The sequence below is a fragment of the Dipodomys spectabilis genome, unplaced genomic scaffold, assembly GCF_019054845.1.
Source record: "Dipodomys spectabilis isolate Male_0828 unplaced genomic scaffold, ASM1905484v1 ptg000081l, whole genome shotgun sequence".
Taxonomy (NCBI): Eukaryota; Metazoa; Chordata; class Mammalia; order Rodentia; family Heteromyidae; genus Dipodomys; species Dipodomys spectabilis.
The window spans coordinates 3,273,431-4,426,863 of NW_024870758.1; the positions used below are offsets into that span (position 1 = coordinate 3,273,431).

At 36.3% G+C, this 1,153,433-nt stretch overlaps 2 protein-coding genes and 1 pseudogene across 2 annotated transcripts; 1 reads left to right on the plus strand and 2 right to left on the minus strand.

Annotated features, from left to right (window-relative positions):
* Nucleotides 1-52,414: 52,414 nt before the first annotated feature.
* On the plus strand, nt 52,415-870,319 carry Thsd7b (thrombospondin type 1 domain containing 7B). The gene is made up of 27 exons (XM_042683500.1): nt 52,415-52,553; nt 246,194-247,004; nt 270,173-270,418; nt 284,858-285,027; nt 343,393-343,548; nt 350,363-350,560; nt 454,691-454,882; nt 456,465-456,699; nt 467,912-468,027; nt 501,492-501,621; nt 506,734-506,837; nt 604,850-605,047; nt 609,486-609,752; nt 649,452-649,630; nt 767,785-767,918; nt 775,106-775,256; nt 815,622-815,763; nt 823,819-823,934; nt 826,167-826,284; nt 840,741-840,886; nt 849,012-849,171; nt 850,170-850,343; nt 850,444-850,539; nt 852,985-853,067; nt 856,363-856,555; nt 861,899-861,986; nt 870,238-870,319. Exons 1-27 carry the CDS (start codon nt 52,415-52,417, stop codon nt 870,317-870,319), a joined length of 4,824 nt encoding a protein of 1,607 aa, XP_042539434.1.
* Nucleotides 578,855-579,258, minus strand: LOC122110800 (annotated as a pseudogene).
* Nucleotides 735,650-736,873, minus strand: LOC122110799 (low molecular weight phosphotyrosine protein phosphatase-like). Its single transcript, XM_042683501.1, has 2 exons — nt 736,515-736,873; nt 735,650-735,882 (listed from the first exon to the last, which is right to left on the minus strand). The coding sequence occupies exons 1-2, from the start codon at nt 736,871-736,873 to the stop codon at nt 735,768-735,770; spliced, it is 474 nt and encodes a 157-aa protein (XP_042539435.1). The 3' UTR covers nt 735,650-735,767.
* Nucleotides 870,320-1,153,433: the final 283,114 nt, after the last annotated feature.

Sequence of the window (1,153,433 nt, forward strand, 5' to 3'; positions counted from 1 at the left end):
TGCCTTCCTCTCAAGCACGATTGTATGTCTTTTGCTTTTTACATTGTAGCTATTGCTACCTTCCTGGTCCAGCATGTCATCAGTTAAATCTGCCCCTTTCAATGACCACTTTCTCAATGTATCTGAGAATTTACCTCTCATCAGTGAATAAGTTTTGTTAGGATACACTGAAAATTCTTTGAGGAAAAAAGTAATACTTTAGGCTTAACAAAATAAAATCCACTAGAATGCCCAGAATGCATTGGGACATTTAGCAAGTTTTGAACTATGTGGGGATCAAGTCACCTTTGTTTATATGCAGCTGCAAGTATGGCCATAATATTTACACAAGGTGCCTCTTGCTTGTTTTTCTCCCCCAGCTTTCTCAGATTTGGAGCTTTTTGGGAGAAAATAGAATGTGGAGGTAGAAGAACTGGTTTGCATCCCTTCTCTGTGGGAGCGTGTGGACAGAGCCCAGTGTTCATCTTTTCACATTTCAGATTCAGGAAACTGAGACACAGAGGAGAGAAACTTTCACCTTACATGAGGCAGGTCTGCAGTAACGTGTACCAGATTGCATAAAGAATTAGAAAACAAGCTGGGGCCATAACATGGGGGTCCCCTGACTCCAGGCCCATTGTTTTTTTGAGGGAGGTTGTCTCATTTAAATTTAGGGAAGAAGGAAGAAGCACTCATTAATGCAATGTGGAGCACATGCTGGGAATTGAAATTAATAAGTAGGGATAGCCAAAGTAAGGAAGGTCCTGAAGGAAATTGTGGGTATGTGGGTGAAGTCAGGTGAAGCAAGGGTAGGGTAAATATTTGATTACAGCTATTATCTGAAGTTTATTTTTTGTTTGAAATTTATGCATCTATAAATTTACCTAATTTAACTAGGCATTAATATCCCTTTTAAATATCTTTTCCCCTCTTGCCTTTTAAAAATCTTTTTGTGTGTGTATGTGTGTGAAAATATTGTACAGAGGGGTTAAAATTACATGGGCAAGATAGTGAGTACATTTCTTATCAACCATTGTTGTCTCCTCCTTTGTTTCCCCTTCCCATCCCTTCCCATGGCCCCATTCCTCCCCCCTCCCCCCCCCCCCCCCCCCCCCGCGCCCCTCTCCTCACCCTCGGCCAAAGTTGTAAAGTTCGTTTTTCGACATAATGACTTGTACATCTCATTGTTGCAATGGGTCCACCTGTATCCCTATATAAACGATTTTTTTTGCCCTTCCTCTCCACAAATTATACCAACATCAAATACAATGAGAGCAGGGGTTATACCATGGGGGAGGACATACAAAGCAACAAAGAAATCATCTTATAAATATGTTAGAAACAATTGCATGAAAGAAAAAGAAACATTTAAATACTTATCTTGGGGTTCATTTCACCTAACATCAACTTATCTGACCTTTTCTGCTTGTCTCAGATAACTAGCTATTATACAAGATCTAACATATGACCCTACAGAAAATTAGTGTATGATATTCTGTGATACAAAAGTGAGCAACTGTGTGTGTGTGTGTGACTTAGTTTCTGTTCATATTCAAGCATAGCTGCTTTTTGTCATAGTTCTTTGGCTCATTTTTTTTTTGCATTTTCTAGATTCCACATGTCATTTTCTTTCATTATGCATCTGTGCAAATGCATGGTTGCAAGTGTGCCTGTACAAACATACACATACACACATACACACACACACATACTGAGAGTGTGCATAAACAAAAGTTGAGCTGAAATGAAATACTGTAGCATATGGTACCTGAAAATCTAGAGTCTCAATGGCAGATCTGTAATCAAGGTTGCAGATGCTTGGTGTTTGACAAATGAAATTTTTTATGTAAAACTGTTTTAGTACATGAAGTTAAAAGATGGGAAATTAGCTGCATACTATAATGAACAGCTCTCCCACTAAAAAGGAACAAAATGGGAAACTTAACCAAACAAATAAGTGAGGCCCTCAGTGATCTTCCAAATATGTTTTCCAAGTACTCAGATTTCATTTTTATTGCCTTTTGGGGGTCTTTTTATTCTGCCTTTAGCATCCATCTTACATAGATAAGCATTAAGGTGTTCCATGTTTTGTTAACCTGAAAGTATTTGGGAATAGAATTTCAATAGTTATTGTAATATTTTCTTTTTTCCATATTGAATTCTGCTGTAAATGCATTCTTTTCTTTGAAACTTTAATATATATATATATATATATATATATATATATATATGGTGTTGTACAGAGGGGTTACAGTTACATGAGTAGGGTAACGAGTACATTTCGTAGCGAGCATTGTTACCTCCTGCTTTGTTTCCCCCTTACTATCACTTCCCTCTCCACCTCCTCCCACACCGCCACCCAGACGTTGTAAAGTTGGTTTTCAACATAGTGTCCTGTCTTGTCATCACAATGGGTCAGCCTGCATCCCCATTTAAACGTTCCATAATATCCCTTCCTCTCCCCAATTTACAAAAATGTATATACAAGATGCAGAACACCCGCATCAAATCCAGTGAAAACAGGGGTCATACTGTGGGGGAAGAACATACAAAAGAACAAAAGAATCACATAGTGCATTGTAAGTACATTAAAAACACTAGCAAGAAAGAAAAAGTCACTTGTGTCTCTGTCTTGGGGTACATTTTGCTTAACATTATCTCATGGTCATATGTACATAGCCTTTGACCTTTTCTGCTTGTCCTAGACATGTACTAGTCATTGCAAACAAAGAAAACCATGGGACCTATGTTTTTTTTGGTCTGGCTTATTTGACTTAATATAATTTTTTCTAAGTTTTTCCATTTCCTAACAAATGAGGTGATGTCATTCTTTCTGATGGAGGCATAGAATTCCATTGTGTGTGTGTGTGTGTGTGTGTGTGTGTGTGTGTGTGTGTGTGTGTGTGTATGTGTGTATCACATTTTCTTGATCCATTCATCTACTGAGGGGCATCTGGGTTGGTTCCATATCTTAGCTATGGTAAATAATGTTGTGATAAACATGGTTGTGCAGATAGCCTTGGTATAGCCCTGTTTGTGATCGTTTGGGTAAATGCCCAAAAGTGAGATTGCTGGGTAATAAGGGAACTCTATGTTGAGTCTTTTGAGGAACCTCCATACTGCTTTCCAGAGTGGTTGGACAAATTTACACTCCCACTAACAATGCGGTAAAGTTCCTTTTTGGCCATATCCCCTCCAGCATCTGTTATTACTAAATTTCTTTTTTTTTATTGTGAAAATACTGTACAGAAGGGTTACAATTACATGGGCAAGATATTGAGTACATTTCTTATCAAGCATTATAGCCTCCTCCTTTGTTTACCCTTCCCATCCCTTCCCAGCCTCCCCCAACCCCCCTACCAAAGTTGTAAAGTTCCTTTTCGACATGACAACTTGTACTTCTCATTGTTGCAATGGGTCCACTTGTATCCTTATTTAAACGACTTGTTTTTCCCCTTCCCCTCCATAAATTATACCGACATCAAATACAGTGAAAGCAGGGGTTATACTGTGGGGGAGGGACATACAAAGCAACAAAGAAATAATCTTATAAATGTGTTAGAAACAAATGCGTGAAAGAAAAAAAACATTTAAATACATATCTTAAGGTTCATTTTGCTAACTTCACCTTATCTGACCTTTTCTGCTTGACTCATACATATACTAGATATTGCAAATAAGGGAAACCATGGGACCTATGTTTCTTTGGGCTTGGCTTACTTCACTTAATATAAGGGAACCTTACTTCATTGTTAGTGGGAGTGTAAACTTGTTCAACCACGTTGGAAAGTAGTATGGAGGTTCCTCAAAAGACTCCACATAGAGCTCCCCTATGACCCAGCAATCCCACTTTTGGGCATTTACCCAAATGTTCAAAAACAAGACCACACTAAAGCTACCAGGACAGCTATGTTTATTGCAGCATTATTTACCATAGGTAAGATATGGAACCAACCCAGAAGCCCCTCAGTAGATGAATGGATCAAGAAAATTGGTATAAATACACAATGGAATTCTATGCATCCATCAGAAAGAATGACATTGCCCCATTTGTTAGGAAATGGAAAGACTTGGAAGAAATGATATTAAGTGAACTAAATTTCTTGACTATAGCCATTCTAACTAGGGTGAGGTGGAATCTCAATGTTGTTTTGATTTGCATTTCTTTTATGGCTACAGAAATTGAGCATTTCTTCATGTATCTATTAGCCATTCTTATTTCTTCTTCAGAAAAGTTTCTTTTTAAGTCTTTAGCCCATTTATTAATCAGGCAGTTGTTTCTTTGAGGATTTGTTGTTGGGGGATTTAGTTGATCACAAACAAGACCACACTAAAGCTACCAGCACAACATATTTATTGCAGCATTATTTACCATAGGTAAGATATGGAACCAACCCAGAAGCCCCTCAGTAGATGAATGGATCAAGAAAATGTGGTATATGTACACAATGGAAGTCTATGCCTCCATCAGAAAGAATGACATTGCCCCATTTGTTAGGAAATGGAAAGACTTGGAAAAAATTATATGAAGTGAAGTAAGCCAGGCCCAAATAAACATAGGACCCGTGGTTTCCCTTATTTTCAATAACCAGTATATGTCTGAGTCAAGCAGAAAAGGACAGATAAGTTGATGTTAGGGAAATGAACCCCAAGATAAGTATTCAATTTTTTTTCTTTCATGCAATTGTTTCTAACGTATTTATAAGATGATTTCTTTGAAGCCGGGTGCTGGTGGCTCACGCCTGTAATCCTAGCTACTCAGGAGGCTGTGATCTGAGGATTGCGGTTCAAAGCCAGCCCGGGCAGGAGAGACCGTGAGACTCCTATCTCCAATAAACCACCAGAAAACCGGAAGTGGCACTGTGGCTCAAGTGGTAGAGCGCTCGCCTTGAGCTGAAGAGCTGAGGGACAGCGCCCAGGCCCAGAGTTCAAGCCCCATGACCGACAAAAAAAAAAAAAAAAAAAAGATGATTTCTTTGTTGCTTTGTATGCTCCACCCCCACGGTATAACCCCTGCTTTCACTGTATTTGATGTTGGTATAATTTGTGGTGAGGAAAGGCAAAAATAAATCGTTTAAATAGGGATACAGGTGGACCCATTGCAACAATGAGATGTACAAGTCGTTATGTCGAAAAATGAACTTTACAACTTTGGTGGGGGGGAGGATTAGGTAGGGAGGGTGGGGGGGGGGGTATGGGAAGGGATGGGAAGGGGAAACAAAGGAGGAGGCAACAATGCTTGATAAGAAATGTACTCACTATCTTGCCCATGTAATTGTAACCCCTCAGTACGGTATTTTCACAATTGAAAAATAGTTTTTTGAGTTCTAAGTATATTTTAGGTATGAAACCCTTGTCCATTGTATGGCTAGTGAAGATCTTCTCCCAGTCTGTGGGCTTTCTATTGATCTTGCTAACTATGTCCTTTGCCATGCAGAAGCTCTGTAGTTTCATTCAATCCCATTTGTCTAATCTTTCTTTGATTTTTTGTGCTTCTGGGTCTCTATTAAGAAAAATTTGGCCTGTGCCAAGGAAACCTAGGGTTTCTCCTATTCCATCCTGTAATGTTTTCATGGAGTCTGCTTTGACTTTAAGGTCTTTGATCCTTTAGGAGTTGATTCTGGTGATATATATGGATCTAGCTTTAGTTTTCTACAAGTGTTTAACCAATTTTGCAAGGACCATTTATTGAAAAGGCTGTTTTTCTTCCATTCTATTTCTTTAGCTCCCTTGTCAAAGATTAGGTGACTATAGGTCTGCGGGTTCATTTCTGGGTTTTCAGTCCTATTCTATTGGTCCTCAAGTCCGTTCTTGTGCCAGTACCAAGCTGTTTTGATTACTATGGCTTTATAGTAGAGTTTACAATTTGGAATTGATATTCCTCCAATGCTGTTCTTTCTACTGAGGATTTTTTTTTGCTATTCAGGGTTTTTATTATTCCATATAAATTTTTGGATTGCGTCTTCTATTTCATTGAAGAATGAGGTTGGCATATTGGATTTGTATATAGCCTTTGGCAGTATTGCCATTTTCACGATGTTAATCCTCCCAATTCAAGAGCGTAGGAGGTTTTTCCACTTGCTTATTTCTGCTTTAATTTCCTTTTTCAGGTTTTTAAAGTTTTTTGTCGTACAGGTCCTTCACTTCTTTTGTTAAGTCAGCTCCTATGTATTTTATTTTTTGTTGGGCTATCACAAAAGGGGAAACTTTGGCCAAGTAGCAGGGTATAAAATTAACTTCAGACATCAATGGCTTTTCTGTATGCGTGGCTGAAATTAGGAAAGCAACCTCTTTTGAATCTTTTCAGTTATGCATTTTCTCTCTCTTTTTTTGAAAAATTTCCCTCTTCTAAATTTGTACTTAGTTATTTTAAGTGGCTTACTCTTAAAACATGGTTCATTGCTAAGTTTATTCTCATTCAATGTAGTTTTACATACAATTTGGCACTTGGCTAAACCCAATGCAGAATTGCTTCTAATTTAATATGTGACATTCTCTTACACTCTGCCTTGATTGTAACTCTCATGAAAATAAGAGTGATATCATATGGGAAATCATCCATAAATACCCCTTGATTCCTTTTAGATTATTTTTAGAATAGGAAAAAGTCACACTGCTTAGAAAATGACATAAGTATAAATGCTATCAATTTATGAATACAATTACTATCAGCTGGTAATTGCTATCAGTACAAGTCTATCATTTCACCCTTCAGGTCTTTTGAAACTGCTACCTCCCTCTTACCTCACTTTATTTGGGTAGAGTTATAGGCCTGCAGGATAATCTTTTTTTTGTTTTGTTGGTTTTAAACTGGGTTCTCTTTACCAATGAATTAGGTGGCTATAGGCCTGCGGGTTCATTTCTCCATTTTTATCCTCATTATAGGCAACTCAAAACGATATGCCAAATAGTATCCTTGTATAAATAAATACAATAGATAATGACTAAAATAATATACATATTTAAGATTGTCTTATAATATTTTCTTTCACTTTTTCATTTAACCCTTCCAATTACCTAATCCAATAAGTTGGAAAACAGGTTTTGAAAGAGGAAACTGCAGTATGAAATGATCAGGCAAAGGCCATATAGCTGCTGAATAGCAAAACTTTTGCTCTAATCTGCTCATCTGTATTCAGATCCTTGAACTTCCCATTGTGCACTGTATCTATGGTAGAATATTTAGTGGACACTGTGGGTTTGAAGTTCTTTATAAAGAGATGTTCTCCAAGGTACAAGAGAGTTGTATTTTCTCTGTGGTAAATGTAAATATAAAAATATAATAATAAAGGGCTGGGAAGGTGGCTCAGTGGTAGAGCGCTTGCCTTGAGTTGAAGAGCTGTGGGACAGCACCCAGACCCAGAGTTCAGGCCCCACGACCGGACCCCCAAAAATAATAATAATAAAAATAAATATAACTTTATAATATTGTACCAACTAGCCCAAACATCAACAGAAAAACTTGAGTATCAGCTATAGGTGGACTTCCTAAAGATTGTGAAAGGAATCCTTCAAATCCATCCCAGGACACCACGTGGAGGCAGGCAGGCACAGGAGAACGATTATTACAAGGTTTATTAGAGGAGCCATATTTCCCTGGGAGAGGGTGCACGTGAAGTCTGCCCCTATTCAGGTAGCAGGAGTGTCTGGGGGCGGGAAGTGAGGTGAGGTAGGTGGGTGTTCAGTTAGGTCTGGGAAGAGAGAGGGAGAGGCCAGTTGTAAGGCAGGAACTCCAGGGAAGGGAGGAGCTCAGGTCTGGGTGGAGCTGAGGACCAAAGGTAGGCATAATGCTAACAGATTGGGGTGCCAAAGAGAAATGCACAGTCGTTAGAGCCAAATAGTTCATGAAACATTGGGTGAAGTTAAATCCTTACTGAATATGAAACTTGGGTGTGTACTCTTTAGTCTTAGCAAATGACCCCAATCATGCAATCTAGTCAGCTGCTCAAGCCTTGGACAGAACTGCTGTGGAAGCCTTTTCCACATTGCTCAGGTTATTAGGATCTTGTATACTTTGCTCATTTAACACTTAGCAATTGTGTTAGCATAATTTCTTTATAAATGTTCTTTCAACTGGATGTGAGGTCCCTTGGAGATGGAACAAAAGTTTTACTTCTTTATAACTAACTTGGTTACTGTGCTCATAGATAGTAGGCCATAAAAATACTGGTTGAAAGATATATTAGTTGAGGTTGTCTATAGATAAAAAAGAGCCGATAGGAGTCCAAAACAAGAATGGATAGGACCCTAAAACTACTATGGGATATATGTCTGCAGATGTGTATATGTACATGTGTGTATGTGTGTGAGTGTGTATAAGTGTGGAAAGAGAGAAAATGATTAATTATGAGGAATTGGCACATATCATTTTGGAGAGTGCAAATCCCCATGATCTACTCTCTGTTAGCTGGAGCACTGAGAAAGTGGGAGGTGTAGCCCAGTCCAAGCCTGAAGGCTGTGAACCAACTCATTTGGTTATGTATGTCTCATAATGAGGATAGAAGATCCAGGTCCAGGCACCCAGATAGAAGAAACATATATTCCCTTTTGCCACTTGTTTTATTCAAGATGTCCTCAGATTTGATGATGCTCACCGACATTGGTGAGGTGAGTCTACTGTCTATCTGCCCAAGTAAATTCTGATGTCATCTGGAAATATCCTCACAATCATACCTACAAATCAAGTTAAATCTTGACCATCATATTCCAGTAAAACTAACACCCAATTAATCATCACAAAATGATACTGTCTTTAATGCCTGTAATAACTTCACTCTTGGACATCTGGCCCTTTTATACAACCTTTAAAATATATAGCTGTTATTTGTTTTGCATTTAGCAGGTCTGTGCAGGATCTTTCTAATATCAATCTCACCCTTTTGCAGCTGAGCTGTGTAAGTGTAGAGTCAAGTGACTTGTCCAGGGTTACCCAGTAAGTAGCAGACTCTGGTGCTGTTGCTTTTACCATACAGCCTCTTGTTCTCAGTCTAGTGTTCCTTCTGCAGATAGATTCACATTTGCCTCTGCCTTCTAGTTGGAAATATTGTTAACTCAACTAATATAGGTAGATAATTCTTCTAATAGTCTATTAATGGACAGTGTTTCTGATGTGTGATTATCATACTGGTATAAATTAACACTCTAATAAGTTTAATAGTAAAGGCCACTTAGGTGTATAAATCTTGAATTTTCTGGGAACCTTTCCTTTTTTCACAGTTAGCTGTATGGTACTTTTAATGACCCGTCTCTTTCCTATATATATTTAAAACGATATACACAATATCTTATATATAATATAATATATATTATATATCATATAATATATATAATAATTAGAGCTTATCTCAGCTGGGTGAACTTTGAAGGAGCAAATATGGGTTTTTTGATTTATAGGACTTATTAATGGCTATTGTTAGAAATACACACTTTGTGATTTTGTTTTGTGTATTGAAAGTCACATTTCTGTAATCTGCTGATTTAGAGCCTGGTTTATGAAAATGAGTTTTTTGTCCACTTAGGTAAAGTGCAGAAGGCCATTAAGGTTCTTTAAGCATCTTTCTTCTCACATGTAGTAGATCTACTTTTTTAGCCTTTGAACAGAACATAGAAATGAGTGATGTGAAGTTAGATTGGATAAAGCTTATTGAGATGTAGGAAATCACTAATCTATAAACACTGTAAAATTTACTAATAACAAAATAACAAAAATATTGGATAAACCTTTCACTTGTCTAAAATGTATGGCATTGTCTTCACATCCCACAGGTTCTTGTTCTTCTAATTTTGGAGTTCAAGTGTTTAGCTAGGACTCTTACCAGACCTTTTTCCTGCTAAGGACTTGTTTCCATGACCAACAGCTTGTCAAAATAGTGAAATAATTTACATAATGGCTGATCAATGTCCTGACCTGTTGAAACTTTTCAAATCCAGGAGCAAAAGGGTTAATGTCTAGTACATTAGAGGGTACCAAATCAGGACTGTACTCCTGGGCTGGATTCCTTGGGTTGGAGGTGAAATGTGAAGTGTCTACCACAGAACATGTGATGCCAGCCTCAGTGGCAGTGGCAGTTTCCTAGCTATTGCTAAGCTGAGAGTTGGTGTTTGAATGTTCTTTAATAGATGTTCCAATTTAAAATTAATGGTGGACTCTTCTAAGCCCTATTTACCTAGGTGAAAAATCAATGAAATAATGCTCATTTTCATTTATTTTGTAGCTAGGATTGCTTTCCAAGGAAATACATGGAAGTGAATTGTGACTGCATGAAATATTTATGGGATTCTCAGAACCCTTTATGACAAAGTATCTAGGATTGAGGAGTGTAGTTTTGACATCTGTAAGGATATATAGAAATTATTTCTGTAAATTGTGAAATGCTTTTTACTTAAAGGAACTTAGTCATTATTTTCAATGAATATCCAAGAAAAGGAGAAGAGTGGGTTCAGGAGGAAAAGGGGAGAAAGATGAAAGGGGTGATATTAATCAAGACGCATTGTCCTTATGAACTGACAGGGTGAATGGTAACCCTTTTATACACCTACTTAAATATAATAACAAAGGAAACTTTTACTACAAATACAATCATTGTAATTATAGCAGAATAGCTTTGGCACTTATTGAATCCTTATTATTATTATATCAACTGGACAGATGGCCTATGGAAAATGCCAAATTGATGACCAGTAATACATTGATGTTATCTTCTATACTCTATGTGCAAACAAAATATTTTATATAATCAACTAAGTTGAATTGCATATAAATTAGTGAGAAAGCCCAATATTTTAAATGGTCCTTAATAGGGGGAGGTAAAGTAGAGACGACACCGTGTCTCTAATGCACAATGCAAGCATGCTCACAATTACTCTCACACTGAGGCTTCTTCCAGTGATCAGATTCAATCTTCCAATAGGGCCCAATGATTTAAATCAGGATTTTTTTAAGGTTACAGGACATTTTCAGGTCATGAAATATGACCAAATCCAAATAACTCTTTAAATATATTTTTAAAAAGATGGAGAGGTTGTTTGTGTTTTCCCATCATTCAGGAAGGAAGAAGGCAGTGCATAAAATTTTAAGCTCTTTAATTGAGTCCAAGTGTAAGTCTCTCAAGATTGCTAAGGCATATTTTCTTGCCTTACTTACTGAAATAGAATTATTAACATTAGCTTGCCTCACAGGAGATGTTAATAACCGAGTGTTGAGAAACTTTTAAATTAGGAATATTGATGATGTAAATTATCATGATATAGAATGTGAGTTCATTAAATCTTGCAGCTGCAAGGAGGCCTTGACTATAACATCTGTCCCTCTATTAATGTCTGGGATAGGTTAGACTCTGTAGCAAGCTGACCTGTATGCCCATTCTCCTGCTGCATGGCAGGGGACATCTTTTGAGTTTTATCCTTGGTTTTGGGAGAAGTAATTCAATAACCAGTTATTTTAGCATCTTAATTCTCAGTAAGGAAGAATATCTAAAATATCATCTTATACTTTTGGTTTCCCCACAAGCAAGGTAAACATACAAGACTCTAAATACATTTTTATTCTCACTGCAAAACCTCCTATACTTCCTGAATGTCCTATGCTCCAAGAAGAGAAACCAATACACATTTGGGTTGTTACATAAAGGACTATTTCTGATATTGATTAAAAATATCACAGTGGTTTCAGTCACATAAAGACAAATAAAATGAGTAAGAATTCATGTCTGTTTATCTTTCATGGAAAAAATTAATCTCATCAATGTTATTTGGGAACTTTTGGATTGTACTCTTTAATCTTCATTTCAGAAAACAACAGACTGCATTATTAGAAAGAAGATCCTTGCACATGGGAAGAATATTCAGCTGGTGTCTGTTTTCAAATATGCAATTAAAGAATTTAAAGTTAATTTCAGAGCTTAAGAAAACTGTTATTCAAAACAGTATAGGCCATTTTAGAAATGTTATTTCCCTTATTCAAGACATATTTGCCCATAAATATGTATATGAAATGCTACACCAACATCCTGAGGGTGAAATCACAAATGAAAATTTCACTAATGCTGAATTACAGCTACAAATTACTATGAAGATATGAATTTCAACTTTCTTTTTTGTTTTTTTGTTCTTTTTTTTTTATTTTGCCAGTCCTGGGGCTTGAACTCTGAGTCTGGATGATGTCTCTCGGCTCCTTTTTGGTCATGGCCAGCACTCTACCACTTGAGCCACTATGCCACCTCCAGCTTTTCTGTGATTTAATTGGAGAAAAGAGTCTCAAGGACTTTCCTGCCTGGGCTGGCTTCCAACAGTGATCCTCAGATCCCAGTCTCCTGAGTAGCTAGGATTACAGGTGTGAGCTACCGGTACCCCATTCTCAACTTTCTTTTTTATTCCAGACTTGGTCTCATATATAAACCCTGACTGGTCTGGAATTCTCAGTCTCTTTTCTCATATTCCAGAGTTGTGATATTACAAGAATGTACCACCTCACCCAGAATAACGTGATGAGAGGCCCTTTCTCCTTATCACTATTTGAAAATGTATATGCATTTATACCTACCTTCTCTATTTGTGTGTGTGTGTGTGTGTGTGTGTGTGTGTGTGTGTGCATGGCACAATGCCAGAGTTTGAACTTAGGGCCTCATACTTTCTCTTGGCCTGCTCATTCATGGCTGGTATTCCCTCACTTGAAGCACATCTCCAGTCCAGTAATTTTATTGGATAACTGGAAATGCAGTCTCCTAGAATAACCTATCATTCATTCAGAGAGCTACACACCTAATTGGATGTCTTTCCCCATCAATATTTGCTGACTTCTGAATGTCAAAATGCTCCAAGACTCAGTGGGATATACTCCTTTGGTCCAGGCCTTTTATTGCACTGTACTTATTATCAGGTGATTTCACTTAATGCCATAACTTTAAATAGCATCTGCCTACTGAAGATGTACAGATTTTGATCCAGTTCCAGGAATTGCTGAGTTTCACACTTTTGTGTTTACTATCTATTCTATTTGCTTTGTGTATTTTAAGTCATCTTAAGTCTAGTATGCTGAAAATGATAACCATTAATTTCTGCCACCAGCCTCTTCCACATCTTGATCTCATTTATATTCCCCATCAATCCCATAATGCTACTGCTTACAAAGTTCAAGGGGTCAAACAAATGAAAAGATTATTCTTGAACATTTTATTCTTGCCCATTTCATATTCAGTACAGTATCAAGTCCTGTCAGCTGTACTTTGAAAATATATTCCATATCTATATATCTTGCATACTTTAGACATTCCACTGCGAACTTACTAGATTGGACAGGCTTCATCTTCCCAGGTTCTTTCTAGGTACCTACCTTACCAAATGGTGCTTTGCATTCCACCTTCTGTATTCACAGTAAAACTTTCAAAATACAGAATGAGTTTCCTGTCTTCCAAAGGCTTCTGTCCTACTGAGAAGTTAAGCTGAAGTCTTTACTGTGACCTGCCAGGTACTCTATGGGCTGGTCATTGCTTGATTGTAATCAGCTTTACTCAGCTTTAACCATGATCTCCTTCTGGCTGACCAATTTCCACTTCTCGTGCTTACCTCAAGACCTCTCTTTCTTCTGTGCAGAATATTCTTCCCCATGTATATTTTGTCTTACTGTCTATCCTCTTTCATAAATACTTCTCCTCCAGATACCAGTGATTCTTCTTACTTCATTTCATGCACTGTAACACTCTAAGTAGCAACTCTGCCTCTCCACATTTGCCTAATGTTCATAGCTCTTATTATCTGAAGCAGTACTGGTTATTCTACCTGTTTATTCATTGTCACCTTGGCTGGTATCTAATGCTCTATTTGGCACTGTCTGTGTAGTTCACCTATGTATTTCCAGCACCAATATCTGGCACATAAACGAATGAGAAAATAATAAAATTATATTAATTTCATCCTTGATATTCTTACCCAGCATAAGACTATCTCTTGATGGTTTACACTGTTCATATCCAATATTATATTGCTATACTATGCAGTGATATGCTGGCTCTTATATAATGTAGAAATACTTTATTTAAGAGGCAATCAAACGGTATAATGAGTCTCCATCTAGGAATTGAAAAGAGTCAGACCTGAGTTCAGTGCTGGCTATCTAATTACCAATGTGATTTGTGAATAATTTGTTCTATTTCCTCTGCCCTTACTTTTCAGTTGTAAATTTTGTAATAAAGACATGTTTGTTGTGAAGAATAAATAAAATCATGGAAGTAGAGCTTAGAGTTAATGCTCAAACAGGATTCCTATTATTATAGCCTTGGACCTAAATAATTGTATGAAGTAATTTTTAGTGATCAAATCATTATGGACAGATTACATTTTTTAGTCTTTTTGTCTTATAATTTGGATGTCATTCTAGATTTTCTTGGGATCTGCTTCCTTGGGTCAGAACTGTAACTTTTAAGGGGAGAAAGGAATGGTGGGTAGATCATTATCTTTGCTATTCTTTTCTATGTGTAATATTTTATCGTGGAAATACCGTATAGAGAGGTTACAATGATAAATGTATTTGGGGTAAACAGTTACTGTGGGTAGCTCCTCTTTCATCCTTCAAATATACAGTAGGATCAAGATTTAAAAGACTACAAATTAAGCTGTATAAGAAATGTAGCTTTGGTGTTTTTATAATAGATATCTTGTTTGCCAGCCTCTTTGTAATGAGTACCAATGCACGGAGGGAAAATACATCTCTAATTAAAGTTATGTTAGTCTCTTCTGCTTTATATGAAGCTATATTTTGCTTTTTAAATTTTTTACATGAAAATATTAATTTTCTGAATTTCACTCTCTTCCTATCCTCCAACTCAAATGAGGGTCCATGAGTCAAGAGGAATTTGTAAGATGTTAACTTCTGGGTCTGTTGGGTCTTTTGGCATCTGATATGTGTGGAACAATTTTGGTATAGTCCTAGGAATCTGGCATTGACCTCAGGAACTGGGATAGGCCAGATTTGTATTTTGTGGAGAAATGTTGTGACTCATTGCTGATTTTTTTAATTGTTGTTATAAAATCTTACTTTTCCCCCTTCTAAAGTCTTACTTGATAGCTGTGTTGTGTTGTGACACACGTAGAGGTTTCTTTAGTTTCTTTTTTTTTTGTTCAGTACCAAGAAATCCGCAGTTGGGGTAACAAATAGTAGGACCTCTCAGTTTTTTTAGCTTCTATATAATAGATATTCAGAACCCACTGACAGAATGGTTTAGTGCCTCTCTCTAAAACATTTGTCACTCACATGTGAATTACCCTTGAGGTATTATTATGTTGCTCCCATGCTATACTGGGCAAAAGAATAGATGATGACGGAAGATTTTCCTATTCTATGCTATCAGGACCAAACACTAAACAGATTTTACATTAGAGTTTCTTTATAAATTCCAGGGTTTCTACTATACCTACCCCTGCTCTGCTACTTGTGCCTTGGTTCTCACTTGTTGCCCCTAGACTTTGATAACGAGTAATAGTAGAGTAAAACTTTGAGTTCGGCATACTTACTTTTGCTATATAATTGGAGAATATTATTCTAACAGTGGTTACAAAACTTCTTTTTTTATAAACCTTGACCTTTATGAATATTGTCTCACTGGGGATTCATTCGGGCTTTTGAGTTTTGGTGTCTGGCATTGACTTCCTTCTTTTAGGTAGAAACTACCCTTCAATCTAGATGATACTTGTCCTCCAAAGTGGGAAGTAAAAGGTGAAAATAAATAAAAAAAATCAATGTCTTTTTATAGCTAATTAAGAATATTATTGTGTGGAAATCTTTTTATAGTTCCTTCTTTCTGCTGGTTTGGTGTGGCCTAATGAGCATTTAGATCTTGTCTGCCTGCATTTGCCTTGCTGATTCATTATTTCCATCTAAGAAATCAAACAGATTTTGACAGATACATGTACCTGTACTGATTCAAATGGTTTTGAAGTGGTTTACCATACACACAGTGTCAGTGATACGAATTTAGTAAGCACTTACTGAACACCACTGATATGACTGACAATGTACTATGATCTCTAGATATAAAACAGAAATAGCAGTCTTTTTGCCTTAAGAAGAACTATTATAATAAAGAAAACACAAATATAAAAATAAGTACAAGGAAGATTGATAACATGTATGTTATTGATAACATGTATGTGGTATGTAAAAGGATACGAGGAAGGGTGTCACTAGCTCTTAGGTAGTTTCAGGACAAATCAGTGAAGAGTTTCTGAAGAGGTTACCACTAAATGTTAAGAACAGATAGACAGACAGGCAATAGAAGCAGCACAAAAAAGGCATTCAGGTAGACCTGATATACTCTTAAAAAGACTTAGATGACTGATGTCTCCGAAGTTTGAAGAATGTGAGGGAGATAAAATTGTCAAACTAAATGGTGTCAAAAAAACAAGGGCCTTGGTGGTCTTGAAAAAGAGCTTTAGCTAAAGATAGGAAGCACTGGAGAATTCAAAGGATAGGTAAGACTCAACTTGTATTCCATGAAACTTATTCTGGGTATTGTGTGGAAAGTCAAATTGGAAAGGAAAGAGTTTGTGAAAATCAAGTAGGAAATGTACGAACTTTGAGAAGGGAAAAATAAAATGTTAAAAGCCTGAAGTAAGCAGAGTTTCAGAAAAGTGTTTAGGCCAATAGGAAATGAAAGAAAAAATATGGAATGAGTTCAGAATTTATTTTTGATTTGTCTGAGTGGATAATTGGTGATTCAAACCAAAAGAAGGGAATATAATAAAAGCATCAACTATCAAGTATGCAGCTAGTATTTATTGAATACTTGAAAAGTGCCAAGTCCTTTCTAATCATTACCTTTAGGTAGTTCTCCAACAACCTATGAGCTATAAATAATTGTCCTTCATTTGGCATAGTAGGAACCAAAACTATTATTGATTTGTTGCTTTGGCCAAAGTGAAACTACAAGGTGTCAGAGCCAAAACTTGAAACCATTCTGCATGACTTCTTAGTCTGATGAAAATATAGCTTAGATTTTATGCATTTGATTTTTAATAGAATTGCATTTTAGAGTTAATGTATATTTATTGTAGAAATGAGAAAAATAAAGAACAAAGGAAATGGTCATTTGGGGTCTTATCACACTTTTAAAAAGTCATGTCTTGGCTTAGTCATTCTATGTGAATATCCAGAGGATGATGAAGGAATTTGAGATATCTCCAGGTAACACAATTGGAGATGTCCTCTAGCTGATAGATTATAAGTCTAGATCAGTAGGAGTCAGTTACTGGTATTTAGTGATAGATAATCTGTAAGAGTAGAGAGAGCATATTTAAAAAGGAAACAAAATAATATTAACTCTTAGAACTATATGGATCTTTACCTTTAATGAAGAAAATGTGGATTTCTAACTTTGAAAGAAATGGAAGAATGAATTCATGCAAGGAGATTTGTAAGGAATCTCATTCTCACTGTCAGAATAACAAACCTCTCAATGATTCCACAGATTTCTGTTGTTTTCTTTCTCATGTTAGTTTGTCACTAATTTGTCAATGTCTCCTGCTTTCCCAATAATGGGACCTAGCAGGCTAATTGAACTATAAAAATGACACTTTGAGGCAGCTAAGTCTGTGGAAGCATGAATTTGTCAAATAAGAGGATTTTAAGACAATTATTTTTAAAGAATAGCTTGCACTCTTGTGTTATTACTTCCTTTTTCATCCAAATGATTTCTGTGTTCTTGGGAAAATACCAGCATTCATCATTGTTAAGTTGGAGGGAAAAAAAACAGTAGTGAGTTATTTTATAGTTGTCAAAAGCTACATAAGAGGTAGAGAACACCACGAAGCTCTAACAGTATGAAACTGTCTGTGTTCTTTGTACCTTGTCCAAAAATAATTGACTCATTAATCTCAACTATATCAATCTGGTCCCATTATAAGGGTCAAAGATAGGTTAATTATTATAAGTGGATGAGTACCAGTTCACAGATAGGCATGCATTTAACAGATACTATCTTAGCAAACAATCAGTAATTAGAAAAAATTATTTAGTGAGGTGATTTCAAGAGAAAACACTGCAGTGAAATTTCTAGTTTCTACCTCAGGGTTATCAGGAGAATAAAAACTAGGCTTTGTCCCTAAAGTTGATATTTAGAGGTAAAAGCACAATATAAAAAGTTCTCTCCTCTTTGGAACAATGTTTTGTTAAAATAATAAAAAACACTTGCACTTAAGGAGCAATAGTATCACCAAAATCACGAACAGTTTCAGATGAAGAAAAAGGGGATTTGACATTAAATAGAGATGTCTTTGCCATCACTTCACTATTTGATTGTAATATTTTAACGTAATCTTTACAAGTCACCATTTCTTTCTCCATGAATTTGGACAATAATCTATTTCTCAGTCTTAATTTAGGTATTGAGCAACGCAATAATATGAAAGCCTCCACCACAGGAAGCTATGGGTTGTAATTGTTCAGTGAATGCTTGTCTCCTTACTCCCATGACAAACAACTGATTTGAATCAGGTACTGACTGGCATGGCTCCATTTTCAGAAAAGTTGTTATTGAATTTCGAAATTGAATAAAATATCAGTTCATTCATGATAAATGGTTTCTTTCTTTTAGCTCCTTTCTCCTACTTCCACTGAAGACATTGCTTTCTGCTCTTTCATTTAATGTAATAGATTTAAACGTGCTGTTTATACATCTATTGTCTAGATAATCATTCATTTGAAGGAACTCAGTGTTCCATTGTTAGATTTATTGGTGCCTATTAGGAGAAAAGTTTGAATTCTACCGAGTCTGTTTAAACATTTCATTTCTTACATTTCCCAAGAGGAATCTTGGTTTTATCTAAAACAGTCCCTGATGATATTTATAATGGTGTTCTTATCCTGCTTAGTGGAATTGTATTCATGCCACATTGTTCTTTTTTTTCTATATTATAACCATATCACACATATTGATAAACCATAAAAATATTAGATAAATCTTTAATGGTCAAGGGAATATTAGTTAGAAGCTATATATGTGTCCTGTACTTCCTTAGGGATGACATTTAAGATGCAAGAAAGAATTCTTATCATATTCCAATAGACAGGAAGACAAGGAACCCATGTGAAACCCAGTTCCATAATAGAAGCATACAACTCTTCTTATAGATTCCTAAAGATGACCCATGTAAAGTAACTTACATCTGGTCTGAAGATGAAAGGTGCATAGTTTAGGAAGTGCATGTTTTTTTGGACCAGGCAGTTAAAAATGAACCCCAAACAGGACACTGATTGCTTTAAGTAGTTGCTTTTCTTGGCTATTATACTGTTGAGTTCTGGGGTATTCCTTGTTTTTGTAGAAACACAGGGATGCTCTGAGCATGGGAGCGACTTTCTAGTTTGAAAGATTCTGTGATTCTTCGGTCATTCATCATTCCTAGTAGAGGATAATGTATACCCTAGTGATTGAGGAACATCCTCTTGGGATTTCCAAGTGTATTATGAGAATACAGAAAGCTTTATTTCCAACCCCTTTTGGGCCGATATTGTGGCTTTGATTTTATAAGATATTTGTTTCTCAGTATGAAGGTTCCTCAAATGACTAAACATAGAGCTCCCCTTTGACCCAGCAATCCTACTCCTGGGCATTTACCTACATAATTACAAAACAAGGACATACTAAAGCTACCACCACACCAGGTTAATTGCAGCATTATTTAACCATAGCTAAGACATGGAACCAACCCAGATGCCCCTCAGTAGATGAATGGATCAAGAAGATGTGGTATATATATACAATCCAGTTCTATTCTTCCATCAGAATGACATTGCTCCATTTGTAAAGAAATGGAAATACCTGAAAAATTTTATTAAGTGAAGTAAACCAGGCACAAAGAAAAGTAGGTTTTAAGGTTTCCCTCATTTCTAATAAATGGAACATGTCTATGATATTCTTAACAGGGAATCACACTAGCCCAATGGCTAAGTGCATAGGACTAAATCTAATGAAGCATATCAATGTGAACTCCAAGAATTGGAAACAAGAGGTTCTTATTATGTCCTGTATGCGGTTATTTGTGTGTTTTTCTTTTTTAGATTTCTGTACACTTTGTCTTTTATATACGTTTATCCAATCCATGGAAGGAAAAGGGAATCACAGAAACAGCAGGGTTGAACTAATGCAACAATGATACTCACTTGAAACTATGTTGGCCATGAACTACACAACTTGGGTGGGAGGGGAGAAGTGAGGGGTAAGGAGGAGAAAATGAAGGAATGGGTAACAGTATTTAAAAAGAAATATACTCATTATCTTACATATGTAATGTAATCCGCCTGTTCATCACCTTCTCAATAATATATATATAGATATATAAATATATACATACATACATAGATATTGGCTTCTGTATATTATTTTCATGAGGAAAAGTTGTAAATCAGAGTTCAATCATGCAAACTAAATCATTCAAAAAGAGACAATTTATCATTGGAGTTTTAAATATCAGTGATGGAAGTGCTGAGAAGCCAAACAATGGACAATTCAGTGACTGTGATATGACAACTGAAAGTCACCACCCCTCAGTCAGGAGAAATAGGTGTTGCCAAAGTTCAGCAGGGAAGTAGAAGCTGGAATTACAGCTCCTTTGCCTGTTATGTGATAGAGATACTAAAAGCATGATTTTCTAGCAGGAGATGGAACCACAGAGAAGAGACCACCAGCAGAGACTGGGAAAGGGAAGAATCTTGCATCTCCTGCTCTTTGATCTCCTTTTAGCAGCTCCTGTTAGCTAAGCCTAGCAAGAAAATTGGCATTGGAACGAAATGCAAACAGGTTATCACTACAGAGTTTGTGGAGGTAAGCAAGAAGTTTAGTCAGCAGATAGCTTCCAATTATCAGCACTTTGGGCCAACTTCTGTTCCAATAAGCCTGTTTGTTTGGGCTCATGCCTAATCCAGAGCAGTCCACTTCTGGTGACTGAGCTAGGTAGCTAATACTTGGTTATCTGTCTCCGTCAAGCTGATATAACTTCAAAATGCAGTATTATCTCCAGAACTCCAAGACACGTTGGCCAAAACTTTGGTAAACCTAAATTTTAGTTTACTTTCACCCTCTGCTCATTTTTCATTTCCTAAACTCCATCTAAGCATCTCCTTCCTTCCTTCTTTCCTTCCTTCCTTCCTTCCTTCCTTCCTTCCTTCCTTCCTTCCTTCCTTTCTTCCTTCCTTCTTCCCTCCTTCCCACCTCCCTCCCTCCCTTCCTTCCTTCCTTCCTTTCTTTCTTTTTCTTTCTTTCTGTCTGACTTTCTTTCTTTCTTTCTTCCTTTCTTCCTTCCTTCCTTCCTTCCTTCCTTCCTTCCTTCCTTTCTTTCTTTCTTTCTTTCTTTCTTTCTTTCTTTCTTTCTTTCTTTCTTTCTTTCTTTCTTTCTTTCTTTCTTTCTTTCTTTCTTTCTTTCTTTCTGACTTTCTTCCTTCCTTCCTTCCTTCCCTCCTTTCTTTCTTTCTTTCTTTCTTTCTTTCTTTCTTTCTTTCTTTCTTTCTTTCTTTCTTTCTTTCTTTCTTTCTTTCTTTCTTTCTTTCTTTCTTCTCTCTCTCTTTCTTTCTTTCTTCTTTTTCTTTCTTCCCCCAGTCCTGAGGCTTGAACTCAGGGCCTGGGCACTGTCCCTGAATGTCTTTTGCTCAAGGCTAAGCACTCTACCTCTTAAGCCACATTCCCAACCCTAAGCATTACTTTCATATAACTTGAAGATATGTAGACACATACCTATCAACTCAAACCTCAAACATGATGCAAAGCAGTGTTAGATAAAAACAAGTTATGGATCTAGGAGAGGAAAGAGGATGGTGATTCTCTTTATGGATTTAAGAAGCCTCAGAGAAGGGACAAGAACCTTGAGCATTGGAGATAGTAGGTCATGTCATCACTAGGGAGGTGAAAGGACTAGAAGAGTTGAATAGCAGGTAGCAGGGAAGGGAGGATTCTGGAAGGAGTCAAGAGCTCCAAGGTGTTCCCTAAGGGAATTATTAAGAGGTAGTGTAAGGATTTAGGTCCTGCCTATGATCCTAAATTCTGCTCTAAGGAAGGACATGAAATCACAATAATTAAGACAGGTTTTTCTTTTTAATTTTGTAGGCCCTCAGGACACATATTTCACAAAGTGTCAGAAAGAGGTGTGCAGACTCTAAATTAGCTTTGTAACAAAGTTTTGTATACCTCTTTAAACTACTGCCCTTATAGATACTTTAATCACAAAAGCACAATTGAGACAACTAGAGAAAGTTTTTGTTGAAATAAAAACTCTTTATTTTCTAGGGATTCATATTAGTAAAAAGGAAGGGAATATGAAAGGTATGATTACAAGCAATTACACAATGAATGTTGTGCTAACCCACTGTGAGCTTTGGTTTAACTCAGTCAAGGTAGATACAGAGGCAAGATGTATTTGTTCTCTAGATTAGATGGAGACAGTGTATAAACATGAACTGATCATGCTTCTCAACTGAGAAGATTACTATGCTAAAAATTCAAATTATGTTTTATAACTATATTGAAGAAGAGAAAATTACTCCTCAATACTTTAAAACTTCAACTGAAAGTTCCCATTGAATTCTTGTGCGAGACTAGGCAATGTTTCCTATACAATAGGAATATTTGGTCCATTTCTATTTTAGGGTGTGGTTGGTCTGGCCTGATAGTAAACTCTGGATGGTGCAGAACAGGCACTTTCCCTAATCTTGTTAAGGGATCATCTTTAGACTCCTTGATACTTGCTAATTAATCTGGATTAATATTATTAATGCTGGGGATAGGGACACACAATTGTAATTCCAGCACTTGAGAGTCTAAGCCAAGAGGACTGTGAATTCCAGGACTGAAGGCTACATATGAAACTGTAGGCCAGCTTGCTATATAGCAAGATCCTGTCCTCCAAACAAAATAAAACCACAAAAGATTGTGCCATTCATGGTAATATCCACGGTGATTTGGGTTAAGAGACTGGGCTTCCCAAATCATTGCTTTTTCTGATTAGAATCTGAATATAGGAATTAAGGATATCTAGATCCTGAGACAAATATCTGAAAGCCATTCTTAAGATTCTCTTTTATGCTTAGTATCATGTGGGGAAAAAGCCATAACTTGAAAATGAAATCATTTCCTTCATTAAAGAAATGAAAACACTTTCTGCAACAGTAATTTGATAATAAAATTTATATATTACAAGAAGCAGGAGCAACACGCCACTACCTGCTTGATTTTCTTTAGTTATAAGGCTGCTGCTAAATAATTAACATGAGAATCATTTATAGATGCCTTTATTATGTGGAAAAGCACTCAGTGACTCCATTTCAACCTTACTTAGTAATTCCTGCACAGTGTGAGCAACAAAGGCATCATCCTAATTATACATTGACAATTGCCCTACTAGGATGTAACTTTTTTATTCTTATTTTATAGAATTCACTGAAAATATAACCAGAGTTTGGTATATAGAGAAGAAAATCATCCACTGAATCATTGTATGGATTTTTACAACATACGGATTTTCATATTAACTTTGGGACAACATTAGAATATACTAGCAAGTCTTTTTCTTGGAACTCTATTGATGTGCAATAAAAGTCGATAATAAAAATGATGATGAAAAGTTGACACTTCATCTTTTAAACATCCTACTGCGTCCACACATAATCATATGGGTTATTTAAAGTTTATGTAAAGCTTAGCTCTGGCCACAAGAGACACATTTGAAAAGCTTTCATCTGACACAATTTTTCTATTTTTTTTTTCTAAAAAGGAAGGTTTTACTGCTGAATTAAAAGCAGGAATTAAGATGTCTTGTCGACACATCTTAATTTGGGTGGAAATAAATGGAATCACTTTGATTTGGAATAAAGCTTCTGGCAAGGAAGCATGCTTCCCTATTTAGAAAGGTTGCTGCTGCTGGCCTAAGTGCTTCTGTGCTATTAAAGCCATGGAAATGTGAAACTTCGCAGAGAATAGAAGTCATAGTTGGTGAGTGGGATCTGAGAGCAATGACCCTGTCATGAATATGCATGAGGGTTGTTTTATTTTTTGCTCTGTCCATATCTCTCTTTGGAAATAGCCTTTGAAATGAAGAAGACACTTTCTGTTATGTTGAGTTTATAAGTTGAAAAGGGAGAAGCTATTCTGGAGAATTTTGGAATGCTTTAAACCCAGGCTACAAGAGAATGCATGCATTCCTTGTAAAGCATGTCTTAGGACTCTGCCACATTTGGTCAAGGCACTACAAGTAATACTGGGCTCTTATTCCCAAGATATAGACATGGTGAGTTATCTGTTATGCTGCCCAGTGTTTCTCAAATTTTAAGCATGCATCAGATTTACTGGGTCTGCTTTGAAACACAGGTTTTCTGGGCTTCAGTCCTGTAGTTTTGGGTTTGATAGAGTTGAAATAGAGTCCTAGAATAGCATTTCTAACAAGTAATGTAACCTGTAGTTTTGGATGGTTCTTAAAATTTGAAAACAAACACATGAAGAAAAGACAGATGCTAAATTAAATGTACAATAAAAATTCAAATAACTTTTTCAAGAATGCCTCTTATTTGAAAACTTAATTTTAGATTTCCTTATGATCCTCTGAACATATTTGTTGAGGGCAATGAAGGCTTAAGATTTAACATTTATTATTATATCTTATTCCGTGTTTGTCAAGAAGTAAGTCTGTCAATTATTTTGAGAAAACTGTAGGGGTTTTAGTTATGCAAAGTTTTGCTGAGGATCAGATATTGTTATTCTCTTGAAAGTTGTTTCAAAGACACATTAAATTGAAAAAGATTCTTTGTGGTTTTAAAATTCATAGTTAATTTCTCACTCTGTGATCACAAACTCCAGATTTGGTCTCTCCTTTTTCTCCCTCTAGTGTCTGATTTTTAAAGAGTATTAATACTGAGAACAATAAGAGCAGGATTTTGAAAGCATGGGATCTATGTTCCTTTGGGCCTGGCTTACTTCACTTAATATAATTTTTTCCAAGTCTTTCAATTTCCTAACAAATGGGGCAATGTCATTCTTTCTGATGAAGGCATAGAATTCCATTGTGTGTGTGTGTGTGTGTGTGTGTGTGTGTGTGTGTGTATGTATATATATATATATATATATATATATATATGTATGTATGTATCTCACATTTTCTTGATCCATTCATCTACTGAGGGGCTTCTGGGTTGATTCCATATCTTAGCTATGGTAAATAATGCTGCAGTAAAAATAGTTGTGCCGGTAGCTTTAGTATGGTCTTGTTTGTGATCGTTTGGGTAAATGTCCAAAAGTGGGATTGCTGGATCATAGGGAGTCTTTTGAGGAACCTCCATTACTTCCCGAAGTGGTTGAACAAGTTTACACTCCCACCAACAATGCAGTAAGGTTCCCTTCCATCTACATCCCCTCCAGCTTCTATTGTTATTAGAGTTCTTGATTAGAGCCATTCTAACTGAGGTGAGGTGGTATCTCAATGCTGTTTTGATTTGCATTTCTTTTATGGCTAGAGAGATTGAGCATTTCTTCATGTGTCCATTGGCCATCCTTCTTTCCTCTTCAGAGAAGTTTCTCTTTAAGTTTTTAGCCCACTTATTTATTTGGCAGTTGTTTCTTTGAGGATTTGTTGTTGGGGGATTTAATTTTTTGAGTTCCAGGTATAGTTTAGATATGAGACCCTTGTCTGTTTTATGGCTAGTGAAGATTGTTTAAATAGGGATACAGGTGGATTCATTGCTACAATGAAATGTACAAGTCATTATGCCAAAAAACTAACTTTACAACATGGGGAAGGGGGAGGTTAGGAAGGGATGGGAAGCGGAAACAAAGAAGGAGGCAACAATGCTTGATAAGAAATGTACTCATTACCTTGCCCATGTAGTTGTAACCCCTCTCTACGGTATTTTCCCAATAAAAATTTTAAAAAATAGCAGGATTGCGGTTATGCAATGAACTATATTCCCAGGGACTCAGGTGTTGAAGTCTTGGTCCCCTGTGAAATTTGTAATCAAATGTTCAGAAGTGGGACTTTGGAGAAGTGCTTGAATCCTGAGGGCTGTAATCTAATCAACATATTAATCCCTTGATAGATTCAGAATTTGATGACATTGTTGGGAAGTGGTAGAAATTGGAAGACAGGTCTGGTTGGAAGAAATTGCTCACTGGGATCTGTCTTTAGTTGTATCTTGTTTCTCATTCCCTTCTCCCCACCATCTTCTGTCTCTGTCTCTGTCTCTGTCTCTGTCTCTGACTCTGTCTCTCTCTCTCTCTCTCTCTCTCTCTCTCTCTCTCTCTCTCTCTCTCTCTTCCACTGTCCTCTCCTCCTTCCCTCCTTCCCTTGCTTGGTCCTCCCTCCTTTCTTCCCTCTCTTTTCCCTCTCTCCTACTTTCCCTCTGTCCATGACCCCTTTGTCCCTCTGTCTGTCTCCCTCTTTCCTAGCTACCAAAAAGGGAGCAGTTTTTTTTTTTGCCATATCCTATTGCTATGATATTTCCTACTCACAGCCTAAAATTAATATAGCCAGCCAATTATGAACGAAAGCCTTGAGCTAAAACCAATCCTTCCTCCTTTAAGTTGTTTCCTGAGGCATTTTGTCACATTGACTAAAAGATAACTTCTACAAGCAGCCATGGTCTGAATGCTTGAGGGATTCTTTATTCCACACACTTTAATTTATGGTGTCTCTAAGTCTTCCAATGGCTCCACAAGTTAGATTCTGTTATTCCCATTTCTCATATGAGGAAATTGATGTTGGGAAACATCACATAGAATACTCAAAGGTGTATGTAATCTGATACCTTAGGTTGGAAAGACTTGCATTTTCTTTATTCAAAAACACCTTCAGTGTGTGTGGCCATGCACTACATAATAACATTCTGCCAAGCATATTCTTAATAAGTGGGGTCCTATGAGATAGTTGTAAACAGAAACCTTCCTTTCAGTTAATAATGTTGTAGCCTTCTTAGTTTATATAAGTACAACTATGTGATGATTGCACAATGACAAAAATGCCTGTGGACACAATGTAGACCAAGGGATTACCTAAGTAGCCTGGAGAAAAGTATTTGATCCCAATCTGTGCTTTAATACACCAAGGGGGTTTTCCTTCAGTCTTGAAATGGTCTTACATGTAGTTAACAAAATTATCAAACATTCAGAAATTTTTAAAATCTTGTCTTTAAAAAATTAAGTGATAATAGTTGTGGTCTACCTAAGATGGTTACACTTACTCATAGACAGAAGAAAAGGGCTTCTTGCTAGCTCTCTAGCACTCCACCTAAAGCTGCCTCATAAAACACAGGTGCTGGAGAGCCTAATATTCATCCATTAGTGTTTCATAGCTATAAAAGCCACCCTAGTCTCTCCAGTTGTCTCCTGCAAATGTGTCCACCCCTGGGAGGACTAATGCACTAAAATGCTCCCCCAGATTACATTTCATTCTCTACAGAAATTGGCTGAGTGATCTGGAAAAAAAAAAACTGCTCAAGTATTATCTAAGGGACATATAGAAACCTAGAGCAAATGATATCCCTCGTCATACCAGATCTTAATAGTTTTTCTCTGTTTGCTTCCATTTTTACATACCTTTTTACTTTGAAAATCTCTGAAAGTTTTGTCAAAAACCCATATCCTTTACCTCTCTGCTGAGCTAAATCCCATCTTTATTTGGTCTTTATAATTCTACTGTGTATCTTTAAAAATTTATTTTAAAATTATCTTATAATAGTTGTATTAGAAGGACCTGTTGAAAAACGAACTTTACAATTTAGGCTGGGGGTAGGGAGAGTGTAGTTGTGGAGGTGGAGGGAAGGGATGGTAGGGGAAAAACAAAGGAGGAGACAACAATGCTTAATAGGAAATGTACTCATTACCTTGTTCATGTAACTATAACCCCTCTGTACAGTGTTTTTACAATAAAAACATATTAAAAATGGTTGTATTAAGGGGCTTAATTCAACATGTCAGTTCATGTATATCTTTATACTATTGCTGCCTATATATTCACATTTATAAAAATGAATTGTTGGATGTTTTAACACCTTTCCTAAATGGTTCTTAATTTATACACCAATCCGCAATTTGCTTTTTCATTCTACATTATATGTTTTTGAGGATAAAGTAGTTGGCTTTTGTTTATTAGTGTTTTAACTTTACAATGTTCTATTATATGTGTAAACCTTATTTGATTTATCCTTTTTCTTTATATGATTTTTTTATCCCCTTGGATACATGAATAGAAGTGGTGTAGCAAAAACTATTTTACTGTAATCTTTTTTTAGTGTTCTCAGGGAGATATGTCAATTCATAGTTGTCTGTATTATTTCTCTTCCAATGTTGCATATGAGCCATTACCCTGGGTGATTGTTAGTAAAAGGTTTTGTTATTTTTATTCACAGTAATGAATAAGCATATGTTAATTTCCATTTCTTTTTTCCACACTTTTTTTTTGTGAAAATACCGCACAGAGGGGTTACAATTACATGAGCAGGGTAATGAGTACATTTCTTATCAAGCATTGTTGCCTCCTTCTTTGTCCCCTTCCCATCTCTCCCCATCTCTGACCCCCACACCTCCCCTGCCCTCCCCCCCCCACCCCCTCCCTCCCCACTACGCCAGAGTTGTAAAGTTCGTTTTTCTACATAACGACTTGTACATCTCATTGTTGCAATGGGTCCACCTGTATCCCTATTTAAAAGATTTGTTTTTTCCCTTGCCCTCCACAAATTCTACCAACATCAAATACAGTGAAAACAAGAGTTATACCGTGGGGGAGGGACATATAAAGCAACAAAGAAATCATCTTTTAAATATGCTAGAAACAATCGAAAGAACGAAAACACATTTGAGTCCTTATCTTGGGGTTCATTTCGCCGAAAATCAACTTATCTGACCGTTTCTACTTGTTTGTCTCAGACATATACTAGTTATTGCAAATAATGGAAAACATGGGACCTATGTTTCTTTGGGCTTGGCTTACTTCACTTAATATAATTTTTTCCAAGTCTTTCCATTTCCTAACAAATGGGGCAATGTCATTCTTTCTGATGGAGGCATAGAACTCCATTGTGTATATATACCACATTTTCTTGATCCATTCATCTACTGAGGGGCATCTGGGTTGCTTCCATATCTTAGCTATGGTAAATAATGCTACAATAAACCTAATAGTTGTGCTGGTAGCTTTAGTATGGTCTTGTGATCATTTGGGTAAATGTCCAAAAGAGGGACATAGGAGAGCTATATGTGGAGTCTTTTGAGGAACCTCCATACTACTTTCCAATGTGGTTGAACAAGTTTACATTCCCACCAACAATGCAATAGGGTTCCCTTCTAGCATCTGTTGTTATTAGAGTTCTTGATTAGAGCCATTCTAACTGGGGTGAGGTGGTATCTCAATGTTGTTTTGATTTGCATTGCTTTTAAGGCTAGGGAGGTTGAGTATTTCTTCATATGTCCATTGGCCATACTTCTCTCCTCTTCAGAGAAGTTTCTCTGTAAGTCTTTAGCCCACTTATTTATTGGGCAGTTGTTTCTTTAAGGATTTGTTGTTGGGGGGGATTTAATTTTTTGAGTTCCAGGTATATTTTAGATATGAGACCCTTGTCTGTTGATGGCTAGTGAAGATCTCCCAATCCATGGGCTTTCTATTGATCTTGCTAGCTATGTCCTTTGCCATGCAGAAGCTCCGCAACTTCATTCAATCCCATTTGTCCAACCTTTGTTTGATTTGTTGTGTTTCTGGGTCTATTAAGAAAATTTGGCCCGTTATTGTTTTTTTAATTGTGAAAATACCGTATTCATGGGCAAGATAATGAGTACATTTCTTATCAAGCATTGTTGCCTCCTCCTTTGTTTCTCCTTCCCATCTCTTCCCATCTCCACTGCCCACCTCCTCCTCGCCAAAATTGTAAAGTTGACATAATGATTTGTACATCTCATTGTTGCAATGGGTCCACCTGTATCCCTATTTAAAAAATTTGTTTTTTTCCCTTCCCCTCCACAAATTATACCAACAGCAAATACAGTGAAAACAGGGGTTTCCCTTATTTGCAATAACTAGTATATCTCTGAGACAAGCAGAAAAGGTCAGATAAGTTGATGTTAGGTGAAATGAACCCCAAGATAAGTATTCAAATGTTTTTGCTTCATGCAATTGTTTCTAACATATTTATAAGATGATTACTTTGTGTCCCTCCCCCATGGTTGGCCTGTTATTGTTTTAAATCCCTTTGCCAAATATAGGATGGGATGTTCCATTGGCTTCAAATAATTGTCCTCAACGTGATCTTCCATGCTTTAAGAAGTGTTTTTAAGGTTTCCTTTCCACACTAGAATGGAAGTATTAAAGCTTTGGTAATGAATCTTCTTTTTGCATGAATTGCTTTCTTACTCTTCTTCAGATCTTCACACAGCTGCTCTGTGCTTCTTTTCATTAAGAGTCTCACCTCAAATATCACTTTTTGTTTTTTGGTGCTAGTCCTGGACTTGAACTCAGGGCCTGGGCACTATCCCTGAGCTTCTTTTGCTCAAGGCTAGAGTTCCACCACTACAAACACATCTCTACTTACTTAAGAGTCATCTGGACTTTCAGGCCCAGGCTGGTTTCAGACCATGATCCTCAGTAACCTCTTGAGTAACTAGGATTACAGGCATGAGCCACCAACACTGAATTGTGTATATTTTATTTACTGCTTACTTTCCTTCATACCAAGAAAGGCAAAAGAATTTTTATTTATTCATGGATGGCTACTGGTATTATACAGAAACTTAATAAATGTTTGTTAATTGAATGAATGATTCTTACATTGCCAAGAGGGAACCAAGTGAATATAAATATTTAGGAAATTTCCAGGTCTTGAATCTAGGCAATGTTTGGGCAGTCTTCCAGTCATCCACATGGCTTTTTGAACAGACTGAAACCAGTCTTGTAATCTTCACAGAAGCGTTCCTATTATTGTATTCAATTCATGATTCATGATTCTTTTACATGTTTTCTGTCAAATAATTTTTAATGTCAGTGATAAATCTGTTCTTGAACTTAGGTCAATTTATTTAACTCTCAGAGACATAGATCACTGAGTTATAATGAGCTGGATATTTGAGAAGTGTTAGAGGTTATGCTAATTGTTTTCACTGAATCTTCATTTCAGTTTTTTTCAAAAAGATAGAAAAAAGTAAGGTATATTAATTTATTTTTGTAAAATGGAAACCTTAAAGATTTAGGTTTCTTGAGGTGATATATTCAGTTTTGAGAAGTACTTTTTATTTTCTTTTGACATTTTTAATACTTCAATTTTCACCAGAAATGTAGCTTATCTTCTATGAAAGATGGTTTGATATGTAAGTATTACCTTAAAACCTCAGTTGGATATATTGATTTCATATATCTACCAATCTGGAAACATAAGTTCATGAAATTATGTGAATAAATTTAAGTGCTTAGCAATAAACAAAAACGACCTGTTCTTTTAGTTCCCAGAGTCAGGTTTTCCATGGGACACTTAGATGTCCATCCTAGAACAATTCTGATTTTATTGGTGTTCCCTTGGCAAGCCATTTGCTGTGTTTCTACCAGATGCAGTAACAATTGGCTGAAAGTGGCAAAATGTCTGCGTCCCCATCCATCAATCTCAAAGTATGAGGCCAATTTCCTCTTTCCAAGTTCTTGGAGATAATACTATGTTGTATTCTTTCCCTCTTCTTTAACTTTTCCTTTTGATCAGTTCTATTGATTGTCTATAATGTGTTTCTACAGCTATGCAGAATTTGATAACTTACCTAATGAGAATAAAACCTATTTTAATTTACTACAATTTGAATTTGCATGAATGAATTTAGACTCAGTTAAAATGAATCTACTACTGTCACATGGAGACAGAATTGTATACCTAGAGGAGAGATGTGAAGGTCTTACCAGACACAGGTTGTAAAATTCACTGGAGGTAGTTCAACAAATTCTCACAAAGTAATTAGTTTTAAAATAAGTTTAAAAAAAATAAAGTTCAGATCTTCCATGTTTCTCTTTTGTTAAACATTGATGTGTCATATTTTTCTGCCTAACCAAATCCTGTCTTCTGTGACTGGAGTTTAAACCCATTTCTTGCTTTTCTGGCTTCTGTAGAGAATGGTTGTTTGCTTTTCTTTTCTGCCTCCTTCTCATTGTGTTGTGTGAAGGTGATTATATTTGTGCACTGGCATTCTGGCTTTTCATTATGAAATATTGGTAGTTCCCAGAGCCTTACTTCTTAAACCTCATCATTTTGTATGGGAATAGTATCACAGACAGATGTCTTTAAAACATAGCAGAATATGGCATTTGTGGAAAATAAGAATTCAAGTGAACAGAAATGTATTACTTAGATAGGCTAATTGAAAAAATTTTAAAATGCTAATTATTAAATAAAAACCATATAAGGCTTGGGGTGAAGACTTGAGCTAGCATCCTAGATTTTCACTATGTTTTAGAATAATTTCTTGGGGGAATTGAAAATGTTTCCTTTGAAGAAAGATCAACAAATAACATCTATCTCAAAAAAATTTATAGGTCTAACCAATGATAGCTAGATAATTCAGGAATAGCTGACATACTGAATTGTAGTTTATTCCTGGTTTATCTTAAGTAGTTTTGGCCATTGTCTATTCATTCCATAAGGCTAATGGTTCCTCACATTTTTGTCCATTTCCTGATCATCGTTGGGTGTCTGGTGAAATGTTAGGTAATACATCAAAAATATGGTCTTTTAGACAATTCCCAGTATTTAGATAGTGCTATTGGCTTGACAGGCAACATTAAATTTTATTTATACTATCTAAAATGGTGATGTCATTGTTATCATGTAGTTTTCATAAATTCAGCCCATTTGTGTTATTATTTTTATATGCCTTTCAAATATGTGTTGGAATGCTACCCAGAAGAGCTGACCTGGTATTTCCAGAAGATTGGATGCTTTTTTCCCCCTTTCATCATCTGAATTGCTCTTGCCACCCAGAGTGAAGATGTTGAAAAACTTAGGCTGATGTCCCATAATATCTTCCCATGGCTCACCCTTATTGAATTATTTCCAGGTGGATGCGACAGATGTTCATCAAGTTGCTCTTGGCTTCTGCTGTTAATTGAACCATAATTGGAGCCACAGCAGGGAAGTACAAATTATGGGAGTCAAGATAAAATTTGAACCCTGGGTTCTTGTGACCTTGTAGGAAATGTTGGTTAAGCTGACAATTCCTGTTTCCTTCTCATTTATGGAAGGGAATGTGAGATTGTTTCAGCTACAGTACATCAAGAAACTAATGTCCTCAGAAATCAGTAGTGTTTTACTGTTGACACTTGTTATCAATCAATTTACAAATCAAGAGTCATAAGTTCTAACTATGAATCATGTCATTAAAGACATCACTTAATCTTAATGAGCCATAATTTTATCATTTTCAGAAAAATCAAACATTACTGTCAGAAATGGAACCTTTATGTGCCCCTGAACATTCTTTAAAAAGGTATAACTGGTTGTGCATACACCTGCTTTAAAAGTCACTTGACTATGATTAAATAGTCTACACTAAAGTGACTGAGTCCAGTGCAAAGAGGAGGTGCTCAATGTTAACCTGTTCTGTGCTGGTTGGATAACAGATAATGTCTGCTACTTTAACAATGAAAGAAACCACTACTTTGAAAATAGAAGACAGGGCTGGAATGTAGGTGGGGTGGTTTTCTAGCATATGCAGGGCAGTGGTTTCAGTCTCCAAAACTGCAATCAATCAGTCAATCCATAGCATTCACAGTGTACAAAACTTCTGGAGATGAGTTTAAGGGAAAGGAGAGGAACAATTTAACACATTAGTGGAGACATCGTGGAATGACAGACAGTGGGACTGATGTTTGAGTCTCCTGTTTATCCAGGAGCAAAATGAGAAAAGCCAAATTATTCTGGTATTAGAAGAGCCAAGTTTTGAGACTCGTTGAAGACACGCGAGGGTTGGAGAAGATGACATGAGGTTGGTTGGATTGGTTGAGGGCAGTGAGGTGGGAGAATGGAGTGCAGAACTCATAGTGAAATAGATGTGAGAGGAGGGACTATAGAATTGGTGTCATAGTCATTTGTCTCATTCTGTGTCCAGACTCTCATTACCTTGGTGATTTCATTTAAAGTAAGTGACTCCCAAACAAATACTGCCAACTCAGGGATTTCCTGTAAACCACAAAACCTACGCACACCATGTCCTATTTATCACCATTACTTGAAGGCAAGTATAATATAAGCATTTTAGTCTCAATACTTAAAGCTGAACTTCTGATAGCCCTCCTACCACATACCTCTTTCTTTCATCTCAGTTCATTAATTTGCTCAGTCAAAGAGTTATCCTTGATTCTTCTCTTTTATATTTCATCCATCAATAAATCTTGTCACTGTCTTTAAAATATTTCTAGAATTTGAATAATTCTTTCCATTTTCACTCACAAGTACCTTAATCTCATCTCTCTAGGTCTGTGTATTTCTCTCCTCCACTCCATTTTTTGTGTCCCTAATACGGCTTGAACTCGGGATCTGGATGCTGTCCCTTAGCTTGTCTTTGGCTTCTTTCTTCCTTCCTTTGAAGGCTAACTCTCTACTATTTGAGTCACAGATCCACTTCTAGATTTCAGTGGTTAACTGGAGATAAGAGTCTTGAAAACTTTCCTGCTTAGGCTGGCTTCAAACCGTGTTCCTCAGATCTCAGTCTCCCAAGTAGCTAGGATTACAGGGTATCATTGTTTAAATAGGGATACAGATTGACCCATCACAACAATGAGATGTACAAGATGCTATGTCGAAAAACGAATGTTACAATTTAGGCGGGGATGGGAGTTTGGGGGTGGGGGTTCGGGGGTGGGGGTGCGTGTGGCGGAGATGGGGGGGAAGGGATGGTAGGGGAAAACAAAGGAGGAGGCAACAATGCTTGATAAGAAATGTACTCATTACCTTGCTCATGTAATTGTAACCCCTCTGTACAGTATTTTCACAATAGAAAACTTATTTTTTTTTAAAAAAAGCCCTAACTAAATATACATTGAGAGACTTAATTTCCCATGAATTAGTCTATGAGCCTGAAGGCTACTTATACTGGCAGGATAAAAGGAATCTGCTGAAAAAGTGAGGTAGATCTATTTTCTCACAGACAGGAGGCAGTAGTTGTCATGGCAATGTTTTGGATGGGACAAAGTCTAATTTTAGAGCCTCATGATTTAGTGGTTCATTTTTTATAGTAGTTGCTGCCATATATTTATTAACCCGGCTTCTCTGAACTGTTCTTACAATTCTTGTTTAGTGTGGGACAGAACCATACAGGCCTGTTAATCAAACCTGAGGGTCATCAGAGGCCATCTTGCAGGCTACCTTGGTCTGCTCTATGTCCCCAGTTACTCTTAGCTTCCCACATACAAATGTATGTACTCATTCACTTTCCAGGCCTAGTTCAGTCTCATCTTATTCGCATATCAGTTTGTTTCTTTTTTCTTTGTATTTTTTTATTGTGAAAATACTGCACAGAAGGGTTACAATTACATTGGTAAGATAATAAGTACATTTCTTATCAAGCATTGTAGCCTCCTCCTTTGTTTACCCTTCCCATCCCTTCCCATCCTTACCCCGCCCTGCCCCCCCACCCAATCCTCCTCCCTCACCCCACCAAAGTTGTAAAGTTCATTTTCCACATAATGTCTTGTACATCTCATTGTTGCAATGGGTCCACCAGTATCCCTATTTAAACAATTTGTATCAGTTTGTTTTGATGTCCAGAATCCCATCCTCTGAATCAAATCTGGGTATTATTACTACTATTCCACAAAATGTTGCTGTTGTATGCTCCCTGCTAACTGTGATGTGTTTTCCTTTGCCATGCAGAACATTGAACATTCAATAAGCATTTATTACATTTCTCTGTGCTAAGCACTCAACTAGGAATATAAAAATCATATAAAATTGATGAAACATAATCTTCATTGTTATGAAACTAATGGTCTAATGGATGAAAGATTTGTATTAATCATTATTTTGCTACATTCTTTGGAATCGTGAACATTTTAGCGAGTGACTGACTGTTAGGATCAACTGGAGGAAAGACAGGCGCTGGTGGTGACTCACTCATCTATCATCCTAACTACTTAGGAGGCTAAAATCTGAGGATCACTCAGATTTTGCTCAACAAAGTTCATGAGACTCTTATCTCTGATTAACCACCAAAAAGGCAGAAGGGAATGTGTGGCTCATGTGGCACAGGGATATCCTTGCTTGAAGAAGCTATGGAAGATAGACCAGGGATCAGGGACTATTTATTTTGGGCTTTGAGGTTTGTACAGAATTTCATAAAGCAGTAAAGTAAAAGGAACATTTTTACCTAGAAGAGACTGTGAAAGGAAAAACATCTCTTTCTTCCTCCAAAGTGTGAGCAGATGATAGCTTCAACCCATCACTTCCTGCTTTTTCTATACCACCTCTTCTCCTCACAGAGCTTGCCCAACTTTCTACTTTTGTGCATTTCACCAATTTAATGGACTCTATTTTCCAAAATCATCAATCATTGAGTAAAATCACAGGCTTTCGCAGTTTGAATTCTTTACCATACAGCTTCAATCTACTTCTAAGGCTCTAATCCCAGCACTTTAGGTCATGCCATTCCTTCATGATTTTTCATAAGCTTCACCTTAAAGTTAAATCTATAATCTCCAAGATCTCTCTTGATCGGTGATGGGAAGCTCATTTGTGTAGAATACTTAGTTCATGAGATTTTTACTTACTTGTGTGTTTACTAATTATCAGCTAGTTGATACACATCTGCCTAGGAGGAGCTGTGTGCAAGTACTAGCTTTCTCATGTGCCCAACACTCTATTTTGCCTCTCCATTCTGGTAATTATTAAATATTTTATGATAGCAATATTTGATATGGAATATGTCATTAACAGAGCAAGTATGATCATGAGATTCTCTTCACTGAGTTACTGAGACATTATACCATGGAATTAGCTGCATGTCAGATTTTAAAAGCACCCAGGGACCATCTGGACCCTTTCACATTGGAAATTCATCTAGTATTGAAAGAAAAAGGACTGGCAGCTGGCAGTAAGCTGACAGCTAACTGTGACTATCTCTGTGACAGAATTTGGCTTCCATTCTTTGAATGGACAGCCAATTACAGCAGAGAATATTGGGAGAAGAAGGTGTTGTGATGGATTTGGTTGGCTTGGAGAATTGGGAAAAATGGTCCTGTGATTGGCATGACTAAAAAGGATAAGAAAGAAAACCAGAGATGAGTCTACACCTCTATATCTATTTGACTTTTAAGCTTTCATTATGCAATACCAGAGCAGCTTCAGCAAAAGTAAATCAAACTGAGATAACCTTCTGGAAAGAGGCAAATCATTTACATTTATTTCAATTTTCATGACAAATGGGAGCAAAGTTACCCTGAAACATGCCTGGATTATGTACATAAGACCTAGAAACCCAGGGGTCTGCTTCCTATCTTGCTCCAGGCATTTCCATTAAAAGTTGATGGTAACTCCATGTTCAGATGAGCTTTGTAGAGCACAGAGGGGAGCAAATGCCTGTCCCTTCTTTGCTGCTTGCAGAATAGCTACACAGGGGAAACAATACTTTTTAAAGTAGTCATTAAAGTTTCTTTTGCAGCAAGATTATTTTCTTTCCTGGAACAACAATAACAATATCGTTTCACTGACAAATTGCCAAAATCCAAACAGAGCAGGGGAATTGCCTTGCTGAGTTGGTTTCTTCGGAAGGCTCATGTACCTTACTAAGCGCTCACTGTGTGCTACAAAGTGTGTCTCATTTGATCTTCAGTACACACAGTGTGTTCTCTGTAGTTTTCAAATTTAGAAATGATGGTAACCTGAAATATACCTCCAGAATACAGTTCATTTTAAAAGCTTGGAAAATGAGAATACAAAAAGGTAAAGTAATTTATATTATTTAACTCCACACAGCTAACATGTTAAATATATTCTCTCTTCCAAAATTTTAATATATAGATTTTTCGCTATAGTTAAATCAAATATAATACAATACCAAGGAGCTTTCAATTTACCATTGGCACATTTTCCATCTTTACTTCTTTTCTAAAAATCTCTCTCTCTTTTAAATTAGCTTCTATTTTTAAATTTTTTACAAAGAAAGTTTCATTTTGACATATCCATATCTGCTTACAATGAAGCCTGACAATATAGCTACAGGATATTTCATTGAGAAGATAATAATGAAGTTAATCATTCTGTTATAATAGACTTTAGGTTACTGCCTTTCTAATTAACATTATTATGTTTCTAATTAACATTTATAATAAGTCCTGATGTGCAGAATTTTTTGGTACGATTTAGGATTATTCCTGGAACAATTATTTTCCTGCTGGACCCCTTTTACCTGCTGGCTGCTCCTGACTCACAGACCTGCTGCTCAAAGGTCTGACCTTGTCCTGGGGTCATGACCAGAGAAAGAGGGTATGGTAGAAAGAGATGGACATGTTTAGTCTAGAAAAGTCAAGTTTTGAAATTCTGTCATGAAAGCAGTGATGATAGCTTATATCTCTAAAGAGAAGAGTTAAGGATCAAAGGATTTAGATTAAATGAATGAAAAGTATTCATTGAGATGAACATCATAATACCTAGACCCATCCAAAAGTGGAATGGGCTGCTTTGTGGGACCTTCAATGAATTCTCTGTCAATAGAAATACTTACTATTGCCAAAATGTTGGAGATATTGATTTTGATTTACAGAGATCTCTTCCACCACTCATTTACTTCTTGATACTTCAAGCTTATTCATTCTTCTTTCCTGTGCTTCTGAGTTAGAATATGCAAAAAGAGTTATCCTAGAGAAAGAGGAGGATGAGGATGTTAGAAAAGAAAGGTAGATACCACAATTGTTGTAGGAATAATTCTTCCTCAGGAAGATGTCATCACTGGAAGCTGGTGTGCTTACTGTAAAACTATTGATCCTGTATGAGAGTTACTCTCCTGCATTTTTTAAGTAGTGGTAAAGACTTGTTGGATCAGTCTGTTGAGCAGCTCTCCTACCATGTGACCAAGCACAAGCATTTTTAAAGCAAGTGTAGAAATAAAGTGCAGTGGTGGCCACAGAACAAAGTGAAAAATGACCCACAAGGTGATATTGGGATAACCTTTGTCTCATAAATATACAATTCTATGCAAGTAAAATTTCATCAGCTTGGATGATGAGCTTTACCTCTGCTTCCACAAAAGGATTACCAGCCTCTATGGAGTATACCAGTACCGAACTGGGAAAGGTGAGATTTCTTTTGGAGGCATTGGTGAGTGTCTTCTTCATTTTTTCCATTGATCTAGTCATTCATGAGCTTGCCTTGCATTGATACTGATGGATTTGGGTTGTGCTGGTTTCATTTTAATGCATTTAAAAGCCCTTCTACTGTACTCCTTTCCTCTCTTGTCAAGTGGTGGTGGCTTTGTTCTCACAGATATCTCTTTCTCTGACCTTCACATTTCTGAGTGTTATTTCTTTCCCTCTCGCTGACAGAGGTCATGTCTATGTTGCTGTTCATATCTAGTGATCTTTTGTAGCAAAAATGAAAAAAGAAAAAAATAACGTATGTAGGAAGCTACCTTTGAACTTTAATAGGAAAGGATTACTTTATAATATGTTGTTTTAAAAATTATATTAAGTGAAGTAAGCTAGACCCAAAGAAACATGGTTTTCCTTATTTGCAATAACTAGTATATATCTGAGACAAGCAGAAATAGTCAGATAAGTTGATGTTAGGCGAAATAAACCAAAAGATAAGGACTCAAATGGTTTTTCCTTCTTGCTATTATTTCTAACATATTTATAAGATGATTTCTTTGTTGCTTTGTATGTCCTTCCCTCATGGTATAACCCCTGTTTTCACTGTATTTGATGTTGGTATAATTTGTGGAGGGGAAGGAAAAAAACAAATTGTTTAAATAAGGATACAGGTGGACCCATTGCAGCAATGAGATGTACAAGACGTTATGTCAAAAAACAAACTTTATGACTTTGGCGCTGGGGGAGGGGAGGATGGGAAGGGATGGGAAGGGGAAACAAAGGAGGAGGCAACAATGCTTGATAAGAAATGTACTCATTACCTTGCTCATGTAATTGTAACCCCTCTGTACAGTATTTTCACAATAAAATAAATAAATAAATAAAGTTTATAGGTCATTTCAAACCTTCTGAACTTCATTCTTAATTGAAAATATGAGTGATAATTTGGAGAAATTATAGAGCATCTGACATTGCAAGACTACTAGTTCAGGGAGTAGAACTCATTTTCTATAAGAATGTTACTTATCATTAATGATCATATTAATATTTTCTTGTTAAAACATCAGTGTAGTAGTTCATTTTTTATATACTCTCATACTCAGAGAAATCCTCCTCCTGCTTTTTTTTTTTTTTTTTACAGTGCCAGGAATCAAATCTAGGGCCTTGTACTTGGTACCAAAATTGCCTACCATTGAGTTAGTTATACTCTCTGTCCTTGATGTCCCTATGTAGTTTAGGCTAGCCTTGAGCTGTTGATGTCCCTGCTCTTTGCCTCTTAAGTGTTTTGAGTATAAGCATATTTTACTACATCTTGCTAAAGTGACTCTGTTTGAAACCTTTGAGATCCTTTAACATCCCACCCATCAGAGCTCACTTCAGTGTTTGAATTGATGATGCCTGATAAATGTTTGTTAGAAAAGTGACATGTTGATAGCTTGAATAGAAATAAATTGGGTATCTAAGAAATTCTGTGAGAAATTGGATTTTGCAATGTTTGAGAAGAGTAACAGTTGGGAACCAATTTTCTTAAGAGCTTCAGCGTTTTGGATTCCCTGAACCAATGACTTCATTATTTGAAATTACTATAATGTACTTGATAATTAGAACAGAATGTATCCTGCTCTGTCAATGTGCTTCTTTCATTCTTTCACTTGTTTTATGTTTATTATGCACTCACTAGACATAAATGTTGGACTACAAGCAAGGGTGAGGAAGTATGACCTCATGTCGAGGGACCTCATGTCTTGTTTGGACATCATAAAAGCAAATAATTTAGTTTGTGCCAATAATTAAATCAGACAAGTCATCCTCTTGATACTTGAGAACCATGCTATTTTAGTGGACACCTTAGAGCTTACTGTTGGTTCCTTTAACTCTGCTAAAGGCCTCCATGCAGTGTGGAGCTATGTCACATGTGGTTTGCCAAGGAAAATATACAAAAAATGATTTTCTACTCTACAATTCTTTTTTTCTTGACCTCTGGGCCAGGGGCTGTCCCTCAGCTCTTCAGCTAAATGCAAGCACTCTACCACTTGAGAGCCACTTCTGGTTTTCATAAGTGGTTTATTGGAGATAAGAGTCTCATGGACTTTCCTGCCTAGGCTGGCTTTGAACCGAGATCTTCAGATCTCAGCCTCCTGAGTAGCTAGGATTATAGGCATGACCCACCGGCACCTGGCTCTACAATTCTTCACTGGACCTTTGCCTTGCTCAAATTCACATTTCTATTCTTATTGCAGAGAAAATGGCTTTAACATTTTTTCCAGAGTGTGATAGTTTTAAAGACTATAGTAAATAGTTTTAATGAACTGTGGGTAACAGTAATATCATTTCACAGAAGAGATTCATACTATTGCTGTTTAATTAAAATCTTTCTGCTGATGGAAAGTTCTCTCTCTGGTGTTTTCTTTAATGCATTCATGATGCATCTGTTGGGGCTCCCTTGCTAGAGATATCTTTCATTATAATCCACTTATCTAAGTTTATAATTAAACTTCTAAATGTAAAACTTCCAGTGGCAAATTGCCAGGATACCCAGTGAACTTTAGTTCTTTCTGTAAGAATAATCACTCTTTAGAATTATAAGTTTTGTGTTTGGGCCTATTTATCACTTTAAAAAGTGTTATTTTAAATACTTATGCATTCACTTGGTGAGAATAGAGATTGGTACAGCTATTATGGAAGACAGATTCCTCAAAACACCAAAAATAAGGCTAGCATATGATAAAGCTCTTCCGCACCAGCTATATCCAAAGGAAATGAAATCAGCATATTGAAAAGATAGCTGCACACTGTTGTTTATTATAGCATTATTCGCCTTAGCCAAGATGTGGAATCAAATGAGACGTCTATAAATGGTTGAATCTATAAACAACATGTGGTATATATACATATTATTTGTCCACAAAAAAAGAACAAAATCTTGTCATTTGCAGAAACATGTCTAGACCTGGAAAACATGCTAAGCAAAGAGAGCCAGATACAGAAATACAAATAGCACATGTTCTCACATACGAGTGGAAGATTCAAAATTGTTCCTATAAAGCACAGACACAAAGATACTACGTCATAGATATCCAAATACAGTTCGATGGGAGGGAAAATACTGGTGTTCTACAGTACAGTGGGGTGACTTTGCTTTCCAACAATTGTTGGTATATTTCACAAATAACTGGAAGAAAAGATTTTGGGGGTTCCTAACACAAAGAAAAAATAAATGTTTAAGAAGATGGACATGCTGATTACCCTGATTTGATCATTAAACATTATATACCTCCTGCTGCACTTCATAAACGTTCAATTAAAAAATATAACAGGTATCAGTGGCTTATGCTTGTAATCCTAGTTACTCAGGAAGCTGAGACCTAAGGATTGCCATCTGAAGTAGGATAGAACAGGAAAGTTAACAACTCTTATCAAAAGTTCATGAGACTTCATGGACATCACAATTGCCCATCACAATCAAAGCTCAGTGACAGGGCCCAGGCCCTAAGTTCAAGCTTTAGGACTAGAAAATATATACACATACTTGTTTACGGGTATTCAACTAGTGAGACATGGTGATAAAGGTGACAAGTGGTTTTGTTGCTGTTTCGTATCATCAGCTTCTAGAAGCCTGTTCCTTGACTTGTGCTTTGTTTTTGTGGTGCTGGAATCAAACCTAAGGGTTTTCACCTGTGCAGCAAGTCCTATCCTAAGCTGCATATCCAGCTCTTCTACCTACTCTGAGATTGTACTGATGATATGAATGCATTTGCACTTTGAAAGATAGGAAAATGACAAATGAGATCGACATCATGCCAGTTTCTTTCAGGTTGAATAGTATAAAATACACTTATACACATATGCACACACAAGCACACACACATGTGGACAAACTTGCTGAAGCTAGTCAAAAACTATAGTATCTTCTATTCGTCAAGAATGTCCTTGTTAAATGGCTTGTAGTTTGTAAGGTATGAAAAAATCTAAATGTACCTTTTGTATTTCAACTTCATTTGTAAAGTTTACTTTCAGATATTATTCTACCTTTCAGAAAGTAGGGATGACATAGGATGAGAATAAATTCTGTGAATTCTCCTTAATCGAATAAGCAACTTATTAGTGGTCCATGAATAAATGAAGCCATAATAAATGGAAACTTATAAATGATAATGAAAGTGTCTGCCGGAAATTTTGTAGGATTACAAACATACTATTATTTTTGTGTCAACTGTGGACACATTTTTCAGTAAATTTCTTTGCAACAACAGATACATAATTAATCAAGAGAACACAAAGCTGTATTTACAGTTTAACTAGATAATTGTCCTGACATTAAATATTTACAGTGTTGCATTGTAGAAAATATTAATGAGTAATTAAGTATTTTTTAATTTCAAAGGTCAACAGTATTTGAAAAGAGGATGTTATCTTGTTCACACAGTCTAGATATCCTGAATTCTTATGACTCCTTGGAGTAACTGTTAAATATAAACCCACATAAAATCAAACTCTCTCTACATCATTTATATATTATATGTTATTATATAACCTGTATGTATGTATATATATATATATATATATATATACATACAGGTTTTATATATATATATACACACACACAGGTTATATATAATATTATTATATAACATTTTACATATATAATGCATATATTTATAAAATTTGTTAAATATTGATTATTAAATTTTCCTCTACACTTTCACTTAGGGTATGCTATAGACTGACAAGATTAGGTATCTATTTTTTCTTCATGTGTCTATATATGTATTGTACACTTTCTAGAATCTAAGTTTCCAGCTGGAATGCATTTTTTACTTTAATTACTCTAACCTCCCCCCAAAGATAATATAGATTTTACTTTTCCTTCAGTGACTATGTGTTTATATTATCTATGTTAAACTATAGTATTTAACTATATTTTGAACATATCTGAAGTTTTCTTATAGTACCATATATAGTTCAGTAGTGCATATAGCAATGCTGACTATAACTTTTACAAAGTATCTTTAGTTAGTGGCAAAAGGGAATTGTAAGTAAAATGCATTTTGATCAATGTCAACTCCACCAATGTTCTCTTTCATCTGTCCCAACATTATCTCTCCCCTCAATTACCTGGCTTTGTGTTTATATATGTGACTGTTTATTTAAATATTGGGACTCCATTGGCCCACCATTTCTCTCTCCTTTTATCCCCTTTACCTTCCCCACACAAAACATGTTTCAGCTACCCTGTGTTCTTTTGGTTAAACTGTACAGTTGTACCTTAGTAGTTCAGAAGAGTTACACCATGGGGATTTTTTTACTTTGTTTAAAAGATTGATGTCCTTGAATATTTTAAACTTTTTAATCTTGTTTTTGGTGGGTGGTACAGTAAAATATTTATTACTTATGAATTAGGGATAAACTGTCTTCTCTTTAGCACAGTGTTATTTAACTACAAAATAAACTTTACTAAGGTTATGAGTTTTGCTAAAGTCTGTGTGAAGGCAGAAATATGGATGAGTTGATTTTCATATATAAGAGGATTTTCTTTTGACTCCTGGGCCTTTCTGGTATGTCCAATGAGATATGCTATTGAGATTAGCATTGAGGGACAATTGAACTGGGGCTCCATGGGAGAAATGAAGAGATCAGCCTTCTGTGTTATGTGAGGTTTGTCTATCAGATAACTGTGGGGATGTTTAATGGTAAGTTACATATATGATTTGAGAGAAATATTCAGTCCTGGAGATGTGAGAATGAATACAGATAAAACAGGATTCATGAAATTTAGAGCTGTAGGACCACATTAGGCAACCCTGGAAAGAGACAGCAAAATTGGGAAGAAAAAGAAGTCTGAGGACAAAATCAGAGGTTGAAATGAAAGGATATATGAGGGATAGAGGGAAGTAAAGATTTTCAGTGAGATTTTTTTAAAGGAGAATTTGATGTCTCTGTCTCAACTGTAGAAAGTTGTGAAGGAGGGTGTGTCATGGAAGATTTTAGCAATAGCTAAGTAATGAGGAGATGTTTCTATGAGTTCTAAGATGATTTTCCATGAGATGATGACAATTTGGGCCTAAGATTACAAGAGTGTATGCATTATACCTTCAGAGTGAAGTATTCCATAGAAGGAAGCTACAGAAGTAAATTCTTACTTTAGATTCTGCCTACATCAACAAATTAGTTCTCATGGGATTAAGTCTGGGGAAGCTTACTAGAATAATACCTCAGATCCCTTAATGAGAGAAAATCCATTTGTATAGCTTCCTTGTATATAGTTGCTGTCTTAAATGAAATGTCCCTTTCTTCACTGGAATAATACTGATGAAAATGAGAATGGATGCAGCTATTTTTTTGTGGGAGAAGTGCATGTATTACCTGAAGAAATTAATCTGAAGGATAAGCGATTCCCAGCTTGGTCAAACTAGGGATATCCAGGTTGGGGGTTATCAGAATGTGCCAATGAATTGCTTGAATCATATGTAATGCAAAGTTGTTTTTAATCGATAAAGTATATAGAGAAACACACACAAATAGAGGCTTATCAGCAGGTCCTTCCTTCCTTTCTTTCTTCCTTCCTTCCTTCCTTCCTATTCCTTTTTCTTTTCTAAAAAAGCTGATATTCTAGAAGAAATAGAGAGTATTCCTAGGTGCCACCATTACCGAGTTGTTATTTTGAAGGTGCCAGAAAAGCTCTTTCAAGCCTTCATTCTGTCTGTTAAGTCCTCAGGCAAAGGTTTATTCAGATATAAATAAAATATTTGTGTCAACGTTTAGCAGAATTTTCTGTTGGCTTCCCTATACTGTGTGAACCTCTTGCAATGTTTCATATAGCAAATCAAAAGCAATGTGATTGAAAGTTCTTCCTGTATGCATCATGGCCCATAGACCTTACATCTGAAGTCACAAGGATTCTTCAGTTATCTTCAGAGTGACAGGCTGGAGTCTGGAGACTGAAGCATATAGTGCAAGAGCCTGGCAGCTAAAAGGTCTTGGGACTTTACTAAAAATGTCATTGTGAGGACAGAGGTGAACCTCTCATAAAATAGAGATGATAATACCTGTTCTATTCCTTTGCAAGGTCAATGTCAATCTTTAACGGGGCTCTTGGTGCAGATTGCTCTTAGCTCTTCGGAAATGTGGCCCAATGTCACCAAGATCTGAAAAATCATCTCCCACTTCTTTGCTGTAGATCAGAAGGGGTTCTGTACAAACTATAGCTGGATGGGAGATTCTTCTGAATGCTGACCAATGACAACAATAACATTGACAACCCCATAGTGAGCACCCTTTCCCATCCATTCTTTTATTACATACTTTGTCCCTTATGAGTTATGGGATGGTGGTCATTGTATAACTAAGGCCCCTTAGGCTTTGAAGTTGTTAGGTGACCTGCCATGGTTCATCAGGAGTGATGTAGTAAATGCACGAGACTGGTGTCAGCATGGTTTCCTGTCTTCCTTTTAATAAAACCCTTTGGAGTTGACTTTGGAATGATTAGTTAGCACTCTTAATGGTTACTCTCTAATGCAGAAAATGGGAATAATTGCTAATAGTATTATAGTGATGATTAATTGAAATTATGAGTAACTCGACACACATGAAAAGCAGTTCTTGTTGATGTTGAGTCACAGTGCTACTCTCTCTTGTTTAAGGGGAAGACCTTGGAGGTCACTTGTAAGCAACTTACTACATTTGTGACAACTTACAGCTGTTATGCTCCTTGCCTCAGTTTCCCCATCTCTCAACCAGTAGAGAACATGAACAAGACGCTTGGTAGGACTCTGTGAGTTTTAATGAAATACATAGATCAATATTGTGTATATGCTGGCATACTGTGTATATGCTGAAATGGAATGCACAGCATTGTTGTAAGAGATGAGCCATTAATCGCCATCTTCATAGAGCCATCCTCTCTGCATATTTACCGTGAGATGGCACTATGGGGATGCACATAATCTCTGCTTGTTTCCTCCCATTGAGTGCTGTTCCTTCAGGCTAAAAACAAATTGGAACAGCTTCCACTTTATTTTTTTAAGTTCTGAGCCTTTTAAATATTCAAGGACTTCAATGATAAGAATATATTCAAGGGAAACTGAAATGCATTTGAAGGACAAGGCACATTTTTCATAGTTAGAATGGCCTTTAAATGATTAGAAAACTGAGGCTAAAAGAAGAAACTGTTTTTGTTTTTGTTTTTATTTGTTTCTGGTAGTATTCCTCAGTTTAGAGCTCACCTTGCAAATACATTTTGGATGCTAAGATACAGAGTAAATAAGTTGATTTGGAAATTCAATGACCTTCATCTTGTAAATTATTCATGCTATCATGGGAACTCTATCTCCAGCATGACTTATTTTTTCATAGTTAAATCCTTTTTTCACTTGTTAAACAAACAAAGCCATGCAATCTGTAGCTGTTTCTTGTCCTCTCATTTTGTTTAGAGTAAACTCTTTTGTGGCCTCTCAGGTTACAGATATAAGAAAGACCCCCGGTGTCTTCAAGGAGTAATTTAATGAGTTCTAGGAAATAAGGGGTAGGAAAGGCAATTGTTCAGTGGAGTAAGCCAAATCTATATCCAAATTCCATGTTGTGACTTTCCAAAAGCTAGCTAGAGTCTTATTTTTACCAATATGTGAAACAAATGCAACATGGCAGATGGCTGAAGCTCCATCAAAGCTAGTTTCCTATTCTCTATCCCCAAGCTTCTTGAGAAAGGAAAGTAATGAAGTGCACTGTTAAAGGTAATGTAAATACCAAAATGTGTTGACTTTTTACAGGGAAGTGTGCTGTGCCATCCTAAATTGAAATCTATTGCTCATTTTCTAAGATCTGTTTTTAAATTTTGTTTAGGATCTGTTTTGATTTCCTTCTAGTACCATGTCTTGTTAGTCAGTGATAGTAAATGGTTTTAGCCACAAGAGTGCAGGGGATTCTTCAAGCCTGGAAGAATGCTGAATCTGAATGTTGAGTGTTAATCTAGATGAAGCAGAAGGAACCTTGAGGCCAATGGGACCTTTACAGAATCAGTAAGGGATTTAGGCTGGTAAGAAAGCCTAAGAACAGATCCAGGCTCCTAGTAACCTGTATTAAGACAATAGTAATGTTTTTTCTTTTCAATTAAATCTAAAGATTGATGTGACATTCAAAATATTTTATGTGAGTCCTTGATGTATTATTCTGGTTCCTATGCAATTTCATTGGAACTCTTAATCTTTTTAAATCTTTTTTCAGCTTTGTATCTACAGCTATTTGAAATCGAATGTTTTCAGCTCTCTATCCCTCTGTCCCTCCTTTCTTCCCTTCCTTCTTTTCTTCCTCTTTTCCTTCTATTGATTTTTGTATATGAGAGCAAATAGTGGGGCTTGATGTCTGGTCCTCATTCTCTCTGTTTTTCTGCTATAGCGGGTGCTCTACAATTTAAGCTATGCCTACGCTTCCAGCTTTTTGCTGATATTTGGAGATAAGAGTCTCATGGTTTTGTTTTTCCAGGTAGGCTCTAAGCTGTATTTCTAAGATTTCCAGCCTCCTGCAAAGCTAAGTTTACATGCATGAGCCACTGACACCTGGCCCCTTCTTGTCTTTCACTTAATACATTTAATTTATGCTGGATGCATGTCTCCCACTAATGAAAATACACAAAGTCATCTCTTGTGACCTAGATATTGTACCATGAAAAGGTGTGGGCTAGGTAGAAAGCTAGTCTGTTAGCTAATTGCTTTAACTTAAGAAACAATAGCTTATGATCATTTACCCTAAAACACAATCCGCATTTTTATTAAATGCCCTCTAACATGGCATTGACTTAGATCCTTCATTATGCAGAGGCCGGCTCATTTGCTATCTCAGGGATACACACACACACACACACACACACACACACACACACACGCACACACACACACACATTTACTTTGCAGGAAGTTACATTCCATGAATTCATATTGTTTTATGGAGACAATATAGATTATTTCCTACTGTTTCAGTAGAATAATTGGCAATGATATTTTCCAAAGAAATGTCTCAATAAGGTCTTCATATAAAATCCCTATAATGCAAATATATCACCCATTTTTGTGGGGTGAATAGATGTATAAAAAATTCTATGTAGATTTCTGGGGAAAATAATAGCCTATCTTGAGTCTTACCTTTAGTCCAAGTGTCCATTGATAGACAAAAGATGTAGTCAGACTTTGAATTAGGTATGCCTGCACATACCTATAATCCTTGCATTCAGAAAGTACAGTCAGAAGGATCATGAGTTCAAGATCAATCAAGGTGAGACCATACCTCAGTACAATACTGAAACGATGGACACTGCCCAGGAGCTCTAGGTTAGATAATTGGATCCAAAAAGTGTGGTACATATGCACAATAAGATTATGTAATTTACAGATAAATAGATTGACCTAGAACAAATTATGTTAAGTAAGGTTAGCCAAGCTCCAAGTGATAACTGGTACATATAGCTTTTCATATGTGGAAGCTAAAATATAACTGGACATGGTAACCTATAAACAGCTCTTGGCATTCATGCACACTCAGACCAGAAGAAGATGCCAGTAGGGGAAGAACACAAGGAGTAACTTTCCTGAAACAGAAACTTGAGTTATTTATGTTGTTGTTGGTGATGGTGTGGATGGTACTTGTATGTATGTATGTTTGCTTTATTCCTATGCTTCTTGGGTGGGCAAAGGGGAGTGCAGAAAGAGAGAGGAAAGGCAAACAGAAGAAATCATGCTATTCAGCAAACACAACATAGAAAATGAATTGTGCAACTTGTGGGCAGGGATGAGAAAGGGGAAACTGGAGGAAAGTGAAGAAAAGGGTGTCCAAAAGTAAAATGTGAGCATTACCTGCATTGTGAAATGGTACCCACTTTGCACATACCTTAAGAGTAACAACAATAAAATTACAGTAAAAATAGAATGTGATCCTGTTCCTATGTGCATTTTCTATGATCAGTGTGCAGTATTTGCAGTATAGTATATGTGTGCATATCTGTGCATGAACAACAATGTCTCTTGTAAGAAGTTAGAACTCATAGATAGATGCTAGCTTACATGGAAGCATGAGGATAAGAGCTGAGATTCCAGAGATTCTGTCAAGGAGTTCCTTCCCATGTTCACCATCTGGACCAAGTGGCCTTGCATTCAAGCATAGCAAAATCTGACTGGTAAAACTGTATGCCTTGGCTCCATTTCGTCCCCTGCCAGTCTTGAAACCTCCTTTAGCTATTCAGCAGCTTCAGCCCTTAAAGGTACCTGTTCCCTCACCTATAGAGTTGGATGGGAATTAAATGGAGGAGGCTTGCTGATGGTAATGCATGTCCATGAATACTCTTATGGATAAGAGGGGCTGTAAGGGCATCTTGCCTAGATTGCTGTCCCTGGAATTCTAGGAAAGAACTCATGGCCATCAAGTTCAAGCTATATAATCATATAGTAACTTGCAAATAATTTTCCTGGAAAAGGAGATGTATTATATATATGCATATATGTCTGTACGCATATATATCTTTTATAAACAACTCTTGGCATTCACTCACAGTCAGACCAGCAGAGGATACTAGTAGAGGTATAAGAATATATTTTTCCTGGACAAGGGGCTATCTTTTTCAGCCTTACACAAAAAATATCATATGAGCTAGTAATAGCCTTAGAATAAGCTATAATTTAGTACTTGTATTTCTCACCCCCTTGATGAAGCATAGCCATGATCAATCATACTCTTGTCCCAAGGAAATATGACCAATTCAGTTCAGGACAAGAGTGTTAAAAAGTGTACCGAGGAGTGCTGCAAGTGTACTATGAAACCCCCTAACGGACCACTCTTTGGGGCAATTTTATTTTATTTCAACAAAATTCCTCCACTTTTGTCCTCATCAATATTTGGTATGTGATGGAGATATTCTAAGAGAAGGTCTGGGTGTCTTTCAATGCATTTTCTTCTTCCTTGGATTGAAGAAGGCCTTCAGAGAGCTGTGTACTTGAACTTCAGTGTTTGACATCTTAGAGTAATTTTTACTGATTTGTACTTTGCCACGATACTCTTTGTGTGTCCTAGGAGCCTCAGGAGACTGTACCATGTACTGTATAGTACAGATGATGTTGTCTGTGACAGTTGAACCAATGATGTGTCCAGCACATTTGCCCAACCTTACCTATATTTAGGAAGATTTTTGGTGGTAAATTCTACCACTGCTGGGAGCAGGGCTACGGTTGCTCCTAGTGGAAAAAGAACAGGTATAATGGTATAATTTAATCCTATACATATGAGGATATGGGACTAACTATTTCTTTTCTTTGGTGACTAGAAAACTCCCAGTCAGATTCACTATCTGTCTTTAGCACCTTTGCAGGTTGATCTTCAGGACAAAATTCCTAATTGTGATGCCTTTTATGTCTCAGTCTGCTTTCTATGCCTCCTGTGCCTGTGTCTGGCTCTGTATTAGTATCTATCTCATCTCTCCCTCCTTCTCCCTCCCTCTTCCTTTCCCACTCCCTCTTTTTATAATTTGTGTTCTAATCTGTGTTCTAAATCTCACCTCTATCCCATCTTCTCTCTCCTTTGTGTTCTTTACCGTGTCCACTCATCTAATCACCAGACCCCAAACACAAAAATGTCTTGTTCTCTTTCCCTGATGTGTCCTTTCTGAATTCTTTGAGCCCCTAAGATGCTTTCCTCTCTTCCTTTCTTCTCCTCTTCTTTCTTCTGAGGGTTTAACTCAGTCTTGTTCTTGGTTAGGCTGATGCTCTACCATTTGAATCATGACTCCAGCCCTATTTTTTGCTATTTATTTTGGAGTTAAGTGAGCTTTTCTGTCTAGGTTGACTTTGAGCCATGATTCTCAGATCTCAGCCTTCTGAGTAGATTATAGACCTGAGCCACTGATATCCAGCCTTTCTTTTCCAGTAAGAATAGGAGTATCTACTGAATCTGTAGAATGTCTGAATTTTATGAGGAAATATTGACAATGTAGCTAGTTAGCTATCGATTTCAAATGTTGATTATATATGTATATACTAATTTTGTGGTAATGGAACATTATTAATACTGCTCAAATGAGGTTTGTTACAAAGTAAATTTTTATTATTTCAGAAGAGAAGCAACTTACCTACTCTTTTTTTTTCTTTTAGGAATAGACAAGTCCAGTGTGTGAAAAATCTGAAGAATGTTTCCAAAGTGTAATTTTGCTGTTGGTTGCTGGGTATGGAGGACCACGAGGAAGCTGTTTCTGTTGCTTTCAGTCTTGCTGTTGCATGTGGCTCATCTGGAAGGCAAGAAGGATAATCAGTTCATCTGGAAAGCAGGTAGGAATGTCCTAGCGATTCCATAGCCACATTGTCATTAGTGAGAATAACATTCTTCTCATCTTTGTTCTTATTTATTGTGTAATAGGAAATACCCAGAGAAGAAAAATAGACTCTTTTTCTTTATTATACAGTTTAAATTGGATTTTTATTTTTGTCTAATTGTCATCTCCAACCATGATGCTTATTATCCTTTGGAATTTTCATGTTGCTGTTAATTAAAGTTATGATTTCCATGGCTACCCTAACTTCTTTGTCAAATATTTCAGCACATTTGTAGCAAAAATAACATCTGCATTTAACTGACATTTTCCCCTAAAAACAGTTTGGTACATACCTTTGTTTCAGGGTTTAATCTACTTAGCTATCATTAAATACTTCCCAGCATAGATTTGGGTTTGAGAGCATGAAAAGATATTCCAAGAAATTTACTTATTAGTTGGGACTATAACGTCACCTTTACATATTAGTAATACATGAAAAGTCTTATGTAACACTCTTTATATATACATAGATATGAATAATTTGAGTCCAGGTTTTGAGGCTTATCTCTAACATATGCTCTTTTTAAAATTTTTCCTTAATTTGGCAATGGAGTGATTTGTGAAATTTAATTTCAAAGTCTTAATAATTTATTAGTTTTAATTGTGAACTCCAAACATCTTGCTCTTTGTACAACTAATGTTTTCTTTTGTTCTGGATTTTAATTTTCTTAAAGTTCCATATTCAGCCATTTAAAATTTGTGTCACTGTTTCAAGAGTCCATTCTTGCATATATAGATAACTTGTACACTTAATATGTTGGATAGGAAATGTGATGTTGTATAAGATCTATAGTCCTCAGAGACTTTTCATTTTGGTCTCATCATCTGTAAATTAAATAGACTATGAACATATTGTCACCATGGAAATATGTATAAGAGTGATATTTGTAATATTTAAATTACTTTGCAAAAATGAAAATGAATTATGCTTTAAGGAATATTAAGAATGAAAAACCCAGCACCACTAGAGATACAGACTGGAGGAAATTTAATTGCATTAAAGCCTCTATAAATTAATTTAATTGTGGGTTCCAATACCACATTAGTGATTTGTATTTTTTCTCTTATAGCCATTTTACAGTGCTTTGGAATAGTTCTAAAAGTCAGAAGTGCCTTTCTGCAAATGGCACTTTGTTTTAATCACAAAAGACAAACATTTTACCAAATCAAAATAAGCATATTTATCTGGCTATGCTCCTGTCTACATTTCTCCAAGAAATGCAATTAAAATAGAAAGTAGCAAATTAAAAAATGAATGAACAAATGAGCTTATTTTGAAGCACATATATAGATGTGTGTCTTTCTGAAAGTTGGTAATTGGACCACCGTTGCACAAAATCAGCTGTTGACTAGTTTCATAACTATCGATTTTCAGAAATAGGAATCATTCCCAATTAAACACTGTGCATTGTTCAAAGTAAATATGTAAGTTATTGTCATTTTCATGTCTGTTCATTCCTTCTTTCCTTCTTTACCTTGTCATTTAAAAAGGTAATATTACCTATCTTTTTCATTTGGTTTTACTTCTACACCAAAATATTTGTAAGTAAGCATCCATTTAAAAAGTACAAAAACTTTACAGAGTATAAAATTAAAAGCCAGATTTCAAACTATACATTCAATTCTCCAACTTCTTTTATCTTCCACATATGTATATATGTGTGTATGTGTGCAAATAACACAAAACTTATGTGTAAGTATCTCTATCATTATTATGTGTGTTTCTGCCAGAAAATCAAGTGCCAAGGTAAAAACTATTGATAAAAACTGTGCAAGAATGAGCAAGGTTTAAAGACATCCATAGAAATTGTATAGTACCCCACTTGCCAAGATACATCAATGGGGTGTCTTTACTTCTAGGTCGTCAGGGGTAAAGAGAAAGAAAAATTCTTCAAATCTGGGAGGAAAACTTTATGGAGTGGATATCTGATAGACACTCTGGCCTTTAGAAGGATTGGGTCAATTTTGGATCACCATCTTCAAAAGTGACCATGACATCTCAAAATCTGTTATTTATTTACAAATGAGTTTAACATATTTTATTTTGATTTAAAGTATTTGGAGTTGAAATTAACTACATTTTAAGTAGGTTTTCAAACCTAAGAACACAGGCCCATTGTAATCTAGATTTTAAACAGATTTCCATGGAGAATCAGACAAAGGTACTATGATTTAGAAACCTATAAACATTCTATGGGTTTCCATTAGGTATCAACCATTTAAACTTTTTGTTAGTCTCCATTATTTTTCCACTGAATCAGAAGGTTAGATGATAGTTAACTTCATCCAAATTAGTGGCATTTCTGTGTGAATCTGGTCTTTGAAAACACAATAAGAAATAATAAGTGAGTCTTAGATTGCTAAAGGTTTTGTACTAAGGAGAATCTGGTGAATTGTGTGCTGTGGGGCTCTTGGTCTGAAAGGTTGATGAATCCCTGTCATCATTGTGATAAGATTCTGTGATCTATATTTAACATCTGAAAATCTATGCTAAGATCATGATAACAACAGTATCAGATAAGAAGAAGTTGCTGGCTGTTTTAAGTATTCATATATAACTATTCTTGTGTACCTGTCTTGCAGGGATTAGTAGATTATAATCTCTGAGACTATCATAACTATTACCCTCTCAAAAATATCTCAGATTGCTTCTAACACTAGCTCTTGTTGAATCTCTGCAACATTCTAGGCATGGTTTCAAGTAAATGAAATAATCAATGGAAGGAATGCTAGAAGGTAAAGTGTTTTTTAAAAAAGGGATATGTAGTGGTAAGGAGAAATAAGAAGTCTGAGTAGATTGTCTATAGGGTACATCACTGAAGAGATAAATTTGAATAAAGACCTGAAGAATTATAAGCTAGCTATAAGAATACTGAGATAAAGGACATTCCAGGCAGAGCGTACACAAGGACCAAGATCAGAACAGAGACGCAGAGAAACTTGAGAAGAGTGATAGGAAATCCGAATAGAGAGGAAATGGGCCAGGTCAGCCAGGTTCCACAAAAATATTGGAGGGTTTTGACAGAGCAGTGATGTGATCTGACTTTCTTTCTCAATAGTATTTGAATAAGATTATCATGATTTGCCAGTTGAAAAGACAAAGAACAAAGACAGTGAGACTATGTAGACACAAAGAAGGATGATACTACCTGGAATCAAGGACATGACAATAAATGTGGCAAAAAAGTGTTAAAATGTGGGTGCATTGTAGCCATAGTTTTCAAGCAGAAATGCTGTGGCCCACCCAGGTCTGGAGACATTTCTGATTGTACCAGGGGTACTACTGGCATCTGGAGATGCTTCTTAAAGTGAAAAGGCCAGTTCTTCCCCTAACAAAGAATTTTTATGTCCCAAACTGTCAATAGTATCCAAGCTGTGAAATGCTGATTTAAGGTAAAAATGGTGAGAATGGTTGATAAAGGACAGAGAAAAGGGAAAAGAGATGAGGTGATGCCAACTTGATTCTCAGAAGCTGAAAAGTGAAGGAAGTCATTATGTTTTTTTAATGATGGATCTGCTACTGCATACAGTGTTATGAGCTCAGGACTGGACATGCACACATTGTAAGACCATAAAAAATTCATGTGGCACTGTTGACTAGAAAGTTGGACATGTAGGATTTGAATGCAGGAAAGGTTTGTGTTGGAGATGCTCCTTTGAGAACTACTGGCAGAGGTAGAATTTAAATGTGGCCATAGAAATGAAGATGTGAACTTGAAATTGAAATTTACAATCCTGAATATGCAGAGAATAACATTCTAATTACTTCCTTTAGGGAGCCAAATGACATTAAAAAAGTTCCTGTGGAAAAATGCACATAACATAAACTTTACCATTTTAGCAGTTTGGAGGTGTAAAATTCAGTGATATTTCATATGCTTACAGTGTGGTAGAGCCATTACTGCTATCTAGTTTCAGAACATTTTCATTAGCCAAAGTCACATTTCACAAGTGAGCTTATAAAAAGACTAGAAAACAAATTTTGCTTTGGATAAGAACTTCTGAAAGAAAAAAATTGTTCCATAGTTGTTTCTTGTGACAGTTTCTTTTACTAAGCTTAAGTCATTCTAAGAGATTACTCCCATTAAATAGAAAGAGATAAAGCTTTTTACACAGTCAGAACCATGTTCAAATCCTGAATGTCTAAATGGAAGAAAGGTGTTTTACCTCCCTGAACCTTATTTATCCTTCTGGAATTGATAGTAATAACTAACATTTCACAGGACTGGTCTGAGAATTAAGAGGATATATTAAAATACCTAAAGTACAGTGGCCACTCAATAAATGTTAGCTACTATTTTATAATTGTTACATAATGATTTTATATTTGGAATATTTACTTATGTTTTGATATAATACAATTTTACACTCTTCCTTCTTAGATACATAAACCAGAAATGGTTACTTGTCAGCTATATACATTTCATTATCAATTATTTAAGTTATTTCACTAATATTTTAGATCTAAAACTTTTTATATGTAGATTCATGGGGAGTTTTTATTATGGTAGCTCTAATCAGTAACTAAGAATGGTGAGAATAATGGCCTATGTTTTTAGAATCAAGTAGGTAAAATAGAATCATACTTTTGGAGAAAAGGGGTTGTGAAAATGACATTATGCAAAGAAAAAGTATCTTATGTATATTCATACTTAATTATAGCTTAAATAATGACATTATAGCTTAATAATATTTTCAGTATAGGATTACTTTAAAGAAAAATTAGATTATATTACAAACACAAATAGTAAACCAGAAATGTTGGGTAAAACAAAAATTTCTAACAAGAAAGCAATTTTTAAAATATTCTTTCTGCATGAAGACAAATGCTTGGCTACTAAATAATACTCCTAGCCACAGATGAAAAATAGTACACCAACTCTGCTACTATACCATCCTGTCTGAAAATTGAAATTACTTCCAAGACCATAGGTGTTTAAAATTCCCAACTAGTAACTTGGTTTCATGTGCATGAATCTCAACCAGAAATACAAGGATTATTTTTTAAAATGGCAATATTGCTCCTATAAAGACAGAAGCACCACAAGAATGTACCTCAATGAAAGAGAAGTGGATGAAATCCAGACAGAGAAATTCAGAAAAGTGATTTTAAGGATGATCAGTGAAATTAAAGAGCATACATATAAATCTATAAATGAATTTAAACAATGCAAATAAAGAGCCAAACAAGGTCAAGCAATTCATATAAGCAGCTAAATAAAATAAGGAACACAATGCACAATATGAAAAATGAATTTAATAAAAATATAGAAACATTGAAAAAATCAAGTTGAGATTCTGAAAACAAAAAGGTCAATAAGTCAAGTGAAAACACAGTTGAAAGCCTAATAAATAGCTGAAGACAGAATATCAGGGCTTGAAAATCAAGTTGATGAATAAGGACATTCAGAATGAGATAAAAAATGTGAATGGAATATGCAATAACTTTGGGATAGCTTTGGGATTAAAAAATATATCAGCCCTATGAATCACTGACATAGAAAAACAAGGGATCCAAACTAAAGGTATAGACAGCCCATTCAAATCGGGCTCACACTGGCTTATACCAATGATGCCAGTACTTAGGAGGCAGAGATTAGAAATTGACAGCAAAAGAAACTACAGAGAATATTCAAACACCTGGACCTTGAAAACTAGTTTTGAGTGATCAGTGGGTAGTTCATGAAAGAAGGTAGAATAAAATTTTTTCTTAAAATCAGGCAAAAATGGGCTGGGAAGGTGGCTCAGTGGTAGAGCGCTTGCCTTGCATGCCAGAGGCCCTGGGTTCGATTCCTCAGCACCACATACGCAAAAAGAAAAAAGCCGGAAGTGGTGCTGTGGCTCAAGTGGTAGAGTGTTAGCCTTGAGCTGAAGAGCTGAGGGACAGCACCCAGGCCCAGAGTTCAAGCCCCACGACCAGACCTCCCCCCCCAAAAAAAATCAGGCAAAAATGAAAACACAACTTATTAGAATGTTTGAGAGACAGCAAAGACCTTTCTAAAAGGGAAGCTTCCATGGTTTCCCTCATTTGCAATAATTAGTATACATCTAGGATAATTGTATCAGATGAGCAGAAAAGTTCAAAAGCTACATACATATGACCGTATAAGAAGATACTAAGTGAAATTTACCCTGCGATGTGGACACAAGAGGTCTTTCTTTGTTGTTGTTATTTTTAATGTGCTAGGTGATACATTTTTTTTGTTTCCTTTGTATGTTCTCCCCTCTATGGTATATGCCCTATTGTAACTGTACTTGATTTTGGTACCCTGCATTGTGTATATACATTTTTCTAATTTGGAGAGGGAAAGGGGAATAACAAAACGCTGAAACAAGGATATAGGATGACCCATTGCAACAATGATACCCACAAGACAGTATATTGGAAATGAACTTCACAACTTTGAGGAAGAAGTAAGAGAGGTGGGAGAGGGAAGGGATAATGGGAGAACAACAAGGGAGGGGGGTAACAATGCTCAATAAGATATGTACTCATTGCCTTACTCATGTAACTGCCCCTTTGTAGAGCATTTTTACAAGAAAATAAAATTTTTTAAAAAGGAAAGCTTATAGCCATTAAAAAAATTAGATCTCAGATAACAACTTAATATAGAACCTTGGTATCTTAGAAAAACTTAGAAAAACTATCTGTTTTCTATAATGATGTTTGGTTTTCTGTTGAGACATATACCATGTATTTGTATTCATATGATATGTTCATTTTATAAATAAACAAAAGACTGCTGCATTTATTTTTCCTTTTGCTTTGTTTTCTTTGAATCTTCTACCTTCCCACCAGTACTCTAAGAGGCCATACTTGCAAACACTGAAGCACACATCCCAAGACTTGCATTGTTTTCTTTGGGTCATCTTTTCCTTCCTTCCTTCCTTCCTTCCTTCCTTCCTTCCTTCCTTCCTTCCTTCCTTCCTTCCTTCCTTCCTTCCCTCCTTCTTTCCTTCCTTCCTTTCTTCCTTCCTTCCTTCCTTCCTTCCTTCCTTCCTTCCTTCCTTCCTTCCCTCCTTCCTTCCTTCCTTCCTTCCTTCCTTCTTTCCTTTCTTTTCTTTCTTTTTATGCACTTACATAAATATAATTAGCATATTTAAACATGCAGAATTAGATATGCTTTAACAATATAGATTACCTCAAAACCATTAAAATTTTAACATATAACTTAAATTTGATAGAAAATGATTCTCATATTAAGAGATGTATTTTTCAGAAACATGAAAATCTGACTTTAAACCTATCACAGAATACAATCATTACTAAAAATTCAGCTCACATTTTCCCTCAACTTTTCTTCCCAACTTCTAATACTTTGGTGTAATAGCCCTACTGATATACAATCTACTAATTTAAAATGTAGACGTAGAGCCCTGAACACATGTTCTGAGTGAAAGTCAGTTTCCAGAAGACCTTTATATAGTTAGAGGAGTCTTATGAACTCACCAGAATAAGCAAGTCTTAATTAGCTGTGGATAAAGGTTAAGGTGGATGAGAGTTGACAATGGAATGTTATTTGGTTTGGGATCTTTTTCAAGGGAGATAAAAATGTTCTAAGTGTAAATTGTGATGGGATGTCTTTCTCCAGCGTTGCCATACAATGTAGAGTGAAATACAGTTGTCATCAGTGGAATATCTGTGTCTTATTCTTCTCTTCTCTTTTTTTGTCATTCTCTACAAATATTATATTCACCTTTTAGTTCTGCTCAAATGGGGGTACATTGGAATTAATATTTCAAATCATTTCTTGTTGAAAAGGATTTTTATGTATGTCAGGCACTTGATTTATAGCTTGGCTTGTGAAGTTCAAGATTAAAAACATTTTTCCTTCCAAATATTTAATATCTTTTCTAGTGTTTTTTCCCCTCTGGTGTCATTACTGAAGTTTGATGTTATACTGATCTCAACTCTTTGTCCACTGCTACCTGTTTCATTCTTTCTGGAAATTTCTTACGTATAGATTACTAAAATGTCCTGATTATATGTTTTGAGGAAGGTCTTATTTTCTTCATGTTCAGATTTTATTTGGATATTTCAATTGATATATCCATTTCCTACACTTCTGAGATATACTTCCATATGATTTCTCTCTGTTATTTTTTGTTTCTTTTGAAACTTCCTAAACAGGTGTTGGGTCTCTGTAACCAGTTTACAGATATTTCCTGTCTTTATGTTTGTCTTTTTCATTTCATTTCTTTTCTTATTTTTTAAGATTTTATTTATTTAGTTATTTAGTTAGTTATATTGTGAAAATGCCATACAGAGGGGCAGAGGGGTTACAATTACATGGGCAAGGTAATGAGTACATTTCTTATTAAGCATTCTTGCCTCCTCCTCTGTTTCCCCTTCCCATCCCTTCCCATCTCCACTGCCCCCCCCCCCCCAAAATTGTAAAGTTCGTTTTTCTACATAATGTCTTGTACTTCTCATTGTTGCGATGGGTCCACCTGTCTCTCTATTTAAACAATTTGTTTTTTCCCTTCCCCTTGACATCAAATACAGTGAAAACAAGAGTTATACCGTGGGGGAGGGACATACATACAAAGCAACAAAGAAATATCTTATAAATATGTTGGAAACAATAGCAAGAAAGAAAAAAACATTTGAGTTCTTATCTTGGGGTTCATTTCACCTAACATCAACTTATCTGACCGTTTCTGCTTGTCTCAGACATATACTAGTTATTGCAAATAAGGGAAACCATGAGACCTATGTTTCTTTGGGCCTGGCTTACTTCACTTCATATAATTTTTTCCAAGTCTTTCCATTTCCTAACAAATGAGGCAATGCCATTCTTTCTGATGGAGGCATAGAATTCCATTGTGTATATATACCACATTTTCTTGATCCATTCATCTACTGAGGGGCATCTGGGTTGGTTCCATATCTTAGCTATGGTAAATAATGCTGCAATAAACCTAATAGTTGTGCTGGTAGGCTTTAGTGTGGTCTTGTTTGTGATCATTTGGGTAAATTCCCAAAAAGGGGATTGCTGGGTCATAGGGGATCTCTATGTGAAGTCTTTTGAGGAACCTCCATGCCTTTTTCCAAAGTGGTTGAACAAGTTTACACTCCCACCAACAATGCAGTAAGGTTCCCTTCTGTCCACATCCCCTCCAGCATCTGGGACAAAGGCACCAGACCCGATGGGCAAGCGGATTCTACTGAGTTGTCTTTTTCTTTTTTCTTTTTTTTTTTTTTTTTTTTTTTGTCGGTCATGGGGCTTGAACTCTGGGCCTGGGCACTGTCCCTCAGCTCTTCAGCTCAAGGCGAGCGCTCTACCACTTGAGCTACAGCGCCACTTCCGGTTTTCTGGTGGTTTATTGGAGATAGGAGTCTCACGGTCTCTCCTGCCCGGGCTGGCTTTGAACCGAGATCCTCAGATCTCAGCCTCCTGAGTAGCTAGGATTACAGGCGTGAGCCACCAGCGCCCGGCGTCTTTTTCTTATAGTTACTAAAATTTCATTTTTAACAATTCTCTTGTATATATACACACACCCATATATATATACATATATATGGGTGTGTTTATTTTGGCAACATATTTTTAGTTTATAAGATGTTACCAGGCACTGATGTTTTATGGCTATAACCCTTGCTACTTAGGAGGCTGGAATCTGAGTATCCTGGTTTGAAGCTACCCTGTAAGCAGGAATCAGTTAACTATCAAAAAAACAAAAGTGAAGCTATGGCACAAGTGACAGAGCAAACCTTGAGCAGAAAGATCAGGGAAAGTACCCAGGCCCTGAGTTCAAGCCCCAGTACTGACGTGTGTGTGTGTGTGTGTGTGTGTGTGTGTGTGTGTATGCACACACAGATGTTTTACTTATTCTGAGAACTGGTTAAAACTGCAGTCTATTTTTCAGATGTAGTGCCTTTAAGTCCAGATGATTTTGATGCTAATAGCTTTTTCCTTCTGTTCTCTCCACCATTTGTATTTTCTTTAAATCACTGTTTGCATTTCACTCATTTTCTTTGAGGGTGGCCTCTGAGAAAGGAAACTTTCTTCTGATATCCATTGATTATTGGCTATCTCTTAAGTGTCTCAGTAAATGAAGCACTGGTAACTAATCATTTTGTGCCTATGACTCAATTGTTGGACTTCACTCTCAGTATGTCTTCAGTGATAAGCTTTTTTTTTCTTTTCTTTTTTATTCTGTATATGGGTTACATAAATTCTATGCCCACCAATATCTAAAGGTCTTTTATTAAGAGAAGACTAAGGACCTAAGAACTAATATTATCCCAAACACAATGACTTGAAAACACTACCACATACTTCTCTTAGGTGAAAGTTGCATGATTTGTAGTTTTAATAAATTAATTAATTAATTGTCAGTTGTGGGGCTTGAACTCTGGGCCTTTGTGCTGTCCCTCAGCTCTTCAGCTTAAGGGAAGTACTCTAGCACTTGAGCCACAGTGCCACTTCCGGTTTTCTGAGTGGTTTATTGGCGATAAGAGTCTCACAGACTTTCCTGCCTGGGCTCGCTTTGAACTGTGATCCTCAGATCTTAGCTTCCTGAGTAGCTAGGATTACAGGCGTGAGCCACTGGTGCCAGGCTCAGGTTTGGAGTTTTTGTTGACCTGCAGCTCTCCCCATGTTTATTCAGTCAGACATATTTCTTCTATGTTGTGAAAAGGCATTATTCTTCTTTGTCCATCTAAGCTGTGTAAAGGATATTTTCATGTTATAGTTGATGAAAAAGGCGCAATGTTGAAATTTAAGGCAAAAGATTTCAAATAAGAGACATAGAAGTTGCAAACATGTAATTTTTTATTGCAGATTAACAGCTATGAGCTAATGGCTTAAAACCATAAAAACCATTATTATTGTCCGTACAACCAGGCTCAGCTAGGTGTTTGCATTCAGTGATGGAGATTGACATTATCCACATGCTTGGCACTTGGATAATGGAGAATCAAATTGGAAGAATGGGAACAACTGGGGTTCTTCAAGTATCTCTTTTCGTGTGGCCTCTCTATATGTTCTCATCATGAGGAAGCCTCTGAGAAGTCATGATTCTAGCATGATAGGTGCAGAATTCCAGAACAAGCCTCTACAGAGAAAAAGGCAAAAGTTTCATGGCTTGTTCTAACTAACCTAGCATCACACATGGTCACTTTGGCTAAATTTTATTAGCTATAAAGAAGTCTCCAACAAGGAAGCCAGATTTTATCTCTTGATAGAAGTGACTAAGAATTTATAGACAGGTTTTAAAACCACCATGGTTCATAACTTAACATTCCATCGGTGAGAAGAGTGACCTGATCCTCTCTAGCCTGAAGGGAGGATGGAAGATATAACCTGTATTTGAGCAGATAAGCAAGAAAAGACAATCAGCTTAGTAACAGTGAGCAGTTTTCATTACACTGCTCTTTAATGTTTCTTGAAATTAATTCTTCTTAGACTGGAAACTCTTTAATATTTCTTGAAGTTAATTCTTCTTAGACTGGAAAGAAGGGAAGGGGATGAGGTCTGGGAAGAGGTAGTTTGACATTCAGTCATCAATATTGTACCTCATTCATCTTTTGAATTGACACATACATACACATATTCATTACATTCCACTTTGATAGTGTCAAAGATGTTCTCCTGAAGAGATGAATTTACCACCTATTTTCCTACAGTTTTGAAAAAGGACAGGGAAAAGGACTTAGCTGACTAGTTAATTCCACTAACGAACATTTAATTGTTCTTCATTTCAAGTCACAAGTCTTGCTCCTTATTTCTATTTGCCAGGCCTTTCTAGAGTTCTGCAAGCATGGACTGACATTTTATTGTTAGCATATTCTTTTATAGGCACTTATTCTTCGGCTTCCTTTTCCTTGCCTGGAGGTTTGGAGTTCCTTTCTATCCAGAAATTTTTTTACTCCTTTCTCTATATTTCTGTTTGAGAGTTATATCATTCAATACCTTTACTGTGATTTTAGTGAAGTAATGGGAGAGTATGAAAATATATGCATATATTACATTTCTCACATTAATGGAAAATATTCTCATTTACTTGGATTTCCAATCACTTCTACTATAGGCTGTTTATGAAATGGAAAGCATGTTACACTGTGCTAGTCTTAGGATAATTGACTCAGTTGTTTTCTTTGTACATGTGCTACAAAAAAAATCTAAAATTAAGTGGTCACCAAACTTTATGAAGCTTAAAACTTTGAAAGAATGAAATAATTCAAATAATTGAGATAGTTGAGAAGCACATTGAAGTATTAGATTGGCGACTGATATGGGAAAGTGTTTTGCCTGGTACTCAAATCAGCAATGGAGCACATTCCTTTATGACACCTGGAAATACATGCCTTCAACCTTGAGAGTTTTGATCAAAGAGTTTTGATACCTACACTTGAACTATCATTAAAAAATACAGGATTTCATGCAAAGAAAGAGTCAAATCTCAAAACAAGTCACACTTATCAGAGTGAGACAGAAACATGATTGAAAGACTACATGTCAGTATTATGAACTCCTGAAACAACCTATTTAAAAGCTTACTTTGCTTTTTCTTCCTGGTCATTACTTTAAGTGTTGTAAAACAGCAATGAGCTGAACCCATATTAGTGAATCTTAGTGAATCCATGACTATGTCAAAGGTTATCATATGACTCTGAGTTTACAAAGTATTCCAAATAACTATCAAAATTTATATTTTGATATATATACATTTGTATCAAATTTACATATTGATATTTCAACAGAGTTTCTGAAACTTGATAGTCACAAAGGACATCAGTGCCTTTGGTGATTCCTGAGACTCATAATTAGAAGTTAAAAAGTGTAGGGTTAGAATCAGTCATATTTGCTATTTTCTTTCATGTGCACACTCTTAAAGTTTACTTTTTTAGCAGATGTATGAGCATAGCATAACCAGCTTATCTTTTTCTTTCTTTTTCTCTTTGAGTTACTATAGGAACCAACCAAATTGCATATGATGTTGTTACCCCTCCTCATAGAGAATCTATAAACACAAAGAAATACAACATTTTTATTTCTTAATTTCATATTAACTGGTGACCATTGTTTTGCATTTGATGACACAGATAAATTTATATGCTATGTAGAAACTTCTCTTTCAGATCATTATAATATTTATTGACTTGAAATGACAAATCTTACCCATTTAAATATGTAAGTCAACTTTTTTAAAATTTGCAACCATTTCCAGTTTCATTTTTCTGCATGGCTATTTGTATTTAATTGGAATTCTCACTCCTAGTTGTAGGCAACCACTAAACAAGTACCATGTTGGTATTTTGTGACAAGCTGCTTTCACTTTTCATAATGTTTTAGAGATTTATTCATGTTATAACAAATATCAGTACTTTGTTTCTTTTCTTATTTTCTTATGGCTCAAAACTAGTTCTTTGGCCTGTTACAGCATTTCTTTTTAAATTTATGGACATTTGCATTCTATCTTCTTTTGAGATATGGGTAATGTAATCCTAGTATGGAAACCAGATGTAGATATATGTTTGCACTTTTCTTGGGAGTGGGATCACTAAGTTGTAGGACAAATAAATGCTTAATTTCTTAAGTAATGCAGACTATTGACTATTGTGTAATACAGCTATAATATTTTGTGTTCCTTTTTTTGAAGAACCTTCATACTGTAGTATGGAGTGTTTGAACAAGTTTACACTTCCACCAACAATGCAGTAAGGTTCCCTTCTGTCCACATCCCCTCTAGCATCTGTTGTTATTAGAGTTCTTGATTCTAGCCATTCTAACTGGGGTGAGGTTGTATCTCAATGTTGTTTTGATTTGCATTTCTTTTATGACTAAGGAGGTTGAGCATTTCTTCATGTGTCCATTGGCCATCCTTCTTTCCTCTTCAGAGAAGTTTCTCTTTAAATCTTTAGCCCACTTATTTATTGGGCAGTTGTCTCTTTGAGGATGTGTTGTTGGGGGAATTTAATTTTTTGAGTTCCAGATACATTTTAGATATGAGACCCTTGTCTGTTGTATGGCTTACTATTGATCTTTCTATGTCCTTTGTCATGCAGAAGCTGTGCAATTTCATGCAAACCCATTTGTCCAATATTTGATTGATTGTGTTTCTGGGTCTCTATTAAGAAAATTTCAGCCTGTGCCAAGGAGATCTAGGATTTCTCCTATTCCATACTGTAATGTTTTCCGGGTGTCTGCTTTGACTCCCAGGTCTTTGATCCATTTGGAGTTGATTCTGGTGCAGGGTGATATATAAGTTTCTAGCTTTAGTTTTCTACAAGTAGTTAACCGATTTTGCCAGCACCATTTATTGTAGAGGTCGTCTTTCTTCCATTCTATGATTTTTTGCTCCCTTATCGAAGATTAGATGGCTATAGGTCTCTAGGTTCATTTCTGGATTTTCAATTCTATTCCATTGGTCTATTCCAGAGGTCCCTTCTTGAGCCAGTAGTAATCTGTTTTGAAATTTGATATTGATATTCCTCCAGCACTCTTCTTTCTGTTAAGGATTGTTTTTGGTATTCAGGGTCTTTTATTGTTCCACATGAAATTTTGGATTGCCTCTTCTATTTCCTTGAAGAATGTGGTTGGAATATTGATAGGTATCGCATTGAATTTGTAGATAGCTTTGGGAAGTATTGCTATTTTCATGATGTTGATCCTTCCAATCCAGGAGCATGGGAGGTCTTTCCTTTTTCTACATTCTGTTTTCATTCCCTTTTCAGGTTTTTAAAGTTTTCATCATAGAAGTCCTTCACTTCTTTGGTTAAGTTAATTTCTAGGTATTTTATTTTTTGTGGGGCTATTACGAATGGAGTTGCTTTCCTGATTTCAGCCATATTTTTCTCATTGTTGGCATACACAAAAGCCATTGATTTTTGAGGGTTAATTTTATTACCTTGTTACTTAGCCAAAGTTTCGAATTAGCTGTAATAATTTGGGAGTGGAGTCCTGTGGGATTCTTTAAATACAAGATCATGTCATCTGCAAAGAGGGAGAGTTTTACTTCATCTTGCAACATTTGAATCTTTTTATGTTTGCATCTTGTCTTATTGCTGTAGCTAGGCATTCTAATGCTAGATTGAAGAGAAGTGGAGAGAGTGGGCATCCTTGTCTCGTTCCTGAGTTAAGAGGAAATGACTTTAGTTTTTCACCATTAAGTATAATGCTGGCTGTAGGTTTATCATATACAGCCTTTATTGTATTGAGGAATGTTCCATGGATTCCTAATTTTTCCAGAGTCTTCATCATAAAGGGGTGTTTTGTCAAATGCTTTCTCTGCATCTATTGAGATAACCATGTGGTTCTTATCCTTGCTCTTGCTGATGTGATGAATTATATTAATTGATTTGCGCATATTGAACCTGCTTTGCATCCCTGAAATGAATCCTGTTTGATCGTGGTGTATGATTTTTTGGATGAATTGTTGATGTCGATTGGCCAAGATTTTGTTGAGAAGTTTTGCATCAATGTTCATCAAAGAAATGGGTCTATAGTTCTCTTTTTATGATGAGTCCCTTCCTGGTTTTGGGATGAGGATTATGATGGCTTCATAGAATGAGTTCGGTAGTGAATTTTCTCTTTCAATTTCATTGAAGAGTTGGGGGAGTATTGGTGTGAGCTCTGCTTTGAAGATCTTGTAGAATTCCGCTGTAAATTCATCTGGTCCTGGGCTTTTCTTAGATGGGAGGTATCTTATTTCTATTTCAGTGCTCAATACGGTCTGTTAGGTTGGTTTACCTCATTTTGGTTTGCTTTCGGCATGTCGATATTTGCTAGGAAAAGGTCCATTTCTGCCAATTTCTCAAATTTATTAGCATAAAGGTCTGGGAAGTATTCCCTTACAATGTTCTGAATCATGGTTCTGTGATGATATTTCCATTCTTATCTCTGAGTTTATTTATTTGGGTGTGGTCTCTTCTTTTTCTGATAAGATATGTTATGGGTCTGTCAATTTTGTTAATTTTTTCAAAGAACCAACTCTTTGCTTTGTTGATTCTATGTTTTTTTTTTTTTTGCATTCTAATTCATTTAATTCTGATTTAGTTTTAATTATTTCTTTCTGTCCACAGATTTCATTTACTGGGTTTATCTTGCTGCTCTTTTTCAAGGAGGTTCAGATGTTTCATTAAGTTGTTGGTTTCAGATCTCCCCTATTTGTTGATGTAGGAACTCAGAGCTATAAACTTGCCCCTGAGTACTGCCTTTGCTGGGTCCCAGGGGAGCTGGTAATTTGTGTGTTCACTTTTGTTGAATATCATGAACATTTGAATTTCCTTTCTAATCTCTTCCATGACCCACTGGTGATTCAACAGTGTGTTGTTCAGCCTCCATGTGTTACAGGACTTTCTTTGGTGGCTTTTGGTATTGAGTTCGAATTTTATTCCTGTGTGGTCTGAGAGAATGCAGGGCATAACTTCAATGTTTCTGAATTTGGACAAGTTTGCTTTGTGACCTAAACTGTAGTCTATTTGTAAAATGTTCCATGTGCTGCTGAGAAAAATGTGTATTCTGATGCTGTTGGGTGAAATATTCGGTAGATGTTGTTAAATTGATTTATGAAGTTGTTTAGATCTGTGGTTTCTCTTGTGAGTTTTTGTCAAGTTGGTCTATCTAGTGGGGATAATGGTGTGTTAAAGTCCCCAAGAATTAATGTCTTTGGATCTATGTGAGATTTGAAGGAAAGCAGTGTTTCTTGGATAAATTTGGGTGCTCTGTTGTTTGGCAATTAGATATTTAGAATGATAATATCCTTCTGAAGGAGAGATCCCTTAATTAGTATGTAGCAACCTTCTTTATCTCTTCTCACTAATTTTAATTTGAAGTCTATTTTATGTGATATTAGGATTACAATTGCTGCCTGTTTATGGGGGCTGTTTGCTTGGTAGATTTTGTTCCAGCCTTTCCCTTTCAAAATACTTTTATTTTTATGGGCAAAGTGTGACTCCTGAAGGCAGCAGATAGAAGGATCTTGCTTTTTAATCCAGCTAGAGAGTGTGTTGCTTAATTGGAGAGCTAAGTCCGTTAATGTTGAAAGTTAGCACTGAGAAGTGTTTGGTAGTTCCTTTCATATTATCCACCTTATGGGGGCTGTGACAACTGCGTTTTTCCTATGGTTCTTAGATTCTCAGTTTCGATGCGGTTTCTTGGCCTTTATTGTGGTCTTGTTGGTTTTCTATGTGTCGGACATCTTTAAATATCTTTTGTAGTGCTGGTTTGGTGGAGATACATTGTTTCAGTTATTCTTTGCTATGGAAGTTTTTTATTTGACCTTCGGTTATGAAGGAGAGTTTATCTGGGTAGAGTATTCTTGGTTGATAGCTGTTTGTCTTCAGGGCATGGCATACATCATTCCAGGCTCTTCTTGTTTTAATTGTCTCTGCTGAGAAATCTGAGATGATTCTAATTGGTTTCCCTTTAGAGGTGATTGATTCTTTGTCCTTGACAGCTTTAAGGATCCTTTCCTTGGTCTGGATTGATCCTGTGCAGATTATAATGTGATGCGGGGATGTCCTGTTCTGGTGTGATCTATTTGGGGTTCTGAAAGCTTCTTGTATCTTGATGCATGTTTGGGAAGTTCTCTGTTAAGTAAATTTCCTAGAACCTTAACTTCTGTCTCTAAGTGCTCCTCTACACCTATTATACTCAGATTAGGCCTCGGGGTGGTGTCTTCCAAATGTTGAATAGATCTATCATATTTCTTGGATTTGTCTTGGATAGTTGTATGTTTTTTTCTCTATAATATCTAGGCTGTCTTCAGTCCCCAAGATTCGATCTTCTGCAAGGTCCAACCTACTGTCAAGGCTTTCTACTTTGTTTTTTATGTCTTTTCCTTCTAATTGGTTGGCTTTTCACATTCTTTGTTGCAGCTTTGTTTTAGATCTTTACTTCCTTAATTTGGTGTTCAGTGTTTATTCTCAAATCACTTAGTTGATTGGTTATGGTTTCCTTGGACTCTCATTCTTTCTGTCATGCTCCACTCAGAATTCCCTTTGTGGTCTCCCTGAATTCTTTCAGCTGTTTATGGATTCCACGAATGGCTCTATTGATCTTTGTCTATTCTCATCCTGTTCTCACAATTCCTGTATTACTCTTTGATTAGCTTCTTCACATTCACACAATTCCTGTAGTTCTCTTTGATTATTCTCAGCCTGCTCATATAATCCCTGTGTTTCTCTTTGACTGTTCTCAGTCTTCTCAGACAATTCCTGTATTTTTCTTTCACTGTTCTCAGCCTGCTCACGCAATTCCTGATTTTCTCTTTGACTTCACAACCTGCTCATGCAATTCCCGTATTCATCCTTGAGTAGCTTCTTCATGCTCATGCAATTCCTGTAATAACCTTTGGTTGCCTCCTCTTGCTCCCTATCACGCTCACACTGAGTCCTTTGCAGGTTTTCAATCTTTTCATTCACCATGTTTACCAGTAGTGTTTGTAGAGATTTTGGGGAACTTTCCTCTGGATTGTTCATTAACTGTTCTGTCACCTGATTATCATGAGTGGGAGTTTGAGATACCTGGACTTGCCATTTTTCTTGTGTTTTTCCAGCTTGTTCTGGCCATTTGATATGAAAGTAACACCAATTTTGTGCTAGAACACTATTTTAAGGCAAGCATCAACCAGAGTCCTGTAGTTGCACAGTCAAAATGACTGCAGATACATTCTACTTCAACAGATACAATCTATTCAACATCATACAACTATGGATTAATGGACTAAGAACAGCAATGAAAGATTTGACAAACCAGAAATTATTAGGTTTAGGGACAAATGTGAGGAAAATTAGGATTAGAGGGATGTGGAGAGGTAAAAGGAGAGTGAATTTAACCAAGTCCTAATCTCAGAAAGGGAAATGGGTTGGAGAGAATGGTAGGAGAGAGATTTAAAAAAAAAAAACAAGAAAAAATGATAAAACAAACATTTAAATTTTAAAAGTGAAACACTTAAAATTATGAAATTATAAAAAATTATATTGAGAGAAGAAAAGGATAGGATGAGAGGAGGGAAGGGATAGAAAGGAATCATAAAAAAATTAAAAAATAAAAATTCTTAAAATTAGTTACTTGAAAACTATATGGGTGTAAAGAGATAATACTGCTATTAAAGTAGTTAAACTTAAGAGGTTGTGAATTGAGTAATCATTTCTGGATTAAGTATGCACACAGAGGATAATGTTTAATAATCAATGATGAGGATATATCTAGGGATGAGCAGGACACTAATTAAGTCACTCAAAAAAGAAAGAGAGAAAAAAAGTGAAAAGAATAATAAAAATAAGGACCAAAAATTCAAAAGAGATTTAAAAGAAAAAGCACACATACATATACACCTAAAATAAAAATTATGAGAGAAAAAAGATAAATAGAAAACAGTTTTTAAAATTTAAAAAAAAGTTCATTTTCGACATAACGACTTGTACATCTCATTGTTGCAATGGGTCCACCTGTATCCCTATTTAAATGATTTGTTTTTCCCCTTCCCCTCCACAAATTATACCGACATCAAATACAGTGAAAGCAGCAGTTATACTGTGGGGGAGGGACATACAAAGCAACAAAGAAATAATCTTATAAATGTGTTAGAAACAAATGCATGAAAGAAAAAAAAATTTGAATACATAACTTAGGGTTCATTTCCCTAACATCACCTTATCTGACCTTTTCTGCTTGACTCAGACATATACTATATATAAATGTCGAAAACGAATTTTACAACTTTGGTGTGTGTGGGGGGGAGCGGGAAGGATTGGGTGGAGGGGCAAGGGGAGAATGGGAAGGGGAAACAAAGGAGGAGGCTACAATGCTTGATAAGAAATGTACTCATCATCTTGCCCATGTAATTGTAACCCCTCTGTACAGTATTTTCACAATAAAAAAAAAAGAAAAAAATGTTAAAAGGTACAAAAAGAGTTCTTTGATTTTTTTTTTTTTGTTGGGGGTGGAGAGGAAATGGGATAATCCTGTATCTCCCCTAATCAGTCTCTTGGTGAAGTCTGTGTTCTGCTTGTGGTGCTTGGTTTTTCTGTGGCTTGATTGGTTTCTTAAGTCAGTTTGTTTGAACAGGCAGAAGAATGCTCTGTGTTCCCTAGGATTTTGTGATCCTCCTCCCAGGCTAGTTTAGTTGAGGGAGATCTGCTTTGAGTATCAAAAACGAGAGAGATGGCTGTTTCCTCTAGTTTGGAGATGCTGTGACCAGGCTAGGTTCTGGGTAGGGTTGAGGCCTTTCAGCAAATAGCTTTTCCCTGAGGGGCTAACTCCTGAGACACTCACAGAGCCCAGCCTGGAGCCATTCTCAGGGTTTATGTTTACCAAATTTCAATTGTTTGTCTAGGTTGCTGTAGGGAGGGGCAGCTTCTGGTTCTGTTTACCCAGTGAAGAAAGTCACTCCCCTGGTAGCCAAGCTTACTCTGCCTTGGTCAGATGACTTTCCCCTGGGTGGAGCTGAGCCTGGGAGGTCAGGTCAGGATCCTCTGACCTGCTAAGTGACTCTTTTGTTTTCTTCCAAGGCCTGAGTTGGAGCTAGCTGCTCAGCTGGGCCTTTGTCATGATCAAAGATGGAGATGTCCGGTGGTGGGGGAGGGGCGGTCTTCCCTCCTCTGCTCCCAGAGAAGGAATGAGGATGTCAGGGTTCTAATCATGAGAGATCTTGATTCCTGGGCCACCTCTGGTCTGCGATCTGCAGGATGAAGATATCTGCCCTTGTCAGTTCTTGTTGGTGTTGAGTAGAATCTGCTCACCTGCCACCTCTGGTGCCTTTGTCCTGGACTCTCTCCTTAGGTATAGAGGCTATGGCCACTGCCGCTTCTGCCGCAGCCACCACAGCTGCAGGTACCAGAAAGTGTTCAGATCTGTCTCCTTGCCTGGATTTTCCCTCTCTGGCAAAACTCTCTGTACTGTGATGGCACACTTGGTGTAATTCTCTAGCCTAGGACTGTTCACTGGAACACTAAAACTGCTTTCTATGTGAGAGATTGTTTAGCCTTCAGGTTTTCCTTCGCTGTCTTCCTCTGAATCCTTGTTATGGTCTTTTAATCGTAGAAACTTTAATGGGACTAAATAGAATCTCATGGTGATTTGGATTTGCCCTTAATTTGTGGCTAATGATGTGGCTAATTTGTGGCTAATCTTTACAAGTATTCGTTAATTATTTGCATATCTTTTTGTTGAAATATCTTTTTTTCTTTTAATGGTACTGGGGGTTGAAATTGGGACATATCACTTTCCTGACTTTAGCCATGCCTCCAGACTTGCTTTTTGCTGATTATAATTTGAGACGGAGTCTTGCAGGTTGGAAATGCAATTTTCTAGGTATCATATCACTTCCTAATTCAGCTAACATTACTAGATATGAGGTACCAGCACACATTTAGTAGTATGCCTTTGCAAATATCTTTACATTTTTAAACTGGAAGGTCTTCTTTATGAGAGTTCCTTGTATCTTCCAGATACAAATCCGTCATTACATCTGGATAATTTTAGCAGGTTTTTTTCCAGTAGATGGCTTAGCCTTTCAGTTTTTAATATTGTCTTTTGAAGTGCAAAAATTCTGTAGTCTAATTTACCATTTTATTTATGGATTGTACTTTAGGTTTCATTTAAGAATTGTTTGCCTGATTTACCCAAATGTTCACAAACAAGACCGTACTAAAGCTACCAGCACAACTATTAGTTTTATTGCAGCATTATTTACCATAGCTAAGATATGGAACCAGTCCAGATGCCCCTCAATAGGTGAATGGATCAAGAAAATGTGGTATATATACACAATGGAATTCTATGCCTTCATCAGAAAGAATGACATTGCCCCATTTGTTAGGAAATGGAAAGACTTGGAAAAAATTATATGAAGTGAAGTAATCCAGACCCAAAGAAACATAGGTCCCATGGTTTCCCTTATTTGCAATAACTAGTATATGTCTGAGTCAAGCAGGAAAGGTCAGATAAGTTGATGTTAGGGAAATGAACCCTAAGATATGTATTCACATGTTTTTTTCTTTAATGTGATTGTTTCTAACACATTTATAAGATTTTTTTTTTTTTTGCTTTGTATGTCCCTCCCCCACAGTATAACCGCTGTTTTCACTGTATTTGATGTTGTTATAATTTGTGGAGAGGAAGGGAAAAAACAAATTGTTTAAATAGGGATACAGGTGGACCCATTGCATCAATGAGATGTACAAGTCGTTATGTGGAAAATGAACTTCACAACTTTGGTGGGGGAGGAGGAGGATTGGATGGGGAGGTGGGGGAGAATGGGAAGGGATGGAAAGGGGAAACAAAGGAGGAGGCTACAATGCTTGGTAAGAAATGTACTCATTATCTTGCCCATGTAATTGTAACCCCTCTGTACAGTATTTTCACATTAAAAAATCTAAAAAAAAAAAAAAGGTAAATAAAAGCATGGCCTTCAAAAAAAAAAAAAAAGAAAAAAGAATTATTTGCCTGTTGTAAAGTGTTAAATAATTTCTCCTAGGATTTCTTCTAAAATATTTTATAGTTTAGCTCTTACAGACTTACTATGTAAGATAGGTTCTAAGATCTGTGATCTACTTTGCATTAATTCTTGGCATGATATGAGTAAGATTCTAAGACTGCTTTTTTCTGTTTTTTTTTTTTTGTCGGTCGTGGGGCTTGAACTCTGGGCTTGGGCGCTATCCTTCAGCTCCTTAGCTCAAGGCGAGTGCTTTACCACTTGAGCCACAGCGCCACTTCCGGTTTTCTGGTGGTTTATTGGAGATAAGAGTCTCAGGGACTTTCCTGCCCAGGCTGGCTTTGAACCTCGATCCTCAGATCTCAACCTCCTGAGTAGCTAGGATTAGTGGTGTGAGCCACTGTTGCCTGGCTTTAAGGCTGTGCTTTTTTTTTTTTTTTTGTATTGGCTTTAAGGCTGTGTTTTTTTGTATTGGATATTTATTTTTTAATATAATTTGTTACAAAATAAAACTCTTATGCTTTAACTATTGAATAGGTTTGGCATTTTTTTCAAAAAACAGCTAATCATAAGTATGAGACTTTATTTCCGGGCTGTCAGTTCTATTCAAATCATCTGTATCTATCTGAGAGCAGTATTATACTTCTCTGACAACTACAGTTTCTAACAAGATATTAAATTAGAAAGCGAATGTCCTCCTAGTTTTCTTAGTTAAAAATTTTGTATTTTTTATTCTGAGTATTTTTCATTTCCCTTTTTGTTTTTGGCTCAGTTTGAAAATTTCTATATAAAAGTCTTAAATTTTGGGGCTGGGAAGGTGGTAGAGTGCTTGCCTTGTATGCATGAAACCCTGGGTTAGATTCCTCAACACCACGTAAGCAGAAAAAGCCAGAAGTGGTGCTGTGACTCAAGTGGCAGAGTGCTAACCTTGAGCTGAAGATCTGAGGGACAGTGCCCAGGCCCAGGGTTCAGGCCCCACGACTGACAAAAAAAAAAAAAAGTCTTAAATTTTGATAGAGATTGTGGGGAATATCTGGATAAAGTTAGAAAAAAAATCTTAAAAATATATGTTTATAGGAAATGTACTTATTACCTTGCTCATGTAACAGCATTTTCACAATAAAAAACATACAAAAAATTTTTAAAAAAGAAAAAAATACGTTTTCTGATCTATGAATGCAAAACTTCTGTCCATGTTTCTAATTTTCCCAGCAACATTATGTCACTTCCAGTTTAGAAACATTGTACTTTCTAAGTTAATTTTGTTCATAAATATTTTATTGTTTTGAGTAGAATTATTTTCTTGATTTCATTTTGATGTTGTTCATTGTTAGTGCCAATATGTACAATAGATTTTGAAAATAAATGTAGACATTTCCTTTTGCTAGGACTGGCCATTAACTTTATTACTCAGTGATTAAGCAACTGTCTGATTTAAAATTAATGATATGTAGTGGCATAAAACTATAGTCCTAGTCTCTTGGAAGGCTAACATTGGTGGGTTACTATAACTCAGAAGTTTTTCTCAAAGGAATATTAAATAGCATTAGAAATGTTGTATTCACTGCCTAAAAGTTGCTCAAGTATGTTAAAATTAACTTGGATAAAATAGTGGGCAACTGGCTTTAAATGATTGTCCCTCTTCTTATGTCCTAGATTTTTGTTATGGGAAGTTGGTGCCCTAGGAAACAAATCAATATAACACTAACCCTTTATAGTCCCAAAGAGGCAGGTTAAGGAAGACACTGTCAAATGAATAAATTATTAAGGGACAGCAGAACTTCACATTGTCTTTTAACTTGTATCACATGTATAGTACCTGGGTCAAATAGGGAAGAGAAACTAAATTATTTTTGTTTCTTAAACACTTTGTGTAAAGGTCATTAATCTACGTCTAGTGTTCTAAAATTCTCATCCTTTGGGAGTTAGATGTCTAGTTTTGGTTTTAATATATATTTGTATTTTATAATTTTTATGTGTTAAGTAATTAGTATTTATCCCTCAACCATATGGTCCATGATAAACTTTATTGCCTTCTTCATACACATACAACACAATTAAGTTTGTGTGTGTGTGTGTGTGTGTGTGTGTGTGTGTGTGTGTGTGTGTCTTGGTGCTTGAATTCAGGGCCAGGGCGCTGTTCCTAAGGATTTTTTTAAATTTTATTTTTCATCAGTACTAGTGCTCTACCACTTGAGCCACAGCTCTCTTTTTGACTTTATTTTGTGATTAACTGGAAATAAGAATTTCATAGACTTTTCTGCTTGGACTGGCTTTGAACCACAATCCTTAGATCTCAGCTCCTGTGTTGCTAGGATTATAGGAATGAGCTGTTTATTGCCTTTGTAAACATGATTTTAAAATCAGGCTTTCATGTGATAACTTTTCTTCTGAGAAAATATGTTGAATTTTATAAGGTAAGTCAATTGGACAATGTATTTAACATAAGTGAGTTTTGTACTAAAGCTTAAAGTGAAACATGTTTATTTGTCCAAGAAGTTTTAAGAAGTAGGTGCCTTTCAGTACATTTATTTTCACATGTTAAAAGTGCAGTTCCTAAGATTACCGTTGTGAAAATTTGAGGATCACAAACTACTAGGCAATTATGTATTTGCCACTCATGGGCATTTATCTTAGATTCAGAGAACCAGATGGGTTTTTGTATGGTGAGAAATATCAGCATATTGTATGATCCAATCATCGAACAATGTAAACAAACTCTAAGTTCTATAGTTGTCCACATGTTGGTAAGATGCTAGGGGATGCTTAGCTAGCTGTGACAGTAACTCAGTTTCCTGTGCATAGCATGTCTTGTATGGTTTTTCATGAAAAAATATCACTTTTAAAATTAGAACTTAATAGAAACTTTCCTGCTTTGAACACTAAGCTGTACTCCCTGTGCGATTAGAGGTTTCATTTCTTTCTCAGCAGTTGGGTAATGATTATAGCTCCAGATGCAGTCAGAGTGATAAAGAGATTGATTAATTTCACTTGAAAGGGCATATGTTCAAAGAGAATCCGATTGGAATGCCACGAATGAGGAGCTGACATCTCACAGCCAAGTGTTGTACTCTTATATGTGGTGTCCAATTCAAGCTGGGAAAAAGATCACCAAACCAATGTTTCTAATACACATGGTCCATAACTATGGGGCTAGTGTAAGTGTGTGTGTGTGTGTGTGTGTGTGTGTGTGTGTGTGTGTGTGTGTGTGTGTGTGTTCTTGATATCTTTCTTTATGTAGCAAGTTAGTTGTGGTTGCTTTAGCCCAGATGCAATTAAGTTATGTGTTCTTACTGATCAAGAAGATCAAGTTTGCCTCTAAAGAAAGCATGGGTTAATTTAAAGTACGCCACACCTACAGATGCACATGTGAGCACACATATACACACACATGTATGTGCATTTCTAAATGAGTCCACTTTACTTCAAAACAAAACCTCTGTACTTTAAAGAATATTTTCAATATTATTATAGTATGTCCATAAAGAAAGCCACTTACTAAATTTTACAAAAGACAAAAAGATTCAGCTTTTTATCTCTGATTCTTTATCAGCTGACATTTATTTGGTGTTTCATATTTCTAAGGAACACTTTATCATAAACATATCTTTTAATACCATTCCCTTTCATTTTTGTGGATTATGGGATATCTAAAATAAATATTTTATGATAACTTTAAAGTGATTCAAGACCTACTTTTTAAAAGAAGAATTTTAATAGCCATAAAGAATGATAGGCTTAAATTTTGATGAAAGAAAGCTAAAATTGCAAAGCTGTGATTTTTAACATGTAGCTAGAATTTCATGAGTATTTCTTCTGAGTCTTTGAGAGGGTAAATGTGTTCCTGAATGAAGCAATGATGTGCACCATCCATTCAGAACATGTTTTTTTTATTTATAAATCTTGTGTTAGGTGAGATTTTATAAATACATAAGATTTAGAAAACTATCACTATTACAGTTTTCTTAGTGCTTCTATAAATCTTTGAATATTGTGATTGTTTTATCAGAAGATAGATATTTATTTATAAAAAATGTTTTTCTCTCCCAGATTTGTGCATATTAAGGACTTAATACTATTCATGCAGCAAACAGTTTTTTATACTTATTATATATCAATGCTGTGATATCAGTTACAATGTACAGCAAGACTCAGCTTTGTATCCAAGTAGGGAGGCTACATTTAATGATCCAGGTATGGATCAAGTAGTTGATGGCCCAGAAGACACATTCCAAGAAGAATTTCCCTGTGAGTTATATTGATGTAAAACGTTATAAAAATTTAAGAATATATGCTTTCATGTGCTTCTAATTTTTGTTTAAAGGTATAGAATATTTTCTAAGGAAGCATACACAATAATGGGTGAGGAGTGGTCTGAAAAGAATTGTGTGGATATTTAGGCATTTTTTGCTGTTTAGATTACATTAAAAGTATTTGGAAAATGATGTACATCATCTAAGTCCTTTAGATATTTTGAAGACATTTCTGTTAGAGTAAACATTGGCAACAGAGATTTCCTCGAGTTTTATTCATAACACTCAAGAAAAGAACTCTGTTCTCACCAGGATTTCTTTTTTACCAACCAAGAATACCTTTGAAAAATATTTTATTCTGTATTCAGTGTTAAAGTCAATGATGCATTAAAAGTTTGTCTGCACTGCCATTTATTCAACTCTGTTAGATTCTCTGATTTGTTTGCCCTTGATTGATTTTGAAGTAGGTGGTCCAGCTTTCAGAGAATGATTTAATTGTTCCAGAACCCACAGCCCAAAATCAAATTTGAATGTATGTGGACACAATGTTCAGAATGAATCAGTGAGCAAACACAGAGTACTTGTTGACCAGATCTGTGCTGCATGTCCTTGTAGATCTTCAGTGCTAAATGTCAGAGGATTGCACTTCATGGCGCCACTTAATCTGGAGCGATTACTACACTGAAGTTCCACAGTGGTAATTCTGGGATCATTACTTGGTCTACAGTTTAGATAATGTATGAGAGGACAAATGCAGGAGAAATGACTTGATTGGATGGTTAAAAACCCTGTTTTTAATTAGAAGTCTGAACATTGACATCAATACATTAGAAATCAGCTAAAGTACAATTGATTTTTAATAGTTTCAAAGGTTATTATAATTAATAGCAGATCTTATTCTCCTGAGTGGCTATAATTCTGGGTGTGAGCCACCAAACTTCTGAATTTTCATAGCATTTTTCCAAGCTGGAAGAGACCATGAGATCACCAGATCTGCACTGTAATTAGCAGATGAGCAGAATGAGGGCCAGTAACACAATTTGAAACAGTGGAGATAGATCTCAGACATATATTGAGTTCATGCTCCTCTTCCATTTTAGGTGCATATCACTTTTTTTCCATAGAGACTGATGAAGAGGACTGTGAGGGAAGAGGTGGATGTTCATGGTATTTGCTCTATTTCTTATAGTCAACTAGTAGGGATTCAAAAAATAGGAAGCTATAATAAATAATTCAGCAAGTATTCTGGGTTAGGAGAAAAGACAGATAAACAGTTGAGCCAAGAGGTCCAGAAAGAATTGTCAGAAGGTCCAGATTTCTAAACTGTCATTGGACAAAGGAGCAGCACCTGAGAGAATGGGCCAGAGTGGTAGTGCTGAGACCTGGTAAGAAGCAACATTTATTCCTGCATATTATCCTGGATGGAATCAATTTAAAACCAGGGTGAAGAATGGCTATGTTTGTGTATCATAGAAGCATTTTAGGTTTGATGAAATCTGCTCTTGAATAGCTTTCTTCTCACAAATGTTTGACACTGGACTCATTCTTTGTCCTCTTCATGCCTTACCTTTAATTCTATATTCCATTTTGTAACTTAGTTACAATAAAAGTCTTGAAGTTTTCTTTGGATACCCATAACAGTAGCCAGAGCTCTGACCTTATTCCAAACGCCATACCACCATTTTGTGTCTCAGAATGGACAACAGAAAGAGTGGAAGATTGGGACCTTGTGTGTGTGTGTGTGTGTGTGTGTGTGTGTGTGTGTGTGTGTGTGTTCTGGTCTTGGGGCTTAAACTCAGGGTCTGGCACTCTCTCTGAGCTATTGTGCTCAAGGCTAGTGCTCTACCACTTGAGTTACAGCTCTACTTCCAGACCTTTTGGTAGATAACTGGGAATAAAGTTTTATGGACTTTCCTGCCTAGGATGGCTTCAAACCACAATTCTCAGATATCAGCCTTCTGAGTAGGTAGGATTACAGTTGTAAGCCACAGATGCTTGGTAATAATAGAACTATGACAGTTCTCTAGACCCAGAAGAGTCCCCTGTGGGGGAGTTGGGGCCTGTGAGGTAAGCCACAGGCATAATTTGGGGGTACTTTTAAGCTAATGATCAAATTTGTAGTGACCAATGTGTCCCTAAATGCTCACAATGTGCATAGGAAAAGGACTTTGTGGGACATTATAACATATTATTCTATCCTCCAATTTAATACAGTTTGGTGTGCAGGGAGATCTTCATACAACTCCAGTTGAAGACAAGTAGATTTGATGTTCTTGACTGGTGGCACATGCTAGGGACATCTCAGTGGTGACAAACTTAACCCAGGTACTGCATAGGCTATGTTACTGCTTAGTACATGAGCCGCTATGGTCCCTGAGGTAGAGGCAAGTATAGAGATAGGGACCTAGTGGTTCAGCTCAGTGGGTTGATCCTAGTGTATCATGAGACTCCTCACCACTACCAATTACTAGATGAGTTCCCACTCAGAAGTCCTTCTAGGGGTGGTTTGGGGGAGGATACAGAGCAATGCTCTGGTGTGACTGTGAAAGGTTGTTGGTCCTTCATTTGCCTGCCAAAGACATTCGGGGGTCTGAGGAAAGGTAAGTACGCCGCTCACCTTTCCCCAGCCTCCCTTAGCCCCAGAGACGATCAGATGCAGCAGGGAGGCAAGTTAAGCAGGAATTCGTTTATTACCGCACAGCAGGCACTTTTTAAAGCAAACTACCACATGGCATGGGAGGGGAGGAAAACGAACCAACCAATCACTGTAAAGGTCACCCTATCATGTGCTTTTTACCTGGGGCCCAGTGTTTAATTGGCCCCTGAGCTTCTGAACTTTCCCTGCCTTTCATGAGTCGTTCATGCACTGACATCATTTCTCCTGATCATGATATCCAATCAGATTTTAAAGTAAACAACTTGGGCTCTGCCCACTCAACTTCCTCTCAGCGCCATCTTTGCTGCCCATGTGCCCCACAGATATGAGGTGGGCAGGATGTGGCGGTCAGGATGTGGCGGTTGCAGTTATATCAAAAAAAGATAGAGCCCAAGAGATCCAACTCACGGCTCTCTGTATCCATTATGATAAGCTCAGTGCTGAAGATTACCCCCTACCTTAGGCAAACCTCGGAAAGAAGAAGTGCCAATTGGGGGAACTTCATAAGAGGTGCCCTGACTCAAACCTCAGCAAAGAGGTGGGTCTGCCATTAAAACAAAAAGGGGGAATCTGTGGGGCAAATAGGCAGCAAAGATGGCACTGAGAGGAAATTGAGTGGGCAGAGCCCAAGTTGTTTACGTTAAAATCTGATTGGATACCATGATCAGGAGAAGTGACATCAGTGCTTGAATGGCTCTTGAAAGGCAGGGAAAGTTCAGAAGTGCAAGTTCAGAAGCGCTGGGGCCAATTAAACCCTGGGCCCCAGGTAAAAAGCACATGATACGGTGACCTTTACGGTGATGGGTTGGTTCCTTTTCCTCCCCTTCCATGCCACGTGGTCGTGGTCTTTTGCTTTAAAAAGTGCCTGCTGTGTGGTAATAAACGAGTTCCTGCTTAACTTGCCTCCCACTGCCAGATTGTCTCTGGGGCTAAGGGAGGCTGGGGAAGGGTGAACTCTGCACTTACCTTTCCTCAGACCCCATCTGTCTTTCGCGGGGCAGACCAAGGACCAACATCTGGCACCCAACGTGGGGCATGAAGGGAAAACATACAGGCCGGCTAAGCGGTCTTCCAGGGTAAGTGAAACCCTTAAGATGGGTAATTCTATTTCTAAGGGAGGCTGGGGAACAGGTGAGCAGCGCACTTACCTTTCTTCGGACCCCGTCCATCTTTAGCGGGCAGGTGAAGGACCAACAAAAGGTACCTTTCATTCTCTGATAATTGCTGTTAAGAATTCATGATCTTTAAGTCAAAATCAGTTCTTCCAGGATTTGAGTCAAGGTGCTGTGGCCTTGGTTGAAGCTTCCTACTCTGTGTCTAGAGCCATCTCTGATACCTTGGGACAGCTGGTGCTAAGATGGTGGTGCATTCCTTTTGGGGATTAGCAACAAGAAGATTGGAGATCCCAAGAACCATTAGTGATTAATTATCACTCTATCTCAATGAGAAACAATTTTGGAACAAATAGAGTTATACAGAGGATATAGAAAACATGAAAAACAAAATGTAAAAGGGAAGAAAAATGCTTTACTTCGCGCAAGTGCATATCCAACTTGAATATTTTTGTAGTGTTTTTTCATTTGGGGTAGGAATTTCACAGACTCATATAATGCTGGAATAGATACTTCCTGCAGTTTTCAATTCAGGAAATTGAGTCTGTGAGAGGAAAAGTGATTCTTCTATAAATCGTTGATCTTTACATTTACTAAACAGTGTGGTCTCCCCTGGAACCTCTAAACTATGTCAGTAGCTATGTTGGTGGTGCTTGAAGTAAAGCAGAAGTCACTGGTGAGGATAACTGGTTGAACACTTTCATCCTCTTCCTAGTATTGAAGTCTTACAAAACTTAAGTCCACTTTCATTCCGTCCATGTACTGTCAGATATTTATACGACTTTTACTGTGGTACATACCATGTTCTAGAACTTGGTTTTTCCCTTTTTATCTACAATCAGGGGAAACCTCCTTTTGGTTAGTGAGGCAGCACAATAACAAAATTACAGAAACAAATATAATGGCTACATATCAAAAACATTATGAGAATACAAATATGACAAATGTTCTTTAAATATTGGAAGTAGTTAAAGAGTTCTGCATATCAACTCTTATGCTAAATGTTTTGTCTAAATTACCTTGCAAATTCTGTTTTTTTATTTAGGATCGTGTCATTGATCCTAAAACCAAATCCCCCTTTATAGCTTACTTTGCATCCTTCATAACCATAAAAGCATGGATTTTTATTCATTAAACATTGGTAGATTGTTCTCATACCTAACATAATATTGTATATCAGATATGATGTGTCATTTTATTTGTAGCCAAATACATCATTGATCACCAGCAATTATTTGTCTTAAATAAGTATCATGGAGAATCCAGAATGAAGGGGCATGTGATTTCAGGCAAAGACAGAACTTTTGGGACAGTCAGATGGAAGAAGTCAGTCCTGGGTGAAGCTACTAGCGTTTTTTACATGAGAGGAGAGGCACACATTCAGCTCTGAATCTTGCATACCCAGTGAGGGACATTAAAAGATAACAGCAGAATCAAGGTATGTCATTCTGCTTGCCTGGGCAGTACGTTAGGAGCAATCTGGTTCTCAGTCAGTGGTGAAATTACACAATATCATCATTCAACCAGCCCTTCCCAACACTGTGGATCCTTTGCCTTGTTTTCTCGGGCCTTATTTTTAGGAATGTAAGAAATATTCTATTGCTTGACTAGAATGAATTTTCAAATGAGCACACACTTGTGATGCACTTGTATTATTCAGTTGTAAGCAAGTACCTTTATTAAAAACTTCAGAACTTTAAAGTACCTAAGGCTATGGATTTGGATTTGTGGCTTAAGTGGTAGTTAGCCAGTCATGAGCAAAAAAGCCAAATGCATCCATGAGGACTTGAGTTCAAGTCCCAGTACTGAAACTAAACAAACAATCTTAGTCTTTCATTTTTTTTAATTTTTCTGTTAACATATATTTTAGCATGAGGAAGATTTACTGTGATATTTCCATATACGCATATAATACATTTTGGAAACATTTACCCCCTCTATCCTATTCCCATTTCTCCCAGATTCTTTCCCTTTTTTAAACATTTTGTGGGTTCATTAAAAATACATAATCTTTCATGTACTTTCTGAATACTTATTAGAAAGAAAAAGAATGTGTTTTTATTGTGTATACATTAGTGTGTGTTGATACATACATGTATGTATGTGTTGTGTGTATAGGTGTATCAACCTATTTAACTACATATCCTAGTATAGAGATAGACAAAATGATAAAGGGTAAGAAGACGTGCACAGATTGATTTTTCTGTACTTACAGGACTTTACAACTCGTGTAGGAGGATTAGTTGTTGAAGATGGAAAAACCCAAGGTTTTGGGAGTTGTTTTGTGGTTTTATTAATTGAGAGAATGTTTTATTTATTAATTTACCTTTTACTACTATGACTACTACTACTACTTCTACTACTACTACTATATCTATCTATCTATCTATCTATCTATCTATCTATCTATCTATCTATCTATCTATCTATCTATCTATCTATCGTTGTACAAAGAATTGCCATTTAACAAAACAGTTTATGAGTACAATGTATTTCCATCTTTGTTGCCTCATTCAACATTCTCACCTATCTCTGTCCTACTCACTCTTTCTTCCTTCTTCTTAATTTTGTAGGATATACACTGGGTACTTGTCTGCATTTCCCCCCTCTTCTCCTCTTCATTTGCCTCCCCCATTCCCCTTGACCCTACACCACCCTTTCTGAGTAGCTGCTTCCTGGTGTTTTATTTTGCTGACCTCTCTCAATTTTGGCTTTCTAAGATATTACACTATTTGCAATCTCCCTTGAATCTAATATTTTTCAGTTAATACATTTGTAGGCACTTGCATACCACCTAACAAATTCACTTTTGCATTTCTTAGCTAAAATCTAACTCTGTATATAAGAAAAAATGCACCTCTGTTGTCTCTCTGGCATGACTTCATTAACATAATTTTTTACTTTATTGATTATGTGAACAGAGAAGCAAGGTCATGGGCACATTTAAATAGCAAGTTTGTGTAATGATATAATTGACTTGGAAGTTTCAGTGTTATGTTAGAGTACTATTTCCTGTTTAGAAAACAAACAAATGAAAGATGAGCCTATATAGAAGACAGGAAGAAGTGGGGCACAAATGATCATAAATAGACACACCTGTGCAATTTATGATCTTGTTAGGTTAGGGAAAAATAAAGACGATTATTAAATATTCTAAGAAGCTCAAACAGAGTAAACTATTGTATATACTAACAGATAGTCATGTATTCATAGAATTCTTCTCTTTCAAAATGTTATTTTACAGAGGTTTGCTCAATAAAAATTGTGAAATTCTAAATATTTCAATATATTTTCCCTTAAGTGGACTAAAAAATGGAATATGATGTTAACATTAAATAAGTAAAATATTTTATTTCCTGTAACATAATGAGAAAAATAAATTTAAAAATAACTTTAAGTGGAAATCTAATTTTGTATTTTAACAAAAGTAGGAATGTTTCATTTCCCTTACATTGGATCAAAACCTGTGATGACCAAGGGGCTAAGTATGAAATAGAAGAAGATGATTAAACAATGAATAAAAATCATGGAACAATTAATTCGTTGTGACTATTACCTTAATATTGTTACCTAAAATAAGTTTTAGATTAGTTCCATTGGCTATTTTAGCAATTTATTAAAACTCTTCTACATTATTAAAACTCTTCTACATTTGCTTTTGCTTAAAAGCTTACTAAGTGTAACAAGTTTCATATACTGACAAATTATAATTTATAGTTTGTTTGAAAAGTCAATAGCCATATATCACTGGCCTACAAATATTTCGTTTTATCATCATCATCATCATCATCATCATTGTTGTAATGGTTATTTTTCATGACTGAAAGATTTCAGTTTAGAAACATGTGGCCTTCCTTTTCAAAAAGGTGAAGAGTAGATATCACCTCTGAATGTCAAAGGGTGAATCTTTTGGGGACAGTGTGATGCTAACAGAGGAAATTCAACAAAGGGAACCATAACATGAAAAAAGATTTATCTACCATTTTTATATTTGCTGGAAAAGTTAGTGTCTTAAGTTTCTCAAAGTTTGGTGATTGACTTTTCATTTAGTATTTTCAGGGAATTTATTTGACCGTTTTAATTCACAAGTTCCTATTTTAAATAGTTTATACTTTGTGGAGGCCTGATGAGTATGGCAGCCAACGTTTACTTTTTGGAGCTCATTTAGAATATTTAGGACATCATAAGATATTTTGTCTTGTACATATTTAATGATAGTAAAGACATATGTACAAAATTCCTTCAAGAAAGGCTAAAAATAGTAATAGAAATAACAGTTGTTCATTGGCCAGTTTCTAGATTCATGATTACTTTTATATGCTTATTTTATTGAATCATATAATAATGAGACTAGCTTCATGTTAGTTTGGAGGAAAAGTATGAGTAATGCATCCCTTTGTGGCTGTAGAGAAGTGTCTTCCTTGGTTTGATGTATTTTTCAGACAGACTCATGGAGGAATTCCATGCAGATCAAGGAGTCTCATAATGTGTCACTAATTTACGGAGAAACTCTGCTATGAACAAGAAAATACATTTAACCACAAGCAGCCAGACAGCTGTATGGAATACAAATGCTCTGCAGTAACAGGCTCTGAGCAGGAGAGGAGCCAGGAGAAAATTATGACTTAGATATGGAAAGATTGAGAAAGATCTTTGAGTCAATGATTCTAGAATTTATCTTCTTCATAGAGAGGACTAAAATTATTCTGAAATGTAGATAAGGGATAGTTTTCTGAGAGTGACTTGGTCACCCTCACATGAGATTTTATGATCTTAATATGTATTCAAGAATATGAAGTAAGTCAGTTGATTTCAAAACACTTTATCCCTGAAATGTTCTTTTTTCTGTATTCATATGAGTATTGTAGTTATTGTAGACAGAGCTCAATTAGACTAAAAATTCCTGAATGTTAAGGGGTTTGTATGGAGAGAGGGGAATCAAAGTGCTTTGATTAACAGTTCAGAATTATGGATGTGAATTCTGTAAACATACAAGTATGAGTTGTAATATGATTTGTGGAAATTTTCTTAAATTCTATTGTGAATGTATAAAATCGGGATTTGAGGTATCTGATTTTTGGAGTGGTATGGTCAAATTGCATAACATATAAGTCATCACACTTTGCTCTGTAAGTAGTACCTAATAGCAAACCATGCTAAAAAAGAATTTGGAGAGATAATTTTGGTCAGTAAGGTCAATTGTGAGGCTGGTTTTTAGCCAAAGCCCATATTGCTCTTTTCTCTAAGGGCAGGCAAATCCATGTTTTGCTCTTGGAAATGTTTAATGTGTTTGCCCACTGAGCATATTTGGAGTAATGACTGTGTTGATATGACCCATATTCACTATGAAATTGCTCTTTAAATGCCATTCATTAATAATTCTCTGATCATCTTTGTACTTAACAAAATTGATAAAATTGCTTTCACTGTTTCTTTCTAATAAAAACCTTTTGTCGTTCCTCTGGAGATTTTATTGATAAACTCTCCCCTAAACATACATCCAAATTAAATGTGAGAACCTGCAGCTAAAAGAAATTGCTTCAAGGCAATGATTCACTAGGATGAAAAATCAATAGCCATTTCATTAAGGAAGGAAAGATAGTTTAGGTATACTCCTACCTCGCTTTCTTCCTAGTGAAAAAAGGAATAATTCTTGGTTGTCTTCCCTTTAAGATGTAATGTTCATATCTTAGGAACCTGGCTGCTGAATAGTAAGGTGGTATGTGCTCCTTCAAATCTTTTATATTTGTTGAAGAGAGCTAGTCTCTGCATTTTGAAAATCTCACACACATTTAAGGCACAGTTTCTTTAATAATGCATACCATGCTGAGCCTGCTACAAGTGAGCATTTTGCAGCCACCAAATCCTGCTGGTATATTTGAATTAGTTAGAGTCTAAATCACTTTCAAAATATTATGTTAATTTATTCTTCCATATTCTGCTTGACTGATAGCTTGCTGGAAAGATGGACAGGTAGATAAATGGAAAGATGAGTAGATGGTGGATGGACAGAGAGACTGATAGATGATTAGCAGGAGGTAAGAAGGGAGCAGAGAGAAAGAAAGGATGGCAGAGCTATAGTTTAACATGGTGTTGTATACACTTTACAGCTGTATAATGCTGAGGGATTGACTTAAGTTCTGCTGTCTTATTTTCATCACCTATAAAGGGGTCATTATAATAGTTATTACCTCATAATCCTGTGAGAGTTAAAAATGAGTTACCCAAAGTGATGAAATCAAGGTCTACCACAGGACAGGTGGGACAGAGACATAAGATGTTAAGCTACAGTGCTAGTAACAGTATTGTTAATGGGTGAATAGGTTGGTGAAATAAACACTAACCAAGATACCACTTGAGGTTAGAAAAGATTAAGATATAAAAGTTCTAGAGGCTTGTAGGAGTTCAAACAAGCCTCTAGAATATCTTAGATAGGATTTGGACTATTTGGGCAATAAGAAACCTCAAAAAGAAGTTTTATTTATAGGACTACCACTGGAAGGAATTTGTGCTGTAGAATGAGTATCAATACTTTTTTCTTTTTGGGGGGGGGTGGGTTGTACGAGGGGATTTGAATTCAGGGCTTTTAGCATAGTAGGCAGATACTTGAATACTGAGCCATACTACTAGTATTTTTTTCAGTAATTATTTTGAGATAGGCTCTTTCTTTCTGTTGGGCTTGGTGTGGACCACCATCTATTTTAAGTTTACCCTTGTAGCTGGCAGATGTGTGTCACCAAACCCAGCTCCTTTCCATGGACATGGAGCTAACAAATATTTTTGTCTGGCCTGGTCTGGACCTGTGATCCTCCTGATCCTAGACAATAGTTTAGGCACAGGGCCTGTGGTCAGTTACTGGTTAAGAACTGGTCTTGTGAACTTTTTGCTTAGACTGGTCTCAAACAGTGATCCTGCTGATCTTAGCCTCTCAAGTAGCTAGGATTACAGCCATGAATCTCTGTGGCTCATTTTGGTATTAAGTAAACACTGTTATAAGAACAACATTGTGCTCTGATATGAATTTTTCTTGCATTTCTAATGCAAGAAAAATAGCTAATTTTTAGTGTAGAAATAATCAAGGCACTCAACCTAGATATGGAGATAGAATCTATCATAAATTGCTCTGTGTAGCAATCAGGTGCAAATATGGCACTATGGTTCTTTTGTGACAGCAGTAGGTGACACAAGTATCAAAGAGATTTTGAAGAACTTCATTATAAAATATTATTTCAAACTCTCAAGAGATTAACTAGTCCATCTGCTCTTTGTCACATTACTCTCAAGACCTGTGAGATTTCACTCAGTAATAGCCAAGCATAATTGCTAACATTAGCTATTTTTTTCTTAACAGGCTGACACTATTCCAAATGATTTGCATGGATTTAAAAAAATATTCTTCTGCTTCACATAGATTGTTAAGGGGTTAGTTCTATTAATATTTCAATTTTCTAGATGAGAACACAGAAGCTCAGGGAGGTTAAACACCTGGCCCAAGGTTGCACATCAGATGGGTGGCAGAGATAAGACTTAACTGCACATAAATCTACAGCATAACTCTTACATGAATAGATTAAACAGCATTTAATATTTTAGGTATGGTTATAAGAAAAATCCCATAGAGGGCAACAAAATACTTAACACAACAGTTTATTTCAAAGTTTGCATGAAGTGTTTATACTTGAAGTACATTTTGAAATCATTTCTGAATTAATCAACATCCTTCTCTCTCCAATTATCAACATGCATTATTCAAAGATAATAGAAAAAAATGAAAAAAAAACATTGGATACTAGTGGCTCACACCTGTATCCTAGCTACTCAGGAGACTAACATTTGAGGACTGCGAGTCAAAAACAGCCTAAGCAGGAGAGTTTGTGACTTTTATCCCCAATTAACCAGAAATAGTCACAAGTGAAGCTGTGGCTCAAGTGGTAGACTACTAGCCTTAAAAAAATAAAATGAAACTTAAAGATAGCACCCAAGCCATGAGTTCAAGCCCCAGGACTGGCACACACACACACACACACACACACACACACACACACACACACACACACACACACACACACACACACACACACACAATACTTCAAAAGATATAGAAATACTCTTACTTTTACCAATAATTTTTTTCTTTTGCTTTTGTTAGTCATGGGGCTTGAACTCAGGGCCTGGGCACTGTCCCTGAGCTTTATTCACTTAAGGCTAGCACTCTATCACATTGAGCAAGAGCACCACTTCCTGTTTCCTGGTGATTAATTGGAGATAAGAATCTCACAGCCTTTCCTTCCTGGCCTGGCATGGAACTCCAATCCTCAGATCTCAGCCTCCTGAGTAGCTAGGATTACAGGTGTGAGCCACTGGTACCCAGCTAAATCCTTACTTTCCTGGTCTAAATTTTGCTAGAGGAAAAATGTAGGAGTGATTCTATCTATCAATCTATCAATCTATCTATCTATCTATCTATCTATCTATCTATCTATCTATCTATCTATCTATCTATGTATGTATGTTTATTTATCTATGTATGTATGCATGTATGTATGTATGTAAGTATCTGTCTACCTACCTAGCTATCTGATTTCAGCATACATGATGTATATAAGAATGTGGACTATGGGGAACTTAGTGCAAAAATCATTTTCTAACCTCTGCCGCATTGGCCACTGGGAAAACTTGGGTTTCCTGATTCAGATTGCACTTCCATGGCCTTGAAAGATATTGTGGCAGCCAGAAACAGACACAGAATAAATAGTACCATTCATGAAGCACCTCCAATGCCAAAGAAGTATGATTATCTTGTATTCTATGTGAGAAGACCCAGGAATAAAGGAATTCATTCACCTGTTCAGTTTCCTAGTTCATAGCAACAGAGCTGGATAACTGGAACTCTTTTCTACTTTCCTCCATCCCACCAAACATTTTATTGTGGTCCAAGTGACTAAAAAACAAGTTGTTCATTACTTCTCTTCAGGCATCAGAGTCACATGGTTTGCAGTGGGAAAGAACCTGAATCATGATTTTGGTTGTCCTATCTGTGGTTTTCTTCTTTAGTCAGGACATTACATTCCTTTGAATAGACAGGAAGGCCTTTTTTTTAGAAAATGACCAGCCTATATTAGATATAGTGTTATTATGAAGCTTTACAAAACTGTTCTTAGAAGTATCCAGAAAAACAGTATACAGAAAGATACCAGTTTGGCTGGTCTTCTAGTGAAGACTGAATAAAGAATCAATTACTTTCATGAGGAACATTTTTACTATGAAATCTTTTTTTAATTAATCAAAAATTAAAAGTATCTTTAAGCAGTTGTCCAGAGGGATTTCCATTGAGCATGTCAGTTCGTGACTACAACCATATCTTGGATAATCACACCCCTTTCATCATTCTCCTTATCTTCTCCAACTCCACTACCCATCCCCTCAATTTACCTAGTTTTATTTTCACACATATACATTGAATGTTATGACCATTTTCACCCACTCTTCCTCTCTTTTATCTGCCCCCTTCCTCTTGTCTTCCCCCCACTACATATATTGTAGCTTTTTAGTATTCTTTTTGTTAAAATGTAAGCTAGTTGTTCAAAGGAACAACACCATTGGTATCCTTCTCTGAAGATACCATACTTTATTTACTATGTTAGTTTATAAATGCTTATGTACTTACTGAAAGTACCTGATCTCCAACTCCTATGGAGTTGATTTAACATCTTCATGTCTCACTTGGATCTTGCTGTCCAAGTTTCCGTTAGTGGATGGAAGTACAGTCACACTGCAGTTGGTTTTATAGGTATTACTTAGATCATCTAATTAGAGTATTTTCCAGGGCCCTATCAGCAGGAAAGGATGGGGCTAGGTTTTGCCTGGGTCTATGGACTCTAAAGTCAGCTCTTGTCTAAGTGAATTAGAGAGTCAGCTTCCATTTAGTGAGCTTCCATCTGCAGGTGGGGGAACTCAGTGTTTAAGTGGTGTGAGCCTCCAGAACCTAGTTGGCCTAATGGACTCTCCACCACATCTTGGCTATTGAACAGTAATTAGTATACAGATCGGGACATATTTGGTTTCACTCCAGTCTGCTCTCACAGATGAGGTCCATGTATGATCACATCATATAAATTATTTAAGGTGCAGTGTCTCTGTAACCTGAGCCATAAGTAAAAGTTGGTCCCCCGGTCTGTTCTGCCACCCTGGAGGATTTTTTATTTTGCAAAGGCAATGGTCCATCTTGTGAACTGACATCATTAGAGTCATAAAAATTCAAATGGGCTTTGAGCGATTTCTTTACTTTGGCATCAGGTCTCAAATGGAATGTCTAAAAGCTTAGCATTCTTTAACTGAAATAAAATGGTTTGAGATTAGGTGGAGGAAGTTTCTAGAAGGTTATTTGCCATTCCAGAATGGTGAGACTAGTCACAATGTGCAGATATTTGAAGTTGTAAGCTGGGTTAATTTTCATGGACTCTGCAAAGTTCAAGTGTTAAATTTATTGTCATGTGTGAACTTATCAATACGTTTGGCTGTATATTCAGGGATGCAGGCATGAAATAGACTGCAAGTACTATTCTTATACAATCCCTTTGGTTTGTGTGTGAGGAATTTCGGGTCTAGAAACAAAAGTTAACTTGCTGAGGGCTGCCACACGGTGAGAACCAGAACTTCCTCCTGAGGGAGGGAAAAGTTCCTGTCCAGGCATCTCCCACCACATCTATTTTAAGAAAGAATCAAAGCCCAGGTTACGTTCATTTTTCATTTCCCCACTCGGATTTCAGAGAGTTGGAAATGGAAACATAAAGGAGAACTCAATCTGTCCTCCCTTTCCTATGGCTGAATAACCTTGCCAAATATAGTTGCTACACTATCTATTCTTATCCTGCTCTAGAGGAGACCTGGACCCCGAGCCTGTCCTTATTTTACCCAAATGTCTGCAATGAAGACATTAGGAGACATTGTGGCAAGTGACAAGTCATCCTGGCGCCCTATAGTTAGAAGTCCAGAGCTAAAGGGTTTCTAACTCACTCTTTGGAAGAAAAGATAGAAAATGGACAGAATTTTGGTGGTCTCTGCAAAAGGAGTTCTAAGTTGGAGCAAACTGAACCAGACTAGAATGGCTCTTTCTGGGTTGGGAAGGAGCTTGGCATCTTCAGTGATTGGCTAGTCTGGTTAAAATATATACATCTGCTAGGTGCTGGTGACTTGTGCCTGTAATGCTAGCTACTCAGAAGGCTGAGATCTGAGGATGGTGGTTTGAAGCCAGCCGGGGCAGAAAAGTCCCCCATGAGACTCTTATCTTCAATTAACCACTCAAATACCAGAAGTGGAGCTGTGGCTCAAGTGTTAGAACACTAGCCTTGAATACAAAGAGACTCAGGACAGTGCCCAGGCCCTGAGTTCAAGCCCTACCCTGACAAAAATAAATATATACACATCTACTCCTGCTGATGGAGTTAGAAGGGACATTTGGTTTCTGCAATATGCTACTTCTTATTATATACACCATACTGTTCTTTGGACCTGGGTGAGTAAAAGAGACTGTTCCTCTTTTGGTAGGAGTTTTTGGGAGCCTGGGTAATGTGTGTGGCAGTGCTAGGAGTCCTGGGGGCCTAGGTACTGTGCATGGAACAGTTGCCATCTCTGTGGAAGCATTTATACCTCAAATCTTCCTCATTATGTACTCGATTTAGAACTCCTTTGAAATCTGGACTTAGTTCTAATCCCTCAAATTGGTGCTTCCCAAACCCAGAAGAAAAACAGTTTCTCAATGATGGATTCCTTAAAATGCATGCTGTTAAGGACAGTGGTAATAAATAATTGGCTGTTCAATAGCTTGTAGTCCTTTTTACTCTCTCCAGGCCCTTGACTAAAAATGGCACACACATAAAACATCACAAAAGCAGTCATTGCCTAAAAAGTAATGCCATGGAGTACATTAGTTTTTCTTTTGCCAGAATATATTCTTGATTATTTCCTGGTAATTAGAAATAGCCTTTCACAGTTCTCAAGCAAACAAATTTCCCTGTGCATCCCCTCATCCCTTTTCCTATTTATAATTCCCACGTGCAGTGATCTGCTTTACAGGAGAATATCTTGCTTCATTCTGATGACCAGTGAAATTGTGATAATGGCTGTGTCTAATATAAGTTGTTTCATTACCTTCTAATAGCTTTATTCTAAATATGCAACATCTTAACACAGAGCCAAATATACCATTGTGATGGGTGGGTCTGTCCAAATTGAAGTTCAGAGAATTTTTCCCTCTGGAGACTCACAAAGAATACCACATAGGCAGGTTCCTACTTCTCCTATGTGCAAGAATGCTTAAAAATACAGTATATATTAGGTTATGTGTGTATACATATATGTATATGACATATTCGACTATACACACACATTTGTATATATTCCTCTTATAAGCCTGGTCAGAGGTTAAGAAAGATGGACTGGGCTGAGGAAGGGGAAAACACAGGTTATGAAGGTGGAATATTTGGGATAGTTTCAATGTTTTATGAAGCATCAGTCTTACTGCCATAAGGACTAGATGACCATTTCAATTTAGCATTTGCCTTGATTTTTGAGATTTTTCTAATTGTTAACATTTTCTTTAATTATAGAATTAATTAGCTTGTTAATGGAAAAATCATTAGATGGTAGAATTCATAAAGCTCCGTTTCTGCAATAAATTATTTGCAGAACAGAGTTCTATAGTTTTAATTATAGTCACCAGAGCAAATGGGCTAAAATGTTCCTTGACCCTAGATTGTAGAAATTCATGTTCTTTGTCTTTCTGACTGGTTATCATTTTGCACAGCATTTTCTAATTTCTTTTTTTACATTTTTGTTTATTTTGTTTTATTTTAATTAATAAGTTTTTTATTGTGAAAATACCATACAGAGGGGTTACAATTACATGAGCAAGGTAATGAGTACGTTTCTTATCAAGCATTGTTGCCTCCTCCTTTGTGTTCCCCTTACCATCCCTACTCTCCCAATCCCCGCCCTCGCCAAAGTTGTAAAGTTTGTTTTTCCATATAACATCTTATACGTCTCATTGTTGCAAATGGGTCCACCAATATCCCCGTTAAAACAATTTGTTTTTCCCTTCCCCTCCACAAATTATACCGACATCAAATACAGTGAAAACAGGAGTTATACTGTGGGGGAGGACATACAAAGCAACAAAGAAATCATCTTATAAATATGTTAGAAACAATAGCAAGAAAGAAAACTTTTCAAGTGGTAACAATCCTTTGGAAAAGATAAATTCTGATATTGCTTTTTTTTTTTAGTATTCCTCTCTCCTTAATTCTTACTATCTAATCTGAGGTGTGTTTTGCGAATCATTATAAATGTGTAAAAAGAAAAATAAACCAGTTTTCTGCAATGTTTCTCCTTTTGCCTTTGCTATGCAGGATACACAACGCATGTACTTGTACATGTTCAGCAAGTGCTCTACCATAGAACTATTTCCTCAGCTCTGTAATGTGTTTGCATTTCCTTTAAATTCATGGACCCCTTGGTTCTCTGATACCTACTATTAACTATGGTGGACATGAGCAGGTGACTGCTTAGCTCGATGTCCCTTGATTCCCACTGGCTGTCCTGCTCACCACAAGAGCTCTTCAGTAGAGAGGATTTGTGCAGCATAATATATGTCATGCCACATACTTCTACATTATGATATCTGTCTCACATTTCCCACCCTGAGACAAGAATATATTCTGCATGCCCAGCCCTTAGTCAATTTCTGCTGTTGGTGAAAAGTAAGGATTATTTATTATTCATTTGTCCATCCTAAGCCTTGAATTCTGGGCCTGGGAGCTCCTTTTGCTCAAGGCTACACCACTTGAGCCATAGTGCCTCTTTCACTTTTTCTGTGATTAATTGAAGATAGGTATCTCACAGCCTTTCCTGGGCAGGCTGGCTTCAAACTGTGATCCTCAGCTATCAGCCTCTGAGTAGTTAGGATTACAGGCATAAGCCATTAGTACCTGGCTGGAACGTATTTTTTAAGCCACATTAATTTATATGGATCACCCACTTTGTGATCCATGATGTAATTCCCAGTTTCCCATCAATTGTATAAGCCAGAAATTCTATCTAAAAAATGTAGTAAGTCCTTATCTTTGTATGCTTGTATTTTCTCCAGAGAGATGAATATTTAAGTTTGTGATATGCATTGTTTGTTATAATTGACTGATAAACCATTTGTTACATTTAATTTTGGGGTATGTACTGGGAGTTGAACCCAGGGCTGCATGAATTCTCTAGTCATTATGAAGGGATAACAGATAACTGCTGTCACTGGATAGGGGCAAACCCCAACCCTTTTAACTGGCCAGCCTGGGCCAGAGCATGTGACCTTCCTATTTTATGCTACTTGCTGTAGGTGTGATGACAGACAATACTACCATGCCACAGCCTTTTGGGGGGGTGGGGTGGGGTGGTTCAGAAACTTTTGGCCGAGTGCAATCCTTTGCAATGTCTGCTTGGTCAAGCACCTAGAACTGTTTCTTTATATTAAAACCTCACTTAAAAAAAGACCAACAAGAAAATGAAAGTTTATTTTGTGATTAATCTCTGTTAATCAAGGTAACTCTAGATCATTTTATTTTCATGAGAACAGTGTAGCCATATTAGTCCTCTTGTGTGTAAGAGACCACTGATGTTCTGGGTCTTTTGCAGGGAGGGGTGTGGGGGGGGGAGGAAGAAATGGCACTGCTGGTAGTAAGGTTTGGAACTCAAGATCTTGTGTTTGTTAGGCAGTTAGTTGATCTACCATTTGAGCCATGCCCTGGCACTTTCTTGCCTTTATTATTCTTTTATTAGAGCCTCAGATTGTGGGCCTCCTACCTATGCTGTTCCATGTAGCTGGGATTGCAGATATTACTTCTATACCTGGCTAATTGGTTGAGATGGAGTATCACACACTTTTTGTCTGGGCAGGCCTCCAGCTGCTATCTTCCTGATCTCTACTTCTTAAGTAGCTGGTATAGGTGCTGGCCACCACAACCTGTCCTCTAGTATTTTCTTCCTCAAATTGTTATAAATAACACATAACCTTCAAATAATTACTTAATCATTTTCAGTAGTGTTAAATGTATTTACATTATGGTACAATAGCTTTATACAACTTTTGCTTCTTGCAAGACAGAAACTACACCATTAACTAGACAATAAATCCTTATCAGTTTCCTCAGCTCTTAGTACTTTAGAGTTTTATGATTTTGACTACTTTGGATATTAATTGTGTATGATTTTAATAAACTGCTAATCCTTCTGTGACAGGCTTAGTTCCCTTAGCACAAAGTTCTAGAAGTTTATTCATGTTGTGACATGGGACACAGATTTCTTTTATTTAAAGGCTGAATAATATCCAATTGTGTACGTATGTGTATACACACACATAAACATTTCTCTATCCATTCATTTGCTGACAAACATTTGGATTGTTTCTAATTGTTTATTTCATTTTATTGTAAAGATGCTGTACAGAGGGGTTACAGTTACATGAGTAAGTTAATGAGTACATTTCTTGTTAAGCATTGCTACCTTTTGTTGTTTTGAATTACATGATAAAAATGTTCATTATTATTTTAGTATTTATGATTTCACTTCCTTTGGATGTATAATCATGAGTGAAATCATATGGGAATCTGACTTTTTAACGTTTTGCTGAAACTCCGTAATTGTTGCTATAACTTTTGAGCCGTTTTATGTCTCTGCGAGTAGCAGTACTAACTTTTGTCACATCTGCTCTTTTGATAGTGGCTATCCTAATGGAGGTGAGTAATCTCTCATTGTGCTTTTGGTTTGTATTTCTCTTACAATTAAATATATAGCATATCTTCACCTGCTTGTTGTCTATTTATATCTTCTTTGAGAGCTGTCAATTGAAGCCCCTCACTCATTTTTAAATCAGATTATGTCTGTTTGGTTACCACTGAGTTGAAGAAATCTTTTATATATTCTAGATGTTAATCTCTTATCAGATATGTAATTTTTGCTTATTTTCTGTCTAAATGGGCTATTTTTTATATTTTAAAAAGATGTTGCAGAATATCTTTATGTAGTTCAGGTTGCCCTGAGTCCCATGATTCTCAGCCTCCAACCTAAAAGTTTACAAGTGTGTACCACCACCTTTTCACTCTTTGTTAAGTTTGATGCAGCGCCATGTATTTATCCTTTGCTTATGTAATTTTGGTGTCAAATCCAAGAAATCACTATGAAAACTAATACTCTTAAGATTATCCTTATGAGTTTTATAGTTTTAGGTATGTAACTATTTAGTTTTATAAATTACAAGTGGAAAGTCAGGATCCAACTTTCTCTCTCCCTCCCTTGGTGTTTCCCTCCCTTCCTCTTTCCCTCCTTTCCTCCTTTCTTTTCCTTCTTTCTTTTTTTGCTTCTTCTTGTAAATGAATGTCTAGTTTTTCTAATATCATTTGTTCAAGAAGCTATCCTTTCTACATGGAGTTATCTTGGCCACTCTGTTAAAATCAGTTGTGTGTGTGTGTGTGTGTGTGTGTGTGTGTATATTTTACAATTAAGTGGGGTTAATTTTTTAAGATTGTTTGGCTATCTGTTATCTCTTGAAAATCTATATGAATTTTAGAAAAACTTTTGTAATTTTACCGAAAAGTGCCATTGGGATATTGATAGGCATCGTAATCATCCACATTTCACTTTGGGTAGGTGGATGTTGTAGCCCTGTCTGTGAATGTGGGATATCTTGCCATACTGTGTTTCTTTTTTCATTTCTTTAGTGGGGTTTGATTCTTTAGGGTGTAATTCTTTCATCTCTGTTGTTAAGTTTATTCCTTAGCATTTTATCCTTTTTGATTCTATAGTAAATAAAATTGTTTTCTTAATTTCTTTTCAAATAAGTCAGTTTTTGTATAAAATGCAATTGATTTTTGCATGCTGATTTGATATCCAGCAGCTTTGCTGAAACCATTTATTAGTTTTATTGAGCTGGTTATTATGTATATGTGTGTGTGTGTGTGTGTGTGTGTGTGTGTGTGTGCGCGTGTGTGTGTGTGTGTGCAGTTTTGGAGGTTTCTACTTAATATGGTCATGTCATGTACAAACAGATAATTCTACTTTTCTTTTCTAATTTATATCAGTTATGTCTTTCTGATTTTACTTGCTGAGAGAGGAACAGGGAAACAGAAAACAACAGAGACACTATAAAACACAGAAGTAGGCTCACTTACTGTAGCAAGTTAATCAAGAAGGAAGGGTGGGAGATGGAGAGCTCTGGGAAAGGGATGAGGCTAAAATAGTAGGAGTGATCCCTCTGTAACAGCAATAAACAAAACATGGGGCAAATATTCTTTCCCTCTGCAGTCTCTTTAACTTGAGCATTGCCCTTCAAAGAAAAGATAGTAACAACATGATCAAGGATAGCACTTTCTTTATAGGATGGGAATTATAAAGATTATCAAACACACCTGTGATCTTAATCTCCTTTGATGCATCTGGTATGCTAGATAATGTTGAAGTATTTTTCCCCCTGATATTTATTTTCTTTCTTAAAAATATTTTTCTAATTTTCTTCCTAAGTCTCTAGACAGTCTTTTCTTCTTAATAAACTCATTTCCTTCAACTGCCCTTAAGTGTGTTTATTCCGCAGGGATCTGCCTTCCCTGTGGCTATTGTACTTGAATTCTCTCCCAGAATTGCATCTACATTTTGAATCTTTATTTGGCATACATACCATATACACAGACACAGACACACACAGAGACACTCAGACAGACAGACAGATACACACACACACACACACACACACACACACACACACACACACACACACACACTTCCAAATTTCTTCTGAAGTCAAGAGATGCTTTTGGCCTATAAATCTTTCTGGATCTTTCAGTCACTCAAACTCATTTGCCCAAACCAGTGCTCATCAGCAGTGAGAACCTGCTCTATTCACAATTTCTGTGAATTTTTGGGAGATTTTCTCAGTTGTCCACGAGTACAGCTGACTGTACCAAGAGACAATTCCTTGCCCCTGCCAAAGTCTTGTCTATGTCTTAGATTTTCCTGTCATTTTTCCTTTTTTCTCTTCTCAAATGTTCTGCCATTCTATTGTTCTTTAATGGTGCCCCTGTCTATAATTTTTTGAGTTGATTCATTTATCTTAAAAAAAACTTGTTTCTGTGCCTAATACCCTTTAATAATTACCTACCTGTTGCAGGATCAATTCTAAATGCTTTTTCATGCCAAAAAGACTCTTTAGGATTTATCTTGCGCTCCACCTTGATATTTTGTGTTCTTTCACATGCCAGTTTTGAACAATATGGAACTTCTCCTTGCAGGAAAATCTATTTATTTTCTTTCCATTATTAATTTTTTACAAGTACCTTCTATTTCTTCCTCCTTCAATACTCCCCTCTCCTTCTTTCACTCTCCCTCAGCATTTCTCTTTTATCTCCTCATAACCTTGCCTTACTCCTTTTAGAGCAGGTAAAACTCACCCTGCTGTGCCCGCTCCTCCTGGCAGCTACCTCAGGGGTGCCCACCTGATTAGAACAGGCTTCATCACTTGCAGAGCCCCAGAAGGCTGATTTCCAGGGGAGTTAGTTATCTTTTCATTAAACTTAAAATGATTTGAGTTTCAGGCAAATTGACTTCTGGAATACTAGCGACTGTATTTTTTTTTCTGCGTCGGCCCCTCTATAACATGTATCTTTTGACATTTAAGGAATGTTGTGGTATCCTTATTATATAATTGGCTTTAGAGATGGAATTCTTGTTCAGTGTTGAGCAGATAAGGTCATCCATGTCCCTGGCAAAGGTCTTGAGTGTGTCAAGCTTCAGGACATTTAGTTAGAATTGGTGAGGAATGAGTATTTCCTTCTAAGAAAGGATCCCTTGAGCCAAAGTAGAATTTACCTCTGGGAATGGAATCCACTCTGGTTCAAACACAGAGACAGTGAGGAACGTTTAATGACAGACATAGCTAGGGGACAGCCACTGTGTAGAGGTGCAGGGATGTTGACAAGAGCAAACATTTTCCCAGCATTGTGTTTGACACCAGCTCTTTCACAATTGTTGCTGCTTGTTAAGTGTGGTCCCCAAGTAAAAACTCCTTCAACTGTCTGTTGAGACACATTGAGGTGTATTCATTTTCATCACAAGTTTCCCCTCTAGCTCTGGAAGACCGGTGGAAGAGAGAAGAGGGGACAGCCATTCTATTTATGTTGATGTTTACCTCCAAAGCCATCCTCAGTCTGATATTTTCACCATGTAGCTTATATGTACCTGGTCTATTAAAATAGTATTATATATAGTATATATTAAATAACAATATATTTGTATATATTTTATAATATTCTGAAAGTAATTGTATAACATTTCTACTGCATCTTGTGTTTGACATTATTGTCATCTGACTTATAATTATATGTTAGTCATATTATGTGATTGTACCCTCCATTAAACTTTGAAGGACATATATTTAATGGCATTAGATTGGAGAGCCATTCTTAATATGAAAAGATGATCGTTTCTTTGGTTAATGATTTATCCAAGCAATAGCATATTTTACATATAACCTTAAATACCTAGAATTCATAACTGAATGATATGTTTCTTGTTTTTATCTGAGGAAGTCTAATATTAAAAAATTCACTTAGAATAAACCACAAAAAATACTTTTCAAAAGAAAACAACAAAAACTAATTTATTACAGATTTTCTCAAAAAGCCCAATGCAAATACATCTACACAGTAGGAAGACAGAAGAATCATAAAATATAATACATGCAAAGAGAATAATCGATAGAAAATTTATCCTTCTCTTTTTCTTTTATTTTAATCATACAAAAATTCATGAAGATTGCTCTATAAACAAAAGTGAGCTAGAAAATATTACCAGAGTATTAGTTTCTAGAGAAACAAAAATGAAATTTGAGGATGAGATTTATCATCTTCTCACTTTAATTTGTACTCCTGCTGTACTGTAAATGCAATAACCATCAACATGAAAAATGTAACAGATTGATAATACCATTGAGTTTTAATTAAACTAGTGAAATGAAAAGGACCCAGATGGATAACTGGGAAATGTAGTTATCCTTTATGAAATGAACAGGATTGCCTGTTTGTTCTGTTCCTTGCAAATTAATGCTCTGCCAAAAATAGTGCCCCATCAGAAGATTTACTAAGAATTAATCACTTAAGTTTATAAAACAGATGGTTGCTCTAGTTTATTCAATTTAGTTTTGAAACACTTATCACTCTAAATCAGCCATTGTTCCCTTTCTTGTCCCTGCCTGCTCTGACTTTCCATTTCTGGGCTTTTTATATAAATAGATCAATAGTACTAAAGTATGTGCATCTTGTTTTTCTAGGAAGTCATTGGTCTGATTTTTTTTCTTTGAAATGTCAGGTCCTTTGCATGTGATTTCTTAGCTGATGTTAGGCTCTGTGAATTCATAAATTAAGGTAAATGCAGTACCACCTTAAGAAGCTGCTTAGTTGGCAAGCTTTTCTCCCTTGTCACAACAGCCACTGCTGACATAGGGCCAGCAAAGGTGTGATGAAATCATATGGTTTTCTATTAGCTTAATGGAAGACTGAATTAGCTACTTTAGATTCAGGAGCTAAGGTTTTCAAATGTCTTTAGGAGACAGATGCTGGTGTCTATAACTGCGGACCACTGACCTGTTTACAAACCAGAACACCAGGTCCCCCCCTTTGGGAGACTGTGTACAGAGAAGCTGTTGTAAACATGTGCAAATTTCCAGTTTCTCACCCCATGTCACATGACCATGTGAAGATGACCTTTATCTAGCAACAGAACTGGACTTAAATGCTAAATTAGAAATGTAACATTTTCATGACAGCTACAGAGAAATGAGACAGATGAGTTTAATCACACTGAAATTCCTCTGGTTTTACCCTTGTGTTAACTACTTAGGGTGGGGAAGATGTTTATTGGTCTGAGAAGGGTATCACAATTGAATGCTATCAGGGGCACTTTAAATCTGACACCTTGAAACAAGAGAGGTACATCCCTGTTCTCAAGCTCTTATAATCTAAATAAAGAGATGGCAGGGCCAATAAGAAATAATAAATTATTATGCAATTGATTGAGCCTGCATGCTGCAAGAATTTAAGGAAAGGGAGAGATCTGTAGGAGTTGCAGATAAAAATAGAAACAAATTGGAGCATTAGGTTGGATTGAATTATTGGATTTGGAACAGAGAGGGTAAACCATTTTGGGTAATGAGATTAGCATAATCAGATGTCTGGCAGAGAATGATTGCGACGTGGTCAGGGAATATTAAGCATCCCCAAAGAGTAGTTCATCTTAAGGAACAGTAGCAAATCAACTTGACTAGGTAAGGGAGGCCAACCAATGCAGGAGCTTTAAGGATAAGTGGCAGATGTTTGATGTCTTATGACAAGTCACATAAAACCCATGTTAGTTCTTGTGCCTGAAAATAATATAAAAGGATTGTGGTGGAAAGATGAATTTGAATGTGGTACCCCGCTAGAATATATCAGTTATCTAGACTGAGAGATTTATTGGGGGAATGAATGATGATTTGTGATTTTAAAGAGATTCAAGTGGGAAAACAAAGAAGGAGGCAACAATGCTTGATAAGAAATGTACTCATTACCTTGCTCATGTAATTGTAACCCTTCTGTATGGTATTTTTACAATGAAAAACTTATTTAAAAATGCCCTAATTCTCAAAAGAAAGAGATTCAAGGGTAAATTCTACACTCTACAGAAGTATAGAATTCAAGGTGCTGGCATAGTTTTTCAGAGGCTAATGTCTCTTTCCACTTAGGATAGCTGTCTTGCTTCCATCATCTGAAACCTGTGACCCTTCTGTCCAGGCTTAACCTAGTTCAGTATAGTACTGCAGCCCTCAGGGTAGAATAAATTGTTCAGGAATGATCATTTAATTCTGTATGGAACAATAACAATGCTTTCTCAATTTTTTGTCTGATTATCTAGATAGAAAATGTTCTATTTTTCTTCTGTTCATAAGACAAAAAAGATAAAAGACAGCCATTTGTTACTAGTTTAACAGTATTGTGGGACAACAAGTCTGAGCGACTGAAGCCAGAATGCTGAAACATGTGGATAGACCAATGACTACAGGATTGGAAGGAAATATATACATGTGTGTGTTTGACAAGAAATGTACTTAGTACCCTGCTTATGTAACCGTAACTCCTCTGATAATAAAAAAATGAAAATGAAAATAAAAATAAAAAATTTGATAAAAAATAAAGAATGTAGAAAGAGCCTGATAAATTGGCTCCAAATTAGTACTCTTATGGAATTACCTGCCTGCCCTCACAATAGTGAAGTACTGTTCTATGTTTGAGATAATGATAAGCTTATCTTTTCTGTTTTCCCGCATGCTGGGAGGGTATATTATTGGCAAATACAGCTGTGGTGAAGTTTCTCTCTGCAGTCGGAAGTTACATGCGCTTTCATTCTCCACATGTGAAGGGTTTTCAATTGTATTAATATAGGACACTTTTCTTCCTGAAAAAGAAAAATATTTTAAAACATATAGTCAAACCCTGGCTAATAGAAATCTATATAATCCATAAATGTTTTGTGCTAATAATGAAAAATTTAGGCTTCTGTTGTTTAAGCCAAAGCCCAATAAACTTAAACTTTATCTATAGCACTATTAGTGTATAGCCATATTTAGTCCTAATAGATAGAAGGAAATAATTGTAGAACTTTCAAGTGATAATTTAGGCACTTTTAAAGTAATTTAATATGGCTAGTAATAAAAATTTTCAGCTATATTTAGTATAGATGAACTAGATCTAACAATTTCAAAAAAATACATTTAATGTTGATAATTCTGGTTCAGATATTGAGTTATATTTTTAAATTTTCTTTTTCTTGCTAGGTGGATATTTTATTGAACCCTATACACATTTACTAGAAAGTGAAATTTGAATTTCTTTCTTTCCTTGGACTGGCCATGATACTCTCTCAACGTTCTCACCCACAAATCAGAAGGGCAAACAACGGACAATATACTACCTTATTACTAAGCAATGAGATTTTGCAAGTGATATATAAAAATACATATTTTCAATTTATAGTGAGTTTATCTGTGTGTGGTTTTGTCAAAAATTGAGGAACATGTATGTATATATATATATTTTTTTTTCTAAAAACATCTTTGGCAAACTTCCCTAGAGTGACATTACTAAAAATAATATACTTGTTAGTGATTTTTTGCCCAAACTTGAGCCCTAAGCTTAATAGTTCATTTTTAGTAGACTATACTATGGAAAGAAGACTACTATGGAAAGAAGAGAGGCAAAGAAAAAAGGTAAGGGATTATTTTATTAAGAAAATTGACTAAATTTTTGAAGAGATACAGAAGCATGAAAAATGGATAGTTTGATATGCCAATAAAATTGAAAACTAATTCCAGAGAGAGGAAGATAGAATGAAAATATACTGTGAATTTGTAGGGTGAAGGGAGAGAAATAAGAAGCAAAAAGCTCAATAGTTTCCCCTCCTGTCCACCAGGGGGTGGTAATACCCCAGAGAAGCTTGGAAAGTACCAGAAGTTCATCTGAAGGGCTGTCCTGGGTGCAGATTTATTACAGGTAGTAACATTGAGAGTGCTTAAAGGATAGGAAAGAAAAGATATATAAATCTGGTTTCTATTACTTAGTGATATCATAACATCAGACTTTATTCAGGTATCAACTTCTCCATTTATAGATTATGCATTCTCTCTCTGTCTCTGTCTCTGTGTCTCTCCGAACTATTTTGTTATTTGTAAAGCAGGTCAGCTATAGAAATAAAAGTTAAGCTGTCATCTACTTTTACTCTTATCTAATGAGAATTAAAATTCTTAGTAAAGGCATTCCAACTTCTTTTTATAATTACTGAAATATTTGCTTCTCTATCTTTTTAGACAGTTACTTGGTCCTCAGTTTTCTGCCTTCTCACTGGTCCCCAGACCTTTTCTGCAGCATTGTCACAGAAATCACTAGTCTGTTATACTCTCATTTCACAGTTTTACTATTCTCTAATTTTTGATTCTGAGTTGTATTACCTAATTGATAGTAAGCTTAACTGAAAAATTTAACCAGTTCTTAATCTTTTCTTTTGACCTAAAGTATCAAGTAAATAAGAACCAAGTGTGAAATCAGAATACCTTCCAAATCCCCTCCATGGTAGGTTGTGCTGTTAAGTGAGCCTAGAAGTGTATTCATTTTACGTCTTTACAGACACATCAATTTGGAGTTCCGACTGTTTGCCAGACAGCCTTTCTCTATAAGTCCTGGTCACATAAAAAGCATTAGTCTAATTAAATTAGGGTCTATTAAATCTACAAATTAACATCCTAAGTTAGAAAAGTCAATATCTTATTAGTTTCAAAATCTTTTATCTCACTCCTCTTGAATTTTGTTTCAGAACTTTTTATAGTAAATGACATGAAAATTGATTTAAAGCTTACAAAAATTGGCGATCAATAATTGTTTTCTAGTCATGGAGAAATTCATTAACTTCTATACTTATTGAATTGCCACATATTCTTATTGAACTCTCTTCTAATCACCACATTATTCTTGGCTGAAAACACATTAGCTATAAAAATTCATGAAATGAGAAACATAACATTATAAAGACTTTGTTTAGGTATAGCAGTTAATGGATTGTGCAGAACAGTGGAACACTCTTGCATTTCCAGTAAAAATAAATTTATGTCTTCCATTGTTTTACATTTAAACATGGATTACTTCATGGCTTTATCATTGTATAAACAAATTATTACTAAATGAATTTGTAGACCTACAGAATTTTTATTTGTCTAGCAAGATGTAGAAAGCCAAGTATTTTTGTAGATGAAGAAAAACAGCTATGGTTGTATATACACTAAAGAAAATGTATTTTTAAATAAGAGAATATTTATTTTCTCAGCATTAACTTAGAAAATAACTGTGGTAGAACAAGAAATTATGCTTATATAATTTATGCTACAATTTTGATGTGATTTCTATGCTTTGGGTGCATTTGAATTTTTAATCATATTAGCATTTCTCTACATCCTGAGCAATTTATTCTATGAAATGCTGTCATTTGTATTTAGATTTTTTCCTCATCATTTCAGAATGTAAGCTAGTTAATAGAAAATTATCACTAATTTATAAATTATTGTTTTTAGAGCATTTAAGACACTTTTAAATGAAACTATAAGAGATGTTTACCTCCTGCTGAAATTAAACTGAAGTATTTATGAGGAACATGATCATGGAAAGATGTTCATGGACCCAAAGTCAATTAGAAGTTTATATTCAGACTTCAAAGACACTACAAGTTTAAGAAATGATTCAAATGTAAAACTTCATTATTTTCTGTGTTCTTGTTTCAGTTTCATGTGTGTGTGTAAGTGGAGCTCTATTTTTTTTTCTCCCATTTGAAACTTTCCTGACTGTAGTAATCTAACCTGTTAGAATACTGACTACATTACTAGTTGGGAAGAAAATCAGTACCTTTTCCTGAACCTGCCTTTGCATGTACATGGTGAGAGTTATTATATCTTCACCATGGAATTGAGGTAAGGATTCAGTGAAGTCTATAGAAATTGTTTAGCACCTAATAGTAGAGTGCCTACACTAAAATTACAGTATCACATTTACTCTTTATAATGCAGAGAACATAACTAGGAAGCAAATATCCAATGAATCCCAAACTATTACCTACTTTAAGCCATCTGCATATTAACAGAATAGGGATAGTGATAAATGTTCCTAAGTTGATGGAAAAATTTGCAGAGTTAAAAGACTCTAGTATACTGTATGCGCTACAAAATCAGGATCATCTCTCCAGTATCTCCTGCATCATGATTGACTGCTAACCAGATCTGTTTTCTTGATGTCCATGAGAACAAGAACAGATGGAACTTGTGAAGACTCCCCCAGGCAAGAGTAAAGAATGTAGACATTTATTCATGGGGCATATATAGAGATATTCATTAGATCTTAGATTAATTCTATCAAATATATATTTAATTTTCTTTCATTGTAAATATGCTGTACAGAGTGGTTACAGTTAAATGAATACATTTTTTGTCGAACATTGTTAAGACCTCCTTTATTTTTTTCCTATTATTTTTTCCTCCCCTACCTCCCCCACTTTTACCCCCCACCCCCTCCTCCCCACCTAAGTTGTAAAGATCATTTCCAACATAGTGTCTTGTGAATATCATTGTTTCAATGGGTCATCCAGTGTCTTTGGTTCAGCATTTTGTTCTTCCCCTTCTCCTCTCCAAATTAGATAAATGTATAAACAAGATGTAGGGTACCAAAATCAAATACAGTGACAACAGGGTATATACCATAAGGGAAAGAAGATACAAAAGAAACAAAAAAATCACATAGTACATAAAAAACAACAACAAAGAAAAACACTTTGTGTCCATATCTTGGGGTTCATTTCATATAGCATCATCTTATATGCCATTATTAAGTGGGATAAAGAGTTAAAGAGAGACTTCTCTGAAGAAGAAATTAGAATGACCAATATACACATGTAGAAATGCTCAACTTTTCCGGCCATAAAAGAAATTCAAATCATAACAACATTGAGATTCTACCTCACCCTAGTTAATTAAGAAATCTAATAACAACAGATGCTAGAGGGGATGTAGCCAAAAGGGAACCCTACTGCATTGTTGGTGGGAGTGCAAACTTGCTCAAACACCCTGGAAAGCAGTATGGAGGTTCCTCAAAAGACTCCACATAGAGCTCCCCTATGACCCAGCAATCCCACTTCTGGGCATTTATCCAAATGACCACAAACAAGGCATACTAAAGCTACCAGCACAGCTATATTTATGGCAGCATTATTCACCATAGCTAAGATATGGAACCAACCCAGATGCCCCTCAGTAGATGAATGGATCAAGAAAGTATGGTATGTATATAAAATGGAATTCCATGCATCCATCAGGAAGAATGACACTGCCATATTTGTTAGGAAATGGAAAGACTTGGAAAAAATCATATTAAGTGAATTAAGCCAAACCCAAAGAAATATAGGTCCCATGGTTTTTCTTATTTGCAATAACTAGTATATGTGTAGGATAATCAAAGATAATTTTGAAAACCATAGTGTCAATCATAGTCAGGGTCCTTTTTCCTCACATTAATAAAGCACATTTATTGAGATAGAATATATACATTTACCCATTTAAAATCTTCAACTAATTACCTTTTATTTAATAACAAAATTGTGCAACTACATTCTGATTTAAAAATTTATCACTGCTTAAATGTAATATTGTTTATTAGTTTTTTAGATGGACACACAATTTTTTGTGTCAATATTTATTTTTCTGATTTTTTAAATTGTGAAAATAGAGTATAGAGGGTTACAATTACATGGGCAAGGTAATGAGTGCATTTCTTATCAAGCATTGTTGCCTCCTTCTATGTTTTCCTTTCCCATACCTTCCCATCTCCCTCCCCTCCCCCCCCCCCCCCCCCCCCCCCCCCGCCACTATTCCCCAACCCCCCATTTGATCAATGAATAGTAGTAATCAGGCAATAATCAACATACCTATTACTCCCCATTCTCTTCTACCCTTTGCCACGGACTGCATTACTATCTTTCTCTTTCCTCCGCATGTGAGCCTTGTTCTTGCTTTTATGGCCTGCAGGTCACAGCCAGCCAACCAGTTCTCAGAGACAAACCTGTCCTTTCAGCTGAATGTAAAATTTTCAGTAAAGTTACAGATGAAAGGAACAAAAATAATCCATGGTCACTGAGCTGCCAACAATGCTAAGTAAGGTAGGAAGATGGGGCAGTTGAAGTTTGGCTTGCAATGCAGAAGGGCAATTTGAGATGTTTTCTTTTAAAACACTAAAATATTGGGACTAGGTATGCCTCCATGTAATTTCAACTACTGGAGAGGCAGAGGATTGTGATCTGAGGCCAGACTGAGCAAAAGTTAGCATGAGACTCTAGTTAAACAACTGAATATATCTGAGACAAGCAGACATGGTCAGATAAGTTGATGTTAAGTGAAATGAACCTCAAGATAAGGATTCCAACGGTTTTTCTTTCTTGCTATTGTTTCTAACATATTTATAAGATGATTTCTTTGTTGCTTTGTATGTCCCTCCCCCACGGTACAACCCCTGTTTTCACTGTATTTGATGTTGGTATAATTTGGGGAGGGGAAGGGAAAAAAACAATTGTTTAAATAGTGATACAGGTGGACCCATTGCAACAATGAGATGTACAGGACATTATATCGAAAAACAAACTTTACAACTTTGGTCGGGGATGGGAAAGGATGAGAAGGGGAAACAAAGGAGGAGACAACAATGCTTGATAAGAAATGTACTCATTACCTTGCTCATGTAATTGTAACTTCTATGTATGGTATTTTCACAATTAAAAACAAACAAACGAAAAACCAACTGGGGCTTGGCTGGTAGAGTGCTTTCTTAGCAAATAGAAGGTCTGAGTTAAATCCTCAATACCACCAAACAAGCAAATGAGCAAGCATGCAAACAAACAAATAAAACATGCCAAAATCTTAATATTGATCCATTCACATTACTCCTCAGATATAATTTTAATATCTGTGTATTTCTATATCTGTGTATGTGTGTAGATGTGTGTATACATAGTATGTGTGTCTGTGTGCTTATTATTCAGAGACTTGTAGTACATAACATCTGACACAACTAAAACTTTTTTCTCTTAATTTTAGAGTCAAACATAACATTTTCTGCTTTTGTTGTTATGAAGATTAGATTCTGTTCCAAGAAACAGTTTTCCTTTTTATACCCCAAGGCATCACCTGGAAGGTTGCATTTGATGTTGCTAGGTGTGTACAGAGCTTTTGAGGGGGAAAATATGATGTAGATTCAATTAATGAAGCTCCCATTGTGCCCTTTCTATAAGAGAGTAATTCCATGAAGAAACCAACCTAATGTTGTGTGGTACCACAGAGGTGACTGTCAAATTAGAATATTTGTTGTCATGCAGACTCTAATCACTAGAGAATTAAGGCAAGCATACATGAAACTAATACTATAGAAATTAAGATATATTCATATCTCTTGAAAATGGTACTGAGAAGGATGTCATATAATGGTAGATTATTTCTGTAGATGCAATTAGGCACTAGCCCAGCTGGGCATGCAAAACAGAATTTGGCAAGTTTCTTTCTTTCAGGCAGATTTCCCTAAAAATGAATTATTTGTTCCTTTCAATAGTTCTATCATTTGTTTGGCTACTCAGCACTCATTTCTTAAGTTTTCTCCATTTAACATGAGTAAGGAATATATCTTTCCAATTAGAATCTAGTCTCTGAGCCTCAGTTCACTAGTTTCCTCTGCAACATCTTCTTTTCTCTCTGACCAAGACTGATGATGTATTTTCAGAACCCTGTGTATATATTGTGCCTGCGTTAGAACACGTATTAAGTACTGTATATGCATCCCACTTCTAGAGACTATACTTCTTTTTCTTCATTTTATAGCCACAACTGACACCATCCACTGTGCCATCTATCAGGTGAATGTTTACCCTTCATCTCCAGGAATCCCCAGTCAGGAGAGGAGGGATTCTTTAGTACCCTCCACTACCACCAGGGCCATAATCTCATTCTACACTACCTAGTGTTAACACACAGCTTTAACTTTTGAATAAGAGGATAGCACTTCCTAGCCGGCATAACCAGCATTCTACCCAGAAGTCCTTCCTTCTGTGTAATAAGTATGGTCTATTAAACTAGTACCAAATTAGGTTTCGTCTAAATGTCAGTGATTGTATGCAGCTGACAATGAGCTTTTCTTTCACCTGGGAACGTATTTGAAGCCTTTCATTTTGTGTTCATTGTTGTGTTTTTAGCTATTACAGCATTTAAAGACAGAGAGAGGTGAGAGATGCCTAGTGATCATTAGATAAAAGTATTTAGTTATTTGAGATATTTGAAGAATTGTTTTTCTTCTTATTTTCCTTCTTATACGGTGCAGTTTCTAACATACTAACTATGCCTTTGTCCTATTAAAATAATCCTTTAAGCACATAGGCAAGAGAATCATATTTCCAGTAATTTTCCCAATTTGTCAGAATGCTTTGATAAACAATGATGACTTTTTAGAACAAAGAAAAAGCTGCCATATGCCAGTCAGGGGATGAATTATCATTTAGGTTACACTGTTACGGATATAATGTCCTGGAGGATAGACAGTTTAAACCTAAGGCTTTGTGATAATAGATGGTTCTGACCAGAGATTATCCAATTTATAGATAATTTTAGCTTATCTCTCTTTTCCTTCTGCCTGATTTGCCCCTGCTAACTTCCCTGAGAAGTTCTTTTATCTAGGCAGAGAGAGCATGCAAGAAGGGAATCCTACACTGGTTTTGATTCCAGGATGCATATAAAGCAGGTGTCAGATGAAACTCTTAATTTCTACAGATCCTCTGTGATTTCTGAAGATCAATTTTTACATAATTTTCCTTTGCACTTAATAACTTAAAACTTTTTCTTTAATTTTATTTTATTTTATTTGAGAACATACTGTACAGAGGGGTTACAATTACATGGGCAGGATAATGCATACATTTCTTACCAAGCATTGCAACCTCCTCCTTTGTTTACCCTTCACCTCCCTCTTTTGTTTGCACTCTAGAAATCTAGAAACTGAACACTCCAACTTAAATCACTACTAAGTATGTTTGTCACTGCCTTGCTCCAACTTTCAGAGCAGATGTCTGCAGGTTTCCTGCAGTGGAATGTCCTGCCAGCATTTCACACTGAGGCGTCCAAAATGGGCTGTCACCTTCCCCACCTCCTGAGAGTCCTATACTTTTCCAGCCATGGCAGTATGCTTGACTGAGTTTGCATGATGCTTTTCTCTGTCTTAAAAACTAAGACTTGTCAGTAAACAAGTGCTGCATCTGCCAGGTGCCAGTGACTCAAGCCTTTAATCCTAGCCTCTTTGAAGGCTGAGATCTGAGGATTGCAATTTGAAGACAGTTTAGGCAGGGAAGTCTGGAGATTCTTATCTCTAATTAACTAGCAAAAGGCCAGAAGTGAAGCTATGGCTCAAGAGGTGGAGTGCTAACCTTGAATAAAAACACTAAGGAATAGTGCCCAGACCTTGAGTTTGAGCTCTACTTCTGGCAAATACACACACACACACACACACACACACACACACACACACACACACACACACGGAAAAAGAAGAACCTGGAATTATGTATGTGTGTGTGTGTGTGCGCGCACGCGCGTGCATATGTGTGTGTTTATATAACAGTGACTTCGAATAATGTGAGTCATAAATATTTACTGAATCCCATGAGATTCATTGCTGTTGCTCAATCATCACAGGCTTTTTTGATCTCTAAAAAAAGGACAATTTCTTCTATCATGCTCTAGTTCACCAACCTGCAATGACTCTCCATTCTCTGCAGAAAGCTGGTGGATGTGAAATACTGACTGATCATTGTTACTGACTGCCAAAGTTATCTGGCTTTTTGCCAGTCTACTTTTCATCATGCATCCTTGCTCCTTTAGGTGTGTCTGAATTATTTATCAGTGAAATTACTCATGGAAGATCCTGGCTCTACTCTACACAATCATATAAAAATGACTCTGTTTCTAGCATGAAGTGGGTAAAGAAAGTCAACTTTTCAGGCACAAATGATTGTGTTCCATTTTTCTTGGTCTCATGTTTCTTTGAGGACCTGTGAAGAAGACTGGTCATCCTTTTAGTATGGCATCCTATGTTCAGTGATGAGAGAATGAAAGTTGAGAAAGTACCTGATTAGATAGTGAGGAGGCTCCTGTGGTGATCCATTCATTCACCATTTGATTCTAGCATATTCAGGCATATTAAGGTCAGGGAAGGATGATGTGACCTTGTCAGGAATTACTTTAACTGAGAATAAAGCATGCACTTGGGAGTTGGCCTTTGTGAGACTGGCTTATTGAGGATCTAAGTGTGCTATGGTTTAGGTAGGAATCCTCAAAAGATCCATGTATTAAAGTTTGGTTCTCAGCTTGTGGCATTATTGAGGCTCTTTAGGTAATGGAGACACACTCAGAAGAGTTGTAGTAGCTCAGCTCCCACCTATTTATTTGTTCGTTTATTTTTGTATCCTGTCATAAGATGAGTGGTTTTTCTGTATCACCCATTCCTTCCTTGATAGCTCCAAAGTTATGTGATCAATCAATGATAGACTGGATTCTCCAAAACTAGGGGCCAAATAAACCTCCCTCTTCCTCTTCTTCTCCCTTCCCCCCACCCCCTCATTAGAGATACTAAGATTTGAACTCAGAGATGTGTACTTACCAGATAAGAACTCTACTAGTGTAGCCATGCTCTCAGCCTTTTTTGTTTTAGCTATTTTTAATAAATAACTAACTGGATCATTGTTCTCCTATTTATGCTTTCTACCTAGCTGGGATAATAAATGTGTACCACCATAACTAGTCATTAGGTGAGATGAGACCTCACTAACTTTTCATCTGGGCTTCCCTCAAATTGAAATCTTTATGACATCAGTCTTTAGCTGCCTTTTCTCTTTTTAAATACTTGTTCACTTGTAGCAAATAATACAAAGACTGAGAGATACCACATAATAGTCTGTCTCCCTTATTCCTCATTTTCTAATCATCCCTACTAGCACACACACACACACACACACACACACACACACACACACATTTACATTTAAGTAGTTTGGTGATAATGTGTCCTGAACATTTATTTAGGTAAAAAACATAATCACCGTTTTAATTGTAATGTAGCAAATTCTAGTGAACCATATAATTTTTTCCATTAGAAAACTCCATTCCTAGTGAGTGAATCTGGAAGAAAAAAAGACCCAAATAGTAAATCGACTATAGAGAAAATGTGTCATAATCAAAAGGAAATAAGAATAGTTGCTTGAGCCCAAATCCTATTTAGAAATTTACTAACTTAAATGTAATTCATCATTAAAATGCTTTTTCTTTTTTCTTAATAAAGGGTAGTTACATTGAACTCACTGAAAGCACATCAACAAATTTTACTAGGTTGTATATGCCAGTGACTTTCAAATACAGATTTTTTTTTTGTCTATGAGGTTCTTCCTGTATTTGAATATAAGAAATACACTGAAGCTCAGGTTTCATCAAAAACAAAATGTAGCAAGAGACATTCTGGGCAGAAAACCTTTTTGTGTGTGAGTTTTTTGTTTCCTTCTTAGTGTAAGTTATTGACCCTCCTTTCCTAGAAATGCCTGAGATGATTTAAGAACAGGCTTGTTCAGTGGCAGAAGACCAATATTGAAGGATGTTTACTCCTTCATTTGAGAAATCCATTTTTAAACTTTTACTCATTATGAATTATTATCTAATCTGCATATTTTTAGAAATTATGAAGAAATTCTGAGTAAGCCTAAAAATTCCTTTGCTTTATGTTTAATTTGGCAACAAAGGGGTATTTATTAGTCATTTATTAGGTTGAAAATCTTCATTATGTCCAATTGTGAAGACACTGAACCCATTTCACCTTTAACTGTGAATGATCTTTGGAATTTGTGTTCTTCAGGGATATTCTTGATAAATATTAAGATAGGATATTGCCTTTCCCCTTGTATGCATTTGCTATTAGCTTTGGTAGGAATTTAAAATTATAAACCACTTATATCTACAGGTTCACATAGACTCTTTTAGAGCAAATATTGTGGCAGTTTGTAACTGCATAAAGGACATATAAACCATGTAAAAACTCTTAAGAAAAGAAAGACTACAGCAAAAACTAAATATGTTAAAATATCATGTCAAATAACCTGTCAAAACTTCATGTATTATAGAGTCAGTCAAAAGTTACAGAATATTTATAAAACTATAGAAAATATGCATAAAAACTAAAATAGCCATGTTGTTGTTCTGAGAGAAAGGATGAATGGGGGACACGGGTGTCCCTGGAGAGAAAAAAATTTCAGACTAAATATTTAAGACAAATGAACTTATTTGTAGTCCTTCATGGCTAGCTAGCTAATTTCTTTCAAAGACACTGGAGTTTTTTCTGGTTTTTACTATAAGAGAACACATTAAGCTATCTTAGGGAACAACTATAATCAGCCTTAGGACTATCTCCTTACATTAGGTTTTACTATTAACTATCAAAGTACTAAAGGAGTAAAACAGTAAGAAAGAACTATATATCATTCTATTTAAGTTTTTCTTGTACATGTAGTGATTAGTATGAAAGTTATTTCATTCTTATGACATTTATACAAACAGATTTGAAAGTAAGTCATTAACAGAGTTTCCTTGGGTCAGTTTAAATGGACTACCACATGGAAAGAGGAATAACCTCATCTTGCCTCAGAACAACTTCTCCATCTTCAAGCATTAACAGAGTATCAAATCCTTCATGGATTAATTTTATCAATCCTAAAACACGTGTAAACACAAATCACGCAAGCAAGCATTTATTCTTAGAACACCACCAATAATTCTTAATCCTTAAAAGCTTTAGTAAAGCCTCTTCTGAGATTCTCATGGACATTATCTTATTTACTCTGCTTGTTCCTTCCTGAGACATTGAGAGTCATTAAATCACCTTCATTCCTAGAGTTCAAATCAAAGATATGTGAGGGATTTGCTTAATGGCAAATGTGTTGGAAATTTAGTCTTATCTGGTTCCCTGAATAGTGATATAATCCGAAATTTTATTTTAGAGTTACAAGAAATGACTTATAAATGAAAGTGTTTGGTGGTTTCTTCAGTTATTCACTCGAAAATTACTTACTGGGTTATGTATTGACATTACAAAGTACTGGGAACATGAGCAGGAGCCTGCAGCCATTGTGTTCCCAATGAAATAATCAGATATTGAAAAAATCATTCCATTACTTAGTGTAGAGTCTCATTTGTGAAATGTGCTCCCAATGAAGAAAACAAACTATTGTAGAAGTTTAATGGAAGGGAGGCTCCTCTGTTTTGGGTGCTTGGAAGGCTCCTTAAGTAGAGTAAATTTAAGATGAAATGTGAAGAAACCCATCAAAGGGTAACCAGGTGAAAAAGGTAAAGGGCTTTCTAGATCTTTCTTGCTCAACTCATCCTTCCTCCTCCTTTGATGTGTTGACCAGTTAGTGTCAGTGTTTTGCTTTTAAGATTTCATATATCAGCTTTTCTATGTTTTTTGCCTTTTCTTCTTCCTGTACTCTTGAATTAGACTAAAAAACAGAACATTTCTCAGTTCTCAAGCTTTGGCCTTTCAGAGGTGTGTGAGTGTGTTTGTGAGAGAGAGAGTGTGCGTTTGAGTCAGTATTTGCATGTGGCTGTCTGTAGTAATTATTTGTATATTTTGCCAGGCTCTGAAGACATATTATTTCATTTTTCAGTAGTTCTTTTTTTGTGTGTGATACTGTGGTTTGAATTCAGAGTCTCATGTTTGCTAGCTAGGTGTTCTATTGGCAAACCATGTCCTTAGCCCTTTTTTGTGTTTTGTGTTTTTTATTTTTTAATTGTTATTATAAAGGTGATATACAGAGAGGTTACAGTTACATAGGTTAGCTAAAGAGTACATTTTTTTGGACAGTTTCACACCTTCCCTTGCTCTCTCCCAGTTTTTTTAAATTATTATTATTGTGAAAATACCGTATAGAGAGGTTACAATTACTCCTAGTTTTTGTGATTAGTTTTGAGGTTATTATTTTTGAGGGCTTTACTTCCTATTCAGGAAGTGGATCATGACCCATCTTATTTAAGCATGTTCCACTGTTGGTTGAGAACTTGTTGAGCCTATTTCCCATGCAGGCTGACCTCGAACTCCAATCCTCACATCTCAGTCTCCCAAGCAGGTAGAAATACAGGCATGAATCTTCATCTCTAGGCTACACCAACAGGATTTAATGTAGCTTTCTTAACTGCTATTACCCCTCATAGTTCCCATAGTTGGATCAACTTTTCTCATAGGACTCCAGGAATACTATAATGGAGAGAAAAGGAAAGCTCAGTTATGCTAATGATGAAGGTTTGAGGACCAGTGCCTCACTTCCTGAGTCACAACATAGGGAATTTGGCCTTTGATAAGAACCAAAGACTTGACAAAATAATTGTGTGCCATTTAAGGTGAATTTAAGATAACCAGAATATAGAGTCATCTTGATAGAACTGATGTAGAAATGCAAATTTAGAAAACTATTGTTTGCCCAGATCTTTAACTGACTAAGTCTCAGTCCATAACAGCAAATTGTTGTAACTTAATTTAGAAAATCACCTAGCTAAATTAGCTGCACTCCAGAAGGGAATTGAATTTTATATGACTAACATAATCTACTCTGTATAGATTCTTCCCATGTGTTAATAATAGCTTCCCATGCTCTGTAAAAAGGAAACTCTCAAAGAAACAAATATGCCAGCTTAGGAAATTCAGCCACAGAATCAGCCACCACACTGCCTTTAATATAGTTTTCTTTAATTTTCAAAATGTCAATTTGTTAAAGCTATAGGGTATTTATTGTTTGATTCTGAATTTTTGGAATTGCATTTGATACAGAAGTATTTTAGAATGCTGTATATGAGGGAAATGATGTAAAAAGTTTGGCTAAAGTGAGGGCATCTAATCTATAGGAGGCAATGAAATAAAGAGATATAGAATTGACATGCTTTATTGTACACAAAAATATTAAGATTCTCACTCTCATGCAGTACAAATTTAATAAATCAAGCATAGGGTAAAATTAAATTTACCCTAAAATTTCTGAATTAGTCAGGCTTCCAACTGCATGAAATCTTGAACTAAACCTTTGATTTTAAAGATACTTTGCAAAGAAGACATGACTGATTTTTTTAAAACCTAGTGTCAATATAATTACTTAGCAGCATAAACTGCCAGTTTGGCTATGAACAAGAATAGAATGTACATCGACTGAAATGGAAAGTGCAATACAGGTTTTTCATATCTGAGAGGATGATTAGCCTATATTTATCTGAAAATATTACAAGTTTTACTGATAGGTCTAACTGACATAATCACCTTCCTCTTTTGTATCTGACAAGGTGTTCCCTATAGTTAGTGTACAACAAGAATTTTATTAGGTTTTATTTAGTGGCCCTTTTCTGGTCATGGTATATCCATTGCCTCTTGCTCTGGCCTAAATAGGTCGAATTTCCACTTTTTTCCTGCTGTGTTCCATAAAGGTTCCCTCCTATTTCCAGATGGGAGCACATGATTTAATCTGACCGCTGTGCCTCATTTAGCTCTCTCTGTTGGGTCATTGACTTATTCTGGTCACTGACTTATTCTGGCTGGTGTTACAAGAAGAGATTAATTTTTTCCAGTCAAGACTAATTCCCAGAAGACACAAGTCAATAGCTATGGGCAGCCATCTTGCTTCCATGGGTAGCTGTCTTGCTTCCAGGAGTAGCCTGGGAACAAGCCAACATGAAGGAAGGTGGGGCTGAAAGGTCAGGTCCTAGGACTTTTCAAGAACCTGAATTCTGCAGAAGCTACTTTTCAGTTACACGAATCAGTCTGTTTCTCCCCTTAAGTACCTCATCAAGTTCAATTATTGTTAATATTAATATTTGCTTTGGGGAACTTGTAGAAGAGACACCCAATGAATAGAATTTTATTTGTGTGACTGAAACTTTTTCTTTTCTTTGTTGTTATGCTGAATAGAATGCCTTCCATTTCATATATGAATTAAAGCATTCTGAAAAATGTGGTAGAAATAACACCATGTACATTTTAGTATTTCATATAATATTATAACCTCTTAGATCAAAATTTGACACAAATTATTGCTCATAGAGTGGTTCTTGACTAGTTGAATATATTTAAGTTACAAAGACTAAAGTACAATATTAATGTTATGATTAACAATGTGCTAGTGTATTTCTAAACATTTTCAAGTTAGCTACTAACAAAGATATCCATCAGTGAGACACATATTGATAGTGATGATTTATATTTTTCATATGTAAATCAGGATATGCAAAGGCCTTCAATAGCTAAAACAATTATTTGTGGGTGACAAGATGAAATTTAACAGATTTTTGCTTTTACAAAGTAATGGTGCTGTTTGGTAAGATTCATCAAGCCTATTTTCCACTTTAATTACATCACTTTTAAAAATATACTACTAAATTCATATTGTCATTTAATTAATTTGCTTTGTGGAAATAGTTTGAATACATAATTAATGAATAAGAAATTAAGAGATACTCCAAAAGATATTTTGAAGCCTATTAAGATGAAAATATTGGCAAGTTTATTTTTTAAGGCATCTATAGATGCTTTTAAGTAAATGTGTACAGTTGTGCTCTTAAAATAAATGTGAGCCTAAATGAACACAGGCCATGGCACCTGTGTGTCTGTCAAGTTCACTGGAAAAATAATTCAGTGGATTTATTTCATTGTAAGCAAATGCGTTTTAACAACCTGTTATAACATTCAAAATGGGAATTCATTTGAAAGCATTGGTTCAGATATAGGTTGTTTTAATCAAGATATATAACCACAAATGTAGGAGGTTATAGTTCCCTTAATTCTGGGATGATAGAGCCTCATCTTGAGGATTCCATTGCTTTGCCATTGTATTTGTGGGATGTTGACAAAAAGATATGTTTCAGAGGAATGGGAGACAATTTAAAACTGCCATTATTCGGAGGAAATTTGGAAGGTCTGCTTTAGAGAAAGAATCACATCTTAGGCTGCTTTGTGTCTCTCTAGCAGAATTCCCAAGCCCAGGTAGTTTACAAATCTTAGGACTTTATCTGTCTCATGATTCTGGAGGACAAAAAGCCAAAGAACGTGGCATGAGCATCTGGAGAGAACATTCTTGGCATCAAAACATTGTGAGACAGAGTTAAGTGTACTAGTTCAGGTCTCTCTCTTCTCATTAACGCACCAATGGAGCTCCAATTTTATGACCTATCTAGCCTTAATTACCTCCCAAAGCCCCCACTTTCATGTACAATTAACATAGGACTGAGAGGATTAAATGTCCAACACATTAACTTCTGAGAGACACATTTAACAAATCAGTGACTTACTTATTTTAAGCAGTGTTTGGGGAGTGACCCTATACCTGGTTTATGGGAGGAAGATTTTAGCTGACAGGGCCAAGCTTATTAAATCAAGTAGTCTAATAGAGAAGGGAATGCCCCAATGAGGTCTGAATTTTATCAGAGATGATACTTTTAGACATTTGAGCTTTGATCCTCTTAAATGGGTTACTCATATTTCTTAGAAACATGGCAGAGGGTTCAGGCTATCAGGTCTTGAGACAGTAATGATTGTGATGAAGGTAATGCGGTGGAGATGAATAGTAAGAATATGCATGACTAGAATTCTGGAAAGTTCTTTGAGAATTTTTTTTAATTTTTATTTTTATTGTGAACATACTGTACAGAGGGGTTATAATTACATGGGCAAGATAATGAGTACATTTCTTATCAAGCATTGTAGCCTCCTCCTTTGTTAATTGGTTGCAAGTGCTATTAGAGGCAGCAATATCACAAGGAAAGGTATAAGTGCAAACACTAAAAGTCATGAGTACATGCAAGAATAAGGAGATAGTTTGATATACTATCTTGCCAGTTTGCTTGGGTCATTATGAAATTCTTAATGATTTCCTGTTTTGTTGTCTGATAGCAGGGCATTCTGACAAGACTTCTAATTTGTGGTGGCCTAAGGGGATGCGAAAGAAACAGATTAAGTTGTTGCCCTTTTCTCTTGAACTTGGGCCAGGCATCTTTTCCCTACAAGTCACAACATTTGTTGAAGTGAATTACTGAAGTTCACTTCTGTTTCTTCTCATAGAGCTCATATTCTGAATTTACTCTCTCACTGCCTCAAAACACAGTTTGTTGGAAACTTCTTTTTACAATCTGTTAAAAATTACCTGGTTGAAAAAACAAACTAAGAAATAAAAACAACTAGAAGCAAAACTAAGAAATAAAAACAACTAGAAGCAAATATAGTTAGGAATAAAGTGCTAGCTTTTTTTTTTTTTTTTTTTTTTTTTTTTTTTTTTTTTTTTTTTTTTTTGGTCCGGTCGTGGGGCCTGAACTCTGGGCCTGGGCGCTGTCCCTCAGCTCTTCAGCTCAAGGCTAGCGCTCTACCACTTGAGCCACAGCACCACTCCCGGCTTTTTTCTTTTTGCTTATGTGGTGCTGAGGAATCGAACCCAGGGCCTCAGGCATGCAAGGCAAGCGCTCTACCACTGAGCCACCTTCCCAGCCCCAGTGCTAGCTTTTTTAAAAAAATTAATTTTTATTTTTATTGTCAAGGTGATGTACAGAGGGGTTTCAGTTACATAAGTAAGGTAATGAGGTCATTTCTTGTCAACCTTGTTACCCCTTCCCTCAATTTTCTCCTACTTTCCCTCTCCTGAAACCCCCTTCCCAAGTTGTGCAGATTGTTTCCAACATGTTGTCTTGTGTATATCGCTGCTGCATTGGTTCATTCCTTGTCCTTTGTCTCACCATTCTGTTGTTCCCCTTCCCTTCTCTAATTCCAGTAAACATATATAATACCTGGGTACCAAAGTCAAATACAGTAACAACAGAGAATATACCATAGGGGGAAGAACATACAAAAGAAACAAAAAAGCTGGTTGCCGGTGGCTCATGCCTGTAATCCTAGCTATTCAGGAGCTGAGATCTGAGGATCACGTTTCAAAGCCACGCTGGGCAGGAAACTCTGTGAGACTCATCTCCAATAAACCACTAGAAAACTGGAAGTGGTGTTGTGGCTCAAGTGGTAGCTCAAGTGCCTTGAGCTGAAGAGCACAGGGAAAGCACCTAGGTCCAGAGTTCAAGCCCCACAACTGACAAAAAAAAAAAAAGACGAAACAAAAAAAATCACATAGTACATTAAAAACAACAACAACAACAAAGAAAAACCTCTTGTGTTTGTGTCTTGGAGTTAATTTCCCTTAGCATCATCTTATATGGTCATATGTACATAGCTTTTCAGCTTTTTTGCTCATCTACTAAGATTATCCTAGATGTATACTAATTATTGTAAATAAGAGAATCCATGGGACCTATGTTTCTTTGGGCCTGGCTTACTTCACTTAATATGATTTTTTCCAAGTCTTTCTATTTCCTTATAAATGGGGAGGTGTCATTCTTTCCGATGAAAGTATAAAATTCATATATATATGATATATCAATATATTATATATAAATATATCACATTTTCTTAATCCATTCATCTACTGAGGGGCATCTAGTTGGTTCCATGTCTTAGTTATGGTGAATAATGCTGCGATAAACTTGATCAACCACTCTGGAAAGCAGTATGGAGGTTCCTCAAAAGACTACACATAGAGCTCTCCTATGACAGAGTAATCCCACTTTGGAGCATTTACCCAAATAACCAAAAACGAGTGCTAGCTTTGAGTAAAAGCAGCTCACAAACTGCTTCCAAAGCTTAAATTCAAGCCTCAGAATGAGTGTGTGCACATGTGCACCCACGTGCACAGACACAAATACTCATTGTCAGAATACTAATATTATAAATATTTTGTAATAATACATTTGGTTGGATCAGAGAAATCATCTTGAGTTTTCTTGTGGATTTTTTTAGAAAGGTTGGCTGAACTTCAAGTTAATTAAAACCATTATTGTCCCTATCTTAAATGCTTTTCAGCCTAGAATTGAATACATAAATAATGGGGAAGGAGACTTATTCCCCTTCCACATTTATCTTCCTAAATAGGTTGCAACCATCCAGGTACCAGTGGCTCACACCTGTAATCCTAGCTAATTAGGAGGCTGAAATATGAGGAAGGCTGGTAGAAGCCAATGTAGGCAGGAAGTCCACCAGATTCTTATCTCCAATTAGTGACAAAAATCCCAGAAGTAGAGGTGTGGCTCAAGTGGTAGAATGCCAGACTTATGCCCAAAAGAAAAGAGATATGCCCAGCCCTTGAGTTTAAGCCCCAGTTACAGCAGAAGCACAAAAGTAGATTGCAATGATAGAAGTATCTCTGAGCTTGTTTAAAATAATTCTCTGATTTATTCTTAATTTGAGCTGAACACTGGCAAATGTGAAAGTGATACCCTGGAAGGGGCTTCAGAGTCAAGAATCAGATATTATTTGGAGGCAGTATTCAGGACACGAGACAGAAAGAAGGAATTCTGACGCAAGATTATACAAGTCACATGCAGATTCAGAGCTGAGAGCTAAACTGCTAACCTTGCCATTCACTTGTCTTGGAGGGATTTTGTGGCAAATGGATGCCAATCTTTGAGTATTCTTCTGAGAACGTTCTTGTGATAGATTGGAGACTGAGCTGGACTGTTTTCTAAAGCCTCCTCCAAATAAGTCATGTGCCTAGTAATGACAGGGATATGCTTTGATGTGTGGAGTCGGTGATTTCACTGGTCTATGAACATCATAGAGTACACTTACACAAAAAGAAGATGGATAAGTCACTAGTCCTGGTACTGGTTGGCTGGTGCTCTCCCAATTGAGCCATACTCCCAGCCTTGCCTTTTGCTGGTGATTTTGTAGATGGAGTCCAGCAATTTTTTTTCTGTCCAAGCTGGTCATTAACTATAATCTGTATCTTGGCTGGCTAAGTAGCTAGGATTATAGATGTGAGTGCATATAGATATATGGTCCATTGTTGGATGTAATGTCATTATGTAGCACACGACTATAAAGTTTCTATTCTCTTTCTCCACCCTTTATAGTTTCAACAAGTTCATTTTGGAAGGGAAGTGCATTTAGCTTTCCCATGGGCTCCTTCAGCTTGGCTTCCTTCGTTGAAATGTATAACACCAATATTGTTCTTGAGAAGTGCTTCTGACCCAAAGATTTTAATATTCACTCTCTCCATCTGCTCTTCTCTATCTAATGAGGGTCTCATAATGAACCTTAAAATTTTGGAGTTGAGGCTGCTACCCATTCTTCTACATGCAGGCAAGGAATTCTAACATGTCTGAAGATATTAAACTGTGGAAGTTTTAGAAAATTTTCAGGTAAAGACGTAAAGCTGCTATATTAACTAACAGGTATCATGGCCATTTACTAAGTTGCAAAGCTTTGAGGAGTGCCTAGAATGCCTCATTCCTGGTTGAGTTCAGTGCCACTTTCTTGAAAACAAGGAAACAAGGATAGACTTTTTATTACAGATTCATTCTTTAGAGTTCTGTGTAATTAAGATAAATTACTAGAGAAAAAGAGACCCTTGCATGAGCAAGGGAATATGTATGTGTTAGCATTTTTAGAGTAATGGGAGAGAGAAGAGGCCTTATATGACAATGAACATAGTCTATCAGAAAGACCATTAGGAATTAAATTAAACTGTGTGTGAGAACATAAAAGATGTCTTAGTTTTTATAATGTTTTCATCTATGGGAGGCAGACTAATACCCCATCACCATGAGATACCCAGATTGTAATGCCAAGAAACTTGTGAATAAATTATACTCTGTTGCAAAAGAAAATGAAGGTTTCAAGTGGGATTATGGCTGCTAATAAACTGACCCTGAGATGGGAAGGGTTTTCTGGATTTTTTGATAGACCCAGTGTTATAACCAGTGTCCTGATGAGCAGAAGAGGGTAAAAATCAGTGATGCCTAAGAGGAAGATTTGGTCAACCCTTGTTGGTTTTGAATAGGAAAGGGTATCAGGACCCTCTAGAAGGTGGAAAAGCCCACGGCTTTTCAATGATCACTCAAACTCCAGAAGGCTCAATTCAGAGTAATGATCTTTAGAAATGTTAAATGCTAGATTTGTGTTGTTTTAATTCATCAACTCTAGGGTAACTGATACAGTGTAATAAGAAAATAATATGCTAAATAAACTGTGTCTTCACAATATATAACAATATATATACTCAAAGTGGAAGATGTTGCCTTAGGAATGAGCAGAGTTGTGAAAAGTTGTAAGATCTTTACCCAACCTTCTGTGTATGAAGAGGAAATTATCTTCAGAGTAGCATATGTTATGGCTATTTTCTGTACATGAAAAATCCAGAATCTCTGAAGGCAGTTGGACAGAAGAAAGATGGCAAGAGAGTTGACCTGGGCTTGAGAAACTACTTAACAGCTTTAGTGCAGAGATGTACAAGAGACGCTGGGGAAAAATTGTCAGTAAAATGATTTGAAAATACTGCAGAAAATAATATATGTATTCTTCTGAGAAATATTTTCTCATGGGAAGAACTAGTTTGTGTAAGTTATTTGTCAGTTTTCAACTACAAAGAAGATTTTAAACAATGAAAATAAAAAGGACAACACTGGAAGAATAATCCTGAAGTATTTATTTTAAAATTTAAGACTTTTAGGATCAAAGGAGAAATCCAAATTGAATGGAAAGTAGGCAAAATAGAGATTACATTATCTTTCCCTAATTTCATATCTTGAGATGGATCTCATAGATCAAAATGCTATTTTGGGACCATGATAAGAATAATGTAATTGATACTGTATAATAGGAGCAAATGTGTGACTGATCACCATCTTATTCTATATGGAAAATTGTGATTGGCTGGTGTACCAATACAAGTTCTGCAGCTTTCCCTGACTTCAGTTCTGCCATCTTACTTTGCAAAAGATAGTACTTAATAGAGGAGAATAGAGTAAGAAAATATGGGTATTTTGCATGGGAAAGACTCCTGAATTATTCAAGAGAAGTGGCAAAGAATAAAGATAATAGAAGAGAAGTTAAAAGAAAGAGCAGAGCCTATGTTAACTCTGACCTAAGGAAGAGTTGTTAGTAGACTGTGATATAATGTTTTGAGGGTGTTTCTGGGCAGATGAATTAGTAAGAATGACAAAGTGCTATTTGGATGTAATTAATTGGTCTTTTTAATGTAGTTTGAGAGACAAATTATTCCTACATGCCTTTTGCTAATGTGCTGAAATGCTAAGTATAGATAACATAAAGAAGCTCTACTATCTATTTGGGTTGCAAGAATGCACCTGAATCTCACGCTGAGGTAGAAGATAATACAGGTTATGGTCTTGAACCCACTTCTTTCTCTGTCTATAATTGTGCCCTTGCAACGGAGCTTAGCTGGGGCAGAAGACACAGTTTTCACCTTCAGAGTTCATAAATATTAGTAGTATTTGGATTTCTGTCACATCTTTCTAGTCAATTCCTTTCATCATGCCTAAGACCACTGATTTTTACTTCTTCTTTCTTTAAATCTTCAGCAGACTCAACTCTTCTTCCATGAAGAGAGTATTCAAAAGAGGTTTTTGTATTCTGTTTAGTTACTTCCCTCCACACTAGGCCTTGTGGCTTTTCACAAGGTTGAGGTTGTCTCTCTATCTAGGGCCATTCCCCATGATGTCTGAAGCATAGTACGTTATTAAATATCCCCTTTCTGCATTATTAACCTATCTTTCTTTCTTGTTCAACACATTTTTATTCCTATGTAACTATGTTGTGACACTTTCTATTTAGAATAAAGATGAAATTATGCCATCATCTATCATCCCCTTTCTCTTCTGTACATAAGACACTTCTTTTGGAGGATTCTTTACACAAGCTACCTCTGCACCCTCACTATCCATTAACACTTTTACCTATACCCTTTGTTCATTTGAAATTGCTTTTGACAAAGTCATCTTCCAAAAATTCAATGATCAGTTCTCTGCTTCAGTGTTATCTGAGCTTTCATGAATCCCAAATAATTGGCTACTTCAGTATTTTCAGAGTATGCTCTGTATACACGGTGTCACAGGCCTTGTAGCTGAGAGCCAATGAGTCATTTCCCTGCTTTTACGGAGCTTGCACTTGGGCAGATAAAAAGGAATATAAATATTTAACATATATGATAAATATTTCTTCAGTGAAAAATATGCATAGAAAGAAACATAGTGCTGAGGGTCACAACTGTAAATAAGAATATGAAGGCAGAAGTCACTAAAAAGTTGGCATTTGCAACAATGAGAAAAGTGTAGCTGAAATTAGGAAAGCAACTCCATTTGTAATAGCCCCACAAAAAGTAAAATACCTAGTAATTAACTTAACCAAAGAAGTGAAGGACCTCTATGATGAAAACTTTAAAATCTTGAAAAAGGAAATCAACACAGAACTTAGAAAATAGCAAAACCTCCCATGCTCCTGGATTGGAAAGATTAACATCGTGAAAATGGCAATACTTCCCAAGGCTATCTACAAATTCAGTGTGATACCTATCAAAATTCCAACCTCATTCTTCAAGGAAATAGAAGAGGCAATCCAAAAATTCATATGGAACAATAAAAGACCCTAAATAGCAAAAACACTCCTCAATGGAAAGAACACTGCTGGAGGAATATCAATACCAAATTTCAAACTCTACTATAAAGCCATACTAATCAAAACAGCTTGGTACTGGCATAAGAACAGACCTCAGGACCAATGGAATAGAATTGAAAACCCAGAAATGAACCTACAGACCTATAGCCATCTAATCTTCGATAAGGGAGCTAAAACAATAGAATGGAAGAAGGACAGCCTCTTCAGTAAATGGTGCTGGTAAAATTGTTTAACTACTTGTAGAAAACTAAAGCTAGATCCTTATATATCACCCTGCACCAGAGTCAACTCCAAATGGATCAAAGACCTCGAAGTCAAAGCAGACACTCTGAAAACATTACAGGATGGAGTAGGAGAAACCCTAGGTCTCCTTGGCGCAGGCCGAAATTTTCTTAGTAGAGACCCGGAAACACAACAAATCAAAGAAAGTTTGGACAAATGGGATTGCATGAAGTTGCAGAGCTTCTGCATGGCAAAGGACATAGCTAGCAAGATCAATAGAAAGCCCACGGATTGGGAGAAGATCTTCACTAGCTATACAACAGACAAGGGTCTCATATCTAAAATATACCTGGAACACAAAAAATTAAATCCCCCAACAACAAATCCTCAAAGAAACAACTGCCCAATAAATAAGTGGGCTAAAGACTTAAAGAGAAACTTCTCTGAAGAAGAAAGAAGGATGGCCAATAGACACATGAAGAAATGCTCAACCTCCCTGCCATAAAAGAAATGCAGATCAAAACAACATTGAGATACCTCACTCCAGTTAGAATGGCTATAATCAAGAACTCTAACAACAACAGATGCTGGAGGGGATATGGAAAGAAGGGAACCTTACTTCATTGTTGGTGGGAGTGTAAACTTGTTCAACCACTTTGGAAAGCAGTATGGAGGTTCCTCAAAAGACTTCACATAGAGCTTCCCTATGATCCAGCAATCCCACTTTTGGGCATTTACCCAAATGTTTACCAACAAGACCACACTAAAGCTACCAGCACAACTATGTTTATTGCAGCATTATTTACCATAGGTTAGATATGGAACCAACCCAGATGCCCCTCAGTAGATGAATGGATCAAGAAAATGTGGTATATATAAACAATGGAATTCTATGCCTCCATCAGAAAGAATGACATTGGCCCATTTGTTAGGAAATGGAAAGACTTGGAAAAAAATTATATTAAGTGAAGTAAACCAAGTCCAAAGAAACGTAGGTCCCATGGTTTCCCTTATTTGCAATATCTAGTATATGTATGAGTCAAGCAGAAAAGGTCAGATAATGTGATGTTAGGAAAATGAACCCTTAGATATGTATTTTAATGTTTTTTTCTTTCATGCATTTGTTTCTAATGCATTTATAAGATTATCTCTTTGTTGCTTTGTATGTCCCTCCCCCACAGTATAACCCCTGCTTTCACTATATTTGATGTAGGAATAATTTGTGGAGGATATGGGGAAAAACAAGTCGTTTAAGGATACAGGTGGACCTGTTGCAACAATGAGAAGTACAAGTTGTCATGTGGAAAACGAACTTTACAACTTTGGTGGGCGGGGGAGGAGTGGGGGGGCGGGGGGGGGGGGGGGGGGGGGGCTGGGAAGGGATGTGAAGGGTAAACAAAGGAGGAGGCTGCAATGCTTGATAAGAAATGTACTCATTATCTTGCCCATGTAATTGTAACCCCTCTGTACAGTATGTTCATAAAAAATAAAATTAAAAAAAAGTTGGCATTTGAACAAAGACCTGGAAGAGAGGAATAAGCAAGCCATAGGGAAAGTTTTCAAGGAAGAGAAGACCAGTTTATAACTGTTTCTACCTCATATGAGTTCTCTCTTCCTGGAGGTCACCAAAGAATGGAAAATTGTCAGTGGCATTTCAAACCTCCTTTCTCTACAGATTTCTCTTTGACATCTTTGGTATATTTGGCTCTATTAGTCTTTAGTCTCTTTTCTAGTTACTACTTAATTGAGATAATTATTTTTTCTTTTGTTTCTGGTTTTTACTTACCCTTCTTCATAGTCTCTCTTCTTCCCAATTATAAACTTGTGATTGGTTATACCGTCTCCTTTTACTTTTTTAAATCTGTTTCCTTAAGCCAAATTTTTGTCATAGTATATTACATTGCATTATTGTTATGCACATTATTTTTAATAAGTTTATTAGAAACATTTTTAAATCCTTTTTAAATCTCATTTATCTGGATACATTGTAGGTTTTTTGATGAGTAACCATTTTTCCTGAGTGAATGCTCTTATTTTCCCTGGCCATATTGGGCTTCTTTGGTTGACAAATCAGCTCTGTCTCATCATCTTCCTAGTGCTTAAAGTTGAATGCATGATTGTCTCCAAATCACTTCCTTCTGGTTTCCTTCTTTAGGGTTCTCAGGGACCTTATTCTCTAGATATCAAATTCCAAAGCTGACAGTAGCTATTCCTCTTTCGAAAATTCATTTAATATTGAATTTTCCTAAGCAATATTTCTTGAATCAGTTCTAACATTACCCATTCAAATGTCATATTTAAGATTGTGTCTTTATATCTTTTTGTCTTGATTACAATAGCATGATTTTTTGAACTGTACTCTTCCTTTTTGGATTGTTTTCTTACACACTATTTAGTTGATGAAAATTCTGGCCCTATCCTATACTACCAGTGTTGTCTCTGTTCTATGTCCCATTCTGCCTTGATTGGTCTGTTTAGTGTCCTCTAACTATTAATATATATATATATATATATATATATATATATATATATATATATATGAGCTCATTGTTTTCTAAGTCCACACAGAAATCAAAAGAGAAAGAATTTATTTTCTCCTCACTCTCTTTCTCTCACTCAGTTTCTCTCCCCCTTTCTCCTTACCTCTCTCTCTCTCTTTCATTCCTCTGTCTTCACTAGGTTACTTATTATTTGTCATCTTTGTAGCTTGTCTCCCCTTGCCTCCTATTTAGCTGTCATTCTGTTCATCTATGTGCTGAATCATCACTTAAATTATAAGCTTCCTGGGGAAAGAAAATGCTGCTTATCTTTTACTGTGTCTTCAGCACTGCTCAATCAGGAACTTTGCAGGTGGGAAATACTGAGAAATGTATTTCCTTGTTAGGTCTTTCAAACAAGTGGTTGCCACAAAATTACAGCCATGAATGAGTGGTCCAAGCCCATTGATTATCTTCACATGGATTTCATCCCAAGGTGTTAAATTCAGAGTGTTCAAACCATTCCTTTCCTTCATCTGCCTTTCTCCTAAACATTTGTACACCTTCCTTTGTTGACCCTTTCTCTTAAATGACATATTTATCATACAATTTGCCTGAATTAAATGTTGAGAATACCTTCATGTATTCTGTTTTACTATGTTTATTGAATTTAAGAAATCTCCTGATCCTATTAAGTCTAGTTGCACTGTGGTAACTTGTCATTCCAATCATTTCGCCTTTTCTGTCATCATGGAAGACTCCCAACCCCTGTCTCTGGGCGGCTATAGTAGCCCCTCCCTCCAATTTTAAAATGTTTTCTGCCTTCCTATTTTTGCCTTGTTTATTTTTTCCAAAATATGTATGTGTTTATTTTATTTATGTTGGTAGATACACTTAGGAAAATGAATATAAATGAACATTTGATGAACATTGGTATCACAACTCCTGCTTAGAAGTAGAATATTGTCTGTGTTCCTTTTGCTTTATCCTATCATAATCTCTTTCTTCTCACCCAGAGGGAAAGCACTGTCTCTGATGTATGTAATAAGGTTTTTATTTTTTTTTACAGTTACCTCTGATGGTTGATTCCTAAAAAAAACATATTGTGGTTTTGAACTTTATGTAGATTTGTGTATTTGAATTTATATGACACATAGTTCTTCTGAGATTTGTCACTTTAACCCTGAGAGTTGTTCTTTCTGAGATTCATTTATGTAGTGTCCTAAGTTTTTATTGCTGCATAGGCTTCTATGGAATTTTAGTATCCCATAATTTATTTAAGTTATTCTACTATTAGTGGAAATATAGCTTGCCACATTTTCACTATTACAAACTACTTTTGTGAACATTTTATGACTGTCTCATGATGTGGATGTACAAAGGATTTTCTGGGAATGTACATCTTCAGTCTACAATTACTGATACATTCTTTTTCAAAATAATGAAAGTAATTTACATTCTATGAACTATATGAATTATGCTTTGAATATACAGGAATATACTATGCATATACATGAATTCTATGACCTTTGAATTATACTATGATTACAGCGGGTAACTACATCATTCTGTAGTCTAATGATGTGTATCATGAGAGTTTATTAAAAATTTAGGATTTTTTTCTCTGTGCCAATTACAGGATTGCAATTTGTCAATTACCTTTCTGCAATCCTAGCTACTCAGGAAGCTGAGACCTGGAGTATTGAAACTAAAAGCTAGCCTGGTAAAAACTCTGCTAGATTATTTTGCCAATTACTTAGCAAAATGCCAGACTACAAGCATGGCTCGAGTTGTAGAATGACAAACATGAACAAAATAGGCCAGAAGAGTGCAAGGCCCTGAGTTCAAGAAACAATCCCACCACAAAATATTTTTGCATGTTTATTTTATATATTTGTGTTTAAAAACATCTTTGGATTTATTAATTGCTAGTTGGGGATCTTTTTGTATGCTTATTGTCATTTGAAATTCCATTTTGCTAAATGCCTCCCTAAGATTGTACTTGTTGGTCAATTCTGATTCATTTTTGTTGCTTGTTGATTTGTAGGGAATATCTGAATATTCCCAAAATGAATCTTCTGTTGTTACATGTGATTTAAACACATGTCTCTTATGTTCAATTTTTGGGATTTCTTAAATAGAAAAGATCTTGAGACCCAAAGAAACATAGATCCCATGGCTTCCCTTATTTGCAATAATTAGTATACGTTTAGGATAATCTTACCAGACAAGCAGAAACGGTCAAAAGCTATGTACACATGACCATATAAGATGGTGCTAAGTAAATTAACCCCAAGATAGTGACACAAGAGGTTCTTTGTTTGGTTGCTGTTGTTTTTAATGTACTATGTGATTTTTTTGTTTCTTTTGTATGTTCTTCCCCCATGGTATAACCCCTGTTTTCACTGTATTTGATTCCAGTGCCCTGCAGCTTGTATATACATTTTTCTAATTTGGGGAGGGGAAGGGAAATAAGCTGAAACAGGATACAGGTTGACCCATTGTATCAATGAGACATACAAGTCACTATGTTGAAAACAAATTTTACAACTTCACGGGTGTGGGGAAGAGTTGAGGAGTTGGAGAGGGAAGGGGTAATAGGAGAAAAACAAAGAAGGGAATAACAATGCTCGATAAGAAATGTACTCATTACCTTACTCATGTAATTGTAACCCCTCTGTATAGTATCTTTACAATAAAAATAAAAAAGTATAAAGCAAAAAAAAGAGGAAATCCATTTCTACCTCAAGGCTTTATATATGCATATACATACATATATATTCCATTACTACTTTTTAAAGTTTTAATATTATCTTCAGTCCATCTTTGATTTTTATTCATGTTCATAATTCTGAAACCTCTGCTTATATATTATGCATATTAAAACTGTAAGGCTTGTTACCCAGAACATAATAAAAATTAACTGTCTAAATAAAAATACTAATAGCACTAAATTGCTAAGAACAAAGCTTTCCACTGTTTCTTAAAATTTTTATTGTAAAGGTGACATACAGAGGGGTTGCAGTTACATAAGTCAGATAAGGCAGGTGTCTCCTCCTCTTCCTCCACCTCCTCCTCCTCCACCTTCTCTTCCTCTTTCTCCTCTTCCTCCTCCTTCTTCTTCTTTTTCTGATAGTCATAGATTGTGAACTCAGGACCTTGAGATTGCTACCACTTGCTCCATATAACCAGCCTTTTTGGTCTGGTTAATTTAAAGATAGGGTCATACAAATACTAAGGACTACATGGACCATGGTTCTTCCATTTCTGTCATAACTAGGATGACAGGTGTGAGCCAACATGTCTTCACACCCAGAGGAGCCTTTTGAGGTGGGTTCTTATGAACTTTTTATTTGACTGGGATAGCCATAATCTCTGATCACCCTGATCCCCACCTAATGAGCCCACCTACTGAGTACCTAGGATTTCAGGTGTGAACCCCCAGCACCTGGCCTACACTTTCAAATTTTTACCAGATCCTTGAGTAGGTACAACTGTCCTTTGATAAAAGGTCTCGTTTGACTTCCTGGACTAAATCTTCCCTTAACCTCTTCCTCACCTAATCCTGAAGTCTTTCATGTCATGTGAAATCCAGATCCTTCTCTAACTTTTTCTATGACTTTTTTTAATTGTAAAAATACCATACAGAGAGGTTACAATTACATGGGTAAGGTAATGAGTATATTTCTTATCAAGCATTGTTGCCTCCTCCTTTGTTTCTATAACTCTTGACTGAGAAATTTCTACTGTACATTTATAGCACTCCATTTTCCAATATGTGGTTTTGACATACTACAACAGGTAGAATTTCTTCTCCATAATATTAAGCATCATAGATGCTTTTCAAGTTACTCATGTCAGTATCATTTTCTCTAAATATTATGAACTCTGTGGAAAAATATTTAATTTTTGAATTCCTTCCTTCTTTTCTTTCTTTCCTTTCTCTCTCTCTCTCTCTTTCTTTTCTTTCTTTCTGTGTCATTGTTGGGTATGGAACATGGTAACAGGGTCTGGGCACTTTCCTCAAATTTTGTGCTCAAGGAGAGCTCTCTACCACGTTAACCACAGTTCTACTTACAGATTTTTTGGGTGCTTAACTGGAGATAAGAGTCTCACTGAGGGAAATGAACCCTAAGGTATGTATTAAAATGTTTTTTTTTTTCTTTCATGCGATTGTTTCTAACGCATTTATAAGATTATTTCTTTGTTGCTTTGTATGTCCCTCCCCCACAGTATAACTCCTGCTTTTCACTGTATTTGATGTTGGTATAATTTGTGGAGGGGAAGGGAAAAAACAAATCGTTTAAATAGGGATACAGGTAGACCCATTGCAACAATGAGAAGTACAAGTCGTTATGTCGAAAACGAACTTTACAACTTTGATGGGGGGTGGGCAGGGAAGACTGGGTGGGGGAGGGGAGGGAAGATGGGAAGGGATGGGAAGGGGAAACAAAGGAGGAGGCTACAATGCTTGATAAGAAATATACTCATTATCTTCCCCATGTAATTGTAACCCCTCTGTACAGTATTTTCACAATAAAAATAACTAAAAATTAAAAAAAAGAAGAGTCTCACTGACTTTCCTACTTAAGCTGGCTGCCATCTGCAGTCCTCAGAACTCAGCCTCCTGAGTAGCTAGGATTTATTGTTGTGAGCCACTACACCAGGCTCAAATATCATTTTATTGAAACTTTTCCAGTTTAAGTTTTAGAAATTATTTTCCAGGAAGTTACTAAGTTGTTCATTGTAGTAAAAAGAAAAAAACTGTAAGCCAATATAGAAGAAACTACAGGGGACCACACTAAAGCTACCAGCACAACTATATTTATTGCAGCATTATTTACCATAGCTAAGATATGGAACCAACCCAGATGCCCCTCAGTAGATGAATGGATCAAGAAAATGTGGGATATATACACAATGGAATTCTATGCTTCCATCAGAAAGAATGACATTGCCCTATTTGTTAGGAAATGAAAAGACTTGGAAAAAATTATATTAAGTGAAGTAAGCCAGGCCCCAAAAAAATAGGTCCCATGGTTTACCTTATTTGCAATAACCAGTGTATGTCTGAGTCAAACAGAAAAGGTCCGATAAGTTGATGTTAGGGAAATGAACCCCAAGATAAGTATTCAAATGTTTTCTTTCTTTCATGCAACTGTTTCTAATTATGAGATAATTTCTTTATTGCTTTGTATGTCCGTTCCCGTCCACAGTATAACCCCTGTTTTCACTGTATTTGATGATGGTATAATTTGTGGAGGGGAAGGGAAAAAACCAAATTGTTTAAATAGGGATACAGGTGGACCCATTGCAACAATGAGATGTACAAGATGTTAGGTCAAAAATGAACTTTACAACTTTGGTGTTGGGGGGGAGGATCCGGCGGGGGGTGGGAGGTATGGGAAGGGATGGGAATGGGAAACAAAGGAGGAGGCAACAATGCTTGATAAGAAATTTACTTGTTCATCTCATTGTTGCAGTGAGTCCACCTGTATCCCTATTTAAACGATTTGTTTTTCCCTTTCCCCTCCACAAATTATACCTACATCAAATACAGTGAAAGCAGGGGTTATACTGTCCGGGAGGGACATACAAAGCAACAAAGAAATAATCTTATAAATATGTTCGAAACAATCGTATGAAAGAAAAAAAACATTTGAATACATATATTAGGGTTCATTTCCCTAACATCACCTTATCTGACCTTTTCTGCTTGACTAGATATTGCAAATAAGAGACTTTACAACTTTGGTGGAGGGGGGAGGATTAGGTGGGGAGACAGGGAGAGGATGGGATGGGAAGGGGAAACAAAGGAGGAGGCTACAATGCTTGATAAGAAATGTACTCATTATCTTGTCCATGTAATTGCAATGGCTCTGTACAGTATTTTCACAATAAAAAATAAATTGAAAAATTAAAAAAAGAAATTTACTTGTTATCTTGCCCATGTAATTGTAACCCCTCTGTATGGTATTTTCACAATTAAAAAAAAAAAGATTTAAAAACAGAAAAACAGATTCAACTTCAGGAACATGCTCCTAAATCAGATAAAGATGGTTTGTAGGTTTTGTACATTATAAATCTGATATTATGTCTAAGCTGAGGACAGATTTGCTTCAGTTTGTTTCTAGTTTTTCTGATGTTGGAAGAAGTAGTCAGACTTGTTAAGGGATTCACTGACACTGAGGAGATGATTTCTCATGGAAGCAACTGGTCAGAGATCACATCCCCATGAATAACATTAAACTGTCATAATTAAATTTTTACCATAGTTGCTGGAAAAAAAAGAAATTACTGGAAATATTCTTTGCTAAATAAATGTAAAGATATGAGACCTAGACATAGAATACATAATACAGGCAACACTAAGATAACATGAATTTCCAGGAAGGCTGTCATTGGAGGTTACAGAATTACAGGTTTTTCAGGTGGCTTAAAAACTACTAATCTGGTTTGTAACTGGAGAGAAAAGGAGGCCTTTAACAATTGTGTTCATGGGCTGGGTAAGTGGCTCAGTGGTAGAGTGTTTGCCTTACATGCATGAGGCCCTGGGTTTGATCCATAAGTACCACATAAGCAGAAAAAGCCAGAAGTGGCACCGTGGCTCAAGTGGTAAAGTAATAGCCTTGAGCCGAAGAGCTGAAGGACAGTGCCCAGGCCCAGAGCTCAGGCCCATGGCCGACAAAAAAAAAAAAAAAAAAAGAATTGTGTTCATGCCAGGTGCAGGTGACTCATGCCTGTAATCCTTGCTACTCAGAAGGCTGAGATCTCAAGATCAAGGGTCAAAGCCAGCCCAGGCAGGAAAGTCCGTAAGACACTTATCTCCAATAAACTACTCAGAAAACCAGAAGTGGCGCTGTGGCTCCAGGAGTAGAGCATTTGCCTTGAGCTGAAGAGCTGAGTTGCCGAGAGTTCAAGCCCCACGACCACAACAACAAACAAAAAAAAATAAGAAAAAAAGAAAAAAAAAGGAAAAAATTTTGTTTATAGATATAGATTAGATTAGATGTATTTATGGCTCTGATATGTCTTGGCTTTCTCAATATGGTTGTGATTTGTGCCCATGATTCTGTCATAGTCACTGATGCTCTCCTAAATGTCTTAGATAGATATTCACATTACCTAGTCACCTCAGACATGTTGGGAAAATTACTCAAACGGTTTCAGTCGAAGGTTCCTGTGTCAAAGGAGGGAATAGAAACAGGCAGAAAGCAGCCTACACAAGTAAGAAATAAGTTACATTTTGAACTCTAAGATATGTATTTTAAATGTTTTTTTTCTTTCATGCATTAGTTTCTAACAATTATAAAATTATTTCTTTGTTGCTTTGTATGTCCTTCCCCCACAGTATAACCCCTGCTTTCACTGTATTTGATGTCGGTATAATTTGTGGAGGGGAAGGGGAAAAACAAGTTGTTTAAATAAGGATACAGGTGGGCCTGTTGCAACAATGAGAAGTACAAGTTGTCATGTCAAAACGAACTTTACAACTTGGGGGGGAAGGATTGGGTGGAGGGGAGGGAGGATGGGAAGGGATGGGAAGGGTAAACAAAGGAGGAGGCTACAATGCTTGATAAGAAATGCACTCACTATCTTGCCCTTGTAATTGTAACCCCTCTGTACAGTATTTTCACAATAAAAAAAAGAAATAAGTTACATTTTAAATTCTAAGGACTATCATATAGAAAAGAAAATTGTATCGGTGTTTAATACTACAAAACTTACATAAATGCACAAAACACAAGCCCCAAATCACTGACTTGGCAATCACACATAATTACATATAGTAATGTACAGCTGAGAAAGTAACTGATGGTTATCAGTGAAGATCCATTCAATTAATTCAATCCATTCAATTCCATTTACAGTTAATACCAAATTTGTGCCTCATGCCTGTAATCCTAGCTAGTCAGGAAGTTGAGATCTGAGGATCACAGTGCAAAGCCAGCCTGAGCAAGAAAGTCCACCAGAAATTAACCACCAGAAAACCAGAATTGTTGTTGTGGTTCAAGTGGTAGAGCACTAGCCTTGAGCTGAAGAGCACAGGGACAGCGCCCAAGCCCAGAGTTTAAGACCCACGATGGACAAAGACAAAAACAAAAACAAAACATTATTTAATAGATTAAAAAGTTTAGGTATAAGGAAGGTACAACAAAGAGCTGTTGGGGCTAAATTTTTTCTTCTCAATGTTTATTTCTTCCCATAACTCTTTTGGGTTTTATTCTTACGCAGACAGTAACATGGCTGCAGAATTTAAGTAACAGTATTATAGCCGATTGTACACTTTTCTGTAACATTTAATCAATTCTTTACTGAAAGGTATTTAGGATAAAAGTTTTTTCTCTTGTAAGTAATATGTTTCTTGGCTCACTGAAAATACTTAGGCATTATACAACTATTAACTACACTGGGACGTGAGACAACTTTACATTAGGAAGGAAATCTAACAGTGGTTCTCAACTGATGAATTACATGGCCATCACCTGGAGGGGTTCTATATAATCTCAGTGCTTGGACTATACCCTAGTGGGGCATCAATTTATCAGGAAAACTCTTCTAGTGACGTAGGGAACATCAAAAAAAATTTTTTTACATTGTGTGTATAAATTTGATATTTTTTTATAATTTATTTTATTTGTGAACATACTGTACAGAGGTGTTACAATTACATGGGCAGGATAATGCGTACATTTCTTACCAAGCATTGCAGCCTCCTCCTTTGTTTACCCTTCACATCCCTTCTCAGCCTCCCCCCTCCCCCCCCAATCTCAATCCTTCTCCTTCCCTCCCCCTCCCCCCCCTCCCCGCACCAACTTTGTAATGCTCGTTTTGGACATGACAACTTGTACTTCTCATTGTTGCAACAGGTCCACCTGTATCCTTAAACAACTGGTTTTTCCCCATCTCCTCCACAAGTTATACTGACATCAAATATAGTGAAAGCAGGGGTTATACTGTGGGGGAGGGACATACAAAGCAACAAAGAGATAATCTTATAAATGCTTTAGAAACACATGCATGAAAGAAAAAACATTAAAATACTTATCTAAGGGTTCATTTTCCTAACATCACATTATCTGACCTTTTCCACTTGACTCATACATATACTAGATACTGCAAATAAGGGAAACCATGGGACCTACGTTTCTTTGGGCCTGGCTTACTTCACTTAATATAATTTTTTCCAAGTTTTTCCATTTCCTAACAAATGGGGCAATGTCATTCTTTCTGATGGAGGCCTAGAATTCCATTGTGTATATATACCACATTTTCTTGATCCATTCATCTACTGAGGGGCATCTGGGTTGGTTCCATATCTTAGCTATGGTAAATAATGCTGCAATAAACATAGTTGTGCTGGTAGCTTTAGTGTGGTCTTGTTTGTAAATATTTAGGTAAATGCCCAAAAGAGGGATTGCTGTGTCATAGGGGAGTTCTATGTGAAGTCTTTTGAGGAACCTCCATACTGCTTTCCAAAGTGGTTGAACAAGTTTACATTCCCACCAACAATGAAGTAAGGTTCCTTTCTGTCCACATCCCCTCCAGCATCTGTTGTTGTTAGAGTTCTTGATTTTTGCCGTTCTAACTGGAGTGAGGTGATATCTCAATGTTGTTTTGATTTGCATTTCTTTTATGGCTAGAGATGTTGAACATTTCTGCATGTGTCTATTGACCATCCTTCTTTCTTCTTCAGAGAAGTTTCTCTTTAAGTCTTTCGCCCACTTATTTATTGGGCAGTTGTTTCTTTGAGGATTTGTTGTTGGGGGGTTTAATTTTTTGAGTTCCAAGTATATTTTAGATATGAGACCCTTGTCTGTTGTATGGCTAGTAAAGATCTTCTGCCAATCCGTGGGCTTTCTATTGATCTTGCTAGCTATGTCCTTTGCCATGCAGAAGCTCTGCAACTTTATGCAATCCCATTTGTCCAACCTTTCTTTGATTTGTTGTGTTTCCGGGTCTCTATTCAGAAAATTTCGGCCTGAGCCAAGGAGACCTAGGGTTTCTCCTATACCATCCTGTGATGTTTTCAGAGTGTCTGCTTTGAGTTCAAGGTCTTTGATCCATTTGGAGTTGATTCTGGTGCAGGGTGATATATAAGGATCTAGCTTTAGTTTTCTACATGTAGTTAACCAATTTTGCCAGCACCATTTACTGAAGAGGCTGTCTTTCTTCCATTCTATTGTTTTAGCTCCCTTATCAAAGATTAGATGGCTATAGGTCTGTAGGTTCATTTCTGGGTTTTCAATTCTATTCCATTGGTCCTGAGGTCTGTTCTTATGCCAATACCAAGCTGTTTTGATTAGTATGGCTTTATAGTAGAGTTTGAAATTTGGTATTGATATTCCTCCAGCAGTATTCTTTCCGTTGGGGAGCGTTTTTGCTATTTGGGGTCTTTTATTATTCCATATGAATTTTTGGATTGCCTCTTCTATTTCCTTGAAGAATGAGGTTGGAATTTTGATAGGTATCGTGTTGAATTTGTAGATAGCCTTGGGAAGTATTGCCATTTTCACGATGTTAATCTTTCCAATCCAGGAGCATGGGAGGTTTTGCCATTTTTTAAGTTCTGTGTTGATTTCCTTTTTCAAGATTTTAAAGTTTTCGTCATAGAGGTCCTTCACTTCTTTAGTTAAGTTAATTCCTAGGTATTTTATTTTTTGTGGGGCTATTACAAATGGAGTTGCTTTCCTAATTTCAGCCACACTTTTCTCATTGTTGGCATATAGAAAAGCCCTTGATTTTGGGGGGTTAATTTTATAACCTGCTACTTTGCCAAAGTTTTGAATCAGCTTGAGTAATTTGGGAGTGGAGTCTATGGGATTCTTTAAATACAAGATCATGTCATCTGCAAAGAGGGAGAGTTTTATTTCTTCTTTCCCTATTTGGATCCCCTTTATGTCTGCATCTTGTCTTATTGCTGTAGCTAGGCATTCTAATACTAGATTGAAGAGAAGTGGAGAGAGTGGGCATCCTTGTCTTGTTCCTGAGTTAAGAGGAAATGGCTTTAGTTTTTCACCATTGAGTATAATGCTGGCTGTAGGTTTGTCATATACAGCCTTTATTGTATTGAGGAATGTTCCATGGATTCCTAATTTTTCCAAAACCTTCATCATAAAGGGGTGTTGGATCTTGTCGAATGCTTTTTCTGCATCTATTGAGATATCCATGTGGTTCTCATTCTTGGTCCTGTTGATGTGATGAATAATATTAATTGATTTGCGTATATTGAACCAGCTTTGCATCCCTGAAATGAATCCTGTTTGATCGTGGTGTATGACTTTTTGGATGAATTGTTGAAGTCGATTGGCCAAAATTTTGTTGAGAAGTTTTGCCTCAATGTTCATCAAAGAAATGGGTCTATAGTTCTCTTTCTTTGGTGAGTCCCTGCCTGGTTTTGGGATGAGGGTTATGATGGCTTCATAGAATGTGGTCGGGAACATAAAAATTTGAGAATCACTACAAATTTAGTTTTACTAGATTTCCCCCGCCATCCTTCCAAAAGTTTAAATCCTGATATTAAATCACTAATTGCGCCCATGGTGTAAATCAAATCCAGGTGAGAAGTCTGTTATTTTTTTATACCCAATACTCTCCTTTACACTTGTATCCTCTGCAGTTTTGCTCTTCCTGTAATAGAAAGCACCACAGTCATAAATAGAGAATTGTTCTTTTCTTCTTTTCACACTTCATGTTATAACCAGCCTTTTCATTCTCTTAGAGGAGTTGAGAATGGATTGGCATTCTGAATTTTGTGTTTCCACAACTGGCCTTAAGTTCCTTTCAATTACACACACACACAGACACACAGACACACACACACACACACGGTCCATTTTTATACCACTCATATTTGAGGTTCTTGTTCAATGGCTCTTTCCAACATAGTAGACCGTTTCTATTTTGACATTTGCTTTGGCAAATAGGTTAAATTTGAAGTCTAAATGTCTTTATTTTTTCCTTCACTTTATTTTCTTATAATGGATTTTTTATTTTAAGGCAGTATTTATTATTATAGAAAAAGGGAAATTCATCATTTCAAAAATTATTTCTGGAAATGGATTTCCACCTCTTTAACTTAATTCCTTTTATTACTGTACCAGCAGAAAAGTGTCTTACAATTTACTTTTTTGATCAAAACCAAACTTGAAAAATACATTGTACTGCTGTGCCATCTGTAGCAAGCTGTTGTAATTACCCATCTGTTTCAAATTGCTGTTTTGCTAGTACATTCTTGCATTTGGTGTTTTGCATAATTAAGTTCATTAAATTAACACCCTTGAGTTTTAATATTTTGAGTAATAATTTTGAACTCTGGCATTGTGGAGAGTATAGATTAGTATGTGGAATTTTGATGAAAGAAGATATTTTATTCCTCATGGAATGGTATTAATGTGGTAAATTAGTTTAACAAAAGTATCATGAGATAATGCATCAGATAACATCATACTACAAAAGGAGATTCTACTTCAATGAAAGTTGGACTAACTAGAAATGATTAAGTAATGATGACTTAGATTGCACTGATTTTCTCATTATGGTTTATATAAGAGTATAATGAATGCTCATCTGACTTTAGGACATTTATTTTTATCATGCTACTGCAAAGTGTTTGCTGCTTACACGCATATTGTTACATATATAATAATATCTTTTTGTAATTTTATGATTTAAAATGCTTTGTGAAATTTATGCAGAAATACAATGCTTTAAGAACTCTTTTTTCTTTCTTAAGAAATAATTTTATACATTAGTATGTATCAGAAGACTGTATATATAAATATATATCATACATACATAAACATGTACAAAATAGTAAACAATTCACCTGGATAAAATGTACTGATCAGTTGAGATACTGAAGTTCATTTTCAATGGACATTTTGTAATTGATAGAAAACTGGTCCCTTGGTGGCCAGGCTTGTAGCTGGTCACAAAGACTGGATCTGAGGCTTCTTGTTTCAAAACGCTGAGCATGTGAAAGAGAAGAACACGAAGAAGGCAGCATTATGTGCCAGTCTGGACTCTGGAGTGTGTGTGTGTGTGTGTGTGTGTGAGTGTGCATGTGCCTGTACATGTTTATGAGGTGAGGTTTAATTTCCACCTTGAACTTAGGATTTGGTAGTTTAAATAACTAACATGACTGAGCTTTTCCATTTTGTTTGTTTAATAACCTTACTTGTCTCTGTTTTTTTTTTGTTTCTTACTAATCTATACACCTCTTCCTGGAGGTTGCTCTTAGGCACAGAGTATCCTCATTCACCCTGTGTTAATGCTTGCTGAAATCTGGGTTCTAAATTAGAATTGTTACTGCCATGCCTCAAGTTAAAGTCAAGTTAGTGAACTTCTATTGAATGCTTTCTGCTTGTCCACTCAGCAAGTTTCCTCTTCATATTCAACTTCTCTAGGAAACTTATGGAAGTTTTGCAGGCTGAGTAGTAGTTTTGCAGGCCCTTGTAAGTGGTCAAGTTTACATGTCAAAATTATGTCACAGGACGTAGCATACTATATTGAAATCACTGGATTGCATAATTCTTGTTGTTGTTGTTGTTGTTATGAAGTACTTAGGTTTGTACATGGAGCCTTATACTTACTACCAAGGTACCCTCCCATTGAGTTGCTTTAGCTATTTTTGAAATAAGATATTGCTGTTTGCTTTATGTGTCTTATATAGCTGGGTTTATAGATAAGAAAGAAATATCATGCTAGCTTGTTTGTTGAGATTGGGTCTCAATAACTATATGTCTGGTCTGGTTTTGAAATGTGATCCTCTATCTTCTGAGTATTGGGGATGGCAGGTATTTGGTACCATGCACACCTTAATTCTCTTTCTTGTTGACCTGTGTGTACGTAATGAGGATGATTTTGTCTCACATTTATTTGTTGTCATATTTTGATCACACTGCCAGGGTTTGGTGAGAACCACTATTTAAGAGGCAGTGGATATCAGTGCCTAGGGATATCAAGATAGACATGATGCCATTTAGCTTTCAAGAAACTAATGTACCTGATTAGGAATACGGACACATAAACACAAACAGCAACATACTGTAACAGCAGCAGTGGAGAAATGCACCATGTCGGAGGGTGTAATTAGACTGGTAATCTGTGACATGGCAGGTGAAATGTGATAAGGCCCCTCTTTCTGGAACTTGAAGTCTGGCAGTCTGGACTTCATGAGGCAGTTTGGTATCATAGTTGCGATCCATAGCTACTGGTACAAAGCAGACTCTCCCATCAATGAAATCAATGGTTTAGAGTAGTGACAACACAGACTGAAATGTTTCGCAAGATGCAAAACATAACTCAAGTTCATTCTTAAAGCAGTAATTAATGTGCAGATGGAAAAATATGACATGAAGGCTAAAATGGAAGACTTTAATAATGAGAAACGTATTTTTGATAAGCACCAAGAGGAAGTCTGTGATGAACAGTCAAGCAGACAGTAAGTGCTGTGAAATTCATGCCCTTCTCTTTCAATAAGTATTCTCTATTCATCTCATCTTGCAGAATGGCCCAGTTATAGAGGGTAGGAAATGAGCAGGTATTTGGAGGCAAATAGCACAGGTTTCTAAATGGAAAGTCGTTGGACAGGTTTCTAAATGGAAAGTCGTTGAAACATTTCTTTTCCTTTTCTTGAGGAAATATCAAATATCACTGATGTGGCCAGGATTCTTCTCAGAGTCAGATTAGTGTACATTACTTAAGAAGGCAATACCAAGGAAGATCATCATTCCTGCCAATGACAGCAAATGGACCTACGTAAGGTATCATCACAGAAAGTTTATTTCTGTCACTTTGTCAGTTCTCACTAGTAAGAAACTGCGACTCTCTATAATTTTGGTAATGGAACCAATGAGATTTTTGATGCACTAGTAATTTGACTATGGGTTTCCACAGAACTTTGGTGCCATCCCAGAGTCTGGAGGTGTTGGAGACAAGGGAATGATAGATTCTGAATTATTTCACCATCCCAAAGTCAATATCCACATTATTAGAGCTCAGCACTGTTAGCACCCCATCTTTCAGCAGTACTGTAGTGTGATTGGCAGACAAGGACATGTAGAGTCACCGTGGTTCAGACAGCGTTTGATTTGCCTGTTTCTAGAGCTGTCATATTTGGCATTCACATTGACTGTTCACATCATTTGCATATATGCTACAGAACAAATAAGAGAGATCCCTTCTTAGCTGGGCACCGATGGCTCATGCCTATAACCTAGCCGCTAAAGGGGCTGAGATCTGAAGATTATGTTTCAATGCCAGCCTGAACAGGAAAATCCATGAGACTCTTATTTCCTATTATCCACCAAAAAAGCTGGAAGTGGAGCTATGGTTCAAGTGGTAGAGCACTAACCTTAAGCTCAAAGATGGTATTCAGGCCCTGACTTCAAGCCCCAGGACCAGCACACACAAAAGAGAGAGAGGAAGAGAGAGAGACAGACAGACAGACAGTGAGAGAGAGTAAGAGGAAGCAGGGGAGAGAGAGAGAGAGAGACTTTTTTGATGTTGCAGTTATTTGGCTAAGGCCAACATGTGACTTCTATAAAATGAGAAGCTCTAGTGTCTTATTTTTACTATATTAATTTATTGTTTTATTATATTAATGTACAAGTGTGAGAGCAGGAAAGAGGGTTCATATTCATTGTGACATCTCCATACATGGGTACAATGTACTCTAAACTGTTTCACTGTTATGCCTTACTTGGGAAAGAATACCATACCTGTGGCAATTCTGGCATGGAAAACCACCAGAGACATTCACTTATTGAACACCTAGATGAAAATAGTAGTATTTAAAATGTAAATTATATAGTGAAAACTGAATCCAAATGGCTAAGAACAGCCAGATATGTGTGAATGCATTCATGTGAGAAATTATGGTTACATCTTCACTATTAGGGGGAGGAAATGAGGCAGCTGTGGCCATTGCAGAGCCCCAGGTTATGAAGCAGGATTCTGAGAGCAGTCAAGATCCTGACAAATCCATCTTCCTGACCAGCATTTCTGTCTTGCAACCCAAGAAACTGTCGATGAGCTTTAGACAGGTGTCATTTTATCTGGTTTGGCTTATTCCCTCAACATTTTTCATAACCTTGTAACTGTGTCCATTTGCATTTGGGAAAGTGCAGGATATGTGCCAAAGATTTTCATCTCTAGTCACTTTCTATTTGACAAAAAAAGAATGAAAGGAGAAATGACACTTTACTTTGGAGTGGAAGCTACTTCCCTTGGGAACCTCTGGCACTATATTAAGCTGAGACTGTCCCACACTTTTAGATTAAGGTGAGGAAAGAAAATAAAATACATTTTAATATGGAATATTGTCTTGGAACTGAACGCCAGAGGGTAATCAGCTGATTAAAATACTTTGTAAAAATAAAAATTGCATTCCATAAAATTTACCTATTTTAAACATGCAATTTGATCACTGTTAGTAAATTTTCTGAGTTGTTCTGCTATCATTATGAGCCTGTTTTAGAGTATGTCCATCACCCCAGTAAGAACTCTGCTGCCTACTACAGTTAATATTCTTTCTCACCTCTAGCCCCAGGAAACCACTAATGTACTTCAGTTCTCTACAGACTTGCCAATAGATTTATTTTAAGAAAAGCAAGTTGCATCAAAAAATTCTTAGGGTGGATTTTCCTTTCTGTTGTCCCCAAAGGTATGGTAGCAAGTACAAACTGGGGTACTTCTACTATAAATTTCTATAAATGTAATCCTGGGCAGAGAAAACAACAACTTCTAAATGCCTAACTTCTAAAATAAGTCATCTTCCAAATTAACTTCTATGAAGCAAGAAACTCCTTTACAAAAGCAGTTTAACATTGCTTTTATTTTTTTGTCAGTTATGGGGCTTGAACGCTGGGCCTGAGCCCTGTCCCTCACCACTTCAGTTCAAAGCTAGTGCTCTTCCACTTGAGCCACAGTGCCACTTCCAGTTTTCTGGTGGTTTATTGGAGATAAGAGTTTCATAGTTTTTCCTGCCCAGCCTGGCTTTGAACTGTGATCCTCAGACCTCAGCCTCCAGAGTAGCTAGGATTACAGGCGTGAGCCATCAGCACCTGGCACATTGCTTAATTTTTTATCTGGCCAGTTAGAGAGTTATTCCAGATTATCTAATTTGGGAAATTGACAAGCAAGTTTGACTTAACTGGTTCCCTGTGTGAGGACCTTCCATTGACAACTGTCCTTGGGGTGGCTGAAGGCTAGATATGTGTGTATTCATTTGATGAAAATATTTCTGTTTTTTTCAAAGTAACTTACTAATAACCTTGAGAAGCCTTTCATGGATGGTCTCCTTTGGGCATGTGAGTTTTTCCTACAAGCAATGCCTTATTGTTGTTTTCTTTTAAGAATTGGTAATGCAACAGCTGCTCAATTTCTTTCTTGATTCAAGATCACATGTATCCTTTAATGTCTAAGAAGGCTTTACTTTCTAGTTATTTTTCTTTCTTTCATTTATCCACTGAACAAGAATTTATCATGTAAGCATTATCTACGTGATAGGGATATAAGCATGAATAGAAAAAAAACCCAATGGCCCTGTTTCCTTATAGATAATATTCCGGTAAGGAGAAAGAAGTAACAAGCCAACATATAGAGTATATTCAGACAGAATTAAGTGATACAAAGAAATTAAAGTAGGGTTGGGGTAAGAATGAATGGTGGGGATGATACAGATGAATGATTGAGAAAGCCTCCTAAGGAGAGAGTCATTTCCCCTGATAATGACTATATATGGACACTAGCCTTATGAAGACTGGCTAGACTGGTATTTCTGAGTGGTAAGTACATCAGGTGCCAAGGCTGAAGTAGATGGCCATATGCTTGGTATATTTGAAAGACAAAAGAAAGGGGAATGTGGTTGCAACTCAGTATGGAAGAAAGCAATTCCAGATGAAGTCAAAAAGCTTGGACTAGAATCTATCCTAAGCCACAGAGGAGAAGAATGGTGATAGTATTTCATTTATATTTAATCCAGATGAGTCTAAGGGGTTGGTGTACTGTCTAGGCATCAGATGAGGAAGCCGACACGTCCATTTGGAGGTGAAAATGCCAGTTGCTCATGCAAGGGATCTTAGTGCATTCTGTTGTTTCACATGTGTAAATTCCTATTTGCTTATTTGCATATTTATTTGTTCAACTTTGTTAGCAATATATTAAGTTGCACATAGTAAGAAGTTTCATCACGACATTTCCATACATACCTATACTGTAATTGAATCATCATTACCCTCTCATTACTTAAGTACTTAACATAATGTTTTTTCTCCATTTGTGTGCTTCTCTCATGTTACTGACTTGTATTCTGCTTTCTTTTTTTTTTTTGTTTAATATCCTTGCTAATTAAGCTAAACTAAAATGATGATGACTTTAATATCACAAATGTTCTTAGCATTAATATAGTGCAATCCTTTTACTTTAGAATTGTGGTGCTTGAGTCAGAGGAAAGTCAGTGACATTTCTGAGTTGATACATATAGCTAATAGCTAAGCCAATAGTAGAATGCAAAACTCAGGTTTCTCTTCAGTTATTTTTCCATGAATGGTCTGCCTACTTTATATTCTTATAAAATGCTTGTTATCTTCTCTAATGTGGAGGGAGATAGATTGACCATTGAGCAGAGGAGCCTGAGATATTTGGACAAGGCGGTAGAGTAGATTACTGTGTCAGCCCAAGGTGATCAAAAAGACCTAAGAAAGTCTGGAAATTGACAGGACTTTAAAAGGTCAGAGCAATGTAGACAGCAGATGGACAGAACTGTAGGGGGGGATATGCCAGGCAGGGGGCAGATGAACCTGGGACTGTCTGAGGGCATTACAGGACAGTCAGCAGATGGGCTGTGCCGGAATATGGGGTGAAAGTCACTGTCATTGACACTAATTACGCATGATGGAGGTCCTTTGCAAAACATCGGGGGGATTGGCCTTATTTCATAAGACATTTGCTGCAACAGTGGACAAGTTTGCGACTGCTTCCTGCATTAGATATGCTAAATGAAGGAGCCAGGGAAATATATGCAGTGTGTTTTTTTTCCTTTTCTCTAGTACTTTATTTGAGACAGAAGTAGTAATGAAGGATTGTTATGGTGCTTAGTCAATGGCGTGTGTGTGTGTGTGTGTGTGTGTGTGTGTGTGTGTGTGTGTGTGTGTACTGAGCATTTTCAGAAATTAAAATTCCCCTTTAATGTAAAACATTCAGGAGTGAAACAATGCATAGTAGAGATGGTTTAAATAAGTCAGGAGAAAGATATCTGGGAAAGACATGGATACTGTCACAATCACATTGTTTCTTCTGGCACAGTTAAAACCTAAAAAGAAAAACAAATGACCATCTATTTAATACAAAGAAGCTGGACAGATTTGCAATTCACTGGAAAGAGTATACATTTTGCCGAGAAAGTACTGGGTATATAACTTAAATTTTTCATCCAATTAATTCTTTTAGTTGTAATTATGTGCTGGGCTTTGATGATGCAAAATTAAGCAAGACAAGATCCCACATCACAAATAGCTCAGCCTGTAGTTAGAGATGAATCTAACACAACTGCTATTGTGAAAGGAAATAAAAAGTGCTTTGGTCATGTGGATAATAAGCTCTTATGATAATCAGAGTAAAAATAAAATTCAAGCATGATCTGGAGAAGGATGTATTAGCTAAATGCATAAGTAAGTCTGACTTTTGGTCGCTTGATGTTGTTAGAAATTACCAACATACTTGAATGTGTAGCTGACAAGGGGGCATTTTCTCTCTTGGCTTGTAAAAAACATGTATCACTTTTCTTTATCTTTCATGTAATATTTTTAAAAATTTGTATTGTTATTTTTGATGAGTTGCACAAATGTATTATAATTTCATAAGTCAGGTTATGAGTATAATGCTTGCTTCCTGGGGAATGTCATCCTAAACATTTATCACTTTTGCTGCAGAATATTAAAACCCTAAAGTGGTAGATGGGTGATGCTCATTAAGTTATGTTTTGAATTCAGGGCCTAGGTGATATCCCTGGGCTTTTTTTCCACCCAAGCTCAAGGACAGTGCTCTACCACTTGAGCCACAGTACCACTTTTGACTTTTTGGAGGTTAATTGGTGATAAATAGAAGTAACTGGCCAGGCTTGTTCAACGCACAATCCTTAGATCTTAGCCTCCATTGTTGCTAGGATTACAGGCATGTGCCACCTGCCAATGATGCTTCGTTCTTTCACATTTAAGCTGCAGAGATGGGTGAGTGGACTAGAGTGCATCCTTTTGGTTGTAATATCTTTTGCTTGATGTTCATTATAAGGCAGTTCTAATTGGGAATGTTACTCAGCCTTATTGTTTGCATTCTTTCTTCATAGGAAATTCTTTTGTCCCATTAGTTTTTTTTCCTGCTTCATGTCTTTTCTTCAGATTCTCTTATATTCCCACCACTGCCCCCAGGCTGAATTAAATTTGTCAAGAGTACTTTGTAACTTAGGTCCATAAGTGTTGAATGCCAAACTGCAACCATTCAGTCTCCACAATTTTCAGAAGCTTCTCCAGTCCTATAACAGGATATCTTGTTGATTTCTGGCTTTTCCATTAGTCATTTTGCCTTAATAAAGATTACTGACCCCTTCAGCAGTCACATAAGCTACAAAGTCACATTTGTGAAAACAAATTAAAATGTTATCCTCATTGTCTCTCTTGCCCAATACACCAATGTATAATTTTATTTCAGACTTGGAAGAAATAATTTAGTTGATTGATATAGCAATAAAGAGACATTTAGATCAAGCAAGATAAAAGGCTTGGCTGAACTATCTTTGCCTCACAATGATCTTTTTCTTCAAGTTAGCAAGACCTTACTTAAATGACTAATGTATGGTGCATAAAATTGGTTCTGCTGCAAAATGTGTACTGAAGGCAGACTGGCCCAGATCTTAAGAAGTTTCTACCTCAAAGTATATTTGGGTTCTGGGAAAAAAATGTGGAAACCAATTAATTGTGCCTTGCTTCTTGGCTATCTCTGGCTATGTTCAGATTATTACATATATCTTTTATACAAACTGGGGCTACAGGTCTGAAAGATGAAACTGAGCAGAGAGTTTACTTGGGAAGTCCAGAGAAAACCTATTAGGTGGAGAAGTGATTCAGGAAAGAGAATGAGCCAATTGAGGGAGGGAAGCATTAACTCAGCAATACAGTATTATTGTGTTGCCTGAAGGTAAATCAAAACTGAAGATTCTAGGAGACAAGGAAATACATAATCAAGGGGATATGGAGGAAGAAATTTTGCATCAAGACATTGGCAGAGACCTGTGCTTTCTCTGAAGTGTTAACTCCTTGATATTTGTAGCCTGTGTCCCAGTATATCACATCCTGGCAACCCACCTTTCCATCAATGACAGAGCCAAGGGTCAATTATTAGCACCTCTCAATCAGTCTAATATCTATGGAAGGGTCCCAGGACTATCAATGGGTCATTGCCAGTGTCTGTCACTACTTTTATGTCCAAATTTAGATTATCTAAAGAATTGAGGAACAGAGAGAACAAAGTTAAATCCTGAACTCTTTGCACCCATTTCTTGCCATTAGTTTCCTCTTTGCCTCTCATCAATAATCTACTCAAGTGACTTAGGTTCTCACATCTTTCTATTCATGATCTTGCATTGGAGGACATACTCAGGCAATCAGGTAGAGGCAAAATGAAGAGAAACAAAGCTACCTGAATGATTCATAGACTAGAGACATGCACATGATGAATAATCAGGAGCTGTAAGTACAGGCCTCCTCAACCAAGAGGGTACTTAGATATTTCAGACAGATATGAGAACAAATCATCACATGCTGTATCACTGGCATCACTAACATCACACACTAAGTAGTACCTTCATATGAATATGACATGTTCAGGAAGTATAAAAAGCCAGCCAACAGAGTATGTTCCTTTCCCCCTCCCTGGAGTCTACAGTTCTAAAAAATGAAATGAACTTAAAGCATAGTCCAGAATGCACAAAATTCAATCTCTTCAGCAGCCTCAAAAGGAAAGCCCAGGGATAGCACCTAGGCCCTGAATTCAAAGCTCAGGACCAGCTAAAAAACAAGTTAAAGAGCATAACCCAGCTACCACCTTAGGATTTTAATATAATAGTGCATGATAGAGCCTTTTGACATAGTAAATAAGTGTTGCTTCATCCACACCAGACAGCCTGTCCTAGGATGACACTAGCCCAGTGGGTGTGAATCAGTCCAGCTCCCATAATAGGCATTTGACATTGACGTAAGTTTCAGTAGTAAATTTGTGAGCATTTAAAACTCTGTCCCGTAATTATTCAAGTAAAATTTTAAATAATTGCTTGAAAACTTTGCTGCTTACTAGAGAAAATACCAACCAAACTTGACTGGAGATTTTTGACTCACAAATATTCTTAATGTTTGGACAAGTATCCTTAAAAGCCCATGTATGTTAAATACTTTGTTGTCAGCCTATGGTGGACACTTCACAATGTGGGGCCAAGTAATATGACTTTGGACTAACCTGTAGACATCCATGAATACCAAATGACTTTCTTTGCCAAAGGTCAGGATGTATGTGGATATATATCTGTGTGTGTATTATGTATATGTTTATGTGTGCCTGCTTTATGAAAGAGAGAGAGAGAGAGAGAAAGACTGACCCTGATATGCTTGTGAAGAATATTTATACACACATGCTTGCATTTATATGTATTTTGCATGTATATCTAAGGTATATGCATAAGTATCATGGAAAACAATGAGGAAAGTGTATTTTTGAGTTTCTGAGTAGGGAGAATAATAAATATTTTCCATAAAATTCTGTTATTTTTAACCATTTCAATGTTGGAACAAATTAGTCTATGTTTTTAGTATGTGATATTTGGAGACACACTGAGGACACAATTTGAAGTAAATAATTTAATCATTTATCAGTCAACATTCATTGATTACCCTTGCAATGAACATGCTATGCTAAAACATGTGTCAACATATTGCAAGGTAAATAAACTTGAGTTGTCTAATGTCACTTACCTATGGAGATGTTTCTAGGAACTTTGGTTTGTAGCCTTAGAATATGAGAAATCATATACTGAGAATTCCAAGGTACTTTTGTGATTCAATGCTCAGGATAATCTAGTGTGGTATAAAGTAAACAATATTGGAGAAGGAAAATCATACTATCTATGCATGTATTCAATATCAAAAAGGTTAAAAAGGAGATTGCATTGCTCTTTTTTAAAAAGTAAAATATATTTTTATACATTTTTATTGTGAAAATACTGTACAGAGGGGTTACAATTACATGGGCAAGGTAATGAGTACATTTCTTATCAAGCATTGTTGCCTCCTCCTTTGTTTCCCATTCCTATCCCTTCCTATCTCCCCTGCCCCCCCAACCCGCCCCTAGCCAAAGTTGTAAAGTTCGTTTTTCGACATAACGACTTGTACATCTCATTGTTGCAATGGGCCCACCTGTATCCCTATTTAAATGATTTGTTTTTTCCCTTCCCCTTCACAAATTATATCAACATCAAATACAGTGAAAGCAGGGAATATACCATGTGAGAGGGACATACAAAGCAACAAAAAAATCATCTTATAAAATATGTTAGAAACAATCCCAAGAAAGAAAAACCATTTGAATCCTTATCTTGGGGTTCATTTGACCTAACAACAACTTATCTGACCTTTTCTGCTTGTCTCAGTTATTGCAAATAAGGGAAATCATGGGACCTATGTTTCTTTGGGTCTGGCTTACTTCACTTACTATAATTTTTTCCAAGTCTTTCCATTTCCAACAAATGGGGGCAATGTCATTTCTTTCTGATGGAGGTATAGAATTCCGTTGTGTATGTATACCACATTTTCTTGATCCATTCATCTACTGAGGGGCATCTGGGTTGGTTCCATATCTTAGCTACGGTAAATAATGCTGCAATAAACATAGTTGTGATGGTAGCTTTAGTATGGTCTTGTTTGTGATCATTTGGGTAAATGCCCAAAAGTGGGATTGCTGGGTCATAGGGGAGCTCTGTGTGGAGTCTTTTGAGGAACCTCCATACTGCTTTCCAAAGTGGTTGAACAAGTTTACACTCCCACCAACAATGCAGTAGGGTTCACTTCTGGCCACATCTCTTCCAGTATCTGATGTTATTAGAGTTCTTGATTATAGCTATTCTAACTGGGGTGAGGAGGTATCTTAATGTTGTTTTGATTTGCATTTCTTTTATGGCTAGAGAGGTTGAGCATTTCTGCATGTGTCTATTGGCCATCCTTCTTTCTTCTTCAGAGAAATTTCTTTTTAAGTCTTTAGTCCACTTATTTATTGGGCAGTTGTTTCTTTGAGGATTTGTTGTGGGGGGATTTAATTTTTTGAGTTCTAAGCATATTTTAGATATGAGACCCTTGTCCATTGTATGGCTAGTGAAGATCTTCTCCCAATCCGTGAGCTTTCTATCGATCTTGCTAGCTATGTCCTTTGCCATGCAGAAGCTCTGCAATTTCATGAAATCCCATTTGTGCAACCTTTCTTTGATTTGTTGTGTTTCTAGGTGTCTATTAAGAAAATTTCAGCCTGTTGCGAGGAGACCTTGGGTTTCTCCTATTCCTTCCTGTAGTGTTTTCAGAGGGTCTGCTTTGACTCTGAGGTCTTTGATCCATTTGGAGTTGATTCTGGTGCATGATGATATATAATGATCTAGCTTTAGTTTTCTACAAGTGGTTAACCAATTTTGCCAGCACCATTTACTAAAGAGGCTGTATTTCTGCTCTTATAGCCCAGAATATACATTTTTTCTAAGAAATGAGTATTAAAATTTCCAGCCAGGTGCTGGTGGCTCACACCTTGTGGCTCAAGTAGTAGAGTTCAGCTTTGAGCAACAAAACTGAGGGACAGCATCTAGACCCTGAGTTCAAGACCCAGGACCAGAACTAAAAAAGCTTTCCCTGAGCTTTTATGATCAAGGCCTAAGGTACTACCGGTTGAACACACTTTCACTTCCAGCTTTTTGCTGGTTAATTGGAAATAAGAGTCTCAGACCTTTCTGCCAGGGCTGGCTTTAAACCAAATACTCAGATCTCAGCCTCCTGAGTAGCTAGGATTGCAGGGGTAAGCCACTAGTATCTGGCTCAATTACATTTTTCTTCTAAAGATTTGAGGATATCATATTAATTAATTAATTAGCTTCAACTTTCATTTGACATCTCTGAGTAGCACAATATAAAAAGATAATACTGTAATTTGTAGTTACACTAAATTCTTAGGTATTAATAACTATGTGAGTTAATACCTCTACAGATAGTGCAGTGGTAATTTCTGTTTTCCTTGATCTGAGTGCACAAACCTAGCCCACCAAAGAAGTTACTTTGTAATTCAATAACTAGTTGGAAAAAACATGGACACTTGTTTAAATTTATGAACAGATGAGTCTGACTGTGCTTTTAGTATGTGATTTGGAGACACACTGAAGACACCAATTGAAGTAAATAATTTAATCATTATTCAGTCAATATGCATTGGTCACCCTTGCAATGAACATGCTTTGCTAAAACATGTTTCAACATATTGCAAGGTAAATAAATTTGAGTTGTCTAATATTGTTTTTTTGGGGGGGTCCAGTCGTGGAGCCTGAACTCTGGGCCTAGGCGCTGTCCCTCAGCTTTTCAGCTCAAGGCTGGCGCTCTACCACTTGAGCCACAGCACCACTTTCAGCTTTTTTATGCTTATGTGGTGCTGAGGAATTAAACCCAGGACCTCAGGCATGCAAGGCAAGCTCTCTACCACTGAGCCACCTTCCCAGCCCAGTTGTCTGATATTCTTAATGAAGTATTTCTATCTCTAATGTCAGATTGAACTGAATCACTCATAATTAAACTTCATAAGTAATAGTAATTTAAGCATTAGTTATCTTTATTGGGTGTGTTATCTAAGTAGTGATGAATGTTATTTTTCCCATACATATTATAATAGAATATATAATACTGTATGTCTGTTATTTTTTGTTCACATACAGGTCTAACAGCATAATTGATATATATTTGGATCCAAGATCTTCTAGCACAATGAAATGATTCTTAGTCTCATCATGATTGTAATGTTAAGTAGTAAAATAAGACTGTGCTCAGTATTAAACTGAGAATATTTCCATATATTAGTTATGGTAAATAATGCTGCAATAAACATAGTTGTGCTGGTAGCTTTAATATGGTCTTGTTTATGGTCATTTGGGTAAATGCCCAAAAGTGGGATTGCTGGGTCATAGGGGAGCTCTATGTGGAGTCTTTTGAGGAACCTCCATACTGCTTTCCAAAGTGGTTGAACAAGTTTACACTCCCACCAACAATGCAGTAGGGTTCCCTTCTGGCCACATCCCCTCCAGCATTTGTTGTTATTTGAGTTCTTAATTATAGCCATTCTAACTGGGGTGAGGTAGAATTTCAATGTTGTTTTGATTTGCATTGTTTTATGGCCAGAGAGGTTGAACATTTCTTCATGTGTCTATTGGCCATTCTTATTTCTCCTTCAGAGAAGTTTCTCTTCAAGTCTTTAGTCCATTTATTTATTGGGCAGTTGCTTCTTTGAGGATTTGTTGTTGGGGGATTTAATTTTTTGAGTTCCAAGTATATTTTAGATATGAGACCCTTGTCCATTGTATGGCTAGTGAAGATCTTCTCCCAATCCATGTGTTTTCTATTGATTTTGCTAGCTATGTCCTTTGCCATGCAGAAGCTCTGCAGCTTCATGCAGTCCCATTTGTCCAACCTTTCTTTGAAAATGGCTATACTTCCCAAGGCTATCTACAAATTCAATGTGATACTTACCAATATTCCAACTGCATTCTTCAAGGAAATAGAAGAAACATTCCAAACATTGATATGGAACAATAAAAGACCCCCAATAGCAAAAACTATCCTCAACAGAAAGAATAATGCTGGAAGAATCTCAATACCAAATTTCAAACTCTACTACAAAGCCATAGTAATCAAAAAAGCTTGGTACTGGCTCAAGAACAGACTCAGGACCAATGAAATAGAATTGAATATCCAGAAATGAACCCACAGACCTATAGCCACCTCATCTTTGATAAGGAAGCTAAAAAAATAGAATGGAAGAAAGACAGCCTCTTCAGTAAATGGTGCTGGCAAAATAGGTTACTCACTTGTGGAAAACTAAAGCTAGATCCTTATATATCACCCTGCACCAGAATCAACTCCAGATGGATCAAAGACCTCGGAGTCAAAGCAGACACTCTGAAAACATTGCAGGAAGAAATAGGAGAAACCCTAAGGCTCCTTGGCACAGGCCCGAAATTTTTTTAATAAGTTTTTTATTGTGAAAATACAGTACAGAGGGGTTACAGTTACAAGATCAAGGTAATGAGTACATTTCTTTTTTTTTTTTCTTTTTTCTTTTTTGGTCGGTCATGGGGCTTGAACTCTGGGCCTGGGCACTGTGCCTCAGCTCTTCAGCTCAAGGCGAGTGCTCTACCACTTGAGCTACAGTGCCACTTCCGGTTTTCTGGTGGTTTATTGGAGATAGGAGTCTCACGGTCTCTCCTGCCCAGGCTGGCTTTGAACCACGATCCTCAGATCTCAGCCTCCTAAGTAGCTAGGATTACAGGCGTGAGCCACCAACTCCCGGCTATGAGTACATTTCTTATCAAGCATTATTGCTTCCTCCTTTTTTTTTTCTCTACCATCCCCTCCTGTCTCCTCAACTACACTGCTCCCACCCCAGCCGCCTAAATTGTAAAGTTTGTTTTTCAACATAACGTCTTGTATATCTCATTCTTTCAATGGGTCTACCTGTATCCCTATTTAAACATTCTGTTTTTTCCCTTTCCCTCCCCAAATTATACCAAGTGTATATCAAGTACAGTCAGAACAGGGGTTATATCATGGGGGAGGGACATACAAAGCAACAAAAAAAATCACATGGTACCTTATAAATACATTACAAACAATAGCAAGAAAGTAAAAAACCACTTGTGTCCTTTTCTTGGGGTTCATTTCGCTTAACATCATCTTATCTGACCTTTTCTGCTCCTCGTAGACATACACTAGTTATTGCAAATAAGGGAAACCATAGGACCTATGTTTTTTTGCCTGGCATACTTCACTTAATATTTTTTCCAACTCTTTCCGTTTTTCTAACAAATGGGATTATGTCATTCTTTCTGATGGAAGCATAAATTCCATTGTGTGTGTATATATATCTGTCTATCTATCTATAGATAGACAGATATATATCACATTTTCTTGATCCATTTACCTACTGAGGGGCATCTGGGTTGGTTCCATATCTTAGCTATGGTAAATAATGCTGCAATAACCATAGTTGTGCTGGTAACTTTAGTATAGTCTTGTTTGTGATCATTTGGGTAAATACCCAAAAGTGGGATTGCTGGGTCATAGGGGAGCTCTATGTGGAGATTTTTGAGAAACCTCAAAAACCTCAGCTGCTTTCCAAAGTAGCTGAACAATTTCACACTCCCATCAACAATGCAGTAGGGTTCCCTTCTTTCCACATCCCCTCCAGCATTTGTTGTTATTAGAGTTCTTGATTATAGCCATTCTAATTCCACTTCTGAAATTTTCTAATAGAGACCCAGAAACACAACAAGTCAAAGAAAGGTTGGACAAATGTTATTCTCTTTTTTTTTATTAGCTGAAATCCTCCTCACCTAAAAGAAAGGGCAACAAAAATGACCTTTGTTTTCTAAAATTAGAAAGAAGTAAGGAATCCTGCATGATTGAGAGATGTCTTTGATTGGGAATTAAAATATATAATATCTTATACAAGTGACATTCCCTGTGTGTGTAATTACATGCCGATCCTGACGAACTCAGGGACTGGGCATTATCCCTGAAATTTTTTGCTCAAGGCTAATGTGCTACCACTTGAGCACTTCTGGCTTATTTGCTGGTTAATTGGAAATTCATGGAGTTTCCTGCCTTACCTGGCTTTGAACTGAGATCTTTAGATCTCATCCTCCTGAGTAGCTAGGATTACAGGTGTGAGCCTCTGGAACCTAGCCTTATATACTTGATTTTTTTCTATGTCATGTCATAAGACTGAATGAAATAATATCTTGAAAACAAAGAACACATTAAAAAATATCTTCATCCACCGTGTTCAGCTTCAGCTGCTTTGGAAAATGGAAAGCAGATGCCACTAATGGGAGGTAAAGAATGTGACAATCTGTTAGGTTTCTCTGAGGGAAGACAAGTAGAAGTGAAAGATATGGAGGTGGCAGACAAGATCCATCTGACAGTTTGTATCCTATTTTCCTCCCTGCATCACAACAAAATAGAAAAGCTCAGTCATGGAGAGGACAAGAGGTAATGACCTCTTGGTTAGTCTCATTGCTTTCTCTCATGAGACTGATTCAGAGCTTCCATTGTGTCATTTGAAGTGGGAAGATATAGAAAGAAGTTGAGCTCAAAGTCTCGAACGCACACAGGCTTCATGGTGCTGAGCTTCAGCTACTTTCCAACAAGAAAGCACGGCTTAGTCTCCAAAGGTTCCTTGAAATAGCAAGTTTTATGTAAAGGAAGGGTGTTATAGAAGAATAAGTAAGATTTAAAAAGCCAAGAATTCTGAGAAGCACCTTAGCAACCAACTGGGCAGGTTACTCAGGACAGAACTAGACCAGCTGAGACTAAAGAGCCACACAAAGTCAAAAGAGACCCTACTTAATTTAACTGTTACCACTTAAACATTTGCTACTCTTGAAAAAGAAGAAACATTCAGAATGCTAAAAGGCTCTAACTTATCCTTAAAGGACAAAAATTAATGCTATAAATGGAAAGATAATAAAAGGCTAAGAATACTCGTCTCTTCATTCCCATCAGTATCTCTTTTCTGGTACCTTCAGGTAAAGAATATGTATTTTGCCTTCACAATTCTCCAAAGATAGATGAGAAGATACTGTTTCCTTGGTACGATTATAAGCTCCATCAAGACCATCAAGACAGCAACCACATCATGTGTTCTTATCTTCTTCTCTGAGGACAAAGGAGATAACTAATAACTTGGTAACTTCTTCTCTGAGAACAAAGAAGATAACTAATAACTTGGTAACTGAAGTTAAAGCCAGCAAACTATTTACCTAATAAAAAATAGCACAATAGAAATTTCAGGAAAATTGTTTTAGCTACCTCTACTTAGTCATGAATTCCTTCATGTTTGATAAAAGGTACAACTTGGTACACTTTTGTGTTGCCTTTAAAAAGGAAAGTTAAGGTAATTTGTTGATATAAAACCATACAGACTAATAACCTTCAGTCAAAAATCATTTTTTTCAAACATAGTAGTGAGTCTGATTTTTCCTTTTGGGTCATCAATATGAACTGTACCCTAGATATACTGCAAAATCACATCAGCAGATCTGGGATAGTGAACTCCTTAAATCTGAGTCTGTTCCCTGGGCTGCGAAGGATATGGATTTGGCATCTGGCTCTCTAGCAAGCTGCAAATCTTCAGCATTGGGAAGAGAATCTCACAATATTCAAGAACTATGAGCATACTGCTTAGATTGCACATGTCACATATTGCACCTCTCTCTTAATGTGTGGCTAAAGCCCAGCTGGAAGGTAATTTGGGACTAGGGGAAGTTGTAAGCCAATTTGTATTTTTCAAGTTTTTCTCGAGAGCTCAGTTCAGAGAATCCTTCGTGTTGCTAACTTGTTCGTTTTGGCACCTTTGGGGAGTGGATGGAGAGCATTCAAGGCTCCAAACCTAATTGTGTGCAATTTTCTAGACCTGTTATGGTGGTTTCTAGTTCTAATAGAGAAATTTCATTAGACAAGTCTATGTGAAGACAAATTGTGCTTATTATCTTTTCATAAATTGCAGTTGGAAAAACGAACTGAAGATATTTGCTAGTAATTTTTCTCTGTTGAGGTTACATTATTTTATGAAGCTGAAGGAACCAACCTAGAGTTCAGATATGATGACAGGAGAGAGTATAGCTGCTATTATGCTTTGAACATGCAAATCAGATATGCCTAATAAGTCTTCTACTTTTTTCCAAGTTGGGAAATGATTGCTTAACTTTACAAAATTTAAGAGCATTGAGACTGAATTTTATGGTGGGATCTAGGAATTGTAGATTTCCAACCAGTCAGAATGTAACTGGGAAGCAGTCTTGACATTATAGAACCTGCAGTGTCATACCATAGAAAGTTTTTTTTATGCTTAATCACATAAAGAGATCACATACTTTAATATGCAAGATAATTGTCACTGCATGGCTATGTTTAGCATTTAAGAAGGAAGACTAATCTTGTGGGGTTTGATTATTAACACAGTTATTGTATTCCTAGTGTACTCATCAAACTCTTTGATAATGCACTCATAATTTATTTTTATTTTGTATCTTAGAAGCATTGTTATGGGTTAATTGGCTCTATATTTTACAAGTTTGCATCACTAATACCAATAAAAATCTGTTTATATTGTTCTTTAGGGATTCTGATTGCATTAAGGAATGATTAGTACTAATTAAGTTCTCTAGTCTATACTAATTACAATCAAATAAGCCTGTACATAAAAATGTGAAATTGTGCTGAAGTAAATGCATTTTTGATCATTAATTAGTGAAAACTGCCAGTCATACCTTTGCAGATGTTGTTGTTTTAATAATTTTGGTTATTATTTTGGTTACCAATAAGCCATTGCATTTTGAAAGGGTACCTCCTATAGTTCTAGGATCAGCCATCTAGTTAATGATAAAGTTGAATGATGTTTCCTTGTTTTATTCTTCATGAGAATTAAGGCATTCTCAGCGGTTCCTCAACACCTTTCAGGTAGTAATACTAAGTTTTCATTATAGAAATAAAAATGACAGGCTGAAGTTTTAAGAGCATGTGTCCTATTACACCCCCTCATTTAACTTATATTCACGAAATCTTTTTCATGTGGTACATTACATTTCTCTTTCTCTCTCTCTCTCTCCCTCTCCCTCCCTCCCTCTCTCTCTCTCTCTCTCTCTCTCTCTCTCTCTCTCTCTCTCTCTCTCTCTCTCTCTCTCTCTCTGTGAATGCTGTGGACTCACTTGGACGTACCTCTGTGAGGTGATGATGATAGTTATTCTATCTGTAATTCCTGCTATATCAATGACTGATGAAAGTTTACATTTGTCTTAAGCACCTTGCTGTTTAATACTAGTTGCATGAATTCGATATGTATATAGAAAGGATAAATAGGATACATCACAGTTTCTGTACTCTGTTAGGAAGCACTAAGTGAAGTAGTGGCTTCAAAACACAGTGTGGCTCCTGGTGCATGAAAGGGCTCAACACATGTTATAATCATATCAGTACTCTGCATAGTCTGGTTTTAGGTCAGTTAATTGGTTTGGGGCTCAGTGGGGAGTAAGAATTTCATCAGGATTCTCCAACAATTCCACTTGCTGTTTTTCACTATTCCTGCTTTAAGATACTTTGAGTGTGACCGCTGAAACACTCACAGAAATCAGAATTTCTTGGCGGAATGAATGACCTTGAAATGCTCCATTTGATACAGTGCTAAAGGCTCTAGGTCAGAAATCACTCAAATCTAACCATTTATCTATGTTTCACCTACTTTTTCTACTCTCATTTTTCACAACTACTCTTCTGTATCAATGAAGTTTCTACATTAATGACATATAATTGCTTTTCAATTTTTGTTCCTTTTCCTATACATTGTTTACTCTCTGAAAATATTTACATACTCTTTGTTCTCTTCCATTGTTTTATTTCTATATATTGACTGCTCCAACACTCTATTTACTTTCTCATCTAATTACTCTTAGTTATTTCTCTCTGGTCGAGTCCACATTAAATCTTTCAAAGGGCTGCCTTTGTGAATTTTGGGGGGCTTAAATTCAGGGACTTGGACAGTTTTTAGCAGTTTTGATTAAGGTTCTCACATCTCAGCCTTTTGAAAAGCACTGATTATATTTCTGAGCCACAGTGACAAGCTATCATAAATGTGTTTTTTAAGAAAGACAAATAAATGGGAAAATATACTAAAAAATATTTATCTGATGCAATATCTTTCTGGAAAATTATGGTCCTAGAATAAATTTTGAAAAAAGTTAGTTTTCTCTATAAACATCTTACTATCTGGAGAAATGTTATGACAAAATTGATCCATGTCAAATTCTGTTGAAACAGGCAGCTTTGTGATCATTTTTTGATCCAGATATTTAACTAAAGATTTCTCAACACTTAACAATGTCCAGTTTCTCATTCTTTCTTTCTTTAAAAAATGATACTGGACTTTCAACTCAGGGCTATGCACTTGTTTCCTTTGTTTGCTTAGCTGACTCGTTACTTGAACCATGCCCCCAGATCTGCTTTTAGCTGGTAATTATGGAGATGAAATCTCAAGAACTTTTCAGTCCAGACTGGTTTCAAACTACGATCCTCAAGAATTCTGTTTTATAGCTAGTATCATACGCTGGAGTCACAAGTGTCCATTTTCTGGTACTCATTGTGTTAAATTTAGTAATAATTTGAAACATATTCATGAATTAACTTGTATTTTTACTTTAAAATATTTTTATCCTTCTTTAGATCATACCTAATTGAAATATCTGTAAACAGTGAAACCATTGTAGTAGTATTTTATTTTCAAGTTGCGTATCATAGAAACGAATCGTGTACCTGTGCATGACAGTATTTTATAACTTCTCTTAAATTTGTAAAATAATTTATAAAACAAGTATAGTGTCTTTAATTAAGAAAATGATACTTTTCAGACACTCCTAATTAAATATGACCATCTTTTAGGTATCAGAAGAGGGCCTCTTCTGCCAATATTTACTTTTAAGCAAAGAGAGCTTCAATAATAAGTCTGTGACTTTTTATATGAAAATGTAATTTCAGTGTTCAGGCAAGTTATTTTACTAACAATTTTCCTCTCAAATTACCAAATGTTTATGAATAAGTCAGATAGAGGAGTTGAAAGGTTCTTGAAACATGCCAAAGCATGTCAGATGTTTTATATTCGAATTCCCCAAAGGAAAGAAATGTAGGGTACCTAACAGAAAATATCATCTGCTGCCTCCTCTCCCCAGGGCCTTAGCTCGGCTCTGCCATCAGTGAAACAGCCCATCATTTACTTCTTAAGACTGACACTTTGTGACATTGCACATCAGTGGAATTGTGAGATTCTACAATGCTAGTGTACCATAGTGCATGTATTGTATTACTATAGGAAGAAATTGAGGTAAGTGAACAGAGGTAATTGTGTACCTATATTGTTGGCAACTCTGCGTCATAATTATTTCTGCAGATTCCAAGTTTCCTAAATTTAAAGTTAGCCAATTAATTTGGTATCTATTGAAGAGAAAAATGACCTAAACTTCAGGTTTTTCAATTATACAAAGAAGAAGAGGAGGAAGTGGCGCTGTAGCTCAAGTGGTAGAGCGCTCGCCTTGAGCTGAAGAGCTGAGGGACAGCACCCAGGCCCGGAGTTCAAGCCCCACAACCGCCAAAAAAAAAAAAAAAAAAGAAAGAAATGTACAAAGAAGAAGAGGAAAAGCTTTTTCTCCTTTAATTCTTTTCAAATAGCAGTGTCACATATTTTTAACTAAAATTTCACCTACAAAGAATCCATTTGTCTTTGTGCCTTAAAATTAAATTAAAGATAATAAACCAATAACTAAATTTCATTCTTATGGGTATTTTTGAAATAACAAAATAACTAATTTAATAATCCATGTGAATGTGAATGTTTGTATGTATTTGTGTATTCACATGTATGTGCATCAGCTTTACACTTAATCATTAATACAGTCATCTCTCAGAATTCAGGGCTTGTTGGGTTTAAGAATCCTGTAGTTACTAAAATCCACAGATACTTGAGTTTTTTTATATAAAATGGCCAGCATTTGCACATAAACTACCTATATCCACTTATAAATTTTAAATCAAATTTTATACAATCGAATACAATGTAAATGTTGGATAAAACTAGCATTATTATTTGGAAAATAATATCAAGAAACTGTCTACATATGTTTATTATAGGCACAATTTTTGTAATGGTTTTATCCTCTTTTTTTTTTGCCAGTGTGAAACTGTTGTGGTCTGATGGCACTTCATTGGTTCAGACTGTTGAGAGGAAAGCTCTAACAGACCCAAACTGAATTTTTTAAAAAACTCACTTTCCTTCCTTGGTATAGTAAAAAAGTAAAAATTGGTTCAAAAATTCTTGCAACAAAAAGTTCCATTTGAGCTATTGTAATTATTTTAAGTGTAATGTTTATGGCAAAGATATATGTTTTGCTGTGCCACTGCCTAGAATTCGTGTAAAGGAGGTTGAAGAGTACCTTGTGTAAACTATTTGGTTATAAAAGACAAGTCTTTTCTCTGCTGTTCACACTACCCTCCAATATCAACATCAATGAAAGAGAAAAGCATGCCAACTGCTCTCAAATTCTTTGAGAAATAAGCAAAACACAACTAAATAATTAAATATCTCAAGTTGACCCTAACAAATTTGAATTAAATGAATGCTGTGTATTTATTGAACATTTTCCATTTAGCACATGACTTTCATATGGAAAGTTACTCCTACACACTAAAGGGCAAATCTTATATTTTTTGTTCTTCAAGTCTCTGTAAGTTATACTGTTCTAAAATAGTTATGTTGTATTTTGTGAAGTTGGTTCAAACCCTGGGATATAAAAACATATAAGATGATTCTATTTCATGACAAAAATGTAAATTTTATTCACTTTGGTACTGTTTAAAGCATTTTCTTCCTAGCTGTATAAATGACAAGCAAATTAATCTTAGTGTAGTGTTCTCTAGTTTTGGAAGGTATTATTTTAAATCTATTAGAGTAACTCAGGAATTTCTCTGTCACATCACTGCCTATGACTAATAGTAGAAATTTGCATGCAGACAGGCATTCCTGAGTGTAAATGTGTAGGCTGTCTCAGTTCTAGGTAGTAAATATTCATGTTATAAAAATGGACAGTAGTGAAGGAAGCTATATTAAGTCAGACATTTGTCATTATAAGGAATAGATTTTTGTGAGCAGCTTAAATTACACCAGATATTTAGATGGCTAAAATATCCACTAATTATCACAGAAATGTTTAAATTACTCTATGAAGCATTTTAGCAATCAATGGTTTCCTGTGGATTTGAATAGCATTATCATCTAATAGAGACAGATGACTGTCTAATGGAGAAATGAAGACAAGAGCTGTATGGAAATGATTAAAAGTGCCAGTTTAATATATTTCCAGAGGGAGAATAAACAACTCATGAAAGAAGTACAAGCTGATAGAAGACTGCTTGTAAAATTTCTATCAGTGAGCAATAAATGAAGTTTGTGGTCTGCTCAGACCTTGAATCTTATACTTGCATCATTAACTATTATGAAGGCAAAACACAGTGAAATAAGAACTGTAGGGAGATACTCATATCATTTAGCTCATAGACACGCAGAAATGAATCATATACCAACTGAGTCTAAAGAGATTGTATTTTTAAGGAAAACATTGGGCAAAGGACATTCTATGATGAATGAGGCCAGAAGCCTTTTTATTAAATTATAAATAACCTAAATATCACTTTCCTTTCAGGTCAATTGATATTATCATCAACTATTTCAATATCTATAAAAAAAAGTATCAATCATAAAATGTTGAGTGATATGTAGACCACTTTTGCTTTGCTTTGCTTCAGTGATACCTACTGAAAGGACTCAGTTATCAGATTCAATGTTACATGAAGTTAGATGATAACATTTAATATCTTGACTTGCATTTCTTTTATGGCTAGAGAAGATGAGCATTTCTTCATGTGTCTATTGGCCATTCTTTTTTCCTCTTCAGAGAAGTCTCTCTTTAGGTTGTTAGCCCACTTATTAATCAGACATTTGTTTCTCTGAGGATTTGTTGTTGGGGGATTTAATTTTTTGAGTTCTAAGTATATTTTAGATATGAGACCCTTGTCTGTTGTATGGCTAGTGAAGATCTCCCTATTTGTAGGCTTTCTATTGATCTTGGTAGCTATGTCCTTTACCATGCAGAAGCTCTACAGTTTCATGCAATCCCATTTGTCCAATCTTTTCTTGATTTGATGTGTTTCTGAGTTTCTATTAAGAAAATGTTGGCCTGTGCTAAGGAGCTCTAGAGTGACAACATTGAGATTCCACCTCACCCCAGTTAGAATGGCTATAATCAAGAACTCTAATGACAACAGATGCTGGAGGAGATGTGGACAGAAGGGAACCGTACTGTATTGTTGGTGGGAGTGTAAATTTGTTCAGCCATTTTTGAAAGCAGTATGGAGGTTCCCAAAAGACTCCACATAGAGCTCTCCTTTGACGCAGCAATCCCTCTTTTGGCCATTTACCCAAATGACCATAAACAAGACCATAATAAAGCTACCAGCACAACTATATTTATTGCAGCATTATTTACCATAGCTAAGATATGGAAACAACCCAGATGCCTCTCAGTAGATGAATGGATCAAGAAAATGTGAAACACACAAACACACACACACACACACACACACACACACACACACACAAAATGGAATTCTATGCCTTCTATGCTTTCATTGGCCCATTTGCTAGGAAATGGAAAGACTTGGAAAAAATTATCTTAAGTGAAGTAAGCCAGTACTAAAGAAACATAGATCCCGGAGGGAGTTCCGGGAAGATGGCGGAGGAGAAGCTGGAATCTGAACAAGCTCTCGCATAGAAAGCAGTTTTACAGTTCCAGTGAACAGTCCTAAGCCAGAGAATCACACCAAGTGTGCCATTACAGGACAGAGAGTTAATCAAGAGAGGGGAAGCCAAGGAGACACATCTGAGTGCTTGCCAGCAGCTGCCGCTGCGGCGGCAGGATCGTGGCGGCGACCACCACCGCGGGGTCATACCTGAGACACAGAGACTCCGGGACGAAGGAGCCAGACGCAGCAGACGAGCGGATCCTACTCAACGCCAGCAAGAACCGACAAGGAGCGAACATCTTCATCCTGCAGTTTGCAGACCAGAGACGACCCAGGATCCAAGACTCGGCGTGAGTAGAAGCCCTACGTCCTCACTCCTTCTCAGGGAGCAGAGGAGGGAAGGCCACCCCTCCCCCCACAGCACCGGTGATCTCCATCTTGGATACCGACAAAGCTTGGAGGAGCTGCTAGCTCCAGCTCAGCCCTTGGAATAAAATGAGTCATTTAGCAGGTCACAAGAACTTAACGGCGAAGTGACCTCACAGACTCAGTTCCATCCAGGGAAAAGTCACCCAGCTCAGGCGCCAGCCATTGGAGTGGCTCTCCTCACTGGGTAACCAGAGCCAGAGGCTGCCCCTCCCTCTAGCAGCCACCACAATCAATTGAAAAACAGAAACCCTGAGAATGGCTCCAGGCTGGGTGCTGGGAGTTTTTTTCACAAAATAGCCCCAGGGAAAAGCTACTGTTTGTTGAAAGGCCTCAACTCTACCCAGAACCTAGCCTCATCACTGCATCCCGCTCTTTTGTGATTCTCAAAGCAGATCACCTTCCCAGTAAACTAACCTGGGAGGGGGATCTCAAAATCTTGGGTAAAGCAGAGCATTTTTCTGCCTGTTCCAACAAACTGACTTAAGAAACCAATCAAGCCACAGGACCTCAAGCTGACCAGAGACTCCAACAAGAGGCTGGTTACAGACAAAAGGGAGATACAGGATTCTTCCCACCCTTCCCAAAAAAAAAAAAAAAATCAAAGAACTTTTTTTTTTCTCTTCTTCTTTTCTTTTCTTTTCTTTTTTGTTACCTTATATATATATATATAAAATTTTTTTTCCTTTTCTAAAACTTTTATTAATCTTTAATTTTTGCCTCTTCTGAAAAAATAGTTCTTTTCCAGTAACTTTTTTTTCTCCTCTTATAATTTTTATTTTAGGAATATGTGAATGTGCGTTTTCCTTTCTTTTCTTGTCTTCTTTCTCTTTTTCTTTCTTTCTTAATTATCTTTTTGTTTTTTGTCTAGCTCTACTGAACTTCTGATCTTTTCTTCTCCCTTTCCTATCCTTTCCACCTTTTCTTCTCTTTTGTTCTTCTTTATGTGACTTAACTTTTGTCCTGCACATCCTCAGATAAACCCGTAGTTAACTAGTAGACCCTATCCCCCATTGTGTACACACTTAATCCACAAATTTATTACTCAATTCAAAACCTCTGAGACTTAAATTCCTTAATAGCAGTACTACCTCCTTATACCTACATAATATTTTAAGCATTTTTTTAAAGTTTTTCACATCTCCTCTATGTCCCTCCCTTTCTCTCAATATATTCACATTCCTCTCTAAATAGATGGTCTTTTAATCTCTATAATAACATTAATTTTTACGTTTCTATTTTTTTCTGTCTCTTTTCATTCCCATTTCCCTTTCTTCTTTTTCTCTCTCTCTCTACTTGCATCTTACCCAACCTATTTCCTGCATTGTGAATAGGACATAGTTAACTCTCCCTGTGCCTCCCCACACCAATCTATTCCAATTTTTTACCCACATCTCTCCCTAACCCTAATAATTTCTGGTTTTCCAAATTCTTCTCTGCGGTTCGAAGCCCATTAACATATAGTTGTTTGATGTTGAATAGATGTATCTGTTGAACTAGATTGTATCTGTAGACTATTGACTGTACAAATGCAAACTTTGGTTGATGGTTGCCTTAAGATAGTGTTCTAGAACAAAACTGGTGCTATCTTCATCTCAAATGGGCAGCGTAAGCTGGAAAAACACAAGAAAAATGGCAAATTCGGGTATCTCAACTCCCAATCTTGATAATCAGGGGTTAGAACAGATAATGAATAAACCAGAGGAGAGTTCCCAAATAGCTCTACAAACACTGCTGGCAAACATGATAAATGAGAAGTTTGACAACGTACAAAGGACTCTGTATGAGCGTGATAGGGAGAGAGAGGAGGCATCCCAGAAGTTTATACAGGAATATCATAAGCATGAGGAAGCTACTCAAAAACTGATACAGGATTTGTGTGAACAACTTGAGAATAATCAAAGAGAAAGGGAGGAATGGCGTGAGCAGGCTGAGAACACTCAAAGAGAACTGCAGGAATCCCACGAACGGGAGGAAGCTAATCAAAGAGTAATACAGGAATTGAGAGACCAGGTAGAGAACACACAAAGATCACTAAAGGCATTCATGGAATCCATTAACAAAGAGCTGAAGGAAGTCAGGGAAACCACAAAGGGAATGCTGAATGGAACCCAACAGAAGGAAGGGGAGTCCAAAGAAACCATAACCAATCAACTAAGTGATTTGAGGACAAACACTGAACACCAAATTAAGGAAGTAAAGAAATTCATACAAGACCTAAAACAGAGCTTCAACAAAGAACTTGAAGCCATCAAAGCTGACCAACTAGAAGGAAAAGAGATAAAAAACAAAGTAGAGGGTCTTGACAGCAGGTTAGACCATGCAGAAGATCGAATCTCAGGGATTGAAGACAGCCTAGATATTATAGAGAAAGAACATACAACCATCCAAGACAAGTCCAAGAAGTATGATAGATCTATCCAACACCTGGAAGACACCATCAGAAGGCCTAATCTAAGGATAATGGGTGTAGAGGAGCACCTAGAAACAGAAGTTAATGGTCTAGGAAATTTGTTTAACAGGATCCTAGCAGAGAACTTCCCAAACATGCAAAAAGATAGGCCTATTCAAATACAGGAAGCCTTTAGAACCCCAAATAGAACAGACCAGAATAGGACATCCCACCGTCACATTATAATCCACACAGGATCAACTAAGACCAAGGAAAAGATCCTTAAAGCTGTCAAGGAGAAAAGGTTAATCACCTATAAAGGGAAACCAATTAGAATCACCTCAGATTTCTCAGCAGAGACAATCAAAGCAAGAAGAGCCTGGAATGATGTATGCCATGCCCTAAAAACAAACAACTATCAACCAAGAATACTGAACCCAGCTAAACTCTCCTTCATAACTGAAGGCCAAATAAAAACCTTCCATAGCAAAGAAAAATTGAAACAATACATCTCCACCAAACCAGCCCTACAAAAGATTCTTAAAGATGTCCTACACATAGAAAACCAACAAGACTGCAATAAAGGCCAAGAAACTGCAGCCAAACTGAGAATCCAAGAACCATAGGAAGAACCCAGTTTTCGCAGCCCCCAAGAAGGTGGATAACATGGCAGGAACTCCCAAATACCTCTCAGTCCTATCTCTTAACGTTAACGGACTGAACTCTCCAATTAAGCGACATAGACTGTCTAGTTGGATTAAAAAACAAGACCCTTCTATCTGCTGCCTGCAGGAGTCACATCTTGCCCGTAAAAACAAACACATTTTCAATGTTAAAGGGTGGAACAAAATCTACCAAGCAAACGGCCCCCATAAACAGGCAGGAGTTGCAATCTTAATATCAGATAAAATAGACTTCAAATTAAAATTCGTGAGAAGAGATAAAGAAGGTCGCTACATACTAATTAAAGGATCTCTCCTTCAGGAGGATATTACAATTCTAAATATCTATTCGCCAAACAATGGAGCACCCAAATTTATCAAAGAAACACTACTTTCCCTCAAATCCCATATAGATCCAAAGACATTAATTGTTGGGGATTTTAACACACCACTCTCCCCACTAGATAGATCAACTCCGCAAAAACTCAACAGAGAAACCGCAGATCTAAACAGCTGCATAGATCAATTAGACTTAACAGACATCTACGGAACATTTCACCCAGCAGCATCAGAATACATGTTTTTCTCAGCAGCACATGGAACGTTTTCTAAAATAGACCACATTTTAGGCCACAAAGCAAACGTGTCTAAATTCAGAAACATTGAAGTTATACCTTGCATTCTCTCTGACCACAGGGGAATAAAATTAGAACTCAACACCAAAAGCCACCAAAGAAAGTCCGGTATCACATGGAGGCTGAACAACACACTGCTGAATCATGAGTGGGTCATGGAAGAGATTAGAAAGGAAATTCAAATGTTCATGCTATTCAACAAAAATGAACACACAAAATACCAGCTCCTCTGGGACACAGCAAAGGCAGTACTCAGAGGCAAGTTTATAGCTCTGAGCTCCTACATCAACAAATTGGAGAGATCTGAAACTAACAATTTAATGACACATCTAAACCTCCTTGAAAAAGAGCAGCAAGATAAACCCCAATCCAGTAGATGGAAAGAAATAATCAAAATTAAATCAGAATTAAATGAATTAGAATCCAAAAAAACTATAGAAAGAATCAACAAAACAAAGAGTTGGTTCTTCGAAAAACTTAACAAAATTGACAGACCCTTAGCAAATCTTATCAGAAAAAGAAGAGAACACACCCAAATTAATAAACTCAGAGATGAGAATGGAAACATCACCACGGAAACAACCAAGATTCAGAACATTATAAGGGAATACTTCTCAAAACTTTATGCTAATAAGTTTGAGAACTTGACAGAAATGGACCTCTTCCTAGCAAATATTGACATGCCAAAACTACACCAAGATGAGTTAAACTATCTTAACAGGCCCATATCAAGCATTGAAATAGAAACAGCAATAAGAGACCTCCCAGCTAAGAAAAGTCCAGGACCAGATGGTTTTACAGTGGAATTTTACAAGGCCTTCAAAGCAGAGCTCACACCAATTCTCCTCCAACTCTTCAATGAAATTGAAAGAGAAAGCTCACTACCGAACACATTCTATGAAGCCATCATAACCCTCATCCCAAAACCAGGCAGGGACTCATCAAAGAAAGAGAACTAGAGACCCATTTCTTTGATGAACATTGATGTAAAACTTCTCAACAAAATTTTGGCCAACCAACTTCAACAATTCATCCAAAAAATCATACACCACGATCAAACAGGATTCATTTCAGGGATGCAAAGCTGGTTCAATATAAGCAAATCAATTAATATTATTCATCACATCAACAGGAGCAAGAATAAGAACCATATGGTTATCTCAATAGATGCAGAAAAAGCATTCGACAAGATCCAACACCCCTTTATGATGTAGGTTTTGGAAAAATTAGGAATCCATGGAACATTCCTCAATACAATAAAGGCTGTATATGACAAACCTACAGCCAGCATTATACTCAATGGTGAAAAACTAAAGCCATTTCCTCTTAACTCAGGAACAAGACAAGGATGCCCACTCTCTCCACTTCTCTTCAATCTAGTATTAGAATGCCTAGCTACAGCAATAAGACAAGATGCAGACATAATGGGGATCCAAATAGGGAAAGAAGAAATAAAACTCTCCCTCTTTGCAGATGACATGATCTTGTATTTAAAGAATCCCATAGACTCCACTCCCAAATTACTCAAAACTTTGGCAAAGTAGCAGGTTATAAAATTAACCCCCCAAAATCAATGGCTTTTCTGTATGCCAACAATGAGAAAAGTGTGGCTGAAATTAGGAAAGCAACTCCATTTGTAATAGCCCCACAAAAAATAAAATACCTAGGAATTAACTTAACTAAAGAAGTGAAGTACCTCTATGATGAAAACTTTAAAATCTTGAAAAAGGAAATCAACACAGAACTTAAAAAATGGCAAAACCTCCCATGCTCCTGGATTGGAAAGATTAACATCGTGAAAATGGCAATACTTCCCAAGGCTATCTACAAATTCAATACAATACCTATCAAAATTCCACCCTCATTCCAATCCAAAAATTCATATGGAACAATAAAAGACCCCAAATTGCTAAAACGCTCCTCAACGGAAAGAACACTGCTGGAGGAATATCAATACCAAATTTCAAACTCTACTATAAAGCCATAGTAATCAAAACAGCTTGGTATTGGCATAAGAACAGACCTCAGGACCAATGGAATAGAATTGAAAACCCAGAAACGAACCTACAGACCTATAGCCATCTAATCTTTGATAAGGTAGCTAAAACAATAGAATGGAAGAAAGACAGCCTCTTCAATAAATGGTGCTGGCAAAATTGGTTAACTACATGTAGAAAACTAAAGCTAGATCCTTATATATCACCCTGCACCAGAATCAACTCCAAATGGATCAAAGACCTTGAACTCAAAGCAGACACTCTGAAAACATTACAGGATGGAATAGGTCTCCTTGGCTCAGGCCGAAATTTTCTGAATAGAGACCCGGAAACACAACAAATCAAAGAAAGGTTGGACAAATGGGATTGCATAAGGTTGCAGAGCTTCTGCAGGGCAAATGACATAGCTAGCAAGATCAATAGAAAGCCCACTGATTGGGTGAAGATCTTTACTAGCCTTACAACGGACAAGGGTCTCATATCTAAAATATACTTGGAACTCAAAAAATTAAACCCCCCAACAACAAATCCTCAAAGAAACAACTGCCCAATAAATAAGTGGGCGAAAGACTTAAAGAGAAGCTTTTCTGAAGAAGAAAGAAGGATGGCCAATAGACACATGAAGAAATGTTCAACATCCCTAGCCATAAAAGAAATGCAAATCAAAACAACATTGAGATATCACCTCACTCCAGTTAGAACGGCAAAAATCAAGAACTCTAACAACAACAGATGCTGGAGGGGATGTGGACAGAAAGGAACCTTACTTCATTGTTGGTGGGAATGTAAACTTGTTCAACCACTTTGGAAAGTAGTATGGAGGTTCCTCAAAAGACTCCACAGAAAACTCCCCTATGACTCAGCAATCCCACTTCTGGGCATTTACCCTAATGTTTACAAAAAAGACCACACTAAAGCTACCAGCACAACTATGTTTATTGCAGCATTATTTACCATAGCTAAGATATGGAACCAACCCAGATGCCCCTCAGTAGATGAATCAAGAAAATGTGGTATATATACACAATGGAATTCTTTGCCTCCATCAGAAAGAATGACATTTCCCCATTTGTTAGGAAATGGAAAGGCTTGGAAAAAATTATGTTAAGTGAAGTAAGCCAGGCCCAAAGAAACATAGGTCCCATGGTTTCCCTTATTTGCAATATCTAGTTTAAGTATGAGTCAAGCGGAAAAGGTCAGATAATGTGATGTTAGGTAAACGAACCCTTAAATACGTATTTTAATTTTTTTGTTTCTTTCATGCATGTGTTTCTAACGTATTTTTAAGATTATTTCTTTGTTGCTTTGTATGTCCCTCCCCCACAGTGTAACCCCCGCTTTCACTATATTTGATGTCAGTATAACATGTGGAGGAGATGGGAACACACAAGCCGTTTAAGGATTCATGTGGACCTGTTGCAACAATGAGAAGTACAAAATGTCATGTCAAAACCAGCTTTACAATGTCGGTGGGGGGGGGGGTCAGGGGGAGGTATGATTGGGTGGGGGGGAGGGGGGATTCTGGGAAGGGAGGTGAAGGGTAAACAAAGGAGGAGGCTGCAATGCTTGGTAAGAAATGTATGCATTATCCTGCCCATGTAATTGTAACCTCTCTGTACAGTATGTTCTCAAATAAAATAAAATAAAATTAAAAAAAAAAAAAGAAACATAGATCCCATGGTTTCCCTTATTTGCAATAACTAGTACATATCTAGGACAAGCAGAAAAGGTCAAAAGCTATGTACATATGACCATTAAAGATGATGTTAAAGGCTGGAAAGGTGGCTAAGTGGTAGAAAGCTTGCCTTGCATGCATGAGGCCCTGTGTTTGATTCCTCAGCACCACATAAGCAGAAAAAAAAGCCGGGAGTGGTGCTGTGGCTCAAGTGGTAGAGTGCTAGCTTTGAGCTGAAGAGCTGAGGGACAACGCTCAGGCCTAGAGTTCAGGCCCATGACCAGAATCAAAAAAAAAAAAAAAAAAAAAAGATGACGTTAAGCAAAGTGAACCCCAAGACAGGGGCAGAAGTGTTTTTTTCTTTCTTGGTATTGTTTTTAAGGTAGTTATAATGCACTATGTGATCCTCTTGTTTTTATTGTATGTTCTTACCCCATGGTATAACTCCTTTTTTCACTGTATCTGATTCCAGTGTCCTGCATCTTGTATATACATTTTTATAATTTGGGGAGAGGAAGGGATATAACCAAATGTATAAATAAGTATACAAGATGATGCATTGTAACAATGAGATGTACAAGACACTGTTGAAAATTAACTTTACAATTTCGGGGGGGGGAGGGAGGAGTAGGGAAGGTGGGGAGGGATGGGATGGTAGGGGAATAACAAAGGAGGAGGTAACAATGCTTGATAGGAAATGCACTCATTACCTTACTCCTGTAATTGTAATCCCTCTGTACACTATTTTTACAATAAAAAATATAGAAAGGAAAAAGATGATAACATTTAATGGTTTCATATCCAATGTATTTTCTACTGGTTAAAAACGTGAATAAGTGTTGTACAATTGGAAATTGTAACCAAAGTGAACTGTATAAGGAAAATAACCTGTGGTCAAAATTTCCATTTGTGAAGCAGGAGCTCTTTCTGGATTATGGAACATGTATGATGTGGTACTAAATGGTGCAATGAGAGAGGAATGGCTAGAAATATGTCTGAATGAGAGAATGTCCTCTTGCAGAAAGTAAAATGAAAATGTGGGAATAAATTAACTTTTTGAAATTTTAACTAACAACAAAGCAATCACCTTTCGCTATAAAGAAATTGTAGGACAAATCACTCAGTGCTGAATATGTTGTATCTTCAGATGTAATCCTGGAAAACATTCCCAGTAGCCAGGTGAAAAATTGACTGTTTGACCTAATTATGAACCTGAAGTACTTGATATAGTTTTTAAATTAAATAGTAGAAGTATGATCTTTTGAATAAGGTCAAATTTATAAAGTTCATTAGTGGCTGATTTCTGTGTGTGGGGTAAGGTCAAATTTATAAAGTTCATTAGTGGCTGATTTCTGTGTGTGTGTGTGTGTGTGTGTGTGTGAGATACTGTTTTGTAAGTGTGTGCTTTAATTCATTGTAAAAAGACATAGTCTTATATATTCTCTAGAACTTTATTTTAGAAAAATCCACAGGTTTCCATGAATATAATAAGTTGTGGAACGTTTTTGTTTTAAATAACTGTGTGAGCATAATAAAATATATTTGTCTATGAAAGAAATAATGCTTGATTATGAACTCTATTTGATACTAACCACTGCAGATATAAGTTATCATAAATGATTTATTTCCATTCCTTCCTTTTGAACAAAGTCCTTTCTTCCACATACATATCAAACTGTGCAGGGTGATTTCTGTTATTTCAAACATCTGCTTGGTCTGTTTTATAATAGTTGCTGTAAAAGTATTGACAGTCTAATTTAATATCCCACATGGGCCACTTTCCATATTCCACAGACAGAAAAGAATAGAGTGAGCTAAAATACATTGGGATAAAATGTACAAACTTTTGGGAGCAATGTGATATCTGGCACCAACTTGTAAAACCTAGATCAATTGTGATGAGGGATTGATAGGTGATACCAGTGAATGAGGTGGAAAACCCTAGTTTTACCCCAAATGTAGACACAGATACCACTTCCCTGGCTTTATTCATCTCACTTTGCAGCTTGTGTTAGGTTTGTCACCATTTGCCTGCCTTCAGACTTGGAAGAATTTTTTTATCTTTACGTTTACAGTAAAAATTTTCACCCTTGTTGTTTTTGAAAGTAGAAATGGATAATTCTTTGGGGTGGGAAGCTATTACACGAAATGTAGGATGTTTAGCAGCCAAAAAAGTTCTGCTTGATGCCAGAAATTTTCCTTCTGCCATTTATATGAATCAAAAATGCTGCCATACTTTGCCAAGTGTCTCCTGTAGAGTCAGCCCAACATCTGGTGCATATTTTTCTTCCAGGAAATACGTATAATTTTAACCACAGAATTAGAAATGGTAATAATACCTTACATATCAGGTATATATTATATTTAAGACCTTACAAATATCGGGAAGTTTGTTCTGGATTCAAATGTGTTTGAAAAGTGCTATTTAGTTGTTTTTAAGATGGAGGCCAGCACCAATTTCTCAGACCCAATTCAACCATCCAATTCTGGGTAATTCAGAGGACTTTCCTTCTCCATCTGTCCTCCTTCCCTTCCATCCTTCCCCAATATCACTGGAAGTGATATACACACTTTTCTACTCATTTCAATTTGAGAAAATGTATATTATATTATAAATATACACAGGATTATGCATAGGGACTCTCAAAGTCCGCATATAGAACAGAAATAGTCCCTACTTCAATTATGTGTTTAACTTCCCAACTGTAATACTACTGTGATCTTATCTGAGAAGTTAGTATTTTATAGGACTCTTTTTGCAACCAGATGACTTGAAATAATTCTGCTCATATCTATGACTCTCTATTTCTTCACTGATAAAGTAACAGTAATATGTACTTTCCAGACACTGATATCATTTCTCTGCTATGCTCTTCCATCTTACTCCCAGTATATTATATTAAAACATACATCATGTTTGGTTGCGATTTGCCTGCTACTTTCCACTATTGCTGGCCTATAAAGTATTTAAGGAGTAGATTTGTATTTCTCTCTTACCATAACCCCTACCACAATACTATTGTGTATTTTAACTATTTTAATAAACTAAATATAATAAATTAATGTGTTACAACAGTGTACACTATATACGTGTTTCTGGCATTTAGTTGTTTGATATTTAGTAAATTTCTGCTTTTCAAAGCTCACTTGAGATAGTCTCTGGAACCAGAAATATAGCAGGTAACAGAATACACAAAATTTCTGCCCTCAAAGCGTTTACATTCAAGTGGGCTAGCCAATCACTAAGAGTTGACATCCCTTTACTTTCAAGGAGATGTAGGTGAGTACGTGCTATGAAAAGATTATAGAAAGGTGGGATGAGAGTGATGGAGAGTGGCAAGGAAAGGCCTCTCAGGAAGTAATTAACATCATAATTTTATCATAATCATGATTAACATTATCATCAAGGTGATGTTATTAGCCTTTCATTAGTAGAATGTGTACTTTGATTCATTTTCCTAATGCTGATGCTGAACTATTTGTGTTCTGTCTGACCTACTTCTCCTTGAGACCGAGTATAAGAATTCTCAGGGCTTATTGCCTTGAAATCAAGGGTTTTGACTATTTCTACAGTCACTCCCCCCTGCTTATTAATGGAGGGTGTGTTCTAAGACCTTCAGTTCATCCCGGAATCTGGATAGTACTGAACTCCATGTATACTATACTTTCCCTCTATAACTTTCCTTTTGAAAATGTTTCTGAAAATGTTTACTTTAAAATTAGGTACTGTATGACATTGAAAGTCATAACTAGTATGAACATAAAACAATTATTGGGATGCATTGTAATAAATGTAAGTGGGTGTGATTTCTCTAAATATACCTTATTGTATTGCAGTCATCCTTTGTGTTCTTATGATCTTGTGAGATACCTTGGTGTCCATGTAAAATGAACTGTGGTGGATGATACAGGCATTGTGATGTAACATTAGGCTTTTGTATCAGTGTAACTTGAACATCAACGCTGCTTCACTCAATCTGATCACCCAGATAGCTACTAGCGGGTTGCATATATGGTGTGGATATGCTGAGTGGATATGTGGATATGATGAGTGTAAAGGTTCATTTGTTCATGTCCAAAGTGCAACAGTTTAAGTCTGCATCACACTACTTACAATGATACACATTTAACATTTAGGGATGGCTTATTTCTGGAATTTTCCATTCATATTCCAACCACAGTTGACGATATGTAACTGAAGTCACAGAAAATGAAACCATGGTTATGGGGGAAGATTGTGCACTAGATTAAGCCTTTAATTCCATCAAGTTGGATTTGAGGCCCTCTATGAAGATATTTACCAAGAGAGTTTGATATGTTATTTGTTTAAAAAGTATGCCTCCCCCTCTTTTTGAACTCTCTGAGTAGTTTTAGGAAAGTAATCCTAGCAGTACTTTAAATAGCACTTAGAATATATCAAATGTATATATTAATGAATAACATGATGTTTTAAGACATATATATATTATATAATATCTGAACTGAATGAAACATACATATTTCCTTAAATTTTTTGTCATTTCTTATGATAAAACCTTTGAAATTCGTTCTTCCTGTGTTTGAAATGTACAAGACATTCTTTTAACCCATAGTCATTCTGCTATACAGCAACACCTCAGAATCTTGCTCCAAATTGTAACAGTATTTAACCACAAACCTTTTCCCATTCTGCCTGCTCTTCTACTTTCCCTGCCTCTGATAACTACCAAGCTATATAGGCCCAACATTAACACTTGTAACACTTTGAGTAGGATAATTCTTTGTTGTTGGAGATTGTTCTCTTCATTGTCACAAGTTTAATAGCATCTCTAACCTATACCTACTAGATTCTAGCAATATTCTCTCCCCAGTTTTAGTAAAAAAAATTATCCCCAGATACTGGGACATTGCCAAATGTCTCCTTGGGGGCAGAAACTGCACTGGCTGAAAGCTGTTGCCTGATAGGGACCTTCTGTCCTGCCAGCTGTTGTGCACAGTGTCTTCTGCAAGTACTTTGCTTGCCCCTCCTGTGTTTGCTTGTACATCATTACAAGCACCTTTCTCTCCTCCAATGATTTGAATCCTATCCTTGAAAATCTAGCTGGAACTTTACCACTGCAAGATTTTTAATATATTTTATTGTGAAGAATCTGTACAAAAGGGTTACAGTTACATGAGTAAAGTAATGAGTATATTTCTTATCGAGGATTCTTGTAAGCCCTGGACATCCGCTAGCTCATCTACATCTGAGTTGCTATTGTGACTCCTTTTTGCTTATTCATTAGCTGAAACCAGGGGTGTTTATTGAAACATTTTCATCTCTTTACACCTCCTACATTGCATTTTCTTGGAAATGAGAGACAATGCCTTAATTATGCCAGTGCCCTCACAATTCTTGGAATAAACATATTCATTAAATAATGGTTTGAAAGTGTAGCCTTAGAAAGCTTAACAAAAGTTGGTGTTTTTTTGTCAAGAGCTGTATTCTCAATCAGAATGGTAGCTAATACAAATGCTAGAATCTTCATAAGGATTAATTATTTTGGTAAATTGCACTTTTATCGGCAGTGCATTATCGATGTAAGCAATACTATAAAGAATATTATACTATAATGAATACAATAATTAATGTTGGTGAAACTGAGTTTATAGAACTATGAATTTTCTAATGTAAGTTGACAAACTGGGATGATCCACTTTAATATATGATCTTTCACTTTAGTAAGACTAGCCACTAGCTAATTGTGAGAAATATGGTTACATAACCACTGAAGACCCTGAACTTGATTATCTTTTGAAGGGAATGAGGTATCTATTCGGGGAAAATAAGCATGCATCTTTCTCGAAGCTTATGGCTTTATTTTACTCTTGAAAGGAAGGTTAATGGATTAATAGGAATGACTGAACATTTAATTGTTTCTCTGTCCAAACACAAACTTCTTCTGAACATTTAATTGTTTCTCTGTCCAAACACAAACTTCTTATTCAGAATGTATCTGGTTGTTTAGTTGTGTTCAGTAGTCACATAGCATTCAGGTAATTATTAATTATTGGAAAACCAAACTCAAGGTCCTTTTAATGACATTTGGGAAGTAGAGGACAACCACAACCTTCTAACACCCCATGCTGTTAGCTCAGGTCTCCCAGAATATTCACTGTACCTCTGAAGGGTTCCCATTCTCCTGCTCTCATTAGCACATTTAACAGATTGCTTAGGGATTTCTGAAACATAGCTTTAGCTCTTGTTCTCTCAAAAATAACACTTTTAAGCAGGAAAGCTAATTATATTCTTTGCAAATATAACAATGGGATATAAACTACCTGGGGTATAGTATTACCTAAGAAATGCTTGCATGGTGAGGAATTCCTGCATAAAACTCTATCTACTTACATAGATTCATTTTAGCCTCTCATAATAGCTCTGGATAAAATGATTATTTACAGAATTTCATCTGAGAATACAGAAAGCAACTGCATTTTGAATATATTATGTGCTAGCTATATGTGCTAGCTACTCTACATTTAACAAATTCTGCATGTCACTTTTTGTAAGGATTTTCTCAAACAACATTCCCTTCTCTTAGATATATCCCTTATTCCCTATCCTCTGTTTACATCAAGCAGAGTTCTAGGAGCCAGGTTGGGTGCATGTGTCCAGTCTTTTCTGAGCAGAAATGGGTCAATTAGGTGATCTTACAGGATTGGGAATTCAGATTGATAGTCTCTGTGAATAACTAATAAAATATACATGTGCAAATTATGGGGCGTTGTAGTCTATCAAATTCACGCTTGCTAAGCAGCGGATTGTAGGAACACATAAAGCAGAGGCAGAGAGGCAGAGCCAGTGAAAGATGATTGCTTTGATCCTTTTATCCTGGGATGCCCAACTGAGGGTTCTGCCATCAATGCCATGTCATCCTGCCAAACATTTATGTCATCTCTTCAGAGTGCTTAACTGTGATTTTTGCCACCAAAATGCTTAACAAAGTCACATTTCCTGTTTCTAATGAAAAAAGTGAAGTTCAAATAAGTCCAGCAATGCATCTAGAGTGGGAGAACTAGTACACAATGAGTCAAGATTCAAGTCCTCAGCTTAATATCCCTGTTTCCGAAACCTCTCCTGTAGTAGTTTCCTCCATAGCACAGTTTACACTGGTGCAAAATGATGTTGACCGGTGAATGTGTTGTAAGTGATCTTTTGATAAGTGCTTGTGTGGTAGTTCCCCTTCCCTGTGCTGCTGCTGCTGCTGCTGCTGCTGCTGCTGCTGTGCTGCTATGCTGCTGGTGGTGGTAGTGGTGGTGGTGGTTTGGCTGTTATGTATTCTTAGAATTGGCTCATTTCCTCCCCAATTGCCAAAGACATTTTCTAAATCTGCAATTCAGGAGTGAACTTCAGGAACTTATAGCTTTCAAAAAACAATTCAAAGCTTAGTCTTCTTAATTACCTTTTAGCCCTGGAGTACTTTTATTAGTCCATTGAAGTTTAAATACTTATCTTCCTTAGGAGTCTTCAATCTAGAATGCTCAAAGTTGGTTTCTCTCTAGCTCCCCTGGTAAAGGAAAGTTGGCTGTTCTTTATTTGCATGATGACCAGATGATCCAACAATGAGTTGCCCTGTTCATCTCCTTTATTCAGAGATTATCTGTTTCCCTTCTTAAACTATAGACTCTCAATGGACAGTGACCTTACTTCTTGTCTACTGTAGTGTGCCCAAAGCCTACCACAAATGGTGGCATGTAGTAACGAAAATAATGTAAATAACAACTGTAGACATGGGTCTCATACTTAACATCAGGTATTCAAGATATCTGATTCTTGTTGTTATTTGACATTATTTTTTATTCTGAACTATTGTGATGAACTGATAGGAAATTCACCTTGGATAGCCCAGGGCCTTCTTCCCTAAGGTTGTATCACAATACTCAAACCCATCTGATCTTCTCATGTGCCTTAGAGAGTACTGCTAAGGCATCCATTGTCTCTGATGTTTTCTGCTGCTTCAGAGACCAGCATGAAACTGGAAGTCATTGGGAAGAGGGGTGTCCTGTGATATTCACATTTTAAGAAACTCCATATACTTTTCTGCCCTTAGAGGCATGTTGTATTCTTTGAAAGGACTGTAGCTGGGTGCAGCCACTGTGGACAGCCAAGTCTTCACTGTTCTAGAGCCAAAGTCTTTCCTTGTTTTGAAGAGTTTCTTTTTAACCCCTGTCTTTCATTCCACCTCTCTTTCCCACTCATCTTTGAAAGTATACCTCCATGTCCTGAACACAGAAACAATGTCTTCTTTCCTTGAGAGAAGCTGGGGCTTTATGAACCTAACCTCCCAGGAGAGGAAGAGAAATGGAAATATCTGTGTCCTCTTCTGAGTACAATGGCAAGTGGTTAAAAACAGAATAGTTAAACTTACAAAAGTAGTTAGAAGTATGGGCGCTAGTGGCTCATGCCTGTAGTCCTAGCTATTCAGGAGGGTGAGATCTGAGGATGGGGGTCTGAAGCTAGCCCAACAGGAAATCTGTGAGACTCTTACAGTCAATTAACAACCAAGAAACCAGAAGTAGAGCCACAGTTTAAGTGACAGAGCATTAGCTAGAAATAGATTATAGGTCCTGCGTTCCAGCTCCAGGACTAGCATACACACACACACACACACACACACACACACACGAATGCTCATATTTTGCTACACTAGTATTTGTTGAGTACTAATTGTGCATGGGAATCACATTTTATCCTCACAATACTTTCATGAAGGTAACAATTGCATGTCTGAGAACATGGAGGTTCTGAGGGGCTAAGTCATTTTGTAAGCTTCCATGTGAGGATTCTAATCCAGCTGGCATGAACTCAGAGCCTGCAAAGCTCACTTCTGCTGATTCCCTTCCAAAACTCATGGAGGTTTGTTGGGCAAATAATTTGGTAGGTGACCCTCTTATGCATTTCCAAATCTAACAATAATGGAAATTAATTTTGTCCCTGACTCTTTGCAGAATGGTTACCCCTGTTTTTCTTTTTTAACTTAAAAGAAGAATAATATATGAGAGGTTTAACATCTTGAAGAAAAGGCTAGTATCTAGAGAACATTTGAGAGATTTAATGAGAAGCTTCAGCTTGGACCAAATGCTAAGTGGGAGAGTCATTGACATCTGATACTGAAATCCACTCACCAGTGCACATATCATTGCAGGTTGCTGCACAGCATGCGCCTCTAAGAAGGGAGGGAGGGCTGGAGGACACAACAATTTTCTGATTCTGTTGGATTCCCATGGTTATTATCAAGGTTTTTTTTTTTTCATTTAAAAAGGGCTGTACTTGAATCTGGACACATTTTAGGCAAATATTAGATGGGTCTTAAGAGGTATATAGATATATTATTGCAACTTGATGTCTTACTATAGCTTGGATTTAGACCACAGTTCCTAAACAGGAACAACTGATATTTCATTTCAGCAGTCTTAATTACATAGCATAAATACTTTTGAACCATAGGGAAAGCTTACACTTTTTTTACCTAAATGACTTGGTGCCACTTTTTAAAATAGCTTCTTTGCATTTTAACGAACATAACACTGTCCATGCATGCTTCATGTTAGGTATCACCCCTAATATGCTGTCATCATTTTTAGTGATTTGGGAATATTCAGGCAAAGTGTGAATCTTCCTAGTATTTAGTTACTGAAGTAGTTTTGCCATCAAACAAGTTGCTATAGAAATCTGTATTTTTGCATACACATATGTAAAATACATATGCATAAAATATATTGTATACACACATAAAAGGTACACATGTACATATAGATTGCATCATAGAGGATGAATGTAATTTGATTACTGACAAAGTGACATATCACTAATGCCAAATATAAATGTATTAAAAAATGTTGTCATTTTAATTGAGGGTCTGTTTGAAGCATAGATTGTTGATTCTTATACTCTTGATTAACAAGATACCCCTCTAGGTCTGTTTCACAAACAGACTTCTTTAGTCCCTCTGGAATTGTTGGGCCCTTCTCTCATCTGCAACATTGAATGTCTCACCATGTATGATGCTCCATGGCTTTTTCAATTTTGGTTTTAAAAGTTGCATAAAATCAATTTTTAACTTTTAAAGATCTCATCAGAGAATAATCTTTAAATCCATTTTCTTTAAGTTCTAAGCAATTGAATTCAAACTTAATCCTTGAACCCTTATGTGCCCAAAGGCTCTGTTGTATAAGATAGGATGAGAGAAATTATTAGTATCTGTGAGGCTGAAGAAAAGAGGCTTTGTGTCTTATTTTTATTTCAGGTTTCTATGAAGGAGATGCCTCCTTTTTGTAAGTCAGGAACTCTGATCCTTTTTCAGCATCTTTAGATGTAGATTGCTGAAGCTGAAATGGAATCTTCAATTCTCCCTTCTTTAAAGCCTCCACTCTGTCCTTAAATATACAGAAACTTTTATGAATTTGACATTGTTATAAGCTGAAATATTATCAAATTAAACGTAGTATTTGCATGGGCTGGGAAGATGGCTCAGTGGTAGAGTGCTTGCCTTGCATGCCTGAGGCCCTGGGTTCGATTCCTCAGCACCACATAAGCAAAAAGAAAAAAGCCGGAAGTGGCACTCTGGCTCAAGTGGTAGAGCGCTGGCCTTGAGCTGAAGAGCTGAGGGACAGCACCCAGGCCCAGAGTTCATGCCCCACGACCGGACCCAAAAAAAAGAAAAAAAGTAGTATTTGCAGATAAATGTTAAAATTGGGAAAAAAATTAAGATATTGAAACTAGGTGACTCCCCCTAAGTACTTCATACACTCCACTATGAGTTATTTTTTCTATATCTTATTGATTTGGTTCATAAGGGTTCAATGTTTACTTACTTCTTACTAATTTCATTCATAGGTGCAAGAACAAGGTTGAAAGTAGTGAGCTCATTGTGCTAATGAGATTACAAAGGTAATTCTTTAGAAAGGCAAAGACAAAGCTCAGCAAAATAAAACACCAGAAAGCAGGGACTCAAAAGGGGTGGAGTGGGATCAAGGGAAAAGGGGTAAATAAGTGAAGATAACAGGATGGGGAGATGCAGCCAATAATCTAATGTGTATCCTATGAAACTAAGAAGAGTGAGAGAAGAGGTGGGTATAGTAAGGATGGGTGAGAATGTTGAAATGGGTGACATTGTTCAAAATATGTGGTATTCATGAACTGCTTTGTCAAATGTCAATGCCTTTGTACAACTACTTAAAGGTAATAAACTGAGGAAAAGAAGATGTTTAGGAAGAACCAAAAGAAACTTGCAAAGGCATAGATGGACTCATAGCATACTAATTTAATCTATGGAAATATGTGTGTATATATATAAATATATTTTTGAATTGTTAAAAATGCTGAAAAAGATAAAAAATACTGAAAAAACACAAGAATTTATGAGGACATATCCACTGTAATCATGATGCTATCATCAAATGAAATATAGCCTCTAGTGAACATTGTTTTGCACTTGCATAGGCAGTTACAAATTTGCAGGGAATTCATTTTTCCTAGTGCAAAACACCTGTGGATCCAGAAAGAAAACAAAATAGGATTTAATACTTTCATGCACTGAACACATACTGTTTTGTGAGAAGGCATTTTGTGGACCATTATTAGCAAAGTAATTTAATCATTAATATTTTAAAATGAGAAAATCATAATAGTATTCTTATCTGGCATGCTGTTACTTCATTGTTTTCTCTCTATTCAGTTCTCTCTCTATATTTGAATTATTGATAGCTCCCTTTTATCATATATGAAATAAAACAAGGATTATTTCCTCTACAAATGATTTTGTCTTAGAATAGTCTTTGACTTAGGTGCTAAAGATTTTAGTCACCTTCCCACTGTTTCTTCTTTACTTCCATCCCCATTCACTAAGTTACTATTTCACTTATTTTTTAAAATCCTCAAAAATATTCTCTTCACTGTTGGAATGTACCTACTCATTCTAGTGCTTTCTCCAGGGAGACATACCTGCTACTTCTGGCTCCATTCCTACCACGGCCTCTCCACCCATTGTGCTCTATAACCTCCTGCAAGGCATTATTGTATTTTTCTGCAATTTTTGTTGTGTTCAATTCTTTCTATCATTCAACTGAAAACTCTTGTCTCCAGTTTCAACACAATGCTTGCTACTCAACATGTACTTGAGGAAATGAAAGAAGTACCATGTGGTCTGATGTATGCTCAAAAAGTCTTTTGTAACTGTTATCCATAGAATAATTTCTAACTTCTCTGTGTGACAAAGGAAACCCTCCTTACCTGTCCTTGGCAGTGTTATTGGCATGCAGCTGAACAATTGTGAACCTTGTGCAGACTTTTGTAACTCTTAGCCTTTGAGTACATTTTCTCTGTCTAAAACACATCTCATATTCCCAAACTTCTAAATCATGCCTGTGTCTACTTGGCAAGTTTTCACAGTTCTCATAAACCCACCATAAATGTCACATCTCTGTGAAGTAGAATTTTAATTTGTATGTTTCTTTACCTAATGTATGTGTACGGTCTTATAGTGAGAACTCTTAATTTCTTGTTTCTTGGGTCCTTTGAGCCAGCTCAGTGCCTACTGCCTACCAGATTCTCAATTAAATGATTATTTCTTCAGTCAAAAGAATTTGAAGGGATTAAAAATACAGGTTTCTGACACAGGAAAAAATAGCTGAATACTTGCTCTGATAATTAACATCTATGTGACCTACATCTAGCTATTCAATAGCTCTGATATTCAGGTTACCTGCCTACTAATAGGGTAATAATTTATGCATAAGACTTGTGAGGATTAAGTTAGGGAGTCATGAAATTGTCACTGAAACATGAAACACAGAAATATTCGGTTGCCCAGTGATTGCTGTTTTTATTATGAGGTACAGAGATAGAGTAGAGGGCAAAATCATTTACAGTTGTGTTCAATTTCCAGATAGTATTGTTTTAGCTGGATTTAAAGGAGCCATCAGGCCCATATAGAAGAAAATGGAGCCTGTGTGTTTGAGTAAGATAGAATAGAACAAGCAAAGCTGCAGCTGCAATCCATATCATCAAGTAGGGCATCAAGTAGTCCAGCCTGAGTGACACATAAAGCCCAAAGAGACAGGCTAGATGAGAGAGGACTATGTATGTTAGACTGCAAGGCTGCAGACTTTTTTCCAGACTTGCTAAATTGCTATAATCTCTTTTAAAATTGTTCCTGTTTATTTTCTCCCCACGGGATCCAATTTCTGTTTAAAAGGAGTATACCTCACTCTAGTTGGACCGGTAGAAAATCACATAAGTAGCACAGCAATTTATACTGTGCCAAGATGTCCCATTATTTCATTGAGAACCTCATCATAGTGGTCACTGAAGAGAGCAGAAACCTCTGGACGCTGCAGATCCTTCTCCAGAGCTCCCAAAACAAATAATCCCCACCTGCTTTCAGTGACCCTTCTACATGGCAAGCAGCTAGGTGCTCAGAAGAGCCCCAAACACTCCTTCACTTTGCCTCTGGCTTGTCTGCGTCCGCTTCCAGTTTCATTTGTCAGCTTGTCAAAGAGAAGACCTTCTGCATGGGGTGTCAGCTTTCCCCATGGTGAATGATTGCCATCATGACTCATTATCATACTGATCTCTACTGCTCCAGCAGAAATAGGAGTTGGTAGGAAAAGCTTGTAGTGCAAAATATTTCACTTGCAATTATTTTATTCATTTTTGTTGTTTTGTATTCTTAAAGAGTTTAAGGAAGAAATGTACAGTTTCATATGAGGTGACTGAGGAACTTACTAGAGAAACCAATGTATCTCTATAAACAGATTGTTACAGAAGACTAGTTCTTAAGACCTTTCTGGACTTCATTATCTTTTAAAATTTGAATAATGATGTTATTAGAGTAGAAATGTTTGCTTCTTTGGAGGAAGCATACTTTCAGAAAGTAATTTTCTGTGACTATCTTTCAGTATGATGGCTCAAATTTAGCTATATATTTTTGGTCATTCTGGCTTAGAAAGAATAAGTAGAGCTAGCCACTACTATAAGTTGATTTTGAGTAGTTGAAATTCAAGAGTTTGGTTCTAGATCGTTCAAATTTAATTATTTTAACTTTAACAACTGATATTTGACACTCTAACTAAATAATTTTAATTACCAGAAAAATGGTAGCTAACCAATTCTTAAAAATTAGATGTTTCTATTTTGTAGGTTGCAATACAGCTGTAAGAAACAACACAGAGAAGCCCCATGCATTCTTTCTCCAATTTCTTTAGTGCTGACATCTTGAAAAACAGAAGGTAGTATACAAGCAAGACATTAGTCAGCTTTCTGTCATGATAGTAAATGTCTGTGATAACCAATGTACAAAGACAAAAGCCTCACAGTTTGGAAAGTTCCTGGTCATGATTATTAATTGGCCCCATTGCTTTGGGCTTGAGGGACAGTAGCACATGGTGACAGGCAGGAAGCAAATGTTAGAGCGAAGCTGCCTGTACCATGTCTGATACAGAGAAAGATGAAGAGAACAAGGTTGCATAATCCCCTTCAATGACTTGAAGATCTTCCATCAAACCCCACCCCTTAAAATTTCTACCAACTCCAACTGGTATCCAAATCTTTAATGTGTGAACCACTGGGGAACATTCCATGCAGTAGGAAACTGGCTTTCTATGATTATATCCAAAGCATTGACTTAACTCAGAAATCCTCTCTAGTGTTCTTTTATCACCCCACTCAACTTTCCTCATCCCTGACCTGGCAATTACTCATCTGTCTACCATTTCTATGATTTTGTCACTAAAATGCTTTTAAAATTTTGTCACATTTAAAATGTGGGATCATTTAATAGATTGTTGAATCTGGGTTCTTTCATTAATACATTTGAAAATTATCCATATTGCTACATGTATAAATGATGGGTCTTTTTGACTGCTGATTAATTTTCAGTGGTATGACTATACTGTAATTTGTTAACCATTCATTTGCTGAAAGATGAATATAATCTTATTTTCAGTTTGAGTATACAATAGACTAAACTATAATGGCCATTTGGGAATAATTTTTATGTAAGCTGTTTTTATTTAATTATCATATATACCTAAGAGTGCAATTACTGTCTCATATGGTGATTGTACATTGAGTTTTATAAGAACATGCCAGACACTTTTCAGAGGGACTGTACAATTTATATTCTCACCAGTAATGTATGGGTGTGCCAGTTTTTCTGTATTTATTCCAGCATTTAGAATTGTCATTATTTTTTATCCATTTTGATAGCTGTGTAGTGTTAATCTACTTTTTATATGGCAAATTTTATAAAATTAGCATAGGAATCAAACGTGTAGGTGTACATAATAGAGCTTTAGCACCGAAACTATATGTGCTCCTATATATTGTCTAGACCGTATGCCACATAGTATATTTCTCTTCTATGTTTCTTTAGTCATAAACTTTCCTATCATTTTTATTTTAAAAATTAAAAATGCATAAAATCAATGGGCAAAAAACTCCTATGCTTGTGGATTTGCATGATTAATATTGTGTAAATGGTTACATTACTGAAAGCAAAGTAGAGTCATCCTAAATCCCATTACTATTTCAATGATAATTTGAACAGCAACATACCTTAAAATCCATATGGAAATACAAAAACTAGCCACAACAATCCTAAGGAAAAATCATAATACACAATTGTGAATTATAATAGAAAGCTATCATAACAAAAACAGGATGGGACTAATACAAAAACATATGCTTTGAGCAGTGGAGGTAAGTATACATCTATGTTCATAAGAGCATTATTTTCAATAGCCCAACTATTTTATTTTAGAGGGATATGATGAATAAACAAATGCAAATGTAGTTGGTAGGCCACTGTATATTTTGTTGCACATTTTTTTTTGTCTAGACCATATCATCACAGAGATTGGTTGGGTTTATGACTAGATGGTCTTGCTTAATTTTGTGCAGGAGTCATCAAACACATTCTGCATCAAAGCCAAGTCTTGTTTGTTTCCATGATGACTGCTATTCTGACATGACATCTCAGTATAGCTTTGATTTGTTTTTTCTTGATGGCTTAAGGATGGTGAACACATATTTATTGACCATTTAAACTTCCTATGAGATACTTGTAAATCCATGTTTATTGCAGCACTACTCTTAATAGGCAAATTAGGGAATCAGCCCTGGTGAACAACAGATGAATGGATAAAGAAATTATGGTGTATATATACACAATGAAGTGTTATCCAGCATAAACAGGAATGAAATTTGCAGGGAAATAGATGGACCTGGAAGTCATCTTGTTATGCAAAGTAAGCTGAACTCAAAAAGACAAATGCCCCATGTTTTCTTTATATGTGGACTCTAAATATTTAAAAAATAACACGAAGTAGAAGAAGGACTATTTGAGAAGAGGAAATCAACAAATGTGAAGGGAAGGGAAGATAAAGAAAGATTAATAAAGGTGTGAATATAATCAAAGTATATGATACATATGTATTAAATGTCAAAATAAAACTCATTACTTTGTATAATAAAATATTTACAAACTGCATTCTGCCAAAAGCCAGACAGAAATTATTTTCCACTGTGAGCCATAAAGTATCTTTAGCATTATTAAACTCTGCTATTATAACAGAAAACACTTAAGTGAATGAGTATGTCTGTGTTCCCTTTAAATGGTTTACAATAAACAAGCACTAGGCCTAATGTCCATAATTCGTTAATTCTTGGTATAAGGATTCTAAACTTAGGACAAACAGAAAAGGTCAAAAGCTATGTACAAATCGTTAAAACGGATACAGATGGACCCATTGCAACAATGAGATGTATAAGACGTTATGTCGAAAAACAAACTTTACAGCTTTGATGGGGGGGAGGAGAATGCGGTGGGGGGGGGGAGGGAGGGAGGATGGAAAGGGATGGGAAGGGGAAACAAAGGAGGAGGCTACAATGCTTGATAAGAAATGTACTCATTATCTTGCCCATGTAATTGCAACCCCTCTGTACAGTATTTTCACAATAAAAAATAATAAAAATAATAATAAAAATAGGTATTAGGATTTCACTAAAGGATTAAATCAAACCATCTACATATAAAAAAAGAAATGTACTCATTATCTTGACCATGTAATTGTAACTCCTATGTACAGTATTTTCACAATAATAAAAAAGCTATGTACATATGACCTTATAAGATGATTTTAAGCAAAATGAACCCCAAGATAGGGACACACATGGTTTTTTGTTCTTGCTATTGTTTTTAACATATTTATAATGTACTATGTGATTTTTTTGTTTCTTTGATATGTATAGCCCCTGTTTTCACTGTATTTGATTCTGGTGCCCTGCATTTTGTATATACATTTTTTTCTAATTTGGGGAGGGGAAGGGAAAAAATGCTTAAATAGGGACCCATTGTAACAATGAGATGTACAAGACACTATGTTGAAAACTAACTTACCAGCTTCGGCAGTGGGTGGGGGTGGGTAGGAGTAGTTGGGGAGGTGGGGAAGGAAGGGATGGTAGGAGAGAAACAAAGGAGAAGGCAGCAATGCTTGAAAAAAATGAAAAAAAAAATTGAAAAAAATTCAATATCTTACTCATGTAACTGTAACCCCTCTCTACAGTATTTTTATAATAAAAACATATAAAAATAAACAAGGATTCTAAACAAACACAAAAATATACGACTTTATCAGATTTATCAGATATGCTTCAATTAGCAAGGAAGAAAGCATGTTAGATACTTCAGGCATTTAAAAGGGAGAGACAAAACTGTCAAGCCACAGGGCCCCTGTGGCTCAGGCCTGTAATCCTAGGTACTCAAGAGGCTGAGATCTGAGGATCACAGTTCAAAGCCAGCCGGGGCAGGAAAAGTCTATGAGACTCTTATCTCCAATAAACCACTAGAAAACCGGAAGTGGTGCTGTGGCTCATGTAGTTGAGTGCTTTCCTTGAGCTGAAGACCTGAGGGACAACACCCAGGTCCGGAGTTCAAGCCCAATGACCCAATAAGAAACAAACAAAAAAACCCAAAAACCTGTCAAGCCAAATGAAATGGTTTACCTTTCCAGAAATTAGTATCTCCTGGAAGCACATACATTCCTAGATGTGTAAGGACAACAAAAGGAAGCAAGGATCTTCTCAGTAGTCCAGTGGTATGTCTGGAACATGCCAGTTAGGGCTGGGATTGCAGAAGAAATGGTGTCTGCTGGGATCTGACCCTGGGATACAGTTAGTAATTGCCTGTTACTTGCAGTAGATGCAACTACACTAGAGAAGCAACCTATGTAGTGAAGCTTCCTGAGCTCTAACTAGTCCAAACAAGCATGCGGGGAGGATATGGGGACAATATTTCCTTAGCAATAGATTAAAGTAAAACTTCTTACTTCCTGCTAAGAGGAGCTAGCTTTGTGCCAAAGAGCAGAAACATTTTGTTCAGCAGCAAATCTATCTCTGAGTGGGCTTTTTTTCCCCAGTAGTTTTTTATTTAATCCCTCAAGGGAAATGATTAGTCAAGAAAAAATAAGATAAAACCTTGTCGACCAGTATCCTCAGATGGAGTTCTGAGGCCTGTCAGTAAATCATCAGGAGCTCACAAGCTGTGGTGGCAGTGATGGAATGTTAGCTCACAATTTGTAGTTGCAGGAAGTGTGACATATTTTCTTTTTTTTCTTTTCTGTGTTCGTTTTTTTTAAATAAGTTTTTATTGTAAAAATACTGTACAGATGGTTACAATCACATGAGAAAGGTCATGAGAGCATTTCTTATCAAGCATTGTTGCCTTCTCCTTTGCTTTTCCCCTCCCATCCTTTCCTTCCTATCTCCACAACTACATTCCTCCCCCACCCCGTAGCCCCCTCACCATCCTCCCTAAATTGCAAAGTTCAGTTTTCGATATAGTCTTGTATATTTCATTGTTGCAATGGGTCAACCTGTATCCCTATTTAAACAATTTGTTTTTTCCCTTCTGCTCCACAAATTACACCAATATCAAATACAGTGAAAACAGGGATTATACCGTGGAGAATGGACATACAAAGCAACAAAAAAATCATGTGGTACCTTATAAATATATTAGAAACAATAGCAAGAAAGAAAAAAAAAAACAAAACACTGGTGCCCTTTTCTTAGGGTTCATATCACTTAATATCATCTTATCTGAACTTTTCTGCTTGTCTCAGATATATACTAGGTATTGCAAATAAGGGAAACCATAGGACCTATGTTTCTGTGTGCCTGTGCTTTTTTCACTTAATATAATTTTTTCCAAGTCTTTCCATTTCCTAACAAATGGGCAGTGTCATTATTTCTGATGGAGGCATAGAATTCCATTGTGTATATATACCACATTTTCATGATCCATTCATCCACTGAAGGGCATCTGGGTTGGTTCCATACCGTAGCTATGGTAAATAATGCTGCAAGAAACCTAATACTTGTGCTTGTAGCTTTAGTATGGTCTTGTTTGTGATCATTTGGGTAAATGCCCGAAAGGGGGATTGCTGGGTCGTAGGGGAGCTCTATGTGGAGTCTTTTGAAAAACCTCCATACTACTTTCCAAAGTGGTTGAACAAGTTTACACTCCCACCAACAATGCAGTAGGGTTCCCTTCTGGCCACGTCTCTTCCAGTATCTGTTGTTATTAGAGTTCTTGATTATAGCCATTCTAACTGAGGTGAGGTGGTATCTCAGCATTGTTTTGATTTGCATTTCTTTTATGGCTAGAGAGGTTGAGCATTTCTGCATGTGTCTATTGGCCATCCTTCTTTCCTCTTCAGAGAAATTTCTCTGTAAGTCTTTAGCCCACTTATTTATTGGGCAGTTGTTTCTTTGAGGATTTGATGTTGGGGAATTTAATTTTTTGAGTTCTAAGTATATTTTAGATATGAGACACTTGTCCACTGTATGGCTAGTGAAGATCTTTTCCAATCTGTGGGCTTTCTATTGATCTTGCTAGCTATGTCCTTTGCCATTCAGAAGCTCTGCAATTTCATGCAATCCCAATTGTCCAACCTTTCTTTGATTTGTTGTGTTTCTAGGTCTCTATTAAGAAAATTTTGGCCTGTGCCAAGGAGACCTAGGGTTTGTCCTATTCCTTCCTGTAATGTTTGCAAGGTGTCTTGCTTTGACTCCGAGGTCTTTGATCCATTTGGAATTGATTCTGGTACAGGGTGATATATAAGGATCTAGCTTTAGTTTTCTACAAGTGATTAACCAATTTTGCCAACACCATTTACTGAAGATGCTGTCTTTCTTCCATTCAATTTTTTTAGCGCCCTTATCAAAGATTGGGTGGCTATAGGTCTGTGGGTTCATTTCTGTGTTTTCTATTCTATTCCATTAGTCCTGAGGTTTGTTCTTGTGCAAGTACCAAGCTGTTTTGATTGCTATGGCTTTGTAGTAGAGTTTGAAATTTGGTATTGATATTCCTCCAGCACTGTTCTTTCTGTTAAGGATTGTTTTTGGTATTCAGGGTCTTTTTTTGTCCCATATGAATTTTTAGATTGTCTCTTCTATTTCCTTGAAGAATGTAGTTGGCATATTGATAGGTATCTCATTGAATTTGTAGATAGCTTTGAGAATATTGCCATTTTCACGATGTTGATCCTTCTGATCTAGGAGCATGGGAGGTTTTCCTCTTTCTAAATTGTTTTTTTTTAATTTTTATTTTTTTATTGTGAAAATACTGTACAGAGGGGTTACAATTACATGGGCAAGATAGTGAGTACATTTCTTATCAAGCATTGTAGCCTCCTCCTTTGTTTACCCTTCCCATCCCTTCCCATCCTCCCTTCCCCTTCATCCCCCCCCCCAAGTTGTAAAGTTCGTTTTCGACATGACAACTTGTACTTCTCATTGTTGCAACAGGTCCACCTGTATCCTTATTTAAGCGACTTGTTTTTCCCCTTCCCCTCCACAAATTATGCTGACATCAAATACAGTGAAAGCAGGGGTTATATTGTGGGGGAGGGACATACAAAGCAACAAAGAAATAATCTTATAATTGGGTTAGAAACAAATGCATGAAAGAAAAAAAGACATTTAAAATACATATCTTAGGGTTCATTTTCCTAACATCATCTTGTCTGACCTTTTTTGCTTGACTCATACATATACTAGATATTGCAAATAAGGGAAATCATGAGACCTATGTTTCTTTGGGCTTGGCTTACTTCACTTAATATAATTTTTTCCGAGTCTTTCCATTTCCTAACAAATGGGGCAATTGTTTTGATTTCCTTTTTCAGGTTTTGAAAGTTTTCATCATAGAGGTCCTTCACTGCTTTGGTTAAGTTAATTCCTAGGTATTTTATTTTTTTGTGGGGCTATTAGGAAGGGAGTTGATTTCCAGATTTCAGCCACGCTTTCTCATTGTTGGCATACAAAAAAAACCATTGATTTTTGAGGGTTAATTTTATGCTCTGCTACTTTGCCAAAGTTTCAAAACAGCTGGAAAATTTGGGAGTGGAGTCTGTGTGATTTTTTAATAAGTTTTTTATTGTGAAAATGCTGTACAGAGAGATTACAATCATATGAGCAAGGTAATGAGTACATTTATACCTAGCATTATTGCCTCCTCCTTTTTGAAAATTTATTTTCTGTTTTTTAATTTTTTAAATGATTTTTTTTTATTTTATTGTGAAGATATTGTACAGAGGGGTTACAATTTCATGGGCAAGGTAATGAGTACATTTCTTACTAAGCATTGTTGATGCCTCCTTTGTTTCCCCTTCCCATCCCTTCCCATCTCCCCCTGCCCCCCCTCGCTTTCCCCCCTATCCCCACGCCAAATTTATAAAGTTCATTTTTTGACATAATGTCTTGTACATCTCACTGTTGCAGTGGGTCCAACTCTAGCACTATTTAAACAATTTGTTTTTTCCCTTCCCCTCCACAAATTATACCTACATCAAATACAGTGAAAACAGGGGTTATAACGTGAGGGAGGGACATACAAAGCAACAAAGAAATATCTTATAAATATGTTAGAAATAATAGCAAGAAAGGAAAACCATTTGAGTCCTCATCTTCGGTTTATTTCACCTAACATCATCTTATCTGACTGTTTCTGCTTGTCTCAGGCATATACTAGTTATTGCAAATAAGGGAAACCATGGGACCTATGTTTCCTTGGGCCTGGCTTACTTCACTTAAAATAATTGTTTCCATGTCTTTCCATTTCCTAACAAATGGGGCAATGTCATTCTTTCTGATGGAGGAATAAAATTCCATTGCATATATATATATCATATTTTCATGATCCATTCATCTACTGAGGGGCATCTGGGTTGGTTCCATAGGATTCTTTAAATACAAGATCAACATGATGCCCCCCAGATGCCCCTCAGTAGATGAATGGATCAAGAAAATGTATATATACATAATGGGATTCTGTCTCCATCAGAAAGAATGACATTGCCCCATTTGTTAGGAAATGGAAAGACTTGGAGAAAATTATATTAAGTGAAGTAAGCCAGGCCCAAAGAAACATAGGTCCCATGTTTTCATGCGATTACTTCTAACACTTTTATAAGATGCTTTCATTGTTGCTTTGTATGTCCCTTCCCCACAGTATAACCCCTGCTTTCACTGTATTTGATGTTGGTATAATTTGTGGAGGGGAAGGGGAAAAACAAATCGTTTACATAGGGATACAAGTGGACCCATTGCAACAATGAGATGTACAACTCGTTATGTTGAAAACAAACTTTACAACTTTGGTGGGGGGGTGGGTAGCAGGGAGGATTGGGGAGGGTGGAGGGAGGATGGGAAAGGGAAACAAAGGAGGAGGCTACAATGCTTGATAAGAAATGTACTCATTATCTTGCCCATGTAATTGTAACCCCTCTGTACAGTATTTTCACAATAAAAAAAAGATCATGTAATCTTCAAAGATGCAAGTATCATTTCATCTTTCCCTTTATGTTTGTATCTTCTTTTATTGCTGTAGCTAGTCATTCTAATGCTAACTTGAAGAGAAGTGGAGAGAGTGGACATCCTTGTCTCATTCCTGAGTTTATGGAAATAGCTTTAGTTTTTCACTATTAAGTATAATGCTGGCTGTAGGTTTGTCATATGCAGCCTTTATTGTATTGAGTAGTGGTCCATGGATTCCTGATTTTTTCAGAATCTTCATCATAAAGGGGTGTTGGATCTTGTCAAATGTTTTTTCTGCATCTATTGAGATAACCGTGTGGTTCTTATCCTTGCTCTTGTTGATGTGATGAATTATATTAATTGATTTGCATATATTGAACCAGCTTTGCATCCCTGAAATGAATCCTGTCTGATTGTGGTGTATGATTTTGTGATGAATTGTTGAAGTCGATGGGCCAAGATTTTGTTGAGAAGTTTTGCATCAATGTTCATCAAAGAAATGGGTCTATAGTTCTCTTTCTTTGATGAGTCCCTGCCTGCTTTTGGGAATAGGGTTATGATGACTTAATAGAAAGAGTTCTTTAGTAAACTTTCTCTTTCAGTTTCCTTGAAGAGTTGAAGGAGTATTAGTGTAAGTTCTGCTTTGAAGGCCTTGTAGAATTCCACTGTAAATCCATCCAGTCCTGGGGTTTTCTTAGATGGGAAGTCTCTTATTGCTGTTTCTATTTCAACGCTTGATATGGGCCTGTTAAGTTAGTTTAACTCATCCTGGTTTAGTTTTGGCATGTCGATATTTGCTAGGAAATCATCCATTTCTTCCAGATTCTCAAACTTATTAGCATAAAGGTTTGAGAAGTATTCCCTTATAATGTTCTGAATGTTGGTTGCTTTTGTGGTGATGTTTCCATTTTCAGCTCTGAGCTTGTTTATTTGGGTGTGTTCTCTTCTTTTTCTGATAAGATTTTCTAAGGGTCTGTCAATTTTGTTAATTTTCTTGAAGAACCAACTATTTGTTTTAGTGATTCTTTCTGTGTTTTTTTGGATTCTAATTCATTTAATTCTGATTTAATTTTAATCATTCCTTTCTGTCTACTGGATTGGGGTTTATCTTGCTGCTCTTTTTCAAGGAGGTTCAGATGTCTCATTAAACTGTTGGTTTCAGATCTCTCCAATTGTTTGATGTAGGAACTCAGAGCTATAAACTTGTCTTTGAGTACTGTCTTTGCTCTGTCCCAGAGGAGCCAGTAATTTGTGTGTTAATGAACATTTGGATTTCCTTTCTAATCTCTTACATGACCTACTCATGATTCAGCAGTGTGTTGTTCAGCCTCCATGTGCTACAGGACTTTCTTTGGTGGCTTTTGGTGTTGAGTTCTAATTTTATTCCCTTGTGGTCTGAGAGAATGCGGGGCATAACTTCAATGTTTCTGAATTTGGACAAGTTTGCTTGGTGACCTTAAATGTGATCTATTTAGCAAAATTCTCTGTGTGCTGCTGAGAAGAGCATGTATTCTGATGCTGCTAGGTGAAATATTTGGTAGATGTCTGTTAAATATAGTTGATCTATGCAGTTGTTTAGATCTGCGGTTTCTCTGTTGAGTTTTTGCCGAGTTGATTTATCTACTGGGGATAGTGGTATGTTAAAGTCCCTAACAATTAATGGCTTTGGAGTAATGTGAGATTTGAGGGAACGTAGTGTTCCTTGGATGAATTTAGGTGTTCCGTTTTTTGGTGAATAGATATTTAGAATTGTAATGTCTTCCTGAAGTAGAGATCCCTTAATTTGTATGTAGCAACCTCCTTTATCTCTTCTCACTAATTTTAATTTGAAGTCTATTTTATCTGATATTAGGATTGCTACTCCCACCTATTTATGGGGGCCCGTTTGCTTGCTAGATTTTATTCCAGCCTTTCACTTTCAGAATATGTTTGCTTTTATGGGCAAGCTGTGACTCCTTAAGGCAGTAGATAGAAGTATCTTGCTTTTTAATCCAACAGTCTATGTCACTTAATTGGAGAGTTTAGTTCATTATTGTTGAGAGTTAGGACTGAGAAGTGTTTGGGAGTTCCTGCCATGTTATCCACCTTCTTGGATGCTGAGATAGCTGGGTTCTCCCTATGGTTCTTGGATTCTTAGTTTGGGTGCAGTTTCTTGACCTCTATTGTGGTCTTGTTGGTTTTCCATGTGTAGGGCATCTTTAAGTATCTTTTGTAGGGCTCATTGGTGATGCATTGTTTCAGTTTTTGTTTGCTATGGAAGTTTTTTATTTGTCCTTCTGTTATGAAGGAGAGTTTAGCTGAGTACAATATTCTTGGTTGATAGTTGTTTGTCTTTAGAGTGTAACATACATCATTCCAGGGTCTTCTTGTTTTAATTGTCTCTGCTGAGAAATCTGAGATTATTCTAATTGGTTTCTCTTTATAGGTGAATGATCTTTTCTCCTTGACAGCTTTAAGGATCTTTTCCTTGGTCTGAATTGATCCTATGTGGATTATAATGGGATGGTGTGATGTCTTGTAAGTATAAAAAATAATATTGAGAGAAGAAAAGGATAGGTTGAGAGGAGGGGAAAGATAAAAAGGAAAAATGAAAAAACAAAAAATAAAAATCCTTAAAATTGGAATACTTGAAAGTTATATAGGTGTAAAGAAATAATACTACTATTAAAGAAGTTAAGCTTTAGAGGTTGTGAGTTGAGTAATAATTTTCTGGATTAAGTATGTGCACAATGAGGGATAAAGTCTAATAATCAATGATGGGTATATATCTGGGGATGATCAGAACAGCAATTAAGTCAGGCAAAAAAGAAAGGGAAAAGAAAAGAAAAAAAAGGACCAAAAGGTCAAAACAGTTTTAAAAAAAGCACACACCCAGACACACACACACAGACACACACACACACGTGTGCACACACACACACACACATACACACTCCAAAAATAAAAATTATGAAAGAAAGAAAAAATAGAAAACAATAAAAAAATAATAAAAAATAGGGAACGAAAAGAGTTCTTTTTTTTTTTTTGCGGGGGGTGGAGGGGGAGGGAAGGGGATAGGAAGATCTTGTATCTCCCCTGTGTCTGTAACCAGTCTCTTGGTGGAGTCTTTGGTGTGCTTGTGGTGTTTGGTTTTCCTTTGGCTTGATTGGTTTCTTAAGTAGGTTTGTTTGAGCAGGCAGAAAGCTCTGCCTTACCCAGGATTTTGTGATCCTCCTCCCAGGCTAGTTCAGTGGGAGGGAGATCTGCTTTGAGTATCACAAAAGAAGGAGATGGCTGTTTCCTCTAATTTGTAGATGCTGTGATGAGGCTAGGTTCTGAGTAGGGTTGAGGTCTTTCAGCAAACAGTAGCTTTTCCCTGAGAGGCTAACTCCTGAGACACTCACAGAGCCCAGCCTGGAGCCATTTTCAGGGTTTATGTTTACTAAGTTTCAATTGTTTGTCTAGGCTGCAGTGGGGAGAAGCTGCCTCTGGCTCTGTTTACCCAGTGAAGAAAGTCACTCCTCCGGGGGTTTGAGCTCTCTTTGCCTGGGTGGGGTGACTTTCCCCTGGGTGGAGCTGAGCCTGGCAGGTCAGATCAGGTTCCTGTGCCCTGCTAATGGTTCCCAATTGTTTCCATCCAATGCCTGACCTGGCCTTTGTCAGGATCAAAGATGGAGATCTTCTCTGGTGGTGTGGGAGGACCTGCCTTCTCACCAGGGATCCGTGAGAAGGAGTGAGAATGTCAGGGTTCTACTCACACCAGATTTCTTGGTTCCTGGGCCATCTCTCGTCTGTGATCAGCAGGATGAAGATTTCTGCTCCTTGTCAGTTCTTTCTGGCAGTGAGTAGAATTTGCTCATATGCTGCACCTGGCACCTTTGTCTGAGACTTTCTCTGTTGGCATGGCGGCTGCAGCAGCCTCGGCTACCAGCAAGTGCTCAGATCTGTCCCATTGCCTGGATTTTCCCTCTGGCCAAACTCTCTGTACTGTGATGGCACACTTGGTGTGATTCTCTAGCATAGGCCTGTTCGCTGGAACACTAAAACTGCTTTCCATGTGAGAGCTCATTTAGCCTCCAGCTTCTCCTTCACCATCTTCCTCCAGTCTCCATGTGACATATTTTCATCTTGGTATAAACCACCCATATAATATGAGAGTGGGAATTAGGGAAACAGGATTTAACTTCAAACCCAACAAATGGGCAAGCTAATTCTATTCCTTTGGCTGGATGTTTCCTTGTTTATTTGCTCTCTGCATTAAGGTTAAAAATAACAACTATTTTTCACCTTTAATTTGTTCATGAATTAAAAGAAATAATGCCAAAGAAAAGATAACTTATCACACAAGTTTTCGTTGTTTGAAATGATACCTACCCACTGAAAAATCCCACTTGGATTTTTCATTACATCCTATATAAACATTTTCCAGACTTCATCCTCTTTCATTCTTATGTGTGGCAGGAGAAAAACTCTTTCTCTTTTGCTTTATCATTTTGGCTCACAGTTGGAAATTTCAGTCCATGTTCAATTGATGATGTTACTTTGGGCCTGTGGCAGGATGGTAAAATATGGCTGGAAGCTAAGGAAAAGAAATTAAAATCACATAATCTCCTTTGAAGGCAATGTCTTCATGACCTTCCAGTAAGCCCCACTTTTTAAAGTTCCCACTATTTCCCAATAGTGCCATTCTTGGAACTAACTTGGTGCTTTCTATGCCTAAACTACAGTAGTTATAGTTCTCTTCTCAGGAGAATGGAGCAATGTTTATCTGTTTGGTGGCTTATCTGAGATAGATTTTAGGCATGAGTGGCTCAGGCCTTCTTGCTTCCTTGCTCAGAAAGACTGTATATGGACAGGCTCTGAACTCACTGGAGGGTTACCATGCTCTCCTTCATAGCTTCCTGTAGCAATGTGAGAGGTAGTGCTTAGTATTAGCATGGCTGCTTAGTTGATGGGATATTCATATGATCAAATTAGCCATACTGATTATTAGAGTGTTACTTAGATTTATCTATGATTAATTCCTGGATTTGTTTCTTAGTTGATTTCAAGGTTAGAATAAAGAAGGCCTAGATGACACATTTATTGAGTCACTTAGCCCACTTCAAAATTTACCCATTATAACAGGGACCACAAACATTTATCAGTAATGGAATTAATATTTACTATTACATGTCAGATTAAATATAAGTACATATACAGTTTTTCTGTGTGATTTTATCATCTAATGAAATTATAAAACTAGCCATTCAGATATACATATCAAACATGTAAGAATCAGTAGTTTCACCATTTTTCTTCACCCCAGTATCCAATCCATAAGAAAATCCTTTCAGCTTAGATCTAAAATCTACCTTAATCTGACAGCAAACAATCATCACCAGCATTATCCTCTCAGTTAATCCACCATCATCTCATGTCTTGAATCTTGACTTGGCTTCCTGTCTTATTTCATTTTTTCATTTTTCCTACCTAATCATTCTCTGTGCTGCAACCTAAAGAATGAAGTAGATCATGTGTGCCACTCAGTTGCTCCAAAACTTCTGAAGGTTTCTTGTGAATGCTAAAATATTCTCATCAACTCACTAAGACCCAAATGGCAGCTGGCTCTGCCTTTTTCCACTCTCCTGCTTCCCTCACACTAGCTTTTTTATTCTTTTTTAAAAGTGCAGAATTAATTTATACCTTAAGAACTTTCTGTCTGACCTATTTATTGCCCCAAGTATTCATTCCATATTTTTTGCCAGGCTCCTTTCTTAAATGTGAGCTTTTCAAAAAAGGAGTACTTTTCCTATCTCAGAGAGTTATTCTAGCTCTTTGGCAAAAACTCTATGTGTCACTCTTGTTTAGAATTGGCCTTGTTTGGGAGCTTAACTGATACTTGTACAATGAGTGAAAATAATATTAATTCACTCTAGCCCTTAATAGCCTTACAAATTTTAATTTCGCTATCAGTTAATCATTATCATCACTTATTAAATTATATTATTGACTTTTATTAAATTATATTATTGACTTTTAAAAGTGAGATTTAAATGTTTAGAATAATCACAAATATATGGTGAACATGACAGAATGTTAGCAAATCTTCTTGTAATTTGATGTATATATTCCTATAAATATTCACTATATTATGAATTTTTGAGAATAATTTAATGGGGTTTCACCTCTGGAAGTTAAACAAATTCCACTATCAAAGAGGTTGGATTTTGGCCTAAGAAGGACTTTAATATCAAAAAATTTGCTCTTTTAAATTTATACAGTATTATATTCTGGCCTGAAGCAAATTGAGAGACTCAATCAGAAACATTTGTTCCTTATAATGCTAAAGCAGTCATGCTGATAAGATTAGGTAACAAATGATAGGAATCCATGTTATCTTTAACCTAGTTGTGAAGGAAATTTCCTGTAGATAAGATTTCATAGGAAATACAACCTTTTGGCAAGATTATCAAAAAGTCAGTTCCTTAATAATAAATGTTATTTGAGGTGAAATGTCATTCTTACTCTAGAATACAAGTATTATATTATCTTTGATTTATAAGCAACAATTTCAGAAATGCAACTATATTTATACATAAAATCATTTTGTATATGTTTACCTAACAACTACCATATTTTAGTCACTGTGTTAGACATAAGATGGAATTTTTATAGTGATGAACTAAACCAGGAAATAAACTATAGTTTGAAAGATGCATAATAAGGTAAGTGATCAAATTCAGTGTGATAAGTGCCATGATAGGGGAGAGTATGGCATGCTATACATGGTTTTGGGATGGGTGTCCACAATAATTATGTGATGTTAGCTGGTTTTCCAGCACAAATTGTATGTACGTTTAACCTGAGAAGTGGTAGGGGCTAGTCATATCAACACTATTTTGAATTTTAACACCTAGAACTGAACTTTTGTGTTATTATTATAGTAATTAGGACATATGTATAAAATATATAGATATATAAAAATTTCCATATCCCATGCACAAGAGAACACTATTAAACTCTAGATCATTTTATGCATGTTGTTCTCTGTGAATTTTATATGATTGATATAACACAATTTAGCAATTTCATTTAGGGTGCTTATAATGATAAACATTTTCAAATGTTTACATAAGCATTTTTAATGGGTAAAAACATTTCTTAAGGATAACTCCAACCCTTACCTCATTGCTATCCATTCAAATTTGTCATATTTCATAAGTCACTTTTTTCTTTTAAATACATTAGAACTATATAGAAATACTTGCCATAATTTTGCTAAATCTATATCTCCTGAAGATGGCCTACAAGGTAAAAGGAAAAATTAATTTTGCTTGCTCATGATAACTTCAAAAGTTCATTCTAGATTATTGTTTCTAGAGTTAATGTCTCAATTGTGTTTTGTGAACCAGCCAGTCCTCCATATGGCTGGTCAGGCCTTATTACAGGATTTCTCAGTGTGCTAACCTGTAACGTTAATTTGTAAGAGAGATGGGATACAACTCTCTCATGGTTCCCAAAGTTATTTGGTGTATGAACTTGTTTATATAGTGTATTGGATTGGACTATTGTTCCATGGAACATAGCTTTGGAAATGCATTAATGTACTGCTAAGTAAAAGAGTGTATCAGCCAACTGAGTAGTTATAGTAAGGTTGCCTTAATCAACTTTCATTGGTCATATTTTTCTGCTTTATATAAAACTGCAACACCCCATTGAATAATTGTTTGGTGCATGAGAAATAGCTCTTGTCCTTAAGGGTTTTCTAGTGTAATTAGTGTGCTTATTTGTGCATCTGTGTGGGTATATGTCAGTGTTGGTATGAATAGTGCAGGATAGATAGTATAGACACAAATATAAAAATTGTTTATTTTGTGTAGATATTATAACAAATGTGTAGGAGAGGGGCATGAAAGATATGTGCAGAAAAAAATTTAGAGGTTCATTGAAAGATTTAGGAAACATGCATAAATGGCATAAAAATAGCATCTTTGAGGTCCCATGTTCATGATATGAAATATTAATTAGGCTTATCCACAGTACAGTTAGACATTGGTCAGAAGAGTATAGTCTTCTAGGTAAAATCTAGCTCTAAGTAGAGCATATGTGTATAAATACAGGCTTTGCAATTCAAAAGCTGTGTGACTTTGAATACAGTTAAATATCTTTAAGGAAAACTACTTTCACCCTTACTGCTCCCAAGATGATGGCCAGGGTTTGTGATCATTTTAAGAATCTAATACTCAATATACACTCAACTTCCATTGCTATAACTGTTTTTATATTTAATAATTAATGTTTATACCCTTACTACCCACACCATCAGAAATGATAGTGAAATTTCAAGTGGCACAAACGTAGAAAAGTCGTTCCCAATTACTTTTTAAGCGGAGTATTCTAGATTGCTCTCCACCGGGGCAAGAACATGGAAATGATGTTCATCAGCTTTTCATGACTAACATAATACCTAGCTGATAATAGGGATTCATTTATTGATTATATTTGCCTTAAAATTATCCACTCCAAATCATCATTTTCCCTTACCTATATATCACATCATTGGACATCTGTATTTTTTCAATGAACATGGATAGAGTCTGAGAACCTCCTTCACTAAGCACTCTACCTGATTATAGATCACAGGTGGTAATGAAATCAAACTAATATTTGTCATCCTGTGTTGATATTTGTCATCAGGCCTCTGGTTTGGCTGACGATCTCTGACTTTGTCTTGCTGGTTTTAGTAAAAAGGAACAGTTTCTCATTGACAAGAATCTTTATCTTAGTCATCTCTGCAAATACTGGTGAGCAGAAACTGGACCAAGCCTATAATAGGTACTCAGGAAGTGCTCTTTGAGTCCATGAAGGTGTAAATGGCTTCCAGGTGGTGATGTAACCCATCATATTCTGTGTCTTTCATGGATCTTTCTGTGAGGGAAAGGGCAGACATCACAATACTCCAGAATTAAGTTTACTCTCACAGGAAAGTTTCTTAACTACTTCACAATGTGTTAGGACACTGTAAAATTAGTTTCTCAACAATTTATCAGAGAACTTCTTCTAGACAGGTCCTGAGTGGCCTCATGTATGAGAATAATAGAACTGAGATGCTCCTTCAATATGTTTCTGAAAAACTGCTTAAGAAGTTAGATGTGAATAATTGGATTATATTTTCAATGTACAACAGTTATCTAATAGATAATTTATAATGAATTAAGTACTCTAAAATATGTCTAGTACCCTTTTACTTATAATTTGTATAATTCTGATGATCATGTCCAGCAAAATTAAGATAATATACCAGCAATGGGAATGAATTCTACCAGGCACGTATAATTTTCAGAGGATTGCAATGTTTTTGTTTTATGTATTTAGTAGTAACTTCAAATGCAAATTTGCCTGAAATATCTTGGTACTTCTGTGCCTTATTAAAGAAGTGTAGGAAGAATTTCAATTTTTTATTATTCAAGTTCACTGTTTTGTGAGGCAGCTAATATTTGCTGAAAATCAGTTACAATACACAATTGTCATTATTTGGTTATAAATCACCAAGAGTTAGTGGCTTAATCAATAAATATATAATTGTATATGTATCTGTGAGTCATTGTGATGATCTGCTGATCTTGTTTGGTCTAAGCTCATCTGGGCTAAACTTATTCTCTCATCTTCTATGGGCTGGAAGGTTTTCCAGTATGTGAATTTCCTAAGATGGGTCATATCTTATGAATGACTTCTCTACTCCATGTGGCATCTAGTCCTTTAGCAAGGGCTAATAATGAACTTGGCCATAGCAAGGTTCTACCACATTGAGCAGAAACATACAATTAACATGAGGCCATTTCTTTCTTTTTTCTTTTTTTATTGTAAAAATACTGTAGAGGGAGGTTACAGTTACATGAGTAAGGTAATGAATACATTTCTTTTTTTATTGTGAAAATACTGTACAGAGGGGTTACAATTACATGGGCAAGATAATGAATACATTTCTTATCAAGCATTGTAGCCTCCTCCTTTGTTTCCCCTTCCCATTCCATCCACTCTCCACCCCCCCAACCCTCCTCCCCCCCCCCAAAGTTGTAAAGTTCGTTTTGGACATAATGACTTGTACATCACATTGTTGTAATGGGTCCACCTGTATCCCTAGCTAAACAATTTGTTTTTTCCCTTCCCCTCCCCAAATTATACCAAATTATACATCAAATACTGTGAAAACAGGGGTTATACCATGGGGGAAGGACATACAAAGCAACAAAAAATTCATCTTACAAATATGTTAGAAACAATAGCAAGAAAGAAAAACCACTTGAGTCCTTATCTTGAGACATCTGAACCTCCTTGAAAAAGAGCAGCAAGCTAAGCCCAAATCCAGTAGACAGAAAGGAATAATTAAAATTAAATCAGAATTAAATGAATTAGAATCCAAAAAAACATAGAAAGAATCACTAAAACAAATAGATGGTTCTTCAAGAAAATTAACAAAATTGACAGACCCTTAGAAAATCTTATCAGAAAAAGAAGAGAACACACCCAAATAAACAAACTCAGAGCTGAGAATGGAAACATCACCACAGAAGCAACCAACATTCAGAACATTATAAGGGAATACTTCTCAAACCTTTACGCTAATAAGTTTGAGAATCTGGAAGAAATGGATGATTTCCTAGCAAATATCGACATGCCAAAACTAAACCAGGATGAGTTACACTAACTTAACCGGCCCATATCAAGCATTGAAATAGAAACAGCAATAAGAGACTTCCCATCTAAGAAAACCCCAGGACTGGATGGATTTATAGTGGAATTCTACAAGGCCTTCAAAGCAGAGCTCATACCAATACTCTTCCAACTCTTCAATGAAATTGAAAGAGAAAGTTTACTAAAGAACTCTTTCTATGAAGCCATCATAACCCACATCCCAAAACCAGGCAGGGACTCATAAAGAAAGAGAAGTATAGACCTATTTCTTTGATGAACATTGATGCAAAACTTCTCAACAAAATTTTGGCCAATTGATTTCAACAATTCATCCACAAAATCATACACCACAATCAGACAGGATTCATTTCAGGGATGCAAAGCTGGTTCAATATACGCAAATCAGCCGGTGCCGGAGGCTCACACCTATAATCCTAGCAACTCAGGAGGCTGAGATCTGAGGATTACAGTTCAAAGCCAGCACGGGCAAGAAAGTCCGTGAAACTCTTATCTCTAATAAATCACCAGAAAACTAGAAGTGGTGCTGTAGCTCAAGTGGTAGAATGCTAGCCTTGAGCTGAAGAGCTGAGGGACAGTGCTAAGGCCTAGTGTTCAAGCCCCACAACTGACAAAAAAAAAAAAAAAAGCAAATCATTTAATATAATTCATCACATCAATAAGAGCAAGGATAAGAACCACATGGTTATCTCAACAGATGCAGAAAAAGCATTTGACAAGATCCAACACCCCTTTATGATTAAGTCTCTGGAAAAATCAGGAATCCATGGAACATTCCTCAATACAATAAAGGCTGTATATGACAAACCTACAGCCAGCATTATACTTAATGGTCAAAAACTAAAGCTATTTCCTCTAAATGCAGGAACAAGAGAAGTATGTCCACTCTCTTCACTTCAAGTTAGCATTAGAATGCCTAGCTACAGCAATAAGACAAGATGCAAACATAAAAGGAATTCAAATAAGGAAAGGCAATTTCATTCTTTCTGATGGAGGCATAGGGTGTTATATCTAAAATATGCTTAGAACTAAAAAAAGTAAATCTCCCATTAACAAATCCTCAAAGAAACAACTGCTGAAAAATAAATGGGCTAAAGACTTAAAGAAAAACTTCTCTGAAGAGAAATAAAAATGGCCAATAGATACATGAAGAATTGCTCAACTTCTCTAGCCATAAAAGAAACGCAAACATTGAGATTTCACCTCACCCCAGTTAGAATGGCTATAATAAAAAAAATCTAATAACAACAGATTCTGGAGGGATGTGGCCCAAAAGGAACCCTACTGCATTATTGGTGGGAGTATAAACTTGTTCAACCACTCTGGAAAGCAGTATGGAACAATGACCCAGCAATCCCTCTTTTGGCATTTACCCAAATGACCATAAACAAGACCATACTAAAGCTACCAGCACGACTATGTTTATTGCAACATTATTTACCATAGCTAAGATATGGAACCAACACAGATGCCCCTCAGCAGATGAATGAATCAAGAAAATTTGATATATATGTATATATATATATATATATATATATATATATATATATATATATACATATATATATAATGAAATTGTGAGGCCATTTCTGAGATCTGAGAGTCACTTCAAGTATATTATTTTGACCAACATAATTCAACATGTTATCCCAATTTCATAGATTGGCAGAGTCCACAACTAATAGAATTGCTACGAAGTTCTGTCCCTAAGTGTGCAGGTAAGGGGAGGACTGAACATTTGATGAACTTTTTAAAAAAATTTAATTTAATTTAATTGTAAAAGTGATGTACAGAGGAGGTAATGAATATATTTGTTGTTGAACAGTGTTACCCACTCCCTTGTTTTTTCCCACTTACACTCCTCTTTGACTCCCCTCCCTCCCAAGTTGTAAAGTTCATTTCCAACATCATGTCTTTTGAGTATTGCTGTTGCATTGTTTCACTCTTTGTCCTTTGTCTCATCATTTCTTCATTCCCCTTACCTTTCCCAAATCAGATAAATGGATATACAAGACACAAGGTACAAAAATCAAGAACAGTGACAACAGGGAATAAACCAAAGGGAAAAAGTGGTAAACTTCACACAGTACATAAAAAACCTGTTCTTTCCATATCAGAGTTCATTTTGATTAGCATCATTATATATGTATATATATACACATATATACATATATTCACATGTACATAGCTATTGAGCTATTGTGATCTTCTGCTAGGACTAATCTTGACATTCACTAATTATTACAAATGATGGAAACCATCATTTGTGTTTCTTTTTGTCTGGCTTACTTCACTTAATATGTCACATATCTATTCCATGTGGCATGTAATCTTCTAGCAGGGTAGGGCTAATAATGTACATATGTGTAGCAAAATTCTACCACAGTGAGCAGAAATATACAACTATCATGAGGCCATTTCTCAGAATTGAGACTCACACTAAGTACATTATTTTAACCAACATAAGTCAACAGATAATCCCAATTTCATAGATTGGCAGACTCTACAACCAATAGGATAGCTGCAAAGTTCTGTCCCGGAGAGTGCAGGCAAGGGGGGGACTGAACATTTTCTCATTTTTCTTCCACTTTCCCTCCCCGCACCCTGAATCCTCTCTGCCTCAGATTATTTCCAACATATGAACATTTGGTGATCATGCTTGTAGACAAGTTATGACAACCTCTTCAAGGAAATATGAGCCCTGTACTATCAGATTCTGATGCTATGAACTTTGGACTCTACTCTTTGTCTGTTATAGAAATATATATTTATTTTCTTATCATTATTTTTCTTATTTTTTCTGTAGAGATTTCTCTTTTAACAGTCATTTAACCATATCTCTGTCCTTAGGCATTTTTGACTTGACTGATTTTCCTTAGAAACTATTTGACCAACATCTGGCAGGTGTATATGTAATGTATGTATGTATTTATGTATATATATATATATATATATATATATTACACTTTTTTAAATTGTGAAAATACTGTATAGAAGGGTTACAATTACATGAGCAAGGTAATAGTACATTTCTTATCAAGCATTGTTGCCTCCTCCTTTGTTTCCCTTTCCCAACCCCTCCCATATCTCGACCCACCCCCCACCAAAGTTGTAAAGTTCGCTTTTCGACATAATGTCTTGCTCATCTCATTGTTGCAATGGGTCCACCTGTATCCCTATTTAAACAATTTGTGTTTTCCCTTCCCCTCCACAAAATAAACCAATATCAAATACAGTGAAAAGAGGGGTTATACCGTGGGGGAGGGACATACAAAGCAACAAAAAAATCATCTTATAAATATGTTGGAAATAGTAGCAAGAAAGCAAAACCATTTGAGTCCTTATTTCTTCATGAAGAAAAGCATTTTATACTTGCCACAGTAATTTCCAAAGAAATACCAAGTATAGTGCTTCTGGGTTTTTTGTACCATTCAATCCTTAGTCCCCAGCACCTTTTCTAGAGCTCATAATAGGTAGAATGAATGAGTAAATTTATTTATGATTTATAGCAGCTCTTAACCCAGACAGAATTGAAAAAAATCCATTGTTTGCTGTATCCTAAAAAAAGAATTTCAGTTAATAGTTCACTGCTTCTGAGGTGTTAACTAACACCGGGAAAGAGCTTTGGTATACTTAGATGGAAAGTGTCTTATAACTATAATGTTTTATTGTTATAATTCCATAAAATGATTTGGGGGACATATAGCTTACATATTTTCCATAAAATTAATCCATAAATCATGTACAAAATGTATCAAATCCAAAAGCAATAGCTTTGACCTTAGAATTGCTGCAGCAGTAGTTTGGTGATATACTGCCTACTACATCAGCAGTACTCCAAAGTATATAAAATGTGCTTCTCTATATTTAAAATATGCAAACACTTAAAACAAATTACCATGGTTAAAAAGTACAGCAAATGACTCAGAGATTTTTATGTGCAATATAAGTATTTTAAAGACGTTCTCATGCATACTGCAATTTTTAGCTATTTTCACTAATTCTCATGAAATATAGTTCATAACCAAATGTTCCAGGGACCTGTGTTATATTCTCTTTCTTTGAAAGATAATCTTTGTTTTCTTGTGCTTTCTGCCTAATAGCCATATACAAATGACTACAGAGTATTTAATTACATGTCAGTATATTTAGTATTTTGTTATTTCTACTTTTAGTTCACCAACATGGTAAATATTGCATTTGCATATTTTCTGGGAAATACTCTACTTTCTTTTTGGGTACATTATCAAATTTATGAGTACCAATTTGTGAGTGAAGGAAATATTTGCCACTACTAGTGTTGCCAAAATGTGGCTATCCATTTGAGTATATATAAAAGAACTAATGTGCCTTTCTAAATAGAATTTTCAGAGACATAAAAGACATGCCTGTCACAAGTAGAATTTTCCTTAAATAAGATTTTCAAATATTTCCACCTCTGTATGTGCTTGCAGAAGAACATTATTCTGCAAGTATTAAATTATAATAGTGTGTGAATTCTTTTCCCAAAGGACTTAGCCAAGTAGGAACTATCACTGAAAGGAGATGTCAATCACAGAAACAAGGCAACCTTTAAATATTTGCATAGTGTAATACCAGGCAATGGGCTGAAAGTTACTCTTCTCTTCCAGATTCATGGTCTATCCTCATGTTGGGGGGTTGAACTTCATCTGTTTATCTTTCATTTTACTGAGAAGTTCAATAGTACTTCTCATAAATTCCTTTACACTTTCCTCAAAAGTTGTTCACTGACTCCCAGTCTCTCCTCCTTCTCTGGGGAAAACAGTATAACTATAATTCTCTGCTAGCCATTAAACATCTAGTTTTCTGATGGAGTAGATTTTGTAGCCATGAATTTCTAAAGTCTTTTTTTAGTTGGTTGGCATACTTACTGCATAATTCTTTCTATTAACATTGTTTTTGTTTAAGTCTTCTTTTCATAGGTGATTGCAACTATTTTATAGACAGAGATGGCATCTTTTTCTTTTTTCTTTCTTGTTTTTTTTTTTTTTGGTCAGTCATGGGGCTTGACCTCTGGGCCTAGGCATTTCCCTCAGCACTTCAGCTCGAGGCTGGCACGACTTGAGCCACAGCATCATTTCTGGCTTTTTCTGTTTGTGTGGTGTTGAGGAATCGAGCCAGGGCCTCATTGCTGCGAGGCAAGCACTCTACATTGAGCCACCTTTCCAGCCCCAGAGATGGCATCTTAAATACCTACTACTGGAAATTCTAATGTGGTTCTGCTATGTTTATTTTTCTATTTGGGAGTTCATTTAATCCTAAATCAAAGTTATATATATGAATGATAAACATAGTTTTGTGCAAAAATATGCACACCACACTCTTGCTAAACTGAATATTGTATATGAGTAATATTTTAACTCTGAATTTTTTATATTGATATACATTACAGTGATATAAATGTGAATAGACATATGATTCTTATAACTAGGCTAATGAGGGTCCTTGTAAAAATAGAAGTTATGCTTTTTAATTCACTATATATGTACAAAGATATATGTACATATATATCATGTGTTTCATTTTAAAATAATATATTTATTAATTATCTTATTAGTGGAATTATTTTTTCACTTTTTAAACTAATAAGAGGCTTTATTTTTATTTTTATATTTCCAAATGTTTCTTGACCTGGTGATAGAATCACAGTTATCATACTTTTGCTTGTTCTGCTTTTCTTTCTTTTTCCTTCCTCTGCTACAGCCTCAGCCTCCTCTTCCTCTCAGCTGTCTCCTTCCTCTCTCTGTCTCTGTCTCTGTCTGTCTGTCTCTCTCTTACACATACACACACAGCAAAAGAATGGTGTTTATTTCATTTACATTTTCAATGCTGAAATTCCAAACAGCATGATTCTGGAAAGGCCTGCTTGTTTGGGTCACAGAATAGTGAATGGCAATGGTGTGTGAGAAGACAGGTCATGCAGAGTGATTAAGAGACACATTTTACTCTTTTTTATTTATTTATTTATTTGGTCGGTCATTGGGCTTGAACTCTGGGCCTGGGCACTGTCCTTCAGCTCTTCAGCTCAAGGCAAGTGCTCTACTACTTGAGCTACAGCTCCCCTACTGGTTTTCTGCTGGTTAATTGGAGATAAGAGTCTCGTGAACTTTCTTGCCCAAGCTGGCTTTGAACTGTGATCCTCAGATCTCAGCCTCCTGAGTAGCTAGGATTACAGGCATGAGCCACTGGTGCCTGGCCACATTTTACTCTCATACAAACTCACTCTCAGAAGAGGACAAGAATCCCTTCACATCTAACTTACTCTTTTTGCAGAACAGCTCCCCTAGAGAGCCTCCAACAGGCTACATTGCTCAGAGATCTTACCTCCTACTACCATCTCACTGAAAACCAAATCTTCAACACATGAGCCTTTGGGGGACACACTTGACCCACATAACACATGACAAAATAGCAACACAAATAGCAGCAACTTAATGTATTCAACTTGGGATGGAGACCTTTGGGCACAGAAGTGGGAAAGAGAAAGGAGGCTATAGGCTATTTAAGTTTTAACAATTAAAGTTAAACTTTTAAATGTTAAAGATTGAACATAAAAAAATGAAGTTTTGCATTAAAAGTTAAAACCTAAACTGGGTTGTGCATGATAATCCTCCCTACTCAGAAGGTTAAGATATGAGGATCATCGTTCAAAATCAGCCAGGCAGAAAAGTTATGAGACTCTTTATCTCTAATTATCTACCAAAAAGCCAGAGGTAGAGCTGTGGCTCAAGTGGTAGAATTTCTAGTCTCTAGGCTCTGAGTTCAAACCCAGGGTGTTAAAACTTTCCTGAGTGCCATGTAATCCTAGCTACTAGATATGAGATCAGGAAAATAACAATTCAAGGTCACCACAAACATATATAGACAAGAATCCTCTTCTCAACCATGAGCCAGGTCATGTGGTATATATCTATTATTCTGACTACATTAGGATGGTCCCCCTGTGTCTGGTGTTTTCCTCATCTCTTCAGATGATAAATTTGGAATTATCTAGCTAAAATACTACTTGCACTAACAAATTATATCTTAATTCTCTTTTCTTGGATGTATGTACTTTGACAAGGTGGTATGAACGGTATAATTTATATTAGCTACTTGTTTGTAGAAATTATGAAAAAATTGTATTCTAGCAACTTAAAAATAACTTTATGGAATTAGAAGGATGCTTCAAGTCAAGGATAATGGGTATATGAAATCACTGTTGATAATTTCACATACAAGAAGGATAATTCCAAATACCATCATTTATATGTTAATATTTTGATCTTTTTAATGTCTAAGATAAACATGAATGTTTAATTAGCCTCTGACTTTGGAAAATCATTCATATTATTTGCTTATTAATTTTTCTTGTAAGGTTTTAATACTAACCCATAATTTTTTTATCTCACTTTGCATTTTGGATCCAAATTATTCATATAGTTGCCATTTGGGGATTTCAAAGGCTGTCTGTACCTAAATATGCTTTCACGAGAATGTTTCATATTTTTTGAAATTCTAAGTGTATAAAGTAATTGAAATATTTTATATTTTCTCTATGAAATCATCTTATTAAAACCCATCCATTCAAAAATCACTGAAGAGAAGGAGCGGAAAGCTAAATGACTATGTTCAAACCTATCTGATGACAAAAGATCATTTTCTTTTGTTCACCTGTTGGTCCATTGACCCTTTATGGAAAACCTTCTGTGCTGATGATCTTGGCATCTTTGGAAAAGAGATACTACTGCCTTGCTCACAAGCAAACATCAGTTCTGGGCTCACTTTCAAAGTCATAAAGCCTAAGACTAAATGGTGTAGTTGGTTTACATTCAATCTGCCTTACATATGTTGGAAAGTTAGGGTTATTTTAGTGTGTTTCTGTGGGGAAGGTGAATTTCATCTTCTTAAACATGTTGATAGAGAGAACATACCCACTGCTTCTCAAAATGGCTCCAGGCAGGAGAGTAGAGGCCATCTTCATCCACAACTGCAATCTGTGCCTTTCTTTCTACTATGCTCTGCTTCAAGCAGACTGTGGTGCCAATCTGGATGTTAACACCTCTGTGAAGCTAACAAAAGTTTCCTTTCCTTTTCTGTAGGATATAAAGGTATATTTAGTTATGTGTCTAGGATCACACTGATAAAACCTGAAGGAACTAGAGCTCAAATCCAAGCTGTCTGATTCTAAGATCTAGAGGCCATTTCTAGGGAATAGAATGGGGAAATAGAGTAAATCTTGTTTAAATTAAACTAGCATTTAATGTGTATTGAGAGGAGTGCTTTTAAAAAATTGTTTGATAATTAATAATAACAGAAGATGGGTAATATAGTAGAATCACATCACCGTTATAAAACTAGCCCACAGATATGCTCACTCTAACCAGGAGGCTAAGATTTGAGAATCATAGTTCTTTCAGAGCCAGCCCCAAGCAGACAAAAAAACCATGATATTCTTGTCTTAATACTCAGCAAAATGACAGAACTGGTGGTGTGACTTGAGTGTGAGAGAACCAGCCACAAATGAAAAAGCCTAGAGAGAGTGTGAAACCCAGAGTTTAAGCTCCATTATTTTCATACAAATATTTGTTTTATTTGCACACATTTAAATTTTTTTAAATTGTACTATGTTGTATTTGCACACATTATTTGCACATAAATAAATATTTGGAGCTTTTGATCCAATATTTGCACACAAAACAAAAGAAAATAGTATAACTTTGAGTAATCAGAAGTAAAAGAATGTACATATTAACACTTTTAGCAGCCAAAATTTAAACTTAAAATGTTGTGCAGACATCAGTGGCACTGTTGAAGTTCAGTCTCATCCCCTTGTCCTGGACCTCAACCTTATGATTTCACAGATCTTAGGTAGGTAATGTGGCTTCTCTGAAAAATAGAAAGAAGTCCTCATCCCTAACAGTTTTGTTAGGATTATGTGACATGATATGCAATTGTTATCCTGAAGTGTGGTGATTTTGCTAATGCAGGCATATTTGACAGTGTCTGGAGAGAGTTTTGAATTTAATTTTTATGAACCTGATGGAAAAGTTGTGTCTTAATGGGTACAACGTGGTGTGTTTAAGTATGTTGACATTGTGGAATAGCTAAGTTTACTGATGGAGGCATATTTTGTCATCATTGATAGCGACAGGGCACGGCCCTGTCGCTATCAATGATGACAAAATATGCCTGCTACTACCATTTGATGTAGAAGGAAGGCCTACTGCTCAAAATACGGCAATGCATAGGACAGCTCCACAGCACTGAAGTCTTTGGCTCCAAGTGTAAAATTTTGAGAAATGCTTGTGTACATAAAGAACTTGTTAACCAAAGGTTCTGTCTGTGTGGACCTGCTATTTGCCTACCCTCTGGATGCACCAGGCAGTATGCTCAATGCTCTCTGCAGGTTATTTTTGCCCTTACACACCTATAGAATACAATAACTGAAGATGACCATGAAATGTGTATTGCCCAGGTTATAGAGTGCTAAATGGCCAGATCAAGACTGGGATGAAGCCTATACAGCTCCATTCACTTTCTGCAAACTTCCTTCTCCAGTTTAAAGTATTTTCTTCTTCTCATTGACTCTGAAGACATTTCAAAGAATAAGTAAACTAAGCATTTGAGATTAAGTTTTGTGTCATCCTAAGCAGAGTCTGCTTTCAGTACTGTGTTTCTGTTTATTTGCCATGCTCAGATAATCAGAGCAAATGTTGATTTTTCTGGATTTTCCTTTTCCAAACCAGGAATCCAGAACCTTTACAGAGTGTTCACACCTGTTAGTATCATCCCTACTTTAGAGAAATCTTTCTGGCAGTAGTGTGAGCCATGTTCTGCTTCCATTGCTTATTGTGACTCCCCAAAAGAAAATAGCAAGGGAAAGATGAACAGTGATCTATTTCATTGCACCCCAAAGGAACTCTTTGGTGAGAACTATGAGGGCTGGAATTTGCTTACCAATCCGTTCCCATGCAAAGGTGGGCAGGAGCTGTGGGAAAACAGCTCCTTCACATTGGAGTGAAAGCTTGCTTTGTTCTCTTGTCCTAACTGTTCAGTCCAAGAGATTGTATAATTCCTTTGTGGAATCCAGTAAATTAGACAGATGGCATACCCAAGGGTTTATATGATCAGCTTAAAAAATGTAGGGAGACTCTTGCTAAGACTTCCTGTCTTGAACAGAACTTTAAGTATGCCTTAAGGTACAATAGGAAGTATGGGCTTCTATTACTTCAAAGTGGTATGAGCCTTGATAATGTGTATCATGAGAATATGAATTATGAGGGTACTCAGACTAATTTTCTGAAATCATGAGGGGAATGAATGTTACAGTAAGTTGGTTCCCAGGGAATAGTGTGTTATATTCAATATTATATTTCCAAACCTAGGACATGAGTTAAGTACTGATTTTTGGAGAGCAAGGATATTACAGCATACAATTTACTTTAAAATGACAATGAACTTAAACGAATCATTTTGGATGGTCTAGAAATATCTTTGTTTATCCTATTTCTGTGTTGTTTTGGGTTAGATAAAGAATTTAAATTACCTTTTTTTCTTTTCTTTCTGTTTTTGGTCATGGGGCTTAAACTCAGGATCTGGGTGCTGTCCCTGAGCTATTTTGCTCAAGACTAGTGCTCTAGCACTTTTTGCCATAGCTCCACTTGTGTTTTTCTTGTGGTTAATTGGTGATAAGAGTCTCATGGTCTTTCTTCCCGGCTTGGCTTAGAACTGGAATCCTCAAATCTCAGCCTCTTGTGTAGTTAGTATTGCAATAATGAGCCACCAATGCTTGTCCAAATTATATTTTTGGGGTTTTTTGTTTATGATGTTTTAAATTGTTATTGTAAAGGTGATATACAGTGGGGTTACAGTTACATAAATCAGGAAATGAGTACATTTCTTTTTGAACAGGGTCATCTTTTCCTTCATTTTGTCCCCATTTTTCCTTCCTGACCTGCCCTCCCTCCCACTCAAGTTGTGTAATTCATTTTCAACAGTGTCTAGTGAGTATCACTGCTGCTTTTTGTCACCCTTTGTCCCAATATTTCTGTGCTCCTCTTACCCTCTCCAAATCAGATAAACTTACATACAAACAAAAGGTTCAAAACTCAAAAGAGAGACTAAGGAGAGAGAAAAAAGCAAAATAAAAGAAGAAGCTCTTGTTTTCATTCTGGATATAAAAGAAATACAAATCAAAACAACATTGAGATTCTACCTCATCCCAGTTAGAATGGCCATTCTCAAGAAAACTATCAATAACAGATGCTGGTGGGGATGAGGCCAAAGGGATGTGCTGCTATACTGTTGTGGGAATGTAAACTTGTTCAACCACTCTAGAAAGCAGTATGGAGGTTCATCAAAAGACTAAAACATACAGCTTCCAAATGACCTAGGAATTCCATTTCTGGGAATTTATCCAATTCACCACAAACCCGGCATAATAAAGCCACCAGCATAACCATGTTTATTAGAGTATTGTGTACCATATCCAAGACATGGAATCAACATGGATGTCCCTCAATGGAGGAATGCATAAAGAAAATTCACAATGGAATTCTACGCTTCCATCTGTCCTTCCATTTGTATGGAAATGTAAGGATTGGGAAAAAATTATGATAAGTGAAGTAACCCAAACCCAAAGAAACACAGATTTCATGGTTTCCTTCATTTATTGTAACTAGAATGTGCCTGTAAACCTATAAAGTAAACACACTGAAGAGTAAAAGACAAAAAAATTATACTTGGACATGGTAAATTATACAAGATTGTAAATATTTACACAGTGAAAACAAAGGAGGATATCCTTAGGAGAGGATCACAAAGGCTAAATAGGTATGTGCATAAGGCCATTTAAAATGATGTTTATCGAAATGAACTCCAAATTATCTTTAACGTTGGATAACAGTTCACTAAAGTTTATATGCAGAAGCACAGTATTTTAACTAAGTGAGATAGTTAGCCATTGGTTTCTGTACAAAGAAGAGAACCAGAAGAAAAGCTCATTTGAGGGTATTGGTGCTAGTTAAGGAAGGGGGTGCATAAAAGAAGAAATTTTGATCATTGAGGTAATGCATTAGGAAGAAGTGCTAAAAAACTAACATGTTTACAGAATCAACTAGTAATGTGTATGAATGTATGTATAGACACAAATGTATGTATATACCATATATTTAAATGATTACTTAATATAAATCATTTTATTAAAGTTAATACATATATTTATGTATAAGACACAATGCATCTATTATAAGCATGTCTTAAGTATATCTTATATATCATAAAACAATTGGTTTAAATATATAAGTAATGCATTCATACAATGTTGATACTATATAGTGCATAATATTAATGATACTAAAATATGTATATAAGCCAATTCTGTTTATTGTGTATTATTTCAGAATTTCATGTTCATGTACTACTCTGACATGGTATTCAGAACAAATTATGTTATCTTTTAAACTTGGAAACAGTGATCACATTGCTTTTGTTCACTAATGTGTGGTCAATATCCTGATGCAAAACCCCACCTAAGCATAAACTGTGTTTAAAATTATACACAAAAAATTAAAATTGGAAGACACATACTATATGGAGATCCTTTTAAGTGGTCAGTGAGTTGTCAACACATCTAGTGATCATTCTGGAATTGTTGTGCTTCCTACAACATCAAGCTTTCTCACTATTACTCATACTCTAATTTTGTTTCTCAGGTCTTTGGAAATCATTAGGCTGACACCTAACAGGTATCTTGATCTCTGCCCTCTGTTTTACCTCCATCTTCCTTTGTGAGGATATTGTGGATCTCAGATACTTCCTGATACAGTGTTCCTGGAAAGGGTGTGTATGCCAGGGCTTATATTTGAGATTGGAATTTAATCTGAATGTATGAGATGTGTCTCTGAGAATTAAAATTATAAATATAGTTCATGTAATCATTGAGTTTAACAAATTAAAAAGCTAAAATATTTTAAAGAATTTAAAAATCAGAACAATGAAAAATTAAATTTAAAATGTCATCTACCTCATGTAATAACAGAAAAGCATCATACCTGAAAAATATTTCTTTTTTTTCTTACAATAGAAGAGTTATATAGAGACAGAAGTTTCTGAACCTTTGCAGGCAAGGGTTAAATTCTTGGTATGAATGTATATTGAAAGTCTTAAAGAAACCCCCAAAGAATAAAACTTTGATTTTGTTCAGCCATGCATTGGCTCCAAGTCCATCTAATGATAGCGCCTTTCCTTGCCTAGCACTCTCCAAGAATGTCCTCATTTCTTCAAAAGCATTTTGAGAATCCTGGATGATTGTCTATCTGCAGCTGGAGTCAGACAAGACTATTGCCACAGGAAATACAGTGACCAGCCAAGTCATACCTTACCTCTCAGAACTTTTAAAACACCATTTTTCATGTCAGTAGTCTGTGAGCTAACAGTAAGTCTATCAGATGATAAATGCTACCTCATAACAATTATTATTTTCATTATGTAACTGTAAAATACACTCATAATTCAAATGACATTTCTTCAATTCATTTTCTTTGGAAGTTGAATTCCTGCAAAGCACTCTGGGAAATTCTAATCATGCAAGGGCTAAAAAGAGTTGACCCCGAGGAAAGGCAACTGCTGCGTAACCACCCATCTCAGAAAGGGTAATGAGATTTGATTCTCTTAGTGCACTATTGAGCAGAGCTTTCATGTCCTCTGGGGCTTCCAGCCCTTGGGTCAGTAGAGATGCATTTATTATTACTTCCTGAATTTCTTTAATCATTATATGCTTTGGTAATTATTGTCATGAGTTTCCATTTTAGCTTTAAAAATTAAGTATATATGAAAAATATAATTTTCTTTAAATTGATTATGTATTTTAAGCACTTTCTCTCACCAAGGTTTCTGATTTTTCTTTGGGAAGTCCATCTTTTGTAGCCATGCTCTAGGCAGGTCCTATTCCTGAGAGGTTGGCAGGTACTTTTAGAAGTTGATCCTTCACATTGCTTTTCCACAATGCTAAATGCTTAGATCAAGGAGGTGCCAGGTGTTTTGACTTGCCTTGCTTGGAGAAAGCAAACACCTTCTTCTGTGGACGCAAGATATAAGGTTTATCTTTTACAGACACCAACATCTCTATGTAAGCTTTGCTTCAGACAGGAGAGCAAAGAAGAATTCTTTTTCTTTTTGTTTTTTTGCCAATGAGTATATGACAAGTGACAAAATCTAGACCTCAGAAATGACCTTCTATTTGAATCAAGCTTCTGAAAACACAAATACTCTTGACTACCCATATTCCTTTCTTGTCTATTCTATCTCTTCTCTAAAAAAAAAAAATCAGCATAGCTTATTATCATCCAGAAAGAGAAAGAGAAATACCATGAAAAACATTGTATATAAAGATATTTCAAAACTGTTTTCTCCTTACAAATCTTTGCATTTCTTTAAACAAAAATGTTCTCATAAATCTGGTTGTTCCCTTTGTTAAACCTCCATATCGATGGGCCCAGGCCCTCAGACCCAAATTCCACCCTTCAGACTGAACAGTCCTTTAGAAAGCCTTGTTAAAGTGTAAACATGATGTCATTCTTTTGCAGAATCTACCAGACTTTCAAACCATGAGCTTACAACCTGATACATTTCCACCCTGTTGCTTGTATTTCCTTGGTTTTCCACTTAGCAGCTTTAGCATACACCTTCCCTCCTAGGTCTTTTCCTGACATACTGAATCTAGGATCAAGTCAATAGTCTCTAAAATCACTTTCACTTTCCTTTCATATCTCCTCCAATTTTCCGGAATATATCCATGTAAGGCACCTGGACGTTTTAAAAGATTAGTCTGTTGTGTGGCTGCTGCTGGACAAGATCATCATGCAGACTTGGGGATAAGGTCGGGCGTATTGTTATTGTCATGGTAACAAACTTGTGAGCATCAAGATTTACTTTGTCAGTGATTTTGAAGGCTACAAATCAGAATCTGAAAGATAAGCTCTGACTTGTGAATTCTTTTTACTTGCGTCCTTTGAGAAAATAAGAGTTTTTAATACATTTTTATTGTAAAAATGTACAGAGGGGTTACAGTTACATGAGCAAGGTCATGAGTACATTTCCTATTAACCATTGTGTTTTGATTTTGTCGGTCATGGGGCTTGAACTCTGGGCCTGGGCTCTGTCCCTCAACTCTTCAACTCAAGGCAAGCACTCTATCACGTGAGCCACAGCGCCACTTCTGGTTTTCTGAGTGGTTTATTGGAGATAAGAGTCTCAAAGACTTTTCCTGCTTGGGCTGGCTTTGAACTGCAATCCTCAGATCTCAGCCTCCTGAGTAGGTAGGATTATAGCCACCATTTTACTTTTTGAGTGACCTTCCTGGATCATTATGGTTAGACCTCTGCCTAAGGTGAAAAGTGTTGGTCTGAACTTGGTGATTTCTGTACCTCAATATGCTAATGACAAAACTAGAGATTCTATCACTGAGTACTCTAGGTTTAGGGGAATTTGGCAAGGAGTCCCAGAGTTAAAACAAATAAAAATAGCTATTGTAATGAGTTTGTGAAAAACCAGTATTTAAAAATTCTATTCAGAGGTTTCCGGGAAGATGGCGGAGGAGAAGCTGGAATCTGAACAAGCTCTTGCATAGAAAACAGTTTCAGAGTTCCAGTGAACAGTCCCAAGCCAGAGAATCACACCAAGTGTGCCATCACAGGACAGAGAGTTATCCAAGAGAGGGGAAGCCAAGCAGACACATCTGAGCGTCTGCCAGCAGCTGCTGCTGCGGCGGCAGGGTCGCAGCGGCGACCGCAGCCGCGGCCATACCTGAGCGCTCACACAGAGAGTCCGGGACGAAGGAGCCAGACGCAGCGGGCGAGCGGATTCTACTCAACACCAGCAAGAACCGACAAGGAGCGGACAACTTCATCCTGCACTTTGCAGACCAGAGACGACCCAGGATCCAAGACTCGGCGTGAGTAGCCCCACTTCCTCACTCCTTCCCAGGGAGCAGAGGAGGGAAGGCCACCCCTCCCCCCCCCCCAGCACCGGTGATCTCCATCTTGGATACCGACAAAGCTCGGAGGAGCGGCTAGCTCCAGCTCAGGCCTTGGAATAAAACGAGTCATTTAGCAGGTCGCAAGAACTTAACGGCGAAGTGACCTCACAGACTCAGTTCCATCCAGGGAAAAGCCACCCAGCTCAGGCGCCAGCCATTGGAGTGGCTCTCCTCACCGGGTAACCAGAGCCAGAGGCTGCCCCTCCCTCTAGCAGCCACCACAATCAATTGAAAAACAGAAACCCTGAGAATGGCTCCAGGCTGGGTGCTGTGAGTTTTTTTTCACAAAATAGCCCCAGGGAAAAGCTACTGTTTGTTGAAAGGCCTCAACTCTACCCAGAGCCTAGCCTCATCACTGCATCCCCCTCTTTTGTGATTCTCAAAGCAGATCACCCTCCCAGTAAACTAACCTGGGAGGGGGAATCTCAAAATCTTGGGTAAAGCAGAGCATTTTTCTGCCTGTTCCAACAAACTGACTTAAGAAACCAATCAAGCCACAGGACCACAAGCTGACCAGAGACTCCAACCACACTCTGGTTACAGACAAAAGGGAGATACAGGACTCTTCCCACCCCTCCCCCCCCCCCCAAAAAAAAATCAAAGACCTTTTTTTTTTTTTCTTCTTCTTCTTCTTTTCTTTTTTTCTTTTTTTTGGTTTTGTTTTTTTTCTTCGTTTTTTGTTACCTTATATATATAAAAATTTTTTTTTTGCTTTTCTAAAACTTTTATTAATCTTTAATTTTTGCCTCTTCTGAAAAAATAATTGTTTTCCATTAACTTTTTTTTTTTTCTTTTCCCTCTTATAATTTTTATTTTAGGAATACGTGAATGTGTGTTTTCCTTTATTTTCTTGTCTTCTTTCTCTTTTTCTTTCATTCTTAATTATCTATTTGTTTTTTGTCTAGCTCTACTGAACTTCTGATCTTTTCTTCTCACTTTCCTATCCTTTCCATCTTTTCCTCTTTGTTCTTCTTTATGTGACTTAACTCTTGTCCTGCACATCCTCAGATAAACCCATAGTTAACCAGTAGACCCTACCCCCCATTGTGTACACACAACCCACAAACTTATTACTCAATTCAAAACCTCTGAGACTTAAATTCATTAATAGCAGTACTACCTCTTTATACCTATATAATATTTTAAGCATTTTTTTAAAGTTTTCCACATCTCCTCTATGTCCCTCCCTTTCTCTCAACATATTCATATTCCTCTATAAATAGATGGTCTTTTAATCTCTAAAATAACATTAATTTTTACGTTTCTATTTTTTTTTCTGGTCTCGTTTCATTCCCCTTTCCCTTTCTTCTTTCTCACTCTCTCTCTACTTGCATCCTACCCAACCTATTTCCTGCACTGTGATTAGGACATAGTTAACTCTCCCTGTGCCTCCCCACACCAATCTATTCCTATTTTTTACCCACATCTCTCCCTAACCCTAAGAATTTCTGGTTTTCCAAATTCTTCTCTGCGGTTCGAAGTCCTTTAAAATATAGTTGTTTGATGTCGAATAGATGTATCTGTTGAACTAGATTGTATCTGTAGACTATTGACTGTACAAATGCAAACTTTGGTTGATGGTTGCCTTAAGATAGTGTTCTAGTACAAAACTGGTGCTATCTTCATCTCAAATGGGCAGAGTAAGCCGGAAAAACACAAGAAAAATGGCAAATTCGGGTATCTCAATTCCCAATCTTGATAATCAGGGGTTAGAACAGATAATGAATAATCCAGAGGAGAGTTCCCAAACAGCTCTACAAACACTGCTGGCAAACATGATAAACGAAAAGTTTGACAATGTACAAAGGACTCTGTATGAGCATGACAGGGAGAGAGAGGAGGCATCCCAGAAGTTTATACAGGAATATCATAAGCGTGAGGAAGCTACTCAAAAACTGATACAGGATTTGCGTGAACAGCTTGAGAATACTCAAAGAGAAAGGGAGGAATGGCGTGAGCAGGCTGAGAACACTCAAAGAGATCTGCAGGAATCCCACGAACGGGAGGAAGCTAATCAAAGAGTAATACAGGAATTGAGAGACCAGGTAGAGAACACACAAAGATCACTAAAGGCATTCATGGAATCCATTAACAAAGAGCTGAAGGAAGTCAGGGAGACCACAAAGGGAATGCTGAATGGAACCCAACAGAAGGAATGGGAGCCCAAAGAAACCATAACCAATCAACTAAGTGATTTGAGGACAAACACTGAACACCAAATTAAGGAAGTAAAGAAATTCATACAAGACCTAAAACAGAGCTTCAACAAAGAACTTGAATCCATCAAAGCTGACCAATTAGAAGGAAAAGAGATAAAAAACAAAGTAGAGAGTCTTGACAGCAGGTTAGACCATGCAGAAGATCGAATCTCAGGGATTGAAGACAGCCTAGATATTATAGAGAAAGAACATACAACCATCCAAGACAAGTCCAAGAAATATGATAGATCTATCCAACACCTGGAAGACACCATCAGAAGGCCTAATCTAAGGATAATGGGTGTAGAGGAGCACCTAGAAACAGAAGTTAATGGTCTAGGAAATTTGTTTAACAGGATCCTAGCAGAGAACTTCCCAAACATGCAAAAAGATAGGCCTGTCCAGATACAAAAAGCCTTTAGAACCCCAAATAGACCAGACCAGAATAGGACATCCCACCGCCACATTATAATCCACACAGGATCAACTCAGAACAAGGAAAAGATCCTTAAAGCTGTCAGAGAGAAAAGGGTAATCACTTATAAAGGGAAACCAATTAGAATCACCTCAGATTTCTCAGCAGAGACAATCAAAGCAAGAAGAGCCTGGAACGATGTATGCCATGCCCTAAAAACAAACAACTATCAACCAAGAATACTGTACCCAGCTAAACTCTCCTTCATAACCGAAGGCCAAATAAAAACCTTCCATAGCAAAAAAAATTGAAACAATACATCTCCACCAAACCAGCCCTACAAAAGATTCTTAAAGATGTCCTACACATAGAAAACCAACAAGACCTCAATAAAGGCCAAGAAACTGCACCCAAACTGAGAATCCAAGAACCATAGGAAGAACCCAGTTTTCGCAGCCCCCAAAAAGGTAGATAACATGGCAGGAACTCCCAAATACCTCTCAGTCCTATCTCTTAATGTTAACGGACTGAACTCTCCAATTAAGCGACATAGACTGTCTAGTTGGATTAAAAAACAAGACCCTTCTATCTGCTGCCTGCAGGAGTCACATCTTGCCCGTAAAAACAAACACATTTTCAATGTTAAAGGCTGGAACAAAATCTACCAAGCAAACGGACCGCATAAACAGGCGGGAGTTGCAATCCTAATATCAGATAAAATAGACTTCAAATTAAAATTCGTGAAAAGAGATAAAGAAGGTCGCTACATACTAATTAAAGGATCTCTCCTTCAGGAGGATATTACAATTCTAAATATCTATTCACCAAACAATGGAGCACCCAAATTTATCAAAGAAACACTACTTTCCCTCAAATCCCATATAGATCCAAAGACATTAATAGTTGGGGATTTTAACACACCACTCTCCCCACTAGATAGATCAACGCGGCAAAAACTCAACAGAGAAACCACAGATCTAAACAGCTGCATAGATCAACTAGACTTAACAGACATTTACCGAACATTTCACCCAGCAGCATCAGAATACACGTTTTTCTCAGCAGTACATGTAACGTTTTCTAAAATAGACCACATTTTAGGCCACAAAGCAAACTTGTCTAAATTCAGAAACATTGAAGTTATACCTTGCATTCTCTCTGACCACAAGGGAATAAAATTAGAACTCAACACCAAAAGCCACCAAAGAAAGTCCGGTATCACATGGAGGCTGAACAACACACTGCTGAATCATGAGTGGGTCATGGAAGAGATTAGAAAGGAAATTCAAATGTTCATGCTATTCAACAAAAATGAACACACAAATTACCAGCTCCTCTGGGCCACAGCAAAGGCAGTACTCAGAGGCAAGTTTATAGCTCTGAGCTCCTACATCACCAAATTGGAGAGATCTGAAACTAACAATTTAATGACGCATCTAAACCTCCTTGAAAAAGAGCAGCAAGATAAACCCCAATCCAGTAGATGGAAAGAAATAATCAAAATTAAATCAGAATTAAATGAATTAGAATCCAAAAAAACTATAGAAAGAATCAACAAAACAAAGAGTTGGTTCTTCGAAAAACTTAACAAAATTGACAGACCCTTAGCAAATCTTATCAGAAAAAGAAGAGAACACACCCAAATTAATATACTCAGAGATGAGAATGGAAACATCACCACGGAAACAACCAAGATTCAGAACATTATAAGGGAACACTTCTCAAAACTGTATGCTAATAATTTTGAGAACTTGACAGAAATGGACCTCTTCCTAGCAAATATTGACATGCCAAAACTAAACCAAGATGAGTTAAACTATCTTAACAGGCCCATATCAAGCATTGAAATAGAAACAGCAATAAGAGACCTCCCAGCTAAGAAAAGTCCAGGACCAGATGGTTTTACAGCGGAATTTTACAAGGCCTTCAAAGCAGAGCTCACACCAATTCTCCTCCAACTCTTCAATGAAATTGAAAGAGAAAGCTCACTACCGAACACATTCTATGAAGCCATCATAACCCTCATCCCAAAACCAGGCAGGGACTCATCAAAGAAAGAGAACTATGGACCCATTTCTTTGATGAACATTGATGCAAAACTTCTCAACAAAATTTTGGCCAATCGACTTCAACAATTCATCCAAAGAATCATACACCACGATCAAACAGGATTCATTTCAGGGATGCAAAGCTGGTTCAATATACGCAAATCAATTAATATTATTCATCACATCAACAGGAGCAAGAATAAGAACCACATGGTTTTCTCAATAGACGCAGAAAAAGCATTCGACAAGATCCAACACCCCTTTATGATGAAGGTTTTGGAAAAATTAGGAATCCATGGAACATTCCTCAGTACAATAAAGGCTGTATATGACAAACCTACAGCCAGCATTATACTCAATGGTGAAAAACTAAAGCCATTTCCTCTTAACTCAGGAACAAGACAAGGATGCCCACTCTCTCCACTTCTCTTCAATCTAGTGTTAGAATGCCTAGCTACAGCAATAAGACAAGATGCAGACATAAAGGGGATCCAAATAGGGAAAGAAGAAATAAAACTCTCCCTCTTTGCAGATGACATGATCTTGTATTTAAAGAATCCCATAGACTCCACTCCCAAATTACTTAAGCTGATTCAAAACTTTGGCAAAGTAGCAGGTTATAAAATTAACCCCCCAAAATCCATGGCTTTTCTGTATGCCAACAATGAGAAAAGTGTGGCTGAAATTAGGAAAGCAACTCCATTTGTAATAGCCCCACAAAAAATAAAATACCTAGGAATTAACTTAACTAAAGAAGTGAAGGAACTCTATGATGAAAACTTTAAAATCTTGAAAAAGGAAATCAACACAGAACTTAAAAAATGGCAAAACCTCCCATGCTCCTGGATTGGAAAGATTAACATTGTGAAAATGGCAATACTTCCCAAGGCTATCTACAAATTCAACGCAATACCTATCAAAATTCCACCCTCATTCTTCAAGGAAATAGAAGAGGCAATCCAAAAATTCATATGGAACAATAAAAGACCCCGAATAGCAAAAACGCTCCTCAACGGAAAGAACACTGCTGGAGGAATATCAATACCAAATTTCAAACTCTACTATAAAGCCATAGTAATCAAAACAGCATGGTATTGGCATAAGAACAGACCTCAGGACCAATGGAATAGAATTGAAAACCCAGAAATGAACCTACAGACCTATAGCCATCTAATCTTCGATAAGGGAGCTAAAACAATAGAATGGAAGACAGACAGCCTCTTCAGTAAATGGTGCTGGCAAAACTGGTTAACTACATGTAGAAAACTAAAGCTAGATCCTTATATATCACCCTGCACCAGAATCAACTCCAAATGGATCAAAGACCTTGAACTCAAAGCAGACACTCTGAAAACATTACAGGATGGAATAGGAGAAACCCTGGGTCTCCTTGGCTCAGGCCGAAATTTTCTGAATAGAGACCCGGAAACACAACAAATCAAAGAAAGGTTGGACAAATGGGATTGTATAAGGTTGCAGAGCTTCTGCAGGGCAAATGACATAGCTAGCAAGATCAATAGAAAGCCCACGGATTGGGAGAAGATCTTTACTAGCCATACAACGGACAAGGGTCTCATATCTAAAATATACTTGGAACTCAAAAAATTAAACCACCCAACAACAAATCCTCAAAGAAACAACTGCCCAATAAGTAAGTGGGCGAAAGACCTAAAGAGAAGCTTCTCTGAAGAAGAAAGAAGGATGGCCAATAGACACATGAAGAAATGTTCAACATCCCTAGCCATAAAAGAAATGCAAATCAAAACAACATTGAGATATCACCTCACTCCAGTTAGAACAGCAAAAATCAAGAACTCTAACAACAACAGATGCTGGAGGGGATGTGGACAGAAAGGAACCTTACTTCATTGTTGGTGGGAATGTAAACTTGTTCAACCACTTTGGAAAGCAGTATGGAGGTTCCTCAAAAGACTCCATATAGAGCTCCCCAATGACCCAGCAATCCCACTTTTGGGCATTTACCCAAATGACCACAAACAAGGCCACACTAAAGCTACCAGCACAACTATGTTTATTGCAGCATTATTTACCATAGCTAAGATATGGAACCAACCCAGATGCCCCTCAGTAGATGAAAGGATCAAGAAGATGTGGTATATATACACAATGGAATTCTATGCCTCCATCAGAAAGAATGACATTTCCCCATTTGTTAGGAAATGGAAAGGCTTGGAAAAAATTATATTAAGTGAAGTAAGCCAGGCCCAAAGAAACATAGGTCCCATGGTTTCCCTTATTTGCAATATCTAGTATAGGTATGAGTCAAGCGGAAAAAGTCAGAGAATGTGATGTTAGGAAAACGAACCCTCAAATATGTATTTTAATGTTTTTGTTTCATTCATGCATGTGTTTCTAACGCATTTATAATATTATTTCTTTGTTGCTTTGTATGTCCCTCCCCCACAGTGTAACCCCCGCTTTCACTATATTTGATGTCGTATAACATGTGGAGGAGACGGGGACAAACAAGTCGTTTAAGGATTCAGGTGGACCTGTTGCAACAATGAGAAGTACAAAATGTCATGTCAAAACCAGCTTTACAATGTCGGTGGGGGGGAGGGAGAGGGGGTATGATTGGGTGGGGGGGAGGGGGGAGGCTGGGAAGGGAGGTGAAGGGTAAACAAAGGAGGAGGCTGCAATGCTTGGTAAGAAATGTATGCATTTTCCTGCCCATGTAATTGTAACCCCTCTGTACAGTATGTTTTCAAATAAAATAAAAAAAAATAAATAAATAAATAAAAATTCTATTCAGTACCATTACTAGAAGTTATTTTTCTCCACCACAGACACAGGCTAAGAGAAGCCCCTGTAGCTGCTTTTGTTCCTAATGATGTTTGGGCACAACTCTGCTTCCTACATTGCTGTTTCTTCACACTTCAATAATATGCAGTTTTGATTGACCACTTACCAGATGTTGGGCTCCTACTAGAAACAAAGTGATGAATGAGACCAACATGTTTCTGCTACCACTTATTTTTGTAGTGCAGTGTATAAGCCAAGTATTAAAAAATGAATTTCACAAATATACTTATGACTTCCAAATTACAAATATTTTGTGGGAGAACAAAGTATTGTTAGAATATAGGGAAGGGTTCTCTTTGGAAGTGGCTTAAGATTTGAAGGGTAAGGAGGAAATTACAGTATTGAGATCTAAGGTAATGTGGTCATGATTAGGTTTAAGAGAGTATTCATGTGACTGTCCAAGTATGAAAGCAATCTTGACATATTGTGTGATCTCCAAAGTGGCCAAAGTGATGAAGTAGCTGTGGGTGTGGTCCAAATGGTTAAGACACTCAAGGGATAAGATGGGACCAAATCAGACAGGCATTTGTATGTTGTGTTAATATTTTTGATATCTATATGGTAAGAAAGCTGTTGGGATTTTAGCACAGCAATGCCATATAGATGGTATGCTATACCCAAAATGGCATAGGTTTAAATTATTAAAAATAAATTGTGATGCAGAAAAAGAATTGATGGAAGAGACCGAATGAGGAGAGGGCAGTAGATTCTGGGAATTCAAGTAGGAGAGACAATGGTAGCTGGTACCAAGCTAATAACTGGATATGAAGAGCAAAGACAGGTTAGAGGAACTTTTTGGAGGTAAAGCTAATGAGTGATTGATTGGATCTGGTCTTTGTAAATTTTCATGCAAGTTTTCAGTATGTTCATTAGGATACTTAACAAATAGATGTATTCAGTTGTCTCTAGATAGAAAAAAATGCAGTGTTCTGTTGTTACTATAAGTACTGTCATTTCTTAGATAGTTTTTCAAGTACAGTAACTTTGAAGTTATCTTTCCAACAATAAGAGTCTCAAATAGTCTTAAAATTGCTGTTTAGAGAAGAGAAATAAATATTCCTTTGAAAAAATATGAGATGAACTAGATGCTCTATCCAGCAAAATGTGGCTAACATTTTGTTCTCATTGACTTGTACATGATATAAATATCTGCTTCTAGGAAGAGCTATGTGTTCAGAAGCAGATATGCAGTATGTAACCATTGTCATGATGGTTTTCTTGAAGTTACTAAGAAAAAAGTAGGCAAAGTCCTTTGTCCCATCTTCCCTCTTTCTCTCCCTTCCCTTCCTCCCTTCCTCCCTTCCTTCTTTCTTCTCTCCCTTCCTCCCTTCTGCCTTCCTTCCTCTCTTTTCTTAGTCCTTCCCTTCTTAACTTTGGGTCTCACATAGGCTAGGCCAAGTACTCTATCAATAGAGCCACACCCAAGTTCATAGGCAAAATATTTTCTTGAGTTGTTTAACAGTAAATGAAATGTTTGGATACTAACCCATCCTTATTTAAAAGGATATTTTTCAGAGATTGTGTTTCTAATCTGCCATGGCTTTCTTTCCCTGAGACTCTGAAAGACAGCCCAAGAAAAGGGATTTTTTTATGGAGCCTAACATTTTTTAAAATTCATTTTGTAAATAGAACTTTCTTGTCATCTTTTGTATATATTGATCAATTTATCTCCCTCCACATGTGTTCCAATTTTTTTTTTGTTAGTTGTGGGGGTTGAACTCTGGGCTTGGGTGCCGTCCCTGCGCTCATCAGCTCAAGGCGAGGGCTCTACCACTTGAGCCACAGCACCACTTCTGGTTTTCTAGTGGTTTATTGGAAATAAAGAGTCTCACAGACTTTGCTGCCCGGGCTGACTTTGCACCATGATCCTCAGATCTCAGCCTCCTGAGTAGCTAGGATTACAGGCATGAACCACTGGCGCCCGACATGGATTCCAATTTTTTTTTGGGGGGGGGGGTCCAGTCGTGGGGCCTGAACTCTGGGCCTGGGCGCTGTCCCTCAGCTCTTCAGCTCAAGGCTAGCGCTCTACCACTTGAGCCACAGTGCCACTTCCGGCTTTTTTCTTTTTGCTTATGTGGTGCTGAGGAATCAAACCCAGGGCCTCATGCATGCAAGGCAAGAGCTCTGAGCTACCTTCTCAGCCCCATGTGTTCTAATTTTTATGTAGTATAAACCAAGCAACTCTCTTACCTTCGCAAAGTACTGTCAATATAGGTGGTGAGGAAAACAAAGGAGAAAGTTCTTCAGCAGTGTATTGTGGGGTTCAGCTTAATTTCTTTCTGGCTTACTCAACATTGTCTTTTCTATTTAACTGATGCAGAACAGCTGAATAAATGATTTTCTTCCACCTCTCTAGGGAATCTAGAGGGCATAGCTGAAATGTTTCCTGTAAGTAAAGTCAAAGTTGAGTGGAGCCATATTTATAGGTGAGAACAAGTTATAAATATCTCTTTGACAGATGTCAGAGCCCCGGGAGTTCTGCAGTCATCGCCAGACTCAAGCCATTGAGCTGGGACAGAGAGGGGACAAAGAGCTTTAGGAAAGAGAGAAGAGAAAGTGATTGGGCAGTTGTCTCCTTACACTAGCTGAACTTAAAGCGCGCGCACACACACTTCCAAATATATTTTTCCTAATAGATTTTCAACATTGGTTCAAGGGATAACACTGCTTGAAATAGTTAAGCTGCAATTGCTATAGAAAAAGTTGAGTGTAAGACCTGGAGAGTGTCCCAGAGCTGTTTACCTTGAGCATTTATTTGATCTCATATATTGATGTTCTCCTCTAGCCAAGTAGATCATTATTAATAATGTATGTACAGTATGGAGGCCATAGGAGGTGTTCAAAAAATACTGATGCACATTATCATCATTATTATACTTACTCTACTTATTCTGGTTCTGGGGATGCACGAACGCTGATTTTTGCCCAAAGGTTTCTTTCATGTTAAACTCCTGAATTCTAATGTACCTACTTGAGCATTAGCTCAGCCTATATTTTCACTGAATAAGGGTAGGAAGAATCACAATTCTGTGAAGGGTCCCTTAGAGGAACTACCTATTCCAAGCAGTCTCAGAGGTTATTGTTGCCTGCATTATATTAGATTTTATGTCATTTCTACTTGGTTATTTTGTTTTCTTTCTTTCTCCCTTGCACAACTTAGATTTATAAGTATTTATAGAGTACTTACTCTTCTCTGATAGTCATAGCACTGTAGTAATAGAACTATGGTGATATGGCATAAAGATCCTTGGAATGGGTATATGAAAATGGAATTATCAGCTTCAATTCTGCTCTAAGTAATAGGATGGTCCTGGGTAGGTCATTGAATTTGTCTAGGTTTTATTTCCACCTGTGAACACTCTGAGTTGTGAGATTTTCTTTCATTCCTGCTCTCTAGGAAGTTAGTAGTGAGTTTTACTGGTCTTAAAAGAGTCACTTGTGTCAGAACATTGCAAAGTCTGTAAGACTTGGTAGTATCGTCAGCCCTTAGAATTTGGAGAAAGTAGGATTCAAACCACAAATATTGTTACACAGTTTTTAAAGAGTGGTTTTCTGCCTCCAGTGGTGTTGGCATTTGTTGATGAGTTTTTCAGATATATTTCTAATCTACTTTTGCCATAGAGCTACTTTTAATGGATATTCTAGCCACTGGCAACTAACAATATATAAACAAAAGTGATAAATAACAGAGGAACTTTGCTTTTAAGTCAGAGGAATCTTTGCATACAGATGAAATGGATTTACAATCTGCTATTAGTGTCAAAGAAAATACAATCATATAGAAAGTGCAGGGATAGCCAGGCACTGGTGGCTTACGCCTAAAATCCTAACTAGTCAGGAGGCTGAGATCTGAGGATTGCGGTTCAAAGCCAGCCTGGGCAGGAAAGTCCATTAGATTTTATCTCCAATAAACCACTCAGAAAACCAGAAGTGGCACTGTGGCTCAAATGGTAGAGCACTCGCCTTGAGCTGAAAAGCTGAGGGACAGTACTCAGGCCCAGAGTTCAAGCCTCACCACCCACAAAAAAAAAAAAAGCAGCAAGGTTAGAAGCAAAAATGATTGTGCATATGTGAGTGAGATATAAATATTTTCATACCTCTGGAAATTATTTTGTATTTAGTAGCTCAACTTTTCCTATTAAAATTCTCCAAGATTTATTTGAATGCTTTAACACATATTGTCCCAGATGTAATATTTTTAACAGTGTTAATGAAGGATCATGGCTATAAACAATGAAAGGAGATGTTTTGAATGAACTGTACTGGAAATTTACTTCTTTCTTACCTACATATATTTCTATGTTTTTACATTTTCTACTTTTCTCATAATTATATTACATATAACCATTACTGAGCAATGATTATGCATAATAAGCAGATTTTTTCTTCAAAAATTATGAAATATTAGCTGGCTATACACATTTTCTCATAATATGTTGTTCAACTATCACAATTTAGAAATCTAGCCTTACAAACTCTTCTCATTTTGTTTCATGTGTACCTGCCTTACTACTTTAGGTCCAACAACCTGTGAGAAATGAAAAAGTTCATATTGTTAATATAGTCTACAAAGTAGCATAGATAGACAGAAAAGGGAAATATATGACTTCTTCATGAGTAGATTGACATTGCATGTAGTGCATATTGAAAGAAGTATGTAATGTCTTACTAATTTTTATATTACAAAAGTCTTACATACTACCTGTCTAATAGGAGGTAGTATTTAAGGTATTTAAATGCCTTTTTAATAAATAAATGCCACCTTTTCTCATGCTCTGTTCTTTAGGAGACAACTAAGAAAGTAAAATTTCTTAGATAAGTTTCTGCTATATAAAATAGTATTGCTTTGATTATTTTATAGTCAATGTAGATGATTTCTGAGAAGTGGAATTTATTATAGAAATTTCCAGTCATTTCATGGAGATGAGGCACCATACAAGTAAGTCATTGTTGGTTTATTTCAGATTATATGATTTTGAGGTATATGTAAAATAATATGAGCATTGGTAAAAAATAATTATCCACAAATAATTTGCTTAAGATGCTAAAGTCCTGCTTTATCACTCAGGTCAATCTTCAATACCTTTGCCCAAGTTAAAAATATAACAATGTCAATGTAATAAAAGCTATGGCTAGAAAAAATGAATAATATAACAAACATCTCTTCTTTTGGCATGAATGGCACTAAATCAAGGTGGCTATTCAAACAGTGGCTAGCATTGTTCAAAAACTCTGGAGAGTGTGTTTATTTTCTCTGACTTAGAAAGTCCCTTTTCTTCTGTTTTGCAGGCATTTTACCACACACCACACCTTAATTCATGCCTACAGCAATTTGGCTCAAACATGATGACTAAGACTGAGTGATACATTCATTTAACTAATCCAGTTAAGGGTAACTTAATTAAGAGAATAAAATTTGCCAGCACTTTTCTGCTTGCAGAAGAATATTACATTAGAACATTCATGTATCTGCACTCACTGCCAAAAACACATTAAAACAAAGGATTCACAGAGTCTATCTAAGGTAGGATCAATGGGAGGGAGAGGGGGAAAATAATACTGGGGAATGAAGAGGATTGAAGTACATTACACACACACACACACACACACACACACACATATACACGGAAACTCACCAAACACTGTAAAACAAGAGAGGAGGAAAGTGACTAACAGTATAATAAGACACATAGTATAATATTTTATACTAATATATAACATGTGTACAAAGAACATATAAGATGAGCTTGTTAAAAGTGCATTGTATATATCCATAGAATCATCAACGTAAACCATCTTTCATTATTAGTGTATCTAATTAAAATTAAATTTAAAAACTGTAAAAATAATCTTACTGTTTATCAATACTATTTTACCATGTAAAATATTTTATTTAGCCACATTTTAAAACTTTATTTAAAACTTATATGGGACTAACTACTCAGGAGGCTGTGATCTGGTGATTGTAATTGGAAGTCAGGTGGTAAAGGATTGTCTGTAAAACTCTTATCTGTAATTAACCATCAAAAACCTTAGCCTTGGGCAGAAAAAGTTAAAGGACCATGCCCAGAATCCAAGTTCAAGCCTTAGTACTAGCACACACACAGAATACCAACATGGCTTAAAATATCAGTTTATTCAAAGGTGACTGTTTTATCTCAAAGAGGATATAGTATAGTGCACCTTATTTTTAATCTATTACACATAGTTTCAATCAAGCACAGTTAAAAAAAATTCCCAAGTAGCCTAGAACATGCTCAGAAGCTTTCTATTTAGCATTAGTCATGTTTGAACTCTACATCCTGAACATTCCTGTTTCCCCTCAACAGCATCCTCCTTGGAACCATAAGCCATCTCTGTGTAAGATGCAGAGAAATGCTAGTATCACATTATGGTGCCTCAGATAAACAAAACGACAGCCTCTTCAACAAATGGTACTGGGAAAACTGGATATCCACAGGTAGAAAACCGAAACTAGATCCTTATATATCACCTTGCACCAGTATCAATTCAACATGGATCAGATCAATGGTAGATCTGAAACCATGAAAAATTACCGAAAGTAATAAGAGAAACCTTAGGGCTTATTTTTATTCTTTTTGAATTTTTAAAGATTATCTTCATGTAGTTGTACAAAGGAGTTGCTATTCAACAAAGCAGTTTATGAATCAATATATCTTGATCAATATATCTTGGTCATTCCTTTCAATACTCTCACTTATCCCTCCTCTTCACTCACTCTTATTAATTTTGTTTGACATATATTGGAATCTTAACTACATTCTTTCCTTCATCTCCTCTTCATTTGTCATCTATTTTTCGTTGACCCCATCCCAAACATTTTGAGTACCTGTTTCCAGAGATCCAGAAACCCAACAAATCAAAGAAAGACTTGATAAATGATATTACATGAAGCTTAAAAGTGTCTGAATAGCAAAGGACATAGATAACAAGCTAAAAAGAAAGACTCCAAAATAGGAGGAGATTTTTTTTACAAGATATATGTCAGACAAAAGTCTAATATCCAGAATCTATTTTACTATACTTTGTGTCTCTGAAGTGATTATTTTGGAGGATTTTTACAAACTTTATTTTCATTTACTTTTCTGCCCAAGCTAATTTGAAACCTAGACATGGATCCTAGTTCCTTAGTAGCCAGGATTACAAGCCTGAGCCATTAGTGCCTGGCTTGTTTTTTTTTAATAGTTGGTACTTATTTTCCAACTATGAAATATAAAAATGACTGAAATTATGCTTAAATGAGTGATTTTTATGTGTTTGTTTAGACTAGTTTGATATATAACCTGAAGAGGCCTTTTTTTTTTCTGGTTGTGGGGCTTGAACTCTGAGCCTAGGCCCTGAGCTCTTCAGTTCAAGGTGAGTTGCTCTACCACTTTAGCCACAGCACCACTTCCAGTTTCCTGGTGGTTAATTGGAGATAAGAGTCTCATGGACATTCCTGCCCAGGCTGGCTTTGAACTGTAATCCTCAGATCTCAATTTCCTGAATAACTAGGATTATAGGTGTGAACTACCAGCACCAGCATGAACATGATTTTTTAATGTGATATTTCTTTTTCTCCAAGCAATTGCTCAACTGTTTAATCTTTTCTGTTTTTTCTGAGCTTGGACAAATGATATAAAATTTGTCAAACTGCAGATCACATTTTACGTCAATATACATGTATTTTGAAATGGCAAAACCCCTCAGGGCTGTGTGAGTTTCATGCTTTTATGTATTAAAAGTTCATTGCCAAATAAAACTGAATAAACCACAGAACATATTTTCTCTCCATGTCTGGGAAATGCAAATCATTATAGGTCAATTGCTAATAGGTCCTGTCTCCTTCTCGTGTGTCTTACTTGCAATTTGTTCTTGATTTATTTTAAGCATACAAAATTCATTTTTTGCTTGTTATTTACATGTTTTTAGCTGTCCTCACAATTTGCTTTAGCATGAGGATTACTTTATTCTGCCTTCTTAAAAGTATCATTGTCTAATCTTTATACACATTACATACCTAGCCAAACGGGAACTGCTGTCCTAAACCTCCAGGAACTAAACAGAGAAATTGTTCCAAATATTGCTCATGTCTAGTGTTCATTATCATTCCACTCCTATCCAAAGGAATATTAACCAACAAATAAGAGATCATTACTATGCTAAGAAATTGATCTGTGGTGCTAACCATTTTAGATTCTTTTTTAAAATTTATTATTATGGTGTGTACAGAAAGGATACAGTTACGTATGTATGGTAATGAGTACATTTCTTGCTGAACATTGTTACCTCTTCCCTCATTTTGTATTTTGTCTTCCCTTGAGCTAGGAAAACATTGTTCTTTGTTAAAATTTTTGCATAAATAGAGGCTATGGAAAGTAAATGAAGAATAGTCATTTATTAAGTTTAAAACTTTAATCATCTCAAATAACAAAAAGAGCTATCTTAATTTTGAAAGCAACTAGAGAACTTAAAAAAAGAAAACAGAAGTATACTTGTAAGAAAAAGGCTTAGTCAAAAGCTTTAAAAGGAAGAACAAGAGCCACTTGAAAGGATATTCTAATTGAATTTAATTGAATATTAACTTGTTCAAGATTGATTAGAAATAGCTTATATTTTCTGATCTTTCTTTATTCCAGCACAAAAATTCTGAGTAGGAATTATCTATACCTGAGCAAAAACACTGACAGCCATTATTTCAAATTACACAGTGCCTTACAGAAAAGTTTGTTGAATTTTATCCAATTCTATCTTTTATGGTTAATTTTAAAATTTGAAGCTTGGTGCAATAATGTGTTTCTGAAATACTCCTTTCTTGAATAACTGTGTCTGCTTTTCTTTTTATGTTTGTTTGTGTGTGTGCCATCATCAGACTTGAACTGAGGGCTTGGGCACTCTCCCTGAGGCTTTGTGCTCAAGGATAGTGCTCTATCACTTGAGCCACAGCTCCGTTTCTGTTTGTTTTTTTTTTTTTTGATTGTTAAATTGAGATGAGTCTCAGAACCCCAAGATAAGGGACACAAGTGGGTTTTCTTCCTTTCTAATGCATTTATAAGGTACCATGTGACTTTTTTGTTGCTTTGTATGTCCCTACCCCATGGTATAACCCCTGTTTTCACTGTATTTGATGTTGGTATAATTTGGGGAGGGGAAGGGAAAAAACAAATAGTTTAAATAGGGATACAGGTGGACCCATTGTAGTAATGAGATATACAAGACACTATGTCGAAAAACAAACTTTACAATTTAGGGAGGGGGAATGCAGTTGTGGAGATGGGAGGGAAGGGATGGTAGGGGAACAACAAAGGAGGAGGCAACAATGCTTGATGAGAAATGTACTCATTATCTTGCTCATGTAACTGTAACCCCTCTGTACAGTATTTTCACAATAACAAACTTAAAAAAAAAGAATCTCACCAACTTTCCTGGCTAGGCTGTTTTGAAATCATTATCCTCAGATCTCAGACTCCTGAGTAGCTAGGATTATAGGTGTGAGATACTGGTTCCTGGCTGAGTGTTCTTTAATGACAAACAGTTCCAAGTATAGTCTGACATCATGGAACTGCAGAGCCGGCAGATTGCTCTTTTTTTTTGTTTTCGTTTTTTGTGGGTCATGAGGTTTGAATCTAGGCCTGAACGCTGTCCCCCAGCTCTTCAGGTCAAGGTTAGCGCTCTACACTTGAATCACTGTGCCACTTCCAATTTTTTGAGTGGTTTATTGGAGATAAGAGTGTCATGGACTTTCTTGCCCCAGCTGGCTTTGAACTGGGATCCTCAGATCTCCGCATCCTGAGTAGCTAGGATTACAGGTGTGGTACCTGGCATCAGATTACTTTTAAGTAACAAACAAAATCTAAAGTTGTAATGTTTACACTGTAGGTAATCTGTGAAAAAATACAACACCAAAATGGAGAGTCACTGATAAAATCATCTAATGTTGGGAACATCATTCTCCATCTGGATCCACTGTATCCATGAGCAATCAATGAAGAAAACACTTTAAGGGAAGGAAACAGGCAAATTTTGTTGAGTACAAGCTGAATTATTCCAACAAAACTTGGCCTTTGGTTTTAGCAAGGGATGTCTTTAGTGTATGGGCACTAAAAGAAGGAGAACATATTTTCTATGTTGATCTCTTTTAGAAATTTACGGAAGCCATTGTCAGACCAACACTATATTAGTAAGAATGTTAAGCTTAATTGAGCAGAAGCAAAGTCTGAGGAAAAACTGGGTAACAACATACATTAGAATGAGCAGCTACTATTTCCCTGATAACATGAGAAATACTCATTGTAGCATGTAGCCTCAGATGCGGACAGATTTTTCCCTCTGGAGACACAGAGTGTTCTCTCCAGAGCTTATGAGTTGTGTACATTCTTTCAAATGTAATGGATGCAAAGTGAAAATAATTTCTAAAAGCTGGCATTTGGAGAGGGGGCTAAGATTTGAGGAAAGAGAGAAAATGTACCTTCTATCTCACCTGTGTGAATATGCTGCTCAGTGAGTGAAGTGAATTAATAACCATCAACGATCTGACTTGGTGGCAGGGATTACCTAGTTAACCTTATAAAACATTTTTCATGTTTGTATTATACATTAAAGTAAAATGAAAGGGGAGAACTAATTTATTTTCATTGCTATAAAATGTGATTACTACTTGTCTTTGTGAAAAGCTTCATGATCCACCTACTAGATAAGCGAGGCTGATATGTCAACAGATGAGGTGTCTGGATTTTTGGGGTTTTGGGGAGTTATCTTTTTGCACTCTTTCCTATACAAACTAATTACAATGAAAAGATCTTGTGTTTTGATAAGCCAATCCTGGAAGCTTTGTCTGGAGTCTGGAGTACCTTTGTCTGAAGTACCCTTCAGAATCCATCGGCTAAGTACTCCCAATTACATTTAAGGCAGAGCAAAGTGGATGGCTTGAGCCCTGTAGCTGAAACTCAGCCTAGACAGCATAGTAAGACCTTACCTCAAAGAAACCAAAAAAATCTACAGCAGTACATTTTACAGATTCTAGCAGTAGGATATCCATAGACAATAGTACAATGCTGCTTCTTGTCTACTTTTCCCTCTGGCTCAGATTTTTATTTTCTTCATACAATTCGTTGAAAGCACTAACCAAAAACTGAGGGCAGTTATTTAGAAAATGAAAATATATTTGGGATACTTTAAGTTTTCTCTAACACATATTTTTATTTGGCGCTTCTTAGAATATGAGCTGAAAGATTGGAAACATGTGGGAAAAAATCCTCCTTTATTAAAATCCTGGCTTTAGGGCTTTTCTTTTAGATGAAATCCTGTCTAACTAGAAAGTATTAATATTGAGTTGGATATATCGGCTTTGGAACATAATAATCATAATGACACCAATCATTTATTAAAGTATATTGGCTCCTTGACACCCTCATTATACAATTGATCCTCAGCAACTCTGCAAGTCGTGCTTTTATTATTTCTACCTTATATGTGATAATAAAACTTAGCAAGATCAAATAATGCTTGTATGTGTACATTGCTTCTGATCAGAGAGAGAATTAGATTTCAGCAAAGGCAAACTGATGTGGAATCCAAAGTCACTAAGTTATATTGTCTCTCTTCCATCCATAATTTGTAATTTGAGGGCAATTATGGTGAGAACTATGTTCCTTGAGCTCTGTTTCCATGGAGGTAGGTGAATGAGGTCTCTGAGTAATTGTTACTCTTGTGTTTCTACCTGTAGGTCCCTGGGGAAGGTGTTCAGGAGACTGTGGAGTTGGAGGAGTTCAGAGTCGAGCAGTATGGTGTTTTCATGTTGAAGGGTGGACAAGCCCTCTGTCTCACTGTGATGAGGGAAGCAAACCTCCAAGGGAAAGAAGTTGCTTCCGAGTCTGTGACTGGCACCGTGACCTCTTCCAGTGGGAAGTTTCTGATTGGCATCGCTGTGTCCTTGTTCCTTACGCTCAGGGTGAAGTCAAGCCCAAAGCCGTGGACTGTGTGACAGCTCAGCACGGCCTACAGCACCGGACAGTGCGCTGCCTTCAGAAGCTGAACCGAACCATGGTCGCCAGCGAAATCTGTGAACACTTTGCTCCTCAGCCCCCCACAGAACAAGCCTGCCTCATTCCTTGCCCCCGGGATTGTGTTGTGTCGGAGTTCTCACCCTGGTCCAAGTGTAACCAAGGGTGTGGGAAGAACTTGCAGCACAGAACTAGGGTGGCCATTGCGCCCCCACTTTATGGAGGTTTGCAATGCCCAAACCTGACTGAATCAAGAGCTTGTGATGTACCCATTTCCTGTCCTCTTGGGGAAGAGGAACATACTTTCAGCCTTAAAGTTGGACCATGGAGTAAATGTAGACTCCCTCATCTTAAAGAAATGAACCTTAATGGAAGGACTGCTTTGGATTTTAGTTCCGATTCAAAGGAGGAAGTGGCCTTTAAACATCAGAGCTACAAAGCACACTACCATTCCCAGCGCTGGGATGTAGAGATTGGTTATCAAACCCGGCAAGTTTGGTGCACCAGAAGTGATGGAAGAAATACCCTACTAAGGTAAGAAGCCTTCAGTTCTTGCCTTTGACTCTAAGTCGGGTTTTCAGAAGTTTCTCTCATGCAATATTCAGTTTCAATGATGAATGTTAGAAATGTTATCGTATAATGAAAATACTCCTTTAAATTCTTGTATAGCTAATGCAGTCATATAAAAATTCAAGTTTTCTCTAAAAATTGAGATTTGGATTATATCAATATTTACCATTTTTCTTCATACCTTTATCTTCAATTTCTATTTTGCTTCTGCTACTTTTGTTTTCACCATTATGAAGACATATATCTGAGTTGGACAATTTTTATATTAATAGTAATACTAGAAGTTAATCCAAGAGTGCAGTTTTAGGTACTACTTAAGAAAAAGGTAAATTTAACAATAATTAGAATTATCTACCTATAGCAGGATTAAACTCTTAAAAACATAACTTTAGATTCTAAAATTATTTAATTTTATTTTCTTAAATTCTCATGTATGCCAGGCACTAGTGTTTCATGCCTGTAACCATAGCTACTCAGAAGGTTGACATCTGAAGACACAGTTCAAACCAAGCCAGGCAAGTCTATGAGACTTTTATCTCTAATTAACCACAAAGCTAGAAGTGGATCTGTGGCTTAAGGAGTAGAACACTAGCCTTGAGAACTAAAGCTTAAGAACAGTGTCCAGACCTTGAGTTCAAGTCTCAGAATTGGCACACAAAAATATATAGTTTACAACACCAAAACATAAGCATAGAAATATGTAGATAATAGTAATTAATTTTTGCTGCAACTCTAAGTTCAAGTATTAGTATATTGCTAAATTTATTCCCAGATAAGATACACTTAAATAGTATTTAAATTCTTAACAACATGGCACCACTCTCTTGAATTATTTATTTTATCAGTTGCTGTTATCTTGACTTCCATAGAAGACAACTTCTGCTGTTTATGAACAAAGTATATATCACTTTATACATTGTTCTGATTCATGCCATATATAATTGGCAAGAACCTTGAAGTGTGTTTTGTAGCTTTTTATTGCTTATCTCTGTAAGTCCAGAAGATTAAGCAATTGATTTACACAGTATATGTAAATGTGTAGTTGGGATTATGTAAGAATATTGTTTTAAAAAATTGCATCCTGGCTGGGAAGTTGGCTCAGTGGTAGAGCGCTTGCCTTGCATGCCTGAGACCCTGGGTTCGATTCCTCAGCACCACATAAGCAAAAAGAAAAAAGCCGGAAGTGACGCTGTGCCTCAAGTGGTAGAGCGCTAGCCTTGAGATGAAGAGCTGAGGGACAGCGCCCAGGCCCAGAGTTCAGGCCCCACGACAGGACCCAAAAAAAAAAAATTGCATCCTGTCATCCTTCAGTGAGCATTACATTGAAATTTTTCGTTCCATTTGTATTTGCTCATCTTTATCATTAAAAATAGATTGTAATTTCTGCATCACTTTCAGGTTTATAGAACAGTTGAGACGTTCATCTAGTACCTAGATACTCCCTCATCGACTCAAACAGGTTCCCCTATGCTTAACCTCTTACATTAATCTGAGCTATCTTTGCTCTAATTGTGTTATATACTAAATGATTGAGCTCCTAAGATTCATATGGTGAAATTCTAGTTGGAAATCCAACGATACAAGAAGGTGGGAACTTTGGGAGCTAATTAGAGCCTGAACGTGGAACCCTCTTGAATGACATTAGTATTATTACAAGAATCCTAAGAACTTGCTCTTTCTCTTCTGCCATGAGGATACACAGAAGAGTCACAGTTTACAAGGGCCTTAGCAAAGACCAGTGATGCTGGTCAACATACTGTATGATTTCAATACTGTGGCATTTTGAAAAAGGCAACACAATGGAGATAGTAACAAAAATGACTGCCAGAAGTTCAGAACAGTGGAGAGAGACATCAACAAAGGATTTATAGGGTACCAAATCCACTCTGGACGATACTGCAATGGTGGCTACATGTTATCATATACTTGTCAAACCTATTGCATCTGCACAAACAGTGAAACCAAATACAAATTATGGAGTTTTAGATAATAGTATATCATTATTGGTTTATCAATTGTAACAAAATTAGTCCCTGCCATGGACTAATTTTTGTCCCCCAGTCCCCCAAAAATTAAATGTTGAAAGAGTTTAAGTGTTGAAAACAAAATGTTTGTATTGAAGATGGGGACTTGGGAAGTTAGTTAGGTCGTGTGCATGGAACCCTGAATATGGTATTAGGGCCCTCATAAGAGACATTAGCACATGGCTTTCCCTCTAATATGTAGGAAGACAACCTTTAGCAGTAGTGAAATTGACCCAATTTTAAATTGACTCATAGCTAAACGTTTGCTTTGAGTGACAGAGAAGACTTTAAACTTGACCTTTGAAGTCATATTTAAATTATTGAAACTATTAGGACTTTTAGAGATGGACTGAATGTATTTTATCTTATAAGATGGACATGACCTTATTAATGGCTAGGCGTGCAGTGGGGGATATTTTTTTTGTCAGGTTGACAAGGGGGGGTTTGTGATGCTGAATGTACTTGGATTGTCAATTTACGTGGATTGAGAAATACATGGGAAATTAGTAAAGCTGAAATTTTACTGTGTCTGTGAAGGTGTTTCAGAGAAAATTATGAAAGATGGGAGACACACCTTGACTGTGAGCAACACCACCCCATAGACTTGGTCACAGATGGAATAATTGTCAAAAAGCAGGAGAGCCTGTGAGCATAGGCACCCTTTCTTTCCACTTTCCTATGTTGGCTGTTCTACACACCTTGACCATCATGGTGGCTCTAAAAGTCTGAAATTATGACCCAAAATAAACCTTTCTTCACTTCAGTTATTTCTATGGGAAATGTTGACATAGTGATAGAAGAACTGAGCAACACATCAGTTATGCGATCTATGACTGAATTCAACTCTGTTTTATGTACAGATTTTGCTTTATATAGATATGTATATATGTACATATGTAATATGAAATATGAGTATATAAGATCATGATATGTATTATATACTTAAAATATATCAAGAGGGCTTGGAAGGTGGCTCAGTGGTAGAGCACTTGCCTTGCATGCATGAGGCCCTGGATTCTATTCCTCAGCACCACATAAGCAGAAAAAGCCAGAAGTGGTGCTGTGGCTCAAGTGGTAGAGCACTAGCCTTGAGCTGAAGAACTGAGGAACAGCACCCAGGCCCAGAGTTCAGGCCTAATGATTAACAAATAAATAAATAAATAAATAAAATATATCAAGATACAAATATCAATTAGTATTAATATTAATATGATCAACAAATATAAATTACTAATATAAAGTATATTAATATAACTATGTGTATATTATTATGTAACAAATTATAGTATAATATGATACATATAGTACATGCTACATTATATATGGCATGTTATATATAGTACATACTAATGCTATATATTACTTATTTTTTATAAATATGTCTTATATGTTATATTTTTATATATTATATTGTATGTATTATATAATATTTGAATATGTACCTCTTATATATAGTAGACTATATATTATATAATATACATTATATATAGCATATCATATGTATCATATATACATAATGTTTTAAGTGATAATAGAAATAGATATTTTTTTCTGCTTCAGATTCCCATTACTCTATGGTGATGTATAAGAAATCAGTTGATATTATGCATAATGACCTTGTATGTTGCTATTTTGTTATAACTGCTGATGAGTTTCAGGAATTTTTTTTATTCTTTCAGAATATGAATACAGGGAAGCATGTCTGATTAAAACATTGTTTTTAAGCTGGGAGCTGGTGGCTTATGCCTGTAATCCCAGCTACTCAGGAAGGTGAAATCTAAGGATCACAGTTCAAAGCCAAACCAGGGTAGAAAAGTCTGTGAGACTCTTATCTTCAATTAACCACTAGAAAACCATTACTTGAGCAAAGAGAGTTCAGAGACAGCACACCAGCCCTGAGTTCGAGCCCCACAACCAACAAAAAAATGAAATGTTTTTTAAACTGGGTGCTGGTGGTTCAAGCCTATAATCTTAGCTACTCAGGAGGCTGAGGATCACAGTTCAGACATCCCTGCCAGGAAAGTACATGAGACTCTTATATCTAACCACAAAAACCTTGAAGTGGATGTGTGACTAAGGTGGTACTGTACTAGCCTGGAGAAGAAGCTCAGGGATAGCAGCCAGGCTCTGAGTTCAAGCCCCAGAACTTGCACCAAAAAACCCCCAAAAAGATGTTTTTTAATTTTGTTTTCTTTCTATTTTTCCAATATGGATATTTTATTAGTATAATACATTGTATCAATTCCATTGCAATCTCTATCTCTTTTTTTGTTGTTGTTGTTGTTGTTTTTTTCTTGAAGGATGGCAGAGGAAAGAAAGACTCAGTGCTTGGGATTGTGCTGCTGTTGCTGCCGCCTCCGCCGTCTCCTCCTCCTCCTCCTCTTCCTCCCCCCCCCCCCCACTCCTCTTCCTCTTTTTTCTTCTGCAACAGGGCTATTTTCTATTATATGTCAGCTTCATGGCCTTTATCATATTGTGGACAGTTCTTTATATTTAAAGATTTGTTATTTTGTGTGAATATCTGTGTCTGAATTATTTTTGCCAGTCATGGTTGGGGAGGGGGATTTGAACTCAGTGTCTGGGCACTGTCCCTCAGCTTCTCTTGCTCAAAGCTAGCGTTTTAACACTTGAGCACCACTTCCAGTTTTTTTGGCTTATGTGGTACTGAAGAATCGAACCCCATGCTTTATGCATGCTAGGAAAGCACTCTACCACTAAGCCACATTTCCTGCCCCTATATCTGAATTCTTTTATCTAAGATCAGAGATAAAAGATCAGAGATTAATATATTTTATTTATTCAGTAAATGTAACATACTGGTAATATATTATAAGAAATATGTAATAGTTAGTGGAAACTTTAGTCACTTCAAAAGTAACCCAAAGCAGAATGCAAACAATGGATGGATTTTATTTTTGATCTAACCTGCTCTTCTTTTTATTGGATAATTCATATTTAGAGTTATTAAGCGTTTCCTGCCATTTTCTTGATTTGTGTATTTATTTCCCTCTTCCTGTGTTTACAAAATTGATATTCTAGTGATTTTTGTCTGCTGTTTTTTTGAATTTGGTTGTTTTCCTCCCTTTAGAATTCTTTATAATGCTGGTTTAGTGATCATGAATTCCTATAACGTTTGTCATGGAAGATTTTGATTTCATCAACTAATGTAAATGATAGTTTTGCTTTGTAGATTAGTTGGGGTTGGAAGCTGTTAATCTTCAGTGCTTGGATTATACCATTCTAGGCTCTCCTCACATTGAGGGTTTGTGTGGAGAGGTCTGCAGTGATTTTAATTTTCTTTCCATTGTGATATAATTCCTTCTCTAATTTTGCGCCAATTAAAATCAGTTTATGGCTATTCATGTCTGATATTTTTACTATGATATTTCTCAAACTGTTACTTCTTGGATCCAGACTACTGGGGTTCCAAATGTTTCTGTTAAGCAGGTAAGATTTTCTCTCTTAAGAGTGGGGAAGTTCTCTGCTATTATTTTACTGAACAGGTTTTTGATGCCTTTACTATCTATCCCAATTATGTGTAGATTTTATTTCTTACCCAAGTTTGCCAATTTCTGGATTTCTTTTTTGTAGGTTCTTAGTGGGTTTCCCCCCCTCCGTTTAAACAAAACAAAACAAATCAAAAAACCAGAAACAACTTCACTCTTTGTTCTAGCTGCTTTGTTTTATCATCAACTTCTGAAGTTCTGTTTTCCAATGTGCTTATTTTGTTACCTATCAATCCCACTGTGGTTTGCAAAATCCTATATAGGTGTGATGCATGCCATTATGCATTATTGGGCTTGATTTTTTTGATTGTTTTGAGAAGTTTATTGTTTGTAAGAAATGTTGGCTTTAATTATTCTTACTTATAATGCTTTTCTCTGGTTGTGGTATCCAGCTAATTAATGCAGGCTTCATAGGATAATTTGAGAAATATTATCTCTGCTTCAGTTTTCTGAAAGTGATTTTTAAGAATTGATATTTATGTTCGTTGGGAGGGAGGAGTTAAGGAGGTGGGATGGGAAGGGAGGGTAGGGGAAAAACAAAGGAGGGGGTAACAATCCTTGATAGGAAATGTAGTCATTACCTTACTCATGTAACTGTAACCCCTCTGTACAGTATCTTTACAATAAAAAACATACATTAAAAAAGAATTGATATTTTTTCTTGACTTTTGGTAAAAATGTATCATTTATCTTGTTGCATTCTGTTTTGGAAAATGATTAATTTCTAACTTAATATCTAATAAATTAAATGTAATTTAGATTATTGATTATTTTCTGTGTGTGTTGGTAGACAGTGGCTTTCAAAAATTGGTTTATTTTAGGTAGGCTATCAGGCATTTAATGACCATAATATTCCATTATTTTCCTATATAAAAATTCTAGTGTCCCTAGAAGTTACTATCCTTTCATTTCTGCTATCAATAATGTTATTTTAATTAAAATGTGTATAGGTATATCAATTTTGTCAATGTTTTCAAGGATCAATTTTATTTTTGTTGATTTTCCTTTATTGAGGTATTTGTTCCAACTTCATTGACTTTTCTAAAAGGAAATGATTAATAATAGTTTGAAATTTTATTTCTTTTTCTTTTTTAATGTTATCATTAAGTAGTCATACAATTCTATAAATCATGTTATGAGTACAATGTTTCTTGACAATGTCACACTTTCTTTTGTTTTCCCTCTTTTTTCTACCTCCTATCCATACTAACAAGTTATATAATTCATTTTTACCCAGTGTACACTGAATACAATAAATGTAATTGCTCACTTTGTTCATCTGTGCGCCTCCCATTATGTATCCCCTCCCCCATAAAAAAGAAAAAAAAAAACATGTTTTCATTGCTTGGTATTTGTATTGATACACAGTACTTTTGCTCAGAGGACTTGGGCCATTGGATTCCTTCCCTTCTTCATCAGCTTGTGTATAATTGCCTGTTATGTCTAGTTGTAGTTTAGATGTAGCTTCCACAAATGAGAGAAATGTGTTGTTTGTCTCTCTGGACCTGGTTACTTCACTTAACATGATTTGTTGGAAGTCCATGCATTTCCCTGCAAATGATGTAATTATTTTATCCAGTCTCCAATGGTTTGTCTATATAACCATAGCTACTCAACATGGTGAGATGTGAGAATCTGTGTTCAAATCTAGCCTGGGTAGATAAAGTCTAGAGACTCTTATATTGAGTTAACTAGCCAAAAAGACATATCTGAAGATGTGGCTGAAGTGGTAGACTGCTAGCTCTCACCTAAAAGCCCACTGAGTGTACAAAGCCTTGAATTCAATTCCTAGTACTGTCATAAATAGAAAAAAATACTTTTAGATAACACTGAAAAAAATAAAATATTAACAATATAATAGATATAGTAAACATAATATTACATAGGAACTTATAGTATTTTATAAATAATATAATAGTAATTTAATTTTTCTTAAAGCTTCTTTGGATTTAATTGCTCTTTTTTAGTATACTTAGGTAATTGATTTTAGTTTTTATATCCAGAAAATGCACTCATTACTATGAATTTACCTCTAATCATTAGTTTATTTGTACCTCATTGTGACATGTTGTCTTTTCCATTTTCACTTAGTTCATTTTTCCCCCATATCTTTTGTAGTTTCTTCTTTGGCTCACATTTTTAAAATATATTACTTAATCTCTATAGATTTCAGATTTCTCCATTTGTCTTTATGTTATTAATTTATAAAATTGGATACTTTCTATTTTTTATGTTAACTTTTGATTTTATGGTCCAAAATTATGGTTTACCTTGATGAATATTTCTTATGCGCTTGAGAAAAATGTACATTCTGCTGTTGTTAGATATAGTCTGTAAATGTTAATTAGTTCCAGTTGATTGACATTACTATTCAGTTCAATCATGCCCTTACTGATTTTCTGCTTAAATGATTAATCTGGTATAAATAGAGGGATATTGAAGCCTCTAATTATAATAGAAAATCCCTTTTCTTTCTCTTTGCAGTTGTATCAGTTTTTACCACGTGTATTTTTGTTATGTGTATACATATCAATGAATGTAATATGTTCTGGTAGATTGAACCCCTTTCTTCTCATGTAATGCCCTTATTTATTCCTGACAATTTTCTATGCTATAAATTCTTTGTTCTCAGGTAATTGGATGAATTGGATTATTGGATTATTATAATTATCAATTAGATTATTATTAGCAGATTATCTCTTTAAATTTAAATGCATCTTTTTATATTTGCACAAATATAAATATGTATTTATATGCACTTAGTTCTTTTACACCATGACAGTCCCTATCTGTTAATTGGTCTATTTATATAGAAAATTCATGTTTAAATTGATTGTTAGACCCAGTTAGGTTAACACCTACTATATATATTGCTAATTTACTTTCATTGTTCATCATCATTTGCTATTATTCCATTTTATTCTAACATATAATATATATCTTTTTAGACTTTTAAAATGGTTTCTCTTTTGCTTGTAATTTACAACTAAGAAAAATTTATTTTCAAATAAGATCGTATACTGAGAGTATTCATTATGCCTTCCGGCCATCCTTTATAATAAGAAAAATAAAATACTATACTTCACATTTATTTATTACCCCCCCCCCTTTTCCTGACCATGTTTGTTCTCTCTGAAAAACTTCTGTTTTTTTTCTTTACTTGCAAAACGAGTCTAATGCAGAATTCACTTAGTTTTGTTTGAAAAGCTCTTTATTTCTGTTTACTTTAAAGGATCATTTTTGTTGTTGTTGTCAGTGTGGGGCTTCTGAACTCAGGGCCTGGGCACTGTCTTGGAGCTCTTTTGTTGAAGGCTAGTGCTCTACCACTTTGTGCCACACCTCCACTTCTGGTTTTTGAGTGGTTCATAGGAGATGAGTCTCACGGGAACTTGTCTGTCAGGGCAGCTTTCAACCAAAATTCTCAGATCTCAGTAGCTAGGATTGCAGACACGAACCACCAGCACCTGCAAAGGATAATTTTATTGGATGTTTAATATAGCTTGTCAAGGTTTTCTTTTAGTACTATGCTAACATTTTTGTATATAGATTTTGAAGAGAAAGCCAAGGTAATTTTTATTCCTACTTCTTTATAGGTAATGTGGATTTTTTCTCCTTCTGACTTCTTTCAAGATTATCTGTTTGCTTTCCATTTTCTGAATTTTAAGTAGCATATTCCTAGATAGAGATTCTTAGTATTTACCATTCATGATTTTTCCTGAACTTTCTACATCTCTGATGTGATATCTGTGATTGATTTTGAAAAATTGTCAGACATTATTTGTTGACTCATTGCTTTGATTTAAAAAAAGTTTTATCCTGATATTCTTCTATGTATTATGTTACTTCATTTTGAAATTATGCCATCTTTCTATTATTTTGTTTTGGTTTTAGATGTTTTTAATTGATGTTTATTCAAGCTCATTGATTTTTTTCCTGGACTTTACTCAAAAGTAGTTTTTCATTTCTATTACTGTGTGTTTGATTTTTTTATGTTTCTTTTTATTTATTCTGAGAATTTTTATTTTTCTGCTCACAATATTAATCTGTTCTTGTATGTTATCCCATTTTTTTGGAGGCTTAGCAGTAGGACTTGTAGTTGTTTTTCATTAGTAGTTTGTTATTGACATGATTGCTATGAGAACTCTGTTGAAAAGTTTGCTCTAGCTTTTTAAATGTGTATACCTTTTCTTTTTTTCAGTCTTTTCCAATCTAGTGTAGTGTTTTGATGAAAGTTGTACTTCTTATACAAGTAAAAGGACCTGAGATTAACTGGCTTTTAAAGTCAGGTAGTATTGTTATATACTTTTAAGTGACTCTACATCTGCTATATCTATACCTGTTAGATACTAAAATTCCTCTGGTTTCTTTTGTTTTCTTAGTTTGCTTTTTATTTTTTATTGTCACTGGATTATCTCAAACATTTATTTCTTTTTTTCCGTTCCATTTCTCACTTAAAATAATTTCATTTTATTTTTTATTGTGAAAATACTGTACAGAGGGGTTACAATTACATGGGCAAGATAATGAGTACATTTCTTATCAAGCATTGTAGCCTCCTCCTTTGTTTCCCCTTTCCATCCAATCCTCCTCCCTCCCCCCCCCCCCCACCAAAGTTGTAAGGTTCGTTTTCGACATAACGACTTGTACATCTCATTGTTGCAATGGGTCCACCTGTATCCCTATTTAAACAATTTGTTTTTTCCCTTCCCCTCTACAAATTATAAGTAAGCTTTGAATACTTCAGTTGCAAACACCTGGTATTGAGCATGACCTGTTTTAATGTGCCAAGTTTTGGGGAAAGAAAATGTTCTATAATCCTATTACTGAGGCTTTCTGAACTTACCACAAGTACTTGTAGTTGCCCTTCCTTCTACCCCAATTGTTATCACATAAGACTTCCATTTCCCATGTCAGTTAAAGTCCGCTAAAACCTTGATGGACTAGGCAATGCTGAAATAGTTTTGCTTGATGGCAAGTCTTCAAAAACTTTTTTGAAATATTTGTAAAATATTTTAAAATGATTCTGTTTTCTAATGTTCTCTAATATTTAGAAGCATGAAAAGAATTTTCTGTGCTCCTCATTGTAGAAACCTGGTAGGACTCTGTTTGAAGTAAAATTTATGAATATCAGGCTTCTCATTAGAGCCGAGTCCCCTTAGAGTTTATAACTGTCAGACTTGTGCATGCATGCCAACCCTGCACTTACTTGTCATTCACAGTTTTCCATATGCTGGCACTAGCTCCAGTGGTGGTGTTTATTCCTGTCCTTTCCTTCAAGAAGTTGTGATCCTTTCCATCTGATGTCTCTCATTCTGGTTTGAGGGACAGAGAACTGTCCTTTGACTTCATTTCTCTGATATATCTAAGACAGGTTGACTTTTAGTTCTTAGGCTTTTTCTTATTGTGAACACCAGAGTAACTTGATCCAAGTTCCACTTCCTGTGCACAGTGGACACCAGAATTCTCCTGGATCTCTTTTAAAAGTTTTAGCCAACAGCCTGAATGGATCTGGACAGCTTTCTTCACATTGTGCCATGAAATTTCATTCCATAAACATTCATTTCATGTAGTTGTCAGGATTATGAAATGCTTTCTATACTATCATGAAATGATGAGGCTGTTAGGAAAATGTAGTGGTAAATGAAGGTATATTTATTTCTCTGTCTTCAACTGCTAAAACTGCCAGTGTTACTCTTCACAGCTATGAACTTGTGTTTGATAATATTGTCTCATTTCTGTCCAAATTGGTGAACTTTTTTGATGTTACTACCAGGCAGAGTTTTCAAAAGGCTCAAATCCATCCATGAGGAAGTACACATTTTCATTTTGTGGCTGTAGTACTTATCCTGAATGCTAGATAGAATCTTGTTTCTCATAGCGGTCATACTTTGTCCTAAGGTACAGATAACTTACTAATTCTTATATGGAACTTCAGGTCTGTTGTCTTTGAGAGGTCTCAGAGATATTGGGGACAAGATACATTCATTTTCTTTGCTGTATTTTTGGCATATCATGTGAATTAGGAATAGATTGCCTTTATTTTTTTGCAGTGTTGTTTTCTTTTTAATCATTCAACCTTAATTTTGTTTTCTTTTTTTTAAATAAGTTTTTTTTTTTATTTTGAGAATACTATACAGAGGAAGGATTGCAGTTACATGAGCAAGGTGATATGTACATTTCTTATCAAGCATTGTTGCCTTCTCCACAACTATTTCCCCCCCACCATGCCTAAATTGTAAAGTTCATTTTTTGACATAGCATCTTGTACATCTCATTGTTGCAATGGGTCCACCTGTATCCCTGTTTAAACAATTTGTTTTTTCCCTTCCCCTCCATAAATTATACCAACATCAAATACAGTGAAAACAGGGTAACGTTATAGCATAGGGGAGGAGCATATAAAGCAATAAAAAAATCACGTGGCACCTTATAAATATGTTAGAAGCAATAGCAAGCAAGAAAAAAAACATTTGTGTCCTTATCTTGGGGTTCATTTTACCTAACATCATCTTATCTGATCTTTTCTGCTTGTCTCATACGTATATTAGTTATTGCAAGTAAGGGAAACCATGGGACCTATGTTTCTTTGGTCCTGGCTTACTTCACTTAATATTTTTTCCATGTCTTTCCATTTCCTAACAAATGGGGCAATGTCAAGAAAATGTGCTATATATATACAATGGAATTCTATGCCTTCATCAGAGAGACTGCCTTTATTTCTGTAATAGACCTCCTGCTTGCCTCTTGCGGAAAGTTACTATCTCAGTCTAAGACAGGGAATCTTAATTAATGCTCTGTACTCACTAACTCATTGACAAATGTGACTTCCACCTATCACCTCAAGCAGTTTTCCTTTCATCTTTAGATGGCATTGAGGCAGGCAGCTATATTGTTCTCTCTGCTACTCTTCTCCCTCATCATTGACTTGCCTCTAAGGTTTAAAGATAGTTAGTTTTTAATTGTCTTTTTGCACCTTCTGTCTTTCCTCTTTTATTTTGATATGACTTTCAAGTTTTATTGTCATATTCTAAAACAGCTGTCAAAAGCCTCCTCATTCATTATTCTTTTCAGGTATCAATGATGTCATGATTGACTTTTTGCAACACCTTAACTTGTGAAATGAAATTGTCAATTCAGTTTTGTCTGTAACTCACCTTGTCATCCTTCTTTCAGAGTAGGAGTGCATCTGAGTTAAGTACTCTGAGCTCAGTCAAGACAGACAGTTTCTATGAGAACAATGATTTATTGTTTAAGTGAATTAAGACTTAGATGAATGGATTTTACTTTTATTTTTATATAGATGAACATTTGGTGTGGGCAATCTTTTAAAAACAGGATCATTTCATACATGATAAACATACTTAAAATCAATCCAATTTTGTTGAATAAATATGCTGTGACATCCCTTAGAGTGTGTAAGGAGAATAAATTTGAAGACTATAAAAAGAAACATCATCTTTATGGCTCAGATCTTATTATTTTGTTTTTTATCCTTACTACTAAACAAGATACACATTTTCTATTCCTATCCTTCCCCAAACATAAGCAAATACAAACCCCAAGGAATAAAATCCCTTTGCATATTTTGTTGTTTGAAAATAGTTGAGTTCCCGTTTTTTAAAAATGAGAATAAAAAATGAGAATAGCATTGGAAACCTTTTCCTTTCTTTTTCTTTTCCTCTTCCTGTTTTCATTTATAGATCTCATTTCTTTTCCTTGACAAATATTTTTAAAATATTGAACAATAACATGTTTTAAGTCATAATTTTATATACTTATGCTGAGAAGAATGTCACTCCTTCATTTCATATTCTCTACTTCCTGTACATATTGTCCCTTTGTTTTTGAATGTGTGTGTGTCTGTGTGCAGGTTTGTTCGCATGTGAGTGCTGATGTGTGTATTTAATCCTATTCAACAAATCTATATCCATTCCTTCTTCCTCACCAAACATTTGGATTTAGAAATGGATATTAAATTTTGTTAAAAGTTTTCCAGCATAGGGCTGGGAAGGTGGCTCAGTGGTAGAGCACTTGCTTTGCATGCCTGAGGACCTGGGTTCGATTCCTCAGCACTACATAAGCAAAAAGAAAAAAGCCAGAAGTGGTGCTGTGGCTCAGGTGGTAGAGCGCTAGCCTTGAGCTGAAGAGGTGAGGGACAGTGCCCAGGCCCAGAGTTCAGGCCCCATGACCGGACCCAAAACAAAAACAAAAACAAAAAACCAAAAAACGTTTTCCAGCATATTTGGAAAGATAGTTTTGATTATTTACCTGAGAGTGCATTAATAAAATTTGTAATATTGAACTGCACTTTTTTCACAATATATCCCCACCTTACTGATCGCCTTATCAGGCTGAGATCCAGTTCTCGATTTGCCTCAGGAAAAGCATGTGAACTTGATTTTTCTTTTATTCTTCATGTTCTAAACAAATTTATATGCTACAATCTCATCATTAAGTTTTTGATAGTATTTCTTTAACAAAACCATGTGGAATTGATTGTTTTTTTGTGAGGTATTTCTTTGAAAATCTTAAGGTCGAATTAGTTTTAATCTGCTCGTTATGGGATTAGTTTTGTTGCTAGGTTATATTCTTTAAAACAAAGATTTTCAAATTTATTTGCATAGAAATATAGTCTTTTGACAAAACGACTTGTACATCTCATTGTTGCAATGAGTCCACCTGTATCCCTATTTAAGCGATTTGTTTTTCCCCTTCCCCTCCACAAATTATACCGACATCAAATACAGTGAAAGCAGGGGTTATACCTCGGAGGAGGGACATACAAAATAACAAAGAAATAATCTTATAAATGTGTTAGAAACAATCGCATGAAAGAAAAAAAACATTTGAATATATATCTTAGGGTTCATTTCCCTAACATCAACTTATCTGACCTTTTCTACTTAACTCAGACATATACTAGATAATACAAATAAGGGAAACCATGGGACCTATGTTTCTTTGGGCCTGACTTACTTCACTAAAGAACTTTACAACTTTGGTGTGTAGGGGGGGGGGGGGCGGTGTAAGGATGGGATGGGAAGGGGAAATAAAGGAGGAGGCTACAATGCTTGATAGGAAATGTACTCATTATCTTGCCCATGTAATTGTAACCCCTCTGTGAATTATTTTCACAATAAAAATAAAATAAATTAAAAAAAGAAAAAAGAGAAATATAGTCTTTATCAAAAGTTTTAATTCTCATCACTTACTTTCATGTATGTGCTTCCTAATATTTAGCAGTAATATGGCTTATTAGTAGGTGTACTGTGTTATGATATATATGTCTCACTAATTTCCAGATTTTTCCTTCTCATTTAGTTTCTCATGCATCTTCAGTGCTTTTGTTCTTGCTCTAATTTTTAGAATAAGGGATTTAATTCATTTATTTTCACTTGTACTGATATACACATTTAAGGGTATTAAACCCCCTTTCACTGCTCTAAATAAATCCACTTGATGTTGATAGGTAGTTTTTTTAAATCATATTATTTTCAGAAGATCAGTACTTTCCCTTTGTATTTCTTTTTCATCCAATGTATGTTTGATGGAAAACATTTACCTTTTCAGTTAGGAGACTTTTTTTTAGCTGCTTCATTTTATTGCTAAGAAGAAAGTGTTACTTGTTAATTTGGTCTGTACATTTTCTTCTATAATCATGTTATTTACTATTTATCAATATTTAACTTCATGTTTTATATTTTTTCTTTCATATTCTTTTTTTCCCCCCTGTGGTAGTTCTGGGACATGAACTCCATGTCTAAGAGCAGTTCCTGAGTTGTTTCTCTCTCTCTCTCCCTCCCTCCCTCCCTTCCTTCCTCCCTCCCTCCCTCCCTTCCTTCCTTCCTTCCTTCCTTCCTTCCTTCCTTCCTTCCTTCCTTCCTTCCTTCCTTCCTTCCTTCCTTCCTTCCTTCTTTTCTCTCTTTCTCTCTCTCTCTCTCTTTCTCTTTCTCTCTCTCTTTCTCTCTTTCTTTCTTGGTGTCAGTAAGAGTGCTCCTAGGCACTCTTCCCAAGCTTTCACACAAGGCCAGCCCTATCACTTTCAGCCACACACGTTTCCTGTTTTCTGGGAGTTTATTGGAGATAAGATTCTCCTTTCCTTTCTTACCCTTCTGGCCCTGCAGGATCCTCAGATCTGTGTCTTGAGTAGCTAGGATTATAGGCATGAGCTACAACACCTGGCCCCTAAGCTTTTTTTGCTCAAGGCTAGTGCTCTACCACTTGAGTTACAACTCTACTTTCAGCTTTTTGGTGGTTAATTAGAAATAAGACTCCCATGGACTACTTGTGCTAGCTTTGAAATATGATCCTCAGTCACAGCCTCCTGATTATAGTCTTGAGCCATCAGCATTCACCTCTTTTTCCTCTTCCTTAGTAGGACCGGTAGGGTAAGTTCAGAGCTCAAGGGTTAGCATATCCTTTTTGGTGTAATTTGAGGATATTATAAATTTAAACAAGAAAAGGCTTATTTGTTTTAACTAAGCAAAAAAATAATGCAGTCTTTTTTTTTTTTTGTCTGGTCATGGGGCCCGAACGGGCCTGGGCGCTGTCCCTCAGCCCTTCAGCTCAAGGCTAGCGCTCTACCACTTGAGCCACAGTGCCACTCCTGGCTTTTTTCTTTTTGCTTCTGTGGTGCTGAGGAATTGAACCCAGGGCCTCAGGCATGCAAGGCAAGCGCTCTACCACTGAGCCACCATCCCAGCCCCCCATAATACAGTCTTAAGAGGCAGAGTAATTTAATTTTAGTCTTGGCTATTATATAATTTTGATATGTGCTTATACTAAAACTATGTGTTAGAAGGGAGAGTACTGATTTTTTTTTGTCTTTGAAATAAAAGTAGTTGCCAAGACCTTTAGATGTTTTCTATTACTGTTTTCATGTCTAGCCATTTACAAACTCACCCACAAATATGTACCTACATATCATTCTTAGAGCTCTGTCTAAGAAATTTGCAGAAGATAAAATCTATTTGTTCTCAGGCTTGCACTGCATTTTAAGTCTCTGTTGAATAATATTTCCTAGTGACAGGAAATGATTATAATACTAAACACATTCCATTTTGATATAGCATCACACTCAAGGATATTCCTTCTCAGGAATTTAATTTCTCAGTTATGTTTGTGCTTCTGTCTGTATCTATAGAATAATCTCTCTATTCCATAAAAGCAATGGAGCAACATATATAAAACATAACTTTATGGTGCTATTTTAGCTGTACTGTATGTATGAAGTTTCGTATTTGTTGAAAAGCTCAAAATGGTATAAATCAAGGTAAGGAATTAAGAACAAATTTATAGTACAGTTTTATTTTATTGAGAATTAGGAAGTAAAAGAGTATGTCTCTCAAGTAAAGACCACATTAGTTATAAATACTAGCCTTATGTAAATACCATTTTTGTCAAATAAGACATGTTACCTTTGCTAAAAAAGGAGGGTGTAGAAAAAGGAAGGTCAAATACTTAGCCAGATAAAATTTATCAGTTCTTTTCAAGCCTTTCTTGATAAAATCACTTCCAACAATTTAAAAATCATCCTCCCGAGAATATTTATGAAACTGCTTATTAAAATATCTTTGTTTAGTCTTACCTTGTGCTGTAGCTTCACATTATAATCTGATTTCTTAAATAGGGATTCATATAAATCTTGGCATATCTTTGCTTTCCTTCTTCAAATTATTATTACTGACATTTTTTAAAGATATTACTAGTAGCTGCAGTAGTAGTGAGAAATGCTACTACTTTTTGGGTCAAAATCATTAAAAATAGCATACCTTATACATGATGTCCAATTAATACATTCTTGTTTAAGCCTACTTCAGTTCTGGTTCATTTCTCTACTCACAATTTATTCACTGGTGTTATTTTCATGTGATCAGGCAAACATTCATGGAGCTAGAATCTGGAAGCCGCAGAAATGACTGTTCATTTGCTGCTCCCATATGGAGAGCTGTGTTTTTGCTAAGATCCATATAACCATGCATTTGAATGGCCCACTGCTTAATTAAGTTTCTACAGTATTTTCTTAGTTTCAACTTCATTTCTATAAAAATTTCCTTGTAACTATGAAGTTACTTTTGAAGCATGAAGTTTTATAAGCCAATATTTTATAATTTAGAAAAAAATTAAATAAACGGGAATACTTTCACAGTTAGAGACTTTATTCATACATTGTTAATTATTCTAATCAGTTCATTTTCCATGTATGGGGTAGATTTAGCTCTAGGTAAAATCTTGATTTATAGATTAGATCATTATGTAATTTTAGCAAAGCTTTGTGTCACATAACTTACTAGGCTTTCATTCAAATGTGGAAGAATGAACACAAATTTCTTTTCTTCTGTATTCTGAACCCCACTTAAATAGACTAGAAAAATCAAAGAGACAAATACTGTCCAGAAAACAAATGTAATTAGAAAGCATATGATATCTGAAAATAAAGTTCAACAAATTTTGAGAGCTCGATAAATGAGTGATAATTCATTTAGTAGAGTGGAAAAAGTAAAAGGTCCTTAAATTGAAAACTATATTAAATAATTTAATTTACATAATATTATTACATTAAACTCACATCTATGTGTTCATTAGGGGTTTTTTTGCCTCTTTCATGGCACATGGAAAGGTATTTCTGTCTTTTCTGCAGTTACGGTAGTGGCTGTTTGAATGATAGCTAGTGACATGTGAGGAGAAGTAAGGAGATCCGCTTCTAGGTTAGTAATGAATAATTCTGGTCTTGTATTATCTTCCTTTCCTCTTTAAAGGTGAACTTGGAAGCTACATATTCTCAGTGGTGAATCCTTATCATAGACTCAGCTGGGATACTTCTATCTTAAGCTACAGAGTGACCTCTAGGAGAGATGATTCACATGCAAAAAATATACAATAAAGGAAATAAACAAAAAAAGACATTTAATATGATAAAACATTGAACTGTCAGCATGTATTTGTAAATGAACTACAACCTTTTCTCTTCTGAGGAATATAAGATTCTTCGAAGTATTAGGAACAATAAGTCTCATGTACTCAGGTTAAATGTGTTTAATAGTACTAAAATTATAGTGCATTTATGTGAAAATAGAACTAGGAGATTTGGGGCATGGACAGGATAGGGATAAATGGGAAAGAAGGATGAAAAGGGTAACATTGATCAAATTGTTGTGTACTTACATACTGACATACTGAACTGAAACTCCAAGAAGAGAGTGCAAGTATATAACACCAACTGTGATCAAGGTGTTAAATGAAAATACCCACAAAGTTTATAAAAGAACTTTATTTCTCCAGTTGACTTCCATGAAACTAACATCCACCGGAAATAAGAAATGGCACATGTCTCTGTCTTGGGAAGAAAGCAAGCTGAAGAGTAGAGACTGTCAACATTTTGGGGCTCTGTTAAAATAGCCTGGTTCTTACATAATTGGCTAATAGTAATGACTACCATTTAATAAACACTTGGTGTGAAGAAAGAGCTTCCAATTTGGGTGTCATAGCTCACTCTAATACCTAAAAACAGAAGTTGTCAGAAATTTGAGCTCACTAGCATGAAACAGGGAAACCAAAATAAACAGAAATCAGGATTTCTGAATAATTGACAGAGTAAGGAATAAAAAATTAACTGTGAGGAAGATAATTAGGTGACACACTTCTACACCTGTTTGGGAGGCTGAGGCAGGAGAGTAGAGAGAAATGCTTGAGGAAAGAAAAATAGAAGTAGGATTGTAGCGGATACTAGGAGTTTCACCTGAATTTGAATTTATTTGTTTGTTGATGTAAGGCTATAAATTTTCTTTTTAAAATTTTTATCTTTATCATTAGGTAGTTGTACAAAGGAGTTGCCATTCAACATATACCAATAAATCTTGATCATCAGTGTTACCCTTTTCATCATTAATTAAGAAAATCAGAATCAAATATTAGTCATTTCTAGAAAGGTATAGGGACATTTGTTTGATTTAATCTACTTTGCTGTGTACTTGAAATATTACTATCATAAAGTTGTGGTAAGCTGAGGTGATACTGAATTATGGGTATTTCACTATTGGTTTATAGGAGTTTCTGTCCTTAAATATTAAGTGGAAAGATTTCTTTACATTTTCAGAAATGAGAAACCAGAGTGATTTTTTTAGGTTTCAAAGATTCCCTGAACAGTTGAATACTTGTGAAGTAATTTACTGATGACAGCATGCTCTATAAATGTCAAGGAGGTATAATTATCACAGCATCTCCAGTTTGAAAGACAAATCAACACTACATGTCTGTTTCATTAAAAAGACACACCACCTTCTATGGCTCTATCTATTCTTTCTGTGTGGGCAGTTATCTCCACTCTAGGCTGCAGATAGAAGGTGATTTCACTTACTCTAAAGGTTACCACGCTGGAGGAGACAGGGGTGGCAGAGCACACTTCATGAGTGACTTTTTTCTTCTGGAGATAATGAAACTTCATAGCTGGAGACTAAGGTCACACTAGTGTATTGTGATGTAAAATTCAGGGTCCCTTTATTCCTGATTCCCCATACAGAATTTCTTCCAGATCAATGAAATCTCAATGAGTACAATTAGTCTGGGACACAATATTATGACTATTATTTTAACCAGAGAAATTGGCTAGTGAAAATAATGATGTTAAAAACAAGTGGATACACAATCCATGGGTCATATCACTTTTTTCCACAAGGAAAAAATAAAAGAAAGAAAGAAAATAAAATTAGATGTCCATTAAAAAATGCAGAAGCCTTGTTTAATACCTGTAGCTTCACATAACTGCTGGTACCATTGGAGCCTTGCTTTCTGTTTGACTGGGAAAACCAGTGTGGAAATATGAGCAAAAGAGTAAAGGCAGATAAGTACTGTGGCTTGAACTCTAGACTTAGCTCTCCAACTTGCATTGTTTTACGCAAGGACAGCACTCTATCACTTGAGCCACAGCTCCACTTCTGGCTTTTGATGGCTTTATTGGAGATTACACTTTTATTGGAGATTACAGTTTCACAAATGTTCCTGCTTTTCTTTTCCTTTTGGGGTCTGGCTTTCAACCACAGCCATTAGATCTCAGCCTTTAGAATAGCTAGAATTACAGATGTGAGGCACCAGCATCAGCTAGAACTTCTTTTATAAAGAACAGAAGAAAGTCTAATTTGAACATTGAAAGTTATTTTCTGAAAACATACAGAAAATGAAAATCTTGATTAGATTTCTGAATTCTTTTTCTCAGGCTGTCATAAAAACGATACACACTGGATGGATAAACAGCAGACATATAGTTTGTCACATCCTGGAAATTAGAAATCCTCATGGTATTAACAGTGTTGCTCTCCCCACCTCCCCACCCTGAAGATAGAAATCAGGGAAGGGAAGGTAACACAGTTCCAATAATCTCAGGCCCTTAGCCGTTCTTGTAATTACCTTTGAACCTCCTTTGTTGCAGTTCTGAAAAGATTCCGGGTGCCATGCCTTTTAATGCCTATAGGTATTACTGCTTTTGGGTGTCAGATATTGATGTCCTCAGTCCTTGACAGCAGTGGTGAATGTTCCAGCTCTCTGGAACCCTTCCTTCCAGCAATGGGGAGGGGCTGTGTGTCTCTTCCATGTGGTTCTTTATGGCCTTCCAGCTTTCTTTAGCTTTAGCTTTGTGCCAGAGCGGTGGCTGTCTGTTCTTGCTCCTTGTTCCATTATTGCTTTTTACTGCTACTTCTGTTACACCATCACAGCTGCTACTGCACCCACTGCTTCTTTCTCAGGGTTTTAGCTGTCTCCAGTGCCAGTGTTGGCTCTGCTGCTGCTTCTGCACTTGCTTGGCTCTGCCGTCACTGCTGCTACTGTGGCTGCTGCTCCTGACACTGCTGGGGACAACAGCTGCCTTGGCAGCTGGAGCTAGCTCTGAGGTCTACTGCTACTACCACAGCCATATCTTCTGCTGCTTCACCTTTGCATTACCAGCTCAACCCCTCTACTAAGCAAGAAAAAAAGAAAATTCAACACCAGGGGGCAGCAATAGGAGAATGTCTCTGAGCTGTTTGTTTATACACCCAGAAAAGGGGTGCTACAAAGGTCTTTGCACCAATCGTAGTGTTCTCCTTACATAAATAGAAGACTGTGTTGGCACCCATCATGGCTAAGAGGTTCAAATCACCAGTTAGGGTGGTCCTGTTTGCAAAGTGCTATGCTCTCACTAGCCACAGATCTGTTGTGTCACCTGGAAAAGTGCGTCCCCTGAGGCCTGGTGGAAATTGCTAAGGCTTTTCTAGAGTTTTCCAAGTTCTTTGATGGTGAAAAGTCCAGTGCAGACTGTTTGCTTCAGGAGCTGGAGTTGTGGCTCCTGCCGCAAGCTGTGGTGGTCCTGTAGTTTTCACAAAGTGTCAGTAAGTGCTCAAGGCAGCTTGTGCTGAGGGGAATCCTTGGCTCAAAATGGACTGGGCCCTAGGGAAAGATCTAAGAACAGTTGAGGGAGACATATTGCTCCCACACTTAACATCTCAGTTTATTTAAAGGGAAAATAAACATTAGAAAGGAGACTTGAAACAAAGACTTATTAACATGAAGATGCTTTAGCAGTGTTTAACAGTGTTTAACAGTGCCCTAACAATGCTTAACTCAGGCCCCAGGGAAACTTGGATCCTGCTAATCTGTCTCCCAAGAGAGAATCTTCTATTGGTATTTAAAATTACAGCTGTGCCAGTCCTTTCTCAGCAGTGCCAGCCCTCCCAGGTGGTTTCTTTCTGTCTCCCTAGGATTCCTTGCCCTCTTTATAAATGCTGTTATGGTGACATCATGATTAGCTCATCCTTTTATTTATCTGCTTTCCAAATTAGACCCTTACTTTACTTGACTTTTCTCAAAATTTACAGACTAAAAAAATTGGTAGGCAGATTCATTGTGCGGAAACATTATCAATATGAAATTTTTAGAATAGCTCAGCATTTGTAAGACTGGATGGATTACTTGAATGCTTTCATTTAGGTTTGTTTGATGCTAGATAAATTACATAGCCCCCAGAAGTCTAAGTTTTCTTATCTGAGAAGTGGAGATAATAAAATACAAAGTTACAAGATCATTGAGAGAAAGGCTCTGTGGAGTGCAGTACAGTGGGAAGCTAGTCAATAAATGGTATAAGCAGGCTGCAGTGTAAGTGAATCAGCCTAGAATGATAGCTCTTATCTCTGATAATGCTTTGGACAGGGGCATGATGGTTAATCATTGTTTTGAGTGCATATTATTTTATTTTTTTGTTGTAATAGGGTCTTGTTAGGTTGCCCAAGTTGCTTTCATTTCCTGATCTCCAGTGATCTTTTGGCCTCAGTCTCTGAAGCAGTTGGTTTTATAGATGTGGACTTTTCAGCACCCATTGAGTGCACATTGTTAAGATATTACATTTACAAATATTCTTTTTTCAAAAACAAAAACTTGGGCATTGATTTTATCTGCTTTCTTTTTATATTTTTGTTATCTTCATGTAGTTGTCATTAAACAAAACAGTTTAATTTTGATATATACTTCACTTTAAAACTTAAATGTGAACTAAAATATTTTCCTTTCATAATAGGAACTTCATGTTTGTTGCATCTATTTAATCATGGTTCCTGGGTCTCTGCTATTTTCCCTACAGCCTTTGTATGCAAGACTCCTTCCCACTGACTGTCCAGCCCTGCATCATGCCTAAGGACTGTGAAACCTCTGACTGGTCCTCCTGGAGTCCCTGCTCTAAGACATGTCGATCAGGGACTCTCTCACCTGGAGTTAGGAGCAGAAGCCGGAATATAAAGCGCATTGCTATTGGGGGTGGACAAGAGTGCCCAGAACTTCTTGAGAAAGAGGCTTGCATTGTTGAAGAACTTCTGCAGCCATGTCCCAGGTATTGTGCATTCTTTGATATGAACATTTTCATCTATAACTTCATGTGAAGTGGTGATTGAAATGTCAACAATAAAAAAGTAATCATGACTCATGTTTGTTGAATCTTGATGAGTACAAGAGGTCCATTTGTAGCAGTATAGGATGGTAGGTTGATGGCATGGGCATTGAGGCTGATTTCTGTTTCTGTGGCTTTCTAATGCTGTGTCTTTCCTCATGTTATTTACTTCTAGTGGCATAGTTTGTTTACTCATCTACCCGCAGCACTTACTGCATCTAGTTAGTTCTTGGCATGTGGTAAATGCTCAGTAATTATTGGTTATCATTACCTGATAGCAAAATTAATTCTTATAACAACTCCCAGAGCCATGCAGAATGCCCTTATTTTGCAAATGAGGCCATTAAGGGTCAGTGAGATGAAATAATTCCTGAGGTTGCAGAGTTAACAGGAGCAGCACACTTATGTCTTCAAATCACACTGTTATTCTGTGGGCACTGTTTCTATTCCAGAGTCCCTAGGGGACCAGAGAATATTTGAAAATGGGTTACCATCTATTAATAGCTATATTTAGCATTGTGATACAGTTCTATTTTGCCTGGCTGTGTTTCACCTGGTAAAGGCCTCTAGCATATTTTCTTCAGGTCCTTGGCTCATGTTGAGCCTATGTTACTCAGAGGCTTCTTAAGTATGGGTTTATGGTAATTCCTGCTGGACAGCTGCCCTTTGCTATATCTGTTGAGACTGTGTCTATTTATGATAGATTTTTTTCTATAGAGTTCTTTGTGGCCTTTAACATTTGAGAAAAATAACAAGACAAAATTGTTTCTTGTATGAGTTCCCCATTTAGTGATGAGTGAAGGTCAGCTGCCTTAACACTCAACAGGTGTTTTAGATGAGTGGAACCTGGCCATTCCTTAACCTGGAAATAATAGACCTTTTGATGCGTAAGTTAAAAAACCAGTTTTTGTGATGAGATTGTTAGTTCTCCATCCCTTACCTCCCAACTGGAAGCAGTGCTGATTGAACACATACTATATACACTGATGGTTTATTTCTTTTGATCAGTATGACCACCTAGATTCTTATCATTCTTTACTTCACAATCAGAGAAACACACACTCCCACTGATTCTTTCTAATGTGTCCACTATATGTTTTCAAAGCATTGAGTTTGAATCAAAACAGGGGCTTGGAGATGACATAACTTTGTCATCTCTGTGTCTTTGAAGATTCATATACCTGGATTAAAATTCTGTCTCCACCATTTAACAGCTGTGTGACCTTGAACAAGATACACAAGTTTCCTATGACATTTTTTCTTTTTAGAAGATAGATAATTTTGTTTTGTGACAATAATAATTCAGATGCTTGAATAGCTCAAGACAAGGCATGGAGGATGCCACATCCTGTGCTTAGCATAATGAAGTGCTACAAAAGTGATCATTGCTGCTATTGACAGGTGTACTTGCTTCCTCTGTAAAGAAAACCCTTCCTTTTCTTGAAACACAAACCATAGTAATTTCACAAGGTAGAATTTTGTTTATTCTGGGTAATTTAGAATTTTCCCCCCTATAGAAGTATAATTCAGAATTTTCTCAATGGTAGTAGGAAGGCAGGAATAGAAAATCTGAGTTTATAATTATAAGTTATAGTGTGCCAACAATTTTCATAGTTATAAATTAAATATAAACCCTACTTATAATATAGTTTGTCATCCAAGTGGAACAGTTTTGAGAGTGGAAAGGGTCTAAATTGACATTCTATTCTATTAAAATGTGCCACTGAGTTTGGCATTTATTTAAATCAAACGAGGAAATAAAAATGCTTGTAAATGATAAATCTGTCAGAAAATACAAGTTTTGAAGAATTTTCTGAGATACTGGGTTTCTGAGATACTAGGAAAAATGATGCACTAACTAATGATTCCACATGGTTGTGGGAAGAAGAATGAATAAATAAAAGCAACAAAATTAACATTCTTATTTGTCTGAAATCTGGGCTGTGGCCTCTACCATAAGAAAGACGGACTATTTAGCATAACGGTTGTTTGTTTCTACTTTGACAGTGGTGATTAAAATTCATCCTGAACAAAGGAAATGGAAGTAAATCTATTATGTAACAAAATGCCTATATCTCCTTTCCTAGAATTAATGTGTAATTCATATATATTGACCAATTTTATTCACCCTGTTTCTCCCCAGCAGGAAAATGTAAGTTCCTGTGATTTTTTCATAACACTTTTATTAAACTATCTTACAACATATTTGCTATTACTCTATCTCATTGCTATTGGAGATGTGTCTACTCATTTCATAAATACACACTGAGCTCTCACTTTGTGCCAAGCACAGTGTCAAGTGTGTACTTGAGAGGCAGAAGAGACATTATACGCACGTGTCCCTCCTTCATTGGGCCTTGAACTTCAATGTAGATGATCAAATCAAAAAAATAATAATAAAGGAACTATATACTTGAGTTACAGAAAAAATAAAATACAAGAGCGAGGTATAGGCAGAAATTTCTGGAATGGTGTGATAAGGCTCAGCATTAGTTACAGAATTGAATAGGCTTGCTAAAGAGGCCTTATTTGAACATAGGGTTATTATCGAAAGACTGAATAGCCACTCATGTAATTAGAGGAAAATATTCCAAGGAAGGGATATAGCAAAGAAATTCTTTGGAAGTTGCCTTGGAGCAAATAACTTAATGTAAAAAAAGACAGAGTATTGTGCTGATTTGGAAATGTAGAAATACAGAGAATTAGCACTGGGTAGCCTTGAATTTGTTTCAGAGGAACAAAGTTGTGTATGCATTTGTTTGTGTTTCTATTATTATTAAGCCTCATGCTCTCACTTGGCTTTTCTTTGCTAAGGGCTACTGCTCTACCACTTGAATCTTGTCTTCATTTCTGCCTCTTTGAAAATGGTTAAATGGTGATAAGAGCCTCACAGATTTGTGGATCAGGCTGGCTCCAACCATGATCTTTTTTTTCCCTTAGCTTTTCCATCAAGTTTATTCTCAGAGCCATCATGTGTGAGTTAACAACTCCTCACATTGCCAACTATTGTAGCAATCACATTCCCTCTTACATGTACATCTCATACACAAAAATGGACTCTTGGTTGACCATGATCTTAAGGTTTCAGCTTCCTGGTAGCTAAGATTATAAGAAGGGCCACTGGTGCTCAGTAGAGATGTAGTTTTGGACCAGACTCCATGAACCCCAAGAAACCTTATTCTTCAGATTTATAATCTACTTGTCATTTCATGCTCCCCTTACTTGCAGTGTATCCACATTGCATCATAGGGGAGTTCATGTTGGAGAAGAAGGAGAAATGCTCATGTCTCTTGCCACCTTCACTCTGTGTGGTTATCTGTTGTTATTGTATAAGCTACCTTGGCATGGTTCTATCCTGTGTTCTGATTATAGTCTGAGGTGTTAGATGTTACATCTCAACCAAAGGGAAAGTGAAATGCATTCCAATGCTCCTAAGTGGCTTTCTTTCATTTGGATGGAATAAAGCAAAAGGATGAGGGGCAGTAATACCTTAAATGGTGAATGTCCAGGGACTAAGACACACCTTGGTTCTGGTATAGATATGAATCAAGACTAACCTCACTCTGGTTTAAGTCCCTGCAACTAACATAAACACGAATTGAAAAATAGATCAACTGTGAGCATCTATTTAATAAGTGACACCTCAGATGACCAGCCAGCAATTTCTGCCACCCCATGGGTAACAACAGTTTTTATTTGAAAATAGCTGTTTCCCTCTTAAAGAGTTAAAGTTTGAAGTTGAATAGCAGACAGCACTGTTAAATGGTGATGAGTACCAGTGCAGATTAAGTCTCTTTAAAAAGCTTCAGGAAGAAGCTTCACAGATGATGGTATGAGACTATGTGACATTACTAAATAGGAAAGCTAATTTGTTAAATATCCTTCCAATGCCTTGGCCTGTCACTGAATAGATAGACTTTCTTGTTTCTGTGTGTGTGTGTGTGTGTGTGTGTGAATTTATCCTTATGATAGCTAGCCTAGAAAACCTATACAAAAAATGTGTATCTGTGGAACCCATGCTGAGAGCTGTATCTGAGACCCCTGCATCCCACTTTGATTTGCTTATTAAACAACTCCCGGAGAAAAGCCTGGTTGTCTACAACATCTTTGTGAGGCACTGAACTCAATTTTAGACTTTCTTGATAGAATTCTTTTTTTTTTTTTGAGAAAAGTCTGATGATTCACTGGTGGACGTTTTTAGGAGACTATTAAACCAAGGAGAGTGGAAGGTAAAAGATGGAGTAACAATTTAACCTAGTTGCTTGTTTCTTTTATCCATTGAAACATAGTTGCATGCTTTTCAGGGAATTATTTTTTGACACCTGCTTTACCTTAGCCTTGAGTTAATCACTGGTTAAGTCAGAAAACAGAAAGCTTTCACTTAATATTCACTTGATTTATTCATCATAAGAATTCTGTGTAGTGTGATCTCCAACATTTGAAAAAGTTTTTAATAGATGGCAATATTTCTACCCATCACCTCACACATCTTAATATGAATATCTGTTTTACTTCTTTCTTTCCATACCCTGAAGTGAACAACAACTAACAAAGCTTCTGATTCATAGTACACTCATAGTAACACTGGGGAAATGAAGGAATGAATGAGAGAATGCTCAGGTTAGGCCAGTTCCAAAGCAATATTATGCAAAGTATTTATACCTTCTTTATACTCCCATTGATCTCTCTCCCACTCTACTTTTCCCTCTCTTATTCCTCCTCCCTCTTTCTTTCCCTTTTCCTTCCTCTCCTTTTCCCCTTCTGTGTTCTTCTTTCTCTCTCTCCTCTCCCTCTCTCACCTGTTTTAAGCCAATAGTAGAGCCTGAACTCAGGGCCTTGTGTTCTCCTTTAACTTCTTTGCTCAAAGCTGATGCTTCAACACTTGAGCCACACCTCCACTTTTGTCATTTTACTGGTTAATTGAAGATAAAGTCTCTCAGATTTGTCTACCCAGGCTGGCTCTGAACTTCAATTTTCTGAGAGCAGATGCCTTGAGTAGCCAGGAGTATAGTACAAGCACAGGTACCCAGCTTCCCACTGATTTCTATCAGTGCACCTAACACCATCTATGCAATAGGAGCTCAATAAAGAGGTATAGAATAAATTAATGGGTTCTTAAAAGAAACATTTGTTATTGTTTAAGCAGTGTTTCTGCAGCAATGGAGAAGTCATAACCTAAAACCTCCAGTAGAATTCATTTTCAAAAAGAAACAACATTTTAAGGAGTGGAAATTATTTCAATAGGTGACAGACACCTTTTTATTGGATCTATCTATTACTAGTGTATGTTTTTTTCATGAGTCCCCATTGTGCCACTTAAAACCCTCCTGTATGGAAAATTTGTTCCCCAGTTTGTCTAAGAAAGTTAACGTACTGTTAAGTGCAGTGCAGAGTGATAGAAGTCTATTAATAATACATGTGTGGAGTTTGCTACCCAACCATCTGCCAAAGAGCAAAGAGCTTTGCACTTCAGAGTAGCTTTCCATAATCAATAACCCCACTCTATCCAATAAAAAATTACTAGACCGTAAAATGTATAAAGCTTGATCAGTTCCCTTTATGTTGGTCGTCTGTTCAGCAAAAAAAATGACAAGTTAATTCTTTTCTAAATGCATTTACAACTTTAAAAGGACAACAGACATTATCATAAATTAGCCGTGCTGCACTACACTGATTTTTAATATACGCACACAATTCATTTGAATACCTTGCAGTAGAGTTTCAGCTCCAGGAGCATTTGTAAAATCTATATGTGCTCAGTCAAAACATGACAATTAACTAATATAATTATTCTTTCAATCTATCCTCATTAAATCACTTCAGATTCTATTCTATGTTGCTATGCTTTAAATCTAAACCTTCAGAAGAACAAGGAAGGAAACCCATTCTTTGTAAGCAATTCTAAGCTTTCTGAGGGTGACAAAGCTCACATGCTGTAAAACTGTCATGGTCCTAGGATCTTACTGTGGTTGTAATCACTTTATGTTACCGTAGGTGACAATATGTCATCACTATTTGTTCCTACTTCTCTAGGCTTTGCCAACTGAGGATGGATGTACTCATTGCTTAATAGACTTCCTTTCTAATGATGCCCCCTATCTCAGTGTAAGAAATGTCTCTTGATTAGAGTATCCCTCAGAAGCTAAACTGGATGAGCTATTTAATTCCAAAGCTTCACCTTAACTTCCTTCCCTTCCCTCCCCAGACTGGCTCTGTTGCTCAGGGTGACCATGAATTTCTCTTTGTAGGCAATGCTGGCTTTTAAACTGTTAACCCTTCTGCTTCAGCCCTGCATGTGCTTGCATTACAGGTGTGTGTCCCACAGCCAGCTTTCCAGTTTTCTTTTAGAAGACAGCATGTATATCCTTAGTGCAAAAATTCTTTTCTTTGAATTTACATTGGTTTCCTTGCACTTCTTATTTCACAATAGATGGTTTTGAACTCAAGGTCTTGAGCATTCAAGGTAGGTGCTTTGCCACTTGAAGCATGTTCCTAAGATTTTATATTTCAGGTTTAGTTTTTGCATAGTGTATGGCTTCACAGGGTTTCATATTTCAACGTGGGGCTAGCCTTAGTCCACAGTGGAATGATGGGCATGCACCACCCCACCAGTTTAGAGATTGAGTCTCAATAAATATTTTGCCTGGTTGATCTCAAACCATCTTCCTCCTGAACTCTGCTGCATATATCTCATGAGAACTGTAGCATATTAAGTCTTAGATCTTTTCTACCTCATTCATAGAAAAACAGAACTGTAGCATATTCAGCCCTATCTCTTTTCTACATCATTTCACCAACATTTGTTGGGCACTTCTGAGTAGACTTAAATCATAGAGAGGTTATTAAGAAATTGAGCAATAAACTTCAAGAATAGGGATAAAAACTCAAAGATAAATTCAAGAAGGTAGATGGGGGAAACACTAAATCACATAGCTCAATACATGATTGAGAAGTCTCAGTGTTTTGGAATTTTTATTAGCTAAATTTTCAGAAATACTGAATTATTTTTACTGAAATTGTACTATTGAAAGGTGGGGCAAAGGAAAAACATGGAACCATTCAGCACTCTTTTTTCTCCCCATCTCATGTTTAGTAGATTAGAAGGTCATCTCCACCTTCAAACTATATCCAGGATACAATCACTTCTCACTAGATTCAAAATGGCTTCTGCAGTTGAAGCCACCATCAGCTCTCTCAGCCTAGCAAAAGCCTCCAAACGTGTCTCACACCTACCATATCACCTTTCCCAGTCCCTACTTACAAGCTACTTAAATCATATCACTATGTTGCCACTATTCCAAAAAGATTCCATGACCTTCTATCATGTTTGAAATAATATAGTTCTTACTCTAGCCTACAATAGTACCCCTCATTTCCTCCCTCTGCCATTCTACTCCGTAACCTACTTCACCATACTGGTATCTGTTCTGTTCCTAGAGAAGGCCAAAAACTCTTCCACCTTGGCTTTTGAACAAGTTCTATTCTACCTAGAGTGCTTCCAGTCCATCAGTCTTGTGCTTAGTGCCTCATGTTATTTAGGACTCTGAGGACTTTCCTTGGTGCGGTGCTGAAATATCTCTTTCCCAATGTCTCTCTTCTATGTGTTTTCTGGTACCATGCTGGGTATTGATGCAGGTCTGTCTGTCCATCCCACTGGAAGGTAATTTTCTCAGGGTCATGCTCTTTGACATCTTCAGTGTAGTGCTGCTCTATTGTTTACTTGGTACAGGGAAGGGTGAATGAATAAATAAGTGAATTAGTGAATGTGTTCTTATTTCTCTTTCTAGTAGAAAACACTTGTTTCCTCTTTCTGATTTCAGTTTCTCATACATAACTTTATCTTAACTGAAATGTCCTTGCAAACCTTGTCTTTGACAAAGATTCTGTATTTGAGTTATTAGTTTTCTCATTCTTCAAGGCTTGGAGCTTCAAAAGGGCTTACAGTATGCTCATTTATAAAAGCAGGGACATAGATTTTCTCATGTGAGTGTGCTACAAGATTATCTAATGTTCAGAGTAACCAGGAAGCAATGTGGGGTATTTGTTTTCAGGTATTTATTTAAAAGAATTGTACCCACTAGTGGGAATTCTACTAACAGAGATTCCTTTTTTTTTTGCTTGTATTTCATTATCTTTCAACACTGCTATTATCTCTTTAAAAATGCTAAAGTTTGACTCACTGTGCTGTAATTATAACATTATTGGAGATAAGATATTCTCAGACTATTTCCATGTGAAATTAGAAGAACCATTATGTTGTCCATGTATCATTTGTCACTAACAATATCATTGTGACCAAAGAAGTAGGTGTGTGTGAGTATATATGTGTGTGTATGGGTGTGTGTGTGTATGTGTGTGTGTGTGTGTGTGTGTGTGTGTGTGTGTGTGTGTGTGTGTGTGTGTGTGTGTCTAGAACATAACTTCTTTCAACCAATCCAACATTGGTTTGTCCCTGTAATAATGAAACAGGTACCTGTTTTTACTGAATTTGTATTCAATTTCACCTGATTGAACTTCATGAATTTTCTACTCACAGTTTTATTTAGAGTTAGATAGCCCTGATTTAAATTTAACTCCTTATCTTCTGCTTACTTAACATGACCCTGGAAGAGTTACTCACTCTCTACACCAATCCCTCTCATCAAATGGGGAAAATATTTTAATATATATTTTTATTGTAAAGATACTGTACAGAGGGGTTATAGTTACATGAGTAAGGTAATGAGTAACTTTCCTATTGAGCATTGTTACCCTCTCATTTGTTTTCCCTAACATCCCTCCCTCTCCACCCCCACAACTTATCCCTCTCTCCCAAGTTGTAAAGTTCATTTTCAACATAGTGTCTTGTACATCTCATTGTTAAAATGGGTCAACCTGTATCTTTGTTTCAGCATTTTCTTGCTTTCCTTCCCTTCCTCAAATTAGAAAAATGTGTAAACAAGATGCAGCATACCAGAATCAAATATAGTGAAAACAGGGGTTGTACCATGGAGGAAGAACATATAAAAGAAACCAAAAAATTCACACATTACATTATAGGTACATTAAAAACAAAGGCAAGAAAGATAAAACCTCTTGTGTCCATATCTTGGGGTTCATTTCATCTTATATGGTTATATGTACATAGCTTTTGACCTTTTCTGCTTGCCTACATGTATACTTGTTATTGCAAATAAGGGAAACAATGGGACCTATGTTTCTTTTGGTCTGGCTTACTTCACTTAATATGATTTTTTCCAAGTCTTTCCATTTCCTAACAAATTGGGCACTGTCATTTTTTTCTGATCAAGACATAGAATTCCATTATATATATAGATATATCTCTATCTATCTATCTATTTATCTATCTATCTATCTATATCACATTTTCTTGATCCATTCATCTACTGAGGGGCATCTGGGTTAGCTATGGTGAATAATGCTGCAATAAACATAGTTGTGCTGGTAGCTTTAGTGTGGTCTTGTTTGTGATCATTTGGGTAAATGCCCAAAAGTGGGATTGCTGGGTCATAGGGGAGCTCTATGTGGAGTCTTTTGAGGAGCCTCCATAATACTTTTCAAAGTGGTTGAACAAGTTTACACTTGCACCACCAATGCAGTAGGGTTTCCTTTTAGCCGCATCCCCTCCAACATCTGTTGTTACTAGATTTCTTGATTTTAGTCATTCTAACTGGGGTAAGGGGAAATTAATTTTTTAAATTATGGAGTTGTTCAAATCAAAGAAAGGTTGGACAAATGGGATTGCATAAGGTTGCAGAGCTTCTGCAGGGCAAATGACATATCTAGCAAGATCAATAGAAAGCCCACGGATTGGGAGAAGGTCTTTACTAGCCATACAACGGACAAGGGTCTCATATCTAAAATATACTTGGAACTCAAAAAATTAAACCCCCCAACAACAAATCCTCAAAGAAACAACTGCCCAATAAATAAGTGGGCGAAAGACTTAAAGAGAAGCTTCTCTGAAGAAGAAAGAAGGATGGCCAATAGACACATGAAGAAATGTTCAACATCCCTAGCCATAATAGAAATGCAAATCAAAACAACATTGAGATATCACCTCACTCCAGTTAGAATGGCAAAAATCAAGAACTCTAACAACAACACATGCTGGAGGGGATGTGGACAGAAAGGAACCTTACTTCATTGTTGGTGGGAATGTAAACTTGTTCAACCATTTTGGAAAGCAGTATGGAGGTTCCTCAAAAGACTTCACATAGAACTCCCCTATGACCCAGCAATCCCACTTTTGGGCATTTACCCAAATGTTTACAAACAAGACCACACTAAAGCTACCAGCACAACTATGTTTATTGCAGCATTATTTACCATAGCTAAGATATGGAACCAACCCAGATGCCCCTCAGTAGATGAATGGATCAAGAAAATGTGGTATATATACACAATGGAATTCTGTGCCTCCATCAGAAAGAATGACATTTCCCCATTTGTTAGGAAATGGAAAGGTTTGGAAAAAATTATATTAAGTGAAGTAAGCCAGGCCCAAAGAAACACAGGTCCCATGGTTTCCCTTATTTGCAATATCTAGTATATGTATGAGTCAAGCGGAAAAGGTCAGATAATGTGATGTTAGGAAAACGAACCCTTAAATATGTATTTTAATTTTTTTTTCTTTCATGCATGTGTTTCTAACACATTTATAAGATTATTTCTTTGTTGCTTTGTATGTCCCTCCCCCACAGTGTAACCCCCGCTTTCACTATATTTGATGTCAGTATAACTTGTGGAGGAGATGGGAACAAACAAGTCGTTTAAGGATTCAGGTGGACCTGTTGCAACAATGAGAAGTACAAAATGTCATGTCAAAAACGAGCTTTACAATGTCGGTGTGGAGGGGGAGGGGGGGAATGATTGGGTGGGGGGGAGGGGGGAGGCTGGGAAGGGAGGTGAAGGGTAAACAAAGGAGGAGGCTGCAATGCTTGGTAAGAAATGTATGCATAATCCTGCCCATGTAATTGTAACCCCTCTGTACAGTATGTTCTCAAATAAAATAAAATTAAATTAAAAAAAAATAAATTATGGAGTTTTTGGGAGAATATAATGAAGTACTATACCTAAATTCATTAATAAAGTGCTTGGCACAGAATAAACAGGCAGAAAATGTTGGCTGCTATTTTTATTATTTGAGGAATCTGTCATGATGCCTTTGTTGTAACTCATGTAAATTAGTGCCATGTTTGTGCTACGCAGCCAGACCTTTGGAAAGAAGCCAATTGATCCTACACTTTTTCAAGGGTAGGAGGCCATGGGCATTGATTCATTTCCTTTATTTCATGTTCATCTCTTCTACTTGAGGTATTTCCACAGTTGATTTCAAAGTGCTGCTCACAGACGGGTGTAGGACTATGGACTATGTTACTCTGCATGTTTCATCCTAAGCAAAAGGGCGAAATGAAAATATATTGAAAGACATCAGAATTGGGAGAAAGAGGCATGGATGCACCTGGTCTTTAACACAGACTTTACCACTAAAAGGATCCCAGACACTAGGAAGCCAGGTTTCCCTGAGGCTGGGGGTGAGGGGCGGGGGCGACAATCTCTGTAACTACTTCTAAAAGAGCAAGGAGTAAGTCTTAACTGAATGTACTCCTTTGATTTCTTATTCTGTCAGATCCTGGGGACAGTGTCTCGAGTTGGTGGAGTTCAGGACATTCAGTTTTCATGGCCTCCGGATGATTTGTGACTAAACATAAATGGAGCTTTTGAAAAAAACATAAAATCAAAAAGGATGAGCAAAGACTATGAAAAGACCCACATTTTAAAAAAGGAGCATTGAGGCCTTTGCTGGAGTGCTTTTGTATTCTCTGCCTCTTGCTGGGTTGGTATTTTCTCTGAAGTGGTAAACAATAGTAATAATGATAAATGTCTTACATTTCTTTAGAGATTTTTGTCGATTGCCAGAAAATGGAAGGTGGAAGTTTTTGGTTAATGAGCTTCCAACAGTGTTTTTTGTTACTTTATATTAAACCATAGTAATTAAACTTTCTTTCTCATATTTCTTCGTAATGACTTCCAAGATTCCTCCATTGCTGGTTTTTATAGGGTCATGATAAATTAATTGGAAAAGCATTTCATACAGTGTGGCCTATTCCTTTCAAACAAGCAAATAAATTACTGTGATTTGCCCAAATTTTAAAGTTGGCTTTAAAATGTTATTTTTTGAACTTTGGTTGTTGGAAATTAGACTGTGGAAATACTAACTCTCTAATATTAGGAATTTTGATGAAACAAGTAGACTTACCATAAATAAAATGTGAATTGCATGTGTGTGTGTTTTTATATATGCTTGTATGTGTGTATACTTGTGTGTGTGTGTGTGTGTGTGTGTGTGTGTGTGTGTGTGTGTGTGTGTGTGTGCATGTTTTCTGACTCTACAAGAGTCAAATACAACATATAGATTGACATAAGAAGAAAGGGAACATTTAGCAAACACGTATCATATACCAGAGTTAAGCTTGGTGTTTTTATCCCCATCATTAAAAATGGGAAAATAAAACTTACAATGAGGTCAAATGACTAATGAGTGTCAAGTCTCATCATATTCAAGTCAGTTGTTTTGGTACTACAACATGTTCGTCATCTAAGCCACCCTATTTACTTTTGCCTATTTTAGGAAAGTTGGAGTTAGCTGTTGCATCTGGCTCCTTACTTGCCAGGAAGCTGATAGGGAATTCTTAGTAAAAGAGGATTTGAAATGAGAGCTTGTTAATCGTTCATCCCCCATTTTTTAAATTGTATGTTATCCTAGAATACAGTGTGGTATTGAGTTTGGGACATGAGAGAAGCTCTCTCAGTTGGTTTCCATAGTGAGGAATTAGATGCATGGTTTGTATGTTCATTTGGCATGAGAAGGATCTGAACTCTTCACTCCAAACTTTTGCCTACTGACAAAATTTTATGTCTGGATAACCATGTGGGAAGGCAGTAGTGAGAATGAGAGAAAAATCTATGTCACAATCAGCCTCAAAGAATGCCTAATTTGTTGTTATGTGAGGCTAATTATTCTCAGTTTTCAAGACTTTTAGAATAATAATATCTGTTTGGTCACTATTAATTTTTTCTAGACATCTGCTTCCTTATTTTGGCATCTGTTGCTTAATTTCAATTTCACTCTAGTTTCCATAAGGCCAAGGTCCTTGTGACATATGTTATCTTTTATTGGTTTTAGGTTCTTATTTTTAGCAATTACAACATGGAGGATTTTTTTCTTCAGATCTGAAGTATGAAGGCATATGTGAGAATTTTCTTGAATTTTCTTTATTCTTGCAGAAGTTAATGAGTCTGTTGGTGTTTATATGAATGTTATAGGGTTATAGGAATGCTGTGGGCTTAAAAATTCTGTAATAATTCCAACTAAGAGAAATTATGTGCGACAGTTCTTCAGGTATGAAGTGTTGTGATAGTCCTTTCATTTCCTGTAAGTTATGTACAAATTCCATCTTGTTTTGTTCATGTGTGTATATTAGAGCATTTCCATCTTGTTTTGTTTGTGTGTGTGTATGTGTGTATATTAGAGCATTTCTAATAAACTTGACAGATCCATTCCTAAGTCAGTTTATAAACACCAATGGCTGCATATGGCTATAAAACATATGCATCAATTAAATATAGTAGCATATAACAGTGCTTACTAATTTTTAATGTGTAACATTTGTACTCATAATAAGAGGTTAGATGGTGAGAAAAAAGTCCCTACACTAAGCAGATTGAGATGTTGGAGATTATCTGTGCTATTTTATATAATATTTGCAACTCCACACATCCATACATCGTCCTATTAGTTACAAAAGAAGGGCACAGCCTTGTACAGTCCATAAAGTGAAATCCAATGGCAATTCCAGCTGCCACAACTTTCATTCATTGGATTTCCAGCTCTTTCTTCATTCTTTTCCAGCTTCACAGTTGGAACATATTTGCACATATCCTTGTTACCTTCTCTGTTTGGCCAGTCTGTGCTATCTGATGCCATAATAGACTGCTTTGATTTTATCTAGAAAGTAAAAGGGATTTCAAAATTCTATCCCAGGGGCTGGGAAGTCGGCTCAGTGGCAGAATGCATGTCTTGCATGCTTGGGGCCCTGGGTTCAATTCCTCACCACAACACAAGCAGAAAAAAGCTGGAAGTGAGCTCAAGTAGTAGGGTGCTAGCCTTGAGCTGAAGAGTTGAGGGACAGCGCCCATGCCCAGAGCTTAGCCCCCATGACCGACCAAAAAAAAAAAAATTCTAGCCCATAGACTTCTTTATCCACAGGTAAAAATGTGGGACTAGAAGGAGATTTTCATGCATAGTTATGTCACATGTTTTCTTTATAATTGCATATTTTTCTTATTTTTTTCTTTTAAATAAATTCAATGACACAGGTATTCCTGGAGAACATCAGAATGGTCAGAATGCCAAGTCTCTCTCCTGCTCGAGCAGCAAGACCCTCATTGGCATGAAACAGGACCGGTGTGTGGCGGTGGGATCCAAACCCGGGAAGTGTACTGTGCAGAGAGTCTCCCAACAACCACCACACAAAGGACCAAGGAAGGTAATGCAGCTGGTTCTGAAACAGATGGGGCTGGTGGTTGGAAGAGAAATCAACTCCAACACTGCCTTTTAATATTTTTTAATGTGACAGACTACTAACATTTATTGTTTATTAATAATTATAATAACATACAACATATAAGATAATAAATACAATAAATAATTTATTCTTAATATTTAACATTTGTTTCATTGAATATTACATACAACATATAAGATAATAAATACAATAAATAATTTATTCTTAATATTTAACATTTGTTTCATTGAATATTATACTATTTTTCTAACGTGCAGAAATTTGATATAGTAAAAAATAGTGGTACTAATAGAAACAGTTGTCACTAAGGATCATTATTAAAGTTAATGAGGAAATACACCTAAGGTATGAATGAATGCTCTATACGAAGGTACAGATATGCTGGAGTAAGAGTATTATATATAAAATATACATTGTATGTTATATTATATATATATACATATATATGTATATATGCTGGAGTAAATTAATATTATAGTATGCGTTTTTCTCCTCAAGGCATTTTGAAAAGGTAAATTTTTACCAATATGTCCCTGTCAAATTTAGGAAGTGTGCAGGAAGAGGAAAGGCAGTAGCCCTCTGCAGTAATATTCTATTAGGTGAATACCATGTCAGCTATTAGACCATTTGGTATAAAGTTTGAAATAGTGCACACAGACTAGGGAACAGAGGCATGTAGGCAAATTGATTGTAAAGCTAAAAGTATACAAGAGTGCTTGTATTCTAGAAGTGTGCATGGCCTATACCCATTTTGGAGAACATAAGTAATGTCATTTGAATGTGTGGTGTAACTTCGCTTGCCATGTATGAGTGCACACTTCTATGGCCTTTGGGTAGGATGGCAAGATGCAAGTTTTTTGCTAAGGTAATGCTTCCTTTCAGTCCACGAAATCTTCCTACGCTAGGTATCTTTATTTATGACATGGTCTCTCAGTTCCACTATGACCGTACCCTAGGACTATCATAATTTCACTTATGGAACAAAATAACATGAATACTTTCTGTTTTGGAACTAAAGGAGAGTAGTTACTCCTCTGAATTTGGGAGCACTCTGTTTAGATGAAAAGCTCCAGGTTATTCTCTTAAACTTTAGCGATAGTTTTCTATGCCAACTCCATTTATCTTACTTTTTACTAATGACTGTAGTTTTAGGATCTCCAAGGATCAACATACAAATAAAATTTTATAGAATTGCTATATTATGACGTTTCTATTTTCAGCTTCAACCTAGTATCTTCCATTTTGGGATTTTTTCACCTTATTAAAGTTTCTTTAGTAAAAGTAGCATCTCTTATGTATCACCTAGTACCAAAGTTTCTTCAACCTCACTATTTCCAGCATACTTAATGGAAGTTTGCAATTTAGAAGAAAATCGTAATATGGAGTTTTAAAATTGAGAATTAGATGTTACATGGTGGGAGGGGAAATAAGAAGGTGTTTTGATGACAGATTTAGCAGCCTCTCTGCCTCAAGCATCTAAAAAAAGAAAACACCTTAGGCCAATTCATCCTTGGGTTCACATGGAAGAAGAAAGTACCTAAAAAGCCCCTAGTCTATTTCCTAGTTCTGAGGATAGGGAAGTCTATATGTGGCACCAAGGTGTAAACATAGTGATATGCTCATAAACAGAGTGCTCATAGACAGAGTTGAATACAGCAGGCAAAATTGCTGCGTTGTATAGCACATCCACATTAAAGCCATGGTATGGCTACCATTTACCTTTGTATTTGTTATCAAAGGTTTTGTTTGCTTTTTAGTACAGATGAACCAGCAGGATTGTTCACCCACTCCTTTCTTTTTATGGAAATATTTGCTTTCTTAGTTTTTTTTAAATAGGTATTCCTTGGACAACCTGGCAGTATATATAAAATTTTCTTTTTGACCCAAGTAAAACCCAAGAGAAAAATTGAGTTCCTACTATAAGTGACTAGGGATGGTTCACCAAATTAAGTAGGCAAAACTAAAATATTACAAAAAGCCAAGTTATTGGTATTTATTAAATTTCAGTGTTTTAAAAACTGTCTTCATCATTAAAAAATTACTATTTAAGATTTTTGTGAAAAGGTCATTTAGTTGCATTGATTTTAGGAACTCTCTTCCAAGTTATATATGATCTCACCACAAGGTTAGTTTCTCTCATTCCCTGGAGTGCCATAGTTGACTTTCCCTCCCATAAAATCCCACTATCTACTGTGAGTACATTCCAAGAACCCAGTCTTAGAGTAAATTACCATCTTAGTTCCATTTTCATGAATATATCATGAAATATCATGTACAGAATGAAGCTCTAAAGTTACTAGATGCCATATTTTTCTTTTTTCCCCTTGCTGAATTTTTAATATATTTTTATTGTAAAAATACTGTACAGAGGTTACAGTTACATAGTAGGGTAATGAGTACATATCCTACGGAGCGTTGTTTCCTCCTTCTTTGTTTTTCCCCTACCATCCCTCCTCTCCCCACATCCCAACTCATCCCTGCCCACCTGCCCCAGAAGTTGTAGAGTTTGTTTTCAACATAGTGTCGCGTACATCTCATTGTTACTATGGGTCTACGTATATCCTTATTTCAGCATTTTGTTATTTCCCTTCCCCTCCTCAAATTAGAAAAAATGTATATACAAGATTCAGGGCGCCGGAATCAAATACAGTGAAAACAGGGTAGTTATACCATGGGGGAAGAGCATACAAAAGAAACAAAAAATCGCATGGTACATTATAAATATATTAAAAACAAAAACAAGAAAGGTAAAACCACTTGTGTCTCTATCTTGGTGTTCATTTTGCTTAGCATCATCTTATATGGTCATATTTACATAGCTTTTGACCTTTTCTGCTTGCCTAGATGTATACTAGTTATTGCAAATAAGGGAAACCATGGGACCTATGATTCTTTGGGCCTGGGTAACTTCCCTTAATATGATTTTTTCTAAGTCTTTCCATTTCTGAACAAATGGGGCAGTGTCATTCTTTCTGATGGATGCATAGAATTCATCTATCTATCTATCTATCTATCTATCTATCTATCTATCTATCTATCTATCTATCTATCTATCTATCTATCTCACATTTTCTTGATCCATTCATCTACTGAAGGGCATCTGGTTCCAGATCTTAGCTATGGTAAATAATGCTGCAATAAACATAGTTGTGCTGGTAGCTTTAGTATGCTCTTGTTTATGATCATTGGGGTAAATGCCCAAAAGTGTGATTGCTGGGTAATAGGGGAACTCTATGTGGAGTATTTTGAGGAACCTCCATACTGCTTTCCAAAGTGGTTGAACAAACTTGCGTTCCCACCACCAATGCAGTAGGGTTCCCTTTTAGCCACATCCCCTCAGCATCTGTTGTTACTAGATTTCTTGATTTTAGCCATTCTAACTGGTGTAGAGTGGGATCTCAATGTTGTTTGAATTTGCATTTCTTTCTTTCTTTTTTTTTTTTTGTTGGTCTTGGGAGTTGAACTCTGGGCTTGGTCGCTATCCCTCAGCTCTTCAGCTCAAGGTACGCTCTCTATTGCTAGAACCACAGCGCCACTTCCGGTTTTCTGGTGTTTTATTGGAGATTAGAGTCTCAAGGTTTTTTTCTGCCCGGGCTGTGATCCTCATTACTCAGCCTCTTGAGTAGCTAGGATTACAGGCCTAAGCCACTGGTGCCCGGGTTGATTTGCATTTCTTTTATGGCTAGAGAAGTTGAGCATTTCTTCATGTGTCTATCCCTTATGTAATTTAAAAAATTTTTATTTTATTGTAAAGATGCTGTTACAATTACATGGCTAAGGTAATGAGTCAATGCCTTATTTTTAAAAATGCCAATTGTTTCCCAAGGCCTCCAAATAGTTGGCATTGGCTAAATACTAAAGGTGATTGTTGACATTGATGTGGCCCATTGAGGACTTATTTTGGGGTTGTCCCATTGTTATTTGATGGTATTCATGGCACTTTCCAGAACAATATAATGGGTTATTTACTGATATTGTTTCACTGTTCAGATGGTGATTTACATGCAGCCTTAATACTGTTTTGACAATCTAAAGCAGAAGTATTACCAGTGATATTAGGCAAGACAGTAGAATTAGGAATGAAATACAGAGTTTTTAAGCACTTCTTTTGCCAGTTTGTGTTTTAGAGATGATGATATTTCTATTTTATAATTCAAAAGTATCTGTAATGCTTACCTGAAAATCTCAAAGATTGGATTTGGTAAGACCACGTTTTCCTTGCCATTTTCTTAAATGGAATTAAAGCTACTCAGCTTGTATTTGAGGATAATTTATCAGAAGATAAGATGAAAAAAAATACTATATCTTCATAATCTAATGAAGATCAGAGCAAATGTATTCCACTTATGACAATATAACCTACAGACTGGTATATCAAAAATATAAAGTAGGGCTGGGAAGGTGGCTTAGTGGTAGAGTGCTTGCCTAAAAAACCAAAAAAAAAAAAACCCAAAAATAAAAAGTAAAATGTCTTAGAAATAGAGCTCATTCATATGATGAATTGCAAAACAAACAATATTTAAAAATCAGAAAGTGGTGTTGAGTGGTTGTAGCTGTGCAGATTCTGTTTGGATGTTTTTTAATGTTATGCATGTACATTTGAGATTCATTATTTGATACTAAATGAAGATAGCTATATTAGGAATGAGACCTAGCTGTGAGTTATCAAATCTCTTCTGCACTAGTAAGATTGTCTTGATCAGGCTGGGCCCCAAATTGAGAGAATATAAGAAGAACTCATGAGCAGATAAAGAATATGTTGTAGAATGTTAGACAGTGTTTGAAGACTTACAAAATTTGGGATTCTGGGTTTTAATGCTTACTCAGCAGGAATTTTGATAATATGAACTGTATGATAAAATATGATAACATGAAATAGTTGATTTTAAAATCTGTATGGATTTAGGGAGATTAAGTAGGTGATAATGATTTTTTTTCAAATGTAATGGTTTGCATTATGTACTAGGTTATAAAAGCACTTCTCTTACAATTTCTTTTCTTTCAGAAAAGCAATGAAAAAATTATGGTATATGTTTTAAGTGCTGTGATCTTCACACATTGTCATATTGTTAAAACAAATTATTAATGCATGAGTATTTTCTTCACAGATGAGGTACGTCTTGTAGGATGTTTGGAAAATCAGTAGGAAAGACTATTCTAAGTGATGATGGGGAGAATATGTATATAGCAATGGAGATGTTTGTGTTTAATGGTGGCCTATGAACTGATGTGAAGATGACTGAGAAGAAGGAAAGAAGAAAATTTCAAAGACACTGCAACACTAGGCCTTTGTGCTATCCTGGAGTTCATACTTGATTTTTGAAAGTGTGAACATTTACTATAGACTTTTTCCCTACTGCAGACTAAGAAGAAATCTCGTATACTTAGCTATATATAAGTATATTAAAACTTCAGTCGGCAAAGAAAATTCTCGTGAGTGGTCAGGTTCTATTTGTAAATATACCTGATTATACAGGAAAGTGTTAAGATGTGAAAGAAAGTAATCTACAGGCTGAACATATGAACAGATCTGTGAAGGGTCAATTGGAAATGATATTTAAGGGGACTGAAATGTTGTTTGCTTGCCTTCAGAAATTTATTTTAGAGTCAATAAGCTCATCTGTGTGTAAGAATAAGATATCAGGAAAGTAGTATGCTAAGAACTTTGCTTAGCAGCAACCTGAGTGGAGGAATGAGACTTTATATGGGGCAGAAAGACGTTTAAAAAATTTTTACTAAAAGAAGCAGATATAGGTGAATAAAATTGTTTAGTAATAATTTATGTGTATAATGAATATATTAAAGATATACATATTTTACATTGTACATAATTTTATTATTTAGATGATTACATATGATCTAGTGCATTATATATTATTATACCTATTAATAAAAACACAGATTGATATGTATACATATAGTTAAAATATTTTAATATAAAATGTAAAAGCTGAGTGAAGTTTTATAAAGGAGTAAAGGAACATTAAATCCTCAAAGGCAATAGGGTACTGGGAGTCTAAATTGAGGTTGGTTTCTTTCCGTTCTGTTTGATTGCTTTTATTTCTACATCTAGTGATTTTTTTAATCAAGTGTAACAAACTTATCCTAGTGTGATAATGGAAATGTTTATTGAATTGTTGTGTTCAGCAAAGATATTAAAGAGTTCCTACTTTAAAGTATTCATTAAATTATTATGCACTTCATGACATTTAAAAAATCCTAATTTATTTAGCTCAAGGTATAATTTACATTGTATAAATGAGAGCCAGAGAGATTGTTCTGGACAAATAAGACAATAAATATTTTGTCACAATGCCTTAGATGGAGTAGAAGTTGCTTCTGAAATAAATGATATGGGCTGAGTATCAGTGGCTCACTCAGGAGGCTCATATCTGAAGATCTCAATTCGAAGGAAGGAAGGAAGGAAGGAAGGAGTGGAGGGATGGAGGGATGGAGGGATGGATGAGGAGAGAAGAACACTTGCTTTCACTCAATGTAAACATTATTATTTTTTATTATTTTTTTATTGTGAAAATACTGTACAGAGGGGTTACAATAACATGAGCAAGGTAATGAGCACATTTCTTATTAAGCATTGCTATCTCCTCCTTTGTTTACCCTTACCATCTCTGCCCTACCACCCCCTCCCCCAAAGTTGTAAAGTTTGTTTTTCGACATAATGTCTTATACATCTCATTGTTGGGATGGGTCCACCTGTATCCCTATTTAAACAATTTGTTTTTCCCTTCCCCTCCACAAATTATACCAACATCAAATACAGTGAAAACAGGGGTTATACTGTGGGAGAGGGACATAAAAAGCAACAAAAAATCATATTATAAATATGTTAGAAACAATATCAAGAAAGGAAAACCATCTGAGTCCTTATCTTGGGGCTCATTTCGCCTGACATCAACTAATCTGACTGTTTCTGATTGTCTCAGACATATACTAGTTATTGCAAATAAGGGAAACCATGGGATCTATGTGGTATATATACACAATGGAATTCTATGCTTCAATCAGAAAGAATGACATTGCCCCATTTGTTAGGAAATGGAAAGACTTGGAAAAAATTATATTAAGTGAAGTAGGCCAATGTAAGCATTATTTTGAAGCCAAATATTGCATCTAGCACCATGCACACCAGCCTTGTGACTAGTCCACACAAACAAGAAATGATAATGAGTAAGAGCTATGGTGGTTGAAGAATTCCATTAAAAAATAAAACAGCAACAACTTCTAACTAGTTATTGAATATGTTGTTGAAACTAAAGCATGTAGTCTCGATGGAGGAGGGAAATTGTCAAAGACCTAGATCTAAAAATGTGTTTGTTTTCAATGCATTTTCATTGACAGTTTATTTTTTGTTTGTTTTTCGAAACTCTATAGTACCAAGTCCATAATCTTGCAGCAGTGCATTAGCTCCTATCTGTTTGAAATAATTGACATTATTGCCTTTGTCACCCTGTTCACTGTTTCTAGACCTTACACCTTCTAAATGAAGCATTAACACCAAATTCTCAGTGTAAACATTGCATTCCAGTGGACTACAACAAAACACAGTAAATACATGTTGAAAAGAAGAATGATTTATTGCAATAGATGAGAAAAAAATCTCAACTTGAAGGGGGGTAGAAACTAAACAGCAAGATATCTTTCCTTCATTTTCCTTTTTTTTTTTTTTTACTTTCCCTTAACTTCAGTTCTTACCTTTTATTTTATATATTGCTTCCTCTTCCATTTCTCTTCACTTCTTCCAACTTATTTCAACTTTTATACTTGAAAAAAAGTCATTGTGATAGACTTCACAGCAGTTAGCACATTGCCTGGCAAAAGGTGGATGAGAATTGAGTAGGTATTTTTGAACAACTACATGTAAACTCCTGCCTACAGTTTAGCCATTTAATTTTGGGCATTTCTTTTTCACTATGGGACAACTTTCTTTTCAACTGTTCACATACACCTGCACTCCATTAATGAACAGCTAAATTTCACTTTTCAGAGTAGCAGATTATGCTTAAAGAAACATGCTGAGACTAGTACATTTGTAGTTGTTAGCAGAGTGTCGTACTCAACTTCATTTTGTCAGCTGAACTGGGTTTTTCTTTAACACCAAGCCAAGAGGTAATGAGGTTTTTCTTGGCAGCAGAATTCCTGCAAAAAGGCATTGCCTTGAAATCTATTTCTCCATTTTTATTGAACGTGTGGATGCACTGGCAAGGGGAATGTAGAGGAAATATCCACATATTGCTCAAAGCTTCCTGGAGGACAGTTGGGCCATTCTTACCAACTCAGTCTATTCAGCATTTTTCCCATGCTCCAGTTTAAACTTCTCATTAGATTCTATTCTCAAGAGGGAATAGTCATTTAGTTAGATCTGCCAGTGTTTAAGAATAGTTAAGTGACTCCTCGTGCCCTCTGGCCATTTTCTCAGGCACACTGGTAAAGCACTGATTCCTGTGTTCAGAATAGAGCAGAAACCCCAGCTGGGTTTTGAGCCAGTTTCTAATTGCCAGATCCTGCGCATCTTAATGTGACTTGTCTGGCTGTGCGGCTCCTTTTATTCTCTATCATTTTTCTTCTTATTGAATGTATGGCAGACAACAGGATGGTTCAATGTAGATGTAGATTGTGAAATGACTAACTCAAGCCATTTAATTACTATTCCATGTTGAGAACTCTTAATGTTTATATTCTGAGTAATTTTCAAATCTGCATTGTATAGCTATTACTGCTTGACAAGTATCAAACAAGAGCTATAAAAGAGGTGGTAATAAGAATATGAAAAGTTACACAGATCTTTAATTCACTGTAAGCATGTCATGCACCAGACAAACAATAGGAAATGTGCCATAGACCTCTGAGGTGTCTTAAGATCTGATATTCTAAGGCTTTTAGAAATATTTGTGGCTTTGGATGCACTTTATTCAACAATTCCAATTCTGAATATTCTAGGGGCTCAGATATGGACTCAGTTCTTTCTATTTGAATCAACTGTTCTCATTTTAATTCAGTGTTGCCTCCACTGGTTTCTTCTTTGTCCTCCCACTCCTGTCTTGGAGATTATTTTTCTAGTATCTTGCAGTGTTTCAACATTTCTGAAGCAGTTTCTCTCTGCTACCTTTTCATGTTTTCACTACCATTGACATCATTGCTGTATTCAGTCTATTACCAAATCTTTTTTTGTACTGCTAAGTACAGTTCGTTTATTCTATTTATTTGCTCCTTTACTTCTAGTACTCTCCTGTGAGCCACAATGACATTTTTACTCTGAAAATATCAGATCTACCTCTTTCTACCTTCACCTCTTTCCAAATAGAGCACATCTTTCAATGTTCATCACATGGTTCTGCTGACACTTCTGTCCTTCAATTACAAGCTCTGTAGCCCAAGATGAATTAATTAGTCTATTTTATGTCCAGTTTCCTCATCTGTATAATGGACATTGAGATGTTCTCTTGCCCAGAGAATTTGCTGAGAGGATGAACACATGTACATCAACTATAGTTTTTGTTACCAATAACTTAGCTCTTTTCACTAGTAGTCCTGCCCAAACAGTTCTATAAGAAAACTTATCTGAAAATACCATTCCCATGAAAAATGACTTCAGTGGTTTCCTCTGTACTCAAATTCTCTGCCACCATTCATTTGACTCCTGCCAACCTTTCCAGCTCAACTTAGTCCATCCTCCTTGCAGTCATTAAATTTAGTCACGCTGTGTTGTATTGGGCAAGTTTAGGTAGCTTTTCTGTGCCTGAGTTTGCATTTTGTGTCTAGAGGCTCACATTGTATAATCAAAGCAGCAGAGAACATGAGAATCACAGATGAGATCTGATGTATTTTGACTTTGCCCTGATACACTTAGTCCCTGGAAGAGGGGACACTGCATGATGGCTAGTTCTTGGTACATAAAAGCCAGTAGGGGGTTGGTGGATTCCTCAAGAGTACACTCCTTGGTTGGCTGCCACTTTCTCACAGTAACTGTACTTTAGAAGGAGTGCATGAATCTTTGAGGGGCAGATAACTCTCTTGTGTACGCAGTGATGTCTATTTCATCCATAAATTGGCTTCTGCTTGCTGCAGTAACAAATTACCACAAATTCAGTGAACTAAAACTTTAAAATAATTCTGTAAAACATTATACAATTATTATGTGACGAGAATGGAGGTCAGAAGTCCACACTGCATCTCAGTGGGCTAAAAAATCAAGGTGTTAACAGGGCTAGCCCACACTTCCTCTGGAAACCCTAGGGAATAATCTGCTCTTTACTGTTCCCTTCCTGGAGAGGATGTTCTTATCTCATAATTTCTTTCTCTCTTTTTAAAGTCAGCAGCATAGTCTCTTCAAAGACCTTCCAAACTCTTCTTCTTCTCATCTATAAGAAGCTAGGATTACATTAGACCTACCTGGATAATACAGGTCAACCTGGATTCTATCATAACAATTCTAATCATAAAAGTCAACCTTGATTTTATCTCAAAGTTTGATTCACTTGTTATAAATAATGCAACATATTCACAGGTTCCAGGGAATATAGTATGGACATCTTTAGATGGGTAAAATTCTGCCTTCTAAAACACCCTTTCCTAACAAAGGAGGGGGCAACAATGCTTGATAAGAAATGTACTCATTACCTTGCCCATGTAATTGTAACCTCTCTGTATGGTATTTTCACACACACACACACACACACACACACACACACACACACACACACACACACAAATAAAACTGCCTTCCCTTCCCTTCCCTTCCCTTTTTTTCTCTCTCTCTTTCTTTCTCCCTCCCTCTCTCTTTCCCTTCTTCCTTTCTTTCTTTCCTTCCTTCCTATCTTTCTTTCTTTCTTTCTTTCTTTCTTTCTTTCTTTCTTTCTTTCTTTCTTTCTTTCTTTCTTTCTTTCTTTCTTTCTTTCTTTCTTTCTTTCTTTCTTTCTGCCTGCCTGACTGCCTTCCTTCCTTCCTTCCTCCCTCTCTCTCTCTTTCCTTTCTTTCTTTCTTTCTTCCTTCCTTTCTTTCTTCCTTCCTTCCCTCCTTCCTTCCTTCCTTCCTTCCTTCCTTCCTTCCTTCCTTCCTTCCTTCCTTCCTTCCTTCCTTCCTTTCTTTCTTTCTTTCTTTCTTTCTTTCTTTCTTTCTTTCTTTCTTTCTTTCTTTCTTTCTTTCTGTCTGTCTGTCTGTCTTTCTGTCTGTCTTTCTTTCTGTCTTTCTTCTTTTCTTCCTTTTTCTCATTTTTACTTTGTGTCAGACCTGGGGCATGAACTCAGGAGCTGGTTGCTGACCTTAATTTCTTTTTGCTCAAAGTTATTGTTCTACCTACTTGAACCTCAGCTCTACTTCCAGTCTCTCCCCCCACCTTTTTTTGATAGTTAATTGGAGATAAGAGTCTCATGGGCATTCCTGTGTAGGTTGGTTTCAAGCTTCAATCCTCAAATCTTACCATCCTGAGTAACTAGGATTACAAGTGTGAGCCACTGGCAGCTGGGTACAAACCTCTCCTTTACAAAGTGAAATGAATAAATACTTGGGTTCTCTTAAAGTTAAAAAAAACAATATAGTCCTTTGGACTAGGTGATTTTGTGGTTTAGTATCAGTATACAAAGGTTCAGTTTGCTTAGTAGTAAGACTTTAGACCTTGAAGTGAGGACTACAAACTTCATTATTTCCTACTTTAAGAAGTTGGCTGTCCATAGCCTCTATAAGCCTCCAATTTTTTTATTTCTAAAATGGAAATAATAGAATTGTCAGGATGACTCATTTAAAAAAACAAACAGAAAAATCACCAAGACAACGCCCAATGTGTCATTGGTACTCAAAATGCGGTAATTATTATTTATCTAAATTTCTTAGATATTTAAACATGCAGTAAGACATTTCTATAGGCTAAGAACCATGCTAAATATTTGGGATAGAGGATGACTAAATCAACCTTAAATGCCAGAACACCAAAGTAAATTTGATATAAAAACCAAATTCTACCCATATAACTTGATTATGATCAATCTTATATTCCAGGTGTACAAAAGGATTTTTTGAATGCAAGATTTTAAAAGCAGTCTCGAAGAGGAAATGAATATACCTTTTCAATTTTCTATTAAAATGAAAATACTCCATCTTCCTCTCTGGGAATGATAATGGGATTCAACAGGAAAGTTTCTTTCTTTCTTTCTTTCTTTTTTTTTTTTTGTTGGCAGTGGAGCTTGAACTCTGAGCTTGGGGCTCTTCAGCTAAAGGCGAGAGCTCTACCACTTGAGCCACAGTGCCACTTCTGGTTTTCTGAGTGGTTTATTGGAGCTAAAAGTCTCATGGACTTTCCTGACAGGACTGGCATAGAACTGCTATATTCAGATCTCAGCCTCCTGAATAGCTAGGATTACACGCATGAGCCACTGGTGTGAGCCACAAGCTCCTGGCTGAAAGTTTGTTTCTATAGCATTGTGGGATCTGTTCTCTGTGAAGAGGTAAAACGAAAAGCATTTAAGACCTAGTACAGCCTACTCTGACCTGAGACATTTTACTTTTACTTTTACTCTACCTGAGACCTTTACTTGTTTGCTGATGGTATCAGAGTGTATGAGGGTCACTCTGTATGTGTTTGAGAGGAAGACATTCATTAGTGCATGGGTTCTCACAGTGTGGTATGCAATCAGAAGTCTGGTAACACACTTGGCACTATGTAAGGAATTTGGCCATTAGCACCTCCAATGAAAGCATCTAAGTTGATTTTAATTCATCAAGTCTGTGGATCACAATTTAAGAAATACCTTTCAAGCAGTTTATTATATAAATTTAATGGTAAAGGTGAGGATTATGGAATATGTATAATAGAGCATATGACCAAAAAAAAAAGTTCTTTCCCAGGGTTACTACATATTTGAAACAAACAGTTAAAAGATAATCTCCAGGATTTCTTGGAACAAAAATAGAGAGTTTAGGAACAAGTAATTCTAAAGGATTGTGCAAAGCCATTGAAGGAAGGGTTGTTTGTAAGTTTAATGGCAATAAATAATTTATATTAGTAAAAAGAATGTAAGCATATAACATGTTCTACTGGTACACTTCATGTTGTCCCACAAGAGTTTCTTATAAACAAGCAGAAAACTGTTAGATTCCTTAGTCAGAAGACAATAGACAGTTTATACCCATAGCAATGTCACTAGCTAGAGCATTATCATTTGTGCCAGGTTATTAAATGTCAGCTCCACCTTTGAAACATAATGGAGGTCACATGATGGCTATACACAATGGGTCATAGGACAAGAGGAACACTGAGGTTTAGAAACTCCCAACTGTTATAATAGGGATGAGACTAAACTTTCCCAGTCTCTGACCCAAAGAATAGCATTGTATTTGTCTTCCAAGGCCATTTGTTTTACAAATATGTTTGTAAAGTTAATCTGGAACAAAAGTGGTCTGTACCTCAGATTGAAACAGATATTGAACTATGTATGACAGTTCCATGTGATTTTGCCTATTTACATACACACACACATAATATATATATTCTTGCATGAAAGATAATACAATAATCAAATATAGTGAGTGATATGTTCCAATTATAATCAAGAAGATAAGAACCTCTCTCTCTCTCTCTCTTGCTCGCTCGCTCGCTCGCTTGTCGCTCTCTTGCTCTCACTCTCGTTCTTTCTCTCTCTCTCTCCCATACTGGGGTTTGAAATCAGGACTTGCTCACCTGGTGCTCTGTTACTTGAGACATGTTTCTGTGCTTACTTTTCATTTTGTGCCTGTCTTAAGGTTTGATCTCCAGTTCTGGGCTCTGTCCCTGAGGGTGTTTTTGCATTCTACCACTTGAGTCACATATAGATCCACTTCTGGGATTTTTTTGGTCGTTTATTGGAGATAAGAGGCACACATACTTTCCAGCACAGGCTGGCTTGAATTACAGGTATGAGCCACCCAAGCCCAGCCCATGCTCATGCCTGCTTTTTTTTTTTTTGCTGGTTACTTTAGAGATGGAATGTGGATAACTTTTCTGTCCTCTCAGAAGTGATTCCAACCACCATAGTTTGAGTAGCTAGAATTATAGATGTGAGACACTGTAATCCAGATTGGAAGAATTATTTCTACCATAGAGAACATCCTCGGAAAATTTCAAGTGACTAGAAGTAACATTGAATTTAAAGAATTTTAGATGTATTACCTTGTACTGTTAGTACATGGGAAATTATTATAACCAAACTATACATGTCAAAATTATTTTATTTTAAAAAGTTACCATACTGTGTTTCTGTAGGTTACATTTCCCAAAGTCAAATAGATACTGTAGAAGTATAAAAGTATTTATTTGCAAGTTTTTTTAACAAGCTAGTTTGGTTAATATTCTGGAAATTACACTCCACATAATTCAAAGCTTACATTTTTAGGTAAATTGCCTATTAATCACAATGTAACTAAACATCATTTCCTCTACTCCCAAGAATTCTCTAATAGGAGCTACCAGAAACACATATTATCTTATATTTTCAAAGATAAAACATGCTGATAATTCAGGTTTTTTTTAAAAAACTTTTTTATTGTAAAAATGCTATACAAAGGGGTTACAGATACATGAATAAGATATCGAGTACATTTTTAAAAATTATAAATTAGTTTTATTAAAATAAAGGGCTATTTGTCCCTTAATTTTTTTTAGGATTTATTTTTTTGTACTTTTTATCGTAAAAATGCTGTACAGAGGGGTGAGTTACATGAGCAAGGTAATGAGCACATTTCCTATTGAGCATTGTTACCTCCTCCTTTGTTTTCCTCCTACCATCCCTTCCCTCCCACCTCCACAACTACCATCCATCCCCCCAACCCCTACAACCGCCAAAGTTGTAAAGTTCATTTTCAACATTCAACATGGTGTTTTATACATCTCTTTATGAGTATATTTTTTATCGAGCATTGTTGCCTCCTTCTTTGTTTTTCCCCTACCATCATCCCTTCCTTCCCCACCTCCCCAACTATTTCCCTACCCCCAAAGTTGTATTTATAATGTACTATGTGATTTTTTGTTTCTTTGGAATGCTCCTCCCCCATGGTATAAACCTTGTTTTCACCATATTTTATTCCTGTGCCCTGCACCTTGTTTACACAATTATGTTGGGGAGACTAAACTAGGAAAATCTATGCAAATTTACCACATCAGTGCAAGTCTGAAATGGAAAATATTTATGATCCCATGAAATTGAAATGAGGGATACTCAATCTTTAAAAACACAATTTTCTTATTAGAGGTTTTATTTTACATATGGGTATATTTTGGAATGATAAGGATTGAACCCAGGGCTTGTTCACTTGTTTTGATTTTAGCTCATCTATGTGAGCTATCATGGCTCCTGAGCCATCTATGTGGCCTAGGTTGGCCTTGAACTCATGATCCTCCTCATTCTATCCCTGACTGCTGAAATTACAAGCATGCATCAACATGCCAGCTCTGTTTTGTTTTGATAAACAACATGCTTATTACTCTGGCTTTTTCATTGAGGAAAATTTGTCCTAACAACTCACTATAGTTCTACTTTCATTTATGGTCTCTTCTCTTCTGTCCTTTATTTTCCCTCACTCATTGATATTTAATATCAGCTTTGAAGAGGTGGCTATTTTATCACTTAGACCGCATACCCCAACTCAGTTCCAGGCTTTCTACTTGCCTTAATTGAATTATTGTGCCTAAACTTTAGGTAAGCACCATAAATTTGTATTTTTAATGACACTGAAAAATGCCTTTACAGAAAATTTAAATGTACATAAGTAAATACAATAGTTATTATTTTTGATGTAGGGGAAATAAATAGGTAGAAACACTGAACTGGGATTTAGACTAAGCAGAAGTCTAGTTTTGTGTATAGTATTCATGATGATGCATAGCATGCACATGGATGTTACCTATCTGAGTTGTAATCAGCTTCAAACTTAAAGATATAGTATATTCATTCGCACCTCACAGATACAATAAACACTAGTGAATATAGGGAAATGTGTATTTAAATTTTATTCTTCCCTTGTTTTCTGTGTCTTCTTTCACTAGATGGCATGGATTAGAAATACTACATATACTTTGTTTTCCCAAATATCTTGTTAACTATTATTATTGTAAAGTTGATGAGAATCCTTTTGCATAGTGTCAAATAGATAAAACTTATAAACACATATGTAATTTGTAAGACTTTATCTCATTAAAACAAACTAAATATGGACTTATTTCATAATATCTTCCAGGTGTGAATGGCTCATGCCTGTAATCCTAGCTACTCAGGAGGCTGAGATCTGAGGATCATGGTTTGAAGCCAGCCTAGGCAGGAAAGTCTGTGAAACTCTTATCTCTAGCTAAACAGCAGAAAAGCCAGAAGTGGAGTTGTGGCTCACATGGCAGAATCTTAGCCTTAACCAAAAAAGCCCAAGGATAACACCCTAGAACTAAGTTCTAGAACTGGCATGCACATACACACAGACACACACAGACACACACAGACACACAGACACAGACACAGACACACACACACACACACACACACACAAACCCCACCAAAATGTAATAAATTTCTAGGTTTAGATTAAGACAAATTACTACTTGAAATAAAGAGCTAGGATCTTGAAACTGAGAGGAAATGTAAGATGTCATTTGAGCAGGAATTATGAACTGCCTTGGAAAGGCACCATTTCTGGAGGTTCTGATTTCGTGAGGGCCTTTTGCCTGAAAATTTGAAAATCGATACAATATCACACATGATTTTTAACAACAGAAAAGGTGAGGAAATACTGAAATAACTCAATATATTTAGCCTCAGATGTGCAAACTGAAGCTTGTGGAAGTTGAACTGGCTTGCGTTTTCAAACTTGATCATTTGCAGGCCCAAGTCTCATACCTTCAGCTTCTTACGTGTTTTCCAATTTTCTACCCACGAACATGGGCCTAAAAATGAATGTACTTACAAAACATGCACCTCTTCTACTAAGTTAACACTATTTTTTCCCCACATTCATTTACTCTCAAGTCTTAATTTCTTTCCAGCTAAATTTGGCAACCATTCAAACTCTATGGGTTGGAAGGCGGCTCCAGGTGTCACAGAACTCCCAGGAGAAATTGTTTCCAATGAAAATCTCTTTCAATGGGAGCACTCTGGGTGGAATTTGTGACTTTAGATTCTAAGCTTTAATAACTTGTTAGGTCTAAATTGCTTTTTAGCTAACTCTGTTTGGATTTCTGTTTCCTGGTTGAGTCTTCTATCTTATATAAGGCATATGGCTTTTCTTCATGACCCTGCAGAAAACTCCTATTGTGATAATTCTATGTGATAGAGAATTGACAATCTGTAACCTTTCAAGGGGCAAAGATAATAATTATTTTTAACTCAGTTACCAAGTGGTTTGAGGTAGAATTAAAACTTAAACGATGTGAGTAAATACCACACATCAATCTGATTACTCTTGGAATTCTGAGTATTAAACCTTTTATTCCCCCTATTTATCTTTCATCCTTTGTGGAAAATGTGAAGAATAATTTAGACACTTATATATATATATGCATATACATATATATGTATATATATATACATATACATATATGTATGTATATATATATATATATATATCTGATGTAAATCTTAAAAGTTTTGGGGTTTTTTTTATTTGAAATTCTGTTTTGAACTTCGTATTATACTTTTGGGTGTGGGTAAATGTGCCAGGGATTGTTCTCAGGACCTGGTGCTCTTGCTGGCATTTTTCACTCATAGTTGGTACCTTATACCTTGACTCAGAACTCCAGTCCTGCATTTTACTGGTTAGTTGGACATGGAGTCTTAAAGACTGGCTTTGAACTTTAGTTCATGATCTGCTACATCTCAGCTTACTAAGAAGCTAATGTTACATTTCAGTCACCTGTTTCTGGCATATCACACTATTTCATTCAGTTTTACACAGCAATTTTATGACAGTCCTTCACTTCCTACATTTTGACCATTTTTATTATGGAGGGTGGGATTCAAAGTTGTAAAATAGATTTATTGCTAACTACTCCATCACTATTTCCAAATAAGAATATTTGGTGAGTATTTTCAGGGAGGGAATGTAAGACATAAAAAGATTTTTATTCAAATGTGCTTACTACTTAATGTTAGATAACAAGTAGCAGACTGTTTGAGATTTCTGATACTTATCCAGGGATTGTCAGAGCCAGGAAAACAGAATATCTTTCAGTGCTCACATAAGGAGGCACATTGGGTGAAGGTTAAATTGAAGAGCATGATAAAGAGAGGGCCAGGGGTTGGGGCCTCAGATTGGTGATGTTCTGTAACTAATTCTAGATATGGGAATCTGAGAATGATTGAAGTACCTGGGATGGCTCAGTCACTGAATAAACACATGATACATTGTGAATCCCTTATTTGGTAATCTTAGTCACTTATTCAAAGGTACTATATTATTCTTCTAAAACCACAATTACTAAAGGATTCATTCCTCAGCTGGATCTCTTTTTTATTACTTAAAGAAAGCAAGCATGTTTGTCTTTAAGAATATTTCTTTTGTAACAATAGAGTAATAGGTTAGAACTTTTCCTTTGGCAGAGTAAGGAAACTTAGTTGTGTTCATACTGCATAATATCAAAAATTTAAATATGTCCAATATTAAGTCATCCTGGGTTTCAGACTAACGCTTCTTTTGTTTATGTAGGTAGAGGCTAAGTTGAAGTACAGCATCAACACAGTTGGACTATTCCACTTACCTTTGCTAAGATAGTAGAATCATAATTTTTACAAAATGAAGGGGGATTAATTTCTCAGATGCTGTGAATTTGGTTTGAAAACATCCAAGAGTATGATTTGGGGGTTGCATGCTAGTGATAATTGTTCATTACTTCACAAGGTTGCAATTATTACAAAGAATCTTCCTTTATATTAAATTGCCTTACTTGCATCATTTCTCTCAATTCTGTGTTCATAAGCTACAGAAAATTTATCTATTTTTCATATTAAAATCTTTAAAATTTAAAGACAACTACATTGTGTTCTTTATAAGCCAGACATCGCTGGTCTTCAAATTTTTCTTCACAAGTCACTTTGTAATATTCTCTCATCTGAAAGGATGCTTGATGATCTCTACTTATCTCTTAATGAAGTGTGATTTCCTTTCTTTGTGGTTACTGGATTTAAAAATACACCATTGAAATTCGCCCTCAATTATTATCACACGGAAATACACTGTGAAATCTACTTCTTTTCCTTTTTAACCAACAGTTCAAAATTGGTTTGTTTTCAGTCTCTACTTCCATACTTCAAACCTCCCATGTTATAATGTCCCAATAGTCTTTTGGGTTAGGATGAGGAATGAGCACTTTAATAGGATTTCTTGAGGTGGAGATTCAAAAGGAGGGGGTTGGGCAAATGGGATCTAAACTTCTCTACAATGTAAAAGGAATATCTTACTTCTGCCATGCAGTCAACTTAGGAAGTTTACTGGTATTTCCTTCTAAAATGGTGTTTCTTTTGTTTTAGTGAATATGTAAATTACCTGGGGAATCTTTAAAATTCAAATTCTGAGTCAGTAGGTCTGAGGTGCATTCTAATAAGCATTTCTAATGAGCTCCCAGGAGATGCCTTCCATGTTGCTCCAAGGATCACACTTGGAGCAGCCCTGTCCAATAGAAAGTTAATTTGGGTCACAAATGTGAGCTGCATATGTAATTTCAGGCTTTCTAGTTGCCAAATTAGAAAATGCAAAACTCTCCAGCCATGGTGACTGATGCCTGTAATCCCAGCATTCTAGAGACTAGGCTGAAAGATTTGAAGTTCAAGGCCAATCTGAGGGCTGCTTAGGGAGATCCTGTCAGAAAAACAAAAACAAAATCAAAGGTGAAATTAACAATGTTTTTTATTTTACCCAGTATATCCAATTCATTGTCATTTCAACATATAATCAGTGTAATCATTATAATATTCTTAATTTCTTTTTTCTATTTAAGATTTATGTTCACTCTGCACAGATTAGCCAAAATTTAGATGCTCAACAATTACATTTAGTCATGTGTTCATAGGCACATTTCGTCACATGGTTATACTTATAGCACAGCTATGCAGATGGAGATTTTGAGTCTCTCAGAATGTGGAAGTAACACAAATGATGTGTTTGAGTTTTTTCTTTGCACATAACAAAGCTTACAAAATGCAAGCTCCAGATGACTTTTTCAGATGAGTCATGTCAGAAGATCTGTACAATATTAATATTCCCTGTATGGTCACAGAGATAGCAACGTTTGGATTTGGCAGTAGTACACATAACTTTGCAATAAGGACAGGATTCAGATCTAGAATTTGACTCTACAACCAGAATTCACTTATTTTAGCCCATGTTCTTATCTACTCAGAGAAGAGAGCTCTTCCAGGAAAGCAAGTCTTCATTCCTTCCTAAAGCCAGGCAAAATAATTCCCTGAAAAGGAGAGAGAACACTAAAATCTGACATTGAGGTTCAGGTTTCTTCTCTAGTGCCATAGCTTCTTACAGCATCCTTAAACCTTCAGTGCAGGTAATTCCTTTTTACAACTTAGCAGCAGTTTTTTCCTTTAGTCAGTGCCCTCAGGGTACCCAGTTAGGGTAGCTGGGAAGCAAGGGACAGGGCATAAACTTGTAGTGGTAGGTTCCAAGAGACTGGGTCACTTAGGATAGATGGAGTCATAGCCCATAGGATAACTCTGTGCCTCAGGCTTTGCTCTGAAACAGTGGAGGATACTCAAACCATTCTCAGAACAGCCCATAGTCATATGGAGTAAAGACTTGATGAAGAAATACAACAAACCCATAGCACCTTTCCTCTGTCATCACAGCAGTAAGTTCTCTTGGTGATGTAAGCAAGAGGTTCAAATTTATTTTGAAAAGCTCCACAATCTCTTTGTCTCCTTTAGATTTTGATTCCTTCTTACTAGTTTTGTATTCCAAATGTAGAGCAGGGTTTCAGTAATAATACCAAGATGAGAGTTTGAAAGGGAGATTATTGCAGGCTATAATAAGAGGGCTGGTTCTGCACTCAGGATGTTGGGTTGATTGGCCCAGTTCTCTGCTAGATGTCACCTAGACAAAAAGGTTCTTATCCTGGGTGAACTTCAGTTTCCTCTGAGCCTAAAAGAAGGATGATAACAGTACTGGCCTCAGAGAACTATTGTAAGACACATTGGACAAAATAGTAACCATTACTATCACTTTGAACTTAATAAATATTAAGCCTTTATTCAGCATTGTTGTTCTTACCTTTATATCGCTTTGATCTAGCCCTTTCCTTTCTGTTTTGTAGCATAAATTGTTGAAATGCTCCTTCTACTTTATTCTTGGCTTTCTTTCACATTTTTGTATGCCTGGTTTATTCCAAGGTTTAACCCTGTAGTACTTTGCCAATGCCGTTTTGAGATGACTAATATTTGCCCTTTGTTCAGCTAGCCTTTCTGAGTTTATGTAAGCCCTTGACACATGTGTTCCAGAAAAAAAAACCAAACAAACAAAACTGCCATGCAGCTCTTGAGTACTCTTGAAATTTATTTTTGCTGAACTTAGCTTGTGTTTCCTAAAAAGTAGGAATCCAAATTCTTTTGTGGGAAATTTATACCATCAATAAAGAGATTTTTGTCCATGGCTCTTCTCTGTCCCTTGTAGAACTTGCAGTTCTAATGGCTAGATTCAAGTTTTAGATTCGTTCTCTATCACAAATCCTAAAGAGCTTGGAAGGATCTGACCCACCCCCCTTCCCGCCCCATGTGTGGTCCTTCCTTGTGATTTGTCTCCATCTAGGGATAAGACCCATTCTCTGAACACAACCTCCAAATGCAGCTTCAGTGACATAATGGTTTGATAGGAAATGGTGTTTCCCAAAATATTTCAGAGAATAAAGCAATAACTAGTGACATACATCAAATAACATTTTTTAGGCCATCACACACACAATTCTGCTTTACTGTCATCTTCCAGAGTCTTGTTTGTTTGGTGCCATCCTTATAACCTTGCTATTTTTTAAAATTTAAGTTTGTCTTCTTTTTTTATAGGCAATTAAGTTTCCTTCAGGTTCCTCATTTAACTTTTAGCAAATCCAAAGTCTCAGCATTAAAAAATATATACTAAATATTGACACCAAATTGGATTGTAGGGGACTGCATCTTAGTGATCACACCTGAAGTGCTTGCTCTGATACCCTCTTCACATCTATACTAATGACACATACCAACACATTTAATAGGATTTGTCCTAGGACTGAAGCTCCTTTCTCCAATGTCTTTCTCTATGCCTTTTACTGTGTCAACAATGGAATTTTCCAAATGTTTTCCTTTTACTTGAATGAAATTTCAGTAAAGATATTGCACAGATGGTGTCCTCTTTTGCAATACCACACCTCTGTTGGGTGTGGTCATCGACAGTACCATTGTTACTAATTTATCTACTTTTACTAATTTATGTGTAATTGACATTTAGTTAAATATTCAGATAATATGTGTGAATTTGAATGGATGCTTTTAAAAAATATTTTATTGTAAAGATGCTGTACAGAGGGGTTACAGTTACATGAGTAAGGTAATGAGTACATTTCTTGTCCAACATTGTTATCCTCTCCTTGTTTTTGTCCTACTGTCCCTTCAATTCCTCCACTTCTCCCATCCCCTCCCCCTTCCCGCCACCTGAGTTGTAAAGATCATTTCCAACATAAGTCTTTTGAGTCTCATTGTTGCAATGGGTCATCCTGGGTTCTTGTTCCAGTATTTTGTTACTCTTCTCCTCCCCAAATTAGTCAATGTATATCCAAGATACAGAGTACTGGGGCTGGGAAGGTGGCTCAGTGGTAGAGTGCTTGCTTTGCATGCATGAGGCCCTAGGTTCGATTCCTCAGCACCACATAAGCAAAAAGAAAAAAGCCGGAAGTGGCACTGTGGCTCAAGTTGTAGAGTGCTTGTCTTGAGCAGAAGAGCTGAGGGACAGCGCTCAGGCCCAGAGTTCAGGCCTCAGAACTGGACATCCTCCTTCCCCCCCTCCCCCCAAAAAAGATACAGAGTACCAAAATCAACTACATTGACAACAGGAGACATACCATAGGGGGAAGAACTTACAAAAGAAACAAAACCAATCACATAGTACATTTAAAAACAGTAACATATATGGTCATATGTACATAGCTTTTGAGCTTTTCTACTCATCTGATAAGATTATCCTAGCCATATACTAGTTATTGCAAATAAAGGAAACCATGGGACCTATATTTCTTTGAGTCTGGCTTACTTCACTTAAAATGATTTTTGTATGGATGCTTTTAAAAAATGAATACATCCCTTGTCACCAGAAAGTTTCTCTGATCTTTATTGCTGCCTCATTCATTTCTATTTACAAACATCATCAGAAGCAGATATTAATTCTTTTCTGTCATCTCAGGTTAATTTGTTTGGTTCTGGGAATACACACACACACACACACACACACACACACACACACACACACACACACACACATGCTATCATGTATTACTGTTTTTGTCATCTTTCACTCAGGATTGTATGCCTAAGTTATTTTATTGTGTAGATATTCACTTATCCATTCCCCTGTTGATTGATATCACAATCCTGCTTGTGGTTCTTTTTAAACTATTGTTTGGCTATTGAGCCCGCGTGATTCTCTCCTAAGAATGTTCTCTATTTAGTCTCATTGTGAGAATGTTTAGAGTCCATTTAATTTGTCATGTCCAAGTGTAATTTTTTTTTGTTTTTTACTATCCATTGGGATTACTTGGAGATTTATAGGCACATTTTAGTTATGGCAGATGTGGGAAACCATGCAGTCTATGTTTCTTTGGGTCTAGCTTACTTCACTTAATATAATTTTTTTCAAGTCTATTTCCTTATGAATGGGGCAATGAATACCATTCTTTCTGATGAAAGCATAGAATTCCACTGTATATATACCACATTTTCTTGATCCACTCATCCACTGAGAAGCATCTGGGTTGATTCCATATCTTAGCTATGTTAAACAATGGTGCAATGAACATGGTTGTGCTGGTGGCTTAAAGGTCTCAATAACTATGTGCATGTGATTGTATAAAATGAAGCTTATAGAAATGAACTCTAAGAAATGGAAACAGGTTTGTTTTTTAAATTATTTTAGTTATTTTAATTATAGTTTGCTTTTTTTTCTCTTTTGTCTCTGCTTTTGATTGTCTTGCATGTAAGCATTTATGATTTGGGGAAGGGATGGGGAAGCACAGAAATGCTGGAACAAAGGGTGAATTAATTCAGCAGTGCTACCCATAGACATTATGTTGGAAATGAGCTATGCAATTTGGGGGAACAGAGGGTTTGGAAAAAATGGAGAAAATGGAGGAGGGAGTGACACTATTCAAAAAGAAATGTACTCATTACCTGACTTATGTAACTGTAACCCCCTATACATCGCCTTTACAAGAAAATTAAAAATAACAAACTATTGTTTATAAAAACATTAGTAGCTCTTGAACAAGTACTTTGTAGAAAAGTGTGTACACTTTAGTTTCCGATGTTACTAATGATTCTAAGGAGTTTTCCATATCTCTTTTATAAAGCTGATCCCCAGTGCCATTCTTGAAGTGAGACAGACTTTCCACCTGCACTAAAGTTACTATTAATGTTCTCTATCAATTTGAATTAAAATTTTGTTCTCTTCCAAGATTACTTCTTCTTTTCCAATTCACTCTCTTTTTATTGTGTCTTTCTGTTCTGCCTAGTACATTTTAGCCATTGACTCTTAGGATGGTGAACATAGCTCTGACTTTAATAGAATATATGTGTGTGCATATGTGTGTGTGCCTGTGTGTGTGTGTGTATGTGAAACCCTGTATTCCAAAAGTTGTACAAATAGTGTAATTTCCTATCTTTGTTTTATTATCAAATTGGCTACTTTTGATGATAATTGAGTGCCATATTCTAGTTGAACTACCCCTGACCAACAAGTTTTGGTGTTATTTGCAATATCTCACTTACTTTATTTTATTTTATTTTTAGGTCCATTCTCCTCAGGTGTGGTTCTGTTATTTCTCATCCTGTTCCTACATATTTATTTCTGTGTATTACTCAGCACATCTTTTGTATTGTTTTTTCTGGATTATCATTCACTATTACATTCTCAATTTATTCCATTTCTAAATTTATATCAGTATTTTTCTTTCATTTCTTTTAATTTTTCAACTTGAAGTATGGCCCTGTAATTACATGGTGAGTGTTCACAGAGGTATTATGGGCAGCATCTACCAAATGAAAATGCTGCTGTTGATTGAGGGCCAACCCTGTGCATGCCAAGTAATGTTAACTAGCTTACATGTAGTAATCCTCATTCTACTAGTAAAACATCTGAGAAATTATTTTACTGATATATTTCATTCCTGCAAAACCTGAGTAATTCATTAGAGTGTCTGCTGCTCTGGACACAAAAGACTACATTTATGGGGCAATTTGGATTTAGTAGAGAACCAATTTTGATACTTGTGAATCTACTTATTGACCATTGCTTCAATGGAATCACAAGGTCTTACCACGATGCAGTGTGGACACAGAGGACATACAATTAATATATGAACATGGAATTCAGACCAAGGAAGAAGATGATTTTCTATTAAATTTTTAGTCATTTGAATTCTAGTTAAGAGTCCTAAACTCTCCACATCAAACCCTTAAGCAATTTTCCAGCTAGTGAGCTAGAAGCTCTGGAGGTGGAAGTGAGAAATTTGTTTAACAATGACTAATGCATATATCACATTTGTCTTTGTGATCCATTATGGGATGCTTTAGAAAGCTCTCTGTCAAAGAGGGCTCTTGATGATATTCTACCACCAGCAATTTATTAAGAAAAGCTGTCTGTAAAAGCTAGTATCTCCAGAGGAAGGAGAATATATTATGCCAAATATCTTATGACATTGTATGTCAAGGCTACTTTATTTTTATTTCAACTAGTTCAACAAGGCTACCTTCTCTCTTCTTTATTTTCTTCTAGCTTTTTTTATAATTATAAAAATGTATTGTTGAGGAGTTTAGTATAAAGAATATATAATGCAGAAAATTGAGGACCATTTCTTTCAAACCTTACCCAATAATCTCAGGAATAGTTAATATAAATGAAGGAAGAAAATTTGCTGGTTCTAGCTTGTCCCTGGTGGCTCCCTCCTGTAGTTCTGGCTTCTAAGGATTCTGAGAATGGCATATTATGGTTCTGGGCCAACATAGGAAGCCTCCACCTCTATGGAAGGAAGCTGAGTATGAGACTTGGCTCTCATTCACAGCAATGCTGGGAAGGAAAAGTAGGCAGATCACAGTTCAGGCTCATGCCTGGAGGAAAAGTAAAACCCTTTCATAAAAATAACCAGTAGGGCATTAGTGTAACATGCATGAGGCCTGAGTTCAGATGTCAGTATTGTTAGCGAAAGAATGAGTAAAAATATGTTCTTGTTTAGTTTTGTATATACATAGAAACTTTAGAACTAAGTATTTATGAAACATTTACATACTATGTGACAAGAACTGTTTTAGACACTTAGACTATCATGAGAAACACATAAAATCCATTTTGTGTTTTTTTCCATTGAATGTGTGGGAGAGAAAATGGGTAAAGAAAAGTTAAATATTGATGTCATAAAGAAAAAATAAAGCAGGCCCAGAGATGAGATAATAATAAGGAGATAGGAATGTGCACAATTTGTAGTAAAAAAAAAAGTCAGAAAGATTCTTGGTATAGAGGTGATATTTAAAGTAAACTTACAGAAAGAAGAATGTAGCCCTCTGGGAAAAGTGTTCTAGACAGAGGGGAAAGCAAGTACAAAAGCCTTTGGCACCAGTGTGCTTAAGACACTCCTAAAGCCACAGGTATGCTTTCACATGGAAGAGTGAGAGAGAGAACAGAGAAGCAGGAGGTAGGCCTTTGAGTTCTCTTGTGACCAGAGCTGTAGGCTGCAGGGATGTGTTGACCACTCAAAAATTTGGGATTGAGTAGCATGAGAACAGATGCCAGATTTATGTGAGCACTGTCACAATCCAATATCACTTAAGGGCAAAGCAATGTGAGCATTCAGCCTGGTAGAATGTCTGTAGAAAATTTGTTGACAGTAATAAAGAGATCAGAGGATTATAGGAAGCGAAAGGTAAGCAATTGTAGGGTTTGAGTGCTATCAAGAGGTAGCACAGGAAAGACTGTGGAGACAGCACAGGCCTGTACTTTATTGTGGAACAGGTGATAAATTGACTGGAAACACAAACAAACACACACAGATTTAAAACTAATGAAACACAAGTAAATTCTGCAGATTTTGTCCATATTGTTTCCTTGATTTAGATACTTTATTCTGGTTACACAATGGATTACTAAGGGGTAAATGTGGTAAAAGGTACTTGTGAATTTTTTGCACTTTTTGATATCTTCTATGGATATATAATTATTTAAAATAAAAATGATAAAATGTTAGATAAAATGTTATTCCTATATGTCTGTGATTCTTTACTGTTTGCTTTGGGGATAATTCTCTATCTGAACTCAGGACCATATGCTTGTTCATCATTGAGCCACCATTTCAACCCTTTCATTTCTGTTATTTTCAACTTATTTTCAAATAGGGTCTTGTTTCTTGCTTAGGCCAACAGGACCAGGAAGATCTTATTTATGCTTCACAGCTTTTGTTGATTGAGATGGGATGGGCTGCCCTGAATCTGTGATTCTTTCAATCTCATCTACCACAGTAGCAAAATTATTGGCATGAATGACCACAGCCAGTAAGGTTGTATTCTTCATATAATTCTCGATATAATTCATGGAAACCTCTAGAGAAATAATTAACCAGAGAAATAATTATTATAAACATAACTAATATTTGAAAAAGTATTTCTAGGGATGTAGCTCAGTTGAATAATGTTTACCTAACATGTGTGAGCAAGGGTTATCTCCTCATTACAAAAACATGGAGAAACACAGACAAATGATATCTATCTATCTATCTATCTTTCCATAAGTACACACACACATGCATGCAGATGTATCTCCCATCTTGGGATGGGCCTACACTATCATTAGGTACTCACTATTGTACCTTGCAATTTACCTTTTATATCTTTGTTTGTTATTCCTTTCTCATAAAGACTCGGCAATTGTACATAGTAAATGCAAGTTTTAATATCAATTAAGGTAGAAATTGGTTTGGAATTTATAACAATACACTTTCTATATACATTTTTACATATTACAATCATTATTTTGGTTAACAACATTCCAACAATATTCCAGAGAAATCATTGTTATAAAATATAGCTAACAATTGGAAAAGTACATTTTTAAGGATGAAGCTCAGTGAAAGAGTGCTTAACTAGGATGTGTAAGACTCTGGGTGTGATCTTCATTACCAAAACATAGATAAGAGAGAGATAGAGACATAATATAAGAGAAATGTCTTAGTTCAAGTTATGCTGATGCAACAGAACACTAATTACATATTACTAGGTAATGTGTACAGAAAGTCATTGGCTTACAGTTCTGGAGCAAAGAACTCCAATATCAAGACACTAGTATCTGTTAAGTGATAACTTCCTCAGTTATCACATGGCAGAAAGACAAAAGACAGCAAGAGATGCAGAATTTTAATGAACCTTTTATGTGATAAAGGCATTAATACACCAGACACTGGTGGTTCATGTCTTTAATCTTAGCTACTCAGGAAGCTGAGGATTGCAGTTTAAGCCAGCCTAGGCAGAAAAGTCTCTGTGAGACTCTAAATGTTAAAGCATTAGCTTTGAGCAAAAGAGCTCAAGGACAGTACTAAGGGCCTATGAGTTCAAGCCCCAGGACCGACACCACCACCACCACCACTACCAACAACAACAATAAAAAAAAGCATTAATACATATAACTAATACCCCACTCAGTACCTTCACAATTAAAATGTCACATGAGAACTGGAGAGGGCAAACATTCAAACCATGGTAGAAGACACAAAACCAGACAACAACTAAAATCTAATTTAATATTTCTAACTTCATGTCTTTTGTTATTGTTATTGAACTGAATAGGAAATCCCGCAAAGTTTGCATCCTAGTATATCAACTCATTTCTGACATATTTAAATTTTTACTTCTGAATGATTTGTTTGTGATTTGTGTAATGACATTTGTTAGTAAGAGCAGTTGGTTTTTCCTCTTTTTTTTGATGTTTTCATGGTTGATTGTTAATAATTCTGGTATAAATGCACATCTGTCTGATACACACACATGCATACATATACACATTTTTGTGTTTCTCTACCTGATTCTATAATAAGCTCCAGTAATGGATATTCCAATGTTGAAAATATCCTTGAATGTGGTGTGTGGGGTCATTACCAAATAATGAGTAAATTGTTCAGAAGATAGAAGAACCTGTGTCCTTGAGATGTTGAAAATGAACCACCAGAAAAAAAAAGAGGGAGGGGCTGAGAAGGTGGCTCAGTGGTAGAGTGCTTGCCTTGCAAGCATGAGGCCCTGGGTTTGATTCCTCAGCACCACATAAGCAGAAAAAAAAAAAGCCAGAAGTGGTGCTATGGCTCAAGTGGTAGTGTGCTAGCTTTGAACTGAAGAGCTGAAGGACAGTGCCCAGGCCCAGAGTTCGGGCCCCACGACCGGACCCAAAAAAACAAAATTAAAAAATTTAAAAAAAGAGGGAAAGCATTAGAGACTAATTTCACAATTATGCACAGGTTATTTCAGGATTTTTCATAACTTGTTATCATGTCCCTGATCTTTGCCTTTTGTCAAAACCTAACTTGTGTACAGTTGGTGCTACTTACATGAATGCTTAATGTATATTTTGTTTCTTTACAACCCTAGTTTAATGTTTAAATTTAATTCTTCCAGTCAAACTCTAAGCTCAGCAAAGTGTAAGATCATGTGTTCTCTTCTCTGGAACTTTGTAACACTATGTATGTAGCAGAAGAGCTGATCATTAATGATAACTTCTTTCTCTCGTGGAATCTTACCTTGGGGTAGCAAAGGGGGATGTTGTAGCTCACAAGCTGAGCTGACACGTCTTATTTGACATCGATTTTTATAAAGGAGATTTTTCTACTTTCAGAGTATTTCCTTTCCATGAACAACATATTCTTTTCTTTTAAAACTACATTGTTATTTTTATCAGAGGTTACAAAAAAAATAAATGACCTAGTGTGGACATTTTCACACCATTCTATTTAAAGTTTTAAAGTTTGGTATAGTTAACAAATAAATTTAACTATGCAACTTTTAATGCACACCTCTTTGACTCTAATTTTTAGAATCAGCAGACGTTTTTCACTCGGTATCTAATCCCTTAAGGCTCCTCTATTGATTAATCTGTTTCTCTATTATATTTTCATTGGTGTAAAATCTTTATTTTATATCTGAGATATATGATTTTTTCCCAAATTTTTGATTATCTTTTATTAATTCACAGGAATTTATGGCCATGTGGCTGTCTCTTAGTATTCATATGGAGACTTAAAACCAACCTGAATGTATAGGACTAAAATATTCATTATGTGGGTAGGGTAGTGGACAACATCAATTGAGCTATTAGATAAATTAGCAAAAGTACTGGAAAGAAATACTTTTCTGGGCATAAATTAGAGAGCACATATTGGCACAAAAGGAATGGACTGGATTTCATCTTTACTTTTCCCCTTGACAAGCTGAAAAATTTCAAGCTTAACCTGCACCACTGTATGTGTACTGTTGTAAGTTAGGAATTTTCCAGCATCTTCTTACTCTTTCAAAAGTATACTGGTTAATCACAACCAAACTCCTCTATACTCTCTGGAATGGAATGAGATACAGGAAACAAAATCAAACTCATCATGTGTTGAATGCTATCTGCTGGTCAGAATCAGATGTGCCTAGAATTCACAAGGTACACAGGACTCTTGTGGACATTGTTAACTCAATTTAAATGTCTACACAGAGAACACAACTTTCTGACATAAGAATGTTTATTTTAAACTGCTTATTTGAGTAAATCTTTTTTTTTCTTGTTCATAGCCACATGAATAGCTGAAAACATGCTAATTATGACTCTCTAGTAGAAGTAAATGATCCAGTCCTAACAACAAGGTTTTTGCAATAATTGGAAAAGAGAAGAAATGTTGTTTCATGGAGAACATAATTATCTGTAGAATAAATATGCCATGAATAGGTGTGAAGTATAACAGGAATTTGAAAGTGATAGATTTTAATTTTTAATATTTTTAACTGTAGGCAGTATAAATTAAGGGAAGTATCTCACAGGGGATTCTAAGTTGATTATTTTATTATCTTTTGATCTTGGACAAGTCAAGTGGCTACTCTAGATCATGATTTTCTTCATTTGTAAAATTAGGATATTATATAAAATATCATTAAGAGAGTGGAGACTGGTGGCTCACACTTATAATTCTAGCTACCCAGGAGGCTGAGCTCTGATGTTCACAGTTCAAACCTAGCTGGAGCAGAAAATTCCATGAAACTTTTATCTATAATAATGAAAAAGCTAGAAGTAGAGATATGGCTCAAGTGGTAGAGAACAATCCTTGAGCAAAAAAAGTCAAGGCTAGAGGCTTTGAGTTCAAGGCACCACAACAATAATGAAGTTTAAGAAGAAGGAGAAAGAGAAGAAGATCGCATTCAGATATCTTTAGTCTGAATTCCAGAGGAGAGCATATTTCTGAGGGAAAAATGTGTTCTGGGGGGCTGCATCTTCAGATTTTGGATATTACTCTTTAGACATAAAACTTTCTTAAAAAATAAGAAATCTCTCTTTTCTTCCTAAGAATGTAGCAGTGTAGGTCAGGTTTGTTTTATTCATACAGATATAAAGGAAAAATAGTTACAGATGTAAAGTCTTTGTTTTCAAATCTTCAGTTACTTTCACTTGCATTTTATTTTATTTTTATTTGTCAAGGTGATGTACAGTGTGGTTATAGTTACATAAGTAAGGTAATAAGTACATTTCTTGTTGAACTTGTTATTCCTCCTCTCATCTTTCTCCCACTTTTCCTCCCCCTGAATCCTTCCCCTGAGTTGTACAGATCATTTCCAACATATTGTCTTTAGTATGTAGCTGTTGCATTGATTCCCCCGCATTATTTGTCTCACCATTCTGTTGTTCTCCTTCCCTTCCCTAATTCAGATAAACATATATATACATACAAATATACATATATGTATATGTGTATATATATGTATATATATATGTATGTATGTATATATAATACCAGGGTACCAAATAAAATGCAGTGACAACAGGGGATATACCATAAGGGGAAGAATATACAAAAGAATCAAGAAATCACATAGTACATTAAAAACAACAACAAAGAACAGTTTTGGAATTCATTTAGTTTAGCATCATCTTATATGGTCATATGTATGTAGCTATTGAGCTATTCTGCTCATCTGCTAAGATTTCCTAAAGTCTTTTATATAATTATTTTTCAATTATAAAGTTACTAAAGTTGGCTATTGCCTGGGGACTGGCCAGATATTTTCCTATCTTTTTTCTTTTCTTTTTTTTTTTTTTTTTAATTGTAAAGCTACTATACAGAGGGTTACAGTTACATGAGTGAGGTACTGAGTACACTTCCTCTTGAACATTGTTACCCCCTCCATTGTTTTCCCCCTACCATCCCCTCCCTCCCTCCCTTCCCCGAGGTTCTTTTTTTTTTTTTTGATTGTGATTAAATGATTACATAATTTCAAAGTCACAAGTTCATTCTAACTTCCCTGGAGCAAATTGTCTACCACAGTCTGTAATTTATAACAGTGTTCACATGTTATATACCATATTTGTGATCAGCAGCATGGGGATATTTAGTAGTGGTTCAACCAGATGAGCGGGAGTTCTTTGTTTCTTAAGTCCTGTTAGTTTTGTCGTATCACCTAACCTTTTGGATTTAGCATCCACTTATCAGGGAGACCATGTACCGTTTGTCTCTTCGTTCTTGGCTTACCTCGCTCAACATGATTCCTTCTAGCTCCATCCATTTCCCTGCAAATGCCATTATTTTGTCATTTCTAATGGCTGCATAATATTCCATTGTGTATAGATACCACAATTTTTGGATCCATTCATCTGTGGTGGGGCATCTAGGTTGTTTCCATATCCTAGCTATTGCGAACAGTGCTGCAATAAACATGGAGGTGCACGTGTCCTTGTATATTGGTTCCTGTTGTTCAGGGTAGATGCCTAGAAGTGGTATGACTCAGTCGTAAGGGAGGTCAATCTTTAGCTTTCTAAGGACCCTCCAGACTGCTTTCCAAAGTGGTTGTATAAGTGTACATTCCCACCAGCAGTGTAATAGGGTTCCTCTTTCTCCACATCCCCTCCAGCATTTGTCGTTGGCTGATTTGTGGATGTGGGACATTCTGACTGGGGTAAGGTGGTATCTCAGGGTTGTCTTTATTTGCATTTTCTTCACCACCAGGGATGATGAACATTTCCTCATGTGTTTCTTTGCCATTTTTATTTCTTCATTTGAGAAGTCCCTCTTTAGTTCCCTTGCCCATTTAGTAATTGGTTTGTTAGGTTTGAGAGGGATTAGTTTCTTGAGTTCCCTGTATATACAGGATGTTAACCCCTTGTCTGATATATTGCTGGTAAATATTTTTTCCCAATTTGTTGGTTGTCTTTCTAGCTTAGTTGCGATAGATTTAGCTGTGCAGAAGCTTTTTATTTTAAGGTAGTCCCATTTATCGAGTCTCTCTCCAACTTGTTGTGACCCTGGGACTCTGTTCAGGAAGTTCCTTCCTGTGCCTATTAGTTCAAGTGTCTCTCCTACTCTGTCCTGCAGTAGTTTCAGAGATTCAGGTTTAATGTTAAGGTCTTTAATCCATTTTGAGTTGATGTTGGTGCATGGTGATAGGCTGGGGTCCACTTTTAGTTTTCTGCATGTGGCTGCCCAGTTTTCCCAGCACCAGCGGTTGAAGAGGCTGTGTTTCTTCCATTGTATGTCTTTGGCTCCTTTGTCGAATATCAGCTGGCTGTAGGCCTGTGGATTTATATCTGGATCTTCTATTCTGTTCCATTGGTCTTCGGGTCTGTTTTTGTGCCAGTACCATGCTGTCTTTGTTATTATAGCTCTGTAGTAGAGTTTGAAGTTCGGCATGGATAGCCCTCCCATATTGTCTTTATCCCCTAGAATTGTTTTGGCTATTCTAGGTCTTTTGTTGTTCCATATGAATTTTTGGACTGTTTTCTGTATTTCAGTGATGTACGTCATTGGGATTTTAATAGGAATTGCATTGAATTTGTATATTAGTTTTGGAAGTATCACCATCTTTACTATATTAAGTCGGCCTATCCAGGAGCATGGGAGGTCTTTCCATTTCCTAGTGTCTTCTGTAATTTCTTTCTTTAACTTTTTATAGTTCTCATTAAATAGTTCTTTTACATCTTTGGTTAGGTTAATTCCTAAATATTTTATTTTTTGGGAGGTTATTGTGAATGGGGTTGCTCCCTTTATTTCCCTCTCTTCCTGTGCGTTATCAGTGTATAGGAAGGCAACTGATTTTTGTGGGTTTATTTTGTATCCTGCTATTTTGCCGAAGTGACTTATGATTTCTAAAAGTTTGGGGATGGAGTTTTTGGGATCGTGGAGGTATAGTATCATGTCGTCTGCAAAAAGGGATAGTTTAACTTCTTCTTTCCCTATGCGGATCCCTTTAATGTCTTTTTCTTGCCTTATTGCCCTGGCTAAGGGTTCTAGGACTATGTTGAAGAGGAGTGGAGACAGTGGGCATCCTTGCCTTGTTCCTGATTTTAGGAGGATTAGTTGTAGCTTTTCCCCATTAAGTATAATATTGGCTATTGGTCTGTCATAAATGGCTTTTATTGTTTTTAGAAATGTTCCTTCTATTCCTATTTTCTCCAGAGCTTTTAGCATGAATGAATGTTGAATTTTATCAAAGGCCTTTTCTGCATCTGTGGCGATAATCATGTGATTCTTGACCTTGGCTCTGTTGATATGCCGGATTACATTTATTGACTTACGTATGTTAAACCATCCCTGTGTCTCTGGGATGAAGCCTACCTGATCATAGTGTATTATTTTTTTTATGTGTTTCTGGATTCTGTTAGGTAGAATCTTGTTAAGGATCTTTGCATCTGTGTTCATCAAGGAGATTGGCCTGTAATTCTCCTTTTTGGTTGGGTCTTTGCCTGGTTTGGGGATGAGTGTGATATTGGCTTCGTAGAATGAGTTTGGGATAGCTCCCTCCTTCTCTGTTTCTCTGAAGAGCTTGAGGAGTATGGGTATTAGTTCTTCTTTAAAGGTCTTATAGAATTCTGCTGTGAATCCATCTGGTCCTGGGCTTTTTTTTGTTGGAAGACTTTTGATAGCTTCCTGTATCTCATTATAGGATATTGGCTTATTTAATTGGTTAACTTCTTCTTTGCTCAGTTTGGGTAACTTATATTTCTCTAAAAATGCATCCATTTCCGCCAGATTTTCTTCCTTTAGAGAGTATAGCTTTTGAAAGTAGTCTGTTAGAATTGTTTGGATATCTTGGGTACGTGTTGTGATGTTTCCCGTGGCATCCCTAATCCTATTAATATGGGTTTCCTCTCTTCTTTTTTTAATTAATCTTGCCAACGGGCCATCAATTTTGTTTATTTTTTCAAAGAACCAGCTTTTTGTTTGGTTTATTTTGGTTATGGTTTTCTGATTTTCTAATTGGTTAATCTCTGCTCTCAATTTGGTTATCTGGCTTCGTCTATAGCTTTAGGTCCCATTTTTTCTTGTTTTTCTAGCTGTTTTAGTTGCAACATGAGATTATTTACTTGGTCTGTCTCCATTCTCTTGATGTGGGCACTGAGGGCAATAAATTTGCCCCTCAGGACTGCTTTTGCTGTGTCCCACAAGTCTCTTTGTGAGGTGTTTTCATTTTCATTGAGTTGTAGGAAATGCTTTATTTCTTCTCTGATCTCTTCTGTTACCCAGGCCTTGTTAAGGAGTGTGCTGTTCAATTTCCATGTATTAGAGAAATTTCTGCGGTATGCTTTGTTATTGAGAGCTAGCTTGATTCCACTGTGGTCAGATAGGATACAGGGGATTATGTCGATCCCTTTGTATTTGCTTAAGTTCCTTGCATGAACTATGATATGGTCTATTTTGGAGAAAGTTCCATGAGCTGCTGAGAAGAATGTGTACTGTGTTGTTTTAGGGTGAAATACTCGGTAGATGTCAGTTAATTCCGCTTGAAGTATGGCCTCACTTAATTCGGTAGCTTCTTTGCCAATCCTCTGGTTGGTAGACCTGTCCTTTGGTGAGAGTGGCGTGTTAAAGTCTCCTAGTATTATCATATTGGGATCTATTTTATTCTGTAAGTTTGAGAGCATTTGTTTAACATATCTGGGTGCACCGATATTTGGGGCATATAAGTTGATGATGGTTATATCCTCCTCTTGGATTGTTCCCTTTATTAATATGTAGTGTCCGTCCTTGTCTTTCTGTACTGATTTTAATGAAAAGTTTATTTTGTCAGATATCAGGATAGCTACACCTGCTTTCTTATTGGGGGAATTTGATTGGTAGATCCTTTTCCACCCCTTCACTCTGAGTTTGTTTGTATGTTTGGCTGAGAGTTGGGTCTCCTGAAGGAAACAGATGGATGGGTCTTGTTTTCTGATCCAGTCCTCAGTTCGTTTTCTTTTAATTGGTGAATTCAGCCCATTTATATTAAGAGAAAGTATAGAGAGATGCATTGTTGTCCCTGCCATTCCGTTTTCCTAAGTTTTTCTTCTTTCCTTTCCTCCTGTGCTTGCTCAGTTAGACTTTGAGTAATGCCTGTTTGGGGCAGGTCCCAGTTCCTGGTTGCTTTCTTCAGGTTGTGTCCCCCCTCTTAGAATTCTTTGTAATGCTGGCTTAATGTTTATGTATTCATTTAGTTTTTCTTTGCTATTAAAAGTTTTCAGTTCTCCATCGAACGTGAATGCTAGCTTTGCCGGGTATATCAGTCTGGGTTGGCAGTTATTGGCTCTCAGGGTTCGTATGGTGCTTTCCCAGGCTTTTCTTGCATTCATTGTTTGTGTGGAGAGATCTGCAGTGATTCTAATTTTTTTCCCGTTGTAGTATAGCTCCTTCTTCATTTTTGCTGCATGCAGGATTGTTTCCTTATTATTCAGATCCATCATTTTTACTATAATGTGTCTAGAAGTGTTTCTCCTGGGATCTTGCTTGTTGGGTGTTCGATAAGCTTTTGTGATGTAGTTAAGATGGTCTTTTTTGAGGTGGGGAAAATTTTCATTGACTATCTTGTTAAATAGGTGTTGCATTCCCTTGCTCTGGAATTCCTCACCTTCATCCACTCCGATTATGCGAAGGTTAAATTTTTTAGCATTATCTGCTTGTTCTTGAATTTCCCTTTGGTTTAATTTGAGTGATTTTTCCATATCTGTCACTTTTTGGTCCAGTTGGTGTATTCTGTCTTCTGTATCTGACACTCTACCTTCCATTTCATTCACTCTGTTGACCGTGGCTTCTATTGTGGTTTGCATGGTGGAAATGGATCCCTTTATGGATTCAATGTTGGTTCTCAGAGTACTGATCTCACCTCTCAATGAGGTGAGATCAGTATGCATTACCTCTAATTTGGCGTTTATCTCACTTCTTACTGAGGTTTGTGCAGCTTCTATTTTTGCATCCAATTTTTGTTTGATATCCTGTATCTCTTTTGATAGTTCATCCTTGTGCTCTTTCAATTTCTGATCCATTTCTCGCTTTATTTCTTGAGTCATTGCCTCCAGCAACCCTTGGATGTAGCTTTTGTCTTCCATTCCTGCTTTGCTCCCACTGGGGCTCTCCCCTGCGTGGCTGCTGGCTTTTGAGGTGAGCTTGCTGTCCTGGGTGGTGGTAAACCTTGTGATTTTTCTCTGTGATTTTCGCATGGGGGTTCAGGAGACTGCTCTTCAATCTTGTTTTGGTGTGTCTGTCTTTGCTTGGTTGCTGATTCTGTATTGGTAGAGAGAGTCTGTGCCTGATCTGGATTCTGTTAGGAGCCTATTTCCAGCTGCTATTCTGACTTACTTAGGATTCTCAGCTCTCTGCTGTAGATTGCTGGCAATTCCCGCCTTTGGAAGGGTTGAGCAGCCTAGACTGCTTGTGTTTGCTCCTGCGGGTGCTCTTGGGAAGATCAGATGCTCTGGATGCACTCTCCCAAATACTGGAGTCTGCTATGGGCTCCTGATGTGTTTTTGTTTGTTTGTTTTGGGCTGGTTGTGGGCTTGAACTCTAGGTTTGGGTGCTGTCCCTCAGCTCTTCAGCTCAAGGCTGGCACCCTACCATTTGAGCCACAGCCCCACTTCTGACCCTTTTTGCTTTGTTCAGGCGCCGGTCCCCGGGCCTGGTTTCGGCCCCAGACTGGAGCGCGCTCGTTAGGCCTGTGCTAATGTGTATACCACCTAGGTTATGCAGCCTGGAGCACACAGTTCAAATTTCTTCTACTGTTGGTAGTCTTGACCCAGGGGCGCTGTTCCTGGCTTGGGTATTTAAGCTCCCTTCCAGGGGCGCTCTTGCTCTGGCCTGGCCAGCAGAGTGTGCTCCACCGGTTGGTGGAGCTCTCGAACAGTTCCCAATTTTAGTCGGTCCTGTGGTCCGGGTGTTGGGGTAGGGAGTCTAGGTCAGGGTCGGGGGATTCCCTCCAGCTCTGGTCTCCCTTGATGGATTCTCTGTCCCCTGTGGTGTACTCACCCTGTAGGTCGTCAGTTGTTGTTGCAATCCGAGTTCAGTTGGGGTGGTTGCGGGCTGGGTTGGGCGGCCCCCCGCCGGGTAGTTGCGATTGCAATTGGGCGGGTGGTCTGCCGACAGGTCCCTTTGTCGCGCTGCTGGTGCCGGGCGGCTTTGGAGGGATCGAGCCTCTCCGCTCCGGTGGAGAGTGAGGGGTGGGGGTGGGATCCTCATGGAGACTCCCGGCTGGTAGGTTTCTCTGTTCCTGGCGATCCGCTGTTCTGCAATCCGGTACCTGGTGATCTGCAAGCAGCCCCCTGTGTCTCTGTGGCTCCGGCAGCCCCCGCTGGGCCGGCTGGCCGGCGGCTTGGCGCACTGCCGCGCGGCCAGTAAAGGTTGGGGGAGGGGTCTTCGCTCTTCTCTGTTCTGAATTTCTTCCTTTCCTCTCTTTCTTTTTTTCTTATTTTCCACCTCTGGTTTTTCTCTGAGTGTTCGTCTTTTTGTTGTTGTTGGTCTCTTGGGGAGATTAAGGGTTGGAACTCGAACTCTCTTTTTGGTTGGAGAGAGCTGTGGCGTTTCCCTACTGCCCCATCGCCATCTTGGTCCCCCCTCCCTCCTATCTTTTTTCATGAATAGAAGAAATACATGTGAAAGTAGGAATAATTCAAATAGGATTCCCTGTCTTATTTGAATTCTATTGGGCTGGGTTTTAAAATGGTATTTGTTCCAGTACCACAATTGAATAAGTACAAAAGTTAAAAGTGAAAATGATTGTTGTAATTATATTTATTTTTATTAAAAAACTACATTACTTTGTAAAGTTCAGTTCACCTACCCTTTTAAAAATAAGCAGTAACATTTTCAGAATTCAAGTCCATTTGCATTTAAAAAGTTGTAAACACATCCATGTTGTCTTGAATATAAAATTAGGTTCATTTTAAAATGAAATAACCTTTTATTATTTTGTTGTTTTCTTTCCAAAATTAAGACTTCAATACCATATTGATGATATTTGAATATATAAATAATTGTTCTAGTTAGTCACCTATTTTACTGTGAAAAATATACATATGAAAAATTAGAGTGTGCAACTTTTCATGACAGCTTTTTATAACATGACTGCTGTTAAAGCAAAAGTGAAAGATTTATGAAAATCTACAGTATATCGGTTGCTTATTCTCCACAGGCACCAGAATTTTACCAGAAAATAGCCTATCTTATTGGGTAATGTACTATCTTGTTCTGATTGCAGTAGAAGTATCAGCGCTGTAAATTATAGCTTCTAGCAAAACACAAATATTAAGAAGCATAGGTAGTCAAATCATAAAGATAGATTTCAACTGTCAGCAAGAAAATGTGCAGTGAATCCAAGAGCACCAGATCCTTAACATGAAAGACACAGACCTGGTGGTGAAGAGGGAAATGTTCAAGTCTTGCCTCTGCCATGGATAAATTATAGAATCTTAGGGTCTTTAAAATTTGCTTTTCTGTTATAGATTGGAGGTTCTACTAGTAGTACTTAGCCCCTAGATTGGTTTTATTAATTAAATGGCATATACATATGAATGGCTTAGCACACACAAGTATTCAATATCTGTTCTAGGCCATGTATTCTTAGTGGGAGTGAATTCACCCATAGGGGACAAAAAAACAACAGGAAATAAAAAACCGTGGTTCTTAGGATGAGACTAAATGTGCTTTTTATAAAGTAAAGCATAACTGTACTTTATATATGCAGATATACTTATAATATAAAAAGGTTACAAAGCAAGAGGGGACCATCAGGGAAATCGTTTACCAAGCCTCCTTAGAGAGGTGACAATGAAACAAAGTTGAAAAACATGGTCTGTTCAAATCAATTCAGTGGCTAAGAGACTTGCCTGGTTCACACAGGTAGAGGCAGACTCTTAGTTTAATGAATTTAATAGTTCTTTTTACTTAAAGTATTTTGCCAATTGACTTTATAAAAATTATACTTCATAAATTATTCTGAAAGTTGATGCTCCAACCTAGTGATCATGAAGATTTTCAATGTACAAAAATCCTTATTGTACTCTTTTCTGACCCACTGATCTACATTATGTTCCAGTGGTTTATACAAATTATAACTTACCAGTTTCATATATTCACCTTGTCAGAGCTAAGAGCTCTACAAAGTTAAGACTTGTAATAAGTGAACAGGCCTGTAAAGAGAAGGACCTTTCATCCAAGTTTGCAAGGCAGGGGTTTTGGTTTGTAATTTCTATAAAAGCTACAAATATATTTATTATATAGTTCCTCACTCAAAGAAATGAATTATTTTGCATTTTAAAAATTGCTGTGCAAGACCTTGTTCCTGTCCCTATTAGTGAATCTCACGAGCCTTCCTTTGAAGTGGAATTAACATGTTCAGTCTAAAATAATTTGCAAATTTGAAGCAGAATATGATAACAAGGACATCAGGTACAGTAGAGCCTACATTTTTCTTTCCTTTAAAAACAGGAGGATATATGAATTTACTTTACAACACTTAGTTCTTTCTTGTGCCTCTGAAGTAATCATGATAAGTCCTCTACCTCTTTTTTGTACCTTAGGAAATTTTTTTTTGTGAAAATACTGTACAGAGGGGTTACAATTACATGGGCAAGATAGTGAGTACATTTCTTATCAAGCATTGTAGCCTCCTCCTTTGTTTACCCTTCCCATCCCTTCCCAGCCTCCACCCCACCCCCTCCCCAATCCTCCCTGTCCTCCCTTCTCCCCCCAACCCCCCCACCCTGCACAAAAGTTGTAAAGTTCGTTTTCGACATAATGACTTGTACATCTCATTGTTGCAATGGGTCCACCTGTATCCTTATTTAAACGATTTGTTTTTCCCCTTCCCCTCCACAAATTATACCGACATCGAATATAGTGAAAGCAGGGGTTATACTGTGGGAGAGGAACATACAACGCAACAAAGAAATAATCTTATAAATGCGTTAGAAACAAATGCATGAAAGAAAAAAATTAAAATACATATCTAAGGGTTCATTTTCCTAACATCACATTATCTGACCTTTTCCGCTTGACTCATACATATATTAGATATTGCAAATAAGGGAAACGACTTGTTTTTCCCTTTCCCCTCTACAAATTATACCGACATCAAATACAGTGAAAGCAGGGGTTATACTGTGGGGGAGGGACATACAAAGCAACAAAGAAATAATCTTATAATTGCGTTAGAAACAAATGCATGAAGGAAAAAAAACATTTAAATACATATCTTAGGGTTCATCCTTAGGAAAATCTTTAAATTTGAAAATTTGTGATGATATTTTTGGAGGACTTGGTAATTTTTCAAAAAATAACTCACTTCTTTTGACATTTTATTTTATTGTAAAGATGCTGTACAGAGTGGTTACAGTTACATGAGTAAGGTAATGAGTACATTTCTTGTCCAGCATTGTTACCCACTCCTTAGTTTTTCTCCTACTATCCCTTCCCTCCCACACCTCCCTCACTCCTCCCCACCTCCCACACCATAAGGTAGTACAGTTCATTTCCAACATATTGTCTTGTGAGTCTCATTGTTGCAATGGATCATCCTGAGTCCTTGTTTCACATTTTGTTATTCATTTTCTTGTTATCATTGTAAACATTTATGCCCAAGTATTCCCAGGTTGAGATAATCATGTTTTAAACTAATACAGGTTCTCCTTCAGCAGTGTAAGAGAGCATCTTGTGACCTGTAATAAAATCTATGGACCACTTATCCTATAACAATCTCTTAACAAAAGCTTCTTTTTTTCTTATCCTTACACTCAGATGTCCTGGCTTTGATATTTTCTAAGACATGCTTTCCTCTGCTGTGTGCTGAGGTTCATAACTATAATCCTAGTTACTCAGGAGGGTGAGATCTGAGGACTGCAGGCCAAAGCTAGCCTAGGCAGGAAAGTCCATGAGTGAGTTACCTCACCCGCTCCCCCCAAAAAAAGTCTGGAAGTGTAAGCGTGACTAGAAGTGGAGTGCCAGCACTGAGTGACAAAAAGCAAAACAAAACAAGTGAGAGCATGAAGATCTAAGTTCAAGCCCCATTACCTGCACGCACACAACATACACACACACACACACACACACACACACACACACACACACACACATACACACACAAAACACCACATAATAAAAAAGAAATATGAGAAGTATTGCTTTATCCTGAAGTAGACAATATCTAAAAAATAAAACTAATTTAAACAAGAGCTGGAGGAAGAACCATTAGAGAACTTTGTTTTGACATATCTCATTGTAAAAGTATATTCATTTTTAACATCTTGTCCTCAGTAGTAATGAATTCTTGTCTCCAATAAACAACTTAAAATGAAAGTTATGGCTCAAGTGGTAGAATGCTAGCTTTGAGAAAAATAAGGACAAGGACAATGCCCATACCCTGAGTTCAAGCACCAAGACCTGTAGAGACACAAAAAAGTCCTTTCTTCCTTCCACCCCTTCTCCCTTGGCCTTGCATTTTACATCATCTCTAAGTCACAGGCATTTGTGGTAATTATAGATTTTATATTTATATTTTATATTTTAATATTTAGATTGTGAACTATGTTTATATGCACTATTTCTTCCTTAGATTCAGAGTGTCCTTGATGGTGTCCTTGGTCATTCTTTGTTCATTATGTCAAATGTAAGGGGGCTCTGTGCAGTCTTACAGTGAACTCATATCCTTAGGAATGTCTTGGGATATTGGTGTCACTTAGGAACAAGGACACAAACTAGAAAGAAACTAGGCAAGGCAAAATTTACTTCTACAGAAGGTTCAGATATTAACAGGAAAATAAATATGCAAGTGACACTGGACAAGAAGTTTGCCCAGATATTATCCCTAACACAATGCTGCCCCTTGTTCCAGTTGTGTGATTACAACCCACAATCTTTTGTGATTGGCTAGTTTGATAGAATGTTGTTCATTTAAATTATAATAAGAATAAGATATAATTGGTAACAGGATGTCTTAATCAAAGTACAATTAACTGATGTCAAGCCAACTGGTCAAAGCAGGAACTTGTCAGAAGCAATTCTTATTCAGCTGATGTTTTAATACTCGAGCCATGTCTCCAGCTCTGAGGAAAACAATTCTTATAACAGGATGTGGCTTTCTGAACAGGATTTCACAAGGTTGACCCAAAGAACATAATCACTATGAAAGGAAAGATTTTGTCTTAGTTTTCCCTACAAGAAGTTTACTAAAACTCTTTTAAAATTAAACTTAATGATTATAAACCAATTTTATCCACTGACTCTTAGACATTTAGGAGTAATCCTAAGTGCCTTTCACACACACCATACAAATTTCCACCTAGTTCTTCCTTTGACAACACTTAACTTCCTAAGGCTTGGCTTTTATTATTCATGTTTACACTTAATTTTAGTATATTTTCCTAAATTTGAAATTAGATAAAATGATTACTTTTTTCTAGATTTTTGCTGTAAGAGCAGACTTGTTTTCTATCACAACTTTTAGTGCAAATGCATAATATGATATAGCTTAATGTTAAAGAATTCAGGCTTAATAAAATTTCATCACTAATTTTAATAATTGGTAAAATTTTCAGGCTTAAAAAATTCCACATTTTCAGCCAGGCACTGGTGGCGCATGTTCCTAGCTACTTAGGAGGCTGAGATCTGAGGATCGCAGTTCAAAGCCAGCCCAGGCAGGAAAGTCTGAGAGACTCTTATCTCCAATAAACCACTAGAAAATTGGAAGTGGTGCTGTGGTTCAAGCGGTAGAGAGCTTGCCTTGAGCTGAAGAGCCCAAGGACAGCACCCAAGCCCAGAGTTCAAGCCCCACGACTTACCAAAAAAAAAATCCATATTTTCATGATCCATTTGTCCATTGAGGGGCATCTAGGCTAATTCCATATGTTGGCTATGATGAATAGTGGTGCAGTGAACATGGTTGTGCTAGTGGCTTTACTTTAAACTAGTTTGGGAACTTTTAGATAAATGCCTAGGAATGGACTTCCTGGGTCATAGGGTAGTTCTTTAGCTTGTTTAAAGAACCTTCATATTGCTTTCCAGAGTGGTGGAAAAACTTACATTTCTACCAACAATGCAGTCGTGTTCCTTTACATTTCTACCAACAATGCAGTAGTGTTCCTTTTTAGGCACATCTTTGCCAACATCTGTTATTGGTTTGTTTTCTTGGTAATGGCCATTTTAGCTGGAGTGAGATGGAATCTCAGTCTTGTTTTGATTTTGATTTCTTTATGGTTAGAAATGTTTAGCATATTTTTCATGTGTCTATCAAATGTTTTTATTTATTCTGAGAAGTTCTCTTTAAGTCATTAGCTTATTTGTAAAGAAATTGTGCCAATTGTTAAAAAAATGGAAGACCTTGGAAATACATCAGGCCTTGAGAGACAAAGGTGGCATGGTTTCTCTCCTATGTGGTAGCTAGAATTAGCCTATAAACCTATTAGTAAGTACTTCGGAAAGTGTGCAAGTGGTTAAGATGTATCAACTAAAATATGGTAGAATTACACAGAGAAGGTAATTCTTTAGAATGGCAAAATCAAAGGTAAAAAATAAACACTAGGGAAAGGGTACTTGTGAAAGTTTGGGGGCCTAAAGGGGTAAGTAGTAAAAGAATAAAAAGGGCAGAAACTAGGCAAGGATTCAATATATAGTACAAAATTCAAAAAAAGTAAACTAAGAGGTGGATCAAGAGGTGGGTGAGACTGTTCGAAGGGTGACACTGATCACGATACATTGTATTCATAAACTGCTTTGTTAAATCACAAATCCTTTGAAAAAATCCTTAAAGATAAGTAATAATAAAAAAATTTTTCAGGCTGCCAAGAACCATGGATCTGAGTTGGTCTCCTGTCACTTGTATCATTTTACACAAGTAGTTAATTCTCTTTGATCCCATCGAGAATGGCAATGATAGTTGTTCTTCCTTCAGAGTGACTGCAAAGATTAGCTGGGGAACTAGGTTCAAGTATTTTAGCACTTTACTTAGTACCAAGTGAGTTGTCAGTGCCCATTAGCTGTTATTACTTACATTGTGGTCATTCCTTTGAAGACTTACTCTCATTTCCCTCTTGTCATTGTTTCTGTGGGAAATGAATTCCAGCTTACAAAGTGCTGACTGTGAAGAAGACCTTTGGACTAAAACCCTCTTGAAAGTTGTTCTTTCCTGACATTGCATATTTCTGTTCTTGACATCTCAGAATATAACCACGTGCTTTCACCTACCTCTTTGCCTTTCTACTTTTTCTCTTTGATTGGCCACTTCCCTGTCTCTCATTTATCTTTTTCCCAAAACTCTTCTGTTTTATCAGTAATGGTATTTTTAACTCAATAAAGTGAAAAAGAAGTCATTTAGGTCAGCTATTTTTGCTATCCTTTCCACAGTGCTCTTTTAGTCCTCAGCTAAAAGTCTATGAAATGATCAGAAAGTCTTTCTCAAATGAGAACTGGATGTGATAATCATCAATAATAGAAATAAATATAGGACTTAATGCTATACTATATTTCTTTTTAAATTATATAATTGTTGTCTGCTGATTGCACTGTTAAACTGCATACATTCTTCATTTATCTGGCTTCAATTTTTATTCTGAACATTGTTTTCTCATCTTTGCCTACAGTGTTGTAACTTGTAGCAGTGCAAAATTTATTAGTAAATAGGTCTTTCTAATTGGCAATATGAAATGAATGAAACTTAGAAACTTTTTGACATGTGTCCAAATTCTACATAATGATTTCTAATTGCAGGAATTATTTTTAGATATTAAATCCTCTGTACATATACATATTTTTCTGCCAAATTGTATTACACAGTATGTTGCCAAGAGAGTCACAATATGGCTAAAATTAAGCTTTATTAGATATAATAGGATGTGATGCGATTTAATTCTTTAAGCTGACTATAAGTGCTAGAAGACAGATTTGCTTTCATCGTACCCACTAAGTTAAAAGAATGATGCATTATTTTGCAAATCCCAGTGGCAAAAAGCAGCTGAAATAATGTACGAAGCTTCGTGAGGGAAAATGGCTTTATGGTTAGAATTGTAATATTATTTATCTTTTCCTTCAACCATTTGACTCCTTCAGTCTGTAGAGGAGGCTTATTTATTTTAGCGGTAGGTGGATTGTGTTTCTGCCAAGTGAGCGTCCCTGAATGAATATGTCAGAGGTAATATTGCTTCTCAAAAATCATTTAGAAAGTAGCATTTTTCCATAAGTAGGCTCTTTCATTAGTTTGGAATTAAATTTGAGCAATTGCTGGTTATATTATCATTCCTTTTAGGAGAGCACATGGAAAAATGGTATCTTAAGTCCTTGAGTGAGAATTTCCTTTGCAGGTTACAGTGCCTGCATTTGATTTGGAAAATCAAAATGAATATAATTTCTTTCTCTAACTTTTTTGTGAAGGTGAATGCTATTTGAAGAGTCAAATATTTCATGAAAAATCAATGGGAAATAGCAAGTTTTATTGTAGGATTACTTAATTATCCCTAATATAAAGAGCAGATACAAATGAATCCAGGTTTGAAGATTCCCAGTAAATGACAATATGTTTAGTTTTTTTCTTTTTACCTTCCTGGTAATGCTGGGAGAAAAAATAATATTTAGTGACTAATTGCATAATTTATCTTGATGATGCCTTGAACTGACTTGATATGATTTTTTGATGTTCCATTTCTTTCTTTATGTATATATATTTGTAAAAAATACTGTAGATAGGGGTTACAGTTACATGAGTAAGGTAATGAATACATTTCCCATCCAGCATTATTACCTCCTCCTTTGTTTTCCCCTACAATCCCTTTCCTCCCCACCTCCTCAATTCCTCCCTCCCCCTGAAGTTGTATTTATTTTATTATATTTTTATTAATAAGTTTCTTTTATTATGAAAATACCATACAGAGCGGTTACAATTACATGAGCAAAGAAATAAGTACATTTCTTATCATGCATTGTTGCCTCCTCCTTTGTTTCCCCTTGCAATCCCTGCCCTCCCATCTCCTTTCCCCCCAAGTTGTAAAGTTCAGTTTTCGACATAAAGTTTTGTACATCTTATTGGTGCAATGGGTGCACCTGTATCCCTATTTAAACAATGTGTTTTTTCCCTTCCCCTCCACAAATTATACCAACATCAAATACAGTGAAAACGGGGGTTATACCATGGGGGAGGGAAATACAAAGCAACAAAGAAATCATCTTATAAATATGTTAGAAACAACAGCAAGAAAGAAAAACCATATGAGTCCTTATCTTGGGATTCATTTTGCCTAACATCAACTTATCTGACTGTTTCTGCTTTGTCTCAGACATATACTAGTTATTGTAAATAAGGGAAACAATGGGACCTATGTTTATTTGGGCCAGGCTTACTTTACTTAATATAATTTTTTCCAAGTCCTTCCATTTACAAAAAATGGGGCAATGTCATTCTTTTGCATGGAGGCACAGAATTCCATTGTGTATATATACATTTTCTTGACCTTTAGCAAATCTTATCAAAAAAAGAAGAGAAGACACCCAAATAAACAAACTCAGAGATGAGAATAGAAACATTACCACAGAAACAACCATGATTCAAACACTATAAGGGAATACTTCTCAAATCTTTATGCTAATAAGTTTGAGAACCTGGCAGAAATGGATCTTTTCCTAGCAAATATTGACATGCCAAAACTAAATTAAGATGAGTTAAACCAACTTAACAGGCCCGTACCAAGCATTGAAATAGAAACAGCATTAAGAGACCTCCCATCTAAGAACAGCCCAGGACCAGCTGTATTTACAGTGGAATTTTACAAGGCCTTCAAAGCAGAACTCACACCAATATTCCTCCAACTCTTCAATGAAATGGAAAGAGAAAGTTCACTACCATACTCATTCTATGAAGCCATCATAACCCTCATCCCAAAACCAGGCAGGGACTCATCAAAGAAAGAGAACTATAGACCCATTTCTTTGATGAACATTGATGCAAAACTTCTCAACAAAATCTTGGCCAATCAACTTCAACAATTCATCCACAAAATCATACACCATGATCAAACAGGATTCATTTCAAGGATGCAAACCTGGTTGAACATATACAAATCAATTAATATAATTCACTACATTAACAAGAACAAGTATAAGAACCACATGGTTAGCTCAATAGATACAGAAAAAGCATTTGACAAGATCCAACACCCATTTATGATGAAGGTTCTGGAAAAATTAGAAATCCATGGAACATTCCTCAATACAATAAAGGCTGTATATGACAAACCTACAGCCAGCATTATACTTAATGGTGAAAAACTAAAGCCATTTCCTCTTAACTCAGGAATGAGACAATGATGTCCAGTCTCTCCACTTCTCTTCAATTTAGTATTAGAATGCCTAGCTACAGCAATAAGACAAGATGCAAACATAAAAGGGATCCAAATAGGGAAAGATGAAGTAAAACTCTGTTTTTGCAGATGACATGATCTTGTATTTAAAGAATCCTGGAGTTGTAAAGTTTGTTTTCAATGTAGTGTCTTGTACTTCTCATTGTTACAATGGATCGACCTGTATCCTTATTTAAGCATTTTGTTATTGCCCTTCCCCTCCCCAAATCAGAAAAATATGTATACAAGATGCAAGGTATCAGAATCAAATAGAGTGAAAACTGGGGTTATACCATGGGGGAAGATCATAGAAAAGAAACAAAAAATCACATAGATGAATGGATCAAGAAAATGTGATATATCTATATATGTATATATCTCTATCTATCTATCTATCCAAAGAATGACATTGCCCCATTTGTTAGGAAATGGAAAGACTTGGAAAAAGTATATTAAGTGAAGTAAGCCAGGTCAAAAAAAAAAAACATAGGTCCCAAGGTTCCTTTATTTTCAATAACTAGTGTATGTCTGGGACAAGCAGAAAAGGTCAACAGCTATGTACATATGACCATATAAGATGATGCTAAGGGAAATGAGCCCCAAGATTGGGACACAAGTGGTTTTATATTTCCATTTCTTTATAGAAGGAAATGTGAGCTCCATTATCCCATGACAGAATTACCTGAAACACTTGTGGAATGTGAAAGACTGAAGTGATGGGAATATAGCATTGTGGTAGAATGTTTGTCTACCATACACAGGCCCTGTCAGATTTTCTCATAATACAAAATAAAAAACAAAAGCCTGACTTGATTGAGGGGAGAGGTCAGATTGGCAAGGATGGAGAATGATAAAAAGCATGGCATTGATCAAGATGCATTGTGATTGTTAACTACTTTGTTGGATGGCATTTCCTTTGTACAACTACTTAATGATAATGATATGATAATGCTAATAATAACAATAATAATAAAGTTAGCCTAAAATCCAGTAGTGAATGTGTGGATCAAGTGCTAGAAAATTAGCTATAAATGAAAAAGCCAAGTGAATGAGTGAGTCCCTGAATTCAAGCCCTTGTACTGGCAAATGCACACAATAAAATCACACTGGTTTTGTAATAATGGATTTTACTATATGGAAATCTGATTCATTGCTTATAAACTAAAACAGAACAGATGTTTTTCACAATCAACTAAATAATGTTATTGTCCATTGTGACATTTTCTTTGAGGAGTTAAAAGAATAAAATATGCAGAGCTTAGAGAATGTCCACTAGCAAGAGTGGAAAGATGATAACCTCTTAGTATAAATCTTTGTAAACATTTCTTTATTAGAATTAATTTGGATTTGAGCTTGATTTTATTTCAAATAATAAAATGTGAAATTGCTCATTTTTCTTTGTAGTGGCAGTCATCTACTAGTGATCACTATAAAGATTTTTTTCTCAGTTATAATTCGTTTTGTTTGAGTTTGTATGCATATGTGAAATCACCTTAAGAAAAATCACGAACTTTGTTTATTTCTAGACTTAAGAATAACATATATATGTATATATATATATATATATATATATGTATGAGGATAGTATATATTTTTAATACTGGATATATCACTTTTCCAATTATTTTGTCATAGGTGGATTTATATTCTATTCATGTGGTCATTTGTAATTTAAGACAAGTTTGCAATCATTAATAGTAGACATGGACATTTTTTGCAACGAAGGTCAATTTAACATTCATGTTGCAAATGAAAAACTTCAGATTAGGTGCCAAAATATCCAAAATCTTAATAAATGTTACACAGGTACAATCGTTTACAATATGATAATGTATTTCTTAGCATTAAAGAGATGCTGCTACTAGTGATCTGATTTGTCTTTAGTACTTTGTGTGAAGTCCTAAAGGAATTGACAGACCCTGGGTAATTCCTGATCTAATCCAAATCTTGGTCAATGCAGAGATAGCAGAAGGCTTCACGGTGGTGTGGTCAGAAACTCTGCTGGAAAAAGGTAGACAAATTAGATCCATACTGAATTGTAGCTGATTTGAGTAGGGATTCTTGGTTTAGAAAAGATAGAGTTACTAAATAAAGTTATTCATCATCTCAAGGAACTATTTCAGAGAAAGGAATTCAGGTAAATAGAAAAGCAGCAGTTCTTACTACCGACATGATATGCTGGAGTGTGGACTAGGAGAAATGAAGACTCAATAAAGAGTAAACTATGTGTGTAGACCAACAACTCCTGGTAGCCCAGGGAATGTATCTACCACACACACACCCTGAGATAGTTTTATCAAAGTATGAAGAGACATGAATGAAAGAAGTCAACAGAAGTCCTAAACAGAGCAAATCTGGGGTTTCACTATCTCCTTCTTAGTGGGACAGGACTGGGGAAAGCCTAGAGTTGCACAGAGGCAATTAAGAAGGAAATAAGTTGGGTTTTAATAAGCCAAATTTTGCTTGTTGCATTCCTGAGTCCCTTGGATATATAATATTTCTTACTACCTCCAGTTGTGGTTTCTGTAATTCAGAAACAGAATACCCTTGATCAAAATTACATCATCCTTACAGATAGATGCTTTATTTTATGGAAGGAAATCCTAAGATAAGTAGAGGTGAGTTTATATTCTGAGACAAGGTTCAGGTCTTATTCCTTTCTAGGCTTGTAAAATGAGCTTAATAAAATAGAAGTTTTTGGAATTCAGTTCTCCTATACAAAGAAATTTGACTAATGAAATTAAATTAGCTCTACAGCTCACCCCCAAGCATTAGCAGTCAGTAGGTGTAAAAATATCTAATGGTTTGAAGGTCTTGTAGAATTCCTCTTTAAATCCATCCGGTACTAGGTTTTCCTTATATGGGAGGTCTTTTATTGCTGTTTCTATTTCAATGCTTGATATGGGCCTGTTAAGTTGGTTTAACTCATCTTGGTTTAGTTTTGGCATGTTGATTTTTGCTAGGAAAAGGTCTTCCAGGCTTTTAAACTTATTAGGATAAAGGTTTGAGAAGTATTCCCTTATAGTGTTCTGAATCTTGGTTGTTTCTGTGGTGATGTTCTATTTTCATCTCTGAGTTTATTTGGATGTGTTCTCTTCTTTTTCTGATAAGATTTGCTAAGGGTCTTTCCATTTTGTTATTTTTTTTCGAAGAACCAACTCTTTGTTTTCTTTGTTCTTTTTATGCTTTTGTTTTGGATTCTAATTTGTTTAATTCTGATTTAATTTTAATTATTTCTTTCCATCTACTGGATTGGGGTTTAGCTTGCTGCTCTTTTTCAAGAAGGTTCAGATGTCTCATTAAATTGTTGGTTTCAGCAGCTGGGAAGGTGGCTCCGTGGTAGAGCGCTTGCCTTGCATACATGAGGCCTTGGGTTTGACTCCTCAGCACCACATAAGCAAAAAGAAAAATGCTGGAAGTGGTGCTGTGGCTCAAGTGGTGGAGCACTAGCCTTGAGTTGAAGAGTTGAGGGACAGCACCCAGGCCCAGAGTTAAGGCCCCATGACTGGACCAAAAAAAAAATTGTTGGTTTCAGATCTCTCCAATTTGTTGATGTAGGAAACTTCTCTGAAGAGGAAAGAAGGATGGCCAATAGACGCATGAAGTAATGCTCCACCTCTCTAGCCATAAAAGAAATGCAAATCAAAACAGCACTGAGATACCACCTCACCCCAGTTAGAATGGCTATAATCAAGAACTCTAATAGCAACAGATGCTGGAGAGAATGTGGCTAAAAGGGAACCCTACTGAATTGTTGGTGGGAGTGTAAACTTGTTCAACCACTTTGGAAAGTAGTATGGAGGTTCCTGAAAAGACTCCACATAGAGCTCCCCTATGACCCAGCATTCCCACTTTTGGGCATCTACCCAAATGTTTACAAACAAGACTATACTAAAGCCATCAGCACAACTATGTTTACTGCAGCATTATTTACCATAGCTAAGATATGGAACCAACCCAGATGCCCCACAGTAGATGAATGGATCAAGAAAATGTGGTATATATATTCAATGGAATTCTGTGCTTCCAAAAGAAAGAATGGCATTGCCCCATTTGTTAGGAAATGGAAAGACTTGGAAAAAATTATATAAAGTGAAGTAAGCCAGGCCCAGAGAAACATAGGTCCCATGATTTCCCTTATTTGCAATAAGTAGTATATATCTGAGACAAGCAGAAACGGTCAGAAAAGATGATGTTAGGCAGAATGAACTCCAAGATAAGGACACAAGTGGTTTTTTCTTTCTTGCTATTGTTTCTAACGTATTTATCAGGTGATTGTTTTGTTGCTTTGTATGTCCCTCTCCCGCGGTATAACCCCTGCTTTCACTGTATTTGATGTTGGTATAATTTGGGGAGGGGAAGTGTAAAAAAAATTGTTTAAATAGGGATACAGGTGGACCCATTGCAACAATGAGATGTACAAAATGCTATGTTGAGAACGAACTTTACAACTTTGGCGGCGCGAGGGGGGGGGGGTGGGGGGTAGGGGGGGAGAGTATAATCATGGAGATGGGAGGGCAGGTATAGTAGGGGAAAAACAAAGGAGGAGGCAACAATGCTTGATATGAAATGTACTTATTACCTTGCGCATGTAATTGTAACCCCTCTGCATACAGAGGGTTTACACAATAAAAAAAACTTATTAAAAATAAAGCACACATCAAATTTGAAATAAAATGTAATGGTTGCCATTTGGAGGGAATGGTTCTCAAAGCATTCTGAAGCTGGTAAGTGCTTTATGACTTATGCATGATATTTTCTAGAGCAAATACAACCTGTGGTGGGGGTTGGGACTACGATAGGTTGACCCAAGTGCATCAATGTAGTGCCTAAATTAAGCAACTCAGACATGACAGAGGGACTGGAAGAATTTATTGATATGGATTAGGAACCACTGTCGATCAAAGCAGCAGGTACTGAGGAGATATGATTGCTCTGGCAATTGGCCTTCCCTCTATTCCTGGGTCTATCATTTGTCACTTTTTAGTCTCCAAGGATGGTCCTCCATGTCTTTTTCCAGCATATGGTAGATCTTCTACTTTCAAATTTTAAGGGTACTAGAAGCTGCAATGTCCACCAGTCTAGTAATTGAAAGTTGAGTATTTTTCAGAGCGGACCTCAAGGAATTTAACCCCATACCCCCCAATAATCCTCAACAGTCTTCCAAAAGCAAGCCAAATGCGTGCAATGCCTTGTAGAAACAGTGTCTTTGACAACCACAGTTTCAGCCTGCATGTCTCTTTCTGCCTGCATTACTACTGGGAAGCATTTCCTATGCGCATATTCTGGGATCTCCAAAGGAGATTCACCATGAGCCCTCTGTGTGTCTGGAAGTGCTCACCCTGGTGGTTGAATAGTTTCAATTCGAGGGCCCAGCCTCAGGATAGATTGTGGCAGCCACTGAGAGGTTTGGGAATAGTCTCAGCATTGATTGTCATGCACTGTCTGAGATATGGAAGGAACAGAGCCATGGTACAAGGGAAAGAGCATGGCAACTTAGCTTGCCTACCTTGTCAGGATTCATGGACTCCTGTGCCAGTAGTGCCAAATCGCATTGGTAAACAGACTCAGCGATTGGAGACTTTATCTGATTTGCTCACTTTCAAGTTCTCATCAGCTATTGCAATATTAGCACATGGTATGAAATAGGCCACTGTGCACTAGTTTATACTTTGAGTTCAATAAAGACAAAACTCACTGGTGCTCAACAATTTCTAGAAAGCATATTTCTTACTCATAGGTAAGTAGGAAGGAACGGCATAAGACTGATTTTCCATTATCCAACCCCATCCCCCCACCTCCAGAAAACCTCCCAAAACACAGCCACTCAGAAGCTGTATGCTCAATTGTACCTGTCTTAGGTATATTGCAGATGACGGTCTCCGAACAGTGTCCTACCATGTTGGACACATGAGACACTGTATTTAGGCATTGAAAAACATCTTATTCTCTAGGCACTGGAACAGTGTGGACTGTTCTGGGAAGCTCCTCTATGCTACAAGTGATGCATTTCCACATATTCCAGTTACCCTTCAGAACTATAAGCAAGAAAACTAGGAGAAATGGATTCATTCAGGACACTGAAAGAAATATTCTGTACATGCTACTCACTAAGCACAGGTAGCCAGCTCAATGATAAAGTCTTGTAATACTGTTGTTAATACTCTTAAGACTCCACAGCCAGACTACCTGAACCCAAGGCCTACCTACACCACTCCCACACCGAGCATATGGACAAATAAGTTAGCATTTCTATACTTTAGTTTCCTTGTTTTAAAACTAGTAATAACAACAGCAATAAGAAGAAGAATATCATATTATCTGGTCATATGTACATAGCTTTTGGCCTTTTCTGCTTGTCCCAGACATATACTAGTTATTGCAAATAAGAGAAACTATAGGACCTATGTTTCTTTGGGCCTGGCTTACTTCACTTAATATAATTTTTTCTAAGTCTTTCCATTTCCTAACAAATGGGGCGATGTCATTCTGATGGAGGCATAGTATTAACAGATAGGATGATGTTAAGTGAAATGAACTCCAAGATAGGGACACAAGTGTTTTTTTTTTCTTTTTTGGTATTGTTTCTAACATATTTGTAAGGTACCATGTGATTTTTTTTTTGTTGCTTTGTATGTTCCTCCCCCCCCCCCCCCGTATAACCCATTTTCACTTTCATTTGATGTCAGTACAATTTGGGGAAGGCAAGGGAAAAAACAAAATGTTTAAATAGGGATACAGGTTGACCCCTTGTAACAATGAGATGCACAAGACACTATTGAACAATGAACTTTACAATTTAGTCGGGGTTCAGGGGAGTGTAATTGTGGAAGAGGGAGGGAAGGGATGGTATGGGAAAAACAAAGGAGGAGGCAACAATGCTTGATAAGAAATGTGTTCATTACCTTGCTTATGTGATTGTAACCCTTCTGTACAGTATTTTCACATAAAAAAAACATTAAAAATAATAACAAGAATAAATCTCAGTTTGAGACAGTGATTCATGCTTGTAATCCTAGGAACTCAGGAAGCTGAGATCTGAAGATTGTGTTTTGAAGCCAGTCCAAGAAGGAAAGTCTGTGAGACTCCTATTCCAATTAACCATCATAATGCAACAGTGGAACTGTAGGTCAACTGGTAGAGCACTAACCTTGAACAGAAAAGCTCAGGGAAATTGCCCAGGCTCTGAGTTCAAGCCTTTGGACTGCCACAAACACACACACACACACACACACACACACACACACACACATTTAATAATACTACAAATTTAAAAAGACATTATACAGATTAATGATTTAATATTTTTCAGATGGTGCCATTCATGTATTATAGATAACTACATGTATTAATAGATAACTACATTATCAGCTGACATGCCTCACTTTCTTTTTTGTCCACATCAGAGTTTTATTTTTGGATTTATTTTTATTTTTCCAGAGCACATGCTAACATGCTTTGCAATGACCCAAATACATTTCCACCTTAAGACTTTCAGGTTTTTAGCTTTTTGCTGATACAATACTGCAATAAAACTCTTTCCATGGTCTCTGTTAATATGCTATTTGACCTATTCTTTTAGACTAGAACTTTCTGGAAACAGTTAACATCCAAGATGGATGCTCATTGAGTGCATTATTTAGTCATTGAATGACTATTATGTATAGCTTGTGTTCTTGACCTGGGGAAGAAATCTCAACTTCTTCCCTATCTCTCAGGTTATTTTTTAAACCTATGGATTACAGGTCTTATATTACAACTTCCTTTCTGCTCATTCAAATTATTTCTAGCATAATCATTGTTTTATCACTGTTTTTCCCCTCCATCCTGACAAGCAATCCTCTCTTCCTTGTCCCTGCTATGTTTTATACCTGTCCATACTACATGGCGTGTTTATTTTAACATTTACATTGGTGATCTTGCTTTGGTCTTGTCTTTCATTTTAAGTCTGGTCAAATCCTTTTGGTAAACTGTAAAATAATTAATTGCAAACAAAACATTCTTACTTTTTCATTACCCTTTTCTCTTTCAGTTGCATAAGGAATTTATATAAGCATTCTCATTGTTCATTAATCTACCTCTCCCCCACAGAGCAAGTCACTTTATTTTTACAACAATATTTTATTTTACTGTTATTTTATTACTTTGCTCCCCCTGCCCCAATTCAGCATTCTGTTGGTTAGAGCTGTGGTTGATTGTTGTCTTTACCTCACTCGACAAAACACATAAGAAAAAGTTAAGGAAACTGAGAAAGTATGATTCACTACTCAGTCTCCTCGGGCCAATTTCCATTTTTGATGCATTTTGAACTGCCCATCTATATATAAATGGCATATAGGAAATTTTTAGACAATAGTAAGAGCCAGCGCATAAAAATAAAACCTTGTGAGTTGAAAGCATTTGCTCACCAAGTCTGTATTATTCCAAAACCTTCTCAGCATGGAGTCACTCTGTGTAAGAATATGCACTTGATAGTCCATGTGATATGTCATTTTTAGGAATCTTAGCTAGAATATATGCTATCATGTCCATAAAAGTCACTATCTTGTCTCCCTCTTCATTTGTGGAGATACTTGGTGGGCATATCCCACTGAGGGGCAGGTGATTACTACCTTCTGAAGATACACAACTTTGACCAGTATGCAGGTATGGTTAAGGTACAGGTGCACACAAGAAAAAGCTAGAAGTTCTTAGTTTTATCTTCCATCAGAGGGACCTCTGTACACCTGGGTACCCTCGGTAATGAAACTGATTTCCAACAGTCAGTTCCACAGCCACAGAGCTCAATTTTTCTTCTATTGTAAGAACCATTTTTCTTCTGTGTCTTTGCCAGCTCCACCCCTCGGGGGAGTCACAACAGAAGATTGGTTATGCTAAACACTTCACCTCAGGGGTTAAATTTTGATTTTTTTCCCTACCAACCCAGTCATTTATATAGTCAAGATAGACTCATCTTGAAACTTCACAAAGCTATTTAATTTTGTTTTAAGTCATCACTCTGGATAATTTGTATCTATGATATTTCCACTGCGCTCTTGAATTCCAAGGGAATTACTCTGCAATTGAGGAATATCAAGTGCAAGCCCTTTGTTACTGTCTTCCTTCCCAATGCTAATAGTATGGAGCCAACATGTTTAACTATAGTTAGAGACTGCTCATATTTTGTTTTCCTATATCCTGTGTAGCCATAAAATTGGTGTGGTGAAGCAGATAACTGTACAGGGAAGTTAGAAACAATTCTAGGATGTCCAAAGAATGTAACATGGACCTTTATTTTTTGTCTTTCAGTCCTTAGACCCGTAGAAAACACACTATGTTTCGGACCTGCCCCTTCTGCCTCTCAGCTCTGCAATGTTCCTTGTTCTACTGATTGTATAGTTTCTTCCTGGTCAGCCTGGGGTCAATGCACTTATGAAAACTGCCAAGATCCCCAGGGGAGGAAAGGTGAGTGCTCTGTTTGCATGTTTGGTATAGATTAGATTTCTACTGTGCATGTGTTTATTCTGCTGACTAAATATCTGACTAATCCTGCTTAAGACAACATTTGTTTGTGAAATTTAGATAACCACCTCTACCCTAGCAGCACTCATTCATTAAGAAGGAAATTCAGGAGATTTCTGTGGAGCAGAGCATTTGACCTTGATTTTGTCTTTGGGTTGGGGTTGCAGTGATGGAATGAGTACATTCAATTTCATATTACACACACACACACACACACATATATATATATATATATATATATACACACATATGTATCAATTATATGTAATATACATATATTACTTTATATACATATATAAACATTTGATATTGATTTGATAATATTTGATATTTCATATTAGTACCCAAAAGGGTACTAATGTGTAATGCTAACTTTTTAATGTTATCCTAAGGCTTGAAGTGAAATCTTCACACATTTTTTTGTGCTGATTTGACTTTATGGAATTTTGTTGTCTAGTTTTCTTGAGTTTCTGATTAAAATGCACATCACCACCCTGAAAAATTGTTTTTAGAAACAATTTGCCTTTTCTTTCATTGATCTGTTAATTTCTGCTGATATTGTATTCCCTTATATATTAGTGCTAAGAAAATATACTTACTTTTAAAAGAGAAATAAGATCCATGTATGTTAAGTTGGAAGTTAGCTGTCTACTAATTACTTTACATGCACAGAAAGAGCATGTGGACAAGGCTCACTGCTGCACCCCTGGTGTCCTTATCCCAGTACACAGCTCAACGCATCCATTTGAAAACCTACATATCAATATCTCTGGAGTGCTCACAGGAACACATATGCACACCCAGAATCACAGCCCATGTATCTGGACTTTTATAATGACTCTTGTTCTAAAGCAGAAGAAGATGAGCAGTAAGTCTTGAGCAGGAAGAAGCAAAGTTTCAGTTTTTCATCAAATCGTAGTTATTTGTGTCTCAAGAGAGCAGAGGTGGGGAGGTCTTGCTACTCGTTTCTTTGACATGTAACCAGAATGCCCTCACACAGCTTCAGTGTGTAGATACAAATACATTCCATTAATACTAGTAGCAATAATCTATGACTCTATGCTTAAAACGTGTATAGTCAGGCCTCCTTCAGTCTTTGTAATTATAGATGATACTCCCACAGGTCACTTGCATGTTCTTGGAACCAGTTCTGCATTCCATCTATGCCTGACTTATTACAGCCATTCTGGGAAGACATGTAAGGCTAGGTCATGCTACCCCAGCCACCCTGGCCAGGGTCATTCATCTAGGTATTATTTTGCTGCTTTGAATGCTACTTTCCTTATGTTAAAAGCTACAGAACTCATACCAATGGAGACCCTTTTGGGTGTTAGTGACAGAAAATCAATTCATACTGGTATAATCCCAAAGAAAAAACTGTAAATGAAGAGAAGGCAAGGTCAGGGATCCCACAAAATTTCATAGCATATTGGAATTGAGTAGGCTCAAACTTTGTTTCATAGGACCCAACAGCTTCTCCAGTAACTGTAAGTCTTTACCATTGCTGGGTGGCTAACTCCTATAATCTTAGCTACTTAAAGGCTAAAATCTGAGTCACAGTTCAAAGCAACCTGGATAGGGAAAGTTTGTGAGACACTTATCTTGAATAAATAATCCAAAAATTGTTGGATGTAGAGCCATGGCTCAAATAGTAGAGCATTGACCTTGAACAAAACTCAGAAAACACATAGGCCCTGAGTTCAAGTCCGATGACTGGCGCATATGCACACAGACACAGACACAGACACACACACACACACACACACACACACACACACACACACATATGTAATTGTATCTAAATTTCATTGTATATACAAATGTGAAAAAGAGAAAAAGTCGGGTATTATTTGAGGGAAAAACCTAACTAAAACAAAATAAATGTAGACAGTTGGAAACTTTTTCTCTTCATGTCTTTTCCCCAGACACCATGTTTCGGCAGTTTCTTTTTGTTCACACACTCAAAAAAAAAATATATATATATATATATATAATAGAAAGGTGTATTTCTTCTCCATTAAGTAGGAAGTGTTTTATTACCTAATAGAAGAAATTAGTTTTTATAGAAATTATCTTTTCATAACTATTATTCTCAGTCAGGCATCCTTCAATCAGGCATCATTTAAACTTTTTGGCTGTCAGCTATTCAGTGTGCATTAGAAAATCAGTGGTGTTCACTTGCTTCAAACCCTTCCATCACATCAATGACTGACAGACAAGGCAGATCTCCACAGGTTTATGCTTGTCAAGGGGGCTAGAGTGCCTTTCAGAGGAATTATAAATTGCATCATGTCTGATCATTTATTGCTTTATCTTGGAGATACTCCTGTAGTGTTATAATTAGAGAAGTATGTAAAAAAATTAGTGGAGAAGAATGCTGATGGATAACTACATGTAAGTGTAATACATATTTTTAAAAGATCTTGATATACTGACATACATTTATCTTACATCTTGTCCCTTGCAGCAAGTCTAGAAAGGCAACTTTATAGGAAGGAATCTGATGGAGATTTTTCTATATAGCATCCCAAAAGCTATCTGTCTAGGTGGCCAAGGATGGCTATCAATATAATATCCTCTTCAACTGTAGCTCCAAAAATCTCCCCAATTTCCATAAGAAAGCATAGTTTGTAGCCCAGAAGCTTATGGCTGTTTTGACACTTTGCTTTTGATGTTCTGAAACAAAATTAAGTTAGGTAACTACAGGTGTTCATATAACTTTTCATCTTATCCATAGATCTTGTATAATATTAATGGAGAAAAATCCTTGTCTCCTAAATAGACTCCATTGTTAATGAGAAACTTATAAAATATTTTACGTATTATTATAGATAATTTGTATGCTAAAAGATTGATTTTCTTATTTTTATGACATTGTGTGTTGGCACTAGTATGTACTATGCCATTCTCAGGAAGGCATCACTCTATTCATGTTTCTTCTGCTTCTTATTTTCTAAGCTCACCAAAGGCTGGAAACAAATAACAGTTCTATAAAATGCTATTCCTGTAGCAGTTGTGGGTGATGTATAAAGGGATGAAATCACCAATTCAGTCTGCCCAGTTCTTTGATTCTGAGTTGTTATCCAACATCTCTCCAAGACAAAGAGCAAATGAAATGCTTAAGGTGCCATAAGCTTCTGTGATCTTTGTTTAATCTTTGTTTATTTCTTCAAGCCTGTCTCTGTGGAGTCAATATAGAGACACAGAGGTATTCATAGAGCTCTTTGTGGAAGTTCACATGAACTCTTCTGATCCAATAGAACAGCAGAAAGTCAGTTGTTGGACCTGACACACCTTTCTAAGTCTCATTTAGTTTTTCCTATTTTCTATTAAAATATATTGACCTTTCTCTTGCTGTCTTCTCTTTCCTTTCCCCAACCCAATACTGTATTCATTCCTTTGTAAGGATTTTCTGTAGAGTTATGTACTATAAAAATGTATTGAGCCATAGGAAAATAAACAAAACCCTGATAATATTAATTTCAGTGAAGGTGAACTGACTCTATGGTCAGGAAATGATGTTTATAATTCTTCTATTTAGTGCCTAAAGTTCTATTTTTACATCTGTATACTTTTAGTTTAAGAGAGTAATACATTCTATGTTTTGGGTTTATTTTATGAAGTAGGACTAAACTACAACATACACAAGAGTTGACTTTCATACTCACTCACATAATCTGTAATAAAAAACATCAATAAATGAAAGTAATAGAACACAATCTAGCCTTAGCTTTCACATATATAAAATGGGGATAATAATTTACAATATATTTTTGAGGTAATATATGTAAAGTGGCTGTCCTAATTTTCCCATAGAAGCTTAATTTATATACCCTTTTTACTTGTTGGATTATGTGCTTTCTGAGGAATAGATGTAAGTTTTCTGTCTTTCCTGTGGCATCTCACAATAGAAGGTGATGAGCTATACAAAACTGTTCATATTTATTGAATGATATTGCCTTATTAAATTGAAATTAAGTGAGTGTTTGGCAGACTTAGCTACAGTGAACTTAGTTGTTGTATTGCTTTTGGAACAGAACCTGGGGGAAGTCTAATGTCTACTTGTAGCCATGAATGTCAGTGTGTGATTAAATAATAACAAGAACTCAAGGTTTTTGTTTTATGCTGAGCTTGTAATGTCATTGGATCCTAGTTAGTCTTGACAAGGGCAGCACAAATGAAAGCCGGAAAGAATTTATCGACTGAGGCAATGCAGCTCATAGATCCATGGAAAGATGGATGCAATTGCCTTGTAGAGGAAAACTGTACATGCTCCTCAATGGTTTCAGGAATGCAACACCCAGAATTGTTCAGCAGAGACTGTTAGGTGTATGTACTTCACTCTTTGCTGGTTGTCAAACAGTTTAAACCATCAAACCATGTAAACCATGAGGATCCATGCTGTGTTTTATTTATCTATATGAAAAATCTAAGAAAGTGCAAACATAAGCCAACAAATAAGCAGCATTCTAGTGTTACATTAGAAGAATAGGAAATCATTATAGGTTTATGTTCACCGAAGTCTAATTTGGAGTCCAGTGTCTTGTCAACATCTCTCCTTGTGGTTGCCCTAGGAGGGTGTTAAGCCTTTATGTACATTTTATTTTTGCTAGTTAATGATATAACCTTACAACTATGAGATGCTAAGGCAGGCAGCCTTTTCTTTTTAATTAATCTCAATCTGTGTCATGAGAATAGAATCACCATTGGCTGAATCATGAGTTCAAGTAGGTAGCTGGTTCTTAAAGTGAGATTTGAAGAGGTTGTTCTTTGGATTTCTTTTTTTCTAAATTTTCTGAACTTCAAAGGTATATAGGAGGTTACAATTTCACATGTCCTTCTAAGAGTATAGTGCTTCTTGATCATAGTCACTTCTATCATTTTCTCCCATCTCATCTGTTCTCCCCACCCCAGACTCATTTATAGAGAGGATTACCCAAGAATAAGAAAACACAATTAAAGTACTATGACTATTTATTTGCATTCTCAGCCCTGTCCTACTATAAGCAAGTTTAGATCCCTGTGGTATTCTGAAACCACATGACCATTTTATGTTAGATTCCTTGGCTGTATATTTAAGAAGAACCCCTCTTTTTCTTCTGCAACAGTTTGAACTTTGGAACCTTTCCATTTTATTGCTAATGATAATACAATTTTAAGTGGGATGGACCTGAATTTGTTTCCTATCTTGCCTCCTAGCCTGTCCTTCCTTCTTTTATGGGAAAAGTGATGGGAGAGTCTAACTCTTATTTTCTCTTATTTTACTTATTTACCCTAGCTAAAACATTAATGATGACTTTTTAAGATGTTGTCTATGCAACAGATTGGATGCATAAAATAATTAAGAGGTAATTAAAGTAAGGTTGGAATCCAAACAATGGAAGAAAAGATGAGCTCCAGGAAAGAAAAACATCACCATTAAAAACTAAATACCATGAAGGCCAGACAGTGAAAAATCCAGACTAAAGAATTTAATTGATTTCTCAGTCATTCCTTTTTGAGATTCTTTTTTGGTCAGTCATGGGGCTTGACCTCTGGGCCTAAGCGCTGTCCCTCAGCCATTCAACTCAAGGCTAGTGCTCTACCACTTGAGCTACAGTGCCACTTCAGTCATTCCTTTCTAAGTGAATTTACTGGTGATGTTGCTTTTTGGAATGTGACTTTTATCTCCATTATTAAAAAGAATGATTCCACATAAAAACAAAACATAACTTGTGTTTGGCGTTTTATTTGTGAGAAAGTTGAAAGATCTTTAAACTAAAGGCCCATACTATTTTATGGCAACTATCAATGGAAGTCAAATATTAGCCAAGCAATTTATAGTGTGCCTGCATTCTTCATTTTCCATTGATGGATCACATTTTTATAGTTTAATAGTTGATTGTTTTCCTTCCATATTTACCTGATTGACCCTGGCTGATGTGGTTTGTAACTGTATAGACTTATGGTCTCTTATTGGTGAGAGTTTGAGGCCCTAATCTCATGGTACATAAAATATAATAAAAACAGAATAGGAATTCATGCTTGACCAGGATGTACAGTGAGATCCATAGAGATAGTATCTTACAAAAAAGAATGATGTGGAAATCTCAGTGTTGCCATGCAGGGAATTCTCAAAGCAAGAAGCTGCAAATGTCAGAGTACCAGTCACAAACTAAAGAGTAAATATATTTTGGGTTAATACTGAGTAATAAGGATATCAAAAAGAACAGCAGAACTAAAATGAAGATCTGTCTGTGAGAAGGCCATTCTCACTATTTATTGGATTATTGATAGCATTAGATGCATAGTATTTATTTTGTCATTATTACATCTGGCTTGTAATATCTTACTTTATATCCAACATACATATTGTAAACTCTTGGAAGACAGTTTTTCTTTACTCCTTTATTTCTACTTTTTTTCCTTTTTACTTCTAATTCTTCCAGTTCCCATAAGGTAGACATCAAGATAATACATCATTTAGCTGGGTACAGTGGCACTCACCATGGTCCAGGCTAGCCTGAGCATAAGAATGAGACCCTATTAAAAAGTAACAGAAGCAAAATGGCTAGGTGTATGTGAGGTTATGGCATAATTGGTAGAGAGCTGCCTAACAAAGATGATGCCCTGAGTTCAAACTCAAAATTAAAAACAGAAGTAATTCCTGCTTCAAAGTTACAGTCATATAAAAATTTCATCTTACATAGCAGCTGCTTCTTTTCTTTTGTTCAGTAAGAATGGAATCTTGTGAAACCTTTGCTCTTTTCTCTTTTAGGTTTTAAAATGAGGCAGCGTCATGTGCTTATGGAATCCACAGGGCCTATGGGGCATTGCCCTCATTTGCTGGAATCTGTTCCTTGTGAGGATCCAATGTGTTATCAATGGCTGGTATCAGAAGGAATCTGTATATCTGATCATGGAAAATGTGGCCCTGGACATCGCATACTGAAGGCTGTCTGTCAGAATGAAAAAGGTATGACTCCACAATGTACTACAGTTGTTAAATGACACTCCCAAATGACATGTTGCTACTCTCCAAAGGTCATTCCTGAGGGAGAAAAGCAGTCTTTCCTGTCTTTCAAAATTTGTGATTCAGTCAAGTGTCTCATTGCTGCAAAGTGGGCTTGTTCACTTTGTATGGAGTTACATGTTCTATAACATAAGAGCATTGTTAACACAGGGTACTCTGGAGTCTTTACTTTGTCATGACAAATAGAAAATAGAATTAATCTGGATAATCTTAAAAACATATTAATTCCACTTGTATTTGTTGTGGTTGAGTTCATGCTTTTATACATTATCAACAAATGTAACCTCATAAAGATGCCAAGGTTAAAAAGAAAGAAAAAAGACTAAGTGAGATCTTTTCATTTATGTTTCATTAGATTAGCACCAGCTCTAGACATAACACTAATATTTATAAAGAACCATTTTAAAGTATAAACTGTCAAGATTTATAAAACTATTAAAAGTAATGTCTTTCCTTGATAACAAAGCTTTTGGGACCATAGTTGCTGAAAATGAAGGATAATTTAAAAAATATGTAAGTCACATGGCGATGATAAAAGTGACATTTTACATCTTTATCCTGGAGATTAAAAGGAATTAAGTCTCTTGGGAGAATATTGAGCACATTGACTAATCAGTTCTGCCATAAGGAGCCCCACTTAAAATGCTCTTGGTATGTGGCATGAAATGTTTTGACGTCTAGAGCAAAGGAACCCACAGAACAGAAGGAAATTATGAAGTGGAATATTAACATTCATCCAGGGTTGACATGCAGCAGAGTATTTTCCCCCCACATGATTGTCTCTCTATCTTTTGTCTTGTTATTTCGTTCTTTACTTTTAAATCACTGCCATAATTAGGCTGACATGCATTTATATCATATGACTTAAATGATTACCTCAAGAAACCAGATTGTTGTTTAATTAAGTAGAGGGTGACAACAGACTTTAGTAGCTATGTTAAATGGTTAAAACGAATAGTGTCTACTTCTATGATTAAACAATGCTTAAATGTGACACCTTGTGCAATTTACCAACACAAGCAAATATGATCACTTTCGTGTGGCTTTTCTTTGTGTTGTATTATTGTTTATAATAAGAAATATATGTGTTTGGTCTTCATACTTGTTTCTTGGCATAGTGATTCTAATTTTTTGATAATGTCCTGAGAAATCCGTGTGCTAGTAGATTTTTTGTTCTGTAATTTAGTCTTTGTTCTTTGTCTGTGATAAGCTGTGAAGTCCCTTGGAAATTTGCTGGGTGATAGGTATCATCTTTTTCCTAAAAACATGAAAATTCTTTTGCTTTTGGATGGAGAATATTTATTAGAAAGACCAGGCCATTATTAGAAACTTGGAATTTTAAGTCCCATTTACTGGGAAAAAGAAAAGAGTGGAGATTGAGTTAATCACTAACCGTGCCTAGATGGTGAAGTCTCTATAAAGATTGTTCAACTATGAGGTTCAGAGTTTTTCCACACATGCAGATTCATAGAGAGGAAGATGACATATTTAATTCTTCTATCTGGTACCATCTGTATCTATTATAATAGCCTATAATAGACAATGTAAGCAGAGTGTTTCCTTGATTTCCATGAGTTGTCCAGGTAATTTACAGATTCTGAGGAAGGAGCTATAGGAACCTTGATTTAGAATAGACTGTCAGAAGCCTGAATGACAAGCTAAGACCTGTGATGTCTGAAATGAAGGAAGTCTTAGAAGATTGAGCCCTTGTTGAATTTGATGCTGTCTCCAAGAATAGAATGTGAACACTGAGTTGAATTGTACGACTTCCAGTTGGTGTCAGAAAATTATTTCGTATGGGGAAAATCCCTCACATAGAGTTCATAAAAATATTCTGTGTTGAGTGTGGGGTCACAGTGAAGTGTCAACATTGGAAGCCTTGGGCTCTTGGAATTTTAACTAAACTATTCATCATTCATATTGTCTCAGGAATTGTCCTTTCCTTCAGCAGTCAGGAGAGGATAATATCAACTATCAGGGAGATGAAGATGAAAGATCATGTTTCAAAGTCAGCCTTCACAAAAGTTAGCAAGACTATCTCAATAAGTAAGTCAATAGTGAAGAACTTGCTGTAATTACTTAGAAAGGCAAAATCTAAGTTCAACAAAATAAACACCAAAGAATGGGAACTTGAAAGCAGCGGAGGGGGAACAAGGGGAGAGGAGTACATGAATAAAGAAAAGAAGGGGAAGAATACAGTGAAAAAAAAACAACAACCGGGGCTGGGAAGATGGTTCAGTGGTAGAGCGCCTGCCTTGCATGCCTGAGGCCCTGGGTTCGATTCCTCAGCACCACATAAGCAAAAGGAAAAAAGCCGGAAGTGGCCCTGTGGCTCAAGTGGTAGAGCGCTAGCCTTGAGCTGAAGAGCTGAGGGCCAGCGCCCAGGCCCAGAGTTCAGGCCCCACAACCGGACCCAAAAAAAAAAAAAAAACAAAAAAAAAAACAACCAACCTCCATGTATATCCTAAAGTATTAAGAAAAGTGAAGGAAGGGGAAAGTTGAGAGGGACTGGTTAGAATATTGACAGGGGTGACATTGATCAAGACACATTGCATTCATAAACTGATTTATTGAATGGTAACTCCTTTCTACAACTGCTTAAAGATAATTAAAAATGTAAGCTAGGTATGGTGGTACTCATGGATAATCACAGCTACTCAGGAGGTAGAGGTAGGTCAGGGCAAAAAAATCTGGTCAGGGCAAAAGCATAAAATTGTATCTAAAAGTACCTAAAACAAAAAAAAAAAATGCTAGAGACATGAATCAAGTGCGTTTGCTTAGCTAGTTTAAGCTCCTGAATCAAACTTGAGTATTAAAAGAAGAGAGAGGGTAATAAAAGCTACCTCTGACTGTCATGATTATGGGAGTTAAATAATGTATATGACAGTGAATAGTGATGTGCCTGGTTTACAGCCTTTCCAAATAAGTTTACAGTGTACAATATATTATCTCATGTTAATTGTGCAAAGAGCATTTTATATGATGAATATAATACTAAAAATCATAATACATGTAACTACTTCTTCCTCCTAAATTTCAGTGAAGAAAACAGAAAGATCATTAGCTTGGTTGAAACCCAAAATCGTGTCATGCTTTGTCATTTCATTGTGGACATTAGAGAATTGTCATGATACCTTGTGTCCACAGTGGTAGGAATTTCTTCTACAGTATGTGCTCTGCCTTCTTTAGTAGTTACAGAAGTTTCCTCAGGCTATGGCAAGTTTAGATTCATTGCTTGTTCCTGTGAAATGCTAATTTTCAGCTATGACCTATACTCTCTCAACTACTATGAGGAAAGCTGGAGTTAATGCTGTTTACATGAGCTCCATGATGTCTTCATGGATTTTAAATGCCTGGATAAAACTCCTTCACTGTTTGTGGGGCAATAGCCACAGTCAGGGTAATAGGAACATGCTGGCCTCCCGATAACTGGAGCAGACTTGTGTCCAGTAAGAAATTGAAAATGTGGTCTGGGTGTGCATTTTGTGATTCAGCTGCTATGTGACTTTGGATGATTGATGATGGGGTTCTGCCTGACTGAAATGGTATATGCTTGTAAATTCCAACAAAAGTACCTTTTCAAGGATGCTAGAGTATTGCTTATTTCTGTTGGAATAAACATTCTTAAAAGCCTTTTAATTTATGATAGGATGTTGGAAGTTCTGAGATTTGCTTATAGTTAGAGCTCAAGAAATACTCTCTGTATTATCTGGGAGGATAATGTCAAATCCCATTTAGATTAGAATTTACCTATTTGAATATGTGTTGTTTCACTGAAATTCTAAGTAGAACCACTGTTGTGTTTCTAAGACTTTATTTCTGAAGCTTTTAATGATGAAGAATCTCATGTTTGTCTGATGATGCTTTAGCTCTTCTGAATATTTTTTCTTAAATTATCTTTAAGTTAGTTGTACAAAGGAGTTGACATTAAACAAAGTAGTTCATGAAGACAATGCATCTTGATCAATGACACCACTTTCAGCATTCTTACCTATCCCTCCTGCCTCACCCCTTCCCTCACTCTTCGTTGTTTTAGAATATACACTGAATTCTTCACTTTATTTGTCTACCCCTATCCCTTTGATCACTGATGATCTTGGTTCCTGACTAGCTAGAAGCACCAGGCTCCTGGTTTATGCAGTCATTTTAAATGTATGTCTCTTTGAGTAGCAAATGTAGCCATTTTTCCATGAGTATGGAATTCTTAAAGTATACTGTTGGATGTATGAAGAAATCTAAAAAGTTGTAAATATTAAGGGACATGCATTTTATATAAACAGAACAAATTCCAAGACTTACTTTTTTTTTTGAATAGTAAGACTTAGTGGATTGTAGATCCTGCTGATTCCTCCCCTGCCAATCATGTACTATTCCTGTGCTGCCTAACTGAAAAGTTCAACAGCTAGTCTCTGTATCTCTTTATTCAAGGAATTTCTCAGAAGTGGTGCTTTCGCTCAAATGGTAGAGCTCTCACCATGAGCTGAAGAGCTGAGCGACAGTGCCCAGGCCCAGAGTTCAAGCTCTATGACCGACAACAAAAAAAAAGGAATTTCTCTGGAACCTGTCTGAACATAAAGAATCCCAGAGGAGCCCTCAGTTAGAGATTAAGAATTGATTTTAACAAATTCTTACCTAGATCTATGCTCTATGCTTCACTGTTGGAATAACCTTGCTGTATATGCTCTACATAGCTTCCATCACAGTGAGATGAATTTCTGTTTCTCCTGAAAGTAACTTACATGACTATACATCCCTTATTATTTTAACTACTTTTCTTTGCTTTTACTTATTTTGCAAGAATCTTTGATAGAGTTGCATTTATTGCAGCTCAAAGTAAGATAAGTGTGATTGGGAAGGTAAATAGTGAATGCAGTATACACTTCTACAAGCAACACAAAAGCCACCCAATTAAAGCATAGTGATGACAACATTTGTGTATGTGTGTACTGAGGTTTGAACTTAAGGCTTCACTCGCACTTGGATTTTTCAGTCATGGCTGGTGCTCTATCACTTGAGTCATGCCTTAACTCTGTTTTTCCACTCTGGTGTTTTTTTTTTTCTGGCTTATTTGAAATAGGTTCTCATGGATTTTTCTGCCTGGGCTGACTTTGAACCTTCATCTTCAGATATTAACATTCTCAGTAGCTATTTTTACAGATATTAAACACCAGCTCCCAGCTTAATGGTAATTTTTACAGAATCACCTCTCAAGAATAAATCTGGGTTCATTCAGTGTTTTTGAGTAATATTGAGGTATTAATAGTTTTGGTAATACCCTAACTTCCCTTCAGAAAAAAACACAAAACCATAAAAAAAACAGTAATAAGTCCATTTTTCCCAGAGTTAGGACATCTAGGTAATGTTGATAATACTTCTGATTGGGCCATCCTACTTTTGGCACAGAACTGGGTCCTTCCTATTTTTTGTAGTGGATGACAGGATGGATGATTGGAATGATCTTTAATAAAAATGGAAGAAACATATCTCTTTTGTTAAAGTGATTAATTGTATAGGACATTTGGATCTGAGGTGTTGGAGAATCATGTTACTCTATTTCCTTTCTTTTGTTTTAGACCAGTGGTTCCAAAGCTACCATGATTCAGGATCTGATTCAGTTGTGAAATAGACTCAAGAATTTTGATTTTTCAGTAATTCCCAAATAATGCTAATGGTGTAGCTCCAGGGACAAAGTTTAAGAAACACTTTTCCAGAGCAAATGAGGCCAATGGGCAGTCTCTGAATCTTAGAGTAAAATTGCAGTCTGCCAGAGCTGTGCTAGGCACATCTTATACTTAGAATCAACAATGGTATTGATTGTGATCTGTTGTTTCTTGTTTCCTGCTGGTGAAGTTATTCTTGGGAATCATGAAATATGTTACTGTCTTTCTAGAAGCAAGCAGTGAGTAAATATTCTTTTATTCCTTTATTGTTACCTAGATGGATTACTAAAAGATCAAATAGTGGAAAGCAATTGTGTTCTCTGGCAGAAACAGAAGACACATAATATGTGAGATGAGTTATTTTGGTGTAGAGGAGAGTTTTCATTTTCAGCAAGCTATCGTTTTCAGACCACCGACTGGTAGCCATTTGGTATCAGTGTTCTTACTGAAGGAAGTGTAGTGATGACAAATGTGTTGTATTAAATTTTGAAATGAACCTGACATTGCAGTTGAAACTGCCAATAAGATCAGACTGTGCTATTCACGCTTCAGGTATCAGACTGCAAAAGAGATTAAATTGGAGAGTTCCTATAGATATGTTCCTCATTCCTTTCACTTTAGATGTCTTGTTGTAAAATTAAAGATGAAACCTAAATAATGTTTGCCAATGAAGGAATCCAAAAGAAAAAAAATAGAGACATGTTATAATCACAGTTTCCCCACCCAGGTTTGACGGGAAGATGGGAAATAAACTGGAGAAACAATTTAAATGCTAAAGAGAGAGCTGAGTTTATCCTATGCTGCCTGTTGATAAACAGGTACTGTATTTTGAATAACTTCCTTTTTTTCACCCTGCTTCATACCTAGGCAGTCCAAGAGAGCTTTATGCTTTTTTATTATGACTGAGATAACCAAATAAATGATTGCATTGAAATTTCCACTCCACCAGTATTTGACAATCACATGTTTAAAAAATATTTTATTATCTTTCAGTAGTTGTACAAAGGAGTTGCCATACACCAAAGCAGCTTATTCATATAGTGCGTCTTGATCAATGTCACCCCTTTTGACAGTTTTACATCCCCCTGCCCATCCATCCCTTCCCTTACTTTTAAGTTTTAGGTGATATATTGAATTTTTCCCATTTAACAAAGCAGTTTGTATCTGCCATGTGCCTTGATGTGTGTCATCACTTCAACATCTTCATATCCCTTCAGCCTACCCTTTCCCTTATATTGCTCAATTTTGCAATATATACAATGAATTCTTGCCTGCATTCCTCTCCTTCCCTCTTCCCTTTATTCTCACTACCTTACTTACTTATTCTCACTACCTTACTACCTCTGTCATCACCCTTACAACAAAATAAAATCAAAGGAAGACTATAGGAATTAAAGGAAAATATCTTTAATCATCCTGCCTGTAATGGAGAGGAGGGTGAAAAGAAAGAGTGAAGAGAGTGAATGTAATTAAAATACTTTCCATACGGGTGTGAAGATGAAAAATGAAGCTTGTTGAGATTAGATTGGGAAAGAAGGAAAGGGATGAGGGAGAATGATGAAAGGAATGAGTCTGGTCAGGGTAATTATATATATATATATATATATATATATATATATATATATATATATGTATGCATGTCAAAATGAAATCTATACAACCAACTGATGCCAGGAAAAATTTTAAAAAGACAAAAAAAGAAGAAAAATGTTTTGCAAGTAAATTTAGGGATATGTTAACCCTAGTAGTTTTCTCACTCCATAGGAGTAGCAAACATGTAGGAATCCATAGCTCACAATTTGTCGTCCTCTACTTCTGAGACCTCTGTGCATATTGGCATCCAAGTCATATTCAAGTTGTTTCCCTACTGGGGACACATATCTTCAACCTTATATTTTTGGATTGCTTCTTTTCTTGATAGACTCTATTAGTTGTAGAAGATAGTGGATTTAATTGTGACATTTTAATATATGCATATAAAGCATTTTGATCACATTCAGCCCAATATTGCTACTTCTTACCCTCTTCCTTTTGAGACCTTTTGTCCCCCTTCTTCTTCCATGTCTTCGTTTTTTGCCAGTTTTACTGCTATTTCCTGAGCTGAGTCCTATTTTTAAAAATCTGTGTTTGTGGTGCTTACTTCTAATCCTAGCTACTCAGCATGCTGAGATAAAAGGATCGTGGTTTGCAGAAAGGTCTAGCAAACACATCCCTGAGACTCCTATCTCCAATTAAATAGCAAAAGCCAGACTAGACTCGTGAATCAAGGAGTAGCCTATCAGCTTTGAGTCAAAGAGCCAAGTGAAAGAACAAGAGCCTTGAGTTCAAGCCCAAGTACTGGCACATGAGTGTGAGTACAAATACACACACACACACACACACACACACACACACACACACACACGTGTCTCTATGCCAATATCTTGTAGGGTTTCCCTATGCCTTCCTTTAGTACTGTATATGTAGTGTAGTATAGGGTGCCTGGGATTGTACTCATGGATTTGCACATTCTAGGAAAGCACTCTAGCTTTGAGCTACCTCTCCAAGCTTCCTCTAATATCTCCAGTTTTTCTGGTCTTAAATTAAGATTTCATCCATTTACAATGTTTTTTTTATTAACATAGTAAGAAAGAATTATCTAGAGTCATTCTTTTACCTGTGGATATCTAGTTTTCACATAATAATTTATGGAAGAGGCTGTTACTTCTTCAACTTGAAGTTTTGGGATCTTTGTCTAGAATCGGTGGCTGTAGATGGGTAGATTTAAATCTGAGTCCTCTATCCTGTTGGTCACATTATCTGCTTATATGCTGTTTTTGTTACCAGGGTTCTGTATATTTTGAATCACACAATTCACTGCAGGCAGGACCAACATCAACTGCTTTACTCTTTGCTCCCCTCCCCTGTTCATATCTCTAGGTAGGGTCTTAAGAAACACTATCTACAGCCAAAGGTTTACAGCCTTATGTAACTCAGTCAAGGAAGCATTGTAAAACTGACACTGTGATCAGTGATTTCCCTGTATCTTCTGGGAATAATCCACAGAGGTTATTCTCTAATAATAGGATCTTTATCAAGGTAGCTTATAGCTATGGTCTTCCTGTAGAGTTTGAAGGATATAATTTGAGGTGTGTGTATTTTTTCCTCCTCCAAAACCAGCTTGATGTGTAGGTGGGGCCAGTTTCAGAGCAAGTTACTTAAAATTACCAAGCATTTGTAAGGACCTTGAATTCTCCTGCCTATAAGCCTGCCAGTCTCTTGTCAGTCTGATGACTGATTATGCTCTGGGTTTACCTTATGCTTGCTTGGCCACTTGCCTGGCCTCTTGTAGAAGAACTGGGATTAAAGCTGCAAATTGCTCTGAGCCCTTCTCTACCTTTGTACTTTTCCAGGTTGTTTTAGGCCTATAGTCACATCTTTTTTTTTAGTTCTCAGAGTTCTTAATTTATCTTCACAGGATATAGTGGCATCTCTATTGCTTGGTCCCTTTCCAATGACAGGAGTCAAACAAAAGGTGTTTCTATTCTACCATCTTAGCTCCACTCCCTCCTTTGGCTGATCCTTACACATCGTTTTAGAATGATGTCTTTCAGGAAATAGTCCCTCTACTCCAACTTCACCACTTTTCATGCTGGTCTAGAATCTCAGGTAAATAATATAGTTATTGATTGTCACAGATTATGTCACAACCAATTATGATAATCTCAATCCTCTATGGTCACTTGGTTCAGCAATGTATAGCGTTTACAGAAATGAAACATTCTCTAGGTCCTGGAAAATGTCTAACCCCTGAAGCTACAGTTTAAGTATTGTCTCATGTAGAATAATATAGTTCCTCATAGCTAAAGCCAGTGTGTGTCAGAGTATATATCCACTACTGCAGAGATCATCTTAATTGATAGAGTACACACCTTTACTCCCCTAACACTTTGTGATTTAGTTATCCAAGCCTTAACTGCATTATAGTAAGATTATTTCTCACTTGTCTGCTTCTTTTATTTGACTCTTAGCTTCTCAAGGGCAGAAACCTGACCCATTCATCATTTTATTCTTGGCTTGATGCCACAAGTGTCAGATCTATTAAGTTATTCGATTTATATTTACAGAGTCTTGGGTAGTCTTCTTTATATTTTCACACAACAGCATAATTTGGAATTATTTCTTTTCCAATTTTAATGATCAGGACATTATATCTGAGAAATTCTGATAGCCTAAAAATTCTTTAGCAAATAACTCTGAGCAGCGGAAAGCTGAATCCTAGTTCTGGATTTTAAAATTAGTTCCTTCTATATTCCCTATATATCAGTGAATGTAATCTCATATACCAATTTCACTGGTACTACTCTGTACCAGACCCACTCAATAACTACTACTAGTTAAGATGATGTTTTTCTGTTAGGTAAAAGTTGGCCTGCAACTTTCAATGAAGAAGCATTAAGGGAATTTACACCACTGATGTATATCACTGATATAGGCTCATGGAAATGATTTCTAAACTCTGAGCATGTTACCTCTGTTTTCCTTAGTGTGAGATCAAAAGAGAAATATAACCTGGTACGATACAAACCTAAAGCCCATACATGTTTCATTCTGGAATAAGAAAAGCTGATCTAGATATTTATTACCTAGTTATCTTAGTTACTTAGGTTTCCCTAGGTTTTAAACTTGATCATGTTCACACAGCTAAGCAATGTGGAATTTATCCAACACCTCGGATTTGGAGTAAAGAGAAGAGCAGATTCACTAAAAATGGAGGTGAGGCAAACCATAGAAAAAGTAGGAGAAAACTATTAAAATAGAGACAAAATAGCTCCTTGTTCTATCATAGGAAAAACGTTTAAGAGGGTGCTAATAGCCAAATTGCTGGTAAAACCATATTATTAAATTTGAGTGATTCAGTTAAAATGCAGGTGAAATTCTGAACATAAAAGCAATGCTTCATATTGCATCAGAATTGGCAAAATGTAATGAATAGGGTTGGTAGTGTTCAAAAAGATAAACAGGTAAAAATTAAAATATGACAAACATTATCCTCACCTGAGAGTACACATTTCACTTTATGTGCCAGCCAGGTGAGTGGTGAGCTCACCACTAGTGGAAGTAATTTGACGAAGCCTGGGTCCCATCAAGAGGAACCACGGGTGGGAATCTGCTCTTAAGTGCTCATGGCTGTGTGGACTATTTGTAGCCATTTTTGACAGAACAGTTCTGCATTGACTTAATTTCCTTTTACTTTTATTTTTATTTTTGTTGGTCATGAGGATTGAACTCTGGGCTTGGGCGCTGTCCCTGAGCTCTTCAGCTCAAGGCAAATACTCTAACACTTGAGCAACAGCACCACTTCTGGTTTTCTAGTAGTTAATTGGAAATAAAAGTCTCATGTACTTTTCTGCCCGGGCTGGCTTTGAACTGTGATCCTCAGCTCTCAGCCTCCTGACTAGCTAAGATTACAGGTATGATCCTCTGGTGCCCAGCTTTAATTTCATTTATTTATTTATTATTTTATTTTTTATTGTGGGGAGTATGCGAAGGGATGGGAAGGGGAAACAAAGAGGAGGCAACAATGCTTGATAAGAAATGTACTCGTTATCTTGCCCATGTAATAATTTCTTTTAAATTGAGGAAATTAATGTCTTTTACTCTTCTCAATAAACTGTCAATATCAGAGAAAATCATCCCCATATTTTCTTACCATTCCTAGAAGGGATGCTGTTGATTTAAAAACAACAATGAACAAAACAGGCAAGGACTTATCCAGAGTCTTTGCCAAGAAACTGTTATGTTTCATTAAATAAACAATTTTTTATTATTTAACATTAAATAACTGAAAATAAGGAAATATGCCATAATGTACATTTTTAGGTCTAAACTTAAATAGTGAAATAATTTAAGATAGAACCAGAAATTTCAGGTACACAGAAAATTCTCTTATTGAGAAGGAACAGCCAGTGTCTTGACCAAAATAAAATATTTTCTTCCTAAGGATCTAGGGCATATACATGAATGATATAGAAGGGGAGGGATGACTTTCTCTTTAGAGAAATATTAATGCATAAAGGTTTTTGCTTACAGATACCAGTACAGCTCTCTGTGATAAAAGTGGCAGAGAGCACAATTGTAAAATCATTTCAATCCAACATTTATCACTAAGCAAAGAAAACAATGTTAGTCCTGATATTCTGAAATCTTTCCATGAATTTACTCAGTCTGCAGAGAAATGTGTGCTTGAAGAAAAACCATTATTTTAACCTGCAGAACTAGTTCAGAAAATTGCTATGATGCTAGCTACCTAGAGTGTGAAGGGTAATTTGATTCTTTCCAGTGAAACTCATTGTCATTTCTTCAAATATGAGAGAAGCTGAGTGACTCCTGCTTATAATCCTAGAGACTCAGGGAGCTGAGGTTTTAGGACTGTAATTCAAAGCCAGATTGTTCAGAAAAGTTCACAAGACTATATCTAATTAACCATCAAAAAGCTGTACTGGAGACATAGCTCAAGTGCTAGAGTATCAGCAGTGAGTGAAAAGTGCCAAATAGGGAAATTAAGGCCCTTTATCCAAGCCTTTGTTACCTTTCCTCACACACAAAAAAAATGTAAGATAGAGTTTTACACTGTTTGCGTCAGCATTCTGTGCAAGAATTCTTAGGGGGAAAAAAAAGTCAGTCCTAGAATACATGCTTTTCCTGATAATATGGATACAGTGTACCCTGAAATTTGTCCTGTTGACAGTGTTCCCATCATAAGCTCATTTTAAGGAGTCCCAACTTTATTTCTTGACGAGCTTTCATACTGCACACTGTAATCCTTCACATCCATCCCAGAGGACCATGTGGAGGCAAGCAGGCACAGGAGAAAGATTATTATAAGGTTTATTAGAGGAGACATATTTCCCAGGAGAGGGAGCACATGGCTTCTGTCCCCATCCAAGTGGCAGGTCTGTCTGGGGCAGGTAGGCGCTTTGGCAGGTGGGTCTGGGTAGAGAGATGGAGTGGCAAGGTTTACTGTGGGAACTCTAGAGCAAGGAGGAGCTCAGGTCTGGGTGAAGCTGAGGACCAGAGGTGAGGATAATTCTTTTTATTATTATTATTTTTATTGTGAAAATACTGTACAGAGGGGTTACAATTACATGGGCAAGATAATGAGTACATTTCTTATCAAGCATTGTAGCCTACTCATTTCTTTCCCCTTCCCACCCATCTGCCTCCCACTCCACCCAACCCTCCTCCCCCACCAAAGTTGTAAAGTTCGTTTTTGACATAACAACTTGTACATCTCATTACTGCAATGAGTCCACCTGTAGTCCCTAATTAAATGATTTGTTTTTTCCCTTCCCCTCCACAAATTTAACAACATCAAATATAGTGAAAGCAGGGGTTATACCGTGGAGGAAGGACATACAAAGAAACAAAGAAATAATCTTATAAATGTGTTAGAAAAAATTACATGAAAGAACAAGAAGATTTGAATACATATTTTAGGGTTCATTTCCCTAACATCAAATTAACTGAACTTTTCTGCTTGACTCAGACATATACTAGTTATTGCAAATAAAGGAAACCATGGGACCTATGTTTCTTTGGGTCTGACTTACTTCACTTCGTATAATTTTTTCCAAGTCTTTCCATTTCCTAACAAATGGGGCAATGTCATTCTTTCTGATGGAGGCATAGAATTCCATTGTGTATATATTTTGATCCATTCATCTACTGAGGGGCATCTAGGTTGGTTTAATATCTTAGCTATTGTAAACAAGGCTGCAATAAACATAGTCGTGCTAGTAGCTTTAGTGTGGTCTTGTTTGTGAACATTTGGGTAAATGCCCAAAAGTGGGATTGCTGGGTCATAGGAGGGCTCTATGTGGAGTCTTTTGAGGAACCTCCATACTACTTTCCAAAGTGGTTGAACAAGTTTACACTCCCACCAACAATGCAGTAAGGTTCCCTTCTGTCCACATCCCCTCCAGCATCTGTTGTTATTGGAGTTCTTGATTATAGCCATTCTAACTGGGGTAAGGTGGTATCTCAAGGTTGTTTTGATTTGCATTTCTTTTATGACTAGAGAGGTTGAGCGTTTTTTATGTGTCTATTGGCCATCCTTCTTTCTTCTTCAGAGAAGTTTCTCTTTAAGTCTTTAGCCCACTTATTTATTGGACAGTTGTTTCTTTGAGAATTTGTTGTTGGGGGATTTAATTTTTTGAGTTCCAGGTATATTTTAGATATGAGACCCTTGTCTGTTGTATGGCTAGTGAAGATCTTCTCCCAATTTGTGGGCTTTATATTGATCTTGCTAGCTATGTCCTTTGCCATGGAGAAACTCTGCAATTTCATGCAATCCCATTTGTCCAACCTTTCTTTGATTTGTTGTGATTCTGGATCTCTATTAAGAAAATTTCAGCCTGTGCCAAGGAGACCTAGGGTTTCTGCTATTCCATCCTGTAATGTTTTCAGAGTGTCTGCTTTGAGTCCAAGGACTCTGATGCATTTGGAGTTGATTCTGGTGCAGGGTGATATATAAGGATCTAGCTTTAGTTTTCTACAAGTAGTTAACCAATTTTGCAAGCACCATTTAGTGAAGAAGCTGTATTTCTTCCATTCTATTTTTTTAGCTCCCTTATCAAAGATTAGATGGCTATAGGTCTGTAGGTTCATTTCTGGGTTTTCAATTCTATTCCATTGGTCCTGAGGTCTGTTCTTGTGCCAGTACCATGCTGTTTTGATTACTATGGCTTTATAGTAGAGTTTGAAATTTAGTATTGATATTCCTCCAGCAGTGTTCTTTCCGTTGAGGAGCGTTTTTGCTCTTCGGGGTCTTTTATTGTTCCATATGAATTTTTGGATTGCCTCTTCTATTTCCTTGAAGAATGAGGTTGGAATTTGGATAGGTATTGCATTGAATTTGTAGATAGCCTTGGGAATTATTGCCATTTTCACGTTGTTAATCTTTCCAATCCACGAGCATGGGAGGTTTTTCCATTTTTTTAAGTTCTGTGTGGATTTCGTTTTTCAAGACTTTAAAGTTTTCATCATAGAGGTACTTCACTTCTTTGGTTAAGTTAATTCCTAGGTATTTTATTTTTTGTGGGGCTATTACAAATGGGGTTGCTTTCCTAATTTCAGCCACACTTTTCTCATTGTTGGCATACAGAAAAGCCATTGATTTTTGGGGGTTAATTTTATAACCTGCTCCTTTGCCAAAGTTTTGAATCAGCTTGAGTAATTTGGGAGTGGAGTCTATGGGATTCTTTAAATACAAGATCATGTCATCTGCAAAGAGGGAGAGTTTTATTTCTTCTTTCCCTATTTGGATCCCCTTTATGTCTGCATCTTGTCTTATTGCTGTAGCTAGGCATTCTAATACTAGATTGAAGAGAAGTGGAGAGAGTGGGCATCCTTGTCTTGTTCCTGAGTTAAGAGGAAATGGCTTTAGTTTTTCACCATTGAGTATAATGCTGGCTGTAGGTTTGTCATATACAGCCTTTATTGTATTGAGGAATGTTCCATGGATTCCTAATTTTTCCAAAACCTTCTTCAGAAAGGGGTGTTGGGTATTGTCGAATGCTTTTTCTGCATCTATTGAGATAACCATGTGGTTCATATCCTTGCTCCTGTTGATGTGATGAATAATATTAATTGATTTGCATATATTGAACCAGCTTTGCATCCCTGAAATGAATCCTGTTTGATCGTGGTGTATGATTTTTTGGATGAATTGTTGAAGTCGATTGGCCAAAATTTTGTTGAGAAGTTTTGCATCAATGTTCATCAAAGAAATGGGTCTATAGTTCTCTTTCTTTGATGAGTCCCTGCCTGGTTTTGGGATGAGGGTTATGATGCCTTCATAGAATGTGTTCGGTAGTGAGCTTTCTCTTTCAATTTCATTGAAGAGTTGGAGGAGTATTGGTGTGAGCTCTGCTTTGAAGGCCTTGTAAAATTCTGCTGTAAAACCATCTGGTCCTGGACTTTCCTTTGCTTGGAGGTCTCTTATTGCTGTTTCTATTTCATTGCTTGATATGGGCCTGTTAAGATGGTTTAACTCATCTTGGTTTAGTTTTGGTATGTCAATATTTGCTAGGAAGAGGTCCATTTCTGTCAAGTTCTCTAACTTATTAGCATAAAGTTTTGAGAAGTATTCCCCTATAATGTTCTGAATCTTGGTTGTTTCCGTGGTGATGTTTCCATTCTCATCTCTGAGTTTATTAATTTGGGTGTGTTCTCTTCTTTTTCTGATAAGATTTGCTAAGGGTCTGTCAATTTGGTTAAGTTTTTCGAAGAACCAACTCTTTGTTTTGTTGATTCTTTCTATAGTTTTTTTGGATTCCAATTCATTTAATTCTGATTTAATTTTGATTATTTCTTTCCGTCTACTGGATTGGGGTTTATCTTGCTGCTTTTTTTCAAGGAGGGTTAGATTTGTCATTAAATTGTTAGTTTCAAATCTCTCCAATTTGTTGATGTAGGAGCTCAGAGCTATAAACTTGCCTCTGAGTACTGCCTTTGCTGTGTCCCAGAGGAGCTGGTAATTTGTGTGTTCATTTTTGTTGAATAGCATGAACATTTGAATTTCCTTTCTAATCTCTTCCATGACCCACTCATGATTCAGCAGTGTGTTGTTCAGCCTCCATGTGATACCGGGCTTTCTTTGGTGGCTTTTGGTGTTGAGTTCTAATTTTATTCCGTTGTGGTCAGAGAGAATGCAAGGTATAACTTCAATGTTTCTGAATTTAGACAAGTTTGCTTTGTGGCCTAAAATGTGGTCTATTTTAGAAAATGTTCCATGTGCTGCTGAGAAAAACGTGTATTCTGATGCTGCTGGGTGAAATGTTCAGTAGATGTCTGTTAAGTCTCGTTGATCTATGCAGCTGTTTAGATCTGTGGTTTCTCTGTTGAGTTTTTGCCGAGTTGATCTATCTAGTGGGGAGAGTGGTGTGTTAAAATCCCCAACAATTAATGTCTTTGGATCTATATGGGATTTGAGGGAAAGTAGTGTTTCTTTGATAAATTTGGGTGCTCCATTGTGTGGCAAATAGATATTTAGAATTGTAATATCCTCCTGAAGGAGAGATCCTTTAATTAGTATGTAGCGACCTTCTTTATCTCTTCTCACGAATTTTAATTTGAAGTCTATTTTATCTGATATTAGGATTGCAACTCCCGCCTGTTTATGGGGGCCGTTTACTTGGTTGATTTTGTTCCAGCCTTTAACATTGAAAATGTGTTTGTTTTTACGGGCAAGATGTGACTCCTGCAGGCAGCAGATAGAAGGGTCTTGTTTTTTAATCCAACTAGACAGTCTATGTCGCTTAATTGGATAGTTCAGTCCGTTAACCTTAAGAGATAGGACTGAGAGGTATTTGGGAGTTCCTGCCATGTTATCCATCTTCTTGGGGGCTGTGAAAACTGGGTTCTTCCTATGGTTCTTGGATTCTCAGTTTCTGTGCAGTTTCTTGGCCTTTATTGTGATCTTGTTGGTTTTCTATGTGTAGGCCATCTTTAAGAAACTTTTGTAGGACTGGTTTGGTGGAGATGTATTGTTTCAATTTTTCTTTGCTATGGATGCTTTTTATTTGGCCTTCGGTTATGAAGGAGAGTTTAGCTGGGTACAGTATTCTTGGTTGATAGTTGTTTGTTTTTAGGGCATGGCATACATCATTCCAGGCTCTTCTTGCTTTGATTGTCTCTGCTGAGAAATCTGAGGTGATTCTAATTGGTTTCCCTTTATAGGTGATTACCCTTTTCTCCTTGACAGCTTTAAGGATCTTTTCCTTGTTCTGAGTTGATCCTGTGTGGATTATAATGTGACGGTGGGATGTCCTATTCTGGGCTGGTCTATTTGGGGTTCTAAAAGCTTCTTGTATCTGAATAGGCCTATCTTTTTGTATGTTTGGGAAGTTCTCTGCTAGGATCCTGTTAAACAAATTTCCTAGACCATTAACTTCTGTTTCTAGGTGCTCCTCTACACCCATTATCCTTAGATTAGTCCTTCTGATGGTGTCTTCCAGGTGTTGGATAGATCTATCATATTTCTTGAACTTGTCTTGGATGGTTGTATGTTCTTTCTCTATAATATCTAGGCTGTCTTCAATCCCTGAAATTCGATCTTCTGCATGGTCTAACCTGCTGTTAAGACTCTCTACTTTGTTTTTTATCTCTTTTCCTTCTAATTGGTCAGCTTTGATGGCTTCAAGTTCTTTGTTGAAGCTCTGTTTTAGGTCTTGTATGAATTTCTTTACTTCCTTAATTTGGTGTTCAGTGTTTGTCCTCAAATCACTTAGTTGATTGGTTATGGTTTCTTTGGACTCCCATTCCTTCTGTTGGGTTCCATTCAGCTTTCCCTTTGTGGTCTCCCTGACTTCCTTCAGCTCTTTCTTAATGGATTCCATGAATGCCTTTAGTGATCTTTGTGTATTCTCTACCTGGTCTCTCAATTCCTGTATTACTCTTTGATTAGCTTCCTCCCGTTCGTGGGATTCCTGCAGTTCTCTTTGAGTGTTCTCAGCCTGCTCACGCCATTCCTCCCTTTCTCTTTGAGTATTCTCAAGTTGCTCACGCAAATCCTGTATCAGTTTTTGAGTAGCTTCCTCATGCTTATGATATTCCTCTATAAACTTCTGGGATGCCTCCCCTCTCTCCCTATCATGCTCCTACAGAGTCCTTTGTAAGTTGTCAAACTTCTCATTTATCATGTTTGCCAGCAGTGTTTGTAGAGCTATTTGGGAACTCACCTCTGGATTATTCATTATCTGTTCTGACCCCTGATTATCAAGATTGGGAATTGAGATACCCGGATTTGCCATTTTTCTTGTGTTTTTCTGGCTTACTCTGCCCATTTGAGATGAAAATAGCACCAGTTTTGTGCTAGAACACTATCTTAAGGCAACCATCAACCAAAGTTTTCATTTGTACAGTCAATAGTCTACAGATACAATCTAGTTCAACAGCTACATCTATTCAATATCAAACAACTATCTGTTAATGGGCTTCGAACTGCAGGGAAGAATTTGGAAAAACAGAAATTATTAGGGTTAGGGAGAGATGTGGGTAAAAAATAGGAATAGATTGGTGTGGGGAGGCACAGGGAGAGTTAACTATGTCCTACTCTCAATGCAGGAAATAGGTTGGGTAGGATGCAAGTATAGAGAGAGTGAAAAAGAAGAAAGGGAAAGGGAAATGAAAAGAGACCAGAAAAAAATAGAAACATAAAAATTAATATTATTATGGAGAATAAAAGACAATCTATTTAGAGGAATGTGAATATATTGAGAGAAGGGAAGGAACATAGAGGAGATGTGAAAAAGTTAAAAAAATGCTTTAAATATTATATAGGTATAAAGAGGTAGTACTGCTATTAATGAATTTAAATCTCAGAGGTTTTGAATTGAGTAATAAATTTGTGGATTAAGTGTGTACACAATGGGGATAGGGCCTACTAGTTAACTACGGGTTTATCTGAGGATGTGCAGGACAAGAGTTAAGTCACATAAAGAAGAACAAAAGAGAGGAAAAGGTGGAAAGGATAAGAAAGGGAGAAAAAAAGGTCAGAAGTTCAGTAGAGCTAAACAAAAAACAAAAAGATAATTAAAGAAAGAAAAAGAGAAAGAAGACAAGAAAAGAAAGGAAAACGCACATTCACGTATTCCTAAAATAAAAACTATAAGAGGAAAAAAAAAGTTACTGGAAAACAATTTTTTTTCAAAAAAGGCAAAAATTAAAGATTAATAAAAGTTTTAGAAAAGAAAAAAATTTTTTTATATACATAAGGTACCAAAAAAAAAAGTTCTTTGATTTTTTTTTTGATTTTTTTGGGAAGGGTGGGAAGAATCCTGTATCTCCCTTGTGTCTGTAACCAGCCACTTGTTGGAGTCTCTGGTCAGCTTGAGGTCCTGTGGCTTGATTGGTTTCTTAAGTCAGTTTGTTCGAACAGGCAGAAAAATGCTCTGCTTTACCCAAGATTTTGAGATCCCCCTCCCAGGTTAGTTTAATGAGAGGGTGATCTGCTTTGAGAATCACAAAAGAGGGGGATGCAGTGATGAGGCTAGGTTCTGGGTAGAGTTGAGGCCTTTCAACAATCAGTAGCTTTTCCCTGGGGCTATTTTGTGAAAAACTCACAGAGCCCAGCCTGGAGCCATTCTCAGGGTTTCTGTTTTTCAATTGATTGTGGTGGCTGCTAGAGGGAGGGGCAGCCTCTGGCTCTGGTTACCCAATGGGGAAAGCCACTCCTATGGCTGGCGCCTGAGCTGGGTGACTTTTCCCTGGATGGAGCTGAGTCTGACAGGTCACTTCACCTTTAAGTTCTTGTGACCTGCTAAATGACTCGTTTTATTCCAAGGCCTGAGTTGGAGCTAGCAGCTCCTCCGAGCTTTGTCAGTATCCAAGATGGAGATCTCTGGTACTGGGGCGGGGAGGGGTGGCCTTCCCTCCTCTGAGAAGGAGTGAGGACTTCAGGCTTCTACTCACACAGAGTCTTGGTTCCTTGGTCATCTCTGGTCTGCAAACTGCAGGATGAAGTTGTTTGCTCCTTGTCGGTTCTTGCCGGTGTTGAGTAGAATCCGCTCGCCTGCTGCGTCTGGCTCCTTCATCCTGGACTCTCTGTGGCTCAGGTTTGGGTGCTCTGTGGTTGCCGCCACAACCCTGCCGCAGCGGCGGCGGCTGCTGCCAAGCACTCAGATGTGTCTCCTTCCCTTGGCTTCCCCTCTCTTGCCTAACTCTCTGTCCTGTGATGGCACACTTGCTGTGATTCTCTGGCTTAGGACTGTTCACTGGAACTCTAAAACTGCTTTCTATGTGAGAGCTTGTTCAGATTCCAGCTTTTCCACCGCCATCTTCCCAGAACCCATCTCAGCTTCTTATATACCTGGTATCCTAGTCCCATACTTTTTCTTTGTTGTTGAGATGGGATCTCTCTAACTTTTCCTGGGATGGCCTTGTAACCTTTCTATTCTCTACCTTCTGAATAACAGAGTTTACAACATTTGCCACTGTGTCTTGGCTCTATTCCAAGTTCTTTCCTGAATGTGATTACTGTTGTAAAATGTATTACCTAGGATTTTTTGCAGTTATATATTATTTGTAAAAATTATCTTCTTTAGATGCTTTACAGAATAAAATGGTGGTTATAATATAGCTCCACAAGTTGAAGTTTTCTTTTTTAATATATTTTAAATTTTTATTGCAAAGATGATATACAATGGGGTTATAGTTCTATGTCAGGCAATGAGTACATTTCTTTTTGAACAGTGTCACCCGTCCTCATTTTCTCCCATTTTTTTCTTTCCTGACCACCCTTCCCTCACAAGGAACATAGTGTCTAGTGAGTATCACTGCTGCATTTGTTCTACCTTTGTGCCACCATTTCTGTGTTCCCCTTTCCCTCCCCCAAACAGATAAACTTAGATATAAGATAAAAGACACAGAAATTCAGTGACAAAGGAAAAAACAAAGAAAAACCCCAGGAACAATTTAACAAAATACTCCTTGCTTCCATTTCTTAGAGTTCATTTCAATAAACATCATTTTACATGATCATATTTACATACCTAATTGCACCTTTGTGATCTTGTCCTAAGATTATCTTCTTTCGGTCTCATTGTGGGGAATGTTTAGAGTCCTGTATAATTTATCATATCAGAGTGTAATGTATTGTCTTTTCCTTGTAGATTTGTGGGCACATTCTATTTACCACAAATAAGGGAAACCATACAACTCATGTTTCTTTGAGTCTGGCTTACTTCACTTAATGTATCTTTTTCCAAGTCTTTCCATTTCCTTCCAAATGAGGTGATGTCATTCTTTTGGATGAAAGTACAGAATTTCATTGTGTGTATTCATATACCACATTTTCCTAATCCATTCATCCATTGATAGGCCTCCATGTTGATTCATATCTTGGCTATGGTAAACAATACTGCAATAAACATGGCTGTGCTGGTAGCTTTAGTGTGGCATTGTTTGTGTTCTATTGGATAAATGTCCAGGAGTGGAATTACAGGGTTATAGGAAAGATTTATATGGTTGAACAAGTCTACATTCCCACAAATGGCGCAGTATTGTTCCCTTTTGGCCACTTCCCTGACACTGTGTGTTATAGTTAGTTTTCTTGATAATGGCAATTCTAACTAGGATGAGGTGGAATCTCATTTTTTTTCTTTCTGGTCCTGGGGCTTGAACTCAGGGTCTGAGCACTGTCCCCATTCTTCTTTTCTTAAGACTAGCACTCTACCACTTGAACCACAGTGCCACTTCTGGCTTTTTCTGTGTATGTGATACTGAGGAATCAAACCCAGGACTTCATGCATGGGAAGCAAGCACTCTACCACTAAGCCACATTACCAGCCTCCCTCAATGTTGTTTTGATTTGCACTTCTTTTATGGCCAAAGATGTTGAAAGGAAATTTAAAAAAATAAGTAAATGGAAAAACTTTCCATGCTCCTGGATTAGAAGGATTAACATCTTTAAAATGACAATACTGCCAAAAGCTCTCTACAAATTCAATGCAATACCCATCAAAATCACATTATTCAATGATATAGAGAAAGCAGCCTAAAAATCATATGGACTAATAAAAGATCCCAAAGCAAAAACAATACTTAGTAGGAAGAACAGTGTTGGAGGAATATTAACACCAAACTCCAAAGCCATAGTAATAAAAAAAAAAAAGCATGGTATTGGCACGAGAATAGGCCTGAGGACCAATAGAATAGAACTGAAGACTCAGAGTTGAATCCAGAGACCTATAGCCACATGATATTTGATAAGGAAGACAAAAACACAGGCTAGAAGAAAGACAGCCTCTTCAACAAATGGTGCTGGCAGAACTGGCTATCCATGTGCACAAAACTGAAGCTAGATTCTTATATATTACCTGTATCAGAATCAATTCCAAATGGATCAAATAGCTTACTGTAAGGCCAGATACCATGAAAATACTTCAGAAAGGGATAAGGGAAATACTAGGGCTTCTAAGCACATGTTAAAACTTCCTAAGTAAAGATCAAGAATCACAACAAATCAAAGACCGGAGAAATGGAATTATATCAGACTGAATAGTTACTGCATGCCAAAGCACATACCTAGCAAGATACATAGAAATCCCATGGAATGGGAGAAAATTTTAAATAGCTATGCATCAGACAAGGGCCTCATATCTAAAATATATTTAAAGCTCAAAATATTAAATGCCATAAAAATAAACCCTAAAAAACCCCAAAACTTAATTAGTTAATGGATTAAAGATTTAAAGAGGGGCTTAGCAGAAGTAAGAATGGCCAACCCACACATAAAGAAAGATAAAATTTTCGGTTGCCCATTCTAGCCCATAATAAAATACTGCTGTTGCCCATTCTAGCCCATAATAAAATACTGACAGCAAGAAATAAAGGATCTTTACCAGCCACATACAAAACATTTTGAATTTGGGGACTTAGTCTTCTTTTTTTTTTTTTTTGTTCCAGAGCTGAGGACTGAACTTGGAACCTTTCACTTGCCAGTCAAGTGCTCTTCCACTGAGCTAAATCCCCAACCCCAACTTAATCCTTTAAAATAATAGTCTCTTGCTTAGAGGTCACAGGGACAAGACTTTTTTAGGAGTTTGGGAAAATATCTTTTTGGTCTGGATGTGGCCTTAGTTTTCAGGTGGTGCGCTTTTCTGATGCACATGCTGCCTTATCTAAAAGAAGATGATCTTGGTTCTATATCTATAAAGAAGTTATTGATTAACCAGCTGAGGTAGCAAAGTCCCTGAGTCTCCTTTATCCAATTACCAATCAAAAAGTCAGAAGTGGAACAGTCAAGAGCAGGTAGCTTTGCAGAATAGGAAAGAAATTAACTACTAAGGTACAGAATAGGAAAGAAGAGCAAAGACTTCCATAGCACAGCTTTATCACATTAAGTGGCTTCATTAATATATTATAGTTCATCTGCTAGGACTATCCTAGACATATACTATTTATTACAAATGAGAGAAATCATGGGATCTAGTTTCTTTGGGTCTGATTTACTTTACTTAATATGATTTTTTCCCAAGTCTTTCCATTTCCTTACCAATGGGGCAATGCCATTCTTTCTGATGGAAGCATAGAATTCCATTGTGTATATATACCACATTTTCTTTTTTTTTTTTTTTTTTTTTTTGTCGGTCGTGGGGCTTGAACTCTGGGCCTGGGCGCTGTCCCTCAGCTCTTCAGCTCAAGGCGAGCGCTCTACCACTTGAGCTACAGCGCCACTTCCGGTTTTCTGGTGGTTTATTGGAGATAGGAGTCTCACGGTCTCTCCTGCCCGGGCTGGCTTTGAACCGCGATCCTCAGATCTCAGCCTCCTGAGTAGCTAGGATTACAGGCGTGAGCCACCAGCGCCCGGCTATACCACATTTTCTTGATCCATTTATCTACTGAGGGGCATCTGAAATAGCTCAATAGCTCTGTACATATGACCATAAAAGATGATGATAAGCGAAATGAACTTCAGGACATGAAAATAAAACATTTTTCTTTGTTGTTGTCCTTAATGCATTATGTGATTTTTTTCCTTTTTTTTTCCTATGGTTTATCCCCTGTTGTCACTGTACTTGATTTTCATGCCCTGGGTATTGTATATATGTTTATCTGCATTAGGGAAGGGAAGTGGAACAAGAAAATGGTGAGACAAAGGACAAAGTGAACCAATGTAACAGCAATACTCACAAGACAATATGTTGGAAATGAACTTTAAATCTTTGGAGGGAGGATTGGGGAGGGAGAGAGAAAGGGAGAGAAAAATGAAAGAAGGAGTGACAATTTTGACAGGAAGTGTACTCACTACCTTACATATGTAAATGTAACCCCTCTGTACACACCCTGACAATTAAATTAAATTAAAAAATAATATATTATAACTCAGATCTATGTCTTTCAAAATCAATAAATTTTTATGGCACTAGGGATTTAACTCACAAACTTGAATGTGCTAGTCAAGTGTTCCTCACTGAACTACATCCCCAAATTAGAAGTACTTAAAATCAATTAACAATAAGTGAAGCTAGAGTGCTCCTTTAGGTTTTCCCTTGGTGCAGTAACTGAGTAAGCACATGTAATTTCTCATAGGCCCAATTTCTAGATTCCTGACTATAAATATCCAAATGTATTTTCCCTTATTACTTAAAAATTCAACTTGTAGCAAAATTGAAGAGTTAAAAAATTAGCACCAAATTTCCTTGTTTTCTAGCTACCTTTCATTGTAACCTAGTTGAACTGTGCTCACATTTCAGGTAACAATAGTTCAATTATCACCGACCAGGTATCAACACAGGTAAAATAATATTGCTTAGCAAATTAAATAAAGTAATCTAAAGTTTTAAAGGAAGATCTAGAAGCTGTTTCAATTGTCCTGGAAGCTACTTTTCTCTGCATGAGTAGAGTATTAGTGGGCATTGGTCAGTCTAGATATTTTAAAATATTACATGCAAATTATGATTGTAGAAAAGTTAGAATTGTTGAATTATAAGGTGTAGGCATAACCAAGCTTTTAGGCTTAGATCATATAATTGAATAAAATGGGTTATTTTAAATTTATTTTAATTATCTTACAGTTGTTACACAAAGGTTTCATATAGAAAAGCAGTTCATGAACACAATGTATCTTTATCAATGTCACCCCTTTTAACTTTCTAATCTCCCTTCCATCCACCCGTTCCCTTATTTATATTAATTTTATGACATAGACAGTGAATTCTTGTTTGTTTGTTTATTTTTTATTGTGAAAATACCGTATAGAGGGGTTACAATTACATGAGCAAGATAATGAGTACATTTCTTATCAAGCATGTTGCCTCCTCCTTTGTTTCCCCTTCCCATCTTCCCTGCCCTCCACTCCAACCCCCTCCTCCCCCCAACTTCCCTCCTCCCTCCTTCCCCCCCTCCCCCGGCCCTGCCAAGTTGTAAAGTTATTCCTTATGTTGAAAAAAGACAGTGAATCTTTTTCCCTTTCCCTTCTCTCCTTCTTGGCCCTATCTCCCCTCTTTGACATACCCATTTTCTAGTGCTTATTTTATTTTATTTATTTATTTATGTTAGAGTGGACAGTTTTATTTGAGATGATTTGAGCTTTCTTGAACAGGTCTAAGCATTAATACCAGAAAGCAGTATTTTCTTTCCTTCCTTCTTTCTTTCCTTCTTTTATGTGTATTTTTTATTGTAAAAAACATTGTACAGAGGGGTTATAGTTACATGAGTAAGATAATGAGGGAGGAGTAAGGGAGGTGGGAAGGGAAGGAATGGAATAGAGGAAAAACAAAGGAGGAAGTAACAATACTTGATAGGAAATGTACTCATTTGCTGGTGTTATTGTGCTGGGCTTTGATTTAGTCTTTCTAAAAGATTATACTATTTGAACTCTCCTAAAGTCTATTATACTTAAGTCAATTCATTTCTAACCACTTACAAAGCACCCAACATGTTTTACTTATGGATTTATAGGTCCATTCTACATACCACAAATGAAGGAAATCATACAACCTTTGTTTTTCTGAATCTGAACTACTTCATTTTCTGTAATTTTTCAAGTTTTCCCATTTTCTTTAAAAAATTATTTATTTCTTTATTTAGGTCAGTCGTGGGCTTGGGTGCCGTCCCTCAGCTCTTCAGTTCAAGGCTAGCTTCTACTACTTGAACCACAGCACCACCTCTGGTTTTCTGGTGGATTATTAGAGATTAGCATCTCAGGGACTTTCCTTGCTGGGGCTGGCTTTAAACTGGGACCCTCAGATCTCAGGCTCCTGAGTAACTAGGATTACAGGTGTGAGGCATCAGAGCTAGGCTTAAAATATCTTTAATTTTAATTTGTATTGTTATTGTAGAGGTGATAATACAGAGGGGTTACAGTTACATGAATCAGATTATGGATAACAAGTACAATTCTTTTTAAAATATGTTTTTTTTGGGGGGGGTCTGGTTGTGGGGCCTGAACTCTGGGCCTGGCACTGTCCCTCAGCTCTTCAGCTCAAGGCTCGCGCTCTACCATTTGAGCCACAGCGCCACTTCCGGCTTTTTATCTTTTTGCTTATGTGGTGCTGAGGAATCGAACCCAAGATCTCAGGCATGCAAGGCAAGCACTCTACCACTGAGCCACCTTCCCAGCCCCTAAAATATGTTTTTTTTATTATAAAAATACTGTACAGAGGTGTTATAGTTACATGAGCAAGGTAATGAGTACATTCCCTATCAAGCATTGTTACAATTCTTTTTGAACCATGTTTCCCCTTCTCTTGGTCTCTCCCAGTTTTTCCCTCACACCCCCACCCACAAGATGTACAGTTCCTTTTCCACATAGTGTCTAGTGAGTACCACTGTTGTATTTGTTCATCCTTTGTTCCACCCATTTTCTTACAAATGGTACAATATCATTATTTTTTATTAGATGAGTAAAATTCCATTATATATGATATATACATATGTATATATGTTTACATCCACATATATTTATATATGTTACACAGATAAATTTATATATACACATATATAGGTGTATATACCTATATATACATGTATGTATGTATGTATGTTTGTATTTATCTATATATCATATTTTCTAGATCTATTTGTCAATGGAGGCCATCAGGGCTGATTCCATATCTTGGCTACGGTAAATAGTTCTGCAGAATGATTGTGCTTAATGCTTTACTGTAACCTTGTTTATGTTTTATTAAATAAATTCCCAGGATTGGAATTGCTGGATAGTTCTATGTTTAGTTTTTTCAGGAGCCTACAAACTGGTTTCTAGAGTGTTTGGACAAACTTACATTCCCATGAAAAGTGTATTAAAGTTCCTTTTTAGCCAAATCCTCGTAGCATTTGCTGTTTGCTTTCTTGATGGTGGCCATCTAACAGGGATGGTGTGCAACCTTAGTGGTGTTTTGATTTGCATTTTCCTTTAAGGCCAGAGATAGTGAACATTACTTCAAGTATGTATTGGCCATTGTTACTGCTTCTGAGAAGTCTAACTCATTAGCCATTTATCAACTTAGCTACTGTTTGAGGGTTTAATTTTGAGGATTTAATTATTTAAATTCTAAATATAGTCTGGATATTAGACCCATGTCTTATATATAGCTGGTAAAAATCTATCATTTTGTGGACTTTCTATTTAGTTATAAAAATGCCTTGGTAACAGTACTATTTAGTATAATTCCTGTCATGTCTTTCTGATAGTAGAGAGAAACTTAGAGGCCTTAGGGTTTGATAATAATATAAACCAAACAGCCATAATTATACTCAATCGGAAAAGGAGACTCAGGCATGGATGGATATAGGCCTTTAGATGCAATAGCAAAAGAACAAAATCAATTTATTTGCCTTGCAAAATGATTTATTATCATCCATAACATTATACTTTGGGCTGATTTCATTTTCAGAGTTCAAATTTGTTTATACTATGCAGTAAGTATGAAAAATACCTACAACCTCTGCTTTTTTATCAAAGATATGGAGCTTACCATATGTTTCAAAACATTTTCACTTACATGATTTTATTTTTACTGGTCCCAAGAACCCTACCTAAAAGGCCCATATAGGGCTGTCACAGGTCTGGAGGCTGAGAGTCCAAGGTTTCAGTGTTAGCTGGTTCTAAGTCTTGTAAGGGTCTAGCCTCTGCTTCCAAGATGGCACTGTGTTACTGCGTGCTTAAGAGTATAGGAAGGCTGTGTCCTCTCAGAGCAGAAGAGTAGAAGATGAAATTTAAATAAAATATGCTGAATATTCAATATTATAAGGATCTTTGTCTCTTTCACCAATGGAGGGACCATCCTGAAGCAATTACCTTCCAAGCCTTCATTTCTTAATATAAGCACATTGGTCATAGTTATATATAAACGAATTGGTCATATTTCAGCACATCAATTTTGGAAGAAAAACATGCAAACCATAGCAGTGCCCTATGCCTATTTTATACTCTAGGAGACTGAAGATAGGAAAAGCTGTATGATCCATCTAGGGTTATATGGTAAACGTTTATGCTGGATTCTTACAACTGAACCAATATAATTCAAGGGCTTGGCTATTGGATCAGGGATTCTATACAGAAATGCAGAATTAAGACATTAACTATTAAATAATGAAATTTATATGTTTGAAACATTGAATATTGTTTTAGTCCTTATATAATCTTGTTTTTTTTAAAAAAATTGATCATTTATGTTTATATCAACTTTGTCTCTCTGTGTATATCTAATAGTTAAAAAATTCTGATTCCTTAGACAGAATCCTGGGGAAAGAGGAAACCAGAGACTACGTGCTCTATTAGCACATCCATTATTCTAAAAAGCTGTTTTTAAGGCATGGAGTGACAAAGAAATATTTGTTTGGAATTGATGGTAGGCATAGTGCATATGAAGATTCATTTCATTTTTCTCAAAACTAAATTATTAGAACGAGTTCTTTATTCTCATTGGAATTACAAGAATGAGCACTGTTTAGCATTTTTTGTTGTTGTTTTCTTTTTCATCCTCTTATTGACTCACATATTATAGCAAATAGGATAGAGCTGTATATAGAAAACAAAAATGACGTATTTAAATCAAAATGAGCAATAGAAATGAAAAAAGAACTGCCATAAAAGAATAAAATTCTTAAATCCATCTGGTCCTAATAAAGTCAGTGTGTGTATAGGTATCTATTGTATGTAAAGGTGATAAAGGAACCTTCCATTTTTCTACTAATTTACAGTTTGAGTGCACTTTCACTTACATGATTTCCTTTTTACTGGTTCCAAGAACCTTACCTAAGAGGGCTCAGGTAGGGCTGTCACAATCACATGAGTGTATAGAGTATACTGGCACATTTCCCCATGTCATCTTTGTATTCTTTTGTTCTGAGATGACATTTGATCATTTGAGTGTTTGTGAAAAGTGTAGGAAACTGTGTGATATTTGACATTGGGTAGTTATTTCCCTGAAGAACTGCTCTGTGAAGGAAGAGGCTTACTTGGGGAGTGGAGGTGTAGTTTCTGGAGAGCTAAGGAGTGGAATGGGCCTGCAAACCAGTTAGAGTGTGTAGAAGGAAAGATCTTCCCATTCTGCAAGAGATTTGTGTGCATAACCAACAATAAAACCTCTTAATATGCCAGATGCACACGAAGTTCAGGGACAATGCTCTACTTCCTTTTAGTGGTTTGGAGGTCAGTGGACATTTTGAATTCTAAATTTTTCCCTTGGTGCCAACATTCTGACTTGAATTTGTATTAATAATCCTGAATAAATATATTAGATCAGTACCTGATACATTGCACGTTGCATAATTTAGATAGATGTATTCTTTTTATTTTCTTTCCCATCTTGGGACTTGAATTCAGAGCCTGAGCACTGTCCCTGAGCTTCTTTTGCTCTTTGAGCTTTTTCTGTTTATATGGTATGAGGAATCAAACCTGGGGCTTCATGCATTCTAGGCAAGCATTCTACTATTAGGCCACATTCCCAGCAATAGATAGATGCATTCTTGATCCCTCTGCTTTTTTTTTTCCCATTTCTCGTATGATCACTAGTTTCAAATATTTTTTATTAATAAGTTTAGTTATTGTGAAAATACTGTACAGAGGAGTTACAATTACATGAGCAAGGTAATGAGTACATTTTTATCAAGCATTGTTGCCTCCTCCTTTGTTTCCCCTTACCATCCCTGCCCTCCCATCTCCCATCTCCCCCCCCCCCCCCCCCCCCCCCCCCCCGCCAAAGTTGTAAAGTTTCTTTTTTGACATAACGAATGATCACAAACAAGACCATACTAAAGCTACAGCATAACTATGTTTATTGCAGGATTATTTACCATAGCTAAGATATGGAACCAACCCAGATGCCACTCAGTAGATGAATGGATCAAGAAAATGTGGTATATATACACAATGGAATTCTATGCCTACATCAGAAAGAATGACATTGTCCCATTTGTTAGGAAATGGAAAGACTTGGAAAAAATTATATTAAGTGAAGTAGGCCAGGCCCAAAGAAACATAGGTCCCATGGTTTCCCTTATCTTCAATAACTGAGACAAGAAGAAATGGTCAGCTCCCTCTGCTTTTAAGAGAATAGAAATCCTAGATTTCAGGATGTGAAGAAGAAGGGATTTTGAGAGATTGCCAGAGTAGCTATTGCTACAGAGTTGTACGTGTGGGGAAAGAAACAGGATGCCACTTATTTTTGATGCTTAAATAATACCTTATGTTGATTAGAGTATTCAATATTCCCTTGGTTTTTCTCTAGAGAGTTCAATGTTTCCAATTTGATTAACTTAAATTTTTATCTAATTGTTTCTCATCTATATGTCCTCAGGTAAATATGTATATATGTATATATACATATAGATATATATGCCTATATATGCATACACACATATATGATCTGAGATTTTAATACTAAATTTGAAGGAATATCAAATTCCCTAGGCATAAGTATACCAACTGTAGACAATGTGAGGAAAATCTTACCGTTTTATTCCATACTTGGCACAGACTTAGCACCTAGTATTTGCTTGATGAACCAAAGGAATACTGTATCTGCTCTCACGGCACAACAGAAATAATGCAATTTACAAGGGAAATACTTGGGCATTGACTCTGATCCTATCATTAGACTAAGATTCAAAGGCAATTACTTTTATAAATAGATAAAGAGTTGAAACTAGGTTACAGTCACCTGGCAACCCATGGAGTTTTCTTTCTATCACTATTTATCATCAAGTGAACATTACATTTCTCAAAGTGGTGTTACCTATGATGCTCTTGTTTTTATGATTTGATCATTATGAGTAGACATTGTATCTGGAAATATTCTAGCACATTCATTTAACAAAGCATTTTCCAAATCATATTCCATGGGACATTAGTTCCAGGGCTACATAATGAATAACTTGGAAATTAGATTCTTTGGTTTAATAAAAGTAGAAAATGTTGCCTACATTCTCACTTACAGACATCTGTGTTATGTCTTAAAGATCTCCAAGAAAATGCCTTTGAAGACATCTCCTTAATTGCACTTTCTTGTGAATGTCCTAAATTATGAGAACATTAAACACTGTTTATATTGTACATATTAAAATTTTAGAACATTATTTCTAGGGATAAAATTTTGGCTGTTACTGTCATGTGAGGCCCAGCTTTGACCAAGAATTTCCCAATGATCTCCAGCCCTTGAGAGTAACCTGCTCCTTTGATTGTTTTAACTTGAAGGGAGACTCAAGGATTTTTAATTTTTACCATAAAGATAGAAAGCGTACCAGACATTTATTAAGAACATACGCGTTTTCTTGAAATTTTGATAGGGAGAGCCAGAATGTTATACAGAATCATCATTTCCCTAGCTTATTCCGTTGACTCTGTTATAATTACAGTGCCAGCCCTTTTCAATCTCAGAAATGCCCTGGTTTGAGCACATGGTAGTTCTCAAATTCTACCCCACCACCTTAAACACATTTTTCTTCATTTTGTTCTCTCTTTTGACAGCTAATTCCCATCTTGTCTTTCTTGGTTTTTCTCTACACTATGCCAAGTATCCACTTCTACTGTGTTATTCCTTAACCATTAGTGGCAAGAAAGAAGCATCTTTCTACTGTGAGGGAAGTTTCAAAAATTCTCGATGGGAAGCTGGGGAGGTAGGTGGAGGGAAGGGATGGTAGGGGAAAAACGAAGGAGGGGGTAACAATGCTTGATAGGAAATGTACTCGTTACCTTACTCATGTAACTATAACCCCTCTGTACAGTATCTCTACAATAAATATATATATTTAAAAAAGCTTCTAGGAGGAGACAACAATGCTTGATAGGAAATGTACTCATTACCTTACTCATGTAACTAACCCCCCTGTACAGTATTTTTACAATACAAAGTATTAAAAATAAAAAAATAAAAAATAATTTAAAAAGCTTCTAAGAACCCATGAGAGGAATCAGAGTTAAAAACAAATAAGTAAAAGCCAATCTTTCTCTACAGGCCATGTAACAGGGTCCTCACTACAGATAATGTGCTGCTCTCTATATATTGTGATATCTACTAATACGACGTAAGTTGTTTTTCAATAGATCTGTAGGTGTACTCTTTAGGATATCCATGCCTATATCCCCACTGCACTCAGAGCTCAGGTTCAAGTCTGCTTCATCCCCCCATCCCCTTAAGATTTTTCACTCTGCTCTTCTAGTTCCTCTATTACATCTCTCCTTGGTACCCTGTGTTGCTTTGCAACTGTAGCCTTCTCTGACTCTTAAGTGATCTTTTCCTAACTCACTATTCCTTTCTGTGTTGTCAAATTAAATATTGACTACTATAGAGTTTCACACTTACTTGCTCAACTGAATTCTGAGTTGAACTTCCCTCTGACATATGTCCTTGAAAATAGAAATAGTCTTGATTGTTCTACATCACTTGCTGGGCCTTGTATAGTCTAAGGATTGAATGCATTAGGAAGTTTCTTTCATAGAGACTTATTTAGATCCACTCAGCTATTGGAGAGCACCTGGACAGCTTCCAAAACTTGGCTTTTGTCAATATTACAGCAATGAACATGCATGTGTAAGTGTCTTTACAGTATTCTGGCTTGTGAAATTCTGGGTAGATGCCCAGGCAACTTGTAGGTGGGAGCAGGAGAGAAAAATAGGGGGAGAAAGAGAGAGAGAGAGAGAGAGAGAGAGAGAGAGAGAGAGAGAGAGAGAGAGAGAGAGAGAGAGAGAGAAGAGAGAGAGACAGGGAGGGAGGGAGAGAGAGAGAGAGAGAAAGAGAGAGGAGGGGGGTAAGCGGTGACATTGTTCAAAAAAGAAATGTACTCTCTCAGTGACTTGCATAAGGTCACCAATTATACAAAACAATGCAAATTGTGAAAAAAATGCTAATTTATTTATTAGAGGAATATAGCTCAAAATTAAGGCTCTACAACTCCCAAAGAAGTTTAATTTTGCATTGGATTGAGAATTACTGCCCTTGAGAATTACTGGCTTGTGTATTACTGCTCTGATTTTTCTCCTCAGTTTTTCCCATAGGTGAAAGCATGGGGAGGATTTTATGAACTCTGTTGGCTTCATGTGAGATTTACATACAGTGTCTATGTTGTGCGGAAGGCTGGCCGAGAATCTTCATGATTTCATGAGAGAGCATGTGCCTGTTTACCACTTTATTTCATAGAAGAAATGATTTGCAGTTCATGAGGTCAGCTAAGCACATTTCTGACAAGTGTCATTTTTCTCAGTGCTTTTAGGGAATTGCACCTTTTCCTTGTGAGGGGAGTTGATGGGGCACACCCCCATCAGCTGTCACTGCTGCTCTGGGAGGAGGCTGTCCACTGACAGGCTTGTGGCTGTTCCTTGGCAGAGTATTGCTGTACATCTCCTCTGGGCAGGCCATTTATCATAGAACTCAGCCTGCACAAAGGGATGCTGCAATTTCATAGCCATCCTGCAAGTGACAGGTGATCACCCTCGCCTCCGGTAGGGTGTGCTAGGTCTGTAGAGGTGGTGAGGGTCACTCCTGCAGGTGACATCACTCTTCCTGAGAATGGCAAGCAAGTGCAAATGCACAAATACTGCTGCCATGCACCCTTCACCAAGTTCTCGTTCAACAAAATGTTGATTGTCCATTCCTGGTAGAATTTAGGATTCCTTCATGGGTTTATCTTTTTCCCATTATTCTACTACAGAATAGAAATGTGTTTCTTTAGTGAACAAGAGACACTTATAGTCTCAAAGCTTTATATAAATTCTCTAATCATGATTTACTATTTCATTGGTCTCAGATGAGAACGCATTAGGTTCGTGCTGGATGAGGGTGTTCTCTCTGCTTTGGGTCAGCTTAGTAAAGCTGCTGTTTTTGATTAGTGCCTGGGTACAATGTAGTATGGAACTAGAGATTCATTGAATGCATGATTACTCTTGCCTCTGGGCCTTTATTCAGTATCATCCCACTGCAGCTGGCCTCCCACATTTGGTAGTCACTTAATTCACAAGGTGTCTTCTCCAGGAAGCCGTCTCTGATTTACCCTCTAGGTTGGGTATTTTCCAAATACTCCCACTGGGACGTGCAATCAGCCTATCTTATATAACTCTATTCTATATGATGAATTGTTGGTTAAGAGTATTTTGCATATCTTTTACGTGTTTTGATATGTTCTTATTTAATGCATTTTATTCTATATCATGAAACGCAGTTTATTTAAGGAATCACCTATCATTGGATTGAGGAGATATCAGAGTTTTGTTTTTTTACTATCGGAAATAATGCAAAGATGAATATTCTAGTAACTGAGTCCTTATAGCTTATTTTGGAAGAATGTTAGAAATGAATGTTTGAAATATTAAAATGTTGGAGATATCTTTTTGTGTTTGTGGGTTTTAACCTCCTACAATCTAATTAAAATTGGAAATTTGAGTACAGTGTGAAACAAATAAAAGTAACAAAAGCCCCAGTGAGATAAACTGAGTTTATGTTAGTTTGATAATTGGTATAGCATAAGTTATATGATAATATGACATGATTACTCAACAAAATAACACATATAAATATGTTCTGGGATGTGGCAAGATGCATAAACTAAGTAAGAGAATGTTGTAGTTATAATATGAGCATGATGCATATAGAAATACTATAAACAGGAAGGGATGTGAAGGGTAAACAAAGGAGGAGGCTGCAATGCTTGATAAGAAATGTACGCATTATCCTGCCCATGTAATTGTAACCCCTCTATACAGTATGTTCACAAAAAAATAAAATAAAATAAAAAGAAATACTATAAAAAAGGAAACATAGGGAAAACAATGCCATGATACTCATGATATATTATGAATTTCTTTTTGAGCCACAATGTTTGCTTTTTGGAAAGGATCTGTTCAGATCAGATGACATTTGAATTGAGACTCAAAGTATAGGTGTGACTTGTGTATTGGAGAAGAGAGATAGTATATGGGGAGAAAATTCTAAGTGGGAAGAAATATGACAGCAAAATTTTAAAGCAGGAAATCAATGGGTATTTTTCCAGAATTGCAAATATTGCCAATTTTCACCCAAATAAGAAATAGCATTTAAAAAATCCTTCCATTTGTCCAACACTTTATGTTTCTTGTTTTAGAAACATAAAAGAAAGACATTTGCTTTTGTATTAATATGAATGTACTTTAGGAGCCTTTCTATCATTACCTATTTTCTTGCTTTTTTAAAAATTAGAAATAAATACCAATTTTATTGAGCTATTTTTCTAGAGAAACCATTGAGAAAATACGTGACTTTTCTCTGAATTTTCAATATGAAGTTTTAGATAGACAATTTTATAATATTAAATCAAGCTAGGGTTTTTTTTGGCTAAGGCTCACTTTTCCACAATGTTTTATTTTTTTGTATCTGAATATGTTATTGTGTGTTCACTAAGTTTTCTAGTAATGCCTTTTACCTGTATTTTTATTGTTTATAGTTTCAGCTACCCTTGGTCAAATAGGAGAAAAACAAAGGAGGAGGTAACAATTCTCGACAAATGTACTCATTACCTTATTCATGTAACTGTATCTCCTCTGTGCAGCATCTTTACAATAAAATAAAATTAAAAAATACAAATGAAGAATCCATGAAATAAACAACTCATGCATTTATATTGTGCCACAAGCTGAATAATTGGACAAAATATGAGTCTCATTCCTACTTCCCAGGACATGAATTATTTCTTTGTTCCATGGATTTGTGCTCTATGTGACCCCTTTCATCTAGTCACTTATTAGACTCCTTGTTTATCAGAGTAAATGTGTGCCTTTCACAATGCTTGTGTTCAGTAGCCATTATTTTAGTTAATTTTATCTCCCCCAAAGACTGTTCTGATATGCCAGACAAAAGCAGTAAAGTGATTTCTTTAGTTGAGTGAAAATTCTCAACTTTCTAAACAAGGAAAATAACATTAACTGTTAGGATCCATAATAAGGTGTGATTGCTGATATCATACTATGTCTAATTTCTAAATTAAACATTATCATAAGATTGTACATTGAGGAAAACTTAGTACGTGCAGAGTTTGGTGGCTTTTGGATGTACCCATTGTGGAAGATTAGATATCTTGAAAATATTTCCCACTTAGATATCCTGAAAATATTTCCCACTAACAAGAGGATGCAACTGTAATTAGAATATTTACATTTAGGCAAACTTTCATATTTTTTAAATAGTGTATCAGGTTTATCTATCAGCACTCTGCTCTGTAGAAATTTGTAAATTGGATACTATCTTATCTTTGAAGGTTTGGTCTGGATGAATTTCTCTGAAATCCATTGATGTTAAGAGTCTGCTAACATGAACTACTGTTCATGCTTCATATTTCCAGTGGAGTTAATGTTGGTAAACTATTTTTCTCTATGAGAGTGTTCATTTCATTTGGATTTCTAAACTTGTTTTCATATATGTTTACCAGATAGTTTCTTGTGACGATTTTAGAATTCTCTCAGATAGAAAAATCATCTCTTTGTCATTACTTATTTTGTGAATCAGAGCCAAATGGTTAGCATTTATAATATATAGAGGACTGGGAATAGTTATGAAACTTTAGGCTCTATGCTTTTGATTGGCATTTCTACTTAGCCTTTCTAGGATGTACAGTGTAATGAAAAATATAAAGTGCAAAAATATGCAATACATTTAGTGTAAGAAAAGAAATACAGGAGCAAAGGCAGATTAGTAAGATTGCATGTCTTTACTTTCATTGGAATTGGATGGAAAAAATAAATTATTTCAAGGGACCAGGTAACACTAGGAAATAAGTCATTTATATGGGACTTATTTTTATAGCCATATGAATGTTTCACATATACAAAAGGAAAAGAAATCTACAATAATGGCAGGTATAGCCATAAAAGCCAAACTAGTAAATATGAATGAAGTTTATTTAAATGAATTAATCACAATCACTAAGAAGCAGAGAGTGGGGGATAAAACAAATTGTTATTTCAAACTCTGATGCTTTGTTAGCAGTCTTCTTTACTAAAGCATAAGTTAAAAATTCTCCAGTTACTTTTTATTTATTCAGAGAATTTTGCACTGCTGGAGAAATGAGCTTCAAATATGAAAAGAGGAAGTTGTGGAGGGATGCTTGTTTTAGTTCAGGATTCAGGATATCTGGAAAGGCATGGTGATAGATAGGAAGGTGAAAATGCCTGCTGTGTTCTAGCTTCATCTCCTGCCTGAAAAGTTTGGCAGCTTCACTCTCATATTTAGAAAAGACTAATAAAAGAGCTTCAAACACCAAAAGTGAGCAAAAATAAAACGTTCCCTACACCCATCAGAAAATCAAAACTAAGAGCAAACTGCCATTCTAGTATCTGGAAAGATAGAGGAATGCAGATGCTCCACACCTGAGACCTAGACACATTGAGAAAAAGTTCATGCAGTAGTGGGAACTCTTAAAGAAGACAACTTGCTGGAGGCAAAATGTGGAGGTAGTGGTGAGAAACTCCTAGGAGCCACAGAGTTGGCCTGTGTGTGTGTGTGTGTGTGTGTGTGTGCATGTGTGTGTGTCTGTGTGTGTGCATGTGTGTGTATGTGTGTATCTGTACATGTGTGTGCATGTAAAAGAATTTGAATATTCTTGGATATGCATTATTAATATGACATCACTTGTTAGAAGAATGGATATCATGAAGGGTCCTCACATTAGGGCACAGTGTTGAGTTAACAGCATTCCTGGAAGTACTTGTGTGGATTATGCAGTCTACATAGATGTTAGTGATTTTATCTTTGTTGTCTTACAAAATAAATATTTAGGAAATGTTGAATTATTTTTATTTTCAATGACAATGATTTTTTTTTATTGTCAAAGTGATGTACAGAGTGGTTACAGTTACGTACAAGTACATTTCTTGTTACCCCTTCTCTCATTTTTCTCTTACTTTCCCTCCCCCCAACCCATCCATTCCCAAGTTGCACAACATATTGTCTTGTGTATATCATTTCCAGCATATTGTCTTGTGTATATCCCTGTTGCATTGGTTCCCCCTTTTTCTTTGTCTTACCATTCTGTTGTTCCTCTTCCCGTCCCTAATTCAAATAAACATGTATACAATACCAGGGTACCAAAATCAAATACAGTGACAACAGGGACTATACCATAGGAAGAAGAGCATAGAAAAGAAACAAGAAATTACATGGTACATTAAAAACAACAATAACAAAGATAAATCTCTTGTGTCCATGTCTTGGAGTTCATTTTGCCTAGCATCACCCTATGTGGTCACATGTACATAGCTATTGAGCTATTTTGCTCATCTGCTATGATTATCCTAGACATATACTAATTATTGCTAAGCACCATGGGACCCATGGTTCTTTGGATCTGGCTTATTTCACTTAATATGATTTTTTCCAAGTCTTTCCATTTCCTAACAAATGGGGTGGTACCATTCTTTCTGATGGTAGCAAAATATTTCATTATATATAGCTATATATATATATTTATATATCAAGAAAATGTGATATATAATGTAATACATATGTATAATATAATATAATGTATATATAATATAATATATATCACATTTTCTTTATCCATTCATCTACTTAAGGGCATCTGGGTTGGTTCCATATTTTAGTCATGATGAATAATGCTGCTGGTAGCTTTAGTATGGTCTTGTTTGTGATCATTTGGGTAAATGCCCAGAAGTGTTATTGCTGGATCATGGTAGCTTTATGTAGACTTTTGAGGAACCTCCATACTGCTTTTCAGAGTGGTTGAACAAGTTTACATTCCCATCAACAGTGCAGTAGGGTTCCTTTTTGGCCATATCCCCTCCAGCATCTGTTGTTACAAGATTTTTTGATTATAGCCATTCTAACTGGGGTGAGGTGAAATGTCAATGTTGTTTTGATTTGCATTTCTTTTATGGCTAGAGAGGTTGAGCATTTCTTCATGTGTCTATTGGCCATCCTTCTTTCCTCTTCAGAGAAGTCTTTCTTTAAGCCTTTAGCCCACTTATTTATTGGGCAGTTGTTTCTTTAAGGATTTGTTGTTGGGGGATTTAATTTTTTGAGTTCCAGGTATGTTTTAGATATGAGACCCTTGTCCGTTGTATGGCTAGTGAAGATCTTCTCCCACTCCTTGGGCTTTTTTTTTTTTTATCTTGCTAGCTATGTCCTTTGCCATGCAGAAGCTCTGCAGTTTCATGCAATTCCATTTGTCCAACTTTTCTTTGATTTGTTGTGTTTCTGGGTCTTTATTAAGAAATTTTCAGCCTGTGCCAAAGAGCCCTAGAGTTTCTTCTATTCTTTCCTGTAAGGTTTTAAGGGTGTCTGCTTTTACTTCGAGGTCTTTGATCCATTTGGAGTTGATTCTGGTGTAGGATGATATATAAGGATCTAGCTTTAGATTTCTACAGGTGTTTAGCCAATTTTGCTAGCACCATTTGTTGAAGAGGCTGTCTTTCTTCCATCCTATTTTTGGTTCATTTTTCAAAGATTAGGTGGCTATAGGTCTGTGGGCTCATTTCTGGGTCTTCAGTTCTATTTCATTGGTCCTCAGGTCGTTCTTGTGCCAGTACCAAGCTGTTTTGATTACTATGGCTTTGTAGTAGATTTTGAAGTTTAGTATTGATATTCCTCCAGCACTGTTTTTTTTCTACAAAGAAATGTTTTTGCTGTTCTCGGTCTTTTGTAGTTTCACATGAATTTTTGGATTGCTTCTATTATTTCATTGAAGAATGAGGTTGGGATAATGATGGGTATTACATTGAATTTGTAGATAGCTTTTGGCAGTATTGCCATTTTCATGAAATTAATCTTCCCTATCCAGAAGCATGGGAGGTTTTTTTCTACTTTCTTAGTTCTGCTTTAATTTCCTTTTTTAGGTTTTTGAAGTTTTTATCACAGAGGTCCTTTATTTCTTTGGTTAAGTTAATTCCTAGGTATTTTATTTTTGTCCGGCTATAACAAAAGGAGTTGCTATCCTGATTTTAGTTTCACTTTTCTAGTTATTGGCAAAGTTGCAGGGTATAAAATTAACCCTCAAAAATGATTTGTATTTTTAACATTACAATTATTTTCTCAGCATTTATCTTCATGAATATAAAATATATTACAATAGAATATGATATGTGTATTCTAACATTTAAAATATTCAATATAAATAATGCCAGTTGCTCAAGCTTGTAATCGTAGTTATTCAGGAGGCTGAGATCTGGATGGGTCAGAATTCAAATTTAGCATGGTCAGAAAGGTCTACAAGACTCCATTTACAATTAAACAATGAAAACCTGGGTGGAAGTAGACTGTTATCCCAACAAGCACAAGAGACCCTGAGTTCAATTACCAGAGGAGGGAAAATCTTACACATATTGTAAACATTTAAGCTCTTTACATAAAATAAAAAGGAGTTTCCTTCTCAAACCTCTCCCATTCACCCTCTATCTATAATCCCAGTAATTAAAAATGTGTGGAGTCTTGATACTAAAATATTTCCACTGTATACGTGTGTGTTTGCTTTCAATATATATTTTAGCAAAGTGCAGGTGTAATTTTTCATTTCTTTATTTGGTTTCCAGATAGTTAATGTATCTGTTTTAGTGGTGCCCTTTTAGAAATAGTGGTAGAACACTTTGGAAAGCAGTATGGAGGTTCCTCAAAAGACTCCATATAGAGCTCCCCAATGACCCAGCAATCCCACTTTTGGGCATTTACCCAAATGACCACAAACAAGGCCACACTAAAGCTACCAGCACAACTATGTTTATTGCAGCATTATTTACCATAGCTAAGATATGGAACCAACCCAGATGCCCCTCAGTAGATGAATGGATCAAGAAGATGTGGTATATATACACAATGGAATTCTATGCCTCCATCAGAAAGAATGACATTGCCCCATTTGTTAGGAAATGGAAAGGCTTGGAAAAAATTATATTAAGTGAAGTAAGCCAGGCCCAAAGAAACATAGGTCCCATGGTTTCCCTTATTTGCAATATCTAGTATAGGTATGAGTCAAGCGGAAAAAGTCAGAGAATGTGATGTTAGGAAAACTAACCCTCAAATATGTATTTTAATGTTTTTGTTTCATTCATGCATGTGTTTCTAACGCATTTATAATATTATTTCTTTGTTGCTTTGTATGTCCCTCCCCCACAGTGTAACCCCCGCTTTCACTATATTTGATGTCAGTATAACATGTGGAGGAGACGGGGACAAACAAGTCGTTTAAGGATTCAGGTGGACCTGTTGCAACAATGAGAAGTACAAAATGTCATGTCAAAACCAGCTTTACAATGTCGGTGGGGGGGAGGGAGTGGGGTTATGATTGGGTGGGGAGGAGGGGGGAGGCTGGGAAGGGAGGTGAAGGGTAAACAAAAGAGGAGGCTGCAATGCTTGGTAAGAAATGTATGCATTTTCCTGCCCATGTAATTGTAACCCCTCTGTACAGTATGTTTTCAAATAAAATAAAATAAAATAAAATAAATAAAAAAAAAAGAAATAGTGGTAGAAGCTCACTCCAATGATCCTTTCATGAAAGGAGAAACACATTTTTGCTGTGATGAATATTTTTCAGTTAATTTTTACAATGAACATTTCTTACTGCTTCCTTGCTTTGTTAAGTGAAGATAAACATATTTTCCTTTATCAGATCTTTAAATATACTATATATATTCTGCTAAAGTAATGAAATATGCAAAGATGACAATCCTACATTCTACTTTTGAACTTTACTTGGAAATAGATTTTGAAAAAGAAAATCAAAAATATGAAGATAGTGCCAAATTTTTCCAAAGGCCTGTCAGCTGGGATGATTAATGAGGAGGCAGTACCAGTAGCAAAGTGCTTCTAGAGAAGCAAGTGAAATTTGGGAGGGAATCACCTCAGACTCTACTGGACTACAGCAGAGTCTTTATATCATCATATCTTGGTAAGCTTCTTTGGATAGTTGGAGACTTGAGGTGTTTTGTTGTTGTTTTGTTTTATTATTGGTCATGGAACTTGAACTTGAGCCTGAGTGATATCCTTGAGCTTTTTACTCAATGCTGGTACTATACTACTTTGAGGTACAATGACATTTTTTAGCTTGTTGGTCGTCAATTTGAGAAAAGAGTCTCCCATACTTTCCTGCCCAGGCTGGTTTTGAACCACAATCCTCAGATCTCAGCCTCCTAGTAGCTAGGCTTACAGGTGTAAGCCAGGAGCTCATGGCAAGACGAATATTTTTTAATTTATTGTTTCCTCAAATCTCTACCTAATGCATGATCCCTTCAAATGTCCCCAAGTTGAAGATAAGTAGCAATATCTCATTCAGGATTTAACTTCAATTTCCCTCATGACTAAAAGTCTTGACTTTATCAACCATCTCTCTATTGCTCCACTTTTTTTTCTGATGCTTTTTTTTACCCCCAATGTATTGTGTATTTAGGCCTTTATTTTCCAAACTTCTCTCCATTTAATATATTTATGAAATTTTACAATCACAATAATACGTTTTGAAAATGAGATTTTCTTTTCCATGTAGTAAATTTATTGTAATTTTCTTTTAAAGGTTCTGCTGTTTTTGAGTGAATTCATGTTTGTCTTTTTATTTTCTTTTTTTGTACATTTTTTATTGTAAAAATGCTGTACACAGGGGTTACAGTTACATGAGCAAGGTAGTGAGTACATTTCCTATTGAGCATTATTGCCTCCTCTTTTGTTTCCCCCTTCCCATTTTTCCTTCCCACCTCCACAACTACCGCCCCCCTCACAGGTGTGAGCCACCAGCGCCTGGCTTCAACATAGTGTTTTGTACCTCTCATTGTTACAATGAGTCAACATGTATCTTTATTTAAGCATTTTGTTTTATCCTTTCCTCTCCCCGAATTAGAGAAGTGCATATACAAGATGCAGGGCACCAATATCAAATACAATGAAAACAGGTGTTATAGGAACATACATAGCAACAAAAAAAATCACATGGTATATTATAAATACGTTAGAAACAATAGCAAGAAAGAAAAAAGATATTTGTGTCCCGATCTTGGGGTTCATTTTGCTTGTGGTCCTATGTACATAGCTTTTGACTTTTTCTGCTTGTCCTACATATGTACTAGTTATTGCAAATAAGGAAAACCTGGGACCTATGTTTCTTTGGGCCTGGCTAACTTCACTTAATATAATTTTCTCCAAGTGTTTCCATTTCCTAACAAATGGGGCAATGTCATGCTTTCTGATGGGGGCATAGAATTCCATTGTAAATATATATACCACATTTTCTTGATCCACTCATCTATTGAGGGGCATCTGCATGGCAAAGGACATAGCTAGCAAGATCAATAGAAAGCCCACAGACTGGAAGAAGATCTTCACTAACCATATAATGGACAGGGTCTTGTACCTAAAATATACTTGGAACTCAAAAAACTAAATCTCCCAACAACAAATCCTCAAAGAAACAACTACCCAAAATAAATAAGTGAGCAAAAGACTTAAAGGGAAATGTCTCTGAAGAGGAAATAAGAATGGCCAATAGACACATGAAGAAATGCTCAACCTTTCTAGCCATAAAAGAAATGCAAATCAAAACAACATTGAGATTCCACCTCATCCCAGTTAGAATGGCTATAATCAAGAAATCTAATAACAACAGATGCTGGAGGGGATGTGGCCAGAAGGGAACCGTACTGCATTGTTGGTGGGAGTGTAAATTTGTTACTGCTCTGGAAAGCAGTATGGATGTTCCTCAAAAGACTCCACATAGAGCTCCTCTATGGCCCAGTAATCCCATTTTTGGGATAATCACAAACAAGGCCATACTAAGGCTACCAGCACAACTATGTGTATTGCATCATTTTTATTTCCATCTTTGGTTTTGTGGTAGGCTAATAAAAGTTATTTAAAAGTTAGGCATAATAAATTCTGGAAAGCTATGTATGAGACATTATTTGTGAAAAGTGTTTACAAGTTTGTTTGTGTTAAGAACCAAAGAAGCAGATATAATCCTTTATCTCAGGGAGAGAGGGAGTTGAGTGCCATCCCAAGCATACTTATAACATAGAAAAAGAGAAGACAGATACTCAGAAGATAACATAGAGATAATAAGCAGCCCTTTGAGACAAAAGTAATGGTGAGTGTTGCAACCAAAAGCCAGGGAATGATGGCTAGAATCAGAAGCTGCAAACACAGAATTTATTCTCTCCTGGTGCTCAGTAGGATATGCTACCCTGCCAACATCTCCTTTTTGGCTTCTCTTCTTCAGGAATGTATGGGAATACATTTCAATTGTTTTAAACATCAATTTTATAATAGCTTTTAAAGAAGTTTTGGGAATTTCATACCAGGTTCACAGAGTGCTTAGGTTTGTGACTTCATGAGCTTGGCCAAGATTTAAGCCAAGAATAAAATCCGGGAACAGAGGTGGCACAGATTATATAGTGATGACTGTGATTCCATCTCTTTGGAATCTGCATCTCCAGATTCCCATGTGGGTCAATAGTTTTATTGCTTCAAAGACAGACAAAGAAAAATAAAGTCAGAGATGAATAGAAGATAAATAGGTGACAGATATATGAATGGATTGATGATACACACACAATGAGATGATAGAAATGGATGGATGGACAGAAAGACAGATAAAGGATAGTCAGAAGGCAAGGTTTTGTTGGGTTTATTAGTTGTATTTATTGACTTCTTTTAGGTATTTAAGTTATGCCATCATAGCTGAAATCATCAGACAGAAGTCTGATGAAGCTTCTTTTTGAATTAAATATCTTCTATTTTCCTTATTATTTTAGTTTCTTCTCTAGAAAGATAAATAGTAGAGGCTCCCAATTCTGGGGTATAGTACTTTCTGATCTAGGATATAAAGCAGTGAATAAAACAAGAACCCCTATGTTTCTTACTGGTATTTCAGATACCTAAAATACAAACTTTCCTGTACATAACAATAAAAATTATGTTGTATTTCTTAATATAAATAATCAAAAAAGGAAATAAACACTGAAAATTCCATTTCTAATAATATGTGCTTCTGTAGTTCTCTACTAATATGGAACTTAACATTAGTAATAAGTAGACGAGTTTGAAACTCTTATTCTCAGCTACTGTGGAGTCTGAGGCAAGTGTTTGAGGCTAGCTAAACATTTTAGTCATCTTTTATTCTTTCATTTATTTTCCTATAGATAAAAGCATCACACCAATTTATCTGAGTAGAAATTTATTTGCATGACACCCACTTCAAGTGTCAGACAACAACCTGTCTTATCCATAGAAACTCCAGAGGCCTGAAGGACGAAACTCCATTCCAATCATCACATCACCAGTCTGAAAAACATTTGATGGAGATTTTGGTCCAGCTTTTCCCTACTTCCCTGCTCCTACTTCTCACTGTGTTATCTGTAGACCCCTACATGACCAAGGAAAGGTTGCCCTAGGGTTTCATGCTGTATAATTGCATCACATCTCCAAGTTCTCTAAACAACAAAGCTCATGCAAAAGTGTACATGTGATGACAGACCTTTTTACATTCCTGCTCAAAATATTCACTTTAATCAATAGCCATCCACAGTGAGAAACATATGGCATAAACCCTATTTTCTTTTAGTTAGCTTAAGAAATGAATATGTAAACAACTTCCCTATTACCCAGCCTTACCATTCTTGGGCATCTACCCAGGCATTACAAGTCAGGATACAAGTCATGTTCATTGCTGCACAGTAGCCAAATTATAGAAACAGCCCAGATGCCCTACAATAGATGAGTGGATCAATAAAATGTGGCACATATACACAATGGACTTTTACTCATTCATTAGGAAGATTATGATTATGTCATTTGCAGGGAAACGGATAGACCAGAACAAATCATTTTAAGTGAGGTAAGCCAAGCACAGAGTGACAAACAGTACATGTTTTCTGTCATATGTGGAAACTAGATTTAAAATATAACTGGACAGTATAACATACAGGACTCTAGTCATACACACATAAATTAAAGGAGGATACTCTTCAGGAAAGAACCCAAAGATGTAACTCCTCTGAACATTTAAAATACTATTTATGGGGACTGGTAATGGTAGAGTGCTGTCTACCATTCACGAGGTCCTTGATTTGATTCTTTGATGCTTAATAAAATTAATTTTAAAAACTTTAAAAATAAAATAAAGTAATACTTAATGGAAATGAATTCCAGAAAATGGAAATAGGGGCTTCTGTTGTTCTTGTTGTTGTTCTTTTTTGGGAGGTGGTATTTGGTTTTGCTTTCTTTTGTCATTTTTTGGGTGGGGCAAAGGTTGGGCCCAGAAAGGAAGAGAAGAGAGGAGGAACAAATGCCATCATGCTATTCAATAAACACTACCTGGAAAATCAACTATGTAACTTGTGGCAGGGACAGGATGGGAGGGGGAAGCTGGGAAAAGGAAGAGGTGACATTGTCCATAAAAGAAATGTATCTGATTTATGAAATGACAACTTCTCTGTACAACACCTTAGTGATAACAATGAAATTATATTAAAAAAGAAATGAATCCAAGCACTCAATAAAGGGAATACAAGACCTGGGCTCTGTTAGTTCACACATGTAATTGTAGCTACTCAGAAAGCTGAGATCTGAGGATCAAAGTTTGAAGCCAGCCAGGGTAGGAAAGTTCATGAGACTCTTATATCCAATTAACCACCTGAAAACTTGAAGTGCCTCTGTGGCTCAAAGTAGTAGAGCACAAGGTTTACAGAAAAGTTCATGACAGTGCCCTTAGTTCAAGTCCCATACCTGACCAAAAAAAATCATCAATCAATAAAGGAATAATGGGAAACTTTGGGTTTTCTTCTTGTTTACTTGTCTTCCTGCTGGGAATGTAGGCCATGGTCAGGAGGAGAATAAATTTCTTTGGGACTGGGTTACTTCACTTAATATGATTTTTTTCCAAGTCTTTCCATTTCCTAACAAATGCAGCAGTTCTAATTGTTATTCTATAGTTGGTGATTTTTTTTTGTCAGTCCTTGGGCCTGAACTCTGGGCCTGGGTACTGTCCCTCAGCTCTTCAGCTCAAGGCTACTCCTCTACAACTGAGTCACAGTGCCACTTCCAGTTTTCGGAGTGGTTTATTGGATATAAACCAAAGCCTGGGCTGGCTTTGAACTGAGATCCTCAGATCATAACCTCCTGAGTAACTAGGATTACAGGCATGAACCACCAGGGCCCAGCTTATAGTTGGTGATTTTTTTTAAAGTTACTACATTTCTGAGGAGATTGTTCTGCCAGAAAGGAGAATAATGGAGGCTGAATAGTGTCTAACTAGATTATTTGTAATTTAACTCTAAAAATGGAACAAGGAAATGTATTGAGGATTCTATTTTGGTGAGGAGAAGGGGAAAGGGAATGTAATAAAGGAAGTGAAATTTATCGTAATACAGTATAAATGTGTGGAGATATAACAATTAGCTTCCCTATATAATTAATATATGCCAATAAAATGATGAATAAAACCTAAAGAATATTAGCCTATTTTAGAATTGGATTTTTTAGAAAAACATCTATTTATACATAGAGGCCTATAAAAGCATATATTAACTTATCATCTATGTGACCTTGTGCTGACATTTTGCATACAGGAGATACATACAGGAAATCAGGAATCCACTAAATATCTTAAACAGTTATACTTGAAAACTATGATTTGTGATATATATTGTTTTCTTAAATCATGATAAAGTGATTTCATACAGAAATTTATCATATATACTGAAAGAATAAAAACCTGTAAAATACCTGAGAATTTTCATTTCTTGGAAATGATTGAAGGGAAGAGAACTTAGAGATACGTTATTATAGTGAACTAACCCCAGCAGCCAATCTTCTCTGAGTGGATGTGTGCAGACAGGATGAGAATTATGTTTGTGGAAGAAATAGAAAAATGAATATTGTCTGTTGGGTGACCATGCTAACGCCTGCGATGCTCCTGTACTGAGGAAACTGAGATCTGAGAATCATGGTTTGGTGCCAAACAAGGAAGACAAATGTGAGAGATTCTTATCTCTAAACAACCAGCCCAACGTAAGAAGTGGAGGTATGATTCAAGTGACAGAGTGCCAACTATAAGTAAAAAAGTGCTGTGAGACTACCAGTCAGTTGTTCAGATGAGCTAAGCCAACACCACTGGAATTGACCCCTGCTACTAACAGCTAACAAAATGAATAGCAGGAAGCTGGGATAGGGTTGTGTGGGAGGTGGGGGACCAATGGAAAGAACAAGGATGGGCAGATGCATTCATAATGTGCAGTGAGTCTGTGAAAAAATGGAAACAGGTATATTGAGGGGGAGGGTGGGAGTGGCAAAGGTTACAGTGAATGATGAAGAGGGGGATATGGTTTAAGATACATTGTACTCACAAACTGACATGTTGAATTGAAATCTCTTTATATAACTACCTAAAAGTAGTAGCAGTAGCAGCAGCAGCAGCAGCAACGGTAGTAGTAGTAGCAGTAGTAGTAGTAGTAGTAGTAATAATAGTAGTAACAGTAGTAGTAGTAGTAGTAGTAGTAGTAGTAGTAGTAGTAGTAGTAGAAGAAGAAGAAGAAGAAGAAGAAGAAATTAATTAGGAAGATTCCAAGCCCCGATTCAAGCTCCAGGGAAAAGAAGATTAGTGAAGGAGCATAGTTAATGCATGACAAACATTTTCATTGTATTGAATGCTAGATTATCTGACAAGCTAGGTGAACATGTAACCTATGTGAAAGTTCTCAGTGTCTGGGAGAATGGTTTCAGCCATTTCTTGATTATGGTTGTCAGATTCTCCTGCCAGTCCAATCTCAGTGGAAGGAAGATAAGGAATGCCTTGTTACCAACTCTGGATATACTGTCAGCAAATGTGAGAAAGCTGAAGGATAGGTTAGACAATTGCTGGGGATTTTGAAGGTAGCATTAGGTACTTAAAAGTCCATCATGTAGAATATGTGCTTGTTCTATAATATAATATACTGGAAAATTCCCAGTTTCTGCTATGAGGAATGAATGTTATTCATTAAAAATATCCCTTTCAGTCAACTTGATTAACTTTATCACCACTGAAAAATTCAAGTAAATAAGGACAATACTGATGATTTTACTGTAAAAAATAAGGAAATAGATGCTTTGACACAATTCTTTAATGTAATTGTGTAACTTTATTTGTTTTCTCCACCCCTCTTCCGAAATACCACAGAGAGCTGAGTAAGGCAAGGTGTCACTTTTACCTTGTTATGATTTTAGATGACTTTGAAGGTCATACCCTAGTTTAGAAGTTTTCTTTTCCTTTAAGTATGTCCCTTTATAAAAAGAAAAAAATGCAACAGTTAGAACCAGTTCCATATTAAGGATTTGAGGTCCTGGGGAATGCAACTTTTGAATTTAAATGTGTTCACTTTTAATACCATGAGTCTCTTCAATCCCAGGGAAGTGGTTCTACCACAGTTGTACAGTCATTTTACAGTAATTTGCAATAATTCAGGCCCTGCTTGCTCTTCTAATACATTATTTATCTTTATGTAAGTATAAAAATAATTCCAGTGGTAGATTGTTGTCAGCATATTTCTACATATTAACGCTATCTACTAGCTTATTTCCTTACATCTCTTGAGCAAATAGATAGTATGAGTCCATCTCTCTTCCTGAATAAAACAATGGCTTTTATTTCTAACAATTTTGTTGTTTGAGTTCCATCTTCCATATTTTTTCTACTTTTTCCTTAATGGACAGGCTTTGTGGCAGATGAGTTTGGAGACAAGATTCTTTATTTTTAATAAGTGATTCTTAATTAACTATTGACTCCTCTGTGTGTTCCTCTGGCTAATCACTTGGTACTTAGCAGTACCCTCCTGAGGTTGTAGAATTACTTCAGTTCTGAGGATTAGGACACTGGTTATGGGCAGTTAAAACAGTCTTTAGGAGCACAAATCTAGCTCCTGACACAAACCAAACAGGGAAATGATCTTGACTTTTACCATACACATAATGAAGGAAAATAAGAAAATATAGACAAACACATTTGAAGTCTCTTAGTTGGGCAACAGTGGCTCATATCTACAATCCTAGCTACTCACAAAACTGAGATCTGGAGGATTCTGATTCCAGTCAAGACTTCAGATAAAACAGTTTACAAGATTCTGTCATCAAAATTACCAGCAGGAAGTTGGGCTGAAGGTGTGGCTCAACCTATATAGCAACAGCCTTACAGAGAAGCTGAACAATTGTGAAGCCCTGAGTTCAATCCCCAATACTGCCAAGAAATAAAAATGAAAACTAAAATAAAACCTCAAAGATAACAATCACATATAACCAGTGGTTACTCAAAGGGTCACTCTAACTGCACCGTAATAATACCTGTTGAAGCCAGGCATCCGTGGCTCATGCCTGTAATCCTAGCTATATAAGAGGCTGAGGTCTGCGCATTGTGGTTCAGAGCCAGCCTAGGAGTGACAGCCCATGAGACTATTATCTCTATTAGCAAAAAGCTGTAAGTTGACTGTGGCTCAAGTGATTGAATTCTAGCCTGGAGCAAAAACGCTTAGTATAGTGTGCAGGCTTGACTTCAAGCCCCAGGACAGGCACTGAAAAAGGTAAAAACAGAAAGAAAAAAAATGAAAAAGGAAAGGAAATACCAGTTGAGCTCTGATGAATTTCCAAGTCTATCAATGGAAAGCATCACCAAACACAGTGATGATATGTATATGAAAACAGTTCTGAGAACCTCTGATCCTTATGTAAGAATTTAGCAGTGAAGAAGTCATAGGGCATTTTCCGAGGCAAGTTACAGACAGGAAGAAGTTCCCTGTGAACCAGAGCAAGAGTCTATTTTAACTTTATTAGATAGTCACTATTCATAGACATTGTTTTCTGAGACCTAGTCCTCAAAGTGAAATGAATGCAAATGGTGTGATAGACGCATTTTTGTGGCTGGAGCTGTGAATACAAATTAATATATTGAAATAAATGAAATCAATTAGATAAAAAATATTTCATCTAATTAGAGCAGAAATGAGTACTCCTTGTGGCATTTCCAGGAAGAGAGTTGATTCAATCAGGTGAAGCTTGAGGAAAGTCTCATTGTTTTTCTAGAATAGAAAGTTTAAAGGGGAGAAAAAGCTCCTGATGTTTGAAAGGAGAATTTACTTATTCACCTACTTACTGATTTACTTACTGGTAGTACTGGAGTTTGAACCCAGGACCTTATGGTTGCTAAGGAATTGTTTTTATAACTTGAAACCTCCCATACTTCTTTTTTTAAGTTATTTAAAAAAATAAAGCCCTACATTTTTTTTCTGGCCTGGAACCATAATCATCCTACTTATGTCTCTTGCATAGTTGGGATTACAGGTATAAATCATCATATACTGTTTCTTTGTTGAAATTGTGTTTCACAAACTCTCTTCCCTGTCCTGGAAGCACTATCTTTCCAATCTCAGCCTACCAGTGTGGATATTACGGACATTTGAAGGAATAAGGATAAGCTACAAGATGTCCAAGTGAAGAGAAGAGGTGCAGGTGGAGGAGAATACATCTACTATTTGGTGGTACCTGCTGTATGCTAAGTGCTTTATCTATGAACAGCTCATCCAGGTTGTTTATTCTAAGATCTTATTATAAATAAGGAAGCTGAAGCCTAGCATATTTAAATGATTTGTTCAGCACCAGAGGATTAGAAAAGCTTGGTTCATTTCACTGCATCACTTTTCTACCAAGCCCTAATACCATATGAAGGACCCATATTATAAGGAGCTGACAATTAATCAAGAAGTATTGAATTATTGAACATGTGGCAACAGACAGTGACAAATTTCTATTCACTGCTTTGCTGTTAATCTTTAGACCACCAGCATTAAGGTAAATAGTTTTAGGAAGAGGACTATTTCAATAGATCATGCAGCATGAAGGTGGGTGGAATCAGGCATGAAGTGAGTTGTAAGACTGGGCATCCAGGTAGCATAAGTAATGATGCTGAAAAATGGCATTGGGTTGTATTATTTGTAGCTAGCTGGGGAGGAGAGTCACTTAAGAACTCAACAACAGGGAGCTGAACTCTACTTATCTCCTGGAGCTCAGCGAGTGTCTTTCACTCAGGCTCAGTTGCTTTTACCTCTACTGTGAAGCTCTTCCTAACCCAAGCACATATCATGTATTCCTTGCTTCTTTGAGCCAACACTGCTCAGCAGATAGTCATGTGAGACATTAATCTTCCAGATCTTTGCTTACACAAACATTTCTACACTGGTTTGACTCTCTTGAATGCTAGTAGCATCCTTTTGTTCTTGAATCTGTAGTTGCTGGTACTGAATGATTTCTCTATTAGAATAAATAGGTGAATAACTGAAATAAATGGGTGAATGAATGAGGTCTTTGCTTTTTACTAGTGATTATTATTACCTGGATCCACACTATGCCACGTTGGTATTCCAAGATAAAATTTACAATTTTATACTGACATCAAATACAGTGAAATCAGGAATTATACCATGGGGGAGGGACATACAAAGAAACAAAGAAATAATCTTATAAATGCGTTAGAAACAATCGCATGAAAGAAAAAAAGCATTTGAATACATATCTTAGGTTCATTTCGCTAACATAAACTTACCTGACCTTTTCTGTGGAGAGGAAGGGAAAAAGCAAATTGTTTCAATAGGGATACAGGTGGACCCATTGCAACAATGAGATGTACAAGTTGTTATGTCGAAACGAACTTTACAACTTTGGTGGTGGGGGGGGAGGAGGTTGAGTGGGGGGAGGTGGGAGGAGGATGGGAAGGGATGGGAAGGGGAAATAAAGGAGGAGGCTACAATGCTTGATAAGAAGTGTACTCATTTGTAAACCCTCTGTACAGTATTTTCACAATAAAAAATTTACAATTTTATTGTTTACCTGGAAATAATGTAATTACTATTGTACATAAGAATTATTTGGAAGAACCTGATATTGGTAAACTCATTTGTTTCATTCTGATATTAGTAATCTCATTTATTTAGTACCAACTAGGTACTCTTGGATGTTGTGAATAATCGAGTCATTACAATAATGTTCAAACAATTATTTAAGTGGCCAGTAATTCTAATTACATGGGAAGTAGAATGCTAGAAAGTTACTATTATTTAAATTCAAGAAATATGGGCCAGGAGACTTAGCACACATCTGTAATCTTAGCTACTATGGGGCAATATCATTCTTTCTGATGGATGAATAGAATTCCATTGTGTATATATACTACATTTTCTTTTTTTTCTTTTTTTATTTCTAAAATTTGAATTTTATGTGCAGAGGGGGTTACAGTTACATAAATCAGGTAACAAGTTCATTTCTTTTATATTGTGAAAATACTGTACAGAGGGGTTACAATTACATGCACAAGGTAGTGAGTACATTTCTTAACAAGCATTGTTGCCTCCTCCTTTGTTTCCCCTTCCCATCCCTTCCAATCTCCCCCCTCTCACCCTCCCTCTACCCCCCTGACACCCCCCCCTGGCCAAAGATGTAAAGTTTGTTTTTCAACATAAAGTCTTATACATCTCATTGTTGCAATGGGTCCCCTCCAAAAATTATACAAACATCAAATACAATGAAAAGAGGGGTTATACCGTGGAAGAGGGACATACAAAGCAACAAAGAAATCATCTTATAAATATGTTAGAAATAATTGCAAGAAAGAAAAAACATTTGAGTCCTAATCTCGGGGTTCATTTCATCTAACATCAACTTATCTGACCTTTTCTGATTGTCTCAGACATATACTAGTTATTGCAAATAAGGGAAACCATGGGATGTATGTTTCATTGGGCCTGGCTTACTTCACTTAATATAATTTTTTCCAAGTCTTTCCATTTCTTAACAAATGGGAAAATGTCATTCTTTCTGATGGACGCAAGGAATTCCATTGTGTATATATACCATATTTTCTAAATCCATTGCTCTTCTGAGGGGCATCTGGGTTGGTTCCATATATTAGTTATGGTAAATAATGCTGCAACAAACATAATTGTATGTTTATTATGTGCTTTAGTATGGTCTTGTTTGTGATCATTCAGGTAAATGCCCAAAAGTGGGATTGCTGGGTCATAGGGGAGCTCTATGTGGAGTCTTTTGAGGAACCTCCATACTACTTTCCAAAGTAGTTGAACAAGTTTACACTTCCACCAACAATGCAGGACGGTTCCCTTCTGGCCACATCCCCTCCAGCATCTGTTGTTGTTAGAGTTCTTGATTATAGCCATTCTAAGTGGGTGAGGTGGTATCTCAATGTTGTTTTGATTTGCATTTCTTTTATGGCTAGAGAGGTTGAACATTTCTTCATGTGTCTATTGTCCATCCTTCTTTCCTCTTCAGAGAAGTCTCTCTCTAAGCTTTTAGTCCACTTATTTATTGGGCAGTTGTTTCTTTGAGGATTTGTTGTTGGGGGATATAATTTTTTGAGTTCCAGGTATATTTTAGATATGAGACCCTTGTCCATTGTATGGCTCGTGAAGATCTCCCATGTCCTTTGCCATACAGAAGCTCTGCAATTTCATGTAATCCCATTTGTCCAACCTTTCTTTGATTTCTTGTGTTTCTGGGTCTCTATTAAGAAAATTTCAGCCTGTGCCAAGGAGACCTAAGGTTTCTCCTATTCCATCCGGTAATATTCGCAGAGTGTCTGCTTTGAGTCCAAGGTCTTTGATCCATTTGGAGTTGATTCTGGTGCAGGGTGATATATAAGGATAGTCCAAGGTCTTTGATCCATTTGGAGTTGATTCTGGTGCAGGGTGATATATAAGGATCTAGCTTTAGTTTTCTACAAGTAGTTAACCAATTTTGCCAGCACCATTTACTAAAGAGGCTTTCTTCCATTCTATTATTTTAGCTCCCTTATTGAAGAATAGATGGCTATAGGTTTGTAGGTTCATTTCTGGGTTTTCAATTCTATTCCATTACTCCTGAGGTCTGTTCTTGTGCCAGTACCAAGCTGTTTTGATTACTATGGCTTTGTAGTAGAGTTTGAAATTTGGTATTGATATTCCTCCAGCACTGTTCTTTATGTTAAGGTTCGTTTGTGCTATTCGGGTCTTTTGTTGTATTTTTTATTTGTCTCTTCTGTTTCCTTGAAGAATGAGGTTGGAATATTTATAGGTATCACATAGAATTTGTAGATAGCCTTGGGAAGTATTGTCATTTTCACAATATTGATCCTTCCAATCCAGGAGCATGAAAGGTTTTTTCCACTTTCTAAGTTCTGTTTTGTTTTCCTTTTTCAGGATTTTAAAGTTTTCATCATAGAGGTCCTTCACTTCTTTGGTTAAGTTAATTCCTAGGTATTTTATTTTTTGTGGAGCTATTACGAATGGGATTGCTTTACTGATTTTAGCCACACTTTTCTCATTATTGATATACAAAAAAGCCATTGATTTTTGAGGGTTAATTTTACACCCTGCTACTTTGCCAAAAGTTTGAATCAGCTTGAGTAATTTGGGAGTGGAGACCATGGGATTCTTTAAATACAAGATCATGTGATCTGCAAAGAGGGAGAATTTTATTCCTTCTTACCCTAGTTGGATCCCTTTTATGTTTGCATCTCGTCTTATTGCTATAGCTGGGCATTCTAATACTAGATTTAAGAGAAATGGAGAGAGTGGACATCCTTGTCTCATTCCTGAGTTAAGAGGAAATGGCTTTAGTTTTTCAGCATTAAGTATAATGCTGGCTGTGGGTTTGTCATATACAGCCTTTTTTGTATTGAGGAATGGTCCATGGATTCCTAATTTTTCCAGAACCTTCATCATAAATGGGTGTTGGATCTTGTCAAATGCTTTTTCTACATCTATTGAGATAACCATGTGGTTCTTATCCTTGCTCTTGTTGATGTGATGAATTATATTAGTTGATTTGCATATATTGAACCAGCTTTGCATCCCTGAATTGAATCCTGTTTGATCGTAGAGTATGACTTTTTTTGATGAATTGTTGAAGTTGATTGTCCAAAATTTTGTTGAGAAGTTTTGCATCAAAGTTCATCAAAGAAATGGGTCTATAGTTCTCTTTCTTGGATGAGTCCCTGACTGGTTTTGGGATGAAGGATATGCTCGCTTCATAGAATGAGTTCGGTAGTGAACTTTCTCTTTCAATTTCATTGAAGAGTTGGAGGAGTATTGGTGTGAGCTCTACTTTGAAGGCCTTGTAGAATTCTGCTGTAAAACCATCTGGTCCTGGGCTTTTCTTAGATGGGAGGTCTCTTATTGCTGTTCCTATTTCAATGCTTGATATGGGCCTGTTAAGACCGTTTAACTCATCTTGGTTTTGTTTCAGCATGTTGATATTTGCTAGGAAAAGGTCCATTTCTGCCAAGTTCTCAAACTTATTAGCATAAATGTTTGAGAAGTATTCCCTTATAATGTTCTGAATCTTGGTTGTTTCTGTGGTGATGTTTCCTTTCTCATCTCTGAGTTTATTTATTTGGGTGTGGTTCTCTTCTTTTTCTGATAAGAGTTGCTAAGGGTCTGTCAATTTTGTTAATTTTTTCAAAGAACCAATTCATTGTTTTGTTGATTCTTTCTATGGTTTTTTTGGATTCTGATTCATTGAATTCTGATTTAATTTTAATTATTTCTTTGCATCCTGGATTGGGGTTTATCTTGCTGCTTTTTTCAAGGAGGTTCAGATGTTTCATTAAATTATTAGTTTCAGATCTCTCCAAGTTGTTTATGTAAGAAGTCAGAGATATAGACTTGCCTATGAGTACTGCCTTGGCTGTCTCCCAAAGGAGCTGGTAATTTATGTGTTCATTTTTGTTGAATATCATGAACATTTGAATTTAATTTCTAATCTCTTCCATGACCCATTCATGATTCAGCAGTGTGTTGTTCAGCCTCCATGTGTTAACGAACTTTCTTCGGTGGCTTTTCGTGTTGAGTTCTAATTTTATTCCCTTGTTGTCTGAGAGAATGCAAGGTATAACTTCAATGTTGCTGAATTTGGACAAGTTTGCTTTGTTACCTAAAATGCAGTCTATTTTGGAAAATGTTCCATGTGCTGCTGAGAAGAACGTGTATTCTGATGCTGCTGGGTGAAATGTTCTGTAGATGTCTGTTCAATCTAGTTGATTCATGAGGTTGTTTAGATCTGTGTTTTCTCTGTTGAGTTTTGCCAAGTTGATCTATCTAGTAGGGATAGTGTGTTAAAGTCCCCGACAATTAATGGCTGTGGATCTATGTGAGCTTTGAAGGAAAGTAGTGTTTCTTGGATAAATTTGTATGCTCTGTTGTTTTGCAAATAGATATTTAGAATTGTTATATCCTCCTGAAGGAGAGATCCCTCAGTTAGTTTGTAGTGATCTTCTTTATCTCTTCTCAATAATTTTAATCTGAAGTCTATTTTATCTGATATTAGGTTTGCAACTCCTGCCTGTTCATGGGGGTCATTTTTTTCGTAGATTTTGTTCCTGCCTTTCACTTTCAAAATGTGTTTGCTTTTATGGGCAAGGTGTAACTCCTGAAGGCAGAAGATAGAGGGATCTTGCTTTTTAATCCAACTCAACAATCTATGCCTCTTCATTGGAAAGTTAAGTCTCTTAATGTTGATAGATAGGACTGAGAGGTATTTGGGAGTTCCTGCCATTTTATCCACTTTCTTGGGGGCTGCGGCAACTGGCTTCTTCCTATGTTCTTGGATTCTCAGTTTGGGTGTGGTTTCTTGGCCTTTATTGTGGTCTTGTTGGTTTTCTATGTGTAGAACATCTTTAAGTATCTTTTGTAGGGCTGATTTGGTGGAGATATATTGTTTCAATTTTTCTTTGCTATGGAAGGTTTTTATTTGACCTTCAGTTATGAAGGAGAGTTTATCTCAGTAGAGTATTCTTGGTTGATAGCTGTTTGTCTTTAGGCCATGGCATACATCATTTTCCAGGCTCTTCTTGCTTTAATTGTCTCTGCTGAGAAATCTCAGGTGATTCTAATTGGTTTCCCTTTATAGGTGATTGATCTTTTCTCCATGACAGCTTTAAGGATCTTTTCTTTGGTCTGAATTGATCCTGGGTGGATTATAATTTCATGGTGCGATGTCCTGTTCTTGTCTGGTCTATTTGGGGTTCTAAATGCTTCTTGTGTTTGAATAGGCCTATCGTTTTTCATGTTTGGGAAGTTCTTTGCTAGAATCCTGTAAACAAATTTCCTAACTTCTGTCTCTAGGTTCTCCTCTACACCCATTATCCTCAGATTAGGCCTCCTGTTGGTGTCTTCCAAATATTGAATAGATCTATCATATTTCTTGTATTTGTCTTGGATAGTTGTATGTTCTTTCTCTGTAATATCTAGGCTGTCTTCAATCCCTGCTCTTCTGCATGCTCTAACCTATTGTCAAGATTGTCTACTTTGTTTTTTTATTTCTTTTCCTTCTAATTGGTCAGCTTTGATGACTTCAAATTCTTTGTTAGAGCTTTGTTTTAGATCTTGTATGAACTTCTTTACTTCCTTAATTTGGTGTTCAGTGTTTATTCTCAAATCACTTACTTGATTGGTTATGGTTTCCTTGGACTGCCATTCCTTCTGTTGGGCTCCATTCAGCATTCCCTTTGTGGTCTCCCTGACTTCTTTCAGCTCTCCGTTTATGGATTCCACGAATGCCTCTATTGACCTTTGTCTATTCTCATCCCTCTCTCACAATTCCTGCATTACTCTTTGATTAGCTTCCTCATGTGCACCCAATTCCTGTAGTTCTCTGACTATTCTCACCGTGCTCACGCAATTCCTGTCTTTCTCTTTGACTGTTCTCAACCTGCTCAAGCAATTCCTGTATCAATCTTTGGGTAACTTCCTCATGCTCATGAGACTCCTGTATTGATCTTTGGTTTGCCTCCTCTCGCTCCCTATCACGCTCACATTGAGTCCTTTGCAGATTTTCAATCTTTTCTTTCACCATGTTTACCAGTAGTGTTTGTAGAGCTTTTTGGGAACTCTCCTCTGGATTATTCATTTTCTGATTATCATGAGTGAGATTTGAGAAACTCCCACCTGCCATTTTTCTTGTGTTTGTTGTTCTGCCCATTTGGTATGAAAGTAACACCTATTTTGTGCTAGATCACTATTTTAAGGCAAGCACCTACCAAAGTCCTGTAGTTGCACAGGCAAAAGCCTGCAGATCCAATCTAGTTCAACAGATATAACCTATTCAACATCAAACAACTATGGATTAATGGGTTAAGAACAGCAAAGAAGAATTTGGCAAACCAGAAATTTTTATGCTTATGAAGAACTGTGGGGAAAAATAGGCTTAGAGGGATGTGGAGAGGTAAAAGGAGAGTGAAGTTAACCATGTCCTAATCTCAAAGAGGGAAATGGATTGGACAGAATGATAGGAGAGAGATTTTAAAAAAGATACAAGAAAAATGGAAAAACAAAAATTTAAATTTAAAAAGTGAAACATAAAAATTATCTAAGTTTAAAGGATGAGAGAAGAAAAGAATAGGATGAGAGGAGGGGAAGGATAGAAAGGAGATATCAAAACAAAAACATTCTTAAAAAATTATATTGGAAGGGATGGGTCGGGGAAACAAAGGAGGAGGCTACAATGCTTGATAAGAAATGTACTCATTATATTGCCCATGTAATTGTAAACCCTCGGTACAGTATTTTCACAATAAAAAAATTATATAGGTATAAAGAGATAATACTGCTATTAAAGAATTTAAGCCTACGAAGTTTTGAATTGCGTAATAAATTTCTGGATTAAGTGTGTACACAATGGTGGATAAGGTCTAATAACCGATGACCGGTATATATCTGTGGATGAGCGAACAGCAATTAAATCATGCAAAAAAGAAAGAAAGAGAAGAAAAAAATGAAAAGAATGAAAAAGACAAAAGGGGAAAAAAGGACCAAAAGGTCAGTAGAGATTAAAAAAAAAAAAGCACACACACACACACATTTAAACTATAAAGAGAATTCTTTGATTTCTTTTTGGTGGGGTGGGGAATGGGAAAATCTTGTATCTCCCCTGTGTCTTTGACCAGTCTCTTGGTGGAGTCTCTGCTCTGCTTGTGGTGTTTGGTTTTCCTGTGGCTTGATTGGTTTCTTACATCAGTTTGAGCAGGCAGAAAAATGCTCTGCTTTACCCAGGATTTTGTGATCCTCCTCTCAGGCTAGTTCAGTGGGAGGGAGATCTGCTTTGAGTATCACAAAAGAGGGAGATGGCTGTTTTCTCTAGTTTGTAGATGCTGTGATGAAGCTAGGTTCTGGGTAGGGTTGAGGCCTTTCAGCAAACAGTAGCTTTTCCCTGAGGGACTAGCTTCTGAGGCATTCACAGAGTCCAGCCTGGAGTCATTCTCAGGGTTTATGTTTACTGAATTTGAATTGATTGTCTAGGCTGCTGTAGGGAGGGGCAACTTCTGGCTCTGTTTACCCAGTGAAGAAAGTCACTTCTCTGGGTGGTGGAGCTCTCTTTGCCTGGGTGGGGTGACTTTCCCCTGGGTGGAGCTGAGCCTGACAGGTCAGGTCAGGTTCCTGTGACCTGATAAATGACTCTTTTGTTTTCCTCCAAGGCCTGAGTTGGAGCTAGCTCCTCAGCTGGGCCTGTGTCAGTATCAAAGTTGGAGATCTCTGATGGTGGAGGAGGGGGGTGTGGCTTTCTCTCCTCTGCTCCCTGAGAAGGAGTGAGGAGGTCAGTGTTCTACTCACGCTGGAGTCTTGGTTCCTGGGTTGTCTCTGGTCTGCAATCTGTAGGATGAAGATATCTGCTCCTTGTCAGTTCTTTCTGATGTTTAGTAGAATCCGCTTGCCCACTGCATCTGGAGCCTTTGTCCCAGACTCTCTCTGTTGTAGGTATGGCTGCTACTGCTGCTGTGGCTGCAGTAGCAGCCAAGGCTACTGGCAAGTGCTCAGATCTGTCTCCTTCCCTGGATTTTCCTTCTCTGGCCAAACTCTCTGTACTGTGATGGCATACTTGGTGTAATTCTCTGGCCTAGGACTGTTTACTGGAACACTAAAACTGCTTTCTATGTGTGAGCTTATTTAGCCTCCAGCTTCTCCTCCACCATCTTCCTCTGACTCCAAACTACATTTTCTTGATCTGTTCATCTACTGAGCACATTGGGCTTGGCTGTATCTTAGTCATTGTAAATAATGCTGCAATGAATGTGGTTATGCTGGTAGCTTTGGTATGACATTGTTTGTGGTCATTGGGTAAATGCTCAAAAGTGAGATTTCTGAATCACAGGGGAGAGAAGTAAGCCAGATCCAAAGAAACATAGGCTCCATGGTTTTCCTCATTTATAATAATTAGTATATGTCTAGGGTAGTCTTAGAAGAGGATCACAAAGGCTCAATAACCATGTACATATGGCCATATAAGATGATGCTAAACAAAATGAACTCCAAGGTATGGAAACAAGAGGTTTTTCTTTGTTGTTTACATTTTTAATGTACTATGTGAAGTTATTTCTTTCTTCTTGCATTTTTCTCTTAAGCTCCCTATGGTTTATCCCTTGTTGTTACTGTATTTGATTTTGGTACCTTGTGTAATATATATATATTTATCTGAATTAGGGAAGGGAAGAGGGACAACAAAATGCTGAGACCAAGGACAAAGGGTGAACCAATTGAACAGTGGTACTCACCAAACAACACGTTGGAAATGAACTTTACAACTTGGAGGGGCTTTGCGGAGAAGTGATAGTTGGAGAAAAATGGAGTGAGTAATAATGTTTGACAAGAAATGTACTTAGTACCTTATGTAACTGTTACCCCTCCATATATCACCTTGACAGTAAAATTAAATTTAAAATAATAATAGTAATACAGTTAAATAAAATAAACCTATAATAAGGAGGATTAGTGGCATAGTTTATGTGGCAGGGAAGTTTCCTAAAATACAAGGCTTTAAAGTATGACTAATTAATATAAAGATATGAGGGTGGATGAGGCCCTGACTAAACTGACTGTAGCCTTATAAGAATAGAATTTTAGTTAATGGCACCTGTAGATCCAGTTCAAAAGAATGACCAGTGAGAAGGCCACCTACATGACAAAGAGAAAGGCCTCAGGAAATCCAACCCTGTGAACACTTCCCCCTTCACCCAGACCTAAGCAAAGGAACCTCTACTGCTAAAGGCATTTGTTCTGACAGCCCTAGCAGACTAATGAATAACTATGTGTATCTTACTTCTTAGGTATGGTGTGTCTTCTTCATAGACTAAGTGTTTGCTTTTTGGCATTTAAGTATCTGTTATCACTAAATGATCAATAAACTTAACTAGATGATGCCTAAACCTGGAGCCATACATACTAAAAATTCTACTACATGTAGGTGGGAAAATTACATCATTGGATTGGTGATTCATGAGTAAGAAAATGCTCTGTTTAAATATAAATTCACTTATGAAGACTGGTTTAAAATATTTGCTTTACTCTCTGGTAAGAGCCTCTATTTTTTTTCCTTTTTAAGTTTAAACATTCAAAACATTCAAAGATAAATGTCTTTGTAAAACACCTGTAAGTCATTGTAGAGTCTGTATAAATTTTGAATGGGAGAAATTTTTAAAGAAATTACTAGGCTGACTTGGGTTGATGTATAGTAATACATTTAAATTGCATTTAAGTAGAGATGAGAGGAACATCAAAGACGACAGCAATACACCTTAATTTCTTCTGAAAGTGTTTAACATTTCTCATGTACAGCTTTTATGTTCCCTTTTGCATTATATCATTTAATGAGGGTATGGTCTAGTTACATTTTAAAGTTATTGGGATTTAGTTCTGTAGGTCTCTAGTAATTTTTGGCTTTAAGATGTCGTGTGTGTGTGTGTGTGTGTGTGTGTGTGTGTGTGTGTGTGTGGTGATGGTTGTATCTGAGTTTGAACTCAGGACCTTGCACTTGCTAGGTTAATACCATACCTTAAACCATACCTCCAGTCCTGCTTTTTGCAGGTTATTAGGAAGATAGAGTCTCTTGAACTTTTCTGCCTAGGCTAGTCTTGAACTTCAGTCTTTCCACTCTTATCGTAAGAAGAAGCTAGGAATACATGAGTTAGCTATCCCAGTGCCTGATGGATGTCATATATCTTTTAAACTTGTATATCTTTCATTTGTTCTTTACCATTGTTATAATAATTTATTTGGAGCAAAAGCAGAACCTATTTATAATTTGCTTGTATCTTCCAAATTGACCCTGTTTACTACAAAAACTTTAGCCATGGTTTCTTAGTGATATATTTTGTTTGCTAAATCTCATCCTGGAGCTCTTTAAAGTGAATATTCATTGAAAGGATATTGTGGAAAAAATTCCTTGACATTCAGTGTTTCAAAATATGTAGCTTTTACTTCAGCTTAGAATGTTGATATCCGCATAGGAAACAGATATGGATATTGGCTATGTGAAATTATTCAATGATTTAACTCTTTGATATCGAACAGTGAGGACAAGGTCCATCTAAATCTGTGAACCCAGATTTCCTATTTATGAATTTACTGTAATTTGCACACACACACACACACATACACACACACACACAGAATAAGGTATCATAGTTGTGTTTGTTTAATGTGTTTCAACATTTTCTCAATGTAGTCAGTATTGCTTATGAAAAAAGATTAAGCATTAAATTATTTGGAAAGGATAGAAGAAACATTACAATTTATTTGTGTTCATTTTATTTTACTATTAAAATAACATATCTTAATTCTTTGATTGCACATTAACTATTTAATACATTAACAATAAGTGATATTAATAGATAGGCCTGTGTTTAAATGATTAGCTAACTTGGGATATCCCAATTACGATTCTTTCATCTCAGTTTATCTTTTAATTAAAATGACTACTTATGGTTCTGCTACACTTGTAAGAGGAAGGCTGGACTTATTATGAAATTGCCTGATATGATATATGTTCCACAATTTTACTTTTTGTGATCCTTGGGCGTTGTGACTATATGTCCTGACCCGCAGGACTTCAATGAGGGCAATGAACCTAAGCAAGAAGGAATGAAGGGACAAGAGACACGAAGAATGAAAGCAAGACAAGGGTTCTGATCAAGCTGCCAATTTTTATTTTTCACACAGGGGTATTTATATGCTTGGAATAAGGAAGCTTTTTCATTGGCTGTTAAGGAAGCTTTTTCATTGGCCGAAGCAGCTGTAGGATGTTTGCTTAGGGCAAGGTGAAAAGGTGGTAGGTCTTTAGCAGCTGCAGGGTGTTTGCTTAGGGCAGGGTGAAAAGGTTGGATTCTGTAAACAGCCTCAAGATGTTCCAGTGAGATAGTCAAGCCTATTATGTTGAGAGACTCAACTCTTGGCTTCCGACAACTATAATCTTTCCTTCAAATTGAAATCATGGCACTTTCATAAGCCTGTACCTATTATTATTATATTTCAGGAAAAAAACCTAATAATGAGAATAAACCTTCTTTGTTAAGTATTCATTTATTCAACAGATATTTATGGAGTGTATATTCTGTACCATGGCAAGACAAGGAGGAATGGATTCTGCCATTTTGGAGCTAGATAAATAGAGTTAATGTTAAGGTTCAGAAAAATTACATGTACATAAAATACTGATATTTGTAATGATGTCTCCCAGCATATTCTTTGCAGTCAATATTTCCATGAAACGTTAAATGTTGTTCAATACTTGGTAAAAATACTGTAGAAAAGCTCATGTGCGAAATCATTATACATGGTTTTTACTCAGCATATTAAAATTATACATAAACAAACAATCTAGCTGGCTTTGATGGTTCATGCTTCTCATCATAGCTCAAGGGGGAAGATTCTGAGGATCACAATTTGAGGCCAGCCTGGGCATAATGTTAGCAGGAGCTGCTCTTAATTTATAAGTTGGATATGGTGTTTCACGCTGGTGATACCAGCTATGTAGTAGGAATAGGTAGAATGTATTATCATCTCAGGCCTGCCCCAAGTATAAATCCAAATGCCCTACCTGAAAAATGCTTAAACCACCAGATATCTGGGAATATGCATCTAGTGATATAGTGTCTACCTAGCAAGTATGAAAGTTTCCATTCAAGCACCAATATCACCAAAATAAAAAAGAGAGAAAAGAGCCAGGCACCGGTGGCTCATGCCTGGCTCCTAACTACTCAGGAGGCTCAGATCTGAGGATCGCGGTTCAAAGCCAGCCCGGGCAGGAAAGTCCCTGAGACTCTTATCACCAATAAACCACTAGAAAACTGGAAGTGGCTCTATGGCTCAAGCGGTAGAGCTCAAGCAGTAGAGCTGAAAATGCAGGGACAGCGCCCAAGCCCAGAGTTCAAGCCCCATGACCAACAGAGAGAGAGAGACAGACAGAGACAGAGACAGAGACAGAGAGACAGACAGAGAGAGAGAAAAAATACCTGAAAAATATAAAAATAATCACAGAACAAAAAATATTACAAATTTGAAAAACAAAAGCTTTACATTTGTGCATACATATCACACAGATCCATTAATGTGGAGAAGTTCTCTGTCAGTCTGTGCTATCGGTTGTGTTTAAATCATTGTGTAAGTTGATGAATGTATCCCTGCCTGGAGTTTTGTGAAATAAACCTCCCCAAAAGCAAATGGTGCCAAACTTTAGTAATCATGTGAAAATCTTAGATTTGTTGAAAGATGGAATATCTCTCTGGGAAGTTGGGTGGCCTTAGGGGAAAAATAAATCAAGCATCTTCAGTATTCAAGATGAAGAGTAAGGAATATGATCTGTTTTTGGTGAGCAGTATTATTAAATACAGTAGGAATATTTGTGTTAGTGATATAGCCTACTTTGTGTGAATAAAAGTTATGGGAGCTCACACTTCTTGTATGTATAATCTCAATTGTAGTAAATAATTTTAGATTACTGAATACTATGCATGCTAAGTATTCATTTAAAAAAATAGTAGTCTAATGACTAAATCCATGGATACCAACGATTTACTTTATTTTAACCAAAACTCAGTTATTGGTGTTTACTGCCCTTTAATTTTGGTACATTTTCACCTTTTGTTTATATTGAACAGTTACCATGGTTTTATGGGATATTTCCTTTAAATCATTTTGTGATGAGCAGTCATGTTATTAATTCTTATTCTTAGAGTCCTTATCTCCACAAGTATTTCATAAGCTCCTTCAATGTTATAGAATCAGCTATTCTAATCAAAACTATGAAAAGACTTCATAAGAAAATGCTTTCATATTATTGGCAAGATTCAAAAATGCTTAAGAATTACTCAAAACCTTAATTTGATTTCTCAAGAGTTTCATCAAACTCAGTAATTGAAAGTATATCCAAAAAAATACAAAAATAGAGTAACTTTGAAACAAATTAATATATATCTGAATTGGGACAAGGTGGCTTAAAAGGGGAGAGTACTGAAAACTGATAAATTGATAATGCTAAAAGGATAGCCTTGTCTCTGAGCTAGCATTACCTTTAGCATGCAAAGAATATAATTTTTGTTCTGTTCAGAAATTTCATTGCTAAAGGCAATGTGTATTCAGTCAAGAAGGTAAACCATTTTTGGATGAGTACTAGTGTGTTAAATATGTTAAAAGATACTTGAGTGTTGAGAATGGCTCCAGGGACAAAACCAAGATGTCATAAAGAACAGCACAGGGAAAGAATAATGAAAGTAAACCCATGCTCAGGAGTCTGTCAAGGAGCGAGTATCGTTTTCTTGGTAGTTGATTCTGAATAAAAGTTCAAGGCCAAGAATATTCTGCATCTCAGTCCCTGATTTATTGCATTTGCCTAAGTAGGAATAGTTCCACACTTCATAAGCTAATGTCTAAGCTAAGAAAACATTGCAAAGTAAATTCAACAGGTATATAATGTTATTGATTTAAATATAATATTAGATGGCATTTAACAAGATACTGTAATATAATATAAGACATAATTTGTTGTATGTGCTATAAAATGTAAAAGTTTTCTTTTTAGAAGACTGGAGTTTAAACTCAGAGCCTTGTGCTGGCTAGTCAAGCACTCTACCACTTGAGCCATATGCCCAGCCCTTTTTGTTCTACATTCTCAGATATGGTCTAATAAACCCAGGTTGGTCTAACATTTATTCTGCTAAAGGTACCTCTGAGTAGACATGTTGTTTCTTGATATTCGGTCTCTATACCTTTTTATTTGACCTTAAACCATGATCTTTTCAATGTCTGACTCCTGAGACAGAAGTAGAGGCTTGAGCTGTTTCAATATGTGCAAATCAATAAACATAATTCATCACATCAACAAGAGCAAGGATAAGGATCACATGGTTATCTCAATAGATGCAGAAAAAGCATTTGACAAGATCCAACACCCATTTATGATGAAGGTTCTGGAAAAATTAGGAATCCATGGAACATTCCTCAATACAAAAAAGGCTGTATATGACAAACCTACAGCCAGCATTATACTTAATGGTGAAAAACTAAAGCCATTTCCTCTTAACTCAGGAATTAGACAAGGATGTCCACTCTCTCCATTTCTCTTAAATCTAGTATTAGAATGCCTAACCATAGCAATAAGACAAGAAGCAAACATAAATCGAATCCAAATAATGAAAGATGAAGTAAAACTCTCCCTCTTTGCAGATGATATGATCTTATATTTAAAGAATCCCATGAACTCCATTCCTAAATTACTCAAGCTGATTCAAAACTTTGGCAAAGTAGCAGGGTATAAAATTAACCCTCAAAAATCAATGGCTTTTCTGTATGCCAACAATGAGAAAAGTGTGGTTGAAATCAGGAAAGCAACTCCATTCGTAATAGCCCCACAAAAAATAAAATACCTAGGAATTAACTTAACCAAAGAAGTGAAGGACCTCTATGATGAAAACATTGAAAACCTGAAAAATGAAAACAAAACAGAACTTAGAAAATGGAAAAACCTTTCATGCTCCTGGATTGGAAGGATCAACATCGTGAAAATGGCAATATTTCCCAAGGCTATCTACAAATTGAATGTGATACTTATAATTATTCCAACTTCATTCTTCAAGTAAGTAGAAGAGGCAATCCAAAAATTCATGTGGAACAATAAAAGACCCCAAATAGCACAAATGAAACTTAACAGAAAGAACAGTGCTGGAGGAATATCAATACCAAATTTCAAACTCTACTACAAAGCCATAGTAATCAAAACAGCTTGATACTGGCACAAGAACAGACCTCAGGACTAATGGAATAGAATTGAAAACCCAGAAATGAACCTACAGACCTATAGACATCTAATCTTCAATAAGGGAGCTAAAAATAATAGAATGGAAGAAAGCCTCTTTAGAAAATGGTGCTGGCAAAGTTGGTTAACTACTTGTAGAAAACTAAAGCTAGATCCTTATATATCACCCTGCACTAGAATCAACTCCAAATGGATCAAAGACCTTGGACTCAAAGCAGACATTCTGCTGGGTGGAATAGGAGAAACCCTAGTCTCCTTGGCACAGGCTGAAATTTTCTTAATAGAGACCCAGAAACACAAGAAATCAAAGAAAGGTTGGACAAATGGGATTACATGAAATTGCAGAGCTTCTGCATGGCAAATGACATAGCTAGCAAGATCAATAGAAAGCCCATGGATTGGGAGAAGATCATCACTGGCCATACAATGGACAAGGGTCTCATATCTAAAATACACCTGGAATTCAAAAAATTAAACCCTCAACAACAAATCCTCAAAGAAACAACTGCCCAATAAATAAGTGGGCTAAAGGCTTAAAGAGAGACTTCTCTGAAGAGGAAAGAAGGATGGTCAATAGACACATGAAGAAATGTTCAACCTCTGTAGCCATAAAAGAAATGCAAATCAAAACAACATTGAGATACCACCTCACCCCACTTAGAATGGCTATAATCAAGAACTCTAACAACAACAGATGCTGGAGGGGATGTGTACAGGAGGGAACCCTACTGCATTGTTGGTGGAGGTGTAAACTTGTTCAACTACTTTGGAAAGTAGTATGGAGGTTCCTCAAAAGACTCCACATAGAGCTCCCCTATGACCCAGCAATCCCACTTTTGGGCATTTACCCGAATGATCACAAACAAGACCATACTAAAGCATATAATAAACATACAACTATGTTGATTGCAGGATTATTTACCATAGCTAAGATATGGAACCAACCCAGATGCCCCTCAGTAGATGAATGGATCAAGAAAATGTGGTATAAATACACAATGGAATTCTATGCCTCCATCAGAAAGAATGACATTGCCCCATTTGTCAGGAAATGGAAAGTTTTGGAAAAAATTATATTAAGTGATGTAATCCAGGCCCAAAGAAACATAGGTCCCATGATTTCCCTTATCTGCAATAACTAGCATATGTCTGGGACAAGCAGAAAAGGTCAGATAAGTTGATGTTAGGTGAAATGAACCCCAAGACAAGTACTGAAATGTTTTTGCTTTCATGCAATTGTTTCTAACATATTTATAAGATGATTTCTTTACTGCTTTGTATGTCCCTCTCCCATGGTATAACCCTTGCTTTCACTGTATTTGATGTTGGTATAATTTGTGGAGCGGAAGGGGAAAAACAAATGGTTTAAATAGGGATACATGTGGACCCATTGCAACAATGATATGTACAAGACTTTATGTCGAAAAACGAACTTTACAAGTTTGGTTGGGGGGCGGGGGTTGGGGGTCGGGGGATAGTGTTGGTGGGAGGCGAGTTGGGAAGGGATGGGAAGGGGAAAGAAAGGAGGAGGCAACAATGCTTGATAAGAAATGTACTCGTTATCTTGCCCATGTAATTGTAACCCCTCTGTATGGTATTTCCACTAGTTAAAAAAAAAAGCAGAAGCTTGAGTTACCTTGCCTGGACTTACAATAAATTTAGTATTTTAATCTCACTTTTATATAAGAAAATAAGCATATGTAATTATACATAACATATATGATTACATATGATATTTTTACTAATATTAAGAGAAATTGTTTAAGTAGCAAGTTAGAGGGTTAATGTCTTATTCTTTTTTTTTAAATTTTATTTTATTTTATTTTATTTGAGAACATACTGTACAGAGGGGTTACAATTACATGGGCAGGATAATGCATACATTTCTTACCAAGCATTGCAGCCTCCTCCTTTGTTTACCCTTCACCTCCCTTCCCAGCCTCCCCCCTCCCCCCCACCCAGTCTTTCCCCCCCTCCCTCCCCCCCACACCGACATTGTAAATCTCGTTTTTGACATGACATTTTGTACTTCTCATTGTTGCAACAGGTCCACCTGAATCCTTAAACGACTTGTTTGTCCTCATCTGCTCCACAAGTTATACTGACATCAAATATAGTGAAAGCGGGGATTACACTGTGGGGGAGGGTAATGTCTTATTCTTTGTACCTTAGCCAGATTTTACTTCCAAACCAGACACAAATGAACACATTTTGAAATATTTATCTTGGCACTTGAAGTTTCAGCCAGTATTAGGATCTGGAATCACTTCCATACTTATTTACACCAAAGAGGAACATAGCCATTTGTAGAGTTTGTCCCAGAGCCAGATCCTTGGCCACATGGCTTGAAAATCACTCAAGGAAGTCCGAGATAGTCCATTATCCTAACTGCAATACAGTTTCATGTTTTGTGCCCTTGAGCATTTTGCAATATACTTAATGTATTCTTTGTTGAAATTTCTGTTGGTCTAAAGCCAATAATTCAGGTTCTTCATGAAGTTTCAAAGTTTTCCATTATGATTTGTTTAGTGGGCTCTGTGGAATCAAATATTGTTCTGTGAAAAATTAAATGAAATTGTATTTTAGCTTCTAAATGTATACATGCTAAGAAACTTCTCATCTCCTTTTCAAATGGAAAAGAAAAAATGAAGAACACTAGACTAATGACCAATGTTAAACCAAACAATTGAGCTAGTTTTATTTTCTCACACTTGTCGACAATGTGTAGAACTATAATTAAATAAAATATTGTGGAAGCACATTATATCATATCCCAAAGAACCATTACCACATTTTGATGTGCAGTGTCTATGATTGATTTCAATGTGGATACATTAGAATCACATATAAATACATCTTTATAATATTGCAAAGGTTTTCAGAGACTGACATAAATCTTTTCCTCACTATAATAATATTTTCCTTTCCAGACTGTATAGAAAATTAAGTCATATAATGGAAAGAAAACGAAGGCAGAATATTGACAATGACCTAACATTGAAAATTAAACTATATTTTTCATATGAGACAGTCTCTTTTACAAATGATGTTGGAAAAATGGAATATTCACATGCAGAAGAGAAAAATGATAATCCCATACCTCATCCTGTGCAAAAATCAATTCAAAGTTAAATTATCTTAATGTTAGACTTTGTACATTGAAACTACTACAGGAAAACTTATGGAATATTTTTGAATATCATCAACATAGGCAATGATTTTCTGAATTAGACTCCACTTGCTTAAGAAATAAGAACAAACACAAACAAGTTAACAAATTTCATAACTTCTGCACACCAGTGGAAAAAATGACCAGAATGAAGAAATAATCCGCAGAAAAAGAAAATTACCTTTACTAGGTGATATCTGATAAAGTATTAGTATGTAGAATATATACAGAAATAGCAAATCAAATAACAAAAAAATCTAATTAGGAAATGAACAAATAGATTGAATAGTTCACAAATGAAGTACAAGTGGGGAATAAATGCACAAAGGAATGATCAACTTCCTCAGCCATAATAAAATGCAAATAGAAATTACAGTAAGAACCTATCTCACCCTGTAAAAATGGCAGTCATCAAGAATAGAAACAATAATAAATGCTGGCAAGGATTGGGGGGACAACTCTCATAATGGTTGGGGGCAACGTAAACTAGTGTAATTACTATGACAATGGTATAGAGGTTACTGAAAAAAACTAAGAATATACTAAAATAGGTATGTAAACACTAAAATAAATAAGCTAACTTCCATGGGAGAGAAATTGCTTGGGATACTTTCTAATGCAAGTCTAGCTCAAGCAAAATTAGGACCATGGCAGGTAATTCTAGAAGCCAAAGCAAGCACACTGGCAGATCAGATGGTATTTTTTTTAAGTTTTCATAAATGCCTTTTGGTCCAGTGATCATCTTCAACAATCTTCCTTCTTTAATGGAATATTCTTTTACAGACTTGACTGAATTAACAGTGAACTTATTCAAAATCTAAAGAAAGCAAGGCAAACCCAGAAAGCCAAAGGATATATATGGAGGCTAGATTTAGCTTATAAACTTATACAGAAATAAGTGGGGTGGTATGTTAATGCATACAAATATATCACCAAGAAGTGGGAATTCAAAAGGGGTACAGTGTTATTAAGGAGAAAAGAATAGACAAATGAAGAGGAGAGGAGGGGGAAAATATAGACAAGAATCTCATGTATTGACAATTGGGAAGAGAGGGAAGGGGTAAGTAGGAGAAGGATGGGTGACAGGGTTGAAATGGGTGACATTGATCAAAATATATTGTATTAATAAACTGCTTTCTTAAATGGTAAACTTTCTTTGTGAATTTCTCTTTTTACTTTTGAACAAGTGAAAATAGTATTTCTAAATTTTAAATATTTCTTCCTAAGACACTGAACATAATTTTTTCTAAAAAAAAAAAAAAAACAAGGCCTAGGATTGATGCATTCCTTAAATAGGTTTTTAGATTAAACTATAAGATAGACCCTGAAGTACATAAAGATAGCAAAATTCTATTTGCAGTGTCAGTGTTTCAATATTTTACGAAATTAGTAAAGCTTTATTGTATTTTCTGCCTGGGTACTCAATTGAATAAAACCCATAATAAATAAGAACTCAAAGGTAGAATTTTTGAGGGAAAAATAAATTAGAAACAGTAATGTAATCAGGTTCAAATTTATTTTATGAACTTCAGGCATTCTGTATTCAAAAGTTTGTCAAGACATGCTTGTGTTTTAAAATATAGATTAACATTGAAAGTTTTAATATTTTTCTCTGTTTACTTACTTATTCCTTCATACATATAGGAATAAAAAATTCTGCCAGAAGCAAAACAATTGTCAGGATAGTCTTTCCATTGGAATAACTGAATAGTGAAAAAATATTGGAGAATGTTTAAGTTAGAGAAACAATATTGCTTTCTGTAACTCTGAAACTTTTTGTATTTTTGAGGCAGATTTAGCACAGATAGTCTTCTTCTATTTCAATATACCTGTTGGACAGAATGGACCATAATCATTTTTGACAGGCTTGAGATTTTAGGAAAAGCAATAGATGACTAAGTGGGACTGATTTCTCTTTCTATGTTGCTTAATTAAAAAAATATGTAAAGATGCTGTACAGAGGGATTACACTTATATGAATAAGGTGATGAGTACACTTCTTATCCAGCATTGTTACCCCCTTCTTTGTTTTTCTACTACTATGCCTTCCTTCCCTGAAATTTTATATACACAAAATTTTAGGAATTTCTCTCTCAACCTGGCCAAAAACACTGAACAATTACTTCTTAGCTGGAAATGAGTACCCTATGGGTCCTAGATGTCCAGGGGTGGGTTTCATATGCTCAGTGTAGATCTTGTATGTTAACTAAGCTTTGGCTGCATGTACAGATTAAGATTTCACAGTTTGTGAAATTTCATAAATTTCACAAATTCCTGAGCTTGGCTGATATTCACAAACTAAAGTCACATGGGACCATGTCCATAAGCAAGCAGATCCCGTGCACAGACTGTCACACTAGTTTTCATAGTTTTATGGAGGCCTAGACGGCACTATCTATATTACCTTAGTTGGTCACATGTAGACAGATTTGCTCTTGTATATTCCAGGAGGTGTAAGGAATGGCAATTTAACTGTTCTATAAATTTTTTCTGCATGTGCCTTGGCACTTTCAGTGATTACCTAAATGAAAGTGCCTAAAGAAAATTGTTCTTTTTGATACGGCTTTCCTGACATCTAACATTTAGTCTTAGCATCAACCCCTGAGGGAATATATACTAAGAGAGAAGCCCAAGCAGGAATGGGATTATGGACAGGCAAATTCAATTGCCTAAGCAAACATCATGACAAATCAGAAGGCATTTTACAAAGCTTTACATCAATACATTCTTTAGGCCTATCTTTTCTAGACTTACTTCTGTCTTTCTCCTATGTGAAAATAGTTTTCTCTAGATTTCATTATTTCAATTTACAATTAACTTGGAGGAAATCTCAAGACATGAATAAGGGTTGTCATCACCACCATTGCCACGTTGGTTATCTACATATAGTGAGCTCTGGCTGTGTGCCTGTTACCTTATTATCACTCCATTGATTCATCATATCGTTCCATTGATGTAGAAATAATTCACATCTCTATATGAGCAATACAATATTTGAGATAAAATAACTTGTCTAGAGACCCACAACTAGTCAGAACAAGCTAGAATTCGATCACATCTCTGTCTGATTCAAAACTAATGTTGTTGCTAATAACTTACCACCATAGGACTTTGGTCAGATATATTGATGTTGGTATATTTTAGTTTTTCCACAGATTTTATCTGCTCTCTCTGTGTTAAGAGACTTGTCTTAGATGTAATATATCTGTTAACCTCAATTATGTCTAATTCACTTCAGTTAGCATTTATTCATCATTTATTGCATACAAGGCACCATTCTGGGCTGGGGATTCTGAAATAAAATGATGTAAGTTATTGTTTTGGGGGGGCAAGCAAGCATTATAAAGACATGATAATTCTGTAACCTTAAGTATGGTTTGGCAATTGTTTTCTTCCATTTGTTATATCTCAATAAGTAAGTGCTTTCATCCAAATAACCTAATAAAGCAAAGTAAATTTATGAAAGGATTATAAAATTATTTACTTATTTTTTTGTTGTTATTGTAGAGGTGATATATAGAGGGCTTACAGTTGCATGGGTCAGCTAATGATTACAATTCTTTTTGAAGCATGTCTCCTCTTCTCTTGCCCTCTCCCAGTTTTTCCGTCTTGTCCAGACACTTGTTGTATATTTCATTTCCCACATAGTGTCTAGTGAGCACCACCATTGTATGTGTTCACCCTTTGTTCCACCTTTCCTATCCCCTGCTTACCCCCTCAAAGACAAAAAAGCTTCCTTTGGTAGCTAAGCTGGTAGAGCAGAGGACTATACTAAAAATTATTTCTTTCAACAAGTGGTCCAGTTAGAGTAAACTAAATGATCAAAAATGTCTAATGAAACCGGGCGCTGGTGGCTCACGCTTGTAATCCTAGCTACTCAGGAGGCTGAGATCTGAGATTGCAGTTCAAAGCCAGCCCGGGCTGGAAAGACCCTGAGACTCTTATCTCCAAGAAACTACCAGAAAACCGGAAGTGGCGCTGTAGCTCAAGTGGTAGACTGCTCGCCTTGAGCTAAAGAGTTGAGGGACATTGCCCAGGCCCAGAGTCCAATCTCCATGACCGACAAAAAAAAAAAAAAAAAACAAGCCTTGCAGGCAATGAATGTCCACATAATTATGTGTAGTTGTGGAGATGGGAGGGAAGGGATGGTAGGAAAAACAAAGGAGGAGGCAACAATGCTTGATAAGAAATGTTGCTCATGCAACTGTAACCCCTCTGCACAGTATTTTCACTTATTAAAAATTATTAATGATGTAATTAAGGCTTTGACATGAAAGGAAAGTATATATCCAACAGAATAACATTTATTCTTTGAAATAAGAACGTGTTTCCTTTTGGTCTCTACTCAGAAGGAAAAAAAAAAACAAACCAGTAAGATTTCTGACATCTGTATTCTTCAACTTTTGTTCCTTTGAGCACAGGGCTTTAATACAATTTCATCATAGCTGTTAGGAAACACTGGAGAGAATTTGGCAATAATGGAAAGTGACAGGTGGACTGTAGAAACATTTTCTCTTCTGTGTATACCTTTATTTGTATTGCAATCTTTTCTTAATTTAGCATGCTGATTTTTTTTTTTTTGGTCGACTGTGGGGCTTGAACTCTGGGCCTGAGCACTTTCCCTCAACTCTTCAGCTCAAGGAGAGCGCTCTACCGCTTGAGCCACAGCATCACTTCCGGTTTTCTAGTGGGTTTATTGGCGATAAGACTCTCACGGACTTTCCTGCCTGGGCTGGCTTTGAACCGCGATCCTCAGATCTCAGCCTTCTAAGTAGCTAGGAATACAGGCACCCGGCAGCCTGCTGATTTTTATGGGTTTTCTGATTGAAAAGAAAATAATGAGAGTAAGATTTTGTGTCCCTCTTTCGCCCACTAGAGCACCAATAAAAATTTCAAATTTAGCATTTTAAGCAGTGGCTTCTCTATTGTCTCAACTAAGTCTACCATACAACATCTGGATCTACAATGCAACATCAATAACATGAGTTATTGTCATGTCTAATAGTTCAGTTGTGGAGGAAGGCAGATAAAATTTATTATAGATGAAAATTCTTTTAATAAAAAAGGAAAGCTGCAGTATCAAATTTAAAACTATACTAGTAAGGTGTACTGCACACATAATTACAGTCATCTGGACATTCTTGGATCTTAGAGAATCTAGAGAATAGATTTAGATAAAATATTTTGCTTATTATATATACAAATTTTCAACTGATACTGGTTTGTAAAAGCATTTCAGAATTTTGTTTTCAGTGTTTATTCTCTTACCATTCTATTTTTTTCTAATGATTATCTGCCTACTTTCCATTTGGTGATTTTAGTTTTCACATTTGTCCAGTTTCACTAATGACTGAATTAAGCTTTTAAATGCTATCAGTTTTCTATTCAGATCTCAAGTTCTGATGGATAATGAGCCATACTTTGCGTGTAAGTTTAATATGTTTACTGTTCTATGGTATTGCAATTCCATATCTGAAGTAGGCTTACAAAACAATTTGGAAAAGTGGTATGCAATCGTTATTTTAGGGTGTTAATTAGGTTCCATCATTTTGGTGAGAAATTTCTATAGTAAGTTTATAAAACAATTTGGAAAAGTGATATGCAAATGTTATTTTAGAGTGTTAATTAGATTCTAGCACTTTGGAGAGAACTTCTATAGCATAATTTTTTCTCTATTTAATAGCCACTCTAAACCTTCTATGTAGTGGAGTGGTTTATTATTTTATTTAACTTCTTCAATATAGTACAAAACTAGTCATTAGACCCCAGTTTATGCTGTAAAAAGAATGGAACAGGAACACTTCAGTAAACAAGGGATCCAGAATGAGAATAGCATCAATCACCTTTATAAAAAAAAAAGGGAAACATGAAACACTGTAGTTATCTTGCAAGATTACTACAATCAAAGAAGTTTCCCTGCATTAACATGCTCTATTTTTGTGGCTTTCATCCTCATACACGAATTTGTAGGTGTTGGTAAACTACACATATTCTTCATAGATTCTGAAATATGAAAGAGCTCAAGACAAGAACAGGAAATACCATATTTACTACAGTACCTGGAATGTGATTTCAAACAAAAACTGACTCAATGTAAAGTAAATTTATCTTGACCTTGGGGCCAGTGTATCATACCTGCAATCTTAGCTACTCAGGAGGCTGAGATCCAAAAAAGATTCTCAGTTTGAGGTTAACCTCATAGAAAGATCTATGAGATTCCATTTATAAAACACCATGCAAAAAGCATGCTGGAGGCATAGATTATTAGTAAAGCAACAGATGTGCAAACAAAACAAGCAACCAAGTGTGAGGCCCTGAGTTCAACTAATGCCACCAACCACGTGTTGCTTTGGTATTTCAGTCAAAGCTAAGTGTGCCATATGTCTGAGCTTACAAGTTTATTAGCATGAAAATATTACTTTTAATGTGTAACTCCCAAAAGCATATGTTTAAAATTATTATATTATTAGGCTGCAACATGATCCCTCTTGGGATTTTACCTTTATCAACTGATTGTGTTCTTTTTTTTTTTTTTTTTTTTTAAATTTTATTTTATTTTATTTGAGAACATACTGTACAGAGGGGTTACAATTACATGGGCAGGATAATGCATACATTTCTTACCAAGCATTGCAGCCTCCTCCTTTGTTTACCCTTCACCTCCCTTCCCGGCCTCCCCCCTCCCTCTCAACCAATCGTACCCCCCCTTCCCCCCCCCACCGACATTGTAAAGCTGGTTTTGACATGACATTTTGTACTTCTCATTGTTGCAACAGGTCCACCTGAATCCTTAAACGACTTGTTTGTCCCCATCTCCTCCACATGTTATACTGACATCAAATATAGTGAAAGCGGGGGTTACACTGTGGGGGAGGGACATACAAAGCAACAAGGAAATAATCTTATAAATGCGTTAGAAACACATGCATGAAAGAAACAAAAACATTAAAATACATATTTGAGGTTTTGTTTTCCTAACATCACATTATCTGACTTTTTCCGCTTGACTCATACCTATACTAGATATTGCAAATAAGGGAAACCATGGGACCTATGTTTCTTTGGGCCTGGCTTACTTCACTTAATATAATTTTTTCCAAGCCTTTCCATTTCCTAACAAATGGGGAAATGTCATTCTTTCTGATGGAGGCATAGAATTCCATTGTGTATATATACCACATCTTCTTGATCCATTCATCTACTGAGGGGCATCTGGGTTGGTTCCATGTCTTAGCTATGGTAAATAATGCTGCAATAAACATAGTTGTGCTGGTAGCTTTAGTGTGGCCTTGTTTGTGATCATTTGGGTAAATGCCCAAAAGTGGGATTGCTGGGTCGTTGGGGAGCTCTATGTGGAGTCTTTTGAGGAACCTCCATACTGCTTTCCAAAGTGGTTGAACAAGTTTACATTCCCACCAACAATGAAGTAAGGTTCCTTTCTGTCCACATCCCCTCCAGCATCTGTTGTTGTTAGAGTTCTTGATTTTTGCTGTTCTAACTGGAGTGAGGTGATATCTCAATGTTGTTTTGATTTGCATTTCTTTTATGGCTAGGGATGTTGAACATTTCTTCATGTGTCTATTGGCCATCCTTCTTTCTTCTTCAGAGAAGCTTCTCTTTAAGTCTTTCGCCCACTTACTTATTGGGCAGTTGTTTCTTTGAGGATTTGTTGTTGGGTGGTTTAATTTTTTGAGTTCCAAGTATATTTTAGATATGAGACCCTTGTCCGTTGTATGGCTAGTAAAGATTTTCTCCCAGTCCGTGGGCTTTCTATTGATCTTGCTAGCTATGTCATTTGCCCTGCAGAAGCTCTGCAACCTTATACAATCCCATTTGTCCAGCCTTTCTTTGATTTGTTGTGTTTCCGGGTCTCTATTCAGAAAATTTCGGCCTGAGCCAAGGAGACCCAGGGTTTCTCCTATTCCATCCTGTAATGTTTTCAGAGTGTCTGCTTTGAGTTCAAGGTCTTTGATCCATTTGGAGTTGATTCTGGTGCAGGGTGATATATAAGGATCTAGGTTTAGTTTTCTACATGTAGTTAACCAGTTTTGCCAGCACCATTTACTGAAGAGGCTGTCTGTCTTCCATTCTATTGTTTTAGCTCCCTTATCGAAGATTAGATGGCTATAGGTCTGTAGGTTCATTTCTGGGTTTTCAATTCTATTCCATTGGTCCTGAGGTCTGTTCTTATGCCAATACCAAGCTGTTTTGATTACTATGGCTTTATAGTAGAGTTTGAAATTTGGTATTGATATTCCTCCAGCAGTGTTCTTTCCGTTGAGGAGCGTTTTTGCTATTCGGGGTCTTTTATTGTTCCATATGAATTTTTGGATTGCCTCTTCTATTTCCTTGAAGAATGAGGGTGGAATTTTGATAGGTATTGCGTTGAATTTGTAGATAGCCTTGGGAAGTATTGCCATTTTCACGATGTTAATCTTTCCAATCCAGGAGCATGGGAGGTTTTGCCATTTTTTAAGTTCTGTGTTGATTTCCTTTTTCAAGATTTTAAAGTTTTCATCATAGAGGTCCTTCACTTCTTTAGTTAAGTTAATTCCTAGGTATTTTATTTTTTGTGGGGCTATTACAAATGGAGTTGCTTTCCTAATTTCAGCCCCACTTTTCTCATTGTTGGCATACAGAAAAGCCATTGATTTTTGGGGGTTAATTTTATAACCTGCTACTTTGCCAAAGTTTTGAATCAGCTTGAGTAATTTGGGAGTGGAGTCTATGGGATTCTTTAAATACAAGATCATGTCATCTGCAAAGAGGGAGAGTTTTATTTCTTCTTTCCCTATTTGGATCCCCTTTATGTCTGCATCTTGTCTTATTGCTGTAGCTAGGCATTCTAATACTAGATTGAAGAGAAGTGGAGAGAGTGGGCATCCTTGTCTTGTTCCTGAGTTAAGAGGAAATGGCTTTAGTTTTTCACCATTGAGTATAATGCTGGCTGTAGGTTTGTCATATACAGCCTTTATTGTATTGAGGAATGTTCCATGGATTCCTAATTTTTCCAAAACCTTCATCATAAAGGGGTGTTGGATCTTGTCGAATGCTTTTTCTGCGTCTATTGAGATAACCATGTGGTTCTTATTCTTGCTCCTGTTGATGTGATGAATAATATTAATTGATTTGCGTATATTGAACCAGCTTTGCATCCCTGAAATGAATCCTGTTTGATCGTGGTGTATGATTTTTTGGATGAATTGTTGAAGTCGATTGGCCAAAATTTTGTTGAGAAGTTTCGCATCAATGTTCATCAAAGAAATGGGTCTATAGTTCTCTTTCTTTGATGAGTCCCTGCCTGGTTTTGGGATGAGGGTTATGATGGCTTCATAGAATGTGTTCGGTAGTGAGCTTTCTCTTTCAATTTCCTTGAAGAGTTGGAGGAGAATTGGTGTGAGCTCTGCTTTGAAGGCCTTGTAAAATTCCGCTGTAAAACCATCTGGTCCTGGACTTTTCTTAGCTGGGAGGTCTCTTATTGCTGTTTCTATTTCAATGCTTGATATGGGCCTGTTAAGATAGTTTACCTCATCTTGGTTTAGTTTTGGCATGTCAATATTTGCTAGGAAGAGGTCCATTTCTGTCAAGTTCTCAAACTTATTAGCATAAAGTTTTGAGAAGTATTCCCTTATAATGTTCTGAATCTTGCTTGTTTCCGTGGTGATGTTTCCATTCTCATCTCTGAGTTTATTAATTTGGGTGTGTTCTCTTCTTTTTCTGATAAGATTTGCTAAGGGTCTGTCAATTTTGTTAAGTTTTTCGAAGAACCAACTCTTTGTTTTGTTGATTCTTTCTATAGTTTTTTTGGATTCTAATTCATTTAATTCTGATTTAATTTTGATTATTTCTTTCCGTCTACTGGATTGGGGTTTATCTTGCTGCTCTTTTTCAAGGAGGTTTAGATGTGTCATTAAATTGTTAGTTTCAGATCTCTCCAATTTGTTGATGTAGGAGCTCAGAGCTATAAACTTGCCTCTGAGTACTGCCTTTGCTGTGTCCCAGAGGAGCTGGTATTTTGTGTGTTCATTTTTGTTGAATAGCATGAACATTTGAATTTCCTTTCTAATCTCTTCCATGACCCACTCATGATTCAGCAGTGTGTTGTTCAGCCTCCATGTGATACCGGACTTTCTTTGGTGGCTTTTGATGTTGAGTTCTAACTTTATTCCCTTGTGGTCAGAGAGAATGCAAGGTATAACTTCAATGTTTCTGAATTTAGACAAGTTTGCTTTGTGGCCTAAAATGTGGTCTATTTTAGAAAACGTTCCATGTGCTGCTGAGAAAAACGTGTATTCTGATGCTGCTGGGTGAAATGTTCGGAAAATGTCTGTTAAGTCTAGTTGATCTATGCAGCTGTTTAGATCTGCGGTTTCTCTGTTGAGTTTTTGCCGAGTTGATCTATCTAGTGGGGAGAGTGGTGTGTTAAAATCCCCAACGATTAATGTCTTTGGATCTATATGGGATTTGAGGGAAAGTAGTGTTTCTTTGATAAATTTGGGTGCTCCATTGTTTGGCGAATAGATATTTAGAATTGTAATATCCTCCTGAAGGAGAGATCCTTTAATTAGTATGTAGCGACCTTCTTTATCTCTTTTCATGAATTTTAATTTGAAGTCTATTTTATCTGATATTAGGATTGCAACTCCCGCCTGTTTATGTGGTCCGTTTGCTTGGTAGATTTTGTTCCAGCCTTTAACATTGAAAATGTGTTTGTTTTTATGGGCAAGATGTGACTCCTGCAGGCAGCAGATAGAAGGGTCTTGTTTTTTAATCCAACTAGACAGTCTATGTCGCTTGATTGGAGAGTTCAGTCCGTTAACATTAAGAGATAGGACTGAGAGGTATTTGGGAGTTCCTGCCATGTTATCTACCTTCTTGGGGGCTGCGAAAACTGGGTTCTTCCTATGGTTCTTGGATTCTCAGTTTGGGTGCAGTTTCTTGGCCTTTATTGCGGTCTTGTTGGTTTTCTATGTGTAGGACATCTTTAAGAATCTTTTGTAGGGCTGGTTTGGTGGAGATGTATTGTTTCAATTTTTCTTTGCTATGGAAGGTTTTTATTTGGCCTTCAGTTATGAAGGAGAGTTTAGCTGGGTACAGTATTCTTGGTTGATAGTTGTTTGTTTTTAGGGCATGGCATACATCATTCCAGGCTCTTCTTGCTTTGATTGTCTCTGCTGAGAAATCTGAGGTGATTCTAATTGGTTTCCCTTTATAAGTGATTACCCTTTTCTCCCTGACAGCTTTAAGGATCTTTTCCTTGTTCTGAGTTGATCCTGTGTGGATTATAATGTGACGGTGGGATGTCCTATTCTGGTCTGGTCTATTTGGGGTTCTAAAGGCTTCTTGTATCTGGACAGGCCTATCTTTTTTCATGTTTGGGAAGTTCTCTACTAGGATCCTGTTAAACAGATTTCCTAGACCATTAACTTCTGTTTCTAGGTGTTCCTCTACACCCATTATCCTTAGATTAGGCCTTCTGATGGTGTCTTCCAGGTGTTGGATAGATCTATCATATTTCTTGGACTTGTCTTGTATGGTTGTATGTTCTTTCTCTATAATATCTAGGCTGTCTTCAATCCCTGAGATTCGATCTTCTGCATGGTCTAACCTGCTGTCAAGACTCTCTACTTTGTTTTTTATCTCTTTTCCTTCTAGTTGGTCAGCTTTGATGGCTTCAAGTTCTTTGTTGAAGCTCTGTTTTAGGTCTTGTATGAATTTCTTTACTTCCTTAATTTGGTGTTCAGTGTTTGTCCTCAAATCGCTTAGTTGATTGGTTATGGTTTCTTTGGGCTCCCATTCCTTCTGTTGGGTTCCATTCAGCATTCCCTTTGTGGTCTCCCTGACTTCCTTCAGCTCTTTGTTAATGGATTCCATGAATGCCTTTAGTGATCTTTGTGTGTTCTCTACCTGGTCTCTCAATTCCTGTATTACTCTTTGATTTGCTTCCTCCCGTTCGTGGGATTCCTGCAGATCTCTTTGAGTGTTCTCAGCCTGCTCACGCCATTCCTCCCTTTCTCTTTGAGTATTCTCAAGTTGTTCACGCAAATCCTGTATCAGTTTTTGAGTAGCTTCCTCACGCTTATGATATTCCTGTATAAACTTCTGGGATGCCTCCTCTCTCTCCCTATCACGCTCATACAGAGTCCTTTGTACGTTGTCAAACTTTTCATTTATCATGTTTGCCACCAGTGTTTGTAGAGCTGTTTGGGAACTCTCCTCTGGATTATTCATTATCTGTTCTAACCCCTGATTATCAGGATTGGGAATTGAGATACCCGAATTTGCCATTTTTCTTGTGTTTTTCCGGCTTACTCTGCCCATTTGAGATGAAGATAGCACCAGTTTTGTGCTAGAACACTATCTTAAGGCAACCATCAACCAAAGTTTGCATTTGTACAGTCAATAGTCTACAGATACAATCTAGTTCAACAATCTAGTTTGACATCAAACAACTATATGTTAAAGGACTTCGAACCGCAGAGAAGAATTTGGAAAGCCAGAAATTATTAGGGTTAGGAAGAGATGTGGGTAAAAAATAGGAATAGATTGGTGTGGGGAGGCACAGGGAGAGTTAACTATGTCCTAATCACAATGCAGGAAATAGGTTGGGTAGGATGTAAGTAGAGAGAGAGAGAAAAAGAAGAAAGGGAAAGGGGAATGAAAAGAGACCAGTAAAAAAATAGAAACGTAAAAATTAATGTTATTTTAGAGATTAAAAGACCATCTATTTATAGAGGAATATGAATATGTTGAGAGAAAGGGAGGGACATAGAGGAGATGAGAAAAACTTTAAAAAAATGCTTAAAATATTGTATAGGTATAAAGTACTGCTATTAGTGAATTTAAGTCTCAGAGGTTTTGAATTGAGTAATAAGTTTGTGGATTAAGTGTGAACACAATGGGGGATAGGGTCTACTGGTTAACTACGGGTTTATCTGAGGATGTGCAGGACGAGAGTTAAGTCACATAAAGATGAACAAAGAGGAAAAGATGGAAAGGATAGGAAAGTGAGAAGAAAAGATCAGAAGTTCAGTAGAGCTAGAAAAAAAAACAAAAAGATAATTAAGAATGAAAGAAAAAGAGAAAGAAGACAAGAAAAGAAAAGAAAACACACATTCACGTATTCCTAAAATAAAAATTATAAGAGGAGAAGAAAAAAAAAAAAAGTTAATGGAAAACAATTATTTTTTCAGAAGAGGCAAAAATTAAAGATTAATAAAAGTTTTAGAAAAGCAAAAAAATTTTTTATATATATATAAGGTAACAAAAAAATGAAAAAAAAAACAAAACAAGAAAAAGAAAAAAAGAAAAGAAGAAGAAGAAAAAAAAAGTTCTTTGATTTTTTTTTTTTTTTTTTGGGAGGGGTGGGAAGAGTCCTGTATCTCCCTTTTGTCTGTAACCAGAGTCTGGTTGGAGTCTCTGGTCAGCTTGAGGTCCTGTGGCTTGATTGGTTTCTTAAGTCAGTTTGTTGGAACAGGCAGAAAAATGCTCTGCTTTACCCAAGATTTTGAGATCCCCCTCCCAGGTTAGTTTACTGGGAGGGTGATCTGCTTTGAGAATCACAAAAGAGGGGGATGCAGTGATGAGGCTAGGTTCTGGGTAGAGTTGAGGCCTTTCAACGAACAGTAGCTTTTCCCTGGGGCTATTTTGTGAAAAAAAACTCACAGCACCCAGCCTGGAGCCATTCTCAGGGTTTCTGTTTTTCAATTGATTGTGGTGGCTGCTAGAGGGAGGGGCAGCCTCTGGCTCTGGCCACCCAGCGATTAGAGCCACTCCAATGGCTGGTGCCTGAGCTGGGCGACCCCTCCCTGGATGAAACTGAGTCTGTGAGGTCACCTCACCGCCAAGTTCCTGTGACCTGCCAAATGTCTAGCTCTATTCCAAGGCCTGAGCTGGAGCTAGCCGCTCCTCTGAGCTTTGTCGGTATCCAAGATGGAGATCACCGGTGCTGGGGGGGAGGGGTGGCCTTCCCTCCTCTTCTCCCAGAGAAGGAGTGAGGAAGTGGGGCTTCTACTCACACGGAGTCATGGATCTCGGGTCGTCTCTGGTCTGCAAAGTGCAGGATGAAGTTGTCCGCTCCTTGTCGGTTCTTGCTGGTGTTGAGTAGAATCCGCTCGTCTGCTGCGTCTGGCTCCTTCGTCCCGGACTGCGTCTCAGGTATGCCTCCGTGGCGGTGGTCGCCGCTGCGACCCTGCCACCGCAGCGGCAGCTGCTCAGATGTGTCTGCTTGGCTTCCCCTCTCTTGACTAACTCTCTGTCCTGTGATGGCACACTTGGTGTGATTCTCTGGCTTGGGACTGTTCACTGGAACTCTGAAACTGTTTTCTATGCAAGAGCTTGTTCAGATTCCAGCTTCTCCTCCGCCATCTTCCCGGAACTCTCTGATTGTGTTCTTATAGTGACTTTGGAGTGAGAGTGCTGTGTGCTACTTACTCTTGTCATCCGTCACCTTAAGCCAATAGTAGTCTTCACTGTACAGTTGAGGACAGAGAAGGTAAAGGGTATAATTGACTAAGTTGCAGAGCAGAACTTTTATTCAGACAGTCGATTCCAGAGTCCATTATGCTGTAGTGCCTGTCAATATTGGGGTTGATGTGAGTACCATGCTATGGAAGCATAAAATACCTTGTACCTGAAAGAGACTAATCATCTTTACTTTTACTTTTCAGTTTTTCCCTCAGCCAGAATTTGTTAAGATCTGCTCTATGTCTGACATTTACACCATATATTTGATATAATGTTGTGAGAGATAACTTATCTCTTCATAGATTTTACATTGTGTTACATAGATATGGCATGGATGTTGTTATAGCTGATAGGAATTTCCTTTATATCATCGAAGGATGGGAATTTATGGGATGATGGTTGTTACATTAGTGACGACTAATGTAAAATGCCTGTAGCATCAAACATGAAAGGTTAGTGTTGTTGTTATATGCTAATACATACTGATTACAGAACCCACTTAATCTAAAAGTATCAAAATCTAAGTTGTTTGTTACATGTATTTTTTGGCTCTTTTTTATTCGCATATATACTTTCTCCATACCATTCTGAATCTTAAAATAACTCCTACTAAAATATAACCTCCAAAAGGAAGCAAAAAATTGAAAATTGGATTTCAGCAATTTTTTAAGAAAATGAAGTATTAAGAAAATGAAAATAAAAATCATACTGTAAGAATGCATTTGTAGGAAGGGAAATAACAAAATGCTGAAACAAGGATACAGGCTGACACATTGTAACAATGAGATGTACAAGACACTATATTGAAAAGGAACTTTACAACTTGGGCAGGGGAGGAAGGAATTAGAAGGTGGGAAGGGAATGGATGGTCAGGAAAAAACAAAAGAGGGGCTAACAATGCTCATTACCTTACTTGTGTAACTATAAATCCTCTGTTCAGTATCTTTACAATAAAAATATAAAAAAAAATGCATTTGTAAACCAGGTACCTGACCAAGAATTTCTACATGGAATAAAAATCCTTCTACAATTCAACAAGAGAAAGAAAAAAAATTTAAAAATGAATCAGATTTGAAAAGACCTTTCACTAGAGAAGATAATTCAACTGGCAAACACATGATTAACATCATTAGTCATTAGGAAAACAACTAAAATTACAGTATACTATTAACACATACATATACAAATATACAAAAACAACATATACATATATAATTATGCTATAATTATACATATTATATATCTTTGGTTCCAGAAATAGAACTAAAAATAGCTTCTCATGCCAAGTGTCAGTATGGGCACAGAATAATGAATTCAGCATAGCTGCCCACAGGAAGGCAATATGCCCCAGCTTCTTAGAAACATACTCCAACACTTGCCACATGACTCCGCATCCCCCCCCCCCTTATTGTTTACCCAACAGAAAAAAATTATGTTCACACAAAAACTTGTTTAACTGCTTTATTCATAATCACAAAACCTGGAAAAATCCCAAATGTCCTTTAGCTGAGAAATGAATAAACAAAATATGCTACATCCACATAAAGCAATCCTATGCAGCAACAAAATGAATGTGATATTGATAGACACAGCAGTATGGATGAATGCCATATGCACTTGACTAAGTGAAAAAAGTAAAACCTGAAGGATACTGACTGTATAATTTTATTTATATGACATTTGTGGGAAAAAATAAACTAAAGGTTCAGAAAACAAATTGATGATTGCCAAGGGTTAATACCTGGGAAAGAACTAACTGTAAAGGAAACAACAGGAGGACATTTTTAATATATATATATTTTATGTAAAGATACTGTACAAAAGGGTTACAGTTACATGAGTAAAGTACTGAGTATGCTTCCTATGAAGCATTGTTACCCTCTCCCTTGTTATTTCCCTACCAACCCTTCCCTCCTCACCTCCCCTACTTCTCCCTCTCCCACCAAGCTGTAAAGTTCCTTTTCAGCATAGTGACCCGTACATGTCATTGTTACAATGGGCCAACCTGTATCCTATTTTAGCATTTTATTATTTCCCTTCCCCTCCCCAAATTAGAAAAATGTCTATACAAGATTCAGGGCACCATGGGCTGGGAAGGTGGCTCAGTGGTAGAGCACTTGCCTTGTATGCATGAGGCCCTGGGTTCGATTCCTCAGCACCACATAAGCAAAAAGAAAAAAGTCCGAAGTGGCGCTGTGGCTCAAGTGGTAGAGCGCTAGCCTTGAGCTGAAGAGCTGAGCGACAGCGTTCAGGCTCAGAGTTCAGGCCCCACAACCAGAACCCCCCCCCCCCCCAAAAAATAGGTTCAGGGCAACAAAATCAAATACAGTGAAAACAGGGGTTATACCATGGGGGAAGAACATACAAAAGAAACAAAAAAAAATCACATATTAAAAACAACACCAAGAAATATAAAACCTCTTGTGTCCCAAACTTGGGGTTCATTTCACTTAGCATCATCTTATATGGGCATATAGCTTTTGACCTTTTCTGCTTGTCCTAGACATATACTATTTATTGCAAATAAGGGAAACCACAGGACCTATGTTTATCTTGGCCTGGCTTACTTCACTTAATATGATTTTTTACAAGTCTTTCCATTTCCTAACAAATGGGGCAATGTCATTCTTTCTGATGGAGGCATAGAATTCCATTGTGTATATATACCACATTTTCTTGATCCATTCATCTATTGAGGGGCATCTGGGTTGGTTCCATATCTTAGCTATGGTAAATAATGCTGCGATAAACATAGTTGTGCTGGTAGGTTTAGCCTTGTTTGGGAGGACATTTTTTGATATATTGATAGAATTACTATGTTCCATGATGACGGTGATCTGCCAAAAAAAAAATCACAGAACTATACAACACAAAAAGTGAATTTTTCCTGTGTTATCATTAAAAACCTATGGGTGATGATGAATAATGTGGGGCCGCAAAGCAAATTTGCAACATTTTCCCTACAACTAAAAGAAGTTCATATTCCCTGATTTTGTTTTCCATTTGTAGAAATTTAGTTTTAGAAAATTAATTATATGGTCAAGAAGGCTTGTTGCATTGTTGTATATCACAAAAAATGAAAACAATATTAATTGTCCAATTACAGTGAGGTAGTTAAATAAATTTTGATGCATTCCCTGTGTATGGTTAATTAGAGAGAAATGATTTATTTTGTTATTTTACCTAGTCTATGTTAAAGTACTGATTTTCCAACATTTAAGAAACTTCCAGGTAACTTGAAGTAGTCTTGACAGGTATATTTCTATTCCAGTTGGTTGAAATTGTTTCTGCACAGCTAGAGAGCTAGCTAGCTAGAACAATAAATGAATAATATTGATTCTGATTTCATAATCATTTCAATTCCCTTTCTACTGTTCCACCTAAGATAATTGGGATGGAAAAGAGAGAGAATATTTTCAGCTCAAATCATTTTCTATTTGGACTGTCCTATACTCTCATCTTTACTAATAACAAAAGGCCACATTATATATAAATGGTGCTTTGCAATTTCCCATGTATTATTTTACATTAACTTCTTTAATCCATCACCAGACCCAGTAATTTACTCAGGGATGACAGTACTGTTCCTCCCTTCTACTTACTCAACACATTTGGAGCATGAAGAAACAATTTTCCAAGGTCATATTTTGGTAACTGTCAAGGATATCTGAGATCCAGACATCAAAACCACTCATCAAAGACTCTGGATAGTATATTACACAGTTTCTTGGTTACAGATTTCCATTTCCAAGTAGTACATTATATACATATATATGCATATAAATTACATGTATATATAATGTATATATACATATTATATGTATACATATATCTGTATATATATATATATATATATATATATATATAATTTTTCTGTCAGTCATGGGTCTTGAACACCAGGTGTGGGAGCTGTCCCTGAGTTATTTTGATCAAGGATAGTACTCTTCCACTTTTAGCCACAGCGACACTTCCAATTTTTTGGTGGTTAACTGGAAATAAGACTCTCACATACTTTCCTGGTGGTTTTTTTTTAATATAAATTTTTTATTGTAAAAATACTGTACAGAGGTGTTAGAGTTACATGAGCAAGGTAATGAGTACATTTCCTATCACGCATTGTTGCCTCCTCTTTTGTTTTTCTCCTACCATCCCTTCCCTCCCAAGTCCACAACTACACTACCCCCTCCCCTTTGACCTCTCCCCACCTAAGTTGTAAAGTTCCTTTTCAACACAGTGTTTTGTACATTTCATTGTTACAATGGGTCAACCTGTATCCCTAGTTAAGCATTTTCTTTTTTCCCTTCCCCTCCACAAATTAGAGAATTGTATATACAAGATGCAGGACACCAACATCAAATACAATGAAAACAGGGGATTCTCAGATGTCAGCTTCCTTAGTAGCTAGGATTATAAGCATGAGTCACTAGTACTGGCACTTACAGAATTATTTATTCCATCCTCCTCCTCCTCCTCATCATCATCCTCATCATTATTGTATGCATTTTCTCTGTAAAACTCTATGGTAATTTGTTTTGACCTTAAGCAAGTGTCATTGAGATTCTTTGTCTTAATTAAATACATATTGTTATTTTAAAGATACTGTACAGAGGGGATAGTTACATGAGTAAGGTCATGAGTACATTTCCTATTGAGCATTATTACCCCCTCCCTTGTTTTTCCCCTAACATCCTTCTCCTACCTACCTCCCCAACTTTTCCCTCCCCCACCCCAAAGCTGTAAAGATCCTTTTCAACATAGTGTCTTTTACATCTCATTGTTACAATGGGTCAACCTGTATCCTATTTCAGCACTTTGTTTTTTCCTTTTCCCTCCCCAAATTAGAAAACTTTATATTCAAGATTCAGGGCACCAGAATCAAATACAGTGAAAGCAGGGGTTGTACCATGAGGAAAAAACATACAAAAGAAACAAAAAAAAATCACACATTAAAAACAACACCAAGAAAGATAAAACCTCTCGTGACCCAAACTTGGGGTCCATTTCACTTAGCATCACCTTCACTTAGCTATGTACATAGTCATATGTACATAGCTTTTGACTTTTTCTGCTTGTCCTAGACATATAGTATTTACTGCAAATAAGGGAAACCACAGGACCTATGTTTCTTTGGGCCTGTCTTCACTTAATATAATTTTTCCAAGTTTTTCCATTTCCTAATAAATGGGGTGTTATTCTTTTTGATGGAGGCATAGAATTCTTAAATATAAATGTATATTATTCGAATATATATATATATATATCACATTTACTTCATTCATTCATCTACTGAGGGGCATCTGGTTTGGTTCCATATCTTAGCTATGGTGAATAATGATGCTGTGATAAACATAGTTATGCTGGTAGCTTTAGTATACCCTTGTTTATGATCATTTGGGTAAATGCCCAAAAGTGGGGTTGCTGGGGCCATAGAGGAGCTCTATGTGGAGTCTTTTGAGGAACATCCATACTGCTCTCCAGAGCAGTTGAACAAGTTTACACTCCCACCAACACTGCAGTAGGGTTCCCTTTTGGCCACATCCCCTCCACCATATGTTGTTATTGGATTTCTTGATTTTAGCCATTCTAACTAGGGTGAAGTGGAATATCAGTGTTGTTTTGATTTACATTTCTTTTATGGCTAGACAGGTTGAGCATTTCTTGTCTATTGGCCATTCTTATTTCCTCTTCAGAGAAGTTTCTCTTTAAGTCTTTAGCCCATTTATTTATTGGGCAGTTGTTTCTTTGAGGATTTGCTGTTGGGGCATTTAATTTTTTGAGTTCCAAGTATATTTTAGATACGAGACCTTTGTATGTTGTATGGCTAGTGAATATCTTTTCCCAATCCATGGGCTTTCTATTGAACTTGCTTGCTATGTCCTTTGGCATGCAGAAGCTCTGCAATTTCATGCAATCCCATTTGTCCAACATTTCAATGATTTGTTATGTTTCTGGGTCTTTATTAAAAATTTTTAGGGACCACAGTAATCAAAACAGCTTGGTTCTGGCACAAGAACAGACTTCAGGACCAATGGAATAGAGTGGAAAACGCAGAAATGAACCCACAGACCGATAACCATCTATCTACCATAAGGAAGCTAAAAAACAGAATGGAAGAAAGACAGCTTCTTCAGTAAATGGTGCTGGCAAAATTGGTTAATCACTTGTAGAAAACTAAATAGCTTATATATCACCCTGCACCAGAATCAACTCCAAATGGATCAAAGACCTTGGACTCAAAGCAGACACTCTGAAAACTTTACCAGATGGAATAGGAGAAACCATAGGTCTCCTTGGAACAGGCTGAAATTTTCTTAAACACAACAAATCAAAGAAAGGTTGGACAAATGGGATTGCATGAAATTACAGAGCTTCTGTATGGCAAAGGACATAGATAGCAAGATCAATAGAAACCCAAAACCCATGGATTGGCAGGAGATCTTTACTAGCCATAAATTGACAAGGGTCTCATATCTAAAATATACTTGGAATTCAAAAAATTAAATCCCCCAACAACAAATCCTCAAAGAAACAACAGCCCAATGAATAAGTGGGCTAAAGACTTAAAGAGAAACTTCTCTGAAGAAGAAAGAAGGATGGCCAATAGACACATGAAGAAATGCTCAACCTCCCTAGCCATAAAAGAAATGCAAATCAAAACAACATTGAGATTCCACCTCACTCCACTTAGAATGGCTATAATCAAGAACTCTAACAACAGATGCTGGAGGGGATGTGGACAGAAGGGAACCTTATTGCATTGTTGGTGGGAGTGTAAACTTGTTCAACCACTTTGGAAAGTAGTATGGAGGTTCCTCAAAAGACTCCACATAGAGCTCTCCTATTACCCAGCAATCCCACTTTTGGGCATTTACCCAAATGATCACAAACAAGACCATACTAAAGCTACCAGCACAACTATGTTGATTGCAGGATTATTTACCATAGCTAAGATATGGAACCAACCCAGATGCCCCTCAGTAGATGAATGGGTCAAGAAAATGTGGTATAAATACACAATGGAATTCTATGCCTCCATCAAAAAGAATGACATTGCCCAGTTTGTTAGGAAATGGAAAGACATGGAAAAAATTATATTAAGTGAAGTAAGTCAGGCTCAAAGAAACATAGGTCCTGTGGTTTCCCTTACTTGCAATAACTAGTATATGTCTGAGACAAGCAGAAACAGTCAGATAAGTTGATGTTAGGTGAAATGAACCCCAAGATAAGGACTCAAATGTTTTTATTTCTTGCTATTGTTTCTAACATATTTATAAGATGATTTCTTTGTTGCTTTGTATGTCCCTCCCCCACAGTATAACCCCTGTTTTCACTGTATTTGATGTTGGTATAATTTGTGGAGGGGAAGGGAAAAACAAATTGTTTAAATAGGGATACAAGTGGACCCATTGCAACAGTGAGGTGTACAAGACTTTATGTTGAAAAACAAACTTTATAACTTTGGCGCGGGGGGTGAGGTGGGTAGGGGATGGGGGTATGGGAAGGCATGGGAAGGGGAAACAAAGAAGGAGGCAACAGTGCTTGATAAGAAATGTACTCATTACTTTGCCCATGGAATTGTAACCCTTCTGTATGGTATTTTCACAATTAAAAATAAATAAATAAATAAATAAATAGAAAAAATATTCAGCCTGTGCCAAGGAGTCCTAGAGTTTCTCCTATTCCTGTAATGTTTTCATGGTGTCTTTGATCCATTTGGAGTTAATTCTGGTAAGGGTGATATGGCTTTAGGATCTAGCTTTAGTTTTAGTTGTAATTGTAGCTTTCTACAGGTGTTTAACTTATTTTTCCAGCACCATTTACTATTTTTTTAGCTCCCTTATTAAAGATTGGGTATCTAAAGGTCTGTGGGTTCATTTCTGGGTCTTCGGTTCTATTCTATTAGTTGTCAGGTCTGTTCTTGTGCCAGTACCAAGGTGTTTTCATTAGTATGGCTTTGTAATAGAGTTTGAAATTTGGTATTGATATTCCTCCAGCACTGTTCTTTCTGCTAAGAGTTGTTTTCTATTTGAGTCTTTATTGTTCTATATGAATTTTTGGGTTGCTGCTTCTATTTCATTGAAGAATGAGGTTGAGATGATGGATATTGCATTGAATTTGTAGATAGCCTTTGGCAGTATTGCCATTTTCACTATGTTAATCCTTCCAATCCAGGAGCATGGGATATTTTTCTACTTCCTTAGTTCTGCTTTTACTTCTTTTTTGAGGTTTTTAAAGTTTTCATCCTAGAGGTCCTTCACTTCTTTAGTTAACTCCTTGGTATTTTATTTTTTGTGAGTATATTACAGAAGGAGTTGCTTTCCTGATTTCAGCCACACTCTTCTCATTATTGGCATACAGTCATTGATTTTTGAGGGTTAATTTTATACTCTGCTATTTTTCCAAAGTTTTGAATCAGCTCGATTGGAGTGGAGTCCATGGAGTTCTTTAAATACAAGATTATGTCATCTGCAAAGAGGGAGAATTTTACTTTATCTTTCTCTATTTGAATCTCCTTTATGTTTGCATCTTGTCTTATTGCTGTAGCTAGGCATTCTAATATTAATTGAAGAGGAGTGGAGAAAATAGACATCCTTGTCTGGTTCCTGAATTTAGAGTAAATGGCTTTAGCTTTTTGCCATTAAGTATAATGCTGGCTGTAGGTTTGTCATACACAGACTTTATTATATTGAGGAATGTTCCATGGATTCCTTGTTTTTCCAGAGCTTTCATCATAAAGGGGTGTTGGATCTTGTCAAATGCTTTTTCTGCATCTATTGAGATAACCATGTGGTTCTTATCCTTGCTCTTGTTGATGCGATGATTTATATTAATTGATTTGCACATATTGAACCAGCTTTGCATCTCTGAAATGAATCCTGTTTGATGGTGGTGCATGATTTTTTGATGAGTTGTTGAAGTCGATTGGCCAAAATTTTGTTGAGAAGTTTGCATCGATGTTCATCAAAGAAATGGGGTCATTGGAATTGTATTATGAGAAATATGTGTGTGTGGTTCTCTTCTGTGTCTTTCAACAAGACCATTTTTCTCTGTTTGTTTTTGAGGTGTCCACTAAAAAAAATCTTAAATAAGGATACCAGTTGACCCATTGTAACGATGAGATGTACAAAACACTATGTTGAAAATGAACTTGGTGGGGGGGGCGTAGTTGTGGAGGTGAGAGGGAAGGGATGGTAGGGGGAAAACAAAGGCGTAGGCAACAATCTTCAACAGGAAATGTACTCATTACCTTGTACATGTAACTGTAACCCCTCTCTACACATTTTTACAATAAAAAGCATACAAAAATATAATAAACAAATTTCACATAAAAAAGAAAAGTTTGAGTATTGTACTTTGAATAAAATAGAAATTCAGTGCCACAAAATAGAATCTTGAATCTCATCCCATAGACAATATGCTTGAATAACAGACATTGATGTATAGGAGAGGAATAAGGAGAAAAATTTTGATCAAATTTCAAGTAGTTCTTTACAGGTACTGCTCAGGTCTGCCACAGATCTTATAATGTGCGATGTTAGCATGAGCAGGATCCTTCACTGGCCAGTTTCTTGATCAGAAGACAGAATCATCAGAGCATAGGGACATATGGAGGAGAGTGTCCACATGTAGACATATGGGTCCATAGATTTCTTCGTAGTCTGTATCAGGAGTATTGTGCTAAGGAAGATGTACATGGAATTTTTAGACTGGTGAAAGGCAAAGCAAAAACAGTATGTTGATCTATTTAGGCAAAGAGTGGGACGGTGTTCCAGCTATTTACCCCAAAATTCTTGCATCTCATCTCCTTTGGAATGTGAAAATGCTGACTGCTAAGGGAAACTGGAGTTTAATTGGAATCAGGTGTAGGTGTGTATCAAGTATGTAGAGAAAAAAATGCTGACCTGTAACAAGGATCATGGAAGTCAACAGGTGTAATTTCTAAAGGTGTGTAAAGACTCACATGGATCCGTTTGATGAAAATAGTTTAATTAGAGAACAAACAGAATCCCCAAGACAATATGTAATATTGGTGCATATGTATTGTGTGGACTGCAAAGAAGGAAGGAAAATTCAGGAGACAACCCAAATGGTGTAATTCCTTAGAACATCTAACTCACAGTCCAACATATTCTAAAGGTATATGGTTGGAACTAAGAGAGAGGGGAGGTAGATGATGAGAAGAAGGAGAGAAGAATGCAGTCATAAAACTCAATACACAGTCTACAGCCTACAAAATCAGAAAAACTGTGGAAAAGGGTGGGATTGGGAAGGATGTGGAAAACGATGGGTGTGGTGACATTAAATATGATGCATTCTATTTGCCAGACAGTGGTGGCTCATGTCTGTAATTCTATCTTCTCTGGAGGCTGAGATCTGAGAATTTGGTCAGAGGCCAGCCAAGGCTTCAGTATTTCTCTCTGTGAACATCCTTGCATCTTTGTTATATTTTTATCTGAGTTTGTGTCACTTGTGTACTATCAGTGGTATGATTTGGGCCAAGTGTTCCTTCTTTACAAATTTCCTTTGTGTCTTTGTATTGTATATCACCCCTTTATTTCCATTTTGCACTCTTTCAGATCTGCAACCTTTGATTTTGACCACTCTGTTCCATCCTCTGGTACCATTCTAAACTGCCCACTCTTTTGGTCTTACTGCTTCTGATGTCAATTTAACTAGTGACCAAACAGAGTGTAATCTCTCCCTATTGTTTGACATGAAAAGGGTACAATGAGAAAGACATATTCAAGATATAAAGCAAGAGGCAATGTAACACACGGATAAGATAAAGCTTGTAAAATCACGGACTTGTTTTTCAATCTCAGCTCAGACACTTACTAGATGTATAAGTAAAAAATATTGAGTAAAGGTCTCAGCTTTTCTGTGCCTCAGGTGTAATAACAGTGTCAGACTAATGATGCTAGTATGGATATTTGATAAAACCCTACATTCTTCTATGTACATAAACAAGATACACAGATAAGCTTTTCTGAAATTAGCGAGAAGAAATATTAATGCATCACTAGCAATATGAGGATGTTGCAAATAGGATTTTGTTTTGCCCTTAGCTTTGTCCCATATTTTATTGGACTGAAATGCAAACATTTCCTTAGTTGATTAGAATCACAGTCCACAACTTTCCAAAGGCAACTTGTTTTTGAGGAAGTAACATTTAGATTTAAAAGATGAGATTAAACCCACGTGGATTCTGCTGAATTTCTTCTCTTCTGGCTGGTGATACCTTACTCAGCTGTTGGCAAGTATTTAATCATTCTTTTCTGAGATTTAAATAGGATATAAAATTTTATGACATGAAGAATATCTTTGATAACTTTCATTATTTTTGATAGGATAATAGTACACAAGATGAACTATCAATAATGTATCAAAAGTGCATTAGTTTTGGAAGAGTTAAGGTAGTTTGAAATTTATATAATAATGCAGTGCTAGTCTACTTTTCAAATCCTACTGCTGACCTGGGCTCTTTCATGCTTACTTGTCTTGTTTTATTTTGTTTCTAGACAGGATCTTACTGTTCTGGAACTTGTAATCCTCCTGCCCATGAGGATTATTGTTCTGTGCTTTCAAACCTGCTTTTACTGTAGATTTGTGTATTTCTGCATCTATTCTTCTTTGTGTTCAAGTCTTCACTGTTTTTGCTTTTATTTTAGGGCTATTTATAGCCTAGGGTCAGCATCTAAAAATTATAGACTAGAATATTTTTTCAAAAGGAAATGGAAGCCCATAATATTATGCTCCAATTCCTTAATGATCACAAATAAACGATGTCACGTGGTATTGGATAGAGCTTATGTAAGGATTAAATTCATCTGATGTAGGCATTCTGATCTCATTCTGAATGTGTGTTCAATTTAAAATAGTGGCTTGAAGATAAGAGTGATAACTCAAGTTTGTAATCCTATTTTTGTGGGAGAGTAGATACAGGGATTATGGATCAAGGACAACCTATTACTAAGAATTTTGTGAGAAGCCATCTCATCCAATGGCTATTCAGAGTGGTGTGCACCTGTATCCCAGATGTAAAGGAAGAACAATCTCTAGATGGTGCCCAGGCTGCTCCACACTCCTAAAGAGAAGCCCTACTTAAAAATAACCAGTGAAAGTGACTGGAGGTCACTCAAATGGTAGAGCATCTGCCCAGCTAGTATAAAGACATATTGAAAAAGGGTCCAAAGAGTTGCTTAATTAATGGCTACAGAAAACCTACAATTTATATTTTAAGTAGTTTATACATTTGAACAAGAATAAAAATACTCTTAAAGAATATTGAAGTCATGTATGAGGATATATACCTATGATCTTACCAAATAGCTAAGGTAAGAAGCCAGCCTCAAACTTTGCGTGGGCAAGACAATGTCTCAAAAAATGTACAAAAGGATGGATATGTAGCTCAGTGTTTGGTCACTTGCCTAGCATGCAAGAATCCTCAGTGCTGAAAAATGCCAATAAACAATAACAAAAATAAGAAAATAAAAATGGTTGTACTTATATTTTCATGCATCTTTCTCAGGTGTGAGTACTTTGATTTTAGCTGGGAAGAGGCAGGCATTAGAATAAGTAGAAGTGTGCCCATTAACCAGGATCTGGCTATCTGACTTTCTGTGGCCTCATCCCTAGAATCTCAGCAAACAATATTGTGTAACAAATACAATCCTGGAATGTCATCTGAAGTATAAACCCAAAAGATCTAAATAAAATACTCAGATAAGTATAAGTGCATTTGTGTTTATAGTAGCAGTTTTAAGAACACTTCAAAATATGATACAATATGAATGTCCATTTACATGTGAACTGATAAATAAATTCTGGTAGAATGTCAGTCATAAAATAGAATGAAGTACTTGAACATGCTACAATATACATGTGCTTTGAAAATGTACCAGTGAGATAAACAAAATTTATTTGTGGTCACTAATTACCTGAGTTAATGTATATGAAATATTTGGAATTGATAAATTCATCAAAATGGGATGTAAATTAGTGGTTTCTGGGGACTAAAGGGTGGAAGTGACATGACTTTAATTTGGAGTAATGAAAGTATTTTGTAATTAGATAGATGTGGTGACTGTTATCGGTGCTATTCTAAAGACTGATGAAATGTTTACTTTAAATTGATTTATTTGGAGCTGATGTTGTAGTGCATATCTGTAATCTTACTAAGTCTGAAGGTGGAAGTAGGCAGATAGGTCTGAGGCTGGTGAGTGTAAAGTTTAGTGGAAGATCTTTGCCTAACAAACCAACTAAATGCAAAAGGGTGTAGAAGCCATCCTGGGTTCAAACCTCAGCACTGCAAAAAAATTAAGTTAGTAAAAGTAAATAGTTAAATAATATTATGTTATATAAATTCCATCATATTGAATTATTTTTGAAGAGCTTAAGTGTAAAGGTTGAAGTAGTATCCGATATTCCTATAATCAAAATTAGTTTATACAAGTCTACTCCATTCTGAGAGAGCAAAAAATGTTATTATCGATCTCAAGAAGTCTGGTGAGGATTGGGAGTAATTTTATAGAGTCTTCTTGAATGATGAATTCAATTTTCCTCTTAAATATACTCTTTTTATTAGGCATTAGAGTATCTGAGCTTGCGAATAATCACTTTTAATGGCTAAGCTACTGTCTCATGTGCTGCTTTATTTTCCGTGCTGGCCTAAGATTTCAGTAGTTCTCATTGATCCATACCAGAAATCAAAACTGGAAAGCATAAGTGCTTCTCATGTGACAGATTCTGTATAGACAATGGGAACATAAGTATACTAGCATACAGAGGCAGGAAAGGTTCATCAAGCTCAGCTGCTTTATTTTGGCTCATAAATGGTTTAGATTAGCCAGCCATATCAATAGGATGATCTAGATAATTATAAATATGCTTTGTATTTTATGTGAGCCTATGAAAACAAATGGTGACAGTTATTTATAATACCATATATAAGTGGTAACACTAGTGCTTTTCATATTTCTCCCATAAATTTCAGAATTGTTTTGATAAAATATCCTTAGACTATTTCATTTTAAATTTATTTTAAGGTTTATACATATTGAGAGCCCTCCTTTTGTTAGCTGACAGTACATGTGTCATGTAAGTAATCTTTGATTTTTTAGACATCTCTGAAGAATGAACGTTATTACTACAATGAGGTAATGGAAGTTGAGTGATCTCCTCTAGAGCATACATGGTTAGGACTCTCCTCTCAGTACTTAAGCTATCTATCTAGAACACATCACAGACTAGAATGTGCTACTAGCTATTCTTTGGCATGATTTCTTATACAAAACAACACATGAGAATCGAAGTCTGCTTATGACTGTTAGTTTGGCTTCCATCAGGAAACTCTATTCTGTGTGCTCACATTTCTGAATTACCTTAAAGAGATAAACTATCAAAACATATGTGGTAGTTTTGACATTGAACTGCCATGAGGTTAAGGATATATATAGCAGTTTATGAGAATGCTGAGATTTTGCAAATATTGGAGCTCCTGAAGTAGATGCAGAGGGCTCTGAATATGTGAAAACTGGGGAGAATTCTAAATTTAGGGCATGAGAAATGGGAACAATTAGGAACTTAGGAAGGCAGATAAAACCAAACGTATTCTTCTAGATCTTTCAGAATTTGATGTTAAATAACTTTCATGATAGAATTTCCTTTCTCCTTAGGAAAGGAGTAATTGTCTTCCAATTGCTCTGTTTTCCTCATAGTATACCTTTTGTTGTCACTTCTCTTGCCTGAGATGCCCTTTCTGATTGATCCTGTCTCAGCCTTTTCCCAGGTCCTCTAGAAAGATATCATGTCATTATTCAAGAGTTGTTTCACCAATTACTACAGTGTTTTCTGTTTTTATCTGGACCACATATTTGCAACTTACCATTTACTTTTGGACTTGGCTTTATTTTTTTATGTGTTGATAGCTTACTTGTATCATGAACCATGAGCTCTAATAGAAGGTAAAATAACAACTTCGTCTACTTTTATCCCATCATATGTACTGGGCCTAGTATGGTTCTTGTACTTGCTTAACTTGTTTGCTTGGCTGTTACTCTACCCTTTGAGCAATGCTTCTAGTTAGCATTCTACTTGTTCATTGGAAATGGAGTCTCAAGACTTTTCTTCCCATTCCCATTTCTCCAGGTCTCAGTTCCTAGCTATGATACAGGCATGAACCACTAGCAAGAGCTAAAGATAGGCTTTGCTTCAAGCATATTGTGAAATCCTAATTCTTTCAAGAAGATGTTCATTAATTAAGTATCGCCATTGATTAAAACATTGTGGAAAAATGCTACACCCACTTCCCTCCCAGAAAATTTCCAATGCTTATTTACATTTTCAATACTCTAAGTTCTTCAGTGGTGAGACTGATTTTTCTATTTTTTTAGCACAAGACTTCTTAACTCCTGCAATAAATGCAATAAATACTCTTTTTTTTTTTTAATCAGTCGTGGGGCTTGAACTCTGGGCTTGGGCGCTATCCCAGTGCTCTTCAGCTCAAGGTGAGCACTCTACTTCTGGTTAATTGGAGATAATAGTCTCATGGACTTTTCTGCCTGGGCTGGCTTGGAACCATGATCCTCAGATCTCAGCCTCCTGAGTAGCTAGGATTACAAGCATGAGCCACTGGTGCCTGGCCTTTTTAATTTTTTTTGTCGGTTGTGGGGCCTGAACTCTGAGCCTGGAGCGTTCCCTGATCTCTACAGTTCAAGGCTAGTGCTCTATTGCTTGAGCCACAGTGCCACTTTGGGCTTTGTCTGCTTATGTGGTGCTGAGGAATAGAATCCAGGGCCTCATGCATGCAAGGCAAACACTATGCCACTGAGCCACCTTCCTAGCCCTGAAATACATTTTTTATCATAAGGTTACTATTAATTTTTCTTATCTCCTTAAAATGTCTTTGTAAGTCATTTCTTTACAGAGCTTTGTATAGAAATTATGCTAACAATAATCACAAGTATGGGTATTATTTTTTTATTTACAAGTAGCATTTGAAAATACTAAGTGACAGAGCAGGTTGGGTTTGCTTGTTTTATCAGGTATTGGGCAAGTCACTGCCTCTGTGTTCTCTTGGTGTGTGTAGGTAGGGGTGTGTCTGTATAGTATGGATACAATTTGAAATCTGATTGAGACTGAAAAGGGAATTATTGATTGGAACCAGTCTTTCAGCCTGATTATCTGCTAGAATTTCTGTTGCTTCTCATAATATGCTTGAAAAGTTTTATTTGTATCTCAAGGGCAATGAGCCTGGCCTCATTTACAAATATGTATGCAGATACCATCCTTGCACTATCTTTGCCTTCAGGCAGTCTTGCTGTTTGTCAGCTTGCTTCACTTCCTCAAAAGGAAGAATATCCATTTCCTTGGAATTAGATACAGCATGGCTAAAGGGAAAATGGAAGTTCAGGAGTCACAGAATTTTATGTGACTCCCAACACTGGTCAATACCCATGAGTCAGTTTTCTTCTCTGAGCCTCTGACTCCATATCTATAAGCTGAGACAAACTCTTATGAGGCCATCTATTAGGCTAAACCTTAGTGTGACACACTTAGTGCAGAGTTTGGGACTAAGGAGATACTCAGTAGATGCTCGCTCCCAGTTATTATTATTTTTGCATCAGATGGATCATCACAACAGACTAACAAAGCTTTAAAGTCATTCAGACAAAAATACCTTTCTCCAATAGTTTCCATCCCACATTTTAGGTTGTTATTTTTAATAATAAATGGCATCTCTATTCTTTGTGTCCTCTGTTTTTTTGAGATGGTTGTGAATAATGAGGAATAATAAGAAATGACTTATTATGTAGACAGAATTGTAATAAAAGCAAATAAATAATCTCAAGAATTTATTTTTAGAATTCATTGTAATCTTTTGGATGTAAAAGCAAGTTGACAATTATCCCACTATCCTTTAACAACAGGTAATTGTTCAACAATACCCCTCATTTTATTTTTTTAAAATCTTGTTTCAAAATATGATATCAGAAGATTCTGAATAGTATTTATAAAAACATACCATGTCAATAGCAAAATAGATAATTCTTGACATTTGATGTATCTTTAAGTATTTTTTATGTTTTGGTTTATGAATTCATTAAATTGTTCAAAGAGGATCTTGTGTCTTAAGGCAAAGTTTCAGTTAGCTTTCAACTTTGTATCAATATATTTTGTAATTTCTACCACAGGATCATTAAGTTTTAGTTTTGGATTACTTACTACCAGGTACAAGGAAGACAAATTCACCTTAAGGTTAAATTTCTAAAGATGAAAGCAATATCAACAAAAAAGCTGAGTGACAAAATTCTTCATTGTAGTGTGACTTGTAATGTCCAGTGTAATTTGTGGTTTGCAGGCTTCTATGACCTCCATTTTAAAGAAAAGTTCATGCTTGTTATACTTGGTTGTTAATACATTATTCATGGTTATCTCTAATCATGGTTATCTCCAGCCATCCATGGCTACATTGTTTCACAAGAAACCAATGTTTTCCCCATGAAGGATAACAAATAGGAATTTTACAGTAGAATCTACCTTTAAATGTCAAATTATGTCTTGGCAGTTGTTTGACATAAACATTATAGATAGCTGCAGAAGCCATCATTCTTTGTATTTCATTGATTTAGACAATGGGTGAAGTCTTCAGAGCTAAACTGAAATAAGTTCATGCAATGAACTTAAATGTTCTTTGGACTTGCCTTGATTTCTCATTACTCCGTCTCTGTCTCGAACTGGTTCATTTCAGGAGAAGATGTATCAGGGAGCCTCTGCCCAGTACCTCCTCCTCCTGAAAGGATGGCTTGTGAAATACCCTGCCGAATGGACTGTGTGGTTAGCCAATGGACAGTGTGGTCATCTTGTTCCCAGTCTTGTTCGAATAAAAACTCAGATGGGAAACAGACTAGGTCAAGATATATCTTGGCATTGGCAGGAGAAGGTGAGTAACAGAAAAGAGCTCCAGATTCAAAAGTTCAATGATCATTCTTAGTATTTCCATAAGTAACTGAGAAGGTACCCATAGGCCATTTCACTATTTTTTGAACCCAAATTAACAGCTTCATTTCCATGCCCATTTTTAATCTTCTATTTTATCTCTGATGTGTTCACATACTCACATGAATTGTTTTAGTTCATACTTACATTTGGTCCTTATCAACCAACTGAATATTATTGATTGCATTTTATAGAGATGTTAGCAAAGTTTGATTCACACATATACTGATTCAGATAGCTGGGACAATTGGAAACATAATTGGATTGTCTAGTAAAAAAAGAATTCCAAATTAGGAAACAGGAGATATCATTTCTCAACCAAGAACTGCCAACCCCATCAGCAAGCTAGCTGATCCATGGACCCTGGTTTCTGATCTGTCATGTTGGCATGCTAGAGGCAGGGAGAGAACATGAAAGCTGTGAAGATAGCTTTGAAGAAGGTAAAAGTACACTGGGAATGCTAATGGTGACATCAGAACAAATGAGAGGAGTCACTGCACCTATCACTTACCTCGTCCTTTCATGTCCTCCCCTGACTTGCTCTGCCTTTGGCTCCATTTGAACAAGATCGTAGGGACCCTGGCTGTGAGGAGCTTCTTAAACGAGATTGGGTTCTGTGATCCTAAGAAAATGGGAACAGGGTCAAGATAAAGGAAGATTTTTCATAATCTTAAAGTACAGTTGCTTCCCCTCTTATCTTTTGTATTTCTTAAAGGAGGAAAGTCAGTTATATGTAATTGGAACAAAAATAAGAAGAAAACAAAGTTAAAGTTACAAATCTTGGGCATTTGACCTGTTGAACAAAACATTATTGCATGGAAGAGGAGGCAAAGGTCAATACTTTTGAAAAACACCCCTTTTTACATTAATATAAAAATGTGAAAGAAGAGGCAGTAATGAAGTTTGATTATCTGATTCACCCAAGAGTGTAAGGATGCACATCTGCCTGGTTTCCCTGCCAGCAGATAGCACACTGTCAGATGCTATTTCAGAGTTTGAGGATGAGCTCCTTCCTGCCAAACTTTAACAGATACTACTGGCTTTCTCAGATAGAAGAATGCACTTCTTGGTGGAGAATAAACACCTTATAATGGCTCTCTGAGAAAACCAATGCCTTTCCCAGAAAAGGGAGCATATGTAATATTACCTCAATATTACCTCAATATTATGGGCTATTCAATTACTTATGTAGGTATAATAATAGTGAAAGAAAACCATATATATGTGGGATTTGTAATTCACAGGTGGTAATTAACATTATACTCTCTATTTTGTGAATTCATATCAGTCATTTGGGAAAAAGGGTTATATTATATTATCCTCACTTTCTGGTCAAGACAAATATTTCTATATTTGAATTGAGAAGGGGAAGAATTACTCGGTGCAGCAGTAGTCCCATAGGCCATAAAATAGCAAACACACACAGATATCGTATGCACATACACATGCACACAAAATACATACAAAAAGAAGAACAAGGGCAACATCAGAAATTATGTTTTCTGTTTTATTCTAATTTTTGGCAGGTGGAAAACCATGTCCTCATAGTCAGGCCCTCCAAGAGTATCGTTTATGCAATGACCATTCCTGTGTGCAGCTGTACTGGGAGACATCACCTTGGGGTCCTTGTTCTGAAAACACGTTGGTAACATCCCTAAATGCCACCATTGGCTGGAATGGAGAAGCGACCTGTGGAGTGGGTATTCAGACACGGAAGGTCTTCTGTGTCAAGAGTCATGTGGGACAAGTGATGACCAAAAGGTATGTTCAAGCTATTACCAAAAGTACATGTTTTCATTACATAACTGAATATTTTAGTTGAAAATATTTATTCAGTAGCTGAGACATGTAAGATTAAGAATGCATTTGTTTTTGTTCTTGTTACTTGATCCTCAGAGACTGAAATATTTGCTTTAAACAAAGAGAAGTAGAATTATGGTATATATCACCCTGTGCATTTATTATAAGTGTATTAGTTAATGGAAAAGAGTAAATTATGCACCATACAACAAATGTGTTTGGATGATCAAATGAGTTTTCTTGAGCTAACCTGAGTAGTTTTGACTCTTCTTCAATGTGCCTATGTCACATGTAGTTTCTAAATTTTGAATTATGGGGTTGTGTTTTAGTCTTTTAGTTTCCATAGATCTTTCCTACAGCAAACTAATATATCCAGTGGTTTTGATTGAATTCATCCATGCTTTCAAGTAGAATGAAAAATGTGTTACTTTTTCAGAAAATGACATAAAAATTTTAATATGAAAAGGAAAATATTAATATGGTAGCTAGAATAAAGAATTCAAAAAAGTTTAAGAAGAACTGCAGGTGATGAGATAGGGAAATAGTTGACTGGATAATTGAGTTTATCTCTAGATGTGTCTCTAGATACATGTTGAAAAAGTAAAGCTAGGAAAAGAGAATATATCCAGTAATATACTATTTTTAAAGATTGACTGATGGATCTACCTATGAGATTTCCCTAGTGGCCATATCTGGAGATGCTACCCCAGCCATAGTAGTGGTGGGTCATCAGGATGAGCCAGTAGAAGCTTTGGCCTATATTGGTAAACACAGCAACTTAGTCATTCCTCATGAATTTTCAAGGTAACATAAAACATACCTATTTCTTCATGATGCTCTAAGCATGCAACTAATACTTGTTGTCATGGTGAGGCCTAGTGGGAAAAAGCAAGAGGAATTGATGAAGCCAAGGTTCAGACAGAAGCAGAAAAGTAGGCAGAACAAATTTGTGGGCATCAAATACATTCCTCCTAACTCCTTCCTAACACCTCTGCCTTTTCTGAAAGCATAGGAAAATAACATTTGTTCTTCTGTCTAATCTAATGTTATTTGTGTCCCTACTCTTGGAACTAAAGCAAGAATAATTTCATCTCAAGCATCATGGTGAAGGGTTCTGATTCTTCCATGGAAGCCACTTTGGTTGAATATAAAGAGAGTCACAGAAGTTCAGTTAAGGGAAACAAATTGCATATGAGAGAAATAGTGCAGGCAGACTGGATGCTGCCTACTGCTGATGTCCAAACATCAGGGAGACAGGTGGCTTTGAAAAAGCACTCAAAGATAACATGATTTAAAAGGTATGAGCAGCCAGGAAGACCTCTTGCTGTAAATGTGGTTTCGACATGGCTGGTGTTAAATGTTTGGTGCTGTTGCAACCCCAGTCTCTGGCACAGGTCTGTCATGAAGGTGGTGTCCCATAGAACTTTCTGGAATTCAGTAGTAAACTTGACCTGAGTGAAGAGAAATAATAAAGTTTGAGATGAGAGAAGCAGATCTATTGCTTTAAGAAAATATACATTATCTAGCATGGTACATTTTAGCAACTACAACCTGTTCTAATTAACCTATAAAGGTGCTTTTTGCCATAACCTTGAATTTTACTTGTAATATTTGGGGGTACAGTATATCAGATTGCACTAGTTGTGTTTTTTTTTCAACTTGTCTGGTACTCATTGTACCATCTGAACAGAATGGATCCATCAATGGAAGATCCATCAATGGAATTATATACAAACATGGAAAATAGCATTTTATGTTATATAAGTCTGACAATAATTCATGGAGTTGTGGTAAAGTACTAAAATGTCTTTAATAGTTTATGTAGACATAAGAACGCCTTTTATGAAAAGAATTTCAGTCCTGAGAATTTTACTACTATGGCCTAAACTTTCAACTTAATAAAAGACACATGAAACATTTAACTGAATATAAAAATAAACAATTTAGGGGTAAAGTAAGCTACATTAAAATACTGTAAACTACTGTTGGGTATTGTGGTAAGAAGATACAACATTCTTGAAATCAAATCTTTCTTTCCAAATAGATTTCAGAACTCAACTATGATAGGAGAAAACTATATGACATGAACATAATCTGTTTCTTAGCAAAGGGAATTGGGATTGAGACTAACATCTACTGAATAAAATTTAATCACCTCTTTAAAGGCTATTTAGATAGGAAAAATTGAGTCAATGTTTAAAGAGTCCTGGATATACCCTTGTATCTCATTGAATAACAGGGGTTTGGTTTTTTTTTTTTTTTTTTTTTTGTCGGTTGAGGGGCTTGAATTCTGGGCTTGGGTGCTATCTCTCAGCTTTTCAGCTCAAGGATAGCACTCTACCACTTGAGCCACAATGCAGCTTCTGGCTTTTCTGTTTATGTGATGCTGAGAAATCAAATGCAGGGCCTCATGCATGTGAGGCAACCATTCTTCCCAGTCTCGATAACAGTTTTTAAAAAAAGGTTCTTTAAGAACAGCTTAAAATTGGTATTTAAAAATATGACATTCCAGAATTTTACAGAACATTTCACACACTTATCTGAATTTATTTGAAAATTTATATGCATGAGATTGTAAAATATAACAATGAGTATCTTCTAGTTTTTCTTTACTTCACCAAAATTTAAAAATGAAGTGTCCAGATGTTTCCTTAGCACAGACACATAGAACACACACACACACACACACACACACACACACACATATGTATATATATACACACACATATAAATAAAGAGAGAGATAGAGACAGAGACAGGGAGTCAGGAGAGGGAGGGATGTTAACATTAATTACTTCTCATTGCTAATGATGCTAAAGCCTTAACCAAATTTTAATATATACCGAATGTATGTCTTCAAACAATCCTATTAAATATAAGCATCCTACATCAACTTAGTTCATTTACTTCATTAAAATTCCATGAGGTTATTCAGATTAATTGAGCTAAGAAAATGATACTTAATGTCCATTGAAGCACTCAGTGAGATTATCAGAATAAAAGTACTTCTTTTCTGGCAGAAAAAGGGAATTAAACAGTACTAGGAATTAAACTGCAGACATCTTGCAACCATTCTACAACATAGGCCATACTCTCAATCCTTTTCATGTTTTTAGTTTATTTTTCACAGTGTTTCTTTATAAAAACTTAAATTGTATCTATGTAGTTGTATAAGGGTTTTCAACTAAGTACGTCAGTTTATGAGTATACAATCCTACTTCTAGTTCCCAAGTAACTGGGAGAACAGGCATGGTGATAACTAGAGGTCAGAAAGGATCACTTGCCTTACTCTTGTCAAAAAATACTTTAATTGGTTTTCAATGGAAACTAATGAGGGGAAATAGATTCCCTGTAAATTGTGATATCCTTGAGTGGTGAGTGAGACAGAAACAGGTAAAAGCAATAATATTTGCTAAAAATACTTTATACAGAGAAAAAGAAGCATGTCTCTATAGAATGAATGAGTAAAAATAATGTATTTTATTATTTTGTAAAGCCTATTGCAGAGAAAGGCACAAAGTTCCTTGCAACTTCTTGATTACCTGGAATGGTACTCTGGCATCTGTGTCATTCTGTAGGTGAGAATGTTCCTATTGCATGAGTAATAGAACTGATTGTATCAGAAAATGAACACTAGCCAGCTACAACTGAACGAGAAGTGAGAACTTGTTGGGATACTTCTGGTGTTTGGTTTGGTTTTGTTTCATTATCCAGTGTCTTTCCATTGTAATGTCAAAAAGAATAATAGCAATAACAGAGATTAAAAACACAATTTCTAGCTTTCCAAAGTTCCTGATAAGATACTTCTTGCCTTTGCTGTGAAAACACCTGGCTTTTTTGTGTGAGATAGAGTAATAAATAGCTCCATTTAAACATTTAGTGTATAAAAAGTTGGCAGATTTGCCCCATCAACCTGAATGAGATGAATATGTTATTCCCGGGTTGGATGAGTGATCAGGGAGATGGAGCATTGTGAGCACATCATGAAAAATGGCAGGTCCCATGGCTCAATTTGATGCATTTCAGCCCAGTGCTGAACAGCCTACAGGGTGGAGCTTGCTAGTCAAGGCCACGGAAATCTATGTATGGAAATGGAATATATTCGCTTTTTACAAAACGTGGTGCCATTTCATGAGTTACTTTATGCATTAAAATAGGAAGAGTAAGGTAGAAAGTAGAAAGGCAAAGAGCCATACTTAGCTTAATAACTTAAAATCTAAATGCATATTGTAAGGCTGTATTCTTTTTTTTTGGAAAGGTGGGAGAAATAAGCCAAATTTCCTCCCCAAATTAATTTGGCTTTTAGTTTCATAATGTAAAATATCATATTATGACTCACTTTCCATTGCTAAATACCCACACACTGAGAGAAGGTCGTCATTTTACAGCAAGGTGTAATTTCATCAACACATGCAAAATTAGTGTGTGTTTAGTGTGTATTGTACAACCAACATAACAAATTGTATCAATAGCACACAACAGTATAAACAGCAACACAAATGATATCAAAAGCCTTGTTTTGGTCAGTCATGGAAATGATACAGAGACTAACCTTACAGGTTTTGGAAGTGGATGACTTATAATTGCTAATAGACAATGTTGATTTCTTCAGACACTGGTAGGATATTCATGAAAATTGGAAATAGACAAAGTGGCAGACAACACACAGTTAAACAGGCAGAGGAAGAGGACTCTGAGTAAGAAATAAGTCTTATTGGCAAACGAGTAAACAGAACAATTTCCTACACAAGAAAATATTTGGTCCTATATCAGATTGGATTGTCCTCTTCCTTTCCTAGAAGGCCCTCTGTTCATTGCTTCTGTAAAAACACTGTAACCTAAGCCTGGACTTTGCCACTGAGAGAGTGATATTCTCTCTGTCTTGAAGATTAAAAGAGAACATACACAGGAAAAGGAGTTTTGTAGAGAGTTGGCAAGATTCCTAGTGAACCTTTATTGTGAGTAATGCTAGTAGAGCCAATATAGTATCAATTCCCCATGAGACTATTCTGGGTTAAAGTCCCCACAGTATAGACACCCTCTATAGAAAACCCAAAGTCCAGCACTACAAATATTTCTCAACTGCTTCATGAATTTGTAGGGAGGAACATTCAGCCACCCATGTGATTTTCCCTCCATAACCCTCAGAGCAGAGAGGAACAGGCACTACTCAAGCTGCATTCTTCACTTTGCCATGTACTGGGAGAGGTGGGAGAAGGCTGAGAATAAACAACATTTAATAGTCGGTGTGTGTGTGTGTGTGTGTGTGTGTGTGCGTGTGCACAAAAGAGTGGTTAGTAATAATGTCATTGATAGGACTGAGTTTGTTAATATCTTCTGTGGTGCATGCATTTTTATTTTTATGCATTTTATCAAAGTATTTTATGTTCCATAGAAGTGAATAATACAGATATATTGATGATGGACAGCAATTAGTTATTATCATATGTCATCCACTAAAAAATCTATAAGATTTAGTTTCTGTATCATTTCTTTTTTTGAGATTTACAACTCAGGTATTATTTTATTTTTTATGTTTTTTATTGTGAAAATACTGTAAAGAGGGGTTACAGTTATGTGAGCAAGGTAATAAGTACATTTCTCATCAAGCATTGTTGCCTCCTCCGTTGATTTTCCTCTACCATCCCTTCCCTCCCACCTCCACAACTACACTCCCTCCCCTCACCCTGCCTAAATTGTAAACTTCGTTTTTCAACATAGTATCTTGTATAACTCATTGTACAGTGAAAGCAAGGGTTATACCGTGGGGGAGGAACATATGAAGAAGCCAAAAAAATCACATGGTACCTTATAAATATGTTAGAAACAATAGCAAGAAAGAAAAAAACCACTGTGTCCCTATCTTGGGGTTCATTTCGCTTAACTTCATCTTATATGGTCATATGTACATAGCTCTATATCATTTCTATGACTGACCAAAGCAAAGTTTTTGATATTATTTGTCTTGCTGATTATAATATTATGTGTTATCGATAGTTTATTGTGTGTACAACACACACTAAACATAGATTAATTTTGAATGTTTTGATGATGAAATTCCATCCTCTTCTAACTGTATACTGTTTATTAAGCACACCTATTTTTTGGTAGTACTGGAGTTTGAACTTAGGTCTTTGTACTTGGTAGACAAATGCTTTGCCACATGAGCCATTTCTGTAGTCTGCAACCACTTTTATTGCAGCTATTATTTTTGCTGGGTAAGCATTCACTTAGTCTAGCCATAGTAATAAGAGTAGCAGGTTTTCTCATGTCTCTCCTTATAAGGGCTCTAGTTGTGCTATGACAACTCTACTGTCATGACTTAGTCACTTCCGAAAGTCACCTCCTGAATATCATCATGATGAAGATAAAAATTTAACACTTGAACGTAGGACTTCCATCCATAACAACCTTGTACTTTGTTCCATTTAGATTTAGATACATGAGGAACACTGACTTTGTCAGATAAGCATATCCAAATTCACACCTATCCTCTATCCATTCTGTACCAATTGTGTATTTTTATTTCTTGATCTGGTTGGTTGTTTTTGTAGTACTGAAGATGAAACCCCAAACCAGTGCTAGTTAAGCACTTTTGCTTACCTTGGTTAAGCCCTTGCCCTTTTTTTTTCTTTTTAAAAGTTATCATTAAGTGGTTGTAAAAAGGAATTGCCATTTAACAAAGCAGTTTGTGAATACAATATATCTTCAGCATTCTCCCAAACCACCATAGCTGTTCTTAATTCTGTAGGAGATACATTGAATTCTTCATTGCATTCTCCATGTCCCTCTTTTTCCTTGTGGTCCTTTGTTTTTGATGATCTAGCTCCTTTTTAAGTCTAGCCTAGCACTCTTAGCTGAGATTATAGATGTGTACCACAATACGTGGCTGAACCCCTGCATTTACCTTATTGTAGCAAGAATAATTTTTGAGACATTTCATTCCAAAACAAAATTCAATTTTCTAGTCTTTGCATTGTTTCTGACAAGAAATGTATTCATCACCTTACCTATGTAACTGAAACTCCTCTGTACACCACCTTGACCACAAAAAAATTTTTAAAATAGGGTTTCTCCTATTCCTTCCTGTAATGTTTTCAGGGTGTCTGCTTTGACATTGAGGTCTTTGATCCATTTGGAGTTGATTCTAGTGTAGGGTGATATATATGGATCTAGCTTTAGTTTTCTACATGTATTCATCCAATTTTGCCAGCACCATTTATTGAACAGGCTGTCTTTCTTCCATTATATTTTTTTAGCTCCCTTATCGAAGATTAGGTGGCTATAGGTCTGTGAGTTCATTTCTGGGTTTTTGATTCTATTCCATTGTTCTTCAAGTCTGCTTTTGGGCCAGTACCAAGCTGTTTTGATTACTATGATTTTGTAGTAGAGTTTGAAGTTTGGTATTGATATTCTTCCATCATTATTCGTTTTTGCTACTCGGGGTATTTTATTGTTCCATATGAATTTTTGGATTGCCTCTTCTATTTTACTGAAGAATGAGGTTGGAATATTGATTGGTGTCGCGTTGAATTTGTAGATAGCCTTGGGAAGTATTGCCATTTTCACGATGTTGATCCTTCCGACCCAGGACCATGGGAGGTTTTTCCACTTCCTAAATTCAGAAACACAAAAATCAAAGAAAGCTTGGATAAATGGGATTGCATGAAACTGCAGAACTTCTTTATGGCAAAGGACATAGCTAGAAAGATCAATAGAAAGCCCACAGATTGGGAGATCTTCACTAGCCATACAACAGATAAGGGTCTCATATCTAAAATATACTTTGTTGCTTTGTATGTCACCCCCCCCCCATGATATAACCCCTATTTTCACTGTATTTGATGTTGGTGGAATTTGGGGTGGGGAAGGGAAATAACAAATTGTTTAAATAGGGATACAGGTGGACCCATTGCAACAATGTTGAAAAACGAACTTTACAGCTTTAGTGTGTGTGTGTGTGTGTGTGGGGGGGGGGGTAATCATGGAGATGGGAGGGCAGGAGGGATGATAGAGGGAAAACAAAGGAGAAGGCAACAATGCTTGATAAGAAATGTACTCATTACCTTGCTCATGTAATTGTAATTCCTCTGAATGGTATTTTTGCAATAAAAAACTAACTTAAAGAAATATATAATTGGAACTCAAAAAATTAAATACCCCAACAACAAATCTTCAAAGAAACAACTGCTTGACAAATAAGTGGGCTAAAGGCTTAAAGAGAAACTTCTCTGAAGAGGAAGTAAGAATGGCCAATAGACATATGAAGAAATGCTCAACCTCTCTAGCCATAAAAGAAATGCAAATCAAAACAACACTGAGATTCTACCTCACCCCAGTTAGGATGGCTATTATCAAGAACTCTAATAACAACAGATGCTGGAGGGGATGTGGACAGAAGGGAACCCTACTGCATTATTGATGGGAGTGTAAGCTTGTTCAACCACTTTGGAAAGCAGTATGGAGGTTCCTCAAAAGATACCACATAGAGCTTCCTTATTACCCAGCAATCCCACTTTTGGGCATTTACCAAATGATCACAAACAAGACCATACTAAAGCTACCAGCACAACTATGTTTATTGTAGCATTATTTACCATAGCTAAGATATGGAACCAACCCCGATGCTCCTCAGTAGATGAATGGATCAAGAAAATGTGATATATATATATACATACATGTATATATATATATATATGTACAATGGAATTCTATGCCTCCATCAAAAAGAATGACATTGCCCCATTTGTTAGGAAATGGAAAGATTTGGAAAAAACTATATTAAGTGAAGTAAGTCAGGCCCGAAGAAAGATAGATCACATGGTTTCCCTTATTTTAAGTAACTAGTATGTCTGGAACAAGCAGAAAAGGTCAAAAGCTGTGTACATATGACCAGATAAGATGATGTTTAGCAAAATGAACCCCAAGATAGGGACACAAGTGGTTTTTTTCTTTCTTGCTATTGTTTCCAACATATTTATAAGGTACCATGTGATTTTTTTTGTTTCTTTTTTATGTTCCTCCCCCACGGAATAACTCCTGTTTTCACTGTATTTGATATCTGTGTCCTGCATCTTGTATATCCATTTCTCTAATCGGGGACGGGAAGGGAAAAAACAAAATGCTTAAATAGGGATAGAGGTTGACTCATTGCGACAATGACACTATGTTGTAAAACGAACGTTACAATTTAGGCAGGGAGGGGGGAGGGGGGAATGTAGTTATGGAGGTGGGAGGGAAGGATGGTAAGGGAAAATCAAAGGAGAAGGCAACAATTCTTGATAGGAAATGTACTCATTACCTTGCTCATGTAACTGTAACCCCTCTGTACAGTAATTTTACAATAAAAATGTATTAAAAAAGAAATATTTTACTCTTTATATTTGTTAGTTGATGAGGTGTGACATCATTCAGAATCTTCCTTCTTGTTAGAAAATCACAGCAGCCAGCAGGCAGGGCTGCCCGTGCTGCTGGGCACTGAGGTTCCCGGCTGGGTGTTCTCCATCAGTCAGCAACAGCTCTTGTGAGGGGAGAGTCTTAGTGGTAACACTCCACTCTGAGTCACCCATTTTTAAACAGAGAAGAGTGGCCGTTCTTCTAGATTGTTCTTCCACTGCTCTCAGCCACCACTCTGATTTCCAGTGCAGGCCCAACCCTGTCCTGACCACCGGGTCCCTGGCCGAGGACCCGAGTGGGCGTGCTGGCTGGCAGAGGTAAGGGAGGTCGGATCCTAGCTGATCCACCTACTGTTAATGTAAGTCTGACTGTGAATTAATTTTACGCCATAAAATACCAATCCAATTCTGTCTGACTATGTAGCGTCTTAAAATAAAAATATTAAAGCCCCCAAATTAAGAAAAAAAATAAAGAAAATCACTTCCTTCCATTTTCTACACCCATGTTTAATTTCTTCATTAACTCTGTCTTTTCTATTTGAATAATCTGTTTGCTTGTTGTTTATTTTGGGCACACTTGGTGTGCTTTTCTCACTGAATTGTCATTCCTTTGTTAGTGTGAAATGTTTCGGCCTATTATTTCCTTGTTATGTGCTGCATTTTCTCTCTTCTCCTCTAGTGAAAATCTGTTAATTATATGTTTAATCAACAGACTTCCTAGTTTGGTGTTTGGGTCATCATGTGTTTGGCTTTATTTTCTTTCAAAAACTCCATGGAGTTTTTGGTACAGTATTTATTATTTTTGTGCTTTTTATCATATAAAATGAAGAGAATTCCTTTTACTACTACTAGTATTAATAACAGTAACTAGTGTGCCAGAACATGGAATTGAACCTTAGTTTATCTAATATACTGATCGTGCAAGTTAGCTTTAACACGTACTACATCACTCTGCTTTGTAAGAGAGCCTTAAGAATAAACAATAAACCCCAAAGATACATTACATGCTTCCCTGCTATCCTTCTTTATGTATGATTCTTATACAAAATTTTCACGTGAGTTTTAACCCATTTCCCCCAAATAATCAAACAATAAAAATATTTTTGCTGCATTTGGGGTTTTTATTTCTTTCAAGAGATTGCACTATTATTTTCCTAAACATAGCTATTAATTATCAGAATAATTGAATGATAATAGAATAATAACAGAACTAATGTTTCAGAATTCATGTTTCATTATTCTCTGTCTGTCATATCTTATTTGTCCTGTATCATCAACTTATTTTTCCTATGGAAAGTGTATGCATTAATTTAATGTTGTAGAACTTCACTAATGTTCAAAGATACATAACATTTTCAAATGACTTTGATGATTTCTTTTACCATTACATCCGTATATTGTCTTTATATGTTTTCCTTCCTTTTTCTTTTTGAAAATGAGTAAGCTGATATACTATCCTGAAAAATCAATCACATTTCAAAACATATTTCAAACTTGTTTATTCATAAAAATCAAATGTCATTTGAGTTGATGCTGATAGCAAGACACTTTTTCCTATTTTGTTCAAAAGTATTTAGGTGTTTCAAGCAAGAGATGAAGTCTGCTTTGGACTTTGTCTCTGGTTGTTGCTCCTGGAAAAGAAGCTTCACCCCTCTTGTCCTTTCCTCATTTATACAAAGGGAAAAAAGGGCCTTTGTGTTTTCTATACTAAAATCATCATTTATTTTAAATCCCTTACACTCTGCAGGAAACATTGATACGTCTTTTTACCTTGACAGATGTCCAGACTCTACACGACCTGAAACTGTGCGACCTTGCTTTCTCCCGTGCAAGAAAGACTGTGTTGTGACTCCTTTCAGTGAGTGGACGCCTTGCCCGAGGTTGTGTCAACCAGGTAAGGTTATACTGCTTTCCTAGTGCCTTTGTTTCCTGATCACTGCCTCCATCACTCTTGGAAGAACAGGAGAAACAGGTTAACCAAGTATTGCATGAGTACAGATATTGACAGTATAAAGTTTATATTTCTTTCTTCCTCATGGTGATTACTTATGTATGTGGATATTTTTATCTAGTATTCTTAATATCTAAACCTTAGATGCATACATAGGAATATATTGTAGAAGCAATTCTGTAAGAATAGGTCCTTTCCCAAAAGCTATTGCAATTCCCCGATGAAAGAGCTCATGTGGAAATACAATTACCTATAGTTCCCTAGCTTAATTTTAGCCTAAGGTCTAGAGTTAGCAGTGTGTTCCAATTCTCCTACACTCATAAGCTGAGCCTTTGTCCCTGGAATTTCACCACTACCACAGTAAAGCAGGTAGATCTAAAAAAGGGAAGACTGAAAAAATACATACTGAATCTATTGCCCAGAGAAGACTTTGTCTATTTATCTTCAGCCAGTTCTTTATGGTCATGTTCATTTAAGAAAGGCATGGCAACTATGTTTATAGCAGCATTATTCACCATAGCTAACATATGGAACAACCCAGATGCCCCTCTGTAGATGAATGGATCAAGAAAATGTGATACATACACACATAGACACACACACACACACAAACACACACACACACATAGACACACACACACACATAGACAGACAGACAGACACACACACACACACACACATACACAAATAGACACACACACACACACACACACACACACACACACAGTGGATTCTATGCCTCCATCAGAAAGAATGACATTGCCCCATTTATTAGGAAATGGAAAGACTTGGGAAAAATTACATTAAGTGAAGTAAGCCAGGCCCAAAGAACCATAGGTCCCATAGTTTCCCTTATTTGCAATAAATAGTACGTGTCTAGAACAAACAGAAAAGGTCAAAAGCTTTGTACATATGACCATATAAATGGTGTTAAGCTAAATGAACCCTAAGATAGAGACACAAGTGGTTTTTTCTTTCTTGCTATTGTTTTTAATGTATGTATTATGTACTATGTGATTTTTTTGTTTCTTTTGTATGATCTTCCCCCACAGTATAACCCCTGTTTTCACTATATTTGATTCCCGTGCCCTGCATCTGGTATATACATTTTTCTAATTTGGGGAGGGGAAAGGATATAACCAAATGCTGAAATAAGGATACAGGTTGACCCATTGTAACAGTGAGATGTACAAAACACTGTGTTGAAAATGTACTTTACAATTTCCAGGGTGGAGGGGGTACGGATGAGTTGGGGAGATCGGGAGGGAAGGGATGATAGGGGAAAAACAAAGGAGGAGGTAACAGTTACACATGTAACTGAACCCCTTTGTACAGTAATTTTACAATAAAAAGTATATATGAAAAAGAGAGGTGTGGTTCTCATTCTATTCTTGGACCAGCCCATGGAAGAAGGAAGGATGTATAAAACTGTGCAGAGAACCTGTCAGAGATGTAGAGAATTCACATTTTTTTTCTTTAGACTATCCCAGCCACGTGCCTTTGACATAAATTTATAGCTTAGCTTCATAAAAATTTGATGAAAGCATGGTGATCACTGTCACAGAGCTCTTGGCCCTTCAAACCACCTATCATATGGATAGTGAAGGCTGTCATCATCAATATCTTAGTTGTCATGGGGTGACATCTGTATAAACATTCAAAATCTCCTTATCATTGCCAAGAGCCAGTGGCTTGAACATATAATCCTAGCTACTGAGGAGGCTGAGATCTGAGGATTGTGGTTTGAAGCCAGCGTTGGCAGGAAAATCTTTCAGATTCTTATCTCTAATTAACTACTAAACAAAGCCTTAAGTGGAGTTGTGGCTCAAATGGTAAATGGTACAGTGCTAGATTTGAGCAAAACTGCTCGGGAATAGCACCTAAGTCCAGGTTCAAGTCACAGGACAGGCATGCATGTGCACACACACACGCACACACACACCAAATAAAAAATCTTTACCATAAAATTTTTTAAATTATTTGCTGCAGAATGACTATAGCAATACCTGATAATATTTGCTTATAGACAGACCCAGAAATAAATATGCAAATAAGAAGTTGCTTTGAGAGCACAGTTAACTTTGTATCTGATCTTTTTTGTCTTTTAGCCAGACATGGGTCTTGAACTCTGGGCCTGGGTGGTACTATCCCTGAGCTCTTAAGCCACAGTTCCACTTCTCATTTTCAGGTGGTTAATTGGAGATAAGAGTCTCATAGACTTTCCTGCCTGGGTTGGCTTTGAACTTAAGATCCTCAGATCTTAGCCTTCTGAGTAGCTATGATTATAGTCAAGAACCACCAGTTTTATCTGATATTTTGAGTAATGAAAACAATAATCTCTTCCTGAAATTCTCCCAAGCATTTTCTTTGAATAGAGATGCGGAGTAGATGAAGCATATGAATAGTGTTAATTGAGCAGGTTGGTGAAGATGATGTCCAGAGAGACAAGACAGAAGAACTACTGTCTCTGTTCTGAACTATTTGAACGGTGGAATTTAAGAGGCAGCTCATTTTTGGAATTTTCATATTTAATACTTTAAAATATTCAGTGCCTGAAGACATTTCAAGTTTTTAAGATAAATATTAGAAAACTTAAAGGGGGTATTATAATGTATGGTGATATGGCTTCACTGAAGCTCTAGTATCTCTTTTAGTTTCTCACTCACAGGAGATCACATAATTCCTCTGCTATCTTGTAACAAGAAACAAAAAGCTTGAATTAAAAAAATCATACCCTCCTGGTTGTATAAACTTGGTGTTGTGGCTATCAAAGTCCCCTGATACTCAGGAAGACAAATTAACTTTGCTGAGCCCATGCACCCTGGAGACCAGAGATTTCTCCAGGCCCTTCTATTCCATTTGTTCAACAGTCAAAAAAGATCTCTGCAGCCCGAGAGTCTTCTCCTAGCTTTGGCTAAGGGCAGCATATGAAATAACTGTTCTTCGAGCAAGTTTAAATTTTACTCCAGTTTCCAGAGATTGAATTAGTTGTCTAAGTGGTTGGCATTGTAATGAAAATAATTCTAAACCTCTGTGGTATCTTTTTGCCTCCAACTTTTCAAACCTAGATAATTCTTTTCACAGCTTGGCAGTCAGGGACCTAGAGGAGTAAAGATTCAATTTTCAGATTTCTTTCAGTTTTCCTCTTTAATCCTATTTATCCTCGTGTTTTTCTCATACCTTGAGACCCATATATTATTAAATAACCATGGGTTAATTAGCGGACACTATGAGATGGAGAGACTTTGGGAAGAAATGATGCTTTTAATTCTGTGGTGCTCAAACTTTATTGTATCTGAATCACCTGGAAGCATTGTTAAAATGAAGGTTTCCAGATCTATAATTAGAAACCCTGATCTAATTGCCATAAGATAGAATTGCCAGAAATGTACAGTTCTAAGAAGCTACAGCCCTGAGGAATAAACCTTTCTAAAGAACAATAGCTATAGGTCTATGAACAAACCTTGTTTTAACTCTGGGCTTGTGGCTCTTCTTTTAGTTCCTCAATTATGTCCTGCCATGTTCTTCCCAATTCAAGAGGGTTCAGGTAAGTACTAAGAAGATAAACATTGGAGGCAGGTGGCTAGATTTGGATTTCCAAGTTTTCTCTGTCACAGGTATATTATTATCTCTCTCTGTCCCAGTTTCTTCATTTATAAAATATAGCTAATAATGATATAGCTAATAATCATAAGAGAAGCACTCACTGATACTGGTTGCTTTCCTATACCTCTCCTGGATACTTAGCCTGTCGGTAATCCATATAGAACAGCTCTCATCTCCTGGAATACTCCAGTGGCTTTCTTGATATGCTGCATGAAGTACATCAGACCACAGCATCCTACTCATCCCTTTTACAGATGCAAGCTTACTTGTCTTTCCTTGTTAATCCCTGTTAGATATTGAATCCAGACATGGAAAGGAGGGACTACTTTATGCATCTCTACTTCTAGATCCTCTAAACAAAGCATGAGATAGGACATGTCTTTGTCACATAATAAGTGTGTTTTAAATGCACAAATGTCTCATAAAGAGAAAAATGGGGATTTGAACATTAGTAGTAACTTATATTTTTTGAGACTACTCTTCAATGAATTTTTCTAGGGAATGGTGCTCTAGGACAATACATTTCAAGCATGAATGTGCTTTCAGATCCTGAGGATCTTATTAAATGCAGGTTCTAATTTGAAAAACCTACATGAGGCCTAGAACCATGTCTTTCTATTTGGTTACTGGTGATTCTTATTCCTTAGATACAAAGGTGTAATTTAGATGACCTTATTCACAGTTTCTCAACAGGGAATTGTCACCTTCCAAGTTATTAAGTGAGAACCATAAATTTGGAACTATCCAACAAGTGAGAACACAAGTAGAATGTTCCTGAGGTGGAGAAAAGCAGCTTAAACTAAACTAAGAACTCAGGAAGAGTATTCCAGGAAGAGGGTGGGACTGAGTGAGTCCATTAATGAGCCCACCTCAACCAATGATGTCAGAGGGATATTTTTTTTTACAGCTATGGCTTTGGGTTGGGTCATTAAATATGAGAAGCAGATATTACTGTAGTCATTAAACTTGTCTTAAAAATCAAGTCACTTGGAGATCTCTCAAAAATAGCTATGCATGGGGCTGGGAAGGTGGCTCAGTGGTAGAGCGCTTGCCTTGCATGCATGAGGCCCTGGGTTCGATTCCTCAGCACCACATAAGCAAAAAGAAAAAAGAAAAAAAAATAGCTATGCATGGATCCTACTCTAAGAGATTCTAATTTAATAGAATCTGTGATATGATTAGGAAATCAATGGCTTATAGGAATCGCAAACCCCATCCATTCTAGACTTCTCCAAAAGCCAAGTGGGTTGAGGAGGGCCACATGCTTCAAGCAGTGATTTTTGTTTTGACCATGGATGAGCAGTGGCAGGTTTTCTTCAGGCTAGGCATATAAGCTAAATCCTTGTTTTCAAGCCATGACAAATTACTGGCTAGTAGCCAACTATTCATTTTATTCCTTTTTATGTAAGTCTGTCCTTAAAGGACCAATATGGTCCTAAAATCATCTATGCAAACCAAAGTTCTATGTTTTGGCCTCTCTTACTTATTTTTAAGTCCCTGTAATAAATCAATTGAATGATTAAGAACCATTTCTTGGTACTTTACTTGCTGTTTTATCCTGTTTCTTTAGCCTATAAAGAAAATGTCAGCCCGAAGAGTCCAATGTTGTTACTTTAATAACAGCAACACTAGTCATTGCAATGTTTCTTAGCCTTGGAAAATTCCTACAATGAACAGATGTTTGAGAATAACCACAGCCCACTTCAGGCAGAATCCCTTCAGACCTAAAGGACATCCATAAGATTAAAATTCTCCGTAAGTGGTTCTTATAAATGGTGAAGGGAAAAAACACTCATTCAGAGCATTATATTTTATAATGTGAGTTCACGTAAATTTTAAGTAGCTACAGATTAATTTTAGTCACTTCTTTTTATCACTATTGTGTTTTTGTTTTTTCTTTCTCCCTCTCTGTTTTCTTCTTTCTTTTTATGCAGTACTTAGATTCAAACTTAGGGCCTCATGTTTTACCACTTGAGTTATGTGCTCAGTCTTTTTGTGTCTTAGTTTCTTTTTCAGAAAAGTTCTTGAACTTTTGTCCAGGCTAACCTTGAAATGTGATTTGTCAAATGTGATTTGAATAGCTGGGATTATAGTCATGAGGCTCTGATGCCAAGTTTCATGTTGTGAAGATGGCAGACCTTTTTTCTTCTGAGAGCTATTTGGATATTATAACATGGAACCCACAGAATTATCTATAAAAACAGATGGCTTGAGGACAAGAAGCATATGTGTGTTTTCTCTCATGTACCAAATAACTTTGTGGGCTTTATAGAACCCATAAAATGGATTTTCCTCACTCTTGATATAGTAGCAAGTCAACAGTGCTCTTCTAGGATTTCAGTCAGGATCTTTCAATAGATTCATTTATAGTTTTAACATTCGATGAATAGATGATAGTCTAAGTTTTTATATTTTATATGATTAGGTATATGAAATTTATGTGGAAATATAATTTATATTTAAATATGTATATGTAATATAATGTAGACATTATATGTAAGTGTAAATTTATAAATACAAAGAATCAATAGTACAAAGTATTCAGTAAGGTGGTGGTAACTGTAAACTCAATGATAATATCAATAACATGGACATTCTTGTTTTGTTCATACTGCCAGTTTTTACTTCTTTAACCCCAATAAATGAAGGGGAATTATTACCAAGTATATTGACAACACGATGGAATTGAAGAATATGGAGGAATTAACGCAATAGACTGAAAAGTAAAGAGTGGTATTTTCAAAATAGTTGTTATGTATTCCAAGAGACTTGAAAGCTAGCAATTAATCATTTGGAAGCTGCCTAGATTAAAGGCTGAGTGAGCAAATCTAACTTTCATCTCCAAGGATGAGCTAGATGGCTATGCCAAGGAAACAGAAAGGCCCAGGCCTGACAGATGCTATGAATTACTAGGAAGCTGCATTTGGTAGTACTTGGTTTTTATGTGTCAGCCCTCATGAAGCTAAGCCTTAAATTTATAGTATTAAAGACAGAGTGGTGTTTTTAAAACATCTAGGTTGGGGCTGGGAAGGTGGCTCAGTGGTAGAGTGCTTGCTTCTCATGCATGAGGCCCTGGGTTCGATTCCTTAGCACCACATAAGCAGAAAAAGCTGGAGGTGGCGTTGTGGCTCAAGTGGTAGAGCACTAAACTTGAGCTGAAGAGCTGAGGAACAGAGCCCAGGCTCAGAGTTCATGACCGACAAAAAGAAATTAATTAATTTAATTAAAAGATAAAATACCTAGGTGATGTAGCATAAACATCATAGGTTTTTGAATGAGGCTTTTTGGGTTCAAATCCGATCTTTACCATTTAAACGACTGGATATTTACTGTGTCTCAATTTCCTCCATTCCAAAATGAGATAATACTAGTACTGATTTTATGCAGTGGTTGAGAGGAGAATAGGGTAGATGAAAGTGTTCTAGGTACATAGATACATAGGTATAAATTATGATCATTATTACTTTTAAGCATTGATGTTTATAATGATGATGAAGCTCCTAAAAGTGATGATGTAGATACTTCAAAGTACTAAGTTTCCCATCACCTGGAACTAAGGCACATGTTTCCATGTCACTATTTTCCTTATACTTTCCAGTGATCATGAATTTTTGATTCTAGTGTTTGTTACGTGGCTTGGATATAAAGTGTCCCCACAAAAGTCTCAGGCACTACAGATGTGGCCTCTACGGGGTGACACTATTTTGAGAGATTCTGGAAGCTCTGGGAAATAAGGTCTAGCTGGAGGAAGTACGGTTTATTTCTTTTGGGGTGGAGTTATGTCCCATCTCTGCTTTTTGTCTACCATGAGCTGAAAAACTGTAATACTCTCACTGTCATCACCATGAAACTCTGCCTCACTGTAACCCAGAAACAAAAGGACCAGCTGCCTATGAAGTTAAATGTCTATGCCCTAAACACAAATAAGTCTTCCTTCCTTTGGAAGTTGTTCTATCACATACTTTGTTATCGTGAGAAAAAGTCTAACAAACCCAATGGAAATTCTGTGATTGTGGTTATAGGACGGAACAAATGAATTCACTTGGGCTACCTTTGAAATATATTACTATTTTTCTTTTACAAGCTGAATTTGTTTACTTGATAGATTACCTCTTGTATACCTCTTGCTTAGCATTATAATTATATGGTTTCAATTAGTATATATTAACAGCACAGAGTTTCATTGCAGTGCTTACATAGATATGTACAGTGAACTTTGAATAAGATCTCTGTATGTTTTATAACTTTATTTTTATTTATTTTTTGTTACGTTACTTTAAGCCTCTCCTTCTATCCTCAGTGTTCAAACCTCCACCCATTGCTCACTCTCTCTCCTCTCCTGACAACCACTGCTGCTGTAGACGGTCTCCCAGTCATTTCTAATTTTTAGAAATTTTCCTCAAGCTAGAAAAAAACTCCACATAGCATTAACAGATAGTCTAGCAAATCTAGGCCATTTAGTATTCACCATTCTGAATATCAAAATGTTCGAAAATAACCCAAATCTCAATTAAAATTTTTTGTGCACTTGGTATCGATCCCTGTCATCCCAGCAGGATACATCAGTAGGAGGATCATGATGCAAGATGTGCAAATTCTAAACACTATTTCTATACTGCATCCCAAAATATAAATAACCAAAGCACAGCTCAATTGGTGGAATGCCTGCTTAGCAAGACTAGAAGCCCTCCAAAACTTTGCCCACTTGATTCATACAAATACCACCCTATCAATTTACTTTCTCTTTATAGCATGAAGAGTCTTCCCTCTTCTGTACAGGATCAGGCATGATTTTGTCCACTGGGGTAGTAGACAATCAGATGTAAATAAGATTCTCAAATAATAAAGGTCGTCTGGGTTGGCTAATCAAACCCTTGAGTCTGTAATGCTTGTCTGAAGTACTGTTGGATTCAATTTAACATCTTTCCCTCCATTGATAAACTGTATCTAAATTTACTTACCACCTCTGTAAGTTTTGTTTGTTTTTTTTTTTTGTCTTTTTTTTTTTTTTTGTCGGTCTTGGGGCTTGAACTCTGGGCTTGGCCACTGTCCCTACGCTCTTCAGATAAAGGTAAGCGCTCTACTGCTAAAGGCGAGCACTCTACCCCTTGAGCTACAGTGCCACTTCCCATTTTCTAGTGGTTTTTTGGAGATAAGAGTCTCATGGGCTTTCGTGCCCGGGCTGGCTTTGAACTGTGATCCTAAGATCTCATTGTCCTGAGTAGCTAGGAATATAGGCATGAGCCACTGGTGCCCAGCTTACCTCTATAAGTTTTTGATAATTTTCTTTTCTAGATTTTTTGAGAAATTAAGTAAAATAAGTTATATGGCTCACATATATCTTCAGACAGCTTTGATATATATAGCGAGTACAGATGCAAGTGCCACTGGGTATAAATTGTTCTTTTTAGTTTGTAATTTAAATTACAAACTAAATTTAAATCACTATGTGGGCTCAGTGTTCAATAACTAGTCCTGATAATTTAGTAGGTGGAATGACAAACATTGGACTTGTAGAGATCACAGTTCTCAATCACACTTCTGCAAATAATGAATATCTGCCAATAAAATTCAGAAAAGACACCCATTCCCAATTCATATTGGATAACTGTTAATGGCTAAAATTCTCCTGATAAAATGTTGTATTGCTCGTTCCTTCAATAACGACATGTCTGTTTTCATTTAAAATTCAGTAGAAGTTGCACTTAGATTTGGCATCATGGAAATATTTTTTTAAATCTCTCTTAGGATGTGATGACCATCATATCTAGGAAAGTAATATCATTTGGGTTAGAGTTCATAACGCTTACTGTGAACCACAGTTCATTAGAGCAAATGTAAACCCAAATCATACTTCTTATGGAAAGCATTCTTTGTCCAAATTCCTCCCTCCCATCCCTTTTCTAACACTTCCTTTTTTAAAAATTTATTTTTTTATTGTGAAAATACTGTACAGAGGGGTTACAATTACATGGGCAAGATAATGAGTACATTTCTTATCAAGCATTGTAGCCTCTTCCTTTGTTTCCCCTTTCCATCCTTTCCCATCCTCCCTCCACCCCCCCCCCCCACCCAATCCTCCTCCCCCCCACCAAAATCGTAAAGTTCGTTTTTGCGCATAACAACTTGTACATCTCATTGCTGCAATGGATCAACCTGTATCCCTATTTAAATGATTTTTTCCCCTTCCCCTCCACAAATTATACTAACATCAAATACAGTGAAAGCAGGGGTTATACCATGGGTAAGGACATACAAAGCAACAAAGAAATAATCTTATAAATGTGTTAGAAACAATCACCTGAAAGAAAACAAAACATTTGAATACATATCTTAGGGTTCATTTCTCTAACTTCAACTTATCTGACCTTTTCTGCTTGATTCAGACATATACTAGTTATTGCAAATAAGGGAAACCGTGGGACCTATGTTTCTTTGGGCCTGGCTTACTTCACTTAATATAATTTTTTCCAAGTCTTTCCATTTCCTAACAAATGGAGCAATGTCATTCTTTCTGATGGAGGCATAGAATTCCATTGAAACACTTCCTTCTTAACCAAAGATTGAGGAACAGTCATCAACATTTGGAATTTGCTAAATCAACTGGACTTTCCTTTCCCTCATCCAATAGCCCCAGAAGATAAATTTAATCGTATGTGAATAATGGGAAAACAAATCACAAGCTCAGAAAAATTAGGCAACTATTTCAAGGATGCTCTGTATATTTTACTTATAGCAGAATTGGAATATGTGTTTGTTTTTATCCCACAGATATTTTCCACATCACAAGTGAAGATTTTGAAGGGTGACACCTGTGAGACAGGCTTTGCATCATATAAGTCACACACTGTTTTCACATGTGATATTCCATAGACTGCCAGTGTGTTAATGAAGGAAAGCTGTTTTATTAGTTCTGCTCCATAGCTGAGACAACACATTTCACAAGAGGAACACTTTTAGACTCAGGGGAAAACACTAAGTGAAGAAACCCAGTGCCTATGTGTATTTGGTGCTCTTGTATAATTATAGATAGGGAAAATAAGGTCATTCAACTCACATCATTAAAAGGCAGTCAATAAGTTTAACTTCCAACCAACAGTGTAGTAATGTCACCTTTTGGCTACATCCTGCCAGTATTATTAGTGTTCTTCATAATGCTCATTTTAACTGGGGTGAGGTAAAATTTTAATATTGGATTGCATTGTTTTTACTTTTTAAAAATTTATTTGCATTTCTTTTATGACCAACGATGTTGAAAATTTTTTTCATATGTCTATTGGTCATTCTTCTGAGAAGTCTCTCTTTAAGTCTTTAGCCCATTTATTATTTGAGTACTTGTTTCTTTGAAGGTTTATTTTTAGGGGGAAAGCAGCATAAAAGTTCCTCAAAAGATTAAATGTAGAGCTTTCCTGTGACCCAGAAATTTCACTCCTGGGCATTTATCCAATAAAACACAAACAATGCCATACCAGCACAACCATGTTCATTGCAGCATTGTTTACTGTAGCCAAGATATGTAATCAACCCCAATTCCTTTCAGCAGACAAATGGATCAAGAAAATGTGGTATACATGCACACAATGGATTTCTATGCTTTCATTAGAATGAATAATATTGCACTATTCATGAGAAAATGGAAAGACTTGGAAAATTATATTAAGTGAAGTAAACCAGACCCGAAGAAACAGGTTACATGGCTTCCCACACTTTGCTGTAACTATAAAATGCCTGTATATCTACAAGTAAACACACTGGATAGTAAAAGATACATAGACATGGTAAATAATACAGGACTCTAGACATTCACACAATGAGACCAAAGGAAAATATTCTTAGGAGAGGATCAATAAGGTTAATATCTATGTGCATATGATCATATAAAATGATGTTTGTTTAAATGAACTCCAAGAAATGGAGGGTTTTATGTTACCCTGCATCTTGTTTTTTTCTTTTCTCCCTGTCACTGCTTTATATTTCTGTACCTTTGGTCTTGTATGTAAGTTTATCTGTTTTGGTGTATGGAACAGAGAGCACAGAAATGCTTGAAGAAGGGTGAACAAATGCACCAGTGATACTAGACTCTACGTTGAAAATGAACTTAAACAACTTGTGGGAGAGGTATTCAAGAGGGAAAAAATGGGAGAAAACAAGAGAAGAGGTGACACTGTTCAAAAGGAAATGTACTCATTTCTTGACTTACCTATAACCCCTATGTACATCCCTTGTACAATAATAATGACATAAATACAGAAAAAAATACAGTGAGATGAAGTACAGGGCTTTGCTACATACTCTTCTCTCTTATAAAATTTGTAATAGCTATATTTTAATGACTTGAAATACGTTATATAATTCTTATTTTACATAATTTAAATAATATTTTAATTGATAAATAATAACAGTATATATTTGTGGGATAAAATATGATGCTTCAATAGTTGCACAAATAGAGTAACTTAATTCAGTTTATGAATATATCCATTACCTTATGTGATTATAATTTTTAAATTTAATTTTATTGTCAAGGTGATGTACCGAGGAGTTATAGTTGCATACGTAAGGTAATGAGTACATTTCTTGTGGAACATTGTTATACTCTCCCTCATTTTTCTCCCCCTTTCACTTCCCCCAATACCCCCAAGTTGTAAAGTTCATTTCCAACATATTGTCTTGTAGGTAATTGCTGTTGCATTGGTTTGCCCTTTGTCCTTCACCTTACCTTTGGTGGTTCTCCTTCCCTTCCCCAATTCAGATAAACATAAATACAAGACATAGGGTACCAAAATCAAGTACAATGACATCAGGAGATAAACCAAAGGAAAAAACTGGGGGAAAAAAGAAATAACTTCACACAGTGCATTACAAACAACAACATCAAAGAAAAACCTCTTGTTTCCATATCTAGGGGTTCATTTCACTTAGCATCATCTTATATGGTCATATGTACATATGAGCTATTGCAATCCTCTACTAGGACTATCTTAGACACATAATAATTATTGCAAATGAGGGAAACCATGAAGTTTATGTTTCTTTGGGTCTGGCTTCATGTAATATGATATTTTCCAAGTCCTTCCATTTTCTGTCTAATGAGGGATACCATTCTTTCTAAGGAGCATAGAATTCCATTGTGTAAATATACCACAAGACATAGGTTGTAGGAAACTAACATAGGAAAGTAACTCTTTTAGTAATAGCCTCAAAAAAACCCTAGCAATTAACTTAATCTAAGAAGTGGAGGACCTCTCTGATGACAACTTTAAATACCTGAAAAAGGAAATTAAAGAAGAACTAAGGAAGTGGAAAAACTTCCCATGCTCCTGGATTGGAAGGACTAACATTATGAAAATGGCAATATTGCCAAAGGCTATCTACAAATTTAATGTGATACACATCAATATCCCAACATCATTCTTGAATGAAATAGAAAAAGCAATAGAAAAATTCATATGGAATAATTAAAGGACTCTGGATAGCAAAAACAATCCTTAGCAAAATAGAGGAATATCAATACCAAGCTTCAAATTCTATTACAAAGCTGCAGTCATAAAAACAACGTGGTACTGTCACAAGAACAGGCTTGAGGACCAATGGGATAGAACTGAAGAACCAGAAATGAACCTTCAGACTTATGGGCAACTAATCTTCAATAAGGGAGCCTAAAATTTAGCATGGAAGAAAGAAATCCTTTTCAACAAATGGTGCTTGCAGAATTGGTTAGACACATGTATAATTAGAGGTAATAATGATGTATATTTCAAATTTGTGAAAATAGTAATTTAAAAAACCTGATGATCTTGTTTAACCCATGCCTAAAGCAGTTATGGAAATAATTGTTATTATTCCAATTTGCATAAGAGGAAATAAAAGCTTAAATATAGAAACCCAAAATGCAAACTAAGAAAAGTAAAAAACAGTTGGAATCTTAACTCCTTCTCATTCATGAACCATTTTCTGAATCATCACTGGGTTCTAGGCACTGATGTTAATTCTGTGTATATACTGAAGCTTCTTGTAATATTTTCAAGAACAGGTGACATGATGCTGGCCACAGAATGTATGAGATGTGGAGAATCAGATTTTTCTGATATTCTGAAAACTAGTGATTTTTGTTTACCTATTCATTCCTTCATTTGTCTACTGTTGACTTATTGTTATTTATAATTAATTTGTATGTGGAGTCTTTTGAGGAACCTCTAGGAGATAGGGAGGTTCCTCAAAAGACTCCACATAGAGCTCCCCTATGACCCAGAAATCCCACTTTTGGGCATTTACCCAAATGATCACAAACAAGACCATACTAAAGCTACCAGCACAACTATGTTTATTGCAGCATTATTTACCATAGCTAAGATATGGAACCAACCCAGATGCCCCTCAGTAGATGAATGGATCAAGAAAATGTGGTATATATATACACAATGGAATTCTATGCCTCCATCAGAAAGAATGACATTGCCCCATTTGTTAGGAAATGGAAAGACTTGGAAAAAATTATATTAAGTGAAGTAAGCCAGACCCAAAGAAACATAGGTCCCATGGTTTCCCTTATTTGCAATAACTGAGACAAGCAGAAAAGGTCAGATAAATAAATAAAATCCAAGGCTATATGGCTTTTTAAATTTTTTTTTTTTGTGAAAATACCTTACAGAGGAGTTACAATTACATGGGCAAGATAACGAGTACATTTCTTATCAAGCACTGTTGCCTCCTCTTTGTTTCCCCTTCCCATCCCTTTCCTACCCACCCCCCTACCCGATCTCCCCCGCCCCAAGTTGTAAAGTTCATTTTTTGACATAACAACTTGTACATCTCATTGTTGCAATGGCTATATGGCTTAAAACTAAAATTATCATCATGAGCAATCTTTGATATCTTTCATTAAACTGAAAGTAACACTGAAAGGAATTGAAACGTTTCTAGAAGTGTGACTCATGGACATAGAGCTCAGATCAATGTGTGGTGATTTTGACTTATCCAGTATGAACTTTATTTGCCAAGTTCCTCTGTAGCTCTGCAGCATGTTGGTGCAGATATATTGAAAGGGGACAGGGGACATTAGGTCCCATATCAACCCCCTGATTGGGGCTATATTTGGGCAAGGATGTAGGTTGACTTCAAGTTCTGCTCTTTGGGGAAAATCTATCTCCTCACCTGTGCCCCAGCAGTCTGACTGGATGCTGATCTACCTGCAGAGAGAATTTGTTTTGTAATACAAAAGCGCACCTCTGAGTTCACAAACTCAGCTTTGAGAGAGAGAGAGCTGTTGTAAATTATGCAGAAATATAGAAAAGGAACGTAAAATTCCAAAGAGCATAAATACAATAAAATAATCCATTAATGAAGACTGGGAGGAGGGAAAGCCCTCCCCAGGAGCATGATCTGGCCCAGCTATTTTACTTTAAACAAACAAAATTACATAGTCTGTGTGTACTTAATTCTTACCAAAATGACTTGGCTATGATTTGTAACAATGCTCTATCATAAGCACTGTTGTATTATAACATAAACCAGCATACCATACAAAAACGAGTACATAAAACACAGGCACAATAAATGTAGATTTGTTGCATGCAGTTTTATTCTTTACACCTGAAGCCCAGTGTTATGCCTCCTTAGTTTACATCTAATGCTTGTTTTAAAGAACTATTAATTTTCTTCACTCAACAGTCAAGCTACATTAGCATAAATAAATCCTGTGGCACACATGGACATTCAAAATGATTTATTATTAGCATTGGTGACAGAAATCTGTGTTTCTTTGCATGTGACTATTTTTCTTTCCAAAACACTTTTCTTCTGGCTGGTTTCATTGTTATATCTCCAGAACTCTCTATGGAACACAATAATATGATTCTTATTTGTACTTAGAGGTATATTACTTGCTTTTCAGAAACCCAGGTACTCAGATTAATTAAGTTTATTATTTAGACTTCCAATATACTTCTTATGAAGGAATAGAATAAATTAGTTTTGATTTTGTTGTGGTGTTACTCTAAGTTTATTAAATTATCTTTTGTAGTTGAAAAGAATAAATTAATTATTTTTAATTCCTTGGCTTGGGTCCCACTTTAATATGATTCTAATTTAGTGTGTGGTTTCTGGAAGATTTTGGCTCACTGGATTATCTAGTATTGTGGTAGATTTATGAACTGTTTAATTTGTATTACTCCAACAAAGCCTATAGTTAGAAATGGAGTCAAATGTTGGGCTCATCCAGGCTTTATAATAACAGACAATAATTTAAACATGGTAATACATCAAGAAGATATTAAATTTTTGCTCAAAACTAAGAAGGTTGCTTAGTTTATACAAACAACATTTAAGTTCTCTAATAGAAAGATCAGCACTTGACATTATGGCAATATCGTGAAGTTGCTTTAAAATTAAGTTGCTACCTGGAGATGGCTCAGATAGAACCTATGAATGACATGTTTTCAATGATAATGAATAAAATAGCCAAAAATAAGTATGCTAGGAATGATAGACTGCCTGTCATTTGAGATATTTCCAACTTAAATTTAATTTTCTGATACCCCAAATACACTTATCATAACTTTCCATTGATGCTTTGTTGATAGGAACCAAAGTAGAAACGAAGATCACATATTATGTGGTCTGTTGGAAGTATTTTCATTTCTAACTTGAGCCAACAATTTCCTCTCTCATTGCTGAATGACTGCAAGACTTGTTTAACTGATATTTGACTGCATTTATTTTAGCACTTAATTATACTCTGTCAAGTGTCTGTCCAATTTGTTTATATGCAGTAGAAAGGGTTTGACCTTGATCTCTAAAAAGTGACAGAACTTCAGTGAATCCCATGTCTTATAATTTCTTTCCTGTATTTTGAAATTAGTCTCTCCAAGACTAAATCAGCTTGCTTGTAATATAGATATGTTGTGTGATATTTGTAAGAGAATGTATGGAGTAGGATTTTCTGATTCTACATGAAAAGGACAGTTCAACATACTTGCAAAGTAAACCATCTTCTCATCCTTCCTTTTTTATTCAATTCCCCTAAGTTGCAGTTCTCATGAGTACTCAAGTTTTAGTTGTAAACATGGATTTTTTTTTTATTTTATTTTTTTAGTCTGTCATGGGGCCTGAACTCTGCACATGGGCGTTGTCCCTCAGCTCTTCAGCTTAAGGCTAGCACTCTACCACTTGAGCCACAGCACCACTTCCGGTTTTCTGGCAGTTTATTGGAGATAAGATTCTCACGGATTTTCTTGTCCGGGCTGGCTTTGAACCACGATTTTCAGATCTCAGCCTCCTGAGTAGCTGGGACTACAGACGTGAGCTACCGGCACCCAGTAGCATTGAAATTTTTTAAACAGAAGATACTTAGTAGTGTGTGTGTGTGTGTGTGTGTGTGTGTGTGTGTGTGTGTGTGTGTGTGTGTGTGCTCTTGAGCACATACTCCTGCATAAACCTGTGTTTGTAAAGAGAAAAATATAAGTCATAAATAAGCTTGTCCTGTATTTTCTCCACTCAATTTTTCTTCCACTTCAATCCTGAACAACTACAAATTAGTTAAAGAATAGAGAGATCAACATATCAGTCGGGCTGAGCATGTGGGTGTATATATTTCATTCCAGCTACTCACTAAATGGAGATTGGAGGATAGAAGTTTCAGGACAACCCCAATAAAGTTAGTGCAATATTCAATCTGAAAGACGAATTAAAGGTGAATTGGCTAGAATGTGATTCAAGTGGTAGAGAACTTGCCCAGAAAACTTAATACTAATTGATTCAGACCCCTAGAATTTGATACCAGTCCTACCTTGGCACAGCATGTGCTAGACAGCTGAAAACTCTCATGTTGTGAACAAGAAGAATATGTGTAACTTCTGATCAGAAGAAATAGAGAGTAAAATCAGAGCCACATAGGCCCATTTCTTTGTCCTAGAGTTATGATTTGATGGTCCTGCATCCTTCCCAAAGGAGAAGTATGCAAGTGATTCCAGGATCCATAAGAGCTCAGGTTCTTCCTTAACATGGAAGAGATTGCCAACACAGACTTTGTGTGTCCACATCCTGCCTTCCACTGCCAATTTCAAGTCCCTCCAGCCAAACCTTCCTCCCTTCTGACCAGGTATGTCTCTCTGATTCATACTTTCTCTTGCTGCTTCTTTCTGGAAAGCTCTTCTCTCAGCCCATTGCTGGAATATCTTCAGGTCATTTTGTTTTAGTTCTTATGTCATCACTGTGGAGAATCTTTCTCTAACTGCCTTAACACCCTCTCCCTTTCCTGTTTTCTTTTTTGATCATTTCCTCATAAAGATGATCACTAACTTAGGATCATTTAATTCATTCGAAATCATAATAGTATGCATTTTTTCATGAAGTAGAAAGTTCTACTTTAATTTCATCTTTTGACATGCTGAGCAATGGCACCAATTCCCTGTCAAAGTAGCCAGGTGTTTCCCTGGAGGGGAAATAGCATCACCGGACTATGAGGCTGGTAGATTTGGTGCATTATATGAATTTTGACTTGGGTATGTTCAATTGAAGATAGGTTTATCAAGATGTAATTCATCATCTATCAAGGAGTATCTGGATTATTTTCTTCAACATTTGCTCTTATACTAACTTGAATGTAAACTACACACTGCAATATTCATGAAATTTGTATTCTTAAATAGTGATGCCAAAATCAGTGCTTAAGTCTTTACTGAATGAGTCATAACATATGAATGTATCATTAAGTTAGTAAATCTTTAACATAGCATATATAAATTTTACAACGGAATTTTGTTACATTTCCATACATGTGTATAACATCATGAATTGCATTCATCCATCGATTATTCTTTCTTATTACCCCTTTTATTCTTTTATAATTTCTAATTAGCTTCATTATTGTGTTTTCATGTATACATACAACATGCTTCAATTATTCAATTATTCATCCGTCAATCTCCTTTCCTATTGCTTCTGCCCCTGGATCCATTCTCCAAACATTCTCTATTTTTAGTTTATGTGACTCTTTTCTTTGTTTCTTTTATATTGTTATTGTTAATTTTGGGTCTAGTGCAACACATGAGAGGGATTGTCATATTTGCCTTTCTGAGTCTGATTTATGTAGAACTTACTATATAACAAATTTTAAAACCATTGCTACTTTCATTAAGATGAAAAGTTAAAGATGTATTAAGAAAAAAAATTAGTAAGAATGTAAACTCATTTTAAAAACTAGAATTAAAAAGGAATTCTGGAACTGGGGGCTTAGATCTTGATCTAGCTACATAATAAAGGCTATAACAGAGAGCCGAGATGTGATAAATCAAGGGTTGTCAAGCAAATATGTTGTCTAAGTTTAGAGGTAGTTGGTAGCAGAAGGGACATGTGTTCAGGAGCTTAGTATCCTGAAAGTACATTGTAATTCCGTGTGTTGCAGGCAGCTGAGGATATTCTGAATGCATAATCCATGTGAGAGAGCGATAAGGGAGGTTAGAGAGATATGGAGAAGCCAGCTCCTAGAGAGATTTATGTCATTCTGAAGAGTTTGGACATTATCTAGAATTCTGATGGAACAGTTTAAATTTTAAGCAGAGGAATGATAAAAATCACTTCTGTGTTTAAAAAATAATACTGAAAATTAATGAGTGAAACAACATTGAAAACAAGTAGAAAAATTAGATGTCCTCTCAATTTTCTGGGCAAGAAATGAGATGTATTTGTTTTCTTCATTCAGAGAATGGGAGTCACTGGTAAGCATATAAATGACCATAAGTCAACACTGTTTAATGGCATAGCTTTATGTAGTAGAGTACATAGGGTTTTTCACCCATCATTCGAGGTTCAGGTAAGTGGATCATAATGTGTATAATGTGTATATTTCCACCTGCTCAAGGGATTTTAATGTTAAAAGAGAAACAAGAGTTAGAAAATGTCAGAACTCACAGTCCTCATCCACTTTCCTGGGATGTACATTTCCATAAATTAAATAGTCTTGAGTGCCATTTTTTACATGTTTTACATTTCTTTACATTCTTTACATCCCCATCGGTACCATTAACACAATTTGTAGGGTCCTGTACAGATTACAAATGTGCAATTCCTTGTTAAAAATATTGATTCTAAGACCTGCTACAGATCCTTAAGCCTCCCAAGAACCTGCACAGATCACAGGTCCAGGACACTAATGACTGAGTTTGAATTCCTAGGAAAAGTTGACATACCCAACAACTAAAGTATTACTCCAACTTATTTTAATGGAATGAAATCCCCTTGTGTATATGTGGGGACATCCAAGAGCATGGGGAACAGGAGGTGCTTCAGATGTACACTTAAAGATTGGTGTCAGGCAGCAAAGCAGAATAGTTTACACCATACACCGTATCCAGAGAGTACTCAAATGTTTGGGTTTCAGATCTTCTATACCACTTCCTGTGAACTTGCACAAGATAAGATCTCTCTATTTCCTTACCTGTGAAATGAAATATACAAGGATACCTGTGTTTTAAAGCTGCTATGAGGATAAAGGGAGTCAATTCATGGAAAGTGAGTGACTGACTGAGTGACTGACGTGTGTGTGGCTTGTTTTGTTTACTGTTCTCTTTGACTTACTATATAACTCAAAGATTATATTCCCACAGTAAATTTCTTTATCATATATAGTACAATTATCCTCTGAGGGAAACCAAAATGCTTAATATAATGTAGTTAAATTAGTCTTGTTAATTAATTAACTAATTATATTATCTTTGCGTAGTAGAAGGGATTCATAGGAACCTAATTACTTTTTCCTTGTGGACAAACTTATTGCTTTTCTCTTCTTCCCTAACCCCTCTCAAAGCTCCAGCTATTCTGGCTGCATCTAGAATTTGACTGTGGGCCATTGCACATATTATTGACTTCTTTTTCCTTAGATATTGAATAGATTGTCCATTCTTTAAGTTCTTCTTCAAATATTTCATTTTCACTGAAGCTTTACATGTTTTAAATGGCAACCTTATTCTCTTCTCCACCCTTCTTATTATGCTTTGATTTATATGTTCACGTGTATTGAAGCTTGGGGATTGTATATTTTTATTTGTTATTTCTAGGTGAGTGTTCTACCACAGTTCTTTTGGTTTTAATTTATCATTCAGGAAGGAACTCTCATTTTTGCTTGGTCTTCCTAATTTTTCTATACATCTGGGATTACTGGTATGAGCCACAATATCTGGCTTGATTTCTGAGCTAGCATTTCACTGCCTATTTAGTTCTTGCAATCATTCCATCTCTTTTTCCCATGTAGCTGATATTACTGATATGTTCCCTCATTTTCAGACATTTGATTACACAGCATTTGATTACCATATGAAACACCAAATATTTAATTTAGTTATTGTGAAACGACATCTCTCCTTTCAATTTTGTTCTAATGTGCCTCTTTATTTTGACATGCTTCCATCTTAGAAAAATCTAGAAATTACAGTTTCCACTTTATGTTTTCTTTCTCTAAATAGAATTGTGTGAATTCTAAAATAGGGTACATTAATAGAGTTATCTGGCTGAAAAGCTCCAATGATGTCTTTGTTTCTGCTGTTTCTGTTCTTTATGTCTGTTTCTACTTCTGTCAAGGCCAAGAGAGTCAGATGAATATCCTTCTCTACGCTTTCTTTCTACCTGTTTGGCTCTTCACTCACAAAGGAGTTCAGCCTTCATGTATCTACACAATACACATGTACTCACAAAGGAGTTCAGTTTTCATGTATCTAAACAATACACATGCAATCACAAAGGAGTTCATCTTCATGTGTCTACACAATACACATGTACTCACACACTATGTGAGGTAATGTTTGCCACAGGCTTTACTTCCTCTTTCTTCATTTATTCCATTCTTGAAACACATGCTCATTCTTGAAACCACCAGCCATAGGCCAAATTTCCTAAAGCTAGTATTCTGAAATGCTTTCTTACCTGATTTCCTTTTATGCCATTCATTTATAAAACATTATAAAAATACTTCAAATAGAAATATAAGGGAACCAAATAGAAAAAAAAGAGGAACAACCTATGGACATTTCAAAGAACTGTAACCCAAACAAAAATTGATCATTTATTAGTATTTTGTGGGGTATGTGGCTATAATACTATCATAGTGTCACCATAGCTATGTTTCAAAAACAACCCTCTTATAAACCTATTCTAACTGGGCATCGGTGGCTCACACCTATAATCCTATTTATTTAGGAAGCTGAGATATGAGGATCATGGTTTGAAGTCAGCTTCAGTAGGAAAGTCTGCAAGACTCTTATTTCCAATTAACCACAAGGAAACCAGAAATGGGGCTGTGGCTCAAAATGGTAGAGTGCTAATCTTAAGAAAAATATTGCAACAATGAAATATACAAGACATTATGTCAAAAAATGAATTTTACAACTTTGATGCGGGGGGGGGGGGGGGGTTGGTGGAGCACGGAGGGGGCAGACGGGAAGGGATGGGAAGGGGAAACAAAGGAGGAGGTAACAATGCTTGATAAGAAATGTACTCTTTACCTCGCTCATGTAATTGTAACCTCTCTGTACAGTATTTTCACAATTAAAACTAACTAAATAATAATAATTAAAAAAAAGAAAAATAGCTCAGGGACAATGCCCAGAGACAAGCCTCATGACTGACAAAAATAAAACCAAAACAACACAACTAAACAAAAACCTATTCTGAAGTGCTTTGTGTTTAGATGTTATAATGTTGGCATGTTGTTTGAACTAATATTGGTATGTATAAGTGGCTAAAGGTATTGATGAAATTTTTGTATTGATAAATACTGAATGAATTGGGGGTAGATTTTGGTTTCATTTGTTATGTTCTAAAACAAAAATTAAATTCAAATTGAATAATGAAGTCCCTGTAACATTCTAGCTTTTCTATGTCAGGAGAGTTTCTCCAGACATATCCACTCTATTGCTAGAAACTAAAGTCTCCATCTTCTCAATGAAGAAAAATAAAAATGCCGCAGGTGGTGGCATATTATGCATTATTTCATTCACTCATTAACCATTTATTATAGTTGACCTGCAGATGCTCAGTGTTCAGAGACATAGTAAAAAACGCCAGTTGTGCTGCAGAGGCAGGGGAATAAGAGAAAGAGATGGCTGATGGTAGATAGGAAAGACTTCTATAAGAAGCTGACTCTATAATTTGTCTCAAGGAAATGTAGAATAGGAATCAAGCTTAACTCAATCTCATGGTATCTATCATACTGTTGCCAAATGGAAGACTCTAAATCTAACTACTTCATGTTTATAGAGGCTGAGTATTCCTCATTTAAAATACTTAGGACTGCAAGTGTTTCAATTGAGGATTGTGTGTGTGTGTGTGTGTGTGTGTGTGTGTGTGTGTGTGTGTGAAAGATAGAGAAGAAACAGAGAAAGACAGAGAAAGAGAGTGCCATTAACAAGGTTTGAACTTTCCTTCGTGCCCTCATTCAGCTCTTATGCTATCACTTGAATCATGCCTGCAGTCTGGCATTTTTCTGCTTGATTGACCACAGTCATGAGAACTTTTCTTCCCAAGCTAGCTTTGAACCACCATTTTCCAGTTTTCAGGTTCCTGAATGGTAGAAACAGGCATGAGCCACCAGTGCCTGGCTACCTTGGGATTTAAGTTCTGTAATGCTTGTATTTCCACAACGAAATGGAAATGAGAACTAGGTCTAAGCATGAAATTCATCATTATCTTATCTTATACATGTAGTCTAAGGGCATTTAATAAAATATGGCCATAATTCTCTACATGAAACAAAGATTCATGATGAACACATATCACTTGTGGCATGTTAATGCTCAAAAGTTTTAGATGTTGGATATTTCAGTTTTAAATATTCATATCCACATTAGTGATGCTCAACCTGTACCTGATCCTTCTTACTCAAATTCTGTTAATAATCATTTTTATTATTAAGACACTAGAAGATACCTGTTTCCCACGAGTTTATCGAGTATAATTTCAAATTTAATGACCCAAAAATTATTATATCAACTCTAAAGAAATAAAAGGAAATTAGAAAGCTAGCAACTTTATGTTAAGGCCATAAACATAATGAAGACAGCCAAATAGGCAATAGTAATAGTATATGCCTTGTGAATAAATGAGATAATTTAGTCTTTGTTTAACTTGGGGTAAACATATGATAATTAAAAATACCTTAATCTTAATTGATTTGTCTTTATAGAGTTATGTCCTTAACACCATTATTCTCCAAACAGATTTCAATATCACAACTTCAATATCTGTGAAATTCCTTTGACCAAAATTCAGGAGACTAGTGTTCCATGTTTACACATTCTGGAAGGGACATTGGAAAAAATGGGAGAAGGTGGAACTAGAGTTTGAACTCATACTCCTTACCCCTTTTAGTTTTGTTTTGGATTTTTTTTTCAGATTTTTAAGGTAAGATTTTTGTTCTGGCTAACCTGGATCATGATCCTCTTACTTATATTACTTGCATAGTTGCCATGACAGGAGTGCACCACTATGTACAGTTTTGTTGTTGCTGTTGTTGTTGAGATGGAGTCTTGGTAAATTTTTACCTGATGTTCCCAACTTTCATCTTCTTAGTAACTGAGATATTTGGCATCAGTCAAGGTGCCTGGCTGAGAAAAAGTGAAAGATGTGAGGTTTAGAACATGGCAAGGTGGGTAGCAGCAAACCTTCAGTTAACATGCTTTGCTTTGCTTTCAAAAAAGCAGAGGTGTACTGATTCCAAGCTGCTACCTGTGTAGCCCTGAATGCTGCCCTCATATGTTGTGACACTGAAACTTTCAGTAGAAGCTTTTATGGTCTCTAGCTACCAGTACAACACCAGGTAAGGATTTCCTCCCTTTGCTCTGGAGGCAATAAAGTATAATGAGATACCATTATTTTAAAGAGGTTTTCATACACACACACACACACACACACACACACACACACACACACACACACACACACACACACACACACACACACGTGTATATGTATCCATGCATCTGGAGCTTATGTTTTAGAGGATATTTGTGCCCTCAAACCTGTCTGCATGCAGTGCAGTGTGGGGTTTAGTGTACTTTGGTTCTAATGCTGATGGAGTGCAGCACATTAGGAAGCCCTATAGCAAGCAGTCACCCAACACTTCATCTGCTACAACGAACAGGGGTCAGGATGGGGGAAGAATAAATCCCTGTCATATCAGCAGACATTGGCAAGAAGAAAAGACAAATGGCATTGTTAACCTTCCTAGTTTATAGTACACATTTCCAATTATACCCATTATGATGTGCTTAGCTGGAAGGCAGGTTACATTTTCAAATGTATTGAGTGCAAGACTGATTTGGCTGATACTTATTTGTTTTTTATGGCTTGGGTAAGCATATTGCTGTCTCTTTTTCCTGTTTTACATACTGAGTGAATAAGAGACTCTTCTTTAATTGTGCTAAATCAGTTCTTTCTATGCCTTGAGAGTGTTTTTAGAATATAATAATGTTTGGGGCCAGATACACTCAAAATTCTGATTAAATTGGTGTGTGTGTGTGTTATGGGAGATTTGGAATTTATAAAAGTATCCCCTGAAATTCTGATATACTTTTTGGTGAGGATCACACTGGGTTAGGTGGACAGTGAAATGAGATGTGGGTCACTTGAGTGATAATCTGTAGAGAGAGCAAAGGCTAGACTCAAAAAGAAGTCACTATTGGGTAATATTAGCTCTCTAAATTATAGACAATTTAAAAGCAGCAGTAAGAACACAGGAAAGAGTGAGAATTTGAGAGACTGGGAATTTATAACTATTGTTTGATGCCTACCAAAGGGATCAAATGTTTGTCTTTTTTAGTTTGTGCAAACATAAACATGAGTTACTCCTTCTGAAGTCTACGTGTAAGGCCTTCCATCTAAGGCATTTTAAGCTTACAAGTTGGTTTTATATATTTGTAAGATGCTTTAAATCCCATTTAATTAGGCATTCCTAACAACTGCCTTGTGAATTGGCTGGGCAGTATTATCCACACAGGACAAGTAAGAAAACTGAAGCGCCAAAGGTTAAGTGCATTGCTCAAGGTCATACAGCAATTCACTAATGAGCTGGGATTAGAAATCAGAACCCCAAAGGTCTTGTCTGTTGCCAGTTCCATGGAATTTGGCTTCTGTTGCAAAATGAATAATTGTTATGAAAATTTAAGAAGATAGAATACTTTGTTTCAGGCAGCATTTCAAAATGAAAGAAATATGTGGATATTCTGGAGCCTGCTTTCAACCTTCCTGGAAAGTTTAGCAGAAAAGCTTTGCAATGTTACTTAATACATTTATTTATAGATAGGGTCTTTAGCTGTGAGTTCATTTTGAACTACTTTAAGGTTTAGATAGGGAATAAATTTTAGGAGAGGAGGCTGCTCTTGATACATCTATGTGTGGAGCACCAAGGTGAATCAGAAGGAACTGTATAGAAAATTCCTACTCCTAACTGTTTTAAAGCATTGCATTTTTCACCACTTAAGCCCTTCCTTCTTTATGAACAAAGATAGAGAATACTGTATCGATGGCCTTTGAATTCTAAATATGAAGTTCATATTATCATTTCTGTACCCTTAGGAAAGTATGGAGAACTTTTGAGTTGTTATCCAACCTTCAAGCTTCACTTTTGCTGCACTGGAGAGATTTAATAATGCATGTATATACACTCCAGCTTATCACACAGTATCTAGGTGAGCTGCCTACATGAAGCAGACAGCTGATAAATATTTATCAGCGATGACAACACTGAATGTGGTGAATGCTTTCTCTGAGCATTCAGTCACACTGGGTGTGGGACATGGACTGGAAGTGAAGCAAGCCCTGGCTTTAGTTTCTTTACTGAAAAGGAATTCAACTTTGACTCGCAAGCATGGCTGTGAAGAAACTGAAAAGGAGAGCTCTCTTGTGTATAATTAGTCAGTAGGGAGAATGTATTTTGGGGGTGAGAGTTAATGTTGAAGAAAAGACTTTAACATAATACTGTCATCTTTAACTATGGTATCGGCTTAAAAACATGTTCCTTAACAAGTCAATTGCAAGCTCATTCCTCCTACTATTAAGGCTGTACTTGGATTAATGACAGTCATGTTTAGTTGTGTAGCATTTGTTAGTATTGTTTCTCTCATAATAACACACATGACATAGCTATAGTCAATTGTTTTGAGGTAAACACTGTACTTTCTTTCTCCTTTAATTTTATAATGATTCAAGGGAATGAATTCTTTGGGCACAAAATAATCTTCCGATGCATGAGCTATTATGTCACACAGAATTTGGAGGCAAAAAATACAAAGATGGAAGAAATAAATTTAAGGATAGTAGTACAATTTATCTTTGCTGTATTTCTAAATTGCAATTTTATGATGCAATAAGCAATGAGTTGCTTATTTCTTATATTCACACAGGGCTGGAGGTGGTGATAGTGATGGCCTTTGTCTGATTGGTTCTATAACTTTGCACACAAAATAAATTACTTCTAAATGTGAATAGTGGGAATATTAATATTTGTGCTACTCTAACAGCACAAATATTGCTCTCATGAACAAGCAGGGAGTTGGATCATCCAGAGAAAGTCTTTCCATTGTTATAAAAATGATTTACTTACCAAGAACAATATCTTCTAGATCCAAAGAACCCCATTAGGATCCAGCTCTGAATTTAATGCTGATTACTCTGATTTTCCAAAAATCAGACATGAGGTAGCTATTTGAATTTCCTTTATTCCTTTGATAATATCTAATTTTTATTGTAAAGATACTGTAGAGAGGGGTTACCATTACATGAGTAAGGTAATGAGTACTTCTTTGTTAAACAATTTTTATTTTATTGTAAAGAGGTTACAGTTATATAAGTAAGGAAATGAGTACATTTTTTGCCCAACACTGTTACTCCCTCCTTTACTTTTCTCTTACTATCTTTACTCCATTTTGTTTTTCTTTATCTTTCTTTTATGAAATTAAATTACATTCCAGAAAATTCTTTATACCATACGACGTGTATATATTTTCCTTTTAGTGTCCCATGAAGTACTAACAGCAATTGTAAGAGCCAGAAACTTCTGTTGTCCTGTCTTACAGATGGGGAAACTGAGGCTGAACAAAATTAAAAGAATTACCTGAATTTGAATAGGTATTAGGGTTGTAACTCAACCCCCAGAGGTAACTAATGCATGGCTGCTTATATGATACAAACCTTAAAATACTTCTCATATCATCTTTTTGCTTTAAAACAGAGTGGAATTACCAGCAGATTTTTTTGTGTTTGTCTTTTATTTTTGAATGGTGAATTAAATGTGGTGATTAGGAGAAGAAAGGAGCATCAGACTGAGTCCTGAGTTACAAAGAGAATAGCCTGATTGCATAGTGAATTCCTGAGATTTGTCAGATGTAGAAATATTCCACAAATAAGAAGTAGACCTAGAGGACATGTTTAAAAATCAACTAGTTAGAATTTTGTCCACAAGTCCTAAAGAATTGCCATGCATTGTTGATAGATCACCTCCATGCATCTATTATCAATGCTATGTTCACCCTCTACCAGGTTTTCCATGCTCTATCAGGCATTCATTTTACATTGATGCTCACATGTTCAACAAATTGTAATTTGGGAGTCTTAGTTCTTTATTCCAAAGCAATAATTGAACAACTTTGATATCAGGGCTCAGCATTTATTAAACTTTATTTCAGTGTGATCTGTACCAGTTTACCTCGTGGCAAATTGACCAATAGCTCCCTCTTTCTCTCTCTCGCTCCATATAGAGATGCAATATATATGATGAAATATATATATGCATATGCATATGTGTATATATATATCTATGTCTGTATCTATGAGTCTATGTATGTATGTATGTATGTATCTATCTATCTATCTCTTTAAGTTTTGTACAAAGGAGTTGCTATTTAACAAAGCAGCTTATGAATACAATATATCTTGCTCAATGTTATCCCTTTCATTCTCATTGATACCTCCCCTCCTACCCCTTCCCTTATCTTACTTTTGTAGAATAACCCAAAAAGTCTTCTATGTAAACATTTCAATTTAAAAGCTATCTTTCTGAGATTTTTTTACCTTTGTAAAATCTTCTTATATTTCTTAATGTATGTATTCCACTCATATATTTTGTATGCTAAATATTCTTCTTGATGTTTAAATTGCCATCTTTTCTAGATGTTATTTCTTTTGATTATAATTAATAACTTAAGTTTAATTATACCTGGTTTCTCAGTGATGATTGACTCTGCATAAATCAAAGCTGAATTTCAATGAGTTGTTTATTAGTCATAATCATTCTTGAGTAATTGTTTATGTTTGCAAACATGAACTTTAATTTGTTGTTATTTTTCATAAGCCCAATGAGGTGGGAATCATAACTCAAAAAAAAACAACCCTGCAAATGTTGTTTTTATTGTTAATCAAGGCATATTCCAACGGGGTACTGTTGCAGAACTGCTTGAAAAGGAAAGCAGTATCTCTTTGGAACAATAGACAAGCTGTGATGTAAAGTCCTCCTTCTGGATTGACCCCTGTTGTTCTCTTCATCTTAACATAAAGTCTCATTCAATAGAAAGAGCATAGACTATGTGTTCTATTGAGTATAGTTTGATTATGGCGAAGAGATATTTTTATCTTACCTCTTTCAAGGTACAGTAATAAAATAATACCAATCTTGTTAGATGTTATAATAATAAAAGAAGGCAGCATATGCACATATGCAAAATGTCCAGAACTGGATCTGTTCCACTTTAAGGAATACACGTAAGCCACAAATAGCTTACATCTATTATATCTTTATGATAAATTAAACTTCATATCAAAGCAAAAGAATGGACTGGCTGACCAAACTTCCTGCTTATTCAGGACAGTCCTACTCAATGTTGTTATCTGGTTAAAATAATAATAGTCTCACCATTCATTTCTTAAAAGTTTTTCATGGCCAGGCACTGGTGGCTCATGTTTATAATCCTAGCTACTCAGGAAGCTGAGATCTGAGGATTGTGGTTCACAGCCAGTTTAGGCAGGAATTACATGAGACTATTTTTTTTAATTTAATTTTATATAAAGATGCTGTACAAAGGGGTTATGCTTATATGAGTAAGGCAATAAGGACATTGCTTGTGGAGCATTAACCACTAGAAAATAGGAAGTGGTACTGTGGCCTAAATATGTAGAGTACTAGCCCTGAGAAAAAGAGCTCAGAGACAGTGCCCAGGCTTCTAACTCAAGCCCTGTGACTACCCCCCTCCAAAAAAGTGTTTCATTATACATGAGAAGCTATATGACCTATCAGACAAAGATCATCACCCCAAATTACCTGTACCTCCATCAGAATGTAAATGAAAACAGTTCTTGTTTATTTTCTGATTTTAATTATTTTGCTTTATTTTCTGATTTAATTATTTAGTTTTACATATAGTCCATATATCTTCTCCTTGCAAAGTCACTATTATCACTTTCTGCATCTACTTCATAAAACTCACTTTTCTTCTGTAGTCAAAAGGGAGACTTGGGAGGATTGGCTGTCATTGTGAGAGGTTCATTGGTTTTTCCTTAGGCTCTCCTCTGTCTTGATTGGAGGTTGCCTCAGGCATTTGCTAATTGTATTGCTAGTTACCTCCAGATTTTTGGAGTTATTATTCTCCCTTGATCCAAAACTGCTATATCATATAGGGTATAGAGAAGAGGGAGAGTAGGAAGACTATTACATGTTCTGCTCTGTATATATAAACTGCCTACTCGTGACTTTGCCACCAAACCACTTATGAAAATGATAAGATTACATCATAAGAAGCAAGAGACTATTTCAAAGTTAACTGGTGAATATGGCCAATCCAAAGTTAAAGGAAACACACACACACACACACACACACACACACGTGCAGGTACCCTGCACATCCTGGAAGTGTTCTCTTGTCTTAAAATCCTTCCTCACTCCCCCAGAAGTACTTTTTTAAAAAAAATCTCTAAGTGAAAATCACTTTAAACTAGGAGAAATCTTACCTCTGTGCTAAATGTTTGTTTTTACTATAGAAGCCATCCTTTCTCAACCTCCACCTGAAAAACTGCAAGGAATGAAATCAATGCAACATTTTAATTCAGACTTTGAAGTATTTATCTGGAGTGTCATCAGAAAAGCAGAACACTTGTGGGTGTGGGGTGTGTACGTGTGGGGGGTGCATTTAAAGGGGAAGCATGCATTATATTGTAGCCCTCTAGGATTTCTTTGGGTGAAGTGAAAGCATATTTTTATTTGTTTTTATTGTCTTCAATCTTTATAGTTTTCTATGATTATATTTAGAAAGTGCACATGCATATACAAACTCACATTCATGTATAAGTTTTAAGCTAATTAATCTATTTTTAAGCAACTGCAGAGTAACTGAAGTTACTTGAAAGTGTGGAAAGAGGCTTTTTTCCTCCCAAAGCATAATTACTTACAAAGCTTGTCCCACCTAAATGAAGGTAGATTTTATAATATATAAAAGACAGACACCATGGAAAGCTTAGGATCATGGTCCAGGCATATGTGTTTGTGTGTGTGTGTGTGTGTGTGTGTGTGTGTGTGTGTGTGTATGCAGGAACTGGCTTTTATTTATGAAATAGTTCAAAAATATCTGGAGGCATGGCTTACCAGTAGAGTTTCTTCCTAGCAAAATCTAAGAACCTGAATGCAAACACCAGAACTTCCAAAGGGGGAAGGCACTTACTATAAAGAACTTTAAAAGCCTAATTCTTTAAAAAAAAAAAAAAAAAAAAAAAAAGGACAGCATTAGATGGAAGGTCTTAACTCAATTAGAGAAGTCAGACATTTCTGGACGAAGAGAGAGGAGCAGAAGATGATGGCATGTAGAACCCTGGCCTCAATTAGCAGGAAGGTGGCTGCCAAACCAAAGTCTTCACAAAGACTGCAAGCCACTGTGGCTGGTCTGAAGTAAGTACATGCTAGAGGAGTAGGGCTGAAAATATACAAGTTATTTAAAGGTTTTAAGTAACCAGCATAAATAGCTGTGCAATTATTTAAAAAAAATTGAAAGGTGGTGCAAAGCAAACTGTCATCATTTATTGCAGAAAGTCAATAAATAATGTCTACAGTTCATAAATCAGGAAGTAGCAACATTAACATATTATTTATAGATTTGGAGGTAACCACAGAAGAACTAAATATAGAAACAACAGTTATAAGTGATCCCTTTGGGGAGGTAAACAGAGAGTTAAGAGAGCTTGGGTTGTGGGTCAGTAGCTTCTCCTTGCTAAGTCTTCTCATAGTAATGACTTTCAAAAAAACCCACTGGCATACATGGTTTCAGTATATTCTCCTTTCTTCCTTCTGTTTTGCTCCATTTAGTTTACTTGCTTTCTAGAAATTAACTTCTAAGCATGATAAGGTCTATTACCTGTCCAAAACCTACCAATGAATCACATTTTCTTCTGTACTTTCTCTTCATTATTCTTTATATTTCTCACTATGCCTTTTAACTTCTTGTTCCCTCTTAGATACACATAAGCCACACACACATATCTTTTTCAAAATGCACTCAAGTGCCTTTTTTAGTAAACTGTTTGCCACTCCTAAGACTCACAACTCTTTCTTTGACCTGAAATGGTTTTATCTATAGCCTTCAGCACTCAGGCTAAATTCTAACTCCTCTGTGAGCTACTTTTGGTTCCTAAGAATAAAAAAAATGATTTGTTTTCTATAACTACCTAACACTAGATCATCGTTTGACACTACTAACATTCTGCAGTATTTTGTAACTAACAGTGTACATATTTGGCTCTTTGTTTGCCTATGAAAATTTTAGGTTCTGTAGTGAGAGATTTTTTTACTCATATATAGTGCAGTTAGTATATCTTGCACTTAGAAATTGAAATATAGTAAAAGGTGAAAGATTTATATATCTGAAGAGGGATGGGAAGGGGAAACAAAAGAGGAGGCAACAATGCTTGATAAGAAATGTACTCATCATCTTGCCCATGTAATTGTAACCTCTCTCTACAGTATTTTCACAGTAAAAATAAAGAAATTGAAATATAGGGTAAACACTACAACAATAATTGACATTTTGGTCAGTGTTGATTTTGAAGTTTCTGAAGATTGTGAAATGAGTATTCTACATCATTAATGGGAGTAGTCTTTTTATTGAAGTGCCTATTAATACTTCTATTTCTCGGCAAAATCTCAAACTAAACAGTGTTTTGTTCCTTGTTAATTTTAGCGCATTTTCCCACATTCTAATTACATACATACTGATTATGAGGTTATAAGGAATAAGAAATTTAATAAAATAATGTCCATAAACAAACAGGCTGCTATTGATTTTATAAGAGAATTTCTATTATGCGAAGCCTAGAGAAAGAAAATTCTTACTCTAGGAACTGAATCAATAATAAAGTTCCTGCATCCCCAGCTGCTGTTTGAAATGAAGGAGGGTCTCTAAGAGACCTCAGATCATGGCATGTAACACTTACGTCATGGTAATATGTACTCTAACTCATTTTAAATAAAGCAAAACAATGTTTTGAAATAATATTTTCCCATTGGAACAAATATATTTGACATTATGATTACTAAACATAGTGTATACAGAAATGCTAACAATGTATAGTATAGTGCTATCTACTGTGATAGTATAGGGCTACCAAATGTGAGTTTGAACATTTTTATTCTACTTCCTCGTTTGGGTTTCAACATTATTTCCACTTCTTGGTTTATGCTTAATGTCCCTCTGTTTTTATTTTTTATAATTAACTGCTGACTAGAATTTGATCTACATCAACAGAGAAGAAACTATAATTTTATTTCTTCTTTACTTCAGGAAATGCTACAGTAAAGCAATCACGATACAGGATTATCATTCAAGAAGCAGCCAATGGAGGCCAAGAGTGTCCAGATACCTTGTTTGAAGAGAGAGAGTGTGAAGATATCCCAGTATGTCCTGTATATCGGTGAGTGATTGATTTCACCTTCAAATTATCACTAGACCTGAGTGTAATTCACAACTTTCACATACTATAAGTATTTTCCATGAATAATGAAATAAGGCAATGTTATGCATCTTCAGCTAATACTTCACTGTTTTTCCTTCTTGGGAAACTGGATTGTTTTTGAAAGGGGCAAAAAATATGAATGTTTAGTTAGTAGAGAAAAAATCTAAACATGTTTGATATAAATGAGCTACTGAACTTCTGCCAAGGCAATTTTATGGATTATGATCCAAATATATTCAAAATGAGTTCTGTACCTTAGGAAGAATGACATACACACATAGCATGCAAATAAGCACTCACAAATAAACTTGGATTTTCTGGAATATTATTCAGAGACAAGTTTTAAGTACACAAACCATAGTCTTCCTCATGATTCATAAAAAAAATGTAAAAGTAGAGCCATGAAAATACATGTACCATCTTTTGAGGAAGCTCCATACTGGTTGAACAAGTTTACACTTCCATCAACAGTGTAGCAGGGTTCCCTTTTGGCCACATCCCCTCCATCATCTGTTGTTATCAGATTTCTTGATTATAGCCATTCTAACTGGGGTCAGGTGGAATCTCAGTATTGTTTTGATTTGAATTTCTTTTATGGCCAGAGAAATTGAGCATTTCTTCATGTGTCTATTGGCCATTCTTATTCCCTCTTCAGAGAAGTATCTCCTTTAGTCTGTAGCCCACTTATTAATGGGGCAGTTGCTTCTTTGAGGATTTGTTTTTGGAGGATTTAATTTTTTTTGAGTTCTAAGTATATTTTAGATATGAGACCCTTGTCTGTTGTGTAGCTAGTGAAAAACTTCTCCCAGTCCATGGACTTTCTATTGATCTTGCTAGCTATGTCCTTTGCCATGCAGAAACTCTGCAGTTTCATGCAATACCATTGGTCCAACCCTTCTTTGATTTGTTGTGTTTCTGGGACTTTATTAAGAAAATTTTGGCCTGTGCCAAGGAGCCCTAAGGTTTCTTCTATTCCTTCCTGTAATATTTTCATAGTGTCTGCTTTTACTTCGAGGTCTTTGATCCATTTGGAGTTGATTCTAGTGCAGGGTGATATATAAGGATCTAATTTTAGTTTTCTACAGGTGTTTAACCATTTTTGCCAGCATCATTTACTGTCTTTCTTCCGTTCTATTTTCTGGCTCCCTTATCAAAGATTAGGCTCCCCCATGACCCAGCAATCCCACTTCTGGGCATTTACCCAAATAATCAAAAACAAGATCATACAAAAACTACCAGCAAAGCTATGTTTATTGCAGCATTATTCACCATAGCTAAGATATGGAATTAACCCAGATACCCCATTTGCTAGGATATGGAAAGACTTGGAAAAATCATATTAAGTGAAGTAAGCCAGCCCCAAAGAAATATAGGTCCCATGGTTTCCCTCATTTGCAATAATTAGTATACAACTGGGATAATTTTATCAGATGAGCAGAAAAGCTCAAAAGCTAGGTACATATGTCCATAGAAGATGATGCTAAGCAAAATGAACCCCACAATATGGACACAAGGGGTCTTTCTTTGTTGTTGTTGTTTTTAATGTACTATGTGATTTTTTGTTTCCTTTGTATGTTCTTCCCCCTGTTGTCATTGTACTTAATTTTGGTACCCTGCATCTTGTATATACATTTGCCTAATTTGGGGAGGGGAAGGAGAATAACAAAAATCTTAAACAAGGACACAGGATGACCCATTGCAACAATGATACACACAAGACACTATCCTGGAAATCAACTTTACAACTTTGGAGATAGGGGGAGTGAGGGAGGTGGGAGAGGGAAGGGTTACTGGGAGAACAACTAAGGAAGGGGTGACAATGCTCAACAAGAAATGTACTCATTGCCTTACTCATGTAACTGTAACCACTCTGTACAGCATCTTTACAATAAAAGAAAATTAAAAAAAGAAAATACGGGCTGGGAAGGTGACTCAGTGTTAGAGTGATTGCCTTGCATGCATGAGGCCCTAGGTTTGAGTCCTCAGCACCACATAAGCAGAAAAAGCCAGAAGTGGTGCTGAGACTCAAGTGATAGAGCGCTATCCTTGAGCGGAATACCGGAGGGACAGCGCCCAGGCTCTGGCCCAGCGCCCAGAGTTCAGGCCCCACTACCGGAAAAAAAAGAAAATACATGTACACACATAAATGTATACTAATAGAGAAAACAATTTCCTCATTCTATTGTTCTAATCTTAAAGTGTTTAGGAAAGAAACATGAATAAGCCGGACATGGTGGTATATTCCTATGATCTCAGCATTCACACAGGGCTAGTCAATCATAGATGTATATATTAAGAATTTGAGGCCAGCCTGAGCTTCATCACAAGTCATTTTCTCCAAAAAGAAATCAAGAGTAAATTTTTAGTCCCTTAATGATATTTATAATTGTTTAAATTTTTTTCTGCACTACTGTCCCAGCCCTTTCATTTCTAGTCTGCTTTTGAGATGGGGAGGGTCTTTCTAACTTTCTCTGAGCTGACCTTGAATTTGTTATTTTCTTACTTCCACTCACAAATATCTGGGATTATCCTTGTGCACCATCATGCACAACAAAAATCATATAGCTTTTGCGACACATGTAAAAATGCCTTTAGTGAAAATACCTAGTGCTTTACTAAACAATTTGAGATGTTATAACTTAAAGCTATGCAATTCAAGAGATAGTTTATTCTGGAAAATACCACTTCTTTCTTCCTTCAAAGAAGATCCCCAATTTAAAGTCGAAGAGTGTCATTGAAGAAGTCCAAATGACTATTGATCTTATCATGCTTACTCTCATTGTTTCCAACTGATGACCAATTTGGAGGGGATGTAAGTAAACTCTGGGATCATGCCCAGACTGCTGTTTTGTTCTCACTAACCACAGGCTCATTGTGGCAACACTGTCAATATTCATCCTCTTATGCCATGTATAAATATTGAAACTTCTGAGCCCAGAAAAAGAGCTCTTAAGGAAAGTAGCCAAGTGAAAAAATTGCCAAATCAAACATCATCAGACTTGTTTATGAACCCAGGGCTATTATAATCAGATCAAATCTTATGATCTACTAGTGGGCTATTCTATTGTCCACTCTCTACTATCCTGGAGCACTCCAATTAGAGTACTTAAGTTTGAACTTAAGTCTGTAATTGAGATCCTACCATTTTCCCCAGAATTCAGTTCTACTGTGTGTGAATGGAATGATTTTGTCAAGTCTAGGAATCCAAGTGTGTCTAAATTGATATAAACATTCTCTACACTCTTTAAATTTTGAGCAACATAGTTTCAAATTCATTTTGCTTTCCTACACATAAGAATGCTCATGAGGAATTTATCTCAAGAAACTGGTTAAGGTAGTTCTTTATCATCAGCTTCTGATTCGTCTCTTTTGAACTCCATTAAGGAGCCACAGCCACATGTTTATTATTAAATGCTTATTTGATTTGAACATCTTTATGTGAATATCTGGAGAGAACAGCATAAACATCTATATCTCAATATAAAAATGTGATGTGAACAGAGTATATGGCTGAGTACACAGCAGGTAAAGATTAGATACTGGCCAGTACTGATTTGGCTATCCCCAGACTATCACTTAAATTGACTTATCTCAAACATCAACATTTATCAAAGAACTTCTGAAACTCTTGTCCATTTGTGCCTACACAAAATCCTAAACTAAACTGAATAACGTGGTTTCATTTTGGTCTAGGAAACCTGTGTATTCTCAATTTAAAAATGAAGGTAAATAACACTTCAGAGATAAAAAGCTGTACCTAACTCAGTCATTATATTAGCTTTTGTGACTTTTGAAACATCTTATGAAGCTGAGCTCACAAAAGTGTGCCAGGATCCTAGCTTATTTCTAAAGTAGTCTTACTTACTTTTACCTGAGCCCTTGAACTGTGATTGAGCTCAACTTTCTGAGTAGCTGAGACCAAAGGTATCTCATTAAACTCATCCCTTTTTTATTTGCTTAAAGTATATATTGCTTCATTGGAGATTGGTTTATTTGGAAAAAAAAAAAACAAGAATCTGTGGTTACACTTAGAACTTGGGTTTTCTGGAATATTGTTCAGAGACGAGTTCAAAGACACAAATCCATGACTCATAAAAATGGAGAGTTTTGTTAATCAGAGAAAGGAAAAACAGCCAAAAGTTGGAGACTGTTTCCTCTGAAGTATATATGATTTGAGGTAGAAGTGTGTCCACTCCTCAACTCCAATTGAGTGATCAGATAAAATGGTTCCCAGACACCAGGCTTTATCTTTAATTTTGTAAGCTATTGAGATGTTCTAGTTAAACTCAGACACTAGAAATAACCTTAAATATTATGGGCCGTGGCTCATGTCTCTCAGGAGGCTGAGATTTGAGAAGCATGATTAGAAGCCAGATAGAGCAGGAAAATCTGTGAGTCTCATCTTGAATTAGCTACCCAAAGCCTAGAAGTAGGGCTGTGACTCAAAGTGGTAGATCAGTAGGCTTGAACAAATCAAAGCTCAGGGACAGAGCCCAGGCCTGACTTCCAACCCTACGACTGACCAAAAGAAAAAAGAAAAAAAAAATAAAGCAGAGGACCATGTGTGCAAGTTTGCACCCCCAACTTTAAAGAGTTCAAACTTTGACTTTCTAATACTATAATAGAATTCAGGGAGCTTTCTTTCTTTTTTGCCAAATTTTTTAAAAAACAAAGGAGGAGGCAACAATGCTTGATAAGAAATGTCCTCGTTACCTTGCTCATGTAACTGTAACCCCTCTGTACAGTATTGTCACAATAAAAATCTTACTTTAAAAAACCCATACTGATCTGTACTTCTAATGCATATTGCTAGTTTTCTATATGAACTAAAGTTTACATAAAAAATGCTTAAATTCTAAAAAGTGGACTCACTGCCTCAACCATAAGTGTAGATGAAAACAGAAATACCATCCCTAGTGCTTGCCAGGATTTGATCTTATGTCATGAAAAAAATCATCTATATTGAGTTATCATGTTCATACTTTTGGATTTCAAATTGGTCTCTCCAAGCATGATTTTTGTATGTTTGTTGTAGTGAATATTCTAATCTTCTGTTACTTGAAATCACAGATGGAAACCACAAAAATGGAGTCCTTGTATCTTAGTGCCTGAGTCCGTCAGGCAGGGAATAATGGGCACCAGTGAAGCCTGTGGAAAGGGGTTGCAAACCAGAGGTAAGGGTATTTTACAATATTCTCCTACATGTGCAGCTCAAAACCATGTTATGATTATAGGTGTTGATTATTTTGTGTTTGACTAAGGTATAATATTATTGAATTGTAATTTTAATATATGCCTATATACACATAGAAAAACAATTTCTTTTTTAAGCTATGATTAGTAAGTGCACCTTAGAACTGAAACAATGTAATCAAGTATCTATTTTCAGTCATAGCCATCCTCAGTGGTATAGTTGCAAATATACATATTGGATGTCAGCCAAGGAATGAAACATATGCCAGAATTAGACCCAAAGGTATACTATATTTCATACATTGTACTTTTCATTCATATTTAAAAAATATGAATGAAAGTATACCTGAATCTATTGACAAATCCTGCTGCTCATGTTTTAGGCATAATTATTATATATTATTATATTATATTATATATACTATATGTAATACAAATGGGAAGGATCTATTACATTTTCTGGAAGACAATATGAGTAGGCTTCTGTATCTAACCAGAAGTGCCTCTTAGCATCACTGACAAGAAAGGATGGAAAATAACTGTAAAGCACTCAGAGACTCATCATACTGATCACAGGTTTTTTTCATTCATAATCCTGGTATCAATTATACCAGGCTTGATGAGAAGGTCTTTATTCTTAAAATCTGATCACTTTGTGACTATATGCATGGGCACAGAGAAATTGTTCATTGTGAGATCAACTGTATTATATTGGTTTTATAAATAGTGTTCTTTAAAACACTTATTTAGAATAAAGTTTCTTCTTCTCAGGCTACATTACGAAGTGTATTTCTGTCTAAACATTGATAAATGTGTTTGGCTGGACAGATAATTTAATTCAGAATGAATAAGAGGCTACCTCTGTGTGAATTAAAATGAGGCACAAAGTTTCCTTAAGCTCTTTTATGTCCTTTGCCCATATCACAAAATTGTTGTAATAATGTGACCTTCTATGAACAAGTTTTTGTCTATTTGGTGCTGGAAAATTGTTATAAAATGTCTTAATTATCAATGCTGCCCTTTGAACCACTTCTTTAAAAATGTTGCCTTTGTTCAGTGAACAGGTGAGATGTGGACATTAATTCTCTATATACTATTGTATCATAAAGTTTTAAAATGACAGAACCAACTATAAGTTATGCAGTGATTTTTTTCCTCAATGATGTTGGCAAATTATTTCATCAGTCCTAGAAATATTCTACCTTGGATCCCAGTTTAAATGCATTACCAGTTTGGCGCTTGATAATCCTCTTGGTTATATAGATAATATGGCCATTTTCTTAACCTAGACACCAACACTAAAGCTTCTTAATTTTCAGTTCTTGGATCATTTATACTTTAAAAATGTTAGAACAGGTCATTGAATTTTGAAGCAATTGAAAACAATTTGACACAGTTTTTAAATTTAAAAATCACTGTAATATATTTTTTCCAAGTCTTTCCATTTCCTAAAAAATGGGGCAATGTCATTCTTTCTGATGGAGGCATAGAATTCCATTGTGTATTTATATCACATTTTCTTGATCCATTCATCTACTGAGGGACATATGGGTTGCTTCCATATCTTATCTATGGTAAATAATGCAGCAATAAACATAGTTGTGCTGGTAGCTGTAGTATGGTCTTGTTTGTGATCCTTTGGGTAAATGCCCAAACGTGGGATTGCTAGGTCATAGGGGAGCTCTATGTATAATCTTTTGAGGAACCTCCATACTACTTTCCAAAGTGGTTGAACACGTTTACACTCCCACCAACAATGCAGTAGGGTTCCCTTCTGTCCACATCCCCTCCAGCATCTGTTGTTATTAGAGTTCTTGATTATAGCCATTCTCACTGGGGTGAGGTAGTATCTCAGTGTTGTTTTGATTTGCATATCTTTTATGGCTAGAGAGGTTGAGCATTTCTTCATGTGTCTGTTGGTCATTACCTTGCTCATGTAATAGTAACACCACTGTATGGTATTTTCACAATAAAAAACTTCTTAAAAATCACTTTAAAACCATCATAGAAAATATGAAACATTGGCACCAAGTATTAACAAAATGTTCTTTATAAAATCATCCCAAGTACAAGAGCACAGTAAACTTTGTTTCATATAAACTAGGAGCCTTCTGTAGCCTCAATCACAAGAATTTAAGAAGTAAATGAAAATGTAGCAAATTTCTTTGCATAACAGCATCATGCCCAAACCTTGGCAGAGGGTGTAGATTTTGAAGTGAAACCAACTCTGGGAAAATTCCAGAAAACCACTAAGCTGTAAAGAAGGGAGTGTATGTCCGTGTATATGTGCATGCACATGCATGTGTATGTGTATGATTGTGTGTGTGTGTGTGTGTGTGTAAGTTAGGAGGTGAAAAACAAGAGCATAGGGGCTGGGAAGGTGGCTCAGTGGTAGAGCGCTTGCCTTGCATGCTCGAGGCCCTGGGCTCGAATCCTCAGCACCACAGAAGCAAAAAGAAAAAAGCCGGAAGTGGCGCTGTGGCTCAAGTGGTAGAGTGCTAGCCTTGAGCTGAAGAGCTGAGGGACAGTGCCCAGGCCCAGAGTTCAGGCCCCACGACCGTACCCAAAAACAAACAAACAAAACCCAAAAAAACAAAAGCATATGGCAAGTACATAAAGTTACATATACAAATATATTTATATATATTTTCTTAGAACACATATGTAATTTTTTTATTGTGAAAATACTGTACAGAAGAGTTACAATTACATGGGCAAGATAACAAGTACATTTCTTTTTTTTGGGGGGGGGTCCAGTCGTGGGGCCTGAACTCTAGGCCTGGGCGCTGTCCCTCAGCTCTTCAGCTCAAGGCTAGCGCTCTACCTCTTGAGCCATAGCACCACTTCCGGTTTTTTTCTTTTTGCTTATGTGGTGCTGAGGAATCGAACCCAGGGCCTCACACATGCAAGGCAAGTGCTCTACCACTGAGCCACCTTCCCAGCCCCAAATAAAGGCTTTTTTTTTGTTTTTTGGTTTTATTTGGTCGGTCATGAGGCTTGAACTCTGGGCTTGGGCGCTATCCCTCAGCTCTTCAGCTCAAGGTTAGCACTCTACCACTTGAGCCACAGCGCCACTTCCAATGAGTACATTTCTTATCAAGCATTGTTTCCTCCACTTTGTTTCCCCTTCCTATCCCTTTCCATACTCCCCCCACTTCCCCAACCTGATCCTCCCCACCCCACCAAAGTTGTAAAGTTTGTTTTTCAACATAAAGACTTGTACATCTCATTGTTGCAATGAGTCCACCTGTATAATTTTCTTTATATACATATATATATATATAATCAAAAGAAATTTGGAAATCTGAATATCTGAATACAGAACAGGGAGCCATTTCCCCTACTCCTTCATTTTTTACCTCTCATCCTGAACAATCAGATGCCTACTACTCCTGATCTGTGAGAGCCTGTTTATTTATTTCCTGAAGAAATAGAATTAGAGTGGCTGTGCATTTTGTACAACAGGAAGAGGATGGTGGAAAGGTGAGTCTAGGTAGAAATCAGGAGTACAAAACATAGCTTGAGAAAGAATTCAGTCACCTCATCCACTAGCTAGCTGTGCAGCGTTCACTGTATCCCCTTCCGCCAGACAGGAGGTTGGCTGTTCCTCCCTATGAATAAGCTGTCATAGTAATAATGACATTTATGAATAAACAATATAAAGATACTTGCACATTAGATAGTCTTGTAGCATCAACAACCATACCATGTGCCCAGCATCTGACTCAGAACAATCTATTGTTAGTCCCTTTTTGGCATACTGATATTTAATTATGAATCACTAGATATTAAAAATAAGAACCTCCTGTAAGAAAGGAAGCAGGCAGGGAGTAGAAAAAAAATACAAAATCAATATAGGAAATTGAACATCCAAGTCTCAAGAGTTTAGGAAAGAGGAAATAATGTCAATGAGGAAAATGCCACAAATTATAATAATAAGAAATACAGGATGAGAAAAACTCTTATTTAGGAAAATTTTATATCTAAATTGGTTATCAAAATGATCAAAAGAGACATTTATTAAGAAAGGCTCAAGCATAGAGCACAGTGGCTTGCAGTTAAAAATTTAAACAAACCAGCATAACCACTTTATACAACTTAATATCAGTATCATAAGGCAAAAGGAAATATAGGAATGATTATCAAGTGTTCATTGAGAATCATTTTTACCAAGAATTCCTATCAAATTATTTTTAAATATTATGGTAAGGTAACAGAAAAAAACAATCCAGAAGTATTTTATCAATACATCAAGTCTTATGAATGACCTAGAGGATCTGCTTCATCATAGATCATGAACAAATCACAAAACGAGGTACCCTACCTAGGAAAGAAGCTGATCATATTCTCAGGGTGAAAGAGAAAGGGAGTTTCATGGTGAAAACAGTCTACAAGCTTAATCTTGGATTAAATGGGTGAGAGTATGAAATCCATAAAGTTTCTACAGGGCAGCTTCCAAATAAAAATTGGAAAGTGGATTATTTTTCAGACTGGCTTTAAACCATTTACTGGGAGCATTGCACAAGCATAAAAGCACTTACCTAGATTCAAACAAAAGTTTACAGATAGATTATGAAGGAACTTCAGGAAGTAAAAATTGTTATTGGAGTTATAGGCCAGTGTATATCTGCAGCTCTTCAGCGAACCATATGTCATAAAGACAGAAACATTAAAATATATGTTCCACAAACATTGGAATTCAACAATAGGATCTAGGATGTTTATATCTCCAAGAGAACACAAATTTAAAAAATCTAATGTTAAGGACATAATTGATGGAACTTTGAAGTGTACAGTAGATGATACTATAAGAAGTTTTAAATTAATAATTCAAGGTAAGGAATTAAATAGGTGTTCATGCCTCTAATCTCAGCTATTCAGGAAGAGTAGGAGGATCACAAATACAAAGGCAAAGGTAGAGGGACCTCTTCTCCAAAGAAAATAAAACCAAAGTTGACAGGGATACAGATAGCTCAAGTAATAGTTTGCCTAAGATGTCTGAAGATCCAAAATTTAATTCCTAGTACTGCCAAAAAGTCAGTAAATAAAAGAGTTAAGTTAGTATTTCCTTCACCAAATTCAATGCTGCATGCACTTATATATTAATGTTATACAAAATTTAAGTTTAAAAGGATTAACTTAATATTCTATGTTTTTAAGTGACTACATAGAAATGATTGGACTAGTAAAGCCCAGGAGGGAAAGTTAGAAAGAAAGTTAAAAGAAAGTAGGAAAGGTGGACGTTTCCTATAGAGAGCATTCTGCTGTCTTCATTTTTAGCTGGGTCTTGATTTTGCATGAACATTTGTAGGCAGAATCACCAAATATATGGCCCTATCTTAATCCTTTTTAACTTGAGCATGCAACTTTATTTAGAGGCAATTAAAGAATCTTACCATGAAATTATCCAGGATTATCACAGTGGGCCCTAAATCTAATGACAAGTTTCCTTACAAGACAACAAAGGAACTAGGGAAGATTTGAATGCACAGCCAGAAGCCACGCAACCAGAAGCTGCAAGATGCAAAGACAGTTCTCCCTTTTAGAACTTTTGACAGGAGTGATGCTGATGCATATACTTCAAATGTTTGGCAGCCAGACTACAATCAAGAAAATGTTATGTTTTTTTCAGCCACTAGTATGTGTCAGTTTGTTATAGCAGCCTAGGAAATTCCTGTGATTAATTATTAATTAGTAATAACTATATATTAGTTATGCTGAACTTGATTGTGAGCTTTTGATTCTTCTGCAAAGGAGCGTTAGCCACAGGAGTTCCTATCATTCAGCTTCCCTATGAAGGGTTTGTCTGTATGTTCTACCATCCATTCTAATGGCTGTGCTGAAAACTGTAATTTTCTCTTTGAAGATCATTTGGCACACCAAGGGAACATGAACTCAGAACACATGCTCATAAGAAACTCTGTTTGTGGTTGTAAATTCTCAGGGACATTCTTTCCTCTTGTGGTCGTGTGATGTTTTTTAATTACAAGTAGCTTTGCTGGGATTCTTTTGCCTGAGAAGCTTATTTCTCGTCATTTCACCCCTAAATATTGAGGATAGCCTGTGGTTATTATTGCTATTAATGGAATCGAAGGGTCTCTATACCAGGCTTAGGTAATTTTTAACCTACTAAATTATGCAGCTATGAAAGTAGAAACATGTATGTGTAAGATTTGATAAAAAACCCCTTAGGAAAGAAGTTGTTTTGCTTACCTTGCAAGGTCCCATGCTTTCAGTTTGTTTGGTTTTCATAGATTCTTATCTTTTGGACTCATCCAGAAATAAATCTAGATGTTATATATTTTAACTAATGTTCATATTTGTTTCTTTTAAATGACCCTTCAGGACCCATAAACCATAGTACAATCAGTAATACAAAAATCACTTAGTTTATTTACTGTGGTTATGCTGTTAACTTGTTTAATTGGTACACAGTGAAGAATTAACTTATACAATTCTACTCAATTAAGAAAGAAGGGAAAAAGAAAACAAGGCATGTAGTATTACAGCAGTAGCTCAAAATCCACATGATCTCCAAGGAGATGGGCATTTGGCATTCTGTTGTCCTAGTTACAAGATCTTTTGTGGACAGCCAAGCATCTCGTTACCAAGTCTTGTGCTTAACCAGATATGAATAAAACTTCTACTTTTATAATAAAAAGAACAAAAGGAAAGAAAGGCTCATATCTAATACTCTGAAGATACTGCCCTGAAAATGTAAAACTTTTGTTGTAGTGAAAAAATGTTTAAAATGAATATGTTGACATTCCCAGAAAACATGAAAATTGATGATGTTGCTGCCTGTAGAAACTAAAATTAGCTCAATGACTTTCTAATATTTTTATTTTGGAGAGTACTTTCATCTCATTCATCAAGTAGTAAATATCCCTTATCAGTAGAAATAATTGAATGTAGGGGTAATGAAGGCCCTGGAGACACAAGTTGTAGTGTCTGACTGACTTTTAAGTACCTACATTCAGTTCTGGTTTACATTCACAGGGTAATGTTTATAATAAACAAAAGAGGGAGATAGATCTATCATCATCATCAAACCTTTCTGTTCTTCCTTAATTAGATTCTGTCTAAAGAAGCATATTCTTTTCATATAGTAGTTTTGATGGACTCTTTTTTACATTCAGAATCTCTATAAAATAGTCTCTTTTCCATTTAAAAAATTTAGTAAAATAATAATGTTTTTAATGTAGAAGAAATAGCTAAGAAATGGTTTAGGAAATGGCTGGTCTAAAGTCTTAATGTGTTCTGAAAAAATACATATTACATATATATATATATATATATATATATATATATATATATGTCTTTGTCTTTTACCTTAGCAAGTTATGTTTCATTTCATTCCATTTCATTATCTATATTTCCAAGGACTTTTAATATCTAGCTAAGTCTTTAACAAATCATTTATAAACTCTCCATAATACAAACTATATAAGTGTAAACTCTACATACAAATAGCTCTATCTATATAAAGTAGACAAATACATAAGATGATCTAGATTCAGAGGAAATTATTCATATTTTAGGCTTGAGTACTGTAATTTCTGACTGAAAAAATTATCTCAAGTGATAATGTCTTCATGGAGGGAAGGTGAAAGATAAATATGCCAACTTACCATAAACACATAAATCAACTCTGGTTAAAAACAGAAATACAGCAAAAACATACACTATGAAATATGTCATCTCAATAAGATATAAAAACAGTCAATCCGTGCATTAGCTTTCTGCTATTAAAAGAGACTACATGAGATAGTTAATATTCATATTGGTTACACAGTTTTAAAGGTTTTAATTTATGGTTCATTGCTCATTGCTTTGGGGGCTGGTGTGAGGAAGAGCCTCATGTCAGAAGTACATAGCAGAGGAAGCTGATCAGTCCATGACAGCCAGGACCAGAAATAGAGATAAAGGAAAAGTATTCTCAGTATTCCCTTGGAGAGCACACCCTCAATGAGAATGAAAACAATACTCACATTATAACTATATTGATTTGTTTTCTGCCATTCTCCTACATAGATCACAAAAAGCCATTTAAGTGTATTCAGGAAAAGAAACCCGTGACATATGTCTATTACTTTGTCACAGCAATTCAGATACTTATTTCCAATGGAAATATGAGAGAAAGAGTTTGGGGCAAGGAAAGTAGTGTCTTGTTGTCTTCAGAACTTGGAGGGTACAAATGAGATGTATTAATCATGGGCTGTAGGTGTTTCCAAAGAAGAAAAGGAGAAGCTGCAGCTTATCTCCAGGAACATTCTCCCAGTATAACTTGTACAAGGAAGCTGGGCCATCTGGTAGTACTTTTCCTGTGAAAAGTGTACTGGAGTTTACGATATAAGTTGCCAGAAAATGTTTCACCAAACACACTACCGCCAATAAGGTTTGTGAGGTCATTTTGAATAACTATGTTTATAACATAAGAAGAAGAGATTGGAATATAATGTAACTCGTATGAAAGGCTCATTCTGACCTTAGTTCCGACACCAACAGCAGAACTGAATATTGAAAGTCATATGTTCTTTACCAATTTATGAGTCGCAGATACCAAGTGGCTAATTATAAATATTTGGAGGGACTTCAATAACTTCCACTCTAAGTATAATTGGTAGAAATAAGGAAGATCAAGTTCGAATATAGAAATTAAATTGATAGTCTTGGGCAGTTCTCAAAATTAAAATATTCCTGGATTGTTACAATCCAGGTTTTATAATACAGTAGGCCTTGGTTTCAAGAGTGTTGGATTCAGAGCAGAAATTGCATTTTAATGTAAATGAATAATGATTCCAGGAGGTATTTTTCATTTCCTTTACATGTTTCAGGGTAAGATTATGTTTGTGGCTTTCATGGTTGCTGCAGGTGGAATATGCTTATTTTTAAATTGGTGATAAATTAAAAATAAATATTAAAAGAAATGAGCCACCTAAGGCATGATGCTTTAGTTGCAAAGTGTCAGCCAACTGTGATTCAGAGATTTGATTTTTCCACCAGCCTGTATGCTCTTAACATATGCTGTGATATAAAGGACAGAGTAACCCTTCCTCTACCTATGTCTCCCACAAAACCCAGAGAAATGCCTTATTGTTAAAAGGATATTGTGGATGAAGAAGGGTTATGTGTGGGGATAAAGATTTTTCAATTGATAGATGCATTTATTTGCGAAAGTTTGAGCTGGAAATTGCTGTTTTAACCCCATGGTTCTCAGTAAAGAAGTATTTTCCCTTCAAGAATGCTAATATGAATTTCAAAGTCTACTGCAAACTGCATAAATGTATAGGATTGCATATCTCTTGTTCAGCTCTCTTAAAATAGATGCAAATTTTGTGTCTGTCCTTAGCAGAGGCGTTATTACTAATGTCAAGATAGTGTTTAACCTGTATGCTGTCATAGAACTGTAGCCAAAACAATTAAATTCTGGGCATTTTTATTTGGATTTCCAAGGAAAACAGATGTGCCAATGCTCCATCTCGAAAGAAAAGGAGAAGCCCATATTTGCACTTGTAGGTTATAGAAGTTAACCTGAAGTTTCAAAATTCAGCTCTACAAGTACCTTCAAACAGTTGCAAAAATGTTTTAGTCATGTCTTGTTATGAAAGACTTACACAGTGGGAAAAACCAAAACAAAATAACCCTGTTCTAATCCAGGTGTGTGGAGAATGAGAATTAAGTCTGCTGGAGTTAATTAAACTCAATAATAACTTAAGGTGTTCTGCTTCATCAATTGAAACTTTAAATGGGAAGGTTGTGGGTTCATGGTGGTTTATGCCAAGGAGAGTTTGGAAGCCTAATTTGCATTGTGATGATAGGGATAGATTTTAAAAGTACACATAAAAGGTATTTTAAGGATAAAAAAATCAATGGTACTTGGTAGCCAATCTTGCATATTAAACAAAGAATAATAATGAATCGGAAGAACTCAGTGATTTGGGGATCAAACAATATTGACAAGTTGTCAGAAGTTGCATAAAAATGTATACACAGACTCAACTACATACACACAGTAAGAAAGAGACTATTTAAATATCAAGGATAATCATTTCACTGGGTTCTGGTGACTCATGTAATTTTAGCTAATCTCAGTGAGCTGAGATCTGAAGACCTCGGTTTGAAACTAGCTGAGGCAGAAAATATTTGTGAAACCCTTATCACCAGTTGGCCAGTAAAAAAAAAAAAAAAGTGTTAGAGGCAACCTGGCTCAAGTAATAGAACACCAGCCTTAAGTAAAAAAGTCAAGCACAGCTCAAGTCCTGAGTTCAAGCTCCAGTACCAGCACAAAAGAAAAAACAATAAATTGTAGAAGTATATGCATTTAAATAATTTTCTTAAAGTTCTAGTTGATGCCATGTTTCCTACAATTCAACAGAAATTTGTAGAGGCCTCATACCAAGAGGAGGGCAGGCTGACTTTTGCTTTCAATATAAGGTGTCTTCACTGAATGGCTAATATGGCCACTCACTACTTGCATTGGGTTGTTCCAAATCCATACTCTCCCTAGTCCTAAATTTTCCTATTTATATTTCTAATTTATAGTGGAATAAGAATGATAGATTATCAGTGCTTTTTGTAAGTGATTATAGATTCTCAAAAGATATTGTCTTTCTTCTTTTTTCAAATCTTGGACGATAGGCAGGGAAGGTGGCTCAGTGGTAGAGTGCTTGCCTTGCATGCCTGAGGCCCTGGGTTCGATTCCTCAGCACCACATAAGCAAAAAGAAAAAAAAAAGCCAGAAGTGGTGCTGTGGCTCAAGTGGTAGAGCGCTAGCCTTGAGCTGAAGAGCTGAGGGACAGCACCCAGGCCCAGAGTTCAGGCCCCACGACTGGACCCCCCCCCTCCAATCTTGGACGATAATAATTCTTAGAAACAAGAGAGAGTGAAAATATTGAATAACATTTGTTTTCATTTTTATTTTTTGAACATGTGCTTTTAGCTTTTCTTTATAAAATTGAAGTTTTATTGTAGAGGTGATATACAGAGGGACTATAGTTACATTAAGTCAGGTAACGAGTACATTTCTTTTTGAACAGTGTTATCCTTCCCTCATTTCCCCCCACTTTTTCCCCTACCAACCCATTTCCCCCCAAGTTGTAAAGCTCATTTCCAACATAGTATCTAGTATCACTGTTGAATTGGTTGACCCTTTGTCCTACCATTTTTGTGTGTCCCTTTCCCTTCTCCAAATCAGACAAACTTATATACAAGACAAAGGGACAGAAATAAAAAAATGGTTACAACAGGGAATAAACCAAAGGGGAAAAAAAGAAAGAAAAAAAAGAGATAACTTCAAACAGTACAATTAGAAAAAATACCAGTACAATTAGAAAAAACATCTATTATTTCCATTATACTAAGTAAAGTAAACCAGTCCCAAAGAAATATAGGCTACATGGTTTCTTTCATTTGTAAAAACTAGAATATGTCTAGGATATTCTTAAGAAATGATCACAATGGCTCCATAGCGATGTGCATAGGACCATTTAAAATAATGCTATGGATATACTTGTTTTTAAAAATAAACAACTAGAGTAATAAATAGACTCATGTTTAACTGGTTGTATGAGAAAAAAGGGAGAGGTAGTATAGGAACACAAAATCCTTCCAAAATTCTTAAAGTAGATTTTACCTAAGAAAACCTCTGACAATGAAGAAATTATTACCTTTTCTTCAGGAACAGAGTTTTGAACTTTTGCATATGGTCTGTCTTTCACAAAATATAAACATCATTATGTTGAGAATTGAAGTATCATAAAATCAAAGAGGTAAATTTTTCTGAGTTATGAGGTAGATATATTGTAGATTAAAACTAATTGTATAAAAACAGAACATGGTATTTGACAACTGAGCGCATATAGCTGAGCTCTAATCTCAGCAAAGGAATTATATGCTAAAAATAATTCTTGAGAATCAAGAACTGGGAGAAAAGTTATATTGTGTAGATAATATTATAACAGGAACCTGAAAATTGTGGCATTGTTGTAGTTCAAGGCTCAAGGAGGAAAGTTAAAAGGCTGCTAGGCAAATAGGAAGACCAATTTAAAAACCAACAATTTGAAGACATATACTGAAGCCATTAGGATGGGGGAAATATTTGAACAAGCATGATTCTGGAGATGGTAAGTCAGATGTGACTGAAAGTAGAGGTGAATTCAGGGGATGAAAAGAAGAAAGTCCATTTTCCCTTAATTTCTAGAGAAAGAGAATAAAATCCAGGTGATGGAGAGCAATGAGGTAGTTGGACAAAAGACCTGTCAAATGGACGTATGGCCACACATACTTCTTTCCCAGTAGTTACCTATGATATAACTTGACTTTCAATTATCTTTTCATCCTCTAGAGTCTCCTTGCTGTGACCATTAAATCCACTCCTATACTGTGATTTTTTTCACCATGTAACTCACTACACCTTACTGAATACACAGGTTTCAAGACTCTGAGCCTGGTTTCTTCACCTCCATGCACATCTTATTTGTCATCAGTCTTCATGGTTTTATTTATTTATTTATTTATTTAGTCATGGGGCCTGAACTCTGGGCCTTGGTGCTGTCCCTCCACTCTTCAGCTCAAGACTAGCGCTTCAGCACTTGAGCCACAGCACCATTCCAGGGCTTCATACATACAAGGTGAATACTCTACCACTAAGCCACCTTTCCAGCTCCATGGTTCTCCTTTTTCCATTTGTCTTTTTTTTTCTACAATGTCTGCCTAGCCCATCCCAACTTTTTCAATATTTAAGCTTTAGAGGCAATCCCAGGTTTTCTTTTCTTTTCTCTTCTCTTCTCTTTTTTCCTTCCTTCCTCCTCCTCCTCCTCCTTCCCTCCTCCTCTTCCTCCTCCTCCTCCTTTTTTTTTTGGTTGGTCGTGGGGCTTGAGCTCTGAGCTGGACGCTATCCCTTAGCTCTTTAGCTCAAGAAAAAGCCACTTCTGGCTTTTTCTGTGTACGTGGTGCTGAGGAATCAAACTCAGGGCCTCATGCATGTGAGGCAAGCACTCTACCACTGAGCCACCTTCCCAGCCCAATCTCAGATTTTCATTTCAAGTGGACACAGCATTTACAACTACGGGTTTAGAATTTTTCATGAACATCTATCACCTTACAAACAATATACTGACAGCTCCTATTCATTGTCTCATCCTCTTCTGGAGTTTTTCACTCTCAAAGTGTCATATTCCCACCAATCAACAGCAAAGTGAATTGACCATGGAATGCTTCCAGTCTCATCTATACAAGGCTTCCATAGTCTCTTCCCTGTTTTAGGTCACTGAAAACATCTATGTGGGTATCAAACTCACATTCTAGTGGTTTTCCCTGTTTTCAGGCACACCTTTTACAAATCTGTCCAGGTTTGAAGTCAGAGTTACCTCCATTGAGTCATCCATTTGATTGTCTCACTCACCTCCTGAAGCATTTTCAGTGGCTTTTTTTTTTTCCTGTTCAATGTCATTATTATTATATGCCCAGAACATCAAACATTTTTCTTGGCTAGAAGTTGTTTTCTTTTTTTGCCAGAGAGTTCAAATGATCCATTGCCTAGGTATTTCCTGCAAGCCACAAAATACTTATCACTTCTGGGATTCTTCAACCAGGAAATTTCATCTTCGACTAATTGAGGAAACCCTAATCCCATCTCAAATGGAGCCTCTACAGAGAGATAGCTGTCCCTCCCAGCTCAAAGCTGGCAGGTCTTCAGGCAAAGGCCCATCAAATTGCCCAATCTTGCTACCTTTAATTATTCACAGAAAGCAGTACGAGTGTGTATAATAGAGGCCTAATGAAAATTCATCACAGAACTAATAATTCTAATTTAAGAATGTTTAACAGTGCTTAACTCTCACCCCAGTACCCCAGAGAGGGGAATGGTCCATTTGATTTGTCTCAATATATCATTCAATTTGTAAGGTCAAAACCAGATATTATAACACATTAAATTTACTGCTAAAAAAGCTCTTAATGCTCACATCCAGTAGTAGAAAAGGAACAATGCTTATGAGAGTTTAATCTCCTGGGAAAAAGAATGTATATTTCACGATGAACATAATTTAAACATTGCTTCCGAAGAGTATTTCTGATGAAATAAATTTAATTGAAGATAAAATATCCTACAAGCTCAATCTAGTTCAATGCTGAGACCACCAATTAAACATGCAATTTATGAAGTTTAACTCCATTAGTATCAGTGGGAAAGGGAGGGTTTTATTGGTTACCTGTAAGAGTGACAGTAAGAGTTACTTTTTTAAAAAATTTATTTATTTATTTACTTTTTCATTATGAAAATACTGTACAGAGGAGTTACAATTACATGGTCAAGATAACGAGTACATTTCTTATCAAGCATTGTTGCCTCCTCTTTGTTTCCCCTTCTCATACTCCGCCCCTCCTCCCACCCGATCCTCCCCCCACCCCCACTAAAGTTGTTAAGTTCGTTTTTCGACATAACAACTTGTACATCTCATTGTTGCAATGGGTCCACCTGTATCCCTAGTTAAACAATTTATTTTTTCCCTTCCCCTCCACAAATTATACCAACAGCAAATACAGTAAAAGTATGGGTTATACTGTGGGGGAGGAACATACAAAGCAACATAGAAATCATCTTATAAATATGATAGAAACAATTGCATGAAAGGAAAAAAAAACAAAAAAAACATTTGAATATTTATCTTGGGGTTCATTCCACAAATATCAACTTATCTGACCTGGTTTCCCTTATTTGCAATAACTAGTATATGTCTGAGTCAAGTAAGAGTTACTGTTAATAGTTACTCTATTTTTGTTATTGCATATGTGGTGTACATGGGGTTACAGTTACATAAATCAAGTAATGAGTACCTTTTTATTGGAAGAGTGTCGCCTCTTTTCTCATTTTCTCCAAGGCTTTTCTCTCCTGATCCCCTCCCCCACAAGTTGTATAGTTCATTTACAACACAGGGTCTAGTATCACTGCTAAAATGGTTCATACTTTGTTCCATCATTTCAGTGTTTCTCCCTACCCTCCCCCAAACAGATAAAATTACATACAAGACAAAAACTACAAAAATAATAAACAGCAATAAAGTCAGGGAAAAAAGTAAAATAAAAACCCCTTGATTCCATTTCTTGGAGTTCATTTTGATAAATATCATTTCATATGATCATATGCACATAGCAATTGAAATTTTGAGATACTTTCCTAAGAATATCCTTCTTTGGACTAACTGTGTAAATGTTCAGAGTCCTGTATAATATTTCATGTCCAGTTGTAATTTTTTGTCTATTATCCATAGTGTTTATTCGTAGAATTATAGATATGCTGTAATTACTACAAATAAAGAGAACCATGCAACCTGTGTTTCTTTGGGTCTGACTTATCTCACTTAATACAATTGTTCCTAAATCTTTCCATTTCCTTACAAATGGGGCAATATCATCCTTTCTGATGAGAGCATACAATTCCTACATAACATGTTTTCTTGATTCATTCATCCACTGAGGGGCATCTAGGTTGATTCCATGTCTTGGCTATGGCAAACAATGCTACAATGAAAATGGTTGTGCTGGAAGCTTCAGTGTAGCCTGATTGGTGGTCAATTAGATAAATGCCCAGAAATGGAATTGCATCAAACGGGAGAGTCTGAATGGCAAAGTACATAGCTAGCAAGACAAATAGAAAGTCTACAGAATGGGAGACCTTTACTAGCTAGGCATCAGATAAGAACCTAATATCTAAAATATACTTAGAGCTAAAAAAATTAAACCTCTCCAACACAAATCTCCAAAGAAACCACAACCCAAGTAATAAACAGGCTAAAGACTTACAGAGAGACTTCTTGTAAGAATGGCCAGTAGACACATGAATAAATATTCTACATCTCAAAAATCAAAACACATTGACATTCCACTTCATCCCAGTTAGAATGTCCATAATCAGAAAACTAACAATAACTGATGTTAGTGGGGATGTAGCCAAAAGGGAAGGTTACTACACTGTTGGTAGGAATGTAAACTTGTTCAGCCACTCTGGAAGAAACCATATGAAGGCTCCTCAAAATATTAAACATTAAGAGTTATTCTTAACTCTTAAGATTTACCTTTCATTGTAAAAGTAAATAGAACATTCAGTTTCTTTCTTTAGAGCACTGTTCCCAGCCCAAGGCTCAACTGCCCTCCTTATCAAGGGATATTTCATCTAATGATATCGAGAAGTATTTTTATGGTCATAGCTGAGGTCTCATTCAGTAGAGCGTGACTCCGGCATGAATCTGGGTATCTTTAGTGCTGAGCCTGAGATTCCTGCTTTAGAATAAGAAATCAAACTTGAGCTTTGTTTTATTATGCTTAAATATACCTAAGTTGAAAAGAGTTTGTGTTTTCATGACGTCTCAATATGCTTCCTACAAATAATTACTTATAACATGTCCATTGCTAATAATATAAGCTAATTGGTTAACTGTGAGTATACTGGTAAGTTAATTATAATGAATTCTTATTTGCAGGAGTGCTAAACACTTTTCTGAGCAATCAGTTATTTCAATATGTGGATCCAAGGCACTTCATAATGTACAACTGAATGGTGGATGGAAATGTGACAGTTGCAAAACTGCCAAGTCTTAATTAAATTCTGACACTTGTGTAGGCTGAAACATTGAATATTGTGCCATCTTACAAAAGAGCCTCTGTGGAACTTGAGGTTTTGGAGTGAGCCATATAATATAATTAGACTCCGCATAAGGAACTGCTTATTGTGCGTGTTTATATTAGAACCTGCTATGTTTAATTTGTATTGGAATTATTGTTCTAATCCAGTCTGTGATTAGAACAGTTGGTTTTAAAAAGTTGTGCTTTATCAAAGGAATATTAGTGAGTCAGTTGTTATCTAATAATATTTTCCAGATTAGATTATTTATGCTCTGTTGCCAACTATACGTGTTGTTGGACACGAGAGCATTGATTGACTAATGGTTCATATTTTATGATTACCTTTAAGCAACAATACACTAGGTTAATCCACTATGTCCAAAGCCAGTTTTTCATTTTTTTCTATGTAACAAGTGGACCACAATTCTTTGAGGGGAAATGTCCATTTGGTTTGAAATTGCCTGTTTTCTCTCTACACATTCCATACCACAAAGTTTTTATGTGCTCTTTACTGCCCTATAAGTTCTTAGACAATGAAGATGATTCACAGTATAAACTTGAGTCATTTGTATTGTGACAAATTGGTATATCTTATTAGTTTTCTTCAGCTTTGCTCCAATACATTCATGGTTATTCTTAAATTTTTCTTCCTTTCTATTTATTTTGCTGTAAACATGATGTACAGACATGTTATAGTTAGTTACATAAGTCAGGTAATGAGTACATTTCCTTTTGAACAACCACTTCTTCCCTCTTTTTCTTCCAGATTTCCCCCTCCCAACCCCTGATTAATCTTGTTTCTTTTTTCTGTGTATTTTTAATTGTAAAAATGCTGTACAGAGGGGTCACAGTTACATGAGCAAGGTAATGAGTACATTTCCTGTTGCCCATTAAAACCACCTATTCCAACTTCCTTAGAGTGACTCAACTACTTAATTAAGAATTTTCTATGAAACAGAGATATCTCCCTAATGTATGAGGGTCCACTAAAAGGCTATTAAAACTAGCAATTACTACCGTATATTTGGTAGAGCATCTCTTTTTTTCGGGTTCTGGAATTAAGAAGAATATAGTAATCAGGCAGTTTAAACTCATATAATTTTTAGATAAGACTTTACATATGTTTGTACAACTCCTATTTAGTAATGGTGGATTAACACTAATGTGAAACTAAAATATTGTGTGGAATTTTTTACATACAAACATTCTGCAGATACAGGAGTTAGAGATATTGCAAGTATTTGGGAGAACCTCCCTAACTCTCTGGTCATTATTAGATACAACAACTACCAAGAGATGTGAATGGTGAGTGTAGAATAAAGCCCCTGCTCTTGTGGGCCTTCATCTGATCTGAGTAGATTGTCTCTATTCTAATACACTCAGTATGTCCCTACCAAAAGTATATCTTCTAACTGTTCCCTACGTTTCTTATAAGAGAATCAGGATCAGTCTAATGTTTATTGATCCCCCCCCCTATTTTTTGTCTCTATTGAATTGTGTTTATTATGTTTTTTTGCTTGGTACAACAAATATTTTTGTGGAATCCACTTTTAAGCCAAGCTCTTTTGTCAGAGACAGGCTATTCTGGGGTCTTCTGAAAGAGAAACATTTCATATTTGTTGGGTTTTAAACAATCTAGCCAACAGAAGTGGGAAGTGTTGCTACATCCATCTTGTGGGGCTCATCTTCTCTATAAGATCCTTAGATACATCTCTTTTAGTCGCATTATCCCATTGGTGTTAAGAGAACTTCACTTCCTCTCTTCCACTGTATATGGATAAGCATTTCATGATGGAATAATTCCTGGGAATTTGATTTTTTTAAAATTTTTATCTGAAAATGCTAAACACAAAGAGGTTATAGTTTCCTAAGTCAGGCAAAGTGTACATTTCCTTTTGGACAACATCACCCCTTCCCTCTCTCTCTCTCTCCTAGTTTTTCCCTCCCATCCCACCACAAGCAATAAATATTATTTTGTATGATCAGATACCACATAGGGATTTGATTGTTTTGCAGGGTGCATTTCTCACCAACTCCTAGTGAGTCTGTGACACATTTAGGCTTGAGAAAAAAAAAGAAACTCAGGTTTTACTTCAAGATCAATAGAAAAATATTTTGCTTGAAAAAACAAATTTGAGCAATGAATAAATATCTTTCTTTTTTAATATGATGCTAGAGATTGAACTCACGTTTTATACGTGTTGGACTAGATCCTCCATGAGATATATCCATATCTGTATCTATATCTATATACATATGTACATAAAATGTGTGTGTGTGTGTGAGCACGTGCACGCATGCATGCGTGCCAAACAGTGGGTTTTAACTCAAGCCAGCATTCTACCAGCTGAGCAGCAACTCCACTTCTGGCTTTTTGGTGGTTATAGATAATGAGTCTTACGGACTTGCCTGCCCAGTCAAGCTTCAAATTGTAATCCTTAAATCTCAGCCTCTTGAGTAGCTAAGATTATAGGTACAAGTCATCAAAACTGGACAGAATTATTATTTTTGTGTTTGGGTACTGATCCTGAGGCTTAAACTCAGGGCACTATCCCTTAGGGATTTTTGCTAAAGCTAGACTAGCCTTCTACCACTTGAGCCACAGCTCCATTTCCAGGTTTTGGTAGTTAATTGGAGATTCGAGTCTCATGTATTTTTCTGCCCTGGCTGACTTTGAACCTGAATTCTCAGATGTCAGATTCCTCAGTAGCTAGGATTATAGGTAAGAGCCGCTGGTGTCAGCAGCAGTATTGTTTTTATAATAGAGAGAGAAAAGCCTTTCTTTTTCAATCTGTAAGAGGTCACCAGTTTGTTTTGGTGCTTATTTATGCATATATATTGTGCGTTTTAAATTTTAATATTTCATTATGTTTAAGTGGTTGTACAAAGAGGTTTAATTCAATAAATCAGTTTATGAGTAAAATGTACCTTGACCAGTGCTACCCCTTTCAGCATTCCCCAGCTTTTTTCTTGTCTCATCCATGTCCTTATGTTATATAATTCCATTGTATTTGTTCTTGTTTAGCACTGTTTCCATTTTGAGACTAGCCCAGTATGGCCTGGAGGTTGCTATTAAATATGGGCTAGCCTAGACTCGCAAGTAATGGTATTATAAACATGTGTAATTTATTTTTTAAACTTGATTTTTATATGTTCTTATTCATATTTGCTATCTATTAACCAAGGCATTCAGATGAGAAGGTTAGAGGGATCTCAAAACCTACCTAGTGTGGTGGATCCCTTCCTTGCCATTCTTTCCCCAACCCTCCACTCATTTGAATGTAAACACACTGAATTCAACTTAGTCAGATGTGAGAAGTTATTTTTATATAAATTTTTATTGTGAAAATACTGTACAGAGGGGTTATAGTTACATGAGCAAGGTAATGAGTACATTTCTTATCCAGCATTGTTGCCTCCTCCTGTTTTTCCCCTACCATCCCTCATCAATTACACCTTCCTACCCTTCACCCCTGCCTAAATTGTAAACTCCGTTTTTCAACATAGCGTCTTGTACATCTCATTGTTGCAATGGGTCATCCTGAATCCCTATTTAAACAATCTGTTTTTTCCCTTCCACTCCCCAAATTACACCAGCATCAAATATAGTGAAAACAGGCGTTATACCCATTGGGGAGGGACATACAAAGCAACAAGGAAATTACATGGTACCTTATAAATACGTTAGAAATAATAGCAAGGAAGAAAAAACCACTTGTGTCCCTATCTTGGGGTTCATTCCACTTAACATCATCTTATCTGACCTTATCTGCTTGTCCCAGACATATACTAGTTATTGCAAATAAGGGAAACCATGGGACCTAGGTTTATTTGGGCCTGGCTTAAAGTGAGAAGTTATTTTTAAAGATAAAAAATTTGAGGTAAAATTTTTGAGACATCTAAAAATGAATAAATTGATCCTCAACTGGTCAGTCTACATATATGGCTTCTTCTAATATTAAAGCAAAGATCCTTCATTACTACATCATTTCAAAGTTGTGACTATCTATCATTCCTCTTCTCACAACCTTGGACTGAACCCAAAGGATTTGGCTTCTAAAACACAGATAATATTCCATAGCGTTTTTACTGGTCAGATTTAGTGTGCCTGATGAACTATAAAAGCCATTGGTTTTATTTTGTGTATTTGAAAGTTTGTGTTCAGAGTTTCAACATGAAGGTCTCCCAGAAGGGGGGTTTAGAAGATGGCAAAGATGATAAGATGACAGGGCAACTCTTAGCATCTTTACTAAGCTACAGGAAGATTTCAGAAAATGTCCTGTTATAATTTTAAAGAAATATTCTTGGGAACTATGTAGAGTGAATACATCACTGAAATGGCATTCTGTGTAGCTGCCCGTTCCATGGAAGTTCTGAGATCTCCCATCATGTACTTATTATCCATATCTCCCTTATATAATAAACTGCTGATAACTAAACTAATGATATCCATTGTCTCTAAAATTTAATTTTTCTCTTCTAGTATACACATTTCCAAATAAAACATGTGAATAACAAATAAAGAATATCTAAATTGTAAGCTTAGGTGATTATTAAATTTCAAAGTATACGTAATTTTAACTATGAATAGTGGATACTATCTCTTAGTCTTTTACTCTATTTAGTATAAATTATTGTTTTGACATAGCAAATGATAAGCATGAGTTTAAACTATTGATTTGTCATATTTTTGAGAGATTGCTTATAATTATAAATTATGATATTGGCTGCAGTTTACTTTTACATTTCTCAAATTGGGAAAAAGAATATTAACCAATATTCTTATAGAACATTGCTATTTCTCACTGTTACATGTAATATGAGAATATTTTCTTTAATCTTTGCCATGAATATATATGGATAAAGAATGATTATGGATTTGTAAAAAATTGTATTATGGATAGAATTGTTATTTTATATTATTATGCAAAAGGAAATCAAATAGCATTTTCAATATACTGAGCATTTAAAAATCAAAATGCCACTTTAATTGCTTCTTTTTAAATAATATAATCAAAGTTTATTCTTATAATTTAATTTATTGTCATACATATGTAAGGTAGTGAGTACATTTCTTGTTGAACTTGTTACCCTTTCCCTTCCCTCAAACTTCATTAACTTTTTACCATTCAACAAATGAACTTATCAGTACAATACATCTGAATGAATGTCACCCATTTGACCATTCTTCTATATCTCTCTCAATCCATCCCTACTTCCGTAGTGTATACACTGAATATTATGACTGCATTTTCCTCCTTCTTTCCTTCATTCCTCTACCCCTTCACCCTTCATCTACCCCTCAAGTGCCAGTTTCCTGGTATTCATTTTATTGGACTTTGAGTTGCTTTTCCTGTTTTTTTTTTTTCCTGCCATTCCTGGGACTTGAACTCAGGGCCTGGGAACTGTCTCTGAGCTTCTTTTGCTCAAGGTTAGCACTCTACCACTTGAACTGTAGAGCCACCTCCAGCTTTTTCTGTGTATGTGGTACTGAGGAATTGAACCCAGGGTTTATGCATGCCAGGCAAGCACTCTACCACTAAGCCACATTCCCAAACCCTGAGTCACTTTTTATAAGAACTACACTATTTTCATTCTCCCCTGCAAACATTACCACTTGCCTTTGGCTTCTGCAAATTTCTAAGTCAAATATAAAATGTTATTCTAAGAAAATACTTGTAATTATTATAGTAGTGTCATTCAATCAGTTACAATTAAGAACTAAATCATAGTGAGTTATTTTGTGATTTATTGAAGGTTATACCAACTCAAAAATTGGCCACTCTAGGCTGGGCACCGTTGGCTCACACTTGTAATCCTAGCTACTCAGGAGGCTGAGATCTGAGGATCCTTGTTCAAAGCCAGCCTGGGCAGGAAAGTCTGTGAAACTCTTATCTCCAATAAACCACCAGAAAAACTGGAAGTGGTGCTGTAGCTCAAGTGGTAGAGCCCTAGCCTTGAGCTGAAGAGCTGAGGGACAGTGCTCAGGCCTAGAGTTCAAGCCCCACGTCCGACAAAAAAAAAAAAAATTGGCCTCTTTTCCCCCTCCCTGTCTGCCTCCCTTCCTCCCTCCCTCCCTCCCTCCCTCCCTCCCTTCCTCCCTCCCGCCCTTCCTCCCTCCCTCCCTCCCTTCCTTTCTTCCTTCCTTCCTTCCTTCCTTCCTTCCTTCCTTCCTTCCTTCCTTCCTTCCTTCCAATGACTATTTGATGGTATGTCATCTCTTTCATTTATTCTTTAGATTGCACTTAACCAGTGATTGTAAGATAAATTTTCTATGCAGCTATTATCCCTTAGGACATATGCATGTGGAAATTGAAGCTTCCAAAATTTATTGTGAAGATTATATGAAATAGAAGATTTAAGGTACCCAACACATGCTCTGTACTACCTGAAATCACTAGATGGATAATTTATAAAAATGCATGCAAGGAGTTATAAGAATACTATCATTAATAAATAGTAATAGATGATGTGACATTGCAATAGGGGAAGAGGGAGAAGGGTCTGAGCGTGGGAAGTCCCATCTTGTCTTTGCAGGGAAAAATAATTGAGAGAATTCCTGCAGTGCCTCAGTTGATTAGAGGAAAGTAGAGGTTAGAGGGGACACACAGCAGGGCTTGTAACATCCAGTTAAGTTGGAAAGCATCGGGGGAGAATGCATGTACCTGTGTTAGGGGTGAATTTCTTCCTTACAATTCTTCTCAATGACACAAGTATGAAAATCTTTTATAATTGTACTCTGTACCCTTGCATGTAATTCATTCCATGACATAAAACCCTCTCTCCTGCTGTTTGTTAAAAAAAATGTGTCACTTGGTACTACATCACAGCTGGCTCATTAACATTTATGATGGGCATTAACCCACTGCCCTCAGCTTCCCTGAGAACAGCTGCCATTGCTTTCCCCTTCCTGCTCCCAGGCAATTGGCTCTAGACCTCATCAGCTTTTGGTTCTTACTACTACCTCTTTCCCACATGACTGTTTAGCCCTTGTAATTATTGATTCACTAATTTAATAAACATTGAATGAGCACCTCTACTATACTTGAAGCAACAATTCTAAATACTGAAATTAAGTAATAAAATAGAAGTAATCCCTCATCTTCTATAATTAATTTTGTGATTAAAGGAGTAAATACCAACAAATTAGTAGTTGGCATGTGATGTCAATGGTGGTCAGTCTTATGGAGTAATATGAATTTAAGAAAATGAAGAATAAAGAAGGTAGAGTGTGGTGGAAAAAGCAATTCAGTTTAAATGTAATGACCAGGGAAATTCTTTATGTTGTTGTTGTCAGATGTGGGGCTTGAACTCAGGGCCTGGCTACTGTCCCCAAACTCTTTTGTTCCACCACTTTGAGCCACAGTTCCACTTCCAGTTTTTAAGTGGTTAATTGGAAATAAGAGTCTCATAGACTTACCTGCCCAGGCTGGCTTTGAAGCACAATCCTCAAATCAAAGCCCCTTATTAGCTCGGATTACAGGCATGATTTATCAGCGCTCTGCAGGAAATTCTTACTAATAAAGTGAGAGTTGAGCAAAAACTTGAAGGAGGGGAAGGAAGGAATGACGTTTATTTCTGGAAGTGCAAGACTATAAATGTTAAAGAGCCTATTATATTCAGTGAATATGAAAATGTATTTTACTTACAAGATTATAGCAGAATAAACAATGAGATGTACAAGATGCTATGTCAAAAAACGAACTTTACAACTTTGGCGGGGCGGGAGGGGGGAGAGTGGGGGGAAGGGGAGTGCAGTCTTGGAGATGAGAGGGTAGGGATTGTAGAGGAAAAACAAAGGAGGAGGTATCAATGCTTGATAAGAAATGTACTCATTACCTTGCTCATGTAATTGTAACCCCTCTGTACAGTATTTTCACAATAAAAACTGATTAAAAATTATAACAACAAAAATATAGAAATGCAGTTGGGAAGACTCCACATAGAGCTCCCCTATGACCCAGCAATCCCAATTTGGGCATTTACCCAAATGATCACAGAGAAGACCACACTAAAACTACTAGCACGACTATGTTTGTTGCAGCATTATTTTTTTTATAAATGTATTTTTATTGTGAAAATACTGTACAGAGAGGTTACAATTACATGGGCAAGATAATGAGTATATTTCTTATCAAGCATTGTAGCCTCCTCTTTCGTTTCCCCTTCCCATCCCTTTGCATCCTCCCCCCTCCCTCCGTCCTCCCCACCAAAGCTGTAAAGTTCTTTTTTCGGCATAACGACTTGTACATCTCATTGTTGCAATGGGTCCTCCTGTATCCCTGTTTTAATGATTTGTTTTTTCCCTTCCCCTCCATATATACCAGTATCAAATACAGTGAAAGCAGGGGTTATACCATGAGGGAGGGACATACAAAGCAACAAAAACATGATCTTATAAATTAGAAGCAATCTCATGAAAGATTTCTCTCTCTTTATTTTTTTTTTGTCAGTCGTGGGGCTTGAGCTCTAGGCCTGGGAGCTGTCCCTGAGCAATTCAGCTCAAGGCTCATGCTCTATTACTTGAGCCATAGCTATTGCAGCATTATTTACCATAGCTAAGATATGGAATCAACCCAGATGCCCCTCAGTAGATGAATGGATCAAGAAAATGGGGTATATATACACAATGGAATTCTATACCTCCATCAGAAAGAATGACATTGTCCCATTTGTTAGGAAATAGAAAAACTTGGAAAAAATTATATTAAGTGAAGTAAGCCAGGCCCAAAGAAACATAGATCCCATGGTTTCCCTTATTTGCAATAACTAGTATATTATCTGAGTCAAGCAGAAAAGGTCAGATAAGTTGATGTTAGGGGAATGAACCCCAAGATAATATTCAAATGTTTTTTTTATGTTTTTGTTTTTTCCTTTCATGCAATTGTTTCTATCATATTTATAAGATGATTTCTATGTTGCTTTGTATGTCCCTCCCCCACAGTATAACCCATACCTTTCACTGCATTTGATGTTGGTATAATTTGTGGAGGGCAAGGGAAAAAAACAAATCGTTTAAATAAGGATACAGGTGGATCCATTGCAACAATGAGATGTACAAGTCGTTATGTAAAAAAACGAACTTAATAACTTTGGTGGGGGGGTGGGGGGAGGGTCGGGTGGGGGGAAGGAGGAGTAAGGGAAGGGATGGGAAGGGGAAACAAAGAGGAGACAAAAATGCTTGATAAGAAATGTACTCCTTATCTTGCCCATGTAATTGTAACTCCTCTGTACAGTATTCTCACAATAAAAAAAATGCAGTTGGGAGCATTTTGGTACTTCAAATGATATATGTTGTTTTAAAAAACAATTTTATTTTATTCTTTGAGTTTAACTTAATACTCGTGTATTAAATTGAGAGGCCAGATGTAGTAATACAGACCTATAATCTTAATAGGTAGGTAAAGATTGAGAAGATCAAGTATGAGACCTGGCCACGAATGGTGATCCTTACTTGCCATTCCACTTTTGTGGGAGCCAGAGATAAGAGGATCAGGGTCTGAGCCTAACCTGAGGCTAACATTACAACCCATGTCAAAAAAAAATAGATAAAGCAAAACAAGAACAAAAACTCTGGGCCTGGTTCAAGCGGAATAGGCAGAAAATGTGAGGCTCTGAGTTCAATCCCCAGTAACCTAAACACACACACACACACACACACACACACACACACACACACACACAAAGTTAAGGTTATTGATAATTGTGTGTTTCTTGGTAATCAATTTTGTAAATATAACACTTGACCAATTTTGTTCTAAGTGTCCAGAATATATTCTTGATGCTCAAATATGAAACTAAGTAGTCTTGATTTTTTTTAATTAACTAATTTAAGAAAATAGCTATTTAGTACTTCATAGCAGGTATCATTTTAGGAACTAGAGATATAATAATTATCAATGAAGGTAAAGCCTTTGTCTCATTAATCTTACTTTCATTTAAGAAGTCAGACTTTTTTCAGCTGTTATTTTCAGCTTTTTCAGAATGACTTTTCACATTTTAAATTGATATTGAAAAATAAAAATAAGGAGAATTAGATATAAAGGCAACATGATGCATCATGAAATAATTATTGTTGTTAATAGATATTATAAATTGAATAACTATTAAAAATCACAGTTGTCTTATTTCTTATCATCATATCGTCCACTATTAAAGAGAATATAATTTTTTCAAGTAATAGCCTTTGGGTGTGACTTTGCATGTTCAAGGCTCTGGTTTAATTCCTGGCACCACCAAAAAATTACAATGTTCTCTTAAATATTTACAAACAGTATTATTTAAAAGTCTCTTCTGGAATCTCCCTTATCTCTGTTCATATTGACTTTTTCTATTAAGGTACTGATTTCCCATGTATGTCTTATGAGTCCTGGTTGTTCATTTATTTGTGTGATTGAAGGACTAATTTGAAATGTGGACCTTTGCAGTACTTTTACAAAATCATGTATTACTGAAAGGGGATAATTATTAGGGAATGAGCAGCTCTTTCAGGTTTATGTGCATAGCCTTATTAAATGAGGATCTAAAATTGTTTTTCTTTTACTTCCCTAATACCTCTAATGTTGAAGCTAACAGCAGTCCTGGAGATGTTTTTTATTCAACTACCCTCAATCAGAAGCACTGTGAGAGGGAGTATCAGGTGATCACAAGCAAACAAAGAACTAAAGAGACACCAAACCTTTTAGAAATGTGTCTTGACAACTGAGGAATAAAATGAAGCTCTGGATCGATATCAATGTCTACTTCATTTCTAATCCAAAGGTGATATTCAATTACTGTCTGAAGATGTGCACATTAGGAAAAAACAATAGAATATTTTGGACAAATTGCATCGTTATTTGTTGGAAGTGTAGAAATGGAAATGTCTAGTACCAAATGTAAAATGCATCTCTAAAAATGTCTGACAGGCTTCTATTCCTGAGAAGTAATATAAGTATGTTTTATGAAAAGTGAAGAATAAAAAGCCATGCACCACTGGTAATCATTTTCTATTCTGTATGTAATTTGCACATTGCTAGGCATAAATTAGATTTATATTGGACAAGTATAAATTATACTCTTCTCAGAGTAAATTTTAGGATTAACATGGATTTCAGGATTTATCATGGTTGACTTTGGGGCCTTTGTCAACAGAAATTCCAGTAGGTGACCAGGTAGGGTGTTCTTGTCTGGAGACAGATGGTAGGAATCTCACCATTCATTCATGGGAGTTTTTTCACCTGATAGGATGTAAGAATTCCTTAGGAGGCAGGAATGCAATTAGGGAGACTATTTCCCATCATACAAGCTTTTAATCAGTCTTTCTGGGTAGTCTCCTTGGTAGTAAGTGTTCTTGAGGTACCATAGCAGGAAGAATTGAAGTTTTCCATTATCCCTTCCTCCAGGTATTAAATTATCTGTTTCTTCATACGTTAGCCTACCCAAGACAATGAATGTAAGAGCTCACACACACACACACACACACACACACACACACACACACACACACACACAAACACACACACACACACACATCTCAAGCCCTAGTGGTAATGGAAATACTTGTTTTATTTGAGCTCCAATCAGAAATAGTTACCAGAAATAAGGTGTGCGATCATTTTTACTGGCTTTAAGCTTTCTCACTCAGGTTCTAGATCACCTTAATTTCCGTTCAGGCTTCTTTAATCCATGAACAGGAGATGAGATGCGAACAATTCTAAAACTTTGAAATTGTGTGGTAGCTTTGTAATTGTTGGAGTGCCATTACATGTAACATATTAAAGAAGGACTATTTGAGACTTTCTTGAGTTATTATAGTAACTATTCAATCAAGTATCTAAATTGTCCATTAGTTTGGATTCATCCATGGTCCTTAAGTAACACACAGACATAAGTAATTTATCTTTAATATTTGTATAATCTTTCCTAATTTCCAAGATAAAACATGACAATGAAGTACTGTATAAATGTAAAAAATTCCATTTTGACACAGAATAATTGAGAAAATATTATAATAAGAATCTTTCAAAATGTCAGAAACCATTGTTTTACATTGTAGTAAATAATTTTCTACACAGCTATACTTACATATACATATGGATACATATGTACATACATATATACGCACATACAAATATATACATACATACATATACATGTTTGTATATACCAATGTATATACACACATATACACATATCTCCATTTTCCATCCCACTAATTCTCAATCATCTTTTTATTATTTCCAGCTACAGGTGGTATGAATATCAATGTTGTGGTAACCAATTTACTACTGAATGACTTGAAGTGATTTCTCATCAGAAACTGCATGAATTAAAATTTTGTCCACTTCTCCCTCATTCACTTGTAGCTGTATTGCTACAAATACAATTGCTAAGTATAAGGCATGCAACATTACGAATTTTATTATGTAGTTTTTAGGTGATTTGCAATAATGCTATCATTTTATAAACAGCAATATAGGACAATAGTAATAGTAAATATTTTTCATAGCTGACAATCCAAAAATGCATAGGTAGTAAATGGGTTTGGAATTTCTATTTTTGTAGTACTTACTAGTCAATTTTATTCGTTTTCAAGCAGTAGCACTCAAAATTACCTATTTTTATGGCCTACTCATTTTCCTATAATTTGGTAGCTTCATTTGAAACTAAGAAGATATACCACATAGTAAGATTAAATTATTTGCCTAAATTCACTATTCAATGTGTACTAAAAATAACCTTTAACATTTAACAACAAAGAAGTTATTTAGAATATACTGTAGAAGTTTCCCAGGTGAGTTTATTCATGTATCTTATTTTTTCTTTATTTAGAGGTTCTAGGTTTGAACTTAGGGCCTTGCACCTACTTGGCTTGTGTGCCTAGCCCTCTACCAAATAACCCTTCAGTTTGCTTTTTGCTGGTTATTAGGAGATAGATTCTCTTGAACTTTTCCATTTTGAATGGTTTAGAATTATGATCCTGTGGATCTCAGACCACCTAATAGCTAGTATTATAGTGTGAGACACTGGCCATGGATTCTTATCCCAATTTTCCTATAATTATAATAATTTGCCTATAATTCCTTAAGAATTAAAAAAATGTCTAGGTTCATATAAGTTAATTATGTAAGTGAGGATTAACTGCTAGGGAGAACAATGATCAGAATTTTTTATAAAATGATGGTTTTGGTGGGCAGAGGGTGGCAAAGGGCAAATGATCCAAAAAGAGAAATGTTTTGTATAATCACTGGCTATTGCTGGTGTGGTATGAATTTATCATTCCAAGTGAATAATTTAGGCTTTTTAATTCTCTTGGCAGGTTCTGACATAATCTCTAATTCACAAGAGAAAAAGAAATAAGACCACAGTTGGGGAACATGTAGAATTTAGTGTATAAATTGAAAATCAGTTTAATATGAATTCTTATGCATGGTGTTAAACTGCTCCTTGAATGCAGCTGTTCGTTTTCTCAGGGGATGTCGATATAAGCAGACTGTGGCTTGCTGTTTTCCTGTGCTTTTATCTTTCTGGGATATTGATCAAGTATTATTTTTATGAATACAATTAGAATATCCTACATAACAGGTTTCTGATATACTTTTATTTTCCCAAGACATCTATGAGCAATCAAATCCAAATGGATACTAGAATAAGGCATTTTTATGAGGCCCAGTGCTTGAATCATGATTATTGCTTGAAATAGCTTCTTTCAAAGATTTTTAGGAAGGTTAAATCACTTTCCATAGAGAAGTACAATGTATAGCATGCCTAAAAATAAGATACACCATGCAGAATATTGTAATGGAACTTGATCGCCTATCTTAAACTGTTTCTGGGCATATAATCTACACTGGAAAATATAACTGTTTTGAAATCACACACTGATAGTAAGAATTATCAATTTGATTGAGTAAATAATCTTAGGTGGTAAATGTGTTTTCCATAAAAAATCTTACTAATTTTTAGTTAATTCCTGCTGATGTGAACCATGTAGAAAATGATTAGAAAATGTGGATTAATCTCCAGGTTTAACTTACCAGACCCTAAGGTCATATTTTCCATATTTAAGACAAACTGCAAGTTGTACTACATTTCTTGCTTATATCCTACACTGTGAACACTAACCACCTAAAAGTGCTTGCAAAGATGGACTGAAAGCTCCTTCCTATCCCTGAATTTTCACCAGCTAATTCTTTCATTTGAATATACTCTCTGTGATTCTTGACTCATTAAAAACTCACATCCTCAAAGCTCAGGTCATATGGCAATTCTTCTGAGAACTCTTCCCCAAGTCAAAATTATTCCCGTTCTTTCTTGCCTTTCTATAGTAATTCAGCAAATGAATTAGGAATTACATGGAATCTCCTTGACTGTAAGCTTGTGTATACCCAAGACCATTCAATTCATTCAGCCTCAAGTTTCTCATCTTTTGTTGTTGTTTTCCATTGTCTTACATTTTAAAGGATCTTTAAATAGCTTACAAAGGAGCTGCCATTTAATAACACAGTTTTTGAATAGATGCGTCTTGATCAATGTCACTACTTTTAACAATCTCAAGCATTCTTCCCCTGCCACCCCTTTGCTCCCTCTTCTCACTTTTGTAGGATAGACATTGGATTCTTCCCTGTTCTCCATTTCTTTTCTTCTTCGCTTGTCCACCCTTTTCCCCTTGACCCCATGCCATCCTTTTCAAGTACTGGCTTCCTAGTGTTTATTGCCACACCACAACCATGTTCATTGCAGCTTTATTCACTGTAGCCAAGGTACGGAATCAGCCCAGATGCCCTGTAATGAGTTACTGGATCAAGAAAATGTGGTACATATACACAATAGAAATGTACTTATCAATTAGAAAGAATATTGTACCATTTGTAAAGAAATGGAAAGTCCTAAAAATATTTGTTGGTTCTTATCTTTAAGATGGCAGTAATAATACAATCTCCCAAAAATAGCCGTGAGCTCAATGAGATTGAGTAAATGAAGTTTTGAGAAAGAAGTCAGCTCGCATCTAACCATTAAATGATAGAATCTCTCATCCTTATCTTGCTCATTGACATTGTGAAAAACATTGTTTTCATTGTTAAATTTTCTAAAGGATTTGCCATTCAGTAAACCAGTTCATTAACACAATGCATTTTGATCAGTGTCACCTTTTCATCCTCCTCCTCCAAACCTGCCCCTTCCCTCAATTTTCTTGATTTTGTAGGGTTTAGTTTGATTTTATGACTGCATTCTCCCCATTGCATATTTTGTACTGTAACTAATGAGTAAATGCAGTACAGTGCAAAACAGAATATTTTTCTTATTCCTTTATGACTACCCTGTACTTAAACAGTAATTTATCTGTTGAACTGGGTAACTCTAAAACAATTATCTTTTAAATTTAACAATTTACTAATTATTTCCCCATGCCTTGGGCTCTGTATGTGAAAAATCCTGCATTTGTATTGTGACCTATTGTGGAAATGTGTTTGCACTAATTATGTGTCTTATATTCTTATCTAAACATTTGTTTCTGAAGAGATGAGGAGAATGCCTTTACATGATACTGGATAAAATCACTTTCCCCTGTATACTGAATGCAAGACTGTATTCCTGGCTTCATCTGTCTGGCACATTAAATGCTAGGCAAACCAGTCACAAGTATTGTAGGAATGAGACAGTGTGGTCATCTGAATGTATAAGGTGATTCTTGAGGAGTGAAATGTATAGAGAAAGGCTGGAAAGGGCAATATCAAGCCCTTATAAGCCTTCACATAAACACTCTGGTATGGTAAGCTTTGCTATCTTTTCAAAAGCCATTCAAGATGTACAAATGTCCCAACCATATTGTGTTGTTTTAAACCATGCTGAATTTCATGGAGTATAAATTCTTGTCCAATCTAAGCACATCTGTTCATAATAATTAACTTCTGTGCCTTGTGAGCAGAAAAGCAGCATCAGCTATACAGTGAGATGCATTGGCTTTATTTCTGTTTGTCATAATGATTCATTGAGACATTATGGGGAAGCAGATGCTTTTTATGCACTCTCAGACTGTATTGTGGCTGTCTTTGCACTGCCATTACTCCTCATGTGTTGAATTAAGCAGAGTTTTAAGGTTGTAGAGTATTAAGGTTGTCAAGTGTTAATATCACTATGGGAATATAATTTTGAAACCTTAAAAAGTCATTTGCTCCTTCCAAAACTCAACTCCCCTTTCTTCCCTGGTGTGGGATCATAATTTAAGCTCTAATCTTGAAGTGGAAAGGAAGCTTTTATAAAGTTGCAAATCATTGGAGTAGAAGTTCCTGTGAAAATTTAATTCCAGTCCCAGATCTACCACCTTCTCTGACAAAGACAGGTAATAACACTTTCCCAGTAGGGACGTTACGATGATTAAAATGAAATTATAGGAGTAGAGCACACAGAAGGGAGCCTGATGTATAGCAATGGTAACAGCTAGTGACAGTTACTTTTCAAGCTTTGTTCTAACTCTTTGTATCCATGCTTTTATTTAGTCCTCAGAATTTCTTTTTGTTGAATGTTAATATCATACTTTTAATTATTGAAAAAATACAAACTAAAGCGAGGATGTAAAAGATTAGAATTGTCGATATGTCAAACCAACCAGATCTACAAATATGTATAGTAGAACTTCATCCAATATAACAGAAGGAACAAGAAATACTGTTTTTTTCTTTTTTTGTTTTTGTTTTTTTGTAAAATAATTTTTTTTGTGTGAGAATACCGTACATGGGCAAGATAACGAGTACGTTTCTTATCAAGCATTGCTGCCTCCTCTTTGTTTCCCCTTCCCATCCCTTCCCATATTCCCCTCACTTCCCCCCACCTGATCCTCCCCCCCCCCCCACCAAAGTTGTAAAGTTCATTTCCGACATAACATCTTGTACATCTCATTGTTTCAATGGGTCCCCCTGTATCCCTATTTAAATGATTTGTTTTTTCCCTTCCCCTCCACAAATTATACCAATATCAAATACAGTGAAAGCAGGGTTTATACCGTGGGGGAGGGACATACAAAGCAACAAAGAAATCATCTTATAAATATGTTAGAAACAATTGCATGAAAGGAAAAAAAACATTTGAATACTAAGATAAGTAATCCTCAAGAATTTCTATGAGGTGGAAACTATTATCATACCCATTCCATAAATAAGGAAATTGAATGTCAGAGAAGTTAACTTCAACAAATGTGTTCCTCAAGAAAATATGGAGTCAAGATTAAGGCCCCTTTGGCCTGAGTCCACAGATGACTTCCCTTTCCATCCTTCATAAAAGTTATTTGAAAAAGTTATTTGATTGAAGATGATAAAAGGAGATTTGAGCTTTGAGTTTGCATTTGACTTGAGTGGTAAATGAGACCCTCAGCCGTGGTTGTGATAGATTTAGGTAGTAGATATTAAATTTCTCCAATACTTCTGTAGCCATTTTGATCTCAGAATTGGGACATCTGTTATGACCTTGTTATCTTACAGATACAGAAATTTAGGCTAGACTGTGCAGGAAGATAGTAAGGAGAGAGTATTTTCTTTTCTTTGTTATGGACATATCATGGATACTGTCTGACATCTCACAGCTATTTTATTTATTTATTTAGGTAGTTAGTTAGTTATTGTTGGTTGTGAGGCTTGAAGTCTGAGCCTGAGCACTGTCCCTCAACTCTTCAACTCAAGTGTAGTGCTCTAGCATTTGAGCCACAGCGCCACTTCTGTCTTTTTCTGTTTATGTGGTGCTGAAGAATCAAACCTAGGGCCTCATGCATGAGAGGCAAACACTAACACAGAGCTACCTTCCCAGCCCTCACAGCTATTTTAAAGGGAAATGATTCCAAATCTCTATGAAGTGTTATTTGTTTCTAGTTAGTTACACATTCCTCTCCTGGGAAAGCTCATTGCATCATGCCAGTCAATACATAGTGAGCCATAAAACCATGGAGCCATGGAATGAAAGAGATTCTCAAGGGTGTGTGATGCTTAGGGAGATCAGAGAGTTTCTGATGGATCATATTCAGTACAAAATTTTGCACGAGAATAAAAGAGAATGAACAGACTTTTTTTTTTTTTTTTTTTTTTTGGTTGGCTGTGAAGCTTGAATTCTGTGCCTGAGCTCTGTCCCTCAGCTCAAGGCAAGTGCTCTACCATTTGAGCCATAGCACCACTTCCAATTTTCTGAGTGTTTTATTGGAGATAAGAGTCTCAGGACATTCTTGCCTGGACTGGTTTTGAACTGTGATCCTCAGATCTCAGCTCCTGAGTAGCAAGGATTACAGGTGTGAGTCACTGATGCCCCACTTGAACGGACATTTTAAAAAGAGTCTACAAAGTACAATAGTAAAAAGTCAGCAAAGTTGACATCAAAAGGAAACTAGACCAAATTTGATGGTAGAAGCAGAGGTGGCATGATAGACAACACCATGGAACTAGGGAAATAGTAGAAAGACCTTTCCAATGCATAGCTCCTAGTCTATTTCTTCTATTCAAAGCTTAGTGTTCAAAGACTCCTCATCTATTCCTATAAAACGCTGTGCTTTGTCACTTTAGAAAATAACCTTTAGCCCTCTTGCACTCTCCATTGAGATATCATAATTCTCTTTTATTTTCAATCAAAGGAATAAATTAAAGCTACTACCCTTCACTAATGATGCTAGTAGGTAGGATAGCATTAAGTAGAGAATTTCTCTCACATAGCTCTGGGCTTGAATCTCTTCTCTGACACTTATTAGCTATTGAAGGAGTGGGGGGACTCTTTTGATTAAGTAGTAATGATGAGGTGAAGGTTTAGTCTCTTGCTTATGAGAATGAATTTGACTAGAAATCTAATGACAAATTTTCCCTCAGCTGAACTAGCAGCAAACTGTGGTGAATTGGTAATTTTGAAAGATATTAATTCCATAAATTTCACAGGCGAATATTCATCACTTTATATGAGAAAATTTAGGAAGATGAATGAGATTCCATTTGACAAGAATAAATGTTCTGGCTCTAGCAAAGCAAAGTGCCATATTATTGTCAGGAGTAATACCTTTCATTTAGTTCCATGTTTTCCCTAAGTTATAATCATTTTGAAAGTGAATTCTAAATAAGAAAATACATCACTTTGAGGTACATAGCAATGAGTGACTGCAAAAATCTTAGCACCAGAAACTTAGATTCTCTTCTTGTCAAAACTCCTAAGGTTCAGAGGTAAAATTAAGGAGTAAAGGAAGGAAGTTAACATACAGTGCAATTTTACTATCATTTGTCATATTATTTTGCAAATATTAATTATTCCTTGTATCCTCAAATACCTTGAGAACAACTAAACCCCTAATCATCTAGAGTCGTGGAGCCAATTCTACTTGGACACACAATACTCAAAAACATTTTTTTTAATTAATGGATAAAAATGGAATAATGATATTATATCTCTTTGATAATGGACTATACAGCTATGTTTATATCTACAGTGCTTGAATTCCTAACAAAGACATGGTCAGTCAATAATTATATTTACTAATTATTTTCATTCAATGAGAAATCACTATACTTTAGATTCTATTTATTCATTGCTTCAAATTTCATATGGTATCTTCTGAGATAACAAAAATAGTCTCTATAGTTCCTATCATCACAATTACAGTTAACAGGGATGTAAATGATATGGTTACTAACAGAGATGCTATTTACAGCAATTGTTTCTGTCTCCTTTTGATTCCTACAGCAAAGTTTTTCTTTCTTTCTTCCTTCGGTAACAATGGGAAAAGTATTTGTCTATAGAAAAAATCATATTTAAACACTTATTTTTTGTGTAAATCAAGGGAGGTATTAATCAAATCAATGGTATGGAGCCATGAGATACAGCGTTAAAAGAATAGACCATGAAGGCAAATTAAAATTAACAGAGCAAATCAAAACTCTAGATTGTTGACCCTTTCCCTGGAAGTTTTCTCCCATGAGGAAGAAAACCTCAGACCTTGAGTCAACTTGATCAATGTGTGCCTCTTCCTTGTGAACAGAGGTCAGTAAACTCTATTTCATACTTAACTACCTCCAACTGGTTGGTCAATTCCTGTGATATAATATGACAGCTTTCTCTAAATTCTGTGGTTTTAGTTTTAATCAAACCTTTGTTTTGTCATAGGCATTAGCATTAAGTGTCCTGTCTATTCAAGATTGTGTGGTTATAGAAAGAAGGCACTGGACTGGATGGGGTTGGGGTTGTTTGGGGGGACAGTTTAATAGGAAATCATCGCACTGAATTCTAGCTCTTGTTGTTATTTTATCTTAAGAACATTAAAGAACAAACATATAAAAACAGACAAACAAACCTCATAGCCAGAAACTCCACATATAGGGCAGCAGAAGAGACCTCGAGAGCAAAGAGAAAGCAAGCAGTTGACCTCTACATTGGCTTTCTCTTAAGCTATGACTTTTTTAATTCACTAGGTTTTATTTTTTAACTTCCTCAGGCAAATAAACAAGGGTAGCAATGGAAGCAGGATTAAAATATCCATATCTAAAATAATAGTGATGGAGAAAAACCCTGATGATGGGATTTGTGTAGTCTTAATCAAACCTGCATTCTTTTACATGTTAGTTGCCGCAATTCTACATTCTTAATCAGCTTCATGATCTGTAGAGGAATGAGAATAATACCAGAATCTCACAGTTGTTTTGAGAGCTAAATAAGATTACAAGATTACACACATGACAACACACACACACACACACACACACGCACACACACACACACAGATGTTTATTTAGCAACATGTCTGATACTAGCATGAGGTGTTAGCGAAGTTTAAAATGTGTGAAATGACAGTGCTTCTAGATCTTTTATTCCATATAATTAAAATAACAGAAATGTATTTTCAGGAATGCTGAAGATAATTTGAAACTCTAGTCTAATTATTTTTCTGCTCTGAAGTAAAAATTTATCGAGTGTTCCACTTCCTTTGTGATTTTCTTGCTTCTACCTGAGTGGTCTTCATCGTTTGGCATGCCCTTGGTTGTAGTGGTCATATGTTGTTATAACATCCAAAAGAGAAAACTTGTATCTCCTCTGTGCCTCATCCAAACTGTGTGGGGCATTTTTCCTAGAAACCCTCACAAATGTTTCCTCAGGTAATACTAACTTGGATGAAGTCATAGTTCTATTCCAAAACTAGTGTCATTAAGAATGAAGTATTACAACTTGCTAAGATATGATAGAGAGCACTATCTTTAGAGCCATCAAGCCTGCCATTGGCTCTAGAGGAGATTGGCTCCTATTAACACTGATAGTAATAGAGAAAGATGCATGTTCAGAGAAAAACCAAGGTTCCTTTGTAAGGGGATGCATTTATGGCCATGACTAGATCATTGCTTTGTATGTAAGTGAGATACAGTATAGATTAATTTTTTCGCTATGTGTCATTTTATCCTTTGGTTTTGTCTCATCCTTAAAATACTATAAACATACAACAAAAGGAAACAACACAAACATAACAAAAGAAATTTCACAGAAGTTGATATAGAGCCATTTAAAATTGTTAGCTGAATGATTTATGGAGACAACAATGATTCTATTTTCACTTTAAATTGTGAAATCTACCTGCAACTTTTGTCCATACTGTCCTTCTCAATAAGAAAAGTCTTCAGTCAGTCTAAGGCATTGATTTCAGATCCATGGAGAGCAGAGCCATTTGCAGTTATCAAAACAAATAGAACAGTGAATGAATGTTCTTTGGAAACTTAAACTATGGTTGACGCAATTAGATGAACGGTAGTGAATATGACTCACAAAACTGAAAGTATGCCAGCACAAATCAATATAAAAATGTCAGAGAAATGTTCCCCCTCCCATGATAAATGCCATCATAGATAGTAGTTTAAAAGCAAGTTTGTCAATCTATTAACATGTGTGTCTGTATTTGTGCTATTTCTTTGTAAACACAGGAGCTTTCCATGGGTGTAAAATGAAAAGCAGTTCTATGAACACAGCAGGCATACTAACAATGTGTTTTAAGATAAATGTTTAAGTGTGAAAATAATAAATGCATAAGCTATCCCTGTGGGTTAATGCCAGGACACTTAAATTTGTTGCTTCTTTCCTGAAAAGCACATTTATCCACACACTGAATGGTTTTATTTCCATTTGGCTAAGTCGTTCTTCCTTCCTTATGCTGTAAGTAGCTATTCATCACCTCTTCATGAAAGCTGAGTGTACTTATTAATAGTACTTATTAATAGTGTCTCTTTTACTGAAATACCTGATTAAAAGATTAGGCTTAGGTTAGAGAGGATTGGGGCAATCATGCTATGTGTCTAGCCCAGGTCACTGCAAGCCTGAGACAGTGACATCTGCTAAGCAAAGACTTACTTATTGATCTTCGCTAAGAACATCAGCCCATATCAACTTCCTAATACATTTAAGATTTGACTGTTTAGTGTGGATGTACTATTATTAGTACTGGAAGTAGCTCATTGTAACCCTAATTGAGGAAATCCAGTATAGACTGTAATATTTATTATGGTAAATTAAAGTCTGACTGATAATTTTCCAGTGACATTTTTCTCTTCTTCCTTAAACTGACTCTTCTTCCTCTTCACTTTCTTTCCAACTCTATCCTCATCCTCTCTATCTTTCTGCCTTTAGTCTCTTCCTTTTTCTTTTACATCCAACTCCTTTTGTATCTCCATCTTTCTGTTTTTGTCTAACTTTCTCCATCATTAAATATTTATTTTAAGCTTTTAACAAGTAAATCAATACAGCTCACTGAGACAGTTATAGCACACAGGTTTACCTTGGCTCTGACTCAGAATATATAAAGCTAGATGTTTTTAAGCAATGGTTTGAAAACTATTAGATCATGATAACAGTTATGTTTTCTAGTCACTCACATGTATTGCATTTCCACAGTATTTATTAAGTATTTTAAATAAATTAAATCATAGATGCAACCTTTGGAGTTTTCCTGTTATTCTCGAGTGTCCTTTTTGTGAAGAGTATGCTGACATTTCCAAAAATTCATACCCCAAGACAAGTTTCACTCAGTTGGATGAAGTTTCAAGACACAAGTAGTTAAAGAACTTCAAAGCTGTGTACTATATCTCACCCTCACTAATGTGAGGGACATTGCTACCTAGTAGGGTTTTGGCAACCATTAGTACTGTCACTGCTCTTTCTTTACAAGTGTGACATGGTTCCAGCAGAGTTGACATCTTCCTCTTAAACATGCTTGCTCTAGTTTATTAAAAAGAAACATGTCATTTATAATAATAAGCTTGAAATATGGCCCATTTTTAAAATTTCTTTTCCCCATTTAATTAAAAAAAAACTTTGTAAGCAAATTGCCTTTCTTTATGGCTTATTTGTACTGTTTCATAGAAAACATTCCTGAAACAGAATTTAAAAGATTTAAATATTAGATAGGAAGGGGCTGGGAAGGTGGCTCAGTGGTAGAGCGCTTGCCTTGCATGCCTGAGGCCCTGGGTTCGATTCCCCAGCACCACATAAGCAAAAAGAAAAAAAAGACGGAAGTGGCGCTGTGGCTCAAGTGGTAGAGCGCTAGCCTTGAGCTGAAGAGCTGAGGGACAGCGCCCAGGCCCAGAGTTCAGGCCCCACTATCAGACCCAAAAAAATATAGATATATTAGATAAGAAAAGCTCCTTGTTTGATTTGATGCAGACAAACTGACAAAAACTAAATTTCTCTATTCTCAACCTGAAGTGTAAATCAAGGAAATATAGCAGCAGAATGTATAGGAATAATATTTATTTCTTCCATGTTAAGTGGACATCAGTGGATCTGAGTCTCATCCAGTGTTTCCTACCTCATTTGTTATTCTACATTATTTCGTCAGTGAAGTAAGAGGTTGGGCAAAGTTTTCAAGAATTCAAGAAACCACATTCATCAATTTACCAAAAGTTGCTTGGAGAATTTTGCAAGGGTATTTCTGGAAAGAAAGTAGATGTGTAAGTGTTAAAGTAGATGAAGGCATGCTAAGAGTTTAGGGATCATCTTGTGTGTCCAGCTCCCTTAATCTGCAGCCCGGCATCAGGTTCCAAAAACCTTAAACCTCTAAGACATTGTCTTCATCTCTGTCACCATTACCACCACAGTAATTCAATCCAGCATTTCAGTTCATTCTCAACTAAGCAATCCAACTGATGATTTAAGCACATAAATCAAATGATACAATTGGCTTGCTTCAAATTTTTCAGGTCTCCCTCCAGGCACTGATGGCTCACACCTTTAATCCTAGCTACTCAAGAGGCTGAGATCTGAGTATCACTGTTCAAAGCCAGCCCGGGCAGAAAAGTCTGTGAGATTCTTATTTACAATAAACCACTCAGAAAACCGGAAGTGGTGCTGTGGCTCAAGTGGGAGCACTAGTCTTGAGCTGAAGAGCTGAGGGAGAGCGCCCTTTCCCCGGGTTCAAGCCCCATAACCGACAAAAAAAAAAAAAAAAAAAAACCCTCAGGTCTCCCAATGACATTTCATATCTTTCTGACACTTGCAGTAACATTCATTTTTAGTGTGCATGACTAGCTAATAGCTACTCCTAGCAGGGTATATTTGCCTTATGCCTGTAATCTTTGCTACTCAGAAAGTGAGATCTGAGTATTGCTACAAAGCCAGCTGGGGCAGGAAAGGTGGTGAGACTCTTATCTCCAATAAACTCCAGTAAAATGTCAGAAGTGGTGCTGTCATTAAAGTGTTAGAGTGCTAGCCTTGAGAAAAAAAAGCCTTAGGTACAGTGCCCAGGCCCTGAGTTCAAGCCCCAGAAACCCCTCCTCCCTGACACACACAAATACACACACACACAACTACTCCTTAGTTAAGACAGAAAAGCAGATCATGGAATTCTTGGTAACCAAATTATAAATTCAGGACTATACTTCATTCTCCAGATTTCTCATTCTCTACTACAATACATGAAATTCTAATCTATAATTATATAAATTAATAATTATCTAATTTTGAAGGCAAGTACAGGAAGTCTGGTTTTGTTATCAGACTGAGTAGAATTTCATCTAGATTTTCTTGCTGACTAGCTATCTAACTTTGGTCAAATTGCATCATTTTCCAAAAATTCATTTTACAACAATTAATAACAATTGATATACATAGGGACTAGTAAGATTAAATGAGATAGATAAATCTATTACATTTAATATTGTGTCATTATTATTATAAAGCACTATGTTATTATTGTGATAATGGCACTTAATTTCTTTTAAAAGCAACTCATAAAACCTAGCCAAATGCACAGCTAATAGAGTGCAAAATGCAATCTTATGGATGAGTATGTCTTTGAAGCACTTGAATGCTGTTAATGATCAAGAATCAAACATAATTTTCTTTTGGAAATTTTCCAGAGTTTCTTTCTCTCAGTATGTTACCACACAAGGTAGCATAGGTGTTGCTGTAACAATGCTGGAATGGAGAAAATACAATGAAAGGCAGAAAAAAGAATGTCTTCAGGAAACAATTATCTGACACCAATAAAATAAAATAAATATATTTATTTTATAGTTGTAATTGTTTGAAATTCAGAAAAATTTAAAGATGATCAATAAAGGTTTCTCTTTTAACTCTCAGAAAAGATTTGCAGAAAATTCATTTTCTTGAAATTAAATAACAATATTTATTTGAAAATATTATTAAGACATTTAGTTATCTTATTTCTAAGTCCTATAATATCCAGTCCATTTATAAGTCTTTCTGGTCTATGTTAGTGAGCCAGATACAATGGAAGACATGAAAGACATGCTCAGTCAAACATCATGTGTCGATTGGGAACTTACTTGACAGCTATGTAGTTTGGTGATTTCATGTTGTATAGACATTCTAGAGCAAACTTACACAACTTATATGGTGATGGTGTAGGTTAGTCATTATATATTTCTTAATGATGTCAGAAAATTCAGTAAGGTGAGATGTGTTTGCTTAACAGAGCATGCTCTTTTATAGTCAACATATTTTGAATATGTAGGAACATACTGTCAAATGGTTTTAAATAATTGAGTATATTAAGTATGTAATCTATGGTGTATATTATCACTATTAAGTATTACATACTATACATGTGACATTGTTATTATATATGTGTATAAATGCACTACTGAGGTTTGAACTCAGTATGTATTATATATAGTGTGTATGTGATATATACGTGTGCATATAATATATATATGGTTAAACTTTTGTACTGTATGTGTGTATATAATATATAATATACATTATACTATATAATATATTATATATAATATATTATATACACACATACAGTAGAAAAGACATACATACAGTAGAAAAGTTTGACCATATATATATATATATATATATATATATATATATGTATATATATATATATATATATATGGTCAAACTTTATATATATAATATATATTATATGCACACATACAGTAGAAAAGTTTGACCATAGACCTTCATTCTTGCTCTGCAGGCAATCTGCCCCTTGAATCATTCCACCTATCTTGTTTTGTAATGGTTATTTTCAAGATAAGGCCTTATTTTATGCCATGGCTGGCCCAGACATCAGTCCTTCTATTTACGTTTTACTTGTTGATGAGATGATGAGCATGTATCACTACACAGCCAAAACTGTATGACTTCATATAGGGCTATTGATTTAGATCAATTTTGTCAATATTTTTGCCTGGGCTCAACTCTAAGCTTAAATCTGTGATTTCCACCTGCTACATTGCTAAGAGTACAGTCTTGAGCCACTGTGCCTGGCTTATTTCTATACTTTTATGAAGTTGGCAGAGAAGTAAACCTGTTCTCCTCAGCAGGACCTGCTAGCATTCTGTTCTAGGGTGAGTATGTTATTAACAGGGTGACAGAAATTTTCCAGCTTATTATAATCTCATGAGATAGCATATATATATATATTATATATATATATATATGTATGTATATCCACAGTCTTTTATTGAATAAATTATCCATAGAGTTAAAAAATCTAAGGACATTTTTAACTGAGAAAATAAGATTATTATTAAGATTGAAAAGAGAGTAAGATAATATATAAAATAGGAAATTTAATAATACCAATAGCCATTTGGCCTTTTTTGTTTTACAACAGACAGCTGGGTTCAGCCAACTAGAATGGGTACTCCATTCAATTCCAATCAATCAATCAAATTATTTATTTATTTATTTATTATAGATCTAAGTAGTTGTACAAAGGGTTGTACAAAGGAATTTATGATACTTAAATTTATTCATATATAGTTCTACTGGTTTCAATATAGGAATAGATTTTATAGCCATCTCACATGATACAAAACAACTTTCCTATTGTGATCCTTTCTTTTTTTCTTTCTTTGTTTTGCTTTGTTTGCCAGTCCTGAGGCTTGAACTCTGGCCTAGGTGCTCACTGAGCTTTTCTTTTCTCAACCAGTTGAGTTACAGCTCCATTTCCAGCTTTTTCTGTGATTAATTGGAGATGAGTCTTATGGACTTTCCTGCTTGGGCTGGCTTTGAATTGTAGTTCTCAGATCTCAACCTTCTCAGTAGTTAGGTACAGATGTGAGCTACTGGCACCCAATTTCCTTGTGATCGTTTTTGTCTTCTTCTGGTAATTATATGTTTAATGCTTCAAAAAGTTTTCTAATAAGCATTCAAGTAATGAGTTGCATGCTGTAATTAAAACATATTACTCTAAAATTATAAATTTTTTTTAATTTTGACTGAGAAAATATGTGTGCACATAGTATGACAAAGGACAATGAACTTTGAACAATTTCACTAGCTCTTCCCACTGTACTCCTGCTCCTTTCCTGTTGTATTATCCTCATGCTATAGTTGCCTTAGAGAAAATGTTCATCCATGATGTGGTGAGGTAACAAAGTAGACTTAGATGGAAAAGCAATTTAACAGTATAGATGGTATTCAAAAATCCAGATGAACTTGATTCAAAGTAGGCTAACTATATTTCTATACCCTGTTTCAAAGATTTTTATTGTAGCATGTAAAATACAGTGGGTATTTGGAGATTCAAACTGATACCATAGCATATGAACTTTTAGAAAGCAATAACTCCTAAGTAGAATCCACCTTTCAATGGTACTTAAGGAAAGAGTTGCCCTAGTGTTAGAATTTTATCAGACAGAGAGATGGAATCAAAGTTATTTATAGCTGAACAAAGAAGTGACCACTCTCCATGGTCTCCACAAGGTATCTGAGGTATCTTCTGCTTTTTCTGCTAAGGCTTTAAAAACACCGACAAAGGAATTACCAAATGATGCATCAATTCCTGCTTATTTTACTCTAACCTTCCTTTTATTTCTCCCTCCTGGAAGGCGTTTTTGTCATTCACACTGAATATTCCTGCCAAACTTAATAGCCCATGCTCACAATCTTTAAATAAATGAACACCAGTTGTTGATAATATTAGATTGGGGAAAGAGCTAATGTTTGGCATACATTACAGTAGTTAGACAGATTGAAACCAGCTTAAAGTAGCTGGAGAACTAAGGTAGTTTTGAGCTGTAGTTATTGCCCTTCAGTGTTCTGTGAATAAATAGATCAAAATACTGCTTTCCACGACAGCAACTGCCTAACAAAGGCCAGAATATTGACTTTAAACCTATTTACCCATACAGAGAATGGTGATTATAATTATAGTTACAACAGATTTTCCCTCTTTATGGTTTGTGTGTGTGTGTGTGTGTGTGTGTGTGTGTGTGTGTGTGTGTGTGTGTGTGTGTGTGTGTGATATTCCTATGCACCTTCTTTCCTTCTTTACTGTTCTTTAAGTATATTTCTAACTTCAATTGTGGTGAAATATTGCACTAGTAAACCATTGATAATTTTATTTAATAGCCTTGATTTCAAAGACAGCAGATGCTAACTCATTAGAGAAGTATAAAGTTTATTGATTAATTAAAAGTTAGTATTTCTTGAGACAGCAGAAGAGGAAAGTTCCATATAGGAAGTCCAAGAAGATCATAGCAACATGAAAGTGTGAGAAAAAAAATAATTGTGATGATTTCATCATTATCTATGTGCTTTTATAATTTGTGGATTATATATTATTTAATAATTATAGATCTTCTTTAAAAATTAACTACCTGCTAAAGCTGCAATGTAAAGTTCTGACAGAAATAAAGGAAGTATGTAATCTACTCCTCCCCAATCTATTAGCCTCCAAAATATGCTAGAACTAGACAATCATGTCTCTCTGACTTTTCATCCTTTCAGTTTGTGGTCCAATTTGCTACAGTGTGTCAGAACTTGGCAGAATTGGCATCCCTCACAAAGATGGACCCTGGGTATACATCAAGCTTGTCGAATACTTCAGTCTTCATCTTCCATAGCCCTGGCAATTGTGAAGCTAGCTCATTTATTTTGTAAACTTTTCCTCAGTTGGGGAATATTTTACTTAAGATTAGACTGACTGATAGTATACCTTTTTTGGTCAAGAACAGTCTTAGATAAGGAGTTACATGATATCAACATGTCATTATCAGTTAATTATGGCCTCTTTGTTAATGTGGTTTCTGGAAGATCTCTCAACTGTGAAGTGAGCATTTCCCTCTTGTAATTAATAATATTATGTAGGAAGTTACTTTGAGACCACAGAAATCTACTTCTTCTCATTATTTGCTTGGTCATTAAGTTTAGCAACCATCAACAATTCTTCCAAACAAAGTTTATAAATATGATATTTGTCACAGTGGTGATCAATTTTCACCATTCTTCGTGTTTATTAATTTGAATAGTGCTGAGAAGAATCACCTCTTCTCCCTCATTTATTCATTCTTTTACATCATAGTGGACTCAGGAATAATTATTCTATGAGTTGTTAGTCATTACTATCACTATTATTTCAGTTCTGATTGCCCCAAATTTGGTCGTTTGAAGATCATTCAAACTTGCTGTGTTTATTAATATTTTAAGAGGAAAAATGTGCTTAAGTGAATCTGATTATTTAGTTCTATAGAACATTATCCTCTACACTGAGAGACCTAAAATGAGGCATATCGTCAATTTCCATGTATCTGAGGATTGGGTATTTGAGTGGTGGTTTTCACTATGTCTCTCCCCAACAGGGAGAACCAGAAAGAGGCCAGGTCCATGCTGAGGATCTTTTAGTTCCATTTGAAGCAAAGCTTAGAACAGTTGGAGCAGCTAGGAGAAAACAAATTAATTTCTTCTTAATAGTTCCTGTAAATGGATGGCTAGGCTTCCTCCTATAGGATCAGTCTTGAAGTAGTTGAACATTTTGCATGGTAAAATCTGTCTTGGACCATGTGCTCCAACAAATTACAAGTTTTCTGATTCCCAAGGCTCAAATATTATTATACATTTTATCATTTTCTATTCATCAGTTACAAGTCACTGGATTTGAGGTTGGGAGTTGGGAGAGCTGGTCTAATCTCAATGGAGAAATGTCTTAATAAAAGGGAGGGAAGAAATTGTTGATGGTAACATGGAAAGAAAATACTACATATTTAATGGTGTTTTAAATCAGCTTCATTTTAATTTTATTTGTTAGGAAATGTTCTTTATTTTATTGGGATATGAATTATGAAATGAAACATGTGTAATGAAAAATATATTTTCTAAAAAAACACATACTAGTCTAGTTAAATAATAATTTGGTGTAAGAGTTGATGTTTCTGCATTTAAACCAAAGTACTACATGATATATGGTATTGAATACCGTAGAAGAAGATTTGAATCTGACATGTCATGAATTCATCCTGTACTCATTTAGAAAACCTTTGTGTGTACTTCATGTCATGAAATCTTGTTGACAGAGTGAGATAGAAGAATAGAGATGTACAGGTGTTTGTGGCTACCCTAGTCAGATTCCTATCACTGAAGCAAATACCTGTGATAAGCAACTCATAAAGAGAGAGAGAAAGGCTGGTTTTGGCTCAGAATCTTGGAGGACTGGCTGGCAATTTGATCAAGCAGTACATCATACTAGAAATATGAAACTTTCTTATGATGAAACAAAACTGCTCATCTCATGTTCATGAAACAGAAATATGTGAAAGCGGAAGAAGTTGAGGTCCCATTCTTTAAGGTCATGCCCATATTGCTTGCTGACCTCCCACTAAAGCCCCACTTCTTTTTTTATCTAATTTTACTGTCAAGGTGATGAACAGAGGGGCTATAGTTATAGGCAGAGAGCACATTTCTTGTCAAACTGTTACCTCCTCCTTCATTTTTCTCCCACTTTCCTGAGGAGTAAGATTTTAACAAATGGGGTTTGGAGGGACACTAAAGATCCAAACAATAGCAAAGGCAGTGGAAGCTAATTTTCCCTTGAGATTTTATACGTTCCTTTAGTTTAGGATCATCACCATTGTCTTTTCCATCATTCTATAACTAGTTGGCTACTTATGTGTATTTCTAATACAATATCTTAGGCTTATAATCTATACTTTGGAAAAACATACCTATTTTTACAACACAAATTATTAACAGCTTGAAGTTTCTCTTAAAATTAATGAATAACAAAGACTTTTTCCCAAATAATTATCTTTTGAAGACCAATTAAAGACTGACCTCTGATATTCTTCTTCTAAGAACTGTGTCATCAGTCAGAGCCTGCACCATTAGAAATGCAGTCCTTCTGCTCAGACAAATCAGCACAACTGTTCCTGTCAGATGGAGAGCATCCAGTGCATCCGGAAGTCACTGGAGCAGGTGTGTTTGCTGTAGATGCAAAAATAACTAGAGAAAAGCATAAATGAGCACACGAACCTTAATGCTCCGCTGAGTGCTGTAGAATAAGAAAAAACAACCCCAGAGAGTCTTTCTAGCCATGCTCAGGACTGTCAGAAGAGAAAAGCATAGTACTATTGAAGAATGGATTGTGGGATACCCAACTTTCTAAATTGAAAAATAACCAGAAGAAAATTTGTTGTATTTGTGATCTGGGTTGTTGAGAAATTTCTAGAGTGGCTGTGGTTAATAAATTGTTCTTTCAATGAGAGTAATAAAGTAATAAAGTGCTTTGGGCCAAATGATCATTTTGTTGGAGCTCAAGAGAAACTGAGCTTGAGCCTCTGGAGATATAACTATGAGAATTGTTTTAGGTGATGTGGGTCAAATCTGGGACAGATATATTGCTGCACTATGTTATTTTTTTCTCTTCCATATAGAGCCATCTCTCCAATTTCTGTCTATATCTTTTTGTATAGTTTTCTTTTTTCTTTTTATTGTTTCCTGCTTTAATATCAAAAGGAAGCATTGAATTTAGAGAGAAAGGAAAGAGAGAAAGAGAAAGACAGAGATAGAGACAGAGAGAGGGAGAGAGAGGGAGGGAGGTAAAGAGAGGAGAGAGAAAGAGAGAGAGAGAGAGATTGAGAGAGAGAGAGAGAGAGAGAGAGAGAAATGATCAGAACCAGATTTTCTATTTCTCAGCCAGGTGGTATTTGTAAAATCAAATAATCTAATGACACTCCAGTATTATTTTCTCTAGGACAAAAGTTTGGAATTATATCATATCATTGTTCGATTTGGAAGCCTAGTTTTTCAGAATCGTACACATGGTAGAAGTGCATTATATACCTTTGTGATTTTTTTTTTGGCAGTAAAAGGAGAAATCACTTCACTTTTTGTAAACATTTTATCTTTTTTATGATTTTCTCATTTGTGAGCGATTTCTTTTTTTTAAAAAAAAGTTTTTATTGTGAAAATACTGTACAGAGGGGTTAGAGTTACATGAGTAAGGTAATGAGTACATTTCTTATCCAGCATTATTGGCTCCTCCTTTGTTTTTTCCCTACCATCCCTTTCCTCCCACCTCAATTACACTCCTCCCATCCACCCCCCTTCTCAGCCTAAATTGTAAAGTTTGTTTTTCGACATTGCATATTGTACATCTCATTGTTGCAATGGGTCAACCTGTATCCCTATTTAAACAATTTTTCCCTTCCCCTGTCCAAATTATTACATCAAATACAGTGACATTTTATCTTGATCTGAGATATTTTTACTTGTACCATTTTCCTTTAATCAAATAGATACAAATAAAAGATATAGTCTCATATTGTATACTCCAAAGAGAATTCGGGCTTCACTTAAACTATTTAAGTTTCATTTGAAATATATCTTAAGACTCAATGTACAAAGGAAGTAAATGTTTTAGAAGCAAAAGTGTAAACCTGTACAGTGTTTTATAACATGGGAAGTATTGGTATTTGAGGCCAGATGACTCTATGCATGACTCTGAGTCATGATGCTTAAACTGTGGAGCCTTAGTTCCTAATTTCCAACAAATCCTCTGACTTTCAAAATCTCTGTCATTTCTAAGCTCTATCCAGAGGAAAACTGTTTCCTCCAGCTGAAAATTTCTGGACAGTAGATATATTTATTTGCCATACATTTTTTTGTGATGGTAGAGTTAGAATCTATTCTTGTGCTAGACAAATACATTAACACTGTGAGTTATATTCCAGGTTTCTTTCTTTCTTTTAGAAGAGACATACCTTCTAGACACTGTATTCACTCTTTGGTTTGGTTTATCAGGTTGTGTGAATCAGGCCAGGTTTTCATTAGCAAATGGCCTTTCTGTTCTGCACTTGCAAAAATGCTTGAACTTGGTCTTTAGATTCAGTTTGGGTTTATAAAATATGTGGCTCTTCTCAACTGTTGTATCTAGGACGATAAGCTTTTAGAGTAACAAAATTTACTTACATGACAAATAGTTCATAATGTTACAATTCTACTAGAATGATCATCCTTTGTTGTTGATCTTGAAAACCATTAGAAATAAAGAAAATCATTCTGAGCCAATCACAGGAAGGACTTGAAGAATCTACTATACTACATGTTCAATTTAATTTGTTCTCCCTGAAAAAAATACAGAATTATCAAGGCCAGCTTTATAGTAACTGCACTCAATTAGGCTATTTATTAAACACTTGCTTATAATAATTCAGCCGTGTGGAAAAGTCTATATGAAGTTGTCAGGTCCATCATAAAAGCTCCAGTGTAAAGAAATCTATTATAAAATACAGAATTTTATAAAGCAATATTTCAGAGATGGCCAAGTGAGGTTGACATCCAACCAGAAACAGGATTAAAATGTCACCAATAGACTCTTTAGCTTCAGTTTATACAAAGTGGTGTCAAAAGCTAAGCATGATTTAATAGCTAGAAAGCAATTGTTTACAATGAATGCCTATCACGAATATCCATAACCGCATGGCCAGATGTTCAGATTAATGCTTGTTTGTGTGTTTTCTCTGGATTTTGATTTTCTGAGTGTGGTTAATCATATGCCCTCTATATGCAGCATTCAATCCATTTTGTTAGCCTTTTATTTTAAACAGTTACAGATTATGTCTCCATGGAGTGTGCTAGAAATGGCCTTATGTTGCACCAGCCCATACTTTATGAGATAAACAAATGAGTAATTCAAGCTTTGTAGCGGGTATGTGTGTCACATAAGGGCTCAGTCATAATTTTCAAATTGTCTGCCAGTGCACATTAAATCAAAGTATCTCTCTGAAACAGTAGTAGTATTTCATGAGCTATGTGGAAGAGTTCATTATCCTATCTCTATGAATACTTTCTTCTTCCTTTCTGATTTTACCAGGGAGCTAGAGGTGCACAAAAATAAAACTTCAGGCTAAAGTCAAGGGAAAGGCACTAAAAACTGTAATGTAGAAGTTGTCATTTCTATTGTATTGAAATTTCAGCAGTTTGCAGGTAGATAATATCTCTGACTGGCAGAACATTTTTCTTTACCACACTTTAGATTTTAAAGATAATAAACTTGAATCTTCTGAAAAATCACTACCATGTGACATTATCTGTAGTCTAGACTGGTGAATTCCTAAATGAAATATGTGTGCAGGTACATACCTGTGAATGTCCATGTATACATATACCCACAGACTAGGAAACAGTGAGATAAAGTTAGTGGTACTTTTTTCTCCTCACATAGAAAACTACTTATTTGGCTCTATGATCAAAATGGAAAATGGTTTCCAAAGCATCCGTTCAAGTCTATTGCTTTGGGAAATTGTGTATAAGCAATCACAGGCATCTTCAAATCAAACTAACTTATGTTCCCTATGGAGATATTATTTTGTGATTTTTAACGGCAATTTTACCCATTTGTCACTTCTTTATGGAACAAAATGATCATGAGAAGGAATGTTATTAATTTGTTCTGCTGATTGCATTCCATTTCATCTGATTAAAGCCAGCTGGGAAAAGTACCCCCAATGCTGTTTGTAAGAATCATGTATGGCATGTGCAAAGTTCATAAAAATCCTTAGCAATTTGTTATATAATGTGCCAAGTGATAGGTATAGATTTGCAATATTTTATAAAGGCCTATCTTTAATTCATGAACCTTTCAATTACCTTAAAACTTATACCAGGAGGTCAAAGCAGTCTGACCCACTTTTAGTTATTACAAACTCCGTTTCTAGTTATGGCTGAAAAGTAGGCTATTGCTGGTGCCTGCTGCGTTCAACATTTTATTGAAACCATTTTTCTTTTCCTCTTGAATGCATAGGTAGTTACTTCTGATAGTTATTTTAGAAGTCTATTCTCTCTCATTTAAAAAAATGAACTCATAATTTATAAAAAAAAATTGCAGAGTGACAAAGCAATAATACATGCTCAAGTCATAACATCAAGAGAGCCCTTTAAAGTTGTTTATCTTGGCTGCTAAATCCCAGATATATCATAAGGCACAGCAATTGTTAATTATAAATTTCTAAATAAATTTACATTTCTCATTCACTGTAGAACACACAAGCACTAGAGACAACAATAGAGCAATTATTTGGCACTGAGAGATGTTTCATAACACTTACATCTTTTCCATGAATTTATTTTTTTTGAAGTCATGAATTTATTTTTAAAAGAAATGCTACTTAGTAACTTGTAAAATATCTAGGTATTAAGAATAGAATGGATGACAAGGTATATGCAGTATTACCTAGAGTATCCTTTATAGTAATGATGGAGTTTCATAAATATTGGTCAAAGCAACCGATTTTCAGATACATATTGATAAAGAAAGGTTCAAATACAGTGAGTGATTTTAATGAGTCTATGGACACTTTGAAAGTTTTCTTAAAGACATAACACAAGGCTAAATGAAGAGAATTTGATTAAGAATAAGAGAATAGTTATTTACAACAAATGGAACACTGGGCGCAATCGGTTAGCTCGCGGTTCTTATAAGACAACAAATGGAACAAATGGAACAAATGTAAACATCCTTATGATAGGAAGAAATCTCATGCATAGGAGTAACTAAAATAGAATCAATATGAATAAATCACAGAAACTGCGGGACAAAGGGTGAACCAATTCAATAGTGATATACCCTAGACACTATGTTGGGAATGAACTTTACAACTTGGGGGGTGGGGGGTGGGGGGTGGAGATGCCTCGGCAGTGGGGAAAAGTGGGAGAAAATGAGGGAGAAAGTAACACTGTTCAAAAATAAATATACTCATTAGCTGACTTATGTAACTGTAACCTCTCTGTACATCACCTTTATAATAAAATAAATTAAAAGAAAAAAACTATTTATAATGTTCTAAAAAATAAATTAGGGCCATCAATAGAAAGTAAGAGACTGACACAAAATAAATATCAAATCAGTGAGAAGACCACACAGACTATGGAGAAATTTGTAATTCATATTAATGTACTTAGATTTCAAGGTAAAAGCAATAGATGTATTTCAGAATGCTTGAAGTAATTTGAGCTTTAAAGAGGTAACTCTGGCAACAATATAGAAAATGCATTGGACATGGCTTAGAAGCAAGACTGGATTAAAAGAGATGAAGTGATTGGTTACTAGTACCCAGAGAAGACAAGATAACAAATATTCATAAGATGTGAGCAGAGAAAAAAAGGTTATGTAAAATATGGTTGAAAAATAAACTACCAAATATGAACTGGATTGTTTTTTATTGTGAAAATACCATACACAGGAGTTACAATTACGTGAGCAAGGTAATAAGTACATTTCTTATCAAGCATTGTTGCTTCCTCCTTTGTTTCCCCTATCCATTCCTTCCCATCTTCACCCTTCCCTCTCCCCACCCTGCACCAAAGTTGTAATTTCATTTTTTGACATAACGTCTTGTACATGTCATTGTTGCAATGGATCCATCTGTATCTCTATTTAAACAATTTGTTTTTTCCCTTCCCCTCCCCAAATTATACCAACATCAAAAACAGTGAAAACAGGAGTTATACCATGGAGGAGGGACATGCAACAAAGAATCATCTTATAAATATGTTAGAAACAATAGCAAGAAAGCATAACCATTTGAGTCCTTAGCTTGGGGTTTATTTTGGCTAACATCAACTTATCTGACTGTTTCTTCTTGTCTCAGACATATACTAGTTATTGCAAATAAGGGAAACCATGGGACCTATGTTTCTTTGGGCCTGGCTTACTTCATTTAATATAATTTTTCCAAGTCTTTCCATTTCCTAACAAATGGGGCAATGTCATTCTTTCTGATGGAGGCATAGACTTCCATTGTATATATATATCATATTTTCTGATCCATTCATCTACTGAGGGGCATCTGGGTTGGTTCCATAGCTTAGCTATGGTAAATAATGCTGCAGTAAACATAGTTGTGCTGGTAGCTTTAGTATGGTCTTGTTTGTGATCATTCTGGTAAATGCCTAAAAGTGGGATTACTGGATCATAGGGGAGCTCTGTGAGAAGTCTTTTGAGGAAACTCCATACTACCTTCCAAAGTAGTTGAACAAGTTTACACTCCCACCAACAATGCAGTCAGGTTCCCTTCTATCCACATCCCCTCCAGCATCTGTTATTATTAGAGTTCTCAATTATAGCCATTCCAACTGGGGTGAGGTGGAATCTCAATGTTGTTTTGATTTGTATTTCTTTTATGGCTAGGGAGGTTGAGCATTTCTTCATATGTCCATTGGCCATCATTCTTTCCTCTTCAGAGAAGTTTCTCTGTAAATGTTTAGGTTCCCCACGAAAACACTCAAATTACTGGCTTGAGTAATGGCATTCATAAGGATGCCTTGAGTCATGAGTTGAACCATGAAACAACATTGATTGAAGTATGAAAGATCCAGAAAAATATATTTTAGTCCAGATATCTAGTAGATAACTGGACCTTAATTGAAACATCTGGGGTGAAGATTCAAGCCTAGTAATTATTGGCATCAATCATTGAATGGTGTCTCATTATCGGATGAGATCTAACAGTGTGAGAAAAAGAATGCTTAAATGTTTAGAACTATTCATGTGGGAGCTCCAATACTTGAAATTCAAGTTCTCAAACATGGCATAAGTTAAGTGTCATATAAAGGTTACAAATATAACAGTCAAGATATGATTAGTAGAATATTCCAGCTACCACATATGAGGGAAATCATGTAACCTTTGTGTCTATGGACCTTACCTCACTTCATATAAGTTTTCCAAGTGTTTCCATTTCTTACATATGGTATAATACATTCCCACCAACTGGGATTCCTTTTTGGCTGCATCTTTACCAGTAGTTTGTAATTATCCTACTTAAGGAATTATGACCCATCTTTCTTTCACAGGGGCTAATTGACTTGATCAAATATTTTGATTTGGTTTTGGAAAGACAAAGGCCATTTTGGAGAGAGGTTGGGAGTAAGTGAAAATGAGGACAGGAAGTGGCAGGAAGAAACTGGATAATCACTATGGTGAGATTGCCTACTTGGGCAGAATCAGAGACTCTCACCATTGGATTCTGTTACCACTGGGTTGTTTTTGTTTTTATTTTTACCTTCGTATGTCTTCTTTTTAAGTTTATTTTTATTGTCAAGGTGATGTACAGAAGGATTATAGTTATATACTTAAGGTAATAGTACATTTCTTGTCGAATACCGTGACCCATTCCCTCATTTCTCTCCCATTCTCCCTCCTTCCAATGTCACCTCCCCCCACCCCACAACTTGTAAAGTTCAGCCACTGGATTGTGAATGATGGTTAGCTATTGGCCCAGCTTTCCTTAAGTCTAAAGTGTGGAGCTGTGGAGTGAGTAACAGATTTCCCCTATTTATTTCACTGACATAAGCAAACCTACTGCTTTTTCTTGCAAACTAAGTGTCCACAAAGAAGAACTTGACTCTTCATAACACCATAGTTAATGGCCTGGACTTTCCTGAAACAAATCTTCTAGACCAACTTAAGCTTGTTGTAGAATCAGATCATTTGTTTTCCTGCTTGACACACTTTTAAGTCCACTAGCAATAAGAATTCACTTCGATTTCTCTTCTTTAACATTTTTTTAGATAAGATCTCAGCACCAAATACATAACAATACAATGTTCTTATACTTACTCTGCCAAATATAATAAAACTCCTTCAAACATAGAATTTAAAGAAGAAAATTCTAACTTTTCACAATATTGAGTTACCCTTATTTTACACACTTTAGTCTCCTATTTTTTTTAAAGGTAGAATGGTATTGGGAGAATAGGTAAGGTCTAATTATACCAAAGGAGAAGGAGAAATGGAAGAGGAGAAAGAGAAGAAAAGGGTAAGTGAAGAATGTGAAAGGAGATTAAAGAACAGACACTTCAGTCAATTTCAGTGTCATTTTCAGCAGAAAGGCAATGCTCTAGCTTTTTTTGTACGGCCCATTTTTCTTCTCTTTTAGCTGTATCTTATGTGTGATCCTACTCTATCTCAGATTAATCCAATTTGTAACTATATGCTGACTCTCTAGGAAAATTGATATTTCCCCCACCTCTACAATATTGTACAACTATATTAAAAGTTTAACCACTTGCATGAATTTGTCTTTAATACTCTATTCAAATACTACCCTGAACAACTTTAAGGTAATTCTATAGGATTTCTTTACGGGTGTCCATGTAATTTACTTTATATCTTTCCTCTTAAAAGAACTGGAAGTTATACCTGGCAAGTAGAAAATGGCCTTAAGATAACAGCTTTGTATTTTTCATTCATTATTCTTCACAAATTGTGAGCGTTGTCTTTATTATGACTAATTATGCAGTGAAATATGTACATATATAAGCATATATATACACATATATTTTATAGCTTACAGATTGTTTTATACTTATAAAATTAGAATTAAATTGATATTTTTAAAATTTATTTTTATTGTAAAGGTGATGTTCAGAAGGATTAAAGTTACATAAATCAGCTAATGAGTGCATTTGTTGAACAGTGTCACTCCAGCCCTCATTTTCTCCCAATTTCTTTCCTCCTGACCCTCTCCTCACCCAAATTGTATAGTGTATTTTCAACATATATTGAATGAGTATCATGGTTGAATCAGTTCACTCTTTGTCCCACTATTTCTGTGCTTCCCCTTATCCTCCCCCAAATAGATAAACTTCCATATAAGAAAAAAATTACAACCATTTTGGAAAGCAGTATGGAGGTTCCTCAAAAGACTCCTCATAGAGCTCCCCTATGACCCAGCAATCCCACTTTGGGGCATTTACCCAAAGGATCACAAACAAGACCATACTAAAGCTACCAGCACAACTATGTTTATTGCAGCATTATTTACCATAGCTAAGATATAGAACCAACCCAGATGCCCCTCAGTAGATGAATGGATCAAGAAAATGTGGTATATATACACAATGGAATTTTATGCCTCCATCAGAAAGAATGACATTGCCCCATTTGTTAGGAAATGGAAAGACTTGGAAAAAATTATATTAAGTGAAGTAAGCCAGGCCCAAAGAAATATAGGTTCCATGGTTTCCCTTATTTGCAATAACTAGTATATGTCTGAGTCAAGCAAAAAAGGTCAGATAAGCTGATGTTAGAGGAATGAAGTATTCAAATATTTGTTTTGTTTTTTTTGTCCTTTCATGCAATTGTTTCTAACATATTTATAAGATGATTTTTTTGTTGCTTTGTATGTCCCTGTCCCACAATATAACCCCTGCTTTCACTGTATTTGATGTTGGTATAATTTGTGGAAGGGAAGGGAAAAAACAAATCATTTAACTAGGGATACAGGTGGACCCATTGCAACAATGAGATATACAAGTCATTATGTCAAAAAATGAACTTTATAACTTTGGTGGGGGGTGGGGGGAGGACCAGGTAGGAGGATGAGGGGAGTATGGGAAGGGCTGGGAAGGGGAAACAAAGAGGAGGCAACAATGCTTGATAAGAAATGTACTCGTTATCTTGCCCATGTAATTGTAACTCCTCTGTAAGGTATTCTCACAATAAAAAATAATAAAATAAAATGTACATATGAAAGAAAAAAATTATAGAAATCAAAAATAGTAGGGAAAGGAGGAAAAAAAACAAAATCAGAAAAACTAAAATTGAAAACCTCTTCTTTTTCTTGGAGTTCATTTCAGTGAACATCATTTTAATAGCTCTTGAGTCCACGTCCTCTTCTCCTAAGAATATCCTCCTTTGGTCTCACTGTGTGAATGTTTAGAGTCCTGTTTAATTAATCATGCCCAAGTGTAATTATTTGTCTTTTACCATTCATTATGTTTACTTGTAGATTTATAAGCCTATTCTAATTACTAGAAATGTAACCAATGTTTCTTTGGGTCTGGTTTACTTCACTTAATGTAACTTTTCCCACTTTTGAATTGTAACTATTTCTATTTAAAAATTAGCACACAAACTCCATTCTATTTTGACTGAGGTTTGGCTTTCAGGTCACCCTAGGTCTCAGATTATCTGAGCAGCCTTAAAAAAATTCTTGAATCATCTCCTCAGGAGGGTGCTGTGAATGCATTGTAAGTATGCCTAAAATTAACTATGAGACTTCAAGTAGACATTATAAAAGCTGGGAATTACCATGAGAATATTTTTTAAAAAGTTGCAAAGGATCTCTGGCTGCTGAACAAATAATAGCAAACAACCAAAAACACCTAAAATTTTGTAAACTTCTACTATGAATACCTTTTAAGCTCTGTTCAGAATGATTCAGGTTTTTGATGGTTGTGAAAAGAATAGTCATGAATGATTTTTAGACCTCAAATATGTATGTTTTTATAAGATGATCCACAAACTTTAAAACTTTATTTTTATTTTTTATTTTCATTGTTGGCCGTGGGGCTTGAACTCTGGGCTTGGGTGCTGTCCTTGAGCTCTTCAGCTCAAGGCGAGCACTCTACCGCTTGAGCCACAGTGCCACTTCTAGTTTTCTAATGTTAATTGGAGATAAGTGTTTCAAGGACTTTTCTGCCCCAGCTAGCCCTGAACCGTTATCCTTAGATCTCAGTCTCCTGAGTAGCTAGGATTACAGGTGTGAACCATTAGCAACTGGCTTTAAACCTTTTTAATAGCTTCATATTCCTATATTTTTGGGTTTTTGTGGAGTCAGAGATGTAAAAACGAACATTACAATTTGGGTGGTGTGGAGAGGGGTAAATGGGAGATAAAGAGGGATGGAGTAACAATGATTGAAAAGTAATTTACTTATTGCCTTACCTGTGGAACTGTAACCCCCCAGCTCATCTCCTTTTCAATGAAGAAATAAATAACAATAAAAAGTTAAAAAATAAACCAGTTGCTATCAAGTGTAGCATTGAAATGTGGGCTGCCATTTAAATGCTTCAGTTCAAGGGCAGGCTGGCCCTTTGAAGATGTCTTACAAAACATGTAAGATTGCTTAATTTCTCTTTATTTTATAAGATAATAAGTGATACAAACAGGAATATCTAAAGAAGGAAGATTTTTTCATATAAATATACTGTAACTATTACATAATCTCACAAAATGTCTCAATCTGTGAATAAAACTATAAAGAAAATTTGATGCACTATGGAGAAAAATACTGTATATAGTTCTTTGTACAGATTTGGCAGGTCACTAGAGGTTGAAATTAAAACACACCAGCAGGCACTTCCCAAATTCATGAGCACTTCTAAAATCAGCATGAACTTCCCAAATAGTTGCAAATAGAGACACATCATTAGTTTTCCTAATCAATCAGCTCCTAGGAAGACAGTAGAGACTAGTGCTTCAGAGCCAGGCTCTGCAGCCAGGTTCTCTGGCTTTTCCTTTCAGTTTTTGTTCTGTAAAAACTACTTGGATTTAGAATCTTAACTAAACTTTCTCCATCCCTGCTTTCTTCTATATAAAGTGGGAATGGTTATAGAACCCAGTTTTGTTTGTTTTGAGCAGTGCCTCCTTATATAGACCAAGCTGGTCTTGAACTCAATCTCCCAATTTGCTGATATTATAGGCTCCCACCATTATGCCCAGAAATCCTTCAGTTCACATTCAGGGCTTTGCATATGCTAGGTAGGCATGCTTATTTGAGGCATGTTCCTAACCCTTTTTACTTTAGTTACTTTTCTGATAAGGCCTCAGTCATTTTGATCAGGCCTGATCTCCAACCATGAATTTCCTATCTGTACTTCCCATGAAACTGTAATTTCAAGTGTGAGCCATCATGCCTTACTTGTTGGTTAAGATGTGATCTCATTAACTTTTATCTAGGCTAGTCTCAAACCAGAGTCCATCTAATCTTTACCTTCCAAGTAGCTAGAATTACAAGAATGTTTGACAGGCATAACTCTCCCTTCTAGTATTTTCTCTTTTTTTAATGTTAAAGTCTTTAGTTATCAATGGTTTTCTGAAAGTTGATGGACATCTAGTCAAGCTTTTTTAAAAATTTGTTTTTATTGTAAAGGTAATGTACAGAGGGGTTACAGTTATGTAAGTCAGGTAATAAGTGCATTTCTTTTTGAACAGTGTTCCCCTCTCATTCATTTTCTCCCAGTTTTTCTCTCATGAAGTCCTTTCACCCCCAAGTTGTGTTGTTCATTTCCAACATAGTGTCTAGTGAATGTTCACCCTTTATCCCACTATTTCTGTGCTTCCCCTTACCCTCCCCCAAACAGATAAACTTACATGCAAAACAAATAGTACAGAAATAAAAAACAGCGACTAAAGTGGTAAAGCAAAAACAAAGCAAAACAAAAATCACAGGAAGTAAAATATAAAACCTCCTGTATCCATTTCTTGGAGGTCATTTCAATAAACATCATTTTATCGGATCTTATGCAAATACCTATTGAGCCCTTTATGATCCTATTCTAAGAATATCCTCCTTTGGTCTCACTGTGTGAAAGTTTAGAGTCCTGTTTACTTTATTGTGTCCAAGTGTACTTATTTGTCTTTTGCCATTCATTGTGGTTACTTGTAGATTTATAGGTCCATTCTAATTACTACAAATGAGGGGAAACATGCAACCTGTGCACCTGTGGCTCTTATTTGGCTCAATATAAATTTTTCCAAGTCTTCGAGTATTCTTCTCTGTAATCTCGGCTATGGTAGTCTATTACACATGTCAGTTAGGATGAGGGTGAAAACAGTGAAATCCACTGTACCCCTGCCTTCTTGACTGCTATTGAAGGCCAGTATACTGTGGTTATCTATCATATTAGTTGTGATTAAGTGTCTGGGTTACAACTAGGGTTCTTTGGGTAAAAACATTGGCCAATGGTGGACCATGGTGGGTGACCAAATTCATGTATATTCATGGTCTGTCCTGTTTTTTTTTTCCCTCAGTCATAACCACATCTCAGGGCTTCCTGTGCCCATTTTAAGGTGATTCCATGATCCATCAGCTCATGAACCAGAACTGATCCTCATTTCCCTCTTTAGAATATACCTTACAAATGAGACCTCTTTCCTCCTTAAATTATTTTTAACAATATTTTCATTATCTTTAGGTTTACAAAGGAATTGCCATTCAGTGAAGCAGTTTATGAATACAGTGCATCTTGATCCATGTCATCCCTTTTAATATTATGAATAATTAATAAATGCAAATATCTTCTTGGAACCTGAGTGAATAGGCTATTCTACCATTCTTCTAAGGGAAATTATCATTAAATCCAAAATTTTATCTTCTGTAGAGTCAAATGGTTACATTGTCAAGTTCCAGTGAAGCTCAGATCCTAGTTTCTATGCTGTGGGCTTAGTCTTCTCTAACATACGTTTACCCAAATGACTTGGTTTGATCCACAGGATATCCACAAATAATATTTGAAAAGTTCTTAATATAATTGTTCCAAATTCTTGCCCAATGGCAGCTGCTTCTTGGACAGCTACACTAGCATGTAGGCAGGTTCTTCAAATGTACAGTTTTACCTCATATGAAACCCAGCTAGCACACTCTAATGGCTCCCCACAACCTCTGTCTGACCCTTCCTGAATACATCCTTGCAGGCAAGCTGCAGCAAACTGAGAACAGCCCAGGCAATGCACATATGTCTCAAACCTGCATTTGGAAGTACCTTTCTGTAGTAAAGTAAAATGGATGCAATGGATGCCCATTCACTTTAAAATCTGTTTCCTAAGGACACAGAAATACAACACACAGGTTTATGCACACACACATGCATGTGTAAACTTTTATTCTTTGGTAAAATAAATTGCTGCACTTGGCTTAGAAACACATTCATAGGAAGCACATACATTCTAATGAAGTTGGCCAAGCATAATAACATTGAACACATAGGATTCATTATAGCATAGAATTTATAAATAAACAACAGAAGCTTTTTGCTTATTATTAAGAAAAGTCAATCTTAAGAAATATGGAAGCCAGGCACCAGGGGCTCACACCTATAATCCTAGCTACTCAGGAGGCTGAGATCTGAGGATCATGGTTCAAAGCCAGCCCTGGCAAGAAAAGTCTATGAGACTCTTATCTCCAATAAACCACTCAGAAAACCGGAAGTGGTACAGTGGCTCAAGTGGTAGAGTGCTAACCTTGACCTGAAGAGCTGAGGGACAGTGCCCAGGCCCAGAGTTCAAGCCTCACAACCGACAAAAAAAAATGGGAATATGAAAAAGTAAATTGATATTTACAATTAATTATCTCTCAATACACCTATGCTCGTAAAATATTGTACAGTTTTTGGAAGCTGCTAAAGTTACTGCAGTGACCACAAGCTGGTAAGATTTATAGCCATGGTTTTAAATATTGCTACCTAAAAAAAAAATAAAAATAAATAAATATATATTGTCACCTTACTGTACTAGTTTTTCTATTTAGGAAAAAATAGGCTTGTCTGAGCATTAGCCTCTTCGTTTACACTCCAGAGACTATATTATCTTATTTGTAAAGGTATTATAATGATTATGCTGCATAAAATGTGTTAAAAATGTTAGACCTTGGATCCAATATTAGTTGTTGAGTATATTCAGAGTTCTCTCTTGTCTTTACCACTTTACCAATTTTTAATTCATTTGGACATATTTCAGATAAAACTACTGAAAAGAGTTGCTGCTTAAAAAAATAATTTGGAGAACATGAATAGGCTAATTTGCTTTACTTTGTGAGAAATATCTACCTTTTCTCTCTAATATGCTCCAAATGTCATGACATTGACCAGCAGTTAGGATAATGGTGGGAAGAACAAGAATAACCTTAGCATCATGCATTCCGAGTATGCTCATTCATATGGAGAGATCACCAGTGGATGAATGTGTTTCTGCTTATCCTCTTCAGACTGCCTTCTAGTCTTGCCACTGGTTCACCTTGCAGAGGAAAACATTCCTATATTCATTCGTTTTGCCTTTGGGCCACACTTTCTCCTTTTGAATTGTATTATTATCTTTAACTAGTTGTACAAATTGTTTACCATTCAACAGTTCTATTTTTTTAGCTCAGTGTATCATGATCCTTGTTACCCCTTTCATCGATTGCTTTCATCCTAAGCCAACCTTTCCTTTTCCTTTATTTTGGTGGCATTCTTTTTATTTTTCCTTCTTTTTAATTTTTTCCTTCTCTTTATTTTTTCCTTCTCTTTCTTACAAGTTTAAATCTTTCCACCTTCCTTTAGTAGTCTTTTGATTTAAATAAAAATAATAGGCTCTAAGATTCCAATTAAAATTGGGTATATTCTTTGAAAAAACACGGTTTAAAAAGGTTCTAATGAGAAATTTGCTTCTGTTTGTTTTTTAATAAGTTTTTATTGTGAGAATTCTGTACAGAGGAGGAGTTACAGTTACATGAGCAAGGTAACTGTTACATGAGCAAGCACTGTTGTCTCCTCCTTTGATTTTTCCCCTATCATCCCTTCCCTCCCATCTCCACATTGTTTTATAAATTCCTCAAAAATAGAGCTGACCTTCCAATTTCATGTAATAGCATCAATGAGAGCATTTATGATTAAAGGCTGAATTCCTTTAAAAATAGTAGATGTAAACTTATCACAGCTACTCAGAACATAAAAAAAATGTTCATTTAAAGCCTGGATACAAAGATACCAAATTGATTTGGCAAAGTATCTCAAACCAAACCAAGCCTGTTGCTAAACTATGGAAGACAGAATCCCAGAAAACACAGGGTCAGTTCTGGAGAATGGCTTTTAGTTCAACTTCAGTGGCTTCCAGGTTTCTATGTTTGATGTCATTTCCCACCACACAGATTCAAAGAAGCCAGCTGGAAAGCAGATACTTTTTCACATATGATTCCCTTCTGTGTCAAATACAGCATCTCAGCTTTAGAAAGTGCTTAAAACATATGTATTCAATGGGTGACTGTTTTCACTATCACTTCATTCTTCCAGTAATCTCACCCTGATGGTTGACTTTCATAAATGGATTATATTGGTATCCTTGTTAGAGGATTTATGCATTTGTGGGCTTTTTAAGTGCATATAGCTGTTTTTAAACATTTACTTAATTGGCAATCATTATGTACACTAAAACACATTTTCATTTGCTGCAAACAAAGCAAATCCCACAGATGCCCCTTATCTATAGACACCAAAGCCTTTAATAGGACACCAAAGATATGCAGTAGTTTCATGGGGGCTCATTTTTATCGTCTTATTTCCCATGCAAGCCTTGGGTTTTAGCCCCAGGAAGGCTAATTTTTCTCTCATTATGATATTTTCCTGCCTCCTGCCTTCTACTGTCAGATAAAACTGTATCCATCATTCCTCATCCTAAAAAGGACCTGACTCTCAGAATACAACTACTGTAATTTCTGGAAGTGAAATCAACTGTAGACAAGGAATGGGCTGTGCCTTTTGGCATGTTTTTCACTTAAAAAACATGTCTCGTCTTTACATCTGTAGAGCCAAGATGTAGAAAAATGACCTTTACCTATAACTGATATGAGAGATAAATAAAAGCAAAAGGCAGTTGAGTTCAAAGCATCAGAGCAGAGGAGAAAAAGTAGTAAATGTTAAATAATGTCCAATTAAACTGGTCTTCCAAAAGAAGAATCCCCAAGCAGAGTTGGGGTAGATTCAGCATAGGCTCTCAGAAAAGAAAAGTAGTTGGACAGAAATGACCAAATGCTGCAAATAATTTCCTGTCTTCTACCTGGTCTAGTTATTCCTGATTTACACTCATAGGTAAAAGATAAACCCATGAGCTGTTTTAACCTTCAGCACATTGGAAAATTTCCAATCTCTTGAGTACCATAGACTTCTCAGATTATACATCACTCACTGGATACCCTTTCTGGATGTATCTTTCCTATTACCCTGCATAGGTTAGTTCACATGGTGAGGACTGAGCTATACTTAACTTTTCTTCTTCACACAACTCTTTGATTCCATAGAAACAGGCTTACAAAGCAGTTGGTGTTCAGAAAATCTTCACTCAATTATTGACTAAGTCAATGATTACATGATTCGCTCATGATTTAGGAAGCTTAATGTAGTATGTATGAAAGTGAACTTCATCTCTACCTAGAAGGGATACATTAAGGGAATAAATGCTACAATTTTCACTTTAAGTAATCACACCAAAAGCTAATTATCTTTCTCAAATAGACATGAACATTTTTAAGTGGGTATGATAGTGTCCGTGGAAACACTGGCTCATGACAAATAAATAAAATGTCTAGAAAATCTGGTTACGTGGCCAGACAATTGAGGACAGAGAATGTAATTATATGTGGGCTTCAATTTCCTCTTCTGTGAAATGCTAGTGATTCCCAGAGTTTTAGTAGAAGAATCAAATAAAATAGTATCTATGGATCATTCTTGGTAAATTATCATGTCATACAAGTATTGCATTTCCATTTCCTTCTTGCAAAAACACACATTGTATTACAGAGAAGCAATGTAAGGCCTATTATATAGGTTGTAATTTCTAGATTACTGTCTTTTTCACATCTTTGTGAGATTTTCCAAGAAGGCATTTAAGACCTCCTTGTCCCCCCTATTTTTCTTGCACTGATTGTATGTCAAAAATATATTTGAAATGAAGAAAATGAAGCACAAAGAGAAGATGGGTAAGGCAACTTGGGGCCTATTGATAGTAGGATCCTTTAATATATTGGGGATTCTTATATGATTAGATTTAAATATGAATAGTGTTAGCAGATTTATACCTTTTTCTAATATACGATAAAATGCAGCATTTCCTTCCCATTTTTTCTTTTTGTTTTCTTACCATTTCAATTATATTTCTATTATAGAAAACAATGTTCTCTTCTAAAAGACCCTAACATCTCTCAAAATTAAGAGAAATACTTACTATAGTTTAATATCCTTAAACTGTATTTAAGGAATATATTAAAGAATATTTATTTATTTCTCTACTATCCAAGTAATTCTATTCCATATTCACATTTAACGTAATTTAGAAGAAATTGACCTGGGGCATGATGGTATACACTTGTAATACCAGCTATTCTGGAAGCCAGATAAGGTAAGAGGATCAAGAGTTCAAGGCCAGACCAAGAAGAATGAGAGAGACACTACAAAACCTACAAAAAAAACAAAACCCACTAAGAAAAGTTATAGGAGAAAAAAAATGAAAATACTTTTTTGGATCTGACTTTTCCTTCTTCACTGATGCCTTCCAGTTTGTGGCAGAGGAGAGAGAGAATAGCCAACATTGCTATCATAGTGCCCTTGTGACGTGTGCCCTTGTGCAGCTTCTAAAGGTCCAATTATCAATTTTTACCAGATTGGGGATTAAGGCTTCACTAGCTAGATTTAGGGGACATATACATTCAGACCATAAACATTACCCATTAAGTGTCTTCCAGGAAATGTCAGAAAGAGTGGGTTTCATCCTTAGATTTTAAAGGATTCAGCAGTCCTTGATGGGATTGGTTGAAAAGAATTAATAAAAAAAAAAACCTTTTTATATTGGAAATTATATTTAAAAAGTGGGTCCATTGCTTTCTCTCTGTGATATTGAAAGAAAAAGTAGCGACCTTCCTCCATTAAAAAGGAATAGATTTAAGATATATGAGAAAAAATGGTCTATAAATTAATACAAATTGCCAATTTGAAAAAAAAATGTTGTAGTATTTTATTTTGAAAATTCTTATCATAAGAGAAACCTATAATTTTCTGCTCTATGTGTCTCTTTTTCTTTTCTGCCTCTTAAAATATTTTTGTGCCTCTGTGTGGGTGTGATGCCCCTGGGGCTTGAACTCAGGGCCTGAGTATTTTTTTAATTGTACCGATGCCCTACAAAAGGGTCACATTTACATGAGTAAGGGAATGAGAAGATATCTTGTCGAGCATTATTAACCATTCCTGTGTTGTTCTCACACTATCCCTTCTGTCCCCCATCTCCGTGTCCTCCCCTCCTCCCCCACCAAAGTTGTAAAGTTGAATTCCAATATACTGTCTTGTGGGTATCAGTCTTGCAATGGGTCATCCTGTATCCTTGTTCCAGTGTTTTGTTATTCCCCTTCCCCACCCCAAATTAGACAAATGTATATACAAGATTCAGAGTACCAAAATCAAGTACAGTGACAGCAGGGGAATATACCATAGGTGGAAGAACATACAAAGGAATAAAAAAAATCACATAGCACATTTAAAACAACTACAAGGTAAGGCCTCTGTATCCATATCTTAGGGTTAATTTCACTTACCATCATCTTATATGGACATATGTACATAGCTTTTGAGCTTTTTCTGCTCATCTGATAAAATTATCCTAGAATTATACTAGTTAATGCAAATGAGGAAAACCATGGGACCCATATTTCTTTGGGTCTGGCTTACTTAATATGGTTTTTTCCAAGTCTTTCCATATCCTAATGAATGGGGTGGTGTCATTCTTTCTGACAGAGGCATAGAATTTCATTTTATATACATATATACATACACACATACATACATATATGTGTATGTATATGTATATACACATACATGTATATATACATCTATATGTATGTGTGTATGCATATATACATATATATACATATATACATGTATATATACATATACATATATACATGTATATATTTATTCATACATATATATGTATGTGTGTATATATGTGTATATATATATATATATATATATACATATTCTTGATCCATTCACCTACGGAGAGGCATCTGGATTGGATCCATAGCATAGCTAAGTTGAATAATGCTATGATAACCATAGTTGTGCTGGTAGCTTTAGGTGGCTTTGTTTGTGATTATTTGGGTAAATGCCCAGAAGTGGGATTACTGGGTCATAGGGGAGCTCTATGTGGAGTCTTTTGAGGAACCTCTATACTGCTTTTCAGAGTGGTTGAACAAGTTTACACTCCCACCAACAATTCAGTAGGGTTCTCTTTTGGCAACATCCCCTCAAGCATTTGTTGTTATTAGATTTCTTGATTATAGCCATTCTAACTGGGGTGAGGTGGTACCTCAATGTTGTTTTGATTTGCATTTCTTTTATGGCTAGGGAGGTTGAGCATTTCTTCATGTGTCTATTGGCCATTCTTATTTCTTCTTCAGAGAAGTCTCTCTTTAAATCTTCAGCCCACTTTTTAATTGGGCGGTTGTTTTGTTGAAGATTTGTTTTTGGAGAATTTAATATTTTAATTTCTAAGAATATTTTGGATAGGAGGCCTTTATCTCTTGTATGGCTAGTGAAGATCTTCTCCCAGTCCACTGGCCTTCTACTGATCTATGTCCTTTGTCCTGCAAAAGCTTTGCAGTTTTATGCAATCCCATTTGTAACCTTTCTTTGATTTGTTGTGTTTCTGGGTCTGTATTAAGAAAATTTTGGCCTGGGCCAAAGAGTCCTAGAGTTTCCCCTGTTCCTTCCTGTAATGTTTGCAGGGTGTCTGCTTTGACTTCAAGGTCATTGATTCATTTGGAGTTGATATGTATGGATGATGTATAAGGATCTAATTTTAGTTTTCTGTAGGTGTTTATCCAAGTTTGCCAGTACCATTTACTGAAGAGACTCTGTTTCTTCCATTCTTTTTTTGTGGCTCCCTTCTGCTATATTTGGTGGATATAAGTATGCAGGTTCATTTCTGGATCTTCTGTTCTATTCCATTGGTCCTCAGGTCTTTTGTGCCAGTACAAAGCTGTTTTGAGTACTATGGCTTTGTAGTAGAGTTTGAAGTCTGGTACTGATAGTCCTCCACCACTGTTCTTTCTGCCAAGATTATTTTTGCTAATTGGGGTCTTTTATTGTTCCATATGAATTTTTGAATTGCTTCTTCTATTTCTTTGAAGAATGAGGTTGGGATATTGATGGGTATTGTGTTGAATATGTAGATAGCCTTTGGCATTATTGCATTTTTCATAATGTTGATCCTCCCAATCCAGGAGCATGGGAGGTTTTTCCATTTCCTTAGTTCTGCTTTGATTTCCTTTTTCAGGTTTTTAAATTTTTCATCATTGAGGTCATTCACTTCTTTAGTTAACTCCTAGGTATTTTAGGAGTTGCTTTCCTGATTTCAGCTGCTCTCTTCTCATTATTTGCATATAGGAAAGTCATTGATTTTTTCTAGGGATAATTATATACCCTGCTATTTTTGCCAAAGTTTCCAATCAGTTTGAACACCTTGGAGTAGAGTCCATGGGATTCTTTAAATTCAAGATCATGTCATCTGCAAAGAGGGAGAATTTTACTTCATCTTTCCCTATTTGTATCCTCTTTATGTTTGCATTTTGTCTTATTGCTCTAGCTAGGCATTCTAATACTAGATTGAAGAGGAGTGGAGAGAGTGGACATCTTTGTCTTGTTCCTGAGTTTAGAGTAATTGGCTTTAGCTTTTCACCATTAAGTATAATGCTGGCTGTAGGTTTGTCATACACAGCCTTTATTATATTAAGAAATGTTCAATACATTCCTATTTTCTTCAGAGCTTACATCATAAAGAGGTGTTAGATCTTCTCAAATGTTTTTTCTGCATCTATTGAGATAATCATGTGGCTCTTATCCTTGCTTTTGTTGATGTGAGGAATTACATTAATTGATTTGAGTATATTGAACCAGCTTTGCATCCCTTAAATAAATCCTGTTTGATCATTGTGTATGATTTTTTTGATGAGTTGTTGAAGTCTATTGGCCAGAATTTTGTTGAGAAGTTTTGCATCAATGTTCATTAAAGACATGGGTCTATAGTTGTCTTTTCAGTCCCTGTCTGTTTCTGGGATGAGGGTTATGTTGGCTTTATAGAGTTTGGTTGTGAACTTTCACTTTCAGTTTCATTGAAGAATTGGAGGAGCATTGGAATGAGTTCTGCTTTGAAGGCCTTACAGAATTCAGCTGTAAATCCATACAGTCCTGGGCTTTTCTTGGGTGGGAGGTCTCTCATTGCTGCTTCAATTTCAATGCTTGATATAGGTCTGTTAATTTGGTTTAACTTATCTTGGTTTAGTTTGGGCATATAAATATTTTCTAGAAATTCTTCCATTTCTTCTAGATTCTCAAACTCATTATCATAAAGATTTAAGAAGTATTCCCTTGTAATGTTCATAATCTTGGTTGTTCCTGTGGTGATGTTCCCACTCTCATCTTTGAGTTTTTTTTTTTTTTTTTTTTAATTTGGTGTGTTCTCTTTTTCTGGTAAGAGTTGCTAAGGGTCTGCCAATTCTGTTAATTTTTTTTGGGGGGGTCCTTTGTCCCTATTGATCCTGTGTGGATTACAATGTGACAGTGGGCTTTCCTGTTCTGTTCTGGTCTATTTGAGACGCCAAAGGATTCTTGTGTCTGCAAGGGCCTAACTTTTTGCATGTTTGGGAAGTTCTCCACTAGGATTCTGTTAAATTAATTTCCTAGACCTTTAGTTTCTGTTTCTAGACCCTTTTCTATATCCATTATCCTTAAATTAGGCCTTCTGATAGTGTCTTCTATATGCTGAATAAATCTATCATATTTTTTGGATTTGTTTTGAATAGTTGCCTATTCTTTCTCTACAATGTCTGAGCTATCTTCTATCCTGGTGATACAGTATTCTGCATAGTCTAGAGTACTATCTGGACTTTCTACTTTGTTTTTTATTTCCCTTCCTTCACTTTTAACAGCTTCTATTTCTTTGTTAAAGTTTTGTTTTAAATCTTGTATGTATTTTTTTGCTCCTTGATTTGATTTTCTGAGTTCACTCTCAAATCTCTTAGTTGAGAGGCTATCCTTTCACTGTACTCGCTTTCATTTTATTGGTATTCATTCAGCTTTCTGTTTGTGGATTCCATGAAGTCTTCTATTAATCTCTAGTTAGCCTCATCCTGCTCTCCTCATAACCTTATATAGGCTTTCAGTTTCTTCGTTCAACTTGTTAAGCAGTAGTGTTTATTAAGCATTTTCCTAGGTATCCTCTGGATTTTTTGTGAACTGCTCTATTGCCTGTTTGTCTTGGGTGGGAGTTGAAATTCCCTGACTTGCCATTTTTCTTTTTTTCCTTAATACTTTTTTATTGTAAAAATACTGTACAGAGGGGTTAAGTTACATGAGCAAGGTAATGAGTACATTTCTTACCAAGCATTGTTGCCTCCTCCTTTGTTTTTCCCCTACCATCCTTTTCCTCCCATCTCCACAACTACACTGCACCCCCCCCCCCACCTAAATTGTAAAGTTCGTTTTTCAACATAGTGTCTTGTGCATCTCATTGTTACAATGGGTCAACCTATATCCCTATTTCCCTTCCCTTCCCGAAATTAGAGAAGTGTATATATAAGATACAGGGCACTGACATCAAATACAGTGAAAATAGGGGTGATACCATGGGGGAGGAACATACAAAGAAACAAAAAACCACATAAATCCTATAAATACATTAGGAACAATAGCAAGAAAGGAAAAAAAATCACTTGTGTCCCTAGCTTTGGGTTCATTTCACTTAACAAGTAAGCCAGGCCCACAGAAACATAGGTCCCATGGTTTCCCTTATTTGCAATAACTAATATATGTCTGGGACAAGCAGAAAAGTCAAAAGCTATGTACATATGATCAGATAAGATGATGTTAAGTGACTTGTCATTTTTCTTGTGTTTCTGTGGTTTATTCTGCCCATTTGGGAATGAATGCAAATCCAGTTCCTCACTAGGGTGCAAGTACCAACTCAGAGCCCTGTGATTGCACAGATTTTGGAGGTTTACACTTAATGATGAGTGTTTTCACTGTATCTCACCTTGTTTGGGCATGAGTGTATATCCAATTACATACTAGAACACATTCTTTTTTTTTTAACTATCAGTAAGTCAATTTATTAAAAACGTTTAACTTAGGCATCTGCAATGGTTACTTCAACCTCCACTCCTTGTTCAATACTGATGGAAGTTATCTGCTTGACAGTCTCGGAAGGTCTGTGTAAGCCAATGAGTCACTTGCGGATGCTCATCTGGAAGCGATCCCATGTCTTAGAACCTTCACAACAAGAGGTTTTCCTTGTAGTGATTCTCAAGGTCTTGGTAGGCATGTGCACTGGTCCTTTCACTTTGAGATTCTTCTCCTCGGTGCCTCTGATCAGGTCAGCAAATATCTTCTCCAGAGACTTCATGTTGAGGCTGGTCAGGATGATCCAAATCTGGTGAATCACCACCTCTGGCTTCACAGGTGTTTTTCCAGTGTCTTTAAAAGCCATGGCTGAGGCGGGGCTTCCTGACCGACTTGTTCCTCAGGGAGAGTGAACAGTGGTGAGTTAAGAGTGGGAGCAGCCGGGACAGAGTTCCACACGCACAGTCATGTCTCCCGCAGAAAGCCAGAACACAGTTCTAAGACAGGCACTTACCCAGAGCCCTGTAGTTGCACATACTTTGGGACTTTACAATTAACAATGTGCATTTTTGCTCTATCTCACTGTTTTAGGAATGAGATTATATCCTGTTACACATCTGAACATAATTCTAAAATGAACACTTACCCAGAGACTTGTAGTAGTACAGATTTTGGAGGTTTATAGTCAACAATGGATGTTTTCACTCTCTCTTACCTTTTTTGAGAGTGAGAGTATTTCCAATTACACACCGGAACACAATTCTAAGATAGGTACTTACCCAGAGCTGTAGTAGCACAGACTTTGGAGGTTCACAATCTACAATAGGTGTTTTCATCCTTTCTCATCTTTTGGGGGAGTGAGAGTATATCAGTTACACACTAAATCACAATTCTAACACAAGCCCCTACCCAGATCCCTGTAATTACACAGATTTTGGAGGCTCACATTCAAAATACATGTACTCTCTTTCTCCTTTATGGAGAAAATATCTCCAATTCCACACCAGAACACAATTTTATGGCCAGCCTGAACCCAAAGCCACACCAAAACACAATTTTAAGATAAGCACCAACTCAGATCCCTGTAGTTATGAAGACTTTGGAAGTACAAATAAGTATTTCACTCTATCTCTCCTCTTTTGGATATGTAAGTAGACCCAATACCACCACTGAGCACAGTTTTAAGATAGAATCTTCACCTAGGCCATGTCTTTACACTGATTTTAGAGGTTCCAAGTCATGGATAGATATTCCCTTATTCATCAAGGAGGAGGGGTATGGTGTTTCAAAAGTGGTGCTTATAAACAGTTGTTATCAGTGAGTAAATATGAGGTTTAAAATGGTCTGGGCTGAAGAGATAACACCATGAGCCACTTTGGCATGGTCTGTCTTACTACAGATATAGTCTAGCTCAATGTTTTCCACTTGGGGATCAACAGAGAAAAGAAAGTAAAGAGGGAATGAAGGAGTAGCAAATGGGTTGAGGTGGAGTTAGAGAAAAGATTAAGATATAACAATGAGATACAGGAGAAGAAAAATCAGATTAGAGGGATGTAGCAAAGGAAAGGAACAGAGGGGGGAAAACTAAGACCTAGATTCTAAGTAAGAAAGAGAGAAGAAAAAACATTTTAAAAAAGAAAAGAAGAAAAAATATATGCATAAAAATAAAAAATAGAATAATTATGTATGTATGAAGTAATAATACTAAAATTAAGAATTTGGGTATTCAATTTATACTCTGAATTAAGTATAAACACAGTTAAGAAGAAAGCCTACTGATCTCTGTAGGCTGTCTATCCAGTTGTGAACAGAACAGCAATGAGGAAGGAATAGAAAAATGAATGGGATTATAGCCGAAAGAAAAAAAAACAAGAAAACAAACATAAATGCAAAAACACATAAAAATGACAGAAAAAAGAGGTTAACAGAGTACAAATAGTTGCAAAAATTAAAAAGGAGCAAAAAAATTTAAAGAATTAAAAAAAATAAAAGAATTATAATTGGGGAAAAAAAGAAGAAAAAAGTATCTTCTATTTTTTTTTGGGGGGGGGGGTGGAATCTTATGTCTAAGTCTATTTTCCAATCCCTTGATAATGTGTTTGAATTGTTTGTAGTGGTCAGTTTTCTCTGTTGCTTGGTTGGTTTCTCAAATCAGCTTGTTTGAGTGCGCAGAAGAAAGTTCTGCTTTACAGGCTTGGGGACTTTGTGACTTTCTTCCCAGACTAAAAAGCACAATCTGCTTTTTTTTTTTTTTTGTAATGCCTGGAGGAGGTGGCTGGAGACTGTAGTTTGTTGCTGCTGGGACTAAGCTTGGGCAAGGGTGGAGTTTTGGCCTGTCTGATTCAGAGGTCTTTCCCAAAGTGGGGAGCTCCCTTTGTACCACCAACCTGGATCCCCTCTCTGCTTTTATAGCCTGTCTAGTGCTTATTTACTATTTTTAATGAATTTTAGAGAGATTCCTGCAGTCAGCTGCTCTGCCAGTTTGGCTATGGTATGGGTGGAATTCCTTTGCTGCCTGCAGGGGTCTTAACAGGTGGTGGAGATTTTTCTGAACTGACCCTGGGAGGAGTTCCCTCCTCCTGGGCGGGGTAGCCTTCCCCTGGGCGGGCCGAATCTTACAGGTCCCAATCATTGCCCTGGAGAAAAATGGTGTCACCTTTGCTGCTTCTGTGTCTTGAGTTACCTGCAAGCTGTTATGGCGGAGTCTAGGCCAGTATCAAATATGGTTCTTCTCTGTGGAGCAGAGAGGGGAGGGTTGCCTTCCCTGTGCTGTTCTGTGGGAAGGAGTGGGGATAATCACAGTTTATCTTATCTATTTCGGCCCGTCCTCATCTGCACCCCACAGTGGCCAGCAGGTTGTGGAATTCCACGTGTGATCATCCATGCTGGAGGTAGGTGAAGAGATGGGGCCCTCCATCTCTATCATGTTTGCTTCTGCTTTTTCTGGCTAGTACCACGGCAGCTGCCGGTCGCTGTGACAACCTCTTGTGCTCAACTCTGTCTTCTGATGCAAACTGCCTGATTTTTTTCCTCTCTAGGCAGAGTCTCTGTACTATTATGGCTTACTTGCTGTGATTTTCCCATAGTGAATTATTCCCGGAGCTGCGATAACTTGTTTCTTGGGGAGAGCTCACTTATAGCCCAGCTACATCTCTGCCATCTTCCTCCAGTCTCTCCTGGGAACTGTTTTTGAGCTTCTTTTGCTCAATTCTCAGAATCTATGAGTTGAGCCACAGCTTTACTTCAAGGGTGTTTTTGGTTTGTTTGTTTTGTTTTGTTTTTGTTTCAATGTTGCTCATGTATTGTAGATAACAGTGTCAGTGACTTTCCTGCCTGGGATGGCTTCTAACTATGATCCTCTGATCTCAGCTTCATAAGTAGCTAGGATTTCAGGCATGAGCCACTGGAGCCTGATTTAAAAAAAGAAAAATATTTAAGGGGCTGGAAAGGTGGCCCAGTGGTAGAGTGTTTGCCTTGCATGCACGAGGCCCTGGGTTTGATTCCTCAGCACCACATAAGCAGAAAAAGCTGGGAGTAGCCGTGTGGCTCAAGTCTTGGTAGAGTGCTAGTCTTGGGCTGAAAAGCTGAGGGACAGCACCCAGGCCCAGAGTTCAGGCCCCACGACTGACAAAAAAATAAAATAAAATAAAATTAAGTGTGATTTGCAAAGTTAGTTATTTATTTGAATAAATAATTCTTGTCCTAAATTATTAAACTTACGGTATCATATTTAGTATCAGCTAAATTATTTCTATTTTTTCAGCTAGCTTATAGAATTAATTTCTAGAACTTTTTTCAATTCATTTTTTCATAGAAAGTCATCATTTCAGTTATATCCTACTGAAATATCTGATTTACTTTCTAGACATATTCTTACTGTGCTAATTTAAAAGCCAGAATTCAAGGTTATGGAGTCAAGAGAATTTCACTGTTAAAAAAGATATGGTCTAAGTCTCCATAATTTAGAAAACAACTTTTAAATGAAATTAAGTAATTTTCATCTTGACCCCCAAGGTATAAAACCACAGACTGCATGTTGAGTTTTAGCGTTATCATGATTTATTAATTCCCAATTATGAATAATGAAATTATGAATAATAAAAATGCATTCATTATGTTACTTTGCATTTGGAATCCTAACTACCAAAAGAATTTTTAGAATCCTCGATCAGAAGTTAGACCATCTCTGAACTCTGCCTGGAATTTCTCCAACTCAGATTTCATTGTGATATCTTGGATAAGTCTTCCTGGTTTCTTCTACAGTGGTTCAACTTTTCCAAGTATATAGATAATCAGGGTATTTGAATATGAACAGATCCTAAAGGAAAGACTATTTTTGATTGTTTTTATATCCATGCTATAACTGTTTGCAAAGTTGTTTTGAAGAAGGAGCAACCAGCTACTACCTTTCCGGTTTAAAAAAAATAACTTTAGGCTGTAATATGCATTTGCATTGCTTTCCCCCACAAGGCTACTTAGTTTTGGAAGCAAACAGATACCTCATAGACGCTAATGAGTTTATCTTGGCTGAGAATAAAATGAAATTATTTTGGCTTACGTACTTCCATTGCTGTCAGCAGTCTTTCATCTTGCTTCCTGGCATCATGTGTTTTATTTAGCAAGCAGCAGCTTGGAGGAATAGAAAGCCCACAGAACCAGTATTCTGGCTTCCCTCTTAGAATTTGCACTGGATTGTTCCTTTATGCCTGATGCAGCAAAGGGTGAAGAAATTAATGGTAAAAAATGGAGAAAGAAGGACCTGGGAATGAAAACCAAAGTGACATGATTCTAAATCAGTAATCTTTGGTGGTTCAGTGTACTATAGAGATGGAATTGTTCTACATTAGGAAGTGACCTCCAATCTGCTAAGCCTTTTGTCTTTAGTCTTGTTACACAGTTCAATGTCAAGTGCTGTTTACTGCAGGCTCTGGTGATGATGTTCCTGCCAGTCCATCCCTATAAGTAGATTATTATTATTATATTTCAAATTCAGTATCTTTTTCTTTGTAGAAAGCAGTTTCACTTAAACAAATCAGTTGATAAGTACAATGTCTTGCCCCTTCCCTCATTCTCTTCTATCTTGCCCAAACTAACCGATCCTCTCAAGTTATATGGTTCCATTTTCACATATGTATATTGATTATAATATTTGCCCACCTTTCTTCTCCTATCTTTGAATCCAGTTTCCAGAGTTTCTTTTATGACCTGTTCTAATTTTTTTATGGAAGTTAAAAATAAAAGACACCACCCATATATCCAATCTCAACTACCCAGTTAAGCTGTCAGAAACCAAGCATCTGCATTCTTTTATTTGTTTGTTTGTTTTTTATTGTTGTTTAGAGGTTTTTTTGCATTGTGATGCTTAATGGAGTAGCTGGCACATAGCCATTAATAAATGAAATGAATAATTATCTGGCCCAGTTATTGTTACAAAGCTGAAAGAAAAATAAACTACTATTTTTGTATGTGTCACATTTTCAAGAAAAAAAATTACTATCTGGAGAACTAAAATGTGAGCTTATCTTTTGTTATATGTGTTGGAAAAAGGAGGCAAAGCTTTTGGAAAAGTTTGCTAATAAAGAGACATTCATGGGATGTGATATTGTATGCTGTATGTTTGTTTTTTATACTATGTATATGCTTATGAAAATATTTTAATGTTAGATGTAATGTTTTAGTCATTTATTTTTGTGCTGGTAATAGGGTTTAGTGTCTGGGCCATGTGTTCAGCTTGTATTACTTATAGCTGACACCCTACCACTTGAGCCAGGCCAAAAATTTGTATTGTTTACTGCTTAATTGGAAATAAGATTCTCACGGATTAGTCTACCCAGGATGGTTCTAAACCTTGATTTTCAGATGAGAACCTACTGAGTAGTTAGGATACTAAGGATGAGACACTGGTGTCTGGATCTTTTTTTTTTTTTTATGTTTTATGTTGTTTCCTTTTGGTAGCACTGTGGTTTGATTCAGAGCTTCACAATTACACAGGTGCTGTATGCTCGAGTCGTTCCTCTACTCTTTTTCTTTTATATTATTTTTCTCTTTCTTTTTGGACTTTAGTTATTTTTTTTTTAGATATTGTCTCATGCTTTGTGCTCAGGACCAGCCCTGGTCTATGTTCTCTCACCATGTATCACACATAACTGGGATTACAGAAATAGGTCATCACACTCAGTTTCTTTTTTGAAATGATAGCTCACTATTATCTTTTTGCTCAAATTAGCCTTTCACTGTAACCATTTCAATTTTAGAATTATTTGTACATCCATGATGTGAAGGATCAAAGACATCTAGAAGAATGAAAATGTGCATATGGTCATATCAAATATTTATCAAAATGAACTCCAGGAATTGGAAACAAGGGTTTTTTTTAGTTTGTTGCTGATCTTGTTTTTTTCCCCTTTTGTCTTGTTTGTTCCTTTGCCTGTCTTTGAGAGGGGAAAGGGGAGCACAGAAATGGTGGACCAAGGATGAACCAATGCAGCAGTGGTGTTCATAGGACACAATGTTGAAAATGAACTATACAATTTGTGGATGGGGTATAGGAGGAGAAAACAGAGAGAGCAGGGGAAAGTGATACAGTCCAAAAGCTGACTTATGCAACTGTAACTCTTCTATACATTAACTTTACAATGACATTTTAAAAAATAAAAATTGGACAAAGAAGAATGAAAATTTTAAATAGATCTATAGCTTTACCATTCGATCTGCATTGTTAATTACTTTCAATGTTTAGCTTTTCATTCCTGCCTGTGACAAAAATCCTGAATGAAGCAATTTAAAAGGTGGAAGATGCATTTTTACTGACCATTCCTGAGGTTTCAGCTGACTCCTGACCGCAAAGAGAGAGTGGGGAGGGACATAACATCCAGGAACAGAGAGAGAGGAATGGGAAGGGACAAGATATACCCATAGGGATGAGCTTCCTTCAACCAGGTACCATTTCCTAATTGCCCACTCAGCTATGAAATGATTCATGAATGAATGAATTCATTGATGAAGTGAGCACAGTTGAGCCAATCAGCGCTCAATAGCACCATCAAGTGGGGACCTAGTCTTCAACACAAGTGCCTTTTCCAGGGACATTTCTTATTCAGAGTGCCACTTTGATTATGTTGTTTTTGAAACTGTTTATCCAAAAGCCATGTTTGTTGTTGTGGCCTTTTATAATTTCATAGATAAGCATTACCTATTTCCCCTTAAGCATGAGTAACAAGAATTTAACTCTGTTGTCTCACCTTCTTCCCACTCTGCATGAAATGTTTTTCAACTTCCCAATAATTAGAATATAACTTCTGCAAATCAGTATTTTCAGTGTACAATTAGTATAATTTTATATACTATAAAGTAATACCATGTGTAAGAAAATATTCAACTTCTTTTCCATGTGATATATATATATCATATATCATATATATCTATAGATGGTATCATATATCATGTAATGATTTTATGTATCATATCATATATTATCTATATAAACACATATATCATATGATGATTTTATATATATACATATATATATATATATGTATATCTACATATCTATATATACTTGTTTAATCTGGTCCTGGGGCTGGAACACTCAGCCTGGGAGCTGTCCCTACGTTTCTTTTGCCTAATGTTAGCATGCTACCACTTGAACCATAGCACCACTTTTGGCCTTTTCTGTGATTGATTGAAGATAAGAATCTCATGGACTTTCCTGCCCGGTTGGCTCCAAAACTTAATCCTTAGGTCTCTCAGCCTCCGAAGTAGATAGGATTACAGGTGTGAGTCACCAGCACCCAACTTTGTGATATTTCCTTATCATTAGAATTAATATTCCAGATTATTTGTTTGTTTTACACTTCATTCTTTATCACTAAACACAATCCAAATTCTTCCCCAGTTGATAAACATTTTTTGAAGATTATCAGATCTGTCACTTTCACCATTCTGACAGTTAAGGGTTGTTCTCATTTTCTATTTCTAGCTTTTATTTATTTTTATTCAGATCTCCCTTCCATATCATCTTTTCTCATTCCATCATTGCTCTTTGTCAATTAAGTCTGATCTTTTAATGAAGTTCATCTTATATTTCTTCAGAGTGGATACGGACACAAATTTTTCATAACTGTGAATGTGTGAAAATGTCTTCATTCTGATTTCACCCATGGATGATGACTTGGTGAGATATAAAATTCTAAGCTGAGCGCAAGTTTTCTTCATAATTTTGCAGAGATTTTCGTTCTAGATGCCTGATGTCAATTCAGAATGTGGGATATTTCTGTCTCATTTACTCTGAGCCAATATATGGGATTATATTAAATGTATTGGTTGACATTATGTGATCTCTTTAAATTTACTAATATATTCTTTAAATTTCTTCAATTATTTTAAAATGATTTATTTCCACATGTTTTATTCTCCAGAAGAATTCCGCTAGTACAAATACTAGTACTGTTAGGTAGACTTTATACATTTTTTTCCCTACTAGTTTTCATCTACTTGTATTTTAACTCCAGTTTTTAAACATTTATCCAAATTTGCCTTAAAATATACTATTGAGTTGCTCTCATAATTTTGTTTTTTGGGCAGTAGTAGAGTTTGAACTCAAGCATTGTTCTTGCTAGGTAAGTGCTCTACAATGTGAACAAAGCTTTTTTATTCAAGGCATCCTGTATCAGGATGTTGCTTCTCCTGTTTTAGGATTGTAGAATAATTTCTCTTGCGTTTCTGTGCTCTTTGTATACTTACCTTGACACTGAGTGAAATAAAAATAAAATAACTATGCACAAATGCTTGTTGTAGTACCATCTGGCTATGCTAATCTGGCAACTTCTCAATAGTACTATGCATTAGAACTGAACATGAGATTGTACGTGCTTGAGTCTATAATGTATTCATGGAGTATTAATTAGAAAGGATTGAGATGGCTCAAATCTAACTCTGTTTTGTAAGAAAACAACACTGAAGTCACAAAAGTCTAACCCAGTGGGTCATGAAGCTATTAGTCATTAAGCCAAACTCAAACTATACAGGGATCTATTCATGACATAAAATTGTGTCCAAAAAGCAAGTTTTATTTGGGTTGTGCAAAGACTTGAAGCAAATGTATCAAGTAATGTATTAACAGAATATTTGGTTCCTAGTCCAGTTAACCTAGGCAATTTAAATCATGAATATGGCCAATAGTATCTTAAAGTAGTCACATATGAATGGTTAATCTTTTTCAGTGCTCATAGGTAAAAACGTAATTCCAGGACTTATAACTGGTGAGACATGTCAAGGCATTTTCATTTTCATCTAATTTCATCATATAAAAATACAGTCAAGAAATTGAGGTTATTTGATTTTGATTTTTGAAATATCTATCACATTAAACAAATTCAATTTCACACAAGTAGAGCATTGGTAGATTACACTGAAATATGAATCAGAGGTTAAATATCATGTTTGTTGATGGGAGGTCCTTCCCTAAAAGGTTCATTTCCTTCATGTTTCCTGTGAACCACTTCTCAGGAATCCATCTGCATATTATATGAAATGAATTGTTCTTTGCTAAACAGGGTGTGTGAGTCACTAAGTTCTATGATTTAGGGTGGATGTAGTACCTGAGTAGGACAGTCTGGTTCTCTTAATCCACCATTACTCGGACATGTATTACAGGGTTTTCATTAAGTCTGAGATTCTAAAAGGGAATCAATGAATAAGTAGCAAATTTGTTTTTATAAAAGACGTAGCCAATGCATTGTCTCCAGAGGGACCAAAGAAGATATGCAATTAAATTAACATAATTTCAGTAGTATCTTGGCAGATTCTACACAGGTGAAGATCAAACAAAATGAAGACAAGTGCATCCTTCATATGACATCAGCTTTGTAGATAGTAGACAATATGTTGTAATGATGTTGCTAATGATTACATGGTAAGCATGAATCCTTGCAGTGATCTGAAAAGAGGATCATTTGTTTCTTTAAAAGGAATATTTATATCCAAGAGAAGAAATAAATTCTCATGTTCTAATGCACAAAGGGTAATTATGATTAATAATAGATAATTCAGATTTGAAAAATAGCAAATTGTGAAGATTTTGAAGGTTCTAGACTCAAAATATATGTTTGGATCATAGATAAGCCAGTTCCCCTAATCTGATCATTATATGTTATATATTTTGAAATGTCCCACAGACATATACAATTACTATGTGTTGGTGAAAAATAAAATATATTAAAAGAGAAGTTAAGTTCCTTAGAAAAATGTTTATGTAGATAGATGTATAAGAAAACACAGTATCCTCTGATAAGTGAGGAAAATAAATGTGGATATTGTGCTGATTTCCTGTTTTCCTGTAGCAATAAGGTAATTAATATCTTGGGTCTTTGAAGTTATTTTTCAATAGAAAACACTAAATTATTTCCAAATTCAAGTTTCACATCTCATTTGTTACTTAGTTACTGTTACTAGAATGATTATATAATGCAAAGTTTAGCTTCCTGATAAATGATACAGCATTCATTATCCAGATTGCTTATTTCCTGGCAGATTGGTTAGAATTTCACTGGTACACAGGCTTTTATAGAGTCTTACCTTTCACACTCCAAGAATAAGTACATTTTAAAAATCTATCATTATTTGTTGGAGTGAATAATGTGCCTTTATGAAAGTACAGCAGGTGACTAGGGAATAACCATCTGTCAACCCAGAGCACCTGTTACAAACAACCTAGCCCAATGTTTATTTCTGATTTGGAAGTTAGTTCTACGACAGCTGTTTGCAGAGATACAGCTGAAACTTATATAAATACTGCCATAATCTTTAAAAAATGAATAAATCATCCTCTACATACAGTGTAAATTAGCATATTTATCCTTTTGTACTTTCCAAATATACCTTTCCCTTGGACTTGTACATAAAATAGGGATTTGAGCATAAACCTTTTAGCACATTGCATAGTCTGATGGTCTGTAGTCTCAAGTTTGCATGAGTTTGTCTTTGTATATGAAAGATACAAAAAAAAAAAAAAAAAAACAACCCTTCCATTCAATTTGAATTGAGGCTTTGCTCAACATAAGTCACAGAATTTAGGTATGGAAGTTTTTTTTAAAGTATCTGAACTGATATCTTTTTAAATGCTGTGAGAAAAATGGCCTGAAAATACCAGAAAGCAACTCATCATTCGATTACTCTCCTAATGAGGCTGTGATTTACAAAGAACCAAAGAAAAACTACATTTGTAAGAAAAGTTAGGTGATTTCTTACCTGCTAGGATTTTATATCACAGCAAGAAATTAACTTTAACTCAGTACCCAATACTTAACATGATTTGAAAATATTCAGTTATATAGATTTGTAGATATTTATGCATTTATTAATATTCCCTATATGATGGAAACTAAATATCCTATATAGTTACTGAGCATTCTTCTAATCAAAAGTTCAGGTTTTATTACCATTATGTTGTAGAGTCAACTAATTGCATCTTCCAAGTAGTGTTGCACAGAGTTCTAATTTGATAAATGTTTGTGACTCTAGAAATTCTAGAAATGTATTTAATTGATGTGATTACTGTAACAAGGGATGTGGGGTCTTCAGAAATCACATACACTTATTTAAAACTGAGGATTTTTAAATTTTAATAGCAGCTTTGTTGAAATAAAAAAAAATCATTTTTTTTAAAAAGCATAGTTTTACCAGGCACCAAAGGTTCATGCTTGAAATCCTAGCTACTCAGGAGGCTGAGATTGAGGTTTGAAGCCAGCCTGGGCAGGAAAGTCCATGAGATTCCAATTTATCACACAAAAAATGGAAGTGGTGCTGTAGCTCACGTGATAGAGTGCTAGCCTTGAGAAAAGGAGCTTAGGGACAGGGCCCAGGCCCACCTTTCAAGGCCCAGGACTGGCAAAAAATAAAATACAGTTTGTTGGCTTTAGCATATTCATGGATGTTTGTGGAACTATCTTTAATACCTAGCTCCAGAACATTTTCATAACATCCAAAAGGATCACTGTACTCATTTTCTTTTCTTTTCTTTCTTTTTTTTTTTTTTTTGGTCCAGTCGTGGGGCCTGAACTCTGGGCCTGGGCGCTGTCCCTCAGCTCTTCAGCTCAAGGCTAGCACTCTACCATTTGAGCGATAGCGCCACTTCCGGCTTTTTTCTTTTTGCTTATGTGGTGCTGAGGAATCGAACCCAGGGCCTCATGCATGCAAGGCAAGCACTCTACCACTGAGCCACCTTCCCAGCCCCTGTACTCATTTTCATTTGTTCTCCACTGAAACACTTTTAATGGAAGAATTAATTAAAACAGTGCTATCCAAAGGCATTATAAAACCAGGGGGAGTCACTAATCTCTACATTATAAAATAACTTTACTTCTAAACAATACTCCACATGAACTGCCACATCTTTTTTTATAGTTATTGCTGACAAATATTGTGTTGAATGTTGTTTATATTCATTTAGAATGTTTTTTTTCAATATAATCTTTGATATTTCTATATTGGAGAAATGACTTTAATAGAAAATCCGATGGAAGGACTAGCTGGGGAACTTGTTATAAAGTATCTCATCTCTTTCTATATGTTTCTTTTTTTGTTGTTTGTTTTTATTTGGGTCCCATCATGGGGCCTAAACTCTGGGCCTGAGTGCTGTCCCTCAGCTCTTCAGCTCAAGGCTAGCGCTCTACCACTTGAGCCATAGTGCCACTTCGGCTTTTATCTTTTTGCTTATGTGGTGCTGAGGAATCGAACCCAGGGCCTCAGGCATGCAAGGCAAGCGCTCTACCACTGAGCCACCTTCCCAGCCCCTATTTCTATGTGTTTCTATGTATATTTTCGTCCTAGTTTAGGGGAAGAGTGATTTCAGAGACTTGTCTTGACCTCTTGTTAATAAGTAAACCATTGTTTTGAACTTATATTTATGTTGCTTGTTTCATGGTGTGGCTGATGGACATTATTGGTGTTTGAGATATTCATTCTCAAGTAAACATGCCAGTTTGCCAAGCTACATTTTGTTCAAGAGAAGGTCAATTTTGTTTACTACTGCTTTGGCTTCAGGATTCTCCCCAAGTCACTTCTTCTCTACTCTAATTGCTTAGAAGTTTCTAATTTCCTGAGTTGACTAGAATGTTAACTTGGATTACCCTTGATTCCCACTATGGCAAAAATTCTCCAAAGCCTAGAGCCACTCAGTACTGATTAATTTCTTGTAATGTGCCTTGGTCACTTGACCACAATTCTAGCATTCCTTCTAGTTAGCCACAGCCAGAGTTTAAGGTCTTCCTTCTTCCTCCTCTATGACCTGCACATATATTAACTATTCTTTATATTTAACTTAAGAATTGTTCATGGTATTATTTTTGTTTCCTTTCCTCCTGGAGTGCTTATTTTTGTCAATATTTTTCAGTAAAGGGTCAAATAGCTTGAAGCCAAGAGCCCTAGCTGTGAACATTTCTTTAGTTTGCTGGGAACATAGAAGGCTTCAGGGCTCAACAAATGCCTTGGAATAAAGCAAAGGAGCCTTTTTCAACTGCACATTTTCAGATCTTGTATTAGAATATAAATAAAATGCTTCTACATTACCTAAGGAACTAAGTACTGTATGCTATTAGCTTACTAAGCATTTTGTATTTATTTGAAAATTCTTCTTTTCAGAGAGGGCAACAATAATTGGGGAATATATTTCCAACATGCAAAATGAGTTGTATCTTTCCATAAGCAAGCTTATAATTGGGCCCCTGCAGCCACACAGCTTCGCATATGGTACTTATGAGTCAATTAAAACACCCTAACAAGCAATTACAGGTTTATTGTTTAATTCAATTTCCACAACTCATGCTGTTCCCACTCAAAAGTTGCGTATATGTCAGTCAGCATGTAATCATAAGTGCATAGTTTCTTCAAATATAGTTTTGAAGAATGGGGACTCCAAATACTCTGTTCCCTGATGCTGTACCCTACAGAGAAAGAGATTAAATACAACAGGGAAATGAAAGCACTTGGGGCATGCCAAGAACTGGCTTTATCTTCCAAATGGATTTATTTGTATAATAGCAGGCAAAAGTACATTCTATTCTACTGATAAATTAAAAAAGAAATTTTTTCAGAATATTTACTCAGTGAATTAGAACATGTAGGTGATTGCTTAGTAAAATGCAAGTGGTTGAAGTCAGAAAAGGCCTGGAGTATGATGTTGAGTGGGAATATTAGCATAATGAAACCAAGGTGACTCCACTCTGTGCTGTAGAAATGTTGGTGCTATATGACTGCCTTCTCTGTTCTTCCTTACACTTCTTTTTATGTTCTTAATATATATTTTTATTGTAAAAATACTGTACAGAGGGGTTACAGTTACCTGATCAAGTTAATGAGTCCATTTCCTATAGAGCATTGTTACACCCTCCTTTATTTTCCCCCTACTATCCCTTTCCTCCCTACCTCCCCACCTACTCCCTCCCTTCCTTCCTCCTCCCCCCTAAAGTTGTAAAGTTCATTTTCAACATACTGTCTTGTACTGTTACAATAGGTCATCCTGTATCCTTATTTCAGCATTTTATTATTTCCCTTACCTTCCCCAAATTAGAAAAATGTATAACAAGATGCAGAATACTGGAATCAAATACAGTGACAACAGGGGTTGTACCTTGGGAGAAGAATATACAAAGAAACAAACAAAAATCACATAGTACATTATAAGTACATAAAAAAGAACCACAACAAAGATAAAATCTCTTATGTCCCTATCTTGGGGTTCATTTTGCCTAGCATCAAGTTATATGGTCACATGTACATAGCTTTTGACCTCTTCTGCTTGTCCTAGACATATACTAGTTATTGCAGATAAGGGAAACCATGGGACCTATGTTTCTTTGAGTCTGGCTTACTTCACTTAATACAATTTTTTCCGAGCCTTTCCATTTCCTAAAAATTGGGACAATGTCATTCTTCCTGATGGAGTCATAGAATTCCATTATGTATATATATCACATTTTCTTGATCCATTCATCTACTGAGGGACATCTGGGTTTGTTCCATATCTTACCTATGGTGAATAATGCTGTGATAAACATAGATGTGCTGGTAGCTTTAGTATGACCTTGTTTGTGATCATTTGGATAAATGCCCAAAAGTGGGATTGCTGGGTCATAGGGGAGTGCTATGTGTAGTCTTTTGAGGAACCTCAATAATGCTTTCTAAAGTGTTTGAACAAGTTTACATTCCTGCCAACAATTCAGAAGGGTTCCCTTTTGGCCACATCCACTCTAGCATCTGTTGTTATTAGATTTCTTGATGATAGCCATTCTAACTGGGGTGAGGTGAAATCTCAATGTTGTTTTGATTTGCATTTCTTTTATGGCTAGAGAAGTTGAGCATTTCTTCATGTGTCTATTGGCCATTCTTATTTCCTCTACAGAGAAGTCTCTCTCTTTAAGTCTTCAGCCCACTTATTCATTGGGCGGTTGTTTCTTTGAGGATTTTTTGTTGGGAGTATAGAAGAGGCAATCCAAATATTCATATGGAACAATAAGAAACCTCAAATAGCAGAAACAATTCTTATCAGAAAGAACAGTGCTGGAGAAATATCAATATCAAACTTCAAACTCTACTACAAAGCCATAGTACACAAAACAGCTTGGTACTGGCACAAAACAGACCTCAGGACCAATGGAATAGAACTGAAATCCCAGAAATGAACCCAAAGACCTAATCTTCAAGAAGGGAGCTAAAAAATAGAATGGAAAAAAGACAGCCTCTTCAGTAAATGGTACTGACAAAATTGATTGAACACCTGTAGAAACCTAAAGCTAGATCCTTATATATCATTCTGCACCAGAATCGACTCCAAATGGATCAAAGACCTTGAAATCAAAGCAGATACCCTGAAAACATTACAGGAAGGAATAAGAGAAACTCTAGGGCTCCTTGGCACAGACCAAAATTTTCTTAATAAAGACCCAGAAACACAACAAATCAAAGAAAGTTTGGACAAATAAGATTGCATGAAATTGGCGACCTTCTGCATGGCAAAGGACATAGCTAGCAAGATCAATTGAAAGCCCATGGATTGGGAGAAGATCTTCACTAGCCATATAATGGACAAGGGTCTCATATCTAAAATATATTTAGAACTGTTCCTTACACTTCTAAGGGTATTGTCTACCCTAGCATGAGTGATCAGCAAGAGGACTATACTATTCTTTACCCCCTTTACCGCTTTCCTGAATCCTGGGTAACTACACAGAGCTAAAATGAGAAGATCCTTCTCCAAACATAAACCTGTGACCATATTGTACATCCTAACCCAAGCTAGCTGTTGGCTCTTAACATGAGGTAGAAGGTGGCAGTAGTTCAAGAATGTTGTTATTCCCTACAAGTGAATTGTTCAGAGCATCTCTGCATCAAAGTTTCTACAGAAAACATTTCCTGAAAAGGATAACAAAGGATAGCCTTTTTTTCTACCTGTTCTCATTCCATTATTGATAAAAATGATATTCCTCCAAAGAGACTTTACCTTACTATCTACCATGTTTATAAACCTATGTTAACCACAACCATTAAATGGATTAAAGAAGATTTGTATTTTCTTTGATTTGGTCTAGCCCACATACTGGTATTTCTCATTTGAATACAGTTGTTAAGTTAGTGTAAATGTACATTCTTAATTATGCTTAACTTATGAAAATTAAGGAATCTGGTAAGACAACTGAACAAACCAATATTAGTATACAAATACACACATATATAGCACATGTGTACGTGTACATATAGACACATACAGGTACATACACAAACACTTTGTTGTGAAAGCTAGAAATAGGAAATCTGAGTGTCAACTCTGATTTTTCTTACTGTGAATATGTAAAGTAGGGCTGGTTGTTATTCTAGTGGGTGGGCAGTGCTCTTTATGATAGACTAACTACTAGACTTCAGGTTGTCTAAGTCATAATTGTGAGATCCTGAAATTAAGTTATCTTGTATAACAAAAAGGGATGGGGTAGATGCAAAGAAATTAACTCTTCAGGTGAGATTATGGTAGATGGTTTCTGTAAGTCCAAAGTGATCACAGAAGTCCTTATGAGAGTAAAGCAGGAGGTGTTATCAAGGTGGAAGCCGAGAAACAAGAGAGTTGTGTTGATATTACAGTAGCAGATTTTAATGTGGAGGAAGTGGCTCTTAGTGAGACAGCCTCTGGGAATTGGATAAGATAAAATAACAAATCCTTCTCTATAGCCTCCAGAGGAATTAATCTTTCTACTACCTTGAATTAGCCTAGTGAATTTGATTTTGGATTTTGGGACCTCAGAACTCTAATATAATAAATTTCTATTGTTTTTCTATTTTTCTATTCTATTTCTATTTCTATTCTATTCTTTTCTACTTTTTCTACATTCTGATACAAATCACCTTCTGTGTAAGTACTAGTCTAATGCTTCTATTTAGCTGTCTTGGAGAATACTTAAGTCCTTCATCATTTGATACTTAGTCTCCCCCAACACCTTGGACCCATGGCTCAATAATCCCTACTGATTGCTCTATCATGCTTCAAAGATTACATCTATTCTATTTATCAGAAGCCTAAAGTGCTTCAGTTCCTTATTAGAGACACATCAATACATGTACCAGGCTCAGGCTCAGATCTCTTGAGACTCAGAACCTAGAGGTGAAAAATGTAAATGTCAGGCTTTATGTTTTTAAGATAATTCTTAATTTATATCTTTACCCAAGTCACATTTGTCTTTCTGCAACAGTGACTGCAGGAAAAAAAAAAGACAAGAAAAATATACTTGAGAACAAACAAAGATGTATTGCAGGAAAAATCTATTATATTGTAAAGATCAAAAGCTCTCCACTTTCTGCTATGGTGGGTGATTAGAAGGAAATAGAAGTGATGGGGAGAAATGAGAAAGGGGAGGAGAAGTGGCTCAAGATATTCCCTGAATTAGGACTGATGCTTTCGTGGTGGATTCCAAGGGGAAAGAAGCTGAAATGCTTCCAAACAGTTTGCTCTGTAAACTCTGGGAAGCAAAGCAGTGCAGGCACCTCGCCCTCAGCCATGGTACGGGAGCCATCATTGAATGGCTGTGCCCTGGGCTTCTTATCCAATTCCTGGAAGTCATGATGCCTTGAAAGAAATTCCTTCTACCTTTCTTTCAATGATTAGAGTTGAACTCTGGTCAGAAACAACTTCAGACAATTTGGCTATTTTTGGTGAAGTTGATTGTAGACAAAGCAGCAGGATTCATTGTTATTTTGTCTCCCAGGCAGAAAATTATCATTTCTTATAACCAGGCCAGTTACCTCTACTCCCTTCATATCATCACTGAGAAGAAGAGAATCTTATTATATCATAATTTGCTATCAAAATTTAGAGCTGACAAGAGGCAGGAAGACCAGCATTTATCATTTAAACTGTCCCATCTTCCTATTTTAATAGCAGTGATTTTTAAAACTTAACTGTGAGACACATTAAGAACTTATATAAATCCATGCATTATTATTTTTGCCACATTCTCAGATTATTTTGAGTTCTCTGACAAAGCATTTGTTCTTTATTATGAAGCTAGAAGGGAAGAAATTCAAATAACAGGGGAAGGTAAGTAGTTACTCACTCTAAACACATTATGTACCTTGCTAAACACCATATCTAGGCACATGTGATCTTGAGTATTCATATTACTTTGGAAGGTTCTAGAGCACCATGGCACTCCCATTTGGCAGGTGTTTGTGGTTTTCAGAGCAGCATGGCTCAAATGCCTGCTTCCTTATTTTTCCACAAAGGAAAATTCTTTGTCTTTGGCACCCTCTCTAAGAGCTCTATGCTAAACAAGGCCCAATAATGGCATCTTGCTAGTTCTACCTAGAATCATTTTGCTTGAGAGTACAATTTTCCTCCAATGAAGACCAATATTCAAAGTTTAATAATTAATATACCAAGGATTACATTGCCATTCCCCTTGGGTATGTAAATGCAGGTAGAAACAGAAAGAATCAGAAAGAAGTGTGTATTTTCCTAATAGAAAGTCCTTTCCCACTTTTATAGTATAATTTTGAAAATACTTGAAAACACCAAAAGTAAAATCTTTTCTCTAGATTGTGGCCTGCAATGATTTGATGTGATCTGCAGGACCAGGAACTCAGAGTTCAACTAAATACAAATTCACTAACAGATAGATGATCAGTAAGGGCTTCTTTTATTTTCAACCTGCACATTATATAACCTTTCATTCAACGTTCAAACGCATACTTTTCCCTTTTACACCATATTTTTCCTGGGTTCTCACCATTAGGGAAACTACAATATCATACTGCCATTGTGGTCTCTACTCTCACTGCCATAAATTATGGTCTCGGAGAAAACAGATTATTTCTGTGTGTGTGTGTGTGTGTGTGTGTGTGTGAGAGTGTGTAAATACACACTCAATGCTTTCATCATTTAAAGTTCCTTATATGTATTTTGTGATTGAGTGGATGGATCAAGGTAAGACTTTAGGGAAGGTGAGCATTTTAATGGCCCCCTCTACAGGAGGTAGAATAACTAGGTCATCGTGAATCTGAACCCTAAAAGTGTTTTATTCTTATCTTAAGCCAATGGGTATTTTTCTGTCTTATGTTACTTCCCTTCCAATCACTAATCAAACTCCAGTGTTTGCAATGCTCAGGAAGCATTTGACATATGCCTAAATCCTCCCTAGATGTAAAAATCTTTATTAATTCAGCTTTAGCAGAGAGAAATATGGCACCTACTTCTGCTGGATGTGACTGCATCAAGGAAGGGAGGAGTACAGATATAATTATGACAAACACTCTTATGGGAAAACATTCACTTTCCTTACATGAAAGTCTTTCTCTGCTCAGTGTTAAAAATCTTGAGTCATGATGCTTAGATTTTAATGTCTGACACTTCCTGGAGTTGTAATCTTATATGATAGAATATAAGGTTCATTTTTATAGCCGCTGAGTAGACACATAATTTAGCACTTAGAAGTAGACAATAACCTTGAGAGAGATTTGAAGTTTTTGGAACAGACTCCAGTGTTATAATTCAAGAGAGTCTACAGTGACACATGTAAGGGTTTAAGAGGGCAATGAGAGATTAGGAAAATTCATTCTGAACTAAGAGAGGTGATGGCAGACTCTTCTTTTTTCCACCATTTCTCACATCCCAGTCCTGGTAGCTATTTTTATGTTAATATATTGCTCTTGAAATCATGTACTAATGTAAGGAATGCTGAGTTTTGTGCTATGTACTGTACTTCATCTGAGTCACTTTATCATTGGTGTAGGTTGTGCTATCATTCCCATTTATTCAATAAGTTGGGTCTAAAGATAGCTCCACAACTTACTCAAAAAAGCAATAAAATAATTACCTTTAGTTTTGTTTGATGCTAAAACATATAATTTTAGAATTACATAAGCTGCTTGTTTTTATCCCTTGAAAGTTGACTTAACATTACTAGGTATCTTTAATATTGGCCACAGAATTATATTGCACTTAACATAAAATAAGTATATTTCATGAGTTTTTCAATGTGAGACCTCCAAATTGCCCTATATCTCTGACTTCTACTTATTCCCATTTATTTTAATTTCTTCTTTTTTCATTTCTTTGTGTGTTTGTTTTGTTTACAGTGCCAATTTTAGAGTGATAAAGCTTTCTTTTTCATTTTCTCTTTATTTTTGGTGTTAGTACAGGGGCTTGAACTCAGGGCTTTCATGATCTCACTTTTTTTTCTCAATGATGGCGCTGTGCCACTTGAGCTACAGCTCCACTTTTGGCTGTTATATGGTTAAGTGGAGGTAAGAGTCCTATAGATTTTATTGTGCTGGTAGCTTTAGTATGATCTTCTTTGTGATCATTTGGGAAATGCCCAAAAATGGGATTGCTGGACCCTGTATAGGGGAGCTCTATGTGGAGTCTTTTGAGGAACCTCCATACTACTTTCCAATGTGGTTGAACAAGTTTGCACTCCCACCAACAATGCAGTAAGGTTCCCTTCTGTCTACATCCCCTCCAGCATCTGTTGTTATTAGAGTTCTTGAGTATAGCCATTCTAACTGGGGTGAGGTGGTATCTCAATGTTGTTTTGATTTTCATTTCTTTTATGGCTAGAGAGATTGAGCATTTCTTCATGTGTCTCTTGGCCATCCTTCTTTCCTCTTCAGAGAAGTTTCTCTTTAAGTCTTTAGTCCACTTATTTATTGGGCTGTTGTTTCTTTGAGGATTTGTTGTTGGGGGATTTAATTTTTTGAGTTCCAGGTATATTTTAGATATGAGACCCTTGTCTGTTATATGGCTAGTGAAGATCTTCTCCCAATCTGTGGGCTTTCTATTGATCTTGCTAGCTATGTCCTTTGCCATGCAGAAGCATTGCAATTTCATGCAATCCCATTTGTCCAACTTTTCTTTGATTTGTTGTGTTTCTGGGTCTCTATTAAGAAATGTTCATTGCAGCATTATTTACCATTGCTAAGATATGGAACCAACCCAGATGCTCTTCAGTAGATGAATGGATAAAGAAAATGTTGTATATATACACAATGGAATTCTATGCCTCCATCAGAAAGAATAACATTGCCCCATTTGTTAGGAAATGGAAAGACTAGGAAAACATTATATGAAGTGAAGTAAGCCAGGTCCAAAGAAACATGGGTTCCATGGTTTCCCTTATTTGCAATTACTAGTATATGTCTGAGTCATGCAGAAAAGGTCAGATAAGTTGATGTTAGGGAAATGAACCCCAAGATAAGGACTCAAATGTTTTTCTTTCTTGTGATTGTTTCTAACATATTTATAAGATGATTTCTTTGTTGCTTTGTATGTCCCTCCCCCATGGTATAACCCCTGTTTTCATCATATTTGATGTTGGTGTAATTTGTGGAGGGGAGCCATTGCAACAATGAGATGTACAAGTTGTTATGTCGAAAAACAAACCTTACAACTTTGGCCGGTGGGGGGAGGGGGGGTGGTGGAGGAGTGAGAATGGGAAGGGATGGGAAGGGAAAACAAAGGAGGAGGCAACAATCCTTGATAAGAAATGTACTCATTACCTTGCCCATGTAATTGTAACCCCTCTGTAGGGTATTTTCACACACACAAAAAAAGTTCTATAGATTTTATTTTTCCCCAGGCTGTCTTCAAAGCTGATCCTCAGATCTCAGCCTGCTGAGTAGCTAGGATTTCGGGTGTGAGCTATGGTTGGGTGGACAGTATATAGAAGCTTTTTTAAAGAATTTCCTCAGTATCCTACACTGTATTGACACAGAAGTACCACTCCTGGGCAATTAGTAAATTGACCACCAACCAGGTCACACTAAGGCTACCAGCACAACCATGTTCATTGAGGTATTATTTACCATAGCCAAGTTACAGTATCAACCTAGATGGCCCTTATTGGAAAATGTAGCAGGAAAATATGGCATCTATACACAATGGAATTCTATGCTTCCATCAGAAAGAATGACACTGATCCATTCATAAGGAATGGAAAGACTTAGAAAAAATTATATTAAGCAAAGTAAGCCAGACCCAAGGAAACACAGGTTGCATGGTTTCCTTATTAGAATGTGCATATAAACTACAAGTAAACACAATGGATAGCAGAAGACAAAAAATATAGTATGATATGATAAATTCAACAGGACTCTAAACATTCACACAATGGGACCAAAGGGGGGTATTTAGGAGAGGATTGAAAAGGCTCACTAACAATGTCCTTATAATCATATAAAATGAGGTTTATTGAAATGAACTCCAAGAAATGGAACAAGAGTTTTTTTTTATTTTACTTTTAATTTTTTTGTTTTGTTTTGTTTGCTTTTTGTCCTATTTCTCTCCTTTTGTCACTGTTTTTATTTCTGTCCTTTTTCTCTTGTATGTAAGTTTGCATGATTGGGGGGAGTGTGAGGGGAAGCACAGAAATAGTGTGAACTAATTTATTAGTGATACTCACTAGACACTATGTTGAAACTGAACTATACACCTTGTGGGGGGAGAAGGTTAAGAGGGAAAAAACTTGGAGAAAACAAGGGAAGAGGTGACATTGTTAAAGAAGAAATATACTTGTTACCTGATCTATGCACCTGTAACCCTCTGTACATCACCTTGGCAGAAAAAAAAAAAAAGAATCTGAAAATGGTAACTCTTAGTCTAACCATGATTGAATGGTCTGTGGTTTCATAATTGCTTCCTACCCTTTATTTTTCATTTATAGGATAATGTGGCCATTATCAAACTTCATGCTTACATTTTGCATGTATTCTGTGGTTCTCAGAGACCTTGATTGTCTGTATTAGACTACACAGTCATACCAGTTTGTATAGTAGAAACAGATCTGATTTTCTTTGCACAGAATTGATAATGCAATGAATGGGTTGAAGTTATAAGCTGATGTGTTGATTAAACATGATATTTTTAAAGTAACCACTGAGGGAAGGTGAAGGTTTAAGCAAGATTTTTTCCATAGTCTATTTTTCAGTTACTGAGGATGACCAGGGAAATAATGAGACTAGGAAAGGGATTTTATATATATATATATATACTTGCTTGGAGAACTATTAGCTTAATTATATTTAAAAATAAATGCAAAGGCTAACAATAATTGGCAGTATTAATTGCAACTGCAATACTTGGAAGACTTTTTTTAGGATTTTTAACACTCTTTGTAATGGTCATATTATATTTATTTTAGCATTGTGAAACTAAAAATAGAAAAATGTTCTAAATTTCAATAACTCTGTTTAAGTCATTGATATTTTACTTCATTTCAGTTTGATTACATAATGAGAACTTCACCAAATGTTTTTGATATTCTCTCTTAATTTCATATACTTTCTTCATCAATTCAGAAGAGCTCAATGTAGACCTCTAAAATGCAATTTTATTCTAATTTAGGTGGTTTGTATAACTTCCAAGTATCATCCAATTATTATTTATTATTGTTTTCACATTCTAAACTTATTCATAAAAACACAGAAAATAAAATATTTTATACTTTATCATTGAAAGATTCTGCATTCATACAACATTAAAGGGTTGCATTCCAAATCGAATTTTTAAAAAATTCTCTCTTAAAATTCTCTATCAAATTATTCAGTGCATTGTCACTTTGAAAAACAAATAAAAGACTTGGCAAGATAAAATTTCTCTAAATTGATCCAAATTGGTTACCTAAGCATGCAAATCATGCAATCTTTGTACCATACTTAAGATAATGTATATTCATCATTAGTGATTGCAATATTTCCAACAAAGAAAATGCAGGTGATGCTGGCTTGATATTCAGTGGACTTTGTTCTGAAGAAGTGGATAAAAACAGAAACATGAAGTAATTCAAATGGAATGAATAGCTCCACCTGCTACAAAGCAGATGTCTGCACTGGGAAGTATTGTGTATGTGGCCATTGTCATCTTAGTGAATTCCTTGGCCCTGAATCATTAAATGGCTTTGGCTTCCACCAGTACTGGAATGAAATTTGTGATATTCAAATAGACTTGTCCTCTGTCACACCCAGAATAAGGAAAGTTTTTCAATATATAAAGAAAATGTGCAACTGGTAGAAGCCCTTATATATCTTCCCCTTGTCTAGAGAAATTTCATAAAGATTTCTTAACAGGATTGATCTTGGGCTACATGTCTTTATATCTGTCACATGGAAAACTTTTAAGTAGCTCTAATAAAAACTGATCTTAAATTGGTATTGTTAAGATGATATACTCAGAAACTATCCATGAACAAACATTGTGCCTAGTGGCACCAAGCCAAACATGGTAGTCAATATGGACTGGATCTAAATCACATAGGACATTTAGAAACAAAAATATTCCTAGACTTCTTACCCAGACATGCTGATACAGCAAGTTGAGATGAGTGGCATGGAAACTATCTTCAATAGGCAGCACTGTTAGGACTTTACATCTGTAACTGTAACCCCTCTGTACATTGACTTGACAAATTTTAAGAAAGAGTGCTTCTCCACTGAGGCAATATTACCTCCCTCTCCTCCTGGAAAAATCTAAAGATATTTTTAGTTGTAACCACTTGAAGGGGTGTGTTCTGTTACTATCTTATGAGAAGAAATCAGGGATGCTGCTAATAAAATCTTATTCTTGGCAAGCTTTTCAGAGGTACCCACAAAAATATTATCTAATCTAAAAATTCATCAGTGCTGAAGTTCAGAAATGCTGATCTAGAGAATCACAGAATTCATAACTAAACAGGGTGAATAAAAGATTCACTGAAATCATGAATTCATAATCAGATAAAATAAATGGCATGAACCTAAAGAAGCAAATAAAGATTTAAGTAAACCTTCATAAATGTTTTACCTCAAGATTATTAGTAATTTTATATGATTGAAGACAATCCTAGTTGAAAAGCTTGTGGGAGGAAAGTTACTAGCCGCAGTAAGGTAATTGTAGTAGGATTTATCTACGTAGATTATGAGTTTTACTTGAAAAGGTGATTTAAACATTTTAACTAATGATTAAATATTAATAAGAAAAATATTTGTAGAAAGCAGAACTTCCTTTTTAACTACAGACTGTGAGGTAAGTATTGGACTAATTCCATAAGTGCATCTAACCAACCAACAAACCCACCAAAAAATTTAATAAAGTCTGGGTAAAGTCCTCATGATTAAAAAAAAAATCAGTTTTATCCTTTTTTTGGTGCCCTTCTCCATTTTTCTTACAGATGCTTTTTCTAGTCTTATATAATCTCTAGGGATCAGAAGCTCATAAGCAGGATGTATAATAAATTACTGGAAGTTATTTGGTTGCTGTCAATGCAAGGTTTAGATTAATAATGAAACCAATTAAATCCTCAAATTCCTCCAATGGCAACAATAAAAGTTTCATTTCCAGGGAGCAAGAAGGTTAGCTATATTGAACAGCACATGCAATCATAGTGAAAAACAAATTTCAAACATTAGGGAGTTCTCCTATTTTGTCAAAGAACCAGCAGGTGCCTGATTTAATCAAAATAAGATCCCAAGAATAACAAAAGAATTTTTTTTCTAGCTGTCTCCTGCATCTCTGATGATAATCAGTCAGCTGAAATGATGGAATGTCTCAAGCAGAAAAATGGTATGCCTGTTCTTGTTCAAGAATGTACTGTGCCATGTCGAGGAGATGAGTGTACCTTTACTCCTTGGTCCAAGTTTACACCTTGCTCTGGGAGTTGTGAAGCCACCCAAACCAGGAGACGACAGCTCACAGGTAGGGTGCACCTTTCACTGTTTGTGATAAGACAAACTGTACTTCTGTGCATCTCCCAGGAAGATTAGAAGCTCTCACTGAGAGAAAGTTTGTGTTAACTTTATTCTTTTTGGTGGTACTAGAGTTTCAACTCAGGACTTAATGTTTGTTCAGTGAGAACTCCACCATTCGAAACTCAACCAATGACCCGGTTTTACTTCATTTATTTATTCACATAGGATCTTATGTTTTTTGCCAGACCCAAAGTCTGATCCTCCTACCTGTGTCTCTCATGTAGTTGAGTAGACAGGCATGTTTTTACCATGTCTGACTTGCATACCGATTTCATTTAGATAAATAATGCTAAAAGTCTGCTACTTTTTTGTGCTAGGAACTCACCAAACTTGAAAGCAGTGACCACTTTAGAAACAACATCAAAGGCAAGATCTAATCTCACTTTTATTCATTTTGAAATTAGCTTAAAAGCAATTCGAAACCTTAAAATTTCAGTAAGTAAAATTCAGTTTATGTACATTGATTCTGAATCTTGTGGGCTGTTCTGTGTACATCTGCAAAAGATAATTGAAAGTTAGTGCAATTGATAGTTTAATTGAAGTCCTGAAACAAATTATGCATGCAATATTCAAATGACTGAGGCAGTAAACTATTTTACTACTTGTCTAGGTAGTATGCTAGAACTTCTTTGATTATTATTATTTCTGGTACTAGAGCTTGAACTTAAAGTCTGATCATTGTTCTCAAGGCTAGCACTCTATCACTTGAGCCACAGCTTCATATCCAACTTTTTGGTGATTAATTGAAGTTAAGAGGCTCACAGACTTTCCTGCCCAACCTGGTAGATCTCAGCCTCCTTAGCAAACTTCTTCTTCTTCTTTTTTTTTTTTGTCGGTTATGAGGCTTGAACTCTGGGCCTGAATGCCATACCCATCAGCTCTTCTACTCAAGGCTAGTGCTCTACCACTTGAGCCACTGTGCCACTTCTGGTTTTCTGAGTGGTTTTTTGGAGATAAGAGTCTCATGGACTTTCCTGCCTAGGCTGGTTTGAACTGCGATCCTCAGATCTCAGTCTCTAGAATAGCTAGGATTACAGGCATAAGCCACCAGTGCCTGGCTTTGCATATATATTTTTACGTGCAGAGAACTGAATCTGATGAACCAAAGGAAATATGTCTAAATAAGCATTGAGATGGTAATCGGTATTGCTAATGAAAAACAAGGCACCGACGCCCATCCATTCAAGATCCCATTGAATTCATAGCTTTTCTGATCAAATTCATAATTTGAGTTATTAAAAATGAGTTTCCTTAAGTGACTACAGGTTTCTCAAGATACCTTCATATGAACGATATGTTCATTCATAAGTAAAAGTGAAATGTATAATCACACTAAAAGCATAGACTAAAATATGCAATACTTGAGCTCTGTTATCCACAAAGTATATATATATAGAATTTTGTGCAACATTTCTTACATTACTAAGATAAAACAATTTTCTTACAAACAAAAATAATATAATAGGATACAGTGTGTGTGACCAGAATAAAGTACAGGGATCAGTTTTCTAATCCTTGCCTGAAGGTGCCATTTTCCTAGCCACTTTTTTTTTATCTCAGAGATGAGAGATAACTTCTTTTAAAGGGAAAGAACACTTCTAATTAATGCCCAGGTTTTTGCTTCCTCTTGAAAGTTTGCTAATGATACTTGGCACCTGCAAAATCAGAATGGAAACTATTGAAAATTTTAGAGCATTAATTCATTTTTAAACCAGTACTAAAAATTCAAATGAAGTTGACTTTTATTTCAAATATGTTTTATTTATAAAAGTAAATATTTGAGAAGTGTTAGGCATTTTTCTACAGACTTGAAGCTAACAACAACACTGAATGACTTTTAGAAATAATTGTCTATTTTTAACTATGTCCTTTTAGGTGTCTAATATTTTTGTGTTCTCATCTCTAAGTGATAATAGAACTGTGGTCAGTCTCATAGAAAGCATTCACTGTAGAAAACAAAATGAGTCATTGAATTAGTAAATTAGTCACATGGATTATTTAAAATTAATATTGAACAAAGTAACACAAAAACTCAGTAATAAATTAAAATTCTTCCACTTTTCAAGGCCTTTTTATTATTATAGAATTAATCCCATAATTATTGTGGAATTAATTCTTGTATTTTGATTAATTGGTGGATTCCGATGTAACTTACCTGCAAACTTAATAGATGATCTCATATGAATGATGATGGAAATCACAGGCTCAGATTTAAAAACTTTGTGACACTTTCTCTCAACTCAGCCACACACAGAAAATCATGCAGAAACAAACACAAACCACTTCACTAAAAATGGGGCATTCTGATAGATTTATCTTTCTTTTTTAAAATTTTATTGAGACTTTAGTTACTGTCTATGTATGTGTTGTATCCAAATTGGATCATCACAAATTTTAGGTTGAATGGTAACTAAAACAATTTTTAAATAAGTTTTTTATTGTGAAAATACTGTACAGAGCGGTTATAATTACATGAGCAAGATAATGAATACATTTCTTTTTTTTTATTGTGAAAATACTGTACAGAGGGGTTACAATTACATGGGCAAGATGAGTACATTTCTTATCAAGCATTGTTGCCTCCTCCTTTGTTTACCCTTCCCATCCCTTCCCATCTCCCCCCTTCCCCCTGCCCCCGTCCCTCACCCCCCCCATCAAAATTATAAAGCTCGTTTTTTGACATAGCGTCTTGTACATTTCATTGTTGCAATGAATCCATCTGTATCCCTATTTATACAATTAGTTTTTTCCCTTCCCTTACACAAATTATACTAACATCAAATACAGTGAAAACAGGTTATACCGTGGGGGAGGGACATACAAAGCAACAAAGAAATCATCTTATATATATGTTAGAAACAATAGCAATAAAGAAAAGAACATTTGAGTCCTTATCTTAGGGTTCATTTCACCTAACATCAACTTATCTGACTGACTGCTTATCTCAGACATATACTAGTTATTGCAAATAAGGGAAACCGTGGGACCTATGTTTGTTTGGGCCTGGCTTACTTCACTTAAAATAATTTTTTCCTAGTCTTTCCATTTACTAACAAACTGGGCAATGTCATTCTTTCTGATGGAGGCATAGAGTTCTGTTGTGTGAGTGTGTGTGTGTGTGTGTGTGTGCGTGTCTGTTCATGTGTGTGCATGTATATATACACACACACACACAATGTGTATATATATATATATATATTATATATATACATACACACACACATACACACACGCACATGCACACGTATATCACATTTTCTTGATCCATTCATCTACTGAGGGGCATCTCGGTTGGTCCCGTATCTTAGCTATGGTAAATAATGCTGCAATAAACAGTTGTGCTGGTAGCTTTAGTATGGTCTTGTTTGTGATCATTTGGGTAAAAGCACAAAAGTAGGATTGCTGGGTCATAGGGGAGCTCTATGGGGAGTCTTTTGAGGAACCTCCATCCTACTTTCCAAAGTGGTTGAACAAGCAGTTGTTTATATCATGCCACAAAGTATCATTTCATTAGTTCAGGTATGCACACACATGCACACACTCAAAACAACTATATACATGATACACATTCTGACCTAATTTGGAAAATTGCCTTAAATTTGTGCTAGGGATCAATTTTTTGGTGCTATTTGGTACTGAATTTAGAGTCTAGAGCTGATTTTTATTAAAATGTAATCAAAGTAAAGAACTCTTGATAATTTGTTTCTTATTCTAAAAATCATTCTTACATTAAATAAATTGCTTAAATCCTCCTCAAACATTGATGGCAAGTAATTAAGGCTAGCACAAATATAGATAGCATCTATTTGTACAAGCTGTTTTCTTAATAATTTGTTTTGTTATTTTTGTTATAAATGAACATTTTTCTTGTGCTCTCTCTCTTTATCCCCTTCCCACTCTCTCAATCTCTGCTCTCACTTTCTCTGTCCTTCTTTCTCTTCTCCCCTTTTCTATTATGCTTCTCTTTTTTTCTTTCCCCCCCCCCCCATACTTCATTAGGCTTCTCAACTAACCAATACACATTTTTATTACTCAAATATTGGCAATGAAGGGATCACCCTAATTTGCCAGAACTTAGAATTTACTTAGAGATTTAGAAAGAAATGAAACACTGTCATAAACATCTTTGAAATATTGTTTACATAATTCCAACAACAAATCATTTTAGCTCCACATTAATTGAATTTCCAAAATAATTAAATTGAATGCTCTAGGTATTGTTCAATTGTCCTAGGATTTTCTCCTATCAGGGGGTGGGGATGAAACAAAAAGTAAAATTTCACATTATTTAAAGTTTGCCATTTTATGAGCTTATAAAAATGTGAATGATCTTTAACAAGACAACATATACAAAATTAATACATCTATTTTTTCTTTTGGAACAGGGAAAAGCAGGAAGAAGGAGAAATGCCAGGATGCTAACTTATATCCTCTTGTGGAAACACAACTTTGTCCTTGTGACATATTTACATCCCAACCTTATGGAAACTGGTCAGATTGCATTCTTCCAGAAGGCAAAAAGGAGACTCAGAGAGGAGGATTCCGAGTACAAGGAGACAACAAAGAATGTGGAGAAGGTGTGCACTTTCAAGCTATTGCCTGCTCTGATAAAAATGGAAGACCTGTAGACCCTTCATACTGCAGCAGCTCTGGTAAGCAAATAAAAGAGGAGGAGAAGATGACAACATTTACAGGACCAAGAGGGTTGGTCCAAAGTCTAGAAGCTGGTTGTTTTAATATATATTTTTTCATTATTCTGTGTGAATGAACCACCATTTCTGAAACATAGAAATACACATTGATATCTAACGATGATCTGGACCAATGACTATTTGATTTTTGGATAGTTAAATCTTTCCACTCTGTCCCTGGACTGCTTAGCCTTTCTTTACTTTTGATAAGTCCAGTTGTGGTAGAATTCCCTATTTATTTCACATAAATAATCCTGGCCTCAGAATAGGGTTGGATTTGAGAGAGGGAAGATCAGAGATAGAGCAACCAGATGGGAATTTGGGGTTAGAGTGTGAAATAGTAGTGTTCTCATGAGGGTAAAAATTGGCAGAGAACTTGGGAATGAAGAGAAAGTACCTGAGTCTAGAGGATGAAATTGATTGGAGGTGCTGAACAGGGGGAACTGGGCATAATTTTGAAAATTAGGTTACTGATAGGTAGTGGGACTAAGAAATGAAAGGTTCAGTCAATGAAGGAAAAGTTAAAAACTTCTAGGGGAATATTGAGGGAAGGGTTAACAAGGTTCACAAGAAGTTTACTCATTATTTATGTAACTTAAACCCCTCTCTATATCTTGACAATAAAAAATAAAAATAAATGTTAAAAAAACTTAGTTTTGTATGATTGGAGGACTAAGTAGAACAATCACTAGAGATGTAGTATGCACATATACATGTAGAAATATATACAACTGAAATTACTTGGAAAACATCTGTTTATCATCTATGTAATTATCTACACACACATACACACATACACACATGTTTTAACATAGCTTATAGCACATAAGCTTCTTCTTGTGAGAAGAATGATGTTGAAAATAGGAAGATCTTGCATTAATCATGACAAAGTTTTATTTCAGCTGTTGTTAGAAACTCTACTTAAACATTTTCACTGACTAGAAACTTTGACTGAAGCAAACATCTGAGCAAGTCTAAAACTGGAAATTGGAAGACTTTTCATTTATTGAATATAGGCCCTTCTACTCCATTAGGTTGCAAACTAATCTTATGCAGCTAAAACTAAATGTAAAATAAGGTTTATATAAGAATATATCACAAAATTTGAAAATACTTACAATTCCCCATCCATTTGTAAAAATATCATGCTTTTTTTCTCTCTTTCTCTCTCCTCTCTCTCTGTGCATGTGTACATGTGAGAGAGAGATTTTGATTTATCGGATAGTCTTTAGCCTCTTTTATCACTGTGCTCAGTTTTTCTCCAATGTTCCCCTCAGCAAAATGGAACACAGTGTTACACTGTAATTTTCAAGCACACCTGTCCCATACCATATGGTCTAACCATACTGGAATTCCATGTCTGTCTCCCTTTCCTGACCCCAGTTCTTTGCCCATGCTCTTTCCAAAGTTGGGCACTTTGTTTTCAAGGAGAATTCTTACTCAATTTTGAGTCCCAATTCAAGTCAGTTTCTTCATGAAGTCTTTTATTCCAATTTTCCATATGGTCTTCAATACTCACAGAAATTCAGACATACCTTCATGTAGATTATAAGTTATATTAATTTTTTTGCTTTTTATTGTCAAAGTGATATACAGAGGGGTTAGAGTTACATAAATAAGCTAATAATCACATTTTTGTCAAACTTGCTACATTTGCATGTCTTTCTTCTTTTTCACATTGTAAACCCTGAATCCTTGCAGGACTTACTTACAGAATATTTATTATGTGCCAAGAACAATGTTATTCTTTAGGTACACAGTTTAATTAACAAACAAATATGATCTCTATGCATTTTAGTAAGCTATATAAGTACATCAAATGCTATTCAAAAAGAAAAGAAGATTAATGTTATATGAGAGAATAACAGAAGAGACAAAATTTAAGTTGGGGAATTGGAGAAAATTGTTCTGGGGAAAAAATATAATGTATTAACAAAAAGACAAAAAGAAAATAGATGCATAATAGACGAGGAATACTCATATTCATTCTTCCATGCAAAATGGTCAAGTAATGTGTTAGCATAGTAACTGTGGATGCATTTTTAGTTTGCAGTTACAACAATCCTGTAGTCTGATCTTTAGTAACTGATATGAAATTTTGCATTCACATTCTGATTATATATGTTCAATTGCCTACGGGTGTCACAACGCAGAACTGTGCTTTTACCTGTATTCTCTTTCATATTCTTAGTTCATTATACCAGCTTGTTAGGAGCTCTAAATCTTGACTCTGACATCTAACATATTAGCTATAACTCTCAGCTTTATATCATCCCTGAATTTGATAAGCATACCATCTGTGTCTTTATCCAAGTTGTTAATCAGAATGTTGAACAAAACAAGACCAAGTACTTCTCATCAGCATTCCGTTTCAGAGAGACATCTCCCTGGATGGCACTGATCCATTAATCAACATGGCTTGGGGAGCTGAAAAATCCATCTCACTTTCTACATTTTTATAAGGGTGTCAGGGGAACTTTCGTCAGTTGCCTTTCTGCCTATAACACCATCTTTCTTTTCTGTCCTATCTAGTAAGCCCATCGGAAAAGAAAGTCTATGATTTTCTTTGAATTGACCTAAAAGAGAACACATCAACACCTATTCCGTTATTGAAATATTCACAAGCTCCTTAATAGTTTATTCATGGATTTTTGTCAGTCAGCTATGGAGACAGTTTTCTGTTAAGCCTTTCTATAGCACTATCCTTCAGAATAGGGTCAGCTTCTCTGAGAAGAGATAATGTCTCAATGGCTTGAAACTCAAGCTAAAGTACACAACACCCAAGTGGAATGGGTCATTTCTAGTTTATAGTTCTGTTCAGATTGTGAAACTGGTCACTAAAGCAGACAGGACAATATGGATCTTTGGCTGAAGGACATATTTCATGTATCCATTGACTGGATCTGTTTTTTGTTTTGCTGTGCTTACTTTCACATTCTGAATATTGGTATATACACAATGACAGCTACAGTTCTTCAATTTCTTCTTTCTTTTTTCCTTCCTTAAGGTTTTCCTCTCAGTGTGATCCTTTTATCTATCTTCTTCTCTGTCAAGTTTGTCTTAATGACCTGCAGTTCAAGTCAGCCTGTAAGATATACTTGTTTCAACTTTAATAGACTAAAAAATCTTAACTTGTGATTTTCACCACTATCTTCATTTTCCATGTCCATATTTTTCTTTTCTTCCTCAAAATCCTCTTATAAATGATAACTATATTGCCCTTACCTTCATAGTAAAGACCACAGAGTCCCAGTAGACACATTTCAGATTTCTCATAAGACTCCTCCTCCCATTTGTCGTTGATTGGAAGTTGCTGATAATGTGATAGGTTTTGACTGCTTTTCCTTGGATATCAAAGCTATGATGGTAGGAGATAAAGGGAAAGATTCATTTCAAGAATATGCCCTATGTTATGCACAGTGGCAGAGCCTTGCTTATGTTACATTATGGCATCTGTTTGCCAGGAGTAACATCTGGGCTCCACACAGCCCTGTCTAAGTATATCATGGAATAAATTCAGATATTTTAAAATTCTTTTCATCAAATACAATGATATCAAATAATTTGGGGAGGGGAAGGGAAAAACCAAAATGTTTAGGGATACAGGTTGACTCATTGTAACAATGAGATGTACAAGACACTATGTTGAAAAATGAACTTTACAATTTAGGCAGGGGTGAGGAGGTAGGGGGAGTGGGGGAGTGTAGTTGTGGAGGTGGGAGAGAAAGGATGGTTGAGGAAAAACAAAAGAGGAGGAAACAATGCTTGATAAGAAATGTACTCATTACCTTGCTCATGTAACTATAACCCCTCTGTACAGTATTTTCACAATAAAAAACATTAAAAAATAGAATTCTTTTCAAACTCTTGGTGCAACATAAACAGTGAAAGGATGGGCCATTATACACAGTTCTCCATTAATATCCATAGATGGATTAGTTCCAGGACACCCCCAAATACTAAAATCCATGGATACAAATAAGTATATGTATATATAGTTATTTAGCTTGTGATCATGTTCTCACTTGCATTAATGATATTTATTCCATTTTTTATTTGCATTTCTTTAGAATTTTTTAGTGGTTCTTGGGTTTTAAACATAGGACCTTGTACATGCAACATTAGAATAATACCAATGAATTATTTCTCCAGCTTCTATTCACTGTTTACTTTTAGAATAGAGTTTTACTTCCCACTTGTGTGCCCACTTGATCTTGGATCAGACTACTTTAATCTTTCTGTTGTTGCAAGGATTGATGTATGCCATTTAGCTCTATGGAAACAGAGTCTCAAAATCTTTTATGTCTTTGTTTTTGTGTGTGTGTGTGTGTGTGTGTGTGTGTGTGGCCTGCAGTTTGAATTAAAGGTTTGGGTACTATACCTGCACTTTTTAACAATTGTTTGCATAATTAAGTTTTTTTATTAAGGTTTTTTATTGTGAAAATACTGTACAGAGGGGTTACAATTACATGAGCAAGGTAATGAGTACATTTCTTATCAAGCATTGTTGCCTCCTCCTTTGTTTTTCTCCTACCATCCTTTCCCTCCCATCTCCATAACATTTGCGCTTCTTTCTGTGCTAAGATGTTGCACTACCACTTGAGCCCCAGCTCCACTTCCCGGTTTTTGGTAGTTTATTGGAGATAAGAGTGTCATGGACATACATAGCAACAAAGAAGTAATCTTATAAATGTGTTAGAAACAATCACATGAAAGAAAAAAAAACATTTGAATACATATCTTAGGTTCATTTCCCTAACATCAACTTATCTGAGCTTTTCTGCTTGACTCAGACATATACTAGATATTGCAAATAAGGGAAACCATGGTACCTATGTTTCTTTGAGCCTGGCTTACTTCACTTAATGTAATTTTTTCCAAGTCTTTCCACCCCTGCTTTCACTGTATTTGATGTCTGCATAATTTGTGGAGGGGAAGGGGAAAAACAAATCGTTTAAATAGGGATACGGGTGGACCCATTGCAACAATGAGATGTACCAGTTGTTAAGTCGAAAACAAACTTTACAACTTTGGTGGGGGGGAGAGAAGGAGGTGGGTAGTATTGGGTGATGGGGCAGGGGAGGATGGGAAGGGATGGGAAGGGGAAACAAAGGAGGAGGCTACAATGCTTGATAAGAAATGTACTCATTATCTTGCCCATGTAATTGTAACCCCTCTGTACAGTATTTTCACAATTAAAAAAAAAAAAAGCGTATCATGGACTTCCTTGCTGGGGCTGGCTTTGAAACACAATCCTCAGATCCTAAAGTAGATAGGTTTATAGGCATGAGCCACTGGTGTCCTGCTATGCATATGTTTATCTAAAAATTATAGTTCTCAATTCTCAGCTTCTCAAGTTGCTAGGAATATGGGTTTAAATCACAGCTGCCAGCTTCCATTTTATTTTCTCAAGCCTCACATAAAATACTGTAGTTTTTGCATATTACCTCCTGTATTTGCATGTCCTTCTGTATTATTTAAGTGTTCTCTAGAATACTTTTAATACCTAACAAAGTAAATGCTATATGAAAAGGTTTTATAACGTTTATGGACTCGTGATTGGAAAAACTCTATTTGTATTAATTACAGATGGAAATTTTCTCCAAATATTTAAAAATTCTTTGTTCATTAGTTTTTGAAAATTACCTTGCTTTTTTTATTGTTTTTGTAGAGATAATATACAGAAGGCTTACAGTTACATGCATCAGGTAATAAGTAAATTTCTTTTTGAACCATGTCTCCCTTTCCCTTGATTTGTCCTAATTTTTCCCACCTATGTCCACTCACAAAGTGTAGTAAGCACCACTGTTGTATTTGTTCACCCTTTGTTTCCATGTTTACTGTGATCCTCTACCCCACCCTCCCAAACACCAAATATTTTTGATGTTTTGTTGATTGAATCCCTGAGTAAATAAACCATAGATAAAAAGCTCCAACTACACCATACATTTCATTGTGCTCTTGTTCAATGTCCACTGCATGTTTTTGAGGAAAAGAAAACCAAGTTATCTTGAAGGTCATTAAAACAGTTTCTGTGTTCTTAAGTGGGTGAAAGTGTCTTACCACATCCTTGGGCCATGTTCTATATGTGGTTCTGCACCAATTTGCTGTTAGAAGACTATTTTGAAACTTAAAGAAGACTATTTTGAAACTTAAATCATGAGATCAAACTGGTGTAACCTTAGGTTTGGAGACATTACTGGATAAACTGCTCAGGAAGCTAGAACATAGTCTGTTTTAAAGGAAGAGCATAGGACTCCAGGTTCTTCCCTTTGCTTAGGATGCCTACTGTAAGGCACATGTGGCTGTGTGTTTCCCGTTTCTTGCTTTATAGCCTGGATTTCCAGTTCTTCCCCAATTTCCACTACATTTTAGGCATTCCATATTTGGAATTGAATGTTCTTGTCTTGAAGCCCTGTACATCCTGTTTTCAGTTATTATTCTGTTTTTATAATTTCTTTCCTTTCTGTCTATATTCCCAGCCCTATTAGTTATCCTCATATTTAATTTGTAACTATCCATTTCACTTTACATCTACTTATAGAAATGTAGATGCATTCATCATATTGACGTATAAATAAGTGTGTATACACAGGCACCTAGCTTGTGGTTTAATTTATATTTATAGTATATTTCAATATATTTTCTTCAGGATAATGATAACTAACATTTAGTGAACATTTTACAGTATTCTATGTATTTTTCTATATTCTTTGTTAAGAAATTTATTATTCCAAGTATGCACCAGATAGGTAGTATTGTTATTACAAGTATATATCAGATAATCAAGAAAGAGACTGGTTAAAGAACTTGAGCAAGATTTCTAACTAGGAATTTCAGTGCCTGTTTTTTTTTTGTTTTTTTTTTTTATCATTCTTGCAGTTTAGTTCTAGAGCATGTGGTTCATTCTAGTTATTAATTGATTCTATTCATGGTGTTATAGATAAATTTTGGATAACTCGTGTTTCATTTTTTTGCACATATTTAGCATTTTATACACCTTTGCTGTTACCAATAAATTATCCACACTTCAGTTGATCCTTGTCTACTTAATGGTGTCATAGAGACTATGAATATAATCCATAAACATTAACAAATAGGTACAATGACCCAAAAGAGAAAATATGCTCAATTATTAGTAGTTGGCAGTCCTTGGATGGCAAGAAGGTTTTCTTCTTCCAACTTTCTCCTGTGCTTTCCATGTCCTAAATGTAGATAAGTTCTATGAAAAGCTCTTAAGAGTTTGAGTCTCATAAGTGAAAATAAAGCCAAATTCAAAATTTTACCTCTGGAACCTGTATATCTTACTGTGATAGTGAGTAACCTAGCAAACAAAGCAAGATTCATTTTAGCTCATCATTTCTGAAATTTCAGTGTACATTCACTCAGTGTATTGCAATGGGTTATTCTGAGGTAGAGTATCACAGTGAAGGGTGGGTGGTGGGGTAAATTTGCTTAGGTCATAATGGCTGGGAATCAGAGAGAGAACAAAACACAAGTAGGAAGACACATTTTGTGAGGGCAGTCCTTAAGTAATCTCCAACTTCCTCTAACTAGGCCCAGACTATACACTTATGAATGGATTGATCCACTGTAAAGTTAGTACCTGAATGATCATCTAGTAGTACCCTATCTGGGGACAAATTCTGTAATGTGTGGGCCTTTGAGAACATTTAATAACCAACCTATAAAATTATTCCTGAATTTGTCATACATCTTGGTGTTGGATGGCCTTTGCTTCATCCTTTTTGGCAGCATGAAAACAAAATTCATTCAGCTACAGTATCATTACCAACTATCTCAATTTTCTTAAAGGATAAGATCTGACAATTGTATTCTTTTCTCAGAGTCATGGTTTTGGATATTAGAAGAATGAATGTGAAGTTTATTTTAACCTAGATGGAATAATTTGGCATTTTTAAGATAATAAAATCTATTTGCTTCAAATATACATAGAAATAGTCTTAGCTTCTCAAACTCTGACTTTGTAGCTTTAGAAAAGCCTGTGAAGCATAAACCATGAACCAATTCCAGTCAGTAGAAGTAGAGTCTACTGTTGGATGCTCACCATTGAAGGAATTATGAGCAAAAATATAGCTCTAGGTAGTGGAGTTGTGACTCAAATTTTAGTGCACCTAGGATTGAGTTAAAAGAGCTCAGGGACAGTGCTCAGCCCCTGAGTTCAACCCCTATTACTAGCACAAAAATTATAAAGTTGTGGTGGTAATTGTGCAGAACAGGAAGCCAAGCAGAGAAAATGATCTTTAGCAATTTCTGAATTAGATTTCCTTTTCTGGAATTATTGCTACATCTTGTGAAGTGAGAAGTAACCAGATTTCATGCACTTTCAAAGCAAGAGATTACAACAATTCTTGTGAGTCATTTCAATCGCTTGATCTTTAACATAGCACAAGACAAAAAAGGAAGAACATGATTGGTCAAGATAGAAAGAACAATTATGAGTACTTTTTTTTTTTTAATATTTTGGGCATCCATGGTATCATCTCATTCATAGTGTCCTTCAGGCTCTGTTAGTTCAGTTTTTACATATTGTTGCTCTAATTTACATGGAATAATTGATAGCCATATCCCCAATGTTGATAATTACCTGCTCTATTTATTTGATCAACAAATAGAAATTCATAGGAGCACTCTAAACTTCCTTGTGTGCCAACATTTTGACCTTGAGGAAAATACTTTGTTCCTGGGAAGATTCAAACTATTGAACCTTTTACTGTAAGAGATTTCTTTCTTTATTTTTTCCTAGTTTTGTTTATATTTTGTACGTTATTTATTGTAAAAATGCTGTACAGAGGGGTTATAGTTACATGAGCAAGTACATTTCCTATTGAGCCTTATTGCCTCCTCTTTGTTTCCCCCTACCATCCCTTCCCTCCCACCTCCACAACTACCACCACCCCCAAAAGTTGTAAAGCTCCTTTTCAACATAGTGTCTTGTACATCTCATTGTTACAATGGTTCAACCTGTATCCTTATTTAAGCATTTTGTTCTTCCCTTCCCCTCACTGAATTAGAGAAGTGTATATACAAGATGCAGGGCACCAATATCAAATACAGTGAAAACAAGGGTTATAACATGGGGGAGGAACATACAGAGCAACAAAAAAATCACATGGAACGTTCTAAATACGTTAGAAACAATAGCAAGAAAGAAAAAAGATATTTTTGTCCCTATCTTGGGGTTCATTTTGCTTAACATTATCTTATATGGTCATATGTACATAGCTTTTGGCCTTTTCTGCTTGTCCTACACATGTACTAGTTATTTCAAATAAGGAAAACCATGGGACCTATGTTTGTTTGGGCCTGGCTTACTTCACTTAATATAACTTGTATGGGATTTCTTGAGGTACGACTGATACTACCTCCCTCTACCATCTCAAAAGCTGATGATTATATTGTTGGAGAATAATAATAGTACCAAGAATTCTTCCTCATATACTCTTTCACTTTTACACTGGTATTCTTCACATCTACTGAGCAATTCTTTGAAATTGTTATAACCATCATCATTATTTCCCAGATGATAAAGAATTGTAAACTTAGATAAGTTCAGTGATAAGCACAAATCAATGCTATCATATTAAGTGTCCTGGTTGATTTTTGGCTTAGGCCTTTCAAATTTCTGAGTAGGTTCAACTATTATCCCCATTTTAGCAATGAGTGTATAAATGTCAAGACAAAATATTCTCAACTTGGTGAGCCATTCTGCCCTTGTCATAAATGGTCATCTTTGCTGTCATAGACAATGATTAAACAAATGTTTTTGACTCTGTCCCAGAAAATTGTACAGTAGACTCTTGGTATGTGTGGGTATGAGGAATAACTTTTGAGAGAAATCCTTCTATGTTCAAGAATAATTCAATTCAATACTGTATTACAGATGCCTGGTTCATGTATTTCATAACATTGTCTAACTTCCCCTAAGATAACAAACCTAAAACTTTCAACAAATATAAAACCTTCCACTTTATCACTTAAATTGCCACATTAACTTTCACCTTGTTTGTTGGGTACCATGTGTTTTAGGGATGCATATTCTCACAACATTAAGGGCAGAGAAACACTCGGCATAATAGATGTATGAGATTTTTTTTCCTTTTTGAAATCACTATCGATTTTTAAAATTTATTTTTAACCATGCTTGGTCAAAATCATGTATAATAAATCCCCAGGTAAGACAGACCTACTATAATTACAAAAGCCGGCAGAGATCAGTTTTTATCTGTAGACCACAGTTTTCTAATCCTGGTTATAGATGATAAAATTGTCATTTAGAAAATATAGGCAAATACATGTCTAGGACACGCAAAAAAGGTCAAAAGCTATTTACATATGACCATATAAGATGATGTTAAGTGAAATGAACCTCTAGACAGGGACACAAGGGTTTTTTTTTTCTTTCTTGCTATTGTTTTTAATGTACTTATAATGGACTTATGTGATTCTTTGGTTTCTTTTGTATGTTCTTCCCCCATGGTATAACCCCTGTTTTCTCTGTATCTGCTTACTGTGTCCTGCATCTTGTATATACATTTTTATAATTTGGGGAGGGTAAGGGATATAACAAAATGCTTAAATAAAGATATAGGTTGACCTATTGTAACAGTTACTATGTTGAAAATGAACTTTACAATTTGGGGGGAGGGCACGGGGAAGGGAGGAGTTGGGGAAGTGGGGTGAGAAGAGATGGTAGGGGAAAAACAAAGGAAGAGGTAACAATGCTCCATAGAAAATGTACTCATTACACTACTCATATATCTTTAACCCCTCTGTACAGTATTTTTACAATAAAATATATATGGGAAAAAGAAGAAAAAAGAAAAATGTAGTCACTTTCAGTTCAAAGTTGGTAGAGACTGAGGTCAAATTAAAACTAAGCTTTGATACTTATCCATCTGTTAATATTGTTCTCCCTATAATCTTCATTTCTGTCTCTAGTAGACTGCATTATGTCTCCTTCAAAGAGACATTTAGATTCTAAGCTCCAGTACATGTGCATATAACTTTATTTGAAAGTAGAGTCTTTGTATTTTAAAATTAAGTGCTTAAAGTATAATCATTCCAGTTTAGAGTGAGCTCCAAATCCAATGTCTGCAGTCCTTGTAAAAGAAGGACTCTTTGAGATAGCTTTGAGATAAATGGAAGACACACATGTAAAGACAAACGTGCTGGATATTGGTTATATGCTCAAGAAGCTAAAGAATCCCTTAGAAAAAGACAGTGCTATATTTTTGACAAACTGCAGTGATAGCATAGCCTTGCCAGCATCTCAACTTCAGCCTTCTGGAACATAATAGATTAAATCAGTGAGTCATTATGGTAGAACTAATGAAGAATAAACGCATCATTTGTTTAAATTTTTGGCAGTACTAGGGATTGAACTCAGGGTTAGGAAGGTGTTCTGCCACCTGAGTCATGCCTACTGTTCCTTTGTTTGTCTTGGTTATTCTTGATGTAGGGCCTCACTCTATGCCCTGGTCAGCCTGAACTGTACTCTTCCTATTTGGGCTTCCCCTATCATTGGGGATGAGTGGTGCATAACATTGCACACAGCTATCAGGCTTATCTGATATGTAGGATAACAGGCATGCACCACTACACCCAGCCATTGGTTCAGATAGAGTATCATGAACTTTTTTGGCCATTTGACTTTGGACTATGATCCTCTGATCTCTACTTTCCAACTAGCCAGGATTACTAGAGCCATCATGGCCAGCTGTGAATAAACTTACCTTGTTATGTGCTACTAAGTTTCTGCTAGCTTGTTTTGACAGCCCTAGGAACTCATAAACTTCCTTTCCCTGTTGTCTTTTGCTTTTTCTTCAGAGGACTATTGCTAGGTTCTCTTCATGTATTCTCCCTGGGTTAGTAGGTTCCCTGTCTGTGGGAGTTGGAATTATCCACAGTCCCTTGATACCTCTACTAATAGAACTAACAGATTGTTAGAAATTCAAATTTCCTTACAGGTTAAAATTCAATAAAAATTTAAATACATAAATTTAAATGTCTTATTTTTTGTGTTCTTTGAGCAGGTTTATCATTAAATAAAAGCATAGGCTCTTAGGAGAGGATCACAAGGCTCAATAGTTGTGTGCATATGATCATATAAAATGACATTTATTGAAAGGAACTCCAAGAAATGGAAACAAAGGTTTTTTTGTTGTTATTTTACTCTTTGTGTTTTAGACATATATAGTCTTGTACGTGAGTTTATCTGTTTGGAGGAGAGTAAGGGAGAGTACAGAAGTTGTGGAACAAAGGGCAAACTAATGCAGACACTATGATGAAAATGAACCATACAACTTTTCGGGGGACGGGGTATGTCAGAGGGAAAATACTGGGAGAAAATGAGCAAAGAGATGATACTATTCAAAACGAAATGTACACATTACCTAACTTATTTAACTGGTACCCTTCTGCACATCACCTTTACAATAAAAATTTAAATTTAAAATTAAAAAGACGGCATTACCTTGCTCATGTAACTGTAACCCCTCTGCACAACATTTTTACAATAAAAAACGTACCAAAAAAAGCAAGCATAGGCTATCTGTTTATAGACAAAGACAAGGAATGCACAATCCATTAGAAAACAAATTTATTGTTAAGTGAAACGAATTTACCGTTATCAGCCTGTTATATAAATCAAAACCAGGAATCATATTTAATTTTACATCTTGGCAAGAGTTCAAAGGGTTTTTACTGTAACTTGCAAAGAGTTAATGTACTGTGAATTCATTCTAGTTCATTGATTTCTGCATTAGCTCAATGAAAGATGCAGCTCTTTGGCAAAAGAAAACATTTGTAGGTAAATTTTCTTCATCGTGTAATCCATAAGTCAGAATTTATGTAATAGCTTGTTTCATTGTACGTAAATATAAATCATTAGGTGTTATAACAGCCCAGAAAACTAAAAAATATGTGGAATTTCATCTCTGAAGTTTGTAGTATGTATACTTTATGTGTCTCATAGTACTGACTTTGTTTTATGCTCCAGTGTGTGGGAGGAATGGCACTCTATATGAAAAATGCCTCTCTCCTTCCTACTCTAGATATTCCCATTCTTCTAGATACCAGGCCATCTCAATTTCCACCTGTAGGTATTGTGTTCAGATTGGATGTATTAGTGTGCAGGACACTGATGGCAGCAGCAATCAGTCCACAACAGGAAGCTGATATGTTGGGGGAACTTACCTTGCATGATCCCCTTCCAAATCATTGCCCCCAAATGTTTATCCATAAAAAACACTTGCATTATATAATCTTCAGAGCCTCTTATCAAGTTCCAACATTAGCTAGTAGCATAGCTCCTCCCAATGATGTCAGACCCAATGGAGGTATCTAGATTGATTCCTCATAGCTCCCTTTGTGTGATGATGATGGTGAGCCAGACAGGTATCTTTAACATTCCCAATTGAAATCTCAATTTTATCTGCTATTGCATGAGATTTGTAATGGAGTTTTTTAAAACTTTTTAAAATATTTTTATTGTAAGCATACTATACAGAGGGGTTACAGTTACATGAGCAAGGTAATGAGTCTATTTCCTATCAAGCATTGTTACCCCCTCCTTTGTTTTTCCCTTACTGTCCCTCCCCACCCCCCAAAGTTGTAAAGTTCATTTTCAACATAATGTCTTGTACATCTCATTGTTACAATGGGTCAACCTGTATCCTTGTTTTAGCATTTTGTTATTTCCCTTTCCTCCCCAAATTAGAAAAGTGTATTTATAAAATGCACAGCACTAGAATCAAATACAATGACAACAGGGGTAATACCATGGGGGAAGAACATACAAAAGAAATTAAAAAATCACATACAACATTAAAAACAACAGTGACCAAAAAAACCTCTTGTGTCCCTATCTTGGGGTTCATTTCACTTAGCATCCTCTTATATGGTCATATGTGCTACTTGTAATTGGGGAGAAAATTGTTACTTTGAAGATTATTGAAAATTATGAAAATGCAGGGTTTTTTTCAAGATTTGTTGTTTAGTTTCAGTCCAGATTATTCACATTGTAGACAAGTCATAAATCTTTATTAGCACAAGAAATCACATTGTTAATTTCAAGAAGCACTGCATGATTTTCTATTATATTCTTCTCCAACACCAGGTACTTTTTACTATTTGTAATTTCTTTTTAGATTAAATAGTTAAGTATTTGTCACTTTACTGCTGAGATTTCCTAGTACTCTGAGTTCACTGTCTTCCTCCATCTAATAGCACATTCAAATTAATTTGAGCATTCTTAATCTATTTACTAAGTCCTAATCCATGACTTCCCAATATGGCTTATATTGACTTCACCAAATTTATATTTATCTTAGAGTGTGAGAACAATTCTTAATACAAAAGCCTTGTATTAAGACTTCTCTGTTCAGTTGAGAGTAGTTATGATTAACTTCAGTCTTTTTAGTTTAATATATGGGTCTCTCTCCTGTACAGATTGTATTCTATGTGCCTGCCCATTTATTAATATCCTGCCACTCTGTAGAGGTTATTTATTTTAAAGAAGCCATGATATACTTAGGAGTTTTGCTTTGGGGATATTTATATGGCAACTTATCAGCCCTGAAATAGATTAGAATGAAATTTGAGATCTGCAATCCAGTTAAGGGGCTATAATAATAGTCAAGTGAGAGATAATGTGTATCTGGCTTTGGCTGGGGCAACAGACATAGACAGACAGAGGCTGACTCAAACAACTGATTTACTGACCCAAACCGGAATCTCTCAAGTTGTCAGTGTTATTCTAGACTTTAATTTACATAGAAATGATCTGGAATGAGAAATGGCATCTAAATTTGAAAATTGTTATCCTATAATTTCTCTGCCAAAGTATCTTTCAGAATTACATTTGCCATCAATCACTAGCACCAAAAATACAATAAAGAAAAGAAATTTGCTTTTGCTATATAGCTTTTACTCATGGTAAAATATCATTATTATGTCATTTATATTATATGTTGAATTTTATAGTGTTCTACTTATTATATTTTTGGACTTTCAATATTGTAGGGTACACAAGGAAGTTTTGTTAAATTTTTATTTTATTGCAAGCAAACTCAGCTGTTGAAATTTTAATATTTTATCCCAGATCATATAAGGTTAGACTTTGATTTATGATCCATATTACCAGTCCTTTTAAAATAATAAATTATACATACATATATTTCATCTTTGCAAAGTCACGTTCTCACTTGAAATCATTGTTGTTCAGACTGTGTTAATTGCTAAGGTCATTTGCTCAGGACATTAAATAGATTATCAAAATACTCCAAATGCTTTCTTTTCTTGGCCTTCTGAAGAGATACTCTTCTATGTAAAATTGATCTGTAAAAGCAATTTCAAGTTCTAAGTCACTGAAAAGTACAGAAGTCACCCTCTGCCAATCTCCATCCCAGGCTGGTTGGAAGCTCTGTTCCTTGTTACCTTCACTCGTAGAATCTGCCATCCGTTACCTGATATACTGCTGGCCCCTGTGGAAAGGGGAAAGAAAGATCAAGGTGCATCATCCATTTGTACCTAACCTTTTACTTTAGAGGCAACATCTTTCACTCTTGCTCACAATTACACCTAACTTCAATAGGCAGGAAGATGGGATCCAACTACACTCCAGAAGTAGAATCTGATATTTTAAGGGATGCCATGATGAAGACAAGATACTCATTGTATTCAGCTTTCAGAAATTTCAAAGGAAAAATACAGTTAGAATTCCCTAAAGGTAAGGGAGTATAATACTTGGTCATCATGTAGGACCTGAAGCCATATTCTAGGAATTACTCAGTAAAGTTGGCTTGTCAACAAGCTGTCTGTCTTTGTAGAGCTTAACATGCCAAGTTAATTATGTGATTACTTTCTTACTTATTTGCAGTAATGAGAGAAATCTCTTTTATATGCACAACACTCACTGAACATTTGTCATTGTTATGTGTCAGGTGTTCCACTTGTCCTTAATATCTTCAATATTTTTAAAGAAAAAGAACCATCTTTTCTCTGCCTGAAGGAAACTGGCACATGAAGTGAATGCTGACACTCAATCTAATAGGAACAACTGGAGATACCATCTTGATTAAATTGTGTGGATGATTCAATTTAAAAGATCAGCCATTTTAGTTGTTATATTAATTAACACTAAGACCATTATTTATCACAATTCACCCAAGTGCAGCAATTAATCCAACATCTGTTATCTACTATGGTGAATTATTTTTCTCAAGAAAAATAGAAAATAGAGACAGAAATAGAAAATAGAAGCCGAAATCCATTCATATTACCTCACATTACACATATACACACATATATTATTTTATATTTTAAGCATTTGATTCTATATCAGGTTTTTCCCATTTATATGAACTCTTCCAAAATACTAATTACTCCAAAGGAAGTATTGATTCTGTACCTTATCACTAAACAAAATTATCTGGAGCCATAAAAACTTTTTTTACCTTGGTAGTAAATTCTGTGTTTGAGAATCTTTTCTACTTTTGAAAAGTTTAGTTGAATTTTGTATAAGTTCTATGTCAGTTATTTCATGTGTCAAGTTCTTGGTATAAATGAGGTCCTTTAGTATTTGCAATCTATCACCATCAGTTTATAAAAAATATTAAATATATGAAATGAATTACATTATGACTATTTATAAATACTTATATTTTGATCACACTTACTTTACATACTTTCTTTCACCCTGCTTTCCTTTGGGTCCCTTCTTCTTTCCTAATAGTTTCCTTTCTACTTGTCTTATCTTTATTTATTTTATGTAGATTCCCACATAGGAAAAACACACACAATATTTATCTGTTTCAGTCTGACTTACTTCACGTTACATAATAATCTCCAGTTCTTTCAATTTTCCTACAAATTATATGATTTCACTCTGTTTTAAAACTTAGTTTCACATTATTTTATTCATTAATCTATTGTGGGTCCCTCTCTGTTATTTAAATATCTTGACTGTTCTGAATAGTGCCATAATAAATATGATCATGCATATATATCTACAACATCTTAATTTTTGTACCTCTGGGTAGATACTTAATAGTAGTACAGATAAATCATGTGTTTATTCTATTTTTAGTTTAGTTTCTTTTTTTTTTTAGAAATGTCTACTTTAAATTCCATAGTGGCTGGCTTTATATTCCCACCAACAGTGATTAGTTTTCATTTTTCCAGTGTCCTTGCTAACATCTGTTGGTTTTGTTTTCTTGATGATAGACACTGTGGCTACATCTACGGTGTAATTTTGATTTACATTTCCATAATGGTTAAATATGATCTAGTGTTTTTCATTTTGTTAAATTGCCTTTTAGTTGTTCAGTGGGGTTTGCCATTGAATTTTACTCATGATTATAGCATTTTTGGTAATTTGGATTGTTTATATATTTATGTATATATTTATGTATTTATACTTTAGATCTAAGGTATCAGAGAAAACAATATTCTTTTTTCTTTTTGAGTTAGGCTTTCTTCATTCAATTTTTTCCCAGATTCACCTATTTACATGCACATAATATAATGTTATTATTCCTAATAAATTAATGATTCTATTTTATATATGAAGCATAAATTCTTGATCCATTTTCCAGTTGGAGGATATTGTGAACAATGCTGCAATAAACAAGGGTGAGCAGTTGGCTCTATTATATACTGACAGGTTTCTTTAGATAAATGCTTAGGAGTGGTATCTCAAGATAATAAGGTAGTTATATTTTAAGTTTTGGAAGAATCTTCTTACTATATCTCAAGTGGTTGCACTAAATTCCATTCCCACCAACAGTGTATGAAAGTCCGTTCTCCTACATCCTCACCAGCATTTGTTTTCATATTCTTGATTACCATTATGAGCCCAATGAGATAGAATCTCAGTATTGTTTTGACTAGCATTTCCTCTTATAGTAAATCATATTAAGCATTTTTCTACATTTGATTGGTGATTGGTACTTTCTTCTGAGAAATATCTATTTACTATCTTTGCCCATTCATTGAATTAAATTATTGATTATTTGAAAATTTAGTTTTTTAAGCACCTTTTATATTCTAGTTATTAGACCCTTATCAGAAAAATAACTGAACTTCTGAGACTTCATTCAAAATAATTTCTGTCTGTGCCAATAAGTCCTAGTATTTTCCCTGTTCTTTCCTAGAGCAGTTTCAACATTTTAGTTATTACATTAAAGTCTTTGATCCTGTGGCATCATTTGGTACCACTAATATTGGTACAGGATGAGAGACAGCAGTGAGACATTTAGATTTTTGTACTCTGCATAATTTTTTCAAAGAGGCTATTCTTTCTTTAATGCACATTTTGTAATTTTTATCAAAAATTAGTTGTGTCATGGTGTGTGAATTTAAATTCTGATATTCTTGTCAGTTCCATTGGTCTAGTATGAGTGGTTGCATGCGTGTGTTGGGTTTATGTGTGTTTGCGTATGTGTGTGTGTGTGTGTGTGTGTGTGTGTGTGTGTGTGCACCAGTAACAGCAATTTTTACTATGGCTTTATAGCATAATTTGAAATGTAGTATTATAATACCTGCAGGATATTTTTGCTAAGATTCCTTTGACCATTCTAATCTTATTGTGTTTACATATTAATTCTAATAGTTCCTTTTGTATTTCTGTGAAGGATAATGTTGGGATTCTGACTGGTATTGTATTAAATTTATAGATCGCCATTGGTTTTCTATAAATGATTATATCAATTATACCAATCGGGAATATGCAGTCTTGATAAAAATGCTTTATCATGTTTCTGGATGGGTATTTTCTACCATATATTTCAAACAATATAATTCATAACCAGTTTTTGTTTTGTGGCAGTATTGGTGCTTGAACTCAGGGCCAGGCACTGATCCTTAGCTTTTTGTTTTTAAAGATGCTGCTCAGAGGGGTAACCATTACATGAGTAAGGTAATGAGTAGTACATTATTTGTTGAGCATTGTTACTCTGTCCTTTGTTTTTCTCCTACTATCCTTACCTTTTTTACTCATAGTTGATATTCTTCCACTTGAGCCAGAGCTCAACTTCTGACATTTTGTTGAAGATAAGAGGTTAACAGACTTCCTTGCCTAGTTTGGCTTTCATCTACCATCCTCAGATTCCAGCTTCCTGAGAGGCTAGGACTAGTAGTCATGAGCCACCAGGTGCCTGACTCTTATAAATAATTTTATATTTTCTATTATGGTACATTTTTCTAAATAGCATTAATTAAATAATCAAATCCTTAAATGGTGAGAAAGAAAGTTATGATCTCATATATTTCTCATAATAGCTTATACAATTCTCCCAGATTTTAGGCTATTCGGTATTAATTTAAAAATTTTTTTTAACTCTGTCTACACTGGCTCATACCTGTAATCCTAGAACTCAGGAGGCTGTGTTCTAAACACCACAGTTCTAAGCTGGCACAGGCAGAAAATTCCCCTTGAGACTCTTTTTTAACAAATAAGTTTTTATTGTGAAAATATTGTACAGAGGGGTTACAGTTACATGAGCAAGGTAATGAGTACATTTCTAGTCAAGCATTGCTGCCTCCTCCTTCATTTATCCTTACCATCCCTTCCTAACTCCTCACCCCACCCCCATCCACCCCCTTCCCCCTCCATCCAAAGTTGTAAAGTGCGCTTTTCAACATCAGGTACATCTCATTGTTGCAATGTGTCTACCTGTATCCCTATGTAAACAATTTGTTTTTAACTTTCCCCTCCACAAATTATACCAACATCAAACACAGTGAAAGCAGGGGTTATAGTGTGGGGGAGGGACATACAAAGCAACAAAGAAATACTTATAAATATGTTAGAAACAATAGCAAGCAAGAAAAAAAATATTAGTGTTCTTAGCTTGGGGTTCATTTTGCCTAATATCAACCTATCTGACCGTTTATGCTTGTCTCTATACTAGATATTGCAAATAAGGGAAACCATGGGACCTATGTTTCTTTGGGCCTGGCTTACTTCACTTAATATAATTTTTTCCAAGTCTTTCCATTTCCTAACAAATATGGCAATTTCAATCTTTCTGATGGAAGCATAGAATTCCATTGTGTATATATACACCACATTTTCTTGATCCATTCATCTACTGAGGGACATCTAGGTTAGTTCCATATCTTATCTATGCTAAATAATGCTGCAACAAATATAGTTGTATGTTTATTGTATGCTTTAGTAGGGTCTTGTTTGTGATCATTCGGGTAAACGCCCAAAAGTGGGATTGCTGAGTCATAGGGGAACTCTATGTGGAGTCTTCTGAGGAATGTCCATGCTACTTTCCAAAGTAGTTGAACAAGTTTACACTCCCACCAACAATGCAGTAAGGTTCCTTTCTGTTCACATCCCCACCAGCATCTGTTGTTATTAGAGTTCTTGATTAAAGCCATTCTAACTGGGGTGAGGTGGAATCTTAATGCTGTTTTGATTTGTATTTCTTTTATGGCTAGGGAGGTTGAGCATTTCTTCATGTGTCTATTGGCCATCCTTCTTTGCTCTTCAGAGAAGTTTCTCTTTAAGCCTTTAGCCCACTTATTTATTTGGCAGTTGTTTCTTTGAAGATTTGTTGTTGGGGGATTTAATTTTTCGAGTTCCAGGTATATTTTAGATATGAGACCCTTGTCTGTTGTATGGCTAGTGAAGATCTTCTCCCAATCCGTGGGCTTTCTATTGATCTTGCTATCTATGTCCTTTGCCATGCAGACGCTCTGCATTTTCATACAATCCCATTTGTCCAACCTTTCTTTGATTTGTTGTGTTTCTGGGTCTCTAGTAAGAAAATTTCTGCCTGTGCCAAGGAGACCTAGGGTTTCTCCTATTCCATCCTGTAATGTTTTCAGTGTCTGCTTTGACTCCGAGGTCTTTGATCCATTTGGAGTTGATTCTGGTGCAGGGTGATATATAAGGATCTAGCTTTAGTTTTCTACAAGTGACTAAGCAATTTTGCCAGCACCATTTACTGAAGAGACTATCTTTCTTCCATTCTAACTTTTTTTAGCTCCTTTATCGAAGATTAGATGGCTATAGGTCTGTGAGTTCATTTCAATTCTATTCCATTGGTCCTGAGGTCTGTTCTTGTGCTAGTACCAAGCTGTTTTGATTACTATGGATTTGTAGTAGATTTTGAAATTGGATATTGATATTCCTCCAGCACTGTTCTTTCTGTTAAGGATGATTTTTACTATGCGGGCTCTTTTATTGTTCCATATGAATTTTTGGATTGCCTCTTCTATTTCCTTGAAGAATGAGGTTGGAATATTGATAGGTATTGCATTGAATTGCTAGATAGCCTTGGAAATATTGCCATTTTCACAATGTTGATCCTTCCACTCCAGGAGCATGGAAGGTTTTTCCACTTTCTAAGTTCCGGTTTTATTTTATTTTTCAGGTTTTTAAAGTTTTCATCATAGAGGTCCTTCACTTCTTTGCTTAAGTTAATTCCTAGGTATTTTATTTTTTGTGGGGCTATTACAAATGGAGTCGCTTAACTGATTTCAACCACACTTTTCTTATTGTTAGCATACAGAATAGCCATTGATTTTTGAGGGCTAATTTTATCCCTACTACTTTGCCAAAGTTTTGAATCAGCTTGAGTAATTTGGTAGTGGAATCCATGGGATTCTTTAAATACAAGATCATGTGATCTGCAAAGAGGGAGAATTTTACTTCAACTTTCTCTATTTGGGTCCCTTTTATGTTTGCATCTTGTCTTATTGCTGTAGTAAAACATTCTAATACGAAATTGAAGAGAAGTGGAGAGAGTGGACATCCTTGTCTTGTTCCTGAGTTAAGAGGGAATGGCTTTAGTTTTTCAACATTAAGTATAATGCTGGCTTTAGGTTTGTCGCATACAGTCTTTATTGTATTTAGGAATGTTCCCTGGATTCCTAGTTTTTCCAGAACCTTCATCATAAAGGGGTGTTGGATCTTGTCAAATGTTTTTTCTACATCTATTGAGATACCCATGTGGTTCTTATCCTTTCTCTTGTTGATATGATGAATTATATTAATTGATTTGCATATATTGAACCAGCTCTGCATCTCTGTAATGAATCCTGTTTGATCGTGGTGTATGATTTTTTGGATGAGTTATTGAATATGATTGGCCAAGTTTTTGTTGTGAAGATTTACATCAATATTCATCAAAGAAATGAGTGTATAGTTCTCTTTCTTTGGTGAGTCCCTGCCTGGTTTTGGGATGAGGGTTATGATGGCTTCATAGAAAGAGTTCAGTAGTGAACTTTCTCTATCAATTTCATCGAAGTGTTGGAGGAGTATTGGTGTGAGCTCTGCTTTGAAGGCCTTGTAGAATTCTGCTGTAAAGCCATCTGGTCCTGGGCTTTTCTTAGATGGGAGGACTCTTATTGCTGTTTCTATTTCAATGCTTGATATGGGCCTATTAAGATGGTTTAACTCATCTTGGTTTAGTTTTGGCATGTCAATATTTGCTAGGAAAAGGTCCATTTCTGCCAAGTTCTCAAATTTATTAGCGTAAAGGTTTGAGAAATATTCTCTTATAATGTGCTGAGTCTTGTTTTTTCTGTGGTGATGTTTCCATTATCATCTCTGGGTTTTTTATTTGGGTGTGGTCTCTTCTTTTTCTGATAAGATTTCCTAAGGGTCTGTTAATTTTGTTAATTTTTTCAAAGAATCAACACATTTTTTTTTTGTTGATTCTTTCAATGCTTTTTTTTTATTCTAATTCGTTTAATTCTGATTTAATTTTAATTATTTCTTTCCATCTACAGGATTGGGGTTTATCTTGCTGCTCTTTTTCAAGGAGGTTCAGATGTCTCATTAAATTGTTGGTTTCAGATCTCTCCAATTTGTTGATGTAGGAACTCAAAGTTATAAACTTGCCTCTGAGTACTGTCTTTGCTGTGTCCCAGAGGAGCTGGTAATTTTTGTGTTCATATTTGTTGAGTATCATGAATATTTGAATTTTCTTTCTAATCTCTTCCATGACACACTGGTGATTCAACAATGTCTTGTTCAGCCTCCATGTGTTATAGAACTTTCTTTGGTGGCTTTGGGTGTTTATTTCCTCCTTTTATTCCTTGTGTTTTGAGAGAATGCAAGGTATAACTTTAATGTTTCTGAATTTGGACAAGTTTGTTTTGTGACCTAAAATGTGGTCTGTTTTATAAAATGTTACATGTGATGCCGAGAAAAATGTGTATTTTGATGCTGTGCTGGGTGAAATATTCGGCAGATGTCTGTTAAATCTAGTTGATTTATGTGGTTGTTTAGATGTGTGGTTTCTCTTTTGAGTTTTTGCCAAGTTGATCTATCTAGTGGGAATAGAGATGTGTTAAAATCCCCAACAATTAATGTCTTTGGATCTATGTGAGATTTGAGGGAAAGTAGTGTTTCTTGGATAAATTTGGGTACTCCATTTTTTGGTGATTTAGAATTATAATATCCACCTGAAGGAGAGATCCCTGAATTAGTATGTAGCAACCTTCTTTGTGGCTTCTCACTAATTTTAATTTGAAGTGTATTTTATCTGATATTAGGATTGCAACTCCCACCTGTTTGTGGGAGCCATTTGCTTGGTAGATTTTGTTCCAGCCTTTCACTTTCAAAATGTGTTTGTTTTTATGGGCAAGCTGTGACTCCTGAAGGCAGCAGATAGAAGGATCTCGCTTTTTAATCCAACTAGATAATCCATGTAACTTAATTGGAGAGTTAAGTCCATGAATGTTGAGAATTAGGACTGAGAGGTGTTTGGTTGTTCCTGCCACTTTATCCACTTTCTTGGGGGCTCTGACAACTGGGTTCTTCCTATGGTTCTTGGATTCTTGATCTTTATTGTGGTCTTGGTTTTCTATGTGTAGGACATCTATAGTTATCTTTGGCAGGGTTGGTTTGGTAGAGATACATTTTTTTCAGTTTTTCTTTGCTATGGAAGGTTTTTATTTGACTTTTGGTTATGAAGGAGAGTTTAGCTGGGTAAATCATTCCAGGCTCTTCTTGCTTTAATTGTCTCTGCTGAAAAATCGGAGGTGATTCTAATTGGTTTCCTTTTATAGGTGATTGATCTTTTCTCCTTTAAGGATCTTTTCCTTGGTTTGAATTGATGATGTGTGGATTATACTGTGACCATGGGGTGTCCTGTTCTGGTCTGGTTCTAAAAGCTTCTTGTATGTGAATAGGACTATCTTTTTGCATGTTTGGGAAATTCTCTGCTAGGATCCTGTTAAATAACTTTCCTAGACCATTAACTTCTGTCTCTAGGTTCACCTCTACACCCATTATCCTCAGAGTAGGCCTCTTGTTGTTGTCTTCCAAATGTTGAATAGATCTATCATATTTCTTGGATTTGTCTTGGATAGTTGTGTGTTCTTTCTCTATAATATCTAGGCTGTTTCAATCCCTGAGATTCGATCTTCTGTATGGTCTAACCTACTATCAAGACTTTCTACTTTTTTTTTATTTCTTTTTTTTAATTTTTATTTTTTGTGAACACATTGTACAGAAGGGTTACAATTACATGGGCAGGCTAATGTGTACATTTCTTATCAAGCATTGCAGCCTCCTCCTTTGTTTACCCTTCACATCCTTTCCCAGCCTCCACCCCCACCCCCCCAACCAATCCTCCCCGCTTCCCCCCCCACCAACATTGTAAAGCTCGTTTTCGACATGACAACTTGTATTTCTCATTGTTGCAACAGGTCCACCTGTATCCTAAAACGACTTGTTTTTCCCCATCTCCTCTACAAGTTATACTGACATCATATATAGTGAAAGCAGGGGTTATACTGTGGAGGAGGGACATACAAAGCTACAAAGAGATAATCTTATAAATGCGTTAGAAACAAATGTATGAAAGGAAAAAAAACATTAAAATACATATCTAAGAGTTCATTTTCCTAACGTCACATTATCTGACCTTTTCCGCTTGACTCATACATATACTAGATATTGCAAATAAGGGAAACCATGGGACCTATGTTTCTTTGGGCCTGGCTTACTTCACTTAATATAATTTTTTCCAAGTTTTTCCATTTCCTAACATTGCCCCTAAATGGGGCAATGTCATTCTTTCTGATGGAGGCATAGAATTCCATTGTGTATATATACCACATTTTCTTGATCCATTCATCTACTGAGGGGCATCTGGGTTGGTTCCATATCTTATCTATGGTAAATAATGCTGCAATAAACATAGTTGTGCTGGTAGCTTTAGTGTGGTCTTGTTTGTAAACATTTGGGTAAATGCCCAAAAGTGGGATTGCTGGGTCATAGGGGAGCTCTATGTGAAGTCTTTTTTTTTTTTTTTAATTTTATTTTATTTTATTTGAGAACATACTGTACAGAGGGGTTACAATTACATGGGCAGGAAAATGCATACATTTCTTACCAAGCATTGCAGCCTCCTCCTTTGTTTACCCTTCACCTCCCTTCCCAGCCTCCCCCCTCCCCCCCAGCCAATCATACCCCCCCCCCACCAACATTGTAAAGCTGGTTTTGACATGACATTTTGTACTTCTCATTGTTGCAACAGGTCCACCAGAATCCTTAAACGACTTGTTTGTCCCCGTCTCCTCCACATGTTATACTGACATCAAATATAGTGAAAGAGGGGGTTACACTGTGGGGGAGGGACATACAAAGCAACAAAGAAATAATCTTATAAATGCGTTAGAAACACATGCATGAAAGAAACAAAAACATTAAAATACATATTTGAGGGTTCGTTTTCCTAACATCACATTCTCTGACTTTTTCCGCTTGACTCATACCTATACTAGATATTGCAAATAAGGGAAACCATGGGACCTATGTTTCTTTGGGCCTGGCTTACTTCACTTAATATAATTTTTTCCAAGCCTTTCCATTTCCTAACAAATGGGGCAATGTCATTCTTTCTGATGGAGGCATAGAATTCCATTGTGTATATATACCACATCTTCTTGATCCATTCATCTACTGAGGGGCATCTGGGTTGGTTCCATATCTTATCTATGGTAAATAATGCTGCAATAAACATAGTTGTGCTGGTAGCTTTAGTGTGGCCTTGTTTGTGATCATTTGGGTAAATGCCCAAAAGTGGGATTGCTGGGTCATTGGGGAGCTCTATGTGAAGTCTTTTGAGGAACCTCCATACTGCTTTCCAAAGTGGTTGAACAAGTTTACATTCCCACCAACAATGAAGTAAGGTTCCCTTCTGTCCACATCCCATCCAGCATCTGTTGTTGTTAGAGTTCTTGATTTTTGCCATTCTAACTGGAGTGAGGTGGTATCTCAATGTTGTTTTGATTTGCATTTCTTTTATGGCTAGGGATGTTGAGCATTTTTCATGTGTCTATTGGCCATCCTTCTTTCTTCTTCAGAGAAGTTTCTCTTTAAGTCTTTAGCCCACTTATTTATTGGGCAGTTGTTTCTTTGAGGATTTGTTGTTGGGGGATTTAATTTTTTGAGTTCCAAGTATATTTTAGATATGAGACCCTTGTCTGTTGTATGGCTAATGAAGATCTTCTCCCACTCCGTGGGCTTTCTATTGATCTTGCTAGCTATGTCCTTTGCCATGCAGAAGCTCTGCAACTTCATGCAATCCCATTTGTCCAACCTTTCTTTGATTTGTTGGGTTTCTGGGTCTCTATTCTGAAAATTTCTGTCTGAGCCAAGGAGACCTAGGGTTTCTCCTATTCCATCCTGTGATGTTTTCAGAGTGTCTGCTTTGACTTCGAGGTCTTTGATCCATTTGGAGTTGATTCTGGTGCAGGGTGATATATAAGGATCTACTTTAGTTTTCTACAAGTAGTTAACCAATTTTGCCAGCTGTCCTTCTTCCATTCTATTGTTTTAGCTCCCTTATCAAAGATTAGATGGCTTTAGGTTTGTAGGTTCATTTCTGGGTTTTCAATTCTATTCCATTGGTCCTGAGGTCTGTTCTTATGCCAATACCAAACTGTTTTGATTATTATGGCTTTATAGTAGAGTTTGAAATTTGGTATTGATATTCCTCCAGCAGTGTTCTTTCCGTTGAGGAGCGTTTTTGCTATTTGGGGTCTTTTATTGTTCCATATGAATTTTTGGATTGCCTCTTCTATTTCCTTGAAGAATGAGTTTGGAATTCTGGTAGGTATCGCATTGAATTTGTAGATAGCCTTGGGAAGTATTGCCATTTTCATGATGTTAATCTTTCCAATCCAGGAGCATGTGAGGTTTTGCCATTTTCTAAGTTCTGTTTTAATTTCCTTTTTCAAGATTTTAAAGTTTTCATCATAGAGGTCCTTCATTTCTTTAGTTAAGTTAATTCCTAGGTATTTTATTTTTGTGAGGCTATTACAAATGGAGTTGTTTTCCTAATTTCAGCCACACTTTTCTCATTGATGGCATACATAAAAGCCATTGATTTTGGGGGGTTAATTTTATAACCTGCTACTTTGCCAAAGTTTTGAATCAGCTTGAGTAATTTGGGAGTGGAGTCTATGGGATTCTTTAAATACAAGATCATGTCATCTGCAAAGAGGGAGAGTTTTATTTCTTCTTTCCCTATTTGGATCCCCTTTATGTCTGCATCTTGTCTTATTGCTGTAGCTACGCATTCTAATACTAGATTGAAGAGAAGTGGAGAGAGTGGACATCCTTGTCTTGTTCCTGAGTTAAGAGGAAATGGCTTTAGCTTTTCACCATTAAGTATAATGCTGGCTGTAGGTTTGTTATATACAACCTTTATTGTATTGAGGAATGTTCCATAGATTCCTAATTTTTCCAAAACCTTCATCATAAAGGGGTGTTGGATCTTGTCGAATGCTTTTTCTGCACCTATTGTGATAACCATGTGGTTCTTATTCTTGCTCCTGTTGATGTGATGAATAATATTAATTGATTTGCGTATATTGAACCAGCTTTGCATCCCTGAAATGAATCCTGTTTGATCGTGGTGTATGATTTTTTGGATGAATTGTTGAAGTCGGTTGGCCAAAATTTTGTTGAGAAGTTTCGCATCAATGTTCATCAAAGAAATGGGTCTGTAGTTCTCTTTCTTTGATGAGTCCCTGCCTGTTTTGGGGTTGAGGGTTATGATGGCTTCATAGAATGTGTTCGGTAGTGAACTTTCTCTTTCAATTTCATTGAAGAGTTGGAGGAGTATTGGTGTGAGCTCTGCTTTGAAGGCCTTGTAGAATTCCGCTGTAAAACCATCTGGTCCTGGACTTTTCATAGCTATAATGTCTCTTACTGCTGTTTCTATTTCAATGCTTGATATGGGCCTGTTAAGGTGGTTTAACTCATCTTGGTTTAGTTTTGGCATGTCAATATTTGCTAGGAAAAGGTCCATTTCTGTCAAGTTCTCAAACTTATTAGCATAAAGTTATGAGAAATATTCCCTTATAATGTTCTGAATCTTGGTTGTTTCCGTGGTGATGTTTCCATTCTCATCTCTGAGTTTATTTATTTGGGTGTGTTCTCTTCTTTTTTTGATAAGATTTGCTAAGGGTCTGTCAATTTTGTCAATTTTTTCAAAGAACCAACTCTTTGTTTTGTTGATTCTTTCTATAGTTTTTTTTTTATTCTAATTCATTTAATTCTGATTTAATTTTGATTATTTCTTTCCATGTACTGGATTGGAGTTTATCTTGCTGCTCTTTTTCAAGGAGGTTTAGATGTGTCATTAAATTGTTGGTTTCAGATCTCTCCAATTTGTTGATGTAGGAGCTCAGAGCTATAAACTTGCCTCTGAGTACTGCCTTTGCTGTGTCCCAAAGGAGCTGGTGATTTGTGTGTTCATTTTTGTTGAATAGCATGAACATTTGAATTTCCTTTCTAATCTCTTCCATGACCCACTCATGATTCAGCAGTGTGTTGTTCAGCCTCCATGTGATACCGGATTTTCTTTGGTGGGCTTTTGGTGTTGAGTTCTAATTTTATTCCCTTGTGGTCACAGAGAATGCAAGGTATAACTTCAATGTTTCTGAATTTAGACAAGTTTGCTTTGTGGCCTAAAATGTGGTCTATTTTAGAAAATGTTCCATGTGCTGCTGAAAAAACGTGTATTCTGATGCTGCAGGGTGAAATGTTCGGTAGATATCTGTTAAGTCTAGTTGATCTATGCAGCTGTTTAGATCTGCGGTTTCTCTGTTGATTTTTTGCCGAGTTGATCTATCTAGTGGGGAGATTGCTGTGTTAAAATCCCCAACAATTAATGTCTTTGGGTTTATATGGGATTTGAGGGAAAGTAGTGTTTCATGGATAAATTTGGGTGCTCCATTGTTTGGCGAGTAGATATTTAGAATTGTAATATCCTCCTGAAGGAGAGATCCCTTAATTAGTATGTAGCGACCTTCTTTCTCTCTTCTCACGAATTTTAATTTGAAGTCTATTTTATCTGATATTAGGATTGCAACTCCCGCCTGTTTATGGGGGCCGTTTACTTGGTAGATTTTGTTCCAACCTTTAACATTGAAAATGTGTTTGTTTTTATGGGCAAGATGTGACTCCTGAAAGCAGCAGATAGAAGGGTCTTGTTTTTTAATCCAACTAGACAGTCTATGTCGCTGAATTGGAGAGTTCAGTCCGTTTTTTTTGTTTCTTTTCCTTGTAATTGGTCTGCTTTGATGGCTTCAAATTCTTGGTTGGAACTTTGTTTTAGATCCTGTATGAATTTCTTTGCTTCCTTAACTTGCTGTTCAGTGTTTATTCTCAAATCACTAAGTTGATTGGTTATGGTTTCCTTGGACTACCATTCCTCTGTAGGGCTCCATTCAGCATTCCCTTTGTGGTCTCCCTGAATTCTTTCAGCTGTTTGTTTATGAATGCCTCTATAGATCTGTGTCTATTCTCATCCCACTCTCAAAATTCCTATATTACTCTTTGGTTAGCTTCCTCACGTTCTCACATTTCCTGTCGTTCTCTTTGATTGTTCTCATCCTGCTGACACCATTCCTGATTTTCTCTTGACAGTTCTTAGCTTGCTCATGCAATTCCTGTTTTTCTCTTTGACTGTTCTCAACTTTTTCACGCAATTCCTGTATTAATCTTTGGTTTGCCTTCTCTTTCTCCCTATCACGTTCTCACTGAGTCCTTTGCAGGTTTTCTTTCTTTTCATTCACTATGTTTATCAGTAGTATTTGTAGAGTTTTTTGGGAACTCTCCTCTGGGTTAATCATTAACTGTTCTGTCACCTGATTATCATGAGTGGGATTTGAGATACCCGGACTTGCCATTTTTTGGGTTTTTCTGCCCATTTGGTATGAAAGTAACACCAATTTTGTCCTAGAACACTATTTTAAGGCAAGCATCAACGAGAGTCCTGTAGTTGCACAATCAAAATGGCTGCAGATACAATCTAGTTCAACAAAATCATTCTATTTAACATCAACCAACTATGGATTAATGAGCTAAGAACAGCAAAGAAGTATTTGACAAACCAGAAATTATTAGGCTTAGGGTGAAATGTAGGGAAAAGTAGGATCAGAGGGATGTGGAGAGGCAAAAGGAGAGTGAATTTAACCAAGTCCTAATCTCAGAGAGGGAAATAGATTGGACAGAATGATAGGAGAGAGTTTTAAAAAAAAGAAAAAATGGAAAAACAAAAATTTAAATTTGAAAAGTGAAACACTTAAAAATTCTAAAATATAAAGAAATGATATTGAGAGAAGAATTGGATGAGAGGAGGGGAGGGATAGAAAGGAGACATGAAAAACTAAAAAATAAAAATTCTTAAAATTAGTTACTTGAAAATTATATAGATATATCTATGAAGATATAATACTGCTATTAAAGAAGTTAAGCCTAAGAGGTTGTGAATTGAGTAATAAATTTCTGGATTAAATATGTTCACAATGGCCCTGGGAAGGTGGCTCAGTGGTAGAGCGCTTGCCTTGCATGCTCAAGGCCCTGGGTTCGATTCCTCAGCACCACATAAGCAAAAAGAAAACAGCCGGAAGTGGCGCTGTGGCTCAAGTGGTAGAGCACTAGCCTTGAGCTGAAGAGCTGAGGGGCAGTGCCCAGGCCCAGAGTTCAGGCCCCACGACTGGACCAAAAAGAAAAAAAATATGTTCACAATGGGCGATAAGGTCTAATAATTGATGATGGTATATATCTGGGAATGAGCAGAACAGCAATCAAGTCCGGCAAAAAAGAAAGAAAGAGAAAAAAATGAAAAGAATAAAAAAAAACAAAAACTTGGAAAAAATTATATTAAGTGAAGTAAGCCAGGCCCAAAGAAACGTAGGTCCCATGGTTTCCCTTATTTGTAATATCTAGTATATGTATGAGTCAAGCGGAAAAGGTCAGATAATGTGATGTCAGGAAAATGAACCCTTGGATGTGTATTTTAATGTTTTTTTCTTTCATGCATGTGTTTCTAACACATTTATAAGATTATCTCTTTGTTGCTTTGTATGTCCCTCCCCCACAGTATAACCCTTGCTTTCACTATATTTGATGTCAGTATAACTTGTGGAGGAGATGGGGAAAAACCAGCTGTTTAAGGATACAGGTGGACCTGTTGCAACAATGAGAAGTACAAGTTGTCATGTCCAAAACGAACTTTACAACGTTGGTGCGGGGGGGGGGGGGGGGGGGGAGCTGGGGGGGGAGGAAGGAGAAGGATTGGGATTAGGGGGGGACGGGGGAGGCTGGGAAGGGATGTGAAGGGTAAACAAAGGAGGAGGCTGCAATGCTTGGTAAGAAATGTACACATTATCCTGCCCATGTAACTGTAACTCCTCTGTACAGTATGTTCACAAATAAAATTAAATTAAATTAAAAAAAAAAAAAAAAGAAAAAGACCAAAATTTCAAATGAAATTTTAAAAAATGCACAGACACACACACACACACGCACACACACACACACGCACACACACACACACCTAAAATAAAAATTATAAGAGAAAAAAAGATTTATAGAAAACAATTTTTTCAAAAAAAATTTTTAAAAAGGTACAAAATGAATTATTTGATTTTTTTTAGGAGGTGGGGAATGAGAAGATCCTGTATCTCCCCCGTGTTCATAACCAGTCTCTTGGTCAGGTCTGATTGTTGTGTTTGGTTTTCCTGTGGCTTGATTGGTTTCTTAAGTCTTTTTGTTTGAGCAGGCAGAAAAATGCTCTGCATTACCCAGGATGTTGTGATCCTCCTCCCAGGCTAGTTCAGTGAGAGGGAGATCTTCTTTGAATATCACAAGAGGGAGATGGCTGTTTCCTCTAGTTTGGAGATGCTGTGATGAGGCTAGGTTCTGGGTAGAGTTGAGGCCTTTCAGCAATCAGCAGCTTTTCCCTGAGGGGCTAGCTTCTGAGATAATCACAGAGCCCAGCCTGGAACCACTCTCAGGGTTTATGTTTACTGAATTTCAATTGATTGTCTAGGCTGCTGTATGGAGGGGCAATCTCTGGCTCTGTTTACCCAGTGAAGTCACTCCTCTAGGGGCGTATCTTGCTCTGCCTGGGCTGGGTGACTTTCCTCTGGGTGGAACTGATCCTGGCAGGTCGAGTGAGGTTCCTGTGACCTGATAAATGACTATTTTGTTTTCTTTCAAGGCCTGAGTTGGAGCTAGCTGCTCAGCCAGGCTTTTGTCAGTATCAAAGATGGAGATCTCTGTTGGTGGGGGAGGGGTGGCCTTCCATCCTCTGCTCCTGGAGAAGGAGTGAGGATGTCTGGCTTCTACTCACCAGAGTCTTGGTTCCTGGGCTGTCTCTGGTCCTTGACAGTTCTTGCTGGTGTTGAGTAGAATCTGCTCCCCCACCTCATCTGGCACCTTTGTCCCGGACTTTCTCTGTAGGTATGGAGGCTACGGCTGCTGCCACTACCACTGCTGCCACTGCTGCTGCCGCTGCCACTGCCGCAACTACCAGCAAATGCTCAAATCTGTCTCCTTGCCTGGATTTTCTCTCTCTGGCCAAACTTTCTGTACTGTGATGGCACACTTGGTGTGATTCTCTAGACTAAGACTGTTTTCTCAAACACTAACACTACTTTCCATGCCAGAGCTTGTTTAGCCCCAGCTTCTCCTCTGCCATCTTCCTCTGAAACCAGTACATTTCTTATCAAACATTGTTGCTTCCTCCTTTGTTTTCCCCTACCATCCCTTCCCTCCCACCTCTTCAACTACACTCCCCCGCCCACCTAAATTGTAAAGTTCGATTTTCAACATAGTGTCTTGTATGTCTTATTGTTACCGTGGGTCAACCTGTATTCCTATATAAACATTTTGTTTTTTCCCTTCTCCTCTGGAAATGATAACAACATCAAATACAATGAAACCAGGGGTTATACCATGGGAGAGGAACAAACAATGCATAACTATGTTTATTGCAGCAGTATTTACCTTATCTATAAAATATGGAACCAACCCAGATGCCCCTCAGTAGATGAATGGATCAAGAAAATGTGATATATATATATATATATACATATACATATATATGTATATATATACATATGTACATATATATGTATACACACACACACACACACACACACACACACACACACAAATGGAATTCTATGCCTCCATCAGAAAGAATGACATCGCCCCAGGTCCAAAGAAAAATAGGTCCCATGGTATATATCTGGGACAAATAGAAAAGGTCAAAAGCTATGTACATATGACCAGATAAGATGAAGTTAAGCAAAATGGACCCCAAGATAGGGGCACAAGTGATTTTATCTTTCTTTCTATTGTTTCTAACGTATTTATAAGGGACCATGTGATTTTCTGTTGCTTTGTATGTTCCTCCCCCATGAGACTTTTCTTCAGTTAACGACTCAAAAACTGGAAGAGGTGCTGTAGCTCAAAATGGCAGAACAGTAGCCTGTGCAAAAGAGCTCAGGGACAGCACCCAGGCCCTAATTTCAGGCCCTATGACTAACAAAAATATATTTTACTTCTAGTACTGTGTTTAAATTATGTGAGTATAGGGTCAGTAAGTCTAGAACAGTACGGTGAGATGTTTGTTCTTACTTTACATAGTAGAAAAATATAAATGAATTAATGCATGCTATTTTGTTTAGTTTAAAATCATTTCTTTGTTCACATACATCCTTCAAAACAAATGTAAATGAGAGCTAAAACTGTTTGAATGATGAAGATAAAAAGGAAATGTGCAGCTGAGCTTACAAGAAGTAGATGTAGTAAAGAGAACAGTATACTAAGAAAAGTGTGCTTATGCAGATGTACTTTTGCTGATTTTAAAAGAGGCAATGTTTTAGGATTGGAAAGTCATTTCATTCTCAGTCCCTGGGGTTTAATTCTATTTCCAAGATCATTAAATAAATATTTCCATTTCTAACATAGGAGATACTATTAATGGATCATATTCAGTCCATCTTTATCTATAATAAACAATTCTAAGCACCTACTTTGGATGAAATATTCTTGCTTAGTGAATTCTAAATATGTGTTTTTTTAACTAATGACTACTTCATATCTAATACCATATGTATATAACCTTGGACAAAGTGTGGTCCTAGCAATTTATTTTCCAGATAACCAGAAATATAACAATATAACCAGCAATACAACTTTTCTCCAATTTTTGGTAGAAACACTGATTATATGGCCTTATGAATATTGCCAAGCATTTTCTAGATGGAAATACTGTCTGTGGCATATTTTAAGAAAATTAGTTTTAAGGTATTAGTCAAGTCTCTATAGTTAGAAATTGAATTTGTAACCTGGCAGGTTAACCTTATACTTACATTTCATCATATTCTGTTGCCCAAAACTAATCTGTTCAATTATGAGATAGGAACAGGCATATGCAATTATTAATAGTTTTCACTTATGGCATGTCCTTTGAGGTGTAATCTACATGGAAATTTTCTGGAATAATAAATGTCTGTTTAGTCCTGTTGAGTTTCAAATTAGTGTACACTCACTGAATTTATAACCATTTCTTTTTTTTTTAGAATTTTTTTTATTGTGAAAATACTGTACAGAGGGGTTACAATTACATGGGTAAGATAATGAGTACATTTCTTATCAAGCATTGTAGCCTCCTTTGTTTCCCCTTCCCATCCCTTCCCATCCTCCCCCCCCACCCAATCCTCCCCGCTCACCCCCACCAAAGTTGTAAAGTTTGTCGAAAACAAACTATTACCATTTCTTTAATGAACATCGTCTGAGTTCACTTCTTTATTTCTAAGCAGCCATAGTATATTTATGCATTTACTTCTTTTCATTGTTAAGGTGATGTTTAGGGGGGTGACAGTTACATAAGTAAGGTAATAAGTACATTTCTTGTCAAACTTGTTACCCCTTCTCTCATTTTTCTCCAACTTTCTCTTTCCCCATACCCCCATATATTCCAACATATTGTCTTGTGTATATCGCTGTTGCATTGGTTCCCCTCTTGTCCTTTGTCTCACCATTCTGTTGTTCCCCTTCTCTTCCCTAATTCAGATAACCGTATATACAATACTAGGACACCAAAATCCAATACAGTGACAACAGGGGATATACCATAAGGGGAAGAACATACAAAAGAAACAAGAAATCACGTAGTACATTAAAAACAACAACAACGAAGCAAAACTTCTTGTGTCCTTGTCCTGGAATTCATTTTGCTTAGACACATCTTATATGGTTATATTTACATAGCTATTGAGTTGTTCTGCTCATCTGCTAAGATTATCCTAGATGTATACTATTTATTGCAAATAAGAAAATGCTATTGCATTGTTTGTGGGAGTGTAAACTTGTCCAACCACTCTGGAAAGCAGCATGGTTCCTCAAAAGACAACACATAGAGCTCCCTTATGACCAGCAATCCCACTTCTGGGCATTTACCCAAGGTAAAGCTACCAGCACAACTATTTGTATCACAGTATTACTTACCATATTTAAGACATGGAACCAACCCAGTTGCCCCTCAGTAGATGAATGGATCAAGAAAATGCAATATTGATACACACGTACACACACACACACACACACACACACACACACACACACACAGAGGAATTCTATGCTTCCATCAGAAAGAATAACACCACCCCATTTGTAAGGAAATGAAAGTCTTGGAAATAATCATTTTAAGTGAAGTAAGCCAGAACCAAAGAAACATAGGTCCCATGGTTTCCCTTATTTGCAATAAATGAGTTCACTTCTTATCATGGTAAAAAAAATGTATTTCAAAGAGGCTTGATAATCAAATCTTTTGATATGAAAGTGTAGATTGAAAATTTTAAATATCATTTAATTTAAAGAATATCTAAAATCTGCTCTAAATAATCTCTAGACAGATATTCAAATGTTTGACATATATTAATAAGATGTCATCTGGAAATTTATATTTGAGGATTCATAACATAGATGCTATAAAAATTAAAATCACATCCGATATTCTTTGGCTCTTTCCATTTGATAGCCAGTGAAATAATTTTGTGACTTGGTTTTTCTGTAAAATTCTATTTTCAGCCCCATTTTAATCCTTTATGTTGCTTTTATTGTTCATTAATGTTGAAGAAGTGCACCAAAGTCTTTGGAGATGATTGTGGAATTAATAGTAAATAATAATGAAAGTCTTTTAATCATCTCAATTTGTATTTTTTTAAATTCAGAGTTTCTTCTAATAACTTGAATTTAGTATATTTTTCTAAATGAAGATTATTTGGATAATTTAATTGTAATATTAAGATAGATGTAAATATAAAATAATGGCAGAAAAGGAGGAGGAAGTATTGAGAGAGAGATGAGCAAAGAAAAAAAACAGTGAAATAGAGACAGAGAGAGAGCAACTGATAAAACAGTTTTAAAGACCCAAAAATGTATCAGGTAGAAGGGAAACATGTGCCTTATTTAGAAAATATATTCATTTTCAAACAATATGAAGAAAAGAAAAATTGAGTAATGGAAATAGGTAAAATTGTAGGAAATTGAAAGTGTTCTGGTACATTTCCTTTTATTATTTCCAGGATTGAAGAGGTGAGCAGATTTGAAAACACTTGTGCAGAATGAGTGAGAAGAAAACTCAGATGAATGAGCAAGCAGCAAAGGAACTTAGCTTGTGATAGGGAGTATATTGGTAGTCCTGCTTTAAACACATATAAAAATGGCAATTGTCTGAGGTGTCAACATATATTGCATAAGGACACCAGAACAAGGAGGTCATCTATGTTGTCAAGAATGGTTGAATTAATGAACCAGGCAAGGGAAATAAAATACTATATGGATGCAGGTACAACTCTTGGAGAAGATGCAGGAGAGGAAAAGCCAGAAAAAACAAGACTGGCTATAGTTCCAGCCTTTAAATTACATGGTTGAGATCTCAGTCTATGGTAGATTTCTGGAAATGGAGTTTATTTTATAAAGTTTATTTCATGAAATTGGAAACCATCACTTAGAGCTTTTCATGAAGAACCTCGGTGTTTATTTTTGCTTTGTTTTATGCTTATATCATAAACCATAAACCAGTAGGCTGCTATTACATTTTTAAGCCAGTGGAGAAGCTGTATAGATTTTTAAAAAGACATGTTAATATAAACTTTAAAAAATATTTTCAAATATATTTTTGTCCTTAGAGTTTACAGATACTAAAGGGGAAACTTTGAATTTAAAATCAAAAGGAAACTATTAGAGAGAATATTATATTTTTCTGAACCAGAAATGGGAAGATTTTAAACGAAAGAATGAGTTCATTCTATATACCACAAAATTAAGAAAAGTAAGGAAAGAGGTGGGTGAAAGAAGATTGAGAATGTTGAACACTGATCAAGATGCATTGTATTCATAAACTGCTTTGTTTTAACAGCAGAAAAAATAACTACCAGTGCATGTGCAGAATGATAGGACAGGGTCTAAGACAATATGAGATATTTATTTATCAATTTTTATTTATTTATTGTTGGTACTAGGGCTTGAACTCAAGGCCTCACACTCTCCTTTGGCTTTTCCCCTTAAGAATGATACTCTACACTTGAGCCACATCTCTTCTTTCAGTTTTTTACTGGAAGGAAGCATCTTAGGGACTCCTGTTCAGGTTGTTTTGGAACTATGATTCTTAGCTCTCAGCCTCTTGAGTAGCTAGTATTACAGGCATGAGCCACTATTGTCTGGCTACAGAACTGTTATTTTGGGTAATTTGTTAGTTTTTGGTTTTTGTGTAGCAGATTTAAACTGATTTTTGTTAACTCAGAACAACCCTTATTATGTCAATTTTTCTATATATCAAGAATCCAGGCATAGTTTCTTCTCTTTATCTTCTGTCTAATGGAGCAATCAAGCTATAATTAAGTTATAGACAAAGTTGAGACTAATTAGAGGCTTTACAGGTAAAGATCCATTTCCTTACATTTTGGGCAGAATTAACCTTCAGGTCATTATCTCTCCACAAAGGGCCTAGACCCTCTTTTAAGTGGTTCCATCTGATTAAGTCAGGCAAACCCAATATAATTTCCTTTTGGGTTAACTGAGACATATCAACGGAATTTTCACATTAATTATACTGTATATTCCCTTCAACTTTATTGTACATTAAAACCTAATACTGGGAATGACATCAAATCTCATTCTCAGTTACTGACATGCTCATGGATGAGCAAATATTCAAAAATGGACCATGAGAACAAGAATCAGATGGTTTTGATTTTAATTCAAATGAAAAATGAAAGCATTAAAATTATTTAGGAAGAAATTGATGGATGGCCTTAGTTGCATACATGTTGAAGTTGGGGTTATTGTGTAAGAGTGACTTAGTAGGTGTTAGTGTTCCAGACCCTAAATAGCTATCTAGCATTGCAAATAGGAGTGATAATTAAAACAATGTGATTATCCCAAGCTTGGAGCAAGAAGGGGTTGATAAGACTGAGTAAAATGAGAACTTTTGAAGCTTACTCTCACTCGTTTCCCTTGATTCTAGTACAATATTCTCATTGTACAAATTTTTACTATTGCTCTACTGAATTGCTTCATTGCTTCTTATCAGAAACTAGAACTAATGGCATGCCTCCCTGGTTCTTCCGTTTCACAGCCTCTTGTGGTATAAACAGAATAGCACTATTTCAGTTATTATTCTACATATCTAGCTCTTAAAATTTTGGTTTGTTTATCTGAGTATTCAAGCCAATGCAGCCATATTGTTGGGAAATCTGAGCTGTGATGATGGAAATAGAAAGTGAACTTGAAAATAAGGGAAACCATGGGACTTATGGGACACACGTGTTTTGTTTTTTTTTTTCTTTTTTGCTCTTGTTTCTAATGTATTTAAAGGTACTATGTAATTTTTTTTGTTACTTTGTATGTTCCCGCCCCCCCCATGGTAAAACCTCTGTTTTCACTGTATTAGATGTTGGTATAATTTGGGGAGGGGAAGGGAAAAACAAATTGTTTAAATAGGGATACAGGTTGACCCACTGCAACAATGAGATGTACAAGACACTGTGTTGAAAAAGAACTTTACAATTTAAGCCCGGGGGGGGGGGGGGGGGTGGAGGGGAGGAGGAATTGAGGTGGGGCGGGGGAAGGGGGAAGTGTAGTGGAGGAGGTGGGAGGGAAGGAATGGTAGGGAAAAAACAAAGGAGGAGGCAACAATACTTGATAAGAGTTGTACTCATTTCCTTGCTCATGTAACTGTAACCCATCTGTACAGTATTTTCACAATAAAAAATTTTTTTTTAAAAGAAAGTGAATTTGATCAGTACATTTTAATTGCACTTCTTCCTTTCACTGGAAGCTTTTTCTTTCAGGTTATATTGAAGAAGAGTGTAACATCCCCTGCCCGTTTGACTGCAAGTTAAGTGACTGGTCTAGCTGGGGTCCTTGCAGTTCATCTTGTGGGATTGGAGTGAGAATTCGATCCAAGTGGCTAAAAGAAAAACCTTACAACAGAGGTCGACCATGTCCCAAACTGGATCTCAAGAATCAGGTAAAGTGCATGAAATAATAAATAAAACCTAAAACTACCGTAATTGTGATTTCCATTTGAATATGAAGCTTCATTCTTATTACAAGTAGTTTTCAAGATTTGAAGAAGCTTATCCAGGGCAAATACTAAGATGACAGAATTTGCAGTAGCTTTGCCCACACCTAGGTAATGAATTTAACTGGTGTCCTTAACAATAAATGAATTTACAAAACTATATTCAGTGGATTTTAAAATAATCTACAAAAATGCACTTGTATTTTAGTATAAATAGTAAAATTTTTATGAGAAAATATTTAGTGATTTTATCTATAAGTTTCAAAAATGGTGTATTTTACCTATTTATTCTCATCATTTTTATTATCAATCTTGCCAGTTCTTTGGTGTTGTTATAAGTTTCCTTTGTCTATTTCTCTACACACTCCCCCAAAGCTGTATCTACTTTCATAACTAAATCCCTGATGGATAATTTTCCATATAATGTTTAACAAAACATTCTGAGAAAAGTTGATTACAGTGTTTCAGTTTGCTTTACCTACAAAAGTCTAAAGATTAATAATAATAATAATAATGTGACTTTCACCAATGGTTACATATTGATTAGTAAATTAGGACTGGTATTTCAGTTTCTGTATTTTTTAGTAAGTTGAATAAGATGGAGCTGTTAAAAGTTCTTTTTTTCTTTGAGAAAAAAAGTGTGTCTTATATGAATATGTAGATTCTTTGTGCCTGGGGAACTTTTAACAGAAGAGTTACACAGGCTTCTAGCACTAATTTTGTTATATTAATTTTTGTTTTACAAACCCCATTTTTATCAGATTATTTATAAGATATTAATGTAGGGAAGCCTAATACATCTACTTTTAATTAATTTAAATTGTATATGTGGTATTGCTTGCCCTAAATCTCATATGTCAACTCAAAACCAATATCAGTAGCTGGCTTTTTCTTTCTAGTTTTTATAAAACACATATAACTCACTGAAAATGAGGGATTTTCATTTCACCAAGAAATATTTAAGTTCTACAACAGGCCATAGTATTCTACACTAGTTTTTTTTTAAGGTTTATAATAAAATAATGACATACTGTCTTCTCTCAGGATGTAAATCTTTTGAGGAAACAGTGTAGCACATCGTGAAAATCCCCACAAGTACATGAGTTTGGTGAAGGCAGGACTAACATATGATTCGTAAAATCAAGGAAGAAATAATCAGAATATTTTGGGGAAACCTTACAAAGAAAGGAATAATACAGGAATTATGATCAGAAAGATGACTTGCAGGTGAACGTTCTATATGAACAGTACTTGACCATCCCTAGGGAATTTATCGAGAACTTAAAATGGAGAAGATACATGAAGCATTGAGGATTATAGTAACTGATGATCATTCTTATTATGTCTTTCTCAAAGCCACCAATGAAATCTAAGTCTTTATAATATTCATATTAAACACTAATTTTAATACTGCCATTTTAGTAACAAGGAAATTATTAAAGGAACGAAAGGACTTCATTTGAGCACAGACTCAATATATAAAATCTATAGCACAGAGGCTATGGACTTAGTGCATGAAGCAAAGTGTACAGAAACAGGTCTATGAAATTTGAGGTTATGGAGAAGTGAATGGAATTTGAGTGCCTGTTACTTAATTGACATATAGCACTCATGACCTCAAGAAATTGCAGAAGTTGGGAATTAAACCATGCTGAAGAATAAGTTAGGTGAGTTCAATAAGTGAAAATTAATTAATGTGATGCCTATCTACAGGGCATAGTTTCCAATGTTTATTACTTTCTTCCATGAAGACAATTGTAGTTTTCTAAGAGTACTTGATTTTCTGATTGAATTATAAATAGAATTCAGGATAAAATTATTGATGTAGATAAGTGTTAGATATTCAGCATGTTTGTAGATATTGCATTAATGCTGAATTAAATCATTACTATAATCCATAGTTTGTATAGTTTTAAAATGCTTTCTTTTGTTGAATAGCAAAATATAGCTGTATGTATTTATAAGTTACATAAGATACTATGAATTATGAATATAATATAGCATAATGAAATCAACGAATTAATCTCTCTATATGTATCACCTCAAACACCCTTTAACATAGTGTGTATATTTTAGCAATCCTATGTTTCATTTATATTAACTGCCCTGCATAGTAGACCTCAGTTAAAAACCAAAATCATTCCTCCTGCCTACTGAAAGCTTTACAACCTTTTTCCATCATCTCCCCATTACTATTTCCTTCCATCCTCTATTAGTACCACTCTACTTCTGTTTGGATAACTGATTATTTTAGAATCCTTTCTAAGTAAGAGCCAATACTCCTTGTGTTTCTATATCTAGATCATTTATCTTAATATAATATTCCTCAGTTCCATTCATGTTCTCATAAGTGACTGAATTTATGTCTTTTGAAATACCAAGTCGTATCCCATTGTTTATGTATACCATATTTTCTTTCTCCATTGCTATCTGTGGATAGAATATCTGATGCCATAGCTTGACTACTGTGAATAACAATACAATGAACATGAGATATAGCCATTGCATTGATATACTAATTTCAGTTCTTTTGAATAAATATCCACAGAAGAATTGCTGAATCATGTAGTATTCTATTTTTAGTTTATTGTGGAAACTGTAAGTAATTTTCCGTAGGTTGTTCTTTCCCAGAAATAATACACTAGAGTTTCCTTTTCTCCACATATACTTTATATTTTAACATATTAGTCAATCATTGCATTATTGCTTACTCTAGTAAGCCTCCTTCCCATCCATGTCTGTGAATGACAAGGAAACTGCTCTTGGGAAAAAAATACTAAATTTAATAATTACTTTAGGCCAAGACCAATTCCCTTTATAAAGCAAGCTGGCTACCTATCTCTGTGAGTATATGTGTGGAAAAGTATCAATGGAGATTTAATTATATATTTGTCCTTTATAAATTGAATACTTGTGTGTGTTTGTGTTGTATATATGTATATCCATGCACTTACACACACAATATGTGTGTGTGTAAATACGTGTGTGTGTGTGTGTAAAGTATGTAGAACTTTGAGATACAATAAGGAGTTCTGAAGGATTATCATTATTTAGGAAATTTTTCCCAGGTTTTATTATTTGTGTCAATTCTTCTTTAAAAGAGGTCACTATTAAAGTACAGTATCATTGGGGCTGGGAAGGTGGCCCAGTGGTAGAGCGCTTGCCTTGCATGCCTGAGGCCCTGGGTTCGATTCCTCAGCACCACATAAGCAAAAAGAAAAAAGCCGGAAGTGGCACTGTGGCTCAAGTGGTAGAGCGCTAGCCTTGAGCTGAAGAGCTGAGGGACAGCGCCCAGGCCCAGAGTTCAGGCTCCACGACCGGACCCAAAAAAAAAATAAAATAAAATAAAGTACAGTATCAGCACAGTTTTAACCATTAAAGCTCTATTGTAAAAGTTTACTTTTACTATTGACTTTAAGTTATTAATATCAATAATAGTCCATTAAGCTATGCTTATACTATTGATTTTTGTTAATTGTCTTTTAGGTTTAAAACTATTTTTCCATGTTTGGAACCAGATTCATACCCTATACCTATGTACCCATAAATAAGAGCTGTATAAAAAGAAAATGGATTATAGTAGTACTAAAGGCACATGTCTTTAATATACCTGGGCCTCAGGGAAATATGGGTTGCTGAAATTGGGCCTAAACATACTGTTCATATAATTATTGAACTTCTTGTGTGTCAGTGTTTATGGAAACATCAGTCTGTTTATATACACTTACTCATTTTCTTCCTTTGATTCTCTTTAGAACATGAGTTCTTTTTGAAGACAAGAACTATCTTCCTATTTTTGCAACATATCCATATTGTAGCGCAGTCTCTGTAGATTGTCAACTTACATTGGTTTGATGTCTCATTTTTAAAAGCACCCTTCTCTGGGGATGAGTGGGTATCTGGCTCCATAAAAATCAGCAAATACATTTAAAAGCTGTCTTTTATGCTCTAATTCTTAATTTGGGTTCTCAAAATCCTGAACTCTTTCAGAAGAAAGGAAATAAGCACCACCAAATTGTTATTGCCCAAATAGTCTTTGAAGATTTCCTGACTAGTCTTTGGCATTTAGAACTTCATTGAATTTTAACACAAAAATATAAATGGAAATGTTAGTATTAGGTGCAACAGCTTACAAACTGTTCTGAACCTGTTAGCAAAACCAACATTTATAATTTCTAACAAAAAGTCATCCTAGTTTTTAAGCCCAGACTTTTTGAACTAATAGTTCTTTCTCTCAAAATGCCTGTGTCCCAATCTTTGAACCACTCATTCTAAGTATACTTATGATGCTAGATAGTACTGTACTGCTGTCCAAAGATCTTGTTGGTTGGTTGGTACATAAATGCTTTCTACAGTTTATTGGATTATCAAGTCAGTTGGCTTATGTCCTTAACTCTGTTATGCATAATAAAATACATAATATATTTTAATTTTTACAGTCTATAATGTATTGAGAAGCTTTATGTGCACTTATCCTTTGTGTATTTTGTTATTTTTTTTATTTTGAAATGTTGCAATTAGGAGGAAATATGAGGAGAGTAAAGCCTCACTGAACCTGCATTTCCCTTTCTGAGTTCTTCACACAGGAAGCCTAATGATTCTTATAAAACTAAGTTGTTTTTACAAGTTTTGAGATGCTGTGTGTAGTTTGAATAAAAATCTTGTATGAGAAATGTACTCATTACCTTGCTCATGTAACTGGAACCCCTCTGCACAGTATTTTTGCAATAAAAAATGTAAAATAAAATCTTGTATAAAGATTAATTGCATACACTTTTAAAAGATACATACATATACATCCCAATGCAGTTTACAATAGACACATTAAGAAAACAGCCTGGCTGGGCGTTGGTGGCTCATGCCTGTAGTTCTAGCTACTCAGAAGGCTGAGATCTGAGGATTGCAGTTCAAAGACAGCCTGGGTAGAAAAGTCTATGAGACTCTTAACTCCAATTAACCATCAGAAAACCGGAAGAGGCACTGTGGCTCAAGTGGTAGAGCTCTAGATGAGTTGAAGAGCTCAGGGACATCAGCCCAGGCCCAGAGTTCAAGCCCCACAACAAAGAAAAGAACAACAACAACAAAAAAGGAAACAGCCTAGGAACCCTACAGTGGATGAATGAATTAAAAATTACATGTATAGATATTTATGTATATATGTATACATACAATAGAGTTTTATGCTGCCATCAGGAAGAATGAAATTATCATTTTTCAGGGAAATAGATCTAAAAAACATGCTGAGTGAAGTAAGCCAGGCAAGAAAGACAAAGGATAAACATTTTGTCTCACATGTGGATCTTAGACCCAAAATATAATTTCCCATATAACCGCATATAGAGGCATATGCTTATATATACAAATTAGTTGAAAATAGTATATATGGAAGTGAAACTCCATAGATGGAACCTTTGAACAATTAACAGATAATTTAACAAATTGAGTACTAGAAGCTGAAACAAAATTAGAAGAGAATAGGAAGGAGGTGAATGAATGAAAAGGGTCAGGGGCAAATGCAGCCGGAATAGTCAATGTACATATGTAATAAAGGAAATGAAAAGCAAAATGAGTCTTGGGGAGGGGATGACATGGGATTGGGAATAAGGATAGCACATCTCAACACAAAGCACTGGACACTTAAACATGTTAAATTATGATTCCCTGGTAAAACTTTCTGAACTTTAAACATAAAATAAAATTATATCTAAATAAAATAAGTCCTCATTAAAAACATAAATTCAATTTAAATGCATTTTTAAAAGACTTCATGTTTGTAATTAATTTCAAGGATCAAAATTAAAATTTGTGTGTTCTGTAGAAAAAAAATTGATATTTTGAAGGTGTGTTTTCTCAACAGAGGAGACCGCAATTCGCAAAGAAGAAAAATGTATTTCATTTTTGAAACTAGGGTACTATTGTTTTCAAGTAGGCTTTTTTTCCCCAAAGAACTTCAGGTATATTTCAGGATGAACATGTTTTTCTTAAAAAAGGACTTGGGAATGAGGAAAGTTTTCTCTGGAGAAGTAGTTTCTGCTCATTTTAATATTACTTCAGTAACTATTAACAACAGCATGTTAGAAATCAGAAATAGAATAACTTGTTGTGTCTGTATGTTTACCTAGAAAAAATTGACTACACTTAAGGCTTAATTTTATGTAACCAATGGGCTCTTGCTTCTTTCCGACTAAGGATGCCTTCCCCCACCTCCCCCTTCTCCCCCCATATACATAGGTCCTGTTCTAAACCACATTATTCCAGGCAGAGTGCTGTTCAGTTTGGGCTTAGTACTTTGGCAAGAATCCCAGACTGTAATGGAAAGAGAATCCTTCCTGAGAATTAATACGGAAGGCAGTTCAAAATAAGCCATGATCACACAAACTAAGCCTTGATCACGCACCTTCTGGTGTACTGCTCTTTCATGGGGAAGGGCAATTGGTGGTTTTACCTTGTTTGAAATATGAAACATAGCCTGACAGGCTGAAGAATGATTCAGGCCTAAGGACTACTTGGCAGGAAATATTGCAGGCAGATACACCTAAAGTATTGCCTCTCTCCTCAACCTAATAATTACCCCCAGTGCTCAGGTCTACTGAACTCCCATCATTAGCCAGCAGGAAATAGCCCATGTGAGCGCGTGTCCTTCCATTTGTAACATTTATGCCTATTTGCGGGCCTCGACTCCGTGCTTTCAGAAAGTGGGCTTTGCACTAATTGTGCTGAGTTCAGTTCAGAGGAGAGTCATTTATCATTTTTGCTCTGGCACTATTGCCATCTCCAAGAAAAATTCATTTTCTTTTTTTTTCTTTTCAAGAGATGCCCTCCCCCAATATTTATGTGCACAAATTTCCAGCTCTTCATCATGACAAAAATAATACCCCTCAGGCTTATTAAAATCTTTTAAACCTTGATCATTTTCCCTTTGACCTTCCGGAATCAATCCTGAGAAGCAAACTTTCTATATCACTTGCCCACTGCCCCTGCACTTTAGTCCGTTTGTTAATACTGGGGATTGCCATCCTGTGTGTGTCCAACCCTGCTTTTAATTATTATTCAAGATATTGGCTGAGCATTTCTATAATATGCTGCAACAGGGGTAGTTTGGCAAATTTCCCAATACTGCTGCTAAACAGACTTTTCAGGTTGGTTGGAGACAGCTGTAAAAATTGTAGAACTGGATAATTTTTAAATCAGATTTGGTTCGGGGCTTCTTTCATTTTCTTTTCAAACCTCATATTATCCTTGGCCCCTTAAACTCCCAAGTCCCTAAAATAGGGAAAAAAATGTCATCACCAAGCATGGTGTTTTAAAGTTTTTTGTTAGAACAGGTAAAACCTGTTTTTTTCCTATCTTTCCTGAATCAATCTACGATACACAGGAAAATTCCTTTCTCCTTTGGAATTTAGTAATCTGATTGTAACTATAATTGTTATATTAAATAAGGAAAAGAATGGTGACGCATGCCTGTAATACCAGCTATTCAGGAGGCAAATATACACACAGACACATAGACACATAGACACACAGACACAGACAGACACAGACACAGACACAGACACAGACACACACACACACACACACACACACACACACTACACAGAGTCATAATTTAAGACCAGCCCAGAGAAGACAGTATCTCAGTCAATAAGCTGGGCATGGTAGTATGGTGGTCCTTAGTACATGTCCTCCATCTGAGGGCAGCCCTAGATAAAATGTGAGCCCCTACCTAAAAAAAAAAAGCTGAAGCATTGATGTCATAGTATAAGCGGTAAAGCACTACTTAGTTCCCAAGTTCAAACTCTAGTGATGATGATTTTGATGATGATATGCTTGAAAGAAAATTAAACCCAGAATAATGACAGTGCAAAAATATCTCTTTTAAAAAGATAAAGATAAAAAAGAAAGTGTGTTTAAGATCTATTAAATTCTAAATTTTGTGCTAATCCTTCAGTTCTTACTTTTTCTTTTTTAATAATTTTTTTCCAAGATTTTACCCCAATATTATATTACTAGAAAGCAGTGACCTTGATCTTATCTCAAGTCTTCACAGAAAAGCATGTGAAGCATCTTGGCTTAATTTTTCTATATGACTTACTAATCAAGATTAAAAATTGACTCTCTGGGAAAGTCATGTATCTTCTGAAACCTAGAGTTTATTGCTTAGTAACCATTATTGATTGTAAGTACAGGAGAAAAAATGGTGCTGAGAAGAGCTTATCATTAAAACAGTTTCCCAGGCCTCTGCTTTGGACACTGTAGATCAGAGCAGGGGGTGATCCAGGAATATAAATTATTTATTTATTTTAGTCAGTCATAGGGCTTGAACTCTGGGTCTGGGTGCTGTCCCTGACCTCTTCGGCTCAAGGTAAGCTCACCACTTGAGCCACAAGCCACTAACGGTTTTCTGGTGGTTAACTGGAAATAAGAGTCTTATGGACTTTCCTGTCCGGGCTGGCTTTGAACCGTGATCCTCAGATCTCAGCCTCCTGAGTACCTAGGAATACAGGCTTGAGCCACCTGTGCCCAGCTCATAAATTTATTGTTTCCAAAACTGCATTGTAGATGCTAGTTCTTATGGTCAGGTTAGGTAGTGAATGCTGCCACAACTTAGATTCTTGCTCACTGAAGGCATGATTTCAGTAAACCAGTTCTGGAAAGAATCTTTCAACAGCCAGCTCTTTCTAATTCAGACAAGGAGCTACTCTCTTGTTCAGACCCAAGCTCAGTTCTAATCTGTAAGAACTCTTCCATTTTACAGAAGAGGGGCCTGATAACTTGTCTAAGATCATCAGCTAAAGAAGATAAGGAGTTCAGATTTAGTCAGGTATAGGGATAAATTAAATCCTCCTGAGTTTCCATTTCATAATCTGTGGATTGAATACACCTGATACAGCTGAGCAACTTCATAAGCTTATTGTGAGTATTAAACAAGACGAAATGACTGTGACTACCTCTATAGATAATAGCTATCTACCTATAAATATAATTATCTGACTGCTTGACACATTTAATGGCTTGATAAATGGTCTCTAAAGCATAATTTGTTTTCAATTCTCTTTTCTTTCACTTATCTCATGTTGCTATTCAGAACTGTTTTTATGCAGATGGCTTTTCTTCTTGTGTTGTCAAATGCTTTAGTCTTGATGACAGCAGAGATGCTTAGCTAAAGGTACTGCATCTGCATCCTATTTAGGAAATCTGTTTGATTTCATTTCTCAAGTCTTATTTGGTATTGCACTTTCTTTCCTTTCTTATTTGAAAATTTTATTTTTTGGCTAGTTTTGGTCAAAGATGCATTTAATAAATCCATGAGAAAAATTATCTTACTGTAATTATTTCACTAAAAGCATCTAACTTCCAGTTTCACTTTAAACAGTGCTTAGCAAGCATAAATAAAAATATGCTCAGTATTTATGTAGGGTATGAGTAAATTAACTAATTTTTAATACTTTTATTATTTTTTTTGCCAGTCCTGGGAGTTGAATTCAAGGCCTGAGTACTGCCCCTGAGCTTCTTTTGCTCAAGGATAGCACTCTACCACTTGAGCCACAGAGCCATGTCTGGCTTTTTCTGTGTATGTGGTATTAAGGAATTGAACCCAGGGCTTCATGCTTGCTAGGCAAGCACTCTACCACCACACCACATTCCCAGCCCTCCTTTTATTATCTTTAACTATTTGTACATAAGATTTTCCATTCAACCAAATACTTTAAAAATAAAATGCCTCTTGATGTCATCCCTGCCAGCATTCTCACCCATTCCTCCAACTCACCCCTTCCTTCACTTTCTTAATTTTATAGGGTATGCATTGAATTTTGATTGCACTCTTCTTTCTTTTTTCTTTTCAGTTGAATGAAACAATATCATTCTTTCGAATGGATGAGTAAAATTCCATTAGATATGATAAATATGATACTTATATATGATGTGTATATGACATATATATCCTATGTATGATATATAAATATATAGAGAGAAAATGTATAGTAAGGGATAGACCATGTTTTCTTGATATATTCATCCACTGAAGGGCATCTGGGCTGATTCTGTTCTTTGGCTACAGTAAATAGAACATTGAACATTTTTTTAAATGGCCTACATTGTCCTACAGGTAAAACCCATACAACTTAACCAATCTTTGCAATTCCGTGCATACCTATACTTTATAAACAGTCACAACTCTTCTCTAAGTATTCTAATACAAATGTTCTGTTTGGAAACTGATTGGCCTCCCTACAAAAGTATCAAAATTCTTTAAGTAATACTATGTTACTTCTACAAGCATATATAAGTATAAGCATATATAAGTAAAATCATAGCAAACATTCTGGAGAGATACTCTCTAGGCTGTTAATAAGGATACTTTTGAAAATATAGAGTATTGGTCCATAGAAATTATGACTTTTTCCCTAAAGGTTTAATTTTGAAAAGAAGAATTTTTCAACTATTACTCATGTAATAAATACTTTTAACAATAAAAATATGAGATGAGAGCACGGATCTAGATCAGTAGCTTTTGGTTTTGACTGTGACCTATATTAAGAAATCTATCAGTTGTCAAGGTGCCGATGGCTCACACCTGTAATCCTAGTTACTCAGGAGTCTGAAATCTGGGGATTAAGGTTCAAAACCAGCCTGAGCAGGAAAGCCTGTGAGACTCAAAGCAGAAGTTGATATTATGCTAACCCTTGAGTCACAGCTCCACTGCTGGCGTTTTGGAGGTTAACTGAAGATTAGAGTCACATGGACTTTGCTGCCCTGATTGTGTTTGAATAGCCATCCTCATCAGCTTCATGATGAATAAGATTACAAGCATTAGCCACTAGCACCTACCTTCCAACTATTTTCATTTTTATTAACGAGTATTGATAAAAGAAGCCACACAGCTCTGAATATCCCCACAGGTGGAAAAATAGCATACCTTCACATTTCATAGGCCTCCTTGAGCCTCATACTATATATACCCTTCTCTCATCCAAGCTAACTGTTGTATAGATTGATGTCACTAGTCTTAACATTCAAAACAACTTCGTGTAAATATATTTACTTATATATCTTATATAGTTATATATTTTATAACGAAGTTATATCTTTCTTTTTTTGCTTACTGTGATATTTATTTGATTCATGCTGGTATATGTGGCATACTCATTGCTTTATATTAATTAAGTTGCCTTGTTATAAAAGTTGCATTTTGTCCATATTCTTGTGGCTAGGCATTTAAATTAATTCCTATTTTATGTTATTTTGAATAACACTACATTTACCATCCTTGTACAATGTCTTAGGTACACACACGTGCATTTTTGTGCAGTGCATACCTACCAGTAAAATTCCTAGCATAGCATATTTAGATTTAACTCCAGTGTAAAGAAACATTTTTTATCTTCAAATGGTCACAGACTTTGTCTTTAACTATGGATAGTATCTAAAGCTAGATAGTGATTTGAAATATGACAGATCTGACTACCTTGGAAAGAGGTGTAAAAAGACATGTTTATCTCCCTTAGCACAGGCTATCAATGGCTCCTGCCTACTCCCTGTCATGTATCTCTTCCCAGGCAGAAAAAGTACATGAGCACTAATTTCATGCTGAATGATGGTCCCCTATCTTCAAAATAACCATCATGTTTTCTCTGTCTACAGCTTCCTTCTCTCCCCTCCATTCTATTGTACACACAGCATTATAATGAACTTACTACATCACCAACCTGATCATATTTAAGAAATTTCCCAGAATACCGGCTGCATTGCATAGTTTCTAACACATTTTGTGTTTTGACTCCTACTCTTATTTCACACAGCTTGGAGGCATGCTAACACAGCAAGGTCCTTGGGCTAAAAGCTGCTGGTAACAGTGGAAGAGACCACTTCTGTGGTTCATCAGCACCCAGCCTGATTCCTTATGAAGTGAGAAAATTTCAAATCATAGACATCAACTGATTCATGTCAACTACCATTTTTTATTTAACAAAAAGTAACTTTTAACTTACTTTGCATGTCACCAACTTTCGTTAATGAAATTAAGTATTTAGGTTTACTCTGTTGCTCTTTCAATTTCTTCAAACGGCATTAAGATTATGCTCCTCTCTTTTTCGTTCTATTTTAAAGAGAAATCTTTTTCTCTTTGATAATAAAAAAGGGACATCGCTTATCACCGACGCTGAAAGCAAGTATGGAACCACTGGTACCATGCTTCCAAAGAATGTACTGGAAATAGCATCAGGGTTGTCTAAAACAGTTGTCTACTCTAAAAGACAACTTTGTTACCCTCACACTTAGAAATGAAAGCAAACTAAGTCAAATATTAGGGAAGAAGTACAGATTTAGATGATGGATTTACATATCAACTGAGTGTTCAGCAGGAAATATGACATAAATCCAATGGCAACCATAACACACACAATGGAATTGGGTTACTGTCCTCTGTTTTTGTTTTTGAGAAATAAGATATAATTGTCTTATTGTAATTTGCCTAAAAGTTCACTTTGTTCATTTAAAGTTACATTGAATTCTTATATATGTGCATTTTTATGTTTTCAATCTATGCTGCAATTCAAGTTCTTAATATTTCCTACATGATCATTATTAATTCTAATTTCGAATCCACCACTTTCTGCTTCTGTTCGTTGTTTCTTTTTTTCTGCTACATAACTTTTTAATTTATTATTAATATTTTGGTTTTGCTTTTTATATCTCCAGCATACTCCTCAAACAGAGATATTAGCCAGTTTCCATAAATGACTGCAAAACTTATAATAGTGTTGTTTTAGGTTGTGTTATTCTATAAGCTGAGACAGACACAGGATTCCAGAACATAAATTTTCCTTAAATGCAGGGAACATGATGAGCTAAGTGAATAAGAAGTGTGACAGAGAAAGGAAAAAGTCAAATAATAACTATATTATTATTCCGGGTACCACAGGACTTCCAGAACTTCAGACTACAGGTAACTCTGGGAGGCTAAAAATCACAGGCTTCAGATTTATCATAGTAAAGGACCAGTCAGTTGCGATATTCATAAAGACATTTCTAGGATTATCTGGTTGAGGTGTGGAAAGTCTACCAACTCTGGGCTAAGCATAAATGGGCTTTCTTTGCCTGGGAAAAAGCCCTTAAGCATAGAATGCAAATGCTGGAACACAGTGAAATATTGCTATGAGTATTATCTTGATATGACAAAAGCCTAGAAGCATTTAAGTTACTGAGATTTTTTTAAAACAGAGGTTTAGTGTGCTGTCTGTGCTGTCTATGTCAAAGCAAAAGTGCATTTTTTCCAGTGTAAATGCACTGTACTATACTCCAGCAGTTGATAGCTTGTATAATTTGAATGACAGATTTGGAATAAGTTAATTTTTGTGCATCTGCGTAGGTAGTCACATATAGTCTTCCCTCGATGTGATTCTATACCTTTCATTGAAACTGGATCAAGCTGAGGGATAAGCATGAATCTGAGTACAGTCACCAAATGATGCCCTATTTCATCAGACAGAGGGCATGCCAATGGCTCGGAGCCAGTCACATAGATCTTCCTTTTGTCCATTATCGACTATACTGCTTGTGCAATCATTTTCTCTTTAATTGCTACAAGTGTGGTGCGGTATAGAAGTGAATAAAAGCAGGAGGCAGGACTGGTATGTGGGACCCTCAACTGGCATTTCCCCTCTGTGAAAAAGAAAGTGACTGAACATGACTAAGATGTCAGGACAATTGAAAAGGAGTTCAAGTAACAATTCAAGTTGAGAATATCAAGTCTACTAGTTTTCAACCCTAGCCTCATATGAAACTTACTTGTGAAGATTTGTAAGCCTGTCCTTTCACACAGACCAATTAAATCATTATTTATGGTGTTCTGTATTTTAAAAAAAGCCAAGGAGATTGTAATGAGCATGCCTGCCTAGGAATTGCTGTCTAATGCGTCCTGTCATCTTGTAAATGAGTCATCCAAGAGATGGCTCAACACCTAATTACCCATTATAATAGTGTCCCTGATACTCAGTCCACTGTTCCTTCCTTTTTGGACCTCTTCCAACCAAATTAACAAAGTGCAATAATAAGTACCCTGTTCATTCTTCTCATAGGAAACAAGTTATGGCATCCTGGACTCATAACGTTATAGTCCATTTTACCTTTACTCTCTTCAAACCATTGAATAGCCTTTACCATGAAAAAGAATCTCTTTGGGGAGATATCGATTTAACAGATTCTGTGTTTTCCAACAACTGCTTAATCACTATACAGAGAGGGGACATACCTGGATAGACACATACCAAAATATATTTAGAAAAATAAGATATAAGGCATCCGATGGCCTGATGATTTTGGGTCCTATGATAAGTATATGTTAGTTTTCATTATTCAACAAATAAATATTATATATATTTTATTATATAACTATATAATAAGTATATAGTTATATAGTAACAGATATAAATATATATAAGTATATGTATATGTAATATTCATATATATAATCTAGCATACCAGAAGCAGATATGTACAAGTGTTACTTAGGTGAAGAAAATGATGTAAATGTATGACACATTAGTCAGCTTTCTATAGCTGTAACAAATGATGGAGAACTCATAAAGAGTAAAAAGTTTACTTTGGTTTTAACGTTTTAGAGGTTTAGATGCATGATCAGATGGTCTCACTGCGTTTTCACCTACAGTGGGGCATCACACCATGACAGAAATATATGATGCGACAAAACCACTACTATTGCTGGAACACAAAACAGAGAAAGAGAAGAAGTGACATCCCCTAGTCCCTTTCAAGGGTATTCAGGTATTAACCTAAGAACTCCCACAAGGCCCTATCATGGCCTAATCACACCAGGCTAGGGACAAAACTCTTAACATATGGAACTTGGGGGTATATTTAAAATTCAAAGTATAGAAGATTCTCAGAATCCTTGAGTATATGGTTCCAAGGAAACCACCATTGAGGAAAAATTGAAAGCAGCTGAATACAGTTGAGAACTATATTGAAGATGATTGATTTAATTTCTTTTGACACCACACAACTAATGCTGAAAACAGGCTACCTTTATGCAAATCTAAAATGTTCACTCTATATCACTAAAAATTAACTTTTACCTGGCTGTTGACCTCCATTTGCTTTTCTCTTCCTTGCAAAATTAAGAACTAAGAAACATACCGTAGATTCCAAAATGATTTAAACATATTTGATGACAATATGGGGCATATTGAGACCTCAACTGATCTATGTAATATGCATCCAAAGAAGTTTGTTTTTAAAAATTGTTTTGATTCTTAAAAAAACCTATGATTTATTTGACCAAGCTTCATCAAATAAAGAAATATGATAATACATCTGTGAATAAAGGAGACATACTGTAAAGTAATTTGGATGAGGGCTTATTAGTGAGAGTAATTTATCAATAAACACAGCTTTCAATAAACAACAAGATGAATTTCAGCATAATTATAAATGTTCTGGAAGGAAATTTGATTTATTGAAATTTTATTATAATTCATTTTCTCACTACTCATTCAGCACACATGTAATTGTTAGTTATGTTACCATAAGTAAAGTGAATAGTCAATTCTACTCTTGTGGTGCATTTGCACTGGGACTTCACACTTCTTGAAAGTCTAGTGAAAGGTTGTAGAGGTTCAAGATGGCAAACGATTTTTTGATGTTTATGACACTAAAACTTCTTTACACTTATCAAAAGTACATTAAACTAGTTTATAATCTGTTTGAATTACCTTTTTTCTCCTACATTGGGATGGTTTGCAGCTACAGAAAACTCCAACTGACTTAGGCAGTATGGTAAAATTACCTGACCTGAGGAAGTCCAGTGTGTTTGGAGCTCCATGGCATTCTGTTTTGATGTCTCAGCAATGTCTCCAAGGACAGAACTTTTTTCAAGCTCTCATCTTTCTTCATTTTAAGTTTTCTTTACATAGCCTCATTGCTCATGGCTAGCTGCTACCTATCATAGCCTTTTTAAAAATGCCAGTCCTGGGGCTGAACTCAGGGTCTGAGCTGGTTATAGGGAGGTAAAGGTTCGTGACTTGGCAGTGTTTCAGGAAGGATCTATGCACATGTAAGATTACTATCTTATAATTTTAAGTATGTGTATAAGATGCATTTCACGGACATTAATCTTAGGTAGAGGGTTTTCTAAAATGGTAAGGTTAAAGATTGAGGAGGAGAAGGGAAAAAACAAAATGTTTAAATAAGGACACAGGTTGACCCATTTGACCCATTGTAACAATGAGATGTACAAAACACTATGTTGGAAAACAAAAACAAACTTTACAACTTTGCAGGGGGTGGGAATTGTGGGAGGGAATGAAAGGATAGTAGGGGGAAAACAAAGGAGGAGGCAACAAAGCTCAATAGGAAATGTACTCATTACCTTGCTCATGTAACAGTAACCCTTCTGTACAGCTTTTTTGCAATAAAAAAGTGTACAAAAAAAAAGATGCACACACCTCCATCTTCCATTGCTCAGGTGTCTTTTGGTTAGAACTGGTAGGAAGTTTTTCTGCCTCTAGCTAGAAGTCCTAACTGCACTCTGACCACGTGCTAAACACAAGAAGGAGTGACCATGGAGGGTTGTTTTCCTTGGCATGGCTAGGAGAGGGGATTGATTTCGGCTTGCTTTCATTGTAGCAAACATGCCTCAATGGCACATATAAAATCTACGCTTGTCTAGTAAATTGGAAATATATTTAAAGCTACTTAATGGTGGTAATGATGGTGGCAACCATCATTACACTTGTGGTGTGCATAGGTTATGCTAGTGTAATGGGATTGTTTCTCAAGCTTAAATTTCTGTAGGAACCACAGTGGGGATCTAAACGTAAAGTGGGAGAAGGGAGATAAACTGTAGTTCCAAGGAACTCCCACATGGTGGCCAAGCTGCTGGTCTTGCAGTTGTTCTGCATAGCAGTGAACACTTTTGAGATGCAAATGATTAACAGTTGGGAAGTGCTTTCATAGAATAATCAGTGGAAGGACATGAGTTCATTATGTAGTGAATCAAAATGCCTCCTGTGTACTCTGAGTCTTATTTTTGTTTTGTTTTGTTTTGTTTTATGGTCGTGGGGGGGGGGGGGGTGGCTTGAACTCTGGCCTTCGGCGCTGTCCTTGCACTCTTCAGCTCAAGGCAAGTGTTCTACCACTTGAGCCACAGCGCCACTTCTGGTTTGTTGGAGATAAGCCGACTTTCCTGAGATCCTCAGATCTCAGCCTCCTGAGTAGCTAGGATTATACATGTGAGCCCCTGGTAGCTGGCTTCCATATTTCTTAACATTGACTTTTCTTAATAATAAGCAAAAAGCTTATGTTGTTCATTTATAAATTCCTGAGTAGCTAGGATTATAGGTGTGAGCCACCAGCACCTGGCCAGTCTTATAGTTTTTATTCTTAACTTTTAAGTGTTTAGTTTGTTTTATATAGCATTCTGAGGTTTATACTAAGATGGAGGCATTAAGAATTGTTTAAAATCAACTATCAGAACATCTGATCAGTGTTAGTAAATATGACTTGGTAATTTTTGTTTTTGTTTTTGTGGGTTTTTTTTTTATTAGGATACAAGTTGTCTTGATCAGTACACTCACAATATACCTCGTATTGATAGCAAGGGAATCATTCCATTTTGCAAGTTATTTGGTGTAAACAACCTTCCAGTTGCTTCACTCCTATGATAAATAAGCAGAACATAAGTAAATTTAATAAGCAATATATGCATGCACCATGTGTTTCTCCTCCTGTTTCTCCTTCTCTCTGGAGGCATAAAACCCTTTCATGGGTTATTTACATATAGTATATGTGCATATTAAAATTAGATACATATTTGTGGGGTTTATAACAATATTAATGAAGTAAGCCAAATCTAATTTTTTCTTTAAATTCCCTCAGAATGTTTCAATCCAAGTCAAACCTCTTATCTATTCAAAATCAAAACGCCATTTGGTATTGCCTAGCACTAGCAGATGGCAGCAATGTATAGAGCTGCATGTTGTTTTGCATGATAGTGAAGAGCACATATTTGTAAAAAAAAAAAAATTCAGTGAAAATTGTTCACTTAAGGAAATTTATATATTGAGTTCTAGATTTAACAGTTGTTTTGAAAGTTTAAGGCCCCTGAGGGATAATATATTTGGAATAGGTAAGGATAAAATATTAAAAATGCAAATCAAACTGACATCAAATATTTAGATCTTAGTTGTATATGTATATTTCTTTGTTAATATTTGCTAAAGCTCATCAATTTTTCTGGTGTTCATTTTGGTTTATCCTCCAACCTTGAAGCTGCTAGATGCAAGTTCCTTATTCCTTATTGTTTCCACAATATGGCCAAGGGCTAAGAATTTTCAAATCCTTCAGTAAAAATCTCTGTGGCCTCCTAATCAGAAAGAAAGAAAAAAAGAAGGAAAGGAAGAAAGGAAGAAAGGAAGGAAGAAAGGAAGAAAGAAAGAAAGAAGAAGGAAGGAAGGAAGGAAGGAAGGAAGGAAGGAAGGAAGGAAGGAAGTAAGGAAGGAAGGAAGGGAAGAAAAGAAAGAAGGAGGGAGCGGGGAGGGAGGGAGGGAGGGAGTGGGGAGGGAGGGAGGAAGGAAACAAAGGTTTCAAAAATCAAAATAATATTTTGTGATGGCAGATCATTTGACAAGATGAAATTATTGTTATTTTTTCCTCTAAGTCATTGGAGATAGAGTTAGTGAGCATATTTAGATCTTTTGGGTTTTATGTGTACTGCTCTATTATCTTATTATTGTATTTACATTATCCTCTACCTATAAGTCAGAGCTAGAAACTAGACAAGCAGAATCAAACTCTGACACACAAAGTAAAGAAGGAAATTTTAGTTCTTTGGCCATTTTGATATACTGTTGTAATTCATTCTCATCTTTTTGGTAGAAAAGGGAATTGGAAATTTTGTTTTAATCACTGAATTTTTATCAGTGTACTTTTTCACTCTAAAGTATATTAGTCTTCCTTTGATTGACTGAACCTATGTCTGCATAAAACTGAAATAAATTTTGACAAAAATCCAGGCAAAAATGTCACAAAAAATATACCATTTGGTAATCTGAATACAGAGCTAATTGAATCTTTCTAGATTCTCTTTTTCATAGCCTTTTATAGTATAGGTAGTAGAACCTGCTCCCCTATGTCCAGATAAACAAACCAGAGAAACAATAGAGTAAAATGTTGAACCATTCAGTTGAAAAAATTAGCCAAATTAGCTCTTAATGTTAAATAGGGAACATAAAGAATGAAGAGACTGAACTGAAGCAGGTTTGTAATATAGAAGTGAAATATGAAAATTTTTAATATTACATATGATCCTCTTTGCATGAATTACTGCCTGTCATTTCAAATGTACATTATTCAAAATTACTGCAAATCTAATCTAGCTTCTTACTTTCCAATCTGTATATAATTTATGTAGCTTTCAAGTCATGATTTTCTCATAATTCTTTTGCCTCTAAGTATTGCTATGCTTAAGCACAATCATGATGCATCATTTTCCTCTCTAACAGATGTTACAAAAGGAACTATCACAGCTGGAAAAATCTGATATTCAAATATATAAAAGTTGGCAGTGAAGAAATTGAAATTTTACCTCTAATGCCCTTGATTCTTAAAAACTTTAAACCTTTTTACAGAGAAAAAGGTCAGTGATTTTATTGTCTGGTTGGAAGTGGGCAGATGATGATATACTCTGCTCTATTTCACTTTATGATAAACCAAAGAGAACTAGTTGTTTCTCCTACAAATTTGTAATATATGTTTTCATGTAGAAACATTTGCTGCACATATTTCTTGGACTAGTACAATAGAGAAGTAAGAAGTTTTAACAACTTGCCAAAATTATAACCATTAGTGTGAATGAAGCACTAAAATATACATACCAGATGGTTCAAATGACTAGATTTGAGAGAAAACATACAATTAATTTACATTTTAGTACTAAGTACAAATTTTAATTTATTCTGATTAACTACTTTATAGACCATCTAGAAGACCATTTGAAGGAGTTATGGGAGGGCTATAAAAAGAGTCATAATCATGAGATGACACTGTTGGCATAGAAGCAGAAGAGTTTTATGTCCAGTGCTCATATCTCTTAGAAGAGTTCAAGTTTCACTTGCCTAGAACTCAGCATTGAATTTAAAATGTGTGAAGCATATTAACTCCTTTAATTACTACTTGTACAAGGCTTAATCTCTTCACAGTCTACGTAACATATTCTAATCTATGCCACATACATTACAGTTACTACACTCAGGATGCTAAGAAACATTTTTTCCTTTGTCTAAATGAAAATTGATAGTTGTACTCCAGGTTTTCTATAGAACTGAAACCTTTGAAAAAATAAATGCTGTATTCAATACTCCTAATATATTTCCCACATGTGTTGGTGTGTTGAAAAAGGTAGCAGTTATTATTGGTATTATTATTACTCTCAGTGCTTGTTGAGGATACTGAAAGAAGGGCTTTGTATACCTCATGAAAGTACAAACTTTCTCCCAGACCAGTATTAGAACAACCAAGTGGAGTACTACTTATATTTAGGCAACCAAGAACATTATATAGTGTTAACTTTTTTTACACAGTGTTAACTTTCAGTAAATTAGTCTTTAACAATTCTAAATTAAAAATTATTAATCTCAGCTGAGTCTGAGATACCTGTTCTTCTTAGAACATAGCAGTACAATAGACATCGTCTTTCCCTCTGCCTACTGTGCTAAATCCCTAAGCTTTATTTTGAGAAATTATTGTATTCATTTATGTCACAAACCTAAAATCTGTATGTGCCTGGGTTCAAGTGTATTGTTTTGTTTTGTTTTGTTTTGTTTTGGTCGGTTGTGGGGCCTGAACTCTGGGCCTGGGTGCTGTCCCCTAGCTCTTCAGCTCAAGAATAGCATTCTACCATTTGAGCCACGGTGCCGCTTCTGACTTTTTCTGCTTATGCGGTGCAGAGGAATTGAACCCAGTGCCTCATGCATGCATGCATGCACTCTACCACTGAGCCAGCTTCCCAGCCCAGGTTCAAGGCTTTGAGTTTAATCTTCTTCCTCCTGTACATATCTTAGATTTATGTCATAATTAGCAAGTGTTATAAAAATTAAACAATTGTTTCTTGCTAGAGAAATGTGAAACACGTACTAAATCATTCCAATTAAAATGGAATATAGATTACGAAAGTTTCACTTAAAAACCCTTTAGGAAAATGTTCATAAAAATTGGTAATTATCAAACTTTCTGGTTCTAAGATCCTTTATTCATTTGAAACTTATCAAAAACAGAAAAAGTTTCTGGGTATAGGCCATATATGTACATGAAATATACATATATAAGTATGTGTAAATATTAAAGTCATATTTATTAGTTTTAACAATAAAATTAGACCCCTTACATGCTTATGGTAGCAATACTTCTTTGAAAAATAGCTAAATATCCCACATAAACCATCTATATTAAAAAATAACATCACAACAGTTTAGCAAATCTCTTTATATCTAACCACAAAAAATAATTGAAATACTGGATTTGATGCAGAGTTCTATCTTTTGCAAGTGACTCTTTCAGTGAAGCATTTGAGGAAATTTCAGCATTACACAAATATATAGGTAGGATTAAAATTTGTCTTAGTATATTATGCTCTCTAGTTTACACTTGTTTTATTCTGGTACTCAGGCTTGAATCAAGACTTTATGTTTGAGCAACTTATTTGCACATTGAATTTTCTATCACATGAGCCACCTCTCCATCACTGTATCTTGCTGGTTATTTTGGTGATATGATCTCAAGAGCTTCTCTGACTAAACTACCCTTGAACAACCATCCTCCAGATCTTATCTTCCAGAGTAGCTATGATGATAGGCAGGAATCACTAGCTCTTAGCAATTTAGTAGATTCTTAAAAGGTGACATTAGAAAAATCTTTGAAAGTAGAACAAAATATGGCAAATGATAGGTTGTAGTGGTTATTTATGGTGTAGAAAGTAAAATTATATACCCTTTTTATCCTCTGCTAGCTATAAACCACTGGGCTATCTGTCACTTTGAATAATCTTTAATCCATGTATTTTTCAACATCTTACAGTAGTCATTTAGAAAATACTTGTCCATTGAGATATGCCAAAATGTGAATACATTTTACTTTACAGTATCAAGAAATCATATCCATAATACTACCAGTGACATTAGTTGAAAAAAAAAAGATCTTTACCTGCTGGTTTGCTCCCACTCAGATGATGGCAGAGGCAAACTTTCCAAAATGTTATACTATTTACTTGAGAACTTGAATGCTACTAGCAATTTTCATTCATTCATTCATTTCCTGAGAGGTTATCTGCTAAACAGGCACATCTGTATATTCATAGCCTGTCTGCAAAAAGCCCTTTTAAGTGAAGGTAGTTTTCCATAATCAAAGAAGCTCATTCGGTTTGTCACTTGTGCCATATCTTTGGAGAACCATTAAACTTCACTGGGGAAACAGAACTGCTTTCCGCTCACTTCAAAATCAATCATGTAGGGAATTCTAAGCTATGTAATTGATGTGGAATAGAGAAGACTACAATGACTGTGGTAACGTTTTCATTTATTTTATGTACCAGCATTTTACATGGTTATTGCTTTATTTTAACATGTATTCATAAATGAGTACATTCACATTATCATTACAAATATCTGGAGCAAAACTAAAATTGATAAATAGCATCTTCGACCCTGTGAAAGTGTTTCAGGGTCTTCTCATATATCCACAGTCTACACTTTGGAAATCACTTCTTAAAAATGAAAGAATGAATATAGAATCCTGAAAAGAGTGGTGGAGACAGTTAAAAAAAATAATACTTCCTGAATGTCACATATTGACATTAAATTCATTACAAAATGGTGATAGAGTTTAAAAGATAAGTGTACCTGGTTCTTTTTGTCAAGACTTTATCATCCTTATACTTCTCACTTTTGAAAAGCCATTTCACTCAAAACCAAAATCATTACTGCTGAAATTCAAGTTCAGTGTCTTCCATATCATTTATAATCCTTCTATGTGAATTTCAGTCAAAAAATGTTCTTCCAACTTCTGGGTTTCATCCATAAGACCTTAGTTGCTGCACACCTGCAGTGCTGGTACCAGCAAGCCTGAGGGCAAAAGCATCAGGGCACAACCTGCAGACTAGCTTTGGACTCAGAAAGGTGATCATAGGGATGCCTTGGGTTTGCAGAACTACAGGTGCCCTGTTTCACAAGCAGCTGAGCATCGTCTTACTCTTAAAATGCTTCTGGAAACTGGAGATCCCAGGTAACCATAGGGATGTCCAAATTTGAGCCCCCAGTACATTCTCCTTACACCAGCGTCCAGTGCAGTGTGTGTAAGACTTTACCCTCTCCAGGCAGACAATATACAGAGACCAGTCAACTGGACAGTACAGCTGGAAAGCAGTGGAAGAGATCCTGGAGAGCAGTGAGCAGAGGAGGCTCTTTTGGCACAAGGATTCAAAGCCTGGAACATTAGTCTGAATGCAATAGGACCTCATGTCTAAGCACTACACTCTCATACTGGGGTGCCTTGCACAGTAGAATTGTCTTCCCAGAAGGCTGTTTATTTTAGAACCCTAAAAGTATAAAGAGGCGAAAAGGAGACTTACATGGCCCTGGAAGTGAATGACACACTAAACCCTATGCAGGCCATGAGTGAGGACCTGCCTTTCAAACTCTAAGCACCAGTCGATCACCAAGATCTGACCCCATATGGTGTCATTGCCAAGAGAGGACTCATTGTGAACCCATCATCCAGAGCCGGAAGAGAATCAAAATGGCTGAAGGCAAACTTCAAAACTGTGAACATTAGTTCAGGGATTAGCCCACTGGACAAGAAGGCAGGGGAGATATTAAGACGCAATTGAGAATGGTGAAGGAAGGAAAGTGAGGAGTTCCTGTGTTGAGCTGCAACAAGGATTGGATTGTTGAGCTGACGAAGAACAGCATGGTGTTTTTGCACAAATGTGATAATTTAGACAGTATTGGAAAATTACCTGATGAGAAGTTGCAATTTCATGAATTCTGAATCCATGTAAAGGATAGCAAAAAGAGTGACTTTTTAAAAAGAAACAGTATAGGATGGGTTCAAGACAAAACTTGGTCCCATAGCCATCTGTAATATAACTTTATGGAATCTGAATGGGAAAATGCAGCATCCCACTGGATAATTAACAAACTGTGCTCCAAAATCTCTCTAAGATACATTGTCAATGAGCTCTAGTTTTCTTTATTGCTTGCACAATGAACAACTTATTCAAGTTGATAACTCTCTACCTCATTTGTCATTTAAAGTAATAGTCCTACTGTGCAGTGGTGACTCACACCTACAATTCTAGCCACTCATGAAGCTGAGATCAGATGGAGGTGAGAAGCCAACTGGACAGGAATGTTGATAAGATTTATCAACTTATCTTCAGTTAACCACCAAAAAACGCCCCAGAAGTAGACCCTGTGGCTCAAGTGTTAGAGGGCCAGCCTTAAGTAAAAAAGCAAAGGGACAGTACCCAGGTCCTGAGTTCAAGTTTCAGTGCACACAACACACACACACACACACACACACACACACACACACACACCACAATAGGTCTTGATGTAGAAAGTTTTTATTATCACGAGTTTAAAAATGTCTTTTGAGGTAATAGAGAAATGACCCCAAATAACAACAGCAAAAACAAAGCTACTTCATTGTACATGAATTACCTGCTTTACAATGGTGAACTGTAGGAAATTACACCCAATGGATTCCACGTGTGGTTCTGTATGACCAAAACTACCTCATACTTTCCTTGGAAAAACCATTAGGTATGACATACTGTGAGGTCTTGCTTTGAAAACAAGATTGTTCTTTGTCATCTTTATTCTCCTTCACAATTCCATGAAAGGTGCTATTGCCTTCCCCTTTTCTACAAGTTTCCTCTTCATATTGTGAACAGAGAAGTTTTGGACCAAATTTTTGGGAACATTCTTTAGCTATATTCCAATTCATGTTACATATCCATAAAAAGGATTTGTTAAACTGTCCCTTGGTCATTTGTAGAAATGACATGATGGGGAAAATATTAGAAATGAAGTTTTGGTGAAAAGTTAGAGGGAAAAAATATCACAAAAGAAAAATAACATTATTTTTGCATATTTGTGTAGCCTCCTGGAAACAAATACTCTTGTATATATACTTATACACATATGACTTTTTAGGACCTATTTTTTTATGAAAGTAAATAAAGTAAATGTATGTTACTAAAAAACAATAACAACTGGGTTTATTGTTGCTGTTGTCTGTTAGTTAAGCTTTTTCAGAAATTTACTTTGTATACTGTAAATTTACTTTTCCCCTTGGATTCTCTTTTTTTAATACTGCTATAATGGAATATTTCTTTCTATATTTACCAGTGTGCTCCAATATCATTATTATTTTATCCAAACAGTTATTTATTTTAAAACTGTTACACAAGAGGGTTTTAATTTAACATGTCCATTTATATGTATACTGCACCTTCTTTGTAGTTAACTCTCCCACAATTCTGCCTCCCTGCCATCTAGCTGTGTTACCCATCTCCTCAAGTTTCATTCTTCTGTGTACAATAAGTATTATGACTTTTCACCACCATTCATCTTTGCATTCATCTACCCTCCTTCCTTCAGCCCCCATCATACTTAGTGAAGACATATTTCAACTTCCTCACATTCATTTTGTTAAGCTCTCTAGTTAACTCAAAGGAGTTTTACCATAATATCTCAGTCCCACATATACCATATATTTTAATCAGTTTGATCATGTACCTATAAGTATGTCTATGTGTTTGTTTTATAAAAATATCTAAATATGAGAGATTCCATGCACACTTTGTCTACTTTCAAATAATAAAAAGATATTATTCTTCCTGATGGATGAATAAAATTCATATATATGAATACATATTCAAATACATGTATATACATTAATGTATCATGTATATATTGCTGTTTATCCATACACACATATATACATATATATATATGTATATATATATATGCACACACATACACACACACTAATATACTTTTCCTCTGTCCCTTAACATTTAGGATAGGAAAAGTCTGTGTTAGATTTCTGTTATCAATCTTACAAATAATACATTTGCTAAGCATATGTTTTCATCAGAATTGTAAGTCATGGTTATCATTTCCATATTTATATATAGTCCATATACATCTTCTTTTATTGAATTTTGGAAAACTTATTTAGATATATGGTACATTATACTAATTTGGAATATCAAAATATGACATTTATCAAGGTACCCATGTAGGTCTCATTGAGTTGTGTGATTCAATACAAAATGAGTTAAGTATTAGATTATTTTATTAATTTATATATTGAGTGTTCTACATTTTAAGCAATTATGTTGAAGTTCTATCTTTATTGCGAAACGATGAGAATTTTCACTTTTGATTAAACCAAATTGCATGTTTCAAGAACCTTCCAATTAATTATAATTCAAATAGAGATTTTTTCATTAGTGTTCAGAAGAGGCTGAATTTAAGTGCATTTATAAATTAACAAGATTAAAATTTTAACCATGTGAAGGGCTATGATAAGTCTCAATACTTTTTAAAGACAATTTTGTAAATCAAAATTTTAATGTAATTACTCTAGGTACTATATATTATGTTTTTTAAATTTTTGTGGTCTTGCCAAAATTTATGTTGAAACTTAATTTTCAATGAAATAGTGTTAGAAGTTGGGATGGTTTTTCTTGTGCTGTACAGAGGAGTTACAGTTACATGAGCAAGGTAATGAGCACATTTCCTATTGAGCATTATTGCTTCCTCCTTTGTTTTCCCCCTACCATCCATTCCCTCCCACCTCCACAACTAACCCCCCTCCCTGCTGAAGTTGTAAAGTTTGCTTTCAACATAGTGTTTTGTACATTTCATTGTTACAATGGGTCAATCTGTATCCTTATTCCAGCATTTTGTTTTTTCCCTTCCCCTCCCTGAATTAGAGAAGTGTATATACAAGATACAGGGCACCAACATCAAATACAGTGAAAACGGATTATACCATGGGGGAGGAACGTACAACGAAACAAAAAAAATCACATGGTACATTATAAATATGTTAGAAACAATAGCAAGAATAAAAAAAAGATATTTGTGTCCCTATCTTGGGGTTCATTTCACTTAACACCATCTTATATGGTCATATGTTCATAGCTTTTCTGCTTGTCCTACATATGTACTAGTTATTGCAAATACGGGAAACCAGGGAACCTATGTTTCTTTGGGGAAGGTGGCTCAGTGGTAGAGTGCTTGCCTTTCATGTCTGAAGCCCTGGGTTTAATTCCTCAGCACCACATAAGCAGAAAAGAGAAATTGGGACATTTTGGAAAGTAATTGGCCATTGAAGGTGGAGGCCTTAGAAATGGAATTAGGGCACCATAAAAAGGCATGAAAGTGGGTGAGCATAACCTTTCGTTCCTTGTCCCCTGTGAGGATAAAGCATGTGCCCTCTTGTCTTCTAGGTGCCATTTTAGAATAGAGAGTAATCCTTGCCAGACGCTAGACTTTCTGCCACCTTGATCATGGACTTTCCAGGCTCCCACACAGTGAAAATAAATACTTATTGTTTATAAATTACCCAATATCAGATACCTTTGTTACAGTTGCACAAATTTATGTTCAAACAACTCTTTGTTACCTGTCAAAACAAGACTTTCTTCCTGACATCACTTTTCCAACTGAGAGAGAAATGTCAGATTTTGGTGTTTTAGTTTTTATATCTATGACAATTTTTAAGCTTTTGTCCTGAAGATAGATAAGGTTAATAGTTTATCTATATTTTATTTTCCAGGTTGTATTGTATAGATAATATCTTTTTCTCATATGACTTTTAGAAAGTTGTCAATTTTTGTAAACTAACCCTTAAAAGCAGGATCAACTAACTGCCTCAATAAAGGATGAGATTGGAGATATTTTAGGTTTTGCCATATGTTTGTTGTCATGACTACTTAGCTCAGTTCCAGTATTGCAAAGCCAGCCGTGTACTCTAAGTAATCAGTGGACACAGCTATTTTCCAACGAAATTTATTTACAAAACAGTGCACTGAATTTGGTAGAAGGGCTATCTTTTGCATTCCACAAACCCCTTGAATAAACGAAGAGTTTCTTAAAATATCTGTAGCTAAAGAAAATACAAGAATTCAGATATCACATAAATAAAACAGGAGATCTAACTGGTCTTTTCACATCTTCAAAGAGTCTCAGGAATAGTGTGGTAACTTTGGCCTAGGGAAAACAACATTCTCTGACAGCTTAGCCAGGTGACTAAATGATTACATTAGACTAGTTATTCTTCTGTTTTTTTTTTTTATTTTCACCAAAAATATTGGTATTTTATGAATAAAGGTCCTTGAATATACCTTTAGGTCCAGATAATTTCTGGAAATATGAAATTAAATAAAATTAATTTATTTATTATAGAGACTAACAAAGCTATTAATATAAAAACACATAGCATCACTCTCCAAGAAGAGGATAGACATGTAGACATTGTATCATATATATATATATATATATATATTTTTATATATATATTATACTTATATATGTAGCTATCCTAAACTTATTTGTTCATAGAACTTCTATTGGTTGATCACAGATGGTGCATAAAACATAGTCTGAAAAATATTCATATAGATAATCCTGAGTTTAGAAATACCTGACAATGCCCTGGACTAATACTGGCCTCCATGAATCACTTTTCTGTTTACCTAAAAAGTTTTTCCTAAGTCATTTAGGGTTTATTATTGTTATTATTGTTCTATGTTCAGCCTGTATTTCTCAGACAACCTTTTCTATATTTTCTAACTTGGTTTCTTACTTCACATGAAATAAGAAAAAAGACAGGAAGGCTAACTTTTTATGAAAATATCTTCCTTTTATTAAAAATATTCTCTATTTATGAAGCTATAAACTGGATGCTGATGGCTCCTAGTTACTCAGGAGGATGATATCTGAGATCTTAGGATCTATTTCTACTGGAAGCCAGCCTGCCAGCTCAGACAGAAAAGTCTATAAGACTTACCTCTAATTAACACCAAAAACCTGGAAGTGGAGATTTTTTTTTTGCCTTGAGCAAAAAGCTTAAGGGAGAAAATCCAGACCTTGAATTCAAGCTTCATGACCAACACACATGCAAGGGGGTGGGGCAGTAGAGAGAAAGAGAGGGAGAGAGTGGGAGAGAGAGAAAGAGAGAGAAAGAGAAATACTGACTGCCCGATCTCATAAAAAATATAGGATATTTCTTTCTCTGGGGCTTATACCAATTGAGTTTTAGTGACCACAGGCTGTTTAGGTTTGGATTTTAGCTTTAAACATTGCATTATAAAATTGAAATCAAATATATTATTATTCAAAATTCCTTAGGTAGTTTTAAAATAACTATGTTTGAATATGATGTGTCCCACATTAGTCATTTGCACTGGTTAAATCCAGAAAATTCTGAATTGTATCCTGTATATATCTCTCTGAAATACAGAAATTTGTACTTCAGACTTCTAGGACAGAAAAACAAAAACTGGATGTTCTGATTTCCAGCAAATAACTTGGTATAATCAAAGAAACTGGGTCAATATTAAGTAAAAGTCATAGACAGAATTTCTCAGATTATTTTTATTCTGGTGTTCTCATGACTTTATTGCTGAACACAATGCTATTGTTAAATATTCAACTGAATGAGCAGGTGCTTTGCCTTTATCATCTGTTTTAATTCTTGTATTACCCCATTGAGAAGTTATTCCTCTCATGCATGTTAATAATATATGTAAGGCAAGTAAATTTCAGGAATGTTTTAATTGACAAATGTTGCACAATGATGTCATGAATCTGGAAAGGAGCTTGTCTAAGGAGCAAAGACCACTAATTCCACCTGATATGCTTTTTAATCATTGAGTGTGTCAGGAACTGTGTTAGAGCATTGAATTCAGAGATGAATGTGACAATGTGATCCAATCATTACATTGAAGGCATTTGCAGCACTCCTCTACATTGAATTCTAGTTATTGTTTATTTAGTTTCTTATTTATTAAGGAGATGAACTTTGAGAAACTTTGAGGCAGGGACCATTAATTCTAGTCAATGCAGTTAGCATAGATTTCATAGAAGTAACAAATGAGCTAAGCTTATAAGATTCTAAACAATAGAAAATGAACAAAAGGATGCATGGGAAAATACAAAGACCTAGGAGCCTCTGGTGATGGCAGGGAAAAGCATATTGTCAAGTACAATAGCCTGTGGCCTTAGGAATTGTTTCAGAGATAGAATTTAAAGGACGCGTTGACAGATTGGAACTTGAGGCAGAGACTTATAAGGAAGATCATTTTTCAAGCTTAGATGGGTGCTAGAATGCTGACACCATTAGAGGACAGAGAATAGTTTGAGGGCTGGACATAATGTGATTATTTCCAGACATGTTTAATGTGGGGTTACTTAAGGTATTTAGCTTTGAATTTCAAATCAATGCTAGTGTATTTAGATTTGAGCCACAACAAATGCTCAATTCAATATATACTCAACTGGAAATAAAAGTGTGAAATATTATGACTAGTAATAGTTTCTCAAATATAATTAGAGATAATTTATAGGCAAATGAAATAAATACTATTTAAGTAGGTAAGCTATGCACACAGATTCATTATACATATAGTATATATTTATGTACCACATACATATACATACACATCAAAATTACATGATGTGTATACAGCCAGGATATACAATACACACAATTTTATACATGTATTATATATTGAAAAATACATGTCTTCTATGAGAAAAAGCATTTTGAATTTCCAACTGTTGATGCATTTAAGAAAACCTTAAGAATGGACTTGCTCATAATTTTATCAACTTCCTACAATATAAAATATAAAATTTACAGTGCATGATGTTGTATTTGAAATTAGAGGTGCTAGTGCCTGACATCTTCCTCCTCTCTTTCTCCTTCTTTTCCTTTTACATATCGACGTGCACAACCATGTTAAATTATTCATATTGGCCAGTCAGTCTTCTAAGATTAAGCCATGGCATCTTCTGTCCATTCTTGGAGATGATGGTGCACACATGTTCCTTGTCTTGTGAGAGGAATTGCAATTTAACCTGGATTGAATTTGCAATAACCTGATGTGAGACAGTTAAGAACATTGATCATTTACATAGGTCTACTTGCTGGGCAGGATGAGCCATTGAGGTATTGTTTAACTTTTCTAGTACTGTTCACAGCAGGAAACCCCAGGGTTCCCAAAGCAGAGCTTATTCTGGGTACCTTAGTGCTCTGATTTTAGGTATGAAATAGAAATTCAATCCATAAAACATAACTTTTTATACTTGTTGATCATGGAACAAGTTCACATTTGTTTTCTCAGTTTCCCCTCATGCTAACAAAGAGAAAAGGTATAAACAACCGATAATTTGGCCTAAGATTAGTGACTGTAATTTGTTAGAGTTCATTTTCATTAAATTGAAATAAAATATATATGTATATATAATTGATAATTCCTTGTAGTAGGTTTAAAAATCACGATTAAATTACTGTATGTTCCAAATTAGTCAAGATATGAATGTTTAAAAGCAGAAAACACTGAATTAAAATTCAGTATTATACTTGATGTAACCTAGGTACACATGCATACACATGCATCTGAAATATATACTTAATATAGAATGCTTTTACATATTACTAACCTCAAGTCTCTAACTGTATTTTATGGATCTTGATTTGTCTAAGATAAACATAATTACTAAAATCAAAATAGCAATAATATATTGCATAATAGTATGGAATGATTATGAAGTGATTTCACCGAGATTTCTAAATTCCAGACTGCATTTTAAAGCATTCCTAGTTTAATCAGAAAATTGCTTCTTCTTTTATTACCTTCTTTTCCTATTGCCACCTGAGCACCCTTGATGTGAGGTCTACAAAATATGTTCTTCTCAGCATGGGTATCACATAGATAGCACACTTGAGTAACTCCAGATTAGTTAGTACTAATTCATTAGAAAAATCCATCTAAGAAATCAATGGTAATTTGTGTTCCACTGGGGAGAAATGCAAATATATTGAACATATGATATCATCAGAGGAAGCACCAAGCTAGCAGGGATGATGACTTTGTAGTGAAAGTATATAGAGGAGTCTACTTTTTCTGACCATGGGTACCTGACAACTAGAGTTTATTCAGCATTGAAAAGAAATCCTTTAAGTACCAACTAAAGACAAATTACTTTGTGGAATGGTAGTCAAGGGAGAAGTAGCTCAGAATTTTCCTTTTGTGAATGGTAGAGAATTCATGCTTGAGGCCCTGGGTTCGATTCCCCAGCACCACATAAGCAAAAAGAAAAAAGCCAGAAATGGCGCTGTGGCTCAAGTGGTAGAGCGCTAGCCTTGAGCTGAAGAGCTGAGGGACAGTGCCCAGGCCCAGAGTTCAGGCCCCACGACCGGCGGACCCCCCCCCCAAAAAAAAATAAATTTAATACTTGATTATTTTAATCACACAAAGGTCCTTTTTTAAAGAAATCTATCTCTAATGATGTTAGAAAATTAATTTAAAGATTTTAATAAGGTTCTAGAATCCTCTGCCTTTGAAAAAGTATCTTTTATTAATAGATATATTTTAGCTGATACATACTATAAAAATTGTACATACTAATGTAGTATCATAAGTTGTTTGGATACACATATCCAGGTGTGAACAACTAAACATAAGTATCTTTTAAAACACTTCTTTTTATGGTGAAAGAAACAAATAATTTTCAAAATATAAATTTTTCAAAATATATTTTCAAAATATAAATGCAAAATATTAATTTCTCCTTTGACATTCATTATTTCTCTCTACTAGTTTTATTTATACTTGTTTTCATACTTTCTGGAACAGCAATGTTAAGTTGTTTATTTGAAATCTAGCCTTTTAGATGAGGGTATTGATTGCAATTTTTCTATTTTACTTACTTTTTGAAATACATTTTATTTTTAGCGCAATTGTATGGTCACATGGAAAATGAGTAGGGGCTACAGAACTCTCCCATCTGTGCCCTGCCCCCTCACTAGCAGAGGCTCCTCATCATCTGTCTCTCACCACAAAGATGCCCATGTCAGAGCTGAGGAATGTACCATGACCCATCATTGCCAAAGGTCGCCATCTACGTTAGAGTTCATGTTGTAAAATCTCATGTTTATTTCATTTTTTGTCATTCAGAAGATGTTAACAAGAATACTGTTAGAAAAAGTAATAAATACACTAATCACCTAAGATGAAAGATTACCTTATAAGGACATTAAGAAAATAAACTAAGTGTATAAGACCTATAAAATTTTTGAAAAAAATCTGTATGTGAGTCACGTATGTTGGTGTATGACTGTAATCCTCACTACTCAGGAAGTAGGTAGAGACAAAATAGACTGAGGCTGACCCAACCCCAGACCAAATTATCATAATATATAATCTGAAAAATAGAAGACAAAAAAAATAAAAAACAAATTGATTGAGTGTGTGGCTGAAGTGGTAGAGCACAAACAGGAGGCCCTGAGTTCAATCATCAGTACTGCATCTGTATCTCTCCGTTTATATCTACATCTATGTCTGTATCTATAGCTATATCTACTTATCTATATTTATTTGTATATATTTATGATTACATCTTAATTACAAAGACAAAAATGTAAGGTAGGTTCTGGTTTATCAAATAAATAATTTATGACCCTCATAACCCAATATAGTTTTTCAAAACATATATTTACTATTGCTTTTCTTGCCATATGCCTAACACATGATCACAAGAGAAAGGCCTATTTTAAAATATGAATCTGATGTCCAATCTCTTAATCCTGTGGATTGTTCATATTATCCTTGCTTTTTTTGTCAGTTTAGGGGCTTGAACTCAGGACATGGGTGCTGTCCCTGAGGCTTTTTGTGCTCAAGACTAGCATTCTACCACTTGAGCCACAGTGTCACCTCTGGTTTTTGAGTGATTAATTGGAGATAAGATTCTCACAGGATCTTTTCTGCCCCTGCTGGCTTTGGGGAGGGAAAGGGAAAAAACAAAATGTTTAAACAGGGATACAGGTTGACCCATTGCAACAATGAGATGTACAAGACGCTATGTTGAAAAACGGACTTTAAAAAGCCTGACATCCTCATTCCTTCTCAGGGAGCAGAGGAGGGAGGCCACCCCTCCCGCCCACTGAGGCTTTTTGTGCTCAAGACTAGCATTCTACCACTTGAGCCACAGTGTCACCTCTGGTTTTTGAGTGATTAATTGGAGATAAGATTCTCACAGGATCTTTTCTGCCCCTGCTGGCTTTGGGGAGGGAAAGGGAAAAAACAAAATGTTTAAACAGGGATACAGGTTGACCCATTGCAACAATGAGATGTACAAGACGCTATGTTGAAAAACGGACTTTAAAAAGCCTGACATCCTCATTCCTTCTCAGGGAGCAGAGGAGGGAGGCCACCCCTCCCGCCCACTGCTGGAGATCTCTATCTTTGATACTGACAAAGGCCTGGCTGAGCAGCTAGCTCCAACTCAGGCCTTGGAAGAAAAAAAAAGAGTCATTTAGCAGGTCACAGAAACCTAAACTGACCTGCCAGGCTCAGCTCCACCCAGGGAAAAGTCACCTACCCAGCCACCAGCCCCAGGAGTGGCTTTCTTCACTGGGTAAACAGAGCCAGAGGCTGCCCCTCCCTACAGCAGCCCAGACAATCAATTGAAATTCAGTAAATATAAACCCTGAAAATGGCTCCAGGCTGGGCTCTGTGAGTGTCTCAGAAGCTAGCTCCTCAAGGAAAAGCTACTGTTTGCTGAAAGGCCTCAACTCTACCCAGAACCTAGCCTCATCATAGTATCTCCAAACTAGAGGAAACAGCCATCTCCCTCTTTGGTGACACTCAAAGCAGATCTTCCTCCCATTGAGCTAGCCTGGGAGGAGGATCACAAAATCCTGGGTAAAGCAGAGCATTTTTCTACCTGTTCAAACAAACTGACTTAAGAAACCAACCAAGCCACAGGAAAATCAAACACCGCAAGCAGACCAGAGACTCCACCAAGAGACTGGTTACTGACAGAAGGAAAATACAGGATCTTCCCACCTGAGATCAGTCAAAGAGACAGGAATTGCAGGAGCTGGCCGAGAACAGACAAAGAGAAAGTCAGAAATGGCTTGAACAGGCTGAAAACACTCAAAGAGAACTACAGGAATTGCGTGAATGTGAAACTAATCAAAGACTAATACAGGAATTGGAGAGCAGGATGAGAATACACAAAGATCACTAAAGGCATTCATGGAATACATAAACAGAGCTGTAAGAACTCAGGCAGTCCACAAAGGGAATGCTGAATGGAACCCAACAGAAGGAATAGGAGTACAAAGAAACCATAACCAATCAACTAAGTGATTTGAGAATAAACACTGGACACCAAATTAAGAAAGTAAAGAAGTCCATACAAGATCTAAAACAAAGCTCCAACAAAGAATTTGAAGCCATAAAAGCTGACCAACTAGAAGGAAAGGAAATTTTAAAAAGTAGAAAGTCTTGATAGTAGGTTAGACCATGCAGAAGATTGAATCTCAAGGATTGAAGACAGACTAGATATTATAGAGAAAAAACATACAACCATCCAAGACAAATCTAAGAAATATGATAGATCTATTCAACACTTGGAAGACACCATCAGAAGGCCTATTCTGAGAATAATGGGTGTACAGGAGCACCTGAGACAGAAGTTAATGGCCTAGGAAATTTGTTTAAGAGGATCCTAGCAGAGAACTTCCCAATCATGCAAAAAGATAGGCCTATTCAGATACAAGAAGCTTTTAGAACTCCAAATAAGCCATACCAGAACAGGACATCCCATTGTCACATTGTAATTCACACAGGATAAATTCAGACCAAGGAAAAGATTCTTAAAGCTGTCAAGGAGAAGAGATCAATCACCTATAAAGGGAAAACAATTAAAATCACCTCAGATTTCTCAGCAGAGACAATCAAAGCAAGAAGAGCCTGGAATTATGTATGCCATGCTCTAAAGACAAACAACTATCAACCAAGAATATTGTACACAGCTAAATTCTTCTTCATAACTAAAGGTCAAATAAAAAACTTCCATAGCAAATAAAAATTGAAACAACATATCTCCACCAAACCAGCCCTACAAGATTCTTTAAAATGTCCTACATATAGAAATCAACAAGACCACAATAAAGGCCAAGAAACCACACCAAGGCTGAGAATCCAAGAACCATGGGAAGAACTCAGTTGCTGCAGACCCCAAGAAGGTGGGTAAAATGGCAGGAATACCCAAATACCTCTCAGTCCTATATCTCAACATTAATGGAATTAATTCTCCAATTAAGCAACACAGACTGTCTAGTTGGATTAAAAATCAAGATCCTTTTATCAGCTGCCTTCAGGAATCACATCTTTCCCATAAAAACAAGCACATTTTCCATGTGAAAGGCTGGAACAAAATCTACCAAGCAAACAGCCCCCAAAACAGGTGGGAGTTGAAATCCTAATATCAGACAAAATAGACTTCAAATTAAAATTAGTAAGAAGAGAAAAAGAATGTCACTACATACTAATTAAGGGATCTCTCCTTCAAGAGGATATTACAGTTCTAAGTATCTATACATCAAACAAAGGAGCACCCAAATTTATCCAAGAAACACTACTTTCCCTCAAATCCCACATAGATCCAAAGACATCAATTACTGGGGACTTTAACACACCACTTTCCCCACTAGATAGATCAATTCGGCAAAAACTCAACAGAGAACCCGCAGATCTAAATAACTGCATAGATCAACTAGATTTAACAGACATATACCGAATATTTCACCCAGCAGCATCAGAATACACGTTTTTCTCAGCAGCACATGGAACATTTTCCAAAATACACCACATTTTAGGCTACAAAGCAAACTTGTCCAAATTCATAAACACTGAAGATTTATCTTGCATTCTCTCCGACCACAAGGGAATAAAATTAGAATTCAACACCAAAAGTGCCAAAGAAAATCCTGTCACACATGGAGGCTGAACAACACACTGCTGAATCATGAGTGGGTCATGGAAGACATTAGAAAGGAAATTCAAATGTTCATGATATTCAACAAAAATGAACACACAAATTACCAGCTCCTCTGGGACACAGCAAACGAAGTACTCAGGGGCAAGTTTATAGCTCTGATTTCCTACATCAACAAATTGGAGAGATCTGAACCACCAATTTAATGAGACAGCTGAGCCTCCTTGAAAAAGAGCAGCAAGATAAATCCCAATCCAGTAGATGGAAAGAAATAATTAAAATCAAATCAAAATTAAATGAAATAGAATCCAAAAGAAACACAGAAAGAATCAACAAAACAAACAGTTGGTTCTTCGAAAAAATTAACAAAATAGACAGACCCTTAGCAAATGTTATCAGAAAAAGAAGAGAACACACCCAAATAAATAAACTCAGAGATGAGAATGGAAACAACACCACAGAAAAAAACAAGACTCAGAACATTATCAGGGAATACTCTCAAAACTTTATGCTAATAAGTTTGAGAACTTGGCAGAAATGGACGTTTACCTAGCAAATATTGACATGCCGAAACTAAACCAAGATGAGTTAAACCATCTTAACAGGCCCAAATCAAGCATTGAAATAAAAAAAGCAATAAGAGACTTCCCATCAAAGAAAAGCCAAGGACCAGATGGCTTTAGAGTGGAATTATACAAGGTCTTCAAAGTAGAGCTCACACCAATACTCCTCCAACTCTTCAATGAAATTGAAAGAGAAAGTTCACTACCGAACTCATTCTATGAAGTCATCATAACCCCCATCCCAAAACCAGGCACGGATTCATCAAAGAAAGAGAACTATAGACCCATCTCTTTGATGAACATCGATGCAAAACTTCTCAACAAAATCTTGGCCAATCGAAAAAAATCATATTAAGTGAAGTAAGCCAGGCCCAAAGAAACATAGGTCCCATGGTTTCCCTTATTTGCAATATCTAGTATGAGTCGGAAAAGGTCAGATAATGTAATGTTAGGAAAATGAACACTTAGATATGTATTTTAATGTTTTTTTTTCTTTCATGCATTTGTTTCTAACGCATTTATAGGATTATTTCTTTGCTTTGTATGTCCATTTCCCACAGTATAACTATATATAAATATAGTGCTTTCACTATATTTGATGTCAGTATAACTTGTGGAGGAGATGGGGAAAAACAAGTCGTTTAAGGATACAGGTGGACCTGTTGCAACAATGAGAAGTACAAGTTGTCATGTTGAAAACTAGCTTTACAACGTTGGTGCGGGGGAGGGGGGGGTGGGGTGGGGGTTGGGGGGAAGGATTGGGTGGGGGGTTGGGGGAGAGGCTGGGAAGGGATGTGAAGGGTAAACAAAGGAGGAGGCTGCAATGCTTGATAAGAAATGTACGCATTATCCTACCCATGTAATTGTAACCCCTCTGTACAGAATGTTCACTAAAAAAATTAATTAATTAATTAATTAAAAATCTTGGCCAATGGATTTCCACAATTCATCCAAAAAATCATACACCACCATCAAACAGGATTCATTTCAGGGATGCAAAGCTGGTTCAATATATGCAAATCAATTAATATAATTCATCACATCAACAGGAGCAAGGATAAGAACCACATGGTTATCTCAATAGATGCAGAAAAAAACATTTGAGAAGATTCAACACCCCTTTATGATAAAGGTTCTGGAAAAATTAGGAACCCATGGAACATTCCTCGATACAATAAAGGCTGTATAGGACAAACCTACAGCCAGCATTATACTTAATGGTGAAAAACTAAAACCATTTCCTCTTAACTCAGGAGTGAGACAAGGATGTCCACTCTCTCCACTTCTCTTCAGTCTAGAATTAGAATGTCTAACTATAGCAATAAGACAAGATGCAAACATAAAGGGGTTCCTAATAGGGAAAAAAGAAATAAGATTCTGCCTCTTTGTAGATGACATGATCTTGTATTTAAAGAATCCCACAGAATCCACTCCCAAATTACTCAACCTGATTCAAAACTGTGGCAAAGTAGCAGGGTATAAAATTAACCCTCAAAAATCAATGGCTTTTCTGTATGCCAACAATGAGAAAAGTGTGGCTGAAATTAGGAAAGCAACTCCATTTGTAATAGCCTCACAAAAAATAAAATACCTAGGAATTAACTTAACCAAAGAAGTGAAGGACCTCTATGATGAAAGCTTACAAACTTGAAAAAGGAAATCAAAGCCGAACTTAGAAAGTGGCAAAAACTTCTTTGCTCCTGGATTGGAAAGATAAACATTGTGAAAATGGCAATACTTCCCAAGGGTATCTACAAATTAAATGTGATACCTGTCAATATTCCAACCTCATTCTTCAAGGAAATAGAAGAGGCAATCCAAAAATTCATATGCATCAATAAAAGAGCCCGCATAGCAAAAATGATCCTCAACACAAAGAACAGTCCTGGAGGAATATCTATATCAAATTTCAAACTCTACTACAAAGCCATAGTAATCAAAACAACTTAGTACTCGCACAAAAACAGACCTCAGAACCAATGGAATAGAATTGAAAACCCAGAAATGAACCCACAGACCTATAGCCATCTAATCTTCAATAAGAGAGCTAAAAAAATAGAATGGAAGAAAGACAGCCTCTTCAGTAATTGTGCTGGCAAAATTGGTTAACTGCTTGTAGAAAACTAAAGCTAGATCCTAATATATCACCCTGCACCAAAATCAACTCCAAATGGATCAAAGACCTCGGAGTCAAAGCAGACACTCTGTAAACATTACAGGATGGAATAGGAGAAACCCTAGGTCTCCATGGCATAGGCCGAAATTTTCTTAACAGAGACCCAGAAACACAACAAGTCAAGACAAATGGGATTGCATGAAATTTCAGAACTTCTGCATGGCAAAGGACAAAGCTACCAAGATCAATAGAAAGCCCACGGATTGGGAGAAGATCGTCACTAGCCATACAACAGAGAAGGGTCTCATATCTAAAATATACCTGGAATTCAAAAAATTAAATCCCCCAACAACAAATCTTCAAAGAAGGAACTGCCCAATAAATAAGTGGGCTAAAGACTTAAAGAGAAACTTCTCTGAAGAGGAAAGAGGGATGGCCAATAGACACATGAAGAAATGCTCAACCTCCCTACCCATAAAAGAAATGCCAATCAAAACAACATTGAGATACCACCTCACCCCAGATAGAATGGGTAAAATCAAGAACTCTAATAACAATAGATGCTCCAGGGGATGTGGACAGAAGGGAACCTTATGCATTGTTGGTGGAAGTATAAACTTGTTCAACCACTTTGGAAAGCAGTATGGAGGTTCCTCAAATGACTCCACAAAGAGCTCCCCTATGACCCAGCAATCCCACTTTGGGGCATTTACCCAAATGTTCACAAGCAAGACCACACGAAAGCTACCAGCACAACTATGTTTATTACAGCATTATTTACTATAGCTAAGATATGGAACCAACCCAGATGCCCCTCAGTAGATGAATGGATCAAGAAAATGTGGTATATATACACAATGGATTTCTATGCCTCCATCAGAAAGAATGACATTGCCCCATTTGTTAGGAAATGGAAAGGCTTGGAAAAAATTATATTAAGTGAAATAAGCCAGGCCCAAAGAAACATAGGTCCCATGGTTTGCCTTATTTGCAATTATGTATATGTCTAAGTCAAGCAGAAAAGGTCAGATAAGGTAATGTTAGGGAAAAGAACCCTAAGATATGTATTCAAATGAATTTTTCTTTCATGCGATTGTTTCTAACACATTTATAAAATTATTTGTTGCTTTGTATGTCCCTCCCCCACGGTATAACCCCTGCTTTCACTGTATTTGATGTTGGTATAATTTGTGAAGGGGAACGGAAAAAACAAATCATTTAAATAGGGATACAGGTGGACCCATTGCAACAATGAGATGTATATGTCGTTATGTCGAAAACGAACTTTACAACTTTGGTGGGGGTTAGGGGGGAAGGACGATTCAGTAGGGAGTAGGGGGGAGGGTGGCGGAGGTTTGGGTGGGCGGCGGGGGGAGGATGGGAAGGGATGGGAAGTGGAAATAAAAGAAATGGCTACAATGCTTGATAAGACATGTACTCATTGTCTTGCCCATGTAATTGTAACCCCTCCATACAGTATTTGCACAATTAAAAAAAAAAAGAGAAACGAAGTTTACAATTTAGGAGGGGAAGTGGGAGTTTGGGGGGAATGTAGTTGGGCAGATGGGAGGGAAGGAATGGTAAGGGAAAACAAAAAAGAGGAGACAGCAATGCTTGATAAGGAATGTACTCATTACCTTGCTCATGTAACTGTAACCCCTCTTCTGTACAGTATCCTCACAATAAAAACTTATTTAAGAAACTAAAACAGTGATCCTCAGATATCAGCCTCCTGAGTAGCTAGGATTACAGCTGTGAGCCACCAGCACCCAGCTATCCTTTATTTTAAGTTAGAATCACATGTATCTCTATTCTTATAAAGACTTCTCCAACACACAAAACATTGCAATCTGAATACTTTACATTCACAATAAAAAATTTCTTAACCAAACAGAGTGTGTTTTTATAGTTGAACCTTGGAAGGACTCCCCAATGTGCATACACTTGCATACAACCACACAAAGGGACTTTTTCCCACTCTCCATTGGCTTTTAAATGAGAGGAGGGAAAAGTCAAGAGATAAAAGGAAAATCATGTTCATGTTTTAATTCAGAATTAATCATTAAATAGGCTATCAGTAAGTACAGACATAACTAAATTTTCCCATAAGATTGTAAGAGTTGCCCATTACTCTGGATTTAATCAAGAGTCAAAATAGATACATACAATCATGTTAATTGCTCATTTTTACCTACAGCATGTCATATAGTTAATTACTTACCACCTTTTTCTCTTGCCAATATTTCAGTTATATAAACTATTATCTTGCCATCATCTGGATGGTGGTTTGCATAAAGAACTGATCCAAAATCTTTGTTGTTGACAATCCTCTGCAAAACAGTTTGCCTTCTCTACCACAGTTTCAAACAATGACTATTTTTATTATATACTGGCTGAAAATGTATTCCAGTTCCTTTTCAAGCAATTTTTCTCTTCCTTACTTTAATATAAATAGTAAGGATGTCCATTTAAGAGCAACTGGTTTGGCCAAAGCTCTTTGAAAAAAAAAACAATTCTTCTTTCCAGATTAGTGTGCAACACCATCAATTTCTAGACTATTTCAAGTTTCCTACATGCTGTGATCATTGTCTGGTTTTATTCAGCAATCAGTGATGAGCTTGATTGTTGTAAAATATGAAGCTTTTCTTCTTTTTCTTTCTGTTATGCCGTAATCTTGCTAAGCTGGTTTGGGTTTAAATTAATGTTAGTGTATCAATAAAAATGATAAAAGCAAATTCTCCATTAGCTGTATGTTCAACTATATCCAACCTTTATAGTTTCACATTTAATTCGGAACTTTTTGTCAAGTTCTTTAGAATATATTCATCTACCCAGAACTACAAAGCAAGGAATGTGAGACTGCATTTGGCCTCATGATTCATTTCAAAGCAGATTTTAATTCACTCAAGTGGAAATAGCTGGCAGCAAAATGATGAAATTTTGATTCAGAAATTCTCTTTTCATCTTACATCTGCATTTCACAGCTCAATACCCCTGCTAAAGTATCCATGTGTGCTCTAACTGCTAGAAATCTCTTAACATCTTTGTGCTATTTAAGCTTATCATCCTCTCACCCCTCTCCACCCAGATGTAGGAAATAACTCTTCTGATTTGCACATTGTAATGTGATGTAGTGTATGCATGTTATTGAGGTCATTGGTTTTACAAGGCAAAGTTTGTAATTCCAGCTTAGTAAAGCAGTAGTAGTGGGCCTAACAGAGTTTCATCTTTGGAGTCAAGAAGACTTGGGGTGTCATTCTGAGACCCATTATTCTTCAGTTTGTTCCCCACTAAAAGGAAGGATAATGATTACTTCTCAGAAATATTATCAGGACTAAATTAGATGATGTGTCTGAACAACTATGAAGAGCATTAGTCATAAGTTAGCACTTGAAATAACACAAGAAATTGGCCCTTACACAACAGTACAATTACGTGTGCTATGACAATAAACTAAAAAATGTATTTTTGGATACTATTTCTTTCTTGTGTTTTTGGATACCATTTCTTTCTTGTTCTTATATTTGAATCTTCTCTTATTCTGGGAAAAAAAGTTATAGGAAGTTAGGAGCCAAATTTACTGAAGCCTTTCCTTTATAGTTTTAACAATTGCTTTGTCTAACTGATTGTAAAGCGAGTCTTATTATTTTAGCCACACAGATGCAAGTTAAATGTCAGCAGGAGATTAACTTTATTATATGTAATCAGAAGACAATTTGAGGTAATAAACCATGATGTGGCTCTGTTGGCCTAACAGCATCTTCTTTCTGCTCCCTGTCTGCTGTCACTATTTCACATACTCAAACTGGAGAATCACAGCTTCAGTATAAGGAAAACCTATTTTCATTTTCAAATAAAGGAGTGGCTCGTGGTAAAGGTCAGATCAGAAGTCCAATTTTACCTTTGGTTTATAGATCAGAGAGAAAAAATGCCCCATAGGTGTGGCTAAGATTCTGGCAGCCTTTAAGATCTGAAATCCTCTAAATGGCGGATGGGAGAATAGTAATGTGAGAGAATGGGTTATCTTTTGCCCTTCTTACTTTGTTTAACTTTTCATTATTTCATTTTGATCAGAGGTGGTTAACACTCCAGGGAAAATCTTCCTATCATCATGCATTTTTCCTTCTGTATTACCAGGAAAAATTACATCAGTTACTAAAACTCAAGTTAAATCATCATATTTCCTAGTACTTTCCCCATTTTCATACAGAATAATCTGCTTACATGATACATGGATTTTTAATATAAAAATTTACCAGTAAATTAATATAACAACAACATATCATTTTCTAACAAGCAATAGACCTTCCTGACTCTTGATTATCCAAGATGAATTAAGAGAGGACATTCATTGATAAATTTTAAGTCTTTATACCAGAAAGATACTAATTCAATCTCTGAAAACAACTTAAAATTTATAACTATGCTTTACAATTTTATTAAGTATGGAGTATATTGTGCTAGATGAAATGAATGTAATAGTCTGAGATGATTGGGCCCTTTATATTTTCTCAACATTATCATTTTTGGACATGGTAAGATTCTAAATGAAGATTCATAAAATATAGGAATGTATACAATAGTAGATAGAATGTATTTATTGGCCTTTACTCCTTTAAAAGTAATTTGTATTTATTGCCCATTTTTCTTCAGATGTCTTTATTTCTATGAATCAATTACAAAAGAAACAAAAGGAGAATAGTATTTGGTTGAAAAGCTGTGCCTTATAATATAAAGACAAGGATTATCATTTGTCTCCTTATTTCCCTGCTTATGGATTTAGTCCAGCAAGTAGAAACAAAATGGTAATCTCATTTCCTTTGGAAGTATTTATTAGCTATGGACAGCTCATCCTTGCTTAACTCTTTTCTTATCCTTCTTTAATGTTTTGTTATTTTATGCACACTTTTACCTTTCTAAATTGGATCTTACATTTAGTTTTTTAATTTTTCTGGTGTTTCTAGTAACTGAACCCAGGGCCTGCCTGCTAGATGTGTCCTGCCACGTAAGCTCTATCCCAGTTCTTTGGCTTTTAGTAAACTTTATTAAATGTGTAGGATCCTTCTGAGCTTCACAGATGAATTGTGGGTAGGTGAGAAAAGGCTACTGTAGCTATTTCTGGAAGAGACTAGGCCCTTGTAGGATTGGAGTGAACAAAAATATGCTTCCACAGCCCTCTTTGGATCTTCAATAGCCAAGGCAGCTCACATACTTCAGGATTTCTTCCCATGACCCCTAATAGCTAAGACTATTGAGCCAAATTCATGGCCCTAATCATTACCATTGCTATTGTGGGAGGGCTCTCAGTTGGCTGAATCCCATTGCTTTTACTTTCTCAATGCTCACCTATACTCTCTCTTGGCAGCCTTGGCCCGCTCTTCCCTCTATGGTCATTTTCTCCTGGGCTGCTCAGCTTGGTAACATGACTTCTAACCACAGCAGTTTTTCTCCTTGGACCTCTGCACCTATGTTGACTTTCTTCATGTTACTAGCTCAGTGAAACTAGGCAAGATCTCACAGTCTTTATTTGGCCGAGTGTTGGTGGCTTACGCCTTTAATATTAGCTATTCATGAGGCTGAGTTCTGAGGATCACAGTTCAAAGCAGGAAAGTCCATGAGACTCTTATCTCCAATTAACCACCAGAAAACCAGATGTGGCAATTTGGCTCAAGGAGTAGAGCGCCTGCCTTGATCTGAAGAGCTGAAGGATAGCACCCAGGCCCAGAGTTCTAGCCCCATGACAAACACACAAGCAAAACCAAAAACAAACAAAAAGAAAAAGAAAGTCTTTATTTGGACCTGATGTTGTAACATGGGTGCAGGAGGAGCGAGGAGAGAATCCCTAGCTATTAGCAGAGTGAATTGAGCAGCCTGCTGTATATAGCTAGAAGGATAAGGGGACAAAGATATGTACAACCATCATAGCGTTCTCCATGTGCTTGTAAGAATCACTGGACAATTCTTTGTGCAAATGAAACACTGTGTTTGTACCATTCACAGACCTCTGTTTCTTAGGCAAAGGGAGACTATGTTTTCACCAGTCACCTGTTCTGGGTGGAAGTAGCAGTTGTTTAGAGTGACAGCTGCTTTGGGACAGTGCTGTATGGAGATAGAATCATGGTTTAGGTGTTGTCATAAGAACAGTCCAGCAGCTTTGTGGGTAATCCTTTCTCAAAGCATTTAGAGTCTCAGACAAAAGGTTGGAAGCTTTCAGTTAGGGAGTTATCTCTCTTTTCTGGGAACTCAACATCTCAGCATTTTTAAAGAGGGGGAAAATTAAATAATAATAATAATAATAATAAAGCAACTTTTCAATGCATGTTTACAACAGACTTATAAGTTGCAACATTTGAACATTCATCTGTTCTCTAATAATGCTTAACTCTGTCCCAGTGTCCCAGCGAGAGATGGGCCCCTGCCATCTGTTTCAAACATACTATTTTGAATCAAAGAACACTCAAAGATAGGCTTAACATATACTACTGCCAGGCAACAAGGCAAGAGACCCTTTATCCTTTTCCTTCTTGGTTTTCCTCAAGAGCTGCTGCCTTTGGATCCCCAGTTTTTTTAGCCCACTTTATGCACTTGAACTCCATTTCCCTATTGGTATTAGTGAGAAATTAGACCATAACTATCTCATTGCATTGCCTAAAACAGTTTCAAAGAGCTTTAGCCCAAGTTTGTATAGATTCTGCCTTACATTGCTAGCCAACATTAACCTCACAGTACTACAACCCTTGACTGGGAAGAAATCCTAGATAATCTATGTTGATCATAAAGAAGAGCCAAGCCTCTTGTTTTTCTCCTTCAGTAATGAGGTTTGAACTCAGGGCCTGAGCACTGTCCCTGAGCTTTTTCACTCAAGGCTAGAGCTCTACCAGTCAGCCACAGAGCCACTTCCTGGTTTTGAGTGGTTAATTGAAGATAAGAATCTCACAGACTTTTCTTCCCTGGAAGGATTTGAACCATGATCCTCTAATCTCAGCCTCCTTAGTAACAAGGATTACAAGCCTGAGCTACCAGTGGTCATCTTAGATGTATTTACTAATATTTAGATGTATTTCAATACAGAAGTGTACATTTATGATAATATATAAGAATATATAATGCAGAAGTATATATTTATGATACTATATAAGTATATAATTATAACTATACATTTATACGAATTACATGTATTTACTAAAGGAGTAATGTCTCTGATGAAAAATAATCTTTTAGTTCTTTAAAAGCTATCACTAAAAATAGTACAATTTCAATTGCTAGAAGTTGATGACTTACATCACTCCCATGAAATGAGAAGGGTTATTAAATGGCAGGAAGGTTTCCTGTTCCCTTGCTTGGTGCTCATTGTCATAGTCACACCTTTGTGATTATAAAAGAATAAGAGAATAAACTAATGTTTGCTTTCATGGAGAGCTGATTTTCTTTTAAGGCTCAAAACTCTCAAAGGAATGTTTTCTATCAGGATGAAGGTAAACATAACCTCTTGTCAAGAGCTTTGATTTGAAAGCAATTTACCTTTTTTATAATGCTGGACACACAGTTCTGTAGAGGATTCACTGCTCCACATTGCTGGCCTCTGTGCTTTTGCAATATGAGTTAAATAAGATGTATAGAAATTACTCATATATTACAGGATCATAGCATATTATTAACATGATATTGCTTAAATATTTTCAGAAAAACAGAAAATTAAACTTATCTAGAGATTATTCTGCCATCTTTGTACTTAATTAAAAATACACTTATTGTGTCCTTCTCACAAGCAAGAAATAAAACCAATGAATTAGTTATCGAAGAATATCTTTGTAAAAAGGACAATTAAGTCTTTTCCATATAGAGAGTAGACAATAATGAATTAAACAATTTGTGTTGCTTTCATAACCATGTTTCCTTGAGACATTGGACATGTCCTTTATTCTCCTATTCTTAAATGATCTCATTCTCCTATTTTTGTTGTTGTTGTTGTTGGTGGTGGTGGTGGGGCTTGAACTCTGGGCGTGGGCGCTGTCCTTGCACTCTTCAGCTGAAGGCAAGCATAATACCACTTGAGCCACAGTGCCACTTCTGGGTTTTTAGTGGTTTATGGGAGATAAGAGTCTCACAGACTTTCTTGCCTGGGCTGGCTTTGAACCGTGATGCTCAGATCTCAGCCTCCTGAGTAGCTAGGATTACAGACATGAACCACTGGCGCCCGGCTCTCCCCTATTATTAAATAAAAATTCTGACCATTTGGTCCTATATATTTTCTCAACTTATTCCAGGACAAGCTGATCCACCAATCTCAACTTAACTTTCAGTTTTCTGACTTCTTGCTCTTTTTGGGCTGTACTTTAGAGAAGTCTTTTATTGTTTTTGTCATTGAGGATAGTGTGGAGATTTGGAATATAAGGAGTTTCTTCTTTGTTGGTAATCTGGGAGTCACAGATGATAATGCTTTATTCAGGCATAGATAAAATCATAGATAAAAACTGTATAGAGTAGATACTGTGAAGAAAAAGGCAAAAAAGCAATGGGTATTGCATTAGGAAGAAATAACTTTATAGCAGCCTTTGTGAAAGTGAGTAAAGAGAAGTATCTTGGAGTCTAAATAAGAGTAAGCTATACATAATGAAGAAAGTAACCACCCAGATATGCTCTGGCCTTTGGGGCAGTGTAGGCATTTGGCATACTCTGGCATGATACAGGTTCTGTGACTATGCCCAACAACAGAGGCAACACTGAGACTCCTGCAAGAAGTGGGCAAGGAGGTGCTGCAACTCCCATGGTGACTGCGAAGCAGAGCTCAGCGAAGTGTATTTTAGCTCCTGTCCATAACTACCAGGAAATGTATGGTAGGTTGGATGTCTCTGGCAAGAGAAGGTCATAATGCAGATATCTGTTGTAAGCAGAGGAGGCAAAAGCAGTAAATGTCCTTTAATGATATAAAAGTACTAACTATAAGGATCTGTTAATAGATCCAGAGGATGATATTTGGCTCTATGATCTACTTTATTAGTATTTAATTCTTCTAATGAGATAATATATAGGTTAAAGGGAATTTGTGTAATCTGTAGAATTTTGAGAATTTGAATCTGTTTTGTTTTTCACAGAAATATTATTTTAGCCTGTCTAAAGCCTGAACAAATGCTAATGAATGTTTGCAGAAATGAGCAGCAACAACAATGAAATGGTTTATTCACTGAACTATTTTGGTATTTTCTCATAGTTTCTCTATTTTTGTATCCACTCATTAGATCACATTAAGGGATCTGTTCCATGTTCTTCTCATTTGTATAGTTATTATGGTACTAGGGAACAAATTTAGGGCCTTGTAGTCTATCATACTAAGCCATATGCTTAGCTTATAATCATGTTGTTTTCATATACCATGGCTATCCATTCTAAAGGATTTTTCATAAGATATAAGTGCTAATTTTCACCTGACAAATAATGTATTGCTTAAGTTCTCACAAATGCTCATTAGTGGAAAGTTTCTTTCAGTGTCATCATAAACCCATCACTAATGGGGAATAGGAACTGAGTTATAAAAGAACAGACTAGGAAATGCCATGTGATGGCTGTAGCTCAAAGACAAATATATGAATAGAGGTAAATATTTCTCCTCTGTGACATAAACATACTTGAAGATTATCAGAGATAAATGAAGATGGAATACACTATTAGGATCAAGAATCAACTAGGATGATATATGTATGTACACATACATATTCTTAGGAAATGATAAATGATGAAGTTAAAAATCCTCAGTCTAATATTTGAATTCATATGGAAAGGTAAGATGAAGAACTACTTCAGCAGTGCTTAACCACTAGAAGTTAACAAAACCACATGCTTTAAGACACCCACTGTTGGTTTAAACATAGAATTTAAACAAAATCCCTCAATTCCAATCAAAGGCATTCTTTTTCTTGAAAATTCATTAGATGGAAGGGGTGACATTGAACAAGATGCATTATATTCATAACCTGACTAATGAACTTAAAAGAAGTCATTATTGAAACCATGACTTAATTAAAATACCCATTTTGAAATTTTATAATGAAGAATTGAATATTAAATAATAAAACTTATGTGGATGCATACCATGAAAAAAAGATCAAGGCATTCAAGCTAAAAAACTTTTGAAGCAAAGATTGAATCAAATACAAGAAATATAAATTAAATCAATCATTTTGGCAATTCAAGGACATCATTTTGACTCCTAATGAGAGATATAGAATTTTTTTCCTTTAATTCTTTCTTTAAAAAAACATAATTTCACATAGTACAGTATGAGTACATTAAAAAGAACAACAAGAAAGATAAAATCTTTTGTGTCCCTATCTTGGGGTTTATTTTGCCTAGCATCAGGTTATATGGTCACATGAACATAGCTTTTGACCTCTTGTGCTTGTCCTAGACATATACTAGTTATTGCAGATAAGGGAAACCATGGGACCTATGTTTCTTTCAGTCTGGCTTACTTCACTTAATATAATATTTCCAAGTCTTTCCATTTCCTAACAAATGGGGCAATGTCATTCTTTCTGATGGAGGCATAGAATTCCATCATGTATGTATGTATGTATGTATGTGTATATATACACACACACACACACACAAATATATGTATATATATATAATAACATATTTTCTTGATCCATTCATCTATTGAGGGGCATCTTGGTTGGTTCATATCTTATATATGGTACATAATGCTGCAATAAATATAGTTGTGTGGTAGTTTTAGTATATCCTTGCTTGTGATCATTTGGGTAAATGCCTAAAAGTGGGATTGCTGAGTCATAGGGGAACTCTCTGCGTACTCTTTTGAGAAACCTCCATACTACTTTCCAAAGTGGTTGAACAAATTTACACTCTCACCAACAATGCAGTAGGGTTTCCTTTTGGCCACATTCCCTTCAGCATCTGTTATTAGAGTTCTTGATTATAGCCTTTCTAACTAGAGTGAGGTGGAATCTCAACTTTGTCTTGATTTTCATTTCTTTTATGGCTAGAGAAGTTGAGCATTTCTTCATGTGAATATTGGCTATTCTTATTTCCTCTTCAGCAAAGTCTCACTTTAAATCTTTAGCCCATTTATTAATTGGGCAGTTGTTTCTTTGAGGATTTGTTGTTGGGGATTTAATTTTTTGAGTTCTAAGTATAGTTTAGATATGTACTTATAATGTACTATCTGATTTTTTTTGTTTCTTTGTATTTTCTTCCCCCACGGTATAACCTTTGTTGTCACTGTATTTGATTCCAGTGCCCTGCATCTTGTACATACATTTTTCTAATTTGGGGAGGGAAAGGGAAATAACAAAATGCTGAAACAAGGATACAGGATGACCCATTGTAACAATGAAATATACAAGACACTTTGTTGAAAACCAACTTTACAACTTTGAAGGGGGGTGTGGGGAGGAAAGAGTTGGGTAGTTGGGGAGGAAAGAGATGGTAGGGGAAAAACAAAGGAGGGAGTAACAATGCTCTATAGGAAATGGACTCATTGCCTTGCTTATGTAACTGTAACCCCTCTGTACACTATCTTTACAATAAAAATATATTTAAAAAACCATAATTTTATTTTTATTATTAAAGTGTTTAATGAGTACATTTTTGGACTATTTCCTTTGCTTTCCCCCAGTTTTATCATTCCATCCCTGCCCTCAAGTTACATAGGTCATTTTCACATAGTGTATATTGAATATCACGATTGCCTTTTTCTTTTTACTCTTCTTCCCTCCATTTCTGTGTTCCCTCCCTCTCTGTGATGTAGACATTTTGAATATGTTTGCTTTCAAGCTAGTAGCCTAGAATTGTTTCTGTATAACAAGTACCACAGTTCCCTCTTTTGGGGTTTCCAATGCTTAGATGGTAACACAATGAAGTAAATGAAAAAAAAATTAGAGATCTATGTTGTAAATCAGGCACATTTTTTGTTTTCTAGTCTATCACATCTTACTTTTGTCCTGCAGAAAGATTCAATTAACCCTTGTTGAAACTCTTTTTTCCCTATAAAATAGGAAAAAACACAGGAATGGGCATTTCTGAGGGTTTCTGAGAGAATTAAATGATTTGCATATAGTTCTTAATATACCGTCTCTCATTCAGCCAGCAGTTATTAGTGGACTTGGTTTTGTTTATAAATGCATTGGAAAAAAAATGCACTGGAAAAGCTGATTAGGCTGATTTCCAAGCAGTATAGCACAGCTGCTAAGAGCATGTTGAATACCATTGTGTACACTAGGCAGTGCTATCTTCAGCTCCTTCTGCAATCTAGAACTTGGTAATACACAGAAAAGCAGCAAGAATTGTTAAAAATGTGCATTCTGAGCTGGGTGTCAGTAGCTCATGTCTATAATCCTAGCTATTTAAGAGTTTGAGATCCAAAGATTACAATTTGAAGCCAGCTAAGACAGGAACGTCCATGAGAGTCTTCATCTGAATAACCAGTGAAAAACCTGAAAGTGAACGTATAGGTCAAGTAGTAAAACCCTAGACTTTATTAAAAAATGCTAAGGGACAGAGCCCAGAACCTGAATTCCTCTCTCTCTCTCTCTCTCTCTCCCCCTCCCTCCTTCCCTCCCTCCCTCTCTCTCTCTCTCTCTCTCACTCACACATACACAATGAATTTGCTGTCTTTTAGAGTTTTTTAAATGTTATTAAGAAAAGGAGGAATCAAATTTCCAATTTTTCAGATTGCCAAATTAACATCCTGACACTTTAACTAGAAGTAAAATCAATGGCATGCCAAGAAGGGTTAATTAACATTTATAATCCCACTGATTTGTTACATGTTTTCTAAAAAGATAGTTCTATAGCTACATTTACATTTTTTATCCTCCTTTTTCCCCTTTTGTGTGGGTCATACAGGGAACAAACTCATGACCTTGAGCTTGTTAGACAAGTTCTCTACATCCAGAACCACAGGCCAAAGCTTTTTAGTTTTCTTTTTAGAAAAGGTCATATGCTTCTGTCTGGGCCATGATCCTCCCACCTCTACCTCCTCACTAGCTGGGATTATACAAATGTAGTACCATCCTTATCCATTTACATAGCACACTTTTATCAAAACATAGAACTAAGGTATTATTAAATGTACTATTTTGGCAGTAGATGACATTGATAAATAAAAAAATGTATTTATTAACACTGAAGAACATTTTTATACTGAGAAGTGAGGATTTCACAATTTGGAAATCTCTGTTAGTAGAATACAGTTTACCTTTTCTTACCTGTAGCACTTGCAGTAGTATACATGACCAGAAAATACAGAATATTGCATGAATTCATAATTAGTAATGTTGCAATTATTTTGTGATTACATCAAGGAGTTCTACATCCACCTTTCAGAATGATAATAATGCTAAAGGTATTTTATAAAAATTGCGATAATATTATCTTAGAAAAAGTTTTGATTATGTCCTATTCTGATATTCTGAAAATGAATCCATCTTCTCATTCATTTTATATTTATTCAAATAAGTTAGATGTTACTCCTCTGACTGCCTTAGATGAGAGACTCATATTAAAGTAGCAAGTTTGAGTCATAACACTTATCTCAAAAGAATCAATGTTATTTTGTCAATATGATTATACTTTAAAAAAATTTTTAATTGTGAAAATCCTGTACAGAGGGGTTACAATTACATGGGCAAGGTAATGAGTACATTTCTTATCAAGCATTGTTGTCTCCTCCTTTGTTTCTCCTTCCCATCTCTTCCCCTTTCCCTTTCCTTTCCCCCCAATTCCCCCACCACCCCTGGACAAAGTTGTAAAGTTCGTTTTTAGACATAATGACTTGTACATCTCATTGTTGCAATAAGTCCACCTGTATCCCATTTAAACAATTTGTTTTTCCCCTTCCCCTCCATAAATTATACCAACATCAAATACAATGAAAGCAGGGGTTATACCATGGGGGAGGGACATAAAAAGCAGCAAAGAAATCATCTTATAAATATGCTAGAAACAATCGCAAGAAAGAAAAAAACATTTGAATACTTATCTTGGGGTTCATTTCACCTAACATCAACTTATAAGAATCATTCAGGTACTTTGCATTTAATTCAAGGGTGCCTCAAGAAAATCACCTATGATTTTCTTTTCTAATTATGATTTTGCAAGAAAAATAAATATCTCTAAAGCATCTATATATATTGGTAAATTAAGACCAGTTGTTGTGAGAACAGTTTTAGAATCTAAGCAGCATTTTCCCCAATGAAAGATGTTTGGTTTCCCCTGAATGCATTTGGGAGTGCATTTGTGGTTTGTCTAATGAATTGTGTAATTTAAACAAGAAGAACTTAAATGGGTCCTGGTGATCAGTGCACAAGCTAAACGTGTTGATTTGTCTGCTCTGCATGCTTATCTAAACATAAATAGAAGAAACTCAGAGGCCCACCAGAAAACACATAGTGAAACACTCTAGTATAGTCTGAAAACCTATTAGATAAAACCAATGATAATTTAATTGTACTTTATTGATTCAGGATAGCACTATTTGATTTGTTATTCTTCCAACAAATAATTCTGAAGTTCAGCAAGTCTTTGTTTGTTACTAAAGTTAATATTCAGTATGCAACATCAGTTCTTACTGATGTATGATACATATATACTTACACATATCTGTTGTGCTTCATATATAGATGTCTGTATATATATATATACATATATATATATATATATATATATATATATAAGTAAAAATATAAAGAGAAGGGAGAGAGAAAGAGAAAGATGTTTGAGAGGCAGAGAAAGAGAAGGGAGAGAAGTCTAATATCAACTCTGACCATTGAAATGTCCTACATAAATTCCATTGATGAAACTTCAAATTCAGCTTTTCACTTAATTTGTTTTCACTAAAACATTGCTTTAGAATTAAGATACCTTTCTTAAGGATTATCAGTAAAATGTGGTAAAATCAGCTGACTTTGTGAGTCTAGATTTTTATCGTAGCTACGTCAATTAGCTATCGATTTCAGTGAACTGGTATTTATAATATTGAGACAATCTCCAGTTTGATTAATGCTGAATGTGTCTTGTTCTCAGATTACTCTCTGACCTCCTCTGTTTAATCTAAGTTCTCCCCAATATCTTGGACTATCTGGATCATGGCTTTTTAATGTCTATTTTTATGTTGGTGAATTTGTAATACTATCACATTGCCAAAAGTCAAACAAAGTGTGTGTGCTCATAGGAGGAAGACAATGTATTTGGGAATAAATGTGTTCATGTAATTATTTGAAGATGTCCATTGTTATTGCATACAATATATTATACATAGTAGCAGGCTGGTGACTTCAAGAAATCTTTCCAAACAAGTAGCTGGGGAAAACAGGTATTTGAAAATACAGGCTTCATTGAGTCTTTGCCATTTGTATAGTACCCTGATTCCAAAGGTGTATATATTTGACTCTCAAGGCAGTACATGGTTTTTATAACCATTGGGCTTCATTTTGCACACTTTTAATAGTTTGTGCCATGACAGTTCATACATGTACAGAATAGGCTTTGGCATTATTTTCCATTTTTAAAATCAAATTTAGTAAAATTTAATTTATATAACAAAATACAGTCCTATGAATATAGTATCTTCAAATGAACTATAACAAATACATGTACTTGTATGATTGCCTTTAGTCAAATACTGACCATTTCTACCACTGTAATAAATCTCCAATCTATTTCCACCCTTAGGGCATAGTCCAATTTGGAAATCACTGCAATTCCCCATTTTGAGATTGCCTAACACTCTGTACCAATTAATGTGAATTGTTTAGAAGGACAAGGCTATGCAAATGTCTTTGGAAAATTTTATGCTACTGTATGTGTAAAACTTACATAAGTTCATATAAATAAGTCCTTTCCATGAGAAGAACATTATTCAGTGCAGCTGGAAAGTAATAAAAATGACCCTGGCTAGGTATTAAACAAAATTGTGTTCAACATTCACATTAGCTAATTTTATTGCATAGTTTTCATCTCCTTAGGTAAATAATAACCATAAACCTTGGTTCCCTCCATTGCTAAATGGATCTGTCATCTTTCAGAGTGTAGGAAAGAAAAACAGTGATTCATTTTAGTACAGACTGTCCCTTTCTCTCAAATTGTCCTCACTTGAAAAACCACTTTTGGTCAGTCTCAGCACTGTTACTATCTCTGATTGCATGTGCGATGGTTTTGTAATGTTTATGTGCAGATGATGTACTGAATTTATAACATTCTTAGAGTGCGGAATAATTTCATGAGAAGTATAAATATTCACGCGTGGAATACACCTGGAATAAATTTACCACTGTATATATTTGAGAAGATGATGGTAATTATTTTATCTATCCAATCTAAAACATATCCATTCTCCCTCACCTCCTAAAGCCTGCTCTGGATTATTTCCCTCTCATACAATTTATGTACGTAGAATATTTATCTTTACGAATGTGTCAAAGTAGCAGAAACAATCCTAACATCTATTGTATAAATAAGAAAACATTAATCTGGGTGCCAGTGTAATCCTACCTACGCAGGAGGCTAAGATCTGAGGATGATAGTTCAAAGCCTGCTCAGTCCATGATACTCATCTCCAATTAACCACCAGAAAGCTGGAAGTGGAGCTGTGACTCAATGTGGGAACACTAGTTTTGAGTGAAAAAGCTCAAGGATGGCACTCAAGCCCTGAGTTCAAACCACACAACTGAAAGAAAGAAAAAAGAACTTCAGCAAGAATAATTATTGATATTATTGAGCTGGACAAAACATACATTACTGAAGATGTTAGACTACTCATTGTCTTTTCTGTGTTAGTAGCTTATGTCCAGCATGTCACATTTTTTCTTTTTAAAACAATGTTTTTATTATCTTTAAGTAGTTGTGCAAAGCAGTTGCTATTCAACAGAGCAGTTTATGAATGCAATGTGTCTTGATCAATGTCACCTCTTTCGACCTTCTCATCCAACCTTCCCAACTCACCTCTTCCCTCAATTTTCTTAATTTTATAGTGTGTATATTGAATTTGTTACATTTCTTACATTCAATTTTGGGTCATAATTACAGGTATTTTTCAGTAACTTCATAACTACTGGATTCTGATGGACCAATTTCAACTGAAGGGAAAAGAAAGGAAGAGAGAAGGTTGGAACAAACATCTAAGAACACAGTTCTAAGGGATTTTCTTCTTGGTTATTGCTGCTAACTTAAGCCAACTTTTCATGTCTCACACTTCCTAAGAACAGGCTTGTCATCAACTCTTTCCCAAGTCAAGTCACAGTTTCTGAAAAGGAAACATGGCTTTCCTCCATGCAAAAGTTGTAAATGCAGGGAAGGGTTTCAGAGTTTAACAACTTGGTGTACTGAGAAATTTATTTTTATGATAGGAAGAGGTCTTTTAATGAGAATAAAAATAGCTGATGGGTTTTCATTAAAATGCAAATTCTGATTGAGTAGGTCTAGGGCAGGACCTGAAATTTAGTAGCTCTAAACAAGTTGTCAAGAACAACTTATATCAGCAGCCTGAGAGCCACAGGTTGAGTTCGTAATGATGGTGCAGTTAGCTCTAGAAGTCTACCTTTGTCTATTCAGTTGCAATCAAGGAAACCATTCTACAGAACTGTAGTACCAATAGAAATCATAGACCACTATGTGATCTATAAGGGGTAATCTAAGGACTAATAATCCATGACCACATTTCAGAGATACTCAAGATGGTGAAATTTTATTATAAGTAACCATGTTTTTTTATATATATATATATATATATATATATATATATATATATATATATATGTGTGTGTGTGTGTGTGTGTGTGTGTGTGTATGTGTGTGTGGTACACAATGTACACATACATATGTACATATATTTTTGTTTAGTAGTTGTACAAAGGAGTTCACATTCAACATATCAGTTTATAAATTTAACACATCATTATCAGTTATAACCCCTTTCATCATTCTCTCCATTCCTTCCAACTCAACCTTACCTTCAATTTTCCTAGTTTTATACAATAAGCATTCAATATTATTATTTTGTTCTTCCCCCTTTCATCTCTATTTGTCTGTACCCCTCTTACCAACCTTCCCCTATGCATCTCCATTATCAGATTTATTTATTTTGTTGGGCTGAGAGTTAGTTTTTCTAAGGAATTCCAACATTTGAATTTTCCTCTGTATACACAATACTTTGAGTACATTTGTGAATATTTGCACATGACCATGTATGTGTTTGCCTGCATATTTATACTTTAGATCTAATTTCCACATAGAGGAGAAAATTTGTCATTTGTGTCTCTGGGCCTGAACTATTCAAGTAAAGTAATTTTCTCTAGGTCCATCTATTTCTTTGCAAATGATGTAAGTATATGACAACAGTTAGAAATTACTCTGGAGATGACCACCATTGTTTGTATTCTCACAGTTCCCAAGAAGAACATACGACTCAGGGCTTCTCACTGGATAACAGTTGTGTTGGCAGAAACAGAGAGGGAGAAGAAAAAACAAACTGTAGCCAGAGCTTTTATTGTGGTTTCCTTAAGAAGTAATGCTTGAGACAAGCTAAGCAGATTCTGGATTGACTAGTTTGAATAATTGATGTAGGTTTGATCCTAATTGACTTGTACTTAGCCCTGCAGTGATTAGAGTAGGTGGTAGTGCTTCTGTATTCTTGGGTACTGTATCTAATGAGACAGCCCCATAAAGGAGGAGAATGGCTCTGGGCTGGCCAGTTTGATTTGGTAAGTCCACCTCTGAGGGAAAAAATTCTCCTTAGCAAGGGTGATGGAGTCAGTCTAGAAGGCTAGATACCAAGCCAAGGTTACTTCTGTGTATTATGAAGTTCTCTAAGTCAGGCATGCCTGACACATGTGGGTGGGTTGTGGGGTTACAGCATCAAATTTCCAAGAGCTAGAAGATGGTTAATGAAGCCATTGATATTGTTTCAGAAGTGACTAGGGGGTACAGAAAGCCCTTAGATGCCTCTTCATCATAAGCATTATTATTTTTACTACAGGGGATTTTCTGTAGAGATTTGTTATGCCCTTGGGAAAACAGAGTCCAAAAAAGAATTTTCTTCATTCCTCTTGGCTTTAAAAAAATGCTTCTAAAACAGGAAAGAAACTTGTTCAAATCCTTGTTTCAATGCTAATAGCAGGCAATTAAAATAACCTTTATATCTCTCTAAAAGGATTGAATCTGCCTGCCCTGAACTCTCTGTAGCTCTGTCTCAAACATTGCTTTGTGGAAAGCACAAGGGATGTGAAGATGCCTAGATAACTACTTTCAATGAAGGTTCAAAAGAGGCCACAAAACACACTTGTCCATTAACATTTACCACAGAAGATGCTTCAGACATTTTTCTCTGCAGCACTGTTTTGATTACAGTGTTCTTTCAAGTTTTGTGATGACCTAGTGATGCTAATCTAACTTAGTGCTAATGGGCTTTAAGCTCTTGCTGTCTGGAAATGTTCTGGAAGCTACTGTATAACAGCCCAACTCCTGGGTTCAGTAAGCCAGTATTAGTGAGAGTATCTGAATCTAAATTGAGTCTTATACAGTAAATTTCCAGAAAGGTAAACTCTTGACCTTAAACTCAGCAAGAGTACTCATCTTCAGAAGCTCAGAGAAATAACAATCACATAATTGGTGTTTTTGAAGAAAGAAGTATAGACTTTGATGTAACAATACAAGCTCAGCTTGTAGAAATCTCAGTGCTTGAAGATATTGGGGAGGGCAACACAACATAATGATGTCTTTCAAAAGAATCTAAGCAGCAACTCTAGGAGTGGAGCATGCTCATTCATACAAGTCTATTTTGTCAACTGTCATTTCACAATGACAGTGAGCACTAAGGGAGAAATTACAAATGACTCTCAAACCCATGACAGAAAGTAACAGCCCTCTCTTTAGTCTTGTCTCCCAATCACTGAAAATACATCCCCATCAATTCAAAGTCAAAGAATTGTCAGCCAGTGGGGAGGTCATAGCTCAATTAGTCATTGGGGTTCAGGGATTTAGAACGTAACTAAGAGCAGAAAGTCTTTTGTCTTTTTCCCACAGTAACAAATTCCTCTACCTTTGAAGATCAGTCGTTTGAAAATTTACAGAATTAGATTTGATGGAGTACACCCAGTCATACTCAGACTTAGAATCTCTCCATTTCTGTAACCAGAATCCTAGGTCAGAGGCCCGAATCTGGCCACTCCTAACAAATGACTCACCGCAGAAATCAAATAGAAAAAGTAATCACAAAAGGTAGAAAAGGACTTTAATATCCAGCATGGTCAGACTGGGAAGACAAAGGAGAGCAAGTGTCCTATAACCCTGCCTTCTGGCAATCTGACCCGAGCTTCAGGTTTAAGTAGACAGGAGAAGGCAACAGCAAAGATTGAGGCGTTTTGCCTAATGCTCAGTCTTATTGGCACTGAGAAATTTTCCACGCTGTCACGAGTCAGCTTAAGTGGGAGGATTTTCAGACTTACAATGAAATGCCTTAAATAATATGCACAAGTTCAGAGCTGAGCAGGAATCTGCCTCAAAATTTAAGGCAAAGAAGACAGATACAAATAAAAGTGCATAAACCAAGATTTATCTTGCTTTTGACTACCAGTTGGAGTGTCAGGTTTTCAGAGGTTTAGGATCTATGGCCTTTAAAATCCCTGTTACATTAATACATACTTAGAAGGGTTGCCTCTTTCTTTTGTATGAATAAGGCTAAGTAAAATAAATCGTTAGAAGCTCAGAAAGTTGAGGAGGAAAAAAGAAAAAGATGACTATATTCTACTAAGTGTAGTGAGAAAGAGTGGCAAGGCCTTGGGCAAACAGTTTTATGCGGTCCCTTTTTTATACTACAGAAGCAACTTAAGTTCTCCAAAACTAGAGTACTTACTTTTCTGGAACGGTCATTTCATATTAACCTGAAAAGAAATGATGCTTTGTATGGAGAGAATGCCTCCACTCCAAGTGGTCTCTCGTGAATCAGGATGTGTACCCTGTGCCTCAGGATAACCACATAATGGTCAGGTTTAGAACTTGATAGCGACCAGTTTTAGAACTTGAAGGGCTTCTGGGTAACCTATGTGGGATGTAGGGCTGGAGAAAACTCTGACGGGAAACTGAAAAAGTTATCCATGGAATCTAGGTCCACGGCTGGCTGGCGACACTGCCCTAAACCCTAGGCTCACTTTAGATTATTCCAGGGAAAAGATATGTTCTATCTAAAATGATACTCCAAAATGTAATGGTCTTTGATAAGGTGTAGGGCTCTTTGTGTCTAAGGTCAAGGGTAATACTGATACCAAGTTTATGCATATAAATTACTTATGCATATAAATTATATTGATTTACAAATGGGAGGAAGAAAGCAAATAGATTTGAGTATAACAAGAAAAAGATTCAGTTTGGAAATGAATGTCCTATTTAAAGGGTAAGGATAACTTTACCAAGAACTTGATTGTCACTTATAATTCATATCTCTGTTAAAGTTGCAGGGAAGAAATGAGGATATATTATTATACGGTTTAGCTACCTGCCAAAAAATGACAGAAAGATGCAGTAATGTAGGAAGGACTTAAGAGTTTACGGATCCTAAGGCACTAAAAATCATACTCCTCACTTGAACCTGTAGGTGACCAATGAATTAGTCATCACTCTACTCCTTCCAGAAACAGCAGAACCATGCAGGCCAATCCCTGTATCATGAGACCACTCAAATGAGCAGGAGCAATCATCTTCCACTTTCAATTTAAATAGAAGAGAAAGAACAAGGGCAAGAGTTGGGCTTTGCCCCTACAGTCCCATTGCTGCTTGAAGAAACCACATCTGTTTTGCACAGAGGAAGTTATCACTAGTCAGGGGACAGGCAGGAGATGGAGGACAAGGTGGGGGCAGAGAGAAAAGGCTTCTCACTGTGCTCTGCAGGATGTTTATCTACCCATCCTTTCTTTATGTTCCATGCATCATTATATTCCTATGCATTTAAATCCCAAAATATTGCAGTTTTTCATTACAGGAGAAGGTCAGGAAAGGGAAATACATATCTCCAAATGTATTTTGTATGTTTATCCTATATTTACTGGGTTGATGCTCTTCCATAACCATTTTGTGTTATTTTCTGTCAGTCTTAAGGACTTTTAAGTATATTTTATAGTGAAATTACCCTAACAACAAATAACTTTTTGATTTTTTTAACTTGCACAAGCATTCATTTTACCTTCAGTTTTAAGGAATATTTTACCAAATATAAAGTTTTTTAGTTTCTATTCTTGTTTTGTTTTGTAGCAACTTGATTCTCTGGATTATATTGCATCTGAAGACATTTCTATGATTAATTATATAGACTTTCCCTTGTATATGACTGGTCATTTTTCTTTTTAACTTTTTTTTTTAATAAAGATGCTGTACCTAGGGCTTGTAGTTACATCAGTAAGGTGATGAATACATTTCTTGTGGAGCATTGTTACCTGATCCTTTTTTTTTTTTTGTCCTACTATCCCTTCCTGCCCACACCTCTCCCACTTCCCTCCACACACACTGGTCATTTTTCCATTGCTACTTTCAAGATTTTTTCTTTAATTTTGGCTTTGTGCAGTTTGGTCATCTTATGTCTAAGAACAATCTCATTTGTGTTAATGCTTTTTGGAATTTGTTGAATTCCTAAGAAGTACTTCTTTGTTTATTTATTACTAAGTGGGGTTTCTTTTCTACCATTTATTAAGGTATTTTTTTCTTCTCTTTCATCATCCTCTTTTAGGACTGTATGGGAGTATTGCAATTCTTAATACAGTGTCACAGATCTACATTCACTTAAACATGCTTTTCCCTTGTATTCTTTAGAGTGGATATTCATTTCCCTCAGATATATTTGTTTACTTGTTATTTCTATTAAAAATTATTTGAAGTCTAGTGTGGAGGTTGGGGCTTGTAATCCTAACTTAATGAAAAGGAAAGAGATCAGGAGGATGGCAGTTGTAGGCTAATGGAGACAAAATCTTGGTGAGATATCCATCTCAACCACAATATAAAGCTATATGGTGGAGTGTATCAATTATCCCCTCTACGCAGAGGTGTAAATAGGAGAATAGGAGGACAGGCCAGCGTGAGTATGAATTTAACACCATATTAGAAAAATAGAAAGCAAAAAGGGGTGGAGGACATGGCTTGTGTGATAAACCATTTGCCTAGTTAGGGAGAGACCTTGAGTTCAGATGCCAGGATCACCCTTCCCTCAAAAACAAAACAAAAAAAGATACAATATGTTTGAATTCATTTTCCTGCAGTCCCTTGCATGTTTTCCTTAAATTTGACACTCCAAAGAACAGCTACTTTAAAGGCTGTCTGTATAAACAAGAAAGAAAAGAAAGTACCCACTCACTACCACTAAAATCCTCCACAGAAGCGTGTATAATCTAGATTCCCAATAGACTGCAGTCTATCCATTTAGGTCTTCCTCATGCTTTATCACACAAAAGAACCTTTAGCTCTTTCATGCTTTGGGGTTTGTTTATCATATTTTTAACAATGCTGTTTATATCACCAATTAATCCCCCCAATATTCAGCATGTGAATAGTAGGTTACATTGAGATGAGGATAAATTTTTTGAGGTTCAGTGGATAGAAAAATTTGCAACACACATACAGGAAAGGGAATAATAGAATGAATCATTGCTATAACATTGATGTTTTAATTGGAGGCAGAGATTTTGGTTTGTTTAGGATTCAGTACCGTATAAAAATCTAAGCTTGGTCAGTGGAACATAAAGGCAAAAATAAAATCCTATATTAATATACAGAAGGGAAACTGTAGTCTTAATTTTTATTTGTATTGAATTCAAACTGTTGAAGATTTGTAACTGATACAGTTGTATGTCAAGTCCTGTTTCCTTCTTTTTTTTTTCTTTGTCGGTTGTGGATCTTGAACTCTGGGCCTGAGCACTGTTCCTGAGCTCTTCAGCTCAAGGTTAGTGCTCTACCACTTGAGCCATAGTGCCACTACAGTTTCATGCTAAAAATAACAAAAATATTTTAATTAAATATGTAAAAAAAGTTCATTAAGAATGATTTTCCTTAGTGTCTTATACAGTGTGTCCTGAAAAGTATATCCTGAGGCAAAGATCAGGAAAACATGGTGATTGCTGTTTTTTAACAAAAGGAGAGAGGACAATTGGATCTGAGAATCTATATGAGTTTTGAGATATAGATGAGATTAGAGGATCTGAAAAGGGATATATGTCTCACATACACATACTTGACTGTAGCATTCCATGTACTTTCATAAGATACAATTTAAAATGTCTCAGAATAGTAATACACCTTTCTATTTCTGTGCATCAGTGTATTTCTTTCCTACTCTTTGTATGACTGTCAATATTTTCATTACTGATGGTATTTTTCTCAGGAGACATCAACTGAAAATTAATGAATGCCTCAAAATTGATCTCTGTTACTGCATGCTGATGTATGTGACAATATATGTGACACATATACTGAATTGTATTGCACATTAATTAAAAGATGTAGGAAATGATCAAAATTTTTTTTCGTTCATTTGGAGACTGTTTTAAAGGCAAGATTTGTTTCTTCTTTCTCCAGAATTAATTAATATATGGGGTATCATTTCAAAATCTGAATACAGGACATTTAACATTTTTTAACTTGCTTAAACAGATTCACCTTAAATAATAAGAGTATTTGATGTTAGTAGAAGTAAAGTTCTTATTCTATTACTACTATTTATTAGAATAATTTGGTCAAAATACTTATTTAAGGATTATTTTCTCAGATGGCATGATCTTGTTTTTAAAGAACACGATGGACTCCACTCCCAAATTACTCTAGCTGATCCAAAACTTTGGCAAAGTAGCAGGGTATAAAATTAACCCTCAAATATCAGTGGCTTTTCTGTATGCCAGCAATGAGAAGAGCACAGCTGAAATCAGGAAAGCAACTCCTTTTGTAATAGCCCCACAAAAAATAAAATACTTAACTAAAGAAGTGAAGGACCTCTATGATGAAAACTTTAAAAACCTAAAAAAAGGAAATTAAAATAGAACTAAGGAAGTGGAAAAAAACCTCTCAGGCTTCTGGATTGGGGAAATTAATATCATGGAAATGGCAATACTGCCAAAGGCTATCTACAAAATTCAATGCAATACCTATCAATATACCAAACTCATTCATCAAGGAAATAAAAGAAGCAACCCAAAAATCTTATGGAACAATGAAAGACCTTGAATAGCAAAAACAACCCTTAGCAGAAAGAACAGAGCTGGAGGAATATCAATACCAAATTTTAAACTCTACTACAAAGCCATAGTAATCACAACAGCTTGGAATTGGCACAAGAATAGACCTTAGGCCTGATAGAATAAAACTGAAGACCCTGAAATGAACCCACAGATAGATAGCTACCTAATCTTTGATAAGGGAACTAAAAAAATAGAATGGAAGAAAGACAGCCACTTCAGTAAATGGTACTGGCAAAATTGGTTAAACACTTGTAGAACATTAAAATTAGATTCTTATATATCACCCCACACCAGAATCAACTCCAAATGGATCAAAGACCTCAGAGTCAAAGCAGACACTCTGAAAACATTACAGGACAGAATAGGAGAAACCCTAGGTCTCCTAGGCACAGGCCGAAATTTTCTTAGTGATAGGAAGAGAACAATTTACAATGATGTTATAAGATCTGGGGAAGAAAAGAGGAAGTAATCATTTCCCTGTTATCAGAAATATACTACTTTGGACTAATGCCCAAAAAGCATTTTTTGCCACTAATAGTGCTTGAATAGTATCTAACCTCTTACTGATTTCTTGTTGGCATAACCACTTCTGATTAGCAGACCCTACATATGAGCATGGTAGAAAGAAAGCCTAAAAACTGTTTGAAAGTGAACAAAGAAGAACTGAAGTTTGGGTGTGAGAGTAAAAATATAAATATCTAATGCATGAAGAGGAGGTCTTTCATATAGTAGTGTGTTGGGATGCTGGTATTGGGATAGTTGTGGGGGGATGGCAGGGGCAACACTGATCACGATACATAGCACTCATAAATGGATAAGTTGAACTGAAATCCCTTTCTACAACTATTTAAAGATAATTGAAAATTTTTTAATAGAGATTAGCAGTCCTGTTTTTATGCTTTTAAAACTTCCTTGACAATTTCTTTCAAATCTCTCTTATTCAATAAAAGCTTAAAATATGAGAGTAACAACTGTTCTTAGGTACTGGAATTTTAAATGGAAACATATTTCAAAGAGTTAGTATATTTCAGAAAAAAAGTAAACAATGTTTTTTCCTCCTATGGGCCTTTTGTTTCTGTCATTAGAAGATAGCTAAACAGATAAAGACACAGAGCCCTGAGGTATCTTCTGTGTTGCCACAGGACTGCTGAGAAAAGATGCCAGTACAGTGCCTATATTAACATGAAACCATTTTATATGAATTAATAGATACTTGTATGAAAAAATGAAAATTAGTATGCAATCCCCTTTTCATTTTTTCTCAATGACAAGTGAATAACACTGGCAATATATCACTTAACAAATGTAGGGGTGTGTTTTTTTCTTCTGTGAAAAAGAAAATTTGGATTCCTTAATTTCCTTTAGGTTTTCTTCAACTTCATTGCTGTTTCTTATCAAGATGATGATGATAATAACTATGATATTTTGGCAATAACAATGGTGACTTTTATAACAAATCAAACTTTTCTTGAATGCTATGTGTAAGGCACCAGAATTATCACTCTGCAAATATAATTATACCCTCTTATAATTTGTTTTATTACACTTAACAACATAGAAAATGTTGTGTAAGTGAACTAGTTCCTCGTCTCATGTGAGCTTAGCAGAACTGAGAACTAAAAATTTCTCTATCTTCCGTTGGAAGCATCACATATGCAAGAGAAAGATGCCTATAAATACAGGTGTATTTTATGTTTCAAGGTTCTTCACTAGGCACTGTTATAGCAGGAACTCTTGCAAATACTGTAAGCTCATTTATTGCTTGATTTCCTTTTATTGGTCTGTTCACATGCTGTTCCTTGTTATAAGGCACCTTCGTCTTCAACATCCTTGTGGCACAATATCTGCACCAGGAAACCAATAAACATGGAAGTGCCTTATATTAAATTGCAATTATATATTACTACTTTCTTAATGCTAGAGAATGATGAGCTTTCCACAAATTACATTTCATTAATTAATATACTGAATGAATTATGAGTGTTTAAAAATTATCAGTGCTTGGATTTTGAACACACTTGTGAAGTTATTTGAAATTTGTGTTAATGAAAGAGTGGGAGTGGATTTTCTGGTCAGGCAGAAGTAAAATAATTAGTACCACAACTATTTATAGTCATTTATCTGACTTGGTTTTGGGTTGAAGTTGTCCCTGCCTGGCAATGACATTTGGTGGCGGGGATAAAAATGTTACAGAAACCAATCGAAATTTGGCCATTGTCCTTGGAGTAATGTACTATTTGTAGCAACTTCTGGAATGAGAAAGAACATTTTTGGTGCTCTCAGCCCCAGATGACCAGTCCATGCTTAATTAGTATTTTAGTTCCATTCATCATCACAGTACTTTTCTTAGCAAAAATTAACAGAGCACATATTGGTTGAACTCTCTGTGATGTGACCACAGAAGTCAATCAACCATCATTACTATCAAGGTGTTTGTACAGTATGTATGGAGAGGTTTCTAAATTTCTACATTATAATATGTCACCTAGCCAAGTTAGGGAGAGAAGCTTAGAGAGAGGAAACATTTCACTTCCTTCAGTGATTTCACTTTAGACTTCTTCCCTTAGCATTTATTCACCTCTCTAATCATGGAGAATATAGTTGTTAGTGTTTCAGCCTGGGTCTGTTTTGTGTGATGTGAACATAGTTGAATGAGGTAGAGATGCCAGCTGGCAGGACCGTTTCTGTTCAGTCAGGAACAGTAGAGGGGATACTGGCATCTGCTTGGCTTTGAAGACTTCTCTGACAATCTGGCTCCCTACAGAGTGGGAGTCTTTCTTAGCATATGGGCAATGTGTCACAGGGCAGAACACCAGGGGGCTTGTCAGTAAAAATGTCCACACAGTTGGGTAGACTCTCCTGACATGTGTTGCTAAGCCTTTTTTTCCCCTATGTTCTTTCTATTTTCCAGAAAAAGACAGTGCTCTAGTCATTCCCTTTGGAGCTATCATGAAGGACAATACTGCAAGTCTAGCTTGCACTTCACAAACATGGAATACCCTCTAAAAGGAGGCAAACTTTCCTTGTTACTGTGGTTTGGATCATCCTTATTGCTTGCTTACTTGTGTTTCATTCCTCTTTATTTCTGCTCTCTACTCCCTCCCTTTTTCCTTTACTCCCTCCCACACTCCCTCCCTCCCTCCCTTCCTTCCTTCCTTTTCTCCTTCCTTCCTTCTTTCCTTCCTTCCTTCTTTCCTTCCTTCCTTCCTCCCTCCCTTCCTTCCTCCCTCCCTTCCTTCCTTCCCTGAGAATTGAACTAAAGGCGCTAGACATGTGCCCTACCACTTGAGCCATACTCTGAGCCTTTTAGCCTTTTGGCTTGTTTTGACTTCTCAGAGACTGATTCACTTCTGCTGAACTGGCATCCAGTTCTCCAACTATGATCCTCCTATTTCATCTTGGTGAAATAACCCTGACTACATGGATACTCTGTAGTGATCCATCCTGATGCTTCTGAGTGTGTGGTGGATTTTCAGTTTATATGTTGTGCCTTGAACTTGGGGCCTCATGCTCTCATTTGGGTATTTTACTCAAGGTTGGCATGCTACTACTTGAGCCACATCTTACTGTGAGCTTTTTTCTGGTTAATTGGAGAAAAGAGTCTCATGGACTTTTCTGCTTAGGTTGGGTTTGAATGAGGATCCTCAGATCTCAGCCTCCTGAGTAGTTATGAATATAGGTGTGACCCACAAGTGCCCAGTTATGTGTAATTTGTAGAGTCCTGATAGAGTTCTTCATGGATTACATATGTTCTTCTTGATGATTGTATGCAAACAGCACTGAGGTATAAAATACTTGAGCTTAATTCCTACCTCTGTGCTTTTATCTTATAGATATTCATTTATCTAAAAATTAGAATGATAGCATTCAAGACATAATGTGGAGTGTTGACTGATTTGCATGCATGTCTTTCTTCAGGGTTTAGTTTATTTATTGTTTTAAAAAGGGTCTTGCCTGATATTTGTTGGATAATTGCTGGTGAAAGAAAGAAAATAATTATGTGTGACCTCTCCTTACCCCTTATACACACTATGTATTGTGAAATATAGAAGGAAAAAGAGAATAAGGTAACTATGGAATTCATTAATAGTTGAAAACTTTTTACTATGGACTTTCTGATCCTTGGCCTTTTTTCATAGACATCTTAATAAACTTAGCTTCATAAAGCAAAAACTCATGGCAAACCTTCCTACTACTTAAATAAGAAGAATGCATAATTTGATTAGAATTCTCAAAGAAGAACAGACAGAGCACTAAGGAATTATACATTGTATTATAGTATATCTTTGGACCAGCTAAATCATTTTTACATTTAAGTCCAAACCAATTATCACCACTTGTTCTGGGTGATTATCTTTAAGATAATTATTTATCTGTCTGAAGGTAAGGACTGTGTCTCATTCCTCTTTTTTTTTTTTTTTTTGGTTGGGGGCCTGAACTCTGGGCCTTGGGGCTATCCCTCAGCTCTTCAGCTCAAGGTTAGCACTCTACTTCTTGAACCACAGGGCCACTTCCAGCTTTTCATGCTTATGTCGTGTTGAGGAATTGAACTCAGGGTCTCATGCATGCAAGACAAGTGCTCTACCACTCAGGCACCTTCAAAGCCCCTTTCTCATTCATCTTTAAATATTCTTATTGCACAGAAGAGGATTTCACCATACAGTGGCTACTGAACAGATGTGTGTGTTATCAATAAATATGCTTAAAAATAATTGTTAAGGTTGTAAATGCAACCAACTAAAACCACTGTAAGATGCTATGCAGTTTTCTCATATTTGGCAATGGTATAAATATTATTTAAGATTGGTAGTGTAGAAATGCACTATATATATGGTGTTCTGGTTTGGTCATATAATTATTTTAAACAGCTCTTTTTAAAATAAGATTTTTATTGTGAAAATAATGTACAGAGGGGTTACAATCACATGAGCAAGGTAATGAGTACATTTCTTATCAAGCATTATTGCCTTCTCCTTTGGTTTTCCCCTACCAGCCCTTCCCTCACACTTCCACAACTACATTCCCCACTCCCACCCTCAAGCCTAAATTCTAAAGTTTGTTTTTCGATATAGTGTCTCATACATCTCATTGTTGCAATGGGTCCACCTGTATCCCTATTTAAACAATTTGTTTTTTCTCTTCTGCTCCAAAATTATACCATGGGATTATACCGTGGGGGAGGGACATACAAAGCAACAAAAAAATCACGTGGTACCTTATAAATATGTTAGAAATAATTATGTTGGGGTTCATTTCACTTAACATCATCTTATCTGACCTTTTCTGCTTGTCTCAGACATATACTAGTTATTGCAAATAAGGGAAACCGTGGAACTGATGTTTCTTTGGACCTGGCTTACTTCACTTAATATAATTTTTTCCAAGTCTTTCCGTTTCCTAACAAATGGGGCAATGTCATTCTTTCTGATGGAGGCATAGAATTCCATTGTGTATATATACCACATTTTCTTTTCTTTTTTTTGTCAGTCATGGGCTTTGAACTCTGGGCTTGGGCACTCTCCCTGCACTCTTCAACTCAAGGTGAGCACTCTACCCCTTGAACCACAGGGCCACTTCTGGTTTTCTAGTGGTTTATTGGAGATAAGAGTCTCATGGACTTTCCTGCCTGGGCTGGCTTTGAACCGCGATCCTCAGATCTCAGTCTCCTGAGGAGCAAGGATTACAGGTGTGAGCCACCCGTGCCCAGCAATATACCACATTTTCTTGATCCATTCATCTACTGAGGGGCATCTGGGTTGGTACCATAGCTTAGCTATGGTAAATAATGCTGTGATAAATATAGTTGTGCTGGTATCTTTAGTATGGTCTTGTTTGTGATCATGCGAGTAAATGCCCCAAAGTGGTATTGCTGGGTCATAGGGGAGCTCTATGTGGAGTCTTTTGAGGAACCTCCATACTAAACTTTCCAAAGTGGTTGAACAAGTTTACACTCACACTAACAATGCAGTAGGGTTCCCTTCTGGCCACATCCCCTCAAGCATCTATTGTTAGAGTTCTTCATCACAGCCATTCTAACTGGGGTAAGATGGAATCTCAATGTTGTTTTAATTTGCATTGCTTTTATGGCTAGAGAAGTTGGCATTTCTACATGTGTCTATTGGCCATTCTTACCTCCTCTTCAGAGAAGTTTCTCTTTAAGTCTTTAGCTCACTTATTTATTGGGCAGTTGTTTTTTTGAAGATTTGTTGTTGGGGGATTTAATTTTTTGAGTTCCAGGTATACTTTAGATATGACACCCTTGTTCTTAAACAGCTTCTTCTGTTATTAAATTCAAAATTCTTATTTCTGTAATCTTCCTGATTTCCATCATTGTTTTGATTTGCATTTCTTTTATGGCCAAAGATGTTAAGTATTTTTTATGTATCCAGTGGGCATTTTTACTTTTACTGAAGAGTCTGTGTAGCTCATTTGTCCATTTATTAATTTGGTTGTTGAGTCTCTGAGGGTTTAGTTTCTTGAGTTCTTTGTGTGTTTTAGATAGTAGACTATTGTCTGACATATAACTGACAAAGATCTTCTCCCATTCTATAGACTGTCTTTAAAGCTTATAACTCTGTCCTTTGCCTTGCAGAAACTTTCTAGTTTGATGCAGTTCCATTGATCTCTTTGATTTGCTGAATTCCTGCTTATGCCCAAAAGTTACCGCAGAAGAAAAAAAAAAGTTACATCAGATGCTCCTGTGGACATGGAGGAAAGGGGATCCTAACACACTGTTGGTGGGAATATAAACTGGTATCACCACTCTGGAAAGCAATTTGGAGATTCCCTAAAATGTAAACATAGAAGTAACCTGTAATCTAATGATACCACTCTTGGACATTTATCAAAAGATTATCAGTCACAATATAGTAAAGCCACTAGCACAACCCCATTTACTACTTCACTATTTACCATAGCCAAGGTATAGAAATAGCCTAGATGCCCTTGAATGGATCAAGAAAATGTGATATAAATTCACCATAAAATTTGACTCATCTGTTAGTAAAAATACCACAATATGCTGGGTGCTGGTGGCTCGCGCCTGCAATCCTAGCTACTCAGGAGTCTGAGATCTGAGGATCGCGGTTCAAAGCCAGCCCTGGCTGGAAAGTCCATAAGACTCTTATCTCCAATAAATCACTAACAAACCGGAAGTGGTGCTGTAGCTCAAGTGGTAGAGCACTCGCTGTAGAGAAAAAGAATACTAATTTTCTCTTGTGTATGGGAGTCATATTTAAAATTTAAATATACATGAATCATATCCAGGGTTATATGTATATGTACACAAATATATTCACCAAGGTATGGTTAGAACATTTAACTCTAAATCTAAAAAAAAAAAAAGAATACCAAGAAGCTAGTATTTGAGATTTAGTTGGGGGTGGTAGGTTAAGTGGCCGATAGCCAAATAAAGAGAGTAAGGGGGATGCAGTCATAAATAATATACAATATATAACCCATGGAACTAGAAAAATTGAGGAGATAGATAAACTTGGGATGGATGGAAGAAGGTGAATTGAGAGACAATGATCAAGATTCATTTTACTCATAAACTGATACATTGAGTTGCAGTCCTTTTGTGCATCTATTTAAGGATAATAGAAATACAATGAAAAGAAAAAATATATTTTACCACATCAGTTTTACTTGCTGATAAAGTTTTCAACTGTCTCTAATGTGCACAACTCAAGCTTCCCCAAAATAACGACATTATCAAGGCTAGTAAGTTTTTCACTGTGTCTTAAATCATGGGGGTTTTTTGGAAGTAAGTTTTAAAAAAAAACAACCTTAAATATTATCATAGTTCATCCCATTGTTTTTGAGGTGCATTGAGTTAGTTCTGTGCATTGCATTCACACAGAACAGAAAGGGAACCTGAGGAGCTGATCGATAACTACTATTAAATTCAAACTGTGCTCTGGCAAGTTTCCCATCACATTTGGAATCTACAAGAATGAGTTGAGATACTTGTAATGAATGTGAGACAAAATTGTTGCTTACTCAGTGGCAGCCTGCCCAATAACCATTCTTATTTCCACCTCCATAGTCAGGTTTGTAGAGCCCAAAAATGTACTGTCAGACCTATAGCCATCTCCATTGAGAAGTCAAGATGGTGCTAAGCCAGTCAAAATTGCATTTGGCTATTTCAGATAGCTTGTTACCTACTTCTTGCATTCTTACTTTGATTTCTAAGACACAACCTTTTTAAGTTCTGAAGTAAATTTAGGCACTATCACATTTTAAAGACAATTAGTTAATTCTAGTTATACAAACGATCGAAAGAAACCTTGGTAGCATATGCTTAACAAATAAATTCTCAACTCTGGAAACTTGTTACAAGTGAAGAGGCCAGGCATAATGATCCATGATTGTAGTCCTAGCTAGGGGGCAAGGATAGAAGATTATGAATTTAAGGCAAGCCTGCAATATATAGAAAATTCCAGGTCAGATTGGGTTATGTAGTGAGCCCTTGTCTCAAAAGAAAACAATATATATGTACACACAAACACACTTAGTTTTATGTAAAGTTTTTGATTAGTGATTTTTTTCATTAAATTACTGTACTGTTAGGCTTCTGGATATCAATCAACTCTGTTTACATTTTACTCAGTCAAACTGCATAAGTGTTTATGCACTGAAACCTGAACATCAGCTACGAAAAGTCTTTATGCTTCAAGTTTTGTAGCCTGTCAAAATGTCAAAAGATTTGGCATCAAAACCTCATTTAAAAAGGATGCCTTAAGGGACTACTAGGATGTTCAGGAAGCCATTGGAAAATCCTAAGCCAGCTCAAAGAGGCTTTGCAATTTGCCTAAGAGACATTTTCCAATTCATGAAGATGCTCTTCATGTGGAACTGCTTACTCCCCAACCCTGCCTTGGGCCACTGGAAATCACTGCTTGGCTGGCAAAGCATGGGGCCCTCCCTTGTTAGAGCTCATTGTTTCTTTCTTTCTTCTTCTTCTTATTTTTTGGCCAAAACTATTTTGGAGAATCAAGTGTGTCATCACTTTTCCATACAATCTGAAACAGAAATATCCTTAATTTTAATAGGTGAGTTCTACACACATGTTCATATTTTGCAAACCTATCAAATGTTATGTATAAAACTGAATAAGAAATGATTCCAACCCTCAAGGAGTTTAGTAATGGTACTTAGAAAATGTATTTTTTTCATAAGGCCATAAAACTAATGTGCAGTAGGTTGAAGTGAGCTTTCACGACATCTTTTGAGGGGACAGTACCAAGATCTGAAATCAGGTTAGCTTTCTGGGCAGCTGTTCTACCACTTGAGCCATGCATCCAGCCAGTTTTTTGCCAATTGTTTGTGGAGATGAACTCTCTCTGACTTTTCTGCCTGCACTGGCTTCTAACATGGTTAGGTATGAGCCACCAGTGCTTGGCTCAAATGTAGGTTATTCTTACATGAAATAGCTCTTCCATCCTCTTGGGGGAGCGATATTTCATGTATGTGTGCATATCTGACTCACCTGGTGGTCCTCACTCTGATCATCTGGGAATTTGCTGATGTATGGATTACAACTAACGAGGTCAGTAATGTTTTACATATCATTACTAGCTAGAACATGTATTCACATGCATGATGAATAGCAGGCTGATATTTTTCTGTTCACTGTTGTTGTTGTTTTTTTTTTATGTGTGTACTGGAATTTAGATAGGAGACAAGGAAAGTACATGATTCATGCTTTTGGTGTACCTTTTTTGTTGGTTGATTTATTCCTATCATATTCTTGACACAATCCTTGGCATATAGTATGAAATAAACATTTGCAAAGAACCAAACAAAGAACCAAAAAGGTTGGGGCCATCCACGTAACCACTGTGTTTACAAAGGGTAATATCTTGACATGGACTCCTGCAGAGAAAACAAAAGTCAAATGCTATGTATGCATTCTAACACATTCTCTGACCTATATCCCAGCTTATTTTGTTACTCTTCTTAGAACCATTGCTGTGGATAATAGCAGTGTTAGGAGCTGCTGAGTGTCTTTAACTTTGAAATGCAGTTTATTAGCAAGTCTTTTGGGCATACATTTGATTAGGCAAATCCTTTCCCAAGATCTAGTTACTTATTTTTATTAATCCATTTCCAAGCCATGTATAATTCTTCTTTCTTGGAATTCCTAACTGCAACTCCGGATACATTTTTAAATGTGCTGTCATTATGCAGTGTAAGTAGTGTTTTGCATCTGTAATTTGTTATGTTGATCAATGTAGGCTACATTTTGCAAACATAATAGTGCAGTTTAATTTGTTTAAATATCATTAATACCAATAATTCATAATATGCCATGCTTAGAAATGGAATATTATAGTGAGAATATAGTAGTTAGTGGGATGAAACCTGGAGAGCTAAGAGCTGCTGGTGAATTCTCACATTCATAGATATTTAATGAGTCAAAGAGGGTTAGATAAGTAAGTGATTATGTAACTAAATGACTCCCTCTTCCTAGCTCTTTATATAGTCATACATCCACAATTAAGAATCAGATAAAAGCCATTCTCACCCAGTGCATGTCATTTTGGCTATTGTAGCTAACCCCTTTCCACTCTGGTATACAGATCCTCCTTTTGTTTCCATGTGTTTCCTGCTATGACACTTTCACTCCAGATGTTTCACCTAGCTAGCCCTATCATTCCAGAAGCCATGGAACCTATATCCCAGGATCGCTTTTTTCCCTTCTCCTGGCTTCACATTGTTGTGTATAGGGAGAGAAGTAATAGCACCATGCCCCCCACTACTATGTGCCTGACAGTTTGTAATCAAATTTACTCTCTAGCTCTTCCTGAACTTTTCAGTTGAGATGATTGAGCAAAAATAACTTTTTGAAAAGGTAAACTATTCAGGTACTGCATGCTTGATCATAGCAAGTCTAGTCTCTTCATTAGTATTTATGAGAAAGTACATCCAAGTTGAGAATACAGATCTGTGTTTTTTTTTAAATAGAAGCTAATAGGCTTTAATAGAAATTAATCAGTTAATAGGAGAATAAACTGAGTTTTTAAAAATGTTTTTATTTGCATAACCAATTTTATTATTGTTGTGTTAATAATGAATAAATATGGCATTGTCATAAGTATTTTGATCAAAGGAGCATTAGTGCAGAGAGAGTTATCTTACAGACTTGAAGATTTTAGGGGTGACAATGATCATGATGCATTGTAGTTATAAATTGACATGTTGTTGAAATAAAACCCTTTTGTACAACTACTTAAGGATAATGTAACAATTTTTTAATTTTACTTTATTGTAAAGATGCTGTATAGAGGGATTATAGTAACATGAGTAAGGCAATGGGTACATTCCTTGTCGAGCATTTTTACGCCTTCCCTTGTTGATCTCCCACTATCGCTTTCCTCCCTCACCTCCCTCACTCCCCCTCCCTCCATCCCCCACTGTCCGAAGTTGTAAAGTTCATTTCCAAAATACTGTCTTGTGGCTATCATTGTCCCAATGGGTCACTCTGAGTCCTTGTTTCAGCATTTTGTTATTCCCCTTCCCCTCCCCAAATTAGACAAATGTATACACAAGATGCAGTGTACCAGATTCAAGTACAGTGACAAAAGGGGTTATACCATACAGGGAAGAACATGCAAAGGAAATAAAAAAGTCATATAGTACATTAAAAACAACAACAAAGAAAGACCTCTTGTGTCTACATCTTGTGTTCATTTCACCTAGCATCACCTTATATGATCATGTGTACATAGCTTTTGAGCTTTTCTTTTCATGTGAAAAATTATCCTAGATGTATACTAATTATTTCAAATGAGGGAAAACATGGGACCTACATTTCTTTAGCTCTGGCTTAATTCATTTAATATGATTTTTTCCAAGTCTTTCCATTTCCTAACAAATGGGGCGCTGTCATTCTTTCTGATGAAAGCATATAATTCCATTGTATATATACATGACCCCAGTTAGACTGGCTATAATCAAGAACTCTAAGAACAACAGATGCTGGAAGGGAGGTGGCCAAAAGGGAAGCCTACTGCACTGTTGGTGGGAGTATAAACTTTTTCAACCACTCTGGAAAGAAGTATGGAGGTTCCTCAAAAGACTCCACATAGAGCTCCCCTATGACCCAGTGGGATTCACTTCTGGGCATTTACCCAAATGATCATAAACAAGGACATACTAAAGCTTCCTGCACAACTATGTTTATCATAGCATTATTCACTATAGCTAAGATATGGAACCAACCCAGATGCCCCTCAGTAGATGAATGGATCAAAAAAATGTGATATCTATCTATCTATCTATCTATCTATCTATCTATCTATCTATCTATCTATCTACCTACCTACCTATCTATCTACAATGGAATAATAAAGCATTTTTTAAATTAACAAGTTTGAAAATTGACCAATGCATTTGAATGAAAACATCACCAAATAGGAATATCCCAGATAATTTTGTACTTCTTATCCAATTTGTAACAAAACACTGAGAATACAACATTTTACTGTCCTTGTAGAAATATATGTAATTTGGGGAAGGTGGGGAAAGATATGAATTGTTAGAATTATTGAATAAAGATTAATTGAACCCATATAATTAGGGTGAAGAATGATTGCATCAGGAAGCACAGACAAACTAGTTTAACACTGAAATCAGTGGTTGAAAGTAGATTATTTAAAACAACAACAACAGAATTCCAATTCTTTACAGAATAATCTGATTTGAATGGACTTGATCCACATCTAGAAAATTGTAGATACTGGTCTATGTTTTTAATCTGTGTGGGGATTATCTAAAAACGTTTGTTAAAATAAATTTTCATCCATATGCTGCATTGTTCTGAGGAAACAAATTTAGGAAAGAAAGTATTTTATTCATCATCTAGCTTAATTAATTCTGTAATCATAATAAAATGTTGAGCACAGTTACTTTGTTCTTACCTCAACTGAACTTTGTTAACGATTGTTAGTGTTGCTCCCTCCAAGTTGAAGCTTCCTTTTAATTCTATCAATATAATTTTATTTTGAAGAAGTAGTTGTTCTCAAGTCATATTCTGTGACTTTGAGTGGCACTAACTTCGTTTTGGATCCACAAGCAAACATTACACTTCTTCAGGGGTAATTGCAGAATTGAATGAATCGCTGTGGCTAGAGCTGTGGAGGCAGAGATACAACTTGGACTCTATTAGAACTGCAGGGAGTCTTCTGACAAGTATTTATGGGGAAAAAAAGAAAAGTTCTCTTAGACTTGAACTTGGCAAGATGAAGCTACCTCTTGTGAGCAAGCCATTTTACTAAGACCAGTGGAACTGGCATAGAGACAAAGAAAACAGAATTGAGAGATGGATAGGGTGAAAGTGATTTCTAGAGTCATTTTGTGCTTCCTTGAACAATTGATTCTTGTCTGCACACCATGGCTTTTCAGCCATGAAATCAATAAATATCTATTCTTCTTCAGCCAGTTGTGCTTGAATTTCTTTCATTTGTAGAAGAAGCAGTCTTAACACAAACTAAGTGCTTACCTGTATTTTTCACTTCAATTATATCAAATTTATGTTCAATTGTGTGGCTTACAAATGTTTATCTGTTGTGCTTCATTGTATACCTTATAAGTTACATCAGAGCTTTTTTGGAAAGTAGAATGGTAAAGTGAAAGAACCCAGAGAGACCAAAATTTCACTGTATACTCCTGTTATGTTTGTATTGTGAAACACTGAACATGTCATCTCAATTCTCGGAGCTCTTGTCTCCTCATCTGTTACAGGTGGCAAGGAATTGCTTTATAGGATTGTTATGAGGCTTAATTAGGACAACATGTCGTGTGACAAGTGAAGAATAATAGCTAGTGGAATATTGTGAATTGAATACAAAACATTTCAATGCCTTTATCTAGAGATCTGCTCAGGTACATTCTTGATTTGTCCATGAATAGTAGCAACTAACCAATTAATGAAATAAAGCGATTCACTATCATCCTTGTTAAAATGGACATCCTTTACCTGATCTATTGCTAAAATCCCCTTATGCTAAAATGTCCATCTTCCCAGTGCATTCAAACCAACAAGCCCCTGAAGTGTTCCGTTGTATGGCAATCACTAGAGATATTAAAAGGACAAATTCCCAGATACCACTGCAGACTCTCTTAGTCTGAGTGCTTAAGCACTTCTGATACACACTGATATGTCGATAGTTAGGATAAAGAGTACAATGATGTAGGAGAAAGCATGCTTTCTAAGATAGTGCATTCCTGACTCATCTTTCTACTTATATATTTTCCATCCACACAAAAACTAGTCACTTTCCTTCAGCATACCATTCTCTGATTATTAAATTTTCATGTACATAATTTTTTCTCCTTAAAAAGTCTTTTCCTTCAACTTTTAGTGAATCCCCATTACCCATTTCTCATTAGTGGACAGAAGCTACATTAAATCATTCAGAATTATCTGACTTTTCACACAAACAGTTCTTATCCTTTCTAAGTGAGTTGTTGTTTTTATGAATTATTCATTCTACAGGACTGTCAACTGTTTCCCTTGTTGCACTTTCTCCACTAGAGTATGAGCAACCCAAATGGGATCACTATTATTAAATGTCTATTGAGTAAATGAATGAAAGATTGAATGATTCATAGTGACTGGTATTAGGCATACAATGATAGAACAAAAGGAGGTTTACAATAGAGCAGGAGCATTAGCTCATTTGCTTAAAAGTTATTTAGAAACATATGTCCTATAACAGAACAATGTTCGACCCAGAGGTAAAGGTATAATCCCACTTAAGATCTTAGACAGAAAATAAGTGTTGAGCTTTGAATGAGAGAAAAACAATAATCACTATACGCAAGCAAATATGCTCAAGAAAAATGGTATTATAAAGAATTTAGAATCTTCCTATGAATTTCTGAAGGAAAAGCGTGGCTGCTATGTACCTGGTTTTTGAGAGACCATAGGCAATTTCATAACATAAAAAATGAAATAGAAAGTTTAAGCTTTCCAAGAGAAATAAATTAAAAATATTTTAATTCTTTCTTTGAATGTTTATTTTTATTGTAAAAGCAATGTACAGAGGGGTTGCAGTTACATAAGTCATGTAATGAGGGCATTTCTTCTTGAACAGCTTCACCTCTTCCCTTGTTTTCTCCCAGTTTTTCCCTTCCAACTTCCTTCCCCACGAATTGTACAGTTCATTTTCACCAGTGTCTAGTGAGTATCACTGCTGAATTAGTTCAACCATTGTCCCACCATTTCTGTGCTTCCCCTTACCCTCTCCAAATCAGATAAGCTTCATACAAGACAAAAGTACAGAAATCTATAACAGCGACAAAAGCAGAAAAACAGAAAAATAAATATATAAATAAATCACAAAACGTAAAATAAAAATCAGTTTCCATTTCTTAGAGTACGGTCAGAAAGCATCATTTTATATGATCATATGCACATAGTTATTGAGCCTTTGTATGTTCAGGCCACGCTACAGACACCAGCATAACCATGTTCATTGCAGCATTATTTACCATGGCCAAGAGATGGGATTAACCTAACTGTCCCAACATGGTATACATACCCAATAGAATTCTGTGCTTCCATTGTAAACAATGGTATTGCCCCATTAATAAAGAAATGGAAAGTCTTGGGAAAAATTTATTAGGTGAAGCCAGACCCAAAGAAACATAAGTTGCATGGATTCCCTCATTTGTAGTAATTAGAATGCACCTATAAATAGATACAATACATAGTAAAAGACAAAATATTACACTTCAACGTGATAAATTAAACAGGACTCTAAACATTGGTGGATATGCTTAGGAGAAGATCGCAAAGGCTCAAAAACTATGTACATATGATCATATAAAAGTATGTTTGTCGAAACAAAATTAATTTTATTAACTATATTTTTACAAAAAGTTTACCATTCAACATGTCAGTTTATATGTACAATGCATCTTGATCAATATCACCCCTTTAAATAACTATATGTACAATGCATCTTGATCAATATCACCCCTTTAAATAACTTCCTCCTTATCCTGTCATGGTTGAAATGAAACAAGATATCAGAAACCGAGAAATTTATAGTGTGACATCTAACTACACAGAAGCATGCAAAAATCTTACTGCATATTTGAAATTTGATTGACAAGAAGATGATAATACATTAATATCTGAAGGGAAATGAAGTATCTTTTTAGTAGTGATTGGGAAAAATTAAGTGGAAAAGAGTTTTGAGGATTTTTTTCTTTTTTCATTTCTTTCCAAGTATTGGCTGTTAATTGAAAACCAGCTGCCATTTGTTGCATTACATGCTCCTGTGTCACACTTGGGAGATTTAGAGTTAAAACTTTGCAAGTCTAAAGGAAACAATCAGTTTCCTATAATTGCTCCAGCAATTCTCTACAGAGATGTGTCTGCCTCTTCTATGCTTTGCAATAGTTAATTATTGACTAAATTATAAGTAAAGGAGCTCTGGAAATACACCCAGCATAAGCCAGGTTTACAATTGAGACATCTGAACATTGCTTCATAAGGGTGTGTTCTATACAAAATTTAAGGACATTTTTATACATTTGTCTTCCAAAAAAACCTCTGTGCTAAAATAAGATTGAAAGGTATGGTATTAACTAATTTTAGTTAATTTGCATATGATTAAATAAAGCTTCATTCTATCTACTATATTTCTTGTATATCCATCTATAGATGCACATTTGAATGATTTAATAACTTGGCTATTTTGAATAGTGCCATGATTAACAAGGGTGTGCTGGGATCTTTAGAGTAAACAGACTTTGACTATTTTACATATATATATATATATATATCACATAGCTGGACCATATGGATGTTCTAATATTTTGAACAACCTCCATACTGATTTCCATAGTCACTGGACTAGTTTACATTCCCAACAATAGCATGTAAGTATGGGCTGGAGAGAGAGTAAGAAATGTGTTAACAAGTATTTGCATATATACATATATTGTGGTGTTGGGGATCAAATCCAGAGCCTTGCACATACTACAGGTGGATTTTTTTAAATGGGTCATTTCATGGATTTATAGCCTTTAGTTTTGACTATGAAGATGCTTTTTTGTTGTTGTTGTTGTTGTTGGTCATGAGGCTTGAACTCTAGGCCTGGGCGCTCTTCCTCAGCTCTTCAGCTCAAGGTGAGCACTCTACCACTTGAGCCACAGTGCCAGTTCCGGCTTTTTCTGGTTATATGGTGCTGAGGAATCAGACCCAGGGCCTCATGCATGCAAGGCAAGCACTGTACTACTGCGTCACCTTCCCAGCCCTGAAGATGCTTTAAAATGATCTATTCAACCATTTTATAAATTGCATAAAGACAATTCTGAACATGGCTAAATAACTTTCCAAGTCCACAGTGTTTCTCAATAATTAGGTCTGTGATCCCTATTGTAACCTCTGAGAATGTGGTACTCGCACACAACTGAAACTGAATTTATAATTAATGACAGTATGAATGGTACTTTATATTATTTTATTTTATTTTTGGCTGTTGGTTGTGGGGCTTGAACTCTGGGCCTGGGCACTGAACCTCAGTTCTTCAGCTCAAGGCTAGAGCTCCTCTACTTGAGCTTCAGTGCCACTTCCAATTTTCTGGTGGTTTATTGGAAATAAAACATCACATGGTCTTTCCTGCCCTGGCTGGTTTTGAACTGTGATCCTTAGATCTCAGCTTCCTTAGTAGCTAGAATTATAGGTATGAGCCACCAGCACCTGGCTTGAATTATACTTCTTGAATATAGAAAATGATTTCTACAGTTAAAGCATGATGAAGCTTCTAGACATCCTGACTATTGGGTTTTATCTGAATCATGATTCTGTTTATCATTAGGCTCTTTTGTATCTACCAAGATAGGGAGATGACCTATCAGAAGCATGCTGTTATGGGAAAAATTGGGAGACCGAAAAGGTCATTGGTAAGGAGTGTGTGTAAGTTCATTTTGTGGGGCTGTAACAGAATAATAGTTTTTTGTGATTTATTTTAAAATACAAATATCTATTCCACAGTTTAGGAAGCTGTAGTGATCAAGATCAAGATGATGTAGGAACTGTTTTCTAGTAAAGGTTGCCTCCTCCAGATGGAAGAAAGGCTGAATTCTCACAGGCAGAAGATAGAAGAGCAATAGGCCAAAGTTTGCAGGAAGCCTCTTTTGTAGGATCACTTCTAAAAGATCCAATTTCCAGCATCGTCATATAAGCAATAACTGATTTTTTGATGGGGCATAGGTAAATGGTAGTAGGATGGCTTCTGATTGAATATAGACTTCATCCTTGGAGGCAGGAGGTAGAAACATGATGGCAGCAGGCTAGAAAGAGTAAATAGAAAATAACAAAACATGTATTCATTTGGGCTAGTGTCAATGTTTGAACACAGAACCTTGCCACTCACTCAGACTGGCACCTTATAAGATAAACTATGACTGTAACCTGGCTTTTTGTTATTTTTGGAGTGGACTGCCACAGAATTTTTACCTTGGCTAACTTTGAACAGCAATGCTCTGAATCTCAGCATCCTGAGTAGCTAGTCTTATCATCATAAGTCTTTTTGGAAGCGTGAATAAACTAAAGTATACAGCACCAAGAGTCGGACACATTTTTAAGTGACTGTGACAGCATTTGATCCTATGAGGAATTCGGCAAGAGTTGAGTAACTGAAATTAGGATAGAGAGGAATGTGGGCATCATTGAGCCTTTAATTTCAGTATATAACCAGAGTAAAGAGTTTTCATATCTATACTAATGGACAATATGTAGTTTCGATTTTTCTGTCTCCTTCACCTTCCTTTTGTTAAGTGGTATCTTTAAAAGTCACTACCATTTGTTTGTACAACCAGAAAATAAAGTACAATCACAGTGATCTGATTTATTCTATTGGAGGCAGGAGGTATAGATATTCTATTCCAAGACAGTGACATCTGACCTTGTTAAGTTATACATCCTTCTTTCCTCTGAAGTATAGCAATTGACAGCACAGTATTTATATTGCCTGGACACTGAGGTAAGTAAAATAAGCTCACCAGAGCATGATGTTTTCTGCAATTAATGATGGCAGTTGGTATTAGTATTGAACTCCGTATAGGTTCCCTTGCCTCATTCCTATCTTCAACAAAGGATGAATATGGCTTAAGTAAGCAGTGAGTAGGTACAGAGGTAGACACCCAGACAAGCAACTATTAAGCACTTCAAATCCAGGGAACAGCAATCTCAATGAAATTTCTATGAAAGCTATGTTCATATCTTATTTTCTACACCACATTTTTGCACAATAAAATTGTGTGATAATTCATGTAATTATACCAATAATTATCTAATAATTGCCATAATTAACCCAGGACTCCCTTGAGGGGAAAGACAACTGACCAGTTACACCTGCATCAGCTAATTTCAGGTGCAATCATTTTCCATGCAATTTTTTTACACCTATAATTAATTGGTAGGGCTCAAGTTAAATGTAAGACAAAAGCATCTATGTTACCATTGTTCATGATATTCAGGAGCTTTATACCACTACCTAGTGGTGCAACACTAATTAATTACTGTTTGAAATTTTTAGCACAGTGTCTTTCTGGAATGACATGGAGACTTTGGTTGAATTTTGTTTTCCTGCTCTCAGAATATCAAATAGAACTTTCTTAGAAGAAAAATGAGCCAAGTCTACAGCTCATAACCAAACAGAAATGATTAGTCTTCTATAATATTACAAAGAGAGTGTATTGACAGAGCAAAGTGGACTTGAAGAGTAGTTGTAATTTTAATTTTGGAGTTGACTATTAAAGAAGCAAAAAGTTCTGATTTCCTTAGTTAATGTTCTTGTGTAATACTGAGAACATGAATGTTCAATAAATGCTGAATGAATGAACAAATGAATAAGATTGCAACTATTTTAGGATAATTTGATTTGAGATTTTTTTAAACTTTAAATTTCTTTTTTTAAGAATGCTAAAGATTTATTTCACCAATATTCCTTATTTTGTGTTGTTATTTTGAAGCAAGCTATAGCCCAGGCTGGCTTGAACTTATGATCCTCCTGCTTCAGCTTCCCTAGTGCTAGATTTACAGGTACCACCTTGCTTCTGTCTTAAACATGTGTGTACTATGAGTAAACTGACCTAGAATATTTCTTAGATAAGCAGAGTAGCTGCTATCAGTAGAGTTATTGTGACTCTGTAAGAGGCCAGATCAGCACCGTACATGGGGTGCAACAGCATTAAACAGTTCTACGCAGGCAACATGCCAGGTAGAGACCACTGTCCAGTTCTTCAGGAGCTCAGGTCATTATTATTTCACTGACTTGTATTTTGTTCTTCCATACTTACTTGTTCCACTGTTTTGTAATCAGGGCAAATTGAGAAGTTCAACTAGTCAATTAACTTCCTCAAACTAAAACCTTTTATTCTTGAGTAAGTAAAACTAATTGTCACCTAAAATTATTTTTTTCTCTTTTATTGTGAAAATACTGTACAGGGATACAATTACATGAGCAAGGTAATGAGTACATTACTTATTAAGCATTGTTGCTTCTTCCTTTGTTTCCACTTCCCATCCCTTCCCATCCCCTCCCCCAAAGTTATTAGTAAAGTTTGTTTTACATTTATTTATTTATTTTTGTTTTTTAACAATTTTTTACTGTGAAAATACCGTACAGAGGGGTTGCATGAACAAGGTAATCAGAACATTACTTATCAAGCATTGTTGCCTCCTCCTTTGTTTCCCCTTCCCATCCCTTCCCATGTCCTCCCCCCAACCCCTCCCCTCTGTTCCCTCCCCCAGCTTTTTTGTTGCAATGTGTCCATCTGTAACCTTGTTTAAACAATTTGTTTTTTCCCTTCCCTTCCCCAAATTATACCAACATCAAATACAGTGAAAACAGGGGTTATACCGTGGGGGAGGGACATACAAAGTAACAAAGAAATCATCTCATAAATATGTTAGAAACAATAGCAAGCAAGAAATTTTTAAGATAACAAAGACTAAGTCAGCTGAAGAAACAACAGGGGTTGGGGCTAAGGAAAGCTACTACATGTAGGCACAAGACTAGTGGGTGAGTTGTTGGCTTAGCTGTGGACAGTGCTAGCCTAGTGGGCCTTCTCTAGGAAGGCTCTGCAGCACGAGACACTGCTGCTACACAGCTCGAAGTCAGAGTCGTTTCCATAATAGGGATGTTCAATAATGAGTTGCTTAAAAGAATCACATAGTACATTATAAGTATGTTAAAAAAAATAGCAAGCAAGAAAAAAAACACTGTGTCCCTGTCTTTGGGTTCATTTCACTTAACATCATCTTATATGGTCAGATGTACATAGCTTTAAAATATCTTTTTTTGGGGGGGGGTGTTGTGGGGCTTGAACTTGGGCTTGGGCGCTGTCCCTCAGCTCTTCAGCTCAAGGAGAGAGCTCTACTTCTTGAGTCACAGCGCCCCTGATAATGTCATTCTTTTGTTTCTTTGGTATGTTCTTCCCCCAAAGTATAATTTCTGTTTTCTCTGTATCTGATTCACGTGTTCTGCATCTTGTATATACATTTTTATAATTTGGGGAGGGGAAAGGATATAACAAAATACTGAAATAAGGATACAGGTTGACCCATTGTAATAAGATTTACAAGACACTATGTCGAAAAAGAACTTTACAATTGGGGGGGGGGTGGGGAGCAGTTGGGGAGATGGGGAGGGAAGGGATCATAGGGGACAAACAAAGGAGGAGGTAACAATGCTTGATAAGAAATGTACTCATTACCTTTCTCATGTAACTGTAACCCCTCTATACAGTACTTTTACAATAAAAATATATATGGAATAAAATAATGAGGTGTTTTTGTGGATCATAGCTCCAAGTAGTTTGATTTTAGCTTTGCAGTTTTTAACTTGATTACTTTTTCTATTTAAATCTCTCAGATTGTTTTCATCCATACACAGTATGTAATTGAATGTAGCGAAGTCTTCTTTGGTAACCTGTCTTGCCTTATGGGCTGTGCTAATGTCATGATTTTTTAGGCAGCTCATAGCTCTTGGGTCTAGGGCACAGCCCACGTTCCAGTCAGAAATAGCATCGCTGTCAATGACCCAGTTATCTGAAACATCTTGGTCAGCTACAAGTTTTCTGCAAACTGCTTCTGCAATGGGTGACTGGCAAATGTTACTCAGACACAGGAATAGCACAGACTTGAAACCATGTTCTATCATCTTCCTGAGTGGTCACTGTCACCTCTTGTTTTAATTTCTTAAGTCTTGTACAAAGAGGTTTCTGTTCAACATGTCATTTTGTGAGTATAACGCATTCTGATCAATATCAGGACCATTTTGGATATGTACCTTACAATACTACTAGAACAGCTGAACAAATCCATTGTGCTAGTTCTTCTGCATATTAAATGCCAGTATAGGATGTTTTTCTAAATATATAAAGCCATTATAGTCTCAGTTCTTAATAGAGAAATCTTCAATTTTTGTATTACTAATTACTATTGAAAAAAACTGGCAGAGATCTAATTATAGAACAAAACATAGATTAAAGGGAAAAAAGAATTATTTTAGATTATTTTGCTTCATGTCTTTGCTAACTTACTAATTTCCTATAAAACACACCAAATTTTTAGTTTATTTGATGAGATCACAGCCCTTGAGGGGGAAATTAATGGCTTTGAAATAAGACTGCTTTATTTGTGTAAAAAATTAAATGTTTTTCTATTAGCCACTAAAATGCTTACTCATGGGACAAACATTTGTTGTGTCCCTCAGAGTGTGTTTTAAAATACAGAAGAAAAGCCAGGTACCAGTAGGACAGGCCTGCAACCCTAGCTACTCAGGAGGCTGAGAGCTGATGATCATGGTTCAAAGCCAGCCGGGACAGAAAAGTCCCAATGAGACTCTCATCTCCAATTAACTACTCAAAAACCAGAAGTGGTACTGTGGCTCAAATGATAGAATGCTAATCTTGAGCAAAAGAGGCTCAGAGACAGCTCCCAGGCCCAGAAGTCAAGCCTCACATTCGACAAAAAAAAAACAAAAAACAAAAAACAAATAGGGTTACAGGTGGACATATTGCAACAATGAGATGTAGAAGATGTTATGTCAAAAACCAACTTTACAACTTTGGCACGGGGGGGGGGGGGGGGGGGAGGAGGGGGACGAAGGGGGAGGGGGCTGCGAGGGGGGATGGAAAGGGATGGGAAAGGGAAACAAAGGAGGAAGCAACAATGCTTGATAAGAAATGCACTCATATATGGGAAGGGAAGGGAAGGGGAAACAAAGAGGAGGCAACAATGCTTGATAAGAAATGTATTCATTGTCTTGCCCATGTAATTGTAACTCCTCTGTAGGGTATTCTCACAATAAAAAAAAAAAATTTAAAAAAAGAAATGCACTCATTACCTTGCCCATGTAATTGTAATTGTAACCCCCTCTGTACGATATTTTCACACACACAAAAAAAATTCTGTTAAAAAAAAAAAACAGAGCAGGACAAAGTTGGCCTTCTTGTATTTCGTTATTCTTTCTTGTCTATTTACAGAGCTTTATGACCCCACTGTGGAGTTTTAAATAAGTAATATTTAGAATTTTTATAATTAAAATTAAGAATACATGTTAGATAATTTATGACATACAGAAAAATATATACTTACATGGGCAAACAGTGTGTGCATTTATATGTAGAGTCATATATATATATATATATATATATATTGTTCTATATATATAATGGATCATATATGCAATATATAACATGATCCATATAAAATGTGCAATTACTCAGGAAGACACAATGAAATAACATATTTCTTAGCAATGTATCTTAAATGTGTTGGAGAAGACAAAATAGGTGTCTTTTTCTCTTCAGTCACCAAAATATCTTTAGGTGCAAATGACATTTTTTTCATAAATTCATTTCTTCTTAAAGAGTTAATCCTTGAAATTCCTCTATATAGGAAGATTCCTCTTCTCAATATACTATTCAGAATCTCAAACAGTAGGAAACAAGTAGAATAAAATAAAATCTGGTATTCTTGCACTGGTTATATCAACCAAGGACACTCCTTTTGGTCATATGAAAGACAGCTTTCTAGTTTGTATAGTTTTATTATTAGGTTTAGACCTACCTAAATCCAACAAGTTCATCAGTCCTCCTCCATAAATCTATCTTTCCCTCCCTCCATTGCCCCCCCTAAGATGTATATAGTCCACAGCCAAAGCCCTAGGAACATTTTACCTGTCATTATTATTGCTTTATTGTTTGGACTTGTTTGTTTTCAATCTTTCATTTTTATAAAGAAATTGTTTAGTAACATAGTCCATTTTATTCCAAAACAATTTGCAAATGTTATATAGATAACTCTTCACAAAAGAAAGCTCTGTGTCTTAAATACAACACTACATTTGTTTTGATGTAGTCACAGGCCATGAGCCTTCACCTATGTGACCTGCCTTGTAGCTCATTGGGAATTAAGTGAGTTTTATATGATTGAACAGACCATAAGGAACTAGCCATTTGCTTTTGCCTCCCTGGTTTGTCTGTTTGATTAATTCCCTTTCTTCTCATGTAGGAGCATAATAAGAATAAATTAAATAATTTGATTATATTTTCGGTTTTCTCTTTAAAAATCACTCTAAAATCTAAAAGAAAAGAAAACATTGTAACTTTGCCCAGGCACACATGTGAGTGTATTCATGTGTTAGTATGCACACAAAATTAATGCTACGAGAAAAGAAGACTGTTTTGTTCTAATTTTGGTTATAGGGTGTTTGAATCACTGATTGTTTTCTTAATCCTTCAAAAGTCCTTTTGTCTTTCATCCAAGTTTCTTCCTTTCTTTCTGACTTTTGCACTATTGAGAATAAATCATTACCTCTTTTTCTGTCCTTTTACCTGTTTATGGGGGGTTTAAAAGGATTAATAAAAACAGGGTTTTAACAGCAGTATGTCTATTTTTAGAGCTCTTGGTGGCTATTATGTTGTGTGAAGCAATCCCTTTTATGTCACTAGGAGCATAAGAGCATTTTATGGTTAACTGGAAGCTACAATCAAGAAAAAATATTGTTGATGATATTCTTAGGCATTACATGTTTTTATCTCACCTTGTTTATGGAGGAGAAGACAATAGAGATGTTCTTAGGAGGGACTGGAGTTTGAATTGTGTCTGTATTGCTCAGCTTGGCTTTTCTGTTTTGTCAACTCTAAAATGTGTATTTTTCTTAATTTATTTTTATATCAATCTACTAAGTTAAAAATAAATGCTTAAATTATGAGAAGATTTAATACATCTCATGTTAAAGCTATAGACTATCAATATATAGTTTTCCTTCTCCCAAATTTATAATATGTATAGAAACTGATACATAGATCAATGAATAGCAAATATGTCTTTAGCATGATTAGATGAAGTTCCAAAACATGAAGCTGAAAGCATATTTATTGTGATTATACCAAATAGTTTTTGTATAAATGCCATATAATAATATATTATGAACTTAATATAGCATGCTTAACATAGAATATCATATAGATAGATATAGATATAGATAATTAGTAGAAAAAATATTAAGCATATTCACTTAATATACCCTCTCAGGACTGAAATTAGATTTGATATCTTCTTTAGTTATCTATTGATAGATTCTTGTTTTCTCTATTGTTTTATAAGGCATATTTCAAATATTCTTTAAGATTTTTTTTAACTTAAGTGTATTTAATGTCTTGAAACATTTGAATGTGGTGGTTCTTCCTTATAATCTTAGAACTTTGGAGACAAAGGTAGGAGGATGTCAAGTCTAAGGTCTGCCTGAGCAACATACAGAGTTCAGGACCAGCTAGGGATGTACATAATACCAAAGGATACAGATGTAACTCAGTGACAGAGCACTTGCCTACCATATACATGATCCTGATTTTGATACTCAGCATTGAAAACAAATTTTGAATGCAAGCAAAATTAAGAATGAGTTGCAACTTGAGGCTTAATGTATCTTCTCACATCTTCTTATCTGGTAGTCCAATTCTCATATTCCTTGTATCATACACCTTGCTCAGTTCCTAACCTACAAACAAGTAATTATTTATGAAATGAACAATTATTTAATAGCTCCTAGTGGTCTTTTCCCAAAACAAAGCTAAAAACAAGGTAGTATAAGTTCTTAAAAAATGATATTCTAGTAAAGAAATAGATTGCAAGGAAATCCATGCACACACACACATATGTACATGTGCATAGTATACACATATATACACACAAATATACAGAGTTGCAGAAAATGATAGGTAATGTGAAGATCAGGGCTGTGATCATGTGTAATATGAGGATTGTAAGTTATGTGAAAATCTGGCATTAGTTCTAAAAAAATGAATAATATTTTGATATGTGGAAATGGAGTTGACCCAGTGGGAAATTTTTTTCAATCAATTTTGGCCCATTAGTTTTAACATAACAGCTGTATTTTTCAGTATAAACAGACTAAAGTAGTTTGAACAAAAATGAGGAAATGAGTGAAAGCTGGATCTAGAGGTGAAAACAATCGAAATACTGTGGTATATATACACAACGGAATTCTATGCCTTCATCAAAAAGAATGACATTGCCCCATTTGTTAGGAAATGGAAAGACTTGGAAAAAATTATATTAAGTGAATTAAGCCAGGCCCAAAGAAACATAGGTCCCATGGTTTCCCTTATTTGCAATTACTAGTATATATCTGAGACAAGCAGATCAGATAAGATGATGTTAAACAGAATGTACCTCAAGATAAGGACTCAAGTGGGTTTTTCTTTCTTGCTATTGTTTCTAACATATTTATAAGGTACCATGTGATTTTTTTTGTTGCTTTGTATGTCCCTCCCCCAAGCCATAACTGTATTTGATGTTGGTATAATTTGGGAGCGGAAGGGAAAAAACAAATTGCTTAAATAGGGATACATATTGACCCATTGCAACAATGAGATGTACAAGATGCTATGTTTAAAAGTGAACTTTACAATTTAGGCAGATGGGGGGAGGGGATGTCGTTGTGGAGATGGGAGGGAAGGGATGGTAGGGGGAAAACAAAGGAGGACGCAATAGTGCTTGATAAGAAATATACTCATTACCTTGCCCATGTAACTGTAACCCCTCTGTACAGTATTTTCACAATAAAAATCTTATTAAAAAAAATACTGAAGAGAGTTTGAGGAAGAACAATAGATGCTTGATCTTATTTAGAAATTTTTGCTTTAGGCAAAGATTAAGTTGTTATGACTGTAAGATTAAAGAAATAAAAACAGAACAACAAAAAACAAAACAAGAAAAGCCGGGCACTGGTGGCTCATGCCCGTAATCCTAGCTACCTCCCCATTTGTTAGGAAATGGAAAGACTTGGAAAACTTATATTAAGTGAAGTAAGCCAGACCCAAAGAAACATAGGTCCCATAGTTTCCCTTATTTCCAATAACTAGTATAGATCTAGGATAATTTTCCAGAAAAGCAGAAAAAGTAAAAAACTACATACATATGACCATATAAGATGATGATTTCACTTAGCATTAAGTGAAATGAACCCCAAGGCAGGGGCACAAGAGGTTATCTTTCTCCCTGTTGTTTTTAATGTACTAGGTGATTTTTTTTTTGTTTTTTTATATGTTCTTCCCCCATGGCACAACTCCTGTTTTCACTGTATTTGACTCTGGTGCCCTGCATCTTGTATATACATTTTTCTAATTTGGGGAGGGGAAGGGAAATAACAAAATTCTGAAACAAGGATATAGGTTGACCCATTGTAACAGTAAGATGGACAAGACACTATGTTGAAAACGGACTTTACAACTTCTGGGGGGAGGAGGAAAGAGGAGTTGGAGAGGTGGGGAGGGATAGTAAGGGAAAGACAAAGGAGTGGGTAACAATGCTCGATAGTAAATGTACTCATTACCTTACTCATGTAACTGTAACCCCTCGGTATAATATCTTTAAAAAACAACAGCAACAACAACAATGACAACAGAAGAAAAACTGGGTACCAGTGGCTCATGCCAGTAATCCTAGCTACTCAGGAGAGATCGCAGTTCAAAGCCAGCCTGGGCAGCAGTGTTGGTGTGACACTCAGAAAACCGGAAGTGGTGCTGTGGCTCAAATGGTAGAACGCTAGCCTTGAGATGAGAAGCTGAGGGACAGCGCCCAGGCCCAGAGTTCAAACCCCATGACAGGAAAAAAACCAAAAACAAAAAACAGAGGGAAAAGAACACCAGTAATTTCAATTTAGTTTTTCATGGTACACTTGAATTCATGTTCATGTCTAGTATGATTATTAATAGTTTTAGAAAGTTCTTTGTTATGATCCTGAAGAATGGTAAAAGGTACTTTTGATTACTTTATTACTCCATAGAAATTTAGCTATGCATATAGAAGAAATTTCTTATTATTACTGAGAGAACTTTCTGCCTTGTTAGTATTAATCACGCAATCATTATTTTCCCTGTACAAATTTTAAGTAGCATTGCATGAACTGAAAGCAGATAGTTGTGGCAAACCTTAAATTACGGAGATGTCTTCCTAAAACCATAAGCTTTCGGCAAACCAAAAAGCCTGGGTATCGACATGAAAGCAACAATGAACCACACAAAACATTCTGGTTTCCATAGCCAGGGATCTAAATTGCAATCCAATCATGGCCATCATCAAATTTGTCAAGGCAGTTCATGAGTTATTTCCATAGATGCAACACTAATGTTCAATAAAATAATCATTTGAACATTGTCCACTGTTCATTTACCACTTAACCCTGAGTTAATTATGTCTACCATATATCATAAAGCAGACATTTCTCTAAAGTCAGGAATTTTCCCAAGTGTCTTATTAAGCACTTTTAAATGTTCCATGCTTCAATCTAAAGCCAATGATATTCTTCTTATATTAGCCCACATAATTTATAACTGGTAAATGACCAATTTTAATAATAGCTTTTGAAATACTGATAGCAGATTTGACCACTTGCTCAGTTTTGTAAAGTTCTGGAAGTTTACTAAGGTCTGACTGCAAGCACCACTCTTTACAGACTTTCATGATGATGATGATGATGATGGTTTCAATCAAAGTTAATTAGATTTCTCAAGATAACAGATGCAGGTTGTTTAACTAACTTTCCTGATTTAGTTTGTTCAAAAATACTATTTTGTTCATTAATGATTTAATCTATTATATGAAAAAATGAATTAAAACTGAGGATGGGTTTTGGATTTGGACCACAATTTTTAGATATGCCTAAGTATTCATAATTTATTTTTCTTTGGGAACACATTCTCTTTTTTCCTTTCATCTTTCAACAAATAATTTTAAAGTCTTAGACTAGGTCCAAGTTAAGTACTGACAATACAGGGCTAGGGGAAAAAAAAAAACATGATAGCAGATCTTATGTCAGGGAATACATTGTCCAATTTTAGAGATGGCCAGGATTAAACCATTAGTCAGGTGAGTTCAACATTGGTTATAATAAAGTTATGGAGAGAAGAAAAATACAACTAGAAAACTATCAGTTAGTGGCAATTCTAACTGCAAAGTAACAATTAGAATAAGCGAGATAGGATCTATAGTTCAGGAATTAATCTGGTGTATTTGTGCTATAACTTCAAAAAAACCAATTATTATGTCTTTTTGCCATGACTGACCAACTGTGACTATGGTACCTCCTATGGAGTGTGAGTTAAGCTTCAAGGATTTGTTTTATTTCCTTAGGCCCTTGATCTTAGCGATCAACTTTCAGAGCCAGAGGACAGATAAAGATATCACTCAGTTTTTCTCAGATGTTTGTGCTTTCTGTCTCCACAAAATTAGAAGTTTGATATCCACTTAGAGTGATAGTTTACTTGAGAAATGAGAGGAAGCATTCAAATTCTAACTAAAAATGTTGCTACTAATTTGAATAACCAGGAAAAGGATTTCTTTTTCTCTCTTTTATTTTTCAATTTTATGTTGTAATAGCAGCTCAACTAATGCATATGTAATTTTCTTTCCCTTTTGCTCATCATGCACTGCTAACATGGACTTCTACAAAGGCTCAGGTTGGTGCTGCAATCTGCTTTGGTCTTTACTGTTTTCATTTAGTGAAAAAGAAGCTTTGATGTTTTCCTTCACAAAGTCAGCTTTTTTTTTTTTCACTTTGTAAGTCCTGATCAAAACATTGTTCACACATGGAAGAAAAAAACACTTAATCCTAAAGGAGATTTAGTTTCTTAGAGCAGCTATTGGACGAATTCCTCTTCTTTAGTGGAATGACTATTTTACAAACCTCCAAAATGATTTATATCGGCTTAAATTTGCCACCTTTGGTTTATTTTATGATATGAAGGAAATAATGCTCTTTCAGAATCAACAGAGGTTACCAGTCTCCAAAAATTTTTGATATCAAAATCTGCTTTAATCTTTTCAAATGCATTAGAAAGTATTGTGCATGGTCAGTGTAGCTCTATTCAGTGTTTAATAATTCCATGATAGACTCCTATCAAGATACTGATTCTAGAATCATGAATGTCTCTGCTACATTGCTCACAAAGTTAGTAATCTCGGCCTATTTCTGTCCTGCTCTTGTCCTTATTTCCTCATAGTTTAACAGACATTACAAGACTACATGAATAGCTCTTATAAATCTCAAGTTCTTTAATTGTTTGAATAAATCCTCATGCTATTTCTATCCACACAAATGCTCATTTTAAGTATTATTGGTCATATAATGAAAAAAATGTCAGTAATGTTTTTAGAGACTACACATATAGTATACTGAAATGTAATGTAGAATGCTTTAAAGTACCCATAGCTTAGTCTATCTGAAGTAAGTTTGTCAGTCATATGAAAATCCAGATTTTTCTCATGTGAAGAGAAAATGAAATGGTTAAATAGTTTTGATACCATATATGGGGAAGATATGAAACATACAATTCCAGACTTATTTGACTTTCTATTGATTGATGGTTAGGAAGAGGATTTTTGGGTCCAAAAATTTTATATCGTACTCTCTGTTATGTCTAAGCTTTGTTTACTATGTTCAGGTTGGCTTTTTTTACCAGTCATTTAGTGTGTAAAAACACTGCATGATGTTCTTGGTGTGGCTTTCATTTCACACATATGTAGAAGGTGAGTTTATTACAATTAAATAATAATTTCATACTTTATACTTAACATTCGAGATTGCTGCAGTGACTAGTCAAGATGAATACTGCATAAACTTTTTTTCTCTGAACGGGAACATTAACTTTTTGCTATACATTCCACACTGAGTGATGGGCAATTTGATGGATTCTCTTAGCTTACCGACCCCAAATGTTTCATTTTGATCACTTAAAATAATTTTCTTAAGACTGATGATGACTGATGGACATCTCCTCATTCCTGGTGTATATTTTCCAGAATAAATTCTTTAAGTTATGGACTACTTTATCTTATTTTTTAATTTAACTCTGCACTAAAAAGGTTGTCATTTGAAATTCTATCACAAATGTTAAAAAAAGTAGGCACTCCATGTAAAAAGTGATTAATGTCTCATATAAAATGAGATAGTAAATAAAGCAATATGGCTTTTCAAGCAATGTGATCTTGTCACAAGTACTGGGATCTGCTGTAAAAGCACAAAAGCAACTAACAGCAATGTTTACATGTGGAAGCATGTGACTCAATAAAACTCGATTTAATGAAATAAGCAATGGTAACAAAAAAAGATCTCTCGGAAGTGGCGCTGTAGCTCAAGTGGTAGAGCGTTCGCCTTGAGCTGAAGAGCTGAGGGACAGCGCCCAGGCCCAGAGTTCAAGCCCCACGACCGACAAAAAAAAAAAAAAAAAGATCTCTCAAAAGTCTTTCCTGTACAAGAGCAAAAACAACACAACTTACCAAACTCAGGTTCCTTAAAGCTCCTTTTTTTGTTTTTTTAAAATATATTTTTATTGTCCTTGTAGAGTTGATATACAGAGGGTTATAGTTGCATGGATCAGGTAATGAGTAATGAGTACAATTCTTTTGGAACCATGTCTCCCCTTCCATCACTCTCTCCCAGTTTTTCCCCTCCCATTCCCCCCTACTAGCTATCCAATTCATTTTCCACAGTGTCTAAATATCACTACTGAATTTGTTCATCTTGGCTCCACCTTTTATACACCTTCCCTTACTCTCCCAAATACAAACAAACTAACAAACAAGACGAAAGGAAAAGAAAATAAAAACAGGAACAATGGCAATTGAAAAATGTCTCTTGTTTATTTCCCTTAGAGTTCAATTCATAGGAGTGGTTGAGAGAGGCTCAAGAGCTATGTGCAGATTATCATACAGAATAATTTTCTATGAAATGAACTCAAAGCTCTATTTTTGACAGTATTAGGTTTGGACTAAGTTTTGAACAAACTAGGGTTTGGTAAACAAGTGCTCAGCCATTTGAGCTACCTCCTTGTCCTCTTTTTGTTTTACTTCTTTTTGAAACTCAAGTTGGGTCTCTACTTTTTGTCTGGGTCTCATCTTGAGACCTCTTTCTCTCTGACTTCTACATAGCTGGGATTACAGACAAACACTATCAGGTCTGGCTTGTTTTCTGAGATACACCTTTGGCCAGTGGTAGTCTCAAACCATTATCTTCCCATCTCTACCTCACTTATACCTAGGATTACAAGCATGTACCATTAATCGAAGACATGTACCAACTATGGGCCATGTATACAGGGAAAACAACGCCATCTCAAGAACAACGGAGAGCTATGCTATATTTTAACTTGCCCTGTTCTTATATCTTCAGTCCCAGTTCTAAGGTGACCTTTAACAAAGCAACTCACAATTGTGGTTAAACATGAATAAGTACAAGAACAGAGGTAGCAGCCAAGCTGCAGTCTAGAAGCCCGCTGGAGAGGGCTGAACAGTATGGCTTCCTTCAAAGTCTTATCCCTGAAGCATTGCCATTATTTGAACTTTCTAAAGATTCCACTCATAAAGTAGATTTAACACTTATTTGGGTCAGTCTGAACAGCTTCTGCCCACCAGTGCGACATCAGTCTAAAATATTAAGAGGCAATAGTTTAAGATGTAGCTTCCTGAGATTGTAACAGTATGGTTAGAGATAACAAAAACTTGAAAGCATAAGTTAGAGAATAAAATATCTGCAGGGATTTTGAAAACAGCAAGCATACACATAGGACTGTTCTCTTGCTCAGGAAAGATCTAATAGTACCCTAGGCCATTACCAGAGGGCAATTTTAAGGTTTTGTGCAATAAATAAATAGGTAGATAGATAAAGACAATAAAATAAAATAACAAAATAAAATGCAGATTGCCTGGATTAGGCATGTTAAATAATAAATTTATGTCACAGAATTAGCTTTAAAAAGTTATTGAACAAATGACTGCAGCTATCAGCATGCTTAAAAAATTTGCAACAATGAGAGTAGAAGTCGTTATGTCGAAAGCGAACTTTACAACTTTGGGGGGGGGGAGGAAGCAGGGAGGATTGGGCGGGGGCGGGAGGAGGATGGGAAGGGATGGGAAGGGGAAACAAAGGAGGAGGCTACAATGCTTGATAAGAAATGTACTCGTTACCTTGCCCATGTAATTGTAACGCCTCTGTACAGTATTTTCACAATAATATATATATATATATATGTATGATTTTCAGAGTTAGTATATTTTGTTATTTTTAAATTTTTAGTTTTCCTTTAAAAGTTGAGGTGTGCATGGCCCATACACAAGAAGAAAAGATAGTGGACTTACTTTGACAAAGATTTTAAGTCAACCATTTCAAATGTGTTCAGAGATCTGTGGGAAACTACATGTAGGGATTTAAGCTATGAGAATATGCCAAGCCAAATAGAGAGTTACAGCACCTAGATAGAAATCATAAGAAAAAATGACATTCCACATATAAAAAGTACAAAAAATTGAATGAAAAAATTCACTATAAGGGCTGGACAGCAGATATGAACAGTTAGAAAAAAGAAACAGTAACTGAAAACATAAATGTTAAGATTATATAATGTGAGGAACAGAAAAAAATTAAAGAAAAATCAATAAAGCTTCAGAAATGAGTGACATTCAAACATGCACATAATGGAAATCTCAGAAGAAAAGAGAGAAATAAGAGGGAGATTGGGAAAGAGGGAGAAGAACAAAAAATTGGTGAAAATGGATTTGAAGAAATAATGAACTAAAATTTGGTGACAAACATTAGAAACCAAAAAATTCAACAAACTCAGAAGTCTGTATTTTGACATATCATAACAAATCATGTCAAAACCAAACAGACAAAATCATGTTAGAAGCCAAAGAGCAGTGACTTATTGTAGACAAATAATCATCAATGTCATGGTTAGCTTTCAAGTGCTCTTAGGATACCACAGAGGCCAGAAAACATCCAAATTGCAGACAGAGTAAAGCATGACTTTTTTCCAGCAAAAACATTTTTCAAAAATGTAAGGGAAAATTTTTAAATCCTTAATAAAAGATAACAAACAACTCATTGATAGTTGACCAGTTATTCACTAAATACTTTAAAAGAAGTCCTTTAGCTCACCTGGAAAGTTACCAGACAGCAATTGAAACCTCTATGAAGAAAATAAAGAATTTTACCAATAAAAATAAAGCTAAAGATAGATACATCGGTACAGAAATCTTCATCCAACAAGAGAATATACATTCATCTCAACTGCATGTTCTTAGAAGACACCTGATATGCTAGTCTTAGTAAATTTACATGAATTTAAATCATAGAAAGTATGTGAGAGAAGCAGAATTGTCAAAACAAATTGTGAGAAAACAACTTGTAAAAGAAATGCTCTATCTTTGAGGATTTAGGCTTACTGATTTCAAAACTGCAGCAATTTAGACTGTGGGAGTGACCTGAGGATTGTATAGCTCAACACAGTAGAACTAAGAGCATAGACATGGATATATGTGTTGAGAATCTTTTGATACTTGATATGAATGTTATATTAGCTTCTTATTGGTGCTGTTATGCAAATTTAGTGGCTTAAAACAACATAAATTTATTATTATTATAGATTTAGAATATAGAAGTGAAATTCCAAAATAATTTTTATTGAGTTAAAGTCAAGTGTTGGAAAGACTTGTTCTTTCAGGAAGCTTCCAGGAAGATAGCACTTCCTCTTCCTCTTTCATTATGTGTGGTCACATGTATCTAAACTGCTTCATTCTACCTTCACCTTCTCTTATACACATATTCCACATTATATCTTCATTTCACACGCAAAGCATAAATGTTGTCCATTTGTTTTCATTATATGGAGGAAATTAAACATTGATCAAATATTAAAATATAAGGGAACATATTATAAAGCATTTAGAAGTAAGTATCAGTATTAGTCTTAGGACCCAAGACCGTACTATGAACACCTAAAACTCAGGGAACCAAAGGGAAAAATGTGGTAAATTAGATTTGATCAAAATACAAAGTTGCAAGTCGAAGGACACTATGAAGAAATTGCAACAACACACAAAATTGAACATTTTATTTACCAAATTGTAAATCCAATAAGACTAATATTGAAGATACATAAAAGACTCTTAAAATTCAACAATAGACCAATAATCCAGATGATAAATTGACACAGCTACTCTAGCAATTTCTTCAACATATACCCAGGTAAAGATTTATGAATCGGCTGTAAACATAAAATTTTTCTCAGATGCTAAGCATTAGTCATTAAATAAATACTAATGAAGACTAAACAGGTTATCAGTTCATATTCACTAAAAGTCTATTATTTTTAAAAGACAATGATAATCATCAGAGTCATTGTAGCTTTCATACTTCGTTGGAATACAAAATGTGGGCGTTATTTTGAAATAGTGTTTGGCAGTTCCTCAAAAAAGTAAACAGTCTTCAGATGACCCATTCATCCTATTGTTAGATATAAAATCAAAAGAGATGATAATATATCCATGTGAAAACTTTCATACATAACATCACTAATCATAGGACACAAAAGATGAAAATTACTTCAATGTTCAGTAAATAAATGAACAAAATTCAAAATATTCATACATTTGACTATTATACTGTCATTATAAATAATGAAATACATATTCATAATACAATATGGATGAACCTTGAAAATATTACCCAAAGTAAAAATAATAAGATAGAAAAGGCTAAATATTATATGATTAGTTTACATGAAATGTACAAAACAGATACTGCCTCCAGGTCTGAAAGCAAATGAGTGATGGATTGACAGAAGCATATTAAGAGGAGAATGTGAAGTGACTGTTAATGGGTATGGATTTTCTTTGAGGGAGGAGCACCACTCTGTTATAAATAATGGTATTAGTTTCCCAGATTTGTGAATTTATTGTAGAAGAGTGACTTTAATGACATATAAATTGTATCTGATATTTTTTATCAAAAAGGGAACGGCTAGCAAGCCTAATTTGGTCTGTGAGGTATTTTTCCAATGTTTACATAAGATAAAATGAGCCATGTCGTCTTTATTTATCCAGTGTAAAGCAAATTCTAGGTCTTAGCTATGTAGAGAGCATCAGTAAATGTCTGCTAAATTGATAGATGAGTAATTGAGTACTACATGAGATCACACTCATCTCTTAAAAGAGCATATTCTGTAACTGTGGTAATCAGACCAATTTATCTTTAATGAAGAGTAATTTTCACGGTATTCATACACATTTTTTTCTTCCTACTCCTCATCACTATCTTATATTCTACCTGTATAGAGTAAGTGATCCCTAAATATTTAATGGTTTGTTTTTAATTAAGTCTTTCACCATAGCAGATATTTTTCTCTTTAGGGACAGTCATTCCACACTCAAGAGAAATGCCAAAAAGTAACATGGCTGTAGAATTGTAACTAGCCCCTTGTTTCTTTATGAGAATCAAACACACTGTTTTTAGAGATGACTGAGGTTGCTTGGGTGTTTCTCCTCAATAGTTAACAGGTGTTGTGCCGGATCCTTTAGTTACTTCTCTCTCAAGTTTTGAGTGTTCAGCGTAGTATTCAAAGTTTATTAGACTAGACTCCATGGGAGCCCAGATGTATTTTTGATGAAAAACATGAAGTAGTTGGAATAGATCATATTCCAAGTTCCAAACTCCATCACATCTGTCGCAATCTCACATAAACATTACTTTTATAAAGAATTCTTTCAAAGTGTCTAAAACTCACATATCATTGACATGTTTCTCTTGAAAATGATAGCTATTAAAGCCATGCTATGAAGAAAAAACTGGACCCCCAGAGTGCCATAAGTGAACTGTCAGAAAATCAATGATGGAACTTGATACAAAAACCCTTTTTCACCGTTCCTTCAGACTGGTTTGTCCACTAGACCACAGATAATCATTCACAGAATATAAAAGATCACTTCACCCATCACTGAAATAAAGCCACCCCCCAAAGAGGCCTGGATTATCAATTTAATAGAACTCAACTGAGGAATCCAATAAAAAAGGACAGGAATCCAATATACACAAACTACTTGATGTTGCTCATCCCCTAAATTGCTCTGTAGATGTCACTTCATCAATCCAAAGCAGTGTGTTTCTTGCTAAACAGGAAACATTTTAAACATATATTCCCATCCCATAGGAGAGGCCAGCTTAGATTTAAAACCACTAGCTCTATATCCTGGAGTTGTGTTCTCATGCAGTTATCATGATTGGAGCTAATACTAGGTACTATGTGCAACACAAGAAATGTACAAGGTGTGGGTAGTAACTTCTAAGACACCATGTTGTCACTGTGAGCCTGACCTATCTTACCAGCAGCATGTGTTTTAAGTTAAGCTTGGTGAGTCATGGCCACGTGGACTCTGACTATTATCCATCTTCAATCCTTTCAGAAATTTCTATTTTTTTGAAATCTTATTTTTTATAAAGATGCTTTACAGAAGGTTTAAAATTACATCAGTAAGGTGATGCATACATTTCTTGTAGAGCATTGTTACCCACTCCTTTGTTTTTTTTCCTACTATCCCTTCCCTCCCCCATTTCCCACATTCCCCACACTTCCAAAGTTGTAAAGTTCATTTCCAACATTGTGTCTTGTGAGTATCATTGTTGCAATGGGTCATTCTATGTCCTTATTTCAGAATTTTATTAATCAAAGGCACTAGAATTCTACTTCCTAAATTGTATAGGGAACTAGAGTAATACATTTCAGATACCATCATCTAAATTCAAAGAAGTCAATTCATAAATGAGAGAATTTAGAAGAATAACTGCAAATTCATTTTGATTTTAATTTTTCAGAGTCATTCAAATCTAGAGATTAGATTATAGTTAAGAAGAAATGAATTTGACTTGTTTCATAATGCCAAAACTCTTATAAAATTAGTAGGACACAACTCTGCCTGCCTGCCTGCCTGCCTGCCTGCGTTCCTTCCTTCCTTCCTTCCCTTCCTTCCTTCCTTCCTTCCTTCCTTCCTTCCTTCCTTCCTTCCTTCCTTCCTTCCTTCCTTCCTTCCTTCCTTCCTTCTTTCCTTCCTCCCTTCCTTGTTTCCTGTGCTGTCCTGTGGCTTGAATTGTGGGCCAGGGTGCTGTAATAGAGTTTTTATAAATAAGACTTTATCTAGATCCTTGAGACACAACTTCTTTCTTAGATTTTGTTTTAAAATTTTCTATGAAAATATTTTTTATTTTATTGTAAAGATACTGTACAAAGGGGTTACAGTTAGTTACATGAGTAAGGTAATGAGTACAGTTCTTGTCGAACATTGTCACCCCCTCCTTTGCCTCCTTTGTTTTTTTTTCTACTGTCCACCCTCCCTCAGGAAGCTGTAAAGATCATTTCCAACATAGTATCTTGTGAGTCTCATTGTTGCAATGAGTCATCCTGTGTCCTTGTTTCAGAATTTTGTTATTCCCCTTCCCCCCCCCCATCCCCAAATTAGATAAATGTAGATACAGGATGCAGGGTACCAGTGACAAGAGGGGGAAAAAACATACAAAAGAAACAAAAAAAAAGTCACATAGTACATTAAAAACCACAACCATAAAGAAAAACTCTTGTGTCCATGTTGCTTAGCATCATCTTATATGGTCATATGTACATAGCTTTTGAGGTTTTTTTTTCTCATCTGATAAGATTATCCTAGACATATACTAGTTATTGCAAATAAGGGAAACCATGGGACCTATATTTATTTGGATCTGGCTTACTTAACTTAATATGATTTTTTCCAAGTCTTTCCATTTCCTACAAATGGGGCAGTGTCGTTCTTTTCTGATGGAAGCATATATTTCATATACATATATATATGCTTATATACACCAGCACAACTATGTTTATCACAGCATTATTCACCATAGCTAAAATATGGAAACAACACAGATGCCCCTTAGTAGATGAATGAATCAAGAAAATATGATGTGTGTGTGTATGTGTGTGTGTGTGTGTGTGTGTGTGTGTGTGTGTGTGTGTGTGTGTGTGAGTGTGTATACTGCAATTCTATCCTTCTTGGATTTTTGAAAGTTAAGGGAGGAAAGGTGGGTAGGGGAAAAATAAAGGAGGGTATAACAATGCTCCATAGGAAATAGACTCATTACCTTGCTCATGTAACTTTACCCCTCTGTAGAGTATCTTTATAATAAACAATATATATTAAGAAAATAAAAAGAGATTCATGGACTTTGCTGCCCTGAAATTTGAAATTTGATCCTCAGATGTCAGCCTTCTCAGTTGCTAGCTGGGATTACAGGCATGAACCACCAGTGCTTGACTCAAAAGAATCTTTTTTTTTAAGTCATGGGGCTTGAACTCTGGGCCTGGGTGCTGTCCCTCAGCTCTTCAGCTTAAGGCGAGTTCTCTACCACTTAGGCCACAGCCCCACTTCCAGTTTTCTGGTGTTTAATTGGAGGTAAGAGTTTCATGCACTTTCCTCCCCTGGACTGGCTTTGAACCATGATCCTCAGATCTCAGCCTCCTGAGTAGTTAGGATTACAGACATGAGCCACTGGTGCCTGGCTCAAAAGAATCTTTTTTTACATTGATTCATTCAGTAGTTATTTCAATATATAAATATGGAGCATGAAACAAATGGAAAAACTTTTCTTTCCTTCTTTCATTTTTTGTTTTTTTTTCCCTTTTCTTTTTGGTGGGGCAGGTTTTCTGTTGCTTTTCTTTTTCAGAACATTTGATTCTCCAGAAATCTTAGTTTTCCATTAAATCTGTTGATTGTATAGACAAACTTGGGCTTATATTTCAGCTTCTTATCAAAGTCAAATCTGTTGAAATTTACCTACTTTATATAAAAGTGTTAATCATATTGTTTCATATTTTAAACCTTCTTTATTTGTTAAATAAAGTGTTAATATTAAGACTTGTAAGCTTCTTCCGCCATATGATCAGATATCTTTCTTTTCATCAACCAAATAAATTTTCTAAAATGGAGGCCAAATATAACACAGAGATTTTCTCCTATTTTTAATTTTATGTAAAGCTATAGAACTGTATCAGTTTTGTATCTCCATTACTGGCCCCCTCTGTGGAAAACTATTTGCAACAAAATGCTCTGTATTTTATAAAGCAGCATCTTTCAATTAATTCTTAATAAGAGTTTCAGACTAGTAGAATTAGGGTAGAAATCAGAGCCAAGATCCCAATTTATCCCCAGTGAGTGAATGGCAGGATTCCATCATCCAATCAATCTTGCCTTTCAGTACTGAAAAGGTCAGGCAATGCCATGCTTGTTATAAAACACCACTCCTGGTTCACTTTAACTTTGGTCCAGATGAATCAAGTGCATTATGGCAAAACTCACCAAGAGTTCCTATTTTTAAAGCCATTTTTTGCTCCTATATTTTAATATCTTAGGGCCCAATGTAGCTGGAGAACTAATTATATATATATGGTTATATATAATTCATAATAAATATGTAATATAGCATATAGTATAATATATATTATATGTAATATAGTATATATGTAATATATTACATATCATATAATATGACATATGCTATATTACAAATTTATTATATATTATATATATTATTCACAGAAGAACTATGCTCTGTGCATAGGTATGTATCTTCATATATGTGGACCCATGTAGCTGTTTGCAACAAGTATCATCCGTGCAAAAGAAACCTGTCTATAAGAGAATTTATTTGGTTTTCCTTTTTTTTCCCTCAAACTGTAAGTATGAAATGGTATCAGCATTTTTTCTTGGCTGATACAGTGATCCCCTCATCTTCTTCAGGCTGTTATGAGGCAAGTATCTTTTATAAATGAGATATATTTGTAATAGAATTTTCAGACTAGAATTTTGCTTTTGTACATCCTTTTAAATTGGTTTGTGTAGAAAGAAGCAAGTCTGTTTTTCGATTTCACTTCCTCACAGCCTGCTAAATAAGTGATATGCATAAACTTCGATGCATCTCCAAGTACAAAAGTTTTCTTTATATTGGGGATTGGATAGGATTGATAGATTGTAGTATGGTGGGCCCAGGGCCCTCATGGCTTGATAAGAACAATGTGTGAAAGTGTTTCTTACAAATGATGGGCTTTCTTTTTGGTGGTGATATTAGAATTCAGACCAGACCAGGCTTTTGACTTGACATGGAGAATAGTGTTAAGACAAAGAGATAAAGATAAAAAAGGTAAAGATGAGATTGCATGGCGTGACATCATATTCATCAAAGATGAGCCAACATAAAATGAGATGGTAAATATGTCATTAAAAAACTTTTAGAGTATACTCAGGTGTTTCTGCTACTTTTCTCGTAGGCGGTTCTCCCAGGGACTGAGCATACTTGTGAAATAGATGCCATATTCTATCTTCACAATGCTGTTGGTAAAAACCAGATATTTGAATATTTCCTTCAGTTCTAGAATATGTTATTAACCTTAAATAATTCCAAAAACTTATGCTAGTGTTCTCACTGTTGCTTGTTTCTTGTTATGTACTGGAAGTCTGCTGGGAGGAGTAGTGAAAATAATAGTTCTGAAGATCATTATCCTAATCTCATAACTCTATATTGAGATCACACCAATTTCTCCTTTCTAAGCCTCCTCACACAATCCTTTTGCTTGCACATTGAAGATGACTTATTTTTCTTTATTTTTAAAATGTCTTGATAAAAATATTGAAAACTTAGTGATTCATCTTCTCTACAAATAAAGTTCTATATCATTTTCTATTTCTTTACCCCAGTAGCTATAGTCTCTAGACTATGTGCTGTATACATGTGGCCCTTGTGTATAATATGCAAGAATTGCATTTAAAATTTGGTTTGTCTGCTTGCTTGATTGACAAATCTTCCATTCAGAGTAGTTTATAATAGATGGATCCTATCCAGGGCTACTCATTCTTGTCTATTTGTGTTTGATAGTCCTACTGTATAAATATGGGATTTCTCTTGTCAGGAGTGAGCATCTTAGATTATATTTATTTTTCAACATAAATATGTTTCTTATCATCTAAACTATACTGATTATCTAGGCATATTTCATAAGCTTCTTGCACATGTTAGTAAGAACACATGTATCCTAGAGCGTAAGAAAATCATGAAGAACAACAAGTTGTAATTTTTTCTTATGAGGAAACTGAGTCATGTAGGTATCAGAATAAAGGGCAGCAAGGGAACTCAACAGAACAATAGGCTTTTTTGGGGAGTGAAGCCTGGCTTGGAAGGGCACCTAAATTTCCTTCAGCCTGGCTGAAGGGGAAATAATGCACCCCCCACGACCCCCATACACTAGGGCTCTTTAAATATTAGGCAGAAAGAGTGAAGGGGGGGCGGACAGATGGAAGCAGGGTGAGATGCAGGCAGGGTGGGTGAGCAATGCTACTTGACTGAGGAGTTACAAGATTTCAACAGTCCATGTGTTCATTGGGGGCATCAGCTTCAGACATGGCCTTGATCTTAGACTCTTTTCCAAGACCGCTGGTACATTTATTCAGGGGTAAGAGGAGGGGAGATAATTCAGCCTTCCTTTCCTTCCTTCCTTCCTTCCTTCCTTCCTTCCTTCCTTCCTTCCTTCCTTCCTTCCTTCCTTCCTTCCTTCCTTCCTTCCTCCATCCCTCCCTCCCTCCTTCCCTTCTTCCCTCCCTTTCTTCCTCCCTTTTCCCCTCCCTTTCTCCCTTTCTCCCTTCCTTCCCTCCCTTCCTCCCTTCCTCCCTTCTTCCCTTCCTCCCTTCCTCTCTTCCTCCCTTCCTCTCTTCCTCCCTTCCTCTCTTTCTTCCTTCCTTCCTTGCCTCTTTCTTTATTTCTGGTGGACCATGCTACTTAACCCAGAGTAGCCTAAAGTTTGCTATAGAGCACAGAATATCCTAGAACTCAAAATCTTTTTACTCTAACCATCTGAGTGCTAGGATTAGAGCCATTCACAGCATATCCTTTCTCTTTAAGAGAAAGGAAACCTTTATCCTCCTAACTTGCTAATGTTAGTATCTTTGATCCATACTTCCTCACTTCTTTCTTTCATCTGTCTATCCATCCACACATCTGTCTTTTCAGTATATTTGTGACAGTATCCCAGTGTCTATGGTATAATCCAATTCCTCTTGAAACATGCAATCACCTTAATCCACAAAACCCCACTTATTAAAGCAAGAAAATTTTAACATGAAATACACCCTCTTAATAGGTACGGTCAATAGAGAATAGTTAGCCACAGACATGCTTTCATGCAACAAATGTTTAGAACATATATTGTATGACTGAAATTTTATACCAATTGATTAGCAATTATCAGTCTCCCCAGCACCATTTAATTCTTCACTTCTGTGAGTTTGACAATTTTAGATACCTCCTCTAAGGAGTACTGGACACTTGTTGTCTTTCATATTTCAGTTTATTTTAAAGTTTATTCATGACCTTTGTTTACTTCTGGTACTGAAGGCTTTTCCTCCTTTCTTTTCCAGTGGTACTCTACCACTGGAGTCACTCTTCTTTTAGCCTTTTCCTGGTTACTTGGAGTTGACTTTCACAGGCTTTTCTGCCAGTGCTGGTTTTGAACTGTTTCTCAGATTTTTAGCTTCCTGAGTAGCTAAGATTACACATATGAGTCACAAATGCCCAGGTTTCATGGGTTATTTACTAGTCATTTTTGAAGTACCATGAGTTCAGCTCTTCTTGCATTTTCTAGGAATTGGCATTGGTTTTTGAAAAAAAATTTCCATTTCCCAGAAAAATACCATTTCTTCTATGAAAGGCGAATAAGCCACCATGGCTGCAGTCTCTTTTATGCTGTGAAGAGTTTTTAAAATCTCTCTTGATTTTGTTCCATCATGAGGACATGTGTGTATGTACACACACACACACACACACACACACACACACACACACACACACACATCCCGCTCAGGATATTGGAGAAGGCAATTGTCCCTTTTTGCTTTATTTATTGTGATTATTTATCTGGGCTCTGCAGTTCAACTTGCCCCAAGTTTCCAGGTTGCCCAGTTGCCCCATTGTGTTGTATAAGATATACCAGACACAGAGGGAGGCTGGCCAGTGCTCAGGTGTGTGGGCTGGTGTTTTTCTTGTAGAACATCTGCCACTTTATAGTATCTGCAAAGCAATCATTTCTATTGCTATCTGTTACTTAAACTGCAGTACACTTTAAGACCACATTTTATTTCCAAACTCACTTAAATGGCACACAATAAGAAATATAATTCTCCTGTAAGTGAGCATATAATATTGTAAGTAGCAAGTATAGGTCATCTGAACTGTTTGCAACCCGAAGAGTTTCAGATTTAGACTTTTTCAGATTTGGGAAAATGTACACATACACAAGATATTTTAAGGATTAGACTCAAGTCTAAATATCAAATATGTGATATGTTTCATATATACTTTATATACCGAGTCTGAAGAAGTTTCAGGGAATAATTTTAGTGTACCTGTGTTTTGACTGTGTCCAATCAGAGGAAGTCTGATGTAGAATTTTCTACCATGGTGTCATGATGGTAAAGTTTCAGATTTGGGAACATTTTTTGAGCTTTCATATTAGGTATTTTCAAGCTGTATACATTAAAATAACTAAAATACACCTTTATTTGCCACCCAAGTAATGTAAACTATGTTAGCACAGATAACTACAGTCTTCTGGATTTAAGCCTTGGAGCTCTCCTTATTATTCGTTGGCTGACATGGGATGACTTGCTATGAAACAGTCTTAAAGAAAGCAAAGGGATGAAAGGAAAGCAGAGAGTTCATGCATGGCTTGGGATATATTTATTCAGTTCCAGTTCTTCCTACAAGGAGAGGGATATCAGTCTGTAAATCAAGTACTTGAAGAAGTCAACTTTATGGAGGAAAGAGCTGTCTTATTTTGATTTTGTTTTTCTTGTTGGCTTGTTTATTTTGCTTACAGGTTTTAGGGCTCAAGGAGTCCAAACAACATGGGGCAGGGCTGATAAGATCTGTCTGTGATCCTTCCCATCACAATGGGAGCATGTCTCTCTTTTTTGCTCTGTGTTCTCTCTCTTCCTTCTGAGACTTCTAGGAATCAATCATGAGGCCTTCTGCTGAATGACCTTCTCTAACCTTCTCACTTCCTAACCTGTGTTAATGGAAAACTCTGTAGCTGATTAAATTTTCACCATTTTAATACCATTAACATAAAACTTGGAGGATGACATTTCTGCATGCATTTAGGGTGGCAAAGAACAACCATATTCAAGCATGGATCAGGCGAGAAAATGGTTTCAATGTTGGGACCCTTAAAAGACAGTTCAGAACTCTTCAGATAAAATAAATCCATTTCAGAAGAAGGGCTGTCTTGTACAACAAATATTGTATTTATATATAAGCAATAGTGTGATTTTTTTTGACCAACAGCTTCTTTATTAATCAATTTCTTCTCTTATTTATGTATGTAAAAACTGTTTTCTTTTTTATTCTTTAGACATCTTAGATCAGGAAAACTCCTAATGAGAGAAAAGCTAATTCAAATTCAGCAGTGCTCTCAAATGAAATTAAAATTTCATTAATCACAACAGTCTCAAATTCCGTTGTTCATTGAGATTACAGACAGGATTTGGTATGTGAATGCATTTTTAGGCCCCTTGAAATAATGGTACGTTCTCTAACTCCCACTACTACTTTAGATGCCACCGAGAGGAGGAGGAAGTATCTCTAATAAATCTGTAATTGGCTTCAGAGTTCAGCAATTTATTTTTCAATAAATTAAAAATAAAGTGTATTCAGTATGAGTAAGTTTATTTCTAGAGTTTTCTTATTGTTGGAAGTGCTGCTGTTTGAACTCAATGCTTTATACTTGCTAGGTTGTTACTTTATTACTTGAACCAAGCTTCCAGACTCCTTTTGTGCTGGTTAGTTTTTTTAGATGGACCTCCATTTTCCACTCAGACATATGCTCATTCTTAAATTTTTAGTGTCAAAATTAAAAACTTAAGATGCATATTTAAAAGAGATAGATTAATGCAATCAAAATACTTTATATGCATGTGTAAAAATGTCACAGAGAAACCCTTTTCCACAATCAATTTACACTCATTTAAAAATGCAAGTAATAAGGCTGGGCACTATTGGCTCACACCTCTAATACTAGCAGGTCTAGAGGTTGAGATTTGAGGATCAAGTTTCAAAGGCAACCCAGACAGCAAAGTTCATAAGACACTCTCATCTCCAAAAAAACTCCTTTATTTTGACATTAACTTAGATCTTTCTTTCTTTTCTTAATTAATTTTTTATTGTAAAGATACTGTACAGAGGGGTTACAGTTACATGGGTAAGATAATGAGTACAGTTCCTATTGAGCATTGTTACCCCCCTCCTTTGTTTTTCCCCTACCATCCCTTCCCACCTGCCTCCCTAATGCCTCCCCCTGACCAAGTTGTAAAGTTTGTTTTCAACATAGTGTCTTGCACATCTCATTGTTAAATGGGTCAACCTGTATTCTTATTTTGTTATTTCCCTTCCCCTCCCCAAATTAGAAAAATGTATATACAAGATACAGGGCACCAGAATCAAATACAGTGAAAACAGTGGTTATACCATGGGGGAAGAACAGACAAAAGAAACCATAAATGTCACATAGAACATTAAAAACAACAGTGATAAAAATAAAATAAACTCCCTTTTAAAAAGCCAGACATAGATTTGTGACTAAAGTGGTAGAGCACTAGCCTGGAACATAAACAAAGCTTAGGGATAGCAGCCAGATTCTGAGTTCAAACCCAGGACTGGTGCACGTGCATGGTTGTGCATGTGCACACACACACACACACACACTCATACATACACTCTAAAACCTCCCAGTAGTGATACTTAAAAAGCAAGGCATGTTGAGAGTCTAAGAGCGGTCTGAAGATATCTTTGCGTTATAGTATATCTGAAGATTCTAGTAAGTAAAAATGTCTGGAAAATGGAGAGCAGCTCGAACTTCAGACTTGACAATCTGTACTACAATTGACATTTGCCAAGACCTCTGAGTTTTGGGTGCTGCAAACAGGATCTTCAGAAAAATCCAAGTCCAAATGATGTGTCCTTGACTAACACACAGCACAAGATGACAAACCTAATGATTTTCCAGCAGATGGCAATTTAAATACATCTGTGAATGTTTGCTTTTAAATTCACTATCTTTACACAAATTCCATCCAACCTAATAACAGAGGCTTGCTCTTGCTTCAAACGTACTTGGTTTTGGGACGGATATTTTGGCTTCTTAAAATTGCTGAAAGAAATCACTATATGTAAAGACAAAGATTAGGTTGCTAATGGCCAGTTTTTCTCTGTAAAGAAACAAACATTATCTGATTTAAAGACTTCAATAGACAGTTTGAGGTTGTTTCTCCTTTACAGAACTCTATCGTTCAATATCCCTCTGTGATGTATTCCAAGACCCTCTGTAGATACTAGAGTCTACATATACTCAAGTACCTTGTACATGTACTATTGTATTTGCATATAAACTGTGCACACCTCCCTGAATTCTTTATGTCACGTCTATATTACTTATAATGCATAATATAATTTAGATTATATGTAACTAGCAGTTACACTAAACTACTTAGGGAATGACTGGGGAAATCTACACATATTCCACACAGATGCAATATTTATGTTTTATAGCACTTTGAATCTGTAGTGTGTTGACTCTGTAGCCTGCAGATATGGAGGGCAGACTATGACGTATTAATATCATCCTCACCATTGAACAAATGATGGGCACTATCTCTTGGAATGTGATGCTCTTCTCCAACAAACTAAGAAAGCAAATTCTATGTGTCACTGTCATCTTCAAATAATTGTCCAGCCATTGGCATCTTCAAAATTTAGTTCTTTTTAGCTAGAAGTTCCATAGAAATCTTATCTAGTTTAAATAATTGTGATGACTAGAAGATACCTTCTATAAACTATAGTAGTCTATATAGAATTATTGTGATATCATCTCTGATTTGTTACTATTAAAGGGCACAGATGTATACCATAAGGTAGGGTACAGGAACATTATACTGACTCTTAGTATTGTATGTAATACATTTTTATGAAAGCAGATGTAAGTGCATGATTGGAAAGTTCAAAATGAAAATTCTTTGAATGATATTGATACCTTCCCATCATTCATACTTGTCAGAGTGGAGGAGAGCAAAAGTGAGTTGCTGAGTCAAAAGGGTTAGAATGTGGTAAGTTGAGGGACAATGTAAACCAATAAGCAAACTGTGAGTTATGAAGGGAGAAAACTGATCATAGATTGAGAAAAAGAAATTAATGTCTTTGAATTGAGGCCTGAGAATCGGAGATAAACTTGAATATTGTAACTAAAGAAGTCATGGCATTTTGAAGAGATGGAAGTCTTTCATGCTTACTAAGCTCACCACTTTATTTCTTCCTCCCCCTCCCCCTACTCTTTCTCTTCCTCCTCTTTCTCCTCCTCTTCTTTTGTACCAGTATTGGGTCTTGAAGTCAGAGCTTGGCACTGTGCACTCTACTACTTGAGCCACTTCCAGCTCCACGTCCAGATTTTTGCTGGTTAACTGGAGATAAGATTCTAATGGATTTTTCTTTCCAAGATGGCTGCAAACTCTGATCAGTTTTCAGCCTCCTGAGTAGTCAAGATTCCTGGTTTGAGCCATTGGCACCTAGCAAAAGAACCCTTTCTTATTATACTTTAATGGGAGAGACCCTTGCATATGAACTATGCTCTTACATATGCCACTGAATTGATTTCTAAATTCTACACAGTGGCCACAACTCTCAATAAGATGCCCTTAAACCTGGAGACTTTTGCCTGGGTCTTTTCCTGCCAATGAACTCTTAACACAGGTTTATGGTTTATTTCAATGGAAATTTAGCGGCTGGTGATTTTTCCCCTCCTTTCTTCTCTTTCTTCCTATTTCTTCCCTTTCATTTTCCTCTTCTTTCTTTCTTTCCTGTCTGTTTCATTGAACAGTAAGAGTCTAGTATGCAATGATGACATCCACTAAACCCTGGTGAGACCTTATCTCAGGTTCATGCCAGAGCAGTTAGTTTGTAGCTGGGAAAGCATATGAAAGAAGCAGTACTTAATTGAATTGATTAATGGAAATGAACAGAGGCTTATTTAATGAATATTAAAAGACTGACTCAATGAGTGATTTTATGATATGAATCTGGAACTGAAAAAATTATAAACTGCAAGTCTCTGGTGAAGAAGTAATAAATAGAACTCTTTTCTAGGAGAATGAAACCGTATTTCCCTCAGAGGATTTAGATTTTTCAGTGGCATTTTTTAGCATCTATAGCCCTATTAAACCTTGTTATTTTCTTCCTAATTTGTGCCATTTAGAAATGATTTTCATTTAACTTTTCCATGGCTCATTTCTCTCTTGCAGAACATTTTCATATGATTCTGTGATAAAGTCCATGCTGTAACACAGTTCCATTATAAAACTATAACAATATAATAAGTACCAACTAAACAGTAATAGGCAATACCCAGAACATAAAAGACTGACAGGAGAAGACATCAAGCACCTGGGAAGTCAAACTTTATTTTTGAATGCCCTGCAGCATTCTTTCCTTTTGTGGGTGTTTCTGACCATCTCAGTAAGGTTCCCTGCCTGGTGGAGAGGATTTTGAAGAAACAGTTCACATGATTTGTAAGGGACATTCCTCCCCTTCCTACAAAACCACCAAGCCACATCTTTTCATGACATGATTATCATTCTTTAACCAAAAGCCCATAATGGGAAGAAGGTTTCATTTTTATGGCATCTTCTTGTCCTTCATGTTTTGTGAAATACTGCTTTTTTTGTTCCATTGAGTAGGCTTGTTTTCTCTAGATAATTTAATGTGGGTCATTAGCAACTTGAGTACCTTCAAAAATTAGTTTCAATTTAATGACCATCTCCTCATTAAACTCTCCTCAATCTCATACTTTGTGAATTACAACCCCTCCCTGCATGGAAACAAAGCCATTCATGCCTGAGACTTGTAATCTGGGTTTATCAAAATGGACACATAGACAAACACTAGCAGAATAAGTCAGATCTCAGTTAAGACCAGGAGCATATATACATGAGGAGAGGATTGTGTTTCTCTCAGCGTGTTTAGTGTTATCTAAGGTCTGAGTTGGACATGTGAGGAAAAGAGCAAAGTAGAAGATGAGAGATACATATAGGGTCAAAGTAATGATTTTCAATTTGTCCTGTCCTCCACTAACATGCAATGTAGCTCTAACCACCTCGTTAACCTTGGCTCTGTTTAAATGCATGTAAAAATCATTCTCTAGGAAACTGATACCATTTACTTGGGCTTTGAAGGGTGGGTACAGATTGGTCTGCTAGAACAAACTGCAGAAACAATTCTAAAATTGTAAATGGACTGCGGAGATGGCTCAGTAGTACAATGCTTGCTTAGTATGTGTGACATTTTGCCTTCAATCCCAGTAATACACACACACACACACACACACACACACACACACACACACACACACACACACACACACACACACACACACACACACACACACACCAGATATCATGAAATTCTATGTGATTGGAGAATCCTTAAAATGTAATGTTGGGTAAGAAATGTTCTCAATATTTGCATATATAGCCCCTCTGTACATCACCTTGACAATAAAATTAAATTTAAAAAAAGAAGTACTGGCTTTTTGTTTGGTTTTTGACTGTTAAGAAAATAGCTGCATTTTTTCCCATTCATACATGTTCCCCATCTTCTAGCATCTTGTCAGATGGTTAGCTATATGCTGCATGCAGAGACCACTGGAGCATAAAGAATATAACTAACAAACTAATATATGATTAGGCAGTCACATATTACCAAAGATACATACAACTGAATTTTTTTTCATTTTCCATGTGACCTTGGGGCTTTATATGGAGCAAACATGGAAGGATAAGCCCTGTTTAGTCTTAATAGCTTTAAAAAAACAATGTGTCCACTCTGCACATAAGAGTGCAGAGTGCGTGGATGAAATGGAAAAAAACATTTAAAAATTTTAATCTACTCCCTGTTTGCATATAAGATACCTTGTTGTATCTCAAAGGAAACCAAAGAAGCTTTGTTATATTTAACCTATAGCCTTACATATTAAAGCATTTATAGGAAGAACTCATAAATTCAGTGAAAGTATCATATCCCTGATGCATTCCTCAAATTTTAGCTCAGCTTCCTAGCATCTGTTCAGTTGAGCATATACATTTTAATTTTTTGTAGTTTCTTCTTTTCCCTCCACTATCCTATGAATTTTTCTGGATAGACTTTTCTCAGTTATAAATTATCACTTCCTTATTCTAGGAACTGCTTGTGACTCTTTCATTTCATTCTTGTCATCATTCTCAGCATGAAATGCAATTCTTTTATAAGTTAATTTCTTACTTTCTTACATCGAGTTCCACTAGTGTTTTCCCAACTCTGATTTTTTCCCTATATATTCTTTACCTTGTGGTTTCTCTTCCCCTTGTGAAGTCTATGTGTGAGAATTGAATAGAATCCTTGGGTTAAAAATAGTTTCTGACATTACTGGTGATTCCTAGGCAGTAGTCTAGCAAATCACCTTTTCCTATTTGATTTCCAGCTAACATGCTGACAGAGCTTCAGTCGTGTTTTCTAATTATCCCATTACCTTGCATTTAGTGGAGACTCACAAGCAATGTTTCAGTTTGCATAACTCTGCCATCATTTACAATTTTGTAGAATTAGGAATGTAGGAAAACACAAGGACTGCTACTTAAGGCTTACTTAAAAGGAACAACATTAACTAACTATATTGATAAAAGATTGAGCCATGTTTTTCAGTACGCTTGCACTTGAGCCATCTTTTTAAGATCCAGAGCATTAGCTCACTCAGAGGCAGTTTTCTTTTCCTTATTTCTATTACACAGAAGCTATGCTTCATACTGAGAAGTGATGACGATTAAGTACAGCCTCAAAGAGAGAGGCAAACCCAATTGGCTGCCCACTGGGATACAATTTCAGGAAAAGATTACCACAAACAAATACATAGGAAGTAACTTAAGAATTTATTTAATGCCCTCATTTTTTATATTATAATACTGTAAATATTCATAGTCAGTAACTATGTAGACCACTAATAGCTTAGCAGCATTCATCTTGTGTGTGTGTGTGTGTGTGTGTGTGTGTGTGTGTGCGTTAGCCATATTGTGAAAACATCTTACAAATAGCACCATTCATATGAACCCACAGTGTCCAAGAGGCTGAATGATTATCTGTTAACATCATTTGGGGGCATAAAATGAATTATAATATTTCTTTTCTTAGACATTCAAAAATTTTATATTCAAAAGTAAATTTTCCATATATATATGTATTTGTTTCAATTGACATGTTAAAATACATTAGAAAATACAATACACCATATAATTGAGAGTTGGATCATCTGATTGTGTGTGAGTTCTTTTAGGAAATGAAATGATAATGGAATTTCTACTCATGGTGCTAAGAAATGATTATCCTTTGTTCTCTTCTATGAAGTCATATCATCTTATTTTAGTTGATTCCCCTGTATGCTTCTTTAGGCAAGTCAGTAAATTGAGAGAAGTCAAATACATCTTTCTTTGGGGGAATGAAATCTGGCTATTTGGGTGAGAGAATAATTTCTTGGGTTATGCTCAGCAGGCATTACTGAATGATAGGCTATTTTTCTATAATGTGGATAGTTCCACATAATTTTTTTCTTTTCCTATTCTTGACAGGTGCATGAGGCAGTCCCATGTTACACTGAATGCAATCAGTATTCCTGGGTTGTAGAACACTGGTCTCCATGCAAAATCAACAATGAGCTGAGGTCACCACGATGTGGAAGAGGGATACAATCCAGGAAAATCAGGTGTGTGAAAATGGCAGATATGGAAGTGGTGTTGTGGCTCAAGTGGTAGAGCACTATCCTTTAGATGAAGAGCCCAGAGTTCAAGCCCTATGACTGACAAAAACAAAAAAACATATATTTAGATCAGGTGCCAGTGGCTCATGCCTGTAATCCTAGCTACTCAGGAGGCTGAGATCTGAGGATGGTGGTTCAAAGCCAGCCTGGGCACAATAGTCTGTGAGACTCTTATCTCCAATTAACCACCAGAGAACTGGAAGTGGCACTGTGGCTCAAGTGGTAGAACACTCACCTTGAGCTGAAGAGCTGAGGGATAGTGTCCAGGCTCAGAGTTCAATCCCCACGACTGACAAAAAGAAAAAGGAAAGAAAAGAAAAGAAAATGGCAGATATGCAAAATGGGGACACATCGTTTTGGCACACATAACTACATATATAATATGTACATTCATATACATACACCTATATATACACATATATATGTAAAGAATATCACTTGTCTAAGTTTACTCTGATTTTTATACCATATTCACTGGCTTGTGCTCATCTTCAAAGCTTCTAGGAAGACGTGTACCATTCCTATCATGTGCATAGTATAATTACTCTGTAATGCAGTTATAACTCTTACCATTTTCTGCATCCCACTGTCATAAAAATGAGCTTTGTGAGCAGGCTGGGATCCCTCCACTCACTGTTTACAAATAAAAATGTTGTGACTGTCTTCTATTCCTCTTTTTTGCGCTCTTGTTAGAACAGGATAAACCTATATGAGGATGTCAATATATTGAAAAAGTCAATTTAAACCCCCAATTGAGTCTTATAAACCAAAATCTAAAGATACCAATGGATAGGAGCTATACATTGTATTTCTTTTTTAAAAAAGCATATCTCAGAAAGAATTAATATGTCCTGGATTATTTACAGTGGGATCTTGTCCAAATATTTTTTTGTAGAAATAAATAGAGAATTTTAACCAAAGTTTAAACAGGAACTGAATATGATAAGTAGGCCTATTTAGAAATTATTTTGATAGAGAGAAGAACAAAAGAACAAAGGACAAAGGCAATAAACCTTAAAGACTGAATAAAACATAGTGAAAATGTTCCTAGACAATAATTTATATGCAGAATAAGAAGAAAACCTACCGTAGTTATCCATTCAATTGAATAAGCATTGCATCAAATTTAGAAACTCCATTTCCAGGGGAGAGACAAGACTCAAATCATGTAGCTGCTCATTGAACTATGAGTTTGATGATTTTTATCTAGGACATCAGTTGCCAAGACAAAGACATATGATGAGTATTAATACTTGTCATCAATCATACTTCATTTAATACTGTACTATACACCCATTATTTTCAACATACCAAAGTTACAAAATCCCTGGTAGGTATGTTGAAACAAATAGCTGGTGGCAAAATTATAAAGGTATTTCTCATCACCAATCCAAACAAATGGCTAATAGACAAATTGCATTTCTTTCCTTTCTGTTATTTACTTTTACCCTGGAGATACTTAATCTCAGGCTATTGCAAACTTTGTGCTTTTTCTTTTCAAAGACTCAGTCTTCTGTTTCTTATTCTCAGATGGTTTTAAAAAGTGACTGACTAACAGAGTTTATAAAGCAACATGGAAACAAGCTGATTTGTTACATACTCATCCCATTCAGGATTCTTGGCAGCATTAAAGGAAAATGTCAGGAGAGAGAGAAAGCTTTAAGAGAATAAATAGCTACTGGCAGAATCGTGAGTGATTGATTGAAGAAAATACTCTTGAACAAGAGGATCTTTTGGCTACATGTATCAGCTCAAACCTATAAAGCCTGATATAATAAGAACAAACAAACATTATTCTGTCATGGACTAATTTTGCTCCCCAGAAAATCTACATGTCAAAATTCCAACCCTTTGTACCTTACTATGTGACTTGAAACATTAGTAGATAAAGAAGATGAAGAAATAACTAAGGTAAAATTAGGTATTGATATGGTCCCTAGTTTAGTATGGTCTCTTACAAGAAGCAGAATTAAGACAAATACACACAGTAGAAGTTCCAATTTAACACACCAAGCCATCCCCAAGTCAAGGGAACAAGACTTGGAAAAAAAAATTCTGAAAGCACCTTCATCTCAGACTTTTAGCATTCAGAATTAGGAAAAATAAATTTTTGCTTTTGTGTTACCCTGTATGTATTAGTTTGTGGTCACTGTGACAAACTACCTCTTAGAAAAAGCTTATGGTACCTTATTTTCCTCATAGTTTTACAGATTTCAGTCTGTCATGGTGAGAGGTGAGAGGACATGGTAAAGCAGTTCAAATGGTAGCAAATAGGAAGCAGAAAAGGTTACATTGTCTCTTCTCATTGTCTATGGCATTCCTTGACAAATACTCCATGTTACTGAAATCTCAGTTACCCTGATGTTACTATTGCAACTTTGCCATGTTATCCCAACTTCACAGGTCACTTTCTAGAGATAACCTGCAGGGATCCTCTCATTGTCATGAGTTTCCTGGTCTCCCAGGCCTTCCTTTGAAATCTGGGTGGAGACTTCCATCATCCCATAACTCTTGTGTTCTGCTTACCTGAATAGCGATATTACAGACAATGCTGAGATCTGTTAACAGCATGAGCACTAGCCATGCTCTACTTACAGTAATCTCTACTTACAGTAATCTTCTAGTTATCTAGGAAGCTGAACACAGTGAAATGAATACTTGGAAAAGAACTTCCTAGGTTATGTAACTTCCTAGTTATGTTTCCAGAAGCAATCTCTTCTCAAGAGAAACTCTTTCACATAATTTTTACCCTTTCATACTTGAGCACACCATGTGTGAAGTCTAGCCAATTCTTGAGTTGCTCTCAGGATATCTCTTCTATTGTCTTTGTGCAAAGTACATGATTCTTCAATTGTTTTTTAACAATAATAATTTCCTTGTTTTCAGCTTGATACATGCTCAATTTCTGGCAAAACTACACATTTTTAAAATCTGCTCTCCTATTTACTTTCCATTCTTACTGTATACCTGACTAAAAGTAGCCAGCATTCACAATGCCACAGCATGAATATTGACTGTTGTAAATTTTTCTGCCAAATTAATTCATCTATTGCCTTTTAATTCAGATTCTTTCCAAAACTCATGACAGGGAAAACTGTAGACAAATTTGTTTCCAGAATGTAACATTGATGGCTTCCAATAGATGATTCCAAATAGAGTTCTCATTTCTACCTGAAAACTCATTAGTCTAGCCTTCATTTTACATGTTCTTGTCATCATTCTGATCTTCCAAGCTCCTACCAGACCACCCCCCAATTAAGCTGTGCTTGTAACATTCTAAGATTGTTCTATCTGCGTCTCCAAACTATTCTCAATTTTTCTCAAAAACCACAGTTTTCTGGACCACATGGTCAGGATTAAGTCATAGCAATAGCCCTACTTCTCAATACCATAGCTGTAACAAAATACCTGACATGAACAACTTCAATGAGGAAAAATTTATTTTGGTTTATGGCTTAGAGGTGTCAGCCTACCAAGGCAGAGATAGAATGGCAAAGCAACTCACATTATGGAAGATAAGAAAATGAGAGGAATAAGAAAGGGTCAGAACAAGATATAGGCCCTAAGGAAGTTTTTCTCATCTCAACACTCCATTCTCATTTGTTGTTGTTGTACTGGGTTGAACTGAAGTTTTCACCTTGCAAGGCAGAGACTGGCACTTGAGCCATTCCTCCAGTTGATTTTTGCTCTGATTATTATTTAAGATAGGTCTGTGTTTTGACCAGGCTGGCCTCTTCAATGATCCTTATATTTATGCTTTCTGCTGTACCTGAGATGATGGGTGATCATCACTGACATTAAGTGAGATGGAGGTCTCAATAACATTTTTCTCAGTCTTTTTATGGTGAAAATACCATACAGAGGGGTTACAATTACATGGGCAAGATGAGTACATTTCTTATCAAGCATTGTTGCCTCCTCCTTTGTTTTCCCTTCCCATCCCTTTCCATCTTCCCTCCTCCATCCCCGCCCCCTTGAACCATAAGTCTTGTAACGTCTACCTCCTGAGTACCTAGGATTATAGCCATGAGCCAACTGTATGCAGCTTCTGTTCAAATTTTGCACTCATCAGTGGATTAAATAATCCATTTGCTCAGAATCCTCATGATCCATTGTTTCTGGAAGCATCTTCACAGATATATGTAAAGGTAGACTTTACTAATCTCTAGGCATTTCTATCTTAAGCAAGTTGAAAATCAGAATTAAAAGCATCACACTATGTATTTCTTATGGCAGCTCTTACAAACTAAAATGTACATGCCATGTAACAAGCATTATTGCTTTATGTGGATGATCACATTTAAAAATGTGAAGCTAATCTACCATAAATCTTGCATTCTAAATTATAATTCACCTAAATATTATTCTGTTATGATGAACAAAACAGTTAACTTGTACTCTCTTATAAAACCTGCATACTAGAGGATACCTTCATGGTTTATCTATGAGTGTAGTCATATTTCAAATCCCACATCATTTGTGATTATTTGCTTTTTATGTTACAGAGTTCATTCTGGGTGCTAGAGATAAATGTCTGAATATAAAAAGTTTCTGAAGCTGGGTTTGTAATTCAATGTTAAGAATTTTTTTCCTAGTACACACACGTCCTGGGTTCAATCCTTAGAATCACATTTTTTTGATTCTCACAGAATGTGTAAGGAGAGAAAAATGAACATATAAATTTATATAATGAAATACCTTTGCTGTGAAATGTGAAGAAGAATGTAAAATTGGGCTGGAGTGTTGGGGGTACTGTTTTGAAGGAACTGGTAAAAAAATGAAATTTGGACAGAAGCTTTACTAAAGTGAGAAACCTGAATGAGTGTATAGATCTGTAGAAAGAAAATTGAAATATTGAACTTAAAACCCTTTGTACAACTAGTTAATGACAATTAACACAAAAATAAGAAAGAAGCTGGCCACTGGTGTCTCATCCCTGTAACCCTATCTACTCAGGAGACTGAGATCTAAGGATCACAGTATGAAGCCAACTGAGTAGGAAAAGTTCATGAGACTCATATTCAGTTAACCACAAAGAAAGCCAGAAGTAGATCTATGGCTCAAATGGTAGAGCAGTAGCCTTGATTCTAAAAGCTTAGGAATAACCCCCAGACCCCAAATTCAAGCCCCAGTAATGGCTCATGCACATGTGAGCACACACACACACTAGCAATAGGAAGAAAGAAAATGTGTAAAGAAAACATGTAAAGAAAAACATGTAAAGAAAAAAAGTAAGGAACATGTAAAATATAATTATTCATATTTTGCATATTAGGTTAAAAATGTATGCTATAATTCTAATTCCAAAATGAATCCATGAGACTATAAAATGTTTAGGGTAGAAGAGGATGGCATACTTCCATTTACATTGGAAAAGAACCTTATTGTTATATCATAGTTCATACCATAGTTCATAATGCTTTAGAAACAGTGTTGTAGACTTGAGGCCATTGAATAATGCAAGACAAGAACAGTTGTTGGTTATATTACATTCAGTAAAAGTGAACGTGAAGAGGTCAAACTTGGAATATATTTTAAAGGTAGAGAACAGAAGGTTTTTGGATCCAATAATTGTGGGAGATAAACATACATCAATTATTATTGTCAGATTGTATGGCCTGAGCAACGGGAGGACTGTCATTAGTTGAATTGGGAAATACAAGAAAAAGGGTTGACAGGAAAGCTAAAGTTGCCATTTGAGCATTTTAAATTTGAAATATCCCATTAGCGCTCCAACTGAGCTATTTATAGGCTGGGGTTCAGGGAAACAATTGAAAATATAAATTTGTGTATTATTAGCTTGAAAGTTTGTATTGATACAATTTTGAGCCCTGGTAAACTCCAACTTTCATATGTTAAGAAGAGTCAAACAAAGATTCTACAAATGAATCTGAGAAAGAGCCAAAGGGGTAAGGGGAAAACAAAGAAAATGAGAAAACAAATAAGAAAGTTTTTCAAGGAAGATATAGTATTCAATTGTTTCAAACGCTCCTGCCTTTACCCACATAAGAATCCACCATTGAGTTTGGCAACTTGGAGTTTCTTGATGATTTTGATAAGAGGTTTTCTTGCAATGGCAATAACAACATGTTAAATTGAGTTCAGGAAGTCACAATGGAAGGGAAGGAATGGAAGACAGTGCTAATAACAAATACAAAAAGTCTTAGAGTAGTTTTATAGTTTGAGTAAAAATGATTACTGATAGAAAAGGGGCAAGGAAATCAATGATACACAATATGTAGTGAATAACTACATTTTCATTTGGGGAGATTGTCAATTTTAAGTCTCTATTCTTACACTAGTCAGAATCTCAAGAAAAGTTCCTTCTTAAATCATAAGTGAAACAGAGAGTTCAATGGCTAGTATTCTGGAAATTCAGTGAAGGAAATCCAGTGTGCTAGACAGAATGTGGACCCAGATGTCTATATCCTAATATCTGCGTGTTGCCTTAAGATAGTTTCCTGAGTTGCCTGGTAGACACAACTTGTTCACAGGATCCTTAAGAATACATGGAAAGATGACAAAGAGCAGATTATAACTACAAAAGAGAAGTACAGAGTGATAGCATGTTGATGGATTTACAAGAGGATGAAAGGCCACCATTCTTTACTATGGGCAAAGTTTAGGAAGGTTTGGAAAAGTTGTGAAGAAAAGGTTTAAGAGTCATAAGATCTATGAAGGCTCTAACTACATGTATTATAAAATGGTGATTCTATTTAGAGAAGGAAAGTCTTCAAGATTTGTTACAATAAAAGGAATAGTTACATTTCCAGGTCTCTCCAGACAAGGGAATTGCTTCACATCTGTAATCTCAGCCACTAGGGAGTGTAAATAAGAGGATCACTGTTTGACAGCATTCTCGCAAAAGGTTAGGAAGACCAAATTCCTGATATTTTTTCCATTGTTTGTTTTTCCTTTCTGAATAAAGGGTTCCATATTGAGCTGTCACTCAGTAAGAGCCCACTAGATGAAGAATAGTGTTTTGTATTTTTATATCTTGGATATTTTTTGTAGGTCATGTTTTAAATTTAGCTATACCTTTCATAGTCAGTAACTACAGAATAGTACAGTAGCTTTAAGTATACTGTCCACTGTTTTAAGCAATCAGTCTGTCTTCTGGTTTTGCCTAACAGATGTGTGAGTACTGCAAATGTTGAAGGAGAACCAATGAATACTAGTCTGTGCAACCAGAATGAAGCACCCCCAGAAACCCAGTCCTGTTCTCTCCTGTGTTCCAATGACTGTGTCATGTCTGATTGGGGAACATGGACCACATGCCCTCAGGTAATTATTTTCCTTATTCCCCTACTTTTCCAGTACCGCTTTCATTATTGTTCTCTATACATTCACAGTGCTGCTCTCCCTGAGCCTTTATCTAGTAACACGGGAATATAATATTTTTTTCCTGAGGCCAGCAATAAATAAATACACACATAAATAAATGAGCAAGAAAACATTTTGCATTTGAGACTGAGCAATTTAAAGTGCCATTGTTTCTTCCAAATCCTTTTGTATCATGGGAAGTTAAACAAGGAAAATGAGCCTGTAATGATCATATAAGTATTTGAGAGCACATTCATTGTTAAAGGGATCTTCCTTAGCACAAAAATGACCCTCCTTATAATTTCTTAGATTTTTATCCTGGTGGAATCAATTACATCTTAAGAGCCCAAATCTCTCTGCAATTTTGCTTTTTAAGATATGTTTTTGCCTTTTGCTGGTTTTTCAAAGATTATATGTTCTTTTACAACATTTCTACTTTTAAAGTTCACAGAAGAAAAGAAAACAACTACAATTCATTACCATTTTTTTCTCCTCTTCTTTTATTTTTGTAAAATGGAAATATAACAGGAGTATGGTGAAATAAATATTCTTCTAGTAGCAAACTTCAACTTAATTTTTCCAGAAGGTAAATTATATTATGTAAAACTCCTGTTGTGTTTAAAGATTGACAGAAGAAGAATGGAGGCTAGGAACATATTATATAGATTCAAGTAATAAGATGTTAAAATAAATATATTAAATTAAACTGATGTAGTAACAATTGTAGGAAGATTATAGAAATCTTTCTAAGAAAATGGAGACTATATTTGAAATAACAATTTGCTTTTGTAGCTTGTAACTATTAATTGCTTATTAAATGGTATTACAACTCTAAGAGATTTCCCTGTCAATTTATTTTTAATCTGTTGAATTGTTCTGGGGGCAAAAAAAAGCTAATAAAAATAAAACGTGCAGAATGGTTTTACTACTAAGTCACTTACTTTGTGCATAATTTGAATATAGAAGTTAATAGTTATTTACCATTTATATTTTGAGCAAAGTAGTTGTAAGAAATAATTTTTAATTCGTGCACTAAAACTCCAATTTAAATACTACTATTAGTATATTATTCAACTGAAGATATTGGGCTTTAAAAAGCTTAAGAAGTTTGCAAAAAGTTTTAGATGTGGTAAGTGAAGAACTAAAATGGATCTTACTTGGTCTGAAGAAGTCAGAGCCTTTGATCTTATAGCAATTGCTCACTTATTGTGGAAAAAGAAGATAGGTTTAGTATGAATAGTTCTCTTTGTTTAAAGTGGATTGTTTATTTTAAGGGCAAAACTATTTGTCTTATGTGTCTGAAAAGTGTTTTCTATGACTGAGTACATAAACGCACACTTTAGAGAGTATGCTTGCATAGTGTTTGTTAATCAGCCTACAGAAGAATTAGTAACCTGAAGTTTAATTAAACGTAGAGGCCATGATCTTTTCTCCTTTCCTGATCTAATTTACTCACAGAAGACTCCATTAAGCTCTAATTACTTTGCAATGAAAATGTTGCTCTCTTAAGCCCAGATGTCTGGCCACTGGGATGAAATTTTTATGAACATTTGTAGAAGATTGTGATTGTCTGCCAATCTGCATTTGATACTTTAGGATGATTATTTTCTTTGATCTTTGATTTTGCAAGTGTAATAATTTTTTCTATTTTTGGAATGCTTGGAAATTGGAGATGGACAATATATTTTATCCTCCTTTTATATTTCTGGAGGAGGATATAAACAACTTCTTGTCATGACAAGAATATTTATGTATTTCTGGGTTACATGTAAGAAGAAGAAGCGGAAGAAGTAAAATGAAGAAGAAGAAGATGACGACAATAACTTTCATTGAGAATCTTTAGGCATCTAACAAAATGTTGAAACCATTACAGGCTAAGCACCATTACAACAGCATGCTAAGATGTTAGAACACTCTTCTGTGGTCCTCAATTCTGTCTAACAGAGAAGTAATGTTTTCTCTCATATGCTCTGGTGGGCTCCAATATAAATGGTGACCTCAAAATGGAAACAGGAATGGGAATCAGATTTTGTATCTGATTATTCCCCTATATCTAAATATGTTGCATAATTTTATTAGTTTGAAAGTCATGGCATGACATAATGCCCCAAAATATTAAGAACTTAATTAGAGCTTAACAGTGATGATAATGTTGATGATGTTCTTTGCAAAGCAGGAAGCAAAATCATTGTTTTTGAAGTATAATTAGCAATTTAATGCACATTTCCTGAGCAAAGGAAACAATTACTTCACAATCTTTCTGTATTATCAGAGCTGACTTAAGGAATCTGTGTTTACTACTATTTCACCAACTTCTTCTTCATTGTGACCTATGTTAATGCAACCAGTTCACTATATTTGGTTATATTTTCCCCTCCCCAGGAACTCTTGAAAGACAAACACCAAAACAAATTCTTCTTCATTGTGACCTATGTTGATGCAACCAATTCACTATATTTGGTTATATTTTTCCCTCCCAAGGAACTCTTGAGAGACAAACACCAAAACAAATCTTAATAATGTTTAAACTTTTGAGTTAATATGTATTCTGAGTAATGTAGAATTACTTACTTAATATAGTATTGAGAAAAGAAGAGAAGGAGTAAAAGATCAAGTAGACAAGGAATCAAAGACAGCCAGAAAAATCCTTACATTTTTCATAATCCAACTGAGAAACAAGAGAAAGTTTAACAGTATATTGTATAAGCTTCATGAAAACAATTTTTCCCCACCTTCCATAAAATAAGTTATTACTTGATCTCATAGGAATGGAATGTCATGTTCTTTACTGAAAAATGATTTTTGTCTATGTTAATATCAATACACCAAAATAAAGCATCAAATAGTACCTTTAAATAACTGTTACTGACCTGAAAGTCTCTGCCAATTCAAAAGGGTAAATAAGACATTAACAACATAGTGAACTTATTAAAATTTGTATAAGTCAGAACCAGAGTAAATAGATCAAATACAACCGACCACAATTCAAGGAGGAATTTGAGGAAAATGGGGAAAATGTTTTATTTTATGTTTTTGTCTTTTTCATGCTCTTATAATCTACTTACATATTGGTCTCCAACTTACTCAGTTTTGTGCACTGCTTTAATTTAAAAGAACCTTATGGAATTGTCTATACACATTTCTTCCAAACAACTTTATTCTTAGAGGTAAGATCAGGTGTGTATATAAATTCATACATATGAACATATGTATACATATATATGCATAATTTAATGTGTACCCATACATGTAATAGTTCAATATTTATTATATGATTTTCTCCTTTACCTACTTTCGTTCATTTTGATCCTGATTTTATATCTTTCAAAATTGAACTGAGTATTTACAGAATCATATACTCTTCAAGAGATGTTTATAGAGAGAGATGAGGGAGAAGCACGACATTGATTAAGATGCATTCATAAAATGACCTGTTGAAACCCCTTTGTACAACTCCTTAAAGATAATACAGAAAATTCAAAAGAAGTGCTATAAATTTCTGGAGCGTTTGAAATTGCTCAGCTTGATTTAAAGAGTCTATTTTTATGCATGTGTTTAAAAGGGCTTATAGTTGCCTTTATTTATGCTACCCCGGTTTCCATAGAATAATACATATTTTCTATTGGTGGCTCTCCTTGGATTTTTGGCAAAGGAATTAATTTCTCAAACAATGCTATTGATAGGAGAAAGCAAAGGTCTTGTGATAAATTTTCGAACTCATGTATGTTTTGCAGAAGCAAGACTTTGAAACTCCTCTACCAGAAAGGTGCCTTGGGTTTTAAAAAAAAACTGTATGAACTTTAATTGATTCACAACATCAAGCCAGGCATTCTCTCCCCTCTATAGTGGGAACTGGAGACTCATTGAAGAGTTGTCCAAACAAAACCTCATGATCAAACACAGACTCCAATCTTTGTACTGTCACCAACCTCTGGAGAAGGATCACAACAGAAGACTGCAAAGAAACTATACAGGGTTTAAGTGTAATAAACTCTGTATTTGATCAAAGCCTTACTATTGTGCTTGGAGAATATACTTTATTTCTAGAATTTACTCTTTTATCTAATTCTTTATGTGTGCATGATCTGCTAGTGAAAGCCAGTGCAGAACACTGCCCTTATTCCTTCAAGCAAAGAAAACTCGAAAAGAAAAAAGGAAATGCTGGCTAATTCTGTGATGTGATCCATAATTAAGCATTGAAGTTAAGCAAAATCCTCCTTTTTTTTCTCTTTCATTGTCCGCCAGTATTATTTGGGGCAAAGTCTCTGAGTTAGTGACATTTTATTACCGATGACTCAGTGTGCTCAAGCGCTTTGCAATACTTTTAAAAGTCCTGTTTCAGTGAAGCAATTTGCCCCAAGGTTTACTGCTAGTGTTCAGCTCCAAGCACTCCTTCTCCTCTACTAACATTCTCATAAGTAGATGGCAGCCTGTGTTTGTCAGGAGGACACATCTAAGGATCAGGACCCTTAGGCTGCCTAGGGCTTTTTTTTTTTTAACTCATAGCTGAAAGGCAGAAGACAATGATGGTAATTTTTTATAATCTGAAAAGTAAATTCTGTTTTTTCCCCTGACAAGCTGATATTATTGTCATTTCGAAGACAATAGTTCATTACTCCAAGTTCTTCAGAAGAGTCTTACCCCATGTGCAATGAGCTGTAATATCACTTAAAGCCAGTCTTATTTCCAGAATAACAAGGCACTGAAAGGAGGGCACCTCATTTCATGCTCTGAAAATTAGAATCTGATAAAAAGCAGTCTCTGGGCTGCTTCGTTTTCTGAAGTTTAATATGCTTGTTATCATTCTCTTTTATACAGCTTGATTTCTTTGATTTTTTTACTACCATGCATTTAGAGTACAGAATAAGGGTTCTATTGCTCTCAAACTTCTCTTTCCTTCCCCCTAACTCTTCTACCTCTGCCTCTATTTTATAATAAAAGTTCTCTACTTAAAGTAGAAAAAAATCACTTGGACGTAAATGGCTCACAGCTGCAATCCTAGCAATTCAGGAAGCTGAGACCTGAGGATAGTTGTTTGAAGCCAGATTGGGCAAGAAAGTATGCAACGTGCTTATCTCCAATTTACCACCAAAAAGTCTGAAAGTGAAGCTCAAGTGGTAGAGTGCTAGATTTTCACCAAAAAAGCTCAGAGACATCATCCACCCCTTGAGTTCAAGCCCCAAGTCCAGCAAAAATTAAAAGAAAAAGGAAAGTTGTATCACATCAGGCACTGATGGCTCTAGCTACTCAGGAAGCTGAGATTTGAGGATCATGGTTCCAAGCCAGCCTGGGCAGGAAACTCCCTGAGACAATTACCTACAATTAACTTGGAAAAAATGCAAGAAGTAGAGCTGTGACTCAAGTGGTAGAGTCCTAGCCTAGAGCACAAAGGCTCAGGGAGAGAACCCAGGACCTGAGTTCAAACCCTAGGGCTGGCACAAAAAATAAAAAATAAAAAAGGATGAATTACATTTCACATTTTTCCTCTTTTGTGATTCGATAGCTGCATATCCAACAAAAAAATCTGTTTTGGGAAGATCAAATATATTTGAGGAAAATATTTCATTCTTGCTGAAAATGTACAGTCATGCTTTCTTTCCTTTATTCCCTGATCAACAACTATTTACAACTATAACAACTATTTACCTAGCATTTGCACTGTTAGGTATATAAATAATTTAGCAATACTTACTTTTTACAAGGTGTGGGCACAGCTATATGCAAGTACTCTTTTATTTTATAGAAAGTACTTGAGAATCCACAGTTATTGGTATCCTTGTTATGGAGGATTATGGGATGGCTCTGTCACAGATCACAGGTGACTATACACCCCACATTTCATATCATTTATTCACAAATATTTGTATCTATCATTCTGAAAGGTAATGAGGAATCACAACTCAACCTACCCACAGTATTTTTGATAATTTGTAGGTATGTGTTTTTCAGAAAATTACCATCATGGTTCTCCTACACAATACCTCAGTTCATTACCTTATTAGTGGTTCCACCTGATTTTAAGGCCAGTTTACAAAGAACTGTCAAAGAAATAGAAGTTTCATTTCTAGCCACGTTGGAATGTCACTAGATACCTTCCAATTGCACTGTATTTATCTTCCCATCACAAACAACTTTACATATCCCAAACATATCAAACCACAGTTGTGAGATATTGGATGATAAGCAATGTTGAACTATCTTCAATAAGAGAAGAAACCAAAATGAGATGAACCTCAGGACTCAGATCACAGAAGCACTTTCTGATAGCTAGAGATACATTTCAAGCAGTGGTACAAAGAATTGGGATCAGACAAGACCATGCTATTTCTAGATATCAGAGCCTGAGAAAAATGAGAAGCTGGAACTTGGATGTCAAAAGGTGGAAGAGTAAGGGAGTAGGCAAAAAATCTAGATATCTTCATAAGCTTGACTTTTGGAGTAAATATTAATTTGTGTATACATAGAGTGAAAACTCCCTTAGTATAGGCAAACTATTTCTCTTGGAGCGCTTAATGTTATAACCATTCCAACACATACAGACCTAGGACACAGTTGAATTCCACAGGCTTATACAGAGATACCATTTAAAGTCCTCAGACCATCTGGTAATAACCTTACAAAGGACAGAGCTCAGAAAGAAGCTGGAATTATCACTGAAGTTCACTCTAGAACTTCCCTAATAAAATTTATATACAAACTTTAGAGGAATCTAGATTATCCACAAGTCAATTCATATCCTTCCAAAACAAATACCAAGACATTAAAATTGGAGTCCAAAACTCAAACTTTAAACAGTGAAACATTCACAATTTCAAGGAATGGTGAGCAACTAGAAGGGAGAATGATAGGGTCCTAGTTCATTCAAAGTATATTTTGTTTCCTTTTTGAAGATTAATAATTTCCATCTTGGTCTTTGATGTGGTTATATAGATATTTTCACACTGAAAATTAATGGAGCTTTATCCTTTCTGTTTCTGATTCTCAATGGCAATATATGTAAAGAAGCAGCTGACTATAATCCATGACCAAGAAGAAAACCAAATACTAAAAAGTGGAAACAATTTTTAATGTGTTCATAAGAGTCTCCATTAAAAATTTTTTGTATATTGTTTTCCTTTTATTACTATTATTATTATTATCATTATTTGGGGCTGTTTTAAACTCATGGCCTCACAGACTTTATTAATTGATACAGAACAAAATGAAAATTATAGTTAACTGGTTACCGACTTCTCTTATATTCCTGAGGTTCACCATGATACTAAGTGACTCATAAACATTGTGAATCTTTTACTGAGATTATTTGTAATATTTTTGATATAATGGAACAAAAAGATAAGATCAAAACAGAATTAAGAACAAGACCATCTGAATTATACATTAAATTATATTGAAATTGTATCTACTATTACCTTTTAAGGTGGCAGATTGTCACACAGATGGCAATTAGAGATGTAGATGACTTTTTTTACCCTCTGTCTTACACAATCAAATATATTTATAGAAGTTCAGCATCATATATTTATAGAAGAAATATTATTCATTTTACCTTTTTATTAGATTATTGCTTCTAGGAATGAGGTGCTGTGTGTGTGTGTGTGTGTGTGTGTGTGTGTTATGGGGCTTCAACTCAGACTGGGTGCTGTCCCTTGGCTCTTTAGCTCAAGGCTAGTGAGTCACACACTCACTTCCGGTTTTCTGGTGGTTTATTGAAAATAAGAGTCTTATGGACTTTCCTGCCTGGAATAGCTTTGAACTGTGATCCTCAGATCTCAGCCTTCTTAGTAGCTAGGATTACAGGCATGAACCACAGGCTGCAAGCTTGAGGTACTCGTTAATTGATATGTTTTACTTATGAAAAATTACTCCAAGAATGTTGGAATGGTTTTCTGAACGTTTGTTCATTGTGATAAAATTTTAAGTTCAAGTGCATTCATGTATTTGAGATTATATTTCTACTCCCTTTCATACTATTGGAGTCATCTTTACACAAGCTGCAATTTTCAGTTATTCATTATACTAAGTTTGAGGGGTTTTGTTTTTGGTCGTGGGGCCTGAATGAGCCTGGGCGCCGTCCCTCAGCTATTCGGCTCAAGGCTAGCACTCTACCACCTGAGCCACAGTGCCACTTCCGGCTTTTTCTGTTTATGTGGTGCATGAGTGACTCATGCATACAAGGTAAGCACTCTACCGCTGAGCCACCTAGCCAGCCCCTACTCAAAACTTATTTTAATCCTACCTACTCAGGAGGCTGACATCTGATGATCATAGTTCAAAGCCAGCCTGGGCAGGATACTCCATGAGACTCTTACCTCCAGTTATCCACCAGAAAACCGGAAGTGGAGCTCTGGCTCAAGTGGTAGAGTGCTAGCCTTGAACTGAAGAGCTCAGAGTTCAAGAACCACGACTGACAAAAAAAAAAAGTTATCATTCTAGTGTAAAAGTTGTTCTAAAGTATTTAATATTGAATCTAAATACTAAGTATATTTATAACTTTTATGTTTTTGATACTTTCAAAGGCAAATTATATGTATATAAATTATATATAAAAATTATATATATAATTATATAATCCTTATAAAGCTCAGTATCAGCAGAATATGATGATTCAGGCTGCAATCCCATCAACTGGGAAGCTGAGTCTGGAAGTTTCTGAATTCAAAGCCAGCTTAGGTTACATAGTGAGTTTGAGGCCAGTCTGAAGTGTAGCAGAAGACCTTGACTCAAAAAGCCAAACCACAGGCTGGGAAGTTGGCTCAGTGGTAGAGTGCTTGCTTTGCATGCATGAAGCCCTAGGTTCGATTCCTCAGCACTACATAAACAGAAAAAAAGCCAGAAGTTGTGCTGTGGTTCAAGTGGTAGAGGGCTAGACTTGAGCTGAAGAGCTGAGGGACACCACTCAGGTCTAAAGTTCAACACCCACGACCAACCAAAACCAAAACAAAACAAAGCCAAACAGCTAGAGAGAAAGCAAGAGATCACATAAAATATCAAATATACTTTGTTTTACAAAGTAAAACAAAATAAATTTCTTCTTTATGTCTTATAGGATCAGAAAAAGAATTTAATTATTATAAGTCAGTAACATTGAGCTGAAGGCTGAGGGATAATGTCCAGGCCAAGAATTCAAGCCCCACAATCAACCAAAAAAAAGTATTTCTAAAATTATACTTTATTTAGTTCTGTGTTTAAACATCATTTTCTGATTGCTCCTGAAAACCAAAATGTTACAATCATGGTTGAACATACACAGATCAAATATCACAGTGCAAGTTGTGTCTCATTTCAGATTTATCTCACATTTAGATAAAAGGATTTCAACCAAATTCATCAAAGCACATACACTTAAATTAATGACAGAGTTGTGTTATATTTCCCTAACATTAGTTATATATATATATGTATATATATATGTATATATATTTACTATAAAGGTGATATACAGAGGGGTTACAGTTCTGTAAGTCAGATAATGAATACATTTCTTTTTGAACAGTGTCACTCCTTCCCAATTTATCCCTCTTAGTCCCCCCCCTCCCCGCCACAAGTTGTATAGCTCATTTTCAACATGGTGTTTAGTGAGTATCACTGCTGCATTTGTTCATCCTTTGTCCTACCCATTCTGTGCTCCCCAAAACAGATAAACTGACAAACAAGACAGAAGATAAAGAAAGTGAAAACAGCAACAAATTAAAAATAACTACTGTTTCCATTTCTTGGAGTTGATTTTCATAAATATCACTTCATATGATCATATACACATAGCTATTGAGTATTTGTGATCCTTTTCTAATAGTATCTTCCTTTGGTCTCACTGTCTAGAAACCTGTGTGATTTATCATGTTCCAGGGTATGCATTTTTTTTATCTTTTACAATTAAGTGTGTTTATGTGTAGATTTAGAGGCACATTCTAGTTACCCCAAATGAGGGAAACCAGAGATGATATGTTTCTTTGACTTACTTTACTTAATATAATTTTCCCCCAAATCTTTCCATTTGCTTATGAATGGTACAATTTCATTCTTCCTTATGGAAGTATAGAAATCCATTGTGTTTGCACACTCTGTTTTCTCAATCCATTTGTCGACTGAGGAATATTTGAGTAGACTTCATATTCTGGCTATGGTAAATAATGCTGCAATGAACATAGTTATGCTGATTGCTCAATGTGGCCTCCTTTGTGTTCTATTGGATAAATGCCCAGGAGTTCAATTGCTGGGTCATAAGAGAAGTTCTATGTTGAGTCCTTCAAGGAACCTCCACACTGCTTTCCATAGTGATTGAAAATTTTACATTCACACCAACAGTATAGTGGCATTCCCTTTTGGCCACATACCCACCAGTATCTGAAATTATTAGTTTTCTTAGTAATGGCCATTCTAACTCTGGTGATATAATGTAGTTTTGATTTTCATTTTTTAATGGTCAGAAATTTTGAACATTTCTTCATGTGTTCATTCTTACTTCTTTTGAGAAGTCTCTTAAGTCCTTAGTCCATTTATTAATTAGGTTGTTGTTACTTGAAGGAAAGTAAGTTACTTGAAAGGTAAGTTTTTGAGCTCTAAGTATATGTTAAGTCTGATGCCCTTATCTGATTCATAGCTAGTAAAACATCTTTTCCCATTCTGTGTGTTTTCTTCCTTCTTCTTCTTTTTTTTTTTAAATCCGTCATGGGGCTTGACCTCTGTACCTGGGCACTGTCCCCGAGCTCTTCAGTACAAGGCTAAGGTTGTACTACCTGAGCCACAACGCCACTTCTGGGTTCTGTGGTTTATTGGAGATAAGAGTCTCATAGACTTTCCTGCCTGGGCTGGCTTTGAACTGAGATCCTCAGATCTCAACGTCTTTAGTAGCTAGAGTTACAGGAGTGAGCCACCAGCATCTGGCTGTTTTTCAAATTGTCAAAAGGAGAAAAATAGCTGTTTTTAGTAAGAAAGTATTGTTTTCTTAAATGTTACTTAGAGAATAGAATTGAACTGGAAAACATTTAATTAAATTTTAGTTCCCTAAAATTTTAGATAAATTTTAGTTTTAATTCAATTTCAATTAAAAGTGAACTAAAAGGGCTGGGAAGTGGCTCAGTGGTAGAGCGCTTGCCTCACATGCATGAGGCCCTGGATTTGATTCCTCAGCACCACATAAACAGAAAAAGCTGAAAGTGGCACTGTGGCTCAAGTGGTAGAGTGCTAGCCTTGAACTGAAGAGCTGAGGGACAGTGCTCAGGCCCAGAGTTCACGCTCCACAACCAAAAAAAAAAGTGAACTAAAAGCTCAAACACATGTAATTCCACTTTCAAAACAATCCAGTTGTCCAAAATTCAAGGGAAGATCTGTGACATATACGCAATTTTGAATTGAGACTATGTACTCCCAACTACATAATAAGTCAAGGCAGCGGGATCACAAGTTGGAAACCAGCCTAGGAAACTTGGGCTTATGTAAAAACAAAAAAATTGAATAGGTTTGGGTTTTATAGCTCAATAATAGAATTCTTGCATAATTATAAATCTGAGTTCACTTCTCAGTACTAAAAATAAAATATGGCAGTTATATCATCTGAATCTAGAGATAATTCTCACTCTGTAACATGGTTCTTTAGTATTTGCTCTCACAGGTTTCCTAAGAAGAGTAAATGTTACAATACATAAACTCCTAAAGATTCAATTTATAGCTACTTTCCCTGGCAACTGCTTCTCCCCTTATCCTTTTCATCCTTGAAGATAAATCTCTAGTCTTCATTACTTTTTTCTCTTTCCTGCTCAACATACACCTCCTGATGTGTATGTATTCATATTTTTATAAAGTACCCACACTTGTCCAGGGTATTTTTTTGTTTTGATGCAAGTAGATTTTACACTTGATCAATGACACTCCAATTTACCAGATTTTCTAGAACTAGCCAAAACATTAGGATAACTTCAGAAAATTACAATATAGGGCTGGGAAGGTGGCTCAGTGGTAGAGCGCTTGCCTTGCATGCATGAGGCCCTGGGTTTGATTCCTCAGCACCACATAAACAAAAAGAAAAAAGCCAGAGGTGGTGCTGTGTCTCAAGTGGTAAAGCACTAGCCTTGAGCTGAAGAGCTGAGGGACAGCACCCAGGCCCAGAGTTCAGGCCCACGTCCAGACCCGAAAGAAAGAAAGGAAGAAGGAAAGAAAGAAAGGAAGAAAGAAAGAAAGGAAAGAAGGAAGGAAGGAAGGAAGGAAATTACAATATATCCTACACAATATGTCCTTCTGGCACTTACAGACTATTGGGTCAGAAATTTTAAAAGAATAATGTGATTCTCATGTCCTAAAAAAAAATTCTGTAATGAAAGAAGGTTCGGTATCACTTCAGACTAGTTAACAGATCCTGCCATGTGTTATAGACTGTTCACTAACTCATAGGATAAAGTGTCTGCTTGCTGGCTGGTGAACATTTACAGTGGCTCATACAGTAAGTTAAAACAGGAGCATTTATTAGACAGTTACAACTATTCAAAACCCACTAGAGATGCATTCACTTTAGTTTAAGGGTTGCACATTTCCCAATAAATGGCTTGTTGTGAATAATGTAAATGTGCATCTTTGAGAATAAATTAAATACATTTCCTGGTATTGTTAATGTGTTAGAGCAGTTGTGCCATAAATAACTTGAATAGCATTTATAGATTACTACAGTCTATCTAGACCAAGCTTGTAAATATCTGTGTAACTCATAATTCCATGATTTGCAACCCTCTAAAGGAAACATTAGAGCTCTTCCTCTTGTTTTTTTCCTCACTCTTTGTATGATATCGACAAACATCTACCTCAAAGAAATGCACTTTAAATCCTTTCAGAAAGCTTTGCTTTTTAGTAGAAATTACAGGATCTAGTACAGAACATGATGGAAACAACCAAAAAACAAGTCGAGTAACTATCACTGCACAATGTTGAGCTGTCATGGACAGTCTTCCTTTTCTATACAAAGCTATTCTTGGAAAACCAGAAGTTTCCTCCAGCCTTGTGGCCATGTTGGGAATAACAAATTTCCAACAGGCTTAACATTCCATTTTTCTTTATCCTCTGTATTTTTTGTTCCGCCTTGATCTCTTTCATTCTGAATCTCCTCTTTTTTTGCCTTAGTTCACTCATGCACACAAATACACACCCATACACACTGGCAAAATATATTTTTTCTCTTACAGGAATCAGTGGTACATTGTGTCTCTCCAACTACCATCATTCTCATTAGATACTGAGATACTTGAGAGGCAAAAAGGAGTATTCAACTTTGCAAACAATGTAGAGCAATAGATTTAATGAAACCAATGTTCTAAATAGACAGGTTTTCTTGGTGAAAAAGCAAACGTTCTTACCAAAAGTGTATTAGAGTTCCATTTGACACCATCTTTGTCAGCATCTGATATCATTAATGTTCTTAATAATATCTATTCAAACTGGATTGAGGTTGAATCTCAATGTTGTTTGGATTTTTATTTCCTTTATGGCCAAGATGTTGAGCCTCATGTCTATTGGCCACTTTTGCAATTCTTTTGAGAAACTTTTGTGTAGCTCATTAATCTATTTGCCGATTGTTAAATTTTGGAGGGTTTAATTAAGTTCTCTGATTTTTTTTATGGGTCATGGGGCTTGAACTCTGGGCTTAGGCACTTTCCCTGGGCTCTTCAGTTCAAGACTAGTGCTCTACCACTTGAGCCACAGTGCCACTTCCAGTTTTCAGAGTGGTTTATTGGAGATAAGAGTCTCAAAGACTTTCTTACCTGGGCTTGTTTTGAACCGCAATCATCAGATCTCAGCTTCATGAGTAGCTAGGATTACAGGCATGAGTTACAGGCCCCCAGGTTCTGAATATTTTTTAATATATTTCTATTGTAAAAATACTGTAAAGAGGGGTTACAGTTACATGAGTACGGTAATGAGTACACTTCCTATTGAGCATTGTTAACTCCTCCTTTGTTTTTCCCCTACCATCCCTTACCTCCCCACCTCCCTAACTCCTTCCCCTCTTCCCTGCCCCCCGGCCCCACCCCGAAATTGTAAAGTTTGTTTTCAACATAGTGTCTTGTATATCTCATTGTTACAATGGGTCAACCTGTATCCTCATTTCAGCATTTTGTTTTATTTCCCTTCCTCGTAAATTAGAAAAATGTATATACAAGATGTGGGACACGAGAATCAAATACAGTGAAAACAGAGGTTATACCATAGGGGAAGAACATACAAAAGAAACAAAACAATCACATAGTACATTATAACTTTATTAAAAACAATATCAAGAAAGATAAAACCATTTGTGTCCCTATCTTGGGGTTCATTTTAATTAGCATCATCTTATATGGTCATATATACATAGCTTTTGATCTTTTCTGCTCGTCCTAGACATATACTAGAAACACCACAAATCAAAGTTGGACAAATGGGATTGCATGAAACTGCAGAGCTTTTGCATGGCAAAGGACATAGCTAGCAAGATCAATAGAAAGCCCACTGATTGGAAGAAGATTTTCATTAGCCATACAATGGACAAAGGTTTCATATCTGAATTTTTTTATATTAGGTCATTGTCTGATCTTTAGCTGGCAAAAATCTTCTTGTATTCTGTCAGCTTTCTTTTTACCTGTTAGTGATGTCTTCTTTCATGCAGAAGCTTTTTAGTTTGATACAGTCTCATTTATCAAGTCTTTCTTGGATTCATTGTGCTTTGTGCTTTTGGGGTTTTACTCAAAGTTATTTCCAAGGAGTGCTATGTTTATCCCACTCCTTCCTTTAATAGCAGTTTGGAGGTTCCTCAAAAAATTAAACACTGAACTGCCCTAAATCAGCAGTTCCACTTCTGGGAACTTATCCAAAAGATTATAAACCAGGACACAGTAAAGTCACCAGCACTACCATGTTCTTTTCAACACTATTCACCATAACCAATGTATGGAATTTACCCTCAGTGGACAAGTGGATCAAGAAAATGCAGTATATATACACAACAGAATACTCATCCACTAGAAAGAATGATACTTTGCCATCTGTAAAGAAATGAAAAGAACTGGAAAAATATATTTATTATGTGAAGTAAGTTAGGCCCAGAGAGAAAAGAATGAATATCTTCCCTTATATATGGAACCTAGATTTAACTTATAAACTTGTAAGTAAATACATTGTATGGTATTCAAGTGTATACAAATGTATTAACTGAAATATGGTATTTTCAGGGGAGAACTCAGTATAATTCCTTACAAAGGCAAAGTCAGAATTAATATAAACAGGGAAAAGGGGCATATGTAAGGGGTGGATAAATGAAGAGGGGAAGATGGGAAATATGCAGCTAGGAATTCAATATACTTCCTACAAAATTAAGAAAAGTGAGTAAGCCAGGCCCAAAGAAACATAGGTCCCATGGTTTCCCTTATTTACAATAACTAGTATATGTCTGAAACAAGCAGTGAAAGTCAGATAAGTTGATGTTAGGTGAAATGAACCCCAAGATAAGTATTCAAATGTTCTTTTTTTCTCTCATGCAATTGTTTCTAACATAGTTATAAGATGATTTCTATGTTGCTTTGTATGTCCCTCCACCACGGTATAACCCCTGCTTTCACTGTATTTGATGTTGGTATAATTTGTGGAGGGGAAGAGCAAAAACAAATCATTTAACTAGGGATACAAGTAGACCCATTGCAACAATGAGATGTACAAGTCGTTATGTCGAAAAACGAACTTTACAACTTTGGTGGGAGAGGTGGGGGGAGGATTGGGTAGGAGAAGGTGGGGGGAGGTGGGGGAAGTATGGGAAGGATGGGAAGGGGAAACAAAGAGGAGACAACAATGGTTGATAAGAAATGTACTCGTTATCTTGCCCATGTAATTGTAACTCCTCTGTATGGTATTCTCACCAAAAAAAAAAGAAAAAAGAAAGAAAAGTGAGAGAAGGAGAGAGCAGGGGAAGGATGGTGAAAATGTGGAAAGGGGTGACATTTATCAAGATGAATTGTACTCTTAAACTGCTTTGCTGAATGACACCTGCTTTGCATAGCTACCTCAAGTTAATGCAAAATAAAATAAACAATCAAAAATCTATGTTTTTCTGCCATAGGCACTTTATACACAACTCATTTAATTCTCAATGTAAAACACTTTTGGCACATTTTTTTTCTGGTTAGTGAGGACAGTGAATGCTACAAAAGAAAAATAACTAATCAATCAGAATCCTAATTCTTATTTGAAGTTGCAAGAGCAGAATTTGTAATTGAGTCTAATTCAAAAGCCAGTATCTGTGTTCTTTCTTTCCTTCTGAACCTAGTTCTCTCATAATTGTAGAACTCTGTTTCAGTCTCATAAAATTTCATCATGTCTGTTTGTAGAGTGTTTCAAAACTTTCTTTTCATTAACTACTAATTTTAGTGGCAGATCGCTCGATGAATATCTCTTTCTCTTTCCTACATTCACCTTCCTCCTTCACCTTGCTTCGTCTTCTTCTCCATTCTGCCTCTCCTGAGGCATATTATGTCTTTTATTTTATTTTATTGTAAAGGTGATGTACCAAGGGGTTACAGTCACATAAGTAATGAGTAATTTCTTTTCGAACAGTGTTACTCACTCCCTTTTTCCCCCTTTCCCTTCCCCTTACCTCCTCTCTCTCTCCCCCAAGTTGCAAAGTTCATTTCAAACATAGTGTCTAGTTAGTCACTGTTGCATTGGTTCACCCTTTATCCGTCCTTTCATCATTTTGTGATTTGCCTTCCCTTCCCCAAAGCAGATAAATGTATATATAAGACACAGGGTACCAAAATAAGTGACAACAGGGGATTAAACTATATGTTCATAGGGTCATATGTACATAATTATTGTATTGTAATCCTCTACAAGAACTATTCTAGACATATACTAATTATTACAAATGAGGAAACAATGGAACCTATGTTTCCTTGGGTCTGGTTTACGTCAATAAGTATGTTTTTTTGCGGGTCTTTCCATTTCCTTACTAATGGGGGATGTCATTCTTTCTGGTGAAAGCATTGAATCAAAGAAAGGGTGGACAAATGGGATTGCATTAAACTGCAGGGCTTCTGCATAGCAAAGGACATAGCTAGCAAGATAAATAAAAAGTCCACAGATTAGAAGATCTTCATTAGCCATAGAACAGACAAGGGCCTCATATCAAAATATACCTAGAGCTCAAAAAATTAAAACTCCCAATAACAAATTCTCAAAGAAACAATCACCCATTAATAAGTGGGCTAACGAATTAAATAGAGGGCTGGGAAGGTGGCTTAGTGGTAGAGCGCTTGCCTTGCATGCCTGAGGCCCTGCGTTCGATTCTTCAGCACCACATAAGCAAAAAGAAAAAAGCTGGAAGTGGTGCTGTGGCTTACAGTGGTAGAGCACTAGCCTTGAGCTGAAGAGCTGAGGGACAGCGCCCAGGCCCAGAGCTCAGGCCCCACGACCGGACCCAAAAAATAAAAAATAAAAAAAGAATTAAATAGAGACTTCTTTAGAGAGGAAATAATAATATCCAATAAACACATGATTAAATATTCAACATCTCTAGCCATAAAAGAAATGTAAATCAAAACACTGCAATTCCACCTCACCCTAGTCAGAATGGCCTTTATCAAGAAAGATAATAACAATGATGATGGTGTGGATATGGCCAAAAGAGAACACTACTACACTGTTGGTGGGAATATAAAGTGGTTCTGTCACTCAGGAAAACAGTATGGAGGTTCCTCAAAAGGCTAAACCTTAGAGTTCCCCTGTGATCTGGCAATCCTACTCCTGGGCATTTACCCAAATAATCACAAACAAAACTATACTGAAGCTACCAGCACAGCTATGTCATTGTGGCATTATTTACCATACCCAACATATTGAACCCAACCAGATGCCCCTCAGTAGATGAATGGATCAAGAAAATGTGACATAGACAGAGAGAGAGAGAGAAATAGAGAGATAGAGATAGATAGATAGATAGATGATAGATAGATAGATATAGTGTGTCTTAAGGCACAATGAACACGTACTGCTGAAACATCTGAGGGTCTCACAAAGACAATTTGTGTTTGTGGATTGTTCTGTTCTTCAAAATGTTCTCAGTTTTTCTCACTTCCTATGTCTGTAAATGATATATAAAAAAATCTATGAGTAAAGTGTCTGAAGACTTGGATTATAAGCATAGATTTATTCTGTATCATTCATTTGCCTATCGTGACAGATGTCATGGACTCCAATCACAGCACTGCAAAATATAGTAATAATAATAATAATTGCTACAAAAATAATTTGCATTTCTTACTACAATGACTAGAGTCTCTTTTGTAATGAAATATGATTCTGTGAATGGCCCTTTCAAAATCACAAAATACTAAGAACAAATACTTTAAACCTTGAACTTTTTTATAAATTTGGATGTTCAAATATTCAGATTATTTGCTAGACACTCAAAGGCTTTGGCCACCAGATAGGTTAAAACAGAAATTAGTCATTGATATGATAATAAAATTATTCTTATTGAATTAAGCTTACTGAGTGACTATGTAAGTATAATATTTGATATATAAGAAGACAATGAGATAGGGAATATCTCGATTCTAACCATACTCTGCCTATTATGTTGTTAATTTGAGACTTCACTAAACTCTATGATGCTCCCTTTTCTGATCTATAAATGTGAACATAATAATTACCTTTTGGAACATCAAATATGATTTTACATGGGATTAAAGATACATGAAGAATAATGATGCTAATATATCAACAATAGTCAGAACTCATATTCACTTTTACCAAATGTTCCTAATTGATCATAGTTTTCTGCAAGTAATTACAGTTTTCTTCCAAAAGCAAGAAAGAGTGAATATTGTTTTTATATAGTAAAAATATAAAAGTTCAGTTTTGAAATGGTAGAATCTCTCTATGTAATGAAAGCTATTTTATAATTTTCAGGATCAAATTACTGTGTATTACTACTTTTTGAACTAAGGCATATTATATCTAATCTACTTTACTTGTGAGTTCCATTTTATCTCAAGTGTGTGCTTCATGTTCAGGAAGAAAAGCCAGCTTTCTACTTTGAATTTTAAACCTGTATTTAGAGCTCATGAAGGTTACAAGTCCTTCTTTGATTATTTCAGACCTTAGAGTTGGTAATAAGAAAAAAGAGCATGAAAATGCACTTACCCTTATGGAGTGTCACAGCGCTGGTTGCCAGGGAAGCTTGGCACAAAATGACATGTGATATGTAGGCTCTGCTCATTATTCAACACAGTTCAACTTCTAAAATATCTCCACATCTTAACCTGCCTTCTATTTTCATTACTGTATATTCTTGGTAAAACTTTGAAAACCAACTATGAATAATTTTAAGTAAATTATAGCTTTTAAAAATGATGTAATTTATATACTAGATTAGATTCATCATATCACACTAATAGTCCTTCATTCTGCATATTTACTATCAGAGACTTAATTATTTGCATTGTTTCATTCGTTGCATGGCTGTAACAAGTAAAAAAATGATTTAGAAATTTCAGGCATAAAGTCAGTGTAATATTTTTAACCTTTAAATTAGTTCATAAGAATAGTTTTTAGCTAGGCTCCAATGGCTCATTTCCTATAATCTTAGCTACTTAGGAGGTTGAGATCTAGGGATCATGGTTTGAAGCCAGGCTACGCAGGAAAGTCTGTGAGACTCTTATCACCAAAAATAAAAACAAAACAAAACAACAACAACAAAACAACAACTGAAAACGGTGCTGCAGCTCAAAGTGGTAGAACTCTAGCCTTAGGGGAAAAACTCAGGGACACCACCACCCAGGCCCTCAGTTCAAACCCTACAACCTACAAAAAATAAATAAAGAATAGATTTTATTTTATTTTAAAATCATGTGTTATTCTTTAATGTAAATAGATATCATTGAAAGCACACAACATAGCTATTCTTTTTTAAAGATGAGAATATTCTGATATTTATCTATCATGCCAACATGTGCATACACATACTTTCATCACAGATGAAATGGGATATAGTAACTAATGTTTATAGAGGACCTATTGTAGGTCAAGCTCTGTTTTACCTGTTTCAAGTATTGTAATTCTTTTTTTATTTTACTGTAAAAATGATGTACAGAAGGGTTATAGTTATATGAATAAGGCAATGAGTCCATTTCTAGTAGAGCAGGGAAGGGGTAACAATGCTAGATATAGAATAGATTTTATAGATACCATATTCCCACTTCCAAGATGTTTTCCCTTCCAAAAGACACATCAATTGACTTGTACAATTTTCCAGATGCTTATTCCCACAATGAAAGGCATGTGTTAAGTCCAGTGTTGTACTGAGTAAACAATTGTGTGGAATGGGTTTGAGCTTTAGCACCTGCCCCAGTGCACCACAATCTATCCTCCTGGCTCTCTGTGTGTTGTCACTGCACCTTAACCTCAGTAAGAAAGGGAACTTGGGGTAATCATGTACAACTCTAAAATCAGTGTGAGGACTAATGCCCATGAACCATTTAGCATCTTGTTTGGCAAATAAAATACCTGTAAAAATAATTTGTAGGGCTGGGAAGGTGGCTCAGTGGTAGAGTGCTTGTCTTGCATGCATGAGGCCCTGGGTTCCATTCCTTAGCACCACATAAGCAGAAAAAGCCAGAAGTGGCGCTGTGGCTCAAGTGGTAGAGCACTAGCTTTGGGTTGAAGAGCTGAGGGTCAGTGCCCAGGCCCAGAGTTCAGGCCCCATGACTGACAAAAACAAAAACAAAAAGAGAATAATTTTTAATAATATATATTTGACCAATATTCAGTGTTTGGTATGTGACAAATGTTCTTTAGCTAGCTGAGCTACAATGATGACGGGTCCTTGACCTCAAGGAATCTTACTTTTGTAGTCAATGGGGAGAATACAAATCCATTTCTAAAGAGCTAGATAGGTGTTAAAGAGGAAAAGCAAATGCATACATTGACATACACATTAACTAAAGTATGGTATATGCAGAGAAGTCCAATGATTTAATTCCTTTGAACAACTAACTTCAGTGTAACCAAATGAATGTCAAGAAGCTGGAACATGTATTTGTATTTAGTGGGTGGAGGGGGGCAGGCAAGGAAATGGGCAGACAAATGGAGAAATGAAGAGTAGGTGAGTGCAGTCAAAAGTATTCACTATACATATGCGAAAAATGAAACTCCATAACTTGAGGGGATGGGTGGTGTTGGAAGAGATGGAAAAGAATGATGAAAGTGATGACATTAATCAAAGTACATTATATTTATAAACTGACATGTTGGAACCACTTGGTTTAATTACTTAAGTATTTTGGGGGGGCTGAGGAGGGAGGGTGGTCGGTCATAGGGCTTGAACTCTAGGCCTGGGTGCTGTCCTTCAACTCTTCAGCTTAAGTCTAGTGCTCTACCACTTTACCCACAGCTCCACTTCTGTTTTTCTGATGGTTTATTAGAGATAAGAGTTTATTAGAGATAAGATTTCTTGCCCGGGCTGGCTTTGAACCATGATCCTTAAATCTTAGCCTCCTTAGTAGCCAAGATTACAGTTGTGAGCCCCAAGTGCCTGGCTTAAAGATATTTTGTTTAAAAAACATTTTGTAAAAGAAAAAGTGAGAGTATACTGTGATTGGCATACTTCCTAGATCCTGTGAGGGTCAACAAAATTTTCCATGAATAGAATATTCATCTTTAACCTAACATATGAATAAAGGTTATTTAGGAGTAATGGACCCATGAGGAAGGAATAAAGGAAGGAAAGATCCAGTGTGAACAAAAATGCAGAGCAAGGAATGACTATAAAGTATGGACCAGATCAGAAATCTTGTGTGCATTTCTGTGTTGTTACCCATGTATACAGCTGCATAGCAGTTTTTCTTAACTAAGGAAGAGAGTTTTCTGACAGGAAAGGGCCCCCAAATGCTTTGTTATAAAGAAGAGGTAAAAGTGGAAACATTCAAGATGTACAATTTGGTCCTTGATTTCTGATTCATGGTGGGATGTGTGAATGGAGGAAGTGCAAACATTAAAATGAAAATGTCACCAAAGAGGGCTTATCTACTCTTTGGATATTTGGTACACAGCCTATCTCCTGGCAGAGAGTAAAGCTTTTGCCCTGAGGTTCCTGTTCAATACAGCATCTGAAGTTTTTACAGGCCAAGAGATCTAGTGTAATATATTGACTACTTTGACTTAACTATTTGGTCCTTAGTCTGCATTCAATTCAAGGAACAATTACCATCCAAGAATATTCTGCATGGAATAGAAATAGTTATGAATGTGGCCCATTTATTATTTTCACTTATTTGATTCATTGATAATTCTTAAATATTAATATTACATTGAAACTTATACTTCATATATATGAAAACATATAATTATATATGAATATAATTCACATATATTGAATTATATGAATATATATTCTAGTGTCATTTATACATTATATATACTATACACATATTCTAGTGTCTCATATTCTAATGTCATTTGTATATCATATAAGTGACACTAGAGTATACATTTCTATGACAGGGTGTGGCTTACGTGGAGAGCACAGGTCTCAGTTTAATTCTGTCAACAAAAAAAAGCAAATTTTTTTCAGTGTAATACTCATGTTTCATATAATTATTTTTATACCTCCTAGTTCCATATGTAAATAAAATTTTTCTGAACCAAAAATATGTTGTATCTTTTCATTTTCTCATAAAGTTAATTTAGTATGAATTCCTAAGTACAAGAATATTCTCTAAGATACCACTGTGTAGAAAATAAATCCAATATAACAATAATACAATACCTAACTTCTCTGTAGGTCATTCTATGCTCTCAATGTCCTTAATAAGGTACAATATTTCTAATCTTTTACTTAAAGATTTAGACTACATGGCATTTAATGGCCACATCTTTTTATCTTTCTATTTTTCTAATATTTCAAAAAATGACTGGCATTTTTTGCAGCATTTTGGCCTGCAGTGGATTATTCTCCTTTATTTCCAAACTCCAATCATAATATAAACAGGTGATTATCTCTGATTCTCTGGATTGGCTATGCTGCACACCATTCATGTGTTCCAAGGTTTCTGAGTAGATAGTAATTGTGTACCAAGCAAACTTCTGGGTGCCATAAAGTACTAGCTCAAAAGACTATGTGAGCATGTCCCCAGCTATTATAAAATCTTTTCTTAAATGTCCTAGCTAAGCAAAAATCTACTGATATTTATATATCTACTATCTTTGTCTTAGCAGTAGGCCAGCCATGTTTTATAAGGATCATTATATCATAGTTTCTGCTCCTACTTCTGTCAGTTCTACTATACTGGGACATCCATAAGGCACTCTTGCTTCTAATTAACTATAAATTCGACAAGCCATGCCCCTAGCCCTGGAGCATCTCTCATGAATTCTGGGATCATCAAAGGCAGGCAGTAAGCCTTCTTTATTGTTCTATTTCTAGCTTGTTTCTCTCATACTGTAGTCTGATATATCTTGCTTTTTGGTTTACATGTAAACTGCACTTTCTTATCACTCTTCACTTGCTTCTTTCCCATATCTAATTACCATTGTTCCTATAAAATCCTTTCCACATTCAACTAAAAGATATTATAATAATTGTAACCATAGCATTGTTCTAGGATGCATTGTTTTACCCAGTATTCTCACTTCCACATTGAGCAACAGTTGAAAATCATGAAGAACAAATTAATTTTCCCTGGTAAGCAAATTCTTGCTTGAGGACCTTGTGGAAAGTTACTGTATTCTTTAAGCTTCAATGTTATCATGTGAGAGAACAAGGATATTAAAAGTAGCTCTAGCTAATTGAGAAGTTCTGTGCGATAATCTATATGGAATGTTAAGTGATAACCTAGGCAAGTGTTTATATGCCAAAATGCATCCTGATTGTATCATGGAATAATATGATAGAACCTAGAATGTGTTTGTTTCTCCATCAATATTATCCAAGCAAAATTTGTAAGATATTATTCTTTTATATACATGTTTATAGAAGTTACAAGACCTCCAAGGTCTTCTATTGGAAGAAACAACTCATCATAATAAAAACTATTGAATCAAAATTCTTCTCCTTTTGATCAATTAATTATATTAGTTGATAATATTTTAGTCTCTGTCCAGATTTTCTGGGCTGTTGTAATAAATATACCTTTATCATTTGCTATACCTTTACCTGTGTGAAATGAATTAATAATAAACATACATAGTGATGTAGACAGGTGGTTAACAATTTTACAAACCATAGTCCACAAAGTCTTCTTTAATCGGTGAGTGAATACTGACCTGAAGAAAGTTAAGGAGCATTTATGCAGGAGGAGGACCTTTGCAGGCAGATGGAAGAACAACAAAAGTATCAAATAAGAGAATGTAAGAAGCAAATATTCTGTGATTGTCCTTGAGCTGGTGTTTAAGCTCATCAACAACTTTGCTGAAGGCAGGGAAGTCTGTTAGATTATCTTTCAATATGTCTGTGCAATGAATCCAACTTACCTTCAAAAACACAATGCAGTCAAAGGCAGTAGCAGCACTCTGTACATCACCTCTGTTTGTAGTTCTCCAAGAACACAAAAAATGAATGGTGATGGGAAAGAAAGTCTCAGCAGGTCAAGATCAAGCTGTGAGTGTTCAAAGGTATAGATGGTGATAGTGTAGGAGCTTGGATGCATTGAATATGACTTGGTTTTCATTTTTATTTTAATTTATGAAAATATAAAAAGACCACCAAGCTAAATGGTTTGATTTGGATTATTCTGAAAATAACCAACCTTATCTGCACAATGGAAAGAGCAGAATCTGTTAGGAAGTTATCATTGTAACCTAAATAAGATACTATAGTGATTTTATCAGAGTAAGATTGATGTAAATGGTGAGAGCTAAAATGATTTGCACTCAGTCAAGTTGTAAGGTGTGAGAGAAACAAAGTTGTTGGTGAGGACTTCATTAATTTTGTCCTAAGCCTCTGGATCCTTGGAATGGTAGGAAGAAATTAAGAGTTTATTATTATACCTACAAAGTTCAGATGTGGTGGTGTGAGAATGTGAGCTTTCAAAGCAGATCTTGCCTTAGAATCTCCTGGAAGACTCAGTAAACCAGATTGCTAGTTCTAACTAATTTTTGTTATACTTTAAGACTTGATGGTTGTTTCACTTTTCCAGAGTTTTGGATAAAGTGGATTTGAGCTAGGACCTAATAATTTTCATGTATAACAAGTTCCAAGATGATAATGGTGCCATAGCTCTTGGGACAATATTGGAGAAAGACTGCTCAAGTATCCAGGGTATTCAATGTGTCCACAGAAGCCACAGTTCCACATCATTAGGGAAGAGGGATTAAGACATGGAAACTAGCATTCTTTCTGTGCCCAGACTGGCAGAGCCCCTTTTTAGTCCTCTCTTCCAATTTATGATGTAATGTGCATTATCTCACACATAAATGATATCAACAGATTTCGAGTTTTTGCTTCATATTCTGTGAGAGGAAACAAAGATAATTCATGATTTATAATGCAGTTCATAAATGGAAATATCATAAACTGAAATGCTTTTAGGAGCTAGGGGTGTTGCCTAGTGGTAGACAACATTCTTATCCTTCATAAGGACCTGCATTTAGTGCTCACTGAGGAAAAAGAAAGAATGAAAATGCACTTAAAGCATTCAGCCTTCTGCACACTGCAGCTTAGCAACATTGTTCACAATATAGAGTGTGGGTTGTGGCTGCTTGTGATTTGGGGATGACTGGGAGCTATGACTTGCTGCCCCTGTCCAGCATTCTCAGAGAGTTTCACTATTAAACCACATATTGCTATCTTGGGAAAAGACCCAAGTTCAAAACTTTAAGTGCAACTTCTACTGAGTTCACATTACTTCTGCAACATCATCAAGTCTATATGGGAGATATCTATACAATAAATATAATAATTTCCTATGTTTGTTTTAGATCCTTCTCTATGCTCTTCATTTTGGTTAAGTCTAAATTATCTATATAGGGCTCAGACAACATCTACCCACACCCATTTCTCAAGAGAGGGATATGCTTAAGAAGTTAATGTGTCTTGCATGTTTACATCTAAGATTCGTTTTTGTGGATTTGATCTCATGTACTTAAAAATAAATGTGAGCTTCCAAGGTAGACAAATAACCCAATAATAGTCTTATCCTGAAATTAATCCTGTTATTTGATGAAGAAACAATTTCTACAAAGAAATTTCTATAAAGAAATACTCATGAGGAAAAAATAGAGCAAATATTTATCATTTTAAAATGTTACAACTGATTCTAGTAAACACACACACACACACACACACACACACACACACCTAAGTAATGAGAATACAATTTTGAAACATTGATTGTTCGATTTAATGGAAGAATACTTTTGTCCATTTTAACAAAAATTTGCTTTACAACTCAACACATCTGTAGCAGAAATAAAAGTTTTATCAAATATTTTCCTAAGTATGTAATACATTTTCTTTACTATGGTGTATCAGTTTTTAAATTGTTAATTGTGATTCACTAAATTGAGAACCAAAATAACACAGCTAAAACATGAGCTTGCAATACACTTCTCCCTGCCATCAAAAAAATGGAGCTAATCATATATCTATGAAGTCATATCCAGGTTGAAGTGATTCAATTTAACAAAGCTCGAATAGTGACACAGAACAAACACTAAAAATATCAACTATAAATATTGTTTTCACCATCCACTCATATAAAAGGGCTTGAAATTAAAAAACAAACAAACAAACAAACATTTGAATACCTAAGAATCATTTAATGTGTCTGAAATATTACCTTCTAATACACACAATTAAAAACATAAACTTCAGAGGATAATTCAAGAAATCCTTTTCTATTGAAAGGAGCATAAAACAGTTTTTAAAATAAGTTCTTTTTAAATATAATTATAAGTCTAGGAAAAGCAAGTAATCATTTTTTGAAAATCCAATCTGAAAGGAAAAATCTTCTCTGAGATGCTGTTTTATTTGCTGTTGTGGTGACTTGCATTTAATTTATTCCTGAATATTATTTACTTAAAATGAATGGAAAGCTTACCGTATTCATTTCTAAGAATTCCAAGGGATTCACATAGATAAGAAATTAATAACTTGACTATTTACACAGAATTTTAAATTCTTTTGTGTTTTTTAATCTGTCACATGACATACTAAGTCGATAAGTAATAGTTGGAGATACATGTAGAGTTGCAATAAATAGTGTAGCAGTTATGCATCATTTGTCAAAACAATCTCATACTATAATGGTTCAAATGCAAGCTTGACTTTCAAAGTCATCTTGATATCACTATTTCATCTCCCTCAAGTCGGGAAAGAGTGTACAGGATAACCTGTGGATTTTAGGGTAAGAGGTAGAAATGTCATGCATACCCTCCAACTTACTGGCTATTGTCACAAGAGTTATTTTCTGGTCACACCCAACTTCAAAGAAGACTGAGAGATATATAGTTCAGTCATGTGTTCAGAAAGAAAGGAGAAGACAAATCCCAACAAGTAATTTCAGATGATTTCAGACATATCAGTTCATTTTATAAATGCACACTTGATTTAGCCCAATGTTTCCTAAGCTCATTTGACTTTATTTTTCTTTCTTGGCACCAACTTCTTTAAGGGACCACAGAAAAGAAATATGTAGTTAAGTGCTGAAAACATCCATCCAGGATGTAAAAACCTCCTAGTGTGCCTGGGGAGCTGTGCAGATTCCTTGTAATTATAATCCCTGAATTTACCACTAAGGCAAACTCACTACTGATTTTTAAGATAAGATGTTTCCTTCTTAGTCTGAAATCTAAGTTAGAGAAACATTTAAGTTAGTTTTGCCTGGTTTTCAGATGTCTTTAAATCTCTTTTTATTCTACTTCCATTCTTTCTCTTCTCATCCCTTCTTGGTAATTGAATGGCTAAAAAAGTAAGCCACTAGTCCTATAAAGAATTTCCCACATCTTTTGTGAATTGTATCACCATGATGAGGTTTAACCCTGTGTCTGGGTTTTTAGTAAATTGAAAATTATAAAGGGCTTCATCAATCTTTTGGTAAGAATTCCACCAAAAACATTATACTGTATTAGTTATACTGCACAGTTAACCCTTTCTGTTAATTACTATCATCAATATAAATTACCTACACACTATTATCAGGAATTACAAAGTAGTAGCACTCTAGTTCTATAATCCTTCCGCATTTATTTGTGTAACTATGTATTAGAAAACTTGATTGCTATCCACCTTGTTATAGCAAAGACAGGAAAATGTTTAGTCCTGTATTTTCCATAGGGCTTTTGTTTGGCTGTGTTGCAAGACAGGATGATTAGACTCAATTTGGACATTTCTTTTATAATCTTGAAATTAGCCTCTCTAAAAACTATTGCAACCTGAGCAATGGTGGCTCATGCCTGTAATCCTAGCTACTCAGGAGGCTGAGATCTTAGGATCGCAGTTCAAAGCCAGCCTGGGCAGGAAACTCCATGAGACTCTTATCTCCAATAAACCACCAGAAAATCAGAAGTGGCACTGTGGCTCAAGTTGTACAATGCTCGCCTTGAGCTGAAGCGCTGAGGGAGCCCAGAGTTCAAGTCCCACGACTGACCAAAAGAAAAACAAAAAAACAAAAACAAAACAAATTATTGCACTATTTTAGGGGAAATGATTGTGAATGATATCCAAAGCCCTAAGAATGTACTGATGCTCATACTGTCTAATAATTTTTATGCTACTACAGGAGATGGTGCTTAGAAAGATTTATTTTTATTTCCAATATTTTGGGAGATAAAGTATAAAAGTGGATCTATAGTGAGTGATATGTCAAGCAAATTTGAGAACTATAGTCATTTATGTAAGTTTTTCCTTGTATTTTACTTTCTTCATGCCAAAAATCAAGTTTTTAAAAACATGGGTAATGATAAAATGATAATGATAAAATATACCATAATTACACATTTATTTTATTCTAAGTTAACAAAGAAAATACTATCTGAATAGCAATATGTATACTACCTCTAATTTCAAAGTTTAAAAATATTAATCATTTTACATGAGTTCTCATCATTTGTTACAGTTATGTTTTATTTGTGCCTTCAGAGTACATGGCTCTTACAGAAGTCTGCATTGCAACCCTACATTGACATTTCAGCTATTAGAAGTACTAAACATGGTCTCAGATAACCCTCAAGGAAAGGCAGATGTTCATGGAAAATATTTTTATTGAGTGCTGGCTTAGCATTAGCAGCTTATCTATGCTTTTGATAACAGAAAATGCTTAGATCATTTTTCTTTGTATAACATTATTGCATTTCTACATGTCTCTGATAGTTTTTTGAACAAAATAGGAGAATATAATTTTATTGCCCATAATAAGCAATTTAGTATTCTTGTTGATGTTTTCAAAATATACTTACACTAAGATATATTTCAATATTGATGTTTGTGTTGTGCTATTTCAGTAGATGACTTCAAATGTTTTCTTTGTTTTAATTGGAAGATTTTCTTTTTCTTTTCTTTTCTTTTTTATTTTATTTTTTATTTATTCTATTTTATTTATACAAAGAAGATTTTCTTAAACCTTTTTTTTATTAAGTTCTTTACTCTTTTCATGGAAACATTTGTATGTGGCATTTCTTTTGCTTCAAATCTCTATATGCAGTCTCAAGTTCTAAATTTATTTTGATTCAATTATTTTCTCTTTTAAAATTTATTTCTCTAAAAAGACTATTTGGAATACCTCTTTTTTTTTATTGTGAAATACTATACAGAGGGTTTACAATTACATGGGAAGATAATGAGTATATTTCTTATCAAGCATTGTAGCCTCCTCCTTAGTTTCCTCTTCCTATTCCTTCCCATACCCCGCCCCCCACCCGCCCGCCAAAGTTGTAAAGTTCGTTTTTTGACATAACAACTTCTACATCTCATTGTTGTAATGGGTCCACCTGTATCTCTATTTAAATGATTTGTTTTTGCCCTTCCCCTCCACAAATTTTACCAACATCAAATACAATGAAAGCAAGGGTTATGCCGTGGGGGAGGGACATATAAAGGAACAAAGAAATCATCTTATAAATATGTTAGAAACAATCACAAGAAAGAAAAAAAAAACATTTGAAAACTTATCATGGGGTTCATTTCACCTAACATCAACTTATCTGACCTTTTCTGCTTGTCTCAGACATACACTAGTTATTGCAAATAAGAGAAACGATAGGACCTATGTTTCTTTGGGCCTGGCTTACTTCACTTCATATCATTTTTCCAAGTCTTTTCATTTCCTAACAAATGGGGAAATGTCATTCTTTCTGATGGAGGCATAGACTTCCATTATGTATATATACCACATTTTCTTGATCCATTCATCTGGGTTGGTTCCATATCTTAGCTATGGTAAATAATGCTGCAATAAACATAGTTGTACTAGTAGCTTTAGTATGGTCTTGTTTGTGATCATTTGGGTAAATGCCCAAAAGTGGGATTGCTGGGTCATAGGGGAGCTCTATGTGGAGTCCTTTGAGGAACCACCATACTACTTTCCAAACACAACAAATCAAAGTAAGATTGGACAAATAGGATTGCATGAAATTGCAGAGCTTCTGCTTGCCAAAGGACGTAGCTAGCAAGATCAATAGAAAGCCCAGGGAGCAGGAGAAGATCATCACTAGCCATACAATGGACAAGGGTCTCATATCTAAAATATACCTGGAACTCAAAAACTTAAATCCCCCAACAACAAATCCTTAAAGAAACAACTGCCCAACAAATAAGCGGGCTAAAAACTTAAAGAGAAACTTCTCTGAAGAGGAAATAAGAATGGCCAATAGACACATGAAGAAATGCTCAACCTCTCTAGCCATAAAAGAAATGCAAATCAAAACAACATTGAGATACCACCTCACCCAGTTAGAATGGCTATAATCAAGAACTCTAATAACAACAGATTCTGGAGGGAATGTGGACAGAAGGGAACCGTACTGCATTGTTGGTGGGAGTGTAATTTTGTTCAACCACTTTGACATACCTCAATCTCATATTCTTATAATTAATTTCTGAAAAGTGATTCTTCATTTATTCTGATTTGTTTAATGAGCCCTATCTCCTAATTCTGATTTCCTAATTTTTACTTATGTTTATAACTTTGTGTATCTTGCATCATTTCCTATACAACCTTTAGTGCTTTTGAAAAAAATCATGAAGTGTTTCAAGTGTTGTTTCTTGTCTTCCTGATGTATTTTCTTAAACATGGAATGTCATTCTACCCTTTATTCTATTATGGAATTTGGGTTTAACCTTTTTCTTTACCTCCTGTCTTGCGAAACTAGTTTTTGTAAACTTTGGGAAAGGAGTGTCCAAAAATAAATTTCCTTTGTCTGGGCTGGGAAGGTGGCTCAGTGGTAGAGCGCTTGCCTTGCATGCTCAAGGCCCTGGGTTCGATTCCTCAGCACCACATAAGAAAAAAGCCAGAAGTGGGCTGTAGCTCAAGTGGTAGAGCGCTAGCCTTGAGCTGAAGAGCTGAGGGACAGCGCCCAGGCCCAGAGTTCAGGCCCCATGACCGGACTCAAAAAAAAAAAAAAAAATTCCTTTGTCAGATTTGTTTCCATCCCTAGCTTGCTTATAGTCCCTTTTCCTTTATTACACTCCCTTTTTTTACTTGGCTTGAAAACTCTTGCTCTCTGTTTCTTTTTAGTAGCAGTAAACTGTGCTTGAAAGGAACTTTGGCTTCTTAACATTAGGAGTTCACTCGATTAATATCACATTGACTCAAATCTCTCCATAACCCTCCACATCCCTCTGCTTTTGTGTAAAATCCTTCAGGCCTCAGCTTTTGTTTTCTATTTTATGTATTACATCTTTCAGATGCCCTAATTTTTTTTAATGTTTTGCTTTCTCCCATTAGATGCTGATATCACACAAACCCTGTAGTTTCAGCCATTGCCATTACACACTGGTTGTTTAAGGTTTATGTAGTTACTTTCTCTTAATTCCACTGGACATACTGTCCATTGTTTTTTACTTTATTCTCCTAACACATTGTTATATAAGCCATCGCCGTAGAATTGCTGGGTGTTTTTAAATGAATGAGGCATGAGAAACAATACTTTCAGTTTAGATTTCTCCCAATGTCTGTCAACCTGTGAAAATGAGGTCTAAATTTTATTTAAATTTTTGAGAAAGCATTGCAGTGTTTCTTGTGAAATATTTACCTCTTTTGTGCCAAGTAAGAAAACTAAATCTTTTAGTGTATATAATTCTTTCCCTCATGAAAGCTATAGAAAGAAAGAACGGAGCTGTTGAAGTAGGGCTAATTGTGGAATCAATCGAGAAAGCATCCATCTCAAGATTATCAGATAAACCCTGTAAGAGAATAAATGAGTTAATTTTCCATATTTCTCTATCTGATGGAAGTTGAAAGGCTGCGCTTTGGAATCACCCTCATCTCTAGGCAAGAAATTTATAGACTGACTTAAATTTACAAGTGCTTGGGCTTATCACAGGTATTATTAATCTGTAATTATTAATAGTTTAGTGTGGGGTAAAAAATCAAATGATGCCTCATATGAAATATTTTCTTAGGCTATTATTTCTTAGAAAGGTAAAATAAAACTAATTTATTTATATATATTATTAATTTAAAGATGGACTCTATTATTCTGGAATATGCCATCTAGGTTGTATAAAAAAAATGAGGGTTTGGGAAAAGGGTATTCTTGTTATAAGAATATCTTATATCTTATCCAAACTCTTATTTTCAGACAATACAATTATGTCTGGATTTATAATTTGTTTGCTAGTGGTAGTTTGAAGAAATCTAATGTGATTGATGAAAGAGAACCAAATCATCCCATATAAGAAACATTTATTACTTATATATTCTGTGCCAAACATAGTACCAGACTTATTTACTGAAAGAAAATTAAGTCATGGACTCTCAAGATAACCCACAGGAAGGAATATATTCATATCAATGCATATACAATACAATACATTCCAGTTATTATGGGTAGAAGAAAGTCAGTAGAGGAGAAAGATATTTAGATTAAGCAAGAGGCGTCACTGATGAAGAGAACCAAAGGAATAAAGGCATGTCAAAAGGAAAGATTAAACTTTAAGGTAAATCCTGGTTTACTAAGAAAATAAGTTAGAAAATCTAGTCCATAAGGGTTTATGTATGAAAGATAAACTGATGCTTATTGGTCCTTCCTTAGCAAATAAGCTTTAGCTATATTATTTTACTCTTTATAGAAAAATAGTACAAAATTGACTTTGGGTTAGTTATCCATCCACTGTTCTCTCATTTCTACATTAGGTACATGATAATAGATCTTTATATAAATATACAGGGAAAAGATGTGAGGAGTTTTGATCTAGTAAGGAAACCATAAAGACATAATTCTGCTCTTTTTCACTTATCCCACACACAACTGCTAATTTATTATTTGCTGAACTTCCTATAAATTACTAGTAGAAAGAAACAAGAATAAACACTATGAATAAGCTTCCCATAAACAGCTAATATCCATATCAACTGTCTACAAAACTAGGACACTTTTAAAAGTCAAATGAGGAAACATTACTGAAGATGAGTGTGTATTTGTAAGTTCAAATCACCCATGCTTCCCTCTATGGTTCTATTTGTATATAATTAGTAGTAGGGCTGGTTGTAGTTTTGGTTTTCAATAATTTATAAAAATTAATTTTTGAGTAACTATCACGGTTGCATGATATAGCAATGGTATAAGGCCTATAGGATAGTCTATAGCCATATAAAGCAAACAGTGACAGGCTACGAGATTTGAGGTAAGCAGTTCTTAAATCTCATCAAATCATATCTTTTCTTCCAGTCTCCTTTCCCACATTTTAGATGTAGAACTAAAATAGAGAGTCCAAAGATAGATGGTTAAAATTTATATATCACAGGCTTTAATTGCAAAGCATTCCAGATTTTGGAATTTCAGATTAGGAATATGAACCTGTAAAATGCCAATAGTCCAAAATCTGAAAAATCTCCCAAAGATGAGTGATACCAAATTTCAAATGTGTTTTACCCAATTGGTAAATTGATCTGAATGTGTTTGTATGTTTTTTACTTTCTGTTTAAGCACTAGCTTAGTCTAAACAGTCATTTATTTTAGACATAATTTTGCAATAGAATTTTGGCAAAATACTAAGCAGAAATATCTACCAAGATATTTTGTTTTCTTTTATTGACAAATCATTTATTTTCCTCTTCCTGAGTATAAACATTGAAACTAATTGGTAAGACAGTAATGAAGTATTTGGCCTGGAATTTGTGTAAAAAAATTAAGAACACCTAATTGATACTTTTTGATCATCTGGAGACAATATGATACAATTGTGAAATTACGAATGCGGACACATTATTCAAGTATAAAATAACATCGATGGTAAATGTGCTTCAATGATCAAAACTTTTTTCTCTTTTCATTTATTTTTTTTTTTTTATTTATTTATTTTTTTTTTTACCAACAAATTATCAAATTTAATCCAAACAGTTTTAGATAATTCTAAATCATTCATTGGATAATTTAGGCAACTGGAAAAATAACCAGCTAAAATAATAGTAGAAATTATGATAACACCATTAAAATGAGGCTCATTAAATGCAAAGTTAAAGTATATCTTCTCTCACAATTTGTGAAATACACCAAAGCATATGGCAGGTTGTATTCTGATAAAACAAGTGCCTCAAAAAAAAAGCAAAAACATTGTTCCTGACCTCAAGGAGCAAACAAGTCTAGTTGGAACATTACAGACAAAGAAAGAAAGAAATGCAACCCCAAACTCCACCCAGAGCTAATTTCTCACATGTCTAGTCTTCTGTTCCCTCAAAGGAAATGGTCAACAAAGGTAAAAGCTTAAATGCTCCCTCATTTCTATTCACACATCTCTCATATGAACCATACTCCACTACCATCTGATCTGTGCTGTCTGTTTGCTTGGGAATCATGGTACTCCTTTCCTCCCCTAGCCCCAAGATCATTTCTAGACTTCCCTAATAGAATCTTCCTTATCATTGCTTTCCTCTCCCTAGTAATGGAATTAGTATTTTAAAAACTTTAACTCTTACAAGTACTCCCAGAACATTTTGTATGTGATCATTTTACAATGTTGGTGTTTGGCAGTTACTTCAATGTAAGGTTTATATTCTAAAGTCACTACAAGAGTCAGCATCAAATTTTAAGGAACTTTTTTTAAAAACTTTTAGAAGTCAGGTTCTGCACCATGAAATATGGGTTTATTCTTTCTTGCTGAGGTGTGGCTTGATGTCTACATTGGAAATAATCCTTTCACTGAAATGCTAACTTAAGGTCATTAGAAAAATAGAATGATTGGGAGGTGAGGGACTGACTTCTGATCCATATTCTCATGGCTGGTAAACAGCTTACACTTCCCTCACGTCTGCCTATCAACAGATAGGGCTTTTATTTTTTATTGTTAAAATGTACGGAGGGGTTTCAGTTACATGAGTAAGGCAATGAGTACATTACTTGTCGATCATTGTTAGCCCTTCCCTTCCTTGTTGTTGTCCCACTATCCCTTCCCTCCCCTACCTCCCGCACTCCTCTCCCTACTCCCCTCCTCAATACATGAAGTTGTAAAGTCCAGCAGGTATCTTCGTTTCAGTGGATCATCCTGTGTACATATTTGAGCATTTTGTTATTCCCCTTCCTCTCCCCAGATTAGACATACGTATATACAAGATGCAGGATATCAAAATCGAGTACAGGGACAACAGGGAATATGCCATAGGGGAAAGCACATACAAAGGAAACAACAAAAAAAATAATAAAATCACATGGTACATTTAAAACAGTAACAATAAAGACAGAACTTTTATGTCCATATCTTGGGGTTCATTTCAGTTAGCATCAAGTTATATGGTCAATTGTACATGGTTTTTGAGTATTTCAGTTCATCTGATAAGATTATCCTATATAGATGCTAATTATTGCAAATAAGGGAAACCATGGGACCTAAATTTCTTTGGAACTGGGTAACTTCACTTGATATGATTTTTTTCCAAGTCTTTTAATATTAGAAAAAAATCCATGGTATTTTTTTCTTCATATTTCAGTGTAACCCAACATTATTACTATGTACATAATCAAGATTCAGAGTACAGATTTCATGCTCAGTATAATATGTGAAAAGGTAAAAGGAATATAAATAAATTAAATATTTCAAATACAGAAAGTGATTCAGTGATCATAATTCCAAGATTTTTTGTGAATTCACCTTAAAGCCTACTTTAGATTTCCTGGGGCTGGAATTGCATGTAATGAATGTGTTTATTGGTTATTTATTGAAAAGCTGATAATCATACTTTTGTATGCTTTTTATTGCAAAAATACTGTACAGAGGGTTTACTGTTACATGAGTAAGGTAATGAGTACATTTCCTATTGAGCTTATTGCCTCCTTCTTTGTTTTTTGTTTTTCAGTTTAATTTTATTTTATTTGTGAACATACTGTACAGAGGGGTTACAATTACATGGGCAGGGTAATGCATACATTTCTTACCAAGCATTGCAGCCTCCTCCTTTGTTTACCCTTCACATCCCTTCCCAGCCTCCCCCCTCCCCCCCAATCCCAAACCTTCTCCTTCCCCCCTTCCCCCTCCCTCCCCCCCCCTCCCCCGCGCACCGAAGTTGTAAAGCTCATTTTCAACATGACAACTTGTACTTCTCATTGTTGCAACAGGTCCACCTGTATCCTTAAACCACTGGTTTTTCCCCATCTCCTCCACAAGTTATACTGACATCAAATATAGTGAAAGCAGGGGTTATACTGTGGGGGAGGGACATGCAAAGCAACAAAGAAATAATCTTATAAATGCGTTAGAAACACATGCATGAAAGAAAAAAACATTAAGATACATATCTAAGTGTTCATTTTCCTGACATCACATTATCTGACCTTTTCCGCTTGACTCGTACATATACTAGATATTGCAAATAAGTGAAACCATGGGACCTATGTTTCTTTGGGCCTGGCTTACTTCACTTAATATCATTTTTTCCAAGTTTTTCCATTTCCTAACAAATGGGGCAATGTCATTCTTTCTGATGGAGGCATAGAATTCCATTATGTATATATACCACATTTTCTTGATCCATTCATCTACTGAGGGGCATCTGGGTTGGTTCCATATCTTAGCTATGGTAAATAATGCTGCAATAAACATAGTTGTGCTGGTAGCTTTAGTGTGGTCTTGTTTGTAAACATTTGGGTAAATGCCAAAAAGTGGGATTGCTGGGTCATAGGGGAGTTCTATGTGAATTCTTTTGAGGAACCTCCATACTGCTTTCCAAAGTGGTTGAACGAGTTTACATTCCCACCAACAATGAAGTAAGGTTCCTTTCTGTCCACATCCCCTCCAGCATCTGTTGTACAATGGACAAGGGTCTCATATCTAAAATATACTTGGAACTCAAAAAATTAAACCCCCAACAACAAATCCTCAAAGAAACAACTGCCCAATAAATAAGTGGGCAAAAGACTTAAAGAGAAATTTCCCTGAAGAAGAAAGAAGGATGGCCAATAGACACATGAAGAAATGTTCAACATCCCTAGCCATAAAAGAAATGCAAATCAAAACAACATTGAGATATCACCTCACTCCAGTTAGAATGGCAAAAATCAAGAACTCTAACAACAACAGATCCTTCTTTGTTTTTCCTCTACCATCCCTTCCCTTCCACCTCCATAACTACCTCCCTCCTCCAGAGGGAGCTCTATGTGGAGTCTTTTGAGGAACTTCCATACTGCTTTCCAAAGTGGTTGAACAAGTTTACACTCCCACCAACAATGCAGTAAGGTTCCCTTCTGTCCACATCCCCTCCAGCATCTGTTGTTATTAGAGTTCTTCATTATAGCCATTCTAACTGGGGTGAGGTGGAATCTCAATGTTGTTTTGATTTGCATCCCTTTTATGACTACGGAGGTCTTCATGTGTCTATTGGCCATTCTTATTTCCTCTTCAGAGAAGTTTCTCTTTAAGTCTTTAGCCCACTTGTTTATCGGGCAGTTGTTTCTTTGAGGATATCAATATTCCATCCTCATTCTTCAATGAAATAAAAGAGGCAATCCAAAAATTCATATGGAACAATAAAAGACCCCGAATAGCAAAAAACGATCCACAGAAAGAACAGTGCTAGAGGAATATCAGTACCAAATTTCAAACTCTACTACAAAACCACAGTAATCAAAACAGCTTGGTACTGGCACAAGAACAGACCTCAGGACCAATGGAATAAAACTGAAACCTAGAAATGAACCCACAGACCTATAGCTACCTAATCTTCGATAAAGGAACTAAAAAAATAGAATGGAAGAAAGACAGCCTCTTCAGTAAATGGTGCTGGCAAAATTGGTTAATCACGTGTAGAAAATTCAACCTACTTCCTTATATATCACCCTGAACCAGAATCAATTCCAAATGGATCAAAGACGTCGGAGTCAAAACAGACACCCTGAAAACATTACAGGAAGGAATAGGTGAAACCCTAGGTCTCATTGGCACAGGCTGAAATTTTCTTAATAGAGACTCAGAAGCACAACAAATCAAAGAAACATTGGACAAATGGGATTGCATGAAGCTGCAGAACTTCTGCATGGCAAAGGACATAGTTAGCAAGATCAATAGAAAGCCCACAGATTGGGAGAAGATCTTCACTAGTCATACAACGGACAAGGGTCTCATATCTAAAATATACTTCAAACTCAAAAAATTAAATTCTCCAACAACAAATCCTCAAAGAAACAACTGCTTAATTAATAAGTGATAAGCAAAATTTATATCAAGATTTCAATGGAAGTGGTGCTGTGGCTCCAGCAGTGCTGGCCTTGAGCTGAAGAGCGCAGGGACAGTCCCAGGCCCAGAGTTCAAGCACCACTACTGACAAAAAAAAAATAACAATAATTCAAGAAGTTGCGAGAGAAATGGTAGTCATGATGCATTGTACCAGAAATAAATTTTAAGGAAAGAAAAAAGGGTAATGAAGATATGGACAATGACACTATACAAATAGGTATAGCATACCTGTCCATAATACATGAAGACACATACATACATTTATAAACAAACCTGTAAAAATCCTAGGCATAAGTAGAATTGCTTAATAAGAAGGAGAAAAAATTAGTATTACAGGAAAGTTTATGAAGGGAATAAGACTTAATTGATATTCTAAGCAAAGCAAAGAATAGGGTTTTTAGGACAATTGAAAGGATATTGTTCCATTAGGAAAGTATGTTGTGGATAGAGCAGTTGGAGGAGATGTGATACATAGATTTATCTGTCTGGAGAGTATTATATGAGCTGAGTCTATCAGAGGGTAATTACCCCATGGACACTGTGTGTTTCCAGATTTTTGGAATTGCCATTTATGCATTAACTTTGCAGAAAGGGCAATGGCATTCAGTGGCTCAAGCCTTGGACTGAAGGTCTTCCCTAACAGAAACATGTTCTTTGTGTGTGGCAGGTGTGGGGGAGGGGTAGGTACTGGGATTAAACTTAATGCTTCATCTCACTTACTAGGCAAGCACCCTATTACCTTCACTACACTCCTAAACCTCCAAATAAAAAGAACGTTCTAGTATATTGTCTATAGTGACTCGATAGATTTTTAATATGTTTCTTCTAGGATTTAAAAACAAATATTTTCTCAGCAGGGATCCAGTAGCTCACACTTGTAATTATAGTTACTCAGGATGCTCAGATTTGAGGATCACAGTTTGAAGTCAGACCAGGCAGCAAAGTCCATGAAACTGATCTCCAATTAACCACCAGAAAAACTAGAAGTAGAGCTGTATGTAGCTCAAGTGGCCTTACACTAAAAAGCTCAGGGACATTTCTCAAGCCCTAAGTTCAAGCCCCAAGACCAGTTCAAACAAACAAACAAACAAATAAATAAATAAATCTCATTCTTAAAACTCCATATAATTATTGGACTAAACTATCTGAGGTCAAAGTGACATTTAAACTCACAAAGTGTATTGATTTTTCACTTTGTGCTGAGTATTTCAGAATGTAAAATGAGTTTAATGGGTGAAAATTATCTCCATGTGCTTTATTATATATGAGATAAAAATGTAGTCTTGGAGATAACAGAGAAATAAAAACAAAATTTCCATGAATCACAGAATGATTTGACTTTCTGAATACTGTGTGACACTCACAGAAGTCTCTTCCCTGTATTTTGTTAAATAGCTACCTACTATACGGAGTTCATAAATCACACATATGTCTAGGCATATGTGTGATTTATGAACTCCGCATAGACCCACTCTCTGTGGTCCTTTGTTTTTCAGTCATGTGACCCCCATACAATGCAGAGAAGAACTCGCCATCTGCTACGGCCTTTGCTGAGCTCAAGGACTTGTGCCGAAGACTCACAGGTGCGGCCCTGCCTCCTTAATGAAAACTGCTTCCAGTTCCACTACAATCTAACAGGTAAAGTTGAAAGCCATGGCCTTGCTATTTGTTCTGAACACTGGCAAATGAGTAGATGTTGGTGTGTGTTTCAATTCCTGAGTTTTTGGAGGAAGAGTGACAATGTGTGAACGTGTTACTCAAAAGGATAAGGTCTTATTGACATTTACAGAAAAAAACAAACTCATTCTTGGTATGAAGATTCAGCCAGACCATCTGGAGCCCCTGAAGTATAACATGCTTTAAAAAGGTCTGGCACAGTTTCAGAATAATGCTGCAATAAAGCCAGGATAAACTAAAACAACAAAAAGTAAGTAGTGAAGGGTAATTTACCATTGAGAGATGAAAGTCGTCATAGTGTCATGGAGTTTGGGGCTTTCATGACACATATTATTTCAAAAATTAAAGTTTTTGGCATCCTGTATAGAGCTCAGAAAAAGATGGAGGGGGCCGGGCGCTGGTGGCTCACGCCTGTAATCCTAGCTACTCAGGAGGCTGAGATCTGAGGATCGCGGTTCAAAGCCAGCCCGGGCAAGAAAGACCGTGAGACTCCTATCTCCAATAAACCACTAGAAAACCGGAAGTGGCGCTGTAGCTCAAGTGGTAGAGCGCTCGCCTTGAGCTGAAGAGCTGAGGGACAGTGCCTAGGCCCAGAGTTCAAGCCCCACGACCGACAAAAAAAAAAAAAGATGGAGGGGCCTGAGCAGTCAGGAGTGACTGCAAGGTAGTGGGAGTCGGATCAGCCCAGTCATTCAGCCAGTACTCAGGTTTCCCTGAGTAGTACTCAGGGTCTAAAAACAAAGGACTATTACTCACGTTGACCTGTGACCTGCTACTCCCTGCAACAGCTGACATAGAAAACTGTAAGAAAATGTAGAAGCATATTAAGTCTCAGCATTCAATTAAATATTAAGGAACACAGCATTATGCTCATGCAGAGACAAAGCAATCTCCTTATTCCAAACAGAAGAATCAAGTTCATGGCCCTGGCCACATTTGCACTGTTGAGATTTATCTTGTAGAAAACCTCAAAGGAAGCCAGGCACAGATGGCTCAAGCCCTCTCAGGAGGCTGAGGTCTGAGGATCAGGGTTCAAACCCAGTCCAGGCCAGAAACGCTGTAAGACTCTAATCTCCAATAAAAAAACAGAAAACCAGAAGTGGTGATGTGGCTCAAGCGGTAGAATTCTCAACTTGAACTGAAAAGCGCAGGGAAGAGCCCAAGCCCAGAGTTTAAGCCTCACAACTGACAAAAAAAGAAAAAGAAAACCTTAGAGGAATTGCTGTTGATATGTCTTGTCCTTATTTCGGATAAATGATGATGATATGGTATATTTGCCCTTTTTCTTTAGAGTCTTGATTTTTATAGTGTATTTTTCAGAAACAGTGAAATTTCCCTAATAGAAAGAGCATAAATATATTTATAAAAACATACTAGACATCAATATATAATATATATATATATATATTATACTACATACATACACACACACTAAGCTGGTGATTTATCACATGTGGTACACATCCCCAGACTTTTGGATTTTAGTTATTTTTCAGATAATGGCTTGTATTTTTGTCTGGGTTCAGACTCAAAGCTCAATCCTACTAATGCTTTCTGTGTAGCTGGGAAAAGCATATAATTTAAAGACTAACTTTTACTGTATGTAAGCTTACTGTTGCTATTAAAATCTTGGAACCTTTACCTAATGTGGCAAATATCATTACTATAAGGTTAGCACTGATTTGGTCAAGGACATTTAAAGTAATAACAAGCATTTTTATTTTTTTTTTTTTTTAATTTAATTTTATTTTATTTGAGAACATACTGTACAGAGGGGTTACAATTACATGGGCAGGATAATGCATACATTTCTTACCAAGCATTGCAGCCTCCTCCTTTGTTTACCCTTCACCTCCCTTCCCAGCCTCCCCCCTCCCTCCCACCCAATCATACCCCCCCTCCCCCCCCCCCCCCCCCCCCCCCGACATTGTAAAGCTGGTTTTGACATGACATTTTGTACTTCTCATTGTTGCAACAGGTCCACCTGAATCCTTAAACGACTTGTTTGTCCCCATCTCCTCCACATGTTATACTGACATCAAATATAGTGAAAGCGGGGGTTACACTGTGGGGGAGGGACATACAAAGCAACAAAGAGATAATATTATAAATGCATTAGAAACACATGCATGAAAGAAACAAAAACATTAAAATACATATTTGAGGTTTCGTTTTCCTAACATCACATTATTTGACTTTTTCCGCTTGACTCATACCTATACTAGATATTGCAAATAAGGGAAACCATGGGACCTATGTTTCTTTGGGCCTGGCTTACTTCACTTAATATAATTTTTTCCAAGCCTTTCCATTTCCTAACAAATGGGGAAATGTCATTCTTTCTGATGGAGGCATAGAATTCCATTGTGTATATATACCACATCTTCTTGATCCATTCATCTACTGAGGGGCATCTGGGTTGGTTCCATGTCTTAGCTATGGTAAATAATGCTGCAATAAACATAGTTGTGCTGGTAGCTTTAGTGTGGCCTTGTTTGTGATCATTTGGGTAAATGCCCAAAAGTGGGATTGCTGGGTCATTGGGGAGCTCTATGTGGAGTCTTTTGAGGAACCTCCATACTGCTTTCCAAAGTGGTTGAACAAGTTTACATTCCCACCAACAATGAAGTAAGGTTCCTTTCTGTCCACATCCCCTCCAGCATCTGTTGTTGTTAGAGTTCTTGATTTTTGCTGTTCTAACTGGAGTGAGGTGATATCTCAATGTTGTTTTGATTTGCATTTCTTTTATGGCTAGGGATGTTGAACATTTCTTCATGTGTCTATTGGCCATCCTTCTTTCTTCTTCAGAGAAGCTTCTCTTTAAGTCTTTCGCCCACTTACTTATTGGGCAGTTGTTTCTTTGAGGATTTGTTGTTGGGTGGTTTAATTTTTTGAGTTCCAAGTATATTTTAGATATGAGACCCTTGTCCGTTGTATGGCTAGTAAAGATCTTCTCCCAGTCGGTGGGCTTTCTATTGATCTTGCTAGCTATGTCATTTGCCCTGCAGAAGCTCTGCAACCTTATACAATCCCATTTGTCCAGCCTTTCTTTGATTTGTTGTGTTTCCGGGTCTTTATTCAGAAAATTTCGGCCTGTGCCAAGGAGACCCAGGGTTTCTCCTATTCCATCCTGTAATGTTTTCAGAGTGTCTGCTTTGAGTTCAAGGTCTTTGATCCATTTGGAGTTGATTCTGGTGCAGGGTGATATATAAGGATCTAGCTTTAGTTTTCTACATGTAGTTAACCAGTTCTGCCAGCACCATTTACTGAAGAGGCTGTCTGTCTTCCATTCTATTGTTTTAGCTCCCTTATCGAAGATTAGATGGCTATAGGTCTGTAGGTTCATTTCTGGGTTTTCAATTCTATTCCATTGGTCCTGAGGTCTGTTCTTATGCCAATACCAAGCTGTTTTGATTACTATGGCTTTATAGTAGAGTTTGAAATTTGGTACTGATATTCCTCCAGCAGTGTTCTTTCCGTTGAGGAGCGTTTTTGCTATTCGGGGTCTTTTATTGTTCCATATGAATTTTTGGATTGCCTCTTCTATTTCCTTGAAGAATGAGGGTGGAATTTTGATAGGTATTGCGTTGAATTTGTAGATAGCCTTGGGGAGTATTGCCATTTTCACAATGTTAATCTTTCCAATCCAGGAGCATGGGAGGTTTTGCCATTTTTTAAGTTCTGTGTTGATTTCCTTTTTCAAGATTTTAAAGTTTTCATCATAGAGGTCCTTCACTTCTTTAGTTAAGTTAATTCCTAGGTATTTTATTTTTTGTGGGGCTATTACAAATGGAGTTGCTTTCCTAATTTCAGCCACACTTTTCTCATTGTTGGCATACAGAAAAGCCATTGATTTTTGGGGGTTAATTTTATAACCTGCTACTTTGCCAAAGTTTTGAATCAGCTTGAGTAATTTGGGAGTGGAGTCTATGGGATTCTTTAAATACAAGATCATGTCATCTGCAAAGAGGGAGAGTTTTATTTCTTCTTTCCCTATTTGGATCCCCTTTATGTCTGCATCTTGTCTTATTGCTGTAGCTAGGCATTCTAATACTAGATTGAAGAGGAGTGGAGAGAGTGGGCATCCTTGTCTTGTTCCTGAGTTAAGAGGAAGTGGCTTTAGTTTTTCACCATTGAGTATAATGCTGGCTGTAGGTTTGTCATATACAGCCTTTATTGTATTGAGGAATGTTCCATGGATTCCTAATTTTTTCAAAACCTTCATCATAAAGGGGTGTTGGATCTTGTCGAATGCTTTTTCTGCGTCTATTGAGATAACCATGTGGTTCTTATTCTTGCTCCTGTTGATGTGATGAATAATATTAATTGATTTGCGTATATTGAACCAGCTTTGCATCCCTGAAATGAATCCTGTTTGATCGTGGTGTATGATTTTTTGGATGAATTGTTGAAGTCGGTTGGCCAAAATTTTGTTGAGAAGTTTTGCATCAATGTTCATCAAAGAAATGGGTCTATAGTTCTCTTTCTTTGATGAGTCCCTGCCTGGTTTTGGGATGAGGGTTATGATGGCTTCATAGAATGTGTTCGGTAGTGAGCTTTCTCTTTCAATTTCATTGAAGAGTTGGAGGAGAATTGGTGTGAGCTCTGCTTTGAAGGCCTTGTAAAATTCCGCTGTAAAACCATCTGGTCCTGGACTTTTCTTAGCTGGGAGGTCTCTTATTGCTGTTTCTATTTCAATGCTTGATATGGGCCTGTTAAGATAGTTTACCTCATCTTGGTTTAGTTTTGGCATGTCAATATTTGCTAGGAAGAGGTCCATTTCTGTCAAGTTCTCAAACTTATTAGCATAAAGTTTTGAGAAGTATTCCCTTATAATGTTCTGAATCTTGGTTGTTTCCGTGGTGATGTTTCCATTCTCATCTCTGAGTTTATTAATTTGGGTGTGTTCTCTTCTTTTTCTGATAAGATTTGCTAAGGGTCTGTCAATTTTGTTGAGTTTTTCGAAGAACCAACTCTTTGTTTTGTTGATTCTTTCTATAGTTTTTTTGGATTCTAATTCATTTAATTCTGATTTAATTTTGATTATTTCTTTCCGTCTACTGGATTGGGGTTTATCTTGCTGCTCTTTTTCAAGGAGGTTTAGATGTGTCATTAAATTGTTAGTTTCAGATCTTTCCAATTTGTTGATGTAGGAGCTCAGAGCTATAAACTTGCCTCTGAGTACTGCCTTTGCTGTGTCCCAGAGGAGCTGGTATTTTGTGTGTTCATTTTTGTTGAATAGCATGAACATTTGAATTTCCTTTCTAATCTCTTCCATGACCCACTCATGATTCAGCAGTGTGTTGTTCAGCCTCCATGTGATACCGGACTTTCTTTGGTGGCTTTTGGTGTTGAGTTCTAACTTTATTCCCTTGTGGTCAGAGAGAATGCAAGGTATAACTTCAATGTTTCTGAATTTAGACAAGTTTGCTTTGTGGCCTAAAATGTGGTCTATTTTAGAAAACGTTCCATGTGCTGCTGAGAAAAACGTGTATTCTGATGCTGCTGGGTGAAATGTTCGGTAAATGTCTGTTAAGTCTAGTTGATCTATGCAGCTGTTTAGATCTGCGGTTTCTCTGTTGAGTTTTTGCCGAGTTGATCTATCTAGTGGGGAGAGTGGTGTGTTAAAATCCCCAACGATTAATGTCTTTGGATCTATATGGGATTTGAGGGAAAGTAGTGTTTCTTTGATAAATTTGGGTGCTCCATTGTTTGGCGAATAGATATTTAGAATTGTAATATCCTCCTGAAGGAGAGATCCTTTAATTAGTATGTAGCGACCTTCTTTATCTCTTTTCACGAATTTTAATTTGAAGTCTATTTTATCTGATATTAGGATTGCAACTCCCGCCTGTTTATGCGGTCCGTTTGCTTGGTAGATTTTGTTCCAGCCTTTAACATTGAAAATGTGTTTGTTTTTACGGGCAAGATGTGACTCCTGCAGGCAGCAGATAGAAGGGTCTTGTTTTTTAATCCAACTAGACAGTCTATGTCGCTTAATTGGAGAGTTCAGTCCGTTAACATTAAGAGATAGGACTGAGAGGTATTTGGGAGTTCCTGCCATGTTATCTACCTTCTTGGGGGCTGCGAAAACTGGGTTCTTCCTATGGTTCTTGGATTCTCAGTTTGGGTGCAGTTTCTTGGCCTTTATTGCGGTCTTGTTGGTTTTCTATGTGTAATAACAAGCATTTTTAATCAAGTGAATTATAAGGTAGTTTATGCTAACTGTCTATTATCTACAGTATAATGTGACTACCCAGTATAATGTGACTTCCATTGTAGACTAACTTGAAAATATAAAGATTCTTTGGGTCTTTTGTTCCTTTACAGGACATTTTTCTTGGTTGTACTGTATCAAAAATGCCAAATAATTTCAATTATTTTATAAATTTTTTAAAAAATGAGTTTTTTATTGTGAAAATACTGTACAGAGGGGTTACAGTTACAAGAGCAAGGTAATGAGTACATTTCTTATCAAGCATTGTTGACTCCTTCTTTGTTTTTCCCCTACCCTCCCTTCCTTCCCACCTTCACAACTATACTCCCCATCCCCACCCCCTCCCCCCAGGCTAAATTGTAAAGTTCATTTTCCAACATAGCATCTTGTACATCTCATTGTTATAATGGGTCAAACTGTAACCCTATTGAAGCATTTTGTTTTTCCCTTCCCCTCCCAAATATACTGACATTAAATACAGGTGAAAACAGGGTTTATACCATGGGGGAAGGACATACAAAGCAACAAAACAATCACATGGTACCTTATAAATACATTAGAGACAATAGCAAGAAAGAAAAAGCTCTTGTGTCCCTATCTTGGTGTTCATTTCACTTAATATTTTCATTAAATAAAATTGTTTAGTTCATTCAGGTTGCTACAACAAATTGCCGTACACTGAATAGCTTTTAAACAAGAGATATCTATTTCTCATAAATCTGGATCTGGTCAGACCGAGATGATGGTACTGGCAAATTCCATGTTTGGTGTGGGCTTCTTACCCATGGTAGCTGTACTCTCACGTGCTCAGTGGACAAACAAGCTCTCTACAGTCTCTTCTACAAAGATACTAACCTTTGTGAGTTCTCACACCCAGTTTCTGTAAGACCTACCTCCTAACATTGTCACCCTGGGTGGGTTAAGATTTCCATATAAGAATGGATGGAGAGGCAAATAAATTCCTATCATCTGGCATCATTTCTTTGTTGTTCTCTCTCTCAAAATCACCAAGAAAAGTTGGTTCCATATTAGTTTTTGTTTATCATCTTGTTTAGTGCCCCTTCTCTGCTATGCTGGCTAGTGTGACATGATTGCTTACAAACCATTATTCACTTTACATCTGGAAATCCAACTTTAGGAGATAACTCACTTCAGTTGCTTAGTTTTTGTTTTTTGTTTGTGAGTACATTTCTTGTCAAACATTGTTATCCCCTCCCTCATTTTTCTGCCACTTTCCCGCTCCCCTAATGTCCCTCCACCAAGTTATAAAATTCATTTCCAACATATTGTCTTGTGAGTATCATTATTGCATTGATTTGCCCTTGGTCCTTTGTCTCACCATTTTGTTGTTACCCTTTCCTTCCCTAATTCACATTAATGTATATACAATACACAGGATACCAAAATCAAATGCAATGACAACAAGGGATAAACCATAGGGACAAAATGAAAAAAAAAAGAAGCAACTTCACATAGTACTTTAAAAACAAAAACAGCAAAGAAAAAACTTTTGTTTCCATATCTTGGAGTTCATTTTTCTTAGCATCGTCTTATATGGTCATATGTACATAGCTTTTGGGCTATTGTGATCCTCTTCTAAGACTACCCTAGACATATACATATATTATTACAATTTTATGTCTGTATTTTTGGAGTTTTTCCCCCTAGTAAAATAATCTCATCCTGCTTTCCAGAGCCACTTGGGAAGAGTTTTAGGGATATATGTGGACTTCACCAATGTAGCTTTGCTCTATTTTGTTCACATGATCATAATTTTGGTGGTGATTCTATGCCTTTAGAATGGAGTACCTGCCAGCTGAGTGAAAATGCATCCTGTGGCCAAGGCGTCAGGACTCGCCTTCTGAGCTGTGTTCGGAGTGATGGCAAGCCAGTCAGCATGGACCAGTGTGAGCAGGTAACTTGCTCATGTTGAGTTAGCTTTGTTTCCTTAATATTTGTCTATAACCTTTATGGTATTTAATACAGATGGCAGACTGATTTGTTCTCCTCTTAGCTTAGGTCCAGTCAAAGTAAAATTATAGTACAGTTGTACTTAGCTAGTTTGGACTTGGTCACAATGAAGGGGGAAACTTTTTTTATAATGGAGAAGTAAGTCCATTAAATATATGTATCAAATGTTATTGTAATACGTTTTAGTATTTATATACATGTAATCCTTCCAAAAACTTATATGTTGTGCTTGTTTGCCAACAAACTGTTAACCTTAGGTACTTTAACTAGTAGGATATGACCCTTCATCTCGACACATGACATATTGACACACTGTCCCTTTATCATAGACATTTATTGTCTCAACAAGTGATTGCTGGTTAAACAATACAGCGATCCTCGCCATTTCTAGCTATATAAACACCCTCCCTATCAAGTTTCAAACTAGGTTGTTCTGAATTTTTCTAATTATATTGCATCCATCTTTTCCATCACAAACTATATAGAATATAAAGAACAAGCTTTGCACAAATGTGTTGCAGAGAATTTAACATTTCCTTCTCAACAAATAAATGAAAAGCCTATATGGGTTGCTGAATAGAAATGAAGATGCTATCCCATTGTAAGAATCATAAAACCTTGGAATAAATTGAAAACAAGGGAGTTGAAAACAAAGATTGCTTCAGAAACTTCTGTAACAAATTGGCAAGATGAAAATTGGTCCTGTTGCTGCTCACGTAGGTGTAGTACACATTTGGAAATTAAAGCAAAAGAACTCTTCCTCATCTTTCCTAACTCCAAATATTCTCTCAACATGCTCTCCAAATAGCTGTCAACCATGACATCAACTTTTGACCAGACCATTTGAAACTAGATGATATTGTGAAAATAGCAACCCTGGTAGAGTGTGCTATCTGCTGTCGATGATTTATTTTAACATTCTATTTCAGTTAATTAGTTGTCTGGCTCAGGAAAAGTTAACTAATCTCTCTATAACAGTTTATAATCAATATTTAATGTATGTAATGAATGTTTTCTTTTGATATTCACTAGTGGAAAAAATATGCTTCTGCTTTCTAAACTGTTTATGTCCAACAAATGTTTTTAAAATGTTAATTTTTAAAATCCCAAGTTATTAACCTAAGTAGAATACCCATGTTTCAAAAATTAATCATAGCTCTCCTGTGGTAATTTCCAATTTATGCACTTGGCAAGCCATCATGATTTAATAATTAATTTAAATTTGGTGTATATGTACTGCTAATATTTAACATGTGTTGAGTGTCAAAATATTCCTAATTAGGCAAACAAACATTGTATGAGTTCTAAATCAAAATTATTTATTATTCTCTTCATATTTCTAAGGTGATTTATTTTTACACTAAAAACTAATATATCTTAGTCATTACATAATATTTACATTTTGTCTCTAGAGGTTGACTTTAAATAGACTTTCTTAAATGAAGCATATTGCCATCTTTTCCTGAGAGTAAGACCATAATTGTATTTGAAATCCAGTTGCTCTTTTTAGGAGTTCAGAGAGGGTGTTGGTTTTATTTTGATTCTTATTCTGTTATCTTTTAGCCATACTAGCTGTTAATTTCGAGGTCTCTGTGTGCTGTTGATTCATCCCAGGATGCCTAGATTTGATACTGAGATGTACCTTCAGTTTCTTACTAAGCAACAGGACAGATCTTTCTATGGCATGACTTACAACTTTCCCAGAGCCTGATGACAGATCCATTCTAGACTTGTAGTTTTATAAAAAGGAATTTGGGCTGGGTGCTGGTGGCTCATGCCTGTAATCCTCGCTACTCAGGAGGCTGAGATCTGAGGATCGCAGTTCAAAGCCAGCTCAGGCAGGAAAGTCTCCAATTATGCAACTAACCACCAGAAAACTGGAAGTGGCATTGTGGCTCAAGTGGTAGAGTGCTAGCCTCGAGCTGAGGGACAGTGCCCAGGCCCAGAATTCTAGCCCCACAACGGACAAAAAAAAAAAAAAAAGGAATTTGGGTTTACAAAATTTTAATTGTGAAATAAAAAAATATTTTCCATGATTGTCATGGATTTATATCAGACAGGCAATTTGTTCCCCCAGTGAAATGTGGAAGGTTTACTAATTGCACTATGAAGGGTATCCTTTCTCATAAAAGCAGTTTTATTGGGTAGTGAAGTTATATTTTGTTGCTACTTGCAGCGCAATTTGGAGAAGCCCCAGAGAGTGAGCCTTCCCTGCTTGGTAGAATGTGTGGTCAACTGTCAGCTCTCAGGATGGACAACTTGGACAAAGTGTTCACAGACCTGTGGCCAAGGAGGTAATTGGGTCCTCTGTGTTTGTTCTGAACATATAGCTTAGTTTTTAAAATAGTTTTCAATATGTAGTAGTTGGATAAATGGTATAAGCTATGTTGATCAATTGAAGGCAATACAAGGCTGGCCCAAAGAGGAAGAGAGACAGAGCTGGATCTCATCTTAGTTTCATAGAGCTAAGCAGATTGTGAACCTGACATGGTAACAGTTGAAGATTCCACAGGGGCTTTTAGACTTTTATAACAATACTCACTAAGAAGATACTAAGTTCTGCTGGTTGTAAATCACGCTGGCCTCAGTGGTTTGATGATGTATTGCATTATTAAAACTAGGTACTCTGTCAGACGAGCCTCCAAAGCACAGAGATTTAACATGACACTACAGACTTATTTCCACCCATGTAAACAGAGAAGTAATTTCTGCTTCAAACCGTCAATCAAAAGTACACACTGATAGAGGTTCTGCCACTTTAATATAAGGACGTTTCTCAGAATTGTGACATCATCTGGTTTTGTGGGGACTTTTCCAGACCAGTTGGAAGTGGTATGCATCTCTTCCATAAATATTAGTCATAATTTAGTTTTTGTCCTCAACTCCATGTAAGAAGGAATATCAGAAACTGTGGTTTATAATGGCCAGCTGCTAATAAGTAACAGTGAGACAAAATAGAGGAATCTTTGGTGAATGCTGCCATAAGATCTCAGGCCATGTGTAGTGGCAAGGGATATAGAACATGATCAACACTCAGAAAGGCAATGGTAAAAGGAAGCCCTTCTCTTAGTGTAAACAAAATGCTCAGATATGCATCCATTGGAGAGCAGGAGTAACAAAATCACAATGAGAAGCACACAAATAGTTTAGGCTAGAACCCTAAAGAAGGGTACAATTACATGGCAAATATCATACATTTGGAGTTTAAAACCTTGAGAGAAATCTTGATAATGCAATTAGGTAAGATGAAGGAGAACTTTTTTAAAGAGGAAAATGATTTTTAAAAAGATGAAAAACAAAATAACTATGAGCTGGAGAAATATGGAACCAAATGCGAGAAAGGAATAATAAAGACTGGGAACTGTTTTGCCAACCAAGGGTAGATGGAAGGGGTTTACTAGAATTTCTAGGACTGAAACCCTGGCACTAGGGGACTAGGGTAAGAGTTTACGCTTACATTATTCACAAATAAAGATGCTTGGGTGGTGGTCATTCTCTGAATTATTTAGAATTGTGGGAGGAACTAGTCAGGAAGCAGCAAGGAACAAGACCCAATATGTGAACTCAGCTGTAGGATCCCTGGTTGGACAGAGCTGAGAGAAGTGGTCAGGGTATATATCAGGAAACTGAAGTTAAAAAAACTAGACCACTAGAGCACTAGCCTTAAGCTGAAGAGCTGAGGGACAGCACCCAGGCCCAGAGTTCAGGCCCCACGACCAACAAAAATTAAAAAAAAAAAAAAGAAACTAGACCACTATTTCTTCAAAACCTTCACTCACAACGAAAGTGTGACAATCTCAGCTTCCAATAGTATGATGCCATTTTCTATGCAAATGAGCACAAAGTACATTGGAAAAACTATTGGTAGGAGCAGATATTTTCTTTTTCTTTTTTTATATTTTTATTATTTTTAAATAGTTGTGCAAACTATTTAAATTGTCATTTAACAAAGCTGTTTATGAATGCAATGCATCTTGTTCAATGCTACCCACTTTCAACACTTTTGCCATTACTCCCCTACCCACCCATTCCCTCACTCTTCCTAATTTTGTAGGGAATACATTGTATTCCTGACTGCATATTTCTCTTCTTCTCCTCTTCATTGGTCTACCCCTTTCCCCTTGACTCCACCCCAACCCTTTTAAGTATCCCATTCCTGCTGTTTTTTTTTGTTGTTGTTGCACTTTGACTTTTCCTTTCTAAGGAATTACACTATTTGTGTACTCCATTAAAACTATTGTATTTCAGTTAGTACATTTTATGCACTTGAATACTATTCAAGATATTTACTTGTAAATTTATAAGCTAAATCTAGCTTCCACATTTTGGAGAAAACATGCACCCTTTGTCTTTCTGGTCCTGAATTACTTCACTTACCATTTGTAAAGGGCAGGATGTCAATGATCAATCTATAATTCCTCGTCTTCTAAGTCTTCCGCATGACAGCATGGTAGTTTCCAATTAGGCATTCTCTTTAAAGTTGGGCATACCTTGGTTCAAATTACAGCTGCTACTATTCACAATAGCAGTAACAGCTCAGGTGTCAGATGTCCTACACACACACACACACACACACACACACACACACACACACGTACATATATATATATATATAATGGAATATAAAAATTATTTGTATCAGGGTATGTGTGCGTGCATGCATGTTTGCCAGTTCTAGGGCTTGAATTGTGGGCCTGGGTGTTGTTCCTGACTTGTTTAGTTCAAGGCTAGCACTCTACCACTTGAGCCACAGCACACCTTCTGGTTTTGGTGTGGGTAATTTCATATAAGTGTATCATAGGTTTTTCTGCTGTAATCTTCAGATCTCAGTCTCCTGAGTAGCTAGGATTAGAGGCATGAGCCACCTTAATCCAGCTGAATTATGTCATTTTCAGGTAAGCAGATGTTTTTGAAAGCCATCATATAAATAATGTAAACTAGGCTCACTAGGACAAAAGTTACATGGTTTATCTTATATGTAGGCATTAGCTTTACCTACAACCATTCATAAGTAAATACAGAATTATATGTGTATGCATGTACAAATATGTATGTATATTATGCAATCTGATACCATAGTAAAACTTCTTTACACAATTAATATGTACTTTATAACAAAGAGAACATTAGGAATTTGGAATATGTCTTGTCTGAGGTATATAGGTACTTGGGGCCTATGTGTCTATGAGAAAATGGAACAGGTAATTTTGAGACTGATTTAAGAGGCAGTGGGAGATATTAAACAAGAAAAGCTAACTGAAATGTCTAAGTAAATTGATCTTTCTGTTTCAGCTTCCTTAATTACATATTGGAATTTATATACCTGCTGGAACCAGCCTGCTATAGTTTAGATATTAAGAGTCTGACCAAGGCTATTGTTAAAGGCTTGGTACCTGGGGAGGTAGTGGAACTTTGAAGATATGTAGCCCAGTGCAAGATGCTTGGTCCCTGGGGACTTCTTTAAGGAAGAAAATGATTGAGACCCAACCCTCTTTTCTTACTTTCTTTCTTTTCCTCACCATCAGGTGATCAGCTTTGAGCAAGCACCATTTTCTAACATAGTGTTCCACCAAGAGGGCAAATTGTCCTGGACTAAAAATCTCTAAAACTGTGGATGAAATATATGCTTGATATTTTATAAGTTCATTATTCTCAGGTATTTGTTTTAGCAATGGAAACTGGTGAACACAGAGGCTTTGTTCTTGGATTGAGACCTAGATGATATGAAGTTTATAAAGACACAGAGTAACTGACATATCAGGGATGTTTACTATATCATAAACCCTCTTCTTCCTACCTGCCAGTAATAGGAAGGGCCTCAACATTCCCTAGGAAATTTTAAAGACTCTTGCATAGACTCAATCACCCCATTTTTGAATGCTTCCACAGCCCATCCTTTTTACCCTAAGAACACTCAATATCCATGTACTTGTCACAGACGAAGTGAAGTTTTAATGTGAACATCTATCAAGTGATTTCCTATTGACTCATTGGTCACTGATCCATTTGTTTATCCATTTAAAAAAAATAGATACATATTAGTTAAATTCTATGCCTTAATGGGCAGCAGTGGATATTTTTAAATGGCAATTTTCCTAATTCTATGCAGTTTAGGGTCTAGTGAAGTTAAACCAAACGTGATAATATTGCATGTGATGAATTAACTTAAGGCTCATGCAGATAAAAGTGTTATTCACATAACTGGGGCCTGTCATCAGAGAAATTATTTGCTCCTCTTTACAGAAGTGATCCACCTAATTAAACCCCAGCATAATCACTGCAGTCTTGTCCTCAAGGGTCACTTTTGGGAACTGCTCTAGCCCCAAAATAAAGAGTAACATGAAAAAGAAGAGAAAGGACAGAGTTTGAGTTGTGACCATGGTCCAGGAAGTGCAGAATATTTCCTTTGTGAGCACTCTGTCTGCCCAGCTAGCTCTGTTTGCTCGAATTCACTGAATTTGGGGGCACACTCTTGATTGCAATAAGTCACTTCCCTTACAAGGACCGTCTCACAGTCATCCCATTACTACATACTATAATTTTGTCATACGTGAATTGAATCACTTGTAATGTCTCATCTTTCTAAAGGACCAAAAACCCTGTTTGAATTCATGGGTGAATCTTCCCAATTCTGATGAAGCACAGTGTGTAACTTATTGGAAGAATTTCAGTTAGCTTTGTCCTTGTCCAAGTGGTTCAGATCTTAAAAAGAAAATCCTAAAAAGGCAAAGATAGACTGGATATAAATATAAAAGCAGCTAGCCTCTGTCATCTGCTATTTTCCCTCTCCTTTAGCCTAAATAAATATATAAGTTCTTAGTTCCCATAACTCAAGATGATGTCCAATGCAAGGATATGGAAAGTATGTTTATATTTCTTTTTGTATGCAAGACATAATTCTGCTACTGTATCAAGTCACTGAAACAAGACATAATTTTTGCTACAATACAGCATCTTTACAAAACCAATCCCAAATCATGTATTTAGTGTTACCAGTTCAAATTTCACTTAATTAAATACCAATGTATTTAAAGTTACCAATTTAATTTTTCAAGAGGTTCTATGAACTCATTACACTCTGATTATCTAAGAAAAACAAAGTCAACAAACCTTTCCAAGTCTGAATTCCTCTGTTGGAGAAATCTAACCAACTAGAGCCTGAGTTTAAATTCAGCTTTCTCAAATCCTTAGAAGAATAAACAAAGGATAAAATAAAGTTTTCACAAGAAACATCATTTTGTGATGCGAAGCACAGAGAAATAGGGAAAGAATATTAATTACAGAGAGAAATCAAGTTGTATGAAACAACCTCACCAGCCTGTTTAGCAGTATGTTTCCTCCTGCAATCAAGTATTTGCATCAGTGTTCTGTGTTGGCCTGTGCTATGATCGTCAGCACAAACACATGCACCCCCACTCGGAAGCTTCCCTGTGGACCTTTGAACCATGACACTGACACTAGTCAGAAGCTGAGTGGTGGCCCAGGCAAGGCTTAATGAACTGCATGCATATAGCTTCCTTGCCAAAATTGTGTACAGAAGGTGGCCTGCAAGGTGAGTCTTCCCAGAGGCAGAACCAAGTAGAATAGATATAAATATAGAGTAAACATAAAGACAAACAGGGATCCTAGGTCGGGCACTGGTGGCTCACGCCTGTAATCCTAGCTACGCAGGAGGCTGAGATATGAGAATCACTGTTCAAGGCCTGCCCAGGCATGAATGTTCCTGAAACTCTTATCTCTAATTAACCACCAGAAAACTGAAAGTGGTGTTCAAGTGGTAGAGCACTAGCCTCGAGCTGAAGAGCATTGGGGACAGAGCCCAGGCCCAGAGTTCAAGACCCACGACCAAGGAAAAAAAAGAAAGAAAAGGAAAGAAAGAAAGGGAAAGAAAGTGAGAGAGAGAGAGAGAGAGAGAGAGAGAGAGAGAGAGAGAGAAAGAAAGAAAGAAGGAAAGAAAGAAAGAGAAAAAGAGAGAGAGAGAAAAAGAGAGAGAAAGAAAGAAAGAAGAAAAGAAAGAAAGAGGAAAAGAAAGGAAAGAAAGAAAGAAAGAAAGAAAGAAAGAAAGAAAGAAAGAAAGAAAGAAAGAAAGAAAGAAAGAAAGAAAGAAAGAAAGAAAGAAAGAAAGAAGGAAGGAAAGAAAGAAAGAAAGAAAGGAAAGAAAGAAAACCAGGATCCTGACTGGGGTGGTTGGTATATAAAGCAGATCTGCCAAGGAGTCTGACTCTCTCCAAGCAAGGTTTTTGTCTCTTTGTTTCTTGTGGAGATTTAGAGTTCAGTCATTGTTTTAATTTTTTTCTACTTATTTTCTGTCTACTTAATTTCATTTTTATTTTGGCTTTATTTTGCTTACTTACTTTTTTGTTGTTGTTTTGCTTTTTTTTTGTTTTCTGCTGGCGTCCTATAACTTACTCATTTGCCCACCTTTCAATTGCAGCCTCAGATTTTTACTTCTGGTTTGTGAAAACACAAGAAAACAGTCCTATCAGCAATCTACTATCTTGATCCATCTGGCTGTAACATTTTTCTGAATAGTTTTTGTGTTTGCTTGATTTTATGAAACTGTGGATTGAACTGAGAACCTCTCCAACTACTAATTTACAACTTGATCTACAGGCCTTGAATCCTTTTGTTTTTAGTTTGTTTCACAGATAGGATCTTCTGCTTTTTTTTGTTAGCTTTAGACCTCAGTCCTATCAATGCCTTCCAGAGGGCTGAGACAATAAGCCTCTGTGGCATAACTGACTTAGGTTTTGAGATGGAGATCTCCTTAATTTTTGCCTGGGCTAACCACATACTGAGGTCCTCTATGACTCCTGAGTAGATAAAATTGCAAGCATATGTTAGCATATCTAGCCACATTTTTTAGTACTTTTTGTATACGCTCAAGACAGTGGTAGGAAATTATTGTGTCTATATCAAACCTAACCAACCGTGAACTGCTCTTCTGTTCCAGCCTTCCTGCTCTAATCTTATAGGGTCATGATTCTCTGTTTCTCTATTTAAATTAAGGCTTAATATTCAAGTCAACACCAAAAACAATAATCAAATAGTTGCCATCAAATGCAGAAATTTGTGACACAGATGAATTTTTTTTCCATTTTTTTTTTTTTGTGAAAATACCCTACAGAGGGGTTACAATTACATGGGCAAGATAATGAGTACATTTCTTATCAAGCATTGTTGCCTCCTCCTTTGTTTCCCCTTCCTATCCCTTCCCAACTTCCCCCCTACCCCCCTACTACTCTACCCCCACCCCACCCTGGCCAAAGTTGTAAAGTTCATTTTTCAACATAACGACTTGTACATCTCATTGTTGCAATGGGTCCACCTGTATCCCTATTTAAGCAATTTGTTTTTCCCTTCCCCTCCACAAATTATACCAACATCAAATTCAGTGAAAACAGTGGTTATATCGTGGGGGAGGGACATACAAAGCAACAAAGAAATCATCTTATAAATATGTTAGAAACAATCGCATGAAAGCAAAAACATTTGAATACTTATCTTGGGGTTCATTTCACCTAACATCAACTTATCTAACCTTTTCTGCTTGTCTCAGACATATACTAGTTTTTGCAAATAAGGGAAACCATGGGACCTATGTTTTTTGGGCCTGGCTTACTTCACTGAATTATTTTTTTAAGAGACCAAGTCCTAGAACTCCTAGAGTTGGAAAGGTTAAAGATTATTCCTGGAAAGCATCCATGGCTGTGTCTTCCAAACAGTGCACCTGCCACTGATGTCTGCATGAGCCATTCATTTTCTCCTCCCTGATGATTATGGAATGGGACTGAGACTACAGGACATGATAAGGTTTTCATATATTACGGTGCATCAGGGAGTTCTGTCAGGTCATAATTAAGTGTCTGAAGTTGTGGGCCAACTTCTCTATCAAATTCAAAGTTTCACACAATTATCTTCATGTATATGTTCACTGGGTTGTAGACCAAAACCCAGTAAGCCATACTTCTCTATCAAACTCACAGAACTGCATTGATCTGAAGGGAAATTTTGAAATGAGCTCCTATTTTATTTTTCCAAGCATCCAGCTTTCCTCTTTAACGTTCACCTGAAGCTTGGCATATACTTTCTAATTGTGTTAAAGATTCCAAGGTCAGAGCAGTTTGAATCCAATTTAATTCTGGTTAGAGAGAGACTGATTCTAAGCTTTCACTAAGGGATCTTTTTAGATAGATTTCAAAAGATCAAAGCTTGTAATAGAAGAGCTTAATATTTGGATTAGTCATGTTCTTTCTCTATTGAATTTTCATCAGTTCAGTGAAATGTAGAACTCCTTAAATTTAGCATACCATGAATTATTCATAGTTATTACTTAACCAATAAGACTAAGAATGTTATTAATTTCAGTCTATGATTTTTTCTCTATTGTATTTTTAATTTAGTGCATAGGTGTTAATATTACTTTTCTACACTGTATAATCCAGCCTGCTTCTTGTGTTTCCCAGATGGTGTATAGTAATTTTTCTGTCAATTCTATCCCATAATGAAAATATAATATTGTATTGGCTCCAAAGCACAACTTTTTCTTATCCCCAGCTTTTCCTTTCCCCTAGAGATTTCAAGGGCAAGTCAATAACCTTAATTTTGTGATCTGCAGGAAATTTTATCAGAGTAGTACCTTGATTGGACACAGTCTGATATAACAATTCAAATGTATTTACTGTACCAACTAATTAGTTCCTATGGCAAGAGGGTGAAAGGCGAGGTAGAATACCTTAAAAGAAGACAAGAACACAAAAGATTTACTTTTAGAGCCTTCTTTCAAATGGCAATTTATAAATTCAGGGGTATGTGAGTAATCTTCATCAGAGATGTAGTGGCCTAATTTTCAACTGTAATTATGGGAAATTAAGTACCTACACAAGGTTACATAGCTTAATAGCTATAGTGGCTAGATTTGAACCCAGGTCTGGGTGTCTACAAGGCCTCAGGTGTTTCACTTTTTTTTTCCTTTGCTTTTGACATTCTGTAAAGACCTCTCATGAACATTGCTCTGGGTTAGATACTGAATGACTTTAGTAAGAATTCTTATTATTTATATATACATTTTGGAACAAGCAGATTAGTGGATCTTTCATTGAGAAAAATAAAAGTTGTATTTATACTTTAAGATATCCCTCTGGGGCTGGGAAGGTGGCTCAGTGGTACAGCACTTGCCTTGCATGCCTGAGGCCCTAGGTTCGATTCCTCAGCACCACATAAGCAAAAAAAAAAAAAAAGCCGGAAGTGGCGCTGTGGCTCAAGTGGTAGAGTGCTAGCCTTGAGCTGAAGAGCTGAGGGACAGCGCCCAGGCCCAGAGTTCAGGCCCCACGACCGGACCCAAAAAAAAAAAAAAAAAAAAAAGATATCCCTCTGTATTACCTCTTTTATCTCCTAACTTGTACCTCTTGGGAGTATTGTCATTGGGATATTTCTACTATTTATGCATGTTGCAGTGGTGCATCAAGTTTTGTTAACTGTTAATAGAACTAATGCCATTATATAATAGAACTAGCTTAAATGTATACACACTATACCACTGGAAGACCAGAATTCTTTATAACCATGCAGAATTTTAATTACTAAATCTTTCTCCCTTCAAAGACCCTCCCACCTTCTATAATACCATTGCCACTTTTTATTTCTGAAACTATGGTATAAATACACTTCTTCAAGTTACTAGGCTCACTCCTGGCTAAATACTGTCAGGTTTTTTTTATTTTATTTGTGAACATACTGTACAGAGGGATTATAATTACATGGGCAGGATAATGCATACATTTCTTACCAAGCATTGCAGCCTCCTCCTTTGTTTACCCTTCACATCCCTTCCCAGCCTCTCCCCTCCCCCCCACTCAATACTCTCCCCCCACCCAATCCTCCCACCCCCCCCCAGCACCAACGTTGTAAAGCTCGTTTTCGACATGACAACTTGTACTTCTCATTGTTGCAACAGGTCCACCTGTATCCTTAAACAACTGGTTTTTCCCCATCTCCTCCACAAGTTATACTGACATCAAATATAGTGAAAGCAGGGGTTATACTGTGGGGGAGGGACATACAAAGCAACAAAGAAATAATCTTATAAATGCGTTAGAACACATGCATGTAAAAAATACATTAAAAAAATCATTAAAATACATATCTAAGGGTTCATTTTCCTAACATCACATTATCTGACCTTTTCCGCTTGACTCATACATATACTAGGTATTGCAAATAAGGGAAACCATGGGACCTATGTTTCTTTGGGCCTGTCTTACTTCACTTAATATAATTTTTTACAAGTTTTTCCATTTCCTAACAAATGGGGCAATGTCATTCTTTCTGATGGAGGCATAGAATTCCATTGTGTATATATACCACATTTTCTTGATCCATTCATCTACTGAGGGGCATCTGGGTTGGTTCCATATCTTAGCTATGGTAAATAATGCTGCAATAAACATAGTTGTGCTGGTAGCTTTAGTGTGGTTTTGTTTGTAAACATTTGGGTAAATGCCCAAAAGTGGGATTGCTGGGTCATAAGGGAGCTCTATGTGAAGTCTTTTGAGGAACCTCCATACTGCTTTCCAAAGTGGTTGAACAAGTTTACATTCCCTCCAACAATGAAGTAAGGTTCCCTTCTGTCTACATCCCCTCCAGCATCTGTTGTTGTTAGAGTTCTTGATTTTTGCCATTCTAACTGGAGTGAGGTGGTATCTCTATGTTGTTTTGATTTGTATTTCTTTTGTGGCTAGGGATGTTGAACATTTCTTCATGTGTCTATTGGCCATCCTTGTTTCTTCTTCAGAGAAGTTTCTCTTTAAGTCATTAGCCCACTTATTTATTGGGCAGTTGTTTCTTTGAGGATTTGTTATTGGGGCATTTAATTTTTTGAGTTCCAAGTATATTTTAGATATGAGACCCTGGTCCGTTGTATGGCTAGTGAATACTGTCAGTTTTACCCAAAACAGCCTATAGGTTCCTTATCTTGCCTAAGTTAGATGTTCTCTTAGATGAACGATGTCCAGGTGCCTGCAGTAATTTTCAGATAACTCATGGAATTTCTTTACTGAAGAAGCACAATGACTGCAGCTCAGAGTGTAGAATCTGTACTGCATTTCTCATCATGAAAATGCCGAGCTTCAACTCAGAACTACAAATTTTCTCTACCTCACTATGTTGGATATTAACCTTGATCCCAAATCCATGTTCACTAGGGTGCACGTTTAGAATTAATGTTGCCCTTAAATAAAAATTCTAGATTATCTTTGTTAAAAGAAGCAAAATGCATAGTTTGAAATACTTTATACATGGCCTGCATAGAGATAAGCATGAAATTAATTGGACATTTTATATGCAATGAGACTTCTTTTGATTGTTCTTGAAAAAGTATTCTTACAAGTATTCAAGAGCAAATAAAGAAGTATCAGAGAAGAAAAGTATTAGTACATTAATCTCAATTAGTTTTTTGCTGAAGACAAATGTGAAGTGCATGACTATAGGCAGCAAATTCACTGCAGAAGTAAGGCCACATGCAATTCTCAAACTTGTTCAAGAGGCTGAGTAAGTAAAGCAATAGAATCTAATACCCATGACACAGACTAGATGAATTTTATCAGAAAGCACACTCTTTTGGAATAGGGGAAACCTTTGTTCCAATCCTCCTGTGTGGTTTTTCCAAAACTGACTTAAGTCCTCTGAACTTCTCATGTCTTAAGTAAGGATATTAATAATATGTTGGAAACACAGCCTGAGACTGAGGATTTTCAAAAGTGATTTGTTTGCCATATAGATGGAATGTCGGATGTATGAGTTATCAGTAGGAGTGGGAAGAAGACCAAATAAGGAAGAGGAAAACATTGAACAGTATCTCATCCATACATCAGCACATAGTGTCATCACCCTCCATAATGAGGGCCATTTTCACAAGGACAACATTATCGTACAATAACTGGCTTTACCAACAGACTCATAGGTGACTACTGTATTTCAGAGATTGAACATGACTACCTATTAATAGAGTTTTGCTTATAGTCTTTTGCTTCTTATTCTTTCATCACTTAGTATTTACAACCAATTCACAAATAACAAATGCCAAAAGCTTTTTTAACAATCCACAAGGAGAAGAGTTGAAAGTGGAAACTGTTTATCAATCATATCATTTTTGTATGTGTATCCATAAGGAAATACCACCATTGGCTAGAGTCCAGAGAGTATTGTTAAATTGTCCAACCCTTTGTAGATGCCAGTTAGCAGATGACCTTTCCTGCCAATGGCAGCAGATGTCCTTAAGAAATTCAGCCTATATTTACACCAATGTTCCAGATGAAACAAGTCAACAATAGTAGTATTCATAATTATGAAAGCTTATGAGCTACAAGTCACTTATATACTATGTGGGAGTTAGTAGGTATGTTTTGAAAATTGCTGAGATATTTTATTTAATGAGCTATCTATTTGAGGTTAAATATTATCTTCAATGTTCTATGATTCTTGCATTTCCGTTTTTGTTTATCCCTTAAAAATACAATTTATAGGGGCTGGGAAGGTGGCTCAGTGGTAGAGCGCTTGCCTTGCATGCCTGAGGCCCTGGGTTCAATTCCTCAGCACCACATAAGCAAAAAGAAAAAAAAAAAGCCGGTAGTGGCGCTGTGGCTCAAGCAGTAGAGCGCTAGCCTTGAACTGAAGAGCTGAGGGACAGTGCCCAGGCCCAGAGTTCAGGCCCCACAACCGGACCCAAAAAAAAAAAATACAATTTATAATTTTTGCCTGACCCATTAATCATGTTTTTCAAAATTATCTAAACTACAATTTTCAACTAATTTAAAGACAGTGTAGTAGGGATACAAGACAATCATTATTTAAAACATCTTTCTGAAAAGGCATGGTACCTGGTTATTTGGAACTGAAAGTATGATCAGACAAGAAATAATGGTATTTGACTCCCTTTTTCTTAGAGACAACTTTTTAGGGGACAGGTCTTTGTATTTGTTTTATTTCTAGTTTAAAAAATTTGACTATTAGTTAACCAGCTTTAGGTTTTAGTTGCTTAAATTTCCCACATGCATTTTATGAGTAGAAGCTAAAACTCAAGTCATATTATCATTGAGTTGAGTGGGAATTTGATTTGGTAGGGCATATTTTAAGCTTGTGAGCAATAGTTGTGTTTTGTTCTTAGAACTAGAGGTGTAATGTTTTTCTCTGCAAGTCTTGCCATGCAATTCTTTTTTTTTTCCTTACAAGTAATTATTGCTAATTTTATAACAAGTAAGCTCAATGTCACTATTCTTTATAATGAGGTGTCAGCATTCCCTAAGAAAGGAAAGGGAACAGAGTGACTAGAAAATAGAAAACTTTTCCATAATTTAAGACTTTATTAAATTGGAAACAATTTTCAGTGAGTGCCTAGATATAAAGTCAGCTTCTATTGCTTCATGTAGTTGGCATTGACCGTTAGGCATATATTCCACATTTACCATTGCAATCAGGTTTCAGTACGTGTCTAGTAACTTATCCTATGCTGTTACTGAAAATCATAAAGCAAAACAAGAAACAAAGAAGGCCCAAGGAATATTTTCTATTTCTATTTTGAAAATACAAATGTTACAGCGAATTTCATACTTCTGAGGGCAGAATGAGTCGTCAGAATATAGAAGGTTTGGCAGGTTAAAACTTGGCTGAATCACTGTGCCTTTCATAGTCTTGTGCATCAATAGAATTCTGGGAGGAACAGGTTGTTTACCTGATATACCCAATACTGGTATAAAAAAATATAAAGTGCCAGCCCCGGATTTCTGAAGCCCCGAGTTCATATTCCAGTACATGCCAATAGAAGCTCTGTATTTCTTTTCATATTTATCACAAACCCAATGGCATAATTAATTTTCTAACAGCAAATATATGTCTGGTATTCACAGATAAATAATACTAGTCAATTCAGATGTGTTTAGTATAACAATAGAGGAAATGTTATGGGGGGAGCAAAGACACAGAGAAAGAAGACAGAGGCAGAGAGAGAAAGGAAATAGAGACACAGAGAAAGTCAGAGAAAGATACATACAGAGACATACAAACAGAAAGAGAGAATGTGTTCACAAAGATAGAGATTTAGGTAGTATAACTCATTCTATCTACCATTCCAGTTGAGCTAATTATATCTCAAATGTTCAGATGAAATATGACCTTATTCTTTACAGACATTTTTGTTAACTAACTATCTTGCATTGTGGCATGGAATTCCTGTATTTGAACATAAGATTTTTAAATATTACAGTTCCTTCACACAAGCTAACAACTTTTTCAATGACATTTAAACTCTAGGACAATTAGTTAAGTTAGTTGTAGAAGACTTTTAGGATCTCAGAATAATGACTTCCTAGGAAACAGCTGGAAATTTTATCTCAATAACTAATTCATAGAAAGTTAGCTTGATCATATTAGAGCTTAATAAACAAATATTTTAAAATATTTTTTTAAAATATTTACAAAATGAGTCCCTTCTGCAATGTTAGAAGGTTTCTATGAAGATTAAAACAAAATACTGGCATAGATTTGAAGATCTTTTAAAGCAGTATGAAAATGCAGGTAGTTTGTGTCTCTGTGAATATAAACTGAAATTGCAGAAAACTAAATGTTAGACTGGAATGTGTTCAATGTATTACTATGCAGGCCTAAGACTTCTATGAGTAAGTCAACATTCTTTCCTTCAAGTCCCTTCCAAAGACCAATTCTAACAGAAAAGTTGATGCCTTCTTTATCATTTTAGGTCGAATGACTCGAACTCGATTTATCATTATGCCAACCCAAGGAGAAGGACGGCCATGTCCCACAGAGCTTACCCAGCAGAAAACCTGCCCAGTGACTCCCTGCTATCGATGGGTCCTTGGCAACTGGTCTACATGTAACTTGGAGGTAGGTCACGTAATGACACTTATAGAAATGTTTCTCAGTATGTCCGAAACATTTTCCTGGTCACAGAACCAGGATCTGGCAATATTATATACATATATATGTATATATATATATATATATACATATATATGTATATATATGTACATATATATGTATATATATGTACATATATAGAGAGAGATACATATAATGCACATAGATATATACACATACATATATATGTTTGTTTTTGGACCACATGTATACAGACTCATAAATGTGTGGGTAAGTAAATGCTTGTTTTCAGAATGAAGTTATCATTCTGACACTGACTTCTCTTTATATTGTGGCTGTCATTAATGGTATAAAAGATTAAGGTTGAGGGGCTGGGGGTTTAGCCCAGTGGAAGGGCGCCCACCCGGCGCGCGCAAGGCCCTGGGTTCTGTCCTCAGCCCTGGGGAAAAAAAAAAAAAGAAGAGTACATTTCTTTCGGGCTGGGAAGGTGGCTCAGTGGAAAAGCGCTTGTCTTGCATGCCTGAGGCCCTGGGTTCGATTCCTCAGCACCACATAAGCAAAAAAAAAAAAAAAGAAAAAAGCCAGAAGTGGCGCTGTGGCTCAAGTGATAGAGCGCTAGCCTTGAGCTGAAGAGCTGAGGGACAGCGCCCAGGCCCAGAGTTCAGGCCCCACGACTGGACCAAAAAAAAACACCCAAGTCTCAAGTTGTCATGTCGAAAACGAGCTTTACAACATTGGTGGGGGGGGGGAGATTGGGTGGGGGGTAGGAGGGGAGGCTGGGAAGGGATGTGAAGGGTAAACAAAGGAGGAGGCTGCAATGCTTGATAAGAAATGTACGCATTATCCTACCCATGTAATTGTAACCCCTCTGTACAGTATGTTCACAAAAAAAAATTAAGGTTGAATATGAATTGATCCCAAAATATATACATATATATCATATTTGATGCAAACAAGCAACTTATCCCTATGAACAACCTTTCATGAAGCATTGATTATCAGAAACCAGACCATAAGACCATCAATTTCTTTCATACCTTCAAGAATTCTCTGCTATTTTCTTGGCTTGTTGAGAATATCAAAATATTATTTTATTAAGCAAAACCTTGATGTTGGAGAAATGCACAGCTTAGTTTAAATTTTATTTCTTAAAGAAACACTTTTTGGGCTTAGATCAAATTTTGCATATGGGCAGAAAACTAAAAGTGTATAAAAACTATATTTTAACATTATTACATGAACCAAGGTTACTACATATTCCTCAATGATTACTTTTTTATTGGCCCAAAATATAAAAGCCTAGCAACATCATAATATATAACTTACTCAGAACTTTTGCTGGATCAGCAAAAATTTCTCTCCCCCTACTAACTTGCTTTAAAAAACAGTATATTGATTTCCTCTTAGTTTTTAATTTAATAATTTATCCTTTGTTCTTCTTTCAAAGCATATTTTAATTAGATAACAATAATTTTTATTGTGCATTAATAAAATCTGCAGAATATTCTCATAGAGATGTTTAATGCTCCTGTCAGGATGACAATGTCATGAAGCATTGTTATCTTGAAATGCTAAATGTCTGTGTATTTTAATAGCTCCCAGAGGAACCTTAATGTGTGATACATTCTTTCAATCATCTAAAGAAAGGTAGCCATGTTAAAATTAAGAAATTCAAGAGTAATCTAATAATTTTGAATATCAACATTTTGTTTACCAGTCTATGTACCTTTCCAAAGGCTATTGCAATGTTTAAATGCTGTTGTACATCATTTATAATTAAGAAAATGGAAAGAGTAATTCACCTTATAATTGTGATATCTTTGACCTAGGAGAGAAAATAAGTTCAAAGAATTCAGAGAGTCATTGAAGGGGAAAGGAAAGGAGAAAGACAGGCAGAGTTAAGGGTAGAAAGGAGGGAGGGATAGAGGAGGAATGGAGAGACTGACTCTGCTCCAAGCCCTACCAGCTGCACATCTGCCACCGTGCCAACCTTGTGCCTTCCTATTGCATCATTATCTTTTAGGTGTCAAGAGACCATTGTTTTAGACAACAGGCAATTCTGACAACTTGCTTTAAAGACCCATTATTAAAAATGGGGGGGGGGGAATCTATATAATGTTTCTGTCTCATGTGGAGCTTCTGCAAGAAACACAGGGACAGTGATGGGTTATGACCATTTTTGTACAGTGGTGGTGAGTGGATGGCTAGGGTATCTGGAAAGACCCAGAGATGCCTAAGAGCAGATGACTGGCTTACTTCTACCTCCAGAAATATATGAGCTGCTTAAGGTCTTGGTAGGACACTTTTAGTATGGAAGAGACACTGGAGTTAGACTTAATCCAATCAAAGACCTGAGAGAGAGAGAGACAGACAGACAGACAGACAGACAGAGACACAGAAACAGAGATAGAGAGACAGAGATAAAGAGACAGACAGAAAGAGACAAATTTTTTGTTATTAGGTGGTTGGTTTAGGTGGGTATCTACACAAATAGGGTCAATCAATGTCCCTTCCCAGGAATTTGAAGTGCATATGAATCTGTTCAAAGATAATATAATCAGAAAATCTTAGATGCCATATTTTCTGCCTAGTTTGAGGACACAAATGGCAGTGCCGTCATGACAACATCTGAGAGATTTTGTCCTGAGTTCCAGATGCCCTCACATTTTTCTGAAACCTCACTTCAAACTCTTTGTGAGGTAGATAGCATAGACTTCCACAGACTTGTCTTCACTTGTATTTATACATAAGCTGGATTTTTAGCATTTTGGATCTAAATACTCCACACAATGAAAGAATATCTTTCTCTCTAGCTGATTTTCTGATTTCCCTTGTTCTAACCTGCCAAATGCAAGTTCAGGGCTCATTTATTGAGGGTAGCAATATGATATTTCAGTGGCTACTGGCCATCACAAAGTATCAAACCCATGTAAGAGACACTTGTACAGGGCATGGTAGATGTGCCCGCTCTTCCTCTACCTTTTATCAAAAGCACTAGCCAAGGGAGGCAGTTACGTTCAATAATTTTCCTTGCTCAGTATTTCCTAACTCTTCCTTCCCTAGTTCCTTATTTGTGCACATAGGCTGATAAATCTGATGGAAGAGCTCAAGTTGAGCCATCTAGCATTACCAGTTTTGGGTATAAGTCTGAGAACCCTACCTTGTATTTGTGGGTCAAATTCTAAGTGCTCCTAGAATTTGTTTTTTACCTATATTATGGTCATAGCAATGCCTCTACAAATACCAACATCCATAGAGGCTCAAGTCCTTTATTTCAAATGGCTTAGGATTTGCATATAAACTATGCATAGCCTCTCATATTCTTCAAATCTCTAGATTACTGAGAATACCTAATATTATGTAAATATGCAAATATTTGTCATATTGCATTTTATTAGGAATATTAATGAGGAAATAAATTTAGAATATATGCAACTTTAAAGTACTTTTGTCTTTTTCTATTATATTTAAAATTATCTTTTAAGTAATGCACAAAAGGATTTCAATTTAACGTGTCAGTTTGTGAGCACAATGCATCTTGATCAATGTCACCCTGCCTTTAATTCTATATTAGCTGAAACCACAGCTGCAGAACATGGAATCTCTGAGATATGGAAGCCCAACTATACCTGTTTGCTGAGGTGTTTTGGTGAGGCTTTCAGATAAATCCTAAAGAACTTACCACAGTACCTAACATAAATTAAGAGCTCAGTAAATTTTATGATCTCGATTAAACTACGTTTATGTTAATTCATGCCATCTGCCTGTCCACATCTTGTAGAGATGGAAATTCTATATATACAAATCTTCCATTCATGATTTGGGCAATGAGGGTTAGCAAAAATATTCTTGTGGTTTACATTCTGCTTTCAAAGGTGGGTCTATTTTTGGACCACAGTCTATAAAGACATAAATGTGCTAGTGAGTAAATTCTTGTTTTAGGAATGGAGTTACATTCTGATGATTTCTCTTTAGATTGTAGGTATCATTAAAGTTATAAGAGATTATGGTTGAATATGAGCTGATCCCAAAATACATACTAGCAGCCTATTGCTGTTTGTCTTGGAGTTTAAGTGATCCCAGGGGTAGGCTTGTTTTATGTCATTTCTTCATACACTGCCTCATAGAGTGCCAAACAAAACTCTCATCAACTGCATTTTCTGTTACCTGTGGTGCCACACATCAAGACTGTCAAACTTCACACAGGCTGCAGTACCATTAGATTTTCTTCCAAGTACAGAAGTCTGATACATAGTAGCAAACATATCAAAAAAATTCTGCAATGGATTCATTATTTTTATGGTCAGTTATGAAAGAACTCTCCCCTCAAAAGAAATTTAGCTTAACACCTGCTATTTCTATTTTAGGGTACAAACATTAATTTTGAATGAAATCTACTGTGTATTATTTGAAACATCTCATCTCTAAAACATGAGCTTATGTTTAAACTGATGAGGGTTTAAAAAAAAATAATTTCACAATAGCTATAGAAACAGACAAGTCACAATGTATTAATAAATCAAGAATTGTCATCTGCTAAAGACTGATATTTAGGTCCCTTCAAAAGTCATGTGTTGGGCTGGGAAGATGGCTCAGTGGTAGAGCACTTGCCTTTCATGCCTGAGGCCCTGGGTTCGATTCCTCAGCACCACATAAGCAAAAAGAAAAAAGCTGGAAGTGGTGCTGTGGCTCAAGTGGTAGAGTGCTAGCCTTGAGCTGAAGAGCTGAGGGACAGCGCCCAGGACCAGAGTTCAGGCCCCACAACCGGACGCCCCCCCAAAAAATGTCATGTTTTGAACCTTGTATCCCAACGTGATGGGATTAAGAGGTGATTCACAAAAGGGTCCTTCCTTCAGGAATAAGATTCCTCTTTTTATAAATGAAGCCTCAGGGAGCCATTCTCTCTGCCTGGCAGCATCCTTAATAGTTACCTTGTATGTGTAGCAGGTCTCACAGATATCAAATCAGCTAGTAACTTGACCTTGCACTTCCCAGTCTCCCATGGGACACCTATTTTTTTAATTTATAAATTACATAGCCTGAAGTGCTGTTGTTACAGATAGAATGAATGTACTGATAGACAATCCTTAATAAAACAATCATAAATTCTGTGAAAACATTTTTAAAAGAAAACAGTGATGCTCCCAACTCAAGTGCCTCCACAGGTTCTGTAGACTTTAAATTATTACAAATTGGACTCTTCCCAATCTCATCTTTCCTGTTTGGACAGTAAAACAGGGCACACTACTCCACGGGGGACACATTCCAGACTCCCCATTGGATGTCTGTAATCATGGGAAGTACCAAACCCAGCATGTAGTATTTTTTTCCTATGCATAATATTTATAATATTTAGTTCATAAATTAGGCACAGTAAGGGATTAACAATAATGACTAGCAATAAATTTGAATATTAGAATATAGCTCAAAAATGCAGATATCACTGGTCTTGTGCTTCAGGGCCATTATTAAGTTAAAAAGCATCACTTACACAATATTACCATGCTATTATGACTGTTAATCATTTGCTAAGTGACTTACAGAAGGGGTCTGTATATAGAGCCCAGGTACACTGCCCCAAAAGGGATGAAGGGCAGAAAGAAATGGTGCAGTACAGTATTTACTCTTTCTATTTAAAATAGAAATTAACAATGTTTCTAAAATGTCCCATTTCATAATATTTAGATCATAGTGAATTGTGGGTAACTTAAACTACAGAAAGTGAGTGCAGATGGGGGAAATGGCTATTGCTACTTATAGGAAACTGTTTCATTCATGTTGAGCATCTCTCTCAGCAGCTACTTGGTGTCATTCTGCCCCTCCATCACCCTACCCAGGAGCTTCCCCTGATGCTGACATTCTACCTTTCTCTGACGGGTGCCAGCCGACTCAGTTTGTACATTATCTGCTCCTTGACCTGGAATATTTTCATGACTGCTTTGTCTGAACATGTCCATTTCTCCTCTTGCCTCTGCATGAGTGACTGTATTTCCACGGTGTAGGCAACGCAGTCTCTATGTCTTATACAGGAGAAGCGATTTTTTAATAAAGGATGAAATCAAGTTTGCCAGTGTACGATTATCATTCTATCACCTAATAAACCATAATGGCACGAAGCACTTCTGAATGCAGCAACAGAGGGGCAGAACCACAGATATGCAGTCCTGCAATTCTAAGGAGCTGCTGCCATTTCAGCTCCTCTTCCCCTCCTCTTTCATTCTCACTTTTTATGAGCAAGTACTGTGACATGATGAGGCCACATAACCTTTCTGGAAGATGTTACCGGTAACCACTAGTTATTTGGCTTTCTTTGTGAAGATGGGGCCACTGAGGTAACAACCTACCTTATATTTGATTTCTTATTTCTATACTTTCTGACCCCTCATTTGTGCCAGTCTGAATTGCACTTCCTTAACATAAAAGCTTCTCCTTGGGCTCTGTTTTCTAGGTATCTGTGTGAAAAAAATAAAGCTATTAGCTGAAGTTACCCAAACATCTAATGGACTTCTTTTTAAATTAGGACCACAAACAGAAAGGAACCTTACTTCATTGTTGGTGGGAATGTAAACTTGTTCAACCGCTTTGGAAAACAGTATGGAGGTTTCTCAAAAGACTTCACATAGAACTCCCCTATGACCCAGCAATCCCACTTTTGGGCATTTACCCAAATGTTTACAAACAAGACCACACTAAAGCTACCAGCACAACTATGTTTATTGCAGCATTATTTACCATAGCTAAGATATGGAACCAACCCAGATGCCCCTCAGTAGATGAATGGATCAAGAAAATGTGGTATATATACACAATGGAATTCTATGCCTCCATCAGAAAGAATGACATTTCCCCATTTGTTAGGAAATGGAAAAACTTGTAAAAAATGATATTAAGTGAAGTAAGCCAGGCCCATAGGTCCCATGGTTTCCCTTATTTGCAATATCTAGTATATGTATGAGTCAAGCGGAAAAGGTCAGATAATGTGATGTCAGGAAAATGAACCCTTAGATATGTATTTTAATGTTTTTTTCTTTCATGCATGTGTTTCTAACACATTTATAAGATTATCTCTTTGTTGCTTTGTATGTCCCTCCCCCACAGTATAACCCCTGCTTTCTCTATATTTGATGTCAGTATAACTTGTGGAGGAGATGGGGAAAAACCAGTTGTTTAAGGATACAGGTGGACCGGTTGCAACAATGAGAAGTACAAGTTGTCATGTCCAAAACGAGCTTTACAATGTCGGTGCAGGGGTGGAGGGGAAGGGGGGGGGGGGGAAGGAGAAGGATTGGGGAGGCTGGGAAGGGATGTGAAGGGTAAACAAAGGAGGAGGCTGCAATGCTTGGTAAGAAATGTACGCATTACCCTGCCCGTGTAATTGTAACCCCTCTGTACAGTATGTTCACAAATAAAATAAAATTAAATTTAAAAAAAATAAAAAAGGCAGAATTTCAAAAAAAAAATTAGGACCACAAGACAAGAATTGAGGTGAAGATATTCATCTCATGAGTGTCTGCCATAGTATAAAACCTTTCATCAGGCAGATGGTTGGGCCAAAAAAACCCACTAAATCCTTTCAATTCTAAGCATCTGTTTCTGTGAGACACTACAAAATTTTTCTAATTACCTAGAATATCTGAGTGAGATTGGTATGAAATGTCCTCAAAGAATATTTATTCAGCATGAAGGACATGATGGGAAAATAAGGTTTCATGGCAATAGAGAAAAATCAGAGTTTCACTAGAAACCCTAGCTTAATCCATGTGAGAAAGCATTGAATTCTCTACAAAAGAAAAATAGTGAAAAATAAAAGAAATGTGTGCCCTGTGGCTGTACATGTTCTCTTGGGAGGTGATTATGGATTAGGCTGTTTTATCATGTCGACCTAGATGAATTATGTCCTGTTTTTCTTGTTTAGTCAATTCTGGCTAAGCTCCAGTAACAATGGTCATATTCTGAGAACATAATTTCTGTGGCATAAATTTGTATTTCTACTTCAGTTTCTCTGTTAACTTTAGAAGTATTGCTCAGTAGTGGTTTATTCTCAACCTCGGAGACAAAGAAGCTAAGGAAAGTGTTCCATGAAAGATGTTAATTATTAGAGTGACTGTGGATGAATCCTTTGTTCTCACAGGGTGGAGACTGTGGGGAAGGAACCCAGGTGCGAAGCTTTATCTGTATGGTCCACAGTTCTTCCCTTTCTCATGGAGCTATCCCTGTAGAGGATACACTGTGTGGAGAAATGCCCTTTCAAGATAGCATCCTCAAGCAGCCATGTTCTGTGCCTTGTCCAGGTATGGAATTCTAGTAGTTAGGAGTCATCTTATTTATTTACTTATCTTTTCTATCTGCTTCCTTTTGCTTTCTTTCTGGAGAAACTCTATCTCATCAAATCAAGGATTTTAAGTGTAGTCCATTTCAAATTGTGGTTACCATTTTGGAATATATTATTTCCCCAAAGGAGGTGAAGAAAGTAGAAGGAAAAAGAAGAAAAAAAAATGCTGTGGATTTAGAAGAGTATGAACTGAGCTAAAATCTGTGTTTTATCACTTCAGGCTCTCACTCAAACCAAACCTCCAATCCAACATTTTTTTACAATGCTGCATTTCTTGGTTTTATTCGAAACAGTCATAATTTTTAGCATCTTATGGTAGAATTTTACACTTTTGCTGATTAATTGGAGATAGGGTTTCCAGGTCTTTTCTGTCTGGGTTAATCTTATCAAACCTCACTGAGTACCTAACATTACAAGCATGAGTCACTAGCACCCAGCTGCAAATGATGTCTGTAAACATGATTTCTTTCTCCAGAAAATGGGTTGATCCATTCCATACATAACTGCCAAGAATATTGAGTGAAATGTTCTTTAAGACAAAAGGTGTTTCATTATAGTGACCCCCTTATACCTTTTTATGGAATTTCTATGAATACCCATTTTACAATGCTGTGCTGATCTTTCAAAACTGAGTTACTATAAACTTAACATCTCCTTTTTAAACTTTTTTATTGTCACCAGCAGACATAGATCATTCTCTAGTTATTTTTACTATGTTTTGAAGCAATATAATGGCAATCCAATTTTTGGACCCTCTTAATAAACTAGATTAAACTGAAAATAACTTCATCTTCCTTAGCACTTCCCAATTAGAAAATTGATCCAACTAGAAGGTGTAGTATTGAGACACACTGGCCTCCTACACTTCTACTCAGAGTTTCTGTGCATTCCAGTGAAGTCTAGCACCACATAGTTATTCATGTTGTCTCTCCTATCCTGTTCTACACAACTTTGCAGGAGACTGCCATTTAACTGCATGGTCAGAATGGAGCAAGTGTGAATTAACATGCATTGATGGAAGAAGCTTTGAAACCATGGGTCGCCAATCTAGGTCAAGGACTTTTATAATTCAATCTTTTGAGAACCAAGACAGCTGCCCCCAACAGGTGCTAGAAACTCGTCCTTGTACAGGTAACCCAAAGCGCATTTCAATAGTTAAATCTATTGATCAATGCTCATTCTATGTGTAAGTGGAGAATAACAGAACCACTGTTATCATATTTAATTGCAGGGGGTAAATGCTATCAATACATATGGAAAGCCAGTCTTTGGAACAATAATGAACGAACTGTCTGGTGCCAACGTTCAGATGGTGTCAATGTTACAGGTACTCCTTTCTAAGACTTATCTGGGCTACTGAAAGAGATCTTGAAATGTGATGTATTTTATAAGACAAATTAAGAAGCAGTAAGAGAGTATATGAATTTCATGGTCTTCATGGAAAATCTTCATTATTCTTTTACATCTGGAAAGCAATCCTATGTTAAGTCTCTTAAAATACCATAAATAAAATGTATAATAAGGAACTCAATATATCATGTACAGTTCTGAGTTTTTGTTGGTTGTGGGGCTTGAACTCTGGGCTTGGGCATTATCCCTGTGCTCTTCAGCTCAAGGTGAGCACCACCACACCACTTCCAGTTTTCTAGTGGTTTATTGGAGATAAGAGTCTCGTGGACTTTCCTGCCCAGGCTTGCTTTGAACCATGATGCTAAGATCTCAGCCTCCTGAGTAGCTAGGATTACAGGCATGAGCCACTGGCACCTGGCTTCAATAAAAGTTTTTGAGGACATGTTTCACCATATATTCATGCACTACTATGCTATTGTTTTGTTTTATAAAATGTTTTCCAAAATTGAAATAAAAGGGTTGACATGACAATCAATAATGATTGAATGTATACATTTACATCTTTGCTTTGAATATTTTAGTGAGGTTTTTTATTTCCTACTTAATATCTAAAAATAAGGGGGAAAAGCTCCCTTACTCTTAACAGTAGATACAATTTGATTATAAAAGTGGTCTTCTCAATAATATTAATGATCTTTTATGCCTTTCTGTCAGAGCATATTAAATTGGTACTACAGCTGACAAACAGTTGTATATAGGTCTGGGAGAAGTGTCTGTAGGAAAGTATTATCAGGGCCTCATTTTTCTTGTTTATATGTCCTGCATTATTAGTGCTAGTCTATAGTTTCATCCATATAATTACTTATCTTGGGATACTTTTTCATTTGGTAAGTTGTTAAGACTAAATTGACTCCAAGTCGACCTAACTGGGAGCCCAAAAAGTCTTGTCCTTTTCAGTGTTCTGTGATAACACTCTGTAAAGAATCACACCACAAACTCTGCACCGTGGTTCTTTCTATTGTACCTCATGAGGTCATCTCACAAATAATTTCAGCTCACCAGTATAGTGGGATAAATGATGTTACAGCTTAATGATTAACTTTCAGAAAATGTTTTATAATCTATACAAATTCTAACATTCCTTTTCCAATTACTAAGATCTTCCCCTGGGGTAATTTATTTGGGAGATGACTGGTAACAAAAGTTTCTTTCCCCAAATACACTAGTAACAACACATGGTGAGGATGCTGCTCCTAAGATCCAAAATATCAGTTTTGCTACCAAATGCTCATTCGGGTTTTATTTTGTGATTTAGTTTTGCTTGTGCCACAATTCAGAGTTGATTATTTGTTTCATTGTCAATAATGAGAATTTAGCTGCTTTGTTCCTAGGAAAAATCTAAGTTTATTCTCTGTGCCATCTTGGAATCAAAGTCTTTCTGATGTAGTTACAAAATAGTAAACTGTTATTGACAAACATAGCCAGGCAAAGGTTAGAGTCTATAAATCAGCCAGTATTATATAAATATACTTTAGACATGCTTTTAGTTTAGACATCAACTTCTTAGTCAAATTGTTTTTGGCATCTTGCCACATCTCTTTTACTACCTTGAATTGAGAAAGAACAAACCAGTATTCAGATTACTTTTAGATAACATGCACTATCTCATCACTTTAATTAAACATATCTGCTGAGCAACTATTACTATTGTGACCAACATTTTATTGCCCTTCCTAGACCTTATGAAGAGGTAGAGAGAAAGACAGAGAGAGAGAGAGAGAGAGAGAGAGAGAGAGAGAGAGAGAGAGAGAGAGAGAGAGAGAAAGAGAGAGAGAGAGAGAAAGAGAGAGAGAGAGAGAGAGTTCTGGCTAGTACATCCATAAAATCATTATCAGTATCTTCTACTGTGGTTCCATGAGGCAATTAGTGGTATAGGAGTAGACTAGTACGTAGCTGAGTTGCTCAAGAACTGAAGAAATATACAGATTGTGTCTTCCAGCACATGTGTTTTCTGCTTCTGAATTTAAACAGATGTCCACAACCAACACCAGTTATAATAATAATAATAATAATAACAATAATTAAAAATGAAATACAATTTGAGATTTCATCAGTTTTGCTGATCCTGTCACCCCTAACCTTTGCTCTAGAGCTTAGCTATATACTAATGAACTTGGGGGGAAAACCCACTATAAACATGGTCTGTTGGAACACGCTCTCTCTCATTTTAAACAACACATCCTGGCAAAGACAATAAGATAGAACTAGACCATATTGTTGACATCGCGATTTAAAATAATAATAATGATAGTAATAATAATATTATTGCAAAGTGGTCATTGACATACAAGGGAAATATAACAGTTTTTGTTGTTTTAAAACTGGGAGGAATCTACAGTTAATGGTGGGATTTCTTTTGTAGGAGGCTGCTCCCCTCAGGCACGCCCTGCTGCTATTAGGCAGTGCATTCCAGCCTGCAGAAAGCCTTTCTCCTACTGCACACAGGTGAGCCACATTCCAACTCCTCTACAGGTATTGTAATTGCTTTGTTTTACATAGGCAGTCAGAGATGCTCCTGTCTGCTGCAGCCCACCCAGTGGTTCCACGTGCCCATGACACCATCTAGAGGCAATTGTAGGACTAACATTGCTATGAAGGGTTTCTGTGTAGTGCCATGTATGAAGTAGACTTATTTCTATAGATCTGTTTATAACCAACTGTGGCTTTCAGCTATCCAATTTGTATTGGCTCTATCTACCTATAAGTGTTCTCAATTGATCTATATCTGAATTTTAACATTTCATATATAAGACTATTTAGAAAGATATAAAGGCTGCTTATATTTGATAGGAATTAATAATTTTTAGTGGAGGAAACTAAAGGAATGATGCCATTGTCAAAAAAAGAGAAATGTACTCATTATTTGAATTATGAAATGATAGCCCATCTGTATAATACCTTAATAATAACAATAAAACTATTTTTTAAAATTACTTTTTATGCCGGGCGTCGGTGGGTCTGTATGAGTAGCTAGGAACTGAGGATCATGATTCAAAGCCAGCACTGGAAAGAAAAGTCTGTGAGACTCTTATCTCCAATAAACCACCACCAGGAAACTGGAAGTGGTGCTATGGCTCAAGTGGTATAGCGTTAGCCTTGAGCTAAAAAGTTGAAGTTCAGCGCCCAGGCCCAGAGTTCAGGCCCCATGACCAAAAAAAATTACTTTTTATAATTTATTATATGACAATTATAGTGGAAGTAAATTTTTAGTTGATTTTAAATATGATTATAGTTTCAAAAAAGTAGAAATTTTGTTGCTTTTTAACCCCTATACATCTCATTTAGTACTGCTTAGGAATTAATAGCAAATGTGTAGCATATTGTGCACTTAATAGTACTCAGTGTATATATAGTTTTAAAAGGTTATAGTACAATGTTCAACAAGAAACATACCTTACTCATGTAACTGTAACCCTTCTGTACAGCATCTTTACAATAAAATAAAAAATTAAAAAGGCTATAGTAAGGAAGGAAGTCCCTATTTGTAGTAATATTTGTGGTAGTCTCATTCTGAAAATAATTTGATTAAAATAATCCAAGTTTTAATCCTGTTTTGTATCTCTTCTATTTCAAGTTAGATTTATACTTGAAGGTGAGTTGATATTTTTTCTTTTCTTTTCTTTTAATTGTGAAAATACGGTACAGAGGGTTTACAATTACATGGGTAAGATAATGAGTACATTTCTTATCAAGCATTGTTGCCTATTTTTAACACAGAAAAGATAATGGGTAAAATTACAGAAATGAATAAAAGAGGAAAAAGGCCATAAGGAGTAGATGCATTTGGAACAATATTGTTTGCAAGTGGAAGTTGTAGCTTTCCAATGAGTCTCTAGATGCCCACTTTAATAAAACACAAATTGTACTTTTTCTTGAACTTTTGGTCTATATGACTTACTGATCAGAGATTTTCTTTCAGGTTGACAATAAAAATATATTTAGGAAAGATAGCTTAAATAGATGTTCATATAATGTATATGTATATCTAGTTAATTAGATATCTGCACTGAACTTCATATTATAGCATCAATTAAAACCAACTGAAAATTATTATGTGAATATATCCTGTACTGAACATGGGTAGCTATTTACAACATTTGCTCTTTTGACCTTTTTGGTTTTGTAAAAGATCAATATCCTTGCTTGTTGTAAGTATCTATTGCACCCTAATCATGTTTAGTTAACTGCTGATTATCTAATTAGGCTGACTTGTTGATGAGGATTGGCATAAGTAATAATAGGAGGTTAGTATCTGTTTGAAAAATGCCAGCTAATCTTAGAAAAGAAATCATAATACCAAACCCAGGGATTTAGGATCTTAATGCTTTTACTTTTGTATTCTTCTCTGGTATCTGTTTACGTGAGGAAGGGCAGTCATTTTCAGGTTCACTCTTAGAAAAAGATAGGAATCTGTCTATCACCGCTCATCATAGTGAGCTCTACAAAGACATTCATTACACCTTAAAATGACCAGCAAGTGTCACAAAATATTAAAAAAGGTCATATTATTACAATGCCAACTAGGGATGTGAGATAGGCTGACACTCAAGCTACAGTCTAAATAACACAGTAATTTAGGAGCTACAATTGGTTGTTCACACCTCTAATCTCAGCACTGAGGAAGCTAAAGCAGAAAATAATGAGTTCAAAGCCAGCACAAGCAACAAAGCAAGCTCAAGACCAGCCTGTGCTCGTCTGTAACAGCTGTAACAGGCTTCCAATATAAAACAAATTCTTATGCCAATATTCTACCATAAGGAATCCTAATTAGGTGCATCACATATTAATTATTATTAACTAATACCTTGTACATCCAACTGGTAGCACTAGCCATATGATGGACCACAGATATTACAGCAAGTCATTTATTCATTCACTTAGTTGAAGGAGCAACTTTAGTTATCTCTTCAATGCCTACTACAACAGCTTTCATTATATTCATATTTTATCTCTCTTGACTAATCTTGTATTTTCTATAGCTCTAATTCTAGTGATGTATTCCCTGCATTAGTCAATATCTTCATTATAACACTTAGTGACCTATAGCAAACTTACACATACATCATGGGAAGGAAGCTCTTCAGTACAATACTTGTCTAGCACATGCAAGGCCCTGGATTTGATTTCCAGTACAATAATAATAATAGCAACAATAAATTTAATAGATAATATGCTATTGTTTCCGTGGCCATGTGCCTTTCATGAAATCTTTTTCCTGCACTTGGCTGCTCTCTAAGGAGCAGAGAGATACTGCCAGAGAGTTAGAGGTCAATGGTGGAAAATTGATAGTGATATTCAGATTTCAAAGAGCCTCAAATGCCATTTGAGAATATGCAGAAACCTTGCTTCCACTTCCGGGGATGAAAGTGAAGTTGGAATCAGTAGATAGGTCTCAAAAACCATTGAGGAAAGGAAAGAAGATAATTTGATTAAATAGCATTAACAGTTCAAAAAAGGAGAAGACATAGTTGATATACTTTATTCACAAATAATTTTGAGCTCATACTTGAAAGGCATCACTATTACAAATGCATTAGAAAATCCTGGAAGTTATTAAATGCTGGCTTTAGTATTCAGAAAGATGAAATATAAATTTCATTTCCATCTTACGGGAACTCAGTTGCTAAAAACCCTAACTTTTCATAATATATAGTGCAAATATTAAGCAATTCCATCACTTAAATTGCTCCTTATTCATTTGTTCAACTGTGTAACCATTAAAATATTTCCTGTGTTGCAGGGTGGGGTCTGTGGTTGTGAGGAGGGTTACATAGAGATAATGAGATCAAACGGCTTCCTAGATTACTGCATGAAAGTACCAGGTTCAGAGGACAGAAAAGCTGATGTGAAAAACCTCTCTGGGAAAAATAGACCTGTGAATTCAAAAATACATGATATTTTTAAAGGATGGTCTCTTCAGTTACTTGATCCAGGTATGTTCCAGTTATGAATAAGAAATGCAAATATTCTCGTGGAAGTGGGTCATATTTTACCATTATTCAGTATGGGTAGAATGGAGGAGAAAGAAAAGAATAATAAAGAAAGAAGACACAGTCGGGTGCCGATAGCCCACGCCTGTAATCCTAGCTACTCAGAGGCTGAGATCTGAGGATCATGGTTCAAAGCCAGGCCGGGCAGGAAAGCCTGTGAAACTCTTATTTACAATTAACCACCAGAAAGCTGGAAGTGGCACTATAACTCAAGTGGTAGAGCGCTAGCTTTGAGCTGAATGGCTGAGGGACAGCACCCAGGCGCAGAATTCAAGCCCCACGAAGGACAAAAAAAAAAAAAAAAGACAATAATTTGGTTCAAGCTTTCTCTCATTTTTGTATTGTCTGATGCATAGTTCCCTTTAACTCTCAAATATTTTCATTGGTCTTTGAGTGCTAGTCTGCCAAAATAACATTCTTGGAAACACTTGTTAATTGTAAATTATTTCTGATGCTATGACTGGGTTCACATATATAATTATAATTAAAGGGAAACCCTGGAATAGAAAGTGAGAAACTTTTAGGAAATCTAAAGAGATCTTGTGTGAGAAACATTACTGAAATTGCTAAATACCACTTGACTGGCACTGGAGCTTAAACATGCCTGACTAGTGACCAGATATAATTTCTTAACATCCCAGGATCTCAGTTTCTTTATCAATAAAACTCATTCAGAAGCATCTGCCCTGCTATACTGTGAGGATAATTGCACTGTCAGCCCTAAGGGCTCAGAAATTAGAGCTTTGCCATAAAGAACAGGAAGGAAAATGTATTGAATGTGCTCTGTATTCTTCTTGGTTCTGTACTGGCTGCTTCTGTTGCATGAATCATCATATTGCAGCCTTGCAACCTAAAGGATATTATCAGCCGCATTTGAAAGATCAGGGAGCTGAAACTGGCAGTTCCAACTGATTTTTATCAAGTCCCACCATCAACACTGACAGAAAGAGGTTTACAAAAAGTTGGCTCATCTAAGCCCGTATGTGAATTTTGTGAAGTGGGCAGAAGGGAAAAGCAAGAGTCTACATGTCTGTCAGTCATATTGTTTCCAAAAGTGGAATATAACGGGCAAGAAATGGGAAAAAAGAGAAAAATAAAGCTCATACTAGTATGCTTTAGGGACTTTTCTTCCTTAGCCTTAGCCTTAAAAGAAATATATCTCTAACATGTTTAAATGAAGCAAAAAACAGAGCCCAGGTGCTAAGCACTCTAGATCTAATTGGGGAAATAATATTTACACACCTCAACCAACTTCTAAGGATGAGTACCATATTTTATTCAACTTTTAATTTCTCTATATGTCTTGGAATGCCAGAGGTGTTTTAAAACATCTCATTAGCTTGATGAATGATCTAGGAGTAGATACAAATTTAACGAATGATGATATGAAAAGCAGACCCTATTTCTGGAAAAGAATTAGGTCCAGGACAATTTATCTTCAAATCTACCTGTGAAGTCCTAAATATTGAGACCAAGCATAGACTGTATGGGTCTCAATAAATCATCAATAATAATCCTGTGTATTAATGTTTGTGTCATATCTGTGAATTCAGTTATACACATAAGTACACACTTAGTATGTTTTTAGTCTTGGAGCTCATAATTTTTACTATGTTCTAATGTTGAAGAATAAAATGAGAGCATTATATACAGGAGGGCAGTTTGGCTATTCTAATACATTTTCCTAATACACATTTTTACCAAAAATATTTATCTTTCAAATTTGTTCTTCAGATACATACACATGACACCATTAAAGAATTTCTTAATCATAACATGATTGCTTGTAACAAAATATAAGCAGAAATGACCCAAATGCTCATTAATAGCATCACATAAAACAAAAATGAGATACAATTGTTGAATGTTATCTCATAAGTTCTATTAAAATTAGATAAATGTGCTTTTGTGAACTAACGTAGAAATATATACAACTTGAATTGCTTCGCAAAAAAAGTACAAATCAAAATAAATGATGTGCATCAAGTGGGATTTTGAAAGATGTGTGTATGTGTGTGTACATATTCAGATGTTTGGATATTCAGATTAAAATGGAGAAACATACACACATATACACACACATAAGAATAACTAGCAATAGTGCTAGCTTCCAAGTAAGAAAGTTAAAAAGTAGTAAAACGACATTTTATTTAGCTTATCTTAGTTATACACATGTTCATATTGCATTCTAATGCATGTCCTTCCCTCTGTTAAAAGTATACTTTCACTATCGTTTTTAATAGTTTGAAGTTTTATTTTAAACATTGTATTATTTTAAACATAGTTGGAGTTTAAAACCAGTGGTTCATCAATTTTGTGAGTCCTTGTAGGTAAAGTAATATAAAGGGTGATTTTTGTTCAAGCAAGGTATTTGTTTGTTTTTGTTTATGTTTCCAATGTAAAAACTGAAATAGATAATTTAATCATTAGTATTTCAAAGAAGTCAGAATCAAAGCTTTTTTTAAAAAGATAGCTATCTTTTTCACTTGGGAGCTATCACAGTCTTATTCTCTGTGAATCTTTTTTGTTTTGATCAAAATTTCCAAGTACCTGACATACACACACACACACACACACACACACACACACACAAAACCGAAGAACATCATTGTTTTGATTTGCTATGCTTCTTTTGCTGAGTATTATAGATTGTATATATTTCCATGCTAGTTTGTAAAAGGAAGTCTACCTAATTTTAATATATCCATAAGCAGTTTGCACCACATTTTTGTTTTTTCATTTTTGTATTTATGGGTATTTAATTTGTTTCTACTCACTTGCTATGGGTATTTAATTTGTTTCTACTCACTTGCTATAACAAGCAATCTTGTAAACTTTACACGATCATAGGAAAGAAATCATTACTATGTGGAAACTCATTTTGAATGATTTAGGCTTAAAAATATCTTCTAAGAAGAAAAACTGATAAGTAGTAATATAACTGAAAGTCATTGTGATTTTATTCAGTTATTGTTGAGCATCTTTACAATAAAATAAAATTTAAAAGATATTTGCATTATTTTTTGTTTATTTTTGTTTTTGTTTTGTTGTAGGTTGTGGGGCCTGAACTCTGGGCCTGGGCACTGTCCCTCAGCTCTTCAGCTCAAGGCTAGCGTCACTTCCGGTTTGTGAGTGGTTTATTAGAGATAAAAGTCTCACAGACTTTCCTGCCTGGGCCTGGCTTTGAATCCAGATCCTCAGATCTCAGCCTCCTGAATAGCTAGGATTACAGGCATGTGCATTGTTTTTCATCCCAAAGAAGTTTAAGAATAAGATGCAAGACTGACACTGGTGATTCATACCTGTAATCCTAGTTACACAGAAGGTCAAGATCTGAGGTTCATGATTCAAAGCCAGCCTAGACAGGAAAGCCTGTGAGACTCTTCAATTACCACCAAAAATCTGGAAGTGGAGATATAGTGGTTCAAGTGGTCCGATGTCAGCCTTGAACAGGACAAGCTAAGAAACAATGCCAGACTCTTGTATTTCTCTGTGCTGGCACAAAATGGATGCCAATGATGAAGGAGAAGGAGGAGGTGGTGGTGGTGGTGGAGGAGGAGGAAGAAAGAGAGAGAAAGATGCAGATATGTGTATTTTGGACCTGTGGTTAATGAATTCCTGAAATTGTAAATTTAGTTATCCATGAAATAGGGAGAAAAAGCCAGGTGGAATGGTTCATGCCTGTAACCCTCTGAAGGCTTAGATTAAGAGCATCATAATTCATGGCCAACCTGGGAAAGAAAGTTCACACCTCTCATCAGAAATCATTGGGTGTGGTAATATACAACTATCATCCCAGCTAGGCAGAAAACAGTAAGCATACTGGACCAGGCGAAAAAAAATACACAACATACCTCAAAATTAAAGCAAGCCGGGCACTGGTGGCTTATGCCTGTAAGCCAAGGTACTCAGGAACCTGAGTTCTGAGGATCTGCTTCATGAGACACTTATCTCCAATTAAACACTAAAAAGCTGGAAGTGAAGCTATGGCCCAAGTGTTGGAGTGATTCATAGCCTTGAGAAAAAAAGCTCAGGGATGGTGTCCAAGCTCTGATTTCAAGCCCCAGGACTAGCATGTGTGTATGGGGATGGGTATGTGTGTGTGGGGGGGGGGTGTGCATGCACACACACACACACACACACACACACACACACACACACACACACACACACACACACACCACTCATCTGGCAAGTGCAAGTTTCTAAATTCAAACCCTAGTATTGATGAAAGAGAGAGATAGAGAGATAGAGAGAGCGGGGGAGGAGAGGGAGAGTGAGGGAAGGAGGGAGAGAGAATATTCTAAGAGAAACAATGTATGTCTATCATATTTAAGAGAACCATACATATATTCAAATAATACCTTACATAGAAAAGTTACAAAATAGAAGAACATACAGAATATTTGGTGATTCTGTTTTATCTAACTTTGGGAGTTATGAAATTCTAAATAATATATTCATGTATGCACATGGTCATAATTTCACAGTAATTTGGCCAAATGTTTCATTGGTCTGGTTATGTGGGTTTTGTTTATCCAATGTTATTTAGAAAGCAGAGCTAGTAAAACAATCATACTAGTTTTATTTGCACAAAGAATTAAGAGATGCCCAGAATAGCCCTTTTATTTACTTTACATTGTTTATGTGGACAAAATGCTTTGCAAATGTATGTAGGTTATATAAAGATTATAAGCAGCTTCTAATAAAATAGCCTGCCAGTTAATTTAATGAAGTAATAATCACCAGTGTTTGGTAGTTGTAAAACAAATATCAAATATTACTAATTATAATACAGTCAAAAATCAAATTCATTAATTATATTATAATTGACTATGTGTCAAGTATACATACATTTATTACTATGGAAATTTCAGAATTGAGGTAATTTTTTAAAATTATACTTATATACGTGCAACTATAATGTAATGTTTTTGAGGGCTCACTTCCTAAATATTAAGGTGATAGACACTGTTTATATCTGTATAAATCCATAAATAATACTACAAAGTAATACAAGTTTGTTTTTTCACAAACATAGTTTCTAGTAGATAACTCATATTCCTTCGATGTTCAAGAGAGAGCTTTGTTGGTTCCTTATCATGTATGGCAATTCACAGAGTCTGCCAAAACACTGCTTGGCATGAGAGGTTAGTTAGCTCTGATGCTGTTCATTTCAAGTTCTGAACCGATCATCAGCATGGGGCTGCCAGACAGCATGTTACTTTCTCCAATACTGTAGACTTCTGGACACTAAACTTGCTATGTCAACTCTTTCTTAAACAGATGGCCGAGTAAAAATTTGGGTATATGGCGTTTTCGGTGGTGGTTTTCTTATCATGATTTTCCTAGTATTTACTTCCTACTTTGTTTGGTAAGTACTCACAAGTATACAGTTTTCATGTTATGCTTATATAAGAGACAGGTTGTTTTAACAGGAAATATACTTTATGTTCATTGGCCATTATGACAGGACCCTTGAGTCTGTAAATCTTTTCCTGAAGTAGAAGGTGTGAATAGTAGAAAGAGGGGACTTATGTCAACAGCATTATCATTTGATATCACATTTTGAATTAGATTATATATAAGAACATATATGACATAAATCCTTAGTTAGGACTTTTTCATTAACATTTTGATTTATGTTGGTAGTTTCCAACGCCATGTGTGCTGGCATCTCATAGGATGCTTAAAACCTATATCCAGAGATTCTCATGTAGTTACTTTTGGCTATTTTAGTTTTTTAATTATGTCATAACATCTGGATTTATAAAAGCTCCTAGATAATTCTAATGAATCATCCATGAAATCTGAGAACACTATAGATGATTTTAGCTCTTAGATTTTGTTCTTAACCTGATCATTCTGATTAGTTTGGCTAAACTAATTAATTAATTCAACCTACTTCTTAACCATTCTAAATATCAGTGCCAATCTAGGTGATGATGGCTCAGTCCTATAATCCTAGCTACTCAGAAGGCTGAGATCTGAGGACTGTGGTTCAAAGCCAGCCTGGTCAGAAAAATCCATAGGACTCTTTTCTCTAATTAACCACTAAAAGCCAAAAGTGGAGCTGTGGCTTGAGTGGCTGAGCACTGGCCTTGAGCAAAGGTCAGGAACAACACCCAAGTCCTGAGTTCAAGCCCAAAATGGGCAGAAAAAAAGAAATAACTTTGCCAAGGAGCAAAACAAGGGGTTATAGTCATTGTCATTGACTAGCGATAAAAGAAATGTTAATTGGCTGTCAATTCCAGGAAATCTATTTTTTATGTAACTAGTTCCTAAAAGTGTATTATTCTCATGAAATTATAATGAGTTTATTATACACAGTACATTGTAGTTGATGTCCAATTCCTAAAACAAGAAACACACCAATACCCTTGAACATTTTCTAATAGGAAAGAATATTTTGCTGGGAAAGGATGGGAAGGGTAAAACAAAGGAGGAGGCTACAATCCTTGATAAGAAATATACTCACTATCTTGCCCATGTAATTGTAACCCCTCTGTACAGTATTTTCACAATAAAATAAATAAATAAAAGAATATTTTATTAGTTTCCAAGGGGAAAAAAAACATGTGTGTCAGTCCTGGAGCCCAAACTCACTCCAGTCCTGAGCACTGGAACTGAGCTTCTTTGCTCAAGGCTAGCACTCTACCACTTGAGCCACAGCTTCATTCCTAACTTTTTGGTGGTGCATAAGAGAGAAGAATTTCACAAACGTTTCTATCCAAACTGGCTTTGAATCATGATCCTTAGATCATGATTCTCATGAGTAGCTAGGATTAACAGCATCTGGCTCAAAGAAAAAATAGTAAGGATTATTTTTTCATGAGATCAAAGTGTTATTTCATTTTCTTCAAATTATTGTACTTATATTTATCATCTGACATATTTTTTATTTCCTTTAGAATTTTTACCAAATTTTAATCTTGATTCAAATCTAGCCTTTGTATATTTAATCTAAAATTCCGTTTCCAAGGCTTCACGGGTTTTTAAATCTCTACTCTTAGGGAAAGTCAGGAATGAAAATAAAATGGCTTTAATTCTTTCTGCCACCTATTGTGAAAAAAATTAAACCCATGTGAAATTGGATTTTTATCCAGCTAACGTTGCTAGAATGTTATACTGAAAAGTTATATCTTCAGTTAGTCATTCACTTGATAATGAAATTATTTGGCAAATTTATATGCTTCAATTGATAAATTCGGTGAGTAATGCCTAGCTCCATTCTTAATGAGTAAATGTGAATTGAAAGCTTAGTATGAGGTTTAGATTGGTAAGAAGCAATTACCACCACAAAAGACTTAGAAAAAGAGGGAAATTTAAAACTGTGACAAAAGATATGCATTCAGTTAGAAACTGCTCTTGAAGCAATAGGCCAATATAGTACAGATAATTCAGTAGGTGGTTGGCAAAAACTTCTAATGACACATACATTCATTCCCAAATCCAGGTTCTAATTTTCTCCTCTTCCTTAATATGTCTAAGAGATTGAAAATTAACACATAATATACATAAATTTTACCTCTTTTTTCTTTCTTTATTTCCTTAAAGTTATTTTCTATCCTGTTTGATTTCTTCAACAAATATTTAGTAAGCTCTTTTCTGTTTAACTTTAAACGCTTGGATTTTAAGTAGTTATATCACTGAAGTCTGGTAACAAACAATTTACCATAAATTTTTTAGTTCTAAACAGTACAATTTCCCTGCCCACACATAAATATTCATGTACCACATTTCTCACATATTCTCATGCTCCTGATAATCCCCCATAAGACTTACATAACAGCCCCTTATTTGAATTTCTTTATCCTCTCTTCTTCAATCTAGAGCCTAAAACACAGAGCTCCAGGTGATCAACCTCTGTCCTACTCACAGATAGGGCTATCACATCCCACTGACAGCAAAATCGTAGTCACCTTCCATTCTACTTTGTTAGCCAGCTGACTAAAGTCTTTCATGATTAGAGCCTAAGGAGCTCTTCTGATTTCATTTTCCTATAAGGCCCTATGTCCTGGAAAATCTAATAGATAGATAGATAGATAGATAGACTTTAAGATATTTGTCTTATTTTCCTCTGAGGAAAATAAAATGCCAAAAACAAAAACATTTGACGGACCTAAATATTTTTCAATTTAGATAAAATAGTCTTTTATTCTGATATTCAGTCAATTGCATTTAATTAGACAGTTCCATCAACAATCATATATTAAATATTAATATCTCATTCTAAATCAGCTTCTCCAATTTTATATTTAGAAGAGTTGTAGTCAATTCCTCCCATTCATCTTTCAGGTCAGTCACAGACATTTCTTCTTGCCCCCTAGTCACAAGCAAGTCTGCTTTCCCATTTTTCATGATCAGGTGCATCCTTTCCATCCATGTTGCATGAGTATTTCTCTGAATCTATCTGTGCTGCCGTTTGAGAGCTTTCATCCTTAGAATGAGTCATCTACTCATATTTCTTAGGGAAGACCATTATTTTATTTGTTCTCTGTGTGTGGAATAAAAGCTTTGTCCTATTGCAAAAGTTACTCTCCTAATATACAGGAATTTGTGTCTGCTTTCTGAGGGAAAACTTGGGGATGACACCAGTTTCTATTAGGACCCTTTACCCTTCCAGTTTCACAAGACACTGCTGTGTCTGTGCTGTCATCCATCTGTTCATCTAGAAGGAACTCTTCATCGCCAGTCCTTGGCACTGGACAATTTCCTCAGGGGAAACTTAAAATACCAACCTTTTCCTTGTCCAAACAATCTGGAATAACCCATCCATTTCCCCACCCCAATGACATATACTTCATTCTGACTTTCATAGTCCTTTTGTTCCAAAGCTCCAAGGGCTTTGCTAGTTTTATTAATTTTGTACAGCACTAAATTGATAATTATCTATTTAACACATGAGTTAGTAGATAAATAAATGAGTAGATGAGCAAATACTAAAGTATTGTCTGTGAGAAAAAAAGACCTACAATTTGAAAGGAACATATCTAACATTAATGTTAAGCACAAAACAGTTTAGTTTGCCTTCTCTAATCCTTCTAATGGCCTAATGAGATACTGTTATTATCCCCATTAGAGTGAGAAAATAATTAATCCTCAGAGAAATTAAATAACATTTCAGCAGTCAACAATCTCACAGAGACAATTCTAGCTTTGCTTAACCTCAAAATTCAGGCTTCATTTTTTTATGTGTGTGCTGATCCTGGGGCTTGAACTCCAGATCTGGGTGTTGCTCCTGAGCTTTTGCACTTAAGGCTCACACTCTGCCATTTGAGCCACCATTCCACTTGTGGCTTTTTGGTGGTTAATTGAAGATAAGATTCTCACAGACTTTTCTTCCCAAGGTGACTTTGAACTACAATCTCAAATTTCAGCTTCTTAGGCAGCTAGAATGATAACCATGGGTTTTCAGTACCCAGAAATTCAGGCATTTTTGACCATTCTTTCAGTCTGTATGTTTTATTTTCTTTGCTTAAGAACCAAAACTCTTCAGATAATGGCAGGATCTCCCTTCTTTCCAAGCTTGAGAATGATGGCCAAACTTCCATAAGCCTGCCTTCCACGAGTAGTTGCCCAAACAAAAGTTGCTTGCTTTAATCACATTTTTAATTTCTACTGGCCTAGGGCTTAAACTCCATGATGCTGAGAAGTAGTATCAGCAGCTTGACTGTCAAGCTGAGATGAGCTTGCTTTTCTTTTCTGAATGCATTTTTGTCATTCGAAAAAAATGCAAATGACAGGGCTGGCAGTGTGGCTCAAGAAAGAAAATGTCCATTTTCCTAAAATGGAAATGACATCAGAAGAGGTCACTTTAAAATTTGTCAGTCAATGATGTCTTACAGCTGGAACTGCAAAATGTTGTGCTCACTCTTGAAGTTGTGGTGGCTGTCAAGAGCACTCTATTAGGAAAAGTGATGATCTGGACCTCAGCTCAACAGGGGAGAAGTATGTGATGTATTAGAGATGTCGGCTTGGCACAGGACGATTGCTGGTGATGGTGGTCTGTGTGCCAGCCATTTGTGAGACCTTAGTTCATGTAAAAGAGGAAAGCAATCATACTTTTTCTGGTTGAGAAGTTGGGGAGAGAACAAAATGAGAACGAAAATTCTTTCTTGAAGAAAAAGTGGAGTTGAGTAAGGGAGAAGAACAGATACCAAGGCTCTGAAAGCAAGTGTCCTAATTGCCAGCTTTGCACAAATCCCTCTTCATAGGGGGCTTCTGAACTGGGTTGCAAGTGCTATAAAATCATGGCTGCCCAGCAATGCACCACTATATGCAGCATTCAGCATTATAGCATTATAGCATTATAGCATTCAGAAATACAGTGATTTGTTTTAAATGCCATAGGAATTCTCAACTCCCTCACATTCACAATTGAGATGTTAGGATCTGTTCACTGAGATGATACAAACTATGAAATGATTCACAGTTGTTAAAGTCCTCATTACAGTGTTCTCAGCAACCATTGCCCACTAGGGTCCAGGTCTTCTGTTCTCTTCAGAACTGGATACAATGTCCTTAATTCTTCATAGAAGACCAGTATGAAAACATCTGTGTATATTTTTAACATTAGTTTCCAATCTCTACTAGAAAGGCTGGCCAAATTGACCTGCCTCTCAGTCAGTACTATTGTCTCCTTATACACATATAGTCATTTCCGGTCTTCAACTTTACTCTGATTCTCAACTTCAACTCAACTGATCACTACCCTTTAGCAAAGATAACTTAAGGATGAATTGCCAAAAGAGTGTTTCAAGCATTTATAATTTTTCTTCCTTCTTTCCTGTTGCCTCTTCTTCTCCACTTCTCCCTTCCACTTCCCCCTCAAAAAAACCTAAACGTTAGACTGACAGGGAAAAATTTTATTGACATTTCAGATGAAAGTCCTTGTACTCTTTTGCCATTACAATAACAGACAACATCACTAGGGTAGATACACAAGGTGTCATATCTAGGTGATTCCATCAGTATGGTTTTTCAGATCTTTTCAGTGCTAGATATTAGAATTCCCAATATCCATTTTGAAACCCTGTTTATTATCCATGTCAGAGCCTGAGTCCAGCATATAATTAGAGAATATACTTCTAGATTTAAATGGATAAGGTTAAATTGATTGTTATACATATTATATATATATATATATATATATATAACTATTTAATATCCCTTTGAGAACTGCAAGATCCTTTCTGAGAAGCAGGATATCAGAGGCTGAGACTTTCTATGCAGAAGATTCTCAATCATGCATTTGCCTGTCTTTAAGGTTTGTGGAAGTTGTTTGCCATCTGAGCCCAATGGTCCACAAATCCTCAGAGCATGGCTTTCCAGGTGCAGTGGAAAGGACCATTAATAGAACCTATGGTTCATTTAAGTGGCTTGTAAAAAAATAATTTTATTTTCTTAGCTTCTGTGACTTGTTTCAAACATCACCCCTCCCCCAAATTAATTTCATACCTTCAATTGGAACTCAAAAATTTAAATCAGGAGATCTGCCCTATGACTCTTTTAATTTTATCTAACATTTTACTGTATTAGAATTCATATAGCATTCACCACTGTTACCATAAAGTGAAAGAAACTAGACACAAAAGGCCACAGATGGTAATGATTCTACTTATGTGAGATGCCTGGAAATAGACAAATCCATAGAGGCAGAATGTTGATTAGCAGCTGCCAGGGTAGATGGGGAGGGGCAGGCAGGGAGAGACTGCTTGGTGAGAACAGAATTGCCTTCTGGGTCGAGGAAAATATTCTGGTGCCAGATAAGAGTGACAATAGACAATATTGTGGCTTACAAAATACACACATTTACACAATAAAAATGTTTGCCTTTAAATTTAATCCTAATATAAAACCTAATTCATGTGTACAGACCAAACAGAACATGTCTAACAAGTGCAAAAGGACTGGCAAATACATAGTGCAGTGAAGGTTGAAAGCTTAGGCTTTCCCATGTTGGATTTTTACAGAACTCAAGGCTCTTCCACTCACTCAGTGACCTAAGGGAAAGCACATAAACTCTCCTATTGCTATTCTCTGTAGAACAGCAATAATCTGATTGCTTCTGGGATTTATTGACAGAATACATATAAAATGCTCAGCACAGAGCTTGGCACTTAGCGTACATCCAACCAAAATAAATAATAAATGTTACTGTAAGCTATACAGCATAACAGTTGGATGCCCGGGAAAGATAGTTTCCTGCTAAAGGCAGCTTAGGGAAGAGCCAGGCTCAGAAGGCATGGCAAAGCCAAGCTCTGGGAAGGAAAGGGTAGTTATGTGGAAAGGAAAAGTTCCTAGCAGAATCACATACTCTAAATATTTAACAATATATATTAAGATTCACCTCAGCTCAGAAACATTAAGTGACAAATAAGATGCATCCCCTTAGGAACTAGGAATTCAATTTTTTTGTGTGAGAAAGAAAACCAGATCTCTCTGACCTGGCAAAGTTGTTGAGCACAAGTAAAGCAGAAGCTCAGTGACAATCTCTTTGCACAGAGTAGGAATGATGAAATTTTCCTGACTGACTGTGGTGACTTGGTAGCTGAATGTCAAGTTTCAGGCCAGAGTAGAAGTATACTTAAAAACAAGACAAGCACATACTATGTTAAGCATTTGTAATTTAGAGGTCACAGTAGCTTAGGTATTATTGAGCAGCAGATGTCTACATTGCTCTCTAAGTAACAACAAGCAACCATAATATTCAAATCTACATTTGAAAGTGAAATTAGAAAAAATAGAGGGGATGGATGGGTGAGGTTGGGAGAGTTGAGGAAGAATGACGGAGGGGGTCGCATCCACCAAACACATGCTGAATTGAAGCACCTTTGTACAATTACTTAAAGATAACATTTAAAATATAGTTGGATGTTTGTGTCTCATGTCTATAATCCTAGTTACTAAGGAAGCAGAGATCTGTAAAATGCAGTTCAATGCCAGCCAATGCAGGAAGGTCTGTGAGACTCTTAACTCCAATTCGCCACTCAAAGCCAGAAGAAGAGCTGGATCTCAAGTGGCAAAGTGCTACCTTTGAGCACAAAAGCACAAGCAGCTCAGATCTTGAGTTTGACATAATAAAATGATTTTTAAAAAATAAAATAAAGAATAAGGAGGAAAAATAATCCTGTCAAGATCCTTGGTTTTACTGACAATCTTTAGTATTTTGAAGCAATGATGGGTACTTTGTAAAAGGTTAACATTACAGTAGAATCATTCACTGCATAGTACCTATTCCATCAACAGTGAGATGTATGACTGTGGTCTCACGAAACTGTATTGGCTTATAAAGTCATGTCTAAGCCATCTTAGCTTGTTAGTACAAGCTCTCATGTTTACACAGTGACAAAATTTCCTAACGATGCACTTTACAGAATGTTTTCCTGTTAATAAGTGACGCAGGGATATATATATATATATATATATATATATATATATATATATATATATATAATATGTATATATGTATACATATATGTACATATATATACGGAAATCCTTTTTCAAAGAAATGAAATTTAGTTATTTTATACTTGAATTTGTATAGCTCAAAATTGTTTTTAGCAGATGAAAAAGAGCTGTGTGTGAACTTTATCTGAGAACTTCTTTTCCTTTTGCAGCAAGAAGCCAAAAGCACATCAAAGCACACCTCCCCATCAGAAGCCTCTGACCTTAGCCTACGATGGAGACTTAGACATGTAACTAGAAAAATAAATCCAAATGTAGACATCAACTGCCTTAACTGCTTTCTCTTTTGTAGCTCTCAGACTTCTCAGTTTTTTGAGGAATCTCGTGATGTGATATATTGGGCAGAATACAAATACTGCATAAAGTAATATTGCCTCAACTTCATTTGGACATGGAGTCAAGAATTAATTAGGTCTGCCATTTTGTTTCCAAGTTGTTTGTGGGTGTGAATGTTTTATTTCTTTGTTTTTTTTCCAAGAGGCCTGAAAACCCTTCTCTTCCTGTTTGGAAATGGGGGGAAGAACACAGATGAAATTCCCACAGACTTGAGTAAACTTGATCTTCAGCAGCATAATGACAATCTGGAGGAAAGCCCAATCAAGGCATTTACTGTAAATGACAAGTCTGACACTGAATTGTTATGCACTACATTAGTGCAAAATATTTATTCTTCCCATACTTCAACATGAGTTTTCTAGAGTTTACATTGGTTTAAAGACTTTCAAATTGGATTGCCTATTTTCATGAGCACTGGGAGAATGAGTTACCATTTCAGAAATTCTCTGAGTTTTTACCTTTAAATATTGCATTTTGTTTTGTAGTCAGGGGATGATAGTACTTCATAGGCTATATCTATTGAAATTTAGGAGTGTGTGAAATTGCTGGACCAGATGAAAGCTACGTGGTTTCTGAATGAAGTGTAAGTGGAATGATACATTAAAATAGGTGATTATCTTGGAGAATGAGGTAAATTATTTGATTACTAAAACTATACTTTAACAAAACCTTACCTGGGTAGATATAGAATTAACCACACACAATTGTAATTCAGTTTAATAATGACAAACTCTGCTTTTGTAATTTCAATTTTCTTATCTGAATATTTATAAATTCTTTTTCTTGAATTTAATTATCTGACCTCATTTAATATACATTGAGCACCGATCCTGTTTGTAGTGAGTCTTGCTTTTATAAGGTTTCAATAATATCTAAAACAACATATTAAAAAGCTGAGACCATTTTATGAAGATAATTGTTTGTAATTTTAGGTGTTGAAAGTAAGAAGGTGCCATCTTGTGGTTTTCACTTGTATTTATAACAAATAAAGTGCTCAAGAGACAGTAACTTTGGCTGTTTCACATTTATTCACTTTCAAAGTAACTTTGCTTTGACATAAACATTTTAATATTAGTTTTTTAAGTTGTCATTTTAGGAACTGACACAAAATCACCGACAAATAAAAGAAACAAATTCTCAATACTATTATGAATTGAAGTCAATTACAAGGACATGGAGTACTTTTAAGGAATAGTGCCAGTTACAGAATAGTGTAACACTAAAAGTACTGATATGTAAATGATCTGAAGGGACTGAAGAATGGATTAGAAATGGATTATAATACACAAGACACAGAATACTCTCATTGTATCTGTGATTTCTGTTATCCACATAACGTCTATTGGAAGGGCTAGCTGAGCCCTTTCAGTAGATAATTGTGTGCAGTGGTGGTACCATTTTTCTGTAGAAACAAAGCAAATGAAAAGAGAATACCTTATTTCAGTATTTTGTTTGAGGAAATTAACTCCTAGATGTGTTTTTATCTGTTCCCATTAGCAAAATATCAGTAGTCCTAAGTGTAGTTCACAAGAGTTTGAGTAGGGGATCAGAGTCAGGCTGTGCTTGTTACACTATTTAACTGTGAACATGGAACACAAATGACCTATGCCTTGGCTATTTGACCCTTTAAATGCTGGTAGTAAAATCATTTTCCTTTTAAGGTAAACATTTATAATAAATATAAAATACTTTCCATTTGTGACATACCAAAATAAATATTGTATACAAATATTATTTATAGTGTATTCAGGATATGGACTATATAGGTGAAATTTTCATTTATTTATTACAAATTCAATGTTCATCTATTTGTATTGAATTTGTGTTAAAATACTAGATTTTTCAACCCCATGGCTTTGAATAAAATTGCTTCTCCAAGAATGTAGTTTCTCAAATTGTTTTTTATTAGGAACACTAATTTCTCAAATACTGCAATTAATAAAAAATGTGCTCATTTGTAAAAAAAAATCACTGATTTATTGAAGATCTGCCTAGATGTGCATCATGAGCAGAGGTACACCAATCAATGAAATATGATCCTTTGGGGCTTTCATTTTGTTTGAGAATTACTACACATAGGTTTAAAGATTTGGGAACTTCATCCCTCTAGAGCAAAGCTAACTAATGAATTGTCAGTAAAAAGAAATTCTGTATATTGACATATATGTTCTGAGTTTATAAAGTATGTGAATACTTTTTCTTACTAGAACATACTGCTTCTAGAATAAAAACAATGTTTTTTAGTTGGTACTGAGCCTTGTGCTTGCTAAGCAGGTGCTCTATTACTTTAGTTATCAGTCTATCTATTTTCACTCTGGTCATTTTTGTTGGATAGGGTCTCATGGTTTTGTTCAGGCTGGCCTGAATCTCCTATGTATACCTCCCATGTAGCTGAAATGACAGGTACACATCATCTTGTCCAGCTTATTGATTGAGACGAGGGTCTCACAATTCCTTTTGTATTTTCCTTAAATTTCAGTCCTCCTAATCATTGCCTTCTGAGTAGTCTGACCAAAAAGTAATTTTAATCCATGTGGTTCTTAAAATCATAAAAGAGTAGAAAGTCAGAAGACATCCGCATAGTGATACTAGCTAGCATTGACCTTAACAAATTAACTAGTCACAGTATGGGTGAGACTGAACACACAAGCTGGCAAACCCCATGGATGTGTGTACCAGATGTCCCAGATAGCAATCTTGGAGAAGTAGTTTAAAAGGCAGAAAGATTTGGTTTTGTAAAAATCTTAGAAAAGATGTTCACAGTTTTGAGTTTAAGTTTTACAGTTCACAAATTTCCAATAGAAGTTTGGATTTCTAGTATTGCTGGAATTTTTAGAAAATCTAGTAACAAACATCTCAATCTGAAGAATCATTAAAAGATTATCCTTTGCATTTTTTTCTAAATCCACCTACTCAATGAGACATTCCCTTTGAAGATTTTACATCTTAATCTGAGTTCACAAATTGCAGTTAATGAACCAGATCAGTCACCAGGTTTTGCAAATAAAGTTTCATTAAAGCAGTCAAATCCGTTCACTAACACACCATCTACAACTTTCTTGGTGCCAAGCACAGAGGTGAGTACATAGAGCAACTCTATGATCTGCAAAGGTGAAAATCCTATCTGCTCCTCAATTGCAAAAAGGAGAGGCCCAGCCACATTTTTCTATGAAGGACCAGATTGAATCCCTTGTAACCTTTCCAACTCTTTTTAGCCTGATCTCTTCTTAACTCCTATTTACTGTATGGACTTAATGTACAGTTTATTAAATATTTTCTCTTTGCATTAGGATTTAATTATGAGAACAAAGATCTTAATTTAGCTCACTTATGTATCCAAAATGTTTGTAAAATAGCGGGTTTTCAGTGAATATTTGTAGATTAATTGAATGAAGTTGGAGAAATAAGCAGTATACAGCATATAGCCACTGAGGCCATGGTAAGTGATTTGTTTATTTGGGATTGTTTTTGTCTTTTTCTATAACCCTGCTATTTTACCTGAGGACATTGTGTTTGCTAGGATTGCTGAGCCATACCTCTACTTCTTTATGCACTGGTTATTTTTGATGTAGAATCTCTCTTCCTGTTTACTTTGAGCTTCCTGGCTCCACTAAGATGACCGATAAGTGTGATCACAACCAGTTTTTTCCTTTGAGATACAAAGTCACAGATTTTTTTTTCTAGATGGGATTGACATGAACTGTGATCTTTACAAATGTAGAGTGACAGGCATACACACACATACACACACACACACACACACACACACACACACACACACACACATGCACACAATACCACTACCACCACCACCAATACCACCATGCTCAGAGATGGTTTAAGAAGGGAGGGGGAGATCTCACAAACATTTCTGCCCAGCCTGGCATTGAACAGTTTTCTCATGTAGGTACATTTGCAGAAAAATTATAGAATAATTATCAGTTTTCTATGTAACCCATAAGATTAAAGAAATAGTGTAAATATCATAATCTGTAAATATTTATTTTTTAAAAATGATGTTTAAGTTTGTGATTATTTCTAAAATCAGGAGGTTGGTTCATACTATTTCACTACAGTTTCCTACTATTTTAATTTCGATAAATTTACAAGCTAGGAGGATAGATCATAAACAGTGATGCAAAGAGAAATGGTAGAGATAATAGTGATACAAAAAGAAACATAAAGAAAAGGCTTATCTAATTACAACTGGGGAATTTAAAAAAAAGCTTCGAACTACTTTCAATAAGAGAAGACTTTAACAGGAGGGAAGGCAACAGACACTTAGCTACATGATGATACTCCAGAATTCCAAGGTTATTTTCACATTAATGTGAGGACCAAGATAAGGGAAATTTTCACACCATTGGGTTTATCCAAGAGTGAAATATCAAACGAAACATATCAACTTCTTCACCAAATATATTTATTGGTTCTCAGTTTATGACCCTAGATGTTTGAACTCCTCAGAACCAAATCACTAAGAGTTTGCCTATAAACAGGATTTCAGTCCATGTCCATAATGGTTCAGCCTTATAGATGTCATCCCAGACATGGAAGGTATACAAAGCAGCACATGCTACCTATCTACCAAGTAAACACCAGTAAACCTAGCTACTAGGGAAGCTGAGATATGAGGAATGCCGTTCGAAGACAGCTCAGGAAGACAATATTTTCAATTAACCACAAAAAAGCCATAATTTGGAGATAGGGTCTAAGTGATAAAATCCTAGCCTGGAGTACAAAAGTTTCAGGGACAATGCTTAGGACTTGAATTCAAGAACCAGAACTGGCAGAAAGAAAGAAAGAAGGAAGGAAGGAAGGAAGGAAGGAAGGAAGGAAGGAAGGAAGGAAGGAAGGAAGGAAGGAAGGAAGGAAGGAAGGAAGGAAGGGAAGAAAGAAGGAAGGAAGGAAGGAAAGAAGGAAAGAAGGAAGGAAGGGAGGAAGGAAAAAGAAAGAAAAAGAAGGAAGGAGAAAGAAAAAGAGGAAGGAAGAAAGAAAGAGAAAGAAAAAGAAATAGGAAGGAAGGGGAAAGGAAGAATAGAAGAAAAGAGAAAGAAGAAAGGAAAGGAAAAGAGAAGAAGGGAAAGGCAGAAAGAAAGAAAGAAAAAGAAGAAATGAAAGAGAAAGAAAGAAAAGAAAATACTGTTTCAGTGCAGTTAAGTAAACTCCCCAGTGTTTTACCATAGAAGTCAGGAAACATAGGCACATATGTACACAGAGCAAATAAACATCCTAGACTCTTGCTTGGACTTCCTTGAACACTATCAAAGAAAATTTAACAAATTCAAATGCTTAAATACCATAAAACAACAACAAAAAAGGTAAGATCAGAAGTACTCAATCTTTCTTGTGCTGAAAACACATGACCCTTTTGCGTCAGAAAAGGAATAAAGACACAGATGAAGATTTTGTCAAAGCATTTTACTTCTATACAGAAGCCCCATCTGCCACTTTCCCTATAGCTAGGCTGCCATAGAGTGGGGTGGTCTACAAGGTTTTTTATCCTAGATCAAGGTTGACTTTGTCCCTTATCCTTATTGCTAAGAATTCATCCTTTTTACAATTGCTCAGGTTGATGAGGAAGTTAGAAAGCTTTCTAACTTTCAGTGAAAAGTCCCTCCTGGGGGAGTGGGACTATACTTTTAGAGACAAAGGCGCACATTCTTCTCATTACAGTTGGCTGGGAATGGGGTGGAGAATGTGGCTGGAGACATTTACAGTTGGACAAGGTTGGTAAAGGCAGTCGAATGTTCCCACTCAAGTTTTTATTCAAAGGGATCTATTCTTTAACTCCACTGACAAAGACTTATACACTTGACTGGCAGATCACAACAGCACAGATCGTAGTTACAACTGAAATCAAAAAGCAAATAATTGCAGGCAATATCAGTACCTGGAAATATCAGTATTCAATAGTAACTGGTTACAAGATGGAGACATTTTTGTTTGACAAAAAAAAAAGATTGTTTCTTCTCATACTTCATTCTTGGGATTCTTAGTATTTCAGTATGTTTACATGGCATCTGATAGGCCCAAAGCAGTATACCACGGCTTCATTTATGACATACTTAGGTCCAAACAACTTAATCATTTGTCTTAAGAATTTAGTGATGCATTGAGAAAATAGATTAAAAGAAAAGAATTCATTTTTAAATAACTTCAATTATTGCATTACTGGAAGCCTAAGTAGATTTGGACTCTTCTCAAACTATACAATTAGATTAAGCACTACTAACTTCATTTCTTATTATGTATTGATTTCTATGCACAATTTGTTTTTATTACAACAATCAATGAAAATCCAGCCTCATAAACATGTGACATCAACGAATGAAATGTAGTGTGATCTATTGCTGAAATATGAACTACCTCAAGCAAGGAGTTGACACCTTATCTGACAGATACTCTGTTTTGCTGTACCAGCTTCATAAATTTAAAATTTGTTAAATGTAATCCCCAAGAGACTTTTGATATGTAGCAATTCAGAAATGTGTTTCTCAACCCTATAAATACATCACAATTTCAGATAGCTCTGTTGATTTTCCTTGAGCTTGTTTTTTTGTTTCAAGGATGAGTAACTACTTGACTCCCATATTTTTTCATTTTGATCTGAAAAAATACAGCTTCAATTTATTTTTAAAATCTCTGAATACTCTTTCGAACTATATTGATTTGCTTCATATTTACAAACACAAAGGGAACAGTCAAAAGGTATTATGCTTGTGTATATGTCTTTGTGACTACTCATCATTAGTTAATCTATTCTGTGTAGACATTTATTTTTATTTTATTGTAAAGATGCTGTATAGAAAGCTTACAGTTACATGACTAAGGTAATGAGTACATTTCTTGTTGAGCATTGTTACCCCCTCCCTTGTTATTTTCTCACTATTTCTTCCCTCCTCCACTTCTCTAACTCCTCCCCACACCGAAGTTGTAAACTTCATTTCCAGTATAGTATCTTGTGAATATCATTGTTGCAATGGGTCATGCTGTGTCCTTGTTTCAGCACTTTATTATTCCCCTTTCCCTCCCCAAATTAGATAAATGTATATGAAAGATTCAGGATACCAAAATCAAGTACAATGACAACAGAGGATATACCATAGGGGGAAGAAGATACAAAGGAAAGAGAAAAAAATCACTTAACACATTAAAAATAACAACAACAACAAAAGACCTCTTGTGACCATATCTTGGGGTTCATTTCACTTAGCACCCTTTTATATGGTCATATGTACATAGCTTTGAGCTTTTCTTCTCATCTGAGAAAATTACCCTAGATATATACTAATTACTGCAAATGAGGGAAACCATGGATTTGAGTCTGACTTACTTCATTTAATAAGATTATTTCCAAGTCTTTCCAGTTCTTAACAAATGGGGCAGTATCATTCTTTCTGATGGAAGCATAGAATTCCATTATAAATATTCCATTATAATTGCATAAAATTGCAGAGCTTCTGCATGGCAAAGGACATAGCTAGCAAGATCAATAGAAAGCCCACGGATCAGGAGAAGATCTTCACTAGCCAGACAATGGACAAGGGTCTCATATCTAAAATATACTTGGAACTCAAAAAATTAAATCCCCCAACAAAAAATCTTCAAAGAAACAACTGCCCAATAAATAAGTGGGCTAAAGACTTAAAGAGAAACTTCTCTGAAGAGGAAAGAAGGATGGCCAATAGACACATGAAGAAATACTCAACCTCTCTAGCCATAAAAGAAATGCAAATCAAAACAACATTGAGATACCACCTCACCCCAGTTAGAATGGCTATAATCAAGAATTTAATAACAACAGATGCTGGAGGAGATGTGGACAGAAGGGAACTATACTACATTGTTGGAGAGAGTGTAAACTTGTTCAACCATTTTGGAAAGCAGTATGGAGGTTCCACAAAAGACTCCACATAGAACTCCCCAATGACCCAGCAATCCCACTTTAGGCCATTTACCCAAATGATTACAAACAAGACCACACTAAAGCTACCAGCACAACTATATTTGTTGCAGCATTATTTACCATAGCTAAGATATGGAACAAACCCAGATGCCCCTCAGTAGATGAATGGATCAAGAAAATGTGGTATATATACCCAATGGAATTCTATGCCTCTATCAGAACGAATGACATTGTCCCATTTGTTAGGAAATGGAAAGACTTGGAAAAAATTATATTAAATGAAGTAAGCCAGGCCCAAAGAAACATAGGTCCCATGGTTTCCCTTATTTGCAATAACCAGTGAATGTCTGAGTCAAGCAGAAAAGGTCAGATAAGTTGATGTTAGAGAAATGAACCCCAAGATAATTATTCAAATGTTTTTTTTTCTTTCATGCAATTTTCTAACATATTTATAAGATGATTTCTTTGTTGCTTTGTATGTCCCTCCCCAACAGTATAACCCCTGCTTTCACTGTATTTGATGTTGGTATAATTTTTGGAGGGGAAGGGAAAAAACAAATCATTTAAATAGGGATACAGGTGGACCCATTGCAACAATGGCTTGTACAAGTCGTTATGTCGAAAAACAAACTTTACAACTTTGGCGGGGAGGGGGAAGGGGGGAGGAGGGAAGGGAGGATTGGGTAGGGTGGATGGGGTGGGGGGGGTGGTTATGGGGAAGGATGGGAAGGGGAAGCAAAGGAGGAGGCAACAATGTTTGATAAGAAATGTACTCGTTATCTTGCCCATGTAATTATAACCCCTCTGTGTGGTATTTTCACAATTAAAAAAATAAATAAAAAATAAATATTTCATTATACATTATATATTCATATATATATATATATATATCACATCTGTTGAAGGGCATCTTGGTTGAATATCTTAGCTATAGTGCATAATGCTGTGATAAACATGGTTGGCTGATAGCTTTAGAAAGCCTTGTTTGTGATTGTTTGGGTAAATGCCTAAGAGTGGGATTGCTGGGTCATAGGGAGATCTATATGTAGTCTTTTAAAGAACCTCCATACTGTTTTCCAGAGAGGTTGAACAAGTTTAGACTCCCACTGACAGTGCTACAGGTTTCCCTTTTGGCCACATCCCTTTCAGTGTCAGTTGTTATTAGATTTCTTGATTATAGCCATTCTAACTTGGGTGAGGTAGAAACTCAATGGTGTTTTTGACTTGAATTTCTTTTTTGGCCAGAGAGTTTGAACATTTTTTCATGTGTTTATTGGCCCTTCTTATTTCTTCTTCAGAGAAGTCTCTGTTTTAATCTTTAGCCCAGTTATTAATGGGGAAGTTGTTTCTTTGAGGATTTGTTTTTGGAAGATTTAATTTTTTAAGTTCTAAGTATATTTTGGATATGAGGCCCTTGTCTGTTGTATAGCTAGTGAAGATATCCCAGTCCATGGGCTTTCTATTGGTATTATTAGCTATGTCCATTGTCATGCAAAAGCTCTGCAGTTTTATGCAATCCCATTTTCCAACCTTTCTTTGATTTGGTGTGTTTCTGGGTCTTTATTAAGAAAATTTTGTGCTCTGCCAAGGAACCCTAGAGTTTCTCCTATGCCTTCTTGTAATTTTTTCAGATTGTCTGCTTTTACTTCAAGGTCTTTGATCCATTTGGAGTTGATTGGTACAGGGTGATATATAAAGACCTAATGTTAGTTTTCTATAGGTGTCTAACCAATTTTGCCAGCACATTTACTGAAGTGACTGTTTTTCTTCCATTCTATTTTTTGGCTCCCTTATTGAGGATTAGGTGGCTATAGGTCTGTGGGCTCATTTTTGCATCTTCAGTTCTATTCCATTGGTTCTCAGGTCTGTTCTTATACCAGAACAAAGCCTTTTTGATTACTGTGGCTTTGTATTAGAGTTTGAAGTTTGTTATTGATATTCCCCCAGCATTGTTCTTTCTGCTAAGGATTGTTTTTGCTATTCGGGATCTTTTATTGTTCCATATGAATTTTTGGATTGCTTCTTCTATTTCATTGAAGAATGAGGTTGGAATATTGATAGGTATTGCATTGAAATTGTAGATAGCCTTGGGAAGTATTGCCATTTTCACAATGTTAATCATCCCAATCCAGGAGCATAGGAGATTTTTCCACTTCCTTAGTTCTGCTGTAATTACCTTTTACAGGTTTTAAAAGTTTTAATCGTCCTTCACTTCTTTAGTTAATTCCTAGGCATTTTGTGGGGCTATTATGAAAGGAGTTGTTTTCCCAATTTCAGTTGCACCCTTCTCACTGGCATACAGGAAAGCCAGGGTATTAATTTTAATACCCTGCTACATTGCCAAAGTTTCAAGTCAGCTTGAGTAACTTGGAAGTGGAGTCCATGTGGTTCTTTAAATACAAGATCATGTCATCTGAAAAGAGAGAGGTCTTTTTTAAAATTTTATTGTAAAGCTGCTGTACAGAGGGGTTACAGTTACATGAGTAAGGCAATGAGTACGTTACTTGTTGCTCATTGTTACTCTTTCCCTTGTTGTTGTAAAGTTCATTTCCAATATTCTGTCCTGTGGGTCGCATTATTGCAACTGGTCATCCTGTTTCCTTGTTTCACCATTTTGTTATCCCCCTTTCCCTCCTCAGATTAGACAAAAGTATATACAAGATGCAAGGTACCAAAATCAAGTACACTTACAACATGGAATATAACATAGGGGGAAGAGGATACAGAAGAAACAAAAAAGCATCTAGTACCTTTAAAACAACAACAGCAAAGACAGACCTCTTGTGCCCATATCTTGGTGTTGATTTCACTTACCATCAGCTTATATGATTATATGTCCATAGTGTTTGACTTTTCAACTCATCTGACAATTATCCTATACATACACTAATTATTGCAAATAGGGACCTAAATGGGACCAAATGTCTTTGGGACTAGCTTACTTCATTTGATATGATTTTTTCCAAGTCTTTCTATTTCCTAACAAATGAGGTGATGTCATTCTTTCTGATGGAGGCATATAATTCCATTCTGTATACACACACACACACACACACACACACACACACAAACACACACACACACATTTTCTTGATCCATTCATCTACTGTGGGCATCTCAGTTGGTTCCATATCTTAGCTATGGTAATAATGCTGCAATAAACATAGTTGTGCTGGTAGCTGTAGTATGGCCTTGTTTGTGATTGTTTGGATAAATGCCTGAAAGTGGGATTGCTGGGTCACAGGGGAGCTCTATGTGGAGTCTTTTGAGAAACCTCCATTCTGCTTTCCAAAGTGGTTGAATAAGTTTACACTCCCACCAACAATGCAGTAAGGATCACTTTTGGCCACATCCCCTCCAGTATTTGTTGTTATTAGATTACTTGATTACAGCCATTCTAACTGTGGTGAGGTAGAATCTCAATGTTTTGATTTGCATTTCTTTTATGGCCAGAGAAGTTGACCATTTCTTCATGTGTTTACTGGTCATTCTTATTTCCTCTTCAGAGAAGTCTGTCCACTTGTTGGTCCATTTGTTGATGAGGCAGTTGTTTCTTTGAGGATTTGTTTTTGGAGAATTTAATTTTTTGGGAAGAGAATTTTACTTCACTTTTCCCCCATTTGGATGTTTGTATCTTTTCTTTTTGCTCTATCTGGATATTCTAATACTAAATTGAAGAGAGGGTAGAGAGAATTTAGAGAAAATGGCTTTCTCTTTTAAGTAAAATGCTGGCTGTAGGTGTGTCATACACACCTTTATTATATTGAGGGATGTTCTCTGGATTCCTAGATTTTCCAGTATTTTCATTATAAAGGGGTGTTGAATCTTGTCAAATGCCTTTTCTGTGTCTATTGTTAACCATGTGGTTCTCTCCTTGCTCTTTTTATGTGATGAAGTACATTAATTGATTTGCATATATTGAACCAGCTTTACATCCCTGAAATGAATCTTGTTTGATGATAGTGTATGATTTTTTTAATGAATTGTTGAAGTCGACTGGCCTGAATTTTCTTGAGAAATTTTGCATTGATGTTCAGCAAATGAATGGGTATAGTTCTCTTTCTTTGATGAGTCCCTGTCCTGTTTTATGGTGAGGATTATGATGGCTTCATAGAAAGAGTTTGGTAGTGAACTTCCACTTTCAATTCCATTGAATAGTTGGAGGAGTATTGGTGTGAGTTCTCATCTGAAGATCTTGTAGAATTCAACTGTGAACCCATCTTGCTCCTGGGCTTTTCTAGGATGAGAGGTTTCCTATTGCTGTTTCTATTTCAATGCTTCATATGGGTCTGTTAAGTTGGTTTAAATCATATTGGTTTAGTTGGCATATTAATATTTTCTAGAAATTCGTGCATTTTTTCTAGATTCTCAAATTCGTTAGCACAATTGTTTGATAAGTATTCCTTTATAATGTACTGAATCTTGGTTATTTCTGTGGTGATGTTTTCATTCTCATCTCTGATTTTGTTCATTTGGGTATGATATCTTCTTTTTCTGGTAAGATTTGCTATTTTTTTTTTATTTTTGTTATGTTTTTAAAGAGCCAACTCTTTTTTATCTTGATTCTTTCTATGTTTCTTTGTGGACTCTAATTCATTTAATTCTGATTTAATTTTAATTATTTATTTCTGTTTACTGGATTGGGGTTTGGCTTATAGCTCTTTTTCAAGGAGCTTCAGGTGCATCATTAAATTGTTGGTTTAAGATCTCTCCAATATGTTTATGTAGGAACTCAGTGGTATAAATTTTCCAATGAGTACTGCTTTTGCTGTGTTCCAGAAGAGCTGATAATTTGTATGTTCATTTTTTTTAAGTTATCATGAACATTTGAATTTCCTTTCTAATCTCTCCTATGACGCACTGGTTTTTCATCAATGTTTTGTCACTCTCCATGTGTTACAGGATTTTCTTTGGTGGCTTTTGGTGTTGATTTCTAATTTTATTCCCTTGGGTATTGAGAGAATACAGGGGATAATTTCAATGTTCCTGAATTTGGATAGATTTGCTTTGTGACCTAAAATGTGGACTATTTTGGAAAATGGTCTGTGTGCTGCTGAGAAAAATGTGTATTCTGTTGCTGCTGGGTGAAATATTCTGTAGCTATCTGTTAAGTCTAGTAGGTGTATGCAGTTGTTTAGATCTGAGGTTTCTCTGTTGAGTTTTTATTGGCTTGATCTATTCAGTGAGGAAAGTGATGTGTTAAAGTCCCCAACAACTAACATCTTGAATCTATGTTTGATTTTAGGGAAAGTAGTTTTTCGTGGATAAATTTGGGTGCTCTAGCATTTGGAGAATAGATATTTAAAATTGTTTAATCCTCCTGTAGGAGAGATCCTTTAATTAGTTTGTAATGTCCTTCTTTATCTATTCTTGCTAATTTTAATTTGAAGTCTATTTTATCTGATATTAGGATTGCAACTCCTGTCTCTCTATGGGGGCCATTTGCTTGGTAGATTTTTTTTTCCATCCTTTCACTTTCAGAATATGTTTGTATTTGTGGGCAAGGTGTGTATCTTGAAGGCAGAAAATAGAAAGATAATACTTTTTGATCCAACCAGATAATCTATGTCACTTAATTGGAGAGTTAAATCCATTAACATTGAGAGTTAGCATGAGAGGTTTTTGGTAGTTCCTGCCATGTTATCCCCCTTCTTGGGAGCTGTACTTCCTGGGTTCTTCCTACAATTCTTGGATTCTTTGTTTGGGGAGCCATTTCTTTGCCTTTATTGTGCTCTTGTATCTTTTGTAATGCTGATTAGATGGAGATATATTGTTTCAATTTTTCTTTGCTGTAGAACATTTTTCTTGTCCCTGTGTTATGAAGGAGAGTTTATCTGGGTACACTATTCTTAGTTGATAATTGTCTTTAGAATGTGACATACATTATTCCAGGTTCTCCTAGCTTTCATGGTCTCTGCTGAGAAATCTGTAGTTATTCTGCTTTGGTTCCCTTTATAGATGATTGATCTTTTCTCCTTGACAGCTTTAACGATCCTCTCTTTGGTGTTTGTTGATCCTGTGTAGGTTAGAATGTGACGGTGGGATGTCCTGTTGTAGTCTGGTCTATTTGTGGTTCTAAAGGCTTCTTGTATCTGAATGGGCCTATCTTTTTGTATGTTTCAGAAGTTCTCTGTTACGGTTCTGTTAAATAAATTTCCTAGACCTTTAGATTCTGTTTCTTGGCCTTCCTCTACACCCATTAGCCTTAACTTAGGCCTTCTGATGGTGTCTTCTCTCTGTTGAATGGATCTATCACATTTCTTGGTTTTGTCTTGAATTCTTGTCTGTTCTTTCTCTATAATGTCTAGGCAATCTTCAATCCCAGGGATTGACTCTTCTGCATCTTCTAACTTACTGTGAAGTTTTTCCACTTTGTTTTTTTATTTCCTTTCCTTCTAACTGGTCAGATTTGAGGGTTTAACTTCTTTGTTGGAGATTTGTTTTAGATCTTGTATGGACTTTTTCACCACCTAAATTTGTTTTTCACTGTTTACTCTCTAATCCCTTAGATGAGTGGTTATATTTCCATTGGATTCCCTTTCCTTCTGTTGAAAATCATTCAACTTTCTGTTTGTGGGCTCCATGATTCCTCCATCTTACTGTTTATGGATTCCATGAATGCCTCTATTAATCTATTGCTATTCTCATTATGCTCATGCAATTTCTCTATTAATCTTTGATTAGCCTCATCATGCTCACACTATTCCTCTACTAATCTTTGGTTAACGTCATTATGCTCACATGGTCACACAAAGCCCCTGGCAGGTTTTCAGTCTTTTCATTCACCATGTTTACCAGTATTGTTTGTAGAATGAATAATCCTCTGGATTATTCATTAATTGATCTGTTGTCCGTGTATCATGAATGTTATATGAGGTTACCTGACTTGCCATTTTTCTTGTGTTTCTATGACTTGTTCTGCCTATTTGGCTATTAAAGCAAAACCAATTCTAAGCTAGAACATTATTTTCAGGCAAGCATAAACCGAGAGCTCTGTAATTGCACAGATTTTTTGAAACTATCAAAATAAGTACAGATACAATCTAGTTTAACAACAGAGAACTAGGGATCATTCAAGTAAGAAAATCAAAGGAGTTAGGGGACCAGAAATTAGTTGGTATTGGGATAATTGTGAGAAGAAAATTAGATTAGCACATTAGGGATAGAAAGGAAGAGAGGGAAGATAACTAAGACCTAAATTCAGAGAGAGGGTAAAGAGAGAAAGATAGAAGAAACAAAAAGAAAAAAGGAAAAAAAAATTAAAAATTTAAAAATGAAAAACTTAAAACCAAATACTACAATTAAAGGGACTAAAGTTGAGAAATTGTAAATTAAGTAATCGATGTCTGAATAAGTTTGCACACAATGAAGGATAAGGTCTAATAATCAAAGATGGATACATATCTGCGGATGAAAAGAAGAGCGATTAAGTAGAGCATAAAAAGAAAAAGGACTAAAAGGGAAAAGGGAAAAAGATAAAAATATGAAAAAAATAGAAAATTGTTTTTTTAAAAATAATGTATAAAAAAGAATTCTTTGATTTATATGGGCAATCTTGTGTCTCCCCTGTGTCTGTCTGTATCTGTTCTCTTGGTGGAGACTCTGATTTGCTAGTGGTGTTTGGTTCTCTTTTTTTTTTTTGTTTAATTTAATTTAATTTGTGAACATACTGTACAGAGGAGTTACAATTACATGGTCAGGATAATGCGTACATTTCTTACCAAGCATTGCAGCCTCCTCCTTTGGTTTACCCTTCACATCCCTTCCCAGCCTCCCCCCTCCCCCCCAATCCCAATCCTTCTCCTTCCCCCCCCCCCCACAGACGTTGTAAAGCTCGTTTTGGACATGACAACTTGTACTTCTCATTGTTGCAACAGGTCCACCTGTATCCTTAAACAACTGGTTTTTCCCCGTCTCCTCCACAAGTTATACTGACATCAAATATAGTGAAAGCAGGGGTTATACTGTGGGGGAGGGACATACAAAGCAACAAAGAGATAATCTTATAAATGCGTTAGAAACACATGCATGAAAGAAAAAACATTAAAATACATATACTTGGAACTCAAAAAATTAAACCCCCCAACAACAAATCCTCAAAGAAACAACTGCCCAATAAATAAGTGGGCGAAAGACTTAAAGAGAAACTTCTCTGAAGAAGAAAGAAGGATGGTCAATAGACACATGCAGAAATGTTCAACATCTCTAGCCATAAAAGAAATGCAAATCAAAACAACATCACCTCACCTCAGTTAGAACGGCAAAAATCAAGAACAACAACAGATGCTGGAGGGGATGTGGACAGAAAGGAACCTTTACTTCATTGTTGGTGGGAATGTAAACTTGTTCAGCCACTTTGGAAAGCAGTATGGAGGTTCCTCAAAAGACTTCACATAGAACTCCCCTATGACCCAGCAATCCCACTTTTGGGCATTTACCCAAATGTTTACAAACAAGACCACACTAAAGCTACCAGCACAACTATGTTTATTGCAGCATTATTTACCATAGCTAAGATATGGAACCAACCCAGATGCCCCTCAGTAGATGAATGGATCAAGAAAATGTGGTATATATACACAATGGAATTCTATGCCTCCATCAGAAAGACTGACATTGCCCCATTTGTTAGGAAATGGAAAAACTTGTAAAAAATTATATTAAGTGAAGTAAGCCAGGCCCAAAGAAACATAGGTCCCAGTGTTTGGTTTTCTTGTAGCTTAATATATTTCTTAAATCAGTTTGTTTGAGCAGGCAGAACAAAGTTCTACCTTGCTGGTATGAGATCTATGTGACTCGCCTCCCAGACTAGTTCAAAGAGATGGCTGCTACCTCTATCTTGGAGTCACTGTGAGGGAGTTTGAATGTGGGTGGGGTTGTGACCTGTCAGCAATCAGTAGCTTTTCCCTGAGTGGCTAGCTCTTGAGATACTCTGTGGCCCAGCCTGGAGCCACCCTCAGGATATATGCTCTTTCCAGGTTCGAATTGTTTTTCTTTTAACCTCCTGCAGCTGGGAGAGCTGCTCCTGCTGCAGAGGTATGTGGCTACCCCTGGCTCTTTACTCAATGAAGAAAGTCACCCTGCCCTAGGCAGAGCCTTCCTTGTCTGGGAAGGGCAACTTTCCCTTTGGTGGAGCAGAGCCCCACTGGTCAGGTTCTTTTGACCTGTTCAAAAATGGCACATCAGTGTCTGCTTCTAAGATATCTGCTAGCTGCTCTTCTGTGGTATTTTCCAGTATCAAAGTTGGCATTCTGCTCCAGTGGTGGGCGAGGTGTTACCTTCCAAATGTTGTGAGATGTCTTGTGGGGTATTCATTCCTTTCCCTTGGTTTTTGTGCTGTCCAAGGTCTACATTGGTCTATGGTCAGCAGGATGAAGATTTCTGCTTCATGATGAAGAGAAGCTGCTTTCACTCTGTCTCTGTTGCCTTTGTCCCAGGCTCTGTCTGTTGATGTGGTGGCAGTTGCAGTCAATACCCCTGCCACTGCCACCACCACCACTGGCACAGCCAACTGTAAGTGCTCAAATCTGTCTCCTTAAACAAGCTGTATGAATTTTTTCCTCTCTGGCCAAACTCTCTATATTATGATGGCACAGGTGGTGTGACTCTCTAGCCTTGGATTTTCACTGGAACACTAAAACTGGTTTCTATGTGAGAGTCTGGTAAGCTCCTAGATGCTCCTCCACCATCCTCTTCCATCCTGCTCCTTCTTTTTTAGAGGATTGCCTTAAAGTGGGGTAATTTGCTTTCTCTCTGTCCTCACATTCTCTCTTACCACAACTTTTACACAAACATATTTCACTTACTGCCTTTTAAATTTAACCATGGAGATACTGGACAAATGAAAGTTGGAAATGCAATTGGAATGAGAGCTAGGAGATCGCAAGAAGCTACAGGGAAATTGGAAAAATGGGGATCAAGAATAAAGAGAAACTGCTGCTTTTAATTATTATACATAAGTTGAATGGATCCAAAGTCATTGGTATAAAAATAATTTAAGATGCAAAAATAAAAAAGCAAATGTTTAAGGCCTACAAATTCATGTTTTACATATCTTTCTGGGGAGTTTGGCTTTGTACCTTAGCTCTTAAATTTGTCATCCTTTCATTGGTGTTGTATTATTCATCCAAAAACGTAAAAGTGATTTTTTTTAAATATATGGATTTATGGTAGTAATTGTAATCCCTTAACTTCCAAGATTTCAGTTTAAAATCCAGTCTTTTGACCAAGCACAGTTCAAAGCCAGCCTGCGCACATACTTTCATAAGTCTATAAAAATTTTATCTCCAGTTAAAAATTAAAAGGTAGAAATCATATATGGCTCAAGTGATAGAGCAGTAGTCTTGAGCAGATGAAGCCAGCTTGTGCAGGAAAGTCCTTGAAGCTTTTATCTTCAATTAATCAGCAAATTAAAAAGGATAGAAGTGAAGCTGTGGCCCAAGTGGTACAGCACTAGCTCTGAGCAGAAAATTCAGAGACAGCAACCTAGGCCCTGAGTTCAAACACCAGGATTGGCACCAAAAACAACACAACAAAATAAAAAACAAATATTTTATTCCATTAATTTATAGAAACCCTAAATCTAGATATAATGTAATATGTATTTCTTCATTGCTAATGATTAGTTCAATGCTATATTTGCTGTAACATATATATGACAATTTATATATTCTATTTTTTAAAGACAATGAGTACATTACTTATTAGGCTTAGTATTTTAATAATTTGATATAAATAAAGACTGAAAAAAGGAAGGTCAATATTAGTCATTTTTGAGACTGTAAAAAAATATTTCCACAAATCTCATAGGACTATCTATGGCATTTAAGAAAAAAATGGCAAATGTATGCCCCTTTCTCTAAATGCTTAAGTAAGACTTCTTTTGTAAATAATTTTTAGAAATTCTAGGATTGATATACAGAGTGTAGATACATAGTAGTGGATTTATTTAAATTCAGTTCAAATACAGAATTGATTTTCATTCCTGGTGGTTTTCTGAAATGTACATTATGGCATTGTTTAGTTTAAACCAGTTGTGACACTTGAGCTTCTGAAATGCTAATATACCTTCTCCCAGCCTCTGTATGTGTGTGTTGATTTAGTTTCTTTGGTGAAACTAATTTCAATCCCTTCCATGCAAACTAAGATGAGCAGATATTTCTAAAATGTATATGCTAATTAAAGCACACAGTTTCCTGGAGGCTAGGAAGCAAAGAATGGATTGTCATGGTTACTTTAAGGAAGACATTCACTCTAACGTGTTTCTGAAGCCATAGGGCAGGAAAGTGAACTGCTAGATAGTGAAATGGAACCCATCATGGTCACATTTTAAAAATAAGAGAAAATCATGCTAAAGAAATAAAGTTTCGGTGCCTTAATCTTAAAGAAATATAATTTTCATCAATGGCCACTAAGCCAGCACACTGTTTCACCTGATTCTGGTTATTAGCTTTCCTTTCTAGAAGAGTTTCTAGGAGAGCTTAAAACAAATTCATAGACAACCATTATTCTTCTCATCATCAAGGCAAGGCTTACAAACCAAGAGTGCAAAACCAGTATGTCCCAAATTGCCATCTTGTAAACTCAATACATGAGCAAGAAATAACTATCTCATGAACAATTCAGCCAAACACCTTTGGGTTTTAGACAGTCACTCCAAATATGTTCAGTAGAGTTCCACTTGTCTATAGTCTAGTAATAGATACAGTTTCCACATTCTAAGATTTTTTTTCAATTTTTTGACTATATGTGGTTCTGATGTTGATATCTATCATTCAGATACCCATTAAAAATTCTGGATTGGAATTACTGACAAGCTCACTCTGCTGCAGACTAGCGTGTCTTTGCTGATTTCCCTCCAGAGAACACTAGTCAATCCACTCATCTTTATTTGAAGAGTGAGATTTATGAAAAGAATTTGTATTTTAGAAAAAGTAAAAAAGGGCATGAAGTGATTGTTAGAAAAATGGAGGAGAACTCAACAGACTAAGACTGTTTATTGCCTATGAGGGTATGGAGATTGTACCAGGGTCTGGGTTGGGGGTGGGCTTAAATGGGTCTTAACAAGGAAGGAGGAAATAGAAAATAGGCTATGGTCTCTTGGGGGCCAAGGGTGGTGCCCTTGGCCAGGTCCAGAATGGAATGTTACATCTGCAGTGAATGAGCTTTTAGCTAAGTCAAGTTCAGAGTGACCTCCTTGTGGACAAGCAGGTGAGCCAGACCTTGGTGTTTTGTTTGAACTGGCGAATAAGGTGGGAGGCTATCCTTCATATTCCATTTTTAGATTTGTAAAATGATTGAACTTGGAGGGGACTTCATATTGAGCCTTTGGATAAATAAAAAAAAGATTGAGCTGGAAGAAGAGAACATAAAAAAGGTCAGCAGTTGTATTGGGGTCTGTGCTGAACAAGGGTAAGATGATGTAAATAAAGTTGCTAGTTCCTGCAGTAATAGAGCAGCCTTGACTTGCTTCCAGGTAGTGTCCTATTAAGAAGAAAACTTTGAAAAACATTTAAAAAAACAGAGTCCAAGAAAGAAGAATAAGAGGATGACTGTTAAAGGTCTTAATAAAGGAGCTAGTGGGGAGAACATTGTGAGAGGAAATCCCACTAGGATGTCCATTGGAGTGATTCCCATCATCTATTGAGATGTCTCTGCAATTGAGTTGAGATCAGGCAAAAGGCTGACAAGGTGGCTGGACTGGTTGATACGAATGACACAGGAAAACATGCTAGAAAAGTTCCATTTGGAGCATAATACCAGTTGTAGTACGTTATAAGGGAGGAGAAATTTCCATGTAACAGGATTGGGGGCAGGAAGGGATTATTTAAGGTTTCTGGTGACTGAGTATAAGAGAGCATGGGGGACTGTTTAAAAATAACCAGTCAGAAGCTAGGACTGGATTGGAGTGGTTAAGGGACTGGTAAGAGGCCTTGATCACTTCCTGTAAATAGCAGGTAACCAAGGCAAGAATGTCAGTTCCTGTCCAGTTTGAAGTAAACAGGTATGGACATTAGATACGCATGTTTATTGACTATTTTCTTTTACTTTTCCATCTCTGGTTAATTTTGAAAGGGTGAGCTCAAAGTGATTCCATTTAGGACATGACACTATCCCTTCTTACTCCTCTCCATGATCCCTTGTTGTCAGGACTAGCTTTGTCCAAGGGATCTAGGTGCTCTGCTGGAATGGCTTGTCCCAGTTGGCATCTTTGTTCATCATTGGACCCGAATGCAGGGCCTGGGTGCTATACCTGAGCTCTTCGGCACAAGGCTAATGCTCTACAACTTTGACCCACAGTGCCTCGTCCAGAATTCTGCTGGTTAATTAGAGATAAGAGTCTCTTGAACCATGCTTCCAGCCAGGCTCTTTGCTGGTTAATTGGGAGATGGAGTCTCAAGGATATTTCTGCCCAGGATGGCTTTGGAACACATGGTTTGAAGCATGGTTTACCTGGTACTTATTGAGTCAAAATTAAGTTTGGAATATCCTGCTTTAGCTTTTAGAGTTCAAGCAGGCTGTTAACTTGTTGTTGTGATTACATTTATAAGACAAAGAAGGTTGCTTTACTTTTGGAAGCTTATGCTTAACTCTACAAACCACACAGGCAGATAGATACAGGGACAAAGGTTGGCAGAGGGAGTTTGCTTAAAGGACAGTTCTTAATTAGAAACTCTGGACAAGCTGCAGAGAGGAAGAATGTAGTTATAAGAGCAAGGATGGAAAACAGGCTTAGGCTGACCATAGGCCATTTCATTGCAGAAATTTATATAATGGCAAGTGATCTCTGGTCTGGAGGGCATCAGAAACAGAAAGAGGGGGAAAAACGGGACAGAGGAGAAAGAGAAAGATATGGAGCTGCTACGAGACACTAGAGGAGATAGCTGGGAGGCTTATGGCAGAGAACTTGATGAGCAGAGCAGGATGAGCAAAGGAGGGTCTCTGGAGTAGAAGGAGAAGAGGGTTTGGGTATAGGAGACCTTGGACCCTGTGCCATTTTAAGTCAGTCAGTAATGTAGAAATCAGAAGTACCAAACTCAGGCTTGTGTTTGTATTGAGACCAGATCTGGATACATAGGCAAATTAATTTTGGGAGGCTGCAACTGAGAATCCATTTTGGAAAATTTTATAGGACTGTGGAGTGACCTTTCCTTTCACTTCAGGCAACCTCAAGGTTTTAGGAAGGCAAACAAATGGATTCCAATAATTATATATATATATAATATTTATGTTAGTTATTATATATTAGTTATATATGTTATAGTATATATTAAGTATATATATATTAGTTGATTGGAGATAAATATCTCAGACTTTCCTGCCTGGGCTGGCTTTGAACCTCAGTCTTCAGAACCCAGCTCTGGAGTGGCTGGGCATGAAGCATAAACAACAAGCAATTTTCCCATATGATTTTATGTGACTTAATTAAAACCTAAATTCTTTTTTTTTGTCGGTCATGGGGCTTGAACTCTGGACCTGGGCGCTGTCCCTCAGCTCTTCAGCTCAAGGCTAGAGCTCTACCACTTGAGCCACAGCACCACTTCCATTTTTTAAGTGGTTTAATGGAGCGAAGAGTCTCATGGAATTTCCTGCCTGGGCTGGCTTTGAACCACAATCCTTAGATCTCAGCCTCTTGAGTAGCTAGGATTACAAGTGTGAGCCACCAGCACCTGGAGGAACCTAAATTCTTTAAACTTCACAAAAATAGTTTATACATGCAATAAAGACTTCTTTTTAAAACAATTACCAAAAACCTAGGGTCCCTTATTTTCTTATTGTAAATTGGTCGTCCTTAAGGATTTTTTATTTTATTTTATTTTATTTTTTATTGTGAAAATACTGTACATTGGAGTTACAATTACATGGGCAAGATAATGAGTACATTTCTTATCAAGCATTGTAGCCTCCTCCTTTGTTTCCCCTTCCAATCCCTTCCCATCCTCCCCCTGCCCCCCCACCCAATCCTCCCACCCCCCTCCACCCCCACCACCAAAGTTGTAAAGTTCGTTTTTGACATAACGACTTGTACATCTCATTGTTGCAATGGGTCCACCTGTATCCCTATTTAAATGATTTTTCCCCTTCCCCTCCACAAATTATTGTGACATCAAATACAATGAAAGCAGGGGTTATACTGTGGGGGAAGAAATTTATTTATAAGAAATTATAAGAAATTATTTATAAGAAATAATCTTATAAATGTGTTAGAAACAATTGCATGAAAGAAAAAAAAAACATTTGAATACATATCTTAGGGTTCATTTCCCTAACATCACCTTATTTGATCTTTTCTGCTTGTTAAGGATTTTTTTAATAGTGGTCTCATTCCAAATTTTTGGTCATTGTTTGACTAAAAGGTTCTATTTTTTTCTTCCTATTGTGCTTAAGAAGATCCTCATCATTTTCTTAAATGGAAAAAAGGAAGCAGAAATAAGGGATTGAACTGATTATTGCAAATTTACTGTCTTTTGTATAGGGCTAGAGAAAACTTCCCCATTACAGAGCATAATCTGACTAGGTACCTTTGCAATGATTTCTGGGAATCTCCTACTTTTTCTAAACTGGCCCCTTATGTCCAGTTTGATTACAAGGCATCTACCCTAAATGATTCCATTATGGATTGGTCTGGTCTGTTAGATCTCAGTTCAGGAATTTAGCAGAAAGAAAATTACTTGCTATATCTTTTATTCACTATCTCTTACATTTTGTTTCACTGGCCTGGGTACCCAGTAAGCTATTGCAGAAATAACTGTGTTACGTTGTTTTTGTTTTTTGTTTTTTTTTTTACCGTTACATCATTTTATTTTTTATTTGTTTTCCTCTCCCCTTTCTTCCTTCCCACCTCCCCAACTACACTCCTCTCCTCCTCCCTCCCCCCTCCCCACCTAAATTGTAAAGTTTGTTTTTCAACATAGTGTCTTGTACACCTCATTGCTACAATGGGTCAACCAGTATCCCTATTTAAGCATTTTGCTTTTTACCTTTCCCTCCCCAAGCTAGGGAAGTGTATATACAAGATGCAGAGCACCGACATCAAATATAGTGAGGTTTTCCTAAACATATTCTGGTTTCTACCTTGATATTTTTTTGATCACTAACTTTGAGGTAAACCAAATTCTCTGTTGTAAGACCATGTAAGCAATTCTATAGAGAGGTCTATGTGGAAAGGAGGTGGAACCTCTATCCAAAACCAATGTCACTTTGCTAGCCATGTAATTGAGCCATCTTGGGAGCCAGTATTCCAATTCCAGTCAAACTTTCTATCTATGACTGATATTTGACTTTAATTCTATGATGTCTAAGCCAGAATCATGTACCCAGGATGCTTCCAGATTCATTCCCAACAGGCAATATGGATATATATGTTTATTTTTGTTTTACACCATTTTTTTTTCAGTCATGGGGCTTGAACTCTGGACCTAGACACTGTCCCTCAGCTCAAGGCTAGTTCTACCATTTGAGCCACAGTGCTACTTCTGATTTTCTGGTGTTTAATTGGAGATGAGCCTCACAGACTTTCTTGCTGGGGGTGGCTTTGAACCATGAACCTCAGATCTCAGCCTTCTGAGTAGCTAGGATTATAGATATGAGCCACTGACACCCAGCTTATGCCAATTTTTAGCTTACCTTATTACTCAGCAATAGATAAAACTTAAGTACAAGAGTAAATGTTTCTTCAAAAACACATATACATATGTACAACACTATACAACACTCTATATATACAACAGTAAAAGGATAAAACATTTGAAATAATTCCAACAGTTATTTGTTTATACGTCACATACTAAGATTTTCTACCCAACCCAATGAAATCAGATAAAAATTACACATAGCTGCTTGGCTAAGTGTCCAAACCCTTAATAGGTGGGCAGAACTACAGGTGAGGATTAGTTATATAACTTTCAGTAATATTAGGTTATGCCCTTGAAGGGATATTAGTCTCTTTCTACAGGATTGGGCTTCTTTGGTTCTTTATGGTTTCCACAAGGAAAGCATCTTTTGTTGCCACTCCCCTACCATGACACACTGTCTCTCCACAGAACTAAAGACAATGGGTTTATGTTACCATAGACCACAAGTACAAGCCCAAATAAACTTTCTGATGGGAATCTGCTTTGTTCTTATTACTTAATGTTGCTCCCATGGCAAGGACCACTGCCCACTGACTATTCATAGCCCCTCCCTACAGCCCCCCGGAACCAGTTCATTTCTGGCCATTACCACAAACTCAAGGCATGCCCAGGAACTCCTTACAACTCTACAGCTACCTTCTTCACCTCACCCATGATCCTTCCTAAAGTCTCTCCACCCCTGATCCCATTATACCTCATCTCCCCACTCCTTAGGTCACCGTAACATCCCTCTTCTACTTTCCATTAAAATTGATCTGGTCTGTTGACCTCACTTCCTGCCCTTTCTTGATTTTAATATCCTCATGACTCAGTTTCCTAACCCTTTCCTCTTTGTATGTTGTTTGAGTACTTTGTCCAGGTGACATAAATCTAATGAAATTATAAAACCAGCAAAATAAATAAAACCCCAAATAACTATTAATATTTACAGATGAAAAGTTATCTTCATGGATCATGCAAAAGAATTTATAGACAAACTATCAAATTAATGAAAGCTTAGTTAAGTTTTTCAGACACAAAATCAAAATATTGATGTCCTTCTAAATTCTTCATACCAACAACAAATAGAAATGCAATAAAATGTCATTTTAAATAGTAATCTTCACACATAAACTGGGAATTTACTCATGGAAGATATTTTTGGAGGAAGATACTTTATGTAGAGGTTTGTAAAGAAAACTTAAATGTATGTGTGTTTGTTTGCTGGATGTTTCCCATTTTCCCCTTCAGATTTGTTCTCAAATCTTCTCCAGCAACTCTTGAAGAGTGATGGGGGGGGGGGGGTAGGAGGAGACACTAACTCAATGTACTACCTCATCCTCTGGATTCTAATAAGTATCATCTAATTAGAAACACTGACTTAAAGTCACAGACCTACAAGTAAAGACCCATTCTACTGCTTCCCTGCCAGATAGTTATGGATTGAATGCATTCTTCTAATGATTGCCATAACTCCTATCCAGTGTCTGTCTAGTTGTAGATTTTGCCTCTCTATTCCAATGACCACTCCTTCTGTACACCTTTATTTCTCCTTTACACACTACTGTAAGAAGGAATCTAAAAGATTCTTTTTCTGTGTCTTGTGAATTAACTAAAAGTTACCCAGCTTTGCATCTGTGTTCTTTGAGTTGAGCTATTTTCTGCCAGTTACTTCACAATAATCTCAGGGTCCAGGAAAAGATATGATTCAATAATGATTTTCTTGTGATACAGGTCAAACTGTCCCCATGAGCAAGTAGTGGCATCTTAAAGAAAGTAGCGAGGGTCTGAGAAGGTGGCTCAGTGGCAGAGTGCTTGCCTTGCACATAAGGCCCTGGGTTTGATTCCGCAGTACATAAGCAGAAAAAGTCAGAAGTGACACTGTGGCTTAAGTGGTAGAGTGCTCGCCTTGAGCTGAAGAGCTGAGGGACAGCAACAAGGCCCAGAGTTCAGGCCCACCACCAACAAAAATAGAAAAAGAAAGAAGCAAGATACCCTGGAGACCATCTATCAGGCAACTTGTTCCAGTTAAGGTCCAGTGGTTAAGTAATAACTTCTTAGGAATTCTTCCAGAAACAGACTGAGCTAATGAGCAACCAGGACTTACCAAGCTAAGTAGGCCAAACCTAGTTTTAACTATGCATATTTTCTCACCTACTACCCCAAATTCTTCCTAGTAAACCTCAAAGCAATGTCTGTTTCTCTGAACATGGCTAAAGATGTTCTAAAGTGCTGTCTTCCCAAGGCTGCCAGGTTATAAATCTGTTTTCTTTGCTCTTCACAATCTCTTTATTGTGGGGCATGGTCAAACTTAACATGGGACTCCTGGACTTTGGGTCTGGGTTTAAAAGTCTGGTTTTACTACAAGAGTGATAATTGTTCATGATCATTGGCTTTACGTAAACTTCTTTGATTAGACTCAAATTAATCACTTGGAATAAACCATGTATTTGCTATTTAAAGACTGTTTGCTAAAGTAATTTGCTCCAAAGTAACCACCAAAAATCAGACTCTAATACCGAATGGCTCACAGGCATAAGGAGAGCAAAAGTTGCTTTCTTATATATAGTTGAAGACCTGTAATAATTCACCATTACCTAGGTTAACACTGGTGCTATGTTAACTTATGCAAATGAAGAGCAGAATATTGACTGATCCCCTGCAGTTCCTCATTGCTATGATAATAAAAGTGATGTAATGATGTAGGAAAGCATAAGGAAAAAAAAAACCTTCTCTTGTTTTTCTTTCTTAGGAATTATCTTTCTCTTCTTTCTGTGCAGTCCCATATAAACTCAGAGTGAGTTTTTCCAGTTCTAAAATTACAAAGAAAACTTCTGGAGTTGGTACATCTATGAGAATACAGATTAATTTTAGGAGACATGGCATCTTAAAATTCATATCTCTGATTTGTGACAATTTTATATTTTTCCATTTATTTATGTCTTTAACTTATTTCAGTAGTCCCCAAAAGTACAGGCTTAAGTCTTTTTATGGAATTTTTCTGGTTTAGTGTTATTATTTGTTCCTTAGCTTATATAGAATATTTGACCTTTACTTATGGTTCCTTGACTTCTATATATTTGGGTTTGAATAATCTCAAATGAGCTCTTTCAAAATTAGTCATTTTTCTTCTGTGCCTGTCTACTTAATGTTAAGACAATTAAGTTTTCCATTCTATAATTTTCATTTATTAGTTCTATTTTTTTCCTGTAGATACTGTATGCATTAACACTATTTCACACAACTTTTCCTCTAAGTAACTTACTGTAAGAATACAGTTGAGCCATCCCAGGAGACCATGCCCAGATAGTCACTTACAGGAGAAGGTTTATCAGGAGGTTTATTTAGAGAAGCCATCTTCCCCACAGGAGAGGGACCAATATGGCACCTTCCCCTATCGAGGTGGATCCTTGTAACTTCGGGGCTAGAGGTGGGAGGTACTCTGTGTGTACAGCTAGGTCTGGGAAGAAGATGGGAATGCCAGCCAATCCCAGGATTGGTTCCAGGGCAGGGAGGAGTTTGGATCGGGGATGGGGGCTGGGGGACATTCCACTGATACAAGCTGCTACTGGGAGTGAAGTGGGAGGGGCTGAGAACCTGTACGGAGGGAATGCTAACATCTACTAATAGTGTTTATTTTTTTAAATTTTTGTATCTTAATGTCTACACTTTTGTCATCAATGGCTTTCTTTTACTATTTGATTTATTGTCAACCTTATTTACCTGCTATGTTGCATGGCTTCAGGCTTTGATATATGCTATAAAATAAAATAACATAGCAGAAGAGACCCAAGTGGATAATATTTTTTTCCAGAAAGGGATTGCTGTGTTCTTGTTAGGCAGCTAAGTTGACTTAGACTGCATTTCAGTTTCCACAGTGAGCTCAAGCTATGCCCGCTAGCAGGGCTTTAAAGTCTGATCAAGAAAAATTAAGCAACTTCTTTCCATTTTCCAACTTGTCTTCAATTTTTCAGTGCTATTGCTAGCTTGGTCACTAAAATTTTTATGCTGAGAATTGGAGCATTCCTGTCAGACAATTTACACTGGATAAAAAGATCAGCTGATTTTTCCTTTTCTTAAGTTTTCTCTGGCTATAGTAATCTTACTTTAGTTCCTGCCTTCCAAAATAAAGGATGCATGGTCTTTGATCATCTCTAAAAAAAATCACCTATTTCTAAAATTATGTAAATTTTTACTGTGCTATTGATCTTTGATGAGTTAAATATACACATACATACACAATTTTCAAGTTTGTTATGTTTTGCTTAATAAGGTGGAATGATCAATTTTCTCTCTTGAACTTTTATCATGTTACAGAGATCAGGATCCAACAAAAGTCACTTATCTGAGTTCACTTTTATTTCACCGTCACTTGTTTTCATCAATGTTGTCTTGTATAAAGAGCAAAGAGTCACATTGTAAGTTGCAGGAAGAAGTCTGATCAGAACAATACCAATTCTAGGATGATAATGTACCTATGGAATCTTTGATAATGTGCCTATTGAAATCTTGTATGAGGGCATGTCTCAACAGAAGTCATTAGTGGCCAAATGCAAGTGACTCTTGCCAGTAACCCTAGCTACAAAGAAGGTTGAGGTCTGAGGATCCAAATTCTAAAGCAGCCCAGGTGGGAAAGTCCAAGAGACTATCTCTAACTAATCAGCAAGAAGCCAGAAGTAGAGTTTTGGCTCCAGTGGTAGATATTATCCTTGAACAAAATTCCTAAAGGATGTCCAGACCCTGAGTTCAAAGCCCAAGGCCCAAGATAAACATAAACCATAAATTTTTTAGTGGTTTATGAAGCTGAATATTTAAGCTTTGCCTCTGCAGACTTAATCCCACATTTCTGCTCCATGTTCCATAAAGTGATTTGTGGGTTCCCTCACTAAGCTCACTAAATTTTTTGTTGGTGGTGATGGTGGTGTTGGATTGTGCTTTTTTTCCTCATCTAATACTAGCTAAGTTTAGTCACCAATCAGAGGGACTGGTAGAAATGAGAGGAGGGTGCAAGAGAGTCTTCTGAAATGCTACATTGTGCTCTATCATGACCCATGGTGATTACAAGATCATTTATATATGTAAATGTTAATTAGGATAAATACTTAATATATAAGCATTTTATATAAGCTTGAATTTAATTAAAATAACATGAAAAGATATTTATTATAAACATTCTATTTATTTGTGAACCACTAAGATTATTTTTAGGAAAACTTAACAACGCTCAGTAACTCCACCTTTACACAATACTGCATGGCATTATGGAAAGTTCTCTCTAATGTAGTCAGGCAAGAAAAACAAAAGAAAAGGATAAATGAACAAAACAGACAATATTTATACATAATATCATTATATGTATAGAAAAGCAACAACAGCTATGAAAATGGAATTACAAATGGATTTAATAAATTACCTAGGAAAAAAGCCAGTATATGAATATATACGATAATAAATACAATTATTTTTTTACCATTTACCTTACCAACAAGAGTTACCATAAACTAACTTGAGTGTGATATACACAGAAAAACATAAAACATTCAGAAAATTAAAGACTGTTTTTAGGAAAATGAAGTTTTAGAAATTATGATAATCAGGATATTAAAGATGTCAGTTATCTCCAAATAGGTATATCATTTAAAGGAAATCATGTAATATGTACTTACATTGCTAAGACTACTCTAAAATATATATGAGAATGCAATGTACCAAGAATAAATAAGACAAATCTTCAGAAATAAAAGTTGGAGGAATTTTATGACCAGATATCAAAACTTTATATAAAGCTAAACTAATTAAGAGACATGCACTTCTGGAAGAAGATAGATTAATAAATCACAGAAACAGAATAGAGAATCTGGAAAAGATGCTACACTTATATGAGTCTATCATTTGATTTATATTAAAATGACTTTAATACAGTGTGGAAAGAATGGTCTTTTCAATAATTGATGCTGAGTCAATTGGATATTCATATAGAAAAGTATGTAATCTTGACACGTTCCTCACACCATATGCAAAAATCAATTCCAGGATGACTGTAAATCTAAATGTGATTAAATAAAGCAATAAAACCTCTGGAAGACAATATGTTACACTTCCTTTATAAGCTTGAGCTTGGCAAAGATTTCTTGTACTAGACATAAAAGCATAAACTACCAAATAAATGAATGATGGATAGAGCATGCTCAAATTTAAAATATCTATTCATCAAAAAATACCACTATAGACCAAAATGGAAAAGCAAAATTTTGGAGAATATGTATATTCTATATATATTATATATTCTCATATATTATATTACCTATATATTATATAATACAGAGTATTATATGTAGTATATGACATATATAATAACCTGTGGTTTTATATATAACACATAGGTTGTTATATGTTATAATGTCATCTATGATATGTTATATGCTATATGATATATATGATATGTCATATATTATACATGATACATATATATATATACTCTATATATAGATGAGGGATAGAAAGACAGAGAGAGAGAAAAAAACTATTACCAGTCAAGTAAAAAAGTCAAACAAATAGGAATATAAGCAAACTGAACAGATAACTAAGGGAATATCAAAATGGCCAATATGTGAAAGAATATTAAGTTGTACTGGTTCTCAAATTACTGAAATTGAAATGACAGTGAGTTATTACTACCTATATATCAAATGGCTAAAATAAATATAAAATTAAAAATATGAGAAACAGCATAAAATCTTGGTAGGAATATGGCACAATGGGAGCCTTTGTATGCTATTATTATAAGTGCTGGCTGGCTTAAACTAAATAAATTTATAGAACTTCATAGTAAAGTAAATTATAATTATATCTTATGACTTACTGATTTATTTTTCTGTATGATGGACTTATATGCACTTAAAGATAGGTAGAATAATACCCAGAACAACACTATAAGTATTTTCCCTAAACTAAAAGCAATATAAATGATTATTTTCATTGAACCAAATTTGATCTGTTCATAAAATTAAATATCATTATAGTGAGAATGATGTAAATATATTTATATGTGTAATTTAATAATTTACAAAGACATGCTAAGTAAAAATTTCAGAGAAAAGGAAGTATATATTTTATTATTATTTGTATATTTAGATAGAATTGTGGTAATTTTTTAAATCTGATACTCTGTAATAGACACATGATTATGGATTTTTATATACATATAATACATATTACTATAAGTTTATTGCTAAAATCAAATGTCCATTTACACAATTACAAAAGTCTGTTTTCTAGAAATCATATAACAAAACTTTAATCACTGATGCATAATGATATGTGCATTAATGTAACTTACTGCATTTATCATAGAGAAATGAAAAAGCTAATGTCCTTTAATAACTGTTGAATAATAAGTACAAATCATGAAATACAGTGCAGCAATAAGAAAAAAATATAGCTGTAGCATAGGATAAAGCATATAGATTTATGATAATATCATCATATCAACAAAGCAAGATGCTAAAAGTGATAAAGCATAGGGTATAAGTCAAGATATAATAAAATTCACTAAATAATCATGCTTAAATATGTATATATATGTGATTATGAGTTTTATGATACCTTTTTTCTGTACTATTATTATGAAATCTTGAGAACATCTTAAATTATCATTACATCTATAAGAGAAAATGTATGCAAGCAGAAAGAAAATAGAAAGGAATTAGTCAAATCCATGACAAAATTTATTCCCTATATAATAAATGGCAAAAGTAGAAAATAATACTGAGAAGGGTTTTTAACAATGAAGCAATGATAAAAGTAAAAATTAAGAATAATTACAGACAATTATGTTTATCACCATCAAGGTAGACTTTGTCTCAAATTATTGGCAAACAATTCAATCACTTAATTTAGTAAGTATAACATACCCTATCAGTTTCCCAAATAATTTAATAATGGGCTCTATTTAAAAGTGAGTTTATAGATGTAACTTGCAACGTGTAGACATTTTTTAAAAGGTAAATAACTCAAATAAAATATGTGAAAACCATTTGACTAAATGTAATGTGTTAAATAGTAAGAACTGGAAGCAAATTGACAATAAATTAAAGCACTCAGTCTTAATAGTTCATCCTCCAAGTTTTTTGTATTTCAATGTTTAAATGGAAAAAAATGTTACAATTTTTGTCTTCAGAATCAGGAATAAATCAGAGCTGCTATTTTCACCATTATTTTGCCAAGACTGTGGCTTGGGCTTGGGTCTTGCTATTATTAGGCATTATCTCTATCACTTAAGCCACACTCCCATTGCTTTTTGGTTTTAGTTATTTTTGTCAGGTTATATAGTTGTATTTAGTTTTATTGTTTGTTTGTTTTGTGAGAGGTCAGTCTCAGACTCCTATGAATAGTCTCCTGCATATTTGGGATCTTAGATATATGCCACCACCCTTAACTCATTGATTTTTGATAGTGTATCACTAATTTGGGGGAGGAAGGTATTCAATGCTTGTCTCAAACTGCCCAAATAGCTGGTATTGTAGTTATGAGCCACTACACAAAGCAAAAGTACAAACCTTAATTTTATGATTTCTAAACAATGTTCTTTCCAGTGTGTAACAAAGATTTAAAATGACGCTGCTCTTACTCAAAGTGAAGAGCTTTGTATTATATCTATGTGTAAAGTCTAATTTTTGACAAAGGGTAAACCAGTGCAGCAGAGATACTCACTAGACACTATGTTGAAAATGAACTATAACTTGTGGGAGGCGGGTGGTGGTGAAAAGTGTTTATTCTGTAATACAAATTTATGACAAAATATGTACCCTAGAGAGTAAAATGGAGATTTTATTACTTCTCTTAGGTCCTTCACTTTAGGAGGAGAATAAAATTTCATGGACATCAGAATGTGGTATATTGTTATCTTTTCTGATCTTTCAAAGACATTATGCAGCTACCTACACACCCTAGAGAGTACAAGTTAGCAGCATACTTTATGCATTAGGTATTGGAGGCACAAAGATGAGAGGGAGTCGAGGCTGGGAAGGTGGCTCAGTGGTAGAGTGCTTGCCTTGCATGCATGAGGCCCTGGGTTCAATTCTTCAGCACCACATAAGTAGAAAAAGCCAGAAGTGGTGCTGTGGCTCAAGTGGTAGAGTGCTAGCCTTGAGGTGAAGAGCTGAGGGACAGCAGCCAGGCCCAGAGTTCAGGCCCCACAACTGAAAAAAAAAAAAAAAAAAAAGATGAGACACAGTCAAGTAATTGTTGGTATATTATAAAAGAAAACATTGTGAATGGTGTGGTGACCTCCATTGTGTCATTCATAACACATAAAGGTTAGTTCTGAGTAATTTGGAAGGCCAAGGTGCTATGAAGTGCAGTGGAGGTTTGGAGGAATCTTCACAAAGGATTTGCAGTTAAACGTGGAAACAAACTGAGGAATGGCATTCCAGGCAATACATAATGATGTATGAAATACCTGCCTAATATTTGAAAGGTGTTAGATTAGCATGACAGAGCATGGGTATAAGTGAGACTCTGAAATAGGCCCATTGAGGGGAAAGAGCTGGGTTATTTTCACCCAGAACATAATAAACACTGTGACCATTGATCAAAGGCTGAAAAGATGCCTTTAAACACAATAGATCACTACTCAGAACACTATTTTAGTAACATGGATAATAAAGATGAGTAGGAGGTAACTATGGAAACAAACCATGAATGAACTGAAAGGAGATGTGATATGATTTGAGAAATAGAGTGAAAAGATAAATGAGAGAAACATTTAATGCATGGCACACATATGATGACCTGCCTAAGATTCCTGAAACACGGAAAAAGGCGTCACCAGCTCTAGGAGTGTTTGTTTCTGATTTTAACACCCCTAAACTGTAACCTGTTCCTATGCACTGTCTCATTTTTCACATTTCGACAAATTGTTTCCAATATGATTACAAATACTTTTACATATGTACATATATGTATATGTGTACTTATAAAAGTATACTCTTATCCCATACAATATGGTATAATATGTCCTTTATAAAATATAACATATCTTCTCATTGTTGCAACGAGTATCCGAAGGGATGGGAAGGGGAAACAAAGGAAGAGGCTACAATGCTTGATAAGAAATGTACTCATTATCTTGCCCATGTAATTGTAACCCCTCTGTACAGTATTTTCACAATAAAAATAAATAAAAATTAAAAAATAAATAAAATATAACATATCTTTTATCTTTATACAAATTAAAAATAATTTTTAACCTTTCAATTCATTGATTAGATACATCCTCTTATTTATTCAATACATCAGTTGCATCACCAATTTATTTGTATATTTTATTTATTTATTTATTGTTGGCTATGGGCCTTGAACTCAGAGCCTGTCTAAATTATGGATGATGAACACACATTTTTTTCATGGAATTCATTAATGTACTAAAGTAATAGACCAAATATTAAAAATATAAATTGATATTAGAATATGAATGTAACTACAATATTTAGATTTTTGTCCAGTAAAAAAAACAGACTGAATAAATCACAGAATTTCCCACTTTACCATTTAAACATAATAAAATAGTAAGGTCTTTTCAATTCAAAATTAAAACCAGGAACAACCTTCATCTTTGAAGACAGTTTAGTCTTTTTAATGAAACGTATTTAACTTCATACAAAATATTTTGACCATTTCCTGAATATCCTTATTTTATGATCAACTGAAACCACAGTATTGTTCTAATGTCATTTCTGATTCTTTTAGCATTAGTCAGTTCATAGGGTATACTTTATATATTAAAGACCTTTTCTCTTTCATTAAATAATATCCCATTTTGTACTAATCTTATTCATCTTTGTTTTATCCACCTTACCCAAGCAGCCCCTAGTAACTGCCTTGCACATAGCTAGTGTTTAGTTTTGCTGAAGTTTGTGCCATGTAAGTATACCAAGAATAGTTCATTTATTATTGTTACAGTTGGGTGAGAAATAGGCGAAAGTAAAATTTGGGTTTAAAAGACTTTTCTCAACAATGTTCAAATCTTTACCTTAGGCACTTGCAAGTAGCTCAGCATTGATAAGGATTTAAAACAAAGTCTGGTTTCACCAATTATCTACTTAAAGAATCCAAGGAGTATCTTGAGGGTATTTTGATGGCTATCACTGATTATGTAGTTTTCATTTTCAAAAGCATTTCTCTTCCTCTAGGTTAAACAATTTTATCGGCTCTAGGGTAGGCAATAATAAGTGTCTTCAAAATAAATTGTAGGCTAACAGCCTCATTTGCCTATTTGCATTTAAGACTCATTTGCTGAAATTATCAGGCTAAGTTACAATAGATTGTGACTGGGGCAATGACTGTTTAAGATGTCCAAGGGCTGCTTTGATTTGCAAATTATTTCTAAAGCAAGCAGTAATCTTTCTTTAATAACATTGTGAACTGAGGATATTTTTATTCCTTTGCTGCTCTGTCATTTATTTAATCCTTGACTGGGGCATTTGGTACAACAGACAGAACCACATAGTTCCATCTTTATTGAAGTCTTGGCAAAAGACCCTACTATCAGCAACCTCAACTCTGGGTCTCTCTCTGAGTCTCAGGAGATGTAATTTGTTCGGCAGATGACGATTGGAGCTGGGGGGAAATTTAGAGGTGAAACAGTTTCGCAAATTTTGTGAAACACTCTCTGACGTGAAGGGTCTCTTTCCCGTAATACTGAGGCAGGTTCAACAACAGTTCTGAAGGAATACTGTCTTTTAATCCATTGATTCCATCTCACTCAACCACTCAATTGCTGCCAATATGCATAGTAAATTGTTATGTCAAGGTAATTTGTGCTATAGTTATTTGACATGACAAAATTAATCACCTACAATAGTGTCTATTCTCCCTCTCTATCAGATGCAATAGTTCGTTTGCAGCCATCTTCTTTTTTATGTTTTCCTGGTATACCCTAGCATGTCCTTTTGCTCTCCTTTCCTTCCACTCCTCTACCCAGTCCTGTTGTGTGTGCTGACTATGGTCTTCCCATTGGCATGATTGCCCAAGTTATCCTGAGATCTGAATATTCTCAGACCTTTATTATTTCACTTCATAGGCTGTCCTGTCAAGTAGAAGACTTCTGTTCATTATCCTTGTATCAGCCTTGAGATTCCATCTTTAGAAAAAGCTTCTCTAACCTCTAAGTCTACAAATACTATTATTTTAATTATATCTTCATTTATTTAATAGCCTATTTTTTTTACTAGATTTCAAGGTCTTTGCAGATAAGCTCTTTGCCTCTGTTGCACTAAAATCTTCACCCAAGCATACCACAATGGTTGTTGGAGCAATCCTATTCTTTTCTGTATAACTGATAACTGGAATATAACGACAGGAACAAAATCCAAGCTAATTCTTGAAAACACTACTTGCTGTGTCAGATTTGATATAACTATCATTGTAACACAATGATCAAGGTGGTAATGCTCTAAACTCTTGAAACTATATCCTTGAAATGAAGGGTTTTTGGTATCCTATTGTGACAGCACCGATGTATTACTGCTTCACTGGGAAAGATCATCCAGCCTTACTGAATTCTCATTTGTGGATACAGACATTTATTTCTAGTTAATTTCAGAGATATTTGTGGAGGTGGAGTATGTCCAAGTCTATGTTCTTATAGATCTAAAAGGTGGTAACAATGAGCATAGAAGGACATTGGGAAATGGTGATAATTTTTCTGATGCATTTGCTTGCTGGGATGCCACGATAAAATACCTTATTCATTAACTGGGACCCTTGTAGACAATTACTTTGTTTTGATAGTTCTGGAGACTGCAATTCTAAACTCAAGGGGTCAGCCAGTTTGGACTGCCAGAGACAGCTCTCCTCAGCTTGAAGATGATTGCTTTCTCAGTGCCTACATGTGGCTTTTTCCCTATTAACGCTCACCCCTGGTCTCTTTGCCTTTTCCTAGAAGGACATCAAGCTGAATGAGTTGCAGCCCTGACCTTATGACCTTAACTTTAATTCTCTGAAGGTTCTGGCTCCAAATATAGCCATAGTAGTTGATGAGAGCTTCAACTTGATAAATTATGGGGGAACAAAATTGAGTCCATAAAAGCTGACAACTCTCGAGATAGTGTAATACTGGCATCTGCTCTTTCAAAAGTGTTGTATTTCAGTCATATACATGCATATATTTACATTGAAGTTCTTATCCATATAATTTAATATATATTTTTATGTAACAATTATAGGACCTGATTCTGTCACAGACCTCAAAACATCTGTATTTTGCTATAAAGATTACATACAGCAACTCACTTGTAATAGAAGTATGGACTTATTTTAGGAAAGGTCTTAAGGGGAAATCATATTTCTTGTGAAATATCCTGAAGGTCATACACATACAGACTGCTAAATTCTTCTCTATATCATGCATTGTACTTGAAGGAATAAAAAGACATTTCTAAGTTCTGCTATAAGACTGATCTTACAGTTTTTGAATACAAAACTTTGGAGCATACATTTATATTACCAATAGGAACACTTCTTGTGCATTTTAATATTTGATGATATGAAAAAACACAGAAAATAATTATTTTGCACATAGTTACCTGAAATTCCTTTAAGATACTGAGCAGATGATATATTTTTTCATAATGATTTTGTCTTAGAATGCTATATATTCTCAGCCTGCTTCTGATTCATGGGATTTTCTCTGTATACCATATTCTAGAGCCTGATTCATCTATGAGAAGCAAAAGAGCCCACCTCAGTGAACAAATTTGCCGCATGACATAGCTGTTGTCTTCCTTGACAGAGAATCTCCAATCCCCTGTTTAATGCAATCAGTGGAGGAAGTGTACACACTGTTTGAATTGAAATGAAAAACCATAATGACAACGTTTATAACATCTGTCACATTAGATTTGCTCGGTCTGTATATCTCTCCCTAGAATAATAGTGATTTATACAAATTGCTTCTCTCTGCAATTTATATCAGTGTAAAGATGCCACCAGATATATGAAGAATTTTATTTGCTTCAAACTGAATGTCTGTTTAATGGTATTTGCCACTAAATGAAAATACTACCCTCTGGCATATCTGTTGAGCTATAATAGTTCCTTGATTTTTTGCGGGGTGGGGATGTTTTTATAACTTCAATCTCTCCCACTTGTTAGGTACTTGAAAGCATAACTTTTTCTTTCTGCAGACACACATGTGCTTGTATATAATGTATATGGACATCTTTATGTCACAAATCTGGTTGTGATTATTTTACTACTCCAGGAACCTCACTACCTAGATATTTATTCTTTCCCCTGTGGAAGAAAAAACAAATCTCTCTTTTGACTACTATTAAATTATAGCAATCATTCCCAATGCAGAGGGACCCATGGCTATGATTTTTGTCCTGCACATGGCACTGAAAATATTTTTGGGAAAGGATGGTGCTGGCTACTAGTGAATAGAGACCAGAGATGCTGCTAAACATACTGTATTACTCAGGACAGAGCTCACAACCAAATAGTCTAGTCTTAATAGCATCAAAATTTGTAGACCCTGAATGACACAGGGGCTTCCTTAGTGCACTGGAGCTGCATTATCAAGGTATAGGTATACAAATTCAGACTATCAAGGTATAGGTACACACATTCAGACTATCAAGGTATAGGTACACAAATTCAGACATTATCAAGGCATAGGTACACAAAGTCAGATATTTCCATTACAAATTAATATTCATTAAAATCCAAAGAGTTCCCTTATATACACAGATTTACAAAAAAGAAACAAAAATTTGCATATTTGGGTGAGGTTATAGTAATGTGAATTCCTTCTGGCTACTTCTCTTCTTCCGCCTTCCAAGCAGAGCCTTCCCAGGAGTTGTACAAAGGTTGAGATGCTCTTACTTTTTCTCTAAGGCATCTTCTACTTGGTGGGAAAGGAATAAATGAGGCCCAGGAGCCTCATGATTTTTGGCTGCATGGTGCCCAGCATCCTTACTCCTGTCTTTGCTTTCCACCAACAGGCCCACTTTCAGGCTCTCTCATTGACTTTCATCTCCTGCACATTCCTACATGTAGGAAGAGCAATGACAATGTGAAATACAACCCATGTCCTTCAGCAAAAATGTTTAGTTAACACAGAAAATTGGTTAAGATCATTAATCTTCAAACAGAGAACTTCTCTGTTTCCTTGTGAATTGGTTCCTTTGATCATCCTGCTTACTTTCCAGTCACATCAATGGTTTCTAGGTGATTATTGGATTTGAAATGTTAGCTCTAGTCTCTTCTGAATGCACCACCTGCCTTATCCAACTATGCTTAGAGGGTTCTTTTAATCTCATTTGAGCTTATCAATATATAAAATAGAACTAAGTTAGTCAGACTGTACCTCACAAAGTTTCTTTCCCTCTAAAAATCTTTTCCAATTACATTTGCCTTCTCCCTTACTCAGCTTGATATAAAATGGCCATAGGAACTCTTCACACACGGCTTCCTGTGTTTCTGTACTGACAAATAGCTCAGTGCAAGCTACTCACCTTGTACATTAAATAACAAGTCCTCATCCTGACAGTGAAGACCCTCTGTCAATGCCACTCATCAGTCTTGCTCATTTCACTGCGTACCTGGAGAACTTGACAAGCCAACCTGGTTCTTGATCCCATGCGTGCCCTATTTTTCCCTCTGGGTGTGATTTCTCTGGTTTCCTTTCTCTCCTCCAAGCTCCTCATCACTCACTGAGAATCCTATCAGAAGCCTGTTTTTAAGCCTCAGGGACTCTCTCCCTTCCTTATCATTTTTCTCTCCTGCATACCTGTTGCCACTGTTTTTCTAGTGCTTACCAGGCAGACTGGTGATTAATGATCTTAACCAATTTTCTGTGTTAACTAAACATTTTTGCTGAAGGACATGGGTTGTATTTCACATTGTCATTGCTCTAATAAAGCACTGAACATGAGATACTATTCACCATTTAGCATTCAGCAGCTGTTCCGTATTTCAGTGGCATTCTACTTCATGTCCTACAGCTTCAGCTGTTGCCATGACATTTTATTTTATTTTTACTTTTTAACTCTATTTCAACTAACATCTAAAGCTAAACTCGTTTTCCCCTTACCTGGAGCATCCTCATTTACAGTTCTTTGCCTAGTGTTAAGACATGACATTCTCCTCATTAGCCAATTTTAGGGGAAAAGTATTCAGTCTTTATGTTTTCCTTTTCTTTTTTGTCCCTTTTTTCTTGTTCTTATTTTTCCTTTCTATTCCTCTCCTTTCCTTCCCTGTCTGTCCCATTTCCTTTCCTCTCCTCTCCTCTCTTCTCCCCCCTGATTTGATTCTCCTATCCCCCATTTCTTCTCCTCTTCCCTCCCCTCCCTCTCTTTTCTCACTGTTCCTTCTCCTCCCCCTCTGCCTCTCGCTCACTAGTCCCTCTCTTCCTCCTTCTCCTCTCCCTCTTCAACCTGCTCCCCTCCTTCTTTCATTTTCCCTCTCACATTCTCCTTTTCCTTCTGTTTCTCCTTTTCTGTTTAGTATGGTGGTTTAAAGTCCAAGCTTTGTGACTGGTAGACAGGTACACTGTCACTTGAACTGTACTTCCAGACCAGCCTTTTAAAAAATTATTTTTAGTTATTTTTCAAATCGAAATGTGCATGTATGCTCAAAGCTCAAATCAGCCTGGACCTTAATCCTCCTATTTATGCTTCCCAGTTAATTGAGATGATAGGTGCATATACATGCATCCCTCCATATTGGTTGAAATGGTCTCACTATCTCAACTTTCTGACTATTCTGGCTTTGAATTGTGATCATACTGATCTATGCTTCCTGAGTAGCTAAGATTAGAGGTGTGAACCACCATGTCTGTCTCCTTTCCTTCTCTTTTGAGGGCTACCAAATGCCATTGAATATCATTGAACAATTTATTACTGAATATTATATTGATCCTTTAAGCAATGTTCCTGTCACTGAATTTCTTTATGTGAACACTGACAATAATCAACGGTGCTTTGAAGGTTGCTGTCTAAGCACTACATTGTCACTAATTCAATTAACACACTTAAATGTATTATTACTATGACACCCAAAAAAATAAAATAATTTCTTTATAGCTAGAAAATTGCAAGGTGGTGGGTCAGATAGAAACTTAGGTAGTCTGGTTACTAAGATCAGACTCTTTAAACACATTTATACTATTTCATATTCCTAAATTCATCTTCCACTATACCAAATTAGTTATTTCATTTTCTTTGATTACATTTTCTGATTTCTATGGAAGAACTGGTCTATTTGTTGGAGTCTAGACCATGTTCAAATTCTCTCCAAACTTGTGTCCTATTAGAGAAATTCTCTCTAGTAAGATCAGACTCCTTTCTCTGCCTGCAGTTTGTCCTCACCCCAAACCACCATTCGTACTTTTGCAATGTCCTTACTATCAAAGCCCTTTTCATCCTGTAATTCAGAAGCTACAAATTTAGCACATATATGTCATATATGCCAATGCAATAACTGATCTATGGTACTTTAAAAATATGTTTAAGAAATTGGAGAAGTTTGATAAAACTGAGAACATTTTCTGGAGAATGGTAGAGATATTTAGCAATAGAGAGCTTTATTGTCTTATTATAATTGGCAAGAGCTTGGTAGCTACTATTTTATTTAGGTGAGCAGACCCCACCACTGTCCATTATCTCCTCACTGCCCAGGTCAAATAGTCTTCACCATTTAGATTTGGTTACTTTTGGTTTGATGGTATTTTCACTTTAATAATGGTACTAAAGGAAAGTTAAATGTTTCTTTTTAAATTTTTAACATCTCTCCATAAAGTTGGAAAACAACATGTATTTTACAATTAAGAAAATAAAATAATTCATAGAACCAATGATGCATTCCTCTGTGTTTATTAAGCAACAGTTGCTTGTCAAAAGTGAATGAATATTAGTGTTAGTATATTGGGAACTAAGTATATCTAACATTCATCTATTGGGAGGTAATCTATATATTTTCTCATTATTTAATGAGAAAATATATAGCGATTACCAACTGTAATGAGATGAGTAATGATACTATTTAAATTAATAAGAGAACTGAGGCTTATAAGAAATGTACTCATTACCTTGCTCATGTAACTGCAACTCCTCTGTACAGTATTTTCACAATAAAAAACTTAGTAAAAAAGAAAGAAAGAAAGAAAGAAAGAAAGAGTGAAGCTGCACACTGGTGGCTCACACCTTTAATCCTAGCTACTCAGAAGTCTAAGATCTGAAAATGGGGTTCAAAGCCAACCCAGATAGGAAATTCCATGAGACCTTTTCCAGAAAATGGAAGCGGTGCTGTGGATCAATGAGGTACAGCACTAACCTTGAGCAAAAAGAGCTCAGGGGTAGTGCCCTGCACCAGACTTCAAGCCCTATGAGCTAAACAACAACAAAAAATGAAAGAAGGAATGAATGAAAAGAAAGAAAGAAAGAAAGAAAGAAAGAAAGAAAGAAAGAAAGAAAGAAAGAAAGAAAGAAAGAAGGATTTAATATCTATGTTATATCCATACTACATATTCACAAATTGATTAATTATATAATTAGTTTTAATGTAGAACACAGATATCACTATTATCATACAATTAGTGATATTCTATCTCACACCAACTTACAAGAACTGTTTGTGAACAGCTCTTTTTTTAATTTATTTTTTATGTCTTTAAGTAGTTGTACAAAGAAGTTCCTATTCTACAAAATCATATATGAGTACAAAGTGTCTGACAACATTGTCATCCATCTCTCTTAACCCATTCCTTCTCTCACTTTTTTTCTTTAATTGAGATTAGGTAATTACATAAATTTCACATATTTCACAGTATTGTGTAATAGTGATACTTAGTCAGAGTCACAAAAACATTTTAACTTTTACAAGGCAAATTGTCATTATCATGGTCTTTAAAGTTTGTGAATTCTATGAGCTTTGACATTACAAGTTATTTTTTTCCACATCAGGTAATGGTCATATTTCTTTCCTTTTGCTTAGTGTGAACTGTTCCCACTTACTCTGTTCCTTCTCCTGGCTTCCCTCTGTTACGTGCACATATCTACCATATATGTGGTCTAGAACATGGAGTCATTTAGCAATGATATGGCAAAATGTGTGGCTGTCTTTTATTTGTTGAGTCCTGTTTTCCATATCTTCTTGTATTTTGGATTTAGCATCCACATAACAGGGAGACCATGTATCATTTGTCTCTTTCTTCTTGGCTTACTTCACTCAAAATAATCTGCTTTAGTTCCATCCATTTCCCCGCAAATGCCATTATTTTGTCCTTTCTAATGGCTGAATAATATTCCATTGTATAGAGGTACCACAATTTTTGGATCCACTCATCAGTAATGGGGCATCTGGGTTGTTTCCAAATCTTGGCTATTGTGAATAGTTCTGCAATAAACATGGAGGTGCATGTATCTTTGTATACTGGTTCCTGTTGCTCAACATAGATGACTAGGAGTGGTGTGGCAAGGTCATAGGGGAGGTATATATTTAGCTTTCTGAGGTATCTCCAGACTGTTTTCCAAAGTGACTGTATTAGTATACATTCTCACCAGGATTACAGTAGGGTTCCTCTTTCTCTGCATCCCCTCCAGCATTTGACTATGGCTGACTTTAGGATGTGGGCAATTCTGACTGGGGTAAAGTGGTATCTCAGTGTTTCTTTAATTTGCATTTCCTTTAAAGCCAGAGCTGATGAACATTTCCTTGTGTGCTTCTTTGCCATTTTTATATCTTCTTCTGAGAAGTCTCTCTTTAGTTCCCTTGCTCATTACATAATTGGTTTGTTGGATTTGTGAGGGGTTAGTTTCTTGAGTTCCCTGTATATAATGGATAATAGACCCTTGTCTGATATTTTGCTGTTAAATATTTTTTTCCCAATTAGTTGGCTGTCTTTCTAGTTTGGTTGGCTTTATTTCTGGGTCCTCTAGTCTGTTCAATTGGTCTTTGGGTCTCTTTTTGTACCAGTACCAAGCTGTCTTTGTTATTATGGCTCTATAATAGAGCTTGAAATTCGGTATCGTGAACCCTCCTGCATTGTTTCTTTTGCCCAGAATTGCTTTGGCTATTCTAGGTCTTTTGTTGTTCCTTATGAATTTTTGGGCTGTTTTCCTCTATTTCAGTAAAGTATGTCATTGAGATTTTAATGGGAATTGCATTGAATGTGTATATCTAGGTCTTTTGTTGTTCCTTATGAATTTTTGGGCTGTTTTCCTCTATTTCAGTAAAGTATGTCATTGAGATTTTAATGGGAATTGCATTGAATGTGTATATCAATTTTGGCAGTATAGCCATTTTCACTATGTTAAGTCTGCTTATCCAGGAACATGGGAGATCTTTTCATTTCCTGCTATCCTCTATGATTCTTTTTTTAAAGGCTTTTATAGTTTTCATGAAATGGATCCTTTACGTATTTGGTAAGGTTAATTCCTATATGCTTTTTTTTTTTGAGGTTATTATGAATGGGTTGTTTCCTTTATTTCTATTTCTGCTTGAACATTGTTGGTGTACAAAAAGGCAACTGATTTTTGTGGGTTAATTTTGTATCCTGCTACTTTGCCAAAGTGGTTTATAAGCTCTAAGAGTTTGGGGATGGAGCCTTTGGGATCGTTAAGATATAAAATCATATCATCTGCAAAAAGAAATAGTTTAACTTCTTCCTCCTCTATGCAGATCCTTTTAATGTCTTTTTTCCTGCCTTATTGCTCTGGCTAAGAATTCCACTACTATATTGAATAGGATTGGGGAGACTGGGCATGCTTGCCTTGTTCCTGTTTTTAGGGGAATTGGTTGTAGTTTTTCCCCATTAAGTATGATATTGGATGTTGATCTGTCTGTTTTAAGGAATTTTTCTTCTATTCCATTTTTTTTCCAGAGCTTTTAATATGAATGAATGTTGTATTTTATCAAAAGTCTTTTCTGTGTCAATGGATCTGTTGATGTGATGGATTACATTTATTGATTTATATATGTTAAACCATCCCTGCATCTCTGGGATGAAGCCTACTTGGTCAAAATGTATAATTTTTTGATATGTTTCTGGATTCTGTTGGCTAGAATTTTATTGAGGAGTTTTGCATCTGTGTTCATCAAAGAGATTGGTCTGTAGTTCTCTTTTTTTGTTGGGTCTTTGCCTGGTTTGGGGATGAGTGTGATATGGGCTTCATAGAATGAGTTTGGGATTACTCCCTCTGCTTCTAATTTTCTGAAGAGCTTGAGGAATATGGGTATTAGTTCTTCTTTAAAGGTCTTATAGAATTTTGTAGTGAATCCATCTGGTCCTGAGCTCTTCCTTGTTGGAAGATTTCTGATTGCTCCTCTATCTCATTTTAGGTTATTGGAGTATTTAATTGATTTATTTCCTCTTGGTTCAGTTTGGGCAATTTGTATTTCTCTAGGAATTCATACATTTCTGCTAGGTTTTCCTTTGTGAGTATAGAGTATGGAAATATTTCTTTATAATTGTTTGGATGTCTTGGATGTTTGTTGTAATTTTTCCTGTGGCATCTCTGATCTTATTGATTTGGGTCTCCTCTCTTCTTTTTTATAGTTAATCCTACCAGTGGTCCATCAATTTTATTGATTTAAAAAAAACAGCTTTTTTGTTTTATTAATTTTATTTATAGTTTTCTTAGTCTCTATTTCATTAATTTCAGCTCTTATTTTGGTTATCTCGCTCTGTCTAGGGACTTTAGGTTCAACTTTTCTTGTGTCTCTAGCAGTTTTAGTTGCATCATGAGATTGTTTATTTGGTCTGTCCTTGTTTTCTTGATGTGCTCAACTGAGAGCAATAAACTTGCCCTGCAGGAATGCTTTTGCTGTGTCCTGTATGTTTCTTTGGAATGTGTCTTCATTTTAATTGAGTTGTAGAAACTTTTTAATTTCTTCTTTAATTTCTTCTGTGACCCATGTGTTGTTTAGCAGTGTGGTGTTTAATTTCCATGTATTTGAGTTTTTTCTACTGTATGCCTTGTTATTGATTCCTCTATGGTTAGATAAAATACAGGGGATTATGTCGATCTTCTTGTATTTGCTTAAATTCTTTGTATGATCTAAGATATGTTCTATTTTAGAAAATGTTCCATGGGCTGCTGAGAAGAATGTTTACGGGGTTGTTGTTGGGTGGAAAACTTGGTATATGTCACTTAAGTCTGTTTGAGATATGATATTTAATTCAGAGACTTCTTTGCTGATTCTTTGGTTGGTGGAGCTGTCCTCTGGTGAGAGTGGAGTATTAAAGTCTCCTAGTATTATTGTATTTGGAGCCATCATTTCCTGTAAACCGAGAGTATTTGCTTAACATATTTGGGTGCACCAATGTTTGGGGAGTATAGATTGACAATGGTGTCCTCTTCTTGGATTGTTCCCAGTATTATTATATAGTGGCTTTCTTTGTCTTTTTGTAGTGATTTTAGTGTAAAGTTTATTTTATCAGATATCATAATGGCAAATCCTGCCTTCTTGCTGGGAGTATTTGCATGGTAGATCTTTCTCCATCCCTTTACTCAGAGTTTGCTTTTATCTTTGGCTGTGAGGTAGGACTCTTGAAGACAGCAAATTGATGGATCTTGTTTTCTGACCCAATCTGCAATTCTTTTTCTTTTGCTTGGTGAATTGAGTCCATTAATATTTATGGTTATTATAGAGAGGTATATTGTATTTCCTGTCATTTTATACTTTCCTAAGTTATTCTTCCCTCCTGTGTTTACTAAGTTGGTCTCCTAATGATATATATCTGGTCTGAAACCCTGTTCTTAACTGTTTTCTTCAGATTGTATTCCCACTCTTAACATTCTTTGTAATGCTGTCTCATTGTTTTTGAATTCATTTAATTTTTCTTTACTATTAAAAATTTAGTTTCTCTCTCGAATGTGAATGCTAGCTTTGCTTGATATACCAGTCTGGGGTAGCAATTGTTGGTTCTCAGGGCTCAGATGGTACTTTCCCTGGCTTATCTTGCATTCAGTCTGTGTGGAGAGATCTGCAGTGATTCTATTTTTCCCCGTTGTAGTATAGCTCCTTCTTTGCTTCTGCTGAGATCAAAATTGCTTCTTTATTAAAATCTAGCATTTTTATTATAATGTGCCTTGTAGTGTTCCTCCTGGGATCTTGCTTGTTAGGTGTTCTGTAAGCCTCTGTTATGTAGGTAAAATTTTCTCTTTTAAGACTGACTGGGGAAGTTTTCAGTGATGATCTTATTGAATAAGTGTTACATTTCTTTATCCTGGTATTCCTCCCCTTCGTCCACCCCAATTATATGAAGGTTAAATTTCTTGGCACTGTCTGCTTGTTCTTGGGCTTCCCTTTGGCATGTTTTGAGTGTTTTTTCCATATCTGTAACTTTTTTTTTTCCAGTGCCTGCATTTTGTCTTCAGTATCTGATATTCTATTTTCCATTTCATTCATTCTATTAACTGTGGCTCCACTGTGGTTTGCATGGAGGAAATTGAAATTTGCATGGAGAAGATTAAGCCATTTATAATTTCTATGTCACTCCTTAGAGTATTAATCTCATCTTTTAGTGAGGTGTGTACTGTATCTATTTTTGTGTGTATTTCTTGTTTGAAAGCCTGGATCTCTTTTGATAGCTTACTTGTTCTTTAAGTTTCTGGTCTATTTCTCACTTTAATTCTTGAGTCATTGCCTCTATTATCTCTTGGATGTAGCGTTTGTCTTTCATTTCTTTTTCACTCCTACTGGCATTCTTCCCTGTATGGTTGCTGGCCTTTGAGTCTGGTTTACTATCTTGGCTATTGATGAATTTTGTACTTTTTCGCTGTGACTTTCACATGTGGATTCAGGAATTGTTGGAGACCAATTCCAAGCCCTGATTGTTTTGGTCACCTGGTGGCTACCTTTGCTTCCTTCTGGATTTGTTACTGGATCAATTGATGGAGCTTGCTCTCAGCACTGGGCTGGTTGAGAGTATTTTACCTGGTCTAAGGTTCTGTTGTGGGAGGGATTGCTTTCCAGCTGCTGGTCTGACTCACATAGGGCTTAATCCTTTTAGTTTGTGGTAGGTAGACATACTCTGCCCTCTGTTAGGGTGTGTACTCAGATCCTGACCAGTCAGGGGCAGGCAGTTAAGATGGCTAGGGTTCCTGCTTATCCTGGTACTGGTTGGGAGCTGTCCAGCAGTGCTGTGGCAGATGGCTGGTTTTGTGCACTGTAGGTTGCTGTTCAACACCATGTTCCGCGTTCATTGAGATGACTGTGGGCTATACTGGATGGTGGTGCTGGCTGGGTATGTGTTTCATACCACTGTTTATGCTGTCCCGTTTGGTGTTGTGGGGTCTGGGGTTCCTCTCCACTGCACCCCCCCACCCGCAGCCTGCTTCTGCGGGCCAGCTCAGGGAGGGTTAGGGTCCCACTGTCATTCTGGGGTCCTTAGTTTTACCACCGCTACCCTCTCAGCCACCGCTGCTGTTCCGGGCTAGGTTGCTTACATGAGCCTGTGTAGAGAGGCACCACACCACACTGCACGTCTGGGGTCTTTCACTGCCCCCACCGCAGTCACTGCTGTACCGAGCTGGGTTGGGTTGCTTCAATGGACATGGGGGTGGGGGGGAAGAGGCGCCAGAGGCCTAGGGTCATTTGCTGCCACCCCAGGCTGGGTTGGACCCCTTATGCAGGCCGGGGCAGGGAGGCACTGTGCCCCACAGCAAGTCTGGGGTCTCCAGGGCTGGGCCTGATGCTTGCGAGGGTGGGTGCAGAAAGGTGCTGTATCTCACTGGGAGACGGGATATTTGCTGCAGCCACTGCTGTGGCCTCTGCCCCGGGCTGGGCTGGGCTGTTCTCACAGGCAGATGTGATAAGGCTCTGTGCTGTGCCTCTGGGGTGGTTCAGCACTGCCGCTGTGGCCGCTGCCGTTGCTGGCTCTCGCTCAGGGTTAGGCTGGGCTGTTTATGTCCGCCAACGGAAGGCGCTGTGCCCTGGGGGGTCTTCGTGGAGGTTCTGCATTCCAAGTTTTCTGTTTGTGTTCTCCGGGTCGGCATTGGCTCTTGGGAGTCTTCCGGGAGCCTTGGGAGGCTTGTGGCTCTGTGGTCCCTGGTGGGTCCTGAGCCAGGCCACCTGAGCGGCTCAGCATGGCGCCCTGCTGCTGGAGCAGCTCAGCTTGGAGCCCTGGCAGGCAGCAAGGGGCGGGGAAGGGTCTTCCTACTCCACCATCTTTGTGCAGGTTCTGGAGTTTTTCCTTTTTTTTTTTTTCACTTCCTGTATCTCTCTGAGTAATCACCTTTTTTCTTGTTGTCGGTCTCTTGAAGAAACGGAGCATTAAAACCCGAGCTCTCTATTTGGTTGGAGCGAGCTGTGGTGTTTCCCTACTGTTCTGTGGCCATCTTGGCCCTGCTCCGTGAACAGCTCTATAACGCTACCACACTGATAACTCAGAATCAGCCATTGGAAAGAGTACTTAAACCACAGAATTGGCAACTATCCTACACATGAGCATTTTTGTTTGGTTTATGTTTCATGTGTCATTATATTTATGTGCATAGCCTGTCATTAAATATCTATGATCACATTCTTCTTCATGTGGAGTGTAGTCCATGTTTGGCCTGAAAATTACATTTATTTGTTCTTGGAAAACTTCTGCTAATATTAAGAATACTGTAATTTAGAAAATTAACTTTGTGGTTGGTCAGATGTGACTTTAAATCCTTGTTCTTCTGCAGGTTATATAATCTTGGACAAGTTGTCTAACATTTGTTAACCATTCACCTTTAATTTATAGATATGTTAATTATCTCCGTAAGTAAAAAATGGGTCTTTTATTTACCCTGAGGAGAATCAGTACCTTACTTCCAGCATTATAGTTCAGGCCAAGAAATGCTGAGTAGGAAATATTCCAACCATCAACAGTATAATGAAACTGTTCAAAGTAAAGAAATTATCCAGAAGCAGAATATATACCTATAATCCCAGTACTCAGGAGGTTGAAATATAAGGATCTTGAGTTTGAGGTCAGCTAGGGCTAACCAGTGGCTCAAACCTTAGTTACTTTGGAGACAGAGATTGAGAGATTGCAGTTCCAGGCCAGCCTGGGCAAAAATGTTCATGAGACTCTATGTTAACCAATGGCTGAGCATCATTGTATATGTCATCTCTAGCTATGCAGGGAAGCACAAATAGGAAGATTACAATCCATGCTAGTCAATGCATAAAGTGAGATCCTATCTCAAAAATGACGAACATAGAAGGGCTGGCAGAGTGGCTCAAGTTTTAGACTACCTGCTTAACATGCAAGCCCTTAAGTTCAAATTCCAGTATTCAACATCCCTCAAACCCAGAAAATGTAGAAAAATTAAACAAGTTGGGAAACTATTTATGTTTTAATCTTTTTCTATAGTAGTAAAAATGTCACGACCCTATAATTAGAGTAGTCTAGGACCTTTGTTTCGGCCAAATATTTTATTTGTGCTCTGCTTAGTATATTTAGCTCAAAGATCCATATAAAGAATAAAATGAACTGAGTGCTGGTGGCTCATGGCTGTAATCCTAGCTAATAAGGAGGCTGAGATCTGAGTGATGGCTCAAAGTCAGTCCTGGCAGGAATGTCCATGAGACTCTTATTTATTGGAGAATAAACCACAAGAAAACCAGAAGTGTTGCTGTGGCTCAAATAGTAGAGCTCTAGCCTTGAGCTGAAGAGCAGAGGGACGCACCCAGCTCCAGAGTTTAAGCCCCACAACCGTCCAAGTAAATAAAACCAGAAATGAAATGAAATGATATCTACAAGTTCTAACATAATGTGAGACACACGGAGAGTTTTGGCAAATTTCTGCTATGCTTCATCCAATGTTGCATAAGAAATCAAATAAATTTATGTTTCTAACATTTATTACAAAAGCATCTTGAGAAATGGGTTGGTAAAAGATACATGATAGTATTTGTTGAAAGAAACCACCAGGAAGAATAGTTAATTGTAACTCAGTTATGTTGAACCTCATCAGAAATAAAGGTGATAATTGTGATGTTTTTCATTGATGCCAATAGCCAGCAATGTTAATTAAGCAGAAAAATCCTTTACCCATGTGGACTTCACATTCTAAAATTACCTGGTTTTCAAATTACTGGAGCCCAACATCAGGCTTTTATAAGCATTTGTACCCTGCTGATAATCAGAATCCTTACTTTGTCCATTTTTTTAACTTTATTTTAATTTTTCTGATTCAGGAGCTCGAACTCTGGGCTTGGGTGCTGTTCCTGAGCTCCTTTTTGCTCAAGGCTAGCACATTTAAGCCACAGCACCACTCTAGCTTTTTCTGCAATTAATTGGAGAAAAAAGTCTCACAGATTTTGTCCATTTGGCTTTGAACCTCAATCCTCAGATCTTAGCCTCCTGAAAAGCTAGGAGTACAGATGTTAGCCACCAGCACCTGGGAAAAACAAATATTCAAGTTGTTCAATATGTATGACATTAATCAAGGGTCATCATATGGCCTTTAATATGAGTACTTCTGGGCTTTCTGTTGGTGGTACAGGTGATACAATATCAAATCTTCAGAAATCTAAACAGTTTTGATCTGTCAAGAAGGAGGGGAAGCTCCTGGAGAAGGCCTGGAATGGTAAAAGAAATGTGACTGCCAGGAAAATCAAATCAAAACAAAACAAAACAAAATGCATTCAAGAAGACCACTTGGCTTAAAGTTGCATACAGAGAAGTCTACTGTGTTTCCTTAAAAGAACTCATCATCTCTTTCTCCACACTAGTCTTCATGGACATGTTGTCTATTCTTCAAACCTTGCAAGGTTCTTTATTGAAACTTGTTTTTTTTCCCCCCCCAAGCTTATTTTGCATTATGGAGAGAGGTTTCCAATTGCTAACCCTTAGTTGAACACACACATACATATGTAGGAAGAGTGGAGATCAGATCACCATTACTGTTGTTGCTGATGTTGTTTTGTCAAATACATATTGAAGTTGCTCACTAACTGGATGGGGTGAATACTTCCCTATATTTTTTTTTAGCCCATTCTGTAGTATTGGAAGCAGAATATTCATTCAGTATCTAGTCTCTATTTCTTCCATTAAAACAAAACTGTATTTAGTGCCCATGAGATAGACACATAATTGTATGGAATTTCCAAGTGTAGACACATAACAGTATGGAATTTCCAGGGAAGTATGGAAGGGTTTCACAGCCTCTGAGTTCTTTTCTTTCCTGAGTTGACTGTACTGAAATAAGATACCTTGAACTCCAGAAACTACTTATGGCCAGAAAGCAACTTTGAAAACAGAAGCAATGTAGGAAAGATATTTTTAGCAGGAAACTAGGAATTAGGTGGCTAAGTAATGCATCAAATCGTTATGTGAGGCAGACAGCCTATCAACCATGTGTTTGTATCTCAGCTGGTTTGCAACTGAACTAATCTTAATTTATATAATCCTAATATCCATTTTTTAAACTGCTAAGCACTGTTGCTTGTAATATTTAACAATAAAGAGTTTGGTTTACAAGTGATTCCCACTACCAGCTTTATGAACATCCATACCACTGTTACAAGAAATATTTTCATAATTTTAATGGAGGTTTTTATTCAGACAGATAGCTAATTTATTTATGTTTATTTGAGTCAAATTTTCAACTTTCATCAATGCATTTTTTTGTATTTCAAATAAACAAAATCTAGCTATTAGTAAACATTTAATTCTGATTCAGGAAAACTTTTAATTAAAGTTTAATTTTATTATACTAAGTACATTTAACATAAGATCTAATCTTTTAACAGACTATTAAGAATACAGTGCAGTATCTTTAATTATGGATGCTTTATAATGTATTAGACATCCGTAACTCATTTCTCTTGCATAACTGAAGCTTTTGCCTGTTTCTATTCCCATAGTTTTTAGTAACTGTCATTCAACTCTGATCTTATGGGTTTGGCTACTTTAAATACCACATGTAGAGAAATCCACATAGTATTTGTCCTTTTGCAACTGTCTTATTTTGCTTAGTAAAATATTTTCAACTTTCTTCTATACTGTTGCAATCATGTTGCAGATTTCTTTCCTTTTGTACAGCAACATAATATTTCCTCCTAAGTATGTGATATACTTTCTTTTTCCATCCATCTATTGAGGGGCAATATGTTGTTTTCACAACCTAATAATTGTAAATAATGTTGCAGATAATCTGGGAGTGAAAAATCTCTTCACAATCTTGTTATTGCCCATCTTCTACTCTGTACTTCCATGAGATTTGTGTTTGGCTTCCATATTTCTGTATTTAACTTATTTACCTAATGTCCTTCAGGCTTATCCATGTTGTCATAAATGACAAAAACCTGTATTTTGTAGCTGAATAATGTTCTATACTGCATATAGAGTACATTTCTTTGTTCACTTGTGAAGAAACATTGTATTTAGTGTTGCAACCCATATAAGACTACAGGCTTGTCATCAATAAATTTCTTTCCTCTTTGGGGGATGATGGGTCACATAATAGTTTTATTTCTACTTTATTGGAAAGCTAAACAGTCTCTCAAAATGACTCTACATCAGAACACATTCCTATAAACAGTAAACGGGAGTTAGTGCTGTTTTCCAAATTCTTATCAGCATTTTTTGTCCTTTTTGTATTTTTATTTTTGACAGTCCTAAGGCTTGAACTCAGGCCCTGGGCACTGCCCCTGAGCACTTTTGCTCAAGGATAGCACTCTACCACTTGGGCCACTGTACCACTTCTGGCTTTTTCTGTTTAGGTGGTAGTGAGGAATCAAACTCAAGACATCATACATGCTGGGCAAGCACTCTACAACTAAGTCACATCCCGAACCCTTGTCTTTTTGATAATTGCGATTCTAACTGGAATAAGATGAGATTTCATTGTTTGTATTATAAATTTCATACTGATTAGTGATGTTGAGCTCATTCTTACCATGTGCTTGTTGGACTTTTATATATTTTCATTTAAGAACTCTTTGTTCAAATTATTTGCCCATTCTTAATAGAATGTTTACTGCATTAGTGCTAAGTTGCTTAAGATTCTTATATGTTCTGGATATTAATCCCTTAGTGGATAGTTTGAAAATATTTTCTCTCATTCTGTAGTTAATCCATTCACTCTGTTGTTTCCTTTGCTCTGCAGAAGAATCTTTCTTGGTTTGACGCAAGCTCGTTTGTCAATTTTAGCTTTTATGGGCCATGTTTTTGGAGTTACATTTTAAAAAAATCTTTTTCCATACTAGTGTCTCAAAGCATTTTAGTTTCATGCTCATCTTTTTTTTGGGAGGTGGGGGTGTGAGGGGAGAGTACTGAGGCCATGGGCTCTGTCCCTGAGCTCTTTTGCTCAGGCTCAGGCTCTACCACTAGAGCCACAGTCCTACCACTTGAGCCACAGCTCCAGCCTTTTGTGGTTAATTGCAGATAAGAGTCTCTTGTACTTTTTTCTGCCCAGGCTCCTTTGAGCCATGCATGATCCTTAAATCTCAGCCTCCTGAGTAGCCAGGATTACAGATGTGAGCCACTAGTGCCTAGCTTGTTCATCTTTTCTTACTCTTGAATGGCATGTAAAATTAGTGTTCTGGGGCCCTGTGAAGGAAAAGCCTGGCTTGGTAGGCAATATAGTGCCTCCCAAAGGTATGGACATCCCAATCCCTGGAATTTGTGAGTATGTTCCATGTAATGACATAACAGAAGGGACCCTTGGAGAATGTGATTAAGTTAACAAAGACAACAGCTATGCCATGGAAAGATTCTCCCAGATTATCTGGATGGACACCATTCATATGCAAGTGTCTTAAGGTGTAGACAGTGGAAATGTGACCTACAGAGACAAGAACAGAGTGAGGCAATGGTGTTGGTTTGGACATGGTAGGAGAATTTAAGTTAATTTTTTGAGTAATATTTTTGGTTTCCTGAATCTGAATGTTTATTTATTTTCCCAGACTAGAGCAGGATTTTTTTTTTTTTGGGGGGGGGGGAGGATCTGGTCGTGGGGCCTGAACTCTGGGCCTGGGCGCTGTCCCTCAGCTCTTCAGCTCAAGGCTAGCGCTCTACCACTTGAGCCACAGCACCACTTCCAGCTTTTTTCTTTTTGCTTATGTGGTGCTGAGGAATCGAACCCAGGGCCTCATGCATGCAAGGCAAGCGCTCTACCACTGAGCCACCTTCCCAGCCCCTTGAGCAGTTTTTAGCCATCCTTTTAATCTTTTTATTTTTTTAAATATGCTTTCTGGTCTTCTCTTTTTCTTCTTTCACATTCCATAATGTGAACATTGGTCCCCTAGATGATGTCGCTTATATTTTCTTCAATCTCATTTTTACCTTTTTATTCCTCAGCTTGAATAATTTCCAGGGATTTACCCTTAAGTTTTCTGACTTTTCCTTCTGCTTTATCAAGTTTGTCATTAAATTTCTATTTATTTTTAAATTAGATATTCTATAGCTTGCTAGATACTTTATTATATTGGCCATGTCTTTTGGTCTATGTGTGGTTGTTATGACTTCAGTGAACATGTTTAGGGCTTTTAATTTGAATTCTCTGTCAGGTAAGTTATTTCCATTCCATTAGTGGTTATTGGTAGGGAAGTATTTTTTTATTATTTTTTATAAGCTTACCTTTATTTGCACAAAAGATTTTCAGTTCAACATGTCAGATTCAAGTACAATGCATCTTGATCAGTCACCCCTTTCACTATTCTCTCCTATCTCTCCCAATCCCTACCTAGTTCCATTTTCACACACACACACACACACACACACACACACACACACACACACACACACAAACGCATACACATGTATATATATATTGAATATTATAATTACCTTTGTCCACCCTCCTCTCCCTCCTCTCTCCTCTGGCCCATCAACATAACTCCCCTTAACAACACGTGTTTATTCTTTCTGATAGTCATGTTCACCTCTTTGTTTCTTCCTTCCTTTCTTTCTTTCTTTTTTAAATTTTTTTTATTATTTTTAAATAGCTGTACAAACTGGTGCCATTTAACAAAGAAATTTTATGATAGAATGCATCTTGATCAGTGTCACCTCTTTCAACATTCTCACCCACCCTCGACCCAATCCTTCACTTACTTTTCTTAATTTTGTTGTATATACAATGAATACTTTTTTTTTTTTTGTCAGTTGCGGGGCTTGAATTCTAGGCCTGGGCTCTGTCCCTCAGCTTTTCAGGCCAAGGCGAGTGCTCTACCATTTGGGCCACGGCACCGCTTCCGGTTTTCTGAGTGGTTTATTGGAGATAAGAGTTTCTGGGACTTTTCTGTGGGGCTGGCAGAACTATGACCATCAGATCTGTCTCCTGAGTAGCGAGGATTACAGGAATGAGCCACTGGCACCTGGCATCCCACTTCATTCATCTACTCCTTTCCCCTTGCCCCACCCGCTACAGGTACCAATTTCCTGGTGCTCATTTTGCTAGGCTTTGGCCTATTCCTTCTGAAAGAGTATACCATTTGAGCTCTCTGTGAAGTCTATTATACTTCACTTAATTCATTTGTAACTACTTGCATACCTCTCAATGTGTCTACTTATAGATTTATAGGTATTCTGACTAGCACAAAGGAAGGAAATTATCCAACCTTTGTTTCTCTGGGTCTGGCTTACTTCAATTAATATAACTTTTATCCAAGTCTTTCCATTTCCTTATGAATTGTATAATATCATTCTTTCAATTAGATAAGTAAAAATTCCAATGTGTATATATACCACAATTTTTTGATCCATTCATCTATTGAAGGGCATCTGGGCTGATTCGATATCTTGGCTATGATGAATAATGCAGTAAAACATGGTACTGTTGGCTTTATTGTAATGTTGTTTATGTTCTATTGGATAAATATGCAGAATGAGCTTTCTTTTTCAGTATTTATTAAAGGAGAGGCTGTGGTCACTAGCTAAATGCTGTATTAAGTCCTTGCCATCTTCTTACTGTATAGAACATTCTTGCTCCCATCAGTGTGATGAGCCAATCCCCTGGGCAACAATCAGAAAAGATGGAACACTGGACTGGGTTATATCTAACTCCTTCCCTCCCCCAACAGCTAGAAGCTAGAATGGGGATTTCCTCTGAAACAGGATCTAGTTTTGTGCTCACCCAAAATGCTGCAGCCTCTCTCAATTAGTTTCTGAGAGGATATTTGTCCATGATTTTTTGTTTGTCTTGGTCCATTTATGGGAAGAAAGGAAGTTTAAAAGTTTTTTTGTTTTCTATCATTTTTCTGATCTGAACTTTTTTGTAAGGCATAAATATTCACTGAAAATGTAATGTCCTTATTTCATCAGCAAAGTAATACTAAGACCAATCCAATCACCTAGTTATTTTAATTTTAGTAGGTTTACCTTATGCAATCAAAAAAAAGATGAAGAATTTGTATTCATTCTTTCCTTATTGACATCCTAATTTTATGGGCAGCAAGAAAGGCTTAGCTAAAAATAGATAAAGTGTATTCTCTGGTCCCTTTTCCAAACCGCTATGGCCAAGTTTTACAATTATGAATGACTGGATAGAAGTAAATGTAATCAAGATATCTTGTCTAAAATATCTCTTTTTTACCTCCTGTTTTGTGACAGACTATCTCTTCACAGCTCAGTCTGGTTCAAACTCAGGATCTTCCAATCTCTGTTTCTCAAGTGCCAGAATTCCAGGTTTGTGCCCTCCCCCTACAAGACTAATAAAAAATATTCTTTAAAGGAGGTAGACAAAATATGTCATTTTGTCAAGTATCATCTCTGTTCCTCCTCTCTTATACAAGAAATTTTTTACTGGAACATCCATGTTAAGACCAGGAATGAAAAAACGCAGAAAGAGACTGGACACTGTTGAACAGCAGAACTCCATGCCTGGGAATATATGCCTTCAGATTCTCATTGTGTGAATGGACTATAAATTCCCAATTTGTTTAAGCCACTGGTAGTCTGGCAGACAAACTCAATTCCTAATAACAACAGGGCTACAAGGGAAAATAAATAAATAAAAGGTTAAATTATGCACAGTTTAGAAGATAATGTTATAAGAGCTGATTCTACAAAGCTATTTCCAAGACGTTTTTTCTTGCCTTTTTAGTAGAAGATTGGCAAGTTTTCACTTTCCTATCACCTGTTACCATTTTGTTCTGTTTTCCATTCTTTAACAAAGATATTCTTCCTCCAGGAAACTATTCAGAGCCTTTCACTCATTGACAATTGAGAAACTGTCATTCCTTCTTCTTTCCTATTTTGTTAATTTCCTTTATTTCCAATTCTTTTCCCTTTGACATCCTACTACTCCCCTCTTCATTTATGTTTTCTTTTTCCTTGTCTTATGTTTTTTCTATAAGTTTCATTTTTACTTAATCAATGCTTTCACTGTATGCATATATAATACAATTATTTAAAATCAGTTGTGATTTCTCCATCATTCTTTCTCTTCCTTCTTACTACTCTTACTTATCGGATGCTTGTGGTACTAGAAATTTAGAGGATACAGGACTGGGAAGGTGGCTCAGTGGTAGAGCGCTTGCCTTGCATGCTCAAGGCCCTGGGTTCGATTCCTCAGCACCACATAAGAAAAAAGCCGGAAGTGGCACTGATGCTCAAGTGGTAGAGCGCTAGCCTTGAGCTGAAGAGCTGAGGGACAGCGCCCAGGCCCAGAGTTCAGGCCCCATGACCGGACCTAAAAAAAAAAAAAAAAAAAAAAGAAATTTAGAGGATACAAAGAAGAGTCAATTTTAGCAGTTAGGGAGCATGCATAGTAACCATTGACTGTGGCATTTCTAAGTATATAGTTAATGCAGGCACTGGTTAAAGCTCTTTAGAGAGAGCATTGCTATCAATAGTGTAATTCCTTTCAACAATTAACTTACTATTTCAAAAATGAACTGTAGGCAGCTGAAACATGTGTTACCATTGGGGAGGGAGAAGTTAAGAGGATGAGGATAGACAAATGCAAAAGGAAGAATGGGTGAATTCAATCATAAAATTCAATGTACATATATGAAAATTGACCTAGACAAATTGGGAGAGATAAGAGAACATGATGGAAGGGTGACATTAATCAAGACGCATTGTAATCACAAACTGCCATGTTGAATTGAAACTCCTTTGTACAACTAAAGGATAATTAAAATACAATATAGCAAAGACACATATTACTTATTTTTTTAAAAAAAAGACAAAAGGCAAATGTTTCTTGATACATGTTTGGTTCCAAAGCTTTTGTTAGAGTGATGTGATACTTCAATTCAAAATATAAAAGAGCAGTGTGTTTATGTATGCATGAACATAAATTTTACAATATTTATCAGATGTAAAGCACTTTCCATGCATCTGCACTCGTATTAAACATACTGTGAGGTCTGAAGTGCTTGTGCACTTTTGATATTACACATTTTCCTGAACCCTCCTCCTCTCATTCTCTCTCAGTTTGAAGGTAAACTAAATAAAAATTGACACAGCCATTCACCCTCCTTTCAGTGATTTGTGTAATAAATTGATCTTGCCACAAAATAGTATCTTCAGCTCAACCAGGTTAAGAAATAACAGGGCCTCCAAATTATTTTATACCTTGTTTATAACTCCAACGTCTTTGATCAGGTTTTAAAAATAATCCATGGTTTATTACCTTAGGGTCATTTCATGACAGTAAATGTGGTTTTGCTGACATAAAACTGCCACCCAGTAACTAAATGAATATGAAACAGCTGCTTCAACTAAAAGAAATAAAACATGGTTCTGATAGCCTTGCATTCTGAAAGGAAAATGGGCAAAAAGGAAATTGAACTGACAAGGTGATCCAAACTGAAGATGGCAGACTGTTATTTCATAAATGTAGAAAAAAAAAATTGACCTTTCACAATGCCTGAGATAGTTGAGCAGTATGGAATTCTAGGCTAATTTGCCTCCAGCAGACCTCTGGAAATATTTATTCTACATCAAGAAATCCTGTTGCAATAATGAATAACTAGATAAAGAGCATGGTTTGTCACTTTAGTTAAATATGGAAAGGAAAGCATCACGTTCAGTGGGGCAGCTCGTTACTCTCCCGAGGAGATATCGCCATGGATGGACCTGCTATCTTCAAGTATCTTCTTTGTCAGCTTCTTTCCTGTAATCGCCATCAACAATATCATTTAACAAGGAACACACAAAGGCACCACATTCCCACATATATTCTTGGAGAAAGCCTAGGCCTGGATTCAGTCTAGCTACAAACTAGGATGGGGAGCCATTCAAACCATAATAAACATTTGTGGATCAGGCATTCTGTGCCAAGCACTAGCATAAGCTCTTTCTACCCACCATCTGTTTTGTGCCTTGAAATAGTGTTAGTATCTCTTATACTGGATGAGCAAGTGAAGTCAGAGAAAAGTCTAAAGCTACTCAGGATCATACCATGGGTAGCAGAGAAATTGAATTCACAACTTATGACTCTAAATTTCCTCCTTCAACCCTAACCAATGCCACCTTGAACAAAACCCAATGAGATCTTAACTCCAGCTTTCTAACTGCTGACCTAGAAATTCAGCTGTTACCTGCTCATTTGTTCAGCTCCTCCTCACTCACTGTAATACCAGTCTTGACACTATGCAAGGCTGAGTGCTCCTTTAAGTGAAAGGCCACATCCTAAATTTTAAGCAACCTGAAAGGTTTGAGGTTTCTGCCTGGTATTTTTAGCAACGTGCTCCTTAGAAGGCGGGTTCTTTGTCAGCTCTACAGGACAATTACAGTTAGTCAGTTAGAAATATAATGCATTATTCTCTCCTTTTAACCATGCCGAATTTGCATTTTCTTATCACAGTGCACAGCCAGCAAGTGATCTGATTATTAAACAGGCCTGGAACCTAGCTACTGCTGACTACTATGCAGAACTGTAATCTGCAAGGATTAACTCAGCCCTATCCCTTTGTGGGTGATAAAGTGCTTTTTCGTGGTCCCAGGTCATTATGGTCTTTGTATTCTGCTTGAAACTTCTTGTAACCCACATAAGCTACTACTAGACCTCCTTCTTTCCTATACAGAAATGATGTAGACCTGCTTTTTTGGTCTGAGACTCCAGGAGCTCTTGGAAGCTTCAGCCTTTTTCTACTTATGCCTTCCCAGCAATTCAGGCCCTTTGAGCAAAACTAAAACAAATGAAAACGAAGCTGACAGGCTTTCATGCCCCTCCTAGGCACCTCTTCAGACTTGAAAGAGAGAAGATCCAAAATTGCTCTGGACATGGAAAGGAAATGAAAAAGCAAACAACATAATAAAGTGACTCTACTTCCTCCTGCCAAGCTTGCATAATCAAACCTACAAAATTCTTTTTCTCTCTCTTTCTTTTTATTGTCAAGATGATGTACTAAGTACATTTCTTGTCAAACTTGTTACCCCTTCCCTCATTTTTCTCCTACTTTCCCTCCCTCCAATCTCCCCTCAAGTTGTACAGATCATTTCTACCATATTTTCTTGTGAGTATAATTGTTGCATTGGTTTCCCCCTTGTCCTTTGTCTCACCATTATTCCCCTTCCCCTCCTTAATTCAGATAAACATATATACAATATCAGGATATCAAAATCAAATACAGTGACAACAGGGGATAGCAATCTACCCTGCTAAGGCATATAGGCTTACTACTAGAATCAAACATACTACAAAGGTCTCACTTACTTTATTATTTCCTGATTACTTGTTTTATTAAATGGACTTAAATTCCATTAAATAAGTAGTAATTGAGTCAAGTAACTGATTGATCTGTTGCCTTTCAGCTAATTATCTGTTACGAGGTAGTTATGACAAGTATTGTTAGTATATTAGTTGACTGAACTTGGAGACCAGGTTGCCAAAGATTCCATTTCAGGTATTAGCCAGATGAAATGGCTCAGATTTTATCTAATTAATAAGTTATAAACTTGCTTACCTGTATTGCTGTTGTGCCTTCAAAGCTCAAATAGGGCTTTAGCTTTCTTGATGACCTGGAGTAACTTAAAGTAAGAAACAGAAGCCAACTCTTTCTCTGGAAGAATACACAGAGCAGACCTAGAAGTTCTCTTGATTTGTTTCTCTCCTAGGTCAACAGCCAGTTTCGTGAAAGAAATATTCTTACTCTATCTAGATATGTCTTTTGCTTGAAGCAGTATCTTTCCATCTATTTATCCTAGAATTTAAGTGTATTGCTGCACTAAAGTTGAAAGCCAGTGCAGTTAGGGCCTTGTGAAAATCAAAGTGCCCCAGTGGTATTACTAAAGTGAGTCAACTTCACACCCTGAAGATGGCTAGCAGTAACTCTGCTAAAATACAGAGGCTTTACCAGCAGGAAAGAACATTTACAAGGACTATGAGCAAGAACTTGTGCTCAATGGTACTTTTCTTTTAACCATAAAGGGAATCAAAAGCACTAGAGCTTTCTTCCTTAAAGGAACACAGATTAATATGAAGAAGAATGTTGAAGAATCACATTCACTTGAAGGGACAAAACTATCTGACTGAGAGACTGGGATGCTGTTCAATGAATGTCTCTAGTCCCTGTGAATTCATAAATTCTAAAAACCCAGAAAGCATGAAATTTGTTTCATAAAGCACTCAAAGATACGTTTATACCTGAGCAGTGCAATGGTATACCTTTAGGATCCCGAGTACAAGCCTGTAAGAAAATATTAAAACATTTATTTCTAAATGTCCTTTAAAGTCTCGATAATAGAACCTGGATCTGAAGATTTGCTCTTATGTAGTATAAAATTCTGTATTTCTTGGGTCTCCTTATAATACAAAACTTAGAATAGCGCAAACAGAAAGCCTTATGCTACTGTTACCAAAAGCTAGTTATTTACGAATAAAAGGTTTTGCTGTCAGTACCTGTGTTAAGGGGTGTCATTTTACATTATATTTGTTTGATTTTAAATATTGCAGGACAGGGTGGTCATGTGTTATTTCCAATCTATAACTTAGGTAGTGTTAGTGTTAGTTCCTTGACTGGAAGTACACCAGGCCAGAGAATTGTGTTGATTTTTATCTCTAATCAACATCAGACTCCTTGGAAGTGAATTTAGAGTAGTAATATGGCTTTCATTAATAAACTAAGTGCTTAAGATGAGCTGAGTTCAGAGGATCATTTTCATTCCTAGTGATATATTTTCAACTCCAACCTTTCTGAAATTCTGACTACCATATTAGTCAGTGTTATCCAGAGAAACAGAACAAATAGAGTGTGTGAGTGTGTGTGTGTGTGTGTGTGTGTGTGTGTGTGTGTGTGTGTGTGTGTGTGTGTTGATGATGTATGGAGACATCTGGAAACAGGAAAATATCCAGGAACACTTACAGAGCGAGAGAGAGAGAGAGAGAGAGAGAGAGACAGACAGACAGACAGACAGAGACAGAAAGAGGCAGACAGACAGACAGAGACAGAGACAGAGATACAGAGACAGATAGATAGGTAGACATAGATGGAGACAAAGAAAGGAAGATAAATTTTCCTTGAGTTATTGGACCATGAATGTGTGAGGCTGCCAAATTTTTTCAAGTCTACAGTAAGTAGGCTTGAGATTAGTAGCAACAGATATCTCAGTTCCAGTTTCAAGGAAAGAAAAGAAAGAAAAGCAAGAAAGAGAAAAGAAAGGGAAAGGGAGGAAAGAAAGGAAGAAGAAAGAGAAAAAAAGAAAACATAAATGTCCCACTTTAAAACCAATGGGCAAGTGGAACTATCTCTGATTCCTATGCCTACTTGCTAGGAAGATATTCTACTGGCTAGTGAAGATCTTCTCCCAATCCGTGGACTTTCTATTGATCTTGCTAACTATGTCCTTTGCCATGCAGAAGCTCTGCAGTTTCATTATCTACATTAATTAACTAATTCAAATGTTAAACTCATTTATAGACACCCACACAGAACATGCCAAATAATATGCAATCAAATACCCCAGTACTCCATAGCCCAATTAGTTGACAAGTAAAGCTGACTGTTGGAACCATCTGTCACAGAATTTTGACACATGTCCCACCTGTTACTAGGATTATATTGAACTTGTCTCCAGTGATCACAAAAGTTAATGTTAGAACAGGGAAATAGATAAAGGCCTTAGTCACATTGATTTTATTGAAAACACTGTGATTATTTTTGTTCATAGGGGTAATTAAACATTAATATATGTAGCAGACTTTGCTTTCTTTGTAACAGACTATGTAGGAGGATGCTTATAGCTCTCAACTACTTCTGAACTATTGAAGTTGGCTAGTGTGGATGTAAAAGAACCTTGCAATTGTGAAGGACCATATTACACTGACTTAGTATAATTCCTATTACGCTACTGAATGATTTTTCTCACAGATAAGAAATACCCTTCCTATTTCAACAGCAGAATTCTGAACTAAAGGAGATGCCATAGATAACAGTGAACCTGGGTCCAGGCCTCAAGCAGACAGGAGAGGACAAGAGGATCCCACAGCTTTTGGTAAAATGAGAAACAAAAAGTTGACACTAAGCTGAGCCAGTGGGAGTCACGTCCAGCTTGTGTGAAAATGTATTGCTAAAAGCTGTCCCAGAAGCAAAGGAAAAAAAATGAGCCATTGGAATCCTAAGAAAGGAACAGATGCTGGAGAAATCCCCAAAAGAGAACCCAGAGAAGCCCATCATTGTCCTTTATTAGTGTCATTCTTATCAGAACTGTAAGTGCATATCTGAAGTCATCAAATCATATAGGTATGTATATATATATATATATATATATATATATATATATACATGAATTAAGTGGTTTATACTTTATATTGTATGTATATATATATATATATATATATATATATATATATATATGTATATATGTATATATATATATATATATATATGTATATATATATATATATATATATATATATATACATGAATTAAGTGGTTTATACTTTATATTGTCTTTCCAATGTCCCTTGGAATATTCTCCAATGGAAGAATGCTCCATGTCTTACTGTAAGATGAATAAGACATGCCTATAAAACAGGCAAGGTTCTTAGCGCACAGTACAGACTAGACAGGTGAGGAGATGCAGGTCCCAGGGAATGACTTATAAAATACAAATAGAATAAGATCTTAATGAGACTTTTTTCCACATATAATCCATCAAAATAATGAATGTCAGGCCAATACATAAAATCAATAACTAGACGAAAAGAATAGATAATTTTGCTCAATGTGGTACTTCTTAATTCTAGAAACAAATTTACTCCTCATAACCTTTTATACATACCATTGAATATAGATCCCTTTGCTGTGATTGAGGACCCTCCAAATGTATTTGAAAGTAAAGAAAATTGTAGAATCACTTCACATGTGACCTTTTCAACTGGCTTTATGATGCTATACATTTTCAGATTTAAATAGGTGATTTTGGAAGACAAACTCTGATGTATTTGCTTAGGTAAATAACTACATCAGTGTCTAAAATTGCATCCAAATGGTCATTTCCTTCTGGTAATAGCATTTTATGTACTTTATATCTCTTGTTAAACCTATATTCAGTCTTCTTTTTATTTCTTCGTATCTTATCTTGTCAGAGCAGTAGGGAATTATTTGAGCTATTAATATTTCATTCTCAGAGATATTTTTCCTCATGAGGCTGTTCATAGTTCTGCTATGCATTCATAAAGTTAATCTAAAGCATAGGCAGTGAAGGAAAAAGTCTTTTCAAGAAAATCCCTATAAAATAGCAAAACTACAACAAATCAGTGGTGGCTACTACTAATCCATTACTTCAGACAGACTCCCAGTGTGTATTTAGGCATTTCATGGTAAAAGTAAAGCAGCTTTGGTTTTGGAATTTTTTTTATAAGTTATAAATGTTGAAATTATTCAACTGTGTTTCTATGGATGGAACTTACCATGAATTCTCATAAGCAATGTATATATCTCTATGCTCTATATTGTGGAACTTACCATGAGTTCTCATAAGCAATGTATGTATCTCTATGCTCTGCATTGTGGCGCCAGACATTGTGGGTCCTTTGTATTTTAACTAATGTCTACATTTGGAGATTAATTTTCTCAGCAATTTAAGCTTTCCTATTGCTTCTTTTCTACTGTATCTTTGCAAGACCACATGCAAGAATTAGTAAGATTAGTAAGAAGAAAAACGGCATCTGACCATTCTGAGAATTCACCTCTTATATTTGATAGTCAACATAGTTGACAAATAGGCAAAACAAGCAAGCAAACATGTGATTTCTCTTGCTTTTCTCACTCTTGAACTTTTGGATATGAAGTGTTTGATCTTCTGTGGACAGGAGATGGTAGGGGGAATATAATGCGATCACTGATACTGATATGCGGTATATCTATTTCATGGTGGTAGAAAACAACTCTCCTATCACCAGGGGAAAGAATAACTCAGTCAGAGGAAGAGACATTTAATTTTTCAGTATTTCTCAGGACCCTTCTTCACAAGGGGTAATGCCTTGGTTTTGCTCTTTGAAGTTGTGTCAAGCACTGAAACCTGACTGCTTGGTCTCCCACACCCCACCAGACAGGTGTGACCATGATTTCATTCCCATCCCTTGAATGTTGCTAACAAGTCTACTGGAGAAAAACATCATTTGTACTTTCCATGTAGCATATCCATGTGCACACATCCCATGCCCACACACCTAAATAGTTTACCTACCCATTTCTGTAGCCTTTGATCAGTTGTAAGAAGTAGAGTAATTCCACCCAGAAGGAAGCATACCCAAACAGGAAAATTTGAGCCAAGTGCCCTCAAACAGTTTCTCCTCACTAGTAGATGAATGGATCAAGAAAATATGGTATATATACACAATGGAATTCTATGCCTCCATCAGAAAGAATGACATTGCCCCATTTGTTAGGAAATGGAAAAACTTGGAAAAAATTATATTAAGTGAAGTAAGACAGGCCCAAAGAAACATAGGTCCCATGGTTTCCCTTATTTGCAATATCTAGTATATGTATGAGTCAAGCGGAAAAGGTCAGATAATGTGATGTCAGGAAAATGAACCCTTAGATATGTATTTTAAGGTTATTTTCTTTCATGCATGTGTTTCTAATGCATTTATAAGATTATCTCTTTGTTGCTTTGTATGTCCCTCCCCCACAGTATAACCCCTGCTTTCTCTATATTTGATGTCAGTATAACTTGTGGAGGAGATGGGGAAAAACCAGTTGTTTAAGGATACAGGTGGACCTATTGCAACAATAAGAAGTACAAGTTGACATGTCCAAAATGAGCTTTACAACGTCGGTGGGGGGGGGGGGGGAAAGGGGGGAAAGGAGAAGGATTGGGATTGGGGGGGAGGGGGGAGGCTGGGAAGGGATGTGAAGGGTAAACCAAAGGAGGAGGCTGCAATGCTTGGTAAGAAATGTACGCATTATCCTGCCCATGTAATTGTAACCCCTCTGTACAGTATGTTCACAAATAAAATGAAATAAAATTAAAAAAAAAAAAAAACAGTTTCTCCTCACTGACTCATTCATGCTAACAATCAAATGGTCTAATGTTAGAAACCATTCCTGTTTGTACTCTTCACCCATTTAGGCACTGCTTTGTTAACATTAACAACTGCAAACATTTTCCTTTATTTTTATTATCTTTAAGTAGTTGTATAAAGTAATTCAGCATGTCCATTTATGATTACAAACATCTTGATCAATATTGTCCTTTCCATTTTGTCTTATGTGTCAGCTAGGTATTGACTGATTTCCCCTTGAAAATAATGATGACCTTAAAAGCCTTGGAATTTAGTTATTTTTAAAATTAACACAGATTATGTAGCCCATATGATCATATATGTTCATTGTTAATTACTCAGGGGACATTGTTTATGAAGTGAATGATACTATTCATGTATACCCTATGATTGGATATATACCTGAAGTAATTTATATTACTTCTTGAACACATCCTGATCACTCATAATTCAATGACTAGAGTTATGATAGAGAGTGAAAATGGAGTTTGTGTAATCACTAATACATTTTATTGTACTTGGATTAAGGTTTTGTGTGAAATGAAAAGGTCATTACAGAAATGTAAGAGAAAATTGTCTGGATTTCTAAGGCTGATCCTGATGGTTTATGGAATTCATTTAGCTGGCTGGGTTCTGCTGGGGAGAGCAGTCAATATACCAAGGTGTTCTCTGCTATTACTTGCAGCTCTGGTACTAAATGTCTTAATTGAATGACATGTAAAATAAATAGATGGACTTGGTCTTACCTTATGCTATTCATATTAATGAGAATGGACAACAGAATGACATGCAAATTAGAAATATACCAGAAGCCAAAACTGACTAATACTGACAGACAGACTGCTAGAAGATAATTCTTCAGGATGCTGCTATATTTTTGTGTGTCTTGACAGGAAAGCAATAACTACACTTTATTTATGTTTTTTTTGGGTCTGGTTGTGGGGCCTGAACTCTGGGCCTGGGCGCTGTCCCTCAGCTCTTCAGCTCAAGGCGAGCGCTCTACCAATTGAGCCAGAGCTCCACTTCCAGCTTTTTTCTTTTTGCTTATGTGGTGCTGAGGAATCAAACCCAGGGCTTCAGGCATGCAAGGCAAGCGCTCTACCACTGAGCCAACTTCCCAGCCCCTAACTACACTTTATTATAAGCTATCATTTTAAAGATACTCACAAGACCCTATGTTGGAAATGAACTTTACAACTTTGTTGGGGTGGGGAGGAGTGAGGAAGGGAAAGGAGGGAAGGGATAGTCGAAAAAATAGAGGGGTAACAGTGTTTGACAAGAAATGTACTCATAATCTTACTCATGTAACTGTATCCCCTCTGTACAGCATCTTTGCAATAAAATAAAATTTAGAAAAGAGGTTTATATATATATATATATATATATATATATATATATATATATCAAACCTGGAAAATACATTGTATTTCTATACTCATTAAAAAATGCTTACTGTGAAAAGAACAGGCATATTTATGCCTACTATAAAATGTTAGGATCCTACATTGTGGTCTCTCTGTCTAATAAAAACCATAACAGGCTCTTTTCTAGCTCTTTTCTAACTCTTTCCCAGCTCTCTCTCTCTTTCCCAGCTCTGTTTCCCAGGCCTTTCCCAGCTGTGTGGAGGGCCAACGTGGCCTGTGCCAGCCAGAACGATGAATAAACCTACCCCTTACCTGAATAACACCTGTGTGGTGCTGTTCTTACTAGGCTACCTCTTTATAAAAACCTAACATTAATGGTGCCATGACTCGGATAAAGGGCTTAAAGTCAGGATAGGTGGGATTCCTCTCTGTTTGTTTTTTTCTTTTTGTCCTTTTTCTGTTTGTTTTTTCCCTTTTTGCTCTGAGGAATACCCACAGTTCTGACGGCCTTTTGCGAACCCGTCTCTTTGCTGCGGACACAGCGCTTCGATACCATTGCTGGCCTTCACATCCACGCCCACACCATTTCTCTACTCTGGTAAGTGAAACTATTCTCTACGGTTCTCTGTTGCTCAGTCTCTGTCCAGACGTGGCGCCATGCCAGAGAGCTCCTACAGCCTTTAGCTGAAAAGCGGGTCACCTCTGAAGCCGAGGATGCTTGGCTTTGGGGGCTTGGCCATTTCTCTCTAGAGGGCTCTGGGCTCTGGTCAGCTCTCCTTTACTCACCAGACTGACTCTCCTACACATTTAATGAGGTGCTGCGAATCACGCCCAAGCGGTGAAACCCCTTTGAAATGCCTCCTGCACTCCCTGGAAAGCCAGAGCGCCTCATTTTTATATCATTCTCAGATGTAAACAGTTTTTGTTACTGCAATGGTAAATGGTCAGAAGTCTGTTTACTTTCAGGCTCTCTTTGCTCTCTCTCTCTGCCATTTATGTCCAACTTTCCCTATCTCTCCCTTTCTCTTTTCTACATTTCGGCTTATGCCCTGAAGAGTGTGATGCAGGCTGGGTCCCAGGGACCCCCTCTAGGTTCCTTCTCAAAGGCTAGCCAATCTAGGCTTGATCTATTTGTTCAGGGTTTCTTTGCATTCTTTCAGAAATTTGCCTTCTTGAGTTCGTCATCTTGGCCACATGGTGGGTTAAGGGTTTGGCCCCATCCGGCCCTTAACCTTCTACCAAGCTTACCACTCCATCCATCTATTCTAAGGTGCCTTGCTAACAAGTTGCTCTTTTCACAGGCCCTGGTAAGTGAGCCCTAACCATCTGATGTGCTTTGTTAGCAAAGATGTCTAAACATTATTGACAAAATTTTAGGATTTGAGTTTTGCCTTTTTGTTTTGTGTTGTGTATTCTACTACTGACTATGTGGTTCTAAAGTACTGGGCATATCTGTGCTAAAATTCTCATCACATCTAATAAGTTTTGTCATTGCAGAATATTTGTTAGTCAATTCTTGATAAGAACCAGGTAAACTCTACTTATTCTACTTGATCTCCTTGTTGCTGTAATTGGAAATAATAAAGGGCTTTTATGGCAAAGATTGCCATTCAAAGCCAGCCCAGGCTGAAAAATACCTAACCTGCATCTCCCAACTAACCTCCAAAGAGCCAGGCTGGAAGCATGGCTCAAGACTCTTATGTCTAATTAACCAGCAAACACTGCAAGTGGTACTATAACTCAAAGTGGTTCAGTGCTAGCCTTGAGAAGAAGTGCTCAGGGACAGTGCCCAGGCCTTGAGTTCAAACCTCCTTGAATACCAACTGGGACAAGCCATCCCAGTAATGAGCACCTAGACTCAGCCAATCTGGGGAACAAGGGACCATGGAGAGGAGTAAGAGGAGATGATGTCCATCAGCTACTTTGTGCCTGCCCTTTCAAAATTAACCAGAGCCGGAGGTCAATAGAAGTAAGAAGCCTGCCCATCTAGTGTCCATACCTGTCTACCTATTAACTGGACAAGAATTTATATTCTTGCCTTTGTTACCTGACTTATCCTCTACCTTGTCACAGATGTTAGAAGGAGCCAGAGACATTTCTACCAACATTTTTCAGCCCCAAGTCCTTCCTTTTGCCAGTTATTTGCTCGCTAGTATTTTTTTTTCCAGCCCCTCAATGCTTCATGAGACTTCTCCAGACTTCATCTAAGGACTTAGGCCACCAAGGGACAGCTGCTGCTTGCTGTCTTCTCTGGGAGGGGACCAAATTCCAGCCTTTTACCCCTAATGTCAACGCCCCTTGTCAGCAGGAAGTAGCCAGAGAGAATCCGCGCCCTATTTCATGATTATTAAAAGGCTGGAATGTAAGGCCCTCTCCTGGATGGCTAGCAGACTCCACCCTCCTCCCAGCAAAGTCTCCACCCAGTACCTGCGTTACCTAGGCAACTGGCACACCTGGAAGAGGTCACATCTGCATCCGCTGAGGTCACATCTGAATTTGATGTGGCCACACCTTTCTCCACCCATACCTTAGATAAGGCCAAGCCCAGGCCCAGATGCCCTTTTTTCTAGCTCTTTTCTAACTCTTTCCCAGCTCTCTCTCTTTCCCAGCTCCCTTTCCCAGGCCTTTCCCAGCTGTATGGAGGGCCAACGTGGCCTGGTGCCAGCCAGAACAATGAATAAACCTACCCCTTACCTGAAAAGAAAAAAACAAAAACAAACAACAACAAAAAACATAACAGGTGCCCAGGCTTTCTGACCCTCAACAATAAGCCTGTGAAAATGGGTCTTGGAGACATAGTACAGAGAACACAGACACCTGAGCCTTTGCTATTATCATTAGTTCTTTTTTTTTTTTTTCTAAATTGAAGAGAATTAACTGATATTAAACCAAATTGTTAGGTTTCAGGTAAGGTTAAAATCTCAATCCCTTTTAGAATTTTTAAGACTAGAATCACTTAAAATATTAGACACAGATAGATAATGCAGCTTCTGGTACAATGGATAACCTTAATATTCGAAGTAATTACTCAGAACACAAAATGCAGTATAGAGTTGTGCTTACTATATACTGCCTAGAGGCCTGGACAATGTTTTAACAAAACAGGACAATGTAATAGTTTACAACAGACCAGTTCTTACAAGTTGAATAAATTTTTTGCTTAAGTTTCCATCCAGTAGATGTCAGCAGTGATCTTGCTGAGCTGACATAACTGTTTTTCATTCTTTCTAAAATTATTTTCCTATCTCTTTTTAGACTTCAGAAACTCTCCTCATCATTAAGCATCAATCATTACCTAAATACTGTGGTAGAATTATAATCCATGGGAGCTAAATATAATTTGTGATAGCATGATAAATTTCCAGTGTTCAGCTTTTACATATCCAGTTGCATTAACCATGAAGAGGAAACATCTTGCTTGTTGACAATATATCTGACATATAATGAGAGGAAACTTGAATCTCTTACTACCTCAGAGTGAAGTATTAATTTACACTGCAATGTCTTAGTAGTCTTTAAGTACCTAATTTAGTCCATAAGACCTAATTTAGTTCATAAGATTGTTTTATGGGAAACAAAAATATTATCTTACTCTTTCTTGTGGGAGGATTGTGTAACTAAATTCATTAACTTTACTCTTAACCTATTATTTGTTTTGAGCTGTAAAATGAGAACAAAAATAATGTGCATCACTGATGAGTAAAAGGATTTGGAGCTAGGTATCTTTTGGTTGTTTATAAATACAAATGACTCATATGAACATTGTTTCATCTCTTTGTGAAGTAAACAAAGACAATGAGTTGCATACACCTCTCATGAACATGTAATATAGCCAAAGCTAAACTGCTACAGGCAATGAGATTTAAGGTGTTAATACAGGAACAGAATTTAGCTTTAGCTACCTAATATAGGAGATTTGGAAAAGGTTGTTTTTCACCACAGAAATTTGAAATAGTAAAAGCACGTCAAATCTAAACACAAACATGTTATATTTGAAGAAGAAAGAAATATTTGAATATAGAAAACTGTTTTCTCCTTTGCTCATTTACTCTTCTTAAGATTACCTATTCCATCACTCATTTGTTGCTTCTCTCTCTCTCCCTGACTCCCTCTTTTTCTCTTTCCTCACCCTTCAACTTATGTAAAATATGTTGAATATTCACTATGTTCTGCTATGTATATTAGCATTCTCTTTCATCTTTTTCCTCATTTTAATGGACAAAGCTTGTAACCAATAATTAAGCCACCACTGTATCATATTTTTGCCTTAATAATTTTGTAATCAATACATTTCATAACAAATCATATGCTATGAATCATTTTTCTATTACATAATTCTCATAGGCTTTAATAATGGAAAATCATTACACAGCTGGTAAAAACAAAACCAAGATTTGAATGAATATCCAAAGCCTCTAAATCTTTCACTCTACCACTGGCCTAGAGAGTAATATTAAAATATTTATGAATTATAAAATATATTTTCCCGTGAAGTCAGAAATATTAATATAGAAAACTGATATAACTTTTTTATATTCTTTTTTTTTTTTTTTTTGCCAGTTCTAGGGCTTGAACTTAGAGCCTGGGCACTATCCCTGAGCTTCTTTTGCTCAAGGCTAGCATTCTACCACTTGAGCCATAGCACCACATCTTTTCTGTTTATGGTATATTGAGGAATTGAACCCAGGGCTTTAGCCATGCTAGGCAAAGACTGTACCACTAAGCCACAATCCCAGCCCTTGGCGCTCATTCTTAATCATTTAAATCTCATGGAAATTTATTCAAAGGAAAATCTTGCTACAAAATATGGCTAAGGATGAAAATAGAACTATATAAATAAAAATTGTGAAAATAAGGAATTAGGTTGTTTTCAGAACATCTCAATTTCCAAAGTGATAGAATAAACCAGTTGTTGTATGTGTGGAAAGAATCGGGACTAGAAGGAAGAAAGACCTTGATGATTGGGTGTGTATTAGTGTATCTGAGAGACTACATATGAATTGAAACAAGGAATAACGAAATATTTTGAAAATAGTTACATTATAAGATTAGCATTCAGATGCTATTACATATTCTATGAAATATATGATTTTGTTTAAGTTGAATGAGTAATAGTTACTTTAGTGAAAGATCTAAACCAAGAAAACCTATATGGAAAATCTTACCCATCTCTTCCAAGCACCACTCTTGTTTTGTGCAGTGGTATATCAACAGATCATAGAGTAGAAAGAGTTGAATATTTTCAATAGTGTTGTGAGGCTAATTCTCTGTAAAGTTATTATAATGTACACAAAAAATATACTTCCCATCTTGAAACTTTGTAAAATTGGAAAAACAAATAAAGCATGCATTTGTTTTCCTCCCTTATGGCTATATTACCTTTATTTTTCTATTTAATTTACATATGACATTAATAATTAACATCCTTTAGAAATGCAGTACTCAGGGGCTGAGAAGGTGGCTCAGTGGTTAAAGCGCTTGCTTTGCATGCCTGAGGCCCTGGGTTCGATTCCTCAGCACCACATAAGAAAAAAGCCGGAAGTGGCACTGTGGCTCAAGTGGTAGAGCACTAGCCTTGAGCTGAAGAGCTGAGGGACAGTGCCCAGGTCCAGAGTTCAGGCCCAATGACCGGACCCCCCCCCAAAAAAAAGAAATGCAGTACTCAGAATTGTACATCTGGCCATGAGTTCTGTTACACTGCTGAGAAATCAGTGGATCCATGAACATTTGCATGTAAGCATGCAAGAAAGAACCAAATTAGTTTCCCTTATGCTACATACACATTGTAGCATGCCAATAGAATTTTAAATTCTAGGCCAACTTTTACAGCTCAACTTGTCATTTAGTGAATTAATTCAAAAACATCATAAACAATAAGCTGATGTCAAGCTTGTAGTCAAATAAAAGGTAAATTTGAATTAAAATTTAGCTTAGATTGTCTTTTTATTGACTGTTTCTTAAGTAATACAAAATGTGGTCTTTAAAGTATTTGGAAAATGATTAAAGTTAAAGGTTTTGGACAAAAATTCAGGTAGTTACTTTGGTAAGCAGTATGGAGGTTCCTCAAAAGACTCCACATAGAGCTCCCCTATGACCCAGCAATCTCACTTTGGGCATTTACCCAAATGATCACAAACAAGGCTATACTAAAGCTACCAGCACAACTATGTTTATTACAGCATTATTTACCATAGCTAAGATATGGAACCAACCCAGATGCCCTTTAGTAAATGAATGGATCAAGAAAATGTGAGGAAAAAAAAATATATATATATATATATATATATATATATATATATATATATGAATTCTATACTTCCATCAGAAAGAATGACACTGTCCCATTGGTTAGGAAACAGAAAGACCTGGAAAAATATATTAAGTGAAGTAAGCCAGGCCCAAAGAAACATAGGCCCCATTGATTCCCTTATTTGCAATAACTAGTATATGTCTAGGACAAGCAGAAAAACTCAAAGCTGTGTACATAAGACCATATCAGATTATACTAAGGGAAATGAAACACACAAGTGGTTTTATCTTTCTTGCTATTGTTTTGAATGTGTGTATAATGTTCTATGTGATTATTTGATTACTTTTGTATGTTCTTCCCCCATGGTGTAACTCATTTTTTCACTGTATTTGATTCCGGTACCCTGCATCTTGTATATTGCTGGGAGCCAACTATCTCACTGGAACATCTTGAGGCTGTTTCACTTTCTCACCCTGCCCTAAGTAACGACCACCTTTCCACCTTGCCCAAAGCAAACACCCTGCAGCTACTAATGACCACCTTTTCACCTTGCCCTAAACAAGCACCCTGCAGCTGCTTCGGCCAATGGAAAAGCTTCCTTATTCCAAGCATATAAATACTCTTGTGTGAAAAATAAAAATTGGAAGCTTGATCAGAATCCTTGTCTTGCTGTCATTCTTCGTGTCTCTTGTCCCTTCATTCCTTCTCACTTAGGTTCATTGCCCTCGTTGACATCCTGCGGGTCGGGACAACTGGTGCCCAACGTGGGGCACGAGCCTCTGACTAAGGAAGGAACGCCGTCCTCCGGGAAAACGGCCAAGTACAGTCCGAGATCGCCTCGACAGACCCTGCCGAGAGACAGATCCAGGAGGAGAGTGAGGACGACGACACATGGTAAGTGACCCACCATGGGACAAGCAATTTGTCACATGATCTATTTGTGTCAGACCTCAAGGAGGCCTTCAAGACACTGGGAACGCGGGTTAAGAAAAAGGATTTAGAATTATTTTTCGCATTCATAGAGGACTTGTAGGAATCATAGATGCAAAAAGATGGCAAAGAGTAGAAGATTGTTTAAGAGATTATTAAATCTTTGGTTCAGAAAAGGTTCCTGCTACAGCCTTTTCCTATTGAAATTTGATTAATGACATTTTAAAATGTACTCTATTTGATAGTGGAATTTTAAAACTTGTAAAAACAGGAGAGGAGGTTCTTCAAAATGCCTCTCGGCCCCCCGCGGCTTGCCCATCGGTTGTATTAGATATGACTGCTGGTCAATTTACTGAAAATCCCTTCCTTTTGTGGCCCGGTCCTTCAAGGGCCCACTGCCTCTCCAGATCCAGATGTTTTTTCTCTCCCCCCTTTACCTAACCTGGCCCCTTTACGCGAGACCCTTCAACATAGGCGAGAACACCTTCAACTTTTAAAAGAACTGCGGTCCCTTGATTATGAACTCCGCACACTGGCCTTGGCTGATAAGCCAAAACCGCCTAATAAAATTAAGGTTAAGGGGCTGGGAAGATGGCTCAGTGGTAGAGCGCTTGCCTTGCATGCCTGAGGCCCTGGGTTCGATTCCTCAGCACCACATAAAGCAAAAAGATAAAAGCCTGAAGTGGCGCTGTGGCTCAAGTGGTAGAGCGCTAGCCTACCACTCAGCTGAAGAGCTGAGGGGACAGTGCCCAGGCCCAGAGTTCAGGCCTCATGACCGGACCCAAAAAACATAAATAAATAAATAAAATAAAATAAAATTAAGGTTAGATCAGGCCATCAATCAGTTCTCACCTTTCCAGTAACTAGGAGCCAGACAGATAAGACCTCAGAGGGTGAGGAGGACAAATCAGAAGAGGAGGAAAAGGAGGATGAGGAGCAGGATACTGGGGATGAAGAGGAACAACCCACCCAGGGAAAAGGCCAACAAGAGTATAAGAGGCTTAGCCTCCGGTTTGTTGAAAAGCTTAAAAATGCTTGTGCCCAATATGGCCCGACTGCCCCTTATACGTTAGCCTTGTTAGAAAACCAAAGTGCGTGCTGGCTCACCCTAATGTTTGGAAGTTCCTGGCCCGTTCCACCCTTAGTGGGGGTGATTTTGTTTTATGGAATGCAGACTTTAAGGAACAATGTAGAGAGACAGAGCAAAAAAATTGGCTAAAACATCTTCAAAAACCTGGACCTATACTAAACTTTTGGGTAATGCGCCCTTTGATACCAATGTTAAACAGGCGCACTTTCCTACCGGACTTTCGGCACAAATTCAAAATGCTGGCCTTTATGCTTGGAAGCGTCTCCCTCAAAAGGGATCAGCTACTACTTCCCTGGCAAAAGTTAGACAGAGGCCAGTGGAACCCTACAGTGACTTTGTCTCACGGCTTAACTTGGCTGCAGAAAGGCTTCTTGGGCCCAGTGAAAGTGAAAGTGCCTTTGTTAAACGTCTTGCCTTTGAAAATGCTAACCTGGCATGTCAAGATGTCCTCCGGCCACATAAAAACAAGGGTGACCTCACTGAGTTCGTCAGGCTTTGTTCTGGAGTAGGGACTGCTCACATCATAGGTGCTGCTTTTACCAACGCATTTCAAAGTTCAGTCCCCAGATTGTAAACAACCTGGTCACTTTGCATGTGAATGTCCCTTCAGCAAATAAAGCCAAGGGGCAATGCCCTCCCAAGCTACAGGTAGACCACTCCCTGCCACTCTTTGTCTTTTAGATCAAGAACTAGCGGCCCCAAGGTGGCTGCCAGAACGCTTGATAAAACAGGTGAATGGCTTATCACAACCCAGGGGAAACCTTCCTCCCCACCCCCAGGATGATTCCTTTTCTCTTACAGATGCAGCTAGAACTCAAGACGTGGACCTTCCTGTTTGAATTTATTAAATAACAGATGAATCTCTTGGCTTCTAAGCCCATACAGGTTTATCACCATCGCCTTGATATGGCAGACCTCGGCATTGAGATCTAGGGTTTACCCCAGGCTTTTAATTAGTGTTTTGCCATGAGCTTGTTCCAGTGGGAACCTCCTCCCCTTCTTTTTCCTTATTTAGAAAACTCTTCTTAGTCATAACTCCTGACCATTCTACGGGCAAGACCTATTGCACCCTTGCCATTCGCCCCTCCTCCTATAGGCCCCTCCTCTTGGGGGAGGATGCACCTATGGGAGGAAGAAAAAATGCTCAAATCAAAGGTGCAGGTAAGACTGCAGGGGGATGGATCCGTGAGATCCCAAAACCCAAGACCCCTGAGTGGCAAGCTCTGGTGCATACCCACAAGCCGTCTCCTCAAAAAACATGCCAAGGCCTGTAAAACTCCCCTCCCCGAGTGAGGATGCTGGCTCGGGAGTGGAGAAAAACCCTGGGCCCTTAGAGGAACAGAGCCTCTGTCACCCCCTTAAAAAGAGCAGCCAACAATTGATGATCAATTTTCTAAATAAGAAAGGGGGAGATGTTGGGAGCCAACTATCTCACTGGAACATCTTGAAGCTGTTTCACCTTCTCACCCTGCCCTAAGTAACGACCACCTTTTCACCTTGCCCTAAGCAAACACCCTGCAGCTACTAAAGACCACCTTTTCACCTTGCCTTAAACAAGCACCCTGCAGCTGCTTCGGCCAATGAAAAAGCTTCCTTATTCCAAGCATATAAATACCCTTGTGTGAAAAATAAAAATTGGCAGCTTGATCAGAATCCTTGTCTTGCTGTCATTCTTCGTGTCTCATGTCCCTTCATTCCTTCTCGCTTAGGTTCATTGCCCTCATTGAAGTCCTGCGGGTTGGGACAGTATATACATTTTTCTAATTTGGAGGGGAAGGGAAATAACAAAATGCTGAAATAAGGATACAGGTTTACCCATTGTAACAATGAGATGTACAAGAAACTATGTTGCAAATGAACTTTACAACTTGGGGGAGAAGATAGAAAGGTGGGGGGGGGGGGAGGAAGGGATGTTAGGGGGAAAACAAAGGAAGAGGTAACAATGTTTGATAGGAAATGTACTCATCACTTTACTTATGTAACTGTAACCCTTCTGCACAGTATTTTTAAATAAAGTACATTTAAAAATTCAGGTAGTTAAGATGAAACTTAATCACCTCATAGTGTATTTTTTAATTAATTTCACATGATTTACTTAAAAATTTTTGAGGGCTAGAGTGAACATAAAACTATAATTGGTTATTCATTTAATGATATAAAAGTTATAAAAGAAGAAATTTCAAAAATATATTGAAGAAAACAAGGCAGAGACAAGAAGGCATATTGGATGAGTTCTTTATATAAAGTTTTGAGGGAGTTGAAATCAATTGATTAATATAACCAGAGGAAAAAAAGCACTGAAAACACATGGTCATCTCAACTAAAAACAATCTGATAGACTCCAATCTTTTTACATAACACAATACTCAGCAAAAGTAAGAATAGAGGAAACTTCATCCTGATAAAGAATATCTAAAAAGCAAAACAAAGCAAAGCAAACAAAAATCCTACAGCTAACATCATACTACAAGGCAAAAAAGTAGTTTCTTTTCCTTCTAAGATCAGGAACAAGTATGTTTGCAGTGTTTACCAATTTCAATACTGGAGATTCCAGCAGAAAGAATTAATCAAGAAAAAGAAACAAAAATAGCAACCATATTGCAAAGAAGGAAAGGAAATTGTATTTGCTTGCAATTGACATAATTATATATGTGAAATACTTTAATTTTAATATTTTAATACTTTAATAATTTTAAGTAAATTTAATAAACTTAATAAATAGACTGAAAGCCTATCAGAGTAAAAAGTGAGTTCAGGAATTTGAAATATATGAGATTAATAAAAAATTTGTATTTCTATATGCTTACATTTTACAATCCAAATTTTTATAAACAATATTATTTACAATTGCAAAAAAATATTCAAATATTTAGGCATAAACTAGCAGCAGGTGTAAAAAAAGCAGACATGCTAAAAACTAAAACAACTCACTGAAAAAAATTTAAATACCTAAACAAAATAAACACCCAATGTTTGTTTTTTGGGTCCGGTAGTAGGGCCTGAACTCTGGGCCTGGGCGCTATCCCTCAGCTCTTCAGCTCAAGGCTAGCACTCTACCACTTGAGCCACAGCGCCACTTCCAGCTTTTTTCTTTTTGCTTATGTGGTGCTGAGGAATCGAACCCAGGGCCTCAGGCATGCAAGGCAAGTGCTCTACCACTGAGCCACCTTCCCAGCCCCTAAACATCCAATGTTTATGGATTGAGAGACTTAATAGTTAATATATCGATATGTGTCAAATTAATGTAAAGATTCAAAGATAATTTTGTTTGAATTCCAGGTGATTTATTTGCAGTAACTGTCAATCATTTCTGCAAAAATAATATTCACAATACTACCCACATTTACATAATATTTAGAAATATAATATTATACTTAACATACATATAATTTTAATAGTACTTCTAGTAGTCAAAAGTATCTTGAAAAATAAGAAAGTACAAGGATTAATTATTTTAATTTCAAAACTTACTAAAACTCTAGAGCAGATTCAACTATATGATATACATACATCAGTGGAAAACTGAAGTCCAAAAACAAACCTATGTGTGTATGTTCAGATACAACAAGACCATTCAGTGGCGAATGAACACTGGGGAAACAAGAAGGAAATCTTTACAAAATGAAAATAAATAGCTTGACAAAATTGTAACTTTGTTAGTGGGATGTTACAAACCATGAAATTCTGGCCCAGATTGTTTTACCTAACACTGTACAATTCCTCCAAGCTGACTAGCATTGCCATACATAAGGATTGATTGTAGACTTACCATGCTGAATCTTTCAAGAATCTCAACTTAGAACAAAGACTGTAATAGAAATGTAGTAGAAAGTGACATGTTGATTGAAAAATAAATATCACATTCTGCTTTTATTTACCTTATTTCCCTCTATTAGCTGAAATACTTCATGGTTTTGTCTTTACTCAATGATGGCTATTAACAGCTAAATATATGTTACATAAATAGTTATATATGTGCTTTTACACATGTGTATGAAAATGTATAGTTAGACAGTATCTTATATTATTTTGTTCATATTGCATTGGATGCAGGTAAAAGTCTCTGAAATTTCCCTCTAAAAGTAGGAACTCTTTTTTTTTTTTGGTCCTGGGGCTTGAATTCAGGTCTTGGGCACTGTCTGTGATACTCTCTCTGTCTCTATGTTCAAGGCTAGTGCCCTACCACTTGAGCCACAGTATCACTCCTGATTTTTCCTGCTTATGTGATATGGAGGAATTGAACCCAGGTCTTTGTGCATGCTAGGCAATCACTCTCTCACTAAGCTACATTCTCAGGAGGAACTTTTAATTTAGGGTCCTTGACTTGAAACACAGAATAAGAATTTCTGGACAAGTCATAATGGTAAGAGAACTTGGAAGAGCTTCATTGAGTAAGTGATGGAAATCTGCTTTGTTCTCCTAACTCAATGCTGCTCCCTTGGCCCATTGACCACCCTCACTGGAGGTTGGGGGGGGGGGGGCCTCCTGGTTCTCAGGAAAACCTCACACTCAGCCTTATCTAAAAGAGCCCGACCTTCAGCATCAGGAGGATACTCCCACCTGCCAACCAGGACTGTTTATACTGGAAACCCCAAATGGGACAGTTCAGGCAATAAACCCCCAGCAGGGCAGGATAATGAATTTCCAAAAAAAAATCTCTTCTTAGAATGTATAAAATCTTGCAACCCTCTCCCACCACTCCCCATTCTTTGTCTCTGGGACCCTGCTGGGCATTACATAGAGTCCCTCTGCAGCCATGATTAAAGCCTGTTCTGGTCTGCTGAGGTCTATGCCTTCCTTCCCTCCTTTCATTTGCTTGATCTTTCCTAACACTCATGACTCCATTTCCTAACAGTAAGCAAGCAGACAAGCAGACAAAAACCAGACCAATAAACAAACAGAAATGCAGGGGCACACTCTAACAGAGTGTGGGTGCTCTCAAAGGGAGAGAGATAGAGTTCCTTGGCAGCAGGGGTATTTATATGTTAACGGGATGAGGTCTGACTTTAAGTTGTATGGATAGGTATTTTTTGCTCTTTATTACTTTGGTGGTGTTACACTTTCTATGTTCCTGGCTCTTGTTTACCGTTGTGGTTGTTTATGTTTGTGTTCACCCTTTAATGTTTTTGGGGGTGGGGGCAGGCATATCTCTCAGGAAAGGATTCATTCTGCCACCAAACATACTAATTCCTTTTTTTAAAAAAATAAGTTTTTATTGTGAAAATACTGTACAGAGGGGTTATAGTTACATGAGCAAGGTAATGAGTACAGATATTAATTCTTGAGGTAAGGTACCTCAAGGTAGAAGATAGTGCTTCTAAGTTGCCTTCATTAGGCCTCGTTTTCCTTAATTTATCCTTCCTCAATACTATGTATGTTTTTCACACTGTGTTTCATTTGTGAAATGACAGCTTTTGAATGATAGTGATAATTTCTAACAACATGCCACCTTTTATTGGTTAAGCACCATTCTTTTGTGGATATTCACTGACTATAACTCACAGAAACCCTGCAAATTCCATTACTGCCCACATTATAGGATGATGAAACTGAGATATCTAGGAATATATATATATATATATATATGTGTGTGTGTGTGTGTGTGTGTGTGTATATATATATATATATGTATATATATATATATATATATATATATATGTGACTACCTTTGTAGCTGGAAGATGCAATACTGGGATGTAGTTGGGCTCCAGTTCATGTTCTCATCTTCTCTCTCTAGCCTGACCTTAAAAATTATTCTCGGAGAGCTTGAAGTCTTTCAAAAAAAAGTTTCTTATTTTATTTGCTTCAGGATTAAAGAAATGGAGATGTGAACTTCTTAGCTAATTCTCTTAGTTTCAGAAAAATCAAAGGAACCTTTCATTAAAATTTATTTTACTATGAAGCAGAGTGATGCAGGGACCTATGTCTATTTCTGATAGTTAATCAAAATTATTTTTATTACACTTATTCATGTGCTTCAGCTTATCCATTATCCTGTGTCTAGAAAAAGTTACCCTACTAAGTAAATAAGTGATTGAATGAAAAATCCAGTGAATGATTAGGTTATTGATAAATCAAGTGACTTGTTACCACAAAATTGTGATGCTCCAATGAATAAACTATAATGTACAGAAGAAAAGTGTTATATTGTCTTCCTCTTATGGGATCTTATACAATTTTTTGTAGTTAGTACTTTAAAAATACTCCACCATGTATTCAAAATTCTTTGATTAAAAGTTGCCATTTCCCGACTCCTCAAAAAGCAAAATATCTCCAACTAGTTTTCAGCATCGCTGATTCCTTCAGCTTCATAAAAACTTTCCCCTTTCATTAGATTTCAGTTAGTCTTTGAAGACACACTCCAGCTTTCTGGATATGCTTCCCTTTGTATCCTGTCTGCCTCTCTAGTTTGAAAGAGGAATGGAGAGGCTGCTGCAGTCCTGTGTGGCTGTAGTACTCCTCTCTGGTTCTGTGCACACAGCTGACAGAGCTGAGATGATTAAAGGATCTGGAGAATCTGTGAAGAGCCAAGCATGGATTTTTGAATGTGTGAACTACTTGTCAGAATTTCCTAGTAATTAGGAGCTGAGTGAAGAAAAAAGAAAGTGACTGCTCAGAGCCTGTTAGAATTTGAATGTTGCAGTACTCCCTTTGAGATTTTTAAATGGCCTGAATTCGTTAAGCAGTCACAAAAACTTTGTGTTCCATGAGGAGAAAAAGAGTGGGATCTGTATAGTATCTACTTTGTGATATCTTTTTTAGATGTGAGTTACTGGTTGGAAGTGTGTGTTGGAATGGATTTCACTTGAATACCTACCAACTTAGTCTCCTCTTCTTTAAAAGATTCATCTGTTTATTTATTTGTTCCTATATTGAATTCATGTGGGCAGAAAAAACAAGATGTTTGGCAAAAACTGGCAAATCTCATTGGCATTGGACAGGACCTTTGAGACCAGTTAGCTTGGTTAGTACTTTTGTCACAATTTCTTCTATGTCACTTGGAGCTACTAAATACAAGTTTGTTTGTTGTTTGTTTGTCAGTGTTTTCAAAGGATTTTTTAAAATAATTTTATGGATTCATGTATTGAGTAAGTTCAATAAACGAATAAGCAGTGATATAATAGGCAATTACAAACATTATAAGGATTTTAGATTTGTTTAAGAGTAAATTCTTATTCATGAAGAATAAAATATTGTTGTTTTCCCAAAATAGAAAGCTGGATTTCAACAAAACTTAATAAAATAAGGCACAATGTTTAATAGGCAAAATTCACATAGAAGATTAGTTAATACAAGATTACAATGCTTTGATGTCTTGGAGGGGTTGGAAGTATTCAAAGTAGTTTAAGCATTCTTTTAAAGGAATTTACCATTATAAGGTAACATTTAAATTTTTTACAATAAACTATATCTTATCCAGAAAATAAAACTTTATTCTTGAACTATATTGCTGAATTGCACTTATTTTTAATATTAGGCTTCAATTATATACTTAAAAGATTTTGAATGGAGAAATTAAGAAATCAGATCATAGACATCTGACCAAAGTAAAATACCTCAACTTGTCTCTTTAGAAGATTGCTGTGCACAGATAGACTGATAATTTAAAATTAACTTGAAATCGAAATGTTCTAATTAAATACTGAAATACTCATTTCCCAGATATTGCTAAACTTTGCTAAAACAATATTTAAATGAATTGTCATTTTTACTTTCACTCTTCCTTTCTCCCTCCTTTCTCTGTTTCTCCCTCCCTTTCTTTTTTTTTAAGGTTTATTTATTTTTTTATTATGAAAATACTGTACAGAGGAGTTACAATTACATGGGCAAGATAATGAGTACATTTCTTATCAAGCATTGTAGCCTCCTTTGTTTCCCCTTCCCATCCCTGCCCATCCTCCCCCCCCCAATCCCCCACCCAATCCTCCCCGCCCTGACCCCCTCTCCCGCATGGAAGTTGTAAAGTTCGTTTTCAACGACTTGTACATCTCATTGTTGCAATGGGTCCACCTGTATCCCTATTTAAACAATTTGTTTTTCCGCTTCCCCTCCACAAATCATACCAACATCAAATACAGTGAAAGCAGGGGTTATACTGTGGGGGAGGGGCATACAAAGCAACAAAGAAATCATCTTATAAATGTGTTAGAAACAATCGCATGAAAGAAAAAAAAATTGAATACATATCTTAGGATTCATTTCCCTAACATCACCTTATCTGACCTTTTCTGCTTGACTTAGACATATACTAGATATTGCAAATAAGGGAAACCATGGGACCTATGTTTCTTTGGGCCTGGCTTACTTCACTTACTATAATTTATTCCAAGCCCCTTTCTTTTTTTTTTAAATTAATTATTGTCAGTTATGGGTCTTGAACTCAGGGCTTACATGATGTTCCTGCACTCGTTTTGCACAAAGCTAGTGCTCTACCACTTTGAGCCACAGCATCACTTCCAGTTTCCTGGTGGTTAATTGGAGATACACAATGGAATTCTATGCCTCCATCAGAAAGAATGGCATCGCCCCATTTGTTAGGTAATGGAAAGACTTGAAAAAATTATATTAAGTGAAGTAAACCAGGTCCAAAGAAACATAAGTCCCATGGTTTTACTTATTTGCAATAACTAGTACATATCTAAGGCAAGCAGAAAAGGTCAGATAAGATGATGTTAAGTGAAATGAACCCCAAGATAAGGACACAGTGTTTTTTTTTTTCTTGCTATTGTTTCTAACGTATTTATAAGGTACCAGGTGATTTTTTTGTTGCTGCTTTGTGTGTCCCTCCCCCACTGTATAACCCCTGTTTTCACTATATTTGATGTTGGTATAATTTGTGGAGTGGAAGGGAAAAAACAAATTGTTTAATAGGGATACCGGTTAACCCATTGCAACAATGAGATGTATAAGACGCTATGTGGAAAAAGGAACTTTACAATTTAGGCCAGGAGGTGGGGAGGTGGGGGTAGGGGGAGGAAATGTAGTTGTGGAGATGGGTAGGAAGGGATGGTAGGGGAAAAACAAAGGAGGAGGCAACAATGCTTGATAAGAAATGTACTCATTACCTTGCTTGTGTGATTGTAACCCCTCTGTACTGTATTTTCACAATAAAAAACTCATTAAAAAAAAAAAAGAGTCTCACAGACTTTCCTGCCCAGGCTGGCTTTGAACTGTGATCCTCAGATCTCAGCCTATGCAGAGGTAAGATTACAGGTCTGAGCCACCAGCTCCCAGCTTTTATTTTTATCTTTTTGTATGTTTTTTATTGTTATACAGAAGGGTTACAGTTACATGAGCAAGGTAATGAGTACATTTCCTACTGATCATTGTGTAGTAGGAAGACCCCTACTCAGGCAGGCAAGCCCACCTAGTCGTCCGGAGTGACAGAGCCCACTGCAACGAAGTTGTTAATAAAGAAGCAACTTTATTGAGAAGGTTCCTACACTGACCGGCCAGGGCCGCAGCACAGGCTCGGGAGCTGATACTGCAACCCTGAGCGGCCCACGTGCTTAGGTTTTTAAAGGCAAAATTCACATGGTCAAGCCTGGTCACCAGGTGACCAATGAGATTGTCATACACCCAAAAGATTGCACAGTCATACTAGACCACACGCAGGTGGCCAATGAGGTTACACTTTGTCACATAATGGCTGTTTAAACCAGCCTATCACTTTTGATTTAAATGACTCACGAATTCAACGGTAAGACAGAGCATACCAAAGGAGTTCAGTAGAGTTTAACATAAGCAGGTGAAAAAGGCAGAGTTCATGGTAAACTGTTGATATTGCCAGTATGAGCCAGATTACAGCGAGCCAGATTACAACCTATCTGTTTGATCTGTCAGTCTTTAACAGAACAATGAAGGTTGTTAAGTTGTTTAGGGTAGGGGGACCTAGAGGCATTCTTTCCATTCCAAGAACTGGGCTGGTTGGAGCCAAGGTCAAGTTAAGCTTGTTCAGAGGGATTTTCCCCCTAAAATACCTAAAACAAAGGCAAAGCCTGGAAAGAAGCTGTACTAGCTTGAGTCTCCTCTCAGGGCCTTCTTCAATTGTTGCCTCCTCCTTTGCTCTCCCCCTATCATCTCTTCCCTCCCATCTCCACAACTCCCCACCTTTATAACGACCCCCCAAGTTGTAAAATTCCTTTTCAACATAGTGTCTTGTACATCTCATTGTTACAATGGGTCATGTATCCTTATTTAAGCATTTTGTTTGTTTCCCTTCCCCTCCCCGAATCAGAGAAGTGTATATGCAAGATGCAGGGCACCAACATCAAATACAGTGAAAACAGGAGTCATACCTTGGGGGAGGAACATACAAAGCAACAAAAAAAAATTACATGGCACATTATAAATATGTTAGAAACAATAGCAAGAAAAAAAAAGATATTTCTGTCCCTATCTTGGGGTTCATTTTGCTTAACATCATACTATATGGTCATATGTACATAGCTTTTGGCCTTCTCTGCTTGTCCTACACATGTACTAGTTATTGCAAATAAGGGAAACCATGGGACCTATGTTTCTTTGGGCCTGGCTTACTTCACTTACTATAATTTTTTCCAAGTCTTTCCATTTCCTAACAAATGGGGCAATGTCATTCTTTCTGATGGAGGCATAGAATCTCTTGTGACCCAGCAATCCCACTTTTGGGCTTTGACTCAAACGATCACAAACAATGCCATACTAAGGCTACCAGCCCAACTGTTTATTGAAGCATTATTTACCATAGCTAAGATATGGAACCAACCCAGATGCCCCTCCATAGATGAATGGATCAAGAAAAAGATCAAGAAAAGATAGATAGATAGATAGATAGATAGATCTCCAGGCTATGCTAGTCTAGTCTAGAGCTGATTTTCTGACTCAGCTTCTCAAGTAATTACTTAGATACTTGTTTGTTTGAAAAACACAAATCATCTTATATCATTTTTACTAGAATTTCAATATCCATGAGTTCTCCATCTTTGATATTCATGAGTTCTCCATCTTTGATATTTAAAGAGAACTTAATATAGAAATATATACTTAATCATGTGTTTTGTTTTAATGTAAAAATGCAAATGTTTATAAACTATCTGACTTTCATTTACCAGTATTCAATCATAAAATTGAAGCATTAGAGTTCATTTGGATTTGTCACTTAGAAGATTATTAATTGATCAAACAGGAACAATACATGAGTTGATCAGACAGGAATAGTTCAAATGAATTTAAAATTAGATAAAGATGAATTCTTCCAATCTTATTTTTCCATTGGATGACAAGTCAAAAAAAATAATTTGTTTGCATTAACACCCTGGAAGACACACACATGATTAGAGCAGTGGCTTTTTATCCAAGTGGTAGTTTCTACACTGTTGGTTCCAATTAAAAAACTCTGAGAGCATGTGCCTATCCAGAAGTAATTGATGTAAGGGTATGTTTTGTTTTGTTCCTGTACTAGGACTTAAATTCAGGACCTGAGCACTGTCACTTAGCTTTAAAAAAAAAAAAAAACTAAAGGTTAGCACCCTACTACTTGAGCTCTACTCTGCTTCCTGCTTTTTCAGTAGTTAGTTGTAAATAAGTTCATAGACTTTCTGCCCAGGCTGACTTTGAACAGTGATCCTCCGATCTCAGTTCCACTGCTGGACTTTTTCACCCTTTTTTCCCTTGAGTTCTGTACCGTCCTCCAAACTCTTCTAAAGATGTACATTTGAATACATCATACATAAGGTATAGAAGACAGAATCATCAAAAACTAAAAACTGAAAAAAAGAAAGAAAAAATTGCATCCCTTCATATCTTCATATCTCTTCATATCTTCATATATCCAAGGTAATTTATATAGACATGAAGAGGTACTGAGGCGCTACAGCTTTGTCAACAAAAGCTTTTAAACTTTATGATTTCTATTTTATGAGCTACCACTTTTAGATTGTTCTTTTACTTGGGAATATCAAGCTTCCATTTTTTTTCCATTATTATAACTTGATTTTCTGTGTTTCTTCACTTTATCAGAGTGTCTCATTTTAGTGTCTTGTATTTCATACTGGAGTTTGAATTCATGGGTGGGGGAGGAGAGAAGGGATAATGGGGGGAAAATGAAGGATGGTATAACAATGCTCCATAGTATCAATGTACTCATAACGTTACTCATGTAACTGTAACCTCTCTGTACAGTATCTTTACAAAAAACAAAAAAGCACTGCCAAGTTTTCTTACCATCATGATTCATTTAAAATTCTTATTCTGCAATCAAAGTCAAGGACCCTAAGTGAAGAGTTCCTACATTTAAAGGAAAACTTCACTAACCCTCACCTGTGTCCCATGATAGTATTAATTTGAAGTTCTTAGATGACAGATGTTGAGTATTTTTTCAAAATTTTTTTATTGTAAAGATACTGTACAGGGGGGTTACAGTTACATGAGCAAGGTAATGTAATCTCAGGAGATGCGACCTCTTTCAGGTGTGCCAGTTGCCTAGGTAACGCAGCTACTGGGCAGAGACTTGGCTGTGAGGAGGGCGGAGTCTGCTCACCATCCCAGAGTGGACCTTCCAGTAATATGTCAGAGAATGTCAGGGTTCTACTCATGCCAGACTCTTGGTTCCTGGGCCTTCCCCCACTTTTGGGCATTTACCCGAATGATCACAAACAAGGCCATACTAAAGCTACCAGCACAATTATGTTTATTGCAGCATTATTTACCATAGCTAAGCTATGGAACCAACCGAGATGCCCCTCAGTAAATGAATGGATCAAGAAAATGTGGTATATATACACAATGGAATTCTATGTCTCCATCAGAAAGAATGACATTGCCCCATTTTTAAGAAATGGAAAGACTTGGAAAAAATTATATTAAATGAAGTTAAGCCAGGCCTGAGAAACCTAAGCAATTCTATTTTACTTAAGACCCCATCTCAGTTCTGCAACTTAACTCATGACCCACTTTCGCCCCAATGCCAGGAATTTATGACAGAAAGCCATGCACAAACAATTCTTGGAGCCATAGATGGCCTTTGCTTAAGGCAAACTTTGCCCCTGAGTGACCATGAGCTAAGAGTTTCAGTTAAAACCATATAATGTTCCGACCAACCGGTTCTTCAGAGTCCAAGGGGAAACATGCCATGCATACTGTTGGATTAGGTGTGACTCATAACCATTTGTGGTCAAGCTATGACCAAGGATATTTTTCTGTAAAGGTCAACCAATCATATTTGCCCACCTTAGCTTGCTCTAGATGTTAACCAATCATGTAATTTCTTATGTAAAATTCCTTAAAGTTGTTTGTTCAATACTATAAAAACTGTGTTGATTCTATGCTCAGGGCCTCTAAGCATCACCGGTTGCTGAGTGTGCGGAGGACCAAGCTCGAGCTTGCAATAAATGACTCTTTGCTGTTTGCATTGATCATGGTCTCTGGTGGTCTATGAGGGGGCATCCAAAAATAGGGTACTTCAAGGCCCAAAGAAACAGAGGTCCCATGGTTTCCCTTATTTGCAATAACTAGTATATGTCTGGGACAAGCAGACAAGATCAGATAAGCGAAATGAACCCCAAGATAAGGACTCAAGTGATTTTTCTTTCTTGCTATTGTTTCTAACATATTTATAAGGTACAATGTGATTTTTTTTTGTTGCATTGTATGTTCCTCCCCCACAGAATAACCCCTGTTTTCTCTGTATTTGATGTTGGTATAATTTGTGGAAGGGAAGGGAAAAAACAAATTGTTTAAATAAGGATACAGATTGACCCATTGCAACAATGAGATGTACAGGATGCTATGTCAAAAAAGGAACTTTACAATTTAGGGGCTGGTGGTGGAGGGTGTGTAGCTGAGGAGGTGAGAGGGAAGGAATGGTAGAGGAAAAACAAAGGAGGAGGCAGCAATACTGGATAAGAAATGTACTCATTACCTTGTTCATGTAACTAACCCCTTAATACAGTATTTTCACAATAAAAAATTTAATTTAAAAAATATATAAAAGAAAATAGTATCTTATAGCAAAAATACCAAGATCAATAGTGGCATTTTATCTTTTATTTTTTTCTGTTTGTTTTTAAATTTCAGATAAAGTAGAAAAAAGGTTTAGGTATTTTTTAAACTATCTACTGTGGCACAGTTGAGATGATTTCTGGATATGGGCAAACAGTCCTCAAACTTACCCATTTTTGCCTCGGATTTCTTAGCTTTCTCCACCGATGAAAACATCTTGTCAAATCTTGTAAGGACCAAGGCAATATTTACACCTAGCACTTTGTACCACTCATCCACAATTAGGTGGGAACGGTCTCATTTCTGCATCCAGATAGACTCAGTTATTTTTCTGGAAGGCAAAGTTTCATTAGAAAAATCACTCCTGTTTTTCAGTCTGCCATACTTCTTTTTTCTCTTCTCTTTTTCTATTTTTTTTCTAATAGCATAAAAAGCATTTTCCTAATAATGGGAGCTGTGTCTTTAACATTAACAACAACAAATCCTCAAGCCAACTCTGTAGCTATGGAAGAGCCTGAGGCCACAGAGGGTTTAGTTCTAAGACGTTTCCAAATTCTCAGCATTATGGGGGGACAGGGAAACTGTTTTTAAAACTTATGCACAATAGCCCTTGGTTAATGTGGACTGCTGATAAAGCAGCTTAAAAGGCTGCTGCTCTTTGATTCCCTATTGCCCTCCTGGCACTTCACTGTTTTACCCTAGGGTGAACCTTTTGTGGGTGACTGTCGTTAAACTCCCACTGTTAGTTCACTGGCATTCCAGCAGCTTTCTATTTGATAATTCTTCTTGTTTTATATGCTAAGTTGAAAAACAATTCACCTTAACAAGAGAAAGAGAAAAAAAACTTCCAGTGATTAAAGACTAACCCTCAGGCATTAACAACACAGCAGTGCTTCTGAGTGGAAGAGCACTAAACTCTAAATTGAATACCTCATCCAAAGGCCCACCTAATCCTTTGCCTTCACAAAATCACTTAACATCTGCCTCCTAAGCAGCTTTGCAGGCTGAAGCTTCAGAGCCTGGTGCTCTCAGGAATGAGTAGAAATGTTTTCACAGGAAAGGAGAAAGGTTAGAGTTCCATGTCCAGTTTAGAAGCCAAGCAGAACCTAAAAGATCAGCTTCCCTCAGAAATGCTATAGGCTGATCTGGATTTCCCATTAGGTAACCCTTTCTTCTTAATGTACCCAAAGGACAGAAAGAGTGTGAATTTCTTTGTCCAATAACAAAACAAATACTTGTATTGAATGCTTAGATTCAACGAAAATAACAATAATTTGAAAGCTAAGTGTGGAAGTAGGAAAACATATAGACTCTAACACTCACCTTTGAGATACTTGCTCAGATCTTGGACCTCTCTGAGCCTCAGCTTCCTCATTTGTAAAATGGGATGTTTAGCCTGGAGAATTTTTATTAGTATCAAAGATAATGAGTGTAGTAAACTTAACACAGTGTTTAGCACAGAGTAGGCACCAAACAAATAATGATTCTGATTTCATTACAATTTATAGATTGCTTTTTCAGGTCAACAGTAATAATTAGAAAATGTTAAAAAAAAAAAACACCAGAATCAATTTATAAATTTTAGCCATGCAAAAAAAGGTTAGGTTTAGGAGTATACAAATATCATGAATTGTTGAGAAATTGTGTGCTATAGATATTTAATAGAAATTTGGATTGTCTTGATTCATATGGAAAATAAAGACCATTTCTCCTAACACACAAAATAAGTCAGACCATTCAAATTATGAGGGCAGGGATGGGAAAGATTTCCATGACCTGCAAGAGGCCAGCCGAAGTTGCTGCTTAAGCCAGTCAGCTTCAGCTCACTGAAAGGGCAGGAGAAGTGAAATTAAAGAAAGAAGGTGATCCCTGGGCAATTTTTGTGGCCATTACCTTGTAATCACCTTGTCATTCAGAATCAGTGCTACTGAGATTTAGAAATGTCCTCATGCATTACATTTCCTCTCTCTCTTATATTCTGTTCTCCCCTGACTACCATAAATTTTAGAAGTATTGTAGAGAATTTTAGGTTGCAAGGAATTATTGCCAGGCATTCCAGTATCTGATCTTAATACCAATACTCTCTTACTGACATACTGGGTGACATTTCCCCAATTCAAAGCAAAGGCTGCAATAATGGAAGCTGATCAAAGCTTGCACATATGGGACAAAAGCACTGAACAACTCATTACTCTCTAATTGTCACTTGAGTCCAAACTCTTCCTGAGGGTAGTTTTGCTTCACTCACCAGAACTCTAGGCCATGTTGCTTCTGGAATTCACAATTGGAATTAAAAAATATATATAACATGCGACAATGTTAGAGTAACTCTGTTTATAAAGGATGCATGCTGTTCCCACAAAATTTGACATTCTTTTGTCCCCTGCAGACAGCATTTTAAGGAAAGTACATTCATTATTTATCTCACACACACAAAAGCATGTACACACTTTTTTTTCTTAAAGGCTAAATCTAAAACTTCAGACTCTTCATAGCTCACAGAACAGGGTCAAGTAAAGTGCACACAAAAGAATGTTCCTCACCACTTACTTTCTCTAATGGTTATGACTTCTTGTTATTTTCATGTATAGATTAGAAAATAAATAAGTTAAAATGTGTGTGTCCAAGAAGTACCGGTTTTCCTCAGTTGTTTTCATAAAAGCACTGGCAATGGCACTTAGGTCAAATCTTAAATCTCTCAGAATAGATAACAATCTCAAACTCAAAAAATGTTTTAAGTGTACATTGTCTGCCAGCCACTAGTGATAAAAAAGTATATCAAATTTGGTGCATAGTATCCAGAAGAAGGTCAGCTCTTGACAATAATGAACTCAAGAAGGACAATTCAGGCAGTGTTGTCCCATGTGTGAGACTGATTGGTTTGTATATGAAAGATACAAAGAAATTTATCCCTGTTCTCTAGCAATTGGTTAATGGAAAGAGAAGGAACAGTCTCTTCAAGGTCAGCAAGTCCCCACAAGTCACTGAACTAATAACTGGCAAAAAACCAAAATTAGAACCCAGGTTTGACAACACAGAACACATTCTCTTCATCATTTGCTAGACTTCCCAGAGGAATACCTCAGTATCCCTTTATCCAATAAATGCTCTATCCAGCTTACTACATGTTAAAATTTACATTCTGCAATATAGGATACTAGCTTTCTGTCCACACTGTTATACTAAATTAGAGGTGGCCATTGTTTTGGATTCAGTTCCTACATGGCAGGCTCCAACAGAGCAAACTAAACCAAAATGGTTTGTGAAATGCCACATCACTAAACTGAAACTCAGCAAACATAATCCCCAAACAGAGCGGTTTTGCAACTCCCCCCCCCCCCCCCCCCCCCCCCCGCCCCCGCAATGAACTTCAAGTCTATCTGACTCAGTGTAACAAGGAAGTCCCCTCTGCTTTAACCTTTGCAACAAATAAACAAACTTGAAATATTGATGCCACCTAATCAACATTTTATCCATTCTGTTTCCTAGATCCACTTTAAGAGCCAACTGTTCTCATGTTGCCCAGTGGGAGTTCCCATTCTATTTTGTAGAATGAAGACTACTCTGTTCAAGAATAACAAGTAAACCAGGCACCTGTAATCCTAACACCTGTAATCCTAGCTACTCATGAGGCTGAGATCTGAGGACCTTGGTTCAAAGCCAGCCCAGGAAGGAAAGTCTGTGACACTCTACTCCAATTAACTACCCAAAAGCTGGAAATAGAGATGTGGCTCAAGTGGTAGAGTGCTAACCTTGAGGGAAAAAAAAGGCAAAAGCTAATTAGGTCTATAACTAGATTTGTTGTAATTTTGTCTTTTCTAGTAACTATAAACTGAGATAGGCTATGTCCTTTGGACCTATTTTTTGCTACATTTACTGATGAGTTCTTTTACTTTAGGTAAATTACTAAAACTTACTACGCTTTAGTTTTCTATGTTCAAAGAAATAATAATGCTCACCTTGAATAGTTTTAGAGATAGGAATACTTCTTAGCATAGCTTTGGAACATAGTTAGTCATCTTTATGCACTATTTGCATAAGCATTACCCAGAAAAGTTCTTTGTCTGTGGCATCCTTATCAACAGAGAAACATTAATACATAGAAAAAAACTACTCTAATTAGGATAATAATAGTGATGTTTTTAATTGATAGAAAAATGTCAGTATTCTTCTGAGTAAGATTATTTTCCTAAACTCTAAACAAATGCATAGCAACCCAGACAGATTTGAAGAAATAGTCTGCTATCTAGTTTTTTTTTTAATATCTTAGAATAAATGCCTCTTTAAAAAAATCTCTGCAACAGCCAGAATTATAGAGGGACTTATATTCAATTTCCAGTACAGAACTCCCTTTGCCTATACTGTATGCATGTTTGTATGTAAATAAAATTGCATCAACATATAAGATTATTAATTGAGATATAAAAAATAAATTTCTCTGCAAAACTTGCACTTGTCACTTGAGGCTGTTGATCCCAATGGCAAATGCCAAATGCAAAGTATCAGTCACAAAACTCAAGGGATGGAACACCTGGACCTGATTTGTTCCATTGTTCTTTAACCCAACTCCTACTCACAGATCACTGGTTACCTGGCCAGTTCATTTAGGCTACCTGGCCAGTTCATCTAGGCTTGTAGCCTGAATAGCTGAGTAAATGAAGATGGTATTCATTTATCACTTACTAAGGAGGTAAAGGGTTTGGGGGATGGATTATGTTTTTTTTTTCTTGCTTATGATGCTGGCTCATTCTGGAAACATTAGTATCTGAACCCCCCCTCAAAAAATTAACTACATTCAATTCTTAATTTCATTACTGTATCACTATTTTCTTTTCTTTTTTTTCTTTTGCTAGTCATGGAGCTTGAACTCTGGGCCTGGGCACTGTTCTGAGCTCTTCAGCTCAAGGCTAGCACTCTACCACGTGAGCCATAGCACCCACTTCCAGCTTTTTCTGCGTATGTGGTGCTGAGGAATCGAACCCAGGGCCTCATGCATGCAAGGCAAGCACTCTACCCCTGAGCCACCTTCCCAGCCCCTGTATCACTATTTTCAAAACTGACCTATTGTTTGGTTCTAGAGTGTCTATTAATGACAGGGCTAATTCTTCCTAACGAGCTAAAACTTCAGTTTAAGCAACTGTCCTCATGCCTTTGCCTTCCTCTGTACTTTCAAGCCTCTGGTTTTTGTTTTCAGAAGAAAGCCTGTTAAGGCAAAGTGAGAAGCTTCAGAATTAAAATAAAATGTTCATTTACTTTCAGTATGCTACATTGACTTTATGAAGTGATAAAAAAGTTTATGGATTGATGCTATCAAAAATGAAATAGAGCCTGCTGCATTTTTCCCTTCAAATGATAACAAAAAAAAATCCTGAAGTGGTAATACAATGTATAAAATTGGAGTTAGATTTATATACTTAATGCCAGGAAAATAAGATTTAAAAAATTCCTCTTAAATCCTCTTTGTTCAATTTGTGTCTTCCATAGAGATTAGCACCAGTTTTTCATGTTACTATGGAGGGTCTGTCTCAGGCACCATCAAATGGTCTTTTGATTTCTTTATTGGCAAGCTATGGATATCAATTTTTGTGTTATCTAAGTCCCTTCATGGGTCAGGTAAACTAAAGAAAGTATGTAAGAAAAGATGTATCTTATTGGATTCCTGAACCCTTAGACTAACAGTAAGCAGTTTGCTGAACTGTTGATGTCTGGGAAAGTAATTTCATTTAGCTTAGCATACTATATTTGAAGCAAAGTTTAGTTTCTTATTTCCATATCTATATACAGGAAGAGTAGGAGTAGCATGAATGGGGTTTTTATGGTGGTATAGCCATGAGTCCAAACCTTGTTAAATGATGAAGTGTGTCTACATTTCAGGGCATATTTTGAGGTTTCCCTAAGCTATAATTATCATGAACAAATGTAAATAATAAGATCTCTACATTGGACAAATGGTATTTTTGCTTACTACAGTTTATTTAATCAGTAAGTATGAAAGCCACTTGTGTAAACTTGAATTTCAGCTCAACAGCGATACTTTATTAATCTTTTTTACATATTATTTTTACATTTTACATATTTACATATCGTTTTACATATTTGCACCAAAATCACATAATATTTGAGTCATACTTATAATAAAATTACTCGTTGTGAGCTGAAATTATAATTTAAATGAGAGCTCTAAATTTTCTCCAACCATTCTATGATTATCCAATCTATCCATGTGTGAGAAAATCTGAATTTTTCCTAGGAAATTACTCTTTTCCTCAATCTAATTCCAGATGCATCCAGTATAGTGCTTCCTGTCTTAGCACTGAGCAAAAATAGGACACAGATTTGGTTGAATGGGCAGCAAATTCATCTTGATGCTGTTTTCTTTTCAAAGCTGACTATATGACTATGGTGGTCAGAATAAACTCAATCCTACTACTCAAACAACTCAGAAAGATAAATTTACTTTCAGTCGAGATCAGTGAGCCTCAAGTTGAGGCCAAGAGTTGTTGACAACTATTCTGAACCCAACTGGAGAAATTAGTAGAGAACTGAGCAAGGGTGGTACAGCTCAGGCCTCAGACTGGACTGTAAGAGTATATACTAATGGCAATGTCTGAGCCTTTGTGTTTATATGTGCCTCCAATCAGTCTACTATGTATTTCTGGTTATGCAAGCTTGTTTTACAAGCCACTTTCTTGCTTACTCCATTTTGAGTGGGATTTTTTGTCATTCACAACTAGTAGTGTTCTGTAAAATTATAGAGTACAATCAAATTTTGAGGAAATCAAATGAAAACCTAAGTGTCACCTGTCTGTCACAAATATTTGTGAAGCTTCCTTTTCACACTCTCTGCCCACTTTTAGTCTTTTTAAAGCACACATAACCCTAATGCCACCAGCCATGACATATGAGAGACATCAATGGAGTCACTTAAATTTATCACAGTATGACAAAGGAACAAGTTCTTCTTAATAACTACGGGTTTAGGCATATGTTTTTTTTTAATGAAGGGAACCATTGCTCTTTATTTTTCTTCTGTAGGCAAGATATAATGGCTTCTCTCCAGCTATATGAAAAGCAAATGCTGACTTATTGATAAGTAAGGCTCATAATGCTAAAATATGAGAAGCTTTAATCTTCTTGGGATCATGCAATATCACCATAATTACTAGCTGGACTGGAATATTTACTTTCTTAAGAGTTTGTAGGAAAGATAATGATTTACACATTTCTGCTAACTTATATGCATCGAGGGAAGCAAGCTGATCTTCATTCTGAACATTAAAGATCTGTGCTAAATTATGCACATAATTCAGTGTAGTTTAGTTTTTTTACTGGTAAATTCGGTGACAAAACATCCAATAGCAAAGAGTGAAGAGACCTAGTGCTAGGAAGAAATGCTTAAATATTCCCTATATGGGAAGAATAATCATAATATATTCTGACAGGTTACAACAGAGTACTGGCTTTTCTAATAATAATTATTTTACTTCTAGATTTTATAATCTTGCAACATAAGCAATGATTCATATTGAAGGCTTTGGAGTTAGGTAAACTTGGAATAAAATCCAGATCTGACAATTGATTGCTCCCTGGTGTTATAACTTCAGTGAAGCAGGTTGCCATGAGACCTAGGGTTAAGATATGATGGGTATCTAGAAAAATATTTGGAACAAGATAGATGTTACAATGTAATGGGATGTGGAAGTAATTGACTCATGAGTATGCTAGGTTTTTATTGGCTGGTGCCTAGAAGATGGTTGTCAAAGCTAAAAGTCAGAAATTTTTGTATATTTTTTTTATTCTAAAATACTGAACAGAGGGGTTACTATTACATGAGCAAGGTAATGAGTATATTTCCTATCAAGAATTGCCTCCTCCTTTGCAATTTTTTTCTGTTTTTTTTCTTACTGCCTGATAGAGGACCATGCTACCACCCATAGTTTTTTTTTTTTTTCTAGCTACATTTCAAATAATCATCAGACCAAAAATCCAGGCAGAGATAATTACATTTCAATATTTTTGAAACACTTTTTCTAGTCTCAATTACTTCCTCGAGCTTTTCTATAGTCTCTTCTCAACTGTTCAGTAACTATGAAGTCGACAATGTAGATTCTAGTATAATATTCTCTTTTTTATATTTGATACCCATCTATTCCTTACAAATATTTAATTAGAGAAATAAAAGTCTAACTTGTTTGTTAGGACACAATAGTAAGAAGAGAACCTGGAGCACATAGGCATCACAATAATACTCCATTGAATGTAGCAGGGTAGATTACTTATTGGCAAAGAGCACAGAACAAAATTCATGAATAGGGACTAGGTATTTAAATGAAGCTGCTGAGAGGAAAATATAAGGAAGGGTACTTTATCACTTCCAGTCAGGAAGCCTAGTGTCAGGATAAAGAGCAAATGCCTCTTGAATATTTTGTCCCCAAAGCTCTAACCTTTTCTCCTTAATACTGGTCATGAATTGCATCAACTAATTACTTTGGGTGACTACAAGTGTGATGGTATGTGAACCCTGGAAAAGAAATGTGTTAACTGTAAATTATAGTGTTAACTGTAAATTGTATGAATTAGAAACTAGTGTTAAGACTGGCTCATACACACACACACACACACACACACACACACACACATGTACACACACAGAGGCATATATGTGTAAATATGTTCACATTTATAGATTTATAAACTTCTTTTTAGATTTTACATTAAATAGGACTCTGAAAGCCTCAAAGTTTCATAACTAGATCTTAGAAAGCATGACTAAACAATAAGGAGATCATTACCACCCATCAACAAAAATAGAATGGACCATATGTGTCCCGTCTTTAACTTGGCATTAAGTCAGTGATTAGAAATAAAAACCAAGCCGAGTGTGGTGGCGCGCGTCTGTAGTCCCAGCTACTCGGAAGGCTGAGCCCAGAGGATCGCTTGAGTCCAGGAGTTCTGGGCTGCAGTGCGCTATGCCAATCGGGTGTCCGCACTAAGTTTGGCATCAATATGGTGACCTCCGGGAAGTGGGGGGGGGGGGACACCAGGTTGCCTAAGGAGGGGTGAACAGGCCCAGGTCAGAAATAAAAATCAAGTTTGAAGAAAATTATGTACTTTCAAAATTATTAAAAAGTATAACTATGATCTGCACAAAAACAATACCAAGGGCAAAACGCCATTGTACTGAATTGATAGTCCTGGGCCCTTTCCCTTGAAGGACACATCCAACACTTATTTTCACGCATTATTTATGCCTTTTTTCATTCTTATTGATATGTATACAAAACACATTTCTAATGTGTTATGATGGAATGTTAATTTATGAAGCTCTTAAAAGTCTTTCAACTTCTATAAAACTGGTTTTCAAACAGGCATAAGCATAATTTTTTCTGACTTGCTCTAGTTGTCATGTAAAGTGTCAACTTTTTCCTGAGATATTCACAGCATACAATCTAGTGTTTTCTCTCATATGTGAATTGATTTTTATAAATTGACACATTGCAGACATCCAACATCGTAAATGCATTTGAGAAGAGGAAAGAAAATGTGTGCGGGTATGCCAAGGAAGCTCTGCTAACATCTGAGCCCAAGAGAGACAAAAAAATACCTACAATGAATTTGTAAATCAAAGGGTTGATGTTTCCAAGCAAGAGACCAATGGGTGAATCAACCTCTACCCTTTCAGGGATAGGGATTGTCTGGTCTGATGGATCTATAAGGCTATTTGAGCAACCATTTGGTATGTGAAGATACAGACAGGTCTCCTTTTCTTTCCTGCTCTCAGCAATTGGCCTATATTGATGATTGTGTATGACCCATGAATGATGTTATACATATGCAAATGATCCTTCAGAGAAAAAATAGATTCACCCAAAATAGCAAAGCTGTGCTATTTTGTTCCAGAAAAATGAATAATGTATACAGATTATAAATTTCACACAAGCACACAGCTAAGTCACTTATATTGCTACTTTCAAGTGGCTTCTCTCCTGTACTCTGTGTGCACTGTCCCCATAAGACACCTTGAGGCCAACCTTTGCTGTCAGGTTTTAAGAAATTCAGCTGCTTCATATTTTCAGTAGCTCACTGCCATGTCTGCCTCCTGGCAGCTGTCAAATAGTTACCTGAGGGTGAGGTTTGGGCTAGAGGTCAAGCAATATAAACTTTGCAAAGCGAGACATCTCTAGTGATGTCTTTTGTGCATTGTATTTGCCCTTTGCCTTTTTTTCTTTTACTGTGCAATTGTTCCTTTTCTTTGAAAGAAAGGTTTTGTGCTGCTGAGAAGATACTGAGTGATCTATAGCTGGAAGGAACAGGCAGATTTTTGATGTAGTCTAAAATTCTAGCTAGACCTTTTCCCCTGCTACTTGGCACCAAATTTATATACTTCCTAACTGCTAGAAAAAAAAAAAGATGTCCTCACAGACAAATTGAGTAATCTATATTTAATGCTATTAACCTTTCTTCTTGCTGATGATTAGAAAGAACCAAATAACAGACATGGTTTAAAAACATCAAAGTTTCCTGAACAGACTAAACTGGATTAAGTGTAAAGAAAGCATTAGTTTGCCAACTTATAAAGAAAATGTATGTGAGTATGCCAAGGCAGCACAAAAACTTTCTTTCAAAGAAACAAGTGCACGGTTAAAAAAAAAAAAAAAGCCAAAGGACATATAGAATGCACAAAAGACAGCACTAGAGATGTCTCACTTTCGCAAAGCTTATATTGCTTAACCTCTATCCAAAACCTCACCCACAGCTACAATACACTCCTCAGCTTTCCAAGAAATTGGGGGAATAAATCAGTTCTGTGGCTGTGGACAGTGAGAGGGGAGTGGGCAGCCCTAGATGTTATGATGAACGCAGGAGCAGCTTCTTTTTTTTTTTTTTTTTTGGCCGGCCATGGGGCTTGAACTCTGGGCCTGGGCGCTGTCCCTCAGCTCTGCAGCTCAAGGCGAGCACTCTACCACTTGAGCTACAGCGCCACTTCCGGTTTTCTGGTGGTTTATTGGAGATAGGAGTCTCATGGTCTCTCCTGCCGGGACTGGCTTTGAATGGCGATCCTCAGATCTCAGCCTCCTGAGTAGCTAGGATTATAGGCATGAGCCACCAACGCCTGGGCAGGAGCAGCTTCTGACAGAAGCTGTATATTTATCTTTTTTAGGATGTCTGTACTTGTGTTAATGAGTACTCAGAATTCTTTATTTTTCACTGAAAAAGGTGCTGAGCAGGGGTTACAGATACAGAAGTAAGGCAATTAGCACATTTGTTTTTAATCATTACCTCATTATCTCCCACATATCCCTTCCAAATCCCCTCCCTCCAAATTGCAATGTTCATATCCAACATAGTGTCAAGTGAGTATCCATGTTGCTTTGGTTCACCCTTTGTGCTGCTGTTTCTGCAAGTCCCTTTTCGTTCCACAGACTGAATAATCTTATATGCAAAACATGAGGAACAAAAAAACTATTATAAATGAAGATAAAAATAAAACAATAGAAAAACAAACTACCAACAGGGTCTAATAAAAACCTCTTTTTTCCATAAATTGGGGTACATGTTAATACATTTCGTTATATATGGTCCTATGCTCTAAACAGTTGGGTTATTGAGATTCCCTGTTAAAAGTATCATAGACATATTCTAGTTCTTAGATTTTCTTGATCCATTCATCTACTGAGGGGCATCTGGGTTGTTTCCATATCTTAGCTATGGTCAATAATGCTTCAGTGAGCATTGGTGTGCTGGTAGCTTTAGTAAGGTCTTGTTTGTGGTCATTTGGGTAAATTTCCAGAAGTGGGATTGCTGAGTCATAGGGGAGCTTGGTGTTTAGTCTTTTGAGGAACCAACACTGCTTTCCAGATTTGTTGAACAAGTTTCTACTTCCATTGACAGTGTAGTAGTGTTCCCCTTTGAGGGCCTCCACATTCTGAGTGCTCTCGTTTGCCATTTGCATCCTAAGCTCCATACACTCCTCAGCCTTCCAAGAAGTCGGGGTGCGGGCGGGATGGATCAGTTCTGTGGCTGTAGACAGTAAAGGGGGGAGGGACAGCCCTAGATTCTAGGCTGAACATAGGAGCTACTTCTGACGGGAGCTGCGTATTTATCTTTTTTGGGATGTCTGTCCTTGTGTTAATGAGTAGTTTTAAAACATTTATTTTAAGGCTCCCAAATTCTGAGTGCTCTCCTTTGTCATTTGCATCGTTTGCCATTTGCATACCTTTTAGACTGTAGTAGCTTTGGATTGAGTCTTAACTGTAGGTGTTAATCTAAATGGATAATAGTAATTCAGTTAAGAGCATAGATGACAAAGGCCTACAGTTGAGAGCAAATATGGCAAAGAGATGATTCCGTACATCTTCATGCTTATATGTCAAGTATTTGCTTATTGTTAACATACACATCGTAGTCTGGTCATGCTGCTAGAACATAGCACCATGGATACCATGGCTTAAACAGTCAGCTTTTATCTCTCACAGGTCTCGAGATTGAGAAGTCCAAAGTCATGGTGCTGACACACTCACTGTCTGGATGTAGAATAGAGGACTGCTTTTTGCTTCATTGATGACAACCATCTTCTTCTTTTTATTTTATTTTATTGTCAAAATACCGTACAGAGGGGTTACAATTACACGGGCAAGGTAATGAGTACATTTTTTGTCAAGCATTGTTGCCTGCTCCTTTGTTTTCCCTTCCCATCCTTTCCCATCTCCCTGCCCACTCAGCCCTCCTCCCCACGCCAGCCCCTCTTCCCTCCCCACTACCATCTTCTTAAAGTAGCTTCACGTGATAGAAGGGCAGAGGAAAGTCTTTAGAGTCTCTTTTATGCAGCCATCAATTCAGTTCATAAGGTTCTTCCCTCATATTAATTGGGGGATAGGACTTCAACTTATGAACTTTTTTTTTGGAAGTTTCTTTTTTTTAATTGCAAAAATACCATACAGAGGAGTTACAATTACATGGGCAAGATAATGAGTACATTTCTTATCAAGCATCCTTGCCTCCTCCTTTTCAACTTATGAACTTTTAAGGAGAAATTATAATGCTTTGCAAAGCATCATAAAATCCTATTTTCAAATGTCTGACCACTCAGGTAAGAAGCCAGTTCAGGAGTTGGGGCAACACTGGCTATCTGTGCACACTTGTATGACACTCATTCCTCAGGACATTTATTCTATATTTCTGCCTATATTTCTTTAGTTACTTGGTAACTGAGTCTATTCCATCTAAATTCATCAGAAACTATCAGTAAAATTGCATTAGTAGGATTTAAGAGTTTATGCTATTCTCTTTTAAATGTCCCAATATTTTAGAAACATGTTATAGTAAAAAAATCTAAATAACAGAAAATCTTCCCATTCAAGTATCCCAGAACAAAATCATTTCATCCTGACTTGCTGCCTAAATCCACATTGTCTCATCATGAACAATACTCTGAATATTGAAGTCCCTTTGGCTGTTCACCTGTTCTGAAAGGTCTTAAAGAACCTCAGAACTTTTGCTGCTATTTTGTAGCTTTATTGCCAATGATATGTTTCAGCTCTGAGTATTTACCTGGCAATGTCATGGAATAATAGTAACATTTTTGCTTTAGCCACGGGGAAAAAAAATATGAGTTTTTTCTTCCTTTCTGGCCTATTGTAAAGGTTCTAAAAATTATTTCTACTTAGTGGAGAAAAAGGGAAACTATTTGAAGGTATTTGGGCCTAAAGCCAGAGACTCTCATTAGACACAAATGAAGAAAATGACATTATATTTGTGTACAAGAGAGTCCAAAATATGACTTCAGTTTTCAAACATATATAAAATCAGAATTAAGAGCTTTCATTGAACCAAGACTAAGGGAAGTGAAAATTTTCCAAGCTCAGCCTCATTTAATTCTGAGAAAACACTTCCTGATAGATGATATCCTGTCTGGTTCATATTCCATCTGGTGTTCATTAATTACTGAGAGCATTAATGATGACACAAAAACCATTTTGCAAAACAATAAAGTGGAAGAAGTTCTACAGAATATTTAATGCTCTTGGAGCTCATTTTATTCACCAGTTTTGAACAGGTGGGCCCATTATGCTTTTTGCTATTTGTCTCATATGACTGACTTTCACTCTCACAACTTTCACAATTTCATGCTAAGTGACAAAAAAGGTGCTTAATTAAACCTGTGTTTGGTAATTAGAGAGTCTTCACAAGCAAGTGCAGATGGAGCAAATGTAATTGGATGGAGAAGCACGGCAATCTAGTGCGCCTTCATACAGAAGTCAAAGTATAGGTGCGAGTGCAATATTAGAAGAGGATCATAGTAGTATCCCAATGATAGACGTTTTTCTTAATTTCCTCTCCTAAAATGTGAATGATTTTGAACTTGATAGATTCACACATAACTCTAGAAAAGATGGAAAAACATATGTTCCTAAAAGTAAAACTATTAGCCTGGAGCTCATATACTTCAGTTTGTTTAGGACAGTCTTAGTTAATGCCTTATAGCTGTTGGTTTCCACCTATGACCCCTTGGTTTTAACATTCAGCACTGTAGTTAAAGTGTCCTAGGACACATGCCTCCTCCCTTTAAAGACTTTCTATAGGCTCAACAGAAAGGCAACTGAGCACATGTGGCTGGTTAGGCCCCAGGATTAAACAGTGAGAGAGGGAAAGCAAAGAACAAATAGTTCTAGTTTCTATCTCCCTGGAGTATGCTCTAGTTGATTTTCAATTTCTCAGCACCACTGAGCCCCTGTTAACCATAGTGGTGACTGGCTTGATGTATATCTATTACTGGCTTACCTACTTTGCTTGACTTAGTTCCGTATGCTCCTTCTGAGTTTTCTAGGATAATCTGAAATACAAGGCTTGTTCTTAAAATCTTGTCTTTGAATCTGTCTCTGAGGAAAAACACTTGGCTCTTGTGGCACAGGTTTCCACTGTCATCACCTTGCATCTGACAGTATATTGGTCAACTTGCTTTATCAAACCAAGAGTGTCATTACTAGTATGTTTGAGATTTATACTAGGACCTCAGGATTCACAGCATCTCTTAAACCCAAGACTCTGACTGAAATAACACAAGTGCCAGTCGGAGTATCCAGTCAAAGTCAGATAGCCAGCACCACATCCATGTTTGAAGACATTTAGAGACTGGCACTGGAACTTCATGAAATCTACCATAGATGTCATAGAAAAAAATGATATAGAAAAGATTTCTCCTTCTTTGCAACGCAAATTTATCAGATGTAAAACAATCCTAGAAGTCACCTAAGTTAGAATTTCTCATGATAAGAGAAAAAAAATTATAGCACTCAAGAGCTCAGAGTCTAAAGGGAAAAGTTAGAAGTAGTACATGTCCTAATTATATACAAAGTTCTAAACATTAGTTTTTTCCACCAAAAATCACATTTTTTACAGAAAAAAAAATGTTATGCAGCATACAAAATGTTGTCCACCTGACAAGCTTGTAAGAACCTCAGTGCCCAGTATTGTACTGGGGGTTTGTTACACAAAACTTAATTCTAGGATAAATTAAAGTTCCTACTCTTGAAAGATGATATGAAATTCAGCACTAATCATGCATGTACAAGACAGTTTAAATATAGTCATCCCCTTACAAATAAGTTTATTAAAATATAACTAATACAAAATGTTTTGCCACCTTAATGTGTGCAATTTGATAAAATTGTACATTTGCATATATCTATGAAGCCATCACTATAGTGAAGGTAGCAGACGTATCTATTACCTTAAAAACTTCCTGTATCCTTTTCTGATATCTTATGGCTACTTGGATTTTTTGCCTCTTTGGTATATACTTAAACCATTGCTTTGCTATACACCAGCAACCATCAACAAGCAAGCTGAGAAGTCAGGAAAATAATCTCATTCACAATAGCCTCAAAAAATTCATAGAAGTGAATTTAACTAAAAGGTGTAAAAATGCCGGACAATAAAATCTATAAAACATTGAAGAAAGAAATCAAAGAAAACATTAGATGATGGAAAGCTCTCCAATGTGATCAATCAACAGAATCAGTATTGTGGAAATGATTATATGACTGAAAGTAATTTACATACTCCAAGAAATCCCCATCAACATTCTAGTCATATTTTTCACAGAAACAGAAAAATAAGTCAATCCTAAACAAGGGAAACAGGAATACTGCAAATAGCAAAAGCAATCATTAGCAAAAATATCAACGGTAGAGATATTATATAATATCTGAACTCAAATTATTCTACAGGGCCATAGTAACAAAAATGGCATGGTCCTGGCCTAAAAAAGACACATAAACTGAAGGAATGGAATAGAACAGCCAAAAATAAGCTCATCGAGTTATAGTCAGCTGATTTCTGACAAGGTTGTCAAAACATACATTGTAGAAATAACAGCCTCTTCAATGAATGGTGTTGGAAAACTAGATAGCTACATGTCAAAGACAGGCACTAGATCCTTGTTTCTTGCCCAGTATAACTCAAAGTAAATCAATATAACTTAGGAAATAAATAGGATTGTATCAATCTAAAATACTTTTGTACAGCACAGGAAGCAGTCACTGGACTATTCATTTAACAAGGAATTAATAACTAAAACATATAAGGAACTTAAACTAAGCTTCATAAGGACAAACAATCCAATTAGTAAATAGGAAAAAATTGGACATAATTTTCAAAAAACATAAAAATGGTTATTTAATACATGAAAAAATGTGTAATATCCCCAATTATTAATCAAATGCAAATCAAAGCTACACCAAGATTCAATTTCACTAGTCATAATGACAACTATCAAAAACACAATCAAAAAATGCTTCTAAAGGTTCAAGGAAACTGGATGCTGGTGGCTCCTGTCTTTAATCCTAGCTACTCAGCAGGAGGTTGAGATCTGAGAATCAAAAGCCAGCCTGGGCAGGATTTGTTAGATCCTTATCTCCAATTAATCACCAGAAAACTGGAAGTGGCACTGTTAATGAAAGTGGTAGAGCACTAGCCTTGAGCAAAAAGAGCTCAGGGACATGGCCCAGGCTGAGAGTTCAAGCCCAACAACTGGGGGAAAAAAAAAGAGTTTAAGAATGTCAGTGGGAATGTAAATGAGTGTAGCAAGTAGTGAAATTAATACAAGGGATCCTGAAGAAATTAAAATTTGAATTATAATATGGTCAGCTGATACCACTCCTGAATGTACATGTATCCAAGAGAACGTATATATGGATACAAAGGAGGCACTTGAACTCCCATATTTGTTGCTACACTATTCATAATAGCCAAGTTACAGAATCAGACTCCATGCTCTTCATGGATAAATGAGTAAAGAAAAATTGAATAATAAGGAATGGTTCTCTTCACTCCAATTTCCTGAATTCTCTTCACTCCAATTTCCTGTGTGAGGAGGGACATATTTCTCCTCTTTTTGGGTTCTCCCTACATTTTTCCATTATACTAAAATAAATTCATGCCTAAAGGCAGGAAAATGGATAGGACTTGTCATAATTATTCTAAATAAAATAAGTCAGCTTCAGAAGGAAAAATGTTGCATGTTTTTTCTAATATGTGAAATCTAGACCTGAAATGTGTGTGCATGTGCACGTGTAAGTGTGTAACATGAGCATAATTATGAGACTGTTGGTAGGATTAGGAGAAGGGAGAGAGATCAAGAGATTGATATTAGAAATACTATCTAAGTACATTGTGTGCAGTTATGAAGATGATACAATGAAACCTATAACTAAAAGGTGTTCAAAACTGGAGAAGGGGTATTTAAGCATATTGTTATACAACAGAAAACCAACATATACATCATATAATATTGTTGCCTATTATACTATGCTGTAGACAGATTTGTGGACCTAGAATTTCATCTTACATAACTGTACCTGTACCAGTTAAATAATAGCTCTTCATTTTCCCTCTCTTTTGCCTCTGGTAACCACATTCTACTCTTGAGTCTGATTACTCATATAAAAGAGTATTAAGTAATTTATTAAGTAATAAATAAATGACATCTCATATAAATGGAATCATGGAGTGTTCATCAGTGTGAGGCTTATTTTACTTACTCCATGTAAATTTATATATTATATAATAATGCTTCCATTTTTGGCACTGCAATTTGAACTCATAGCCTTGTGGTTGTTAGGCTTGCCCTCTACCCACTTGACTCATGACTCCACTAACTATTTATTGCTGGTTAATTTGGAGATGGTGTCAACCATGATCCACTAGACTTCAGTCTTCCGAGTAACCAGGATTATAGGCATGAGTCTACAGCACCTGGTGAATTTCCTTTGTCTATTGATCTTTTAATAGACATTGGCATGTTCTCTTTAGTTTGGGTATAGTGTATAATGCTGCAATAAAGATAGAAATATAAATGTTCCTCTGTACTCCTGATTCTTGTGGTCAATTCTGGAAATCTTAGTAGCTCTTTTCACATCCAAGGTCCCATATGCCAATAGGAACAGTCATTGCTAAGAATAAGCAATCATGTCTAGCTTTTAGTATTTTTTTATGCAATGGAAAAATGTCAGGTACTGTTTCTATGTATAATTTATACAGAAACAAGTATCACTATTGAATTATTTGAGGAGTTATTAATAATGATAAAAAGCAGTGTTTACACAAGGTAGAATAAACTAGTCTGCCATGGGTTGAGTCATAGGAGTGGCTTATAAAGCAGAAGTGAGACCAGGTGCCAGAGGTTCACCCCTGTAATCCTAGCTATTCAAAAGGCTGAGATCTGAGGATCACAATTCAAAGCCAGCCTGGGCAAAAACGTTTGTAAGCCTATTATCTCCAATTAACTATCAAACAAGTCAGGAAATGGAGCTATGACTCAAGTGGTAGAATGATATACTTGAGCAAAAGAGCTCAGGGATAGTGCTGAAGTTCTGACTTCAAGTCCTAGGTCCAGGACTGAGGATGTGGGGATAGAGGGGGAGAAAGAGAAGTGAATCAATTTAGAAAATATTATCAAGAAGATTTCATTTCATCCGTGAGCACAAAGAACATAGTTGGCAGTGGTAAAAGGAGGTGATGATTGTTTTGCTTTTAAACATGATCTTCTGGAACATATTAAAAACCTAAAAAACTAAAATTGCCACAGAAATAAAAGAGGTTGAAAAGAATTAATGAAGATAATCAAAGAAAGAAGAGTCTTGAAGATTTCCCTCTAACACACCAGAGGGAAGGAAGGTGGGGGTTGAATTTCATTCCCACTGAATGCCAGCAAAATAACTGCACTCAAGGGCACAAGAATGTGACAATTTCAAAATCAATTATTGTAAATGAGGGAAACCATGGTACCTATATTTCTTTGGGTCTGGCTTATTTCACTTACTATGATTTTTCTAAGTCTTTCCATTTCCTAATAAATGGGATGGTGTCATTCTTACTGATGGAAGCATAGAATGCTTGATTTTGGTACCCTGTATCTTGTATATGCATTTGTCTAATTTGTGGGGGAGGGGAAAAACAAAATGCTGAAACAAGGACACAGGATGACCCACTGCAACAATGAGACTCAAAATACCTATGTTGGAAATGAACTTTACAACTTTGGCAGGGGGAGGATGAGGAAGGTAGGGGAGGGAAGGAATAGTGGGAGAATAATAAGGGAAGGGGTAACAATGCTCAACAAGAAATGCACTCATTACCTTACTCATGTAACTATAACCCCTCTGTACAGCATCTTTACAATAAAATTAAATTAAAAAAAAAGAATGTGACAATTTCATAGCAAGAAGGTAAAGTGATTTCATTCTGGCAGCATTTGTTTCCACAAAGAAATGGGAGGCTAAATTTTCTTGTGTGAGTTCTGTAAATGCAACAGTTGGGGGTCATAAAAAAAGTGAGAACTGACTAAAGACACTTGAAACAATTGACATTGCGCTTAGAGTTGGTGGCAAATTTATAACTGAAATAGATGCCCAGCTGGATGCTTTCTTCATAGAAAATTGAGAAGAAACTTGTTGGTGTCAATCATAGACACTCTGGAGTTTAGCTAAGGATACCATATGATCATAACTTGGTAGGGGATTCAGTTTTCCTAGCTGTGTCTTATTGAATGGATAGAGAAGTTCAGTTCTGTTCAACTGCTATTTATCAAACACTACTGTTTTCCAAATACGTGTTCTAGCTGGTGGAGATGGGAGCATAGAGGTTAACTACATTATATAGTAAGATAAAATGTCTCATTAATCACACATACAGCAAGAGTAACACATGTTAAATCATAAACGTTTATTATTTGCTTTCCCACAGGAAATTTACCTTTTTTAGAGATAGCATGATACTTCCTTGTGGTTCATTTTTGGCTAAAAAATATCCAGCCTGATGCAATTCAAGATTGATTTTCAAACTTCTCTTACTTCACTAATTAGTTATTTCCTTACTAGATAGTCATTCAAATTTCATGTGTTGGTTTATAAGAGATAGTTCATATTATAGAAGCAATGCTGGAAAACTCTATTTCCTCTATTTTAATAAAGCAGAGCTCTAATGAGTTGTGTGGATGACACATAGCTCAGTATATAGAGGACAGATCCAACCTACATTGGATAATAAGAATCTCAACTCTGCAGAAAAGGAAATGCCACAATACTTTGGCATCCTGGACTGATCAGAGAACAAAGGGTTATTTTGTACATTCATTTTATGGTGATTTTTGTTCTTGCATATGTAGGCACACTCTGATGAAAGCCTTTCTATTCTGAACTAGGGAAAGCCTTAAGTATAAAAATAAATCGAGAATTTTACTGTGGAGTTTCACTTATATTTCTCCTTCAATTTCATCAATTACAGAAGAAAGCATTCTAGAGCCTGATATACAAAAATTCATATAAGAGACATAAATACATCCAAAATGATACTATATTTATCCATTTCTCTGACATCTTAGAGAGTGGAATATTGCAAAGCCATCTCATTGACTTTAATAAATATGTACTTAATACAGCAACTCTTTAGTACTACGGTAAACCAGGAACTAGAGTACATTCTATATAGAAGAGGCAAATGAACTGCAGTGCAGTCCCACTTCCCGGATCGTTATAGTCTTCCTGAGGAAAAAGAAATATATGCATGACAATTTAAGAGGAGTGTAAAATGACATCAATAAAATCCTAAATGTGTGGCATAAAAGAGCTCAGGGAGAAATTACCAGGGGATGTAGCCTCTAGTGGCTGCTTCAAGAAGTCGGAGATGCAGAGGTAAGCTCTAGAACAAACCCTGGTCTCATCCTCTCCCATCCACTCAATGTGGAACTATTGAAGTCTACTTTGATATTGACATTGCCCCTGACTGAAAAGTTTAGATTTCCCCTGCCCAACCCACCAAAGAGTTTTAACCACCCTGTTCCAGTCCAAAAGTTAAAAGAAAATATGCCCCATTTACAAGTTTTTATTATGATTTGAACATGAAATGTCTATAGAGGTTCATGTACGAAGCGCATTGTCACCAGCAGGTGGTACTATGTTTGGGAGGTGCGAGAGCTTTGTGGCTGTGTCTACATGGAGAGAGTAGGTCAATGGAAGTATATTATTAGGGTTTTATGTTACCTTTACCCTTTCCTGTATTCCTGTCTCTGCTTTATATGCACTATGATTTAAAGGGGCTTCTGTTGCATGATAATGCCTCCTGATGTCCTACCTTACCATAGTCTTAGAAACAATAAAACCATAGACTATGGACTGAAGCCTCTGAAACAGAGCCAGAATAAATCCTTCCTTGTAAGTCATTGACATCAGGCAATATGTCACAACAATGAAAAGATAGCTAGTATAGAAAAATGGTGCAGAAGCGCATTCACTGTTGTTGCTGAGCTTGCCTGTGTGTTCCTTAAGCCCTTGGAACTACTTTGCAGGAAGAATTCATAACAGTTTGTAAATACTTACTAGAGAAAACCTAAACAGGTGATGCTGGGGCAGCTTAGAAGACCAGAATAAGGATAGAAATGCAGATGGTAAAGATGGTGCTCGATAATGTTTCAGTGGAATCTACAGGGACTCTACAAAGAATCCACAGGAATTGGACTAGAGGGTATTGGGCAACATTCCAGCAAAGCACTTGTCTATACATTTTCTGTGTCTTAAACCTTTGTTGGGGCTAAGTTTAAAGGTGATTTAGTTGGAGACATTTCAAGGCAGATCAAGGCAGATCAACATACAGGCAAAAGGATGGTGATGGTTGGATCCTTTCAGTTAAGTATATAATGAGATCTGTGAAAAACAAAGCAGGGCTGGAACACTTGAAAAAAATTCAAATTAATCAGAAAATTCCAAGTACGTTTGGACTGATGAAGGTGAGATTTCTGACTGAATGGATTAAAAAGAAGCCAAATATTTTAGGAGAACAGGAGTGCCATGTCCAGCAGGAAAGATGCCTTGTGGATGTCTCAGGAATTAGCCACACCCATCTTCCAACACACACCAATTATAGGCTGAAGGGTAGAAAAATAGTAACTCATATAAGAGTTTCCCTTGAGAGGAGCATCTCAGGGACATCCTGCATACACAGGGGTACTGGAAAATTGTTTCCCCAGATTCATTTCATCACACTGAACTTCTTAGACACACGGACGTCAGTATGGAAGTAGTTCAAAGAGGTCCAACTGCCTTTCACGCTGGCAGAAGACTGTAATGTTGTCCACAAGCTGCTGGTTTCTCAGGCATGGAAAAATCTCAAAGAAGCTAGGCTTTGGGTGTCACTGTCAGGGGTTAGACAGGCAGCCCCTGAGAGGGTAATATATGAAGCTCTAAGAGTGAAGTCTAAGCTGTAATGGAGCTATATCGCGAGATGTTGCAGAAAGCTGCAGGGAAGATTGAAGTCAGTTCAAGAAAGACATGGTATGGTCAGACTACAGGACCCTGTTGGAGCTCATATGGTGATTCCATGTGCCTCCAATGTGAAATATAGTCTATATAATTTAGTATTTTCCCTGCTGAGTTTTGGGCTTGCCTTGGTCCCATCCGTCCTTCCTGCCAAGCATTTTATGTGACTCTTATAATTGCTCTAAGAAATGGAGATATACTAATGTTTGGGGAAAAACTAACACTTAGAGATATGAGGTACACGCATGCATTGCACTAAGACTTGATCAATAATAGGCCACATATACCACGGTGGTTCTGGAAGCTTATAATATAGTTGAAAAATTACAATCATATATGATATTGAATATAGAACTAGAAATGTAGCGTAACTTATCACTCACATGCTTGTGGTCCTACTGGTAAAAATATGACTATTACACTTCATGTGTGACATATAAATTGCATATTACTTGGTAAGGATAACAAATGACAATCTCTGCTGTTTCATTCACCCTATAAAATATTTCCCTCCATACTCCACCCTCCTTTTAAAACTGGTTATTGGTTCTTATTCTCCTAAGAATTATTTTTGTTCCAGTCCTGAGCTTGAACTCAGGGTCTGAGCCCTATTTTTGGGCATTTGTACTCAAGGCTCAGCCATATGTATAGCAAGAAATATAGGCATGAGCCATTAGCACCCAGCTAAACTTTAAATTTTTAATATGCCAAAATATGTCTTTCAATGGTCCACTATTACTCACATATTAAGTAGATGAACTATGATGTCACAAGTGAGTCTAGTCTAAGCATATTTTATCATGTCACAATTTGAGGAGGCTACTTATCTGCATTGATAAGATGATAGTATTTTATGAAAGGACTAAATGCTATCCCTCTTCTTATTATATGCCAACAGTGTATAGGATAAGCTGTTGCAAGAATATCCCTTCCATGGAGAACTATTTTTGAAAAATACAATGAGGTAGAATCCCAAAAGGCTACAGCTTCCGTGGCCTTTGGATACCTTAGCAAGTCTTGGCAAGTGAGTTGAAAACTTAAAGTCCAGGAACACTAGTTCTGTGAGATTTTTTTTAGCTATTTTTTTCTTTTTGTTTTGGTTATACTATTCCCCATCATCAGAAAGACCAAGTGGATCCACCCATTGGGAAGAAAGAATGCTAAAGAACAAGGATATTTAGTCAACATTACATAAGAGGAGGTCACCCTGTTGTGTGTGAGAACCTTTTTCCCAATCAGGCCTTTAAGGCCTGCTGTGGCACCTACAGGGTTAGCCTTAATCTTAGCTAACCATAAAGGGGGAGCTCTTAGCACCCAGGGAAAGACTGAATAATGCTCATGGACCCCTTGTCTTTGAAAGAACACACGCTCAGTCATATTTTATCTCTCTTACTCGCTTATTCTTTTGAGAAGGCCATTTCCTGCACATTTTAGTAAAAAAAAAGGTCAGTTATTTTCCCAGGAGTCCCAAAGCCCTAAATTTTCTTATCTCTTATTGTTTGAAGTTTGTGGACTCCACAATGTGCTCACCTGTTCTCTTAATAGTCCACATTCTTCTGGCTTTGCTTTTTTACTTAGGAAGGATTCTTGAGGATTTGCAATGAGAGAACCCAGCCAAGGTCCCAGTCCTTCTTTTGTAGGGATGCAGGTGAGAATGGAGAGACATTGGCCCTTGAAACAGGATTTGGAAGAATTGAAAGCAATTCTGTATCACTGTTTTATATGAATGGATCTCCAATTTTGCTGCACATTGCAATCACCTGGCCATCTCTAAGAAATCAGGCTGAATATTTCCCACTCCCAGACAATCTGATTAAAGAAAGATGGAACAGTCATTGGGATTTTGCAAAGTTCCCTGGGCGGTTCTGAGAGTTAGCAAAGTTTGAGTACTATGAGGATACGTTACGCTTGGCTCCCCAGGAAATTACAGTGACATTTTGAATAGGCTGATAAATTTTCAAATGCTTTACAACTGAAGCTTGTTCTGCTGAAAATATTTAATAATAGTAGCAGCAGCCTCATTGAGTGCTCAATAGGTAACAATTGTTTCACACCCACTGATTCTCGTAACAACCACCAGGTAGATATTATTCTTTCAGTTTTAAAAATGAGGACACAGAGAAATCTCAAAAATCTTAAAATGCATGGTATAAATTTACATGATGATTAAGAATTGGGGGTCAGGATCTGATCATAAGGCTTACTCAAAACCAGCTGGTGTTATCCACTGCAGCAAATTTCCCTTACCTGGGACATTTTTTTTCTAGATATTTGGATTGTTTTAATAGTGCTATTTTGAGTTGGGAGTGGTTGATCTAATAATCACAGCCATTCATATTGTCCTACAGGATTTTTCTATTTGAAAATATCAGTTGTTGCTATTTTTCTAGTGAGATATCATGCTTGTTTTTATGACTTTCCAGATCCAGAGATCTCTTCATATAAGTAGTCTGAACAAGGATACAGGTTGACCCATTATAACAATGAGATGTAAAAGAAACTATGTTGAAAACAAACTTTATAACTTGCGGGTGGGGGAGGAAAGAATTGGGGAGATGGAGAGGGAAGGGATGGTAGGGGAAAAACAAAGGAGGGGGTAACAATGTTTAATAGGAAATGTACTCATTACCTTACTGTAACCTCTCTGTACAGTGTCTTTATGATAAAGTATCTATATAAAAATAATAATGAATAAACTCTTGAAAAAAAAGAAGTAGTAAATAGTCAGGCTTAGTCAGCTGGGATCTGAATTTAGATAAGATACAAGTATCAGGGTCCACATCAAAGAGTTTGAAATAACAACAAAAGTCCTGTGAGGCAGGAGCTGAAGCATGCAAGAGAGAGAGGAGGCAGATGAAATCTGTTCATTTAGCAAGTTGATGAGGACTGGCATCACTGATGAAGATGAGTTTGATTGTAGAAGAAAGACTGTTCATGTGGAAGGTCATGGCTGCAAATGAACTGGGCTTGAAGCAGGAGGAAGAATTCGATAGAAAGGAAATTTTGTTGACTTAGATTTTCTAGTCTGCATTGTACTAATTTTTGCATGAGTAAGTTCATCCTAGAGACACCAAAAATGCTCTGATTCTGAGTAAAAAAAAGGTGACCAAGATTGTACAGCTGTTCTTACCAGCACAGAGTCCTCAAGCCTTAAATTTCTCAAAGTTAGGTGACTCAAAATTTGTATGAAGTATCAATATTGGAAATACATGTCAATATTTCCACTGTCATCTGTGGAATGATACATAAGGACCTGGTAAAGGAGAGTATGGTCTTTGGCTTAACTAACTCCATTCAATACTCTCCTTAGATTTTTTGCCTTTTAAACCATTTTAATTTTTTCTCCTGAGTCTCCTTCCATTTGCTTGGGATGCCTGGAGGGACAGGATTCATGATAATCATCTTGTGACAAAGCCTGAAACTGTATCCCAGACAACAAGTCCTGATGATGCCTGACTGACCTGGGAAGATGATCAAGAAAAGTTCATCTTTTCCAGGACGGCTCAATTACGCACACCTCTCACTCCTTCTCCAATTCTTCTTTTCCTTAAACCTACAGTTAATGTCAATACCCTAAATGTGATCTTGGGATCACTGAATCCATCTTCTTGACCTGGTTCATTTTATTACATTTTCTTTTCTTCTGACGTTTACCATTAGATTTCTTTAATTGGCATGTTTTATCTAGCCACACTTTTGGGAGATTAGCATCTGCCTAGGTGACCATGCTTTAGGTCAGTTAAGACTTGTGGAGCTGGGGATTTTTGCCCTAAAATCAAGTAGAAATACTTGGTTTGTTATTAAGAAAAGAAGTATGTTGTAATGCCCTGTAAAGGATGATCTCCACAAGCAGATGATGAGATAAAGTGGTCCAAACACTTGGTGGAAATTTGAACCTGACAACATTATCTAAGTTTTTCAGTCTAAGTTATTTTTATCTTAGTTAGATTTTGTTTTTTAAGTTATTACTGCTATTCAAGAGTCAAGGCAAAAGCCCCAATCCTAAGGATCAGTCTTGACCACACTCCCCAAAAATCCAATAAAAGACAGATATGATGAAGATAGAAAGAAATTTGATCTCACCCCCAGAATCCCTCAGTACTGGGGATTGAATCCAGGACATCTGCATGTTGCATAAACCAACCACCATTTAAGCTGCCTTGTGATTTTATCTTTTTCTCATTATCTTGATCTGAACTTGACTCAAACTCATGATCTTCCTATCTCTGCCTTATAAGTACCTGAAAATAAAGGTATATACATTTAAATTCAGAAAGGATATTTATTTTCAGTAGGATCGCACCATGAAAAATTGGCATCTAATGACTTAAAAGCTTGTCTTCGTATCTTGGGGTTCATTTCGCTAAGTATCATCTTATATGGTTATATGTACATAGCTTTTGACCCCAAGATCTGGACACAAGAGGGTTTTTTTTTCTTTGTTGCTGTTGTTTTTAATATACTATGTGATTTTTTTTATATTCTTCTCCCTGTGGTATAACCCTTGTTGTCACTGTATTTGATTCTAGTGCCTGCATCTTATATACACATTTTTCTAATTTGGGGAAGGAAAGGGAAATAACAAAATGCTGAAACAAGGATACAGGTTGACCCATTGTAATAATGAGAGGTACAAGACACTATGTTGAAAACAAACCTTATAATTTCAAGGTGTGAGGAAGTGGTGCCTTTGCTCAAGTGGTAGAGCACTAGCCTTGAGCACAAAGAGGCTCAGGGGCAGAGCCTAGGCCCTGAGTTCAAGCCCCACAACTGGCAAAAAAAAAAAAATCCATAATAATACATTTGGAGCTGGGAAGGTGGCTCAGTGGTAGAGTGCTTGCCTTGCATGCCTGAGGCCCTGGGTTCAATTCCTCAGCACCACATAAGCAAAAAGAAAAAAAGCCGGGAGTGGCGCTGTGGCTCAAGTGGTAGAGCGCTAGCCTTGAGCTGACGAGCTGAGGGACAGCGCCCAGGCCCAGAGTTCAGAGTTCAGGCCCCACGACCGGCCCCCCTCAAATAATAATAATAATTTCAGGATGTGGGGGGAGGAGTTGGGGAGGTGAGGAGAGAAAGATAGTAGGTGAAAAACAAAGGAAGGGGTAACAATGCTCGAAAGGAAATGTACTCATTACCTTACTCATGCAACTGTAATCCCTCTGTACAGTATATTTACAATAATTTTTTAAGCTGTCTTTTCAAAGTGGGATGTTTTCAAGGTAGTAATCTAGTTCATATGTGACTAGCTGTAATCTGGTTTACCATTACCTTAGACCATCAATTCCGGATCGCATACCATTGCCAGATTGTTACCCCACTGCAGAATAGTGATAGTCTCATGAAGGTAGTTTTAGTTCTTTATCTTCATGGTAAGTAGAGGTTGAGTACAGCTCAGAAAGAAGGAAAAGAAACAAGATGGAGTAAGAAACAAAATTAGGTTAGCTAGGTTGAAATAAGGCACTGGTCCAACCAGTGCCATCTTGGCCACGTGGTAGATGATAGGGAATTGGGTTTAACTGGTGCCATCTTGTCTTCTTGGTGGAAGAAGGGGAAGTCCCACCCCCAAGGTGATGAGCATGCTTGAATTCCTAGAGGCAGAAGCAGAGACTTGGATAATAGGTTACTGGGCCTGTCAGTCCTGTGCCTTCAACCTGAGAGACTCTAGCGTTTCCTGTGACCCTGCCCCCTGACTCTGACCCTATTTAGGCCCAGACCCAGCTCAGGCACCATTACCCATGCTTCATGCCTCCTGGCTCTCCTCCGGTCACCATGGCGTCCCAGTTCAGTGCTCCATTGGAGTTGATCTGGTTCGTTGGTATTGTTTTTTTTCTGCTCTTTATTTTCCTGTCCTACTCTCATGTCTTTCCAATAAAAACTCCTAATTTGACCTCTCAAACTGTCTTCTCTCTTACTGGCAATTGAATTTCTGTACAACAATAGTCTGGGCTTTTTTTCACATTTCCATTAGAAGCCAACATCATTCCTTTTCCATGGGCCCAGGGCCAAAGATAGAGTCTAATTACTATTGGAATAAGTAACAGCATTAATATCTTGGCTATTTCTTCATATATTACCTGAGTTTAACAAATGACAGTTCCCTGCCTTTTCTGTGTTCCATCTTAACTCTAGAATAGAAGCATTAAAATGTTTTAGGATATTTAAAATATTTAATAATATGCAGCAGGCTCCGCATCACTTAAAATTAAAAACATTAAAGGTGATTCAATGTAATAATACATGTAAAAATGTTTTGAAAATTACAAAGTACTCAGTGCCTTAAAGGTATCATTATTTTAATTATGCAATTATACAGGAGCAGATCCAACAGAATGGCTCTCGTAACCTCCTGCTGCTCTCAAATCTGCATTTCTTAGACAAAATCCCATAGGTTTCCTCTCCTGGGATACTTGCAAGTCTCTATTTTGTATTTCCAAAATTGGACTCATCATTGGCCTGCCAATAAGATCCTTCTCTTCCTACTTCTGTTGGCACTGTGGACAGAGTGGTCCTGTTTGTGTTTCTACAAGGAAGGACTGGGTGTGAATAAAAATAATGGTGTTGGAACAAACTGAAGGGAATGTGTGTGTGGAATCAGAAAGTTATAGTACAAAATCTTGAGTGTGAGGAGACAGCATAAACACATTGTGAAATTTTGAAAGGGTAATTGTAGCATACTTGGGAACCTAATTTCCTTGGTTCCAATCCCAGTTGAAGGTCCTCCAAGCTAGGGAACAAGCTACTAGACTGCACTGTGCCTCAGTAGCCTCATCTGTGAGAGCTACAAATAATAGTACTTACTTTAAAGGGCTGTGACATCAATGACTTAACATAGCTCAACTACTTTCAACACTTTGCTTCCTATCAATATTATCAAATTGATGCTGACTTGACAGTATGGATTGGTTAAACCTGGAGCCTATTAAATCATTTGGAAGTGAAACAAGAGTGCTTATTTGTTATAGAAGGTGGTGAAATTAAGAAAGTGAATTTGCTACTTGGGAATTGAGATATTCTCTAGGCTGTCCAGTATCAAGAAATTGGTGGACTGAGTTCTATTGCTTAGAGAAGACAAAGCCTATAAATACTGTCGCTTCTTGATTCTCTTTTCTACATCCAGAGTGATCACCTTTTCATGGATTTGACATTTTATGGGTGACTTTGAATACTCTACAGTCTTCCCACCAGTGGAGCCAAATGCCTGGGGCCCTGGTCAGTAAAGCATAGACTCGGTGGATAAACACTTTCTAACTTGCTGTCTGCTTGCTTTGACTTTGTCATTATGATGAATGTTTGGGGCTAGACTTAAGGAAAATGCTTCTAAGACCAAAGAGTTCAACACATAGTAAATCTCAGATTAGTACAATTCTTATTTGTGGACTTGAAATAACCAAAATAACACAATAACCACAAATAATTTCCTCTCTGTTTTTCTGTATGTGCATTTTCTGTTGAGTCTCCTAAAAACTGGTTCAGTCTAAACTGGATGCTCCTAGATACCAGTTATGGTGCTGATACAGGAGGACCTCAGTGTCTTCCTGATTCCTTACCATCACAAGCAAAAGTTGAAATTTATTCCATTTCCACGAATGATATGATCAGCTGGACTGGATTGCCTTCTTCCCCAACCACTGGTTATATTCACGTTCAGAATTGCATGGCAAATATGGTGTGATAGGTTTTTTTTATTGTAAAGGTGATATGCTGAGAGGTTACAGTTATATAAGCAGGGTAATGAGTACAATTCTTTTCACACAGTGTTATCCCCTCCCTCATTTTTTCCCACTTTCCCTGCCATGATAGACCTTACAGACTGCAGTTGTTTCCTTGTCAGAGCCTCCAGTGGAAATCACACAAGCTCAGCATCCCTGACAATGTAAGCTCCCTCCTCCTCATTGCCCATGTTGTGCTTCTAATAACTGTTGATGCTCCCTTCAATACCTCTCTCTTTTTCAGCTTCTAAATAAAGGTTTTTCCACAATGAGTTGCTTTTCTAGCTTTAGTAAATGAGTTTTGGCTTCCTAAAACAAGAGTTACCCAGTCCTATGATTTTCCTAGTGTTTGTTCCCAGAGGGAGATTGCCATGACGTTAATGAGGGTAAAGGTTGAGAATCACCAACTGCTAGGGGCCTGGGTCACATGTTACTGTGAATAAACAAAGGCAACATTTTTAAAGTTTTTTTTATTGTAAATATACTGTACAGAGGGGTTACAGTTACAAGAGCAAGGTAATGAGTACATTTCCTATTAAGCATTGTTGCCTCTTCCTTTGTTTTTCCCTACCATCCCTTCCCTCCTTCCTCCACAACTACACTCCCCCCTGCCTAAATTGTAAAGTTTGTTTTTCAACATAGTGTCTTGTACATCTCATTGGTACAATGAGTGAACCTGAATCCCTTTCAGTAGATGAATGGATCAAAAAATTATATATATATATATATGGACTATATATATGTATACATATATACTTAATGGAATTCTATGCCTCCATCAGAAAGAATGACATCACCCCATTTGTTAGGAAATGGAAAGACTTGGAAAAATTGTATCAGGTGTCATGGTTTCCCTTATTTGCAATAACTAGTATATGTCTGGGACAAGCAGAAAAGATCAAAAGTTATGTACATATGAAAACAACTCCAAGATAGGAACACAAGTGGTTGTTTTCTTGCTTGGTATTGTTTCTAACGTATTTATAATGTACCATGTGATTTTTCTTTTGTTGTTTTGTATGTTCCTCCCCCACAATATAACCCCTGTTTTCACTGTATTTAATGTTGGTGCCCTGCATCTTGTATATAGACTTCTCTAATTCGGGGAGGGGAAGGGAAAAACCAAAACAAAGGCAACATTTTAACCTATATAAATTAGACTTTCACATCTCTCTGCTTCTGTTTGCCCTTATTTGCACATCCTCTTGTGTGAAAAGATGACGGAATAGTGGCTTTGTTTTGAATAAGAGTAGTGGCCTCTATCCTTTTTATTCATAGTTACATTGTTTTTATACCATGTAACTGAATTTTGTGATGTTTCTAAAATTTGTCACCTTTTAAATTGCAATGTATCATAGCATTTCCTCATTTAGAGAAAACATTGATTCTTTTTGAAATTTTTAAATTGTAGGAGAAGGAGAAGAGGGGAGAATGTAGTCAACAATTCAATGTATATCCTACAAAACTAAGAAAACTGGGGGGAGGCATGGCTTGGGAGGGGTGGATGAGAATGTTGTAACAGTGACATAGATCAAGCAGTATTGTATTCATAAGTGGTTTTGCTAAATGGCAACTCCTTTGTACAACTAAGATTAATAATAAAAATTGTACTACACACTCACATTATATGTATTTCAAATTCTATAAAATAATAAAAGCATAATTTTTTGTTTTGTAAATCTACTGGTTTAGAATCTAAACTCCTCCTTTCTAAGCTACTCAACTTGTCCCCAAATTTCCCTAACCTTCACCGGTGTTTACTCATTTTTCATCAATACCTCATACTCAGATTTCACAACCTTCTGAGCATCTCCCAAATCTACCCTTCATTTTTTTTTTTACACAGCTTAATATGTACTTTATACAACACTTGTAATCTTTTACAAACAGAACCAGAAATTCACCAAATCTCTGCCCAAACTTCACTTCTTCAGGATGAAGTTCAACAAACTCCTTTATATGTGATTTCTTTTGAGTTTACCGCAACACTCTTTGTCACATTGAATGTCTTGTGAATCCCAATATCTCTACCTGAAATTGGTTCAAAGATAAGTTATTATGAATTGGGCATTTCTTGTTTATTCATACATGTAAAATGCAACAATGGATACATTTTTAAAGTCAGGGACTGTGTCAGTCTCATCCATGAAGTAAAGAGGGGGGTGGGCTTGTAGTGATAAAAGGCAAATACTAAAGCCAGTGTAAGGATCTTCTTACAACTTTTCTTAGGTGGCCGAACACTGAGCTTGATTCAGTTTGGCATCCTCTCCTAGAGTAAGCATTTGGTAATTTTCCTTCCATTTCCTTGTTAGTATAGAAAAACCTGTCATAAACTCATTAAGCCTTTGTTTTCGAAGATCTTCATATGCATGTTTAAAATGATCTCTTTCGAATGTAATTTTGTCCCATTCTGTTACTTGTTGCAAATATAGACTCTGCAAAGGGGCAAAAGTGGCCTGGCATCTGCCTTGAACTCTCCACCCACCAGGTGGAGAAAGCAGCAAGTCACCACTACACCCAGATCTGGAGAATTCCCACGGTGCCACTGATCAACTTACAATCTACCCTTCATTTTGAGCCTTCATCTCGTTACATGACAAAATTAAACAAAGCAACATCACAGATAGTATTTTCAGTATGACACACATTGCCATTTTACCATCTTTAATTCTTTCATCCACTAAGAGAGCAAGGCATCTTAGGATCATACATCAAGAGGATACAGTGTGTATCTGACCCATTGTCCAGTTATTTCTGCAGCTCAAGTATTGATGGTACCCACCTCATAAGCAGCCAACTGCTTATATTATTATTTAACTATTTTGTAAACATACCTCTTGCTTCTTCATTCTTTCTCTATTCCAGTTAAAATATAGTAAGTTGGAAAACTGGAATAAGATTTTACATTTCCATTGAACCTTGGGTAAAGTCTATTGATTGCAGATAAATGTTTATAAATTGTGTTTTAAAAAGTACTCAAGTAACTGGGCACCCATAGCTCATGTCTATAGTTCTAGCTACTCAGGAGGCTGAGACCTGAAGATTGCAGTTAGAAGCCAGTCCAGACAGGAAAGTCTGACATTCTTATCTCTAATTAATGAACAAAAGCCAGAAGAGGGGCTGTGGCTCAGTTGGTAGAGAGCTAGTTATGAGCTAAAAGCTCAGTGACAGCATCCAGGCCCTCAGTTAAAGCCCCAGAACTATCATACACACATATAAAAAATATTACTCAAACAAAACTGAAAGTATTTCAAGAGAGACCTAATTTCCAATTCTAGGAGTTGAAAAACTAAAGGAATATGTCTTTGTCTTAATACTTCAATGTTAGAATAGAAAGTAGATGTTTAAAAAATGCATATTAGAAACATTTGAGTTGACAATGTCAAGAAATACTGTCTAAAAATATTATTCACTAAGAAAAGAAATTCATATATGCCTTCATTCTGACAGTCAGTGTAGATGATTAGACTGAGAAAGAATTCATAGTTTACAGAATATAGCTGAAAATTATACAGAGATTTTAAAATCAATTTCTGTCCTCCAATATAAAAACAGTAAGCTTTTTAAAACTAATATAAGTATAATGAAGATATGAATTAAGAAATGTGTTTCAGATCAGGTTCTTATGTCAATGAGCTTTTAAAATCTCTTTTGATACCTATTTTTTCATATGTTATTTCATAGAATAGGTGGATTGATTATAAACTTCACATTCTTATTAGCCTTTCTCTATTTCTCCTCCATCCCTTCCCCTTCTCATCTCCTCTTTCTTTCATCATTAGTGTTAAAAGGGTGGAATGTTGAGTATCCATACTCAAATTGCAGGCATTTACTCCCACAGAGCAGGTTGAGAAAAGACCTTTGATATCTGCCAGTGGTCACTCTTTTGGTCAGAGAATCTCAAGTTGTTGTTTTTCTTTTATAAAGCTATCATCATTTATTATTCTTTAGAGAAAAGATAGGAAAGTTTATTGGGAAAGGAATACATTTTCCAATGGACTGAAAGCACGCAATTCTAGGCTGTGATGAAGATCAATGTTATTTTCTTAAACCAGTGTTTCAACTCTTTCTTCTCTTTTTTCCTTCCTTCCTTCTTCCCTTTCACTCTCTACCTCCCTCCCTCCTCTCTCTTTCTTTCTTTCTCTCTCTCTCTCCCTCCCTCCCTCTCTCTCTTTCTTTCTTTCCTTCTTTCCTTCTCTCTTTCTCTCTCTTTCTTCTTTCTTTCTTTCTTTTTTTCTTTCTTTCTTATGCCATCTTGGGGTTTGAACTCAGGGCCTGGGCACTCTTTGTGAGATTTTTTTTTTGCCCAAGGCTAGTGTTCTACCATATGAGCCATAGCTCTAGTTCCAGCTTTTGGGTAGTTTATTTGAAATGAGAGTCTCACAGATTTTCCTACCCAAGCTGGCTTTGAACCACAACCCTCAGATCTCAATCTCCCGAGTACCTAGGATTACAAGTGTGAGATACCAGCTCATTTTTTTTTCTTTTAAAAGAAATTTTATTAGTGTATATGACTTGTACAAACTAATGGGTATCATTATATTTCCACACATGTATATAATGTATTTGGTCATATTTTAGACTGTTTTCTTATCCCCCATCTCTTCTCACTGTTCCCTTTCTTCCTCTTTGCACATAATCTTGCTTTGATATTGATGTATTTTTAAATATCCAGATTCCATATATAAGAGAAAATATGGCATAGTATGTTTATCTTTCTGAGTCTAGATTATTTTGCTTAACATGATCACCGGTTGTATCTATTTTCTTGTAAATGGCATAATTTCATTATTCTTTGCAGTGGGATACTTCATTGTTTATATATGCCATATTTTAATTATCCATTTGCCATTTATGGGCCTGTAGGCTAATTCTATGACTTGAACATTGTGAATTGGTGCCTACGTAAACATGGGTGTACAGATAGCTCTGGACCTTACTTCCTTTCAGTATATACTTAGACGTGGTATGCAGAGCTGAATAATATGGTGCTTCTATTTTCATAGTGGCTGGACTAGTTTACATTCCTATAACAGTACAAAATGATTCCTTTTTCCCACATCCTCACCACCATTTATTTACCTTTTTTTTTGGTGATATGCATTATGACTAGAGTGAAATCAAATCTAGATGCAGTTTTGACTTGCATTTCTCTGATAACTAAAGATGTTGATAATTTTTCCATGAATTTATTAGTCATTTCTAGTACTTTTAAGAACTGCCAGTTCAGCCATGAAAAAAATTAATAATAAAAATTCAGATTGAAACTGCAATATTGATCAGCTGATTCAGACAGATACCTTTAAATTATTCCATTTAATAACTATAGAACTGTCTTTTTTGAATTTTCTTGAAATTAGATCATATTTTAGAGCATTAGCAAATCTAAAAATATTCAAATAATTTCTTGTATCTTATTAAATTATAATAAAGTAATTATGTTAGAAATGAAAAGCACCCTGGTACAACAACAACAACAACAAAATCAACTATGAGCCAAAACAAACAAATGAAAGAAATCAAAAAAACAAAGGAGCAGGCAACAATGCTGGATAAGAAATGTACTCATGGGGCTGGGAAGGTGGCTCAGTGGTAGAGTGCTTGCCTTGCATGCTCGAGGCCCTGGGTTCGATTCCTCAGCACCACATAAGCAAAAAGAAAAAAGCCGGGAGTGGCGCTGTGGCTCAAGTGGTAGAGCTCTAGCCTTAAGCTGAAGAGCTGAGGGACAGCGCCCAGGCCCAGAGTTCAAGCCCCACGACTGGACCAAAAAGAAAAAAAAAAAAAAGAAATGTACTCATGTAATTGTATCCCCTTTGTACAGTATTTTCACAATTAAAAACTTTAATTAAAAATTTTTTTTAAAAGTGAAAGAAACTGTAGAACTTAGGAAATCAATATGGAGATTAAACTACAATTTTGAACAGACACAAGGGATATTTTAAAATTCCTAGAATGAAATAAAAATGAAAACACACTTATGAGACTCTTTGGGTAAATGACAGCAGTCCTAGCAACTGATAGCTTCTGGATACAATCACCTTCTCTTCCCCAGAAAACTCCACAACACCGGACCCGGACAGCACAGGTGGAGACAGCAGCAAGCCACCGCAACACCCAGACCCAGATAATTCCCATGGTGCCCCCCCCCCCCCCCCCCCCCCCCCCCCCCCCCGTCAGCTTACAATCGACCCTTCATTTTGAGTTTTCATCTCATTACATGACAGAATTAAACAAAGCAACATCACAGATACTATTTTCAGTATGACAAACACTGCCATTTTACCATCTTTAGTTCTTTCATTGACTAAGAGAGTAAAGCATCTTAGAATCATTCTAAACTTTAAGAGGATACTCAAACAAGAGATCTCAAATAAGACACCTTGTGACGTACTTCAGGATCTTGGAAAATCAAGAACCCAAATCCCAAACTAGTGGGCAGAAAAACAAACAAACAAAATCAGACCTGTAATGAATAACTTGGAAACTAAAAGAACAATTAAAAAGAGTTTGTTCTTTAACAAAAAAAAAACAACAACACAAAAAAACTAAGATCAACAAAACTTACCCAAACTCCCAAAAGACAATTAGAGACCTTCTTAAATAAAATTTGAGATGAGAAAAGAGGGATGTTACAATAGATAGCAATGAAATCCAAATGATCATTGGAGAATAATTTGAAAACTTATATTCTGATAAACTTGGAGAAATAGATAAATATTTAGACACATATGACCTATTAAAGTTGAATCAAGATGATATAGACATCATTAACAGATCTTACTGAGCAACAACATTGAAGCAGTAATGAGTCTCTCTATAAGGAGAAATTCAGGACCCGATAGATTCATTGTTGATTCCCTTTAAAACTGAGCATGCACCAATGCTCCTCATATTTCATATGATAGAATGGGAAAACACATTTCCTAATCCATTTTTTGGAGCTCGTAACACTCTAATACAGAAATTTCATAAGGATAAAAGGATGACAAAAATAGAAAAACTATAGGCCAATTTCCTTGATTAATGTATATCCAAAAATTCTCAAGAAAATTCTCACAAAGTAAATATAATAACACATTAAATAGATACATATCATGATCAAATTTGTTTCTTTCTCTTTGCAATAATCTGATACATATTAATGAATACACACAATATAGTACATAATTAGAATGAAGGAGAAAAAAGTGTATAATCTTCTTGATAGATGCAGAAAAAACATTGATATTTTCAGAATCTTAGCTTTATAAAAAATTTTAGTTATTTAGAAGCTCAAAGCATTTATGAAATTAATATATAGTTTTGAATGTGTAACACAACATGCTAAACACTCTACATATTTAATTTCTTTTGTAAAGAAAATTTGCATGGCACTGCTATAATCATAGCCATAGAGGAAGCTGAGATCTGAGGACTGAGATTTGCAACCAGCCTGGATAGGAAAATCCATGAGATTCTTTTCTCCAGTCAAGAAGTGAAAATCTGGAAGTGGAGGTGATTCAGAGCACCAATCTTTTAGAGGAAAATGCTAAGTACAAGTGTGAGTCCCTGAGTCCAAGCCCCAGTAAGACAACAGATATGCAAAAAAAGAAAATCCAAAAGGTATCATTTTTTCAGTGTGGAAAAACCCAGGCTAGGATAGTCAAAGAATGACAATAGTTTTGGGGATTTGTCAAGTGTGTCTGCATGCCAGATGACAGTCTGAGTGTTTTACGAAGACTGGAGTGGTTTGTCTTCACACAGTGCTCTTGTACAGAGCTTATCGGGGAGATAATATTGATGTCCACATTTCACAGATGAGGGCAATGAGTTCAGGAGACCTGTAAGGGCAAACCAAGGTCACAGGTACATAAGGGGAAGCCTAGATTGAAATCCAGGCCCCTTAGCTCCAGAATATAACATCCTTGCTGAAAAATAAACCAGCTATTTTGAGATAGCCTTTCAAGTCCTTTTTTTTAAAATGCCAAAGCCTATTTTCTTAGTTGTACTGGTTCAATCTCCTTTCCAATTACCTTACAAAGGGTTATTAAGCTTGGGCTGTAGCTCTTGATTTGCTGGGGTTGAGGGAAAATGCTACCTACACAGAAACTTTAGTCTATTTTTGGACAACTCTGTTAGGAGAAAAAAAATCTTCTTTATATTGAATAAAAATCAGCCTCTTATTTCCTGTGTGGAAGGTAGTGGGTTGGCCAAAAAGGTCTTCAGATAAAAGTCTAGGTGGGACAATGAAGGCCAGAGATTGTATAGTGCTTCCAGGCTCCTGAGGAAACTGACCCCTGATAGATTCTCAAATGTTCAGACACCTGAGGTGGTTTGAATGTGTTGATGGCTCAGCTGCTGGGATACAGCACAACTTTTCAGAGATTGGGCTAGTGTGAGGTTTTAGGTACTTAGGGGTGTCATCTTGAAGGGAACGGTGGGCCCTGGGCCCTTCTTTATGTTCTGTTTTGATTCCTGGTCAGACATACCACTTTTGCTCCACAATGTGCTCATTCCATAGGTACTTTGTAATAGTGATGAGAGTCAAGTAGCTCACCTTCTCCTGCTGTACTTGGTCTCAGGCATTCCACTTCTGTGCAGGTAAATAGATAATTGACATACAGTCACTAAACTATTGGGTTTTGCTCATCATTTTAACATAAATATGTTGCTTTGTGACTCTGAGCTTTAGTATATTTAGAGCCTTTTTCAGCTTTCTACATTTCCCTAGTACTGTTTTTTCATGCTATTGATAAGCTCCCAGGAAAGTTCTCACTAATTGGCTCCTAAAAGATCTATTTGATATAGTGCATTGCAACCCTGCTGCAATATTATTTGCTAGTAATCAATTGCCTGCCATTCTCTTTTTCTCTCTAGACAGTATGGTAGATGCGTCAACCATCAAATGACCAATGAGTGAGAAACAGTAAAAGTCACAAAACTTGAACCGCTGTAGACACTATCTACCTCTGTAGATAGTGTTACACAGGAAATAAAATGCTATTTTTGTTTCTGCTTAATGGAAAATCAATATTTAGTTATGACCTGATTCAAAGTTCCTCTTAAGCATGCTAAAAGCAGAAAAAAAAATCTTAAAAGCCACCCCACTGCCACATTTTTAAAAACCAGGAGTCAGTGGCCATAGAGCAAATGCAGGAGGCTGAAGCAGAGCCAGGGCACTGACCCAAGGAAGTAGAAAGGGAGGACTTTCCACATCCATTAATAATCCACAGCAAGCAGGCGGGCCTTTGCGCCTGCAGAATGAGAAGAGCTTCCCCCAGCCTCCTCCCACTTAGAAATATCTGGCACTTTATTACATGCAATACAAACCGTGTGGCCATAGCAAGACAGAAGAAAAAAATCTCTACAATTACAATAAAGATCATGATACCAGAAAGAAATATTCCCAGTCTCCTGGGAAGGACTCAGAGGGAAATGTATTCCACTAAAGAAATCAACAGGTTCTGTTCAGAGGGAGGAGTAAGAAATTTTGAACTAAATCAAAACAAAACCCATTTCTATCATTGCCAAATGACCCAAGATTTCACCAGACAATAGTAAAGAGAAGATGGAATTTAACCATGTGTCATTAATAATTTTGAGTTTACTATATAGTTATTTTCATATTGCTATTTTAAGCAACTAGGTACAATTTTATTTCAAAAGTTTTTCTCCTCATTAAGTACCTTGCTACTATAGATCAATAACAAATTAATAATATATCTTCCTGTGTTGTGTCAGAGAGATTATGGTCTGAGCTAAGATGCACTGAAATTTAAGAATCACATTTAACACATCTGGGAAGCCCAGACAAGCGGTCCTTGTACAAATTTCTCAAGCAAGATGTGTTCCACATAACATTTCCACTCACGCTCATGGATGTATAAAGCTTGTGTGTGTGTGTGTGTGTGTGTGTGTGTGTGTGTGTGTGTGTGTGTGTGTTCTAGTGCTGGGGCTTGAACTCAAGTCATAGCTGCTGTCCCTCAGCTGGAGCTACAACTCCACTTAAGGTCTTGCTTTCTTGCTATCCTTCCTCCTTCCTTCCTTCCTTCCTTCCTTCCTTCCTTCCTTCCTTCCTTCCTTCCTTCCTTCCTTCCTTCATAGTTAAGTGATATTAAGAGTCTCATAGATTATTCCACCTGGTCTGGCTTCAAAGTTTAATTCTCTGATCTCTGCCTATTTGCTTACTTCGTGAGCCATCTGATGCTTCAGAACAAAGTGTTAACGTCAATGCATGAATGAACTTACAAGTCTTATCCTTCCAGGACAGACATTGCCAATCACTAAAACTAAGATAGTCAGAATTTACTGTGCATCTTCATTTACTGAAATAGCTTTGATTTACTCTTCTCAGTTCATAGCAAATCTTGGAGGTAGTTTAAGTATCATAATTTTACATTTTAGTACATTTCAATTCAGAAACTGAAAGTATCTTTTCTAAATTCAAACAGGTAAGCAGTGGGGAGCCTGTACCTGTTGCCTATAATCCAGCCATTCCCATGTCTGCTGCCATGCTGAAGTTTTGGTACAATCCTTCCCAAGTTTCATTTCCCTGCTGTGTATTTCCAAGCACTAGGATCCTCTCTTTGACCCTGCCTCTGATGGACTGCTCTTCTTAATGTGCCACCTTTGTGGAGTGATCTAACTGCACAGCTTACTTTAGTTAATGCCTTCTTGTTTCTGTTTTTGTTTCTGTTTCTACCCAGGAAATGGGTAAAAATACAGACTCACATTCTATTTGTCTTAGTCTAAATATAAAATAAAAGCATGTACAACCACCCTTTTTGTGCCATATATATCATTACAGAGAACTGGTGGCTTACAGGGCACTGGTGGCTTGCACTTGCAATCCTAGCAACTCAGGAGGCGGAGGTATAAGGATTGTTTTTCAAAGGCAGCCTGGACAGAAAAGTCCATGAGACTCATATCTTCAATTTAACAACCAAAAAGACAGAAGTGGGGTTGTGACTCAAACGGTAGAGCTCTAGCCTTGAACAAAAAAGTTGAGGGACAGTGTGCCCACTGGCAGTTCTAGCCACACAGACATCTAGAGAAACTGAATTCAAGGGCTCTTGGAAAAGGGCTTAGAGGCCATTTGGTAGAGAAATTGTGGGAACCCGATCCTAGTGTGGGAGGGGAAGGTGCTGTCTTCTATGGACTCTGTCCTTTGTCCTCAAAGATTCCTGGTCTCATGACAAAAGGCATATTCAAAATAGGTCTGATTGGGGTTTCCTGAGATTAATCAAAAGGCAATACCGCTCTGAATTTCCTCAAATGTTGGCTTCCTTATGGAGGACCATTGAAGTGATTAGGAAGCTTTGGGCCAACTGCCAGACAAACTGCATTTCATTAAGTCAAGCTGGCTGTGTGGAGTCAGCTCGCCATCCCTTTAGAATTGCTTCCTACCAAGTACCCAATGCTTTCCTGCAGATCCAAGACATCCTTCAACCTGTTTGTAATATGAAACATTCATTCCCTAAAAGATATGCCTCCCCCAAAGGATTTTTTGAAAAATCCATTTTCTCTAAAACAAAAGCAAAGACAAAAAATTCTGCACATTAACCAAAGGAATACATGTGCTCACTATGGCATTTCTTGGAAAAGAAAAGGAAATACATTTTGGAAGACAGGGTCTTGCTTCATAGAAAACTGTATTCATTTCCTAGGGTTGCCATATCACAGCCAAAGTTAGCAGCTTAAAACAATCCAAAATGTATTTACTGAGAGGTCGTAGGGGTCAGAAGTTGAATGTTAAGGTGTCTGAGAGCTCCACTTCCTCTGGAGACTCTAGAGGAGAAACCTCTCCTTCCACCTCCCGCTGCAGGCACGTCTTGGCTTACAGCACTGCTCAACACTGCAGCATCTGGCCCCACCTTCCCATGCCACCACCCCTTCCTCCAGGGAGCTTAGCTCAGGATCCTTAGCTTAATTACATCTGCAAGGAATCTTTTTGTCCAAATAAGGCCATATCAACAAGGTCTGGGTGTATGTATCTTTCAAAGCTACCACCTAAAAACATAATATCAAGGGCTATTTGGGGGGACTATCCCATGTACTACCTGAAAGTCAACCTGCTGAAGTGGGAAGAGGAGAGAATCATGAGCACTGGAGGGCCTCATTGGACCTTGTATCTACGAGAAGGCTGTGAAGGTTAGTATAAAATTGTCACCTCTAGAAAAGCCACCCAACATTCTCCCATGTGAGGGGCTTTCACTGTAATGGAGAAGTGAGGAAGATAGCAACCAATGCTTGTCAGTAGGCAGGGAGGATAGGCTGTGGTAGGAATTCTGGGAAAGGTTTTGTAAAATTGATTCAGAATAAAGAACAAATTATGTCTTCTCACAATGTGTTTTCTGGTCCTGGGGCTTGAACTAAGGACCTGGGTACTGTCTCTGAGCTTACCTGAGCTTCTTTTGCTCAAGGCTAGTCTTGTACCACTTGAGTCACAGCACCATCTCTGGATTTTTATTTTTACTTTTCGGTAGTTTTTTGGAGATAAGAGTCTCTCAGACTTTACTGCCCAGGCTGGCTTTAAACCATGATCCTTAGATCTCAGCCTCTTGTATGGCTAGGATTACAGGCGTGAGCCAACAGCTCATGATGTCTATTCTCATTTTTTTTTCTTTTCTTCTTCATTTTCTTTTTTGCCAATCATGGGGCTTGAACTTAGGGCTTGGGCATTGTCCCTGGGCTTCTTTTGCTCAAGCTGAGCACTCTACCACTTGAGCCACAGCACCCCTTCTGGCCTTTTCTGTGTACGTGGTACCCAGGAATCGAACCCTGGCTTCATGCATGCTAGGCACACTCAATCACTGAGTTACATTCCCAGCCCTCAAGAAAGAAAGAAAGAAAGAAAGAAAGAAAGAAAGAAAGAAAGAAAGAAAGAAAGAAAGAAAGAAAGAAAGAAAGAAAGAGAAGGAAGGGAGGAAGAGAGAGAGAGAGAAGGAAGGAAGGAAGAGAGAGAGAGAGAAGAAAGGAAGGAAGGAAGGAAGGAAGGAAGGAAGAAAGGAAGGAAGGAAGGAAGGAAGGAAGGAAGGAAGGAAGGAAGGAGGGAAGATAGATGAAGTAACTTGCAGGATCCCACAACTAGGAATCACATTTATAAGGCACACAGGTACATGTTTTTTCTAGAACTCCATTGTACTGGGATCCACATACCGCAGACTTAGCTTTCACATTGACTGCCTTGACATGACTGATTTTCTTCCCCTTCCTTCTGGAGTAACTATAAAGAATCCTTTGCCAAAAACCACCACCAACAAACAAAACAAAACAAAACAAAAAACATAGCACACTATAAATACATTGAAACAACAACAAGTTCTTCCCCAATGGTATATAACCCCTGTTGTCACTGTATTTGGTTCAGGTTCCCTGCATCTTGTATATACATTTTTCTAATTTGGGGAAAAGAAGAGAAATAACAAAACACTAAAATAAGGATACAGGATGACCCATTGTAACAATGAGATGTACAAGACACTACCTTGAAAATGAACTTCACACCTTAGGGGGAGGGGGAGGAAGGAGTTGGGAGATGATGGTAGGAGCGGAGAGATGGTAGGGGAAAAACAAAGGAGGTATCAACGCTCGATAAGAAATGTACTCATTACCTTACTCATGTAACTGTAACCCTCGGCACAGTATCTTTACAATAAAAATATATACAAAAAGAAAAAAAAAAAAAAAAAGAATGCCAGCAAAGGCTGAGGGAACAGGTTTCCTTTCTGCTTACCCTGCACTGCCATCTAGTGGTCAGATGAATGATGGCATTTCTGGTTTCTTCATGTTTTGAAATGTTAAGTAACTGGTCAATAAGTTTTACATCTTAATTTCTGGCCCTTTCAAAATCCGTATCAACTTCCTGCCTCTCGTGTTGTACATACAGCTACATATTTCCTGTGCACCTTTTCTACTTGCATGTATCTCATGGTCATCTGTGTCACAAAGATGAAAGTCATGGGCCTGAAGGCCTGGGGCATGATTTCCAATGAGCAACTAAACTCATGAGCAAAAACATATTCTCCACCAATTTCCCCCTCATAAAGCAGTGTCCATGTTGCATTTTCTAACTGGAAGAAAATTTTAGGGCACAATTTAGGCACAGTAACTTGGAGATTTTTTTTCCCTTTAAATAGCCTTGGTACCTGCAAGCACCACCAAACCTAATGTTTATGTCCACCCATGAGAGATGTGACCCACCCTGGTACTAATGGTGGTCAGGGAACAGGAGTTTGAGTGTGCTACTGAATAAGGCCAGTCATTTGCTAATGCACTGCCTCCGTGCCTCTGTGTAAAAGTGGAACAGGAAGAATCAGACCCCATTATTAAATATACATTCGGAGTCCAGTCTCTTATTGCTGCTCCAACAAATCCTCACAGACCTCATGGCTTGAAATAACACACTGTTATGACTTTGGCCATTGTAGAGGTCAGAAGTTATTTAAAATGTCTCACTGGGCAAAAAATACAAGGAGTCAGCATGTTATTTCTTTTTAGCTCTAGAGGACACATCGAACAAGTTGTTAATACTTACTTGGTACCTAATAAATGACAAGCAAATATCCTTGATTCACTTAAAGTACTTACCCATATCAAAGGGGATAGAGAATGAGCAGCTGATGAAACTTGAAGCCAGATACTTGCCTGCGTCACATAGATGGCCTAGTACTGCTAATCTCCTCACATGTCTTGCCTCTTGGATTTCCACTGCTACTCCACTGCAGCCAAATATTATCATGTATATTATATATCATATGTTATGTGCTGTAGAGTCAACTTTTCAAATGTTTCTTCAACTGTTCATTCTTCCTCAGATACAGTCGATATTTCACTGGCAGCACTTACCTCGCTGGTGAAATAGATTCTCATTACCACATTTCTGATGGGCTCAAGATCATCATTTGCTTTTTGTTCTAAGTTATATCATCCAGGTGATAACTTGCTTACTAAATGAAATAATTAATGCCTAGAAAAGCAAGTCAATAGAATAGTAGTTCAAGGTAACCAATGGAGGAAAGTAGTATGCAATGCACAGTTTAGTCTTATTGTATTCATGAGATCAAAGAAGCACAACTCTGTGATAACTTCTAATATACGTCATATATTAGTATTGAATAAAGTAATGGCTCCCTCTATCTGCCCATTAAATTATCTTTCTACTCTATGATTCTTCTACAATCAGCAGAAAGAGGTTAATGGGATTGTTTCAAGTTTTAGTGAATAAGCCTAGTAAGTAAAAAAAAAAAAAAAGATTGTTTTAAGCTTATTTTAACTGAGACATAAAACCATTAAAACTGTACATAGTTGTACTGAACTATGTTATGTTTGGAAACATGTGAACATTGTATAGTTTCTAAACCAGGATAAATGTACATCTCTCCTCAAATATACACCAATTCTTCAGGACAAAAATATACAAAATCTTCACTTCTAGCTTGTTCAGATGCATAGTACATTATTGGAATGTATATTCACATCATATTACTCTTAGATAACTGTTACATTTCACCCTATTAGCCAACATTTTTCTATCTTCTCTCCCTCCAGTGGCATAAGGGTTGTTTTAAGAGGACTCTTAATGTTTTCCCTTTAATTGGTCTAGATTGGAGATGACACTCAATTTCCTGTACTCTAATGAATAGAAAAGCAAAGCCAAGAATGTCTCATAATACTTTGTTTGTCTGGTTGTCATTTCCCATTTATTGAAGAAATAAGCCGCGTTAGTCTCAAAGTGCTGTGACCCCTTGTTCTGTAATTTATACAGATCAAATTGTGAGCTAAAGCACTTGTTGCCGGCTAAGTCCACTAATATCTTTCTGATTGAATATCAGAACTAACAAGTTATAATAATTAAATGTCTCTTAGCAAAGGTCAATGGTATAAGGAAATGATTAATCTCCCTGAGACAATAAGAAGAAAAAAGTTGAAAAATGTATTTTTCAGCCACAGAATTGAGTAAGAGCTCTTTAAGATGGGAAATTTACTAATTCCTAACAATTAAGTAGTTAATTAGAAGCCTGTAATTATCTTTGCCACTTCATTAAGAACTCTGTACAGATTTCCTAATATAACTTCTTGGAAACCCTGCTTATCTTAGTTATTAGGATTTCAATGTATTAAAAAGACTATCTCATTAAAACTTCTCTTGGCCACCCATGGAAGCATAAGCTAATTCCTTAGAGTCTAATGGTTCTGAAATTACTGGTGAAGTGTGTCTCGGAGAAAGTAAGCCCAAGTAACTTTCTAATCCTCCATCCTTCAGCCTGATGTTCAGTTAATGCATGCTTAGGGCCTAATGCTTACTCAGGCTGTCATCCATTTTCATTGGCTGTGGGCATTGGCTCTTAATGGTTAGTTCATATGCTGTATTAATTTTTAAACTTTGTGAAAACTGTGTGTCTTGCGAATGGGTGTCAACCTAGGAAAAAATAAAACCTAGAGAGAACATTAACTCTAAGTCATCTACCTGAGCAACAAAGTGTTATCGGAAACTGATTGTCACAATTTAAATTCATGAACACAAGTCCCTGGGAAGGAAAACAAAATGCAAACTGGTAAGGGAGCCATTGGTGTCTATATTCTTCTATATTTTTCTCCCCAAAGACAGGCCTATTGATTATCATCAGCACTGTCAACAAACCTTCTAAAACTCACCTTCTACAGTGAGTTAGAACAGAGCAGGAGAAATCCTAGCTTCATGCGGTGATACAGAAAGAATGAGGTTAAGAGTTTGTTGCATTACCTCTGATAGAGTATATACTCAGTTCATAGTAAAAAACATAAGGCAGGGTATTTCCTTCTATTTTTCAAACTGATTACAACCAGATTTTAATAATATATATTTCTTCATCAAGTGGATCCTTCCGTGATGTTTTAGTCATGGAAAGATTATCTCAAAAGTTTTACCCATGTCCAATAAATATACAACCATACCACCTTGTACCTTGTGCCCAACAAAAGCTGTACAGATCACATCCCATTGTACACAACAAGTGTAAAAAATCACATTGCAAACCAAGCGCCGGTGATTCATGGCTGTAATCCTAGCTACTCAGGAGGCTGAGATCTGAGGATCAGGGTTCAAAGCCAGCCCTGGCAGGAAAGTCCATGTGAGACTCTTATCTTCAATAAACCAGTAAAAAATTGAATGTGGCTCTGTGGCTCAAGTGATAGAGTGCTAGCCTTGAGCTGAAGAGCTGAGGGACAGTTCCCAGGCCCAGAGTTCAAGCCCCATGACCGACAAAAAAACAAAACAAAACACCTTGCATTGTACCTCAAAACTGTGTACAATTTAAATTTATGAGTTCAAGGTAAAAAAATAAAAAAATTAAGATTAAACAACAAAATTCTAGAAAACATTGGCTTATCTCAAGATTTGTTTAAGTGCTTTGTTATACACAAGAAAACAAGCAATTAGATTGTTAGGTTAAATGTAATAATTAAGAGTTTCGAAGTAATGAAATTTAGCATATCCTTCGTGAGCATGTCTTAGGTTCTTACTATGAGCCATACACTATGTTTAGTGTCTCATATTTTTATCTTATTCAATATTCCCCAAGTAAACTGTGTCAATGACTTAATTCAGCTTTATTGCAAAGGAAGTCTTAGTTTAAGAAAGATAAATAAATTATTACTTGCATATAGTAATTGATAAATCCAGGATTTGAATGCAGTTTATACCTAGCCCTGAAATATGAACATTCTCCTCAGATTTTACACAATCATGACAACTCCAATGCATTTGCTGAAATCATTTTATTAAAGTCCATGCAAAAAGTGACTCCATGGGAAAGGAAAATAAGAGAGTGATATGAGAAAATTGCTAAACTGAATACCAGATGAGAGATGAGGATCCATGGATAACTTGAAGTGCACCAACATGAAAAAAGCTGACAGAGGTATTACAAGCCAGAGATTAGCTTGCTTCACCAAAGAAAATAAGCTTGGGCATAAGAACAATACACTATGCATTTATTTTAGATGAAATTGTGAATTTCCTAATTATATCCCTTGAGTACAGCAATCCCCCAAAATCATGGTAACAGTTGTTAAGCGGAAAGTGTTTTAGGTAGTGGTGGCCATAGTGCTTTCCTTCTCATCTTCCTAAGGCAGCCACCACAACAACTACTAAACACCTCCACCCTGATCTTGTACCAGTACCCTGGACCAAAGATGTTCAGCCTCAAGATAGAATTAACAAAACTAAAAAGCTTTCTTCTCTCTCAGTTATTCTGGTGAATTATCAATCTCCATTTATGTAAACTAAACCCCATTAACTTCCTAAAAACCCATTGTTAAATGTAAACAGAAAACCAAGAATCTATAGACATAGTAGAGAAAAAAAACCTGACAATGTGAATGTACAAGGTAAGTGTAAATTATGAAGGAAGAGTAAAGGTAGCAGCTAATGCAAAGAATAGAAAATAATACAATAAAATAAAACAAATTGTAATCTTCACTACTCTCTGAGTCTAGAAGATATTGAATTTACAAAACCAACATTATAGTCCTTAGATATCATTGTCTCTAATGTCTTTTGTTGATAGTATTTGTTCAAAAGGGAAGCATTTAGATCTCTGCTGACAGACAGAAGGCTTTCAGCTTGAAATGATCACTACCTTTCAGAGAACACTCTAGAATAACTATAGCTCTAACACAATCATAGTGCAGATAGATTTGAGTTTTAGTATTTTTCTATATTCAAAATTACACAGCCAGGAGAGTTCATAACCCTTCAAATAAGGCTTGTAATTACTTTATTTGAAGGAAAATTAGCTCTACCAGCTCTCTGCAAACCCCTGAGTTGCATTCTATGATCACAGTGGGTTTCTTTCTGTGGCACTGCATTTCACAGGACTCACTCAAGTTCTTTCAAGACACTCTGTGAGATGTGAAAGGGGATGAAAGAATATTCTATGGAGGCAGCCACTGGTCACTGGATGCTTTTGACTGCATGTAACTAATCTATAAAGTGAATTGCCTTCATACTTTCCAAACTTGGTGGTTGTGATAAAAAAATGTATAGATAACAAACTGGGAGATGAACACTAAAATTATAGCTGGTTCCTATTTGACAAACCAATCAATTAATACTCTGAGTTCTGGTTAATACCGAAAGATGAGCAGAACTACATCTGTAGCATTAATTGTTAAAAGAATATAGATTTTAATGAGTTTATGATGGTGATTAGCATAAAGAAACTCCATTGTGTTGAAGATATATCTTATATAGATATCAAATAAAATTATACATAAAATCATGGTGATTTTATACTGTTTTATTGTGTTTAAAATTCAGCAATAGATATGATATCAATTTATTCTTGCCAAATAGGTCAAACTGTTTTGAGAAAAATCTGTGTATACCTCAACCTATTCCTGTTAGAATGATGGATTCCAATTTTGAAACTATAATCCTCAAACAAACACAAACAAAATTACACAATAAAGCAGATGGCATTCATAGTGAAAATGGAGTTTAGACAATATAAAGACCCAAATGTTATTTCGAATTCTGTCATAGTTGAACAATAATTTATTTCATTAAACATAAAATAAGAGCATTTGAAATGGTGATTGATAAGATCTGTAAAGCTTCAGAACTCAAGCTGTAAATATTTGAATAATTTTGCAACCTCAACAATTGTTGAAATAGAATTGATTAAAGAAAAACACACATGAGTATGATGGTTGGATAGTGTTTGAGTGTGTTCTGTAATGAATAGTTCATGTGCTGAAATGTTAGACCCGAAGATGGTGATGCTAAGAGGTGGTAAACACTTTGAGAGATGGGGCCTAGTGGAAGTTAATGAGGCCATTGGAAACAAGCTGTTGTAAAGACAAAGAACTTGCAAAGGAAATATTGGTTTTGTAAACTGGGTTAGTATTCACTAATGTAATCAGAACTAAACATATTATTGATTTTACCTGGCAAAGTCTTATAAGATTACATTAAGTACAAACTGCCCAAATGTCCATCAACTAAATAAAAACATGGAATGCTGCATGGAAACAACAGAAATAATGGAATAAAACACTCACATGTGCTCAAACATGAAAAACCTGGAAATGTTACACTAATTGAAAGAGGCTGGTCACAGAAGGGCTTATACTGTAGGATGCCATTCATAAAAATAACTGAATAGCCCGTGTATGGGCAGGAAGAGCATTAGGGGTTGTCTTGGGCTGAAAGAGAATGAAGAATGACTGCCATTGAGTATGAAAATTTGATGTCATTGATCAAGCAATAATAATGTGGTGCTGGGAATCCACCTTGCCTTCCAGTCAAATGGTCTGTCACGCAGCCTGGTCCCTGACCTGTCAAAATTTTAAAAGAACACACTTTTGACTCAGCAATCCATTTCCAAAGAGCTACTTCAAAGAAGATATACAATTAAGCATGAAAGGCCTTTTCATAAAGCAGTATTGTCAACAATGAGAAAATAGATAATTTCTATTGGAATATTATGCAGCATTTCCAAATTTTAATGAAACACTTAGATATGGAAACAGACTTCAGGCATTTATGGACAAACTAAATAGACAGAAATAAAAAGTTAATCTTTTAATGATAATCTGTACATAGCATATACCAATATGTATATGAAGATATGTCTAATATAACATTTATTCTATATTATATATGTAGCACACATAGGCTACATACTTATGAACATGATCCTGTTGGTGTTTAGAACAATAGTCACAGGGTCTAAGGTCAAGAATATGCATGTGGACACTTTTGTAGAGACTGTGAGAGGTAGAGTCAGTTGTAGAACAACAGTAAGTATTTACAGGACTAGAGTAGTACTGGAAAGTAGCAAATAGTAACTTTAATATTCAACTCTGTTTCATGTTATTTGAATCTTATAACTTGATAATATATTCATTTATTACTCATACCATCAGAAAGGGAGATTCATATATCTAAATAATTGTAGCAAAAATTCTTAGCTAGGCACCAGTGGCTTGTTCCTATAATCCTAATGACTCAAGAAGCTGAAATCTGAGGATCCTTGTTCAAATCCAGCCCATGAGATCATGAGACTCCGGGTCCATGAGACTCTTATTTCCAATTATTCATCGAACAGCAAGAAGTGTAAGTGTGGCTCAAGCACCAGCCTTGAGCGACAAAGTTAAGGAACAGACAGTGCCCAGGCTCTGAAAGCCCTGAAACAAATGAAAAAGAATCTTAGCTTATTTGAAAAGGTGTTTTTAAGGAAATAGATGGTCTCAATATGCTCTGAAATACAAGCAAGCAAGTAAAGCACACAGTGTCTCCTCAGGGAACCCAGATCTTTTCAGGCTCCAGGTGTTAAAGGAAGATGCAGACATAGAAGTAGATTGAATTTAATCAAGACTCTGGTCTGCTTCAGTTTCAACACCATGAGAGCTAAGTATACTACCGAGAGACTAGATGAAGGAAAGCTCATTTCTGTGACTTCAAATAGACTTGGGCAGTCAAAAGCTGCATTCTCATCCTTACCATGTTTGTTTAAAAACATTTGGAGGACACATAGCATCATGAAAGACAGACACTGTCCAGCCACAGTGCTGGACAGATGACCAATGGCACTGTCAGTCATTGGACAAATTATTAAAGGCAGAAACAAGGGATCCAACAAGAAAAGACAAAGCACAGAGGGGTAAGACACTATGAAGTTGCTACCACTTTCATACTTGAGGATAAGGTGAGTAACAGTTTTGCCAGAGCCTGTGAGGACTACAGCTATGAACGAGAGAGGGTGCCCAAAAAGATCTAGGTCTATAGATAAAGGAACATGGCCATTGTTATGTGTAGCACCCTGAGAGGCACAGAGATTTCAATCTGCTGCCTGCTTCTGACAGTGCCATCTTTGGCCAAATTGAGACCATAAGTTGTTGTGGTCTTTTATATGAATTCACCTCCAGATTACATGGATGGGGACTTAGTTGCTAATTGAAGAGCTTTGGGAAGTAGTTGCATCCTGAGGACTCTAACACAAACAATGGCTTCATCCTTGATGGTGGATTCATAACATGTCAGCATTTGGGGAAGATAGTGAAAGTAGGAAGTGAGCTGGTTGGAGAAAACGGGTTTCTGGGGTCATGCTGTGGAAAGATGCACCTTCTCCTCTCCTCTCTGCTCCTTCTCCTCTCTGTACCTCTTGGCCACTGGGAGGTCACTTCTGCCAGGTGTATCTATCACCAAGCTCTTCTCCTTCCCCACAACCCAGGAAAGATGGAGCTTGCAAACCAGGATTGAAAACTCTGAAAATGTAAGACAAAGGAAATCTTTGCTCCCATTAGTTGTTTTCTCTTGGGTATTTGGAATAGTAACATAACAAACACATTAATGTTAAGAGGGTGGTGCAGTTGTTTGTGTAAGCTTCGTCTTTTAAAAATGTTTTGACAACACTCTTCAGGTTTTTACTGACTACCATTGTCATGTAAATATAACAAAAACTACAAAAAGAAGAGAACATAACTATTCAAATATGATGGACATATGTTTAAAAGACCCAAGGAAGGTCTCTGAAAAAAAAATAGAATATTTCAAGAAGAATTCACATATGTACTCTAGCTGGAATAATGAGAAAGCATAAAGTCACAGTCCAATCATGAGGGTAAAATAATTCAGCCGTCCCATTATTTCTTGTGATAAAGAAGGTACTGTGTAGGACATGGTTATGTTTTGTAAAGGCCTTTTTATTTTATTTTTTTTTATAGCAAAGCATTGCTAGATTTGCAATTCAAATGCAGGATAATCTCTGTACCCATTCATCAGAAATCCAGCTGAAAGTCATGCACCAGTGGCTCATGTTTGAAACCTAGCTACACAGGAGGCTGAGATCTGAGGATTGTGGTTCAAAGCCAGCCAAGGCAAAAAAGTTGGTGAGATTCTTAATTCTGATTACTTGGCAAAAAGGTGAAAGTGGAAGTTTAGCTCAAGTTGTAGAGTGTCAACCTTGAACAGCAAAAACAAAACAAACAACAACAACAACAAAACAACAAGCAAGAACATGAGGCCCTAAAACACACATACACACACACACACACACACACACACACACACACACACACACACACACACACACACACACACACACACCCTAAACAAAAAATCATATAGATGAAATTACATTGGCTATGAGTAAAATTAAATTTAAGAAAATAATATAAAGACTGATTAGTCAAAAGTACTACTTTTGATGGTAAATGTAAATATTAGTCTATATGACTCCAAACATCTACGTGAAAATTAACACTGAAAAATATTTAATGACTTTTCTCTCAAGTTGAGTTTCTTTTACAAAGGAACTAATGCTTTAAGTAATAATAATAACAATGATAACCCCTCTATACCACAGAAATATTAGCATTCTTGCAAAAGGCCAATGTATCTGCAGGAGAGTGAGCAAGGGGAAGATATACAGGTAAGAATGCACAGGGCTTATAGCCATTCTGTGGACAGAAGGGAACCTTGCTGCATTGTTGGTGGGAGAGTAAACTTGTTCAACCACTTTGGAAAGCAGTATGGAGGTTCCTCAAAAGAATCCACATAGAGCTCCCCTATGACCTAGCAATTCCACTTTTGGGCATTTACCCAAATGATCACAAAGAAGACCATAATAAAGCTACCAGCACAACTATGTTATTACAGCATTATTTACCATAGCTAAGATATGGAACCAACCCAGATGCCCCTCAGTAGATGAATGGATCAAGAAAATGTGGTATATATACACAATGGAATTCTATGCCTCCATCAGAAAGAATGACGTTACCCCATTTGTTAGGAAATGGAAAGACTAGGAAAAAATATTAAGTGAGGTAAGCCAGGCCCAAAGAAACATAGGTCCCATGGTTTCCCTTATTTGCAATAACTAGTATATGTCTGAGACAAGCACAAAAGGTCAGACAAGTTGATGTTAGGCAAAATGAACCCCAAGATAAGGATTCAAATGTTTTTTCTTTCTTGTGATTTTTTCTAACATATTTATAAGATGATTTCTTTGTTGCTTTGTATGTCCTTCCCCCACGGTATAACCCCTGTTTTCATTATATTTGATGTTGGTATAATTTGTGGAGGGGAAGAGAAAAAACAAATTGCTTAAATAGGTGGACCCATTGCAACAATGAGATGTACAAGATGTTATGTCGAAAAACAAACTTTACAACTTTGGTGGGGGCGGGGAGGGGATGGGGGAACAGAGATGGGAAGGGATGGTAGGGGAAACAAAGGAGGAGGCAACAATGCTTGATATGAAATGCACTCATTACCTTGCCCATGTAATTGTAACCCCTCTGTATGGTATTTTCACAATTAAAAAAAAAAAAGGGGGGGGGGGGGAAAGAAGAATGTGCAGGGCTCCCAAACAAAGCTCTTATGTATTGTAGGCCAAAGGAAGAGTTTTGAATTATTTAGAAGCCTTGCCTGCTTCTACCTATTGTCATTTATGCTTTTGCCATGTGTTTTGAGAAACCCAGCTTCCAGAAGGGAGCTTTGCACTGGCCCTTATACATGGCCACGGAATTGTTGGAACTACTTATAGACACTTGATATTTTGAGGCTGGTTGGTTGCTTCTGTATAAACTACACAAATTTGCCTAGACTGTGAGCAACATGAGTATATATTGTATCTCTCTTGAATCAGTATTTGGCTATTCAATGCCAGCACAGTTCCCACAGTAGAAGCGCAAAAATTGAATGAGGCCAGTGTTTTAGTGTAGGTAATAGAACACCACAGGCTGAGTGACAAACAGCTGAAATTGTTTCTCACAATTCTGAGGATGGAATTTTAGGCAGCTGGTAGATTTAGATTTTAGTGAGGACATTCTTCCAGTAAGGCAGATGGCTCCTTGTAAACTCATCTTTGTTCTATCCCTCTTATAAAGGTACTAATCTCATCATGGATGCTTCATCTTTAGGACCCCATTTAAACTTGAATACTTCCTGAACGCTTCACTTCCTAGTGTCATCACACTTGGTCTTAGTGCTTCAGCAGATGAGTTTGGGAGGTGCAAACATTTGTCCATAATGTGTAATATGCTTGGAACTTAGCTAGAGGATTCTGAAATTGTAAAAGTGCTTAGGTCAGAGCTCAGCGCTATTGAGACAAGCTATCTTAAGCCATGAGCTCAAGTACTTGTATTAAATCAAGATCAAAGAAAAAGCTTATCTTATCTAAAATAAAGAAATAAATATTCAACAAGGAATCATACTAGATCTAAAGGGGTCATATAACTTATCTTCTGTACTACTTGCTTTTATGAAATGGTCCTTCAGAAGAAGCCACAGGAAAACCTCAGGAAAGACAAAAAAATATTATACCGACAGGTCCTGGGAGGACGCAACATAGAATGTTACTCAGGGTGCCTGGAAAAAACATAGCATCAATTAGAAGGCAAAGCAAAGGTAGTGAGAACAGAGTTTAAGATACAGACTTTACGGGAGTTTCTGCCAAAAAGGCAAGGCAGGATGAGGTAAGTACTTTAGGATAGGCGAATTCAAATAACATCTGTGGGCTCCAACCTCCAGGGGATCATCCCCTTCTTTAGTATATGGTACTGGAATAGTGAGTACAGAGAAATAATGTCTTTTGTGTGTAAGGACCAGAAGAAGGGTGGATGGCTCTGGGTCAATAGTTTGCATGTCAAAGACGTATTCTAGACCAATCCCTTTGCTATATTCAAGAACAGGCTATCCTTGAAGAGAGTATTAGTTTGGTGTACTTATTTTATATACTTTCATGCGGGTATATATGTATATATGGGGGTGGTGCATCTATGCCTGTATATATATTTATGCATAGTTATATGTGTGTATTTACATAAATTAAATTGAAGCATATCTATTATTTTATAACTGGTCTTATTTATCACATAACTGAAAACACAGTATGCTGTTTGTCTCTCTTTTTAAAAGCTGCATCAAAGTTTATTGTGCATCTTTGTCATTATGCTTTAATCAATCTCTTATTGATAGTATATATTTTTTGGTTTCTAAGTATTTGTCTGCAGAGATGTGTGTGTCTACTCGTATGTCTGTACTGTAATTTTATAGACCTACTCAGTCCCAGAGCAAGTATGACTTGTATTTTGTTCATACTGACAAATTCTTCTTTAAAGATTGTTCCACTTTTCCATATTCAACTTAAACAATTTCTTTATATTTTATGGCAACACATACTTGTAGTTAAGAACTACTGGATTAAATAAGGAAATGTACAGAGCTTGGGATGGGAAGAATAGCTTTTCTAATTGTGTCATGCTTAACTGGAGGTAAAGGAAACACATTAGGCCATATTTTGAACTGATTTATCAAAAATATATTTCAGTTCAGTGAATCATTACCTTGTAATTTTCTGTACATCCCAGTCTTTCTATCTTCAACATGAAGGATAATGATAACAAATACAAATATTCTAATGAGATTTCTTCAATTCATTGCTTTTGAAAGATAGTTCCAATACAGTATTCTTTGTAGTCAAGTATCCATGGATTTGAAGAACACTAGGCCTCAATGAATAGAGATATGGCTGCCTCAATATATTTATAGGATTTAGAGCAAATCTGAATGTAGATTTTATGTGCATATCTTCCTTCCATTGGTGCTATATAACTCAAAGTTTTGGGATGTTACTTTGTTTTAGACAACAACTATAAAATTAATTGTACATGTCCATGGAATTACAAAGAGAAATAAAATGATCACATTTATTTGATCCAAAAGAGAAAGCAAGACATAGTTGATAGTATTTACTCTTTTTCTTTATTTATTAAATCTTGAATATTTAATTTTTCTTGATAGGACAAAAATATTTATTAAATTTTAATCATCTAAACAGCAAAATCCTTGGGATAATAAAGATACATTAGTCAAAATTTTAAGAAGTGAGCATCTGGTTCAATAATATTGAAGGCTAGATTGAGAAATCAAAAATACAGTAAATTATTCAACCAAACAGGTTGAAACTAGAGGACCTGATTACAAAGTGAGAGCATTCCTTTGCTTAGCATGCTTTACTTTGCTCTCTTTCCTTATTTTCTCTGACAAGTTGCAATGTGCTCTTAACACAACCTAATGGACCATATAAACTGAAATCAAAGAGAATACTATCAATTTTACTGGCATTATGTGATGTCTGGCCAAGTCATGCTAGTAGACAGTATTAGACCCTTGCCTTGTAAATATTTACTTAACAACAACAACAAAAGAAATCTAACATCATTGTGATAACAAATTCTATAATTCTCTTATTATCATTATTGTCTGATTATTAATATAAGCTTTTGTAATTCAAATTTCATTATAATTAATAAATTTCTTAGAAATTTTATATGAAGACGAATTTTGAAAATATGACCAACTCTTAACTTTGAATGCTATCACCCACCATCCACAAAAATGTAGCTGCATATTATATAATAACACACCAGCATGAACTGGATTTATTTCTGGAAGGGAAGATTGTTTCATGCTAATAAAGACATTAATGAAACTCATATATATGTGTATATTATATGATGCAATTCTATATAAATATTTATATACATGTATAATTTATGTGCTGTAAAATATGATCAGTGTAGATATCTTAAAAACAGATAAAATCCCTCTCAGAATTCACTTAATAAACAATTTTTGAGCATCTCAATGTATGTGGCTATATCATATGCATGTATTTGTGATTTGTACATAGACTTAATTTTTTGCAAAATAAAAAATAGAAATTAAAGTCTAGAAGCTAATAGTGATATTTCTTTCCTACAAAATACAGAGTGCACCCAGTAGTCTTTATATTTATGGCCAAGTAAATTTTCAACAAAGGTGCCTATAACATTCAAGAAGAAAAGAGTATTGTTTTTTTTCAGCACATTGTGCCAAGACATTCACATTGTGCTGGATATTCACAGCATAATAACAAACTTGGATACCCTTTTACTTCATATTTATAAAACTCAAAGTTAATAGAAGCCTTAAATTTGAGAGTTAAGATACACTTGTATATACAATGTTGGTAAACCCCTGATATTCACATGTTAAAGTACTACCCCAACAATGTGATGTTGATATTAAGAGACAAGACCTTTGTTATTGGGTTTGGAGACATGCCCCAGCTGGGTGAGAACCTGACAATGAGCAAAAGCATCAGGTACTGAGTTAAAGTTCTGGTCTAGAATTAAGAAAGAAAAAAATAAACCATTGGATTCAATTATATTTAAATGAGGCCATTGGGATATATAGCAAGATGATACCTTTATGCCAACTAGTCAAGGATCATTGAAAAATGAGTTCACCAGAACTTTGTCCTTGAACTTCACATCTCCAGAACAAGATATAAATGTCTTCTATTTAAGCTGTGTAGTCTAAGATAGATTGATATATCATCCTGCTAAGGTACTAAGAAAATTATCAAGAAAGTGAAATTATGGCCTCCAGAACAGGATAAAATATTTAATATGTTTGGCAAAAATGTAGTATCCAAAATGCATAAAGAAGAATTATAACAAAAAATAAAAAGTCATATGGCTAATTGTTTATGAGATTAAAATACTTGGATATATAGTTAATTTTTTTAATGTTGAAATATTTAGATATACATCTGTTCAAGAGAGGTATATGAATGGTCCATAAGCACATAAAAAGAAGTCCAACAGGGCTAGTCATTAAGGAAGTGTCAATGAAAATCATATTGAGATAACAATTCACATTCACTGGGTTAGCTAAAGCAACAACATCAAAAAAGACAGTGGCAAATTTTGACAAGGATGTGTTAAAATTGGAAATCCATCCAAGTGTTGGTGGTTCACTCAGCAGGCTGAAATCTGAGGACTAAGGTTCTGAAGCTGATGCAGGCAGAAAAGTCCAAAAAGACAGCTATGTTCAATAACCAGAAAATATGCCATACTGAAGGGGTGGCTCAAGTGAAAGAGCACTAGCAATACCAAAAGGCAAGTGAGAACACCAGGTTTTCAGTACAGTGATTCAGTACCGGGGGAGGGGGGAGGAGAAGGAAAACCTTTTCACTGCTCACAGATGGGCAAAGTAAATTGATCTAGACAAGTAGGCAATTTATCAGTGGATCAAATAGTTCAACAAAGAATTGACATAATTCACCTCTTGACTATTAGTCAGAAACTCAAGGAAAATAACACATAATGTTTTCACAAAAACTTGCAAGTAACCAGAGCAGAGTTATATATGATAGCCAAAATATAGAAATAATCCAAATGTTCATATGATAAAGTAAAAGAATTTGATATATTCAGGTAATGGACTATTGTTTGGTAATAAAATGGAATGAATCATTGAAATCTGCTATGAAAATGATGGAAACATAGCTAAAGTCAGTGTCCTTGATGGTAAAATAGCTTTAGCCATGAAATTGACTCACCTCATGGCAATTGTGCTGCTCCATGTCCTAGGAGCCCAATCATAAATCATTTCTGGAAGATAACCCCTGGACATCCCTAGAAATTGACTGTCCCCTGCTTAGTTCTCAGTTCCTGGAAAACTTCCCAACCCACCCCTGGCTAGTTAAGACCACACCCCTAGTTCAAACTCATAATAGGTCTTGGAGTAGATTCCAGCTTAGGACTTAAAGGAGACTCTGAACAGCCAAAACGGATAACCAATTATTGTCCATCCTTCTGGATAATGATTTCTTTTATTTTGCAATAAACTTCTCTTCTGCTCAAGGTTTTGTTTTTGTTTTCTTTTTTTTTTATTGTGAAAATACCATACAGAGGAGTTACAATTACATGGGCAAGATAATGAGTACATTTCTTATCAAGCATTGTTGCCTCCTCTTTGTTTCCCCTTTCCATCCTTTCCCATACTCCCCCCATCTCCCCCCACCCGACCCTCCCTCACACAACCAAAGTTGTAAAGTTTGTTTTTCGACATAACAACTAGTACATCTCATTGTTGCAATGGGTCCGCCCGTATCCCCAGTTAAATGATTTTTTTCCCTTCCCCTCCACGAATTATACCAACATCAAATACAGTGAAAGCAGGGGTTATACCATGGGGAAGGGACATACAAAGCAACATATAAATCATCTTATAAATATGTCAGAAACAATTGCATGAAAGAAAAAAAAATTGTATACTTATCTTGGGGTTCATTCCCCTAACATCAACTTATCTGACCTTTTCTGTTTGACTCAGACATAAACTACTTATTGCAAATAAGGGAAACCTTGGGACCTATGTTTCTTTGGGCCTGGCTTACTTCACTTCATACAATTTTTTCCAAGTCTTTTCATTTCCTAACAAATGGGGCAATGTCATTCTTTCTGATGGAGGCATAGAATTCCATTGTGAATATATACCACATTTTCTTGATGCATACATCTACTGAGGGGCATCTGGGTTGGTTCCATATCTTAGCTATGGTAAATAATGTTGCAATAAACATAATTTTGCTGGTAGCTTTAGTATGGTCTTGTTTGTAATCATTTGGGTAAATGCTCAAAAGTGGGATTGCTGGGTCATAGGGGAGCTCTATGTGGAGTCTTTTGAGGAACCTCCATACTACTTTCCAAAGTGGTTGAACAAGTTTACACTCCCACCAACAATGCAGTAAGGTTCCCTTCTTTCCACATCCCCTCCAGCATCTGTTGTTATTAGAGTTCTTGATTATAGCCATTCTAACTGGGGTAAGGTGGTATCTCAATGTTGTTTTGATTTGCACTTCTTTTATGGCTAGGGAGGTTGAGCATTTCTTCATGTGTCTATTGGCCATCCTTCTTTCCTCTTCAGAGAAGTTTCTCTTTAAGTCTTTAGCCCACTTATTTATCAGGCAGCTGTTTATTTGAAGATTTGTTCTTGGGGGATTTAACTTTTGTATTACAGGTATATTTTAGATATGAGACCCTTGTATGGCTAGTGAAGATCTTCTCCCAATCCATGGGCTTTCTATTGATCTTGCTAGCTATGTCCTTTGCCATGCAGAAGCTCTGTAAATTCATGCAATCCCATTTGTCCAACCTTTGTTTGATTTGTTGTGTTTCTGGGTCTCTATTAAGAAAATTTCAGCCTGTGCCATGTAGACATAGGGTTTCTCCTATTCCATCCTCTAGTGTTTTCAGAGTGTCTGCTTTGACTCTGAGGTCTTTGATCCATTTGGAGTTGATTCAGGTGCAGGGTGATATATAAGGATGTAGCTTTAGTTTTCTACAAGTAGTTAACCAATTTTGCCAGCACCATTTACTGAAGAGGCTGTCTTTCTTCCAGTCTATTTTTTTAGCTCCCTTATCGAAGATTAGGTAGCTATAGATCTGTAGGTTCATTTGTGGGTTTTCAATTCTATTCCATTGGTCCTGAGGTCTGTTCTTGTGCCAGTACCAAGCTGTTTTGATTACTATGGCTTCATAGTAGAGTTTGAAATTTGGTATTGATATTCCTCCAGCACTGTTCTTTCTGTTGAGGATCGTTTTTGCTATTCGGGGTCTTTTATTGTTCCATATGAATTTTTGGATTGCCTCTTCTATTTCCTTGAAGAATGAGTTTGGAATATTGATAGGTATCTCATTGAATTTGTAGATAGCCTTGGGAAGTATTGCCATTTTCACGATGTTGATCTTTCCAATCCAGGAGCATGGGAGTTTTTGCCACTTTCTAACTTCTGTTTTAATTTCCTTTTTCAAGTTTTTAAAGTTTTCATCATAGAGGTCCTTCACTTCTTTGGTTAAGTTAATTCCTAGGTATTTTATTTTTTGTGGGGCTATTACGAATGGAGTTGCTTTCCTAATTTCAGCCACACTTTTCTCATTGTTGGCATACAGAAAAGCCCTTGATTTTTGAGGGTTCATTTTACACCCTGCTACTTTGCCAGAGTTTTGAATCACCTTGAGTAATTTGGGAGCGGAGTCCATGGGATTCTTTAAATACAAAATCATATCATCTGCAAAGAGGGAGAGTTTTACTTCTTCTTTCCCTATTTGGATCCCCTTTATATTTGCATCTTATCTTACTGCTGTAGGTAGGTGTTCTAATACTAGATTGAAGAGAAGTGGAGAGAGTGGACATCCTTGTCTCATTCCCTTTGTGGTCTCCCTGACTTCTTTCAGCTGTCTGTTTATGGATTTCATGAATGCCTGTATTGATATTTGTCTATTCTCATCCTACTCTCTCAATTCCTGTATTGCTCTTTGATTAGCTTCCTCACGTTCACGCAATTCTTGTAGTTCTCTTTGAGTGTTCTCAGCCTGCTTGTGCCATTCCTGACTTTCTCTTTGTCTGTTCTCAGCCAGCTCAAGCAATTCCTGTCTATCTCTTTGACTGATCTGAACATGCTCATGCAATTCCTTTATTTCTTTGAGTGTTTTCAATCTGCTTATGCAATTCCTGTTTCAATCTTTCAGTAGCTTCCTCACACTCATGAGATTCCTGTATTGATATTTGGTTTGCCTTCTCTCTCTCCCTATCATGCTCACACTGAGACCTTTGCAGGGTCACTCTTTTCATTTACCATGTTTACCTATAGTGTTTTTAGAGCTTTTTGGGAACTCTCTTCTGGATTATTCTATATCTGTTCTGTCCCCTGATTGTCATGAGTGGGAGTTGAGATCCCCAGGCTTGCCATTTTTCTTGTGTTTTTTTCCAGCTTGTTCTGCCCATTTGGGATGAGAGTAACACCAGTTTTGTGCTAGAACACTATTTTAAGGCAAGCATCTACCAAAGTCCTTAGTTGCGCAGTCAAAAGTCTGCAGATACAATTTATTTCAAGAGATACAATCTATTCAGCATCAAACAACTATGTCTTAATGGCCTAAGAACAGTAAAGGAGAATTTGGCAAACCAGAAATTACTAGGTTTAGGGAGAAATGTGGGGAAAAATAGGATTAGAGGGATGTGGAAAGATGAAGGGAGAGTGAAATTAACCAAGTCCTAATCTCAGTGTGGGAAATAGATTGGACAGAATGATAGCAGAGAGAGAAAGAAAAAAAGAAGAAAAAGAAAAAAGAGACAAGAAAAAGTGGAAAAACAAAAATTTAAAATTAAAAATTGAAACACTTAAAATTTATGTGTTTAAAGAATTAATATTCTGAAAAGAACAGAGATGGGATTAAGGAGGGGAGGAATAGAAAGGAGACATGAAAAACTAAAAATAAAAATGTTAAAAATATTATATGGGTATAAAGAGGTAATACTGCTATTAAGGAATTTGTGTCTAAGAGGTTTTGAATTGAGTAATAAATTTCTGGATTAAGTGTGTACACAATGGGGGATAAGGTCTAATATCAACAACGGGTATATCTCAGGATAAGCAGAACAGCAATTAAGTCATGCAAAAAAGAACGAAAGAGAAGAAAGAGTGAAAGGAATGAGAAAAAAAGAAAGGAAAAAAAAAGGATCAGAAGGTCAGTAGAGATTTAAAAAAAGCACAAACATATATACACCTAAAATAAAAATTATATAAGGAAGAAGAGAAAAAATTAGAAAACAATTTTTTAAAAAAAATTTTAATTTTAAATAATTTCAAAAAAAGGTACAAGCAAAAAGAATTCTTTGATTTTTTTTTGGAGGGGGGGGGGGATGGGAAGATCCTGTATTTCCCTTGTGTCAGTAACCAGTCTCTTAGAGGAGTCTCTGGTCTGTCTGGTATTCCTGTGGCTTGATTGGTTACTTAAGTAAGTTTGTTTGGGCAGGCAGAAAAATGAGCTGCTTTACCCAGGATTTTGTGATCCTCCTCCCAGGCTAGTTCAGTGGGAGGGAGATCTGCTTTGAGTATCACAAAAGAGGGAGATGGCTGTTTCCTCTATTTTGGAGATGTTGTGATGAGGCTAAATTCTGTGTAGGGTTGAGGCCTTTCAGCAAACAGTAGCTTTTCCGTTAGGAGCTAGCTCCTGAGACTCTCACAGAGCCCAGTCTGGAGCCATTCTCAGGGTTTAGGTTTACTGAATTTCAATTGATTGTCTAGACTACTGTAGGGAGGGGCAGCCTCTGGCTCTGTTTACCCAGTGAAGAAAGCCATTCCAGGGGGCGTATTTTCCTCTGCCTGGGCGGTGTGACTTTTTCCTGGGTGGAACTGAGCCAGGCAGGTCAGGTTAGGTACCTGTGACCGGCTAAATAGCTCTTTTGTTTTCTTCCAAGGCCTGAGTTGGAGTTAGATAGCTTTCTTCCTGTACTGTCCACTCACTTGCATACCATAGTCATGCTAAGTGGGCCAGGCTCAGGTGGCTTACGCCTAAAATCATAGATACTCAGGAGGCAGAGATGGTGGTTTGAAGAGAGCCCAGGCAGGAAAGTCTGTGAAACTCTTATCTCCAATAAACTATTAAAAAAAAAAAGCCAAAAGTGGTACTGTTGCTCAAGTGGCAGAGTTCTAGCCTTGAGCAAAAAAGCTCAGGGACAGTACCCAGGTCTAAAGTTCAAGCCCCAGGACTAAATGAAAGTTGATCACAAAAGTCCATATATTATGTGGTTGTTTTCTACTGTAACTCTATATTAGGCACATTTGTAGAGATAAAATTAGTCTAGTGGTTGTCTAAAGCTGGATAGAGGAACAAGGGATCACATGACATTGAGGGTTTAGAGCTAAGTACCTCAGAATTTCTTTGAGGGACAATGTTAATGGTGGCATATGCTTAATTCTGCCAGCTAAAAGCATCAGTGGACCTTATACTTTAAATGTGAGGATTGTTTGGCATGTGAATTGTTTAAAAGTGAGGGTGAAGCACTGACATATTATGAGAACATAATGCTAAGTGAAAGAAGTCAAGCAAAAAGGCCACATATTGTAGAATTCAATTTATATGAAATGTCAAAACTAGGCAAATCAATCAAGACAGAAAGTAGATCAGTGCCTGCAATGGACTGAAGATAGGAAAAATGAGGAGTGACTGCTAATGCATGTGGAATTGATTTTGAGAAGAGTGGCAATAAATGGAATTAGATAGAAATAATGTTTTATATGAATGTACTAAATGTACTAAAAATCATCGAGTTACACATTGTTCAAAAAGAACATGGATAAGACTTCTCATCTAAACTGTTAAATTACAGTATATATTGCTTGAGTGGTAAAGTTTAATTATCTTACCATGTTTGACTTTTAGTCTTCTCTATATTTCAAGTTGCTTTAGAACCATTTGAGTGTTTCTTTGTAAGTGAAGTTCAACAAGCTCAGTGGTAAATGAGCAATAATTAACAATTATTGATAAAAGCCATCTTAACTAAAAGATAGAACTCATAATTGTAGGTCATCTGAATGTTTTATTCCCAAATTGAAGTAAAGACTCCAAATGAACTAAACACTCATTTCAGTGGTCATATGTATGATTGTATTAATTGTAATGCTACTTATAAAAGCCTAGTTTATATTGACACCACCAGAGGTGTATGACATAAAATCTCTCAAAGATGATTGTAATAAAGTAAGTGATAGATTATTCAATTGAATTCATAAAAATAATTTAAATGTCTGAGCACCAGTAGCTCACACCTATAATGCTAGCTACTCAAGATGCTGAGATCAAAGTTTCCTGACTTGAAACCAGAGAGGACAGGAAAGTCTGTGAGACACTTATCTCCAATTAACCAAGAAAAAACTGGAGTGGAACTGTGCCAAGTGATAGAGCACTAGCCTTGAGCAGGAAGGTTTAAGGACAGCACTCAAGCTCCGAGTTCAAGCCCCAGAACAGGCACACATAAAATAATAACAATAACAAAAAGTTGACTTTAAATCTTTACAATCTATTTCTGACATAATAGATACTATTACGTTGTCAATCTGAATCAAATACAGAGAAAGACTGACTACTGTGGAATCGGGGCATGTTTTCAGATATTTAAGCATTTGAGAGAGATGTACCCACACTCAAAACTAAAAGAAAAATCTGTTTTAGGTTTATGGCTACCACATTTAAAAGATGGGCAAATAAAAGTAGTAGACATTTTTAGATGTTAGATATTATAAATAAAACTATTCTTAGATATTAGATATTACAATTAATACAATCATAATTGTGGCCATTGAAATATGCATTTAGCTCTTGGAAAAATGAAATGAGCTGTTTTGCTTTTATAAAAATTTCCTCAGAAATTGTTTTATAATTGTTATATGAAACAAAAACTTAAGGAAATCTGATTCTAGTAAAATTGATTATTAACTGGAAACCTCAAACATTAAATCCCACCCTAACATGCCACAATCTGCAACAACTTCATATGACACACTTGATTGTTGCCCCCTAGCCTTCATAAAAGGCAGAGAAGATAATGATTTGGAAGATTGTGGGTGTGGGAAACAGGGCAGAGGAGAAACAAAGAGATCAGCAGGGGAAGTGACAGTAAATATGTAGTGTTTCATGAGCCAGGAAGGCCCAGGGAAAATCTGACATTATTTCAAGTCAGATTAAACACAACTCCACCTGTGATCTTGTAGAATAGTTCCTCAAATCTCTCGTCTGAGGTCCAGAAAGTCCTAGACATCTTCACCTCCCCAAATTATTTCCACTAATATCTAAATTTAAGTGAAAGTAGTCACAAGGTGATACTAAACTGCAGTCCAGGCCAGCATGAGTTTACAAGCGTGAACCACCAGCACCCAGTTTAGAATTATGTTTTGATAAATTATGCCAAGACTTAAGTCTACTCAACAAAAAGATAGACATGTTTAGCACATTACATATAATACCTATTAACTCAGTATATATAATATCTAGTAATACCTATTAACTCAGTGTATATAATGTCTAGTAACTGAAGCAAAATTTAAACTCTGATACTCAATGCCAGTCTACCTCTACTGGGCTGAGGTGGAAAATGTGAAAATACAAGACAAAAATGTTTAGGAGAGATGACCTGTGGTAGTACTAACCCTGGTCTTCACCTTCTTTAATAACAAGATTTTAAAAAATGCTGGGTGCCAGTGGCTCACGCCTGTAATCCTAGCTACTTAGGAGGCTGGGATCTGATGATCATGGTTGACGATCATGGTTCAAAGCCAGCCCAGGCAGGAAAGTACGTGAGACTCTTATGTCCAATAAACTACTAGAAAACCGGAAATGGCACTGTGGCTCAAGCGGTAGAGTGCTGGCCTTGAACTGAGGAGCACAGGGACAGCGCCCAAGACAAGAGTTCAAGCCCCATGACCGACCAAAAAAAATACTTAAAAAAATAATTTAAAGTATAATTAAAGCTGATATACAAATTATTCAAACATTCTTTCTTCTTGATGTATCTAAATCTTAACTTTTAATGAAGAGGGCTAGGGATATAGCTCAGTAACAGAGCAATTGCCTAGCATACATAAGACCCTCAGTTCAATACTCAGCACCACATAACAAAAGAAAAAAAACAAAAAGAAGAAAAAATGCCCACGCCCATATACATGTTTTACATCACATCACCCTGCTATTAGGTGATATGACACAGAGCCAGTGTTAATAATTCCATGGCTTATAAGGAATTTATTTTTCTGCAATGTATTGACATAAATACTGTAGTACAATAGAAATACCAAAATCCAAAAATAATTATAAGTATTCAGAATATATTCATATAGTTCTCACATATACACTAATAGAATATGTAGATGATGTCATTTACTTATCAACTACCTACCTATCTATAATTAGCTAATAAACTAATATCATAAGTTCCTATACTCCATGTTTTTTAAGAAAACATATGCATATATTAATTTGGATTTCTCTCGCAAGTGTTCATTAATTTGCAGCTAAAACCTATTTAACTTAGCAGAAACTGCTAAGACAGGGTTAAGTTATGTCCTAGTGCACATCATGATATAAACAAAAGCTCATTCTTATTTATGCTTAAAACTAAAGGATTTATCATAGTTATCAAAATCAAGACACCTTACAAATGATGCACATCTGTTTCATTACATTTTTCCCAAATATATCTTTGATTTAAAAGAAAACCTTATTTCCTAGCCAATTGTTTTTCAAGTTTTTCAAAAATGAACAGAATTTCATATATTTAGAGGAGAAATATTTCCTAATTCACTGGAAAATTATGTGGGTGACTTCTCTTAAACTTTTATTCTAAGTAGCTTTTTTTTTTTTTGTCGTTTGTGGGGCCTGAACTCTGGGCCTGGGCACTGTCCCTCAGCTCTTCAGCTCAGGGCTAGCATTCTACCACTTGAGCCACAATGCCATTTCTGGCTTTTTCTGTTTATGTGGTGCTGAGGAATTGAACCCAGGAGCTCATGCATGCAAGGCAAGCACTCTACCACTGAGCCACCTTCCCATCCCCTCTACGTAGCTTTTTAGTGAAACATTTTACTTTGAAGTCAATATTGTCTTTCTTCAGATAACTGTAATTCACACTCATTGAGTAGAAGTTGTAATAATGATTGGGACTCAGTTATTTTCAGGATTCTAGCTTAATTCTGTCTTAACTAACATCTGGATTGAACAATGCCAGAGGCATGGCATGCTGAGCTACTCCAGTACGAACTCTCCAATAAATATGATGACAAGGAAAGTGTGGGTGCTTCATGGCTGGACTGAGTGTAGGTCAAAACATGTTTGTGGGAGATACCTCCAAATCTGAAAAAAATGAGAGAAAAACAAATCTTCAAGGTGGGGGACTACCTTGAATCTTTGCCTAAGAGATCATTTAAATAATACGAAAGAGGAAGTTTGTTAAACAAACTTGGCAATATATCATCAAAATTCTATTAAAAACTAGAATAATATATATGTAGGAAAAATATATTGTATATTATATCTTTATACATTCTATTACTATATTATATCTATTTCCTACATATATTTACACACACACACACACACATATATATATATATGTATATATATATATATATATATTCCTTTATCTACAAAGAAAAAGGTTGTAGGTTGTAGGTCCATGGATGACTATGGTGGTCATTCTTGTGACTCATATGACTTGTGACTCATATATCACTCATATGACATCACTATGAAAGAAGAATGCTATTTCTATGTGGGTTGCAAGTCTTATGCTGCTGGGAAAGTGTAATTGGTATTCGACTGCAACAAGTCATTCAGTAGCTCATATTTGATTATCACAGGTTCTTTGCTGACTTGCTGGAAAGAAAAAATGAAGCATTTGAAAAGATCAGATAAAATTAAAGCACATACAATTTACTTGCTCATTTAATGAATCTAAAAACACCAGGAAGTTATTCTACATATCTGCACATATTTTATTCACATTTATTTACAAGGATTGAGAATAATTTTCTCTCCTACTATAACTGACCTCATGTTCTTCCTAACCCTTAGCTTTAAAGCCAGATACATAAGAGGAATAAATGGGATTAGATACATTATTATTTGTTTTATTGTGTGAAGGATACCATTGCTCTCAAGCTTCCTAAAATTACTTTGCTTTAAATAACAAAAGATTGCCCATTGCAGAGGGGGAAGCTGGGAAAACACTCCAAATTAGGCTTTGAAAGAGCATTGTTTGGTTATTGGTGGCTATTTTATAGCTATTTGTTCATTGAAATGTATCTTCACACATGGCATACAATCTTAACAAAGATGTTAAAAGACTGTTCTGATTCTCAGCCTTGAAACTAAGAATTTCAATGTATACATGTGTCCATGTGTCTTTCTAAAACTTTATAAAATGTACTTGATTTGGAAATTATAAATTAAACTTTGACAATTACATATGAATTATCTATAAAAGATGATTTAAAGAAGCAATATCTTTCTATCAAAGAAACAACAAAACGATGTGATAAAGGACAAAGGGGGAACCTATGCAACAGTGATACAAGACAACATGTGGGAAATGATCTGTACAAGTTGGGGGGGGGGGCGGAGGATGTAGGGAAAGAGGGAGAAAAATGAGGGAAGGAGTAACAAGTTAGACAAGAAATGTGAACACTACCTCTACTTAGGTAACTGTAACCCCCTCTGTACATCGCCTTAATGATATATATTTTTTAAAGAAACAAAAATGACTTAAATGCATTTATTTCTGAAGGTCTAGGTAAATGCTTTCCTGGCAGGAGAGTCCATGTAACTATATGTAATCTTTATCAAGTCTCTTTGGTCACTTGTGTTTATTAGCAGTAAAACTTTGGTAGAAGTCTATCATATAAATGTCCAAAGTCTAAGTGATCTATCTCTGCTTCTTTTGATATTTATTTACAGTGCAGCCAGAACTTGCTTATTGACCAGTTGTAACTCATTCTCAAAATAAATCAACCTTCTCAGAGTTAGGAAGTCCAATTTTTATTCTTAACTTTTGCCTTTTTGTTTTTGACTATCTTTACTGTTTATTTCAGTAGACTCAAGTGAATCATGATGTCTATTTTCAAGGTAAATTCAGAAATCTTCAATACTTCTTCTCTAAATTATTTAGAAAAGTCTTTGTTTCTATAGAAGCATTTAAATTTATTAATTCAAATATTAAATAATTATTAATAATTTAAAATAATCAGATTTAAAACTTCAGTTTTGTGTTTATAATCTCTATGTCTTTATTACTTGAACACTAATTAAAGCCACTGTCTTATAAAGAGTCATATTTAAATATGCACATGCAAGACCATTCTAAGTTTTCATTCCATTTTGGACCTGTTTCCATTAGTGCTGATTAGTATCACTGTATAGGATTGAAACAGTGGAGAATATCTCTTGCTATGCAAAATATTCAATAGACTGATAGAAGTTGAACTAATTGTTGATTCTTATTTTCCCACTTGTTAATCCAATGACTTGGAATGGATCTTTTTGGTGAATCTCAGTTTCCTCAAAAGTGGAAATAAAATCAAGGTAACTAAATCAAGGTAATCGAGATCATTTTCCCTCAAGTGCACTGGCACTCAGTTGTTATTAAAAGGTTTAAAATTGTTATTCTATTTAGTAACACACTGAAGCAATTGATACTTTAGTAGCAAATAAATGTATATTGTTTTCATCATAGTGTTTTGTACATCTCATTGTTACAAGGGGTCAACCTATATCCTTATTTCAGCATTTTGTTATTTTCTTTCCCCTACCCAAATTAGAAAAAATGTATATACAAGATGCAGGGCACTGGAATCAAATACAGTAAAAACAGGGGTTATACTATGGGGGAAGAACACACAAAAGAAAGAAAAAAATCACATGGTACATTATAAATACATTAAAAACAGCAGCAAGAAAGATTAAACAACTTGTGTCCCTATCTTGGGGTTCATTTTGCTTAGCATACAACTTCTCAGTGGAGGGTGAGGAGGGAGGAGTTGTGGAGGTGAGGAGGGAAGGAATAGTAGGGGAAAAACAAAGAAGGAGGTAACAATGCTCGATAGGAAATGTACTCATTACCTTACTCATGTAACTGTAACCCCTCTGTGCAGTATTTTTACAATAAAAATATTCACAAAAAAGAAACAAAAAATAAATATATGCTGTTAAATTATTAATTTTGAGGTCAGTGAAGATCAAAGCCTATAAAGTTCTTTTATGCAGAATTATTCCCTAAAACATATTCAAAGACTTGAATCACAAATCATATATTGGAATGGAGTGTTCATTTATCCATATTGTCTCTAGCTAATACTCTGAGGTTGCTATTATTTTCATCATAAGATGAAAAGATCATAAGATTTAGGATACATGTATGCATCAAAAATTAGTATTACGTTGGGCACTAGTGATTAACACCTATAACCCTAGCTACTCAGGGGATAAAAATTGAGGATTGTGATTCAAAGCCTGCCTGGGCGGAGTCTGTGAGATTCTTCCCTCCAATTAACCACCAAAAAGCCACAGTGGAGTTGTGGCTCATGCTGTGAGTTCTAGCATTGAGTGAAGAAGCTAACAGACAGTACTCAGGACCTGATTTAAAGTCCCAATGCTCGATAGGAAATGTATTCATTACCTTGCTCATGTAACTGTAACCCCTCTGTACAGTATTTTTACAATAAAAAACATACAAAAGATAAAGTCCCAGTATTAGCACAGACACACATATACACACACACGACTAATTGAAGAATTATGGAAAAACTGGTGAATTTACTCTCTTTTTTTTGGGGGGGGGGTCTGGTCATGGGGCCTGACTTCTGGGCCTGGGCGCTGCCCCTTAGCTCTTCAGCTCAAGGCTAGTGCTCTACCACTTGAGCCACAGCGCCACTTCCAGCTTCTTTTCTTTTTGCTTATGTGGTGCTGAGGAATCGAACCCAGGGCCTCAGGCATGCAAGGCAAGCGCTCTACCACTGAGCCATCTTCCCAGCCCCTGAATTTAGTCTTTATAAAGAAAGAAGAATTCACAAAGAGATAAGCTTATTCTGGAAATGGATATTTCTTTGCAAAAAGGGATGGTTGACAGAGGCCCAATATTTCAGAGATTTACTGACCCAGGCATGATAAGCTGACCCAGGCATGATAAAATACGCTACTCAGAAGGCAGAGGCAAAAGGACCAGGACCATCCAAGTCCCAGTAAATATATCAATGAGACCCTGTCTTTAAGAAATAAATTAAGGGGGCTGGGAAGGTGGTTCAGTAGAAGAGCGCTTGCCTTGCATGCATGAGGCCCTGGGTTCAATTCCTCAGCACCACATAAGCAGAAAAAACAAAAGCCGGAGGTGGCGCAGTGGCTCAAATGGTAGAGTGCTAGCCTTGAGCTGAAGAGCTGAGGGACAGTGCCCAGGCCCAGAGTTCAGGTCCCATGACCAGACCAAAAAAAAAAAAAAGAAAAGAAAAGAAAAGAAATAAATTAATTACAATAAAAATAAAAGCAAAAGGTCTAGAAGCATAGCTCAAGTGGTAGTGTCTAATATGTACAAGGCCCTGGTTAGGTTCAATCTCTATATCAGCACAATTAAAAAAAAATCTTTGCAGCTCTGGTGGGGTGGCTATGGGTATTCAAAGTAACAACTATGGTCCTTTGTAACAAATGTATGTCAAACCACCATAAACTCTTTGGATTTATATTAATGAAATATTTGACTAGATTAACCTGTCAGTTTAGTTAACATAATTATTCTCATTATCTTGTATACAACCCCCCAATCATCATTTATAGCTTTGCATGATTTATTGTGTCAGAAAGCAAATTAGTCAACAGCCTAAGTGCATTAACACCTACCTTTCATGAGTGGTGGTAGTCTTTGCTATTTCCTTTAAAATAATTTTTATTGTAGAGGTGATATACGGAAGGGTTACAGTTACATAAATATATGAGCTTGTTTCTTTTTGAATAATGTTAACCCCTCCCTAATTTTCTCCTACCCCTTCCAACTCCCCTCCCCTCAAGTTGTAAAGTTCATTTCCAACATAGTGTCTAGTGAATATCACTGTTTAATTGGTTTACCCTTTGTCCCACCATTTCTGTGATTTCTCTTCCTTTCTCCAAGTCAGATAAACTTATTTACATAACAAGGGGTAGAGCAATCAAACTTAGTGAACACATGGAATATACCAAGGGGAGAAAAGAAAGAAAAAAGAAATAACTGCAGACAATACAGACAGACAGACACAAACAAACACACACACACACACACACACACACACACACATACCCTCTTGTTTCCATTTCTTCAAGTTCATTTCGATGAACATCATTTCATATGGTCATATGCACATAGCTGTTGAGCCATTGTGATCCTCTTCTAAGGATAGCCTCCTGGGTTCTCACTTGCAAGCTTAGAGTGCTTTTTAATTAATCATGTTCAAGTGTAATTATTTGTCTTTACTATCATTGGATTAACAAGATTAGCTTGTAGATTTATAGACATATTCTAGTTATTACAAGAGAGGGAAAACATGCAGCCTGTTTTTTGGGCCTGGCTTACTTCACTTAATATTACTTTTTCCAGATCTTTCCATTTCCTTATGTACCATAGAATTCCATTATATATATATACCATATTTTCTTGATCCACAGAGGGGCATCAGGGTTGATTGCATATATTAAATGTGGTAAATAATGCTGCAATGAACATGGCTTTAGTGGGGGAGGGGGGGTGGTTTTAGGTCATTTGGGTAAATGCTGGGGAGTGTAATTACTGAATCATAGGGAAGCTGTACATTTAGTCTTTTTATCAGTACTAGAGATTGAATTCAGGGCCTGAGCGCTGGCCCTGAGCTTCCTTTGCTCAAGGCTAGTGCTGTACCACTTGAGCTACAGCAGCACTTCTGGCTTTTTCTGTGTACATGGTACTGAGGAATCATACCCAGGGCTTCATGCATGCTAGGCGAGCACTCTATCACTGAGTACATCCCCAACCCCTATGTTTAGTCTCTTGAGGAACCTCCATACTGCTTTTCAGAGTGATTGAACCAGTTTACATTCCAATATCAGTGTATTAGTGTTCCCTTTTGGCCACATCCCCAGCAGCATCTGTTATTTATTTTCTGTATATTTTTATTGTAAAAGTGCTGTATAGAGAGAATACAGTTACATGAACAAGGTAATGAGTACATTTCCTATTGCGCATTTTTGCTTCCTCCTTTGTTTTCTCCTAGCATCCCTTCCCTTTCACCTCCACAACTACCCCCCACTCTCCCCATCAAAGTTGTAAAGTTTGTTTTCAACATAGAGTTTTGTTCATCTCATTGTTACAATGGGTCAACCTGTATCCTTATTTAAGCATTTTTTTCCTTCCCCTCCCCAAATTAGAGAAGTGTATATACAAGTTACAGGGTACCGGCATCACATACAGTGAAAACAGGGGCCATACAAAGAAACAAAAAAATCACAAGGTACATTATAAATACATTAAAATAGCAAGAAAGATAAAAGATATTTTGGGGTTCATTTCACTTAAAATCATGTTATATGGTCATATCTACATAGCTTTTGGCCTTTTCTGCTTTCCTACATATGTACTAATTATTGCAAATAAGGGAAACCATGGGGCCTATGTTCCTTTGGGCCTGGCTTACTTCACTTAATATAATTTTTTCCAAGTCTTTCCATTTTCTAACATATGGGGCAATGTCATTCTTTCTGATGGAGGCATAGATTTCCATTGTATGTATATTCATATATGTATATCACATTTTATTGATCCATTCATGTATTGAGGGACATCTAGGTTGGTTCCATAGCTTAGCTATGGTAAATAATGCTGCAATAAACATAGTTGTGCTGGTAGCTTTAGTATGGTCTTGTTGGTGATCATTCAGGTAAATGCTCAAAAGTGGGATTGCTGGATCATAGAGGAGCTCTATGTAGAGTCTTTTGAGGAACATCCATACTGCTTTCCAAAGTGGATGAACAAGTTTATACTCCAAGCAACAATGAAATAGTGTTCCCTTTTGGGCACATCTCCTCCAGCATCTGTTGTTATTACATTTCTTAATTATAGCCATTCTAACTGGGGTCAGGTGGAATCTCAATGTTGTTTTGATTTGCATTTCTTTTATGGCTAGAGAGGTTGAGCATTTCTTCAAGTCTATTAGCCATTCTTATTTCTTCTTCAGAGAAGTTTCTCTTTAAGTCTTTAGCCCACTTATTTATTGGGCAGTTTCTTTGAAGATTTGTTGTTGGGGAATTTAATTTTTTGAGTTCCAAGTATATTTTATATATAAGACCCTTGTCTGTTGTATGGCTAGTGAAGATCTTCTCCCAATCCGTGGGTTTTCTATTGATCTTGGTAGCTAAGTCCTTTGCCATGCAGAAGCTCTGCAGCTTCATTCAATCCCATTTTTTCCAACCTTCTTTGATTTGTTTTGTTTCTGGATTTTTATTAAGAAAATTTTGGCCTGTGCCAAGGAGACCTAGGGTTTCTCCTGTTCTGTCCTGTAATGTTTTCAGAGTGTCTACTTTGACTCCGAAGTCTTTGATCCACTTGGAGTTGATTCTGGTGCAGGGTGATACATAAGGATCTAGCTTTAGCTTTCTACAGATTATTAACCAATTTTCCAGCACCATACTGAAGAGGCTGTCTTGCTTCCATTCTGTTTTTCAGTTGCCTTATCAAAGATTAGGTGGCTATAGTTCTGTGGATTCATTTCTGCCTTTCCAGTTCTATTCTGTTGGTCCTCAGGTCTGTTCTTGTGCCAGTGTCAAGCTGTTTTGATTATTATGGCTTTGTAGTAGAGTTTGAAATTTCGTATTGATATTCTCCTAGCACTGTTCTTTCTGTTAAGGATTGTTTTTACTATTCAGGATCTTTTATTGTTCCATATGAATTTTTGGATTGCTTCTTCTATTACATTGAAAATAGGGTTGGAATATTGATAGGTATCACACTTAATTTGTAGATAGCCTTGGGAAGTATTGCCATTTTCATGCTATTGATCCTTCCAAACCAGGAGAATGGGAAGTTTTTCCACTTCCTAAGTTCTGCTTTGATTTCCCTTTTCAGGTTTTTAAAGTTTTCATAATAGAGATCCTTCACTTCTTTATTTTTATTATTTATTTATTTATTATTGTGAAAATACTGTACAGAGTAGTTACAATTACATGTGCAAGATAAAGAGTTCATTTTTTATCAAGCATTATTTCCTCCTCTTTGTTTCCCCTTCCAATCCTTTGCCATACTCCCCCCCACTTCCCCTCCTGATCCTGCTCCCCCAATGAAAGTTGTAAAGTATTCAATCTTTTTTCTCTTTCATGCAATTATTTTTAACATATTTATAAGATGATTTCTTCGTTGCTTTGTCTGGCCCTCCCCCACGGTATAACCCTTGCTTTCACTGTATTTGATGTTGGTATAAGTGGACGGGAAGGGCAAAAAACAAATTGTTTAACTATGGATACAGGTAGACCCATTGCAACAATGAGATGTACAAGTCTTTAATCAAAAAAACGAACCTTCACTTCTTTAGTTAAGCTAGCTCCTAGGTATTTTATTTTTTTGTGGGGCTATTACAAATGGAGTTGCATTCCTGATTTCAGTTGTTCTTTTCTCATTGTGGGCATACAGAAAAGCCATTGATTTTGAGGGTTAATTTTATACCCTGCTACTTTGCCAAAGTTTCGAGTCAGCTTGAGTAATTTGGGAGTGGAGTTTGTGGGATTCTTTAAATACAAGATCATGTCACCTGCAAAGAGGAAGAGCTTTACTTCATCTTTCCCTATTTGCATCCCCTTTATGTGTGCATCTTTTCTTATTGCTGTAGCTAAGCATTAGCTCCTCTGGGACACAGCAAAGGCAGTACTCAGAGGTAAGCTTATAGCTCTGAGTTCCTACATCAACAAATTGGAGAGATCTGAAACCAATAATTTAATGAGACATGTGAATTTCCTTGAAAAAGAGCAGCAAGCTAAACCCCAATCCAGGAGATGGAAACAAATAATCAGAATTGAATAAATTAGAATCCAAAAAAAAAAAAAAACATAGAAAGAATCAACAAAAACAGAGTTGGTTCATCAAAAAATAAACAAAATTGACAGACCCTTAGCAAATCTTACCAGAAAAAGAAGAGAACACTCTCAAATAAACAAACTGAGATGAGAAAGGAAACATCACCACAGAAACAACTAAGATTCAGAATATTATAAGGGAATACTTCTCAAACCCTTATGCTAAGAAGTTTGAGAATCTGGAAGAAATGGACGATTTTCTAGCAAATATTGACATGGTGAAACTAAACCAAAATGAGTTAAACCATCTTAACAGGCCCATATCAAGCATTGAAATAGAAACAGCAATAAGAGACCTCCCATTTAAGAAAAGTCCAGGACTGGATGGATTTACAGAGGAATTGTACAAGGCCTTCGAAGCAGAACTCACACTAATACTCTTCCAACTCTTCAATGAAATTGAAAGAGAAAGTTCACTACCGAACTCTTTCTATGAAGCCATAATAACCCTCATCCCCAAACCAGGCAGGGACTCATCAAAGAGAGAGAATATAGTGTCATTTCTTTGATGAACATCGATGCAAAACTCCTCAACAAAATTTTGGCCAATCAACTTCAACAACTTATTAAAAAAAAATCATACACCACGATCAAACAGGATTCATTTCAGGGATGCAAAAGTGGTTCAATATAAGCAAATCAATTAGCATAATTCATCACATCACCAAGAGCAAGGATAAGAACCACATGCTTATCTCAATAGATAAAGAAAAAGCATTTGACAAGATCCAACACCCCTTTATGAGGAGGGCTCTGGAAAAACTAGGAATCCACGGAACATTCCTCAATACAATAAAAGCTGTATATAACAAACCTACTGCTTTCATTATATTTAATGGTGAAAAACTAAAGACATTTTCCTCTAAACTCAGGAAAGAGACAAGGATGTCCACTCTCTCCACTTCTCTTCAATTTAGCATCTGTTATTATTCATTTTCTTAATAATAGACATTCTAATTGGAGTGAGGTTGAAGCTCAATATTTTGATTTTCATTTTTTATGGCCAGAGATATTGAACTTTCCTTAATATGTCTATTGGCCATTCTTATTTCTTCTTTTGAGGAGTCTCTCTCTCTCTCTCTCTTTAAGTCTTTACCCCACATATTGATTGAGTTGTTGTTTCTTTGATGATTTACTTTTGGAGCTTTAAGTTTTTGAGCTCTAAGTATATTTTAGATATGAGCCCTGTCTGTAATACAGCTGCTAGAAAAGATTTTCTCCCAATCTATGGGATCTCTATTTAGCTATGTCCTTTGTCATACAGAAACTCTTCAGTTGTATTCCTATTTATCAGTGCTTCTTTGATTTGTTGTGTTTCTGGATCTTTACTTAGGAAGTTTTGACCTGTGTCAAGAAGCCCGAGTGTTTCCCCTCTCCTTTCAGGTATCTGGTCTTACATTGAGGTCTTTGATCAATTTGCAATTGATTCTGGTGCAGAGTAATATATAAGGATCTAACTTCAGTTTTCTACATGTGCACAGCCTGTTCTACCAGCATCACTTGTTGAAGAATCTGTCTCCTTTCCATCCTATGTTTTTAGCTATCTTTTTTTTTAAATGTTTTTTATTGAAAAACACTATACAGAGGCATTACAGTTACATGCTCAAGGTAATGAGTACATTTCCTATCAAGCATTGATACCTCCTCCTTTGTTTTTCCCTTACTACCCCTTCCCTGCCACCTCCACAACTACACTCACCCCCACCCCCGCATAAATTGTACAGTTCATTTTTTTTTTTGTTTTTTAATTTAATTTTATTTTATTTGTGAACATACTGTACAGAGGGGTTACAATTACATGGGCAGGATAATGCGTACATTTCTTACCAAGCATTGCAGCCTCCTCCTTTGGTTTACCCTTCACATCCCTTCCCAGACTCCCCCCTCTCCCCCAACCGCAATCCTTCTCCTTCCCTCCCCTTCCCCCCGCCCAGCACCGACGTTGTAAAGCTCGTTTTGGACATGACAACTTGTACTTCTCATTGTTGCAACAGGTCCACCTGTATCCTTAAACAACTGGTTTTTCCCCATCTCCTCCACAAGTTATACTGACATCAAATATAGTGAAAGCAGGGGTTATATTGTGGGGGAGGGACATACAAAGCAACAAAGAGATAATCTTATAAATGCGTTAGAAACACATGCATGAAAGAAAAAAACCTTAAAATACATATCTAAGTGTTCATTTTCCTGACATCACATTATCTGACCTTTTCCGCTTGACTCATACATACACTAGATATTGCAAATAAGGGAAACCATGGGACCTATGTTTCTTTGGGCCTGGCTTACGTCACTTAATATAATTTTTTCCAAGTTTTTCCATTTCCTAACAAATGGAGCAATGTCATTCTTTCTAATGGAGGCATAGAATTCCATTGTGTATATATACCACATTTTCTTGATTCATTCATCTGCTGAGGGGCATCTGGGTTGGTTCCATATCTTAGCTATGGTAAATAATGCTGCAATAAACATTGTTGTGCTGGTAGCTTTAGTGTGGTCTTGTTTGTAAACATTTGGGTAAATGCCCAAAAGTGGAATTGCTGGGTCATAGGGGAGTTTTATGTGAAGTCTTTTGAGGAACCTCCATACTGCTTTCCAAAGTGGTTGAACAAGTCTACATTCCCACCAACAATGAAGTAAGGTTCCTTTCTGTCCACATCCCCTCCAGCATCTGTTGTTGTTAGAGTTCTTGATTTTTGCTGTTCTAACTGGAGTGAGGTGATATCTCAATGTTGTTTTGATTTGCATTTCTTTTATGGCTAGGGATGTTGAACATTTCTTCGTGTGTCTATTGGCCATCCTTCTTTCTTCTTCAGAGAAGTTTCTCTTTAAGTCTTTCGCCCACTTATTTATTGGGCAGTTGTTTCTTTGAGGATTTGTTGTTGGGGGGTTAAATTTTTTGAGTTCCAAGTATATTTTAGATATGAGACCCTTGTCCGTTGTATGGCTAGTAAAGAACTTCTCCCAATCCGTGGGCTTTCTATTGATCTTGCTAGCTATGTCATTTGCCCTGCAGAAGCTCTGCAACTTTATGCAATCCCGTTTGTCCAATCTTTCTTTGATTTGTTGTGTTTCCGGGTCTTTATTCAAAAATTTTGGGCCTGAGCCAAGGAGACCTAGGGTTTCTCTTATTCCATCCTGTAATGTTTTCAGAGTGTCTGCTTTGACTTCAAGGTCTTTGATCCATTTGGAGTTGATTCTGGTTCAGGGTGATATATAAGGATCTAGCTTTAGTTTTCTACATGTAGTTAACCAATTTTGCCAGCACCATTTACTGAAGAGGCTGTCTTTCTTCCATTCTATTTTTTTAGCTCCCTTATCGAAGATTAGATGGCTATAGGTCTGTAGGTTCATTTCTGGGTTTTCAACTCTATTCCATTGGTCCTGAGGTCTGTTCTTGTGCCAATACCAAGCTGTTTTGATTACTATGGCTTTATAGTAGAGATTGAAATTTGGTATTGATATTCCTCCAGCAGTGTTCTTTCCGTTGAGGAGCGTTTTTGCTATTCGTGGTGTTTTATTGTTCCATATGAATTTTTGGATTGCCTCTTCTATTTCCTTGAAGAATGAGGTTGGAATTTTGATAGGTATTGCGTTGAATTTGTAGATAGCCTTGGGAAGTATTGCCATTTTGACGATGTTAATCTTTCCAATCCAGGAGCATGGGAGGCTTGGCCATTTTTTAAGTTCTGTGTTGATTTCCTTTTTCAAGATTTTAGTTTTCATCATAGAGGTCCTTCACTTCTTTAGTTAAGTTTATTCCTAGGTATTTCATTTTTTGTGGGGCTATTACAAATGGAGTTGCTTTCCTAATTTCAGCCACACTTTTCTCATTGTTGGCATACAAAAAAGCCATTGATTTTTGGGGCTTAATTTTATAACCTGCTACTTTGCCAAAGTTTTGAATCAGCTTGAGTAATTTGGGAGTGGAGTCTATGGGATTCTTTAAATACAAGATCATGTCATCTGCAAAGAGGGAGAGTTTTATTTCTTCTTTAGCTAGGCATTCTAATACTAGATTGAAGAGAAGTGGAGAGAGTGGGCATCCTTGTCTTGTTCCTGAGTTAAGAGGAAATGGCTTTAGTTTTTCACCATTGAGTATAATGCTGGCTGTAGGTTTGTCATATACAGCCTTTATTGTATTGAGGAATGTTCCATGGATTCCTAATTTTTCCAAAACCTTCATCATGAAGGGGTGTTTGATCTTGTCGAATGCTTTTTCTGCATCTATTGAGATGACCATGTGGTTCTTATTCTTGCTCCTGTTGATGTGATGAATAATAGTAATTGATTTGCGTATATTGAACCAGCTTTGCATCCCTGAAATGAATCCTGTTTGATCGTGGTGTATGATTTTTTGGATGAATTGTTGAAGTCGATTGGCCAAAATTTTGTTGAGAAGTTTTGCATCAATATTCATCAAGAAATGGGTCTATAGTTCTCTTTCTTTGATGAGTCCCTGCCTGGTTTTGGGATGAGGGTTATGATGGCTTCATAGAATGTGTTCGGTAGTGAGCTTTCTCTTTCAATTTCATTGAAGAGTTGGAGGAGTATTGGTGTGAGCTCTGCTTTGAAGGCCTTGTAAAATTCCGCTGTAAAACCATCTGGTCCTGGACTTTTCTTAGCTGGGAGGTCTCTTATTGCTGTTTCTATTTCAGTGCTTGATATGGGACTGTTACGATAGTTTAACTCATCTTGGTTTAGTGTTGGCATGTCAATATTTGCTAGGAAAAGGTTCATTTCTGTCAAGTTCTCAAACTTATTAGCATAGAGTTTTGAGAAGTATTCCCTTATAATGTTCTGAATCTTGGTTGTTTCCGTGGTGATGTTTCCATTCTCATCTCTGAGTTTATTAATTTGGGTGTGTTCTCTTCTTTTTGTGATAAGATTTGCTAAGGGTCTCTCAATTTTGTTAAGTTTTTCGAAGAACCAACTCTTTGTTTTGTTGATTCTTTCTATAGTTTTTTTGGATTCTAATTCATTTAATTCTGATTTAATTTTGATTATTTCTTTCTGTCTACTGGATTGGGGTTTATCTTGCTGCTCTTTTTCAAGGAGGTTTAGATGTGTCATTAAATTGTTAGTTTCAGATCTCTCCAATTTGTTGATGTAGGAGCTCAGAGCTATAAACTTGCCTCTGAGTACTGCCTTTACTGTGTCACAGAGGAGCTGGTAATTTGTGTGTTCATTTTTGTTGAATAGCATGAATATTTGAATTTCCTTTCTAATCTCTTCCATGACCCACTCATGATTCAGCAGTGTGTTGTTCAGCCTCCATGTGATGCCGGACTTTCTTTGGTGGCTTTTCGTGTTGAGTTCTAATTTTATTCCCTTGTGGTCAGAAAGAATGCAAGGTATAACTTCAATGTTTCTGAATTTAGACAAGTTTGCTTTGTGGCCTAAAATGTGGTCTATTTTAGAAAACGTTCCATGTGCTGCTGAGAAAAACGTGTATTCTGATGCTGCTGGGTGAAATGTTCCGTAGATGTCTGTTAAGTCTAGTTGATCTATGCAGCTGTTTAGATCTGCGGTTTCTCTGTTGAGTTTTTGCCGAGTTGATCTATCTAGTGGGGAGAGTGGTGTGTTAAAATCCCCAACAATTAATGTCTTTGGATCTATATGGGATTTGAGGGAAAGTAGTGTTTCTTTGATAAATTTGGGTGCTCCATTGTTTGGCGAATAGATATTTAGAATTGTAATATCCTCTTGAAGGAGAGATCCTTTAATTAGTATATAGTGACCTTCTTTATCTCTTCTCACGAATTTTAATTTGAAGTCTATTTTATCTGATATTAGGATTGCAACTCCCGCCTGTTTATGGGGGCCATTTGCTTAGTAGATTTTGTTCCAGCCTTTTTTTTTAAATTTAATTTTATTGTATTTGTGAACATACTGTACAGAGGGGTTATAATTACATGGGCAGGATAATGTGTACATTTCTTACCAAGCATTGCAGCCTCCTCCTTTGGTTTGTTCCAGCCTTTAACATTGAAAATGTGTTTGTTTTTTCGGGCAAGATGTGACTCCTGCAGGCAGCAGATAGACAGTCTATGTCACTTAATTGGAGAGTTTAGTCCATTAACGTTACGAGATAGGACTGAGAGGTATTTGGGAGTTTTAGCTATCTTATCATAGATTAGCTGTCCATAAGTCTGCAGAATCATTTCTGGGTCTCAGTATGATTCCATTGGTCCTTAGGCCTGTTCATGTGCCAATACCAAGCTGGGTTTTTTGGTTGTTGTTTTGTTTTGTTTTTGGTTGGTTGTGGGCTTGAATGCTGGGCCTGGGTGCTGTCCCTCAGCTCTTCAGTTCAAGGCTAGCACTCTACCACTTGAGCCACAGTGCCACTTCCAGTTTTTTTGTGGTTTACTGGATATGAGTCTCACAGACTTCCCTGCCTGCTGGCTTTGAACCACGATCCTCATATCTCAGCCTCCTGGGTAGCTAGGATTACAGGCATGAGCCATGGACTCCTGACCCCAAGCTGTTTTTTTTTTTTTTTTTTGTAATAACTACAGCTTTATAATAGAGTTTGAAGTTTGTATTGGTATTCCTCCAGCACTGTTTTTTTCTCCTAAGGATTGGTTTTGCTATCCGGGATCTTTTATTATTACATATGAATTTTTGAATTGCTTCTTCTATTTTATTAAAGAATGCTGTTGGAATTTTGATGGGTATTGCATTGAATTTGTAGATAGTTTTTGGCATTATTACTTTTTACATAATGTTAATCCTCCCAATCCAGAGCATAGGAGGGTTTCCAATCTCTTAAATATGGTTTAATTTCCTTTTTTAAGATTTTAAAGTTTCCATTCTAGAGGTTCTTCATATCTTAAGTCAAAGGTTTTTTTTTTCTGTTTTGTTTTGTTTTTTTGAGGCTGTTACAAAGAGTTGCTTTCCTGATTTCAGCCTTGTTCTTTTCATTGTTGGCATACAGAAAAGCTATTGATTTTTGTGGGTTATTTATACCCTGTTACTTTTCCCAAGCCTTGGATCAGCTCAAATAACATGAAAGAAGACTCCCTGAGGTTCTTTAAATACAGGATCATATTTACAAAGAAGGAGAGTTTTACTTCTTCTTTCCCTATTTGGATCCCCTTTATGTTTGTCTCTTGCCTTATTGTTCTAGCTAGGAATTCTAATACTATGTTGAAGAGGAGTGGAGAGAGTGGACATCATTTTCTCAACGTGATTTTTGAATAAATGTTTTAAACTTTTCACCATTAAGTATAATACTGGCTGCAGGCTTGTCATATTCAGCCTTAATTATATCGAGGAATATTCCATGGATTCCTAGCTTCTCCAGAGCTGTTGTCATAAAGGGGTGTTAGATCTTCTCAAATGCTTTTTCTGCACCTATTGAAATGATCATGTGTTTCTTGTCCTTACTCCTGTTGATGTGCTGACTTGCATTATTTTGGTTTGCATATATTGAACCAGCTTTGCATTCCTGGAACAAATCCTATTTGGTCACAGTGCATGTTTTTCTTTGATTTGTTGTTGAAGTTAGTTGCCCAGTATTTTGTTGAGAAGTTTTTCGCCTATGTTCATCAAAGAGACAGGTCTATAATTCTCTTTCTTTGATGCATCCATTTTTGGTATGGGGATAAGGGTTATGCTGGCCTCATAGAATGAATTTGGTAAAAATCTTTCACTTTTAATTTTATTGAGGAGTTTGAAGAATATTGAAGCGAGTTCCCTTTGAAGGACTTATAAAACCCAGCTGTGAATCCATCTGGCCCTGAGCTTTTCTTGGATGGGAGATCTTTTGTTGCCATTTCTATTCCATTACTTGTTATGGTATTTCCTTACTGTGATGAGTTTCCCAACAATCAATTTCTTCCTTATCAGAGGGAATGAGACTACGTATTTCATTGAACAGTAACCAGAAACCAAGCATTTCATGAACATGAACTTTTATGACCTTAGTATATTTTCCAAAACAACTTTTTAAAATGTCTCTTTGCCATCACAAGTATTCTGGAATTAAAAGTTGAAGCCAGTTGACAACAAGCTGAGAATCAGTCATTAGTCCTAAGTGCTGAGTAATGGAGTGTAACACTTCTCATCAAGAACATCAGGAAGAAATAGACCTTAAAATATGTACAGCATGAGTACTGAAAATGGACAATTGCCACATGACAGCAAGCAATAAACATTGTTTATATGTTATTGCTTCATTCTTCATTCTTTCCCCGTTTTGATTTAAGTTATAATATGCTTTATGGTATTATTGTAGCATATGTGTTGTATTATTTCACTTCCATGTGGGTTGACTGCTCAATTTACAGGGGAAATGATATACATTGTCCACCACAAGAGCAACTTTTGAGGTCAACCATTTTATCTCATATTTCAAATTGATTAAATGATTGACACTGAAAATATAAGATTTCAATAGGTCCGTTTATCCTTAACGTTAGCCCAATACAACTCCAATGTTTATGTTGCTGAGAGGTTGGTATGGTTAATAAAGCAGTCTAAATTACCTAAATGACACATTTCAGTATATCAGGGAAAATTTACCTGTGTTTTCCACCTTTTTCCCTTACCATATTTCCAAACCACCAGAATCCATACCAAAATACTTATGCCACATTAGAAACAGAGAAGAATGAAAAGGGAATGTTGAAAATGTTATGGAGTTCTTTGCAAAATATACTTCAGGTGAAATTAGAAGGGAAAACAGATCAAAGATAAAGTCAGCCTAATATATTCCTGGTAGATCCTAATGCTATCGCTTCAGTAGGAAACTACTGGCCTTAGGAGCAGTTGCTGAGAAATGGGTATTAATATTTCCAGTCTTCCTGAAAGCTTCCTATCTGTGTTAGTATACAAATATCAACCAGGGAGCCCTTTTCCAGAAAACATCTACTTTAAAATGTATGTGTTAGTATTATATGGTTGGAATGGGGAAATATTCAATCCCCACTTTCCTTCATTATAGCAGATCAAATAGCATTCCAGCTAATCTAATTTTTAAGCACCAACATATAAAGATAATGTTTCCTTTCACTACACCTCACACTTCACTGATTACAAAAAAAAAAAAACTTGTAATCTGGCAACATAACACTATAATTAATCTCAGATTTTCCATTCTAATGTTTCCCCTGGATCCAAGTGTTTGAACACATATCCAAAACCATCTGATAGGAACTATGTCATAACCATAACTATGTAGCAAGTTGAACTTGAGTTTATCTTACTTAAAATATATATAGCTATAATTTGTTTTGGGAAAAATCATAAGGTAACATTATTTAAATAAATATTTTTAAAAAGTCTGTAGTCTGAGGAGCAAAACATACCATGAGTGCCTTAGTTTAAAGCCAGCATTAAAATCTGTCATATTGGTCATAAATAGCAGAACCTGGAAACCATGTAATTTGCACAATCTGTCCTCAAACACTGGCTACAAGGTCTTGCAGTCTGTTTATTCTGTGTTGCATTTAAAATTTATAACATGTTGTGTATAAGACTCAAGCTTTCAAAAAAATGCAATTAAGTACAAAAGGGCAAAAATGAATGGCATTCTAGCCTATAAAATTTAAATATTCTTTTTTAATCATTTGGTATGAAGATATATATATATATAAAACCTTCCACTCTTGGCAGAATGCCATCAGTGTCTAATCACCAGTTAAATCATCTTAATTGATTCTTTACAATCAAACTTCTCATTATAACAATATAACTTTGATTTAAGTAGTAAAAGTATCCTACTTATATCCACATAAATATTTGGTTTTATAACTGATTATGATAATAATTAACCATTATTCTGACTTTGTAGACTAGTGTAAAGAAGGAAGGAAGACATATGTTCTTCAATAAAGAGTAAGTGACAGGTGGGTGCTGGTGGCTCACATCTGTAATCCAAGCTACTCAGGAGGCTGAGATCTGAATATTGTGGTTCAAAGCCAGCTCAGGCACGAAAGTTTGTGAGAGTCTTATCTCCAATAAACTGAAAGTGGCGCTGTGGCTCAAGTGGTAGAGCCTTGAGCTGAAGAGCTGAAGAGCTGAAGGACAGCTCCTAGGCCCAGAGTTCAAGCCCCATGACTGACCAGGAAAAAAAAGTAAGTGATAAAAGACTGAAGTTGGTGAATGAGTGACAGTTCCTTTCTCTGACATGTCTATGGCACAGAATCAGAGCAGCTGGCGAATTGCTACCACTTTAAGGGTGGTGGTGGTGGTAAGACACTAAAGCTTTCCATGGAAAGAAAACAGAAACATATACAAATTAGAACATGCTTCAGAATGTGAAATGTGGAGGGAGGAGCACAGAGTGGCATGAGGCAGGGACATGGCATGAGGCATGAAAGCCTCAGGAAAATGCACATGATAGTTGCAGTTGCAAATAGACAAACCATATAATTGCAAAAATTTAAGATAACAAGCAATCAGGAAAGAGATAATGAAGAGGAAAAGAGAGAAACAGAAAGACGGAGACAGAGAGACACAGAGTACCTCAATGAACTAGCCAAAGTGAAATAGCAGAAGGCATACAGAGTTCAGAAACTTTACAAATACTATGGGAACATATTGGAACAAATTGGAAAAACTTCCTGAACAGAAATTGAATAGGTTACCAAATAAGAATAAGGATTGACAATTAGAATTGTCCCCAACTAAAAAGTCTACATAGAGAAAAGCAGTCAATAGACTGAAGAAGCAGCCTACAGAATGGGAGAAAACCCAGCTATTCATCTGAAAAGCGATTAGTAACCAGAATATGTAGGGAGCTCAAATAATTGAACATCCAGAAGAACAATTCATCAGTAAATTGGAGTAAATTGGTTCAACAAATGAAAAGATAATTCTTGAAAATTATGAATGATCAGAAAATTTTGGAAGAAATATGCTCTCTCTCTCTCTCTCTCTCTCTCTCTCTCTCTCTCTCTCTCTCTCTCTCTTTCTCTATCTACCTACCTACCTACCTACCTACCTTTCTCTCTGTGGTACTGGGGAATGAACTCAGAACCTTGTGCTTCCTAGAAAGGTGCTTTTCACTTGAGCCATACTTCCAATTCTTTTTCCATTAAAAATTTTATTGAGGTTTGAACTAAGCACTTTGTGCTTGCTCTACTTGCTTGCTCAATGGGCACTCTTGAGCCATGCCTGATGATTTTGAAGATGGATTCTTGAAGATTTTTCTGTCTGTACTGACTTTGAAACACATATTCACAACAGCCAAGACCTGAAATTGGTCTAAATATACATAAATATATGTGTGAGTGTCTTTCCCTGTTCCACATTCCATGTTCTCCTGTGCTGAGTTTCTTCATCTGTATCTGTGCTTCTCACTGAGAAACATGAACAGCATTTCTAACAAGTGTCATAAAACTTGGAGAGCCTGCTGCACTCACTATAATATAGCGATATGGGAGGATTAAAATCTTATTTCATAAATAAATGTTGAAAACATGATTTCTGATTTAAAATCTGTCTACAAAGCGTTCTCTAAAATGCTTGGGATTCACAGATAAGCAAAACACATGAAATCTTTATATTAATGAGAAAACCAGGCAATAAACAAGGTAAGAAAGAGTTAAATAGTATTAGACTGTGGTACGGGCTGCACAAAAAGAAAGAAGGCTGAGTGTAGTATATATAGTGTGTGTGTGTGTGTGTGTGTGTGTGTGTGTGTGTGTGTGTGTGTGTATTGTGTGGTAGAAGTGAAGAAAGGTTCTGAAAGGAAAGAAGTGACAAGCAATCACCCGACTATTTAGGGGAAGGGAGAATAGACAGAGACTCTAAGCCAGCAAACTGGGGTAGGGATTATGGGATTCCAATACAACAGCAAGAGAAGTTGGATAAGAGTGATCCAGTGGTTGAGGGACCCATTGGGCAACCGATCCAAGAGGCCATCAGGGCTAAAGTACCATAGGGTGAGGTAGATATTAATAAAGACTTGGAGTTTTTCTTGGACATCAAAGGATACTATCTTGACACATTAAAAAAAAGTTCCTCATTCCTCAATATAATAAAGGCTGTGTATAACAAACCTACAGCTAGTATTATACTTAATGTTGAAAAGCTAAAGCTATTTCCTCTAAATTCAGTAATGAGACAAGATGTCTGCTCTCTCTACTCCTCTTCAATTTAGTATTAGAATGCCTAGCTAGAGCAATAAGACAAGATGCAAACATAAAGGGGATCCAAATAGGGAAAGATGAAATAAAACTATCCTTCTTTGCAGGTGACATTATCTTTTATTTAAAGACCTCAGGGACTCTACTCCCACGTTATTTGAGCTGATCAGAAACTTTGGCAAAATAGCAGGGTATAAAATTAACCCTCAAAAATCAATGGCTTTTCTGTATGTCAATAATGAGAAGAGTGTGGCTGAAATCAGGAAAGCAACTCCTTTTGTAATAGCGTCCCCCCACACAAAAATAAAATACCTAGGAATTAACTGAAGAAGTGAAGGACCTTTATGATGAAAATTTCAAAAACCTGAAAAAAGAAATTAAAGCAGACCTAAGAAAATGGAAAAATCTCCCATGCTTTTGGATTAGGAGGATTAACATTGTGAAAATAGCAATACTGCCAAAGGCTATCTACAGATTAGAAGCAATATCCATCAATATCCCAACTGCATTCTTCAATGAAATAGAGGAAGCAATCCAAAAATTCACATGGGACAAAAGACCCTGAATAGGAAAAAACAGTCCTTAGCAGAAAGAACAGTGCTGGAGGAATATGAACACCAAACTTCAACTTCTACTACAAAGCCACAGTAATCAACAAAACTTGGTACTGGCAAAAGAACAGACCCAAGGACCAATGGAATAGAATAAAGTCCAGGAAATGAACCTACAGACTTATCACCACCTAATCTTCTAAGGGAGCGAAAAATATTAGAATGGAAGAAAGCTTCTTCAGCAAATAGTGCTAGCAAAATTGGTTAAACACCTATAGAAATCTAAAGATAGGTCCTTATATATCACCCTGCACCAGAATCAACTCCAAATGGATCAAAGACCTAGAAGTAAAAGAAGAAAATCTGAAAACATTACAGGAAGGAATAGGAGAAACTCTAAGGCTCCTTGGCACAGCCAAAAATTGTCTAAAGACTCAGAAATACAACAAGTTAAAGAATGGTTGAACAAATGGGACTACATGAAGCTGCAGAGTTTCTGCATGGCAAAGGACATAGCTAGCAAGATCAATAGAAAGCCCACGGATTGGGAGAAGATCTTCACTAGCCATACAACAGACAAGGATCTTATATATAAAATATACTTGGAACTCAAAAAATTAAATTCCCCAACAACAAATCTTCAAAGAAACAACTGCCCAATAAATAAGTGGGCTAAAGACTTAAAGAGAAACTTCTCTGAAGAGGAAATAAGAATGGCCAATAGACACATGAAGAAATGCTCAACTTCTCTAGCTATAAAAGAAATGCAAATCAAAACAACATTGAGATTCCACTTCACCTCAGTTAGAATAGCTATAATCAAGAACTCTAATAACAACAGAGGCTGGAGGGGATGTGGACAGAAGGGTATCTTACTTCATTGTTGGTTGGAGTATAAACTTGTTCATCCACTTTGGAAAGCAGTATGGAGGTTCCTGCTAAGACTCTACACAGAGCTCCCCTATGATCCAGCAATCCCACTTTTGGGCATTTACCCAAACCATCACAAACAAGGCTATACTAAAGCTACCAGCACAACTATGTTTATTGCATCATTATTTACCATAGCTAAGCTATGGAACCAACCCAGATGCTCCTCAGTAGATGAATGGGTCAAGAAAATGTGGTACACACACACACACACACACAAACACACACATTGGGATTCTATACTTCCATCAGAAAGAATCATATTGCCCTATTTCTTAGGAAATGGAAAGCCTTGGAAAAATTATATTAACTGAAGAAATCCAGGCCCAAAGAAACCTAGGTACCATGGTTTCCCTTATTTGCAATAACTAGTACATGTGTAGGACAAGCTGAAAAGTTCAAAAGCTATGTACATATGACCATGTAAGATGATGTTAAGTGAAATGAACCCCACAATAGGGACACAACTTGTTATTTTCTTTCTTGCTATTGTTTTCTTTTCTTTTTTTTCCCCATTTTTTATTGTAAAAATGCTGGTTACAGTTACATGAGCAAGGTACATTTCCTATTGAGCATTGTTGCCTCCTTCTTTGTTTTCCCCTAACATCTCTTCCCTCCCACCTCCACAACTACCCCTCCCCCCCACCAAAGTTGTAAAGTTGGTTTCAACATAGGGTTTTGTACATCTGATTATTACAATGGGTTAACCTGTATCCTTATTTAAGCATTTTGTTTTTCCCTGCCCCTCCCTGAATTAAAGAAGTGTATACAGTAAAGTTCCGGGAAGATGGTGGAGGAGAAGCTGGAGGCTAAACAAGCTCTTGTAAGGTCCCCTCCTAGATGGCTAGCAGACTCCACCCTCCTTGCTGCAAAGTCTCCACCCCTCTAGCTCTTTCCTCTTTCTCTTTCCTCTCTTTCCTAGTTCTCTCTCTCATTCCCAGGCCTTTCCCAGCCATGTGGAGTGCCAACCTTGCCTGGTCCCAGCAGGTCTACTGAATAAACCTACCCCTTGCCTGAATACCACGTGTGTGCTGGTGCTGTTCTTACTCGGCTACCTCTTTATAAAAACCTAACATAAATGGTGCCGTGACTTGGATAAAGGGCTTAGAGTCAGGATAGCTGGGATTTCTCTCTGTTTTTTCCCCTCTCTTTTCTTATTCTGTTTGTTTTTCCCTTTTTGCTCTGAGGAATACCCACAGTTCTGATGGTCTTTTGAGAACTCATCTGTCTGCTGCAGACACAGTGCATCGATACCATTGCTGCCTTCACATGCACGTCCACACCACTTCTCTACTCTGGTGAGTGAAACTACTCTCTCGGCTCTCTGTCAATCAGTCTCTGTCCAGACGTGGCGCCACGCCAGAGAGCTCCTACAGCCTTTAGCTGAAAGGCTGGTCACCTCTGAAGCCGAGGACGCTTGGCTTTGGGGGCTTGGCCACTTCTCTCTAGAGGGCTCTGGAGGAAGTCAGGATGCCACTTCTGCCTGGTCAGCTCTCCTTCACTCACCGGACTGACTCTCCTACTCATTTAATGGGGTGCTGCGAATTACGCCTGAGCCGTGAAATCCCTTTGAAATGCTTCCTGCACTCCCTGGAAAGCCAGAGAGCCTAATTTTATGCCATTCTCAGATGTAGACAGTTTTTGCCACTACAATGGTGAATGGTCAGAGGTCTGTTTACTTTCAGGTTCTCTTTGCTCTCTCTCTGCCAGTCATGTCCAACTTTCCATATCTCTCCCTTTCTCTGTTCTACATTTTGGCTTGTGCCTTGAAGAGTGGGACACAGGCTGGGTCCCAGGGACTCCCTCTAGGTTCCCTCTCAAAGGCTAGCCAATGTAGGCGTGGTCTATTTGTTCAGACTTTCTTTGCATTCCTTCAGAAATTCACCATCTTGGCCACATGGTGGGTTAAGGGTTTGGCCCCATGTGACCCTTAACCTTCCACTAAGTTTACTACTCCATCCATCCATTCTAAGGTGCCTTGCTAACAAGTTGCTCTTTGCTAACAAGTTGCTCTTTTCACAGGCCCTAGTAACTGAGGCCCAACCATCTGATGTGCGTTGTTAGCAAAGATGTCTAAACGTTGTCGAAATTTTAGGTTTTGAGTTTTGCCTTTTTTGTTTTGTGTTGTGTACTCTACTATGTGGTTCTAAAATACTGGGCATATCTGTGCTAAAATTCTCATCACATCTAATGAGTTTTGTCATTTCAGAATATTTGTCGGTCAATTCTTGATAAGAACCAGGTAAGCTCTACTTATTCTACTTGATCTCCTTGTTGCTTTAATTGGAAATAATAAAGGGCTTTTGTGGCAAAGATTTCAGTTTAAAGCCACCCTGGGCTGAAAAATCCCTAAGACTCCATCTCCCAACTAAACTGCAAAGAGCCAGGCTGGAAGCATGGCTCAAGACTCTCATCTCTAACCAGCAAAACTCTGGAAGTGGTACTGTAACTCCAAGTGGTAGAGCACTAGCCTTGAGCAGAAGTGCTCAGGGACAGTGCCCAGTCCTTGAGTTCAAACCTTCTTGAATACCAACTGGGACAAGCCATCCCAGTAATGAGCACCTAGACTCAGCCAGTCTGGAGAACAAGGGAACATGGAGAGGAGTAAGAAGAGATGATGTCACATCAGCAACTTTGTGCCTGCCCTTTCAAAATTAACCAGAGCCGGGAGGTCAGTAGAAGTAAGAATCCTGCCCATCCAATGTCTATACCTGTCTACCTGTTAACTGGACAGGAATTTATATTCTTGCCTTTGTCACCTGACTTCTCTACCTAGTCGCCAGATGTCAGAAGTAGCTAGGGACATTTCTACCAACATTTTCAGCCCCAAGTCTTTCCTCTTGCCATTTATTTGCTGTTTAGTATTTTTTTTCCAGCCCCTCAATGCTCATGAGACTTCTCCAGACTTCACCTAAGGACTCAATCCACCAAGGGACAGCTGCTGCTCACTGCCTTCTCTGGGAGGAGACCAAATTCCAGCCTTTTACTCCTATTGTCGACGTCTCTGGTCAGCAGGAAGTAGCCAGAGAGAATCCTCGCCCTATTTCATGATTATTAAAAGGCTGGAATGTAAGGTCTGCTCCTGGATGGCTAGCAGACTCCACCCTACTCCCAGCAAAGTCTCCACCCAGTACCTGCATTACCTAGGCAACTGGGACACCTGGAAGAGGTCACATCTGCATCCACTGAGGTCACATCTGAATTTGATGTGGCCATACCTTTCCCTGCCCATACCCTAGATAAGGCCTAGCGCAGGCCCAGGCTCTCTCTCTCTGTTCTATTCTAGCTCTCTCTCTGTTCCTCTCTGCTCTCTCTCTGGTCTTTTCTAGCTCTCTCTGCTTTCTCTCTGCTCTAGCTCTTTCCTCTCTCTTTCCTCTTTTTCCTCTTTCTTTCCCCACGTGGAGTGCCAACCTTGCCTGGTCCCAGCAGGTCTACTGAATAAATATACCCCTTACCTGAATACTATGTGTGTGGTGCAGTTCTTACTCGGTTACCTCTTTTTAAAAACCTAACAGCTCTCACATAGAAAGCAGTTTTAGTGTTCCAGTGAACAGTCCTAAGCCAGATAATCACATCAAGTGTGTCATCATAGTACAGATGACACACTGTACATTTCCCAGAGAGGGAAAATCCAGGCAAGGAGACAGATCTGAGCACTTGCCAGTAGCCATGGCTGTGGTGGCAGCGGCGGCGGACGTGGCCATAGCAGCCATACCTGCAACACAGAGACAAAGGCGCCAGACACGGTGGGCGAGTGGATTCTACTCAACACCAGCAAGAACTGTCAAGGAGCAGACATCTTCATCCTGTAGTTCACAGACCAGAGATGACCCAGGAACCAAGACTCCGGCTTGAGTAGAAGCCTGACATCCTCATTCCTTCTCAGGGAGCAGAGGAGGGAAGGCCACCCCTCCCCCCCACTACTGGAGATCTCCATCTAGCAGCTAGCTCCAGCTGGGGCCTGGGAAGAAAACAAGAGTCATTTAGCAGGTCACAGGAATCTAACCTGACCTGCCAGGCTCAGCTCCACCCAGGGAAAAGTCACCCAGCCTGGCTGCCAGCCCCAGGAGTGGCTTTCTTCACTGGGTAAACAGAGCCAGAGGCTGCCCCTCCCTACAGCAGCCTAGACAATCAATTGAAATTCAGTAAACATAAACTCTGAGAATGGCTCCAGGCTGGGCTCTGTGAGTTTCTCAGAAGCTAGATCCTCAGGGGAAAAGCTGCTGTTTGCTGAAAGGCCTCAACTCTACCCAGAACCTAGCCTCATCACAGCATCTCCAAACTAGAGAAAACAGCTATCTCGCTCTTTTGTGATACTCAAAGCAGATCTCCCTGCCATTGGAATAGCTTGGGAGGAGGATCACAAAATCCTGGGTAAAGCGGAGTATTTTTCTGCCTGCTCAAACAAACTGTCTTAAGAAACCATCCAAGCCACAGGAAAATCAAAAACCACAAGCAGACCAGACACTCCACCAGGAGACTGGTTACTGACACAAGGGAGATACAGGATCTTCCCATCACCCCCACCCCCACAAATCAAAGAACTCTTTGTTTTTCTACCATTTATAAAAAAAATTTTTCTAAAACTTTTTAAAAATTTTGACTTAAAAATAATTATTGTTTTCTAATAACTTTTTTTCTTCCTCTTATAATTTTTATTTTAGGGGTATATGTGTGTGCTTTTTTTCTTTAAAAAAATTTTTTTAGCTCTACTGACCTTTTGATCCTTTTCTTTCTTTTCTTCTCATTCTTTTCACTTTTTCTTCTCTTTCATTCTTCACGTGACTTAATTGCTGTTCTGCTCATCCTCAGATATATCCTTAGTAGATTATTAGACTTTAGCCCCCATTGTGCACACACTTGATCCAGAAATTTATTACTCAATTTAAAACCTCTTAGACTTAAATTCCTTAATAGCAGTACTACCTCTTTATACATATATAATACTTTAAGCATTTTTATTTTTAAGTTTTTCACATCTCCTTTCTATCCCTACCCTTATCTTATTCTATCCATGTTCTTCTCTGAATAGTATGTTTTCAAATTTGCATAATTTTTAAGTGTGGCACTTTTTAATTTGTAATTTTTGTTTTTCTATTTTTTCTTGTCTCTTTTTTTCTTTCTTTTTCTTCTTTTTTTTTCTCACTCTCTACTATCATTCTATCCAACCTATTTCCCGCTTTGAGATTAGGACTTAGTTAACTCTCCCTCTGCCTTTCCGCATCCCTCTATTCCTATTTTTACCCATATCTCTCCCTAAACCTAATAATTTCTGTTTGCCAAATTCTTCTTTGCAGTTTGTAGCACATTAATACATAGTTACTTGATGTTATATAGATGTATCTGTTGAACTAGATTGTATCTGCCGACTTTTGACTGTGCAACTACAGACTTTGGTTGCTGCTTGCCTTAAAATAGTGTGCTAGCACAAACCTGGTGTTACTTTCATCCCAAATGGGCAGAGCAACACGGAAAAACACAAGAAAAATAGCAAGTCCGGGTATCTCAACTCCCACTCATGAAAATCAGGGGACAGAATAGATAATGAATAATCCAGAGGAGAGTTCTCAAAAATCTCTACAAACACTACTGGTAAACATGGTAAATGAAAAGATTGAAAACCTGCAAAAGACTCTGAGTGTGATAGGGAGAGAGAGGAGGAAAAACAAAGGTAAATACAGGAATATCATGAGCGTGAGGAAGCTACTCAAAGATTGATACAGGAATTGCATGAGCAGCTTGAGAATATTCAAAGAGAAATAAAGCAATGGCAGGAGCAGACTGAGATCAGTCAAAGAGAAAGTCAGGAATGGCATGAGCAGACTGAGAACACTCAAAAAGAACTACAGCAATTGCGTGAACGTGAGGAAGCTAACCAAAAAATAATACAGAAATTGAGAGAGCAGGATGAGAATACAGAAAGATCACTAAAGGCATTCATGAAATCCATAAACAGAGAGCTGAAAGAAGTTAGGGAGACCACAAAGGGAATGCTGAATGGAACCCAACAGAAGGAATAGCAGTCCAAGGAAACCATAAGCAATCAACTCAGTGATTGGAGAATAAACACGGAACACCAAATTAAGGAAATAAAGAAGTTCATACAAGATCTAAAACAAAGCTCCAACAAAGAATTTGAAGCCATCAAAGCCGACCAACTAGAAGGAAAAGAAATAAAAAACAAAGTAGAAAGTCTTGACAGTAGGTTAGACCATGCAGAAGATTGAATCTCAGGGATTGAAGACAGCCTAGATATTATAGACAAAGAACATACAACCATCCAAGACAAATCTAAGAAATATGTTAGATCTATTCAACATTTGGAAGACACAATCAGAAGGCCTAATCTGAGGATAATGGGTGTAGAGGAGCACTTAGAGACAGAAGTTAATGGTCTAGGAAATTTGTTTAAGAGGATCCTAGCAGAGAACTTCCCAAACATGCAAAAAGATAGGCCTATTCAGATACAAGAAGCTTTTAGAACTCCAAATAGACTAGACCAGAATAAGACATCCCACCATCACATTATAATCCACACAGGATCAATTCAGACCAAGGAAAAGAATCTTAAAGCTGTCAAGGAGAAAAGATCAATCACCTATAAAGGGAAACAATCACCTCAGATTTCTCAGCGGAGACAGTCAAAGGAAGGAGAGCCTAGAATGATGTATGCCATGCCCTAAAGACAAACAACTATCAACCAAGAATACTGTACCCAGCTAAACTCTCCTTCATAACTGAAGGTCAAATAAAATCCTCTATACCAAAGAAAAATTGAAATACTATATCTCCACCAAACCAGCCCTACAAAAGATACTTAAAGATGTCCTACACATACAAAACCAACAAGACCACAATAAAGGCCGAGAAACTGCACCCAAACTGAGAAACCAAGAACCACAGGAATAATCCAGCTGCTGCAGCCCCCAAGAAGGTGGATAAAAAGGCAGGAACTCCCAAATACCTTTCAGTCCTATCTCTCAACATTAACTGACTTAAATCTCCAATTAAGCGAAATAGACTGTCTAGTTGGATTGAAAAACAAGATCCTTCTATCTCCTGCCTTCAGGAGTTACATCTTGTCCATAAAAACCAACACATTTTCAATGTGAAAGGCTGGAACAAAATCTACCGAGCAAATGGCCCCCATAAACAGATGAGAGTTGCAATCCTAATATCAGATAAAATAGATTTCAAATTAAAATTAGTGAGAAGAGATAAAGAAGGTCGCTACATACTAATTAAGGGATCTCTCCTTCAGAAGGATATTACAATTCTAATTATCTATTCACCAAACAACGGAGCACCCAAATTTATCAAAGAAACACTACTTTCCCTCAAATCTCACATAGATCCAAAGACATTAATTGCTGGGGATTTTAACACACCACTTTCCCCATTAGATAGATCAACTCCACAAAAACTCAACAGAGAAACTGCAAATCTAACAATTGCATAGATCAACTAGATTTAACAGACATCTACAGAATATTTCACCCAGCAGCATCAGGATGCACATTTTTCTCAGCAGCACATGGAACATTTTCCAAAATAGACCACATTTTAGGCCACAAAGTAAACTTGTCCAAATTTAGAAACATTGAAGTTATACCTTGCATTCTCTCAGACCACAAGGGAATAAAATTAGAACTCAACATGAAAAGCCAACAAAGAAAGTCCTGTAACACATGGAGGCTGAACAACACACTGTTGAACCACCAGTCGGTCATGGAAGAGATTAGAAAGGAAATTCAAATGTTCATGATATTCAACAAAAATGAAAATACAAATTATCAGCTCTTCTGGGACACAGCAAAGGCAGTACTCAGGGGCAAGTTTATAGCTCTGAATTCCTACATCAACAAATTAGAGAGATCTGAAACTAACAATTTAATGAGACATCTGAGCCTCCTTGAAAAAGAGCAGCAAGATAAACCCCAATCCAGTAGACAGAAAAAAATAATTAAAACTAAATCAGAATTAAATGAATTAGAATCCAAAAAAAAAATAGAAAGAATCAACAAAACAAAGAGTTGGTTCTTCGAAAAACTTAACAAAATTGAGAGACCCTTAGCAAATCTTATCAGAAAAAGAGAACACACCCAAATAAATAAACTCAGAGATGAAAATGGAAACATCACCACAGAAACAACCAAGATTCAGAACATTATAAGGGATTTCTTTTCAAACCTTTATGCTAATAAGTTTGAGAACTTGACAGAAATGGACGATTTCTTAGCAAAATATTGACATGGCGAAACTAAACCAAGATGAGTTAAACCATCTTAACAGGCTCATATCAAGCATTGAAATAGAAACAGCAATAAGAGACCTCCCATCTAAGAAAAGCCCAGGAACTGATAGTTTTACAGCGATATTCTACAAGGCCTTCAATGCAGAGTTCACACCAATACTCCTCCAACTCTTCAATGAAATTGAAAGAGAAAGTTCACTACTGAACTCATTCTATGAAGCCATCATAACCCTCATCCCAAAACGAGGCAGGAACTCATCACAGAAAGAGAACTGTAGACCAATTTCTTTGATGAACATAGATGCAAAACTTCTCGACAAAATTTTAGCCAATCGACCTCGACAATTCATCCAAAAAATCATACACCACGATCAAACAGGATTCATTTCAGGGATGCAAAGCTGGTACAATATACACAAATGAATTAACATAATTCATCACATCAACAGGAGCAAGAATAAGAACCACATGGTTATCTCAATAGATAAAGAAAAAGCATTTGACAAGATCCAACACCCCTTTATGATGAAGCTTCTGGAAAAATTAGGAATCCATGGACCATTCCTCAATACAATAAAGGCTGTATATGACAAACCTATAGCCAGCATTATACTTAATGGTGAAAAACTGAAGCCAATTTCTCTTAACTCAGGAAAGAGACAAGAATGTCCATTCTCTCCACTTCTCTTCAATCTAGTATTAGAACACCTAGCTATAGCAATAAGACAAGATGCAAACATAAAGGGGATCCAAATAGGGATCCCCTCTTTGTAGATGACATGATTCTGTATTTAAAGAATCCCATAGACTCCACTCCCAAATTACTCAAGCTGATTCAAAACTTTGGCAAAGTAGCAGGATATAAAATTAACCCTCAAAAATCAATAGCTTTTTTGTAGGTCAACAATGAAAAATGTGTGGCTGAAAGTAGGAAAGCAACTCCTTTTGGAATAGCCCCACAAAAAATAAAATACCTAGGAATTAACCAAAGAAGTGAAGGACCTCTATGATGAAAACCTTAAAAACGGAAAACAAAACAGAACTTAGAAAGTGGCAAAACCTCCCATGCTCCTGGATTGGAAAGATCAACATCGTGAAAATGGCAATACATCCCCAGGCTATCTACAAATTTATTGTGATACCTATCAATATTCCAAACTCATTCTTCAAGGAAATAGAAGAGGCAATCCAAAAATTCATATGGAACAATAAAACACCACGAATAGCAAAAACGATCCTCAACAGAAAGAACACTGCTGGAGGAATATCAATACCAAATTTCAATCTCTACTATAAAGTCATAGTAATCAAAACAGCTTGGTACTGGCACAAGAACAGACCTTAGGACCAATGGAATAGAATTGAAAACCCAGAAATGAACCTTCAGACCCATAGCCTTCTAATCTTCGATAAGGGAGCTAAAAAATAGAATGGAAGAAAGACAGCCTCTTCAGTAAATAGTGCTGGCAAAATTGGTTAATCACTTGTAGAAAACTAAAACTAGATCCTTATATATCATCCTGCACCAGAATTAACTCCAAATGGATCAAAGACCTCGGAGTCAAAGCAGACACCCTGAAAATATTATAGGAAAGAATAGGAGAAACCCTATGTCTCCACGGCACAGGCCGAAATTTTCTTAATAAAGTCCCAGAAACACAACAAATCAAAGAAAGATTGGACAAATGGGTTTGCATGAAATTACAGAGCTTCTGCATGGCAAAGGACATAGCTAGCAAGATCAATAGAAAGCCCACCGACTGGGAGAAGATCTTCACTAACTATACAATGGACAAGGGCCTCATATCTAAAATATAACTGGAACTCAAAAAATTAAATCCCCCCACAACAAACTTCTCTGAAGAAGAAAGAAGGATGGCCAATAGACACATGAGGAAATGCTCAACCTCTCTAGCCATAAAAGAAATGCAAATAAAACAAAATTGAGATACCACCTCACCCTAATTAGAATGGCTATAATCAAGAACTCTAATAACAACAGATGTTGGAGGGGATGTGGACAGAAGGGAACCTTACTGCATTGTTGGTGGGAGTGTAAATATTTTTAACCACTTTGGAAAGTAGAATGGAGGTTCCTCAAAAGACTCCTCATAGAGCTCCCCTATGATCCAGCAATCTCTTTTTTGGGCATTTACCCAAATGATCACAAACAAGACTATACTAAAGCTAGCAGCACAACTATATTTATTGCAGCCTTATTTACCACAGTTAAGATATGGAACCAACCCAGATGCCCCTCAGTAAATGAATGGATGAAGAAAATGTGGTATATATACCCAATGGAATTCTATGCCTCTATCAGAAAGAATGACATTGCCCCATTTGTTAGGAAATGGAAAGACTTGGAAAAAATGATATTAAGTGAAGTAAGCCAGGCCCAAAGAAACATAGGTCCTATGGTTTCCCTTATTTGCAATAACTAATATTTGTCTGAGTCAAACAGAAAAGGTCAGATAAGTTGATGTTAGGGAAATGAACCCTAAGATATGTATTCAAATGTTTTTTTTTTCTTTCAGGTGATTGTTTCTAACACATTTATAAGATTATTTTTTGTTGTTTTATATGTGCCTCCCCCACAGTATAACCCCTGCTTTCACTGGATTTGATGTTGGTATAATTTGTGGAGGGGAAGGGAAAAAACAAATCATTTAAATAGGGATACAGGTGGACCCATTGCAATAATAAGATTGTAGAAGTCGTTATGTGGAAAATGAACTTTACAACTTTGGTGTGGGGGAATGCGGGGAGGATGGGAAAGGAAGGGGAAACAAAGCTGGAGGCTACAACGCTTGATAAGAAATGTACTCATTATCTTGCCCATGTAATTGTAACCCCTCTGTACAGCATTTTCACAATAAAAAAAAAAAGACTCAAAAAAAAAAAAAAAAAGAAGTGTGTATATAAGATACAGGGCACTGACATCAAATACAGTGAAATTACGGGTTATACCATGGGGAAGGAACATACAAAGCAACAAAAAATCACATGGTGCATTATAAATGTGTTAGAAACAATAACAAGATAGAGAAGATATTTGTGTCCCTATCTTGGGGTTCATTTTGCTTAACATCATCTTATATAGTCATATGTTCATAGCCTTTGGCCTTTTCAGCTTGTCCTACACTTGTACTAGTTATTGCAAATAAGGGAAACCATGGGACCTATGTTTCTTTGGGACTGGCTTACTTCACTTAATATGCTCTAATAACAATAGATGCTGGAGGGGATGTGGCCAGAAGGGAGCCCTACTGCAATTTGGTGGGAGTGGAAACTTATTCAACCACTTTGGAAAGCAGTACGTAGGTTCCTCAAAGGATTCCACATAGAGCTCCCCTATGACCCAGCAATCCCACTTTTGGGCATTTACCCAAATGATCACAAACAAGGCCATATTAAGGCTACCAGCACAACTATGTTTATCGCAGCATTATTTATCATAGGTTAGAGATGGAACTAACCCAAATGCCCCTCAGTAGATGAATGGATCAAGAAAATATATATATATGTGTATATATATATATATATATATACACACACACAAACACACACATATATATACATATATATGTATATTGTATATATATACATATATATGTGTATATATATGTATATATATATATATATATATATATATATATATATATATATATAAAATGGAATTCTATGCCTCCATCAGAAAGAATGACATTGCCCCATTTGCTAGGAAATGGAAAGACTTGTTGTTGTTTTTAACATATCTAAAATGTACTACGTGCTTTTTTTTGTTTCTTTTGTATGTTCTTCGCCCATGGTGTAACTCCTCTTTTCACTCTATTTGACATGGGTGCCTGCATCTTGTATATACATTTTTCTAATTTGGGGAGGGGAGGGGTAATAACAAAATGCTGAAACAAGGATACAGGTTGACCTGTTGTAACAATGAAACGAGTTTTAAACTTGGTGGGGGAAAGGAAAAGGAATTTTAAAACTTGGTGGGGGGAGGAGGGATTTGGGGAGACGGAGAGGAAAGAGATAGTAGGGGAAAAGCAAAGGTGGAAGTAACAATGCTCAATAGGAAATGTACTCATTACCTTGCTCATGTAAATGTAACTCCTCTTTACACTATATCTACAATAAAAAAACATAAAATAATTAAATCTGTAAGGTCCATTCCTGGATAGCAAACAGATTCCACCCTCCTCAAGGCAAAGTCTCCGCCCAGTACCTGCATTACCTAGGCAACTGGCACACTTGGAAGAGGTCACATCTGCATCCTCTGTGGTCACATCTGGATTTGATGTGGCCACACCTTTCCCCACCACTACCCTAGATAATGCCTAGCCCAGGGCCAGATGCCCTCTTTCCCAGGTCTATTTGCCAGCCACGTGGAGTGCCAGCCCGTCTACTGAATAAACCTATCCCTTACCTGTATACCACATGGGTGATGTGGTTCTTACTTGGTAACTTCTTTAAAAAACTAACAAATCCTCCAAAAACAAATCCTCAAAGAAACAACTGCCCCATTAATAAATGGGCTAAAGTCTTAAAGAGAGACATCTCTGAAGAGGAAATAAGAATGGCCAATAGACATATGAAGAAATGTTCAACTTCTCTGGCTATAAAATAAATGCAAATCAAAACAAAATGGAGATTCCACCTTACTCCAGTTAGAAAGGCTATAATGAAGAAATCCAATTACAACAGATGCTGCAGGGGATCTGGCCAAAAGGGAACCCTGCTGCATTATTGGTGAGAATGTAAACTTGTTAACACTCTGGAAAGCAATATGGAGGTTCCTCAAAAGACTACACACTTAAGCCCAGCAATCCCACTTCTGGGTATTTACAAAATGATCACAACAAGGCCATACTAAAGTTACCAGCACAACTATGCTTATCACAACATTATTTACAATAGCTAAGATATAGAGCCAACCCAGATGCCTCTCAGTAGATGAATGGATCAAGAAAATGGATCGAAAATCATATATATATATATATATATATATATATATATATATATATGTATATAATGGAATTCTATGTTTCCATCAGAAAGAATGACACTACCCCATTTGTTAGGAAATGGAAAGACTGAATCATATTAAGTGACATAAGCCGGACCCAAAGAAATATAGGTCTCATGGTTCCCCTTATTTACAATAATTAGAATACATATAGGATAATCTTATCAGAAGAGCAGAAATGCTCAAAAGCTATGTACATATGACCATATAAGATGATTCTGAAGGAAATGAACCCCAATATTGTTGTTTTTAATGTACTTTGTGATTTTTTTTTTGCTTCTTTTGTATGTTCTTCCCCCTATGGTATATCCTCTATTGTCACTGTATTTTATTTTGGTACCCTGCATCTTGTATATACATTTTTCTAATTTGGGGAGAAGAAGGAGAATAACAAACTACCAAAACAAGGACATAGGATGACCCATTCCCAAAATGATACTCACAAGACACTATGTTGGAAATGAACTTTACTACTTTGGGGGGGGTGGGTATAGGGGAGGGGGGGAATGGTGGAGATGGGAGAGGGAAGTGATAGTAGGAGAAAAACAAAGGAGGAGATAACAATGTTCAACAAGAAATGTACTCATTACCTTACTCATGTAACTGTAACTCCTCTGTCCAGCATCTTTACAATAAAATAAATTTAAAAAATGAATAAACACATCCTTGTGTGCATTTGGATTTGGTAGTGAAGAAATGGTCATTGAAGAGCAGTCAATACTTTAGGTAAAGGAAAGTGGAAACATGGTCTGGGACTGTGGCAAGAGGAGAAATGATAATTTGATTTATAATATGCATATATATGTATATATCTATCCATAATGTATATTATATGCATATATATTTATATATACATGTATGATATATTAATATATGTTATAGGACATCGATGATATATTAGGTATATGATATGTGCATATGTATATAATATATGTGAGATATTGATAATACTGATAAGCTTTGCCAGTGGAGTGGAGCGGGGAGTCTATGACAAGTAGTGAATCTGGCTGTTTCCTAAATTTGAGGCTTGAGTAAGTGGATGATTAAAGATGAGGGGAAGCATCAGATTTAGGACAGGGTTTTTGGTTGGACTGCTTAAATTTGGGATGTCTAGGAGACATCCAGTGGAGCTGCTAACTTACCACATAATCAAATTTGGAAATAGAGAAGTCCAGGCAAGATGTACTAATTTGGAAATAGTCAATGGAGCTGGATAGACTAGGGAAAATGAGGTAGGGTCAGCTTACAGTGAATACTAGAGATATTCCTTCATATACTTTCCTTAAGATGAAAGGAACAAAGTCATTTTAGGGGAAATGAAACAGGATGATATAAGGAAACTGAAGCCTGGTGAAGGCAACTCAGAATGATGGTGTTTAGAAACGTGAACGTGTCATCTCTGCTTTAAAGAGAGACAAGAGGATGCAACCTTTCCTGAGGGATGAATTCTTCAGCAAGAATTAACACTTGTCTGGAAGGATGCATGTCTTCCTGAGAAAAATGCTCCTCCATGGGGTTTGGGGGGGGGGGGGGGCGGGGGGAGGATGGGAAGGGATGGGAAGGGGAAACAAAGGAGGAGGCTACAATGCTTGATAAGAAATATACTCATTGTCTTGCCCATGTAATTGTAACCCCTCTGTACAGTATTTTCACAATAAAAAAAATAAGTTAAAAAAAAAGAAAAAAAGAAAAATGCTCCTCCAAACTTAAGTAACCTCCTGCTCAAAATGCAGACAGCAGGGCACCTCCTCATTTCAATTATAGGATCTGTTTTATGGCAGGATACATTCTTACCTGGAAACTCAGAAAGTAACATCAGGTGTGATTAGAGCAAAAACAAAGCACTATCTTTGGATAACTATGAAGCCAAACCCTTGCCTTTACACGATAAATACCCCAACATCTCAAGGAGCTATGTGTGTCTCTTTATCTCCCTGTGAGAGCACCAGTTCTCTGCTAGAGTGTGCCTCTGCCCTTCTGCTTGTTTGTTAGTCTATTTTTGTCTGTTTGTCTGCTTACCTGGTTGTTTACTTACTCAATAAAGCTGTCAAGTTTTCTTACCATTGTGACTTGTCCAGAAATTCTTATTCTGTGATTGAAGTAAAGGACCGTAAATGAAGAGTTCCTACATTTGAAAGGAAACTGCACTAACCTTCACCTGCATCCAGTGTCATCAGAATTTGAGTAATGTTATAACATTAGATAAAATTATAGAGAAAGAACATGTACTTAGAGAATCCTCAATATTCAGGATCCCAAGGCTATCTTGGATTGTTCAGGATTGGTAAAGTTTTTGGTAAAGTTTGTTTGTTTGTTTTTCTTTTTTATGGTCTTGGGGCTTGAACTCTGGGCCTGGGCACTATCCCAGAACTTCTTTTGTTCAAGGTGAGCACTCTACCACTTGAGCCACAGTGCTACCTCCAGCTTTTTTGAGTAGTTTATTGGAGATAAGAGTCTCGTGGACTTTCCTGCCCAGGCTGGCTTGGAACCATGATCCTCAGATCTCCCAGCCTCCTAAGTAGCTGGTAACATTTTATGCAACGACAAACAGGAATTCATACAATCATGCAGAACTAATGGTACAGCACAAATAAATCCAAGTCTGGTGTGTCTGCTGTAAAAAAGCAATGGCTAAATTTCCAAGATGAGAAATCAGAGTGAATTTGAGTTGGTCCATTTCTTCACTCAGAAAAGGAGCGTGTCATTTTCTCAGTTTAAGAATGGATCAAGAAAATGTGGTATATATACACAATGGAATTTTACACACCCATTAGAAAGAATGATACCACATCATTTGTAAAGAAATGAAAAACCTGGAAAAGAAATTGTGTTACATGAAGTAAGTCAGGCCCAGTGAGACAAAGGATGTATATTTTCCCTTTTACCTAGAAGCTAGAATTAGCTTATAAACTTAAAAGTAAATATGATGGGTGATATGCGAGAGTATACAAATGTATAACTGAAATATAGTAGATTAAGGGAGAACTCAGTAGTGTATTCTTTAGAAAGGCAAAGGCAGGGGCTGGGAGGGTGGCTCAGTGGTAGAGCACTTGCCTTGCATACGTGAGGCCCTGGGTTCAATTCCTCAGCACCACATAATCAGATAGAGCCGGAAGTGGCCCTGTGGCTCAAGTGGTAGAGAGCTAGCCTTGAGCTGAAGAGCTGAGGGACAGTGCCCAGGCCAAGAGTTCAGGCCCCACAACCGACCAAAAAAAAAAAGGAAAGAAAAAAAAAGGAAAGAAAAAAGGTAAAGGCAAAGACACCAAGAAGCAAGTATTAAAAGGTTGGGGTGGGGTTGGGTCAAGGAGAGAGCTGTGCTCCCATAAAGTGGAGAAGGGGAGAATTCAGTCAATAATTCAATGTATATCCTACAAAATTAACAAGAGTGAGAGGTGAAAATGTTGAAAGGGGTGACATTGATGAAGATGCATTATACTTATAAACTGCTTTGTTAAATGGCAAATTTTAACAAATTTCTTGGTTAAAGGAAATTCTGTGCAATTCAGATAGGAGAATAAACCCTGACACTTAGAAAGTGTTCAGTCAACTAGTGTTTAGTGTTTGCTGCTGCAGATGATGATGATGTTGTTGATGATGATAATGATGATGATGATGATGATAATGGTGGTGATGGTATAGGCAGCCAGACATATCTAAACATTTTCCCCAGGTGTACTGAACTTTTAAAATAAATTTGTTTCATTAAATTAAATGAGTATAATTAAAGATCTTAATATTTAAATAGATGAGGGAGAGAAATTCATGTTTAATATATTTTATACAGCAAGTAATAAAACTAAATTAGAATATGAGGATCACAAATCTTAATCACAGATGGAAAATTCTGTGAGAAGGGATTAATTTCATATTCAGACACTGAGTCTTCAGATAATTCTCTAATTAAAGCAGTGACAAGAACCATTTTTAAAAAAATTAGCAACTTTACCTGTAAAGTCTTGAACGATTTGCATCTGACAAATTTCCTTCTGTTAAGATTTTTCTCTCACCCCTCCACCAAAGTAATTATACAATTCCGGAGGGAGGAAAAAATGTAATATTCTCTAGAATGGAAAAGGAAGATAATATTTTTGACAATATTGGACATAATCATGTTGGTATATGCACTTTTAGAAAAACTCATGCTGTGGGGTGAAGTTGAAGTACAATAAAATGATTATCTCTGACATTAAATACCCATAAGGTATTTTTTATAGCATGCATTTGTGTTTGCCTACCATTTCGATAGCAATGTGTAAATGAGAATATTTTAAAAATATGTTAGCCAGATACTAAATGGCTCATGCCTGTAATCTTAGTTACTCAAGTGTCTCATACCTGGAATTCAAGTTCAGCCTGGGTAGAAGAGTTTGCTAGATTCCATCTCCAAAATAACCCTAAAGCAAGATGAGAAGTGTGGCTGAAGTAGTGGAAGGATGCCCAAGCAAGTGGAAGGCCCTGAGTTCAAATGCACGCCCAAGTTCTATATCTGGGCAAGAGATGGGGAAAGACAGAGCATATATAGCCAAGGGAAAGTGCTAAGAGGCGCCTTGTCTGCAAGCAGTTAGCCAGAGGATTTGTAATATAGTTATTTTCTCTTTCTTTCCTTTTCTTTCTACTCTTCTAGCCCCTTTTTCTTTCATTGTTTTTTTTTCCAACTAGGATCTCACTTTATACCTACCCAGGCCTAGACCACCTTCCTCTTCATACTTCCTGCACAGCTTGAATGACAGGTATATACCACCATAAGCAGTTTCTTATTGACTGAGATAAAGGTCTTTAGAACTTTTTGCCCAAGCTAACCTTGAACCATCAGCCTCCCGAGCTCAGTTTCCTGAATGCCTAGGATTAGAGGTACACTTATCTGGAAAATATTTTGTTTACAAACTTGATGGTAAAGTCTCTCTCTGTAATGTATATAATCCCTGAACTGATGGTCCTAGACATTATGTAGTATGCACACACCTTGATCCTAATGATTGATTTCCCCACCTGTGAGCAGAGGTCTCACTCAACCCACAGAAGATCCATACATACTAGCAGATAATCTTATGCTTTGTGTCTCCTGATTTATATCCACTTTATTTCTACCAGGAAAGCTACTCTCTAGAAAAACCCCTGACAAAGGAAGAAGTTAGATTCAGGCCAATCAGTCAGGTGAGATGCAAATAGGCAATTGTACCTGGGATAGTTGAGCTGTTCACTTCTTACAGATCCTAGAAAGAAAAGAGGCCAGCACACCTCACAGGCTCATGGGAATGGGGCAGCCATCCATACCCTGCACTCACCAATCGGTGGGGAACAAAAGAAAGAGGATGGGACCTGGTCACTGTCACCCTATAGACCAAGATGGGTTTAGAACAAGCTGATACAAATTTCGAGGAGGCCACAGTGCGACTGAGCGGTACCATTGTGCCATATCTGACAGTGAGTAAGGCTATGAGGTGGTCCAAATAGTTTATGCATTGCTGTCCCATAGACAAGGTGGTCAGCAGGAAAGTGTTGTAGGAGGCAGTCATCTGGGAAAAGGAACTGGGAGGAGGCAGAGGACTGGAAATGGTGAATAGGTATAAGAAAGGGAAACACTTCAAATGGATGCTGAAACATCAAGTTTATATAGATGCACTACAGAAGAGTGCTCATGCTATTGATCCTCCAAGTCCAAATTCCCCATAGCTGGCTTATGATAGGAGACAGTTAATGGGAGAAATTCCTAAAATTCCCTCCTCCTTCAGCTTGAGCTGTGGATCTATGTGTCCCATCCCACTTGCTAGCTCTAGTGAGAGATGGTCAAGGAAAGAATGGATATGGAACATTCTGGGGGTACCAGGCCAGGGGTGGAGGGGTTTCATTGCCTGTGAGGCTTGAACTCACTGACTGCTCCCTGGTGCCCACAATGACATGGGCAGTCTGGTTGCCAAAAATAGACTTTGATTCCCTTAACATAAATTATATATGTGTTTGTCTCACAGAAAGCAAACACATCCTGGAATATGACCAAGGACAAATGTACCCCCTTCAAGGGTCAGGGCTTCTTGGAGGCAAACATCTTACTAAGAGATCAACCTGAGCAGCTCAAGGAAGCACGGGCTCCAGGCCCTGGATCCTCTGCTAACTCCCTCATTAGCTACAACAGGAAGGAGAGTGGGAGCTAGCTAGCTATTCTCTAAGAGAATTTGGTACATACATGACAGCATGGTCTGACATCTTTCAGGCATAATGTTCTATTTTCTCTCCGAAATAATTTCCGAATGTAATTTTCTCAAGGAAAAGCTTGATCAACAACACAAACAACAAGCTATGAATATGCTAAAATGAAGGCATTATATATAATGATTATATATATTACATAGTACCTACATAATAAACCAAAAAGAGTACCATAAGTGTAAATAATGTATTATATGTATATATGGGGATAATAGAAATATGCATAGGAAAGGACAAAAATACAAGTGTAATAGTTGTGGTTTAGTTTTTCCTATACTCCAATAACTTTATTATTCTATATCTTAAATCTATTTTTAAATAACTTTTCTTGCTTGGAAACAGTATAATAGAAATTTAAAATTGCTTTAGTGGAAAAATATGATATATTGATACTTCAGATTAAGGTGATTACTGTGAGTGAGGAGCTCATGTTAAATGAAGGAAACCATGTTTGCATTTTGGGGCATGCCTTCAATCCCAGAACTCAGAAGGCTGAGGCAAGAAGATTGAGAGTTCCAGACCAGTCCTGGACACATAGCCAGACACCATTTACAAAAGAACAATCAAGAAAGAAATCAAAGAGGGACTCAATCCTTGTAGTGGCTTGCTCCTGTAGTCCTAGCTGAGGGAGGAAGATCACTTGAGCCCAGGAATTTAAGCAACAAAGACTCCCTCCCCCATTTCAGAAATACAAGAAAATAAGACAAGATAACAAGAGATTACGTTCTGCCCTTGCAGAATATAAATTCAGTGCTCCCCTTAGCAGTGGCCAGCTTCAGAAGGGAGGTATCAGGTAACATTTTAAAGTCTTCTAACTTCTAGTCTGAGCAAGTAGAGTGAAATTTGTCTTCTGGATAGAATTATTCTATTAAAAAACCCACAAAAATCTTGCTTAAGTTGAAATGTGAAGTTGGTAGCTCTGACAGCTGGAATGCGAACAGTGAAAGGATTCCGAATTTTGCAGCAGGTCCCCCAGAGTGAATCCTGATCTTCCCTCCTTCTTTCCATGGTGATGAGACCTGAGGCCACCAGAGGGCGTGCACACCCAGTGAGAAGAGGATCTTGGCTCAGAGCATGGGAAGACAGAATGTTAATGCCAGCATCCTCTAGGCTTATCTGCCTTCTGTGGTTCTGGATTTAACTTTGTGAGTGTTAATCGTCTATGTGTCCAAAACACTATGTGTCCAAGCATCAGGTGGGAGGCTTGAAGGAATGCCAAACACAGGTCTGGAAGTTATGTCCTTCGGTGGTGTGCCTCCTGATCAAAGGACTTGCAAATTCCCCCCCTCCTCCCGCAGCCTCCTCCTCCCACCTTCCCCCCCCACCCTTCTTATAACAAGAGATAAGTCATCAAACACTGAAAACTGCCAAGGGCACCTTCTACATCATGCTGCAGCTGGAAGGTAACACAGAGGAGATATGATTGCCCAGATATAGCTTAAGCAGTTATATTAAAAGGAAACATGTATTATTGTTGAGTAAATCTATCCAAAATTATATATTAAGATACTCACTTTAACAAGTCAACTGGCAAGAAGGGGAAGGTTGGAGTGGGTAAACATTGAGCCCACTGGGGGGGCTTATTATAAAAACCCAAACCAGGATATGTAGTTGAATATTGAGACATTGACTTCTCTGGCCTGAGCACTGTCCCTGAGATTCTTTTGCTCAAGTGTAGCACTCTACCACTTGAGCTACAACACCACTTCCAGCTTTTTCTGTTTATATGGTACTGAGGAATTGAGCCTAGGGCTTCATGCATACTAGGCAAGCACTCTACCACTGGACCACATTCCCAGATCATTAATAAGGAAATTTAAAAACAAACAACAAAAACAGGTGGCTCATGCCTATAATCCTAGCTACTCAGGATGCTGAGATCTGAGAATCAGTTTGAAGCCAGCTGGAGTAGGAAAGCCCTTGAGACTCTTTTTTTTTTTAATTTATTTTTTATTGTGAACATATTGTACAGAGGGGTTACAATTACATGGAAAAGATAATGAGTACATTTCTTATCAAGCATTGCAGCCTCCTCCTTTGTTTACCCTTCACATCCCTTCCCAGTCTCCCCCCCCCCCCGCCCTCTCGCCCTTGAGACTCTTATCTCCAGTTAACTACCCCCAAAAAACAGCAGTGGAGCTGTGGCTCAACTGGTAGAGCATTAGTCTTGAGCAAAAATAAAAGCTCAGGGGGTATCATTGAGGACTGAGTTCAAGTTGCAGTTCTGGCACACACAAAAATGTAATAGAACAGCATGATTGTCTACCATGTATGCAACCTCAATTCAATCTCCAGCACTACAAGAACTAAACAAAACAAACTTATGCCAGAAACATTCATTTTTCCAGCTACCTACAGGCCCTCAGTTACTTCAGGCACCCACTGCTGGTTCTCCTGAATGTGTCTTTGGAAGACGCTGGGGGAATCTCATAGAATAGGATTTCCCAAGGACTTTGTGCAGCAGCTGCTCTGGCACACGGACTCTACAGCTGAGTCTTGCAGCTCATGCTCGGCTGCTCATGACCTACCATCCCCCTGAGTTGCTACTGATCTCAGAATTACCTCTCCCAGTTATCTACTCCACATCCAATGGCATCCTGCTTCCAGCACATGCTGAGTCCCCTCATAGGGCAGAGCTAGTCTCCCCACAACCCTCAAATTTTATCTAACACATTGATATATGGAAGCCCAGGAAGTGTCACACATATGAGGGTGAAAGTCTGTACTGTTGTATGGTGCACACTTCTCACTTTCCCCTGAAGTCTGCTCCCATTGAATTCATCAGCCGTGTGTGCATGCTGGATATTTTCTGTGCTCTGTTCCTGACCATGTGAGCAACTTCAGAGGGCTGGCCTCAAACCAGTACACCTCCACACATCAGGAAGCAAATGATTGTTGCTAGAGTCTGAAAACCAAGCTCCTTTGCTTCATCATGAGGTAGATTGAAATGGAATTTACAGTCTAGAGCTCACCAAGGGATCAGGTTAAGTCTGAGGTGTTGTCTAAAATTGCATCTGTGTCTGCTCTTCATCAACTTCTTTCTTATGTAAGTCTCTTGACCCTTAATAAGCCCCTTACTTATAAATCTATAGTTGTAAGATTGGCTTCTACAGGTTGGTCTAAAAATATTTGAAACCAGGAATACAGAAATGGTCTTTGAATGGGCTGTATGGATGGGATGATAGAGTAAAGGCATCAGTTAAATGACATGAATCTCTGTCAGCAGGTGGTGTGCAGTCACTGGCATAGTATAATGCTGCAATTACCATGCCTTTTCCTGTAGTGAATAACAATGATAACTTGGGCTGAACTGTACAATCCAAAGTGACATTGAAATTTACCTCCAGTAAACTTTGAAGACCTTGTGAAAGGGATTGTAAGTGGAAATACAATCTTTGCAAATTGTTAAGCTATGATAAATTTAAGCCATTAGGGTAAGTGCTATTCCAATGAAACTGTTTTTCCTATTTAAAAGAAATTTTGACACGAGCAGAGAAAAGACAGCTTGAAGATGGAGTGGGACATCCCCCACCTCTAGGCCAAGGAGCAACTGAGGCCACCAGCCCTACGGGAATCACAGATTCTTCTCTCAGGTGGGGTGGTAGCACTTGTTATAGCTCTAGGAACCTAATACAGAGAAGATTCTGTCAGTGGGACATGCAAAGTTGTGCAGTTTTCAGAGGGTAGTATACTTTGGGAGGCTGAAGGTAGCTGGTAAATGTCGGCAGAATGTGACTAGGATGCAGAATAGATTGGACGAGAAAATAATTGAAGCATGGGAGGATCAGAAAAGCCTGCTTGAAAGTATTTGAACAGCTGCTTGTCTCATAGAAAAGGCTGGGGGAAGATGAGGTCCAGGATCAATTCAGAAGCAGACGATCTAAAGATCCAAAAAGCCGAGTTTCTCTTCTCAGCATCTCTCCAGAAGCATCCAGGACCTTGGACAGAAATGATGAACCTTGAGGTTTGGAATGTGAACACATTAACAGATGACCCGAAGGAACTGAAATCTCCAGGTGCAAGGAGTCTCCCTCCCCCCGCCCCTGCTGGGGGGTTGAGAGCAGAGCACTCTAAGTTTGACCCTTGTAGTCAAGTGTATAAATCAAAACACAAAAGTCAAACAAGAGAGTTATTCTGTGGTTTATATTCATTTCTTCACTGATGTCCAGTGCATCTTAGCAGCTCTTGTGTGTCCATCTATGAGAGACACTCAAGTTTTCACTCTCAAAGGTTTGTGACCGTAGGCAAGCTACTTAATGGATCTGAACTTCCATTTTCTTGTCTGACAAAAAATAAAGTGGTTAATGAAAGCCCCTACCTCCTATAATAGATGCAGTGTAGAATGTTTTCACAAGGAGGCTGGTTGGCAATTATAATCTACTGGATTCTTCTTGGCTCCAAGTAACTCTGATTCTAATAATGGACAAGACAGTGTGCCACTTAGTGAAAAGCTCTGTTGAAAGGTAGCCAGGCAGGAGATATGGAGGGAAGCTTTTTTTTTTTTAATGTTCTTCCTTTGATCCAGCGAGAGGGAGATGAAGTCAACAGCTGTTGAAACAAACAAGCTCACTTAGTGAGCTGAATAATATCAAACTCTTGTTCAAATGAAAAGAGCAGCTGGCTTTCTACCAAGGCATATTGTCATTCCCACCCTCACATTTGGGATCATTAGAAATTTACATGGGGTGAATAGCCCTGGAAAACTGTATTTACTTTTCCATAAATCATCAGAAAAAATGCTAGCATACTCTCAGTGAGATATGAGAGGAAAAAAAAGAAAGCAAGCAAGAAACACACAGCAGCAGATGTGTATTTTTCATGTGAATGTGAGGGAAACTGCAGGAAATAAATTTAAGCTTCCTTGAGACAAAGAAGTGGCAGGCGTTCAAAGGATGATAGATGCTTAAAGGAATAGGAGGAAGTGGAGCAGAGAAAAATGGGATCTATCTAAAAGCATAAATTAGCTCGAAGGTTTTAGATAGGTCTAATTATTCCTAGGCTGGCAAAGAGTATGACCATGGGGTATTAGCACATCAGACCTAAAGGTATTTAAGCACGCCTCCAAATGTTGTTTATTTTTTTATTGTAAAAATTCAACACTATTTTTAAGACACAAAAAAGGAAAAGAAATTTATAACCTCATAATTCTGATTCGTGTATTTTCTACATGGTTCCATGGAGATAATATCAAACGGTATTACAGATTTGAATCCTACTTACTTCGCGTGTGTGTGTGTGTGTATGTGTGTGTGTGTGTGTGCGCACGCGTGCATGCATGCATATGCGCCTACGTGTGCATGTGTGCACATGCCAGCAATGGGGCTTGAACTTAGGACTCTGAGATCTTGCTTGATGTTTTTACTCAAGGCTAGTGCTCTATGACTTGAATTACAGTTTCACTTGTAGCTTTGTCCTCGATCATTGGAAATAAGAGTCTATGGGGTTGTCTGCTAAGGTTAGCTTCGAATCCTGATCCTCAGATCTCAGCTTCCTAAGTTACTAGGATTGAAGGCATAAGACATCAGCACCCAGCTGATACTATTTTTTAATGGTTTCTTTCAATTTTCTTTTTTTAAAAATTTATTTAATACGTTTTTTTTATTGTGAAAATACCATAAAGAGGGGCTACAATTACACGAGCAAGGTAATAAGTACATTTCTTATCAAGCATTTTTGCCTCTGCCTTTGTTTTTCCCCTACCCTCCCTGCCTTCCTATCTCCACGACTACACTCCCCCCCACCCCCTACACCCTCACCAAAGTTGTAAAGTTTATTTTTCAACATAACATCTTGTACATCTCATTGTTACAATGGGTCAATCTGTATCCCTATTTAAACAATTTGTTTTTTCCCTTCCCCTCCCCAAATTATATCAACATCAAATACAGTGAAAACAGGGGTAATACTATGGGGGAGGGATATATAAAGCAACAAAACAATTACCTTATAAATACATTAGAAACAATAGCAAGAAAGAAAAAACCACTTGTGTCTTTATCTTGGGGTTCATTTCGCCTAACATCATCTTATCTGACCTTTTATGCTTGTCTCAGACATATACTAGTTATTGCAAATAAGGGAAACCATGGGACCTATGTTTCTTTGGGTCCGACTTACTTCACTTAATATCATTTTTTCCAAGTCTTTCCATTTCCTAACAAATTGGTCAATGTCATTATTTCTGATGGAGATATAGAATTCCATTGTGTATATATACTACAATTTCTTGATCCATTTATCTACTGAGGGGCATCTGGGTTGGTTCTATATCTTTTTTTGGGGGAGGGGGTGGTCTGGTCGTGGGGCCTGAACTCTGGGCCTGGGCCCTGTCCCTCAGCTTTTCAGCTCAAGGCTAGCGCTCTACCACTTGAGCCACAGCGCCACTTCCGGCTTTTTTCTTTTTGCTTATGTGGTGCTGAGGAATTGGACCCAGGGCCTCGAGCATGCAAGGCAAGCGCTCTACCACTGAGCCACCTTCCCAGCCCCTGGTTCTATATCTTTGCTATGGTAAATAATGCTGCAATAAACATAGTTGTGTTGGTAGCTTTAGTGTGGTCTTGTTTGTGATCATTTGGATAAATGCCCAAAAGTGGGATTGCTGGGTCGTAAGGGAGCTCTATGTGGAGTCATAATACTTTTAATGATACATAAAATACTTTGGTACTGTTTTAAATGACCGATTGACATAACCTGGAATGAATGTGGGCAATCACTAATAATTCTCTAAAACAGAATCTGTTCAAGTGGATTAAAAAGTTATCAAGTTTTAGAAATGCATTACTTTTTACATTATAAAATTAATAGATGCTGTTATAGAAAAGTTTGAAAATGGAGAAAATTACAGCAAACCAAAAACAAATGGATTTTTCTTGTCACTTTTTAAATTAATTGCTTGTGTCATTTTAGTTTAGTCTTTCCTAGTTTGCAGAAGTCTTTCTGCTTTCTTTGGACTTTGCTATATCTATCTTTCCCATTCTCCATCACTTGTTTTCCAAGAAAATCTATATCTTAAATACAATAAATTTTTATATTTCAGATTCTTGGAAACCCTATTTTGTGACCCTTTATACTAAATACAGACATAAATTGAATTCCCAGCTCCCCTCTTTTGTGGAATTCACATATTACTTCACATATTACTCTTTCAATGTTTGTATTTACTTCTTGGGCTTCCATAGCAATGTGTGAGTAGAAGTGGGGCAGTTGTACTTAATTCACTTGCATAGCTTTCGATTCCCAGTTTATACCACTTTTCTCCACTAATCAAGTGGAGAGATGGCTAAAGAGTATAGAGGGCTGTTGGTCTATTATGAAATCTGTTAGGAATCTACACTAGGAAAGGCTACAGATTAGTAGAAAATAAAGTTCTTTGTGAGCATATTGCATTGTTCATGTTCTCAAGCAGATGCTGAAATGAGGAATTATATGAAAGTAACATGGAAAGAAGATTATCTCAGAGGAAAATGGGGAAGTAGAACACAGAAATCATGCCTCTTCTAGATTTAGGAAAGCCCAATAACAACCTACTCAATTTAAGGCCAGTGAACCTTGGACTTGAACCTGTCTGTCTTTGACTACAAGAACCAGAAAGTTTCAGTACCTCAGTACTACTAACCGAATGCATCTATCTTCAAAGAGAGTTCCATCACAAAATAGATGGTAGATGTCCACAGAGATGGAAAAGAGGATTCAAGGTATCTGCACAGGGTGCCAGTTGTGTTCACTATTGCTGGAGACTGGATGTTTATCACTTCCCCTCTTATGTATTGAAACTAACCTCAAAGTGATGGTGTTAGTAGGTAAAGATTTGGGAGGTGATCGGGTCATGAGGGTGAAGTCCTCTTGGTGGAATTAGTGCCTTCCTCGGAAGGGACATGAGACAAAAGATTTTTCTCTTCACCCCGTGAGGGCACAAGGAGAAGATAGTTCTCAACAAACTAGGAATGTTTCCAACACAGACTATGTATTATTCCAATATTGGAATTATGTGGAATATTATTCCAATATTGCAAAGTTGGAATGCAGATATATAATCATAAGTCTTACAATATAAGTGGATGTTTAGTGGGGAAAAAGGAGACTAAAGTAGTTTTCTTCACACCCTCTGAGATGGGAGAGAAGCAAAATTCATTTGCCTGTAAGCTAAAGGGAAATGGAAAAGAAAAAGTTTTGCCAACATCTTTCATCAATGGCAGATGCTTGTTTCCAGGATCCTTAGCAGATATAAAAATATGAAGATGTCCAAGTCTCTGATGTAAGATGGCATAATATTGGTAGAAAACCTGTACTTTAAATCATGCCAAAATTCCTTATGGAACATACTACAATTTAAATAAGATGGCTAGGATAATGATTAAAAGAAGTGTTTGTACACCTTCAGTTCAGAAACATTTTTTTTATATTTTCAAACCACGGCAGGCTAATTGCATGTAGTTGCAGAACACATGGAAACAGATAACAGCCACACAGTCAGATAAAACAGAGTTGGAAAATTTCATTGAAGCTAGTGTGTTGTGTATAGCAATGCGAACATTGAACAGAATGTGTTTGACTTATTACATGCTTTAAAAGATATTTCAAACAAAATAGTAAATCTCAACCATTGCTATTTAGCAACATTGAAGCCTACCCCTCACTTGGGATACAGCAGGGACTATGGCTGGAATTATATGTGGCATTTAATTGTCACACGTCCTAAATGTCGCATAGAAACAGTAATGATTTTATTTCTGGTTTTAGGTTCATGTCATCTCTTTGGTGAGATGATGATTGATATTTCTGGTTTTGTTTTCTGGAGATTTGCTTCTGGAGATTTGCTTTGAGGACCACTGCTGCTAAAAAGGTTAAGATCTGAAATCAGCTATCAGCTATATGTCTATAATGAGATTGCTTAAAATATTGTGTCAGGCTTCTAGTTTGTGATGTACTGTCATATAAATAACGAAGAAAAACAGTGAGTAAGATATGTGAAAAGCAAAATACAGTGAGATACATTTGAGGAGTTCTGAGAAGTATCACAGTTACATAGTAGGGAGACAGAAAGGGCCATTTAAAGATGACAAAGAATAATGCAAAGGCCATGAACTATAAGAGTGCAGGTGGCAAGTAGAACCAAGTTTATTAGGCAACATATGAATATTTGTGTCAAAGAGCAAACCTCAAGGATTTAAAAACTAAAAAGGGGAGGGACAAGCTGCTTATGCCAATTTAGCACTCACCATTACACAATGTAGAGGCCTGTAAACTTGTTCCAAGAGTCTTGCTCATGGGTCCTCAGTGAGATAGGGAAGGAAATGGTAATGCAAAGCATGCCTCGAGCTCCTTCATGAATACTCAGCTTTGGGTTATGATTGATGTGTCTTAAGCATGAGTTTCTCAAGAAGGAAACCTGGAATCTTTCCTTCTAAGAAGGAAACCTGGAATCAGGGTAAACATAACAGGGAATGCTAGGTAGAAATGGACAAAAGACTGAGGGCCCACTGGCCTGAAGATTTGCAGCATACTGAAAAAATGTACTAAAATTGAAGAAGCCAAGACCTGTGGAATTGTTGAACACACCAAGCAGTTCAGATGTAATCAAAAATTCTGGGGCCAGGTCTCAACAGTCTGTATAAACAAGGTCTCCACATGATTATAACCATATGTCTATATTCTATCAGCATTTACCTTGGGTATTTTCCCTCAGAGCTCCACAATAAATGCCTATTGGATATGTTAATTTGACTATGGTACTTCTCAAGCTATCATAAATTAAACAATATCATTAAGTAAGGAATTCCAGGCAGAAATGGACAATAGACACAAAGGATGAAGTAGGAATTTTAGGACTATGGGATATTAGAAAGAACTGGGAAGTTAAGGGAAGATGGCGGAGGAGAAGCTGGAATCTGAACAAGCTCTTGCATAGAAAACAGTTTCAGAGTTCCAGTGAACAGTCCCAAGCCAGAGAATCACACCAAGTGTGCCATCACAGGACAGAGAGTTAGTCAAGAGAGGGGAAGCCAAGCAGACACATCTGAGCGCCTGCCAGCAGCTGCCGCTGCGGCGGCAGGGTCGCGGTGGCGACCACCGCCGCGGGGCATACCTGAGACACAGTCCGGGACGAAGGAGCCAGACGCAGCGGACGAGCGGATTCTACTCAACACCAGCAAGAACCGACAAGGAGCGGACAACTTCATCCTGAACTTTGCAGACCAGAGACGACCCAGGATCCAAGACTCGGTGTGAGTAGAAGCCCGACTTCCTCACTCCTTCTCAGGGAGCAGAGGAGGGAAGGCCAACCCTCCCCCCCCCCCCCCCCAGCACCGGTGATCTCCATCTTGGATACCGACAAAGCTGGGAGGAGCGGCTAGCTCCAGCTCAGGCCTTGGAATAAAACGAGTCATTTAGCAGGTCACAAGAACTTAACGGTGAAGTGACCTCACAGACTCAGTTCCATCCAGGGAAAAGTCACCCAGCTCAGGCGCCAGCCATTGGAGTGGCTCTCCTCACTGGGTAACCAGAGCCAGAGGCTGCCCCTCCCTCTAGCAGCCACCACAATCAATTGAAAAACAGAAACCCTGAGAATGGCTCCAGGCTGGGTGCTGTGAGTTTTTTTCACAAAATAGCCCCAGGGAAAAGCTACTGTTTGTTGAAAGGCCTCAACTCTACCCAGAACCTAGCCTCATCACTGCATCCCCCTCTTTTGTGATTCTCAAAGCAGATCACCCTCCCAGTAAACTAACCTGGGAGGGGGATCTCAAAATCTTGGGTAAAGCAGAGCATTTTTCTGCCTGTTCCAACAAACTGACTTAAGAAACCAATCAAGCCACAGGACCTCAAGCTGACCAGAGACTCCAACCAGACTCTGGTTACAGACAAAAGGGAGATACAGGACTCTTCCCACCCCTCCACCCCCCCAAAAAAAAATCAAAGAACTTCTTTTTTCTTCTTCTTCTTTTCTTTTTTTCTTTTTTTGTTTTGTTTTTTTTTCTCGTTTTTTGTTACCTTATATATATAAAAATTTTTTTTTCCTTTTCTAAAACTTTTATTAATCTTTAATTTTTGCCTCTTCTGAAAAAATAATTGTTTTCCAGTAACTTTTTTTTTTTCTCCTCTTATAATTTTTATTTTAGGAATATGTGAATGTATGTTTTCCTTTCTTTTCTTGTCTTCTTTCTCTTTTTCTTTCATTCTTAATTATCTTTTTGTTTTTTGTCTAGCTCTACTGAACTTCTGATCTTTTCTTCTCACTTTCCTATCCTTTCCACCTTTTCCTCTTTTGTTCTTCTTTATGTGACTTAACTCTTGTCCTGCACATCCTCAGATAAACCCGCAGTTAACTAGTAGACCCTATCCCCCATTGTGTACACACTTAACCCACAAACTTATTACTCAATTCAAAACCTCTGAGACTTAAATTCATTAATAGCAGTACTACCTCTTTATACCTATATAATATTTTAAGCATTTTTAAAAAGTTTTTCACATCTCCTCTATGTCCCTCCCTTTTTCTCAACATATTCACATTCCTCTCTAAATAGATGGTCTTTTAATCTCTATAATAACATTAATTTTTACGTTTCTATTTTTTTTTCTGGTCTCTTTTCATTCCCCTTTCCCTTTCTTCTTTTTCTCTCTCTCTCTACTTATATCCTACCCAACCTATTTCCTGCATTGTGATTAGGACATAGTTAACTCTCCCTGTGCCTCCCCACACCAATCTATTCCTATTTTTTACCCACATCTCTCCCTAATCCTAATAATTTCTGGTTTTCCAAATTCTTCTCTGCGGTTCGAAGTCCTTTAATATATAGTTGTTTGATGTCGAATAGATGTATCTGTTGAACTAGATTGTATCTTTAGACTATTGACTGTACAAATGCAAACTTTGGTTGATGGTTGCCTTAAGATAGTGTTCTAGCACAAAACTGGTGCTATCTTCATCTCAAATGGGCAGAGTAAGCCGGAAAAACACAAGAAAAATGGCAAATTCGGGTATCTCAATTCCCAATCTTGATAATCAGGGGTTAGAACAGATAATGAATAATCCAGAGGAGAGTTCCCAAATAGCTCTACAAACACTGCTGGCAAACATAAATGAGAAGTTTGACAACGTACAAAGGACTCTGTATGAGCGTGACAGGGAGAGAGAGGAGGCATCCCAGAAGTTTATACAGGAATATCATAAGCGTGAGGAAGCTACTCAAAAACTGATACAGGATTTGCGTGAACAACTTGAGAATACTCAAAGAGAAAGGGAGGAATGGCGTGAGCAGGCTGAGAACACTCAAAGAGATCTGCAGGAATCCCACGAACAGGAGGAAGCTAATCAAAGAGTAATACAGGAATTGAGAGACCAGGTAGAGAACACACAAAGATCACTAAAGGCATTCATGGAATCCATTAACAAAGAGCTGAAGGAAGTCAGGGAGACCACAAAGGGAATGCTGAATGGAACCCAACAGAAGGAATGGGAGTCCAAAGAAACCATAACCAATCAACAAAGTGATTTGAGGACAAACACTGAACACCAAATTAAGGAAGTAAACAAATTCATACAAGACCTAAAACAGAGCTTCAACAAAGAACTTGAAGCCATCAAAGCTGACCAACTAGAAGGAAAAGAGATAAAAAACAAAGTAGAGAGTCTGGACAGCAGGTTAGACCATGCAGAAGATCAAATCTCAGGGATTGAAGACAGCCTAGATATTATAGAGAAAGAACATACAACCATCCAAGACAAGTCCAAGAAATATGATAGATCTATCCAACACCTGGAAGACACCATCAGAAGGCCTAATCTAAGGATAATGGGTGTAGAGGAGCACCTAGAAACAGAAGTTAATGGTCTAGGAAATTTCTTTAAGAGGATCCTAGCAGAGAACTTCCCAAACATGCAAAAAGATAGGCCTGTCCAGATACAAGAAGCCTTTAGAACCCCAAATAGACCAGACCAGAATAGGACATCCCACCGCCACATTATAATCCACACAGGATCAACTCAGAACAAGGAAAAGATCCTTAAAGCTGTCAAGGAGAAAAGGGTAATTACCTATAAAGGGAAACCAATTAGAATCACCTCAGATTTCTCAGCAGAGACAATCAAAGCAAGAAGAGCCTGGAATGATGTATGCCATGCCCTAAAAACAAACAACTATCAACCAAGAATACTGTACCCAGCTAAACTCTCCTTCATAACTGAAGGCCAAATAAAAACCTTCCATAGCAAAGAAAAATTGAAACAATACATCTCCACCAAACGAGCCCTACAAAAGATTCTGAAAGTTGTCCTACACATAGAAAACCAACAAGACCGCAATAAAGGCCAAGAAACTGCACCCAAACTGAGAATCCAAGAACCATAGGAAGAACCCAGTTTTCGCAGCCCCCAAGAAGGTAGATAACATGGCAGGAACTCCCAAATACCTCTCAGTCCTATCTCTTAATGTTAACGGACTGAACTCTCCAATTAAGCGACCTAGACTGTCTAGTTGGATTAAAAAACAAGACCCTTCTATCTGCTGCCTGCAGGAGTCACATCTTGCCCGTAAAAACAAACACATTTTCAATGTTAAAGGCTGGAACAAAATCTACCAAGCAAACAGACCCCAGAAACAGGCGGGAGTTGCAATCCTAATATCAGATAAAATAGACTTCAAATTAAAATTCGTGAGAAGAGATAAAGAAGGTCGCTACATAATAATTAAGGGATCTCTCCTTCAGGAGGATATTACAATTCTAAATATCTATTCGCCAAACAATGGAGCACCCAAATTTATCAAAGAAACACTACTTTCCCTCAAATCCCATATAGATCCAAAGACATTAATTGTTGGGGATTTTAACACACCACTCTCCCCACTAGATAGATCAACTCGGCAAAAACTCAACAGAGAAACCGCAGATCTAAACAGCTGCATAGATCAATTAGACTTAACAGACATCTACGGAACATTTCACCCAGCAGCATCAGAATACATGTTTTTCTCAGCAGCACATGGAACGTTTTCTAAAATAGACCACATTTTAGGCCACAAAGCAAACTTGTCTAAATTCAGAAACATTGAAGTTATACCTTGCATTCTCTCTGACCACAGGGGAATAAAATTAGAACTCAACACCAAAAGCCACCAAAGAAAGTCCGGTATCACATGGAGGCTGAACAACACACTGCTGAATCATGAGTGGGTCATGGAAGAGATTAGAAAGGAAATTCAAATGTTCATGCTATTCAACAAAAATGAACACACAAAATACCAGCTCCTCTGGGACACAGCAAAGGCAGTACTCAGAGGCAAGTTTATAGCTCTGAGCTCCTACATCAACAAATTGGAAAGATCTGAAACTAACAATTTAATGACACATCTAAACCTCCTTGAAAAAGAGCAGCAAGATAAACCCCAATCCAGTAGATGGAAAGAAATAATCAAAATTAAATCAGAATTAAATGAATTAGAATCCAAAAAAACTATAGAAAGAATCAACAAAACAAAGAGTTGGTTCTTCGAAAAACTTAACAAAATTGAGAGACCCTTAGCAAATCTTATCAGAAAAAGAAGAGAACACACCCAAATTAATAAACTCAGAGATGAGAATGGAAACATCACCACGGAAACAACCAAGATTCAGAACATTATAAGGGAATACTTCTCAAAACTTTATGCTAATAAGTTTGAGAACTTGACAGAAATGGACCTCTTTCTAGCAAATATTGACATGCCAAAACTACACCAAGATGAGTTAAACTATCTTAACAGGCCCATATCAAGCATTGAAATAGAAACAGCAATAAGAGACCTCCCAGCTAAGAAAAGTCCAGGACCAGATGGTTTTACAGCGGAATTCTACAAGGCCTTCAAAGCAAAGCTCACACCAATTCTCCTCCAACTCTTCAAAGAAATTGAAAGAGAAAGCTCACTACCGAACACATTCTATGAAGCCATCATAACCCTCATCCCAAAACCAGGCAGGGACTCATCAAAGAAAGAGAACTATAGACCCATTTCTTTGATGAACATTGATGCAAAACTTCTCAACAAAATTTTGGCCAATCGACTTCAACAATTCATCCAAAAAATCATACACCACGATCAAACAGGATTCATTTCAGGGATGCAAAGCTGGTTCAATATACGCAAATCAATTAATACTATTCATCACATCAACAGGAGCAAGAATAAGAACCACATGGTTATCTCAATAGACGCAGAAAAAGCATTTGACAAGATCCAACACCCCTTTATGATGAAGGTTTTGGAAAAATTAGGAATCCATGGAACATTCCTCAATACAATAAAGGCTGTATATGACAAACCTACAGCCAGCATTATACTCAATGGTGAAAAACTAAAGCCATTTCCCCTTAACTCAGGAACAAGACAAGGATACCCACTCTCTCCACTTCTCTTCAATCTAGTATTAGAATGCCTAGCTACAGCAATAAGACAAGATGCAGTCATAAAGGGGATCCAAATAGGGAAAGAAGAAATAAAACTCTCCCTCTTTGCAGATGACATGATCTTGTATTTAAAGAATCCCATAGACTCCACTCCCAAATTACTCAAGCTGATTCAAAACTTTGGCAAAGTAGCAGGTTATAAAATTAACCCCCAAAAATCAATGGCTTTTCTGTATGCCAACAATGAGAAAAGTGTGGCTGAAATTAGGAAAGCAACTCCATTTGTAATAGCCCCACAAAAAATGAAATACCTAGGAATTAACTTAACTAAAGAAGTGAAGGACCTCTATGATGAAAACTTTAAAATCTTGAAAAAGGAAATCAACACAGAACTTAAAAAATGGCAAAACCTCCCATGCTCCTGGATTGGAAAGATTAACATCGTGAAAATGGCAATACTTCCCAAGGCTATCTACAAATTCAACGCAATACCTATCAAAATTCCAACCTCATTCTTCACGGAAATAGAAGAGGCAATCCAAAAATTCATGTGGAACAATAAAAGACCCAGAATAGCAAAAACGCTCCTCAATGGAAAGAACACTGCTGGAGGAATATCAATACCAAATTTCAAACTCTACTATAAAGCCATAGTAATCTAAAGAGCTTGGTATTGGCATAAGAACAGACCTCAGGACCAATGGAATAGAGTTGAAAACCCAGAAATGAACCTACAGACCTATAGTCATCTAATCTTCGATAAGGGAGCTAAAACAATAGAATGGAAGACAGACAGCCTCTTCAGTAAATGGTGCTGGCAAAACTGGTTAACTACATGTAGAAAACTAAAGCTAGATCCTTATATATCACCCTGCACCAGAATCAACTCCAAATGGATCAAAGATCTTGAACTCAAAGCAGACACTCTGAAAACATTACAGGATGGAATAGGAGAAACCCTGGGTCTCCTTGGCTCAGGCCGAAATTTTCTGAATAGAGACCCGGAAATACAACAAATCAAAGAAAGGCTGGACAAATGGGATTGCATAAGGTTGCAGAGCTTCTGCAGGGCAAATGACATAGCTAGCAAGATCAATAGAAAGCCCACGGATTGGGAGAAGATCTTTACTAGCCATACAACAGACAAGGGTCTCATATCTAAAATATACTTGGAACTCAACAAATTAAACCACCCAACAACAAATCCTCAAAGAAACAACTGCCCAATAAGTAAGTGGGCGAAAGACTTAAAGAGAAGCTTCTCTGAAGAAGAAAGAAGGATGGCCAATAGACACATGAAGAAATGTTAAACATCCCTACCCATAAAAGAAATGCAAATCAAAACAACATTGAGATATCACCTCACTCCAGTTAGAACAGCAAAAATCAAGAACTCTAACAACAACAGATACTGGAGGGGATGTGGACAGAAAGGAACCTTACTTCATTGTTGGTGGGAATGTAAACTTGTTCAACCACTTTGGAAAGCAGTATGGAGGTTCCTCAAAAGACTTCACATAGAACTCCCCTATGACCCAGCAATCCCACTTTTGGACATTTACCCAAATGTTTACAAAAAAGACCACACTAAAGCTACCAGCACAACTATGTTTATTGCAGCATTATTTACCATAGCTAAGATATGGAACCAACCCAGATGCCCCTCAGTAGATGAATGGATCAAGAAAATGTGGTATATATACACAATGGAATTCTATGCCTCCATCAGAAAGAATGACATTTCCCCATTTGTTAGGAAATGGAAAGGCTTGGAAAAAATTATATTAAGTGAAGTAAGCCAGGCCCAAAGAAACATAGGTCCCATGGTTTCCCTTATTTGCAATATCTAGTATAGGTATGAGTCAAGCGGAAAAAGTCAGATAATGTGATGTTAGGAAAACGAACCCTCAAATATGTATTTTAATGTTTTTGTTTCTTTCATGCATGTGTTTCTAATGCATTTATAGGATTATTTCTTTGTTGCTTTGTATGTCCCTCCCCCACAGTGTAACCCCCGCTTTCACTATATTTGATGTCAGTATAACATGTGGAGGAGACGGGTACAAACAAGTCGTTCAAGGATTCAGGTGGACCTGTTGCAACAATGAGAAGTACAAAATGTCATGTCAAAACCAGCTTTACAATGTCGGAGTGGAGGGGAGGAGGGGGGGTATGATTGGGTGGGGGGGAGGGGGGAGGCTGGGAAGGGAGGTGAAGGGTAAACAAAGGAGGAGGCTGCAATGCTTGGTAAGAAATGTATGCATTATCCTGCCCGTGTAATTGTAACCCCTCTGTACAGTATGTTCTCAAATAAAATAAAATAAAATTAAAAAAAAAAAAAAAAGAACTGGATTTCAAACATAAACAGAATGGAACAGCCGCTCCTTACCCAACTGAGCCTGATCCATCTTTGTACAGGATGCAAGGATGAAGTTGGGGTTGGAAGTACAGCATGGAGTTGGATACTGAATGACAACTACATCAGTGCTGTAATTTAAAAAACAAAAACACAAAACAATGTTTCTGCTTTGAGATGAGCCTTTGTCAATCCTGTAAACACCTGATAAACCTTCATTTAATTACATTGGACTCCTTGAGTCAGTGGATGCCATTTTGGGTGAGGATGTTAGAATTATCTGAGGTGGCAAAAATTTCTTTTTGTCTGTCGTGGGGCCTGAACTCTGGGCCTGGGCGCTGTCCCTCAGCTCTTCAGCTCAAGCCTAGCACTCTATCATTTGGGCCACAGTACCACTTACAGCTTTTTCTGCTTATGTAGTGCTGAGGATTCAAACCCAGGGCTGCATGCATGCAAAGCAAGCACTCAAACACTGAACCACCTTCCCAATGAGGGAAATTTTAAAACAGTCTCTGTCCACAAGATGCCCAAGATCAGTATTTATTTTTATTTCCCAGGTGATTTCAATGAGCATCCATAGTTGGGAATCATGGTTTGAGGCTTCCTACTTACAGACTATTAACAATGAGGTCTCTAATGTTTTTTTTTGGTTGGTCGTGGGGCTTGAACTCTGGGCCCAGACACTGTCCTTGATCTTTTCAGCTCAAGGTTAATGCTCTACCACTTGAGTCATAGCTCCACTTCCAATTTTCTGGTGGCTAAATGGAGATAAGAGTCTCACAGACTTTCTTGCCTGGGCTGGCTTTGAATCATGATCCTCAGATCTTAGCCTCCTCAGTAGATAGGATTATAGGCGTGAGCCACCAATAACCGGCAAGGTCTTTTTTTTTTTCCCCCTCAACACTCTTATTCCCATAGTTAGCTTCCAAAGTTCAGACCAATTCTGGTTCAAAGAATGAAATTAATGGAGTCATGGACTGATTACTATGTTATTTCTAGAGTGCAGTTTGCTATAAAAGGCAGTTGGCTTAGTGCTTTCCTCACTTGTCTCTCTCCAAATAAGCCTGGGACTCTGATAACAGGAAGGCCATCAATAGATGTGGCCTTTTAAGCTTGGACCAGAACCATGGGCCTGAATAACTCTCCTCATTTTAACTCACTGAATCTTTAGTTATTACATTATTATTGACAGAAAGTGGGCTAAGATAACTGTCTACCTGCTCTTTATTGTACCTAAGATTTTTTTTTCCTCTTTATCCATTTTGGCTCCTTTATGGCTGAATATCCATTATTCTTGAAGAAAATTATCAGGCAAACCTGCTAATATTAAAGATTCAGTATCCTGAAAAGAGACTAATCTTCTCTTTGATGGACATTTGCATTTTCTAAGAAGTTATCTGAAGAAGAAAACAATAAACTCAACGTGCAGAAATGCTAATAACTATACTTCAGGTTAGGGAGGGATCTAGTCCAAGACCATTTTCTTATTATGCTCTAGGGAACAATGTGCCCTCTCAAAGAAAGATAGCTTGTAAGTTTCCAGGTCTAAGAGTGCAGAAATCTTTTGCAGTGCTGACTTGAGGCTAATGTATATGTAATGTACAATGCATACCTAGCACCCTGTTTGACACATGGGCATTGCACAAATGCTTTCTCATTTTCATGAATCATTTGCTTATTTTTCAGTTACCTATTTTCCTCAAAATACTTGAACACACCACGGAAAATTTTCAAATCCAGAAAACTTTAAAAAGTATATAAAATTTAAATTATGAAATTTTGGCCAATGCTAATACCTTAGACTTAAAAACTATTTAAATTAGGTGATGGGATCTCCTCATGATTTTTAGAACAACATTGATGTATGATATAATAAATGTGTTATAACATTCTTTCTAGGCTGGATATGATGCTGCTGCCTCTCTAATCCTAGCTACTCAGGAATGAGCGATAGGAGGATCAAGTGGAAAGTCAGCCTGGAGGTGGGTGGTGGGGAATCTGGGCATAACGGAATGTGCTTGTAATCTCAGCATTGAGGGCAGAAGTGGTAGTAGATGGTGGTCAGAGACCATATTTGATTAAAAAGAAAACAAACCCAAACCCTATCTGGAAAATAACTAGAGCCAAAAGGGCTGGGATCATTGATAATGTGGTAAATCACTTGCCTTGTAAGTACAAAGCCCCAAGTTCAATCCCCAGTAAAACAGAAGAGAAACATAAACTCATCCTTTCTCTCTGAAAACCAATAAAGTTTAACTTTCTTGGTAAGTTTGGGTATATACCTAACATAAAAACCTGACAAGCAAAGTAAATATTTCAGATACTTGAATCTATAACTTAAAGATACTGATCTATCTATCTATCTATCTATCTATCTATCTATCTATCTATCTATCTATCTATCTATCTATCTATCTATCTTAAAGATACTGAAAGGCCAGCTTAAATAATTCCTTTTTTTTTTTTTTTTTTGGTCATGGGGCTTGAACTCTGGGCCGGGTGCTGTTCCTGAGCTCTTCAGCTCAGGGCTGAGTATTCTACCACTTGAGCCACAGCACCACTTCCTAGAAGCTTTTTTTTATTTTTAGTTTTTAGGTCTGGTCGTGGGGCCTGAACTCTGGGCCTGGGCACTGTCCCTCAGCTCTTCAGCTCAAGGCTAGCACTCTACCATTGGAGCCACAGCACCACTTGTGGCTTTTTTCTTTTTGCTTATGTGGTGCTGAGGAATCAAACCCAGGGCCTCAGGCATGCAAGGCAAGCGCTCTACCACTGAGCCACCTTCCCAGCCGGTTCCTAGAAGCTTTCTAAACAATGAAATTACCAAATTTTAACTGAACAGTATCAAGAAACTTATAATTATATTGAAAGTTTACCTTTATTGAGTACTTGCTAGTTCTCTCCACCTGAATTATTTAATCTTCACATCATTTATGAAATATGCTGTTGGCTGTTTTTTCAAGTGAGCAAAGTAAAACACCTAACAAAAACTCTTATACTATTTAGATACACAGCTAGTTTTTTGTTTTTGTTTTTGTTTTTTTTTAAAATCAAATCAGTGCCCTCAGAGCTTGAGCTCTTAAATATTTTGTGTTTTTTTCTTACTTAGCACTCTGTAATTTCATGTAGGTATGTAAAAAAACATGACAAATTACTATCTCCTAAAGTACTTTCAGTAGAGAAACTATATCTTACTGCTAAATGATATTGATAAATAAAATTCTAAAATTATAGTTAAATGATACACTTTGGCATGAAAAGCTGAACAGAAAATACAGACAGGACTGTCACATAGAATTGACAAGCTACATATTCCAAGACCTCTTGTGGATGCCTAAAACTGAAGATTGTATAGAATCTGATCTATATACACACAGTAAATGCCATCTAGTCCATCTGATGATCAAGATAGTTATTAAAGCTGAGTGCCTGTGGCTCAAGCCTATAATCCTCACTACTCAGGAGGCTTAAAGAGATTAAATAATTCTTAAATAAAATAATTAAAACTGCTGGGCACTAGTGGTTCACACCTGTAGTTCTGGCTAGTCAGGAGGCTGAGATCTCGGATTCTGGTACAGAACTAAGTCTGTAAATCTTATCTTCAATTAACCACCTAGAAAACTGGAAGTGGTGTTGTGACTCAAAGTGGTAGAGCACTCGCCATGAGCAAAAAGAGCTCAGAGACAGCACCCAGGCTGTGAGTTTATGAACTATGACCAAGAAAAAAAATAAAATAAAATACAATCAGAACTTAGTACCTTTACACACACATTCAACATTTTGATTATCAGTGTTTTGTATGTGCATGCCAGTTCTGGAACTTGAACACAGGCGTACATCCCTGAGCTTCTTTTGCTCAAGGCTAGTGCTTTACCATGTGAACCATAGTTCCACTCCCAGCTTTTGATGCTTAATTGGAGATGAGAGTCTCATAGACTTCTCTGCCTGGGCTGACTTTGCACTGCAATCCTCAGATATTAGCCTCCTGAGTAGCTTAGATTTGAGGTATGAACCATTGGTACCTTGTTTTACTAACTTTTTTTCTTTAAAAAGTAAATGAACAAGTATAAGCAACTGAAGTAAAAAAAATAAAAGATATCTTCCACAGTGTCCCAATATATGCATCAATTACTTAAAATCCAAGTGCTGGTTGAAAAGTAGAGGAAAGGAAGGAGAAACCCCCTAGGAAGCTATCCCTTTAGTACTATGCAATAAACAACCACTGAAAATGCCAGGCCTTAGGACATTTCCTCCAGAAGAAATGGTCACCTATGCACAGTTGTAGTGTGATAGCAGCTCAAAGTCGGGGTGCAATGACACTTTAAGTGTCAAATTAGTTTTCATGGATAATCAGTCATCTAATTGCATATTCAACTGTATTTTGCATTTGCACCTTTAATTAATTACATCTTAACTGAAAGCATTCTGTTTATAATGATTTGTACTAATTTTCATTCAAATCAAATCACCAAGGGAGAAATTTACTTTGGGAATTAATTTATAAACTTTATATAGCTAGATAGATATAGATATGGAGATAGATAGAAGAAGCAAATGGATTTTCCACATTCTTAAAAAGAAAAGCCTTTCAATTGATTTAGAGGTGCAGAGGAAACTCCAGATGAACATATCAGATTTCATCTGATTCTGACAACTAACTTTGGAAGTGGAGAGGATATTCTTTTTGTGTTGTCTAGATGTACCCATGATAATATTGATATCATTAGTCTTTTGGCTATACCTCAGAGTTTTGGGTCAATATAAAGACCTTGTTTGTTTAGAAAGGCAATTCTGAAAACATGGCTCATTAGTCTTAAATTCTAGGAATATACTGTCTGGTCTACAAACTAAAACAGCTATTTTATTTCTCTTTATGAAAATTGGGCTTTGTAGGGCAATTCTGCATGCAGTGAGGTCTGTATTTGCACATTGAGATCTTCCAGGGAAACAGAAAACAGTAGCTATTTCTTTAAACATGCTACACTTGCTAAGCCTCAGTAACAATTGGGTAATTCCTTGTATTTCTCATAGTTTTCTCATAGTTTTTTTTGGAAGGTATTTTTTAACTGAGTACTAAGAAAAGAAATGTCAGGGGATGCAGAGAGAAGACATAGTTATGTTTTTTGGACATACAATTGGAAAGAAGTCAGATTTGACTTTTATAATTTGTGTTGTCTAATGGCACACAAAGTATTTCCTTACAGTATGTTCAGAGAGGCCAATTTGTGATTCATTTGAGACATAGTTCTAAAATTACTGACTTGTGTGTAAAACAATTTAGCTTTAAGTTAGGCATTTAATTTAGATCCATCATAGCTTCTCTTGCATTCTGATCTTTGTCCTGAACAAGATGTCATTTAATAAACCCAATTAAGCATGGTACTTAGTTTGGTTTAAATACCAAGACAGGTTTAATGCATCCTCCAATTTCACAGATCAGCAATATTTCTCTTCCTGCATCACTTGCCCATGACAGTAAAATAAGGGAACAGTCTGTGCTAGTAGATGAGCCAGAATTGAAACAAAGAAAATACCACTGTACTGCAGGAAGGGCCATGTGTGTAAGAAAGTTCCCCCACATCTCATAAAGAGACACAGTGGACAAGAATATACCAAGGTTCCAGAGGAATTGTCAGTAATCCAAGCACTTTATATTTATCCAATAGAAATCAGAAGTAAAAGCCAAGCTCTTGAGATGTTTTCCCACATACCAATTTTTACTATGATCTGGGGGAAATAACCAATCAGCAATACCCACAAAAAAGAAACAACCAATCATCAAAAAACTCAGTAATTTCATAAGAGCTTTTACCCACATCAATGCACCAGCAGTCTATCTCCCTTTGTCTACCTGCCTGCCATTTTCCTTTAAAGATGCTATGATGTCTTTAATGGTATTTCTTATATTCTCCTGTTTCAGTTAACTATTTTACCAAACAGGGTTCTAAAACTCAATGACAAATTGGGAGTTCTTTACCCAGGATTTCAGAGTTATATATGTTGTAAATAATAATGGTCAATTATGGATCAAATACATTATGGTGGTCCTGCCTAGTAACATCAAAGCTGTCTTAGTTTGGGTAAATTCACTCTGATTTTTCACAATGAGGACATCTGTTAATGATGCACATCTTGGAACTTATCCTTATTGTTAAGTAATGTGACTATATTGTAAAATTAATGCCTCATAAACGTGAGTTTCAGTCTTTTAGAAAAAAGGCAGTATGGTTTCTGGAAGGTCATAAATCCTTCACAAATTGTTCAGAAATTATTGAGAAATAAGTCAATGCTATTTTCATCTGTATTTGAGCTACTTTTCTAAGTTGGTACATCTTTCCAGTTAGATGAGAGTTTTAGTTAATCTGTTTAAATTGAGGGGAATCAATGTGGGAGAGTTTTATTTTTCATTTATAATCCCCTCTATCTTACTCTGCATTCTACAGGTCAGAGACCATCATGATAAGCATTACCAGGAGCTTGATATGAGCCAAAATGCCTTATGTCCATACTTAATAAAAGTAATATTACTTATCACAATTGTGATACAATATCACAATTGTGTGGCTGCAAGGTCACAGAACATGTATTCATTCCTGCTCAATCTGAGAAGATAAGCCTTAATTGGTCAAAGCCATATTGTAGTATGTTATGTAATTACTTGTAATTATTCATTCCCTCCCAAACCTTCACCTTGCTTTTGTACGGAAAGTAAAGTTCTGCATTTGACTTCAGGATTAGTGATTGCACTACCTAAGGGGATGTGGACAGAAGTAGTAGTATTGGCTACTATAAGCAGAACTGTTAAGAATCATCATATGTGTCTGTGTCTCTTCTCTCATTCCTGCCCAACACAATCAAATTATCTGTCCCTGCAATTCTCTGACATTCATACTTGGTCTACAAATGAGGAATTCATGGAGTTCATGTGAACTCTCCATTCTTTGTTATAGAACTAACATACAAGAAATATTCTTCAGTAAATGGTGCTGGGAAAACTGGTTAACTACATGTAGAAAACTAAAGCTAGATCCTTAAATATCACTCTGCACCAGAGTCAACTCCAAATGGATCAAAGACCTCAGAGTCAAAGCAGACACTCTGAAAACTTTACAGGATGGAATAGGAGAAACCCTAGGTCTCCTTGGCACAGGCCGAAATTTTCTTACTAGAGACCCAGAAACACAACAAATCAAAGAAAGGTTGGACAAATGGGATTGCATAAAATTGCAGAGCTTCTGCATGGCAAAGGACATAGCTAGCAAGATCAATAGAAAGCCCACTGACAGGGAGAAGATCTTTACTAGCCATACAAAGGACAAGGGTCTCATATCTAAAATATACCTGGAACTCAAAAAATTAAATCCCCCAACAACAAATCTTCAAAGAAACAACTGCCCAATAAAAAAGTGGGCTGGGGGGATGGGGAGGAGGATGGGAAGGCATGGGAAGGGGAAACAAAGGAGGAGGCTACAATGCTTGATAAGAAATGTATTCATTGTCTTGCCCATGTAATTGTAACCCCTCTGTACAGTATTTTCACAATAAAAAAAAAAGACTTAAAGAGAAACTTCTCTGAAGAGGAAAGAAGGATGGCCAATAGACACATGAAGAAATGCTCAACCTCTCTAGCCATAAAAGAAATGCAAATCAAAACAACATTGAGATACCACCTCACCCCAGTTAGAATGGCTATAATCAAGAACTCTAGTAACAACAGATGCTGTAGGGGATGTGGACAGAAGGAAACCTTACTGCATTGTTGGTGGGAGTGTAAACTTGTTCAACCACTTTGGAAAGCAGTATGGAGGTTACTCAAAAGACTCCACTTAGAGCTCCCCTATGACCCAGCAATCCCACTTTTGGGCATTTACCCAAATGATTACAAACAAGACCATACTAAAGCTACCAGCACAACTATGTTTATTGTAGCATTATTTACCATAGCTAAGAATATGGAACCAACCCAGATGCCCCTCAGTAGATAAATGGATCAAGAAAATGTGGTATATATACCCAATGGAATTCTATGCTTCCATTAGAAAGAATGACATTGCCCCATTTGTTAGGAAATGGAAAGACTTGGAAAAATGATATTAAGTGAAGTAAGCCAGGCCCAAAGAAACATAGGTCCCATGGTTTCCCTTATTTGCAATAACTAGTATTTGCCTGAGTCTTGCAAAAAAGGTCAGGTAAGTTGATGTTAGGGGAATGAACCCCATGATAAGTAATCAAATGTTTTTTTTTTCTTTCATGCAATAGTTTCTAACATATTTATAAGATGATTTCTATGTTGCTTTGTATGTCCCTCCCCCATGGTATAACCCATGCTTTCACTGTATTTGATGTTGGTATAATTTGTGGAGGGGAAGGGAAAAAACAAATTGTTTAAATAGGGATACAGGTGTACCCATTGCAATAATGAGATGTACAAGTCGTTATGTCGAAAAACGAACTTTACAACTTTGGTGGGGGTGGGAAGATAGGGTGGGGGGAAGTGGGAGGAGTTTGGGAAGGGATGGGAAGGGAAAGCAAAGACGAGGCAACAATGCTTGATAAGAAATGTACTCATTATCTTGCCCATGTAATTGTAACTCCTCTGTATGGTATTCTCCCAAAAAAGAAAGAAAGAAAGAAGGAAAGAAAGAAAGAAAGAAAGAAAGAAAGAGAGAAAGAAAGAGAGAGAGAGAGAGAGAGAAAGAAAGAAAGAAAGAAAGAAAGAAAGAAAGAAAGAAAGAAAGAAAGAAAGAAAGAAAGAAATATTCCCTTACTAACGTAGGTTTTTTTTTTTTCTTTTTTTCTTTTTTTTTTGTGAGAATAACGTACAGAGGAGTTACAATTATATGGGCAAGATAACGAGTACATTTCTTTTTTTAAAAATTTTTATTTATTTTTTATTGTGAAAATACTGTACAGAGGGGTTAAAATTACATGAGCAAGATAATGAGTACATTTCTCATCAAGCATTGTAGCGTCCTCCTTTGTTTCCCCTTCCCATCCCTTCCCATCCTCCTCCCCCCCCCCCCACCAAAGTTGTAAAGTTCGTTTTCGACATAACAACTTGTACTTCTCATTGTTGCAGCGGGTCCACCTGTATCCTTATTTAAACGACTTGTTTTTCCCCTTCCCCTCCACAAATTATACAGACATCAAATACAGTGAAAGCAGGGGTTATACTGTGGGGGAGGGACATACAAAGCAACAAAGAAATAATCTTATAAATGTGTTAGAAACAATCGCATGAAAGAAAAATAAACATTTGAATACATATCTTAGAGTTCATTTTCCTAACATCACCTTATCTGACCTTTACCAGTACATTTCTTATCAAGCATTGCTGCCTTCTCATTGTTTCCCCTTCCCATCCCTTCCCATACTCCTCCCCTCCCCCCACTCTGTCCTCCTCCACCCCCCACTAAAGTTGTAAAGTTCCTTTTCGACATAACGACTTGTACATCTCATTGTTGCAATGTGTCCACTTGTATCCCTAGTTAAACGATTTGTTTTTTTCCCTTTCCCTGCACAAATTATACCTACATCAAAAACAGTGAAAGTATGGGTTATACTATGGGGGAGGGACATACAAACACTGACATGTTTCTTATACCTTATACCACAAATATTGACTAATTCCCTTTTGTTTGTAATTCATTTATAGATGACCATTTGACCATATTTAGAGAGAGTCCAAAGAATAGAACTGATTAATAGGAATTTTACCTCTGATAAAAATATGTTGGCTTATGTTGGCTTTATTGTTTAAAGTTTCAGTGATTAAGCCTGGTGCTGGTGGCGCATGCCTGTAATTCTAGCTACTCAGGAGGCTGAGATCTGAGGATCTCAGTTCAAAGCTAACTCGAGCAGGAAAGTCTGTGAAACTCTTATCTCCAATAAACCACCAGAAAACCGGAAGTGGTGCTGTAGCTTAAGTGGTAGAGCGTTAGCCTTGAGCTGAATAGCTGAGGGACAGGGCTCAGGGTTCAAGCCCCATGGCCGACCAAAAAAAAAAAGTTTTAGTGATTATAATGATGGTAGTTTAGGGATTCTGAGGAATTATATAGGATAAAAATCCAATCTGTTGGTCGACCAGCAAGACAGAGAGAAGTTGCATGCTGGGTGACACTGTTCAAATCATTTGTGATACATGCCTGGGGAACCTAGAAGCTTATATTTCTAATGTTTTGTTATATAAAAAACTAATTGAATTACATTATTGCTTTGATTGATGCTTGCAACCAAATACATCCAGTCAATAAGGTCAGTAAGGTCAATACACTTGCTTGAATTCTTATTTTTTAATTGGTGTTAGGAGTTTCATGGATTTTCCTGGCCACAGATGGGTTCAAACTACAATCCTTAATCTCAGCCTCCTGAATAGCTAGGATTACAGCTTGAGCCACTGAAACACTGAAACACAGCTCAAATGCATTCCTAGTGAAACACACAGACTGAATATGCAGGTGGAGATAAAGATATTGTATAAATTCTTCTAGTTTTATTTTATTTTCAAGGTAATGTAAAGAGGGATTACACTTGCATACATAAGGTAGTAAGTGTATTTCTTGTTAAACATTGTTACCCCCTTCCTTGTTTATCTCCTACTTTTCCTCCCTGCAATGCACCGCAAGCCCCCAGCTGTAAAGTTCATTTCCAACATGTTGTCTTGTATCGCTGTTGTATTTATTTGCCCTTTGTCCTTTGTCTCACCATTTTGGTATTCCCCTTCCCTTCCTTAATTCAGATAAATGTATATACAATACACATGGTACAAAAATCAAATACAGTGACAACAAGGGATAAAATCATATTAAGTGAAGTAAGCCAGACCCAAAGCAAACACAGTCTCCATGGTTTCTCTCATTTGTCATAATTAGTATATGTCTAGGATAGTTCTAGAAGAGGATCATAATAGTTAAACAGTTAAGTACATATGACCATATAAGATGATGCTAAGCGAAATGAACTCCAAGATATGGAAACAAGAGGTTTTTCTTTGTTGTTGATTTTAATGTACTATGAGAAGTTATTTCTTTTTTCTTGCATTTTTCTTATTTCTGTATTTTTATTTTAAAATGTAGTATGATGTCCTTTTACATTATAGCACTTACATAAATTAAACTTAATATGTCTCTCTTTTTCTTTAATGGCACTAGGATTTCAACTGAGGACATCACATTTACTAGGAAATATTCTACTACTTGAGCCATATTCCCAGTTCTTTTGTTGTTGTTTTTGCTACAGTTACTGTTTTGATAGTGTCACATGCTTTTTTGCCTGAGGTCAATCTTGAATTGTGAGCCTTGTATAGCTGGGACTACAGTCTGAACTGCCATGTTTGGCTTGTTTGAGATGGTATTCTCACTCATTTTTGGCCAATATAGCCCTACTGTCCTCCAGCTTTTTGACCCTGAACAGCTGGAATTTCTGGTATGTACCACCATGCCTGGTCCTCTAGCTCATGTTTTAAATAATTACCTAGTATTCTATGCATGGATATATTATGACCTAGGTTAGATTAGTAAGTTAGAAGATCAACCTTTGTTAAATTAGTAACTCAGTATATCAACCTAGTGTACAACATAAAATTTAAGATATATTAAAAATAAGCCAATACTAGTGGTTCATGCTTGTTATTCTAGCTTCTTGGGAAACTGAGACTGGAAGGAGACTAAGACTGTTTCCTTAATTTCTATATAGTCTCAATATATATTATATACAGGAATATATTATATATTATTATATATTATATATTATGTATATTATATATATTATATACAGGAATATATATTCTCTCTATATACATATAGAGAAAATATACATATATACAGAGAATATATAATATATAGTGAGTATATAATTTATATTTCTGTACTATCTATCTATCTATCTATCTATCTATCCATCTATCTATGTCTGTACTCAGTAGGCAGCAAGTAACAGCCTACCACATTAGACCAAAAAGGACAAGTGAATAGGTACTGTACAGTATAGTCAGTACAAAGGATGTGCTCAACGGCACCATATATTAGAGGTTGGGAAAAGAAAGGAAGTGTAAGAATGTGTCAGGACATGAGAACCCAGATCCCAGGATAGCTTCCTGAACTCAGAAGCATTGAGTTATACAGTTATACAGTTAAGGATCATCTGGTATAATTATTCCTTATGGATTTGGAAGTAGAAATCTGGCTTTCTAGGAATTGAATTGAGTTATTGAGGTCACATTGTGTGTTTATGGCAGTAAGAGGAATTGGAATTGGGTCCACCATGTCCAGAGCCATGAAATTTCCTAGCTGGTGACTTTCTAAGGAGCTAAGAGCTCTGCCACAGGCAGGGACAGGCCAACTATTGGGTTAATGTTTCAGTTGAGGCCTGAATCTGGATAGTTTACACTGGATACACTTTCAGCCCTCACAAACTCTGTCCAGAAGTGCAGATGACAAAGATGCTGCCTAGATAATATGGCATGAGCTTGGAATGAGACGAAAAGGCACACGTGGAAAATGGAGACCCTCAAACAGGAACAAGAGCTAGTCTAACATGTTGGAGTTGTAGAGAATAAAGCAAGGATATCCCTGAATGTAGTCCAGCTTCAGAATTTTACTTAATAGTGAACAGATAACAAATAAAACTAGAACATAAGTTAACTTTGAGATCTTGCATCTGAAATAGGTGGGGAGACAGTTTAGGGAAGACTGGGTCATAAATATAAATTTAACAGCTGAAGAGGAGATGAAGAAAAATCTACAATTAGTATTTTAATTTTTTTCAATCTAGTTTACTTGGGGTCAGGTGAGGGAGGGCAGGTGGGAGCTGGCCCAGTCTGGCAAAAGTATCCTCCATAGCGCTCTCCTAAATCAAAAGTTGTATCTTTCTATTTATCAGCCCCACACCTAAGTAACATAAAGAACTCCTTTCCATTTACTTTCACATTCTCCTATTTCCACACTGGTAATCATAATCTGAGACATTTCTTTGCTTGGAGAAAGATACTCTTACATTAAAACAAAACTCCCAAGTGTCCACTAGCTCATCTAATAAGCAATTTCTTTATTACACACCAGAGGTCAGTATTGGCTTATTAATTTACATGAGCTATTAATTTTTAGTTTCCCACTTAATAAAAATGACAAACAAAATAGCACACATTGTTGTCACATCAAGGCTTAGCTATTCCTTTAAGTGTCATCTGGACAGATATATACAGACTATGAGTGGATTAAGATTAAGAAAAATGGTTGGGAAAGGGGTATAGCAATGAAGGTGGCCTTTGTTCTTTAGGAAGGTAATCATATCCTATCCTAGGCACAATCATTATGAAGCATTTACATGGTAATTGTCATGATGTGTAAGAAATGCTCCCAACTAGCAGGATTCCACATGCTGAAGCTGAATCGGAAGGTTTTTAAAGCCTAGGAACTAAGACTACCATTCTAATCTGCACATTTACAATAGTGGATCAAAGTTGACGTTAAGATCTTATATCTGAAATAAGTGAAGAAATGGTTTAGGAAAGATTTGGTAATGCATATACATCTATTGTCTGTTTAGAATGCTGGATGTGATATAATTTCGACAAAGAGAGAAGAGTCCAGCTATGTAGCATTGAATGTGACTACCTAGAGAACTTTAAAAATGTAATGAAAAGAAAAAAGAAAGAGTAAAGACAGAAAAAGCTATCAAACAGTCTGCAGGAATATTTGGGACTTTCCAAGGGATGAAAAAAAATAGTTTAGGGGGACTCTTGCTCCAGTCAACCAGGGGTAGAACCCAAGGACAGAGATTGTAGCTAAATGTAAAAATCTTTAAGAACATTAGATGTTTCTGTATTTTTCCTCTCAGGATGCCAGCATCTGGAATCACAATAAACTAGATGAATATCATTCTTTCCATTCTAAGGTTATAAGACTATATGGTTGTGCTGCCAGAGATCTACATTTCCTTCCACGCAGACAGGCTCCAGGACTTATCTGCGTTAAGAATCCACCCCAGGGAGCCCTACTTCACTGTTGGTGGGAGTGTAAACTTGCTCAACCACTCTGAAAAACAGTATGGAGGTTCCTCAGAAGACTATACATAGAGCTCCCCTATGACCCAGCAATCCCACTTCTGGGCATTTACCCAAATGATCACAGACAAGGCCATACTAAAGCTACCAGCACATCTGTGTTTTTTGCATGGTTATTTGCCATACGCCACCCAGATGTCCCCCAGTAGATGAATGGATCAAGAAAAAAATATATATATCACATTTTCTCTGCTTCAATCAGAAAGAATGACACTGCTCCATTTGTTAGGAAATGGAAAGACTTGAAAACTTATATCAAATGAAGTAAGCCAGACCCAAAGAAATATAGGTCCCATGGTTTCTCTTATTTGCAATAATTAGTTTATGTCTAGGATGATCTTATCAGATGAGCAGAAAAGATCAAAAGCTATTACATATGACCATATAAGATGATGCTAAACGAAATGAACCCCAAGATATGGATACAAGAGGTTTTTCTTTGTTGTTGTACTATGTGATTTTTTTTTTGTTTCTTTGGTACATTCTCCCTCTATGGTATATTCCCTTTTGTCACTGTATTTGATTTTGGTACCTTGCATTTTGTACATACATTTATCTAATTTGAGGAGGGGCAGGGGAATAACAAAATTCTGAATCAAGGACACAGGATGACCCATTGAAACAAAGATAGTCACAAGACACTATGTTGGAAATGAACTTTACAACTTTTAGGCTGGGGAGGGGAAGTTTGGGGGGGGGGAGGTGAGAGAGGGAAGGGATAGTAGAAGAAAACAAAGAAGGGGGTAACACTATTGGACAAGAAATGTACTCATTACCTTACTCATGTAACTGTAACCCTTCTGTACAGCATATTCACAATAAAAAAGAAAGAACTGGGCTGGGAAGGTGGCTCAGTGGTAGAACACTTGCCTTGCATGCATGAGGCCCTGAGTTCGATTCCTCAGCACCACATAAGCAAAAAGAAAAAAGCCGGAAGTGGCACTGTGGCTCAAGTGGTAGAGCGCTAGCCTTGAGCTGAAGAGTTGAGAGACAGCGCCCAGGCCCAGAGTTCAGGCCCCACGACCGGACCAGAAAAAAAGAAAAAAAGAAAAAAGAAAGAATTCCCCCAGGGCTCCAGATCATAGTTTGTCATTACCAAGGTCTCTAGTACTGTACTCGGAATACCAACTTTTGTCATCTTCTGGGCCATATTATTTGTATGACTTAGCTTAGTGTTTGTGTCTTATATAAAAACAAGTTTCTTCTGTCAGCTATGTAGACAGCTAGTACAATAAAATATAACATCTCCAGCACTACAATAAATTAGTAAATCTCAGAGGATATTTGAAGAATAAATGTTTTTTCTATAAATAATGTGTAAAACACCCACTTTACCTATCTTTTATCAGGTGAGATGATGTGTCTGCGAACAATGTTAAAAAACACAGCAATGCAATGGGAAGGCATTATTATTTCGGAGGGGTTCTCTCAATTGTAACCTTCCATGTCAGCTTGAATGTAATGGCAATTTAGGGACATTTTTAAAAATTTAATCCAAAAAGGAATTTGTTCCTTCTGGGCATAAATTATAAGACTTGAAAACTGTGTCTGCATATTTTTGTTTGTTTCTAAATAGCATAATGAGCTGTGGTCTTTCAGGGAAAATGTTGCTCTGATAGAAGTAATTCACAATGTAGAAATCTGCCCTTGTGTATTTTCAGGAAGGAATTGCAAACAAATGAGCTATTTTGTCTTCTCAAGCAAAGAGACTTACTGGGCATGGGTGGCAGCTGTTCAAGTCCATCTGGTCAAGAATTCACTAAGATTATAATGTGGAAGTTGCTCAAACGCAGATTTGCACAACAGCCTGCAAATGTTCCTTTGGAGACAAAATGGTTTCTCAGGCTAATAATCTGCATTTTAAAAAGTCTCTAAATACAAGTTTATGCAATAATTTATTTCAGCTTTAAGAAACTCTGCTGGTACTTTGGGAAAATCATGCATATTGAAGTATATACTGATGTTGGCCAGGAAGTATTTGTTTACAGTCTGGTTTGATCATACTATAAGTTTATAAGTAGTTCTTTGGTTTTTAAGAATAAAATTTCCATATGAAGTGTTTTTGATTCTTCTTCTTTTTAGGTTTTACTTGTTTATTTTTGTGGTGCTGTACTGAGGATCACACCCAGCACCTTACACAAACTAGGCAAGTGCTCTACTACCAGTCAGCTACACTCTCACTTCCAATCACAATACTACGGATATAAAAAGCATATTTTCTGAAATCCCTTATTAATTTTTGAGTGATACTTTAAACTTCAAATAGCATACATATGTTCATAAATAAGGGGAAAGAAGGAATAGTTAATTCAAATTTTATAAAAGTTCCTCGGTAGATAAGAAATTTAGAAAAAATATATGTATGTACGTGTGTATATATATGTATATATATATATATATACACACACTAGGACCATAATTTATAGTCTATCTTAATAGTATCTTATACTTCTGTAACTGTTTAAGAATTATTTATATGAATGTGCACCAGTGGCTCATGACTGTAATTCTAGCTACTCAGCAGGCTGAGATTTGAAGGTTGTAGTTCAAAGCTAGCCCAAGCAAGCAAGTCCCTGAAACTCTTATCCCCAGTTTACCAGCAAAAAAACTCAGAAGTGGAGCTGTGGCTCAAGTGGTAGAGTGAAAATCTTGAGGGAAATAAAAAGCTAAGAGTCAGTATCCAGGTCCTGAGTTCAAGACTTAGTACTAGTATCTCCCCACCCCCCCACCAAAAAAGTTTATTACTTTATCAAAATGCTTTTCTTTCTTTTTACTTTTAAATTTCTGTCCATAGTGAAGTTTTGAACCCAGAACCCTTGCTTTCTATCACATATTCTATCATTTGACATGTACCCCTGTCCTTTAATTATTTAAATTATTTTCAGATCAGTTCTTATATTTTTTCCCAGGACTAGTCTGGGAGTGTGATCCAACTACCAATGGTGTCAGCACCACCAATTCTGGCTTTTTGGTTGAGATGTAGTAATTCTGATTTTTTTCCCAGGCTGGTTTGGAAATGTAGGTCTCCTGATCTCTACCTCCTAGTTGTTGGGATTATAAACATGAGTGAAGTGACCAGCCTCACTAAATGCCTTTTCATACTAAGGTAAATTAGAATGTATATGCTTTATACATAATTAAACAAATGTTAAAGGACGTTAACTGACTAAATTTGTTTTTCCTAATTTCCAAAATACAAATGAAACTTAATAATGTCCTTACCATGACTGCTCAAATCTGAATCTAGGGCTTTGGCTGGGGTCCATTTTGTTTGTACGTCTAGAGTGCCTAGTGCTTTTCTCCACTGTTCCTGAGTCCTCTCCTTACCTTGGCCTGCCTTTACTTTCTTTTTTTTCTTTTCTGTTCTTTCTTTCTTTTTTTTTTTTTTGTCGGTCGTGGGGCTTGAACTCTGGGCCTGGGCGCTGTCCCTGCGCTCTTCAGTTCAAGGTGAGTGCTCTACCACTTGAGCCACAGCGCCACTTCCTGCCTTTACTTTCTTAACCAAATATTTAGCTCCTACTTTCAGAATGTTTTTAGATGTGGGGAAATTTGGGTAGGGAAGTTCTATGCAAGTTTATGTTAGGACTATCTATCAATGTGCTAGAGCTGGTTTAGAAGTCTGGAACCTTTGCAACACTGCTAAGCAAAGGATCTACTAGGTTTAAAGTTAGAGTTGGTGGCAGCCATTTCCCTAGTATGTCTTAATGAGTCTAGGTTCTACCCATCTCAGGCCCAGATATAATTCCATAAAGGCAGCTACCTTCAGAACAGAGTAGTGATTGCCTTAGAAGTTCTTGTGCAGTCCTGAGGCTCTTGGCAACTGCCACTCCTCTCTAAAGTGAGTTGAGAAATAGTGGAGACAGCACACTATAGACAGCTCTGCTACTCAGGGATGAATGTTGACTTTGAGAAGTTACAGAATGTTTGTCCCAGGGCCTCCTTTTACCTGTCTTGATGGGCACAGCAATCAGGTCAGAAAAATTTCATCCCTCAGAATATATGGCTCCAGCTAATCAGAAAGGGTAAAATGAAACAAGCTGATACTCAACTCAGAGTTCTCGAAGAAAGATGACTGAACTTGCACCCTACCATCCTATAGTCATGAGAATCCAGGAGAGGTTACCTGGCAAAAGCTAGTTCCAGAGCCTATTGATTATAAAAGCTCCTCTTGACTTCTTGGGAAGGAAAATTCCATTAATGTTTGAAGGCAGACTGGTCCAGGTAGAATATGTGAGTCCAACCCACAGCTCTCCAAAATGTCTGCTCAATACATTCCCAATATACTCGCAGAATGCCAGGGACATTGCAGAGTTTGAGCAAATGAGGGTAAAATGTTTTTATAAGAACAATGGCCTGACCTCTGACACAATACCCTAATGAAAGAGGTTCACAGAACTTTGGATTTAAAGTATTGAATTTCAGTTGCTCTGTCATATAGAATGAGAAATGGTATTTTGTTTATGTCCATCACTCCAATGGATAATATAGTTCACACATTCAGTCAGCACTTGGTGACTTGGTGTTGTTTAAATTTTCAAAAAAGTAAGACCAAATTGTTTTAATAGGGATACAAGTGGACCCATTGCAACAATGAGATGTACAAGAAGTTATGTCCAAAAACGAACTTTACAACTTTGGCTGGGGAGAGGAGGAAGGGAGGGGGTGTAGGGGGGAGATGGGATAGCAGGGATGGAAAGGGGAAACAAAGGAGGAGGTTACAATGCTTGATAAGAAATGTACTCATTACCTTGCTCATGTAATTGTAACCCCTCTGTACAGTATTTTCACAATAACAAAAAGAAAAAAATACTGAAAACAAATAAACGTGATGAATAATTACAACAGCACAAATGTTATAAGGACCTTATGAAGGGGCTGCCACATGAGATAGGCTGACCACGACAGACCTTTCTTAGGTGACTTCTGGATGCAAAAAGCCATTCAAGATAAAAAGAAAAGCACTTCTGCAGAGAACATCAGGCCAACAGTCCTGATTTGAGAAAAGGCTTAATGTTTTCAAGAGGCAGAAAGACCAAAGGACAGAACAGTACATGATAAAGCTATTGAGATACGTAAGATTCACATTGCTTATGACCTTATTAAGTTTTAAATTCTACTTAAACAAAAAGGCTAAATTAATATCATTAGCCACATGTGGCTGTCTAAATCCAGTTAAAATTAAATAAAATTAAAAATTGTTGGTAGCCAGGTTCCAGTGGCTCAACCTATAATGCTAGCTAGTCAGGAAACATAACTACAAAAACTTATTAACTACAAAATGTAAGATCAGTTATATATTATCATATGGATCAAGTGAGCAGGGTTAGAGTTTAGGGAAAGTCTCTAGTGTGATAGATTCTATTGAGATAAAAATAGAGACCATAGCAGTATGTCATTTGAGATAGATTAATAGCAGCAGTTATATTCCATGTAAACAGGTATCAACAAAAGATTACAAACTAAATGCTGGGATGTCCAAGTGGATGAGAAAAAGAATATATGATTCATTCTTAAAAAAGGGATAGAAGATATCTGTCATTTCATAGAAGGATTCAGGTCTCAGGAATGGGGTCCCTATTACTGAGGAAGATTATGGCAGGTAACAAAAGACAATAAAATTGAAATACAGTTGTCAATTGGGTGTCTGTGGAACAAGCCAAGAAGACTTGGAAACTGAGATCTATTTATTAGAACCAAAGCACTGTGCTGGTTAGCAAAGAAGCAGAGGAAAGAGGTCAACCACAGCTTGCAGACATGCAGTCATGTAGATCTCTCCCGCATCCTTTCAGGACTCAGGCTGAAAATGAAAACACTGGCAAAATTGCAAGACAACTTTGAGTGGCCACAGGTCAAAGGGAAAGAGATGGAAACTAGGTCTGCTTGAACATTTACAAGAGTGAATTTGATTGGGATGTTCATTTTACTAACAAATACCAATTTGATTCCCTGACATGTATTCCAAGATGTTCACTAGGGATAATTTCTTTAGAAATTATTTTTTTCACCATCCATTGTAGAGAACTCTTTCTCTCACTTGCACGTACCTCAGTGCATTGTTTATCAAAATTGAGGATTGTTGAGCTATTAAAGGAAAGAAGAGGGAAATGCTTTCACAAAATGCCTTCTCTAACTATACCTTATAGATGTATTCTTAAAATAATTGCTTGACATATTTAGATGTACATCTTTAGTTTAATATCTTACCTAATTGTCCAACAAGCTAATTCTATGTTGTTTGTGAAGCATTAAATGAACAAAAGATAAACTGGGTAATAGAGAATGCAGAGAGCCTAGTGGCCCATGAAATCACTAGATTTGCAAAGTGATTTTCTTTTCAGGGCAGTGCACTATCTGAAAACAAAATCTGTTTGCAAAGCACTTAAGTGGCAACCACTGGATCAGAATATAGAGACATTAGAAATGCCACACAGGGTCAAACCAATGGGCCATCCACACCAGCCTACTAGAAGCAACAGGAGAGAATTTGGGGCAAACAATGCCATCTGATGTAGTATCTGTTTACACTGTAGGAAGTATTTAGCACCACTTCCTGAAAGAACGTGTAACATATAATTTTACCATTTTTACACATTTCAAGATTTTTTTCTTCCCCCTTTGAGTTATATGTTTCAAATAGTAACCCCCAATATATTGAAAAGTGACATCTCCCATTTTGCTTCCAGACTTTCAAATGTTTCCATTTCCTAAAATTTCAAATTCTCACCAATACTTCAAGATGATCTCCATGTCACTAGTATCAAAGTAGCTCTCAAGGTATAGTCCACCAGAATCAGATAGAAAACTGTTAGCAATGAGAATCCTCAAATCTTGCCTCAGGATCTTTCCAAATGATTCTGAGATGTGGTCAAGTGGGAACTACTGCTCTACACTAAGTTTATCCATCCATCATATAAGATTAACATGTAATCACATTTGCTTTTTAGTTTGGTGATTCCTTCACTTGGTGATTTTTTAACTCATCTGATGCTTCTGTTGATAATAAAGTTGTAGTACATTTGGTATGCTGAGATGCAAAATGTAAGTGAAGAAGATAATTTGATAATAAAATCAACAATTATACAGAAGCTTGTATTATAACTTGAAATTTAATGAATGTCATTCAAAAACCCATTGAGACTGTCACTGAGTGTGGTTCACAGCCGTGTGTGATGATTCCAAGTGACCACCTTTCAGTCACATAGCACAGAGAAATTCACATTTGTTATAGCTAATTTCCTCTGATCAAAGCACAGATTATTAAAACATTTGGTATAATTTTTTACAATCAAAATGAACTTAATAACTCTGCTTTATAATATAGCAAATTCATACAGTGTTTGCTTATTTGCGTGTCTGAAGATTCTAGAAATATGTGCCTCTGTGTGACTCTACTTGCCGTCTTTTGAATGTACAACACTGCCTATCAGCTTTTAAACATGTTCCTCATGAGACATAGGACCAGACTGAGAAAGTCTGTAATATAGAATGAAATTTTACAAGGACATTCTCTTATGTCTTTGATCATGATGGTGACCATTCTTTACATATAGACAACTGCATTTTTAAAACTTTTAAATGCAAACTTCACGACCTTTGCCTATAATAAATTGTGTCTCCATCTAAGTAAAGGTTTGATTTCTTGTTAAGTTGCTGCTTATTGAAGGAGAAATGTAAGCCTGTGCTGTATTAAGCATCCCTGGGGTCATTTTAAAGAACATATAAATCCTAGACTGGCTAGGTAATAGATCGGTACTATGACAGAAAGAAGCTCTCCCAGGGTCTGAGGAACCTTGTAGAGCAAGATTATTCTGTCAATCAAATAAGGAATTTGTTGAAAACATTGCTATATTCAGTGGGAAAAAAGTTGTAATTTTCTCATACTCTTTGTCACCACTCTCTGACATGTTTTTATTCACTAAGATGCTCTCTTTTGGATTTCAAATAGGATTTCTAATAATAAACGTGCCAATTCCATCATCACATTGTTCATATTCTTTACATCTCGCTCTTGATAATTATGTGTTAGTATGCGAAGATGAAGAGTTCCTCTGACCCATCATTCATAATCGACATGCCTTGAGTTGTCATGTCTTGCTAAAGGAATGGATGTCCATCAATCTGATGTAATTCTTTCCCAATCTTCTAGTGGCTAGTGGCACCATCTGAAATATGTGCATCCACATATCGTTTATACCTTGGGCTACAGATAGAAGTGATCACCCAAACCAATGTGGGAATTTAGTAACGGTCCTTGCTTCAGCTGCATTAGCCATGGAGTTCAGCAAAAGCATGTGGTCACCTTTCATGCCTATTAAATAGGCCATGAAATGTATCCACCAAAATCCAAAGGGCAAACAAATGAAGACTCATTATGGTTCCATAATTCTGTTGCTATAGTACTTGGGTGATGAAAGGAAAATTGACAGGTCTGGGACTTTTCAATGAGAAAATTGTCAGGAGGGATTAACAGTGGAGTCTGATAATGAGATTACAGAAGACTGTCCTCATGACAGGTGAATTTCAAATGTGCCAGGACATGTTAGAAAGAATGAAGGTTATTCGAAGGGTTTTGGAAGCTATGAGAAAGGTAGAGGTCCATATTTATAATTAATTAAATTTGCTTTTCATAAACTCATTAAGTATAGAAAGTTTAATTTTATCAGAGATAATGCATGTTCATGTTCCAAATTACTTATAGGTAATTATTTATATGTGATTCTGGAACATAAATTCCCTTAAATTAAGGTAGTCATGTGTCTGATATTCTGTATTTTATGCTCATACCAGGGGTTGAACTCAATGCCTATGTACCATGCACTCTCTGCTTGCTCACTCACAGCTAGTGCTCTGCCACTTGAACCATACCTCTAGCCCAGCATTTTGCTGATTAATTGTAGATGGTGTCTCATGGATTTTCCAATTCCATTTGGCTTCTGACCATAAAGCTACAGGTCTTAGCATCCTAAATAACTAGGATTACAAAAATGAGAGATGGGTACCTACCCTTGTTTATCTCTTGTTTAATGTTCCTATGTTGGATTGATTGATCCTATGGAAATATTAATGTGTCTCCTTCAACTGAAAACAGTGTTCTGGTATGTGTATCTATGTGTTCATACCTACATGTGCACATTGTGCATATTTGTGTAGATAACATATATAAAATTACTTAGACTGGGAGAGAGTGAGGAAACAGAAGATACTGTACAGAAGGAAATGTACTCATTATCTGACTCATGTAATTGTAAGCCCTATGTATTTGAAAATTTATCCAGGTGCTAGTAGCTCATGCCTCTAATCATAGCTACCCAGGAGGCTGAGATCTAAGGATCATGGTTAAAAGCCAACATAGGCAAGACTTTTGTGTTCAATTTACCCAAAAGCCAGATGTGGGGCTGTGGCTCAAGTGGAAGAGTACTAGCCTTGAGCAAAAAGGCTTAGGGACAGCACCCAGGCCCTGAGTACAAGTCCCAGGTCTGGCACCTAAACACACAAAATAAGTATACAGCTATTGTTGTTATTCTTGCTTATCTTGTAAAAATAGAACAATAGTATATCTTGATACACTTTTTTCACTGAGTATGTATCTTAAAATTTTTATTGTTTTAATTACTCAAAATAATTTTATTTCCCCTTACCATGTTTGGTCTCCATTAAGTATAGTTATTTAATTATCCATTAAAACTATATGCTTAATTTCAAGGCACATTTTTCATCATTGCAGATAGTCTCGCTACTGATATTTTTCTAACTATAAATTTGTGCATGTTTCAACATTTTTGTAGAATAAATATTTTTAAATAGTTTTGTTGGCTTCCAGCACATTGCTATTAAGAAAGATCATAATCAGCTAATGAATAGGAATATTTTGGAATCATCAATTTAATAACCATCATAAAACTTCAACTTTTTCCTGTAATAACATTTCCATTTTAAATGAAGGAATTTCATTTTAAAACCACAAACATCTCAGTAACATGGAACTTAAAGTGAAAAATACTTTGTTTTGTAACTTATCTGTTGCAAAAAATAATGGAAACTAAAATGTTGGTCAAAAAAGTGCAACAAGAACCACAAACATTTTGGCTTTCCACACTAAGGCTTAAGAGCGATGGAACTATTTTAGACATTCTTTAAGAAAGTTTTTTTTAAGGCTCATTTATTGTTTTTTAAAGTGTGTCAAAGCAACTTATCCAATATAAGTAGTTTCCTTATGTATAAAACCATAATAACCTATCAAACAATACCATTCTATGTGACTATGAAAGTTGTTTGATCCTTAAGTATTAGGATTCTATAAAGTCTTTGAAATAATAGGTAATAGTTTTATATGTGGAACTGGGGTGGCAAGTAGGAAAAAGAAGGTCACTCTAGAAATACTCCAGCAATGTTGTTGCATTGTGTACTGAGTCTGGGATCTTTCTTGTTTGGTCACTTTCCTGTCTTTATGGTGTAGAAATCTATGCCCAACTGTAGGGAGTGTGACAAAGATGCCTAGTCACAAACTGACTTCTTTCTTTTTCCTTCCCTCTCTCCCTCCCTTTCTCCCTTCACAATTTTCTTTCTCCCTCCCTTCCTTTCTTCCCTCCTTTTCCTTCCTTCCTTCCTTCCTTCCTTCCTTCCTTCCTTCCTTCCTTCCTTCCTCCCTCCCTTCCTTTCTCCTTTCCTTTTGTGCTTAAAACTCCACATTTTACTTACTTTTCTTCTTGCCACCTTTCCTCTTTATTTCTGCTTCTCTCCCCCTTGTACATCTCCATCTCTTTCTCCATTATCAACAAATGGCCAGTGTAGGCCCTGAGGACTTCACAGATGACTAAGATAAAGCTCCTGCCTGTGACAACTCTACAATCTTGTCAGGGAGACATATAAACAGGACTAGATAGCCTAAAGGGTATCATGATTATGTACCAAAAACCATTAGAATAAAGAAAGTGGAAAGAGTAACATTGCTGGGAGGAATTGGGACAGCTTTGCAGAAGATATGGCATTTGTGAAGTGTCTTCAAGCTCATTTTTCTTGAGTATAGGGGAGAGTAATTGGGCACATGGACTAGACCCACAGGCCCAGAGTCTGACTTTATCAAACACAGGCTACAGTGTCCCTGCCTTGTCTTAACACAGATTATAGTAAATCAAGTTGCAATACAGTAGTTTCCACTTGTACCTACATATGTTACTGCTAGCCGAGGGGGAAAGTGCTCCTGAAGACAACTTGGGCAGTGGAACTATTCTTTATGTTACTAATGTTAGAAACATGACACAATATATTTGGCAAAGCCCATAGAACTGTCCAACACAAAAAATGAAACAATGCAAACTGTGGACTTTGGTTAATAATAATCTATCAGTATTGGTTCATCACTTGTAATACGTATCTCACAATAGTGCAAAATGTTAGTAATAGGAAAGACAGACCAAAGGATAAGGGTGACCATCAAACACAGTTACAGTTTCCTATTCCCTTTTCCTGCAAACCTAAAGCTGGTGTAAAAGATAATTGCTCTTAATTCATGTTTGTTTTCTGTTTGTTTACTTATTGGAGATGGAATTCAACCCAAGCTGGTAGCCCAATCTAGCCTCAAACTAATTATGCAACCCAGACTATTCTTTAACTCATGATTTTTTTCTGCTTCAGCCTCCTAAGTGCTAAGATTACAGCCATTTCCCACCATGCTAGCAATGCTTATTCATTTGAAAAATTACTCTTAAAACAATGTCCTTAGATTATTTGATTGCCTGTGCTTGTATAATTAAGAGCAGAATTTTGGCTGTCTTGTTAGGAGAAGCATCATATTCTTTTTTTTAATTGGTTCATTTAAAAAAAAAACTTTTTGAACTGTTTCTGAACCAAGCATCGCAATCCTCCACATCATACAAGCTGATCTTCACCCTGGCCTGTCTGCAAAGGTTTTGAGATCAGTCAGTACTGATTGTCCTGGCTTAGAAATAAAAAGTATAAGACGTGGAACAGAGAGAATGTTAATGATAAACATCATCATTAGGTTATTAAGTGAAAACTACCAGAACATTTACTATTACTGGCAGGAAACTTTTTAGACATATCAGATAGGTTTGTGGCAGTGTAGATGTTGTCTACATGTTTCCCTTAAAGTTACTGAAAGCACATTTCTCCAAGTTCCAATTGTTCATTGTTTTGTGTTATTTTTTTCTACTGTGTATTATTCAATCATCTTGTCTTCATGTTAGAGGGAATCTGATGTTTAAATCTGGGCAGACTATGCAGTAGTCACAAACAATCCTCACCTCTCAGTGACTTTACAAGCACCAAGGTTGCTTTCTAAACCACCTTACGTGGTCATTGCACATCTGTAGAAGTTTTGCACCATGTTACCTTTATTCCAGGACTTCTTCTGGTGGAAATTCTACCATATGGAGTATCCCCTAGTTTAACATCAGAGGAAATAAGATGCTATGACTGTGGATGGCACACAGGGTATCCAGCTGAAGTCCATTAGCTAGAATTAGTCACCTGCTACAAAAAAAAATTCAAGGGGAATAAATGAATAAATCTTTTCAAGTAGTTGTTTCAAAAATATCACTGAAGATAGGGCCAATAAAAGAAATAGATGTAATATGGTACTGAGGTTTGGGGCCTAAGCAAGCAGAAGCAGGATGGGGATGAGGGTGAAGTGAGAGAGGTGTTGTAGACATAAAATGCAGCAAGCAGTCACAGAATTAGGCAAAAGCATGACCTCCTCATAAGCAGTGTTCTGCTTGCCTCTCATCGAGTGCCATAGATGAAGGCTTGTTTCATCCTTGTCTGGATCCTAACCTGGAAAAAGGTATTATCTTAAATGAATTGGGCTAGGTTATGCAGAAGTAAGGTTGGTGCAGAAGTTTGATTCTGTATATACAAGGTTGGGAGTGGCTATTAAATATCCAGGAGGAGGTCTAGATTAAAGCTATACATTTGAGAGTCATCCCCAGAGGAAAGTAAGTGTGAAGAAAGAGATAAAAGTGTAACTGGGCTTTGGAAATATCTATTTTTTGGAAAGAAACAATAGCAAGGGACTGGGAAGGTGGCTTAATGGTAGAGTGCTTGCCTTGCATGCATGAGGCCCTGGGTTCGATTCCTTAACACCACATAAGCAGAAAAGGCTGGAAGTGGCACTGTGGCTCAAGTGGTAGAGCGCTAGCCTTGAGCTGAAGAGCTGAGGGACAGTACCCAGGTGCAGATTTCAGGCCCTACGGCCAACAACAACAAAAAAAGAAAAGAAAAGAAAGAAAGAAAGAAAGAATAGCAAGGGGCCTTGAAAAGCAGAAGCCAGAGAAAGAAAGGACAAAGACAATGCTTCAAAGAGTAGGGAGTGATCAACTGTGTTCATGCTGCTATGGCCAAGTACGACAAAATCTGAGACAGAAATACTGACTTTAATGACATGCAGATCATCAGTGACATTGACAACATCATGTTAGTGGGGAAAAGGAACAAAAGGTCAAAAGACTGCATTTTAAAGAGGACAGGAATTTAATTCTGCAAATTTATACAAATTTCTCAGTGGCTTCTCATAGGAAGAGGGAGAGGGAAAGAAGAAAGGAGGAAAAGTGAGTGAGACAGAGACAGAGTGAGGGGAAAAAGAGAAAGAGGGACTGAGAATGTTACTTAGTGGTAGAGTGTTGGCCTAGCATGCATGAAGCCCTGGGTTCTATTCCTCAGTGCTACATAAACAGAAAAGGCTAGAAGTGGTGCTGTGGCTTAAGTGGTAGAGTGCTAGACATGAGCAAAAAAAGAAGCTCAGGAACAGTGCCCAGGCTCTGAGTGCAAGAGAGAGAGGGGGGGGGGGATGTAGGGAAGGGAGAGAGGGAGAGGGAGATCGAGAGGGAGAGAGAGAGAGGAGGTCAAAGCTGGGGAGGAATATGTCCAGATTTAAGTACTTTCCCAATAAAACTACCTCTCACATCCTGGTGAATGAAATTTCTGAAATCTTAATTTCCACCTTCTTAGAAGGTGGAATGCAACATAAAAGATAAAGGTTTAATAGGACAAATTTTTTTTATTGTTAGGAGTAAGTTAAATCCTATGAGTTTTTCTACTAAGGTACTTATGAAAGGATACGGCAACATACAATCATCTATGATCAGCAACTTTTCACCTCCTTTGAGGTTGTAGGTTTGGAAATTATTTGCCTGGTTCTGCAACTAAATCATCATTTGCTCTACCAGTTTTTCTGAAGTCTCACATGCTGATACTAGTTAAGAAATAATACATTTTACTCTGTCAAATTTTGCTTACCAAGGAGGATCTAAAAGTGTGCTCAGGTAATTTGAACAGACTTTTTCAAGATAGCGCATTTTTCAGTAGATCTGCAGAACAGTAAATATAACTTGATAATTGTGCCAAACATTTCTTTGCATTGTAAAATTGAATTGGCAGCTTTGCATAATAAAGGGCTAAAATTATGAACCACACAAGATTTGCCTGAAACTTGATTGTTTAGGCTCAAAATTCTCTGCTGAATACTCTTGTGCTTGCTTTTGTATTTAGCCATTTTCATGTGACTGCTTGCAGCAGACATTTCTTCTTTTTAATCTATTTTAATAGAAATAAATTTTAACAAATATGCCAAAGCCACCCATCAGATCACATATATTATATGAGATGCATAGTTTTCCATGATAATTGACAATTCAGTACTTCATTTTCTGTGGTTGCATTAAGAGCAGTATTCCTTTATGGAGTGTAATATTTTGCATCTTTTATTTCTCACTATGCTTTACAAACTATAAAAAATGAAGTGCTTTTGGCACAAAAGGAACTATCTGCAAAGTAAAAGCACAGGAGAATAAAGTAGAATAAGACTTGAGAGACAATTGCATTTATTTCTCAAAGTTGTGGGTAAATTTCAGTCCCATGGAAAGTCTTAAAAAAAGAAGCTATGAAGGTCATAAGATGCTTGTTTTCCCAAATAGAAATTCTGGTACAGAATTATTTTGCTGTTTGGAATTTTAGCTGGCATTCTCTGATTGAAATAAATAAAAAATTAAGAATGAGCTATAGGGATCTTAGAACTCACAAAAACTGATCTCATTGAACAGATAAGAAAATTGAGCCATGATATTCTGCAAGTCTCACTAATATGACATAAAAATAGAATGTATGCCTCTACACAACTGTTTCATCTGCTGTGTTTAGCATCAAGCAAGTAGAAGGATCATTTAAATCTGTTCTAAAGGGTATAGACCTGAGGGAAACATTTTAGTCTTGGAAAATTCTTCCTCCATTATTAGAAAATATGAGGAAAAATAAATATCCAAAACACAAGATTCCAACTGATAAGTGCCCTGGGAATGACTTAAAAATGTTTAAAAAGAGGAAAGAAGATAAAGAATGGACAACACTGTGGAAATTTCTTCAAGTGTTTATTTATAATTTGATGGGACTATTTTGGCAAAGAGACCTAGGGAAGAGGATAGTGAGTCTAGGAGATATTCTATCAAGGGAAGGAAAATGCACTCTAATGAGAACAAGAAGCTTAAAATGACTGACGTCCACATTATCTTCTTATTTTCCTGTCATATTATTCCATACCTACGAATGATGACAGCCCACAAAGGAACCTGTGTATGTTACAACATTGTCTTATTTCAGAGAGTGACCCACTGGAATTTTGAAGCTGAGGTTTTACTCCCCTGATCTTTGGAAACAAAGTTAAATTGTGCGTTGCTTATGGAAGCTGTGATATCTTTTGGAATGAAAGAGTTAAAGAGAACTGCTGTGCCCTGACCACTAATATTATTTTCTTCTTATTAAAGCTAACCTCTTTCCCTTTACTGCTCTGCTGTGAACTGTAAAGCAAATGATTTCCTAGACTCGCCTGTTTTCCAGTTAGGTTAGGTAATGGTAAAGGGAGGATTAGCACTAAACTATGGACGGATGGAGGGATAATTCCTCTCTCTGTCTCCCTAATGAATAAGATCAACAGTGGTCTCAAGTCTTCTCTAGCAAATAAACTCAACATCCTGGCAGCTACTTCTCCACGGTTCCAGGTACTATTGAGTTCAATTAGTAGGTTCTAGTGATGCCTAAGCCAACTGTGAACCCTAATTCTAGCTTGGCAAAGGTTTTTGCTCTTTAAGATGCTTTACCACTTTTTCTCAGTCCTTTCAACCTTTCAAACACCAGAGATCAAAGATTCATTTGTTAAGTGGACATTACTTTCATCTATTTTAATATGTAAATAAAGATTTGTGTGTCTCTCTTCTCTCCCCTCTTTTTACTTTGTCTCCATTGTCAAGTCAAATTTTTCTATTTAGCTGGACAGACAATTGTAGGTTGGCACAAGTCTATATCCCTGAGGTTCATAATCCAATTGTTTCCAAAAAACGCTATTATTAAATTTCAAGGTTGAATATGATTAATTTGCTAGAGGCTGGGGACATGAAATCCTTTGGTCATGGTCATTGGGGGTAGTGCACTGTTCTCAGTCTCATTAGAATTTTAATGAGTAAGAAGGAGTGTATACTCAAAAGGAAGGATACTGGCAAACATGGAGATGCTGGAAATTCTCCATTTGGGCCTCTACTTCATTTTTCCTTCTTTTTTTTAACCTTAATTTGGTTCTTGCACTTCTTTTACCTTGAGCTTTTTTTAGAGCAAACAATAAGGGACACTGCCAATAATTAGAAGCCAGAAAAAAGAGTCCTATTCATGTGGAGTCCTATTCATGTGTACTCCACTCTGACACTGCTGGGTAGTGGTTTGGGAGTAGAAGCACTCCTCAGGACAGCAGCTCTTGCTGTGCGTTCTCTCCATCTATAAAATCTCCAAGATTCTAGGAAGAGTTGCCTTCTGCCACTGCAGGTGGATTCTCTCAATGATCTTCTCTGTGTTTAGTCCTAAGGAACATTGCTCTTCTAGGAAAATTCCTTTAACTATGTCCACATCCTAAATGGCCTTTCCATCAAGTTCTTGGTCCATTTTTAGAGCACCACTGTACCCAGCTGGGACTTGGAAGTTATAGACTAATAATTATTTCCACTTTAGAGTTGATAGCACCAAAACTTCAACATTTTCTTAAATATGACACTTTTTTGTCTATATACTTTGGATATCAACATGACCATTTCTCTTTGATAAATAGATCACCCCAAGGAAACATGTCCCATGTCTTGCTATGTTCTGGTAATATGGCAGTCTATGGAGACAAAGCTTCTAGTTCCTGGAGTCTCTGATAATACTAATAACAACAACAACAACAACAACAACAAATTCCATGCAGACACCCATACTTTAATAGCTCAATGTTGTTTCTTTTTATGTATGTTGGTTCTGTGGCTTATAATCAAGGACTGGGCTTCTTTTGCTCTGCCTCTTCAGCTATAATTTTATTTCTGGCTCTTTTGGCAGTTTAATGGAGATAGGAGGCTCACAGACTTTCCTGTCCAAGCTGGCTTTGAGCCGTGATCCTCAGATATCAGCCTCTTGAGTAGGTAGTTTACATATAAATTTACATATATATGTACACATATGAGTACATATATGTATATATATATATATATATATATAAACTTTTTTGGTGATAGTGAGTTTGAACTTTACACTTGCTAATCAGGCATTCTACCACTTAAGCCATACCTCTAGCCCTCTGAGATGGAATCTCTCATTTTTACCCAAATCAGACTGGACCATGATCCTCCTATTTATGTTTATGTAGTGGTATAAACCACCACTATTGGCTATACCAGTTCTTACATACTGTGTGGAAATGGATCTCTTGTAAGTCTGTACAAAGAGTAAAGTAATTCTCATTGTCTTCTCTCTCCTTGTATACTTGTTCAAGGGAATTACTAGTTAAAAACTTAGAGAATACAATTTGCGATCTAATTTTAATGGATAATTTATATAGAAAAATTTTGGATTTTGAGACACTTGGTCTCAACAAACTTTGCTCCTGTGGAAGGTTTGGTGACCGACAGGAGTCGGTCATCAGCCAGGGTAGTGAATAGTTGTTTAGTTTGGGTAGGATAGTTGGCTTTAATCTTTTACCTTTACTGTAGAATTTGCTCTGGCATAAGTGTCCCGTAAGTATAACTTGGAAAATATAAATGGACATTTGTTGTCTAAATCTCCAAGGGATTAAAAAAATATAGTGCCTTGAAAGAACAAAATAAATGCTTAAAAATAATCATGGCACTCTGATTTGTAATAAAGTCCATTCCTTTCCTCCAACCTCATTTCTATGACATCTTCTTACCCAAGTAATGGCCTTAAATACATTATGGAATTATGAAGCACAACTTAGAAGTTAAATGGGAAATGACAGCAGGACTAAACTTGAATTAAAGCCATAGCAGAAAGAAACATCCATGAGTTGATCTGAGATTTAAGACAACATGGTGATACAACTTAGTAAAACAAGGACATTTGATGAGCCACATCCTACTGAGAGGACAGCTTGCAGGTCTGCAGTGACTATTTATGTGTAGCCATATAAAATCCAAAATACAAGATAAATCAGCAGTGGCACTTGTGATAAGAGTCACAGGCAGGGAGGACTTTACATCAAGCAAAGCACAGTCTTGGGAAATCAAGGAAGACAGAAGCCTTATTTAAGGTAACAAAGATAGGTTGTGCATTTACAAAATATAAAGCTTATTTTTTTATTTCTTGCACAAATGTATATCCCAACATTGAGTAAACTTTCCTCTAGAATACAGGCTTCCAAAGGATTATTTAGTTCAAAATGTAGAGAAGGACAAACAAAGACTTTCTATGGTCAGTGTGTGCGCTGTGAGAGGATGCCTTTGTCTTGGTGCTGGGCAATTATGGTGATGTGTAGATAAAGCTACCACCTTTCCCTTGCACTTCTTTCTCACAGTTCCCATTACTCCCAGAACCTTTATCTGGTGAGGAAGGAAGTCATTTGTGGAGTAAACCAACAGATCTCCATGGTTTGTGTTTACTCATGTTGCTATATGGTTGTGTCTACTTTGTGATCAATGAACGTCTTAAGAACAGCTTTAGGTATACTTGTTCTAACTCTTTACTGTTTAGACAAAGAAGGCATTTAATAATATGAGATCAGTTAACCAAATTTTTGTTTTGTTTTTAACATTTTTCCTCTTAGGAGAAAAATGTATTTAAGCAATACTTGCTCTAGAACACTCAAAAACTCAAAGCAACTCTTGCACATGCACATACAGACCCACACATACACACACAAACACATGATAGGTATAAAAAAGTAATACAGTAGTGATAAATTGCACACAGTAGAATGTTCATTCATACTAAAATTAAAATATAGAATATGAAAGCAGCTGAAAGTAAAAGACTGCAATACATGCAACACCTGGGAAAATATAAACATATCATGCATCGTTTGCCAACTCCATTTCATGCTTTCTTTTCCTCCTACAGGAGGAAATAAGATTTCCACTGGCTCACACTTTCCATTTCCTCCTGATCACCATACTTCTTCTAATGAGCAGCTTAGCTATTGGCCATAAAAGTTCATACCATTAAATAAACCTTAGTGTCATTAATCAAATAGAAATTATTACAAAAGGAAAGAAGTTGAGTGAGTTAAATAATTTCTTTCCAAATTTATGTACATTTATATCTCGGTCTATTTGGACTGATACAGCAAAAATATTATTGGTCACGTACATGGCAGAAATTTATTGCTCACAATTCCAGGCACTTGCAAGTTCAAGATCAAGATGTTACCAGATGTTATATCCAGTGAGACCTTGTTTCTCCTTCTTTAATCACATTTTCTTATTGCATCTTCACACAGCAGAAGGGGTAACTGAGCTCCCTTGAGCTTTAATAAGCTCACTAGTGACTTAATCAACTCCCCAAAGGCTCATCTCTTAATCCTGTCATATTGCAGAGCTGGGCTCAACTTATTAATAATTTGTTGGAAAATTACAATATGAACTGGAAAAAATTAGGATATGATCATGCTTGAAAATTCCAGGTGTATGTAGAACTGAAAAAGGATTTTGAGTCTTAAGATGAACTGGATTTAAGTCGAGTCTCAAATCCAATGACTGATGGCATTATCCGGAGAATGAAAGACATAGAGATATAGAAAATAAAGTGATTTGAAGAGAGAACTCAAAATAAATCAAGAAACCTAGGCAGTTACCAGAAGTTAGAGCAGGAGAAGAAGGATTAGTAGTTACTACCAATGCCTTGATTTTGGATTTCTGACTTCAACAATGGTAAAAGAATATATTTATGTCATTTAAGCATTTAATTTGTGGTACTTTGACATATCGCCTTTAAAAAACTAATACTGTGATTTGGTATTTATACACAGTAAGGGTTTCATCATCAGTTATCCATAAACGCATATTTCAGTATAAGGCTCTGAATGAGTCAAATTTCATAGATAGGTTGATAAATTTTTGTATAAACATATTACTGTAAACTCTACAAGACAGAAATCAGCACTTTAAAGTACAACAAACTATATTTATGTATTTTACATAAATAAGAATCATATATTAACTTTCAACCATATTTATAGTTTTAAGTCAAGAGCTCTTCTATTTATTAACAACTGTCTGTTAATAAACTAAGGATAGTTCCTTGACTCTCTTATAGTTAGATTGAATGAGCATTAATTTAAATAAGTTAACTAAAATATATTAAGGAACTTTCTAAATATATACATTATTAGACACTTCTTTTAGGTATTTAATAAAATAATGAAGGTAATTCAAAAGCTTCAGGTATGCTCAGTTTTATCATCCTGGAATCTTCTACAGCAAACTTCAGGTTAAGAAGAAATATTTGAAGCTCATCTTTGATCCATTTTCCATTAAAGTATTTGTAAAATATATTATATTGGCGTTCATTAAATAACAGGATTTGATAATCAATTTTCAATATATGAGTTTTTTTTGAGAAGAATTTTTGAGAACTTTCTTCCCTAGATTGCTTTCTAAGAATCCTAGAAATAAATCCATAAACAATATTAATTAAGGCACATAATTTGACCACTATTAGTAGGCCTGCAGGACTATACTTTGGGCCATTACTTTTGTTTTACAGTCATTGTTTATTAATACTAACATTTAGTACAGAAAAAATGAAGATTGGGAAGCTAAATAAATTGTCAAAGGTCATGAAGCTAGTAAATGACAGAATCAAGTACTGAACCCAGCGTTGTGTAGCCCAAGAGCCGTGTGTCTTATTGCTCCCTTCAAAATGTGATTAAACCTGTTTGCTTGATTCTTTTCCTTGTTGAGCTCCAGAAGGGCAAATACCATCTGTCTATTGAAAACAAAATTACTGAATGCACTGTAAGAATAAACAATGGCTTATTATCTAGGCTTAAATAATGTATTGTCTGACTTACAATTTAATAATTCTGTGGCTTCACTTAGCTAGTCCAGTAGGATGCCTGGAGTAATATACCTGTGCTTTCTGTTCTTCTTTTCTACTCTACTCTGCTACTCTCAGAAGATAGGTGGAGGAGGGGGAAGAAGAGAAAATGGAAGAGAATTCTTTTCTCTGCATCTAGTTCTTTTGACATCGTCTTGCAGTTTGTCTCTTGGAAGCTATAGCGTTTTGTATTCTGAAGTGTCCTCATTTTAGTTACTTTTCAGTGGGAAAACAAACCTATGACGTGATAACCTTTGGCAAATATATCACCTAAAATACTACAATAAAACATCTTAAAACTAATAATTGGAAGACATAATTAGAAATAAAATTCACCTTAGATATTTTTAAAACTTATTTATACATGAGATAAAGCTTACTATAAACCATTTTAAAATGTATCCTTCAGTAGTGTTAAGTATATCCTCAAGATTGTTTAAGACTCCTCCATCTGACAAAAATAAACTCCTTTCCCCTTCAAACAACTCCTCCTTCCCAATCTCTTTACTCCTAAGACACCTCCATTTTACTGGTCCCATAAACCTGATTATACATAGTCTCCAGCTTATAGTGGTTCAACTTAACAATTTTTGACTTCATGATGGATGGTACAAAACTGATACGTGGTCACTAAAAATCTTCTTTGTTTGTTTTTTCTTTTCTAATGAAATGCTGGCTGATATTTTCTCAAGATCCTGAGATGGAGTAAGCAATGGCTCCCTGTCAGCCGTGAGGTCATGATCGTAGACAAACAGTTCTATAGAATGTACTATTTTGCTAAGCTAGGCACTCAGCAGGTTAGCTCTAGTACCTACATTTTCATGTGTGAGTTTCCTTCAACTTACATGAGATTTATCATCATAGAACCCTGTTTTATGTTCAGGAGCAATATAGTTTAGATATTTAATGTAAGTGGTTCATATAGGTTTTTGACATTTGATGAGTGGCCTAACACAATGTCGTCAAGGTCCATTCATGTTGTAGCATGTATTGGAATTGCATTCCTTTTTAAGGCTATATAACATTTCATTGTATATATGTATCAGATTTTCCTTATCCATTCAGCCACAAATGGAGACTTGGACTTCTTCCTCTTGTGCATTGTAATCCATGCTTCTATGAAGATAGGTACTTACTTTAATTGCAATTTGAGCCTTTCCATTTTGAGAAAGCTTAATAATTAGCAGAATGTTTTGATTTAAAGCATGAGTCCACATTTTATGTTTAGATGCAGAAACAAAAAATAAAAGCAAATTATTTCTTCTTTCTATGATTTATCACTATGTAAAAATACTTCATCTTCAAATAGTTTCTTATTCTCTTCTACCGATACCAGTATCCAATACTTTGTATTTTTCCTTTACAGACTTTCAGTCCTTCTGAATTGTTAGATGGAATTCCATTCAGCTGCTTTAAAGTGGAGTGTGCATGGGGAAAATTAGTATCCAAGGAGCAAATGAGGTGATGAGGTAGCCCACACTTCCCTAATCTGTTCCCCATAGAAAATAATGTTCTCGATTTTCCTGACATGATGCTGGAAGGTGATGATCCCCTGTAAGTCATTTTCCACTCCTAAATTCACCCACTTTATTTTGTCTTTAGAACCAAGCTTTATAGGTCTTCCCTTTGATCTTATTGCCATTAGAATAATTGTTTTAGTAGGGATAGTACCTTAGACCATTTGGGGCTGACCTACCAAAATTTTATAGACTAGGTAGCTTATAAAAATTGTTTATCATGGGACTGGGAAGGTGGCTCAGTGGTAGAGCACGTGCCTTGCATGCATGAGGCCCTGGGTTCGATTCCTTAGCACCACATAAGCAAAAAGAAAAAAGCCGGAAATGGCACTGTGACTCAAGTGGTAGAGCGCTAGCCTTGAGCTGAAGAGCTGAGGGACAGCGCCCAGGCCCAGAGTTCAGGCCCCATGACCAGACCTCCCCCCCCAAAAAATGGTTTACCATGCCTCTAGAAAATTTTAATTTCAAAGTAAAGTGCCCACAAGTGCCCACCAGACTTAGTTAAGAGTGAGGTAGAATTGGAAAATGTTTCCTTGGCTTCCAGTCTAATATTTATTTTATTCCTATCCTCAAATGGAATAGTTTTTGAGACTTCTTTTTTTTTAATTTAATTTAATTTTATTTGTGAACATACTGTACAGAGGGGTTACAATTACATGGGCAGGATAATGCGTACATTTCTTACCAAGCATTGTAGCCTCTTCCTTAGTTTTTGAGACTTCTTAACCTAGTCAAATGTGTTCAAAGATTATCGCCCCATTTGTTAGGAATTGAAAGACTTGGAAAAAATATATTAAGTGAAGTAAGGCAGGCCCAAAGAAACATAGGTCCTATGGTTTCCCTTATTTGCAATAAGTAGTATATGTCTAGGACAAGCAGAAAAGACCAAAAGCTATGTACATATGACCATATAAGATGATGTTAAGCAAAATGAACTCCAAGATAGGGACACAAGTGATTTTTTTTCTTTCTTGCTATTGTTTTTAATGTATTTATAATGTATATGTAATTTTTTCTTTTGTATGTTCTTCCCTGTATTTGATTCTGGTGCCGTGCATCTTGTATATACCAAAATGCTAAAACAAGGATACAGGTTGACCCATTGTAACAATGAGATGTACAAGACACTATGTTGAAAACAAGCTTTACAACTTGGGGCGGGGGAGGGAGGAGTTGGGGATGTGGGGAGGGAAGGGATGGTAGGGGCAAAACAAAGGAGGAGGTAACAGTGTTCAATAAGAAATGTACTCCAAGATAAGGACTCAAGTGGTTTTTCTTTATTTCTTTCTTTCTTTTTATTGTGAAAATACCGTACAGAGGGGTTACAATTACATGGGCAAGATAATGAGTGCATTTCTTATCAAGCATTGTTGCCTCCTCCTTTGAGGTTTTCCTTTCTTGCTATTGTTTCTAACATATTTATAAGGTGATTGCTTTGTGTGTCCCTCCCCCACGGTATAACCTCTGTTTTCACTGTATTTGATGTTGGTATAAATTGAGGAGGGGAAGAAAACAAATTGTTTAAATAGGGATACAAGTGGACCCATTGCAAAAAATGAAATGTACAAGATGCTATGTCTAAAAACGAACTTTACAACTTTGGCAGGGGGGAGGGAGTATAGTCGTGGAGATGGGAGGGCAGGGATAGTAACGGAAAAACAAAGGAGGAGGTAACAATGCTTGATAAGAAATGTACTCATTATCCTGCTGATGTAATTGTAACCCCTCTGTATGGTATTTTCACACACACACACACAAAAAAAAACCTTTAGGTGAATGAACCCCAAGATAAGTATTCAAATGTGCTTTTTGTTTTTTGTTTTCCTTTCATGCAATTGTTTCTAACATACTTATAGATTATTTATATGTTGCTTTGTTTGTCCCTCCCCCACAGTATAACCCATGCTTTCACTGTATTTGATGCTGGTATAATTTGTGGAGGGGAAGGGAAAAAACAAATCGTTTAACTAGGGATACAGGTGGACCCATTGCAACAATGAGATGTACAAGTCGTTATGTCGAAAAACGAACTTTACAACTTTGGTGGGGGTGCGGGGAGGATTGGGGGGGGAATATGGGAAGGGATGGGAAGGGGAAACAAAGAGGAGGCAACAATGCTTGATAAGCAATGTACTCGTTATCTTGCCCATGTAATTGTAACTCCTCTGTACGGTATTCTCACAATAAAAACAAAATAAAATAAAAATAAATAAATAAATAAAAGATTATCCTCGAAGAGCCAGGAAACAAATTTAAAAAAACTTATTAATAAAAAAAGAAATGTACTCATTGCCTTACTCATGTAACTGTAACCCCTATGTACAGTGTTTTCACAATAAAAACATATATATATATATATATATATATATATATATATATAAAGGTTATTTAAATCCACTTTGATTCCAAACAAGCACGTAATCATTTATTCTGTGTTTTTACTCACTCACTCAATACTCTCTTCCTTAAGTGACACCGTGAGATGCATGAACACAGACACAAAGCTGAGTTTCACTCCCAGGTTCCTAATGACCAAATAGGCATCACCACTCTTTCCTTCCAAAGTCTCCGTTGCCCTTCAGAGGAGTTGGAAGATGCCTATGAAAAATGCTCTTTTCCTTATTTACAGTTTGGCTTACCAAGAACAGATATCACAATAGAGGTTTGGGAAGCTGCAAAGAATAGGCTGCCATTTTTCTGGAAGCAGTTGTGAGTAGAAATATGGACAGACATGAGGTTATAAGAAGCAGAAAAAACATTTCCTTCATTGTTGTAGCTTCTTACAGGGCAGAAGAAACTTCTAGAAGCTCAATGGTAAAGCACAGTAGGTAGGAAACTCAGTTGAGGCTGAAGTTGTCGCCAGTGCTATCTTCTCTGTGTCAATTTCCTCTGTCTTCCAGTGGTTGTGCACACTTCTTGGCCACTCTATTAAGCCTTTTGATTTATGGTGATATACAGAGGGGTTATAGTTACATAACTAAGGTAATAAGTATATTTTTTGTCAAACTTGTTACCCTCTTCCTCATTTTTCTCCTACGTTAAGCCTTTTTAAAAATCTAAATTACCTAGAACTGATTTTTCTTTACTCAACCCTAATTGACACATCATTCTTATGGTTAAGTGCTAATGTTTTGACTACAATTTTTATTCCCATTGCTAAAGTATAATTTCAAAAGGGAAATATTAGAAGGCTTATGCATGCATAAGATGAATACATGTCAAGGATTTGTCCAATTCATTAATTAATAAGGGAAATCAATTAGACTTTAAATGTTGTAGTGTGCTCAAGATATTTATAGACAATTTAACAAATATCTTTTCAGATTAAACATGTCAAAGTTTATTCAATATTGGTTAATATCTTATGTGGCAATCCATCCTGACCTTTGGGATTATATTTTCCACCAAATTATTTGCCTCTCTGTTTTATAGTCTTATATGTTATTAAATTGGAGACCCTTGATAGGAAACATCTTCTCAAAAATGTAGTTATGCCTCAGTATTCCTATCATAAAAGTATTCAGGACTCCATTTTGGAGGTTTGGAAACTAAGCCCAGTAAATTTAACTGACCTACTCAATGTCAGAGGTTAGGCTAATGATTTACATCCAACTTTTCTTTATTTCCTTTGATATGTCTTACTCTTTCACTGCCTTCTAATTAATTCATGTTCTCCTCACATGCCTTAGTAAATTAGCAAAGTAAATTTGAAGAAGAAGAAGAAGAAAGTAGAAGAGTAAACCTATGGACAGAACTGAATACAATATGTTAATATGAGATCGATTACATAGAAAGCTTTTTCCCCTGTAGTCATACAAATCTCAGGTAGAAAATTAAATGGAGAAAGGTCCCTGGATTATTTAGTAAAAGACATAGATTTGAAAAAGTTTTATCAGCCTGTAAATAAAATGACTATCTGGAATCTAAAGTGACTGTTTCTATCAAACTTTTTTTCATAAAATGTGATATGCTAAATCTTATATAAAATATAAGATTCAAGGTTCTGTCTGTAAGAGGGCTCATCTAAGAAGTATTTCTCAAACTTGAATAATGCACAGAGCCTACCCAAAGAACAGATTCCTCAGACTGTGAGCATATGCCCTCACATCTCAAGGTTTATACAAATGAACAAGGAATCATTGAGAGTCATTGAAGTCTGATTAGATTAGTATTATAAAATTAATTTTAAATGTTGTGCATTTACTTTTTACTATTACCTTATGCCATGATAATATAAAGCTATTATACATGAAGGAAAATAAATAAAAAAACATGCCAGCAAAGTTAAATACATTAGCATGGCACAATTGAGTGCACAGATTACAGACTAGATGCCTTTGTTCAAATCCTAAATCTACTGCTTCCTAGCTATGTATCTGAGGTGTAGTCACTATCCTCTAGGGTTTAGTGAACGAGGATAATAATGATCCTGACTAATAGTTCTCTGTGAAAATGCAATGAAATAGTGTTCATGATATGTTTGTAAAATTATCTGGCTTAAACAAGTATTCTTATTTTTTAAATATCTATTAAGATAAGAATGATCTTTTTTGGGTTTTTTTTGGACTCCAGGAACCTTTGCCATAAGGTAAAATTTTCATTTATAATCCCAGCTCACACACTTTCAGTAATTGAATAGAATACATTTGATTAGCTCTAACTTTGGATTTGAAATATAAACTCTAGCTGCCTTAAGAGGTAAAAACTTGCAAATCTTGTAGCTTAACAAATACAGAGGTCCACTTTTCCTCACATAAAATCCAATTTGTAGCAGTGGTTGGAATGGGAGAGAAATCCAAGGTTGTATTACCCAGCTCAGACTCCTATAACAAAATATCACATCCTGTGTGACTTAAGAGTATTTCTTTTCTCACAATTTTGGAGGCTGAAAGTGCAAGATCAAGTTGCCATTAGGATGGTTCTTAGAAAAAAGCATAAATAGGAAACAATGACAGAGTCAGAGTACACAGACATGGCCTGGCCTTTATCCTTTACTTATCAATGGACAATGCAGTTACTAGCAATGTTCTGCAGATGCTTGCAGAGATCCAGGCTGAAGAGGACCCATCTTCTTCAGCTTGGAAATTCTGGGATCTCTTGAGTCAACTACCAACAGCAACAAAGAAAGAGAAAGAGAATTGTGCACAGGAGGGTGAGGGCTAAAGACAGTAATCGCTTCTACCCATGGCCCATTGGCCACACTCAGATGCCACCTATCTGCAAGTGAGATTGGGAAATGTGGTGTGCATAGGGTGGACAGAAAAGAGGACCTGGACAATCACCTACACAATCTCCTTCACAGTCCTTGTTTCACCGAGACATGGGAACAAAAAAGGAATGTGTATTATCTTGGCTCTTCCAGACTGTTCTCTAACTCATGCTGAGTAATTGTTTTCCCAAATTTTCCCTCCTGCCTTTGCATGTGGAGTTATGTAAGTCAGCTCGTGTGGGGGCAGTTTATTTGTATAAGGAGAAAGGAAAATAAGTCCACAAGGATTATAGGTCCAGAGGATGAGCTAAAGAAACTAGTGGATGAATGTGCAGTGAGAGGGGACTGGTTCCTCTACACCAAATGACCAATCTTGAGGCCATCATACAGTGCACTTAGAGCCAGCAGATCAGCATTTATGGTATGTACCGTCTGTGATGTCATAGTAGGAATGGGCAGCAAGACACCTGGGATAAGGCAATGGCAAATTGGTAATATTCTCATTGCTGGGACTAAATGCATGAGAGAGCATCTTAAAAGAGAAAGATACATCATGGCTTCCAGTTTGGGAGGTTTTAGTGCAGAATTGTTTGGTCTCATGCCTTTGGGCAGAATATCATAGCAGTAAGAATATACAGAGGAGGAGTGTGTTCACTTCATGTTAGACAGAGTTCAGGGGAGGACTGGGAGCTTGCTATAATCCTCTAAGGCATTCCCCATCCCTGTGACCTACTTCCTATAACTAGACTCTCCCCGTACCCATCTCCTAAAGTTTCCAGAACTGCCCCAGAAACCACTAGCAGCTGAAAAGCAAGCATTCAAATCATGAGCCTGTGGGGGACATTTTTATGCAAACAATAACAAAGCACAGTTAAATTTCTTTTACTTACTCTCTACTTTCTTTCAAGCAGTGGCTCGAAACCATAATTTAACAGGTTTATCTCTCCAGCAAGGAAGCCTGATATCACAATAGAATCTTTTCATATATCATGGTCAGCATAAGTTATTGGTTTATGAGGTATGTAGGGGACCTCCCAGGGCCACTGAAATCAGGTAAAAGTTCTGAGTTTCTAGATAAGGAAGCAGGTTGATCTAGTATGGTAAGAGGAGAGCAGGTTGTGTCATCAATTCTTTTTTAAGAACTTCATAAGAACATGTTTCTTATTCCCAGTTGATTTTCCTTGGAGAAACAAACTCAATAATGTTTGCTCCTGTGTAGTTACCCATATATATATATATATATATATATATATATATATATATATATATATATATATATATTCTGTAGTCTAGGTTTACTTGTTGAAAAGCAATAACATTCCATTGCCATTTCCTTCCCATGAAATCTCCTTCAAAGTACTCTCAGAATGGGACTTTTTCATCACCCTGAAGTACCTTTGACTTTAGGGTGTCAGTACAGACAAGTTGGCCTCTGACTCAGGTAGTTGAGATATGAGTACATCAAAATATGTCTACCAGGTCATTGCCAAAGTTGCTGTTTTTCAATTTATGTCTGAGCAGAAGAGTCCAAGGAGAATTCCACTTGTGCAGGTTGCAAAAGAGCTGACAAACAAGGCTGAACTAGATAAGAGCATAAAGAAAGCAAGAGAAACACAATATATGATAGAAGTCAGATAGTGCAGAACAGAGTGCAAGTGTGAGGAGGTGAAAGGGGCTGGATTCATTAAGCAGCTCCATCTTTCCAGAGAGTGGCACACCATATCATCTTCACAAAGGTGCAGATCCTGCGTTTAGTTTTACGAAGATCAGAGCAGGAAAGAAGCTGCTTTGTAAATAGGGAAAAATCATTTCAGTGCATTTTCTTTATTGCTTATTATTGTACCCTGGCAAATCCATGTACCATTTGCTCACCTGCCATGTGTATATTAGGAGCTTAATTAATGTCCTTTGTATTGAATTGTCTAGTCTCGGCTGTCCCTTCTCTTGATTAAGTTAACACCACAAGCTGATTTCTACCTCTAGATAAAATCATTTGTCTTGTACTTCTTTATTCTTCAGCAAAAAGGCTGAAAATGTAAATCTCAATCTGGAGGCACTGTCTATACCCATTTATGTTACCTTGACCTTCAGAGCTGTTAGAAGAAACATATTCTTCCTTTTTATTTCTCCAAGGATCACAATAAGAGTAAAAAGTAAATAAAATAAAGTCAGAAGACATGTTGCTAAATCACCATCTACTTATCTTCCATCAAATATAATCATCATTTCTAAATTCAGAAAAAAATACATATTCTCCATCACAGTATAGCTAGTTGTGGAACAGAGAGTAAATAATATCTATAGGCTATTCTGAAAGCCTGTGGCCTCCTAGCTATCTACTCTGTAAACGAAGCTGCTTCCCCAATATTTGTATGCTCTCCTATAACAACTCCCATGTCCCTAAGACGTAAGCAGATTTCTTTCTTCCTCTTCCATTACTTTCCAAATCAGGAATGAGTCAACTTTGCTCTCCCTTCCTGTCTGAATAAAACCACACCATTTGCTTTTTTCTTTCAAACTTCCTTTAAGATGGTGAATTTAGTATTCTGCCAAACGATAGAATGGGCTGAAAGAAAAGAATTAGTCCATCATCACAGGATTTCGGTGAGAAAGTATTTCCAAAATCTTCTCCTTGTTCCAGATGGGAAATATTTTCTGTAAATTTTGAAATCTTCTAGAAACTCAGGACAGGTAAATAATGATGTATTGCATAGTAATTTCTTTGAAGATTCCAAGTGTTACAGTTTGAATTGATGTATCCATTAGTCAGAGAACCCATCTTGCCAGTTCTACCATCTGTAGGTAATACTTGACTGAACAGATCTTGATTAAATATATTGTAAAGATCTTCATGATGGTCTTTACAGTACGTTCTCTACCTGCATATAGTGGCAACAAATCTAAGGGTATCAAATAGCAACTCTTCAAGTTCTTCAAGTAAATCTGAACTCTAAATATCTAATGCAAAACAAAATGTGTCAGCTTCAGGGTGTGTGCTTCTCTACTCTTGTTTATTTGTGGATATTTTTCAATAAGTAGGAAAAGAACCCAAGCTGTGAATGCAGCTTGTCAACTACAACAATATGCCTTTTCAACTTTTGCTTGATCAAGACGTGAAAAGGTAATGATTTAACTACTTTTAATATAAGCATAACTGCATATTTTCACAGCTTTGCTTCAAGACCTAAGCTCCTCCAGCTGATCATAAATCACTAGGAAATGCCTACCCAGTCTATCATAGTGCTTTAATTAAGCAAATTCAGAGGAATTCCATGGGAACAGAACCCAGGTGAAATGGATTCTGCAAAATTAGTAGTTATAAATTCCCCAGGGTTTGCTAATAATAAATAGAACTAGGGAACAACAGAATGAAGAATATTGTTCCCTCCTTTATTTAAGCTTCCTCTCCTAAAAAATTCAGTCATTATGTCTCAGTGTTAGTGCCACCTCTCTACAGAGAATTGCTGGGTTTCTGCACCAAGGGACTCTCCTGTATCTATGGTTAAATAGAATTGCTGTTGTGTAACTATAGCTTCTGTGATTATCTTATTGTGTGATTATCTCCCCCAACAAGTCTGTGGTTCTGCCTTGAAGGAGATCTATTTGTCAAAGTACTACCTGAATTATATAATATTTCTACTTAAAATTATGTATACTTTATATTATATAGTCAATAGTTACAATAGATTAGTTATCTTTTATAAGAGGTCAAATCAAGTTTATTAAAAATTCCATTTTAATCTCTTCAGAGTACTTTAGTGACTATAGAATAAGTAACGTATTTATTTTTATTTTTAATTTTTATTGTTGTTTTCAATAGAGCCTCTGTTGGAACCATCTTTCCAGCCAACTCACTAATAATTTTTGCTAAACTGGGAACTAAAACAGTTTGGAGTGTATTCTCTATAGATTCCTTTGTGCTAATATTTCAGTCCTCAGAGGGCTTTCCCAGGGGAAGGAGGGCAAGGAGCAGCCCACTGGTAAACAGCAGATGCCTGGCAGGCCTGAGGCATATCTGACACATGGATGACAAAGGAGATGGGAAAAGAGAAGCAGCAGCTCCTGGGATGACATATTTAAGAGCTGGAGGAGGTACCCTGCTTTAAAATTACTGATCATAAGAAATAACTCCTGTAAATGGCATACTGTATGCTCCCTTCTGTCCATATCAATTCAGTTGGTAAACAGAATCAGAGTTCTATTTCTGTACTTGAATCAAAGTTCATAGGAATGTTGAGAGAAAAAGGATGGTGAAGTTCGAATTCCTATGCAGTATGATTCTCCTCTTGAAGATTAAAGGAAGAATGAGTCAAGCAGACAGGGTCATAAAGCAGGAACACTTGCTCAGAGTAAAATTGGTGAAGTATTCATTGCCTCAGGTGAAAGTAGTGTTCACCTTTCTAAGGCGAACGAGCAAACAAACCAACAAAAAGAACCTTGTATTAGTGTTCAAAGAGGCAAGGAAAAGTCTAAGCTCAATATATCAAGAACTTTACAATTATTAATTGATATGAAGTATAAGAGATTTGCATCCTAAGCAAGGGCACTGTTCCTATTTGAGGAAAACCTATTTGGTAATAATTGCTGAATTTCAATTCCAGATGATATTGAAGACAGCAAAATCTATTAATCTACTATTATGCTTTCTCTACTCTAAAAGACCTTATAGGCATTGTTGAGAAGATTACAGGCAACGTTGAAAGTAAACAATGATGGATGTCCTTGGCCTAGAGTGAGCAACTGATTACTGAATTGGTTACTGTCTATGGATTTCTGCTGTGAACTGGTGACTGGTGTGAATGCTATCTTAACTACGCTCAGTGTACACAAATAGTTCTGTGTTTAGCAATGCCCCTCCTTAGGCTTACTTGTAGAGATCCAGTAATTTGCTGTTCTGGGGGGCTGTAACTCTTCAGTCCCCAAATACCTCTTTCAGGGCTTGACTCATGTTGCTGACCCTCCTAGACTGGCACACAGAATCCACAATCTCAGTTTATCTGCCACAAAATAGTGTGGTTATTAAATTAATTTTCAATATGCACAAGTAAAATAATTCTAGAGCACAACTCACTAACACAGAGTTTAAGTTTTGCCTTTTTTCAGAGCAGAGATGCCAGTTCTACTACAGGCTTTGTCTGGCTAGAATTGTGACCCACCAGGAGTAGGTCAACCCTGCGTCTGTTCAGTATGAATAATAGTTTGTGGAACAGAAATGCACAGATTTCTGGAATTCTTTCATTGACAGAGTATGGGCAAAAGCAAGTATCGCTTTGTGAGTGTCATGATGACTAGCAAGGAAATAAAAATTTTCTTGCAGGTTATAATACAGATTAGCTGCCAACCACAAAGTTTGAGAGCATTGTCCAAGCATTTTTAAATTTGCTATTTTGCCACTAAACTAAGGATAATTTTGTTGACATTAAAATTTGGAGACTGAGTGAAGGTAAATAATTTGAGGTTTATAGTCTTAACTCAAGTTAATAGCCACACACCTATGTTCCTCTACATGTCACCCTACCTGCCACATTCAATATTTTGAATCAGTGAGTTTTATCCTATTTATGTCTATATCCTCTACTGCATTTAATAATGTAGCTTATTGCACTACAAGTTTAATATGGGTATGTCAAATGAAAAATGAAGAAAAAGTATAATTAGGTATGCAGAACAGAAGGAGCAACAACACTAAAACACTGACAACTCTGTACCACTGAGATTTGTTTAATAGCCCACAGTTGGGAAACGTTAAGCTCTTGGGATGCAATGTTAATTAATAAATCTCCAAGTGCTGAGTTCAGGAACAAAAGAAGACAATTATAGCTATGCTGGTGCGACACTTCTTGCATCTGTGAGTCCTGCATAAAGCCTTGAAAATTTTGTTTTCATACGAACAATCTTGGAGAATCATAAAAGATGAAAGAATACCTATGTTTTTATCCCCAACAGAACACTTGTCTTCTAAAATACGATTTTTGTCTGCAAAGTGCAAAATCCTGGCTGGGCCTTTTGTTTACCTTTGCAGGTCATCTCCCAGTCCTCAGGGAAACAGATCAGACTGAGATTGTGAATATTCAATTCCTACCAGCTGTCCTTCCATCCTAACCTGAGTATAATTAATTTTGATCTTACATATGAGGAAAATAAGTAAATAGGTAAGATTAGTATGAAGCTAAGTTCTTTATCATCTGACTTAGGTTCTCAACTCAGATGAACTTGTCCTCTCATGTAGTTTTCCTGCTTCTGCTTAGTCTCTATGCCATGCATTACTACTGAGTCTTTGTACTCAACTTCCCTCTTTGGGATCTTTTGGTCATTAATGACTCTCAATAAGCCTATACACATGCTTTTAATTTTAAAAATTATCTTGAAGTAGTTGTACAAAGGAGTTGCCAGTTAACAAAGCAGTTTATGAATATAATATATCTTGATCAGTGTCACCCGTTTCAACATTTTTACCTATCCCTACTCGCCCCTTCCCTCACTTGTCTTAATTTTATAGGATACATATCACATTTTTTTGTTGTGTTCTCCCCTTCTTCTCTTATTCATTTTTCTGCCTCTTTTCACTTGACCTCACTCTACTCCTTTTGAGTACTGGCTTCCTATTGCTTTATTTTGCTGAATTTTGATTTTGCCTTTCTAAGGAATTACACCATTTGAGGTCTCCCTTAAATATACTATATTTCAGTTGATACATTCCATACACTCCTTTTGCCTTAAACATCTGGCTAAATTTTCATTAGTTTTTTACAATCCTTTTCAAGTCTGAAAAATCAAAGCCCTTTTCCATAATAATTATTTTTGGATTGGCCAAAACTGGTCCTCAGTAAATCAAGGATGAAGCATGTCTTGAGCCAGCTTATTCAAAGTGCTTTTGTTCAAAATTGTGCAAGGAAATGTCCATCAAGACAGCTAAGATTCATCAACACATTGGAGCTAGTCAAAGAAGCACACCAAAGGGAGAGGGGAGATAAAGTACAGAACCTTCCCTGTCTGTGTAAAAATGCTAAGGAAGCCCAGAGAGGACAATATTCTTCTTAATGTCATCCTCTTTTAGGGGACAGTGAGTTAGGGCAGTCAGTAAATCATCACTCAATCCAGGAAAATTGAAGCCAGAAGTAGTTAGTTAGGCTGGGATAACTCTAGTGAGTAAAACTTGCTGAGAAGACCATATTCTATGAAAGGGCAGAATCCTGGGGATCAGGGTCAATTTTTATGTCTGTTGGAACAAATTAGTACAAAGTTAGGGACTGAAAACAACAGAACTGGTATCTTATTGGTATAAAACCTAGAGCCTATATTACTGGGCTGATATCAAGGTACTGATAGAGACGGAGTCCTTTCTAGACATTCCAGGTGATAATTCATTTTCTTGTCTTTCCCAGCTTCTGGAGGCCTACATTTTGTGGCCAATGGCTCCCTTTGTTCATGTTTTTCTCATTGTGTCTCTTCTCTAGTTATTCTTCTTAATTACTCCTGGGCATTTTTTGGCCAATTTTCTCTATTTTTAAAGACATATCATTAACTTTGCCACCTTTTATTAATTATATCTTAGTTATTAGATTTCTAATTACATTTTTGTAGCACTCATAGGATATGAATAAAGTATCTTCTCTTATCCATTTAAAGCTATGAATAATATTAATGTTTTTCTTCTAACCTTGCTTCTCTCCATGTTGCATTACTAACCTTAAGAACCCTTGAATGTGTTCTTGGGCCGCGGGCGCGGCCGCCGGCGCCATGCCGTCCGCCTTGCCTTCTCCGTGCGCGTCTTCCCGGACAGCGTCCCCGCCGTCCTCTAGCAGACGGACTGGAAGGAGCCCTGGCTCGTTGGGCTTCAGGTCTTCCACCTGCTGTGCCTGCTCCTCACCTGCTTCTCCTCTCAGAGGTACAAACTACAGATTGGACATTTCCTGTGCCTAGTGGCGTTGGTCTACTGTGCTGAGTATATCAATGAAGTGGCCGCAGTGCATTAGAGGTCGTTTTCAAAGCACCAGTATTTTGACTCCAGGGGCATGTTCATTTCTCTTGTGTTCTCGGCACCGCTGCTGCTCAACGCGATGGTCATTGTGATAATGTGGGTTCACAAGACTTTGAATGTGATGACTGAACTGAAGAACTTGCAGGTGAAAAGAAAGGAGAGGAAGAGGAGGAGAAAAGAGGAGTAACTGAGGAGCTGATTTCAATCTGGGTTAGGTTTTCCAGTGCCACACCAAGCCACACATGGCTTGGGCTTCCTGTCAGCAGCTGGACTTGGGGTTCGGAAACTGGCTTTTCTGTTTGATGCCCACAGTGATGGAGCACATGCAAAGCCGCCTCTTAACACCAGCGTGGATCTGTGTCTTCAGGATGTGTCTTTAGCTGTGTGGCCAAGCCTCAGGGCCTCATCGACTTCATGGTTAGGAACTGGAGTCACAAGAGCGCTCACTCGGTGTCCTGTGTGGGAGCTGACAGATACACAAGCGTGCTTGGAGCGCCTTCATGCTGTGCCCAGGGCAGGTCTGCCTCCCGGGCCGGCACTTGCTTTTCACTGGAGGAATTCCACAGGCACCGATGGCCTCGCAGTGGCTGTCTGCCCACGGTGTCAGCCATTCCCAGGCTGAGACTCCACATCCTGTCCTTGTGAGGCAGGTGGGATTAAGTCAGGACTTGATTTTGTCCTCCTCACGTGGAATTGGGGCCCGGGCGGTCTCCACCCTGGCTTTGGTGGATGAAGACTGGCTCTGTTTCTTCCTCCGGTGTTGGTCTTTCTTCTTCTGCTGCGGGCCAAGGTACACTCAGCGACACCTCTGCCACATGCGCTTGGGACTTGAACGCGGGGCAGTGGCTGATGATGACTAGGACTGGAGGCTCAAGCACAAATCGTGTTCAGTTAGGGAATGTTGCTGACCCTTAATTTGTAACAGAACTTGAATAGGATTATTGTCCCTAGGTGAAACATTGTTCCAGTTGGTAAAAGAAGTAGGCAGATGAAAGTATATTTGGAAGGTTAAAAGTTGGCAGTTTGGTACATTATAAAACTGCTGAGCCATGCGTGTATTTCTTTGTGTGTTTTATGTGGTTTCAGCCTCTAGTGGGGACTGTTGATTGAATTCTGATATCTATAGACATGAGTTGGTAGAACTTTCCTGATGGAGACACTGGAGCTTTTCACCTGAAATTTTTCCCAGCCCTTTCTTGATTTGTTTGCCTAGCCAGGCCCTGGATTCCATTCTCTGACATAATGGTGTTTAGTCAAATACTTTATTATTTTTTTATTTTTATTTTTTTGCTAGACTTAGGTCTTGAATTCTGGGCCTGGGCATAGTCCCTGAGCTTCAATGCTCAAGACTTGCGCTCTGTCACTTGAGCCACAGTGTCACTTCTGGCTTCTTCTGAATCATTTACTGGAGATGAGAGTCTCACAGACATTCCTGCCTGGGCTGTCTCGGAACCACAGTCCTCAGATCTCAGCCTCCTCGGTAGCTAGGATGACAGGTGTGAGCCACCAGCACCCAACCAGGTATATACTTTATATCTGAGGGAATATCTGATGGTGTTTCTGAAAATGACTAATTCAGGATGCTTTAATGTTACTAGTGCTTTGACAGTGTTGATTACATCACAGGTTAGAAGTATTTGAATAAACAAGTCTGGAATAGGAGGTTGAGGGGGTGTTGGGCTGCGTACCAGGTGTTCCCCTCCTGGCCTGGCAGCTGTGCAGGCATCAGCATGGCAGAAATGGAAGAACTGGGCAGGCAGCTGTGGGTGCCCTGCTGTTGGTGTTCCTGCTCCACTCCAGACAGTTTGTACGGTCTGTATTTGGGGCCATCTGCCTGAATTTACACACAGTATAACCATAACTCAGATATTCTCTGTGTGTGTGTGTGTGTGTGTGTGTGTATGTTACAAACTATTCTTTTTTAAATGGAGTTTATTTGGTGACTGTCGTCTTCATAGTCTCTTCTCCCTGTGTTCGGGAGGATCTGCAAGCCAGACCTTACTCTCATAGTTTGTAAAACCAGAGCTGCTCTGAGAATTTTGCAAGAGTGTCCTGTTCTGTGTTCTGCTTAAATACAGAAATGGTCTTGGTGTAGTTATTTATAAACTAGAGGAGAGCAGACTGACGTACGATGAAAAACATTTTGCACATTCCAATGTGTGATTATTATGCAATAAAACATGGATTTGGTAAGTCAAAAAAAAAGAACCCTTGAATGTGGTGTATATATTTATACAATGGAATTCTATGGCTCCATCAGAAAGAATGACATTGCCCCATTTGTTAGGAAATGGAAAGACTTGGAAAAAATGATATTAAGTAAAGTAAGCCAGGTCCAAAGAAACATAGGTCCCATGGTTTCCCTTATTTGCAAGAACTAGTATATGTCTGGAACAAGTAGAAAAGGTCAAAAGCTATATACATATGACCAGATAAGTGAAATGAACCCCAAGAACCACAAGTGTATTTTTTCTTTTTTGCTATTGTTTCTAACGTATAAGGTACCATGTGATTTTTTTTGTTGCTTTGTATGTCCCTCCCCCATGGTATAACCCCTGTTTTCACTGTATTTGATGTTGGTATAAATTGGGGAGGGAAGGGAAAAAACAAAATGTTTAAATAGAGGTAGAGGTTGACCCATTGCAACAAAGAGATATAGAAGACACTATGTTGAAAAAATAACTTTACAATTTAGGCAGGGGTGGGTGGTGGGGGTGGGGAGTATAGTTGTGGAGGTGGGAGGGAAGGGATGGTAGGGGAAAAACAAAGGAGGAGGCAACAATCTTGATAAGAAATGTACTCATTACCTTAATCATGTAATTGTAACCTCTCTGGACAGTATTTTCACAATTAAAAAAACACTTATTTAAAAAAAGAACCCTTGGATATCTTCCCTTCTCTTGCTTCTAGAGAATAAACCAATAATCAAAAGCTGCACTCCTAGTTATGTTTCAGGTGTACTTTCTAGGAAAATGAGAAAGTTCCAGAAACTATGTCTGCATATTCTCAGTAAAGGGATTTTTAGCAAAAGAGCTGAACCCTTACTCAATTTATAAAACTCACCTGATGGTAAAAATCGCTGGATACCCAGGTGCTAGTGGCTCATCCCTGTAATCCTGACTACTCAGGAAGCTGAGATCTAAGTATCCCAGTTCCAAGCAAGCCCAGGTAGGAAAGTCTGTAAGGCATCTCCAGCGAGCCCAAAAAGTCACATGTAGAACTGTAGGTCAGGTGGTAGAGTGCTATCTTTTGAGAGCATAAAAGCTCAGGACAATGCCCAGACCCTGAATTTAAGACCCAGGGTGGAACCACACGCATACACACACACACACACACACACACACACACACACACACATGCACACACACACACACACACACACACACACACACACACGCACACACACACACACACACAAACAAAAAACACATATCTTAGCTATGGTAAATAATGCTGTAATAAACATAGTTGTGCTGGTAGCTTTAGGATGGTCTTGTTTGTGATCATTTGGGGTAAAGGCCCAAAAGTGGGATTGCTGGGTCATAGGGGAGCTCTATGTGGAGTCCTTTGAGGAACCTCCATACTGCTTTCCAAAGTGGTTGAACAACTTTACACTCCCACCCACAATGTAGTAAGGTTCCCTTCTGTCCACATCCCCTCCAGCATCTGTTGTTATTAGAGTTCTTGATTATAGCCATTCTAACTGGAATGAGGTGGTATCTCAATGTTGTTTTGATTTGCATCTTTTTTTTTTAATTTTATTTTATTTGTGAACATACTGTACAGAGGGGTTACAATTACATGGGCAGGATAATGCGTACATTTCTTACCAAGCATTGCAGCCTCCTCCTTTGGTTTACCCTTCACATCCCTTCCCAGCCTCCCTCTTTCCCCCCCTTCCCCCCCCCCTCCCCCCCGCACTGATGTTGTAAAGCTCATTTTGGACATGACAACTTGTACTTCTCATTGTTGCAACAGGTCCACCTGTATCCTTAAACAACTGGTTTTTCCCCATCTCCTCCACAAGTTATACTGACATCAAATATAGTGAAAGCAGGGGTTATACTGTGGGGGAGGGACATACAAAGCAACAAAGAGATAATCTTATAAATGCGTTAGAAACACATGCATGAAAGAAAAAAAACATTAAAATACATATCTAAGGGTTCATTTTCCTGACATCACATTATCTGACCTTTTCCGCTTGACTCATATATATACTAGATATTGCAAATAAGGGAAACCATGGGACCTATGTTTCTTTGGGCCTGGCTTACTTCACTTAATATAATTTTTTCCAAGTTTTTCCATTTCCTAATAAATGGGGCAATGTCATTCTTTCTGATGGAGGCATAGAATTCCATTGTGTATATATACCACATTTTCTTGATCCATTCATCTACTGAGGGGCATCTGGGTTGGTTCCATATCTTAGCTATGGTAAATAATGCTGCAATAAACATTGTTCTGCTGGTAGCTTTAGTGTGGTCTTGTTTGCAAACATTTGGGTAAATGCCCAAAAGTGGGATTGCTGTGTCATAGGGGAGTTCTATGTGAAGTCTTTTGAGGAACCTCCATACTGCTTTCCAAAGTGGTTGAACAAGTTTACATTCCCACCAACAATGAAGTATGGTTCCTTTCTGTCCATATCCCCTCCAGCATCTGTTGTTGTTAGAGTTCTTGATTTTTGCCGTTCTAACTGGGGTGAGGTGATATCTCAATGTTGTTTTGATTTGCATTTCTTTTATGGCTAGGGATGTTGAACATTTCTTCATATGTCTATTGGCCATTTTATTTCCTCTTCAGAGAAGTTTCTCTTTAAGTCTTTAGCCCACTTATTTATTGGGCAGTTGTTTCTTTGAAGATTTGTTTTTGAGGGATTTAATTTTTTAAGTTCCAGGTATATTTTAGATATGAGACCCTTGTCCATTGTATGGCTAGTGAAGATCTTCTCCCAATCCGTGGGAGTTCTGTGGATCTTGCTAGCTATGTCCTTTGCCATGCAGAAGCTCTGCAATTTCATGCAATCCCATTTGTCCAACCTTTCTCTGATTTCTTGTGTTTCTGGGTCTCTATTAAGAAAATTTTGGCCTGTTCCATGGAGACCTAGGATTTCCATTGCAAGATGTACAAGTCCTTATGTCAAAAAACGAACTTTACAACTCTGGTGGGAAGGGAGAATCAGGTGTGGGGAGTGGGGGAGTATGGGAAGGGTTGAGAAGGGGAAACAAAGAGGAGGCAACAATGCTTGATAAGAAATGTTCTCATTATCTTGCTCATGTAATTGTAACTCCTCTGTAAGGTATTCTCAAAATAAAATAAATAAATAAAAATAAATAAATAAAAAACCACATACATACATGCATGCATGTAAATTGTCTATATATTCTGAGTGGGGCCCTAAGAAGCAGAGTAAAAGCTCAGAGTCCCTGTGTGTTAACATACACAGAGGCTTTTATATAACGTTTACTTTCACTCTGTAACCTTCAGGCAATCTGGAATCTCGAAGGTATATCTAGCACACACTTGTTAAATTTCATTCCAGAATTGCTCTCCTGTAATGTAGAATGGACATTATCTACTCTAGCATCCACGAACCTCAATAATATTTGGAAGACAGGATTGAGGAATTCAGTGTTTGATCCTAAAAATGACAAAGTTCAAGGAAACTGGATACATTTAAATAGACAAGATATGGAACATGCTTGTGGGCCCTGCCATTGTCATATACTGAAATGCTGCCCCCTAAAGCAATGGTATTAGAAGAGAGGGCCTTTAAAAGAGAAAATTCATCTGTGAGGGCAGGCACTCATGAATAGGACTAATGTAGCAAAGCTCCCTTCCTCCTCCTACCATGTAAGGACAAGGTGAGAAGGCCTGGTCCATGAGAAAATGAGCTCTTACCAGAACCTGGGCACACAGCACTGGTCTTGGCCCCCAAGTTCCTAGAACTTTGGGGAACAGATACCCTTTGTTCATAACACTCTATGTTCACAAAAATGTGTTAGATCTGCCCCTCTCCCAGAGTGAACTTTATGAAAGTGTAAGGAAGAACTGAGAAGAAAGGTAAAGACAAAATGTGGTGATGTGGGAAAGAGAACATTGCTCCTTCTTAGGGAGGGTTTGGGGGAGACTTTTTTTGTTTTTGCATGGGAAACCTTTCAATTAGGAAACTCTGAGAGAAATGTTTTAGTGACAGATTGGGATTTTTCAGGCATTCAGAAGGGATTAAGAAAAGTGTTAAGAAATCTTGACATGTCCTGTGTTTGTGGAAAATAAAATGTAGGTGGTACAGTGTTGGCTATAGTGAAAACATTTGTTCTCAGAATCAAGGTCAGTCTAAGATTCCTATAGCAGGTTGCTGTTTTGGGAAAGTACACGTCTCTAAAGAGCTTCAGATGGCTCCTATTTTCCTTGTCTTTCTGTCTACTTATCATATGCACTTTCCTTAAGGACACCATTGCCCTGGACTTCATTACTCAGTAACTACAGAGCCAATAAGAGCTTAACACACAAGGTCAAATACAGCAAAGGACAGGAGGATTGTTGAAACAAAAGCAAACAAAGATGAGTATTCAAATATATGTGATTAGATTTGTGATTTTAACCTGTATTTACTAGAAGTTTTGGTGGATTCCAGTATTGACTGAGACTATCATTTTTTAAACCTTGAAAAGTATAGGTATTTTTAGCTAGCAACTATGGAGTAAATATATTATGGTCTTCAACCCTTGAGATCTAAAAACCTAAAAGTTCTGCAATAGCAAGCCCATGTAGGCCTGTTCCGGGCTGCAGAATCTAAATGAACAGGGTCTTTCCTTTAATAGAAACAGAGTCACAAGCCACCAGAGGGCAGTGCTTGTTAGAAATCAATACAGATATGCCTGGGTTGGGCAAGTATGGGAAGGTCAAATAGGCTCTGTGCATTGTTTGGTTAACAATTTAAAAGATAATAAAAGTATGCATTTTTGTATAATCAGAAAAAACTTGCTTTGATTTAAAGGAAAAGATTATTATGTACTCAAAGCTTCTCTTTTCACTATGGCCATTTTGGAAGACTTACATACATGTTCTAATCTACCCATCTTTTTTTTTTTTTTAATAAGATTTTTATTGTGAAAATACCATACAGAGGGGTTACAGTTACAAGAGCAAGGTAATGAGTACATTTCTTATCAAGCATTGTAGCCTCCTCCTTTGTTTTTCCCCTACCATCTCCATGACTACACTCCCCGCTCCCCCCCTCCACCAAAGTTGTAAAGTTATAAAGTTCATTTTTCAACATAGTGTCTTGTACACCATATTGTTGCAATGGGTCCACCTGTATCCCTATTTAAACAATTTGTTTTTTCCCTTCCCCTCCCCAAGTTATACCATCATCAAATACAGTGAAAACAGGAGTTATAAGGTGATTTTTTTTCTTGCTTTGTATGTCCCTTCCCCACATTATAACCCATCTTTCTTTTCTATGAGCAGTTTTCCAAGTAAGGGATTTCGAGTTGTTTTTTTACTTGCCTAATTCATTCATTGTTGTTCTCCAATTAAGTTTTGGCTCTTTCTAAAGCACGGATATTAATCTATTGATCTTCTTAAACACTTAGCATAATGTAGTACCTGTATATAAGCAGAGAATCACATGGTGCTTTACACTGCAGCTACTTAATAAAGCATGTATAAAGTATCAATTTAGGGATGCATGGTAAAACAACCAATTAAAATTATAGACAAATACCAAATATACCAAAATATATGAGGACAAAATTAAGTTATATATGATTGGTATTTGTTAATAATTAAAATTACATTAATTTTTATTTAAATAAAAATATGACTTATTGCCTTTCCGTAATTCCTGCTACCACTGTATCTCATTACATACAATAAACAAATAAATAAGCCATTCAAAACCAATAAACCCTGAGGGATGAATGAACACACATAACTAGGATTTCAGTGTCATCTCAGAATTTAGCTGAAGAGCATGAGATGGCACATCTTCCTGTGATTAGAACCCATTTTTTCTTTTGTAGGATAAATTACTTTAGTTCTTTCATATCCCAGAGTCACCATCTACCAAGATTTCATGCTGCCAGTAAAATTCATTTCATTTGCATGTGTAGAAGAAATGTTAAATGACGTTACTTTACTCATATCACTTGGGCCTCACAGGTATCACATGAGGGTGATAGATGAATATTAATTCTATTTTATAGACGAAGAATATTAGTTCTATTTTATAGAAAAGAAAATTGAATTTCAGTGGAAATAAGGCCTTTGCTGAATATGGCAATTCCTAAGAAGTAACAGAAATAGAATCTACATTGGGTCTCTCAACCCCTGATTACAAATATAAGCTGGATAAACTTTAATTTAATCTGTATTTTATGCCAGAAACTGGAGGTATGCACAGATACACCCATAGCCTGTACACATCTCCTTGGTCCAGTGGTATTTCAACCTAATAAAAGAGGTTTTTTTTTGTTATTTTGTTTTGTTTTTTCTCTTTTTGTCAGTTGTGGGGATTGAACTTTGGGCCTGGGTGTTGTCCCTGAGCTCTTCAGGTCAAAGCAAGTGCTCTACCACTCAAGCCACAGCACCATTTCCAGTTTTCTGCTGATTAATTGGAGATCAGAGTCTCAAGTACTTTCCTCCTGAGGCTGGCTTTGAATCATTATCCTCAGATCTCAGCATCCTGAGTAGCTAGGACTTGAGGCATGAGTCACCGGAGCCCAACTAAAAGGGAAGTTTTAAAATAAATGTTTTGAAGAAATAATCCCAGTTATTTGAGAGTGTAACGGACTAGAAGAAGATAGGACAGCTACTAAAGTGAAGAGGACAGGAGAGATCAAAGACTCCTTTCTGTAATGAAACAATTACCTGCCCCTTTTACCCATTGCATATGGAATAGGTCCAGGGCTTCTCTCATGTTACACAGTAGTCTTTGGATGAGCTTCATTCCCAGCCCTTAAAATGAGTTTAGGTTATTATTGTTAGGATTATTGTTAGGAATGTGACCAGATCAGGCCTCAAGTAGAGCCACCAACTACCTCCATGTGTTTTTCTCCAGTAAAAGGAATTTCATTTCTCTATTAAAAAGAAAAGATTAGACTAACAGATGGGCATTTGCTCAACTGGTTTGCTATTTATACTTTGAAACATATTGAGAAATACTTAATCCATGGCAGAAAGCAAAACATACAGTATTTGGCAAAGTTAAAATCCCTTGAGGAAATATCTCAAGAAGCGTAGGAGACTGCTTTCTTGAACAACATTTGATTAATAGGACTAGATCTGTGCTATGCTCATTAGTCTTCTAGGATTATCTGTGGAATAATGCACAGGATAAATAAATAATGATATTTCTCTCCAGTTCATCACTCTGTGTTTCATGAGGGGAAGCCTGTCTGAACTGATCTCCTTGCATGTGTGGAAGATGAGATCCTATACATTATTTTCCAAGTGGATTGCTCTGTGTGACACTGATGATTTAAAGATGGATTTTCATGGAGAAAGCACTTGTCCAGTCTGTACTGCCTCCTTTTGTGATGTTCCGTAAGTCGATGAAAGACAGAGAGTGAGAGAGAAAATTCATCAGCATGCAATCAACAGATGCTCTATCTCTAAAAGACCAGCCTAGAGTCGAGGTTTCTGACTAACTTCTCATCCACACTCTTGGGCAATTACCCACAAGTATGTCAACTGAGTCAACATTAGAGTCAAATGTTTTTCACTCCCTAGCCCTGTGACCATAGGGAAGTCACCCATGTGGATCACAGTTCCTCATTAGTGAAATGCTAGTAATTCAGGGTAAAGTATTAAAGGAGCTAACTGAAGATTATTGTAAGCTACAACACGATTTACCAATGTTTGTAAGGTTGTGATGATATTTTCTTCTTTCCTCTCTTTAGACTTACATGGGTTTTGAAAAAAAATCAAAGTAAAAAGAATGTTCCCTTTTCTCTCTGAACTTTTTCAGTTCAGTCAGCACATTCGCTACTCTCAAATGTCTTTTTCCAAGTCTGAATTCTTGTCATCTCCTTGGTTCATTTGAGTTTTTTCTCCACACGGTTTTGTGCATAAGAGAGAAATCAGGAAATCCTAGCAAACCTTCAGGAAGCTGAGAAACTGAGAAGTAGGAAGGAAACTTTGAAATAGCAGGTAGGGAGGTAGAGAATAACAAGATGATTCAGGTAACCTAATACAAAACCCACATGTTTCCATAGTTTAAAAGTTGAGAAAGCTTATTTATTTATTTATTTATTTATTTATTTTTCCAGTCATGGGCCTTGAGCTCTGGGCCTGGGCATTGTCCCTCAGCTCTTCAGCTCAAGGCTAGCAATCTACCACTTGAGCCACAGCACCACTTCTGGCTTTTTTCTGCTTATGTGGTGCTGAGGAGTCGAACCCAGGGCCTCATGCATGCAAGGCAAACACTCTACCACTGACCCACCATCCCAGCCCAGTTCACTTATTTTTTTTAAAAATCTGCCTACAGTAAATTCACTCCTTGGGAGAATTTTGACAAATGAGGCCACCATGTTTAGAACACATAGACTGACAAAGTTCCCCCTTACATCTCCTATGCAGTACAACCCACCTCTCCCCCCATTGAGATCTGCAAATGGCTAATCCATTTTCTCTCCTTATTAAATTTTTTTTAAAAATGAGAAATATTTATCTGAGTGTTAGACATGGTTACCTCAGCATTGTCTCTGGTCTAGACTTTAGTTGTACTGTAGCTCATGGCAATGAAGTTCATAGAAGTGCTGTTGTACTCAGAGCATACCTGTCATTGTTTTGGCAAATTCTCTCTTGTCAGGATGCCAAAGGAAGGTCCTCAGGGTGGGAAGGATATATTGTGTTTGTAAAAATGAGTACAATCACATAGAAAAACCATTTTCAGCACAGAATTGCAGCCCCACTGTAAAATTAGAATTGCTTCTCAATGAGAAACAGCTTTTATTAAAGTAAGTACAAATTCTTTCAAGAGAATCCCAGGTTTGATATAACTTTTAATTAAGTTTCTCAAAAGCTGGAGCTCATTTATTCTTCTTTGTGTATGCCATCTAGCAGAAGGTGCAGAGCCCTGTATTCACAGAGATCTTGCTTTGAATTCTAATTCCAATATGAGTTTTTCTATAATTGTGATTCCTTCTTGGGGTTTTACTGAAATATTTGCTTGAATATCATCAATATCTATTTATTTTTTTGCCCACATTTTGCCTTTGTAAATCTCTCTCGATACAGCTATTAAAGAATTTGAACTATCTCCTCTCAAGACTGGATTACAGTTAGTATTTTAAATCCAAATTAAACAAACTGAATTCCCTAAACAAATTAAATTCCTACATGTGTTCATTTCTTATCTTGCCTGGAGATGAAAAGGCGATAAAAATGAGTCTTAGAAAAAATATTGTAGCAGCAATAATACAAAAAGCACAAAAGTGTTCAGTGTTTAAGAAAGGGCAAGTGGTATAAAAAGTTTTAACCAACTTTGAAATTTCAACCAGCATTCATTTGGCATCTAAACTAAAGGCAGACTATAAAAAAGAGTGTGCATGTAAGTAGGAGACAAAAATCATTTTTTTCTTTTCCTCCTCTTTTCATCTACTTTATCTTCTTAATTTGTCTTATATATTCGTGTGTTTAGAGGTACAGAGATACGTCCCCAGATCTGCTTACAACTCCACTGAGAAGTTCCAAGAACCAAATTTGTAAGTTACTGAATTGATTTCATGTGCCTTCACCATCTTGACCCAGTATGCTTTTACATGCTGCCACAAACTGTCCCAATGGAAGTATGAATTTGGACAAGTATAACAGATATACTTTAAATGTACCGTAGCACATAATACCTCATTTATATAACATCCTAGAAAGTACCTAGTTCTTCTAGATGTTTCAGCTATATTTAAAAACAATCCATAGTGCCCCCATAGGAATTAATAGGACTAAACATTGGATATGCATGCCTTTTATTTTAATTAGCCATATTTATAAACAGACTTTAATTATTTTCTTTTGCCTAAGAACATATGGGTAATTACTTTGATTCCCTTATGTTTTCCAAATGTTTAATGCATTGTGATGCTGTAATTTATGTTTAAAAAATGGAAAATAGCTTTGCATGTATGTTAGGAAAGGCAGGAACCCAGAGTCAGAGAATGATGTACCTAGAGTGCCAATGTCTTAGGAATGATTTCTTTTTTCCAACCTGAAATATTAGTCATATTCTCATTTATAGTTTTCAACTCAAGCAATCTTAGAATTTTACTATTAATAGTGTGAGACTGAGAAGAAACTGAAGCCTAACTCTATTGAATACTTGCTCTAAGTCACACATGGAAGACAGTAGAGGAGTAAAGATTAGCATAAAATCACAAATAACCAGAGATTACACTATTCCTTTCCATATTGACTCCTGTGTGTGCTTGAAGAGAAAGAAGCTAATGGCCATGCTCATGGTCAGCTCTGAATCATAGAGCCAGAGACATTCCAAGGTGATATTCTTCTGACGACTTTACCAAATTTCTGATGTATTCCCAAGAAATAGTTTCTGGCCAATTCCCTACTCATTAAATAAAGCCAATCTTCTTAAGGACCTTAGGGAGTTAGTGATCACAGTAGCTGATCTCGGTCCTTTAAAATTTCATGAATATTAGAATAGAGACAAGTAACTAGAAACTGTTTTTTTTTTTCCTAAAAGGCATTAGCTCCTTATTTGAGTCCATGAGTTAACTAGAAGCAGCATAAAGTGTTTGGTACCTCTGCCTTCCTTTTACCTGTCA

Coding starts and splice junctions, on each gene's coding strand:
- Thsd7b (XM_042683500.1), top strand. CDS start 52,415: ATGTTTCCAAAGTGTAATTTTGCTGTTGGTTGCTGGGTATGGAGGACC. Junction 52,554..246,193: donor TCAGTTCATCTGGAAAGCAG/GTAGGAATGTCC, acceptor TTCTACCTGTAG/GTCCCTGGGGAAGGTGTTCA. Junction 849,172..850,169: donor ATGTTCTGTGCCTTGTCCAG/GTATGGAATTCT, acceptor ACAACTTTGCAG/GAGACTGCCATTTAACTGCA.
- LOC122110799 (XM_042683501.1), bottom strand. CDS start 736,873: ATGATAGAACATGGTTTCAAGTCTGTGCTATTCCTGTGTCTGAGTAAC. Junction 735,883..736,514: donor ATCAAACTACTTGGAGCTAT/GATCCACAAAAA, acceptor TAATGTACTATG/TGATTCTTTTAAGCAACTCA.